General features: G+C 35.9%; 1 protein-coding gene and 1 non-coding gene across 7 annotated transcripts; both read left to right on the top strand.

Annotated features, from left to right (window-relative positions):
• The first annotated feature begins 61,904 nt into the window (after positions 1–61,904).
• Positions 61,905–689,777, top strand: cher (filamin A protein cher). Of its 6 annotated transcripts, XM_081762014.1 has the most exons (39): positions 61,905–62,480; positions 240,945–241,089; positions 293,566–293,675; positions 359,845–359,942; positions 363,598–363,725; positions 371,151–371,289; positions 377,882–378,122; positions 378,842–379,042; positions 381,237–381,374; positions 384,232–384,489; positions 393,479–393,669; positions 398,987–399,094; positions 403,400–403,507; positions 405,244–405,406; positions 408,167–408,391; positions 411,215–411,781; positions 413,273–413,446; positions 416,121–416,285; positions 417,084–417,256; positions 418,713–418,869; positions 419,430–419,559; positions 421,616–421,772; positions 422,515–422,682; positions 424,974–425,104; positions 441,229–441,364; positions 554,748–554,877; positions 600,160–600,300; positions 615,300–615,428; positions 619,076–619,249; positions 625,123–625,287; positions 627,193–627,396; positions 631,421–631,702; positions 634,043–634,207; positions 637,945–638,184; positions 675,900–676,093; positions 679,159–679,384; positions 682,704–682,919; positions 683,921–684,124; positions 686,818–689,777. In XM_081762014.1, the coding sequence occupies exons 1-39, from the start codon at positions 62,129–62,131 to the stop codon at positions 687,000–687,002; spliced, it is 7,218 nt and encodes a 2,405-aa protein (XP_081618140.1). In that variant the 5' UTR covers positions 61,905–62,128; the 3' UTR covers positions 687,003–689,777. The 6 variants fall into 6 exon arrangements, with proteins under 6 accessions (XP_081618140.1, XP_081618141.1, XP_081618143.1 ...); XM_081762015.1 differs by lacking the exon at positions 411,215–411,781 and having other exon boundaries at positions 61,906–62,480; XM_081762017.1 differs by lacking the exons at positions 61,905–62,480; positions 240,945–241,089; positions 293,566–293,675; ... (20 more) ...; positions 424,974–425,104; positions 441,229–441,364 and adding an exon at positions 455,549–455,699.
• TRNAR-CCG (transfer RNA arginine (anticodon CCG)) lies at positions 174,159–174,230 on the top strand. Its single transcript has one exon. It is a non-coding gene; the product is annotated as a tRNA-Arg (tRNA).
• Positions 689,778–953,234: the final 263,457 nt, after the last annotated feature.

Below are 953,234 nucleotides of genomic sequence, written 5' to 3'. Positions count from 1 at the left end.
TACTCTACTTGCAATATTACAAGTATTTCTGTACTCAAGGCAGAAAAAAAAGATGAAGTCGCCGGTTTTACACCCGAAGCATAGATGGTAGGCTATCTTCAGGAACGGTGACAATGGCCTACTTTGTCCCTTGAAAATCACTTCCCCACATATGTAGCAGAACGAATCTGTCGAATTGTTGCAAGTTCTCGGCATGTTCGTTTAACACAAACGTCAATATTTCACGTAGAAATATTTTTCACCTACGGTATACACAGACACAGTGTAACACCACTTTCTAACACGAAGATCAACTCGAAATTGAAATTTTTGTTTCACGCGACAAGGTGGTGTATGTCTTGGCGCCTTTTTTCAACAATCTGTCTGTCGTCTAGAGCCAACGAATGATCGCAAGTTGATTACGAAACCTTTCTCCGTCAATAACGCCTAGGTTTTAGTGTATGCAGTGTGGAACGACAATAAATCTTTGCAACCCAAGGGGAGGGGGTACGTTTCCGGGGGGTTGTGAGCTAGAGAAAAGAATGTTCCTGGGATATAGCCTAGTAACAGTTCTTGGATTAAGGTAAAAATTCAGAATTATGCACTCCAAACACGGAAAACCCATATTAAATACGAAAAATACGATTTTTCTGTCAATTATGGAAACAGCACCCCGCCAAAAAAAAAAAAAAAAAACTTACGTGCTGGAACTTTCTCGATGAGATATTCGTAATCATCTTTTCGAAATCTATCCGGTACACCCTTTCACCCTCGTAAAAATTCAGAATTATGCACTCCAAATACGGAAAACACACATTAAATACGAAAAATACGATTTTTCTGTCAATTATGGAAACAGCAGCCCACCAAAAAAAAAAAAAAAAAAACTTACGTGCTGGAACTTTTTCGATGAGATATTCGTAATCATCTTTTCGAAATCTATCCGGTACACCCTTTCATCCTCGTGGGAGGATTTTCATGCCGACCAGTGTAATGCTAAAAGACTCAAAGATCGAATTTAGTTCGTACCTTTAGAATTTCTTACAATCAACGTACAATTGTAGTTTTCAGCCTTTCGAAAATAAGAGCCCCATAGACTTCTTCTACCATACAAATAATAATATCAATAATACTACCTATTAAACGGTAACACACCGACAAACTGTAAGCAACCACTGTAAAATGAAATGAAGTATTTCATTTTAACGAACCATAATTATGCTCTTTAGGCTAAGGCAGACAATGATTAAGGCAAGTGAATGTTGATGGAAGATATGATGGAATGAGAATGTGGAAGGAGATTGGAGTATCCCGAGAATATTCACACACGATACGATGGTGTCCACCACAAAGTTTCTTGGCTGAGGATCGAACCAGAGGCCCCACGTACCAGAGGCAAGCTGTTTACCACTGAGTCACCGTGTCCTCCTCCCAATCCCTAAGAGACGCGGGCATCCAGTTAAGAATAACTGACATTGAAAAACGTACATACCATTTTCGCACGAAGGAAACTCCACGAATCCCATTCTGACCGTTTGTCCTTCTTGTATGTTGGTTTATCACACACAATCGATACATCTTTCAGAATCATAGTGTTCCCTCCAAAGTAGGGACAGGGTGACTTAGTGATAGGGCGCTTACTTCAGTTGCGGGATGACCTCGTTCGATCACAGACTATAAAAGTTTGTAGTGGATACCATCGTACCCGTGAGATTTCTCGGAATTATCCTGTTTTCTCCTACATTCTCCTTTCACGAAATATTTCTCCCAATATAGCTTCCATCTATTATCTCTTTCTATTCTTGGATCGGATTTCAGTTTAGCATCCCTTCGGTAGCAAAATTACATGAGACATGGAGCTACGGATTAACGTGAGATCCGAACTGCTTGTGCTCCCGCCGCTAATCGGAACCGGGTCTCGTATGCGAAAGTCGCACACGCTACCCCATAGCCATGCGTGATCTCTCTGTTTGCATTAGCCTAGAAGGCATAACGTTTAAACTTTATGGACTTCAAATAATTTCAGTTCTTCCTCGATAGTCAATTCTATACTGAGACAAAGTAGATCAATCAAATATGTGCATTTTCCCTTTTTATAATTTTAACGATGTTCTTGTAACTTCGACTGTGTTCTAAGATTCCTGTTAGTTGAAATATCGTATTTAATTGTAGTTAACTTGCCTCAGTCAACATTTCATAAAATATCCCAATAATTCTTCAATTTCTTTGGGGTGATCTTTGTACTGCCCCTCGTACCATATCAAGTTGTGCATTAATGGAAGCTATGACTAAAAATAATATACATTTCCTTTCCCCCGACTTCGATCCGACGTTTTGTTCTCGAGTTACATTTTGAGCATTTTTCCGACAGGTTTTTGGCTGGTCATAGCGCCAAAAGGAAGTATTTGTGCACCCAGGTTGTCTTATCTTGGTGTCAGGAATCAGCTCCCAAACGTTGTCGGTGTTGTTTTGGAACACCCTGTATATTTCTATCCTGTTTCTGATTAGCTTCTGTTTGCCAATCAATTTCCAGTATTCCCAAAACAAACCAAAAGTGAACTAAATTAACTAAATCGCCTTCTTCTATGCTTTCTTCTTGTATAGTAATTATTATATATTTATATTGTAGTTGACAGAGATTGCCAATATTGATTGAAATATCTGGTAAAAATGCTAGTAGAGGAATTCCCTCTTTAGTACAGAAACTCCCTCCTTGCATCCTACCGCCATATTAGGCGAGATGGGATTAAGCAAGATGGGAATTCCCATCTCGCCTAAAATGGCGGACATTTTTATCTTAGAAATATAAGTGGCTGATAAATCGTTAGGCGAGGTAGGAATAGGCGAGATGGGATGGAGTCATCTGAAAAGGTAGGAGGACGGTAGGTAGTGGCATGACGTCACGCCGTCCCCCATGCCTATGTTTGCCCATGGTAATTTCTTAGGAACTGGGGTGACGCCGTACACATTTTTTGGAGGTGGGGGCCGGGTTGCCGCGCGTTCCCACGCACTTTTACCCCTGCTGCTAAGTATTAATTGCTGTGAGGACTAACGAAAAATATAATAATAATAATAAAGGATCTGAATGATAAATAAATTTTCATGATAAATATAAATCTGGATATACTGTTTTTTATAAGGAATAAAGAGGCTTCAAACAACAAATTGGGAAATATAATTTGTATAACAGAAAACTAGCCTTATCAGTTGTTTTACAAAGAACTAAGCAACTGACAACTGACCTTGTGTCTGTTTTTTTAATACAATGTTAGCAAAGCACAAAACAACGCCTGCGGTCAGCTTGCTTTTAGCCTGAGGCATCTTCAGTACTAAAATTAAGACTTTCATTTTGTCAATTTATGTGTACCTATCAGTCAATCACACAGGTTCTTTGAAACGCTGAATTTTACAAGAAAGGTTTTGTTCATCGGTTTACAAGAATGAAAATGAAATGAAGTTTTTGAGTTTTACGTCCCACGGTTATGCCGGTTAGGCTAAAGGAGACGGTGATGATGAGAAATGAATGAAGAAAGTGGGAGGAAACGGGAGAACACCGAGAAAACCCACGCACACGGTGTTTTTCTACCACAAAGTTCACTTGGCTGGTTTACAAGAAAGTCCATCGTACGTTGTAGTCACTTCCCCTTTTTTGCACACTGTCTGAATTTTAACTTGTATACTGTAGTGAGTTACAGAAAAGAGAATGCTATTTTTTTAAAAATGACATTATCAAATAAGATTTGAAAATTATCACAATATATTCAAGATGAAAAATATTCATTTAATTCTCGTACTTAGTTGTCTCCACTGAAATTCCCATAATGTGCTTTCTTCTTTACTAATATGAGCACCGAGCTTCTTCGTGTCTAAGTGGTTAGTGTACGCACCTTTGACGAGAGAGACCCGGGTTCGATTGCCGGCGAGAGCTCATGTGGTTCGGATTTCACGATTAATCAGTAGGTCCCGTGTCATATAGCCTCGCTGCTAAAAGGGACGATAAAATCAACTCAATTCATTTTGAGCACCATAGGAGATATAATTCCGAAGGGAATTTTGTTCCTGGAAAACCTCGGAAAATCATCAACGGTACCCACCTAGACAGACAAAACTCACCTAGACAGACAAAAGGAAGAATAGAGGCTTTCACGTCTGTGAAGTTGTCCCGCCCACCTAACGAATTCTTCTTTTTCTTATCCACATCGTTAGTTTATTGTTAGTTTACGTTAGTTTTGCTAAAATTATCGTTAGTTTCGAAAAAATAAAATTTTTATTCAAAAAATAATTGGGCATGCCAACTTCACGGTTCCCCACCCACAAACGAATTTCAAAAGTTCTTCATATCACATCGTTAGTTTATCGTTAGTTTTGCTAAAACTATCGTTAGTTTCGTAAAATAACGATTTTATTCTAGAAATAGTTTCCCGCCAACTGTGAATTAGCCCGCTCATTTTGCATTCTCATAAAATTCCAACCCATATCGTTAGTTTATCGTTAATTTACGTTTGTTTTGCTACAATTAACGTTTGTTTTGCAAAAATAACAATTTTATTCGAGAAATAAAGGTTCCCGCCAAATGTAAAGTTCTAAGCGGTTAGCATACGCGCCTTTGGCGTGGGAAGCCCGGGTTCGATTTCCGGCGGGAGCTCATGTGGTTCGGATTCCACGTTAATCAGTAAGTCCACGTCTCATATAGCCTCGCTGCTGAACGGGACTCTAAACACAACTCAACAACAACAACAAATGTAAAGTTAGCCCGCCTATAAATAATTATCATAAATTTCCATGTCACATCGTTAGTTTATCGTTAGTTTACGTTAGTTTTACTAAAACTGTCGGTAGTTTCGCAAAAATAACGATTTTATTCGAGAAATAAATGGGCAGGCCAACTTCACGGTCCCCCACCCACAAAAGAATTTCAAAAGCTTTTTCATAACATCGTTAGTTTATCGTTAGTTTACGTTAGTTTTTCTAAAACTATCGTTAGTTTCGCGAACTAACGATTTTATTCTAGAAATAAAGTTTCCCGCCAACTGTGTATTAGCCCGCCCATATTGAATTCTCATAAAAATACCAACTCATATCGTTAGTTTATCGTTAATTTACGTTAGTTTTGCTAAAATTAACGTTTGTTTTGCAAAAATAACGATTTTATTCGAGCAATAAAGGTTCCGCCAAATGTAAAGTTAACCCGCCCCTAAAGAATCTTCACAAACTTCTACCTCATATTGTTAGTAAGTTAGTTTCGCGAAAACCATATTTAGTTTCGCAAATGTAACGATTTTATTCAAAAACTAAATGTTCACGGTTCCCCGTCCACAAAGAAATTTCAAAATTCTTTCACATCGCATCATTAGTTTATCGTTATTTTATGTTAGTTTTGCTCGGACTATCGTTAGTTTCGCAAAGATAAGGATTTAATTCGACAAACAATGTTTTCTTCAGTGGTGTAGCCAGGATTTCTTTTCGGGGGATCTTTGGCCTTTCCCAGAAACTTTTTGCCAATTTGTAAACTGGGAACGCAATTTTAAGCTATATTTTAAGGGCCCTTACAAATTTGGGGGATCCAGGGGTCCTACCGCGGAAATTTTTTTGGCAATATGTAGACTGAAAATGCAATTTTTGGTTTTATTTTTACAACTTTTAAAAATATTCTGGGGAGTCAAAACCCCCCAAATTTCTTTCTCATCACATCGTTAGTATATTGTTAGTTTACGTTAGCTTTGCTAAAACCATTGTTAGTTTCGCAAAAATAACGACTTCATTCAAAAAATAATATCCCCGCCAAATGTAAAGTTAGCCCGCCCGTAAAGAATTGTCATAAGTTTCCACCTCATATCGTTGGTTCACGATAGTTTTGATAAAACTATCCTTAGTTTCGCAAAATTAACGATTTTATTCGAAAAAAATTTTTCCCGTCAAGTGTGAAATTAGCCCAATCATAAAGTTTTTCCATAAATTTTCACATTATATTGTTAGTTTATCGTCATTTTTGCTAAAACTGTCGTTAGTTTCGCAAAAATTACTATTTTATTCGAGAAATTAAGTGTTAAATTAGCCTACCCACAAACAATTTAAATAAACTTCCATCTCATATCATTAGTTTTACTAAAACTATCGTTAATTTTGCCAAAAGAACAATTTCCAGAAATGAAGTATCCCCCAAACTGTGGAGATAGCCTTCTCATAAAGAATTTCTATAAATTTCCAACATCACGTCGTTAGTTTATCGTTAATTTACACTTGTTTTGCTAAACCTATCGCTGGTTTCGCAAAAATAACAATTTTATTCAAGAAATAATGATTCCCGTCATATCTGAAGTTAACCCGCAATTTCATTTTCAGAGAAGTGCGCTACAAAGGGATAGGTTTGCCTAGTCTTAGAAAATTACGTATTTCTATTCACAATACTAACTTAAATTACGCAGACGGGCCAAAATATATTTACTAGAGGCCCGCGGGCTGTATGTTGGGCAGGCCTGGTGTAATGGTACTACTTTTCTATGTAACGAATTATTGTAAATAGGGTAACCAAAGAATAATTTTAGAAGAATTTGCTTTTTACCAAGTCTTTCAGAAGCTATTTTGACGTTTTATCCGGTAATTTTAATAATAAGTGTAATTTGACTGTTGAATTGTCCTAAGCGTTTCTCCCCCAATTTTAGTTTAAAAAGACAAATATTACATTTTGGCTATAATATGGTTTATAAACAAGTGAAATTATGTAAACTATGTAAGTTGGAATGAAAAATAAATGCCAGAAGTCTTTTTCTTTGTTGTTATTGCGAGGGGTAATCAGAAAGTAAGGTTACAAAAACTGCAGTGAAACATGTATATGTTATTTCATACAACTAATACAGCCAAAAGATAGTGCATACATTAGGTTACTTTTTGAGATAGTCTCCATATCAGTTGAGACACTTGTCACATTGTGGGATGAGTTTGAAGTTTTCCTCTTGGTAAAAGTCCTGTCCTTGCGTGTTCAGCCACTAAGTGTTTCACCTCCTCGTCTGAAGAGAAACGTCGGCCTCCTAGGCTCTCGTTCAAGTGGGGGAACAGGTGAAAGTCGCTTGGAGTGAGATCCGGGCTGTAGGGAGGGTGGTCGATGGTTTGAAATCTGTTAATGCCATGCTGGGTCGGCCACTGCGCTTACAGTACCGGTAGCCGCGGTTACATGTATCGCCCATAAAAAAAATCGAATAACTGAGCGGAATTCGCGAGACTAGTTTTCGAAACGAGTCGATATTTGTATTTCCCTAGAACTAGTGCTGTAGGTGATGGGTGGCTGAAACTCTGCACAGTTGCCAACGTCATATATTAAAATTACGCATACTTCTTATTTCTCTATAACAGACGAATCTCCAGAAGTATCAGCCTTGTAACCTTAGTTTCTTATTTTCCCTCGTACATCAATTTCGCTATATAATTCATTTTATACTTTCACGAGATCTCCTAATTACAGAAAGATATTTACTTTTTTATTTACTGCAATTCAATCTGAAAGCTGTAAGAAATTTTATTTCGTGTTCATTCTGAAATATCTTAATTATTTAATTTATTATACCATCTTTTAAGTAAAATATACTCTAATTTCTTTTGGCAAACTGGATGAATGTTAGACGCTGTGGAAACTAGTTGCTAATGTCAAGGTGGTAGCAAGTTCTAAAAATTGTATAGATACCAGAAATTTGAACTCCATGTGTTATTGTCATAGAGAGTCGGATGTTTTACTATCTCTGATAACTTGCACGATTATTTTTGAATAAAAAGTACATTTAAAAGAAACCAAAGATAGTTTTAGTCAATTCGAAATAAATTTATGATATGGGGTGAAAATTTAAGTGATTTCCTTATTACGGGTTAACTTCAGATATGACGGGAATCATTATATCTCGAATAAAATTGTTATTTCTGGGAAATTAGCGATAAGTTTAGCAAAACAAATGTAAATTAACGATAAACTAACGATGTGATTTGGAAATTTATGGAGATTCTTTATGGTAAGACAAACTTCACATTGGCGGGAGACTTCATTTCTGGAAATTGTTCTTTTTGCGAAACTAACGATAGTTTTAGTAAAACTAATGATATCAGATGGAAGTTTATTTAAATTGTTTATGGGTAGGCTAATTTAAGACTTAGCAAAAAACTTTATTTCTTGAATAAAGTAGTAATCTTTGCAAAAATAACGACAGTTTTAGCAAAACTATCGTGAAACAACGATATGAGGTGGAAACTTATGACAATTCTTTAGGAACTTTACATTTGGCGGAGATATTATTTCTGAAAAAAAAAGTATTTTTTGCGAAACTAACGATAGTTTTAGCAAAGCTAACGTAAACTAACGATACACTAACGACGTGATGTGAAAGAAATTTGGGGGGGTTGGACCCCCAAGAAATTTTTAAAAGTTGTAAAAATAAAACCAAAAATTGCATTTGCCGAAAAATTTCCGTGGTAGGGCCCCTGCATCCCCCAAATTTGTAAGGGTCCTTAAAATATAGCTTAAAATTGCGTTCCCAGTTTACAAATTGGGAAAAATTTTCTGGTAAAGGCCCCGCATTCCCCAAAAAGAAATCCTGTCTACGCCACGGTCGAAAACATTGTCGAATAAAATCGTTATTTTGGGGAAAATATCGATAGTTTTAGCAAAACTAGCGTAAACTAACGATAAACTAACGATGTGATATGAAAAACTTTTGAAATTCGTTTGTGGGTGGGGAACCGTGAAGTTGGCCTGCCCATTTATTTCTTGAATAAAATCGTTATTTTGCTTAATTAACGATAGTTTTTGTAAAACTAACGTAAACTAACGATGTGAGATAGAAATTTATGATAGTTCTTTATGGGCGGGCTAACTTTATATTTGGCGGGAACCTTTATTTCTCGAATAAAATCGTTACTTTTGCAAAACAAACGTTAATTTTTGCAAAACTAACGTAAACTAACGAAAAAATAACGATATGAGTTGAAATTTTATGAGAATTCAGAATAAAATTGTTATTTTTGCGAAACTAACGATAGTTTTAGCAAAACTAACGTAAACTAACGATGTGATATGAAAAACTTTTGAAATTCGTTTGTGAGTGGGGAACTGTGAAATTGGCCTGCCCATTTATTTCTCGAATAAAATCGTTATTTTTGCGCAATTATCGATAGTTTAAGTAAAACTAACCTAAACTAACGATGCGAGATGGAAATTTATGATAATTCCTTATGGGCGGGCTGATTTTACATTTAGCAAGAACCTTTATTTCTCGAATAAAATCGTTATTTTTGCAAAACAAACGTTAATTTTAGCAAAGCTAACGTAAATTAACGAAAAAACTAACGATATGAGTTGGAATTTTATGAGAATTCAATATGGGCGGGCTAATTCACAGTTGGCGGGAAACTTTATTTCTAGAATAAAATCGTTATTTTTGCGAAACTAACGATAGTTTTAGGAAAGCTAACGCAAACTAACGATGGTTTTAGCAAAACTAACGTAAACTAACGATGAACTAATGATGTGATATGAAAAACTTTTTAAATTCGTTTCTGGGTGGGGAACAGTGAAGTTAGACTGCCCATTTATTTTTTGAATAAAAATTTTATTTTTTCGAAATTAACGATAATTTTAGCAAAACTAACGTGAACTAACGATAAACTAACGATGTAGGTAAGAAAAAGAAAAATTCGTTAGGTTGGCGGGACAACTTCACAGATGTGAGGCTTTCTCCCAGAAAATTGCGTTCGAGGGTGGGGAATCACACAAGCCAGTATCCACGGGGAGTCTAGGGGGCCGGGCTCACCCTAAATTTTTACATGAGAATGAAATATGAGCATTAAAGTAGTCAGCCATTAGGATTTTTTATTAGAATGATACCAGATTCGACTCCTGGTGTAAGTTCAACTTTCAGTCCTATTTCATTTGCAGGTCTCGTCTCGCAGGTCTAGATATTATAGCAAAGAGATTTGTAGCTGGTTTTGAAATAGAGAAAGGACAGTACCTGAGCTTTATTAGTATTACTAGCAGTCTTGGGAAGTAACGTAACGCAAGTAACGCGTTACTTTTTAAGTAACGTTTCTTAGTAACGCGTTACATTTTTTCCAAAGTAACTGTAACGGTAATGCGTTACAAATTTTTAAGTAGCGTACCTAGTTTGCGTTACTTTTTCGCGTTACGTTTCGGATGAGTAACTACAATATATGTATTTTTTTCGGAAACAAATGTTTCTTTCCTGTAAGTGAATTTCTCAGAATGGAACAATGGAGCATCCAGCATGAACCATGTCAGTGACCGACAATTCCTGCACTGTTCGTCTTTTCCCGTTTCGCCTTATGACCTCTAGCAATGAAATTTGCATGTAAAACCTGTTATCACTTTTCATCTTAATGCAAGGCGGAACGGGAAATCTCGATGTGCATTTTCCCGTTTCGCCTTACGAACTTTTCGTTGGTAGGCTTGCAAATACATTCATAGATACAATTTGATTTGTTTATTTATATAACAAAATATAGTGCCACTTGCTGTTTTTGGAAGATGAGGACAGACTCAGGGAAATCACGTGTACTGATTGCAAGAACCTGGAAGATTTTGTCTTAGATTTTGACAGCTCCAAATCAATACATTCAGTGAGTGAACTACGAGTGCAATGGTATTTTTTTCTATGGTAGTCTATTTTACTTTCAATGGTGTTGTTTTTATAAAGATGGAGAATGAAAATATTTTATCGTTCGAACATTTGAAAGAATACTTTTTCTTAAAAGCTGAAGTTGATGATGAACAGCAGGGGCGTATTTAGGGGTGGGGCTTCCAAGCTTATGCCCCCCCGAAATCTTACTATAGTAAAGTATATAAAATATTTTGCAGAATTTTTACATTTTGAGGCAAAGCCCCCCCCGAAACAAAATTGTAAATACGCCACTGGTGAACAGAATTTAAAAGTAAAGTGGTGCCCCGGCGGGAAATATTTATCAACAATTAGGGTGCCATAATTAACGACATTCAGTAAGGGTTTAATATGAATAAACTGTGTTCTGATGAGCAGGGCTACTTTGTTGATGTAATGTTGATGGTATGTAATATTAGGGTTCTTTTAGATCAGTTTGCATATCCTAAAGTCCCGTTGATTATAGAGTTTGGAACAACTAGCTTTAAAAAGCATGCATCGATTTTAGAGTTATTGGCAAATTTTGATTCACCCCCAGTTCATGTGTTCTCATTTTGTCAGTTGTAGTGTAATGTTTCTCTATATTCTGTATTTTTAATTTTACATAGCATCATTGTTATTATTATATAATTAGTTTAGAAAACATTTTTTCCAACGCATAGGGATGGGCACGAGTCAAGCTAAAACTCGACTCGAATCCAAGCCGAGTCTCGAGTCGAGTCAAGAGTAATATTCTCGAGTCGAGTTTCGAGCCGATTTACTCTTTTTGGCGTCGAGTCGAGTTTGATAAATGTCTCGCTCGTTTTAACTCGTTTTGAAATCATGGGCTGATTACACTGGAAAGCGAAAGCCATGAGAAATGTAAGCTAAGCAGTAATATGGAATACTTTTAGTGTTGCTCACGAGAGGGGACACTGTTCGCATCTCGTCTCGTCTCGATAGCGAGACTACAAGAGATTTTTTATAACAAGCTTAGCTCGGCTCAGCTTAACTAAGCCGATGGCTCGAGCCGGCTCGCTTGGGGTGAACCATCGGCTCAAGCTGGCTTGGTTGGGATAAACCATCTGCTCGGTTCGGCTCAACTGAACCGAGGGCTCTAGCCGAGTCGTTGGGTGAGCTGTTGGCTCGGCTCATTTCTCGGTTCGGGTCGATAGTGAATGAGCTGTGAGCTGATCTGCTCGAGTCGTTGACAATTCTAAACCCAGACCGAGCAGTTTTGAAGATATTTGGCCAGTGCCCTATAACTTTTAACAACGTTTGGCTCGAGTCCGAATACTCAACCTAGACCCTCAACCCAAATTCAGAAGCTCGTGAATAGCGTCCTTGACTCCTAGACTTCACGACTACCGAGGTTGGCAATCAACTAGTTTTTTAGTATTCAAATACAAACCGCCTATCTTTCATGTTTATACACACTGTTGTTATAATAATAATAATAATAATAATAATAATAATAATAATAATAATAATAATAATAATAAGAAGAAGAAGAAGAAGAAGAAGAAGAAGAAGAAGAAAAGTTGTAGTAGTAGTAGTACCATTGATAATAATTATATTGTCTATGTAAGATACTTGAAGTGAGTACTCAAAACTATACACCAGATTTGGCTCGACTCGACTCGAAACTCGACCCGAATTCGAGTCGAGTTAGAGGAAATTCTTCAAGCCGAGTTCTCGGATCGAGCTCAAAGATGTCTGTTTCTACTCGAATCGAGTTTCAAAGAAAACTTGCTCGAATTAACTAGTGCCCATCCCTACGAGTAACGCAATATGGCATTTTAGTCAATGTTATATTAAAATGTTCATATAGTTGTCAAGTAAAAATTTGTCCTTGCATTTACATAAATCGACTCAGAACGTGCAATAGTAATAATAATAATAATAATAATAATAATAATAATAATAATAATAATAATAATAATAATAATAATAATAATAATAATAATAATAGCGGTAGTAATAGCAGTACGGAAACTGAAGTACTAAGATTTTTATCACATATTCAAAGTTTCGGACCTAAAAGTAACGCGTTAGTAACGCGTTACTTTCGAAGTAAAGTAACAGTTACTTTTATGAGGCAAGTGACGCGTTACTAACGCATTACATTTTAAGAGAAAGTATAGTAACTTGTAACGCGCTACATTTTTAAAAGTAACTTACCCAACACTGATTACCAGCATATATTACCCCCTTCGCTGGGTTGAAATTAAAATTAAAATGCACAACTCCGTATTTCATGTTGTAACGATGTTGGATTCCTAGTTCGGGGGCGGAATTTGTAATACTGGGGGAATCAAATTTATGACAAGATAAATTTGATTTCCAGTTTTAGTTCTGTAAATTATTTGAATAATTACGTTAAAATTGTGTTCGGGTTCGCCAAATACTATGCAAATTGTTTTTGCATATTTACTCGCCGCCCTGGCAAGTTATAACATGCCTAATAAGCAGAAAGCTGAAGGTACGTGCGTTGATCCCTGAAAGTCTGATTTACACCGCACGAGGCTCGATTTTTATAATCCTATTTTCCCCATACGGTACTCCAGAGTGCTAGGAAAATAGGTGCGTAGTTAATTAGAACATATTTCAAAAGATATTCACGTGCTGCATAGCTGAAATAAAATCACTATTGTAGTTTTATTGGGAAACAGCTGTACTGGCCGTCACTTCGCTAAGCAATTAAAATTGTTGCATAAATTAATTTAGTTATCAGACTAAAAGAATTTATGTAAATGTAGAATGGAAAAATTTACTATAAATACTATTAACTGTATCTGTGAGGGTCAGCTCAGCTAGGTTCCCAATTGTTTCGAAATAATATAAGAAAATTCTCTAATTGGCCTAGAATAGATTGGGAAATCTGAATCGTTTTTGTAATGACAATTTAACAAAATTTAGGTAACAGTAATAAATTTTTAATTATCCAAACTTGCAATAAAATTTAAATTGAACAACAATAAAAAATTGAAATGACATGATCATTTTAAGTTGAAATAAATTGAGACAAATGTCACTAAAATAAAATAAAAGATGAAATATGGAATACGTTGACTGAAGAATCTGAAGGATTCTTATTTTCTTTATGTTGTTTAACAATAGGTCTTAGGCAATACTTTCAAATTACAAAGATTTGAATTTAGTGAGCAGTTTACCTTTCTTTTGTAACTGCTTATTATATAAATTACAAACAATATTTTCTATTTTCCACTTTTTAAAGATGAATATTCTAGATATTCCAAAAAAATTAAATGTACATGGTATCATTGTTTCATCTTTCTGATATAACCTTTTGTGTGTGATTTATTTAGTCCAGAAGACAATATTTTATTCATCAAGCACAGAAGGAGAAAGTAGGGAAATGCCTATGCTCGAGAAATAGATAGTTGACGAAGGTGGGAAAATTAGATGATTTTGAATGCTAGCAAGACATGACTATTATTTAGATTAATTAAAGACGAAAAGATAGTGAAAGCTTTGATTTGAGCAGTGCACTGATTTGACTTTAACTGTCTACTTTAAATTGAAAATTCTCAACACATGTGTATAGATCTAAGATAATAATAATGTCCAATAATAAGAAAAATACCTTGTAATATAAAAACAAACAATCATATATACTTGGACACATATACTAGATAGTCATATGATATATACACAATGATTACTAGAACATATATATAGATATCAGAGTTTATACTTAACTTGGCCAATATTTCTTTCTAAATGTCGGTACCTTATATTTGTTTGTTTTGCTTTGCGCAATATTTTACTTCATAATTATGAAGATCTGTCTGTGCGGCGTTTGCGCAGACAGATGTCTTTTTTATGTTTAGTTGCTTATTTACGAGTTAATTTTGTCCTAATGATATTTTTCTCTATTTACATGCTTAGTGCAAGAATTATACTCTGTGCCTTTCAATTTAGGTACACCCTGTCAATACAAATAAAAATACCTATATCTAGCAAACAGATTACACTCGTCTTCTAACTGACAATTACGAGCTTTCGGGGTATGTACTTGGTAAATAAAAAAAATCTTTTGATAGAAATACATGAAAACATATAAAGATCATTCATCCAATTAATACTTGAATAGTAATGCTTTTCTGACACATTAATCTCGTCGTGTAATAACCTAACTTTTTATACTGTCACAAAATTTTCTACATATAATATCTTTAAATGAGCAAACAACACTAACATTTAGAATATAAGGAGATAATTTTCAGAATCTAACACTAATTAGCTGTGTGAATATAAATGGTTAAAATGACAAAAGTTAATCACAAATAAATTTTAAAATATCTATTTCAGTTATAGTTTCTTTAAAAAAAATAATAATAATAAAAGATAACTGTTCAGTCCGTCAAGGCCGGATTACTACGATTCAATTCTCGTCTCGATATATTGATGAATTTGGCCAAGGTAAGAGGATGCGATCGCCCACGGTAATGTGGCAACAAATTCCAAATTGAAAACTTAATATAAAGGTTTTGTCCTACCTTCCAGTGGATTCCCATGTTGAAGCTTAGTTTTCGATAGTCTCTACCACTTTTATTCACCTCTGGTCGACCACTTACAACACTCAAGTTCCTGTGTTCATGTGACTGCAGCATCCCGTTCGACTCCCGTGATGTGTATGGTCACCCGCCGATCTCTCTCTCTCTCTTTCTCTCCTCCTTAGGCCTTTGGCTCTCTCTGGACATTTAGGACGTCATCATCGGGCTGTAGCATCCAAATTCCTCCTCTTATCTAGGCGTCTCGGCGTCTCTTCATAGCTTGTCTGGGTCAAAGTGATTATAGAAGTCCAATATTGGTGAATCCAACTGATACACTGATTAACAAATAATGTATCCGTATATATGTTGGTCACAATTATCACAATTGGTCACAGTCACAAATTAAATTTTCGTTGCACTCCCTTATAAGTCGATATAAATGCAAAATAGTGTATGGTTGTAAGAACGTTCGGAATTTGATTAAACTTTATCAGTGTTTATATGAGTGAACTCGTTGCGGCACTAGTAGGTGTTTAGCACTTCATTGTCTATAGTTGCTCAACACGATAAAAATAATTAATAAAGTGTGTGTGTGTGTGTGAGCTCTGTGTGCGTGTTGTCGGTGTCACTTCTCAAACTTGACTGCCCTTTCTTTGAGTATCTTGGAACCGTCTTTCTATTTTTTTAATAATAATAACGTATGTTCTCCCAATTCCAGTTTTAAATTTTTAAAATTGCCAAAATAGGTTGTTGTTTGTGCGTTGTCCTTTCTTTCTTCCTAAGATGTTAAAATATGCTAATGGACTTCTAGCTTGCAATATCGTGCCGGTGTGGTTCTTTCGGTTTTATCATGTGCTTCCGAATATACCTCTTTTCTACGATAGCTATTGTGAAGATTCTCTTTCTAGACAAACTGTCTAGCTTTACAATAGAACTTGAGTGTGTCTCCTGGCTGTGGGTGGTCGTGGTGAATAAAGACTTTTAAAGAGTTCCGTTGCTCAGGTGTCTCATTTACCGCTGAAAGGGTGGATACCGTTGTAAAGCAAATAAAAAAATACGCGTTTGAAGGAAAACAGAAATACAGATTCATCATTTTAAAAAAAATGGTTTCAAAATATGCACTAAAGAATATACTAATAAATGATTTACTAATTAATTGGGTAACAATAGCAACTGTCACAATGTGTTTAGTACCCGTGAAATACGCTGTTTTCGTTTTCAATGGCATCGTTTTAAAAAGCATCGGAAAGATCATTGATCCTTTCGGCGATCCCAAAAATCACGGATTCGACGTCAATATTAGTCATTTTCGGTCATTTATATGTATATTTCCTCCTCCCCCATGTTGCGGGCCATGGCATCGAGACAGGGGAGTCATTTAGGGGAGAGCAAGAGGGGGCAATTGCCCCCTCCAAGAGTTTGAGGAACGCATATACTTTAATCAATTGTATACTAATATTCTAGTACAAAACATGAAAGTCTTATGTCGGTGGTGCTCTTGCCCCCCCCAAGCGAAATCTAAAATGACGCCCCTGCATTGAAAGTGTCACTGTTCATCTCAGCGAACCCCCAAAAATGTGGATTCAGCGCTAATATCGGTCATTTTCGATCATTTTTCAATATCTCTTTCTCCACCTCCCCTAAGTTGTGTGAATGAATTTGAATTTAAACGGGATCGAAAGTATCACTGTTCATCTAAGTGACCCAGAAAACTATAAATTCGACACTGATAGTGGCCATTCTCGACCATCTTTATATATCTCTTTGTCCCCTTCCCGCAAGTGGCGAAGCTGATTTTTCATTTAAACCGGATCGAAAATATCATAGTTCATCAGAATGCTTCCGAAAATTATGGATTAGACACTAATATTGGTCATTTTCGATTATTATTATTATTGTTATTATATATAGCTCCCCTCCTCCGTGCTGCAGCACACGGCATCAGAATTGTCACTGTTAATCTCAGCTACTCCTAAAACTATGGATTCGACACTAATATTAGTCGTTTTCGATCATTTTTAAATGTTTATCCCCTCTCCTACGTTGTACCCTCCCCTTAGGGCTGAATTTGGGTTGAAACAGCATCAGAAGTGTCACTGTTTCTCTCATCGACCCCGAAAACCATGGATTCAACACTAATATCGGTCATTGTTGATCTTTTAAAAAATTTTCTCCCCCTCCCCTACTTTGCATCGTCAAAGTGAATAGCCTAAAGCAATCCCTGTCCCTAAACTCATGTATGTTGGAAATTTGATTGAGATCGGTCAGGTGTTTCAAGTGTGATGAAGTCACAAAGGTAGTAATTTTTATTTTAATTTTTTACATATATTTCCCCCTCCACCTTTCCTATGTTGGCTCATCAAAGTGGAACGATTGAAAACACCGAAGACACGACCCTCATATATTTTTTGCGTATTGTCCATACACCAAGTTATGTTCAATTCCTCCTGTCCTTTACATACATCTGACATACTGTTACTAGCACTTTTGATATTGCATGATAAAATGTTTGGATTGGTCCGTGCGCCACCCAACCCTTTTCTCCAGGAAAATACGAAACCCGTATTCCCTCATTTTACATCTACAATATCTGTGCACAATTTCATTCACTTCGGCTCACTTTTTTTGCCTTTTGGGCGTCAACTTTCAAAACTTTATGTGGGGCTTTTGCCCCGTAATACCGTTTTCTCACGGAAAATAAAAATACCCGTATTCGTTTTTTTGCGTGTTGTCTACACGTAAAGTTTCGCTGCAGTTCTTCCTGTCCTTTACACACATCTGACATAGTGTTACTAGCACTTTTGATATTTCGTGATCGAATGTTTGGAGAGGTCTGTGCCCCACTCAACCGTTTTTTTTTTCAAGAAAATACGAAACCCGTATTATCTCATTTTATGTTTCCAATATCTGTGCACAATTTCATTTACTTCGGTTCAGTTGTTCTTGCCTTTCGGGTGTCAACTTTCTTAATTTTTGTGTGGGTTTTATATTAAAACTTTACATTATGTAACTTTTTTCTTTTTTATGAGATTATTTTTTTTTTTTTTTGGGAGAAAGAGAAATGCTTTCCTCTAGTATCTTTTTGTTGCCATTCATTTTGTTTGAACTGCTTAAGTAAGATCATTTTGTAACTTTTGATTTCATCCAACTCCGTCGCGGTAATAAAATTGTCATTCTTAACAATTTATTTTATTCTCTTATTTGGAGTTTGTCACAACGATATATTTGTTACAAAATTGAGATTTGGTCCAACGCCTTTCAAATTCGCAACCAACCTGACCGCCGAGCTTTCTGCGTTGCCTGCTATCGCAGGAAAAGAAGAATAGCAGGTGGTAATGCACTTTTGGAGTCGTGTATACATAGATTTCAGTGGTTAATAGCAGCATTTTATTTCAGATTTATATTTTTCTGTATAGATGATGTACAGTTTATACACAATGCAGAAGACAAGGTTCTAATAGGAGCAGCTTAGGAGTATAAGCCATATGTGAAAATGAAATGAAATATTTCAGTTTTACGTCCCATGATTATACCGGTTAGGCTAAAGGAGACGGTGATGATGGTTAATGAATGAAATGGTGGAATGAAGAAAGTGGGAGGAAACGAGAGAACCCCGAGAAAACCCCCACACACGGTGTTTGTCCACCAGAAAGTTCACTTGGCGGGGGCTGAGATCGAACCCGGGACCCCAAGCACCAGAGGCGAACACTCTACCACTGAGCAACCGCGATGAGCCAAATGTGATATGGTGTAATAGTAATCGCTTTATTTTATGCTTTTGGGCGCATAAATTGTACTCTATAGTATGTTATCTCTATAGAAACCCTTCTGGGGGCTATGAGAAATAAGTAAGAAATAGCAGAAGGACTATATGACGTCAATTTCGAGGTTCGTAAATTTATATATTTGTTTCGCATTTTGTAACAATTCCTATTCTTAAGACCACTTGAACTAATATAAATATATCTTAACTATATATATCTTAACTATATATAAAACTACATGAGCTTACATAAATTAAAGGGGTACTTCCGGTTGACGTGGAAAGTTGAAATTTGGCATGATTGTAGCTTTCCAAGAGTAACCAACAAGAAAATTGCCAAAAATGAATATTTTTAATTTTTAAGGGGTATAAAGGAGGGATGAAGACTTTCCCCATGTTATTTATTTATTTATTTATTTATTTATTTATTTTTTGACTTATAATCTCATGTTTTAAGTAGTTAGAATTGGAATAAAAACTTGAAATTTGGTATGCTTGTACGTTTTCGTTAGCGTTAACTAAGTAAATAAGTATAAATAAAAATTTTCAACTGTGGAGTGGTTTTATGGGGAACCGAAAAATCTTTCCCATGTTATTTATATGGGACACCTTTTACACCCCCAAATTATTAGGCACTGCCTGTAGAGCTACAATGATTAAATTTGACATGATTGTAGCTTTTCGTGACTAACCGACAGAAAAATTGCCAAAAGTCAATATTTTTAATTTTAGGGGGTCTAAAGGGGAGGTGAAGAAATCTCCCATGTTATTTAAATGAACCTTTTTTGGAGCTATAATCTCATATTTTAGGTACTTGGAATTGGAATAAAAACTTGGAATTCGGTATGCTTATACGTTTTTGTTCACGTTAACTAAGTAATTCGCTAAAAATAAAAATTTCCAACTGTAGAGTGGTTTTATGGGGAACTGAATAGTCTTTCCCATGCTATTTAAATTGGCGTTTTCTTGGGATGCAAAATCTTATTTTTTAGATAGTTGAAGTAGGAAAAGGAACTTGAAATTCGGTAAAATTGTGGTTTTAAGAGGTGCGAGGCCGGAGGCCGAGCAAAGGCGCGAGTGTGGTGGCGAAGTTGCCAGCTGGGCAAATTGAGGAAATACGAAGAGCAAATGCACGAAATTCACTGTTGATGCAAAGGCTGATACATAAGAGATGCAAGGCCGTAGGCCGAGCAAATGCGGGGGTCTGGGGGCGGAGCCCCCAGCTAGCCAAAGGCTAGTATATATATATATATATATATATATATATATATATATATATATATATATATATATATATATATATATATATATATGGAACAAATTATATTGACTTATGTTTTTGAGAGAAATCAGGACAATTCCAGTTTTAAGCAATTTCTTTTGGGAAGAGAGGTGGGATGGAGGCAGATGATGTAAATCAGGGACATTTAGAGATGAGTAAACATATTTTTACACGAACGAGGTGTTAATTTACTGAAATGTGTAGATATGTTAACAAGTTAAACTGAAAATTAGACTTTTCCTATAACAAGAAAAAGAATACTACTTTAGACATGGTTAACTACAGGGTGTCCAATATACAATGCAACCCGGAGTTTGGGATAGTAGAACTTTTGAGCCTGAAGCGATACACAAATAATGGTTATATCAAAATGAAGCTATGTTCATACATATATGTTTAAACTAGAAAGCAATGATTGAAATACATTAGGAACCACACTGTGTTGCCAGATGTAACTGAAGGCGTAAATCAAATTTTTACAAAACATGTAAATTGACTCCTAACTCATACGTATGGATGTTCTGTCGTTAATTTTTAGTTTGTTTAGTTGGAGTAGCTTGGAAACTATGGAGCATAAAAAAGATTTTTTCGTTTCCACCCATAACTAATCGGATGAGGCCTCTGTAAGGGGTAACTAGGGAAATCGTAGTTTTCATAAATTAACACTCTGAATTGGCAACATTGCTGATGTTTCAGTGCATCAAAAGGTATGTAAAGGATCCTTCTTCGTTGTACAATTCCTGAAAACAACGAAAAAAAGTTTGAAATTATCATGATAAAACTTTGACTTACATACATCCGGTAACACTGCTATTTCTTTCTGTGGGGCTACAAGATATACAAGAACAATTCTGGAGCTATGCATGACCTGCAAGTGAACATTCGCAGTGCTATTGAGAACATTAACACTTCTACTCCTCGTAAAGTTGCTGCCAACATGGCGAAACGTGTGATCCAGTGTTTGAATCAAAACAGGGGGCTCTCGCAGCATCGCTGTAGAGCTGATAACTTGTTTCGTGATAGTAACATTATTGCGGGGTGCATGTAAGTAAAAGTTTTATCATGATAATTTCAGAGTTTCTTTTTCATTGTTTTCAGGAATTTCATAAGGTAAGGCGAGAACACTTACCACTTGTCCCAGGGAATCAAAAACAGAAGTGCCTGGCAACCCTTCATTTCACTGTGTGTGTATCCTCATGATAATCAGATCTGATAAGATCGCAATGCAAAGACTGTGACAAAATTGTGGCAAAGAACACCAAAATCCAGTCGTGGCAAACAACACGCCACCTTTTTAACAAATGGGGAAGTTTCTGGAATCCAGTTCGTTCTTCATAATCTCGAAATATTAGGTAAATGGGCTAGAACTTAATTTTGTCACTTAGATAGGACAAGATACCTCAGGAACAAAGCACAATAGAGTTCAAAATAATAACTCATTTCCTTCTTTTACTTAAAAAAAAAAAACAACTTAAAATGCACAATGTGCAAAGCGTTATTATAATTACATTAAATTCAGTTGTGTGTATACTTTAACGAAAATGTTACACATTACAATACCGGTTTAAGTTTACCATAGTTACACAACCTTTGATGTCATCCAGTGTGCTTATTAGGAATAAACGGAATAACAAAAAAAAGTTTGTAAGAGGTAGACAGGATTCCTAGAAACTACGTTCTGGATTAGAACGCTAATAGAAATTCAAATTAGATGCGTACAACAAAAAGAGTAGAATAACTTCGCAAACCAGTTACCATGTGTCAAACTTGCTTAATAACACTTAATTACGAGCTACCAGCGGGCTTAAGAAGGAACAACAACTTCTGTGGTATATTCAACCGAACAGCTAAAAGCTAGAATTACTGTATTTTGTAAACTCTGTATTTGCCCTTTCACCTGGCATCTCACAAGTAAACCTTACGTTTGGGTGAATCGAGTTGCTAACTGAGACACATATGAGAAAGTAGTACTAAATTTGGTCAGTATTTCAGTGAAGTTATAGGTGCGAAGCTCCAGGGGTTTAGGAGATATAGCTACTAGAACATCACATGGAAGTACAGAATAGTCTTCATACAGTTTGAGGTAAAAGCTCTGTAAGACCTCTTGTAACGACAAAAGGTGAATAAAAAATATATGGGTACATATTAGGACTAGGGGGAAGTCATATAGTAAGGGTATACCTGACGGCGGCCATCTTGAAAGCCGCCATTTTGAATTAAGGTTAAGTTTTTAAAATAGGAATAGGGTCATGTGATACATGATTTAAGGCGCAAATTTAATCAGAAGAACAATGGTGACGTAAATTTTGATTTACGCGCAATTGGTAAAAAGTTACAGGGAAATTAAATATTGTTGCAGCATATGTATTAGTCCTTTACCCCACCTTGTAAATTTTGTGTTAATGATAATAATTAAATAAAAAGCAGGTGGATAAATATTAGGTAAGAGTTGCCTTGATGGCGGCCGTCTTCAAATCCGCCATTTTGAATCAGACAAAAGTTTTAAACAAAACGCATAACATTGACACCTTATTAATAGCAATTATTACCATATCTCCAACGGTATAACCATTTTTGCTTTATCATTAACCAGCACAAAATTAAATGGATCGCTCCTTACGACTACTGCTTTGACGGAAATGTTAACGACAAATGTGTCAAGTATAACTCGATTGCCTTTGTCAGGTGTGCTCACTGTGAGCAGAGCATTTCTGCAAGTCATGCACTCTTTTCTGAACTACATATTGATTGTACTAATTGAGGATAATATGACTCAATTCCACTTTGGTCATTTTTCCTTAAATTAGCAACTTGTTTACGCGATAACAAATGCTGGTTAATGATAAAGCAAAAATTTTTATACCGTTGGATTTATGGTAAAATTTGCTATTAATAAGGTGTCAATGTTATGCGTTTTGTTTAAAACTTTTGTCTGATTCAAAATATCGGATTTGAAGATGGCCGCCAGCAAAGCAACTCTTACCATAGACCTAATATTTATCCACCTGCTTTTTATTTATTATCATTAACACGAAATTTACAAGGTGGGTTAAAGGACTAATACATATGCTGCAACAATACTTAATTTCCCTGTAACTTTTTACCAATTGCGCGTAAATCAAAATTAACGTCACCATAGTTCTTCTGATTAAATTTGCGCCTTAAATCATGTATCACATGACCCTATTTCTATTTTAAAAACTTAACCTTAATTCAAAATGTCGGCTTTCAAGATGGCTGCTGTCAGGTATACCCTTACTATATGACTTCCCGCTAGTCCTAATATGTACCCATATATTTTTATTCACCTTTTGTCGTTACAAGAGGTCTTATAGAGCTTTTACCTCAAACTGTATGAAGACTATTCTGTACTTCCATGTGATGTTCTGGTAGCTATATCTCCTAAACCCCTGGAGCTTCGCACCTATAACTTCACTGAAATACTGACCACAATTAGTACTACTTTCTCATATGTGTCTCAGTCAGCAACTCGATTCACCCAAACGTAAGGTTTACTTGTCAGTATGAATGATCGAACTGTTCAAACTCCTAATGATTCTCCATTGTTGTAGTCTGGGTGCGAATTACCTTGGGGATGAGGAGGATTTTCCCCCTCAATGACATTTTGTTCCCCCCAAAGAAATCAGCTAAAGTATCCCCACCAGGGATGCTCGCTTTCCCCCCAAACTATGCTTTGTATAACGCTAAATTTCACTGATTTTTGTCATTTCTTGTGAGTTTATTCTGCTAGCTGTATTTCGAAATGAGCAATGTAAACTACTCAGGTTTTTTTTATTTCTACCAGCAATTTTAACACTATTTTCACCGTTGTTTAGTTGAACTATTATGACTACAGCTGTTACTTTCAACTGTATTACCGTACCTTTCAGTTCGTCGTCGTTCGTGAATTTGAATGTACTAATTGCGCATAACAAACTCGCATATAAATTTATAAATGCTCTTAGCGGTTGGCTAAGAAGAAGTAAACAAAGAGCTTTTTCCACCATATTTAGCTAACGTCGGACATGTCATATTCTTCCTCTACATTTGTATCGATTACCATCATGTTTTAATTTTTGTTATATTTCATTTTCCAGTGCATAATTTTCATTTTCCATAATAATTCGTTTTTTTTTATTATTCCCAGTTGATGTTTACCAAAAGTGTCTCTCTAAAATGGACGAATATTTTGGTGCTTAAATATTATATGTAATCCAAATTTTAAATTTTTAAAATAGTCACGAAAAAGCATAGTAAAATATGATAATCATTGTCTGATATAACTTTTTTTTGTGAAACACTTGTTAATATACTGTTAAAGCGAGTTTAGCTGAAATACATTCTGAAAACGGGAATTTCAGATTTTAATTTGATGTATGACACTTAGCTGAATTCATACACTTAGCTTATTTATTTTTACTTCATTCTCTCGTGGGCGTACCCATATACAATGTAAGATTTTGTCAACCTCACATTAAAACAAGTTCGGAAATAATTACTACACTGTACAAAAATTCACAGGTAAATTTACAAAAGATGGTGGTAATCTGTTTGCCAAGTCTCTATTTAAATTAATTTGCACCTATAAAGTAAAATTACTAATATGAAATGTTGTAAAATTTCATTTTTATCAATAAAATATATTTTTATAAATTTACTGTAAATTTGTAAAAAAAAAAATAAAAAATAAAAAACAGCAAATTTTGTAATTTAATCTAACGAAATGTATATCAACTTACAAAATGAAAGGTAAATTATTTTACATTGATATTTGGCAATTTAATTACATTTTTTTTAACGCTAAGGGATAGATTTATTGTAACAAAAATATACATTATTGGAAGTGAAATAAAATGTGGACTTTTTTATTAATCATCCAAATATCTTCAAATCTTACAGCTAAATGCTAAAACTCCCCAAGTTTTTGTGATAAAAAAATGAAAATAGTACATCACAAATGTTCTACGTGGGCCTCCTTTGTTACCCTGCATACATCTGTTCGGTATTCCAATTCCGCCCAGACCCGTTTCAACATGTTTGCATCAACAGTTTGCACTGCAGCGGTGATGCGCTCTTTCAGTTCATTCACATCTTGGGAAGAGGGGGTTTGTAGACAATGTCTTTTAGATGTCCCCACAGAAAAAATCGCAGGGGGTTAAGTCCGGTGATCTTGGTGGCCAACGTAGAAGCTGGTGACCATTTTTACCTGACCGCCAAATCCAGCGGTGTGGCAGTCTGTTGTTGAGGAAATTTCTGACATTGTGATGAAAGTGACATGGAGCTCCATCCAATTGATAGATGAATTTTGCACTGTCATGTTCGAGCTGTGGCACAAGCCACGTAGTAAGCATTTATAGAAATGTTTGTCCAGTCACAGTTCCTTCGTCAAAGAAATAAGGACCATAAACTTTTGAAGATGAAATTGCACAAAACACATTCGTCTTCGGTGAATCACGTATAATTTCACAGATTTGGTGAGACTTCTCAGTTCCCCAAATGCGAACATTTTGTTTATTCACTCTTCCTGACACATGGAACGTAGCCTCATCACTGAAACAAAGTTTGCCCAAAAAATCATCATCAACACTGCACAACTCTTGAAATGACTCACAAAAAGTCTTGCGACACGTGTGATCATTAGGTGTTAAGTGTTGTAACAACTGCACTCGATACGGATACATCTTTAAATGTTTACGCACAAACAAAAAAAATAATAATACAGAACAATAATATTAAAACAATTTGTCTTAAGCTGCTCTATTAGAAAAAAATACCAATGAATGTTACTGTTCTAAAAAGTCTGACATGACGCTGTTTCCGTGATTCAGGTCTCTTCTTGAAAAAATCTTTATTTATGAGTTCTGCACTTTATAAGTTATAGCTTTTTTATAATTCATCTTAAGATGAGAAACGCAAACGGCTTGATCAGTGCCGTATTACATTAATGTGCCAAACTGTAGAATGCCGGATTAAAGGGCTCCTACTGTACTAGGAAAAGGTACTGAAAACAGTGAATCAAATGGTTATTTTATTGAGGTATAAGTTCGTTGAAAATTTAGTCATTAATAATTATATACCATCAATATACTTGTAAACAAGGCAGTATTCTACAAAAGCAAAGTAATCATATAACGTTTTAAGTTTTATTCCCAGCAGTGTACTGTACATGTGACGAATGTTAAAGCAAATTTTTAATTAAAATAACTTGCCTCATGAGAATTTAACTTCTTGGTTGGTTCATTTGAGGTTTAACGTCCCGTTCATCACCAAGGCTATATGAGAGATATGGACCTAGAACCCAATGTGGGACCCGAACCAAAAGAGCTCTCAATGGGATTCGAATCTCACTCTCTAGCACAGAAGACGTGTGTGCTAACCATATGGCCATGAAAGAGCTGTTGAATCTTCTTAATCTAGGCAGTAATATTAGTCACTATGTTGAGTGAGAGGATTTTTAGAATAACCCTTTTCTTGAACTGTACTTCAAGAATGAATTGATAGTATTTTTTTCATAAACAAAATAGGTCATTCAAGAACTACTTTCTATTACTTGTTTTACGAATTCTTCTCCACGAAACATTGTTGCAAAATAGTGACCTTGTTTGCCTTCAACAAACGGAAACTGATGCATTTGCTTACTTTAATACAAGTTACCTCACTTCATGTACATCTGTCACATAGAAATAGCTGTCTTCTAATTTTATCCTTCATTGTATTTGTTATGGAAGTGTTTAGATATAGTTTTATTTAACGAAGTTTATGATTAAATTGGAAATGTGGGAATTTACTATTTGTCTCTGGTATAATATTAATCATTCTTTCGAATATTAACTTTAATACAAGAAATCGAATATCAATAATAATTCCATTTCGTTCCATGCTTTTAAAATGATAAATAATTTCTTTTAAAATGATAAATGTGAGCTAGTTTTCAATGCTAATTATTGTTCCTCCTCAATTGAGAATGTTAACAATGAGTAATTTTGTAATTAATATTAGCCTTACCATATTTTAATGTGATGTTTTATGGTTGTCCTGTCTGCGTAACAGAAATAGTGGCAAACACAGGTTAAAGATGAAGTAACTCACTATACAGTGATGTATTTACGATTTTGTTTCGGGGTAGGGGGCTTTGGTAACTTTCGGGTGGGCTTTACCTGAAAATGTGAAAATTCTGCAAGATATTTCATATACTTAACTATAGTAAGTAAGATTTCGGGAGGACTTAAGCCAGGAAGCCCCCCTCTAAATACACCACTGCTCACTAAGTGATTCGCATATTGCTAAAGTGGGATGGAAAGCAGTATCATAATGTTATGCTTACATTCACCGATTCATCTTGTGCAGTCATATTCAAAAATATTACAAAGTTACAATCTTTATTTATCTTTTGAATATCTTATGTACGTTTATATGGATTTTTCAGTTTTCTTTCATATCTGTATTTTTATTAGCTCGGGATTTGTCAACTTGCGGGTGGGAACCCTTAATGAGTCGCGAAGGTTGGTGAAAAAAATATGTGTAATTAAGATTTACTAGCGGAAAAATATAATTATTTTTAAAGATTATTTTCAATTCCTTAATTTGATAGACACTTTTTTATTCCACTCGTATTGTCAAATACTACAGCAAGGAATTTTAAACAAAATTTTAAATAAAGAATAATCTTTAAAAAATACGATAAAAGAGGAATACAACTGGTAAAAAAATTACGTACTGAAATACAAGAAAAATAAATAATACAGAAAATTGCATATTAGTACAGGAATTTTGTGGAAAAAAAATCATACAAGCAAGGAACTTTGCACAGTTGTAGTACTTGACCTCCTAATCAACATACTAAAAGTCCGCTAAGATTGACCTTTCGGCTGCCATATTGGAAAATGGCCGCAGATTTTCAGTTTTTCGCCGATAATTCCAAAATGAGCAGAGACAGCGTAAACTATAAACAGAGATGATATATAGAGAATTAAACAACACACATTTTGGTGTATAATACATTTCTCTAGCTTTATTCGTTCAGGAGTTATGAAGATTTAAGTTATTGGAATTTTGTTATTTTGTGCAGATAGTACGGTTTCACAGGTTGAATTCGATCACTACAGATTGCATACTTACTCAAATTGAGCATTGAAAATAATTTCAATACTCTTACTCAAGTATAATAATAATAATAATAATAATAATAATAATAATAATAATAATAATAATAATAATAATAATAATAATAATAATAATAATAATAAAATAACGACTGGAAAGATGAACAATGGAAGAAGGCCCTCTGGACCGACGAATCTAAATTCCAACTTTTCGCCTTCCAATGCAAGAAGTTTGTGTATCATCGTCCCCTAGGCTACAGCGATTTCATCCCAACCGTGTAATACCTACAACAAGGTACGAAGAAGATAGCGTCACTGTTTGGGGATGCTTTACAGACTACCACGTTAAGTTAGTTCGAATTAATGGAATAATAGACAAAAACGTGTTGCACAATCTTTAAATGAGGCATGGAATTCCATCAGGAAGATGAATTTTGGACAGTGAATGTGGACTACAACAGCATTTTATCCCAAACATTCTTTAACGCTATGAGTATTTATCTGCAATGCAAAGAAGACACTTACATGAGTAACAAATGGAATAGTTGCCACAGTCGCCGGATTTGTTTCCCATCGAGCTCTTGTAAGATTTGACAGGACAGTCCATAGATAAATGACAAGAAATACTGAAGATATTTTGAGCTACTTAGTGCCGCATACTTTCAATACTCAATACTGAAACGAAAGAACAAAGTTACCTCTCTGGCTTCAATGAAGCAGAAAAAAATCTGTGACAGTAATGTCGTTACTAATAGCCAAGAATTAACCCATGTAGAATTAACTGTGTCGTAAAAGGAACTGATTAGTTCAAAGATTGCTTCCGATATGAGCTCTCCACAAAACCACCATCATTATTTGATAACATCTCAATGAGAAAGGGCATCAAGTCATCTTTAGTTTCTGTTTTTAAATGTGAAGAAAGCAACTTCGAAGTACTTACGAATGCTATTCATGTTTTAGATTGACATATTCTGCATTTTGCTGTATTACTGAAACCAGAACATACGGTGATATTCTTGACTGTTACATGTCGTACATCAGTTTGAGGACGTCAGTTTTAGTATTCAATGATCCATTGTCTGCCAAAGAAACAATATCCGAAGCTGGTGAAAGATTTCTGCTTCAACTCTATGGTGCCAAGAAAAGCCAGAGCCTTGATGAGTATCCTTATTATGGGTACAATTTTCTCATGGGTAAGCTAACATTAAGTTCCAGATTTGATCTCGCAGTGCTGCCCCCAACGAGTACAGCCGCAAAGCATCGTTTTATCCGTATATATCATCAAGTGCAGGAATGGAAGGGAAATTCATTACAGCCTACAAATTGCTGATGGATACAATCTATCAACAAATTGTTGCCGGTTTGCTCAGACCTGGAATCTGCTTCTTTTGGGGTATTACACAATATCTTGTGGGTGTAAAGATAATTGTAAGAAGAATTGTGTTTGTTTTAACGCTGGTCTGCCTTGTTCGCCCATGTGGGGTTATTGCCAGAGTGTCTCGTGTGATAACTACCCAGATATTGCTGCTTCGCTAGAAAATGACGATGAATTATATTTGATATTTAAATTAGATAGATATTTAAATTACATATGATATCTAAATTACATAGACAAAAGAACACGCTTCAAATCATATTTTTAATAATCATTTTCAATATAAATTCTTGTATCCCAATGTATTTTAGCATCCTTATATATAAAAATATAGTGGCACATTTGAAAATAATATAGAGACTGCAGAAATATTAACTCAAAGTTAGAGGTTTGTTAAGTAAAATAAGCCATGCTCAATAGATGTTTAAATCGAGTACAAGTAATTACATTTATTGTAAACTGTACTAATCGAAAGTGCTATTACTGTGTGATTGAGACATATAAACATATTATACCACGGGCGTCTTTGGCGGGAGGCCGAGGGGGACACGTGCCCTAATATTTTGAAGTACAATTCTAATTTAATTATTTACTAACGATAAAATAACATATAAAAGTAATAATAATATTTATTTCGAATATAATATTCAGGATGTGAAACGATTATAACAGTTCTTGATATACCTCAGGGGATCCGTGAAAGTAAGCAGAAAAGTAAACATTGAATCGAAGATAATAAACAAGTTGGACCAGGTAGAAGGCCCGTATCCAGGGGGTCTAGGGGGGTCCGACCCCAATAAATATTTGCTCCTCCCCCTAAAATTTCACGGTAGGCTTGCAAATCAACTTTAATATGGTGATGAACTATAATATGGTTGTATTGCCCCCCTCCTACATTTTTGGGCTGGCTACCGGCCTGCTAGGTAGTACCATTTAAATCAATTTCTTTGATGTCCCCCCAAGTTTTACATGCCAGAGGCGCCAGTGTATTATACACTAAAATCTATATATCCTCTTCATTTCAATGCACAATTTGAGTCAGTATGCAATCTGTAGTGGTCGAATTACCGTACTATCAGCACAGAATAACAAAATTCCAATAACTTAAATCCTCATATCTCCTGAACGAATAAAGCCAGAGAAATGTATTATACACCGAAATGCGTGTTGTTTAATTCTCTACATATCATCCCTGTTTATAGTTACGCTATCTCTGCTTATTTTGGAATTATCGGCGAAAAACTGAAAATTGACTGCCATTTTCCAATATGGCGGCCGAAGCTCAAGGTCAATCTTAGGGGACTTTTAGTATGTTGATTAGGAGGTCAAGTACTACAACTGTGCAAAGTTCCTTGCTTGTATGATTTTTTTTATAAACCCCTAATTTTACCTAAAATTCCTGCACTGTATTGAATACAGAGAGAGAGAGAGAGAGAGAGAGAGAGAGAGAGAGAGAGAGAGAGAGAGAGAACAACAAACGAAGATGTTTTAAAACGGATAGAAGAGAAGACAGCATCTTTCGTAGGACGGCCAATTGGATTGGACATATCTTGCGAAGAAATTATCTCCTTCATGCGACATAGAAGGAAAGGTAGAAGGAAAGGAAAGAAAGCGAGGAGTAGGAAGATCGATGATTTGAGAAACAGAAGAAAGTATTGGGAGTTAAAAGAGGAAGCTGAAGATCGGAAAACGTGGAAGAAACATTTCTAGGCTTAAACATAAAATTAAAAATAAACCCTCATAAGTCCCAGGTCCTGCCGAAAGGCAAAATAAATAAATAAATAAATAAATAAATAAATAAATAAATAAATAAATAAATAATAATAATAATAATAATAATAATAATAATAATAATAATAATAATAATAATAATAGTGCTGGAAGAACAAAAGTGCTACAAGAGCGACTGGTTTGATGTCTTTTCCAAAAAGTCAGCACAAAATTCATGTAAAGGAGTACGAAGCGACGAGGAGAAGGATAATAATACTCCATTTTGATCTCTTTGCGACAGAAAGAATGATAAACAACTCTCCATTCTGCCATGTACGTATATGGGGCAAGATGAGGCAAATTATACTCTTTCGAAATCTAAATTTACTATAAGTTAATAGGATCTTTCGATGTATTTTATCTACTTTCCTTTGAAGTATGAAGCCAATAAACAGTGTAACATCACCATTTCGTTAATTTTCTTTTATGTATGTCAGTTACTACCTAGAATTAAGCGATTCTGGCCTGTGTATCCAATTCTGGCCTGTGTTCTCTTAAACGTTCAAACCTCTCGACATTTTTCAGTGAGTCAGATAGATTTTTGTGTAGCATTCAACACACACACACACGCATATATATATATATATATATATATATATATATATATATATATATATATATATATATATATATATATATAGAGAGAGAGAGAGAGAGAGAGAGAGAGAGAGAGAGAGAGAGAGAAAGGGAAGGAGAGATTAATAACTGTATGGTACTGTATCTCTTACATTATTTAACTCTTTTAATACAACTTTCTTATCATAACACGTATTAAACTCGTTTGCTTTAGATTTTTTAAAACAAATCTTTTGTATTTTTACTTGTAATCTGGTTATAGTTAAGGCCAATTTTTGAGAGGCCCTTGTTAACAATCTTAATATTTTCTTCCTTAAGCTTAAATGCATTTTCATAATTGAGATTCAATCCTTTAATTTTCATAATAGTTTCGTTTTTATCAGTTTTGTAGTAAAAACTCTTAGGATCAGTCGAAAAAAACTCAGTAATATAATTGTCTTTTCCTAACTCATCTGTCCATTCACCAAGATAACTTCCAGTTCCTACTTCGTTACCATTAACAATATACGCAATAGAAGCAGTATCATAGTATGCTACCGGTACTTATTTACCGAATTTATCTAACATGTCATAAAACCTTAACCGTGAATGTGCTCTTGTAAATGTCGCCACATGTTGTTAGCCGAAGTTGAATTATCGGCATATTGTTCTTTGCCGACAAGAAACTTGAATCATTTATTTGCTTGTAAGAAACACTCATATATTTCCAGTTGGTTTTCCAGTAGTAATTGATACTATCTTTCAACACCTGTAACATATTCCGTTTGACCTAGGTTTTCATCTTTGTTCGAACTTACATCACAAAGAATTTAAACGTATCTTTGCGGCTGCTCTTTTACCTGAATTTACACGTTAGTACTATCTACTCACCTTTTAAATCAGTCTAATATTTTTAAATACTATAAATCTATACATTAAAATGCTAGGTTTATATGTTTGTCTCAAATCCTTTCGATAATGAAATCTCGAAAACCACAAGTGCTAGAAATGTGTCCCTTTCACTGGTCGATTCCAAATTTTGTGTAAATTGTCCAGTTCTAATTGAGTATTTAAAAATGTAGCCGTTATTTGTTTATTGCACTTTTTAGGGCTACACTGGAAGTATTGATTTAAAAAAAATAAAGCATTATATCCTGTGAGTTATACATTCCAACACCACACATTTGTGTACAGACGTTGTATATCGTTCAGGCGTTTGTTTAATGGGCAATTGATAATGAAAAACAAAGGGTAACCATTTCTCCTGTTTGAGATGAATCTTTATTGTTTGGAGTGCTTCGCCCAATGAACACCATATATAACTGACATAATTAATTGTATGTGTAACGTATTTGCTTATTACTAGAGACCGGATGTTAGGCAAAATGCCTATTCTTTATTATTAAAAATATGATCAAAAATAACGTATTAAAGTTTATATGGGGGTTTATAGTTTCGATTTAAGCCAATTTTATTTTGCCTATTTTGCCTATTTCGACCTTTACTGCCTAAATAATTGCTTTAGTGCCTAATATTGCCTATTCTATGCATTTTTTCAAAATAAGCCTTCATTGGGAAAATATATAATTTATATAACATAAATAATACACACATATTAAGTGTTTGTGAACACAAGCACGTGGTACGTTACGATATATATACATGGTGAACTTCAAAGATGTGCACATACTTCGGGAGGTGATTAGTGATATCAAAAAAGACAAAATGTCCTTGTATTTTGTCGAATTCCGTGTCGTGTACGACTGACAGAGTGCCAATTTGGAATCGAAAATTAAATCCTGACAATTGGAACGGAATCGAAAGATGTGCACATACTTTGAGAGGTGATTCGTGACATGAAAAGAAGACAAAAAGTCCTCTTGAATGTCACGTATCACCTTCCGAGACCTTTATGTCTCGTTCCAATTGCCAGGATTCCTTTTTGGATTCCAAGTTGGCTCTCCTGTCACTCGTACACGACGAGGAATTCGACAACATGCAACAGGACTTTTTGTCTTCTTTTGATGTCATGAATCAGTTTCCGAAGTATGTGCACATCTTTCAGGTTCACCCAGTATGTATGGAATGCATACCAAGCTTCGTTTTTATATATACAATAAAAGAAGATATTAACAAACAAGTATGTTTCTATATTCTTTGAACATTATCTATGACTTGAATCTATTTTTTAATGGTATTGAGTATTTATCTTTATTACTTCGAGTTACATTTTAGTGCCTATTTTACTGCCTATTTTTAAAAATTTTAGTGCCTATTTGCCTGCCTATTTTCCAGGTTTTTAGTGCCTAAACATCCGGTCTTTACTTATTACATACTGCATGCAAGAAGAAAAAAATTACTGATCATACACGAATTACAAATTCCAACCGGAATTAGGATCAAATCTTGCAAACGGTGAGAGATATTAAAAAAATCTCCCCTTTATGATACCCCCTTGCCGATTTTTATCAAGGCATTTTTCACTTGTGTCTGTAAAAGGGCATGTACAGATGATGTGAGGAATGACAAGGAGATTTATGCTCATATGTGAATGATGCACTGTGTAGAGAGCGCAGGTTCAGCTAGTAAATCATATTTTGTTTCGAAGTCATTTTGGCATGGGCATGTTTCTAGTTTAATGTCCATAAAAGCATTAATATAAACGTCTAAAATGTTCATTGTTTGTTTCAGGAAAATGTTGAATCTCGAAAATTTCAATTAACATATCCTTTTTCTACAGCCTCGTTTAATTATGTTGTAGTCCAAGTCCCTGTTAACATTCTCTTCTCGTTTTTGTGTGTGCATAATGTAAACATCAGTTTGTTAATGCTACTATTTTTTAATTAGTAACAAAAGTTGCTATAAACCCTTTTCTGGAAGGACTTTACAAGATATATATCCAAAATATTCTTTATTTTTGTATTGTTTTGGAGAAGTGTATTTTATTGTTATTGAGTAACCTTTAGAAAATCGATCATAAAAGTAAACTCAAACGCTGCTATAAGGTAGAGCCTTCTCATACACCGCCACTCTCGATGCTTTGTAAAAAAGTGCTAGGTTTATAATCAACATCTGACACCTAACTGTCCTAATAATTCTAAGTGCGGTTCCTATGGTCAATCTCACCCCACGAAAGATTGTCCTAATGGAACAGCCCCGCCGCAATGTAATACTTGTAACGTAAAGGACCCTACTTACAGCTATAAGTGCAAGGCCAAACTTCCAGCGGAGCCTACGAAACCGGAACTAGTTGTGCCTTTACGCACTCCAGATGCTCCAGTGCCCCCACATATTTCTCTACGTGAGCCACTTACTGTTGAGGATATGATGTTTTTCAGTCTCACGCTTCAAATATCCATCCGTTCTTGCGAGCTCACATTGTCACTCAAGTCATCCATACGACCAAAGTGCTATATCATCTAAATGTCAAGGCGACTTATTCCGGTCAGACTGTACATTTTCAAATCAATCCCGTCACAACCCAAGTTTAATCATTTTTCATCGTGCATAGGAGCCTTATTGTAACGTTACTCTACCTAAATATCCAGTCGTTATGTACCAGGAAAGATCTTCGTACCGCTCTCTTATGTGAACATCAGTTTCATAGTTTTCTATTGAATGAGACTTTTCTGACACGGAAGCACTCTGTCTATTTCCAGGTTATCATTTCATCCGCCACGATGGCCCACCAGGGCAACGAGCAAACGGCGGAACGGCTATAGGGACCCAACATAAACTACCCAGTCGAGTCATTACTTATAACTTTTCTGAACCTCTTCCGGAACTAATATTACTATTTAGTTTAGAGCTAGACCAATCACTGTAGCTACCATATATCTTCGTCCACATGTTCGCATCCAAACTTCCTTCTTCACTTATCTGGATACTACCTTCCGCTATTATATTATCATGACTGATATCAACTAGCATAGCAGAAGTGATGCTGAGAAACGTGCATTTTCCAATATTATCAACTCACATACGGAAATCTGCGCTATACATAGAGCAACCCGTTCATCTTCGAATACCACTACTGATGTAGTCGTTGCGTCTTCTAGTATCATGCCGTATCTCGAGATCACTGTTCTTGATTCAATAGGTAGTGATCATGATCCTATCAAAGTGGACTTACACTTTCCTACCGCCAAGAAACCACAACCGGAAGTTTTTGTACCCGGCCAAATTTTGATCGAGCTAATTGGATAGAATACCGACGGGAACTAACGGATATGCTAGCTGATGTTCCATTTCCAACCGATATCCCATCATTTGACGCTATGCTAGACCAATTCACTACGAGCATTCAAACCGCCAACGCACTTTCCATTCCTGTCACCACCAGAAATCTCTACAGGCCTAAATTACCCCCTCAGTTCCTCTCATTCATTTCCTTAGCCCGGACTGCATACAAGGAGTACCTACGCACTCGTTATGCTGTCACCCTACGTCTCCATCGCCAATATCTTCGTATGGTGCAAAATTACATCCGAGCGTATAAGAAACGTAACTGGATCAGCACTGAAAACACTTTAGCTACAGAAAGCCATCCAACACGTTACTGGAAACATTTCAATCGTCTTATTGGAAAAACCAGTGCACCTCACTATCCACTGGTCGAAAACAATACTGCCTTGACCACAGATACAGAGAAAGTTAATGCTTTTGCCATAATTTTTCAAACCACCTTTACGCCCGAAATCTCCTTTCGAGACAGGTAAAATCTCTATCAACGTTTTGCGAAGTACAGCAACCCCCATAATGGGTACCTAAGAATAAATATGGATCATACTCTGGACGATTAGAATACTTTGACAGCAGCTGTAACTTCACTAGACATTACCGAGGTCCTACGCAACAAAAAGAACACTGTGCCTGGCTTCGATCGTATCACTTACTGTCACGTTAAGGAAGCTCCGTCTCTTTTATTCCACATTTTGGCGTCACTGTATAATTTCGTTCTCCGAACTGGCTATTACTCACCCCATTGGAAGGTTTCCAAGGGCTCATGTTTCGTAAGCCGCATAAAGAAAAGTCAGACCCAGCATCATACAGGCCAATTCAACTAACGTCAACGCTCGGCAAAATATTTGAACGTATAATCGTTCGCAGACTTCATCATCACTTATCAACCCATGATGATCTGCCTACACACTAAGCCGGCTTTAGACCTAATCACAACCTCCTCGATAATCTCTTACGTCTAATCACTATTCTCACGAATCATTATAATAAAACAGCACTTTCCTGCTTACTTCTATTCGACCTCGAAAAGGCATTTGATGGAGTGTGGTACAACGATCTCGTCTATAAATTACATTTTTTCGTCTTCCTGCTGCCTATCTTCGGATGGTTTATCATTTTCTCACCAACAGTCTTGCTTATATTTCAATAAATAACAGTCTATCTTTTCCAACCTTCCCCTGCACTGGCGCCCCACAAGGTTCAGTTTTATCGCCTTTATTATATATTCTATTTGTTAGTGATCTACCTGTTATGCCAGAACCGATTTACACTTTCACCTTTGCGGATGATACAGCACTGCTCGCTTGCTGTAAAACCATGCATCAAATCAATACCCATTTACAACGTGCCATTGATGCTTTCAGCAACTGGTGTAGTCGATGGCAGCTGAAGTTAAACTGAGATAATACCCAGGCGCTAGTCATCCTTCCGCATAAGGGACGCAGTCGAGTGAGACGTAATCCATCTCTGCTTAATATTCAAGTCCAAGATGTACTTATCCATGCAAGTACTACCGCTAAATATCTGAGAGTGATCTTTGATGCTAAATTATCCTGGAAACCTCAGCTTTTTTCTATCAAAGAGAAGGTCCAAAACCGCTTAAATTTATTGAAGCGTCTTATCGGTACAACTTCGGGCTTGCACATTGACACACTACTAAATACGTATAAAGCGCTTTTCCGCCCCTGTCTGACACATGGCCACACTGCCTGGGTTAGCGCTGGGGATGAATTTTATAAGCGGCTTCTTATAATCGAACGTCATGTATTAAGTCTTGCCTACCACATCACCTTGCCTAGCACTACTCGTCTTTTGTACAATAAGCTGACCTTTCCGCATATCACTCGACATCTTGAAGAGCTTCGCTCCCGGTACATAGATAAAAAGTGGACAACTCAGCATCACATCCTCTTGGAAACCATATACCTTGATGCCCGTCTTTCCACTCCTCCTACGTATGGTTACACACCTTTAGAGCACCTACTTACAATATATAGTCAGAAACATCCAGAGCATCCGGATAAACATTTCTTTCAAACATATCATCCACCAGAATTCAATCATCACGTTTATGCATCGCTTGCACAGTAACTCTCATTCTAACAAGGTCTTCCCCATGTCGATCATCAGTGTTGAGTAGCCCCAACACAGAAGAAAACCTCATTTGTGACTACTAACACTGCCCTGTGAACTGTAGCGTCAATGCACTTCATCTCATCATCATAACCTAACGACTACTCGGATTTTAAAATATTCGTCCCTTGTTTATTTTTCATTCCTAATGTAAAACTTATGATTATTGCAGTCTCATCTTGATGTTACTTTGGCTCTGTGTATTTATCCTTATATCTCCTGCCATGATTACAACAACAATAATAATTCACCTATATGTATGAATAAAGTAAGCTTCTTTATTGTTGTTGTTGGAAAACATCATATCCCGTCCATGTGTCCCACTTCTCACTGAAATTGAACTTAAGTCCCTCCCGAAGAGACGACGTTATCGTCTGCGGAAAACAGTAAAAAAACGTTTTCATTGGATACTGAATCAAGGAGCCTAACCTCTCTTGTGTATGTTAATATGCTAGTCAGGACCAAGTGTAGCATACGCATTTGTGAGCACAACACACATACAACACTTAGAGGGTTGACGAAAGTTTTCACTTTCGAAGGGCAAACTTGCTTTTTGAACCTCCTTCATCACCCTTTCTCTCATCTTCACCTTCATTTGGACTTTGGCCCTAAGATTCATCATCACGATGGCGGACTCTGGCAACTCACATGGACAATCGAATCTCGATCGATATACTGGCTTACCACAAACTGTTCACGCTAATCCAAGCACTTCTCTAACACAACCGGCATACCGAGGATCTTCCACTCGCACCCGGCATTTCTTATGGGGAAATGAACCTTTGCCGAATACATCTAAAGATCGACACCTATCTAACGACTCTGCACAATCTACGAAACGTATACGGTCTCGTTCACCACTCGCTTCAATGGATATCGAGGTCGATCCACAACAGAATCCTACCATGGTGTCTCAAAATCTCACTTCAACACAGACTAATATCGAACTTCTTTATCACTTCCTTCTCACTGACTACGACGTTAAATACACCAATCCAAAAATGATCTTTCTGCAAATAATGAAGTATGTTCCTCGAGTTCAGGATACTCTCGCTCAAATAGTTAAAACCAAAACTGGCTACATCCTTAAATCAAAACATCCAAATTTTGGAATAACTATACGCAATAAAGCTTCTTATGAAATCTTTGGTGAGAATGCTAAATTGTCGAAAATAATGGACAAACGGCAGAAGCAACCTCCACCACCTAGAAAACCATCCTTTCTATGGGTTGTAATCAAGGGAGTTTCGCCCGAACTAATAGATGCGGAAATTCAGGAGGAACTTAAACAAGAAGGAATTTCAGTTGACAAATGCATTCGTATTAAAAACAATAATGGACCCACATATCTAGTCCGCGTTTTATCACAGCGACAGGAAACTATTGATTACCTCATTCGATTTGGTGCACCTATCTATAAGCGAATACATCGTGTTGAACCATCCAAGACTAATGGACCATTACCGATTCGCTGCGGAAAGTGTCACATATACAATGACCACACTACAGCCAACTGTCCTAATCAACCGAAATGTGGCTATTTGGGGCTCAATGACACTAATACTTGTCCTAATCTAAAGGACCACCTAAATGCAACACACATGGTAGTAGGCTTCATCCTAAGTACAGCTACCGTTGCAAAGCTAAACCAGCACCAACACCTGAACGTCCGGAATTAACTGTACCATTAAAAATGACACACACTACAGTTCAACCTAATCAATCCATATTACCTCCACTCACAGTAGATTTTCTCCGCTTCACCAGTTTAGTACTTCAAAACATCTTTCCATTCCAGAGAGCCCATATTACCCAACATATAACTTCTGCCGCAAAATCAATTTTTCACATAAATCTTCATGCCACCTATTCCAACAATTATGTTCATTTCCATGTTCGATCACTGGAAACTGCAGTATAAACTCATATACCGTATTTCCTTGAAAATAAGACGCACCTTTAAGTCAGCTTTTAGACGTCCAAAATTCAGGTTCACCTTAGATTCGATGGCGTCTTGGATTCGATGTATATACTGCAATATACATATTTATTCAATGCAAGTAGGTTACAACATAGAATCTACTGCAATCATTAATACTGGTAGTTACAACTAATTTGCTTGAAATTGGTTGTATTACAACAATGACAGACTGCACAAAGACGTTAATCGCTCACGAACAATGAACACTTCGTTCCATTGATAAGAAAATGTTTATCGAAGTAGAAATGTATTTGTACATTATTTCTGCGCTTTAGATTCGAAGCTTTTTTAAAATGAGTTTAAATTAGGTGAAATTTCACATGTGCCTTAGATTCGATGGCACCTTATATTCGAAGAAATACGATATATATTTTTCATTATGAAAATTAGTTTTCTCTTTGTTAATATACTATCATTTTTACAACACAGACGTTTGTTAGAAGCTCTGTTACTCGAGGAACATATCAATGTATTTGCTCTCAACGAAACCGCATTAAAACCAAATGTATTAGCTCGCATTTCTGGATATCTATTACTACGTCACGATTATCACGACCACATGGCTCGTGGCCAAGGTGGAGTCACAATAGGACATTCTCCAAAATATTCAATTAGGACATATACCCCACAAGCTTTCGTTAATATCCCGGAGTACCTACTTTGTTCCATATACTTCCCATCAATAACCATACATTTCAGCACAATCTATATTAGACCACGCCAACCTTTACCGTTAGAATATTTCCGATATATAGCAAATGCCTTTTCCAATATCGTTATCATTGCAGATATTAACATCCATAGTCGGAGTGCTAGAGAAAAAGATGAATTTCAAGAGTATATAACTGACCATCTTCAGCTCTATATTCATGTTCTTCCTAAGCACACTAGACCTATAAGCAAAACTACATACATTAACACATGGGATTCCAACTCTTCAGCGCCAACTCGTCCTGTACTTGCGCCTCGCTCTGTCCTGAGATATGATAAGGCTCATTGGCCTGAATTCCGACAAGAAATTGAGGATACACTTCATAGTGTAACACCACCTACCAATGACACTGACCTCGCTTCTTGTCTCAATACTATTACTAATGCAATATAACGCAGCTCTCAGCATCACATCCCGGAAGATCAAGTACATCCTTATAAACCGAAATTGCCTCCTACCTGCCTTGCACTTGCACAGAAAGCGCGACAGCATCTTCGAAACTATTATCAAACAGGAAACCGTGAATCTCTTCAGCGCCACCGTCAGTGGCAACGCACAGTTAAGAACTAGCTGGATGCATATAAACGTAGGAATTGGATTAAAACATGTAACAACTTATCTGAGGACGCACATCCTTCTAGATATTGGAAGCGTTTCAACCAACTTGCTGGAAAGAACACCAAAACTACTTATCCTCTCATTGGCCATGGCACACCTCTCCTTTCGGATCAAGATAAAGCGAACGCCTTTGCTACTCAGTTACAGACAGTATTTACTCCTTCTGCAGCTTCCACACGTTCAGAACGGATAAACCTATCTAGCATCCCTGCTCTGCAGCCTTCCACAGAGCATGTCATTGATCCGGAGCATCCTCTTACAGCACCTATCACCACTGCTGAACTTCTAACCGCACTAAAGAGGAAAAAGAATACAGCACCAGGAATTGATAACCTCTCTTACCTCTCTTGATATTTAAGAAGCTCCACAATCGCTGGTGGTCCTACTTGTTGCAATCTACAATGCCATCCTACAAACTGGTATCTATCCATTGGAATGGAAAGTATCGAAAGTTTGCATGTTTCGTATACCAAATAAGCCTATACATTCTGTCAGCTCTTATAGACCAATCCAACTTACGTCAGTGTTCAGTAAGCTACTACAAAAAATTCTCGTGTGCCGGCTTCATTCATACCTCGAATCACGTAACATACTACCTATTCATCAAGCAGGCTTCCGACCACGTTTCTCAATAAATGACCAATTGCTTCGCCTTCTTACAATCATCACAAACCAGATAACAAAGCATTCCAATCATGTGTTACACTAATGGATTTAGAAAAGGCTTTTGATAAGGTTTGGCATTATGGACTAATTCAAAATCTTCAGTCATTCAACCTTCCCATGTGTTATTTGAGGCTCATTCACTCTTTTCTTAAAAATCGTATTGCTTATGTCAATGTTGGTAATGTGCTCTCTTGGCCTGTATTTCCGTTTACTGGGGTTCCTCAGGGATCAGCACTTAGCCCCTTACTGTATATACTTTATGCTTCCGACATATCTTCAACTGCGCACAATGTATTCACTTTTCAATACACACGATACGGCTTTCCTCGCTATTGGCAAAACTGTACATCAACTTAATACTGCTCTTCAAACTACACTCAATAATTTCATCACCTGGTGCAAGAAGTGGCATCTAACTATCAACGAAGAAAAAGAAACAAACAGTAGTGTTCTTACTACCTAAACGACGTTCCAGAGTTCACAGGAACCCAAGTCTTCTCCGAGTCACTATCGATGGACATCTTATACATCCTACACCCACTGTCACCTACTTAGGCGTGGTCTTTGATTCTAAGCTCACCTGGAACGCCACCTGAAGAGGCTAACACCTAAGGCTAAAAATCGATTGAATCTCTTACGCCGACTCACTGGAACAATTTGGGGCTTAAAAGCGGATGTCTTGCTTCACACCTATAAGGCATTCCTCCGCCCTATCCTCACTTATGGACATACTGCCTGGTGTAATGCTTCTGCTTCTTATTACGAAAAGCTCTGCATACTGAAGAGGCACGTTATTCGTCTAGCTTATCGCCTTAAGCTACCATATCCCACATGGCTCACCTATGAATGTATCTCCTTTCCGAAAATTACAGAACATCTTGCAGAACTCCTTATTAGATATATCAACTCTCACATATACACAGGTCATCCGCTCTTTTCAGACATTCTTCACTCCGATGCTCTCACCGACTCCACCTACCGGTACATACTTTTACCATTAAACATATTTATATCTCTATATATCAACAGCACATACCTGATTCCGGACGAACGAGAAATCTACATTTATTTCATTGCCGATCACATTCCTCATCTTTTCCATTATTGCACGAAGATCCTCACCATTAACAAAGGCTTCCCCCTGTGTTCATTAGTCCCGATCGCTCCGGGACAGAAAATATAACCCTTCATCTGTCTGATTAACATATTTATGTTTGTAACGTGCTAGCACTTCATCTCATTTATCATTTTCACTCCTCATAATTTCATTGGCCACATGTTGCACCTATTCTATATTTTTTATTTTCTTGCACTGATGATTAAACATGTCTAAGTTTTTTCTTCTTTTGCATTTATTTCATCTTTTCTTCTTTTGCACTATATAATTATTCAATCTTACAGTTATTGTCATACTATGTATTATATATATCAGCATAAATTAAAATGACTGTAAAACGATAATATAAAATTAAATGACGATGAGTTCACAACCCTTTTAATATATATTCCACTTCAGCAGTTAATAAAGAATATTTCTTAGCCCATTCCCTACCTTTTCTTGCGCCTATTTTGTATATAAGAATCGCATACCAAAGAGAGGGCGTAACCCTCTGAGAGGCAGGGGGATAAAAATCTTTTTATCATAGACTTCAACTCTACAAGTGACCCATACTGTCTCTTCTTCCTTAAAAAAAAGGAAAAGCGTGTTCATTGCTGTTGTAGCATTTTAATAGATAGATAAATTTGAAATTTTCAGTTCCCTTTTAGTACTACACATTCGTTTTTACATTAACCTTGTTGTCTTTTGAGTTGCTTACAACATTGATGATTATTCTCTTTAGCTAAAGAAGTAGCAATATTTGTGTATTTTACTTCTTTGTAAAAGCTGCCTGATTCTAACTTTTACTTATAGGCCTATATTTCTTTACATACAATGTAGTGGTTATTTTTACATGTTTGATTATAACAAAATAGATTACATTCATTACAGTGAATCTTATTAATATCTGTTACTTTAATGTAATGTATATACAAGCTGATATTTTTTGTATACTTTCAATTTTATCCATTTCCTCTCCTCCGGGTGTATGTGTCCTGTTGGTTTCCCCGCGGGGGACGCCCGTGGGTTCAGCATTAGTTTAACAGATTTTATTTCCCACTGTCCCTCTATTGCTGCTAGTAATTATCGACCTGTTTTAATATTGAATTCGGAGAGTTTGGATTTGGAAGTCTACCATAGTTTCACTACTTGGAAACGAATCATTTGTGTGAAAAATCAACAACTACGACAAACAAAAATCGAGACAAACTGTGTTTTCTTTCCTTTCGATGTGAACTATCTGGCTTTATTAAATCAAATCCAAGGACTTACACATGGGTTTTTAACTCTGGACCTTGGTGCTTGTAAATCAAGACATGGCCATATTTCACTTAAATGAGTACAATAAATTCAGAAGTAAAAGATATTACTCTGTCTTAAAAGATAACTACACTTAAATAAAAACAAGTATCTTCTCTCATCCTTTTCTACACTTTAGTGGTCTGTACTAAATAGTAGGCTAATACTTTTCTGGCCCGGACAAATAGTACTTATTTAAGAATAACGACACAGAGACTTTTTCTTTACATAATGACCATTCCGTTGAGCACTTTCCTTCCCTTACTTGTTTGCTCAGATAGTGCTTTCAGTGATAGAATCAAGTTACACGCTTACGTAGAAAGGAAGGGCTCGAAAAGTGCAAATGTTCTTCATTTCAAATGAAAGCAACATGAAATCTTTAACTTTTATGCCCCATGCAAGACAGGCCCTAGGCAATTTGCCGCCCAGTGCAATGGTATCATTTGCCCCTCCGTTTCTCCAGAAACAACAAATCTTAAAAGCCGCAATTTTAAGTATGCCACTCCATCATATACAACGAAGGGGAGAGAAAAGCACTTGCACTCAGAAAGGCCTAAACACTACAAATACAATCTGGTAGTGTCTGTTTTATTCCTTAAGTAATGATCTATTATGTTAGTGAAAGATAAAACAAACAACAGGAAAGATGATAATCCTTTATTACTATTATTATTATTATTATTATTATTATTATTATTATTATTATTATTATTATTATTATTATTATTATTATTATTATTATTATTATTAGGTATTCTGCCTTTAGGCAGGTCCTGCGACTCATGAGGATGTTCTTTTCAATTCTAGATTTGGGCCTGGAATTTTTTTCCATTTTGTCGATCTTCAGCGTCCTCTTTTAACTCCCAACATTTTCTCTTATCTTTAAAATCATCGATCAGCTGTGCTCTTCTTCTTCCTATTCCTCGCTTCCCTTCCACATTACCTTCTACGGCGGTGTGAAGAAGACTATTTCTTCTCAAGATGTGACCAATCCAGTTGGCCTTTCTACGAAGAATGGTGGCTAGAAGTGTCCTCTTCTCTCCTATACGTTTCAAATATCTTCGTTTGTTGCTCTCTCTATCCATTTTATCTTCTCCATCTTCCTCCAACACCACATTTCGAAGCTCTCTAAATATTTCTTCTCTAACTCCTGTAATGTTCAAGTCTCTGAACAATACAGTCCGATGCTCCGTATATAGCACTTGCCCAACTTCTTCTTAAGTCCAATATTGAGCCTGCTAGTTAAGAGTGATCTTTTCTTGTTGAATGCTTCTTTAGCTATGGCAATTCTTGACCTGATCTCTTTGGTGCAGTAAGCGTCTATCGTCAAAATACTTCCCAGATACTTGAAATTATCGACCTCTTCAAGTTCTCTTTGTTCTACTCTGATTTGTAAGGGCGTGTCTCCACAGGATATTCTCATGTCTTTCAACGTTTCGATGTTAATTTCCATTCCATACAGTTTTCCAGTGTCAACTATTTTGTTAATCATCTCCTGTAGTCCTCCTTCGTTTTTAGCTATTATAACCGTATCATCTGCATACGTGATCTTGTTAATGATCTGTCCTCCTATCTTGAAGTCTCCAGTTCCCATTAAGGCTTCCTTCATTAAACATTCGCTGTAAATGTTGAATAGTTGGGGCGACATACTACATCCTTGTCTGACTCCTCGTCCAATCTCCACACTATTGGTTTCTCCTTCATTCAAGCGTATCTTCACTCGTTGTCCTATGAACAGGTTTTGAATAAGTTGTCAATCTCTCCAGTTGACTCCGATTTCTTTTAATATTTTCAGAAGTTTCGTCCAATTGACTCGGTCGAAAGCTTTTCGCCAGCCGATGAAGCACAAACACAACTCTTCCTTTACATGAAGAATTCTTTCTGATATAATTGTCATCAATCCAATAGCATCTCAGGTGTCTTTTCCTTTCCGGAATCCAAATTGATCTTCTTCTAACCTCTCATCTATCTTGCTTTCCAGCCGTCTGTTCAGTATGCGTGCAATGATCTTTCCAGGGTGGGTGTGGGGAATCAGGCTAATGGTTCTGTGATCGCTGCATTTATTTGCTTGATTTTTCTTGGTCAATACAATCATTGTAACATCAAAAAAGTCCTTCGGCCATTCTTCACTCAGGTAGATCTTGTTAATAAGTGAGGTCAGCACTTCCATTGCATTGTCCCCTAATTCCTTGAGCAAATCTACTGGTATGTCGTCGTCTCCAGTGGCCATTCTGCTTCGTATGTCTTTGATTGCTTGTACTACTTCACTTTTCAATACACTGGGTCCTTTTTCATCAAATCATCATCATCCACCTCTTCCTCTGCTTCGATCGCAATATCTTTGGGGTGGTTCTTCTGATCATACAGATCTTTTATGCATTCCTCTCAAATTCTAAGAATTCTTTGATGGACACGAGCTTCAATCTGAATATATCAGGTTGTAATCCCAGTGCAACTGGCTCTTTATCTTTATTTCTTGATTTCCTTCTACATCTGTTATTTTCTTTAAAGAAAATGAAGATAAACTTTTTCCCACATTCAATGATAAGGAACTTGTTTATGATAAAGACAAGACTAGTTTTCATATTAACACTGTGATAACTAACTTAATGGAATAGGTGTTGGCTACTGTTGGAGAATAGAGTTCTTGTATTTGACAATGGGGCCGCGATCGCTGATTGGTAGAGCGTTTGCCTTTGGTGCATGAGGTCATTGGCTCGATTCCCGCCAGCACCAAGTGAGCTTTGTGGTGGACAAACACCTCGTCCGTGGGTTTTCTCAGGGTTCTCTCGTTTCCTCCCACTTTCTCCATTCCATCTTTTCATTCATTTCTCATCATCATTGCCTCCTTTAGCCTAGTTGGCATAACCATGGAACGTAAAACTTAAAGATTTCATTTCATTTCATTTTTGTATTTGACAACAATCAAGCAATTCATGCTGGGATTTTTTGACCATTTGCTTTAGCACTGTCCTTAAACTAATGCGACCTAAACATGATTTATGAATGAAGTATTGAAATAGAAGGTTAGCTTAGTACATTTAACTACCACCATCGTGAAGTCTGTTTCCAGCAAGAAATATTTATCTTAAACAAGATAGTTATGGCAGATTTTGGCCCTCCTCAAAACTTGCCGTCTCGTGCATGGTTCATGAAGATGAATGATTGTAAAAGAATTGGTGAAATGAGAATATGGATGGAAACGAGAGAGTCCCGAGAAAACCCACAAACTCACTTGGTCTGGGATCGAACCATTAATTCCTAGTGCCAGAGATGTGTGCCCTACCACTAAGCCACCCTCTAAATTTCAAATCTGTTCAACACATTTAATAAGAATATTTTGAAAGTTTTTCTAAAACTATCTCGATATCAGTAGCTGTATGAGATGCATAGATCAGAAACGAATGGAAATATTTTGCATTATGGTGTTGTTAACGACAGAAAAGTAATATAATTGTTTATGAATGGTTATTTCAAAGGCATATTAAAATGTTCTCCAAAGGAAGTTGGTGGATGAGAATTGAATGAAGTTTAATGTTATCATGTAAGTCTACTTATATATCAAGTAGTTCTAAAAGTATTGTGTCTTTTGAGCACGAGATGGCGTTAGTATTCCAAATTTCTGGGTATATGATTCGCAACATGCAATGTTTAACGTCATTTGACACATAATAGTTGAAGCTAGTAAATGTGCAAAAAGTGTTGAAATTCTTATAATCAGATGTAAGCTGCTGCCCTGTAAAAATTAGTGAACTTTCAGCAATACTGTGCTACATTTTACAATTTTATTTTGAAAAAGGCATAAATGCTACACAGTCCCGTGAAGAAAATTGTGCTGTTTGTGGGCAAGATAAGTTAAACAAAGTAACAGCCACAGTCATTTTCGGTTTGGAACTTTCGATGTCCAAGTTGCTCCTCACATTAGACATCCAATCAGAGCAAAATTTGCATGGATGCTATAAAATAGAAAATTTGATAACATTCTACCCAAAGACGAGCAATACTACCATATAAGTAGTCAAGACATCGACAACGACCTAAACATCCATCGTCAAATTGTGTAAAATCATTTGGAGAAACCTGGCTATTGAAAGAAGCTTGACGTTTTGGTGCTACATGATCAGACTCAAGAACATTTACTCGATTGAATTTCAATCTGTGAATCTCTACTGAAAAGTAACGAACTGGAATTATTTCTGAAGTGGTTGATAACGAATGATGTAAAGTGGATAATCTACGACAACCAGGCTATACTGTGAATTCGGTGAGATTGAAAGGGCATCGTGCATCACGAGCTGCTGCCGCCGGCCAGAAGAATAGACTCGAACCTCTACTGTCAACGATTAAGCCCGAGTGCACCTTGCAAATCAAAAGAAACGACCGGATCTGGTCAAGAGAAAGTGTGTCTCATACTACGCTGGCAAAGTCAGACCACATATATTGTTAACAACCCATCAGAAATCATGAGAACCTGGTTGGGAGGTTTTAATGCACCCATCATATAGCTTACAGCTGACACCGGTTTCGGTCTCTGCAGAGCTTCGGAAGTTCATCGAACGAAATGGTGTATATGTGGTTTCATCATGTTACTTTCAAATCACAATAAATGTAATCTTAATTTTGACCTACAAAGGCACAATACCTTTTAGATCACCATATTTTTAAAAAGTGGGAAGAGATTTGAGGGTTAACCTGGGACCATCGAAGAGGGAAACAAATGTAGAAGCTAGACCTACATATATTTAAATATATGTAAGTCTAGATAGAAGATACTTTTAGGTTGGGTCAATAACTATCTTGTTTACTTTTAACATAAAAGTGAAATCAGGACCGTGGTAATGCAGTGGTAGAGCACTGATCTGTAACCCGTGGAACTCCTCTTTCGATTACAGCTCTCACCAAGTTGATTTAGTAGTACACGAACACCATGTTCATGGGATTTTTCGTGGTTCTCCCATTTTCTCCCACTTTCTTCATTCTATAATTTCGTTCATTATCATAATCTCGTCTCACTTGCCATCGGAGATAAGCATAGAACATTAAACTAAAAGAAAGGAAGAAAGAAAGAAAGAAAGCGAAATTGTTAAATGGACAGCTTACTTTGTTCTCCACAACCTAATAAAGATACTTAACAATGAAGTTAGCTATAAAGAGAGTAATAATTGTTTCTTGCTCCTTTTTAACATTTTTTAAAATAATAAAACACGTAAAAGCAAGGGTGTTGATTGTCTATCATCATCTGCCTCCCAAGGAGATTATATTCAGGGTGGAACATTTATCTTGAAACGCCTTTTTAACTCTTAAACTATATTGATTCGTAGGAATCGTGAAACTTGACCTAGATCTATCGATGGCACTACGCAATGGGATAAGAGGATGTGTTCCAGTCGTCAACCTTATCCATGAAATTTTGCCAGAGTCACTTCTCGCGCTGTATAGAGAGCATCTTCTGATGATATAGTGTTGTTTGGTTTCCGCTAAGTATCGTTTTGTTAATTGCTTTTTGTTATTTTATATTTCTCGCTGTCCTTTTCGTTTGAATTACTTTTTACCGTTTAATTCGAATCATTGTTACCGTTCATTTTATAGTTAATTTAGTTTTCTCTCGCTCGTTCACCACATCTTCAGAGTTTCGCAAGCTGTTGGTGAAATTCTGCTATTTGATGTTTTTTAAACGCGCGTTTCGAAGGTGGTCCCGCGAATAATGCCGAAATCTTCCGATGTATCTATGAAAAGCAGAATATTTCTATGATTAGTCTAGAGCCCAGCTTTCACGAGTCGTTGGGGCCACTATAATAGATTAAACCTATTGCTATTTTATACGATGCAAATATTAAAAGTGATTTACACAGTCCGCAATACCACTATATTACATGTTGCAAACCTGAAGTAAAGTTGATTTTTTCAACCCACACTACGTCAGATTACTACATATTTTAAATCTATATCTAAACGAAGACTTTCAATATCACATTCATTATTCAGTGTTACAAACGAAGGACGCTACAGTATCATAAACATCAGGAATTTGGATGCCTCTATAACAGTGATAACGCAAGCGAGACGAACGGGGCGATGTACAATCTTGTTCAAAAACTCTTGGCCGTCTACTTTGCTTAAAAATCCACATTAAGGCAACAGTAGGTAGGAAATTTAAATTCTTTAGTTCTGAATAAAGATCTCGCTTGGACAAAAAAGAGAAAAAAACTCCTAATTTCTTTGATTTAATTAAAAATTTCGGTTAAAGTAAAGGGGTTTTTACAGGGAGATGGGTAGCCAATTTTTTTCCACAAGATTGATCATCCAAAGCACTTTGGTGTAGAATTGCATGGTGGCTCAGTGGTAGAGCGCTTACCTCCTTTGCGTGGAGTCCTTGGTTCGATCCCCGACCATAGGCAACATCATGTTCGTGGGTTTTTTCAGGGTACTCCCGTTTCCTCCAAATTTATCATTCCACCGATTCTTCCATCATCATTCACTTGCTTTAATCATAATCTCCCTTAGCCTAACGAGCATAATTGTGGGACGTAAAACTGAAAGATTTTATTTCATGTTTTAAAGTGTAGAATTATATGATTATAACATGGTGTATTTTGAATGTATACAAATAAAGTTCGAGAGATTTGAAAATCTGACTTTTTTTCAACAGACTTTATTTCGAAAACTTAGAGAAGTATCACATCAAACCACGTAAATGGTTTCCAATACACACAAAGATCATAATACCACTTACAATTTGATACCTCGAACTTTGCCGGAGATATGAAGAACAAGAGTAGAAATACTGTTCCACATGAAGTATCTTTACGTCTGTTGAAAGCCATCTGATTTATGGGGTGTTATACTTATCTAAGCAACTTTTCGAAGATAAACATTTTAAAAATAGTCAAATTTTCAATCACTTGTAATCTTCTTTCTATTTATTCTATATACTTCATGTTATAGTCGTGGCATTCGATGCTAACACACTTTGAATGTGTATTGTCCCATCCCTGCCACTTCCGTTAATTACTATTGCAGGAGCCTGTTGAAACGTTGACACAACACATACGGAACAATGGTTTAGCAAAATCTAGTGTTCCCACGAAATCAGAAATTTCTCGTCTCGTCTATATCCTGGTCTCGAAAACGAGACGAGAAGTAATTTTATAAATTTTGGACGAGATGAGAAACATGACAGTCCTTGTCTCGTTTTCGGAACGAGAATCGAGACGAGGCGACAAATTTCATGAGTTTCATGAGCAACACCAGTTTACATTATTCTGAAATTTCAAACACCGGCCTCCTTAACTAATCTCCGTTTTGGAGAGTCCACCGAGAATAAGTGTAAAAATAGATAGCAGCACGTCTGTTAATGTAATTTTTGTCAGAAAATGCATACGCCCACAAAATTATTTTTGTGAAAGATTACAAACTGTGTAATACGTTGTTCATTACCTGGTACATGTTAAATAAACAATGTAAAACTTTGCTTAGAGCAACAAATAAAAACTAGCTTTCAAATTTACAATATAAATGCAAATTTCAAGTTTTAAAAGGAAATATTTTACTTTTTGTGCCCTAAATGATTTTCTAAGACATTCTGCATCCTTATTTCCTTAGTGCTTGCCCAAATAATTGCATACAGATTGATAATATGCCTGCAAATTGATGTGATATCTCACGGGCATAATTATGCCTCCGGAGAAATCCCATAAAAAACTATTGTGCAAAAAACATTTTCTATGTGGCCACTAAAAAGCGCTAACTCTTTCTGAACGAGTCAGGAGGGCAGGAATGGAGCAGGGGGACCGCGCGGTTGGTGTCCTTAGGGGCAGGCACGCCTACGACAGAGGTATACGCACAGACGAGGATAGTGAAAAAATACTTTACAGTGTGTTTCAAAACAACACCGACACTTTTGGAGGGTGATTACTGATAGCAAATTAAGACCAAAAGTATAGACCAACCTGGGTGCACAAATGCTTCCTTTCGCAGTTACAGGCTGCCAAAAACATTAAAAAAATGAACTTTAAAGCTCCAAAACTATGTGACCTACATAGCTCCAAAACTATGTAGTAGGGGCAAGATTTCATTTAGGAACTAATATGAGCCCTATCCAAATATCCAAGTTTCAGAATGTTGCGTACTTCCGCAACAACTTTTATAGAGGTGGTTGGTAAGTACTTCAAGTTATATGCCCGTAGCCAAACTCCCACTATAGAAATTGTTGAGTGAGTACCTCAGAATTCTGAAACACGTATTTTTGGATAGGGTATATATTAGTTCCTAGGTGAAGCCTTGCAGGCCCGCAACTAGGGTTTCTGTCACCCGGGGCAAACACACAATTCGGCGCCCCCCCCTCCCCCCAAGGTTTAGTCGAAAAGTATCACTTATGGATTGCAACTGTAAATAACATTCTTAATGAAACCAGTTATATCGATTTTTAAGTACTTTAACCCTCCAATACGCGCGCGGGCTACCATTGTAGCCCAGCGTTCTTATTTTCCTTGCCGCAAAGTAATTCGAGATGATAACTCAAAAGGTGTCTGTGTACCTTCCTATCAACTATCATTCTGCGTGTTTAGGGTGTGGTTAAACGTAAAATCGAAAGGATCTCATTGTTATTCTGCTTGAAAGTTTCATGGGCTACATCTGTAGCCCGCGCGACTATTGATGTCACGGGTGTTCCAAAGCGTCAAAGTTTTTTCATTATAGTTTAAGTGTTGATCAGATGGTCAATGAGTTTGCAAAATGCCAATTCTGATGAGAAATGTTTTTAAAACCAATATTTACGATCCAAAATCATTGAGAACATAACAATGCAACAATGAAAAGATTATTTTTATTTCTGTAAATTTGTCGGTGTAATCCTTTGATGTGGAGAAAAGAAGAAAACTTTCCATCAACAATAAAGCACACAAGAACTCCACACTATATTGTTATGTGTACCTCTCGAACTTGAGCACTTTCTGTACCTTTTGGGCACCTTTCTGTATACTTTCTCTTTCTGTATATATGCACCTCTAAGGTGCACACAAGTGATAGAAAAAACTGATTCGAGCAAAGCATCTCTCTTTACAGTGCATTAACTAGAAAGTTCATTAAATATGAAAGAAATTGCTTCATAAAATATTAATAAATAGATCAAGATATTTAGATTATTTAATGTATAGTAAATATTATACATTATACACGATTAATGTAAAAAAATGATTGAAATTAACAATAAAGCATAATAAAGCATAAGTTGAACTGATAGATAACAATTCAAAATGCCTCGAAAAGCTCTCAAGCAAAACTAATAGATAAAACTTCATACAACCTTCACTCGCAAAATCTCTTGGTAGGCGTAATGTTATACCTGTAAAAATTGTTTAGGGTGAGTGCTGCTTTAAACACTTTAGCCGTAACGTTTACTTATGACGTTAGCGTTACCAGTTAAGCCTAACGACATATAAAGTTTTCCACATATAAGACATCCCATTAAAACCAATCATTGTCAAAATGTACGCGAATGTATACTTTAATATAATCTATAATTTCAAGTAAAAGATGATATAAACAAAACCATATTTATAAAATATAGAACCATGAACAAACACTCAATACATCATATCAAAAACTATATAATTTGAATCTAAACAATCCACATAATACACTATTCTTTTTTCTTCTTTTAAACATCTTTACACTTTTGCTATGTGCAGGTATTTATTACGGCACTTACAGCGTACAAGAAACAATTAAATACACCGAGGCGTGTAAATTATCTTTTCCGCCACAAAACTGCCCTCTAGTTTAAAAACATTACAGCAATTGCGTAACATTACAGGGGGCGCGTCTGAGCTAAACTCTTCAACCACCAGCAAGCAACAAAAATCGGGAACTTTTCGCCCCCCGCCCCTATTGATAACAGCGTTTTAAATTTCAGAGCTGTTCTCATTGAACTTCTCAATTGAATTATACAAACAAACAGCTCCTTGTGGTAGGAAAAGGAAAGGGGGGCGGATTCTCTGTGGTCGCCCAAGGGAACAAATGCATGCAATATTAGGTTTTTAATGTATGACATTACACCTATTTAGATGAGACTCTCTCTCTCTCTCTCTCTCTCTCTCTCTCTCTCTCTATATATATATATATATATATATATATATATATATATATATATATATATATATAATCAACGAAAAGAGGTCCCATGGAAAAGGCTAAGTAAACTTTTGATTTCTTTTAACCTCTAGAATAAGTTCCTCAAGGGAAAGGGTGCGATTTTTAAAACAATTGATATATCTTCTTTCCGGCGCCCCCTCCAACCACGCGCCCGGGGCACGTGCCCCCTCTGCCCCCCCCTAGTTGCGGCCCTGAAGCCTTGACCCGACTACGGTAGGTCTCACAGTTTTGAAGGTATGGACTTTTAAAGTTCATTTGTTTTAAGAATTCAACAGCGTATAGCTCCGAAAGGAAGCATTTGTGCACCCAGGTTGGTCTATACTTTTTGTCTAATCTTGGTGTCAAGAATCACCTCCCAAACGTTGTCGGTGTTGTTTTGAAACACCCTTTATATCGCGTAGAAACAGCCCACTTTTATAGGTTTGAACATTTGTCATGGTCTCACACTAGTAACCCTATATATTGGTTATTATATAGATTTCTTTTGCAGAAACACTCCACAAGTGGAAATTAATGTTACAATTGATTTTCAAACACACTCACACACTTTACCCGTAGTATAGCACTTGCAATGGTTTGACAGTTGTAACCTTACACTTGTACGTAAACATAAAATACTGGTTTCTTATATTGTGCAGAAATGCTCTGCTAGTTGAAATTAATATCCTAGACAATCTTCTTTCATACGCGTTCACTCATTTTAACCGTAAAATTACGTTTTACGACATTGTATCACAAATTTGCACCGAAACTAATACAAATGCTCAACGTGAGTTACCTAGATGTTAATGATGGAAGGTGAAAGGAAAATTGCACACTAAACTCAAATCGAAAGTAGTTGTTTTGAAACTGTACAAAAAATATCAAAGATCATAGACGAAACTAGTGGGGGCCCAGGAAGTACGGCCCCCAGTAGCAAAGCTAGCCCTTCGTTTTCTTCTTTTTTTGCTGGACGAAAATGTGGTAAGTTTACATCAATTAAAAAAAAAGAAGTTTTCGTTCAATGTATTTAATAGTGATTACTTTGTCCAGGCAATGATTTTTTTCCCAAATTGTTTTACGTTCTTCATTTGAATAACTTCATTTTTTTTGTATAGTTTCAGTGATTAGCATCTTTGACAAAATATAGTTTATCTTGTTTACGTATATGGTAAGGCGCTTTTAATATTATTGCTATTGCAATAATTAGACTTCGAAACTATGCACTGCGTAAGGGTCGGAAGTCTTATAGAAAGGCTATGTGCATTCGTCTGTCTGTCTGTCTGTCTGTTTGTCGACAGACATCAGAACAAAAACGGTAAGATATATCCAGAAGCTGTTTCTTGCAGTCGATTCAAGGTCATAAGAACAGGTTCCATATCTGAGAGTAGCCCTCTATTCAAACTGAAAGTGGTAGAAATAAATCATTTTCAGTTTCCACGTATAGACTAGCCACTTTCATTTTTTTTTCATATCGTTTTGTCGGAGCCCACAACTAGTCAAAGGCTAGTCTATATTATAAAATTGAAAGTGATTATGTTTGGACTCTTAATCTCTTCAACCACGAGACTGATCTTAATCAAATTTTGAAAATAGATAAGGTTCGAGCCTGGCATGTTTGTTATCATTTCAGTTGGACGGAACAACGTAGGGGAGGGGATAAAGGGAGATATACGAAAATCAAAAAAAAAAAAAAATGAAAATGAAAGTAAATATGTGAGTTAATAGCTCTTGAACCACCCGACTGACGTCAATGAAATTTTTAACATAGATGAGGTTCCAGCTTAGCATGTTTTCTTTTTAATTCCACTTTGACGATAGAATTTAGGGGAGGGGAGGAGAGAGGAGAGATATGTAAAATGAATAAAGTTCTTGAACCACCTGACCGATCTCGATCAAATTTTCAACATAGGTGAGGTTCGAGCCTGGGATGGTTTTCGCCATTTCACTATTGGCATGTAACGAAGGGGAGGTGGAGGGGAAGAGATATATAAAAAATGAAAATAAAAGTGAGTGTCCTTGTGGCTTCATCACTCATAAACCACCAGACCGATCTCTATCAAATTTTCAACACAGATGAGGTTCGAACCTGGCATATTTTTCATATCGTTTTGACGGTGCAACTTAGGGAGCGGGAGGGGGAGATGTTTAAAATGATCGAAAATGACCGATGTTAGTGTTGAATCTACAGCTTTCCAGGTCGTTGAAAAAAAAAAAGGACACTTTCTATGCTGTTTAAATCAAATTCAGCCCCACAACTTGGGGGAAGAGAAAGTAATATAAAAATTATAAAAAATGGCCAATATTAGTGTCGAATTTACAGTTTTCAGAGTTGCTGAGTTGAACACTGACATTTCCGATCCTATTTACATCCAAGTTCAGCCCTGCATCTTGGAGGAGGGGGAAGATACATAACAATGATCAAAAATGACCAATATTAGTGTCAAATCCATAGTTTTCGGTGTCACTGAGATGAATAGTAATACTTCCGATCCCGTTTAAATTCAAATCCAACCCCGCAACTTGGGCGAGGAAAGCGGAAGATATATAAAACTGATTTAAAATGACATATATTAGTGTCAAATCCATAGTTTTCTGAGTCCCTGAGATGAACACCCCGGCGGGAGCTCATGTGGTTCGAATTCTACATTAATCACTAGATCCATATAAGCCTCACTGCTGAAAGGGACGCTAAACTGAAAATCAAATCAAATCAAAATCAAATGAACAGTGACACTTCTGATGCCATTTAAATCTAAATTCAGTCCCGCAATGTGGGGAAGGGGGGCAGATACATAAAAATGATCAAAAGTGACCAATATTAGTGCCGGATCCATAGTTTTTGGGTCGCTGAGATGAAAAGTGGCATTTCCGATGCCGTTTAAATCCAAATTCAGCCACATAGCATGGGGAGGAGGAGTTGGAAGAAATATAAAAAATGATAGAAAATGACCGATATCAGAGAGCGCTTTAGTGATAGTAAAACGTGACTGACTAAAGGAACACATTATCTACTATTATTTCTAAATTTAACCCAGCAAAGTGGCTAATTGATGCTAGTATATTATAGGTATATTATTATCCTCTTTGTACACTTGCTAATTTGTAAGCTATCGTGCAAACAGAAAATTCAGATCAAAAATTGGTAAAATAAGCTCTAATCATGGTTGTATAAAGGAACGGCATACCTCAGGGATCTCTTTTGGGACCCCTTCACTCTCCTTATTTATTAATGGTCTGCTTGAAAAAATAAATAATCAGATATTTTGTTGTATGTTGATGGCTTAAAATTAGTTAGAATAGTAAATAGTGAATATGATAACTATTTACTCCAAAAGATTTAGATATTGTGCATGATGTACTCGTGTTAATAACCGATTAAAAATAGATTGTGCGAAAACTAAATATATATCACATACTAAAAAACCCAACGCTACGTGAGGAAATATGTAGTTAATAGAGTACCGTTATGTAAAATTAAACAAATTAAAGATTTAACCATAATGTTTGACAAAAATATATTTATCTATCATATTAATGATATAGTCCAAGGGACTATAGAAGAAAAACAGGGTTTATTTTCAAGGAATAGGTTGAGTTTTAAAATGCTAGGTCATACGCATGTTTAACATACTTGCAAGATCAAGACTAGAGTTTGGTGTAATGATTCGAAATAGCATATGTATATTCTGTACTCTATGCTGACCGTGAGGCTGAAATTATCTTGGAAACTTGATGATGATAAAAGAGTGTATCTTTCTCAAGGCCTATGCTCAAAGCATCATCTCATCAGTTGCAGCAGAGTGTGGAAAACTTGAGAAAATACAAATATCTGAAAGTATTTGATCACCCTACGTTTCACTGAGATGTCAATTGAAAGACCACGTCGGCCGGTTATGCATTATTCAGTCTGTCTCAGCACTATTAAGAACCTTGATAGCTGTAATTAAAGTAGAATCCCATTAATGTAGAACAAATAACAACAAACGACTAATAATAATAATAATAATAATAATAATAATAATAATAATAATAATAATAATAATAATAGATAAAATAGCATTGTGGTCTTTCGAAAAGGTTGAACTATCTAGAAAGTTAAGATCGAGGACGACGATCATATTTCATTCAAGTGATGTGTTCGCCACAGTCGGCAGAACATGTCTTCAGGTTAAGACCTCCCCCTATCAAAACAAGTTATCCATTGAGATTCCTCTCCCCTCGTCCCCACCTCACACCATCTGACGTTCATATCGTTTGGGTCAGGTCACTGGACGAGCATACAGTCAGCATCCGTAGAATATACGGTTTGTGTGTGTATGAGAGAGAATTTATTCTTAATTTGGAATTTCATAAAAGGTGCCCTTGTTTTAATAATTGAGGTTCCTTGTTTAATATTCCAAGCACCTTCAACCAATACTTGCAATGTCGGTAGCACTAATATATAACTACATGAGGAGTGTGAACAAATGGTGGTATTCTATCGCCATAAAAGTTAACATGCGTGTGACGTAAGAGCACCTTATAAACATGTGTCAGTGAAAGTACCAATGTTGCCTACTCATAGTTTTCTTCTCAAACTTTGACACAGAAAGTTACAATTTTGTTTATCTGTTTAGTTTTACTCCCATATTAGTGCCCCATACGCTGCAGTAGTCAATGTGATAATGATAACATGATAATGATAATGATAATGATAAATGAATGATAACAAAAAAATAGACGAGATGCCAAATTTGTTAGTTTGGTCTTTTTATATCTCATTCTTTTCCATTATAAGCTAATGGAGTCTGATCCTTTATTGGGAATCAAACTAATAGTCAACACGTTAAAGATAGACATCCTAACCAGTGATTATTTCAGATTTTCCTGGGGAGAATTTAAATACATTGGGGCGAAAAGTGATACTGCTAAAATATTAAGATTCCACATTAATTTTTCCCCGGGCCACACTTCCCAAATCGTCATTGGTTCTAACTATCCGACAACACGATAGCCGTAGGCAGTGTGCGAATTGATTGATTGATTGATTGATTGATTGATTTTGAGTTTTACGTCCCGTTCAGCAGCGAGTCTATATGAGACGTGGACCTACTGATTAACGTGGAATCCAAACCACATGAGCTCCTGCCGGGAATCGAACCCGGGTCTAGTGTGCGAATTGAATATTTATTGCAAAGGTGGATTAATTTCAGCCATATACGTACCCGCCCATCATATATTGCATAATATATTGGTTGCAGTTTAGCGTCCCTTTTTAGCACTAGGCTATATGAAACGTTGAACTTTAATTTTAAGATGAAATCCGAACCACTCTACTCTAAATTTCAAAGGGCTTCCACCGGGAATCGAAACTAGGACTCTATGCACCAAAGGCGCACACGCTAACAAGGATGTGATGAACAGATCGTATACCATTAAATAAAAATAAACAAGAAAGATACAGATCTAGTAATTATCAATGATCCAAAAATCTGTTAATTAAGGCATTAGCTCAATGCTAATGAAGCGAACTCTGGACAAATTTTTAGAGATGGCGTAGGTTACTGAAAACTTAACTCACGACCCACTGACCCACCCTCCACCATGACCCATGACCCACCACTCACCATGACCCAGTTTCACCCACCATCCACTGTGATCCACTCGTGACATACTAATTTTTTTCACAAAAACTCGAAAACCCACTTCCCCCTTAGGATATGCATTATAATGAAAGCGATGTAATAACTTCTCAATTAGGATTGAGGTCTAATTACATAACAAAAGTCATTTAATTTGGTTTTGACATTGGCCGTGATGGACACGCACACATAATTTCATATATTTTTTTATATATTAATTCTATTTTATAGACAGAATATATTTGATTTTTTTTTTGTAGTCAGCTACTCAAAAAACAAACGGGCTGTCTCGAAAGCCAATTAGTAAGTCCTATTTCTATTATTACAATTACTAATATCAATATCCAAAATTCTCTGGATTTCTCTTTCGACTTATGTTACATATACTCATCTTAGGTAAGTAAATAGAAACACGAAAAAAAAGGGAAGAAAATTTAATGGTTTGTAGTCAAATTCACCAGTGTTCAGAAGATGCTGTCTCCAATGCACTAAACAGTACAATGCACTGGGTCGTAGTGGGTCAGATTGGGTCATGGCGGGTGGTGGATCGCAGTGGGTCATGTACTGTTGACCCACGACTCACTTACAAATCTTGACCCACGACCCACTCCATCTCTGCAAATTTCAATGACAATAGTCTTAGCGAAAGTCCAATCCTGTTCCTGAGCACACAGCATTGACCAAAGATAATATATCATAACTGGTTTAGCTCCCTTATGTCTATGTAGTTAGAGCAAGAGCATTTGATGTGGGAGAATCGAAGAGCTCATGTGTTTGGACCCCTAAAATCCCTGTCTCATGTAGCCTCGGTGCTAGAAAGAGACACTCAACTCCAAGCAAACAAACTAATCAATCATTAATCTTGAGCAAACAAGAATTATTGGTTGATCGAATAAACATTAATTTATTTCGTGGTCGCAAGGATAAGAACAAACAGTAACAAATGGTTAATAATAATAATAATAATAATAATAATAATAATAATAATAATAATAATAATAATAATAATAATAATAATAATAATAATAAATGTTTAGGAATCATGTTGGTTAAATAGTTAGCAACACTTAAGAGACTGCTAGAACGGTGTTTCGAGAGAAAAAGAGATGGAATGATTCACGTACGGAACAGATGGGATGTTTTATAGTCTTAGATGACGTGAAACACGGGGGATGATGTAGATCAGTGGTCAAGAGCATCCATGTTTGGTATAAGCTCTCAGATTCTGATTTTTTATTGCCAACAAAAGCTTTATGTCCGAGAAAAAACTGAATAGTAGTCAATTCGCAAGCGCTCGTAACGTAACGTACCCAATCCCTCTCACCCCCATCTCCTCTCTGGCACAGGTACGGTATGCAGTGACTAAGAAGGACCTAGTCTATTATTAGGAGTCTCGACTCTGCGAGTCTTCTCCGTCGCTAGTTTTAGTCGAGAAGGTGTATGGGAAGGGAGCAGAGGCTTGGTGGTGCCGCTCCAAGCCAAACCACACTGCATTGTGTATTCTGTGTTTGATTCCCGGTTTGTAATTCGCGCACCTAACAACGTGTAGTGCGCGTTGCCTAGCTCAGGCGCAGCAGAAGAAAAGTTGTACTACGGAGTTATACGGGCAGGTAGCGCTGAAATCTGTCCTTTAGCAGGTAGTCACAATGAATAACAATGACTTGGATCGCGAGGCCAGTTTGGCGGCCGACGGTGAGGAAGACGAGATGGTCGCGACCGAGCGAGAACTAGCGGAAGACGCTCAATGGAAACGCATCCAACAGAACACGTTCACGCGATGGGCCAACGAACATTTGAAAACCGCTAATAAACACATCGGCAACTTGGAGACAGATTTGTCAGATGGTTTAAGGTTGATAACGTTAATAGAAGTGCTTTCAGGCAAACGATTACCTAAACACAATAAACGACCAACTTTTCGCTCGCAGAAATTGGAAAATGTATCAGTGGCGCTGAAATTTTTAGAAGAGGACGAGGCAATACGGATAGTAAATATAGGTAAGTTTATTTTCTAATGTCATTTCTTTTCTTACCGGGTGTATTTTCTCCTGTCAGTGAAACTTTTGTGTTTTGTAAAGCCAACGTGTAACTTCCGTCTGCTACTCACTGTTGGTGTATGTTATACGCATCGTGCTTGTCACTTGTTATTGATCTGCCGGTTTTGGATAGCTTTCGTTTTCATCGCACAGGAGGTTTTGAAGGGGAGCAATCGTTCTCTTCATCGCCTGGCCTGGCTCGAGTCGCTTCGCCGCGTCGAGGAGCTCCCATGTGCCCGTGAGTAGGTGGAGACACGCGATTCAATATGGCCGCTTGACGTGTAAACAGCAAACCACATGGGAAGTTAAATTTAGATTGCACGCAGACATTTCGTTCGGGGGACTAGATAATCGTTGCCAAGAAAAGTGAGAACCAGGGAAGTACTGAAACATCCACGTTTAGGGATGATCAAATGTAAATTAAACTATTTATTGAGAAGGGGTGTGGCGAATAGCAGCAGACGACACTGGAATTCGTGTGGTAGTCAAGGCCAAGAGAAAACGATATGTAACGTCCAGCCGGTGTCTGCCCCTGAGGCACTCGTGTCATCCACCACTTTTTACAGCAGAAATGTCGATGACGTCACCTTGTTATAAGTTTTTTTCTTTCTTTTCTTTATGAATTTATGTTATTAACAAATGTAGAGCCTTCTGAACATTTCGTTCAGTACAATAACATTTTGAGCCACGTAAACAAAACCAGTTCTAAATTTTCTTTTTTGAAATATAAGAATTTAGCCAATATTTTATGAAAAAAGACTCGGCGGTCGATAAGAGCATCAGAGCTCACAGCTTTGTAAACAAGTAAATAAAGAAAAATAATTCCATTCGCTAATAATTTTTCTAAAAATGCAAGCAGCAACGTAAAGTTAATTGTAAATATTGCTTGTTTACTTAGTTTTGTGTTCTATGTGTTGGTTAGTTCGTTGGATTTGATTGGTCGTTGAAGTTTAGCGTTTCTTTTCAGCGCCGAGGTTATACGAAACGTGAACCTATAGTTCAAGGTGGGATTCGAACCACTGTAATGCGTTCAATTTTTTAATGCTCCCCTGGAGTAAAACCAGCGAGAATGTGCACCAAAAATGCTAAGAACTTAACGTTATTGTTTCTAATAATTTGTGGGCGCAGCCACATCATGTCACATCCGAGATTATTGACAAACCAGATTAAAAAAAAAGAAAAAAAAACAGTTGTATATTGCAGGCACAATCCAGACATTCACTTGTTTATTTATGATAGTGTAAGGAAAATTTCTGAGATGTCATTCACAGCTGAGAAATATATGATTTCCTTTTTATAATGAGATTTTTCTAAAACATATGAATTTCATCTCATAAAGTATAATAGAGATCATCCAATTTCGTAATTCTTTATCACTAAATGTTAATTTTGCATTTTGTTTTAGTTATTTGAAAAAAAAAAATACTATGAAGTGAAAATATAAGAAATGGCAATTGCAGAAAAAATGAAAATCATTTTATTAATATTGCGCTTAAAGGTATTTGTTGTAACTGCAATTTTGATAATGCATTTTTTTCCTTCGTGATATCAACAAGTTTTAAAAACGTGTTAGATTAACCAACTAATAGATTGTAATTCAAAGCCAAAATACAATTTTCTTATTCTTGTGTGGTGTTACTTTTTTAAATATAAAGAAACAAGAACAATATATTATGAATGGAGGCCAAATTAAGTGTTGTACTTGGCTTATTGAGATGAATCATTGTTGCGCTGTTAGCTCAGTAGAAAGCTATTTCTTGTTGCCTGTTCACTTTGAGCGACGTGAAGTAATTTGATTTATTACAAGAGTAAGTTGGCTTTCATATGGCTATGAGCAGTTCTTTTCGTATATAGGCCTATAATGGGTATTTTCCCCTCCAACATCGAGTTATATGTTTTAGCTACTTCGGATAGCATTTTTCTCCATAATCAAACATAACTACTTTTTTTTCATGCGATTATACTCTTTAGGTGAAACAAACTAGGTGATGGATGAAAGTGAATGATTGAGAAATAATTTGTGGAATGAGAATGTGGGAGGAAACGAGAGAGCCCGATAAAACCCACGGACACGATCATAAGCTCACATGGCCTGGGGTTGAACCAGGGATCCCTTGCAAAGGAGGCGACTGCTGTACCTTTCATAAGCAAAAGCTTCATATTCTGTGGCATCTCCCCACGTCCGCACAGTTTTTCTAGCTCAAAATTTAAAAATTCACTTTGCCGACAAATTCAAGGACACAGAGCATGTGTAGAATGACTTGATTTCTAGCGACTCCGTTTCAGATGCAAGAAAAGTAAACGAGAACAATATTTATATGAGGAACAGAACGTGAGAGAAACAAGTTCGAAAAAATCATAGAAAAAGATTGATAGAGGGAGAATAGCTTTCTTCCTCAGGACATGAGAGAAACAAGTTCAAAGATCATTAGAATATTTGATAAGTAGAGTGTGAAAAGCTTTCCTTAGAATTTCCTTGGAACATTTTTGCTATTTCGGGAATTCTTTATTGAGAGAGAATTCTCAAAATAAATCGTGTTTGTCAGGGATGACAGAAGAAATACGAGGAAACCATGCTTTAGAATAAACGGTTCAAGGAATAGGGGCATTGTCATTTCGAACTCATTGTGGCATATTAATGCTCTGCACACACATTCGGCAACAATACATCAAGGACGACGCTATAAGAGAGGGGGGGAAGGTGGCCGGTATTCCCCGGGTAGCGTTTGAAGTTGTGTTGCAACTGTTTTTTTACGTCATATCCCGAAATGTCCATTGGTCAGTTTTTTCAAGCGGTGACATAATTTTATTGAACGGGAACATATGAGCTCCTCGTAGGAATCAATCCCAGAATCCAGATATGAAAGCAAACTTGCTTGTAGCTTCACTACTTGAAAGTTTTTGTCATGATACAGCAATTCATATTTAAAGAAAAGAGTTAATTATCTGTTTTTTTCTATCTTTAAAAAAGTTCATTTATGCCCTTGCCGAAGGGGTAGGTGGATGGACATATTGCTGAGACTACTTTGCCCATAGTTTCGAATGCTTAAATACTTGACCCTCTTTTCCCGCCATTTTCTATTACGCCTTTCAGAATACGTCTTAAAATGATGTCTTAATCACACTTTTCTAGTTTTCTTCGGTATAGACCTTTCGTACCATTTCTTTCATTTTTTCTTTCGTTTCAGCTAACATTTTTTTTTCCAGCGACCACAATTTTTAGTTCCAAATTATTGATAAATAGTGTATTGTAATAAGGAATAAAAAACTTACCTTCATGAGTAAAATACCTCCTCTGGATTTTCCCCACAAAAGTGACTTATGCCACATTGTAATGTTGTTAGTGAAATATTGATTTATGAATTATAATAATCTAAATTATTAGAGCCATTTTCGAAAAATTAGGATTTTTTATTTTCATCCTCAAGTAAACTACTATTACTTTTGTTGATAGGAAGAAAATTCGAAAACAAAAACTGAAGAATCGTATAAAACCCCAAGTTTAAAGTTTGTTCTGGATTTGTTGAACGGTATGGCCTCTGGGGAAGCGTGTGTTTATCGGGATGGATAGACACGCTCAAAAATCAGCTTTCAGGCATGAAGGACCATGGCAAGGACTATAGAACCTGTGAACTTCGATTTTCGAACAAACTAACTTCGATTTTCAGATTTCCTACAATCATCCTCTCTATTTTGTATATTTATTGTTTCCTATGTTTGGATATATTTGAGTGACTTTCAAAGTCTCTTATAAGTTGTTTGCTATCATAGTGTTTATTTAGTTTCCTTTTTTTCTTTTTTTTTATAGTGAAACAGATTATTTTTGAGATCTTAAGACTCAATAGTGCAGATCGTTCTGGCAACAATGTTAGGATGTGTTGTTCCTTCCAAGCCTGCACCCACATTACCAAAATCCTGGCGCCGCCTATGGAAACGTGCAAGTGTTCCGAGGAAACCCATGAACACAAAGTTGTCCACCACAAACTCACATTACTTGGGATTTAACCAAGGAAGTCTCACACTAAGATGTACTGTTCGTGCTCTAACACTGATCTACTATCGGAATTCTAGAAATTAATGATCACTCAGGTAAAGTAAGAAAAATAGGGGAAAACTTGATCGCTGGACCAGTAGGAACGGAAACTCATGACTTCCTGCATGCAGGGGGCGGTCTTAGAAAATGCGGGACCCAATTAGGAATAATTTTGCCGGGAACCGATTCCCAATCAACTTGCACCAAACAAAATGTACGGTTAAGAAGTGCATACTAGGTAATAGATCACAGCTGTAAGCTACATTTTAATATAAAATTGCATACATGGAAGCCCACAAGTAACTAACAATATTTCTGAAAAATACATAGTCACAGTAACACGGCTGTGAAATGATTTATTGAAAAAAGAAATATTTTTCTTCAGATAAAAATGAAAATTGTGTATTGAAACCAAATTATATTTCTTAAAATTTAAAAGCGCTTAACATTCATAAGCTGTAAATGAGTCATTATTAAATCTTCATTAAAGTTATTTTTCTTGCTTTTATCCTCTGTAAAATATGTTACAATTTTCCTGTTTAAATTCTGCTAATTTCAGGTTCAATGGACAAAATTGCCAGACTATTTAAACATTCTTGCTGAATTGATGATCTCAGCTAAGTTTTGATCAGTTTCAACTTGGAAAAATCCCTTTCGCCAGATGCCACAGTAACAGTGATTGTCAAGAAAAGTATATATTGCAATATGTTCTTGTGTGTATTTGACAACCGAAAATAGATTACGTTCTAGAGCGGGACCCGATTCGAAGCAATCGGTCCGATCACCAGGCGGATGTTTCAGTTCGTGATATACCTGTGACACACTTGTTTTTGTAGGTTTGTTGCTGATTCCTGTGGCTCCAGCTATATAGACTGGTTCCGGAATCTTTCGGCACTAAGTCAACTAATTGATGGATGTTTTCGTTAAGATTTTTTCCCGCTTTCCGATCAGTCACCTGACAGGGCCGCCCATAGGTTTTATGGGACCCCAGAAAACGGCGGGAATTTGAAACTTGAAAAAAATTACAATTGAATGAAGAAAACTCCACTGGAATAGTTCAAAATCAATGACAGTTTTGATATGAAACGTGAGTAACTGCTGCTTCACAATCCTGAAACTATTTTAAGGGTTTTCCAAATGTTATATAAGACCCACTTGTTCTTATAATTGAATCATTGGTTTTGAAAACTTCATCAGTCGGTGAAAACTAGTTTTCGATAAACTAGGGAAAACATATAATATACGTCTAGTACTGCATAATTTTCTGATGCCCTTCCTAAACCCTGTGAAATATTTAGTAGATTGATTTAATCAGTCTCATATAAAACCTCTGTCGCGCAAAATCATTTTTTTCTGTCATCGAAATAGGAATTGTCGTAACAAGATAGTTGTGCAACTTTATCAGACTGAACATTGTTTTCCCCTCAGGAAATCCGTGGGATTATCATTAGCATGTAAACATATTTATTAATGTGACGCTTTGCAGATATAATCAAGTGGTCAACAGGTTGGAGCAGTTAAACATGTGTTAAATTATCAGAGGACATGCAAGAAATCCATTACATCCCACACAGTTCCAACATCAAGTTGATCCTTGGAAGTAGGTAGATCAGGCTTGCCCAACTGGATTTTATAATTTCTATCACATTAGCTGTAGGTCTTCCGTGTCTCAGAACAAAAAGGTCTTGAGCTCGAATCCTGACGCAGACATCTCTTACAAATATTTCTCTATTTGGTCAATTCCGGTCGGTGAATATTGTGTTGGTAGATATGTATGAATTCCTGTATCCATTTTTCTTTTTTGTCAGACAGACAGAGAAGCCATAATGCACTATGAAAAGTACGTAGACCTATATAGGATTAATTGTATGTAGTCTTGAAGTAATTTTATAGTAGTAAGAACAAAATAAAGAAATAAATAAAATTGTAAAAAAAAAGTACTGAATTTCTAAACAAGTGTTGATCTTTTGTTTAGAAAATTGTAGTTTTTTTCGTGATATCTAAGGTTACTATTTAAAAAAAAAATATTTTCCTGGCTAATACGTACTATTTTTAAAGTTTGTCGTTGCTAGATTGTTAGCAGTTTTGCTTTTCATTCGGATACTCTGGTTGGGTTCGTAGCGAGTGTATATGATTAGATCTCCCGTTAAACGATAGGTCCAACGGCTCAGAGCATCGAGACAATCTGAGACGTTAAATTAATGAAGGAATAACTTTCGCTGCTAAATAATACAGTATTGTGTTATTACTACTTCCGACTATACACACATCAGTATAAACCTCTCTACAAAGTAATAGAACTATATACTGTACCATTTTTACCATTGTATTAGTTTTTTTTTCCTCCAGGGCTTCCAAGTGGACAAATTGTTAGGCCGCATGTCTTGTGTTTGTACTGTTCAAGCTGAATCTCGGTTCCAGTAGCAGAATGTTAACATGCATCGTTTTTTTCACGTGGTTTCAAATCCATTCCCGAGTGAGACATATGAAGTAGGACCTTGACTCATTCAGACATCTGAATCAAAAAGGTGTTAAATTCCTAACCAACCAAGGAATTATCTCTGGTGGGACTATAGTCTTTCTAACCCTACATAGCATAAACATAGGACATAAATAAAATTATCAAAAAGAATTATACGAGAAACAAAAATCTTGCGTTAATTTTATAAAAGTGTGTTTTCGAAATGAAATCTTTGTAAGTTTAACGTCCCACGGTATGCCGGTTAGGCGAAAGGAGACGCTGATAATGAGAAATGAGTGAAATGGTGGAATGAATAAAGTGGGAGGAAACGGGAGAACCCCGAGAAAACCCATGAGCACGGTATTTGTCCACCACAAAGTCCACACGGCGCGAGCTGGGATCGAACCAGGGACCCCAAGCACCGGAGGTGAGCGCTTTACCACTGAGCCACCGCCACTGAGCCATCTCAAGGAGACTCCTAATGTAACGAAAAATAACTTCCGTATGTGTTAACGAATACCCTCCCCTCATATGAAACACAACTTATCGTTCGATAACAATACGCGTAACATTGAGTTTCTCGTGTGTCCTTTCTTAGTCTCGGAGAGACGTCTATTGAACACTCATTTTCTCAGAACGCAACGTTAAAGGTATCCAATTCTGTGAATATCCACTATGTTACCTGTGGTTACCTTTTTTCTGTCAAGTTTTTAATTGCTTTGCATCCAGAAGTGTATGTTTACCATGTTGACTCTGCCACCACTATTAGACCTGAACAACAGACTACCATACGTACAGATGGTTATCAGAATGATAAAAGCATCTGAAGAAAACGCAACTTACCTGACTAATGTGGCGTGGGACCGCTGTTAGCCTGCACAACAGCTTTTTATTTGTTGTGGAATGGAAATGTATAAGCCATGAATGGTTTCCAGGAGCATATGATACTATTCCTCATGCAGTGAACAATCAGTTCCGTCATCGGGGATGGAGAAGGATTGAGGTTTGGAACAGACTACAGGTGTTAAATGCTGAGATCTGGGGATGGAGCAGGCCAGAGGACACGTTTTTCATGTAACCGATGTTCATGAAACAGTGCCCCAACAGTTCTAGAAACAGCCACTCAACGCAAAGTTTGCGTTACTCTATTATTCTACGGCTTCACCCCAAGTTAAATACAATCAAAACGTCTATTTTATTATATGTAGGTCATTATACTTATGAATTTTATAATTACACAGAAAACAATCTGCATCACTAGATTGCTTGGATAGGAATGGCAAGACTATTTAGTTAACGGTACCTTTATTTATTGTAATAGAAGAAAATGAGGGAATAAGCGGTTATCATACGCGCCTTTGGCGTAGGATGCCCGGATTCGATTCCCGTCGGGAGTTCGGATCCCACGTAGGCCCTCGCTGCTGAAAGGGGCGATAAACCAAAAATCAAATCAAAATGATGGAAAGTTATTTAGGATGACCGGCACAGGTAGTTCAATCCGTGACCCGGTGCATTGCAGTCTGCTTCATTTCAGTTCTTGTTGAAGTTTTTAAAATGTAAATTGTTAATAGTAAAGATTTTAAAATAAATAGTTTATAGTATTTAATATACTGTACAGTAATGTAGAGTTTTAAAATTTTCTTTTCATTCCATAAAGTCTGCTTATTGTTTTCCGTCTCTGTTTTTTGATTTAATTTTTACTTTAAATTTATGGAACAACCCACCAGAAATTAGTTTCCAGAGCATTTGATTCCGCGCAATGAATATATATCAAAAGATGGGTTGTTTTAATTATGAAATACAACCGTTTTATTACTTAGATTCTGTAATGTGTGTACAACACACTTCTAGTTATTACAAATTTTCTCTGGAGTAAAATAATCCCGTGTAAAACCATTTCTCCACGGTCTTCCCTTTGAAGAGATAAAATTCCCGCTTGAAATTTAGTTTCGCAACGAATTATAATGTTTGGCGTTTAGGGAGCGCTGATTTAATCTCTTTCACGTCAGATTCTATAAATAGTTGTGTGGTCGCTGAAAAGATTTCTCAATGTTAGCAGTTTTTTGTTTGGTTAAAGAATCTTGCTTATACGTGTTATCATTTACGGAATCATCTTCAATCTGAATGTTCCCATAAGATGCCCTTGTAAAGGCTTATAGTTTGAGTACAACGGAGAATGTTAAATGCTCATTGCATGAGATGGGTTGACCTTTAGTTGTAGACAAATAAGTATGTGAATATCACGTACAACAAGGAGACTGTTAAATTATTTGAAGAATGCCTGCTAGTCGGAGAAGAGCATTAAAGTAGCAAAATTAAAAAAAAAAAAGACGGATAAATCAAACACAGTTGGAAATTTGTTTCCGATGTTTCAATTTGAAAGGAGGAAACCAGTTTTGAATGTTAATTTTAATGCAAGACGAGTCTTAATATAAGTATTAATGCAGGGTGAGTCACAAGTCGCTTGACACTAGCAGTTACTCAGTTGTCAATTAACTGGACCAGTGATTCTCAACTTTCTGGGCCTAGTGCCCCTTTGGGTGGAAGCGATTATCCTGAGCGCCCCCAACTAATACACAAAGCTCAATGTAGGAGACTTGGAATAAGCAGTCTAAGAACTAGAAAAAGCCTTCAATTCTTAAAATCAGCCTTGAAGAATTTACAAACTAATAGATAGAAAACGATAAAATTTTGTATCATGCAAATATCGGTACGGGAACATTGTTTGAGATACTCTGTAATATTACCAGGTTAACATTATTTCCACCCAACATAGTTACATTTATTTTCAATGGAACTACGTCTGGTTATTACATATTTCAAATCTACATGTTAAAAAAATATAATACCAGTAATTAACTGATTCATACTAGCTTTGCTATATTGAATAACTTACCGGTATGCTAAAAATACAAATCGCTAAAAAGCAACGCTTATTGATAAAATAATAAGTATTTGACAGTTTCGCCAACTAACTGAACGATGAAGCCAATATGTTCAGTTAGTTGGCGAAACTGTCATACATTTGTTATTTTATAAATAAACGTTGCTTTGCTCAACGATTAGACTTAGTCTGTTTGAGAAAGCGTTACCCCCTGTAGCGAACGCGGCCGAAGTGGCTATTCATTAATTTTACTTTCACCAGAGTTGTAAATCATACTGTGAGCCAGTCAGGGTTTCCGGGTCTTTTTGCCAGGTCCAGGTGTGTAATAGCAGAGTTCCAATACTCTGCACAAACCATCTTCCAAGCAGCTGTTTCTTGCTACAATCCCTTTGGCTGGCAACACGTCTTTCCTTTTTTTCCCTTCCTTTTGAAATCTTTTAAACAGCAGGCGGTCTATTGTTCCGAAATGCACCAATACGCTCGAGATGGCGTTTTCTCCGCGTTTTTATTGCTTTCGCGTTTGTGATTAGCCACCTACATTTAAATACATCGTCAGCGTATTCCAAGCGTACGCATGAGTAATAAATACGCTTTGCGATCGCCTCAAATAGCCGGGTACTTAGTATAAGTTATACAATATTAGATTTATTACTCATTGTTGCAAACCAAGGACGCTACAGTATCACAAACATCCAAATTTTGGTGAACTCTATAGCAGTAATAACACAAGAGATGAACGGGGCAATGCACATTCAAAGTACTTTAGTGTCTAATATGATCATGATATGACGGATTTCGAATGAATAAGCACAAAGATACGAGTAGAAGTGGTTGAAACTTGACTTTTTTTTTTTCCAAAAGCCTTTATTTCGAAAAACTGCTTAGATAAGTACCTCATCCAATTGCATAAATGACTTTCAGTAGATGAGAAAATCATAATGCCGTTTAGAAGTTGTTGATATTTCAGACCATTCTTTAAGTATGGTAATTACTAGTAAAGTTTACAACATTGCTTAAAATTACACAATTTCGAGAACTTTTTGCAACTACACCTACCAAAAAGTACTGTAGTAATGTTAAATAAGGAAAGTAGGCCTAGATAAATAAAATGTTTTAAAACTTTCCCGCAAATGTGCCATTTTAAGCAAATTTGTTTTCTTATGTTTTTGATACTGTAGCGTTCTTAGTTTGTAACGTTGCATAATGAGCGTGAAATTGTAAGGCCTTGTTTTAAATGTCTACTCAAAATCTGTATTAATCTGACGTGATGTTTTTTTTTTAAAAAAACTACGACTTTGTGTTGAGTTGACAACACTGTTAACTTGGCGGTATCACAGTGTATGTCAGTGTCCCCCTGCTGATATTTGCGTGGTATAAAAGCGTTTTCTGTCTAAAAGTGACAAGGGCGTATCGAGATAAATGGTCTACCTGTTTAATATATATATATATATATATATATATATATATATATATATATATATATATATATATATATATATATATATATGTGTGTGTGTGTGTTTCTTCTTTCTCTTCGTTATATGTAAAATGAAAGGAAATTTTGTTTCTACAATTTGTATTGCATTATTCATCTTTTCCCTTCCATTCCTTCCATCTAATGCCCCCTCCTTTGGAAACGAGGACGCTCTCTACAAGGGGTTAACTCCTACATTGAAAACGACTGAACTAGAGTACCAGGAGCTGGTCAATGTAACCATTACGTTATGGCAGTGGTTCCCAACGGGTGTCTCTCTCGAAACATGGTGTGCAGCACAGTCTCAGGGCAGTGGTTGCCATTGTGTGGACTCATTACTATCCATTTCATAAAGATAGGCCCCTGACTTCGTGGTGCTGCCGTGACGTTCAGTCAAAACTTATATTGCATTGTCGTACCTCGTTGGAATTGCTGAAATGTTGTCTTTTCAATACTTAAGACATAAAAATTTTCTCTGTACTATGTAGTGAGAAAAAAATAAAAATTAATGAAAAAGTGCGTATTTTTTCGTACTTTTTTGGTAGATCAATGTTTAGAGGACTATATCTCAGAAAAGAGATCACGTGAAATAATTTCCTGTGCACAATATGTAGATGCATCCATTAACTGTAAGTTGTGAAATCTTCAATTTTCATCACTTGATACTTTTTGTGTAATTAAAACAAATGTACGACGCTCTGATCTCCTTTACCATGGTAGTTAGAGAAACGTACAAAACACTGTTCGAAAATTTGGAAGTCTAGTGTTCCAAATATTTGAAACTATTAACATAAAAAGATTTAGTTGGTAGAGTATTTATTTTTTTTAAATTTTTTTTTTACTTCAACATGTTCTCTGCGTTAAGCGGTGAGCCATGTTGCAGCCCAATCTTTAAATTCCCCGCGCTTATATGAAGAAACAGCATACAGTAAGTGGAAGTGCGGCAACGCTGTCGTGCAGTGTTGTCGCGTTCAGGAAGTTTGTAGCGCGAAGCTTACTTCATAAGAATGTAATAGGAAAAAGTATTTATTATAACCTTTCACATCATAAAAATAATAATAATGCATTACACATCTCAATTTAATCGAAATAAAACGTTGAAGTAAAACATCCGAAAACTTATCTATTTACTTCATTCACTTTCGTAATGGGTTTGTTGACTCATCGCTGCTCCTGTTATCTTTCTGTATACTTATTAACAATGGCTCCATTTCTACCTCAAGATCCTGTATCAGTATACACACTTTCCAGCTTACGAACATGTTAAAGGTTAAAAAGAAATGTATCCTTGGCAATCAGGTGTTCACCTAAGTTCTGCGGTCAATTCCCCTGCCGAAGGTACAATAACACAGAATGGGTCCTTTGTTTTCTTTCAACAAAAAAAAAAAAAAAAAAAAAAAAGCAATGAGTAGGTGACGAGGGCTGTATTTGGGTCTAATCACGTTGCACTGATTACGTCTTCAACACTTTCCTTCGGTTCGTAGGCGTCAAAAACTTAGACATGCACTCACACCATATGGGTTCATTGCAATGAGACGGACGAATAGGCATTTATATTTTCCTTAGTATATGTCGTGGCTTTTGATTATATATATATATATATATATATGGATATTCCTTTACGAGCGGTGGTATTACAAAAAGAAGAGACAAAATTTTTAGGGATAATGAAATTGCAGAACTGATGAATGACTCCGACTCAGACGGTTATGAGTTAGTAATGAATAGTAATGGCATTGATTATTCTGTGCTCAGTGGCGTATTCGGGAGTGAACAAGATAGTAACTCTGTTTCAAGTGAACCTGAGGCTGCGCCGGGAAAGAGAGAAAAAAAGTGTCGTTCCTATTCAAAGACAGATTCTGATGTAGCTTGGAGCGATAAAATTCAAGTAAATGCATACCCCTGTTTAGTGGTATCCCGGAAATTGATCAAAATGCTGGGCTATCTACAGAGTATTCCGCATATAAAGTGTTTCAGCTGTTTTTACCGATGAAGTTTTATAGTAAAAAAAAAAAGTTGAATTGATTTTGAGTTGAACGTCTTGTTCAGCAGTGAGGCTATATGAGACGTCGACCTACTGATTAACGTGGAATCCAAACTACATGAGCTTCTCCCAGGAATAGTAGTAAAAGTTATGAATCAATACGCAAAACAGCCGATTGAGAAAAAGAAAAAAATAGCCTACTAAAACAAAAATCTTTGTTTTCTAAATGAAAGCGTGTTACTTTAATTAAAAACAAGGAAATTTTTACACTAATTATTCACATAAGCCTTGTACGGAAGCCAGCTTTACGCGGTTTTACAAATCAACTACGCAAGAGCTATTAGTATGTCTGTCAAGTGGTGGAACAGATTTTCTGTGAAGTGTAAACTCAATATTACATATCAACTAAGGTTGTATCATATAATAAAGTTTATGCTTCTATTTGTTTCTGTGCAAGTGTATTTTGTACTGCGTGCAGTAAGTGAAAAACTGATAAAAAGCAACAAATTTTCGAAGACCATCACATGCAAATCCAAACAAAATAAGAGTTCGCTTTTCTAATTTTGAACATTTGGCACATTTTTTGTATATCCTGTTAATTTCTAAGAAATTGGTTTAAAATCTGTGGAGATAAAATTTTAAAAATATCTCTAAAAAGTGCCGGACAGTGTGCGTGACAAGTTTAAATACCCGTCCGTCTGAGAGTGTATACGCGCCAGGAAAATGTGGCAACGTAGCACTCCGTATAAACTGCGATAGCGAAGGGCGCAAAGCTGAGAAAATCATAATGTCATATTTGTGATTATTTATCTTTTAAAACAAGTCAAAACAGTTTGGTTGAAAAAGCTACTTTAAGATCTTTCTAAAAGTTTTTTAAGATTGTTAATACACCGCAGCAATTCAGAGATAATGATGTCTCACTTTTTACTGAATAACAAGAAAATTACTACGTGTTGAGTGATGAAATTTTCAGAACTTACAGGTAACATATGCATCTACATATGGTGCACAGGAAATTATTTCATGTTATCTCCTTTCCGAGATATAGTCCTATAAACATTGATTTACCAAAAAAGTACGAAAAAATACGCACTTTTTCATTAATTTCTATTTTTTTCTCACTACACAGTACAAAGAAAATTTGTATGTCTTAAGTATTGAAAAGACAACATTCCAACAATTCCAACGAGGTACGACAATGTAATATAAGTTTTGACTGGACGTCACGGCAGCACCGCCAAGTCAGGGGCCTATCTTTATGAAATGGATAGTAGTCACGATGTCGTTGGTGTTCAGTAAGGTGTGTCGTCAGCCAAAAAGGTTGGGAAGCATTGCGTTATGATGTGGTGACAAAACGTGATTTCTGAATTGTACCTTTTAAGAAGTGATCAAGTTCTGCTACTCTAGCAATTAAGAACTGAATAACTGATGGTGCCAATACGTTTATGGCCCACATTGTAAAATCGGCTCATGTCATAGCGTACCATAGAACTGTTTTCGAACATACATACAGTGGTGCATCTTTTGCATTTGTAGTTAAACTTCCATGAAGTATCTTTCACATTTGGTGACAATAGGAGCGAAGAAAATACAATTATCGTCTGTCCCGCTGCGTACACTCACTCAGAGCTATATTGTTCAACACATACAGAATATATTTTAAACAAGGTTTTTATGAGATTCTTCAGTTTTTTTAAAAATATTTCTCCTGTCCCCCAAAATAAGCGAAGTTTACTAGAGGATGGAAGTTAAAATTTGTGATATTCTTAAACTGTTGTAACGAATTTATTATTTCATAAACCAATATTCCGTTAACAACCATATAACATGGTATAATACATATTTCTAGGAAAGTTCCAGGTGTAGTTTACTCTTGGGGTAAGTTCTTTTTGGATGATATTTTCAAACGACTTCGGCGATTTTGTTTACATTCATAAATACATAATTAATAACGCCGCAGTGTGGCGTGATTTCTCGTTAAGTTTTTTCTTTTTTCCTTTTATTTTCTTTCTTTCTTTTCCTTTTTGTTGAGGATGTAACTTTTCGGGAAATTTTATCAAACACGACGCAGGTGATATTGTTCATATTACGTAATTAAATATTATATTAACTTAAATAATAAAGTTTATAATGTGTCGTAAGCCACTTTTCCTGGAAAGGTCCATAAGGTGTATATTACTCTTGGAGTGAGTTTACTTCAAAATTTTGCGGAAACGCCTATTATGATTTTGTTCACATTTCAAAATTTAACGTTTTCATAGTATCTTAATATGACTCGATTGAATTGAATTATTGGTAGCGAGAAAGTGCAGTGCGGTTGTCCATATCTTGTATTCTTTACAGCAGACGATTTTTTCTTAACGTAACTACATACTTGTTGTGTTGAAGGTGAGTAGAATTTATAGGAAAACAAATAATAGTTGATCGCTGTTATTATTATTATTATTGGTGATTATTGGTAATTATTTTAAAATTTTCTTAGTGACATGCATCATTAATGATGATGTAACGGCAAGAACCCGTTGCCAGCATTTTTTTTTTAATTTACTGAAAAATCTTGACCCTTTTGTGCTAGAAGGATTCAAAAATCAACGTGCATGGAGGGCACATATTTATATTCTACATATTTACAATCTAATACCACCCATGTTACTAACTTTTGGGATTTTGATTGGAAGAAAGACAATATCGAACCAATGAAGACTTAGTTTAGTTTTCTGTCGCTGCTTTTTATAACGTTTGTCAACAGAGATCTGAATAAGTATACATTCCTTATTATAATGTAGTCAATGTCCGGATAATCATCACTTTTTGCCTTAAGAGCCATGAATTTTACTAAGTTAGAAGCGCATTTAGTGACGTTACTGAGAAATCAAGTGAGTATCAGCAAACATAATTTTTAGTTCATAGCTTTATTGAGGAATGCTCGCGAAAGATGGACGGAAGAAAACGGAGTTTATTTGACTTGAATGTTAAATTTTGATAATTACATTTAATATTCCTTACGCTATATTTAAAGACAAACAGGCAAGTACATTTATACATTTATTTTTTTTATATAGTAATGTGTGATACCTACCGTGCGATACCTACCAACAGTTTCGTTCCGAATATTTAGAGCAATTGAATTTATCCAGCTGCACCGTAGAGCGGATGTAACTGGTTGTTTGGGCCCGTCTCTTGGTGTGAAGGATGTAGGAGAGGATAACGACGCATGTGCGTAAATTTGAAGTGATCTTGGAACTCATTCTGCGTCTTGGCTCTCCTCTCGGTTTCTTCTTTTCTCTTTTTTTCAGCTGATTCATTTATTAAAACAGCATTATGAGAAGGTTTTGGAAACTATATTTATAGCTATCGAGGATAACAACGTAGTACTTCTCCTTAATTCCGTTGCAGTATGACGCAATGTATGCGAAAGCAAAATAGGTAATTCAGAAACATAAGTAATAATGATGCTAATAATTATTGGGGGCAAATGTACATTGTAGACGGACAACACGACTTGAACATTCAGCGTATGCCTTTTCCATGGATGATGTATGTGTACTCTCGCACATAACATATTTTTAAAGGAAGCGAACACCTGGGTTGAAATATGTGTTTGTGAAACATGTAAATGTTTTTAATGCGATCACCTTAATTTAGTGCATATTAAATGAAGTTGGATAACTCTTTAGAAACTAACGCATTTTGATTGCAGTTTGCTACATTAAGTAATTTACAATGTATACCTAAGCAGATTTTACTTTGTTTTCCTGATTCGCTAGTAACTATACCTTTTTTCCGAAATCAAGGCAGACACAAAAGTGTCGATCCAAACCATAGAGAAAGCCATGTGATGCTTTAAAGTATATTTGTGTCTTGTGCAATTAGTCATTTTGTTCGAATCCTCAAATATATCTTGTCTAGGTTAAAATAAATTAATACAAACGTAAGGAAATGATTATGAAAAAGAGATGAGGAAAGAGAGAATCTTGAGGAATCCATCGACACGATATTGTTTACTTCAACTCACATAATCTACGACGTAGGTTAATTTTTTCGTTGTCTACTCCACAGTTATGCTGTTTAGTCTAAAGGAAATGAATAATAAACACAGGTTGATTATTATCCAATAGTTGGTGGAATAAGAATGTGGGAGAATATGAAAAATCTTGAGAAAACCCACAGACAGGATGTTGTTCACCGCAAGCTCATATCGAACTTGGAACCCCCCGAAAAGAAATTCGTACTGTACCCTAAGCCACGGTACCTTTTCACATATCCTAAGGTCAAACTAAGGATCTTTCGCACCAAAGCCGAGAATTCTACATAACCACCATTTCCCTCAATGTATTTTGTGTTTTGTAAATGAAATTACAGGTTGCTAAGAGACGGTGAGACCTTCTTCTTGCTCATCTCAACCGTAGGTTGATGGATAACATAGACAATTTAAAACTTTTCTCTTCCTTGGGAGAGCTGATTTAAAGAGTTATTTTCAAATCTTTCAGAACAATATGTAATATTCATTATAGTGGAAGGATCGACAGTGAAGAGAAAATATTTGGAGGCAAGATGTGCAACACTCATATTTGAAGATTTACCAACATTCACGAAATAAAACTGAGATACAATCTTAATTATACTTCAGTCAAGTCAGCTGGTCTCGCTATTCGAATCTGTGATCGCTCGGTTATGAAGTGAGGATGCTTCCGTTCACTTTCGCGTATTTTGTAGATATAATCTATTAAAAGCTCAAATTTGGAAATTCACTTGAGATAGAAAAATAATAATATACTGACTAATGTTGGAGTTTTTAATTTTTACTATTTGTCTCATTGAGGTTATAACAAACATTCAATATATAGCTCAGAGAATCTGTGAGCTGATTTTACACCTGAAGTAGATTTTTGCGTGACTCATCTGCGAAAGCGCTAATAAGCTTATTTTTACAGAAATTGGCTACTGGCCCATTCATTAGTTCAGACTTCGTGTGGCAGGTTGGTTCGGTTTGTCTTGCATAAAAAAGGTTGTCGCAATGTGATTAATCCAAATTCGTTGTAATGAGTAAAAGTAACTTACTTCGTGTTTGGTCGAAAGTAAACGAAAGATGTTTGACAATATGTAGGCCTACTCTGTGTATATGAAACGAACATTAATGTATCAGAGGATACATAAATTACATTGAAATTAGTGTACTACCAGTACCAATTGTTGACTATCATTTTTGTTAGAATGCACACTAATCAAATTTTCAATTCGTTTTTGTTTACTTAATGTAGGTCCGAATATATCCAGAAAAGCGATCTAAATTTAGGTTACAGTATTTAATACTTTTATGAAGTTTCCTATAATTAAAATCTGATCCGGTCATTAGAAAATTTTCGTTTCACTAGGTCTTGTTTTAAAACAACTTTCTTAATTTTCATGCATTTATGTAATACATGTAAAATTTCCCTAAACAAACCGTAAACAGAGCTATCACAAGCTTGGAGGCTAGCGTTCTTGTTTTGCAACCGAGAGATCCCGGGTTCAAATCCGGTGGTCGGAGGTCCTGATTGAGGTCTCTCTACTGTTCTTTTTTTTTTCAGTTTCATCAGACATATGCGGGATTGTATATTTAAAATTAATATTTGGCTAACTTCCTTCTATTTTCTTTCCCATTATTGTGACACCAGTGGGTCTTGCATATTATGTTTGGAGATTAAACCCTGCAATATACTTACGGAAAATATGTCACAGTGCATGATTACTTCAATTTTTAGTGCAACCACACCATGATAGCCTGTAAAATTAATTAATTAATTAATAATAATAATGAGATTTCTTAGAGCTTTTGGTCAGAACTTGAGTTGATTTTGAGTTTAACGTCCCTTTCAGCAGCGAGACTTTGAGAAATGGACCTACTGATTAACATGGAATCCGAACCACATGAGCTCCCGCCGGAAATTTAACCCGGGTCTCCCGCGCCAGAGGCGCGTACGCAAACCGCTTAGACACGAAGGAGCTCGTTTTATTCAGAACCTGGAAAACTGCAACATTTTTCATGTGATGGTCAAATTTTACCGAATTTGACAAACCATTTCCGTGAGAACATGTAATTGATTATTCTCAGCCGAATAAATCATGAATTCTGTCATCCAGTAGTAGGAAAATGACCGTTTCTGAGCGTTGAGTGCATTGGGACTTTTGATCAGGGTTTCGAAAACTAAAAAAGTATAATAATTTTAGGTAATTTGACCTAAACTTATTTTCCATAACAAGATCATGGGCCATTTTGTAGAAGAAATAACTATACTTGTCCGTGATGAACTTTCTTCCAAGGGCACCCCTCAGCTTTTCAATTCAATTTAAACTACATTTTCTTTGAAGTGTTCTATTACCAGTTTTAAAGTATTTATTTCCTGTGTTACAGATCAGGCAGGACCAGAGCTGGTCAGGCAGCTTTTAGTTACGTGATGTTGGTCTACACATCTACTTTCATCACTATTTTTAAAGACATTTTAGACTAACTTCATTATTTCTTAATTCAATGAGCAATCTAATTACTCCTCATGAGACCGGATCAACTCTAAAAACTCCGTGCTTACCTAACCGACAGTCTAATTCGTGACGATACACAGAGAACACACTACACATTTCTCTACAACACGAAGACACCACAATACACTTGGTTATCTTTTGTAGTTGAGTGAATATTCTAACTTAATTCTCTTCAAAATTAGTAGGATTACCAAATGTTCTCCTTTTTGGGACCTAAAAGTGGTCCGGGCCGGTTTTTAGGAAAATTGAATATATATTAGGTGGTGGCTTTTAGTTCGACTTCCGAGATATTTGAGTTTCACCCCTTAAAATGATTCCATATCAGAATAAAGCAACCACTGGGCAAAACTATTTCAATTGAATAATATTAAGTGGTGTTCCAGGAGTCTTCCATGTTTTGAATGCATTTACCTACGATGCAGGTACAATAGGAGGCAAAGGTACTTGGCTCGGCAAGTATGGCATGGCTAAAGAAGTGTTAAGATATCTCGGGTACGGGGTAATAGAGATCAAACCACATCTATTACTGTATAGTATCATCATGGTGGCCATCTTAAGGCCATCCATCTTGGATTCAGTTCCAAAATATTCAATAGGGAAGGATCATGTGAATTGTTTTTGGGTACTTTTTATGACAAACACATCTCTGACGTTATTTTCGAATTATCTACAATCATTTAGTAATTATTATCTTCATAATATATGTTTATTAACTAACAATTGTTTTTCCAAAGTTACAAAGTACCTTTACCTCATGTTGTATATTGTAAATGCATTGAAAACTTGAGGTCACTTGGGGCACCTTTTAACATTATTCAATTGATTTAATTTTTTTCATAGCTTACTTTGGTGTAACATGGAACTATTTTAGAGGGTGAGAATTAAAAAATGGTAGTAAAAAATAAAGACCACTCAAAAGCTTTTAATTAACAATAATTTCAACCTATATTGTGCAGTACCGGTAAGTTAAAGGCTTCGGTGCAACAAGTAGCAATTGTTAATGTTGACATTGTTGCAATGTTCAGTATCCAAGAAAATGCACCCCATCGAACTGTAAGCGCAAAGATTTTCTTTTTTTTTTTTTTTAAAGTTTTATACGATAATCCTAAAAATTAGATACAATGAAATCCAAAAATCATTAAAGTTAATAGTCTACTACTCATACCCATTCTCACGGAAGAATGATCTTCCTTATCTTTCCTGTCGATATTCTATCATAATTATTCCTTTGTGTTTATCATTATCTTCATTAGGTTACAAAACAAACGTAAAAGCTTATAGAGGAAAGTGCAACCGGAAACCTGTGAATTGGCCAATAGTTGGGATGGTAAATCACTTAAGGTAACAACATGAAATCGAAATTGTCCAAAGTGAAGTTAAGCCATGTACTCTGCTGTTAGTTTCTCACATGCATAAGTCGTGCTAAACTATTGATCCTCAAGCGGGTAAATTATACTGGGTTGATACTTTCAAACGAGAACACTATTCAATTACGAAATCCATCAAAGACAATTCAGACAAACATTTATTCTTAAAATGTAATGTGAGTCTTTACTCCCAAGCAAGAAATGCATAAAATGGCATGCTTTAGATGTGAAAGAAAAAACTGCTAAAACTAAGTTGGATACATTGTTTCTGGGGAAATTCTTGGAAATCAACGATTAAAACTTTTACGATCTTAAATTTTACCAATCACAAATTCCCTTGGAAATTTTAAATTGCTAATCGTTAAAAGTAAGGCACTTTGAAACCGAATTATCAAGTTTTCTTTTTATGGCGACAGAAGCAATAAAGAAAAATGTGTCATTAATGTATGTAGCTTGACACTTCGAAGTACAAACTTGAAAAACTGTGGAAATAATGTGACTGTTTCACTTCCAAAGCAATGAGGAAAGCATTAGTTTTACTATTTTCGTTATGCGATATTTTATTTTCGTGACTAATGTCTTTAAACCTAACTTATGAAATACGCATAGTTCTAAGAAATTGTCGTTTACTTGATTTTTATTTTTTCTTCTTTGTCCAAGACTGACCATTAATAGCTATTTAAACAGAATTATTGCTTTTATATTATACGCAATGTGTTGATTTAGAACGTCGATTGTGCATAACATGGAAACCAGAAACTTCCACACCATAATGTTTTACGTGCTCATATAGCAGGTGAAGGTCTACCGCAAATGGCAAGTTTGATCCCGATCGGATGAGTTCGGTGTATGACTTTTTGTTTTGGAAACTATGAAAGTTTGACAGCCTGTAACTCGGAAACTAAAAGCCTGCACATTATTATATTTTATATGCATATATAAAAGCTCAAGATCTACCACCATACCAAGTTTGATTTGAATTTGATGAGTTCGGTTGACTTTGATTTTTTCAGAAGAAAATCGTATAAAGGACCAAAAGGTTGATTGTAACATACATGTTTCTTTTTTCCCAAAATTTTAATGTGCTAATTTTTATATTTTTCGAACTATGGGTAAGAACTGCTTTGCGTTTGTATCTCTGCATATACGTGGAGTTTAAGAGATGCAAAAGATTTAGGTTTACCTTATAGAGCAAGTTGAATTGTTTGTTTATTGGTTTATCGTCATTTGACAGGAAATGCGTGTAAAGGATGGATATGTAGTTTAAGGTGTAATCCAAACCACGGTAATGCATTCAGAAAAAAAATGGTGGAATATGGTTCGGGACAACGTGCACCAAAGGTACACTCTATTCACTAGATCAGCAGGAAGATTTGAAATGATTTTAGATCCCAATATAGAAAAAGTACTTAAAAAGATGAAGGGAAACCAACTTTTAGTAACTATCTGAAGAAAGCTTAGCATAATCGAGACCACGACTGGATTTCGCAAATAATCGCATCTATTTGCTGAAAAACTGATAATAGATTTGTGAAGGACGGTAGACAGTGTGAATGAACAGACGTGAGTTGGAACTCGAATACTATACTGTAAATTACACATTAGACCTTGCATGTTTCAGATCCACATTTGACTGAATTCTTGTCACGGTCACATGCATGTTTCACAACCTGTACTTTCCGTTCTTCGACATATTTGTAAATTGTTTTTTGTTTATTATTATTATTATTATTATTATTATTATTATTTCATAACTGTATTGTTTATATTTGTTCCATTGTATTTAAAAATCGTATTACTACAGTAGATAATTTTGTCGCTTGTTTAAATATTATTTTGTCTGGAAAAAGAAAAAAGAGAGGCCAGCCTTAGTCATTTTCGTAATGGTATTTAGCATTCTTCAGTTTTTAGACTTCCAAACTATGCAATGCATAAGTTAGAAATCTTAAAAAAAAAGAAAAGAAAGAAAAAAGACTTTGTCTGTCTGTCTGTTGACAGGTGTCAGAGCAAAATCTAAGAGATATCGAAATGCGGTTTTTGTAGTCCATTCAGCGTCTCAAGGCAATGTACCATAACTATTGCAAACACTCGATCAAAACCAGAAGTTGTTCAAATTGCTTATTACTTCCGGCTTCTCTACTGATTTTCATAGAGCAAAAACGGTGAGAGATATCAAGATGCGGTTTTCTGGAATCAACGTCTCAATTATAGGTTCCTTCTTTATGTATACTCTAGTCAAACCGAAAGTGGTTCAAATTAGGCATTTCCGGTTTCAACGTTTATCGCCATAGAACAAAAATGGTAATAGATAGCGAGAAGCGAAATTTTTGCAAACTTTTTAGCGTATCAAGGCAACGTACCATGTTTATCAGGGACAATTTACCAAAACCGGAAGTTGTTGAAATTTACTACTGCTACCGTTTACAATACTGATTTTAATAGAGGGGGTGCGGTGGCTCAGTGGTAGAGCGTTCACCTCCGGTGCTTGGGGTCCTTGGTTCGATCCCAGCTCGCGCCGTGGGGATTTTATGGTGAACAAACACCGTGCTCGTGGGTGTTCTCGGGGTTCTCCTGTTTCCTCCCACTTTCTTCATTCCACCATTTCATTCATTTCTCTTCACAGTCTCCTTTAGCCTAACCGGCATAACCGTGGGACGTAAAACTCAAAGATCTATTTTTTTTTTTAATTTTCATAGAGCAGAAACTGAGATATCGTGATGCGTTCTTTTAACTGATTCATCCTCCCGAGAATTCTCATAGTTTGGAAGTCTACCGTGGTTTCACACTGTGAAACGAAAGTCACCTGTAATCTATTTCCCAAAACTAGAAGTCTGCTACTTAGGAAACTAAATATCGAAAACGTTTAAACTGTTGGTTTATGTCTGATTAGTCTTTGGGTTGAATAGGGATGATAAAGTTCAACAAATAGACGAACAAACAACTTGCTTCATCATTTTGTTTAGCTGCATATCAACTAAATGAACCTAGAGATAAACGTACCATAAGGTTCTAACTGTTGCTTTCTTAATGACTCAAATATGGATACTAGTAAATATAGTGTAACTATTCCCACTCCAACTTACAATTTCTTTACAGTAATCACAATTACAGCTTATTTAGCTTTATTTGTAAGTTTACAACAATGTCTTAAGGAATTCTAAGTTTCTTAGGGAAGTATATTTTTGAAAAAAATCTGATGTTACAGTTAACTAATCAACAGGAATGGTGTAAGCTATGAACGAGTTTTGTGGTTGGATTCATGTTTGGATAAGTAACAAATATGAGTGATTTTCAAAAAAAAAGTAGGAAGATACCTTACTCTTCAAGACAGGACAATGTTAAAATAAGAAGGCAATACCACATATAAGGAATATAATCACGTTTACTACTGGTATCCTAGTATTGCTAACTACTTCATATATTACAATTGCGGTACTGAACATAGCTCCTGGTTAAACTGATTTTGTAGGAATGCATTTTTTTCTTGTTGAAAACCAATGTTTTTAGACGACCTTGATTAAAAAAAAAAAAAAATAGGAACTGTATGAGTTACGTAGTCTTTCAATAAACTAAGGTTCCGTAAGGAGAGGTTGAACAATAATTATTATGAGATACTGAAACCAAGACAATGCTTTTTGACATTATGTCATTTCATTTTGGATCAAGATTGTCGACCTGGTTGAAGTTTTCTGTGTGTGTGTATTTGCGGACACATTTATATGGGAACTACAGAGGATAATAAACTTGCAACATAAAATCCTCCCACACTTCATGGTTTCATGTAGATGCGTAAATGAATGTCTTATGTGAGAAAAAACACATGTTTTTGCTGTAGTAGTTTCATGTTGAGTTCTTTTGTATGTAGTTTTACCTGATTAAATAGAAAGCAATCCTCCAAAAGAGCTGGAACAATAATTTATTATGGTTTTCAAACTGTTTGTTACACGGAATGTTTATATGTTTATTATTTGTTAATTTTCGTATTTGACCTCTTAATTTCTTTCATGGACAGTTTATTAGCGTCATTTCAGATTTTGTTGAGGTAGCGTCAAGATTGCCCACAGACATAAAGTTTAACATATTTTATTATTGTATTAGTATACAATTTATTAAAAAAAATATGTATTTCTCACTCAGGAGCACAATTGCTTACCTTTGCTAAAGTGTAAATATAATTTATGGACTTCCTCCAGAAATCGATTAGACAGAAGTATCCTTATTGTCGAACGAATATTAGTTCTTAAAAATTCTTCTTATGTTATCCTCTTGAAAGTGGACTTCATAGGACAGAAAATTCAGAGCGTTACTGTTCAAAAAATTTGTAAATATATTTTAAACGAACAGAAAATAATGCTTGGGTTCTCGTTATTGAGTCTTTAATTAAATATTTCGTCGAATGAGTGAAAGGGAGAATAATTCTTTGTCTTGATTATAAACTATATTTACAAGTAAGAATATAGCAAAAATGCTGAAAACATAAGATTCCTTTAGTGGTATAAAATTTAAAAAAAACGAACGACCTGTCTCTGCGGCAGTTTTGATACAAAAGCTGGCGTAATATGTACATTCCAGGTAAAATATAATAAATGCTTGAGGAAGATACAAAACTTTTAATATTTTGTGTACTGAACATATCCAACATTTTACATTTAAAGCCTAGATTGGTACTTAAAATATCCATAATAAGTAATGTAACTTTGCTTGAATTTTGACTTCATTAATAATTGAACTAACTAATGAACCTTGAAATTAATCTCCGCAGAATATAACCAATGACGCGTAATTTTGTACAGTTCAACGCTAAGTAAGTTTCTTAATTTCTCCATATGTTTGTTCTCATTGGTTTAAAAAATTGTTTTGGAATACAGTTAGCTTGTTTTCATCCCGTCGCTTTAGGGTTCAATTTTTTCATCCATGATTTATCATGGATTTTCTATTTTAATTTTCTGGGTGTTAGTCGAACAATATGTTACTGAAACATATAGTAGCCCCACACTTGCTATTGAAAATGACTTAATTTGCTTTAAAAAAAAATACACTGGGAGTTGTGGTTCTTTATAGATATATTTGATTTTTAGAATATAGCGTGATTTTTAGCTGGGACGATCAGAGAACGACGCGTGTGTGGTTAAAACGTTAATATTTTTTTAAAAAATCTTAATCTACTTCAACAAAAGCACTAAAAGTAGAAAATAACAAAAATGATAAAAAGCAGAAGATAATAATAATAAAGCACTTAAGCAGAAAATAATTCATTACTATTTTTATATTTAAAAAATAAGTTTGTATCAAGCCAAACAAATTAATACCTAATATAAAATTAGTTTCAGTGATAAATTTATGAGGCATTAATTTGTTCGGCTTAGCATATATATATATATATAATAATAATAAATTATCTGGTTTTAAGAGTTCTATTATTATTTTCTGCTTTTAGCGCTTTTATTATTTCCTACTTTTTTAGAGCTTTCGTTGAAGTCGGTTATTTTTCTTTTAATTTTATTTAATTTTTCCAGTTTATCGCTACCCCAGTAGTTTAGTGAGATACCTAAACTAAAGGTAGAGTATTAACTTCCTATAAAGTGATCACCCTACGAAACATACTTGACCAAATAAATATATTAATCGGTTTACACCTTACAGATTATACTTCAATATACACGGTATTATCAGTATCATCTGTTGAAGAGTTTCATGGTGTAACTCCAGGAACCGCAATCACATCTTGAAAAATTGTTGAAACCTGTAAAAAAATAAATAAATAAAAAATAAATAAATAAATAAAATAAAAAAGCATACTTTTTGAAACTATAAAAGAATGATCAAAATCAGTACATCTATTTTGAAGTTATGCGTGAACATGCACACGATGAAGTTAGTTAATTACTGTTAACACTGTCAACCGTTGAAGAGCTACACAGTCTAGCTCTAAATAGATCCTTATGAAGTTTACATGAGATAATTTTTGTCATTCTTTTGATTTTTGGCAATATGTTCGAAACTTTGCAACGAGTGACGCAATTTCTCATAAGATGACAATTTACAAGCAAAAGAAAGATCTAAACTAGATACTAATCTTTGTTTTATGTTGCCAAGACAGAGCTGGTGTACTGTAACCATATCAAAGATAAGTGGAAAAATTTGGAGTTTTTATTTTCAATAAATATTTCCAAAATTAATTTCCGAGTGTAATATTTTAAAAATCATTTTTGGGGTTTAAATTTATTACTTTTTTGATGGACTGTATCTTGGAGGAAAGAGGCAGCGTGTTTAGGAGTTACCAGTTCCCCGAATGTATCCCTGATCTTAAAATTCTGGTTTTTCATGTCCACTTTAATTCTAAACAATACTTACACAATTTACATGGAAGCATTATTACTTTATCTTTGAAGAGACGGAAACCCGCCATGCTACATAGCGGGCCGAGATGCATGCAATAAGTGCATTTTACGCTGAATAATTTGCTGTTTATCATAATAATTATATTGTTCAAATTTATATTTTGATTATTTTCATTTAAAATCAAACTTATGTATTTTAACTTAAGACACTACGTTATTTCTTCTGGTATCGCGGACACAATGCTGATCATTTGATATGTTTATTGTATTCTTATAAAGTTAGAATTACAAATTTAATCGTAATTTTCACAAGTTTTAAGTAATTTCTCCCGTTTTTTAAGGGAAATTTATCTATATTTTTAGGTCATAAACTTCCGGTCCCCAGTGATTATATAAAGTTAACCAAGAAAATTCTGTCGCTTTTTCACCCACCAACTTCGAACATCGATATGTCGTGGATTCCATCGCGGTAGAACTGGTGGGTCGTGAAGCGAAGAAGGTATCAAATACATTGATACCTTTTGCACTTCTACAAGGGATTTGAACTGTCGTCCTCTAAGGTGATTGTCCAAGGTATGGGACAGGTGATAATCGGACAGTGTAATGTCCAGGGAGTATGGCGGATGCAACAGAATTTCCCATCCAAGGCGTTGGATGGTGTCCCGGGTCATCCTAGCCACGTAAGGCTTAGCGTTGTCGTGTAACAGGAGGGCCTCTTTGCGACTCAGAAGTGCTGGTTCCAGTGTTTTGAGTGTATCTTGATTACGGCTCAACTGCTGAGAGTACACATTTGCATTGATGCTCTGACCAGCTGGTAGCAGTTCCCGATGCACGATGCCGTGAGCTGTCCACCAAATACCCAGGAGGACCTTCTTCTGGTGCAGTGCTGGTTTCGGCCTGTTTGGAACCGGTTCATGGGATGCTAACCAATGATGATAGCGCCATGGAGCTCCATACAGGATCTACTTTTCATCACATGCCAACATCCTGTACAGAAATGACTCCTTCCTCAGGCGAGACAGAAAAGAAACACAGAAAAGAAAAACAAGTGTGTGCTCGCGTTTCCTTCTGGCCCGGAGTTAAATCATATGGGACGCACCGACCCAACTTGTAGTGCTTCCCAAGTTGATGGAGGTGCTGCAGAATGGTTTCTCCACTCATACAGAATTGTAGTTCCAGTTCCTCACATGTCTGGCCACTGTTTGTCTCAATTGCTGCGTGAAGATTTTAATTTAGTATATGTCTTGTTCTTCCGGCGCGTGGTGCGTTTTCGATTGTTTCGTCACCGTCCTTAAACTTGTTAGACCACCGCTGCACTGTCCGTGTAGTCACGACACCCTCGCCAAAGGCTTGGTATATCTCGATCCCAGTTTGAACTCGTACATCATACACGCCCTTACGACTCTCTGTGGAGGTCCCATGTTCACTCTGTCCTTACGCAAGTCCACGGTGTAACTAAACTGCCACAACCAGGTAGTATGTTGGATATACCTTCATCAGCAACTGGCCTTCGCCTTATCTCCATTCGGATTTTGTATACACAAAAAATTAATAAACACTGACAGCCATTGAGGAGTTTCATGGAGTAGCTCCGAAGATTGTTAGATCCTTATGAGGTTTACATGGAACCATAAAAAGAGAATATTCTTTTAAAGTAAAATAGAATCATTAAAATCAGTGGAGTTGTGCGTAAATATACGCTTGTTAAAGTTGGTTAATTAGGTTCCACACTACAACCTTTAAGGTGTTTCATTGATCTAGCTCGTAAGACTATTACTACATCCTAATGAAATTTGTTTGGAATCATTGGAAAAGTATCGTTTTTCAAACAAGAAAAGAATAATTAAAATCGATGCACTTATGTCGAAGGAATACGTGAACGTATAAACGGGTCGAATTGAGAACCATCTCTCTCTCTCTTTTTTTTAACGTATCTTAAAAGGAAAAAGCGAATTTAATATCTATCTATTGAACATAATATATATTTCAAAAGTAAGTAAATCAGAATTGAATTTGAATTAATTTCCAAGTTTTCGTGCCAAGCAACTAGGATATGGAAGCCTGGGTAAAAAGCTGGAAACATCGCGCGTGAGAATTATAACAGACGGTATGTGTATTCCAACAAGTGGAACCAGTTTCCGTGTGTCGTTAGTCGAGGAAGAGTGTGAGATGTCTCATTTCCATACCATGTAATGCTCTGTATCCTTCCCCTTCCTACTCTTTTCTGTTGGCTTTGTAATCGGAGTGGAAGAGAACAAGTATCCTTCTGTCGATCAGGTGCACGATGATGCGTGCGTTTCATGATAGCCTACAATCAACCAGATCTCTGATGCTCAAAGATACACGTGTGAACGATTGTTGGAACAGTCAGCTCATGGATTCACAGCTGCCATGCTTTGTTGCCTTAGGAGTTTACATCATCTCGTGTTTTAAAAGAAATTATCAAGCTGATTTGTTAAACAAATACCCAACAGGTTAGTTTAGGTGAAAAGTCAGTAATTTGCTTAACTTATATGAAAATTTACTTATTAAAAATAAATTGTTTTATAGATGGCACGTGTGCGTCTACTGGCACGCACGCAACACACACACACAAACACACACACACACACACACACACACACACACATATATATATATATATATATATATATATATATATATATATATATATATATATATATATATATATATATATATTATCTCAAAACTAAGTATTTGAATAAGTTTGTAGTTTCGAAAGACTAGTCTCGGAAGCATATAGTTATGACTAAAAACTAGAAAATAAAATAAAACAATACAAACAAAACAAAGTTGTACTAGGAAGAAAAAGTCTATTTAAAAATACTTTAAAAGTTATATTTATGCGTAAGGAAAAGGAAACACTCTCATATACAATCACTTGATAAATTCTTCAAATCTGACGCAATATTGTGATATAATGTTACTAACGTTCTTGTTTTTATTCATGTAAATTAAGATATAGTTACACATAATACTACGTGAGGATTGAAGAATTTATAAATTGATTTACATGAGCACTTTCCATGCGTTTTCTTTTTAGTCATGCACAAATAGAACTTTTTCAAAGTAATTTTCTGAAAAAGAATTGTACAATTAGTTTCATTTTGTTCTGTTGTTTTTTTAAAAAAGGAAACATGTGTTTTAAAAATACATTTTATCATTTATATCCAAGACTGATCTTGAGTTGCTGCTTAAACTGTATTTATTTAGTTTTATTATGCTCAATGTATTGAATTAGTGCATTGTGCTTAACTTAGGAATCAAAAGCCTGCACATCACAATACTTCCGACTTGTATAGCATGTCAAGGCGTACCACTATCCCAAGTTTGATGCCGATCAGATGAGTTTGGTAATTTCTTTTCGAAAATGTTACTTAAAGTTTAACCGACCATAACTCGGGAACCAAAAGCCTGCACGGCATATCATGTCATCCTTTTATAGCGAGTGAAAGTCTACCAACACTCCAAGTTTGATCCCAATCGGATGATGGTAGAGCGTTCACCTCTGGTGCGTGAGTTCCTTGGTTCGATCCCCGCTCGCGCCAAGTGGGCTTTGTGGTGGACAAACACTGTGTGTGGGTTTTCTCAGGGTTCTTCTGTTTCCCTCACTTTATTCATTCCACCATTTTTCATTAATTTCTCATCACCGTCTCCTTAGCCTACATGGCATAAGCTTGGGATATAAAACTCAGATTTCAATTTTTTCCTCGAATCTGATGACTAGAGTTCGGATTTTTATGTAATATCAACCCCCTAAATATGTAACCAAAATCGCTTAAAAATGTAAGAAATATGTAACATTATATAAGAATATGTAATATTACATATGTTTCATATTTATGAAAACGTAATATTAACACGCGTATGAGTATGCAATATTTAAACGGGCTATATATATTCTCTTTCAGCAAAGAAACTAAAAATAGACATGACAAAATTGAATCTAGATGTAAGCCTTGCACAGTTGGAGAGTTTATTATTTTTATTTTAAATTAAAATTTCAGTAAACGCAAAATTTTAAGACAGTTTTATGCAAAAGAAAAAATATGTAGAAACCATAGAAATATGTAATATTGGTCAAAATATGGAAAAATATGTAATATGAAACTTGAGTTAAAGCACCCTACAGGTGTAAATCACAAACATTTAAGGATTTGACGAACTTACATATGAAAGAAAAAAATATGTAATTACATACAAATCCGGACATTTCTGATGAGTTTAGTTGAACTCGCACAATATATAGTGTTATTGATTATTCAGAAAGAAAATCAAAGGACGAAAAATTAGAAACGTCATAAAAACTTTGACATTTTACAAGCGATATTCTCTACGTAGTAGAAAAAAAGAAATGATTCAGCAACTCAATACCGTTTGTTGATTGTTCATTCTATTCTTCAAATATGCGATGCTATAAACACTACAGACATAACAGACAAAGCGAATTTGAAAATTCTTCTTTCATCTCCTATGATGCTGTTAACATTTTTGAAATAGTGGAGGTGGAATTATCCTAGACTAAGAAGTACTAGTAGTGCACATTAGCCATTTTTGATTTTAGCCTTCCAAAGCGTGTTTTGCATACTTACGGAAGGTCCCATAAAGCTACTATGTTTGTCCGTCGACAGGTACTTGACCAAATATGGTAAGAGTGAGAGAGAAGCGATTTTTTAAACCTATTCGGCGTCCCCAAATTAGGTTTTCCCTCCTCCATGTACACTCATGTCCAAAATGATTGTAGCATATCTATAACTGTCTTCTTGTAAGAATATAATTTGATAATGGGTTTGCAGGGTACTTTTAATACTGATACTATGTGTATAATCGGGAAATGTATATTTGTGGTAAATTTCGTAGGAAAAGAATTATAAATACGAAAATTAGAATAAGTAAAACAAAATACTGCTAAATGGACAACAAAGTTTTATTTTCGTTTTATTGTTCTTATTTGCTGGTTTTTTTACATGAAATTTGCCACATACATGTATTTGCCGATTGTACACATACTAACATTATAAGAAATACTGGGCGAATTCGTTATCAAATTATATTCCTACAACATATTTATAGACATGCGAAAATAATTTTGGACATGAGTGTACATTCAATTCAAACTGGAAATGGAAAAAAAATCAAATATGTCAGGCTTCAACGTTGATCACCATAGAGCATAAATGGCAATACAGCATACAGGAAGAATCTGCTGTTTGGAATCGATTTATCGTTTCAAGAATAGATTCCATAGCTATCATTAGTTTCCTACTAAAACCAGAAATCCGCCACCATTTTCGGTTTCAGTATTGCTTTTCGTATAGTAAAAACTGTAAAAGATAGCTAGAAATGGCTTTTTGATATGAATTTGCTGTCCCAAGAAGTGTCATGTGTACATTTACTTTTGTTTATTTATTTATTTATTTATTGTTCAAACGGTAAGTGATGAAAATATACGGTTTCCGGTTTCAACACTGATCGTTATAGAGAGATACGGTAATAGAGAGCGAGAAACAGTTTATATATATATATATATATATATATATATATAGTGGCGGATCCAAGGGGAGGGCTATAGGGGCTATAGCTCCCCCCTTGACGCTCAGGGATACAGTGGATAAAACAGCAAAATATAGTTTAGCCCCTCCCTTGATCATATTCTGGATCCGCCCCTATATATATATATATATATATATATATATATATATATATATATATATATATATATATATATATATATATGGATTCAGTAACACAAGAGCAGATTTGATCCTAACTTTATTCCTTAATTGCAACCACAAATGTTAAAAATTTACTACCACTGTCGACTTTCAATACTGATTCACGCAGATCAAGAACTGTAATAGTAGGCGAAAAACATTTTATATGGGTTCATATGGACTCAGCATATTTCATTCTACTGAAACTAACACAGCTTCTGGTTTCAATACTTATTCATAACTGGGCAACCTTTTAGGATTTCAGGGAAAATTTTCGTTTCAGAAATCACTGATGGTGTACGTAGCTCTTCAATAACACTGGAGAAAATCATAAAAGAATAACCATGAAAAAAAAAATGAAATCTGTAAGTTTTACGTCCCATGATTATGCTGGTTAGGCTAAAGGAGACGGTGATCATGAGAGATGAGTGAAATGGTGGAATGAATAGAGTGGGGAAAACGGGAGAACCCCAAGAAAACCCACGAGCACGGTGTTTGTCCACCACAATGTCCACACGGCGCCAGCTGGGATCGTACCTGGGACCCCAAGCACCGGAGGTGAACGCTCTACCATTTTTTTAAAAAACTTCCTGACTTATTTTCTACTGTAATCACTTTTCAGGACTACTAGACACGACAGGAACACGAACACAGAAACATGGAGGTCAGTTAAAATTTCATCCTTGCTACTACAGAGGGACTCGAACCCCCAATGGGCTTCACCTCGCGATCATCAGCCTAACGCCTGATAGCGCTCGGCTACATCCATCGGCTGTACCACTGAACCACCGCGCCCCCCAAAAATAACCGTGATCAACACAATATGACATAGGTCACAGCGGGTTACCTCTTCGAAGCATTTGCCACCCCTGGTGTACAGTCATAGTGAGAAACTTGTTTCTGATACGGATTCAGCGCCTGATGAACAGATTCTATCTCTAACCTTATTTTCTGTTGGAGCTGGAAATTACAGATTTACTGCTTCTCGTTGCGGTATTGAATATGCATAGTTGGTAAGCCTACCATAGAAAGTAGCTATTATCATTTTTGATTTTCCATTCAAATAGAAACAGTGAATGGAAACACGGGCATCTCTGGTTGGGGGGACGAGGGGGACACGTCCCCTCAATATTTTGAAGTACAAAATATTCAATATTCTATTCTAATTTAATATATTTACTAACGACATAATATCATACAAATAATAATAATTTTATTTATTTGGAATAAAATATTCAGGCTGTGAAACGATTATAAGTGAGTTCTTGATATGTCTCAGAGTGTCCGTGAAGGTAAGCAGAAAAGTAAAAAATGGAATCGAACATAGGGTGACCGGATTCTGGAAGCGAAAGATAGAACACAAATATAATAGTATGTGATAGTTTACTGCGTCAGCAATACACATGTCCTTATTTCATTTAACGTTAATCTTAACGTGATCATTCATTTTTTTTTAAAGTATTCAATAGTATTGAAGGAATTCAACAGAACTCCAAATGCTTTGATGAATAACAAAGTGGTTAATTTTTATGAACGTACAGTGAAACTTTGTGTAGGAATAAAAAGTCTTTTAAATCGATTTCCGGAGCGTGGGATTATTTTAAGGAATAAGGGAAAGTTTAGACCGACACGAGGGAACTTTTACTTAACTTACTTAGCATAACTGTCGTAAATTGAAGTACAAATGTTTCCTATCATACCAATATCTCAACAAGCCCTCCTCAGTAAAAACAATTTACTCCAAAACAATGGTTTGTTGATTGTTCTCCTTTCCTAATCTTTTGAGAAGTGTTATAAACACAGCGGTTCATCATTCAGGAAAAGAGGCATGTGATTCAAAATGTTATGAATAAAGAATGAAACATAAAAATGTTGCAAATATGTTACTGTAACTCAGGACATATCGAAGGACATTTAAAAAAAAGGACATTTCGCGATTTTCTAAGCGTCTTTGCAACACGCAGGACAGCTCTAAAAAACTACTGTACTGCGAAAATCAGTACGTCTGGTCACCCTAATCGATCATAATAAACAGGTTGAGCTAGCTACTATGATTTACATCACTTCCTTTGATGTCCCCCCCAAATTTTGCATGCCAGAGACGTCAGTGGATATATTTTCATTAATGACTGAATTTCGATAGAATAATAATAAATTCGGAATAAAAAAAATAATAATAGTTAACGTAATAGACTAGATAGATTAAAATTGACATTATGTAAAATAGGGTCAAAAAAGCATTTAGAACTCCATCACATTCACACCGCGAGGAAAGATAATTTTCCGCTTATTCAGTGAGTTTAAATTTCAAGATAGAGGTTCTTAGTTTACATTCCTGGTTGAATATTTCATGCGATTTTGAACTTATGACACCATGAAAACAATATGGTTGCTATCATGTTCCTAAGATCAAGTAAAACAAAATCACTGATGTGTGCAAAGAATTCTCATTCCGTTTGTGTTGAGAAATACTAACAAACTTTCTAAACGCTAGTATCTGATATCAACCCTGCATTTCAGTTTATCCGTTTTGACATCGAGGAACATTCAGACAAGTAACACAACATGACAAGTACATATTCAGATATACCTAAATATGGCGAGTTAAAATCCTTTGTGCGTTTATTGGAAGTTAGTACCAAGCCTGCAGATTTCAGTCTTTTCTATAATTTACTAGCTGAACCTACACTTTCTACACAGCGCATCATTCACATATGAGCATGAATCTCCTTGTCATTCCTCACAGCATATATACATGTCCCTTTAAAGACAAAAGTGAAAGATATCTTAATAAAAATCTCAAGATTTGAGCTTATTTCCGATTGGAGTTTCTAATTCACGTATGGTCACTGTCTTCTTTTCTCTTGCTTGCAGTATGTAATAAGGAAATACATTACACACAAAAATAATTATAATGTCAGTGATATATGGTGTTCATTGGGCAAAACACTCCAAATAATGATTCGTCTTAGACTGGAGAAATGGTTATTCTTCGTTTTTTATTATTCAATGGACATGAAACAAACGCCTGAGAGATATACTACTCCTGTATACAATAATGTGGTGTTGGAATGTATAACTTGTAGGATATGTTGATTTTTTAATATTTCAACATTTCTAGTATACCCCTAAAAATGTAATAAAGAAATAAACGGCCATGATTTTTTAAAAATGTTTAATTAGAACTGGACAATCTATACAAAATTTGGAATCGACCAATGAAATCGGCATGTTTGCAGCACTTGTGGTTTTCGAGATCTCATTGTCTAAAAGATTGGAGACAAACATAAAAACTTTCCTTTGGAGACAAACATATAAATCTAGCAGTTTAGTATATAGACTAGCTGAACCTGCGCTCTCTACACAGCGCATCATTCACATATGAGCATGAATCTCCTTGTCATTCCTCACAACATCTGTACATATCCCTTTGCAGACAAGTGTTCTTGCAAAATTTGAGCCTACTTCCGGTTGAAGTTTTTAATTCATGTACTGCCAGTGTTTACTTTCGTCTTGCATGCAGTATGTAATAAGCAAATACATTACACAAACAATTAATTATAACGTCAGTGATATACGGTGTTTATTGAGCAAAACACCCCAAACAATAAAGATTCATCTTAGACTGGAGAAATGATTATCCTTAGTTTTTCATTATCATTTGTCCATGAAACAAACGCCTGAGAAGATATACAACCCTTGTACAATTACGTTGTGTTGGAATGTATAACTCGTAGGATAAGATTCTTTTTTAAAATTTCAACACATCCAGTGTACCCATAAAAGTGTAATAAAGAAATAACGGCCATGCTGTATAAATATTCAATTAGAACTGGACAATCTACGCAAAATTTGGAATCGATCAGTGAAAACGTCATCTTTTTAGAGTCTGCAGTTTCCGAGATCTCATTGTCGAAAGGATTGGCCACAAACATATATTTCAAAAGGACTCCGAAGATGGCAGCACAATTCATTTGCATTGATTTTGGAGAAGGCTTATTAAAATACAAAGGTTTTGAACAATAGCTTTAAAACATAAACTTTATTTAAAAAAAAATGCATTTAAATAATAATTTATTTAAAGTACACATACTTTTAAATACTGTCTTTGTTAAACGTGAAACCACAAATAACCGTAAGTCAAAGGTTTCAAATCCAAAGTTAGAGGTTGAAAATCAGGTATATATATCTTTGAGCAGAACCCAGCCTCTCTAATCTGTCAGCGATGATCAGGTGTAGCATACGCACTTGTAAGCATCACAGACATACACTATTTAGGGGATTGGCGAAAGTTGACACTGGGAGGGTCACTTATATTTTTGATATATTTTTGGAATATTATCATCTTCTTAGTCATCCCTTTATCATCGCTTCATCACGCGGATAGGTTTCGCTGGTCTTTGGACCGATGCACAAGAGCCTACCCCCGTACGTGGGGCCACCGACTCTTGGTTCCTCTACACTAGACCGTGAGACTTTGCCTCGTTCCGGTCGTACCAGGCACCTTTCATGGGGCAGTCAAACCAGTTCGCGGGCAACTAGACCAAGAGATCGTACTGATTCTGGTGACTCCGCTCATTCAAGCAAACTACCTCGTGACAGATCTCGGTCTCCTGTAGCTACTAACATGGACTCGGCAATGGACACTGCTTCTGGCTTAGGTTCAAATTTCTATACAGCTAAAGAACCAATCTATTCTTTCTTGCTCACAGATTTTGATACAAAGTATACTCATCCTAAAATGGTATTCATACACATAAGTATTTACCGAGGACCAGTATAGAGAATATTGTCAAAACTAGAAATGGCTTTATCATGCGCTCAAAAGATCCGAACTTTGGTATCACACTTAGGAACAAAGCGTCATACGAAATCTTTGGCAAAACGGCTAAATTAACCAAACAAGCCAGTCGGAAGGCAAAACAACCACCTCCTCCACGAAAACCACCAATGGTTTCTGTTGTTATCCGTGGAGTGATACCTGAAATCAGCGATGAAGAAGTTCTTGAAGAACTCAAACAAGAAGGCATTGAAGTTAACAAATGCATTCGCGTTCAGAATAACAATGGCCCTACTTACATGGTACGCGTTTTGTCCCAAGATCAGACAGCACTTGATTATTTGTTAGTTCATGGAGCTCCTATCTACAAGAAACTCCATTGAGTCGAGCCTTCCAAGACACCAGGGCTTTTGCCACTTCGGTGTGAGAAATGCCAAACCTATAACATATGAGATATTCCAACCTGAAGATATTGGAACGACATGCACTCCGCATTGCCTACAGAATCAAACTACCTAGTCCGACACATGAACTTTACCAACGTATGCCCTTTCCACATACTCTCTTTCATTTTGAGTCTCTCCGTATCAAGCATATCACCACACGTCTTCAGGATCACCATCCACTTCTTACCGATACGATGACAGCTCATGTAGATTTTCCACTTTGTGACCCTATTCTCCACACACCTCTAGCACTGCTCTTTACTCTCTACCACTACACTCTACCTCCAAACCACCGTTATCTCCCCTTAGCCGAAGAATTGAAGACCGACGATATCTCATCCTTCATCTGTCCATCATTTGCACTGTAACACCTCTGTCACTAATATGGGCTCCCAGTGTTTTTTATCAATGCTTGCAGTAGCCCCCAAGCGAGAAGAATAAACTACATCTGTTTACTAACATAACCCTGTACTATGTCTGCTGTGTATCGCACTTCACCACATCATGTTCATCACCCATTCCTTCATGATTGTGATCCAAAGATCACAATGTCCTACATACAAGTGAGCGTAATAAATACATAACCAAATAAATAAATAATAAATGTATCAATAAAACTGTCAATCACAAATTTTCCTTTCATATTTTACCACTTCTTCCTTAGTCAGTATTAAAATATCCCATAGACCAACCCTCAGTATTTTCTTCCCTCGTTCTACTGACACCCATCTTCCCATAGAGGGCGCAACCCTCGAACGGTTAGCTAGCCTCCGGCTAGCAAAAAAAAAAAAGTTTTCATCATATTTACCTTATCAAGAAACCTAGCCTGTCTTGTGTTTGTTAGTGTGTGAGCGAGGACCAGGTATTGCAATAAGTACCAGAGAGCACAACACACATACTGCACTTACAGGATAGACGAAAGTTATCGCTTTCGAAGGGTTCCTGTCTTTTGAACTTCATTACACTCATCTTATTTTCTCATCTCACATCTCATTATTGCTCATCTCTCATTTCGACCAGTGGGCCTGGGGCCCATCACTGGTTGACCCGATATGGCGACTGGAGGACAACATGTCGGACTTCCTACGGTAATAGCTAGTCCTACCGTATCCTCTCCAGATTCAGATATCAGACGTAGGCACCGAGATTCACACTGTACCGACAATAGCCCGGAAAGATCTCCAGTTATTGGTCACCATCACACACCATCTCCGAAACGTCATCGCCGAGATAGCATTTCAGACTCTGATAGTGAGCGACTTAGAATCGAAAACACGGAGTTTCCATCGCTATCTGACAGTACAAAACAACCAATCTATTCGTTCTTACTTACAAATTTCGACACGAAATATCAAAACGAAAAACACATCTATCTTCAGCTTACGAAATATTATCGGCGAGCTCAGATCTCACAAATTGTTGCCACCAGAAATAGGATGATCATCAAATCTCCAGATCAGCATTTGGCTACTACTATTCGCAACAAGTTCGGTTATGAAATTTTTGGCAAGAATGCACAACTCACTAAACTGACTGACCGGAGAATCAAACAGTCGCCTTCGCCACCTCGCACGTCTGCTTTCTCCGTGGTTATACGAGGTGTAAATCCTGACCTTACGGACGATGAGATCCTACAAGAACTCACAGAAGGGCACAAAGTTTCCAAGTGCATCCGCATTCGAAACGACCGCGGTCCAACGTGCATGTTCCGAGTGTTATCTCAAACGCAATACATCATCAATCAGCTACTTGATAACAGAGCTTATATATATCGCAAACGGCATCGTGTCGAGCCATCACGCACTGCGCGACCACTACCAATCCGTTGCGAGCGTTGTCAAGAATATAACACGCACACCACCGCCAGCTGCAGGAATGACTTGAAATGTAGATACTGTGCTGGACTCCATTCCACACGTACTTGTCCGAACCTGCAGCGTCCACCGCAGTGCTCCGCTTGTCCTGAACAACACCCGACTTATAGTTTTAAGTGTCAAGGTCGACCCGCACCTTCACCGGATAAACCTCACTTAGTGGCATCACTTCGCACTCAAAGTAAACCAACGACCGACTCCACTCCTTCCTCCAATGTACCACCGTATTCTCAGCCTGTTACAGTATCTAAACTTCTTCAGTTTATCACATTAACGCTGCAAAACCTGCGTCCTTTTCTACGGCCGCATGTACTACAAGTACAGTATGCTGCCTGCTGCATATTCCACGTTACCCTCAATGCCACCTACACAGGCCAACGAGTTCACTTTCACACCACTCGCTTGGAAACATCTGTTTTAAGATAATGAATTCCTGTATGGATATCGTTATTATGTTTCAACATCAGTTCCCTCAATCAACATAAACCTCTCTTCAAACAACTTTTTTTTTTTTTTTTTTTTTTTTTTTTTTTTTTTTTTTTTAGAAGACCATGCACCAGCGTTTCGCTTGCCAGAAAGTTCAATTCCAGGACTTCGTTACAACACGCATACCTTGCATTCTGCACAAACTTCCAAAATCAACACGTCCTCTCTCAGATACCACACCGGATGTTGTAATCACCTCAACTACCCTTGGCGACAAATGCCATATCGAAGTCTTAGACTTCCTTGGCAGCGACCAACTTCCAGTCAACTATCAAACGTTCTTTTCGTCACCACTGTTCTCTAAACATTCCACCAAGGGAATCCCTAGATTTTACAAAGCTAATTATGATAACTACAGACTTCATCTCATTTCTAAGCTTGAACATCTCGAGCCACCAAATACTGAGGATGTACTATACTCGGCGCTGGATGTTATCACCTCTTCTATCCATACAGCATCTGCTGAGAATATACCTACCTCACAAGCACATCCATGGCGTCCTCTATTACCACCTCAGTACCTTCACATGATCAGACGTTCTCGACAATTTTACCGAGATTACGTGCGTACAAAAAACTAAGAAGCTCTACGCCATCACATACAGCTCCAACGTACGGTTCGTAACTACGTTGTAGCCTATTAATTTGGAAACTTGGTCAAAACGTGCAATACACTGGACGCAACTTCACATCCTACCAAATACTGGGAGAGATTTAATGCATTGACTGGCAAACTCACTCGGACACCTTATCCTCTCATTGAAAGGGATCATCCACTCACCTCAGATAGTGCCAAAGTTGATGCCTTTGCGAATCATCTCCAAACCATCTTCACACCATTTCCTCCTGAAAGATCTGAACGACGCCATCCTGCATATACGTTTAATGTTGATTCTCCTAATCTTCAACCCAGTACAGAGCATACCTTTCCAGTTCATCACGAACTTACCAAACCTATCACAGTTCCAGAAATTCGTAAAGTCACAGCTCGCAAACGTAACACTGCTTTAGGCATGGACTTTATCATCTACCGTCACATTAAAGAGAGTCCTTTCTGTTTACTGCTTTTGTTAGCCCATATTTTCACTTTCATTTTACGTACCGGTATCATTCCCGCCGATTGGAAAACCTCCAAGACTTTGTTTCTAAAACCTAACAAACCAGCTACCTATGTATCATCTTACCGTCCAATCCAATTAACCATTGTTTTCTGCAAACTCCTTGAACGCGTTCTTGTAAACGGACTTCATCCACATTTTTATCGCCATCGTATCATCCCACTCCATCAAGCCTTTTTCCGTCCTCGCATTCTTTTTCACGACCAGCTCTTACGCCTCACCAATCTCATTACGATTCACTTCAACCGCTCACAGCCTTCATGCTTACTTCAATTCGACCTTGAGAAAGCTTTCGATAAGGTATGGCATCTTGCACTCTACTTTAAACTTCTGTCCTGTAAACTAACAATGTGCTATATTCGATTCATTTTAAACTTTCTATCATGTCGCATTACATATATATCTATAAACAACTCCTTATCACATCCTGTCTTTATTCATTCCGGTGTTCCACAGGGCTCAGAATTATCTCCACTTCTGTATCTGCTCTTTGTTACCGATCTTCCTCCACTTCCTTCAAATGTACATCTCTTCCAATTTGCAGACGACACAGGCTTTCTTCCTTTTGGCAAAACGATCCATCAATTGAACACAGCACTCCAATCTGCCATCGATATCTTTGTTAGTTGGTGCTCGAAATGGCGATTACGCCTAAATTCTGAGGAGACTCAACCAATAGTTTTTCTTGACCCTAAGAGACGGTCCCGCGTCCATAGTAACCCAACACGCCTGCACCTATCTGGTCTTGACACTCATCAAATCTATCAAACATGTTAAGTACCTAGGTGTTACATTTGATACTCACCTCACATGACGACCTCACTTAGCTCAGATTATCACTAAAGCCTATAATAGACTGAATCTTCTCCCGACTCACAGGCACAACCTGGGGCCTACAAACAGATACCATTCTCACAACATATAAAGTGTTCCTATGACCCGTCCTCTCCTATGGGTTTACAGCTTGGGTCGATGCACAGTCAATCTTTTACAACAAGCTCAAGATCCTAGAACGACACGCCCTGCGTATTGCATATCGTATCAAGCTACCCAGTCCTACACAAGATCTGTATGATCGCATCTCGTTTCTTCACATCCTTTACCATATCGAAAAAATTAGACTTTCCTACATCACCAATAGACTGACTCAGAAGCATCCCCTTTTCCTTTATATTCTACACAGTGATCTCGACTACACTCCACAACATCCTGTTCGCCACCCGCCACTCTCCCTCCTCTTTACTTTATATCGTTATTCACTCTCATCGAATCATCCTGATGAAGACAAGGCATCAGCCTTTGCCATTCATTCAGATTCGCACTACATCTTCCCATCATACGCACAGTAATCCACCTCTTCTAACAGGGCTCATTGTCTCTCTCATCATGATCCTGAGCAGCCCCAGGATCGGAAGATAATATGCATTTGTCTAACTAACCCTTCTCTTACTGTGTTGTGGCGTTCAGTGCACCTCACCCTCATCTCCATCTCATCACCCATCCTAATGATTATGGCTAAAAGCCATAATGTCTGCTATGATACTTCAATACTATATAATTTATGATCAATAAAGTTTATATAAATTATTAAATCACTTAGACCATCCCTGCTGCCTCCTTTCCATATTAATATTCCTTCTCTTCCCGAGAAAAGGGCGTAACCCTTGTAAGGGGCTAGCATGCCTTCAGCATGCTAGCATTGTAAAAAATATATTTAAAAAAATTAAAAAATCTTATCAATTTTAATAGAAAAGGCTTTTGTTGGCCACGTTATCTTAAGAATGAACAATAAAGGAAGAATATAAACAGGTGTGAATAAAGCGTGTAGACATCGCACCTAATTCAATTTTCATATATATGTAGTTAGCGGCGCCAGCATGTAGTGTCTAGAAATTTGATTATTACTTTTCCTTGCTACGTGCGTGACAAATTATTTTTGTTTGAGAAAATAATTGAATTCATCAACGTCATAAGTTGTAAATATTTTCTTTAAAATGGAAGCAAATCTTCAACATGCCATAATAAAAATTGAATTAGCATATGAAAGCACTAGCAGTGTATATCTTTATTAGCACAATGCTCTTTCACCCATTAAGATTACATTCCTAAAATGCCGATATTTGTTCCTTGAAAACTGAATTTCTAGATGGAATTGTGATTTATGTCTCTAAAACAGAATCCAAGAAGTACTCAGCTAGTGACGGCTTTCTCGATACAAGTGGCATATTTCTGCTTTATTTCGTCCTTCATTTGCATTGATTTGCCCATAGACTAAGAATTTTGTTTTGATTTGGGATTCCACAACTAGCTTCTCCGCTAGATTTCGTCACTTATTAAGACTACTCTCGAAATTCAGGATCACTAAAGAAAAAAAAGTGAATAACGTAGACAACGAGGAATATTTAGATATGAAAAATGAGTCAGGTAGTATCTACAAAATGCTATAATCAATTGTTTCCAAATGTTTCCTTATAAAGCAGAAGTTTGGGTGCCTAGTTCATGACATCTTAATTTTTGGGCACCCAAATTTGTACACTATACGAAAAGGTAACTATTATGAATTTATTTAATAGCTTTTTGTAAATACTACTTGGCTCAATTTCTAAACGTTTGAGGTTTTTCATTGTCTTCAAGTTATTGAAGAGAATTACAAATGTTAGTACGAGATTATAATGACCACAACGACTCGTGAAGCTTAAGCTCTACATGACGCTTTCTCTCACATGTGATGCATCGGGAAAATTCGATACAATTGGTGGAGCTGACTTCTGAACGCACACTTCAGAAAAAGTGAAACAGCAGAAGTGTACCTACAACGTTGCCAAACTTACAAGGAACGGACATGAACCTGTCATCCGGACATCCGAATCAAACCTAGTCCAGTCGATAAACATAACAAAGATATGTTCGTGCACAAAAAAAAAAAAAAAAAAAAAGAGCCATGGACAACGGAGTAAGTCCCTGGACCCATTAGCCGTGTTAGTATAAAGAAAATTGTAGTCTTTCAGCGAAGTAGGTATTCAACACTGTTCATTCGAAAGTCATGGTTTATAGTTCATTCTCTTAAGCATGAAAAAAGCTTTCCAGAAGCTCTATATATATAATAGGGGCCCATAACGTATTTGAACAGGGAAAATTGGGAGAATGTCGGGAAAATCCCCTCCAGTAATCCCTCCCAGCAACTTTGGACCTCTCTGGAGTAGACCCGGGTAAAAGCATACAATCCAAACGTATCTAGAAAAATACTATAGGGGTTAGAAAATGTGCGTACCGAGTTTTGTATTGATAGACAAAATATATATGAAGGAAAAACTTGTATACCAATACACGCTTTCCCCTCATACCGTGCGACAAAAACAGCACTTGAATAATTATAACACGAACATTAACAATTGATTCGAATTAAATCGTAACAATAATAATAGGAAAAAATGAAACAACAATAATAACAAAACGAAACTTAGTAGCTATCCTACAACACTGTACCCTCAGGAGATGTTCTCCGTGTAACGCGAGACACGACACTGGCAAAATTTTATAGGTGCGGGTTGACGACCGAGACATACTCTCGCGTTCTATTGGATGCTCAAATTGCTAAATCTAGGTCAAGCTTCACGAGTCCTCGCGATCACTATAGTAAAGAGCCTTAACAGGGTTGCAAATAGAAACGTCATTCCGGTCATAACTGAAGGCTCATCTCTTGTTTGCTTTTCGTAAGCTAGAAGTTTTTTTTTTTATTTGTTTGGGGTTGAAGCCCTTTGCCAACAATGAGTTCATATGAGACATGAACCTGAATTTTGTGAATTGTCCGAACCTTTGTATTGTACCAAAGATTAAAGCCTGGTCTTCTGGACCGAATATTAGAACGTGGTCAGACATAACTCAGCTCGTGGTGAATCACAAGTCCTGGTTGTCGTTCAAAAGGGGAAAAAAGTAATCTGTTAGTACTTGTAGACATGAGGGGAATCACAGGAAACTGAAACCAAGGTACATATTTACTTTCAAATTTTAACTTAAATTCATTTGATTGCAATGCAGTTGTCATAGCTCAAATTACTTAATTTACTGAATGAAACAAAAATAACCTTAATGCAGAAGAATCCTGCTTCTTCGCTTTGGTGTCAATTTCTGGGCACGTACAGTTAAGAGTTGTCATTTTTTAACATTATTTCAGAAGTTCTTCAGACACTTGAGGATCCAGTGGAATACCGAGGGATTAAACTCAAAGAATCGTCTTTTTTGTTCATGTTCTCCCCATCTGTTCTCCCAGAAGGGTTATTTTGGAGTAAATTGAAGGCAGGTTGTTCAAAGATTGCAGGTCACATACTTTGAGAACGTAGCAGTAGTTGAAAGAGACAAGGAGAAGAGATGCTATACACTCTTTGGCTCGAAGCCAGCATCGATCCCGCATCTTTCTCAACGTCAAATTTGAAGAAGATATTATTTTGTTTCATCTTGAATCCAGCGGAAGTAAAAGAAATTCCTATTCTCTCGGAAGATTTTTCGCTTTTCTTTCTTTTCTTGCGACGTTTCCCCCAATGCACTGAATTATCGTCCTAATTCTAAACAGCTATAATTTTCAAGTTCTTCTAAGAGTTGTTAAACTCTAGAATCAAAAGTGATTGAATTTCCTGAGGGTAAATGGTTAACTTTCTGCTCTTTGTTACTATAGACCCGGGTTTGATAATCCGTAGGACGGATCCCAACTTAAGTTGTAAGACTATATTCATTATAATTGCAATGCAAAAAAATTATATATAAATCCCCAAATACTCAGCCATTAGTCACTTTTAGGGAGTGTCAAATTGCAAAATTGTCTTCAGTATAACTCATGTAATTTTTTTCTTTGCATTACATAGCATAAACCCGTTACTCTTTCTCCATTAAACTTGTCGTTTAGCGTTTTTTTTTTGTATATTAGTGTAATACTTAAAAAAAGGCATATCAAGATAGTCTACCTAACATATGCATATACTATACTGGCTTGACAAGCACATAGATAAGGCATGAGAATAGTGTTTCCAACTAGAAAAGATTTAGGCCTGTCTCGTCAATTGAACAATCATGTGTTTTTATTGGAAGAGTGTGTCTCGTCTCGTATCTCGTTACGATAATTTTGCTAGTCTTGTCTCGTCTCGTTGGAAATATTAATCATAAATGAAACTGCATATAAGCAGAATGCAAAAATCAAAATGAAAAGAAATCTTTCAGTTTAACATCCCACGGTGATACCCTTTGGTTTAGGGAAGACGATGATCAAGGCAGATGAACGATGGGGGAAGTGATGGAATGAGAAAGTGGAAGGAAACGGGAGAGCCCCGAGAAAACTCACAGACACGATGTTGTCCACCACAAACTAACTTTGCTGGGAATCGAACCAGGAACCCCACGCATCAGAGGTAAGCACTCTACTTCTGAGCCACCGTGCTCTCCCCCCCAGCAAAATGTACTTTTGGTATCACCGTACTAAGGGCGGATCGGGTCAGTCCTCTTGTCTACAGTACTGTTTCCCACAGTGATTATTTCTTAAATGTCTTCGAAAATAAATATTTGTGGTTGTTAGATACGAGTGTATTTTATGTTTTGTAATCAATAGTCAGATCCCAATCAATGTACTCGGAGAAAGAAGCATATATACGTAAGAATCATTGAAATATTGTCACATGTTTGAACCATTAACATTTGTAAATAATTGCACAGTAATTGAACCACAATAAACACTAACTACAATGTTTTATTAGACAGAAGCCATAAAAATTCTTTAGCGAGTATGGTAATTGCGATTTGTAGAAGAAAACTATTCCGTTACGAGCTGTTACACAGATTGTGTTATGGTCGTTTGATTGTAGATAGCGGCAAATTGTGCAAAGAAATAGTAATTTCCAAGTATTACAAAAATGGAAGAATAGAATGACTAAACAGTTGTGACTTATTTTGAAATGTAAACAAATTATTAAATGCGTTAGTTATTTGTTTCGTCTTTCGTATTTTTTTTTTTTAATATCAATCCATTGTATCCAGTACGGTACTGAAGAAGTAGAAAAAACTAGGAGTGCAGGCCGATGCGTCGTAATTTCTGCATTCTTGCCATTTGTTACGTGTAACATTAGTCGTACAAAGAAGTGTTCTGCATGCACATTATAAAAACATAATCATGAAAGACACCAGTAGTTAATACTTAAATATATTGGCAAACGTATATTGCGTTCATAATGCAACAACACATGCATTCAATGTGCACTAGAGGCTTATAAAAGTGTAATTGTCTTCAGCAATGCTTTTTTTATTATTATTATTTTCCAGAGATGCTTCCAAAGAGATAGTGCTCTGCCCATCGAAGTGGGTCAAGCGATGGAAGTTAGTAAAAATAAGGATTGATCTATATGAATAAATATATTCCCGCTTTCTGGATTCTGAGCAGAAAATTAACGTTTTGGAAAACTTGAGAAAAAGCTCTGAAGAATGAGATAAAAATAAATCCAAAAAGAATGAAATGAAATCTTTCAAGTTTTACGTCCCACATTTACGCCGGCTAGGATAAAGGAGACGGTGATGATGAGAAATGAATGAAATGGTGGAATGAAGAAAGTGGGAGGAAAGGGGAGAACCCCGAGGAAACCCACGCACACGGTGTCCAAAAAGAATAACATTTTTTAAAAATACTAAATAACAAATAAGACATCGGTGGAAATAAATCATCTACAGAAACAAGTTTTCAGTTGTTAATATTGAATTAGATATTAAAGTAGCATTAAGTCAGAGGCCTTACCTTGATTATTAGTACACTCCATGTTCACATGCAGGTCTGAAGGCTTCCAACGTACGGCTTTTTTAATACCTAATGTAATATTAACAACTGAAAACTTGTTTTTTAGTTTTGAATTCTTAACAAAAGGCAATGAATTATTTCCACCGTAGTTGTTGTTTTATTTATTAATTAATATTTTATATTTTCTACATTTGACTGTATAGTATAAAGTATCTAATAAAAAAATAGAACATGTTATTTAGCAAATTATCATTGCATATGTACTATGGGTGATTGTGGATGGTAAATTCCTTCTTTCTCTCTTCAATTTGGTCCTTACATTTATATAACCCCTACCCGCTTAGGACACGCCCGTTAATGTGACATTAAAATCCTTGAGGCAGGAACTAATTATGATCAAAGACTCATTTCAAATTGTCAGCCAGTTTTTCATGATGTGATCACAAACAGGTGATAACGTTTATTTCAATCTGGATCCAAAAATAAGAAAACACCCATTTGTTCTTAAAAGGGGAAATTAAAAAAAAAAAAAAAAAAAAAACGCTGAGATACGTGCCCATTTGTTTTAATGAGGAGTTTCATCTTCCTAATTTAAGAAATTTATGGGGAACTCTATTCTGGACAAAACATTTGAGTCCCCTTTACCTCCTTTAGATTAGGTATTTCAAGAAATTAATTTCTTATATATTGTTCTCGTTAAAAAAAAATGTCCAAAACTCACGTTTCTAGAAATATTAGTATGGCCTGACTTTTCAGTGAATCTTTCACTCTTCCATATAATAATATGTTCCCTCCCCCTTTTCATTCTAGGAGCAGAATTTTCGAAAACACTGAAAGAAGAGTTTATTATTAAGAATACGTATGACGAATTTCACAGCTGTAACTTAAGAAATCCTTACATTGAGAGTAAATAATGAGAAACCTTAATATTATAGAAATTGTCCCCCTTAATCCCTGTAGAAGTGAAATTTTTGCAGACGAAATACGTATTTAATTATTTTTATTTAAGAGTCTGTATACTGAATTTCAAATCTCGAACTTAAGAATCCTTACCGTGAATATTTTCTCAATAATATTATAGTAATGATCACTTTTCCCCCTTAAGGACCTAATTTTCCAAAATGCTGAATCGCATATGCCATTATTTCTATTTGGGTTTATGTATCGAATTTTATGTCTTCAACTTAAGCGAATTCCCACACATTGTAATTTGTAAATAAATAAGGGTAACTTTTAATATTGTAGAAATAACATCTCTTTTCTCTCTTAGGAGCGGAAGTTTTTAAGCTGCTGATGTATTCTTTTATTTTTATTTTAGAGTTTATAAACAAAATTTCACACTTCTAACTTAAAAAGTTCCCACATACGGCACCTGATGCATAAATATTGCCCGTTATATTGACTTTTCTGTGACGTCACCTATTCTGTTATCCGAACTGTCACCACGATTCCAACGATACCTCATTTATTGAAATCTGTTCAGACATTTGAGCTTCAGAATGGAATTAATGTGGGCATGAATACGTACGTACCCACATACGGACATGTCAAACACAATACCTTCATTTTGGCTCCGCCGTAGTCGAGCAAAAGAGACTGTGGCAATTGGAACGAAGTGAAATGCGTCAAATGTAGAATGAGACAGAAAAAATAGAACAACTGATTTCTCTTTTATACCTAGTTAGCATATTAGTGATGAATGAGAAATAAACAACATTGTAATGGCATAAAAGAAAAAGAATAGGAAGAAGAAATACTTATTTTGTAGATCTGCGAATACACAATTAGATGTGGTGTGTAACGGGAACGTCAGAATTAGTCTAAAAAATCTCATCAAAATGCTTATTACCAGTTGCTTTCTGCGGGTCGTAAATAGTGTACAGGATGTACAAGCGATGGAAAAGTACCAGAGATTTACGGAATGTAAGTGTGCAGAAGAATTAGGTTTGTTTATGAGACGAGACAGCATTTTCAAGACAAGACATCAATTTCAAAATACATTTTCAAGGTGAGCCAACTTCAACTCTTTGTCTCGTAGGTAACCCTGAGGAGAGAAAGAACAGTGTTGGAAATAATTAGAAAGCTAAGAAAACTGAGTAGATGCTGTTTGAAAAAGAGATTGTTCTGAGGGATGTGATAGAGGTATGGTTTGGAGTTAAAAGAGGGAGAGTACAAAGAGTATTGCAATCTATGATCAGTATAAAAACAAGTAAACGCTACGTCAAGAGAAGAAATTAGCTGAGGAGGACCTTACTGTATGAAGGCCTTTCAAATTGTAACAAGTGATCTGCCAGATTCTCAAAAACTGACCGTTGTTCGATCGCAGTGGCAGCGGTTGGACGTTAAAAGCGGGGGGAGGGGGGCAAGACATGATCTATCTGAATATTTGCATATAAATGTCAGTTTTCTTGCTTGTTTCTAATATTTTGTTTGACGAAAGGCTGTATAACTAATAGGATACTATCTTTTTCAGTTAAAATACCGTATATAGTATTTTATATTTCGTTAAGTAAATTGACAAGAGCAACGCCAGTAGGTAGTAACCCTTTGTACTCTTAAACAACAAAAGCGTAAGAAGAGATATGATTTCTTGCTCATGAACATCTTAAAATTCTGTCTGGAAAACTCTGATCAGATTATTAAATAACAAATTTGCAAAACAAATAAATAGAAAGGATAATATTAATCATAGTAATAAATAATGATGCTTGTTTTGCAAAAGTCATATTGAAACAGGGATTAATGAACAACTTAATTTTTAATTCCACACATGCTATTAAATGTATGCTATTACTCTTAGAAAATGAAAGACAGTAAATACTACAAGCGTATACTACAACATTTAAATAAATATATTTGCTTTTGCAACTTCCCGAAACATGTTCGTTGCCATTAGGTGCAGTTTTCACTTTCTTGGACCACTTAAAACACAACAATACTTAGAATCACTCAATACTCCAGTTATACAAAATAACACTAAAACCTAGAATTATGTTGAATTCACTAAATTTAATTGTATATTCACTCGTACACCCCTAACACACCACTTCACTCATATATTGCACTACAAAACAATGGAAAACATAAAAATTGTTTCTTATTACGTTTTTTCCCCTTACTTTAGAAAGAAGAAAAGACATTTTAGAAACTGCCAATTTTTGTGCAATTAAAACATAACTTGTGGAAGACTTTTTTTTTTCCTTTTGCGAAATGCTCTCTAAATTAGTTTCAAAGTGGCTGACTAACATATTGAGGCCTGTAAGAAGTGATAGTATGCTGAAATTGTTGTGCTCCAATAAGTTAATTTTGAGGTTATTTTCTGTGGCAATTAAAACGCAATTCCTTTAGTTTTCTTTACTCCACGGGAAGACAACTAATACGTACTCACGGAACGGCAAATATATGGCATCATTTTTTCTATGAACCAGTAATACATACAAATCTTTACATTTCTAAATGAAACTATATATATTAATGGGTTACTTCAAAACAGTGCGGGGGCAACTGTCTCCATTTGCCCCACTAATCGTCGCCCATGTTCGGCTGTGTAGTTAATATCTTCGTGGACCAATTTGAGTGAATAAGGTCATGTTTTGCGATAACTGAATAAGGACTTACGTGACTTTGAGCGAGAAGAATAACTGCATTGCATTTGTCGTACAGTGTTCTGCTGTGTTAGCAGGTGCATTACTAAATTGTGACCTGATAGCCGAGTTATTTTACACTGAGTCATCATGAGGTTTTCAGTGTCGGTATAGATATGTAGTCTTTATCTATTCATTTTGTTATAGCATTTAAACTCCCACCTGCAAAGTGTTTTAGTATCTTTAACTTCGGTAAAATCAACTTGTGAATATGCACACTCGAGATATTTGTTTTTCAATTTTGACCTTGATTTTTTAAACAAAAAGGTATTATTCATATTTTTCGTACTCTTGCAAGGAATGAGAGGTATGGAACGTTGAACTGCTACATATGAGCAGCTGGACACTTAATAGATCATAAAGGGTATTCAAATAAAGAAGAAAGGGCTAGAGTTCAATCCCAAATCGGAATGCGGAATTACACTTTTTTGTTCATTTTAATTTAAAAGGAGAGCATGTGGTATATAATATCGTTCTTCTGTATATATAATATTATCAAAGTATATGAACTTTGAAAGTCCTTTAGGCACCGCCCACTGAACCCAACCCCGTGTCATATTTCTTCGAAAATAACCTGAGTTGTGCCCATGAGCAGTTTTTTTTTTTCAGAAACAATGTTCCAGGGGGCACACTCAGTATTCCGGAGGAGGCACTGCTGGTACTATTCTGATTATTATATTATAGATGTATTATTTTGGTCTCCTCCGGAGGGTAGTGCCCCCAAAAACATGCCTGGAAGAAACACTGCCAAATAATCTATCGAAAGTCTAAGTAGTTATCTGGTTATGGAACAAATAGGGATGTTTGATTTTTTTAAATTGTTATTGTAAGACTGCACGTATATAATTTTACTTTCTACAATCTACGTTAAAACAGTCAATCTTGCCATAAAAATTAAAGCACCTATAACTGAATTGTGTGAGTTTGAGAAACTACACTGTCTCCCCCCCCCCTAATTTTACGATTACAGTGACGGACTTAAATTATGTTACTATGCTAGTTATTGAACTTCCTCACTGTATGCAATATTTAATTATTCCAGGTACAGACTATAAAGATGAACGAATCAAATTTATTACCAACGACTTAACAAATTATTTTTGTACTACCACAGATTATTCGTATTGGCTCCTACCTTAAGCCCTTATTTCATGAGAGATAATTTAAATCATAGTTACTACTAACAAGGTACATTCGCGATGTGTCCCTTTGAGATTCGTGTAAAATTGATTTAAATGCAATTCTCCACGGCCCAGTGTGTATTGTACTAACTTTAGCGGCCCATACCGTTAATTCGCATATTTATGGACGTTCAATCCTCGGAATTCAATCATACACTACTATAACGCTCGAACACAAAATTGTTTTTAGTTACTTTAGATGTAACTGGACATGAATGTGGGCATATGTAAAACAAATTGGATCAAGTACTGCTTCTCTGACACATGTTATCCATCCCGGCCGCCATCTTGGATCCATCATATTGGATTCAACTTTCGGTTTTTCAGACCGGAATAGGGGTAAGTGATACATCAAATTCATGTACAATTTTCTCGGAAATTCATAGGTGTAGTGTGTTTTACCGTAGCTTGTACCGCTTGCAAGGTATTGCATGTTGAATGACAGGCCCTTCACGAATATTGAACCAAATAGAAAGTTGTGCAGGGCCCGATGTCTACATGTAATCTTTTACGTGATTTATCGTTGACGAAATATTCTCTGAACGTACATATATATAGACACACAGACGTCAATACGAAAATGTTAGGTCTTCACCCAAATCTGGTCGCATCTAGATTTACATTAGGCATTTTGACCGTAACACAATACTTCCTTGTTATAGTATAACATGAAAGTAATAACAATCACTCGCAGAAATGTTATAAGATTATGACACCAATGTTGTAAAGAGTTTGTTTATACCTACACTATTTTTCTACTTAGAAATTGTTTTGATTTGTCAACTTTGTTGTCGCCTAAGCGTAACTGATATTACTCTGCAATGTCTATTGGCGAAGTGCCTGGAGGGATTTAACATGCAATACCTTCCAAACGGTACAAGCTACGGTAAAGTTCTCTACACTAGTGAATTTCCCAGAAAATTGTACATGAATTTGATGTATCACTTGCACCTATTCCCATTTGAAAAACTGAAAGTTGAATCCAGTATGGGGGTCCTAGGATGGTGGCCGAGGTGGGCAACATGTGTCGAAGAAGCAGTACTTGATCCAACTTGTTTTGCATATGCCCACATTAATGTGCATTTACGTCTAAAGAAACTAAAAGCAATTTTGTTTTCGAGCGTTATGGTAGTGTTTGACTGAATTCCGGATATATGAAGATCCATAAATATTCAAATTACCCGTATGTGCCGCTAAAATTAGTACAATATACACTGGGACGCGGAGAACTTTGCGTTTGAATAAATCTTTTACAAATCCCGAGGGAACACTTTGTGAATGTACCTTGTAACTGTATATAAGTTTACACTATGCATAAAGTATACAGAACGAATGCACTATTTCACTTTCACACCACACACATATTTTAAGTTTGAAATATATGTGAATTTTATATCATAAAGTCTCATGATGTCAGTGTAATTCACGAATCCAACATTTAGATTTGTTCTTAAATACTTGTTACTACATTCGAGATTCGAAGAAAAATGAAATCTTTCAGTTTTACGTCCCACGATTATGCTGTGTAGGCTAAAAGAGACAGTGATGATGAGAATAAATGAAATGGTGCAATGAAGGTAGAATGAAATGAGAGAACCCGAAAGAACTCTCTCTCACACACGGTGTTTATCCACCACAAAACTCACTTGACGCATGCTATGATCAAAGAAGGGAGCCCGAGAATCAGAGGGGAATGCTGTTCACGGACCCACTGCTGTCCCGTACAGAGATTTGAAATAAATCAGATTGATAATGAAATAATAACATGCATTGGAGGTTTCTTTGAACAAATTCTACACGAAAGTAGCTGGTTTAATTGCATCTTCGTAAAAAGTAAATCGAAGTTAATTTAACGTCCCACTGTCATGCTGCTTAGACTAAAAGAGGTGGACGATTAGTGAAAGTGAATAATGGTGGAATTACATTTTTGTGCTTTCCCATCGGAAATCGAACCTCCGAGCAGCACACGAAAAGCACATACGCTAACCACTTTTTTTTTTTTTTTTTTAAAGTTAACTGATTTACCGAATGTTCCTCAGTAACTTAATTTCCCTAATTAAAACTATTTTTTACTCCATCAACTTTTAAGAACAGGGACACGAAACACAAACCTCGAGGACAGTTAAAATTTCAAAGGCTCTCTGACTGGGAATGGAACACGGGACCATGTATACCAAAATCGCACGCGCTAGCCACTAGACCAGTGGGAAGGACTGACCTCTTAATCTTTCAGTTTAGTTCCTTTTCTCTCATTATGAGAGGTTGTTCGTGTCGTTAAGGAACCCAATACACCTGCTTTATTACTCTTTGCATTTTTTCATTTTAAGCTCCGTAATAATCGGTATTGCAATGGACCAGATTTCAGAACTCCTTCCCTAACTACATAGATATGTTTTTTGCAGAATCGTTTTAAGATATAATTGTGCAGTTTCACACACTGTCTATGCTGTGCAAAGGCAGACCAAATGAGGGATACCTATGACGTTGACCTAAAAAATTGCATTTTTTCCCCTTAAGAATTCGAACTAAAATTCTTTTCTTGGTTTCTCCAAATATTGAAAGGCGTTTGAAATTTAGTTTTGAAACATAATTACAGGGTACAGACCAATGGTGCATCAGCTACGCGCCAACTACAATAGCTGGAAATACTTTCGTGAAATTACTTTTTATAATTCCATCATTTATTTATCGTTGTGATTAATTTACATTTACTATCGTGCATTGTGTTTAAGCTTCATGGAAATAGAAACTAAGATTTTTTATTTTTATTTTTCTGGTCTATTTATGCCGACTTTTTCTTATTGAATGTTTGCTTCACACAAAGAACAAAAGCTATACTAACAGACTTGCGCAGGGTATTTTGCAGAACTAAACTTTGTTTTTCGAAGTTTGTCGTATTTGATGTTGAAACAAAATGTTCATGAATAAGTCCCTCAGGATCCTTACTTGCAAGAAAAAATAATTTCACAAAGTTTTCATGTAGGAAAGACTTCCAAACTTCCGTCTTTGTAACTGTGGAAAATTATAAAAATGATTCAAGTGAAATGTGCTTAAAGAAGCTTCTCAAGTTTAAAGGCGTTAAATATGCTATATAGCATGTACTCTTTGACACACATAAAACGAGACTTGATATTTTTTTTTCGAGTTCCTATGTCAAATATTTGTATATACCTACATATACCAGAACAAGGGATTATTTTATAAGAAAAGTAAATTAAATTTGTACTATATAAACTAATTACTTCACAGGTACGTGTTTTTTTTCTATGATTCAATTCACATTTAGGCGTAATATTGAAGGCTAAACTTTTAGAAATTACCTTGAATTACTTGGCTTCAAATACATTTGTAATATTTTAAATATCATTAGAAATAATTTCTCCTGTATATGAATCCTCAATATCAGTATGTGATGAGTTATCACACGTTCTAATATATACGAGATGTAGAATGAACTGGATGCGCGCGCGCGTGCGATGTATGTATGTATGTATGTTCCAGCATAACTCTGGAAGGTCTGGAGCAATTTTAATCAAACTTGGTACACACATTACTTACAGACCGGAAAACAGTACTATGGAGGGTAATACTCCCCTGGCGCACATAGGGGGAAGGGGAAGACATATGAAAAATGATTGGAAACTACCAATATTAGTGTCGAATTCGTAGTTTGCGGGGTAACTGAGATGAATAGTGACACTCCAGATACAATTTAAGTCCAAGTTCAGCCCCGATTAGCACCCCTAAAGAGAGGAAATGGTGACATGTAAAAATATCGAAAATGATCAATATTAGAGTCGTGTACATAGTTATCGGGGTTCCTAAGTTGATTGGTGATAGTTCCTATACCATTTCCGTCCAAGTTCAATTTCCAATGGGAGTCAGAACCTCCAGAATACGTAAGGGAAGTATGAGAGGCGAATTGTAAAATGATCGTAAACAGCCGATATTAGTGTATACTCAATAATTTTTGGGGTCTTTGAGATGAAAAGCTACATTCCAGATGCCGTTTAAATCAAAGCACAGTCCACATTTATATCTTTGGGGTGCAGAATGATGTCATGAAAAATAATTAAAAACAACCGATATTACTGTGGAATACATACTTATCTGGGTCCCTAAGTTAAATAGTCACACTATACCATTTAAGTCTACGTTTAACCCCCATTAGCGCACCTAGGGAGGTAGGAAGAGGTTGACATGTAAAAATTGTAAAAATAATAATAATAATAATAAAAACAACCGATATTAATGTCGAATCCATAGCTCTCGGTATCTGAGATGAATAGTGACAGACCCAATAGCGTTAAAGTTCAATTTCAGCCCCCATCGGCGTAGAGGGTGAAAATGGTTGAAAAATAAAATGTCTCAAAGGACTGAGGTAAGTGTCAATCCCAGAGATTTCGGGTTGGGTAAGCTAATATGTTAGTCGCGACGACATTCAATCCAAACTTGAGGCATGAACGGCAATGCTTGTACATTGAGTATGATGTATCTGGATGTGTGTGTATAAGTGTACTGTAAATTGAAACATGCATCTAATTATTTTAAGTGAGAAGTGACTTCATAGCATGACTTCGACAGACCAATGATTTGAGACTATTGAAACGCACCCGATTAATAAAATTATTAGCATCCACTTAGCATCTGAATAAGCAAACGATTAACCTTTTACGAGTGTGGTACTGTCAACGTTGAATTCAGTTATATTGCTGGGAGCAGGGAAGAACGAAATACGTCGCAACTAAGAAAAATATGTATGAGGTACTTAGAAAATATGCGATTTAATAATTATAAGATATTACTAATGAATACAAATGTCAAATTCAACACTGTTCTTTGGTTTGTTTCCATTTAATATTGAAGATTTTTGTGCCAAGGTGGGGAGATCTTATAAGCTTGAGAAGAATGTAATGTCATAGTTTCTGTCATACTCATAATAAATTGATTGTAACTTCTCAATGAAATTTTAAATTGTGACAAATTGTTTCTGATGCACGAACACTAATTGAGGTTTTGGTTGAAGGTATAAGAGGTTGTTTGATCTTTGGTTCCTGCAGAGAAAAAGAGAAACGCGTAGATAGTCGGGCGAATTGCCAGTACACACTGGTGAACGCCGTCCAGACCTTAACACAATGCATCCTTTGAGTCACGTTATTTGTGTCAATATTACACTACGGCAGTGTGCTGTGTTATCTTAGGCGTGGAGGAAAGTTTGCCCCATTTTTTCTCTCCCTTTTGTCATTTTCTCCTCGCTACCATCTTTCAAGAAAATTTGAAGAGAGAAAAAAGCCATCTTGGTAACTGAAGTTTTTGGGTGGAGTCCAGGACATAATGCCATCAGGATCACTTAGTTACGCCCGGCTTCTGCCATCCAGGAACATTCCATGTTGCCGTTGCCGATGCGAATGTGGTAATTACCAGACGAAAATTAACTTAGCATCTACATCTCTGCGGAATCAGGTACGCCATGCTGGATCATTCACGATACCAGTAACGTATGCCATTTCCTTTCACACTTATGACTACGTTTGTTTTACAACTCAAGGCAAATGAATAATAATAATAATAATAATAATAATAATAATAATAATAATAATAATAATAATAATAATAATAATAATAATAATATAATCTTTGCAGTCCATGAATGGCTCTGAACGGCCATGTGACCCAGGTTTCCTATAAAATACATAGAAAAGTGTGAATCTTACCTACTTCCTCCCAAATCTTTAAGTAATTATATATTTGAATGATTTCAAGTTTGTTAGTTTCGTCATAGTAAGTGGTGTAAAAATTTTCTACACTTTTGTTACATGAGAAGTAAAGATAGCTAAAAGTTTATTCTGTTATGTAACTCGAGCATTAATCTTCTAACATCCTAGTGTTTTAATTTCGTGTTACTGTTAATAGTTTTCAAAATTGGACATCATCTCGAATTTTAGACATTGTGTTTAAAAACTGTTTATATATTCCGTCGAAGAATTGTCTATAAAACTAAAGATAAAAGTGGCGATAATACGAAGAGAATAATATAGGAATTAGTTGAAACTTTGAAATTATCATTTGTGCGATAATAAGGAAAAAGATGTATCACATTCAAATTCTTTTTTAAATTTATTTCGATTTTCTAACATATTAATAACTACCAGAATACCCGTTTTTCGCACTGAAAGAATACGTTTCGTTTCGGATAAAAGGATAAATTTGGATTTAAACGGCATCGAAAGTGTCACTGTTTGTCTGAGTGACCCCGAAAACTCTTGATTCGACACTAATATCGATAATGTTTAGTAATTTTTATATATATATCTCCGCCCTTCTCCCATGTTGCGTGGCTGAATTTGGATGTAAACGGCATCGGAAGTGACACTGTTCATCTCAGCGACCCAGAAAACTATGGATTCTGCACTAATGTCGGTCATTTTCGATCACTTTTAAATATCTACCCCTCCCTTAAGCTGCACCGTCAAAGTGAAATGATAAAAACCATCCCAGGCTCGAACCTGATCTATGTTGAAAAATTCATGGAGATTGATCTCGTGGTTCAAGAGTTATTAAGTTTTATATGTATTCCCTCACCTCCCCTACGTTGTAACGTCAAAGTGAGGCGTATAGTTTCTAAATCCGCCATCTCCAATTTTCAGAAAAAATGAGGTAAGTAGATTTACTGGTATTCCTTTCCATGCCCTACATGATGATGAAAAGAATTGATTGAAATTTCGCCACCTCCACCCTCAATTACTGCTTTAAAGTTCAGGGTATTTTTCAAAACCCGCCATCTCCACTCAGTAGTGTGTTTGTAAACCCGCCATCTCGATTCTATTCTATGCTATGCTATGAATTGAAGACAGACGTTAATGAAAAAAGTTGCAAGATGTTGTTCAACTCCTAACGAAACACTTCGGGGAGAATTGGCGTGCTAATTCAAACTTAGCCAATTATGTTGATGCTGAAAAGAGACTGAGTGCGTCAACAGAAGAAAGTGTAGATGAGGATTAGGCTGAATGCCAGTGTTCCGAACATGATTCTGATAAGAACTATGTCTGAAAACAGTGTAAAGATCACTTTCAATCCTTTCCTTGTTGGTAAAGGTGGCATTTACTCCGAAGTTCCTATCCTCTTATGTCAGGCTATGTTAGGTTAGGTTAGGTTAGGTCAGGTCAGGTTAGGTTAGGTCCCAATACGTTAGATTAGGTTAGTGAGGTGAGGTTAAGTTAGCTTATGTTATGCTAGGAGACGATATTTCTAAACGGGCTGGGAACTTCGGAACTTGACCCGTAAATGTAGCTAACGTACTATGATTAGAGGTTCATTTTTTTCCTTGTTTGTGCACATTATAATGTCACCCAACAAGTTAATTTCGTTGTTTAGATTCAGTTTATCTCCATCTACTGTTCTGTTCTGAAATAGTTATCCGAAAGTATAATAGTAATGATTTGGAAGCAAATAAATCCCAAAAAAACTTAGGTACGTTTCTTTCAAAGTCCTCCATCTCGAAAAGTTGTTTACAAAATCCGCCATCTCCAAACTGCTTTCTGCAATAACCGAGAAATGGGATGAGAGAGATTTTTGTCATTTGGTAGTTATAATGAATGTCCAGAAAGCAGTAAAGTATTTCTAAAAAGAAAATTTTATCTCACATAATCTCTGAGTAATCAGTTTTTTCTGTTTTTCTCGAAACCGTTTATGAAGCAGATGGCGGATTTAGAAACTATACGCCTCAAGTGAAATGATGAAAAAGCATCCCAGGCCCGAACCTCATCAATGATGAACATTTGAACGAGATCTGTCGGATGGCTCAAGAGGTACGAAGTCACATAGTGACTTTCATTTTTATATAGAGGTCTAGTTATAATGATAGAAAAGTTGGTATGCTTACTTGAATGGGAACGATAAAATTTGATATATTTTATTTGAACGGTATAGCTGAATATTGAATTGCAAAAAGACATCCATCAGCACTTCGAACTCAACATTTCGAGCACGACTTAATGTAAAGCTTTGTGTACATGTCAATATCAATTGCCTAATCTCATTAACTTAAGAGATTACGAGAATTAGACAAGATTTCATTTCGTCTATGATTCAAAGAAACTGTTCTGAACGAATTTAAACAGCTGAATAAATCTTTTAACAAACTGTGTTAGGGTTTTGACATTTTTAATTACTCCTTCATCAGACTACTTGTCCTGAAAATAAATACAACGTTGAATAGAAAATGCATGCCTTCCACTGTAGTGCTTTGCTCAAAGGTTTATCTCAATATGAATTAACTTGAATATGAATTTTCATACTTTGATCCAAGATTGGGTTTAAATAGCCAATAAACCTACTGTATATGCCTATGTCGCACGAAGACTATGTGAAATTTGTTTTATATCGAGGGAGGTAGGCAATGTCTATCTAATAACACTATAATCTATCAAATTACAAAATAATGCTTGGCTGAAAGTCTCCAATGTTATATTTGTATATTCAAACCGCTGTTGTTGATTCATTAAAACTAATTTAAAAACATTCGTGGTAGTAGCTGCAGCATTAGTTTCTTGAATTCAAGTTACCGAGCAAAGTTTTCGTGAAGAATGGGGATTGAAGCTTTAAAGTCGTTAAGAGTTATAATTTTGAGTTAAATACAATAAAAATAACACTAATAATGGCGACAATTACAATGTGTGACTTAACGAAAATCCTCCAAACACATGCTCTTCTTTTCAAGCACTGCAAAATATATATATAAAAAAGAGTGCCATTAATTTTGCTACTAAATATAGCTTTATTCACAGCCAACACATCACGTACTAGATCGGAACACACACCCACACAGTTGTAATCTTTTGTAAATTGACATATCGAGTTTCGTTGGAGTTTTTATTTGTCATAAAATAGCAGCCACGTTTATGACTATAATGGTATATTTTATAGCATTTCTAATGGCTTTAATGTGCACTGAAGGAGGGGGTGATACCAGAACTGTTAGGAATGGAAATAGGCCTTTGAAGAGAACGTATTCATATGACCAAGAACGTATATCACATGGTCTCAAAGCTGCTGTGGAAATTCAATTAACGAAAAATTAATTAATGGAAAAGTTCCGAAACTGTGTGTGTGTGTTGCATACGTTAAATCTTCTAATGTTTACATTCTATTCTATGCCATTTCTCCTAACAATTGTTTCCAAACTTTTTATCTTCGGACAGTGACAATATAGATAAAAATCGGACCAAGATCTTTCTTCCATAGAATACGCGACAAAACGTACCACCGACAAAACGTACCACTTACCCTGAGGGCTGCTTGTGAAGGGTTTTCTAAAAACACTTTAAATAATGACAAGCGACAAAACGTACCACTTGCCTGGAGGGCTACTTGCGAAGAGTCTTCCAATCAGCCATCAAATAATGACAGGCGACAAAACGTACCACTTGATAGGACAGTATATAAGTATATATATACCGGATAAAATAAGGTTAAAAGTTGAACAGATTGGTTGTGAGAAAAGTACAGATGCAAGACCAAGACCATGCCTGCAAGATTCTCGCAACGCGGAGACCATACCTGCAAGATTATCACCAGACCAAGACCAGCAAGAATCTTGCATATGCAATATTAGAATATTTGCTGATTTCCATCACACTTTATCCAGGCTTTGGACTGGCAAAATAACTATATAATGTATAAATATAACTACTTTGGCGTGTTTAAAATCAGCTGTGGTTAAGCTATCGTCAACATTTTTTCCTTTTTCTTTTTTCTTTTCTTTTTTTTTTTTTTTTTTTTTGGTACGTATTTTATATTTTTGCTTTTCATTTTATTTACATCAGCAGCAAGAATATTTTGGTCTCTTGTCAATTTAGAAGATTCTTGTAGTTTATTCCAGTTTCTGTATGTAAGCTATTGCCTTTAAGCAAGATCTTAGACTACCATTTTCTTCATAGTGGCGCTTCACTGTTCTTTCAAGGCGTTCATCATACTTTATGTACTTCTTCTTCCTCTTGGAGCTTCGAATGTTTAACTCTGACCTCAAAAATGCACAGTGTGATCTCTCGGCTTTTTCCTTCAAACAAATAATGACGTCTTTAACGCGCGGGTTTCTATTCTATCCATTAATTAAATCACATCTAAAAGTGAGACAAGTGTAATATCAGAGAAGGGGGATGGGATAACGAGTCAGTTGTTACGCCATGCCAGCTCTGTTGGCCCGTGTTTCACGATGCGGGCAGGTGTTTTCACGATTCATCTTACAAATATCTCCCAAACCGTTACTCCCTGTTAAAAATCTTAGTGAACCTTCTTTGTAGAAGTAGTCTTAGAAATAAAATGAAAAACGAACAAACAAGCCAGACTGTACGATAACGAAAATATGAGTGATACCGTAAACGCTTCCAGAGGGAGGGGGTCTCGATTTTTACAAATATCCCCTAACCAGTTACTTCCAGCTATAAATTGTACTGAATCGTATTTGTACTACGTAATCTTAGGGGGAAAAGAAGAGTGAACGCGCTAGGGTATATAGTAACGAAGATATGAGTGATGCCATAAACGCTTCACAGGGGGGTTTAGGGGAATAGCGGGATAAGCATCGGGGAGAATTTAGGAGAATTTTGAGAAATTATACCTTTACATGTGTGCTAACGATTGGTAGATAATTCATCTTGCTACAAATTTGTTCTGACATTTTCCCTTCATTGACCGGGCTAGTGGGCAATATATATATATAACCGGGTCACGGATAATTCGCAACAGAAAATGAAAAGGGGTCAATTCCCACCAGGAAAGCAAAAGGAGATAGGTTATTCGTTATACGTACAATATACCTAATAAGAAAAACACTTGTAGATGAAATATAAGCTTTAGAAATATGAACTACTACTACTACAACTATTATATTATTACTATTATTATTGACCATATAGGTTCGGAGGCCAATTCACCAAAATCTGTTGACTCCATTCTTAGAAGCCCATTATTATTATTATTATTATTATTATTATTATTATTATTATTATTATTATTATTATTATTATTATTATTATTATTATTATTATTATTTAGTTTTGAAATACTATCAGCTGAACTTCCTATTTGCTATTTATTTCCTATTTTGATGAATGTTGAACAATGACTTATGAGAAATGATAACTTCGATTAAAATTTATTGTGATTACAGAATTTAGCTTGAAGTACCGTGATGAATTCAATATGCTATTTCGATGACAGCAGAAATTATATTCTTTTGACACACATATTCATATGGCCACGTCTCTCGCAAGAGGAAACCAAAAGTGTCATAAAATTCCTGACGTAAGTTGTTAATTTATCACATCATTAACTTCACGAGTGATCAAAATGATGTGTTTGTACATATAGCTTTCATTTTATTTATAGACCCTATTAATTGCTGTATATTTATATTTTATTGTTTGTGAAGTCAGTGTCAAGATTTTGTATCCTTGGCCTTTTTCTTTTGGCGCGAACAATTTTTTTCACTCATTCATGTCTGCATACTTTCTTTCATCTGTAGCGAAATGGATCCTCAGAAATGTGCATCGGATAAAAAAGCAACCTTTGTGTAGATTTAGGCCATCTGTCCCGAAGGAAAAGAAAGGATGTTTCCATGCTTCTTTCCTACCGCGTAGGGTCTTTGTTTCTTCAATTCCCAGTTTCAGTACAGTGCAGTTTATTGTACGTGTAACATGGAGCACGCTGCTAGTACACTTGGAGTGGAAGAGCAATTTTTTTTTCTTATACCTACCGTACTTGTAGCATGTAATTATGCTGCTGCTAGGAATGGTAGGAAGCGACTATGGGTGAGGGATTGGATAAGACGTCGTTATGGCCATGGTATTCACTCCACTCTTTTACCAGAGTTGAGGATCAATGACAGTCATTCTTATTTCAACTACTTACGAATGACTGACGAAAGTTGTTCTTTGTTCAATGACGTCACTCATGATGAAAGAAACAACTGTCCATAGGCGGTCAGAATCTCACATACAGATGGATGTATGAAATATATAGCTGACGTATATAATATACGTATTCATGTGTAGTATACGGAAGTTTGTTAGATGTCAGACACCCTGCAGCGACATGATATAATGTCTAAATGAGAAAAAGGCAGTAACTATGTAGTATATGGATAACGTATGCTTCGTACAGATTTCCGTACTAATCGTAAGGATTCCATATATTTGTACAACATACCGCTGTCCGAATAACGGATTTTTCTCAGTGTACACATAATTCTATACTATATGCAATAGTATCATATATACTTTGATTTTCATATTTATATTGTCAATGTAAATAGCAACAATACAAAATATCAATATCAATATCAAAATATCTGTATGTTTTTTTGTAGTTTCAATCAAATCATAGGGTCAGATAATGGGGGATCAGGGCCGTCTTACGCATCCTTTTGCATTGTTTGCTTAATATATGGCCAAACATGTCTTGAGGCTGTGAACTGTGGAACCTTTTACGTACTGCGAGCAGTGGCGGTTTTAGCGGGTAGACACGGGGCTACCCAAAAATATATAAAACTGAAAATATATAAACACTAAAAGATATAGTAAAAAGTAAATATATTTTCACTTTTTCTATTAATGGTAAATAATTATTTAATAAACAGCATCAACAACTACTGTAAAAGTAATTTCCTATTGTCATTAATCAATCGAATGTGCATATGTATCCATACGCGAGGAGCGGACCTACCCAAAATTAAAATCCTAAAACCGCCCCTGACTGCGAGCTTTAGCATGTTGGAGGTGAACTACTGGAAAACAATACAATTGAAATGACTTGATACTAGACCGAAGTAAGTTTGTTTTATCTTTGTTTCAGCTATAATGTCAAACGGTTTACTTGCAACTGAGTCTGTCAATTTTCAATTTATATGCAGTTAGCTATCTTTCTTTTTTTCTTTTTCTTTAATCACATTCATTTTTACTGATATAGATGTGAATAACGCTGCTAATAAGAGAATAGTATCTAGTTATTTTTCCAAGAAGAACAAGTAGAATAACATCTAAAATTTATGATAAAACTAAAAGAAAGAGTTATTCTTCTTACAGAATTATTGCGAAAAAATGAAATGAAATCTTTAAGTTTTACGTCCCACGGTTATGCCGGTTATTCTAAAGGAGACGGTGATGAGATATGAATGAAATGGTGGAATGAAAAAAGTGGAAGGAAACGGGAGAACCCCGAGAAAACCCAGGAGCATGGTGTTTGTCCACCACAAAGTCCACACGGCGCGAGCTGGGATCGAACCAGATACCCCAAGAAACGGAGGTGAACGCTCTACCACTGAGCCACCGCAGTTTCTATCTACAATCAAAATATAGACATAATTAGAATAATTGCAAAACCTAAGGATTTCTGGTCAAGTACAACCCTGAAAACTATGTACATCGGTTCAAATTTCCATTTAATCCATCATATATATATATATATATATATATATATATATATATATATATAATATTATTTGGTGACAATAAGTTTATCGGAAAAAACATTATTATTATTATTATTATTATTATTATTATTATTATTATTATTATTATTATTATTATTATTATTATTATTATTTTTATGAAAATTAGTAATTGTGAAAGATAATAACTTCGATTAAAGCTGCTATGATTACAGAATTTAGCTTGCAGTACCATCCTGAATTCAGTATGCTATTTTGATATCTGTGAGGAAGCTAAATTATTTCGATGCCTACATTCATGGAACCGAGCTGTTAACAAAAGAAGAGACACTTGTTTTCCCTGGCAGTCGTAAAAATGTGTATTTTGGCTCTTCCCCCTCCAGCCCAAAAGAAACCGTTGTTTCGGAAGCAGCACAACTGGATTTTCTTTTATGTCAGCGGGAGGGCGATAGCAGGTAGCAAGCAAGACGGCCCAAAAAGTTGGACACTGTTGAACTTCTTGCAAGATGGAAAAAATGTTTTATGACCCTTTCAAGACTGTGTGTACACGGGGAAATATGGTAGAGTTTCAAGATTTTTTTTATGACAGCTACAAGATCTTGTACAGCGTGGGACACTTCTAAATGGTACACCTTAGCCGTAAATCTCCATATGGCTGTACCATTTAGAAGTGTCCCCCGCTGTACAAGATCTTTTATGGTGTACACGGGGTTTTATTCCTTTCCAGCCTGCACTCACTCAAGGTCAACTTTTTCCTTGAAGTGGTACGTTTTGTCGCGGATTAAATATCTGAAATGTTTTAATTAGTCCATGACAGGTTGTAATTTATATAAGTGGTACGTTTTGTCGTGGAATACATATCAGAAATGTTTTAATTAGTCCATGACAGGTTGTAATTTATATAAGTGGTACGTTTTGTCGTGGAATACATATCAGAAATGCTTTAATTAATCCATGACAGGTTGTCATTTATGACAGGTCATCAAAAGTGGTACGTTTTGTCGCGAAAATTCAAGTGGTACGTTTTGTCGCTGGTACGTTTTGTCGGGACACCTCTTCCATAAGGGCTTGTAGAGATCTTTAACTTAAAATAATTTATTATTATTATTATTATTATTATTCAGAGTAAATGCAAAAAATACTTCCTCAGTTTTGATAAAATAGTAATATTTCTTTTAGTTATACGTAAGCACTAATCGATAAAATGTGACAGTAGAGGAAAGAAGAATTGATAATTTAATTAAACATCCTAGGAATAAATGACCAACGTCTGTTTGTGTGTCTCGCTAATTCCAGACAACAAACGGTCAGGCTAATAGATGTCGCTGTCTTCGTTATCGCTTGCCTGTATAACTAAGTCCGTAAACAATTGCATAAACTTGGTCTGGAATTTGAAGTGGCTGATGAGTAAACTAAAATAAGTAACTAAATGAATATATTTTTTTTTTAATTAAACAAGAGCTCTTAATTAAGCACAATATTTACCTATAGTATACAGCAGACCGAATGGTCTAGGGTAACGGTACTAATAGAAGGAAAAGTGGAAGGAAGACAAGATTGGAGTGTTTGGATGATATAAGGAAAAGACGACCATATCAACATGTCAAAGGGATTCCACTAAGCAGACAGAAAACTTATTCTAATCCTTCCGTGTTTCCTATCAACCTTAATTTAGGAAAGATGGTAGTTATGCATAGCTATACTGCATTTTAAAATATTCAGGCACATTAATTAAATCCTTATCTCAGAGCGTAGTGAGGGGAACTGACTCAGCTGAACCCCTCATTCTTAGTAATGTGTATCAAAAATGTATTATAGATTTTACTTGCATGTAGTTTGTTCCATTTGTGATTTCCCAAGTTACCTTGTTTCTTAAATTAAGAAAAACAGTATAGTTATATACATACATACATACATATAATATAATATAACAAGAGGGTGATTCCTCACACCAAAATAAGAAAATGGTTAATAAGGAAAAGTCCATAGTTTCAGAGCTAGGGCTGTCCAAACTCGTGAAAAAGCTCTCAGTTTCAGCATGTATTATTTCGAATTCGAGAAACCGTGGAGTCCATGTCAGCGTATAGGAAGTCATACATACACAGTCGAAAAATATATATTTCATCAGTGGGTATGCAAGGGATTCCCTACGTGGTATGATTCTCAGGATTGCTCTCAACAGAATTCCAAGATACACGTTGTGCTTGGAATTTGTACTTATTCCGTAAAAAATACGAAATCTCGATGTAGGGGCTATCCAAAATTTTTATGGCCCCTGATCCAAAAAATCCAATGTTTTTCATTAAATTACAAATTTTCTTGTACGCCCTATATCTCGGGAACTACATATAGTGCAGCCAGACCAAAACTACCACTTAACTCAGTATGTCCTTATTCCATAAGAAATACAAAATCTTGATTTAGGGGCCATTTGAAATTTTTGTGGCCCCTGATTAAAAAATTCAATATATTTCATTCAACCAAGCTTTTTCTTGTAAGTCTTGTATCTGGAGAACTGCATATAGTGTATGCAAACCAAAACTACCACTTAACTCAGTTCTGATGTGCTTATTCCGTAAAATATACGGAAGCTCGATTTATCAAGAGGCCGTTGAAAAATTTTGTGGCTCCTGACCCAACATCTAATTATTGGCCAAGATCGCAATCTTTTGATCCATTTTTTGGATCATTCCTAAAATTCTTGTATATAAATAAAACAGATTTTGGAGCTCTTAAAAGTTGCTCTAAGTAGCAGTATTACAACCCATCGCCCCCTCCCCCTCCCAGAAGTCTGTCCAGGATCCAACCCTACCTGTCATAGCCCTAAATGAGATGTAGGGCCAAGGAATTTAATGTAGCACTTATTTCTATCTGTTAGCTAATTTCATCAGTGCTTCAATTGCGTTTAAGTAGAGAAAAGCGAAAGTAATTTGATTTGTCTCTCTCTTGTATACTTGTTGTAAGAGCGGATTGAAGGAATTTGGCCGGCCACATAGCGCATATTTTCAGCTTGTGACGTGAGGACAGTGCATCAGTATCCAACGCCAAATTTCTCATCTCAAACCAATATATAGTCGCAATGCCACAAAATGCTTATACAGTATATACATATAAACGAGTGTAAATATGTTTGTCCTCCAACTTCTTCTAAACCACTGGACCAATTTTGATTTGTGGTACATAAGTAGACCAAGGCCTATCTTTGGTTTAGTCATATTACATTATATATATATATATATATATATATATATATATATATATATATATATATATATATATATATATATATAACTCAACCTAAAAGAGTCAAAATTTATGTAAAAATTAAGTATCTGATGATCCTGCCAACTTAGGAAGATGGAACATGGTATGCAAATTATTCGGTATAACTTTGTATAAACTTGGTAATAACCCCCTTGTTATAAACTAAGCTGACACTTGTTCCAGAGTTTGAGAGAATTTTCGTTTTAAAAGAGGGCAAGGGGTTCAATTCTATGTAAAAATACCTCAAGGTCCTGTCAACTTAGGAAGATAAAACTTGGTATATAAAGTCTCTGTATAATATAAGCTGACCCTGTCCAACGTTTTTGGGAATTTCCAATTTAAGGAAGGGGACATCTATATTTATCTAGATACATAAAAATGAACATAACGTTATTTATCAGCCAACTTCTACACTACTGCACTGATTTTTTTGGGGGGGGGGGTACATGAGTGAACCATGGCCTTAGTTTTTTTTTGTCATATTGTGTTCGGGTGTGTGCGCGCGCTTCTTTGGTATGGCAATTACTAGCCCTCATAACATTTCTTCTGGCAATGCCACTGCTTTGGACACACTAAATTCTTCTTAAAAATCCTTTTGCTTAACTTAATGACATTACTTGGCCAATGTCTTGTCAGCTAACTAGTACCTTGTTTTCTGACTGAAATAATGTGTAAAGTGGGTATCGGACATGGGTAAGGATATGTTAATTACACACACATTAGTTGTTTTAATCCGCATATTTTGTCAGTCATTATTTTTGAGTGCATATTGGCAATTGGATAAGGGGTTTTCCCATACTTTTTTCTCTTTGTTGTTGTTTACCTTGTTTGATTCTTTCTTCTTCCCATTCCTGTGTCTGAAATTTGGAAATGTTCCCAAATAACTGATGTTAAATACCTCAAACAGCACCGTAGAAGGTCACGGGCAAGAACATGTTGCTGACCAGACTAATTGAAACCTTGAACTTCACATTATCTTGACCTTTCCCTTTTCAGAGGCATATTGTTTAGTTTTATTTCTTATTAAAATATTTTTTTGTTAGAAACTACTTGATTTACTGTGGCCTGTTAACTCTGTTGCATGTTGGATTATCCTTACAGGACTGTTGTCTGGGTTGGTATCGGTTCCATTCGAGAGCATCAAACTGGGCTATTTTTGATTTGATTTGATTTTGAGTTTAGCGTCCTTTTCAGCAACGAGGCTATGTAAGACGTGGACCTACAGCTTAACGTGGAATCCAAACCACATGACCTCCCTCCTGGAATTGAACCCGAATCTCCCACATCAAAGGCGCTTACGCTAATCGAATAGCCACGAGGGAGCTCTGGAGGGCTATTTTTGAATTACGTTACTTGATTACTGATGAAATGATGCCGACATCATAAAGTCAACGAGCTCCTCATCTTACTGCGGTATTTCTTCTATGATGCATTATCAACACCGACAGTAGCAACTTCTCGGTAGCTTCATAGCTAGTGCTTTTAAATCCTGCCATGAGAGAAAGCAGTCTTTTGATGCAAGGTCCTGTCCATAATAACCTCGGTGATGCACGACAACGCAAATCAACTACAAATCGCTAATCGCTATCTTTCTTACAAATATCTCCGAACTATCCACTTATCTTTAAACAACTTTTTGGAATTACTCGAAGATGTGAGTGCATATAGTAAAGCTGATGTAATTTAGGCCACTTTTATACTTATAACAACATGAATCTGCAACGTAGTGCAAAGCAATCTGCGAGTAATACAGCTTCCCTAACGTAGGATACGTTTAAACATTGTTTTCCTATGTTCAGATTACAATAGTTAAATTTACTGCAAACAATAAATCTATATGACATTATAATAAGTGTATAGATTTTTTTAATACCCCACTTATAATATTGAAAGGTTGAAGTATTAAAAGCATGATGAGGCCAATGTATTGCTCTTTTTCGTAAAATTATTTACATATGTAAATAAAAACTAGCTCTTATAGCTGACCTGCTTTCCAGCAATTACTACCACAGTAGTGACCCAAATCGATAGTAGTAATAAATTTAGATTTCGTTCAGAGAGTTGGCTGAGGTTAGAAAACTTTTTTTATTTATTTATTTTATTTTTTACACAGAATTACGAATGTGTTGAAGGATTAATGCTATTAATGTGGATATTCGTGTAATTAAGTCAGCTTTGATTCTATTACATGCATTTATTTAGAATGAAAAATACCGAAAGTCCAGATGATTATATAATTGTAATGGCTTCAGGAAGTTTTAAGAATTATAATTATACCCATAGTTCATTCTGGTGGTGACACTAATTTTTTTCTTTGTTCCAGTGCCTCTATTTTTCTATTTCTTGCGTCCCTTTAAATTGTGCGACGTTATTTTATTGGTGTTAAAGTGCTCGGAATTGCAATAAAAAATAAGACGTTTTTACAATTTCTCGGCTGGTGAATTCAAGAAGGCGTGAGAAGTGTTTGTCCTGGCACAGTCGTCAAAAATATTGGATCTTTCCTCTCTTGGAAAGCTAATCCATCACTCCTGACGTTCGTGAGGGAGTGAGAGCTTTTGGTTTTGTTTGCTTTGGACGCGTCTATTCTATCGTTGAAGGAATTTTTCGAGTAGTGTAGGGATTTGAGCGTAATCGCTTTGTTTTCGCTCTCGACCCCAAACTATCTTAAATACGACGGGATTAAAGCTGGAGGAGTGTCATACAACTTCCTGCCGATTTTGCTTGTTTAAACTGTTGCTTCCGTCAACTTCAAACTTGACGTAAACCACTCAATTTTGACCAGGTAAAGCCCTGTAGAGCTGTTACCACTCGATTCTGTGACGGCATTAAAGCAAAAAGGACAAGATAATTACTTTGCTCTCTTGCTCAATTTTCATATAGTACTTGCGAGAAAATATTGTTTTCATTGTCATGATACGAGATTTAACGGAGCAGAGACATAAAAAGTAACAAATATATGGATTTTCGAACAGCTAATATTAGAAAATTGAACCACAACATAAAAGATAAAAAATAAAACAATACTTCAAACAAGATGAAGGATATAGTTTAAAACAAATGAAACAGTAGCTAAAATTATTTTTGTCGAAAGTTATCTGTATCACCACTTTAATATTCTAGACTAATAAAACCTGAAAAAAGAAAGAGAATACTTTTATTTAAAAAAAAAAAATCATTTCGATGCTAATGATATGGTTTCCTTAGTCTTGGAAGAAGATTCTACAGCAAATTTAAGTTAAAGATCTTTCGTGAACAAACAGAAATCAGTTCGTATACTAGCAAACAGTTTCTGACGGAAAATTATGCTTAAGATAAATTTTGCTTAAAAATATGGATTTACCCTCAGCCTTGTCCTTAATTTTATTGTTTTTCCTATATACATTATCCTCTACAATACGTAAGTACATCATATATATTTTTCATATCTGACTTTCAAACATTTTCACTCCAGATACCCAAATGCACTCCGTACATTTGCGTTCCCGACAGTATTTCTCTATCGTTACTGGCGGTTTTCCGTTGGATTTCCGCCACACATGGTCTACTTTATCAGTTGCAGACATTGTTTCCTCTCTTCTGCAAATGCAATTTTCATATTTTACGTATGCTCTGGCAAACTAGTAATTTTGTTGTGCTCTCTTTACCAAAAATTCTTGATTACATGTTAACCACCATATTCATTTCTACTTGTATTGTGGATTTGTGAAGATCAATCGCTGAGTCTTTCCAGATTTTTTAAATTGGGCATCATATTTTGATGACATTGCTTCAAATATATATATATATATATATATATATATATATATATATATATATATATATATATATATATATATATATATATATATATATATATATATATTGTTTATACCAGTGCATGCTTTTTTCTTTCACTATGTCTGGAAATCTCACCTAAGGTGCAGAAGCGATTTTAGCTTGTTTATCAAAAGTATTTAGTTTTCTTACCAACACTCCAACCATTTATCGAATTAATGCTTCCATTCACGTTTGCGCTCCATTTTATAAATGTGTAGAATAAACCTTTTTACAGAGATTGTACACGCCAATACGATTTTTTATGGCAATCCGGATAAGCAAGTATGACAAATTCACTTCATCCGCTAATACATTCAGCAGATGCACATTAGGTTGAAACTCGAACAAGGCACGGTACCTCGGTATAACACTCCGATTGAGATGAAATTACACAGACATAGAGAACATCGAAAAAGAAACGACACCTATTTTTTATATCGGCCAACAAGTGCATTGCAAGGGTCAAATATGGGCATAAAAATGAGGTCAAAATGAGATTATGTGGAATATAGCCAGAACGAGAAGAGATGTCGGAAAAGGTTAAACGTACGAAATACTACCCATAGTCGACGCAAGGCAGTGAAGTAGAAAACACACATGCGAAGAAAGCAGAACATCCGGAAATGGACCAAGCACGTGTACAACATTGTCACAATGTATTACAGAAATAAGCGAAATGGGTGATAAGGAGCAGTAAGAAAGAAGAAACGAAAACAGAAAATATGTGTTTTTGCTTTGGGTGCATATGTTGCCCGTATGCGAGAGAGACGCAGATTCATCTCAATGTACGAAGATGGGAGAACACGCAGGAAGGATGCAAACGCCGTTCGTATAGGCAGCCAGGGAGACAGTATTGCGCAGTGGGTTGCATAAATCACGTAATGGAAACAAAAATGCATAGCACAGTAGAATGTAATAGCAGGTGGTCCACATACGTAAGATAAACAGCAACAGTAATATCAGTACCACGCATGAATATCAACATTACATCACTCCGAAAATACGTGTACAACATAACAGTAATAGTAACATTTTTGTTTGTTACCACTGCCTATACACATTTTCGTTTCCAACATCCATCTCATCGTTGTTCCCATTATACGATATATGCAACACGCTACGCAGTACTGCCTCGCTGGCTGTTTATACGAATGGCGTTTGCATCCTTCCTGTGTGTTCTCCCATCTTCGTACATCGAGATAAATCTGCGTCTCTTTCGCATACGGGCGACGTATACACCCAAAGCAAAAACACGTATTTTCGGTTTTCGTTGCTTCTTTCTTCCTGCTCCTTATCACCCTTTTCGCTCATTTCTGTAATACATTGTGACAATGTTGTTCACGTGATTGGTCAATTTCCGGATGTTCTACTTCATCGCCTTGCGTCGACTATGGGTAGTATTTCGTACATTTAACCTTTCCTGATATTTCTTCTCGTTCTCGCTATATTCCACATAATCTCATTTTGACCCCATTTTTATGCTTCTATTTGACCCTTTCAATGCGCTTGTTGGCCGATATATATGATGCAAATTAGCCCGGCCATTTTCCTCAAAGTATCATCCAATATATGCAGAATTGGTCGAAAAAGATGCGACCGAAAAAGAAGATATATATAAAACACGTGTCGCATCTTTTTCGACCAATTCTGCATATATTGGATGATACTTTGAGGAAAATGGCCAGGGCTAATTTGCATCATTCTTCAAGATCTAAGCCCTTAAGAAAGAAAATAATGTCATATGTCGGATGTAGCTCTGTACAATTAAAGCTTCTAAATATTAGTCCAGAGTGCTGTAAAGTTGCCTTTTTATAGTATGCGATATGTATAAAGGAAAGCTAATATTGGAACCTATGTTTAAATTAGTTTTGTGTTTCGATAGAAACACACTGATAGTTTGCAAATCGGATATACACGAGTTGAACAATTTGTTCTTTTAATATTTTTGTAATCGGATTGAAATTAAGAGGATTAGTTTTATTTGGCCTCACGTCTTGTTTCTGTCCTCTCGAAACTCTAATGTCCCACTGAATGTCTCACAGGAGATAATCTGATGCCCTGTGACATCAAAGCAGACCGTTTTCTACCACATTATTCTTATCTACTAGAGAAGTCTGACAGAGAGTATCATTTATAACATGGAAAACATCAAGAGTGGAAGTTTTTCCGTAAAATAGGTCACAAATCTTCCTTTTATTCTTCCTGCTTAACTTAAAATAACTGCTTCACAATATTCCATACCATATGATTTCTGCTGAGATTTGTACCAAACTTTTTCAGTAGTATAACACCATCAATCCCGTATCTTCATACCACACAAGTGAAAACGTAAAAAAATCATACTAGTGTGTATTCATTATATTCACCTACGTAATGCAGAACGGAAAATTTTTTTCAATTAATTTGTGCATTAAAAGATTAAGTTACACAGATTAAAATAAAACTCAATGCTTTTATAATGTAGGATGATAAATACACGTTGTAATATATTACAGTTATTCTGTTGACTAGGAATACGTGATTTTGTTAATGGTTAGAAATTGGGAACTACTATATACAACATCCACAACTTTGGCAAAGTCGTGCTGCTTGAGTTTGTCTTGTTTCGGTACTATGCTGCAGTGTCAATACAGAACAGTGGTATTCATTTTTTTTTGTACTCTTAACCATACCTTTCTATTCAAGCGTGTACTCCCAGATTTAAAGTGTTCTTAATTCAAATTATAAGTAGGATCAAAAATAAATTATATAACTTACTACTTCTTAATTAAACTAGATGTAGGTGTGTGTGTGTAATAAAAACTTATTTTTTTTAAATAAAATTTTTGAGTTTTACGTCCCACGTTTATGCCGGCTAGGGTAAAGGAGACGGTGATGATGAACAATGAGTGAAATGGTGGAATGAAGAAAGTGGGAGGAAACAGGAGAACCCCGAGGAAACCCACGCACACGGTGTTTGTCCACCACAAAGTTCACTTGGCGGGAGCAGGGATTTAACCCGGGACCCCATGCACCAGAGGTGAACGCTCTACCACTGAGCCACCGCGGCCCCCTTAAATGTTTTAAGATTTGTATATTAGCGTTAACTACAGGTTGATGTTTTTATATTATGTATAGGATAACCCAGTTTCACAAGCAGGAGAATCATGCTATAACATTAGAACTATGTTACAGAATAGGAATATGTTTTTTTATATTTTGCATACTACCCTTTAAGGAGTCATCGCGTGCCCCAGGTTGAATACAATTGGTATAGAAGGAGTAATTTTTATGTTCATTTCTAAAAATAAATAAAACATTGGTCACAGAGATGCAGCTTACGATGAAACGTGCACTGATCTCGTGCGTGTTGCATTCTATCAAAGGCCATGTGATAACCCACTTTGATTGGGCTTCAGCAAGGACATGCTTTTAGAAAAAAATAACAGTATGCGATGACCGTGGTTTTTCAATTACGTGAGTAGTTTCCTGTTCAAAACCGTATCTATTTGACAAACATACATTTGTGAATAGACCCTTATATCATAGTGTGTGCTTGCCGTATGTGTTCATCAGTCTCCCGTTGCTCAGTTTCACTTTAAATATATATAACTTAGGATCCAAACAACATGAGCTCCTCCCAAAACATTATTTATTATATATATTATATAAAGTCATTATGTTTGACTTACAGAACTCTTGCACCACCCAACCGATTTCGATCAAATTTTCAACATAGATGAGATACGGGCCTGGAATGGTTTCTATCATTTCAATTTGGCAGTGCAACTTAGGACAAGGGATATATTTTAAAATGATCGAAAATGACTGATATTAGTGTCAAATCCATACTTTTCGCGGTCGTTGAGATGAAAAGTGACACTTCCGATGCCGTTTAAATCCAAATTCAGCCCCCACTATTACCTTATGTGCAAATCCTGATTGATTGATGAACGTCCAGGCCAAACCGCTTAAGCTGGATACTTTCTGATGTAAAGTCCCACTAAGAAAGAATTTTGGAAATTCGACTAGGAAGGGAGAACAGAGGTGGAAATTATCTTAAGGTTCTAGGCCGCTGCCTTCCTTTTCCATTCATTTCTTCCTTCTTCCCCGGTGTTCTTGCTGCGGAATGCCGGTAATGCCAAGAAATACGTATAAATAAAAATAAAATAAAAAAAAAAATTCTTTTCCTTTCGCTTGAGTTGCTTAGCGAAATATATTTAGACCATACTCTTAATAGTAATTCAATGTCGAGTGTTGTATTTATTTAAGAATAAAGTGACAAATTGATCTCCTTAGCTTTAAAAGAATGAAATGAAATATTTCAGTTTAGCGTCCCATGATTATGCCTTTAGGCTAAAGTAGTCGGGTGATTAAGGCAAATGAACGATGGTGGAAGAATTGGGGAAATTAAATTATGGGAGGAAACGGAAGGATCTCGAGAAATCCCACCGACACAATGTTGCCCATCATAAACTTACTTGACCGTGGATCGAAACAGCGTTCCCATGCATCTAAAGTTGCTGAGCTTGAATTCCCCACTTAATGATTTGCAAATAACTGTTTCCCGTAGATAATAGCGTAAATTCAACTGAAACTATCTCAACAATCTTAAAAGTTATGACGTTACGAAATATTTGATTTTCACTACGTATACATTGATAAAATAACAAGTTTGCCTTTTGATAACTTTTGAAGCATCAAGTTTGGTCAATAACTGTCTATATGCTTAGTCTCCTTTCCTCTGGTTTCTGTGTGTGTTCCGTTGTGAAAGTCATATTCAAACATGCAAATTGAAAAGTTTGATATATATATGTAGACCATTTGATAAGATTAGCTTTTGATGATATCATTTCCTTATGTTTGAAATGGAAAAAAATGTTCAATTTCTCAGAAATTACAAATGACCAAGTTATACCCTGTATCTATAAGACCTGTCATGATACATCTGTCTGTAAAACCCCTTTCAAGTACAAGAGTATTTAACTCATTTCTTAGTTTTATAGATCTTATTAGATCTTATCGTGGTTTGTTCGTTTGTTGTTCAGTTGTGTAGAATCATAGATAAGCCAACAAAAATATGATGTATTATACACTTTTATAATTATTATTTTCTGATAACCTTGTCAGGGAAAATAACAAAAGAACATTTTTTTAAAGTTATAAATCAAGTGGCTATTGATGTACGGCGAATTTGTTTGTATCGGACTAAAATTACAGATTTTTGATCTACTTCTTGCTCCAATGGATGTAAATTTACTTTTGGCGTTAAGTGAAGGATTGTAATTATCGTAATAATGATGGTTGCGTACGATGTACTGGAAAAATCAGTATAAGGTAATATTTAAAGGAGAGAGTAATAATAATAATAATTAATAATAATAATAATAATAATAATAATAATAATAATAATAATAATAATAATAATAATATAACAATAACAATAAACGCGGTACAGAAAGAATGTAAAACATCATGAAGAGAGAAATATTCATAGCTCCTAGAGAGAGACGCACACACACTTTGACGATTTTTGGTAACTATATGATGTATATAGAAGACAAGTTTTTCCTGAAATTGTGCAGGAAAACTGGATATATATCAAAGCAAAAATTTATTTGCAAGTGTCATTACTTTTTCTATGGAGTCTCGAGACTCGTTGAACATATGTCACTGCGTGTTCTACAAGTCTTCCCTTGTGTATGTCTGCTTCTAATGCATAACAAAATTATTCCTTGTCACTTTCTGCGAACAATGCATGAAACCAAACGGAACACTTCATTAATTCTAATTTGTTTCCGTTGCGCTTCACGTCCTTTTTCGTCATCAAGGCTGCATGACAGTTGTACGCGTACGCAAATGGAATTCGAATCACACGAAACCCGAATCCGAACCAGGAGCCTCTACTGAGTGTCACAACGTTATACCCCCTAACCATTTTATCCACGAAAGGCCCCTATTTTAATTTTTGTTAAAAATGGTAATTTTTAATCACCTACTTACAACGTTTATTTGAATTATTTAACATGTCGCGGTGCTCAGTGGTAGAGCATTCACGTCTGGTGCGTGGGGTCTCTGGTTCGATTCTCGCTCATGCCAAGTGAGCTTTGTGGTGGACAAACACCGTGTGCATTGGGCTTTCTCGGGGTTCTCATGTTTCCTTCCACTTCCTTCTTTCCACCAATTGATTTCTCATCATCATCTTTAGCCTAGTCGGCACAATCGTGGGACGTAAAACTTAGATTTCATTTATTTGACTCATTTACTTGTTTACATGCTTACCTGATCATTCCTTGCTGCAATTGAACATCAAGATAACTTGTCTCAAGACGATGCTACATTGTTACACAAATGTTTTTAATATATTTAGTACTTTGGCCAGTTTTGTTTTATTAGTACAAGGCATGATCGTATTTGTCATTAAATTTACAAATAAGTGACTAACTTAGCAGCTTCATGAAAATTTATCTGCATTGTAACTTTTAAAAATAAAATGAAATATTTCAGTTTTACGTCCCACTGCTATGCCGGCTAGGCTAAAGGAGACGGTAATGATGAGAAATGAATGCAATGCTGGAATGAATAACGTGGGAGAAACGGGAAAACCCATGAACACGGTGTTTGTTTACCACACAGTCCACTTGGCGCGATCTGGGATTGAACCAGGAATCCCACGCACTAGAGGTATGCACTTTACCACTGAACCACAGCAGACCACCAATCCTCAAAAAATTGTAAGAAAAATATATTAAGTGGAATATATACACATGACGCAACTAAAATTTAACACATTGTGTTCGATAGCTCTGCCACAATTTAAAAACATATTAAGAAACATTGTAAAGATCAAAGAGAAATAATAAAATTTTATCTCCATAACATTAATTCTATATCCTAATCCTAACTATATATAAAACTACATGAACTGACATAAAATAACGAGTACTTCATGTTGACGTGGAAAGTTGAAATTTGACATGATTATAGTTTTTTGGGACTAACCCTCAAGAAAATTGCCCAACGTTAAGTTCCTGTAGCTTTGTTTGTAGATAATGATAATTAATTCTTCAGATGCATCACATGTGCGGTCAAAGTTCATCGTTAAGTTCTGAGTAGTGCTCATGGTAAATTTGACGTAGGGAAAAAATTTCATGTGATTGAAGTCCAAAGCAAGAACTGATCATATTTTACCAGTTTCGGAAGAACAAAGTTCTGTTTATTGTTATTATTATTATTATTAACTGGTGAGTTTCGTTTCACAGTATGATATTACGGTAGACTTCCAAACTATGGAAATTCAGTACTCAAGCTTGAAGCAGTACGTCTATGACTACTGATTGCAATATATTAATAAGATCAAAGATACAACCTGTTTCTTGGATGCTGAATCCATACCAAAATCCATTATTCGGAATGCCTTACGTTTTCTTTCTATGGCGATAAAGTTTAAAGCCGGAAATCATTAATTTGAACCACTTACAGATTGAATAGATGGTTAAGGGAGTAGTTTTAGGAAACTGAATCAATTGTAAAAAAAAAAAAAAAACGCATCTCGATATCCCTTACCATTTTTGGTCTACAGAAACTATTGAAACCGTAAGTAGTAGTAAATTTCAGCCACTTCTGGTTTTGGTAAATTATTGTGATGGTATGTACTCTTGAGACCTTAAATCGATTGCAGAAAACAGCTTGTCGGTATATATTACCATTTTTGTTTTATGCCGATAAAAGTTGAAACCGGAAATGACTAATTTGAACCACTTTCGGTTTGAATAGAGGGTCAATGAAGAAAGTTATACCTATTCTTGGAACAACAGATTGCAGAAAACTGTATCTTGATTTCTCTTTCGTTTTTTGTTTTGTGGGAGTCAGTATTGAAATCGGAAGCAATAGTAAATTTGAATCACTTTCGACTTAGGTAGAATGTTCATAATAGTCATGGTACGTGCCTGAAACGCTTAATCATTTGCGAAATACCACTTCTCGTTATCTGTTACTGCTTTTGTTCTATGGTGATAAACGTTGAAATTGGAAATTACTAATCTGAACCATTTCCAATTCAGATAGAGTTAACGGAGGAGATGGAACTCATTCGTGGGACGCTGAATAGATTGCAAAAGCTGCATTTCGATAAGTTCCATATAAAGTACAGTTCTTTGAAACCACCGGAAAGAAATGCGTCGTAAGTAGTAGCGGAAATACCTCATGCTTGACCCGTCCATTGGTTGTTGCTGAAAAAGCACCTTGTACTATCAAGTCGTGAATGGATCCGTCCAAGTTCCGTCTACAAACTTACGTTATTTTGTCATTTGACGAATTATGTAGTTGTGGATATAGGCTTACTATCGTAAAGCAAAATATTTTTCAAGCAATGATATTGAAAAGTTTAATGTTTATGCTTTTTTTCGATCATTATGTTTACCTTTCGAAGTGCTGCGATTGAAGACTTTGGTAAGAGTTCAAAGAACTTAGATATATCTCCTACTGCGATTCCCGAGTTTTTGTTGGTCTTAAAGTGGACATTGATATAAAGCTGGTTCGATCCCGTTCGCGTGAACCAGTTAACTATAAATTATCAACCGGTTACACCAGACATTTCAAAATCAGGTTCAAATTATATATGTATATATATATAATATGAAATTAAAAGTTTTAGATAACTATTACTATGTAATCTACTCAATAAATTGAGACTGAAAGTATTTTTGAACTTTTTTCTCATATGCTGTAATCATGTTGCTTAAAAACCCACAACAACAACAACAAAAATTCTAGCTTCTCAAAATGCTTCTTATCTGCAGTGATGGCATTGGGATGATGATAGCCAATATGGCATACCGTCAATAAATTAAGATTACTAAAATTATACCAACTGTACGTTTAGAAACAAGCCATGTTACTGCATATTAAAGTATATCTAAAAAGGGTCTGCGCATACAAGCACTGCAGTTTAATGTTTCCAGTTTGGCCATTGCTTACCTAAAACTACACAGCAAAAAATGAAGTGTTGAAACAACACAAAATGATTACCACTTTAGCGTGTTACTTGTGTGCCAATTCAACACAAAGTTTTTTTTTGGCTAGCCATGGGCTAACCACCTCTAAGAGGGCTACACCCTCTTTTTGGGAAGAGAGTTGAGAGGATCACTGTGGTAGTGAAGGATCGGTTGTTGGACTATGGGCTATGTTATTTATTTATTAAACTTTATTATTATCATCACTCTGGTGGAAAGGTCTTTATGATCTTTGCGATCATAAACATATTTGCGGTTATGCTGGAACATAAACAAAGTATAGGCATGAGCATAAATACAAGAGTTTATAACACAGAAATAAGGGTAGAAACACATTCATATATAATCACATGTATATAAACATTTACAGGATAGAAAACACATCCACATTCAGTTAGAGTAGAAAAAGCAATATAACGAGTGTGAGAAATTTAATACAAGAGACAAAGAGCAAAGAAAGAGAAATCATAAGGCATGATGAAAATGAGTGATGAGGTAAGCGTACTTCACCCCACAACACAAGTTTGTTAGAAAGACGAATGAGATTATCTTCTGCCTAGGGGTAGCTCTAGGCTAATGGAGACGTGGTGAACCCTGTTAGTGAAATGGAATCACTGTGCATAGGATGGAAAAAGATGAGGAAGATGGACATGCAAACGATAGTCTTCGAGGATCTGTAGATCGAGATGGTCTGGAGGGACTGTGTAGCAATATAATGTAAAGAGAAGATGAAGTGGAGTATTATGGTAGCGTGCAGGCGATGAGTGAAGTGCAAGATGGTGCATAGTTTCAAATAGTAGAGGATGGTGATGTGTGTAGCGTTGAGTTATGAATTTTCAGCGGAGACTTTCGAGATGGTAGCTGAGTATAGGAAATGATATTAAGGAATATAAATCACGGGTTGGGCTGGGGAGAGAAATGCGAATGGCAATACGGAAAGCATGTCTTTCTAATATGGCTAGTTTCTGGTAGTATGAGGAAGGAGCGAAGATCCATGCCGGAAAACCATAAGTGAGAATGGGTTGGAGGAAAGCCTTGTATGTGTTGAGGGCAACGGCTGTTTTGAGTCCCCAGGTGTGCCGGTGAGTCGTTTCAGGAGATTTAGGCGGTTATAGGCTTTAGTTTTGGCATGATTAAGATGAAGCTTCCAAGCTAAATGATGGTCGAAAATTATACCTAAGTATGTAACGGTTCGTGTGGGAAAGATGGGCGTATTATGGACATGAAGTGACAGAAGAGATGGATTCCTATGAACTTTACTGCGTTTACAGGGTGGTATGAATACAATAGCTTGAGTTTTTGTGGCGTTAATCTTGAGTTTCCATTTAGAACACCAGTGGGTGAAACGATCGATGGCTATTTGTAGTGAGAGGTTGATATCTTGAATAGTTTTGCCAAGAGCAAGAAAGGCTGTATCATCTGCATATTGAAACAGGTGGACGTCAGTAGGAAGACGTGGAAGGTCGGCAACAAAAAGGATGTACAATAATGGGGAAAGAGCGGAACCTTGAGGAACACCGCACATGAGGAAAATTGGATGAGATAACTGTTCGTTAATGGCAATGTAAGAGATGCGACAGACGAGAAAATGATAAATGATGCGAATGTATGCCACCGGAATTTAAAATTTAATGAGTTTATAAATTAACACTATATGCTAAACCTTGTCCTAAGCTTTTTCAAGATCGGAAAGGACAAGACATGATGGTTGAATAGAGTTGTAATGATTTGTTATGAGGGTTGTTAGACGAAGTAGCTTATCGTTAATAGAGAAGGAGGGACGGAAACCAGCTTGATGAGTCGGTAGTAGTTGACGGTCTAGGAAATATGGGAGTAGGCGTTTCACAAGAATGCTCTCGAATATTTTGCTGAAAGTAGATTTTAATTGAATAGGTCGGTAAGAAGAAACATCGGACAGTGGTTTAGCTGGTTTGGGAAACATGAGTGTCTTGGATACTTTCTAGTCTGTGGGGGAAAAAATTGTGCGTAATATGAACGTATAAATGAGTGCCAGAAGAGTGAGTAGGATAGCGGGGGTTTCTTTAATATGTCGATAGGTGATGGAGTCGAAGCCTCGTGAAGTATTTTGTTTGTTCTGGATGACAGAGATGATTTCTGATACTGTGATTGTAGTAGTAAGAACATGATTGGGAAGTGTATGAGAGACATGAGGTTGAAGTGAAGAACAGTTAAGATCTACTTGATCTACTGGATGATTGTTGCCTATGGTATCTGATTCTGAGGGTGTGAATATAGTTTGGAGATAGTCCGCAAAGGCATTGGTTTTTCGGTGTCGGAATGCAATAGCGTATTGTGTAAAATAATCGGATATGGTGTCTTGGAGTGTTTGCGACAAACGGCATTGAACCGTTTCCAGTAGCGAGTAGGATGTGTTGTATCGGATAGGTGATTACAAGTTTTAACCCACTGGCGCAATTTGTAAGCAGAACATAGTTGTGGACCGTGCGTTGAAGTTGGTGATGAAGTCTAAGGGCTTTTGGATTTCTGGTGCGAAGAAATTCGCGGTAAGATTGACGTGATCGACGGACTAAGGCTAGATATTGTGGTGGTAGTTTTGGACGATAAGGGATTGATTCAGATTTTGGGATATAAAGTGCAGGTGCCTGTTGAATGGAAGTGGTTATGCCTGTTGTGTAAGCTCGTCTGGTGTGGTAGGAGGTTCGGAATCGACCAAGGCATTTTCAAGATAGGAACGATATTGAGGCCAGTCGGCTTTGTCATAACGGAATGATAGACGTGATGAAGGTAAGGATTGCGCAGGAGCCAGACCTGCATGATATATGAGCTTAATGGGTGCATTATCATTGCCGATTAAGTCCAGAACATCTATAGTGCAACGATTAATGATGGTATTTGAAACAATTGCTATATCGGGAGTGGTATTGGTGATGGGGCGAATACAGCGAGGAAGATTGAGAATAGTGCCTGTAGTAAGGACTGTGATAAAGTTAGTAAAGAAGGTTTGGTCTGCGTGTGAACGACTATGAAAGTTGACATCGGTCAGAATAATGAAGTTTTATAAGTATTTGAAATGAGTGAGAAGAAGGCATGAAGTATAGGGAGGCCAGGGCGCACATAGATGGTAGCAAGAGTGAGAGCGATATTATGGAAATATAATGTGGTGATGACATATTCTGGAAGATGCAAGATAGGACATTTGTGTGGTCGAAACGGAATTGTGTATCGAAAACCTATTGCAGCTCCACCATTGGCTCTGAGGGCTTGTATATGACTATCATGGCGGAGTAAAGTGTAGCGAGAAATAGAACAAGATGAAGTGGGTTTAAGAAAGGTTTCGTTAAGGAGGAAAGCTGTGACGTGTTCTTCTAGCAAGAGTGTTTCGAATACCACTTTGTGCTTAAGAAGAGAGCGAATGTTGAGAAACAGAATAACAATATCCATGATGAATATGATTATACAGATGTTTCGAGTCGAGTTGTGTGGAAGTGGACGTAGCTGTTTGAATAAGTGGCGTATATTGAGACATGAAACGTAGATTTCGCAACGGCTATGATTTGTTGAAGGACGTGCTTATGTTGAAGAGGGTGAATATTTTGTAGAGTTAAGCTAGAAATTCGAGAAGTTTTGCTAACCGTGACGGGATCGTTAACTGAGTTGTCAGTGGAAGTAGATAATTCGACAGTTTTCATAGGAACAACGAGTTCAGGGTGGGACTCCTGATCGGGAGGTTTGCCTTTGCACTTAGAGCTATAAGCTAGGTATTGATCGGTACAAGTTGGACATTTCGGAGGCTGTGCCATATTAGGACAAACTCGAGTCTGATGAGGTCCAGAGCAAAAGCCGCAAACGGTCGGATTTTGACAGGCTGATGCTTGATGTTAATTATATTGCTCACATTTTTCACATCGTAGCGTCAAAGGTGTAGAAGACCTGGGGGGGGGGCTCAACACGATGTTTCCGTTTGTAAATATATGCTCCATGGGTGAGCAAATTGTTGATTGTGTCCTGGGAGGATGTAAGAATACGCACTGTATAGGTGGCACCAGCATTGCTTCAGATTCGAACAGTCTTTTGGATAGTATGCCCTTCATACCGAAGCTCTTCTTGAACCTCCTCATCAGTGTAAGAGGGGTCGACTCCACGAATAACAACTGAAAGAAGTGAAGGTCGTTTTGGTGGAGGCACTTGTTTACGTTTGGTGGAGTTGAGGGGTGTAATCGTAGCCTGCTTGCCAAAGATCTCAAATGAGGCTTTATTCCGAATGAGTATCGCGAAATAGGATCTGATTATTTTAATATAATGCCATTGCGTGATTTGACGACTTGGGACAGAGGAGCACTCTGTAAGTACTTACGAAGTTGAATAGTCACGAATTTCTCGTTGGAGTACTTAGTATCAAAATTTTGCAACAGAAATGAGTAAAGTATCGGATGAGTTGGTGAGGAAGATAGAAAATGAAATGTATGATTGATGTGTCTGCTGGGCTTCCATGTCAGAAGTATCCGGAAGATTATTTCGATGTTGTTTCTTTGCCGGATAGCGAGGCTGTTTAACACAATCAGCATAGAGCTGTGGACTATGTGGTGATCTGGATCTCTTGGAGACATTGGAAGCTGTAGAGGCAGTAGAACTGCCTGACTCCGTACGCTGTCTGTTGCTCAAATCCTTCCGCTTGGTCATTTCCACAGCCAAAACAGAGGGAACGGCAAACACAGGAGGAATGCCATGATGGCGTCCATCCACCGAGGATCCAGTAGCACCAGGAGGATCAGCCATAATGGTGAGCCGTGTGCCGAAAGAATGAAGCAATGATGCGTGATGTGAGTGATATGAGCAAATGTGGGACAACTCGTTTGGATAATTGTCCACGTGGGGCAAATACCCTGGCTCGATCTGTGGATCCGGCTGCCCTTGACTAGATAACTCTGACAGATGGTTCGTGAGAAAGAGACAGAAGGTGAGGCCCAGGATGAGGAAAAGGGAGGTTTTTCCAAAAATCGTCACCATATAATTAGCAACACTTTAGAGCACAGCTCTGGGAAAGTATAAAACACCAAGCACATCGCCTTCAGAGCATATGAGAAATAAATACCTTGATACTGGCTGTGAGTATTTGCATTGTTTTTTTTTATTGTTTGGTATGAGCAAAGCTTTGCGAAACATGCTTCGCATTTATGGCATGTAACCAATAACATTGTATGTTTTCTGTAATCGGTCACAATATTATTATAAACCTGTGAATCATCTTACAACAATTACACAGATAGCAGTGCTTCCATCTATTTTCTTTATCTGTTTTTTCTTGAGTCTTAGCACGTATGAACAGAAGATGGCAGAACTGTTGCCAGACCATTCACATGTCTACAACAATATTATTGTGACCGATTACAGAAAACATAGAACATTATTCGTTACTTGGCATAAGTGTCAAATATATTTCGCAAAGCTTTCGCTGATATTAAACGATAATTACCAATTCAAATTCTCTCAGGTAGTAACGAGCTGTTTCTAATATGCTCTGAATGTGATGTGCTTGGTGCTGAATTAACACACAAGTAACACGCTAATGTGATAGTTATTTTGTGTTGTTTCAACACCTATTTTTTTTTACAGTGTACACAAGTAAATTACAGTTCCTCTTGTGTCAGAAAGTAATTAATATTAAGTCCTATAGAAAGAGAATGTGTTTGCACTATTACCAAGCATGCATTGAATAGTTTGTTTAGTCAGGTTAAGGAGTGGGTTGCCAGTTTAAAGTGAGTATGAATTACTTTTGTTTAAAGGGGACTCGAATTTGTTTCTTGCACTTAAGGATACAAAATTATGTAGCTATGAGTAGAAAGCTAAACAGGTCCTCAAGTAGGTTTCTCAGTCGCATTACCAAGATCTTTCAAGAAGTTATAGCCCTGCAAAGGGTTATCTTGATTTTAAAATTGTCGAGCAAATAAGGTACGTAGGTGACCATAATATTTCTGGAAAGTGTATCGACATCGACAAAAGTAAATAAAATTTTTCCATATGTAATTTGTATATAAAATTTGGTACTTAAATTTTGTCGATGACGTGCAATCAATTGAATGTGCTGGAAGCGACAGTGGACAAAAGATAGAGAAAATTTTGTTTCCAGCTTTATAACAACATGACCAAATATTTCCTTATTTAGAGGGGGAAAATGCAGTTCTAACAAACTAAGTTTCTCAGTTCTTCGTCTAGAACTAAGCATTAGATGAGATGCTTGCTTTTTATAACATTAGTATAATATTAACATGGTGTAACGTTAGTATCAATTTTAATGGGAAAAGTGTATGAAATTATGGATTTGTGTAGTATTTGGAATTGAGTGTAAAATTATATGTGAAGTAAGGGATACAAGATTTGACAAATCATTAGAATAGTAAGCACTTGGAGCAGTGTACGTGACGGAAGTAATCTTTAGGTTAAAACCACTTCCTTTTCCCATTCACAGTCTATTGAGACATAAACCTATCTGACATCAGTCTCTCTTCGTTGTCAGGTTCTTTTTATAGAGATGAGCAAACAAGAGCCTTTGTTGAACATAAAAAATCTTAATTTCTAGATTACTATAGCGTATTGTGATTTTCACTCTTGTCATATACACGCGCTACAATTCTACAATCATTGAAGGCATTATATTCCAAAAAGACTCGTGGAAGTTTGGTTCACACATCACTATGAAATGAAAGTGCCCGAGTTTCATTTGATGGCTGCTATAATCACCCTGACGCATTCTTGCCTTTCAAGTAATTGAATCTATCGTATTCTTCTCTTGTAGTGAACCAAGTGGATAGGAAAAAATGAAATCTTTCAGTTTAGCGTCCCATGGTAATGCCGTTTAGGCTAAGGGAGACGACGATTAAGGCAAGTGAATGATCATAGAAGAATTTGTGATATGAAAAAGCGGGAGGAAATGGGAGAACCCCGAGAAAATCCACGGACTCGATGTTGTTCATCACAAACTTACTTGGCCGGCAAACTAATGGGAGTTTGGTAGTGAAGGTAGTTTATTTCAACTGCAGTAGCAGATTTTCCGTAGAGGAAAAAGTGAGTCACCAGATTAAAATACTGGATGTATCTCTACATTCTTTGTCTTATAGTTTTTATCGAAATGCATTAATCAATTTCAGTACAATTTAACGTAGAGAGCGTCTGGGCATTTTTAAAACTGTACTGAAATTCATTTGTTCCAAAGCAATATATTTTCTTTTTAAGAATAAATGTAATATGTACTTGCTTTTTCTGGCGACAACATTCTAACCAATATTCAGGGTGTTTTCTTAAATCTCTTTGTCTTAGATTGCAACCATCATAGAACCCGAAGACGTTACAATAATATGGTACAAAAAGTACTTTTTAAACGGAACAAGAATGAACTTCAGCTGTTTTTGTCAATTTGTTCCCAAGTTCTTGACAGTCGAAAATTTAGATGGCGGGAAAAGAATACTCGAACGCGAGCAATCAACAGTGCACAGTAGAGAACTTTCATTCTTCAGTCATCGGTTTATTCTTTTCACTTTTGAAATTTAGTTGAGAAATTCACAAATTTACTAATACTAATGCGTTTCATTAGTGAAAAGAAAAATGAAATTCCATTCTGTAGGTTTAGTCTGGGGCCTCTTGCAAGTGAAGTCAGATCAGAGTGTCTCTTGAGATCACATTAGACTTACCAGTGATACAAGAGAAAACTTGATCCTTTGAACAATTATGTAATGTTTGGAGAATGTTTAACTAGAAAAACGAAATAAAAATATTTATAATTTCCAGTTTTTCAACACAAGTTCAATGAGGAAGAGGATTTTCCTTGCCGAACAAGAGAATAGCATCTCGTTGGAACTACCACGTAAAATCAATAATACTTCAAGACAGGAGCAGTTGGCCGTATGCTGAAACATTTGAAAGAGTGAACACGTTTTAAATAAAACTTTACGTAGAGTTGTGAAATATGCAGTGATCCGAATTAAGGGTAACACACAGCGAAGGTAAACTTTTGAGTTATAGGGGTAGAAAGCATTTGCGGACTTCTGCTTCAGTTATTTCATTTTTGTTATGTTTTAGATGTGGCACGGGGAAATATTTGTACTTCCAATATTGTTAGTCTGCTTGTCTGCCCATATGAAAACAACCTTTTCATTAGATTAATTTAGTTTTAAATCAAGAGTGTGCGAAGTAAATAGTAAAGGTGAGTTTAGTTTTTTATAAGGCTTATTACATTAAATTTTTGGTTTGATATTCTGCAGTTTCGGTATGAATTAAAGAAAAAAAAAACAATAGCAGAGTAATTAAGAATAGTAAGTTGCAAGGGAAGTTTAATATAATAGCTATTCCATTTCTCCAAATAAATTTCAGTTAGCTAACACAGTTGAAGCGCTTAGAGGATCAAGATATTACCTTTTTTCAAGCATTGCATTCTGGCGGTTCATGCACATGTTATATGTTAGACATGCTACGTAACATATTATTTAGTGAGTCCTCGTCTGAGTGCAGATATTTAGAAACGATGAAGGTGGTATTTTAACGGACAAAGTTCTGAAAGACAGTTTTCCCGGCATATTCAATTTGTTACATAGCACCTTTATCCTCTAAGAGCTTCAATTATAAGACCACAATTCGCAAATTAAACGGACATTTCTTAAATGTCTGATCATATATAAAAGCGATCCATCTATCTGGCAGTGATTAATGCTTAATGCTTTTGAAATCGAACAATAGATAGTGAGTTAGGCAATATATAATTATCGAATTCCTCATGTGAGTGACGGAAGATCAGAGAAATGTGAATCAGGATGGCTTGCTTTACCCATCTAGCTGGTGTAAAGTTGAGGCTCAACAAGCAGGTGATACAAGAAGGAGCATAGAACCAGTTATAATGTATCCGACTGATTTTTTTTTTTTTTTTTTTTTTTACTTTTATCGAGTCTAGTAGTATCCAGTCTAAAGAAACAAACTAATTCTAAATCATAAATACAAGAGAAGAATAGTAGTTTCCACAACTGAATACCAGTAATAAATTTTATATTTGAAATAGATGATAATCGAACTTCGTTGATACTGTGACATCATTAAGTTTATGTACCATTGTATGGCATGTATGTAAAATAGCATGTAAAGAAGAATGCATAAGTTTGCCGAGAGTAAATGAATCTCCTTGTCGTTAAGAGGAAACACAAGCTCTAAGCTATTTTGGATGCTGTTATTCCTGTAAGTGTTGAAAAAGTTTTTACAACTTGGCTTCTTCAAACGAGGGAGGAAAAGCATTTTTCCACGTGGAATCCACTTTTAATGTTATGGTCACGGAAATAGCAAGTACATCTCCATAACTAGCTTTTGAATTTTGCTTTTGAATGTTAACTTCTTTTCATGTTCATCTGTAGCCTATTCTTTTTTAAAAAATGCATATTGTTTTTTGTTCATGTCCATATTCCTGGTTTGTAAATGCTACTGTGCTCAGTATTGTTTTCGATGCCACTTTCTAAAGCACTGAGATCATGAACATATGTGAACTAATTAAGGAATATCATACTAGTTTCGCCTTTTGTTATAGCAGTAAATTTGCTGCGTTTGATGTGTTGCATGTTGTGGACAAAATCTTTAATGTGTTCTGATAAGGCTTGATTTGGGAGTCGATCCATACTTTTATTCTGGACGTGCGAGGTAATCTCAGCCTTAGATAGTTCCAATTTGAGAAGTACGACTTTATTTCTACGATTCCCATTAGTACCTTCTTAATGTTTTGTGGCAATTTACAAAAATTGACCCCAACATGACTTCGCCATAAGTTAAAATTTTGTAATTTAGGTGTGTCTTATATTCATCCATATGCAATGGTGTTCTAATACGGTGCAATGACATTGCGCAAATTTTTCTAAGGATTAGATCGTTGATAATCTCTGAAATCTGACTTATTAACGATGAGCAGAAAGTGCTGATATTGTGGCCCCGCGTAGCGTAGTCGCTAACGCTCTCGCTTTCGATGCGAGCGGTCCCGGGTTCGATTCCCGGTGGGGTCACTCGGTCGAAAAAGTGTAACACGCTTTTTCAGGCCAGCTATTCTGAATGAGGTTTTCCTGGGTGGTTACTAACTTATAGGTCCCAGGCCGCTTCCTTCCTTCCTTCCCTTTCCCCGGATTGTGTGCTCGGGACGTCATCCCTCAAATCGTGAAGGGATAAATGACCTTAGATGCCGCAAGCCCAGAAATCTAAATCCTAAAGTGCTGAAATTGCACAAATTTCCACCGCGATGTTGCCAGCAACAGGGTTCAGGAAGATGTGTGAACCAAAATAAACTGTACATACGCCATTTCTGAGATATATTAGTACTGCATTCTAATATTTACAAAGCAAATATGTATTTACAGAACATCTCACGTTTACAGCTTGATTCCTTGGAATTTAAATCCTACAGCTTTTTAAAATGTCATTCGTCTCTTCTCATGGTTTATCTGTGAATTTCTAAACTCAGCGTAAATTTCCTCATGACGAACTCGCTCCTATTGACTCATTGATTTGTTATATTATTGTCATTATATCCGCAACCATCCCATTGGCCACTCATTTTTGTAACAATTTGTACGGTAATAATATATATCTTCCTCACAGCATCTAGGAACAGTAACTAAGATGCAAATACAAGTATAAGGATCATTTGCAGAAAGATAGGACAGTTACTAAGATACGTGGTAGACACACCTGAAATATGTAAACAAATAATTGTTTGTGATTGGCCAAAACTGGAAAATGCAAATAAATCCTTTTTTCTGATTGATCGAAGCCCGTCCACGATATTTAAAGGGAAATCCTAGAAATATTTATATTTGTTTATTTTATATGTTTGTTCTCTTTAGTTTTCCAATAACTATTTTCTCATAATTTTAATCTTACAGGTAATCTTACAGTTAGGTATTATACAGAAAATTATTGACTGGAACATGTTCCTCCGTCCCATCTCGAACGACGCCCTGGCACACATGTAATAGCGATAACTGAAAATGCTATTACCATCCATAACTTTATATTTTTTTCTCTAAAACGACTTGCGTTTTGGTAACTGTTTTTATTAACCGAAATGCTCGTGTTAATAATGGCAACGTTACACAACATTTTTTGTGCAATTTCCCATTTTGCTAGATGCTCAAAATTTGGCATTTTATTGATCGTGTTACCTTTTCAGTGCAGTCTTCAACTCGGTTTTCAGTGAGAATTTCATTTTATAATTATAAAACTAGAAAAATCTACTTGAAAAAAAAACTTTTGTGAAAAAAATGGGTGCCAGTACTGCATACTGTTGTGTACCGCCAGAAAATGCACAGCTTCTTTTGTACGGAAGGAATGAACTTTGGTAGTCATTTTATAAACAAAAATCCTGGAGAGTGCTTGATTTATGGTTGGATTACTAGCCTCCCGCATTACACTTTTCTATCTCTGCATATAATACAGAGTTAATTATATATGGTTCACGAACTTTCAGACATGGGAAGGTGCACAAAGGGTCGCAGATTCAGGATCTGAGTGCTTCTGTTTTCCTTTAGATCTCATACTCCAATACAATGGCCTTCAAACTGAAAATACATTATCACCAATAAAATGAATCATATTTTTGTCATGTATCCTTAGTACATAACACAGTTTAGTCGAAAGTTTGTTAGGATTTCTAGGAAAGTTTTTAACGCTATTGTCATTGGTATTTTTAGTGTATATATATCAGCAGAATACTTTGTATTACTGTGAAACAAATTGTGGTAGAAACAAAATTCCTTTCATATTAACATCAAGGAGTATTGAGGAGGATGGACAAACCAATCAAAATATTAGTTATTTCTAAGTTCATTTCACACGATTTTCAAGGATTTTTTATAGTACGTAGGTTCTGATAACACGCGAAAACAGTAATTGAATAAATTAGTATGACTCAGGGAGAGCATATGTAGCACTTTGTAAAATTGTATACCGTATAATATATTGAAAATCTCATTACTTCTTGACACTATCAAAATTCAGAATGCCTTACATCGAAGTGGATTCTATTGACTTGTATTGTATGTGGAATCACAATTACCCAGTGTATGCATACTTCTATTCCTAATTATAATTCTCAACCGATTCCTTTACCCCAGTTTCTTACTGCCAGCTTTCATATACCCTTGAACACTAGGAGGAAAGAATCAGCCATTCCATTCCTGCTTGAATGGTTTAGTTCGGCTACTTGAGTCGATAGGTAAGTGGTCTCGAACCAGTCTTTGCAAAGATTACTCGAGAAACTACTACGTATAGAACTAATTAAATATTAAAGTTGTTAGATATATGGGTAATTAATATTTATTTTTGTTACACTTTGAAACTTTTGTTGCTGTATGTACGTAGATGCCACTTTGTCTAAAAATTAGTATTTTCCAAAATGTGAAAGATCGCGATGATGAAGACACGGAGGGGAGAATTGTGTCCTTCTGAATCTGTAGGAAGTAGCGACGGCTAGTAGTAGTCCCTCCAAATGCGTGCATTGGTGTCTGTCAACTCATTAGAATGACCGTCACAAACATGTCATCTATATGTGATGCCGCAGTGTGTGCTTGAAGCTGCTCATTGTATTGTTGGCTGATCTCTTGCGTGAACGCAGAAACTGTGCTGGTAGCAGAGCTAGAAGCAAGAATTAATCTCCTGTGCTATTCAGTGAACTACATACGAACAGATTGCCATGTTTGTAAACTTCTCATGAGAAAACGACACTAGTAAAATTCGGCATATCTTTGAAAATAACTTTTTAAAACTCAACTGTGTAGGGTTATATTAGAATTTAGCTAGTTTCGATGAGTATAAATAGTAAACTCTATACTATTGGCGGCTCGTTAGGTTTAAAAGGAATGGAGCATATTAAAAATATATATATATATCTACATTTTTTTTTAAGATAGAGTACGCAAATGTAACTACTTTTCTTTATATCAGTTCTATTGTGTTCGGCTTAAATTTGTGTCATATATTTGTTGAAATCTGGAATGAATGCAACTTCTTTGTTAATACGATTTAGAGTGGTTTGTACTCGCATAGTACAGACACAAAACGAAAATCTTCCTATATCAAACAACCCATAATATTTACTCGATATGTAGTACATAAATTCTTGTGTGGCGTCGATGGAATGTTATGAAAGTGTTATAAAAATGCACATGTATACATGCAAGTTTAAGAAATGCCAAACAACATTCTCTTTAGTACAAACATTTTATATGTAAACAGTAACGTAAGGGAACTATTTATAAGCAATACAGTAAAGAAGTTCACAGGCCATCGACACAGCTGATGTTTACTCATTGGAAATAATTCTTTCGGATATTTAGTTTAACCCATGCTACTGTACCTTACTGAAAGTGTTCAGTTAATATAGTCATTCGAACAGAAGAAAGCCCAACGAACTTATGGTTCGCAGCCAAAGTTAAGATAGAAGAAAAAGGAAGTGTTAAGTGTTTTGCGATTTTATCCCATGGCGACACGTCAAAAAACATCTTTTTCTCTTCGTACCATTTGGCAACGAATCTGTGACCTAGTATATAAATCTGTGAGTCATGGGCGCTCCACTGGCCTCTTGTTCCTTCGCGAATTATTTTAGTATTGTAGTTCGAAACTAATCATCTCAAACTTGCAAACACTTTGGTTTATGAATTGTTAGCTTTTAATAGACTGTGGTTATTTAAGTGCAGACTTTAAAATTGCCAGTTGTTTCTTTCCTAATTGTTTCTGATTAAAAATCAGCTGAGATTCAAAATTAGTTTTTTAAAGCCAGAAAAAAAGAAAAACAAAAACATTTAAGTGTCTTTTATACTTCCCTCCAATTTTTATATCAATGAATAACAAACAATCAAAAGTATCAAAAATTCTGGAAGTGTGCCAGATAGTAGAGCGTATCTACAAAATACTATTTAAATGAGTCAATAACTTTTGTAGTTCTTTTCTCATAGGCCAGAAATTTGTCTGCCCAGTTTATGAAATCATAATTGACGGCAGACAAATTTTCTCTACTTTATGAATGGTCTTGAAAACAAATACTAGTTCATTTAATCGTATTTAGTAGCTATTATATGTCTACTTTCAGAAATTAGCATGTTCAATGCTATCGAGTTACGAAAGAAAAGTATTTAACCCCCTTGCCTACCAGTGACATCCATGTGGATATCATGAAAACGTATTCCTTATTGAGGGTCGTATTAATCCTGGAGATGATGAAATTTGTTAGTGAGTGCACGGCAAGACTTACAATTAGTTCTAATATTTATCCTTAGGTGACAACACCTTACCGACGGAAAAGACAGAAAAAAAAGTGTTGTCTCAGTGGATGGCATACCTAAGGGGGCATTCAATTACAACTCACATGCGTTTGTTTTGACAATAAATAATTAGGAACTTCGAGATTGGAAAACAAAAACATTGTCTTTGATTTTCGGTCAGTGTTACCAACCTGAAACAGCATAAAATCCCTTCAGAACATTAGAATTTTCCTTTTCAGTTCAAATGTACCACGATGCAAATAATTGTTTTATCAGTAATGTGAATACTTTCCTCACGCGCGCACAGTAACCATACCCTATATAACGGTCTAGACAGGCTTTTAACAGTAAATGAGACCGGCATTACAGCAACACTTAGAAAAATGACACCTGGAACGCAAGGGGTTAAAATGATTGTTCTGTTTGTGTATAACGTAAGTTATATAATATTTACACGTCCCAAAGAAGTCAAGACAATAGTTGTAGCTTAGTATATTAGTATACGAGTATAGTCTTCTGGGATAGAGAAGAAACTTTCTTATACCCGGATGAATGAAACTGCAGTCATGCTTTAAAATAAATAAATGAAGAAGATCCACATGTTTTTTTTTGTTGTTGTTGTTGTTTTTTTTTAATTTTATACCGGGGAATGTCATAGTCTTGCCCATGAGCTTTACTGTATTACTGCTCCGGAATAAGTGTATATATTAAAGATGGCTATTTTGCAACTTTTGCTGACTCGAATTCACGCGACCTCAGACTCACTATCTTTAATGAGGCTTGCGCTCGCTAATCTTAGTTAATCAGGCTCATGTTAGCTCAAACTCACTCTGTAGTGATCGCAAGCAGTCGTGATGTTTGACCTAGTCACATTACCTAATAGAGTGTGAGGGCGTGTTCCAGTCGTCAACCCAATCGATGAAATTTATCCAGTATCGCCTCTCACGCTACACGGAGAATATCATCTGAGGGTACAGTGTTGTCGGATTGCCGCTAAGTTTCGTTTTGTTTATTTTTGTTGTTTTCGTTGTTTTATATTTTTGCTATTATTGTTGTTACTGTTTAATTTGAATAATTGTTAGGTGTCTGTGTTTCACGTTTTCTCAAATGTGCGTTCGGAATGCAGCTCCACGAATTGCACTGAATTTTTCCGATACGTCATACGAAGGCAAAACAATTCTGTGGTTGGTGGAGAGCCCAGACTTCACACGTTGTCGCTGTTACTATATCTTAAACTCGGACTCATACTAGGTTGATCTTGCGCTGATTAACCTCATTGGGATCGTGCTCAGTGTTCTAAGTGAAGCTCAAACTCGATCGTGTTCGCTCCCTAGCCTTATTGGAGCTTGCGCTCATTTATTGGGCTGGATGCCGATTAAGTTCGAGAGTCTGGCAGGACTAGCTTAACTATTAAGCAAAATAAGCTAGTGCTTAGGGCATCGAGAAAAAGGGGTACCACAGAAATTTTCCATAGCCGAATTCATCATAGTCATGGAATTATGCTGCTATACTACAAATGGTGCAGCTAAACCAGGATCTGTAAATGGGGCCTTGACGTTAAATGAAAAAAAAAAAATCAAAATTGTTTTATATATCAATCTATACAATAATAATAAGAGCACTCAGGGTGTATAAGCCTCTGCCAAAGGTCACGAAATCGAATAGGAAAATCTCCCTACATAGTCTTAATAAAAGAAGGGGAAACTTTTATGCAGTCTATGAAATGTGTCTTTCTGTACAACATCAGTGGAAAACACACACATACTTCGTCAAAAACATAACTTCCTTTGCGGATAATAATAATAATAATAATAATAATAATAATAATAATAATAATAATAATAATAGAGATAATTCTTATTATAGTATTGAATAAAGATTTTGCATTTTTTTTTAAAAAAAAAAAGAAAAGATAACTTCCAATATAAATAAACTGGAAGTATACAAAAATAAACATTTTCCATCTTCCTATGTGTTGCTAATAGAGATGAAGAGTCCATTGTACTCTGTTGGTTCTATTCCGTTCATAGAAAAGTCAGAACGATAATTAATAACTCTCCTTCTCATTAAAACACATACACATTATATAATAGACACTTTGTACTACGGTGAAATGAGACACGATGGTCATTTTTACTTTTGAATATGTTCAACCAGCTTGGTCTATTGGGGGAACTTAACATGTCATCGATCTGCTATCTTAACGATGAAAATACATTCAAGCTGTATCTACTAGACTAATATAAATGACTTCGGAAACTTTTCCTTTTATTGAGGATGCAAATAATAATACTTGTTTTAACAAGTAATTCATTCACACACCCATATTTCCTGAAGCAGCCTCCAATTTTGCACCGAAAGCTTTCTTCGTGAAGAGAAACGTATGTTCTACAGGTAATCCATGATCTATAATCCGAAAAACAGTCCGTCACATCTCATCCATAAATTCTGGTTCAGTCAAGATATATATCAATCCATGATATGATATTCCAATAAAATTAAGTATTAAACTCTCTGCCATTAGAGCTTAAGAAGGCTATATATTTTATTTTCCGCTGTGTTAGTGTTGTATTTAAGAGGTGAATTTAATATATATATATATATATATATATATATATATATATATATATATATATATATATATATATATATATATATATATATATATATATAAAATCGATTAATATGCGTTATACCAAGTGTTGGAAAAGTCATTAAATGTGGGTGGAGAGTCACACCAACATGAAATGACTTGTGAATTATACGTTGTAATTAAAATGTTGGGAGAATAGAGTTCGATTTTGGGTTCGGATCCCATGGTAAGCTGTAGATCCACATTTCGTAAATCTCAGTGCTGAAAGGTATGCTAAACTGCAATTCAACCAACCAATTACATTTGTGTAATAGGAAACTTTATAATGTCAGTCTCTCACGAACAAGCACTCAATCATTGCAAAATTGGACTTTTTAAGAAAACACGCAGTATATTTGGTTTTCTGAATGTAGATATTGCGCTGCAGTGCGCAGATAGTTCTGAAAGGTGTGCAGAAAAAAAGCTTCGGATAGCAGAACCATTATTAGGAGAAATCTTAAAAACTCGAAAGATGTTGGTTCTCCCTGAATAATCACGTAGTTGTAAACTTGCAGCCAGAATGGAATTGGATTAGTGTAGGTGGGAAGCTCGTTAGAAGAAAGGCTGCGGAATTGGAAGTCTGTGCCAATAGAATAGAGAAGGTAATGCGTACACAAGTCGAGTTGAACCATACAAGATGCGAGTGGTACGAGACTTAAGCGAGGAAAGTTAAAACACTCGAGTGGAATTTTGTGAGATGATACTTAATCAAATACCAAACGAGACTATAATGCTCTATTTAGTTGTTTCCAGATTAGGATGTGTCTAGTGATGTGAATAGATGTAAGTGTAGAAGTTGTGGATATGTGCATGGAATGAGCCTGAAGCCCCAAGGTCAATATGTCGTGTAAAATTTCCGTGGAATATTTAATAGGACCATTCTCCTTCAAGGTTTTGTTACTGGAAATGCATACTTGTAAATGCTGCACTACTTTTAAATTCTAGAGTTAAGTAGTCGAAGTGTACAAATGTTGTTTATTTTCAATTCTCATACTGCACCCTACGGGTAAGATATTTCAACGAACAGTTTAAGGTATGGATTTTCCGCAGAAAACTGAATTCTTGCATTGCAAGGTATCCAGATCTAGGGATGCGCACGAGACGAGTCGAGACAGGATTTTCCTTACAATATTCGAGTCGAGACACGGCTCTTCTAATAGAGAAATATACATTTTTCGAGTCGAGACATCACTTTTACAGCACATTTTCGAGACGAGACAGCCACAAATCTTGTCTCGTGCGCATCCCTATCCAGATCTGATATTACTAAATTTTGGTTAAAGAACATGTTGCGATTTTTAAAAAGTTTGTAAGAATATTTGGGTGTAAATGAAACTGGAAGTTTAATAAACATTACAAAAGTATGTCATGACAACGCGACTCTGTTTGATATCCTTAACGCTTAACGTCCTGAACATTACGCTAGCCTAGAGTCAAAAGTGTCAAATGTACGCTTTGTTGTGTAACAGTTAATGTATAATTTAATTACGAATATGAGCACATCCATTGATACATTTAGATATACTGTATCTTTTTGTTTTATCCTCATTTGTGTATTCTAGAATTATATATATATATATATATATATATATATATATATATATATATATATATATATATATATATATATGAAATAGAAATGCAAAGAAGTCACTAAAATGTGAATTTTCGTTCATTTCTTTAATTTGTATTTTATGCGTGCACACACAATATCGATTTATCGAATCTAAATTTGAAGTACCAAATAAGTCATATGATACAATTCACTGTCATGTTGTCAAGACGAAATATTTTGACTCGTGTACAGATTAGCGTGTCATTTAAGTTTAAATATTCTTTATGATTTTATGTCTCATGTAGTTTCAACTCGGAAAACAGACGTTAAAACCAAACCAGGTGTATTTTACTTTCATCCATTGCAAAGCTTGCACACACCGTCTATCAAACTGTTTAAACAAGTGTAGTGCTAACGTAAATTATATTCAATTGCTTTAGTATAAAGATAATTCTATTATATCATAATAGACTAAGTGAAAGAAAAAAATACTAATTGCTCACACTGCATTCATTTTGACATAATGAAATGACTTTGCATCACCATTGGGACGAATGAGACATAGAGCGGATGTTCAAAATTGCTTTAGTACAATTATATACCCTATAAATGCAATGAAACCTTTTCAATATCACCATGTATGATATATTCGTGCTGTTAGATTTTTTTTTAATACAGAAAAATTTTAAAATCAATCAATCAATCTGACTGCCCGTAATTTTGGCATTGGATCCTGCTGCCAAGTTGCTAAAGTCACGTTCGTAATTTTGGCATTGAATCGACTGTTTGCTTTCATACATATTTTTACTGCTTGACAGTTAACGATTCAATATCGAGGCGGCGATATATATATATATATATATATATATATATATATATATATATATATATATATATATATATATATATATATATATATATACGAAAATAATTGCCAAAACTTAATTGACTGTTCGCCCAATCTCATTTGAGAGTTCATTCTTGGTTTTTAAGAAGTATTTTATGTACTAGGAGTTAATTGGTTTTGATAATTTCTCATTTTCTGACATTTTAAACATTTTAAATAGAGCTTGTAGGCAAGACATTGAGACACACATATAAACATTTTGAAATGTCTTAAATTTTACAGCTATGAATGTTTGTTGATTTATTTATGACACAAAGACTGATCAAGAAAGTGGTCCAGATCTTATTTCAAGTTCAGTTGACAAATCTGAAAGCATCTATTCAAGTAATTAGGTACCGGGAATGGAACTCACTAACTTACAATTCTGAAAAATATTAATTTGGCGCATCAAGTGAGTTAAAATTGAAAATAATAATAAATATTAAAACAAAATTCCTGAAAATGTTTAATTCATAACTTCCTACCAATTTAATACCAGTAGAACTTATTGATTCAATTATAATATTAATAATAATAATAAAACAGACTTTTGTTTAGCTACGTGTCAGTGATCGTGATTGTCATGGACAGTAAAACATAATTTGAAAGTGATATTAGATGCATTCGTTTATAATGGAAATAGCGTGTCTCCGAAAGCTGTATGTAAATTGCGAGTTTTGCGGAAATCCGACTTATTAGCTTTTCCTTCTGTAGACAACACCGAATTGGATACTTCTCTCGTTAGTTCGCGCAGTTTTTGCCTTATTTAGCTGTGAAGACTTAACACATCTATTGATCGGACTTTTAAACAATTTTCTCTTCAAAGGCGTAATGGCTGTATTTAATGTTCATATATAGATATTTGAACAACACTAGACAGAGATATGTTGCTTCCGTATTCAAGGATTCGTGCGTATGCTGTATGGCTATTTTCCTTGTGCTATTGGTTTATGAAAACTTTTCATATACGGTAGTTATTGATTCGAATCTAGCAACAATAGTGCTGTTGCTTTTTCTTCTTCTATTCTTTATAGTTAATTGAATAATACTAAATATTTATGTGTCTTTCAGTAATTGCATTTAGATCCTTCTATTAAATTTGAACCATAACTGTTTTACTTATTCATGAGAACAACCAATCAGGCTGAGCCTACAAAAGATAAAATAACATTTACCGTATTGAAGGATTGTAATAGAATAGGTAAATTCTGTAACAAAAACAACAGTACATTACACAATATAGATCATTGTTGGAACAAATTTTCTGCTTTCTTGGACAGCTCATGACACTTAACTCAATTATTTCCAAAATTTTATTTCTTATATGGAGTTTAGCTGCGTTTTTAACCTCGAGGCTATACGTGGACTTACAATTTAACCAAATAAGCTTTAAATGGGATTCTTCTACACGAAAAGCGTTTTATACCAGCTTGTGGTGTTGTGGGATGTACTAAGCCTTTGTGCCGTTATGTTTGTTTGGGTGTTATGTGTATTTTAAGCGAGTGAGTTTCCCTGTTTCCCAAAACTTTATCATAAGTGCAAACACTATTTTTGTGCACTTAACTCCAGATGAACGGTTAACAGGTTTATTGCATCTATTTTCCCCTAATACTTTTAAATAGATTATTATTATTATTATTATTGCTTACATATAACTAACTCGGGAACCAGCGTTCTTCACAGGAAAATTCATATTTCACACATATACTAGCAATTTAACGTCTAGTTCCATGCTAAGTTTTGTTCTGGTATGATGAGTTGCGTAGATTGCATACAATGTATACAGTATCCTTGATTTATTTTTTAAGTAGAAAAATCTAATTAAGAATGACAAAATAATTACGCGAGTTTCATCTATTTTAAATTTGAGTCGTGGTATTATCTAGTGACCTCCTATTGTTTCTGAATTATATATGCGGAACTTAAGAAAACATTTCTACGCTGTAGACTATAAAGTTTGAAACTCGTAATTTTTGTTTGCAAAAAATGGCTTGCTATTTGAAGACTCAAGTCTACAGCAGACCTGTTCGTCAGTTGTTTCACCACTTATTTATTAATACATTTTATGTAATACATTAATCTGTTATACAAGTTGAGTAAAAAAAATTGAATTGTTTTTTAAACCCATAAAAGAAACTTTGGTCTAAATGCCTAAGAAAAAAACTATTTTTTCTGTAGTAATCTCATGATTATAAAACCATTATCATTTAGGGAAACGCTAATATATGTCCTTTTTATCTTCTAATACAAGAAGTAGCATTCTACGAAAAATATTTAGCATGCAACAGTAGATGTATCTACCTGCTTAAAAATGTTTCGCGCGTATAAATGGTTATTATCTAATTTCCCCTAATATTCCGTAATTTAAAGTATATGTGTGGAATTTTTCTCATCAGAAATATGATCTGTGTGAAATATCAATATATCTTAACCAAAACCACACGAAATTTTCAAGCCTTGGGAAGCTAAAACCACAGAGCCATGTTGTAACCACAAGTTGCATTTGAAGTAAAATTAAAAACAAAGAGTGCATCTGGACGCGAATATAATAATAAAAATCTCAGACGACTGGTTTTTATATGATGCACTGTTAAGTTTTTTCCTATTACGGAACGTACAGTTGTTCGCTTTTAGCGGTAGGATTTTACAGAGAAACAATTGTAAAATATTAATAGTGATGTTCAATAAAACAACGAATTTCAAAACTAATAACATTTGTTTCGATAACTTTATTTTTATTTTCAGTTTTCATTTTTTTAGGTCGAAATATATTGGAATTTCTGAAACCTACTAACTAGCAAATAACACAGATAGCATCTACTATGTTCTTCCCCTGGTGTCTTCAATTTTCAATCAGGTATTCTATCCTTGCTGGCTCGAATGCCTCAGTACATTTAGTATGCACTTATTTCGAGCTGTTCATATCCACTGATCACTGTAGGTAATCAAGGGCGTACCCAGAAAAATTTATCGCGTTGTGTGATTTGACTTAAGAAAACTAATAAAGATTCAGAGACAGAAATGTCATTGTACGCAGTATAAATTTGATAATTTCATGGGGGAAGTTCTGTCCCATAGATACATCAATGGTAATCATTATCTTCATAACTAGGATTGGCGATCGTCATTAGTCACTACCATTGTCAAGTTCAGTTCTTACGGCAAATTAAGTTATCTTGTATTTCGGTCCTCCATATCCTCTTCCGTCTTTACGAACTATATTTAAAAGAAGCTATTTTGTTTAATAATACGCATCCATTGGATTCTTCTCTGATTCACTTAATTTGTTACGACCATATCATCTATTAAGTTCTTGAAAATAAAATTTCTTTTGAGTTTGAACCAGTTTCTTCTCTTCCCATTTCATTATCTGTAATATTGTTCCCTCCCTCCTGGTTGGCGATAAATATTATTAAATTGGTGCTTTCGTACAGGACGAATGACAGAAGATAAATGATTGTGATCGTGCCAGCCTGAAAGCAACCAGTGGAAAAACATTTATAGCAATACGTCACACATGGCTACAGCCACCGCCAACGTTGAATTATACTGACTCCGTAAATTTAATGTACTCCACAAAAAAAAAAACTAATTGATTGACTTTTTGTTTCTGCATTTGTCTTCTAACCCACTTATCGTAATGTAGTTAGGTAGAGCCACTGAGCCAATAGAGTAGGATAGGTTTGCAGTTTCTACAGTGTAACCTATGAGTGAAGAACTCAGATTTATGGAACTGCAGCGGTGAAATGGTTTAGGATTTATAAAAGATGGTAATACCATGCATGCAGAATCTTATTGTTTTTTACGGGTCATCCATTATTTATTATCAGTGTACTTACCACTATAGCTTCATTATTATTGTATATGTATGTAGGTAGTCTAAATTACTTTTAATAGAAAGGTGCAATAGTTTTTATTTAAAATTAGTTTCCGTTTCTCTTATCCCATTCTTATATCTGTGTAATCCTGACACTATACACATACTGCTGTAGTGCAAAGACTGAACAGTTAAAACAAATGAAAAAAAGTTGCTCCTTGTATATCAGAAGCAATCAGTTACTAAATTGTCCCATGAGTGACCAGAACAAGTTTTTGCAGACTTGCAGTCAGTGGAGAATCGCCTTCATCTAGGTTGTAGAAGTAAATAGATTGCGGTAACGGAATTACTAAGCCCTTACGGTGAATGTAAACATTGTTTACAAGGGATATGGTATACATTTTTGGAAGAACTAGTGTTCTTACTCGTAGAGGCAATATTCATGACATACTATTTTCTGTATTTGAATAACATAATATTTCTTTCTTCAGAAGTCATTATTTTAATGTTACGACTGAACGATCCTCAGTGAAATACTGCACTCAGGAAATTTACAACTTTTTATACGACCAAAGACAGAAACACTAGAAATCCATGAGGAAGCCACAGTCATAGTCTTGCGGTAATCTAGATAAAGCAACGACACTAGAAGAGAAAAAAATCTTTGAAATTTTGCTGCATATTTTATGAATCAATCTTCGTGGAAACGCTAAGGCGTCTCCTTTCCTCTCTTAATCTTCATCCCTCTCTTACGGATGAAATTTTAGTGGGACAGACGACAATATGAGAGCATCCGCATGCATGATATACTCTGCATCTGCGTACATTTTTCAGCACATTTATATCCAAATGTAAAATGGTTGAGATCTTTGAAGACTCCTAATACAAATACCGCATTTTTATTCGTGCGTATATATAATATCGTATGCGCAATGCGTGGAATGCGTTCTTTAACTCATTCGGTTGCAAGCAATCGGATTTTCGTTTTAAAAATATTAGGTAATACAAGCAATATTTGTGTTGGATCTTAGATTAAGATTATATGATTAAGATATACATTATATTAAGATATAGATTAAGATTATGGTTATTATTAAACATATTTTAGATGGCTCTAAATCTATCAATGAAAAATCCGTTTTGGTTATTCAATTTGTATTAAGACCAGGCGTTGAGCTAAGAGTTTTTGCACTTAAAAAATCAACGTAAATAAAGGAGAGCAGCCCTAATAAATCTACAAAGTATCAAATATACCAACGGATATCGCAACTAAGGTTTACCTCCTGGAAAAATTAGGCTGTCTCTAGCGGTAGTGAAGTGCAAGTGCGGTTTCCAGAAATCTGAAAGTAAACATCACGAGCCATGAGATCAGGTATTTGAGAGTTTCGTTTTGTTTTGTATATTTGGAGTTTAGCGACCCTTTTCAGTATGAAAACTGTATGGATTTCAAACATGAAATCCAAACCCCATATACTCCCACCAGCAGTGGAACCCAGGTCTTACGCACGAAAGAGGTTTGGAATGTTAGGAAGTGTGGTAGTCACGTTGTCTGGAAAGTTCAATTTAATCAATACCATGAAATTGTCTGGTAGTGCAACTTGTTTTGTCATCTTTGTGATACCATAAGTGAGGATATTTAGTACCATAAATAATGACAGAAATGTGAACAGTATTCCATGATAATCAAATTTGCAGTGTTTCCTTCTTCGCAAATAAATTAATCAAAATTTACGATTTTTCCGATTCCATGCCTAATAGTAACTCGCTTGTCGTAAATATGTTTTGGTAAAACTTTTTTTTTTTTTTTTTTAAAGTTGTTCTCTTAGTCAAATGCAAAACCTTGCTCTTGTAACAAACCAAGGGAAGTGGTCTTGAACATTCGAAGCAAAGTTAGTACTATGACTATCACTTTTAGAATATGCTTTCGTTCACCAATGTTAAGCAGCTGAGCGTAACTATCTGCGCAATGTGGTGTACAACATCAATTTATGTTATGACGAAAATAGTTGAATAATTTAAACTAAATTTAGTTCACTATTTGTGGGACTCCCTTCATAAACTGATAACTCATCATGATTTTTAATCGAAGTACACATGATTTACAACGAAGTGTATTACATGTGAAATTCCTTCCGAAGGTTTATTGTTCTTGTTGTTGAATCTGAATCTCTCGAAACTTTATAATTAAGTTTGTCGTATTACTAATCTCTTGGGAACTGAAAGTGCATATACTCACGTTGTATAATCAACTATTTGTTAGAACTAATATATATATATATATATATATATATATATATATATATATATATATAACGTTACTTTGTGTCTAGTTTTACATTGTTTGTTGAAGATAGCACGTTTTAGAATAGAAGTTTGAAACGTGAAATTCTAATGTTCTCTCTCTTTATATATATATATATGTATATATATATATATATATATATATATATATATATATATATATATATATATATATATATAATATTAACATTGGGCGGTTTTCTTGCTTAAGTTTAAAGGAATGTTAGTAGGCATACTGTGCGTGTGTGTTATTTTTTGAAGACATTATTGAAATAAAACTTAGCTGAATATGTGGATTGAGTTGCTACATAGTCAAGTACAACAATAACACTTCACTTCCATTGTTGTTATTATTATTACTAGAAACTGCGATTGTGAAATAATTAACGTTCTTGACTAGGAATGAAAAGTATTTATTTTTAAAAAGTCTTAAATCAAGTGTTAAAACATAAAGTTTATTAACTTTTAGTTAAAAGTCGAGATAACCTTAGTTATTGTTGTCAATCGAACTTTACAATTATGCTTTCTATAACAGTATTAACTGTGAATGGACTTTTATGTCCTTTTAATATTGTCCCCAATAGCTTTACATCTGTTTTTTTCTATTTCTCTTGTCTCCACAATGTATATCAAATAACTAGCACATATGTTTTAAGGAAATTATTAAATTAATTTTCGATCTTGAAATATACGAGACATTTGAAACAATTGATATTGAGTAATTATGAAATTGGGCAGTAAGTACATTTAAATTATCTGGATTCCGCATAATTATACATAGTTTATCTCATTCTGTTGTTTAATTGTTGAATTATTTATTTGCCTTCACATGAAACAAGGGTACCGTTTGACTCTTAATGCACTGAAATCTGCACAAAGTACTATGAACTAAAACGTATTTTCTAATAAATAACATTAATATAAATTACATAGCAATTAAAGCTCACACATCTTGAAATGTCTAGACACTAAACTACAAGTGAAAAATATAGCAATTGCTACAAAATTCAATGAAATATGGTTATTTAAGTTGACAACATGAACCGACTATGAGTTCGTATCTTTAAAAGCAATGCAAATACACGTTGTTTATCCTGACATTTGCATTCAATATCCCGCAGTTTGATGTTTCTAATGACCTTCAATTAAGACAAATATATTTCTCTCCCTAAATAAATAAAATGTCAAGCTTAACGTCCCACAAGTATGCACCAAGGCACGGTGATGACAATGAGTTAAATGGTGGAATGAAGAAAGCGAGAGAACTCCGTGAATAACCCTCGTACACGGTGTATGCCTATCACAAAATCTGCTTTGCACGATCTGGGATCGAACCAGGGACCTCGTGCACCTTTACCATTGAATCACGACATACCACCACTCCTGAATAAATTGTAAGAAAACATTTTAAGTCGAATATGTTCACATTACATCAGTAAAATTTAGCAGATTGTGTTCATTAGCTCTACCACATTTTAAAAATATATTATTAAAAAAAAAAACTGCAAAGATCAAAGAGAAGTACTAAAATTTAGCCATATGATATTAATTCTATAGTTATGATATAAAATATCATTTAATTGAGGTGATGTAGTCAAAATATTTCCCAGTGTCAAGAAATAAATTATGAAATCAAGTATGTCACACACTCAGACAACAAACTATTCAGTAATTAGCAGTAACAGAACTTAAACTGGAGGGACAGTGACTTAGTAGTGGAGCATTCATATTCGATAGGTCCCTAATTTGATCCCAAACCCAGGGCTGGATTAGCCCATCTGGAGGCCCGGGGCTAGAAAAAAAAATGGCCTCTGCTGACTTCACATAATACATTTCTGTGAAAGTACAGTAGGAAAGTTAAGGAAATATGTTTCATGATTGCATCTTAATGATTCTTTTTATATAGACAGTTAAGATTTTAATAAGAGTGGAGGCCTCTGTCCAACTGGAGGCCCGGGGCTATAGCTCCCCTAAGCCCCTTCCGTAAGCCAGCCCTGCCCAAACCACTTGAATTTGTGGTAACCAATCACGTTTCTTGACTTTTCTCGGAATTTTTCTGCTGCCGTCCATATTTTCATTGTAGAAATTCTTCCATCATTCACTTGGATTATGATCAGCTTCCTTCAACTTACAGGGCATAACCGTGGGACGATGTTAACGAAAGATTTCATTTTTTAAATATAGACTGTATAAACTTTCGTATTTAAAAAAAAATGTACAAAACGATACTATTATTTAGTTTTTGCAGCATTATGGAAGATTAAAAACAAAAGCATGTGAGAGATGGAGTAATGAGCCAAGATGCAGAAGACCGCAAAAATAACTTCAAAGCCTCAGTAAAGTGCAAAGTAAATTACCTTCGGCTTAGAATTCTCCCAAACTTATGAAATTTCTTTTTGTTTTGCTCATTTTGTTTAATTTCCTCTCTCCTCAGCATTCATCCTTCGAACGTAGGAAACACCTCTAGGAACGAGTTACTCCAGCACTTTGTGTTTACTCGTGCGCATCGCTGCAAACATGAAGGAGCGCATCATAAAGTCATTATACCGGAACATGCAAGACCAGAAGAAGGGTCAGTTACCGTCCGAGGTATTTTACTGCAGCAGGAGCACTTTGTTGTTGGTCGTTCATATTTTCAATGTGTGATGAACTACCGTTTCTTATAACTGGATTACATTCGGGTGCTTTGCCAAAAGTACTCTCCAGATTTTTTTGTGACGCGCCTAAAAATTAGCAAGAGAATGACGTAATAGTGAAGTTTTCGGTGTATATTGCCAATGTTCTTGTCCTTCATTCATCCCTCTGTGGAAAACATTTACACAAATATCCATTATGTTTTATGCGCATAAGTTCAGGACTAAAAAAATACTACTTCGACATGACGGCTATCTACAAATAGACTTGTTCCTACTACAAGCTTTTAAAAAGACTAGAGTAGATGATTATGAATGTTCTCTTCAGAGAACCTAGGGTTTTCCCTATAAAGTGCATTATTAAATATTCTGTACAGCCAATACCTGATATACAACTATTTCCGTTTATAATAATAATAATAATAATAATAATAATAATAATAATAATAATAATAATAATAATAATAATATACAGTGTTCAATCAGCTAGAAATGTACTAAATTCCAAAAAAATAGTCTTAAAATTGTGGCTTGTTTCGAATAAAATTTCAGATGAAAAATCTTTTTTTCTCTCTCTTGGCTGTAAAAGGGAAGAGCGTTTCTAAATATTTACAATATGGCTTGAATATAACAAATTAGAGAATAAAACCTACTAAAATTAAGCATAAGCACTACATTTATGTATGAATACGAACCACATTTAAAATTTCATTCTTTATTAGTTTTATAATTTGTATACATTTTCTTGAATTAACAGTTATAGTCATGAATCTTTTGTCATAACGTGAACGTTAGTGAAGTTAACCAATTTACGTAGTTCTAGTACTGTCGCGTTTAAGAACTACTTACTATAAACCTATGTGTTGAAGTGTCTTGTACATCCAGAAGCTCGATTTTGGTTTTCTCAACTGTTTGGTGTTATTGTTTAAAATGTCACGGGGGGGGGCGGTGGCTCAGTGGTAGAGCGTTCACCTCCGGTGCCAGGGGTCGCTGGTTCGATTCCAGCTCGCGCCGTGTGGACTTTGTGGTGGACAAACACCCTGCTCGTGGGTTTTCTCGCGGTTCTCCTGTTTCCTCCCACTCTCTTCATTCCACCATTACACTCATTTCTCATAATCGCCGTCTCCTTTAGCCTAACCGGCATAACCGTGGGACGTAAAACTCAAAGATTTCATTTCATTTTTTTTTTAAATGTCACGTTCCTAATAAAGGAGAAAAAGATTCTCTCATCCTGTATGTAGGACAAAAATACGTATTTGTATATGTACTTGTCTTGTCTGTTCCATGATAACTTTGATTTTTTTTTTTTTTTTTTTTAAGGAAACATGACGTGTGCTGTCTCTGAACCATCCTTATGATTAGTGTTCAAATTGATCAAGAATAAGATGAATTAATCCCTAATATTTTGTTACTTCCATATTTTTACTGTGGACGGCACCAAAATATGGGAAAGTTGCTATTATTGGACCGATTCCACGAATGCTTAAAAAAGTCCCAATAATAAGCTTGATGATTCAAAATGAATTGTAGGGTACACGTACAGGCTAGCGTATGATGAGATACAAGGACGAAACCAGTCCAACAAGGGAATACCGGAATTTTACCTAATAATAACGTGTTACCACATCCTTTCCATCTCTGGCCCGTCCCTAGTGACTGACACTTAGTGAATCAATAGCATGTAATGTCCATCTTTACCTCTCATCTTCATCTATTTGTCAACTATATTATAAAACAAAAAACATATCAGTCTGCGAGTAACGCTAATATGTAAACATGAAAATATTTAAGTGTAACTATTTGCATAAACATCTAGGTGAAAATATTTAGATATTCCTAATCCTTATTATAAACGCAAGACTCCTCAGTCAACCCAATTCTCAGTTGTTCAGTCAGGCTACTAGTTGTTGATAGCTGCGCCGCCTCCTACCTGACGCCATGAGATTTTACTAGCGTACAGACAATGCGCAGACAAACCGAAAGCTTGAGTTAAACAACTACTGTTTTCAATCACATAAATTCCTTTGAAAGTAATAGGAATCAACTTTAAAACGCACAGTTGGACAAGATAGTGTCTTTAATTGTAGAAATATTGTTAAAAAAAACTTTTGTAGCGTGTGAAGCCTTTTTTAAGTCTTCTAAATCTTAAGTTAAATCTAAAATTTTGGTTGTCTTCTCACAAGAGTCATTATTTTAACAAGGATTTCAAGTTAGAGATTAAAACTCAAATCTTAGGACCTATAATAGAATTTGGTTATAGATCCTATTGTGCTTTCTTGTTGGTCTATGTTCTATATATTAGTCGAATGAGTTTGAAAGGGAGTTAGTGTGTTGATGGATAGTACCGTTCAAAAGATAGTAATTGATAAAGCAATAATTTCCATTACTACCTTTATTCTTACACTTTGGCTCCTCAATTATGCTGTGAACGATACTAATTATCATTAAACTAAAACATGTGAGTTTCGTTTCATAGTGTAAAACTAGGGTAGACTTACAAGCTATGGGAACTCAATACTCAAACTTGCAGTAGTACATTTGTAATGACTTTTTGTAATAGATTAATAAGATCAAAGAAAGATCTTGTTCCTCGGACGTTGAATCCATATCAGAAAGCCGTTACCCGCTATGCCTTGCTGTTTCTGTTCTATGGTGATAAAGGTTGAAACTGGAAATCTTTAATTTGAACCCCTTCCGGTTTCAATGGATGGTTAAGAGAGAAAATATAACCTATTATTGGGAAACTGAATTGTTTGTAAAAAGCTGCATCTCGATATCTCTAACCGTTTTTGCTTCATCAAAATCGGTATCGAAACCGGAAGTAGTAGCAAGTTACAACCACTTCCGATTTTGTTGAGAGTAATTCGGGTTATGAAATGTTCTCTTGACACCTTGAATCGACTACATTGAATAGCTTATCACTACCTGTTACCATTTTTGTTCTATGACGGTAAATGCTAAAACCGGAAATTGTTAATTTGGATCACGTCCATTATGAATAGAGGATTAGCTGTAGAGGTAAAACCTATATTTGAGACGCTTAATCAGTTGCAAAAACCACATCTCGATATCTCTTACCGTTTGTGCTCTATGAAAGTCAGTACTGAAACCGGAAGTAGTTAAATTTAACAAATTCCAGTTTTGGTAGAGCATTCGGAACATTCATAGTACGTTGCCTTGAGATGCTCAATGGTTTGCAGAAAACAACTCGCTATCTGTTACCTTTTTTGTTCTATGATAAACTTTGAAACTGGAAATGACTTAATTTGAAACGCTTCTGTTTCGAATAGAGAGTTAACAGAGGAGATGGAACCTATCCTCGGAACGCTGAATCGATTGCAAAGAACTGCATCTCGGAATCTATTACAATCTTTGCTCCCTACCTGTCGACGTACGGACGGACGGACAAAGCCGTTCTCTAATGTCCATAGCAGCATAGTTTGGAAGTCTAATAAAATAATCAGATTACATGTACTAACATGTGTGTTTATTAATGTTGTTTTAAAGTCTGTACTGTGTAAATAATAAGTCAGAAAGAGAAAGCAATGAACAGCAGCCAGACAATTGATTTAAGGCTGAAGAAACTATCAGACTTACAGGATACTCCACAAACCCTGTGACAACTAGAACAATATGTAAAAGGAAGGAAAGATTGTTACTGCAGTTGTTTCTCTTTGTAGGACTGCGTTAATCAGATTTTGACCCAAGTCCAAAATAATTTCTATGATTTCCAGGGTTCACTGAATTCTGTAGTTGTAGCAAAGTGGTAGTGTTGAACGGGGTAAAAACTTTATATGACAAAAATTAGTGATTGTTGGTCGTGAGAGGTATTCGACACAAAAAGGCATTTACGGAAATAATATTCCATTCCAGTAAATACCAGTCGTGATGAAAGATAGTCGCCTTAAGCATGTGGTTGTTCAGAGAGGTTTCACTTCTTTTAATATAATCTAACAAGGCAGGGTACCCAGATGTAACACACCGATTGTGATAAGATTGAACAGACATAAAGAACATTGAAATAGAAGCGACACGTATTTTTTTCTATCGGCCAACAAACGCATTGAAAGGGTCAAATAGGGGCATAAAAATGGGTCAAAATGAGATTATGCGGAATATAGCGAGAACGAGAAGATATCGGAAAAGGTTAAATGTACGAAATACTACCCATAGTCGACGGAATTCAATGAGGTGGAACACACCCATGAGAAGAGAGCAGAACATCCGGAAATGGACCAATCACGTGTACAACATTGTCTCAATGTGTTACGGAAATGAGCGAGATCGGTGATAAGGAGCAGGAAGAAAGAAGGAACGAAAACAGAAAATACGTGTTTTTGCTTTGGGCGCATACATCACCCATATGCGAAAAAAAACGCAGATTTATCTCAATGCACGAAGATGTGATAACACACAGGAAGGATTTAAACGCCGTCTGTATGGGCAGCCAGGGAGACAGTACTGCGCAGTGGGTTGCATATATCGCGTAATGGGAACAAAAATTCATAGCACAGTAAAATGTAATAGCAGGTGGTCCACATACGTAAGATAAACAGCAACTTTAATATCATTACCACACGTGAGTATCAACATTATATCACTACAAAAATACACGTACAACATAACAGTAATAGTAACAATTTTGTTTTTGTGTTACTACTGCCTACACACATTTACGTTTCCAACATCCATCTTATCGTTGTTCTCATTCCGCGATATATGCAACCCACCGCTCAGTGCTGTCTCGTTGGCTGTCTATATGAGCGGCGTTTGCATCCTTCCTGTGTGTTCTCCCATCTTTGTGCATTGAGATAAATCTGCGTTTTTTTTTCGCATATGAGTGATGTATGCGCCCAAAGCAAAAACACGCATTTTCTGTTTCTTCTTTCTTCCTGCTCCTTATCACCCTTTTCTCTCATTTCCGTAACACATTGTGACAGTGTTGTACACGTGATTGGTGCATTTTCGGATGTTCTGCTCTCTTCTCATGGGTGCGTTTACCTCATTGAATTGCGTCGACTATGGGCAGTATTTCGTACATTTAACCTTTTCCGATATCTATTCTCGTTCTCGCTATATTCCACATAATCTCATTTTGACCCCCTTTTTATCCCCCTATTTGACCTTTTCAATGTGCTTGTTGGCCGATATAAAAAAAATACGTGTCGCTTCTTTTTCGATGTTCTTTGTCTGTGCAATCTTATCACAATCGGTGTGTTACACTTGGTACCCTGCCTTGTAAGTTGAAAATTCTGTTCAACAGTAGCATAGCGTTAAATGAAAATTCTTAACATTGCAGAAATCAGTCTACAAAAAATGGCAATCTAAAGATATACCACATTGACTTGATCCCTAGTCTTCCGTTGCAAGCGCTGCTATCGCTTGAAGGAATTCCACTCGCTGTCTCTAGCTCAGCAACAGCTGAACCCTTATTGGCTCAACGCGTGGGTGTATGAGAGTGTGAGCTTTAGTTTTCATTTTTGCCACGGCTCAAGACATTTTGGCAGCACAATAAATGGGAAATTCCACTTCTGAGCTAAATTCAGGTAGTTTTTGGCGAAACAGGTTCCGACCAAATATGAATTCCTGTTTTGCAGTAGATGACTAAGTGTACGACAATTGAGATGTGCGACAGTTGTACGACAATTAGTATCCTAAGGCATTCGGTGAAACAGGAAGTCACGGTTTATAGTGAAAGATGAAGGTGCAACTGAGCAGTCGTTAAACAGCCCGATGAAGGATGCGTAGCGTGCCTCATTGGCATATTATGATAAACGCAGTTTCAAATATGTCAATGATATGTATTGACCATACTAATTTATAGCCGCTAGTGATGCCTATAGGCAAATTAAATGTTAACATTGTATTACGACAAGTAAAAAAGTGAATCGGTACGAAACAAAACCAGTTTTGATTTCAAAATTCTTTGCTTCTAAATTTCAGTCAATTGATCAGATATAGTAGTATGCAGTATTCAGATCAAATATTGGAAAATTGAAGTCAATCAAGGTCTATTAAGGGCTCACAGACCGTTCTTAATCTGTAAAATCTTCTGATTGACTTGTTAATACTATCTATATATTTCTACCCCTTTATTTGAATTTAAATTACAAAGTACAAAGCAAAACTGATTCCGAATATCTTTGCTTTACTTTTTCCAGTACAACTCGCTTTCGTACTTACAGCTACGAAAAATCCAATACTCTATAAAAAAAATGACAGCTTGAGTACAATGGCGCACTTTTATCAGGCACTACCTTGAATACAGGATGAAAAACATAGCCCCTGGTAAAGGGTGGAGACCCGGCATTGATGCTATACAGCCTTACTGTTTCGTGATGTGTAATACAAAAGGTCGCAGAACACGTCTTGGGAAGTCTATTTGTTGTTAAGCCCACACTGTAATGTCACTTGAAAAAAGAGAAAATAAACAGAAAAATATATTTATTACATTGCCATCTTGCTTGGTCAAGCATGTTAGAGAAATGGGCTTGTTCACGAAGATTTGCTCAGGCGAGTTTTAATGGAGCATGAGTTTGGTGCTTGGGACGTAATTGTCAATAAATGTACGAATGACAACCTGTTTTTGAAGCTCTGACTTCGAGCAAGCACTGAACTGAGAAAAAGTGGATTATATAGAATCTTGTAGAGTCGTCTGCTGGACGCAGCTTTTCACGAGAACACAGACAACCATTACTAATGTGTAAAATATTGGATTTTCGGCAAACAGTGGTTAGAAATCAAAGACAGTGGAAAAACGTAAATTGATTCAGACATTGCCTTCTTGAAAAAAAATATAGACCATTAAAAGAAAATTAATCTACTCATTGTTTTACAGAAATTACTTTTTTCATTCATTTATATATATATATATATATATATATATATATATATATATATATATATATATATATATATATATATATATATATATATATAATATATGTGTGTGTGTGTTAAACAGTATCTGTTGACGCCAGAGTGGAGGCAAGAGAGCGAGTGATCCACGCAGGTCTTATTGTGATGTAGGTTATATAAAACTATACTAAAAACTATACTGATTTCGCCATATGAGTATGTGTTTTCAAGAATTATTGAATGTTATCGTTTATACCGGATTAAGAAATACTGTAAAGTTCTAATGAAACCTTTGGGATGCAATAAAAGGGATTTACTTATTTTGACTAGCAGTATTTACTCCATCCTTGTTCATGGAGGCCGCGGTGGCTCAGTGGTAGAGCGTTCACCTCTGGTGCTCGGGGTCCCGGGTTCGATCCCAGCCCCCGCCAAGTGAACTTTGTGGTGGACAAACACCGTGTGCGTGGGTTTTCTCGGGGTTCTTCCGTTTCCTCCCACTTTCTTCATTCCATCATTTCATTCATTACTCATCATCACCGTCTCCTTTAGCCTAACCGGCATAACCGTGGGACGTAAAACTCAAAGATTTCATTTCATTTTCACTTTTTTCAATAATTTGCATCGTCAAAATATTTCCTAGAAATTAAGTTGTTTCAACCTTACGGAAATGTTACAATGACATGTATGATGACATAATACTATTTGATATAGGTTATCTTGTGGAAGACTGTGTTGATGTAACTAATCTTGTAGTGTAAAGTTGAAGACCGCAGACTTGTTTTTCAGGAATTGAGTAAGAGGATGTGAACTTCCTTTCTGTCGACGGTTAAAGAAATCTTGGACGACATAGTATCTATTTCTTTGTTAAAAAAAAAGAACGTATCCGCTAATTCGGCTCTCAAAGGAAGGTCTTTTAAGATAAAATGAAAAATAATTCGATGCAAAATGAACTAAATTACAGCAATACACAGCAAAAAATCATGTTGTTAAAATGATTCCATTTGTCTACCACTACTAAGGTGCTATTTCCACACCAACACCACCTTTCTAGTGTATCATATATTAGTTGTTACTTTTGCTATATGCAAAGGTTCACGCAGGATATTCCAAGAAACAAACAATGTATATTATTTCCTGATGGTGTTAACGTATGTCAGAAAATTCATAAGCATACAAAACAATTTTTAAGTAGTATAGGAAATACCATACGTTTTACGTTCATTAAAATAAATGTCAAACATATTGCGTAAATCTTTGCATTAGGGATGGTATCGAGACGAGACGAGACGAGACTTTGTACAGTCTCGGTCTCGTCTCGGTTGATAAGTAGCGGTCTCGGTCTCGATCTCGTCTCGAGTCAAAAATCGCCGTCTCGGTCTCGTCTCGGTCAACAGATGCTTGTCTCGATCTCGGTCTCGGTCTCGAAGGCCAAGTCTCGGTCTCGTCTCGAAAGTCTCGAAATGAATAGTGTGAATTTAAAATTATGAAGGAATTATTATCGTACAGTCTGTCGTTTTCGCTTCTTATTTTTTGCCTTCATTCTTGACTTAGAATTGTGGTATGATGGACCTCTTCGTAGCTAATTTGCTAGCGCTAATGCTTTCCATGCGTGTGCTCCAGGTTCAATCATCAGTGGGTAAAACATACTTGGGATAAAACCCTAAAGTAACCCATATTTCACTTTCAGTAATAGACTTTGTCTCATATAGCCTTACAAGGCAACATCTTATTTTGATAGTAGCGTTGCCAAATCAAACAATGTGCAATCGATAGAGGAATGAAGAAAAGTAAGAAATCCAAAGTTTTACGGGCCGACACCCAAAAAATACAGGATATACAGAGGAAAGAAGAATCTAGAATCATGTGAAGATAGCAATGCAAAATATACACTGACACAGAAAGAACTTCAAAATGATTAAAACAATCAAAATGACATTTACACAACAGTATAATAAACAAATATTGTACCCACAGACATGCCCAATAACATCATATGTAATGCAGTGTTGCCAACCGAGCACAAAATGAAGTTTTGTTAAAATGGCACGGAACACAAATTATAACATGTAGAAAATATAATTGTGAGTAGAACGATACCAGTGAAGTCATGATGTACAGTGTTGCCAACATTTGAAGATAGGCCTATATGAATTCCTATATGAATATCGGATGTAGAAGAGAACATACGGTACACGATTCTAACTAATTAAAACCAAAATATGAGACCATAAACAATAATATAATCGCTGAAGCACGAAAATAAGGGACGAAGCACAGTGTCGAAGCAGGTTTGCCCAAGTGGAAAATCAGAATAGTATCAAACACAACACACACAACTGAAATGATACATGCTCTTGGATTGACAATTGATTAGCAGGCTCACGTTTTTGATGCACGTAATATTGTATCACCTCACATATTATTGGTAGTCAATTTTTCAGTGTTGCTGTTGATGAAGCGCTCCGCAGTGTGTTGGTAATGTATGTACTCTTCTACATCCGAAATTCATATAGGCCTATCTTCAATGTTGACATCACGGTAAATCATGAATTCACAGGTATGGTTCTAATCATAATTATATTTTCTACATGCTGTAATTTGTGTTCCGAGCCATTTAACAAAACTTCATTTTGTGCTCAGTTGGGAACACTACATCGCATATGTCATGAAGCATGTCTGTGGGTACAATGTTTGCTTACTATACTGTCGTGTAAAGTCATTTTGATTACTTTAATCATTTTGAAGTTCTTTCTGTGTCAGTGTATCTTCTGCATTGCTATCTTCACATGATTCCAGATTCTTCTTTCCTTTATATCTCCTGTGTTTTTGGGTGTCGGCCCGTAAAACTTTGGATTTCTCACTTTTCTTCACTCCTCTATCGATTGTGCATTGTTTCATTGGGCAATGCTACTATCAATATGTTCCCTTGTCAGTACTGCCTATACAATTAAAATCTGTTAAATGAACGCCAGTACTATACAGTACTTTTTTTCCTTCCTTTGAAACAGAGTTGTTCAATACCCCCTAACAGATAACGCAACACATAGCAACACGAATGTATTTAATCATACCGAAATTGAAATTTTACAATTTCTCAGTTATTATTTAATACATTTTGCTTTAACTGTCATTTTAAAAACAGAATGCAACGTTCATTATCTTAAGATATAGAGTAAATTATTACTACAATATATTTTGTTTCAAATTGATCAAATGCTTTATTACCGTTTCACATCTCAGTGTTTAATTGACACTTTAAAACAGGCATTTCCTTAACCTTGTGGTGGAAGCTACGACACTCATATTTGCTGTCTGTGGTCACGGGTTGGATCACCAAACAAGTTAGATTCAAAGTCCGATGTTTCGTATAATTCGCGTCTCGCTTTCAGTACATGCTGTTTTTTAATACAAGTCCATAATGTCGTAATGTATTACATAAGCATATATCCAGTGCCGTAACATAGATTAAGCTTATTCCTCAGCTCTCAGCGGTGCATGTGATCTTTATTCGAGAAAACTAATCATGCGTTTATTACGTTGAAATTTTATATTGATTGAAAATTACTTGCGAAACATGAACATACATATTATATAAGTATATAGATAATTCGAGCTATATGTATATATTTTCTTTGTTCCGGCAAAACAATTGATTCTTAACTTTCTACTTTTCTTTTGTATTAATTTTCGTAGTTTTGCTGCAATTTGAAGGATCAAAAATATTTTTCTTTTCGCTGTACGAATTTCGTTAGATTTTGGATATATATGGACTTTAGAGGTAGACTATGCTAAGTCACTTTTTGGTCGAAATTGAGTTAACAATACTTTTTTAAATAGACTATGTTTCTTTCCAGTGGTGTAATAATGTAAGTCTAAAAGCAGCCTATTACTTTGTAACTACTTAGTATAGTTTGAAAACAGTACTATAGGTCTTACTTAAGGAACCGGAATTTCTGTAAAATTACGAAATTGTGACTTGGTTTTGTTTACCTCTGAGGTCCAGATATAATAAAATCATAGCCATAATCATAATCAACCATTATCAATCCACTGCTGGATGAAGGTCTTTCCAAGTCCTCTCCAAAACAATCTATCTTGAGCAATTTTTTCCAGGTCACTCCCCAGTTGTTCTTGATTTCGTCAAACCTTCTTGTATAAGGACGTTACATTTGGTGTACAAATAGTTCAAATCCGCTATTTTTGGAGTACAAACACGCTAGTTTTTGATCTTCGAATCTGACAACACTGACTCAATGATTTAAATTAACACAATGTGAGAACCTCCATTTGGTCTAGCGGCTAGCACGCTTGACTTCGTTTCGCGTGGTTCCGAATTCAATTTTCGGTGGGGATACAGTTGAACGACCGAAGTGGCTCTTATTCCATTATAATCATTAGCTCCACGTCTCCTTTAGACGCCCTAACATAATCGTGGGACGTTAAACTAAAACAAATCAAACCAAGAATCAACACAATGTGTATTACTAACTGTAAGCCCTTGAATAATTTGTATATAGCTGTATGGTATGGATAGAGTTTGAGGTGGTCGGTGGTCAAACTAAAACAAGTGTACACCCAAAATGTAACTAGGGTGTAACTGGAACTTTTAATTAAGCATGGTTTTCTGTACATCAGGCCTAAGGCTTAAGAGAACAACTAGCGTTACTGAAAAGTTATCAGTTACATTTAATTTCAGTTACAATTTGCATGTACATGTATTGCTGGAACCAAATTGACATTATCATTATAAAGACTCTGAAAAACATCGTCTTTTCAAAACATTCTTGCACCATAAAACAAATTACGAGTAATTTTAAAATATTTTGCAGTTTAGCTACGTTATTTGCACTATATTTAGAATAATATTCAGCATTTCTTTAGGATAGCAACACTGCTTAAAATAATGGAACTGCTATTTGTTGTAACTAAAAACTATTGTTGTAACGTTATCGAAGCAAACTAAAGCAACAATCATTATAAAAATTTAACACAAATACGTTATTTTAAGCAGTATAATAGTCACTACTCATTTATTTGGTATCTCTGAAACGGTATTGTTGTAAATGACATTATGATTACTTAAGTCTTTTGGAAGCATCTACGTGATGAGACGTGATATGTCAGCACGTTTTCGAAGTAAAGTATTTAGCAAAAGTTAATTTTTTCATTTCTTGTAACTTTGTTTCTTCGAAATGCATTATGCCATGATCCTAGTATTTGGCGCTAAGATACAAATAATGAGCATTGCACCATGCCATTTAAGTTATTAGAGATCTCCAAAATATTGATGTTAGTTATACTGTATTGTCCTTTGTTATACTGAATAATGTATGTGGTATTGTGGTATTTTAATCTAAATTAGAAATAGGTAATACTTTACATAGTGCAATTTGAGAAAATACAACTTTATTTTGCGTTAGCAACACTGCTTGTTTATTTAGTGGTATTGCAGGGTATCTAGAAGAATTTTCCCTTCAATATTTCACACAACATGGTACAAAATTTCAGCATTTTAAATATACATATATAGGCGTGGATCCAAGGGGCTATATCCCCCCTCAACGCTCAGGTATACACTGAATAAAATGAGCTTCAATGCTGCTTTACACTGGATAAAGAGGTAAAGTATGGTTTAGCCCCTCCCTTGATCATATCCTGGATCGAGAGAGAGGGGATATTATATACAACAGCAGTGGATTTTGTCTGGGGAGAATCTTAAGGAACGTGTAAGAAACATTTGTGTTGTACGTGCAATGCGAAAAAATGATCATAAATTTATTTCGGAAGGGCCTTGAGCCCGATACATACCCCCGAAATACGCCACTATACATCAGTCAACCGTTCCCATAATAACTCACACAGCAACGAAACAAATTTTGAGTAAAGGCAAAATAACAATCAATATTCGAGACGAGACCGAGACTTTCGAGACTGACCAAGGTCTCGTCTCGATTTATAGAGGTCTGTCTCGGTCTCGGTCTCGTCTCGGTATGTAGAAGTCCGTCTCGGTCTCGTCTCGGTATATAAAAGTCCGTCTCGGTCTCGTCTCGATAATTCTAGACGAGACCGAGACTAGTCTCGGTCTCGGTACCATCCCTACTTTGCATATACCAAAAATTACAACTAATGCACAGTCTCAGTGTCAGTTATTAGATATTTATGATACCCTAGGAGGGCGATGGTGTTGAAAAAACACCTTAACAGCGGTAGACAAATAGTAATTTTAACTTCATTCTTTTGCAATGTAGGCCTAGTTCAGTTGAGAGCTATAGTCCCTCTTTGACATAGTTTAGTGTTCTTGAGTTCATGTAGGGCTCTTTTTGTTACACGTGGTACTTCATTGTTTGTCAGACCTATCTTCTTTCTTTTCTTTATTATTTGCATTTGAACAAACAAGCAACACCAGGGGAATGACACGTGACTATAGGCTATAACATATCTGGACTACGTATGTCCCTAGGGAATTTAGTAGTAGTAATAATAATAATACGTAGAACGAATGGGGTATACCAATTCTTGTGATTTTTGGAAGTCTCGAGTTCCAATTCTGGGTTTTCTGTTCTTTTCCGCATATGCTGGAATTGCACCTTAAATATACAAACCTTTTTTTTTTTTTTCAGACTTCATTTCTAGTACTAATGTTTGTAGTGTAAAATGGTTTTAGAGCAGAATCTGGAATATAGAGTAAATAATAATAATAATAATAATAATAATAATAATAATAATAATAATAATAATAACCTCTTGTAGGTTTCCACATATTTTCAGTTGCTTTAGTTTTAGTAGAGCATACATAGGAATACTGTTTCATTGACATTCATTTGTAGTTGACATACTGCAGAAATAACCCCTTCAATAGTATGTTCTAAGACTCTACATTTTATGGAAGGGCATCCATATTTGATACGATGAACAAAGCGGGCTATTCTTAAGATAGTTTGTAGAACTCTGTTGCTGGAATACCAACTGGACATTGACCTCCAAAATGTTTCTCAAAGAAGTTCCACTGGAAGAACGCTTGAGTAACAGTTGCACAACTAGCTTTTGAATATCTTTTAGGTACCTGCCGCTTATGTATATCTTCGGGTAGAAATTTGTTTACAGGTGCAGAAGCATCGTTCTTTTCATTAGTAAAGTCGCTGGTTCATGTTCTGGGGAAGATATGCGTCAATGACCTGCGGTTTCATTCACTGGACACGGATTCAATCTTGACAGACCATTAGTTTTCATTTCACGCTAGGAAGTACTATTTGCCTTTCTTGCGTTAATAAATATAAAACTACAAGTTGCTCGAAAAGAACAGGTTTTAAAGTTCTATTTGGTACTATAATCAATTTTCACCTTGTAACTGGCATCTCATTGGGGCAAATGTTCCATGTTCCAAAGGCAAGATTGGCGGAAAATATTTCACAAGTGACTATATGAGAGGGAATTATCTACAGAAATTGCACAATGTTTGCCAAATTAAGATAGATTTTTCCCTACTTCAGTTGTATATCTTTTTCATGTGCAAATAATTTATTAATGTCGTATGCAACACAATCAACAATTTATTTATTTTTTATTTTTTTTTTAAAAAAAGATGTGTTGAAATATTGTATTGTATTCGCAATTAACGAAATGCTTTCAAATTTGATAATCGTCAGTGTTGATTACATAACAAAGTGGATAATACTATTGTGCTCAAGTGTTGCATGTCCTCACCTCTGGAACGAGAGATCTAAAAAAACGGTAAATTAAATTAAATATTCCTACGATTAGGCCCTTTAGGCTAGAGGACGAGGATGATTAACCAAAGGGAGTGATTATACAGGAATTGGATAAATCAGAATGTGTAAAGACCTCTCAGAAAACACACTGTCATCTACCACGCAAATGGCCGCGAATTGAGCAAGGGACCACATGCACTAGAAGTGAGCACTCCACCCTGAGCCACAAAGGCTCTACGCGGGAGGTGAGAGTTGGATTCCTATGAGAAGAATTGAGCCGGATAAATCTCGTGTTATGAAGCTCCTTGCTGGAAAGGGACGTTAATAAGATAAAAATACCAAGCACTTATGTTCATATTTTTCATAACGGGGAAACTGTTTCTACTAATTTGATATGACATAACTGTATGTTTTACCTACTGTTCACTTTGCTCAAAAACTTAATGTCGTATCTCTAATGTTAGAAGCAAGCCACAGTGTAAATAGATTGCATTGGAATAATGCTAACACTCTCGCTTTGTTTAGTATGTTCAGAAGGTAAATAATAATAATTGTTGATCAAATACAATGTACTCTGAAAATTGTTATTAATTACTTAAAAATGAAAGTACAGAGAATTATAATTTTAACTAACTGGATTTGCTGTTCATGTGAGTCATCATTTCATTTAGATTTTGTTCAACCACTGGCTGGAACAAGTTCTAGATTCTCCCTATGATATTCTTTTTCTTCAGATACGAATGCGAATTATGATTCATTTAGAGAATATATCTGAGATTGCCTAATTTAAAGATGAGTGAAAACTAAAAATGAAGTAAAAGTGGAATAATAAAAAAAAGCTTGTACTAGGTCTTTACGGGACACAAACTCGTGTTGCCTGGTTAAAAGCATGGTGGTTAACCAATGCGGATAGTAATTGCCTTTTCGCATTCACACAAACGTTTCTATAACTTTTCCGATTTTTTTAAAAAAATGAATCAAGTATTGGGTTCAACGAAAGTATTTGTTTTGAGCCATAAAAATGCAGCGGTTAACCACATATTTTGTAATGGTAAGAAAGTAATCGTTCCACATTAAAATTACAAGTGCAGAATTAAAACCGTACTTTTTGAAACCACGTTGTTAGTAAAAGCTATATTGTTGAAATGAGCTGCTTGTGGAATGATTATTGATGTTCTTGAATTTAAATAAATACAGAACAAGAAGCTGAGACTAACGAGAAGAGAAGGAAATGATGAGTTGAAAATTGTGAGAGAGTTGAGTGAACTATACCCGAAATAATGCAATTGGAGACCTCGCACACTTTTTGATACTGAAGTAGTGTAAACAGCTATAAACGTAAATAAATGAGGAAGGGTAACATAGATTATTATGAGATTGATTTCGCCATATGAGTATGTGTTTTCAAGAATTATTGAATGTTATCGTTTATACCGGATTAAGAAATACTGTAAAGTTCTAATGAAACCTTTGGGATGTAATAAAAGGGATTTACTTATTTTGACTAGCAGTATTTACTCCATCCTTGTTCATGGGGGCCGCGGTGGCTCAGTGGTAGAGCGTTCACCTCTGGTGCCTGGGGTCCCGGGTTGGATCCCAGCCCCGGCCAAGTGAACTTTGTGGTGGACAAACACCGTGTGCGTGGGTTTCCTCGGGTTCTCCCGTTTCCTCCCACTTTCTTCATTCCACCATTTCATTCATTACTCATCATCACCGTCTCCTTTAGCCTAACCGGCATAACCGCGGGACGTAAAACTCAAAGATTTCATTTCATTTCATTTTTACCATCCTTGTTCACAACGTAAAAAATGCAATGTAAATTTTAATTTTTCTTAACACAACACAAAATCCTACAAGCCTTATTTTATATTCAGTCTCTATGGACAAATACTTAAATATTTTAACATAAAAGTAAAATTTATTTATATTTCGCGAAAGTGTGTAATATCAGAATGTGGCATATTTTCTTACTCCGTTGCACCAATGTATCTGTTCTTCGATGTTTACCTTATAAAATATGATTTGTTATTGCGCTTTTTTCCTTCAAGATACAATTCTACGTATTTGTGCATTCAACATGAAGTAAATATGATTAGCTGATGAGTCTACTCTTGCTCCTCACCGTTGATCAGTCCAGAATGTGCAAGTATGGATAAAAGTGTGCATGTGATAGCGCTTAGTATATAGTTAGTTGAAATTATTTACATTGTAAGTGATAGATTTCGTAGTTCTATGTTTATTGATTTGAAAGGTTAATCGACACGTCCAAGTTAATATCTGTATGTATTTGTAATCGTAATCTATATTATAAAATTGAAAGTGACTATGTTTGTGACTAATAATCTCGAACCACTTGACCGATATGGATCAAATTTTCAACATAGATGAGGTTTTAAGCCTGAAATGATTTTTTTTTTTACTTTGGCGGTACCACTTACGGGAAGAAGAGCAGGAAGAGAGACATTTATAAGTGATCGAAAATTACCAATATTAGTATCGAATCTGTATTTTTCGGGGTCACTGGAATGAACAGTGACACTTCCGTTTCCGTTTAAGTCCAAATTCAGCCCCGCAACTTGGAGGAAGGGGAAGGGGATATTATATATAATATAAACATGGAAATTACCAATATCAGTGTCGAATCCACAATTTTCAGTGTCGCTTAGATGAACAATGACACCTCCGATGTCCCGCAACATGGTAGAATGGAGGGAGGAGAAATATTAAAAAATCATCGAAAATGACCGATATTAGTGCCAAATCCATAGTTTACGGGATCGCTATGATGAGCAGTGACACTTCCGATGCCGTTTAATTCTAAATTCAGCCAAACAACATGGGAGGAGAGGGGAGAGAAATATAAAAATAATCGAAAATAACCGATATCAGAGAGCGCTATAGTAGTAGTAAAAAGTGACTGACTAACGGAACATATTACTATTTTCTCTTAATTTAACCCAGCGAAGCAGGTTATTGATACTAGTTCTTAACATATTCTTTCACGCCAGTTTCTTAATTTCTTTTTCATAAACGGGTCAGAGTATAACAAAGAGAACTTCTAAAAAATCGATAATTTAAAGTATCTTGGAGGTATTTTTGACTATGTTTACTGCACCAAGAGATCAGGTCAGGAATTGGCATAGCCAAAGAAGCATTCAACAAGAAAAATTCACTCTCAACTAGCAAGTTTACTATTGGACTAAGGAAGAAGTTGATCAAGTGCTATATGTAGAGTATTAGACTGTATGGCTCAATGACTTGGACATTACGCAAGTTATAGGAGGAATATTTAGTGAGCTTCGACGTGGTGTTGAAGAAGATAGAATGGACAGAAAGATTAACAAATGATGTTTTAAAACAGATAGGAGAGAAGAGGACGCTTTTGGGTTGGACACATCTTGCGAAGAAATTGTCTTCTTCATACCATTATAGAAGGAAAGATGGAAGGAGAGCGAGGAATAAGATCACTGCCACAACTTATTGATTATTTTAAAAATAAGAGAAAATATTTGGAGTTAAAAGAGGAAGCTGAAGTTTGAGAAACATGGAAGAAATATTTCCAGGTCCAAACCTAAAATTAAGAAAAAAACACCTGATTAGTCCCAAGACCTGCCAAAAGACAGAATACTTAATATCAATAAAAAAGAAAGGAGACTGACTCATCTTAGCGGGCTTAGTGCTTTCATAATCGTTCGGGCAAGTGGATAGAACCTTCCTTCAGATAGAACCTTCAGATACGAGTAAATAACGGGTAGCACTTTGCTCTGTAAATTTATGTAAGGATAATGTTAACCTTACGTCAGAGTAGTGTACAGATTCAGAAATTTTCTGAATTAATGACACACTATTTGTTTATCATTGGGAATCTACATGACTAAATGTGAATGTTTTTGTTGGACAACTCTTCATGCTAGAAGAAAGTAAATATTAATATGCAAACATGTATTGGACGGAACACTTGCTCTCATCGCTATTTAATACACGTCTCATCAATCACGTTGATTATGTTGTCAGCGATGTCAATGCATTTAAATGCGTTACTGTCAACAGCTATCTGTTGAGGTATATGATGGTATGTTAGACAACATACATTTTACGACTAGTGACAACTAAATTAAATTGTATTATTTTCAGAGACACATATTATAATAGTTCGAAATGTTTATTAACAGACATAATTACTTTTGGCACAAAATACACATACCCTTGAATACTCTGAATAATTTGTTTTAATTTGACAATCAACTAAAATATAATATTTCCTCTCTTCTTGAAAATATATCTTTAAAAGTCCTATCGCTCTTACTGCATATACATAAGGAAATTCAAGGAGCAAAAGATGTCGTAAAGTGTTGATTCACGAACCATTTTGCATTTAGGAAAATAAAGATAGACCAACAAAAGTATTATTTTATGTATAATATACGCATTTCAAAGAGAATGCAGTTCTTGATTTGACTCTAGAGGCTGTTTGGAGAATTACTTTCCATCAATGTAATTTTTAAATTTCAGTATTTTCTGCATGCTTCTACTCCCATTGCTCTGTAGCATACACGAAACAGGAATGCCCACAAGGGGGAACATGACGCCAATGGCGTCATTAGAATTTTTGGGGGGACTTTTAATGTAAAATAACAATTAAAATTACGTCATTTCACGCAAAGACAAAAAATAAATAAAAACTAGTTATTCAGTCAATTGCTACGTTATTATAACTTCTTCAGCCTATTCGCGTCGCAATAACATCATAACCACTTTAATGAACGTTTTTCTGCCTTGTAATCTGATTTTTCCTGATGAAACGCAGAACCATATAACAAATATAATCAAACTCCTTTCTTCCCCCCCCCAGAATTTTCTAAATCTACCAAAAATTCTTGCCAGTACGGATAGGCAATGATTTTCAAACAAATGCATAATGAAAATTCATCTAATACTTATTTATATAGGAGTGAAAAATAATTTTGAAAACAGGAAAACAACTATTTTTAGAGTCAAATGGAAACACTGATACCCTTTCTCTCGCGGTACTACCATCCCTTCCCTTGACTCGCGTCGGCTAAATAAAGGCTAATTATAACATAAACATGAATGTTTAAAAATTCAGTAAATTACTGATTATAAGTGAACATCGAGATCTATAGGGCATTTTAGTTCAGCTAAAAAATAAAACAAAAGTGTACCGGAGAAAGAGGAATTGCTCTGATAAAATTTTTTAAATATTTAAAGTCAGGAACGAACAACGATTCTTGTTGATGATAGTCGAACATCACAGAAAAGTTGTTACCAAGCGAACAAAAGAAGGTAACATAATTCAAAGTTGATTAACATAACACATGTTTTGCCCATCATACTACCTATTAATATCTAGTTTTAATATTTTCTGATGTCTAGTTTTGAAAATAAAAGTAATTAACATAGAAAAATGGTATTTTACCTATTTTACAAAACTTATCAAAGTGTGCAACCTCTAAATATTATCCAATCTTCTTGAAATTTGTTATATATATCTTTTTAGGCATGGGCGCGAGACGCGAGAACGCGAGAAGTCTTGTCTCGTCTCGTCTCGCAAACGAGACGAGAACGCGAGACGAGACTTATAATATTTTGCGAGACGAGAACGCGAGACGAGACCTGATATCTTTTGCGAGACGAGAACGCGAGACGAGACTTCAGCAAGTCTCGCGCGAGAAGTCTCGCGAGACTTCTCGCGGTCTCGCATAGTTTACATTTGTGATATTGATATGGTATTCTTTTGCAAGTACCATCATACATATTGAAGAGAAGATAGTTAATAATGTCAGGACCGAGTTATGTAATAAACATGGGTGTACCGACAGCAGAGCGCAAGCAAAGAGAGTGATGGCAAAAGAGCAACGACCAGGAGAGTGTTAGCCAAGAGATCGACGGGTGAAAAGGCGACGCACAAAGAAAGCGACAGCCAGGAGAGCGACGGTCCAAAAGGGCGAGGCATAGAGATCGATAAACTATGGATCAAATGCTTGAAACGTAGTCATAATTCAAAATCAGTAAAAATGGACAAAAAATTGCTATAATGAGTCTTTTGATCTTGTTAATTATCAATTTGACATCAAATAAAAAAAATGGAGGACCAAATTTGGAAAAAAGTAAAATTGACGAACTGGACTTGGTACATTGGTGCATTTGACTTTGTTGGTTACAAACTTACTAATTTGACATTAAAATTTAAAAATTCAAAATGGGGGATCCATATAGCGGACTGTGTCTGGAAAAGTTTGAGATTCGAGAGGGAAAAATACTTTGTCTACTTCAATAGCTAGGACAGAGTCAATCTACCAGTCATTTGTTAATTAAAATTAACTTAATGAAGTCATTTTAATTTTTCAGTTAAACAATTGTTCTTCTCCCCCTTATTTTTCGAAAGCTTAGTCCTTAACCATATCGAGTCATTCCACCTGAAAGCGAAAAATGGAGCAAGACGGTCGATTATGTGAATGATAATAACCAGAAATATATATAAAGTTCTAAACCGTGTGGAACAAAAAGGCACAGTGGAATACTAACAATATTTTAATTCCAGCAAGAAATATGCTTCCTCCACAAGTGGTGAAAATTTCGATTTGTATTTCGACTTACTTCTGTCCCGGCATGTGTTTACGTGGCTGCACTTCCTTGCTGCTTCACGCTCCTTAGCAGCTGTAAAAATCCACAAAAACATTCTTGTAAACAAAGTCCGGGTGTAAAAAGGAATGCAATCACAAACAAGGGTCGTGTTTTTCTGTTTTCACTCCTTTTAGTAGACTCAGTTCACGATTGTTTGTAATTGCTTGCAAAATTTGATTTTGTTTGTAGCGGTTTCAGACCCTGGAATGCAGACAACACAACAATCTTGATGTAGCGTTGGAGCTTCAAAAGGCTGTAATGGTCACATCTGTTTTGGAGATTGATATGTATTGTTTTCTTTTCTTTCTTTCTTTCTTTCTTTCTTCTTCTTTTTTGAATTTTGGAGCAACAACAACAATATAGAGAGACAACATGAAAACAGATACTTTAGTGAGGCTCAGAAACACAAATTTGAGCGTTTTAGTCATTTCCGATCAGAAGTTAGAGGGGGCATAGCTCAGCATCCGTTCACTATGCACTATATACTTTATACCACTAGCACTAATAGGAATTAGAAACACAAAAGATGATCTTTTTTCTATAGAAAGTACAGATGATACTTATTATTCTCTCACAATTACGTTCCCTTTGACACAACAAATTTTTCAATATTTCTTCCGAAAATATAATTTTGGTTTAATTCATCGACTTGGACTAAAAAGATCCAAATATTTCGTAACCCAAAATGTGTATTTGCGTCACTACTATGTGGTAAAAAAAGGACTGTCCACATATCTATAGTGCAATTTTGAATTTATTTATTTATTTATTTATTTATTTATTTATTTATTTCATTTTCGATAGAGTTCCAAGAAAATGAACATAACTTAAGATTCAACTATGGCCGTATCTTCAACATGAATGGTGTGCATTACAAACCATTCCATTTTTCTTCCTATCACATATTGATAAGTGTTCAGACAAACACTCAAATCTCGAATGCGACCGCACAAAGATTTTGGCATAATTTGTCGTTTCCACATTAACTCTATAGGTATTGTCTACATGTACAGCCGAATCTCCATGGAAGTTATTCCCTTCATCACCTTCGTTTGAATCGTCTAAATTTTTGTCAGCTTCCGTGTTGGAAATAATTAAAAGGTTTACAGCTTCAGATGACAAATTCTTCATTTTCTTATGAAATGATTTGCCCAAAGAAGAAATGAAAGGATCCGTTGTTGCCAAAAGCCTTCGGAACTTATCATCCATGTTTTCAATACGAAAACAGTTTCGAGAGAAATTCTGACAAGCTGACAAGAATTCAGACAGTTCAGACGATGAATTCGATAAAGATTCGGCTGAACGTGTAGACACTTATATGATTGAGGATGAAGCTTTCGCAAAAGAAGGAGAACAACAACAATTGTTTCGCTGAAAATATCTTCAGTAAATTGTCCACTGATTTCGCATGTTTATTCTTTATATAACTCCTCCTGTACCATTAGCACGCTAAATAAACACTAAAAATAAATTGAATTCAGGCCTGGTCATACCGAAAGTGAAAATGTTTACTATTTGCCTAAACAAACAGCTAAATTTCCGTATTTTGTTTTGTTTAATCTTGTTTTTGAGGCGAGAGATAGAGACTGGGCGAGACATAATCAAATCTGTCTCGCCTCGTGACCAGGACTGGTGATATTCAAGAAACAGTTCACATTTGTTTCGAGATAATACATTAACGACATCTCAAGATAGACTAATTTTTCCTCTTGTAGCATCTCGTGAGCATCACTAGTTAATATAAAAACTACTAATACTATAGAATTAAACTCGTTTGGACCCGACACTGCTCGAAACTTGAGCAAATATCGAATCGAATTGGAGATTTTTTGAACCGAGTTCTCGAGTGGATATAAAATATTTTTATTTCGAGTGAAGCCAAATTTAAAGAAAATTTGTTTGGACTTGCTCGTCCCCAACCGTCGAACAGAATGGGTCCAGAAAAGCTAAATCAATATTGTGCGTTTGTGCTGTACTTTGCAGTAAGGAACAATGCTGTCATAATTATGAACTTCCCAAAGATGTTAGTTAATGTTCTACAAAATTGATACCTTAGAAGTGCATGGTTCTCATCGAAACATCCCTTCCACACATCATCACCTGAAATCGTAAAGACAATCGCAGACGAAGGCAAGTCAGCAGTGACGACGCCAGAGGGGGGGCAAGGGGGGCGAGCGTTCCCTGGTGGCTACTCCTGCCCCCCTGATTGCCATCCGGACTGCCTCCCCCCAGATTACTACAATCATAAAACATTCTACATATAGTATTTTATATCAGTATCATAACCAATCTCATTGTCAAATTGTAGTCTACTTTCCATGCATTTACTATGTGGCAGATTAGTCCTCAAGCTTTCTTCTTTGAGCGTCTGGGTATGTACGCATATTTCTGTTTTCTAATTTAGCGCCTTTTCCGGTAAATTTTAGTTACAGTTCTTTCTTATGAATTTTAATTATTGTGCCTAGCGAACAATAGTAGATTTGGCCGACTTGTTTTCTTCTCATTGGATCAACTTCGATTAGAAACAAAAGAAAGGTAAAACCAATTACATAACTTGTTTGTATTTATCCAGTTTTGAAGTTTTCAGTTTCATATTTTGTTTTATTTAAAGGTTTTATACTTCTATTTCCTGAAACATTATTCTCGGTTTTCAATATTCGGAGGATGGGCTTATAACAGCTTAATTTGCGACTACCAGGGCTTAATTTTTTGAAGGAAAAAAAAGTTGTATTTTCCCTTCCTGCAAATAATAATAATAAATGTATGGAATTAAATCGATTATTTATTTAGCTCCCAATAAAACGTATTGTCAGAGTGTTGATCTTTAGTTAGTAATCGATATGCACTAAGACTTCTCTTAATGCCGTCACTCTTTTATTCTCCTCACAGATTTTTTTGGGAACCCATTGTGTCAAGAACTTGCGCATACCCAAACCATTCTGAATTATACTACCGACGCGTTCCAAAGAAATGCCCACAACCTCTGACACAAGTTTTACTGAGACGGTAAAAACTGGTGAAGGGGGTTGCAGCCAGACCTCAGACTATAATAAGTATATCGTGAGTTTATTATACACTTTAAAAAGTGTATAAATAATAGCTTAAATTCTTTTTGTCAGTCAAAAACTGGGGTGGCGTAGGAACCCCGGCCCCAGGTTATATCTACCACTGGCTGCAATGCTGCAATTTTCAAGAATAATGTCTCAAATTGCATCCATGATTTCGGGAACAGTCACTGGATGTAAAGTCATCCTGGATGTAAAGCATAACTTGTTGAAACCGCCACGTTTGAACTAAGCTATCACTTCTTCACCACTGTAAATAATGGAGGAGAGTACCGTAGTGTTTCACTGATTTTCTCATTAATTTACTTTGATGACTATCCTTGGTGGAACAAAAATGTTATAACAGTTGTGATCTGGATGTTCGTGAAATTCGAACACACATAATCACTTCAGAGGCCTGAGAAAGGAATAAGAATTTCATTATTAATAAGAAAATTTGTTTTCATTATTAATATGAAAATTTGTTGAAAACATGTTTTTCAAAACTACAGTTTCATCTTTCTACCTAGTACGTACACTCCTTCGGGGTTGGGTAGGGCCGCGGTGGCTCAGTGGTAGAGCGTTCACCTCTGGTGCTTGGGGTCCCGGGTTCGATTCCAGCCCCCGCCAAGTGAACTTTATGGTGGACAAACACCGTGTGCGTGGATTTTCTCAGGGTTCTCCTGTTTCCTCTCACTTTCTTCATTCCACCATTTCATTCATTGCTCATCATCACCGTCTCCTTTAGCCTAACCGGCATAACCGTGGGACGTAAAATTCAAAGATTTAATTTTTTTCCTTCTGGTTAGATTACGAGATTTTCAGCAGCCCCTCGTAAATATATCTATATATATAAAAGAGAACGCACAAAATCCTTTGTCCGCTCATCACGCTAATACGGCTGAACCGATTTCTTTCATTTTTGGGGGGTTGTTAGGATTTGGACCCTAGATGGTTTTTATCATATCACTTTAATTTTCAATTACCAGTGTCTTGAGATAATTGACCAATCAGGTGTCAATACGTACAAAAAATCCTTTGTTCGCTCATCACGCTAATAGGGCTGAACCGATTTCTTTCATTTTTGGGGGGTTGTTAGGATGTGGACCCTAGATGGTTTTTATCATATCACTTTAATTTTCAATTACCAGTGTCTTGAGATAATTGACCATTCAGGTGTCCATACGTACAAATCCTTTGTTATTAGTTCATCATAGGTATAAAAATAAACGTATTTATATGCAACCCGCATGACCCTGTGACTCGGCGGGTTAACATAACTGACAGGCGCTATAAATCACTTGAAAGCGAAAAAGTAAAAATTATCTAAGTAACAAAGTTTATTGCGTTCCGGGATGACCGCAGCGAAGCGGGGCGGGTTGGGGTGACCGCAGCGAAGCGGGGCGGGTTAACATAAATGACAGGCGATATAATGTTAACATTAGTGCAATCTTCTATGGTTTTTATCATATCACTTGAAAGCGAAAAAGTAAAAATTATCTAAGTAACAAAGTTTATTGCGTTCCGGGGTGACCGCAGCGAAGCGGGGTGAACGCTGCTAGTAAGCATATAGTACTAGACGAATTTGTTACTTGTAGCAAACGCGAAAGTAATTCAATTTACGTTTCAAAAATTGAAAAATATTTCATATGCAGACGTTACTTATTTGTTAGTTACAAATTTTACTTGAAATAAGTTTATCATATAGGCCTAATATAAAAACAACAACGAAATACACAATGCAAAGTAAGTCAAACATAATAAATGTCATTTTTGGTGTGGAAAATAGCCCCCCCCCCGAAAATGTATCTGCCCCTCCTTTGCCCCCCTAGGAACTTACAGCTGGCGTCGTCACTGCAAGTCAGTAACTAATAGTTTATTTCTAAACTTTTGGGCTAGCATTTATTTGAACATTTACTATAAATTATGTCGACTAGTGGAAATAAAAATAAAAAAAATACAATTTCCCTTTGTATTATGAAATTTGTATTGATTTTTTTATGTTTTACTGTTATTTTGGTAGTTTCAAAGTATCTAGTTAACGGGGTAAGTGTTGTGACTTTTCGGCAACACGGATCGTTGCTTAGTTAGCTGTTCTTGTTTCTTGAAATGGTTTGGTCAGGTTGTCACAATTACTGATTTCATGATAGGTTTAAGTTAACAAGGTTAAACAAAATCTAGTTATTTTAGGAGATTTCCTCATGACAAAAGATTCAAGAAATAAAGATTGCGTTAGTTTTTCTTTGTCACTACTTTCCCAAAATGCAATAAAATAGATTTTTCCATTATCTACACTGTTTTCTTTATTTTCTCTTTGGGGTCGTGATCCAAGATCTTTGGTCATAAAGTTCTTGAGGAGGGGGAGGCAAATAGGGGAAAAAACGACACGTTTTGTCCTTTGTATCCACCCTCCTCCTGATGATGAGACAACATCTTGATAAATCATAAAAGCAGGATAACAAACACCAGTACAATACATTTTTTTAAAACTTTTTATTGAGGACATATTTGGAAGCTGTCTTTTCGGAAAATTTTGTAGACGGAAACAATGAACTTAGGTAACATTGCATATTCGCGGCTGCGGTTTCTGTCTTCTGTTATTGCACCCTCGGTAAAAATATCCTAGTTCAAAAATATACGGCTCGCTTTGATTTTTCCTTCAGTGCAGAAATTTGAGGCGTCGGTCAGAGGATACCATATCTTCTCTCTCTCTCTCACTGTTTCTGTTTGTCTCTGACACTCTGACTTTCTTCTTCCTATTTTCGATGCATTATATATATATATATATATATATATATATATATATATATATATATATATATATATATATGAGGGAAAAAGACACGTGTTTAGTTCCAATGTGATGTAAAGCCTCTGGGTTTAGAAGAGATTTGTTCCCCCTGCCCACCAAATTGTTTTCTTAGTCCCTATTCATATTTATCCACTGCAGTGGCGCAACTCGGTGGAGCAACTGCTTGTGAAGCATTGCTTTAAATTGCTGCCTTCGTTTGCTTCCACTGCAGTTGCTTCCACTAAAACGGTTGCCGCCACCGACCGCTCTCGCGCAACTGTCTCGAGCAACTCTCAGTGTCTTCCACTCGAGGAAAAGCATTGCTTTAAATTGTAGCCTTCGTACGGGGACACTGAAGTGGCGGTCACCGCACAAGGTTGGCAGTGTATCTCGATGCCAATATATGTATATGTTGTTTAAAAAAAAAAAAAAAAAAAAAAAAGGGAAGAAAGAAAAGAAGAAAAGGCGCTGATTAGACGAAACATGCACACTTGATCTTTCCGTGCCTGCCCTAGTCGCGGGTTTACTACCCCTCGCCGATGGGGGAAATTTTTAACACAATAGAAAATAATAATGAAAAACTTATTTTATGCATACCTTTATTTCGTTTTAGTAGAAATTTTAATGAATTTTCATTTTACATATGTTGTGAAGAAAGACTTTAATTACTATAAATTCACGATCTTTTCTTGTTGTTTGAAATAGTTACAGAGAATGATGAGTTTTACGATATGCGTTGGCGCAATAATGAAATAAATTCGTTTTGAATTTTCGCCCGTAATAATTTGAATATTCCAACACTAAGAATTTCATTAAAGGAAATAAAATAATCGGATTGCAAGGGCGCCCATCAGGAGGGGCAAGGTGGGGCGATCGCCCCCCCCCCTTCTAGAGGAAATTGTACTTCAGAATATCGAAAATCCAATAGAATGTTTACATTAGTTACAGCAAAATTTGAAACTATTTTTGAAACGTCGCTTATACTTCCCCCCTTGTAAACCACAACATGGGCGCCCTTGTCGGATTGTTGAACGTTATCTAGTTTTATATTGTGACAAGGTGTTGAGGAGCTCATGCACAGAGGGTTGCGAGCGAAGTGCAGTACACCATAATTACCCGCCTCTTCGCTACTGTCTACTGCAAGTAGAACGTTAAAATTCTATTTAGCTTCGACGACCAATGATTAACGCCAATATACTTCCTAAATCAATTATTATTTGGAAACTGTTTGACTTCTATTATTATTATTATTATTATTATTATTATTATTATTATTATTATTATTATTATTATTATTATTATTATTATTATTATTATTATATTTTTGCACCTTTCTTCGTCTTGCTAATTAAATTTTTATTCAAAGTGCTCCCCTCAAAACGTTGCGCCCCGGGCCTAGTAGTAAATCCACCTCTGCCTAGTCGTTTATTATGTTTTGTTCTTTGGGTATCAGTCATTCATCACCAGATTAGCAGCCACCCCTTATGCCAAATGAATCATTTCCGGATACGTTTATAACTATTATTAATATCACGTAACGGGACTTATAATATTGTATTCTTAGTCCGTCCGTCCGTTACTCCTACGATAACTCTTGGACAAATGCCAAATTGTTATATTCTGTTTTTGCAATAGATATGTGGAGCGATTATGGTATCTCGTCCGAGTTCGTTAATGGAGACGATTAATCAACCGGACGTGGTAAAAAATCAACCATTTCCGGTTTTAACGTTGCCATTATAGAGCGAAAGCCATAATAGATAGCGAAAAGGGGTTTTTCTCAAATCAATTAAGTGTTCCAAGAATATCTTCCATGTCCATCCTTAATACTGTATTAAAACCGGAAGTGGTAGAAATCCAGTACGACTTCCGGTTTCAATATTAATCTATATAAAGAAAACCGATAAGAGAACAAGTTCGATTTCCTTGGAATCGACTTAGCGTTCTAAAAATAGTTCGCATTTTCTCTTTTAACACTTTATTCAAATCGGTAGTGGCAGAAATCAACCATTTCCTATTTCAGTGTTGATCGCCATAGAATAAAAATGATAATAGATAGCGAAAAGTGTTTTTGTAATCAATTTAGCATTTCAAATATATGTACTATCTCCTCTCTTAACCCTCTATTTAAACCGGAAATGGCATAAATCAACTACTTCCGGTTTAAACGTTGATTACTATAAGGTAAAAACAGTAATAGGTAGGGAGAAGCGGTTTTCTGTAATCAATTGTGTCCCAAGAATAATATTCCATCTCGACTCTAATCTGTTTACTAAAACCAAACCTGGTACACATGTACCATTTTTGGTTTCCAGACTAATTTGAAAAAAATATTGGCACGCTCCAATTTATTGTCTTTACAGAATTATGTATTATTATTATTATTATTATTATTATTATTATTATTATTATTATTATTATTATTATTATTAAATCATTAAGGAAAGAAGTAAAGAACGGAAATATGTTGTTGACAAAACCAAATATATATTTATGGGATTCTTTGTGGCTAAATGCTTAGAACTTGTACCCTTGCAGGAGTCGGGTTTGATTTCCGGTGGCAGGTACTGTGGTTTGTAGATCTACGTCACATGTAGCCTAGTAGCGTACGTGTTGAAATGAAGTTGAACTCTAAGTAATAAAAATGAAAAATGAAATGAAATTTTTAAGTTTTACGTCCCACGGATATGCCGGTTAGGCTAAAGGAGACGGTGATGATGAGAAATGAATGAAATGATGGAATGAAGAAAGTGGGAGGAAACGGGAAACTCCGAGAAAACCCACGAGCACGGTGTTTGTCCACCACAAAGTCCACACGCCGCGACCTGGGATCGAACTAGGGACCACAAGCACCGGAGTAAGTAATAAAAATATATAAACAAAAAATATAGATAAGTGGAAGAGTATTACCTGCGTCTAACAAAAGAATATAAATTGAGAAATTAATTACAAAGTTTATGTTGACTTTGGAGCTGCAACACCTCAAAAAAAAAAAAAAAAAAAAAGTATGGAAATAATATGCATATGTATATAGTCCTAATGACAGGATTGCTCTCATGCAAATCCTCCTCTAAGGCAAATCTCTTAGCAGAAAGAGAGCCGTCCTGTGAATTCTCAAGAACCTCATTCAAGCTAGTTCAGGCCAACTGTCATCCGGGGAATCTAAAATATTCCCCTTCATGTCAGCATCTTCAAAACCCAGGGAACTCACTCAATGAAAAGGATTTAGTTCTAAATATCTAAAAATTTTCGACACCCGGAAGTAGTTAAAGAACTTCATTTTGTCTGCACAGAGATCACGATACAAAGTATGATACAGGCCAGTTTGCAATCTCGTTGATAGCATAGGATGCACGGACATTCGTTTTTTTCCCTCTACGTTTCTTCTTTTTGAGCAGCAAAATAAGAAGTGCTTGCTTACTATTAACAGCTATTTCTCAAAGTGGAATAACTTGAGACAGTGGAAATGCTTCTACGAACTATATGAACCGGATAGTCGCCGAATGGACACTGAAATCTCGAACCATAAATAGCTATATGTGCGCTTCTGCGTGTTCCATGTATTTCTATGTGTCCTGGCAACACCATTCATAACATGGGCAATAAAAGGGGTGGGGAAACAGAAAATAACAAGAAGTCTTGGTACCTGCTGTCAGTTGCTCGTCTTTTCATAAGCAGTGGCGCAACTCAGTGTTTCCACTCAGTGGATGCGAATGAAGGGGACCTTACGGTAACTTGTTTTATGAAGGCAGAAAAAGGACCTATTGGCTTGTTCAAAAAGGAAAATTTTTTAGTCAAAATAAAGCAGTTGTTTCTTTCCGTAAACATAAATTTAGGATAAATGGATTTATGGCTGCAAGACGGATCCTCTCACCAAAACCAGAACTAATATCTGCTTAGCTTTTATTCGTCAGAAAAGGAGGGGGAAAAAATGCTGTCGGTACTCCACTACTTTTTTTATGGTTTTGTTTGATTTTGAAGAAAAAAACTAGTGTTTCAGATTGCAAACAGTTTGAAATATTATTTCAGATAAGCTTGGTTCGTTGCGTGAATTTCATTCCATTCCTCAGTTTGCGAAATACGGTTTGTATTGAGATGAAAGTGCATTTAAGTTGTGAAATATATATTACTAACGGTGCATGTTTACTATAAATACGGCTATTTTAGTTACCGTTCTTACCAAGTTATTTGAAAGCTTTTATCTTGCAAGTAAGATTACTCAAATGTAATATGCCGATTTCATTCATACTTTACATAGACAGAGACTACAGAAAACTGGCATTTTTTAATACCTAGAATGTGGGGTGTAAAATCAAGCATTGTGAATCGGAATGAGTGGATAAGCATTGTGTAACAATGCAACTATTAAACAAAACTATGTAAACTTTGAGTATACATTATTTTAAAAGGGTCGAATGAAAACTACATTATTCCAGTATTGATTTGCGAGACTGCGAGACCGCGAGACCAACGCGAGAAGTCTCGCGCGAGACCGCGAGACGAGACTTCCAAAATTTTGCGAGACGCGAGACGAGAACTTAGGTCTGCGAGACGAGACGAGACGCGAGACGAGAACAGCTTTTGATTTTGCGAGACGAGACGAGACTTGTTTCAGTTCTCGTCTCGTTTGGTCTCGCGCCCATGCCTATATCTTTTACATCACTGAAACCCGGGGCATAACTAGTCTGCAGAAATTTTACATTTTATTTTTTGCCTTACAAAATGAAACATCCTAAAGTATACAAAGATTATCAATTTTACGTTGAAATGAACTACAATGATCCCGCGTATTGTGATAGGAAGAGGTGTAAAATTAAATGTGAGGAGGACACTTCGTTAGTTTGGGGGGAATTGGGCGTCACAGTCTTTGGGGCTGGGATTGGCATCCCTGCATGAAACGGAGTACGATATACTTTGTCGCATGTACTGACATTTGTACTTAGTTGCTCTACAATATTTATTACCACATGAAGCTAGACTTCTGAATCCGATTGTATAGCCATCAGAAAACACTGCATATTTCCCTCACAGATTTTCTCTTTCTAATGAGTTCAGACATTGTACCAGTTGAAGTGTGGCTTAGGTAAGTTACAGGGTATTACGTTATCTTTCCTTGACGAAAACTATACTCATTTGGTAATTGTTTCCAAGTTATGGACAAATGAACACGTATAATGAGGTATTCTCTTTTGCTGTCGACTGTACGAGTAAACTGCAGCTAAATTTTTTCTTCCTCGAAAGAAATCTTCCGTTCTTCTCGAGTTCCTCAGCATTCCGTTGTTACATTCTCAAGATGATATGTAAGTATCTGCCCACGCTCCACCTACGACCATCCTACCGATAGAACAGAAGATTCATTAATCTTCTTTCTCTTCTTGCATGTCTACAAGTTTTCTGATGGCATAATCGATAGAACCATGAACTTGCTGCAGTATTTGAAAATGAGTAGGTGTCATACATTAACGTAATTTATCTTAATTATCAAAATTTTGCTTTTTACTACTGGAATATTGTCACAATTACCTTATTTGTGCGTTTGGGAGGGGTTAATGAAGACTTATTTAATTGCACGAGTATAAAAGCTTCAATGTAAGACTGTAAAAGATGTTCTTTAGCATCTTATCAAATTACATTTATTTCAGCTCTACCGAGTTTTCAGTCTCCAGTATGAAAATTGCCCGTGGAACCGTTTGAGAGGGAGAAACTTTATATGCGAAAGCACAATCACCTTCAAAAATTGTTTTTCAAGGTCAAGTGTTTACAAATATGTGTAAACTATGTTTATTATAAACTCAATCTTCTAAGAAGGGACTGCGGTGTTAACCAAACGAGTACAAATGCGGAGGGTTGTGGGTTGGGTTCAGTTTCTGCATAGGGTTTCAACGCATGTATGTAATAATTTTACAACTCCAATATCCTTGTTTATTTATCGTCACCTACTTTAGTCAATAGGACGGTATACGGACAAAATCTCGCGGCCGAAACATCGCCGCCCAAAATCTCGCCGGCCAAAACCTCGCGGGACAAAATCTCGCCGGGCCAAAACCTCGCGTGGCCAAAACCTCGCGGGACAAAATCTCGCCGGGCCAAAACCTCGCGTGGCCAAAACCTCGCCGCCCAAAACCTCGCGGGACAAAATCTCGCCGGGCCAAAACCTCGCCGCCCAAAACCTCGCGGGACAAAATCTCGCCGGGCCTAAACCTCGCGAGGCCAAAACCTCGCCGCCAAAACCTCGCGTGGTAAAACCTCGCCGCCCAAAACCTCGCGTGGCCAAAACCTCGCCGCCCAAAACCTCGCGGGACAAAATCTCGCCGTGCCAAAACCTCGCCGCGGATGAAACTTTTCTTTAAAATTTACCCAATGTGTTTCCTAATATGCAATTCCACATTACAAATAATAATAATAATAATAATAATAAGAATAAGAATAAGAATAAAATACAAAACATCGTGTGCGTGGGCTTTCTCGGGTTATTCCCGTTTCCTCCCACTTTCTTTATTCGATCATTTCCTTCATCCTGGTCATCTACGTCTCCTTTAACCTGTAGGACATAATCAAGGGACGTCGTAAAAACTCATATATTGTTTCATATTTTCATAAATATTATTAGATTTTTGTTAAAATTTTAAGTTTTTGGATGTTCCAAAGTTCACGAAACTAACCTCGTTAGTTGTCATTACTTTCCTTATGCAGACTTTCTTTCCCTATAACCAGTTTAAAAACATCCTGTCGCCCTACCTTCACATTGAAATCCTCTAATACAGAAATAGAATTTTCATATGGTATCGCGGGACTTGGTCAAATACCCGTGATACTTCTTCTGAAACAGCGTCTTTTATACCGTCATCCCTATCATCTGTTGGAACATATACATTTTGGTCAGGCGAGATTTTGGGTATGGCGATATTTTGGGGCGCGAGGTTTTGCCCCGGCGAGATTTTGGCCCGCGAGGTTTTGGGTGGCGAGGTTTTGGCCCAGCGAGATTTTGGCCCGCGACGTTTTGGGCGGCGAGGTTTTGGCCAGGCGGGGTTTTGGCCCGGCGAGATTTTGTCCCGCGAGGTTTTGGGCGGCGAGGTTTTGGCCAGGCGAGGTTTCGGCCTGGCGAGATTTTGGGCCGCGAGGTTTTGGGAGGCGAGGTTTTGGTCCGCGAGGTTGTCGCCGCGAGGTTCTGGCCGCGAGGTTTTGTACCCAAACGCAATAGGACAGAGTCGTGAAGCGTGAAAAAACAAAAATTATATCGACAATCACCATCTGATAGGCTCAATATTTCTGTTACTTGGTTGGTTCTTTTAGATAATATTGTTGCTTGATATACTATTTATCTACTACAGGGTTTTGTTTGCCTATGGCAGTATTAAAATTTAGAAGACATTAAGAAAAGATGATTTTAGATAAAAGGGAATTAAACTGTTTCAATTAAGGGTTTTTGTAGAAACTTGAAAGTCAAAAACTAAAACCTAGGATTAAAAGGTATACTACTAATAGTTAAAACAACGTCAGTAGGAGGAGGAGGTATGTATATTATCTGCAAAATTAGCTAATAATTGTTTTTTGTTTATTAGGCAGCAAACTCCATTTACCGCCAGGGTAGTAGATATGATACATGCAATCAAACTCATACAACAGTTTCATAGAATATATATATGGTAATAGGTAAATTATACATGCGATACATAGGCTGCATATGCAGCCAAAACTGTAAAATTTTAACATGCAATAAACTTGGAAAAATATTTTATACTGGAATAAAATATGACAAATTTAAAAAAGATAAAAGTGGAATTATTATTATGTATTATAGTATGTACAAGCAATTTACAAAAAGTTCTAGAGTCTTCAAATACTCCTGAAATAAATAATTGATATTCACGTTTAATAGGAAGTTGGATTACTTTTTATTCAGCACTCTTGCTAAACTTGTATGCCTCTCTTATATTATTGAATAAGAATATACCCATGTATATTATAAAATACGTTATGCACTTCAATAACACGGTCATCTAAATAACATTAAGGAATTATGCAATTTTAGAAGATACATGAATGCAGTCTCAGATATTCTTACATATATTTCCATTCCGTATTTTTATAAAGCTTTACCCAAAGCATCCGTAGCACTTTAGTCAAAACCAGAATGACACAGGTCGTGTGTCCTTGGCAGCAATCTGTATCAGTGATACGTATCAATGTTTCAAATCGTTGTGTGGTTAACTTTACTGTTTGTGTTCTAAATAAGAAGAGATATTTTGTAAACTTTGATAAATCAGTGCAATTACTTACATTAATTTAAGAATCGCTCTTTTTCTTTTTCGTTGCTATACAAACCAACATTTTTAATTGTACACATACTGTATTCTGTACCTAGTTTGGATATATTGTGGAGAATGAAGCAAATATATAGTAATAGTTTCTTTGGTTTTGTAGAAAATTGTTTTTCGTTAGTTATTGTTGAGAAATTAACCAAATGACAAACTTCTTTTCAATTAACGTAGATATCAGTGAACTGTAAAATTCAATTCATAATTTGTTACTTCAAGCACTTAAGTGTATAATGTTACATACTCACTGAAGTAATGTGGCAACATTGAATGTATAAAGGTGAATTCATTGCTCTCTGTAAATAACCTTCAGAAGAGCGGGAAAAATACACTAGTGCTGAAAGAGTATGTTTGTTTACTTTTGACCAGTCAAACAAATCCTCAGAAAGCTTGTTCGTTAAATAAATAGGCGGAGTCTTATTGACGTATTATGTAGTCCTGTGTTCTGGTTTTTTCTCCATCTCTTGGAAATCATTGAACAAGATAGCACTGTTCTTCGCGGTTGTATTTTCCCTACATGATTTTCATTATCTTGGTAAATATGACAAAGCTATACTTAATAAAAGGTGCGAAACACTGCACCAGGAGCGGATCCAGGGGGGATGCGATCGGGGTGATCACCCTTCCCACCAGAAGAGGAAACTTTCTTATTTTATATATAAATAAAACCCATCCCAGAGTTTGAAGCTCTTAAGTGTAGCTCTAAGTAGAAGTATTACAACCCCCCCCCCCAAGAAGTCCGCCCTGGATCCGTCCCTGCACTGCACTAAATTTTCTCGCTTCATTTTTTTTTTTTTTTTTTTACATTAAATCACGTTATGCTACAGTTACAACTGAAAAATTTATTAGTGTATTACAAACAAAATTATAGAAGCTTTCGAACGAAATTCGACCAAAGAAAATTCATCCCCAAAAGTGAAATACTTCTTGTGGATGTACAGAGTGGCCCAAAAGTAGGAATAAAGTCCCATACTGATGAGTCATGACAGTTTGTCATTTATTTATTGTTACACTTAGTAAAAATGTATGTGGTGTACGTAAAATCGTGTTAGATTTGTAAATTCTGTAGTCTTTGGACTTAACGTACAACAAACGTATAAAACCTGGGGAAGAGGGGCCGAAACATAGTGGTGCCTACATCGCATCCATGAGTGTCGAAATTAAAAACTGTGAAACCTTTAAATCCAGACACAGCCTACGGGTCTATCCAAAAAGTTGACTATATAATATTAGAGTTTAACTTCATTACAATTTAGTTTATATACTGAACTTTTCTGGTAGGGAAATGGAAACACAGATACAATTATTTTGTCTGTTAGGGTACAATGTACTAAATACTATAACTAATCATTGCCGTGGTATTTTGCCACCAACAGGTCAACTACTACAAATTTTGGAGCTTCCACGTTCTTAAGATCTTCGGCTAATCTCTTCGTTTTCATGCAAAATAACGGTTTTTAACATCGCTCATGAATTGCAATATATTTCCTCCCCCCTCTCTTCTTCTTTCCACCATGACATGATGTCAGTTTATTTTCCTGTGTTTAACTATTTCTATGATTGACATTCTCTCAAACTTCCATCAATTCTTCCTAGAGGTAATTTACTCCTTTCCACTTAACTGATTTTTTCTCCATTCATCTCAAACCCTTTACTTCGAACAGATTCCATAGTTTTTCTTCGATTTTTTGCATTGTGCATGTTGTCGTATTGTTCTTGTGTAGTACAGTAACAACACCAGATACAATACCTTATATTAGTGTTTCCCGTAACTTATCATTTGAAACCAAAAATAAACATTTTTCTTTCTTTCTAAAAGCTTCTATCGTCTCACTGTTCTTTTTGTTTCCAAAAGATACTTTTTTCTCAAAAGCTTCCATTGCGCCACTATTATTTTCATTTCCCACAATATCTTTATCTTTCTTTCTAGAAGTTTCTTTCGCCCTTATTCCTGTTATTTCCCAAAATCACTTTCTTTCTAAAAGCTTGTATTGACCCACTACTTTTTTTTTCATTTCCCAAACTCTACTTTTCCTTCTTCCTAAAAGCGTCTTTCGTGTCGTATTCTTTTCATTTTCTAGAATTATTTTAGACTCTTGCTGATAATTCTTTTAGGTATAGGTACCTAAAACTAGCCATTTATTCTAATTCTTTCTTCCTTCCAACTCGTACGATTGACACGTTCCATCGTGAATCACCATTGTTTTAATCTTGGGCATTTATTTTCATTGGATCAAAACATCCAATATATTCCAATCAAAAATGTTTTTGTACGCCTTATATCTGGACCCAAACTATCAGTTAAGTTAATATGATATGCTTATTCCGTAGAAAATACAAAAACTCGACTTAGGGGCCGTTCAAAAATTTTGTGGGCCCTGATTCAAAAACTAATTATTAGCCAAGATCGCAATCTTTTTATCTTTTTTTTTTTTTTGTTTTCTAAAATTCTTGATTTATTATTAAGACAAACACTGTCTTAATACTCAAATTGATACTGTAAAACACTGCTAAAAAAAAAACCTATGCACTTTGTCTAATAATTGATTACAACACTACATTTATCAATGTGTTTCAAGCAGCAATACAGAAATACTGTTTAAGTAAACATTGTTTATTGCATTTGGATAAAAAGTAGTTACATTCATTCGCACGTAACAAGTAAATTGCAGCATGTTTTCATTCATATACATCATGTTGTAATTTTATAAAAAGAAAACAACAGTATCCTATTTTTGTGTTTTACTTCATTATATATATTTACTACATAGAGAATTAAAATTTGTTTGTGATTCATTCGTTCAACTTGAGCTATGCCCTTTTTCTTTATATGGAACTTTAATTTTTTTTTTTTAAATGTAATCGTTCCATTTAAGATTCGATTATATGTTGTATTTAAAAATAATTTATCGTTTTTTATATAAATAATTCTCTAATAAGTAATATTTGTAGTTTAGTAATCCAACATTATTTCGAAACAGAATAATTGTAATAAAGTAATACATTTTACAATGTTCTAATAATTTTTACATTTGGGTAATTAAAATAGTTTTAAAATAGCTTAGAAAAGTTTTGTTCAAACTGGTCCCTAAACCAATATTGCTATCAGGTGCCTTTCCTTCACTGGTTATTCACTGAATTAGAAGGTGATACGTATTTCAAGCACGTTTGGAGGTAGAGCAACTCTTTAAGTGTTACACGACTAGCATTTCAAACAGACATCGTCATCACATTCCTGGAATTAAAACCTGAAGTCCTATCTTCCACTGCAAGAACTTTCTTAACGTATTACGTGCTGAGTTATCGTCCAATTGTCTTAGTTTCAGACAACGAAGTAGGCTATTTCTAATTTGGGTGTACGTAATTAAGAGGAAACGCAGGGAAGTTGAAAATTTGAAACATTTTTTTTAAAGTGTATTATGGCACTGTAGCTGCACCCATAATATACTTTCAAAATGTGTGAATTTTTCATAGGTTTATAGAAGTTACATGTTTAGAACAGACCTAAATACATTTATATAAAATTTTATTGTGATCAGTGGCGCATCCAGAAAGGCGTGTGAGCCTTCTGAAGCGAAGATATAACTAATTTGTGTTATTTCAACGAGACGAGACGAAAAGTTATTTTTTCAACATATTTTAGCAATAATCAGCTCTAATATCCCCAATTGTTACAGCGGGTAATATTTTGGATATGAATGTGTGTGTTTGTAGGGCTGTTCACGATTATATCGAGAACCTTTGGTTAGATTTCGATGCAGCTTCCAGTGATCGAAAATGCTATTTCCAGCGAAAGTTTAAACGTATAATATGTTCATAAAAACTAATTGATTCTTTTCTTCAAATCAACTAGTTCCTTCAATGCCTAATGAAAAACATAGGAAAATATGCTGCAACCAGAAATTCAACAAAGTAAGGCGGATTGCATACAACCAAGGAGGTTGAAAGCCAATTTTGTAGCCAGCTTTCTTTTCTTTTTGTTTTTTACTGTTTGATAGTGGAAGCTTAGGTCACTGTCGATGCCATGGTTGTTTAGATGGCATTCTCACTCAGCCTTTTCCAGAATATTATCCATCTTTTCTCTTATTAATCTCCGGAGGCCGTGGTGGCTCAGTGGTAGAGCGCTCACCTCTGGTGCATGGGGTCCCGGGTTCAAACCCTGCACCTGCCAAGTGAACCAACAAACACCTCGTGCGTGGGTTTCCTCGGGGTTCTCCCACTTTCTTCATTCCACCATTTCATTCATTTCTCATAATCACAGTCTCCTTTAGCCTAACCAGCAAAACCGCGAGACGTAAAACTCAAAGATTTCATTTCATTTTTTCTGATTAGTCTCCCACTCCGAGGAACATCTTAGACAGTGGAATAATTTGTGGAATGATGTTCATATCTACTAAATTCAAGTGGGACTTCTCACGTTAGAGGTAGACGCTGTACTACTGAGACACTGTGCCTTCATTTTGAGATTGAAAGCTTTCAAGCAATGAACAGGACCGATTTCTTATCGCTTTCATTATCCAATAAATAGGCCTATTCGCTGATCAGTGATGAAGGATCTGTAGTCTGTGTAAATAGAACACCAACACCATAATTTTAGATCTGCATACGTTCAGCGCTAATTTAAATAAATTTAAAGAATATTAAAGGAATTCCATAAGTTTTGTGTGCATGGAAAGTACTTTAGAATACATACACGAAGAGTTAAAACTGAAACAGTTATAAGAAACACAATACTAATGCTCTCTTAACAATAGTACGTATAATTATTTCCTTGAGTGCTTCCTCTTGAAATTTCGTGGAGCAGAAAAAAAAAAGTGAGTGGCATCTGAGTTCTAGATAACCTCATTACATCACTAAGCAATTGTTACAACTTATGACGTCACTTTGTTAGATCATCTGCTGCTGTGGTATTCTTCCAGCCCAGGGCTGGCCAACTAGCTAATAATCACAAGGAAGAGGGATTTCTGCTTTTACCTTTGGCATGTATGTGCAAGCGGCAACAGCATGTAATTAACACCCTTTTCGTACGGCAAGATGAAACACACCATTGTTCTGACATTTGACTCATACAAGTAACAAGAATAGCTATGAGCAGCTTTCATCTTCTGAAAAAGTAATTTACTTAGAGCTGAGGTATAAATGGCTTTTAGCCTTATCTAATATTTTGAAATTAATTACATAATTAATTGAAAGACTATTCTTCTCGTTTATACATCAGTGACTACATTGTTTTTCACTTATATGCAGACTAACAGTTATATATTCGTTTAACCAAGGGTTCATCATAGTAATTTTGAGTCAAACTATGGTGCATAATATAAAATACAATCCAGTAAGCTATAGATCAGTCTATATCCATGTTCCCAAACAACCCGTAAATTTTCTGATTCTCCGCTTACAAATTAGTCATTAACACTCCTTTTTTGTGCAGATGCGTATATTCTACAGGCAATTTGCAAGCTTTTGTACCTTCAAATTTCCATTAGGTCCCCAATCGCAGGCCATAGTAAGCTATTACTATGTAGAGAAAAAGTAATTTCCTAATTTATAGTAATCGTAAGTTATGCCTAACAACGCAAATAAAACAATATAATGAGAAAATTAACAATTCTGTGTCCCTTAAAAAAAAATCTGTTACGAGCAGTTCTTCGAATTGGCTTGGTACATTGGGATTTTGAATCGAATTTGTAAAATATTGGCTGAATCAATGAAATTTTAACATTCACATTGGTTACATTTCTTGATAGGTCGTGAGAAAAGATTGAAGCTGGGTGGTATTTTCTAAGTTCAACTGATGTGCATGCTCTGCATTTTTAATTTTCTTTCTGCTCTGCATTTAAATAAGTTTGATTCATGTTGTGATGTGTCATTGAAACTAGTAGTCTTGACTGGCAACCATTCTGATCTGTAATAGTACTATGTATTTTTTCTTTCTTTAGTTTTAAATGTGACCCGCAGTCCGTTGAATATTTTTGACGTACCGTTAGTTGTTATAGATTTGGGTGGACTATAGTAGCGAATATATTTGCCTGGAGTTTGTCCCTCCTCACCATCAAACCGGCATGAGATTTAAACGTACAGTTAATGTGGGTCCAATCGAACCATATGAAATAAAATCTTTGTTTTACGTTCCATTGTTATACCTTTTAGGTTAAGGAGAGGTAATGATGAGCATGAAGGAATTGTGTAACGAAAAAGTGGGAGAAAACGGAAGAACATTGAGAAAGCACACACATACCGTTGTTCGTCTACCTCAAAGCTCATTTGACGCGAGGTGGGATCGAACCAGAGAGCCCACGTACTAGAAGTGAACGTTGTACCACTACGTCTCCCAAATTGAACCATATGATGTAGTGTCGTAGGGTTAATTCATAGTGCATGTGGTTACAATTTTTGTTTGTATAATCGAGCGGGGAAATCGGGACTTTCACCCTACCTGGTAAAGTGCATCTTGACATAGTGGACAAGTAAAACACCTGTTGTTTCTCCCAGCTCAACAAATGTTTTATAATCATTCGTTAGCATTCATGAGCATGATGGTCTTAATTAATATAAATAAGTAATTATGAGACGTTAAATTTATAATTTTAAATTTAACTTAAAATCAGCCATCTTGACTGAGATATTTCAGATTTGTCTCCCCATCCGTCATATCTGATAAATACGAGAATTGTTCTAATTAAAACATGCTAAATTGTTTCATTTTCATCCACATCTTTCTTGACTATAATTCAATTTATTAGTTGTTATTTTTTAGCACTGAGGTGAAATAAGACGTTGATATAAACGTTAACATGGATCCCCACCGACAGAACCCGAAATCATTACTTGCTTACGAACTCAGAATTTTTAAACCTATTTTGAATGCACCATATAGATCAAAGCAAATTATTCGTGATTACAAGGCTAACTCTAAAGCGACCATGCAATGTAGTATGGAGGACAGGTATTTTTTTTCATTATTGAGATAAGTAATAAAGAAAATAATAGATGTCGGATTCATATTTCAGTCGATCGAATTAATTGATTGAAATCAGAATTTTGGTTTCATACTTGGCATTTTTGTTGTTCACATCAATGCCATCATATGAAAAATATTGGAACAAACACATTCTTTGTAGTGTTTTATATAATGATACGTAGTTCAAACGTTTTGTTACCTCGTTCTTAATACAAAAATAAATGAGTACCTCTGAAGTGAAGATAAATTTATCCATTACCACAAAACATTTTAACATTTTAGGATTCATCAGAACAGTAAAATTATTTCTAATATCAGAGAATACGTTGAAGTCTTTGATGTTCTTAAACAGATGTTTAGTCTTTGTGTGTATTTATATATGACTGTCATTTAATGCTTGACCGGCAAGTGACAAGACATAATTGTTTCCACTTGCTTTTATCCTTCTGTGTTTTAATATAATTATATGCATATCATATTTAAATGTCTTATGTTAGAAATTATGTCCTCGTTTGTTGTAATAGCAGAAACATTTTCCATAGTCGTCTGAAACCTGATACTCCGATCCAGACGAGTGGTTCTCTAATGTTGTTCGTTGACATACACAATCATTCCATTGGACTGGCTCTTCGGTTAAGTGAACTTTCATGCATATTTACGAGTTAAGCGTTCCTTTCTCGAAACGAGCATTGGTTACAAAGCGAAGCACTTCCACGTAACCTTTCCCGGAATGCAGCAGGCGTTCAGAGCAGTGGCAGTTGATACTTGAAAGAGTAACTCACAGGTGAAACTGAAGCACCTCCAATAATATTATTGGTAAATTTAATGGCGCGCACAAATATTTAATGTTATTTCTCTTAAACATGTATGAAATTTATGTCGAACATAATCAGTGTGTGTGTTGAAGTTACTAAATATTTCCTGAGAACGCCTGGGGAAGAAGTGGGAAAGAAAATAAAACTGAAAGCCATCATTAAAAAACAAGTTACCTTGTTACTTGGAGAAGATTGGTTGTCATGGCGCGATATTTTTGTAATTACATACTATTGAAACCAGAAGTGGTAGTAGGGGCCGCGGTGGCTCAGTGGTAGAGCGTTCATTTCTGGTGCTTGGGGTCCCGGGTTCGATCCCAACCCCCGCCAAGTGAACTTTGTGGTGGACAGACACCGTGTGCGTGGGTTTTCTCGGGGTTCTCCCATTTCCTCCCACTTTCTTCATTCCACCATTTAATTCATTACTCATCATCACCGTCTCCTTTAGCCTAACCGGCATAACCGTGGGACGTAAAACTAAGATTTCATTTCATTTTCAGAAGTAGTAGTAGACTTCTATCAATTCCAGTTTTATTACAGGGATAAAGTTGAAGATGAAATGTATTATTGGGGCACTTAATCGACTGCAATAAAGCTCTTCTCGCTATGTCATCGTTTTTGCTCTATAGTGATCCAACATATAAACTAGAAATTGTTGATTTCTATCACTTTCGATTTGAGTATCACTTCCATCAACTAACTTGATTCCTAATGTTTGACCTACTTTGTGGTCATATTTGATAATGATTCATCAAGACACTTCTCCAGATATTTTGTCTCCCGGACGGACAGACATGGACACAATAAATATATAAAGAAGTTTTGTTGCATCATTAGAACTTGGAAACGAAACCGTAAAATCAATATTCTAAAGATGTATTTGCTGAGCTATAGATGTTCAACTTTTTTGCTATTTTATTTGCTATGAGACTCTGTCTTAAAACTCATGGTGTTTATAAGTCTCAAGTCACGATGAGCAGTAAATGGAATCAATCCCGAGTTTTCCACCAACTGTTCTAAGCTTAGAAAGGAATTTAGTAATATGAGTGGGATATTGCTTCAAATGGTTATTTATTCAGTTCTTTATTTAACAATGGTCAAGATATGGTCACTAGGCATTGTACATTGTATGCATTAACAATGACAGAGAAGAAGGAATTTTAGGGACGAAAGCGTCACCTAAGTGGGACTAAACTGGAAGAAGGAAAGAAAAAGAAACAATCAAAATGGACCCCTTTGGAGAATGATTCGAATCGGACTACCTGTTGATTACTGAGCAGTAGCGCTAACCTTTCATTTACGTCCGCTTAATTAGATACTCTGCACTTAAATTATTATTGTTATCTTAATTAAAAGTGCCCGTAAAATCCAATGTATGAACTGAAAAACAACTAATTACAGTAACATATTCCAAATTCCCTGCATCTTTTTTAGCACATTTAGCACACTTTCGGGACCATTGTAATTTAGTGATAGAGCGCTCACCTCTCATACGATGGCTTCCTGGTTTGATCCCACTCAATGAGAGTTCTTAGTGGGGAACAGTATGTCCGTGGGTTTTCTGAGTCTCCTGGTTTCCTTCCAATTGTCGTTCTAGCAATTCCTTCATAATCACCCGTCTCCTTTGTCCTACATGACATTAGCGTGGAACATTGAATCAAAAATTTCATTTTTTTTTCATACGTTCTACTTCGTTTCTTAGAACACACACTGCGAGGATCTGCTTCAGCTATTAATTAGCCCGAAAATGAACCAGACATCTGACTTTTCAAAATTCCTGTATTACGAAGTCGGTGGCTTCAAGATTACGTGGCTATTTCTCCTTCTTTCAATCATAATGTCATCCAGCCACTTGGTACTCGTATGGTTTCTTCGTAACAACACTGTTAGTTTTATGATTTCCAGCTACTGTATAGGATGCTTTCGTAATATATGAGAATATGATCTCTTGATGTGGCAAGTTGATTGAAGATGTGAAACAAGTGATCGCAATCATTTATCAAAGTTTTTCCTTCAAATCTACCCGATGCAAGTAAGATAAAACCCAGCAAAACTTGGATCAATTTTCTTCTGTTTGTTTTAGAGGCCGAGATATTTCTGTGTTCGTTATTTTCCCCCTTGCTAACCAAATATATCAAATAACACAATTCAGTATAGACTATTTCTCTGCACAAGTGGATTACAACTATTCCAGTTATTGCCACCTTTTCACAGAAAGTCAGCTCGAGTGGCATTCATTTTGTACTTTTGTTCATTGAAAGTAATACATTTTCTTCAAATCATAAGAAGAGAACAATTTAAAGCTTCATGAACGTTTTTGAAGTGCATAAACACATTTGTTATTTTCGAGGCATAAGTTATTCTCTTGCATTTCTGGAGAAAGAAAGAGGAAATAAACTACATCGCATATATCTTAGTGAAATTATGTACTTGGCATGAGGAAGGAAAAAAATGCAAGAAATCTCAAAATGAAATCTTTGAGTTTTACGTAACCATGGTTATGCCGGCTAGGCTAAAGGAGGCGGTGATGATGAGAAATGAATGAAATGGCAAAATGAAGAAAGTGGGAGGAAACGGGAGAACTACGAGAATACCCACGCACACGGTGTTTGTCCACCACAAAGTTCACTTGAGACGAGGTGGGATCGAACCAAAGACACCATGCACCAGAAGTGAACGCTCTACTACTGAGACATCGCGGACCCTGCAAGAAATCTCGAAATTTGACCAAAACTCTGGAGTAGATTTTTATATAGGTGCATTATGTACTTTTCGATGTGATTGTTTTGGTTTAGAACCAAATTATTTCCTACATACTAACTTCGTGTTTTTCACCTTCGTGAGTCTTCTGTAAATACAAGTACCTCTTTACTTAATTTTTCTATTTGGTAGTCATATGGTTATTATTGCTCAGTGCAGCATGGGTATGGAATATATGCGAAGGTGTTGTGCGTGACAATATGCAATTAATTTTATACAAAAAAGTTACTTTAACGATTAAGATGTATCATAAATTGTTTTCTTTATCAGACATTTAGTAGATGAAGTTTGGTATGTGAAAAATGCTTATGCTAGATTACATAACGATAAACCAGTACCCTTTCTATACCGATGCTGCTAACGATTATTATTCTCTTGGTCAATTCTCAGCCACCCGAGTTTGTGATGTACAACATAATATCTTTGGGTTTTCTCACGATTCCCTCGTTTCCTCCCACATTATCATTCCACCAATTATTTCACAAGCATTTACTTTCATTAGAAGAAGTTGATCAAGTGGTATATATGGAGCATTGGACTGTATGGTTCAGAAAATTGGACATTACGGAAGTTAGAGGAGAAATATTTAGAGAGCTTCGAAATGTGGTGTTGGAGGAAGATGGAGAAGATAAAATGGACAGAGAGAGCAACAAACGAAGATGTTTTAAAACGGATAGGAGAGAAGAGGACACTTGTAGCCACCATCCTTCGTAGAAAGGCCAATTAGGTTGGACACATCTTGCGAAGAAATTGTCTTCTTCACGCCGCCATAGAAGGAAAGATGGAACGGAAGCGAGGAGTAGGAAGAACACAGCTGATCGATGATTTGAAAGATAGGAGAAAATATTGGGAGTTAAAAGAGGAAGCTGAAGATCGAGAAAAGCGGAAGAAACATTTCCAGGCCCAAATCTAAAATTGAAAAAAAAAATCCTCATTAATCCCAGTACCTGCCCGAAAGGCAGAATACTTAATAATAATGTTCGGTCTCCTTTAGCGTAAAGAGCATAATCGTGGGACGTAAAATTAGAATTCCGTTTCATTAGGCTATTATCCTCTCTACAGTACTATTCTTATCAAGAAACAATTGACTGGCACGTCATTTTGACTCTATGTATTAACTTGTGTTAATACTTTATTTTTAAAACAACTTGTTTTTTTTTTTTTTTTTTTTTTTACAAATATTAAACACCAGGTTAAACTATTTGGTTTAGCTATAGTGCCAAATTATTATTATTATTATTCTGTTGGCAAAATTGTTTGTATAGTCTCTTCCAAAACTCTACATAAGTACAGAGTGCACACAGAAAACATATGAATATCAACTGAAAATTTTACGCACTGATATGCACCATGCGATGTGTTACTTCATACTTATTTTTATTTTTACTTTCAACTATGATAAACGTGCCATTGGGGGTTTGAATATTCAGTATTGAAGCATGCCAAATAGCAAACACAATATTCTGTTTGTTGTGGCAATGATGAATTAAACACACATGCAAGCTTCAATATACAACAAATGTTTTTGTTTGGTTCAAGGATCATTAACTGTTTCCACAAACTTTATCAGAGAAGTTCAGCAACTGCAGCCGTTATGACAAACGAGATAATATGCCAGCGAACCAGATTTATATTTCCGCTGATTCAGTAAGCACTTGTTAAATGTTCCACTTTTTTATTTCAAGGTTGTAATTATAGTAGATATCCTGGATTAGAGTTTTAAGTGCTAATCTCAGCGCTGTATGCAAAATGCGATTATAGTGTCAGAACTATAATATATAACTATAAACATGTTTCAATTACTATCTTTTGCAATTGCTTGCTTAATATTTTTTTCAGTCATGCGCATCCTTATTGTTAAAAATACCTCACGTATATGTACTGAATGGCGACATATTGTTCTGATTTTGTAAATAGTTAAAAAAAAATGGATTTCTTTTATACAGCTGCTCATGATCTTCAAGGTTTAAGCACAACATACTTTTGGCTTAAATCTTAACCAACCTTTGTTTATAACCAACAACATTAAATGTTCATACTGAAATAACTTTTGATCATTTATCCGTCATTTGTAAATATATTGTGAGAAAATTATGTAGCTTCTTTGAATTCTTCAATTCGTTTCTCCATACTCCTACTAAGACAATGCGCATTTACAGGAACTAGCGTTACTTTATCTCCAAGTATAAAACGTGGTCTTGAACTAAATTACGGAATTAAAATAGGAAGATAAGTAAATTGTCGCCTGGTAGATAAATTACTCAATACGCAAGGTTCTATTCAGAGATTGTTATGGAGCCTTCTCATCGTCAAATGGCTAACGTGCTCTTTTTCTGTATGTGTGGTCCCACAGTCAATGGAGATACTTGCCTGTGATGTAGATTCTAGTTTAGATTCAGATTACACTTTAAGCGGTAAGAGGGGGCATAATGGTTCAGTGATAGAGTGCTTACTTCTGCTGTGTGTGGGATAATGACTCTAATCGCGCCGAAGTAAGTTTGTGGTGGACAACATCGTGTCTGTGGATTTTCTCGAGGTACTCCATTTCCTCCCACATTCTCATTCTACCATTTTTCCATCATCATTCAATTGCCTTAATCATCTGTCTCCCTTAGACTAAATGCCATAATTATGGGACACTAAAATGAAAGATTTAGTTTCATTTAAGCGGTAAGTCGGGTATCATAGCTTGGGCGCTAATAAAGGACGTTACATTGCAATCAATTAGAAGTTAGCCTTGGCATTACATTTCCCGTCATATGAATAGATTTACACTTGACACGACAACTTCAACAAAATTTGAACGAACGTTGCAAACACCTTGGGCAACCACAGATAAGAAATTGATGAGTCAGGTTAATTACACAAGCTGACATGGTACAGAGGTTCTTAAACTAGTAACTTCTATTTACTAATTCATGCCAATTTGCCTCCATCACGCACAGTTTTGCATTAATTAGTACAATGTTATGTGAGATTTGCTTTAAGTAATTCTTGATGTTTTTTTTTCATCTGAAAATAAATATAAGTGAAATTGTACGCCAGAGGCGTCCCGTGAGTAGAGCAAGGGACGGTTGCTCAAAGCAATGCGCTTTAAGAGGAAATATTTATTTTATTTATTGGGACATGCTTCTGGGCATTAGCGGTATTTGTGGTCTTAAGCCTGTCACGTATGAAGGATGACGTCCTGCGAGCACACTATCCAGGGATGGAAGGGAGGAAGCGACCTGGAACCTGTGTTAGGTACCATCCCAGCATTTATCTGGTGTGAATGAGGAAAAGCTTACTTAGGATGACACGCCCGAAAAAGCTGTTACACCTTTTCAACCGAGAATCGAACCCGAAATCGCTGTAGGAAGAAAGAAATACAATTTTTAGAAAAAGAACAAGTTTACAATTTGATTTTTTTTTTAAATTTAAGATATTTAAAGGTGATGAACCATAGTTTTGTAAAACATTTTTAGTATTGTATTCTGTTACTCTCAAAGTACACTCATAGTGGAATATCACTATCGCTTATACGAAACTAGCATCAATTACCCGCTTCGCTGGGTTGAATTAAGAAAAAAATAGTAATATGTCTCGTTAGTCAGTCACTTTATGCTATTATTAAAGCGCTCCTTGATATTGGTCATTTTTTTATTTTTATATATCCCCTCTCCTCCCCATGTTGCGGACCTAGGCATCGGAAGTGTCATTGTTCATCTCAGCGACCCCGAAAAGTATGAATTCGACACTGATATTGGTAATTTTGATTATATCCCCCTCCTCTCCCACAATCTTTCCGGGGCTCAATTTGGATTTAAATGGCATCAGGAGTGTCACTGTTCATCTCAACGACCTCAAAAACTATAGATTCGACACTAATATCGGTCATTTTTGATCATTTGTAAATGTCTTTCTCCTCCGAGTTAATCGCCAAAGTGATATGACAAAAATTGTCTCATGTTCGAACTTAATCTAGGTTGAAAATTTGATCGAGATCGGTCCGGTGGTTCAAGAGTTATTAAGTTTTATTTATTTTTATATATCTCCCCCTGCTACCTACTCCCCTAAGTTCTATCGTCAAAGAAAATAGATAAATACCATCCCAGGCCCGAACCTCATCTATGCTGAAAATTTGATCGGTCGGGTGGTTTAAACGTGATGAAGTCACAAAGACAGTCACTTTTATTTTTTACTTTTTTGACATATATCTCCCTCCTCTCCCTCCCCTTTGTTCCATTGTAAAAGTGAAATGATAAAAATCATCCCAGTCCCGAACCTCATCTACATTGAAAATTTGATCAAGATCGGTCGGGTGGTTCAAGAGTTAAGTTTTGTTTACTTTTTGTCCCCCTCCTCGCCCTCCCCTAAGTTGTACCGTCATAGAAAATAGCTAAAAACACTCCCAGGCCAGAACCGCATCTACATTGAAAATTTGATCGAGATCGCTGGGGCGGTTCAAGAGATTAAGAGTCACAAACATAGTCACTTTCAATTTTATAATATAGATTAAAATTGGCGCAAAATAATTTACTCATGCTAGGTATGGAATTCCCACCTACATCGCTGGCACCGAAATTTATTTTTGTCCCATGTCCCACAAATCCACAGATGGCCCTGTCCTTAACTTTGCAAATTTGTGGCTTCCCGCCCTTAAGTTTGAAATTATACGTTGGCATGGCGGATAGATAATTTGTAGTAAGTATTCTATTAAAGTGGAATATCCCAACAATTCACGTTAGAAAGAACGAATTGTTACAGAATTCTTGATTTGAAAGAAACAAATTGTATTCAATTGAACATTTTCTAACATTGTGCGTGTAGGAGTTGTATCCGATGGGAAACACTAACCAAAACCTGCTAATCATGAGAATCGGCGCAGTATAATTCGGCAGTTGGCCAGAAAATTTTAAGTCAGCAATAGAACTTGAGTTGAAATACAGTTAGGTCTTCATCTACTAACGAAAGAAATAATTTCCTAGACAAACAGTGGCTCAGTGGTAGAGCGCTTACCTTTGATGTGTGCGGTCCCTGGTTTGTTCCCCGGTCAAGTAAGTTTGTAGCGGACAACATAGTGTCCATGAGTTTTCTCGGGGTGCTCCAGTTTCCTTCCACTTTCTCATACCACCAATTCTTTCTTCATCATCCACTTGCCTCAATCATCGTCTCTCAACCTAAAGGGCATAATCGTGGGACGTTAAACTGGGATATTTCATTTCATGTTCATTTTCAGACAAAGAAAGCGTTATTTTCTGAGTGTTCTTTGTATACATATCAGAACAGTTAATTTTACTACACATTCTTGGGTCTGCAATTTTCTAATGTCATTAATTTATTGTTTTTCATACTTTCTCTGTATTTTGGTAACCTAACGAAGTTATATTTTGCTTAATATAATATTTTCCATAATTTCTCGATGAGCGTATGAAGATACCTGTAGAAAACAAGTATTTTAAAGGCAGTTCATGAACATTTAGTTTCACCAAGTTTCTCTAAAACCTTTGAGATAAAGTAAAATTTTGTTAATCTTTTATATTGACAATCTATAAAATAGGCAAGTATATATAAACTACAATCGCTAGTGAAATATACATTTTGGATTTGGATTTGAAAACCTTGGATTTGAACGCATTACAGTGGTTTGGATTCCATTTTAAGTTGTAGATTTATGTCATATTTAGCCTTGGTACTGAATAGGAACCCTAAGCTCTATTCAACCAGTCATATACATATTAGGTTCAACTCTCATATATATATTTTTCATTTTACATTTCTAGAACATACTTTCCTTCAAGTAATTCATAGATTACTTTGTTTCTTTTCTTCTGCAAGGACCTAAAATGTTTCGGTTTATTTTTACAAGTAGCAATGTCACGTGTACACCACGTAGAGGAATTTGGTTTGTATGACGTGATATTTTCTGAATTATAATATAATCGGAATGGTATCTGGTCTCCTGTATGGTATATTTCTACCACTTCCGGTTTAGTAGATTAGAACGGATATGGAATATAATATTGGGACGATTAATTGATTACAGGAAAACGCTTTTCGCTATATATTAGACTCTTATTCTATAACAATCAACGTTGAAACCGGATGTGGTTGGTTTCTAACACATCCGATTTTAACAGCTTAGAATGATATGGAACATGTTCTTGTCATGCTTAATTGATTTCAGGAAACTGTTTTTCGCTATCTATCATCGTTTTTACTCTATAACTATCAAGAGAGGCACAGTGACTCAGTGGTAGAGCGCTTACCTTTGGTGCGTAGAGTCCCTGGTTCGACCCATGCCAAATAAGTTTGTGGTGAAACATCCGTGGGTTTTCTTGGGGTACTCCTGTTTCCTCCTACTTTCTCATTCCATCAATTCTTCCATTATCATTCACTTGCTTTAATAATCGTTTCCCTTAGCCTGGAGGTCATAATCCTGGGATGTTAAACTGAAAGATTTCATTTCCATAACGATCAACGTTAAAACAGGAAGGGGTTAATTTCTACAAATCCCGACTTCAGTAGTGAGATTAGTGTAGAGATGGAATATATTTTTAATACGCTTAACTGATTGCAGAAAACCACTTTCGCTATATATTATAGTTTTTACTCTATAGTGATCAACGTAACAACAGGAAACAGTTGATTTCTACCACTTCCGGTTTCAACATCGCCTCCAAAAACTAGATTCCTTTTAACATGGTATATCCTGACCAAATTTAGTGGCGATACATGAAGTAGTCCTTGAATTTTTTTTTTTTTTTTGTCTGAATGGACGAACACACGGACAGTGTAAAGCTTTATATTTTATTTCAAGTGATACCTTAATGTCTTAGATACCAAGGATTTAGTCGTAATATTAGAGTGCCACAAGGATTAAGTGGGACAAACGTTCCTGTTTTATAATATAAATGCCACTGGATCGGATCAGGAAATTTCTCGATATTTTTGAGGAAAATAAAACCAACGTAACACAACATTTTTCAATAAGAGCTTTCCTTTTCAGAAAATAAACTAACTCAAATGATTTGACATTCTACATTCGCTTCGCAAAGTAGGAGAACAATACATACTGTATGTGTCCTCATTGACACATAGTGTTAATTTACATTATTTGGATATATGTAGTAAGTTTACCTCATCTGTATATACAACCAAATAAAACATATAGTTTTAAGCTTTGTTGTGAGATGTGACAATGTAACATACAGGAAAGCTGATTCAATAATCGTCGATCATGCTAAGCTCTAAAGCGCCTTTGAGTCATTCTATGGATGAGCGATGAACCCAATATATCGATATGGAGCTCTAATTTGTTGTTGCAATTGCAAATGAAGTGAAAATTGAACTAGCCATGTCTCCAAATCAGCTTATATTAACGACTTACAAATTAGCTTTTGTTTTGTGGCCGCGTGTGATTGATCTAAGACAATGATCTTCCGGTGACTGTGTACATAAACAGATAGATGCTTTGTTGTATTGACAAGAAATCACCAAGTCCGTATATACTAAATTAAATTAACCAGCTCATTTCAAATAATTGGCTCAATTTCTGGTTATTACAGATTTCCGCTTCATTATATCAGGTAGTCTAAAAAGTTTTAAGCCTTATGCACATGAGATTGCGTTAGCGTTCCAAATCTGAGTACATAGGTTACAGCAGCTAAACTCTAACACAATTTGGCAGCCGAGAGTTGAAGCTATTAGATGTGATAAAGGTGTTGGAATCCTTAACAGATGTAAGATATTGCGCCGTGAAGATGAATGAACTTTTTTCAAAACTACAGTATATTTTACAATTTTATTTCCCTTTTAGGGTGCAAGTGCTGCGTAGACCTGTGAATAACTTTGTTCTGTTTGTGTGCAAGATACATTCAAAAGCAACAACCAAAAGATGGGTCAATCATTTATGGTTAGGAAAGTTCGGTATCCAAGACGCCCTCGCAATGGGCGACCATTCACAGCAAAAGCGGATGATACTCTGGCAAAAGTTGAGCAAGACCGCCATGTAAGCAGGGATGACAACGTCACTGACCTAAACTAAACGTCCATCACCAAACAGCGATATACTATTTGGAGAAAGCTAACTATAAAAAGAAGCTGGACATTTGGGTGCCACATGATCTCTGAGATTTACTGGATGGAATTTCTACCTACGAATCTCTATTGAAACTTAACGCACTCGAGGCATTTCTAAAGCGGTTGATCACTAGTGATAAAATGTGATAACACTGTGCAAAAAATATTGTCGTCGAAGCTAGAAGCAGCTCCACAATTAATGAGCAAGGACTACACTGACGGCCAGAAAGGCAATGCTACGCGTTTAGTAGGATTGGAAAGGCATCGTACATCACAAAGTGCTTCCACATATCACGCTGACAACGTCAGATCGCAGACATCATTAACGACCCGTCAGAAATTGAAAGAATTTGGCTCAGATTTTAATGCATCCACCATATAGCCCAGACGGGCTTTATCAGACTGCCATTTGTTTTCGTCTGTGCAGAACTCCCCGAATGGTGTTAGTTTCAAAAGATGCCTGTAGAAACCACGTGCCACAACTTTTTGACTACAAAATAGAGAAGTTCTATTGCTACGGGATTATAGTGTTGGCAGAAAAATAGCAGAAGATAATCGATCAAAATTGTGCATACGTAGTTCCATTATGTTATTTATAATTAACAATAAATGTATTCTCAAGTTTGACCTTCAAAGGCGCAATTCTTTTTTGACAACCTGATATTACCCCAAAATCAACCAGATAAATTATGCCAAAATACTGTTTTTGTCACATAAAATATATGAATAATTATATATTTTAAGGCATGTAAGAATTTGTAATCTGGTAAAATATTGTATTATATAATTTTTCGGAGAAATTGTAAAGTAATCGGGTTAAGTTTTCTCAGAATTTTGTATTAAAATGGGAACAAAAAGGAAGAAATGTTTTAAAACTGCAGCTTAATCCCTGTAATGCAGGATTTAAGTATGTATCAGGATATATATATATATAATATCAGTGTCTTGTGATTTCCACGATAAATCGAGAAAGTTCTGCATTTGTTGCTGTTTTGCGTATGATTTTGTTTTTCTTATTAATTTATTTTAGCATTCCTAATTCAAGGTTCTCACTTATTGATAGTATTCCTTAAATGTCCATAGATTAGAATTGATTGACAACAGTGATGGGCATATACATACGAATATGCAGTGCTTTTTTTCTATGCAACAGTACACAGTACCGGCTTTCTTTGTTGTTTTAAAATTATGATTTATCTAGCTATTTTTATATTGCCCTATATTCTACATTGTGCTAATGTTTGCATAAACATAATGTGCATTTAAAAATTTAGAAATTAAATTAAAAGGAAGAGTGTCAGAGGAAATGTTATCCTGCACGTTACTTTCAATTATAGTTGTCACACTTCCATAATAAGCAAAATGTTTTATGTTTAAAGTATGGAAGTTGTTATAGAGACGTTCATATTGAAAACTGGCTTTAAAAGAAAAGAAATAAGCACTGCGTATGTTCTACAATTTCAATTTTTAATGTAAATCATACAATTTTATTGAAACTGTTACGTGTTCACAATTGGAATCGAATGCAGTACACATTGCTTGTGAAATCTCACCAATTTTGAGTTGAATGCTTAGCGTACAAATATATACAATATTGTCAGAAACAGGTCATTGATTGATTTACGTGTTTTATCAAGAGTAGAGCATGTTGAAATAGTGACAGTATCTCGTCATTAATTTTTTTCTGTTCATTTACAGCAGTGAAAATAATTCACATTGCGTACTAAGTGCCATCTGTCGCTTATTTCAGTGTAATAGCTTTTTCCAAACCTTCTTTTTCCTTAGAGCACAATATTTTTTACTCTTTGTACTGGAGCGGACTGTTCCAGCATTAAAAGAGCTAAGTTCTCGGTTTAGATATGCTCTTAAAGAAGTAGACTATGTGGAATGCAGTTGCAGACGATATATTAACTCATTATATTAACAGTGTCTGTCATTGTGGTGCGAAGGGGATATGTTTATGTTAAGAACTCAATGGTGTGGAAGTCAGGGGGAAGTAGGTGGCTGGAACAGCCAGATCCACTTAGATCTAGTTGCTGCAATATGACCGGGAATGGTGTTGTTTCGGGTCTTGCTCAACAGAAGAAATTCTCCGAATATAAATCACTATGCAAGTACACAGGATGGACCGTTAAGCCATTGCTCTCAACCCGAGGAAAATACAATGCCTTATATGGATAACTAAACTTCTTAAGCGAAGCAAAATGTAGGACGTAGGTCAACTTGTCACCCAATGCGCGCCGACGCCATGCCGGTAGTGTTGATGACGTCATGAAACGGACGAAAACTAGCTGGCTAGTGAAAGTGGAACGTTAATGTCGAATGCGTATTCAAAGTCAAATAAAACATTAAATAAAATATTAGGAAAAAAGAAAATAAAAATTGAACTCTTGATTTCAAAGCACCTACTTCTTGCTTACCTTATTTGACAATCATTATATTGGGGATACAAGATGCTTCTTTTGCACTGTTTTCTTTTCTTCTTTTTCACATTCTGTTCTTTTTACGTGCACAAATTACTCTATTTTATGTCTAGTTATGCGTGGGATTTTATGATGTAGAATGAACTATCATTGGAAAATGATTAACTGTAATGTAATTCCGACATTTGCAACAGCTAAGATGTGGTATGTTTGCCGAAGTACCGTACGTGCTATACTAGGTTCTTGCTGTGAACTTTTTGGTCAGCTAGGCCTATATGTTTCACGCGTAGACTTACTGTGTATAAATATACGGAGAATTGTCCCAAACCAATCATGAACAGAGTCATGTAACAGAAGTGCGTAATAGTATATGTCAAATAATTGGCTTAGTCATTGGACATTCACTTGCACGTACTAACCAAGTTAATTACCTCAAATATTGATTTAAAGGAAAAAAAGTTGATTTAGGATACAACCTTCTCTCCATACCACTTTCATTTATATCCCTATCTTTGTTTTGTAAATAAAGAAGTTAGTAAGATCTTCAATGGTAAGGTACAAGTATTATTTATAGTCAAAGAATGTCTCATTATCAAGTATGACAATAGATTTCTGCTACAAATATGTCAACAATGGGAGGAATTAAAAGAAAAACATTGATAAGTTTAGACTATAATATTTTGTACTTACTAGAAAAAGGTTTAATATTTTAAAATGTTTACTTTTTTTTTTGCGATATTTTCAAATAATTATCAAACAAAGCACTGAAAAGATTATATTAGTATATTCAAATGCCAATCAGAAGCGAAAAAATAATGGGACTTGTAAGCTGCAGTAGTGCTTTCAGTTACTAAATTTCTAGTCGGAGGACGGGGAGAGGTTTACACTTGCCGTGCAGATGTTCAGCAAGACATGTATTTGCTATACATAATTGTATTAGAAACACGCGATGGGACTTATAAGATTATACTGTTATCCGTCTATGCGAACGTTACTCGACACGATAACGCTTGAACAAAAGTGTTTTTATTTACAATTATTATTATTATTATTATTATTATTATTATTATTATTATTATTAGCAATAGACAGATAGAGCGATTATTTCGACTGGATTTGTTAATGGAGTGAATGCGTTAGCATATTCACGAGTTAGGGAATGCTATATATTTTAAACGGAATATGGATACCAATCTTCTATTCAATCTGCACAGTAGATTAGAAATGAAATGAAATCTTTTAAGTTTTACGTCCCACGCTTATTAAGGCTAGGTTAAAGGAGACGGTGATGATGAGAAATGAATGAAAATAGTGGAATGAAGAAAGTGGGAGGAAACGGAAAATCCTGAGAAAACCAACGTACGTACATGGTACTTGTCCACCACAAAACTCACCACGAGCTGGGGTCGAACCAAGGACACCATGCACCAGAGGTGAACACAGCCATTGAGCCACCGCAGCCGCTTAGCATAGAAATATTGGCTGCCTGAAATGAAAAGATATTGAATCGCGTGATTCTCTTTACTGTCCTTTAGCAGCGTTTACTGGTATTTGAGACAGTTTATTTTCATTATTTCCCTCCACCATCAACCCTAGAATTATATAGTGAAATTTCACCAAAATGAATGAATGAATACTACGTGCCGTACATGCTTTCAATGATGTCCTATGCAACCTATTATAAGAGATTTCTGTCTTTGAAACTATTTAAAATTATTTTTGACGTCTGCAGAATGCTTTCTCAATTATGAGAAATTCTGGCACTACCACGAAGTTAATTAATATTCTCTATTTGACAATTGGAACATGACACGAGATGATATTTCTAACGGCCTTGCAAAGGGAACGTTGCTTTTGACTGAACAACTTGATAGCTACATAACTCATCCGATATTGAGTCTGTTCAGTAATAGAAAATCGATTTCGTGGTCTCCGTGGAAGGAGGTGTCATAGTCGCAAACTTTGTTGTGAAGTTGCTGCAGAAGTGCCGCGCTTTGCATATCAAGGGACTAAATGGAAACTTAAGTGATAATCTTTTGATAAACGACGGAAACTGATGGGGGCATGAAGTCTTATTAAGTAAGACGTTAGAGAGTTGGTAGTTTTAGAGTATTGGCTACAGGATAATTAGAGACTACTGAGTGTTCGTTGTATCATTTTTTTCTTCCTTTTTTCCCCTTTCTCAATATATATGGTTATATTTGAAGGTAATGCAACTTTTAAGCAGTATGGGGCGCGGTGGCTCAGTGGTAGAGCGTTCACTTCCGGTGTTTGGGGTTCCTGGTTCGATCCCAGCTCGCGCCGTGTGGACTTTGTGGTGGACAAACACCGTGCTCGTGGGTTTTCTCGTGGTTCTCCCGTTTCCTCCCACTTTTTCATTCCACCATTTCATTCATCTCTCATCATCACCGTCTCCTTCCAAAAATTACATAATTTTAAACAAATCAGCTCATATGCAGAATTTCTGAACACAATACTTGAATGTCATCGTAGGTAGAGGGTTTTTTTTTAGTTTTACGTCCCACGATTATGCCGGTTAGGCTAAAAGAGACGGTGATGATGAGTGATGAATGAAATGGTGGAATGAATAAAGTGGGAGGAAACGAGAGAACCCCGAGAAAACCCACGCACACGGTGTTTGTCCACCACAAAGTTCACTTGGCGGGGGCTGGGATCGAACCCGGGACCCCAAGTACAGAGGTGAACGCTCTACCACTGAGCCACTGCGGCCGTAGAGGATTTTCATTATTCCTACATTCACACATGTGAAGGTGCGAGAATTAAGTTTGAAAGATAAGAGAGAGTACAAATGAAATATAAGATCAAATGTCCATGCTGCAGCAATCATTTCCCTGTTAAACAACTAGAGTTTTATTGACAAAGCGTACAAATTTATTCGAGTTAGGAAGTTTTGGGGGAACTGCCCGTGTGTGTGCCCCTGATACTATATAAAAAGTTCTTTTTTAAAAAAAAAAAAATAGAAGTTTCATTGACATTTTTCAGAGCGTTAAGATTAACAATCGATGATTGTACTATTTTTGTTTCCAGAACAATAGTACTAACCATTCTAAAACCATTTGCCATTGCAATTTATTTGTTCATCAGGTTCAATTCTAATTGGAGCAAAAACAAGTGTAGAAATACTTTTGTATAGCAAATAATAATACTCATAAAATGCTTTTAGTAAACTATTCTTAAGGTTTACCCTCCTCATTGCTGTTAGCGAAAATCCTCCAATGCCTACTATTATTACATGATCAACAAATGGGGTAACCTTTTCCTTGTGGCAGCCCTGCCTCTTAACCACACCGAGACCGGACATTCCAAACGGAAGATATTAAGCAAGATGTACAGCCGGCGTTTATTACGTCATACCTGGAAATGGCATTCTTTCTCGGAAAGTACTGCTTCCCTCCTCCCCAGAATGTCCAACGAAAGAGCAGTCAAGCTAAGCATTACACAAAGTGCATGGTTATTGTTCGTGTTTTTATTCTAGAAATATTTAAATGAGAGTCCAAGTGACCTCATTTTAACGCTATTCTTCTCATTCCAAGAAGCTGTATTTACCATGGTTCTTATTTTAAAGTGGTGATAATGATTTCAAAATGACACAGAGCTAGTGTCTACATAAAGGAAATTAAACTCGCTTTTATATCTAATAATCATCACTAGGGCCCGGATTTTTATTTACTAAAAAAACTGTAAAATATTTATTTTTTATGTGCTAAAAATGAAAAAAATATTTGCTAAAAATTAAAAGATATTTAACAAAAAATAACAAGGAAAAGTATTTCTACAAGATAAGAAATACGTCCAAGATAAGAAAAATAACTACTGGTTTTCACCAATAGCTCCTATTCATCAGATGTCAAATTTTTGTGGGCATTACAGTGAATTACTAACGTCTTTTCCAAATTGACCATAGTAAAGCTATGCCTATTGTCACGGAATAATGTCTTATATTGAGAAAAGGAACGTTCTACATCACACGATGTTAACCTCGCGTATTTGAGAATGGGCATATCACGAATATTCACATCATTAACTTCACTTGTGGTTTGGCCTTCCAATACTTCAGATATTTTATATAGGGTTTAGTAGCCAATGTGTTTATCAAACAAATTCTACTTTTTTTCTTATCACTTCAGTTTTCGAAGCAGAAAGAACATTCAGCTTTCTTTCAACGCCCTGCACTTCTTTAACCGAAGTACCCAATAAATCTCCCATGTTTCTAGTTCCTTTATAGAGTGTCAGGAAACCAAAATCAGTAAATATGAAAGCCAAGTCACATTTCAAGCCACTGTCGCTTGCTAAATTTTGAATAATTTCAGTGGATGAAGAATCGTCTGGGTTTAGTTTAGTTACTACAGATACAAATGCTTCAAAATTCTCCGTATATTATAGTACTGCATTAAGCCAGGTACCCCACCTCGTGATTACGTGTGTTGGAGGAAGTGAAAGATCTGGATTTGTTTCTTTGAAAAGTTCAATTCTAGTTGCTGCTTTTACGATTATTATTATTTTTTTTTCATCATTTGATACTAGTCCACTTTAGGATAAAGGGTTCGGATTTATGACGACGCTGTTTCTGCAGGTGGGAAATTGCTAATAAATGCGGTGGATAGATTCATGTAACCCATTCTTTTCGCGATATTAATTTCGAGAGAAAAGACAAAATAATTCGTTGTGAAATTTAGAATAAAATCACGGAAAATTATTTGGTCTAGGAATTAATTCGTGCGGTTGGTACGCACACATTGAAGCTGTAGTACAAACACAAAATACATAAATACCTTAAGAAAAATATTGTCCATCGCTAACCACCACTTTCGCCCATCTGTCAGGCAATGTACGGATTCCGTGGCGAAAGAAGTCCTCATCCTTGGAAGCGATCCAGTCAGAGACCCATGTTTCGATATCTTCTGAATAAGTAAACCGCTGTCCAATCAAATCGTTGTTCATGCAATCGAACAAGTAGTAGTCCGAAGGAGCAACGTCTGGTGAATACGGCGGGTGGGGTAAAACTTCCCATCCGACATTTTCTAAATAGGTTTTGACCGGTTTTGCGACATGTGGGCGAGCGTTATCATGTTGAACAATAAGTTTATCATGTCTGTTCTCCCATTCTGGTCGTGTTCTGGCCAGAGCTTACTTCAAACGCATTAATTGTCGTCGATAACGTTCTCCATTCATAGTTTCACCCGGTTGCAGCAGCTCATAGTACACCACACCTTTCATATCCCACCATATGCACAGCATAACCTTTGCACAGTGAATATCTCGTTTTGGTTGTGATGGACCTGGTTCACCTGGTTTCACCCAGGCCTTTTTTTGTTTAGGGTTCTCGTAATGGATCCACTTCTCATCACCCGTAATAATTCGATGCAGAAACCCCTTTCTGCTCTGTCGTTGAAGCAGCAATTCGCAAATGGTTTTTCGTCTTTCAACGTCTCTGTCTTTCAATTCATGTGGAACCCAATGTGACATCTTTTGAATCATTCCCATGGCTTTCAAGCGTTTGGAGACTGTTGTTTGATCAACGCCTATTGCTGCTGCAAGTTGTTCCTGCATTTGACACGAATCCTGCTCGAGCAATGCTGTCAATTCTTCGTCTTGAAATTTTTTTGGCTGTCCAGCTCGCTCTTGGTCTGCCAAGCCGAAATCACCACTTCTAAACCGTGCAAACCACTTCTGACACGTTCGCTCAGCTAGAGCATGGTCACCATACACTTCCACCAAAATACGATGACTTTCAGTCGCACTTTTCTGCATGTTAAAGTAATGCAGCAGGACACCCCGCAAAAACACTTTATCAGGCACAAATTGCGCCATGTTCACTTAACTAAAAACTGGTGTTGTTGACGCTTTAATCCACTGCCCTATACTACGAACGATACGCGATGACAGGGGTTTGCAACACATGTGTGGATACACGGAACTGTGGGACGCTCCGTTCGTTGCGCCATCTCTTGTCCACCCGCACGAATTAATTCCTAGACCAAATATTAAAAATATGTATTTATTACAAAAATGTCCAAAATATTTATTTACATAACTTTTTCAGAGAATATGTATTTTTATGTTAAATAAAACTTGTAATTTATACTTGCAGACTCTTAATTGGGATAATAATCTTTGTTTTGGGTTTGTATGTGTTTAGAAAAAAAATGTTTTTACATATAAATACGGGCCTTAATCATCACGATAGTTCTACAGTTGTAAAATGAGTTTGAATGTTATAAACAGGTTTGTCTTGGATAGTTTTAAAACTCATCGCAGCATATGTGCTTACGAGAACATCATCAGGATTACACTTGAAAACTGTGCAAATTATTTTTAATGAATCCAAAATTCGATCATTACGCATTAATGAAAACTTGGTTGTCTTGATTCTATACCGGTTAATGAGATAATGAGCAAACGTTGCTACATTATTATTAATTTTTTGTTCCTTTTATAAATAAATATTGGGAAAAAAGAATACGCGACAAAACGTACTAGCGACAAAACGTACCACCGACAAAACGTACCACTTACCCTGAGGGATGCTTGTGAAAGGTTTTCTAAAAACACTTTAAATAATGACAAGCGACAAAACGTACCACTTGCCTGGAGGGCTACTTGTGAAGAGTCTTCTAATCAGTCATCAAATAATGACAGGCGACAAAACGTACCACTTGATATGACAGTATATAAGTATATACATACCGGCCAAAATAAGGTTAAAAGTTGAACAGATTGCTGGTGAGAAAAGTAGCGATGCAAGACCAAGACTAAGGCTAAGACTAAGACCATGCCTGCAAGATTCTCGCAACACTAAGACAATACCTGCAAGATTCTCGCCAGACCAAGACCAGGAAGAATCTTGCATATGCAATATTTGAATATTTGCTGATTTCCATCACACTTTATCCAGGCTTTGGACCAGAGACGGATAGGCATTATTAGAGGGGCGCGGGCGCTTTCTCCCACAAGGGCCACAAGCATCTCAATGTCACAAATCAATTGCACAGTTTTCTTTCTACAGTAAGTCAATAGTATTAACAATTGACAATAAAACCTGATATTCTTTCATCAGTATACTATTCTAAATTGATCAAAATATTATATGAAGTTCAAGGAGAACGTATACTATATTACAAAATTAGCAGATGTTTTAGTGTACTAGTTTTTGATGCTACTGTATCTATCACTTTTGTATTCGAAATATTTCTAATAAATCTTTTTCAATAGACATCAACATAAATGTTTTCAAATGTGCCTGAGATATGGTACTCGTTATCCTATTTTTAATGTATTTCAGTTTATTTAAGTTTTGAAAAATTTCTTTTACATGTTACCTGAGTTACGGGCAAAGTCAATAAAAATTTGTATGCTGGAAACCTGGATAAGTATTACTGCAAAATTTACAATTCTACAAAATTAAAAAGCAGCACATTGGACAATTTTGCAACACGTTTTGCATTCGCTTTCCTTGTAAACAAATGTATTTTCTCCTAATTCTGAATCACTTGCACCATCAGGACAGTCATTTTTTCTCGGTTGTGCTCGTCATCAAGACTGACTTTCAAGGATATCCACTTCCTTCAAAAGTCCAAGAGAATACATTTATAGTATCCTTGGAAACTTCTTTACTGAAGTTTTTCAGAAAATATGTAAGTTTATCGAAAGGCACGTCTGGAAGTTCTGTTACTTGGTTGAAGTGGCTAGGGTCCAAATTATGCATAAAGTACATTGCTTCTTGAATCTTGAAGAAATACTCGAAACTACCATGTCCAATATTGTATTGAATGCTTCGATGCAATTCCTGGTCATTAGATAGAAGCAGCTTCATCTTCATATTTATAGGAAAATCTTTGTCCATCTCTGAAGTCAAATTGTCGACAGGTCAATAGAAAAAAAAAAAAAAAAGAAATCACGTTCTAAGTCTTCAAATTTGTTATTGGCCCATTCTGCAAAGCTTAATACTGCATAGTTAACGGATTCAAAATCATCTCTCTACTCTTTCACTTGGAACAGAGTAGTCTGCACCATCCGATAGGACTACACTAGCAGCACCCTCTATTTGGAGATAGGTTGACAGAGAGGTCGTCACTTGAAATATCTTAAGAAACATTTGTGCTGTCCGAGCTGTTTTGAACTTGAGAAGATCTTTTATATATCCTTTCGCTTTACACCTAACTTTTGGTTTGATATTTTCTGTAGAAGCAATTTTCTTAATTATTATGGTCAACTCTATATACAAAGCACTTTCTGAGTTCGAAAAATGACCAAACTTTTTCTGAAAAACAGTGTGTTTTCTACCATCTTGTTTCCGCAATAACTGTAAGACGCCTTTGTTAACATTTGATCTTCCAAATGTCCATTCGCTGATAAGACTCACGCATAAATATCGCACAGTCATTCAGCAGAACAATGACACAGAATCAATGCAATTTTTTGTCAGATCACATATGACATGATTGAGTATATGAGCGTAACACCACACGTGTAACTGAGTTTCTTAATGGTTAAGCGATTAGCGTATGCGCCTTTGTCATGGGAGACCTGGATTCGATTCCTGGCAGGAGCTCATGTGCTTCGGATTTCCCGTAAATCAGTATGTCCCGTCTCATATAGCCTCGCTGCTAAAAAGGCCGTTAAACTCAAAATCAACTGAATCACAGTGTAACTGATCATAGGTGAATTGAAAAAATCCGAATATTGTCCTTCCATGTTACTTGAGCCATCGGTTGAATTTCCAATACACTTCTTAATATCAAGGTTCAACTTCTGCAGAATTTCTAGCAGTAAACCGCAAGGACACTGGCCTGTGGTAGATATGCATTTTACAATGACAACAATTCTTTGTTTAACAACCATTCCAACAACATACCGTAAAACAACAAAGCACTGGCCTGAAACTACTATATCTTGAGTAGTGTCTAATAGAACAGAAAATATTGAAGCTTGAGAGACTTCTTTCGAAATATCTTCTCTGATAAGTGTGTTGATAGCATTCAAAACAAAATTCACCGTGTTTAGTAAAAGTTATGCGACAACTATTCTGCTTACTTCCTCGTATATGACTCTTCTCGGTGACCTTATCTAAATTACTTTTAAGCGGAAGATCAAATTTGCTTAAGAAAGGAATAATACCCAAAATGTTTCCATGATCTATAGTTGTGTCTTTCAGTTTATAGGCTGCTACATTTCCACTGTAAATGAGCCCTCTTTTACCAATGAGTTTCTACACTTTGACAACTCAATACATTACCTGTCTGTTCTTGTAAACTTTATACTGCCGTTGTTTTACCTGTTCATGAGGAAGTAGTTTCTTAACATTATGTTCTCTTTTGTTAGATATGTAAGCACCCACATTGGTCTAATGTATTTTGGAAGATTCGTGTTCTCTTACTCGCTGATAAACGTGTTTAATGTTACGTTTGTCACGTACAGAACCTTTAAGAGAAGTTTGTTCGATCTGGAGAATAATCTGTGAACGCGCTGAAAAAAAAAAAACTTGAAGTGGTACGTTTTGTCGCGGATTAAATATCCGAAATGTTTTAATTAGTCCAAGACAGGTTGTAATTTATATAAGTGGTACGTTTTGTCGTGGAATAAATATCAGAAATGCTTTAATTAACCCATGACAGGTTGTCATTTATGACAGGTCGTCAAAAGTGGTACGTTTTGTCGCGAAAATTCAAGTGGTACGTTTTGTCGCTGGTACGTTTTGTCGGGACACCGGGAAAAAAGTCTCAAAGTTCATTTTCTCCTTTAAAAGTACAAAGTATGTGGTATTTTTGATGTAACTGTGTATACAGACTTACGAAATTTTAATTCAGTGAAGTGAGTTGCATCCTTATTCACAATTACATACAGTAGTTGCATACATTAGTTACAAACCTTTTATTCGATGCATTTGGATTAAGGTAGGTCGTTAATTGTATAGTGATCTACAGTCGATGATTCTAGCAACTCATTTAATCTGTTATGTAAAAATACTGCTACCGGTATGATGTTTTAAAGAGAACTACTTGCTTATGTAAAAATGAATAATGAACATTGGAAGAAAGAAAATACATAAAATAATAAAACATTAAGAAATTAATTGCCAAAACTATACGAAAGTATAATACAATATTTATAGTAATGTCATTAGACTTTTAAAAGAGGTTTGTTGTTTCTAATAACCTCCCAAAACATACATTTGTATGGTGTTACCTGAAATTTCACATTTAGGGAAATGAAAAAAATGTATTAAATTTAGAATTGGAAGTGTAGTGTAGTAATTATATATACTATGTCCACAAAATCTGACCCCGGGCCATTTTCTCAAAGTATCGGAGTTGGAGAATTATGTTAACGCGTGGTATATGTGTGGTGGGAACTCACTGTTTCATTGTGCTCATAAGTTGATCCCCGGAGGACTGGGGGCGGGGGTCAACTCAAAAATTTCAAATACAAAAAGTTATGCCAAATTGTAAGGCATTCGAGATCTTATCAAAAAATATCAGCGTGAAGTACCACACAGTATTTTCTAAGCACCAGAAATCTCTACTCAAAACGTAGTTAACGAATCGCATGTACAATTTCGCAGGTTCTTATAGGCATTAACGAAATATATACCAAGTGCAGGTATTTATTTGCCGAAGCATTTTGTCGACACACTCACACACACACGCATGATGTCATACTCACACGAATGTCAACTCAAATTTGTGCGTTGGTACGTATCAGAAGTAGCAGAATCCGAATCCAGTCGTAAATCTAAATAAAATTTAATTTAAGTAGTAACGGTAGTTTAATTTTGCGGTAGGCTATACGCTTCCTTCCGATTTGCATTTTTTGTCAGTATAGGCTGCTACTACAAAGTAAAAATTATTGGAAACATCTCCTCCGTGTCGAAACACCAAATCCATCGTAAAAGATGATAGATCAAATTGTGGATTTAATATACCTATGTGTACGAAAGTGAGCGGAAATTTCGGCAGCCTTTATAACGTCGTAAGAACAGAGATTGAACTTGTAGTTTGACCTCTTCATTATTCGTGACCCTTTTGATGCATTGATATGGGATGAACGTTACCAGTTGTTTCTTACGAGCTTTCGAATGATATTTAATTCGACATACCTTTTTTGATTTTTTTTTTTTTTAGTTGTATCCCGGTCTTTGAGATTACCTACTTATCACCAGCATTTCGAACAGTGAGCCCCGGGCGTACATGCACCACGTTTAGCAGAGATTTCCAGTTCTGAACCGTTTCTGAGAAAATTTCCCGTGGTCAGACTTAATGATACTGTGGTTTGTTTAGATCTGTTAATATTATAGTTATATATATTTCTCATTTTCTCTCATTGCAGACTCGACTGACATAGTAGACTGCAAGCTAAAACTGATTCTCGGTTTAATATGGACGCTTATTCTTCACTATTCGATCTCTATGCCTATGTGGGAGGGCGAAGAGGATGTTCCACACGGCGACAAAGGCCCTACACCGAAACAAAGGTATGTATGAACACTATACTATATTGATCAATTTAAACACTTATAACTCCAAAAATTATGGCAAATAATTTTGAAGTACTGAGCAGGAGCTTGTTTTTCTTTTGAAAACCGCAAGGTTCGTAATTCAATAAAAGTAATGGAAATGTAATTTCTAATATGTTACTACAATTGTTTTCAATTTAATGTTATGAAGAAATGCTTATGTATTTGTCTTGTCCGCCGTGTAACTTTATGGAATTTAGAAGTGAGATTCAACTAGTCCAGGCCCAGTGGGTTGCATCGAGTTAATGTTTTTACATTTACATCATTTAGAACCACAAAAGTTTTTGTCAATGTTAATAACTTTTGAAGATCTAAAGAACAACCAATTCCGGTTTTGGGAGTTTTAAAATTATTGCATTTGAAAATCTTAAAAGCAGGTTTGTCCGAAAATGTCTTGAAATGTATAAAGTAAATTTCAATATTGCCGGTTCGAGCATAGCTTTACGATTATTAAAATTTCAGATACAGATTAAAAAATCTTTTTATTATTATTATTCTAAAAAAAACACCCTTTTGGGTTTTATTGGGCAAAGTTCGGTTTTATTAAATTTTGTGCGTACGTTTAAAGCCGTATTCCTACTTAAAATGTCACTTAAGCTTTCATGTTCTGTTGCACATATTTGGGATAAAATTATGGAATTCCCTTATCGCACAAAGGGAATCCATGAAATCCCATCTACTTTTCGTGGAACAAATTTTGCACTTGGCATTCGCTTATATTTCGATTTCTAGAAAGGAGAGGTAGACAATGTTGTAGAGTAAGAAAGAGATGAGTAATTCTATGTAATACAAAATAGAAATAACATCCTCTATCACACTCAGGATTCAAGAGCTAGCCGCCCTAATTGAAAATTCGTATAACTTTCCTCAAAACGTGTCAAGCAAATACCAGTACCTCAAGCCAGAAACCAGAAATAAAATAAATCGGCTTTATTAACCCTTTTGACACCCTATAACGTATATGCTTGCTTCCTTCAAAGTGATTTCCCTTTATTTTATGTCCAGATGGTATGACGTTATAACAATTTTTTTTCGGTCTTTGCTTTCGACGATATAAGGTAATGACGTCTCTTGAAGTTCGGGCTTGAAATTAAGCTACGTATTTTGATGTAGCGTAGAATTATCTCTGTCTTTGCTTAGCAAGAGTGGGAGGAAAAGAAAGTTTATCAGTATTGTTCGTCGGAACTTTAGATTCACAATTCATGAGTATATATTAAGAAATTAACAATAAAGTGTTTCCTCCTGTCTTCTCTCCCCATTCCTTATATCCAGAAATCTTTATATGAGTAAGTTTTATGACAAACAAGGGAAGCATGTTGTTTTAGCTGCTATTTACGTGGATTTGTTGCATTTTCTATTAGCATAGGGTAATTGGGTAGTGTAATTTGAATGTAATGCTTGGTATATTAGAAGGATAAGAGTGTTGTTACTGGGTTCGATTCTCCGATAGTATCTCATTTGTATCTTACAACACGATTGAGAAATATTTTACCTAACGGACGATTTTAGATATTGCAACGAATATTGACATATGCATTACATATAGGCCATAGTATTTATCGAGGTAGATTATATTCGGGTATCCGTAGTCAGGCCTGTTTCAGAGAGCTCAAAACTTAACAAAATGGATTTTTGGAGGGATTTGTTTTCTAATTTTACCTTAAATTTTCCTTCTCTTCTACCTCTGGCATATATGCGCATGGTAGCATTTAAAATATTGTTTCATTCTAAAGAGAATAACATATGAACCATGATACTCAGATGAATAGTACTGAAGCAGTAGCTACTCAACTGAAAGTCAACATTTTTCTCTAAGAATGAAGGAATTTTAAAGGGTTGAAGCTAACAAGGAAAACAATTTAATGTGTACACTGGTGACTACTAGATATGAAAAGTATAGTTAACAAGACTGTGTGTGTGTGTTTTAATAATATGTCGTGTAGCGTCTCCCACAGAGCGGGCTCAGCGTGAGACCCAATGAGGTTAATGAACGAGATATCGATCTAGCGCAAGTCTCATTGAGAACAGCGATCCCGGACCCTCTAGCGTGAGCCTCGTTCACACTATTCAGCGCGAACCTCATTGAAGATAGTGACTATGGCTATCGAGGATGCGCTTCCGATTCATTACTCCCCGCAGCGAAAGCGACATAGGTGCCTAGTCGGTAAATTTACTTTCGCCAAAGTCATAAATCATACTGTGAGCCAGTCAGGGTTTCCAGGTCTTACTGCCACACCTTTATTCTCATTCATGCGAATCACGAGAAATAACCATATTGTGTTACATAAATTTTTCTGTGAGTAGCTAATTTTTCGGAATTTCCTTGTATTTTTGTGAATTTTCTTTTGTTATGCACTCACCTACTTTATAATAGCAGAGTTCCAGTACTTTGCACAAAGCATCTTCCAAGCAGCTGTTTCTTGTTAAAATACCCTTGCCTGGCAACACGCCTTTCCTTTCCTCGCCCTCCTTTAGATATATTTTACTGATTCCGAAACAGCAGGCGGTCTGTTGTTCCGATACGCACCAAATACGCTCGAGTCGGCGTATTCGGCGCGTTTTTATTGCTTTCGCGTTGTGATTAGCTATCCACATTTAAATACATGGTCAGCATATTCCAATCGTACACATGAACCATAAAAATGTGAACGCCTCGAATAGCCATACACTTAAAGCCCGAGTGAACCCTAATTACAAAATGGCCGAGAGAATGACGTATTAATCATGATATTCAGATGATCAGATGACCAGTACTGAAGCAGTAGCTACTTAACTGAAAGTAAACACACACGCCCAAAAAAAAAAAAAAAATGAAGAATCTGAAAGGGTTAACTGATTTTTTTTAAAATAAAAGTTTATTTTCTTAGGACTGAAATGTTGGAATTCTTTAAAAATCTCATTTTTAGTTGTCAGTTGCTTTCTTACAATATATCATACGATTAAAGGACCATTGTAACATTTGGTAATCGTACTACACGCCACATATTCCAGTAGATGTGCAAGAATAATTCAGAAGTTTCCCGATATCCTCTTTAATGCAGCTAGTTCTTGTTATTATATGTGTGATTATTCAGGTGTAGTGTTGAGAAAATAGAGGTAGATCTTTAATAATTTCCATTTTTAAGTGAAACATTTGCTGTTTCTGATTCAAACTATGTTATTGAAGAGCAAAAAGTTTGATTTGCACATTTGTAATTATCATAAGAGTAGATTCTGTTTCCTTTCTAATGCATCTCTCTTTCGTTTGTCATGTGTAATCATCCAATTGTAGTGTTGAAAGATCTTTTTATTAAGTGAACATTTTTTATTTGTAATTAAGAGACACGTGCAGAAGAAAATTTTATTGTTCATTTGCAATAATAGGAGAGTATGTAATACAAAAACAAAGGGAGCATAATTGCATTGCTTTTTGTCCCAGATTACAGTTGAACACCATTACAGCAAATTTGATCGAGCACGAACTAAATTCGTTATGCTTTATGCATGATTCCGAAACACACTTTTTTCAATGGTATTCTGTTCTGGAGATCACCTTTGGGTAATACATATTTAAAGCTAATTCTGAAATTAGGCGTGTACTGAGAAACACTATAAGGAACTAACTATGATCACATTAAGGTTATTTCAGTCCAAGTTTTGAAGTATACTTTTAGATTTTTTGTTGTTGTTGTTTAATTGAGAGTCTTGACAGGTGGATTTTACCCAAAATAGCCCAGTGGGTTTCTTTGGGGAAGGGGGGGATTCCAACAGTTCTGTTTGCTATGTTAGGTTTCGGCATTCAAATCCGAGAACTCCCAATTGTAAAGCGACAATGCTAACCATTCTCCTACACTTAATCATGTAAATTAAAAATACATAATTCGTCTTCAGCTCTATCACAATTTTACTTGTCTAAATTACAACGACGATAAATCTCTTCAATAAAAAATGCAAATGTCCGACTGTCATGATATGTAAGGGAAAATATTTGTGAATATTTTTTCCTAACTTAAATATTTTCACTGAATGCAATCCTCAAAGATAACGGTCACTTGCAGCGTTGCATTTAATAATACAAAATAATAATGTAAAAACAAAGAAGAAAAATTGTAAACGAATGTACTAACTCTTATTGGTGATTGCAGTAATGGGTATTATTAGCAAAAATAATAATGTCAGTCAATTTCTACAAAACTTTGCTACTAAAATGACGTATCACATGCTATGGTTTCCACATAGGACAATTGCATAAAATTTAAGATTGTGTACATCATTGTTCCATTTCTCCATCCGTATTTCCTACCTACATTGCTACTTTTGTTATATTTTGTAGTGTTTACCTCTCATTAGTGTTTTTCCACACTTTTGGACCACTCGGTAGGCTATACTATTTCAAACTCAAATTCTTTCTAGTACAGTGTAAACTTACGTAAGCGACATGGTAAAATGGACAAAACAAACAAAACAAAAGGATGTGTAAAAATAGTAAATAACAATTAGAAGTTACCATTTATGAACTAAAAGATTACAAAATTAAAAAAAAATGTACCTACACACAAACAACTTGCTTTCCATCGTCATTTTACTGAACTTCCCTTTCTACATGAGGAAATACGTAGTAGACCATGTTGTATGGGAGTCCAGCATCTTGCAGCGCAACATTCATTTATGTACAGAACCAATCAGCTATCGAAAAATTGTCAAATTTTGTAGAGATGTTCACCCACTGTTCACGCTATACATTTTTTTTTCATGACTCAAAGAAAATTACTATATTTTCTAATACAATATTTACTGAATTGTTTCTGGTTATCAAGATGTTTCTTAATGTAATGAAAATTCTCATCATTTATGATATGCACTTTAGCAGCCAACTTAATAACAGTGCTTTACCCATAATAGCTATTGTACGAAATAGTTTGGTAGTTTTTATCATCGAACTGCGTTTTTATCATGTCATTCTGATTGCAAATGAGATGCACATAGTCGCATATCATGACGTTTAATTACTATTTAAACTGTATTTATTATGGCCAAGGTATTGGTTAGAGCACACATGTGCAAGTTGGAAAAGGGGGTGGGCTAATCATAGAGAACTTTCTGGGATCGAGAGCCGTACATATTCAATGAAGAAACTCGCTCAAAGTATAGGGTGGGTGCACCATATATGGAATACGTTCCTAATATGAAATACCAGATTATTTTGTCTGCTATGTTCTGCCACTGAGTGGACTGTACGTAAACTTGTACACAGTGACACCCTCAGTCTGCGCATGAGTGGTTTGCTGCCGAACGATAACAAGCCATTTTCTTTTGTTGCAGAATATTTTTCTGAAGAACTTGAGTTTTTCGAACGTATCTTTCCAGACTGCTGAGTGTACGCAAAGAGTTATGTATTATTGTTGAGTTTGTGATATTTAGATTACATATATAGTGTACCATAAAGGCATAAAGATTCAGTACACAAAGAATCACACAAGCGTGTGTAGGAAGAGAACTATCCAAAATGGCGATTTTCCTAATATGGAATACTAGCAGAATCCTAATATGGAATACTCCTAATTATAATAACTACTACTCTTAAAGAAACAAATAAATACATTTATTAGCTTAAGGAAAGGAACAAAGGAAGTGTTCGGGTCTCCAACTCCGAGATCACATCGGCCTGTAAGTTAAATCTACGAATTGGAAAGGACTCGACCCTGGCCTAAGGAAAAGTATCATCCCGGCATACGCCTAATGATACTGAGGAAAAGCAGGGAAAACTTCACCAAAGGCCGGTGCCAGGATAGGCGGTCTGAGCAGGGATCGTGCCCATCCTCGAATTATCCAAATATCGCATTGTAGACAAATGAGCATGTTTTGTTCTAGTATTCCATTTTAAGAACAGGTAGTGTTCCATATTAGGAGCGGGGTGTGCCTAATATGGAAAATTGAGTTTCTTTCAATTTTGTAATATTGTAAAAAATCATTAATGAGGAACAAATTTTCATACTTGCATTTTGTTTTGCAAAGGTACCACAAGTAGTATGATGTATAATATTTTTATTCTGGAGTACGCATTTCTGAGAAATAAAGAAGAAACAAAAAGTATTCCATATTCGGTGCCTTTACCCTACTAATATCACAAGGAAACAAAATCTGTTATAAAGGTAACCAATATATTTACTTACTAAAGAAACGCAGAAGAGTTTATTTATTTACCACTTTAATGGGAAACTTGACTCTTTATATTCTGGTCTAGTGTCAACGTTCGGTGGTACAGTGGATGTTCCATTGCGGAGAATATTTCCAAGGTGGGCATCAGTTATCCAGGAAAAAAAAGTCAGTTTAGTTTAAGAGATTACGTAAGAAATACACTTTCAATAATGGGTCAGGGGAGCCACGGAAAGGGTTCAATCGGCCGGAACTGGCGCGGGGTCGGCTGTTGCACATGACTGGCGTAATTTTGTGCATAGGAACCAAAATCCTGCACACCATATCATTTCACAAGCTTGTATAGCAGGTTAAAGCCTACCCCATGTCAATTTGATACATATCGGATGAGTTCGGTAGATTTTTTGTTTTTGTTTTATAAAATATGACTAAAAATATGACCGCTCATTACTCTGGAATCAAAAATCTGCATAACACAGTATTTCACACGCTTACACAACAGGTCAATGTCTACTATAAGTGATTCTGGTCAGATGAGGTTTTGTGTATGATTTTTAAGTGTGTGACCTAAGTTTGTTCTCTCATAACTCGGGAACCAAAACCCTGCACAACATATTTCATACGCTTCTATAGCAGGTCAAGATCTATCCCAATATTAAGTTTGATCTCTACCGGGTGAGTTCTGTTTGACATTTTATTTATGAAAATACGACTCAAAATTTGACCGCTTTTACTCGGGAAGCGAAACCCTGCATAATATGTTTCACTCGTTTTATACTAAGTCATGGTGTACAACCATACCAAGTTTGATCCTGATCGGATGAGTTCGGTTTACTTCGTACGATATGTATATAGCGTCCTTGATTTTTCAGGAAAAAATGAAACTAAGGACGAAAGTTCGTGTCCGAAGAGAAAATGGTACGAAGTTTTGCGAAAAATAGAGTATCTCACATGCCCTTCAATTTGTGAAGATGACAATTGAAATTCAAATTGCTTGTTAAAAATAATCCTAAAACTATACTCATTTAGATAATCCGAGTTATTAAAGTGGCCGTTATTTGCTTGGTAAAATATAGAGTTGACAGAATATATTTGAGTCATAGTCAACCTCCTGGTTGAGGAAACTGGCTAGAAATTCATTCGAGTTACTGATTTGAATTTGTCCTGAGTTTAGAGTCTCGTTGAGCTGCAAGACTGTATGGGTCGACCTACAGCTTAGCGTGAATTCAAACCACATGAGCTTATGCCGGAAATCGAACCAGGATCTTGCGCGCCAAAGACGCGTCCACTATCCACATAGCCACGAGGGAGCTGTTAACAGTTATTGACTGCTCTTCTAATGATGCCACTCATAAATCAATTTGCTGAAATAAATATGTAGTTAAATCGCTTTTTGTACACACGAAAACGGCAAATTCACTGTATTTTGGGAAAATCGTTAGAAAATTAAAGCATTAAGTGAAAGAAGTTGTTAGGTCTATTACATTCTTTGCTCCAAATCTTTTTTTTCCTCACTATTTGTGAGTTCTATAGAATCAGAGGGAGAGGATAGTTTACGTAACATCCATTCTGAGATTTTAGTGAAGACATTAGTGAAGTTACCTTTAAAATCTTTCCTGTGATTCTCGAGTTAGTGATAAGCAAGTAGACGCCACCCTGTAGTATTACGGAAAGTGCTTTGCTTGTAAAGTGGGTGAAGGGAAAGTGATTAGTTGTGTAATACAAATATGGATTTTATTTTAAATTTTCATATTTTAGTCTTACTTTGTACTCCCCATGGAAGTTCATTAACACATCCACTTATTTTCGTTGTGCTACGCGTTAAGTGAACGAGTGGGAGACATGTGTTCGATTCCAGCGGGAACTCATACGGTTCGGATCTCATCTTAAGCTGTAGATTCACGTGTCATATAGCCTCGCTGCTGGTAGAAACGCGAAACTCAAAGTCAAATCAACATTATGTGAACGAGACAGTTGCAAAATTACTAGTCCTACACATCGCAGTCGTGAGAGGGTGAGAAAAAAGGGCCATTGAAAAGCTTTTGAGTTTCGTTTTTAATCAGCAACGATGTGGAATACAAGAGATACAGTATTTTGCAACTTAAACATTGAGAACTAACGAGTTGTCAAGGAGAAATTACTTAAAAAATAAAAATGAGTAGGGATGCGCACGAGACGAGTCGAGACAGGATTTTCCTGACAAAATTCGAGTCGAGACACGGCTCTTCCAATAGAGAAATATACATTTTTCGAGTCGAGACATCATTTTTACAGCACATTTTCGAGACGAGACAGCCACAAATCGTGTCTCGTGCGCATCCCTAAAAATGAGGAAATTTTAATGTATGGTTAATGGTTATGAATTATGCACTTATTGAATCTGATAAATGAGCTGTCAGCGTAGATTTTATCTTTCTCTTTTCTTCTTTTGTTTGAACTTAAAAATTCTGTCCTGGAATTTAATATATAACTACAAGCTACAATTCATTTTTAATTACGTACAAAATTGTGAGATTTTTAATTATCTACAATGAGTTTTTATTTTTAATGAACAAATTTATCAAATTACAATACACAGGGATACTGAATTTGAAACGTTAAGAAGAAAACTCACATAGAATTCCAAAATATAATTTGAAAATCTCGTGGAAAATGTTATAGTGTACGTGAAGCCCAGAAAATTACTGTAATTCGTTGTTTAATCATGCACACTAGTGAAGACCTTCAAGAGTGATGACATTCCCTTCGAAGTGAAATAACCTTTGTCGTATAGCATATAAACTAACTGACGTACGTAGGCGATGTAGTTTTCATGTTTCTTATTAGCAGAGGTATACTGAACATTTCATTAGTTAGACACTTGATAGCTGTCGATATCAATGGTAAAAACTTCCAAATCCTTGTCTACTGCACCAAATAACTCTGGACTTCACACTTCTAATGGATTGGGCTATATATATATGATGACTGTGGCTGTGACTGTGTTCTCATAACTGTGGCTGTAAGCACTGAGCTGCAAAAGGAAGGACGAGAATTTGTCTAAATCTGAGATTTAAGAAATTGGTTAGTTTGTTGGATTGTTTAGCGTCCCTTTGGGCACCGAGGTTATACGAGAGCAGGACCTAAGAGCTTAAGGTGGGATCCGAACTACATGAGCTCTAGCAAGAGTCGCATGTGAATCTCGTACGCTATCCACATGCAGCTGAACTTATGAAATGCAGCTTCCTGAGCTTAGGAAATATAGCTCCCTGAACTTAAGAAATGTAGCTCCAATGCTTCGAAGCAGATATGACTGTAGTTTCTTGTTTTCACTTCTTTGCTGCTTATGGTGTTCTGTAAAACAGGGTAAGCCTCTAATTTGGGTTTGAAAAAGAATGGGTAGACGGGAATGAGAATAATTTCTGCAAGAACCTTCAGTATAATTATTCTGAAAGTTTCTGAAATTGAAATCCCGCTACTGTAATGAGAACGATAGTTTATTATACTCACAAACTACATTGGTGTGCAAAACTTTAAGGACAAAAGTAAGTTCGCATGCTCTGTCATTCCTAATTGGCACAGATTAGTGAAAATTGAACCATACATAGAAAGTAATGCTATAGTATGGAGCAAGATGCAGACAGAAGCACATGATGAGAACTAAAATGATACTTTTATACAGAGACAATAACTTCACTGAAAGCATTGCTATTCATGACCTCTGACATTACAGAAGGAGTGATATGATCCTTAAAAAGGTGTCTGAACACCAATTACAGGGTCATTCCATAGTAACGGACGGAGCTTTCGGAGATACTTCAAGTACAATGAAGTATAATTTTCTAGTTGTCCGTAATAATTATAAATGTAATATACACAACAGGGAAAACGTAAGTAAAATAGCACTTCTGTAGCTTAATTTCAGAATATGGTCAGAATTATGAACTGAGTTGTTAATATTTTTATCGAGCGTAACGGACGGGACACATATTGGACATGGTTCGCAACTATCAAATAGATAGTATAAATTTCTGCGAATTGTTAAGAAGTTTGCAAATATTAAGTATTGTACAAGGCGTCTTGATCTTTCAACTACTGCCACACAAGATATTGTGTCAATTTGGTTTTTTAGACATGAGTTCTACTTGATTGATTAACCATAGTAAAGCGAACGGACGGGACAATTTGTCCTATGTCTCAAAAGCCATATTTTATGTATACTACGTTATATTTTGCGATACGTTTTACAATATGCGTGATAAGAAGGTAGTTTTACGAATGTAACGTTATTTGAAAGTAATAGGATTGTCTATTATACAACAATTTTGGCAACATAAAGACCATAGACGTATACTGTAGAAAAAACAAAAATTTAGATTTTATCGTCAGAGTATACATCAGAAAAAGACAGTTTCTGTTCTACTGCTTCTTGTGCATTAAACATACTCAAATCCAAATCAACTACTGCTACTGCTACTATCGCACTGGTCTAAAACTGTATATGCATGGAGTTCTGATAAAGCTCTTCTTCTAGCTACAACCTGAGATTGATTGATGCTCCTAAAGTAATGTTTGGTTTGAATGTGTGATATAGCTCTTCACACATGATTCTTAAGCTATGCAACACATGTGAAAATTGTAACTTCATCATGATTCCAATGAGCACTTTGTATTTAATCTTGTGTTAGAATAGTATAGTTTTCTGCGAAGTTCATTTGCAACACTGCTTCACATTCTTTCACACTTCGGGGGCGCGGTGGCTCAGTGGTAGAGCGTTCACCTCCGGTGCTTGGGGTCCTTGGTTCGATGCCAGCTCGCGCCGTGTGAACTTTGTGGCGGACAAACACCGTGCTCGTGGGTTTTCTCGGGGTTCTCCCATTTCCTCCCACATTCTTCATTCTACCATTTCACTCATTTCTCATAATCACCGTCTCCTTTAGCCTAGCCGGCATAAGAGTGTGACGTAAAACCTTAAAGATTTCATTTCATTTCTTCCACACTTCTTTGTTTATATACAAAATGTTTTTCTTTTCTTTTTTTTTAACAAAATAATGAGTCTTGAAATTTGTCAGTTGACTCTGAAGTTCATTTATAGCATCAACTATGGACCCCTCGACAAATACTTGCTTCAGGCGACATCAATATCCTCCTATTGCTTCAATTTTATCCTGTCACCATTTTATCCTGAGAGGTTGGTATGCCCATGCAACACTGTATCCCCACACGAAAACATCGGCCCACCAAAATGATTATGTTCGATAATGTTCCTGGATTTATGTGTTCCTACAACTCACTAGATGATTGTACGTCCAGAATCACTACTCAGACTGAATCTAAAATCATAGAAGAGAACGCGACTCTGTTCCTCCTCGGTCCAGTCCTGATGCTTTTGGCATTAACGTAAACGTTGTCGCCGACGTAAAGGGTGAAGGGAATACTGTACAATGTAATCGCCATCTGACAAAATGACCACACTCGTGCTGTCGACGCGCCACTGTGGAGCGTGAAATTGGGCTCGTTGCAGTCCTACGTTTGCAGTTGCACCCACTATTTGGCGTCGGACCGTTCCTACCTGTTCCACAATGTAACTGTCGTCCTTTGTTGTAGTTAACCGTTCTCGATCACCAACTCTCTTTCACACAGTGTTACCTGTGGTTCGGCATTCTCCTCATACACCGCGAAACAATTCTTTGGGGACAGTACACGTTTCGTCGTCCTTCCAGTTTTCCTACGTTTCTTCCTCGTGTAAAGTGACCCAAATATTGACTCTGGGCCATGTTGTTGTAACACCATCACAATGTACCTTAAACGTTTTCTGACGTACATTGTCTCGTCCCTTTCTTTCAACTGTTTCGTGTTGGGGAGGTAAACCCATTCAGTAGGCCTACTACGGTCACCCTGACATCACGCTTTCAGTCTTGCTCCCTATGCACTTTAGGAAACCTCTGGCAATATGTTTATTTCTATCCATTACGCAATATTCTATGTTTATCTATCTTGTCCTTATTTTTGTTCACAACAAAGTATATATTCATATTAGAATAAATTATCCAGGTTATGTATTGAAATGATAATTTTAAAGTGAATACACATTTACTTTCTGAAGTTTCCCATCTTGAAAATATTTGTCCCAAAGTGATTAATGTGTTTTCTTTAATTAAAACCAATTTAATGTACTCTAATATTTAATTTAGCAAAGCAAGTACAAAACATTACCATATATTCTAGATCGTTTTTAGCTATTCCTTTTTCTAAACTAACTTTTCTAGCTTGTAGTTGTATCGTTGTTAACAAAATACCGTGAAGAAATCGTGTTGCGGTTGAAATGCAGTTGAAATGTGTTCTGGAATGTGACAACTTGATACGCGAGAGAAAAATCTCCTACATACTGTAGGTGCAGCGTTTAGAAAATAACTGTACACACACCATCCATTTAGCTATTACGCGCCCGGTGTTTCCATCAACCTGTATTGTTTCTTCCACTGTAAACAGTGACTTTTTCATCGCTTTGACTGAAAAACATCATGCAGTGCGTTCTACGTGTGTCGCTGAGGTGCGTGTGGTATTAACAGATAATTCCAAACGAAGTTTCTCTGCTCTGAGTATTTCATAGGTTGTTAAAAATAAATCGTGACCCACCTTTGCTCACTAACAATGGCCTAATTGATTTTTTGCTTCAGTTGGCTCCTACTGCGCTTCTTTGCTTACAGTGAGCACATCCTGTCTGCTACTGAAACAGCATTTCAAATATTAAATTTAGAGATTTGTTTTACTCGCATGGTGGAAATATGTCTCATATTTCTTTAAAACTCTCGGAATACTTCCAGCATACGTATATATACAATTTTATACAAATGTCTCTCCCATGCATCATATAACTATCCCTTTTTAAATATAATGTTCCTATTTCTCAGAGATCAGTGACATTAGTTTACTATAGGACTTCAATATTATTAAGAAACTAGCTGAAATGTCCGTTCTTTGCACGGAAGAGTAAGTTTATGGGAAATATGTGAATCTTCTTTCCCTTTTGAATAATAACATAAATGAAAATTTAATGATAAAATACAGAAGATACCCTGCTTTTGGCATAAATATTGAAACACCCTATGCTCATAGAATACGCCTTTAATAAAATACGATTGAAAAACATAGTTTGAAATGGGTACTATCTATCTTCCAAAAGTCATTTCGAATGGGTTGTTGTTTTCCCGACCGCGAAAACTATGAATTCGACGCAAATCCCAGTTATCATTGACATTTTAATTTTCACAACCCCCTTTCACCCTCTGCCGATGGGAATCAACGTAGATCCAAACGACACTGGAAGCTTTACTATCCATTTCAGCGACCCTGAAAATTATGGATTGCATACTAATATAAGTTTTTTGCATTATTTTTACATGTGACTCCTTCCAACTTCTACACTTTGGAGTGTCTCGTTCTCACAGTATTTTTGTTTTTCGAGATTGAACATTATTTGTCTACTATGTTTGGTTAAAATTGTTCCAGACGTTTCGGAGCTACGCTGGAATGTACATTCATACACATACATCCAATATATATATAGGGTGAACTTGAAAGATGTGCACAAACTCCGGGAGATGATTCGTGACATCAAAAGAAGACAAAAAGTCCTCCTGCGTGTTGTCGAATTCCGCATCGTGTACGAGTAATAAAGGTGCCAACTTGGAATCGACAGTTAAATCCTGACAATTGGAATGGAACAGAAAGATGTGCACAAATTCCGTGAAGAGATTCGTGTCATCGAAACTAGTTAAATGTGGCTATGAACATCAGCAAAATGATACATTGGGCAGTAGCGCTGACAGAGATAGTCTGTGCACATCTTTCTGTTCCGTTCACCTCTGGTGCATGGGGTCCCTGGTTCAATAACAGCTCACGTCAAGTGAACTTTGTGGTGGACAAACACAGTGTTCGTTGGTATCCTTTGGGTTATTCCGTTTCCTTCCACTTTATTCATTTCACCATTCCATTCATTTCTCATCATCACCGTCTCCTTTAGCCTAGCCGGCATATTCGTGGGACGTAAAACTCAAAAATTTCATTTCATTATAATACGAAAAATATTTTGTTGCGGCATTTTGAAGGAAAAAATATGAAAAATCAAGAGTGAAACAAAACTTCACTCAACAGGAAAGATAAAGGGAAAATAATGAATTTAATGGGTTCTCAATTTCCAACGGATGGTTAGGAGGACTATTAGAGTAATACTCAACGACATAAATATAGTAAGAGTTGAATAAAACTAAATTCCTGGAACAACAGTTCTTAGAGGGCTAGAATTTATCAGCCGGCCTGTGACATTCACGCATTTTGGAGTAATGTGTGGTTAGCACATCGGTTCCCATGCCGCTGCTGCTATCTTTCTAGACCTGAGATCCCTACTAATTCTTTCTTTCAAGTTGTTCTTCAATGGAAAGTTTAAGAATAACTTATTTGCGCCAGTATTTATTTTTAATTTGTTTCCGCTGGCTTCCAAAGTCGTGAGCTGCATATGGAACTTACAGTGACTATGGTTTGCATTGGCTTATAAATATTATAATGAGAAAGAGATAATTGCAATTTTTCTTTTTTTCTGAAAGAGAGAACTTGAAGAGTAAATATATCGAATATAAGCTAGGGAAGGAAACTTATTTACATGACTATAAAGTGAAACGTATACCGACCTATGATTTCTTTACCTACACTGAGAAAAAATGTATGTGGCGTACGTAAAATTGTATGTTGCATTTGTAAATCCTGTAATTTTTGGACTTAACGTACAACAAACTTATAAGTGAGAACGCATGTTTTATAATACTTTCTGCATAAGTGTTCCGTCTGTACGTACTTTCCGTATGAAACAATATAGTCAGCCAGGATCTAGGATACAAATGAACGTATATAACATATAGCTGACGAAGGTAATGTTGCTATGGTATTGGCTAGTAAAATGTTTGGTCTCCAATAATAAACACACTGAAAATGTAATGGTTACATTTTAATCCTTGGAATCGTGATTTATAATTTTGTTCAAACTTTGCTCTTTTTGTTTTTCGAATTTTATTTTGAAACATATTGACATTCCTAACAGAAAATAAAATGGTCTGTAAGCTATTTCTGCTGCCGTTCTAAGCTTAACACACATGCAATGGGACAGATGATTTATTAAATTAGAACAAATAAAGTATTTAGTAAAGTTTTTCAAATAAAGTATTTAGTAACAGTGTAAAGTATGCTTGAACTGAAGTGTGTTGGGCAACTGAAAATTAAGAGTAGCATATTTTATTTTTGCCTTATAAAAAGCGGCATTGTGAATTCCATGAAGTATTTAAATTTTCCATTTACCAAACATGTAATCGAAATTAAGCAACACGACTGGATCAGGAAGAGGTGCTAACGACGAAGAAATTCAGGTACTTGGAATCAATACTATAGAAAAATACTGGAATAGAGGAAGATGGAAACAGCAGAATTAGCTGCGGCAGGGCAAAATGGAGAGGAGCGACAGGAGTAGTGTGTGACGGTAGGGAACCAATGCGACTTAAGGGAGCAGACTACTAAATATTTTTCAAAAGCTAACAATTTTTCTTTTGCCAGTTTTTCGTAAGTGAAAAGAGATAATGAAATGTAACTTACCTCAGTAATAGATAATGTTATTCTACACCCGAAAATACGAATCGGAAGAATTTTCAGTGTTGCCATCTATAGAAATTACAGTGTGACCAGAACTTGAATTACCCAAAAATCTAGGTTATGGCAACGAGTAGAAAAATGAACTCAACGGCAATTGATTACTTATCATGCTATCTGTGTCCCTTGTTAACTACTTTTTAAATAATATTTGAATTTATTTTGTAATAAAGAGTACAAAATATATATATTTTAATGAACAGTAGAATTAAAATACAAATATTATTTAAAAAGTAATTAACAAGAAAAACAGACAGCATAATAAGTCATCAATTGCCGTTGAGTTCAATTTTCTAGCCGCTGCCATAACCTAAATTTTGGGTAATTTAAATTCTGATCACACTGTAATTTCTATGGATGGCAACACTGAAAATTCTTCCGATTCCTATTTTCGAGTGTAGAATAACATTATCTTCTATTGAGGTAAGTTACATTTCATTATCTCTTTACACTTACAAAGAACTGGCGATAGAAAAATTGTTAGCTTTTGAAAAATACTTAGTAGTCTGCCCCCTTAAAGGTTTACAAAACCGTAGTGAGACCTGCCATATGATACGGAGCGGAATGTTAGACGACGAAGAAAAGACAGAAGTTGCATCTTGCAGAGATAAACATGCTGCAATGTATGTTTGTGTGGAGTGACGCGAGAGGTCAGAATTAAGAATGAAGTGATCCGAGGAACGGTAAAGGTGAGACTAGTAGTAGAAAAAGTGCAAGAAAGTAGACTTCGATGGTTTGAGCATGTAAGAAAACTTTCGGAATACGTAGCTCACCGAATGGGTGCTATACAACTGAATGGGAAACGAGCTCGAGGCCGACCACAGAACGGTGCAGTCTGCAGTGTAATATCACAGTGGGTACAGGGGTAAAAATGCAGGGGAACGTGAGGGGACACCGTCCTCCCACTTCCAGGAAATATCTGTAGCGTCCTCCTACTTTCTAAAGAAAAATATAATGGGCAAAGATATACACGGGAGACGGCGTGACGTCATGCGTCTCCCTACCTTTCCAGATCCACTTTTACCCCTGTTTATATGACGAAAGATAGAAAGAGGTGGAGGAGAGTGATCCAAAAGATGATTAATGCTTCCGATTTTCTGTTTATATATACACAGAACCACTAAAGTTGTTCGGACGGAGTTAACATAATATTTTGACAATTACCAAAAAAAGTCAGCCCTGCATACAGTATAATATGCACCAGTGCAATATGGCTTACATGTCATGTCTAGATTAGTGGTTTTAGTGCTTATTGGTTAAATTTACAAATATGAATTTGAATATTTATTATTGCATATTATAATTGAAGATAGTATAAAGAACCGAATTGTTAGTGCTCTTGCTTTCGGTAGTTGTGATCCGAAGTTCGATTCTTGGTAGAACCCTACTCTCTGGTAGCAGTATGGCATTCTTATGGAACATAAAACAAAACATATTTTTGGGCCGAAACAAGTGAGAATATTTAAGGAAATCTCAAGGAAGAGAGATGATGAAATTTTCAGCATTACATACGGATTTCATACTACAGTACTAGTTACAGATACGTATAATAATACCTGGTCAATCGTCTAACATACTACAGTTTATAGTACGGAAGAAATGTTGAAGAAAAAAGTTTTAACATTTAAAAGAACTCGAACTGAAGTAATTACTTTAGTAGAATGAAAGATTTTGGCAACACGCCATGTGCAAAGCCCAATTTAACGCCTAGTCTCGACGTCACTTGTGACGTTGGACTTGACTGTGCTATGGTTTTCTGCATTAAATCGCCTGTGTAGTTTAGGTTTCTGTACCACGTGTGGGACAAGCTTCTTCACATGGAAAGTAGAAGACCTTTCACACGGAAGTGGTAAATGGATTGCTATCCAACTTCAAAATGTATGAATTAATTACACAGACATATCGTATTTTTAACAATGAAAACTCCGTCCATTATATGAATTGTGGGCTCTTTTCGTACGGATTTCCGTCAACGCAACGCAAAATCTACGATTTAATTTCCGATAATTGACATAGCAATTACAATGAGTTTACATTTTCACGTTGTTTTGCTGTACACAGAATTTCGCTAAGACGTACAGAGTGATCCCCTTGGTCAGGCATCATCCTTCTATGTTTAAGTAAATACCTAGATAATATATGATTTTTTTTATTTTTATGAAGAAGAGAATATTTCAAGTAAAGTTCTTAATTTGTATAGAATGTCATCCTCGAACTGTAAGAATTGCTGTAAGATTTACTGCGAATGTTCTAGTCCTGTATTTGTTTTAATTACCTAAGAACAAACCATAACTTTAATAGTATGGTTTCATGAAATGTACTACAGTAATCTTGTTATATAGTACAGAGCTAATAAAAGTCCTACAGCTTGCGGGTTTTGTGAATAACCCTAGAATTTGTTCAGCTTATTTGAATATTCATATTGACACATGACTGAAACACGTAGTTTTATTTCTTCGTTGATGTTATTCACTTAACACTTATTTTTGAAGAAATGCATAAGCACTGCAGGAGTGACTCCCACACCTACCCGATTCTCTTGTTTGACATGTCTGTATCCTGAAGAAACAAAAAAAGGTACTTTTAAACTTAGATGTTTCTGACTCCCAATAATATATTGTATCTTCTTTATACAAATTTTTAATTGCTAAAAATGTACGAGAGAGGTTTTTAACCTTTACAGGACGAACGGCTCAAGGGCTGAGCCAGCAGTTTAAACCTCAATCGCTCCGCTCCTAATTAACCTAGAGAGATAACTTAGGTGTCTATCTTTTCAGAAGGATAAAACTTTCCAATGGTGTGCACTTCGTCCACACCGAGGGTCCAACAGCGGAAGGGTAGGGGGAAAGTTGGATGTTTTTAGTTACCCTCCCCCTCAGCATTTGGGGGAGGGGAAACTCTCCCCCCAAAGGAGCTACATGTATATAAAGTGGTATCTATAGGAATAAACAAACATTCTAACTAATGACACTCTGTTTATGGCCATTCTTACGCACGACAAATAATAGTGTTGCAAACTTCGAGAAAATTTGTTTTTAGAAAATTGTCCCCCTCTTTGGTTATTTGAAAACAACATTTTATTTCTATTAGTTTGTCATAAAATTTGTTTCTATCCTATAATTCAATGTATTTTATTCACATTTGAAATTTGAAACATGTAAGGTCTGCTACATCTATAAGGGAAGTCCAATTTTCCTTTTGAACATTTGTAACTTTTCATAATGATACAATTTGTAATTTTAATATAGCGTGTTTCTGATAGAAACTTAGCAGTAAAGTAGCATTCATTCATTTTCTCGTTCTTTCTTTTTCATATCTTTTCTTTCTTTCTTTCTTTCCTTTTGTTCAGTTCGCATTAGTAGTCTGGAATTGAAGGTATGACCTACGCTACCTATTGGATTTATTAGAATGTATTTCGGATCAGTACGTCCAATGAACACTACCGAATTTGCAACCGAACCACGCGGAAACAAAGCATGTATTAAACGTTTGACGTTATGCTAGATGTGCCTCGGAGATCTACAGTTGTATTGGAAGTTGAGTATTTTATGTGAACACTAAGTTTCGCATTCATTTTGAAAGTGACTTAATGAATGTTTCAAGCATCCTCTATATATTTGTATTATTATTATTATTATTATTATTATTATTATTATTATTATTATTATTATTATTATTATTATAGCATTATTTCTCGGATCTAGGCTTGTGGGATATGTCGACTAATATTAATTTTGACATATAACAACATTCGATATTGCGAATATATCGACATCGATATATCAACATAATAAATATTCGATATCGATACTGGGGGTGAGGTATAGGGGCCCTAAGACTTGCTATGGATGAATAAATAAAACTTAATTTTTACAGTAATGTCTTCTAATGACAATTTCTTTATGATCACAAATTGCAATGTAAATAAATCCACTTGCAAATTTCCAATATTATATACTGTAACTTGTTAGCCGCCAGAATTTTTCTGTTCCAGAAAAACGAAAGGAAAAAGCACTGTCAGAAGCAAGTACTTCGAACTTTGACCTAGAATTTATGTTAAGAAATGTTTTTGTTCCTCTCCCATTCCTTTTGGCCTTTGGAACCGCTCATTGACAAAAAGTGCACACATGACCACTATGTACACACATGCTCTTAGCCAGAATCAGAGAATTTAAAAAGGAAACTAGTTTTTAATATTACTACTACTACTACTACTACTACTACTACTACTACTACTACTACTACTACTACTACTACTAATAATAATAATAATAATAATAATAATAATAATAATAATAACAACAATTGGGTTTACAACTAGTCCTTTTTTTTTTAAGCAGAGGAACTGCTTTCCTCTGATTTCTATTTCTTACCATTCGTTTTATTTGAACTTCTTAAGTAAGAACATTTTGTAACTTTTTATGTCATCCATTGCCCTCACGATAAAGAAGGCGTCATTCTTAACAATTTGTTTTATTTTCTTACTTGTAGTTTGCCCCACTACTATATTTGTAACAAAATTGAGGTTGGGTCCAACGCCTTTCTAATTCTCAACCACCCCAACGACAGAGTTTTTCGGATTGCCTGCTATTGCAGGAAAGGGAAAATTACATTTGGTAATACAGTTTTGGAGTTGTCCATACATAAATTCAGAACCGGTTATGGAACCGGATCTCAAGAACCGGTTCCAGACTTAGGTCCGAAAACCCGGTTCCAGAACCTGATCTTAGGAACCGGTTGCAGACCTGGATCCGAAAAACCTGTTCCAGAACTGGATTTGTTCAGAGCCGAAAACCGGTTCTACGAGGAACCGGTTCAGGCCATGCCTAACGTTTACAGCATATTTATACAGGTGGAGTTTGTTGCGTAATGACCTTCTATCTTTAAACGTTGATACATACTCTTCTGTTGTATTAAAAATGACTTGATCAATTTATGGTTTTATACTATGAATCACGTAACACTGAAACAGTGTTTGTAATTTAAGACTTACATGATCTGATGTTGGTAACGAGACTCATGAAATTTCTCGTTTTGTTTTCAATGGTTATCACGCTTTTCTGTCGTCTGAAATTTAAAATTTCTTCTTTGTTTCATTTTCGAGACGAGAAATTTATATTCTCGTCTCGTAGGCAACACTAATTCTGGGGCGAGAAAAACAAAACGGAGAATGAAAACCTCCAAAATTTACTGCTATACAACAACGTTGATGATAATTACAGAAAATAGAAGAATAAGGTATCAAATAAAAGATTGACTGAAAGGCAGGAGAAAAAAGGAGTACAGTTGACAACTACACTTTTCTGGTCACCATCGAGGGCAGCCTTCGTTATGGTCTACTTTAGGACGGTCCGTAAAAATACACTGAACCAGCAGATACTTGTTAACAGTACCAGAGTCTATGGTGCTCCGCCTTTAAGAACTAATGTAGCTTCCCTAGCAAGTGGGAGTCTACCATAATAAGTAGTGATCGCACCCGAGTGTTATGATGCAAGCTCATCTCCCTCTTGGAGAACATAGCCTCAAGTTACCAAATTCCAAGGTGTGACCACAGGCTGACAGAGCCTCACCCAAACCAACAACTCCGGGTTATCTCGAAGGGCTCGAATCCTGGCCCTGCCTACTTACTTGTCGTTCAACAGCGCCAAGAGGTACCGCAAAGGCACACAATGTGGATTCAAGGATACTCCTTACTAGCCCATTTGGGAGATATTACAAAGGTTTCTCTTCCCCGATGGGGCGACAGGGTATCAAGTCCTGTCTACCTCATTTTAGTGAGGAGATGCACCGTATATTAGCTGTACCAATGGGTGATGTAGTCCATCTGCACCAAGTTGAGGGCTGCAGTGACTCAGTGGTAGAACGTTCATTTCTGGTTCATGGGATCTTTGGTTCGATACCAGCTCCCGCCAAGTGAAATTTGTGGTGGTCTAACGCCGTGTTTGTAGTTTTTTCGGGGTTCTCCTGTTACCTCCCACTTCCTTCATTCCACCTATTCCTTCATTTCTCATCATCATCGTCTCCTTTAGCCTAGCCGGCATATCGTAGTACGTAAAACTTAGATTTCATTTTCATAGTTGCACCAGGTACAAGGTGACCAGACGTCCCGTTTTAGCCGGGACAGTCCTTTATTTTCAACCGCTTTCCCGTTTTTTTTCTGATTCTCAAACGGGACGCCTAAATGCCCCGTTTTTAAGCACAAATGACCCATATATTCCGTAGTTATTATTCAAAATATAAATGGTCAATGCAAATTCTACGCTCTTTCGTACCGACACTCATTGGGAAGGTTCAGCCTTGCCTAGAACTTCTGAATGTTCAAATGGAAATTTAGTGTTTCAAGTGTATATTGAGTTGGAATTCTGTGTGTTCAAGTAGTTAAAATTATTGTTGGGTTGTACTTAAGTTAGAAACGCTGTGTTATCATTCTTACTTATGTATTTTGTAAATTGAAAACACTGCTGAGTACCAAAATGCAATGTGGAAGTCACTCCCCCCCCCCTCCCCCATGGCGGCGATTCGTATGCTTCCCGTTTTTGAAAGTAAAAGTTCTGGTCCCCTTGACCAGGTAGATATACCCATTTGGAAGGCACCATTCGTTTTCCATCAGCCTGTGTCACATTGTAACGTGATGAGGTACCTCTTAAATTCCAGGGGCAAATAATCCATGTCATTGATCTGTTTACGAAACTGATAAAAACGATAACCTCTTCTGACAACTTAGCTTTTGCGGTAGGGGAGCCGTCACCAGCCTCACTCTGGAAATTTCTCGTCTCGTCTCGAAAACGAAACGATGGTTATCATGTTTTCGTCTCGTGTGGAATGTAAAATTTATTCTCTATCATCTTACTTTCGAGAAGAAACGATAAATTTCTCATCTCGAGGGCAAACTCTGGGACAAGAAAAAAACGGAGAATGGAAGCCTCCGGAATTTGAACGTTGAAAATTATATAGATGAACAAGGTATCAAATGAAAGAATGAATAAATGAATGTAAGGTATGGGGGAAAGGAATACCCTGCGAATAAAATGTCTGACCCAGGTGCCCCATTTTCCAAGGCCAAAAAAATGTAAATCACAATACCTGATTACAAAGTAGTCGCCTTCGCATTTTTTTAAAAACATAATTCAGCCAACGATTCGATTTCCTGGTAGAAGTAGTTGGAGTCTGCGATGTGAACAAATTCTAAACCACGTGACGCATCGCTCGTTGATCGGGGAAGGTCTTCCCTCACAAGAAGTGCTCGAAATTCGAAAGAGATCGTAGTCGGTGGGAGAGACTTCAGGAGATTACGGTGAATGGAGAAGGGATTCATACTGCAACACTCGGAGAACCAACGCCGTCCTTCGCGCGAGAGCATTGTCGTTCTAAATGAGAATACCATGCACGCTGACTATTGCTTGATGCTTGCGGACAAGCTTTTTGTGTATTTCATGAAGTTCAATACTGTAACGATGTGCATTCAGGATTTTACCTCATCTGGGAAGATTTAATGGATCTCTCTCACCATACCACCATACCAGCCAAAAGAACACCTTATGTGGTTAAAGGGATGATTTAGAAAGCCGACGTAGACATTGATTACGATTGAACCGTCGTTCTGATCTTTTAGGAGTGTCATAACATTCATTTTTCATATGAAGTGGCAAATCGATGCAGGAAACATTCCCGGTTATTCCTTACATTCAAAGAACCACACATCTCCAGATAGCAATTCTTGTTGGCCGGTGTCTTTCATTAGTACATTTTTTTAAACTTACCGTTTGCACGGAGCTACCGAATAACAGTGATATGGTACATGCCGTACCCGCCTGCAAAGGTATGAACATTTGTTTTTCACGAGAATCTGCTTTCACGATGTTCCTGAGGAGCTAATCCGAACATAATGTAGCTCGGTGCCAACCGGGTTCATTTTGGAATGCTGTGTCACCTGAACAAAATTTGCAAACCAACGACAAGTGATGCGTTCATTCGCCACTCTAAGCCCAAATGCTCTGTTAACTTTTTTTTTTAGCTTGCCGTGAAGAATATTGTTTTGAATTTGAGAAGAAGTCACTCGCAATTGTGGGTTTGCAACTGTCGGTTCTTCATGGGGGACTTTTATACGAGCCTATTCAACAATACACTGCCTCCTGACTCTGTATATCCCAACCTGATTGTTGGACAGTAGTATAGATTTAGTGAGGTATCCATAAAAGAGATGCGACAGTTGATAAGAGATAGCACATATCTACTGTTTAACTATGGATAAGGGGACTATCGAAGGAGGTGATGAAATAGGGTCAGGTTTTTTTTTTTCCTGGAGATAGATGACGAAAGGAAAGGTTGAATGACCACTACGAAGGTCACAGTGGATGGTCCCTGTGCAGGACCACAATGGATGACCCCTGGAAACGGCCCCCAGGACCCATAGCCCCTATGCAGGACCCATGGCCCCTATGCAGGACCCATGGCCCCTACGCTTCATTAGAAGCTACCTGTTAAAAAGATGTGAGAAGTGAAAAATATAGCAAGCCATACTCATTGCTAAAAAGGTGGGAGCAGATAAAAGGAAATGGTTCCCTTCCCTGCCTTGCAGGGCCCCTGGAAATGACTCCCAGGACCCATAGCCCCTATGCAGGACCTATACGAACAGTATGTGAGCATATATAATTGATTAGAAGCTACCTGTTAAAAAGATGTGAGAATGTTTCGTATGGCAAGCCATACTTATTGCTAAAAAGGTGGGAGTAGATAAAAGGAAATGGACACTTCCCTGCCTTGCAGGGCCCCTGGAAATGACTCCCAGGACCCATTGCCCCTATGCAGCACCCATACGAACAGAATGTGAGAAGTGAAAAATATAGCAAGCCATACTCATTGCTAAAAAGGTGGGAGCAGATAAAAGGAAATGGTTCCCTTCCCTGAATGCATGACCCCTGGAAATGAGCCCAGGACCCATAGCCCCTATGCAGGACCCATGGCCCCTACGCTTCAATAGAAGCTACCTATTAAAAAAGATGTGAGAATGTTTCGTATGGCAAGCCATACTCATTGCTAAAAAGGTAGGAGCAGATAAAAGGAAATGGACACTTCCCTGCCTTGCAGGGCCCCTGGAAATGACTCCCAGGACCCATTGCCCCTATGCAGGACCTATACGAACAGTATGTGAGCATATATAATTGATTAGAAGCTACCTGTTAAAAAGATGTGAACATCCCTTGACTTGAACAACGTGAAAAGTTAAAAATAAGCCCCTCCCCCTCCTACAAGTATACTATGAAAAGGGTAATATTTATTAAAAATTATTTTTTACTTATGAGCTGAAGACTAAATGCCACAGACGTCCTTCCTTGAGAGCCGTTGAAATTGAAATGAACGAGCGAGAAGGTGTTTGGCGTGGCTTTAGTGACGTCAAGATTAACTTTGTACCGTATCAGAATGATAAAAGTGATTATAGACTTTATTTATTGACACGAATCACAGATTACTGGCAATCATCTACAAACATTTGTATGATTTGAACTTAATCAGAACTTTGAATAACAATCACGTGCAAGGTTAAAAACCTTTATTATTGACAACCATGAGTGATATCTAACAGAGTTAATCACAGATGGATCACGAGTTTATGTGTCTAAGTTTAAATGATATTGACGATAGAGAAACCGATAATCACGAGAACTGATGGGTTATTGAACGCTTGCTTGCAATCATTTACAAACATTTGTATGATTTGAACTTAATGAGAACTCTGAATAACAATCACGTGCAAGGTTAAAAACCTTTATTATTGACAAGCATGAGTGATATCTAACAGAGTTAATCACAGATGGATCACGAGTTTATGTGTCTAAGTTTAAATGATATTGACGATAGAAAAAAATAAACCGATAATCACGAGAACTGATGGGTTATTGAACGCTTGCCCTATTACAAACTGAACTTGTATTTGTAAATATATATATAAACAATTTGGAAACGTTATTACTTAGAGATAAACAGAGAACGTCGAAAACATTTATTTTGTTATTACAATCTAATACGAGAAAATAAACTGTAACTTTAGAGATTAATGCCCCGAACTGAACAATTATTATTGTACGGATTCAATGTTCACAGTGAGAACATTGACCATGCCCCGCCTATATGCAATAAAGTACATGGACTTATGGGTAAAAAAAAAATGGTTCCGCCTATACTAAATAAAGTACTTATATATAAATCCCTTTGCTCCCTTTTTCTATATATTATAATTGTTGCTACTGAGAGTGCCTTTTATAATAATTAATTGTGTGATTTTACGTGTGTGTGTTTGCGATTTTTAAAAAGTTTGGACGACCAGCGAAAACTGTAAGTTATTATTGTAGTTGATATATATATTTACACATATTCACTGACGCGCCTTTTGTACATTAATATTTAAACCTAGGGCTAACGAACAAATGTAAAATTGTAATTCACTTTAAAAGTATAACACATAATCGTTAACGTGCCACCACAGGCATTTACATTGAAACGTGAGAAAAAAGTGATTAATTGTAAAATATTTTTAGCATTAATGCCGCACCTATGTTTAAAATGCTATTAATGTTGCGCGCTTACACAAAGATTTATTTTTTAATTATAGCAAGCATTTACGGAAATAATTTTAAAATGCAATTGCACCTAACACATATTGGTTACGCCTTTGTTATAATTGCACTTACGCGAAAGCGAAATAAAAATTAGTGTGTTCACCTAACACATATCGGTTGCACTTTTTAAAATTGCACTAACGCGAACATAAAATAAAAATTAATGTGTGCACCTAACACATGTTGGTTGTACTTTTTAAAATTGCACGAACGCGAACATGAAATAAAAATCACTGTGTTCACCTAACACATCTTGGCTGTACTTTTTAAAATAGCATGTACGCGAACATAAAATAAAAATCAGTGTGTTCACCTAGCACATACTGGTTGTACTTTTTACAATTGCACGTACGCGAACATAAAATAAAAATTAATGTGTTCACCTAGCACATACTGGTTGCACTTTTAAAATTGTATGTACGCCCACCAACTTACATTTGAGAACGCGTTATAAAATAGTTTGTGTTATATAACTTTTGCGGACAAATTAGTTGCCTAGCACAAAATTTTAAATTGCCTATTTATTATTAAGCTAAGCTAAGATGGCTATACTTCCTAATGCGCCTTTACTTGAAAACCACATTTTTTACTATGCTATTGTAACGTAACCGTTGCTAACGCGCCTTTACTTGAAAACCATATGGTTCCTTAATAAACTAACCTAAGCTGGATATACCTGCTAACGCCACCTATGGTATCGTGACCGTCGGTAACGCGCCTTTATTTTAATGGAGCATTATTCACTTTTGATAATAATGTATAAAATAATTATTTTGTTTTAACTTATTGCTACGCGTTTGCTAATACTGAATAATTGCTTGGAAATGCACACCGGCTTTGCCCTCCCCCTGAACCACTTGGTTGCGCGTATGCTTTACCCTGCCCCGCCCACATAAATGCACGCACGCACGTTTTTTTTCACGAATGGACTTTTACTGCTACACGTTTAAAACTAATAATTGTAATTATTGTACGCATGCTTCCGTATAAATGTAGACACGCATGGAAATCGAATGTTACGCATTAACATTAATAATAAATATAAGCATACTTCCGTATAAATGCACGCACGCATGGGCACTAATTGTTACGCTTTTAAAATTAATCACTGCTATATTTTTATGCATCTACAATAACAAATACGCAATATAATTGATTTTAAAACACGGAAAACAACATTAGCTTGCGATCGGCTAACATTCATATGTGGAAATACTGTAGGCCACCATCATTTGCTTAACGCACATAAGAACGAATATATTTTCATAAGTATTCATAAAATAAATGTATAAAAAAAAGATTATCAATTTGAAATATTTGATTTTTAGTACATACTAAATAATTTAATGCTAAAAATGATATTAAACTTACCTTTATATATAATCTTCTTTTGAATTCCATCTCGAAACCACATTTTGAACTTTACGTATTCTAAGAAGCGCGTGGACAGGAAGTGACTCAACTTCCTGTAGCAGTGTTGGTAAATCTTAATACTTGGTGTTTAGTTAGAGAATGGTAATGGAAGATTTTTGATTTAAAGAGATTAATAAATAAGAAATTATTATGAAATGGGGAATTGTTTTTTGGTATACTTTATTTACAAGCGCAGAAAAAGTATTTGTATTGCCTAGTTTGTAAAATAAAAATAAATGAAAATGCTTTAGGTCATTTTGTATTGTAGCCTATAGGAATATGAGCCGATTCACTACCCTTTATGATATTTAGACTGCAAAACACAGATTATAATGTAGCACATTTGCTTATTTTATGGATTTTGCGATGGATTATTTACGCAAACTAGAATGCGAAGACAATTTAGTAAGACATATTGTGTTAGTAACAGACAACTTACTAAGACACATTGTATTAGTCAAAGACTATGCAGTAAGACACAATGTGTTAATGAAAGACTATTTAGGTGGTAATCAGGGGTTAGTTACGGAAGACTAAAGATAATCAAGGGGTAGCTACGGAATACTAAAGATGGTCAGCGACTATTTAGGGGCTAATTAGGGTATACTAAAGATAATCAAGGGGTAGTTACGGAATACTAAATATGGTCAGCGACTATTTAGGGGATAATTAAAGGCTAGTTAGCCCATAGTAAGGATAATCACGGAATAATCAGGGGATATTAAGAATGCTTAAAGGGTAAGTAGCCCATAGTAAGAATATTAAAGGAATAATTAGGGGATAATTAAAGGGTAGTTAGCCCTTACTAAAGATATTGAAGGACTATTAGGGGATACTTAAAGGGTAGCTAGCCCATACTAAGGATATTTAAGGACTATTAGGGGATACTAAAGGTAATCAAGGGGGTATACTAAGAATATTCACGGACTATTTAGGGGAAAGCTTAATTATAGAGTGTGGAATGAGGACTTTTTTTTGCGATACTTAGTTTGAGAATAAATATTGCGGTGGGGGCGCTGTACAGAATGAGGGCCTTTTGTTTTGGTATAGTTAGATTGAGAATAAATATTGCGGTGGGGCGCAGTACAGAATGAGGGCCTTTTCTTTTGGTATATTTAGTTTGAGAATGAATATTGCTGTAGGCTGCAGTACAGAATGAGGGCCTTTTGTTTTGGTATAGTTAGATTGAGAATAAATATTGCGGTGGGGCGCAGTACAGAATGAGGACCTTTTCTATTGGTATATTTAGTTTGAGAATGAATATTGCTGTAGACTGCAGTACAGAATGAGGGCCTTTTGTTTTGCTATATTTAGTTTGAGAATAAATATTGCGATGGGCTTTAGGATATTTTACAATTGGAACAAGGCTACATACAGGTTTACTGTTATTGGAAACACGTATAGAATGTGAATCGGAAAAAAATGCACAGAGACGTGTTATTTTATGAACCCAATTGCAGATGACTTAATACTATACTGAATGCTTTTGAATAAGACCGCTAGGTGGCAATACTTACCACATGATTGCGTCAAAACATGCGTAAACTTGTTTAATGTAATGACATATATATATAATAATATCTATTCCGTTTTAATATCATTTTATTGTACGCCGTTGGACGTAACGTGTTGTTTACCCCTGACTTATTACTAGTGCTAATAGTAGTACTGAATTGAAAATTATAACATTTAGTAAAAAATATTATTACTGTTTTACAGTGTGTGTGTGGACCCTGCAGTTGCAGAATAAACATTAGCGAGGCCATTTTTAACAGTTTTGAAGAACAACTAAGAATTAGAAGGTGAGTGTATTTCATAATTATTATTATTAATATATTTATTGAAAACACTTGGTAAACAAGACTTTTTTAAAACCAATTTAATGAACATTTGTTTAGCTGAGCTTGTTTTTAACCATTAATTATTTAACCAACAGTTAGTAAACAAGACTTTTTAAAACCAAGTTCTTGAACATTTCTTTAGCTGACCTTGTTTTTTTAACCAGTAATTAATAAACAAATTTCTTTTATAGTTTTTTCAAAGCAAGTTATTGATTATTGCCTGTTTTGCTAGATTTTTTTTTATTACATAGAACTCAAAATCTTTTCTTTTTTTGTTTTAGATGGATTTCCTGTGTTCAACTGGTGAGTTCAATATGATTGATGAACTTTTCCTGCATGAAGTTTTACGCGGGCTTGATGACTATTCTCGTGTCTTCAGTACGTGGAAGGCGATAATGGAGCTGCAGCGATTAGGTCATCGAGCCAGTGTAAGATGTGATGCTTTACTACACGCTCTTCGTGCTTTAGAAGGTAATGACCTTATACTTTTAAATCATTGCGTTTCAGCCGCCGATGTGCTTGAGTTATTTGTACATGGATTTTTTCGTAATAAGGAGTTTTACAATTATGCTCAAGACAGATTTATGTATTTAATGGCGTGCGGAGAAGGGCAAATAGATAGAATAAATAATACAGAGTTATCCAACTTTTTTGATTTTGGTTCGCGATTTGTTTTGGATGAATCTTTAATTCCATCTGAATCACCCATAACTGTGACCCCTCAAGAAAATTGTAACTTGAGTGATGAAGACTTGGCATTTTTAGATGGAGTAAATCTAAATTTCGATGAAGAACAAGAAGTGAGGAGATTGGTTAAAAATGTGGACGATGCTGTGGTTAAACCCACGCAACAAGTCCAGGGACAAAATCCTGTATACAATCAGCCTTGTGTACAGGATAATCATGGTTATGGGGACCAATCTGATCCTGAACCTGGACCCTCACATGCTCCTGACCCCGTGTTTGTTGGATATGGAAGCAATAATAAGAAAAGTACAAATAGTACTGATTGTAGTGCTAGTGGTAGTACTAGTAGTAGTGGTAGTGGAAATAATAATGAGGGGGAAAATCAGAGTAATAATAACTTCGAAGTAGTAAGAGAGAGCAGAAAACGGTTTCGTAAGTTTCACCTTACGGGCCATGAAATCGCGGTTAGACCTGTGGATAATGAAAGACGTATTGATAATCCACAGGCCTATATTGAAAGCTTATTTAATTTCGCATTAGAACATGTGTTATCTAATGCTCGCCCCACTGATTATATTGGACTATACATTGATAGTAGCAATAGTAGAAATAACAAGTCTGTATATGTTCCATTTAGAAGAAAACCCGATTTTTCTGCTCAAACTGTCCTTTCCTCAGTTGAACGAGTTTTAAATTCAAATGAGGATTTCCTTTTGGGGCATGAGGTATTGTTTCGCTTCCATGTAGCGGAGAGTATGCATGGAAACGGAAGAAATGCAGCAAGTGCTGTTGAAAAGTATTCCAAACATCAAGATTATTTAGAAAAGCGATTAATACGCATAGAAAACAATAATATGTATTGCTTACCCATGGCAATTGTTTGGGGAATTACAAAGCACACCGCAAGTAAGCAAAGTTTATATAAATTAAAAACAAGAGATTATGATACATGGGTTCTTAAAGCAGAAGTTCTCTGCGAGATGGCAGGAGTTGACGTTAAAGCAAAGGGTGGATGTGATTTTAAAGACCTGGATTTGATACAATCATATTTAAGTGGTGAGTATCAAATTGTGGTGTATGAGGAAGATGAAAATAATGACCGGGAATATATAGTACGTTACCCGGGAGAGTATGCAGAGAATAAAATCTTTATTTTCTATAAGAGAGGTGACACTGTTGGCCATTTTGAACCCATTCCATACATTAAAAAATTACTTGGTAAATTGAAGTATTGCTATTATTGTTTGCAAGCATATAATGGGTTAGCATATAAACATAAGTGTGAAACTCACTGTTCTCTTTGTGAATGCAAACACGAACGAAATTATGATAGTGATAAAATTAAATGTAATGCGTGCAATAGAGAGTTTGCTGAGGGTACATGTTTTCAGAATCATAAGAAATGTAATAAAGGCGGGAAATCTGTGTGTGATAATGTTAAGATCTGCAATAATTGTGGTATCATCTTTGATAACAGGCGTCGAAAATCAAACCATGTGTGTGGTGAACATTTTTGCACGACTTGTCGTAAGCATGTTGATATTACTCACACATGTTTTGTACAACGACAAAAGCCTGTACATACTGATAGGTTTATGTACATTGCATATGATATAGAAACGATGTTAAAGGCACCAAATGCGCGCGGTGAAAGGGAACATGTGGTAGTACTTGTATGCTGTAAGCATATTTGCCACAACTGTATGAATAAAGGTATCGATGAGTCCTGTAAAACATGTGGTGATAATAATGGAAATCGTTCGTTTTCTTTTAAGACAATGACGGACTTTATTAACCATGTTTTGGCAGACCGACCTGACTTTAGACGTATAATTTGTATTGCACATAATGGTAGCAGATACGATGGTCTTTTCTGCCTTAGAAATCTAATAGAAGAGCAGCATCTTATTCCTAATGTGGTAATTCAGGGTCAGAAAATTTTTAATATTAATATTGGTAATCGAATTTTCTTTAAAGATTTTTATTTATTTATTGGTTGTAAATTATCTAGACTTCCCAAAACTTTAGGCCTGCGCGGAAATTTAAGAAAGGGAGATTTCCCCTATTTATTTAACACCGAGGAAAATCAAAATTATGTTGGTCCCTATCCCCCACTTGAATTCTATGACCCTGAAGGACGAAGCACTGAAGAAAAACAAGAATTAATAGCCTGGCACCAAGAACGTGCGGCAAGTGGCGAGGAGTTTAACCTCGAAAAGGAAATGCTGTCTTATTGCGAAAACGATGTTAGAATTCTAGCAGAAGCGATCATCAAATTTAGTGACATTATCGAGGAGAAAACGAATGGTTTGCAATGTTTCATGACATCATCCACCATTGCAGGTCTTGCAATGCGTACATATCGTACTTTGTACTTACCTGAAAATACTATTCCCGTAATTCCCGCGTTGGGTTTCCATCATAAGACAAAGTATAGTACTAAAGCTATGCAATGGCTTATGTATATGGAAAAACAATTAGGGATAGAAATCCAGCATGCTAGGAGAGGTGGGGAAAAGTATATTGGTAGGTACCAAGTTGATGGATGGCATGAGGGACTCAACGCTGCCTTTGAATTTTATGGTTGTTACTGGCACTCGTGCCCGCGTTGTTACCCTTTCAACCGTAACGACATTTTACATGACGCTCAAGACTCATGCAATACAATGGAAAAAAGATATGAACAAACAATGCTCCGCCGGAAGTACCTAAAACGTTTAGGTATAAACCTATACGAAATCTGGGAATGTTCTTGGGATGAAAAGGTAAAGACGGATAAGGACGTACAAAGGTTTATTAAAGAACGTTGTACTAGCCTGCCTGATTTCCTTATTCCCAAGAATTGTTACAACGGCGGACGCACTGAAGTGTTCAAATCTTTTGTGAATTGTACGGGTAATGAGAAGTTATGTTACGCCGATATTACCTCGTTATATCCATATGTGATGTCACGTAAGCCTATGCCCGTTAAATCACCTAAGATACATACGGGGCCGGACTTTCCAGATGTGGAAAGTATTCATGGTGTAGTAAAATGCACTATTTTGCCCCCGAAAAACTTGTATTTTCCAATTATTCCGTATGTGGCTGGAGGCCGATTACTTTTTGGTTTATGCCGGACATGTATGGAAGAGGAAAACACTGATGATTGTACTCATAGTGACAATGAGTGTGCTATTACAGGTACGTTTTGTACTCCAGAGTTACACCTGGCTCTTCAAAAAGGGTACAAAATACTCGATATACATGAAATATGGGAATTCGAACTCATGGATCCTGAAGAGGGGAATTCAGGTGGTTTGTTCGGAACTTATGTGAATTCCTTTCTTCAGATGAAGCAGGAAGCCTCTGGTTTTCCTGCTTATTGTAAAAATGAAGGAGACAAGCAAAAATATATCGAGGACTATTATGCCCATGAAGGCATACAGTTAAATTATGATAACATTAGGACGAACCCGGGATTGAGGCAATGTGCAAAACTTTACCTCAATTCATTATATGGCAAATGGGGACAGCGCACTGATATGTCACATAGTGTAATCGTTAGTGACGAAGTTACGTTCCTTAGGTATTTAACGTCGGCAAGGTATGAAATTCAAAGTGTGGTCCCAATTAATGATGATCATTTAATTATCACATATAGAGATAATGAAACTGAAAATGTCCCACTGGAATTTTCAAACGTTATATTAGCTGCCTTTATTACTTCGTGGGCTAGACTTGAACTATATAAATTACTAACGACTGTAGGACCAGACAGAGCCATTTACTGTGACACTGACAGTATTATGTATATACAGAAAAAAGATGAGGAACCTTTGTTACCACTTGGAAACTATCTGGGTGATCTAACAGATGAAATTCCAGAAGGTTGGGAATTTACAACCTTCTACGGTCTAGGTGCGAAAAATTATTGTTATAGGCTAATTAATGCCAATGGGGATGTTCGGCACATACTCAAAATTAGGGGGATAACACTAAACGATAGGACCTCTCAAAAAATTAACTTTGAGAGTTTCTATAAATTAGTGTCTGGACAATTAGAGTCCACAGTAATAGAAAACCCAAATAGTATTGTGCGTAAACCAGGGTTCCGTATCTTTAGTCGTACAGAGACTAAGACACACCGTGAGGTAAATAAAAAACGTAAACGTGTTGACGAAGATGACGTGACTGACGATATACCAATAACAAAACGTGCGACTTTACCTTACGGATATAGGCCCACGAACGAGTAAATGTGACTTGTGTGAATGTTTTTTTTTTCTTTTTTAACCAGTTCGTTTTTTTATGGAAACTCTGCTTTTATATTCTTTTGTTTCTTTGGAAACTGCCTGTTAAAATTTCCAGTGGAAAGTCGTTAATTATTTGTTGGACTACTTCTTATAGAAGTGCATTGTTAATTATTTTTTTCCTTCGCTTCTTATAGAAGCTCGTTGTTAATTATTTTATTGTTCTTTCGCTTCATTAGAAGCTTATTGTTAATTATTTATTTGTTTGCTTCTTATAGAAGTTCAGGACAATCGTTGATTGTTTTCTTACAAACCTCTATCTCTTTTCTTTTTAAATGTGTGAGTGTATATAAAGCAAAAGCTCTATTGCATGCATTCATTTGAGTACAACATGTTAAAGTTTCAACATCCCTCTACCATTTTAATTGCGGGTCCATCAAGGGCAGGAAAAACATGTTTTGTAAATCGATTACTTAATGAACGTGATCAAATGTTTAGTATAAAATTTAATGATATTGTTTGGTGTTATGGTGCAGTAATACCAAACCTGGATGCACATGCAAAAATACGTTTTGTAGAAGGGATACCTGACATGAATAATTTTGAAATTAAAGAAAATTCATTATTAATACTTGATGATTTAATGTCAGAAACTAATGGCGATGTTGCTAATTTATTTACAAAGTATGCACATCATAAAAAGTTGACTGTTATATTTATTATTCAAAATTTATTTCCAAAAGGAAAACATGCACGTGATATTAGTTTAAATGCACATTATATTATAGTATTTAAAAATCCTCGTGATAAATTACAAATACAATATTTAGCAAGGCAAATTATGCCTCGATATAGTAAGGAAATTGTGAATGTATTCGAAGAAGTAACACGTGAGCCTCACACTTATTTGTTATTTGACCTAACCCAAAAAACAAACGATGCATTGCGAATACGTACAAATATTTTTCCTAATGAAATTATGCATGTATACGCCAACATAAAAGACATGCATACAAAAATTTTTATTTAGTTGCTATCAAGATGTTGAAGGTAAAACAACACTACAACACGCTCCGTGCTCTGTGCAAATGCAAAAATACAAAACGGAAACAAATTTTACAAAATGCTTCAGGGGATTTAATAAGAACAATTTCTCAAGTAGCTAAAAACACAATAAAAGGAAACATCCCTTTAAATCCTCGTCAGAAGCAACGATTACGTAGACATAAAAAGATCTTGCGCGCTTTATCTCAGCAGCGTACTGCATTAAAGAAAAAAAAGAGGTTGTTACTACAGAAAGGTGGTGCACTTTTACCACTAATTTTGGGACCACTTCTAGCAGCAGTAGGCAGTAGTATTTTTAGTCGATAATTATGTCAGAATTACGTAAAATGATTTTAGTTCCTGAAAATGCAATACATGAAATTCAGTCCAATCTTAAATCAATAGATTCACATCAATCACGTTTAGATGAAGAAATGAATAATATTTTAAAACGTCATGATATTAGTGTACAACAAAAATGGAAATTATATCAACAAGCTTTGCATCGTTACTTACAGTATACATCTTCTTCTTCTTCACATAAACCTATTACATTACCTGTTATTCAAGATGAACAAAAAGAAGAAGAAAAATTATCATCACTTGCTTTGCAACAGGATAACAATACTTCTATTTTACCATTTGTATCAGACATTTTACATTCAGTACCAAAAACACTACGTAGGAAAACAGATCTATTATTAAAGCAGTTAACAAATTCTGATAAAATTCAGTGGGATAAGTCTGGCATAGTCCGTATCCAAGGAAAAACAATACCTGGTTCAAATATTATAGATTTAGTAAATGATGTTGTTCGTACAAGAAAATATTCAAGAAATCCTATAGGTATTTATGAATTTAAAAATTTATTAGAAGATCTTAATGTTCCTAAAGAATTTATTGGTACACCAGCATCAAAACTGAATACTAGTAGTAGTAGACAACGTATTCGTAAAATAAGAAAATCATCCAGTCCTAAAGCAGTATCTAATTTATTTAAACATTGGAAAGAGTATAGTATGTAAAAAAAAATGACAAAATTATCAAAAATATATTATGATTATTCAAATCCTAATTCTTTATCAAGTATACAAACATTACACCGTAAAACAAAATTATCTAAAAAGAAAATTAAAAATTGGTTAGCTTCTCAAGATGCATATACATTGCATGCACCAATTCGTAAAGTTTTTCAACGGAAAAAGTATTATGTTAGTGCACCAAATGAAACATTACAAATGGATTTGGCAGATATGCAAAACATTGCAAAGTATAATAATAATTATAAGTATATATTATGTTGTATTGATATTTTTTCACGTTATGCATATTGTGTCCCCTTAAAAACAAAGAAAGGTCCTGAAATGGTAAAAGCAATAAGAAAAATTTTAAAAAATTTCAAGTTACCCGTGTTTAATGTCCAAACCGATTTAGGTACAGAATTTTATAATCGTCATGTAAAACAATTGTTTAAAGAATATGAAATTAATCATTATAGTGTTCATTCTGAAATTAAATGTGCTTTAGCAGAACGTTTTATAAGAACGATAAAAGAAAAATTGTATCGTTATTTTACTGCAAAAAATACTTATCGTTATATTAATGTCTTAGATCAAATTGTTAATAATTATAACCATTCATATCATTCAAGTATTAAAATGGCGCCTGCAGAAGTAAATGATTCCAATGTGAATCAAGTGTGGGAAACATTATACGGAAATACAATAAATAAAAAGAATACAAGTTGTAAATTTAGTCCGGGTGATTATGTTCGTGTTAGTAAGTATAAACATGTATTGGAAAAAGGATATTTACCTAAATGGTCACAAGAAATATTTATTGTCGATAAATGTATTAAATCTAATCCTGTGACTTATAAATTAAAAGATTGGAATGGAGAAGAAATTAAAGGAATATTTTACGCCCAAGAATTACAAAAAGTAATTATAAATTCAAAAAAACTTATCTTATTGAAAAAGTATTAAAACGTAAAAATGGGTGGATGTATGTAAAATGGTTGGGATATCCGTCAAGTATGAATTCATGGATTAGATCCGATTCTATTCAGTCTTCAAAATGAATTCAAACGTTACACATGACTTTTACGTTACTCTTCCTTCAAATGCCAGTAGTAAACTTTTTAATAATAATACAACGGCTTCATTTCGCGTTAAATTAGCACAACCTATTGATTTAAGTGATGGGGAATGGGGTGTTGCATTAACACAAATTAATATTCCGTGGAGTTTTTATAATGTTGGTGAAAATGAAGAAATAATAATTACTACTGTTATCAATGATAAAGTTGAACGCCATCATGTTCGTGTAACACCGGGATATTATTCGTCTATCGAATCTATTCTTGAGTTAATTCCTGAAAATGTTCGTATGTTACAATATTTACAAAATAAAAATCAAATTGTAATTAAACATTCTTTAAAATTAGAAGATCAGTGTATGATTGGTATTACACCAGGATTACAACATATTTTTGGATTTATTAATGAAAATACACACGATATTAAAAATGTAGTATACACAAAAATTAGAAATGTTGATTTATTATTATCACGGGGTAAATTTCCATGTAATTTAGATTATAATATTCCCAATTCAATTAATGTATGTGTTGATATTGTAAAACATCAACAAAATATTGGACCGTTAATTCGAAAACTTAGTGTATATAATGTACAACACGGTAATGTAAAATCTTTTGTGTTTCATACACCCCGTTATGTTAAAATTGAAAAGAAATATTTTGATACAATAGAAGTAAACTTAAAAGATGAACACGGTTTAAAATTACCATTTCGTTTCGGGACTTCAAACTTGACACTTCACTTTAAACGAAAATGATTTCTGAAAGTATTGATGATAGTTTTTACATTACATTAGTTTCAAATGCTAGTACAAATGTATATCCTACAAATAATCCAACACATTTTATTAATCAGTTGAAAAATAATATACGATTATCAGAATCCGATTGGTACGTAGGGTTAAGTGAAGTACATATTCCATTAACATGTTATAACGTCACCGAAGGTGAAAATGTTGTATGGTACAAATTTAAAAATGCAGACCCTATGAAAAGTAAAGTTGTTGTTGGATATTATCCATCCATTCATCATTTAATAGATGAATTAAATACAATATCAAGATTTATACGGTTTAGCTTTTCAAATATTGTACGTGTTGAATGCGATGAACGTGTAGAATCTGTTACATTGTCACCTACATTAGCTTTACAATTAGGTTTTTCTGAAAAATCAGATCTTGTAAAAGAACGCCGTGGATTCAAACAGCCATACGTAGATATTGGATATCCACATCAAATTTTTATTTATACCGACATTATACAATATCAATTTTTAGGTGATACAAAAGCTCCGTTACTACGTATAGCAACAATTTCAGATATTAAATATGGAAAAGTTCAAACAATTACCTTTGAAGATATTCATTATATGCCACTTGCAAAATTTTGTTTTAATACAATTGAAATACTATTAAAAGATCATGCAGGGCGAAATTTGCCATTCCGATCTGGGACACTGACCGTAACACTTCATTTTAAACGCTCTCCTGTTAAATAATAATAATAATAATAATAAAATGAGATCTAGACGTGTTACTTTACATCGTGGACGTGGAATACCATATTTTTCAGGACCTGTATATCAAAGGGGACATGGTATCGGGAGTTTCTTTAAAGGGTTATTTCGTTTTGCATTACCATTTCTTAAACAAGGTGCAAAAACTGTAGGACGTCAAGCATTGCAAACCGGTATACAAGTTGCGGGTGATGTATTGGAAAATAAACCATTTAAAGAAGCGGTTCGTGCACGTGTAAAAGAAGCTGGTAATAATTTAAAGACAAAAGCTATTAATAAAGTTGGACAGTTGCTAACTGGTAGTGGTAAGAGACGGTCACGCAAAAGAAAGGCTCCTACAATTGTAAATTTTGGACCACCAACAAAACGTAAACATAGAAACGATATCTTTTCATAATGTCGCTCCTAAATTCCGATAGTTCTGAATGCTGTACCAATGAATTTGATTTCTTTTCAATACCAATGACACAAACAGCTATTGAAGCAACTATAAATGCTGAATATCGACCTATTTCTACATTAACATCAGAAGGACCAATTGAATTTGTTATTCCTGGAGAAACAGGAGAATTTATTCATCCAGCATATTTATATCTTTATGTACGTTGTAAAATTACAAAAGATGATGGTAAAAATTTAGTTAACGATGATGTTGTAGCACCAGTAAATAATTTCCTACATTCATTATTTAGTCAAATTGATATTTCGTTAAATGATAAATTAATTAGTTCTTCATCAGGATCTTATCCTTATCGTGCATACATTGAAACTTTATTAAATTATTCTCATGATGCTTCTCAAACACATTTAGCATGTGCTATGTGGCATAAAGATACTGCAAAAAATTTTAATAAATTAGATAATACAAATGATGGTTTTCAAAAGCGTACCAATAAAATAAAAAATAGTAAATCTTTTGAAATGTACGGACGTCTTCATACTGATATTGTAAGTTTAGATCGTATGCTTCCTAATAAAGTAAGTTTACGTGTAAAATTACATCGTAGTAAAGATAACTTTTGTTTAATGTCTCCTGAAAATACAAGTTACAAAGTTGCACTTGAGGAAGTTATTCTACATGTACGTCGTATTGATGTTGCTGCAGATTTAGCTATGCAATTAAATACACGAATGGTTTCAGAAACGGCCAAGTTACCTCTCACAAGAGTAGAAACAAGATCTTATACTATTCCTGCACAAGTCAAGTCATATAACCTTGATAATCTCTTTCTGGGTAATGTTCCTAAAGGTCTGGTTATTGGTTTCATTTCCAACACAGCCTTCAATGGTAAATCACATCTTAATCCATATGAGTTCCGGAACTTTAACGTTAACAAACTGCAATTACATGTTGGATCAAAATCATTCCCTCCCAACCCCCTTACGCCTGATTTTAATAATGATTTATACCTTCTAAGTTACTATACTCTGATATCAGGTACTGGTATATATTATCAAAATTATTCACATACTGTTACTCTTGAAGAATATCCTAATGGATATACTCTGTATGCATTTATTCTATCTCCAACTGGAACTTTAGATGACAACACTTGGGATGTAGTTCGTGATTCTCCTGTAAATTTAAAAGTATCATTTTCAGAAACTTTAACTGAACCAATTACATGTATTGTCTATGCGCAATTTGATTCGTTAGCACAAATAGACAAAGATAGAAATATTTATACTGATAACACCTTTTAATTTATTCAGTTGAGTAGAATGAGGGTTGTTGTACACTTCTCCGCATTCCATAATAATGATGAGGAATTTATTGTAAAGGAACTAGCAATTGTAAATCCTGACGTTCCGTTTTTACAAAATTGGATATTTAAACCACCATATCCATTAAATAAGCTGTCTGAGCCAATCATAAATACAAACAAATATCTAAGTGAAAATGTATATGGCATTACCTGGCACGAGGGCGATGTAGAGTATTCACTTCTTAAGGAAATAATTCAATCATATTGTTCAAATACCACCAGTATTTACACGTATGGATTAACTAGAAAGTGTTTTCTTGAAGAAATTTTGCAAAGAAATGTTACAAATTTGGAAGAAATAGACTGTCCAAAGTATACTGCATTAAGTTTTCACGTTCACAAGTGTGCACATAATAAACATCGTTTTGGACAATATAGGTGCAGTATTCATGAAGCATTACTGTATAGTGAATATGTAAAAGTGTATGATTATGTTTTACATGTAAAAAACAGTGATAATTACATACCTACTATAATTAAGAAAAATAATAATCATGTATAGTGACGAATTGTTAAAAGTGTTAGTGACTGATAAAGTGACTGGTGCAAGTGTTACCGGGATTTATCCTATTGATAAACTTCCTGTAATGGTAGAACCACCTGCAGCACTTGTTATTAATCTTGATACATCCAATTCAAGTGGATCACACTGGGTCGCAGTGTACATTAATGGGAAAAAACATGGATTCTATTTTGACAGTCTTGCTATGGACATTCCCAAGGAAATAAAAAATTTTTTATCCAAAAATACTAAATTGTATTTTACAAACAGTGAACAATATCAGCACGATGATTCTGTGTTATGCGGATACTTTGTATTATATTTTTTGCATCATATTATTCGCACTCAATCATTTGAAAAGTGTTTAAAATTGTTTAACAACAAAAATTTAAAACAGAATGATGATATTGTTTATAAACATGTAAACAACATTTTAAAAAGAAAACACAAGTAATTTTTTTATTTTTTTTATTATTGTATATATTTTTTACAATAAAAATTTTTAAACTATATTCATGCATTTAATTTACAAATCCTCGTTACAATCTTGATAATGCATTAGTTAATGCTGTTGATCTTTCATATTTCCACCAGTAATTCAACTGTTGTGCGTTACGATATGCACATCCTGATTTCTTTACAACATTTTTGTGAAAAGAACAATATTCATTAAATGTATTTCCACACAAATCATTTAATGCTGGACATTGTTTTGTTTCTAAATCAATAACATTATCTAATGCAAATATTCTCTTAATCCAAAGAGATTTTTCTAAACCTTTACAATAAAAGGTTGAATTCATTGTACATAATTGATATACAAGGTTACGTATGAATGATACAGTATATCCTGTTTTACTATCCCAGTTCAATCCGTGTAAATTCAATGTCAGCCAATCAATTTGTTTTTGGCAACCTAATGACAATAAGTTATATTCTATTGGTGATTTTACCAAGCAATGAAAATTTACTGTATCATCACATGCGCTAAGACAAAACTCACGAATAATAAATTCGTTATCAGACATTTTAAAACCTTGAATATCAATAATGTATTGATTTACGCAAGGTGAAATTTCATTTGTGCGCTGAATGAAATATGGTATAATTTGTCCAATAAATTCAGTATTTTTTAAAAGATCACAAGTTTTACGCATAAAGCATATAAATGAGATTTCACTATGTTCTTGTTCATACAATTCAAAAAGTTCACCAAGAGTTTTATCAAGAGATAAATACTTTGCTGCAAATGATCCAATATCATGAAGAGTACTTGATTTGCAATCCAGAGGATTATTCTCACGTAAGTATACATTTATTGTTTTTAATACACAATTCACATTAATATTTTTAGCACTACATAACACACATAAAACACTCACACTATTCGGATACATTTTTCCTTCTGTCTTTTCTTAATAGAACCTCTAGTAATTCCGGAAAATAGTCTATATCATTTAATAATTCCACATATGCTTCATAAAATTTTTCTCTTGTTAATATTCCAATAATGTGGGTGTTGGCGTACAAATAAAACACATCATCTTCAACACTAGGGCTTGCTATAACACTCCAAGCACGGACTTCCAATAATTTTGGGGGTAAATTCATACAATCATGCGCATACACATGATACGATCCTTCTCTGCAACCATCACATATTAACGTGTCGTTAAATTTCCATTTTTCAATAGCTTTCTTTATACATTCTCGGTCCACATTTTGACTATTACAACAACAGTCTAAACTCCAAAATCTTGATGGTGATGATGCTGGGGTTTCTGGAACTGTTAATACTGATGAATCTATTTCATCAATATCAAATTCTTCATCTGAAGATGATTCATATATTTCTGTTTCAACATCAGATAATGATGTTTCAATATCGCAGTGGTCCTTCTTCTCATACGACTGCATTGTGTGTCTTTATATATTTTCTCTCTTAGGACTTGTATTTAAAGTACTTTCAAATTCATCACGTGTTCATCTTATGCCTAATCAAATGTGGTTAGTCATCAATCACATGCTACTTAATCATACGATTGTAGCCCCAAATTACTTATCACATGATGTTTAGTCATGTATCAACGGTCAAAATTACACATCGTCACATGATGTTTCGTCGTTCCACAAGTTTATCTAATCGTACAAAGGTCAATTCATCCGGGTTTTCAAAGCGCGCAAAACCTCAGTTCATGTCTTAAGTTCTTCGGTGATGGATGTGCGAGAACAAGACTCCGTCTTTAGTACAGACACCAAGTATGGCTAAATAATGAAATAAAGTTATTTCCTATTTTCCCAAGTTCAATTCCTGTGTCCACATAAATATAATTTCATATTTTTTAAAAATTCATTAAACAGGGGGGGGTGTCCCTAAAAAAACGTGGTCCATATACAGGGGTCAATCTTGGGTCATGGGGCCATTTCCAGGGGTCATCCATTGTGGTCCTGCACAGGGACCATCCACTGTGACCTTCGTAGTGGTCATTCAACCTTTCCTTTCGTCATCTATCATTGTGAAACACATCACGTGTTCCTTATCAATCAATTAACCTTTCCCCCTTTCCTAATCCTATTGCATCACCTCCTTCGATAGTCCCCTTATCCATAGTTAAACAGTAGATATGTGCTATCTCTTATCAACTGTCGCATCTCTTTTATGGATACCTCACTAAATCTATACTACTTTGGACGTATACAAAGTTTGAGACGTTATACGCGTGACCTTAGTCAGACTTTGTTTGCAATGGTGAGTTAATCACAACACGTGAACAGATATTTTATTCGTACAAGCCTAGTACGAACCAAATAATAAACGATGCAAGGAAAGAAGACTATCTGGAAATGAAAAACTCTCACTCGGGATAGGGAGGAATGAAAAACTGCGAGAACCAATTGAGAGATTGCTGACCCACGGAAAATAATCTTTTCTTAAGAGTTTTAAAATTTTAAAAACTTCACTTTGCATCATGAGTACCCGTGAGATTTGACTTGAAGTTTGCACTTGTATTTTCAAGTACCGCTCATAATTGTTTCCAAATTCTATGATACTTTTAAGTGTAAATATCTTTGCCCAAAAGAGTGCTGCATGCTGCTCTTGAGATTTCTAAAAGCAGTGGAATGTGGCCTTGTATCTTTTCATGGAATTGAAGTCAGACGTGCTTAGGTAGAATATAAACTTGAAGATCTGTTATGTTGTTGTAGATATTATAGGCTCGACTATGGCGTGGTTCTCCGGTTGATTTATGAAAATTAAATTTAATAAACATTCTGACAGAAGTCGTTTAGCTTCAGAAGAAAGCAACATAAGAGTCTATTTGGTTAGTGAATCTCATAAGTGGTTAAGCCAATAATAATAAATTCTCGTTGCATCGTCTGTTTATAGCTTCTTTCCTTATTAACTATCTGCTGCACACCTTTATCGTTCGTATCCTATTGTATTCCATTTTATCTGTATTTTTTCCTCTTTCCCAATAACTACATTATTCTAAATTTAAAATGGTACGAACCAATTGAACTTCTCGCATCATCCAGAATAATTTAGTCATAAATTCTTTACTTCAGCACAAATGCATATTTGTTCCTCATCTAATATAAATAAAATAATGAGTTTGTTTGTGTGTTTGTTTGTCTGTCTGTCTGTGTGCGGCCTGGGCACCAGACAGGTTGACCGAGAGTTACCAAATTTTGTAAAAGTTCGAACCAGGGAGGGTCTCAGGGGGGCGTTTACCGGGACAAGTAAAAGTAGTAGAAAGTGACCGATATTACTGTCGAAGTCATAGTTTTCGTGGTCGCTGAGATCAATTGTGAAACTCCAATCGCATTTACTTTCAAATTCACCCTATTCGGTTGCGGGCTGAGGGTCACCGGTGGGAGGATACCGAGACATGTAAAAGTAATCCAAAATGATCGATATTAGTGTCAAATACGTAGTTTCCACGGTCGCTGATATCAACGATGACACTTCCATTAGCGATGACTTGCAAATTCAGCTCCCATTGTATCCCGGCAGGGGTTTAGAGGAAGGGGATACCGAGACATGTAAAAATAGCTCAAAATGACCGATATTAGTGTCAATTCCGTAGTTTTCGGGGCCCTTGAGATTAATGGTGATACTCCCATAGGCACTGACTTGAAATACATCCCTCATCGTTTTCTTTAAAAAAAATCGAACCAGGGGGTCTCGGGGGGGGGGGGGGTTACCGGTATATGTAAACGTAGTAGAAAATGACCGATATTTTCTTCGTTCAGTTTGTTTACATAGATATTATATCTGTCCCATGCGAAGGATGGGTATATTCAGCTACTTTACATATAAAATTTAAGGTGCTTTAGAATAAACATTTTTAACAATGTAGGATCAAATAGTTGATACAGGTTACTTTTTTTGGGTTATATAATCAGACCTTCCTTTTTGTTTTTCTGTGTTGTCGCGAGAATCGAAGAGATGTATAAAAATTTAATAATGAAGCTCTTTACTGTTTGAATTAAAGGTTCAAGAGCATAAGATCTTGACCGTTTTTAGACTTCCAAACTAGCTATGGATAAGCCTCGGAAGTCATAGAACGTATGTGTCTGTCAAAAGGTATCAGCAGAGCAAAAACTGTAAGAGATATCGAGAAGAGATCTTTTTAAACAATCGATTCAGCGTAACAGAAATAGGTTTTATCTACTGCTAACCCTCTATTCAAACGGGAAGTGGTTTAAAATAGTCATTTCTTTTTCACCATTTATCGTGATGCAACGAAAATGGTAACAAATGGCGAGAAGCTATTTTTTCTACAAACGATTCATCAACGATTCAACATGACATGACTGTCCATAACACTCTACCAAAACCAAAAGTTTCAAAATTACTAGAGGAGAAGGTCTAAATACGGGCTACCATTTTTATTTTTCGAATATCAATAAAATGTTCTAAGGTATGTACGAAATAACAAGTCCAAATATGTTGAGAGATGTTAACTTCATAACAGAGTTACAAATATAGTTGAAAATTCCAAGATTAACAATAATACATACAGTTTTCTGAGAGAGGCCATAATGTTAAGTTTTGAAAGTGTGGTCTAAATATGGGCTACCTTCGAAATTTGCTACAAAGACACTAAGAAAAATGACTGATGGTACAAAATAAGGTGAAAGAATAATGTAGAGGTGATGACTGTGTATTTACAAAAGTCACAGATAGTCTTTCTTATCCGCACCAGCACATTCGTTATGTGCCCACATTGAACACATGATACATCTAACCCATAGCTCCCCTTGTGTTCTTCAGAGAATTTCCTATCGCAGAATATACAATTTTCATCTTCGTCATCAGGCTATCCACTTGGATGCGCTACGCCAACAGATCCTGGAGAACTTTCTTTCATTAACTGACTACTCATGTTCGTTCGCGGAAATATTACCATGGGAGGCACAAATTGTCCAGCGGCGTTCATACAGGCAATAATTGTGATTGTTGCATCTTTCTCTGTAAAAGTTAGAGCTGCTATTTGACTTTTACCTTTCCTTCCAATTAGAAACGGGAATTTGCTTTGAACAATTGTTGGGCCATTCATCATAAGTATCTTCGAGCAGACGAAAAAACTGCTGAATACTTTCCTTGTTGAAACCAAAAGCGCGAGCAAAAGACGTTCCACATGGTTTACGAAGCGCAATAACGTTTTTGTGCCGACGAAGGAAAAGATCAAACCATGATCTTCCAGCCTCTGTGTCCCTAAATGGATGTTGAAGACCATTTCGTTATGCTAGTTGATACGCCATACGTTTCAAGTCGCTCCTGGTGTATCCAAAGAAATTTTGCTCCATGAGGAGAAGATATTCTACCAATTGCTTTTCATGCTCGTCCTCTAATATAGGTTTCCTTCCAAGTTTTGTCGTTGCTGCTTCAATGGGAGTTAGATTGTTTCTTCCTTAACGTTTGCAGAGTTTTAAGTGGCACATTAAAAATCTTTGCTGCTTTCAGCGTCCCCATGCGTTTTTTTTCTTACGGCGCAAATAGCACTCGCCATGTCCACATCTTGCTTCCACATCTTTCTCTTGCCTTTTGGAATGTACTTGGGTTTCGATCTTGGCATACTGAAACAAAATGCATAGTTGAGAATTTTACAATGATGGTCCAAATATGGGCTACTAGCTTATATTTAGACCTAGCAAGGTAGCCTGTATTTAGACCATTCATAGATTTTGCTTTGTCATGTAACAGTACTCATACACAATATTATTTACCTTTCATTTTCTACTAACTACAAGTGCTATTCCTGCATAATACAACTTAGCTGTTACAATTTTTCAAACTGGGTTTTCTTATGGTCAAAAATAATACAAAACACATACTTGATAAAACTTTCACACGATTGCACACAGGCAAAATACACAAGTTGATCAACCAGACCCAACTGTTCGTCGCCATCTGAATCACGCTACCACCTTCGTCCTTGAATAATGCTTTCACACATTTGTCACTAGGTTTTAGTACTAGACAAGCATACAGAAGTCTAGAACGTCACCTAGCCCATATTTAGACCACAGCCCGTATTTAGACCTTCTCCTCTATTACTTTCGTTTTCAATACTTATTTGCACAAACCAAAACCGATAAGAGATATTGAGAAAAGTTTTTTTTTTTTTCTGCAATCGATTCAGCTTCTCAAGAATAAGTTCCGTCTCCTCCCTTAGCCCTCTACTCAAATCAGAAGTGGTTCAAAGTAACGATTTCAGGTTTTCAATTTTTAACGGCATAGAATAAAAATAGCATTAGCGACAAGCAGCTCTCTGCAATCGATTCAGAACATACCAGCAAAACCCACAAAATTCTACCAAAACCGAAAGTGGTTGAAATTTAGTACTATTTCCGGTTTCAGTACGGATTTCTGTTGAGCAGAAACGATAAGAGAAACAGAGATATGGTTTTCTACAATCCATTCAGCTTTCTAAGATTAAGTCTTTCCGGATCACCGGGACTGTTCGGGCCACCAGATCAGGCCGGGTCTGAGAAACAGAATCCAAACCCAGATGACCCGGACAAAAGTCGTGACCCATGACCCATTTCATTATTGGGCGTAACATATCAGATAGGATTAAAAATTCGGAAACATTCCGAACAAGAGCAAAATATATATAAAATATAGATCCATAAGGAGAGTCAGACGAACTCTTAGGGCTTATAGGGGCTCAGAGTAGAGCGCTTACCTCTGGTACGTGGGTCCCCAGGTTCGATCCCCTGCCAAGCAAGTTGGTGGTTGACAACATCGTGTCCGTGGATTTCTCGAGATACTCCCGTTTTCTCCCACTTTCTCATTCCATCAATTGTTCCATAGTCATTCACTTGCTTTAATCGTAGTTTCCATTAGCCTAAAGGACATAATCGTGGCACGTTAAACTGAAGTATTTTATTTCATTTAGTATGAACTTTTGGTTGGATATAGGAGTAAATTCGAGCGAAAAATAAACGCAAAGATTAGGAGAAAATGTTTCATACGAAAGAAACTATAAAATTTTCTGAAATTAATCAGATAATCTTAAATTACATTTAACCCATTTTACATAATTTCTGACATTGATATTGGCTAAAAAAGGTAGGCGTTCGTTGTAATCTTTGGTGTAACATTGTATCGTTGGCTTTTTGCAGTAACATTTCAACCAAATTGTTAGTTATGAGCGATTGATTTTGGACTTGAACTTTGCGCCTGGCAGAGGTCAAGCTGTATAACTAGCTTGTGTAGTTAGGTGAGCTCAGAAAAGAAATGTAAAACCTAAAGTTGGTGCCGGTGAGATCTTCTGTCTGACATTGGAAATAAACCAAGCGCTGAAACTGCTTCATGAATTTCGTTTGGTTTGGTTCTGATTTCCTCGTATTTCTTTATTGCTTTTTTATGGCACCTCTGGAATTTGAATGTAGTTGAAAGAAAAAATAGCAAGAAAATATAGTATTCTTCTTTCTTTCTTTTTATTAACATATCAACTGTTGGTGACGCTTTCGTAAAACTTTGCTTGTAGTCTTCGTGCTTCGAATAGAGTATCAGCTATCACGCATAAAATTCAGCTCACTCAGACAAAAAGTTAAGAAAGTCTGTACCACTCGCGTTGGATTGTTCAGGAAGGTCAAAATGGATGGGGTTCAGAAGGATAATTCAACATAGTAGTGTTGAAAACAAATTTTTACAACTTTCAACCCACTTGTCACTTTTTTTTTCAATAATTATATATCGGAGTGTATTTTGGGATCTCAAGTGATCTAAAATTTGACACCGAGAAGTGTGTCCAACTATCAAATTGAATTAGCTCTTGAGAAATTCTTGAAAAAGAAAGAGAAAAAAAATCATAAATCAAGTTTCCATCTTTAGCTCATTGGGTAAAAATTCCATAATATTAGATATATATTTTTCTGAATATTGACATTCTAATAGAAATATTTGTATAACAGAGTTCAGGCATGAAAATCAAATTCATAAATTGCAAGGTGCAGCTACAATATTTTGTGATTATTTTGAAACTATTTTGCGCGATTGAATGTCAATTTCAGTACAAAAATTGTCCTCAGTTTTACGAAAAAAAAATGAAATCTTTATGTTTAACGTCCTACAATTATGCCTGTTAGGCTAAGGGAGACGATGATTAAAGCAAGTGAATGATGGTGGAATGAAAATGTGGGAGGAACACGAGAAAACTCACGGGCACGATGTTGTCCACCACAAACTTACTTAGCCGAGGATTGAACTAGGGACCCCACGTACCAGAGGTAAGCATTTTACCAGAGCCACTGTGCTTCCTTAAGTTTTACGGATTTAGGCAAATATAATACTTCTTTATTTCGTTTGCATTTCTTGTCTCAACTTGAGAGGGAGAATATGTCTTCTGTTTGTCTTGAGAACAGAAGATACAGAATTTGCTGTTAGAGAAAAAAAAGAGAGACAAACAAACAAACAAACAAAGATATAAAGATTTTATTGATGACAAAAATAAAATAAAATAAAATAAATATTTTCCCGAAAACTGTCATACTGACTTCGCTCATACTTTAGGCTGTAAATATTTCACTTTAGTCCGCGTCACTCGAATTGGCGTGTGGCATCAGCCAATAAACTTGCATTGTGCTGTTACTAAACCTTCAGTGAGGAATCTAATCATTCACAATTGTCCACAAATACGAACAAAATCAGTTATGAATGATTAGGTTCCTCCCTGAAGGTTTAGTAACAGCGCACTGCGAGCTTATTGAGTGATGCCATACGCCAATTCGGGTGACGCGGACTTTAGTAGCTCTGATATACCACCATACATTTCTGGAAGACAGGTTCGATTCCTGGTGGAGACACTCGTTAGCAAAGGTATAAAAGCCTTTTAAGGCCAGCCATCCTGAGTGAGGTTTATCCTAGATTTTGCTCATTCACACCAGGCAAATGCTGCGATGACACCTATCATAAAGGGTCCCAGACTGCTTCCTTCCTTTCGTATTCCTCTTCTCCTTCTCTACTTCCCCGGACAATGTGATTGCTCATGGACATCATCCATCATACGCGACGGGCTAAAATGGCCATAGATGACGGCAGCTCAGAAGTATAATTTCTAAACGTAATATTTCTGTAAGAAAAGCACAGATAGTGGTTAGATTTGGTTTAGAAGACTTTTGTATTATTTATGAAACTGCTGTAATGAATACGTATTAACAACCCTAAAATATGACACAAGTAGCTGAGCGAGCGAATCTGTCAATAGTTCTCTTGTTCTTCCTCTCTCTCTCTCCTCTTTTATCGTAATACTTCTAGATTTTTTAAACAACCTTCATATCTTGGTGTTATAAGAGGTCACAGGCGGGAATGTTGTTAACTCTAGGTTTGCAAACAGTAGTGGCCTAAAATCTATCCTATACACACACATTGTATTATACGTAGTGTGATATCTGTCGTCACACAGAGATTTCAATAATTTGCCACAATTCTTGCTGTAACACTTTGCACTGTCTAGAGACTGAATAATATCTTGCGAAAGACAGTTCTCAGTAAGTACTTTGCTACACTGATAGAATCAGTTTTGAACAATTGTGTTGTGTGCATACTTAATTTCGAACAATGTAAACAGTATTGCTATTAATTAGTGATTAATAAAGAATTTGAAATTACTATTGTGGAAAGCAGGCGCGCACCGAGATTTTTTTTTTTTTTTTTTTTTGGAGGGTGCAATCTTTAGGGGTGGGAAGTCCAATGCTACAAGCCACTGCGTCTATGTAGTATTGAATGGGCATTATTATGTATCCGATAAGTAACTGTCAAATACTTCCTATATTTACAGAAAAAAATCATACAACTAGATTGTTTTTAGAACAGGAAGAGTACAGATGAAGTGTAAAATCAAATGTTCATGCTACATCAATCCATTTCTCTGTTAAGCTAGTACAGTTTTATTTAGAAAGCTACAAATGTATGTTGAGTTAGGAAGTTTCTGGGATGATCTGGACCCGGTGGACCCCCGTGGGTGCGCCCCTGGTGCAAGGGGATTACACTTTTTCATAAACCTATTTTCCCCGTACGAAGAACGAGCATTTCGGCTAGTGCTAAATTTTGCTTGAGATTGATATTATTCATAGACAAAAGGGAGCCAATTCTCCTCCAAATTTAAGAACATATTTCACAGTAACTTTTTTTCTTTAATCGTTAAAATTGCGGCAAGTATTTTGGTAGCCTAAGAAGTAAGTTGTTGGGTAATGATGAAAGTTTTCAAAGGTAAGTTGTTTAAATCTCCAATTTAAATAAATATTCCGTTTTTTACAGTGCACTCCACTATTGGTGTACGATGCGAATTATAGGCATATTTTACTTGGGCTCTTGATGCTTTTAAAACATGTTATTTGATGGCATTATTGAAAGATATTTTCTGATGTCTCCTTCCTTCCTGTTACCTTCCAGGCTACTTCACTGGATTCAAAGCAAGGTTCCAGATCTTCCTATTACAAATTTCACATCCGACTGGAACGATGGCCGAGCAGTTGGAGCTCTCGTAGACGCAGTCGCACCAGGTAAGGTTTCCAAGTATCTTGAAATTTCAATATACGGAATATGATAAGTCATGTAATTAATCAATGTGATTTCTCAATATGAAATATTCCATACTTGTGGAAGCGAATATTAATTTTGGTAGTTGGTGTTGCAATAAAACTCCAAAAAACAACATTCGTAGTGCTTGTAAAAAAGATTTGTAGTTCCAGGGGAAATTTCTCCTCTGGTCCAACCTCTAAAGACATCACTACTTCTAAATAGTGAAGTCCTCCTTGCTGGTCTAGTGAATAACGCGCACGCCGTTGGTGCACTTGGTCCCGCTTGTGATTTCCTGTTAAAAGCATTGAAATTTGAACACATTACTGTGTTCGAATTTCACCCTAAACTGTAAGTCCACGCTTTACATAGCCATTGTGCTGAAAAAGTAAACTAAACTGCAATAGACAACCAACCAACCTAAATACCGAAATAGTTACTTTTCATTGTACGTTTACCTCAATGTATTGCCACGCATAGAGGTCATATCGTCAACATATTCAAACCAAGTAAAATTTTTATATAAAGTTCTCTAGAGGGTTTCGAATTTTCTTCCTATTTTCAAAATAAGGATAATTTACGAACTTCTAATGGAAAGTAGCTATTTTCTCGAAAGCGACTGTAACGATGTTTTTTTTTCATATTTCATAAAACAAAATTTTATTAACAATCTAATAATATGGTATAAATGATTTCTCTGGGGAAAATACAAAATAAGTTTATTCATATGTTTTTTGTTTATTTGTTTTTCTGATAACTTTCTCGGAAATGGCGGAGACAGTTTCATATTTCACTAACACATATCCTCTAACAACCCTACAACATGGAATAAATTGTTACTTTTGACAGAGCGAGAGTGAGAGAAAACGTAACCTGTATTTTACTTTTGGGGTGAGATTTTTTTCAGAAAATTTTCTTAAAATTTGCTCAGGCGATTTTGTTCATATTTCGTAAATAAATATTAATTCAGTTAAAACCCTATAATATGACAAATCACATCTCTTGGAAAAATTGAGTGGAGCAGGTAGGTAGTTTACTAGATCCCCGCCTGTTTGCTGTTTACATTAGTGATCTGTCTAGAAATTCTGTCATATTATAAACTATCTGAAAATACCCATTCTTCGCATGGTGACTGTATTTGAAAGTGAACGCCTGTGGGAGTGTCTCCATTCATCTCAGCGACCGCGAAAACAATGGATTTGACACTAATATCGCTCATTTTGGATTATTTTTACATGTTTCGGTAACCCGTCCCCCGCAGGTGACGCCGGACCGCATACAATGCTATCTGAATTTGAAAGTCATCGCTAATGTAAGTGTCACGATAGATCCCAGCGACCGCGAAAACTATGGATTTGACACTTTGTCATTTTCTACTACTTTTACATGTCCCGGCAAACGACCCCCTGGTTCGAATTTTGAAAAGAAAAGTGCTTCGTCTTGGTCTGGGGTCTAGACCAAGGTACCCGCAACCAAAAGGGGTCCTAGAGGGAGAAAGCGCCTTAGCAACGATGTTACTGTGCTAAAAAAATTGGTTAAATTTTAACGACAATGCGTTCATTTCTTTAGTTTCAATTTCAATGTTGCTTTTCTTTCTACACAAATCATTATTGATCGAATATTCCAGTATGGTCTAGAATTATTAATAATCTTGGAAAATGTTGCAAAGACTGTTATAGAAGTGCGAAAATGTTCTAGAATGTGCACCACTAGAAAGATACACATTAAGAATACGGTGTCATTTTCATTAAAGTTTACAGGTATCATTATCATTATCATTATGCTCAGGCTCTTTTCAACCTATTTAATGTTTTGAAAGGAAAATGGTGGAGTTATGTCTAGATGATGGGTGTCAGACAACAGAACCTACCTTAACCTTACCTAACCGAATCCGAGCTACTACTACTATTTGTACTACTACTAGCACTACTTACTACTACTACTACTACTACTACTACTGTTTGTACTACTACTAGCACTACTTACTACTACTACTACTACTACTACTATTTGTTCTACTATTACTACTGCTACCACTATTACTACCAACTACTACTATTACTATTTGTACTACTACTACTACTACTACTATTTGTACTACTACTACTTCTACTAAAGGCTGTCTCTCATATCTAAACACAATTATCTCTGTGGCATCTTTGAAATTTACCTGTTCCAGGTTGAGTATCGCCATGCGCCAACACAAGAAGAGCCTATATAGAGTAGCGATACTATTTCCACAAAGAAACATGTTTCAGAGTTCCGGTAAGAATTACTTATTCAGAAGCATAATTAACTAAAATTATAAATTATTGAGAAACAACTTTTCTGGGAGGTACATTGACAGAAAGTTAAATACATGTCAGTTTCATCTTCTAATTACTTAATGCTATTTAGTACCAATGTACTCAAATAGCACCAAATAAAGTTAACTGGCAACGATGGACCGGAGTCTGAGCCATTACCTTTATTTACAAGTTTGTTTAAACGAAGAAGATATAATGTCTACAGACATCGTTGAAAATACAATGATGGTTTCAGAATTATAAGTACCTAAAATGCCCGTCCTTCGCACAAGGAAAATACGTTTATAGGAAATGAATTGTATGCCACTGATATGTTTAAAACGTAACAAGTGAAAGTAAATTGCTAAAGGTAAAACTTAGTGAACAGTGTATTAAATGGAATTTAAGAGTGTTGAGTAATAATAATGTTAAACAGAATGCCAAACGTAAAAGAGCAGGTAATCTAGCCACTAAACAACAAATGTAGTTGATAAGCAAGTATTATAATAAAACAACTTAGTTAAGTATGAAATAAAATGAAAATAACATTAAATACAAACCAGACTTTCCTTTCACTATAATTTTCTTCATTTGAATTTAATAGCATTATTGTTGCTTTTTTAAAAATGAACTTCCGTTCACCAAATTTACCATTCTTGCATAACCGTGCACTTCATACGTAAAAGTATGAAACTTGTTAAATAGTCACAAATCAATTTATAGCGAGTCACTTATCTCCTATAAACATATTTCTCCCGTGCGAAGAACGGGCATTTCAGCTAGTTTGAATAATAGGTCCTACTTTTTCTTTCTAGTTATGCTCATATTAATTTGTAGTCAGCTAATTAGTGACTAGTAACAATAATATAGTGGCTGATTGCTGCTTTCTTTAATTTTATCAACTGAAAAGTCGAGTGCATTCGTCCTTATTGGGCGTCCACTTTGCTTACAACTGATAAGTGTTGTAATAGTCACATTCAGTAAGTAAATTCCTCAAATCTACCCCGTTATCCTTTTTGATAAACGTCCTATTCCAGATATGAGAGAATATTTGAACGAATTAAAGATATGTGTGAATCATAGTATTAAAAATCGTACTCTTCAATTAAATGTTCACCTCTGTAATATACCAGTAAAAAGAAATTCAAGTCCTCAAATTTCTTTTTCTGTACCAAGTATACTTTTATATTACCTCACATTTCCAGTTTTCGAAACGATATTAACTGCCATGAATATCGTGTTTACGAAGTGACCTATGTGAAAGCATATGATTGCAAATCATTCTTTCCGGATGAGGCGCTGGCGGAAAATGTTGGAAAGAAAATGTAAGATGTTTGAAACACCTGCTGGCTTAAGCTAAGCTCCTTATTCTTCTTCAGCCTCACGATCACGAATATATCAAAACTTCTTCGTAATTTTATTACGGCCTTGTTCTTCAATTTCTGTAAAGTTTGTTTTGTTGAGAACTTCGGCGGCGAAACCCCTTGATATACGGTATTTCTCTTTCGAAGTGGCTTCTTAACTGATGTGTAGCTAATGGATATGAGTTATTGTTTAGTACTTGCATTTTTATTTAATCCAGTACTATCAGATGGCTGTTCGTCTTTAATAGGAAAAGTTATACAGGGTGTCCCGAGAACAAGTTAAAGACGTGCAAGTCATATCATTAAAATCAAATTTTGCCTACGTGTTCAGGATCACAATACCGCCTTCCCCGAAATATGATAGGTCTTAAATGCCTGATTACGGAAATGGGATAATTTAACATACTTAGTGGAATTAGTCGTAGCGATGGCAACATTGAATAAAATAACAGACCAACTTTGCATTGCAGAATTGGAATTCTGTTGGAACGAAAAAGTGTTATTGATGACCAATTACCACTTCGCAACTTGGGTAACAAGTACATACGTTGGATAAAAATTAGTTGCAACACTTCTCACATCAAATGGGTGTGTCTCAACATTGTAAGTTTTCCGTAGGTGATAAGGGAATGTTAGGCAATAAAGTGAGGCGCGTGATAACGACTGTGTGTTATCCAAGGAAGTCAACAGTGTCGTAAAGTAAAGGAAAGCGAAAGCGCCATAACAATATGTTTCGGAAATACGAACAACGTGCGTGGAACAAGATTGATGTAGCACGTAAGCATAATACACAACAATGGTTTCAGAGACCTCGCGGCGGCCTTTTTGCCAAAATGAAACAATTTCGCGGGAAGCACTGTGACACAAGAGAAACTATCATTTGTGTCATTTGGCGGATGTACGGTACATCGACAAAGATTGACGCACTGACGTTGTACGACACCTACACGTGTGGCAGAAGCTGCTGGGAGTCGATTACAGTGAAGGAATGTAACATGTGTTGTTCTGTGCATAAAGCCAGGCACGAATTATAACAATGTTATCATTACTTTTTATCCAACATTCGTAAAAAAAAATCGTTAACAAGCCACAGTACGACTAATTCCACTAATTACCTTACATTGACCCCGTTCTTCATTATTTCGAGTTTCCGACCAAAATTGCAGATTAACTTTTTTTTTTTTTTTTTTTTTTTTGTATTGTCTTGAACAGGTATGTGAAGTTCGTCAGCTTATTCCAGGAACGTCTTGTATATACAATAAACAAATAAACCCTGTGCTAGTGGGTACAATAAATTGTGCCAACCCTGTGCTAGTACTATTGTTTTCATGTTTCTTCCACATCTGTTTACCATAATATACATTTCCGCTCTACACTCATTTCGTTCTCCAGTTTAGGCATTTAGTTTTCTAGTCATTCAACGTTGATCGATTAATTTCGTACTAACAGTATATATTACATTGGAATATCTTTAACCAGACATGGAAATATAACTTTGAGGACTAACGCAAACTGCCTTTTCTATCTTTCCAGTTTTGTTTTTAATGATTATTACAATGCAGATACAAGCAAATTACTACATTTCGAATGAATAACTTTTTTCATTCCTCTTCTATGACATACGTTGTCTCTGATGCTGATCTTCCAGCTACAAAGTTTGCCAGTAATCAGAAAATTCATAACTTTGTCTCGTAGTATTGTTTATATAATCATAGTAGTTGTGAATAAAAACGGAATCGGGTTATACAGTATGAAAGTCAGTTTGTACTTGCTTATGTTTAGAATAATCTTCTAAAATCAAAAATGTCGGGAAAACAAAATTATCTTGACCATTGATGAAATTTCTGAAATTCGAAATAAGATTGAATTATTTCTTGTATACTAAGTGTATTCGTAGAAAAGCCTAATTTATTACGTTTGTTCAGAATTTCATAAATTTAATCTCAAGATGCTTTTGCTTTCCCGCCTTCTTCGAGTTCAGATCATTCTAAATATGTGATAGTAAAAACTGACTTTCATACTGCATAACTCTATTTCTTTTCCATTCATGACTACTATGATTATGGGTGGTAATATTTATTCAAAATCATAATACTTATTAGTGAATTATAGTACACCATGTTTAAGCGGGAGGAAATGTGTTGAACGAGCTGGAGCACTATATCGATTGCCTGCTCTGCGTCACTTGTGGTCTGGACTCTTGATTCCGAGTTGACTACTGGATAACTCGACAGAAAACTTGGCTGTGTATTGAGGCAAAGAGACATCTGTTTCTTCTGCAGTAGAACTGTAATGCAGCAGAACAAATTGGATGTCGGGAGAATTGATGTGGTTCTGATTAATATAAACCAAGCACCGCAAAGGGGTATAAAAGAAAGACAAACATAAAAAGAACAGAAAAACGAAATTCAATAAAGGAAGATAATCAGTTTATCACAGTAAACATCACATTCATCTTTGAGTTTTCCTTTTCCCTCTCGGCAACATCCCATGTTTGTAAATTCTAAGTTGCTTGCTAAAAAAAATGTTACCATATGCTAGTGTTGAATTTGATATATATTTTTCAATCCCATTTATCAAGATTTCTCAACCTATTTCATATCTCGACCTCCTTTTGATCACATCCTCTTGCCAGCGAGCCCCGTATGTAATTTCGGTTTGTAATAATGTTTCAGATTATTACTGCTGCTCGCTTGTAAAGCTCCATGAAATCATACGAGGGTCAGGTTTTACACTTTCCTTAATTTTGTATTGTATTTCAATATACATGTTTGATTATAGTATTTATATTTTTCTTGTATTTCAGTATGCAAATCTTCACCAGTTTTATGTAATACTTTTCTGACCAGAGTATATGCTTATTTATTAAAATTAAATTAAGGCGTAACAGTTCAATAACTTAATGTTAACTTCATCACACATTAACTGGAAGAGAGATCTTCGTAACATTAAATTATTGTTGTTATGTAATTCTAATTGTTAGATTTTATAATTTTAAATTCTAATATGAAACAATCTGGTATTGTTATAATTTACTGTTTCATTTTAAATTTATAATATAACTGTTTTCTTAATCATTAACATTTTCACTTTTCTCTTTTATTATTATTAATAAATTATATTTCTTTATAAATCTATGTAAAACTTTAATCAATTAATTTGTTTTATATCTATTTTATTCCAATTACTCGTTAAATGAATCTTTATTTGACTTAGTTTCCAGTAATATTCTTCCCTGTACTTAGCAATAAATATGGAAATAAAAAAACTATGCCTATCAAAATAAGAAATTCAAAATAATTTAAAATATTTCTCCGCTACTAGATGCTAATTTTTATCTTTCTGGCCTCTTTTCGCAACCCCTTCGTGACGTGGTAGGAGCCCCAACCCCAGTTTAGTAAATCCAGTTCTGTATGATTTTAATAATAGTGTTAATAATAATAATAATAACAAATTGTCTCATTTTTCCGTTTGTGCAGTTGGGGGTTTAACAGCCCTTTTCAGCACATGTTAAATGCGACGTGATTAGATATTCCGAAGATCAACTGCAAATTTACTCTACGTTATCTTAGGCAATCTATCCCAGAAGTTATGCAACCCAATAAAGTTAACGTGTAGTGTGGTTGTATATTTTGAGGTGTTTTATACACTGATGAAGTGTACTATGAGAATTTGAGGTCATTACTCAAATATTCCGTAGGAGGGGGCGCGGTGGCTCAGTGGTAGAGCGTTCACCTCCGGTGCTTGGGGTCGTTGGTTCGATCCCAGCTCGCGCCGTGTGGACTTTGTGGTAAACAAACACCGTGCTTGTGGTTTTCTCGGGGGTTTTCCCGTTTCCTCCCACTTTCTTCATTCCACCATTTCACTCATTTCTCATCATCATCGTTTCCTTTAGCCTAACCGTCATAACCATGGGACGTAAAACTCAAAGATTTCATTTTTATTTTTTAAATATTCCGTAAGTTCTATGGCTGGCTAGATGAGTTGGTCGGTAATGTGTTGTCAACACATTCGTCATCATCGCCGTTATACACCTCACTTTATACACCGGAGTTCGCTACATCTAAATTCAAATAGCTTCTAATCGCCTGATGATGCTAAGTCAATATCGAAGATTATGCTCCTTCACCGGGAAGCAACTCAGAACTAGGCATATCAAGGCTACATGTGTGCTATTTTTTGTAGTTTTTTTTTCCTTCATTTAGACAGTGTGTTATTTTATATGAATGAAAGTTGCTGTGTAAAATTTTACTCTTCTGGTGTCAAAATTACTTTGATGGCCTCTGTTGAATCCTCTCTCTTTGGATCTGTGTAATTTATTTTAGTAGTAAGCGGACTGTGTTGTTGACATTGCAAATTATTCTCATAGAAGGAAATCACGGCTATGTAATTTCTGGAGGTTTATTTCGAGGTTGTACGTTTCTACTTGTCATATATCGTCAAGAATCGCTCAAATTGTTAATGTGTTACAGGTGCCAAAAATTTCTGAAATTTTACGTGAAGTATCTTCTTATCGATAAAAAATTTTCTAAATATGGAGCGTTCAGAGCACAATGAAATCAAATCCAATTACCAAAATTGTGAGTGAAAAAGAGACGTAAAGTGTGTACAGTACACTTAAGAACATGGAATATAAGTGTTATGTGCTTCAATGAAACTTTTGACCTACAAGATATAGAAATTGACATATCACACTTTTGTATGATGAATAGTGATGTCAACGATTCAAGACTGACACCATTGTTTACTGCAGCCACCGTCTTGAATTAATCTCACTTTGGGTGATGCTTCCCAATCTTAACAAGATTGTATACCCGTAAGTGTCATTCCTGCAGCCTTTTACACATCTTATCACACTTTGCAGTCTTTTTTATGATTTTAAGTCGTGATTTGCTGGTTATAATGTAGGCTTAATTATCCTTGAAGGGTTTTTAATAACTTGTGATAATTCTAAGCTCTTTGTAGCTTGAAGGAAATAAAAGAGAAATTCTATCGACATGCGAAGAGATCACTCTTGAAATGAATGCGAACAAGACAAAGTACGTGGTAACTAGCCGATCACGGAAATATCGTAATCAATAAAAATAAAATAGAGAAGGCGATTAAATTTAAATACTTAGATGTATTGATAACTAGTGTGAACGAAGAAGTTTAATGAAGAGTAGATCAATGACGGAAAATACATGGCATTGCTTCGAACAAAACCTTTCATCGTCACAAGTGATATCGAATAAGTGAAAAAATTAAAGCATAATGCTGCTCATCGTTTCAAAAGTATAGCGTATACCCACCCTGTATACACTCATTCTGTAGAAAATTTAAGGTAAGTATACGCTGGACTGTAAAAATATTAGGTTGATATGCGTTACATACTCCCGTATATTCCCATGTCATTCGAAGAAAATCTTGAATGAAAACATTCTCCGCTAAACTAAGAACTTGTTGGATTTCCTATGCATTGTTAACTTTCTATAAAAAAATTTGGCTTTTCGGTGTGAGTACCTATTTATTGTATAGAAAGCATATTTGATGACGTGTCCAAGCAAAATTCTGTGCAATGTATCCATAATTATTCAGTTTTGTACACAGTATAAGTCTCGACCAATTTTTTTCGCTTCAGCTCCTTAATTTCCAACTTTTCCATAACGTTTGTAAATCAGAAGGAAAAGAAACTAACTACTCTGCTCGTGCTCTCCTGACTACTGTCTTTACTTAGATGCAGTATGTTGGGATAAATAGACTAGAACACTGCGACAAGATAATCATATTACAAAAGTTATAATTTGTGATTTTTTTAAAAAAGAAAATGATTATCAAAGGAACATCTGAATGTATTTGAAATAAATACTTTTCAAGGGAAAACTAAATTTCGTAAAATGCTAGGCGAATAACTATAAAAGGTAGTGATGTCCAGGCAATAATAATCCGCTTAAGTTTTATTAGGTCCATTTGTTCTATTCTTTGGTTATTATGGATATTATGCAAACTTGCAAGCTAAAATGATATATATAAAACAAGATGATAATCGATACAAATGTAGAGGATGAATATGACACGTCCCGCCTTCGCCAAGTATGGTGGATGAAGCTATTTATCTATCTCTATTGACTTTATTATACACAATTAGTACATTCAAATTAACGAACAACGACCAACTGAAAGGATTTATACGGTTGCAAGTAACAATTGTAGTCAGAATAATATAGTTCAGCTAAACAACGGTGAAAACAGGCGAAAATTAGAAAGACCAAAACTGAATAGTTTACATAGTTTGTTCCGAAATACAACTATCAAATTAACTTACAAGAAATGACCAAAATCAGTGAAATTTGGCGTTATACTAAGCAAGGTTTGGGGCGGAAAGCGACCATCCCCGGTGGAGATACTTCAGTTGATTTCTTTGGGAGGAAGAAAATGTGATTGAGGGGGGAAATCCCCCTCATCCCCGCGGTAATTCGCACCCAGGATAAGGGTATCATCACAAGGAAGAAAGTGTAATAAAACTTCCGTGATGTTCCTTGCTTTATTAAAGAGGTACTAAATGTCATTTTGCAGTATTTTTCTCCTAATAGATATTTATAGTCGTTGCCATGGAAACACAAAATGACCCCCTTCCGTGCTGTTGCCACATGTCGCTAAATGAGTCTATGCTCCGAGAAATAGCAATTAAATGTGTTGTCACAAACTTAAAATATAAACAAACATACAATGTTATGTATATGTTGAGATACTGTTACAATATTAGATTTGTGACGTCATAATGTATCTAAAAATCAATATATACCTGTGAAATGTACTTTTAAGTATATACAAACTTTTATAAACAAATAAATTTAGGAACAGTGAAAAAGAAGTCTAACACGTTAAAATTCCTTTCAGTTACTGTTTGTATTAAATATGCATATACGTTCATGAGGGTCGCACGACAATGTAACAAAAAAGTTCGGGGGAGGAATTTGTTTCGACAATCTCTTTTAGAGAGACTTTGAAAAATGACCCAATTGCAAATTTTTGTATAGTGTAAACATGTGAATATTGAAGGGAGAGATTCTAACATCTTATATTATCCTTTATTACTGCTTAGGCGTGCACTCGTTTTTTAAGGAAAAAGCCAGTCTCATTTGTAAATTGATTTGTGGCCAATTGAAACGTCTTATTAATGTCTATTTCGTCAGTTCAGATTATGATTGGATTGATACTAATTTGAAACTGAAAATTTTGCTCGTATGCCTAGGTGCTTAATAGACTGTATAGTTTAATTTATCTTTTATTTTTAAAGTGAAATATAAAATATATTGTTTTTAATAAAGCATTTATTGTTTTAGATTTTGCATATCCATATGCCAATTTAGTTGTTAACGAATTTAACGAACTTAAAAAAACTATTAAGACTCCTTGAAATGAAGAGATACAGTGGCTTTTCTTTTTAAAACTGCGTTCCTCGGAGAAGCCTGCCCTTGAGAAATGAGAGACCGAGAACCTAAGTGTACCTTCTGCATAGAATTTGTAAACTAAAGCATATATTTCGCTGCTCTGTAGTAGATCATTACCTTTTGTCACGAATGGTCACAGGATTCACCCAATAGTCATTGTATTTATTGTTAGTAGTGTATAAACATAGATTGATATTTTTACTTAGGTATGTTTCACTTTAATAGTCCATTTTATAGTTATTATTATTCGCATTAAATGCTGCTTACCCTGCATGGTATTAACTATGCGAATGTATACTGTATATGGTCTGTTACGAGACGGTTTAAACTTTTAAATTATTGTGAATGAATAATAATCTTCTCTTGAGAACTATCAATGTGATTAAATGTGATATTTATCTAAGCGGCTTTTATAAATAAAACCTATTTAAGCAAGTCAGATTTTCAATTTCTTGTTTCTGTACTCCTATATATTCGAAATATATCATACAGTATTTGGCAGTGAGGTACTTCGGATGTGTATTGTCTTTTTTTTTTTTTTTTTTTTTGCGTTGTTACTTTGTAACACCGAATAATAATCGGTATTGGAAGTTTTCATTTAGTATTGTATTTGAAAAAATATATTTGTTGGGTAGGCAGTATGTTAAGCTAATGATATTGCAGAGTATGTCATTGTCCCCCTTGCCGATATTTACATGGTACAAAGTTCCATCTTTTTTAACACTTACTTTAAAAGTTACAAGGGCGATTCAAGATTAATAGTGCACCCTGTATATATTATACATGTCTGTGTGTAAGCTTCCCGAACGACCTTCGGAAAAAAACAAAACATTAGTGACGGAAGTAAGTATCTAATGGCTCATTCATTGGGCAAAAACACATTAACTTCAATAACTTTTTTTTTCCCTTGGGGATAGAGTTTAGTAGCTTCAGGATACATCTTGAGCATTCCTTTTTCTAAATTTCTCCATTTTACCAGGTGTGTGTCTATGTGGGTGGGTTATACTTTTGTCAGAAGACAAGGCGTGGCCTAACACTATCTTCCATGCTACCGTTGTGAATGGCCTTCGGCATTCTTTGCTATTGTTTGCTTCACGCATCAGTTATCCCAATTCTGTATCTAGTCAGACACATCCTTTCTTCCGCTCGCTCTCTCTCTCTCCTTTTGAAATGAGTTCATTAGCATAGATTGTTTACTACAAAACAATTATAAAAAGTGAGAATCTAAAAAAAAAAAAAAAAAAATCCCTCCAGAAGGTGTGTATCCAATTGCTGTAATTTGGGGGAAGGAGGAAATCTGTAAAATCTACTGAGGTATATATGAAATATTTTCAGGTTAAACATCAAAACTTTAAATAATATTTTAAGAACACCTTTGCAGTACAATTATTTAATAAATTCGTTAATGATTATTGCTCATGAATTACTCTAACTCAACAGTCTCGTTCCCATTTTTCTCTGAAATCCAATTTATGAAACTATATTTTCCAATATTCTCCAAATTAATTATATAGTTGACTAGCTGCGCTCATCCGCCCCGCTTGGCGAAAAGTATAGTTAACTTTGAAACTAACTACTCTGATGGAGTCTTGTAGACCGCAGTCGTCATATGTCCCTCTCTAAATTTAAAACTGTCGGATATTTTGTCTACTCTCATAATTTGGCGTGAACTGTCATTGTACAGGGGCGTCATTCGGGGAGGCCAGGAGGCCAGTTGACTCCCTAAATTTCATTTTTGATGTGATTTGATTTTAGTATCAGTTTCAACAGCGAGGCTATATGAGACCTGGACCTCCAACTTAACGTGGAATCCGAATCACATGAGCTCCTGCCGGGAATCGAACCTGGGTCTCCCGTACCACAGGCGCGTACGCTAACTGCTTAGCTACGAGGGAGCTCCCCTCTGAATTTGAGACCTGACTTTTAGGAAATTGTATATTAATATATTATTAAATAAAAAAGTCTTGAAGTTCTTATGTCGGCATACAATCCTCCCTCCTGGTTAACCTAAAGTAACGCTACTGTTATTGTATTAATTGAAACAAGAACAAGTAGGTTTACTGTGATTTTTTCGTAATATGCGTTACTTGGTGTCTGATTTTCCCGTGGAGATGACTGTTATTTTCAGCAGTTTTACATGCACGTCTGTATACAAATATATATATATATATATATATATTCGCGGAAAGACCAATCCAACACTATACACGTGTTTCTCATGACACTAGTAACTTCTCAGCAGAGTTTAAAATGAGTTCATATATATTATTAATTTTATAGTACGAGAAACAAACAAAAGAACACTAACGTAGCCGTGGAATTAAAAAAAAGCCAGTATTCGCGAAAGAAGCAATTGGGGTCTAACAGACCCCATAGGCTTGTAATTCATTTTCACCAGATAAATTAAGGGTTAAATCAGAAATGGATTAACCATTAAGCCAAGTAATCACGTGCTTAGGATATTGAGGGAAGGGGCACCTCAAATTTCCCATAGCCGATTTTACCATGGTCGGTGAACCATATGATACAATACTGGAAATGATGCGGCGGAACCAGGATCCTTAAAAGGGGCTCTCACATTAAATGATTATATACATATATATGCGCAGGTATAATAATAACAAGAGCACTTAGAGAGCATAGACCTCCGCTAAAAGCAGGGAAAACTTTGTATGGAGTCTGTAAAACTTGTAGACTTATACCTTCAATACGTCAGAAAAAAAATACACACATGCTACTCAAAACATAACGTTCTTGGGGAAATAATAACACATGGCTTTAATTGAGATGTTCCTGTAAGAACGAACGCAACAAAAGTTACGTGCAATCTGAACGTTCAAAAATTACATTTGTGGCAGCCAGTTGTCGTGCCTCTATGTATTCTTTGTGGAAGTCATTCTTCCTTCAAAAATAATTTAAAATAAATGGATGATTATTTTGATTGTTCAGAATGCATTTTCATGGGGAAAAAAACTTTGGGGTTCTTTATAACTCAATTCTTCTTCAGAGGTGATGCTAAAAAAACTAAAATTCTTGACCGAAGCAGTTTGTTAGATACCGTAAAAGAATAAAAGGAAGACCAGTAGAGAAAGTCTAGACAGGACTAAATTTGAAGAGAGATACACGTGACAGTATATACACATTTAAAAGAATGTTTACAATTTAGGTAAAAGGAGTAACATAGAAATATCTATAGATATAATTGCAAGATGTCGTTTAACACAGTGGTTTCCAAACTTTTTTGGCTCACAATACTCTTGACTGAACACTAGGACATCGCGACACATTTATTTGATTATTATTAGTAATATAAATTATAATAGTGCAAGATTACACATTCTATGAAGTAGTGACTCTATGTAGTACTGAGCATTGTTGCTCTGCTGAAAGCATTGACCTGTACAGTCTGTATCAAAATTGATTTTAACTAATTATTAAATGCTTTATGTATTTTAAAATTCTAAAATTTCGCGCATCCTATGTGACTGCGCAACACATTACCGTGTTGCGACACACCGGTTGGGAACCACTGGTTTAACCATTTGAAAATATTTACTGAAGCAATATTAAATTTACATAGATGAATGCATAGTCGTATTAAAGGACCGAACATATGATTTTATCAGTTCCCTGTTGAGTAACTAATTAGTCCTGGTGACAATCGTAATGTTTCTGTTTGCTCATTTGTCACTAAGGAAGTAAGAAATTGGAAGCCATGTAGGTCCTGCTTTAACTGGTCATGTTAACTGATTTTTTTGTCACCAAAAGGACACCTGAGCCCTTTTCTCAACCACTTCTTTTACTTGTCTTCTCAAACTGTGTACACGAGCAGATGACATTCCTTGCACTCGAGATAGCCGGAACAATCAACTATGATATAGGCTTTAAGAATATAAATATAGTAAACTCGTGTTGTATTATTTATTTTTTTGGTGGTATGAAAAGGTAAGAACTGTCTCCATCTATTATTTGTAAATATAGCTGTTAAATTTTGATGAGCTCAAGAACATCCATAATACATGGTTCTTTTTTTTTCTGTAGTAGTATTGTACGATCTTTGAATATTGAGTTAGTCCAATAAGCTATGATTTTCTCCAATTTTTGTATAATATATTTTAATGTTCTGCGACGAGTACAAAAACAATGCGAGATCATGCACTGTACTTGCCAATATTGACACTCAGCAGGTCACGAATTGCAAACGCTTTACTGTCGAACTTCAGGATGAACGAATCTCTCCGATACTTGATCGGACGTTAGCCCCAAATGATGCAAGCAAGACCCAAGGACGCTGCATGATTCGCAAGAACCAAGATCAGGTTTGAAATGGGTGCCAAACCAAACCAGCCATCAACGGAAAATCACGTGTTCTATAATGAACCGGCCTTGTGGGTAGAGGTCGAAGTTCATTGACGGTGAAATTCCTGTCCTTGCATGTGCAAGGTGCAAACGTGGTGCATATTCAAACTTGAAGTAGCAGAATTCTGAGCTTGAATGGATGGACTGGTGGAGTCCTTTGATATGGACTTACATTTGCACAAGTTGCGTGACTTAAGCAAAAGATTCGTTTTCTCTGCCAGCGATGTGTGACACCTGCCAACTCAGCCATGCACCTGCTTTACAACGTCATAGCGCGGGAACTTGCCAAGAAGTGTTACCAACTCATTAACTTCATTAACTGTTTTTTTTTTCGTTCCCACTCGATTTTTTTTTGGGTGTGTTCTAGAAAACTGTTTTCATTTTTCCTGTTTCCTAAATAGTTGTATTTGTAACTATGACCTATGCTGTGACTAAATGACTTCAATAATCGCATTAATGAATTGTGGGTTAAAACCACTGTTTAACTCAGAAAGATATTAAAAACTTTTTGATTTTGTCAAGCTTCGAATAGTGTAAGTCCTCTTGTCCTCTTTTATAGAGTGGCCAGATGTACTCTTTGAAAGATTCTTATAGCGTACTCTTTCTCTGTTACATCAAGCTAACTTGAAATAAAAACATTCAAAACTCAAAAGTTATTTATTCGCAGTAACTGAGCGACCTACCCCCAAAGACTACCCTAAACTCAGTTGATTTTGCGGTACACAAACAAGGTGACCAGAATTTTTACACGCGAAAACGGGACACATACAAATTGAGGGGGAGGAGGTAAATATCTGACTTCCAGATTGCATTTTGGGACTCGGCAGTGTTTTCAATTTTCAAAATACACAAGTAAGAGTGGTAACACAGCGTTTCTAACTTAAGTACTACCCAACAATACTTTTAACTACTTGAACACACAGAACTCCCACTCAATTCCCACTTGGACATTCAGAAGTTTCAAACACGGCTGAACCTTCCCAATGAGTGTTGGTACGGAAGAGTGTAGAATTTGCATTGACCATTTATATTTTGAATAATAATTACGGGACACCTGGGTCATTTTTGCTTAAAACGGGACATTTAGGCGTCCCGTTTGAGAATCAAAAAAATGGACAACGTAAAAAATAGGGACTGTCCCACCTTAAAGGGGACGTCTGGCCACCTTGTAACACAGACCGACTTTTATACTCGTACACAGGACTTGAAGATTCGTGGGCACCAGGTCGTCATGGCATCTGAAAATACGAGTATGGCGCCTAGACAATTTAAACCAAACCATATAGGACTATATATCAAATTGAATTTATATTATTCTTTCACCTAGGTTTTGAAACTGGCGCCTAAGTCAGAAGAAAAATTTTCAAGAACGAGAATATATGTACAGGAAAGTTTGATAAGTCTTACTGTTCGACTCAAGACATTGCTCTTCAGTTTTTCGTGTGTAAGAAACCCAACACCGTCAGTCTGATCATATGCTGACTCTCTGTAATAGGATAAGTGAACATACTTCACCTCGATTAATTTCTCTCGTTCCCCATTTCGCTTCATCCGATGATGTCCTAGTTGATCTCTTAGTTCTCTTGCTTCTGATGACAGAAATTTCACATTATGCGTAGCAATAGTCAGTTTTAAATAGCAACGTAGTCTGTAAGTCTTTAAGTACCCACCAAGGTTCCCAAATGTCTCGGATTTAAGGGACAGTCCCTTATTTTATGATTTTGTCACGCGTCCCAGGGAACTTCAATGCGGGACGGCAAAACTCCCGTATTTTGCCCAAATAACAAATTTACGTGCTTTAGTCACTAAACCAGCGTGTTAGTACTAGCTTATTGTTTGTATTCCATTATCATGCTCTCTCTCGCTTTCATGATGATATAGCTGTAATTACCACTAATTATAGATCCACCTCTAACAAGACAAGATATTCGAGTTATGGTAATATACTCTTTTAATTCTCTTTTTCGTCAAAGTATTTCTGGTCACCCTTCCATATATAGTACAGGGAGTCCAATATACAACGCAACCCGGAGTTTGGGATAATACAACTTTTGAACCTGAAGTCATACACAAATAATGGTTATACCAAAATTAAGCCCTGTTCATGCATATATTTTCAAACTAGGAACCAACGATTGAAGTACACTATGAACCACACAGTGTTGCCAGATGTAACCGGTGTATTTATTTATTTATTTTTTTTTTTGCAAAACATGTAAATTGACTCATAACTCATACGTATGAATGTTCTGTCGTTAATTTTCAGTTTGTTTAATTGGAGTAGCTCGAAAGCTATGGACCAGAAAAAAGAATTTTTCATTTCCACCGAAAACTAATCGGATGAGGCCTTTGTAAGGGGGAACTAGGGAAATCGTAGTTTTCATAAATTAACACTCTGAATTGGCAACTTTGCTGATGTTTCACTACATCAAAAGGTGTGTTAAGGATCTGTCTACATTATGCAATTCCTGAAAACAATGAAAAAGAAACTTTGAAATTATCATGATATAAAACGTTTACTTACATGCACCCGGCAACACTGCTACTATCAGAAATGAGTTACCAGCTCTACAGCGGATGCTGGGAGTGTCCTCTGTTTTGATCCAAACACTGGTTCACATGTTTCACCAGGTTGGCAGCAACTTTACGAAGATTAGACGTGTTAATGTTCTCAATGGATGGCACTGCGAATATTAGTTTCCAGGTCTTGAAAAGTTCTAGAATTGTTCTTGTATATCTGTTGCTTTAAATAGCCCCATATAAATGAATAGCAGTGTTGCCGGGTGCATGTAAGTAAAAATTTTATCATGATAATTTCAAAGTTTGTTTTTAATTGTTTTCAGGAATTGCATAATGTAGACAGATCCTTAACACACCTTTTGATGCACTGAAACATCAACAGGGTTATCAATTCAGTGTGTTAATTTATGACAACTACGATTTCCCTAGTTCCCCTTACAGAGGCCTCATCCGATTAGTTATGGGTGGAAACGAAAAATTCTTTTTTTTCTGCTCCATAGTTTCCAAGCTACTCCAACTAAACAAACTAAAAATGAACGACAGAACATCCATACGTATGAGTTATGAGTCAATTTACATAAAAAAAAAAAAAAAATTGGACCTTCGGTTACATCTGGTAACACTGTGTGGTTCCTAGCGTATTTGAATCGTTGTTTCCTAGTTTAAAAATATATGCATGAAGAAGGCTTAATTTTGGTATAACCATTATTTGTGTATCACTTCAGATTCAAAAGTTCTACTATCCCAAACTCCGAGTTGCATTGTATATAATAATATTACATATAATATTTTGCTTCCTACCTTCAAAATCGTAAACAAACTGTATTGTATCGTAATCATAAATCTCAAATCTTTCATGCAACATCTGGAGTCCCTCAAGGCTCGAATCTGGGACCTCTACTTTTCATTTTGGCGGTAAATGATCTTCCTGAGTGCTTTCAATTTTCTAAAAATTTACTCTTTGCTGATGACCTTAAAATATTCAACAGAATTGAAACAATTCAGGACTGTTTAGAACTTCAGAGTGACTTAGAAGCCTACAAAAATCTTGGATATATTTATCGAGTCAGTAAAGATTTTCAAAATGATCAAACTTTAATTGTGCTGTATTATGCATACGTCAGGTCAAAATTAGAATATTGTAGTAATATATGGAACCCTAATATACAGAAATACTCATTCTTGATTGAGCGTACTCAAAATAAGTTTTTAAGGCTTCTTACCCTTAAGAAAACAAAATTCTATCCAAAATTTGAAAGCTACATTAACCTTGTTGAAAATTTTAATTTTGAAACATTAGAACTCAGGAGAAGAAATATTGATTTATTGTTTTTACACAAACTCTTTCATGGCAAAATAGACTGTCCTGATCTTAACGAAAAAATATGTATCCAAGTACCATCTATTAAATTGCACACTGCTTCGAAAAATACATTTTTTTGTATGACAGCGAAAACAAACGTTTTAAGCAGATCTCCTATATGGAGAGTTAGTGCAACCTAGAACAGGTTAGTTAAAGAAAATTTCAACCTGGATGTACTGGCAATGGATGTAAGTAGTTTTAAGAAGTCTATTAATTTTGTAAGACAAATGTAATTATTGCCAATAGCTTTATTAACTTATATAATCTGTATAACGATATACTATATAACACTGTAATTAGGCCTGTGCCTGTTGTGTTATATGTCAATAAATCAAATCAAATCAAATCAAATATTGGACACCGTGTACTTTTAGGAAAATACTACACATGGTGCTTATTTTTTCTAATATATCAGCTTGCGATTAGTGTCAATGTGTGGAATAATTTTGTTTTCACAGATAACTATACATACAGGCATTCTTGCAGAACAAAATGTAACTGTCTATATTTCTTGCTGACTATATTTTGACACTAATTTGATATATGTAGTGATTTATCTACTAATTTATCGTAACTCCAGGAGAGCCACCAAAAGCACATATGGAAGAAATTACATAAATATGAACTTGAGAATCCATGCAATGCGATACACTAATGATTATGACTTTTTGCACATTCTTTGTTAGGAAATCCAATTAACAATATTGTTTTTTGGGTTACGGAACTTCTGTAAACTATATCCAACTGCTTGCCAACAGAAGAAATGTATTTTGTTAATCATTTCCTGATTTATTGTTATTATAATTATTGATGCGGTTCTCCGCTTTTTCTTTCCCTTTAGAGATTAAAACATTCCTTAGGAGTACCGAGGCAACATGAGACTTTACAACTTCTAACATTAGATCTAACCGCACGTGCTGTAACCGGTAATTAAATCTGGGATGACATAGCAATTCTCTGAAAACATGAGATAAAGGAATACAAACTGAATCACAACGCGATTGAATGTTTAAGAAAATCATCTGTTATTTAGAATACATACAAACACACGCACAAAAGAGGAACCGTAAATCTACGTAAAAGTCCAGCAATAAAGCCCAGTACTACGCGCAGAAAGAAGTTTTGTTGCCATGAAATAGTGGACAATTAACACAAGTTCGAGATGTGCCATTGAATTATCGCAATATTTTCTGTCGAATTCCAGAAGTACTGAAAGAAGGATAGCGGATATGAGACTTGTTTTTCGTGAAAAGTATCCTTCTCTCAAGAATTTCCTCCAGAATATAGAATGCGTTTCAAATTTATTTTGAACTAATGACAGCGTTCTATAAGAAATGCGTAACCAGCTACCAACACATATGACAGTGCCAATTTTATCAGTCTGCTGCGTGGTGTCCCGTGCTACTACTACCATGGTGTAAGAAACTACCTAAACAAGAGATTGGTGCATCGATGAATTGGGTGTGCTGCTAAGTGATCATTATCATCTTTGCTGGCCTCTCATCCTTTTAATCTGAGACGCTATCTTCAAACCATTACTGTCTCCAAACCAAACCATTTACTTGGAATTTCTCTTTTCTTGTGTGAACACAATTTTGTCATCACAATGATCTCAGAAGAAATTCTGAGTCAGCGTTATTTAGGTAAGACTCATGCAATTGGGAAATTTACTGATTCAAATTATCAAACGTGATTTAAGTTGCATCATTCTCGGTTCTTTTGTACACAAAGTAACATGTTGCGTCCTTGGATTCTAGTGTAATGGACAATTATAAATTAATGTTGTACTGTATAGCGAAATATGATTTGTACGTTCAGTCTTGATAACCGACGTTTATTCTTAAATGTGTATGGGATTACTGGGGTCCATACATGAGATTGGTTTTGTCATTTTCATGATTGAGAGAATTTCTAAGTGAATATTAATATAGAAGGAAAGCTAAATGATGTACTAAAATATCTTGACTCAATCTAGTGTTTCTTACAAGCATACGTCCGGGAGGCTTCCCCCTTCTCCCGGAGTTGGTCAACTGACCCCCCCAACTCGGGCGAGAATAAATTAATTTGCTATTAAATGTCACTAGTATGAAGAGTACCGTTTAGCAAATAGTGTCCCAGTGCAGCGTCCTAACGCTTTCCCGTTTTTGCTTTTCTCGTTGAACAAAATGTTCTAGACGAATGTTTGGCTGAATCTAAGATAGAATTCGCGATGCACTATTCTTCGGGGAATATATCATCTGTAAGTCAGCGTGGTTGAGTTTATTTCGAATGTACTAACAAATGGACCCACGTGTGAAAACAACGTATTAGTATTTTGCTGCCTCTCACTCAGGATTAATCATGTTGGATTTGATTTGATTGGATTGGATTTATAGTTTAGCGTCCTCTTCAGCAGCGAGGCTATATGAGATGTAGACCTATGGCTTAGCGTGGGATCCAAACCACTTGAGCTCCCGCCGGGGATCGAACTCGGGTCTCCCACGCTAAAGACATGTACGCTAGCTGCTTAGCCACGATGAAGGTTATGTTCGATTTGCGTAAGTAAAACAACATATTCACATTCTTTGAGCAAAAAGCATCTATATGCTAAATTTTGGAAAGGAAACGTAATAGTAAGGTAAAAGTTTAGTCTTTTCCTCCATTTGGGAATTGTCATTCTCACAACTGCCTTACTCATAGTTTCAGATTTATGAACGCTGATACAAAATTTCAGGTTCGTAGACTCAAGATTATTATTATTATTATTATTATTATTATTATTATTATTATTATTATTATTATTATTATTATTATTATTATTATTGTTGTTGTTGTTGTTTTATGATATACTTGCTGAAAGCATGGTTCCCGCACGGGGAAAATAAGTTTGTGGAAAATATTTGTGGACTCTGTTGTTTCCTCTCAGTATGCATTTCAATAATGGTTTAGTGATAAAAATCCATAAAATATTTTATTTTGGGGATAAAATTTAACCCTTTTATTTCTTTAGAGCGCGTCCTTTAATCCAACTGACATGATAAAAATCCAGCTTGATAGGTGCTAAATATGTTCCAAAATTCATTTCAAACAGTTCAGCAATTTTCCTGTGATGTGATCACAAACAATAAACAATGTTGATTTTAATATAGCGAAAGTAATGATAGAAATAGTCCCCTTTCATTCTCTTTTAAACGTGGAATTTTAGAAAACACCGAACACTTGTCCTATTGCTTATAATGAGGAATTTGTATACCTAGCTTTCTAACTTCAGAGGCTCGTGAGGTGCAGCATTTTTGTATAAATTTGAAACCCTCTATCTCCTTAGGATACGTCATTTGATCGAAAAGACATGATAAAAACTTAAAGATAGGTATAGTACAAACTACATTCCAAATTTAATTACAAACTGTCTAGTCGTTTTCCCGCGATGTGATCACTGACAGCAGACAGCATCGCTTTCAATGTGGAAAAATGAAAATTTCTCCAATGTTCAGTGTCCTATTAGTTGTTCGCAACAAGGAGATGATGTAAACAGATTATAATGACGATTAGCAGTCCTGGATGAAACCTTTGCCCGTACACGCTACATTTTTCTTAGCTCTTCCACATCCAATTGAGAAAGTCTAGATTACTGCACTGACAATGACACGCGGATCGTTAGTGCTTAATAGAGTTGGTTGTGATTACAATATTCACACATGACAAAAATATGACTCTCTGTCACTCGTGTAGGAGTGACCGTGAACTTGTTTCTTTGATTTTCCTGTATCCAGACGCATTGATAAAACATTTGAGTAAACAGACCAATCATTTTTTTTTTTTTCTAAAGCAACAGCCTTGTATGTGTCACTAGTGTATTAAGTGATATTTTTAAGTGAAATTGACATTTTATTTACTTCTTTATCTTTGACTTCTTTGCATGAGATTTCACTCGGTTCATTGACTCAAGTGACAGACAATTGATAACTCGTAGTTTTGCCATATATGTGGGAGAAATAGGTGTTAGAAAACAAAGCATGGGTGGCACGGTGACTCAGTGATAGAACGCTTACTTTTGGTGTGTGGGGTCCCTGGTTCGATTCCCCAAGTAAGTTCGTGGTAGACAACATCGTGTCCGTTTTTTTTCTCGGGTACTTCCGTTTCCTCCCACATTCTAATTCCACCAATTCTTCCATCACGTGCCTTAATCATTCGTCTCTCTTAGCCTAAAGAGCATAATCGTGAGACGTTAAACTGAAAGATTTCATTTCATTTCAAAACGAAGCAATTCCCTCTTTCTGTACAATAACTCAGGGAAAATTGAATTCAAAACTGATTAGGACGACATTAAAGGAATCTTTCCGCTACTTTTAATCCTTTCCAGCGTCGTCAATCAGCTAGGACCTCTTCATATATTTTTTTCTAAAAGTTCCATGATTGTAAGATAACTATATCTACTAGATTACAAGTTTAGACAGTCTAATACGCCGTTGTTAGAGCTGGTTTTAAACAAACATGCAATATTTGATGCAGCAGTTCACTATCTGGGGCAGTATTTACTGAATTCAAATTTTAAAAAGTGCTCGAGGGTTTTCTCGGGGTTCTCTCTTTCCTTCCACTTTCTTCATTCTACCATTTTCACTCATCTCTAATTATCACCGTCTCCTTTAGCCTAACCGGCATAACAGTAGGACGTTAAACTTAGATTTCATTTCAAATGCAAATTGCCTCCCATTTGACATATTGGGCCAACCAGTGGTAAAAGTGGATCTGAAAGGGGCCGCATGACGCCACGCCGTTCCCCTGCCTATCTATACCCATTATAGTTTTTTCGGAACTGGGGGACGCCTTAACTTTTTTCGCGGTGGGGGTACGGCGTCCGTGCATTCTTCTTCACTTTTACCCCTGGGGCCAATAGGCTAATAAAATGTATTTGATACTCCTATTCGACTATATTGTTATTCAAATATCACTTTCCTGTGTGGCCACCTTCAAATTGAACAATCACATTTGTCTTGAAAACGGTTTGCCAGGCGTGCAAAATTCAATGAAGGACGACGTGATATTCATAATTAAACTTGTGATGATCTATATTGTTGTTCTTCCCAGGCCCGTATCCCTGGGGGTCTAGGGGGCCGGGCTCCCCCTACATTTTTACTGCTCCCCTAAAATTTTCACGATAAGCTTGCAAATGAACAATAATATGGTGATGAACTATAATATGGTTGGATCGGCCCCCTAACTTCTACCGCTCCCCCGCATTTTTGGACTGACTACTGGCCTAGTTCTTCCCCTTCTGTAGCTAGGTCCAAACAGCTCGAACAGATCCAGACAGGCTTGCCCTGTCGCGGTACTCCGATTCCTGTCGGCCTATGCTTATGCATCACAGAATACGCTGTTCTAATACATCATCGCTAGCCATGTGCTTAGTTTCCAGCAATTGGAATGTCGATTATGGGGAAATATTGGTCAAACTAAAGGAAATATTTTAAGATATTCAACGAGAAAATAGACCAAAAAATTTAAAGAAGAAAAAAATGGTTAGCGGGAACGTGCGCTCTAAGTTGTGAACTAGGTGACTTTTATTCTCGAGAAAACCGCTATTTCAATACATCACCTCTAGCCGATTGTTTGTTTTTTGGTCACATTTCTTGCGAAATACCTTAAATTATTGTCTGAAGTTTGGCCACTATTTTCAAACAATCGCCATTGAAATCCGTTGAAAATTTTAATAAATGGCTAGCGATGAAATATTGAAACACCGTCTTCCAGAATGAATACCATCATGTCCATGGGTTTTGTCGGGGTACTCCTGTTTCCTCCCTTCTTCTCATTTTATTAATTCTTCCATTATCATTCACTTGCCTTAATCATCGTCTTCCTTAGCTTAAAGGGTATAATTATCAGATTTAAACTGAAATATTTCATTTTTTCCACAATGCACAGAGGCCAGCTGGGTTGAGTGTCGCGTTGAAGTTAGTCCCGCGGCAAAGCGTTTCGGAGACACATGTCATTGTTTAATGTTTAGATAACCACACAGAAAGTGACATTTGAATGACAATACAGTTGGTTTCAAACAAATTTGAGTAGCCTATTTATCCGGTATGCCAAATAGGATGCAATTTGCAAGTTGTAAGACGCCATTATCCTTCATCCCTTTCCTAATAAGCTCCCTTATCTTGCAAAATGCGTACGTTTTGACCTCACCATTCCGTCGAGTACCCAAGAAAACACCTCAGTACCAAAAATGAAGCGTGTATCTTAAAAAATGGTTTATTCAAACATTTTTCAAAATCTGTTCAATTTTGAAATTTTAACGTCCATAATTCGAACAAGCTTGCGATCGAGGATTTCTCCGGTTGCCTAATTGTATCATATGTAAAAAGGAGTCGACTGAGCATAGTGTCAAAATGAAGTCAGAGTAACATCCCACGACCTTCCCTAGTAAGTGGAATTAATTACTATTTTCCACTAACGGGTTCAGACACTAACGGGTATGTATGAAAGCTCAAAAACATATATAAATTATTTTCAAGAAGATATAATATTTTACCTAACCAAAATGAGTTTCAGAAAGAATAAAGAAAGAAAGAAAAGAAAAGAAAAGAAAAAAAGAAATAACACATATTACATATTTAACGTTCAAAATGATCGTCAAAATAAACTGTCTTCGTATTACACGTGTGTGTAATATTTACGTGAAAACAAACAGTTAAAAATTGAAAAGCGCTTAGCTGTTTCTTCGAATTATTCTCCCTTTCTCTTCGCTTCCCTTGGCTCTTCGATCTTTTACTTTGAGTTGGATTCTTCTTTTTTGTGTATGATTCCTTCCGTTTCCCCATTTTCCACTTTTATTATTTGTAATAGTTTTGTCACAGTTCACAGGTTCCGCCTCTGGACTTCAAACGCTAACAAGGAATTGCCCTACTACTATGACTGCAACAGTACACATGTAAGTTTGGCAACGACGCATTATGGCGTTCTGCGTAAGCATGAGATTCAGCCGCTAAAACCAGGGGTGCCCACAAGGGGGGGCTATGACGCAAACTGCGTCATTGAAATATTTGGGGGGGGCTAAAAATCTATATAAATATGTTTGATGGGGGGGGGGGTAAAATTAATCGAAAAGAAGATTTTTTTTCATGGAAGAACACCTACGGATAGACAATTGGGGGGGTGCGTCATGGACATAAGGGGGGGTGGGCACCACTGCTAAAACTATTTCCGTAAACACAAAATAATATTTGGATAAAATGTAAAACATAACACGAAAAACGGTAATATAATATTCATGTTCCGTAATGAGACAACTACTTGCAAAATAATTTATGCTTATAAGTAAAAATGTCGTAAAACTGAGCACAGGAGTAGCAAAATCTAACAGCAAGCGCCATCTTGCGTACTCATCTTAAAACTGATCAAGTTTTCCTCTTATATTTTACATTTTTAGCTAACAGAATACATAAGCACAGAAAATAGTATCTCATGTTGTAGCTGACGCATAACTCTATTTTATAGTGTAATACTTATAATATGTGCCATTTCTTTACGCGTTGGTTAAGGCAATAAACTAATGCTTATACTGACTTCCGGGTAGTGATCCACCTTAAAAAAGTGCTTTTTATAAAATCTAGTATTGTTTCCCTTTATTGCTTGTTTTTTCTTCAATACAGTAGGCTAGTCATCACTTGTGTGTTTTGACTATTTTAACTCAATGTTTTCTCATATCCTTTAACTACTTTATCTATTCTATCATTCACCTTTAAAAATCAATAATTACTGTAGTATTGTATTTATTAAGATTTTTGGCAACCATACTATCTGAATTTTTTCAGAAAATTTGTCCGGAAGGGGGGCAAAATCAATGGAACGGACTACACTGGGATACGATGTGTTAAAAGGTGTGTCGTACACGAATGTGATATGTAATTGGAACTTAATTTATCTTAGTTCCTTGAGGATCCCCTCCCCCCGAAGTATGCCTGAAAGAAACACTGCATACAGTAGCCAGTAACAGAGGCACAAGTTTTTATTAGTTGACGAATGTTTTTAGGGTTTCAAATTGCTGTACTTTGACATTGTTTATATAAAAATGTAAAAACACAATTCAATCTTTTACTTCTCGTCTATTAGCTACCAACTCGATTCATGGAGGCATACACACGTACAGTACGTGAGGTCTTTCGTGTAGCTCAATAAGCTCATGCTAACGTGCTTATGTTAACAGCTTACGTGACTTAAGCAAACATATATCCTTCAACAGTAGTCCAATCTTATATATTGCAACAGCAAGTTAACTGATAAAGATGAAAACCCCCTATTTTTCCGCTAAAAAAAAAAATCAGTTTTCTGTTTCGTGTATGATCCTTCATTTACTAACCTGCTCCTTATTACTGTACCTATACTTAGAAATAATGTATCATATTATTTCTCACTTTTTTCCTGTGGCACATATTTATTTATCTCCATATTGCTTATCGTATTTAGCGCAACATCGAAACCGTAAAGTATGATTTCCATTACTCAATTACAATGTGATGCTCATTACTACTCACTTCTTTCCAATTCTTTGATTTTCCACCAGGGATTAAACCGGGAATTACATTACTGAAAAGGTATGGTAGACACCCCAAAACGGATGAAAATTTGCAAAAAAGAGTAGATGAAATGCCCGTTCTTTGCACGTAAAGAATAAGGTTTATGAAAAATATATGAACGTTCTATTTTCCCCACTCCTTAGGGTCTGTAACTCAATCAAAATGAAATGATGAGAACAGTTCAACCAAAGTGTTATGTTCAAAAATTGATTACGAATGGTTCAGCCGTTTCCTCGCATTGGGAATTTTATAAATACGAAATCGAAAATTAAAACAATTATAATGTTCTTTATCCCCTTTTAGAAGCGGGACTTACATATGTCCAATTATTTTTAATAAGGAGTTAATGATACATGCTGAGTTACATCTTCCTAACTACGTGGAAGTGCGTACTAGCGAATTCAAAGGGTTCTTTGGAAGGGACGAATCGCCCTGTGGACAATTAATGTAGAACCGCTCGCTAGACGTTGGCAAGGATTTCAGTCAGTGTGATGCATGTGCGCAGAATGGGGAAGGTCGGCGATATATCTGTTTGATAGGGACCAGATTGTGATGGTCAGACGGCTGGGAACGAGCATCTCAGAAAGAGTGCGACTCTTCGGGTGTTAACGTGCTGGCGTGGTTGGTGTCTTCCAAAGGTGGGAAAAGGACAGTGTAGCGGCGACAGGACAGTGTACACTGTAGCCAGCACTAAATCACATGGAGCAGCCGCACCTCACTATAAAAATGTGGGACGTCGTAGAGTGTCATGGTTGGTACAAAAGATAGGGCGCAAAATGTGGCACAGGACCAGATTTTAACAGTGGACAAAGCACAAATGTGTCTAAGCACATAGTTCACTGTACGTTGTTAGGTATGAGCCTTTACAACCAACGTCCCACATGCATACTAATGTTAACCGCACGGAATCAGCGATAACGACTGAAATGAGCAACCGCACATGGTCATTGAACTGCCAAACAGTAGCACAACGTTGCATGGTCGATGAATCACAATACTGGCCGTACTTTTTCACTTCTATGGCCAGGTCTGCATCCGTCGTCTTCCACGGTAATAGCTGCTCGATACGTGCACAGTATGATAATGACAAACCACTAATGGCTCCATTATGATTTGGAGAACCTTAACATGATCATCCATGGGCCCAAGTTCTTATTGACGGCACCATGACGTCTCGTAGCTATCAGTAGGTCATTCCTGTCACTTAAATAGGCATAAATCATTTAAAGAGATAGAAAGATAAACGAAAGACTACAAACTTTGTCCACTCCTGCAAAAAATTCTGCAGACACCAGTGTGTAAAAAACTAAAGAAAGAAATAATGAGATCCAAGTTTGGGTTGCTCTGTGAGACAATAACAGATCAAAGTTAGAATGTATAAAAGATCGTTGCCACGTTGTCACAAGTCAGAATGCCGATCACGTCGAGTTATTTTTACTTATTAATTTGGCTAAAATTTGACTTCGCCTAAACTCCAAATTTTATGGCCAGTAACTTGAATTGACCATAACTAAAATGGTAATAGACTTTAATAAGATCAGGGGGTATATGAAATATTTTGTGCAAGTGTTTGGTTAGGAACTTTTTAGCCAGTGAAGGTCAAAAAATAAGTCCAAAAACAAATTTAATGGAAAATAACTCGGAAACTATTGAAGATCTGCATATGTGTCAATTTTTCTCAAAATCTGATGAGTTCCATCAGATGTTTTAGAGAATTTTCTTTATTTCACTGAGTTCAAATTAAATCTTGACGGCCAATAAATCAGGAACCAAAAGTCTGCAAAGTATAATATTTCATACTAAGTTTGCATGTGTACTAGACTCCTAAGGATTTACCACCATCCCAAGTTTAGTCAACGTCGGGTAACTTTAACCGATAGCGTTTTAGTGTAATTTCTTGATTTTACTTATTCAAACCGAAATTTGATGACCAGTAAGTCGGAAACCAGAAGTCTGGACACTATAATGTGCTGTATGCATTCTAAACTTGTTGAGGTCTATCGTCATGGAAAGTTTAGTCAAGAGGAAATGAGTTTCAATGATAGCGAACGATATGCTTGTAATATTTACAAAGTTCAAACTCAACTTTGAAGACGAAAACGTCTGCACATCATAATATTTGACATGTGTAGCAATCTTGTCAAAGTCTATCGCCATGTTAATTTTGGTAGAGATAGGATGAATTCCATCAATTGCATACGGCATATAGTATGATTTTCATTGATATTTTTAAAATAAAATAAAAAACATAAAGGACGAAAATGTGTGTATTTTTTTCGCCAACTGTATAGAACTTATAATTTTTAATAATGATTATTTCTTATCCATTTTTACTTTAGTCTGTGTGTGGTTGTCTTGTTCCTTAAATGTCGATAATAAAATCGAGGTTACATTCGGCAGACATCCTACGGCCTTTTGAGCTTTTACCTCTTTTTGTCGTTCTCCTCTCCTGTCAAGAGCAGTACGAGTACCCAATTTTCCAAATCCTCTGAATCGATTTTCTCAATCTAATAATACCGTGGAAAAGTAGTGGAAAGGCATAAAAAAATAAAGTTATTTTTTCTTCAGGAGAATGTTTCAGGCTACGTACAGTTATCAAAAATACGATTATTGAACGCTATTCTTTTATTATTTTTAAATGAGTTTCATCTAATTTTCCACATTTCATGCTGCATGCGTTAAATCTAGTTTACTTCCTTTGTAATTTATCTCTAAGTGTATACGAAAGTAATAATCGTAATTTTTTGAGCTTCCTCTGGCTATATGGATAACGTACGCGCCTTTTGCGCAGGAGACCCAAGTTCGATTATTAGCTGGAGCTCGTGTGGTTTGGATCCCACGTTAAGCTATACGTCTACGTCTTATATAGCCTCGCTGCTGAAGGGGACGTTAGACGTAAATCAGATAAGAAATAACAGGATTTTTTACTACGTTCAACGGCTGCGAGGATCACCGCGAAAGTCATGGCAATTAGATACTAGCTTCAATCACTCGCCTCGCGGGTTAAAATAAGAATTTAAATCGATAGAAAAATTTAAGTTGATAAAAAAAATAAATAAAAATAAAATATAGTGAGAAATCAGAAAATAAGTAATATATCTAAATAAAATTAATATTACTATTGTGGGCTGAATTTGGATTTAAACGGCATCGGAACTGTCACTGTTCATCTCAGCGACATCGAAAACCATGGATTCGACACCAATATCTTTCATTTTCGATCACCTTTTTGTATCTCCCCCTCCCCTAAGTCGTACCGTCAAAGTGAATAGAACAAAAAATATTCCAGATCCAAACCTCATCAATGTTGAAAATTTGATCGAGATCGGTCGAGTGGTTCAAGAGTCATGAAGTCACATAGTCTTTCATTTTTATTTATATGGATTTACGAAAAATGGGAACGGGAATGAAACATGAAATTTTGAAATATGCAGATGGAAGATTAGTACATACGTGATCGATGTTAGTAGTGAGTTTAATGAACGTATCCCCATCATAAAATAGCACGAGAAAAATGAATACAACGAATTGTCGTTTCATACATGTTTTACTTCTAAATACATTACAAATTATTACAAATAGAATGGCAATTGTGCGTAGAACCATTAGTATCTAACGTACTTCGAAATTATCCCCCAAAGAATCTACTAAATGACAGGACGCCACAACAGAGCTACAGAAACAAAGTCTATGACCCAAAACTAAAATGCCAGTCAGCGGAATTGCGTCATCCAGCCTTACCACGCAGGCAGAAATTTCGTCGCAGTTCTTCCCCTGTCAAGTTAGTGATCATCAGGGCCCGGATTTTGTTGACCTAAAATTTTCTAAAAAGTGACCTATAAAATGACCCTAAAATTCCTGTAAAATGACCCTAAAATTCACAAAAGTTGACCTTAAAACTTGCAGTTTTTTAAACGTTTATTTTATTGTAACATTGACATTTTTTTGAATATATATTGGATTTTAATTACCATTTCTCACTAATTTTCTAAAGTTTTGTTTCAGTTAGTTGCAGTCCAATATCATTTGTGTCTTTGGTTTAAAAAAGCAATAATATTAAAACTAAACTTTAAATAATTTAGTAAATAGCTAAGCATTTCATATTTGAATTACAGATATATAGGTCTATATCCAGTTAAGCAACATATAAACATTTTATAAGCTGTGATACAACAAACTAACTCAGGAGCTTTGTAATCGTCAGAAAATTTAGTTCATACCTTATTCAGCATTGCAGTAGCTAACTGTAAACATTGTTACGATTTTATTGAACGGAGCAGCATCTGTTACAAAACCAACATGGTCATGTTGGACACCTTCAAGCCAAAGTAGGGATATCGATTTATCGAAAAGTTTACATATTGTAAAATGGTTGACAAATTCCAACACTTCACCAGTTAGCAAAAATATTTTGCTAGGTTCGTCGGCTTTCACTGCCCCAACAATAATGACTATATTGCGTCCCTTCACATCACTAGTCTGTCTATAGAAACAAAAATTATTTGAGTCCAAAGTTCCTCTCTTATTTTTCTTATTGTGTCCTCGTTACACTTTGGCATGTATTTTTTCCTAAGATTCGTTTCGTCTGGAATGGAACAACCTGTCTGACGTTCCAAAAAATCCCGCAATTTCACATTGTTGAGTTTCCAAAGAGGAATATTTGAAGACACAAAAACTTCACACAACTCTTTTGAAAACTGAGGATTTGCCTTTACTATTCGAAGCACTCGCCACAAGTAACAACTGCGAACACTTGGTTTTATGTTTGTTTTCAACTGCGCGTAAATGTTTTTCGCTTCTGATATGCTTTTGTACAGTGTCTCTTTTCTCTGCTGCCACTTTTACTTCACATGCCTTGCAAAACAATACTGTACCGTCAGTACTGAAATCATCCTCACCAAATTCAGAAACAATCTGTCTTAAATGAGAAGCTGTAGATGGTTTAGACCTCGGCATTCTACATACTGAAAGCATCAATTCACTCTCGAGTTGAAACTAGGAAGCACACTTCAAGAATAAAAGTTCGCAAGTGTAGATTGTATACACCATAATAATAGATAAAAACCCTGTTTAAAACCTTTGATTGTCTTCTAATCTATTTTTAGTTATTCACGTAGTCATATTCTTTGTGGTAAACAACCTACAACCATCTGCTTTGGCCACTTACGAACTCCCAGCCCTCGTCAACCAGCTACAGCTTAGTATTCATTAACTTGTTAGGAATGCAGTTTTTTCTACCCCAATAATCAGGAAGTAGGAAAAAAGATCATTTAACTTCTTGTTTTTAAATCCGTAAACAGTTTTCATTTTAAGATTTCCTTATGTAGAAGAAAAAGAATAAAAAGACCATAAGTGACCTAAAATTTACCTTAAAATATTAAAAATTGACCTGAAACTTCAAAACGGCAAAAAGTGACCAAAAGTTGACCCTTAAAAAAAATATTTTTAGAACCAAGAGTTGATGGATAATGTTTTTATTTGAACTTGCCTTGTCCTATGCGTAACAGAAAAAAGTTGACTTGTCAACAAGATCCGGGCCCTGGTGATCATCCCAGTGTATCATAATAGGGAATGATCTCGTGCCATTTTGTCCCACATGGTCGAACTGTGAACACACTGTACTACTTGCGCACATTGCTGCAAGGACATCTACGTCGGGAATTTGGAAGAAACGCCCTGAACGTCAAAACGATGCACTCATCTTTCATGACAACGCAAAAACCATACGACAGTGAATATGCAGCATCTTCTCGTGCGATGTGGATGGGAAGTACTCGACCATCCTCTACATTCGCCAGACTTATCACCTTATGATTTCGACCTCATTCCAAAGCTGAAGGAACCATTGTGTGGAACATGCTTTTGAGCACGTGAAGACATTGCCACAAATCAGCCGTGAAATCAGAATGTTCGCTTATATATAGAAGACTAGTATTTGGTGCCTGCAACATCGTTGGCAGTATATGGTAGATTTTTTGGAAGACTATTCAAATATGCCAGTGGTATGTTTCTGCTCTTTACACATAATTGTAATTGTACTGTAATGGTTTATAATCTTTCAATTAGAGGAATGTCGTTGTACTCATTTTTTCTCGTGCTATATCCAGATGAAGATATGTATGTTAATCCAACTCCTTACATGTAACGTCTACATATATGTACAAACCTCCTATTTGAATATTTCAGAATCCCTTGCTTTATTCTCATTTTCGTAAGGAAAACGAAAGTTGTCATGACTTTTGCGGTGGCCCTCGTATTACAACTTCATGGGAGAAAGATGAAACATTGAAACTACATTGAAGATAATAAGCTAAAGACAGTTCCATGACTAAACGGAATTTAAGGTACTAACAAATATATTTTATTCCAGCTTAAATTCTATGAACTCTTTTCAGGGACCTTCTCTATTATAACAGGTGAATTCTGCCATAAATGAAGATCTATATTGCTTTTAGTTTTAATGTGGTGTAGGCCTTACTACACAAACATCATTTGTGACTACGGTGACACGTTAACCTTGATAAAAATCAAAATATTCAATTACTTCATGATAAATGATGCGTATGTTAGAAGTGATTAATTTCTCTCCCGTCCTGGATATCTGTCGTACACAATTGTCCAACTATGATAACTTTATCGCTGGCAAAATTACAAACTAAAGTTAAAAATGAGAGAGAGAGAGAGAGAGAGAGAGAGAGAGAGAGAGAGAGAGAGAGAGAGAGAGAGAGAGATGCCGTGGTGGTTCAGTTGGTTGCCATCAGGGAGGTCCCGAGTTCAAAATTGGGCCATGATCATAGCTTCCCCAGGGTTTTTCCTGAACTCCACCAAATAAATGCAGAGACCGTACCTTCAAAATGAACCTTGGGCAACTCCTATCTCACGTTTTTGACTCCATTTATATATAACGAGTGCAATATACGTACATAGTCATAAAAAAATCCGTCCTTCATTTGGCTTCTATTTCTGTACAGTCAGTGACAAAAGTTCTTTCTGTTTGATGAAATTAGTTTTGTAAATAACTTCAGAATGGAAGGACAATTTGAGTACAGTTTTCAGTAAATTAAAAAGAAGGTAATTTTCTGCACGTTCGAGCCATACCACCGTTATTTCTAAAATAAATTTTACCAAATGGAAGAAAACTACTGTTGTTGACTATATAAGACTTGACTTTCAAATACTATTTAAACAGTATTTATTACAACTTTATCATGCTTAATGAATAGTTGTAGAATTAGGTTGTTCATAACGTAGGAACCAGAAGCCCGCAAACTATATTCCACATGCTTGTATAGTAGTTAAAGACCTACTACCATATAAAGTTTGAATCAAATAGAATGAGTTTGGTTGAACTCTTACGATATATATATATATATATATATATATATATATATATATATATATATATATATATATATATATATATATATATATATATATATATATACCTATGGTTTAGCCCCTCCCTTGATCATATCGTGGATCCGCCATTGTATATATATAGATATAGATAGATAGATAGATAGATATAATTTTGTATCGTCAAAGTGAAATAACAAAAACGATCCCAGGCCCGAACCTCATCCATGTTGAAAATGTGATGTAGATCGGTCGGGTGATTCAAGAGGTATGAAGTCACAAACATAGCCAATTTCATTTATAAACACCTTTTCAAATACAGAAAGAATTAACGATCATGCCACTAGTGAAAAATGTTCAAGCATGGATAATTTTTTATATGAATTTGAGGACGCTGAATCTAGTGGAACTCTTAAACATACACATTCATGGGCTTTCTAAAAAGGGTCATTCCATGTCAAGTGGACCAATTTTGGAAAAAGTTCCCACTCCACCATCTCAGATTTTTTTCAAATTTTGCACAAATGTTACCTGACACCAACGATGAAGAAGGCCAAATTTGAGTTGAAGATCTCTATTGACTGTGGTAGTAGGCCGTTTTGAAAATGGCTGCTGTCTTAGCAACAACGAGTAGCAAACGTCTTCTCCCATTTTCAAATGTTTGCCATTTTGAACTGGAAGCTCTGACAACCTTCAAAATTTGTTTCCTAGAAAACGTTTAGAGTAGATGGAGGTCTGTTGGTCACAAATTCTTTTAGAGCTTCAGAATTTTTACAATAAGTTAACAAATTTGGCTAAAAAGTGTGTGCACGTTTCATAAAGTTGTATGAAGTCAAGTCAGTAGATTGATATTTGAAAGGGAGAAACCATAAAATACATACTTTAGAACAGTTATAAAACATTTAGTCTTTAGCGCATTGGATGTAAGGGATATGTGGCCTTTAAAATGGGTAAAATTGAAAGTATGCATAAAATGGACTCTTTGTTACCCAAAAATGACCATGTTGCCAACCTTCCAATAACTTATAACTATAACCAATGCAAAGAGCATGTCTTGATTTAATTAGGAATGGATTTTGGTGTGGTGCCTTTCTGGGTTTTTGGTTTACAGCCAATGTTACTAGTATGCGTTTGATATATATTTTATTTATTATCTTGCGTTGGTCCATGGTGCCGAAGCCACTACCAATCTCCCTAATGCCCTGCAGATGGGTGAATTGGGTAGTATGTTGACTCTCTCGTGTGAAGCTAGTTTTTATTATTCTCGCAGCCGCAGAAGTACCTAGTGACCCGCTGCTGTGAAAATTGAAATAGGGAAGATTGGTATTGTCCTTCACTATACAAGGATGAAAATATGCCATCCCTGGCTGAGAATGGTGAGACAGCTCGCTATTGGGACATTTGGTTTGGAAATCCCTGTCAATAGTCAACAAAATATATTAAAATTGAAGATTTGGCTCATACAATGGAGAGATTAGTAACTCCATCGCCAAGGGGCTACGCCTGATAGCTGTACAGGTCCAGCCATAGGCCGGACCTGTACAGTTGTAAGGCATTTTTCCTTACCAGGAGAAGTCATATCTAGGATAGAATATATGGTTTACAGTTTTTCGAACTGAGTTGAATAGTGTGCTACACTCATAGAGACAGTTAAGACGACATCATTTGTGGGTGAGTGGGCCTGTGGATGGACCTGTACAGCTATCAGACGTGGGCCCTTGGCGATTTGGTTACTAATCTCTCCATTGTATGAGCCAAATCTTTATTTATTTATTTATTTATTTATTTATTTATTTATGCATATTTTATTGACTATTGACAGGTATTTCCAAACCAAATATCACAATAGCGGGCTGTCTCCCCATTCTCAGCCAGGGATATCATATCCTCATCCTTGTATAGTGAATGCCAATCTTCCCTATTCCAACTTTTACAGCAGCGGGTCATGAGGTATTTCTGGCATTTGTTTCACCAAAGATCAATTCAACGTCTGTGAGAATATAAAAACTACCTTCACAGAAGAGGGTCAAGAGACTACCCGTTCTACCTCCATTCACGCATCTGCAGGGGCATCACACTACAAATGTAATATGTAAGGAAATCTATCAGAAAGATTGGTAACATCTACATTAATATATTTGGGGCCGCGGTGGTTCAATGGTAGAGCGTTCACCTCTGGTTCATGGGATCCCTGGTTCGATCCCAGCTCGAGCCAATTGAACTTTGTGGTGGACAAATAACGGGTACGTGGGTTTTCTCGGGTTCTCCCGTTTCCTCCCACTTTCTTCATTCCACCATTTTATTCCTTTCTCATAATCACCGTCTCCTTTAGCCTAACCGGCATAACCGTGGGACGTAAAACTCAAATTTCATTTCATTTCTAGATTAATATATACAGTAAGTACTTTTGGATGATTGGTAATGTCTTCGGCACCATGGACCAACGCAAGATATATATATATATATATATATATATATATATATATATATATATATATATATATATATATATATATATATATATATTATACCCAGCAAAGGCACCAACACCAAAATTCATTCCTAATCAAATCAAGACATGTTCTTTGCATTGGTTATGGTTACCAGTTGGTGCAAGGTTGGAAGCATGGCCATTTTTGACTCACAGAAAGGTCCATTTTTTGCATACTTTCATTTTTCCAAGTTAAGGCCACATATCCCTTAAATCCAATGCGCTAAAGGCTAAATGTTTTATAACTGTTCTAAAGTATGTATGTTATAGTTTCTCCCTTTCAAATATCAATCTACTGACTTGACTTCATACAACTTTATGGGGGTCTAAATACGGTACACCTTAAACGTGCAGACACTATTTGGCCAACTTTCTTAATTTATTGTAAAAATTCTGAAGCTCCAAAGGAATTTGTGACCAACTGGCCTTCATCTACTCTAAACGTTTCTAGGAAACAAATTTTGAAGGTTGTCAGAGCTTCCAGTTCAAAATGGCAAGCATTTGAAAATGGGAGAAGACGTTTGCTACTCGTTGTTGCTGAGACAGCAGCCATTTTCAAAACGCCCTACTACCACAACCAATAGAGATCTTCAACTCAAATTTAACCATTCTTCATCATTGGTGTCAGGTAACATTTGTGCAAAACTTAAAATGGAGGTGATGAGGTGGGGACCACTGGTCCAGTTGACATGGAATGACCCAAAAGTGATCTCATGTGGAATAGAAATGTACCAACTTTGAGAATTTTTGTTGTGACCCCAGGGATGGATAAGTTTAGAATTGGTTCAGTGGATTCAGCATTCTCAAATTAGAATATAAATGCAATTAGAAATTTATTGAAGCGGGGGTACTATTTACTAGTGGCATTATTCTTAGTTCTTTATTCTATGATTATTCATTCAAGATTCTTTGGATCGAAATAGTGTGTGTGCATGCTTTTGGTGGACCTGCTCTGGACTTCTTTACTGGTACGAATATATTTTATGTCCACCATTGTAGAACATTTGAAAGCTCCTTGCATCTTAAACAGTAGCGTAGAACTCTGTTTAGAAAGTCTAGGGATGCGCACGAGACGAGTCGAGACAGGATTTTCCTGACAAAATTCGAGTCGAGACACGCCTCTTCCAATAAAAAAATATACATTTTTCGAGTCGAGACATCACTTTTACAGCATAGTTTCGAGAAGAGACGACAGCCACAAATCTTGTCTCGTGCGCATCCCAAAGAAAGTTACAAATAACAGCCGTGTTTTGAAATAAGAAACAGAGTCCTCGAAGTTTTGAGTAAAATCGTAGTGAATCCGTTATAGGTGCTGACAAGGGAATGTTTTTAGGATGTGGGAGAACGAGTTTATGATAAGATCATATTATGCATTAAAGATATCCATGGCAATGTGAGATTTGAGGGAAAAGAGGATTTTACTAAATTTTTCTTCGTGTTTAATAATAAATAATAGAGGATTTAGACACATTTGCATTAAGAAACATGAATACTCTTCAGAAAGAAGAGATTTTGCTTGTAAAATGATAAGATCTTTAATTTAACGTCTCTTAGGTATGCCCTTTAGGCTAGAAAAGGACATACGATGAATGAAAGTGAATGATATTTTAAAATAGTGGAATGAGATTATGGGAAGAAACGGAAGAACCTCTAGAAAGCCACGAACACGATGTTGTCCACCATAAACTTACTTAGTCTCGGATCGAACCAAGAACCCGTTGCACCAGAGGTGAGCACTTGACCACTGAGCAATCGTGCCTCCATTCTTGTAAACTACTCTTGCTTCAAAATATTTAAATCAGACCTTATATTTACCCAAAAGTAATTTGCTTCCCCCTGAGAGAAAGTCTTCCTGGACTGACCCCTGAATTCACCCCTACTGCTATATGCAGCAGAGGCATCCTTTGATTCGTTTATTCATTAATATATTCTATTTATACAACTTTCTACATGTTATGTATTTATTTATGTAATAATAATAATAATAATAATAATAATAATATTATTATTATTATTATTATTATTATTATTATTATTATTATTATTATTATTATTATTATTATTATAGTTTTGTTCGTATCAACTGTGCAATAAAAAGTCCGCTATACATATCCAAGAAAGTGGCATTTAATTAAGCATTTCAGTGGTTCAAGTCGTCGTTCAGAAATTCGTGTTTTCTACATGATGTACTTAATGCTTGTGTACGTATGTGTTAGAGGTTCCGTAGTGAATCATCTTTAAAAATGGACATAAATTATCTCTTAATCTTTAAGTACATGCATTATCGCGTTGTGGAAACAAATATTATCAAGTGTACTCTGATTTTAAGTAGAATATATAAACATTATCTTGTTTTATTCCATTTAGCATGGTAGTTCTCGAGTAATGATGACTTTTCATTTTGCACATCTTTAGCATAATGCTATGGACGTGATTTATATTCTTATCATTACAAAAGTATAATTATATTCAGAAAACACTGAAATATTTTTTTCTATCTGTGTGGTAAATATTAAGGGCAATGACGTAAATAGATTCAAGTATTGTAATGACTTGGACTTAATTCCTTCAATTCTAAACTTCATTGTACATTGGGTGATACGCTTATGACTGAAATACATATTACATACATTCCGATGTTGATTTTGGATTAAAATATATTTATACACTTGCTCTTCACAAGTGAGAAAATAAAATTTATCGGCGTACTTCTAACTTTGTTTTCTGTAGTGATTTTTTTCCTAGAAGGTTTGCGCGGAGATTTTTAAATATCGGTTATTTTCTGCATTCCTGAATGTGGTGTTCTATTTTTCCTTCGAATGAAAAACTTTATATACACTTTGAATCTCCGTCTTTGAGATCAAACTTCATCCCTTCTCGTCTTTATGGTTAGTATTGAGCTTGTGAGAGATTAAGGGGCAAAAAAGTTATGTAAAGTTGATGTCAGAGAAAATTCTTGCTTTTGTAGTAATGGTGATATCTTTTGTTGGGTTAATGTCAGTTCCACTAAGATACTTCACTGGAACACACTTTACAAGTTGAAAATTCATTAAACTACCATAAGTGTATTGTGGTTATTATGGACTTTAATTGGCATACTGTATTATCTCTTAAAGATGATATCAAGTTATTTATTTTAAAATTATAATATAAATATTTAATGTTTAAATTTTAGAAAATGATATCAAGAATGTAAAGAGCAAAATATATTATTTGAATAAAATGAAAGTGCACCGACTATTGAAAGTGCACTAATGGTTCGGAGTTTAACGTTTGTTTTCATCACCGAGGTCATATGAGACATGGATCTGCTACAGCTTAAGCCTTAAGGTGTAATTCGAACCACATGAACTCATCCCGGGAATTGAACATATTTTCGTGCTCCCAACGCTCGTGTGCTAAGCAAATAGCCACTAGAGCTCGGACTAAATCTTAAAATGTCAAAAATAAGTTCCATCTTTTGTAAATGTTCATTCCTACTAGGCAAGTTTGTTTCGTGTTTTTGCAGGTTACTTGAAATATTTAATAGTAATCGAATAATAAAAATGGTGCATATTTAAGGACATTTTAATATGAAGCTTCCGAGTTATACTGTACTTATTAAGGACATTTTAATGTGAAGCTTCCGAGATTTTCCTCAGTATAAATGTCAGCTTTGGTACAGTCCACGGTTTGTTTCTTACATATTCTGGCAGCTTTCGGATTCTGGAACTCCATATAAAATCAATACGACGAAATCTTCGTAATAATTCACTTAAGCCAGCTTTACAGTTAAATTCCATTGTCATTTCGAGTGCAACTAGTATCTCGTTACTAAAGGTGTCATCCACAGCAGAGAAATCTGTCGAGAATTCGTATCCAAGAATACAAGAAGAATTTTGTCATGATTAATTGCTTCAAGACAATCTTTCTCAAGTTAAGAAGTTATTTGGCTCAATGCCATTGCTACTCACTGAATTTTTTGATTTCCTTAACGAATGAGAAGCAGAGAGGAAAAGACCTGGTCGTTTGTATTGTAATAATCATCCAATTTTTGGTTCTGTTGTGTTCTCACACCAAGCAGAAACCTTACTGACCGAGAGAGCTAATGTGGCGGAAAACCGCAAGAATAGCTGAACTAGAAGCTGATAAGCTTAACTTCGTAAGACTTCCTTGTTTGGAACAAACCACTTGTCACTTTAACAATTCTCAGCAGCTTTTACAACACGCGAGAGTTTCTTAAGTTTCTTTACTTCTATACTTACGAAGTAATGCAATTTGGAAAGCACATTATTTACTAAAACATAGGCCTACTATTATTTAAACAACAGAAATCAGTTTTCAAATGGAAAATTGATCAGCCCTATTTACTGTAAAATAATGCTATTGCCATCCAAAAATAAGAAAATCTCTATAACCTTTCTTATTTTAAGCTAAGAAGTTCATGTAGTCACACGGGACGTTGATGATTTCATCCAATTGTACAAAATTGAAGGCGTAGGGGGGATAAATTTTAAAATACTTATTTTTCTTCCTTTATTGCTGATCCGAGTCAACGAATATCCTAGTCATGTGAGAACTCGGCAAATTATATTTAGTGAAAAATTAGTTGGTAACCATAGCGTCATTTCAGATTTTATCAAGGGGAGAGGGCAACATGGACCACCGACGCAAGATTTCCACACTTCAATAACTATGTTAGTATACAGTCAATAAGAAGCATGGATTTCTCAAAATCAAGGGGGGGATTGTCCCTGCTCTTTCCAAATAATGTTCGAGCAACTTCTTATTTTTACAGACATACGCACATGCACAAAAAACCTTTAGATATTTTTTTATACTAAACAGTTTAAATTAACTACCTTTGTATTCTGCTTATCAGTAAATGTATATCACTAAACCATGGGGAGCGCTCTTCTACAATGAATTCATAAATTCTTCAGTTCTCATGTAGATGAAATTTTTCAGATTAACATCCCATGATTATGCTATTTTAAGCTAATGAAAAGGATGATTAAGGGAAGTATAAAATGAAATGAAATCTTTCAGTTTTACGTCCTGTGATTATGCTCTTTAGGCTAAGGGAGACTATGATTAAGGCAAGCGAATGATGACGAAAGAATTGGTAGAATGAGAAAGTGAGAGGAAACGGGAATACCCCGAGAACTCACTGACACCATGTTATCCACCACAAGTTTACTTGTGCGGGGATCGAACAAGACACTCCACATAAGAGGTGAGTGCTCTACCACTGAGCCACCGTGCCCCCTTTCAATTCTCATGCAACATTATATTTAAGTATAACTTAATTTATATCAATAATAAAAATAATGTTATAATAGTAACATTATATCATAATTCTACGTCACATTTGAAGAATTTATCAAGTGATTTTATATGAGAGTTTTTCTCTTTTCTTTGTAGTTATTTAAATAGATTTTTTAAAAGTAATTTTCTTGAAAACAGGATTATTTTTATTATTATTTTTTTTAGTACGATTTATTTTATTTGATTTTCTTCTTAGCGCGATATATTTTTATTTTTTTTAAATAAGTTGCTTTTATTTTTTATTATAACCTATTTTTTTTATATTTCCTTCATGGCTTGCCGTTTACTTATACTATGGAAGTTTTTTTAAAAAAAATAATTTATAAAAAGAATTAATTGGATAAACTTCAGCAACACTTGAATCAACTTGAAATATTTGTGTATTCTTGAAAATCCCCAACCGAATTAAAATACATTCGGTGTAGCATGAAAATTAGGGTGGAACCTGGTTATGTGTTCCTATGTGTTATTGAAGATTGTGTTCAAAAGGTAATTGAACACGAACAATACACTGTAAATCATTTCGTTTGAACCGTAGTATTCATTCCGCCACCGCCAGTATGTTCACAAGGAATGTAGGAAATTCCAAACGGATATAGAACGAAATAGTGTGCATCCTTGTACAGAAGTAGGTTGGCTTTGTCGACTGATCGGAGACGTTATGCTGGCGATCGTATTATTTGTGTGCCACAGGTTTGAATCCTGCTTAGTGCTTGCGTGTAATGTATTATCCTTTCATAATTCGTTCTAGTCTTCTTTAGCATAAATAATTAATTTATCCTAAATTAATGTCTTCCATGTCTTCCTATGTCTTCCATCGAAATTTGTTTCACGGAATATTCTGGTACTAATTACATAGCATGATAAATACATAGCATACAATTATATCTAATTTTTCGCATTACTTGTAAAAGCTTACCTTGGATATGAAGCCCAGATTCCTCTAATTATTTGTATTGAGTTTTGTTTTGCTATCTGAACAATATGTTTGGCTTTCTTCTCAGATAAACTAGAGGGAGTTAGAGACAGTAGTCTCCTCCATTGTTGACTCCCAGTAATTTTTATCACTAGAACAGTCGGAAATATTAAGAGCCACTTTATATTCAGAGGGAATTAAATAATGTATCGATTAATCGAAAGCAAATGAATTACACGTAAATAAACAGGTAATGTGCTTTGCCACTAACTCTTACAATGATCACTTCAGTATCTTATTACGCAGGTGCGCCCAGAATTTCTTGTTGGGAGGGGCGAAAGTCTTTTAGTAATGGAAGATCCAATATGACTATGTAGTATTAAACCTGTTATTCTGCAACTGAAAAGACGATAAGTAATTGTTAATTACTGCGACCTATGTTCTCAGAAAATCTGATACAGCTAGATTATTTTTATAACGTAAGGAAAGTGTAAAATCAAATCTCTAGGCTACATCAAACATTTCTCTGCTAAACAAGTATAGTTATGTTAAGAAAATGTACACATATTGGTAGAGTTAGGAAGTTTTTGCGGGGTCCGGTCCCGGTGGAGGCCCCGTGTGGATGAGTTCCTGTTACTACAAAAAAGTGTGATATACATCCCATTCTAGACATGCTAATGAGTTCCACAAGTGATGAAAGGAGGAAGTAGTGTAGTACGGTCGATCATTTTTACCCTCAACTTTCGTCAGGTACTCATATTACAGAAGGTTAGTAAAGCTATAATCCACATTGAAACGAGGGTACTTGCATAACGCCCTCATCGAGGATTGAACGTAAGTCATCTGATTGGTAGATAGATGCTGCACCGACTACACCACCACATTTCTCTCTCTCATATATATACGAGAGAGAATTAGTAATTATTAGTATCACGCAATGAGACTAGAGAAGATTGTGCTCTTACAAGGGAGGATCACGAAGTGGCTTCGCTGACATCCGAACGAGACAATTGTGTTTGCATTTGATATATTATAACTAGACGATTCCCAAAGTTATACATGCCACAGGGGGAATACCGTGAGTTACAACATATTTTGTGATGTAAAAGCTACAAAGCTAGCAGAATAGTTCGAACCGGGTCATTTGTTCGGAAACGTTTGGTTAATGGAAAACTCAGAGAACACGTATATCATCATTTTCAAAAGAAACTTTTTGGGGTAAAAAGGTTTGCCCCAGGGTCCCTCGCAGGGTCCCAGACGGGATCCAACTCAAAATTGTTGAATAGCAAGGGAGTTAAGTAGCACATCGTTTGAAAGCTGTTGTAAAATGGAAGAAAATGGAGCAAGTCTCGACTCTCTCCGACAACCCTGTGCAAAACGGCGGCGGGTCAAAATGCAAAACAAACCTTAATTGAAAAGCCCATGATCACCCCTATAAATCGGAAACGGAGAGAAAAATGTGAAAACAGGAAAGTAAGTGTGGCATTATTTTCAAAGTACAACGATTTAAGTTAAAACATCTTGTCCCAGGGCCCCCACAGGGTCCAAGGTGAGGTCCAACTTAAAAGTTTCAAATGACAAGAGGGGTTAAGTAGTACATCGTTTGAAAGCTGTTGCTCCATTTTCTTTCATTTAACAAGTCTCGACTTTTTACCACAACCCTGTGCAAAATGCCGGTGGGTCAAAATGTAAACAAAAGCTTAATTGAAAATATATGGCCACTTTGAATCCAAGATGGCCTTTTAAAACTTATTCATACCAGTACTGACCTAAAATTATATTTTTCTCTTACGTATTTAGAAACAATAGGAAGACTGAAGAACATTTAAATTTCGAATCACTTCAACTATTATTTTATTCCGTACATTCCTAATGTAAGTTCGTCACGGTTCTGTCGATATTACTTACGTGAATATAACGAATATGGGACGAACACACAACTCTGACTTCCTATTCATACTGCTAAACAAAAGTTTAATACCTCGGATATTTTTCTAATTTTGTCATACGTAGTTCATACATAAAGGACTTGCTGCACTTGTCACGTTGGAGTCTATTGTAATGTATTCGTGATGGTCACATTTGTATGCCATTCGTTGGTTTGATCGCAATATTTCAAGCAATATTAAATATACACAAAACATTCATTTACAAGATTGGCGAGCAGTACCAAACCACGTGTAAATCATTTCAGTACATCGAGCTGCGTCAAACATTGTTGGTTTGGTCACAATATTCCAAACAATAGCATATTTATATACAAACTCATTTTTCATACTGGCAGCCATATTGGATTACAGATAATACTATTTGATATTTTGTGGATATCTGCTATTAACCATAAATACTATATCTCGCTTCTGCAACACCAATGGTTTGAGCTGGACATGCGTTCGACACATAGTGCGCCATTTTGAACTCAAGATATCGCGTTTTTAAACATTTTGCATCTTTTCGTCACTTACTGATCAACATTCATGCCAAATTTGGTTTTCCTAGCTTCAGCAGTTTGGTATGCCTATCCTTTCGATATAGGTTTTAAGCGGCCATCTTGGATTCAATTAAGCTTTTGTTTACATTTAGACCCGCCTCCATTTTGCAAAGGATTATCGTAGAGAGTCGAGACTTGCTCCATCTTCATTCATTTAACAACAGCTTTCAAACGGTGTGCTACTTAACTCCTCTTGCCATTTGAAACTTTTTAGTTGGACCCCACCTTGGATCCTATGGGGGCCCTGAGGCAAGACGTTTTAACTTAAATTGTTGTGCTTTGAAAATAATGCCATACTTCCTTTCTTGTTTTCACATTTGTCACATCGTTTCCGATTTATAGGTGTGACCATGGACTCTTTAATATTTTTTTTTTGTTTACATTTCGACCCGCCGCCATTTTGCACAGGGTTGTCGTAGAGAGTCGAGAGTTGCTCCATTTTCTTTCATTTTACAACAGGTTTCAAACGATGTGCTACTTAACTCCCTTGCTATTCAACAATTTTGAGTTGGACCCCGTCTGGGACCCTGCGGGGGACCCTGGGGCAAACTTTTCTACCCCATAAAGTGTTTCTTTGAAAATGACGGGATACGTGTTCTCAGTTTTCCATTTACCCAACCGTTTCCGAACAAATGACGCGATGCAAACCATTCTGTAATGTGATTTTTTTTTTTTTTTTTGTAGCTTTTACATTGCAAAATATGTTGTAATTCATGATATCCCGTCCGGTGACACGTATAACTTTGGGATTGGTCTAGTTATAATATATCAAATGCAAACACAATTGTCTCCTTCGGATCTCAGCTTAGCAACTTTGTGACCCTCCTTTGTTAGCCCGTCTGTTATTTCACGCGGTAGCTCTTCAACGAAAGATAAGCTTTTGAATTCAGTTTCTTTTTCTTTTCTTGTAATAGACACCTAGAACAATCATCTCGGTTCGTCAATGGAGTCGATCCGTGAATATCTTGACAGGTAATGGTGACTTTAACGTACTGTATAGTTTAAAATCAATTACATTTTCTAGCTTCTATGCAACATGTACGGCAATGAATTATTGTTAGGTGCTTATGATAAAACATGTGTAACTTTTCTTGCTGGTAAATTTCATTAGCCTTTAGCTTCGCGCGATCCTCTTTACTGTCTTTCCTAGAGTTTATTTCTCATTAATCTTGAATGTTTATTTTCATTACTGTTCCTCATTGCTAAATGATGAGCATTATTCTTTTCGTGTGAGAATTGTTTTGATTTCCGGTGGGTGAACATGTGGGTCAGATTCTACGTAAAGCTATGGGTCTTACTAGGCCCGGAGCTAAAGAGCAGCCAATTTAAAACTTTGAGAACCAAAATGAGATTTAGTTGTTTAGTTTAGCTCCCCATGGAATATGCTATTCAGAGAAATGGATGAAAAACGCAAGTAAAGGGACATTTTAATTTAATCTATTTGGCGGCATAGCTAATCGATCAAATGTTGGCGGTTTGTAATCACAACCTAGCACTGATATCAGACAGAATCGAGTGCTGCTTGTCGACTTACTCTTGCCTTTCAATTTGAAATCTATTAGCAATTTCAAAACTGTTGTAAACTAAGTGTAAAGACAATTACAATATCAATATCCCATGATTTAGAAGAAGAGATGCTTAAATACATTTGAATGGTTAAGTATAGGGAAAAGAAAATAGCAAGATAGAAATTTCAGAAAAGTCCTATTTGAAACTATTTGAGGGTATGTGACAATTCATTTTTCTTTTAATTTGTGTGTAAAATTATATTTGAACGCTTGACTGCGTGCGTGTCATTGATGAAAACCAATATTAAAGTAATATTGTAGTAATAATAGAAAATACCCCCATGCCGTGAGCGTCGATGGATCACCGATGGGCAACTAGCGACATCTTTGCGGCCCTGCAGCGACTATCAACGGTAGCACCACTTCCGTTTTGAAAATTATACCACCAACGGCCGAGACGCGATGAAACGTCAATGAACCACAAAGTTACTCCCCCAAAATATGTTAAATCGCCTATATGCGTGATTTGTTTACATTAAAGTGAGTGAAAAAAAAACACTAAAAAAGTACCATGGGGTAGGCGCGAACCACTAACCTTATCATTACTAGGCGCGTGTTCTTCCGACTTCGCCACGGAGACTATAAAAACGTCTCTTGTAGAGAGATACATCATTGAGGCCTTTTTAATTTGATCAATCTTTGTCTTTTTAATTTGCTCCTTTAACCGTGCTTATTCGACGATAACCGTTTGGGATAAAATAAATTGCGTTCGTCATGTAATTTTATAACAAACTGACGTGCATCTATTTACTTTATTTCATAGTTCTCAAATATTTCCTTTCCAATTATCGGCAACAGTTACCATCTAAATTTATACAATTATACGCACTCATCTCAAGACTTTTCACTTCGCAATGTAGAGGCAGGGATTACTCGTGATCCCCAGAGCTCACTTTAGGTTAGGAACAATTCGTCAGGAAAATAAAATATATAATAATAACCATATGCACATGACTGGCGATAGTTCTCCCTTCGCGATTATCCGCGACGATTCCATGGAGCGTGGACCAAAATAAAGTCCTCACTACTACGCGGTGGTAACTTCAACACCCCGACTCTAGAAATCTATTTCGACTTGACGAAACCCTGCCGCTAGTGGCATATTAGCGGCGATCCTTTGTCGCGTCTCTAGGCCCTATATCGACGATCTACATTTACCGGCAAGTGGGCCACTAGGTATTGGCGACATTTACGGCATGGGGATTACTTCCAAAATGTGGATTACAAATTTGATATAATAACACTAAAAGTAGGCTACTTTAGTTTCCTGCAAAATTTCACCCAGTCTACCAATAAACCCTAAAGTAACATAATCTAAATAACTAAAATCCCTGTTCATAAAAACTCAACCTTGTCTGTAGAAGATTTTGAATGACAGAAACACAATTTATGTCAATAGCAACCTGTATAAAATTTACATATAAAAAGTACAGAAAAAGTAAAATATTAAAATTATAACAACATAAATGTAGAGGTAACCGTAATTGATGGAAAGTTGTTTTCTAATATAGCACTAGTACAAATTGCTTTAATAATTAAATTATTTAATGGAGAAAATAATTAATGGAATACTGAAAAAGTAAAGCCAATAAATTTTACAAGAGATGAAATGGAAACTCATAACTAGCAAAAGCCACATTTGTAATCATGAACGTTCACGTGGACCAAATCACGTTCTCTTTTAGTGAAACGATGAGATGGGAAGCGATGTAGAATACTAGACATATATCACTAAGGATGCATGAGCTCCTCTGGGAAAATGGCAACCGCCCCTCTCTGCACGTTGATAAAGATACGCGAAGTTCATACAACAATAGATAAATTTTACTTTAATGTTCCTTCTAGTCAGTCACTATTTCCTCACATTATATAAAAATGACTATTTTAGCCCTAATTATTATTATTCCCAGTTTAAGTTTGTTCTTATCAATACCAAGCAATAAAGTATATATTAATTCACTCTTAGCTGATTGTTAAATCCTTCCTATCTATTATTCCACTTTGTATATAAACTGTTCGCGGTAAATTGAGTGGCTTTTTAAGTACAAACCAGAAATAAAGTGACGGATTTAAAGTGCCTATAAAACAGTGTAATTTAGGAAATTCATTAATATTAAAACATTATTACATATGGAAGAGGTCCGGATTTAGAAATTAAATATGACATCAGACACCTTCCTCTCTCTTTCTCGACTTTGCAGTCCAGTTCCTATCATCATTCTGAAAGACTACTCATCCTGGAAAATTTTCACGCAGCAAGGCAATTGTCTCACGAGAGGTGTGGCAGGCTGCGCCATCCTGTTGAAACGGTTCATTCCCGTTGTGCCTACTTCCCGTTCTGCCTACAGACCCTCCAGCACTTTAAAGAAAATATTTTTAATTATCTTATCTCTAGGCAGAACGGTAATTCCCGTTGTGCCTACTTCCCGTTGTGCCTACTCTTTCGAGACAGGGAATTATGTGCAGGGAGGAATTTTTGTAGGGAATATTTCTTTAGTATTTCTAAAAGCTTCTGTAAAAACAACCACCACCTCTACAAGTTTCATCATACATGGAAAATTGGTTGACTCAGTTGCAAGAATGTTAGACATTGTATGTGAAACAAACATTAAAAAAAAAAAAGATCTAAAAGACGATATGTGGTATTTAGTATTTACATTGACAGTATAAATGAAATGAAATGAAATTTTTAAGTTTTACGTCCTACGGTAATGCTGGCTAGGCTAAAGGAGACGGTGATGATGAGAAATGAATGAAATAGTGGAAAGTAGGAGAAAACGGTAGAACACCGAGAAAACCAACGCACACGGTGTTTGTCCACCACAAAGCTCACCTGGCTCGAGCTGGGATCGAACCATGGACCCCATGCACCAGAGGTGAACGCTCTACCCCTGAGCCATTGCGGTCCCATTTTTTTCTTTTTTTACAATATAAGTACGACATATTGCGTGTAATACAGAATCATGTATAGAGGACAAAGCACCTGATCATATATAGAGGTGATGCCGGAAAAAGATCTGTGATGTAGAAGACAAAGGCTTTTTTTAGAAAAAAGAAAAGAGACCGAATTATGCATCTTCTTGCATTGTTTGTTTAATATATGGCCAAATATATTTTGAGGATGTGAACTGTAGCACCTATTACGTACTGCGAGCCTTAGAATGTTGGAGATGAACTACTGGAAAACTGAATAAAATTTTGTTGTGAAATGACTTGATATTAGACCGAAATAAGTTTATTTTCTTGTAACTGAATCAATTAATTTTCCATTTCTCTGTAAGTATTAAAAAAACACATCTCTACTAAAGTAGACGTGAATAACGCTGCTAATAACAAAACTGTACCTAGTCATTTTTTCTGAGAAGAGCAAGTAAGATAACATTTAAAATATATGATGAAATTTAAAGGAATAGTTATTCTTCTTACAGAATCTATTAGAATTACTAAAGAAAAAATCCCTAGAAAAGATCCCTCCCTGCACAGAATTCCCCGTCTCGAAAGAGTAGGCAGAACGGGAAGTAGGCACAACGGGAATTACCGTTCTGCCTACAGATAAGATCATTAAAAATATTTTCTACAAAGTGCTGGAGGGCCTGTAGGCATAACGGGAAGTAGGCACAACGGGAAGACACCGTTGAAACCATATTCATTCTTCTTCAACAAAAAGGTTCGTTGCAAGAGTTTTACGAAGCTTCCTTACAGTTTCTGCATAACACTAGCCATTTCTGTGCTGCATTTTCATTATCAAAACGCGTTATTTCTTCGTGAAGCGCTCCATATCTGCTAGTCTGCGACAATCACTGATACCATGGTCGTGAGAATAGTGTTATCAACCTAACAAAATGAGGTGTTGTGCAAATTAACCTTTTCAGGACCAACGGTTCAGGATCTCTTTAGAAAGAATTAATCTTCCAACGATGTGCATTTCATCCACATCGGGGTTCCTGGTGCGGAAGGGTAAGGGGAGAAGTTGGATGTTTTTAGTATTCCTCCCCTCAGCATTTGGGGGAAACTCCCCCTTCCAAAAAAAGAGCTACAAGCATAAAAAGTAGTACCGGTGTCAATAAAGATAAATGAACATAACTAGTGGCCCCCTGTGTGTGGCCATTGGGCTTGCGAGGGGTGAATGGGAGAGGTATTGAATTTACCCTTTTTTCAGTGTACATTTTCTTATAAACAACATATTACTTGAAAATTGTGGGACGCTGGCAACAATGTTATTTGCCGTACGCCGAAAAAAGTCACATGTACGCCAGACTTTTGGAACTATCATATAAAAAAATAAATAAGATACAATAGCAAGAGAGAAAAAAAATCGGAACATCGTACTTACGAGTATCATCCTGTATATATTTCGATGGACCCTGAAGTTGGCAACCTTAGCGACACCCTACCTATATTCCGACAAGGTAACTTTTGTGCCTCCCGTGTCCAAACCGTACAGGAGGAAGAAGAAAAAGTCGGGGGAAATACTCTTTTTCGAAGTTTGTGGGACGCTGCCAACACTGTTATTTGTGGTACTCATGGGCTGCACAAAAGTTACCTTGTTAAAATCTGTGTTCCATAAGCTTTCCAGCGAGGTATGGCTTATATCTCTGTGATAATTAGGGGCGTCTCTAGGGCTGCCAACGTCAGGGTAGACCAAAATATTTCGAAAAATATATATAGGGTGATTCTCGTAGGAAACACATTCAGGATTTTTCTCACTTGGTATTGAACTTTCGCCCTTCACTTTTTATATGATAGTGCCCAATATCTGGCGTACATGTGAAAATATTTTTCCTGAGTACGACAAGTAACAGAGTTGCCAGTCTCTCACAAATTTTCAAAAACAAAAAAAAAGTATATCTTTTTTAAAAAAATCTACGAGTTTGGCACGGGAGGAGGCACAAAAGTTAGCTCGTTGGAATTTGTGTTCTATGAACTTTACAACAAGGTATAATTCATGTCCCTGTGACAATTAAAAGTGGTACTAGGGCCACCAACGTAAATGTCTACGATTTTCTTGAAATCCCTGTCGGTCCTGAAAAGGTTAATACCTGCATTCTAAAATCGGAACATTTACTCTATGTAATTGTATAAAATATTTATATAATTTTATTTATATAATTTTATTTATATAATTTTATTTAATTACATTACATCAATCACTGTTATTCCTTTTGAGTGGTAGATCCGGGTTCAATTCTCGACGAGAACTCGTGTGGTTCGGATTCCACGTTTAGTTGTAGGTACAAGTTTCCTATAGCTTTCCTGCTGAAAGCGATCCTAAGCTCATAATCCCAATCCGCCTCTCTTATTGAGACATCCTTTATTAGAAGTCTACCGAACGATACTAAGGAAAAGATGCGAAATAATATGAAACCTGGAAAGTGGATTTTAACATCGTACAGTTATTCCTTGAAACTCAAATTGCCATGCGGACCCCATCCTCCGTATTGCAAGACCCGCAGGTCCGTTAGTTACGCCACTACAATGAACTATACAAAATGCACGATTTCTTGTACTACAACCTTTTGTAAGTTAGTTGTCATGTACCAAATTTTATCCCACGAAACAACATATCAAATATTCAAATGTTGGAACAATACAGTGTTTTGTTTAGGAAATGAGAAGGTAGATCCCGTTATACTTGTTTGTCACTACTAGTGCTAGAATATGATGTTTGTAATGCCTCCTTCGTAAAATAAATCTGGACCAATTATTGTCAGTTATTGGAAGAATAACTAAAATTAGTACAGTGCTTTGACGTCAAAATTTCAAATGAACACACATTTTATCCTTACATTATTAATATTATTAATCTTACGTATGTAAAGATCATTTCACAGTTCTTTTATAGGACATACGTACGTTGAAACGAAAAAGACGCGAAGGAACTATTAAAATGAATGGTTTTAAAAGGACAATTTTTGCGTTAAGTGGGTTGAACGTAAACATTGGAATTTTTAGAAGGGATGATGTAAAAATATAGATATGCATCTAATCATGATAAGTAAAAAAGAGAAAAAAAAGATGTCTAATATTCTGACCCAATCAGCTAAAATTCGGATAAAACTAAGAGTGATCAAAGGGGATTGCAGGTCCTAGAGTATTTCCTCACGTGAGTAGTATTGAAGGCAATACAGTATGTTTATGGGACTACCCATTAATGAAAGTCACATTCCAATAGAACAAAAAATGTTCGGAGATACAGTGGGAGAACTAGCCCTAACGTTACGTTTGGTACTTTCCCTACACCCTTTGTTGTAATAAGGCGCAGATTAAAAAAAAACGAATCGCCTAATTTTAATGGGCAATAGGCAACCTCAAAACTCGATCATCCACAGATCGGTTCAACTGCATGGAAGTCAAAAACTGAACATTTTCGATATAAAAAGGAAGTACAGATCTGAAGTAGTTACCCCCTTCACCAATGGATGAACGAATATCTTCAGTACTTCACAATAAGTCTTATTCCAATAGACTTATCCGTAAAGAAAATGCAAAGGAAAAATTATTACATTTTTTCCTTTGTTATATCTCCCATGTAATGACGAAATTTATATATACCTTTGCCCAATCTTCAATAAATTATGGATTGAACACTTGAAAATCAAATCACGTTAAAGTCGCATTCTCCTCTAAATCGAATTCCTATATCTGCTGGAATAAAATATGAAATAACATAGGATTGTGGTACACGGAAACCTCAATTTGCGAAAGGTGATTTAGCAGTGAAGGAAAAATATAATGATGATAGTTTGGACACTACAATGTTTGGACTAATTTGCTAGATTATTTTTGGTGTAAAAAAAAACACGCTAATTTGTGTTCTTTGATGTTCCAGAAACATTTTCTTACAATTCTATAATACATCTTCCGAAAAGGACGATATTGTAAACTTCCGCGCCGTGCTCGCTCATCACACCAAAAATGTCAGCGAGAAGGGTTTTTTCACTAATCGATGTAGCCAACTTCGCTGATTAACCAGAGCACATAGACTACAGAAAATAGAATGTCTTTAAAGTTAGTTGAAAACAAATTTCTTGCCTTCGATTAGCAAGAGATTCAGTACAAGTTCTGTTGACATTCAATTCAACCGAACAAGATGTCAGCTAAACTAAATCAGCCACAAATTGACCACCTTGAATGATGGAAACATCTGTGGAATGAGGGAAGTCGGAAGAAACAGGAATAAACAGAGAAATCCAACGAACTAGATGTTGACAACCACAATCTAGCTACCCTGGAATCGATATATATACCCTGGATATCGATATCGATACCCTGGAATTCTTTTCCCAACTTTCGAAGTGCGAATTCGGCGATCACTTTAAAATCTTTCATATATTTCTTTATAATGAATTACGTGAATTAATAGTGTACGATAAATAATCTTGTTATATTGATATTTGAGATAATTGATTTTGTCGATACTTTTTTCACCTCAATATTACCGTAGTCACAAAAGAATATTAAATGAGACTTAAATTTCTGGACAGTTCCAAAATTGAATCCGAACAGGTGATGAATGTTGAGAGGGGCCCTTGATTTAAGCGAAGAAAAATTTTCTTCCTCTCTTTGATTTGTAATGTATAGGTAATAGTGCAGAAATGGAATTAACATATTAAAACACATTATAGGCGTACCGGTATTATTTTTAAGTAGAATATTGTGTTCGACCGAAGAAAATTGTCTTCTTTACAAAGGAAGTTTGTTTGGCCTCGCATGTGTTATGTAGCAACTGATGATATTGTTCACAGATCTTTTCGTTTCTATTACTTTTGCATGTCTTTGTAAACAAGGTATATTATTATGTAGTGAACAGGATATGAAGAAGTGCTAGTTATATAAAAGTACAGTTTGCCACACTACAGCCTGTTCTTCCACCAGTCAGACTAGTTCTTCCGAAGACCTACCAGGACGAGACACAGTGTGGAATGGAAATTGTAGAATGTTGACTTAGCACGTGGCACAGAAAACGAAGACACCTCTGAAGTAATCATACAGTTGACAATATATTATTTACAACATTATTATTTTCTTAATGACACTTTCAGAAAACAAAAGAATACTTTCAAACACGTATAATTGGGTACATGATTCAATGCTATGGCATTACCGAGGCATCGAGGTTTTCCTTTTGGGGAACTGCAAAAAGTGTAATAAAGGTAACAGATTATTATTTGTTTTGTAACTTAGAGTTAATTGGATGGTGTTAGATAACCAACTCGTAATGGACTCAGGCTTAAAATATTCATCTTCAACGAGAATGCCTCTTGTATATAGGCACACCCAATAGTGTTGTTAAGGAGAGTTATTTGAACTGTTTGTGAATGAGTTTTATATAGTGTCATACAGCGGCATTCATACTTCTATTCTGACGCATATCTTTTAAAATGTGCAGTAGGGTACAAGATATTGCACATACTCAAGAGTTTCACCGGGTCCACGGTAGCTCAATAGTAGAGCTCTTTCCTGTGGTGCATGTAAATGAACCCCGGCCCCGGTTTGATCCACGGCGAGGTTAGTTTGTGGTGAACAACAACGTGTCCGTGGTGGTACTCCCGTTTCCTCCCACTTTCTAATTCCACCGATTCTTCCATCATTCACTTGCTTCAGTCATAGTCTCCCTTAACCTAACAGGCATAATCGTGAGACGTTAAACTGAAAGATTTCATTTCATTTCATTTTCAAGATTTTTCCGAAGAGGGCACAACGGGTAAATTAAAAAAAATAAAACCTCAAGATTTAAACTTTAGAATTGTATCTTCATTTTTAATTAAAAAAGAATATTACATTATTGTTTATATCCCAAACTATTATTTTGTGTTTAGTTTCCTTTGGAAACGAGTTCATGTGGCCTTTTTCGTGAGCGCGCCACTGCTATCATATGAAAAATTGGTGTATCAGTAGCTCAACTTTAGTATAATACAATTGTGTCAATTAAGGAAGATATCAGTCTCGTCCAGTGTGGCACAAATTCACGTTGGAAGGAAGGAAACAGTTATACTTTCCACCTACTCCATGCTACATTTAAGTGCACTTCTATGTAGTTTTCCTGTACTTGATTCCATTCTTATGTATTAGTGTATTAAATATTAACTCCATTTTATAGAACAAAACATTTAATCCAGAACATCGAATATAGCTGTGCTTCTTCATTTTCTTTTTTGAGATCTCTACAAGTTTCTCTCTATAAAGCTTTTGAACAAATGCCAGCGAACGTTTCTTTGGCTTCATGAATTTTGTACGAGGATGCTCCAGTGATATCAACAGGTATAAAATTCCATTTGACTCTATTACACTGACCACTGGTTAAATAATGAATACAAACGGAACATTAAAGTAGCTTTGATTGTGGCATCAGGAACAATGAAAAGTTTTCGTTCATTTTCTTCTTCTGTCGTTGAATTTATCTACCTCTTACCCCTATAGAACCATTATTTGAAGTTTTTTGCTAAGTTCATTTCCACTTTTTTTTTTTTTTTATAAAAGAAAAAACTTTACTTGAATAATTTAAAGGTAATGAATGGTATTAAAAATTTAGAAAGTCATTCTGATATAAGCTGCAAAGAACTATTGAACCGGTGAATAGAAAAAGGAAAAAAAAACAATATTCCACGATTTCAATTTCGCTATATCTAGATATCCAATCTTATTACGTTTTTGGTATTTTGGGAGGGAAACGTTACAAATGTCGTATAGCTACAGATATAATACAGTATATTTTTGTGTCAGAAATGGTAGATTTTGATTTGCTGTATACAGGGTGTAAAGAAAAGTCGTTACAAATTTCGGGAGGTGATAGGTGATTCCTGACATCAAAACAAGAGAAAAGGTCCTCTTGTAGATTCTGGATTTCAGCTTTGGTTTCGAGATACAAAGTTGCCAACTTGTAATTCAAAATTGTCTCCTGCCAATTGCAACTGAACACAAGCATGTGGACAAAGTTCGGAGGTGGTTTCTGAGATCAAAACAAGAGAAAAAGTCCTCTTTCAGTTTTTCATCTTCTTCTACATCACTTTCAGACACACACACATACCACTATTTAATCCTATTTCTGGACGAACCACAACCAAATTTCACTAGAAGAAATGCACCTGCTCTAATATTGCCCATTTTGAGCTCGATAGTTGGAGGGTTGGAATATCATTATGAACATCGTCTTCAAAGTTGTATTCTGAATTAATGTTGCTCTCATCACTTGATGAATATATATCATTCTGTACATTGACACTGTTTTCGTTTTCCTTGAACCAATCTAAGATGACTTACCTTGTTCTTCTTCACATTTTAGTGTGTTTTCCTTTTCTAAATGGTCAACAACGAAACAATGAGGAATGAGTTTCGCAAAAGGGGCGTGAGAGGAAAAGAGTTAATTTTTTAACTTGCCTATAACGCTGTATTCTCAATTTATTTTTCAGTCTCACCTTGTTCCTATGTTTGTCTAAATTTTCTAGCCCTTTCAGTGCCACTCATTGCTTTCGTTGATCGATTCAGTTCATCACTGACAATATTACTTGGAACAGAGTGACTTGCCTGTGAATCATATTACTTACTTTAAAAAAAAAAAAAAAAACTCTCATTAAAGCAAATCTTCACTGTGAAGTAATAATCTATATATATAAAAGAGAACGTACAAAATCCTTTGTCCGCTCATCACGCTAATACGGCTGAACCAATTTCTTTCATTTTTGGGGGGTTATTAGGATTTGGACCCTAGATGGTTTTTATCATATCACTTTAATTTTTAATTACCAGTGTCTTGAGATAATTGACCATTCAAGTGTCCATAACGTACAAATCCTTTGTTATTAGTTCATCATAGGTAAAAATAAACGTATTTATATGCAACCCGCATGACCGTGTCACTCGGCGGGTTAACATAAATGACAGGCGATATACAGCGGAAAATAGCTTGAATCTTCTGTTTAAAATTTTTTAATTGATTTGCTTATTTTTACAGACACTTTTACAATATGCCAGCACCGGGATGACCGCAGCGAAGCGGGGCGGGTTAACATAAATGACAGGCGATATAATGTTAAGATTTACTGCAATCTTCTATGGTTTTTATCATATCACTTGAAAGCGAAAAAGTAAAAATTATCTAAGTAACAAAGTTTATTGCGTTCCGGGGTGACCGCAGCGAAGCGGGGTGAACGCTGCTAGTCAATAATACAAAATAACCAAAAACCAACTGTTTCCCTTCAATTCACTTTCCCGCATTTCACCTGACAATGTCAGCATTCAAAAGACACTACGTTTGGTAGGTAGCACAGAGGATCGAGCAGCTCAACAGTTGCACAACTTTATGTGGTTTGAACGCCACAAATCAGGGCTCAAATACCCCAAAGACATGGTAATAACACTAAGCGAGTTGCCTAGTTGATACTTTGGAATGTAATTTAATTCATTCAAATTAAATTATAGATGAAAATTTTTTATGCTTGTTAATGCCCAAATGTTAATCTTAAAATATCAATCTCTTTAGTAAGGATATTCCATAATAACAGTCTTAGAACAACCAAACAATAGCATGGTTACTTTTCTGTCCCGTGCGTAACAGTGAGTCGAAAAAGAAAACATAATTAAATTCTATTTTCCACTTTAAAAATATAATGCACAGTAAGGAGAATGAATGTAGGACATAAGTTATGGCATATAAAATGAAAATGTTGCCATAAATCGCAGAGAATATCCAATGAAATTTAGGTTGTCAAATGAGCTTTTTGTCTGAGTCCCGTGCGTAACGCTTAATTTTGGCTTATAACTCAAATTTGCAGTTGTTTTGAGTATTTAATTTTATTTAACTATGCAATAATAATTTCCCCTCTAATTTTGACATACTTTTTATTTTAATTGAAAATACATTTTTGTTTTAAAAAGCAGTTTTTGTGTACAAATGTCCCGTGCGTCACGCTGAGAATCACCCTATAATGAACGTAATGTGGTTAACTAAACTATTTCGTTTTTTAAAATTATTTTTTATGTAGCGTTGTAGTGTTTAAAAACAAAGTTGATATGTCTTTGAAATATTGTTTTTTTTAAAGGTCTAAATCAACGAGCAACAATAACATGTGATCGTCAGGGCACTTCAGATGAGGTTATTACTAATAAGAATTTATTGCATGAACGCTCGCTACCTCTTGTTGACGTGCTTCAAAAAATGTAGATTTCTTTAGAAGGAAATAGCATTACACAATACCTCTTAGTGCATGACCACCAGTCATGCTGTTACAGAAACACGTTCTTGATTCTTGACATCATCTTGGGCAGAACACACATCAGTCATCTCTATTTTTAATCATGAACAAATATACTGCTTTTAGATAGGAAACCGTTATCTGTGTTAGACCATTGATGCTGTTGCCCTCCTTATCTATGTTTTACCTATTTATTATATGTATGTATTCACATAAATCAACGAACACTATTTGCTATCTGTAAACAGGGTAGTGTACATTATGATATCCAAAGTACTGAGAACTTATTTGAAAAGAATCAAACGAAGTAAAATATTAGCAACATTTATGTATTGTCACATTCAGGGGTGTATATAACATGCAGAGATTACTTTTAAACTAGTTTCCCCTGGAGGTACAAAAGAGAGTATATAACAAACAAGAAGTTAAGAAAATCGGGGGAGGGGGAATTCTGAGCTCTTTCGTTCAGATTCTCCCCGATAATATGCTATAATACTTCAAAATCAATGAAAGTATTTCTCTGTGATTCTTTGTTTCGTCATTAGGAATGTATGGATTCGATCCTAAGATAAATATTGTGATACATCTCGCAGCATCATGTTCCTTTCAACTTTATGAGGAATCAAAGCAATGGATAAAAATAATAATTCAAAACTTGGAAAGTTTTATAAACCTGCTTAGTATTTACTGGAAAATAAAATGATCGTTGCATTACTAAAGTTGGGGGCTTATCTCAAAGGATTTGCTTGGCATACAAGTGTACATAGGTTCTGTTAGAACTGTGTGCACGTGTTAATCCAATGGTGTTTTGTGTAGCTAACATCGATTTGGAGCCTGCCTATTAAATTAGGCCGTTGTTGTTTCATTGGGATTTTTCAGCAGTTAGTTCCCTATCTGGCGAAAAAATGGTTTAAAACTATCAAAACTCAGTGCTGTTGTGCTGACACGTGTGAGATTTGTTACAATTCTAACCACTTGAAGGGTAAGGGGAAAGAACAAGGAATGTCCGTGTGTGTGCTTTGGCCTATCTGTTGATGACTCTTGGTACTATTTGACTGTATATGCCATGCATGCGTAAATGTGGAATTGTCAATGTAAAAAGGGCAAAAGATATGACTGACCCTATTCATTTGTACGCGGTTTTCAATATTAAAACGCCTTTTTCTCGAAAATGCACTTTTGTGACATTCCTTCTTTTTTTCCCTTACCCTTCACTTGTAACTCCCTCCACGAAGGATCATCGCAGATATATAGTTAGCGTATGAACTTTTGGTGTGGGAGACCAAGGTTCCATTTCCTGTAGGAGCTCATGTGGGTGGAGTTTTATGTTAAGCTGTAGGTCCACATCCCATATAGCCTTGGTGCTGAGAGGAGCACTGAAGTCCAATCCAGCTAACCAACCTCTCCACAGTGATAACTTGGCAATGGTGGAAATCAGTCCGTTTTGTCTTTACACTGAAAATTAAACCTTGTAACTTCTAAAAGCGAATCGGATAAGATACATTGAATGAATGAGAAGTTATAGACATGGACGCGCGTAGTGGGGATATGGAGGACAATTACCTCACCTGGATTTTCGAAAGAGGTTTGGTTTCTTTGAAATACATACTAAAACATATTGACCGTAGTGTACTAACATGTTTTAATACTCTATAGCAGCGTTTCCCAACCGTTGTGCCGCGGCACACTGGTGTGCCGTGAATGGGCCGCTGGTGTGCCGCGAGGAAATCCAAACAAATTATTAATTCTGTAGCAATCAAATTGCAAGACAGGAAAATTGTATATTTGTATTTCACATTACTATGAACCTCTACTATGAATCTACAACTTTAAATTATATACCGTGTTACTTTTCTGTACATTTTTAATGTTGAAAAAGGTATTTGTTATCATTGTTATGACTATTATTGCTTCTTTATTGCTGGAGACTCTTTCGTAACTTGAAAATTTAAAATATCATTCAATCCTTTCGACAAAGCAAATATGCATACAAATTATCTACATTTGTGTTTTAAAACTAAAAGAGATTTGTTCGTTCGTTCGTTATTAAGTAATCTTTCTTCTTAGTGAAAGGTTGGATACAGTTTTCGAAAAAGAAAGCTTAGTTTTAAAAAAACAGAGTCCAATTTTTCATTGCAATAGTTTTCTATTTTTAAATTAGAATGAAAAATAAGCATAATGATTTACCACAGGGGAAAACCAGTGATCGAGCTTTCTTCCCTGTGAGAAGATCAGTAATCACAGAAAAAATGCCACGGTATTTTATATTTACAAATAATATTATCTATGAGTGTGCCGCGAGAATTCAAGTTACACCCGTAGTGTGCCGCAAGTTGAAAAAGGTTGGGAAATGCTGCTCTATAGATACTAACACGAGAGAATTTTCGCCCACATAATTTTTTGGTGCATAATTTTGAAAAAAAAACTAAGATTTTCAATATGTGACGAATGTGTAAGATAATATAGTTCTTATGACATATTTTTATCGTAAAAAGTAAATTTTGCATTAAATGTTTTCTTGATAAAATAAGATTTTCTTTTGATGCGTTCCAATGTCATTTTTTTGAAAAAAAATTCTAAATAAATACTTTAATCTAAAATTGCATACAATACTATTGAAAACATAATAAAGATACTATATAAAAGTTTTTAACATAATAAATGAGCAATAATATATAAAATTATATGTGAGATGTGAGAGATCGTGAAAAGTAAATTTTGCATTAAATGTTTTCTTGGCAAAATAAGATTTTTTGATGCCGTCCAATGTCAATTTTTTGATTTGTTTAAAAACTTCTAAATAAATACTTTAATACAAAATTGCCTACCATATCGCTATAGAAAAAAAAATAAAGGCATTGTATAAATTTAAAAAGTTTTAATACTCTATAAATACTAACACGGGTGAATTTTCTTACCCACACACTGCAATATTAAATATATTTACCGTAGTTAGTTAAGTTATGCAATGTGCTTAAATATAATTATTGTTTCGTATGTGTATCAAGATGTGTGTATTTGCAATTTCGCTTTTGTGTCGATCTTTTGGATCCTCCTCCCTTGGAGAAAAATTCTGTTTGTATTTCTGGTTCCACATATTGTTAAATATTTACTTTTCAAGCTGGTTCTGGAAGTTCGTTAAATAAGTAAATAAATAAGTTCTTAAGACTGTTCTCTAGTTAAACACAAATTTCTACCTATTCTATTTGAAACATAGACGATATCATCTTTTGTTCTTACTACTAGTGATTTTGTCGATTGCGAAAAAGAATCTTCATTAAGTTCAACAAATCTTTATTATTACGAAGTAAAAACTGCTTTTATGCAGTACGTAATGATTAACAGGTTAATGTTTTAACACATCTGTTCATGTATTTCACTCTTATTCTTATTTTGAGTAGCAATTAGTGATATTTATTTGTTACGGAAATTTAAGTAACTCCGAATTTAATGGTCCATAACTCAGGAAACAAATATAATTATATACAGTAAAATATTTAACTCGCGTGCTAAGCAAGTTAAGATCTACATTCATACCAAATTAGAACAAGATCGGATGACTTCTGTAGATCGCGTACGATATATATACCAGGGGTGGTCAACTTTTAGATGGTTGAGTGGTAATGTTCGCTTTAAAAATCACTTGCGATCTACTTACCGGTTCACTAGTCCACTAGAGGGAATCACAAAACAATAGTATTCAACACATAGTATAACACACCACCTTAAGCTAACTCACACGACTTGACCACCCTCTGATATATGCGATGCGTAACTGGGCAATATCATGTGGTTTTTCGGCAATAAATAAATAAATAAGGGTTTTTTTTAAAAAAAAAAAAAAGTTGTGAAACTATGATAAATTTCTGAATTATGGGATCCAATATTAAAACCGGTTTCAATACAGGGAAAAGGAACCTCAAGTTTTAATAGAGATAGAAAGGTGGAGAAGATGGATAGAAAGGTGGAGAAGAGATATATATAATGTGTGTGTGTGTGTGTGTGTGTGTGTTATTAATGAAATCAGCGTTTTACTAAGCGTCATCGCTTTTCAGTTTGTTGCACAAGATATAAAAAAATGAAATGCAAACGAAAAATAGGATCGCGAAATGCAATCTGTCTATATGATCTATTACCAAAGTGATCTATTATTGCAAAGAAAAGCATTATATCATTGTTTTTCCTTCATGACAGAACAGTTCTCTTTCGACCTCATATACAGTTAAGTCAGTGATGAATATTCCCTACAAACCTCGACGTTTCCTTTTAGATATCTGTTAGGTTGTGAAGAACAAAATCTACTGCGGATCAGAAACCATATTACTTGAGACTAGCCGTAGAACTTATGACAGATGGCCTATAATTTTTCATTTCATTTGTAAAAAGAATGGTTTAATGAACTTTCGAGACTCAAGATTCTAGCTCACGTTTTGGAAAGTAAATCACTGGCAAAAATATGGGACTGTAGCAGTATTCTCTCTTCTGCCCTTCTGTGTTTTGATAATTGTATCATAGGCCCAGGAATGGATATTCGTTTTGTTATAATTTCCTGTCTTGTGTTAAGTTCGCGCAAGCAAAATATTGTTCGGTTTAAAAGTTCAAAAAACTGTAAAAAGGAACTGTACTCAAGTAGGATTTTACTAAATTATGAGTTAGGAAATGGATATTTCGGTAAAATTAAGCTATTTCGATTTTGCGTAAAAATGGAGGTCTACTTCAAGGACGGTATTCAAGATTCTTGATGAAAACACCGTATGGATAAAATTACATCAAATTACCAGCTTACACAATCGATAGAATGCAGAAGATAGTTTTTTTTAAATATACTTCTTTTTTTCTTCCCTTTCCTTCCCATTGTTAATCTTGTTTGTAATATACAGTCATTGTTTATTTTTATTATTTCGTGTTCGTGTAGAATAATAAAGTGCACAATAATAACAACAACTATTGTCCTTCGTTGTCAAAAATACGAAACATAACTTATAAATTGCTGTGCAAATTTAAATTTACTTACCGGTTTGCTACGCAATAAGCAGTATTAAAAAGAACGCTGGTTTTAAATATGCTGTTTATATATGCCATTTTAAGACAAAATTGCCACTTCTCTCTCCCCCTCTTTCCCGTCGAGTTTTAAAAAAATTTCCTTGTGTGGAACCTTGCATCACAAATCCTATGTTTTGTCCAAATTTCAAGTTTCTAGCTTAAGCGTACGGCCATTTTCGATCATTTTCAAATATCTCCTCCTCCCCTCCCCTAAGTTCTACCGTCAAAGTGATATGATAAAAACCACCCGAGTTCCTAACCTCATCTATGTTGAAAATTTGATTGAGTTCGATCGGGTGGTTCAAGAGTTAAGTCAGAAACCTGGTCACTTTTATTTGTATTTATATTGATTTTTGTATATCTCCCCCTCTTCCTCCGCCCTACGTTGCTCCGTCAAAGTGAAATGATAAAAACATCCCAGAATTAAACATCATCTATGTTAAATCTCTTGAACGAAATCTGATCGAGATTTGTCGCTTGGTTCAAGAGTTAATAGACCTTATGCAGAGTCGATCTGATACGTGATTGGTGCCATACTAAAGAGTTCGATTAACGTGTGTTTCCTGTAGTAGCCACGGCTTTAGCATAACGCTAATCATACGTTAAAATGACTCTGCATAAGGCTTATTAAGTTTTATTTATTTTTTGTAACTCCAATCTCCCCCTTCCCTAAGTTTTACCGCCAAACTGAAATGATAAAATCACTTCCAGGCGCAAACCTCATCTACGTTGAAAATTTGATTGAGATCGGCCGAGTGGTTCAAGAGATTAGGAGTCACAAACATAGTCACTTTCAATTTTATAATGTAGCCTAGATTAATGGGTGCTATTTTTTAAATTCTCGTCAATTAAGAAATTATTTTATTTTTGATCGTACTAGGTACTGACTTTAATTTCTTTATTTTCTTCAGGTTTGTGTCCCGACTGGCAAGACTGGAACCCACAAGACTCAATACAAAACGCATCAGAAGCCATGGGTTTAGCAGATGATTGGCTTAATGTCAGACAGGTGAGTGAATATGAAAAGCGTTTCCTAATTAAAGATTCTAGGTGGAAAACTATTCCCAGTCAAACTGGATGTTGATATGAAAATTAAAGTATTACATTTTGAAAAGCTATCAGGTTTTATATTATGTCTGGTAAATGACTTTCTAATTTCCAGTGATTATAAACTTTTTATTTTTAAAGATATTTTTATTAAAAACAAGGTATTGTAACCACTGTTCCTTCAGGATTTTCCCACATAATTCTAATTTCTACATAGTTTCAACCATTGTTTATTTTCAATGAACTAAACATGAGACGCATGTCGGAAAAAGAGGCCGATATTTTTTAAACAAAAAAATGATAGGAGAGGAAATTCATTGTGATGTACACTCATGTCCAAAATTATTGTCGCATGTATATAAATATGTTGTTGTAGGAATGTAATTTGATAACAAATTCGCCTGATATTTCTTACAATGTTAGTATGTGTATAATCGGCAAAGACATGAATGTGGCAAATTTCATGCAAAAGAGCAGTAAATAAGAACAATATAACGAAAATAAAACTTTCTTGTCCATTTAGCAACATTTTGTTTTACTCATTCTAATTTATGTATTTATAATTCTTTTCCTATGAAATTTACCACAAATATACATTTCCCAATTATACATATAGTATCAGTATTAAAAGTACCCTGCAAAATCATTATCAAATTATATTCCTACAAGAAGACAGTTATAGATATGCGACATGAGTGTACAAATACATATCTTGGCTATTTTTAGACGTAGTCATCATGAACCTCGAGATATTTCTGGTAATGTGGGCACGAACTTTCGTATACCCTCTGTGCAACAAAAAAAAAAAAAAAAAAAAAAAGCGGCCTCCTGAGAGTGCAGCCAACCCAGCACTAATGTCTTGAGCACTTCACTGTCGTTGAAATGTTCCGATGCAAGCCACTTTTTCAGGTGAAGGAAAAGCAAGAAATCACTGGGGTATAAAGGGGATGATTGAATGATTGCCCTCTAGGTCTTTGAATTTTCTCAACAGTACGAGCAGCTGTGTGTGGACGAGCGTTGTCATGAATCAGAAAAAAAATCAGAGCGTAGCGTTGCTCTCCGCCAATTTTGATGGCACATTGCAGATTATTCAGTGTTTTGCAACCCTTCTGCTGTAATTGTTTGTTCTGATTCCAAGAATTCCACAAAAGTCTCACCATTTTGGTCCAAAACACGATTACCATGATTTTTTGAACTGATTGTGTTTGTTTGAATTCCTGAGCTTTAGGAGAATCACAGTACTGCCATTGCATTGAATGCTGCTTCCACTATTTAGAGGTATACGGTATTTAGGTTTCATTCCCCGTCACCCTATGTGAGAAAAGAAGTCATCCCCATCCTCTCTCTAGCTTGCCAAACGTCACGTGCAGCAGTCATTCTTTGCTCTTAGTGAGCGTCTGTCAGCATTTTTGGCACCCACCTTGCATACAATTTTTGATAGCCCAACTTGTCAGTCACAGTTCGATGCACTGTTTTCGCAGACACTTCTGGAAAACGCTTTGGCGAGTTCAGTTATTGTGAACCGGCAAATTGGATTGCACTTTCTCGTTAACGCGTTTCACCAGATCGTCCGTCTGAACACTAGGCCTTCTGCTATGCTCATTGCCATGAACATAAGTAACCAGTGTTCATCCACTCTCCACCATCTTTGCGATCGTGCCACAAATCCACATCTCTCATACTTAGGGCTCACAGATATTCAGACCGTAAAACTAGAAAATCATTTAAAAATGTTTTTGTATAGTCATAGTTACGCACTTGGATCTTGCTGAAATATCATTATTAATTAATAAATCAACACTAATCAAAAAATTAATGACAGAGAGTAGATTATTCCTATTAGTTGAGCATTGATGACTAATAAAAATGGTTTTACTTTTTAAATATCGCACGAATGATATTAACTTACATGTTCTGGAGAAGAACCGAGACATTTGGAGTTTTGATCAGTTTTTGGGATGACAGATGAAGGATGATGTGAATCCGGAACGCCTGGGATCCCTACTGATACTTAGCCGTTATTTTGATTTTCTCTTCCACACATGGAAAATATAAATATTTCGTGTAAAAGGAAAATGCTAGTAGCTCTGTTTTACCAAAAATGATTGACATGCAAAAGCTATATACTCTTTCATAAATAGGAAGTAACTTTATCAGACAGCCTCTTTTCTTAAAGTTTTGCTTCTGCTTGCCATGAGTTTTGTAAATTCGTTTTGGACGTTTTTTTTCTCCAAGGTGACTTCTGAATGTTAAATTGAGTGAAGTTAAAAACTTAACAATGGGTAATAAATAGGTTCTTTAAAATATAGTTCCAGCGCTATTCAAATTTAAATCTATTTAAATCTATTATAATTTAAAAGAATTGCTAAAGATTGCGGAGAAGAGTTGGAGAGACATCAATCTAGAAATGTATATATAATGGTTTGCTATAATTTGTTTTCAGAATACAATTTGATGCTTTAAGTTGCTTTACAATTTTCAATTCATCTTTGCTGAATCAGTCTATCAAAATTGTTATTCTGACTAGTTAATGTAAAATCTTGTGTCTATAGAGTAAATAGATTGGTTACTGGGTTTGATTTTTTTTTTTTTTAATGTTCCTTTCAGCCCCAAGGCTCTATAGTAGACCTACGGCTTAATATGGTATCTGAGCCACACGCACTCACAGGGGAAATCAGCTTTCCGCGCTAGCCATGCATCCAAAAATGAGTTCTGTAAGATAAATGAAAATTTATTATGATAATGGTAGTCTATAACATCATGTTAATGAATACATCTTCCATAGCAAGCAGAACCCGCACTCGCGATTTCATTCAGTATTTGAGACACTCAACTAAGCAGGTTGCTGGTTATGAAAACTGAGAAAGTAATGTACCAAGACTTTGCTAATGACACTACTCAATATATACAGGAAGGTGTACACTGTAGAAAGCCTTTGCTTAGTAAATAAAGTTTTTCGATTATTTTGGCGTATCTTTTCCCGTTCGGTTCATAACACTTCCGTTTTCAATCTCATACCAGATTCTCCTGGCAGCTGAATGTTCTGGCTAAACTTCGATGCCCCTTCACAGTTAAAAAGCATGTATTGACGATGTCACAGAGCACTTCCCTGACGAGTGCTAATTTACAGAAATACTACAGAATAAATTGAAGGTCAACGGACTCACTAATAGACTGAGAATTTAGACAGAGGGATCATTTTTATACATGGTGCATGTGTTGCGACCTGCAGATAAGCTACTTATTTGTAGAACTCTAATCGACTTGGCTATTCGGGATTTTCTAAGCTTTAGGATTTTATAAATTGATACAATCTCTTGTCCATGAACGTTTTAAAAAAGACAAAAGCTTACTCTGAAGTGCAGGACCCTTCAATGCGCGTAATCCTGGGCGGTTGCCCAGTTCGCTGTATGCAAATGCCGGCCTTGCTCACGTCAGCCCCTTAAGCCCCAAAACTGTCCGGAAGAAAGCTTAGAATAGACTGTTTTAGTTAATAGTGTGGTTTTAGTTAATAGTATGTAAGTTCTAGAAATGTAGAATATATATATAATATACAACTATAAAATAAAACTGTATTGACTACTGAAATGAATACTGAGAATGTGTTTGGTTTTCAGCTGATCAAACCAGAGGAAATGGTAAATCCAAATGTAGATGAAATGTCCATGATGACATACTTATCGCAATATCCAAATGCCAAGTTGAAAACTGGTGCACCTCTCCGGCCTCGCACAAATCCCAACAGGTAAGCAGTTTGGTTACTACAGTAACGAGTCGTTAAGACAAAGCACCTTATAAATTTATTACATTATAACCAGTACCTAGTTTTGTGGTTAAATGTCTGAGGAGTGTTACAAAATCACGACTGAAACTTGTTAATGTAATCTATTCCTGTCAATTTATCCTACATGTACAAGGTCTGTATAAACAGTAATGAGACCATTTTTTTCTGGCGTGACTATACTTACAACTCACTAGCTCCAGGCTGGTTCGATGGAGGGGTAAGTAAGCTTTAAAACGCATCTAGTGTCAGTCGCCTACGAGGAGCTTCCGTGTGGTTTGTATCGTGGTTTAAGTAGACTCTGTCTATAGGCTAGGTCGAGGCTTAAAAATGCAACAGTACTACGCCATTAAATTCTGTGTGAACTCGGAAAATCGGCTATGGAGACGTTGGCCATGATTGAGCATGCGTTCAGAAATGAAAACCTGTCGAAAGCTGTGTTTTGAGGTGGCACAAATACTTCAAAGACGGTTGACAGAAAGTGGAAGATGTACCCCGCGCACATAGGCAGAGCTATGGGGGAGCATAGGTTGGCATTGTCCCCCCCTAACTTTTTGACAAAAGTAAAAATGCCACTTATAAAGTCCTTCAATTCTCATTTGTATTTACCGTGCCCCCCAGCAGATAAAAAGTCTGCTCCCCCAAGATACAATTTCTAACTCCGCCCATGCCCGCGCAGGACGCCGTCCACAAGCAGAACCAAGGACAATGTGCAACGTGTGCACAGTGTTGAACTCAAACCGGCGCTTAAGTGTTCGAATGATCGCAGACCGCGTATGAATTGATAAAATGACTATGCACATCATCATTATCGACGATTTGCAGATGAGAAAGATCTGTGCCAAGCTCGTCCCGAAAGTTTAAACAGACGACGAAAGGCAAAACCATGTGCTTATTGCGAAGATCTTTTGCGGCGCGTTCAAGCACACTAACTGGCTATGTAACGTGGGTGTTTGAGTACGACTGAGCAGCATCCCCATATATATATATATATATATATATATATATATATATATATATATATATATATATATATATATATATATATACAGGGTTTTCATAAAGTCTGGACGGATTTAATTTGCTTATAATTTTCATAAAAATGCTCATAATGAAATCAAATAAAGTGCAAACGGTAGCGGAAGGATTAAATTTTTAGTTGGCAACACTGTTAGATAAGCGGCAACTCTGAACACATTGAGAGAGGGAGGGCAAGGCCAATTCTGGTGTGTCGAAAGTTCACCAAAGAGTTCAAAAAGCCGGCACCGACTGAGAGTGCAATCCGAAAGTGGCATGCTAAGTTCTTGGAGACAGGAAGCGTCCTGGACCGTCCTCGAAGTGGGAGGCCGCCAACATCGCCTGCAACAGTGAGCAGGGTAAGGGAAAGCATCATCAACAGCCCACAGAAGTCGATTCCTAGACGGTCCTACGCGAATGTGTGGACGTAAATGGAGCCCAGTTGGAGGTGTGACGGTGAATGAACTGAGCTGGTGCAGATTACAGGTAAAAATTTAATCCTTCCGCTACCGTTTGCACTTTATTTGATTTCAATATGAGCATTTTTATGAAAATTATAAGCAAATTAAATCCGTCCAGACTTTATGAAAACCCTGTATATATATATATATATATATATATATATATATATATATATATATATATATATATATATATATATATATATATATATATATATATATATATATATATATATAATAACTCGAATAAGCAGGTCGAAGGCCAAGGCCATGCTCATTGTATTTTTTGTTGGCAAGGGTGTGGTCCATCACGAATTTGTACCTGAAGGACTGACTGTCAGGTGAGCTTTTTACGTGGAAGTGCTGAATAGATTGAAGGGAAGAGTCAACAGAGTGAGGCCAGACATTACCGCCAATCGGAAGCTGCATCATGACAATGCACCAAACCACACCTGCTTCATGATCAATGACTACCGGCCCAAAACGGCATAGAAACGCTTCCTTAGGCCCCCCTATAGTCCCGATCTGGCCTTGGCTGACTTTTTCCTGAGTAAAGACAGCATTCAAAGGACACCGCCATGGGACAGGCGCAAGGGCGCCGATTTCTCTGTAAATTTGGGGGGGCATTTAGATGCAGAAAGCATATATATATGTATTTTAATACAAATTGCATTCAAATTATGCCAAATATTGTAAATTTACAAGTACAATGAGGGGGGGCACATGAGCTTGGGGGGGCTCGGCGCCCTTGGACAGGCGCAGAGGTCGAAGCGGCTTCGACGCATTGCTTAAAAGACGTCCCGAAAACAAATTACTTTGGGGTGCCTTCCAAGCGCAGAAATGTCATTAGCAGAAGTGTGTCGACGCCCAAGGATCCTATTTTGAAACATTTTAATGGTTTGTAGCGATATCTTCAGTATATGTTGTTCCCGAATTTTGGTCTTATTACTTTTTATACAAACTCTGTATGTCCAAAAGAAATCAGGTGAATTTAGTGTTTTATTTAATTCTAGTAGTGATAAATAGATATTTCGAAAGTTCAATAAACATAACCGATAGTGTTAATGTCTTTGATAATGCCAGTCACTAACACTATCTGTTTTGTATGTTGACCAACTAATAATAAGAGGGGAAACAATTTTTTACCTCTATGTTGTGAACAATATGCTTCAGGTTTCTTCAGGGGTGCCCACAAGGGGGGGCTATGACGCAAAGTGCGTCATTGAAATATTTGGGGGGGGTAAAAATCTGTATGAATATGTTTCAGGGAGTGTAAAAATTAATCGAAAAGATTTTTTTTATGGAAGAACACTTACGGGTAGACAATTGGGGGGGTGCGTCATGGACATAAGGGGGGTGGGCACCACTGGGTTTCTTTGTGATCATTTCTATTTATCATTCGTTGATGATTCATATTGTGGTTATTGGTCATATTTTTTTCTCTTAATATAAGTTTCTGATGCATTTAATATGTTTAAAATACAGTGATTGAATTGAAAATGTTGTATTTTGCCATGTATAATGTGCAGTGGCATACACAAACTAGTTTTCGGGGTTTTAACACTCCCCTTGAGCGAGATATGCAAAAATGAACATTTACCATATTAAGATAGGTTTGTCGAGTAATATGAGCGTTTTTGTAAAATCTAAAAATGCTCTAAATCCAAATTTGATGTCCAATAGCGCGGAATCTTATACTTACTAAGTTTGATCAAGATCGGTTGAGTTCTGTCGATAATGTACAACACAAAATATTTCAGTAAATAGAAACCAAATTTTGATAGCTAGTTACCCGGAAACCAAAGGTCTGCACACCATAATATTTCATATACATACTAATCTTGTAAAACTGTCACCTATCACCATGGCAATTTTGATCAAGATCAGTTGAATTTCATCGATCGCGTACGATATAGCCTATACTATCTTTATGATTGAGTAAAAGGCGAAAAGTGATCAACTTAAATAACTTGTATGAAATGCAGATTCTTTTAAGCAAAACAGTTTTCGACATAGAATACGAAACTCAAGATTTCGGTAAGACCAAGACTTCTGGAGGCCTTCTTCATCTTGCAATAAATATATTTAAGCTACTTGTAAGGGACCAGTAGATGACAAGAGACATTTTGGTAGTGTGCGCAGTACATAAACTTTCTCAAGCACCTTATAAACTTACTTCAGACCGGATATCTACGTTTATAAATTAACCAACTTGATGGTTTATTAATCTGAAATTGTAAATCGCACGCCATATATCTAGCGAGCTGGCATTTCAAGCCATTAACAATTCAGTTCTGTTAAGTTTTATGCACCTCAGTGGGAAGTGGCGTCTTTCGTGTTGGTCGACTTCAAATTGTCCATTGTATGAAGTTTCATATGGAATATTCTTCAGGGAGTTTTTAGGAGTGGACCTGTATACAGTAACTGCAGAAATTTCTGTCGGATTTGAAATCTGTTTCCCTAGGTTATGCGTGAAAATCGTCAGTTGTCTCTCTGAGTTAGGATCTTTTTGCGAACACAGTTCTGAACTCGTTTGCGTTAACATTCGTATTAGACCATTTCTTGTAAACACGTTGGAGAGTCCGCTTTGACACACCTACAAATGGGGTAACTTCATTTACTGTGTGCCGATGACCACGCCCAAAGACAATGTCCACTCTTCGCCACTCTGTCACATCTTCGACTCATGTGCACGAGCTGTTTCAATACAGCTGATTTGCACACTAACTCCAATTAAATTCAGTGGCCATGCGTTATTAGGTGATATATCATTTGTGTTACCGGAGACAGGTAATATATATGTTAGACAAGGACAAATGTTAGAAAGCGATGACTTTTTTCAAAATTCTTGTGAAAAATATGCTATGTTTGGTCATATTATGTAAAGTATACTACTATTACTACTACTACTAGTACTACGTATACTACTACTACTACTACTACTACTACTACTACTACTACTACTACTACAAACACTTTATTTAGTATGATAATCAGAAATGTTTCGTAGCAGCTCTTATTTTTATAAATTCACTGAACGAGTCTATTAGCTCCCATCCGAACCGTACTTGTGAAAAATAAATAAATAAATAAATAAATGATATAAAATAAAATAAAAATGCAACACACTATAAGTTGAGTTTGTGGGAGAACATGTGTAGGTACGTTGACAGTATTAAATGCAAATGCAAATTTTAAAACTTTCTGGTATAATGCTATCTTTTAATAAAATAAAATAAAATAAGATCTTTGTCAGGAACAACTTAGACGGTTACTTAATTATGGTTGCCTACGAGATAAGATTTGAGGTAATGTATCTGTTTCTGTTCGAAGAACATTGTCTTGTCTTGAATCTCGTCTCAAAAATTCTCTCCTCTCATCTCATGGGCAAGCCTACTACTAATGTTAGTAATGTAGAGTTAGTATGTAACACAATCACGTAATATGTTGATGAAATTGTAAGTTCTCCTATTACTTGGTAACTACAGGTACTGATGCGGGTATAAACACAGTAATGTCATCTTTGTTTTGTCCAAAACTTTTTCACTTGTATATTGTATTGTGAAAACAGAGCTCTTAGCAGCAGCTAAAAGTAAGGATATTACTTAGAAAATATAAATTTAATAGAAGTTTAAATAATATATATTACAACGTTTTTATTTTGAATCAGAACATAGCCTGGATAAGCGAAGGGCGGGAATAAAGTAGTTAGAAAGCAGCATACTCGTGTAGCACAATTTAAATGGGAATAATTGGTGGTCTTGGCTCAACCAACCAAATTGTTGGTCCAGTAAGCTAATAACATTTGGATGAAAAAATTAGAAGTAAACGTTGTCTTTTAAAATTACAGTACTTTTGTCTGACACTTTTAGTTTACATGAGTACATGGTAGAAGAATAAATTAAAGGCATTTCGTGGAATCCAATCCAATCTTTCGCTTAGAAGGCGTATGCTCTATCACTTTGACCTACTAGTGAGACGTTCACTTGTTACTGTTTTTGTTCGCTACATTTTCTGAGATCTCAATCAATTAAATAGCTAAATATATATATATATATATATATATTAACACAAATATTAAATTATTTCCATCGCACATTATGAATACTTATTGTGACATTTTTCACCAATAGAGAGCCAAACGCATAAATAAGCAATCTTTATCAATATATCTTGATTAAAAGTGCTAATTTTACATTTCCCTCTAGGTATTAATTTTAAAATTGTACGCGTTGCTGTAGGGCGACATAATGATGTATGTCTGCAAAACTATATTATCTTATGCAACAGACTTTACAACTAAATGCGGAAAAGTTCAATAATGAAATTGATTAGTTCATTAAATACTAGTGTACCTAAAGTAATTCATTAAACTAATTTTTAAATAACACTGTAATGTGGTATGATAATGCGTGTGTGCAAATTGTTAATCATACCGCAAACAAATTTCATGATTGGGCTTACCATAGAGTATGCTAAATAGGGGAAAAGTTGGATCAACTTGTTACTTTGGTTGACTAACCCATCACTTTTAAAAGATTTGCCAACATTACCATGGGTTAGGCAATCGTTATAGGATGGCTAGCATAGTTTTTTGCACACTGTTCATTCAGCTGATTCTTCGTAATTTTTCTGTTTGTAATACTAGGCATAATTTTGCATTATAACTTTTTTGGGTAGTGGAATCGAATGTGCTACTTGAGAAGTTTATTCTTAATTTTAAGGTTTCATCTGGAGAGTTGTACTAAGGTTGTCAGATTTCCCAGACAAAGAAGGAAAATTTTTAGCGATGTGTGATATTCATATATGGTTTCACATAGTGATAGAACGGGCCAAAGAGACTTCAAATTAAAATCTAGCAACCTTAAATTATACTTAAGTATATACTATACAGTAGGCTTTTTTGGGGGTAGACATAAAAGTTAGAGTTGTACTGTTAATAGAGAATGATAAAAATGAGTTTTGAGTTGTAATGTTGGCAATAGCAAGTTTACGTTACATACATGTATTTTTCTTATTTAGAAAGTGTTATTGATATAGCAAGAACGTAAGTTTTTTTTTTTTTTTTTTTTTTTTTTTCTAAACGTAATCACTTCCAATATTGTATGTATAAGTGTATCAAACCTGACATGGATGTCTGTCACTGAACATTGTTAACGAGTAAAATAACGTTAGAAACGTCTGTTAAGAAAGCGTTCGTAACAGACTTACCGTGTCAGAGAAACTGAAAATAGGAGTAAATCGTTAAAATATATATTGACTTTTTTTTCTTTTCTTGATTTGGCTGCTTATCCAGTATTCCTCCTCCTCGGTAAGTTAATAAAAGAAGGAAGTGTAGCATGGATGTTTCATTTTTGTCTTTTGTGACTAATGTGAGGCATGGCGGCCTTAAAAAAGGTTTTATTATTAGTAATACTGTATTGCTGAACTGGCCAAATTTTATGAAAAGAGGGACAAAATGCCAGAGTACTTCTCAGGATCTCGCTTTTTTATTCATAGAAATAGTGAAATACGAGTAATTTTAGGAAATCGTATCTAACCCAGAAGTGAAGCTAGATTTTGATTATCTGTGCGATCATCTATACTTACATACTAGAACGCTATAAATTAGTTGCTGCTTCTGTTAAATTGTGCTGCATGGCCATTTTTTATAGTGTACACTAGAATCTATTACGATGTTATTAGCAGTTAGCTTAACAGAGTGAAGAAAAGTTTCAAATATTCATTTTTGTATTAAATACTAATTTTAGATTTGGGTTGATTTTTCGCTTTAAGTTTTCATAGAGATGATTTTATTATAGTGGTTATTCGTTATCGTTTTTAACAATGATGCGGTAAAGTACTATTTGTTTTTAACCAATGTTCCAGTTTTTATTACATGATCAACATTTCCCGTGATTGTTCTTATTAGGGTTCGAGCATATGGTCCAGGAATTGAGCCCACTGGTCCAGTTGTAGGAGCCCCAGCTAACTTCACTGTCGAAACATTTTCTGCTGGCAAGGGAAAAGTTGAAGTCACCGTTGAAAATCCTAGTGGCCAATTAGAACCAGTAAGTATTTATAATACTTTAATATTTGTAATATTTTCAATGCATAATTCTTCCTCTTCACTTTCGTCACCAAGAAAATGTTTCTTGTGAACATTATTTTATTGGAAAATGCGCAAGCAAAATGTGGATTTCACCCTGGTGTTTAGAAATGTTGAAACGCCCTGCAACTGCATGGGAACCGAAACAGAATTGTCAACAAAAAGAAACATTGACAAGTTACTTAGGAGCTTTCAAGCATCAATGCTGACGTGTGTTTTAATATATTGCACTGAATACTGTAAATCAGCTACTGAATGTGAATTTCTACAGGAAAGAGGAACTAGAAAAATGCGAGGAGTTTGTCTCTTCTTAAATGTAACAAACTGCTTCCATAAAAACGAAAGAAAAAGAATCAGTCCAGCACCTCTACGCATGAAACCATAAGTTAAGTGTGCATCAACTGTTCTTCAGTCAGGGGGCAGCATTTATCTGTAGGTATATCGAGGCCAACATTTGTTTTCAGGGTTTTGGTTTATTATTATTATTATTATTACTATTATTATTATTATTAAGGAATAATTAACTGGAATCTTGCTTTGGTTTCGATATTTTTATTGAGAAAGCACGCTTACAAATACTACTTCCAAGTATATAAAAGCAAAGATGTGAAGCTTAGGATAATTAGGTATCAAGCATTTTCGGAATTATTCGCACTTTAAATTACTACATGAGGAAAGAAAGAGTTCACTTTGGAGCTTCAATTGTTTTATTTTACATTCATGGACGTCATTCCTATAATAGAATCATCAAAAAGTTGAAAGACTGGCTCCAAATTGATGATGTCAGAGTATGGCTGCCCAAATTCTGTCCTCCAATAATGCCCAAGCTGGTGAAATTATCAAATTTGCTTTTAATTTTACTGTATTCTTGAAGGAATTTCATCTCTTACTTTAAAAAAGTTTGTTCAAAAGCTTTAATTTAGCTTATTAACTAACAAATATATTGTCTTCCTTTTAAACTATAATATGAGGTTGTTCAGATATTCTGTAATGGCATTGTTTAGATGTTCTGTAATTAATATAAATATAGGCAAATTATAGCATTATTCATTTTTACCAAGGATGTCTGTCAGCAATTAGGTTCTAAAAGCAGAAAATTTAATTTCATAAGCAATGAGTGTTTATAGAGATACCTGCACTTAACCAACGAATTTCGGGGAGTTTTGTAAGGAATACCAGAAAATTCCAAGCACGAATTTCCTGGAGAAATTCCACTAACATTCTGTGACTTTGAGCTTGGTTGTCGCCTGTAATTACACTTATTATGCTAGTAACATTCTTCATCACCTCATTCAGCATAAAATATTCTCTATGGAGACCTTGATGAGTAATGTATGTAAGACAGGTTTGCTTACTTTTGTTTCTTTCTTAGTAACCTCAATATGACTTTTTTCTTGAGTCATGCAATTTGCACTATTAGTCAGTATAGTATGCTTAATCATTTGGAGATTCGCTGTTCTTATATCTACAAGTATAATAGACAGTATAACACTGTAGATTTCTGTAGATTACTTGTAGAGAATGCCACTGAATCATCAGATTCCTTTTAATAGAAAACTGTCCATGAATTCTCATTTGAAAAAAAATAAATAAATATAATATGCATATAGTTATCTAAGTAATGGAAACAAGACAATGCTACTTACGTAACCAATAGGCGTTGGACCAACCTTAATCTGTGGTACAACTTGTATTTGTTTCGGAATTGAGGAATATAACTGGTAAATCGCTTCTGGGGCAATAGTGATTGCAATGCAGCGCTCTGTTGTCCCAGTGATGATGCAGAAGGAAATCTGCACGAATCTCGCTACTTTAAAACTGAATAAAATGTTCAATTATAATTCAAGTAGGGGGAATATTGACGAGGATGCACATACAAAGTCAGTTCCTCGATCTTACTGAACGTTCTGTGAACCTCATAAAGTTGTTTGCATAGAGAAAATTACTTGTATTTGAATTATAGAATAGATATATTTGATTAATAAAGGTATGTAACATGAGAGTAGTAGTTGAATATGTATGATAAGTTATTCCACACTAAAAGTTTGTATTTTCACAAGGATTGTTCTACACACAGTACTCTACACTATGCACTAGTGGGGATTTTTTCTTTAAAACTTTGTTTTGCTTTGCTTCTGGAGAACTCATATAAGTGTTGTGCATTTACATGAGATTTTTTTTATCGAGATATGCTACCAAATAATACGTTATTTAAGAATGTAGCAGAGGAAAGAAAATCGTGCACCTACAATGTCCTACATAAGCACAATAATGCGCATTCTAGAATGAATCAAGAAAATTAAGGGTTGTTATTACAATAAATACATAAATAAAAATAAAAATAGGGTTTTCAGACAAGGAAAATTAGTACATGAAATTTTACTCATATATTGTACGAAATATAATTTTCTTTCTTTAGCACTGAACGTTACATCTTGTTGTACCAAATATTCATGACAACACTTAAGAAATATAACGATAACAACCTTGATACCTTTGTATCATATTTCAGTGTAATTTACTAACAACAATGAAAAAAATGAGTCTCAATGTCATATACGGTGATATTTAGCACACACTGTTTGTACAACACACACACAAAGAATCCTTCAATTTATATGTATTTATCACTATAATATATTTTTTCACAGAGATTTTTATTATTGAGCAATTGATTACACATTCAGTGCATGAAAAGTGAAAGTTTTGTTTCAGAACTAAAGTATTTGCATTTGTGGATTCTGAAATATTTGTTTTCTCGCTTGACCAGAAGTAGTTCATTTTAGAAAAAAGACGTCTCTGGAGTGCAGAGACAAAACTTGACAATTTTTGGGAAGACTGTTACGTTTATAAATCTTTTCTTCAAGATACTGAACACAGCCACCCATCGATCGTGTGCTTTGACATTTGAGCTATTCCAGTTATTTAACTCTTCTGCTACAATACCTTTTAATAATAGAAAACTCGTTAAAGAATGATGTGCTATCAATTTGCATATTACCTACATTTTCTATTAATGATATACTTTCTCCAGCATTTGACCATTCAGCCTCTGAGTTTGAAGTACACCAAGTAATTGTGCTAAGATCTGAGAATTGCTTTCTCCATGAAATTAGATAATCATACGATACAATGTAGAATGTGTGATCATAAGAATAAAATCTATCCTGAGCTGGTTTGTCAGATTCATACATGTCCTTCAACAGAGATTTAACTTTTAGACTTAAGAAATTATCTTCTTTCCTATTTTTCACCTTCATTGTGAGAAGTTTTATAACATGTTAAAGCCTCTATAACATGCTAAAGCTTCACCAATATATGCATGTTGTTTTTCAATTTCTCGTATACTTGTCTCAGAAATATTTAGTCTACTGTACACAAACCACAACCACAACTCTGATTCTTCATCATTGAAAAATAATATAAAAATATTGGGACAATCTGACGCAGACAGAAAAAATGATTTTAGATCTGGATATAAACTAAAACATCTTTCAACAGCCGGAAACAGTACCAGCCACACTATGCTGCTGTAACCCAACACTTGTCGAAATTCACATTCAAAAATTCATAAAATTATTTGAGCCTTTTTCTACTCTAACAGTATAAATATGAAAATATTTACAGATTTTGCAAATAATATATTCTACATCTATTGGCAACCTTTCAACTGCAGTTTCTATGCTATTATGAATAATGGGAGCCAACACATATAAGCTAATTTAGTAAAAACCATTTCTTTGACACTTCTGTTTACACCACCAATAGCACTCAAACACACAAATTTGGATTTCAATTTATGATTGTGCAAAACAGATTTTACTTTTTCACATAAGACATCTGACGTTTCGTACACAATAGAACTAAATTTCAGAGCTTTTAAGTGTACCCCACTTTTTGGTAGGGAATGTTGAACTAGAACTGGTAGGAAATTTTTCTGATTTGTGGTTACTGGTGTCGATGGATAAAGTTAAGAAATTTACACGAAGATGATCTTCAATAAAGAGGTCTTTGCATCATGAAGCTAACACGTTGTTGACAACGACTTTGGCCTTCGTTCTGCCCCAGCTAAACTTAATATCGTAATTTTTCTTTTCTTTTTTTTCTTTACTGTTTTCTTTTCCTTTCTTTAATTACCTTTGATGTATAATCCAATGAACTGTAGCTCTGGTTATGAACAATAACGTTATAGGCGAAAGTGCCCTCAGCTGCAGCTACTTTTCTCTCTTCGTTCCCTGCAATTGCTGCAGCTACTTTCTCTCTTCGTTCCATGCAATTAATTGTACGGAGTGAAGAGATTTACAATCCAAATACAGAAGAACCTTCTTAAAAATTCAAGATGACGTCTCAGGAAAAAAAAAAAACTTTTACGGGAAAACAATATGCAATCAATCTCATTTTGTTTAAATCAGTGATATTATTTATCTTCAATATACTTTGCGTGTTCAGCAATATTTATTTACATGGTGGTATATGTCAAAATTACATTTGTCAGTTTAATCTGATTAAAACTTAGCTGATTTTTCCCTGTGCGTCATGTGTGATTGCCAAGTCTGGATTTACACATTTCTAAGCCCTAGACCAAAGCACAATTCTGCACCCCTAGCCCCTCAAAAAGATTAGTTACATAACTTCTTTTAACTCAGCTAATGTCTTCCTCTAGAAAAAGTTACTTATCTTCCCTATGCTTGTAGATGTAGAAGCACTCGAAGCCATCTTATATTTGCTGTTTTTTGTGTAGAAAAATGTCCGAGCTTCCATAATATGCAATGGAAAGAGTCAGCTTCGTTGCTTTTAGAAAAGGATACTTTTCCTTTAAATTTAAATTAAATTTTAAAAAAAGTGCACTTCCATTTAGGCATTCTTGTTGATAAAAAATGAAATATTTCACTTGTATTATCAGCAACAACTCAGCTCGTGCACTTTATCAAAGATTGCAGTTCCCTTTGAGTGCCAACGGACAACTGCAATTCTGCGCTGCGAGTCGATCGGCTTGCTCGCTATGAAATCGGACAAGGTGGTGTGATAACTTGCTCCAAGCTGTTTAATGTCACAGCTTATTGCATATTTACTAATAACAGCGTTTGCGGCCAGCTAATGTCAGAATTTTTGATTTTTCACTTTTCGATAATCTGAAACTGAGAAGTAGAAATGGGACGGGACTAAAATACGGGACATTTACCTGTACTGACTAAATTTACTAGAACACGGGACACTCGGGTTCAAAATCGAGACTGTCTCGTTTTTTACGAGACGTATGACAAGCTTACCCTTCGAGCACGGAGAGAAACAGTCACTGCTCATAGACCTTCTACATCTATTAGACTGTGTTCAAGGCACTGTTATTAACTGAGCATTTTGTAAGATAGAAATAAACGAATTCAACAGACATTGTTAAAGTTCATCCAGATGTTTCTTGAGGCACACTTGATAAGTATGACTATGTTTATTGGCACATTATCATCTTGAAATACTTTTTTTCTTCAAAGCATTTGTGCCTTAAGATGAGCTGGTTATCCCACATAATTACTGTCTATATTTTAGTAACAATAACAATAATAATAATACCAACAAATTACCATGAAATTGTTGTCCACAGTAACATTGGCTGCTGCCATGATAAACGTTAAGAATTCCGAAGCATACGACTCTTTGGGCGTCCACCATACGTAAACCCAGCCATTTTATGTACTGTCAAATCTGGATAAATGTGACCTGGATAACTGAAGAGCCTCTGTTAGTGGAAATCTTCCTCTTCAACACTACCTCTGTAGGTGAATCACAGACTTTTTCAGTCTGCAAAGAGACTCGATGAGTGAGATATCTAAGTGACCAATTTTCACAATTAAATTCATGTTACCTTTTTCCCAAGAATATTTCTAAGTTGTGTTCCAGGGGATTTTTTCCTCTGAATGTTACTGGAAATTATAACTGAAAAATTGCAGTCTTAAGGTTTCCCTAAATTCCTGAAGTTAAGATTGTGTATAAAAGAAAAATAACAACAAATAAATTAAAACAGACATAGGTATCTAGTCAAATTGAAACGAACTACAAAAGGCAATACTTTCTCCAATTTGAAACTCGGTTTATTAATCACTCTCAATTGATGCAGGCTACAAGAAATATATATTAGTCTAGCAGTGGATTACACAAAAGGCTGCTTTTAATATAAAAAAAGCTACTAAGTAATATTTAACGTCTTGTTAAGAGAATTATAGTTTTACCAATGGCTGCTAGGATTAGCCATTATGGTCTATATAGTATACCCTAACGTGTTCATGGTTTTTCCGAGGTTCTGCCGTTTCCTCCCATATCCTTCATTCTGCCACTTCATTCATTCACATCCTCACCATCTCCTTTAGCCTACATGACATGACCGTGGGACGTGAAACTGAATGATTTATTTTAATTTAATTTTTGCGTATATCTTAATGAATCTTTAAGATGGTGACAATTTGTTAGTTAACTAGTAATGTTGTTAATACAGTACTTCTTTAAGGTATGGGATATATTTACTTCTGTAGTGCTTACTTAAAATCATCTCTTTTCCTCAGGTAGACATCAGGTTCAATAATGACAGAAACCTTACGTATAGCATTTCATACACGCCTCGCCAAGAAGGTAACCATAGAGTAACTGTCAAGTTTGCGGGCAGAGAAATTCCGAAGTCACCTTACAATGTAATGGTTGAAGGTCATGCTGGTGATCCATCCAAAGTCACTGCCTCAGGACCAGGCCTACAGCCAGAAGGAGTCATGATCAACAGGCCGACTTACTTCGATATTTCTACAAAAGGTTAGATTTATCACTATTTATAATGCAAATGCTTATAATGATGTTTTAGCTAATGAAATTTAATAAGAGCCATGGAAAGTAGTACAAGATATTATGCAGTTTCTCAAGTAGTCTTACAGTTCACACTATTGACTTTGAGCAACGATGTACTAAACTGTTATTACTTGGAATATTTATACGGAGATAGTTTTCCTGTTTATATATATGACGCTTAGGTTTTGTTTTTGTGATCATTTTCATATTGTATTATGATTAATTAATAGGTTAATGAATGTTGAAAGCATCGACGACATAAATTGTTTTGTGACTATTCTACAAATTGAATGAGGTGAAAGTATTTCAGATAAACGATATCTATTCTCTTATTAATTTTTCTATTATTCCACTTTAACGGAGTGGCAGGTGTATTAATTTCGCTTTTCTAAATATTGTTTATTTCTTTGGTAAATACTTCAAATTGAGAAAACAAAATGAAATTAAGATCAAGTATCATTCCTTAAGTGTCATTGTTATGAAACACTCTATTCAGAGGAAGAAATAAAATTTTAAAATTACAATTGAACAGGATTTTAAACTCCAATATTTTAATGCTTTTCACTTTCCAAGACAAATAGAAATCATGAAATGTTGAGACAGTAGCGATGCAAAGAAAAATTGTTGTATACTGACGATGTATGAATATAATTAATAAATGAAACAAATGTCTTGTATATTTTCAGATGCAGGTCGCGGAGTTCCTGAAGTAATCATACTAGATCCAGCTGGACATAAAAACACAGTGCCAGTAAAAGTGAGACAAATAAGTCCTGATATATGGCGGTGTGAATATGTTTCTCCGGCCGTTGGTCTTCATTCAGTAAACATATTTTTTGCCGGACAGCCAATACCAAACAGTCCATTTGGTGTTCGTGTCGCGCCTAGTAAGTTGTGTAGCTTCCTTAATATTTTTATGCTATTGTGCCATATCTGTATTTTATAATACAAATACCTTTTGTTAATTACATATTCTGTACAAAGATGAATGTACAAACATGCCTAGAAGAATGCAATAAGTCATAAAATATATTAAACATCTCGCTAGACACGTACACTAACTTAATGTGTAATGTAATTTCCGATTAGTAGTTTATTAGTTCATTATACATGTGGAGGAATTCTTGTTGTTCATTTGTGTATTCAGCAGCGAAAGTTCTGAGTTCTCTCGCTTTAGATAAACGTTTCATTATTACGCTTTTGATCAGTTCAACAATTTCAAAATAGTGTAGTGTAGTATAAGAATCTATAAGAAACGAAGGAGATTAAAAAAACACTGAATTCACTCTCTCAAGTTATTCTGCAAAATACATTCAGAAATGGAACCAAATTGTTTCTGATTATAGGTGATAAAATGTACTTTATAAGATGATTATAACGAGACTTCTGATCTAAAACAAAATTTGGCGACCATAAAGTTTGTCATCCCGTAAAATTAAGTTTATTCCGTGTGACAGCAAAGAAATTGAACCAATTTCAGAAAGGTTGAACGCAATTTACGTATAGAGTTGCATTTGATATATAAGTTGTTAACTCTTACTATATTATATCGTAACTGTATGGCTGAATACTGTGAATCGGATAATAGTTGTATGAATGGAAATATTAGGTTATCAGAACAGATGTTGCACTCAGTAGAAATTAAAAAGAGAAATTGATTTTGCAAAATCAAAATTTCTTTTATTAAAATTGTGATTCGGAAAAATATAATTAGAATATTGTCTATGAGTGCCTATTAATATTCTTGTTTCATTCTTGTTTTCCATTTTCCCTACATCCTGCTTTAGAAATTATTCCTCCTCTTCTCTCCATCTTGCTCTCTGTCTCTCGCTTTCCAGTACTACAACGGAACAGAACATTTACACAGTAAAGTTAGCCTCGCATGGTGCTCTTCATTTCTTTTATATAGAAAATATGAAAGGTTGTACGAAATAATAATGAAATATTTCGTGCCCCGAGAGCGAACTAATAATAATAAAATAAAAATAAAAATAAAGTGAATCATTTGTAACTATATATAACAATCAAGCTTAAAGTTCGCGGAAATTTTGATTGTATCCAAGTTGTAGTATGAACCATTGAAATTTCTGAAGTTTCGTAACTGTAGACCTAGAAATATCGTTGTGTCAAAATGTTCGAGGCCATTATTCATACAATAATAATCTCTTAATTATCCTCAGTTTCTAGCAGCCTTCTTTCTAAATTAAAATATAATTTTGATATAATTTGAATTTTATAAAAAGAAAAAACATTTTAGGTCGTCATTGTTTTTTTCTACTGTCAGATTGTTTATTTTATTTATTATTATTATTATTATTATTATTATTATTATTATTATTATTATTATTATTATTATTATTATTATTATTATTATTATTATTATTATTGTTATTATTGTTATTATTATTGTTATTATTACGTGAAAGCAGATTATCATTATTAAAGGCGACAAGCTTTTCACTTGTACCCTAAAATTCCTTTCTTTTCAGATCATGTATTGATAAAAGAAATTAAATTTCTGATTACTCTATGCTACTGCTAAAAGTACATTCCCATTCTCCATCCCTAAGTTCCACCGTCAAAGTGAAGTGACAAACTCCAAAACTCCATCCCAGGCCCAAACCTTATCTATGTTGAAAATTTGATTCAGATCGGTCGGGTGGTTCAAGAATTAAGTCACAAACATAGCCACGTTCATTTATATATATATATATATATATATATATATATATATATATAGGGGCGGATCTAAGGAGGTGCTATAGGGGCTATAACCCACCCTTGACGCTCAGGTATACACTGGATAAAACGGCAAACTATGGTTTAGCCCCTCCCTTGATCTTATCCTGGGTCAGCCACTATATATATATATATATATATATATATATATATGTGTGTGTGTGTGGTGTGTGTATGTATGTATGTATATATATGGTAGCATTTTCATACAGAGTGTAGAATGTAATTTGTATGTATTAAATTTTGAAAAATTAGTTTTTTATAAAAAATTCGGATATATATATATATATATTGTAAAAAAAATATCAGTATTGTAACTGAGATTTTTTTCCTTTTTAACAGTATCAGATCCCAAGAAAGTACGTGCAACAGGACGAGGTTTACAGCCAAATGGAGTTAGAGTGCGGGACGTTGCCGATTTTAAAATTCACACAGAGGGTGCAGGAGAAGGTACTCCAGAAGTTCGCATTATTGGACCAGGTATGAAAATTAACATAATAAGGTGAGAAACACATCTCTTTCGTTGATTTCAAATAAAATGTTAATGTAATTGTGAATAAACACAGAATGTTCGTAGCGAAAATATAATGATCGTATTAGGACTCCTGAACAAGTAATATTGTAGTAATTTAGAACTGCGAGGAGAGTGTTGTCTAGTACATCAAAATATGTAATGGATAAATTCTGCCGTCCTGTGAATATTTGTAGAAGGATGAAATCAAAACTTTTCATATATTTCGGCCACTTACTTTATGTGTGAAATTTCAACGACATCTGCCTAGCACTCAAAATAGAGGTCATCGTGTTACACTGTCTGAAGAAGCCACATTTCTGTCAGTTCTTCGATACTAGTATTTAATCTTGAACGCAAATAACTCTTGCACTAATTTTTTCACCACTTTTTGGTTGTTGAATTGAAGCGCAAGAGAGAGCCGTGCGTGGGAGCAAGTAATAGGGGATTCCTCAATTACACAAACTCCCACACTAGTGGGGTGTTCAGGAACAGGGTTTCAAAGGGGCAAGTGACAAACCATCGGTAAAAACGCACAGGACAGCGCAAAGTAATTGTGGGTGTGAGCGAATGATACGTGCTTACAGGCGCAGTAAAGCAGCTGATTTTCCAATAGAATCGTGGTTAACTCGAAACTTATTTGCTATGACCTTGTGCCGTACACTCGCATTCTGGACTATTTCTTGTAGGCACCTGCAGTATCACTCACTCCTTACCCGGGCTCAAAAACACCTGGGGCAAGAAAAATCAAATTGGATAATGCAGTTTTCTAACCAATTCTGTTAAAATTTTGCGTTTTTCTCATATATGGATGGTAATCGGCAGGAGCGTCAGGCAGTTTCTTGTGAATTTTAAATAAAACATCATCCACGAAATCAAATCTGCCACCTCAGTGCATAATAACGACTTTCCCCTTTTCTTTCTGAAGTTACAACTGTGTAATTGTGAGAATCGTCGGACCAATTTTTGTTTTGACATGTACCAAGTTTCGTCTTGATACACGCCACAGTATTTTGCGCAGCGGTAAGCTTTAATTTCTTCCAGATATCTGTATTTCCAAGTAATAACTTCATTGAACTCACATTTTGCACTTTTTCTTGACCCTGATTTATACGAAAACACCATATTATGTAGTGAACGTTGTAATGTTCTGATGAAATACAGAAATTCAATGTTAGTTCCAGATGTCTTCTCGCAAATAATTTGAGGCGGCATTTTTTGCAGTAAATGACTACTTTCTTATAGCATTCGTATACTATATGTTGCAGCAAATTGCGAATAAAATCATTTGTTTTGCTGAATGGTAACTACTGTCTGTCCACGTGTTGCTTCGTTGGCATTCGATAAACCCTAAGATCTTGAATTTGTAGAATGTATTTTTTATTTATTATTTTTATTTATTTATTTAACTTTCTATTGTGGTGAGTACGATCCGCGAAACATCTGATGTTAGTTTGATAACATTTTTGCTTTACAAAACCTCACCGTTTCGAAAAACTTTACGCAAAGTGGATTTGAGAATTTTAGAGAGAATGCATCTTCTTTCCACCCTTTGTTTCTTCCCTTTTCCCCTTTAAAAAAAGTATAATTGTGAAGAAAATAGGATCGTTTGTGAAAAATTAGATTCTTCGTTAGCCTTATCTTTTTTCGTATCGATCTTCTATAAACAATAAATAAAAATTTCACTTTATCAAAAACTTTCGAATACTAACATAATCCAAGTTGCTGTCGAAGTTGAACTTAAAAAGCAGTTTGTACTTTCGCTGTCCTCATATGACGATCTGGAAGAAAATGTTCAAAAACAAGAAGGAAAAGAAGTCATTCAGTTTAGAAATCTGACAGCATTGACTCCTTCGCGAACTCCAGTGTAGTTTGCGGTTGTTAAGCCACAGGGGATAGAGGAAGGTCTTTCCTCTCCCAGGGAAAGTGGTCATTTATCCCTGGCCCCAAGATTACAATACAAATGGTAACAACTATGTTATTACAGTAGGCGAGAGATGATTTTGTATTCTCATCCAATAGGTATAACTCAAGCGTGGTTTATCAATCTGAGTATCGAGAAATCTGTTACGAAAAATGCATTATAATATAGCATAGTATAGGGTAACCAAATGTCCCGAATATCCGGAATTGTCCTGGCTTTTTATTTTGTATTCAGGAGTTCGTGGAGAAACTTACGGGGCTCGTTCTCGCCTCAGTTTCTTTAATTATCTCATTGTGAGGTATTTTGAGCCTACATGTACTTTTTTTTTTTCTGAATGTTTTACGATTTAAGGTATTTTAACACTTTTTTTCCTCACAAAATACTTTTGGCAATACCGAATCATTTAAAATAACATAACGCGCTTTTCATTCTTCACTCTCTTAAATTCTGAGTACTCCTTTACCATATCTTCTTCTAGCGGAAACGTGGAAAGAATATCTTCGTTGAGTCTGATACAGTGGACTGACGAAAGAAACTTTGTCTTCAGGTTTTGTATAATTACAGTATGGATTCTGTGGATCTTTATCACTACAATATAAAAACCTGTAATATGATCAGTAAGACAAGAAGTTCGAGAAAATATGCTTGGCGTTTAGCATAATCAATTTTTGCTCCTGCTTCTTCTTTTTCACATTAACTTGATGTAATTGATAATGTAAGTTTATATTTATCTTTGTAGTAATAAATACCAGTACTTACAATTTTGTTATATGTATTTAGTCTGTTCAGATTGTATTTCGTGACGAAGTAGAATGATTTTGAGAATTGGGAAGGATGTCCTGAATTTTTGTTTCCAGAATTCGGTCATACTAATATTTGGCTTTTTTTTTCTGCATTTTCAGGTGGTGTCAGTGAACCTGTGAAGATGAGAAAAGTAGACGGTACTACTTATGAGGTAATATATCATCCAAGGAAAGAAGGACGCCATGTAGTAATGATCACTTTTGCTGGTCAGGAAATTCCACGATCGCCATTTGAAGTCAATGTAGGGCCTTACAAAGAAACTAAAATTCGAGCCTATGGTCCTGGTTTGGCTGGAGGAGTTGTTGGATACCCAGCGCTCTTTACAGTTGAAACAAACGGAGAAACAGGAGCGCTTGGTAAGGTCATAGAATAAGCAGAACTATTTTTATTGTGTACTACAATGTGTTATTGATATTGAAATGCTAGACTAGATTGTAAGCTTTTGTGGGTAATTTTCTAAGAATTTATTTATTTATTATATGTAATAATGATGTATGAAATAACTAATTGACTTTTATCAACCGTAATTTCTATTAAAGAGCAGTTAGGCTGTAATTTGACATAATTTCACTAAAGTAAAGAGTGCGTACAATACTCTTACTTTCAATCAGGATCTTGTTGAAACTAGTCATTTTATTCGCACAAAATTTCCAGTTATCAAGATTTATCTGATACTAAAGATCTTACCGCACACATGCCATAGAACCCGTCTGAAATTACCGTTAAGGACTGTGCTAACTAACTAACTAACTAACTCTATGGCCTATGGAACCCGGAGGTTCAGTGCCGCGTTCACAAAAGCTCTCCACTGACTTCTATCCTTAGCTAATTGCATCCAGTTTCTACTTTGTATTCCTATCTCTGCGAGATCCATCTTAATATTGTCCTCCCATCTGCGCCTAGGTCTTCCTAATGGTCGTTTTCCTATGGGTCTTCCAGTCAAGACTTTGAAAGCATTTCTACTTTCTTCCATTCTAGCTACATGACCTGCCCACCTAAGCCTCCTAGACTTGACGACCCTAACAATGTTGGGTAAACCGTATAAACTATGTAGTTCCTCGTTATGAAGCTTCCGCCATTCCCCATTTTCGTTATGGACTGTGCTCCTACTACTAAGTTTAAAGTCATATGCAATGGCGAAAATTTCATATTTTTAAATATGTTATTTTAAAATCTAATGAATCCGAAGTTTCTGCTTTTGCGTTTCCAAGCAGCTGATACTTTAGCGAATCTACGTGCGTACTGCTCAGAACATTGTAATGTCTTTGCTAACACATCAAGTTTAATGAAGCAAAGTAAGTTTTCGTGATTTGAACACCATCTGTTAATCATGGTCGGATTAAGTTATATCTTTTTTGTGTTTGAATTTATTCTTCTACAGAGTACAGTACATAATTATCGGTATATCCACATACTTATTCGTGTTTGGAAAGTAATCAAGTTTTGAAAGTAGTGCGAAGTATCTTTAGTTCGAAAATTCTCTGTTACAGCGTTCATCGTAATCCGAGGTTTTTACATGTAGCATAACTCCTTTTATTATTGTTATAGTTTACTTATTTCGCTTTTGAAAAATAACATATTTTCGGACAGATGTAATTATTTTCATTGTACTATATTCAAGTGCCAAGAATATATATTTCCTTTACTTTTTAATGTGGTGTGTCATCATGCGTATATAACAGGTAATCACTTTTCTATCGCTGGTAATATTTTTGAATGTTAGTACTAAAATAACTATTATAACCATGTGGGAATAGTTGTAATAGTTCCTACCTAGGAAGGAAGTGCATTATAATCATTTTGTTAACGCCGTAGTCAACTGCACTTTTATGCAGTGATATATAAAAGCAAAACGCAAGATAAGTGCTTACATGCTTTTATTTTCTTTATATAATAGGGATGTTTTCTAACTGTTTTTACTTTTAATACGCAATATAAGTTAGGTTGCAAAGAAATTTCATTCATGATTTTAAAATAGTAAATGAGATTGTAGATTACTTATTATGTTTGGAAAAGGCCGTTTGCGGGCAATAAGAAAGGATTTTATTATTGTCAGCTGGTTATTGTGTCTTTATTATTTTTGTGCTGCTGTGAGGAGGAGGAGTGAAAAGTGAGTACAAATGATGTAAGTGTCAAATTTTAATATTCCCTCTTTATTCTTAGACCTGCATTGTCTGCTTCTCGACAAGTATTTTCTTCTGCTTATTCAGGTGTTGGATGACATTTGGCATGCTTATTTTATCAAGTTGCATGACAATTTACGGGTGGTTATTTAGGAAAATATTCGAAGCCAAAAGTGTTCTTACGAAACGGACAAGTGCTTCATAAACAAAATAATAATATAATATTATTAATAATAATATAATAATTGGCTTGATTCGTTAAAGTTGATTATTATCTGATGTTAATAAATTAGGTTAAAATTTGTGATATTGTTACATACAAAATGCTTAAAATATTAAACATAAGAAACTTGAAAACAATGCAGTTAAATAAATCCAGTTTCAGTATAATTTAGTCTGATGTTTGTAACGTTATTTCAAATTAGCACTTAAATCATCCGGAGAACATTATATGTGGGATGAGAAGTATGGAAGACGTAATTATAAACCGTTGTGTAGTGATGAAACCAGAGGATATGTAAATTGTATTGCAATGGTTCATGTAATGTGAAAGTTGTTTATTAAACCAAAATCAAAATTTAAAAATGATTTCACTAAATTGTGAAGATTTGATAATAAAATAATATTCACGAGTGTTGAAAGGTTAGGTATATACTTAATAAAAAAGAATTATTTTGTTAATCTTTATTAATAAGATTCAAATAATTTTCATTGTATCTAATACAGTTTTGACGAAACAATGTATTAATATTTGCAGTCATTACTATTAATAACCTAAATTAAATATGTCGAATAACTCTTGATAATAATTTTAAAGATTTCCTTACTATTTCAAATTGTTATAGACGTCATCATAATGCATATATTGTATATATTTCATAACTTTTTCTGCACACAACTATTCCTTGATTTTCTTTTAGTTATATTTGTTGTTGTGCTCTTGGTGTCACTCTATTGAGAATGATTTATTTAAATCATTTTTCTCGTTGTTTGTCTGCACCATTCTTGTCTTTCAGTGATTTAACAGTAAATTGTTACGATAAGTTTTATAATACTTTTTATGCTTAATGTGATGGAATTAGTACATACATCGATTAGAGAATGAAAAATATCTTGAACCTCTAGTAGCTTTGAATTTCGTATACAAAATGGAATTCTATTGGTTAACAAACAGAACAATTAAGGACTCTTCAAAATTGAGAATAACGTTAAAAAATATATTTACCGTATTAAAAAGCCTATAATGTAATGCTGCTTTGAATCTAATGCAAAAGAATAGAAAGAGATAAGTGACTATAAAGGAGAAATTGAATTAGTAAAGTGAGAAAATTGGAGACTAAATAAATGCTGGAGAATTGTGGTATTTTTGGATGTCTTTCAAAAGCCACAGTAATAGAATTATAGCATAGGATTAATATCACCAGAAACACAAAGTTGATTATTTTAGTACTAGAATAAATCGCAAATTTGAATCTTCCAAAAGCATATTTATGTTTTCTGAAAGGTGTGTATGTTTTATACTTTTGTATAACATTGATATTTAGATACTTAAATTATCTAAAGAAAAAGGTAAATTGGATGGAAGCAACAAGAAAAGTTACTTAAAATAAATGAAAATGTATCTTGGAAAGTTTTTCTCCTCCAACGACATGTGAATTAACATATAACTGCAAATATATTAATTATTATATAAATTGGTGAAAGAAAGAAAAAAAATACAATGCAACCATATGCTAAAATTATTGGGAGTTTTGAAGTTATAATCAAAATTTATTGGACGTTAAAAACACATGCCTAACATATGGGCTACATAGTTATGACAATGTTTTCAGGTATTTAATTTATCAACCTGTGATAATATTTACTTCTGCACTATATTCATACTTGAAAGAATTTCGATTTAATTTTTTATGGGTAAAATGAGAAGGTAGTGAAGGTGAAAAGAGCACAAGGTCGTAGAAATAGATTAGTAGAGTAGATAGACTAGAGGATATAATAAGCTTTTTATATCCTTTTAATCTAATTAAAAAAAAAAAAGAAAGAAACTGATTCAGGAACTTCATACAAATACTCAACATAGTTAATTTTTCTAGCTATCGAGTAATGAACGAAAGTTTGAACGACTTCAGTACATTCTATTTAATTATGAAATGTGCCGAGTCCTTGACGAAACTAATATAACAATTCTATCGTTAAATTTTGTTGTATTGATTCAATGATGATTATTTACAGTTTATTATAGTACTTGATTGTGAGCTTTTAGATGCACTGTTTATTGAAAAGAAATATCTGAATTATACCAAATAGTGATAAAAATCCAAAAACAAAACGTCAATAAATAAATTGATAAATAAAAATTGTTGAGAGAGTGATATAATGAAATAAAATATTCATATTACTTGTTTTTATTGTACTATATACTGGAGAACAGTGTTATAGGCGTGAAGTATAGTACCGTGGAGTGTCAGTAAAATAATTTTTAAAAAGTGAAGAGAAGCGTGCTTCTTTTGAACGATTTAATTTTATGTTCATAGGGTATTTATATATGGTTCTTACGCAATGCTACGAGATACCATGTAAGGTGGAACATTGTAAATCTTTGATTCATACATTTTTGCGGTTTTAAATGAATGCAAGTAATAATAATGATTTTAACGAAAAAGAAACAAGATTGTTGCACAATAAAGTTACGTCTTCGTTCCTTGTATATTTTAGAAAAAAAAATAAGATTTTTAATTATAACCTTTGTTTTGGTGTAAAGTCAGTTTTCATAATCATTATTTAAAGAAAAAAACGATACTGGTACTGCTGGTACAAACAAAACAGTTTCACCAACAGTTGTTAGAACAGTGACTAAAGTATTAATAATCTAAATTTGAGGTATAAGTTGAGAACAATAAAAAAAATATATCTTGGTAGATCATTTGGAAGTCTATGAATGTCTCGTGCTTAGTCGAGGACAAGAAATTCAGGAGAGAAAATGGTGTTTCTTTTATTTGTTTATCTTTCCAATGTCTAGAAAACTATGGAAGAAGCTAAAATTCAAATCGAAATTGTGATTTTCTTTCCCCTGTAATTTCTTTGTCTCCAGTTGAGATTAGTGTAGCATTAACTGTGAGAGAGAGAGAGAGAGAGAGAGAGAGAGAGAGAGAAGGGAGAGGGAAGAAAGAGAGGGAAAGCATATAATTTCACAGGGAACTAATCGTAACAGCTATAGCCATATAATGAGAATTGGAACTATGAAGTTCAAAAGGTAGAGGGAAAAGTATTGAAAAAATCAATAACATTTTGACGTTAAACTGAAAGAAATAGTAGTTGGGCGTCTGAAAGTAACGGAAATAATTACAAGGTAGTGATGAAGTCAGATTAATACTTTTGAACAATGATGCAAAATAAAGTACATTAATAAACCTGAGATATAACTGAAAATTCAACTATCGTATAGCATGAAGTTCAGAAATTCTGCACGTGTTAAATATGCAGTTAAGATGCTGTGAGGAAAGAATAGCTATGTATGATAGAGGAAATGATTTATATCAGTTGAAGAACAGAACGAAACAAGAAATAGTTTTCAGAAGTGTAAATGAACAATCACGTTCAAGAAATCTCAAGCTTTTGCGTGTTTTGAAATCCCTGTCCATGCATAATATAGGTAATTTTTTATTTTATTTTATTTTTTTTTTTTTTTTTTTGTGTGTGTGTGTGATTCAAGATCCTACATTTGGGCTTAAATTTTGAAAGATTGAGTTTTCAAATATAACTGAGGTTATAGAAACCTTCAAAAAATTCAACCGTCTTGAGAAACTAGTTGCCATCGAACTTTAGTGGCAGCCTTAATCTCCATTTTTTAAGATTAGAATCATCTAAAGCTCGATGGCAAACAGTTGTCAAACACTGCTACATTTCCTTTGTTTTTATTCAAAATCATATTTAATTCATTGTCGCAATTTACTTTACATATGTATGATACCAAATAAAAACTTAAAACTAGTACAAATAACATGATATACTTCTTTGGGGAATTCAAATAGTATTAAACTGATCTACAATTGAAAGTTACTTAGAAATATAACTGAAACATTAACTTTATATATACTAATGAAAGGAGGAATCAACCGATTTTTTGACACACCAGATCCTCACCAGGTGCGAATTATATAAGAAACAAAAAGTGACTGGTTGGACTGGAACTCGAACCCGGGACCTTCAACATACCTTGCCGACGTGTTAACCACAACGCAATCGGTATGGTATGCTGGAGGTCCCTTGTTCAAGTCCGGGTCCAGCCAGTCATTTTTTCACTCTTTGTGTGTTATGAAACAGTAACATTTATGAAACCATATAAGTATATGCACACGTATTTAAACCCACGAACCAAATAGTGCCAACGTTTCAAATTTTGAGGGATTTGCTTTTGTAGTTGAAACGTTTTGTATATTTGATTGAGGAAAAAAAAAAACTTGAATTAACAAAATGACTTAAGATAACGCGTGGTAACATTGGTTTCAATATCGATCTTTATATCAATAAGTGCAAAATCATTATCATTACCTTTGTGTATCTACAATTAGAATTAAATCTCTTTGAAGTTAGTAATTATTTCAATTCGAACTGAAATAAGAAAAACCTCTCATATGTAATATCAATAAGCACTCTGAAGCAACATTGAAAAGAATTGCCCATGTAGATGGTTGGAAAGACCTTCACCCAGTAGTGAATTGAAAAATGTTTAATGTGTAATATACATGTCCCTTAACATAAAACATAAACTCAGTCTTTTATTTCCTTGCCAACTGAAGGATTTTGTCGCCACATAAAGCTCGTACATATGTTAGATCATGAGCGTGCCGAGTGAAGGAAAAGAGGATCAGTCTCTCTCCCCAGAAATTCTCAACTTTACATTGAATAATGGAATTTTAAGGCATTTTTAACTTCTACAAAGGGGTGTTCTTGTTATCTCCCTGAAATTTATATGCTATATATATGTCAAATAATAATAGATGAGAATGAAAATAGTACATATTTTAGAAAATAGAAAATAGTATGTATTTCATCAAAGTGAAAAAGTACCAATGTCTAGATATAACAGCTTGTTTATTTTTTTGTAGAGGTTAGGATTAAAGTTGAGAAAATTGACCTAAGTGTTCGTGCAAATTGAGGTTATAAATGCAAAGCAGTTTATCATTATTTTTTAAAACTCGTATTTTTTTCAAATATTGGAGTAGAATATTTGACGAATTTTATATATACCATTGGAAACCAACGCTATCACACACACTCATACAGTATGTTTGTTTCTGAGTGATTATGAATTAGTTTTTGCTTCACTTTGGGTGAAGTCCGTATATTCTATATTACCAAGGTATATTTTAGTACAGTAAAATGATAGACTTATAAATAAATTCCTCCCAGTTTCAGAATCGTAAGGCAAAATATACTTTTCCTTTTTGAAGATTGCTGTTGATCTAGTCATTCAACATTAGTAAGAAAAAGTGGTTCTCTAAAAGTGGATTTCTCTAGAAAAAGCTTATGTAAATTAAATTAGAATCTAGTGTACATGGGAAGGAAATATTTCTTCAGTGAGCAGTTGATGTTTTAAGCCGAACCCACGACTAACAGTTTAAGAGCTTATATAAATACCCTATGGTTTTAGTAACTTTCTTTTGTTGTTTTGTTTCTGCTATATCTTATCTTTGAATTTTGATACTGATATGTTTAGAAAACATCCCTTCCACTGCTCTGCTTGTTTTATAGACCATAATTATATTTTGTGTAGAAAATTAATTAGAATATACTGTTAATAACGAGTTTGGGCTTTGATAAAACATTATTTGTTAATTTTGAACCATTGTGTATTATTATTATTATTATTATTATTATTATTATTATTATTATTATTATTATTATTATTATTATTATTATTATTATTATTATTAAAATGCATTGATAATTTCTCTTATATTTTTCTTAATGGAAATATGTTCTTACTAATTGCTTTGTGGGTATTTTTTTTAAATGTGAACAACATTTTCTTTTTAGTTTCTCAAACATTTACAAGCCTTAGTTTGTAACTTTGTTTAATTCGATATTAAACCGAAACTTTATTGTCTGTGTGGGGGCGAGGGAGGAGGGGAATTTTGTAGCGAAGTCTGATTTCTCTTCAACGATGTTCTTAAATAATATGTATTTTTCAGTTTTGAGACGTATTAAAAGTTTTAATGGAACATTACAATATTTTTTGCATAGATTAAATTACTGATTGTGAAGCAAGAACTCTAGAAACCTGAAACAGAAGACATTGTGTAGCCTGTCATTTAGTTGTTTAAAATACCATTGTATTATTACTGCCAAATATGTAATTCTAAAAGTTACTGAATTTTCAGAATGCATTGTGTATAATCAGTTTATAAACAAAAGAATCGCGAATACATTTGTTATAGTTTGTTCCCTTGTAACTACATATGTATAAAAATGAATGTCAAGTGTTACTCTGATCTCAAACATATATTGGAACGCTGAAAAATGTGCGTTTAAAAATTTTTTCTATTCAGTCAAGACTTTATCTCTTCGTTATGTGCAATGTCTTCTTAACTGAACAACGTTGATTTATAGATAGATCTCGTGGACATTAGTCAAATGTTCAATTTACCAAAGCAGTATTTTTGATTACTTTGAATGGTATTGCATTTTGTATGTGGTTTCTTTGTAAGCAATTATATTTTCGTAGATGACAATCCATACTTCTTTTTTACTAGTTTGTAAGTAGTGCGCATGTGTCGGATATTTTTCCATTATTCAAATATCAAGTTGGTAGTCGATGAGAGTATATTTAAAAAATTTACGCTTTAGAAAGTAATAATTACACTTGCATTCGATTTTAAAGAATAGTTGCCTCAAGTTAATTTAGTTTGCTTAATATCGTACTAATAGGTATATTCTAAGTTTACATAGGTTATTAAACTTCATCCATGATTTCTCATTTTACATATAATAGTTTTCAAATGCAGCTTTAATTTAGTATAGGTGATCATATCTCTCGACCACCAGCGACTTCTAAAGTATATCGAATGTACACTTACGGGAAACAGGAAAGGGAATAATTGTTACTTAGTTAAGAAATAATTTAGACATCTTGTTGTAGTTATAATTGTAATTCGTACCTTGAATTTCTTAACATTTTACTCTTATTAATTGAGTATGACGTCACGTTATCTTTGTTTAGGTTTCAGTATTGAAGGACCGTCACAAGCAAAAATTGATTGTCATGACAATGGAGATGGATCTGCCGATGTTCGATATTATCCAACTGCTCCTGGTGAATATGCTGTACATATATTGTGCAACAATGAGGATATTCCCAAATCTCCATATATTGCCCAAGTACTTCCTAAGACTGATTACTTCCCTGAAAAGGTATAGATAGATAAGATTAATTTTATTAATTTTTTCACTAGAATAAATATCATTAGTTAAAACGCTACCAATAGATGAATAATACAACAATAAGTATAATTAATACCTTTTGAGATATAGTAAACAGACCGATTAGTTTTCTTTTATTGAACTTTCGTATTAAAAAGTGATTGATATTTGTTTCCAAATAACACATTTTTAAAGCTGTGTAGTAGCAATGAAATTAATTATAACAGGATTTATTTTGAGTGTTACACTTTTTCTGTAAACTCGAAAAGTAGACTTTGAACTTGGGCTTTTTTAAAATTATTGTCTTTTACACTAGAATTACCACTCGACATATTAAATGTCTAATAGAAAACTATGAAATGCTATACACGATTTAGTATTGCTGCTGTCTGAATACTTAAAATGGCGAGGACGAGCAGTTATCTTGGGACATTTTTTTTTAACTTTGCCCGAAATTGGTATAGTATAGCTTGTTACGTTGAATAATTTATCGAAAAATCTTTGATATTCCGTCCAGAATATACAAAGTACAAGAAATACCTTATGAAATAAATTCTTTATAAAATGCATTTGAAGTCCTTTTGTCAAATATTTTCGTCTTATTTCAGACACAAAATGTTTCAATGACATTTTATTTTTGTTTGAATACTATTGCTCTTATTGTCCATCATATTGAATTTTATGACCTTATATACCCACTGTCCCTCTTAAGGGCACCTTATTCATTAAATTCTCTTAAACCTTAATGCCCTTACCCTGTATCTCACTTCGACAGGGAAACACTTCGGTGAGTACCTTTATTACTTATGACCTTACCCCCACACATTAATTGCATCTCCGTTACCTATGCATATTGAATTTCTTCACATTAAAACTCTAGCACTGGGATACTAGTTGGTTAATCAGTAGACATGTGATGCGTAAAGAAACGAAGTCCTCCTCCCAGTCTATCATTAGTGAGACCTGTCCAGAACGAGTCCTCTACCAAGAGAGCAAGCAGTAGCAGATCTCCTGCCTAGGAGTTGCTTAAATCTTGCAGATAATTGGGTATGCTCATTTCGCTACTGGACCAAAGTTCTAAGTCTTCCATCAGTAGGTATAACTGGGACTCCCTTAACAGGCTCTTACTATCATCTGATTGTATAATATTCGAGCGTTAAGGCTAGCTTACGTCTCTCCAGTACCGAAGTACCAGATACCGACTCCCACGATCTGATCACAGCCTGGCAGAGTACAACCCAAATCCGGTAACCTCTGAGCACAGAGGGACTTGCGTCCCCGACCTACCTACTTCATGTCGTTCAAGCTAATTGAGAGGTACCACGTACATGTTCAAGTATTAAGTACTCCATCTCTGACTCAATGGCACGTGTAGGTCGCTATGAGAGAAGGACTGTAACTACTATTCTTCTCATGTAGGGTCGTCCACTCAATACGGGATTATTTCAAGTATACTTGCTTAGGTATCATGTACACACCGTGCTACCACATATCCAACCCACTAGCATGTGTAGGTTATCATCTAGGTAGAGGCTGAAACCTGCTTGCTTGGTAGGGACGTCCAAGCAATTCGGGACTATCTCAAGTTTACATGCCAAGGTATCACATCACTAGGTGCTTGCTTCCGTTCGGAACCAATGGCAGATGTAGGTCATCACTTGAGAGGCATGCCTCTCCCAGTTGGGGCAACAGGAATTTAGACCGTGTCATCTTAAAATTATGGTTGAGGTACTCCGTACATTACCGATACCAATGACTGATGTAGGTCGGACTGCTTACGCAGTCAATCTCATTTGGGAGATAAAAACGTTCAATCAATAGGGTCGACAGGGCAAAAATCATGCCTTCTTTTGTTACAAGTGTACATTACCGGACATACTGACTGATATACACTGTATAGTTATGTAGCTCATAGACTCCTTGAGGTCCCTCTAAGAGCCATGCATAAGAACTGGAATTTTCACGGACATTCATATCTCAAGCAATATAGCATATTATTTATATTATAAAGTGTGCATTGATTCCCACTTTAAACAGGGATTTGGTAGATCCTAGGGGAAGGGGAGTAGGACGTATAAATAAAAACTAACAAAACCTAATAACTTTTAAACCACCCAACCAATCTCGATCAAATTTTCAACATATATGAGGGTCGGGCCATGGGTGCTTTTATCGTTTCACATTGACGAGCCAATCTAGGGGAGAGGGGAGGTGTATGTAAAAACAAGTTAAAATTAAAATGACTGCCTTTCTGACTTCATCACTCTTGAACCAGCCGACCGATCTCAATCAAATCTTCAACATATATGATTTTAGGGACAGGGATTATTTTAGGCTATTTCCTTTGACGATGCAACGTAGGGGAGGGGGAGAGGAAGAGAAATTTATAAATGATCAAAAATGACCGATATTAGTGTTGAATTCATAGTTTTCGGGGTCGATGAGAGAAACAGTACCATTCTGATTCTGTTTCAATTCAAATCCAGCCCTGATAGTTGGGGAGGGGAGGATACAACGTAGGGGAGGGGGATAAACATTTAAAAATGATCGAAAAAGACTAATATTAGTGTAGAGTCCATAGTTGTAGGAGTAGCTGAGATTAACAGTGACAATTCTGATGCCGTGTGCCGCAGCACGGGGAGAGGGAACTATATATACCGTAGGGGAGAGGGAGGGGGAGAGAAATTAAAAATCAAAAGTGACCGATATTAGTGTTGAATCCATAGTTTTCGGGGTCGATGAGACAGTGACACTTCTGATGCTGTTTCAATCTAAGTTCAACCCTGATAGTTGGGGAGGGGGCGGGTACAACGGATAAACATTTAAAAATTATCGAAAGTGACTGATATTAGTGTCGAATCTATAGTGTTTGGAGTAGCTGAAATTAACAGTGACAATTCTGATGCCGTGTGCCACATCACGGAGGAGGGGAGAGGGAGGGGGCGCTATATATAATAATAATTGAAAATTACTAATATTAGTGTCTAATCCGTAGTTTTCGAAAAAAAAATGATCGAGAATGATCACTATCGGTGTCGAATTTATAGTTCTCAGGGTCGCTTAGGTGAACAGTGATACTTTCGATCCCGTTTAAATTCAAATTCAACCCCGCAACTTGGGGGAGGGGAGGAAGAGATATTTTAAAATGATCGAAAATGACCGACATTAGTGCTGAATGCACATTTTTGGGGGTTCCCTGAGATGAACGGTTACACTTCCGATGCCATGGTCCGCAACATGGGGAGGGGGAAATACACACACACACACACACACACACATATATATATATATATATATATATATATATAATATGATCGAAAATGACCAATATTAGTCTCGAATCCATGGTTTTCGCGATCGCCGTGTTGATCAATGATCTTCCTTATGCTGTTTAAATCCATACCATTAAAACGAAAACAGCATATTTCACGGGTACTAAACACATTAGATACGGAGTTGTGCACTTAAATTTTAATTTTAACCCAGCGAAGCGGGTAATATATGCTAGTATTCCTATAATTTTGTCAATTTAGCAAGGAAAACGACAACAAATGTTATGGAATGGTGTTAATTATTGTAACAAAAGTTGCTCTAATCGCAAGTGAAAGCAACTAAAGTGATACTAGATACAAATTTAAGACATCGATTCTGTTATTCTTGTTCCTTCGGGTAATCCTTTAAGAGTTTTTCTTTTATTTTTGTGCAGTTAAACAATTTAATATTTGTAAAATTTTGCGATCGAACTCCTCTTCCCCTTGAATCTTAATTCTACGTTATTTTTGTTAATTTTTGTGATAACATATGGGCCGAGATATGTCAACATATACTTATGAGTCAACCGTTTGGAAGCGTCTGACTGGATGCATTTTAACCATCACTAAATTGCCACGTTCTAAGGCAATTTCTGATGACTGTTTGCCTTGTGCTTTTTTCTTTTCTTTTTTTTCTTTTTTTTTACCCTTGTTTCCCATATTGGGGACAACCTCAACATAAAGTTCTCAATTTTCAATGTCTCGTAGCTCACCTGGCCACGGCAAATTATGTTGCTCTGCAGGAGAGTAGGAAATAAAAGAGCTCTGCAGATATTTTACCAAGTGCATTATGATAGCTATGATTATTATTACATGATTATTACTACAACACAATCTAATGATCCTGTTCAGCTCCCGGTGAGTTCTCTTCAATATGCCATTTGCTTTCGGGTTGTAGGACGTTGTAGTTACGTGTATTATGTTATGTGTGTCACAGTATTTGTGCCAGAGACTAGACATAAGTTGGTAACCTTGGTCTGAAATTATTAATTTCGGTTACAGGAACATATAGAAATAATTCTTTTCAAGTACACGAATTATTTCTTTTGTAGCAGAGGTTCGGAGGGGAAAATAACACGAAACGACTATACACATTGATTACTGACAAAATAAGCACTATAGCTACATGGCAGCTTTTACACAATATCCACACAAATCTTTTGGTGTGGCTGGTCAGCTTCTATTTTATAGGTTTCCCGACTTAAAATATGATTGGAGTATTTCGTCTTTGCACAAATTTCAAAATCACTTATAAAATCTTCAAAGGTCTTTCTCTGGTTCTCCCGGTAAAATAACTGGTAAATTTTACATATTGGTCAACACCGAAATCCCCTTTGTGTGTATAGTGGTTACAAACTTTTGCACAGAAGTTTGAGGTAACACCAAAAATCAACGTTCATCCTGAGAGTTCCGGATGAATAGGATGTCACCAACAAATCTGACATTATTATTTCTTGCATTGCGTGCTCATTTTCCCCTTAACTGCGTACAGACTTCACCATTACTCTGTTACCACATAATTTCTTATCTGTTTAATGAGAAATCATCTAAGTTCGTTATAAAATAAATGCACCTTTCATCAGCGTGATTAGCGTAATTCAGGGATATTGCAACTTAATATGTCGGCAGTACTGTTATCGGTCTCTTTTATGTGAACAAAGGTTATATCAAAATGTGGTAGCTTCAAAATAACCTTGTTGTCCTCCGGTTTAAATTCTGCAGTCTAAATGCAAATGTGACAGCATTATCACAGTGAACAACTATTTTTCGGGCTAAGATATAGTAGTCAAAATGTTTACATAAATAAAGTACTGCCAGTATCTTCAGTTGAAAAATGGATTACGAAAATTCGTAACACTTTAGACGCTTACCAGAATAGCCTATGACACGGATCTCTTCCAGAGTATCTCCATATTGTGCGAGATATCCACTAAATATTGTGTTGATGTCTTTTTTCCCGAATGAAGTTTCAACGAAAACTTCGATTTTTCTTATAGGTCGAATGTTATGGTCCAGGTATAGAAAGAAATGGTGTATCTAAAGGAAAACAAGCTGAATTTACTGTTGATACTCGACGAGCCGGGTCTGCTCCTTTAGACATACAGGTTAGTTTCAATTAATTTAATTAGTAGTACATACTGATTTCTTTGGCATTTGTGATAATGTAGATATGTTCTCAATGCTGGGGTACTTGATTAAACTACATATTATAATTAACGTGGTGTGAAGTAGCATAAATCCGTTAAAACAGTGGTTCACTACACTTTTTTGACTGACGAACCCTTTGCTGAAATTCCACAACATTGTAGCACACTTGTTTGAATTTTTATTGTTAACAATAATGTAAATTATATTAACTTAAGCCTTTAAGTTCCTAAGAAATTTGTGACTATGTATACTAAGTATCGTTGATGTTGCTTGAGGCGTTGACTAGTACAATCTGTCCAAAAATTTGCTTTTAACTAATTATTAAATGTTTCATGATTTTCAAATCAGAAAATATCGTGACACACCGTGTGGGACTACACAACACAATGGTTGGGAACCACTGCTCTAAGAAATTAATTCCTGGAGGAATAATACACCAAATATTTAGTACCATGATTATCTAGAACTTCATGTAGGCGTTACCTTTTGTTTACCTTTGATTTGCATTTGGTAACAAAATTTCTATTTTTTACAGACTTCGTAACTTCAAAACAAATGAAAAAAATAAATCTCTGCAGCAAAACAGTATAAAGTTTTAATAATTTTTTACGCGATAACGCTAGTTACTGGTTGTTATTTTTAATTATGTTAATTTTACCATAATTTAAATAGCTTTTTGATTACTTAACTTGATTTAATACATATTTTCAAAATGTACATGGGTTACTACAATTTTTGTAACGAGAATAAACATGCTGTCTCTCGCGCTGTAGTATTTTTTAAAAATAGAAGGAGAATGCATTGGAAAATATGAGGGTCCGTTAAAGGCAAATAGTTTTGATCAGCGGGAGTAAGAACGTATCTTCACAACTCCAAGGTGCGCAAATGTTGTGTTCAAGAATGTCTGTCTTTGGGTATATTTTTGTGTACAATATAAACGTATGGAAACATCTGCTCACAAAGACTAAAGTAATTTAGTCCTCTCTTTAGTCGGGTGATATGTACTCAACATGTTGACTCTTTTTTCTTTCTTTTTCAAACTGACTTTTTATTCGTACTGGAATGATGTTTCTCTTATACTACCCGTTCATTTGTTCGCGGAATGCGATGTAAAATTTGCGCAATTAAAGGAAATATATTAAGTAAATTAACAGAAGAAGAAACAGCCTCAACTCACATTCAAATCATATTATTTAAAAATAAATATGAGTAAACAGATTATCTAAGTGTATAACCAAAAAATAAATATGAGTAAACACATTATCTAAGTGTATAACCTAAGTGAAATTAATTCACACTTCATTCTATAAAGGAAGGGACCGCATCAAAGCATTCATTGAATTGGAGTCCGATTGGGCATTATCCTGGTTATACATAAAACTATTGTATTTTAATAAGAGGAAGTAAGTAACTAGTTGTTAATCTAATATTGCTTTTGAGATATATTGATAAAGTGAATTTATTGGAAACAAAATTGATAAGAGACAGTTTTATCCCATCAAACCCTCTAACAGAATGCAAAATTTACATCCTTATGCTATCTGGACTTGGATCTTTCTTTTCTTTAAGTGTACGAAATATTTTTTTTCCCCTAATTCATCGGCATTTATATAGTCTCTCTCTTTTCATCGCCATTAATTGTTTCCTGCATCATCATTCTTAGTTTCGGATTTTGATTACTATCAGTTTCGTCTTGGTCATCCGGTAATAGTTTATTGAGTAGTATTTGTGCAGTTTCTTTCCAATCTTTGGAATAGGTTCTATCTTCTTTCTTAGTAGTTGATAAAGTCGTTGGTTTCTGCATAGCTAGTTTGTATGGTGCTCCCCGTGGGTCTAATTTCAAATTTTCTTCAGCAAGATTCTGTGAACTTCTTAGTTTTGTGTTCTGCAAACCATTTTGAAAATCTGGTTTTGCAGTTCTGTATGCCTTGAGTCGTCGTCCTCTAATAATTGGATCGATTGCATGCTGGTAACTTTTTCTTCGTGTCTATATATTCTCCTTAGTTGGTCTAATTCTAGAATCCGAATTTTTGTTTTAGAGTAATTACTTGCTTGGTTTTATTATTGGTGTCTAGTATTTAATTGGGTCCTGTATTTCATTTTGTATATATATGTGTTGCCAATTCGTCTATATTTGAATTTTCATTTACTTGTGGTAACTGCATTTTTTCCAGTTTATTTTTTATTTATTTTATTTATTTATTTATTTATTTTTGCAATTGTATTTTAGGACATTTCTTTTATCGGTTTCATCGTCCACTTCGATGTCCCATCTTCACATTAAACACAATTACTTGATCACTTAGAGTGCAATCGTCAAGAACTTGACAGTTCTCCGTTATGTTATGTTTTGTGCCGTTATGTTTTCTCTTGTAATTTATATCGATTTAAAGACTGGAACAAGAGTATGTTATATGGATTTAAAAGAGATCTACAGTTGCCAGCACATGTTAATTTTGTCCACTTGTTTAGATTTTGACGCTAACATTCGCAGCCAATCAAAACTGGTAGAATAACATATCATAATGAGTATATATATATATATATATAATTTCAAAAAAGAGCATTGATAATAATAACGACAGTGAAGAAGCCATTACTATTACTTATTTTTTTTCATATTTTAGTTTTGGCATTTTTTACCCTTTCAAACTTTCTTCACGTACACTGTCCAAACTTTCGTACCACTCTTCCATCATAGCTTTTTTCTTCATATCTCGCTAAATCCACAGTCCACATTCTCCACTGTTTGACGAGTTCCCTTCTGAATGGTTAGCATGCCCACCTCCTGCACGGCAGACCAAGATTAAATTCATGGAAGAGTCTGTCGTTCGGATTTCACGTTAAGCTTGAATGCTTACTTTTCTTGTAGGCTACTGATAGAGATGTCAAACTATTATTTGACATTACATCTTCCAAATGTATGTTTTATTTTCTGTGGTCTATATAAATAAATTACTTTTCAAAAAATAGGGAAAACATAATTACACACGCTAGAGAAAGTACAGTATCAGCTTTTCTGCTAAATGTTTCATCAAATATATAAACGTAGAAATAGGAATAAAAGAACAATTAAAAACAGAGAAAACCTTGTGAAACACCCAAGTAGGTAGGTGTCTTATTGGAATAGAAGGCTACATGGTCGCGTTGTTATGTTACCAAGCTTAAAGTAGATGTAGTATGCACAATCAAATTTCTAAATCATAGAACAAAACATAAACAAAATAAATACTTCCTTAATAGCAATTAAAAGTCAGTCTTTGACAGAAAAAAAAAGAAATAATGAAGGATGATTGTTTTTTACGACTATGCGCATTTCACTTGTCCTTATACAAAATTTTATCTTCATTTATTATTTATTCGTTTTCCTGCGCTCCTACGGACCTACCCGTCTCATTAGATGGTATGAGGAATGTATCTTCACTAAACTCCATATACTTTCAGGCTAATGACATTAACACATGATCATATGACTCCCCATTCTAACATTATATCCACCTAGACGTTTCAGTTCTTGTGCTTATTTTCTGCCCTTTCTTTACCTGATGAAGCTTTTTAGTGAAGCAGCTTATAAAGTTATCAGAGGCTTCCATATGCCTAGAGCGACGAATTGAAGTTTCTTTTAAATTGGTTCTGATATATTATGCTACAATGGGTAAGAGAAATTTACCATGATTTTTACAGTGTACACCAGACAGGAGCTTTCATTTCTTCTCCCTCCAAGAGAATATAGTGTGAGAGTAGATGATACATTTAATAAACAATACGAGACGTTAGATAGTTTGATGTTTGTAGAATAATAGCATGTATATGTGACATATCGACTTAATTAAAAATCAGACATTATTTTTCATACTTCATTATTTTTTAAACATATCAATTTCCTCTTATTTTTCAATTTCGTACCAAATGTGGTGGTATAATATAAACATGGATGAAACATATTTTCTCTTTCCTTTAAGTATTGTAATAGTATGAATGTATTGCAGTTATAGCTTACTTAAACATTTTATAAATGTTATTATTTCTGAACCTTCTATATCTCGGAGGAATTATTAAGGAGCTCCTTTGTAGCTAAGCGGTTACCATGCTCGCCTTTGGCATTGGAGATACGGGTTGCATTCCTGGCAGGAGCTCAAGTAATTTGGATCCCACGTTAAGCTATAGGTCCAAAGTCCCATATGGCCTCGCTGCTGATAGGGACGCTAAAATCAAATTGAATTAGAGGAATTATGTAAGTATATTTTGTAATGTCTTTTCAGGCCATGGATGAAAACTACACTCCTGTTGATCTCAAAATTCATGATAACAGAGACGGAACTTATAACTGCAGTTACGTGCCAAAAACAGGAAATAAACACACTGTACAGGTAAGTTACTAGATTAAGAGTTAATTTGTTTTTTATCTTGCAAGGAATCGTAACAAATTGCGATGTAGTTTTATTACCATAGACGATAAAAGCACTACCTCTTTGGTCTGTAAGATTTCATTTCATTATGTTACACTCTCTAAAGATTGAATACGTTCTTTCATCGACCCTCTGTTCGTAGAAAAAGGGTCATGCAACGACCTCAAGTGTCAAGTTCAATTTTATGGAAACACATGAAGTGTTTTTTTTTTTTTTTTTTAATTTTATTTCATTTTCATTTTTATTTTATTTTATTACTATTTTGTAAATATCATAAACATATATTTCATGAATGACCCTAACATATGGTATAAGTAGTTTCTTATGTAAAAAAAAAAAAAATCTACAAGGAGTAATTTACTTTTGGGTGAGTTTTTTTTTTTTTTTTTTTTTTTGTGAAGCTTTTCGAGAACTTCATATAGTCGTGTTCGTATCTTACAAGGGGTTTTAATAACAACTGAAGCACAACATGATTTAGTTAAGTAATTGAAGCAAGAAAAATTAGTGTGGTGGCCCATACCTTTAATTGTTTTCTTCTTATTGAAAGCGATGTTTTTTGTGATCGCACCACGGAAAAAGTTTGAAATCTGGCTCGAGATAGATACTAAATATGTCCCAAACTTTATTTAAATCATCATTTTGATTAAAGGGTGTATTATAAAGAAAGTATGGGGTTCAAATGTAACACAAACAATATAGTAGCTTTGGTGCCTTTCTAGTTGGGAATATGAAACTATATATACAAACTCCTTGTTACTAGTAAGCAAACATTTGACCCAACATTTTCCAAAATCCCACCTTTAAGAGGGGGAGTGACAATTTCAATATCTTTTTCGTCATTTTGGAGTTTACGTTGACCGTTATTTGTGATCGCTTAATAAAAAACGTCTTACCCGGCTTTGAAATGAATTTTAGAACATAGTTTGTACCTACCTGAAGAGTTTTTATCATATGGCTTTGATGCGTATCCTAAGGAAGTAGGAGAGTCAAAATTTATCCCAAAAATAGAGTATCTTACGTGTTTTTGTAATTACGCTTTTATTGAAATGCTTATCCTAAAGGGAGAAGGGAGTTCAAATATTGTCCATAAACATATTCTCCTCGTGCAAAGTATAGGCATTTCGTTTAGTTTCTCATAAAAATGGGTACAATATAAAGGTTTCACTTTTTACCAAGAACGCAAGTAGATTGCGATTGGAATTAGGAGACATCGAAATTTTAGTCAAAATACAGCGTAGTGCTTATAAGAAGTTTGCATTATCCAGTATAGTTTTAAGCCCATTACACATGTTCAGCTAAAGTAGCAGTTTGGATGATCAGTTTGAATTGCTAAATTGAAAACATTCCATTAATTTATCTCAGAACACCAAGAGTACCCAAAGATGATGATGATTATGATGATTATGATAACAGCAGCAACAATATAATAATAATAATAATAATAATAATAATAATAATAATAATAATAATAATAATAATAATAATAATAATAATAATAATAAACTAAAGTCTGTTATGTTTCTTTCTAAACTTGTTTATTTTTATTTATTTTTAATTTTATAATTTAACTTAAGTATCGAATAAATCAAAACATTCTTGTTCAAGTTTCGGATGAATGTAAAGTCGGATTGAGTGTATATCTAGATAGTTTTGTATTCTACCATTGAATAATATTTAATAATACTTCTGCATTGCAGGTAAACTACGGAGGAGTATCAGTTAAGAACAGTCCTTTTAGAGTCTTCGTATCTGAACCTACAAATGCAGCAAATGTTCATGTGTTTGGGCCAGGAGTTGAGAAGGGTGTGAAATCTAATACGCCAACGTACTTCAACATTGATTGCAGACAAGCAGGACCAGGTACGATTATAGAAGTCCTTCATATTAGTATACATTAATTACACTAACCAACAAAATTTTACTTTTTTTCTGTAACTGGCATGAGAACAGCTAATCTTTTATGTTTTCGGGTGTGCTGATAACGAAAACGTTAATTAAAATGTAAGATTAGCTCTCGTTTTGAAGTTATGATAATTTTAAGTTATTGCCTATACAAGCTTATGCATGTATTTACCTTGTTGTTATCCCTCGCAGGAAGGTCACTGAAGACGCAGCCGCTTTGTTTGGCGTTTGTAGTTTTCAGCTGGTGATTCCCTGATTAGTGTCCAGCAGTATTCGGCTAACATTGATGCATTCCACTTTCCCTGTTATCTCATTTTCATGCCCGAAATTTGCTGGTGGAAGCGTTTCCCGTGCTCATCGCTTGCAGCACCACAGTTGTCAGGGAAGAAGTCTAAGTGCGAATCCAAGAAACGTAATTTCAAGGACATGTTCCACCCAGTGCAGAAGATTTGCCACAAGATCCTTATAGTTTTCTGCCCTCTTATTTCCTAAAATGTTTGTTGATACTTGAACAAAGGCATCCCAAGCTAACTTTTCATTGCCTGTCAGGATGGTGTTGAAATTCTCATCTTTGTACAGTTTGCGTATCTGGGCAACCGCAAAAATCCCCTCTTTTATTTTCTCCTTGCTAAGACGGAAATTTCTCGCTCAAATATAGAAATGCTTCCCCAGTTTTGTCCATGGCCTTAACGAAGTTTTTCATTAGGCTCAATTTTACATGAAAAACAGGGAGAATTATGTTATTGGATTCGATAAGTACTTCGTACATAACATTATAAGGTCCTGGTTCAAGTGATTGACGCTTAGTTCTATCTTTCTTTTTATAATGAAGTGTTTTGGCGCGGCTATCCTAGAGGCACAGTTAACAACAGAATTTTGTGTAGCTCTGTTGTGACCCAAGTAATATGCCTATGAATTTCAGGTCAATGGAAATCTGCCATTTAAACTTGTCATAGTTCAATCGCAATAACAATTGTTTCATGTTATCATATGTTTCTTTCATGTAAGTTGCATACCCAACCGGAATCGATGGTAACACGTTATCTATGTGCAGTAGGACACGCTTGAGACTTATTTTGGAGGAGTCGATGAACAACCTCCACTCATCACTTTTATAGTCAATGCCAATAGCTGCCATTAGTCTCTCTACATCACTACAAAATATCAAGTTCTTTTCACTTTTGAAAGGAATGACATATGGCGGTTACGGAACGCAGTCACATTTACCGTCTTATCAAGGCAGTTCCACTGTTGTAGTCTTGACGCCAACAGTTAAGCTTTATCTTTCGGATATGTCAAGGAAGACGTTTTCTTCTTGGAAATACCATGTGCTAATGGAGTTGTTACACAAAAGTAACAATCGTTCACATGGTTTGATGGTTCTCGCCAGATCATGGGTATAGCAAAGCCCATGGAAGATCTTTTACGATTCAACCACGAATGAAGACTCGAAACACAAGATATGCAACATACATGAGGAGCTCATGATTTGTCCTGTTCCCCGATTTCACGGCCAAAGTACAGTTTGTACGCCTTCCTATTATATGGCGTTTATTGGCCTCCTTTGCGATTTCAATATAGCCTGTCCGCAAATGTTACAAAAATTGTCAGCACTATTTACACATTTGCTAGGCATATTGAATCACAACAATTAAATGACTATACGCACTAACTACACTTCACTAACACGTTCTCCAGCATCCGAACACAACACAGCTTGTAACAGACTGTAACTACACTTAAATGAAACATGGGCTACTCCTCCCTTCCTCTTCCCCTCCCCCTTGTTGCTATGAGCCCGGGCTAAAAATAGTGACAAAATACACACAGCTATTGTCCTACAGGAAACTCAATCATTCTGTCTACCATCAGAGGCCTATGTGGGAAGGGATTGACAATAAATGCTAATACAATATAATAATTATAATTAATTTCACCTCCCCCCTTTAACTTGGAAACGAGAGCTAATTCGAGTTTTTCATTGTCGTTTTCGTTATCAGCGTGGTTGATATAGTTGAAAAACATTTATTTCATTTCAGTTACATTTTCACTGTTGGCTATTGATTTGAAATTGGAGATAAACTAGTGCATTTTCTTTGAAAGCAATCATAAAAGAAATGCCTTCTCTTTCCGTAAATTACAAAATTCAAGGTATAATGAGCATGTGATAGATTTTTGTACAACACATACTAGAATATTTTAAATCGATATTAGAAGTGGTTAAGGATTAGAAAAATACAAAAAATGTATGGAAACTTCTCATGGCTCATTCTGTTGTGCATTAGCGAGTAATTAAACTCTCTTAAAACATAAGTTGGTCTTTTGAATATACGTCGCTCTTGAATATAAAACTTTAAATGTAAGGACACAAAAGTAGTTCTTGTATGATGTACACATTCTTTTACTGAAGTCCGCTTTTAAACTAAACAATAAATATTTACAATGAACCTTTTTAAGAAAGAGTACACTAATTAGAAATATTGTTCTTTTAAGACCTTGCTTAAAAATTCTAGGTATGTTAAATGTATATCATCTTCTATCTCCTTATATCTGTTTGAGCATTGTCAAATAGATATATATGATTTTTGTTGAAAACTATGCAGTGCATTGAATAGATATTCTGCTTTTCATATACATATATACTGTACATATAATATTAGACTTTATGTTGTAACTTTGAAGAATGTTGTGATAGAAATGAGTTCCCCTTTATTGCAGGTGAAATGCAGATCGCCGTTGCTAACGAGAAGAGTCAAGACATTCCAATCCAAGTTACAAATAACGGTGACGGTACCTTCACAGTTGATTACTGTGCTCCTCAACCAGGAAATCACACAATAACTGTTTACTATGGAGGAGTTGAAATCCCACAGAGTCCTATAAGGGTACCTATACAGCCTCATGTAGATGTATCGAAGATAAAAGTGGATGGTCTTGAACCAAGTAAGCATTTGTTTTTATTTTAAAGTAGAAATACTGAATATATGAATTTAGTTTCATTCGAAGAGTGCGTATTAGAACAATTGAAAATACAGCTAACTTAAGATATAACGCAAACTTTCATTCAAAGCACTTACTGGTACGGTAAAGACGGTGCAATTATGTTGAAGACATCTTAAACCTGAATTTCTGTTAGTTGGGTGCAGGTGTTGTCATAATGGACAGATCTTACTCAATCGTATCAAATTTGATCCAAGTTCTGTCCTTCTGGTGGACACAAACCTTTCGTATGTCTACCTTTTTTTCAGATTAATTGAAAATGGATAGTGTTTAGTAAAAGGACCCAACAAAGCTACTATTCGAAACAAGTAGTAAAAAGAACATATGATCTTACAGACTTACTTCAACCACTACAGTATTTTCAATTATACTAGGATATGGTTTGGAATATTAGAGCGTGGTTTTATATGGAGCAGGTCTAAAACAAGTATACTGTACGAACTCGTGCAATATGTCTTAAATAGGATATGGTAGTATTCATATAGAAAATCAGTTATTGTTAGATTTCCAAAATATATCAATTATTTCTTATTTGATGGAAGATAAGTAAGTACACTATAAACTATATTTAATCTCTAGATTAGATTAACGTGTTTTCTATAACATGTGTGATCGATATGGTATAATATTTCAAGCCTTTAATTGTTTACAAACCAATTTGTAATATATACCTTAGTTGCTTATAAGAAACTGCTGCTACGACAGGTATCCAGTGTGCAGCAATCCCATTACGCAACGTATATTGCTTTAGGTTAGGAATAAACACTTTCTTTGTTAAAGGAAATACTGATAGTTCCGAAGAAGTGGTGGAAAATAAAATTTGAGGATAGTGTCGAATCTATAATCTTCGGGGTTTCTAAGCTAATTGGTGACAGTTCTGATGACATTTACACCCAAGTTTAGTGGAATAGATTTGTAATTTTTTTAAGAAAATTACTGGGATACGGATAACCGCGGGAAAGGGTTCAAATTTTTCGCAAATAATAATTCCATAAATTTATTTTTCCCTTGCAAAGAATGGCTGGTTTTAAATAAGTTATATACATACGGATAGTTGTTAAAATAAAGGAAACGCCTGAAGGAAATGCAACTTATCTAATTAATACGGTGTTGGAGATGGGACCACTGTTAGCCTACAGAATAGATTGCCTGCAGATGTGTCGTGAAATAGTCATGAGTTGTTTTCAAAGGAATCTTGTACTATCGATATTTCTCATTCAGAGCAGCACTCAGCGTCGTAAGCGAGAGTGGAGGATATCTGCTTCGAATTCTGAGCTCCAGAACTAATCACTTCTGGTCAATAATATTGAGATCTGGCGGCCTGAAGAGGTCTTGTAATACATCTCGATGCTTATGATAACACCTGAACAGCTTTAGCAGTGCAAATTAGCACGTTGTCATTTTGGAAAATTGTCGTTGGCCGGAAATATCTGGACCATAGAACGCACGTGGTCATCTAAAATCTTCACCTAATCAGTGTCAATAATCAATCCTGCGAACTTAATCACATGATTCACGGAATACCAGGAAATTGCGGCTCACAGCATCACAGAGCCGCTCCATGTTTCACTGTATGAAAGAGGTAGTTCGAAGCATAAGCTCCTTTGGGCGCCTGCTGTACATAAACAAGGCCTGTTTTTGGAAATAAAGTGAAAGATGACTCATCAGATCATATTACGCGTTTCCACTCATCGGCAGTCCACTTTGCTCGTTTTCAGCACCATTACCGGTTTGAAAACTAGTATGTTCAGGTAATGCAGCTCGCGTTGGATTGTGATTATCACAGTAGGCTGTTCCAGATACAGATTGAGTTCCACAGCCACTTTTACCGGTTTTTGCTCTACGGTTCTTGGTGACAATCATGTTTAAATCCTGGCGATCCCTTTCACTGAGGCTTCTCTTCCATCCACCATTACTCTTTGCTGGTGTTGTTTTGCCTTGAGTTCTGTAGGCCAACATTACTTTGGACACGGTTTCTTGCGACACACTTAACATATCGTGACACACCTCGTACTATTTGGTCTCTTTGAAAGTCAAAGAGGTCTTTAATGTTTATCACCATTATGTGCCCGTTTCAGTATACACATCCGTTCTAGTCTACCTGACTACTATAGACTATCGCATATCACACCACTAATAACATCGAGATGCTGCACACGCATCGTTAATGTTGTTACATCACATATCTTGTTTTTATTTTTTTTCAAACTACAGGTGTTTCCATTATTTTGTTAAGCCAGTGGTTCCCAACTGGTGTATCGTGCAATCCCGTAGGTTGTGTCGCGAAATTTTAGAATTTAAAATCCATTGCGCATTTAATAATTAGTTAAAATCAATTTTGAGACAAACTACCTCAAATTTGAAACGCCTCCAGCGGCAGCAACAATACTTAGTACTACATAGTCACCACTAAGTTTATATCTCTATAAAACTATATATTATTAATAAAATATCATCAATGTCATCAGAAAAAAAAAAAAAAAGTTGGGAGCCACTGTTTTAAGCATTTGTACGTCTGTTAGGACAATACCTATTTGTATTCTACTCAATATATTAGTTGAGTAATATATTATTTTTATTATTATTATTTCAGAGTTTGTGTACTTTATATATTCATTAATAAAAAGTATATTTTGTTAGTGTAAATTGGACCGTTTTATCAGTTAAATATGATTTAAGTTGTGAGTTGTGAAAAATTTGTGAAAAGAATCTTGAAATAATTAAAATCGCTTTCCAATATCACAATAACATTTTTGTTTCACGTAGCTGCACCTATCAATAGTCTTCAGCAATTCCGAGTAATTACTCAGGGAGCTGGAAAAGCAGACTTTGCTGTAGCAATCACCAGTCCATCAGGAAATCGTGTTAAGGCTCACGTTATTCCAACACATGAAGGTTTCCTAGTAAATTTTACCCCAACTGAATTGGGAGAATATCTTTTAAGCATTTCATTTGGAGGAGAGCCTGTATCTCCGACTCCATATCGTTTCATGTGTATGCCTGGAAGTGACCCTTCGAAAGTACGAGCTTATGGACCAGGCTTAGAGAAGGGCGAAGTAGGAAGACCAGCCGAATTCATGATAGACACTCGTGGGGCTGGTCAAGGAGGCCTGGGTGTTACAGTTGAAGGACCTTGTGAAGCAGCTATCAATTGTCGTGATAATGGGGACGGAACTTGTTCAGTGGCGTATCTACCAACTGAAGCAGGGGACTACAGCATCAACATCACTTTCAATGATCAACACATCCCAGGATCTCCCTTTCAGGCAATTATTGTCCCAGAAGCTGATTTGAAGAAAATCAAAGTTTCTGGAAATGGAATTTTGCCTCATGGTAGGCCAGTGTGGACAGTTGAATGTTAATTGCATGCCTTTTTTGCTGTGTTTAATCCACTGTTATGAAAAAAATATGTTTTTGCTAACTTAAGCTAAGAACCCTGAGACTACGTTTTTTGATCCTGAAGTTAAAGAAGCTTAACATTCCTAATTGCAAAATTATTTTATTTGTATATAGCTATTGTAATCTAGAAGTGCGTGTTATTTGGGAGGGGCGAAAAACAATACAAGTAAATATGTTTGACATGAGTACCACGTGTATGTGTTCCTTTCCTTGCTTTCGTATCCTCAATTGCAAATTCAGTGCTTCCTCTGTTAAAATAATAATCATCTTACGAATGGAACTTTTGTCTTGAGAAGTCGAGTTGGTTCTAAGCTGTTTCCGATGCTGAAGTCAGAAGGTAATTCATTTCAACGGGGAAGTCAACGTGTAATAGTTCAAAGCCCTCTCACTTCCAATTGATTTAATAGTCTTAATATTTTTTTTAGTTAATTTTTTGTCGTTTTATATTTGTAAAATATAAATATTTTGATTACAAAAAAAAAGTTCATTTAAATTATATTATTCTAAAGAACTTGACAGTTTCTTTTCACTTTCGAGAAATCCTATGCATACACTCGTTGTAAGTTCTTTACTGTCAGTTTCATGTTATTTTACCTTATTTTTATTTTGAAAGATAAAATTTTGCATGTTAGTGTGCGTACCAGTGTGTGCTGTCCCGACTAATAACTAGCATATTTTACATTATTGATTTTGCATGCAGAATAAAATATTCTTGATCTTTTATTTAACTCAAGTGACATGTTTGAATTTTGAAGCTCAATACTGTTATTACAATTTATATTTCATCCATATTTCGTCCCTTAAATGGATCATGTTGAATTTATAATTCTATTAAGTTCAGATTATTACAGCTCCGAGCACAGAAACAGTGGAATACATATTTTAGCAATACGACCTAAGTTATCACAATATTACATAAGTTAGAGGTACTAAACATTGTACTTTTCATTTTATTTTTCTAAATACATTTATTGTTTAGAATTCATTGATATACATTTATACTTACTTTGGGGGTTAGTTATTCATAATAAATAAATAATAAAAAAAAATACACAGTTCTTTGTAATCTAGTATCAGTACATTTTCAACACTTTTATATCAAACTGATCGTTAATATGGCAACGAAAATAAGAATGTTATATGATATTCAATATAGAAAAGTACGAAAATTCGTATAATCGAGCTACTTATCTCTTCTGCCAAGCCAATACATAGTAGGAGAAAAACAGGAATTATGGAGATGTTTGTATTACTAAAGAGTAGTACATAATGTGTAAATTTTTATGCATTATGTATTTAAGTGTAAATAATGAATATCTATATGTATTTCGCTGTCAATATTGTTTTTCACAAGTACAATAAATCGGAAATTTGTAAAATAAAACCTTTACCTATATTTTCAAATGTACTTTCTTTTTTTTACAGGTGTGTACGTTGATTCACCAACCGATTTTGTTGTTGACACAAGAGCTATTTCCAAGAGAGGTGATGGTAAAGTAACATGCACTATAACAAATCCGTCTGGGACAAAAACGGAAAATTTAATTACACCTTTAGCAGATGGAACATACCGAATAAGCTATACACCATTTGAAGAAGGTAAGTCCAGTGTAAAAAATAATGAAAGTTCGTATTTGATTTAGTTGTATACGTGCACACAGGTTTGCTGCCCGGTAGCAGCAGAATTTTCAGAATGTGCCCAGCATCATGATGTAATTAAGAAGTTACCAGAATTAACAGGTAGCGGACTCCAGTTTAGAAGATCGAAAATAATGGCTCTGGAAGTCGATGCGCTGATCAAGTCTTACTCAGTTAAATATTTGCCATCTTACTTGCCCTATCTTTCCATTGGCTATGGTACCAGAGAACTTATGAATGCTATTCATTCTAGATTTGAAATTTCTTTTCCTTATTTAAAAAATAAAATCTGGCCAAAGCACGTCACTTTTAAACAGTTTCTGGCGAACTTACTTCAACAAGGCGAGGAACTTAAACTACATTGAGGGGGAGAGAGGAGAAACGGGGTAGTGTTCCCCCAAATTCCACAAACACTGACAGAATGTATATGGAAGCTGCACATTTATTTACAGATGAGATAAACTTGTTTCTTAATGTAATTGGATATAAATCGATATTGGAGTATATCTATGAGACCTTCTGCAAACAGTTTCATTAAAATGACATAAAGGCTTTGTAGAGAGAATCACAGTATTTCTAATTAAAATGTTCAATCCAGAAACGAGAGTTTCTTTTGTTAGAGGAAGGGTAATACTTTATGTTGGATATTTCTTTTCCCTTCTTTCAGGTTTTAACACCTCTTTTGAGTACCAAAGTTCGGAAAATTTGATCTTAGTTTGACATGGGGTTCAAGCTATTGTCTCTTCCCTTCCGTCAGGTGAATCGGAACGATTAGGATGATGCGTGTTGTGTTAAGGTCTTAAGGGCACTTATAGTAGCACTACTTGTGTTACAATATTTTTCTGAAAAACTAAAAGATATGTACATATACTGAAATTTCTATAGTAGTATTTTGCCGACACAATTGAAAAAATGTGTGTACTCCATTATGATTCTCTACAACAAATAGGCGTAATATAATATAGCCAAATGTTGACTCACAGGCCATTTCGTTCTACTCGAATCATATTTTCACGTTTCGTATAATCCTATGAAATGAAACAAGAAACAAAATGTAATAAAACAATAGTAATAAGAAGAGACCTTTACTTATTGAGTGTTGGCTTCTATTATTTTCGCAAAACTAAACATCTAATAGTATTGCATCTAGGAAGTGAAAATGAGGTTATTTGCCGAAAAATGATTGTCATGCAAATATTGTAAGTGAAATGTTCGAAAACTAAGCAATGAAAACAGTGCATTATGTCAGAAGGAAAATTAAACATTTTAATCAAATACGTGCTTAGTTATGTTATTTAGTCGTATTATTATCGAAATAACAATCAATTAAAGCTCTCTGGAGATAAATTCTGTGGGGCAGGATTTGTAAGACAGTGCAAAAATTTTCACAAGTATTTTATTCAATAGTCATTGCTTGGTGAGTTTATGGTTTCTTTCCCAATTTACAATTCCAATGTAAGGGAAAGTAACTTATAAGTAGAATTGATTAAAAAAATAAAAAAGAAAAAAACTTTTAAGAAAAATTACAATAGTCGCTATTTTATTTCTAAAATTGTTTTTCTTTTCAGACAAATGTTAAATATTGTATGCGAAAATAAACAGGAAACAAAATGATGCTTAGAATGTGCTGAGTTCACTTTCTAATTTAGATTTACACAATTAAATTTGAACCCACACCTCCTATATTTTGTGTAACCAATTTAATGAACAAATAGCAGTGTCACGTGTACAATACTGTAAGAATTTGCTTTGTATGACATCTCAGTATTGAAACCGTAGATTTTAGTACGTTTCTGTAGAAAACAGCTTCTTGATATTTATTACCATTTTTAGCGATCAATATTCAAACCGGAAGGGGCAGAAATCAATCGCTTACGGTTTGAATAGAAGGTTAAGAAAATATGGTTCCTATACTCAGAACGCTAAATCGATTGCAGAAAAAAAAACGCTTCTTGATATCTCTTTTAGTTTTTGCTCTATATAGATGAAGATTGAAACAGGAAATTTAAATTAATTTCTATCGCTTCCGAGTTTGGTAGAAAGCTGAGAATGGAGATGAAAGATATTGTTGGTACCATTAATCTATTGTAGGAAACCGCTTCTGGCTATCTATTACCGTTTTTTTTCTCTACGATGATAAATGTAAAAGACCAGAAATGATTGGTTTGGTTTCTGCCACTTCCGGTTCAGAGGTTATCTCCATAAGCGATCTCAATTCCTAACTTTTGAACCTCTATATCCTGGCCAAAATTGATAGTGATCCATGTAGTGTTTTTTATAGTATTGGTGTCTTGTGGACTGGAATATATGTAGCTTTAAATCCTATTCCTGAAACATACGCAACACTTGTTTGATTTTATGCCACGGCGTGCAGAGACTGCAAAACGTCGAGCCATGACGCTATATTGATTTAGCAAGATTAAAAATATTGCACTGGTCTGAAATTTTAGTAATTGCTGCAGTCATGTAACGAATCTGTGTCATGTAAATTTCATTCTACTCATACATATCTTTCTTGGTGTTGCAATTTTCACATATGTAACTAACTTAATGTATTAATACAATGTTGTAGAACTTTTCTTTCTTTCTTAGATTCTTCAAACTATTTTAATTATCAATTTTTGTTTTCTTACAGGTCGTCATACAATTGACATTTTGTATGATGGACTGCCCATCCCTGGATCACCTTTCGTAGTAAACGTTCGCAGAGGATGTGATCCGAAGAAATGTCGTGCATTTGGACCAGGTTTGGAAAGAGGCTTCGTGGAAAAATCGAATATATTTACTGTGGAAACGAAAGGTAAGAAGGAATGGTTATAAATTAACTGACTAAAGATCTGGAGTAAGATTTGCTATATATTTAAGTTCTCCCTTTTTCTGTTTGCTTTGACGTTGGGGAAAATTTTGAGTTATGATAAGTATCTCCTACATTAAATATATTTTTCAGTACCTTCTCAATATCTGTAATGAAATCTATGCATTTTTCTTTATTTGATGTATTTGAAAGTAGGATTTGAAGAACGAAGTAAGTTCAACTTACCTTCGTAGAAAACTGAAATAAAATTTTATGAGTTGTATTACTGCAGATATTGTTGAGTTAGGCTAATTTTACGAAGTTTATACGTGCTTTTGAAATACTCGATTATTTGATCCCTTTGATAAAATAAAATGAAAGGGATTGTTTGTGTGCTTAAAAGGGAAATTATTTCTATAATTAAGAGGCTTATTCATTGTATCATGAAAGCAAGTATATTAACCCAGCAACGATTATTCTGGGCTTAACACTTTCGATCTGAATCTCGAGGACGACTCGAGATGGCTTATTAATAGAAACGGATGATGCCAGAGTCTTGCTTGATAATAATGTAGCAATTTCACTCAATAATTTCAATAAATGTTGTATTCATCTTATATTTGTCATGTATTTTGCATATCTATCTTTCCTATACTATCCGATACACATCTTTTAGAAGTTATAATTTAGCAATTACGCTTCAGGACTTACGTATAGCAAATTCCAGCTTCCTGTCAGCTTTAGTGCTTATTTAAAAGAGTTAAGTTTAGTGGCATGCAATAATTCAAGTTTCTTATATCTAAGGTGCTGGTACCGGAGGTCTTGGATTGGCTATCGAAGGCCCATCTGAAGCTAAAATGACATGCAAGGACAATCGTGACGGTTCATGTTCTGTCGAGTACATTCCTACTGAAGCGGGAGAATACGATGTCAGCATAAAATTTGCCGATCAACATATACCAGGCTCTCCCTTTAAAGTAAGTATATTTCAGTGTAAATCATTCTATTTATGTTTCCTGATATTTACTAAGTGTTACTGTTTTTTTTTCTTTCTTTCTTTCTTCAATAATTCAAAATGTTGCATAGAGCAAAATACATTATCGTTACAATACCCTTTTTGTACATATATTCTGCGAAACGTACTTGAAAAACAAAATGCTTATAATTTGGGAGAAAGGTAAATATGTAATTTTCCAAGAAGAAAACTTTAAACTTACAATATAGGTAATATGTTCATATGCAATTTTGCATGTGAATGTTCATTAAAAAAAAAAAAAAAAAAAAAAAAAAAAAAAAAAAAAAAAAAAAAAAAAAACTTTTCATCAAAACTAAATATTTTGAAATGCAAGTTACATGAAGTATTTGTAGATTTTAAGTATATGTTTATTATCAGGCCACGTAATGAGAGCAAATCATTCGCAGTTGTACAAGTAGTGTATAGTTGTAAATTTAACAAGGTCAATGGAAGTTTCAATATTTAAAAATCCATTATGGATTTTTTTTGTTTGATTTTCTTTTAAATTACATCTTTATTCGTTTTTGATTTTTCTTTCTTTCTTTCGTTTGTTTGTTCGTTCTTGCTTTAAGCTCATATTGTTTATTAGTAACTGCGGATATGCAAGAGATATTTAGGGACAATTTTCCGAAAAATATTAAATCGGAAATAAAATACCGAAAATGTTCAGATAGACAAATCTTTCATTTCTTTTACACTTTCGACCACATAGTTAATTAGCAATAGGCACCACAGGATTCTTTGACAAAAATTACGTGATGTAAACAATTTCTATCAAGAATTCTTCTTTCTAAAATTCAATACAGTTAGATATTATTTCCCCTGCGCTTTACACATGCAAGTACACCGTACACCGGATTATAATAAAATATTTGACAATTGATTATTTAAGATTGAATAAGATTTTCGCTCAACTTTCACAGTCAATTTTAATTAGTGTTAAATTTTACTTTTATACTATTTATAAAAGGGAAGAAGTTCTTAAAAGTATACTGGGAAATTTTCTGCTGACGTGACCACCAAAGCGTCAGTACGACTAGAAACTGAACGAGATAAGAGTAACATTGTGTTTTGAAAAAAATAATCATCTTCCTGTTATTATTATTATTATTATTGACAAAGTATGAATGTTAAATACAGGAAAGAAACATTACGTGTTGCTTGAAAAGCCTTCCCTTTCAACTGTGTTCATTTGACCAATATTCTCGATAACATCAGAAATATTGGGTTTTACTTCTGCTTGTAATTCCATATTTGAAAGAAAATAATAGTAGTATTGATTGCATCTATTTATCAATGTTACATAATATGAACAAAGAGTACAATATACATAACAAGGAGTACAATTTACTTTTAGTTAACCTACCATAGTATAGTACCTCTATGGTTTACATAAACATGTTTATCATACTCAATAGGTACCTGTAGATAAAGCTGTAGATGCAAATCTGGTAAAGGCTTATGGTCCAGGATTAGATGCAAACAAATGTAGAGCAGGAATACCATTAAATTTCAAAGTGGACGCTTCAAAGTCTGGAAAAGCTCCTCTTGGTGTAAATATTCGAAGTGAGAGAGGTATGTCAATATACATTTTAATATGAGAACTGGTTAAAGCTAAAGTGTTTTTATAAATGGTGTTTCGTTTATTTCAAGAGATAAATCATTCTGTTAGAAGACTGTATTATTCACTAAAAATGTAATTTCTACTAACTATAAAGTTATGTGAAGGCGATACAATAATATCTTTAAAGAATTGGAAGTATGTACAAGTAGTAAAATGTTTCTCTGAAGCACTGACCACAACACTTTCACTTTATCCCAGTCATATAATCAATATATTTGATTTTACACGTTTGTGCTATTCTGAATATACTGTAAATTTCAATGAAAGATAATAGTGAAGCCATTAACATGTGACAAATTTTGTAATATTTAGAGATTGAGTATGGAATAAAATACTGAAGTTATTTTCAGTTACTTATGTTTAAGCAAAAGGTTTAAAGAGAATCAAGGATATACACTTCTTTCTAATGTTATCTTAATAACTATACAACTTCTAAAGAAAACATATGTACTTTTCTTTCAAGAAAGAAAGCTGAATGCCATATACTAAATACTAATGCATATAATTATAGGTCCTTTGCCTAAGAAGCCTGAAATACGAGACAACGGCGATGGAACTTACGATGTGACTTATCTTCCACCTCCGGAAGACTCTACAGTTAAAGCCAGTATCACATGGGATGGGAAAGAAATTCCTAATAGGTAAGGAAAAGTTTACCGTCTTGTAAATACTAATCCAATACATAAAGGAGAAAGTGATCTTGTTTGTGATTAAATTATGGGAAAACTGCTGAATCGTTGAGTTTATCATGTTATTTTAATTAAAATGGATATCTTAACGGGGAATGAAGGGGATTATAATTTATGAAAAAAATTGTGTATCTCACAAACTCATCAAGTTAGGAACATGACGCTCGGTATATAAAGTCTTCATTAAAAACGAAGAAGTGTGTTTGAAAATTATTATTTTCTATAATTTGTTTCTTCACATTGAAAGCGACATTGTCTGTAATTGCATCTCGGGGAAACTGTTGAACAGTCTGAAATGAGTTTTGGAACATAGTTAGTTCCTACCTCACGCTAAGTTTTTGTCATGTTACTTTGATTAAATGGCACAACCTGAGGAGGATAGAGACCTTCAATATTTATATCAAAAGTGCAGTATCTCACGAGCCCATCAAGTTAGGAAGATGAAACTCTGCGTATAAACTTCTCATTAAAAATGGCTCTCAATGTTTTTGAAAATTTTCGTTACACTTTCCAAATTCCAAAATTACGCTTTCATTGAAATCCGTATTTAAGGTGTGTGTATGTGTGTGGGAGAGGGGAGGGGAGGAGAGGAGAGGGGAGGAAGGAAGAGGTTTCAAATACTATCCATAAACCTACTATCCTGTGTGAAGAACGAGTATTCAGCTAATATGATAGAAATAAAGTTGTAATTTGTTTGTTGGAAGTAATATTGGACAGTTCCTTCACCAATAGATACATTTCCTCCGGATACTTAGGTTATTATCATGATTTCACTCCATTGAGCCAACTGATCATGGAAACCGTGGAACATGATTTCACTTACCATATACACATTTTGTAAAAGTGCATCTTTGATAAGCGCGGTTTTGGTAAAGCTAGTTTTGAGTAAAATGTGGTGATTAATCAGCACGAAATAGAATGAATCTACTGTTATGAGCCGATAAAGCAATTTAGCTAGGTCTCTACTTCAGGAAGAGTTTTTTAGATCTTAGAAACAAAAATAAATTTTGATTCGGGGAATATTTATACAGCTACATATTATATGAAAGAAAACACTTCTTTGTAGGTCCCATCTTCATGTCAAAAATCGGTTGGGATCGTCATTTATATGATTGTCGTTTGCTGCAGGTTATACATTTTTTAAATATCAATCTCCGAGGGAAAAGGGTTATCTCACTGTTACGTCTTTTGGACTGCTGAATTTAAAGTTGCGAGATTTGGTACATGAGGATTTTGGTCCACAGAATGCGAATGCTATTTGTTTGCTAGAATTCTACACGACTGACGTGGAGGGACCGCGGTTGTTCAGTGGTAGTGTTCACCTCCGGTGCGTGGAATCCTTGGTTCGATCCCAGTTCGCGTCAAGTGAACTTTGTGGTGGACAAACACCGTATGTGGGGGTTTTCTTGGGGTTCTGCCATTCTCTCCCACTTTCTTCATTCCACCATTTCATTCACTTCTTATCATCACTATCTCCTTTAGCCTAGCCGGCGTAAAAGATAGACTTCATTTCATTTCACAACTGACGTAGAGAGACGAGAAAACGTATTTTTTTCAACCGTTGATGTACAGGCACAAAAGTTGTTGTTGTTTTCATGCTTTTTAAACAAATGAAGTACAATTTCTAGTTTTCATGCTTTTTAAACAAATGAAGTACCATTTCTAGTTTTATGTCTCACAGTTATGCCTTTTACTTTCATTAGTCAACCATCTCCTTTAGTCTAAATGATTACGAAGGAATTTATGGAATGATAATGTGGAAGGAAGCGAGAGAACCACGAGAAAGCCCACAAATATGATGGTGTCCACTACGAAATCCCATGTCCTAGGATCGAACCAGGGATCCCTCGCACCAGACGTTAGGGATATACCATTGAGCCACCGTGTGTGTGTGTGTTTTTTTTTTTTTTTTTGTTTGTTTAGAATTATTACATTTATTAGAATTATTATTAATTATTGTACTGACTCATAGGTTTTGAAACAACAGCTTAATTCTGTTTGATTTCAGCCCATTCCAGATGAAAGTCCGTCCTACAGTTGAGCCTGGGAAAGTTAAAGTTCATGGTTCTGGTATATCAAATAAAGGAATTCCTGCCTCTATTCCTGCTGATTTTATAATCGACACCAATGAAGCTGGCTATGGTGATTTGGAGGTTCAAGTCTTGGTAAGTGCGTCAGTTTTGTGTATATAGTTTGCTTAAAATGGGTATATGTCAAGACAGTTTTATTCATTTTTATTATTTATGATCTTATCAATTAACTGATTCATTAGAAAAAAAAATTTCGGTCATCTGCAGAAAATTGCAACGAATTTATGTTACAGAACAGTAGATTTAATTCAATCAGATTGAAAAGTTGTATGAGGTTATATAATTCTTGAACCGATTGCAACCGTCTTGATAAACCATGAAGCAAATAGTAAACTTATATTTATAGATAGAGTAAAACTAGAAAATTGAGGACTTGTGCGCACAATAATGCATTTAAAGCGTCTTTATTGTCTCAGCTGCAAATATTAAGATTTTGTAACTTCTCTATATTTTGGAATTCGTACATTATGATCTCCCCCCCCCCACACACACAAAGTTATGGACATACACGAAATCACTTGCTGCAATGTGGGTAATTTGCTATATGTAACTTACATTAGTATTGAACACTTAAATGTTATGTTCTGTTTCAATGCATAAACCTACTACTTAGTCTGTAGACTATTTATCCATAGTATGAATTGTTAAGATAATTGTGAACGTCAATTTGACAGCAAATAATTACGTGTAAGAAAGTACTGACTAAAATACTAATGTTGTTAGTTTATTTCCAAGTTCAAAGTTTATTGCCATGAATATGCTAGGTAATTATTGTTGTTAAATTTTTGTCATATAATTAGTATAAATTTAATTTCAGGGTCCTGATGGCTATCCAAGGAAGGTCAAAATTGCAGACAATGGTGACGGCACCTTCAAAGCCTCTTATATTCCTGATGATTGTGGACGATATAAAGTCAGTGTTAAATATGGCGGTAAAGAAGTTCCTCATTCTCCATTCCACGTGCAAGCATATGCAACAGGCAGTGTAAGTGTTGTCTGCAAAGAGTCGTTTGATATTTAACTTAAGACAATTTGTATATTTCGAATAATAATAATTCCAGCCATTTATAACAGGTATAGGTTCATATATTTTTCTGCTATATATTTCAGTCCAAATTAAAATTAGGAAGACTTAACTCTTGAGTTTGTAGTAAACTTTCTGGTTAGTGAAATTATTTTATGTTTAAACTTGCCTTATTTTATTCTCAAGTGGAATACTGAAACGAAATAATTTGATTGTTCAATAGTGTATAATTTGTAAATTAGATCGTGAGATGGTGATAGAATTGGAACAATGATCTGTTAATTTGTCATATCCTTTGGTTGTTTTTTATAATCAGACATCAGAAAAGGAAATAGAAATTATATAAGTATTGAGCTGGAAATAAATTTATTGTAAACAAGTAAATAATTTAAATTGAAATGTTTCTTTTTAAAATTTTCTTCACTTCATGTTGAGTTTTGTTTAAAAAATTAGGCTTACGTTAATGTTTATATAAAATAATTTATTATACAGGGTGATCAAATTTTGCACACAAATTACAGAAGTCTGTTTTAGTAGAATTTAAATATCTCCATGAAATTTATACATGTCTTTAAGTATGTAATTAACTACAATATTTGAGTCAGTCAATACCTCTTGCAATGTTTACCACTAGTTTTGATGCAGGAGAAAACATGTTTTGCGTATTGTAGAATCTTTTTCCATGGTCTTATTTTATATCATTGTTGACTTCAATCTGTCTTGTGGTGATGTGATTGAGCTCATACCAAGCACGTAGCTTATCTCGACACACAACAATCTTTATATACTATGCAAGAAGAAGTAAAGTAGTCGATAGGTGCAGTGATCTTATGGTCTTCAAGTCTTCAGCCATCATGTGGTCATCAAAAATATCTCTCAGGAACGTCATAGTGACATGCGGGTGGAACGTAGCTCTGTTTTTCTGTAAAATATATTCACGTTTGTCAACTTTGAGCAAGGAAAATGCATAATTAAGTTCTAATCGAGCTTGCTAGTCATTGCTGTTTCGAAAGGAAAAGCAAAGTATATTCTTTGTCTTTAAATCTTACACCGAAGTTCCAATTTCTTTAAGTTCAAAGGTATTATATGCTTCACATGTGGATTATTTATTGACAAATATATATATTGATTTAACTGTTTATGTATACAACGAGATAGAAATACGCCTCGTCGTTTAAGTGTGTTCGAAAATAAATCTTAGCAGTGAACTAAATTTATCCCAGCGTAAATGGCGTATCGTAAGTTTCATGATAAATACTCAACCTTATACATGCTGTATTGACAAGTCTTTCACGTCACTAAAGGCGTAGATACGACGATGCCATCCAGTGGAAAGTTGCCGAAGTAAGAATTAATCGAACTCCTTTGTGACTAAATTGTTAGCGTACGCGTCTTCGTCGCGGGAGAGACCTGGGCTCGATTCCTGGTTGGAGCTCATATATACAGGGTGTTTCAAAACAACACCGACAACGTTTGGGAGGTGATTTCTGACACCAAGATAAGACAAAAAAAATATAGACCAACCTGGATGCACAAATGTTTCTTTTCAGAGTTATAGGCTGCCGAAAACACGTAAAAAGGAATTTTCAAGGTCCATATATCCAAAACTATGGGACCTACCGTAGTCGGGTCAAGACTTCACTTAGGAACTAGTATGTACCCTATCCAAAAATCCATGTATCAGAGTCCTAAGGTATTCATGCAACAATTTCTATAGAGCGAGTTTGGTATGAGCATATCATTTGAAGTACTTACCAACTACCTCTATAAAAATTGTTGCGGAAGTACCGCAGGATTCTGAAACATGAATATTTGGATAGGGCACATATTAGCTCCTAAGTGAATTCCTGGCCCGACTACGGCGAGTCCCATAGTTTAGGAACTATAGACCTTTAAAGTTCATTTTTTCATGTTTTCGGCAGCCCTTAACTCCGAAAGGAAGCACTTGTGCACCCAGGTTGGTCTATACTTTTGTCTTATCTTGATGTCAGGAATCACCTCCCAAACGTTGTCGGTGTTGTTTTGAAACACCCTATATATATATATATATATATATATATATATATATATATATATATATACGGCTAAATATATATAATGGACATCAGGTGTACGAGCCAAAATGATTAGCTGTGATAATATTGTGCTTGGATCTCTTTTTGTGAAGAAATGTTTAAAGAAATTTAGCACGGAACATCATTTAACGCCATTTTTGTTATTCATGAGTAATATTCCCCCCGTTTTATTTTTAGGCGGATAAGTGCAAGATCACAGAAGGTATCCAACATACTCTTACGATAGGGGAGGAATATTGTATTACTGTAAACGCGAAAAATGCTGGTTATGGCGCTGTTACATGCAGAATAAGATCTACTTCTGGAAGGTGAGTATATAAATTAGAAAAAGTTTTCTATACATTTCTAGACACTAGAATTTTGTGTTTTTCTTAGTAGTGGCAAAGGTCATCACAGATAGAAACCACATATTCTGTCATGAGTGAATTTGGAAGCATGTATTTTCCAACTTATATTCCAACAATGTGTTCTTTTACAGGTTCTAAATTAAAAATCAATGATAAGTAACTAACTTAAATTGACTTCTTTCTATGTAGACGTTTATTATAGTGATTTATAAGAAGCCTACAAGTCTAGAATTTGCTCTGAAGATCAGTAGTAGACATTTTCAGACACGAAACTTCTATTTGAATGATATATTCCTTATTAAATGTAGAAGTAACTTTTCTTTTTTATGGATACAATTAACCTCTGATATTTTGATATTAAAGTTATATTATGATATTAAGATTTGTGTTTGATGTTTAATATCAAACTAGCTGAACCTGTGCTGTCTACTCAGCGCATCGTTCTGTTATGACCATGAATCCTCTTCCCACTGTGCATGTCTCCTTACTTACACAAGTAAAGGATAGGAGACTCACAAAGGAAGTGAATAGATGCTATGTATAGATATTGAAATGTAAAAGAAATGAAATGAAATCTTTGAGTTTACGCCCACGATTATGGCGGTAAGGCTAAAGGAGACGGTGATGATGAGAAATGGATGAAATGGTGGAATGAAGAAAGTGGAAGGAAACGAGAGAACCCCGAGAAAACTCACGAGCACGGTGTTTGACCACCACAAAGTCCACACGGCGTGAGCGGGGATCGAACCAGGGAACCCAAGCACCAGAGGTGAACGCTCTACCACTGAGCCGCCACGCCCCCAGATGTTGGAGTGCGTTTGTAGCAAATTCGTAGAAGTAACACGATATCAAGTGGAAATATATTTTTTTAATAAATCCATTACTTACAGTCTACAACTTTATTCTCCGCACCGGCTTTTACCCTGCGGATTGGAAAGTATCCAAAATCTGCATGTTTCTTAAGCCTAATAAACAAGTACATTCTGTGACTTCTTACCGCCCAATACAACTGACAACAGTGTTCAGTAAGCTGTTTGAAAAAAATTCTTGTCCAACGGCTTCATTTACATATCCAAGAGCATAACTTATTGCCCATACACCAAGCAGGTTTTCGACCAACCTTTTCCATTAACGATCAGCTACTTCGGCTCTCTGCAATAACAACAAATCAAAGAACAAGGTCTTTCCATCCTGCTCGTTTTAATGGATCTTGAAAAGGCTTTCGATAAAGTATGGCATTATGGTCTTATTCAAAAGTTACAGAAGCTAAACCTCGTGATCTGCTACTTACGTATCATATATTCGTTTTTAGTAAATCGAATTGGATATGTTTACAAAGGATCTGCTATCTCACATCCTATTTTTTCGTATTGTGGCGTTCCACAGGGCTCTGCCCTCAGCCCGCTCTTATATATACTATATGCGTCTGATATACCAAAACCTACGGAAAACGTGTTCTTATTTCAATATGCCGATGACACGGCCTTTCTAGCTCTGGGCAAGACAATGCATCAGATCAGCACGGCATTACAATCCACTCTCAATGGATTTATGCAATGGTGCAAAACTTGGAAACTTACTGTCAATAGTGACAAAACGCAAGCACTGGTCTTTTTACCCCCAAAACGCCGCTCCAAGGTTCATTGCAATCCACAAAACCTTAAAGTCACACTTAACGATCATTCTCTTCAACCAACTACTACGGCCACATATCTCGGGGTGGTATTCGACTCCAAACTCAACTGGAGGGCTCATCTTGAGAAAATATCTCAAAGGGCTAATATCCGGCTCAATCTTCTCCGCCGTCTAACTGGCACTACTTGGGGACTAAACGGTGCCTTGCTCCTAAATACATATAAAATGTTCCTTCGACCTATCTTAACTTTCGGACACATCGCTTGGTGGAACGCTCCCACGAATTTCTATGACCGTTTGTCAACACTCGAGCGTCATGCCATTCGACTTGCACATCGTATCAGGCTGCCATATCACAGGCACATATGAGCACATTGACTTTCCTCAACTGACTCAACATCTCGCCGATACCCGCTTGAAATATATACTCTCTCGTCTACCAGTCTCACACCCATTTCTTCTCGATACCCTACAAGCAGATGCTAAAACTGACGCCCCGTATAAGTATTTGCACACGCCATTAAATATACTTATTACGATGTATCTTAATACTGAGCATCCTACCGCCGACGAGCGCGATATCTTCCATATTTATCATATAGGTGATCATCTCCCTCATTTGTTTCCATCTATGCACCATGTATAATTTCAACACTAACACTGGGCTTTCCCCATGTCACCATCAGTCTCGAGCCGCCCCGAGACAGAAGAACTAATCTGCATTTGTCTTCTTAACAATGTGGTTGTTATTGTGGTGTGCACGCACTGCATCTCATTTTTCACAGTCACCATATTTATTTCATAAAGCACCTCAATGCCTATATACTATTTCTTAAACACTAAAATAAAAAAAAAAAGTTTCCTAGTTGCACCATTCTTTGTTTTTGATAATTCCATTAAACTTTGTTTTTGATAATTGCACATAGACCATCATCAAATCCTTTAAACAACAGTGTACTAAAATTTGTGCCAGTGAGAGGGCGTAACCCTCTAATGGCTAGGGTTAGAAATATTATTTGAAATGAAATTATGAATAAATAATTTTCTAAATCCCTAACCCTTTACAGGGGGGCGCGGTGGCTCAGTGGTAGAGCGTTCACCTTTGGTGCTTGGGGTCCCGGGTTCGATCCCAGCCCCCGCCAAGTGAACTTTGTGGTGGACAAACACCGTGCTCGTGGGTTTTCTCGGAGTTCTCCCGTTTCCTCCCACTTTCTTCATTCCACCATTTTCATTCATCTCTCATTATCACCGTCTCCTTTAGCCTCACCGGCATAACCGTGGGACGTAAAACTTAAAGATTTCATTTCCCCAACCCTTTACAAAACAAAACAAAACAAAAAGACGCTTTTATAGCTTTTGTAGTATTTTAATAGATAGACAAGCTGAACCTGCGCTCTCTACACAGAGCCTCATTCACATATGAGCATGAATCTCCTTGTTATTCCTGATAACATTTGTACATGTCCCTTTACAGACAAAAGTTAAAGACGTCGTGATAAAAATTGGCCAATTATACTATAAAGGGGAGATTTTTTCGACTACTTTTTCAATATCTCGCACCGTTTGCAAGATTTGAGCCTACTTCCGTTTGAAGTTTCTAATTCTTGTATAATCAGTGTTTTCTTTTTTTCTTTTCTTTCTTTTTTTTTGCATGCAGTATGTAATAAGCAAATACATTATATATACAATTATATATGGTGTCCATTGGGTAAAACACTCCAAAAATAAAGATTCATCTTAGACTGGGCAAATGGTTATCCTTCCTTTTTCATTATCATTTGGCCATGAAACAAACGCCTGTGACATATACAACCCCTATATACAACTATGCAGTGTTGGAATGTATAATGCGTAGGATATGGTGCTTTAGATTTTTTTTTTTTTTAATTTCAACACTTCTAGTGTACCGTAAAAATGTAATAAAGAAATAATGTCCATGTTTGTTTTTTTTTAAATATTCAATTAAACTGGACAATCTATGCAAAATTTGCAATCGATCAGTGAAAGCGTCATCTTTCTAGAGCCTGTAATTTCCGAGATCTCATTGTCGAAAGAATTGACCACAAACATATAGTTTAAAAGAACTCCAAAGATTGCAGCACAATTTATTTCCATTAAGTTTAGAGAAGGCTTATTAAAATACAAAGTCTTTGAAAAATAATTTTAAAATATGAACTTTGTAAAAAATGTATTTTAATAAATAATTTATTTAAAGTAGACATACTTTAAAATGTTTGTCTTTTTTAAAACGTGAAGTCACAAATAACCGTAAATCAAAGGTTTGAAATCCAAAGTTAGAGGTTGAAGTTCAGGCGCTTTCATCCCACTTCTCAATCAGCCATTGATATTCTGTTGCAAGAGGGCGCATTTATATACAAAAAACGTCACAGGGTAGAACCATCTCGTACCAATCACCCTCTCCCAATTCGGTGTGAGCGGTGCCAAGTTTATAATCAACATATAATTGCAAAATGTCCGAATGTTGCGAAATGCGGGTATTGTACTGGCACTCACGAAACTAAAGATTGTCCAAATACAGGAAAGGGCCCGCACTGTTCTACTTGTTCCAGTGACACTCATCCGACCTATAGCTATAAATGTAAAGCTAAACCAGCAGCAAACCCAGAACATCCTGAGATGACTGTCCCACTACGGACTACAGACTCAACAGTACCAGTGTCACAATCTATTACAACTCCATTAATTGTTGAAAACTTTCTCCGTTACATTACGCTTATCCTTCAAAATATATTTCCTTTCCAACGCCAACTTATTCTGGATCACGTTATTGCAGCAGCCTCAGCTATCTTTCAAGTTAATCTGTATGCTACATATTCTGGGCCCTATGTTCATTTCCGCATTGTACCGAGAGACACCGCAGTCTAAGTTCATAATGTTTTATGCGATTATGGCTCTTGCACTTCTTTTCATGAACATTCGCTCCCTACCGTCACATCGCATACTGTTTGAGCAATTACTACTTGAGGAGAATATATACATCTTTCTTCTAAATGAAACAGCGCTCAAACCAACTACATATATTCGTTTTCCTCGATATAACTTTCTTCGATGTGATTACCCAGACCACAATGCAAGAGCTCAAGGCGGCGCTGCAATCGGAATACGTAATAAAATCACTCATAGAAACCACTCTATTGCACTGCATTATCAATTACCAGAGCACCTAGTGACAACAGTTTACATTCCAAACCTTGCACTAACAGTGGCTACAATCTACGTTCGTCCCGGTAACGTCATTCCTCTTGAATTTTTCACTTACTTGTTCCATCAATTTCGACATCTCATAATATTAGCCGATATTAATATTCATAGTCGCTCTGTACAAGATAAAGAACAATTTCACGATCATATATCACTTAATTTGCATGGACATGTTTATCAGCTACCTAAACATACGCGACCAAGCAGTCAGACGACACCTGATGTTATTAGTACTGTTTCCATTGTCGATAAATGCACCATACAGATTCTGGATTGTATTGGCAGCGACCACCTTCCAATAAAAGTGATCGTTAACCATAAAAGACAACAATCTGAACCAGTTTTAAGAACTATCAAGCTGTATGACAAAGCGAACTGGGATCAATATCGCTCTGATATAGATGTCGCTCTTGTTCATTTAGCACCACCTACTACTGAATCCGTGCTTGAAAGTACTGTGCATAGCATTGTAGAGGCTATAAGAAATAGCGCTGACAAACATATACCTCAGTATCGAGGTAAAACATATCAGCCAATATTACCTCCTCAATGTTTGGCTCTTGTACGCAAATCTCGCTATTACTTTCGAGAATACGAAAAAACGCGGAACCCAGAGTACCTAACGCAAGCACGTAGGTGGCAAAGGACGGTGCATAATTATATTGTTGCTCACAAGCGGATTAGCTGGAGCAAAACCTGTAATCAACTGAACACCGAGTCACATCCAACGAAATATTGGAAAAAAATTTCACCTTCTAACGGGGCAAAAAGTAAATTCATCTTATCCTCTTATACAGAATGATCAACCTTTACATACGGACAATGAGAAAGCAGATGCTTTCGCCGGCCATCTCCAATCTGTCTTTACACCTCCTACCTGCATTCACCGCAGCAGTCCCAAGGTTTCCGAAGAAACAATAAACCAGCTATTACAGCCTTCCATCCATCACAGGTTAGACAACAATAATCCTTTAACTCAGGAAATTACTTCTGGAGATATTCTATCCGTCATTAAACGGAAACGTAGCACTGCCCCTGGATTTGACCAAATATCGTACAGACTTCTGAAAGAATGTTCGGCCAACTTTTTCATTTTTCTGGCTGCAATATATACATTTATACTTCGAACAGGTTACTATCCTTCCGATTGGAAGGTATCCAAAGCCTGTATGTTTTTGAAACCGAACAAACCAGCACTTTCTGTGCAATCTTATCGTCCAATTCAACTAACGTCCACACTTGGAAAAGTCTTTGAAAAAATACTGGTCTTACGTTTGCACCCCTATATCACTGATCATCAACTTTTACCACTTCATCAGGCTGGATTTAGACCCTATTACAGTATAAATGATCAATTACTTCGCCTAACCACCATCATAATAAACCACTACAATAAATCTCTTTCGTCTTGTCTCATACTGATGGACCTTGAAAAGGCATTCGATCGGATTTGGCACTACGGATTATTTTATAAACTGCTTAAATTGAGTCTTCCTCTCTCATATCTCAGAGTTATTTATTCGTTCATACTTAACCGTATTGCCTATGTCAGCGTCAATAACTCTCTATCACACCCAATATTTCCACACGCGGGGGTACCGCAAGGTTCTAGCTTATCGCCTCTTTTGTACATCTTGTGTGCTTCAGATTTGCCATCTCCAGCACCGAATACTTATCTGTTCCAATATGCTGACGATACAGCCTTTCTAACACTAGGTAAAACAATACAACATATTAACATACATTTGCAGACTACGATTACAGCTTTTCTGCAATGGTGTCGTAAATGGCGACTATCAGTAAATGAAGACAAAACTCAGACACTAGTTATTCTACCAACAAAGTGTCGTAGTAAAGTTAGGCGTAATCCAAATTTGTTGCAGATACGAGTAGGCGATCACCTTCTTCACTCCTCTAAAACTGTTACATACTTAGGTATCATCTTCGATGATAAGTTGCGATGGACACCTCAGTTACAAAAAATTGTTACGAAGGCTAACAACAGATTACAGCTTCTTCGTCGCCTTGTTGGTCAGAACTGGGGACTGAACTCTAAATTACTACTTAACACCTACAAAGCATTCATGAGGAGTATCCTTACTTTTGGTCACGTAGCTTGGTGTTCAGCCCCCCCAAAAATTCTACAACAGACTTGAGATTCTAGAGCGACACGCCATTCGTTTAGCGTATCGGATCAAACTTCCTTATCACAATACTGACCTATATGATAAAATTGACTTTCCTCCGCTCGTTAATCATATTGCCAACTTGCGTGAGAAATTTATAGCCAAGAATCTCCAGAATCGTAAGGATATATTTCTTGATACAATATTTACAGACTTACAGCAAGAATCCGCATATAAATACTGTTATACACCACTCAGCGTCCTGGTTACAATATATCTCCGCACTATTCCAGCAGATCATCATCGCACAGCATTCTTTCGTCACCAACTTATCCAGCAACATATTCCTCATCTTTTCCCATCATAGCACTGTTTCTCCACCCCACTAATAAGGGCTATCCATATGTCTTTCATCAGTCCTGAGCCGCCCCAGGACAAAAGATTAATATGCATTTGTCTGTTCTAACATCCATCTACTGTGTTGTGACGTCCAGAGCACCTCACTCATCACTATTCATTTGTCCTATATATGTACTATAATTTCTTTCAACAGTACCCTGTATACATATCACAAAATTTTATTTGCTCTACTTCTATTATCACTTTTTTTTTTTTGCACATATGTTATTTTTTCTGCACTCGCACCTTTGTTTACTAGTTTCATACTTTGTTTAATATTGTTTTGTTTAATAACTTTTTGTTTTCATATTTCGTTTTGTTTATGATGTTGATATATAAAATTAATCTTTTATTTTGCTATAATCTTTGTATTTTGATTTTGTTAATGACTAAAATAAATAATTCTTTCACAGCTCCCTGACCGACCATAATATGAATAAAGAATAATTGATGATCTCACACCCCAGGCCAAAAGAGAGGGCGAAACCCTCTAGTGGCAGATTATATACAACTAATGTTTATTCCAATTACCAATAAAAATAAAGATAGTTCCACTCATAATAAGATGCCCTCATAATTTCATATAGAGAAATAAAGTGTTAGTTCCAACCACTACCCTCAAAAAAAAAAAAAAAAAAAAAAAAAAAAAAAAAAAAAAAAAGCGCTTTCATCATACTGAATCAAGAGCCTAACCTCTCTTGTGTTAGTTAATATGCCAGCTAGGATGAAATGTCGTAATACGCATTCACTTTCGGAGAGCAACTTGCTTTTTGAACCTCATACATGTTCATCATCTTTTCTTTCTTTTTTTCATTTTCGTTTGGGCTTCGGCCCTTGGTTACTTCACCACGATGACGAACTCTGGCAACACAAACGGACAAACTCTCCCTGGTCTACATATGGGATTACCACCTACACTTCCGACAAATCCAAGCACTTCTCGCGAACAAATTGCATCCATTGGATCTCGCAGCCGTGCTCACCACTTCTCTTGGGGAAGTCAACCGATAGAAAGCACATCTAGAGATAGGCATTCTTCTACAGAACCTACACAATCTGCTAAACGTGTTCGATCAAAGTCTCCTATTATATCAATGGATATCAAGAGCAACCAACAGCATACTAATACAACTACGGGGCCTACAGACCATTCCTTAACAAGTCCAACTTTCGATCCTGTTTATCATTTTCTACTCACAAATTATGATATGAAATTCACAAATTCCAAAATGATATTTCTGCAAATCATGAAATATGTTCCTATTGTACGAGACACTTTAGTCCAAATAGTTTCCACTAGGAATGGCTACATTTTGAAAGCCAAAGATCCAAATTTTGGAATTACCAAACGGAATAAAGCTTCCTACGAAATTTTCTGGAAAAGTGCTATACTCACAAATTTGGCAGATAGAGCCAGAAGCGGCCTCCACCATCTCGACAACCGTCTTTTCTGTCTGTTGTCATTAGAGGTGTCTCACCTGAACTAGCAGATGCAGAAATACACGAGGAACTAACGCAAGAAGGGATATCAGTCGATAAATGTCTCCGCATTCGAAATAACAATGGCCCATGATCCGCGTTCTTTGTAAGCGACAGGACACTATTGACTACTTATTGCGCCTATCTATAAGAAAATCCACAGAGTTGAACCATCCAAAACTCAAGGACCGTTACCAATTCGTTGTGGAAAATGTCAGGTTTACAATGATCATACTACCGCTAACTGTTCAAATCCTTCTAAATGCGGGTACTGCTCAGGGCTACACGAAACCAAGGCGTGTCCCAATCTCCAAGGACCACCGAAATGCAACACTTGCAGTGGGTTTCATCCTACCTACAGTTATCGCTGCAAAGCTAAACCAGCACCAACTCCTGAGCATCCAGAACTGACGGCACCACTAAAAACTGCTGATAAAACAACTCAGCCGACTCAATCCATATTACCTCCGCCAACCATCGAAGATCTTCTTCGTTATATCAGTTTGGTGTTACAAAATATATTTCCATTTCATTGTGTTCATATCTTACACCATATAATCTCTGCCGCAAAATTCATTTTTCACATCAATCTCCATGCAACTTATTCTAACAATTATGTTCATTTTCACGTTGGACCTCTGCAAACTTCTGTTTAAAGCCATGCTTATGTTACTGTACATCATGGGGATTACTTTCCTATTCGTTAATATCCGATCATTTTCACAACGTAAGCTGCTATTAGAAACATTATTATATGAGGAACATATTAATGTATTTGTACTTAACGAAACCGCCTTAAGACCGAACATGTTAGCCCATATTTCTGGTTATCATCTACAGCGTCATGACTATCCCGATCATATGGCACGTGCTCAAAGCGGAGTTGCAATAGGCTGTTCTTCCAAATATTCAGTAAGAGCATACACTCCTCAAGTTTTTGCAGATCTCCCGGAATACTTACTTTACTCTATATACTTTCCATCATTAATAGTTAATTTTAGCACATCTATATTCGACCACGCCAACCCATACCATTACAGTATTTTGAATATATAGCCAATAACTTTCGTAATATTATCATCATGGCGGATATTAATATTCATAGTCGTAGTGCTCGCGAAAAGGCAAATTTTCAGCAGTTCTTAACTGACAATCTTCAGCTGCATCTTCATGTCCTTCCTACTCACACCAGACCAGTCAGACTACACCAGATGTCGTCATCACATCTATAAATCTTATTAACGACTGCCAGCTTGAACTTCTTGATTCCATCGGAAGCGATTATCATTCTGTTAAATTAACATTAACTCGAGGATAACCGCTACTACCGGTAATAGCTCCGCGACGTGTTCCTAGATTTGACCAAGCAAATTGGCCTCATTTTCGGCAAGACATCGAACGCTCTCTTTCTAGTGTAACAGCTCCAGCTACCGAGCCTGAGTTGGCTTCGTGTCTTACTACTCTCACTGAGGCAATACGAACCAGTGCTCATCATAACATTCCAACTGTTCAAGTGACTCTCAACATGCCAAAATTACCACCGATGTATGTCACTCTAATACACAAGGCTCGCCAACATCTCCATGAATACTATCGAACAGGGAATGATGTTTATCTTCATCAACATCGTCAATGACAACGAGCGGTTCGTAATTATCTTGCTGCATATAAACATGGCAGTTGGATTAAGACTTGTAATACCTTATCCGAAGAAGCATATCTATTCCGCAACTGTAAGAGGTTTAATCAACTAAGTGGCAAGAATACAACAACAACTTATCCTCTCATTGCAGATGGCACTCCTCTCCTCTCAGACGCAGAGAAAGCTAACGCTTTTGCTAGTCAGCTACAGACAGTTTTTACTCCAACAGCTGCCTCTAAGATCTCTGAACGGATGGACATCTCTTGCATTCCTGCTTTACAACCTTCTGCAGATCATGCGTTGATAGTGAACATCTTCTCACCACACCCATTATACAGATGAACTCCACATTGCCATCAAAGCGGAGAAAGAACACAGCTCCTGGGGTTGATAACATATGTTATCGACATATAAAAGAAGCTCCGCAATCACTCCTACTTCTACTGGTGGCGATATATAATTTCATCCTCAGAACTGGTTTCTATCCTCCAGATTGGAAAGTCTCAAAAATTAACATGTTCCATAAACCAAACAAGCCTGTACATTCTGTTTCCTCTTACAGACCAATTCAACTGACATCAGTATTCAGTAAAATATTTGAGAAAATTTTTGTCTGCCGTCTCCATAAGTATCTTGAGACAACAACTCTAGTACCTATCTATCAAGCAGGTTTTCGGCCTAATTTCTCCATAAATGACCAGCTACTTCGTCTCAGCACCATAATCACTAACCAGTGTAATAAAGCCTTCCCTTCTTGCCTCATTCTTATGGATTTAGAAAAGGTTTTCGATAAAGTTTGCATTACGGCTTAATTAAAAAATTACAATCATTCAAATTTCCACTTTGCTATTTGAGAATAGTATATCCTTTCCTTACAAATCGCATTGCTTATGTTACAGTCGGTAATTCTCTATCTTGGCCTATCTTTCCGCTTACTGGAGTTCCTCAGGGTTCGGCTCTCAGCTCTTTTTTTTATATATCCTTTACGCTTCTGACATCCCTGCAGTTCCACGCAATGTGTTTACTTTTCAATACGCCGATGACACAGCTTTTCTCGCTCTTGGTAAAATTATCCAACAACTTAATACTCTTTTACAACGAACTCTCGATAATTACATCAGGTGGTGCAAGAGATGGCATTTAACTATTAATACAGAAAAGACGCAAGCAATCGTGTTTTTACCTCCAAACAGACGTTTCAGAGTTTACAGAAATCCAAAGTTTACAGAAATCCACATCTCTTGCAAGTAAATGTTGATGGGTACCGAGTACGCCCTAGCCCTACTGCTACCTACTTAGGCGTGGTCTTCGACTCAAAACTCACTTGGAGTGCTCACCTGAAAAAGCTAACAGCTAAGGCTAACATTCGGTTAAATCTATTGCGTCGTCTCATAGGCACAACTTGGGGTCTAAAAGCTGAAGTGATACTTTATACCTATAAGGTGTTCCTCCGTCCCATTTTCACTTTTGGACACACCACCTGGAGCAATGCTTCTGCGTCATATTACGAAAAACTCTGCATAACGGAGCGACATGCTATTCGACTGGCGTATCGTATTAAGCTTCCTTACCCTACATGGATTACATATGAGTATATCGACTTTTAAACATCACAAAACACCTCGCAGAACTCCGACTAAGGTACATAACTTCACGTATACAAACAGGTCATCCATTATTCTTGAACATTTTGCAGACTGATGCTCTTACTGATTCTCCATTTTGGTACAAACATTCACCTTTAAACATCTTAATATCTCTGTTTGTCCAAAATGCAGATCTGACAGCTGTCGAACGGGAAATATATGACATTTACCTCATTAATGATCATCTTCCTAATATTTTTCCATATTAGCACAGAAATCCTCACTATTAACAAGGGCTTCTCCCTGTCCTCATCAGTCCCGAGTCGCCCCTGGCTAACACAACTTGTCGTGTTGTCTTAGCACTTCATCTCATACCTCACCATCATTACTCTAAATTCTATTACATTTGTCATACATTTTGTTTTCCATCATATGAATAGCTTTGCACCTCGTATATATATTTGCACATATTCTAAATTTTGTTTATTATTATTATTATTATTATTATTATTATTATTATTATTATTATTATTATTATTATTATTATTATTATTATTATTATTATTATTATTATTATTATTATTATTTATCAGTGCACCTAGTTTTGTATGCTCACTTTTCCTCATGTTTGTGTAGCTGCACTTTGACCATCTCACAGTGTTAACAATCAATGTAAATCAACCAACATCTATGCCAAAGAGAGGGCGTAACCCTCTAATGGCAGGGAGTAGGAGTACCATCTTTACCAATCATTTAATAATTGATGACCTATACCCCCTAAAAAAAAGCGCCTCCATTTATTAGCATGCCGTGCTGAGTTATGACGAATACAAAACTGGAATGAATATAGTGCAGGGTGCAGTGGGCAGAGAAGTAGATGAAGATGAAATTTAGTGCTGAAATGTATTTTGTTTCTACAATATTACTGTTGCACACTTGGCATTCCATTATATGATACTTGTACCTCATTATATGTTATTTCTCACCCTTCAATCACCCCTCTGTATGTATGTGTACTTAATGAATGAATAAATATTAAATATATGTACACCTCTTAGACCAACCAGATTAAAGTTCAATACAACTTTTATATCTGAAGCACTTACCCGAAGAAAGGGCAAAACCCTTTAACCGGGACGACGGGCAAAAAAAAAAAAAAAAAAAAAAAAAAAAAAGAGCTTTCATTGCTGTTGTAGCATTTTAATAGACAGATTATATCCTACGACACTAATTCTGTTAACAATGTATTAATTTGAAATAGTTTCCAACTCTTATATGTTAGTTTTTGTTGTTTGTTAAACGCAAATAAGGATTATGCAAAGATTTGAGTATGTCTATCTATCTATTAAAATGCTACAATAGCATTTTGGATTTCAAACTTTTGATTTACGGTTATTTCTGATTTCACGTTTAATAAAGACAAATATTTTCAAGTGTTTACACTTTAAATAGACCCGTTTTTTATAAAATGTATCTTTTTTAAATTATTGTTCAAAGCCTTTGTATTTTAATAAGCCTTTTCCAAAATCAATGCAGATGAATTGTGCTGCCATCTTTGGAGTTCTTTTAAACTATACGTTTGTGGACGTTTATATGTTTAAGGCCAATCTTTTCGACGATGAGATCTCGGAAACTACAGGCTCTAGAAAGGTGACGTTTTCACTGATCGATTGCAAATTTTATGTAGATCGTCCAGTTCTTATTGAATATTAAAAAAAAAAAAAAAAAAAAACATGGGCATTATTTCTTTATTACATTTTTAAGGGTACACTTGAAGTGTTGAAATTAGAAGAAAAAAAAACTAAAGCATCATATCCTACGCATTATACATTCCAACACCACATACTTATTTATATACGGAGGTTGCATACCTATCGCGTTTGTTTCATGGCCAAATGATAATGAAAAACGAAAGATAAGCATTTCTCCACTCTAAGTTGAATCTTTATTGTTTGGAGTGTTTTGCGCAATGAACACCATATATCACTGACATTATAATTAATTGTGTGTGTAATGTATTTGCTTATTACATACTGCATACAAGAAGAAAGAAAACACTAATCATACATGAGTTTAAAACTCCAACAGGAAGTAGGCTCAAATCTTGCAAACGGTGCGAGATATTGAAAAAGTAGTCGAAAAAATCTCCCCTTTATAGTATCATTGGCCAATTTTTCTCAAGACGTCTTTGACTTGTGTTTGTAAAGGGACATGTACAGATGTGAGGAACAACAAGGAGATTCATGCTCATATGTGAATGGTGCGCTGTGTAGAGAGCGCAGGTTCAGCTAGTATACTTATATATAATAGTCTTATATATAATAGTCTTCAAATTAGGTCGATGCGAATAAAATGTCCGCCCCAAGTTGCGTCATTTTCAAAGGCCTAAAAATTGGAAACTACAATACCTAATTAATCAGAATAGTCACTATCTGCAACCACATGCCATCCCGCAGCCAACGATTGGATTCCGTAGCGAAAAATGTCTGAAGTCTGCGATGCGTAGACATATTTACAAGAGCACATTGCACTGCTGGATCATCAGGGAAGGACTCCTCCCCTCCAAAAAAAGTACTGGAGATGCGGGAGAGACGCTAGGAGAATACAGTGGGTGAGGAAGGGTTCCATACTGCAATTCATGGAGAGTCTGCGATTCTTTTGAGCGACATTTGCGCGTGCAATGTCATACAACGTGAGGACACCAGGTCTTTTGAACGTTTCTGACACTTACGGTCAAGGTTGCGGTGCATTACATGAAATTCAGCACTGTAACTATCCACAGGTTTCGCCTAAATGAAGAAAGACATGATTGATAAACTCTAGAACAGATCATCACACCAGTAACATCTAAGGAATTTAGGAAACAGTCTTGACCTTTGATCAAGATCCAACCACTGTTCTGGTCGTTTACGATTGTTACAGATCAATTTTTCATCAAAGGTTACAATCCAATGCAGAAAACTTTCCCGGCTATTCTTCACATTCAGAGTACTGCACAACTCCAGAAAGCGATTTTTATTGACCGGTGTCAACTTTTGTGGTATATATGTGTACAGCTTTTTCACCTTATCAACTGCACGTAGCCACCGGGAGACAATTGTGTGGTGTGCACGTAACTTATCTACAGTGGTATCAAAACTTTTCTAAATATCTGTTTTTACGGTGTTCTTTAAGAGCTCATTCGAGCATACCCATGCCCATCAAAAGTCCTGGGCCATAGGCCAACTCAGTTATAAATAGATACGAAAAAATAAAAAGAAAGGAAAGTTGCTGCAAATAAGTGGTTTTCAATATAAAATGGTAGCACGTTGGTAAAGCGCCCTGTGTTAAATGAAAAAGCAACGCTGAGAGTTCAGCACGGACTGGCATAATACCAACAATACAGCATTGTTGGGAAATGGATTTATGATATTCTAGCTTTCCTTATACAACATATGCACGTTTACCGTGGTCTTTTCATGTACTCTTACGTTCCGTTTGAACAGTCTATTGAATCGGAAGCGTTAGTCTTTCATTTAACATATTACCTCTTACTAGTGTGAACCCCAAACGGCTCGTATGATTGCAAAAAAATACACAATTTTTAGATTAAAAACAACCCATTTTCAACAACTTTTCTCCTTTTATTTATTTGTATCTTTATTCACAACCGAATTGGCCTATGGCCCCAGACTTTTAATATGTTCGGTATATTGAAATAAATGTAAATAGAGAGAATATTGTCTTTGTTCTTGTAGACCAAGTTTTGTCAATATATAGAGATTATTTGGAAACATTGAATGTTATGCGATGTTTTTCATTACTTCTGCTTCCTTTCTATCTGCTGTTTGCTTTTGTAAATAATTCCTCACTGGTCATTGTGATTGACTACAGCTAATATTACCAATTCTAATTGGAGAATAATGCGTTGAACTAACTTTAATATTTGATGTTTTATTGACAATTCAGTAATTTCTAATAGAAAGTGTAAAAACCTTTATTTATTTATTTGCATAGTGACATGGATATCGACATTGAAGATAATGGAGATGGAACATTTAGCATCTATTACACAGTAAAGGATGCAGGGGAATACACTCTTAGCGTTAAGTTTGGTGGTCAGCCAGTTCCTGACGGATTCTACACATTTACAGTAAGTACCAAAGAAATTTTTCTTTAACTTATCCTTTTCGTATTTTATTGTTTATATATATAATATAACTTGTTGAAATTGTCAAAACATATATTGTCAATACGTATGTTGATAGTAAGCACTGTTTACTTTATAAGTAAAATACAAGAAAATGATACATCATTTACAAGTGAAGAGAACGCAATCTGTTCAACAATGTAGACTATATTTCGTCGATTCAAAGTGAACAAAGAGAACATATAGGAGTATGAAAGTAGCTGTGTGACTGCCATAGTATAGCACCGTCGAGGAACACAGGTGTCTGATCACTGGCAAATCAAGATAAAAACATCATATTTAATGGACTGACAGGACGTATATTTCTTAATAAAATATTGATCTTGAACTTATTTAAGCACCCGTGTTGTTAACCTATTGTATACGTTTAAGTGACTGTGTCATTATTTTCAGTACGTATCAATTAAAAAAAAAAAAAAAAAAAAAAAAATAGTCCACGTAGCAACATAAACTTTCTTTAATGGATACATGCTGAAGATTACACCAACAGTCATTGAAACCCATACGAACAAGTTAAAAACAAGACTACTTAAGTGAGTTCAAAATCAATATTTAAGACATCAAAATACTTGTTACGGAAATAAAGTATGTGTGAGAAGGGTTTATTTTCGTTTTAATTATTTTTTTGAAAGAAATAGAAAACAAATATGATCAACGATTGTACGGAATAATAATAAAAAGTAGTTCACATAAAATAATGAATGCTAACATGTAGGAACATTAAAATGGTTATGTGTAATGTCCAGTATTTGTAGTATTAACCTTTAATTGTACTAGTGAAATCTACTGACGCTAATATACTTGTGGGGTTCAGCAGACCCCAATGAATGAGGAAAGCAGAATTACTTATTTCAATCAAGAATACGAAAGCAACACATTACACTAACTTGAACCAGCAGTATGTGCACATACTTTTGCTATGTTCCAAGCATAGCAATTTGTGAAACTTGCCGCAATATTTTTGTTTTGTTTTTCTGTCACACTGTCGAGGGCATATTTCGCAACGACTCTTTCTCACATTATCTTCAGCAGGTGGTTCAGGCTTAGACCCATGTTCAACAATTTTCTCATGTAGCAAGTTATACTTCTCAGACTAGTAGAATACGTATAGCTGTTGTCAGTGACGAAAACTAGAGTTTTGTAGTATCATACATTTGATTAAAAAAGAGTTTAAAAAATACGTTAATGTACTTCTTGGTTCTTGAAATACGTGCATTCCATACTCCTGGCAATTGTACTGTTAAATAAAGCTCTGAACGTAAGAAAGGTAGAGAAGAGCTAGCGCTATCTAGCAAGCAATCTGGTCAGTTCAAGCAAGAAAACAGTACGTGGAGTCCAAGACCGGATTAACCCATCTAGAGGCCTGGGGCTAGAAAAAATATGTGCGCCCTGCTGACTTCGCCTGATACATTTCTGTGAAAGTACAGTAGGAAATTTAATGGAATATATTTCATATTTTTGGTTATGTTTTATTTTATGATGATGATTGATCTTTATGATTCTGTTTAGATAGCCAGTTAAGATTTTGATCAAAGTAGAGGCCCCTATCCACCTGGAGGCCGGGGGCTACAGACCCTCTGTCCTCCTTTAATCCGACCTGCTGGCGTCCATTAGAGCCCACCAGTATCGTTAAGGGTTATATCTTTTACTGATTTTCCCTACTTTGTTGTTGTATGATTCTATCTGTACTTCATATTTAGCGGTATAAAAAGCTCCATGACTCTATACTCAAGAAGATCTTTGACTAAGCTGATGGATTCTGAGATTGCATGTGTAGTCAGCACATTAGTTTCATCATTACTTTTTCTGGCTTTGTGGGACAGAGTTCTTTGCTGTCTCTTAATTCCAAAAGCTTCTAATTACCTTACATTGGTCAATACCGAAAGCTCTGTACTTGACGGAGTTTTGAAACCACACATATCATAAGCAAACTTCTCACCGGATCACATTACAGCCAATAAATGGATCAATCAATCAATCAATCCTGATATATATATATACACATTGTTCTTTAAGAAAACTTAATATTTCTTTTCAAAATTAGTAATTCTGCAAATTTATATTTTAGCTTTGTATCAGTTCATGTTCCTAAAATTCTGGACAAATCACTACAGTTGAATAAACACGTTATTAAGCTGTGTTACATTTGAGTAATATATTTATTCAACTGCAATACTTTAATCAGTTTTATTTATCTTTTAATCTCATCGACAAGTATCATCTTTCAATCAATCAATCAAGTAGCATTGAGTTCTCTTCAAGTTTTCATATCTAACGTACACAGAGGTCTGGTAGAAAGCTTTTAAAACAAATGTTAGGTGGCAAGATAATCTTTAAAAAAAATCTACATTAGACGCCGTGAAACAAAGAATAAACTAGTAGTTTATGAGAAAATAATAACCCACAAAATATATATATCAGTTAACAGAATCTGCATTTTCTTTTACAAACATTTTATGAAAAGGAAAGCAGCAAAATTGGGAGAGTAGGATCCTAGATCAAAGCTTTTCCTAAGTTTAGTGGTGAATGAATCTCTCTTATGTTTTAAACTTCTGACCCAGATATTTTCAGTATGTTGTATAACATCGTGAATGTCGTGTTGTAAAAGATGTATGCTGCTTGTAAGATATCTTTTCGGAAAGACACATGTAAATCTTTCATATCAGGTGCAACGTAAACAAAGTCGATACTTTCTCGAAAAGAATTAGTGGTATGGGAATTCAAGAGTGAAGAGGAGGTTAGATCCTTCCAAATCATGCCCATGACATACATTATAGCGTCATTTAGCTCATTTTACTTCGCAATTAGGGCAGCAATGTTTGTTGTAGCTAATTACTACCCATAGTTAACATTTTTTTTTTTAATATGACTTTGTTTCTTTGGGTCCTCAATATAAGTTAATGGATTTGCACCTGTAGTTCTTGCGGATATTTACATGAAATATACCAGAATTACATTTGATGTTTTCGTTTGACGATAAAGGTAATATTTTTTTAAAGACTTGTCCGTTATTTGCCCCGTCTTACTAACCATTAATATAACAGGTGTGGGGAATGTGCAAATGGTACCTAATAAATTACGAAGGAGACGAAATTAGGTGCGATAAAAATCGATGTTCTACGTGCTCTCATATAAGCATATTTGCACGAAAGTTGTATGTTATAAGCGTGGAAACCCTCCTCCTTACTCAGATACAAGTTATTTGGATACCAAGAGTCGTCTGGAGCTACATTTGACAGTAATTTTGAAAAGAAAGAAAGAAAAGAAGTTTTGGATTCCATCCAGAAGACATCCAATGCTAATATTCTCGAAGCAGTGTTGCCAAAATGTTTGCACTTTTATAAGAATAAAATATTTCTTTTTTTCTCTCTCTCTTTCTTTTAGTGGATTGAACATTTTTTCTTCGAGAAAATTATGTACAGTTTGGAAAGCTAGAACAGGAAGATTGCAAGAAAAGATTAAAGTTCAAATGTTTTCATTTTGGGCTCTTAGGTGTCTTAAAGATATGTTAGGTCTCCTTGTGTATCCGACAGAACCTGAAAATGAATTCATACTTTCAAATTTAGACACGACACAATCAATTTGTTTTGTTCTTGTGAATTAGAATATACCTTCCAAAATAATACAAGATAAAATTTCATATCAGACGATTGATATACATTATCTTGGGTATACTGTTTTATTGGAGAGATTGTAATTTCATCCATTATTTTATACGAAAAATTTGAAGAATTAATGTAAATATAAAATTTAAGAATTGAATAGTACATTTTACACGTACTATCCAAGTACTAAGAAAGTTGAAGTTCTGTATTGTTTAAAAGAACCCTTGCCGCTGGGCTAGCGACTAGCGCGCGCGTCTTTGGTGCTTGGGATTCCAGGTTCGATTCGCGCTTGAAAAATTTGAACGCATTACGGTGGGTCGGGTACCGTTCTAAACTGTAGATAATTTCTCATATATCCTTGGCAGACGGTATTCATAACTTAAGGTAATAATGTCTTTTAAAAGAATTTTAAACCTGGAAAATTTAGCAGTGTATAGTGTTCTTCCCTGTTCACAGCATATACCAGATTTACTTTAAAAATACATCCTATAACTCATTGGGCTTACGGCTCACAATGACATGTTTATAGAAACAATTTAGAAAGACAGTAAATTTCCCCAATTTTAGTGTTAGGATTTACGTTTAGTGTTTGTGTTTCTTTAGGAGTATGAGCGGAATATAGACTAATAAAGACAGTATAAAGAATCTTGTGAAATATTCCTATCCGGTTTGCCATAAGGATCAGACTGTGTCACGTGATCAGGTCAAAAAAAGTCACGTTGCGTGCTAAATAGTCTGGAGATTCCAAATCCAGATGTGAGATATATTTCAAGTACAGAACCCCCGCGTGGGGTGCCCTTGGTAATTCGAAGAAGATGCGTATAATTCATCATTATTATTGATTTTATTCAAACGATTTGACTTTTAACAATGTTCTATCCATATTTACCTTATGTGCTAACATGTTTCGAGGGTTGCATATTAGCGCTACGCATAGGTTTTGAGGATTGTATATTACCCTGAAGAGGTAACGGATTGACTTGACTCCATTAACGAACTTGGCCGAAATAACCGCTCTAGAAATATATTGCAGAAATAGAATTCAAAAATTCACTTTCGCTCAAGAGTCATCGTGTGAATTAACGGCTGACGTACTACCATTACAATCTTTAAGGCCCACTAGGGTGATACTAATAAAACAAATAATTCAGTGTTACCGTTTCTAAGAGTGATATGCCGTAGACAGGAACGCAACAATTGTAGGTAGATGTTTATCCAACATCAATTACGACACGACCCCCCCCCCCCTCCACGAAAAAAAGTTTAGAAGGCAGTTCTAACTACAGAAAATACAAAAGTGGATGGGGAGGGGATTGCAATAGAAAAAATCGTCGATGTTATTAATGAAAATATATTAAAAATAACAGTGCAACTTGGATATATACCTTTGGTTGAATAATCACCAACGCTTTAGTGTCAGTCATTTCAAAACGTTAGAGCTTACTTTTTAGTACACCTAGGTAAATTTTAAAATTAGTTTCCAGTTCCTAAAGAATATTATTATTATTATTATTCTCTATAGCACTGCTTTCAAATATTTTCCTTATGGCGACACTCTTAGTACGCAGTATTAAACGATACTTATGAGCATCACGCAATAAGACTTAAAAGATTGTGTTATTAGTGTTTCCGTTCGTTACTCCGCACGATAGCTTTTGAACTGATTGAATTTTTATTTTTTATTTTATTTTATTTATTTATTCATTATTTTATTTATTTATTTATTTATTTATTTTTTTTTTTTTTGCAACTGATAGCTAGAACAATTGTTTTAGGCGAGCTCATTAGTGCAGTCAGCCTGTTAACATGTTAACAAGTAAGGATGAATTTAACGGTGGCCATCGTGTAACCTAAAGGAATTTTTTAATTTTATTTATTTATTTATTTATTTATTTTTGCAATATTTAGCTAGACTGATTATTGTGATTGAGTTTGTTAATGGAGTCAGTCCGTTAAGGTCTTAACGGATAACGATTGCTATCTATATCCCATACATATAAGTTTCGCGTGATCCTTTTTACTGTCTGTAACCAATTTTATTCAGTTTTTTTCTCCACATTTTAAGCACTCTAGTATAGGATATTCTTTGTTGCTACACCCCATGAAACCTATTTTTAGGTATTCCTCATTATACAGTCTCACTTTCGTGTTCTTATAAGTTGTAGAACCGAGACATCTAATGTCACATTGAAATTTAGTGCTATTCTTTCACAAGTTTTTTATTCGTTTAATGTTCGGAATTAATTGATTGATTGGTGTTTAAGTGGAGACGTTAGCGTCTGGGGTGTTTGTCCCCTCACGATCAATAAGACTGTCGTAAATAAAATTAAAAAAAAAAAAAACATATCAAAATATAACAAAAATACTGCTGAAAAAGAGAAGTAAAAAACTAGAGACAAAATAATAAATATATGATAGTATCAAATATATAACAATAAGAATAAATAGGAAATATATAATAATAACAATAAATACGAAATATATAATAATAACAATAAATACGAAATATATAACAACAATAAATAGTAAAGATAGAACACTGACAATAAATTGTAATAATAGAACGATAACAATAAATATTAATAATGATAACAATGACAATAAATAGTGGAGAAAACAATAAGAAGTCAGAATAAGCAGCAATAATAAATACACAAGGAAAAAGGGTTTAAAAAAAGCTCAGAGAACGTGAGCAATGTCACAAGCGTGCACAAAAGCAAGTACACGCTCAACAATATAATATTATTACCCGATACACCGTCAAGTGTAAGCAGCAGTCCGTCACACTTCCTGAGATCTGAGTTTTCAGGACATTCGACAAGAATGTGCCGAATACTTAGTGAGACAATACATTCCTCACAATACGGACGATTATATTCGGAATTTATAACAATTTCCCAACACTGTTGATGCTACCACGCGACATCCAAATTGGAAAGCTCTTGCTGTATAGAATATATTATTTATAATTTCCATCTTCCTTTTGTTGGAATGTGATTTTCACGCTGACCACACTGTCTGATAAAGGAGTCTGTCAGATCCATGATTAAAGGTATTATCCTGGTATGCGCTGATTATTTTTGCTTTACGTTCTTATTGACCATCAAGGTTATGAAGGATTAGATCTACTATTTATGTAGTCTCAGAACCACTGCAGGGCTTGAATCCGCTGCAGTTGTCGGGTGTAGATCGTCATGCAAGATCACATTGTACAGAAAAGGCCGCTCCTCACTACATTATCTCGCCACCAATGAGCCGAATTACAGAATCACAGCACTTGTCCCGATTTCTGGTATTCATGTGGTAAACCAAGAAAAAGTGAACTCAAACCAAACCCAACCGGAATGCAGTTACAGGAGACTCTGTACATTAGTATTAACGTTTGTTGAGTGAAATTACGACAAAAAATGTATATATCCACAAAATAGATTGTAATAGCCGAATAACATTCAGTTCACTGGCAACGTTATACGTTACTACCTAATAAGGAGTTAAAATCTGATTCTAACTATATATGTACTTGACTTGTAAGGAACAGTCATGTCGAAAGCTTCTCCTTAACTATATGTTACTGTATATGCCTTTGGGACAGAAGACCTGCGTTCGATTCCCGGTGTGAGCTCATATAGTTTGCATCCCATGTTAAGTTTCATGTTTCGTGTAGCTTCAGTGATGAAAGGGGTGTTAAAGTAAAAAAGAAAAAATCTAAGCTTGAAGTTTGGTACTGTTACTCATTTGTTTTGCGGGGTCGTATTTTCTCAATGAATTTATCTATTTTTTACTTGTACATCGCATAAATGACAATGAAATAATATATTGAATTCCAAACAGAGAAAACTTAAATGAGTATTCATAGCAACCGATAGACATTATATTGGTCGCTACTAAGCCCTGATATTGTGTGTGTGTGTTAAAATTCGCTGTTCTACTTTCCGGAGAAAAGTAATACTCGGTAAGTTGCGAGTGTAGTCATAACTTTATCACTGTTGCAGTTTCGATCACTGTTTAGTACTAAACTAAAGCTTTGTTTGAAATTTAATATTTTGTATAGGAGTCTACATCAAAGGTAGAGTTTTTCGCAACTTTTTTTTTTTTTTCAAAATTCTCTTTCATGCGCCCCTGCGGAAAATGTTTTACACCACCCGCCTAACAGCGACAGAAATGTTTGAGTAAGCTAGCGTGGCTATTTGCCAAGAATGGCCTCGACTCATCCTCATCGTTTCAATCTAGATCGTATCAAGTCGGGGGCGGAAAGAGGGAAGGCAAGCTATTTTAGTTGTTCGCATTACTTTTTTGTATGCACGTGCCACTTCGTGCGTTTATACACCAGCCACAAAATGTAATCATGAAAGTTTATGTTACAGTTGGAAAAACTGTGATACATTCTCTGAGTCATTAAAGTGTTTCTAAAAAGGTGAAAATTGTTACATAGCTAAACATCACAATCACAATCACTTCCTTAGTATGGTTTATAAAATTCTTAAGAAAAGAAATACGTAAGAAGAGAGAATTTGCTTATATGGACAAACTTCTTCTAAGCCTTAATGAACAATATGACTTACAAAACATTAAATATGGAATACAAATATGCATTTCATTTTCTTTAAGATAAGGTATTGACTGAAAATTTTAATTTTCTAGCAGAGCGTGATACAAATATTGCTTAATTTCCCCGTATATACGACGTCGCAGGTATCATTCTCTATTCCCTTGGATACTGATTCTTTATTTTATTTCGGTATGCTGGGGAAGAAGAATATAAGCCATAAAAATTCAGTAAATATAAGTGTTATTCGTCAATTCAAAATTTTTTGTCGTCGCGAATTCTGTCGACGAATTTGAAGCTTAAAATATATAAAACGATAATCATGCCGATTGTGTTGTATGGTTGCGAAACATGATCGCTTACTCCGAGGGAAGAAAGCAGACTGAAGGTATTTGAGAATAAAATCCTGAGACGAATATGCGAACGCAAGAGGAACGGGAATTGGGAAGGACGGAAACTTCATAACGATGAGCTGCATAATTTGTATCGTTTACTATAACGATTTTAGGGTCATTAAGTCTACAAGGCTCAGATAGACAGGCCATGTAACCAGAATGGAAGAAAGTAGGAGCGCTTTCAAAGTTTTAACTGGAAATCCAATCGAAAAAGAAAATCAATAGGAAGACTTAGGCACAGATGGGAGGACAATATTAAGATGGATCTCGCAGAAATAGGCATACATAGTAGAAATTGGATCCAGTTGGCTAAGGACAGAAGTCAATGGAAAGCTTTTGTGAACACTGTATTTAACCTCCTGGTTCCACAGGCCATAGAGTTGATATTTATCAGCATTTTTTTAAAGTTGCTTTTTGTGCATCAAATTGCGGGAAAAAAATGCATTTCAATTTGTTTTGTATCGTACTTTTGGCAACGAAGGAAAATATTATTTATTTATTTTATTCTTTTTAGGTGACATCAATTTTTTGTGTATCACAAACCAGTATGATAATGAAAAGTAAAGTAGGGAAAAATTAATAACAATTTTATTTTTAAAATGTCGTTACTTCGATATTCTACAAGATGTCTAAGCCGATAGCTGGTTTTGAATGTGGCTATATAAAACTATTTATTCAGTTTGAATCCGTAATGATTTCAAGAAACGGAAAATCGGAATTATACAGTCCACGAAGTGAACCTTTATTTTTACGATAAATTAAAGTGAACCTTTATTTTTACGATAAATTAACACAATTTCTACTCGGATCCGGATAGTTTTCCAATCGTTGAGACGTTTTAAATCTCACTATTTTTCTTTCATCATTTCAATGCACAACATGAGAGCGTAGCAGAACGAATTATATTTCTGATCCAGTTCTATGAAATGACTATAAAAAGATAGGAGAGCAGAAGATATGTTTTAGCTGGTAATCTAGTTTCCGAAAAGTAAGCTCGAGTTATGGATTTCGAGACCCCATTGAGCCATTTTCTTTACAGAGAGAATAAAATGTCGAAGCGGATATGGTCTGTGTCGTCAGTTCCACAGACAATTTAATGTTATTTGGTTTGTAATTCGTGCTAAATTGTGTTCTTGAGAACCTAACAGACACCTAAAGAAAAACGTCGGGGTTTCGATGGAATTCATCACTGAACTTTAACTGTATGTAAGCCCGAAAGAGAACTGTTCTACCATGAAGAGTGGACAGAGATAGACTGCTTTTTCTGTTGCAAAAATAGCCCACTTCGGTAATAAACTATGATCATAGATGCATCATATTTTGCGACAATTTCTCCTTTGCATCGCATTTCTAGGATTTTGTATAGCAAACTGCGGTTCGATACAACTTTATATAATATAATATGAAGGGTATACGGAGAAAAGGGGTGTATTGGAATTTTTGCGAATAAGCCGATATGGACACCAGCTGTTAGAGCAAGTTTGTATTTCTAAATGCACTACGAATATTGTGAAAAAGGTGACTCGTTGCAGAGAAATTTTACACAAGAAAAACAGCCATACAAGGAAAGAAGGGGCCCATCAACATTTTAAATTGCTTCTCCAGAAAAAAAAAATGTAACATGTCGATTAGCCCCTTCTTTTCGTGAACCCTTCATATAGTATTGTTTCATTAAACTGTCAATCTCATTCTCTTTATATCATTTAAACCTTAATGCCTTAAGATTAAAGTAACCATTTCCGACTTGTAGACACAGAGGAAATGCGTTAGATGATGAAAAATATTAGCCTTTCTCATTTTGACCATTATCGGAATTATTCCCCTACTCTCTCTCTCTCTCTTGCTCCCCGTCCCCAGAAAAACGGAAGTTTCTTCGTGACAAATGTTGAAATGTTGGGAAGCCAGATTTGACAAGTGTTTTCACAAAAATTAGAATATTCTTAATCTCAGTTTTTAAATACCTGAACTTTCCGGATTTAAGAGTTAAATGAAGTTTCACTTTCATTTCCGGAATAGGAACTTGCTTCATCATACCAGTTAAAACTATGACGGCTTAGCGGTAAAGTACTCACTTCTGGAGCGCAAGATCGTGAGTTCGATCCCAAGACTCAACACACTGTTGTATGTGATGAACAAAAATTCTGTGTGCGTGTATATTCAGGAAATATTCCTGTTTCCTTTTTCTTTATTTTATCACCACACAGATTCTCATTGTTCATTTGCATTGGTCATTACCCCTGTAGTCTAACCGGCATAGTAGAAAGCCTTCCAGATTTCATTGAAACAGCAGTAAGAAAGATTTTGTGAGTCGACACAGGCAAAGCAAAATGTATGGAAATGAGTCTGATGGAAGGGCTGTGATACTAAAATAGCATATCCGAGTTAAACGTGAAGTTTCGTTAAGTGATGCTGCAACTCTGGAAGTCTCATTGCCAGTAAATTTCCTGGTCTTGTGAATACACTTCCGGCTTTGCAACATTTAATAAAATTACGCTGGCATTATTAGAACGACTGTTCTTACGTAAGGCTTCTACGAGAAACGCGCGCCATCTCTATATAGGGCTGCTCTAAATTGCAACTGTATAGGTAAAAAATGTTTAGTTCCACCTGCAGATGGCACTACGTGTCTCTCTAAAGATTCACACAACATTGAACATTACTATTTGTGTTATACATTCCGCTGAAGCATGCACCGAAGTTTTCTGTAATGTGGAGCAACGATTTTTGCATAATGAGTATTACAGCAGGCAGAAGTAAAAGAAAGAAAGAAAAACATCTTTAGTAGGCTGTATATTTAGTTCTATGATTAATTCTATTTCAGTTAACTTCATTTGTTTAGTGCCACATCTCCAAATGCTTGCACATCGCTGGCTACAAAGAAGGCGTAACCTTTTAAAATCAGCGCAGTTTTTGTGGGAGTGAAATTCCTTTGAAAACAGTAGTATACGGCATAGATTTAGGGGCATAGACAAGCAGGTTGCCATTTTTATTCAAGGAGAACTATAACTAAACTAAAAATAATTTTTGTCCCTTCAATTGTAACCATCAGTAGTGATGTTACAATTTCAGTAATTAGTTCAAACATGATAGAGGCTTTCCAGGTACTGCGAAAGTGTTTGGTATCAACTCTGTACCTGTTATTACAAATAACAATGTTACGTAATGTCAGTGAATGTTGTTTGAAACAAATTATTATAAAGAAAATGTATCTAGTCGTTGTACGGTTTTGAAAACTTTGAACACAGAGGAACTTTATGGTTAAATTCTATCTTACACTGGAAACAACAATAGGAGGTAAGGAGAATTTTAAAGAGATCTGCCGACACTAAATTAGAATCGAGGATCTACTTATCACGTGACAAATCGTTAACTATTGTTTTGTATTTCCTGTCAATATTAGTTGTAAAGGCGAAAATCTGAGGTTCGAATCACATTTCGAAATTTCATATTACGTTCTGTAAGCAAAACCTGCAATATCTGTATAAAATTAAAATATAACAAAATAATAAAAATAAATAAATATAAATGATAAATTAAAAATAAATGTCACTTTTGTCAAAACATTTTTCGGAATAACTTCAAACTTTCTGGATTGAATGAACTGCTTTTCATGCAATCCATAGATTTACTACATTTAGATTATCTTTCTCTTATACTACGTGAAGTTCTGTTAAAAGCTTCACTCACTTTTCTATATTACATATAAAATATGGTTTAATAGAAAACATTTTAACGCACGAACAGTGAATTGTAGGAAATAAATCTCAGCTTTGTTTTATAAAATTTTATAGAATGCCATTCCGAAACGTGAATATTTAAATACAATGAACACTAGATTGTCTACAATTTCTCGTTTTTTTATTTTAAATCCATATAGTTCAGTTGCTGGTTTTCAATGTCTCTACAGAGTATTGAAAAGTAAGAAGCAGGTGTGAGTGAATATTAATGCTTTTACTTCGTAATCGAGAAGCACTGATCAAATTTCAGTCCATCGTGACTGAAGTTTCCTCAGGAGTTTTCATTAATCTTACCAGGCGAATACTGGGATGATACTTTTTTTAAGTATAGGTCCTTGTGGACTTCTTTCCAAAGTTCTTTCACGTATTTATTGTTTCCAATTTAAAATTGATTCACATCCATATCTCGAACTGTCTGTAAATAAATAAATACAATAATAAAACAACATAATCGTATCCTATCGTATTTAGCTATATCAGAGAAATACCTTTAGACGCTTCTGTAAACCAATTCTTACTTTTCTCTGTCCTTTGTTGTATTTTTTAAATATATATAAAAATTAAAATTATTGAAATGGTATATACTTCGAGTCAGTTTTCGGTTTGTTTTAAAATTGCCTTTGAAATGTAGTGGACTTTGTTTACGCACATATCTGTGTAGTAGATGTCGGCAAAGCTGATACAACTCCCTTCTTTATTTCTTGTTGTTGACTAGATTAAAATATGATATTAGAACAATAAGAAAGTATTCGTAATTCTGCAGCAATCGCTTTTCTGTTACTTGGTTGTGATCCAATAAGCAACCCAGATTGCGTGCATGTGTGTGCGTGCGTGTGTGGCTAATTTTAAAAACTTTATACCGAACGAGACATTAATGAAATGAAACAGTTTTTCTGAAAGTAATAAACCGTTTTTATTACAACAAAGATCCTTTTAGAGGAGTGCGTTTTGGCTCAGTTCATTTCTGATTTTGGCACCTCATAGTTTTAAAATTATTTTGGCATTACGAGTCGAGAGCTATTTTTTTTTTTCAAAATCTAAATTCGAAAAAAAAAGTATTGGAAGTAAATTTATTTATACCTTAATTATGGCTACGTAGACATACATATTTATTCTTGACACTAGAACTCTCTTATTAATAATTTTCTTTTCTTTGTAATTCTTAATAATAAAGGATATTACTTTCGTAGTTGTTGTAGTATAATTCGAGATTAAACTTCAAACTTCATTTTCTATTAATAGTGACAAATATTTTGCTTGGTCACTGTCATTTGTCGTCACATGTGATATTTTGTCACAAAAATGATGTTTGATTTCGTGTCGAATCCCAGGTTACTGAATATATCAGACGAAGGTTATATTTTGTCTTATAGGTAACGTTTGGATTAACCAATGCGACGCGTTATATAATTTGATGTTATGTCTGGGGGGAAATAGCATTTGGTTCTTGTGACTGCTACTGTGGGCTCGAAGCCCAGGGTTTCGATTTCTCCTTGCCAGGCCACTGAACCAATGGGTCCTACACTGGAGCTCTGCTCCCCTTCTCCCCTGTGAGCTCCAGCGTTCCTCCAAAACCGTTTCGCTACTTTTAGCAGCAGCAAGCAGGCAAGGGATGGCTCCATATTGGAGAGGGAGCGGGGGTGGCTACCACGTGATATACATGTCTCGGGTCTCCAAGATTTGGTCCTGGCTCCTGGATTCTTTCTGCATATAAGGAGGCGGAAGGAGGGGCTGATGGGAGAAGCGACCAGTCGGAGAACCTCCAACGTGACGGCTTTTGTTTTATTTATGAATAACACCCTCCACGTGCAAAAAAATATTCGTGTGGCGTTCAAGGGAAATTCTTCCCCAACATCTGATTGATTGTGTGAGTTGAGCAGTGATTGTCCAGGGATAGCAAGACTGTCGTGGTCACCACTGCCTAGGATATAGAGTTATTCAGTGGGAAAAGAAGTAGCGTGTGGTTTGCCGGCTCCAACCCGCCCGCCGACCGACGTAAGTACACTGTGTCGCTTCTTCCTGGTGCCGATATGCTGTCATACACGCCTCCCACACGCACCCCACGCTCCCCGCCTCATGTTATTGGTTGGTGGTGGTGATCTGCCGGAAATACTTCACGACTTATTTCTCTAACTGATGTACACGAGGGGCACCTGGGCTCTTTTTCAGTGTAATTCTAGCAGGATACATAGCTGAAGTTTATTTTTCTAGAAATCATCCTGTGGTGAAGCTTCATCCACGTACAACCTTTGTACACCAAAGTTGTTGAAGCCAGAAATGATGTTCTTGGCTTGTAAATGCCGCTTAACAATACTGTCAAATTCTTCCACTGTGTTGATCCTTTTCATTAAGTGTCTAGTTTGCTTTCTGAGCTAGTTAACACTAGCTATTCCTCCACATACGAAGATTTGTGTAGCTGAATTTTGAATTGTTGATTAAATGTTAATTTGCATCAAAATACATAATAATATACTTGGAAATTTACAATCACTTTAGTTAATAACTGAATAACAAAAAATTCTATTTACTTTAATATGTATTGCTGTCTTTCAGGAAAAGTTTTGTGTAATGACTAACAATTTTGCATCAATACGTTAACATTTTTTATATAACCTTTTAATAAATAATTTATGTATAAATAATAGCTTTTAAGTACCTCAGTGTATTATAATTTGACTGACATGCTAATGAAATGCCGCTCTATTTGATTGTACAGGGAAGTGCTATATTCTTCGATTATATAGTAACTTAAAAAGCGCATTTTGCCTAGTTTAAGATATTATTAACCCAAATGAAAGGTAATTTGCGTGATATTAAATCTAATGTATTGTCCCACATCGCTTTCAATGGCATGAGGGTAATGACTGAAAAACTATTACAAAGAATTTTGCGTTGACAGTTAAAGTAATTTTCTCACCTTTATAGCTTTCCGTAAGTTATTCAAATAAATACCTGCAAATAGACACACGTTTCTGCAACAGTAAGCACTGGCTTCCGTTGATTTAATTTTACTAAAACAAATTAGATGATTGTGCCCAAAATGTTCCTAGATTTTTCAAATAGTAAACATTTCTTAAAACCACCCTTGAAATTATTGTTAAAAGTGAATTAAGAATATTTCTATTTATTGTTAAGGAACCAAATATATCTTGAGTCCGATCATTTATCGTTTCTTACTTGCGCCCATATATTAATAATTTACGGAAAACTAAAAAAGAAAAGAAAAAAAGAAAAAAAGAAAGAAAAAAAAAAGAGAGAGAAAATTGCCTTATCTGGACACCTGAACATATTTAAGCGCTTAATAGTGTTAATGACCAACTGCTTTTCCTCATTATTTTTGTTATATCTTTCATGTCTATATGTCTGGTACTGTAACTTTTTTTTTTTTAATACTGGCAACGAATATTGCGGAAGATACATGTTCGTGTTATAAAATTATGGACAAATCGATATCTACAATAATGAAGAAAATAAATCTTCATATCACAGTTTTTTTTTTTTGTTTTGTTTTGAGAGTTTATCGTCTTCTCTCAGCAAGGAAATTATTTTATTTAGCAGAGTGAAAGTATTATATATTATCTGCATCAATAAGCGTCGAAGGGAAGAGGAGGAGACAGTGGCTCAGCGGTCGAGTGCTCGCTTCCGGTGCGAGGCTTCCTTCGTTAGATTTGAGACCCACTGAGTTTGTAGTGGGCAACATTGAGTGAGTGGGTTATCTGGGGGTTATCCAGTTTCCTCCTACATCCTTATTCCACCAACTTCTTCATAATCATTCTCATTCATTAATCGTCCATCATCTTTAGCCTAAAGTCATAGCAATCAAGCGATTAGATTATATACGTCAACATAAGTACTAGCCCCGCGTAGCGTAGTCGCTAATACTCGTGCCTTTGATGCGAGTGGTCCCGGATTCGATTCCCATTGGAGACACTCGGTAGAAAAAGTGTAAGAGGTTTTTCTTATTCACACTGGGCAAATATCGGGATGGCATCTTCATGATGATCCGAGGTCACTTTCTTCCTTCCGCATTCTTTTCTTCCATCTCTTGGAGCCGCGGTGGCTCAGTGGTTGAGCGCTCACCGCTGGTGAATGGGATCCTAGGTTGGATTCCAGCTCGCGCCAAGTGAACTTTGTGGTGTACAAACACCGTCTGTGTGGGTTTCCTCGGGGTTCTCCGGTTTCCTCCCACTTTCTTTATTCCACTATTTCATTCATTTCTCATCACCAGCGTCTGCTTTAACCTAGCCGCCATAACCGTAGGACGTAAAACTCAAGGATTTCATTTATTTTTTTCTTACATCTCAATTTCGCAGACGATGTGATCGCCGAGGGACGTCATACGTGACGGGCTAACATGGCCATAATTCCGAAAGCCCAGAAATCTTAATTCTTAGTTCTAACCAACATTGTTACTCTATATCCCTTAAAAGAAATAGTTTCTTACGCGTCGCGTATTGTTTAATATTGTTTAGAAGTAGCATGGCTTGATACTGTGTTTGAAGATCAAAGTGGATATATATTTTATTCCGTCTTGTCAATCATGCATTTTGTGAATAAAAATATCGTGTCGCATCACAAACAAGCAAAAAAGAAAAAAATAATACAAGAAAACTTTAAGAAAAAGCACTAGAAATTACAGTATCCAACAATTCGTGATATGACATTCTGAATCAATTTGCATGATACCAATATACTACATTATATAGAACTTAGGTTAGTTTAAGAACTGGTATAATGAAGCTCAAGAAGAACAAACATATAAATTTAAGTAATGTACACTCATGTCCAAAATTATTGTCGCATATCTATAAATATGTTGTTGTAGGAATATAATTTGATAACGAATTCGCCCGGTATTTCTTATAATGTTAATATGTGTATAATTGGCAAAGACATGTGTGTGGCAAATTTCATGTCAAAAGAGCAGTAAATAAGAACAATAAAACTAAAAATTTCTTGTCCATTTAGCAACATTTTGATTTACTCATTCTAATTTTCGTATTTATAATTCTTTTCCTATGAAATTTACCTTAACTATACATTTCCCTATTATACATGTAGCATCAGTATTAATAGTACCCTGCAAAATCGTTATCAAATTATATTCTTACAAGAAGACAGTTATACATATGTGACAATCATTTTGGACATGAGTGTAGGTATGCATTGTATGATGGAGTACGCTTATTGTGGATTCTATCAGATTTGGGATGTCCATCCCTACTTATCGCTTTCCGATTGAACGCTGTTTACAGTTGGCCGTTATTAAAGTAAACAAACTTTAACGGGGCAAGAAACAGCTTACGTTGTGTTAACGAAGGTGAGGCAGTAGGTAGTTGGGATCATACAGCTCTTTGAGTCCGCATTCACAAACCTTGACCTATTGTTGGAAAGATGGTTCTCGTTTCTATAACCCTACGGAGTTTCTGGCGGTGACCAAAAGTTTAGAATCGCAACTCGACCGCAGATGTTAATGTTATACGTCTCTCGTCGTATTGTGGTTGTAGAAACAAGTGGTTAGGGACTCTGTGTGAGGTCTGCAGTCACTTGTACCACATTAGATTTACGATTATTCGTGACAGTATTCTTTAATGTTCGGTGACCACTCTCACATAGGAATGGTTTCCTTCCATTATTCCTATTTCCTGTAATTTGCCCTATTCGAAAATTCGATACTTTCCTATTTTTCGCATCGTAACAGCCACCAGGTCTACAGTTTATCGTGTGCGGAATAACGCGTGTTGTGATGTATTTTATCATGGTGCATTTCACGTTCTTCTTTTTCAGCTGTAAATCGTGAAACAAAACATTGCAGCACGCGTTATACCGAATACGAGAAATCATGGTGCTGGCAGTCTCTAACACTTCTAATCCCCCGCCAAAGAATTCGGTGTTCACTGCTGTCAAGACTTATTTGTTTACCTACTTTGGACCCACCTTGAAATCACAGCATATCTCAAAATTCTGTTGACAATATGTCTGGGAATTGTACCGTGCACAGACATTGCAGGTTAATGAAATATGTAGTTTTGGATTCCTTTATATATGGCTTCCTTTACGCTGATATTGACTGCCACTCCACGTTTTCTCGGAAGTAGAAATAGCGCGTATTGAAAGTGAGGTTTTCTCCGATTTTGGACTGGCCTAGCTTTGAAACTATGCACTTTTCCCCACAGGTCCATGTAATTTCTTATTTTATTGTCAAAAGTCACCTCTTATAGTTTGTCGTTGATATCGTTCATTAACATCCTATACATAAAGGCAACCAAGAAAGTTCTGCCGCTTTTTGTGGAGGTCTGGGTTTTATTGGCCCTCACACCGTGAGTTTATATGAATGGAGATAAGGCGAAGGCCAGTTCTTGGTGCGGGTATATCCAACATACTACCTGGTTGTGGCAGTTCAGTTACACCGTATACTTGCCTAAGGACAGAGTAAACATGGGACATCCACAGAGCGTCGTAAGGGCGTGTATGCTGTACGAGTTCAAACTAGGGTCAAACGCCGCTGCAGCGTAAGGGAGATATGCCGGACCTTTGGTGAGGATGTCGTGACTACGCGGACAGTGCAGCGGTGGTTTAATAAGTTTAAGGACGGTGACGAAATACTCGAAGACTCACCACGTGCTGGAAGACCAATACCTGTACAAAATGAAGATCTTCAGGCAGGAGTTGAGGCGAACAGTGGCCAAACATATGAGAAACTGGGACTACAATTCAGTGTGAGTGGAGAAACCATTTGGAAGCACCTCCATGAAATTGTTAAGCACTACAAGTTGGATCAATGAGTCCCACATGATTTGACTCCGGGCCAGAAGGCAACGCGAGCAGACACCTGTGTTTCTTTACTGTCTCGTCTGAGGAAGGAGGCATTTCTGTACAGGGTGTTGACCTGTGATGAAAAGTGGGCCCTGTTCGAAGCTCCACGGAACCATCATAATTGGTTGGTATCCATGAACCGGTTAAAAAACCACCGAAACCAGCACTGCACCAGAAGAAGGTCATCTTGTGTGTTTGGTGGACTGCTCGGGGCATCGTGCATCGGGAACTGCTAACAGCTGGTCAGAGCATCAATGCAACTGTGTACTGTCACCAGTTTAGCCGTGCTCAAGAAAACCTCAAAACTCTGGAGCTAGCACTTCTGCATCGCAAAGGAGTTCTGTTACAGGACAACGCTAAGACTCACGTGGCTAGGTTGACTCGGAACATCATTCTACACCTTGGATGGGAAACACTATTGCATACACCATTACATCCCCGGACATTGCACCTTCCGGTTATCGCCTGTTCCATTCCTTGGATAATCACCTTAGAGAACGCCAGTTCAAATCCCTAGTAGAGGTACAAAATGCACTTGATACCTTCTTCGCTTCACAGCCCATCAAATTCTACCGTGATGGAACCCATGGCCTTCCAGAACGTTGGCAGAAGGTCGTCTATGCTGATGTTAAGTGTTTTTGATCATCCAGGTACACTCATGTCCAAAATCAGGGGCGGACTGGCCCACCCTGCTACCCTGCAAATGCAGGATGGGCCCCCCAAACAGGTGGGCCCCTCCACCAATTTTAAAACAATTTGCTCAATTAAACCCACCAGCATCAAAAATATGGCAGGGTAACTTCCGCAAACTTGTGTTTTGCATAAAAAAGAAGCAAAGTTAAACTTTCATGAACAGACCTTATTCTTCTTCACGTTTATCGACTTGAAAAGGTTCCGTCTATGAGACAATCAGGCCCTAAAACATTGCGGAGTTTGTGATACAACAACTGTTAAAAACGAGCACGTTAACTACTACTTTTTTAAATATAAGAAACACAGTAGATTTCAGGCTGTTATTGGATTTGGATATCATTGCCTACTCCGGTCCATCGGTCCTTTTACAAGCCGGCGAGTGGCGATGTTTTAAAGAAACAATAGTTTCGTAGATATTGTTATTGTGGTAAGTGGAGGTGGAGCCGGAACGCGATTCGTATAAAAGAATGCAAGAGTCGATTAAGTACAATGAAAACAACTCAAGTGGTAGACAGCTACTTCGCCGATTACAAAAAATAAATCTGACAAGGTGGTGAAGTAAAGATCGAGCTCTAAAGAGTATCTCTGATGATTTTTCGGCACCTTTGCAAGATTGGAAGAGATTCATGACGCTGCTTCAATGTCTACTCACTATTGCAAGTATGAGTGATTTTCAAGCAGAAGTCACATTTAAAGCCAAGTGTTTGGTTCAGAACTGGTGTAAATTTGAAAACATTCTTGTGGCTTTTGTTTTCAGCCAACTTTTTCATCTATGTACTTCGCAGTATTTGCAAAAATCTGGTTTGGATTATCTAACGGCTACAAAAATGATTTGTACTGCAGGATACGATGTTGCAGTTGAAACTTCTCTCCTTGCAAAGAGAATACCAGTAGCAACTCTTCAAGCAGACGAACTTTCCCATGATGAGGCAAGAATTTTAGATTCTCCATCAAAAGTGTTTCAGATAAACGTTTTCAATGTTATTTTCGATACTGGAATTGAGCAATTACATTCTCGGTTTATCTGCAGTGACAGTCTCATGAAGGACATTGCATGGCTGGATCCTACCCGTTTCCATGAGATAAGTACTTTAGAAGAACTAACTGATTCAGCTCTTAATACTCTACCACATTATTGGAAAGTGGAAAGAGAACAAATTCAAGAGGAACTGCTCCAATTTGCTCCTCATTATAGGGACTATAATCCACCAATATGTAAAAAGCAGGATATTTTAAGAAATGAGCATGGCAGCGAGCAATATGCTCATAGTAGTGAAAAGGAGGAAGATAATGAAACTGAAAGTGAGGAGGAAGATGAATGGAAATGCAAACCTGCAAGACAGTGTAAAGTGTGTCTAGTTTGTGCACTGCACCTGCTTCACGAATTAAATCTTTATGGTCCATTATATCCATCGTTGTATAAAACGTAGGGTCTATAAGTATGTTCTAACTCTATCGTGTACCCAAGTATCATGTGAAAGAATTTTCTCGATTATGAAAGTGATCAAAAAACGGTTGCGTTCATCGCTTGGACAAGATTTGTTGGAAGACTTTAGTCTTTTATACATAGAAAGATCATATACGTTTGATTACGACAAAGTGATTGACGATCTTGTATCTAGTTCCAAAGAATTAGGTAGATATTTGAAATTGTGAGTGTGACTGGGGCATAATGAAGATATTAATATTAGGATACATTTCTGGCATTAATATTAATATTATATTATATTGGGTTAGAGTATGCAATTCAGTAGAAAATTTCAACCAATTTGATATTAGAACTGATTTATGAGGAAAGAAACTTATTTCTGTCAGTGCTTTAATTATTTACTGTTTCAAAGTTGACTTGAGATTAGTTTTTTCTTATTGCACATGTATATATTTTGGGTTTTCTAAAACATGACATTCATTTGTTTAAATAAATGGTTTAAATTCATTACATAAAAAAACAACAGCACTATATAGATAACTGAAAGCACCAATTCCAGTATTGTGTTTGTTTACAATAAAAAATGATAATGCCAATTACACACTGTATGAGTTACTATTAAAATGTTCCTACCTCAGATTTTTTGTAATTAATGCTTTGCTTTTGTATGAATATATGGGTTACTATTTATGGGTTCGAAGATGGATTTTTATATATGTAATACATACGAAGAATGCCAAGTACATTTTTTTTACATGTTTATACAGTGGGCCCTCATTTCAGTTTAGCAGGGTGGGCCCTATGGTTGCCAGTCCGCCCCTGTCCAAAATTGTTGTCGCATGTCTAGTTTGAGTATAAAACTGACATACTGAAACACAGACGACATGAATATCTGGACATATTAAAGTATAAATGAATTTACATGTTAATCGAACTGAAAAGTAAATATGAAAACAAGGAAATAATAATGAATGTTTCATCGTTATCCACTGAGGCTAAGGAAGACGATTGTAATGAAAATGAATCAAATGGTGGAATGAACAAAGTGAGAAAGGGGAGAACAACGCAGAAATCCATGCAAAGGTGTTTATCCACCAGAAGGATAACTTTTCGCGGGATGAGACCGAACCAGGGACTCCAAGCATCAGAAATGAACGCTCTACCACTGAGTCATCGAAGCCCAAAGAGTTTAGAGTTTCTAAGGATTTCCAAGCATGTGAGATGGGTGCGTGATCTTAATCGACTAATAAAACAAATTATTTGTGGATTGAGCAGATTAGAATCCAGCCGAGTAATTACACGCTGACCATAAATTCTGGTGACTTCAAATATTGAATGCGTTAGCAATAAATTCATTCAGGTATACTATAACGTTGTGATCACTATTAGAATCAGATTCATTTGGGCTCCTTGGTTGTCGATTAGATAAAAATAAGAGATTGTAAATGTTGAATTTGCAGATACTACAATGTATATGTTGCAATACTTCAGAGGGAAAGAAAGAAAGAAAGAAAGAAAGAAAGAAAGAAAGAGAGAGAGAGAGAGAGAGAGAGAGAGAGAGAGAGAGAGAAATAACTTCATCTATGGGGGGGGGGGAATCTGAAGGTTAAATAGGTGTTCAATATATAAACGTGTTTAAGAAAACTCGAAAACAATTTATATTGATTGTACATACAGATGGATGTCAAAATACTGGAGCATCTGAGGTTTGTAATTCGTAAGATGTATGAGGTTGTAAAACTGAAGGCGCAGCGTGTGTAGCGCCTCGCTGTTGTAACTGCGGTATTAGATGATTGTTAATAGTACGTCATGTAGGACGGAGGCATGTGTTGAAGCGGATATACTGTAGTGATTCAAAGTGGACGACCTTTCTGAAGAAGAAAAATTGCGAGTGCTCGCTTATTTAACACAAATGTATCTACGATAGCCCGCAGGCTACATGCATGGGCGCCCGAAGGGAAGGGGAGGGTTGGGCCCGGGCCCCCTTCTGGCTCACGAAAATATATACGTAATATAGCAAACTACGTATATTAAATACCAGAAATATCAGACGTAATATATATCAACCATGGAGATGGGCCCCCTCTAGAAAATTTTCTTCGGGCTCCCCTGGTTACATGTATCGTGAAGAATAATTTCAAGATAAAGCTTTACAGTACTCGTGGCAAATAACTTTGATGAAGAACAATAGTGAACGGAAGAGGAGTCTCAGTAATAAGGATCGCTCAGCATTGAAGATTTATCACCAAGTATGGTAGAACCAATGCGGCAAAATTGACTGTGGAACTTAATCAGCACTTGGAATTACCTATTGCGACAATAAGTCTGAGACATGTTTCATGATCTGAGTATCCGCACCAGGTTGTAATTTCCGTGGTAGACGTCCAAAGAGGCTCATGCTCCAAACGGTTTCATCTATTGTGAATAATGGCGGCAGCTCTGTGATGCTCTGGGCCGCAATTTCTGATATTCCGTGGGTCTTGTGGTTGTACTCACAGAGCGCACTACTGCTAGTGATTATGTAGTGATATTTTAGATATCCACATGAATGCTGTTGTTGAGATATCCTTTCCGGCCAATGATATAACTGTGCGTCAAACTAGCAGAGAAGAGAAAACAGGCAAAATTACGTTGGCTACAAAATCCGAATGATATAACTAAACAAAATTTCGTGGACATCAGACGGGAAACTTCCCAAACTTTTAGAACAAAGAAACGCGATTTTTTGAAAGCTAAAATTAAGGAACTTGGCTACAAAATCCGAATGAAATAACTACACAAAATTTCGTGGACATCAGGCAGGAAACTTCCCAAAATTTTAGAACAAAGAAACGTGACTTTTTGAAAGCTAAAATTAAGGAACTTGAAGATAATAATAAAAATAACAACATTCGGAACATGTATAAGGGAATCAACGAATTTAAAAAAGGCTATCAACCTTGTGCTTATATATTAAAGTAAGCTGACGGAACAATTCTGTGATTCAGATAGCATCTTAAGTAGATGGAAATATTTCTTTGACGATTTGCCTAACACGCAACCAAAAACTAATCTTCATGGAGAAATGGAAATAAATACCGCAGAACCATATATTCCAGAGCTCCGGGGGGAGGGGCAGTGCCTCCCAAAAAACACGTCTGAAATAAACACTGCTTGAGAATGGCCTGAAACAAGGTGATGCGTAGTCCCCATTATTATTCAACTTTGTTCTGGAATACGCTATAAGGAAAATCAAAGATAGCAACCGGGGCCTAGAGTTGAATCGTGTTCACCAGGTTATGGCGTGTGCTGATGATGCAAATTTAATAGGAGATGATAAGAGTACAATAGAAAGAAATGCAGAGGTCTTATTAGACGCTTGTAGGGACATGGGTTTAGAAGTAAATGAAGAGAAAACTAAATACATGGGAAGCTTAAAATATATTAAACGATAATCATGCCTGTTGTTCTGTATGGTTGCGAAAGATGGTCGCTTACTCTGAGGGAAGAGTATAGACTGAAAGTATTTGAGAACAAGTTCCTGAAACGAATATTCGGACCCAAGACAAACAGGAATGGGGAATTACGGAAACTTCATAACGGGGAACTACGTAATTTATACGGTTTGCCAAACATTGTTAGGGGCATCAAATTTAGAAGGCTCAAGTGGGCAGGTCATGTAGCCAGGATGGAAGAAAGTAGGAAGTTTTCAAAGTTTTAACTGGAAGACCAATCGGAAAACTACTATTAGGAAGACCTAGGCGCAGATGGGAGGACAATATTAAGATGGATCTTGCAGAAATAGGAGTACAAAGTAGAAACTGAATCCAATTGGCTAAGGATATGTCAGTGGAGAGCTTTTGTGAATATGGCATTGAACCTCCGGGTTCCATAGGTAGGGATGCGCACGAGACAAGATTTGAGGCTGTCTCGTCTCGAAAATGTGCTGTAAAAGTGATGTCTCGACTCGAAAGATGTATTCTTCTCTATTGGAAGAGCTGTGTCTCGACTCGAATTCAGGAAATTTCTATCTCGACTCGTCTCTTGCGCATCCCGATCCATAGGCTATAGAGTTAGTTAGACAGTGCGTCAAATTACACTACTGTAGTTGTTGAGGCTTGGTTTCATGAACTGGATGAATTACAACACCTCCTTTCCGGTGGCGTGCTCAGTTCATAAACCTTAACATTATTGAATACCTATGATGGATTCTGAGCTCAAACTTACGAGCAGATATCTTGTCCTGTCTCACTGACGGAACTGAGAACTGAGGAATGGTACAATATTCTTCTGGAAATGATTCATGACTTATGTTCTTCCATTTCATTACGAATCAGAGCTGTTCTGCAAGTTGACGGTGGTGTCACGCTATATTAATGAAGTATGTTGAATGTTTTTCAGGTGTTTCCATTATTTTTATAACCATCTCCCTATATAGTCAATTAAAGTGCTACATAATTATGGTAGACCTTGTAGGAGTCGCTAACAAAGAATTCTAATTTGGTAAATACATATTTTATAGATACCATGACATCAGTGTAAGTTTGACATAAAACCTTCACATATTCTGAAAAATTCTTGAATCTAAACTACTGTATTATCATTTGTCTTATGAAACCGTCCGATTTACACCAAGATAGCATAGCATCTGATTTGATTCGTGATGTCAAAAGTATTCGTCATACATACAGTAGTATGGTAGTGCCAGGACGCCGCCCTGGTACATTTTTACAACCCATGGGACCGCCATGGTTATTTATTTTTGTTACAACTGTTTGTTCCTTAATTATTTTGCAAGTTGCATATCAAAATATCTTGTGTTAATATAACAACTTAGAATTAATCATTTGTTGCATTATGGGAGAAATTGGAAGGTAATTCGTGAAGTAGTGTGCAATGAATGTTTCCAAACAGGCGCTTTGATGACACGAAGATGTTCATTATACGAAAACACAGAGAGAAAAGGACCGCCTTGATACTATTTGTTTTACCACTACACCACTGCATACATTAAAATAATCTTAATATATTCATATATAGTCAGAAGTTGCGGACTTTACTAACATTTAATTGAAAATTCAGTTCTGAAGTTTGTGCATTATAATGTAATATAGTATTTTGTTCAGCAGTCTGTTTCCCTTAAGAGTTTGCTGGTTCGTTACTATGTAAACCTAGTTTAGTCTTTGTATTCTGTTTTAATCTTTCTATTTAGTCCTGTATTTTCATCAGCTAAACAATGCAATGATATTTCCAATTCAAGTAAGAACATCTTCCTCTTTCAGTATGTATGTTGCAATGAAGATAATAACAAAATAATAATAATAATAAAACCATTTGGGACACACTGGCATGTTTAATTATGTTTAAAGCTCATTCAAGGCGTTTTTCTTTGGAATCTGTAATTTTGAAGTGTACAGCTCACTCCCCAACAGTGAAAGGTGTTTTTACAAGCACTAACATGTTCCAATATTGAATTCCCTTTGAAGCATATGATTATACCAAACTGCTCTATTCTTAGTCACACGTAATGTTACACTTAGTCTGGAAAATATGCTCTTAAACTATATTCCAAACCATAGGAGAATATCTCATACCTCCTCTGTTCACTTTGAACAAGGTGGGTCTTCTCTTTCATCCGAATGGGTCATTAATTAGAGCGTTACCACTATTTCTCAAAAAGATTCAATATTATTCTTATCTGTAATTCATTACTGTAAATCATGCGGAATATGACAGCCTGTATAAGCACGAGTTCTCCACGTGTATTGGTATCGACTCAACAATACACAAACTTTGATACAGTATATATATATATACTTTTTTTTTTTAGATTTTGAATAGGCAGGGAAGTCTTGAATCAACAATGATCATTTTGGAATGTTTAATTGTAAGAGACGTTTCTTTGACAGCTTTTGAGGTAAAGTGGTCTTCAGTATTATTTTCTTGTTCATTTTCTCTAATACAAACCTGTTATTGTATGTAATATAATTCTACGAGAACTTTTATAACAAATTTCATAGTGATTGAGATGTCGGAAGAGGTGGTAGTCGGTGGGAGAGACTTCAGGAGAATACGGGGGATGGGGAAGGGTTTCTTATTGCAACACGTAGTGTGTGCACCGTCCTTTAAGCGACATGTTGGCGTGCATTATCGTGTAACTGGCATCAAATTTATAATATTATGTGACTGACAGTTTACAATTGTAGCAGATCCTTCTATCAGAAGTGGCAATCCTATTTAGGAAACAGCCTGATATTTTATACACTCATGGAATTGAACTCCTAAAGCCAATTCTTGTTGGCGGATGTAACTCACGTGACACCATAAGCTCAACTACGTATTTCATTTTACTGGTTACGTGGAGCCGCCGAACAACAGTGTTTATCTAACTTGTCTGTAATTACGAAAACACTTTTCTAAGGGCCCGATTCCATTGTGTTCAAGAGCTCATCAGAACATGCTGTTCGTGCCTCCAAGGCTCATTTTTCAATATTGTCACCGCCACAAAATTTCACCAACCCACTGCGTTCATTTTATATTCATTCACCAGTCCTGGTCCAAATGCACTGTTGTTATTCATGGTTAGATGTGAAGAATGTTACATTTTGAACTCATAAAGGAAAATCACTGTTAATTCCGTATTCCTCACGGTGCATTTACACACAACTTGTTCAAAAACGCACTACCTCCTGAATGACTGGGCATCCCGTCTTGTTTCCTGAACATACACAGTCTGTGACGCTGTACACATGACCTTGGCTCATTGTTTGTTTACATTACAGAGGGTGTTTTCCAGTCATAAAATATAAAGTTTCAGTTCCACCAATCCCATAGTTTACACATTTTAGTTCAGAATTTATGCATGTATAATATGACTCAGAATCCGAGGGGTGCAAATATCTCTTCTGACATTCTCGTACTTTGCTTTAAAATAAATTAAAGAACAAATACATCTTCTTGCTTTTGGCCAGGATATCCATGCGCTATAGTGACTAGTGTTATCTACGAGGTGAGACATTTCGTGCCTACTCTCGATTCTAGTATCTAACAGACGAGAGTCGAGGTCAGAAGCATCTCTTTAAAATTTGAGAAAAGACTTGAAACACAGTAATTCTAGTATCGTATTTGAGGTGAGAATCTAGGATTCCAATCAAACAGAAAGTGTGAAACTATAGTTAGTATACTCCAAAATTACAGCCGCTTGCTTTTCGTCTTAATTTGCGTGTCAATGTGGCTATCCAACTAAAATAAAGCATAGAAGGAAAGCCCTACAAGTAAAGAGAAAACAATATTTTAAGATCATTTACTTATTGAGATTGCATCAATATGTAATATAGTCCTTTTCTTTTTATGAAATACTGATAGTACCTTAGTCTCCATCTAACCATACAACAGGTATTTCTTGAAATTACAAACGAACAAGTAGTTTGTGAATTATTATTTTGTTAAAGCCAAAGGTTTGGGATTTGTTAGGTTCCTTTTTAAAAATTAAGTTTATTCTTTTTTTTTAAAAAAAAAATACATATACTTGTTAATTTATGTTCCTTTCGTTTTAACTTCTTGACTCGCTTTGTGATACCTACTCTGTGTCTGAGTTATGTCTAGTAGTTAGCTAAGAATTAGCGATTTTTTCTGTACTAAAATTGACTAACTGTGGACGGCTGATATTAAAGAACAAACGAAACTGAATCTTAATTTATTTTCGACATAAATTATCTGTAAACTCTGCTTGCTTTTACCTTATCATATAAATTAGTAAACTTTTATTGACTGAAGAATATTTTTCAAATCTCCTTCAACTTCATTCTGTTACGAAATTTCGAAATGGCAATTTTCACAATAATTTAACATTCGTGAATCTAAACACACACTAGAAAGGAAGGAAGGAATTTTCTAGGATCTGTACAAAAGATAGCTTCTCTTCTAGTATTGCAGAAAGAATCTATATTTCCAACTTCTATAAACTGTTCTAAACTGAAACGAGATTCACTAAATTTTAAGTCTCAGTTGAACAAGAAACTGTTAGTTTAAACCACCACATGTGTGCTTCAATGAATAAAGTCTTAAGAGCACTAGCAGAAAGGGCAGAGAACCGTCATATGAAGCTGCATCCTCTGGAAATGCCTTCTATAAAGGTGACCAAGAAAGTTCTGCCGCTTTTTGTGGAGGTCTGTGTTTAATTGGCCTTCACATTTTGAGTTGAATGCAAATGGAGATAAAGCGAATGTCAGTCGTTGGTGTGGCTATATCAAACATACTACCGGTACCTGGTTGGGGCAGTTCAGTTACACCGTGAACTTGCGTAAGGATAGATTGAACATGATACTTCCACAGAGCGTCATAAGGCCGTGTATGCTGTACGAGTTCAATCTAGGGTCAAACGCCGCTGGAGCGTAAGGGAAATATCCCGGGCCTTTGGTGAGGGTGTCGTGATTACGCGGACAGTGCAGCGGTGGTTTAACAAGTTTAAGGACGGTGAAGAAACACTCGAAGACGCACCACGTGCCGGAAGATCAATACATGTACAAAATGAAGATCTTCAGGCAGGAGTTGAGACGAACAGTGGCCAGATATGTGAGAAACTGGGACTACAATTGCGGGACAGTGTGAGTGGCGAAACCATTCAGCAGAACCTCTATCAAATTGTTAAGCACCACAAGTTGGATCGATGGGTCCCACATGATTTGACTCCAGGCCAGAAGGCAATGTAAGCAGACACCTGTGTTTCTTTACTGTATCGTCTGAGGAAGGAGCCATTTCTGTACAGGGCGTTGACGTGTGATGAAAAGTGGGTCCAGTACGAAGCTCCACTGCGCCGTCATCATTGCTTAGCATCCCATGAACCGGTTCCAAAACAGCCGAAACCAGCACTGCACCTGTGTTTGGTGGACTGCTCGCGGCATCCTGCATCGGGAACTGCTACCAACTGATCAGGGTATCAATGCAACTGTGTACTGTTAGCAGGTTATCTGTGTTCAAGAAAAACTCAAAACTCTGGATCCAGCACTTCTGAATCGCAAAGGGGTCCTCCTGTTACAGGATAACGCTAAACCTCACGTGGCTAGGATGACCCGGGACACCATTCTACTCCTTGGATGGGAAACACTATTGCATCCACCATACTCCCCGGACATTGCACTGTCCAAGCATCGCCTGTTCCATTCCTTGGATAATCACCTTAGAGGACGCCAGTGCAGATCCCTAGTAGAGGTGCAAAATTCACTTGATACCTTCTTCGCTTCATGGCCCACCAAGTTCTACCGCGACGGAATCCATGGCCTTCCAGAACGTTGGCAGAAGGTCGTTGATGCTAATGAGAACTATTTTTGATCTTCCAGGTACGTCTTAGGTGACATATAGATGTTCGAAAGTGGTGGGTGAAAAAGCGGGAGAACTTCCTTTGTTACCTTTATATGTTACAAAAATTGAAAAACATTTCTCTGAATTTGGAAGTCTTGCTGAACGATATTCCGATCACCTATAAGAAGTATGTTAAGAATCATGGGAAACAAACTTGTCTCGGATAAGATGCAGTTTATTTCCTTTCAAAAGAATCCTTTAAAAATTGCTCTTCCCTACCTTACACACTGGAAACTTTGAGACACTCACTTTCGATTGAAATAAAGTCATGTTTATTAGACTCTATTGTACCCAGTATGTGATTAGTTAGCTTAATTTGTATTCCCGTTCTTTGCCAGTATCAAGGTTATGTAGGTTGGAATCTATAGTTTATAGTGGAATGTGAACCATTGTAGTAAGTTCGATGCTCTACCACCGGGAACCGAACAAATAATTTCCTGCACCAAAAGCTCACACGTTAACATTAGACTCAATATTTGATTGATATTTACGAGTTTGTTTTTTTTTACCATGGGTCTCGGTTTCAAAAAAAAAAAGTAGGAGACTACATCGTGGAGAAAATAGATGCAGTACGAATAATTTACGACATACTAATGAAAATTATCCGTCATATATAGCACTTCAGCAAAACTACCAATATCTAGCCAGTTACGACCAGTACATGAGTTGGCATGGTTATGGAGGAACGATTACTTTCTCAAACATTAATTTAAACAGAAAGAGAACTTAGTTTATTCATACAGATAATTTTTATAAACGCATTAATATTGTTTGTAGGGATTGAGTCACGAGTAGAAAATTAATTTTGCGTATTCAAAAGTTTTTGAAAATAAAAGTGCGTCTATGTTTTAATTATACATATGTAAGTTGTATAATTACTTGTGAATGAAGAAAAATGAAAATTTCGTAGTTTTTTTTTTAATTTAAGAAGCTACACGAAGTTAGAATATATAGCAAGTAATTTCTTTGGATATGAGTAATGGTCACTACTTTACCATAATTACTGCCATGTAAACCACCGTTTAGAGTTACTTAGCCATAGATGATGTGTTGCCAAAGCCAACAACTATTATAAACGAGTACTCATATGCATTATTTCCACGTTACATAAATCTTTGAGATGCCGTGTTGATTACAGCCATGGCCGTAGGTGTGTCGTGTCGTGTATTTTTCCATTTGTTTTAACAATGTGGCTTCCGTGCCAGAAATTAAAATTATCAACAGCATGTGTTCGAGTCACGCTTGAGAAGCATTTGAAACAAACGAACCGAAATAAAAAGTTTTTATCTGACGCCATCGTATCGCGATGTGGGCTGTTTGTACTCAAGTTTCTTTTTGAACCTCTGTAAACTTTGGTACTTTTGAAGTCGGTCACATAAAACAAGTCATTTCAGTACTTTTAAGTGACTTTGACAATCCATTATTTAACAGCCTTTAACTATTAAAATGTGTGTTTAATTAGTGTTTAACATTAATACGTGTCCTCCGTACTATCTTTTGTCAGTCGCAAATAATCCTTTTTGATGTACACGGCGCCAAGTCAGCTATTCAATAAAACGGACTGAGGATAGTTCATGAAGTTTTCGTATATATTATATAATACGACTTCTGTGCAGTTCACTTTCTCTTGTCCAACCGAGCGTTGAGTTGTTGAACTTTCGTGTTTAGCACTTTTTTCAAAAAATGGTTATTCATTAGCTTCTGTTCGTAATTCTTCTTGTATGTTTGGTCGAAAGATGTGCTATCGTAATGTGTTCAAAGATATACAAAAAAGTAATTATATTTAAGCGTGAATATTAAATTATATACTAATTGGAAAACAAAAGATACAATGTTCAAGTACAGTGCTATAGGGAATAAAGACTGGGCCAAAGTCTCAACCTTTGTGGTCACCGGTTAGTCAAGGCAAACAAAGCTGTTTTAGTTAGCATTGTTCACGTTGTCTATAATATGGTGCAATCTTACATAGCGAAAATCTCACTTCAATTAGGCAAGTTTAAATGTATTATCTATTGTCTAATGAAATAGCGCGGGCACCATTCCTATCAATTAGCATGAGAAAGAACTAGCGTTACCAGACGTCCATATTTAGCAGAACAAGTTCATATTTATAAGACTTGTTCTGATGTCCGTACTTACTTTTGAAAATTTGTAAAAATATCCATACTTTTACTTACAAATAATAGTGGTATAATCTTATGTTTCAATATCGCCTCTGGGTGTTTTCATTTGTGCTCAGATGTACTTCTTGAACTAGAACTGGCTACACTGTTGAGTAGCACAATGAGCAAGAAAGCATCAGTACCGGTACTAGTGTACGTGTGAGAACTGAATCGTAGTTTGTTCACAGTACTATAGTGCATTTTTTTATTTATATTAAAAATAGTAATATAATATTATACTGTCAGTTTTGCTGGATAAATCTGATTTCAGTGGCTCCTTAAATCTATTGTTTTTTTTTTCGAATCTATTTGTCTTGTTTTTATTCTTCAATATAATCCTAGCAAGAACAGGATCAAGCCAGTTATAATTGCAAATGTAAATGCAAATTTTGTAATGACTGTATTATTTGCTGCTGGTTACTACTTCAACTTGATCAGGAGTTGTGCTATTGTAGAAGAAAAAAAAATAGCCTCTTGATTGTAGTAGTACCAACTCATAAAACTCTGTCTGTTTCAATCGTGTAAGGTTTTAAAACATTTCACGATCAGCACTTCGTTCAAAATTTAACGTCTCTAAGGCACTGTTCCTTTCATTAATTACGTTTCGAAGAAATGAATGAATCCACTATATCTTCTTTCTCTCTGTCCCAATACTGCAATTCAAATCATCAGTGTAACAACCAAGACCACACCCAGAAAAGTATCGGTAGAGTATTTAAAACAGTAGTTTCTTTTATCCAGTTTAAACTTGAGTTTCTGGCTGGTTTCTGGTCCCCTAGTCCCCATTGGTACAACTTTGGCACCAGCAACAAATTAGTTTCAAATTTTATTCACAGTTAATTGAATGGCACGTGTTAGTGTATTCAGGATTAATATTGGCATGTCTTAATCTCTGGCACCGTGTTCCGACTATTAGCAGTTCTCTGTGCTTTTCGCAGTGGCGTATTTAGAGGGGGGCCTTCCGGGCTTAAGCCCCCGCCCCGAAATCTTGCTTACTATAGTAAAGTATATGAAATATCTTGCAGAATTTTCACATTTTCAGGCAAAGCACCCCCCGAAAGTTAGTAAAGCCCCTCCCGAAACAAAATCGTAAATACGCCACTGGCTGTTCGTATCATGTGACTATATGATTTGCGTCCAGACTAATGTTGGCTTCACCCTACGCCTCTTTAGCTCCCAAATTGTACAAAGATATTTGAATGTAGTTATGTAGAACATACATATTAAAATTTTAATTCCAGTGACTCGATTTGCATGAATTCTTGATTTTGCGATACGTGAAGTTCAAATTCACCTTTAAACTCTAGACTGGCATCTCATATAGGCTTAGTACTGCAAAATGTAGTTAAATAAGATAGTATGCAGAGGTGCCCACAAAGGGGGGCTATGACGCAAACTGCGTCATTGAAATATTTGGGGGGTTAAAATCTATATAAATATGTGTGATGAGGGGGGGTAAAATTAATCGAAAAGAAGATTTTGTTCATGGAAGAAGACCTACGGATAGACAATTGGGGGGGGGGGGTGCGTCATAGACATAAGGGGGGGTAGGCACCACTGTGTTATGTAGGATTATGAAACTACGTTGTGACTCGTAATTTTTAACTTCTTTCAAATATCATACATTTTAAAATCATAACCAGTAACCGAGGGCGAATCAGTCATTAGAGTTGCTGTTTCTGCGACAAAACATTGTTGCGGGAGTTTTTGGTTTTTTAAATTATGAATCATCTGAATTATGCACTTTTTAAAAGGGGACAGGAACTTTTCTTTCTCCATTTCCAGCCTTCCTTTCGGGGCTAATGGGTAGAGCTTGCGCTCTTTGGCTCACGAGATCCCGTGTTCGATTCCTGATGCAAGAACATTGAACGTATTAGAGAAGTTCTGATTTCACTTTAAAGAATATGCCTTGTCCTATATAGTCTTCTTACTGACAGAATATTTAAATACAAATTAGTCAATCAAAACCCTTTACTTGTAGCCTTGTTCATAATGTAACTGCTTATAATGTTACAGTCAGATACTGTTCTTTTCTACTGTAGAGAATCGAATGAGTTCTCATCAATTATTGCAGTTTGCATTTAGCGTATAATTTTCCGCATAATTTTAGGAGTAACACACACACTTTGCACATATAGGGTCGTATGTAGAGTCGTTTTGAAGTATGATTAGAATCATACTAAAGGCCTGATTACTGCAGGGAACATATGCTAGTCGGTCTCTTTAGTATGGCGCTAAACACGCGTCAGAACGACTCTGTATAAGGCCTATAAAGTTTTTAAAGAAATAGTCAGTAGCACAGATAAACCCACGGAGCGAAATATGTGAGCTGGACACTTTATTCCTTAAGGCATCTACTCAATTCCCATGTGTTGCGATTGAGCGTCAGTAGTGTAACAATGGGTTGTGCAAAGGAGTTATCACCTTTGGACCGTGGAAAAATTGTAGAGGCGCGATTAGTTGGAGTCTATAAGCGAATTGGCCATTGCTGTGGGATTTTTTCGGCAATGGTTGGAAGAGTGTACCAGAATGGGGACTACAGCGAATGAAAACTTGACGACAGGCTACAACTGAATTGAATGCAAATGCTAGTGAACCCATCAATCAAATGTACTATGTAACACATGCTGAAGTCCTTGGAGTTTGATAGGTGTAGACGCACAAGAGATGCCAATGTTAACACTCAGACATGAGACACTGTGCCTCACCTGAGCCAGAGAACATTTGAAATGAAAAGTGGACGACGTGCGCCGTGTTGTCTGGTTGAATGAATCATGAATCTGAGTTTTTCTGCCAGATTGTCGTGTACTTGAGACTTGTGTGACAATAACCACACTAAGCCATGGAGCCATCATGTCGGCAAGATATAGTGCAAAATAATAATGCCTCTGTTGGTTTATATATGGTATTCTGCTCTAGGGAATAGGGATCATTTGTGAGACTGCAGTCTACTTTGACAAATTCGCGTGCACAAATCTTCCGACAGAGTTAACGTACTATTTTACGCTTGCTATGTCCCAGCGAGTTTGGTTTCTACTAACAGGTAACCTATTCACATAAGGCACGGGTGACATTACAGTGGTTCGAGGAACAGTCGATGGAATTTCATGCACTGCCCTGGTGCCCTTGGTTGTCGCCAGTATATAAAATGTATGGGACATTGCACTAATCTTATTGATGGCCTCACAGAAGTATGTGTAAAATGTAATCGACTTACGGTCATATATTGAAGTGACCGAGTTGAAATGCACGTACTTATGCAACCTATGTAAGATCTCGAAGACCTCGTTGTCACGTTTAGCTGTAATCGTTATTCGAGCTTGGGGAGATGTTATACGTTATTAGGTAGTGTCCGTATCTTTTTAGAAATATATATATAATACAGTGACGTTGAATAGTCAAGTGAAAGAAAAATATTTTAAATGATTTTTTTCCCCTTTATTATCACATATTGATGTCCTATTGTTCAACACATAATTCCAATGAAAACTGCAATTACATGATGATTGATGATGGATCTTAATCATTAAACTGAAGATAGCGGTACGAACGTGAGATAATAATTCAGAGAAAATTCACAGATACATAACTTACATCATGGACTGGAATCGCACCTTCAGCTCTACTTTATATTATTAATTCATCGTGCCATCGTGAGGAAACTATGTATCTTTAGCTGGGCTATTGAATATGAAAGTATAAGTCATTCACATTTTGTGCCAGTACTTTAAAATTGCTGGATAAATAACTGCTACTTGCCTTTTTTTTTTGCTTAAAAATATCTAACTTTATTAATTTTCCCTTTCATAATTTTATATTTAAAATGAGATTTAAAACTTCTTTGTGGGCCATCTTCATAGTTGGCATAGACAGAAAAGTGTTGCTATTTGCCCAAGACCCACTTTCGTATCACCTTTTAGGGATAAATTGGCTTTTCACGCTGAAATTCCAGGAAGGTAAAAAGGGTGGGAGATTTTCTGAACATTTGCCAAGAATATATTCAAGGAGCGGATGAGAGAATATTTGACGTATAGGAAGTTTCCACAAGTTAAGATGTATAAATAATCTCTCTTCGAAGCAATAGAATGAATTGTTTTAATTTTTTGTGTGTGTATGCTAAAAAGAAAGCGAACAATTGGCATAAAGGAAAAGAACGTTAGATGTAGCTTACGCTTGTGTGTCAGAGAACATCTGGAACATGGGGTTAGTCATGTTTCATTTTAACCGTCTCATGTTTGACTAAACGAAGACAGTAAGAGAACAAATCTATCGTGTAAATTTGTTATAGATGTTATTTGAGAGGTGATCCCTGTGGATTTCGTAAATTGTATAGAGGTTGTGGACAAGACAGATAAATGCTAAGTTTAGTGGGTGTGGATTCGCTGAGAGAGCCTCTTGCTTTGGTGGCAGTTGGTATCAGTGAGTCCCAGCGTGCGAGCGACTTGATACTCAGTGAACGAAGATTCTCTTCCCATGGAGTTTCGATGTAATACAAGGTAAGTCTGCACAAGCGAATTAAATAATTTCTGCCAGGGTTGATGAGGTGCTCTGTAAGCGTCATCAGATGATGTAGAATAGATGGTGAATGACAGCCATGATAACTTTATATATATATATATATATATATATATATATATATATATATATATATATATATATATATATATATATATATATATATATATAATATCATGAGTGTGTGTGTGTTTCTTCCTGTAAAACGTGGGATGAGGAACGTCACAGAGACAAGTGTTAATTCACATCTTTGTGAAGCAGCTTTCTTAAAATTTGGTCGATGACATTGGCAGTTGTTATGATGTTTCGGTGCCAAGATGCAAAAAGGGAAGTGTTCGAAAGTGCTCGGACATGTCATGTTTTGATACACCTCAACAAATATTAAATACATTAATGAATTGATTTTTGATATTGAGTTTTTACCCTTGGGATTAAAGAGTTAACCGCTGATCACTTACCGTTGAAGTGCCAGTTGATCTGACAAATCCTCTACATTATTCCTTCGTAGATATTTTAATTTTATTATATAATCAATCGATAATCAATCGATTCTCAACAAGATTTAAGAATTCATGTGAGGAGAAAGCAATTAATAATGCATACTGTAAAAAACGTGTTAAAAAGAGTGAAAAGCAGTTGTAAATCAGAATCGAAATTTTATATTAATTTTTACGGAAAGTTGTGCTTGAACATTAGTGTTTAATATTGTATTGTTTTGTTTCCATATGAATTAATTACTTGCATGTTTGGAAATGAATTACTAACATAAATAAATGTATATAAATGTTCAGTGTTTCACTCATATGTTATCCTGCATGACAGTTTGTGTGTATGTGTTTCATTCAATTGGGCATTTGGATCTTTGAGAGTTGGTACATGTTATTGAAACCAATGGTGAACAATTATGCTGCAGGTAAGATAGTTAAGTTAGTGAGAGAGATTAATATCTTGAAAATTATACTGTGCATCAGGATATATAAACTTTGGACCTGATTCTCAGCTAGACATATTATGCACAACTCGAATGTAAAAGGATATTGGATCGAGTTGTGATTTTGTAGAAATCGTTACTCTTGGTATTATTTAGAGAATCTCGTCATAAACTCTTTATTACTTTACTGTAGTTATTGTATTTTAAACCATAAATGTCATTATTAATTATTCCTCAAATCTACTGACAGTAGGTATCTTTTTAAGTTACTTGCGCACTTGAAATGATATGCAGCATTCCGTGGTTGTCTAAGGAATTATAATGAAAATAATGTATTTTAATTATTTCGTTACATTCATTACATCAATGAATCCCCGACGCTGATCACAAATTTTAATAAACATTTTGATATAGTCGTATCGTATTTATCAATCGAATAATTATTTTTTTCTGAATCACTTGGATAGGTAATCGTTTTTAGTTGAACTGTGAAACTATTTGTACAACATACGAATACATATTCTTCCGTAGATGGACGCAGAAACTGCTATTTCAGTATTGATATTTAGTAGTGTCATTGAAAAGGGATATTCCCTTGTATCAAGATAACGCATCTTCACTAGAGCAGTGAGTACAAACTTCATGAATGTTAATTCGTATTGCTTCATTCAAACTTATTTCCCAAACTTGGTCCTTGACATGTTTCTTCTGATTACGAACTTTGGGTGTTGTGTAGTAGTATAACAACTTGGGAAAAACAATTTAGTAGCAAACCGTATACAGTAGAAAGAGATGGCACCCAAGTACATTGAACTACAGGGGGACTACACAGAGCATTTTTAAGATAAAAATAAAATTGGATGTTGCGGTCGCACAGATTTAGTTCTTTTCAAACTACTCTCGTATCTCGTAGTCAAGTGATACAATATCATTCACAAGGTGGTTTTCGGGGTTTAAACCCCCTTGACCAAGATATGAATATAATAAACACTTACTCTATTAAGATATACCTACCTAGGTATATAAGCAAAAAGTCAAGCTTGTCTTGAAAGGATATGAGATTGAGAGAACACTTCATTGCTGAAATTCTGTGAACGCCACTACAGTGATATACTACCGGAACATGCTATTTAACCAGGTTACTCATAAATGAGGGGAATAAGTTGTACGAGTTTTATTTAATTTGGTATTGCATAGTAGTAACTGTAGTTTACATTACTTGAAGTAGAAATATTTTCCACTTCGTCTTTCCATATAATACTGTGCATACTTGCGGTTCTATTTTTTTTCAGTGAGTCACGGATTGCACAATATGAGTTTCATTTAAGCATTTATTTCAAGGTCTCTGGTGTATGGGGTCCTTGGTTCGATCCCAGCTTGCGCCAAGTGACTTTGTGGTGGACAAACAATGTGTGCGTAGGCTTTCTCGTGGTCCTCCCGTTTCGTCCCACATTCTTCACTCCACCATTTCATTCATTTCTCAACATCACGTCTCCTTTAGCCTAACCGGCATATGCGTGGTACGTAAAAGTTAAAGATTTCATTTCATTTGTTTTATGGTGTTCAGTTTGTTTGCTTTGGTGAGTTTGATTTTTTTTTTTTTTTTTTTTTTGCGTTTTGCGTCCTTACGCAACACCGAGGTTACGAAGGGCAAGACTTACTATTAACGTGGACTCCGAACCATAACCGAGAGTGTGGCGGATCTAGAAGGTAAAAAATGGGGTACAGCCAGTATCCATGCTATTATGTGTATATCCTGATTTACTATAAACTTTCAAAAAGATATAAATAATACTTTAATTATTTTTTACCCTAAAAAACGGGGGCTTAGGTCCCTGGCCCAAAGCTAGATCCTCCACTGATTTTCGAGACTTGAAAATAACTAGTTGGCGGATGCATAGATTATCGTGCAAAAGCAACCTTTACAAGATAGGTCGTTCCCATCACATAATGGCTCCTCCAAGAGAGCTGGATTATAGAACTACTATATCGGTCCCGGCGTTGTTTGGATTGATGTTCAATTTTCAAAACATTACAAACATTTTCAATACACTTATTTGCAAGATCTGATTAACTTAAAAATATGAATACCATAAAAAAGAAAAAGATTTAGTCTTTCCAACACATTATAGCTCAACCTGACGGGGACATATATCCTCGATGCTGACGTCCCCATTACCCCGCCCCTACTCACTCATATGTTATAGCTCAAGGAATGTCGTGGTTTTGTGAAGTATTTTGTAAGTGTTAGACACTGGAGGGAAGTCTTTTTGTTACTACTGTATCAACCCAATTCCATGATTATGGTTAGGAAAATTATTCCTTCTCCAAAATGTGTTTCGATAAAGTTGTCCCTAAATTACTTCATAAGCTTGATATTTAACTAAATCAGTTTTCTCCATCTGAAAACTGTAAATTCATCCCGTTTCATGAAGATTGTTAGATAATCAAAATAGTTAAATAAAAAAGTTATTTGAATTTTCTTCCCTATTTTACCATATTGTTCATTTGTGCAAATTCTTTAATCTTCTGGTATTTTTTATGAACTCTCTTGTAAAGATTTAATAAAAATTGAACCAGTAGTTTGGTTTACCACGAACTCATGTATATATTTACTCTGTCAGTCTGTGTATCCTTCTGGGAGAGACAAAATATCAAGAAATAGATTTCAGGGCTTTCGGTGGCTTTGGCTATGTTATTAGTATGCCATGTATGAGGGATGACGTTCCTCGGCGTTCACACTGTCCAGGAAATTTGGGTGGAAGAAAAGAATGGGGAAGGAAGCGTCCTGAGACCATTATGTCAGGTACCATCCCGGCATTTGTTGGTATGAATGAGGAAAACCTCACTCATTATGGCTGACCTTAAAAATCTTCTTTAGTTTTGATCAAGTATCCTCATTTGGAATCTAGCACCAAAAATATAGCAGCATTAATTTTGGCTAGGAGATAGTGTGTCAGTAGTTAGGAATCGAGCTTATTGGTGGAGGTGATGGAACCACTGGAAGTTTTAGAAATCAACCATTTCCGGTTTTAGTGTTGATCACTACAGCAGTGGTTTCGAAAGTTTTTTTTTTTTTGACTGACCATACGCTTTTCTGAAAGCCCAGGACATAGTGACACATTTGTTTAATTTTATTATTATTATTATTATTATTATTATTATTATTATTATTATTATTATTATTATTATTAGTTATTGTTAATAATACTACTAATATAAATTATTATATAATAGTATAAGCCTATAAGTTTCTATAAAATAGTGACTATATAGTACTGTGCATTGTTGCAGCCGCTGGATGCCTAGACTTGTATAGATTGCCTCAAAATTGATTTTAACTAATTATTAAATGTTTCGTGATCTTTAAATTCTAAAATTTCCCGACACACTGATTGGGAACAACTGCACTATGGAGCAAAAACATATTAGATAACGAGATGAGCTTTTCGGAATCGATTTGGCGTTCTAAGACTAGGTACCATTTTCTCTTTAAACCCTCTATTCAAATCGAAAATGACAGGAATAAAATACTTCCGATTTTAACTTTATTCCTATAGAGGAAAACCGTTAACAAACAGCGAGAAACTTTTCTCCAATCAATTAAGCGTCCCAAATTTGAAATACGCTCATACGTATCATAGTTTTCTAGGTGGGGAGTGATGAGCAGTCAGAAATATAGAGAATTGTTGACGGGCAGACGGAGGTAAGGAACTTCCATTGTTAACCCTTTAAAAATTAACATGGTGTGTATCATGGCAAACCAAACTCCTTCACGGGATCTACACTTCGACACTACTAGATGAGTTTTCATATACATATGACACTATCATGTATGAAGTAATATTGAAAATATCACGAAAACAGTATAAAGTATTCCTTTGTCTTTCGGAAAGAAACTGCATTTAAAATTGCCATTTACTTTAGAGATGATGAAACAAGGAACAATCGCATAGCGTTATCGTTTGTCGTATCTGCAACCTTGCTGTACTCAAGTGTTTTCCCATTTTCTTATTATTTTTTTTAATAAACGTATGAATAACTTAAATTAAAAAAAAACTAAAAAATTTAGAAGTGAGCCAGATAATACCTGAAAGATGTCATTAGAAGAATTGTTATTTTCAAAACCTTTTATATAGTTCAGAAATTCAGACGGCTGCCACTTACGACTTGATAAACTTCATCCCGTTTCATGAAGAATCATGTTCTATGAGAAAAGCCCTTCTAGTTTGTTTAATACAATTTTTCAAATACATCTGGTTATCTTTCCATTTTTTTTTAAAAGAAAATCTGCCTTGTTTTTTTTTTTAGTTATTAGCTAAAATTAAAAACAAAAAGTATGAGTGAAGAAAATGAAAATGAAATCTCAGTTTAACGTTCCACGTTTTTGCCCTTTAAGCTAAGGGAGACGACAATTAAGGAAAGTGAAGGACGATGAAAGAATTGGTTGAATGAAAAAAGTGGGAGAAACCCGAGAGTAGCCCTGAAGAGTGACTAGCTCGAGAAAACCCACAGACACGATGTTGTCAACCACAAACTTACTTGGTTTGGGATCGAACCAGTGACTTCACGCATCAGAGGTAAGCGCTCTACCACTGAGCCACCGTACCTGCAAACGTAAAAGTGAGCTTAACGAAGATCCTTAAACTGTGAGACTCATCTTATTTTACTCAGTCATGAATTCCGGATTTATTCATAAGCAACAACGAGAGCAGAATATACTGCATTTCTCATTCTGTCTTATTTCAGTCATTTCTAGAAAAAGATAAAGAAGTTGAGTCGCACAACAGAATTACGAGGGATACTTGTTTTTAGAATATGAAGGCTACGTTTGAAAACAACAAATGGAGCTTCAATGGTGGTAGCAGGGTCGGATCCAGGATTTTCTGAGGGGGGTGCACCAAACAACAGCCAGTACATTTGAATTAAATTTGAATTTTTTAAATGCCTTTAGGCATCTGTAGTGTGAATTAGGAATTGCTCTGGAAATGCTCAGTGTCTGCTCTCGATGAATCCTCTTCTTTCAGAAAATTGACAGAAACTATTGATTTTGCAAAACTTACTGCTAGCTTTTCACTTTAGGTAGTGTATATTTACAACGAAGTGGGGTGCACGTGCACCTTTGCAACCCCTCCTTAAATCCGGCCCTGGGTGGTAGTGCGAACCTGAAAACATACGCGTGTGTATACTTGTGCTCTCCGTTGCTCTAGTGTCTAGTGCGCGCTTTTGGTATAAGTATTCCCAGGTTCGTTTCCCGGTGGGAGAGCATTTGGATACTTACAGTGGTTCGGATTCTACCTTAAACTGGAAGTCACACGTAGGCTCGATGCTGTAAAGGAAAGCTAAACTTCGAAACACGAAAGAAACAAGTTTGCGTACATATGTCACCACTGGAAAAAAATCCGTCATAACGAGATTGCTTTGTTTCTATACCATTGTATTTATTCAATACCAGTTGCATATCTTAAGTTTTCCAGGTTTCATATGTTCCAAGAATTTTCAGTACTTCTGCTATATTTTTCTGAGTTTTTTTACTCGCATTTCAAAATATTTCTCCTATATTTATTTATTTCATAGTCATACCTGACTTTACAAGTGCAGTTCCGTCTATAATTATTCCATTGACAATAATCCATACATAATACTTGAGTGATTTTGTAACGAAATTTGAATGTACTTGTATAACACTGAATTCTGTAAAATTTTGGAAACTTTGTAATCTTATGTATGTCTTCTAAGCACTAACTCTTTTTTTTTGGGGGGGGGTAATTATTCACTATGAAATGTAAAATTGACCAAACGTGTATTTCATGTGAAGCGCAACACATGACAGCGGCACATACTGTCTAGGAAGTTTTTGTTAGCGGTGCACGGTACTTCAGTAAAGAGATGTACGAATTTCTCAACAGTTAGAGACATATTAACATTATTTTGTCGAAAATACTTAGGAAGATGTAGCAAATTATATTGCAAAATGTATAATTTTATTTATTTTGTACTTATTAGAATTTACTTTTTACTTTATATTTGCAATATGATTTGATGCTAAATTTGTTTGAGACAGTGAGGACTGTATTACAACTTGGGGCATTTGCTAGTTTCTCCCTTTTGTATCCAGTCAGTATTGTGCAGTAGAGTAACAATTTGAACATAACAATTCATAGCAGACTACAGCCAGTAGAAGCAGATGGCACAGACAAGTAAGTGTATTGAGATACAGAGAGATTAGACAAAGTATTTTGAAGAGTAAAGTAAAATTGGACTGTCTGGCTACACAGATTTGATAATTTTCAAATCATTCTCGTAGTTCAGAGATGGGGTGCCTCCTTCATAAATCAGTCTGGGAGTTGGACATACTTATAATAAACTATTAGTCTCATTTTTGTGGTCAGTGAGAATAATATTTTAGTTTATTTCAGTCGAAAATCTCGTACATCAGAGGTGCATGCATTAGCCGCTAGATCAACGTGGAGGGCTAGTTAGGGGAGGTGGGGGCATAATGGACACCTTAAGATTGAAATTAAAATAACAGTCTTGCTATGAATGGAAAGTCAATGATTTTGCATTACAATATTCTTTATTCTTTCTTCTACAAATGTAAAGAGGTGTAAGGCGTGAAAGATTTACCAAACAAGTCGTATGTGCAAATAAATTGACGTTTTGTGAATGATCGTTATACCCCACACCCCTTAGTAAAATGGCCACTATCTTGGAGCATATACATATTAACCAAAATTATCTTCTGTTTTGATAAGGAAATGCTAGTTTCCTTATTCATTGAAAACTTTAATGAAATAGTTGTACAACTATAAAACAATGAGCGGAAAAGTATAAAAACGAAAATAATACTAAAATGAAACTAAATGAAAAAGGAAATAAAAAGTGGAATAGAGAGGCTATAAAAAAAATTCGAGACACGGTCTCTAACATGCCAACAGATGACAGAACAATGGCACACGCTCGGTTACAGGGAGCACTGACCTTTATACATAAGTGTATTAAGAGATATCTTACTATGTGTATCGATAATTGTGCATTCCGTGCTATTGTGATTGCATGTTTCACCCCTTTTTCGATTCCGACATAAACGACTGGCATCAGGCCGGTAATTATTCCAAAAACGTAGGGGGCGGTGGAAGTTAGGGGGGACGATCCAATCGTATTATAGTTCATTTGCAAGTCTACCGTGAAAATTTTAGGGGGCCAGCAAAAATTTAGGGGGCCCGGCCTCCTAGCCCCCCGTGGATATGGGCCTGAGTGGCATGCGCGTTTCCAGATTTGAAGAACATCAATGGAAGACGAAGAAAGATCAGGAAGACATTTTGGTCCCCTGTACAATTTTAAGGGACTGTTTTGCCCCACTCCTGATATAACTTTCAATAACCCTTTATCTGCTATCCACAATCTTCCACAAGGAAATAATGCCTGATTGATGGCCAAACCTTTTTCAATATCTATGTGTGTAAGATGTTTCATTAGAGTTTCTACTTTTTCAGCAACAGGTAGAATATTCACTGCATACCTTATATCGACGTATCATGAAAAGGGTTTCCTCCGTTTATTTCACACGTTATTATAGGTAGCGACGTCCCCCTTCCTCAACACTTCGCGCCACACTAACTACGGCTTGTGCAGTAGTACCAGTTCTCTGTCATCAGAGGAACACCGTTATATACCGGGGTGACCAACTTGCCCCGGGGGGTCATTATGCCCCCACTTCCCCTACTTTGTTTTGTATTGTTGAATCGAAGAGGGTTTGTGAGTGCTAGATTCCAATCTCAAGCATTAACTTTCAACGTGCTGAAGTTATAAATTCTGTTCTGGATAAAGTTTCTCTGTGATGGCCTGATAATGTATTATTCTCAACTGGCCTTTCATATATGTTATGACTTGCTTAAACGGTGTTACAAATATTCCATTTCGATTTAAACATAAATCTCTTCTGCCATTTCACGACAGTAGGAAAATTAATTTTCAAAGGTTAACATAAAATTGTCTTCGTATCATTTTTGACCATCTATTCTTTTAGATTTCCGCAAAATTGGTTAGATCAACTACTTCGTGTCAGAGAATATAGACGATTGATGAGTGATTACGGATAGACGATGGATAAAATATTCGCAAAACTGATATCAAATACTTGGATAATATCCAGATATGGGATATCCATTATCCAGATAAAGGAAAAATTCTGATATACAGAGGAGTCATAAGTCTTGCAATATTTCCAAAACCCAAACAGCAGGCGCGTCTATACGCCGTGTTCAATCGTAAATACAAGGTCAAACTGGCCTAAGAGGTAGTGTATCATAGAACGGCAACTAAGTGGTTCCACACATTACTTTCAGGTTGTAAAAATATGGAAGATCAACCCCAGGGTAACAGATTTTGTGTTCATATGACACGTGATTAAGGAAAATTTATCCACCAACATACGACGATTGTGAAAGTAACTTGACGTGTCCCAGTCTACTGTAGTGAGTCACCCTCAGGAACTGGGAAAAACCATGAAGAACTGTCACATTGTGCCACATTATTTGACCCTAGCTCAGGCCCAGAGGAGAGTGAATATATGCCGGCATCTGCTGCAAAATCTGCATGATGTACGTTTTCTGGAACAGATGTCACAAGTGACGAAAACTGGGTGTTTTTCGATATTCGAATGTGCGAAAACAATGGTTGATCAAGCGTCAACTTTCAGAATCGGTCGTCAAACAGAGCTGTTTCGAGCATAAAGTCATGTTCTGTGTGTAGTGCAAACACACAGGAATAATTCACTTGGAGTTCTATCCTGTAGTTAAACCATAAATTTCGACTTTTATTCGTAACATTTGAAGCAGTTGTATTCTGCACTATGCCAAAAATATACTGCCTTGGTGAACTGAAGGCACAACCTGCTGCAAGAGGATAACGCAAATCCGCAGTCGATTCGAGAAACAAACCAAAAATGCAAGAACTTGATGGCATTTGACTGTCACATCCGGCATATAGTCCTGACCTTGCCCCTCTGGATTGCTTCACGTTTCGTGTCATGACACATTTCCTAACATAATGATGCTTCACCTACCAACAGGAGGTGGGAGCAGCATTGACTGACTTCTTTGCCTCTAAGAACAAGATGTGGTATTGATGTCGAATTGAGGAACTGACAGGGAGGTGGCAGGAGACAGTCCAAGACGTGGGGCTATGGTTTGAAATGTTAACTTCTTTCATTGTACTGTAATAAATACAGATACGTTACGTACCAAAATATTGCAAGACTTATGACTCGCCTTGTATGTCATTTCTATCGATAAATTTATGGGGCGTTAATTTTGTGCAACACCACTTTATAAGAGTACACATTGAGTATGAATATTTTGATTAGAAAATGGTAGGTTAGTTTCTTTACTCATAGGCTGACAACATAATATGTTTATGGAATAATTTAATTTTCAATGTTTAAAAGAACATAGTAGTTCAGATGTATGAAAAGTGTTGTTTAAAGTATAATTTCGCAGCTTAGAGAAAAAGTTGGTAAGTATTATATTATGTGTGTGTTTTATTATTAATCCTAACATACGAGGGTATGCTGGAAAGTAATGCATCCTCATTATGTGAAAATGGAAGAAGTTACCGGGATAAAACAAATGCCTGTACATTACTAGAACTTTAATATACAAAGTGCAATAACAATTTGCACGCTTAATTGCCTGGCGACCAACTTCTGCCAACGTGTGTCCAGTTTCATGATCCTGTTATTGTATAATTGTTCATCTTGAGGACTGAACTGCACGTTTTTTAATCACGCTCGACCCTAGTCATCGGAGCTAAATACGCGGTTCTGATTGGCTGAATTTATCCGTTTCTCGCCACGTAGCATACATATAGTGGAAATCAAACGCGTCTTGCTGTCGGTCTTCGTGGCGGAGCGTTCTAGCGCAATGGGCTAGTAATAATAATTGCTTTTGGCGTGTGTTCAAACCAGGTTCAAGTAAAGTTTTTTTTTTTAATTTTTAAAAATTTTCATAACGCTTTTTTCATCAAAATAAGATGAAAATAATACTCAAAAAATGATTTACTTACGTTACGCGTGCAGTTTTGCTATACGAATCCATGGTATAAGTACTAGTAGTAATAGTAGTAGGAGGAGGAGGAGGAGAAGGAGGAGGAGGACGAGAAGAAGTAGGAGTACTACTAGTAGTAGTAATAGGAACGGGTTAGAAGCCCTGCAGGGCTCGTTTTGTTTCACCTTGACCCCCATGATATAAATTTGACCTCAGCTGCTTCTTTAGTGTTCTTCAATTTCAACAAAGTGACACTTTCTTCCATTACTGTAATACACAATACGTACGCCAGAAGGTTTGGACAATCGCAAACTGCAATCAATCAGAAACGTGTTTAGTTCCTATGGCTAGGGTTTGAGCGTGAAAAAATGTGACTGAACCTTAGCCTGACATCCTGCTTCACTATATAATCAGAATAAAAAATAATCCCTTTCAGGTGTATCTTATGTTTTGGAAGCAAGATGAATATCTAATGAAGCCAGATTTGGAGGTATGGCAGTAAGACTAAGAGCTCCCTTGTGACTATATGGGTGGCGTACTTGCGTTCAGAACAAGAGACCCGACTGCGATTCCCAGTAGGAGCTCATGTGGTTCGAATCCCACGTCAAGGTCTGCATCTCATGTAACTTCGATTCTGAAAGGGAAACTAAATCCCAATCCAACCAACAAGCCAGTCAATAGTGAAACCAAGACACTGAATATTTTTAGTTGAATGATTTCACTAAGTAAGGGTGAGGGTTGTCGTGCTGGATCAGAGGCTCCATTTGTGGATGAGCTCGTTGAAGCTATACTTTCAGTCTGCTTCATCCGCACAGACTAGGGCTCTTACATTCCTCCATGTTTCTTTTTATAGCTCTCAATTGAGGTAACCAGTTTGAATCTACAACATATCAAGAGGAAAGTGTAGTTAATACAATACAAATATTTGTTTGCGTTATAGAAAACAAACAGGAGATATACTTTTCAGCACAACCTCGTACAACAGCTCAGTGTGCATTTTGAATTATCTAATCCAAATTTTACTAACTTTCGTATCTGTCTTTGTTGAACTTTACTAATTTTCTGTATTGTAAATAGAACACGATATTCTTTAGACAAACACTATGCTATAATTATATATTTTTGAAGAATGTTACAAAGATAAAGCAGAGAGAGAAAACTTGAACGTGAGAAGATGGATAACTAACTTTGGCTTCGTAATCGAGGGATCCCGCGTTTAAATATTGCAGCGGCCAGTAGGATTTGTTGGGCGAATTGTACGTTCAGTTGCAGATCTGACGGACTTTTCTTTAAAAAAAATGTTAATAATCACAGTGTATAATATTATCATACCTACATTATTAATACCAAAGTATATATATCAATAGAAAGCACTGAATGAGTTGATTATAGGAGTGATAAGATATGTTTCTTAGTTTTGCAGCTTACTTGTAGGCTACGTCATGACAAAAGTAACTGGAGAGGGTACACACATTACCAACAGTTGAAAAAAAAATGGTTAATCGTTCACATAAATATTTGGCACAAGTTTACGTAGAAATATTCATTACATATTCACTTTTGATATATTCAAAATATCAATTTTAGTTTTGTATTCTAATTTTGTTCGAGAAGTGAAGAGAAGCCAGCAGAAAGCGAGAGGCAAGAGTACATACCCTCCGTAGGTTTGCGCATAGCCAGAACATAAGACAGAGGGCCGATATATAATATACACCGGTTGTTTGAAAACAACACGGACAATGTTTCGGAGGTGATTCCTGACACCGAGACAAGTGTAGACCAACCTGAATGCACAAATACTTCCTTTCGTAGTTATTGTCTGCCGAAAACATGAAAAAATGAACTTTAAAGGCCCATAGCTCCAAAACTATGGGACCTACCGTAGTCGGGTCAAGACTTCACTTATGTGCGCTATCCAAAAATACACGTTTCAGAATCCTAAGATACTCATACAACAATTTTTATATATGGCCAAATTACCTCTACAAAACTTGTTCTGGAAGTATCGCAGGATTCTGAATCATGAATATTTGGATAGGGTACATACTAGTTCTTACGTGAAGCCTTGACTCGACTACGGTGCGTCCCTATTTCTGGAGCAATGGACCTGTAAAGTTCATTTTTCCATGTTCTCAGCAGTCTATAACTCAGAAAGGAAGCATTTGTGCACCCAGGTTGGTCTGTACTTTTTGTCTTATCTTGGTGTGAGGAATCACCTTTCAAACGTTGTATGTGTTGTTTTGAAACACCCTACGTATAATATTACATGTTTTTAAGAAGCTAACTTGTATTACCTTACATTCATAGAGTAACAAGATCAAAGATAAAACACGTTTTTCGAACGCTGAATCCATATCACTATTTGGCATACTCGCTATCCCTTATACAGTTTTTGTTCTATGGCCATAAATGTTAAAACCAGAAATCGTTAATTTGAACCACTTCCGGTTTGAATAAAAGGTTAAAGGAATAAATAAAACTATTCTTGAGACACTGAATCAATTGAAAAAAAAAACTCCTCTTGATTTCTTTTATTGTTTTTGATCAATGGAAATGAATTTGAAACCTAAGATATTAAGAAATTTCAACCACTTCGGGTTTTAGTAAAGTATGGCGGCTTGCGATTATATATACTTCCAAGGCAGTGTATCGGTCTCAGAAATCTGAAGAACTGGAATTATAAGTCTAGAAACCATGAACTGATTTAATAATTAGTTAAAATCAGTTTTGAATCAGGCTGTACAATCTGCTCGTCCAGCTTTTCAATAATGCTTAGTACAAGACTTCCAAACTACTCTATGCATAAAGGTCGGAAGTCTTATAGAACTGCTTTTTCCGTCTGTCCGTCTGTCTGTCGACAGGTATCAGAGCAAAAACGGTAAGAAATGTCGAGAAGCGGTTTCTTGCAATTGTTTAAGCTGCTTAGGATTAGGTTCTGCCTTTTGTTGCCATAGAATGAAAACGGTAATAAGTAGTCAGAAGCGTTTTTGTTTTTTGCAAACGATTTAGCGTCCTAAGACGACATAATATGACTATCCACAACACACTACCAATTGAGGAAGTGGTTCAAATTTACAATTACATCTGCTTTCAATACTGATTTGCATAAAGCTAAAACGGTAAGAAATATCGAGAAACACTTTTTGCAATTGACTCGACTTCCCAGGAATAGATTCTGTCTTCTCTATTAGCCTTATATTATAACTGGAGGCGGTTCAAATAATCCATTTCTGGTTTCAAAATTTATCGCTATAGTACAGAAATGGTAACAGTAAGCGACAAACGAATCTTGTAATCGACACAGTGTCTCAAGTGTATATAAAAATCATCACAACCCGCAACACTATATCGAAACCGGAAGTGGTTGAATTTACTAGTACTTCTGGTTTCAAAATTTCATGGAGCAAAAACTGTAAGAGATATTGAGATTTATTTCTTTTGCAATCGATTCAGCCTCCTAATAATAGGTTTATCTGTTTAGTAAACCTTGAAATCGGAAGTGGTTGAAATAAACTATTTTTTGTTTCAACCTTTATGGCCATGGGACAAAAAGTAAGGAATAGCGCGTAATGGCTATTTGATGTGGATTCAGCGTCCGAAGAACAGGTTACATCTTTGATCTTATTAATATATTGCAACCAGTAGTTGCAGATCTACTACTTCAAGTTTGAGCATTGAATTCACATAGCTTGGAAGTCTACCGTAGTTTCACACTGTGAAACGATACTCACTTGTTATTTATAAAACATCAAACAAGTCCGCCGCAATGTCATGGGCGTATAGTGAAGTGTATCGTCAGTCAAAAAGCATTTGAAACTACTGACCTAAGGAATAAAAGAATTGATATATTTGACTCATTTCAGCAAGAAACATGCTTAGCTCGCCTTTTATGTATAATTTGATTTCTCGGGACTTACTGGTCGGATCTGAACCAAATTTGAGTGGTGAGCAGCCCATCGTCGAAGACAAGTGATTCCCAACCCATTTTGATTGACTATACACACTGTACTGAACGCACACGGCATCGTGATGCATATCTTTGATTTATTAACAACAATATATAATAGTACTAGCATCAATTACCCACTTTCCTGGGTTAAATAAAGAAAAAAATAGTAATATATTCCGTTAGTCACTTTTTACTATTACTAAAGCGCTGTCTGATATCGGTAATTTTCGATCAGTTTTGTATAAAAGTAACCAAGAAAGTTCTTACGTTTTTTCACCCACCACCTTCGAACATCGATATGTCACCTAAGACGTACCTGGAAGATCAAAAATAGTCCCCATCAGCATCAACGATCTTCGGGCAACGTTCTGGAAGGCCATGGATTCTATCGCAGTAGAATTTGGTGGGCCTGATGTGAAGAAAGTATCAGGTACATTTTGCACCTACACTAGGGATTTGAACTGGCGTCCTCTAAGGTGATTATATAAGGAATGGAACAGGTGATAATAGGATGGTGCAATGTCCGGGGAGTATAGCGGGTGCAATAATGTTTCCCATCCAAGGCTTAGAATGGTATCCCGGGTCATCTTGGCCACGTAGGGCTTGGCGTTTTCATGTAACAAGAGGACCCCTTTGTGATTCATAAGTACTGGCTCCAGAGTTTTGAGTTTTTCTTGAACACGGCTCAACTGCTGACAGTACACAGTTGCGTTGATGCTCTGACCAGCTGGTAGCAGTTCCCGATCCACGATGCCGCAAACAGTTCACCAAACATACAGGAAGACCTTCTTGTGGTGCAGTGCTGGTTTGGGCTCTTTTGGTTCACGGGATGCTAACCAATGATGACGGTGCCGTGGAGCTTCGTACTTCTCATCACATGCCAACACCCTGTACAGAAATGGCTCCTTCCTCAGACGAGACAGTAAAGATACACAGGTGTCTGCTTGCATTGCCTTCTGGCCCGGAGTGAAATCATGTGGGACCCATCGATCCAATTTGTAGTGCCTAACAATTTGACGGAGGTGCTGTCAAGTGGTTTCTCCACTCACACTGAATTGTAGTTCCAGTTCTTCACATATCAGGCCACTGTTCGCCTCAATTGCTGCCTGAAGATCTTCATTTTGCACATATGTTGGTCTTCCTGTACGTGGTTCGTCTTCGAGTGTTTCTTCACCGTCCTTAAACTCGTTAAACCGCCACTGTAGTGTCCACGTAGTCACGACTCCCTCACAAAAGGCCTGGCATATTCTCCACCCCGCTGCAGTGGCGTTTGTTCTCAGTTTGAACTAGTACATCATGCACTCCCTTATGACGCTCTGTGAAAGTCTCATGTTCACTCTTTCCTTGCGCAAGTTCACAGTGTAACTGAACTGCCACAACCAGGTAGTATGTTGGATATACCCCCACCAACAACTGACCTTCGCCTTATCACCATTCGCATTCAACTCACGGTGTGAAAGCCAATGGAACACAGACTTCCAGAAAAAGCGGCAGAACTTTCTTTGTTACCTTTATATATCTTCCCCTCCCCAAGTTACAGGGCTAAATTTGGATGTAAAAACATTCATTTCAGTGACCCCGAAAACTATGGATTCGGCACTAATATCGGCCATTTTCTATGATTTTTAAATGTCTCTCCCCCTCCCCTAATTTGCACCGTCAAAGTGATATGATAAAATACCATCCTAGTCCAAACTACTTCTACGTTGATAATTTGATCGAGATCGATCGGGTGGTTCACCGCCAAAGTAAAATGATGAGAACCATCGGAGACCTGAATCTTATCAGTGTTAAAAATTCGATCGAAATCGGTCTGGTGATTGAAAAGTTATTACGTTTTATTTATTATTACATCTCCCCCTCTTCCTTCACCCCTAAGTTCTACCATCAAAGTGAGATAATAAAATCCATCCCAGTCCATAACCTCTTGTATATTGAAAATTTGATTGAGATCGGTCGGGTGGTTCAAGAGTTATTAACTCACAAACATAGTCACTTTCAAATTTATAATATATAGACTAGTATTTAAGTTTCTGTAAATTGTGACTCTATCTGTGTAGTGCTGAGCATTTTTGCTGCCACTGGAGACATTGACTAGTAGAGTCTGTATCAAAATTGATGTAAACTAATTGTGAAATGGTTCATGAGTTGTAAATTCTACAATTTCGCGAAACAACGTATGGGACTGCAATATACACCGGTTTGGGAAACACTAGTCTTAGGAATAAAAATTGCTACTTTTGGTGGCCGAGCTCGACCACGGACGAATATTACACGCCAAACCCTTTGAGTTTGGTTCACTGGTGAACTTCCTTGTTAATTGTTAGTTTAAAATGTATAAGGGATTTCAGATAAATGATCAACCCTGTACATATAATATTGTTTTTCTTCTAAGACATAACTAAGACTGTACTAACTGAAGATTTAATTTATGCATAAGCTGTAAATAATTGTGTTGCATGAAATATAACATTCTCAGAATTATTGCTAACCCTATTACGAGTACACATTGTTGTTTCAATTATTTGTTGCACTTGTTGTTTTGTGTGCGCTGCATTCAATTGTCATAAAAAACGATAGGTATACCTAGTTGCTACATTTGATAAATTTTGAAGTATAGTGTGTTGGGAAGAGTAGTGGATTCTTGTGTTTCGTTTTCTTCGGATTTCAGTATCTTCTTAAAGTTTTGTGTCTCGTTAGATTTTGTATACAGGGTAGATTTTGAATACCATTTTATCGTAAACGATCTTTCTTTTGAAACGAGTTTTTAAACTAATAGATAAAATTCGAAATTTTGTAATATGCAAATATCAACAGGAAGACATTGCTCGACACATCGCAATGCTACCCAGTTAACTGCATTGTCAAAAGAACATCATGTATTTATTTATTTTAAAAAAAACGGCACTGCACGTATTATGCGAAAACTTAAAATATCATTTTATTCTTTAGAGTTGAAACCAGTCATTACAGCATCACAGACATCCGTAATACAAAAGTTAAAACGTAAGTGAGATATACGATGTTAATGTACGTCAAGAATACCTTAATGTTAAATACTACGTCCACTATATGATGTATTTCTAATTAGTAGAAACGTAGGTACAAGAGATTGAAAATATGTCTTTTTTTTTTAAATAAATATCATTTTCAACCAGAAAGATAGTTTTCAACAAGCGTAGGGATTATAGTACCGTTTACAGATATTCGATATCTCAATCCGTTCCGGGGATATGAATATTGGTTAAGTTTGTAACACTGCTTAAAATTATAAAATTTCGAGAGCTTGTTGTAATTACAGTTACTAAAATCTTGTAATGTTATAGAAGCAGACGAATGTAACATTTTGAAACAATTTCCCACAATTACACGTCCTTTTTAAGCAGTATATCAATCTCTACTCATGTTTTTAATATCTTGTGAAACTAGTTGAAATATCAAAATGGTGTAAATGGCATTATAATCTTCACGTTTGTTAAAAGCTATCTAGGTAATTGGCTGTTATACTTATCTAAGCACTTTCTCAAAATAAAATATTTTCCAAAAAGTCAAAATTTTCAATTTCGTTGTAACGTTGATCCTCCTTGATTGAAATAAGTCATAACATGATCATAGCGTTTGACAAAGGTATTTTCGATGTATATTGCGACCTTGGTGTCATCTTTGATTCAAAACTCACCTTCTCTGACCACATCTCCTCAATACTAAAGAATTCAATGCGCATGTTGGGACTTCTTTATCGATTCACCGAATTACGCACTGTTTCTTCATTAGCAACTTTTTATAAGACTTTAATAGCGCCCAAGATCGAATACTGCTATCCCATATGGGCCATGGCAGCACCTACACATCTCTCCAGACTTGATTCTGTTCTCAATTTCTTCATCTCTATAGTCCGTTTTCGTGTTCCTGCACTTCGAATATTATCTAAGAAGGAGCTCTTGCGACATCTTAATATTCAGACTCCTGAAGTACGCAGAATTATCTCTGACCTGAAATATTTACATAAAATAGTTAATGGAAGCTTAAGATCGGAAATATTACTTCAGGAACTATCCTTACGTGTCCCTTCCCGCATCACCCGGAATACCCACCTATTCCATCTTGCCCGTCCTAGGTTGGCTGTTATACAGAGGTCTCTTTTTTTATAGAATACCAAACTGTTATAATCAAGTAACAACTGATGTGGACATTTTTTCGAGCTACCCAGTGTTTGATAGAGCAATTAAACGAGTTTTGACGGAATAGTTTTACTTTTACACTCTTTTTTTCTATGTTGTTGTTATTGTTGTCTTGTTTTTTTCTTTCTTTTGTTAGCAAGTCCCTGTGTAAAATGGCAAAGATATGCTGTATCTGGGAATTTGTTCAATAAATAAATAAATAAATAAATAAATAAATAAATAAATATTGACACGTGTATCTCACGTGAGTTCTTACTGTTGTGGATACCTCGAAAATTTTGATGTTTTATGTGTGCATCTTTGTAATGCTGTAGCTTCGTTAGTTTGTTTAATACGCATATTATTGTAAGTTCTTTTACTTAAAATATAAATTTTAAATGTTTAATAACTTGACATAGTGCCATTTAAATAATATGACTTTATGTTGAGTTGGTAACACTTCTAATTGGTCGATATTGTGGAGTATGTCAAACAATTTCCCTATTGATATTTGCATGTAACAAAATTTGATCGAATTTTGTGTTAGTTTAAAAGTTACAAGGGCGTTTCAAGGTGAATGGTTCACCCTGTACATAATACAACATAATGTCACACAACTATCTTGCATGATTTCTGGTAAAGATTAGTTGCTCCCGCACCAGCCTTCGACCTGCTGTACAGTATAGGTTAAAATCGTGCTTTAAAGCAACTAAATGCTTGAACTGCTTACGTTTATTTATTTATTATTTTAGTTTGTCCAGCAACCATCCCAATTTCATACCATGTTTATACAATTAATGAAGGACTTCGTAATATACAACATTGTGTTGAAGTATTTTAAATCATTGAATAGCAAGCAATGGGGAAGGTAGCTATTAGCGCCAGACCGACAAGAGTTAGCGGTCTGTTACCGTGGTTATTTTTGTTAGAAATTATCGTGATACTCAGGATGAAATGTTTGCCTTTCATTAGCAAAGAACTTTAAATCGACAAATTGGCTGCATAGTTCCACACCCGATAGTACAGTCAAATATATCTGTTAGCGTGACCCACACACTGAAACGTTTGCTGTTTATTAGGATATAAATTAAGTTACATTCCTTGTGTTTAGCCACCTTATAAAATATTTGATTCGTTTATGTGGCAGGGGGCATAGGTTTCATTCAGCCAACAATTTATACATTTAATGTATAGTGTAGTGATAGTAACATTTTAAAATAATAATAATAATAATAATAATAATAATAATAATAATAATAATAATAATAATAATAATAATAATAATAATAATAATAATAAAGAATGGATTCAACCGGTTTTTATAACCGGTTTTTGGTTTTTGGGACAGGTTTCACCAAAACCTATTTCGGCTTCAAAAACTGGTTTGGGTTTTCGCCGAAACTGGTTTCACTTTCTTCCAAGTATTTGTTCTTCTTGTACTCATTACCAAACAGGTTAACAAAGAAGCAAAACATTTGTTAAAAAACAAACTGGGATTAAAACTGAAGCCGGTGATAGAAAACTGAACAGATTTTGAAACTTAGACTGGTTTCGATGGTAAACCGAACCTGTTTCAAAAAAGTCGTTTGTAAATATTTAAAAAGTCGTTTTTTTTTTCTAAAAACCAGGTTTTGTGCCCACTACTAAAATTAATATAATATCGTACATCACCATGAACAACGTACAATCATGCTCTAACCTTGCTGCCCACTTATTGTCATACACAGAATATCTGAAGGCTGTTTGCTAAGCTTAAACCCACTTGCTTTTTTTTTTAAATTGTAATAATTAACTTAGGCAGTAGAGGTTATAAAAAATTAGAAAGTAGTGAGATAGCGTTTACGAAATGCTGTTAACATGAACAAATTATTGTTTCCTAGTCCTTTCGTATGTTATATAAATTTGGTTGCCTAATAATTATCACATCGTAAACTACGCATGTGATTTTTTTGCTCCAAGGAAAGATGAGGAAACAGTTTATTTATTAGCATTTTCTACATTCTTCATTGGCTTTAAGTTCTTCACAAAATAGTAATAGAAAAAATGTGGGTGAGCTTAGCGAAGAGTCCTAGTACCTTTACTTAAAATAAATATATCATTTGGCAAAAGAAAGTTCACTTGTCGAATTTCATTTCTGGAAAGGAATACAAGAGTTTGAAATGAGTTATATGTGGTCAGCTTTTTGTTGACGGTAAATCATGGTAGATTGTTAGTACTGTATGTATGCTTTGCTAGAGTGATCCTTAAAACCTGGGTTGTGCCATTAGTTTACCATATACAACCATGGCTTACTGGCCTATGGATAAAGTAGTTGACAATCCTACTTGTAAATTAGAGCTTGTAGCTCAGATGTAGAACTTACTTGAATTTAAAAGATTTGATGTAAGAAGAAGAATGATGAATTTCTTGCGTAGGGTGTTTTCCCCTTCCTGCAAGATCACATTTCAGTCTGCGTCATCTACATCGTTTATTCTTGTCATTCACGATGAAGACAAAAATCTATCCGCATCTCCATCATTTTTTGTTTGTTTTTGCTGAGGTTAGCTCACATGGAAGTATTTTTAGTGAAGAAGCATTTGATAATATTGAAACTTTATATGTGGTCTATGGGCGTTACCTTGGAGAATTTGGAACTTGTGTGGGAATATGTCACGAAATGTGGCATCCTTTCATTTTCCTTTCAAGTAAGCCACAACGCATCATTAATCTCAGGTGTGAATTGCGTGGTGGCATTTAACTGTAGAACCTTCTCTTACAATCATTGTCATGGATTTGTGTTAACAGTAATCATTGCCAGAATGTCAACGATGGTACATTGTAGATGTGTGTTCTTAGTTTTCCATTGACGATTGGAATACACATACACAGAAGTCACACAAATGAGTTAAATCTCAAGAAAAGTAAACAATTAGGTTAAACGAGGTGTACAAATGTAATCTCGAGGATCTCGTAACTCTGGGATCTAGTATTAGCGGACTGGTTGACAGGCGTATGAAATAGTCGCCAAGAAAAGTGCATCCACACCTTTTGTGTTCAACTGTCAGTAATTTGGGTAGAGCTTTCTGTGGCTATTATCTCTGTTGCTAGAGTTATATTCGAAGTAGGTCATAGAGAGGTTGATTCAGTGATACTGAACATAATTTGAATGCTCTTCTTATCTAGTAAATACTGTGTTCCCACCACCGGTTGTGCTAAGTCTATAGACCACCTCTACTGACGATTGCCTGGCATCGAATTTTCCATTGCAAGAGGCTGTGTTGTACCTGGACTATGGGTATTGCATCCACTCCTCTGAACAGGCTTTTCACAGGTCGAAGCCGGTGTAGACTCGACAATGGGACAGGTGCCGCTTGAGGAGTCCGAAAGCAGAATAGTCCATTGGACTGGCATCTGGAAACTTGACAAGAATGTCGAGAAGAGAATTTCCGCAATTCCAGTTCTGTTCCATACAGCGAAAGAATTCCAGCGATATTTTTGAAGTGTGGCTGGGTGCATTGTCTGGGTGCAATCCAACTTGGTTCATGCCTTGTCCATACATGCTGGTACATTTCAGTAATCTGGTGGGAAGCATAATTGATTTGGACATTAAGCTCCACCTTTCGGAGAGGCAGTTTACCCCTTTACGAGAAACCGTCTCCAATCAGGAACCCTTTTGGGAAACGGTTCTAGCTGCTCGCATCGGTCAGACGGGCCCAGGACTCTGTACCGCATATTTCCCTATAATACGATTCACAGTGGCACGATCTGCAGGAAAATTACGAACCTTGTACATTTCTGTGATGTAAAACACAGTGAACTTAACGTCGGAAAGAGCCACAATGAATCCCTCCCAGAACCTGTTCAGTTTCGGCGGCATCAGACTACGCTCTACTACACTGCTCTACTGCGTGAGTAATGTTGCTTATCTCGTGACAATCTCACGGCGATGGGTTGCGCATGCGCGTTACAGTTCCACATTGAATTTGGCTCTATCTAACTGAATCAACCTCTGTAATCGTGGGACAATAAACAATGTATTAATTTCTTTCTTTTTTTCATTCTCGAAGTACGTAGTTCATTCGAATCTTAAATCATTGACTAAACATTGTGGAGTATTTATGTAATTCTCTCCGTCGACTGCAATGAATGTAACTTGAAAAACAAATTATTGAACAAAGCAATGTTTATTTTAAAATAATAACTGTGTGACAGTTTCGCCAACTAACTGGACATATTGGCTTCATTAAACACTGACAGTGGCACACAATACCTGTACCTTTTTGTTTTTCTATTATAATTGCTGCACTTTCTACAGTACAAGAAGGCATATTTATTTACACACAAAATAAAACACTACTGTATATTACACGTAAGAAACAGACAAATGCACGTAGAAATAAATATGTACACACGTACTAAATTTCACCGCACCATCTTGCAATATTGTTTTCAGAATTTAAGCTTCTACGAAACCGCATATGTCTTTACAGCCAAGCCCACGTAAAGAATATATCATCTTCCGACACATTAACTTTTTTGTACCATTAAATGACATTTTATCCGCGTAGCCAGAAACATACAACATAAAGATTTTCCCACAAAAATTTGCCCCACAAAGGAAAGCAACACAATTCGAACACAGGCGAAAATAAATAAAGGGCTATTAGTAAATCTTGGCTTGAAGCAAACAAGCTCAAGTTTGTCGGTGGTGACGTCACTATGAAGAGAGCGTAGTAGAGGTTCTGCACATAGGTTAGGAGCCCCCTCTGATGTAATGATGTATCATATTGTAGTTGAATACATCGGATGTGGAAGAGTTGAATGCACTAAAAACAGCATGAGATTTCTACGAGTATTGCGGTAAAGAGGATTGCATGCAAAGAAACAGACGCACGATTTCACATATATATTACAAGAAAATTCCGTGTGTGCTACTAGTATTAGAAACATACGAACACAACAATGACTGTGTTTGATCACTGCGTCAATATATTGTTAGAATAGGCGACGTTGGACAAAACTCTCGAGACGCAGCATGAGACACAGCACGCTACCAACAACGCTTACGACGTTGTCCTGTGATATTGGAGAGATGTCTATGGTAACATAGCAGTATCGTCCGAAGATGGGGTTTGGATTATTACCCTCCTGCAACAAATGCAGAACGTGCTACGTCACTTTTGGTAGCAGGAAATGTAAATCCTCGTGTAAGTACTAAAAACTTACATAGAGACAGTTGACTTGATCAGGACAGTGGACTTGATCAAAGATCTGTAGTGTGTATTTCATACCAGTTACAAGCTGCATCCATATCATCTATTATTACGTTAGGAACTACGAGTAAATTGTTTCCATGCTAGGGTGCAATTTTGTGTATGGTTGGAAGATACGGAAAACAGAGAGCGAAACTTCATATCTGCGATATTGTTTAGCAATGAAACTACATTTCTGAATGCAGGACACGAAAACCGACATATACCTATTATTGAACTAGAGAAAATCCAGTATTGCAACACCGCTTCCGCACCAGCATCGATGGTTCCTCAATATTTGATGTGGCATACTGGACTACTATATTATTGGAGAATGTTCGTTGGATGGAAATCTTACTGGTAATTCGTATGCTACATATATCAGTAATATGTTACCACAGATGTTAGAAGACCTTTTTCTCGATGAACATATGGGTATGCGTTAACAACATGATGGTGCTTCCGTACATGATGCACGCCAGGTCAGAGCCTTGTTACACCAACGTATGCCTGATACATGGATTGGGCGTGGAGTGTGTATCCACTGGCTTCTACAATCTTCTGACCAAACCCCATTTATTTTTTTTCTTCTGAGGTTTCGTTAAAGATCTGTAAAGTCAACATTACGGACCCATTCATGCTATGAAGGCGCGTATTCAACGTGCGTGTGCATCAGTCACTGCAGACATGCTACATGATGTGCGTACATCTCAACACCACCATTTATGAAGGTGTCTGGAACAGAATGGAATGCATATTGAGCATCATTTGTGACACGAGAAGTGATATACGTGCTTTGTTTTGCATAACCTAACATATTATTTTCCGTCATTAGTATGTTATTTGCCTACTCAATGTTTCTTTATTTATCTCTCACAGTGTTCCAACTACGGACCATGCAAGTGTATCTAAAACAGGACCCGTTTTGAAAATGGTTCTCCATGTTAACACTTGTTTCCTACCAAAGTAGTTTTATTTTCCAAGATGTAGCAAACGAGGTGTCACTCGACCCATATTGCCATTTGAAATTTTCAAGTGGTCTCAAGGGCACTTTGATACGATGGTTCTGGTGGCATTTTCTTTTCACGAACTTTCATCGGCCTTTCTGCGCTTTTCATTTGAAGGGTAAGAGGAAAAAAGAAGGAATATCACAAAACTGCATTTTTCGAGAAAACGGTGTGTTAATATTGAAAACCGCGTACAAAGTAAATAGGGTTGAATTACACGAAAGACGACTTTGTAAAGTTAAAGGTTAATGTCCATGTGTTTGCAAGGAAGCATAATTAGAACAATACTGGCACCAGAACAGGGCATGTTTATTGTTTTACAAAGTAAAGTCCCGAACTTAAGTGGAAAGAACAATGAATGTTACATGGTATGGTATGTACAATCCGCGGCAAAAAACCTGCAACATGAGCATATAAGTTTATTGTGAAATAACGAAGTCTTTGGCTCTAAAATAAGTGTGCACGGGAGGAGGCCGAGGTTTATCCAGGCGTGATTCGTTCCACTTAAACGTTATGTTCATTCCCTGTGCTGTTAGGCGTAGTTTCACAATAAACTTACATCCTCTGTTGCAGGTTTTTTTGCCGCGGATTGTACCGTTGAGAAATGCCCACTTCACTGCTGCTGATGAGGTAGTCCTGTAACACGTTTGGCTTGTAGGGTCACAAAATCGTTTCAAAATCTGAAGATCGTGTACTTTGGTTTTGAAATAGGAAGGAGGTTGTTGTAGGCTTGTGTTGGAATCTTAAATTCTCCTTTTCCGAGAATGTTTGTTAGAACGTCTTATCTTGTTGAGGTGATGGTGTTACTCAGCCAAGCACCGTTGTAAGTACTGTGATGGGAAACCAATCCAGGCTTGTCGCTTGATATTTTCATCCCAGTGATTTGCTGGAGAGGAAAGGGGCATGTATTCACAAATTTATCTTGAAGAAATACTGTCCATCTTTTAATAGTATCTTGTTCCACGACAATAACTTTGAAGGGCTCAGGTTTCTATCTTGCATTCTGAAGAACTGCAACCCAATCTTGTGGTAATTCCATCCTTGACTTTTGATTAATTAAACCTATGTTTTTGTCACGTTGGAAATAAGGATGTCACCTTTTAGGGAAAGTAACGTGTATTGAATCCATTTTCTTGACATGGTGATAACATAGTGCATAAAGCACACCACTGTAAAGTTTTTGTTTTGATCTCCAGCAGAATCACAACATATATTAACATGTTTTACGTCGTTGTCCAGAAATTAGCAACACGCTATTAAGGTACAAATTCTGCGCATCGATCGTACCAAATTCATTGAAGGCATTAATTATGCCTTGTCGTTCTGCGGCTGAAGTGGCTTTGCAGTTCTCTCCAACCTTGTACATTTTTTTTTTCATATCGTCAGACAGCCTACCCGTGTTCTTCATCTTGTTATTCGTTTTTCGCAGCATATCACTAGTATTTCGCCTTAAAGGATACTCAACTGAGTACAGTATTATTACCACAACGCGAACGTAACCGAACACTTTTCACAGGCACACTATAGAATCATCTAACTTGGTCAAAGAGGGCCCACAAACTATTTCGGCAGTGCTGGTCACTAGATGGCATCAGTTAGTTACAACACATTGGACAGTCATTGTTCTTGTCCTTTCTGCATAGGACATTCCTTGTTCTTTCCCAGTTCGTCAGATCTTTTGCCCCTTTTTACATGGACGTTTCTACATCTACGCATGTATGGCATATACAGTCAAATAGTATCAAGAGTCACCAACAGATAGTGCAAAGCACCCGTTAAATCTCACACATAGACATTCCTTGTTTTTCCCCATTCCCTTCATTTTTAGTCCTTAGCATTTTGCTCTTCCGATACATGCTTGACAGGAAATTGGCTTATAACGCTCAATTTGACTCACCCTGTATAAGACAGCAAACAACATGCACCAAGGGGATAAGTCTCAAATACCTTCAGATAGGCCGATCATTAGTAGGTTGAAGAAGTATAGACTCGGAGAGGAACCTTAATGTAAACCAATATGAATTTGTGAAGTTTACACCACTCTTGGCCATGCTGCTAGCTCGTTCGTACATATTTTGAGCGTATTTTTCAGAGACTCCTCGCTTATACATACCCAGACCTCTTGAGCCGGTAGTCTACTACAAACTTTCTCCCAGTCGATTATCACTAAATGCAGTTTTTTTTTTTCGATATTTTTCCATAATTTGTTTTACCGTAAAAATTGCATGTTATTTCTTGTCTTGGCATACATTCGACTGTTCTCGCTTCTTGATGTTCCTTCCCTTGCAAGTCTATTAGTAATTCTTTCCAGATCTCTATTGGGTATGACATTAGTTTTATTTTACCTCTGAAACTATTACAATCTTGAATATCACCTTTGTCTTTGAAGATCGGTATTATTATACTATCATCTCATTCTTGAGGTATTTTTCCTCCCGGTATGGTTTTTGAATCAAGATCCTTTTCACGGTCACGAAAGGACATAATACTAAAATATATTATATTAGTTCAAACAGTAGCGAATAGTTAACTGAACTACTTTCATGTTAAAGCAGTATTACAGATCCTAATGTAGGTACATTTCTAAATCATTGTGTAGTCAATTTTGAACAACTTTCGAACGTACTGAAACAAACAACATTTATTAGCGAAGAGCCTCTACTTCTATTCTGCTTCAACTACGCGTATTTTGAATAACTGGTATGTCTTTTATTTGTTTAGATTAGTAAAGAATAATTTTATTTCCGAATAATTTTATTTCCCCCTTGTGTGGTTTGGAGGTTTTAGTATGGTTGCAAGTAAATTTCATAATCAATGTAAGTTAGTTACAGGCTAATAAACTTTATTGTGAGGTGAAACGAGGAAGTTATTCTGTACTTCCCAGCGTCTGTTCGGCTGAGAGATATTGCTTGTTCCAAATATTCCAATCGTCACATAGGCTAACGCAGTTTGGAGCTTGATCAGTGAAAACAAACAACGTCTGCACAAGACATGTACCACGTTGCTGAGAGTTCTTCACCATTTGTTGTTTTTTGTCTAGAATAGCAGGCTTCGCCACAAGAGTTTCTTCCTTGTCTTGGAACTTCCGTGGAAACAAAATAGATATGACAAACTTGTTAAATTAATTGCATTTAGTTTTTGTTGTCGTGACACAATGACTGGTCAGATTTCTCTTCGATAAGTAATGTCTCAAATACACTAAAAAGTAATTTCACATATTTTTTAAAAGTACATGGGTATGTACAAGACAGGCATGAAAAGTCATTCAAAATAAAATTCCGCCATATCATTATATATAATATATAATATTATTAGGGTGGAGTGAAAAGAGGCCAATTTTTTTTTTTAATCTAAATTCGAATTTGGATATGGGGCAAAAATTGCATCATATCGTAGTACTTTACCATGGAAAATTTCAATTCTCTAAAATATTTTTATCCGGGGCTCAATGGGCCGTAAGTTTCGTAGATTTTGTAAACAAATACACGTTTGTTTTGTATTTGTGAAATTATTAGACAGCTCTTTGCTTGAAGTAGACTGCAATTTGAGGGTGTTAAGATTCGTTGTCGCGACGAGATGAATTTCTAAAGCTACCGAAGTTCATATTATATGTTATAAGCTACATTAAGCAAGAATTCACCACTAAGAGGTAGCTTTCGTCGAGTTCAATCCTACACACCCTCCAACATTAGATTGAATGTTTCATAAGTTTCGTTCACGTCTTCCTGCAAAGAACTACGACTTTGTCTCAGAAGTAGGCATGTATTTTCTCGAGTCAATTTTGAAACGAATAAAGAAATCGCTCTCTCTCGTGCCCCACATACTGAAAGAAGTTTTACTAATTATTTTCACTAATCTTTCCACTGCTTGCGTATGACATTTGAACTCAGGGATATCAACACATGTATTTTCTGAAGCGCGAATTTCTTGCAATTTTTCATCTGTCTCATGAGTCAGTATTAGCGTTCTGTTATGTTACACTCATTCCAGTTTATCATTTCTGTGTAATTATTAGTATCGAAGTTTAATACTGGCACTTGGAAGGAACGAATTTCCTGCAGTAGTCAGGCCTAGTATGATGCTAATCATACGCCAAAACGACTGTGCATAAGGCGGAATAACTCTTGAACCACCCGACGGATCTCGATCAAACTTTCAACATAGATAAGGTTCGGGCCTGGGATGTTTTCTTCATTTCACTTTTACAGTGCAATGAAGGGGAGGGGGAGCTGGAGATACGTGTCAAAAAATTAAACATAAAAGTGACTGTCTTTGTGACTTATCACGCTTAAACCACCCGACCGATCTTTAAAAAAAATCAATATGGACGAAGTTCGGACCCGGGCTGGTTTTTACCATATCAGTTTGACGGCGGACCTTATGGAAGGGGGAGGAGAGGGGACAGATATATATAAAACATAATAACTCTTGAGCCACCCGATCGATCTCAACCAAATTTTCAACATACATGAATTTTGGGGCAGGAATTACTTTAGGCTATTCACTTTGACGATGCAACGTAGCAGAGGGGGAGATAAATTTTAAAAATAATGAAAAATGACCAATATTAGTGTTGAATCCATAGTTTTTGGGGTCGATGAGAGAAACGGTGACACTTCTGATGCTGTTTAAATTGAAGTTCGGGTTTGGTAGTTCGGGAGATGGAGGGTACAACCTAGGGGAGGGGAGTAAATATTTAAAAATGATAGAAAATAACTAAATTAGTGTCGAACCCATAGTTTTAGGAGTAGCTGAGATTAACAGTGACAATTCTGATGCCGTGTGCTGCAGCACGGAGGTGGGACCTATATATAATAATAATCGAAAATGACCAATATTAGTGTTTAATCCATAGGTTTCGGGATCATTCAGATGAACAGTGACATTTCCGATCCAGTTTAAATACAAAATTAGCTCCGCCACTTGGAGGAGGGGGAGAAGGAGAGATATAAAATGATAGAAAATGGCCAATATCAGTGTCAAATTTATAGTTTTCTGGGTCTCTTAGATGAACAGTGATACTTTCGACCCCGTTTAAATTCAAATTCAACCCCGCAACTTGGGGGAGGGGAGGAAGAGATATTTAAAAATCATAGAAAATGACCGTTATTATTGATGAATCCACATTTTTGGGGTCGCTGAGATGAACGGTGACACTTCCGATGCCATGGCCCGCAACATGGGGAGGGGAAACTAATATATATGGTCAAAACTGACCGATATTAGTGTTGAATCTATAGTTCTTGCGGACGAGGAGGGGACACATACATTAAAATGATCGAAAATTAGCAATATCAATGTGCATTTCAATTATTTATTTCAACCCAGCGAAGCGGGTAAGATATTTATATATAGTTAGGGATTCATAGGAGTTTCACTTTAATTCTGACATTGTTCTGCGATTGTTGGGATCTGTAATAGTCTTAACCCTATCCATTAGAGGGTTATGCCCTCTCTTTGGCACATATTTTACGACAGTTTCATTGATAGCATTGATTGATGGTGTGTGTGTAGTTGATAAAAGATAAACTGTGGAAAAATCAGAACACGAGACGTAGAAGAAAATTAAATATGTATGCACGAAAACAAAACGCACAAAAATAAAGTGGTGCGAATAGGAACAAAATGTAGTGATGATTGTAATCCAAGATCTTTTTTTAAAGTAAAGGGTTAGGGATTGATAGGAAGTTCCTTATTCATTAGGTTTATACTTATTCATGTTTATTCATCATACACAGTAAAAAATGGTTGTGTTAATTCAACTCAATTTTAACACACGGTAGTGGTTTCAGCGTGACTACCACTATGCGGTGTTAGTTCAACACATACCCCGCGGTGTTGGCGTTTAACACAGAGGGTGTGTAACGTCTTTAACACATGACCGGTGTTGAGCCGGTGTTGGTGGTTCAGTAAGCGTTAATGAACCACAAAATTACTCCCTCAAAATATGCTAAATCGCCTATATGTGTAATGTGTTTACATTATGCTGAGTCTAAAAAGAACACATGAAACAAGTAAAAAAATACTCCAATGGCGGGGGGGGAATGAACCTTTCGATTACTAGCCGCGTGCTCTTCCGACTTAGCCACGGAGGCGATGAAGAAAACGTCGCTTGTAGAGGGATAAATTGTTGAGATCTTTTGAATTTGGCTAATCAGAGTGTTCCTTTAAGCCGCGTATATTCGACGATAACCGTTCGGGATAAGATAAAATCTTCTCGCCATGTAATTTTATAACAAAATGACGACTGTGTATTTATTTTATTTTATTGTTCTTCCATATTCACATTCAGATGATCGGCGACAGTTGCCATCTAATAAAGTTGATGCGTTTGTTGCTTCTAGTACACAATCGCTTAGAAAAAGAAGCAATGCATGCATCAAATGTGGGAGATGAAATTTTGCGTATACCTGGATTTTTTTGAAGTATTTCTTTCTAATGTGTTTGTAGCTTCAATTCATAAGCCTTTATAATTCGATGCCCACCATATTTGGCAATCACGCAGAAAACAACACCGAAGATTCTACACTTGTGTTAATTTAACACACAAGTTGTGTGTCATTTCAACTACCGGCATTTGACACACAACTCCAAATGTAGAGTGAGTTGTTCTAACCACTTGTTTGTGTTATATTTTAACTCAATCGCGTTAACACATTGGCATGTCGTTGAAATAACACAACGATTTTTTTACAGTGTATTAAAATGATATGGTTTTGAAATGTCTCCTATCCCTAGCCATTAGAGCTCCTAGCCCATTTCTTTGGCACTTCATTAACACGTGAAATGCACGAGCGAGCCGTAAGTATTTTAGTGTTTGTGTCGATATTAATAAAGAAATACATGTTTAGCATGGAAACCAATCTGAGCAGACTGATTTACAACGCCGTGAAAATTATATTACCATATAAAAGTACAGAAAAGGTAACCCGCTGGTGGTACATGGCAACAAACGTGAAAGTCAAGTAACCCACCAGTGGGTCACGTGGCAGTCAACGTTTAACTTTTTTTTTAATGCTAGCTTAAGGCTAGGAATCTTACAGAGGGTTATACCTTTTTTTAAGTACGGGGTATGTAGCGAAAAGTAGGATGTAACGGAAAGGAGGCTGAGCTAAGGGAAGTTACTTTATTATATCTACGTTTAAATTATACGTAGAATGTAAAGTATATGAAACAAAACTTCGAGGTAAGTGAGAGTTGATATATTATTTCACTGTCACACACACACACACACACATACACACACGTTCACATTTCAGTTAATGTTTATTTATACAGATCAGTGTATCATTGAAGTGCTATTTTATGCCTGCATTTATATTAGAATAATGAAATAAAGTCACAAAAAAGTGAGGGAATCCAGTTCACTTTTCTCTTCAAACTGTTGACTAATTCGGAAATGTAAACATTGTTATAACCTCCATACACTGCCTGGGATTATAACCGGGATTTGTGTGTGTGTGTGTGTTGTAAAGTGTTCTTACTGGAGTATCAAATAGAACAATCACAGAGACCACGTGGAACGGTATCGTTTTGATAGTGGTCGCAACAGAGATGGTTCGATTTGAAGATACGCTATTGGTGGCGTTGTTTTGTGGTAAAGTGTGTATGAATACCTCACACATTGGTTCTATAATTACATCGGAGCCTAGGCAGATGTTTCCGGCATCTTTATGTGTTGGTTTCTGCCTGCGTTCCATGAGGAAAGAAAATCCCCTTTCTTCCATTCGTTGAAAAGACTTCTAAGCACCACATTTGTTTCCCGCTCTCTTTCTACTTGGTGGTGTCTTCTAGGAGACTCGTAGCGTTTTTCATCTTAGCGTTTACTGCGCTGGAGCAAGGTTTGAATTTTTTTCTGTTATTTTTCGTTCTGACTCATCCAACATTTTGAAGAACAGCCAGGTATGAGTGGTTTCTCATTTTTGTTCCCAAATCTGCTGTAAAACAAATCTATCCGGAAATTGTTGCTTTTTTTAAAAAAAAGAGGAAGATTAAAAGAGAGAAAAAAAGAGAGAAGAAAACCCATTAGTGTATCATTCTGGAAACTAACTAAACGTGTAATCTTGTTAATATATGTAACATTTTCTCGTAACGGTGTGATGACATAATGTTGATATCACACATTTCTTTTATTGGATTCATATTTAATTATACAGAATTTCAAGCGTAGCTTTAACTAGAATTTAAGTTTATCACTAAGGATTACTTCAGAGACCACATTTCAAAGGAGTGGTGCAAAGGAAAAACGCCACTGATGTCACACGCTAACATTTGGACATGCGCCTCATGGAACCGCGATAACTTGCCATTCTAGACATCGAACACAGGACCCCTAGTTTATAAAATGTTTAGTTCGTGATATTTGATTTACAAACAGTTACATGTTTTAATCTTACCTTCAAAGGTAGAAACCAGATGCATTTGTTAATACTGTATTATTGACAGTATGTTGGATTGTAGGTAGTTTTACCGGTATTTTAATAAGCGAAACCAATCTAATGAGTGAATGGTATGTAGTACGGCAGTGGAAAACCAAACTGTCATACGCATATGCTATTTGCAGTGCTTTCCGGTTATGAGACATGTTAGGTAGACAGTGTACACAGAACTCGACATGACTCTCCCCGCTGGTCTAGTAGCTAGTGTGCGCTCCTTTGGTACACGGGGTCCCGGCTTCGATTCCCAGAGTGAAAGGATTGAAGTTTTGAACGTATTACGGTAGTTCGGATTTAATCTTAACCCACAAAATATATAACCCTGGTGCCGAAAAGGGACGCTAAACTTTAACAATAACACTCGATTCCACTGTCGTTAGAACTGAATCACATTAATGTACAGTTTGTTTTGAAAACTTTTAATTGTTATTGTGAAAGTATTAGTGAAATGACATCTTAACTAAAATATATATATATATATATATATATATATATATATATATATATATATATATATATATATATATAATATATATCAAAATATAACGTTGGTATTAGACTTTAGGTACTATGTCTGTGGCTTTACAACTCATTATTGTGCACATTGTATACACAATGAGCCTATGGCGAGAATAAGTTACAAAAGGTAAGTTTGTAATTTAGACCGATCATATTGTGGAAGAATGTGGTTAATATTATTAATTTTGCTTATTGGGCAATCAGCTTATATCTCTTAGGTGTTATCGATAAACCCAAACTGAAGATTTAACTTCAACATCTTCACGGCAGTGCCATTTAGGCTGAAGTGTAAATAAATGAAGTAATATACTGTATATAATAAAAATGTGGAAAAAATGGAAATAAAAATGTAGTGTTCTTTTCCGTCATGAAGCTCACGTGGTTAGAGTTGGTGAGTCTGTCATTTATTTACCATCCATGATTCTAGGGAAGTACCGAAAAGCAGCGTTCTGTGTGTATTGACATTAAAGCGACTACACGAAGAACAACAATAGTGGCAAAGTCTATAATTTGGAACTGATTCAAATTGACTATCTTACCTAACATGTCGCAGGTAAAAGGCAGTAATAATATTCTTGAAATTGAGTATCAGTGTTCGAGCTTATCCAAAGAATTTTTGATCTGAAACCAAATTCATGAGCTTACGTTTGTGACCCCAGTGACGCACTAATCGGCATAAAAATCAAAAGCGTAGAATGAAATCGTGTCAAAAGATGCACCAGGGGCGGATCCAGGACGGACTTCTGGGGGGGGTTGTAATACTGCTACTTAGAGCTACTTTTAAGAGCTCCAAACTCTGGGATAGGTTTATATATAATAAGAAAGTTTCCCCTTCTGGGGGCAATCGCCCCCCCTGGATCCGCTCCTGAGATGCACATTGGAGGTTTAATTCAAACTACCGTAATGCGTTCAGATGGCAGGGTGCTCCCTACCGGGAAACGAACCCAAGGCCCTATACACCAAAGGCGCGCGCAGTAATCGCAGATCAGATGAGACGGCTTTATTCGGTTGTGATTTGTTCCTTTTCCGATATGATCCTGCGTAAGATAAGATCTGTAGTTTGATATTGGATGTGATGTAAATACGGTTCGAATGGACATCTAACATGGGCGTTAGTAGTTATACTGCCTTATGTAAATTAGATAATTTCATTATTGATACACAACTGGCAACGTCTAAGACTTAGTTATTAGTTGCACTTAAGAATGTTACGATTTGGTCTCCAGACCTTATATTACGAGTTAGATTTTGTGTCAGTGTTACCAATGCTGTGTGATCAGTGGAATATTCAGATAGTCGTAACCACTTGCAGGATCGATCCCCTCTCCATTTTGTATCGAAAAGTGCAATACAGTATTAAGTTCTTCATTTAAGAAAGGTGCACACATTTAAATCATCATCATAGGTATTCTACCAGTACTGGCAGGTCACTTCCCGCAACTGAGAAGCTTCCATACCCTACGATCTTTCGCTAACCTCTTCGTTTTCACGTACGACTTTACTGTTTTGATATCGTCCTCCTTCACCCCTCCCTCTCTTTCCTGCCACCATGCCCTTTAACATGTCCTTCATGACACGGTTCTTCTTAGACAATATCCCAACCTGTTTCTGTTCCTCTTCTTAATAACATCCAAAATTGTTCTTTTCCCCCCACCATTTCTAAGACCTTCTTATTCGTTTCTCTCTCGGCCCAGTTAATTCTCTCCACTCTTCTTCACACCCACATTATGAAAGCTTTCAGTCTTTTTTCATCATTTTGCGTAATATCCATGTTTATGACCCGTACAGAACAATATTCCACACCAAGCACTTTGTCTTTTTCTCAACGCTTTACTCAAGGTCCCACAAAATATTTTCTTCCTCTTAAAGGCTTCTTTCGCCATTCCTATCCTTGCTTTCCTTGCTTTTATTTCACGTTCACATTACATATCATTACAAATAATACTATGTAGATATCGAAAACTAGTCACCTGTTATATTTCCCCCCATCCTACTTCTGTATTTGACAGCGACCGTTTCGTTCCAATCACCATGGCTTTTGTCTTTCTAACATTTATTTTCATCCCATATTGTTCACAGCCTTCCTCAAGTTTTCTAACATCTTACTGATTTTCTCTTTAGATTCCAAAACAAGTGTCATATAATCTGCAAACCGTACTCTTAATCATTCTACTTCTTACCGAAATGCCATCTTCATTTTGTAGGCTCTTTTTCAGCATATCTTCTAGATAGATATTAAATATTGTTTGCGAGAGATAGCATCTCTGTCCTATTCTAACACTTACTTGTTTGTTCATATATAGGTTCTTTAAACCTAAAAGTAATCTGAATTCTTGTACGTTATATCCCGCGATGGCCTATGAACAGCCAGATAGCTTTTAGTTTGGTAATGTATTTTCAGTACATCGCCTTCTATTGACATTATTTCTAGACCAGCTGACTAGTGTAGCACACGAGATGAAACATTTCTCATCTTGAAATCAAAATCTTTCTTTCAGTTTAACGTCCAACGATTGTGCCCGTTAGTCTAAGGGTGACAACGATTAAGGCAAATGAATGATGATAGAAGAATTTGTGAAATGAGATTGTGGGAGGAAACGGGAGTACCCTGAGAAAACCCATGGGCATGATGTTGTCCATCACGGATTTACTTTGCTAGAAGCTCGAAATTGAGACTTGAAACAAAAAATACATTTTAAACTTTGAGACTATATGAGGATCATCGCAATCATAGTCTAGTTTTCAAGACCAAAATCAAGATGGGAAATTTCTCGTCTCGTTGACGACACTAGCTACACTTTACTACTAAATTTCAAAAACTATTTTAGTGTTACATGAATAATGCTATACAGTTGAGATTACTAATTTGTAAACTGTCTGTAAATACGAGGAAAGATCGAAAAGTCTTTGCAGCTACTAATTTATTACCAGATTACGAACCAGAAAGGAAAAGACAAGATGTACAAATACTCTAAGCATCTTTCTTTGTCTATTTTTCACATAATCAAGAAGCTTAAGAACCTTATGGTAAGATATATTGTGGTATCTCAACGGATCGTAGACAACATCATAAACACTATCATAGGAAATACCAAGGTAACTGGCAATGTCTTTCAGAAGAACATGTCGACCCGCTTTCATCATTTCGTCAACACGTGTAATATTGTCCGGTGTCAACAGAAACGAAGTTGGCCTAATCGCTCTTTGCTCTGGAGATTTTCTCGTCCATTTTCAAACTCTTTGCACAACCACTGCACACTTAGCAGTGCCAAACACTTGTTCCCATACACCAGTTTGAATTCCCTGTGTATATCTGTGGATGTGTGTCCCTTGCACCATAGTAAACGAATAACACGCTGCTGCTCATATAGCGTGAGCATTCTGAGCACTCTGGCCATTTTGACTACTGATAACAGCATCATTCTGTGGAAGGAATCGGAAGTTATACTGAAGCTGTTCCACTGCATCGCTCGTACAATTCGATTTTACATTAAAATGTGTTACATGCTCGAAAAGAAAATGCATCAAAGACTTTTCGATTTTACCTCGTACAATGTAGGAACACCTAATACTCATTGGCGTACAAGGGCGTATTTGTCCCCTTTACAGTTTGCTTTTTCTCTGCAATTTCAGTATTGCTGCTAGAGTATATTGGGAAATATATGTACCAAGCTCGAATGTCAGTTTTCACTCAAAATTGAAATTTCAAATTTCAGTACCGGTACCTTATTTTAGACTTCCAAATTATGCTATACACAAGTGTTGGAAGCCTTATAGAACAACTATGTCCATCCACTCGTCTGTCGACAGGTATCAATGCAAAAACGATAAAATATATTAAAAAAGCTGTTTTTCGCAATTGATTCAGCATCCAAATAATAGGTTTCATCTTCTATTTTAATGATGTATTCAAACTAATTGATAGTGATAAAAAGGTTTTTGAATCGATTCAGACTCTGAAAAAAACGTACCATAATCACCCGTAACATTCTACTAAAACCGGAAGTGGTTGGAATTTACTAGTATTTCCGATTTCAGTATTGATCTGTGTAAAGCAAAAACAGTAATTGATAAGGAAGGAGATTTTTGAAATCTACTCAGCGTCTTAAGAAAAATCAATGTTTCCCCTGTATCTCACTGCTAAGGTCGGATGTGGTAGAAATTTGTTCTTTCTCACTATCCCCTCATTGAATTCAGGGCTGTTCTATTATTCAATTCACATAGTTTGAAAGCCTATCGTTATTTCACAATTATGAAACGAAACTCACTTTTCTTTAATGCTGGTTATGCAACAGTTGTCCCTATGTAATACTAGAATTTCCTTTTACTAGGTGCAATATTTGGCTAAGATTACTCCCAAAAGACGAGTACACAAATTGACTAGTTGAGACGAGACGTAAAAAGCTTCTTGAGAACTGAGACTAGAACACTTCGAGAATCGAGACGAGATGATACGAAACTTTACAATACGAAACGCGAAAAAATCTTGTCTTGTGAGCAACATTATAGCTATCGCAAATAATTTTCTCGCTTAGCAAGATGGATATGTTTAGTTTGAATCCCGCGGCAGCAAACATAAGTTCCTCCTAGATTTTTCCTCAGTCCCACCAGACAAATGACGGTATGCACCCTTTATTCTGTATTAAAGGTCTTTCTTAACACCGTTAGGAAGTTTCATTTTTTTCTAGTTATCATTAAATTTCTAGCGATAAATGACCATCCGGCTGTATTCTAGAACATTGTAAATAAATAACCTCCCAGGTGTTCCAACATAACTTGAGTCACCATCAGAAGTCGAACCCGGAATCCTGCACACGCTCTTGCCATTCAGATATATGGAAGGGTTAACCTAAAAAATATGCATTGTATAAACACAGTTAATCATTTCCTCCTTTTTCTCCGAGGAAAATAAATCAAATTGAATGAGAGAATACTGTTAACTCGTAACAACTGTTCCAACGCTGTTTGTTGTGCCTGTGTCTCAGAAAGAGGAGTGATGAGAGAAATATGTTTACAGGTTTGCTTGAAAGTTATTTTGAGGTTATTCTATTTTCGAGTACATTTGTCTGAAATGTTATTTATTTAAGGGAGAAAAGGCTAACTAGAGCGTCAAAAACGGATGAGATTTGTTTCCAAAGCTTCAAGATGCTTCCGTGAGTCAGTTAAATATGTATATTGAGTCATTAACTCTGTGGAGAAATTGAAATGACGTCTAATGCTGATGCCACGTAGTAGACAAGGAAAATGTGTGGTTCAAGGGAATTATGTATATCCAAAGGAACATTTATGGAAGAAATGATAAAATAATAATGAGGGAGAAAACGAAAAAAACTCCGAGGATGTTTCATCTGAAGAAATTCTCACTTTTAGTTAATATTCAAGATGTTGCTTTATATAAAAACATTGTACTATTAAAGTTTCCAAAACAACCGTTTAGCATAAGGATGGTTACTTGTGGTGCTTTTAGTTTAACGCCCCACGATTAAGCTCCGAGGTTATACGATATTTCGGTAATGAGATGAATGATAACGGTAGAATAAAAAAAAAAAACAGTTTGACGAAGCGGGATAATGTAGTGAAAACTCATACAGACGGTGTTTTCCTACCACAAAGCCCACTTGGTACGAGCTAACTTGGTGTCTAACCAGGGATTCCTCACATTAGATGTGAGCGTTCTATCGCTGAGCCACAACAGCCCGATTCGTATATTACTTATGAAAACCAAACGCGATTTTTTTTTTAAAGTTTGTGATTAAAAGAGGAGTTATTATTGAGAATCTTCAGCCATAGAGAACTTTTTAAATCTGTTTTGTGAGATTTGTATGACAATTCTAATTATGATTGGTAAAATGAAAACTAAATTTGTACTTTTTTGTCCCTCGTTTATACTGTTGAAAGTGAATGATTGTGGAAGAATTGGTGGAATGAGATTGAGGAATAAAATGGGAGAAACTGAAGAAAAACCATAGACACGATGTTGTTTATGGTAAACTCGCGTGGTCGGGGATCGAACCAACAACCCTTTCCATCAGTCATAAAACAACCATATAGTTCATAGTACATATTTTATATTTATGGAGGCAAACAATTACATCTGTAGGGTACAGCTTCGTTACTTGAAAGGAACCTTACGTAGTAATTTAACACCGCACAATGTAGGCAATGGCAGTACCTGACACAACTTCAGGCCACAGTCTATGGCACAGCACAGGCAAAGTAATGTCGTCAAACATCATCATGACAATGCCAAACCTCATACAATGATGATGACACAACAGAAAATCATGAAAATTGGATGGAAAGTTGTCCCTCAGCCTCCTTATAGTCCGAACTAGGCTCCTTTAGATTTCTTCCTGTTTGGTCGTCTGAACGCCCACCTGCGAGGAGAAACATTCGACAGTGACAAAGCCCTCATTTCTTATGTGAAACAATGGTATAAAATCAGCCACCTAAATTTTACCAAAGTATATTCAAGGCATGGGAGATGGGAAGAACGTTGAACGAGATGCATTACAACAAATGGAGGCTACACTGAGTGATGGTCTTGTAGCCAAAGGATCAAAGTATGTTCACCTAAAATTTGATCATATTGCAACTACTAACAATATAACCAACTCTGCAAAACTTATTGAACGCTCCTTCTAAATTTGGTGGATTTATTGCCGTGTCACAAATTTCGTGTGACTGTATGAGTCTTTGGAACATGTCCAGAAAAGGATGAGTCATGGGTTATGAATTTATTAAAAAAGACTTGCGAAGAGAACAGGTAAAAGCATTCTCGAGGAACACACACAAAGTTAATAATAAAAGGATACGAAAGGTAGTCAAATATTCTGATCTGAGTTTTGTAATCAGTTTAGGTGGTTTATGTTGTATGACATTATTATAAAGAGAAAGGGAGACAAATAGTGTGCTAAATTGATAATTTACTGTTTTTGCTTCCCATATTGCTTTATAAAGAGAAAGGGAGACAAATAGTGTGCTAAATTGATAATTTACTGTTTTTGCTTCCCATATTGCTTTATCAAAGTAATCTTTCCTATTTGATGCGTTCAGTGCATAAGAAAATCAAGTTCACTTTTGGTTATTTTGGAAATATTTCACTTTCAAGATCTCTCAGAGTTTCTTTCCAGAGCTTAAAAATTCATGTCTAGATATTGCAAATATCTTTTGCTTTACCCTTTAATCGACAGACATTGAGAAATTACCGTATAAATGGTTTGGTTTGTTTCTATAGTTGAAATGCGTCTTTCTGACCATGATTTCGTATTTTTAAAAGTGTTGTTTGTATTTTGGATACAAAATACATGAGGCCTTGCGCAGAGTCGTTCTGACGCGTGATTAGTGCCATAATAAAGAGTTCGACTAACATGTTTCCTGCAGTAGTCAGGCCTTTAATATGACGCTAATCATACGACTCTGCATAAGGTCCATGGTGTTTATTTCCAAGGAACATTGTCCTAAATAGCTAATCAGTTTCTAGTGAGCAACGTAGCTTACAATACGGTCAATTATAATTAGGAATATTTTTCCGAAGGCATAATTAGCAGCAGTTTCGTCAAAATAACTTTCTTACAGACATGGGCACCCGAAGAAAATTTTCTAGGGGGAGATGCTCAATTTCCTGGTTGCTATACTACATTTGGCATTTTTATTTGTATTAAGAAAATCTTAAATTTAATACATTTTCGTGGACCAGGGAGACTCGGGCCCCACCCTACCCTACCCTTCGGGCGCCCATGCTTACAGACCAATAAATCATACACAAAACAAACTTTCAGAATATAAAGCTTCTGCAGTACTGAATGACTGCCCCCGTTGACGAAGATTACAATTATCCAAACAAGCGATTCGCAAATCGTATATGAATACTCTATGAAAGCGATAATGCCAATTAAACAATCACAGAAATCATCATTCGCGCGTATACCGCAAAAGAAAGCGATGTTTCTTGTAAGCAAAAGGAATAAATAAAGGGTTATCAATGTTCCATGCAAACTTTCCCTTTTTCTAATCCAATATCCACTAAGGTGTATTAGTTTTTTGTTAATTTGTTTAGAATAATGACTTGATCTTCTCTTTAAACCTTATAATCTTAAAGGTTGAAAATTCTCCTATCCAGAGCTGACTTATTATTTTTTAAAGGTTCTTACAGTACTTCTTGCTTATTCGTTCTTTCAGCAGCACAAAAACGTCTTGTGGAATATAACATAAACTACTTTATAGTTATTTTTGACACATTCTTTCCCTAATCTCAAGTGATAAAATAACAAACCATTTTATTGTTGAAAGTAACCAAAATCTTGTCTGAAAAGAAGTTCAGGTTAGATCAGAAAGTTAAAGAAACCGAAGAGTTTTGACTGATGTGTTTGTAAGAAAGCCATTGCGTTTGGCACTGTTTCGTGTTATGGAAAAAAGAAAGAAAAAAAAGACTTTAAAAAAGGAATAGATATTGTTTGGATCGGGATCTTCAGAAACCTTGTTGGCTTATGTTTGTTGACTTTGAGCTAAAGTGCTCTTCTTTCATCGCTTTGTTGGTTGGTTTTTATCTTGATAGTGAGCTTGACTGCAGCTGGTGTGGCATTTTATAGTACTGTGAGGTGGTGTGCCAAATCTTTTTTTTCTTTTGATTAAGTGTTCATTATATTCATTTGGCTTATTTAAACTTATGGAGCTTGATATCTGGCATGGATATTAACATCAATAATTGAATGTGTCGCTCACATTAAGACAAGAAAAAGTTCCAGCTTTGAAGGTGATTCAAGTATTGTCACGGTATCGGTTTCCTTATGGCAGTATCTTTGGATTGACCAATCATCGGTTGGAATTTAATGTTCTTGGGTTATAGGACAGCACAAATGGAACCAATAGATGTCACTGGTTCAAATTCAAATTATACCCTAAGATTTGGATATTTTTAGAATTAACAGTCAGTTATTATCTTTCACTTGTAATCAAAATACTTTCACTCCTCTGCGATGTGCTTAAGTTAGGCCTCTATGTGCTGAAGTTAGACACAGAAATTGTTAATAATAATGTTCTAATTGACAGTGTGTTTAACATGCACTTCATTTTGTTCTTAGCTATGTTCCTCAAATTTATCTAAAACTCGTCTTCATTATATGAGTAACGTATTGAATGAATAAATTATTTAAGTTTTACGTCTGACGGTTATGCCCGGCTAGGCTAAAGGAGACAACGATGATGGGAAGTGAATAAAATTTTGGAATGAATAAGGTGGAAGGAAACGAAAAAAAAAACGAGAAAACCCACGCACATGGAATTTGTCCACCACAAAGCTCACTTGGCGCGAGCTGGGATCAAACCAAGGACACCTCCAAGAACGCTCTAGCACTGAGACACTGCAGCCTTTATGTGAGCAACGACCAGAGGTGGACTGGCCCACCGGATGCTCTGGCAACTACAGGTGTCCCCTCTCCTCTATAGTGCCCCCAAGATATATTTAATAATGAAAACGAAATTAATATATTCCCATGAAATACTTGCATTATTTTTAAGGAAGAATACGCAAAAAAAAAAAAATGTGTGTATGTTGTGAAACTTTATTGATAATAACGGCCAAAGTCGTATCTAAGGCTTACTAATTGTTAACCTGAAATTATAGCTATATTGCCGGGGCAGGGGCGCACCCGCGGGGAGTCCACCGGGTCCAGACCCCCCTTAAATTTCCTAACTCAATATGCATTTGTAAACTATCTCACTAAAACTATACTTATTTAAAGGGAAAATATTTATATAGCATGAAAATTTGATCTTACAGTTTATCTGCACTTTTTCCCTTATGTATAAAAAAAAAACAATAGTTTAATCATTTTTTCTGAAGATTTTATTATAGGTGGAAGTATTTTACAATTACTTATCGTCTCTTCGGATGCAGAATAATACCCATTCAATACTATATGGACGTAATGGCTTGTAGTATTGGATCCTCCTCTCAAAGCTTGGACCAATTCCCAACAAAAATTTCTGGTTGTGTGCCTGTTGCAGGGGCATATGTGGTTACAATGTATAGGGTCAGTCTCACTTCCATAAAACTTCAAAGGAGCGCAAAGGGCAATCCCCTTGGCAGGAAATGGCAATGTAATTATAATGGGTACAAAATTAAAGGGATTATGTACAGTTTTTTTTTTATATAAAAAGCTGACCTCACACGCCTCCTTTAAATGGTATATTTTCGCAAACATACGAAAAAATGAACACCTATTCTTCAAGTGGAGATTCCAAGTGACTATAGAATTGTCACTTTTCTTTAATTTCATCTTTGGATAAGAATATATGAAATTCCAAAGATAAGTTAGTGGGTGCGTTTCTCTTGAATAACTTTGCGTAACGAAACTCACTATGCATTGCTACAGGTGAGCTGGAACGCCTAGAAATGTCAGAAACAGCACGATCAGTGGCTCTAAGCCCAAGCTTTTAGAGTGACTTTTTCAATACATAATGATAAAGGTAGACAACATTATCTGACACTTTCTGCTATCTTTGACATTCCTCTCTTTCCCGACAATTTTAAAATCATTGTATCAACGGGTAATACATGTCATAATATTGTCATTTAACTAATCCTAATAAAATTATAAGTGCTTTTCTGACTTCCGTTTTACTCATATAACCACGCGCTAATGTACTTATTCCTTTCAGGACCGGTTCATGTAAAAGTATAGTTGAAAATATATTTATTTGCACCAAATTTACTTATAAAGAAAATGAAGATCTTGAATCATTAGAAGTTAATGCGAATTATATTAAAATATTGAGGTCAAAATTTCTCTGTCTCATTCGAAGTTGATACCTCTTTTGGCGCACGTGATTCCAAGTTAGATTTCTAGATATTCCGGTGGGGATGCAGAACTTTTGATATTGAAGCAGCCACAAGAGCCAATTGAGGAGCTACTTAGGTATTTATAATAAGAGGTGTCAAACTTAAGTCTAGGAGCAAGAAAGAACAGTGATGGAAGCTGATGCACTGACCACACATCCTCCAGCTCTTCGTGACTGTAGCGTTAAGTGGGCTAATTTATTTCCAGATAGTCTTCAATGAGTTCTGCCTGTAGCTTATTTAATGCAAGATTCGACTGATGCGATAAAAATAGTATTGGCTGCAGTGCCATCTTAAATAAATCCAAGTGGAAGAACAAAGGGACTCGACTGAGAGTGGACATGTAAACACAACAGCGTTGAGTGACACAGTATGTAGCTTCAGTGATGTGTTGACAACTAGGACAAACACGGTAGTTGTAACTTTTTATTAGAACTCGCTTGTGTTAACGCGGTCGTTGTCAACAACTTCACCTGTTTCTTCGATGCTCCCTGAATGCTGCCAAGGAAGACAATAAAGCGAGGATGGGAGGAGCTGAAAAAATTCTTCCGCTAATTGATTTCTCTTCTGAAAATGTTTTTGTTCCGCCCAAATCATTCAGTAGTTTGTTGGAACTGCTTCGAAAGGGGAGTTTCCCGACCAAGAGAAAGAATGCACGAACAGTTGACTGATTCCTGAACGTCTTTTAAATGCTATGATTTAAGATTTTGCTCTTTCCATTTCACCCATTTCACCTATTAAACATTTTTAACTAGTCAGTTGGCAAGTTTTGAATGTCGTAGGTTTGTCTGTTGGAGACCATTGTAGCGATAGAACCTAAAAGGTACACACACACACACACACACACACAAAAAAAAAAAGACTACGAACGACCTGTCATATGAAAAAGTGGAGATAGTCTTAATAGGGGTAAAAGCCAATTTATTTTGTCATTTTAGTAATGAGGGGATCATCTATTCTCAGATATTTTCTTTATAAAGTCCCCTTTCTTCTTACAAAAAATTGTTTCTAGAAAGGTGACTATGTTAAATAGAACAATGATTTTCTCCAAACCATTTCCAAGAGTAAGGGATCAGTGCTCTCTCTCTCTCTTGTTACTTTTTATTTATTTTGTTTTATTTATTTTTTAAAGATGGCTCTTTGCCTTGGAAAATCAAGCACCGCCAAATGAAAATATTGCGACCGGCACTGAACTTTTATGGAGTTTGGTTCACTGAAACACCTTTATATAGCTACGTATTTGCCTTGTCCGTCTATCCGCCCGGGAGACAAAACATCTCAAAAACTACTTGATGGATCATCATGAATTTTCGCCAAGATGTAGAGGTTAAAAATTAAGGAAGCAAGCGTCCCACAAATATATTTAATCTTCACTAAGTATTTCAAAAGAGTAAGGTAGAATGATTCTTATATGATGAACCAATATGATGAACAGTAATTCGTTCCCAGTTTTCATTTCGTTGTTTTGTTTTTGCGTTGTTAATTTTAAAAATTTATCCAACAACTGCAAAATTACTCCCATTCTCGTCAAAGTCGTTTTAGTGAAAAGTTGTGGAACGATGTGGCAACGCTGGATGATAATGAGTTGAGTAGCCTACTTCATGTGTTGCTGATAAAAATCAACATTATAGTTGCGAGCGTTCTTCGCAGCGCGGCATCTCTTATATACAGTAGTTATGGAAGTCAAAAACTCTCAAAGAATAGCATTGATCCTTCCGCCTGGTTTTCTACTGAAACCGAAAATGGCACAAATAAACCACTTTCGGTCTTAACGTTATCATCATTGACGGAAAACGGTAATAGATAGCGAGAAGCGTTTTTTCGGAAAGAATAGATACCATCGTCTCTCTTAACTCTCTATTTAAATTGGAAGTGGTAGAAATCTCTACTACCCTTTCTGTTTCAATATTGAGAAAATCTAACGACATACGAATAAAATTCCTTCATGTGGTGTACATATGACACCTCTACTTGTTTATATATATATACACAGTTTCCAAAATCTTATAATTTTTACTAGAATAAATTACAATCATAACATCAAATGCATAAATGCAAACTTTGGAGGTGTAAATGCTTTTTTTTTTTTTTTTTTAAAAAAAAAGAATCTATCCCATGATTATGCCGCGTGACGAAGGAAGGCGGTGATGATTATGATGAATGAAATATTTCCATCAATAAAGTGAGATGAAACGGGAGAGATCCCGAGCAAACCTACGCACATGCTGTTTGTCCACCACAAAACCCGTTTGGCGCGATCTGGGATCGAACAGAGACCCCTATCACCAGAGGTAAACGCTCTACCCGTGATCCAACGTGGTCCCCAAAACGTGAATGAGTATTACGAGTTGGAAAAAGGTTTGAAGGTAACAACAAAAACTGGCTGTTTCACAGCCATTTCATTTTTTTAAAATAAAAAGTATATAATTAAAGTTATAGAATAGACTGGAATATTTGAAACTGGAATATTGTAAATAATATACATGAATATCTTGTTAACGCGATTTTGAAGACCGCAGCTTTTGCCACAATGCGGTTTTTTTATTACACACATTTATGAATTGAAAATTTGTTTGCTAATTCAATTTTAAAAAAATAAATAATGAAAAGAGTAAACAAGACTTACGCATCTGAACATGGAAATATTGTATAACTCATATCTAGCATATAGGCTTGTGATATTGTTATATTAACTACAGTTTAAGAATGAGGGCATAGTATCTTAATGGTAGACCATCATCTCTGGTAGACCATAGGAGTCTCTGGTTAGATTCCAGATCATGTGAGGTTTTGATGGACAACATCGTTTTCGTAGATTCTCTCGGGATTCTTGTTTCCTCCCTCATTCTTGTTCCACTAATTGTCATAATCCTTCACTAAACGAGACACACCTGTTCCTATTTACAAATCAAAATTAGAAAAATAGTAATATTTTAGAGCTCATTGTGTCAATTCTCTATGGAAACACGTGCATTGTGATTGCTTAATGAAAGGGAATTTTTGTAATGTAAGTGATTCTTGTAAAGTATACGTACAGGAAAAGCAGACAAATGTGATCGTTGAACTGGCAAGAAGTTGAACTCTGGTCTTCCACTTGGCAGCGGTTAGATATCACCAACATAATACTTTTTCAATACTGTTCCATGCCATTGTGAGAAAATCGTTGCTTTAATATCTCTTCATATTAGCTAATTAGAACACGTGCGTAGAATATTTAACTACCTCTGTAAAGTGATTCCCAGAAGTGATTGCTTGAGTGTCATCGAACACAGATTCATCCGATACTGGAAGACTAGGATTTAATTACCTGCTGCTCAGATATTCGGATTTCTCTTAGTTGAAAACTTTTTCATAAAAAGTAGTATTATATCCTAATAATAAACGGCAAACATTTCAGTCAATGTGTTATACTATTTACTAATAATAAACAGTCACGACAATATGTGTCACTACCTGCGCCATCGCTTGTCTATCTGACGCTAATGGATGTTTTCTGTCTGGTGAAACTGTGCCGATTTAAAACAATTGTAAGGATTTCATTGCAATTTACAACCTATGCTGTTCCAGTTTAATTACTTTATAAAAAATGAATTTCTTAAATGTAGCTAATTAGGGCTTTTAAGTTCAATTTTATCTCATTGTGTATAGTGGGTTGAAGGTACGGGCGGAGCAAATAGTTTTGTATTATAGAGACATTAATTTCCCCTTGTTATTAGACATCACGTTTAAGTGTCAGGACTCACACCTTTATTATCTATTGCTGCAATTTAAATTCTGGGTACGAATAGGACTTTATGGGTGAATCAATATGTTGTTGGTTGGTTGGATTGGAGCTTTACGTCCCTTTTCAGCACAGAGGCTATATGAGACGTTGACCTACAGCTTAACGTGTGATCCAAACCACATGAGCTATTGCCAGGATCTAACTCGGATTTCCCATCAACATTTTATCTATGGATTTTTTCCGATATCCTTAAAATCTAGTGATTTAACGTTTTATCATTTCGTACGGTATTATCACATACATTGTCTCATTGTCTTTGCTTCTCCCGTGTTACCGTACATTAGACATACTCAAAGTAGGATAAAACTCTCATTGTAATTTAAACTCCTCATTAAGCAGTAAGTTCTGTCTAATATTGCCTCTGTATTGTAAATGTAAAGGGACATTAAATTTCAATTAATCGACTTTACTTCTCGTAGTTTCCAGCAGATTATTGGAAGAAACTTGACATGATAACATATAAAATTGTTGTTGTTTGCTCAGGTTTAGCGTCCTTTTTAGCACCAAGACTGTAAGAGGCATGGACTAACAGTATAATCTGAACCACACTAATGAGTTCAATAATTTTCATCTTCTCTCATCGGAAATCACCCAAGACTTCGTGCACCAAAATCACGCACGCTAGGCAATAGACCACCGGAGAAGGCATATATATATATATATATATATATATATATATATATATATATATATATATATATATATATATATATATATATATATATATATATATATATATATATAATATACAATTGGCATTCGATATTCGTTAATATATGTATCTTTTTTCCATCTAACAAGAGGCCTTTGAAATGGATAAAAAATTGTAAAATAGTTGGGAGGAACGAATAATCAATGAAAAGATGTTTGGAAAAGTAGAGGAGAATTTAAAAAGTTGGAGATAATTAAAAAAGAGATGAAGCTGATTAAGCTGCTGTGGGGGGAAATGATGGAGTATACAGAGGGAGCTACTGTGGGGGCGAAAGGGAAAAGAATGAAAAGACAACTACGAATATCTCGAACCATTTGGAAGATTTCAGCCTACTTTCGGTTATATATATCTCTTTTCAATATCGTCCGTCATTAGTTTTTTTTTTTACTTTTCCTCTTTTCCGTACGTGTCCTCCAAAATACAACGAATTTATTTTCCTTCCCAATTAAAAAAAAAATATCCCGCAATAAATTTCATGAAATTTGTTGGGTAATATATTTCATGAATTAACTTTATTAGAGAATATGTTTAATTCTGTTTTTTAAGTACAAATTACCGAATTTTCATTAATCGTTGCATAATAATAATAGTAGTAGTAAATAATAATAATAATAAATTCAGAATAGTCTTTTGTTCGTCGTCTTGACTTGAGCTTTGCACTGAGCTTAGTGGGGTTGCCTGCAAGGCAAGAATTGAGGCTATCTCGTCTCGAAAAAGTGTTGTGAAATTGATTTCTCGTCTCGGAAAGCGTATCTATTTCTCTTGGAAGAACTGTATTGTCTCTCGTCACAAAAATTATTTCTCGTCTCGTTTAGTGTCCTGAACAATTCTAGAGGCATAAGAGCCATTAACATCGCTAGTTGATTTGTCAGTAATTTATTTGTGGTGTACACCCCAAGGAGCTGAATTTAGGGTGAATGAGACTAAGAGAAATAATTATAGTAAAATGAGTGGTGAAAGAAACCTTTTGTGGGATTCAAACCCCTAACAAATAGCTCTTGGAGTGTACTAAACCGTTTGACCATGACAGCCGGCGATAACACTAATTAAGAAACATATTGCAAACAAGAAATGAAGAATGACTTGTGTATCTCTCTCACCTTTTTTTTTTTTTTTTTTTTTTTTTTTTTTTTTAAGTTAAAATGAAACATAAGAGTCGTTGCAAACGTAAGTTAAGCAGTTAAAGGAAACATATTAACTCTTCGTTTATCAAATAAAGGAAGACAAATCTTCGTATTTTCTGCTTTGTTTCACTTTGTTTACTGTAAACAAGCATAGCTCGCTAATTGTTCCTGAGTGTGTGTGTATGTGTGTTTAGTAAATAATGGAGATTTTCAGCATTCTTGTATCACCGACAAATGGATGTTGCTAATAGGAGTAGACAGGCCGAGAAAAGAAGCGAGTCCTGTTTGGGTTTTCTCACAATGTAAAACACGACAGGGTCGTAGACTTTTTTTCACTTCCAGACTTGCAGTTTGTCGAAGGTGGGAATTCGAGCACTCTAAATATAGCGGAATCCGCTATGGGCAGTGTGGGGTTCACTGCCGGGCTGTCCCGCTCTTTTTGAGAGCCGAGAGGCAAGGGATGAACATCACTGCAATCTTGATGTTCATCCAGACTCTCACGGAGCCCCTGTACAGAAATGGAATTTCCTGTTTATAGCCCACGCGAAAAGCTTTTGGCTTCTCGCCTAGGACCAGAGAAAAGTCCAAATGTCACCCAATGTACTAGTTATTCTATTATACCTGAGCAAACGGACACGGAAAATGTCAAGAGTTTCTCCTTAATCTTCTTGAATATTAATGTTAGTACTTTGTTAAAAGCGATGCTGCTGGTGTCCTTAATAAATATTCATTAGAATGTCCATTGTTTAGGAATGAACTATTACTCACTATGGTTGTATGTTATATGCATGTTATACGAACCTACTCTTGATTATATACATTTCATGCTACTTAGAAGGAAATAATTCATGTCAGTCTATGCAGTCATTGCCTGTCGAGTGCAGTTACGAAATAGAGTTGCATGATTGTACATACATAAAAGCAGTTATTATTATTATTATTATTATTATTATTATTATTATTATTATTATTATTATTATTATTATTATTATTTAGTTACCTCGACATCTTCCTGCTTTGTTTTTTTTAGTACATACTTATTAATAGCAGTCGCAACTTCCCTCTGCCTTTTTGTCCCTCTTTCTGGTTTTTTGTTTTCTCCCTTTTCTTTCGGCTTATCATTCTCAGCACATTGAGATGAAGCTATTTTTTATGGCGTGGTACCTAAAAATTTAAACCGTACATTATTTATTATATATTTTATTTATTTATTTTTATTACAAGTACACGCATGCAGACAGACAACACATGGACGAGATTTGGAAAGTAACTAGCTGAAAGAAAATTAAGTATAATTGATTAGGACACCAGGTCTAATATGCTTTTAGTATATTAACTATTTCTCACATTTCTTCTAGTTCGTTTATATTCGTAGTAGTTTCGTCTTCTCTGTCTCAATTTCACTTTTAAAAAATCGGTACTCCAGATTTCCTATTTGCTTTCTTTTCTCGTAGTTTTTTTTTTAATGTTTCATTTAATTATCTTGTATATCTATTCCTCTTTACAGCAGTTTTGAAATGCAATTAAAGGAAATTGTCACCTAAAGATTGTTGAATATTACAGAAGTGTAAGGCTATTTAGAATTGTCTTTTTCTGAGTATAAAATCTCTTTACATTTTAAAACAGACCAAGTAGGGAACATGTTCGATGAATTATTTTCACAAAACCGTTACCTTTAGAATTTTGATAAACTCGTTTCTTAATTGTTACAACTTGTTTTAGATAAGAAAGCTAATGTAAAGTCATTCTTACATACACGTAACACTCGAATGGCTCGACGAAGTCCATAAAACGAGCCATTTTGGCATAGATTCTCCATTCTTTTCTATTTTTCTCGGATTGTTGCTAATTTTAAACAACCTGTTTCTATTTTTGAAAATAACATGTATTTACGCGGAGAACAAGGTTAAGCTCCTTTGCCAAGCATGCAAGTACTCCTCTATGCTGAATGAAGGCTCAGAGGCAAACGTGACTTTCATGTAGCGCTAAAATCTCGGTAGAATTGAAATCTGTTGATGGCCATAGGAGCATTATAATAGTTTCTTCGAAAAACTATATGGATTTCTGATTCTATTTTTATACCGCATTTAAAACCCCAGTTCACAGAACTTGGTTCCCATGGTTCCCAGTTTGATTCACGGTGACAGTTCCAAGTATCTCCGAAATCCGTAACATCAGCTTAGAAAGTAATTGTCAGCATGTCAAAAGAGATGGTTTACTAAATACAAAATCTGACCGATACGACATATGAGCAAGCTGGGAGCGTATCCTAAGGTGGTTAAAAATGCATGCAAAAGGTAGAATATCTTATAGGCTTTTATAATTACTCTTTCATTGAAATGCGTATAGTAAAGGAGGGGAGACGGGTTAAATATTTTCTATCAACCTACTCTTCTCGTGCGCCGAACGTGTAGTTTAATGCAGTGACACCTATATGCTGGCCATCATAGTTTCCATTGGATAGTGGCCAACTTATAGAAAATAAATATCTTTTAATCAAACACTATTATAAATCCTAAGAATTACTTCTAGTGCAGCTACAAATGATTATCGATCTATTAGTTTCTATTTTTATAAATAAAAATGAAATGAAATCTTTTAAGTTTTACGTCCTACGGTTATTCCAAGGGAGACGGTGATGGTGAGAAATGAATGAAATGGTGAAATGAAGAAAGTGGGAGGAAACGGGAGAACCCCGAGAAAATCCACGCGCACGGTGTTTGTCCACCACAATGTTCACTTGGCGCGAGCTGGGATCAAATCCAGGACTCCATGCACCAGAGCTGAACGCTCTAGCACTGGATCACCGCGGCCCTATTTTTATAAATAAAACATGATAAAATTTATTTCTGCAATATAAAAATTTCATACGAAATAAGTATCAGTTAGTTCGTCATTCGCACACAATCTTACATATAATTTCATTTTTAACATGGTAATTAGGTATGAAACGCTATAGCGCATTGTTTTTTCCTTTTCTCTCTTTCCACCTATGACAATGGATGAAACAAGATAAAATGTCAGTTCTACGAAATACTCAAAATATTCATACTCCCTTGCCTTCCATTCTTAGCAGTGAAACACCGAAAGCAAGATATTTTGCATCTGGAAATTCGTTGTCGACCAGTAAGCAAAGAAAGACTTGTTCTATTACCATATTTATTTATGTTTTCAAGACTTTGCAACTTGTATACGATTGCCATTTGTTCTAAATCTCCTTCAAGCTATCCAAGGAGGAAAAACAAAGGAATCGAAGATGTGACGGAAACATAGGACATCTTAATTCGTAGCTTAGTTTCTGCGGATTACCGTCAAACTTCTGCGAATCACACTTCACACCTTTTTTTCAGTTCTCAAACCCTTATGTGTACACTTCTCAACTAGGCACTTTCTCAGGAACCACACTTGTTTTCTTTTAGATATTTCAACTCTCTTCCTTTTACTTTCATCAGAAATTCACTCATTCCCCTTACCCTGCCAAAATGAATTTACAGTTCCAAAATCGATGCATCCCTGAAATATCATTGATGATAATATATCTACCAACCAAACTCATCCGATGTAGATCAAACCTAGCATGTTGGTAAACCTTCACATACTATACAAGCTTTCGAAAAATTATAGTGTATAGATGTTTAATTTCTAAGTTATACGTGAAATAAAAACTGAATGAAGAAAGATTTTGTACGACTATGCGTAAGCTTTACTGTTTACGCTATTGGTCAGCTCCTTTAAGTCCAAGCATGATAAAGAGAAAACCATATATGTATCTGGAAGAAATGCACTTTCTGTTTATGAAAGAATATAAAGGGAAAGGTATAATCGCAAGGAAAGGGAGGCTTTTCTGAGCCATTGAATGTATTGGTACGAAGTTAGGTATATGAGGTTTTCGAATATAAAAAGTACGCATATCTTTTTCGTGCATGAATTGTGGAAGTTAAAAAATGATGGAAATGAGGGAAATTTTACTATCACGTGTTAGTTTTGAACCGTTGGACATTGATACAAAATTTGGTAGATGGAGAGTCCTTATTTAAGAGAATTTGAATCTGTCACTCAGGCTTACAAATGTAATATGAAGAAACACAGAAATGGAAGTTTAGAAGTGAAGAAAACACAACAAATTGCCCACCGAAATACGCAGGGTCATTGATGGTTTGAAATAAAATCCAGTCATTCGAATTCAATAAAAATGCAAATACATTTATATTAAATAATTGGGGAACAAGAAAAATGTAAAAACAGACATATTTCAAGATAAACTTGCTAACTCACTATGTATTTAGTACAATACTCAGGAAGTGTGACTAGATTTAGTTCAATGGATAATGGAAGTACATCCTTTTATTTTGCATATTTTTCTATCAATAACTGGGAATGAATATTCAAATTTGATCATAGTTTTCTTTGAAATTGAGGAATGTAATTTCACGTTTTGGACTGCAAAACGCACCGCACTAGAATGGTTAATTAAGAACAAAATTATTGACAAATAATATGTTGTGGTAGGATGCAACTTTTCCAACCGACTGTACATATTTTTCTTTTTAAATGAAGATAGCTACTTCTCGTATTTACATGGTGTATCTGCTTTGTTTTTCGTTTCAAAGTTATGCAGTTTCCCTTAAAAGCGTGTTTTCTAAGAGGGATATGAGAAAAACGCCAGTGAAAAGATGCAGTTGATAATATGCTGTGTTCTGTTTTGTGTTGTGTGCGGTGATGTAGCAAGCGGCATCTTCAAAGAGTGGGCTGTTTTAGGTGGGGTTGAAGACAGAACACCAAAACCGTAGTCATTCACATATTGCTTGAATTCAACAGACTGAGGCAAGAAATGGTAACAGTAGTGTTAGCATGGTGATTTACAGATATAGCTTTAAATTATTCGTTAAAGATGGCATTGGGCCTTCATTTCCGTGGAAAGAAAGATTTATGCAGGTAAGAGTGTAAAAAGCACTTGTTCATACTCATGTTTTCTTTTTATACTTATTGTAAGTTTCTTTTTATGCGAGCGTAACGCCTGTTCTAATAGTAAGTATCAAGGTGACGTGAGACGTGGGTCTATAGTTTAACGTGGGGTTCGAGCTATCAAACAATTGATTTGAGTTTAGCGTCTCTTGCAGCAGCGAGGCTATATGAGAGGTGGACCTACTGATTAACGTGGAATTCGAACCACATAAGCTCCTGCCGGGGAGCTATTAAACAAGTTCGATCTGGAAATCAAACTAGGTCCCCAACATGAAACGCCTTAACGCTCACAGTTTAAACAAGAGGTAACCGCTTACTGGTAATATTCAAGAGGAAATTAGCATTTAATTATTGGCATTTCTTAATAGTTTCTGAATTTGACTGTTTTTTATTTTAGAAACTCTTCTACTAGTTTTCTACTAAATACCAAGCAGTAACTGCAGTGTAAAGTGATATTAATCGTAATACCATGGATTTGTGGAACGTAATCAATTTTATTTGAAGCTATGTGTGTTCAGCAAAAAACTGCTGATTTCATGTTTTAATTCCATCACGTTTTAGAACGTGCCATTCCGTCCACTAATAAATCTGTAGTTGTGTCACGTTCAGATTGTAATAAGAGAGGCAACAAGAAATAATCAGAAAATTAAGAGGTACTAAATGGTCGTAAGTTGCTTTAACCGCGTGACCTGATTGGCATACCAGTCCAGTGTATATAATTTACGGCGCTAATAAAAATGCATACTGCTTGTCTTAAAAACAATAAAAAAAAAAAACGCCTGTATCACTGTGCCAACAAAAGAGACTAAACATGATCGAGTAAATTGGTGATTTCTGGTTAAAAAGATAATCTTGATTCTTTAGACAGTTATGTGTTGTTCCTTTCATGTGACGGGGACACAGTGGCTTCATGATAGAGCGTTCATCTCAGGTGTGAGGGATTCCTGGTTCGATTCCAGCCCATCTGAGTTTGTGGTGGACAGCATATTGTGTTCGTGGGTTTTCTATATTTTTTCTCGTTTCCTCGCTGTTATTATTCCACCAATTCCTTTATAAACATTGACTACCATTAATCCTTTGTGTCCTTTACCAAACAGCGCACAACCATGATGTAAAACTTAGTTTCATTCTTTTTTTACGTGGCATTGTTTGAAATAAATAATTCTTTTTTTTTCGTTCAAATTGATTCTTTCCACATTTTGTTTATGTGTAAAAAGAAAATAGTAGGTCTTGTAAAACAATGGTTATCAATTTCTTATAGGTAGATACCGCTTTCATTGATCACTAGGGACCGGATTTTAAGGTGCAAAAATGTGGTAGGAAAAATGGAATAAAAGGGGCCTAAAAATCATTCGAAAAGGTGCAAAAAAAGGTGCTAATAGGATATCTTCATTAAGTACTATTGTATACAGTTACATGAAAATGCTTTATTTATTACATCAGCAAATATTGTAAAAAATCTTGGTTTTAAACATTGGGCATAAATTGCAAAATTGTTTTATTTAATCCCAAACTTGTACAACATTCAACATTCTTGTAATGAAATTATGGTTAAAACCAACTCGGTATTTTAAAAAATAAAACTTTAATTTAGCAATATTGTGGCTTCAGAAACCGTTACATACTACTGGGTTTTCAGAAACTGGTTATACTTGATTATGCACAACATTTCTGTGTTTTCGATTTTTTACGTTCTGTTGCTTGGGGCTCAGGAGATCCTTGTATGTGGAGAAACTTTGCTCGACATCAACGGAAACCAGTGGTACATACCTTGTAAGCACATGGACTGGAAGTTCAGTTGACATTGCAAATATTTCTATGTCATGATTGTTTTGCAAATTCAGTTCAAATTTATCCCTAGCAAATCCGTCAAGATTGCGTCTAAATTTATGGAATATTATGTGTAAATTACATTTAAAATAAAACGTATTGTGCTGTCTATTTTTTTTTTAAAAAAAAAGAGAGAAAAAGGGACAATAAAGATGCTGAAGGTTAAAAGAAGTAGAAAAAAGGAAACTTTTGTGAATCTAGCAAAAAAGGTGCAACATTCACTAAAAGGTACAACAAAGTGCGTTCATTCCAGTTCATTTTATGACCAGAAATACATGTTTCGAACTTCGGTTGTCATAACAACTTCATTTTTAGAAAATGTGCTGCACCTTAAAATCTGCTCTCTATTGATCGCTTTTAACATAAACTAATTTGATTAAATCTAATACGTTAGTGGACGTTCGGAGTAAGTCTTTCTTGAATACAATTTTGAGATTGTTCTTAGAATTAGATCAATGGTAAGTGTTCAAGTGTTTCTGTTGATGAAACACTGAGTCATAAGCAAACGTTCTTGCTCGCAATCTTTAGATTAATTAACGTAAAGTAAGTGGGAACTTCTGAACAATCCAGAATCCCTATGAAGAAACAGAAAGGTTACCCTAGCGTCTAATTGCTGATTCAATTTCTTCAAGTTTCGAATATGGTCTTTGCATTGCCGCTTTTTCCTCAATATCTTGAATGAAAAACAGGCGTTTCCGCCTAGCGTGTTTCCCAGTATTCTACTATTAATCTATTTTACTTTCGACGTTTCAGAGCTTTAATAAAGATTGTGTTTCTTACATGGAAAAATTGCTCTACATTCACGAGAGAATGTTGGAGACATGATTTTTTTATCATGTTATTCTTAGCCGGTTAATTTTTTACCTTACAAACTTTATAAAATATGATATGGTTGTTGTTATCAATTTTATAGTGGTGCTGTTTTGCTCTGAATTATTGAAGTGGGCATAGTAAGACTTATCTTGTGGACTTATTTTAAGTTACAAATCATTTGGCATTTACTTTTACGAGTAGAGGACTGTTCTTGTTTAGCTTTTTCGTTTCTATGAGAACTGCAATCATTCAGTAGGACTACCAGCTTTTCTTGAGTAGAATTTGGAATAAAATTGATTATTCATCTGCCTCTGTTTCTTGCTTGTGCTTAAGAAATCAAGATTACAAAGGTGACAATATTTCTCTTTGCTTGAGCATAAAAAGACTATTAAGAAACTTTCCTAGCGTAGAAAGCACGTGGTAGCGAGAACCAGCTTAACAGGCTGCTCACTGCCAAGTGTGGACATGTTGCGCAAATGCCGGCAGCGCGCCAGAATCTTCTCAGGTTCTTCAGTACTTCTTCACATGAACGAGCCAGCATAGGTAAAAATAGTATTCGATGCTCGGAAATGATTTTTCAGCAGAAGAGTATGCTATACTGATTCCCTTTTCTCTTCTACAAAGTGAATGATTGGCATAAGATGTAATGAGATCCTCTAATCTGCGACATAAAACGAAGCATTAAGTTTTGTTTGTTTGTTTGAATACCGCAATGGTTAAATCGTTTTCTGTTGTAGTCTAACTGGGTGGTAACAATGCCTCTGTCAGGGTCTTTGTTTGACAGGTGACAGGTGAATGCAACGATTGATAGCCTACACAGCTGGTAGGTAACTTAAGCGATGTGACGGTAGGATGGAACCTTTTCTACTACGACTTTACAAGTTGTTGAACATCAATTAAGTAACTCATGACTGTAGCTTGTGCTGGCCATAAATAATCTTCATTTTCTATTGGCAAAATAGTAGAATCCTTTCACGGGCTGTCAGTTGCCTTTCTAGTATCATCAGCCAGCTTCAGAACCTGCAGCTCAAAGTTGGCATACTTTTAATTACTATATCAATTTATGTGCTCTTTGTAAAATATGTGACTGGTTTCTTCTTCGTTCTGTTTTAACAATTATAACATTTTTATGTTTTTCTACCATTCATGCTTAATTATTCTATGCATTGCATCATCGATTCTAATTTTGGTTTTATTTTCACGACTTTTGTTCGCATAAGACAAAATAATTGGACATAAGAGAGACTATTTATTTTCTTGGATCGCACATGGGCAGAAAGGAGTTGATACAAGACTTATTCAATGAAATATTTCCTTTTAACTACGAAAAGGCACTAAATGAATACTCAAACATTGTATCTACTCAGTCCCTGTGATTTACTTTTTTTGTCTTTTTGAGTGTATTTGCTCGAAAGCAGGTTCTGACCCACGTCCTTAATGTTGCTAAGCTTGGCTGCTAATGTAGTACCAGAATTTGTTTGGCTAAATTACACTCTAACATCCGTTTTCTGCACCAAGGCTATATGAGACATAGAACTACAGCTTAACCTGGGACTCAAATCATATGAAATTACAGTGGGAATCGAACCTGGGACTATCTCGCCGGAGGCACGTATAATAAATCAGATGTATGATGCTTCCTTCCCATGTGGCTCAAAAAGGTATTTTAAATGTATTCGAAAAGCTGGAAATTAAAAAGCTTGAATGAAGTGATGGAGAATTAATATTGCGGATATTGTTTATGCAAGAAACGAGTAATTATCCTTTATTATATCATTTGCACACGTCAATTAATATTTCTCCAATAAAGGACACACTGACTTTTTATAGTGTCTGTAAGCCAGTTCCTTCAAAGTAAGTGATATTGTGTTGTATTACTATGCTAGTGACTGTAAGTAAACTTACATAAGGAAAAAAAACATCTGTCAGTTAAACGTCCCACGATTATGCCCTTTAGGCTAAGGCAGACCGATGATTAAGGCAAGTGAATGATGGAAGAATTGGTCGAATGATATTGTGCAAGGAAACCTGCGTGCCCCGAGAAAACACACGGGCACAAAGTTGTCAACCATAAACTTATTTGGCGAAGGATCGAGCCAGGGACCCCACGCACTAGAAGTTACACTAGGAATCGAGTGATTTGTGTACTTTTACCGGAACCATATTTACCTTTTCATGGATCTTCGGGTAGCCACCAAAATACTGTGATTACTTTATAATCTTGGTTGAATTAGTTTACAATATGTAAAATCGTGTGGAAAAATGTTCCTTTAGATATTTCTTTTACTTTCGTCATTTAGGATACTTACTAGGGAAACAGTTTTAAATTATTGTGCAGGTTATTTACGTATTCATTCTGTGTCATTGATAATTAGGCGCAATATATGATTCCCAATGAGAATATTTCAAACCATTGTACTTAAGTTGTCCTAGTATTGAACGGGACCTAATACGCGTATGCTTTCGTTTCTTGTCATGCAGATGTTTTTCTTTCAGTATAATTTTTAGTTCCATGACATTTACCTATATACATGTAAATATAATCGAATCGTAAACTGAGATGTGAAATCCGACATTAATACTTGAACTGCCATAGTTATAGAACAAAACTACTTTTAGTAATATACAATCTCCAAGCGTGTGCTTAGTTCGGAATTCGATCTTAGGTAGAGGTATTTGACTAGGGTAAAATCCCGAGTAGTTGAGATTCCACTTCAAATGGTGTGTCTCCTGTCTCATGTAACTTTCGTGCAGTGGTATTCCAGCGGATGAATGCAAATTTATAAGTTGTTAGTAGGGTTAAAAAAAAGAAGTAGAGTTAATCGCCCTTCTTATTTGTGATAGGTAGAAGGCAACTAAAGGATACCATTCGAAAAAAAAATGAAATGAGATGTTTTAAGTTTTACACACTGACTAGGGATGTACTTGAACCTGCACCCACAAAGTGGGGGTGATGTATATATTTCTTAAAAGCCTGGGTCAAGGTAAGATCAAAACCGGTTACCAAAATTGAGGAGTCTCATGCATTTTGCTTGAGGGCAGCACTTTACTTATTTTTATCAAGATTTTTAAGCCTTTGTATGAAGTCCGTTGCGACCCCGAAAAATCAGAAACGGTGAGACAGATATGAAAACAGAAAAACATGTCTTTCATCATTTCAAAAGTACAACGTATCAAAGTAAAATAAATTGTTCCAGGGTCCACGTAGAGTCCCAGATGGGGTCCAACTCGAAATTTTTAAATGGAATGGGGGGGGGACAACTTGCATATCGTATGAAAGTTGGTGTTAAATGAAAGAAGATAAATCAAGTCTCGACTCTTTACGATAAGCCTGTGCAAATTAGCGGTGGGTCAAAATATCAACACAATCTTCATTGCAAACTCTATGGCCAATCGTATGATTCTGAAACAGTGGGATAGGTGTAAAAACAAAAAAACACGGATATGTTATTATTTCAAAAGTATAATGATTCAAATTTAAAAAAAAAAATATTTCAGATTCCCTCGCAGGGACCCAGACGGGGTCCAACTCAAAATGTTGAAATGGGAAAGGGGTTCAAGTTGAGTATCGTATGAAAGCTGATGTTAAGAGAAAGATGAAACAAGTCTCGACTCTTGATGATAAGCCTATGCAAAATGGCGGTGAGTCAAAATGTCAACATAGGCGTCATTGAAAAGTCTATGCCCACTACTATTAGTCTGAAACTGTGAGACAGGTGTTAAAAAATGGAATGTTTTAACACGCTTGTGTTGACATTTTGACCCACCGCCATTTTGCACAGGCTTATCGTATAGAGTCGAGACTTGATTTATCTTCTTTTATTTAACACCAGACTTTCATACGATATGCGAGTAGATCCCCCTTTCCATTAAAAAAATGAGTTGGACCCCGTCTGGGACCCTGTGGGGGACCCTGGGACAATTTATTTTACCTTGATACGTTGTACTTTTGAAATGATGAAAGAAATGTTTTTCTGTTTTCATATCTGACTCTCAGTTTGATTTTTCGGAGTTGCAACGGACTTTATAGACAGGCTTAAAGATCTTAATAAAAATGAGTAACGTGCTGCCCTCAAGCGGAATGCATGAGACCTCCCCAACTTCGGTAACCGGTTTTGATCTTGCCTTGACCCAAGCTCTCAGGAAATATATACATCACCCCACTTTGTGGGTTCAGGTTGAAGTACATCCCGGGTGAGAAAAAATGTAAGTGATGTACGTAAAATCGTATGTTACATTTGTAAATCTTATAGTTTTTGGACTTAACGTACAGCAAACGCATAACTGAAAACGCGTGTCTTATAACACTTCATGTATAATCATAATCATAATTTATTGCATCCGTTCATCGTCATACAACGAAATTGGACATGTCATTTATATATATACCAGTATACATAAACATACATACTATTATTACATATAGATTCTTATGGTTTCACTAATTTACTTACTATACATTTAATTTTACGTATACGAATTATTTTCTACATATTCTTCAACCAAGTAAAAGCAATGTTCTATCAAGTACCTTTTAAGTTTGGATCTAAAGCTATTGACAGAGACCTGATTTTTTATAGGGCCTACATGATGGAAGTAGATTGTATAATAGAGTACCTTTGTGCGTAACTGATTTATTGTATATATTTGTCCTATGTGCACGCAAGTGAATGTCGTCTTTACTTCTTGTGTTATAACTGTGAATGTCTTTGTTAACAATAAATTCACTACTATGTTTTTTCAAATACATTAATATTTCGAACAAATACATTGAGGGGAGAGTCATTATTCCAAGTTCCTTAAAAATATTTCTGCAAGAAGAGTTCCATTTTACTCCTGCAAGTATTCTTACTACTTTCTTCTGTAGCCTAAAGATAGCAATACTTTTAGGTGCATTTCCTCAGAACAACAAGCCATATAAGTGTTCCATCTGTACGTACTTTCCGTATGAAACAATATAGGCGGTCACGATCTCACATACAAATGGACGTATATAACATATAACTGACGAAAGTAGCATATATATATATATATATATATATATATATATATATATATATATATATAATATGTGTGTGTGTGTGTGTAATACAAGAAAGACTGTTAGATATCAGACATCTTTCAACGGCATGATGTAACATCTAAGGGCAGTGCCTATGTACCATACGGATAACGTATGCTCTGTACTGATTTCTGTAGTAAGCAAGAGGATTCCGTATATTTGTACAATATACCGCTGTCCGGATAACGGATTTTTCTCAGTGAATCCTACGGTTTTGCCGGCTAGCCTAAAGGAGACAGCTATGGTTAGAAATGAATGAAATGAAGAAGGTGGGAGGAAGTGGGAAAGCGGGAGGACGCCGTGAAAACCCACGCATATGGTGTTTGTCCGCTACAAAGCTAACTTGGCGTGAACTGGGTTCGAACAGAGGACTCCATGCACCAGAAGTGAACGCTCTACAACTGAGCCACCGCTGCCCGATGCCATTTGAATTAGCAGACGCAGAGAATTCAATCTATACTGTACGCAGTTCTGTTTAGGTAACAATGTAGCGTCATGTGATTACTCTTCTATCTAATATAAATAAAATAAAGAGTTTGTTTGTGTCTGTCTGTATGCGGCCTGGATACCAGACGAGTGGACCGAGAGTTACCAAATTTTGGTCAGGGGTACCTTGGTCCAGGCCCAGATCAAGACGAAGCCATTTTTTCACATTTCGAACCAGGGGGCGGCGTTTACGGGAACCAGCTTGGGAACCAGACAAATTGACCGAGAGTTACCAAATTTGAGTCACGAATACCTTGGTCCAGGCTCCAGACCAGAATTAAACGTTTTTGTAAAAATTCAAACCAGGGGATTCTCAGGGGGGACATGTAAAAGTAGTAGAAAAATCCAATATTATTATCGAATTCATAGTTTTCGCGGTCACTGAAATCAATGGTGAAACTCCGATCGCATTAACTTCCAAATTCATGCTATTCGGCTCCGGGCCGGGATCACCAGGGGGGGATACCGAGACATGTAAAAGTAATCAAAAATGATCGATATTAGTGTCAAATCCATATTTTTCGCGGTCGCTGAGATCAATGGTGACACCTCCATTAGCGATGACTTGCAAATTCACCTACAATTGTATGCGGGCCGGGAGTCGGCGGGAGGAGATACCAAGACATGTAAAAAATAGCCCAAAATGACCGATATTAGTATCAAATCCATAGTTTTCGCGGTCGCTGAAATCAATGGTGAAACTCCGATCGCATTAACTTCCAAATTCATGCTATTCGGCTCCGGGCCTGAGGTCACCGTAGGGGAAGGGGGGAGATACCGAGACATATAAAAGTAATCCAAGATGACCGATATTAGTGTCAAATCCATAGTTTTCGCGGTCGCTCATATCAATGGAGACACTTTCATTAGCGGACACTTTCATTAGCAAATTTACTTACAATTGTATGCGGGCCGGGAGTCAGCGGGGGTGGGGGGTGGGTGATACCGAGGCATGGAAAAAATAGCCCAAAATGATCGATATTAGCATCAAATCCATAGTTTTCGAGGTCGCTGAGATTAATGGTGATATTCCCACAGGCGTTGACTTTCAAATACAGCCCCCGTGCGAAGCATGGGTGTATATTCAACTAGTGTCCAATATAACAAGTTGCTCTTCAGATAGACATAGACCCTATCCTACCATGTTACATTATATATTTACAATCTTTGAAACAGCATGAGCCTCATTGTGTAGCGGTTTGCTTCAACGCTTCGCAAACTTTGTGTTTTCATTTGCGATAATCGGAATAACAGTTAAACGGCATACTGTATTTTTTTGTGTTAACTATGCTCTGCAAATTTTGCGAAGGGTGATATGAGGCTAGTAGTACATTTACTAAATATTACATTGCATTACTATATATTTGTGTATATTGGCAAAATTTACAGTATATTTCGTGGCTGGAACACACACGTATACATTCGAATATAGATCACAGTGTATTATAGTCTCAGTTAACTGGCTACTACGGCAGTAAAAGAGAAATCATTCTGCCATTACGAAACCATCTTGGTGTATTTGGACACCTTCCAATACCCGGTTGACTAATCTTCATCTCTACCTTCCTCTTACTAGACGTTAAATGATATAAAAGTAAAAGAAAATTAGTGTTAAGAACAAAAGTTAACATTGCTCTTGTTTCCCTTTAGCTTTTACTGACGCATATAAAAGCTTACACCTAACTTCAAGCATCCATACAATTAAGTGTGTCAGCATTGTAAGAGCTGTGCCTTGATTGGTACTAGAATAGGCTTTTATGTGCTTCTTGATTTGTGGCAGTCAGGAGAGCGGAAGTAGGATATATGCTATTCACGAACATTAGTACACGCTTTAATGTGAAGAGTCGTCTACAGTAAGCAAAACGAATTTTTAAATATGCCGTGAGTTGTTACATAAATGAGAGCGCGTTCAGATTTTCGGCCTCCGTTTGTTACCCATTATTCTCCTGGTCTTGTTTCCACAAACTATCTTCTGAGGTAATTCTGTTTCTCACAAGGCTAATATTTCTGATTTATTACACTCTTTAATTGACTTCAATTAGATTCGCTTCACGGAAACCAAATTTTCTTAATTGATTTGGTACTTCTGCACTTCTGTGCATAGGACATAATGATTTTTGAAATTATAATACCGACAAAATCGGAGTGGGTGGCCAAGTTCTTCTCGCGGAATTTAAAACTTTCAAGGTTATATTTCTTTTTTGACTAATTTCTCTTCTTATTTTTCATTGTATAACACCAATTGGATCATGAGATTATTTACTTATAAATCCTGTTTTATTTACGTATTCTTTAGATTTGAAAAGGCTGGCGAGAGAGCCAGACTACTGCCCAGAGTGACAATTTATTTTGTTTCATTGTGATCTTAGTTATAAATGGTATACAGAATTTGAACAAAAACGGCAAGAGAGAATTTACTCCCTTCCTCGGCTAAAGAGAAATATGTTTCATTACAAGTTTTGTTAAATTCTCTCACTTTTACATGTCTATACCACACATGACTTGATGTTATAAGAACTGGGCTTCGAAATTTCAAATAATAGATTTCTCTATCCGTCCATCAATCTGTCTATCGACAGATATTAGGCCAGAAATGGAAAGGAAAAAGCGAGAATGATTTCTTGAAATGTATTCAGCGTCTGCAGAATAAGTTTCATTCCTGGTTTCATCTATAATATTAGCTGCCCATACTTTCATAATCTTTTGTAGTTTCACAGTATGAAACGAAAGTCACTTCTTTGATAATATGAGCTTGTCTCCCGCACAAGGTAAGATCAGTGTCACAACTTCTTAATCATAACATTTCCAATGATTTTTATTTCTTAGAAAATTCGATTTGCTACATACGATGCTTCATTTTGTTGGATTTTAAAGTGCATAATTCATTCGAATTTTTCAGAAACTTTTTTTTTTATTTTGGAAATGAACGAGAATTCTCCCATTTGTGAGGGTAATAAATTTGTAACATGTCTTACATTTGCAAAAGAAAATACTATTTACCTAATTTTACTATAATAAAATATTTTACGTCTTATAGTAGACATATATACTAAATTTTCTAGATAAAACTTGCAGTGCTTTCAAACCATACATAAATGGCTGGAGGTAGAATGATGTAGCAAGAACTGAGAAAGGGAAATGTCAAAGAGCGCATCGAATAGAGCATTTCGTTTGTTCTACAAAGTATCATTTCGTGTCAGTTCTAGGATTTCATTTGAAAATTTTATCGAATGGAGCGTTTCGCATGCCCCAAAGGCCCCCAACCGAAAATTTCAAATGGTAAAGTAGGTCCTTTGATACATTTTTGAGAAGGTAATGGGAAAACATATAACATTTGGAAGATTTTTTTTGTGTGTGTGTATGAGAGGCACCGTTTTCAAAATAAGATCATTTAACTGTAGTTCTTGCACAGTGAGGTGAGACACCCAATCCTTATAAATTAAAATAAATGTTAGAAAGCATGTCGAATGGAGTATTTCGCTTAACATACAGGGCGCTCTATCATGAGGATTATAGGGGTTCACCCGAAAAATTCTAATATAAAAACATCCCACATGAACAACTTTTTCCTACAAAAGTTGTTTGATTTTTTTTTTTTTTTTTCGAGAGTGGGGATTGGAGAGCTATCGGAGGTTACAAGGGTTGAGTAAGCTTAGTTTAAGGGCACGGGGGCTTAGTGCTAAAGCGCTTACCTCTGTGCGAAAGGTACTTGATTCGATCCTAGTTCATTTGAGTTTGTAGTAGTCAGCATCATGTCCGTGGGTTTTCTCGGAGATCTTCCGTTTCCTGTCACTTCCTATTTCACCAATTCTTGCACTATCATTCAGTGTCATTAATGATCCTTTAGCCTAAATAGCATAATCGTTTGACGTTAAACTGAAAGTTTTCATGTAATTTCATGGAAAATTTTATTTAGAGCATATGTCATAAACCATGGAAGATGGACAATTTTGTAAACTAATAATAATAATAATAATAATAATAATAATAATAATAATCATTAGTAATGATATTTAACCTACATTGCTTTATTTTCGTATGAATCTAAATGTATTAATATAAATGATTCAGTGTTTTAGTGCATAATTTTTAACGTAGTAAAGGTGATTTTATTTTTTACTTTCAGTGTTCAGTGTTATTTTTGTATTAACACATCAAAAAGCTGTTTTTCTAAATGTTATATACTTCAATCTGCAACTGTAATCAAACAAAAGTAGGTTAATAATACGCCATTTTGTACTTTATTTCACATTGTCCTACATTCTTGTATTATGAAAACATGAGTCGTGCATTAGCTGAACTTCATAGTAAACCTTCAGTTAATGAGGGTTTAATAAATTGGCTTCAGAGTCAGAGAACCGAAAAATCTAAACTTCCTCTCTTATGTTTCACTGTGGAACACTATATATATAATCAGTATATTCCAGACAGTATATAAAATCAAGCCAACATGTAAGAATCTGATTCATAACAATAATTCATAGCATAAACATTTTAGTGCGAGGAATTTAATACTAATTCTTACAATAGCCTTAATATTATCTATCTATCTATCTATCATATAATATTAAGGCTATTGTGAGGATTAGTATTAATTCCTCGCACTAAAATGTTTGTGCTATGAATTTATTTATTTATTTATTTATTGAACAAATTCCCAGATACAGCATAACTTTGCCATTTTACACAGGGACATGCTAACAAAAGAAAGAAAAAAAAAACAAGATAACAATAACAACAACATAGAAAAAAGAGTGTAAGAGTAAAACTATTCCGTCAAAGCTCGCTTAATTGCTCTTTCAAACACTGGGTAGCTCGAAAATATGTCCACATCAGTTGATACTTGATTATAACAGTTTGGTATTCTATAAAAAAGAGACCTCTGTATAACAGCCAACCTAGGACGGGCAAGATGGAATAGGTGGGTATTCCGGGTGATGCGGGAAGGGACACGTAAGGATAGTTCCTGAAGTAATATTTCCGATCTTAAGTTTCCATTAACTATTTTATGTAGATATTTCAGGTCAGAGATAGTTCTGCGTACTTCAGGAGTCTGAATATTAAGATGTCGCAAGAGTTCCTTCTTAGATAATATTCGAAGTGCAGGAACACGAAAACGGACTATAGCGATGAAGAAATTGAGAACAGAATCAAGTCTGGAGAGATGTGTAGGTGCTGCCATGGCCCATATGGGAGAGCAGTATTCGATCTTGGGCGCTATTAATGTCTTATAAAAAGTTGCTAGTGAAGAAACAGTGCGTAGTTCGGTGAATCGATAAAGAAGTCCCAACATGCGCATTGAATTCTTTAGTATTGAGGAGATGTGGTCAGAGAATGTGAGTTTTGAATCAAAGATGACACCAAGATCATTATGACTAGCAGAATGTGTGATAGGGGAATCGTTGATATGGTATGTGGAGGGAACAGGAGACTTTTTCAAAGTAATAGTAATACTGTCACATTTCTTACTGTTGAGTTTCAAGTGCCACATTTCACACCAGCCTGTAAGGTAGTTTATGTCTTCCTGTAGAGCAGTTATGTCATGGAGACACGATATTTCTCTGTATAACTTACAATCGTCAGCAAAAAGCAGAAGGCCACTAGGTTTAGCTGATAAGTGCGTGTAGAGATCATCCATATACAGGACAAACAGCAGAGGCCCAAGTACACTCCCCTGAGGCACCCCTGAGATCACGGGTTGGGGGTTAGAAGTTGCCCCTGAAAGAACAACTCTCTGTTTACGGTCCTTCAAGTAGCTTGTGATTAGAGAGAGAAATTTGCCATGTACATTAAATCTATTGGAGAGTTTATGAAGAAGATGAATGTGACTGACAGAATCAAAGGCCTTCGAGAGATCAAAATAGATAACATCTAATTGAGTATTGTTATTCATACATTTGACTGCACAGGAAAGAAGAGTACTTAAGTTTGAGAGACTTGAGCTTTTCGGTAGAAAGCCGTGCTGAGAACTATGGATGTAAGGTGAGGTGAATTTAAGTAGCCTGTCTTTGATTATTTTTTCGCAGATAATTGATATTACAGAAAGAAGAGATATTGGCCTATAGGAGGATACATGATCTTTAAGTCCTGATTTATATATTGGGGTCACGTGAGCTAGTTTCCAACTGGTGGGATAATACCCTTCCTTGAAGCATCTATTGAATAAGATAGATAGAGGAACCGTAATAACTGAAGCAGTTTTGTTGAGAAAGAGAGGACTAATTTTATCAGGTCCTAGTGATCTGTGTGGAGATAACGATAGCAATTGTTGTTATTATTTGAATCAGATTCTTACATGTTGGCTTGATTGTATATACTGCTTGGAATGTCAAATTTTGATTATTTTGTAAAATTCCGGAAATGTCGATCTTTGACTTTTTTTTTTTTTTTTTGTAAGGTTGCTTTATTAGCATGATGTTGGCGTAGGTTCTGAAAACACCGAAAAACGCTGAGTTGCTGGGCAGATAATCTGTGAGAACTCGCTTAAATCACGAATCTTTAAATGAAGAGCAGTGTACAAACTAATTCGAGCAATGTTGTTCTAAAAGACTTCCGGAGGCGTTGAAACAATGACAAAGTAGATCCGAGACATTCCATGGCATTGATCACGACAGCTAGAAGAAGACTGAAATTCCAGGAATATCTTTGTTTATTTGTAGTATCCCATGATGCAATCCAGATTTTCCCGATGAACAGCTCATTGGCGAGTCATGCGCCGTCGTTCCTGTTTCATCGAAGTTCTAGTCTGTCGGTGACCAACAGCTGTAGCATTCCATGGCTGCCGTGAGAAAAAAATATACTTACGCACTGTGTCATATGGCATGCTCACATGACTAAAACTCATCTATCTTGTCAAATTAACTGCAGCGAATGTTTCTTATGTGGTGTACGTTGTCTATGCTTCTTCAGGATACATACATCTTCAAAGTGTGTGTTTTTTTAATACCTTCTACCTTTCAGTAGAATAGTTCCTTGTTCGCAGGAATTTGAGGCTACTGTCCAATAATTCCCTTGAAGGGAACGAGGTATCCTTTCTAGAAGTTGATGTGAAACTAGGAATTTATTGTACGGATAGAAGATACAAATTTCATAATACATGAATTTTATGCGAATATTTCTTTCCTGTAACAGACGTTACACATTCTTCAACTAGCTGCACAAAAATGACAAGCATTGAACATCAGAATTTACAGTTTTAAAACCCTTTCGGTACACCTGTCTTGAGCGGTGAAACTTATGTGAGAGTTCTGCACATCGTTAATATTAGTTTCTGTTGATATATGAAACCTTAACGTGGAGCACATACTACAAAAGTTTATGAATTTAATGTTTTGTAGTAAGTAATTCATTCTTTATAATTCAGCAAGGAAACAAAGAATCGCGCAATCATAGAGCCCTGGCTTTTGAAGCAAAGAAGGGATAGATTGGTTCAGTAATAAGACGCTTACCAGTAGTTAGATCGCAGCAGCCCCGTATCAGGAACGTCAAGACAAGGGGACCAAGACAATTATTGCGGTGGAGAGGGATAACTTACATTCATAGTTAGTAAATAAGTGTTATTATGAAATGCGGTTTTCCTTAATGGACTTCGTAGAAGCAAAAGCAATTGAAATACATTGAGCAACTCTTTTCCGACTGTCAGGACTTTTTTTTTTTTTTTTTTTTGCTCACACATTATTTCTCCTGTGTGCGTTATAATGTCGAAGTCGATTCGCCTGACGGGACTCCTGAGTCCCCTTTCCCCTCAGCATTGTTGAGCAACAATACAAGCAAAATGTATTTCTATATAGTTTAATGTACCCTGAATTTACTATAATTCGCTATCATATCAAATTACAGTAAGGAAATTACCTTCTCTCTCTCTCGCTCTCTCTCTCGCTACTTCAGTGATCAGAACTGTGAACTACAGAAAAAAAAACTCTGAAAATGGACCGGGAATACTAAAATTTTAATTGAGTTCTCTACTCCGCCATAGAACCAATTCGAAACGTTTTTTTTTTTTCTGCTTGCAACAAAATAAGATGTAAGAGTTTATTGACTGCTGAAAGTTTGAAAGAGTTGAGCCCACCTAGATACTCCTAGCTACTGACCATGTGAACTTGTTGGATAACATCCTGTCTTTGAGTTATCTCAAAGTTATACTTGAATGCTGAAATAATTGGCGGAAAGAAGTACAAGGAAATGGATAACTTTATCTTTGCCGGTGAACATCAAATTATGCTATACTTGCCAAAACAGTGCTGTGTGCTTGTCCTACAAATCTCCCAGCTACAGATCTGAGGAAAAGTTAATTTAGTTTGAAAGTTTCAGACATGGAATTTGATTTTTTGGGGGTAAATATTTTACTTTTAAATTAAATGAAATACAGTATCCTTAATTCGAGTCTTGATAATCCGTTGTTCTGTGTAATTCGAACCGTCCCGAAAAGTTCCGGTCGCTTAGAAACGGCAATTCTGTTTGCATGCGGGATTGAACGCGTGTTTAGAATGTTGTACATTCTAAGAACGATTTATAGTAATTTACGCGATGCATTACTTTAAACATATGTCATTTTTGACCACTCTAGTCAACTTGAGATCATAAAACATGTTTCCCGCTTCTGTTTTATATTACAGAAATGTTAGCCCGAATTTTGGTTAAAAGCACAAATGCGAAAAGTAGAAGAAAGTAGTTTCCATGGAAATTCAGAGGCCTTCTAGAGGGTAAATTGAACTAAAGTCATAAAAGGAAGATGGTTGTAGAATATGGTGCAGCAAGGATGCGTAGGAGAGTGACATCAAAATAGATATCAATTTTCTGAAGATTTAGTACAGTATGTTTTCCTTTAAAAAAGAAAATAGTAGTATAACATTATATCGTGAATTAATTATAATGTAACATGATAAAAAATGCACTAAAATTAATCTGTTCATTTGTTCTGCAAGTTTTGTTCTGTTGACATTTTAGGAGTATGTTCCCTGTCCTCCCTTTATATATTAAATAGATAAATTTATGTTTTGTTTATTTATCTATTTATTTTAATCGTAGGCCAAAGAGCTATGAATCCTGCAAGTTGGGTTCCAATTGTCCAAGTCCTTATAGGCTACACCCAAGACCGAAATACAACCAAAAATTATTTGGGCGCCTATTGGTTGGGTTGGGTGCCTGGTGCCCAAAAGAGACACGCCAAACTCTCAAACCCCCTTTTGTATACACACGAGTATTTTGAGTGCACAAACAATGCACTAACGATTGAGATCATGTTGACGCCAATCAACGTTGGTGAAGGGGCTGGCACCTAAAGTAGATACGTCAATTCCTCACATTTCTTTTGGTACACAGACAAAAGTTTTGCATTCACAAACACGCACAAACGATGCATAACGATTGAGATCATTTTGACGCAAATCGGCGTTGCTAGTAGGAGTGGCGCCTGAACTAGATAAACAAATATCTTACACTTCCTATTGTACACAAACGAAAATTTTGCGAGTACTAACGATTGAGACCATTTTGACGTCAATCGGTGGGTGCTACCGATTAGAAAGCCTCCTGTTAATTTTTGAATACCTTAAAATTGTTTTGTGCTCAAACTATGTACAAACGTTTGAGATTATTTTGATGAAAATCGGAAGAGATAGGGGTATCTAAGCAGATGTTGAAATCTTATAATGTGCAAATTTTGAATCATTTTCGAAAACAAACTATCCTAATTCTATCGGGGCCAAACTTGGCGTGGTTGTGGATCTTAACCTGGGATATATATACCCGTGAAATATTCTGTAGTACAGGATTTTGGCTCGCACGTTACGGGGGTAAAGCAAAATGTCACACACCGAACTCATTTAATACGAATCAAACTTGCCATGGTGGTTGGCCTTGACCTACCATACAAGCGTATGAAATAATATGGTGTGGAGCAAGGGCGCCGATTTCTCTGTATTTTTTTTTTTGGGGGGGGGGGCATTCAGATGCAGAAGGTATATACAGTATATGAGAATTTTAAGACAAATTGCATTCAAATTATGTCAAATATTGTATATTCATAAATACAATACGGCGCCCACATGAGCTTTGGGGGGCCCGGACCCCCGCTTCCCCCAGGATCGGCGCCCTTGGTGTGGAGGCTCTTTTCCTTAAGTTATGCATGAAGCTATAAATCAATACACTGGGCATAATAGAAACGTAGAAAGTACCTCTTTAAGTTATAGATCAGTCTTGGACAGAAAAAAAATAATAAATAATAAAATAAAAATAATAAAAAATAATAATAGCAATTAGTAATCAATCTTGGACAGAAAAGAAATCAAATTGAATACTTTTTTCTTACGATTATACGTTTTACACTTGTTCTTATGATTCATGATAGCCATGGTTCCATCCAGCTCGGGTTATCAAAACTATTGACAATAGCTAATTAAATATACGCCTGAAACGTTATGCAACTTATTTTTATAATTTTCTTTTTGATTGCATGACCTCTTTATCACAGTAAAACAGATAATTATTTATAGTATTTAGATATTTTCTCTTTTGATTGTAAAGAGTGAGATACTATTTCAATTTTATATCACGCTATGAATGTGAATTCTTTCTGATTATTCTTCGCGTTGTACCATAACTTTTTTCATAATTATTTCATCATTCATTCATATTTACATTCTCTGTAATTGTCTAACAGCAAGAAAATGTGTTAGTTTAACACTACAATGTGGATAAAGCAAGAAAATCATGAAATTTTGAGCAGCACTTTTTATTGAAGAAAAAGATCAATTTTCCGAAATTATTATCTTAAGAGAGCTTATTTAGGGTACTTATAGACAAATCTGCAGTATAAGACTTGAATTATATACACAATCTGATCAAAAGATTAAAATGATAGATGATTTTTCATGAAAACAAAAAATAGACAAAAACATGTATCAACATAGTACAGCAAAGTTTCGTCTCCAAGCTAGAAGCGTTTGAAAATTGGAGTGCTTGATTTTGAAAATATCATCTCTCTCAAACTGCATACGTATTGATGTCAGATGAACGGGAAAGTAACAAAACATAATCAAAGAATTGATTGGGAAAGAAATCAGTTAGATGAGTCTTTGTATAAGGATAGGTCTCCAGAAAAAGTTGGATATTCCTTGCGTACTACAGAGAAACAGTTGGAAAATTGCTCAGAAACATCAAAATTTAAAGTTTTGCTGTCTGAAGGAAGATGGCTATTTTTAGACTTTGGAAATAGAATCGTTTTCTGATATAACTTATTTTCCTTTCCTCTCCTCTCCTCTTTTTTTTTTTTTTTTTTTTTTTTTTAAAGAAACAATATTCAAAGGAGTTTCCAAGATAGAATCAAGGCCACTATTGGAATATATACTTTTTCACGTTTCTGGTGGACAGCATCTGGGTAATAGAATATGTTCTTCGCAGATGAATATTTCTTTTTTGTTTTTTCTTTCGTTTCCTTTTTTTGAATATCAGGATCGAATGTTGTGACACCGGCACCAATCACTGAAGTAAAAATAATAGACGAGACAGAGAAACTCTCAAGGCAAAGATTTCGGATATACAAATGGACGGAAACGTCATTTGATGCAAGTAATCAAACCTGCAGTAGAACCTAAACATATGCAACCCAACGCACATATGTTACATTGAACTTGAAACGCGTCGAATGTTTCTCATAATATAACTTGCGTTGTATGTGTTGAAATCAATGTTTGGCACTTAGAACAGGTTCACGAGACATGGTCATTCTATAACATTAAAAAGAAAATGTTTCTTCTGCAATACTCGAAGGGATTCGGAGTTTATGCTGTCATATTTACTTGATGATCTAAGTCTTCCTATTGGCAGCTTGCGGGCTTACGGGATTCTCTACCTTGCTTAAGAAATGCTATTAAAATATTTCCTTAACATTAGATTCTTTTTAATATATTCTTTGAATATGATTTGCTCCCTTCGCTACTCGTTTGACTTCGATACATGCAACAGTTTTAAGGATATGAAAGTTTCAAAATCAAACGTCCAAATTTTAAAACAGTTCTCAGAAACTAAGCCCTTGCTGGGACATGTTAATAGCCATGTTTCTCATATGAGAAATTGCTGTATCTCTCTGACTCCATTGATCGTAAGCGTCTAATAGAGGACATAATGTATTTTGTAAAATAAAAGGGTTTGTTTGTAGGGAAGTAAATCTGAAAATAATGTATGTTTCTTTCTCAGGCTGGAGAAGAAGAGTACGTAAAGCAGTCAGTGGCAAAGGAAACACGGCAGGCTCCAAGAGGAAGCAGCCAATATAGACCTGTCGAGCTTAGTAACATTCCTCTGCCCACCACAGGCGGTCACGTTACAGGTAAGAGTTTACTTTTCTCTGATTACTTTGAATTTTTTGTAGCTTTTTTCCTGATGGAAACAACTTTGTATGTATTTGTTCAAACTCAGGATATATATATATATATATATATATATATATATATATATATATGACTAAAAAATATACAAAAATTTCAAACAATTCGACAACAAAAAAGAAATAAACTCATTTTTCTGTAAAATAATAATAATAATAGTGCTCATTTTTGTTTCAATTCTTAGCAAAAGTTATATAAATAAACATGGTACGGTTTTGTTATTTTCTTGGTTTTATGTGAAGTTTCGTCCCAGATAAGTGAAAAATCTGTTCTGCAATTATATTTCTTTAAAATTCGATAATACGCGTTTCCTTAAAATAATTTACAGCTATCAAATAACAAAACAATTTTAACCAAGTGTAAGTATTAGATATGGTACCGAGACAAGACAAGATGAGGCGAAACTACGAATAGTCTGGATATCTTCTCGTCCTCGTTGCTATAGAACTGAAAATTATCTCTTGGTCGCATCTTGATCTTCAGATGCTTCTCGTAACAGCTGCGGTTCAAAATTAGTATATTTTATGATTTATACAATTTTGCAAACTGTATGTTTGAAACTCTGTCTTTTGACTGAAGAAATATCACTTCAGTGTATTTGCATGTTCGAGGTTTCAAATTTTATCAATACCTTCTAGAAAAAAGGACATTGATTGGAATTAAATACACATTTGCTAATTTGCGGGAAAATGATGCTGGGATTAGATGCTGAGAGAAAAACCTCTTCAAACCATGATCTCACAAGACTTGTTAACTTTCTCTAATTTGATGCTTTGACAAGGACATTTTCTGGTTTAGAGAGATTGTTTTGGACTACAGTGAAAGACGAGGGGACTCACTTTTAATAAGCACCCCGGATAGTGAGAGACGAGAGGACTCACTTTAAATAGCACCCCTAATAGTGAAAGACGTGGAGACACACTTTACTCAAGTATCCCGTTAAAATACGTTCAGAAAGGGATTTCAAATCGGACAGCAACCTTCTCGCTGTAACCTCTGCCAACTATAATTGTTCTTGCCTAACTACAGAGCACCTCAAACCAGAAGATTTTTTTCTAATTGTAATCACCATATTGGATCCGCCATTTTGAATTTGGTAATTTTGACGTCAGATTCTGCATCATCTGTTCTAAACTCCCTTGGCAGTATGCTTTCTTTTACATTAAATGATTGTTTTCTGTCAATGCATGGAGACCACCTCTACCGTTCAAAAGGTGGTTTCTACCCTTAAACCCGTACCATTGCCGAAATAAAAAAAAAATACGTGTCGATTATTTTTCGATGTTCTACAAGTATGCAAAGTTTCATTCAAATCGGTGAGTGACACTTCCGTAAGTCTCCTTGTTAGTTTACGGTTCGTCTTCTTTTACTTGTAGTACATAATTTACTATGATTTAATTATGACAATTTAAAAATGTATGACATGAAGTTATTTAATATGATTATACTAACGAAAATATTTGTTCAGAGTAACAGTAGGAAGAGTACATTACTTTAGCAAAAATGTCCATAATTTATTGCTATTCTGCCAGAACTAGCTGAAATGCCCGTTATTCGCACAGAAATAATAAGTTTCAGGGAAGTATTTGAACACCTTCCCGCCTAGGATACGCATTTCAATGGAAGTGTGGTGATAAAAATCCGTAATATCACCTGCACCCTTCACCCCGTGTCCATGGAGACTGAACTTGGGCTTAAAACAGCATCGGAAGCGTCACTGCTTGTCCCATGACTCCGAAAACCATAGATTGAACATTAATATCGATTCCCTTTTCCATTTTCACTCTCACCCATATGGCGATGGAAGATGCATTTGAACTTACAGGACATCAGAAGTGTCACTATTCATTTCAGAGACTCCGAAAACTATGAATCGTAACAGAGTTGAAGAACCTGCAGGCAGCAGATTCATAAAGTGCAGCCTCCTGGATCATCATTTAATTCATATTATTTAGCGTTTTTGACAACAGACCCAGGAGGTCACAGGTTCATCACTCTAGGATTAGACACTAATGTTGGTCATATTTTATTATTCCCACTCCTACTTTTCACTCCTTCTTACTCTCGTGCCGATAAGGTGATAAAAACCTAAATAAGACTATAGTCCACTCATGTAACAAAATTTGCAGACAAAAATTCTAACATTTCATTTTTAATTTATATAGAAAATGCTCTCTATCCCCTCCTTAAAACGGAAATCATAAAAAAATAAAAGCTCTTCGAACGATGATCTGTTTCCTGATATAATAATTCCACTGTCCAATTTGGGTTTACAGTGCAATTCTGTCCATTCGTAGTAAGTAAGCTGCAAACTTAGAATTACAGGAATATGAGTTGTTATGTTGATTTTCTACCACTCCGTACTTATATTCCAGACAATATTGCTAACGATGTTTTTTGTGGATATATCCACTTTAAATTGCATCCATTTTGACATTACGTTGAAGTATTTGAACGTAGAGTAGTTTTAGATAATTTGCAATTTTCAATAAACATAACCTGAAGAGTCTGAAGTAGAACTCATAAGGATTCATTTTTGGTCAAAACTTAGAAAGCAACACTTTTGAGTAGTTTGAACTACTTGAAAACTTAGGTAATCACTAGAGATTGTAAAAACCTGAAGAGTCCATTGGTGTTTTCATAAGGTATGTTTTACCAGGTAGTACAGCATTTAGTTTAAAATTTTTTCATCGCTGTTACAATACATGGATTTCCATGCTTTTTGTAATTGAAATGCCTGAAAAAAAAATGAGTTATTAAAAATGCGAGAAGATAAATGTATTTTGTGAATGTTTGAGTAAAAGTTAAAAAGTTATAAAAACAATAAAATGTTTCGTGTGAAGTATCTACATAACGGACGCATGGATGCTATTAAAAAACGATGAAAAGAACTAGCGGTTTCCCAAATGTGGGGATGAAGAAGAGAATTAGCTGCGTATAGCAGAAAATCAGCGATGAAGTTCCATCAATAGTAAGGAAAAGAAAAACTTGTTAGAAGTAATTTTGAACAGGTGGAATACACATAATCGTAAAAAAAAAAAAAAAAAAAAAAAGCTATTCTCTTTTGATTTTTTTTCCCTGCTCAAGACTACTTTTAATTTCTAAACAGTATTTATTACGTGTTTGTTATGCCGAATGTGTTGATTTAGAGATTTATGCATAACTTATGAACCAAAAGGATGCATATCTTATCCTAACCATAACTATAAAACTACATGATCTGACTGTGACTGACATAAAATAAAGGGGTACTTCCGGTTAACGTGGGAAGTTCAAATTTGACATGATTGTAGGCTTTCGGAACTAACCAACAGAGAAAACTGCCAAAAGTGAATACTTTTAGTTTTTAAGGGTCTAAATTGGTGATGAAGAAATTCCCATGTTCTTTAAATGAGCGTTTTCTTGGGATACAAAATCTTATCTTTTAGGTAGCTAAAATAAGAAACGAAACTTGAAAATCGGTAGAATCGTGGGTCTAGAAAGAGCGAGGCCGTAGGCCAAGCAAAAGCGGGGGTTACGGGGCGAAGCTCCCAGTTGGGCCAAATTCAGGAAATGTTCAGAGCAAATGCACGAAATTCACTTTTGATGCAACGGTTGATACATAAGAGACGTAAGGCCGTAGGCCGAGAAAATGAGGTGGTCTAGGAGCGAAGCCACCAGCTAGCCAAAGGCTAATCATAACATTTAAAACGCTTGTATAGCACAAAATCTGCCATTCTCTTCAGTTTGACCCTGGACGAATGAGTTCGGTGTACAACTTTTTGTTTTGGAAAAATGTTATTTAAAATTTTACCGTCTATAACTGGGGAACCGAAAGGTTGTTTAATACAATACACACAGTTATATAGGCAATCAAGTTTTACCATCATGCCAAGTTTGATGCCGATTGAGTTGGTTTGGCTTATGATTTTTGTTTTCAAAATACAACTCAAAACTTGACTGACGCAACTCGGGAAGCGACACCGTGCACAAGGTTATATTTCACGTGCCTATACGTATACAGTAGATCTAGGTCTATAATATAGCTGAACTTTATTCCGATTGGATGAGTTCGGTTGAGTTGAGTTGGTTTAGAATTTAACGTCCCTTTGAGCAGCGAGGCTATATGAGACGTGGACCTACTGATTAACGTGGAATCCGAACCACATGGGCTCCCGCCGGGAATCGAAGCCGAGTCTCCCGTGCCAAAGGCGCGTATGCTAACCGCTTAGCCACGTGAGTTCGGTTGAACTCGTACGAAATGTAGTATCTTTGTTTTTTTCAGAGACGAATTAAGAACGAAAGTACAAAAATCAATGGCAAGGACATGGAGGGATTTTTTTTTTGGTACATGATAGCTTTTATAGTGGGAAGTAAAACAAGATAAGGCAAATACTATTTTTAATGGGCGTTGTTCGGAGGGAATCGTAGTGAGTAGAAACTTTAATTTTGTAATTTTATGGCAAGTTACCTCCTACTGATGGCAAATCATTTATGATTATGATGATGATAATTGATGATTATGATAATGACAGTTCTCACATATGAATGAACGAACCGAGAAATACTTAGTAAAACTGAACAATACTGTTACACTGTTACCCTTCTGAAGAGATTATCTTCTATCATAATTTTACTTCACATTGGTACTCTTCCAGTAAACTGAAACATACTTTGGACTTATAATATTGTTTTGTTTCATCTATTTTTCCACTATTTGAATGAATTATTAGTAAAATATATATGCATTACCGCAAGTGCGAGGGCTGTTCTAATAGTTTCTCGTTTCCCCTTACGTTTCACTTTCCGATGAATGTACTAGCCTCGGATTCAAACGTAAGTAATGGCTCGGATTTCACTTTATACCGTCTCATATGTTGATAATGCGCTGGAAAGGGGCGTTAAACTGTAAATAATCCAATCAATTGTCCATCTGTTAGTTAACCATATTAATTAATTAATTAAAAGATTATCAAAATTAAGGTGTTACATAAGTTTAATATATATGTTTAATAATCACATGCATTTACGGATGATGATGTTTTATCCTAAAATACATTATATATTACTATTAATCGAAGTAATTAACTAATACTTTACTCTAACGTCGGTATTGTTTAATCAAATGAATAAAATACTATTTATACTTGATGGACGTGACAGTTTATGTTAGATTTTGTGAATGAAGTTTAAAATTGACTAAAAAAAGAAAAAAAAACTTTTACTAATCATGTGATAACAAAACGTGAAGAAACAATACTCTTATACGAAAAGTAAATCATTATACTACTGATTTGACGATTACTTCTAATTTATTGAGTTAGAAACGTGTATGTTTCTTAAATTTTAAAGTTTAGTACTTTCCGAATACAGAAATTAAGTCTTTAGGAAATACTAAGTTCTTCATACTTGTGACATTATTTTCATTAAATAAATTATGATGAGCGACAAGGTGATGAAATAAGTAGCAGGAAGCAATTTTGATAGTTTCCCTCCCCTTATATCACTTACATGATTCTCTGCCTCAGTTGCAGTCGTGTCGCAAGGAGAAATGGAAACCATTGCCACATGAAGCTTCACGAGAGAGCTTCCCTTGAATCAACGATATATTTTTGGGTTGAAATATTTAAATGACTAACATGTCAACGCTACACGTGTATTTACATAGCTACTAGAGCCATTTATTGATTAAGCCTGAAGTCTTCGTATTTCAAAAATAGCACAGTCTGGAACTCAGACGTTCTATTTTTCAGTGTGTCATTGCAAAATACTTGAAAAGTAATATCAAACTTTCTTCAAGTATATATCAATGTTTACTTGATACATTTAATGATAATAAATTGAACAAAAGTAGAATGATTACTTTCCTAATTTTTTTCGAAAAAGAAATTACTTATGTTCTAAAATAAATCACGTTCTTATTGATATGACGATGAAGATATACAAAAGCTTGTTTGTTTTGTCGTTTTCAGCACCATGTGCTATACATGTCTCTACCAAAGATCGCATCTAGGACTACGAGGAATGTGTCCATGCTTGCTACGATAGCTCATGTTGTTCCTATTGTAGTAATGGAGTTGTAAAGGACATTAACTTGCGCGAAACAAAGTTAAATCTTGAATTGGGGTACCAGATGACACAGCGGTAGAATAGTCAACTTTGTAGCGTAAGGTTTCTCGTTCGATCCTAGGCAACATGTGGTTTTGGCTGAATAAACATTGACCATGAACGTTTTGGGTGCTTTCGTTTTGCTTCACATCATATCATTGTACCAAATGTTTTATAAGTTACATATTGTAAAATAATAATAACAATAATAATAATAATAATGAAATAACTTAAATCCGGGTAAAGGCAGTTAAAAGGATCACACGAAACTTACATTTATAAGTAAATAGGGTTGCGTTTATAAGGAAAGTGAAGTGTAGTAAATACGTTTGCCTACATGATTATGCAACTTGTAACTCTTACATGTTTTTAGGTTTGCATATTAGCGTTACGCGAGATGTATACTTATGAATGAATTGGATATGGATATCCACCGTCCAAGTCCCAGATACCCGTGAAGACGTTAATGGATTGACTCCATTAAAGAACACGGTCGAGATAATCGTCCTAGGTGTATCTATTGCAGAAAATAGAATTCAAAACTTCGGTTTCGTTCAAGACTTATCGTTTGGAATAACGGACGTAAATACGTACATACGCTATGTGATCAAAAGTATCTGAACACATGGCTGAAAATGACTTACAAGTTCGTGGCGCCCTCCATCGGTACTGCTGGAATTCAATATAGTGTTGGCCCACCCTTAGCCTTGATGACAGCTTCCACTCTCGGAGGCATACTTTCAATCAGGTGCTGGAAGGTTTCTTGGGGAATGGCAGCCCATTCTTCACGGACTGCTGAACTGAGGAGAGGTATCGAAGTAGGTCGGCGAGCCTGGCACGAAGTCGGCGTTCCAAAACATCCCAAAGGTGTTCTATAGGATTCAAGTCAGGACTCTGTGCAGGCCAGTCCATTACAGGGATGTTATGGTCGTGTAACCACTCCGTCACAGGCCGTACAGTATGAACAGGTGCTCGATCGTGTTGAAAGATGCAATCGCCATCCCCGAATTGCTCTTCAACAGTGGGAAGCAAGAAGGTGCTTAAAACATTAATGTAGGCCTGAGCTGTGAGAGTGCCACGCAAAACAAGGGGTGCAAGCCCTCTCCAAGAAAAACACGACCACACCATAACACCACCACCTCCGAATTTTACTGTTGGCACTACATACGCTGACAGATGACGTTCACCGAGCACTCGCCATACCCACCCTGCCATCGGATCGCCACATTGTGTACCGTGATTCGTCACTCCACGCAACGATTTCTACTGTTCAATCGTCCAATGTTTACGCTCCTTACACCAAGCGAGGTGTCGTTTGGCATTTATCTGCGTGATGTGTGGCTTATGAGCAGCCGCTCGACCATGGAATCCAAGTTTTCTCACCTCACACCTAACTGTCATAGTATTTGGAGTGGATCCTGATGCAGTTTGGAATTCCTATGTGATGGTCTGGATAGACTTCTCCCTATTACACTTTACGACCCTCTTCAACTGTCGGCGGTCTCTATCAGTTAACAGACGAGGTCGGCCTGTACGCTTCTGTGCCGTGCATGTCTCTTCACGTTTCCACATCACTATCACATCAGACACAGTGGACTTAGGGATGTTTAGGAGTGTGAAAATCTCGCGTACAGACTTCTGACACAAGTGACACCCAATCACCTGACCACGTTCGAAGTCCGTGAGTTCCGCGGAACGCCCCATTCTGCTTTCTCACGATGTCGAATGACTATTGAGATCGCTGATAATGAGTACCTGGCAGTAGGTGGCAGGACAACGCACTTAATATGAAAAAGTATGTTTCGGGGGTGTCTGGATACTTTTGATCACGTAATGTCTTAATACTGCAATCTTAAAATGCTCACTAAGGTAATCCTAATAAAACTGTAGAGATGTCTAGATTAAATTTCGTAATTTGATATTGTGACATTGTAACAAAAAGTAATTTGTCTTCAATTTGTACATGCTGGCGTTCTAAAGTTTCAAATATATTCAAATTTCAGTTATTTAATTATCACGTTCCATGCTTGTTACAAATTTTACAAAATGAAAAAAAAAACTCATAAAAATTTAAAATCAAACTTTATTTTCAATGTTTCTGTATGGGTAGTCATGTTGTCTTCTTTATCATACATAGTATTTTGTAATATGAGATTTCATTCTGGGCGTTCAAATCACAATGCAGGATATGTTTATGGAAAACAATGCTTTTACACACCACTACAGCTGATCCTTGTGTAATATGAAAGTATGGACTTGTATTTAGAATTATAGCTTTCCTTAGTCCTTCCTTAGTCCATCACTGAAATGAAAAGTAACACTCCTCATATCTTGTAAGTCCAAGTTTACCCCCAGTGGCATGGGAGTGAGAAGGGATGAAAAATAAAATGCCCAAAATGACCAAGCTTAGTGTCGAATCGATAGTTTTCGGGGTCGCTAAGTTCATTGATGCAATTCCGATGACTTGAGCCCAAGTTTAGTCAAGAACAAGCATGCCAGCTAGCCCAGGTATTGACAGGTGCAATGCTGTGAAAGCGTTGTTTGTGCTTATTGTATTATACTCAGTTCTTTTTCCAACGGGAACGTCAAAGGCGTTTATCGATACTTATTCTACTGTTCTTCGAGATATTGGATACAAACACTATTATTCTCATGTTAAGCCAGGCACTTGTGCAAGTAGTATATAAAAATGTGCCCCTTTTCGTACTACTTTGGGAAGAAGTTCTGTTTTGAAGTTTTTATTTGGTTCATATGTTTGGTTCCTTCGTTTCTTGTTTACTCTTTTCGTTCTTGTTAAAAAAATCTAGTAATTTTTAGATTCACTTTATTTCTATCTATTTCCTTCTTTTTCTTTAATGCGTTTTTGTCTTTACTCTTCTTGATTTATTTTTTTTTTTAATTTCTATCAGTTTGAGTGGTGTTTGCTGCTCTTCGCAAAAGTATTTTGTAAAATCAAACGAATGTGTAATTCCAAAATATTTACATGAGACAAGAATATTATTATATAAGCAGTTATGTCTGCCTTAAGCTTGCTCATATAAGTACTGCAAAGTAAGAGAATAAATTTATTAAATTCTAAGAAGATAAATCCGATTTTGTTAAAGGGTTTGAAACCAGTCTATAAACGGACCTACAAGTCTAGAAAGTTATATAGGGAAATGATAATGGAAAAAAGATCTCATTGTCAGTTGAGCGTGATCTCGCCCAAGTTATTTAACGAACCAATAGAACGCGAGGGTATAACTAGGATTTCAATTCCTATCCATGAGATCTTATTCATAATCTTTTGTATTATACAGGCAATATCTTTGACTATACATTGTTGTCAAATTTCCTTTGTTTCCAGAATGATATTGCTATTTAGTTGTTATTCAATCTCTTGTTATTATTGTAATTTGTTGATGTTTATTGTTCTCTTATTGTTACCGGTGTTCCTTCCAAGCATACGTCCAATATTTGCCTCCTCTGAAACTAAGATACATTAAATTGCGAATAGGGGATGGTGCTGTACCTACGGCCAGTGCTCATTAAAAGTCGTGTGTTGTTGGGAAAGATCGGGAATTGGTCAGAAAAGATTCCGTCCAAGCCTTTCAGTTCCATACTTGTCCGTGTTCCGAGATTTTGGTCTGGTAAATAGCTGTATATATTTTTTTTTTATGTTTTCGGGAGGTCAAAGTAAAAAAATGTGGACACAAACTGTAATTTTTCTCTCCCCTACAGCGCACGCAAATTACCAACAATTCTTTATAACTATTGGTAGTGATTCTATTGATTGATTCCCGATTTTTATTTCGATGAAGCCACGTTGGGTTTGTTACCGACAAGCGGTAAAGTAAAGATTGCAAAGTGCTGTACCCACGGCCATTAAATCAGTTGTACCTACGACCACAACACTAAGACCCGTGAACGAGTAGCAGATGACAATGAAGCAGGACCATCCTCGAGGAACAAGGATAAACAGCATTCAGAACCAGTGATAGGCATAAATCAGCAGGAGCCTCATATCTCGGAAGCCACCGTCATACCTGGAGGTCCATCAACATTCTTGTTGATAACGCCAGAAGTTTTGAGGCCTTATCCCAAGGCCCTCCCCGAAAAACGAATTGGTGGGGGCGACAGAATGGCAGTTCAAGGATTCTGACAAGCTCACAAGAGATTAAGAAACTAGAGAAAGCCTATCACGAAAAACATGAAACGCTTCTGAAGAGGGGGGGACGCGGTGGCTCAGTGGTAGAGCGTTCACCTCTGGTGCTTGGGGTCCCGGGTTCGATCCCAGCCTCCGCCAAGTGAACTTTGTGGTGGACAAACACCGTGTGCGTGGGTTTTCTCGGGGTTCTCCCGTTTCCTCCCACTTTCTTCATTCCACCATTTCATTCATTATTCATCATCACTGTCTCCTTTAGCCTAACCGGCATAACCGTGGGACGTAAAACTCAAAGATTTCATTTCATTTCATTTGCTTCTGAAGAGAACTATAAAAGGAGCATCACCAAAACTAATAAATAAAGAGAAGATGACTAAACGGGCCTTGACATTCACGAGTTGATATCTTAAGAAGCTGCCATAACCAAAATTTGGATCCACTGCACGTCAATCCCATCTTCTCTCATTTTCAGTTGCTTTCAGCGATTTCAACTTGGGTTAAAAATGAAAATTGCATTTTTCAGACAAATGTGCGATTAACGAGCATAACCCTTGATAACTTTTGCTCAAAGATCTGTTTCTTTTACTACCTGTTTAGTAACAAAAATAAAACGTTATTTATGGCCTATTTTTTCCTATTTCTTCCTATTTCAACCTTTTCGTCGGTACAAATAATAGGCGGTCAAAAAAGGGGTCTTCCGAAAATAAAAATAATTCTTACTTAACAACAACATTTTGAACTGGTCTCAAGTTTTGTGTATTCAAGAGACCCCAAATATGTGCCTAAATTTTAAATTTGCAAAAAAAAAAAAAAATGCATTACAGAGATCGCCAAATTTTGGCCGTAAGTGCAACACCTTCCCCTACATGTCATGCCTGTGGAGGACATGTCCGTTATCAAATAGAGTTCCAGTGTTGCCCCTCAGATTTTGATTTGCCTCGCCCAAAGGATACAATTTTCTGGAAGAAACCGTGATTGTGGTTTGTCAGTTTGGCAATATTGTATTAGTTTATTTGCTTAATTTTTTTCAGCACGCGTTTACTGGTGACTCCACGTGTTCTAACATTAACCATCTGATGTAAAACGCTGAAAGCATATGCTTTTGCGGTTGTGACAAGAGACTACACTTCAATTCAGGTCGTGAAATCTACAATAATAAGGCTGTAGGAATAATAGTTTTTTTCTTTTGTTATAGGACTATTGTTTTTCGAAATAAAGAAGACTTCTCTTTAGACAAGTAACCTGCCTAAAGATCATATCAGATTCTTTCAGACAGTACTTGGTATTTTTTTTAGCACTTCAGGAAAAAGTACTCCGTCGATTGTTGACAAGTAAAAAGATAAAGAGGGTTTGAATATCATGCTCTTTCCTAGCACTGAGGCAATATGAGACATAGGTCTAATGTTTTATGTGGGTTTCGAAACACATACTCCGCCGGGAATCAAATCTGAACATCTTATTGCAACGTTGAAAACGCAAACAATTTAGCTACAAATAAATATACCCTCAGGTAATTCCCTTTCTTCGTACCAGTATGATCTGGAAATTTCCCGAGAGTCGTGGACGATCTTTTGAGTATGTACACTCATGTCCAAAATTATTGTCGACTATCTACAAATATGTTGTTGTAGGAATATAATTTGATAACGAATTCGCCCGGTATTTCTTATAATGTTAGTATGTGTATAATCGGCAAAGACATGTTTGTGACAAATTTCATGTCCAAAGAGCAGTAAATAAGAACGATAAAACGAAAATGAAACTTTGTTGTTTATTTAACATTTTGTTTTAGTCATTCTAATTTTCGTATTTATAACTCTTTTCCTGTGAAATTTACCACAAATATATATTTCCCGATTATACACATAGTATCAGTATTAAAAGTACTCTGCAAAATGATTAAAAAATTATATTCTTACAAGAAGACAGTTATGGATATGCGACAATCATTTTGGACATGAGTGTACCAGTTCTTAGTGTTGGACAAATCTTGAATTGAAACAAAATGTATTGTATTCTCATTTATAAAATTTATTGCATCGTAACGATGCAGAAGACTTTTTTTTTTTTTTTTTTTTTTTTTTTTTTTTTTAGCTTGGACGCTATAGCTCAAACAAGTAAAATTAATTTCCTTAAGATATTATTGGGAACATTTTACAGTTTTTCCTTTCGTTCCGTTATGCCATGCAATCGAGTGAAACGTTGAGTTCGAAAGACTGGATTACTCATCTGGTGTATCTTTCTTACGTGTTTCCAGTAGACAAGGTGAAAAGTGGTTTAGATTGTGAAGTTAATTTTGGCAAAATATTAGTATGATGTGCCAAATGCGTTGGATTCCGCATCATTGTAATGGTTGGCTCTCTATCCTTGGCATGAGATCATCTAAAGGAGAAAAATGAGAGAACCTCAAACTGCATTTTGAGCTTCACGTCGGTTTCTTAAAACAACCGTGTAATATGACCTGAGAAATCTCTAGACACTATGCTCAGTTGACCACACACACACAAAGAAACAAAACAACAACAACAAAAAAACAAACAAACAAATAATCAAAAACCCTTATATAATATAAATTAAGAGATTTCATTGAGACTGATTATAGAGCTTCGAATTCGTTTACTTAAAAACAAACAAAAAAAAATACTACTACAAATATTCATTGCAACTATACAAGTTTTCAACGAAACCAATGTAGATTAATGCTATTAAGTTTTTGGTACAAAGTTATTGATAATTTTGTAATTTTGTTCTTCAGAGTTTTGAAATAGTATGTGAAATTGTTTTGAAATCAGCGGCAGAAGTAATGAAATGTACAATGTACTGGATTCTTGTTCTGTTCCTGAGAACCGTCCTAAATTAATCTCGCTTTTAATTATTTCTGCAGAATACTGGCTCCTTCAAGTCCCAGGTTATTTTTTTCCAGTCACTGGAGTAGAATGTAAAGGAAAAAACATTCAACATCAATTGAAGTATAAATTTAGTCAAATAATCGAGGGATGCTGTCGAATAACAATTTCTCTTAGAACCAGACAGATAACATGAAACTAATATGAAGATAGTGCAATCATAAATTAGGTACATGAGATAGCTGCGTGCAGTACTGTAGTCCTAAAAAAATCAAAGGGTATACGCTGTTTTGTGATAATCTATGATTGTCATAAAATACATAGAAGGCATTTTAAATGAACAATAAAAGCACACACACAGACACACACATACACACACACACACACACACACAAATACATATATATACATATATATATATATATATATATATATATATATATATATATATATATATATATATATATATAATTCAATTAAAATATAAAGGATACATTACTGTTTTATAGTTTAAAAGCATTTCATGCTATTTTCTTGATGACTTCTTTTTTTACATAAATCACACCATTAATACTATATATGGATGTAAGCATTGAGAAGGAACAACTCACTCCGACAAGGAACCGAAAAAATCGCGCCCGATTTACCGCGAGTAAATTGTGCCCAAATTTAACTATAAATTCATTAAGACATGCAATATTTTTCAATTAATAGGTTTTGTATTGCTCAAAGTTATGTATTAACATTGGTGTGATATTGAAAATATTTATACTTACATGTTAGTTTAAAAATATAGAACAAGTTTGGTTCTTTTCTGGAGCTATTCATATTTCTTAACTTGAACCTACTCCACTCTGAAAACTCTTAATAATTAAATAACATTGGTAAAAGATTTTTAAGAGCTTCAACAAAATAACGTTAAAGATCTTATTCTTTACCTTCAACACTACAGTTTTCTTTCGAGCTATTTGCATCCGTTTTCTTAAAAACACTCCAAAGCGCATCTTTTGATTCTTCACAAAATTGTCATTTGCAGCACGGTGATTTTGAAGCCAGGTATTCAAGGCTTTATAGGCTTTAAAGCAGAAGCAACGGCGCCGATTTTTCTGTAAATTTTGGGGGGCCCATTCAGATGCAGAAGGTGTAAGGATTTTAAGACAAATTGCATTCAAATTATGCCAAATATTGTATATTCATAAATACAATAGGGGTTCCCGGGCCCCCCATGATCGACGCCCTTGAGCAGAAGGTATACTCTAATGACTAAGATTAAGCAGAGGGTATACGGCGTGTACCGCCGTGTACCCTCGACTACAGCCCTGCCTGCGTGCATTAAAACTTATTCAAATAAAAGTATTGTTAACAATATATGCTGTAATGTAGCCTTTAAAAAAAAGTATCTACCTGTTATAATCGTTAACCACTGATCTAACTGACTGAACGGGATATATCTTTTCTTTTAGCGTATTAACTTACAATCCTTTTTAACACCAGATTATTAAAGTATAATTTATCGACCGCATTTTAATTCCTGGTATTTGATATTTTTATAATAACTTGCCTGGGAAGTTGTACTATTGCATTCCGTGCTTTCATCACATTCTGATTCGTGTAAAAACACAGCTTTTTGTCTATTGATTTTTTTAGTTAATTAACTTATATTCTTTTGTAGCTTTCTTCTGCGACATTTTTTTGTACCAACTTAATTTCCCCATAGTTTTTTTTTTCCTTGCTATGCCTTTCCTACAATAACTTGGACCTTTCGCAGTGTGTAGGGGCCAAGAAATTCAGTTTAGTGTCACTTTCAGTAGGCAATATCAAACGGGATCTACTATTTGAAGTGAGATCTTTAACAACTATATAGATTTGCATTCAAGGCTAGTATATTCACAAGAAATTGATCACGGGACCACGCACACATAACTTGCGTTATCCACTTGACCTCAAAGAGGCACTAGAAATGTGAGTATTTGCGGGTTCAGAAATATAATATCAGGAATTATTGATATGACAAAAATATTTTTAAAAAATCATTGCATTTATGCCTTTAGTTTCTAATTTTAAACCTCTTCCTTTAATATTTTCCTCGTTTGTCTTTTGTGTTATTGGTAAAGTGCTCGTTTTACAATTATAAGATACATAAACCTATCTCAGTTCAAGCAGAATTAATTGTTGAAGAATTGTCAACTTATACAAGAGACCTAACATGAATTGCAATATTGTTTTCTAGAGAGAGATTAATCTTCAGTTTAGTAAGCATGTCGAAAAAAATATTAGTAATCCACCCCCTGTAGAACTTCTGTAATACCGGGTAACAGCTGGCCTGGATAACAGCTTAGATTCTGTATACGAGTGACAACATAATATGTTGCAGATATGTAACATTGATGTGAATGCACTTGCGTATAGTTTTAATAATTTATAAATTTTTGTTAAACAATTCACAAACTCTTTGAGACCTACAAACACGGCAATGATCATCTTCTACAATAGTAATATCTACTACGTACATTCATTATGAAGATGAAAAATTGGCAACACCTGTTCATTGAGAATGTCTATTGACTTTAGGTGGTTTCGACGCATTGCATCGTTAGAGTGCAGAATAAATCAATCACGTCGGGCCATATTACATGTTTTCTGTAGTTGCAGTTCAGTGTCTGTGTTTAAGACCTGCAGCTTCATGCTTCAAATGCCCATTGTATGAAATAATCATTTGACTTTTTCGGAAATTTGTTTGAGATGGACCTAATTTCATGAACTGCAGCAATTATTGTTTAGTTTGAAAATGCTTTTCCCTGACCAGGCGGGAAAATCGACTGTCCCTCTAGGTTAGGATATATTTGTGGCCATAGCTCTATATCAGTTTTGCGTTCACACGCGTGTTAGTCCATTTGTTGTAGATGTATTGGACAGTTTGCTTTTGATATATTAACAATGTCCAACAGCCCCATTTATTCTTGGACACACCCACACACAATGGTCTCTTCATGCCCTTCTGTCAAATCTTTGCCTCAATCCGTCTAGATGAGCTTTCTCCATACTACGTACTGGCATATTCATTTCAATTAACTGGAATGATCATACGTAAACGGTATTGGGTCATTTCGTCATGTGTTACAAGTGAAATATCATCTGTAACCATAGAAATAAACTATCAGATATCTACGTAAACGGAAATGATCTCTCCTAAATGCTTTGTTTTGTATTTTGCTGCTGTGTCCAGTGAACTAGTTAATCTGTAATATTCGACTAAAATTTATTTTTCTTGTAGTGAAACTGTCCGTTATAAAAATACATTTTTATGTTATAGAAATGTTTGCTTCTCGATGCCAAGTTCGATACATAATCTTACTATAGAATTTGTCTGCAGTAGTATTCAATTAAGAAAGATAGACATTTGAAGGTTTTTATCGTGTTTTCAGTGTGGAAATTAAATTTTTGAGGAGGGGAGCGAAATCACAAAATGAGAAAAACAGAAGGTTTTTCCCAACAAGTGATTTCAGACAAATAAATTCAGATAGTTTGTTCTTTATTTTTTCCCAAGTGACTTGATTCTTTTTCATTTCTGAAACTGATTTACGAAACGGTTTTTGGCTTCCGAAGTGTGATGAAATTGATGCCAAAGGAGCCGGAACAAAAGATGACTTTTATTTAAAAGACCAGAATAAAAAAAGAGAGAGAGAAAAAACTCAAAAGAAGACAACATAGCAATGATGGCATTCCTCCAAAAATCTCATTTAATGTAGAGACTTCATATCTCTTGTGTCTTACCTAATTTTAGCCGAGGAAATATAAATCTTTTGTCATAGAGACAAAACCTCTTTGTACGCGCCACTTTCAAGAAGCAACACCTTCCACATAACACACATTTTATATAATCATGAATAAATGGGTTGATGTGGGATTTCACATTTCTTTGTCTGCTGAGCGAGTGTGTGAACAAATTGTGACGGTTGTATGTCAGACGTTAATAAAGGGGAAAAAACGATAGTGAGAAGATAGAATCAAGGAAGACACACACATATGGACACTAACATATTGATCATACTAAAAGTACACAGCAATTATTATTATTTCATATAGAAATGGGGTCGTTGCCAGTTTTCGATGCACAAGTCCTGCAGTAAACAAACAAAGAAGTATGTCTAAGTGGATGCCTAAGTCTAAGAGATGTAATTTAGGGAAGTTAATAGACCATTTTTTCTTGTAATTCGTCCATGTGTTGCTACCTTGTTAAGCACGAATATAGTTGCGAAAGCAAGCGCAGTGTTTCCCCACATTTCTAGAAAAATCCATCGATCAAACATAACGCTAACAGGCAGGATATATATATGCAAGGGCGGATCTAAGGGGGGCTACGGGGCTATAGCCCCCCCCCTTGACGCTCAGGTTTACACTGGATAAAATGGGCTTTAATTCAGATTTACACTGGATAAAACGGCAAATTAAGGTTTAGCCCCTCCCTTGATCATATCCTGGATCCGCCACTGTATATATGTATAAAATATATCGCACCTTCTCGAGAAAAGTGACACAAGTAAAAAAAAAAACAAAAAAAAAATAAAACTAAAGATCCAAGCTCGTATCCCTCGCGAGAAAAATAACATAAATCGTAACTAGTTTTAAAGTTATTTTATAATTACAATGGTTTTTTCTTTTATGTGTAAAAGTGTAGTAAATGTAGATTTAAAATTATCCAAAATCCGAGCGTATTAGAACAAAAATGACAAATTTCGTCTTGTCACTTTTCTCGAGAAGGTGCGAATATATATATATATATATATATATATGCGCGAATCCAAGGGGGCTATTGGGCTATAGCCCCCCCCTTGACGCTCTGGTATACACTGGATAAAGTGGGCTTCAATCCTGCTTTACACTGGATAAAGCTGCAAACTATGGTTTAGCCTCTCTCTTGATCATACCCTGGATCCGCCACTATATACAATACACTAGCTGAAGTATCCGTTCTTCACACAGGGAGAATAGATATATGGGAAATATTTTAATTCTCTTCCCCTTAGAATATTTATTTCAATAAAAGTAGCCTATAATGATAAAAAAATTGCAGAAGATAACGGTACTCTATTTTTGGCATATATATTGAAATACCTTAACCCCACAGAATATACCTTTAATGAAATTGATATGAATAAAAATAAACAGCTTGTAGTGGATGCCAGCTATATTCCAAAAGTCATTTGAAACGTGTTAGACGTTTTACCGCTCCGAAAACTATGAATTCGACACGAATCTTAATCTTTTTTGACATTTTATTTTTCACACCGTCTCACCCCCATGCCAGTTGGGGCTAAACTTGAATTTTGACGCTATCGGGAGTGTAATTATTAATCTCAACGACATCGAGAATTATGGATTTGACTTTAATATCGATCATTTTCGATTACTTTTACATGTCAACTGCTTCCCACCACCGTAGTAGGTGGTTAAACTTAAAATTAAATGCTGTATCAACAATCAACTTAAGGACCCCCAAAACCGTGGATTCGATAGTAATATTGGTCACCTCTTGGTTACTTTTTTCATATCACTATTGTCCCCCCAGGAGTACTAAAGGGGTCTAAACTTGGATTTAAAATTCCTCAAGAGTGTCGCTATTCATTTCAGCCGGCAACTCCATTCCCCACTGTCGCTGCTTAACACAACCTTGATTCAACAATTCACCAAATTGCAGACGTGTTAGTTTCTGGCCTGGGTGAGAGCTTATCCATTTAACTGTGACAATGTAAAAGTACGTTTTTAAGGGCTTAAGAAAACTGCGATCCAAGGGCTGCAAAACATTTGTGGCATGGCTTGGTAAACACAATAAAATAATGTCGTTTTCTGATGCATAATTAAGCATTTCAATGCTACTAAAGTTAGCGGAGTGTCTATCTAAGATTAGCAGTACTTTATCCTTTTCTTTTCGTGGAACAAAATGTTCCCGGAGCCATGTAAAGAAGAATTCACTAGTAACATATGCTGATTTAGGGGACATATACAGTACACTACCAGGAGGTATGCGATCTTCAGATTCGGTCTTTTTGTTCTTGCCTTTAAAAATTCACACTGGAGGAAGGAACTTTCCTTCCGCATTGGCACGTGCAATGATTGATATTGTTTCCATTTTTCTCCTGATGTAACATGCAGTACATATCTACTATTTTTTGCCACTAGCACATATTCTGGTCTATTGTTGAGCTGTAGCCCAGTTATATGTGTTGCTAGGCTTTTGAAGTAACCGATTCTCCACCAAGGTGTTTTCTAAAAGTGTGAAATACTTGCAAACTTCTTCCTTGCTAAGACGTTGGCATCTAGCTAACGATAGGCCTTTACTCTTGCAGATTGACAATTCGTGGTGACGCGATCTAAATAAGCGAAACCAATCATATCCTGCAGCCTGATTTTTAGAGCTGAAACTGTATGGAATATTGTTGTGCATACTAAAACTTAAAAAAAACCTTGCATACGCTACGAGATGTTATTGGAAACCCAGACTGTTGCAAACAAAGAATGTGTGACACCAACTTTTTTTCATTATCACTGCTTAACGTTCATTTTGGACCTAGCGATGATTTTGACAGATTACCACTGAAAATTTTCTGTCGTAGGGTGCGACGTGGAATTCCGTACAACCTTTCTTCAACTTCAGAAAAAGAGATCCCACACGTCTGGGCTGCTGCTGCTGCTTGCTAAAGATCATCATCTTCAGTCCAGCTTGCTCTTTTGATTTTTCGAACATAGGTCTGAGGCATGGTTCCTGTGAAATGAAAGAAACGAGGACATTAGAATACGTATCTCTAACAACGTTGCAATCAAAGCAGAAATATATTTTAACTCATGAAGTTGCGAAGAGATAGATGAATAAAGTATTGTACCTATAATTTGTTAATCTAAATGGAAATTATACAGATATGGGATTTCAATCAGCAATTATTATAAAATATAATATCCACAAAAGTGAGTGTTCTGTATCACCTATGCTTCAAAATATTTTCTCGGTGAGTTGCGGATAACAGCTGTAAGAGTGTCATCAATTTAACAATAACGTCAGTTTAGAAAATTAAAATACTACAATTTAATTAATGTAATTCGAGATTCATTTTTAACAGTTTCCGTAAGACAGTTTCCACGGAAGAAATACGTAGTCGAGCAATTAGTGTTATACGTATTTTCTAATGTTTATACACCCTAATATTTTAAAACTGTTATCTTTTCTAAACAACAATATATGCCAAGTTTTCGGAAAGAGAATTATTGAGAATTTGGTTGTGAGATTCCAACTTGACAGACGCTAGAATTCAGTAATATATATATATATAATATAATATATAATTACTGTAACAAAGATATAAATTAATGTAGTTAGTGTCAGCAGTATCTAACGAATATAAAAACTGAAGGAAATGCTTCCTTTAAAGAAAACACCTGATTAAAGTTCAAATTTCAATAAGATTTATGCAGAACTTTATACATATTTTACAGACATTCACAGAAAACAATTTTGTTCACTAAAAAGGAAAGTCCCACTAATAGTACTGACACATAACAAATCAATATGAATACTTATACAAAAGAAAAGAGATGTCTTGAGAAAAAAAAAATGATGGGGTGAAATTATCATGAGCGCATAACACCGCGTTACAAGGCTCATATTACTCCCAGCTTGTTTATGAATTTAAAAAAAAGTTAAGCTTCCAACCTTAAGTTCATTGAGGAAATACACATGCAGAAATACATTCTTCTTCTGTCATTGTCATTAGGCTTCTGTCATTATTGATAAAACATATTCTTATTCCTATCGAGTATGTGTCATTTTGCAATATTTTGAGACTACTAAAAAAAGTTTCATGCAAATATTTGTCAACTTACCTTAAATAAGCCACGAAAATTGGCTTCCGATGGCTGTCTCAGTATGCTTCGTCTCTCACACTGAAGCCGCTTCACTTGGCGCCTTCATCGTTGCCAGGTCTTACGTCGTGTGCGAGATCCATCAGGGTGGTCATATCTCCTGACTGGGCATTTAACCCCCAGTGACTATATAAGTAGTTGGTAAGTACTTCAAATTACGAGCCCGTAGCCAAACTCTCTCTATAAAAATTGTTGAATGAGTACCTTAGGATTTGAAACATGTAATTTTGGATAGCGCACGTACTAGTTCCTAAGTGAAGTGTTGACCCGACTACGGTAGGTCCCATAGTATTGGAGCTATGGACCTTTTTATTTTATTTTAATTTTTCATGTTTTCGGCAGCATATAACTCCGAAAGAAAGCATTTATGCACTTAGGTTAGTCTATACTTTTTGTCATGTCTTGGTGTCAGGAGTCACCTCCCAAACGTTGTCGGTGTTGTTTTGAAACACATTACATATATATTGTAAAGTTGTTTTAGAGCAGAGCTTAAAAAGACCACGAGAATATTCGGGCTTTCCAATTACTGTTTTATTATAAAATTCCTCTTATGTACACTAATAATTATCACAGTCTGTAAGTCCTTTTAGATGTTTGGTGGTTTCGTTGGTGAGATGGTGTAAGGATCCAGAGACCGAGCGTCCTAGGGTGATAGGATCCAAGGCTTTTGTGGCCAACGAGAGTATGTAAGGTACCTCTCAGAGACTGAGCGTCCTAGAGAAGGGGATAAAACTCAAAAGACCGAGCGTTCTAGAGAGTTTATTGGTGGATGATCAGTCGGTGAATACTGATGCCTTCTTTCGGAGCTGCGATTTCTTTCTTTTATCCTAAAACGTTGGCTGACTTCGTTGATCTTCGTTATTTGACGATTGTTGACTATGGTCGACGACGCCTTCTTCGTTGTTGTCGTCTGAAGTTGTTTACAACCAGCACGTGATGTTGGGAGCACGTGCAGAATTACAATAGGGCCAAGATGCCGAATATCAGATATATCCCAATATCGGATACCGAAAAATTTTCGGTGTACGGTGCTGCAGCCTAGAGGCCGTTGTCGTAACTACACACCAATCGGTGGACCATGAGGTGCCTGAGTTACGATATTTCTCGCAACATGTTTATTTGTGTGGTGAAGTGTTTTGTGATTTTGACCTTGTGAAATATTTCTAATACCGCAGTTTATTGCATTAAGTCATCCATAAAGGTAAATTAATCATATTCATACTATAATTATAATATAGGCTAAGAAGAGTAGTTTTAAATGACATGATATTTGGTAGTTCGTTTCTGTTAACGTGATATATAGTTTAAAGTTACCACGCGACCTACGTTGACAAATATCGGATAGTACAGAGGTTCCAAATATCGGATATCAGATATTAGGAACGTTATTTCCGATGTCATTCTTCGATTATTACAAATTACAATATTCGATTGAAGGAAGAAGTAGGATCCTGAGGCTATGCTCCAAGCTGATGCTGCAACGCAGATCCTATGAGCAAGCGTTCTTCCAGAAAAAAAGAATCATAGATGAAACGTCTTGTTGAGACGATCCATTACATTCTAGTCTCAACCAATGCGAAAGATGGTGTGGATGGCGAATGTGTGTTTTGTTCACATCCGTATAAACTTGACTAGGATGGTGAACGATGGATACAATGTATCCAATGTCTTAAATGGGCACCCGAGATATGTGAAGGCACTGATCCAAAAACGTGAAAATTCTTTGTTTGTGACTGTTGCCAGTAATTTAACTTCTTAGTAGATCCTACTACAGATGAGTAGAACAGCGTTTAGTTACAAACAAATCTATCAGGTTGTAAAGAAAGTTCTTGCGGTTTTCAACCTTCAATTTCAAAAGAGCATATCTCAGTTCAAACAAACCTTTATTAATCGAAATAAAAACCATAATAATCAATACACTTTTGCCAAAGATAAACAAGTGTGTTAATTCTGGAGTTCTGGACTCGACGAAGTCGTTGACGGTCGCTTCGGGATCGTCTCGGCTTTTGAAGCATTTCTCGCGAAGGAAGTTGTCGAGATGCTTGAAAAATTGGTAGTCGGTGAGCGAGAGGTCCGGCGAGAGGCAGATTTTCGTAGCCCAATGCGTTCAACTTTTGCAGCGTCTGTTGTTGTGCAACATGCGGCAGAGCGTTGTCGTGGAGCATGATTGATCCCTTTCTGTTGACAAATGCCGGGCACGTATTTCGAAGCTTCTGGTGCATTTCGTCGATTTGTTGGCAGTACTTCTCCGCCGTAATCGTTTCATCCGGATTCAGGAAGCTGTGATGGATGAGACCAGCTGCAGACCACCAAACAGTCACCATGATCTTTGTGGGTGGAGTTTCGGCTTCGGGAACTGAGGAGGAGCTTTGCCAACGTCCAACCACTGCACCGAACGTCGCCGATTGTCGTAAAGGATCCACTTTTCCTCATCACACGTCACAATCCTGTTGAGAAACGGGTCGTTCTTGTTCCGCAGAAAGAGAGAAGACGAAACCTCAAAACGACGATTTCGATTATTTTCGGTCAATTCGTGCAACACCCATTTATCGTATTTTTTGACTTCCCAATATCGTGCAGGTGGCTAGAAATTGCCATAGGTGTTACACCCAAGTCTTCAGGAAGCTCTCGAACAGTTATGCTTGAATTGGTTTCGACTAAGGCTCTCAGTTGGTCGTTGTCAACAGCGGATGGTCGACCACTGCGCTCATCATCTTCCAGGCTCTCGTCACCGCTGCGGAATTTCTTGAACTACGATTGTGCCGTACGTTCGTTAGTGGTTCCTGGGCCAAACGCATCGTTGATATCATGAGCTGTCTGGGCAGCTTTTCGGCCTGGCTTGAACTGGAACAAGAAAATCGTGCAAATTTACCTCTTGTCCATGCTATCTTTGAAGTCCTGAAAAAAGTGAAAACAAGTATTTTAAAACAAAACCAATACAACGAATAGATATAGCGAAAAACGCGCTTTAAACTTATATATATAATATGTACAATATTATAACGACACTTGAGTTGAAAATACATCATTGAAAATAGAAGTAACAAAAACCGCAAGAACTTTCTTTACAACCTGATAAATTATTAGAAAGCAGTCTCTTTTGTTGAACAATGTTTAAGTACCAGAAAATCTGCATATTTAAGAAGTTGTCTATCTGATAGAACAACGGTTAGTTAAAAGTAAATCTACATGTTTTGCAACTTTACGTTTTGTATATGTTAAACCATGCTAATTAAAATAATGCACAATCTTCTCTAATTGTGTTTTTTCTTAAATCTTCCTCATTTAATTTCCATCCGATAATAAGACCTCTTACTATCCGATGCTGGGCAACCTTTTTCCGAATTTCGCAATTTCGCAATATCGCAATTTCGATGGAGCCCATATGAACTTATGTATTAAGTAAAGTTAGTAGATACATCTTTATGCCATCCATGTCAGTACTATTATTTTTCTCTTCTTCACTCTTATTTCACCACAGTATGTGCACTTATGGCACTTTCGATGCTTTACTATACGTCATATCACGCGATTTTTATTTCGCTTCACAAAATTCACTTTTACACTGAACATCTTTGCATGATCGTGGTAATTTGGTAATGATATCTATCTTTATTTTGCAATCTTTCACCTATACCATGTTGTATTAGTACCTACTTTGAAGGAGCTCACATTGGAGTAGCGGACATTTCATAAACGATAGCCCATATGAAAAAAAACATCTTACATTTCTTTTATTATATTTTCAATTATATATAAAATGACATATTTTACATTTAAAAATTTGAGTGACCTTCCTCCATTGCTTCATGATAAAGGGCCCTCTGGAGAAAAATAGTTCTATAGTTTCGATTTGACCTATGCTATTTCCTTATCTTGCTTTTTGTTTCATTTGTTATCGTAAGCCGTTTTGTGTATTCTAAGCACTGGATGTTTTACTTGAAATACCCTATATAATATATAAACATGGGGATCCGTAGGATAGTGGCTAGAGCATTGGACTTAAATCCACGCTAATTTTTGGCATCCACTCTCGTTGTGAGGCAAACTGGGGGTCACATGAATAAAGATATATCTGCCACTAGGTCCGGAAAGCTCCCGATAGGCCTGTTAGAGGCAGGGAGACACGACGCGCTAACGCGTTCGTCGCTAGGGTGGACGTAGTTCCGCCGGCCGCTGACAGATGGCGTTGGAGCAAAGAGCTCTCGTGCCAGTGGGTTATGTATATATTATAAAGTATATAACAACGATACTTCACGGGGACCGTGGTGGCTCAGTGGTATCGTGTTCACTTCTGGTGCAGACTTTGTGATGGACAAACAGCGTGTGTGTGGGTTTTCTCGGAGTTCTTCCGTTTCTTCCCATTTTCTTTATTCCACCATTTCGTTCATTTCTCATCACCATCTCCTTTAGCGTAGCCGGCATAACCGTGGGACGTAAAACTGAAATATTTCATTTTCAACGATACTTCATGCCTGAATGTCAAACAACAAACTATTTAAATATGATGCATAGCAGGCTTAATATTGAACTAAGGAAGAAATTGGTCAAGTGCTATATATGGAGTATTGTACTTTATGGTTCAAAGACTTGGACATAACGGAAGTTAGAGAAGAAATATTTACAGAGTTTCGAAATGTGGTGTTGGAGGAAGATGAAGAAGACAAAATGGACATAAAGAGCAACAAACGAAGATGTTTTAAAACGAGTAGGAGAGAAGAGGACGCTTCTAGCCACCATTCTTCGCAGAAAGGCCAATTGGATTGGGCACATGTTGCGAAGAAATTGTCTTCTTCATGAAGCCATAGAAGAAAAGATGGAAGGAAAGCGAGGGATAGGAAGAACACAACTGATCGGTGATTTAAGAAACAGAAGAAAATATTGGGAGTTAAAAGAGGAAGCTGAAAATAAAGAAACATGGAAGAAATATTTCTAGGCCCAAACTGAAAATTAAGAAGTAAAGAAACTCATTAGTTGCATGACTTGTTCAATGGCAGAATACTTAATAATAATAATAATAATAATAATAATAATAATAATAATAATAATAATTATAAAAGGGTATAAATTCAACCTAGCTGAAGATTGTGTGCAGCAATGTTTATAAGGAGATTAAACATCACATTTATTTCCAAATGTTAATTTTCTAAATCAGTCTCCTGATTTGTAGAAAAAGAAAAATTGAGCATTCTCTCTTCAAGTACCGTTTTTAAATATTCTAGTATTGTACTACTGCGGCAATACGCGAAAAAAAAGTTTCAATTTATGTAAGTAGATTTGGGGAAGATAAACATCAGAAGTTAATGTATTTTTTAAATTTATATATATATATATATATATATATATATATATATATATATATATATATATATATATATATATATATAATATAATGTGTGTGTGTGTGTGGTAAGAAAAATACTTCTGTCTAATATTAAATTTAATTCCCTCCTCATTTAATTTATTTTTGTTTCGCTCTTGGTTCAGGGAAGATAGTAATCTTTGTCATCAGGGAATAATCGTTACAATCCATATTGCACATATGTTAAAAGTTGTTTGTTTGAATTCGACTTTTGAACGAGATATTATTTTTGCAAGATAGCTGATGTCACATCAAATGTAATAATGGAAGTAATTTTGTTGAAGTTAGTCGGTCAGCTAGATATACACTAGTGACGTCATGTAGTTACTCCTCTTTTCCTGTTCCACATGAAAATGTTTATCTTTCTTTCTTTTTCTTTTTTTTTAATCTCTGCTGCTCATTAGCTCGTGAGAGCCTGGAACTTATCCTTCAAGTATCAATTGCAATAGCTAAGCAAGTACTAGCTGGTTTCCATTGGTTAAGTAGTTTTAAGAATGCATACATTGCTCCTGTATATTAAGTTAGATTATACTGCGAACAATTCTCCGCAGTTGGTTTTCTTTCTTACGTGAATGTTTCTAGACAAACTTCGTTTTCATTGGATTTATGGACTAACTTGAAACAATGGTGTATGCTAACTTATCTCACTTTATTTTATCTGAAAATAGATTCAAATGGGGAAAAAATACTAGTTAACTCCGCAGTGGTTTTCCACCCTTTATTTGACTGATGACACATTTTACTGAACTCCCACGATATAGCGACACTATTACTTGATTATTTATTAAAAATAAAATAAATTCTAGTAGTTTAAGACTGTTTCTATGAAGTAGCGACTATGTAGTGCTGAACATTGTCGCTGCCGCTGAAGGTGTTGACTAGTACAGTCTGTCTCAAAATTGATTTTAAATATTGCTTCATAATTTTGAAATTCTAAAAGCTCGGGACACACCAGTTTGGAACATACCTGTTGTAACTTACAGACAACAGAAACGAAATCCCTAAATGCAAGGAGTGAAATAAAAAATCATTTGTGAAGTGATAAGATAGAACTGTTTGGCTTCTAGGAAACCTTTTACGTAACATTTGTCCAATTTATATTACATGACCAGGGATCGAACTCTTGACCTTAACCTCCTACCGCCGTGATAATTGGTAGTGCCTCTTAGCGGATACTTCAGAGTGCAGTAAATAGCAATGAACTCAATGGTTGAGCGCTCAGCTCTGATGCAAAGAGTACAATGTTCGGTCCCGGGATGAGTAAGATTGTGGTGGGCAATATCGTGTCCACAAAATTTCTCGTGGTTTGCCATGTCGTCTTATGTTGACATTCTTATTAACTGTTCAATTAAATTCATTAGTCCCTCCATTTCGGCTAGGCATAATCTGGAGGGGTACGTTGGCTTAGTGTTAGAGTGCTTGTCTCTGGTGTCTGGGGTCTCTGCTTCGATCCCCGTCCAAGTAAGTTTGTGCTGGACAATATCGTCTCCATAGGTTTTCTCAGGGTACTCTTATTTGCTCTTGTTTTCATTCCATCAATTCTTCCATTAACACATTGACCCGGGTTCGATTCCCGGCATAAGCTCAGCTGGTTCGCATTCCACGTTAATCAGTAGATCCCATCTCATATAGCCTTGCTGTTGAAAGGAACGTTAATCTCAAAATTAACTCAACTCTTCCATTATCACTCATTTGTCTTAATTATCATTTTGTTTAGCCTAAAGAGCACAATCGTGGGACGTTAAGCTGAAATATTTCTTTCCATTTCATTTGTCGTAATCTTAGAATATTAGGGTATGCACAGAAAGGACATTGGTTTTCTATCTGTGCCGATTGGCGCCTGCTACCTTGAAGAAGTGCATGGTTTACCGAAATGAAATTTTAATTTTGTCGCAGATAGTCGGCGCCGAGTCTATGCGTTGTGATTTAAAATGAGTATCGTGGCTTTAGTTGCAACTGTTTGTAATATGCTTGCGGCCTGGGGCAAGAGAAACAAACATCATCATAACATACATGCAATTCATCGAAGCTAGAAAGAGATAAACGAGGAACTGAAAGAGGAAAATGAATAAATATTTATTACAATTTGCTATATTAATACTGTATTTATTATTCTTGTTAGTATAGTTTCCTTCTGCTTCGGGTCCACTATCCATTATAGTGAAGAGGGTTCTTAGTAAAAATATGTTAAGAAATGTACTACTCTACCAAGAATTACCGAAAAAAAAAACTGTTTCCTCTGCTTTCAATTTTTTAACCAAGTGATGATATTCACTATATATTTTTCTACTTTCATTTATTGCATGGATGTCAGTTGTTTTCTTTCTTAATTTTAATGCAGCACTATCAGGGCCATATTTATCATCTTTGCTGCCCCAGGCCATTAAAATTGCCACCATATCAATACAATTAAATGCTTGATCAAAAATTTGACACGGTAGAGCGAATGATCAGTGGAAGTGGAAAAAATTGTAAAACAAATGTAAAATTCCCGTGCCGCATACATATGCACGTGTGCAATAAATTTCTGAAATTTCGAGAACTGAGGTATGGAGAAAACCGGTCCTTGGAAGTTGCCGCCGCCCCATTCCATGGTCTCTGTTGGCCTATGCGTAAATATGTACCTGTGCACTATCAACGGGGCAAATATCTGTCTTCAATATATATAAGCGATGTTTATATATATATATATATATATATATATATATATATATATATATATATATATATATATATATATATATATATATATATATATATAAGCGATGTTAAAATATTCATGAAGCTGAAAAATAATGCTGTAGATGATCAGGAGAGCACAGTTGTCTTCAACATTGGGAGACTGGCAGATTTGAGGCTTATTCTGGGGAGACATCAATGTCATCACACTTTCCTTTGTAGCAATCGGAAAAAGTCATCACATTTCTCCTCAAAAAACACATTTCAAATTGGATTATTGGGGGGACAGTCCCCTTCCAGTTTCAAGATTAGAGGGGACATTTCCCCTTCATTCCCCCGGGATTTGCACCAGTGTGCACTATCAATGAGGTAAAGCTTTTCATTCAGCGAGCTAGTTATCTTTCCTACAACCACCAGTTCTTTTTTTTTCTGAAACACGCTTTTTTGCGCTCGGTAGTCGGCACATACCGGCAGAAGTAGTCAGCTAATTTGCAGCAAGTTCCTTGCTTCCTTTGTGTGCGCACTTTATAGAGACATGGTTCTATTTCGTTCCTCGAGAGAGAGAGAGAGAGAAAGAGAAAGAAAGAAAATATGAGAATGAGAATGTTATTCAGTGTCAGGTCAAGGTTCTTAAACTTGACTGGCTAATTTGCTGAAGTTTAAAATTTCTCCTCCGCCATAAGACCATATTGAACGTTAGATCCACCATTTAAAGTACTATTCGAATCATGTATATTCACATCGCGAATCTAACGCTTGGTCTTCTGCACTAGATGTTATAACGCTATCTATTTATATATAAGAAAGTCTTGGTGGCAGACCAACACATTGCATTGCTGTTTCAGATCATTACAGTATAACTTTATTCCTTCCTTATTTGGGACATGAGAACGGCGATATAAGTCCACGGGGCATACAAAAGTAAATCTCTACATTTACTTGCACTCATTACGCACAAAACATGATGTAGTTAGCACTAGTACTATTAAAATAATTCCAGTGTTTATTCGGATTATTGTTATGCTCTTATTAAATTGTCTGAATATTTGCCTTCAATATTCGAACAATAATTCGATAGCACATTTTATTCGAATTTTAACATGACTGCTCAGCACTATACTCCAGTCGCCTTTAATTCCTAGAATTTCCCTTGAAACCATTCTATAGACATTGAGTAAACCTCTGTGCCACATTCAAACGAAGGTGTAAAGATAACCAAGAAAGTTCTGTCGCCTTTTCATCCACCATCTTCGAACATCGATATGTCACCTAAGACATATCTGAAAGACCAAAAATAGTTCTTATTAGCATCGACGACCTTCTACCAACGTCCTGGAAGGCCATGGATTCCATCGCGGTAAAACTTGGTGGGCCGGGAAGCGAAGAAGGTATCAAGTGAAATTTGCACCTCTACTAAGGATTTGAACTGGCATTCTCTAAGGTGATAGTGCAAGGAATAGAACAGGTGATAATCGGACGATGCAATGTCCGGGAAGTATGACGGATGCAATAGTTTTTCCCATCCAAGGAGTAGAATGGTGTCCTAAGTCATCCTAGTCACGTGGGGATAGCGTAGAAGGACTCCTTTGCGATTCAGAAGTGCTGGATCCAGAGTTTTGAGGTTTTCTTGAACACGACTCAACTGCTGAGAGTACACAGTTGCATTGATGCTCTGACCAGCTGGTAGCAGTTCCCGATGCACGATGCCGCGAGCAGTCCACCAAACACACAGTAGGACTTTCTTCTGGTGCAGTGCTGATTTCGGCTCTTTTGGAACCGGTTGCTAACCAATGATGGTGGCGCCGTGGAGCTTCGTACAGGATCCACTTCTCATCACATGTCAACACCCTGTCCAGAAATGGCTCATTCTTCCTCAGACCAGACAGCAAAGAAACACAAGTATCTTCTCGCGTTGCCTCCTGGCCCGTGGTCAAATCATATGGGACCCATCGACCCAACTTGCAGTGCTTCCCAAGTTTATGGAGGTGATGCCGAATGATTTGTCCACTCCCATTGACTTGTAGTTCCAGTTCCTCACATGTCTGGCCACTGTTGCCTCAATTGCTGCCTGAAGATCTTCATTTGGTACATGTGTTGGTCTTCCGGCACGAGTGCGTCTTCGAGTGTTTCGTCACCGTCCTTAAACTTCTTAAGCCACCGCTGCACTGTTCGCGTAGTCACGACACCCACACCAAAGGCCTGGCATATCTTCCGCTTCGTTGCAGCGGCGTTTGACCACGGTTTGAACTCGTATGGCATACAGCTCACAGATGACGAGAAGAACCCTAAAACAGGGGCAGTGGGGAAAGGTCAACGACATGGTCAAGTTCATTTTCGGTTTTTAAGGTGTGGTCTATACCTAGATGTTGTCTGCCACTCCGGGTAAATTTATATGTGTGCTATTCCGTGGTGTCATTTGAAACCTCGTGCGAAAAGTGGGCGAGCCCATACCTACGTCACACTACTTCTGCTAGGGTTCTTCTCGTCATATGTGAGCTGTACGTTGTACGTGGCCTTATGACTCTCTGTGGAGGTCCCATGTTCATTCTGTCCTTACGCAAGTTCATGGTATAACTGAACTGCCACAACCAGGTAGTATGTTGGATATACCCACACCAACAACTGACCTTCACCTTATCTCCATTCGCATTCAACTCACGGTTTGAGGGCCAATTGAACATAGACCTCCACAAAAAGCGACACAAATTTCTCTGTTATCATTATAGAATGAGAATTAAGTCCCGCCCTTCGGCTGTGTGCTAGATTTATTAAACGACTTTGCAAAATAGTTCCTGAAACCAAAGGAAGTAACTGCAATAAAATACTTATTCAGTTATGCACTTTACTGGCAACTTCTGTACAAATTATGATTTCTTTATTTTTTTCTGTTGATCAATAAGTGGAATGCTTCCAAGTAATTAAACCATATGAAACTATTGATTTACATCCGTTACACTAATTCAGTGTCCCTTCCCCTAAAATAGATAGAACGTCAGCTTTCAGTACAAGTGGTAATGAAAGGTAATGAAATTTTAGTTGAACGTTCCATGTTTATGTCCTTTAGGCTAAAGGAAATGGATGATTAATGAAAGCACATTTTTTGTGCTCTCCCACCGGGAATCGAACCCAGGACCACGTGAACCAAAGGTTCAACACTAACAGTTAGGCCAGCCGGGAGAATTGATCAAAGATTTCATTCTCGGTGAGGGTAGTGCATTTTTTATTTCTATTTAGTATCGCAAGGCAATATGGAGCTAGTTAAATTAAAATATAAAACTCCGGTCTATAATGTCAAAAGTAACGAAAATTAGATTAATGAGTCTGATAAGACGTAGCCAATTGTAGGCTCTATTTCCAAGGAGTTTATTAGGACCATTCAATATAAAGTTATGGTATCAAAAATCGTACATTTCGTAACATCAGTAAATTCGTCTTATAGGCTTATCTGAGCAAACACACTGTCACGTCATTCAGCGAAATATGTGTTAAGAGTGAGCAGTGACTAAAACATCTGTTTTGTCCTTTCTGCTTGGTTTCAAATAACAGTTCATGTTTCCGTTCGGTGGCGCTGGTTTTGCTAGTAAAATAGCTTTTATTATGTGCACATGCCTTACATAGAACACTAGATGTGTGAACATGGCTGCACTTAAAATGTATATTAAGTGTGACTTGTATGCAAATTCAAGAATGAAATTCGAGAATGTAGATGTATTCCTACTTCCGAATCAAGAGTGAAAATAATTCCGTCATAAAACTCCGTTTTCACTAGCCTTGCATCTATATAGACATGCTTTTATAGGCTGTGCACTACAAAACTTGAACTAGTATAGTTTATATTGCTGTTTCGTGTAAGCGAATTTTTTCTCCTCTGACTTGGCACTAACTTGAAGGAATTTGAAGAGGGAGGTGAAGCGGATGGTAGATTCGAACGTGCTTGTATGCGTTCATAAGGGTTGGGGACGGGAGGGAAAATACTTGGTTCGGAACGGTGAAGAAAAAGCGGAGAAGTGTGCGTCAAATTTTAAGAGAAACGTAAATTCATTTTACACGTCTTCTGAACAGGTGTGCAAGCGGCAAATTAAGAGCATGGCAAACTTGTTTGTTGATGTATTTAACATTATGACATGTTACTTCCTGTGGACTTAAGCTGGTTGGCCGGTTCATAACTGCTATTTGGCTCGAATCCCTTGAAATAAAAATACTACTTCTCCCCTAGTTGTGACCCACTTAATCCTGATTGAAGCTGCCGCTAGCTAAGAAACTCCCCAAAGTACTTGAAGCTCTTCTGTCTATAATATAAAATCAGTAATGAAGCATTTAGCATGAATTCGAATTTAGCGTAATGACTTAAGACCTCATCGGGTCATTTTTTACACCATCTAGTCTTTGAAATTTTCTACTTTCTCTGTCACAGAGATGGATGTAACACATCCGTAGTGATTATGGAGGAACTTTTCCAACTCTAAGTTAGAAAATGTGAGGAAAAATTGTAAAGATATAATTTCTAACACCGGTTTCTGATCTGAAAGCTGCATAATAAAAGGTAATAGAAAATTATGGTGTTAAAACATCTTCCTGAGGTTACCACTTTACTGTTATTTTAATACCCTTGTACCCACATCATAAATATCTAGTAACTGACAGTGAGGATCTGTATTAGTTTTTTTTTTTTTTTTTTTTTTTTTTTTTTACTAGGAACAAAGTTTCACGCGGTATATTTGACATTTATACCAAGTAACGTACAATGTACTATATATCCTCTAATCCTTTATGAAAATAGTGTTGTGTGAGAGTATGAATTTTTTGACAACATTTACATGAGTAGCAATGATACCATCTTATGTGCAATATGATCCTAATACAAATAAGAACAAAAACAAAAATATTCACCTCACTACTTGTCTGCAAAATCTTGGAATGAATTCTTGTCCGCCGCACGCACGACCATCTTCACTCGCATAATCTTCTTCCAAATCACCAAGCTGGATTTCGACTACAATTTACCGGTAGTATGCTAGGTCAGTTATTCCGTTTCACCACGGCCATTTACAATCAATATAATACAGACTTTCATTCTTACCTGGTAATATTTGATCTTAAAAAAAAAATAAAACTTCCGACAAGGTATGACACCCTGGCTTATTATACAAACTTACTCTTACTATTCAAACACCGAAATGCAAATTTACTTCACCTTCAAGTTGATCATACACCTGTTTCCGTGTCAGCTACTATTTACTATCCCAGTGTAATTTTTGGGTCACCTTACCTGGATTCCATATCTCATCAAGATCACAGGTCAAGCGCAAAACATACTCGATCATTTCAAGCAGTTAGTTGGTACAATTTGGTAAGTAAGGGCACATTTAGTACTCACTACATATAAAACCTTCATGTAGAGTACATTAACAATCTGGACATCTGCAGCACTGAAATTCTACCAAAAACTGGCTATCGTTGAGCACCATGTTCAACACCCAGCGTGTCGCGTAAGCCTCCCTCACTCCACACGAATACTTGATTATTTTATGATGTTGTTGACTTCTCGCCATTATTAAATCATCTCAAACAACTTCTCACATGTTATATTTGCAAACGTTTCGCTTAGCAGCATCCCATGTTTCTTGATATTCTCCACTACGACCGTGATATCGATACACCCCAATTTACGTCGATACTACCCTTCAGCGCTTCATGACACGTAATTCACAGTTAGATCACGACATATTGGACCCGAAATCTTGACAATCTACCAACCGCATGAACTTTTATCTCCTATCTATCTATATATCATATACATCGTAACTACCTATTAACTTGCTAAGGGCCTCGTCTTTCTTTATATGTTCCAGAATCGCCACAGGAACAGGAGATAACTTCATTCATCTGTAATGTGGCATCCAGTGCACTGCACTTCTTTTCACTCACTTTAATACCTACATTTGTTCACTTTCCGTTCTGCTGATCGCAACTACCATCCTAATAAATGTGTGTTTCGGTAATCAAAAGTAATGTCCTCCCCTGGACTCTAGCAGTTTACCTAGTACTGATTGTTTTTCCTTGAATCATCACAGTGAATATATGATTAATATTAATGTATAATAAGTAAATAAATAATAAATATTGCAGCCTCTTAGACTACCTACATTTCCATCAACCTCATCCCTCAATACTACAGCACTTACTCGAAGAAAGGGAGAACTCTTTAAACGGAACATCGGGCATAATAATAATAATAATAATAATAAAGTGGTAACCTCAAGGAGTTGTTTTAACATCTATTTTTTGCTGTGTGTGTTTTAATTTTATTATTATTATGATTTAATGTTTTACGCCCAACTGAAGGTAACATCTCGGTCTGACTAAAAACGGAGAGTAGGGCCACAGTAGCTCAGTGGTAGAGAGTTCGCCTTTGGTGTATGGGGTCCTGGTTTGATCCCAGTTCGCGCCAAGTGAACTTTATGGTGGACAAACACCGTGTGTAAGGGTTCTCTCGGAGTTCTTCCGTTTCCTCTCACTTTCTTGATTCCAACATTTTATTCATTTCGCATCATCATAGTCTCCTTTAGTCTAGCCGAGATATCCCTGGGACGTAAAACTTAAGATTTCATTTCATTTTTAAAATTGGAGAGTAAACTAGAGCTGTTAAAATTATTCGAATATTCGTTATTCAAATATTTATTCTGCTGTTATCCGAATATTAGCTTTCACTATTCCAATAATTATTCGTTAATCGAATAATTGTTCGAATAATCATTCGTTATTCGAATAATGAATATAATTATTCGTTATTCGAATATTCTGCCATAATTTGAACTTTAATAGCACTTGAGTAAAACGCGCAGAACGGGAAGAAAGAAATGTCTCTGGCCTCTGTTTAGAATGCATGTGTAGTACTATTTCCTCCAAAATTTTAATTACAATATTTTCATACTTTTTTTTACAAGTAGCATCTGCGCCATCGTTAGAAGTATGAATGTCACCGTTAGGAGATAACAGTAGATACAATCTACTACTTCAGTGTATTTCTTATATAATATGAAAGTGATTGTTTGTGAGTTAATGCCTCTTGAATCATCCGACCGATCTCAATCAAATTTTCAACATAGATGAGGTTCGGGCCTGGGATGGTTCTTATTATTTGACTTTGTAGGTGCAACCTGGAGGAGGAGGAGGTATTTAAAATGATCAAAAATCACCAAAATTAGTGTCAAATCTATAGTTTTCGACTCTGGGGACTCTCGTTTCCTTAGACTATCTTATTCCTCCAATTCTTCCATCGTCATTCACTTTCCTTAATCATCGTCTCCTTTAACCTCACGGGTATAATCGTGGGACGTTAAACTGAAATATTTCATTTCATTTTCACAGGTTCCTTAATTTGTTTTCACAGTTCATGAGACAGTGATTAATCTTTCCTAGAAGGCAACTAGAAGATTAATCCGACTTTACATAGCCTTAATTATTTTATTTTTATTTAAGAATTTGGACACATGAAATACTCCTAATGACAGTTATATGTAGAATCTGCGTTTTTTATGAAAATTCTGAACCGCAAAAAGATGCAGATATGATATAGCTTTCCTTCTCTTCCAGTGTGGCTTATATAAATTAAATAACACTTATTAACGAAGACTATTTGCTGAATGTAATTGTTCATGTTGAAAATAACTAAAGTATGAATTTGTATCTCCTTTTTTTTCTTCTTTCTTATGAACTGTGACTGATCGAAAGTCAAACCGTCAGGCGAACTTAGTGATAACTACATATTTAAATCTTACCTTTCATCTTTGTAAAATAACTTTCCGTATTCTACAAGATGTTGTACTATCTCCGTCTCAATTTTATCTTTGCAAAATTGCCATGAGGAAGAATAAATATTGCACAATTTTGATGGTGTAGTGGTCCATTACTTACATAGTACCGTGAAATAAAGCGATCAGTATTCAGGATATAGTATGTTGCTGAAGAAATGGCCTGAAGATTGTTGTAATGACATGTACGGAGATGAAATTTCCTACAAATTCCGTAAACAATATTTCCAACACACACTAATAAATTCCACCTCATATAATGTTTGTTGGAACATCAAATTCCTATCGTAGTACTGAGTGAGTGTTAGAAGCTTAGAGAGCAAAACTTTCTATCTTGTTCTTTAGTTTTGTAAAGAGTGTCACTAAGTAATGTGAACTAACGTTAGAGGAAATTCAATTACCAATAGATTACGAAACAAATAATTGTTGCTTGATTGGAGTAGAGATTAAAGTTCCTTTCAAGTACTAAGGACATTAAAAACATGGATCTAAAATCTGAAGTCGGATCCAAATCACATATACTCTAATCATAAATTCAACCCGAAACACAGTATTATATGATTGAAGTCCGATGAATTGTCCATAGAATACATGGACAGAGAGATTTTTTGTTCATATTATTTGGAAACCATATAAATATAGACGGTGGTGTATTCATACAGGAGGGGCTCAAATTCGTGATCCGCATTTAAGGAAGAGAGAGAGCACCGAATCCCATTATTGGAGTTAGTGAGCGCGAGCCCGATTGGGTGCAAACTCTAGGGAAGTTAACAAACCCGAGAGATCCCGAATACCATCTTAATTTATGTCAATTTGCTGGCAATGTACGACTTCCTCACCCATGTTATAATTGTGTTCAAATACCAGTCTTAGTAAGCATCATATTCTTCTTAGAAGATATAGTGTTTAACTAGTAGTGAAGGGTTTTAAGTTTGATGCCAATTGAGCTTCCCCGTCATTTCATCCTTATCTTCTTAGTTTTTAGAGTGGAAGTTTTGGGATCAGTGTCCGGTGGAAGTTTATTATTCCTGTTGTGAAACTGGACATCCATATCTTTATATAGCTTCAATACTGAAAATGGGCGGAAGCTGCAAATAATATACTGTAAATGAACGAATTAGTCTTATGCCTTATGGACTTCTTATGGATGTTTTTTTTTTCTTTCTTTTCTGTTTTCGTTTCCTCCCACTTTGTGATCATTTTATTCACTTGCATTTATCATCCACCTACAGTGCACATCTTAAGAACAGTAATATTTTATTTAATCTTACCGAACATTTCTTCTAGAGTTTCCTTCGCATAAGTATAAAAATGTAGTGGCCAATTAAGCGTCTACTATTTATTTTATGATTATTTATCAGTAAACTTCATCTTTTGTCATAATGTCAAATGCACTCTTATGTATCTCACATCAATGTTTTCTCTGGTAATCAGTAAAATGTACGAGTACACCCAGATAACATTAACATATGAATTATATAATTACAAACATGCTGTACTCCTGTTCTGCTATCTTCTGTTGCACTCACATCAGCTCTCGGGAGCCTGAAATTGCCTGGTCTACAGTGCACCCATTATACTTCAAAGCTTGGCGGGCTTACATAGCATTCAGGGGAATACGGATAAACTATTTTTCTTTCCAAGTGCGACACAATCTTCGTAACTACACTGCATATTTAAGTATATTTAGGAAAGTGTGCCATCTGTAACTTTAGCTTTTAAGAGTGTAGTGAATTTTATTTATATATATCACATAGTGATAATCAATTGGTAAGTACTTTTGTGTACATGTTTAGAGTTTTACGTCCCTTTTCAGCTCCGATCTGTATGGCACTTAGATCTATGGTTCGTATTCGATCCGGGTGATATGAACTCCTGCTAGGATTCGACTCTGGGTTTCTTATACCAAAGGCAGAAAAATCTAACCCTTAACCACTGTATAGCCCAAAATTTGTGAATACTGTATTAAAGTACTTTCATACTTCTGCCTACGCTGTGAGATTCACATGTGTACTGTTATTTGTCTGTTACTATGATCTAGTTCAGCGTTTCCCAACCGGTGTGCCGCGGCACACTGGTGTGCCGCGAATGGGCCGCTAGTGTGCCGCGAGGAAATCGAAACAAAATTATTAATTATATAGCAATCAAATTGCAAGACATTGGGAAAAATGTATATTTGTATTTAACATTAACATGAACCTCTACTATGAATCTACAATTTTGAGTTTCACACTGTTACTTTTCTATACATTTTTAATGTTGAAAATAGTATTTGTTATCATTGTTATGGCCATTATTGCTTCTTTATTGTTGCAGACTATTTCGTAACTTGAAATTTTAAAATACATTCAGTCCTTTCGACAAAGCAAACATGCATACAAATTACCTACATTTGTGTTTTAAAAGCAAAATAGATTTGTTTGTTCATTCGTTATTTAGTGATCTTCCTTCTTAGTGGAAGGTTGGATACAGTTTTCAAGAAAAAGTGTATTTTTAAAAGCCTTGGTCCCATATCTCATTGCAGTTGTTTTCTATTTTTAAATTAGAATGAAAAAAATAAGTATAATGATTTACCACGGGGGAAAATCAGTGATCGAGCTTTCTTCTGTGTGAGAATGGGATCAGTAATCAAAGAAAAAATTACCACTATATTTTATATTTACAAATAATAATAATATCTATATGAGTGTGCCGCAAGAATTCAAGTTACACCTGTAGTGTGCCGCAAATTGAAAAAGGTTGGGAAACACTGATCTAGTTAATGGTATTGAGACATGACGCTATATGGAGAAAAATATATACACATGTTACTGATGGCGAATAAGCAATGTTCATCCTTAAAATAATTTTAAAAATCTGAGAGAGAAGTCGTCATTGTGGCATTCCGAACTTAATTTAAATTAAACATAAATTTAAGTTTAATTGTGTTTTTAATTAATTGTAATATAAATATATACCCAGTTAATTAGAGTAACGCTTTGTTCATAAGTAAAAAATAAAAAAATAAAGCGTTTCAGTGAAAAAAGTTTTGGGGATGGTTGTAATTCCATTATACGTGGTTACGTGGCTAATGCAGTTTCCGTAGGTGGCAGAGTTCCTTTCAAACATATCTGTTCACTTCAACAGACTGAGAGAGATTTTGAGGACTTCCAAGTACAGCAACGTCTGCGAAGATCTGTGAAGTGGGCGATAAGAGCTCCCTTTTAGGTACCATCTGGTACTCTTTGAGGGTCGAAAGATCAGATGATTTATGTTAACATCCTTGCGTCAACACATTTTGAGGTTGGCCAGTTAACCCACATAAGTAACTATAACTAGGTTGTGTTGGTCCGGGTAATTATTTGAGAAGCAATTAAACTCATTGAATTAAATCGTTTGATAACTGATTTATTGGCATATCTCCCTGCAAGAACAAAATGTTTTATTATTTAGAATATAGTAGCTTTCTACTGCATAGTTTTCGTTAATTCAAAGTTTAAAAGAAAATATCGTAATGTTTGAAAATAAAATGATGATAAATTCCTACTATTCTTTTTAACATTAATCAAGATCTGTAGCGTGGGAGACCCGGGTTCGATTCCCAGCGAGAACTCATGTGGTTCGGATCCCGCGTTAAACTGTAGGTCCACGTCTCATATAGCCTCGCTGCTGAACGGGACGCTAAGCTCAAAATCAAATCAAATCAGACCAAGATCTGTACCCAGAATTTCATTGAGAGAGCTTCTCAAAGTATGTTGATTGTCCAATACCTTTCTTCCTCGTACGATCACACGATCTTGCATTAGATGTCAAGTCTGTGTGTCTCACCTATTTAGATTCAGGTTTCGGAAAATACTAGAGGCAGCCACATTGGAACAAATCTAAGCAGAAAAAAAATATAGAGATACTTGAATTAACGAGGTCATGAATCGAGTGAACCAAAACTCTAATCTGTTAGTTTTACATTTCTCTCAGATTACTTGAGGTAGAATGATTAAACTTAACATGGCAATTGTTACAGTGTACATCCTTTTGAAGGACACGGTGGCCGGATATCTGTTGCACATACTTAGCATTAACAGGTCAAAGATATTTTCGTTTTACTTATCAAAGTTGTGCGAGACGTTTGAGCTACATTAAGCAAACTTTACACGAGTTGTGGCGTGGATGACAGTAAAGCGGTATGCCCTTGATAACTGGTGGCCGATAAACAGTTCCATCCAAGCTACATTGATCAAACTTCAACCTGATAAGATTTTATGAGCATGGTTTACCGAAATCCTAGCAAAAAACACGGGCAGCCATTGGAATGAACAGCATTTATTACGGAGACTTCTGTTGTTCACAATACATTCATGTCCATAAATTTATTGCCTCTTTAAACTTTTTGGAGTAACTCAAGTCAAGTGGATGTACCAGTCTCACTAGAATTGTTGGTAGATGAACCAACATTATGTAGTGAACGTTATAAGCTAAGTGGTAAATTGTTTCAGAAATTATTCACAAGAATAATCTTAAGAAATATACTTTTGAATATTCTTGTATCCACGAGCAAACTGTAGAGGATGTACACGGTACTTTTAGCACAGTTACTTCTATAATTTACAAGGGTAGGTCTACTTGTTGTGAACGTGCTTTTTTCAGCTATGGTGTACGTTCTTGTCTCCCATTCATATTTTTGATATTATATCATACCTTGCGTTGAATGTTACATGAAAGCTTATTTTATTTTTAACGTTGTCTTCAAGCTCTCTTTTCCCTACTATTTCGAATACTTGTTTAGTTTTCCATTTCACCCAGTTATTATTTTTTTTTTATCTTCTCATACCTACGATTTCAGGGTCTCTTTTTCTAATGCCCAAGTTTATGTTCCATATGTAATACAACATTTTACATGGAACATTTGATGAGTGTTTCGGAAACTCACAAAATAAGCTTGTCTTCTTACAGACTTTTTTCGCTATGATGCGAACGAAGCTAAAAATATAATAAATCCATTTCAAACAAAAGTATTTTAAGTGCGCATTCCCCATGAAACTGCTTTTTCTTTCTTTCTTTCTTTTTTTAATGGTGCAGTCTTTATGTGTTGTGGTGTTACACCAGACAAGTTGTAAACTATTATTTATTTTGGTTAGCTGAAAACTTTTTTTTTTAAATCTCTAAAATTCCGGTAGTGTTTCTGCATCTGAATGCATCATTGTAGTGAATGAACGTTCTCGGTCATTGAGCTTGAAGAAAGCTTCATCCGAGTTCCTTGATAAACGCTAATGCGTTATCCTTTCAACACATTGTTTGGTTGGTGTCGTGGCACTGACAAATGGTCCACCGAAGGACGAACCTCGCTGCCAACTCCGAGAGAGTTTTTATTATTATCTGTGGCGATTCTGGCAAAGCTCTCATCAAAGAAAAGATTCACACTTGCTGACAAAGAAGGGCGATTGGGGACTTGATAAAGACTTTTATATTGGTGTGCCAAGCGTATAATTGTTACCACGTAATTTGTTATTTGGGATGGTATTTTGTACCTGACTACTCGTTAGAGTAAGGGCGTTCCGCCACGAATTGTGAGAGCTTAATTGTGGAAATCAAATGGCAACCAAGCTGATACGATCATTAAAATCCGACATATTTCGCTTTTTCATTCTTACTAGAGTACAAACCTTTTCTGTTGCCTTTGTGAAAATAGAAGGTGTATTGTTTCAGGGCTGACACTTTTTCACCGCTTTAGAGTAGATTGCATCATAAAATACTGCCCTGAACAAAAGAGTTGGCATATTATTTCATCTGCCAAATGTGAAATTTTCGACGTTAAATATTGGCCTTCATGCAAAATCTTTATTCAAGAACGAAAAGTAATTTATGTACTAGCTAACTAGCAACAATAAATTTTCAATGCAGGTGAATGGATTAATTGTTATGATGTGAATATTTGCTGACATTTTCATCGCTTTAAATTTTATTTCTATTGATCTATTAAGTGGACATAAATATGAATTTGAACTTTTTTTATTTTTCTAAATCAGATAGTCTGCAAGGAAAATGGCGGAAAACCAAATTCTTTCTCGTTTCTGTAAATAAAATCCATCAAGGAAAATATTAATTTAATGTCATTTCATGAAGTTCTTTCGGAATGCTATGCAGATTACTGCGCACCTGTATTCCTTGTTTCAGATGCTCGTTGTGGGTCATTTTGGTACTTGGTGCCAAACTAAATATATGTCTTTGGCAACGAACACATTCTGTGAATCGTATAAAATTGATGTTAGAGATTTATTGGCTTTTGTCAGCAACCATAAAAGTTAGAAATTATTATTATTACTGTATCATTATTATTAGCTATATCTTTATTTATTGATATTTGATGATCGAAACATGTATATGAAGTTCTGTGGTAGAAGAAAAGTTGTCGCGACATGATGCCGACGGTAGTTTTTACAAGCTAAATATAATCTGGTGAGAGCGTTTCACTTCTTCGCCACCAACTGGAATGAAGCTTTTTGACCCACGTGATGCCTAAGATATTTTCTCCATATTCCACTAGTTTCAAGAAATACTGCGGACTTATTTATGGTACTGCCTTGTTAATATGCTTCTATTTAAGGTTCAGGCGTATTCACAGGATGACTCATCTAGGAATGTGGAAAGTTTGGACTTTTGAAGTCGAATATATAGATACATATAAAAAAGAAATCCTGAAATTATAAATCCAGGTGTTAGTCAAACTAAGTTTGGCTGCTTCACGAAGAATATTTTCGTCTACTTTTATGTTCTTTTCTGTTTATATTCCCATCACTGAAGGGACTCCGCTCACTAAGGCTACCAATCACCATGTGTTACTATCGCTGCCACCATTAGCCACATCAATTTGCAATGGGCTGCACATCTGCTCTTGAGGAATGAGGGTGTGGCTGACGAAGCTGCTGGATCAGCGCGATGGAAATGTTGGATTCCAAGACTGCTCAGACGCTTTTATACCCTTTAAGCAACCCCTCATCATCAAACATGAAACCGCCGCGATAGTGAAGTCGAGGTGAATGAGATTTTCGCATCTTCCGAGAACTGCTCGGTTCACGCATATATATACATATATTTACAGCCGCTTACCTGTCGAGAGTTGTCCAGTTTTATTAGTTTCAGCCAATGGTGTAGAAGGTCCTGATTCTTCCACAGTTGAACTTAACCTACTCTCTCTTTCTTTCTTTCTTTCTTTCTTTCTTTCTGTCTGTTTGTTTCTTTTTGACTACTTATCTTTCTTTTTTTTCTGCTACACATTCATTCACACTTGCTTCCCTTCTTTCCCTTTTCTTCTCTCACTATCTACTCTGTGAATAGTGTGTGTTGAAGTGTGATGTGCTACAGTTTTTCACTTTGAAGGAGTGCGGCGGAGTTTTCTTTCAACATGATGTTCAACGCTCTAGAAGAGGTTATTGAAACAAATTGGGATGACTTAGTGAGTACATTACAACGGGATATGCGAAAGAAAATTACTGTCAGTGAGTGGGACAGAGAAGAGAAACCAATGTTCTATGCCTGTGTACCGAGCGCTGCGGCAGCAGCAGCCATTCTTCTGACTGCTGGAAGTGAGTACTGTGATGAGGATGAAGAGGAAGATGAGGATGAAGAGGATGAAGAGGAAGATGAGGATGAGGTCGATGAAGACGAAGATGATGATGATGATGACGAGGGAGTAGAACGACCAAAATTTTCGCCTATTCACGATGTTTTCACGTTTCTTAGTTGCTATTTCGTCCAGACACGACAAGGTAATAGTGGTGTATTTGTTTGCTACCCTGCGTGTTTCATGTGCATTTTTATTTACAATATTTTTATAAATCTCGTAGTTTCATTACCAATATAGTTTAACAGTTTTATTACTAGTTGAATTTTGAAGATTACACAATCTGGCTTCAATCAACTTTTTTTCCCCATGTGGTAATACTGATAATCTTGTCAAATATTTTCAAAGTTTGCTAATGTGCCCCTCCTAAAACTAGTTATCCCTTCTACGAGAGTTTTTCTCTAGATTTGGATTCATGAACAATTTATATGTTTACACATAAAGCAAACAGAAGAAATGAATTGGTTAATAGAGGGTGTTATTACCCATTACATAACTATAATATGTGAATAAATCTTCAATGTTTGTTTTTAAATGAGTGACAGGTTCAGTGTTGTTGTTGTGCATTAAAAATGTAGTAGAAAATTGTGTAAGATCGGAAATTTTCTTAGCGATTGAATATGACAACTACCGGAAGCGAATACGGATAGAATTTTGAAAAAAAGAAAGGAAAAAAAACCTTTAATAAACATAAAATATGCAGGTAAATTTGTTTTTTATAACTGAATTATTTGCCAGTATCTATTGAAATAATAATGAGAACAATTTCGGTATATTTTAGCTGAAATCAAGATGCCAAGCGGTAAAGTAGATAAGCCAATTATCGAGGACAATAGGGATGGAACTGTTAGCATTCGTTATGAGCCACGTGAAGAAGGTCTTCATGAGCTCCATGTTAAATATAATGGAGAACACGTCCAGGGTAAGTAATATGTTATTTTGAAAAGCTTCCGTATTTTTCTTGCTTCGTATCGCAATAGTCTTCAACCATTGAGGTGTTGAATTTTGACCGTTCCTACATTGTCGGTTATGAGCGAGGCGATACAGTAACTACTAGAATGGAATCACTATTAAAAAATGGGCTAGTCAATGTGATCAAACAGCTAAGCTATATTATAATAATAGAAAAGAGGTATGACTGTATTAAAATTTTTGTGGGTCGTGTCTGTGTCCATCACAAAAGTAGCATCTTCTAGTAATTCAAATGAGACTCGTTTGAAGGTATAAATTTAGTGACACAAAAAGCATATTTTGTGTACAAACTACATAAACAATGTACTGGTTTCCTTTGTCTCAAACTGTACATTATGATTCGTGAATATATTTCTTTTAATAGTAATTGTAGTCTCTTTCTCAACTAAACTCATTATGCTTTTTGCATTTTGTGAATAGTGCGTAGCTTTTTTGCAGAGTCGAACCTCTGTTCGATTGAGCTAATAATTTCTTACAGCGATTAGCATTCGTAACTATAGTTATATTTATGGTTCTTAGAAACATTTGACTTTTTTAACACAACCCAATAATCTGATCTTGAAAATGCGTGACTTCCCATTTTCTGTATTAGTATGTTATAAGAACATCAAGAATGTAGGGACATGGCATATACAGTAATCACGACGTATACAATTTTAACGAAAAGAAGTTTCAATATTTGTACTCGTTCGTTTAACTCGTCAAATATTTGTCACATCCTTCACTATAAAATAAAGTAGATAAACGTTTTGTCTTGTAATTACTTGTTTTCTTTCGGCTGTATCTTTTCCTTATAACACTATAAATGGTTGGAGAGTGTTGCATATTCCTGGTTTGTTTCTTGCTAAGACTGTTGATGTAAGTCAGTTATCTATTGTACTTTTTGCTTTTAGAAAATCATACGCTACTTTGTCTGTCTGCTAAGTGTATCAATAAATCATACTAGATATTGAAACAAATAAAAAAAAAGCTATTGTTATAAAGCCCACAATGCTAAAACATGGTTCAACAGGACGAATATTTTTGTACGATTGAAAATGTTAGTTTATTCGTTAGCACCCGTTTCCTGGGACAAATATGGGAAAGTCTAATAAGTTTTTTGTCCGAATATAATTATTCATTCTTTCTATTGTTTTGCACTGTGTATGTGTGCATTATATTTAGCTTTCTTTTAACACGCATGAAAACCACAGTTTTAGAGAAAGGGGAAATAGTAATTGTTTTATAAAATGCATGACTCACAGTGAAATCTGCTTAGTTTAGCGCATGCATATCTTCAATAATTAATTTAAAATACGTTGAAAATCGTGTCCCATTCCATCATGCCTCATCTCGTTATCATTTCCTGAAAAGTGTGTTAACGTCGGCTTAATCATACTCCTTGAAATATTTACAAATTAATGTTGCTTTTTAGCAACCAAATCATTTTCAGTTTAAATAGAAAAGATTATCTGTAGTTTGGGTCTCGAAGCACGAGTGCTTCTATTTCGAGTTGCAAACTTTTAACATCATTCTTCGGAATTTGCATGAAGCTGGTGTCAAGAAATTTGTACTTAGTTGGCTCTTGAATACCAGAATATTAAAAGTATCTAGAAAAGAAACAGAGAAAATAATATTTCATATAAGAAACGCAAGTATTTTTTTTTTATTATTATTGCAATCTAGTTTAACTTAATCAGGGGTCCAAGAAGTGAAATTTAGAGTTGGACCATGTTTAGAAATATTAACACTTGTTAAGACTTGAATTTGTCTCCCAATGGTTATTTCGAACACTTCTTAAAATCTCAAGAATACTGCAGTAGTTATGCTGGTATATTTTTTTATATATGTATGTTTCCTTGGTTATTGTTGTTTTGATTTCACTCCATACAAAACAGTTTTATAGGTTACAGTTTCGTGCAAAAAAGGCTTGTTGCGTCCTAGTAATGAATTTTATAGTGATTTTCTCACTTGATAATTAATTTTCCTTGAGTAGTTGATTAATCTGACCATGGATGTGGAAAGGAACAATTCGTGTTACTAAAAGTAGATTCGTATTACGTATTTAATCATATAGTCATAACTTGTAGCAATACAATCAGTAATTACACTGCGTTCTTAGCAAGAATTTCATCCAATACATAGCGTCAAAATATATCAGAGCTCATTTTATATTATATCCATGCTGGTCATACTCATAAGTAAGGTTTTTAGGGAGTAGGTGCAATCTCTTCTGAAATATTAGTCTTATATGTATAGCACGAATAGTTTCAATAACTTTGCTTTCAATGCAGTGCAATAATTACCTACATCTAACTATTTAAAGAAACTGTTGATATGGTGTTAGTACTTGTTATAAGTCTGTGAGGCTCTGCAAATCAAAAGCAATAATGGTAATAGTAAATTTAAGGAATTAAAACCGGTACGCGCTCGTGTGTTGAAAGCTTAATTAGATGTTCATTCGGATTGAAAGAAATGCATAAATTTCACGTCTACTTTGGACTCTACGTCTTAATATTATATTACAGATGACTTAAATTATTTAGATTTATGACAAGAATAGTTTCATTAACTTTGCTTTTCACATAATGCAATAAGCATTGTAACCCAATCAACCTTCTTATTATAAATGGCAGATTTTTTCATTAGGAAAAATTACGAGTAATATACTGGTATTGTAAAATTATTAGGTGGCATATGCAACGCAGTTGGATTAGACTTAATGGTTTTCACTACGTTTCTCACTACTCTTATCTTTTGTAAATAATTCAATAAGAACAAATTGCATAACAGTTTACAAAAATAGCTTAATACGTTGTACTTATGAATAATTGCTATTAACTGAATAGCGGTTTCCAAGAACTTTTATATTTGGTGAGATCACGAACTGCGCTCTCAGGCTTCTGGCCTGTAAGAAAAGAATACCTGGAAACAGATCAATGAATAGTGTTTTGTAAATGCTATGTGGCCTACTTTGTTTATTTTTAAAACTAATTTATTATTTGAGTTATACAGTGAATCTTAAAATAGTGAGAAGACTTTTAATTGTTTGGTTTAAAAGCCTTACGGTTTAAGTCCCGCCTACTGCACGAATACTATTAATTTAAATATGAAATACCAGTTCTAAATAAAACTATGCTTGCTAAGCAGGTGTCAGTGACGTGGTCCTGTAATTCTGATGTCTTTGAAACAAGATAGTGTGGTGGAAAACTCCTTATAATTTACTTTGGGGTTTATCTTGCATGATAGTCCTCGCACCCATCAACTGCACCAGATTAAATCCCCGATCGTGGTTCAGAGCCCATATCAAAACTAGGTTCTGTCTTTCATAACCCCTGTGTTCCGTAACGATGTAACATACACACACACAAATATCTGTGCTGGTTGACATTGTTCGTGAAACTGTGTGTATTGAAATTTAATTTACCTCAAATTTTAACAAGATAAACCTATTTTACTTTAAGAATATTTAAAATTTTTCTGACCAGGAGTATATACACTTATTTATTAAAACTAAAATACAGTGTTACGGTTTCGACAACTTAACGTTATCTTCATCAGACACTAACTCTGAAGATAACGTTAAGTTGTCGAAACCGTAACACTGTATTTTAGTTTTAATAAGTAAGTGTATATACTCCTGGTCGCAAAAGTTTGAATTATTCTTGTAGTAAATTCCAGAGTCGTGATGAATAGAACTATTTTACTTCCTTCACTAGTTTCCTGTGTGAGAAGTTTTCTGGTATTCCTTTTTTTAAAACAAATTTTTTGATAACTTTCATTGTGATTGATTGAATGGAAGTATCAATGCTTTGATCTGCACATCTAGTGACACGCCATCTATGAATCTTCGAAATGTTTGACAAGTCCGTGAACTAGTAAATGTAAATATTAACAAATAGCAACTTGTTTAATGGCACGTTATTGATAATAAACTTCAGCACGTCTCCACTAAAATACTTGTACATTATTAGAACGCATTGGAAACTACAGAAAGTATTTACACTCTTCTCATTTCAAATGTAAATATCCTTGCCTTTACACCCCACTCTTCACACATAACACATAATATTAATGAAGGAAACTAATTGGACATTCGAAAGTTGAATATATCAAGAACCTGGAGAAAGTTTCCAAAACTTGTTTTCATGATGAATAGGACTAATTTAAAATCATTAGCGTGTCTTGCATAAAAAGTAAGATGAAAGTAAACATTTCCTTTAATTATTCTTAAGAGGAGTCTCTTATAATAAATACACTATATTTGGGTTTCCCTTTCAAAATATTAACCGATTTTGCACTCCTAAATGAGATATGCTTCAACTTATCTTCGTTCCTAACCATTTTATTATGGAAATCTTAAAATAGGCTTAGACAAGGACCAGTATTTCAATTTTCGTAAGCAAATATTTCAGACTGTATCAAATACTGAACAAACTGCGTCATATTAAACAAATAATAATAAAAGCGGTATGCAAATCGGTATGCAAAATTTGTGCCGTCATAGTGAAAAAGTGCAAAATTTGAGTACTATAAAAAAAAAAGAGTTTAAAGCACTTATCACTTTGCTTAAATGGTTTTGCTGGAACTAAATGCCTTCAGATTTTAACACTGCTTATTGCTGTTTAAGTGCTTTTTTCTTTTTCTTTTTCTTTTTCTTTTTTTTGTTTTTGTTTTTGTGCGTCAAGAAAACAATCAAGAAAAACGTGAAGAGTTCGAAGCGTACAGAAGAATTATAATAGATGGTTTAGTAATCTGGTGGTTACTTATATAATCTATATGTGAATCAAAAATAAACATTCGCCTTGCACTCAGAAACTCTACCTATATCTATTTAATTCCATAAAATACGATTATAATAAACAAAGGTGCTGATTCTTTGTCTCTTTAAAGTCTCTCTTGTAAGTCAATGTATCTTTAAAAAATGTACTTACAGGTGCAACCAGAGAGATCTTAAAAGAAAAGTGGATGTCCAATATTTTTAACATGTTGTACCACTAGAAAAAAAAAAAAAAAACACTTTCGTAACAGCCCATTTGAGGGCCTGAGCCGCTCCAAAGCCATCTGTCAGCGACCGGCTGAACTGCGTCCAGGCTAGCGGCGAGCACATGGTCAGCGGGCTGCGTCGCCTTGTCACTAACCAGTGTATCAAGAGCTTTCATTCACGTGACTCCCCAGTTTACCTCACGACACTGGGTGGACGCGGAAAATTGGGAAACACCGGCCGGGAATCGAACTCGGGATCAACGCTCTAACCGCTAGACTACGGTGTCCCTTCTAACATGCTGTACAGCTGACTAAAAAAGTTAAGTATCGTGGTGTGTTGTATAATATTCCCCTAGTAAAGCGAGTAACTTTGAAATGGAATGTTATGAGTATAGTTCACTTAAGTGGTATTCATGAACCCATTGAGCACCATATTACGGTAGTCAAGTTGCTTGGACGATATTAAAATTGTAATAAGTTATGTCTTATATCTTTTCTCACCCACTCTTTCTCTTTTTCGAGACAGTATTCCATCCTTTAAATTATACATTGTTTGATAGTTTAATGGGTTTCTCACTTTACAAGGCCGCATTCCAGTAGAGCGTTGAGTAGTTGACGTTTTGGCATCACCCACGAAAGAATAGTCTGCCTCCCAACATCTGACGCAAAGCTGAGTGACAGTTGATTACTTCTAAAAGACATGTTGTCGATAAACTGTTCCTTCTGAGAAGCATGCTTGTTTTAATGGATTTTCTGTATGTCACAAGATTGATGGGGGTTACGAATCTGAGATGAAAAAGTGATTACCGTATTCTGATTGCTCTTGTAGAGAAAAACAAAGGAATAAATAAATAAATTAATATTCATCTTCACAAAACTGTATGTGAGAAATTAATTAATATTCAACTTGTCTTTTGAAAATATAAACTAGTTTGCTTGATAAATTACTAGTGATTTCTATTTTTAGGTGACTTTCACAGTTTAAGATTCAAGAACAGATGTTGCCTTAATTTAGCCACAAGATTATTTGCACAAACCTGTTTATTCTTTTAGTCATCTAAAATCGTTCTGTTACAAATATTTATATATTTTCTTCACAATTTCCATAAAAAATGTTCATTTACGAAAAATGAGAGTTTAAATTTGAAGCCTTACTGTATAGCGTAATGACTAGTGGAAACTATTAAATAAATCAGTAATTTGTAGAATCAGGATGAGTAGTAGAAATTAGTCTTATGAAAGAAATAATACCAACGTACTCCTATATATTTTTGAAATCATGAAGTTCACGCAGATAAATGCACATCGTGGTAAGCAAACTATCAATAAATCATCATTATCCCTTTACAAATATTGTTTTTAAGGTTTATAATTCGTCAGAAACATCCAAGAAGTTTTGAAGTATGATACAATGACACTTACGACATATTAGTGCCTCACTTGTGACCAAACTGTTGGTTCAAGTTATTTTGATAATATTCCGAGTTAGATTCCAAATGTGATACTGGTCCTAGTATTCACGTCATAAGTATGGAACGTAAAAGTGACTGAATAAACAATCACATGTAATTTTTCTTTGGTATAATATTAGTACTGTAAAGCAGTTTCTTCATGATTTAGATTATTGATATTATAACTATTAGTATTGAAAGCATGTCTACCTTTCTCATTTTATACCGTACACTCCTCGAGTAGAATCAATGAAGAATCTAAACTTGTAGCTAAAAGGTGTCTTAGTAACGCAATACTTTCTTTCCTTTTCAAAAATTTGATGTATCATCACATAATTTAGAGGTGAAACTCCAGCTCAACCCGTCTTGTGATTCCAAAAATAACATATGATAGGAATCACAGATCGTCCTCTTCTCTGTGAGTGACTGTAACAAAATATGAGGCATGTTTTCTCATAGGAAGAGAGAATAGACCCGCAGACTCCACAACTACAGAGACACCTGAGAACTTGGTAGGAGTGTGAAAAGAAAAGCTGGAAATTTCTAATTTCGCAACTGATCTATGATATCCTGAGACAATCCTCATTTCGGTTAAAGTTCAATTGGCTCCAGTGATTTTACAACTTGCTTCCATCGATATTTACAATTTCCTTAAAACTAAGCTCGTGCATTGAACCATCATATGCAAGTGACCTAAGGTGTAGAAGCGTTTTGAGCTAAAGACCTTTAAAAACTCGAGTGAGTGACAGTGTATTTAGAATAAGTTATTTCATCTTAGATTTTTTTTCAGTTATCAGTTCAAACTAGTACACACAGAATTAACATTTGGTTTGTTTGGATTGAAATTTAGTGCCCCTTTTAGCACCGAGGCTACGTAAACCGACAATTTGAGGTATAATCTAAACCACTGTAATACCTTTAAATTTCAATAGGAAAAAAAAAATACTTTCCCACCGGGAGTCGAACTCGGGACCCCTCATAACGAAGGCTCACACGCTAGGCATTAGACCAGCGGGGGGAGCTATAGGATTACATGTTTAAACTGCCTTGAACCGTAACTTTGTGGCTAATGTGAACATCTAGATAACTGATAGTAATAATAATCTTGAAACCCAAGTATGAAGTCTTATATATAATTTTCTAATAGGACTTTTCTCAGTGGAAAGGCTATCAACAGTTAACTACAAATGCATGAACTTAAACCCCAGTCGAATTAAGTTATCGTTGTGATGAACAAGCACAATATGTGTGTACGTCCTCCTACTTTATCTTATCAGTTATTATATCATTTATGTGGCCAGTCAGCAGCACACGTGGTTATCCACTACACAGTTTCTTTTCTTAGACATAGGTGTTCGGGAACCGATTTGAGAACAGTTGGCTGAAACTTGAAAAAAATTCTACCTTTCTTAAATCGCAGAAACAAGCTCTCAAAGAACTACCTCCACTTCAAAGTTTTCTCAAAAAGAAACTACTTTACTGGCGGTTGTACCACTCTTTTTTTTCTTTTATTTTTTTTTAAATATTTCTTGTATGGAACAAAATGTGAAATAGAGCTTAAGATTTTATTCCCTTTTCTGACTGAACAATAGCACTGTTTATTTCCACTAGTCTCTAACGATCACCTTAGCCATAAGGCATCAGTTGGAATACGAAATACCAGCAGAAGACAGTCAAAATAATTCCTTTTAGTTTTAAAATCAAGCAAAGGAGACATAAGCTAAAATAAATGGGTAGTTTCAACATCTGAATTTGTCTACAGTGAAAAATGAACTTATAAAATATACAGAGTTTAGTTCAAATGTATTAAATCATTATGTACAAATCAAGTTAATTGATCTTAAATCTTACGCTTATGTGTGCATTTCTAGCAAGATATTTCTTTTGACAAATAAACGTACGAAACAAGCATTCATAAAACATTAAAAAGTTTCAACAGTGAAGTTGTGTTTGTTGTACGTTGTCTATGGAATGTTCAGCTTCGTTCTCTAAAACATACGAAATAGTAACAAAGTTTAGACTGAAGTTGCTACGCGAGAGATACCAAAATATTTCGATTTCTTCACGAAAGTAATTGGTGAGCTTGAAAAGTTATAATCTTGGCGGTGTCATTAGTCATATGGAAGCGGCAGGGCACTGGGAAACCTATATTTAGTCTGGCTGCTACACACATATCTTGTCGGCTGACATGACACTTCTCTTGAACCCAAACTGCCTCAGTTTCTGAAGAAACTTAAAACTTTTCGTTTTAAAAAGGCCATGTAGAAGTAAAGTATGCACAAAGCGGCACGCAAGGAAAATAAATTGTGCATTTTGCTACTATAATAATGGCATAATATTAGCAAAGCATTTGTACTTTTCCTTGAAACTGCTTTGCTATATTGTTTAGAAGAAGAAGGAAAACTGTGATCATAAAATTTGTCCTGACAAGCGAAACGTTGACGTAGAGGCTTTCTTTTTATTCTGACAGACAAAAATATTTTCTGTTGCCTCTGCAGTCGTGACAGAATTTTGAAACTGTAAAAACAGTGGCAGCCATAAATCTCTGAAAATTGACTGAACATTTCTCTGAAATTAAGTCATTTTACTAGATGTCTTTCATCCTTTCTTGGACGCAAGTTCCAAATCTTTAGTTAGAAAGCAAATTAGGGAAGACTTTTAAACAAAAGTCTTGTAGAAACAAATTTTAAATTTATAGAATTCTTTTTCATATAATCTGCTCCATATTTGGAAAAATATAATAACTTCTGGTTAGTTACTCTTATTTGAGTTTGGTCAAATCGCAAGAAGTATGCAAATGTCATAGGATAAAAATGCCACACAGTCCAAAGACACAACAGGTAGCAACGAAGTCGTGTTCATTATTCGAATAATATACGAAACATTTATTTTAATCTTAGCCTGTAGCAAACTCTTTTACACGCTTGCAATATTCGCACATACTGAAACAAATTACACACCTCTTAAGCAAGTGTACTTTAAGTCATTGTCTGAGCTTTCTTGGCAATAAGCCCAATGTGTTTAATGTAGTTAAACGACACAAGGTTTAGTTTACTGATGAACAGCGTTTGGAGTTCTTCCAACACTTCATTGTAGACAACAGAATGAAATGTTTTCTCTTTTGTTGAGGCATTTCAGGTATCCCAGCCTAACAGGTGTTCTATAATTCCTTATAACTCGCGTCTTGTTTATTCATTTCGTCAGATGGTCAAGGTCTTAGAATAACACAATAAGCGGGATCTTCAGTCTTTTGTCTTAATAGGATTTTTTTGTGGGTTGATGCCATTGGGACAACATCCAACGGCTAGTTTCAGTGATGGAATTGGTCATTGTTGAAAAATATATATGCTTGCATGAAGGCATTTTAATGAAGACACAATAATCCAACATAACACATTAGACAATTGTCTTACAGTGTGATGTTTGCCAACTAGCAGTTAAATCCATTATCGTTAGAGGTACTATAATATGCAATTAAGAGACGTTGTGCGTATTCCTTTGAGTATTAGATGGTTAGTGGTGTTGGCAGGTGTTGTTCTAATGCACCAATGTGTATCTGCTATCTCATTTGTATTTCCTATTCCATTCATCTCTGCGTGCTCTGAATAGGTTAAACATACAACTAAAGAGCTAATATGCCTACAACACTCATAAACTTTTAATTGATTTTGTTCTCTATCCACATAGTTTACTTTTTTTTACCAGTGTTATTTCCTTTAATTTAATTATGAACTTTCTTGTTGATTAAGGACAATATCCTGAGTTTGACAAAATTTGTCGCATTAAAATATATATACCATAAATAATAATAAGGTACGGGCCACCACACTAAATTTTCTAGTTCAAATTTCTTAAACTAAGTCACGATATGTGGCAGTTATAACTGAAACATTTATTAGTTAAATATGAACAGAATTGTAGGCGTTTTCGAAGGAACCATCAACAGAAGAAAACTCATCCTCCGAAGTAAACTATCCATTGTAGATATTTTCATAAGATACAATTTACGCACATTAATAGGTTATCCATGAAACATTTATTTACGAAATGTGAAGAAAATCTTTCAGTCTCTTTTGAAGAAAACGTCCAAAAAATATCTCACTCCTAAGATTAAACTACTGCTACCGCATTTTTCCCAGAGAAATTGCTTGTGCGCAGTGTAGGATTGTTAATGAAATATTGATATCTGAAATTTAAATAAAATCGTTACAGTCGTTTTCGAGAAAATGGTAATTTTCAGTTTTCACTCTCTAGTAAACTACCCTAAATTTTGGGGGTAGGAAGAAAATTCGAAAAACTTCTCTAGAAAATCTTACAAAAAAAAATAATAATAATAATAATAATAATAATAATAATAATAAAAATTAGTGCGGATACGTTGAACGGCACGGTCTCTTGAGTGAGTGAACACATTCACATCCGGACAAACGGACGGACAGACAGACATCGGAAAAAAAAACCTCTTTTAGTATATAGGGACTATGAAACTTGCGAACATCTCCTAGATCACTGGACGTTTTTGATGATTTTTGGTACGTGAGTTGACCTGGTCGAACTTAGGTTTTTATTTATTTTCAGCATGGGGATGAAAATGGGTGAGGATGGATGGGAACGGGATTTGATATGAAAAAAATAATCGAAAACGACTGATATTAGCACCAGATTCTTAGGTTTGGAGGTCACAGATAATGGTGACAATCGACGCGTGTAAGTCCAAATTCATCCCTCATCGACATGGGGATGAGGAATGTGAGTAAGAAAGAGATACCGTGTAAAAATAATCGAAAACAACCGATAATAGTGTTCAGTCCACAGTTTTTATTCACTGTGATATTCGAGATATCGTTTAAGTCCAAGTTCGTTCTCCATCATTGTGGGGTGAGAGGGTGGGAGAAAGCGGTGAGGGGGCGGGAAAATTTATTCTACCCGTGCGAGAAATAGATATTTCAGCTAACCGTTACAACTGAACCCTCATAATAGGAGGACTGTGTGGATAGTTATTCATTTTTCATTCTATTCATCTGTCTTGTGAAATTCATTAGAATATGTTCGATCTTATAACTCAATTGTTGAATTTGGAGCTGGTCAGACATTTGAAAAGTACATTTGTTTCTTATCGTTAAAACGCAAATATAACTGAACGTTTTGTAATAAATTTTACATTGGGTACAAGAAATACGCAGAACCCTGAAAGCACTAATTGAATTATATTTTAAAATTAAAATATAAGACTTACCAATAATTTAGGTTATTGTATCTCATTAACCATAATATTATATATATATACACTGTCATCTCCCTATTGTTGTAATTACTGTTGTACATGAGACGAGAAGTACATTTGCAAATTCTAGACCAAACGATAAATTTCTCGAGTCCCGTGGGCATTACTAGCTCACCCAGGTCATGGATCTCTTAACACGTTTTCAGTATTACAGTAAAAACATAAAAAGTATAAAAACTACAAATAGATACAAGCACAATCTAGAGAATTTGCCAACATTTAAACATACGGAAAACATTGCACAATATACTCCAATAATAAATAGCGACCGCAGTAGCTCAGTGGTAGAGCTTTCACCTCTGGCGCATGAGGTCCTTGGTTCGATCCCAGCTCGCACCAAGTGAGTTTTGTGGTGGACAAACACCGTGTTTTTTTTTTCGGGGTTTCCCCGTTTCCTCCCACTTTCTTCATTCCACTATTTCATTCACTTCTCATCATCACTATCTCCTTTAGCCTAAACGGCATAAGCGTGGAACGTAAAACTCAAAGATTTCATTTTAATAATAAATGATTTTAATGATGTTATATCACGTTCTCCGTGGACGTTTCGTGGCATACATTTTGTACATAAATTTTCGAAACGAGACAAAAAAAATATTCGAGACGAATCGAGAAGAGCTTTTTTGAGAATCAAGACGAGAAAAAATTCTTCGAAAATCGTGACGAGAAAAAACAATATTTCTTGCCTTGTTGATAACACTACTCATAATGAAAGTCTTGATCGTTATGGTACGATCTTAAGTATGTCTCACTGTAAGAGGTGACGTGTTTTCGAGCCTAGACAACATACTCTTTTATAGAACATAAACCCAAAAATAAGTTTGTCTATTTTCTCGAAAACTACATATAAGAATTCACCCTCAAGTATCTCTGTTTGTTCAACTAGATGAGGTCTTTCGAATGACACGTTTCGTCTTTGGACATTTTCTTTTCACTATACACTAATACTTTTGTAGAATTTTATCTTTAATAATTTGAAAAAAATAACAAAAGAAGAACCGATTGGACGTCCTTATTTTCATATGCAATCCTTGCTTTTTTTTTTCTAGTTGAAATAATAGAAAATTTTCATCAAATCTTCGTAATTATATTTAGGTAAAAAATCTACTTGCTTCAAATTATAGTTGGTGTATTGTTTCAGAAGTTAATTTGTTTATAAAATTATTTTCTATATTTCTTTTCAATTACAACGTACTATTCTAATTAGTTGATATATATATTCAACAAATATCTGTCACTGAACGGATGATACTCCTGGTACCGAGTGTCAGTAAAGAATAATGGAAAATATCAGGAATACACATTAGGCTTTCTCTAATATTTTTGCTTTCGTTGCTTAGCTTTTTTATGTTTGGGAAAGAAACGACTAACATGATTTCAGCATGTTGTTACTTGTTTTTCTTAAATAACGAATTCAATTAAAATCGTGTTTTGTAAAAGAGAACATACTAACTGTGAAAATTGTGATATTTGACTTTTAATGTTTGTATTTTAAAAATGCCCTTTTATATAAAGAATTAATTGTAGTGGAGAATTTAGTTTTGATTTTGGACTTGTCTTTCACCCCTTGTAAATGCCTATTAATTTCCCATTGCTTGTCGAACTGCCACTTTTCGCTCATTAGTTCCCCTTCCCACATTCGTAGTTTGATCCTAGACAATTCCTGGGTGGTTTTGAGTTCCATTAATTTTTCTAATCGAGGTATCAAAAATGTCATGTGTTTTGCACATGATCTACTCTAAATGGCGGCATCCTGGGCGTTTTTCTTCAGTGTCACTATCTTTCATCTCCAGCCACTTCACCTTTTGTTTTTCCAGCTCTCCTATGATCACCTTGCACACTGACGCTATAAGTATTGAAGGGTTGCACTTTTCAGGCTTATTTTTAATGGTAGGTATTTCAATCTTGGTTTGCAAGCTACAGTCACTTTGCAATATTTCATATGTACTTCTCTTGTATCAGAGATTGTAACAATTTTCTACAGTGTGATCTACTATTAATATCTCTTACCCTCTTTTTCTTAGTTACTAATTAGTACTTCCACTTATTGGAAGTCTCTTGGTGTTCTAAGTGATTAATAATTGCTTACGCCTGCTACATTTAGTTAAATGTCTAAGAAAGCATGTTTTTGTATAGTTGATATTCAATAGTGCTTTTTAAATGTTCATTGATTTTCAGCTAATGGCAACTTTGTATAAATTAGTGTTATTTTTATAATTTCTTTTCTCTGTACATAAATGTGTGATGAGTGTGTTTATGATAGAATTCTTTATTGAAACTGAATGCCAAATCATCGAGTTAACCAAAAAGCATTCTTAAGAATGTATAATAACTCTAAACTATTTCCGTTATAGCCCTTAGAGAAGTTTCCATTTCGATACAATTGTGAATTCTCTGTACGTAAATATTTCAATATTATGATAAATATTAGAATTATGACGTTGAAACAAATCAGGAAACCTAATTTGTCGTCTAACTATAATTTGAGTACGAGTATTTTTATTTTAAATATTGTAATATGGTATAGTTTCATGCAGTTAGTAGAGGATTTGATCTGGATTTATTATATACAAAATCGATACACTAATGATACAGAAAATATTACTGTTAATTGAGTAATCAATTATTTTGATTCCTTTGACATACAACAGATTCCTCTCGTCTCTAAATACTTTCTGTGTAATTCGGACGGATATTTTGGGAATTGACGAATGAGTGAAAAAGAACACTAAATCTCACTATCATTGCTTGCCAGAGAGAACAAGGGGGCAAGAATAAATAAACCTAATATAAGAAGTAAAAGTAATTGTCAAAGGTGTAGTGCGAAGGGCAAGGAATTTACTTGAAGTATGAAAGAAGAAGTGTTTTGTAGGTGGGACAAGTAATTTATAGTTTTTCATTACATTTTTAATAATCCTTCTGTATTTTATTGCAATGAAAAGTGTATCACTAGGCAAAAAATTAAAGTATGAAGGTTATTGTTCATACATTGCCATCATTTACAGATCAAGATAATACGCCTTAATACCAGGAGATATTTTGGCTGATGTGGTTAGACAGCGTATATTTTCGGTCGGAGTATTTTTCTAGTTCGCGTTAACATTTTCAGGGAAAAATTGAGTAGGAGCATTTAAAGCAAACACTCTGAATTAGGACTTCTATCTAAGCATCATAATATTATTGAGTATAAATTTCCATTTGTTGTTTAAGAAAATGATAAATATAAGAGTATATTTTTTTGTTCAACAGGGTCTCCCTTCAAATTCCACGTGGATTCCATTAGCAGCGGATATGTGACGGCCTATGGTCCTGGTCTGACACATGGAGTATGTGGTGAACCATCGAACTTCACAATATCAACTAAAGGAGCAGGCGCGGGTAAGATTTACAAATTGAGTATGCTACCACATGTTTAATGATTTAAACAATATTTACTCTCACTTTGTAATGCAATTAAAGTAGTTGGTTAAGAAACCACATCACCTGTATTTAACGAATTCTCACTTCACGTCCTCAGCATGCTTTTAGGCAAAATATATATATATATATATATATATATATTGGACTATGCCAAAATGTATAGAAATAATGCAAAACATCTTATTAATGTAGTAACTATTCCGATCAAAACTTAAGCTGGAAGACTACATGTCTGCAATTATCGAATGCAGTGTTTCCTTTAATTTCGTTTTTAAATTTTTAATCATAGGGATCCATTTCAACCATTTTTAACCATATATCCTCTGTAAGATCTATCATTGTCCTGATAATGAATAATAGAGAATGCAAATCGAAGACATGGACTCGTATTTAAAGGAAAGCAAGCGAAAATCATGATATTATTTACCATATGTTAAATTAGTTTAAGATGAAAATATCAACTGCGTTACATAACATAATATTTGATTAACATTGATTAGATGACTCGATCTGCTCTATATTGTAGTGAAATTAAACTATGATCTTTCTTTGCTATATAAGGATAAAATATAATGTGAACTGGATTACATCACTTCTTTTTTTATCTTCCTCTTCGAAATGTCTTAAAGATCTCATACATTTGAATAAAACGAGCGTAAAACATAACATAAACGAATTCTTTCGAATAAGCGCATGATTACATACACTTGCTGAATAGATGTTAAACGAGAATTGTTAGAGCCTAATTCGTCTTACAAGGTAATATCATATAGTTACATAGCTGCATAGGAAGTTTTGTTCTGCAATAATATATATCTAATATAGTCTCTGTCAAAAGTTGGAGCACACTACTGATTTTTCAGAAGATTTCAAATACAATGTGTTCATACAAACCTCTGTTTGTTGGAACTGTTTTGCAAAATAAGCATCATTGTTCACAAAATAAAACGAAAATACGCTCTTCTGTTTCCAAACATTCATTGAAACAAATTTATTGAGGAAGTGTACGTTCATCGAAGTGCCGATCCTTAACCTCGATAAGAACTTTACAAATCCCAAGCATTTGTTTGACACATTTACCCAACTTTAGTGACTCCATCAGCTTTGAAGAGCCTTTCATAGATATTCAGTATTCGTTGGAATGTTGTCACAGACTGCCATGTGAAGGTCCTCGCACAAGATCTTGATGCTTGACAAATTTTGAGACTAATATTCTATTTTTGTGATGATATGAGCCTATTCTTCGCTTTGCAGATAAATTACTGCATAACTTGGGATTGTTATCCTGTTGCAATACAAAATAACGGCTCAAAATTTGCGTTCCTAATAGAATTGCATGCCTCAATTAAATGTTGTGATATACATTTTTTGTCAGTTATTCACTTACTTGATTTAAATCACCAACTTGAAACATTCCCACACATTGACATTATCTTTTCTGTAGTTTGCTGTAGGTATTACACAGTCGGGATTAAAGCATTTTTCGGAAGAACGACGCAAAAACATTTGGTGTTGGGAACCGAAAAGCTGACGTTTAGACTCGTCAGTGCAGAGTATTCTCTTCCATTGTTTACCGGTCCAGTCTTTATATTTTTGCCCAATAGTACTTTTTTGCAATGTTTCCTGTTCGAAATAATAGTTTCGTTACAGCAATCGCACCCCTCAAGGCCGTAAATCTGCAAGTTTTGGACCATTGTTCCATGTGATATTGATTGGAATCGGCCTTTCCATAGTTTTGTTGCTATTTCCGGAGTGGTTAAACGTATTTTCCGTTTGCTGGTAGTTCTAATGAATTTGTTCTTACGAAAAGTTATTATTTCTGGGCGACCAGTTTGTTTCCATGCAATATTTTCACCTATTTGTTACTGTTTTTCAAGAGCTAGACGCATTATTCCGACTGATATCTGCAACCACTGAGCGATCTTCTCTCAAAATAATCACTTGTTCACGTGATTCAACATTTAGTTCAGTTTTTCTTCTGCATTTTATAGTACTTTCACATTCTTCACATTAATTTACTAATTCACGCGAGTGAAGGCAGCACGATCGCATATCACATATTCGCACCCAAGTTTAACCATATACGACACGATTGAGTATAGCACACACACAATTGTTCGTGGTAATAAACAGACAACTGCTAATAACGGATCGTACAAGCAACCCGGATGTCGTTGAAACGATGCGTCACCAGAAAAAGCATGGCTTAGTTGTCTGTTCGATATTTATTTGTTTAATGCGAAACTGTTTTCCTCAATAAATGTGTCAAAGTAAACAGGATATGCATTTGGGTATCCTTATGTAATGAACATTGTTTATTTTACAAAACGTACTAATAAACAGAGTTTTGTATAGACACTATGTCTTTTAATTTGAAAATATTGAAAAATCAGTATGTGCTTAGATTTTTGACAATTGTGTATATTATTTACGAGAGAAAAGATTTTATTGCAGTAGGAATGCATTAATCCTAACATTTATGTGCTCGTGAAAAGATAATTATATTAATTGGACGTGCCTATATGAGATATTAGTCATTTAACTCTGACTGCTTGTTGTGCTTATAATTGGGCTAAAAGAATCCTACCCAAACATATTTGTTAATGTTTTAGAAAAATATGTGCAATACTTTTAGGAACTGGCACAGATTTTTTGTATTTTCTTCTTTGTCTGAGGATGAGTTTGTTTTAAATTAAAAAGTATATATACACTTACTTTTTAATTTTATTTCTATATTTCTCTATGTCTCTAAGAAATTATTTGTCTATATATATACTTTTTAATTTTATGTCTTCAACAAGGTTAGGCAAACATATGTGTGTACGCTATGAATGCCATTTTGCGAACATCTGTAATTCTCAAAGCGAATTTTGAAGAAAGAAAGAAAGAAATAATAATAATAATAATAATAATAATAATAATAATAATAATAATAATAATAATAATAATAAACTCATATACTCATAATATGTGTGTCAGCTATCAGCTTCTAATGGTTTGAAACGGAAGGAGGGATTGCAATCATGAGATAGAAGCTGAACCCTACAGAAATTTTCTATATTTTCTCCATATTTATGTTCATAAATAGAAGAAAAAAAAATATTGTACTACTAAGTCCACAACTCCAGATTGAATCTTACTACTTGTTATAAAAGTATGTTCTTGTATGCGAGACCTGCAATCATTTACAACTTACTTTGAAGAACAGTACTACTTGCTGATGTTAGTTTTAGTTACCGTATAGTATTTTTGATAACAAATTGGAGAGAAGATAGAGCATAGTTTTCACAGACTCCAATGGTCTACGGTGATGATATTCCAAAAACATTGAAATACAGTAAAGAAATCTGGAAACTGCTCCTTTGTGGTCCATTTCGTTATACACGGCTAAGTGAATTCATGTCACTAACATTCAACGGAAGTGTCTGTTTCATATGATGCTATTTATGAAATCTTTCTCAACTAAAAAATTAAAAAAAAAATCATTAAAATAAAAATATACTCTTATTGCGTATTAATTTGCTAAGTATTGCGCCAAGAGTGTAACATTTGAAAGATTTGTTCTGATCATTTTCTCTTTTGTTAATTATCAATTGTTGTTTCAGGTGGGTTGTCCCTAGCAGTGGAAGGACCAAGCAAAGCTGAAATAAGTTGTCATGACAATAAAGATGGAACTGTTTCTGTATCATATCTACCTACAGCACCAGGAGAGTACAAAATCTCTGTTAAATTTGGTGACAAACATATCAAGGGTAGTCCATACACTGCCAAAATCACAGGTAATTACATTCTGTGTTCAGAACTGAAATTTTAATTCATGGTAAAATAATAAGTGTTAATATCAGATTTCTTTCTGTTCTATTTATCAAGTAGAATTTATATCATAAATGCTACCGTCAATACCCAACCTCAATCTCACATCTGTTGGTTTAGGTGTAGTGCTGTACTGTGAAAGAAAAGTTAATGAAAACTAAATTATATAAAAAAAGAAGAACTATAAGGTTCATAAACTAATATGTAAAAACATTTTTGTATTTAACAAAAGTTCTCTAACAGTGTGGCCTCTTTACCAAGTTTTAGTTTTTAGTTGGCTTCAGTCACTGAAATAATTTTTTTTTTTTTGTTTTTTGTTTCTTTCTATCTCTAATGGTGATAAATGTAACCATATAATGTTACATAATCATTTTTAAATCATTTTCCTCGTTTTTTCTATTTACCATATTTTAAGGGGCAAACCACGTGGAGAGAAGTCAACAATAGCAGTGAATTTCAATCTGAATTCGGCTAGTTTTCATAGATACTAACAAATTAAAACAAAATTTCTTCAAATGGGAAAAATAAACATGACAGTTATTTAACTTATCTAGATTTATAACAAATAGTATTATCAGCCAAATAGACATCTTTTGTCTAAATTTTGGAGAAATATTTTCAATAATTCTTACGGGAATTTAACTCTAGATACTCTATATCTAATTCAATATTCTACATCTGTTCATAAACTGGCTCATTCTGTGGATACAAGGGATACATCTAACGTCATAATTTTGAAAAAGAAATGATAAAAGTTTCATTAAATATTAATATACGTTATACAAATAATAGGAAATTAATATTATAGCAACAAAATTTGAATTTCGTATTTATAACAAGTTTAATGACTATTTGATTTGTGAGATAAAAAAAAAAAAGGAGTTCTTAAGACATACCTTTAGAAATATATACTGTTTCTTCCCATAGGCACAGTTGTAAGGAACAAGATTGCGTTGATTGTTCATTTTTAAAATGACACCAGAAATGTGTTATATAATAAAATAGATCTGATCATGTACATGACATTAGTCAATTGCATTTTTAATAAACTTGAATGATATTACTAGAATAAGCAGAATTTCAAGCTCGTTTTTCCTCTTCGTCGACCAGAAATCTATAGAAACCTTACATCAATTTACTTTTTTCTTTTCTTTTTTTTTGGGGGGGAGGGGGTATTTGAGGTCTGAATACAATATTATTTATTTCAAACAATTAGAATAATGACTGAATTTCTTATTGTTAACGTGTTTAATTCTTGCGATATACTCTTCTTTTTTTCTGGCTTTTTTTGTTTTTTTTAATTTGTCTGATGGATAAATATGCCTTTCTTTCTCTTCCCTGTATGTGGAAACAGGTTTCCATTATTAGTACTAGCGCTAGAACTCGTTATTTTGTGAATGTAACATTCAGCCCTATTCATGTTTTAACTTAAAAAAAAATGTTTACCTTGAAAATTTGTGCATACTGAAAGGAATATCAAGCAAACTAATTTCATCTTTGAGTTTACTTGTTATTTTCGTGAATGTAGTCTCTAAGTAATGACCCGAATTGATATAATATCAAATATACATTTATTGAAGAACTATACGCTACATAAGTGACAATTTTATTATCTACTCGACTTGACCCAATGGGTCCTGTGGCCATATTATGTACTACTATTTCTTAATTATCCTTATCAATTAAACACAATCCGTTGCACTCCTTGTATGAAAACACTTTTTTAGATAATTGTTCACTAATTGAACATCGTCAGTACTTTTAGATGAAATGAGTCTTCAACACTACCAAAACCATTAAACAATCGGAAGTTCATTGAAGATTCTTCTGGAAGCACATCTCCATGAACACAATAGAAAAGTTCGTAAGATTGTACATGCCTGTTCTATAATTATGAAGCAACTGTTGATGATTCCAATTTTTAATAATAATTTAAGACTATATTCTGATCGCTAAAGAATAATAACTTCCTGCTGTGAGGTTTTTGTCACATGATCATGCGTACTAAAGTTGTTAGTTTTATTTTATTATTATTATTATTATTATTATTATTATTTTTTAATATTGGGGGGACACTACATTTCACATGCGCAACTTTTTTCTTTTAGCTATACGCTTTTGTTTGGTTTGGTTTAATTTCATAGATTACATTTAATGATTTATTGTAACTCATATAGTGCAAAACAACTATCATTCATAAGCATACAAGTACACAGAGATAAGCCAGTCTGGGTTAGGAGATACATCCCTCCGAAATACGAAAAATGCATTCAAAATATTGGAATAATAATAATAATAAGAAGAAGAAGAAGAAAGAAAAGAATTTTCTAAGAAAACTGCATGTTCTGAAGAAATATTCCTCCCCTTCCGAAATAAAATTTTAGGTTCGCCCCTGAAAGTATGTACAATCTTAAAAGCCTACCTCAAGAATTCTACAAATTTGGCTTATTTACCGGAAAGGAAACCTTTTTTAATCAGTTTAACGAAAAAAAAGAAGAAGAACGTTATTTGTGTCAAAATAATACTATATATCCAATATAGAAGGATCAGTAAACTTATTGAAAGACCAAATAGGGTCAATCCATACGAAGTGGTCCAGAGGTGGTTGCTTGACCATCTCCAAAAATTATAAAACTTTGAGTGTAACGAACCTTATGTATGAGAAGGTCAATAACACTATTCACATTGTCGCATGTACAAGTGTTCCTGAATGGCGGCCATCTTTGTTGTCGGTGGAGGTGTTTTTTTTTTTTTTTTTTTTTTTTTTTTTTTTTTTTTCAAGCGTTTACGAAAACTACAGTTGCTCAGGACGTATACATCAGACGAACTCCAAGCAAAAACGAATGTTTAGAGGAGAGACTGAAGTAAACGGAGAATATATACTCTTGCTTCTAAATACGTATGCAGGGTTACAAACCAATACATGAAATCACTAGAAAAAGTACTGAAAATTACACTTTTAAAGGACCTGTAACTTAGAATGGCATAAAGTGGGGCCTGTAACTTGGAGTAGCATAAAGTGGGGGGTTCATAAATTTTGTGCTGAATACTATTACATGTAAAGAGTGTTCATAAATATGCACATCTATGATGCTACTGACATCGTAGATTTATGAGGGTCCGAAAGTTGAAGTTTGTGATTTTGATGCCACGTTTGATCTGTAATATCTCAGGAGGGCAAGGTGCTAAAAAATGGTGCGTAGGCCACAAAGTAATTCTGTATGTGAATAAACTATTGCAAAAAAATCATGACTGATATTACATGGAGAAAAAAGTGAGGACATGGTAAAAACGCGAAGAAAGCACGCGCGTGACGATGGTCGTAGCCCGGAAAAATTTAAATGTTTTGATATGTTTCATGCTAAATTTCAAAAACTACGCATTGTTCAGCAATTAGACCCGGTTTTGTTTGTGTTCAGTTGTGCAAAAGCTATCTAGTGACGTTTGTTCCGTCTCTCTAGCTCCATTATCTTTGCCACGTCTACAGAGTGAGCAATTTTTTACCATCCGCTATAACGGACAAACCAAAAGAGAGAGAAAAGCGAAACTTTGCACGAAGCAACTATAAGAAGGAGAACAACTTTGTATGTATTAAACAAAAAGACTTAACAAACAGTGTGGCCAACCCAATATAAAGTTTTTTTTTTTTCAAATGGCACTACGTCTAATTATGACTTATTTCAAATCAACGTGTCAAACGTAATCTTAAAAGGCAATTTTATTATTCAGTGTTGCAAACTGAGGATATTATAGTATCACAAACATCCAAAGTTGGGAAGCCTTTAACGCAAATACAGCATAACGGAGATGCACAGGATAATGCACATCGAAAGTACTTTAGTGGTGGATACCATGGTCATGGTATGACTTGTTTCGAATGAATAGGAGCGAACTTACTAGGGCTTGAAAATTTTATTTTATTTATTTATTTATTTATTTATTTTTTTTTTTTTTAAAGCATTTATTTCGAAAAAGTGCTGAGATAAGTATCATATCTAGTTACTTGTATGGTTTGTAATGTATGTGTAAATTGTTTTTCCTTTTACAGCACTTCGATATCTCAACCCGTTCCGGAGATATGATAAACATCGCTGAAGTTTGCAATACTGCTTAAATCGTGTAATTGCGAGACCTTGTGGTAATTACAGCTACTAAAAGCTATTGCTGTAATGCTATAGAAGAGAAGGAAAACAAAAATCATTTTAAATATTTTCCACAAATGCAACCTTGTGAGCACATTAACTTCCGTAATTAGGATTGGATTTCAATGATACTTTGCTGATACATTAAGTGCCTTAATACCGCGGTCCAGCTCGACGATGGGTGTCGTGGGTGCAAGGAGGAGCTAACTCCCTTACCATATAGACGTGGCAATAATCATGGAGCTAGAAAGATGGAACAAACGCCACTCACAAGTTTGTGCACAACTGAACACAACAGAAACTGACCTAATTGCTGAACCATACGTAGTTTTTGAGATGTAGCATGAAAAATATAAGAACATTTAAGTTTTTTTCAGACTACGGCCATGGTCATCGCGTGCTTTCTTTGCGTTTTCCATGTCCTTATTTTTTTCTCCATGTAATATGTCATGATTTTTTTGCAATAGTTTATTCACATACAGAATTACTTTGTGGCCTAAGCAGCAATTTTTAGCACCTTGCCCTCCTGAGATATTACGCCCCCAAAAATGGCATCAAAATCACAACCTTCAACTTTCGGATCCCCATAAATCTATGGTGCAAGTAGTATCATAGGTGTGGATATTTCTGTAGACTCTTTACATGCAATAGTATTCATCACAAAATATATGAACCCCCCACTTTATGCCATTCCAAATTACAGCCCCTTTAAAAGTGTAATTTTCAGTACTTTTTCTAGTGATTTCATGTATTGGTTTGCAACCCTGTATATTTATTTAGAAGCAAGAGTATATGTTTTCCGTGCACCTCAGTCCCTCCTCTAAACATTCGTTTTTGTTTAGAGTCCGTCTGACTCGTACGTCCTGAATAACTGTAGTTTTCGTAAACGCTTGCAAGTGCAAAAAATGGCACTCCACCGGCAATAAAGATGGCCGCCGTTCGAAAACACTTGTACATACGAAAACGTGAATAGCGTTATTGACCTTCTCATACACAAAGTTCGTTACATTCAAAGTTTTATAATTTTTTGAGGTGGTCGAACAACTATTTTCCCCCATATTTGAACCACTTCATGTGGATTGACCCAATAGTAGTCATTTAAATTATCAATTATACTTCTCAGTGGTCAGTACCAAATTGTGCCCTTCTACCGTTCTTCGAAACAAAAATTGCAGAAACTCGTTTGTTGTCAACACTATCTGATAGGTCTAGTCGAGTATATCAAAATGCCATTAAATATTACAAAGAAGTAATGTAACAAGAATCTAATTAAATGAGTAGTACCGTATATCAGAATCTACAGATACGTATGCACAACAACAACTTATTTGGTGAAGTTCTGACAGGTCTATTTTAAATCTTAATACAGTAATTTAGCTAACCCACATTTAACATAGTAGAAGAAATTAAACGTTGATATGAGACATGAGCAGAGCTACCAACTGTGAGAAATGAAATTGCCGACATCCTCTCATCCTACCTTAGACAAACTAGCAGCAATATATCCAGATCTACTGGTAAAATACTGGCCAGTTGTCTACTTTACACGTGACACAGAAAATTATTGGGTTTAACATGTCTCTCTCGCACCCCTTCTAACGACGCTCGAGATCAGAAGTATATTCCCTTTCCTTTAATTCGCTGCTTTCCTTTGGGTTTATTTTTCAACTATATACAAGCTTTGTCAATATTTTCAGGGGAAGGAAGAAAGAGAAACCAGATATCCGTCGGATCTTGTAGCGAGGTGTCCTTACCAGGAAAAGTTTCCGACCAAGATATTCGCTCTCTGAACGCTTCAATTCAAGCACCAAGTGGACTCGAAGAGCCTTGTTTCCTCAAGAAACTGCCAAATGGGAACCTTGGTAAGTGTATGTGGTTCAATTCTCGGAAGTAATTATGCTTCACCGGATTACTCTTGTTCTGTTAATTTGCTTGATTTTCAAATGTAAGGTTCAATATTGTACTGCATTTCCCCTAGGAGCTATAGATGAAGATGCAGCATTTAAAGTTCAGTAATGATTATAACCTTTTCACGTTTATGTGCATTTCTTACCATAAACATAGGCACTTGTCTGTGTAAAGTAGTTGCATTGGTTAATTGTAATAATTTGAGATTATGAATACCATTCGTTTGTTTCAGTGGTTCCGAACCTCGGGACGTGAAAAGCGAGCAAGGGGGGTAAACGCAACTGACAGACATAAACTACAATCGTGATTACAAATGTTAAGAGTGTTGTATCAAAGAGGCATTAAATATTGTACACACAAAATAACTATTGAGTAAGAACTGTGGTTCTGTTAAGAACAAAGGTGGTGACAAATAACACCTCAATGCTTCTCTACAATAGTATAAAGAAGTTTAACTGAAAATGAATTATTATTATTATTATTATTATTATTATTATTATTATTATTATTATTATTATTATTATTATTATTATTATTATTATTATTATTATTATTATTATTGAAGATTTGAAATTTCGATGTTGCATCTGAAATCACAAAAGGTTAAACAGACTAACGAGCGGGAAGAAAGGAAGGAGGCGTGAAGCATGGAAAGTTCACGAAGGGGGTGCCAGTTAAACAAGGTTGGGAGTCAGTGGTTTACATAATAACAAATACGTAGTAAGCCAATGGTTACACAGTTTGATATCAAGTTTCTATACACTATTTAAACCATTGAGTATTTTTAGAATATCCAATTGTTATTTCGTTATTTATGATATACAATAGCTTCTTAAATCACAGTTACGCTATCATAACTTTCAAGAACTTAAACACCTGTATTTGATGTAATAATGTAAGTTCATTTTGAACAACATAAACTTGATACATAAACAATTAGAGCAAAGTTTCCGAAAGTGTTTTAGAATAAGAAAATTTACCAAAATTAAAGAGATGTTCTAGGGAGTAAGATCTGAAGATTCGTTTGTGCTGAAGAGCTGTATACGTTTGTGGAGGATATGCAACTTGATGTTTTATTCTGACTTACTTGAAGATAAGGTTCACATCGGTATTTTTGCCAAGTGTCAGATACTGGATCCACTTCAAAATATGCTTTTAAATGATAATAGCTGAAATTGTGCGTTGCTGACTGGAGTTGCCCGATTTTGTATTTTCGGATATTTTTGTCACTTCAAAGGTTAATGAAGCATCCTTAATACTATATAAAGTAAATATATGCATGCATAATGTATTTAAAATACAATTTAAATAACAAAACAAAAAATAAGCGGATCCTATAACAATAAAAATCTAACAATTTTGAAGCATTTAATTTGAAAGTTAGTCACTTTAAGATGTGAACAGTTTACTGCTAATGATTGCTAGTAGATAGTTTCATTGTACAAACATTTCTCTATGAAATTAAAGTTATAATATAGACAGGCCCCAAGTTACGTAAATAAGACATACGCAAGAAATTCCAGATATGAGAAGTATTGTTAAACTTATTAGTTACTTCGTTTACCTTCAACATTATAAAAGTATATGGTTCTATATCTTGTCTCTAAAGCATATTATGTAATTGATTTTTTGTATTGCAGTATTATTGAACAATTTTTACGTGTTTGCGATAAATCTTAGGGTATGGTAAAAAATTGACTTGCGGAAAGAGCCTTGGAGCGATAAGTCGAGGACTGTCTCTGTATCAAAAGTAGTGACAGCGTGTCAGAAGATGGTTACTTTTCATCAATTACAGTTTTCCTAGTTACTTACTTTTTAAAAATAATATATAATTTGAATGTTTCTTTTTCTGTCTATAGGAATCTCGTTCACTCCTCGCGAAGTAGGTGAACATGTGGTTTCTGTGAAACGTATGGGAAAGCATATTGCCAATTCTCCATTTAAAATCACGGTAGGAGAAAGAGAAGTTGGTGATGCCAAAAAGGTGAAAGTGACAGGGAGTGCTCTGCAAGAAGGAAAGACACACACAGACAACACATTCACTGTTGATACCAGAAACGCAGGTAAATATAAAATCTGAAATTGTAATTCAGACCTTACGATTAGATTTTCATTTTGTAAACAGTCTTCCTTTGCTAAAGACAAACTAGCATGTATTGTACTTGCTAGATGGATTCCTTTTATGCATTAGTATTTGTTAAAACTCCTTGTTTTCTGTTGCGGAAATAATGTCATGTCTCCAAGACGTATGTGCACGACAAATTAGTAATTTAGAAGAATGTTTGAATATGTGGTGAAGTGAAGATGGTAGAAGGAAACCGGGAGTTGAGGAAGGCTTCTATTACAGATTGTTGTGGCCAATAAAAGTGAGTCACGTTTTAGTTAATTATATATTGATTCAATTGCAAACAGGAGCAATATTTATTTATATATTTTCTCCACTCTTCATCTGAGCAGGCTATATATTAATATACGGGGCCATCTAAATATATTACTTTTCCTCTCTGTTTTTCCCTTTATTCTAGAGTTTGCAGTAGATTTCTTACAATTCTGTATGTATCCAACATTACGCTTGCCTATATTAAAAGTCTCACACACCCATGTTTGAACAGCCTGTTCAAGTTCATAAGCATCTCCAAACCGACGATCACGCAAAGGTTTTCATTGCCTCGAACAGGTGGTAATCGGTGGGAGCCAAATCCAGATAGTAAAGAGAGCGTGACAGCACGATAGTAAAGAGAGCGTGACAGCACTGTAAACTTTAGTTAATCAATGGCAGCAGTGGTTTCCCGACTGGTGAGTACGTGCATTGTCATGTTGTAGAAGCACTACTTTCGCCTATTTTCCTGGGCACTTCCTCTGAATGGTACGACATAAACGTCCGAGGGTCTCAGCATGCTCTGTACTGTTAATCTTGGCTCCAAGTTCCAGCCAGTCAATCAGGATAATGCATTTCGTGTTCCAGTGTTGCCATACATTTCTAAGCTGAAGGTGTTGTTCGAAATATTTTTGATGGTGTACTGTCATAATGTTTCCACTGTATTAATTGCTGCTTCGTCGGCTCATGATAATAGAGCCATGTCTCATCACGAGTCACATGAAATCTTCGTAATCATGATCATGGCATGGCAAAAGTTCTCTGCAAACGAACACACAACATTGTTTTTGCCCTGCAGACAAGAGTTTTGGAGCCTATCTTGCACTGATTTTCCCCAACTGTCAATGCTTATACAGGATGCGCTGCAGATGTTTCTAGTTAGTCCTGTGGAAGCCTGCATTTTAGATAAGGTGATGCAATTGTTCTCTTGAATGATCCTCTCTATCATGGCGATGATGGATGGTATTGTCATTGTCACTTTCTTTCCAAAACAGTTCTTTTTTTTTTTTTTCGTCGGGATGGTGTCTACTTTCCAACTTTCTGCTCAATTGTATATTGTATTCCGCGTTGGTTCATGTTTTTCACACACTGCCACAAGTCGCGTGTGGATTTCGACAGCGGCCACGCCTTCTTTCCAGATGAAACACGACGTCCAGCGCTGTCTTCTATAATTACTTTTCATGTTGTCCGTTAGTAACACTCACAGGGATTCAAGAAATGAGCTGCACATGGACTGCTGTCGTTCCAGTTGCCAGTGACCCTCCCAATTGGTAGATAAAAGTCGTAGGTGACTGCTGTGACTGCTTTCTCAACCTCAGTGGTCCATTGCACCTGGGACGAGAAAAGAAAGTGTAAATCATTATAGTATGTCCCTCGTAAATCAATATTAACATCTGTACTCCTACAGAAGAACAAGAAATTTAATCTATATATATAAAATTGAAAATAACTATGTTTGTGACTCTAAATCTCCTGAACCTCCCGACCGATCTCGATCAAATTTTTAACATGGATGAGGTTCGAGGCTGGGCTGGTTTTGGGCTATTCACTTTGATGGTAGAACTGAGGGGCTGGGGGAGGGGTATACAAAATAAATAAAACTTAATAACTTCTGAACCACTCGACCGATCTTGATCAAATTTTTCAACATAGATGAGGTTCAGGCCTGGGATAATTTTTATGATTTAAATTTGACGAAGCAACGTAGGGGAGGAGAAGGAGGGGAGATATATAAGAGTCAATTTATATGACTGAAAGTGACTATTTTTGTAACTTAATAACTCTTGAACTATCCAACAGATCTCAATCAAATTTTCAAGATACATGAGGTTCGGATCTGGAAAGATTTTTGTAACTTCACTTTAACTGTAGATCCTAGGAGAGGGGGACGTATAAATAAAAACTAATAAAACATAATAACTTTTGAACCACCCAACCAATCTCTATCAAATTTTCAACATATATGAGGGTCGGGCCTTGGGTGTTTTTTATCGTTTCACTTTAACGAGCCAACCCAGGGGGGGGGGGAGATATATGTAAAAAAAAATAAAATAAAAATGATTGCCTTCGTGACTTCATCACTCTTGAACCACCCAACCGACCTCAATCAAATTTTCAACATACATGTGTTTAGGGGCAGGGATTACTTTAGGCTCTTCACTTTGACGATGTAACGTAGGGAAGGGGAGAGAAATTTAAAAATGATCAAAAATGACCGGTATTAGTGTTGAATCCATACTTTTCGGGGTCGATGAGAGAAACAGTGACACTTCTGATGCAGTTTCAATCCAAGTTCAGCCCTGATAGTTGGGGAGGGAAAGGGTACAACGTAGTGGAGGAGGATAAACATTTAAGAATGATCGAAAATGACTATTATTAGTGTCGAATCCATAGTTTCAGAAGTAGCTGAGATTAACAGAGACAAATCTGATGCCGTGTGTCGCAGCACGGAGAGGGAGAGGGGGAGGGGGAGCTCTATATATAATAATGATCGAAAATGACCAATATTAATGTCTAAGCCATAGTTTTCGGTATCAACCCAACGAAGCGGGTAATATATGCTACTTGGAAATAAAATGTTCCCCTTCTGTTGTGCAGTGCCTAATCAATAGATATAAAAAGACATTCTGGGCTGCTCTTCTTGCTCTGAAATGAAAATAGAAATTAGCAATACAATTCTACCGCTGTAGAGACTACAATACAGTTTATTTCGTGCAAGTGCTGTGATGTTTAAATCCTTATTAATACTTTTTAATAGAGAGTTTTCTTTCCACCCTACCTGTACATGAGAAATAACTTGCGATATTAGCCAGAGAGAAAATTCCAAATAGTGGCTTGGTTCCCACTTTAAGTAGCTATATGAGGGTTTCAGCACATATAGTCTCGGTCCCCACCAAACTACTAGTCAATAGAGATTGGAGAAATAAGCCACCAAAACACTTAAGTAAATGCGTGCGTTTAAAAATGGCATGTGGTTTTCTTACAGCTTTATGCGAGGGTCTAAAAAATAGTTTGAAGAATGTATGTATATTCAGTAATATTCATATAGCAGAACTAATACGATTTAATTTATTGAAATTCACCAAAAATATTAAAAAAAGATAGTACAAAAACGATGTTATTTGCATTTTTTAATGCAACATAATGTAATACATATTACACTAAAATAAAATGCTTGTCATGACTATTTAAATTTAAGTTTTGTGCATTAATATTATATTAATTATCCGTATTGAGGTATTATAGATTAGAAAGAGGTAAGGAAAAATATTAGGGACCCGTGACTGCCCCCTTCTTAGCTGAAAACTTGCATACATTTATCTTCATGTAAGGAAAAATAAATTAAAATGTGGATATTTCTGTTTCTTAATTGTAGCAAATTTACCTTCCTCTCCAACATTTTCAAATATAATGAATTGGATTTAATTTTCTCTTCCTTTAAAAGTCTTGATAAGACCAGTTTTAAGAATATGCGAAACAATAATCCTTGTAAATGTAAGCCCAAAAATTCCATTAACTTATTGTACTAGTGAACAAAAATTACTCGTAGACATTAGTTCCCAAATATTTCTTTTAATATGTGCATCGTTAGATTTCATTATCCACTTTTTAATTCTGAAATTGTATTCGTATCACAATACATCAGGTACATTTCAGTGTATACTATAGTAACAAGTAAAAATGTATATATCCTATTTTATTTTTTGCAGGATACGGAGGTTTGTCTCTCTCCATAGAGGGACCAAGCAAAGCTGAAATTCAATGTAGAGATAACGAAGATGGAACGTTGAATATTTCGTATAAACCAACAGAACCTGGTTATTATATTGTAAATTTGAAATTTGCTGACCATCATGTCGAAGGATCGCCATTTACTGTTAAAGTTAGTGGTGAAGGTTCCAACAGACAACGTGAAAAAATTCAGAGACAGAGGGAAGCAGTTCCTATAACCGAAGTGGGAAGCCAGTGTAAATTAACATTTAAAATGCCAGGTAAGAAACTACCATTACGTTCTATTCAGATCGCATATAAGAAAGGGATACTTCGGAGAAATTTATAAAGTAGCCAATTGTAATTTATCGTAGCATTTCTCCGTAATTCGAATATATTTTACACAAAATTTGTTCCAAATTTCGACCAGGGTTCAGTTTCTTTTGTCTGAATTACTGTTTGTCATTTGTTAGTAGCTCAATATGATTTTCGTAACTTACACCTTCAGTTCATTAATTGTCGGTGACTACTTTGCTGCTTTTTTCTTCTTCTTCTTCAACTTTCGAGTAAACTAATGTATTTAAATTGGGTAACAATATCGTAAAATGATTTCGTATGATACTAAAGTTCATTTAGCTAAAGGAATACAATTAAACATTATATAAATTTCTTCCTAATCGTGTAATGTCCTCTCGATCTTAACTTGTTTAGTAGCCTTCTGACCATTTACTTACCTACGTGGTTTATTATCTTTTTCAAGGTATAAATTTCCGTTGTTTCTCCACCAATCACAAACAAAATCCAGCAGGTAAATTACTCAGAAAAACAGTTCATTGATCATATAAGTAATTTACTGATTAGTGTGTGTTAAACTTACTGATGTGTCTATAGATTGCAAAATTACCCGTATCTACTAACAGCAGGGTTGTTGGAATTTTACTCAGCTTCCTCCCACTATTGTAAAACCCACGTAAATAAAAACAGAATAAAACCCAAATAGTATTCACTACCAAAAATATACTTCAAAACTTGGATTGAAATGATAACCTAAATGAGATCATTATTAGTTTATTCAATCGTGTTTCTCAGAATATGCCTAGTTTGAGAATTGGCTTTAAATATGTATTTATCATAAGGAGACATTCAGAACAAAATACCATGGAAGAAAAAAAAAAAAAGCAACATCTGAGAATCGTGCCTGCGGATTTTGTTCGCGCTCTATGAAATTAACTATAACAGCGTTTAACAGTAATCTGGGACAAAAGGCAATGTAACTACGTTATTGTTTTTGTAGTACATGCTCGCGTATTGATACAAACCAATAATAAAATGTCTTTCTTCATGTGTCAGTTAATTACAAACCGAATATGCTTATATAGGGCCGGCTCCAAGATTTTCTGAGGGGGGTGCACCAAATAACTGTCCAGTACATTTGAATTAAATTTGAGTTTTTTAAATGCCTTTAGGCATCTGTAGTGTGAATGAGGAAATGCCCTGGAAATGCTAAGTATTTGCTCTCGGTCCTTCAACCTTCAGAAAATTGACCGAAACTATTGGTTTTGCAAAATCACTGCTAGCTTCTCACTTTAGGTAGTGTATATTTACAACGAAGGGGGAAGGGGGTGCACGTGCATCTTTGCACCCCCCTGAAGCCCGCCCTGTATATATATATATATATATATATATTTAAAAAATCACAACATATTTGGATAATTACAGACATATAAACGAAAAAGTATTTCTATTTTATATTATATAGAATTAACCACTTCTTTGTTACTTTTCAAAGTTGTCTGCTTCCTCCTTTATAAAAATCGAAATATAAACTTGTGCAAAGTGTGTTTCACGAAACGCGTATAAATCTTCATGGATTCCCTTGTGCGACAAAAGAATTTCAGTTTCACTTCAAATGTTTACAGTAGAACATGAATCCTTAAGTGGTACTTTTAAGTAGCAATTCAGCTTTACATGTACATACACAATTCAATAAAACCCAATTTTACCCAATAAAACCTACATTATTTTTCTTTTTTTACTCGGATTTTCGCAACTCTGACTAACGGAGAGTGATTATAAACTATCTGGTACCTTTATGATATTGTTTACGCACAAGTTGCACGCTGCTGGTTGGATGACATTGTTTCCTATAGACTGCGAACTGTACTGGTGGAAGAAAACTGCGAATTGTACTGCATCGACACTTAAACCTTTAACAATATGGACTTTGTAATATAGAAAAGTTTGTAACCAGAGGTGTAAGCTGTAAAAATTCTAAACTTGTTTCATCTATGGAAGAGGATAGTCAAAGCAATTGCTGCTGTGGATCTTCTCATGTTGAAAAGAATTCGAAAAAAAAAAAAAAACATACTGAAATGTTTGAGAAAGTATGTTTAGAACAGTGGCGAACATGTGAAGTACGTTCAGCAATAAAGTAATATGATGTTCATCATATCTCGTATTGGTTACAGACTGTAAGGTAACCTATATTTATGGATGGAATTAGTAAATAACTTTTAAATACAATTCAGTTTTACCAAAATATAAATAAATAAATAAAATAATGATCCGTGATTGTATAATATTGTTTCAATGATAATGATTGCTCTTTTCATTCTCTTTAGGAATTACATCATTTGATCTAGCGGCTACAGTAACATCTCCTGGAGGGGTAACGGAAGATGCAGAAATAAATGAAGTAGAGGATGGACTTTATGCTGTCCACTTTGTGCCAAAAGAGTTAGGAGTTCACACTGTATCCGTAAAATACAAAGAAATACACATACCCGGTAAGTAACAGCTAACTAGTTCTGAAATTTAAATTATCTCTGTGCTTTTTGTCTTATTTATTTAATGAAAAATCCAATAAATGGCTAAGGTGTGTAGTATATATACATTTTTAATAAATACAGGTAATGAAACCTAGTCGAATTTGAAAGTGAAATTCCGAAGGGAGGGTCTCGTCAACATGAAATACCTTTTGAAAGTTCCTTAAACTTCAAATTTTACCGGCGACTTACAGTTGTTCATTGCCAGACCTGCAACTATGCTCCATTGACATCCAAACATTTTCCCCCCTTTCCAGAATCCAAAATCGCAAGTTGAGAATCTTTATTTGCAATGTGGTGAATAACCATACAAATTTTCTCTTTTATATCATACACATTAAAATGTTTTCCAGTATACACTTGTTTTCCAGTATACAGAGAAATGGAGACGACATCCCGTCTCTTTGAAATTACAGTAAACAGCATTATGTGTACCTCGTCTCAATTAATTCTGGAGTTAGACATGATTATAACAATTTCAAGTACGCATTTTTAGTGACAGTATTCCCCTGAAGAAAAATGGTCGTATTTTTTAATGTTCAACGTACAAGTAAATGACGCACCACAAATTAACCTCGGGACAGTTCCGCTCATGTGTTTCACACTTACTTGGATAGTCTTGTTTTCCAATTCTACAAATATGTCTATTAATATCTCTAATTAGCGTTCGGAACACACACACAGCCCCATCTTTGAGGAATATTGTAGAATAGAAGTTGAAATTGGGGGTAATTAAATCCTGGTAACAGCTTTCTTTCTTATAGAATTTAGACATGCTTATACAAAGGGACATCCTGCCGGAGGAAAAGAAGCTCGTCATACTCCCAAATAAATAGATCGCACGACTAATTAGTTCCGGTTGTGCAGGTCAAATCTGAGATAGAAAGGGCCGGAATTGTAGCTCCTCTTGTTTCCAGATCATGGGCTGGAATCTGTCGGGTTTTGGTCATATCGTAAAATTCGGTGTCTTGCCGTGCTTGATACCTCTTGGGACCAAACAAGGTAATTGAGCTGACTTAAAACATTCCGGCACCAACACTGGAGATGCTAGTAGACTTCCATACATTTGGGAGTACCATCACCATTAGGTATAACTGGGAGATAGGCTTCGGTTCAGTGCTGTAATGGGCTTATACATTGCCCATCCTCGGAAGGGATTGTTGCAAAGTTTAGGAAATTTTGAACGTAACAATGGTTACCCGAGTACGGGCCAAAGAGGGAAATGGTATTAGCTATTAAGGTTGGGAACAACCAATTTACCAAGAGTAAAAATACTATACTATTAATCTCCTGCAAATATGAAAATTAGCCTAATCTGAAAACAAAAACCCAACATTGTGGTATCAGCTTGCATCCGATTATGCGTTATCCCGCGATGTCGTAAATTTTCCAATTTAAGTCTTGTACCATTATTATACATAGTTCAGCTTGAAGTTGTTTGCACATTAAGATTGTTGTCCCCCCCCCCCTCCCCCTATTTCTCCTAATTCTGTAATTCTTCCTTTGATATATGAACTATTTGGGACTCTTTGAGAACTCTCGTCCTCACCCTTTGAATCATCGAAAATTTAAAATTATCACGTCAATTTTACAAGTATTGCAAGTTGATCGATTTTCCATCCGGCAGCAGTGACATTTTCAAATCCGACTGAACTTTAAACATACTCTGTATAATGCTAATCACAAGAACTCCAGCGAGTGTTTTAAGAAAAAAAAATTCTGGATCATGCAATAGACTGTAATAATACTAACATAATGAATTGGGCAAGTTTTTCAGACCATAGAAAGAAAACTAAAAATGGGTATGTGTAATTTTTTTTCTACGCAACATCAAGCTGCTGTATTATTTTAAGTCACCAACCAGTTAATCGAGCCAAATATAGCAACCAAGATTATCCAATTCTTTGATACTGTGTTTTTTCTATTATTTTTAATGTTGTGGTTACGATTTATTTGATGATGGAAACACTTGAAGATTCATTTTGAAGCATTATATGTGTGTACTTGGAAGAATCAGAAGAATCGATCATTTTATGTCCTTATCGCATCTTCGTTAAAATTATTTATTTGAAAATAGCAGGAGATATTTTCTTTTAGAAACAAGTTAGTTTGTTAAACTAACCTACTAAACTAACTAGCTAGTTGAACAGGTCACTCTAAACAGCTAAAACTAATATTCTTTTTATTATAGACGTTAGAATTTCTGAAAAATGAAAACAATTTAAAATATAAGTATAGCTATTACTATATTAGTTGATATTTCTTTAGGATGTCACAATAAACGCGAGAAAGAAATTGTTTCAACTATAATAATTTCTTATTGAGAAGAGTCAATTTAAATTTTTTTTTTTTTTTTTTTTTTTTTGAAAGTATACACATTGAGATCATACGTAATATCTAATTTCTTCACTATTCTTCTGGTGACAGACTATTTGCGCTTTTAATGCAATTTTGGAGTACATTTTTTTTTTTTTTTTTTTTTTTATATAATTATGGCTCATTTTCCGCATTGACATGTCGAATCTCCTTTAACTTAGGAATTGTTGAGCTTAGACGCAGGGCACCCAGGGCAACGTCTTTCTGTGTCAGATCGCACGTAGTTGGTAGACAATTCTAGTCAGCACGTAATTTTGTGAACTGTTTCTCCAAAATTCTCACCATATTTGCAATGAATTTTTACAGTAATAACACTACGTGTAACGAATCATGACTACAAATCGCAGTGTATGTAAATGAGAGCTGTCAAGTTTTCAACGTCACTCAAACAATAGAATGAAGGTACAATCTAAACCCCCTGTCATTCAGTATGTAATAGGTATTTTTACTGCTTATAAAATAGATTTTTCTCTTGTAACTTTTCTGAATTATATCAATAACATAACAGCATTTATTAGAAGTTCTAACAAGTTTTTAAAAGTATAACGGTACATATTTAGTTCGCAAGTTGTTTTTTTTAAAAAAAATAATTAATGTATTCATCTGTTGATTATTCAGTTTACTTCGGAGGTAAATCTGCTTGTTAAATGAATTTAAACTTACTAAAGTAAAAAGCCAAAAGAGGGCATTTATGAGAAAATAGTAAAATTAATAAGATACTTATATATAAAAGAGCAGGAGCAGTTTCCCAACATTTCAGTCACAGAGCACAGGAAACGCAATTTTATATTTATGGATTTAAAGTTACACATACTATTTTAATGAAAAGTCGCTTACGTTAGAGACTATTGTGTAGTATACAAAGTATTCAACATTTTTTACTATTCACCTTAGTAATATAGAACATTCATTGAGACAGTTTCATGTTATGGGAATATAAGTATCATATTTTCATTTTTAGCAAGTACTATAAATAAGTAGTTTAACAATATATATATATATATATATATATATATATATATATAAAAGTATTATAAAGAAGTTACTGCTCATTTTCTTCTTTTCAGTATTAATTGTCACTAAAATATAGTAATAAAATGGAAGTTGCTATAATAAGAAGGGAATTATCTGAAGTAAAGTATCTATTGTGGATTAGTTCTAATGAGAACTATTATGTGTATTAGAGCTTGATTAAGAATACTTGGATGTAACGTTAATAGTGTGTGCTATATGTTAATGCTAAGTTAGTTTTTTAAATCCACTTTGTAAAGAAGAAAAGTTGTAGTCCTCTACATAATAAAACTGTATATGTAAAATTTCAGGGTCGCCGTTCCAGTTTACTGTAGGTCCTCTTCGAGATGGAGGTGCACACAGAGTTCATGCAGGTGGTCCAGGTCTGGAAAGAGGTGAACAAGGACAGCCTTGTGAATTTAATGTATGGACCCGAGAGGCTGGAGCTGGTTCTCTAGCAATTTCAGTCGAAGGTCCCAGCAAAGCAGAAATAGACTTCAAGGATCGCAAAGATGGGTCCTGTTATGTTAGCTACGTTGTCAGTGAACCAGGTACGTACGTTAGTTGTATAATGAAATGAAATTTACCTCATTTATGCAAGGAACTGTAATTTCTGTGGTGCTTGTTTCTGTTCCTTTACTTGCGAGTAAATTATTTCAATGTTATTTTTGTAGTTGAAATTAGTAGTGCTATATATGCTAAAGTCTGTACGTAGGAAGAAACACTGATTTTAGTATCCCTTTCAAATTACTCAAGAATAGTAATATTATCAATATTGAGTTATAATTCTTGAACCTTTGAAGCACAATAGAGGGTCCGACAATTAAATTTGATAGTTTTAATTATAAAGGAAAGAACTTTGTGTAGCAAAGCGAGTTTAATAATACAAGTTATATATATATACACATTATTGGCAGTTCCATGCAAATTTCTGACGAGCAGTTTTAACTTTTGAATATTACATCTATGAGGTTCCCACTATTATTGGGAACACATTTTCATAGGCATTGTCTGTTTCCCCAGAAAGAAGTAGTTGGTCATCTAATCAAGAAATCTTGACAGCAGTTTGATGTTTTCTTAAAGTGAAATAAACTTATATGCAAATATGTTGCGAAAGTAGTTCATGGATTCCTATAGCCAAATGACTTGGTGCCTCGCTTTGAAAAGACTTGTCCCTGGATGACAGTCACGTTGGCACAATCCAAAGCTCACAAATATACACATGACGGTTTATCATTCTGAATTCAGTGTTACAGGACAACTTTGGTCTTGAAATAAATTCTCTCCAATCACATCGAATAAGCTTTCACATTACAAGAACTTGCTATGAAGATAGCGATAACTTTCTACTACCCAGCAGCTGTAATATTATATATTTACGCCACCACACAGGATAAAATTTTTCTTAGTTTGTCGCAAGATGATACCTTAAGACGTCGTCTGACACGAGTATCAGAAACGTACACAAAGGTTTTGCCTTCTTTACATGTCGATATTAACATTTTCATAGCTACTAGATTGTCAGCTGGAAATTCAAATCTTAAAGTAACATTCAAATCCAGTCTAGTAGTGTGCTCCATGCCAATTCGCTAGAATTCTGCAAAGCAGAGTGCTGAAGTTCAATTTTATTGCAATGTGAACCATATGCTGTTTGCTAGGCGCTGTTATCATAGGTGGTTCTGTCTCCGTAAAGTTTCTCATCTACAATGAAATGAAATTCCGATGAAAACGCGCAGATTAGATGAATGTTGATGTGACGGTAGAAGGCATGATGGATAGGGATTTCTGAAACATTTTGAAAAATGTCTCTCAACCACAAAAGTGGTGTTGTGCCGGCCACTGCTACCTGACAAATAAAACTTTTATTTCTTTACTTACTCAACCTTGTTCTGCATGACCAACACGTTATTTTAAAAGCTGTTAAGTTTATTTGCTGGACCCTGTACTTAAACCCTCCAGGAAAATAATTCTTGGTACGACGCCAATTACCGTCAAGAGTTCTTGCTGCAGACCATTCATTTGAAATTTTAAAATAAAATTCAACATAGTTGTAACAATAATAATAAAATTTAGTAAATTCAATTAAGTTTTCTCACATTATAATAAACAAATAGTCGGCCCTGATATAAAGCTTCTAATATAATTCTCATGGTACTTGCTTATAATGTTGGTCTCTCTATTCTAGCATAAGTGTATATCCATGTTCATGTAATATGTGTATTGTTGGTGCCGTATTATATTAGTTGTAAAATAACGCGTTAATTACCAACAATGAATCATGTAAACTTTTCCTCTATATAACAAGAAACTAATAATAGACGTGATACAAGGATATAATATGTATTTTTTTTTTTTTTTTTTATTTTACCTATAGGTATGTGCTACAGAGGCACTTCATTTCAGTACTTTTCGTAATGTTCTGTATATTTGTCCTGTTGTTGACGAAATATATTCATGGGAAATACTGTCTTCACCGATTATATGAGGTCTTTACTGTGCATACGAAGATTGTAAACCACTAAAATATTCCTTTTCTCATCTTCTTGAAGCGAACATTAGCGACACTTCTACCTACTATTCGACTCGATTGACATTTGTATGTATGTCCGTCCATTTCGTAAAATTTACTCGATTTATGCCTTCCTTCAATATGCAAAATTTACACTTTTGTTTGGGGCTAGCGAGTAAAATCCATCCCATGTAGTAAGTTTGCACATGAACGTGCAAAATAATATTCCAGTATAAATAACGTAATAATATTCGATTATGATAAAACTTGGAGTTTATTTTCTTTGTGGCATTGTGAATATCCCAATATCTTGGGGTTAAAATCTACTAAGAACAAAAGGGTCTCCTCAACAATTTAAAAGCTATTTCACACAATAATTTTCACATATAAAAGATATTTTTATAATGTTCGATTTTAACGTAATTCATATCGTACATTTTCTCCGAGGATTCCCAATCACACCCTCTACAGGGAGTTAAAATTAAGAGAGAATAAAGTAGTGGATTTACCTTTCCCCTCCGATTTCTTTTAGAATTTTACAGTACATTTTCTAAAATTATTTGGATTTTGATACGATACAATGTACATTTGACTTTTCCATAATCCAAAGTGCTTCTATTAAAATTAGTTAAAAATGAACAGTGAATTCAGTCTCATCATGAGGGATGGATTACCTCCCTCCCCCTAGACACAAAGAGACCAAATTAAAATAAAAATTCATGATAATTTCCGTTAAAACTGTTAGCTTTTGATGTAATATGTCATGCATTTTCTTTAAGGCTTCCTAATCCTCTGTATGGAACTGAAATCCGTAAAGAATAAAGTAGTATATTTCCCCTCCCCCGATTATTATTATTATTATTATTATTATTATTATTATTATTATTATTATTATTATTATTATTATTATTATTATTATTATTATTATTATTATTATTATTATTATTGTAGTTGTACAATTGTAATTTCACAATCATTTCCAATACTTGAATTTAAATTCAATTGAGAACGAATGAGTGAAAGTCTCAACTCCCCCTCCCCAGATTAAAAAAAAAAATGTTTTATGATAACTTTCGTAAATAATATTCGATTTTTAACAATATGATATGTGTGTTTATTGAGGTTTTCACATAATCCTTACTCTTGCAGTTGAAATCCATGAGAGCTGACGTAACTTCCCTCCTCCCCGTTTTCCACCCAAAGATTTAGATAAGAATATCTTGATAACTTTCGTAAAAAATAAAATTTCGTCGAATATTTTCTTCCTGAGAATTTCCAATAGTGTCCATTGCTTTCAGTTGAAATGGGTCAATAAGGAGATAGCACGTTCTCCCCCATTTTGTATAACATATTTTCCTGAATATTTAATTAAAACACATATTTTTACAGAATATTGTTTGTGTTTTGATGAACTTACTCTTATAAGGTTGAAATTAGTGAGAGGGAGAATTGCTCGCTTCAATAACTCACGGCAGCACTAGTATTGATACTTGCTAAATATATAAAGAACAAGAACTTATTTTCAGGAATTACGGTGGAAGATAACCGAGAATACACTTCGGCAAAAGAATTGAGAACGCACTCCTGAAGTAGAAAAGAATAGAGTGATGTATAATGTTCATCATGTGTTATCTACTTATACATAATTAGACCTCCCCTATCTGAGGTCTACTTTGACCCCATTAGCTCTAATTTTTATATAAATTCATTGTTAATTGGTGCAGGGAAGTCATCCTCATTAAGTGCATTTTTGGGTCTTCCTGCATATTATCGCGTAAAAATTTATTAATGGATATAAATTTTTTTGAGTTATTATATAAATTTTTGATTGGAGTCGAAAAACACCTCAAATACATACGTGTACAATGCGGTATCAAGTAGTACCTACGTGATATCATTATTCCCTTCGCATTTAATCTTATTTATTTATTTCCTTCTTATATAAACGTAACTGTATATTCATTCACTAAGTGTCCCTGAAACATAGAACAATTAGTGCACTCACTGGATGTCTCGTAATCTGCAACAACTACCAATTCGACATTCTTCTGCAGTCATTGTTTTAGAAAGTCAATGTTGCGAAGTTTTCAGAAAAATGATCAAATTAGTCTCGACCAGGCCTACAGCCTTGAAAAGTTTGCGTGATTTAGAAGACAGTGAGGGTGGTGACGGTAAAAATTTTACTAGGAGTGATGGAAGTGATGCTAATAGTAACTACACCGATATTGAAATAAATTTACCGGACGAAGTAACTCTGAAAGTAGCCCTATAAATTCTAGTCATCAAGAATGAGATTCAGATTTTTTTAGAAGTAGAAATGGCTACATAAATATGACATCCGTTCCTCCAAAGTTAGGCAGGTGTCCTGCAAGAAATATATTATTTTAACGTGGGGTAATAAAATACCTCAGGTAGGTACAGTCCGCAGCAAAATACCTGCAACATGAGCACGTAAGTTTATTGTGAAACTACGCCTAACAGCACAAGGAATCAACATAAAGCTAAGGGGCGCGAATTACGAGAGTAGAAACGTCGGCGTTCTCAACTGCACACTTATTTTGGAGCAAAAGACTTCGTCGTTTCACATTAAACTTACATGCTCATGTTGCAGGTTTTTTGCTGCGGACTGTACGATGTTGCTTTTGAGCCGGTAGAGAAAGGATTACGTTGTATTTTGTGTTTAATATAACCAAGAAAGAAAAAAAAAAAAAAAAAAAGATTGAATAAACCATTGGTAGTTCATTAAAATATATAATCAAGTTGTATTTTACTTCTAATCCGGAATCTGAAAGTAAAATTTTCGGGCTTGAGGCTATTTTAAAAAAATAACAGTTAAAGAAAAAGCGCGTTGTTCATCCTTCAAGGTAATTCACATTGTCAAGTGAATTACACACACACAGTGAATTACACATACAAGTGTCTTTCACAACACGCTTTTTTTAATCCGCTTTTAGTATGTTGCACCGAGCCATGGTCAGCATTTCTCTGAATGTTCTCAATGTCGTAAAAAAAAAAAAATCTTTTCATTACAAGGAATATGTGCGTCTCTGTTAGAACAACTTAAATAAAGTCTGTTATTAAACTGTTCTTATTTTTCTTATATATTTCATAAATGAATAATTTTTAAAAAAAAAAATGTTCCAGCAGAATAAGAACTATTAGCAACTTAACAAAAGTGGCAACGAACGATATATTTTTTAACCCCATAAGAATTAGTTTCTCTCAATTTCCTTGAAAAATACGCATGAGACTTCAATTTCAGGGATGCCATTTTGTTGACCTTGATGTCATCTATTGATTGGTATATGTCCTCTCTTTGGACGATATCACAGTTAAACCAAGATTAAAGTTTAAAAAGTGATTATAATTTTGTGCTATCTCATTAACAATACACTATACTGTCGTGTTGTTCTAGAGGTCTGCGGGTCGGACCCCAGTATACAAAGCATATATCACTTCTGGCCCCGGCCAGGCTTGGGCTGTAAATTTTTAAATATATAATTATATTTCTCGGGCATAACTTTGTAAATAGACCGTGCAACAATATTTGTTGGACCTTTTTTTTTCTGAGAACTTTTAAAGCACAACTGCAAAATTAAACTTGTAATTGCTGTAAATAAAAATACAATTTTGCGTTAATGATTACGTTTCTGTAATTCGGGCTTATTTCAGGCTCATTTGATTATCACACGAGCTCGGCGCCGGGCTCATGTCTAAATGGTAAGACATATTTCGGACTTGGATTGGGTCTCACATTATAAATTCACAGGCCGGGCCGGCCCCGGGCTAAACATTCCAGCCCGTGAAGACCTCGTTCGTGTCACAGTGAAATGCTTCAGTAGTGTGTATTTCTGGATCAGTTTCAACTTTACAAGTAGCGTAATTACCATAAAGCATATATTTTTTCCGCTTAGTAAAATTAGACTTGTTTTATCTATTTCTCGAAAACTCGTATCATTTTTCTCGGCACAAATAAAAACTTATGATTGTCATATGTTTCATCTTTGGATTTTCTTTCTTTGTTAAACGCTAATAATGTTGTTGTATATCCATTATTTATTGTGCGATGATTTCATGAATACGTTATGTTCCTTCTCTTTTAAACGTACCAAAGAGTTAGAAGTACTGAGCTCCATTTTGTAATTGTCGGAAAATGCACTTGATTCTTAAAGACCTCCTCCACCATAAACTTACCTCGTGAAAATCAGAGTCAAAATAAGATCACATTTCTACAATACAACTCAAATTAGAATACAGCATTGGAGGAAAATATACTATAAAACATCTAATATCTTACTTTTACGCACAGATTTTTTTTTTTTTTTTTTTTTTTTTTTTTTTTTGATCGGTTATCAGAAGAAAGAAAACCTCAGTATTGCGTGTGTAACAGTCCGCTGAGTTACAGCTTTCTCCCTGAGATGCTTCTTCTCAGGTGATACGCTATTCTGCCTTGTTAATGTAACTTCAAGTTTATATATTGCATATATTTATTTTAAATTGAGTTATTCTACAGATGGTTTTAATAATTTATTGCTTTGGATACACTGTTTATGTATTTATGTTGTCATATTTTTAATATTTGTATATGGTGTTTTAAACTAAGTACTTTTGAACTAATCAAAATGGCGACGTTTTTGGAATTTCAACCAACTACATTACGAAATTTTAATCACTCTTTAAATTTTTATCCATAGTTTCTAATTTTGGGATAGGTATATGAACATAAGTGAAAATCGAATTAATATAATCAAATCTTGTGTGATATTGAAGCAGTATTCTCGTAATTGTTAAAGCTAATGTGTCACTGCTAGTGTTTGTATCACTATTAGAACACGAGATGATCTGATCCTTATCAGAGTATTTTTCGTATATACAGTATATAAATATAGCTATAAACAATCTGTTCCAGCAGAACTATCAATTATTATTGGCAACGAAAGATATATTTTTTAGCGAAACAAAAGTTAGTTTTTTTTTTGTCAATTTTCTCGGAAATTACGCATCAGAATTCACTCTTAAGCATGTGATTCTGCGAATGCGACGTGATCTATTAATTGATATGTCTTTGGAGAATATTTGAGCTACATGGAAAATAAAATTTAATACTTAGTCAGAATTTTGGCTGTATCTCGTTAACTGTGTTGGTGCCAGATCCGGCGAGGAGGATTGGCGATTAAACTTAACACTATCGCCTTTTTTACTTCCGTCTACTACGTCCAGTTCGATGGGTACCTTTTGAAAGGCGAATAATATCTTATTTGTTATACAGAGCATTAACCGAAAGAAAGAAATGCGTAATAGTAGCAAAATCTCCTTCCTCTCTCTTTGGGTACAACTTTTGCTCCAAGTAATGGTCTACCACACGAAAAGTCGTTCAGCAAATAGTTTTCTCGTGAATGATACAGTTTAGAAAGCTTGAATTTTTAAACTCAAATAACTGTCATTAATTTACAACTGATGAAGTGTCATGATACATAAACCTTCCTATCTACGAAGTACTTTTTTACGTGAAAATGTGACTTAAAAAGATGCTGAAAATATCTTTTCCCCTTCTTCTATGTCCGTTGCGTTGAATTCGTACAAGTAAATAACATATTCGATTGTGTACGAGTATATCAAGAATCCTTAATTCTAGATTTCATGCTTTTTAGTCCAGCGGTTCAAAAGTTATGTTTGTCGGGTTAGAACCCTCTTCCTTATTTCAATCCCTCTTCGTGTTGAACTTTTTAAAAACCTTTCTTCATGATCAACTAGAATTTGGAAACAATTCTGCCTAATTTCATCTAATTCGCTTAAGTGCTTCTGAGGACAGTAATCGGTCAAGTCATTGTCATCCTGCTGTTCACGTATCGAGCAGCACTTCCCCTGGAAGTCCTCGGATTCTGATTCGACCATCGATGTGATGAAGACAGTATCGTGATTCACCAGACTTGTAATGTTGTGCCATTGCTTGGCGGTCCAGTGACGGTTGGCACATGCTCTTTCCAGTTGTAATTGATGATGCCGTATGATTTATACTAGTACACGTGTGGGATGTCGACTGCGGTGGCCCATATTTTACAGTGTATGGTGAACTCTTGTGTTCACACACACACTCGCGCCTTTGGTATTGTTAAGGTTTGCTGTTAATTGTGGCCGAGTTTGCACCCTATCCTTTTGTACCAATCTCGACAGTTTACGACGTCCGGCATAGTTAGTGAGATATGGCTGCCGCGCTTGTGATTTGGTGCTAGTTTCGTCATTCTTTTCGTATCTTTGGAAGACACTAACCACAGCAGGTCGCGAATGCCCGACAAACTGCGGCATTTCCGAGATTCTCGTTCCCTGCCATTTGACCATCAGAGTCTGACCCATGTGAAACTCTGACATGGCCAGGCTTACCCATTTTACGCAGGAGCACCAAGCTGACTAATAGAGTGAGATCCCTGTCACTATCTGGCGAGAGTGTCTCGTGACTACTGTGTCTCGCGACTTCTGCGTCAGTCCAACGACTTCCTTCAAAAAGTAACTAATGTTTATAATGATTTGGCTGGTTAGTGTATATTGCCAGTATTAAACAATCAGAATATTGTAATTTTAAAAGTAAGTTATTAACATACAATATATGAATAATAAAGAACCTAAATAGAACCTTGGAGTACACCTGATATAGCAAAGCAATATGGTTTAAACTGTTTATGCATTATACGATTTTTACGATTTCTTAAGTATAAATTAAGCATTGAGCAGAAAATTCAGTGTTACCTAGTAGATATTAAAATGTCATGATTAACTGAATTAAAAGATTTAGAAAAGTCAAAGTAGACGCTATGAACATATGAGTGAGCATATAACGTACAATATACGTTCTGTACATAATTCATATGACACGTCATGCAGACTTGAGTGAAAAAGTCCCTGCTGATTTTTATCCATGTGACATTCAACATGATTGACAATATTGTAACATAAATTTTGGTCACTCACTCTTACAGGTGTGCAGAGTACTGCTGTTGGTCTGTGATTTTAAATACTGTGCTAAACCTATGTTAATTTCCATTAAGATGGGAAAGATTTATGTCTAGTAACTAAATTGAATATTGTGCACAGAAGCTTCATAAATAATTCTGAACATCCCATCGAGATTACTTGTCACGGTAGCTCACTGGTAGAGCATTCACCTCTGGTGCTTGGGGTCCCGAGTTCGATCCCAACCCCCGCCAAGTGAACTTTGTGGTGGACAAACACTCTCGGGGTTCTCCCGTTTCCTCCCATTTTCTTCATTCCATCGTTTCATTCATCTCTCATCATCACCGTCTTCTTTAGCCTAACTGGCATAACCGTGGGACGTAAAACTCAGATTTCATTTCATTTTACTACTTGCTCATTCAGATTTTAATAAACTTTCAAATTTTGTATAACTAATTTCATCCACGAATACATGCTGACAATCATAATCATTAATCACCACATCTGCTCCAACATTGTTACCGTGAATACTCACACGGCAGTAAATGCGGACGTCCCCATTAAACCTATTAAGTAAACTGACTCAAAATATTTCTCAAATCCATTTGCGATATCAGTATCAATCATTAAAAAAGAATTTTCAAATCTCATGTTACAATTAATGGATATACATATTTTCACTGTATTCCTTTTATTAGAAACTAGATTCCAAAAGTGGTGCATGTTGTAAACCAGCAAGGGTACTTCTTATTAACATGAAATATTTCATGAGAAACTTTCATCAACTATAGTGCTAATAATCTGATACAATGTAGTAAGAGCATAATTCGCTTCATTGCTGTTTAATAGTCTAGTGAAGTCTGCACGTCATATATATATATATATATATATATATATATATATATATATATATATATATATATATATATATATAAAGATATATACATATACAGATATACAGTGCGTTCCACGAATAACACTAAGGCCCGTCTCCTGAAGAAACCAAGGCAAATATTAACATGAAGCCTTTTGTAAACTTCAAGGGACATAAAGACAACATTATCTGATGAGGAGAACCTCTCATGAGGTGGGCTCAAGGGTGTTACTAGAAAATTTTAAAAGCAACTCACATCATGTGGTACCTCGTTTGAAAGGTAATCACGTGTAGAGACCGGTTTTGAAAACTACATGTCGCTAGCGTTTCCCTATCCACCATGGCAGCCATCCGTCAAGTACGGTCGAAGTACGTTTTACGCATAACACTAAGGCCCGTCTCCTGAAGAAATCAAGGCAGATAGAAATATGAAACTTTTTGTAACCTTCAAGAGACATAAAATACAACATTATGCTGATAAGGAGAATCCCCCAAGAGGGGGACCTAAGGAGATTACGGGGGGTAACTAGAAAATGTTAAATAGCAACCCTCATCGTGTACCTCGTTTGAAAGGAAATCACGTGTAGAGACCAGTTTTGGAAACTACATGTTGCTAGCCTGTCCCTATCCAACATAGCCGCCATCCGTAAAGTACGGTCGAAGAAACATTGCAAGGCTGTAAGCAGAGAGAAACATGGTACCGTTTGGGACATACCACATTAATGCAGGAGATGCTCGAACTGTGCACTGCACACCTCCTGGCAGTAATGTAAACATTGGACGAACTGCTCTCGAACACGGATAAAAGTCACTACCAGTATGGAATGACAGGTATCAACTATGCATTGGCACAACTACGCAATGCTGTCGGGCTGTGTGCGGAACACCATAGTCTTCAAATAGCCCCAGAGAAAAAAGTGGGGTGGAGCAAGATCTGACAAACGTACTGGCTATTCAGTGGTGCCGTGACGACCAATTCATCGTCGCAGAAATACACTGTCTAGATAGTCACGTACAAGACTGCGAAAATGGGCAAGACAACACAGGCGGAATCTCTTCAAATTATTGCGGATTCTCCTCCACTGCCTCCACAATCAATGGTACAATCAAGTCTTGCAACATTGCCAGGTACTTCTCACCTGTTAATATTCCATCGGTAAAGAGGGGCCCGATTATGTGATTACCGAAGATACGCGCCCAGACATTGAGCGACTGTGGGTGTTGCTTGTTGCCTTCACGAAATACAAGAGGATTTGTGTCACACTAGTGTCGGCAGTTATGGCTGTTGACCTTGCCATTCAAGTAAAACGTATTCTTATCGCCGAAACACAAATTTGTTAGCACAATGGTCGCCTCATACATCTGCTTACAAAACTCGACATGCATATCGGGATTATGTTCACTTAAATCTTGGACCATACGTAGTTTATATGGACGGAAGTTTTTTTAAGATTCTGTGTGTCATTGTGCGTAACACACCACACGTTTGAGCCATCGTTGTTATGGACTGTTGAGGATGCACAGTCAGCTCCGCTAACACTTGTGTCTGCTTGTATCTGTGTCTCTTCCGTAGCAACACTAGGATTTCGAGGCTTTGGGGTGTTGGCCAAACCGAGTGTTGTAAAGAATTTGAGTAATAAATGGCGTACAGAAGAAACGCTAATCGGGTTGTGCGTTTTGTTCATTGAACAACCGTATTGCACTGTACGAACGATTCGTAGCACCGTAGAGAATTTCAATTCTCTGTTCGAGAGACCACATTATGTCTGCAATGTTGGAGGGTCAAACGCACCAGCACAGACACACGTGTACGGCCTTCAGACCTACTGCTCCGGCTCCGGAGGGTCAAGCGCACTGTTGGTCGGAAAACCACGTCTGATAGTGGTGCACGAGTAAACAGAGTGACTTTGCTCAAGTACGTGTGTTCAACACCAAAGCACCACCACCGGCAACTCGTCCTCAAGATCTACATCTCCTCGCCCGCAAGAGTAGCAGTCCAACAGGAGCGCAGTAGTAACGCGTACGTTGAGTACACGTGTGGTACGGAGTTCGAGCCTAGTAGGGTTGATTTTTTTCGTTAGTATTGTGGTACTCTCCTTCCTATCCGTTTCAGTTCAATTTGCATATTTTGTATTTGCAATAGTGTTACAGTGCTAAACGTGTGGTCCGAACTACGCCTACGTTAGACTTTATAATTGGTGGTGAACACGGTCTGGTCTCTACAGGTGATTACCTTTCAAATGAGGTACCACACGATGGAGATTGCTATTTAAAATTTTGTAGTTACCCCCCGTAACCCCCTTGGGCACCCTCATGGGGGATTCTCCTTATCAGCATAACGTTGTCTTTTATGAAGGTTACAAAAGGTTTCATGTTCCTATCTGTCTTGGTTTCTTCAGGAGGCGGGCCTTAGTGTTATTCGTGGAACGTACTGTATATATCTATATCTATGTATATTTATCTATCTATCTATATCTATATCTATATATAGGGGAAGGCGTTGTACCTTTGAAACAATGTACCTTTGAACACTTGTGCTTTTCTCGAATTCAGAGCTATCTAGGTGCATTGATTAAAATTCGTTTGAAAGAGTAAATGGAAAAAAAGCACTACAAATGCGTTTGGCTGTTGTTGAATGAGTATTGTGCCGAGTAATGATCCTTTTAATTTTTTCACCCTCAAAACGAAGATTTTTTGTAGTTACCTTTTGAGTGTTTTGGTCTCCAGAGCGGTCATCGTCTTCAACGTCCTCGTGGTCCTCTTTGAACCTCTTGTGCCATATGCAAATCATTGCAGGTGACATGGCGTCTTCTTTGTAGGCTTCCTGAATCATACTAAAAATCTCTGTAGCTGTTTTATTCAGTTTCGCACAGAACTTAACAGCATAACGCTGCTCTAAATGTAGCTTCATTTTCCACTTATTAAAGCACTCACACCACTAGGTATCTACTCGCTCTTGCGTCTCGGAGACAACTGACGCTTGTGCGACGCTTAGGTGACTCCCCCTCTACTGCACCCTGTCGGTAGAACTGGTCTGTGCGTGCGCCTCTACTTAAATAACACTCAGTCTTGAAACTTTGTGAACGCACCCTGTATGAACAGACTTTCGGGAAAATGGCTGAAATTCGGCTCAAATGTAGAAGAGACTATGTAGATTTAATATTCCAAAAGCAAATTGTCCTAAAATTGATGGAACATAGTCAAAAAAGCACGAAACATTAATATCAATGAAAAATCAGTGAGAAACAAATAATTCCTCCATATATTTCAAAAACCAAAAGGAGGAGATTTGTGAAATTCAGCTCAAATGTAGAAGAGACTATGTACATTCTGTATCCTTAAACGTGTGGACTTTGTGGTGGACAAACACCGTGCTCGTAGATTTTCTCGGGGTTCTCCCGTTTTCTCCCACTTTCTTCAATCCACCATTTAATTCATTTCTCATCATCACCGTCTCCTTTAGCCTAACCGGCATAAGAGTGGGACGTAAAACTTAAAGATTTCATTTCATTTTTCATTTCTTTATTCTTAAAGCAAATTTTCCTGAAACGGATGGCACATAGTCAAAAAAATGCACAAAATATTAACATTAATATCAATGAAAAATCAATGAAAAGCAAATAATTCCTCCACTTATCTCAAAAAGAAAGAGGGGATGGCTGAATTTCAGCTTAAATATAGAACAAACTATGTAAATTTTACATTCAAAAAAGAAATTGTCCTAAAATGGATGGAAAATAGTAAAAAGAATCAAGAAACATGAACATTAAGGTATGGTAAATCAATGAAAAAATGAAGTCTTCCACATTTATCAAAAACTGTAATAAAGAGATGGCTAATTGAAAGCTAATTGCAAAGATATAATGAAGAGTTTAAAAACGATGTATAGCACTTAAGGTACATATGGAGTCAAAAGTCAAGTTGTTTGAGTAAAATTAATAATAATGATGAAGTATATGCATCTTCTTCGAATTATCCAGGGCGCCCCAAGCGGAGGTTACGTGCTTGAAATATGTCACATCTAGATTTGGATCTCCAGACTCCATTTAGCAAACAACGTGAACTTTTGACCTGATCACGTGACACAATGACACAGTCTGGTCCTTATAGCAAACCGGATAGGCCCCTTGGTAAATTTATTCTTTCTCACATTGTATCTTTATTATAATGATTATTATCTACTGATAGAGGTTGGTTCCCATCCTTTTAATTGTTTTTAAAATAAATTTGGGTCTTGTAACTTTTCTTCACGTTGTAGTTGATGATACAAACGCTAGGATGAATATTTTATCCACACATCTTTGTAATATTTCTACTTGAGAGTTTTTAAACAAGACTGGCTAACTAGAGCTGAATTTAACTTTCCACAGTTCTGGCTGTCCAATTGCTTTGAAAATATAGAGAAAATAAAACAGCAGCTAAACGTTTATTATTACCGTGTATACGTCATACACACACACATACATACATACACACATACAATCGGTAATATATCTCAAACTTGTATAGAACAGGTAAAATTAAAATTTTTAGTTCATTGTAACCTTTAAATGGAAAACATCACCTATTTTAAAAAGTAGCAGTATCCTGGGTACACCGTGAAGAAGTTTGGTTTGTACGGCGTGATATTTTCTCAATTATTATTATTGAAACCGGAGACTGTAGTTTTTTATACTATTTCCGATTTTAGTAGAGAGATTAGAGTGGAGATGGAATTAATTCTTGCGACACTCAATTGGTTAGAAAAAACTGCTCTCTCCATATATATTCCTTTTTTTTTTCTTATAGCCATCACCGTTAAAAATGGAAGTAGTTGATTTCTTCCATTTCTCCTACATACCGAAAATGTGATTTTTCGATATCTGTTCATCCGTTCGTGTTTTTTTTTTTTTTTTTTTTTTTTTTTTTTTTTTTTTTTTTTTTTTTTTACGAACAATTTTTTCAAACATAACGTGGACAATTTTGTTCTTATTTCATAAATGAACATTTCTCTAATAACCCTACAATATGGCATGAATAATAAAGATTATTTTATTATTATTTTTTGTTCTTCACTATTTTTAAAATCTTTTTCTGTATATCGTCCAACTTTTTCTCTTCATTTGTTATCTCATCGCTCTCGTGCACACTTTTCAGTTATTCGTCTCATTACCTTTAGCAGGTGACTATAGTTCAACATGATGCTCCTCTTAGATGTCTCACAACTTTTTCATGTGCTCTTTGATTTTTCTTTTCTTCTATATATAGTATAATATCATGGAGCGTTTTAGTGGCAAAATGTAGGTCACTATGCAAAATTATTTTCGTCAAACAACTTACATGAACAAGAAAGACCAAATGTCAAATACGTTCCCAAAATATATATATTTTGCTTTCGAGGGTTGAGAATCATTTTATGCCCTCCGAAGTAAGGAACAATTTATAAAGGTATGTCAGGAAGAGTAGTGAAATTTTACTTGCGCTGGTATCGACCTTCTGAGTTGAGCACATAGAAGACTTAGAGATACAATTGTTTAAGATGAATTGTAAGACAGCATTAATCATCAGTAAATTTTATTATATTACATTTCATTATCTTCCCAATGTATATTTTTTGGGAGTGACAATATGAAAATATGAATATTAAAACTTCGCTCAAATATAAACGAAATCAATCAATCAGAAGATTAACCATGCACTTAGAAAAAAAAAAGAAAAAAAACTTATTTTGTTCATTATTCATAAGAATTACAGAAAATATGTTGCTGAGTTGTGAAATAAGGCACCCTCAACAATACATACACTAAGATAATTAGGAAATGCACAATTTGTTTTTGAGCGGTAGGTCTTGAATTGGGCAAAATTACTATGACTATTATTACCTCGTAAAAAAGTGCATTGAAAAGATAAGGCAGAATGCAGCTCAGCTGTTAGCAATCTTTTATATTCCAAACTAGCGCATCAAAAGCTACTCTAAAGTGGTGACCAATGAACTATTTAATGCTTGTTTATTTGCTGTTTGAATCATGTAAAATATGTACAATATGCTATACGATTAAATGCAAATTCTTAATTTGCAATGCCTAACTGCATGATATATAAAATAAATTAATAAATTTTAAGTGATAAGATTTTACTTAAAATTGTACTATTTTTTTTTCTCTTTTTAACATTTCTCATATTATCATTCTATAAAATAAGTTAAGCCGATTAATTACATGATCTTAGAAAGAATGTGAAATGTATGCTTTCTGATTTTAGGTCCGAAAATCTTACCTTTAATATACTTAGTTCATTTCCGAGTAAAATCCTGTTGTTTGAAAATAATTTTCTATACTTCTCATTTCTTAGTTTTTAGTCACCACTTGTTAATCAGTCAAAACTTCAGATATTAGAATTAAAGGATAGAACTTCGTGCACGTGCTGCGTGAGAACTATTGAAGCTAAACTAATAATGATATCTTGTTTAGAATTGACGAATATTTCTTTAAGAATCTATTATGCACACGTTCTGAGTTTGCAAATGTCTAAAGCCTGGCTAGAAATTTGTGAAATATTGTATTATATCCGTACGGTTATTGGCTAGTCAGTTGCTGTTAAGAAGCTCAGAGTGGAAATGACCCTAACAAAATATGACGTCTTCCCACAGTTGCATTCCAAAGGGACTAAGACTTTTTTTTTTTTTTTTTTTAGCCAAAAAGCTGCTCACATCAAACTCTTATCAACCATACGTAGGCTAAGACCTTGTTTTAAGGGTCTTCACTACAGCGAAATTAAATTACCGCTAATTTTAGAGTTTTTCTGTAATATCTTCAAAACAAATAAAAATATTTGAAAAGCAAAAAATGTAGTGAATTAGAACATACAATTTTGCATGTGATACCTTTACCAGAATTCACTTATCTGCTTTTGATATGTCGCTATTTACAGAGCCCACAAAAAATGCTAACTCTATCTACGGTTGCAAATCGAAAGCAGATAAATAAGTTGTGATAACGGTATCACATGCAAAATCGTATTGTCTAGTTCACTGCGTTTCTGCTTTTCGAATATTTTTATTTGTTTTGAATATGTTACAGAAAAACTCCATAATTAGAAGTAGCTTAATTTCACTGTAATGAAGACCTTTGCTTGTGAAATAATATGTATCTATGAAACTACGATTGACTTCGTTTTTTTGTTTATACTCCGAATTCTGTGGAACATCGATGTGTTAACACACTTTTGTTTCTGTAACCCCATTATGACTATAAATTTTCCCAAGAAATGTATCAAAAATTTATTGTAAAATTCGTTGTCAACAGACAAGAAATGAATAATTAAATAAAATCGTGTAAAATAAATATTAAAAATTCAGTTAAATCCGATACTCAATAATAAAAAATAAAAAAATATAAATAAATTTCACATATCGGCTCTTTGCAAATATGTATTGTAATTAGCTTGCCGATCACGTGAATTGAAAATGTTCTCTTACCAATTAACCTTACATTCCATTCATCGTAGTTCTGGACAACAAACTCAATAACACTTTTTGACAGAAATTGGGATGGTTATCTTTCTTACAATAGAAGAACATCTTTACACTTACACTTACGAAGATTTCAGTTAACTAAATTGCATCACTCAAACCTATTAGAGGAAAGAAATTTATAAAACTCAATAATAATAATAATAATAATAATAATAATAATAATAATAATAATAATAATAATAATAATAATAATAATAATAATAATAATAATAATAATATAATAATAATAATAATAATATAATAATAATAATAATAATAATAATGACTAATAAAAGTTTTAAACATATATCAGAAAGCTATAAGAGGAACATAATTTGCTGTACTGAAAAACATTTAAATAATGATTGTTTGGAGATAATTTTGTACTTTACTCGGTAGTTCAGGTGCAGAATGACATCTGGCTAAGCAAACGTATTGTAAATAGCCATTTTAATGACTTTTGTATTTGTTACTACCTGTTATCTGATTTTATATTTTTAAAAAGTGTTGGTTACGACTCTGCTCCTGTACAAGAGTTTCAGCTTGATTTGTAGTTTCTAGAAACTAACAAAGTGGACGGGAACTGCTATCTTAAAATCAAGTGTAAAGACAGCTAACTGATTAAAGGCTTGTGGCTGCACTTTGAAACCACCGATTTCTATGCCTATGTGTTTTGAACCTGCCGTTCCACTCCGTAATCAAAATTGCACCTACAAAGAAAGTAATGGGTATGGGCCACCGCACAAAACTTCCTCTCTTTCATTTTTGGATTCATAAATCACACCATATTTTACATTTATTACTGATTTTATTTATTCATTTATTTATTATGAAATATGAATAAAATCATAATAGATTTTTCTGGAAGATTCACTCCACCAGTAAACCACTGTTTCTCGCTTTTCTTAGAAATAATTTTAGTATTAATAATGAAATATTTGTTTATAAAATAAGAAGAAAATCATTATAGTAAGAACGAAACGCACTCACACCAGTAAACAGCTCTTTCTGAATGTTAAGAAGAAGCAATTATGCTGTATAGTACTGTAAGTTTTGTAATTGCATATTTTCTTTTTTAAATATAAACAATATTGATAGATTTTTTAAAAAAAGAAAAGTACGATATTCTGTTTTCACTCTTGAGAACGTTATTTTTGTATGTAGAATTCGAAACATCTTTTGGTGAATCTTCTTAAAAGTGTAAATTAAAAATTTTGTCTCGATTTGTTAAACTGTGTGGGCTCTATGCCTGCGTACCTGTGACGGATGAGCGGACATACAGAAGGACATAAATACTCACTTTCATGGCGTGTAGGAACTATGATTTTGAATTCAATTCTTTTTTCTCACGATCACAAGACCGAACACTTCATGTTGCTTGAGAGTAAAAAGTGATTCCTACCAGTAAATTATTCCTTCTGTATTATTCCAAGAGAAATTGTTGATGCCATATTGTAGCGTTTTTAATGAAATGTAAATAGAATTTTTAGAACCGCAAGAAAATATCAGTTTTCGATTTTTACTTTCCAGTAAACTACTCTTCTTTTGACAGTGGAATGCAACAGACAATTCAAATCTTTCCTGTATAATAATTTTCAGTTTAAAATTCGGTTTCGATATTTTTAACGGTTTGGTGTCTATTCTCTTATACATAATTAATACAAACGGGCGAATCAGACTGACTTCTAAAAAAATCGATGGGAAGACATTTCCTTTTTATAAAAATGAATCTTTATTAAAGAGGCGTGAAAAAATAACTAAAATGTCATTTTATCCAGCTTAAGGTTTTCAGAAAGTTTCTGATTGCAGTATTTAATCTCGATGCTCCCTTGCTTTGTAACCACTTCATTACGGTTTTTCTACTTACATAGATGTCTCTTTTACTTTATAAACTTTCAACACTTGGCGGTTTCATATAGAAATTGTAGTCACATAGCTTGTGTTTGCGATACGTTTCACCCACTTTGAGGTAATTTTACCTACTATCGGTTGCTTTAAAGAAAGCGATATATAGGGGCCCGAGGGAAACTTCAAGATTTTTTTATTATATTCTGAAGTAGAAATTCGTGAAGATATAATGCTGGTTTACATTTTTAGTCCTACATACATCAAAATAATAATACACCTCTGGCCACAATGGGATGATCGTATCTATGGTAACATCGTATATAGTTGTTATTCTTTGGCACAGATAATAAAATAACTGGATTTATTTATTTTTACTTGCTACGTATTTTACGTAGTTCCAGAAGTAATCATTGGTTTTAAATCGGTAGTTTGCTATCACCAAGTAGTGAGACCTGGTTTACCCATCCCCTTTTCTGAAAATGAGTGCTTGAGAGTATCTGAACAGTTTGATGGACATTGCTGCTATTTGATGCTGAATAATGTACTAAGTAAAATTTGATAATTGTCACATCAATTCAGGATTACTCTCAAAGCATTATCGTCTGTACTATTTTTGAAACTTACTACTTCTTTATTTGACCACTGTACTGATTGATTGATTTTGCTTTAATACTATTTGAAGGGTCCAGGGGAACAATATGATAAGTCACATTTTGCAAATTTTACAGTACAACAAATTTAAAGTTTGAAGTTATATATTTTTCAAAATGTCATTACAATGCAATGCTTATTGTTGTAAACAGTCATTTTAGATATATCTTATTGTGATTGGATATTATAAAGTATAAAAAATAATATAGTAGTAATACTATATTAACAATAAAAAAGTACTGTGCTTTGCTTATCGGACTTATCAGAGTTTTCCCCAAACAATCAGTAGTGTCTTGATACTGATGATTATTTTATTCACAAGCTTGCTGTAAGAAATATAATAAAAACACATTTTTGTGAAACTTGTACATATTACGAAGTCTTTTCAATGGTGGTTTCTTGATTTACTGTGCCTTTGGAAGGTTTGTGTAGTACTCCACTGCCTTTAAAGAGCAATAGTTTTTCAGTGACTGCAAATCTGCATATTTTTCTTGAGATATCTCCAGGAACCCTAAAAATGATAGGTCTAGATGAGTTATGCTTTTAAAATTAGTTGAGGTGAAAACAAGATAGGTTAGAGACAGTATATAGAAGTAGTGCTGTCAATCGGGTCGATTCTGACCCGAATCGGGTCAGCTCTTTTCAAGTCACTGGTTGGTCAGCTCGGGTCATGGATAGTCAGCTAGGGTCGTGTTACAGATCAGTCGAGTCAGCTCGGATCGGGTCACGTGTCAGGTTGGTTCGAACATTTTTGTTTCGGGTAAGGTTCCGGTCGGATTTTGGGTCAACTTGAACAGACTCAAAACAAAAATGTTTGACCTAACCTGACCCGAACTGACTCGACCGACCCGTAACACGACCCTAGCTGAATCTACTCATGACCCGAGCTGCCCCAACCAGTGGCCCGAAAATAGCTGGCCTGGCTCGAGTCGGAATCGACGCGATTAAGAGCACTGTTTATAAGCTAAGTTAAAAATTTGTAGGCTAGTTTACATTAGGGTAGGTTACGTTAGTTATTCTGTAACGTGTAATACGTTAAAACTTGCCATCATAGGCCGAAGATTACCAGTATTTTTCAAATGTTTCGTAAGATCATCAACTTTCTCGCGACCAATACCATGAGGTGAAGCGAATGCAGCTTTACAAACAGTGACCTGCTCTGTCTATCCTTCTTGTACGTACTACCCGCAGTCGGTATGAATATGATGCATCACAATAAGACGCTTCACTCTCGTTTTTCCTAGGCCTACGTCTCTCCACAGGTGCTATTACAATTAGGCCTGACAGATATATGTTAATTTCATCATTTGACACCATTTCGTTCATTCGTCTAATGATTTCTTGTTTTCCTACATCATTAATTTTCTCAAAACGTCGTTTGCAGGTGCACTCTGGGCCTATCTCATGGCTCTGTCGTTTGAGTTTTGCATTACATCTCGAGTTCTTCCATATGAAGGTTTTTTCTTAGATATTGAAGGTGGAGCAGATTCTTCCTCACTCAGGGAATCATCCATGCTTTGTTGATCATTACCACTGACCACAACAACTAAAGAAACCCACGTTTTATTGTAAACTTCACGTTAACTAGAGCATGTTTCTGAACGGAGACTGTGAACAAGTAATTTCTTTAATGGCCGATATCAATGCTGCCAGTTGCACAAGACAACAATAACCTGGACTTAACAGCGTTTTCCCCAGAAGGGCGTGGACTTAACATATTCTTCCCCAGGATGGGTTTTCTTTACTCGTAAATATTTTCGGACTTATCATAGTGTTCCCCTCGTCATTAAATCAACAGAAACGTCCGTTTTCATAGAACAACACTGTATCTAAAACAAAAAAATATCGTTTTTTGGACTTATCAGTTTCTTCCCCTGGACCCTTCATTTACTATTTACTATTTACATAATACACAAAGTACGCCGAAATTTGTTTGGTGCAGCTACTGGCTGCATAATTCATCATTCAAGGCCCTCTTATACAGAACAGGTTTCCTATTACAGAATCTCGCCTCGTCATACATCGATTGTGAGTACTAATTACTTTTTGTAAAATTAACCAGTACTGTTACCATTACAACTACCAGAACTTCCTTAATCCCATTTCGCAACATTCCGACAACACATCTGAAAGTAACTGAATTGTTAAACTGACCAAGTAGATTTCGTGAATCACGTATTCGAAATCAACTCTACAGCAAAATTAAAAATAAAATGTGCAAAACAAAGTACCATAAGACGACAGAAGCAGTGTGAAATATACCATTAAAAAGTTTGGACATGTCGTTTCAGACTGATATATAGTATATGTCTGGTGTACTACACCTTACAAGTATACCTCACCACTTCGCCGTTGCGTTAGCAAAAGGAAACAACTACTGTCCTAGAGTAGGGTTGAATATAAGATATTGACAAAAATTTTAGCTGCTAATGAACACTAGAAATATGGGAAAACGAAATAGAATCATGAATGTGGGAAAGCCATCTATAATATAATTTGATAGTTGCAAGACCGATATTTTTTCGAAATAGATGGAGGAACAATAGTTATGACTTCAACTATGTAAATCGAGTTAGGAGGGATGTTTTTATGGCATTCCAGATTATGGCCGCCATCTTGAAATCCGCTATATTGGATCGACGTCAACTTTTTCAAATGAAAAGAGGGCCATGTGAGGTATCAAACAATAATGATTTTTTCCACCCAATCTCATACACTAATTAGTTTGTTCATATCTAGAACGGTTTACGACTTACAGTTCTTTCAATGTTGAAAAGTTCGTTGTTTGTAGCAGATAACAGACAACTATAGTGACAATGAATATAGCTCCAGAGATAGCATTTTTACTGGACAAAATTACGGCAATTCAAGAAATGCAAGTTCTCAGCATTCATAAAATGGTCAAAACAGAATTTTGCAGAGTACCATGAGGACCTAATAAAAAATGAAGCGTCACAAATATCACAAAAGTTAATGCTGGAAATATTGAAAGCGTACTTCTTCGGCACTTCGAACCATTCGATCGGCTCATCAATATATACTGATTTACAAAATGCTTATTGAATCATTCCTGTGAAGCGAGGAGACTGAAATTGATTGTACACAAGGGAATGCAGAGTGACAATAGTATCTCTGTCATGCAGTTTTGAATGGAAATGTTCGTTCTTTATTACATAATTACATATAGTACGCCAATGTTTTGTATTGTCTAAAAAAATACATTGAAAGGTTGAAATATGCCGGTGGTACCTTTTGGAATTTGTCACACTTCCACTGATTTCCCAGGTGGAGCTATTGTACTTCGCACCTCTTCATTATTAAATAATTTGCAGGTATCCAGCATAAGTGAATTCCTGCTCCCTGTATTCGACCAAAAGCAATTCACATATCATTCCGCTTCCACACTAGCGTCTTGATTGTTTATCTCATGATGTGCCTCCTCTAGAATACCCAGAGTGTATTTCACTTCGAATTCCAATTCTTCATCCGCTAGGAATCTAATTATGTCATCTGCGATTACTTTTTCCTGTTCTGATATATTTGTTGCATTGTACTTGAACCGCAATGTCTGTAACTGCTGCAGGAGGCACATAGCAATGTTTGCCTTATTTAACGCCATGGTGTGTCGTTTTTTAGTCTAGAATTGTTACCTGCACACACTCTCCCTAACACACACACACGCACGCACCTCACAGAATTACAGGCTTAATGCAATAAACGAAATAACTATTTCTCAAACACTTCCAAGTTCACGGGTAGAACTCACAGTGAGAATAATATATTTCCTGCACTTGTCTCCTTACAAAGAGTTTGTCGCTGTAAAATGGTACACGATTCACATAAGCTTCTACCTTATACCGTAGCTGCTACGACCAGGAATGCCATTGGCAACCAATATTGCTATTCTCTTCATCGTGCTGCCCCAACTGCTTATAGTTTCAGTTTGAATCTACAGACGCACACACGAAGTATCGAGGTCAGAACCACTTTATGAATGCTGAGGACTTTCATTTCTTGCATTGCCGTAATTTTGTTCTGTAAGAATGCTGTCTCTGGAGCTACGTTCATTGCCACTGTAGTTATCTGTTATCTGCTACAAACAACGAACTTTTCAACATTGAAAGAACTGTAAGTCGTAAACCGTTCTAGATATGAACAAACTAATTAGTGTATGAGATTGGGTGGAAAAAATCATTGTTGTTTGATACCTCACATGGCCCTCTTTTTATTTGAAAAAGTTGACGTCGATCCAATATGGCGGATTTCAAGATGGCGACCATAATCTGGAATGCCATAAAAACATCCCTCCTAACTCGATTTACATAGTTGAAGTCATAATTATTGTTCCTCCATCTATTTCGAAAAAATATCGGTCTTGCAACTATCAAATTATATTATAGATGGCTTTCCCACATTCATGTTTCTATTTCGTTTTCCCATATTTCTAGTGCTCATTAGCAGCTAAAATTTTTGTCAATATCTTATATTCAACCCTACTCTAGGACAGTAGTTGTTTCCTTTTGCTAACGCAACGGCGAAGTGGTGAGGTCTACTTGTTAGCTAGAAACAATGTATCAAAATGATACTACTCTGTTTCATAGAACTGTAAATTCTAGATAGCCATGACCTCCAAATTTTACAATCGTTCTATGTAGCGCAGCTACTCTGAAAACAAGTATAATTGAGCGAGTTGTCCTAGGCCAGATTTTAAATATGTTGTTAAAGTAATGATTAACCTAACAAACAAACAAACAAACAAAAAAAACAATAAAATTCTACTGATATTATTTCGATATGCTTCTTGTAGAAACAACATTGCAAACAAGTTTCCATAATTTATATATTACTCAGTTTGTACAGCTCAGTAATTTTCTAAATAGGCTAGCTCAAAGGTTAACAAACACTTTGAGGGGAAAGAGAAGAAAGAGACTATGGGAAGTGTTGAAATGAAGAATAAATAAATGCTCTGAGTATTATCAGATGAAGACTCGAGTGAAATCAGTTATCGTAGTAGTCAATGTGCGGGATGTAGATGCCATACAAATGATACTCTTCCAGAAAATTAGCATCAAGAGAAAATCAAGAAGTAGCGTGTACCAATCAAGTGTGAATAGTGTGTAAGGAGATATAGTAATATCGTGAACCAGGGAGCAAGAGAGCGAGATAATGGACGGTTTCAAAGAATAAGGAATGGTAATGAATATAGCGTGTTTTTTTTTCTTCTTTCTTCTTTTGGGGGAGGGGGAGTTACTTGTCGTTGCAGAGTTGGTTTTGTTGTATAAGCTGATGCATAAATCTAGGCATAGTTACCGAGAGTGAGAAAGGCCGTGGTGCCAGATTAACTTATATATGTCGTTGTCGAAACTCAGCAATAAATAGAAGATAAAGTAATGGCAATGATACATATCCTTACGGAACATCAGACATAAGGAAGATGGAATTTTAAGCAGTTATTGGGAATATGATAATTGATCATTCAGAGCAATGCAAGTGAAACGTTCGACGAGGAAGTGATAAACGATGCGGTTGTATGTAACTGGATATTTTATCTGGGTAAGTTTATGAATAATACTGAGATGCCATACTTTATCAAATGCCATCTCTAAGTCAAGTAAAAGAATTAAGAAAGATTAATAGAATTGTAATAATCGATTACGAGAGTTATCTGCTGAAGAAGCTGATGACTGGTAGAACTGGTCTCAAACAAGTAAGAAGAAACACACACACTTCTCTTTTCCAATCTATGTTATACCCGATGATCGCTGAACGTGAAATCTTTTTCGTCGGGTGTACTACCTCCATTTCTCATATAATATGCGTAAAATAAGGGTTGATGCATATGTACTTGTACCTCCTGTTGTTCAGTTCTCGTAGTTGTTAAATCTTCGGTGTTGTTTTGTTAACGAAAGTTGCTCAAAGATAGGTGTGTTTCCTTCATTACTTACTTACATTAGACTCTTTGTTTATGTAACTTACGTATTGTTTTACAAAGTCTATACTTTCGTACTTCCAATACTTTCGTTCCATTACAACGATACGGAAAATAAATGCAGCAAAGAGTCTTGCGGTAGGTATTAATTATTATTTTTTTCTTTTTTCACTATAAAATGTTGTATACACCTTCTAATTCTAAAGCAGATGGAAATAAAAACAATACCTTTTTAAACGAATACTTTTTGTACATTTTTTTCTAAATGTTTTGAAATTTTAATTACAATTTGAAATGTCTATAAATGCATTCATTTTGAAACGTGACCCTTTTCTTCAATGGCTAAGGAAACAAATTCATTCATTCGTCATATTTATACAATAAAGTACAGTACATATAGAATCAAAATACACGTGTAAAATAGTACACCCATGCATATTGAAGGTTCTAGATAAGTGTACTGAATTTACAAGCTCAAGCTATTCATTAACCAGTATAAAGAAGGGAAAAAAAGATAGAACACAGGATTTAATTGTATGGACATATTGAATAACATTCGAGTATATAATTTATATTGAACATAATATAAAGCATATGAATTGTGAAATATGTATTTTCATTGTTTCGTTTTTTTTTTTTCTTTCTTTACATATATATAAGTAGGGAGAAATTTATAAAAGGACTCCCGTTTTAAATTGGTGAAAATCTGCAGTCAAAAGGAGTATATTGAAATGTCCTTTGACTTTTCAGTCGAAAATGCGTATAGTCGAAAATGAACGAACATTAACATTAAAATTTTGGAGGCGAAGACTTATCCAAAAGTCAGTGTTATTCGAGGTGAAATATTAGTTACGTATAAATTGTTCTTGAATATGAAATCGGGAACATAAATCCAGTAGTTCAGACTAACTTGCCAACGCAAACTACGGATCTATCAATAAGGAAGATGTTTCTCGCAAAATACTTCATTAAAAGTTCTTCTAAAGTCATTCCCAGTCTCTGATTTTTAATAAATAATAATGCATATTTACAGATTAATTCATTTCTATTCTGTGCCTTTCTGTAGTATATTTATTCTTCAGGCTGGGGCAGAAGCTGTAATCGAGTATTTATAAATTATTGTAAACAGAAAATATGGTAATCGATGCTGAAATGTTATTGAATTAAGAGAGAAAAAGTAACCTTGGGCAAAAATATCTGTATAAAAAATATGATTGCAGATGTAAATTGTATAATTTTTCGGTGTGTTGACCATTTGTAGAGCAGATATATCTGCTTGTGTCTCATATCATTTTGGCAGTTATCATTATGAAAGATGTGTAAATTCTGCTTTCGTGTCTTCAATGGAGTTTCACTGATGTCCTTTACGAAGAACCACAGCCTGTTGTTGCATGTTGTTAATTTGGGACTTTTGGAAGGCCACTTGAGAAGTCTCTCTCTTTCACTTCACATTGGAAACTGGCTATGCAACCATTCCCGAACAGAAATCTAGTAGTGTGCAGGGGATCCATCTGCCTTAATAAACATACGAGAAATCAAAATCCCACCCGACATAACGAAACTTCAATTGTAGTATAGGGACTGACTAACCTGTGTAGAAAAGCAGGAAAACTATTACTATACAAAGTGTGTGAGGGATACATTTTTTGCAACCAACGACAAATTTTTAGGTCAATTTTGCGTACAGAAGATACATATTTCACTGCAAACATATTCAACCGTGACTTTTGGCCGAGTTTGTACATTTAGTCTGTGAATATACAGAAGAAATCATTTGTTGTATTTCTTTAAAATTTTTAAAATAGCGTAAGCTAAATATAGTTCAAACCCTTGTTAACTAGCAGAGAGTCTAAAAGTTTAGAGCCGTATGTTTAATTTGACAGGCATTACGTACACGTTTATTTCAGTTTCGTTGCTTGAGGATGAAACAGAAAGAGATAGTGGTACTGGCGTCCTTGAAAGCTTTGTGCCAATTGGACACTCACATCGATCGGGATAGTCCATTGTAAATAACGTTATTCATAACTTTATGAATATTAAGCTTTTTCGCGTTGTTAGGGACAAAATATTTATCAAATATTTGTATATAAAGGTATTGTCACCAGTAAATATAACACTCTGGACATTCAATTGTTTCCAAGAACCCGTTACTAGTTATTCATAATTATGATAGTATGAAACAAACATGCAATTTAAATATTCAATTATAATTTCATGATGATTGTGAACTTAGTTCTACAAAATAAAAAATATACACATAATTATTAAGATAATGATGTACTATACGTTACTAAAGGATTCTAATAGCAAAAGTGTTAAAACGCTTATTGAGATTTAATAATGAATAAGATTTACACAGTGCGACCGCATAAAAGTATGTTTTATTTGCTAGACACTTGTAATTTCGTGGTCTCTTAAAATCTTGGTTCTAAACTTCTATATTGGAACTTTGCTCCTGACAAATGAGCGAAAGTTTTTCTTTCAGAACAGTAAATCAGTAACTATTTACGGCTTACAATTTCATCCCGAAGAAAGCAGCAAATAACATGATGTGATTTATATTTCATAGATCGAAGCTTATTCTGACTCTTGATGTTAAGGAACACTAATTGTTATATAGTTCTACAAAGTCATAACTACAGCTTTCTTTTATTTATTGCACTAATCATATATATCCACTGACTGACTCGCTGATTTACTCATCAACAGATTTCTGAAACTACTATGCATAAAATCATGAAATTTTGGAGGGATATTCCACTTGTGGCATAGTCTGTAGGTGAGACAGTTTCTTTTAACCCATGGCACGGTGGCTCAGTGGTAGAGCACTTACTTCTGGTGTGTGGAGTGTCTGGTTCGATCCCCGGCCAAATAAGTTTGTGGTGGACAACATCGTGTCTGTGGGTTTTCTTGGTGTACTCCCGTTCCTCGTTTCCTCCCACATTGTCATTCCACCAATCATTCCATCATCAACCACTTTCCTTAATAATCTCTCTCTCTCCCTTGGCCTAAAGAGCATAATCATGGGACGTTAAGCCGAAAGATTTCATTTTCGTTTATTCGTTTAACTCCTAGCCTAATGTGAATTTGGTGGAAGAGGAAGGCTTGAATGATTTTTTTTGCCGTTCGTCAGATTTCCAAACCTATTAGACTGAGAATCTTGAAATTTTGTATAAATGTTTTTTCTCCCTAGGCTGCAAATAAAGCGAAGTTTTTGGAAATTGCCTATCGTAAGGGGGTGGGGTGGGGCTTAAATAGTTGTTTTTTTTTTTCTGTCCGCCAGATCTTCGAACTTCGTAGATCTTAAGACCTTGTAAGGCGTAGGACCTTGAAATTTTGCAAAAATATTCACCTTCAACCTTATACTGTAAATAAGATTAGTTTTCTGGAATTTGATATTTTAAGGGGGATGGAGAGTTTGAATATTCTTTTGCCGTTCGCTAGATCTCCGAAATTATTAGGCGTAGAATCTTGAAATTTTATATAAATGTTCTTGCATCATTCTATGTTGTTCATTTCCACTCAATCTTGACGACTAGGAGGAATGGAACGCAGGGAGATAAAGAGGTGAAAAATATCTCCATGGTAACACGCGGGGGATATACACTAGTTGAAACTTGCTGGTGTGAAGGACAAGAAACATAAATTTAATAAATATCAAACTTGAGATTTTTGTCTCTCCCCATTTATGTATTATTTCTGTTTCAATTTCTGTTCAAATAGTTAAATACTACTTGTTTTACTGAAGTATATTTTCAAAACTACAAAACTAACGTTTTTTTACTAAATAATCATATATAGACGAAAGTTTACTTCAGAGAAATATAGGAGCCGTCATTTACTTTCTGAGTTAACAGTTAAATTTTAAAAATCTGGATAAACTAAGTGTATTTGTTAAACTAATAACGTAATAAACCCATGTTCATCAACATTCTAAATCCAAAACTTCTGTAGCAGAAGGTATCATTTTATTTTGTGTGTATGAAGGTACGCATAATAAAATACAAATAACATTGTGTGATAGTAATTAACAATTTCAATTCAATTTTCTAATATCTCTATAAATTCGACTATCAAGTCATTGATGCCAATTAGTACATAATGCTGTCAAAGTATTGTGGATATTATTCTGGTAATAAGGATGTTTATAATTTTTTTCATAATAACAGTTGTACTCCTATAATTTTTTTGCTTTAATTTAGCTCGAATTATTTGTTCGGCCATTTATATCAAAGCGATATAACAATCAATCTTACTTAAGATATGAACTCAACGAAAAGATATTTATTTTTTACATTCGAGTGACAACATACTATATAATATCAGAAAAAAACTTGCTGGTGTGAAGGATAAACAGCAGAAATTTAATAGAAGTCAGACTTGAGACTCAAGCAACACTGAGATGTACAGAATATTTGCAGCCAAGCGCGCTGGAATGAAGTAGATATTTTGCAAACTGCTGTGCAGAAACCCAGAAAGATCCACTGGAAAGATGCTACAATATGCAATCCTGTCAAAACCAGGTTGTTGCGCCAAGAATAATTCACTTCTATATTTGCAGGGGGTTGGCGGGAGGGGTAAGGGAAGGTGTTGGCGCGGGCATGCGTGTGTGTTTGTGCGTGAAAGATGGAGAGGAAGGCGGGCCATGATTACACTGGAAGAGCTCGCAAGTCGAGGAGTTGCAGAGAGATTCTTCGTAGTGATTGTGGAAACTGTGCTCATCTCGCTAATTGGAAATTGACTTTTCGTTCGATAGGACGAACGTTACATCTAAACAATCGACTTTTTATACTCCAGTTCACCTTTAAATGTAAAATCAGAACTTGGTATTTAATTAGTGTGATATAGCTGTGATAATTTCTGAAGATTTCGTAATGGGTGAATACCAAAAGCAGCCGTTCCATACATACAAAGTGTGTCAAGAAATTCAACTTCAAAATTGTGCAGCGACGGAGCAGTATGGCAGTCCAGAAAATGAAGGTATATAAAATTGAGTTGTAATAATCGTTTCGTCAAGGAACATTAAATCGCATACAAGTGTTCCAAAAAAATAAGAACAAACGGTTGTGATAACAGCTGCAGACAAAAAGCTACGTAAAACGTAGTAGTGTACGCTTCGGAGTAAAAGAAGTGTCAACAAATAAGCATCGCTTTCCCTTATGACGTATGATTACGTAACGGTTTGCTAGCATATTAGTATTGGGTGACAGAAAACACCGTATTGGGTGAGGTGACGTTTCTTTCGTTCAGCCTGTTACGTAAATGTGTGGGCGGTTTCTGTGAGATATTAATAGTACCGATGAGCAGCGCAGTCTCAACTTCGGAAGATATGTTCTCCTTTCTGCATGATGAAATCATCTCACCCACAGACTCACAGAACTCACCATCGCAGGCTTAAAATAGATACCAAAAAGACAACAAACTTGTACTCAGCTCTTTGGATCGGGAGCAGAAATAAAGAGTTTTATTTTATTTCATGGAAAGACGACGCAGTAATTTCTGGCGTTGGCATTGAAAGATGAGAAAAAAGAATGAAAAAGAAAACAAAATGAAAAATGTAGTCTATTTCAGTTAAAAAAAAAAAAAAAAAAAAATCCAATTATGAAAATTAGTAGTTTCACTTAAGCATTCCCTTCCTGGAGATATCTTTAGATATTTTTGTCTTCTGAGTACTTATCGTTCTGCGATATTCCCTGGTTTTCATCATTTTCATCTTTTGAGAAGGGTCATAATGACGCTGGTGCTATTTCTGATAACTCAAGGACTTCCAATATATTTTGAATCTTAAGTACATAAGTCAAAGCTTAACTCCAGTTGTAGCTCATGACTGAGCAAAATAATGATAAGAAACTTATTTTATATTTATTACCCAAATCCGGACTAGTTCTTATTGTCAGGATATCGTATTATTAATGGTCGAACTTTCTTCTTATATGTTCAGGTGAATGGAGCCTATTATCAATAGTGATACGTGTTGTGCTTGTTACTGATAGCCGACTTTGTACTAGATTTTTCTTTTTCTCGATGAACTTATGATCAGATTTTTTGTTTGATTAGAAAGTGTTTCAAATTTTCTCTTTAAGATTTTCTTTCTTTCTTTCTTTCAACTGACTCTTATCATTTCAAAACCATTGTGGTTTATCTATCCCCCAAAACATGCATGAAAGAAGTTTTACAATTCATAGTAGTAATAATCTGAACAATTTTACATAAATCACTCTCTTGTATTTTTATTTGTTTTTACAGACATGTATGTGAAATTTATAACACATCAAGCCCGAACGTATCGGATTACCGTTACTTAGTAGTTTAACTAATTATATAAAAATAATCAAATAGTTGGGTCTTTTTTTATATATATATGTTGATGAGAGCTTCATAGCTTTAACAAAAATGTCAATTAACGGAATCTGTATGTATTAACCAGCCTGTTTATAAGTGACCCTCAGTAGAATTTGTCGTAAGAACACATATATAGAAAAGACTGCTGCATCTATTAGAAAATATAGTTACAGAAAATTTTATCTGGTCATTACATATACTCAGTTGATAGGCTTATATTATATACTATGGGAAAATTTTATTTCTAACAAGTGAAAATTTGGTGAGAAAATTGGTTAAGGTTTCATTTTTTGGATTGTAAACTATGTACGCATACAGTGGGAAGAAAGTATTTATGAAGTCTATATTTGTGTCAGTACATTACACAGGAATATTAATGGGAGCAATATATTATTATTCATAGAATCTTGCAGATAAAGTAAAATTTCAGGAATTCGAGTGAATACTTCATGGCAATACAAATATTGTAGCAATATGAATTTTTGTTACTGATTATGCTGCCGTGCTCAAAAGACGCGTTCTTTTGTAATAAAACACCTCTAGGAGTCCTTTTAGATTTTCTTTTCATGTTTTGTATTGCAACGTAGTATATCTAACACAAGGAAACAAATTAAAGCTTCTGGATGGATATAAATATTGCAAATATAACTTTTGATGAGAGAAAACAACTATTTTAATCACGGGGGTGTTACTATTAGATTATATCATGAAGAAATAAATAAGCTTATTCTACAATATTTTAAATAATGACCGTAAAGTGCTTAGCAACTAAAACGAAATGTGGTTACGATCATTTTTTGTCTTTCATTGTGTAAGCAATTTCTCAACTACTGGCACAATATTCTGTCATTGTGCAAATTCTAATGTCTGTGCGATTCAGAAACTATTATTTAATTTTAAGATGCATGGGCATGGGAGCATACTATTAATCGAAATATTAGTATGTACTTAATGAAGCTGCATTTGTTACTGATTTGCTCCTAAAGAAAGGAATGTTATTCCTTTGCTTATTGTTTGCGAACTTTACTCTTTTTCATAGATTTAAATTAAAAGTAATCTTTTGAATATTCTACTAACACGTTAAGCAAACCTTTTTTTTTTTTCTAAATCAGGAGAAAATTGTATACTAGAATGTACATTCATTCTCATTAGTATATTCCCTTCTGCCATGGACATTCCTTTCCACTCTTTATTTTTATAAAGTACATTTAAATTAGTATTAAAAATATTTCAGTGATTAGTAAATAAATTCTAGAAACCTCTGGAAAGTGATTTCATTAAGTAAAGATAGTTCTTTCTGATACCTTGGATACAGATCTCGTGCCGGAAATATGTGATCCTGGAGATTTTCCAAACAAATTATTTTTCTATCACAAGAGAGGAGGAAAAAAAAAAAAAACACACTGACTGGTCTGAAAAATGCATAAAAATAACTAAGTTATTTTCAGGCTCTCAGCTGTGATCTCTAACATCAAAATGCTTTTAGAGCTTTTATATATCTCAAATATGAAAATCATATTTGTCTACTTCAGGCGGCATTATCTTTGTCTCGTTCTAGGTTTGTCTATAATTGTCTATTGTCGCACTCGTACATTTTAATCGTCTTAAGCACAGGACTTGAATCTAGGTCTTATATGGATATAAAGAGCCTTTGATTATAATATTTCTGGTCTCCAGGGATCTTTTGAGAGTTCAAGGAATTTTACGAAATTACAAAGAGTTTAAGCTGCGCTAGCTTTTATAGCAAAATACGAAAATGGTTTTCACTCTGAGTTTCAACAAATTAAAAAAAAAAAAAAAACATAATAATGAATAGATAATCTTTGAAAGACAATCTTTGTAAACACTAAAAAATCTTTTAAAAAAAAAATCTTAGTGTTGTGAAAACATCCCTGCCAGTAAGATTAAATAGAATAACAGTAAGGGAAATGCATCGGAAATTATTAAATGTCGAAATGATACATTAAAGGAAACTAGGTACAAACTTTTTTCTTTATAGCTATACAAATGACATCTTCATTAGTTCTTTTGAATCAAGTCTGCAATAAAGATGACATGTAGATAATGAATAAAACAGTTTGTGTTTACTTTTCATTAGTATATCTTTCTCACTTAGCAATTCCCATGTCATTCATTTTCGTGGTATTATAGTTAATCTAAAATGACCTTTTACTACCGAGGACGTGTGTATAGCAGCAGACAAAAATACTTTTTATTGTTTAACGAGATTGTTTTTTTCGAGGTTTTCTGTAATAGTGTAGTATTCATTTAAAAAAAAAAAATACTGATGCTATGCGTAACACACAAAGTGAGAAATATGATATATGATGTGATATTATTTCGTATTTTCTTCACTCATCTGAGCAGGCGCTATATTAATGTACTGGCATACAAGTATATTTACTGTGTGTTTTTCTTTTTATTCTGGGGTTTGCAGGAAGGGAAGTTTTTTACACTTCTAAATGTGTCCAATATTACGCTCTTCTGTATCTTTGTGGTTTTTTTCTTCAATTTCAATTATTCGATGTGTTCTTTTCAACGTCTAATGAACCACTCCGATATTCGATATTACTATTGGTATTAGTTTCACGTTTTTTGTCTTCCTTTTTTGTGTGTGTGTTATGGGCTAGTTATTTTTATTTTTCTCTATTCTCTCTACAGGTTTGTTCTTTCGATGTCTATTAGGTGTACCTCTTCTCTTTCCTTATTACTGTGATGTCTGGCCTGTTACAACGCACTTCTTTTTCGGTTTATATCATTCTGTCCCAGTAAAGTTTATCTGTTTCTAGTATGGCTTCCGGTTGGTACTTATAATACAGTACTTCTGGTATCATTTTCTGTTTCATTGCTATTTCTTGATGTTTTGTTTTCGCCACTTTGTCATATCTTTCCTTGTATTTGGTTGGTACATCATTGAGAATCCATTTGTGATATGTTGTATGATTTCTGGATATACCTTGTATATGACATTTCCTGCATTTGTCATCTTGCATTACGATGTTTTTCAGGATGTGTGTTTTGTATTTATTACCTTGTATACCTGGCATGAATCCTTCTGTTTCTGGATATACATTTCCTATTTTTATCCACTGAAATTTCCTATGTACATGTTCCTAATTGATTTGTTCTGGGAATCGCCCACGTAGTGATTTTTCTCTCCATTCCTTCATTATGTCCTCTGTTGTTTGTAATGTTGGTATTATTTTTTAATCCTCCGTTTGGCTTAGGTGAAGTGTTTCATTTGTGATCCGCTACTACTATTGTTCTATGAGGTTTTGAATTTTCTTGTTTTCCATAGAAATAATTTCGTAATATTTGAATTCGCCTGTAATATAGATTTCAGATGTTGATTAGTCTTCGTCCTCCTTTTCTTAGTAATGACATTATCTTTGATAGCTCGTGGGTGTAGTTTACTATTCTTTATCAATATTGTTCTGGTTTTCCTTTTTAACGTCTGCTAGTTCGCTCTTTGTCCATTTTTATTATTCTGAATGAGTAGAACCGATACTGCAAATGTAATTATTAGCTTATCTTCTAACTTATAAGGTTTGTTGTACTTATGTCTTTCAATCTCTATTGGTATTTGTGTTATTTTCTTATATCTTTTTGTATTCTATTCTTCTGGATTGGTTGAAACCTATCTTCTTCTTCTTCTTCTTCTTCTTCTTCTTCTTATTATTATTATTATTATTATTATTATTATTATTATTATTATTATTATTATTATTATTATTATTATTATTATTATTATTATTATTAATAATAATAATAATAATAATAATAATAATAATAATAATAATAATAATAATAATAATAATAATAATAATAATAATAATAATAATAATAAAAACATTAAGATGTTTTTGTGGTCTTGTCCAAAATTTTGAAAATTCTCAAGATTCATCTTAAACCTTGAAAATTTTTACACAGGGAATAGGATAAAAAAGGCTGTTTAACTTCGAAAGAATTTGAAGTGTCAGTTCTGAATAACTATAATATGACTTTGTCATATTCCTGTGTTATAATAAACCGAGACAATATTTGTTTTTATTACTGTAAGTTGTATCTTATTTACATAAACAAAAATTTCATTTTCTTCCTCTAGTTCGCATAGCGAATATAAAAGCTTAACTTAGTTTCACTTTTTATTTTTTCACAGATTCAGTTTAAGTATAACAAACTATAATTTCTTTTGGAATAAAGACTAAGTCAAAGTATCGTATAAGCTAAGGAATCCAGTATTCTTTAATTTTCACAAAACATTAGAAAATTTCACTTTGACCTTTTTTATTACGCTATAAAATACTCTGGAGCTAGCTGATTGCGAAAAGCCCTTCGTTCTGCTTACACGATCATTTTAATTAATCGAAACCAGCAATTGGATTTTTCTCTCTTACTCGTGCTCTTGAAAGAACGATCCCCATATTTGTGTGCCATAGATCTGTCTGGGGAATACTTTCTTTGCTGCATAACAGGAAAACTATTTATACGTAGTTATTATGTATGATTTTTAAGTGTGTATTAGAACTGATGAGACAAATAACAAAAATAATAACAAGACCTAATGCTTCTTAAAAAATATTTAAATAGTCTCAAATATCTAACGCGAATGTTATAGTTATACAACCAATAATCTAACATATATTACTGAAGTGCTATTCAGTAATGAAGATAGTGCACTGAATTTACTAGAAAAATGAATATACAAGTAATGTGACTCCCCTTATAAGTACACTACAGAAAGTGCCAACGAACATATCAATGCAGTTTTGAAGATCTTTCAAAATGCATAGTACATGCTACTGTTGCAGTACACAAAAATAGTTGTCATAGTAGTTTTATTTAGTATCTTGTTTATGTAAATGAATATTTCTTTCTAATGTGAAGAAATACGCTATTTAGTGTTCTCACGTTTGTATCAACACAGACATTCTGAAGCAAATCTTATGCACACGTTAAAAAAATAAATATATCAAGTAGTCCAGAATATTAAAGCACGATGATTTGGTGGTAGAGCGCTAATTTATGGTGTGCACAATCATCGTAGATTTGATAAAGATTGAATTTAGAGAAGCCTGAGAAATTTTACTCAGGAGAAATCGCTCTACCAGCTGAAAATGTTTGATCTACCCACTGGATTCGACACCAGGACACTCAAATTTAAGACTACAACTATGCCCATGTTTTTTTCTGAGATGCCTCCGATACGATTTTGAACTATTCTTAAATCGTATCAATTTTATTTCATCATCATTTTCTTGCGCTTATTATTCTCTCCTTTAGCCAATAAAGCATATTCGTTCGTGACATATATGTGTGTGTAACTGACAAACTTAAATATTTCTTACAAGTGAAAACAAAATATGAAGAAAATAAGAGATGATTCCAGTGATTGATAAAGTTGGATAAGTCGTGATCCCTATATGAAAATTTGTCGACTGAAGTGTTCTGAATCACATGAGTTAACATTTAAGATCTCAGTTGTCGAAAGAAGATTGGCTTTTCAATTTAATTCCATGTATGGATTATTGTTAGATGTAATTTCGTGAACTAAATATAGAACTTTTCAAACAGAGGTTGGGGCTGGATTAAAAACGAAAAGTATATAAAGCAAATGGATTGAATTCAGAGGAAAAATACTAATTTTCCAAATATATTTATTTATCGTTTTAGGTGAATACCGGGTAGGAATTAAATTCAATGACCAACACATCCCAGATTCACCATACAAAGTGTATATATCTCCAGCAATGGGTGATGCTCATAAGTTAGAAGTTGCTCAGTTTCCATATTCTGGTGTACAAGCTGATAAGCCTACGGCCTTCTTGGTTAGAAAGAACGGAGCCAAGGGAGAACTGGATGCAAAGGTGAGTAACAATTATATTTCTGTTCTGTTGTAATTGTTTTGAGGAACTACTGTTTACAATCATTTATATGTTCATTTTTCAAATGCACTCTATAGGTTAAAAATAATCTGTCAGTATATTATAGTTTTGAAACATAAATACGATTACTTTAATTTGATTAACTTATTCATTTCATGGTACATTCAACAGTGCATTCCAGCGTTACATTGAACACTTTAAATCTTATTTAGTACAGTGTGTCTAGATAAAATAATGTAGATGTATTAGTGTTACATGTTAGTAAGTAATATTCTCTCAAAAAAGATCAATACCACTGTTAGTTACGTATTATCACATAAGCATAGCATGATGAATATGCCTCACTGTTGTAATTTGATCCATGCAAATATTTTATAGTCTACAGATAATTATTGACTTACATTTCAATCTCTGTCTCAGTTTCTGTTGTAAGTTTCAGCAGATTTCTTATTTATAACACTATATGGACACTTCAAATACAGTATATGAATATGAATTATTTATTCTTATTACTCCCAGTTTTTACTTTGTTATACTGCTGTGTATTTACTATTCTTGCTTCCACTTGGGCAGTATCTTTAATTTGATTCTTTATCTATGAACACTTACATTTTAGACTTCTAACCTATAATATGCATAAGTGTCGGAAGTCTTATAGAACAGCTTTGTCCGTATGTTTGTCGACAGGTATCAGAGCAAAAGCGGTAATAGAACAGTTTTTTACGATCGATTCAGCGTCCTAAGAATAGGTTCCATCTCCTCCGTTAACTCTCTATTCAAACCGGAAGTGTTTCAAATGAGTCATTTCCGGTTCTCGTTATTCGTCGTATAACAAAAATGGTAATAAATAACGAGAAGAGATATTTTGTAAAACTACTCAGCGTTTCAAGGCAACGTACTATGACTGTCCTGAACACTCTACCAAAATGGGAAGTGATTTAAATTTATTACTACTTCCAATTTCAATACTGATTCTCGAAGAGTAAAACGGTCAGAGATATCGAGATTCAGTTTTTTGCGATCGATTCATCTTCCCAAGAGTGGGTTCTATCTCCTCCCTTAACAATCAATTCAATCCACAATCGGTTCAATTTAACTATTTCCCGTTTCAACCTTTATCGCCATAGAACAAAAACAATAAGGTATAGTGAGTAATGGCTTTTTGATGTGGATTCAGCATCCGAGGAACAGGTTCTATCTTTGATCTTATTAATCTATTGCAACCAGTAGTTATCCTATGTACTTCTTCGACTTTGAGTATTGATTTCCCATAATTTGGGGTCTACCGTAGTTTCCCACTGTAAAACGAAGTTCACTTGATTATATATTCTTAACAACTGCTATAACGTATTTCAAAAATTACCTTAAATATAATGCACAATGTTAAGAAACACATTAAAACTAGACCATTGTCATAGTAACAAGAGGAAACATTCATAGAACACATTAAATTCTTACGTCTTTGTTAACTCCCTAAAAATAATAGGATACTATACAGCGAGTATAATTTTTTTCTAATTTTACAAGTAGTACTTATGTCACTGTTAATAAAAAGAAAACATCAATAAATACAATCTGCTAGCTAATAATACGTTTCTCATATACAGTACATAAACAAGTAAATAATTTATTCCAGCAGAACAAAAATGATCAACTGCATTAGATTGGCAAAGAGCGACATACTTTCAGCGCCGTAAAAGATCATTTTTTTCTTTATTTTCTTCAAGTTTACGATGAAAGTTTATCCTTCTTTCTCTCCTCAATCATAGGTTGATGGGCAACATGGAAATTTTAAAACTTTTCTCTCCCTTTGGGCGAACTGCTTTATACTTTGATAAGGTTTCTTTTTCGTAACTGCATCTATATATTCTATCCTTGGTCTTCCTCTTCCTGGTTTTCCTTTTGCCTTTCCCTCTATCAACACGGTAATCCAATCGGAGTGCCGGAATAAGATGGCCAAGCATGCTGTTGCTTCTTTTTCCTATTATATTTATGATTTGTCGTCCTTCATTAGCTTGTTTTAGTAAGTCTTCATTCCTTTTCCTTTCGGTCCATGATATGCGCAGCATTCTGCGCCAACACCACATTTCAAATGCTTCCAGCTTGGATATTTCCCCTTATCTCAGTGTCCACGCCTCTGATCCGTAAAACGCCACACTCCATGCCAGGGTCTTAATAAATTGTTCTGGAACGTCGAACGATATATTTCTTGATGTTAGCGGTCCTCTTTTCCTATTGAATGCTTGTTTAGCCTGATCTATTTTGAAACTTACGTCTTTTTCACTTCTTCCGTCCGAGGATATTAGACTTCCTAAATAGGGGAACGTCTTAACGTCTTCGATTTTCTCTCCATCTAGCCATACGTTTTCCCCTTCCTGTCGTGCTCTTGTACACTTTATTATTTTAGTTTTCTTCTTATTTATCTTCATTTTGCATGTTTACTTTCCAGTTGGTCGTTCAAGTTTGAAAGTGCTTCCTGCAAGTGTATCCTTAAGCATTCGATTTTGTTTAGTTTGATGTGATGGACTGCTATTATATATAAAATCTTCGGACAATATTTCAACAGAAATTAAAGTTTGAGTAAATGATGATTGTGGGCTGTATCTCGTTAACTATACTACTTACTGTCATTGTGGTAGTGTCAAAATGAACAACTTAATGGGTTTATATTTCAGTATCAGTTTCACCTTAGTGATGTCGTTCTTGTTTGGCATCAATTTTTAGGTTCACAAAAATAAATAAATAAATAAATAAATAAATTAAAATAACAAAGTAAAAAAAAAATAATAATAAAAATAGTTTTTCTCGATTGTCTGGAAAAGTACGCGTGAGCTTTTTAACTGACAAATATAATTTTATTAAACTACATGATATCATTCGATCAGTATGTTTCATTTTTAGACTTTTTTTTCGTTAAACGGTAACAATAATGTGGAATTTTGTTACCAATTTTGTTGACAATTTTAGTATTTATTGTGCTTATTAGTACCACTATGAATTTAAATAACTACGATAACACTGTGATGATTAACAAATGTCCTTTGCAGATTGTATCACCGTCTGGTATAGAAGATGACTGTTTCATCCAGTCCATCGACCAGGATACTTATTCAGTAAGGTTTATGGCAAGAGAGAATGGAATTCACAATATTCACCTGAAGTTCAATGGTGTTCATATCCCAGGTTCTCCTTATCGCATTAAAGTAGGTAAAGAGGATGCCGACCCTGCTGCTGTACAAGCCCACGGAAATGGCCTTAGGGAAATTAAAACTGGTAAGTAAAGATGTATACTAAGATAGAAAGTAAATACCTTTTTTTGTGTATGAAAATGTCAGCTAATTACTTTGATGTTTGCAACATCGATTATATAAAATATTCAAGATATAAATAAGCTAACTGATTAATGAATAACATTAAAGATTGAAATGTCTAGTCATGTTCATTCTATGAAAATATATCATCTTTATATTTTGAGGTGATAAAATAAAAGTCCCTTGCCACAGGCCAACTTTGTTATGAGTGCAGATACGAAAAATGTAAAGAGAGCAAAGTTGCTGGAAATAGTAGGCTTTCGATCTAAAGTGTTGACATTTTTCAAATCGGACCAGCAGTTTTGGTTTTACATTGGTAGTTGCCCCAATGATAATTGAGAAGACAACTTTTACAGTCATAATGTTACACAATAGAAGCATTCATTCACACAATAATTGAACTGAAAACGACCAAACATTCTGCCATATGGGGAAAAACAATAATATGAAAAATCTTGGTTCAATCATTAGCATCATGAGGTGCAGGTGGGGATAGAAGGGATGAAATTTGTAACGAGTTCGAAGTTGGTTGTGAAAATTGTTTAAGATGGAAAACATATAATGCAGTTACATTATAATCGATACTGTTGTTAGAAAGTTTACTGGACATGTTACTGAGAATAAATTTTACGTATTTCATGCACATATAGTACACTCTTCCAGACGCAACACTCCTGGGCACTACTGCAACAGGTGCTGAAATTGGTTTCCCTCCTGCTGATAGCACACGTTGATATTGTGTCGTACGCTACCACACGTTGCAATGTTTCAAGTGTCATTTCTCTACACTTCCTGATATGCCTGATATTCCCCTTCAGGTGATCCACAGTTTTGGGTCTAGTTCGATACACAACTGACTTTAGATACCCTCACAAGTAAAAGTATAGTGGCGTCAAGTGACCTCGGTGGCCATTTCAGAGGATCCCTGTGACCAATCCACTGACCAAGTAGCATCTATTTTAGCTGCTGTCATGCTGTACGACCGTAATTTGGCTGTGTTCCATTGTGCTGGAAATAAAATTAAATCCTTAGATGAAAAAGGCATGTCATCCAGACACGGCTACAGTGTGGTCTCCAGATGATGTAGATATTGGTCCTATGTTAACCTGTCAGGCAGGAAAACGGGGCCTAATAAAACATTGTCGTGTATTCACACTACACATTCACTTGAGGATCAGTTTGATGGTAAACTTCCACAATTATGTGGGGGTTGTCAACAGGGCAATACGCAGCGTTGTGTCTGTTGACTGTACCATTAAGATGGAAAGTAGCCTCATCGCTGAAATGTCACCCTGTAGATCAGAATGCTGTATTCGTGTCTGCTGGAAACATTCACAGAACTGTTTTTCTTCTGTATCATTCCCATGTAATAGGGTCCCGGGTTCGATCTCAGCCCCCGCCAAGTGAACTTTGTGGTGGACAAACACCGTGTGCGTGAGTTTCCTCGGGGTTGTCCCGTTTCCTCCCAATTTCTTCATTCCACCATTTCATTCATTTCTCGTCATCACAGTATCCTTTAGCCTAGCCGGCATAAGCGTGGGACGTAAAACTCAAAGATTTCATTTCGTTTCATTCCCATGTAATTCTTGTACGTACCAAATGTTTGCGGGATGGTGCTATCTGATTTGGATGACGTCTGTGATACTCTGGTGCTGCTTCCGTAACAACTAAAAAAAATATTACGGAACTTAAAAAGATAAATAAATAAATAAATAAACCCTTTCGCTAAATTCTACATCAGATCAGAAAGAAAACAAATACGAAAGAAACAAATTTAAAAACCAGAGGAGTGACCGTGAAACGACCAACTGGGTGTATATTGCGAGTTTTACATCTGTTCACTTAGTTTCATTCCTCTGTTCATTTAATATATATAAAATTGTATCAAAGAATCACAAAGTCAACGTGAAAAATTAATTAATTACCAGGAAATCTTGAAAACATTTTTGCTAAATTCTTCATCATACAGAGAGGTGAAAAAGAAAAAAAGAAAGAAAAATTAATGAATAGAAAGGTATATGAAGCGTCCAAATGAGCATCATCTTGTTTGGTTTCCAAATTAGCGCTCACATAGATGTACTTCTTTTCTCGTTTCAGATAGAAATTAAATGAAATGAAATTTTTGAGTTTTGCATCCCACGGTTATGCCGACTAGGCTAAAGAAGACTATGATGATGAGAGAGGTGAATGAAATGGAGGAATGAAGAAAGTGGGAGGAAACAGGAGAACCCCAAGGAAACTCACGCACATCGTGTTTGTCCACCACAAAGTTCAATTGGCGGGAGCATTGTTTGAACCCGTGACCCCATGCACCAGAGGTGAAAACTCTACCACTGAGCTACTGCGGCCATCGTTTCAGATAGAAATATTACCAGCACATAATTTAAAAAAGTAAATTAAGTGTTTTTATTATGCAGAGAGGAAAAGAAGACTTAAATTTTAAAGAAGAGAGCGCTAATTGAGAAGTGTCAGACCCGGGGCTATATTGTTTTCAGAATCATGAGAGTCACGTAATGTGTTGGCCAGGTGACTAAAAGCAAATGTACAGTATGTTTAAGAATCCGATGACCAAACTTTGGAAGGTGATTCCTTATATTAAGTAAAAGAAAGGTTCTAATAAACATGGATCGACGAACGACTCCTTTCAGAGCTATAAACTGCCGAAAATACGAAACATCATGCTTTAAATAGTAACTCGAAAACTACGGGACTTGTTGCAAGCGGTTCAAGGAATTATACAGAAAATATCCAGGTTTTACAATCTTCTGGTAGCAGCGAAAGGAATTGTATAAAGGAGATTGGGATACGGTGATACACTTTTGAGTACTAATTGAGCATTCGTTTTGCTGATACCGAAGGATCGTAAAACATGGATATTTAGGTCGAGCACATGCAGTACTAGTTCCTATGCAATTCCTTGAACCGCTTTCGATAAGTTTGTAGTTTAGAAGCTAGGGCATTTTAAAACATATTTCGGATTTTCGGCGATTTATAACTCTAAAATGAATCATTTTTCAACCCAGGTTTATTAGAACTTTCCCTTTGATTTGATATAAAAAATCATCTCCCGGAGTGTGGTTACCAAATTTCTAAACATATTATATTGCCGAGCCTGTCTTCTTTCGCTTGTTGTCTGATGATGATCAACAAAATAACTTATAGTTTGCTTTTATTTCTGTTCTTGTTGTAATAAGTCTTTCTGATTTATGGTGTTTATCAAGGATTGTTCTTCGTATATCAATAAGTAAACTACTTGAAAATTGTCTTTCTTGTCTTATTAGGTCAGAAGACTGATTTCCTTGTGGATACTTGCAACGCTGGTGCTGGAACGTTAGCAGTTACCATCGATGGTCCATCGAAAGTTTCCATGGACTGTACAGAAGTCGAAGAAGGTTATAAGGTTCGCTATACACCACTTGTTCCTGGAGATTACTATGTGAGCATAAAATACAACGGATACCATATTGTAGGGTCTCCATTTAAAGTAACATGCACAGGTTTGTATTTCTTTTCTTTTCTTTTCTTTTTATTTATTTATTTATTTATTTATTTATTTATTTATTTATTTATTTATTTATTTATTTATTATTATTATTATTATTATTATTATTATTATTATTATTATTATTATTATTATTATTATTATTATTATTATTATTATTATTATTATTATTATTATTATTATTATTATCATATCTATACTTATGATAAAAACAATGTCGCTGTAGCTATTCTGTGAAAGCAGGCATGAGGACAAATAAGATAGGTTTTCTCAGTATACCATTTTCCTAACAAATAAAACACAGTTCTGACCAGAGCAGAATGAAATATATTAAAAACTATACTTACAATGTTACAGTTTCAAGGACCTAACGTCCTCTTCATCAGAGTGTTTGTGTCTGATGAAGAGGACGTTAGGTCCTTGAAACTGTAACATTGTAAGTATAGTTTTTAATATATTTCATTCTGCTCTGGTCAGAACTGTGTTTTATTTGTTACTCTACTTATCCAGAGCCATGGAGTTTGTTCACCATTTTCCTAATGTGATAAAATCCACGGAAAACTCCAGTCAAGACACATACTTAAGATTCAGTGAACGAGGTGAGCAAGTAATACAAAACTAAAATATGAAATCGTGTACAAAATTTATTTATTCAAAATTTCTATAGTCTCACAATATTAATATTGAAACTCTTGGAATTTTTTTTAAAGTAAACGGAAGAGGTAGATATTCCTAGGAATAAAGTGATCTAATTTTATTCAGAATTGATATTCGTAGTTCATTTCATCGCTTTTGAAATTCATTTACCCGTTGAATAACATGAATAAAGACTTTGTTTCCTTCCCTTTTTTTAATTGTTTTGCATGTATTGTTCCTATTAACCTTTTTTTTTTTTTATTATTATTATTCTCATAAATACCCTAATACCAAATATGTGTTGTACCTGATCTAGTCTCAACATTGGAACTCTATTTTGTAATGTTGTTTGTATTACAGGTGAAGATTTAGCTGAAAGAGGGGCTCAGGAAACATCTTCAGTTGTTGTAGAAACAGTACAGAAAGTCTCTAAAAGCAAACACGCAAGTCCAGTACTGCCTCACTTCAAATCCGATGCGTCGAAAGTGACCAGCAAGGGTATGGGCCTGAAGAAAGCTTATCTCCAAAAGCAGAATATGTTTACAGTTCATGCGTCTGAAGCAGGTAAGGTTGACACTTTGTAACGATATGATTATCTTAAATAGCTTGGATATTAGGCTTACTCAGATTTGCTAATCCTGGAAACTCCGGATGTGTAAATGTGATCAAGAGAGACTGTAGGAACTAAGAAATATTTTGAGTTAGGTATAGCGATTAAAATTCATTACTAGGCCAGAGAAAGCTTTCCGCTTCCTAATGTATTATACTGGACGTATTATTTAAAAGTATCAAAACTGATACTGTAATGGTCAATAATGCGTTTCAGAATATATTTTCCTACGACTCTTAAGCTCAAATTGTTAATACGGTTCTAGAACAGATTATAAGTCACTATAGTTTTTTCATTTCATTGTTTTATCTTGTGTGGCTTTTCGGATGGGGAAAGTAATAAAGATCATAAAAGAAGTTTCACTTTTTGATATGCACATAACTACTAGCAAGCGATTGGCTATACGTTACTAGTCAATTCTTCCTTAATACTACTGCTTGCAAATTTAAAATACAGTGATACTCCCCTTAATGGATATCTGCATAATGTGGACAGATTTTTTTGTTCTGGCAAAATTATGTGTAATATTAAGAAACTCAACTCTTCCTTATACAGACAATCTTCTTTTTCCCCAACATTTTCATATTCTGTTCATAAAAAGCAGGAATTATTCTGTTATAAGTATTCAACACATACACACACACACACACACACACACACACACACACACACACACACACAAAACTTTCTTCAGTTTGAATATAAATCTGCGTTAGAGTCCAGTAGTATAGTCCCTTCCCCACACAATGTATTTGTCATAAGTAAATGAACTTGTGAATCACCTCTCTGATCCATTTCAAGCTAAACATGAAATTTTTCTTTCACGGTAAATTGCTTTTTGGTGGGATACCTAGAGAATTTGCAATGAGTTTGTTTTACTTTTAGTACAGTGAGTATGTGAATTATGGGATTTTTACAGGGGACATACGTTTGGTTTCTGCGAAAAATCATCTGTAGTATGTTGATAATACTATTATCTGATGTTTTTTTGCTTGTACGTGCATTCAAGAGCTTTTTCTAAAAGCACCAACAGATACTGACTTCTAGTGGACTATTTTGAGAAGTATTAATTCCTCTAATCAATACGACGCAATCGTTTGCATTGAAGTTAGCATTGTGTTAAACATTGGCCTTGTATCTGTACTAAAACTATCGAACTTATCATTTAGAACTTCATACCTATTTCTTGTTTCGAACGGGCTGGAATTTACACCATACACAGGATTCAGATTTCTTAGCAGAGCTTTTGGCCAAGACCTTTGGAAAGATTGCGTATCACAATTTTAAACTGAATATGCTATCGATATTTGATTCTTTGCTGCTATTAATGTCTGTCAGCAACATGTTTATGATGTATTCTTTTGACGCAAATTCAAGTTCATATTATCATATTTTAAAGATTGATTTTCACAGAATTTATACTCTACATTTAGCATGTACTGCTTTTTGATTTGATCTTCTCTTAGGTTTGTTTTAGATCGTGAAATGATTTTGTTCATGTTTAATACTTTTGATACATATTTTTTGATATAATTTATTCCGATTATTGAGTTAATAATTTGTTTACCTGTTACTTTAAATTATGAATAATTATTATGCATTTTATTAAATTATTTACTCCTGCCTTACTATTAAGAATACTTTGTGAATATCCACAACAGACAACGTTACTTAAAAGAAAGTACATTCTGTACAATATATGAATCATTATGACATTATTTTGTCTTGTTGTCATTCAAAATAATAATAGTACAGTAAAAATAAACTAGTAAGAATTAAAAATCAAAGAAATTTATTAATTTTACGTTCGTTAGTTGCTATGTGACAATATATTTATCATCGAGAGGATTTCTATGACCTAGGAGATACATAATCAAGTTGTATCTATATATGTACGATGCACTACGAGATCTTTGGTCAGAATGAATATTCTGGTTGTTGACATGCAAGCATTTCCTGTTAAAAATTGATGGAAAGTATTATAATAGAATATCGTCTTGTATATGTATAATTAACGTTATACTTTCCTGTAATCGCGATAAAATTTTGAAAGAGGCGAAGAAAATATGCCTTTTCTTTGATATATTTTCATCTGCGAGAAGTCAACGGCGAAGTTTCTGGGGCAAAATTACGTTCAAAATGTTTTTTATTTTCTCACAGTTTACAAAATTAAGTTATATTAGTTGATAGTATTTTATAAGTCTTCATTATAAGCTTTTAAATATAATTTGTATTTGGAAACTAGGGAGAACTTTTATACTTACATAAAATAGAATTCTATTGCATTGACACAGAATTCACTAAAGAATTTTGAATGTGTTGACCTAGATTACTGATCATTGGTTCTGCTAGAAAGTGAATACCCAATTCGTTTGAAAATTTTGAACTGTTTCATTTTACAGGAGTTTTATAGTTAAGATCATATCCCTGATTTAAACGCTTGTTACATTTTAGTTATCAACATATCGTATTTTCTCACGTAAATATAAAACTATTACAGAAATAAGTTTGAGCTCTTTATATGAATAGTACTAATGTTTATTTTGTCTTCATTTCGTCATTGATTAAATTACTTGCTTATAGCTTGAACATTATAATTCGTGATATTTTACTATTAATAAATATACAAAATTTCCCCTTTTTTCAGGTAACAATATTCTTTATGTTGGTGTTTATGGACCTAAAGGCCCGTGTGAAGAAGTTTTCATCAAGCATATGGGGCGTAACAACTACCAAGTTAACTATGTGGTGAGAGAACGTGGTGACTACATTGTGATTGTGAAGTGGGGGGATGAGCATATCCCTGGTTCTCCTTTCAAGGTGGATGTGTGATGAAACGTCATTTAAATAACACAATCTTCAATTACCAGAACCTTCCAGACGTACTTCCGTAAAAAATCGTTTGAGCTCAATACTGTACCAGTTGACAAGTAAACATGAAATAGGATGTTATGGAAGCATTGGAACATATTGTTTTCTTTTTTTTTTAATTATTGGATGTGCGTGATAAGGTTACAAGGTGCTAGTAAAATTAGATGCTTTGTTTATTTCTTTATTTCATTTTTACTACAAGAAATGCCAATGCACAGAAACTCAGTTGGACATAATTTTGCATTGTTTTCATTTGGTAGGAAATTTGCTTCTTTTCTCTTTAGAAATCTAGAGACGTAGAATTTTCATCACCTGCATCGTCATTGCTGTTTGAAAATGTGAATTTGTATGTAAAGAGTAAGTTTCCGAATGTATTTGTGTGTAGGTATGTATGTATGTGTGCGTGTATGTATGTATGTATGTGTATTAATTAGATAATCACCAAATGAATTTGTTTAGCTATCTTCGAGACTTTTGAAGCAAAAAGAGTAGAATAAATAAATCTATTTAATATATTCAGATTTTTTTTATTTATTTTTAATCATCATCATAGTTCAAGTAAGTTAATTGTCATCAAAAGAAAATCATTATCACGCGTTGTTCCTAAGTCCATTGATGATATATGATCATCTTTAAAATATATCAATTCATAATAGTGAATTTTATTATTTATTTGAAAACTGTATCAAATTCTGTCCATAGTTTGTATTGGTCATTTTCTATTTTTGAACTTCCAAAATTTGTCTACAAACCAGTACTGAGTATATGGAAATCTATATATTTTGTTACAAACACTGTATCGTAAGTACGAAAGTACACAAAAAATATTGAATATTGTTGTCACTTGAAACATGATCTTAATGATTTGGAAGAATTTTTATTTTCTCTCTAAATTAAGAATTGATTTGCTTTGCTTTACTTTACTTAAATAATTTAATGTTTTAATGGATAATATTCACATAAATTCTCGACACCTTTATGTTCCTTTTTCTCTTATACAGAAAACGTCTTGTACATATGTTCTGCTTACAATTTTTAATAGTTATCATTCCAAGATAGATAGACATATTCACTTTATAATAGTTATTTAGAGTATTAGAGTTGTATATGTATTATATATAAGACAGTTCATAAATTGAAATCATTCCAATTGAGTTTCTGTGATAGGGTTTCAGTGTTAGTTTCGAATGTGATCAAAAAATTAATCAGTTCTAAGTGCCTTCTGTAGATTTTAGGATAGGTCAGCCATATAGAGTGATTATAAATGTGTATATTTTATAAGAAAAACAAAACGCGCAAGAAAAAAGAAGTATGCATTATGTATGTAAATTAGTTTCTAAGAAGATATTCAATGTTTATCTTCGTCCATGTGTTTCCTTCCAGTCAACGGGAAAATTAGATGCGATGGGACTTGAATAATTACCGCATGATGATATAGAAAAGAGAACAACCACTGTATATGACTGATCTCTTTCATGAATGCTTCATTGCAGAAATTGCAATTTCTGTTGTTTTTTTTTCTTTCAGAGTTTAAAGATAAAAATAAAATAATATTTGCATTTGAAGAACGTAAGATTTATATATAATACGAGAACAATCATTTTTCTATAATGTGTCTTTGTTATAAAAAAAATCGAAAATATGCACAACTTGAATAATTATACTATTTTTGTCTCTACGTCAGAATAATAATAACGTTATGAAAAAAAAAGAAACAAAAAACAAAAACAAAACAAAACCACGAATGAACAAGAGGAGAAGCTTGGAGAATTATTGTGTAATTCCGATTTGTAATGTCCTTTCAGTTCTATTTTGTTTTATAAAAGGGAAAACATTCTTGTAATGTTAAGAGAATTGTACAAGTGAATGATAGCAAATATTCATCATCCCTATTGACGGTGTGGGAGTTGTTGCATGAGGATTCCTCGGATATATATATATACACATATATATTTAAAGACTGCGCTACATGACATTTAACATTGCTTTGATATATATTATAAAAGATGCTTCAGTATCAAATTATATTCACTATGAATAGTTAGGTGCCATAGTTATTTACTGGATGAATGTGTTTTAAGGTACGGAAACAGTCTGTTTGTATGTGAGATGTTTTGTACAGTTGAAAAAGAAATTACTTATTAACTTCAAGAATTCATAAAGCATTTTCTGTTGTGAATCATTCAACTGTGCAATTGCCTTTTATGACAGTTTAATAGCACAAAAATAACAGTGTTTTACTGTAGTTGAAAATCAAAATTAGACATTTTTCGTAATTGTTAATTTCTTTATATTGTATGCTTTATTCAGAGCTTTTATCTTAATTTTGGTGAAAGTGTTAGTATTTTGGCTAATAATTCACTACTAACAAAGTTAGTTGGAACTTGCATTGATGCTTATTTTTTTTCAGCCAATTGAATTCAAGCTTCTAATCAAAAGTAAAGCATTATGAGGTAATTATTGTGCTGTATTATTTAGTAACTATGTGCCTTAACTAATCCTATCAAGAAAGAGTTAGCATCTATTGTGCTGGTTGACCAAACTCGTCAAATGTATTTCCATCTTGTTGATAGTTTTATGAAGATTTATACATATTCTCTCTTCTGATTTAGTGGTTTTGATTTTTGCTTCTAGTTTATGGTGAGAGCTTATAAACAAGTGTACATTGTGATTTTTTTCACGATTATAGCTTGTGACAGTGTAAAAAGTCTAAAATAAACTTTGTACATATACTTATTAATTTTGTTTAATTAGTAATTGTCTTCGGTAAATGGTATAAGAGTATCAATTTTTCATTGTGAGAGTCAAGCGAGATGAATTTAATTTATATCCATGCAATCATGCACAACTGAGTAAAAGTAAATACGATGAAGTACTTATGTCACCAGCCAGAGACAAAATTGGAATACATATATTCACCTGCATTAACTTCTGTTTCACTACTGTGTTATAATTCTGGCATGACCAATCGTTATACTAATTAAACTGAAAGCTTGAAGTCTTTGTTATATTAGACGAAGTAAACATCTTATTCCAAGAGTTTTAGATAATTGTAGGCATGTCAGGTAGTAGCAATTACAATTAGAAGCTATTGGTATAATTTGGCAGCTTCTTGATATTTTCAGTTTAAATTATCTGCGCATGATGAGTGAAGTATATGCTATGTCACAAAAAACTAATACTTTTTAAACATTTTACAACTTAGTTTTCGCAAGTTTTTTGTAGGTGTTTCACACCATAATGGTGATGATACATAAAGAATTTTAAGTATATACGCAGTATATATACACACTTACAAATTCAAACTCTCAGAGAACTTAAAAAAAATTGATATAACCCTTTAAAAACAATTTAAATTTTTGATCTACAAGTAATTAACTAATTAGTTCGATGAACTTTTTAAGCAAGTTTTTATTGATGGCATATGTCCTACTGCATGCACAGGGTTGCACGCTCATTCGGAAGTTGATGCTCAACTTCTTATTGAAAATGATACACAATTTTTAATTTAGCGTTCCACGAATAAGTTTTCTAGTCTAAACGAGACTGACGATTACTGGAAATGAAAATGATCAAAAAACAATATATATATATAAATGAGTGTGTGTGAAAGAGTGTATCTTAAGGAGGCCCATGCACTTGGTATTTGTCATCAAAAGTACACGTGGCTTGGGATCGAAACTAGATCGCTCTTGATCAGAAATTCCCAGTTACCACTACGCTATCTCTACAACATATTCTTACTGAATTCAATCTGTATGTAGAATGAAAGAAGAGGAAGTAATGTAATAGAAAGAATTATCATAAAAGGTAAGTATAGTAAGTATAAAGTACATCAGTGATAAGTGAAGTTTTGCCGATCTGATTGTACAAAGATCTGCAGCATATTTCATTAGGGTGTAGGAAACAAGTATTAAGATTTTGGGATTTTTTGATGACTCCTAAGTTTTCTTTGATTGATATATATATATATATATATATATATATATATATATATATATATATATATATATATATATTATTACTGCTTTGTCACTGATCCATAAATTTGATCTTTAAGTCAGAAGTTGGATTTTTTATTGTTGAAAATCATTACATACAAAGGAGATTAACCATGTTTAACTCACTGAGAAAGGTGAATTAAGTCACGGAAAGGGTCGCTCAAATTGAAATCGGAACATATATATGATTGGTGAGATAACGGGAGTATACGCAAATTATTCCCTAACAAAACAGCTAGCAGAAGAGAGCTGATCACATATGACTGTCAACTTAGGACTCGACAGGCCCTCTAAAAGACTTTGGCCTATGCAAGCAATAGGTAAAGGACAAAATATTATTACCGGATAGCAGTATGTACAAGAATAAATAAATAAATAAATAAAAGTAAACCCAGGAAGTGGTAAGTGCTACGGAAAAAGCTGCTGAAAGATAGTACTAGGGATATTCTATATTCCGGAATTCCAGAATACCTCGGAATAAAAATCTTTATATCAGAACCGGAATTTAAAATCTACATTTCGCTCGGAATTACGAAATCTCGAAATTACGGAATATCATAATCTCGGAATTACGGAACATTGTAATCTCGGAATTTCGGTATCCCAAAACTTTAGCCCGGCATTTTGGAATTTAGGAAGGTCGAAATTTTGGAATCTGGGAACTTCAGCCCGAAATTTGGGAATCTCTGTATTGAAGTTCGAAATTTCGGAATTCCAGAATATGGAAACTTCGGTCCATTTCCGAATCTTGGAATTTCGGAATATGAACGGCATGTTGGTCTGAATTCTTGGAACGATGTTGTTTCGGAATTGTGGCCATTGAAATCACGGAACTAAGGAATTTTGGAGTTTGGAATTTTAGAACTCCTTACTCTTATAACTACAAAATTTCAGAATCTTGGATCTCTGTTACGAGATCGACATAAGCAAAGAGACGAATCTCCCTGTTATTATGAAACTTATTACCTTTTGTTCATAGTCATCGGTGGCAATATATCTTTTGTTTCGCTCTTCTGCAGAGTCGGAAGTACTGGAACCAGTGATGATTTCAGGATATCACCCAGGGGGAAATTCCCTCTGGGACATAACTCCGATCGAGGAGTATTACTATTTTTATTTTTTGTGTACGGCAATTCCTCACTGGGGAAAATATGAAGTCCGCATCGTAGCTAAATGCACAAGTTCGTGCGGTTCTTATGTTGTATATAATTCTGCTGTTCTGTTAATTCAAATACAAATACAACATAGACATAACATTAATATATTCTACGAGTGTAAAAATACGTTGCATACATTTTACTGTCACTCACAATCATTCGGTGATGTATAGCTTCCACTATCTATGACCTCCACTATCTATGATCTTCTGCCAACGTTCAGGTAGCAGTTCAATGTCTCGCTTGTAGAAGTGTTTTGGTTTTGACTGGAAGAAATCTGTTAGCCATTGGTCAAGAGGAGCTTCATCAGGAAACACTTGCCCCGAATGTGGTTAGAGGTAGAGAGGAAAAGATGGAAATTTGAGGGGGTAAGGTCAGGTGAATACGGAGGATGAGGAAGTGGTTCCCAGCCAGGTTCAACAGTCACATCTTTGGTCAATTTTGCTGTATGCGGATGAGCGTTATCATGCAGTAATAAGACTGCTTTCTTTGATGGGTTGAGCCACTCTTTCCTCTTCTTCATGTTGACATAGAGACACCATTTCTCGTCACCTGTGACGATGTTTGAAAGGAATGCTTTCAGCCTATCATAAGCCAACCAGTGCTGTGTAAACAATGACGAACTGTCACTTAACACATGTGGTACCCATGTACCCAATTTCTGTACCTTACCCATCGAATGCAAATGCCGTACAATATTTGACTGGCCACATTCAAAAACTTGCGCCATTTCCTGCGTTGTTTGGCGAGGGTTCTCTTGAAGCAACTCATTCAAGCGATTTTCGCGAAAATCTGAAGATCTTCCAGAACGTGGATCATCAGACAAGTCAAACAGTCCTGCTTGAAAGCGGGAAAACCATTTCTGTGCTGTTCTTTCAGCAATTGCTTCTTCCCGTACACGGCAGAAATTGTTCTCGCAGCTTCTGCTGCACTGGATCCTCGGTTAAACTCGAAGAGTAAAATGTGACGGAAATGATCACTTTTCTCAACTTGACATTCCATATTAGTTTGTCTGAAATATATACAATAATACGTTCACAATCAAGAAAACCTGTGTTTCACAACACACAAACTCCAACTGCGGTCAAACAACGGAATAACAATAAACAATCGCTTCACGCTGCATTGTTGCCAAATCAAAAGAAAATCGCACGAACTTATGCATCAGCCTTACACATACACTGCAAGTCTTCAAATGTATTTTATATTAATATGAAAAAAACATAAAAATATGATTGATCTGAAAAGCAACGATAAATGTAAATATAAGTAATCTATATATAAGTAAAAGAGTAAACCCATTGACGGACTTGCTGATTTACTCATCAATAGATCTCCGAAACTACTGTGCATAGAACCTTGAAATTTTGTCGAAATGATTCTAGCATATAGATAAGACGGAGTTTTGCGAAATACTTATTTTAAGGGGGATAGGGCCTTAAATTATTTTTTGCCGTTTGCCACATCTACGAAACTATTTGTTAGATGTAGATCCTTACAATTTTGTATATATGTTCTTCTGGCACCCTAAGTTGCAAATGAGGCAATGTTGTTGGAATTGCCTATCCTAGGGTAAAATGGGGACCTTAGTCGTTTGGCATTCGCAAAATCTCCGATTGGCATTTGCCAGATCTCTGAAATTATCGTCGCTGAAGGGGCGAAGTGGCGTGCCAAGAGATAAATTTAAAATCTCTCTTTCACGTTATACCGTACTACACATTTCAAAATAAAACATTTGCAGAAAGTTTGTCTCCCTTTCTTAGGAATTCAGCTAAGAAATTTTTACGGTTGATAGAGTAGGTTAAATAATGATGAATGACGTAAGGATGAATCGTATTTTCGAGTTACGCCACTTCGCTCCTTCACCGACGTCATAAGGCATGGAACCTTGAAACTCTGTATAAATATTCTGCTTGCATTCTAGGCTATAAGTAAGACAAAGTTTCGGAAATTTCATATCGTTAGGGGTTATGAGGGGCGCGGGCTTAAATAGTTTATATATATATACAAGGTGGTAGGAAACTCCACCGACAAAATTCGGGAAGTGATTCCCGACACCGGAACAAGAAAAAAGTCCTTTTGCACTTTTCTCTAGGACACACAGTTTCGGAGCTACATGGTGCCGAAAACGGGGCAAAATACACTTTAGAGCGCTATATCTCCTTTATTTCGAAAGATAAAGGCAAGGCGGCATGGTCACCTCAAAGGAACGAAACCTGCTCTATTCAAAGATGGGTATGTCGTAATCGTGAAATCAGTGCACAAGGGATTCCTCAAAGGAGCGCAGGGACTCCGGGATAAACTGTAAGGTAAAGATACGTCAAAATAGGCGTGAATGGATAGGTTTCCCACATGGTAACCATAATTAGCTGTACTATGCCGAGATCTCAAACACAGACGAAATGGTGGACACGTCATATTAGCTATGTGTGGTTGCATAAGGGTCTTCACCACAGCGAAAATTAAACTACCGCTAATTTTATACTTTTTTTATATGTTCAAAATAAATACAAATATTGGGAAAGCAAAAACATAGTGCGCTAGATATTATGATTCTGCATGTAATACCGTCATCACAACTCACTTATCTGCTTTCCATTTGCAACTGCCGGAAGATTTAGCATTTTTTTGCGGGTTGTGTAAATAGCGCCACACCCAAAGAAGATAGGTGATTTGTGATAACGGTATCAAATGCAGAATACTATACAGTGCACTATGTGTTTGTTTTTCCAATAATGTTATTTGTTTTCAAGATATCATTAAAAAATAAAATTAGCGGTAGTTTCATTTCGCTGTGGTGAAGATCCATAACCAGCAGGTACTGATGGTAACCAACAATGCAGTGTATTAATTATTCCTGCCAGGGATACTATGTTATTTTCATGATATAAGCCGGGAATAAGCTTTTACGTGAGGGTGATTTTCCCTGCACCCCCTTGTTTATTCGAACACTGCTGACAGCAAAACCTTGACTATTTTCGGAAACATTGCACGGTAACAAACAGAGGGCCATAGCTACCATACGGCTAAACCACACTACATGCGTACTTCGTTGATTTGCCTCGAGAGGACCCCCAAGTTGCCAGACCAGGTCATTCCGATGCACAAGGAGTTAGCACTGAAGAAACACTGAGTGCACAACTAACAAACAATACATCACTATTGAGCAGACCTACCTTGTCTGCCAAAGTCATCCGTGAAGTTGAAGTGGGCAACTACTACGTTGTGTGTTGTGAATCACGTTCATAATGTAGTTTGTTGTGACAATAGCCCATTACACCAATCAGGAACAGGCCGAGATGATTTTTGTGTATGGATAAGCACATGGAAATGGTAGGCAGGCAGCCCGAGTATACAACGATCGATATCCCAATAGACGCTAACCGCATCATACAACATTTGCAACGCTGTTTCGTCGTTTGTGTGAGACCGGAACATTTCGACACGGGAAGACCACGTGAGGAACGCACTGTGCATGCCGAAGAACGTATTATGCGACATGTGGTCGATGACCCGAGTGTAAGTTCCAGGGAGCTTGCCCATCAGCATAATATCAGTCATGAGAGGGTGTTGTCGATCCTTCATGCCAACAATTTTTACCCCTATCATTTGCAACGGGTACAGGGTCTATCGCCAGGAGATTTTCCTCCCAGGCTGGGCTTTTGTAATCAGGTTCTCCATTTGGTGGCAACAACTGTCGGTTTTCTCTCCTCCATTTTGTTCACAGATGAAGCCCAATTTGGAAGGGATGGTATCCAGAATTTTCATAATAGTCATCTGTGGTCTGTGGATAATCCACATGGAATGGTACAGGCCCGCCACCAGCACCAGTTTTGTATCAACGTTTGGGCTGGGATTCTGGGTGACCATCTCATTGGACCAGTTGTTCTACAACGACTCACTGGGCCTATCTATTTGAACTTCTTGCGCGAGATACTTCCTACACTTAAGGAGGATGTGCCGTTGGTCTTACACAACGTATGTGGTATATGCACGATGGTGCCCCAGCGCATTTCTGTCGCCCCGTGCGTCATTATTTGAACACTGTTTTCCCGGGCAAGTGGATCAGCCGTGGCGGTCCTATGTCATGGTCTGCCCGGTCGCCGGATTTAAACTCTCTGGATTTCTATTTATGGGGGCATCTCAAAACTGTTGTTTATGCTACTCCGGTACCTGATATCCAAACGTTGGAACAACGCGTCCGAGCCGCTTGTGACGCTTTGCGGGAAGAACCAGACACGTTTCGACTTGTGCGCCGGTCTGTGCGACGACGTCTGAATGCCTGTGTTCAGAGTAGTGGACGTCATTTTGAGCATCTTCTTTAGTGTTGCCACATGTAAGACTGTTGTAAGACTTCTGAAACCTTTAGTGTCATTCTTTGTGATACTTATTCATCACGGACACCAGTACGAGCTGTAGTGTATCATCCTTGAAAATACAGTCCATGTTTGCCGACGTCACTATCTCAATTCGTTCGGGAGATATTCTACTTTATCTGGGCAATCTTTTCCTCTATTGGGTGTGTGGGCAATCTTTTGCTCGGTTCCTGCTGGAACACACCGCCTCTTTTGACTTCTGTTCATGACTTGTTTCCTTGTTTCCAGTCGTGGAGTCACCTCCCGAAGTGTATTCACCCACACTTCATATTTATTTATTTTTATTTATTTAATATACAACACAACAGGCTTAATACCCAATTACAGTGTTGTGTACATACAGCAAACGTTACATATATAAATTTCTTAACTATTACTATAGAAAATTTCTTGTTTCACATATGATCTGAACCTGTTTTCTGAGAGACTAAATACATCCACTTTATCAAGCTTATTTACAATATCATTGTATAATTTACACAGCCTCCACATAGGGGATTTATATAATATATTGCTCCTGGCTTTTGCACAATAAAATGTCCCTGTAACTTCATTGTTGGTTACCATCAGTACCTGGTGTTATGCAACCACACATACCTAATATGACGCGTCCATCAATTCGTCTCTGTTTGAGATCTCGACATAGTGCAACTAATTATGGTTACCAGGTGGGAAACCTATCCATCACGCCTATTTTGACGTATCTTTACCTGACAGTTTATCCGGGAGTCCCTACGCTCCTTTGGGGAATCCCTTGTGCACTGATTTCACGATTGCGACATACCCATCTTTGAATAGAGCAGCTTTCGTTCCTTTGAGGTGACCATGCCGCCTTGCCTCTATCATTCGAAATAGAGAAGATATAGCGCTCTAAAGTGTATTTTGCCCCGTTTTCGGCATCATGTAGCTCCGAAACTATGTGTCCTAGAGAAAAGTGCAAAAGGACTTTTTTTTCTTGTTTCGGTGTCGGGAATCACCTCCCGAATTTTATCGGTGGAGTTTCCTACCACCCTATATATATATATATATATATATATATATATATATATATATATATACAGTATATATATATATATATATATATATATATATATATATATATATATATATATATACAGTATATATATATATATATATATATATATATACAGTATATATATATATATATATATATACAGTATATATATATATATATATATATATATATATATATATACAGTATATATATATATATATATATATATATATATATATATATATACAGTATATATATATATATTCAGGATGGACTATTTATCTTGACACGCCCTTGTAACTTTTAAACAAATGAGCAAATAAAAAAAAGATGAAATTTTGTACCACGCAAATATCGGCAAGGTGACATTGACGTACTCTGTGATACTAAAAGTTTAACAGTGTTGTTAACCAAATGTAAAGTTGTATTTTCTCAAATGCCGCTACGTTAGGTAATTACGTATTTCAAATCTACATGTTAAACGGAAACTTACAAAGTTACATTTGTCATTCACTATTGGAAACTAAGGGCGCTACAGTATCATAATTATCAAAACTTTGATAACCTCTTCAGCAGTAATAACGAAAGTGAGACAACGGGGCAATGCCTATTCAAAGTACTTTAGCATCTAATACTATGCTTATGATGGCTGATTTTGAATGAATAGGAACAAAGTTACATTTGAAATACGTAATAACCTGTCGTAGTGTCGTTTGAAAAAAATATAACTCTATGTTGGGTTAGCAACCATGTTAATTTTGTGGTACCACAAAGCATGCCAAACAATGTCGCCCTGCTGATATTTGCATGATACAAAGTTTCAGCGTTTTATGTCCATTTGTTTGAAAATTACAAGGGCGTATTACGGTAAATTGTCCACCTTGTATGTATATACGTGTATATAATGGCATCCTTAAAATTTTCCTATACCTCTCATAAAAAGACTTGAGTAGTAATAATATATATATAATATTGCTTTTTGAGGCTGCTTGAGTTTGAGGTCAACACATTTTTTATGCCCTTGTGAATGTTTTTAGTGTTTGGGTGCTCATCAATCACACTACCACTTTTCTATCTTTTCAATAATATTATTCCTAAACTTTATCGACTTAATTGTTTAGCACGTTGAAAATGCCACTTAGCGAAACAGCTTGAATTGTCGATATGTTCCTCATTCTATAATAAATAAATAAATAAATAGAAAATAAAGGGGGTCTTCAATTTAATTATTAATGTTTCAAATCTCATCTCGTTTACAATACGAAACGATACAATACTGAGACATGTCTCGCCCCGTGCATATCCCCAGCAAACCCTAACACTGCAGTGGTCGCGCGTTCTACTATTGTAGAACAGGTGTTTTATTTTTAGAACCGTGAGCAATTGGCAACACACTCGGCCATGAGCGGCTATGTACCTTTCTCAGCCAACCTTCTGTACATTCTAGTCTAGTTTCAGCGCTTGTTCTTGCACCTGCTCCGATTTGTTACATGATTTTCATTAGTGTTCTACTATTGTAGATCGCGCGACTATTGGCGTACTAGTTTGTTTCGTATTAGTGATTTATTTCGTTTTACATTTTCACGTTAATTTTGCGGAATACGTCCATGTATATATTTGAAATGTCAGAGTATGAAAGAGTACAGGTGCGTCTTTGGTTAGAAGAGGCAGAAAGTGACGGTGAAAGTGTATTCGGGATTGAAGACATGGATAAGCTCGAGGAAGATTTTGTTGAAGAAACAGTTGAGTGCAGTGATACCGAAGGTGTACGAGACAATATACCGGAAGAAGAAGAAAATATTCCAGTACAAGCCAGTCTTGAAGTCATGGGTCCTGACACACCACCTTCTCTCGAGACACGTGCGTTTTCTATCTTAGAGATAAAAATGTAGAACATCCTCGCTGGTACGTAGATTCCATAATGCCAAGAAACTCACGAACTCCCAATTTGAATACCAACTTTTCTTAGGCTTGTTCCCCATAATTTCGCCATAATTTTTATGCCTAATTCGTGGTGAACTGATGATGAACATAGCTGGTTTAATGCTCTTAACATATTTAGTGAAATAAGAACGATGAGAATGTCAGACGTTATAATTTCCTACACGATCTAGCTTTTGAGTTGCCAAAACCAGCAATAAACGAACGTTTAGCCATGGAATCCTTGCCAAAAGAGCATCGATGCAAATGAAGACTTTCTGCTGGGCTTCAGCGAAGCTGTTTCATTACCACAAGACAGAGCTTCCGTGGTAGGAAAATGTTACCATTGGGGCTGTTATCCCAACAAGTCAACAAGAAAAAACTTATAGAAAACTATGGGTGTGTCCAGACCAAGAGGAAAGCGTGTGTGACTATTGCTTGGAGTAGACAATCATTCAGAAAAAGTACATCAATATACCTATATGATCTATCATAGAAGAAGGTTTATGCTGTTATTTCAACACTTTCACCTAAACACTTATTCCGTCTTCTGTTCAACATTGGTATATTTTAAATAAGATGTACCAAATTTTTAGTTTTGTCAATATTGTTGTGTTAATGAAACAAAATAATTTAAAACTATTATGAAACATATGTAATACTATAACTAACATAACCAAGACCCAATATTGCTAAAAGTCATAGCAGTACAGAAAAATACTGATGTTTTACAATAGTAGAACGCGCGACCACTCACGTAAGTGTGGAGGGCGCGACCAACGCAGTGTTAAAAAAGTAGGGATTATGAGTAAATACCGTATATTAAAATACTGAGTGAGATGAAGATGGAATTGGAATGAAATTATTGAGTTTTCCGTCCCACGGTTATGCCGGCTAGGCTAAAGGAGACTGAGAGAGGGAAGAGTAACACAAAAGTGAAGAAGTTTAGGCCTAAGAGAAGAACTCTTCTTGCGGCCTTCCATAAAAATGAAAACATGAATTGTTTAGTGTTATAGCAACTATATTAATAGTACAAAATGTATCAAATTTACAAATTAACAGTGCAATTCTATTAGTTTTATTTTTGTTATGAATCGCAGCTTATAATTACAGTTGAAAAATAGAGCGATTGGAATAGCTTTCATTTAGAAGTATGTGATATTTCTTGAATTTATCCAAAAAAAATAATAAAATAAAATAAAAATAAAAAATAAAGAATAAAAATAAAATAAAAAAAATGCATTTTCCAAATCTCCTGCCATATGATGCTGTCAGTGCTCCTTTTTCCTTCTAATATGCCTCCGATAATTTGACAGTAAGAACAAATAAGTGAAGAAGGCAAAGAACTTGCGATATTGAGATTTTTTTTTTTAAAATTAACAACTTGAAGACATGAGTAACGAGGAAAGCAGTGTGGAAATTGAAGCACTTCAAGGTGGGGTGGGGTGGGAGATAGTGTGGGCCAAAAATATACTTGTGCTAAGAGTGTACTCTTGCAGCAGTGGCGTATACTGGTTTGATGGCTTGGGCTACCACTAACCTTTATAATACCTGTTTATTATTATTATTATTATTATTATTATTATTATTATTATTATTATTATTATTATTATTATTATTGGATTTTTTCCCACTTTATTATACAATCTTCAAAATAAAAAAAAACTACACCATCCTTTTATCAAGTAGATAAATATCATTTTCTCTTCACTAGCATGATTTATATTATGTTATTAGTATTATTGAAAAACGATCGTACATTTCTACCTTTATTTGTTGCATGAAGTATCTCTACATTTCACATTGGATAGATGGTAACCCTACTCACCAGAGTAAATGGAAGCTGTCCGAGTTATAATGAACGCTGAAATAGGCGATTAGGAAAGAAGGAGCCTCAGTCTGTGAGAGCTACGCAAATTACTGTAAAACACAAAATTTTCGTTGCGCTAACGCAAATCGCTACGTAACGAGGCTCGTGATGTAAAAAACAATTAACAGAGACCCCCAAAATCCACTGTCATTATTCGTCTAATTTCCTTTTACTCTTCACTCACGCCCAAGAAACCGATTTCTCTAGAGGCAACTGCTTTTACCTGGCGGCCCGTTCGTACGCTGTGGGTCGACGTGGAGCGAAGGTGAATGCTCTGATATGATTCTTACTGTAGTAGCTAGAGAGTGATTTCTGCTGCGTTGTCATATTGAAGACTCTTAAGTTCGCGAGACAGGCTGCGTGCAAAGAATTCAGTGGATCTTTCTAAATACATTTAAATTCTCAGAAACTTTTATCATTGAAAGAAGATACTAAAGTATAAAATGATTATTATACATGGGCGTCGGCAGTGGGGTCAAAGGGGTCAGTGGACCCCCCTGGAAATCTAGTTAATATTACCTTGATCTTGAAGTAGTCAAGTACATATATTGAACTTAGAAGGAGTTTCCGGAAACAGGATCGTATGTTCTCTCCGTAGCACTTCACGATAATTCCTGTTTTCAAAATCTCAAACGTTGAAGGAATCAAGCAAGTTATCCTGAAATGTTACTGTTTGAAATGGAGGCTGGACATATAGACACGTTAACGCAAAAGACAAAAACTTCATTCACTTATATTGTGAGTGCAGGTAAATGGCATCGTTACATTATCATTTAATATTGGGCGCATAAAGAGTGTACAGTCCAAACGGCTTGTCCGATTAAAAAAAAAAAAAAAAACTCCTTCACTTTAGATTGAAAACATATTTGGAGATGGTTTCCTCTCTTACATTTTGTTGTAACTCTCATAATAAGAGAGTTATCCTATGTCAGGGGAGTTTTGAGACACCCTGTATATATATTAGGGACACTCAATTTCAAGTTATATTCGGGCTTTACTACAATGAATTAAATTTACTTTGAAATATACATTCAAGAAGAAGTGGCAAGAATGTGCTTTCCAGAAGATTTTTCATAATGAGACGAGTAATAGGGCTGTATGTAATACTTACTCGCATATAAGTTTTTTTTTGTATTTTCTTCAAGAAAGCACTGGTACGTAATTATAAGGTGATTTTGATGGGACAGCTTGCAAGCAAAAAATCCAATCATATACCCCAATAGATACCAGACTTACGATTCGTAAAGTGGTATATACGAAATTAGCAAAGGAAAACAGAGGTCACCATTAAATTATTAGTCTGTGAAAATTATATATGATATTTGAAGATTAGATATTGATTTGCACAAGATAGAGACTTATTTATGTAGAGAATTCTATGTATTTAAAAACTACATGTTGCTTGCGTGAATGGTCACTTTTCTGTGATAAGGAGCTGACCAAAAGTTGGGAAATTTCCTCACACAATTTGGACAAAATGACCTGTAAATGTCCCATGGATGTAATTATTTTCAACATTGTTAATTTATAAACGATTTTATTCACTTGAACTCAAATGATATCTTTTAATTTCATAATGGCTCTGCTAAATCGTGCAATGAATGTGAACATTCCTTTCACCTGCACCAACTTTTCAGTTCCGATCCAGTGGTCAAGAGCGCTCATCAGGGGGGCGCTCGCTCCACCCCTTTAGAGGAAATTGTGCTTCGGAAGATCGAAAACCCAATAGATATTTTAGAATAGTTACCGCAAAATTTGAGACTACATTTGAAATGTCGCTTATACTTGCCTCCCCTTGGAAACCACATGGGCGCCTTTGCCAGTGGTGTCCATCGTCCGGACAGGAACTGTGTCCTCACTTTACTGATTAGTAGAGCAACCCCCATTATGCTTTATTTTTTGTTTAATTATGTTTTATCTTTTTCCAAATTATGCTTTATTATGCTTTAATTTCAATAATTGTTTTACATTAATCGTGTATAATGTATAATATTTACTATACATTAAATATTCTAAATATCTGGATCTATTTATTCATATTTTATGCAACCAGTTTCTTTCATATTTAATGAACTTTCTACTTAGTGCACTGTAAAGAGATATGCTTTACTCGAGTCAGTTTTTTTTATCACTTGTGTGCACCTTAGAGATGCATATATACAAAAAGAGACAGTAAAAGATGCCATCAAGGAGTACAGAAAGTGCTCAAGTTTAAGAGGTACACCGTACACGTAACTACCTTCTCTTTCTCTGGAGTTCTTGTGTGCTATTCATTGTTGGCGGAAAGTTTTTTTCTTTTCCTTCTTTGTTTTTTCCACATCAAAGGACTACACCGAAATAAGCGTTTCTTTGTTGCATTGTTATGTTCTCAATAATTTTGCATTGTAAATATTAGTTTTCAAATATATTTATACAGTATGTTAAACTTGCAGTTAAACAAAATTTTCCAAAAATTGTTCTATATATTTTAAATTATGCTCTATTTTCTAAAATAATTTTTATTTTGCTTTTGAAATTAGCTTCTTCTGGACAACCACAACCATGTTCAAGGTACCAATCATATGTGTAAATTGCTGTTATGCTTTTAATGCTTTTTAGTTGCCTTACTGATTAGCATTGTTTTGAGAATAGAGAAATCTTCATACTGTTGTAATTGTGATTTATGGTAGAATCTGACTCTTTTTCTGGAAGATGCGATTTTTCTTTCAGGAATTCGGTGTTAGCTTTTACAACGGTTCTGTAGTTCAAGTGTATCACAATTACATCCGTCTTGTTTGACAAATATATTCTTTATAACTCAGTTTCTGATTGTATTAAAAAACACATTTCTCAACTGCCAAAGTTTGATATCTTGTTGGTCTTGGCAAACTTAGGTGCTAACGCCAAGCGAGGCATGGTGATAAAGTGATGACAGTGGAAATTATTATGTTACGTGCTAAAACTAAATATTTCAGAATACATTAATAAAATTGTGCGAATTTAATACTGTAACATATGATCATCCTGAAAACAGAGACATAATTCTATCCTGGCTCTGATGACATTCTAATTACGAAAGGGAAACTACTCAAGTCTTTATGCTAATTCCTAATAGTAAGCAGACATTCTAATACGTGTCGTTCCGTTGCCTGCTTGAAACCAATAGGCGTCCCTAGCGTGAATGCAAACAGTTATATTTTCTAACTAACAAGGGACCCTAGGTATCTATCAGAGCCCGATTTTCACGAAACTTTGTATATAGAGAGAGTACCTCGGGAAACTCGCACAGCCAAAATTGTAGCTGCAGAGTCCAAGATGTTGGGACACTAGAGCCCGAGAAAGATCAAAAGTGGAACGTCAGTACATTAAGAACATGGTGAGAAAATGCACGTTTTTCTTTAAAACTAATCATTGTAGCGACACGAAATGAGCATACATGGATACGAGATGGTCAATATGATCTCTTAAAAGTTATAAAAAGAATATCCGCCATCTTGAAAGAGGTCATGTTGAAACTGGTGTGATTGGTGTAAATGAGAAGAGGGTCATCCAATGCATTAATTTTAACGTAAATAGTCACAAAAACCTGTTGGTGAAATCTGTTGTGGGATTACATTATTCCTGTGCTTCTGGTTTAGATACAAGATAAGCAAAGTGTATCTCATGACACTCGAGCAGATGCAGGGTGTGGAGCGCTATAGGTGGACTGATATGACGTTTTGATTTCTGTTCGAATTAAGTCAAGTCTAATAAAAAGTTACAAGTTAATGTCAACCATGACATTATTATGAAGATTGAACCCGTCATATCACCACATCCACTCCAATTACATGGTGACTGTGACATAAATGATGTAGTGCTAAAATTATATTTTTTTCGGTTTTCTACTTCCACTGATCCCACTCATAGCGCTCCATAATCTGCATCTGCTTGCGTGTCATAAGATACACTTTGCTCATCTTGTACCTAAAGCACAGGAATAATGTAATACCACAACAGACTTCACCAACAGACCAGAAGCACAAGAATATTGTAATCCAACAACAGACTTCACCAACAGGTTTTTGAGGCTATTTACGTTAAAATTAATGCATCGGATGACCCTCTTCTCATTTACACCAATCACACCAGTTTCAACATGGCCTCTTTCAAGATGGCGGATATTCTTTTTATAACTTTTAACAGATCATATCAACGATCTCGTATCCATGTATGCTCATTTCGTGTTGCTACAATAGTTAGTTTTAAAGAAAAACTGCATTTTCTCACCATGTCTTTAATGTACTGACGTTCCACTTTTGATCTTTCTCGGGCCCTAGTATCCCAACGTCTTGGACTCTGCAGCTACAATTTTGGCTGTGCGAGTTTCCCGAGGTACTCTCTCTATATACAAAGTTTCGTGAAAATCGGGCTCTGATAGATACCTAGGGTTCCTTGTAAGCATGATTCTAATCTATAGTGTGTAGAAACCGAAGGCTTGGGTGCAACAACTAGTGCTTATTAAACATGAATGCTTTGAGTATGTTTCCTGAGCTTCCAGGTGGCTATGTGATTACCGTGCGCGTCTTGGGTACGGGGATCTGGGTTTGGATTCCATGTTAGGCTTTAGATCCATATCTCGTAGCCTCGGTGCTGAAAGGGACGTTAAAATCAAATCCAATCAATAATATAAAACGCTTTCAACCTATTGTCTTGCGAATTTCGTAGGCACAAATTACTGATCAATCTCTCGAGCTGATTCGATTTGGTACAAACAACACAAAGGATATACAGGACAATGAGGGTTGAAAAATAATCTTTAGAGAATGCAGGTATTTGGTTTTACTAGATTAAAGACAGTGTTGGGTAAGTTACTTGTAAAAATGTAACGCGTTACAAGTTACTTTACTTTCTCTTAAAAGGAACGCGTTACTAACGCGTAACTTGCCCCAGAAAAGTAACTGTTACTTTCAGGTCCGAAATTTTGAATATGTCAAGAAATCTTATTACTTCAATTTTCCGTACTACTATTACTGCCACTATTATTATTATTATTATTATTATTATTATTATTATTATTATTATTATTATTATTATTATTGCACGTTCTGAATCGCTTTGTGTAAATGCAAGGACAAATTTTTACTTGACAGCTACCCAGACAGCACAATGCACGTACAGTACCCGCATAGTGCATGTACAATTGTACGGATGCAACATGTGCATCATCTGTATAAATGCACGCCTGTACATGTGATGCACATAGTAGTAGGCCCCCCGTTATATCTCGCCGAGTCAGCAAAAATTTTTATGACGTCATAGGTCAAAGGTCAATGACCTTAGCCCGGGGTCAATGACCCAGGGGTACATAGGACCACCCCCTTTAAATTTTGGCAGGGGTACCTTGGTCCACCCCCTAAATTTTGGCAGGGGTACATAGGACCACCCCCCTTAAATTTTGGAAATTGCCAAATCTAAAAATTTGGTATGGTAGCCTAGGACCATAGTATGTACCTCTATCAGTATTGGGGGTCTATGTCGTTCCCTTTTATGAGTAAAAAATTGCCAAAAATTCAAATTTCGGGGGTTTTTGACCTAATTTATCCCCTTGGATGAGGTGTTTTTACCCTTTATAGTTATATGGGCCTATACAGGGGTCCATTAGCTTTCATAACATATGGGTATATTAATGCACCCCTTGAAAAATTTGGGAGGGGTACCTTAGCCCACCCCTTAAATTTTGGAAATTGCCCAATTTAAACATTGGGTATTATAGTACAGGACCCTAATATGTATCACGATAAATTTGGGTGATCCACCTCGTCCCCTTTTAGGGGTACAAAATTACCAAAACTATAAACGAAAGCAATACGTTATACCACGTGTTTGGTTTTCGGCCTAATTTATCTCCTTGGATGAGGTCCTATTACCTTATATAGTTATATGGGCGTATACAGGGGTCCATTCCCTTTCATAAGACATAGGTATATTAATGCACCCCTTGAAAAATTTGGGAGGGGTACCTTGGCCCACCCCTTCAATTTTGGAAATTGCCAAATCTAAAAATTTGGTATGGTAGCCTAGAACCATAGTATGTACCTCTATTAGTATTGGGGTCTATGTCGTTCCCTTTTATGGGTAAAAAAATTGTCAAAAATTCAAATTTCGGGGGTTTTTGACCTAATTTATCCCCTTTGATGAGGTGTTATTATCCTATATGGTTATATGGGCGTATACAGGGGTCCATTCCCTTTCATAAGACATGGGTATATTAATGCACCCCTTGAAAAATTTGGGAGGGGTACCTTGGCCCACCCCTTTAATTTTGGAAATTGACCAATTTCAACATTGGGTATTATAGTACAGGACCCTAATATGTATTATGATAAATTTGGGTGCTCCACCTCGTTCCCTTCTAGGGGTACAAAATTGCCAAAATATAAACGTAAGCAATACGTAGTACCACGTGTTTGGTTTTTGGTTGATTTTATCTCCTTTGATGAGGTGTTATTATCCTATATAGTTATAAGGTCATGTATAGGGGTCCATTACCTTTCATAAGATATGGGTATATTTGTGCACCCGGGAGGGGTACTTTGGCCCACCCCTTAAATTTTGGAAATTGCCCAATTTAAACATTTGGTATTATAGTACTGGACCCTAACATGTATTATGATAAATTTGGGTGGTCCACCTCGTTCCCTTTTAGGGGTACAAAATTGCCAAAATATAAACGTAAGCAATACGTTGTACCACGTGTTTGGTCTTTTGGCCCAATTTATCCTCTTGGATGAGGTTCTATTACCTTATATGGTTATATGGTTATGTATAGGAGTCTATTCCCTATCATAAGACATAGGTACATTTGTGCACTCCTTTAAAAATTTGGGAGAGGGTACTTTGGCCCAGGGGGTGCTCTTAACCTATGTCCCGAACCTCTACTTTCACGCTCTCTTCACAGTGACGTCACCAGCGAGGAACTTAGAGCTTGTCGTCTGCTTGGCGCGCGAAGATTTGCTAGGAAGACCACAAACAATTCTTTATTTATTTTGGGTTTTTGCTATGTTGAATTGTGTTGCTTTCTTTTCTAGTGGTGTACGTGGATGAATATTATTTAATAGAGAAAAGGTCTACATCTCGGAAGATTTCTTTACGTAGGCTTGGCTGTACAGACATGCAATATTGCAAGATAGTGTGAACTTGAGTACGTGTGTACATATGTATTTTTACGTGTATTTGTCTTTCATCTCCAAGTGTTCCACATTATAGAACTAGGGATGTACCGATATATCGGTATCGGTAATATCAGCCACTTTTGGGAGTATCGGTATCGGCATTGACAAATAAACACCGATATTTACCGATACATTTTTCAAACTATTTTCAGTTTGTTTAATATTAACAGTGACACTTATATTTCATCGGTTTCTTTTAGAGTTAAAAGTTGTTCTAAATTATTATCAATTGTACAACCAATCGATTTCTTTATGCATGTATACGCCTTTGATTTGCACTATTCATACTTAACTGATAGTTTTAGTCCCTCCATGCCAAAATAGTGAAGAAAAGACAAAGGTCTTCAGTCAGGATCATAGGCACCCGAAGAAAATTTTCTAGGGGGAGCCGATTTCCCGATTTCGAAGTAAAATAAAGTAAGTTTATTTTCCTTATTCATTTTCATAAATTTCTATGTATGCATGAAGTTCATAATTTAAAATTATTTTTCGGTATTTTTTCTGCTTATTGGTCCTCTAGATGTTTATTTGAGTTAGAAATCAGAGTAAAACTCCGGGACGTTGTGTGGGTAGAACAGGTGGGGCGATTGCCCCACGCCTTGCACCACAAAATGGAAGAGTTTGACCGTTGAGGAAAACTAGCAGGTTAACTATTTCTAATTCATGGTTGAGATTAGTGTAGTCCACGAGACGAGATCGAGGCGAGAACTGTCTCGTCTCGTCTGCAATTCGAGACGAGAAGCATCTTTTAAATTCGTTTAAATTTAAAAATATGGGAGTTCTCGTCTCGTTTTGGAGGCAAGATGAGAAACTTCACGAGTCTCATTGGCAACACGAGTTCACCCAAGTATTAAACCTTAAACACTGGTTTAGTGCTGCATGGTTCATCGTTAAAAAAAAAACTATAAATCGATAAAGTGATTGTAAGAACACAATGAAGAGCATTGAAAGATACAAAGTCATTACACAATATACTCCAATAATAAATATGGTTTAACTGTTGTTATATCTCATCCTTCGTGGATCTCTCGTGACTTTAGGAAGTCAGGACAAATTTTGTACACAAATTTATACAAGAGGCTAGAGAACTTCGAGGCGAGACGAAAAGAGCTTTTTTTCGAAAATCTATTCTACAAGACGAGAAAACCTAATTTCTCGTCTCGTCTCGATTCGTAACACTAGTTAGCATACAAATATTTAGATATAAACCAAATACATTTTCCCGGACTGTCTACAATTAAAGTCACGAAGTGCAATCATAGCGTCAACAATGGGTATGTTAAATATCAGGTGGTGGATTGTCGACATGACGTTTAACACGGATGGGTATCGTTTTAATAATCATGTGGAGAAGATATGAATTGGCAATTTTAAACTTTAAGCCTGAGCGTCGTATACTGAACAAAATAAAATGCTAGGCATCAAAGGGCTTCTGCAACTGAATGCATCGACGATCTATTATTAATATTTTAATCTTATTATTATTATTATTATTATTATTATTATTATTATCCATGGTTTTAAGTATTTATTGAGATATTCTTATCAGTAATCACAAAGTAATCTATTTATGCCGGGTGTGGAACTCACCTTATCATTGGTCCCGCAATTACTTTAACTCTAGGCACCGGATATTTCAGAGATTGCACTGGTAAAATACATATTTATCTGCAACTTTGCTTAAATACATTCACAGCAACATTTCAGATATAAATACATTTAAAATGTAATTATAATTCAACAATTATCTATCTCATCAAAAAATAAATAAATGATAATGCAACACAGGTACATCGTTAATTTTCCATAATATAAATTGCGTTAAGAAGATGTTCTATTTATTGCTGGCTTATTATTTATTTATTTATTTATTTATTTATTTATTTATTTATTTGTAGTTTTTGTGTATGAGAATGTTGTGATAGCGAAAATGTTATGCATAAAGAAAGAAAAAAGACATTCTGGCTGCTTCGTACACCTCTATACCTACTTGCTGCTCCTCGCTGGTGACGTCACACAAAACGAGGAGCGAAGCGTCTGTGCGTATAGCCCAACCTTTCCTTCTAGTAACCTTGCTTTGGCCCACCCCTTAAATTTTAGAAATTGCTCATTTTATATATTTGGTATTATAGTACTGGACCCTAACATGTATTATGATAAATTTGGGTGGTCTACCTCGTTCCCTTTTAGGGTACAAAATTGCCAAAATATAAACGTAAGCAATACGTTGTACCACGTGTTTGGTTTTGATCTAAGTTATCCCTTTGGATGAGGTCCTATTACCTTATATGGTTATATGGTTATGTATAGGGGTTTATTCCCTATCGTAAGACATAGGTACATTTGTGCACACCGTGAGGGGTACCTTGGCCCACCCCTTAAATTTTAGAAATTGCTCATTTTATATATATTTGGTATTATAGTACTGGACCCTAACATGTATTATGATAAATTTGGGTGGTTCACCTCGTTCCTTTTAGGGCTACGAAATTGCCAAATTTTAGTACAACCACGTTTTTGTTTTGGCTCAATTTATCCCATTGGATGAGGTCCTATTACCTTATATGATTATATGGTTATGTATATTGGTCCATTCCCTATTATAAGACATGGGTATATTGATGCACCCTTTAAAAATTTGGGAGGGGTACCTTGGCCCACCTCTTTATTTTGGAAATTGCCCAATTTAAACATTTGGTATAATAGTATAAGACCCTATTATATATATATATTACTATAAATTTAGGTGGTCCACCTTGTTCCCTTTCATGAGTAAAAAAAATGCCAAAATATAAAGATAAGCAATATGTTGTATCACGTGTTTGGTGTTTGGCCCAATTTATCCCGTTTGATGCGGTCTTATTACCGTATATGTTTATATGGTCATGTATATAGGTTCATTTCATATCATAAGACATGAGTACATTGATGCACCCTTTAAAAATTTGGGAGGGGTATCTTGACTCATCCACTTAGTTTTAGAAATTGTTTAATATAAGCATTTGGTATCTTCGTACAGGTCTTCAATATGTACCACTATAAATTTGGATGGTCCACATCGTTCCCTTTCATGGGTAAAGAACTACCAAAAATCAAATTTCGGAGGTTATTGACTCCTATTTAATACGTTATATGGTTTATTACCCTTATATGTTTATGTTCTCTTTTAAATTTGGGAATTATCAGGTAACAAAATTCGGTAAACGTTTTCTAGGACCCATTGGTGTTCCTCTTATGGCCAAATATTCAAAATTTAAAGGTTATTAACCGGCTTTATTATTGAATAACTACAGGATTTATTACTTTTTCATAAGACACAGGTGTATTTGTGTACCAATCTTAAATTTTGGGAGGGGTACATTTCTTATTGTCATATCAATAATTGGTAATTGTTTTTGGGTAAATCATTGTGAAATATGAGTATGATCACGTGATCAGTTATTGACCTATGATGGGATTAGGAGTCCAGGACATTGGTACATTTAAACATTGTAGGATAATTTGAGAATGCGTCATTGGTTTCGATTATTACAGCCAAATATAAACGTAAGCAATACGATGTACCACGTGATTGACCTTGATGAGGTAGTGTACAGGGATATATAGCTAACCTTATTGAAACTTATGACTCATAGTCTTAAGGGAAAACATGCTACAACACTGGCAAAGTTATTGTTGATGTAATTTGATTGGTTGATCACTATCTTTCGTGCAATCTGATTGGCTGATCACTATTTTTCGTGCAATCTGATTGGTTGATCACTATCTTTCGTGCAATCTGATTGGTTGATGATTTTCAAATCTTTGCTGTATTCAGTTTTAAGTTTTGTTTAACATTTGAAAATCTTGGTTTCGTTCAACATTTTGCACTCACTGATAAATATGATCAAAACCGTTTATTTGTTAATCGAATAGTTAAAAACCGGATAAAGTTTGACGGTTAACCGTGAAATGTAAAATTTTTAGTTTGAAATTTTTTTGCTTGAAACTTTTTGTTTGAAATTTTTTTTGTTTAAAATTTTTTTGTTTAAAAATTTTTTCGTTTGAAATTTTTTAAAATTTTTTCGTTTCAAAATTTTTTGTTTGAAATTTTTCGTTTCCAAATTTTTGTTTGAAATTTTTTGTTTCAAAATTTTGTTTGAAATTTTTTTTCGTTTCAAAATTTTGTTTGAATTTTTTTTCGTTTGAAATTTTTTCGTTTTCAAAAAAAATTTTGTTTCAAAGATTTTTGTTTGAAATTTTTGTTTCAAAGTTTGGTTTGACATTTTTAAAGTTGTGCACTCATTAGTAAAGAACCGGAACTGTTTAGAACTAAAACCTCTGGCAACATTGTGGTGCAATAGTACACGTCAGAACATGGGGTTGTACTTGAAATGAAAAAAACACAATTCATTAAAATGGATCATTTTATTACACTCCACATACATCCATACCAGATATATGATCTGGATATTGTCGATACAATGTATTTTGAACTTCGTGCACTAGTTTGTCTTTAGCATATAATTTTAATTCCAATTGAAGTCTTTTAAGGTCTATTGCGATATCAATTGGTGGAAACTCAATGTCCATTTGATCACAAATAAACTGTTTATCAATACAGTTATGCACCCACGAACGATGTTGACAACCATCACAATATCTAGATACATGTTGTACAATATGCATAACACATTTTTCAAAATAGTACTTTTTCAGGAATATACTTGTTTTGTTGCACACTTCCACTGCATGTTTCGCACACTGAAATATGCTGATGAATTTGTTCCATTGTGTTTCCGTTAGATACACCATGTTGCGAGGGACATGGAATGTACTCTTTTTACGTAACAGCACCATCTTCTCTTCGAGGACTGTACGCAGCACCACTTCATGATTTGAGCCTAATGATTTGACTATGGTCACATTTAGCTCATCATGAAAATAATCGTTCATTTGGTCGATTCGTGAACATAATATTTGCCATTCTTCAAAGGTCAGTTGTACACCAAATTGTTCTGCTTTGCCCAATCGAATCACTGGTTCAAATGTTTTAGCACTGATACCAATCACCACATGTTTTGTTTGAAATATATTTATTGGATAATAGCTTGCGAAGATGAACTCTTTATCGTTAGAAGTACACATCTTTCCTCCTGAAAAGCACTTGCTCAAATGATTTCACGGTATTGGTTGATTTATAGAACTACGACTGACGTCATTGGAAAGGAATGTGCTGACATTTGAATTCATGATTTCATCACAGTTACTGACGTCATGCTGACCAACCACATTCATACAACTACGGCTGACGTGCTGACGTTTGAATTCATGATTTCATCACAATTGCTGACGAATCCGACTGTGTACTAAATTCAAATTGATGACTTCGACCCAAGAATCCTTTGTAACATAAAGATACAGATCCAGTATTTAAGAAACGCAGCAGTTCTTCTTGTTTTGATGCTTCCATGGGTAAATATCTTGCTGGTAAAATTATATTCTTATCATTTTCAAGCTTCACTACGATTCTTAATCCAAACTTTGTAAAGATCGTTTGGCTAGCTAAGATTCTATAAGGTACATTCTGTTGTAAATCAGTAATCTTGGTAAATGATTTCATTACATCACGTGTGTTTAGAAACTGCAGACAAGTAGCCATGATGATGTTATCATGAATACTAACGCGAACGATACTTATATATGATGCAAAACTGATGACGTTTCATTATCATGTTCTGACGTGTACTATTGCACCACAATGTTGCCAGAGGTTTTAGTTCTAAACAGTTCCGGTTCTTTACTAATGAGTGCACAACTTTAAAAATGTCAAACCAAACTTTGAAACAAAAATTTCAAACAAAAATCTTTGAAACAAAATTTTTTTTGAAAACGAAAAAATTTCAAACGAAAAAAAATTCAAACAAAATTTTGAAACGAAAAAAAATTTCAAACAAAATTTTGAAACAAAAAATTTCAAACAAAAATTTGGAAACGAAAAATTTCAAACAAAAAATTTTGAAACGAAAAAATTTTAAAAAATTTCAAACGAAAAAATTTTTAAACAAAAAAATTTTAAACAAAAAAAATTTCAAACAAAAAGTTTCAAGCAAAATAATTTCAAACTAAAAATTTTACATTTCACGGTTAACCGTCAAACTTTATCCGGTTTTTAACTATTCGATTAACAAATAAACGGTTTTGATCATATTTATCAGTGAGTGCAAAATGTTGAACGAAACCAAGATTTTCAAATGTTAAACAAAACTTAAAACTGAATACAGCAAAGATTTGAAAATCATCAACCAATCAGATTGCACGAAAGATAGTGATCAACCAATCAGATTGCACGAAAAATAGTGATCAGCCAATCAGATTGCACGAAAGATAGTGATCAACCAATCAAATTGCATCAACAATAACTTTGCCAGTGTTGTAGCATGTTTTCCCTTAAGACTATGAGTCATAAGTTTCAATAAGGTTAGCTATATATCCCTGTACACTACCTCATCAAGGTCAATCACGTGGTACATCGTATTGCTTACGTTTATATTTGGCTGTAATAATCGAAACCAATGACGCATTCTCAAATTATCCTACAATGTTTAAATGTACCAATGTCCTGGACTCCTAATCCCATCATAGGTCAATAACTGATCACGTGATCATACTCATATTTCACAATGATTTACCCAAAAACAATTACCAATTATTGATATGACAATAAGAAATGTACCCCTCCCAAAATTTAAGATTGGTACACAAATACACCTCAAAAAATTTCAAACAAAAAATTTGGAAACGAAAAATTTCAAACAAAAATTTTAAACAAAAATTTGAAACGAAAAAAATTTCAAACAAAAAAATTTTAAACAAAAAATTTTGAAACAAAAGTTGTCAAAAAAAATTTCAAACAAAATTCTGAAACAAAAAATTCAAACAAAAAATTTGAAAGCAAGAATTTTCAAACAAAATGTTTCAAGCAAAAAAAAATTTCAAACTAAAAATTTTTTACGTTTCACGGTTAACCGTCAAACTTTATCCGGTTTTTAACTATTCGATTAACAAATAAACGGTTTTGATCATATTTATCAGTGAGTGCAAAATGTTGAACGAAATCAAGATTTTTAAATGTAAAACAAAACTTAAAACTGAATACAGCAAAGATTTGAAAATCATCAACCAATCAGATTGCACGAAAGATAGTGATCAACCAATCAGATTGCAGGAAAGATAGTGATCATCCAATCAAATTACATCAACAATAACTTTGCCAGTGTTGTAGCATGTATTCCCTTAAGACTATGAGTCATAAGATTCAATAAGGTTAGCTATCAGATTTCTAAAACTCAAGGTCAATCACGTGGTACAACGTCTTGCTTACGTTTATATTTGGCTGTAATAATCAATACCAATGACGCATTCTCAAATTATCCTACAAAGTTTCAATGTACCAATGTCCTGGACTCCTAATCCCATCATAGGTCAACAACTGTTCACGTGATCACAATGATTTACCCAAAGAACATTTACCAATTATTGATATGACAATAAGAAATGTATCCCCTCCCAAAATTTAAGATTGGTACACAAATACACCTGTGTCTTATGAAAAAGTAATAAATCCTGTACTTATTCAATAATAAAGCCGGTCAATAACATTTAAACTTTGAATATTTGGCCATAAGAGGAACATCAACATCTACAATGGGTCCTAGAAAACGTTTACCGAATTTTGTTATTTGATAATTCCCAAATTTAAAAGGGAACATAAACATATAAAGGTAATAAACCTCTGTACATACCCATATAACGTGCTAAATAGGGGTCAATAACCTCCGAAATTCGATTTTTGGTAGTTCTTTACCCATGAAAGGGAACGATGTGGACCATCCAAATTTATAGTGGTACATATTGAAGTCCTGTACTATGATACCAAATGCTTATATTAAAACAATTTCTAAAACCGAGTGGATGAGCCAAGATACCCCTCCCAAATTTTTCAAGGGGTGCGTCAATGTACCCATGTCTTATGATAGGAAATGAACCCATATACATGACCATATAACCATATAAGGTAATAGAACCCCATCAAAGGGAAGAAATTGGGCCAAAAACCAAACGCATGGTACAACATATTGCTTATGTTTATATTTTAGTAATTTTTACCCATGAAAGGGAACAAGATGGACCACCCAAATTTATCATGATACATGTTGAGGTCATGTACTATGATACCGAATGCTTAAATTGGAAAATTTCCAAAATTTAAGGGGATATGGAATGGACCCCTATACATGATCATATAACCATATAAGGTAATAGGACCTCATCCAAGGGGATAAATTGAGCCAAAACCAAACACGTGGTTGTACTAAAATTTGGCAATTTCGTACCCATCAAAGGAAACGTGGTAAACCACCCAAATTTATAGTAATATATATTAGGGTTCTATACTATAATACCAAACATGTAAAAAGGGGCAATTTCCAAAATTAAAGGGGTGGGCCAAAGTACCCCTCCCAAATTTTTAAAGGAGTGCACAAATGTACCTATGTCTTATGATAGGGAATGGACCCCTATACATGATCATATAACCATATAAGGTAATAGGACCTCATCCAAGGGGATAACTTAGGTCAAACCAAACACGTGGTACAACGTATTGCTTACGTTTATATTTTGGCAATTTGTACTCCTAAAAGGGAACGAGGTGGACCACCCAAATTTATCATAATACATGTTAGGGTCCAGTACTATAATACCAAATATATAAAATGAGCAATTTCTAAAATTTAAGGGGTGGGCCAAAGTACCCCTCCCAAATTTTTAAAGGAGTGCACAAATGTACCTATGTCTTATGATAGGGAATAGACCCCTATACATAACCATATAACCATATAAGGTAATAGAACCACATCCAAGAGGATAAATTGGGCCAAAAGACCAAACACGTGGTACAACGTATTGCTTACGTTTATATTTTGACAATTTTGTACCCCTAGAAGGAAACGAGGTGGACCATCCAAATTTATCATAATACATGTTAGGATCCGGTACTATAATACCAAATGTTTAAATTGGGCAATTTCCAAAATTTAAGGGGTGGGCCAAAGTACCCCTCCCAAATTTTTAAAGGAGTGCACAAATATACCCATATCTTATGAAAGGTAATGGACCCCTATACATGACCATATAACTATATAGGATAATAACACATCATCAAAGGTAATAAAATCGACCAAAAACCAAACACGTGGTATAACGTATTGCTTACGTTTATATTTTGACAATTTTGTACCCCTAGAAGGGAATGAGGTGGACCGCCCAAATTTATCAAGATACATATTAGGGTCCTGTGCTATAATACCCAATGTTTAAATTGGTCAATTTCCAAAATTTAAGGGGTGGGCCAAAGTACCCCTCCCAAATTTTTAAATGAGTCCACAAATATACCCATATCTTATGAAAGGTAATGGACCCCTATACATGACCATATAACTATATAGGGTAATAACACCTCATCCAAGAGGATAAATTGGGCCAAAAGCCAAACACGTGGTATAACGTATTGCTTACGCTTATAGTTTTGGCAATTATGTACCCCTAGAAGGGAATGAGGTGGACCGCCCAAATTTATCACGATACATATTAGGGTCCTGTGCTATAATACCCAATGTTTAAATTGGTCAATTTCCAAAATTTAAGGGTGGGCCAAGGTACCCCTCCCAAATTTTTAAAGGAGTGCACAAATATACCCATATCTTATGAAAGGTAATGGACCCCTGTATACGCCCATATAACTATATAAGGTAATAACACCTCATCCAAGGGGATAAATTAGGTCAAAAAACCCCGAAATTTGAATTTTTGGCAATTTTTTACCCCTAAAAGGGAACGACATAGACACCCAATACTGATAGAGGTACATACTATGGTCCTATACTATAATACCAAATGTTTAAATTGGGCAATTTCCAAGATTTAAGGGGGGTGGTCCTATGTACCCCTGCCAAAATTTAGGGGGTGGGCCATCCAAAAATTTAAAGGGGTGCACAAATGTACCTATGTCTTATGAAAGGAATGGACCCCTATACATGACCATTATAATCACATAAGGTAATAGGACCTCATCCAAGGAGATAAATTAGGTCGAAAACCAAACACGTGGTACAACGTATTGCTTACGTTTATAATTTGGCAATTTTGTACCCCTAGAAGGGAATGAGGTGGACCACCCAAATTTATCATGATACATATTAGGGTCCTGTACTATAATACCCAATGTTGAAATTGGTCAATTTCCAAAATTTAAGGGGTGGGCCATGGTACCCCTCCCAAATTTTTCAAGGGGTGCATTAATATACCCATATGTTATGAAAGGTAATGAACCCCTGTATACGCCCATATAACTATATAGGGTAATAACACCTCATCCAAGGGGATAAATTAGGTCAAAAACCCCCGAAATTTGAATTTTTGGCAATTTTTTACCCATAAAAGGGAACGACATAGACACCCAATACCGATAGAGGTACATACTATGGTCCTAGGCTACCATACCAAATTTTTAGATTTGGCAATTTCCAAAATTTAAGGGGGGTGGTCCTATGTACCCCTGCCAAAATTTAGGGGGGTGGGGCATGGTACCCCTGCCAAAATTTAGAGGGGGTGGTCCTAGGTACCCCTAGGTCATTGACCCCTGGCCAAGGTCATTGACCTTTGACCTATGACGTCACAAAAAATTTTGCTGACTCGGCGCAATATACGCGGGGGAGTACTACTCACATATACGTCACAAGTCCTATTCAACATCTTCACGTGCACAGGACATGTGCAATGCACACGTACACGTCCTGCACAAGTGATTTACACCTACCGCGCAGGTGATTTAAAAGTAACACGTATTCGGTTTACATGTAGTGCACAGGTGATTTACACGTAGCACATAGGTGATTTACACGCAGTTCCCAGATGATTTACATGTACGACAGAGGTGATTTGCACGCAGCACACAGGTAATTTACATGTAGGACAGAGATGATTTACACGTAACACACAGGTGATTTACATGCAGTACCCAAATGATTTACATGTAGGACAGAGGGGATTTACACGTAGCACATAGGTGATTTACATGTACGATAGAGGTGATTTACACGTAGCGTACATGTGATTTACACGTAGCGCACAGGGATTTACATGCAGTACCCAGGTGATTTACATGTAGGAAAGAAATTATTTACACGCAGTACTCAGATGACTAACATGTAGGACACAGGTGATTTCCTCATAGTGCAGAGGTGATGTAAAAGCATATTCGAGATGAAACGAAAAAAAAAGTTTATATATTTGGTGCCTTACGGAGTAACACCATCTATAGCACCAAATTTTTTTTGTCCGCTAGCAAAAGCTAGCTACTGCCCGAAGAGGGTTATACCCTCTGTAGGGGAAGAGATTCAGAAATATTATGGCAGTCAGAACAAACATACAGATGGTATATGGGTGGTTAAGAGAAATACATTATTTATAATCAATTTATAGGTCATTATGGCCTTTAACCATAATCAATGTTAAGGTGCAATAGATACAGATAGAGGAGAAGCATCAAGTTTGGATGAAAAATGAAATGAAGTGCAGATCACATCACAACACAGAGGTTCTGTTAGTAAGACAAATGTGAATTATCTTCCCGCCTAGGGGCGACGCTAGGCATTAATGAAGACAGGAATGCCCTGTTAGAACAGTAGGTTTTATGGTGCGTATGATGGCCAGATGTGAGAGATGAGCATCTGAAGAGTATGGTGCGTAGTATCGGCTGTCAGGATGGTTAGGAGGAATGGTGTAACGCTACAGAGTAAGCAGTAATGAAAGCGGAGGAATGAGAGTAGCAGAAGGGGAGAGATTACGGGCGTGTTCTTCAAATGTTTGCTGTAGAAGTGGATGATTGGATTGCAGACGGCGTGTAATATATTTTGTGCGAAGTGTTTCCAGATGGTATAAGATATGCGGAAATGTGAGGCGAGCATAGAGGTCCCGGGTTGGGCTGGGCAGCTTAATACGAAAAGCTATACGCAAGGCATGTCGTTCAAGACTGCGTAGTTTCTCATAATATGATGGTGGTGCAGATAACCAGGCTGTGAGACCGTAGACGAGTATAGGTCGCAGAAAAACTTTATAGGTATTCAGGATAGTAGTCGCAGAGAGTCCCCAGGTTGTTCCAGCATGACTTTTCAACAGATTTAGACGACCATGCGCCTTTTTTGAAATATCTTGTAGATGTGCCGACCAGTTAAGGCGGTGATCGAAAGTAAGGCCAAGATATTTAACAGTACAAGAAGGCTTGAGTGATACATCTTGAACAGTGAGATTTAAGAGACTGGGGTTACGGTGTATACGAGAACGGCATGTTGGAGATTGGAATACAATAGCTTGAGTTTTCGTCGGATTTATTTTCAAGCGCCAGTGAGAGCACCAATCGACAAAGGTATTGATTGCTTCTTGTAAAGCCAAATTGAGTTGGTGGGTAGTGTTACCAGTGGCGAATAAAGCAGTGTCGTCTGCATATTGAAATAGCTGTGCTGTGGCTGGAACAGCAGGAAAGTCGGCAACATACAGAATGTACAGTAATGGTGACAAAGCTGAACCTTGTGAAACCCCAGAATGAAGAAAAATTGGAAATGAGGAGCTGCAATTTATGTAGACATAAGCCAGGCGACAGGTGAGAAAATTGAAAATGAAGCGAAGATATGGAAGAGGTAATCTGAGCTGTTTGAGTTTACATAGAAGAGCTGGATGCCAAACCTTGTCAAATGCCTTTTCTAAGTCAAACAGAACCAAGCAAGAGGGATGTCCTGTATTAAAATGATTGTAGATGGAATTTGTAAGGCGTAATAATTGGTCGTTGATGCTGAAGGAGGGTCTGAAACCAGTTTGTTCGAGAGGAAGATTGTTGTGAAGTGCCAGATAGCAATGAAGATGTTTGACAAGGATACGCTCCAAAATTTTGCAGAAAGTTGATGTTAGCTGAATGGGCCGGTAAGAGCTGACAGTGTGGGCCGGTTTGCCTAGTTTGAGAAACATAAGGGTTTTGGATGTCTTCCAGTCAGCTGGGATATAGCCGATGCGTAGAATAAATGTATAGATGAGAGAGAGAATATAAGACAGTGTAAGGACTTTCTTGAACGTGCCTATATGTGATAGAGTCATGCCTGGAGCAGTGTTGCGCCTATGAGAAACGACAGAAGTGATGTCAGAAATTTGAACTGGCTCAGTAAGAGGGTTGTTCTCAGGAAGAGGTGTTGAATATTTGGTTGTAAATGCGGAGATTCAAGATTTAGTTTGTCGACGGGATGACGACGAGGAGGCAAATCAGGTGTGAGTGGTGTAAATATGCCTTGAAGATAGTGTGCAAAAGCATTAGCCTTATCAGTATCAGTATGAAAAGGCGTATTGTTGTCTATGAGGGGGTAAGTTGTTAATGTAGTTTGACCAGTGATTTGCCGGAAACGCTTCCAATACTGCGTTGGATGAGAAAGAGAACCAAGATGGTTGCAAGTTCTTATCCAGCACCGTAGTTTGTAAGCTCTAAGGCAGTTATGAACGGTACGTCGTAGTTGTCGGTGATGATGCAAGGAGTATAGGTTGCCAGTAGCAACGAAATCCCTATAAAACTGACGAGAACGTCTAATCAGCGGCAGATATTGAGGAGGCAAGGATGGTCGAAATATAGAAGCAGTAGATTTCGGAACATATTTGTCGGTAGCATTTTGCATGACAGTAACCAGAGAGTCGAGAGAATGGTAAAGTTCTGACTCAGTAGTAGGTGCCGATAGATGAGAAAGATGGTCCGTGAGATGTGATCTATATGCAGTCCGATTTGCTTTATCGTAGCGATAGCGGTAAGTAGTTCGGTTGTGTGTATCCTGAGAAGTATTGGCTGAGCGAGTTGTAATAAGTAGTTTGATGGGAGCATGATCGCTACCAATGAGATCAAGAACCTCAACACTGCTACGATGATATATGTTATTCGACACAATAACGATATCCGGGGTAGTATGAACAAGAAGGTCTGGTGTGTTTTGGTAGTTGCAGAGTCATGCCAGTAGTATGGTTAGTGATGTAATTAAGGAACTGATCTCGCTGATTGACTGGTCGGCTATGTAAATTCACGTCTTAGGTGCGAAAGTTATCCGAGATGTATTGGAAGAAGTTAAGAGGAATATCATGGCCAGGGCGGATATACACAGTAGCAACTGTCACATAAAGTTCCTTATAGTATAAGGATGTGACAAGATGTTCAGGAAGATTTGGAAAAGCTGGAGAATGACTGCGAAATGGAATGGAAGAAGAAAATCCAATCAATACTCCCCCGTTAGCTCGCCTAGCTGCTATAGTGCTATCCTGACGTAGCAATTGAAACGTATAACACCAAAGTTTTTTTTTTCAAATGCTAGCCTGATGGCTAGCTCCCCCAAAGGGTTATGCCTTTTATATGGGAAGAGAAGGAAGAGAATTGTGGATAGAAGGTATAAAGTGCTGGTCTATGAGTGCATTCTTTATTTATTAGCTTCAATAACAAACAAAAAAAATAATAAACAACAGGTATATTACGAAGATAAATATAGAAATAGATATGAATGTATGATACAACTGCAGACATTATAGCATTATGGTATAATCATAAGGATGGGAACTAGGTACGATTGCAAGCGATGGCATTGCCTTTATTTTGGTTATGGGATCATATGAAGGACATTATAGCTTTAATGCTATAATCATAAATGAGGGGAATATATGAGATGGAAATGAAGTGCATCGGACATCACAACACATGGGATATGTTAGTGGACGAATCTTCCGGTCCTGGGGTGGCTCAGGACCATGATGGAGACAGTGGGAACCCTGTTAGAACAAAAGGATTACTGTACAACATAGGATGGAAAGATGGGAGGTGAATAATAGTCGGTTTTATAAGCAGCAACGGCATGAATATCGGGATGATCAGAGGGTAAAGTGTAATGATATAAAGAAAATAGAAGGGAAAGTGAAGTATGATGAAGGGGGTAAGAAGGGGTATAAGCTATATCAAATTTCATAGTATCTAAGAGGAGGGCATGTCGTTCCTCGAACCGTTTAGTAATATACTTCAGTCTGAGTGTTTCAAGGTGGTATAAAATATGGGGAAAAGTTAGGCGCTCGTAAAGTTCATGTGTAGGGCTGGGTAATTTAATGCGGAATGCAATACGTAATGCATGGCGTTCCAGAATTTTTAGTTTCTCGTAATAAAAGGGAGAGGCGTTAATCCAAGCCACGAACCCATACGTTAGTATTGGCCGGAGAAAAACCTTGTATGTGTTTAGGACGACAGATGATCTGAGGCCCCAAGTCGTTCCAGTTAAGCGTCGTAATAGATTCAATCTATTATAAGCTTTAGTGACAACCGTCTTTAAATGAGGACGCCAGGTAAGGTGTTTGTCGATTGTGATTCCAAGATATTTAACGTAATTAGCGGGTTTCAGGCGAGTGTCGTCAACGGTTAAATTGAGATAAGATGGAATTTTCTGAATTTTACTACGTTTTCCGGGAGGAAGAAGAAATAATGTTTGTGTTTTATCTGAATTTATCTTGAGCCTCCACTGGTTGCACCAGCTGACGAAGGAGTTGATAGCAGACTGCAGAGCGGTATTACTTTGATGTACTGTGTTCCCTAAGGCAAGGAAGGCTGTATCGTCTGCGTATTGAAAAAGTTGGATGTTGTCTGGAAGTGGCGGTAAGTCTGCAACATATAGCAGATATAATAAAGGAGAAAGTGCTGAACCCTGAGGCACGCCGGAATGTAGAAAGATGGTATGGGAAAGAGCACTGTTGATTGAGATATAGGCCAATCTGCAAGAGAGAAAATTATAAATAAAATGGACGTAGGCGAGAGGAAGTTTTAAATTCAACAATTTAGCAATGAGACCGTGGTGCCAAACTTTATCAAATGCTTTCTCAAGATCAAATAATACTAAGCAGGATGGTTTGATGGTATTGTAATGATCAGTTATGATAGTGAGCATTCGTAAAAGTTGGTCGTTGATACAGTAATTTGGACGAAAGCCTGCTTGATGATTCGGGAGAAGGTTTTTAACAGAGAGGTGTTGATGGAGCCTGTGAACGAGAATACGTTCAAGAATTTTGCTGTAGATGGATGTTAATTGAATTAGTCTGTAAGAAGCAACGCTATTGGCAGGTTTGTCCGGCTTTTGAAACATTAGAACTTTCGAGGTTTTCCAGTGGGACGGTATGTAACCTGTTCTGAGTATAAATGTAAAAATGAGAGCTAAGAGGTGCAGGAGAATATACGGTCCTTCTTTGATATGGCGATATGTGATCTCATCTAGTCCAGGGGCAGTATTGCGTTTTCGTGCTATGGTGTCTTGAATTTCGACTGTGGTGATAGGAGCTGTAAGTGGATGGTTAGCGGGAAGAGAGTGGGATGGATTTGGTTGAAGGTGAGGAGACTGAAAATTAACTTTTTCGACTGGATGAGTTTTTGACTGATTAGTAGGTGGTAGAGGAGTGAAAATGGTTTGCAAATAATCGGCAAAAGCGTCCGCTTTATCTTTATCGGTATGAAGAGCTTTGTCATGGTGAATTAATGGATATGGTGTATGTGTCTTTTTACCTGTTAGAATGTTGAATCTTTTCCAAAATTTCGTGGGATGAGCAGTATCTGAAAGTTTATTGCAAGTGTCTATCCAACGCCGTTGTTTATATGCCCGTATGTAATTTCGGACTGTCCGTTGAAATTGTCTATGAAGCCTTAAGGATTCGACATTGCCGGTGCGTTGATAATCTCTATAGAGTTCTCTGGAACGACGAATAAGTGGAAGGTAATGGGGGGGGAGTTGAGGATGATGAGGAGAAATAGTTGACTTGGGAATATGGGAGTTTGCGAATGACTGAATAGATGATGTGATAACGTCAAGCGCATGATATAATCGTTCTTCTGTAGTAGGGGCTTCTAAGTGTTCAAGACTGTGTGCAAGAGAAATGCGGTATGCTTCCCAGTCTGCTTTATCAAAACGTGGGACGTCACGTGATGGAATAGAATTGGAAAGGTTGGAGACTCGGCGTGTGATAGAAAGTTTAATTGGAAGGTGATCACTGCCCATCGGATCGAGTACGTGCACAGTGCATCAGTCTATGAGATTATGCGAAACTATGACTACATCTGGTGTAGTGTTGGAAACATGTCGAGTTGGTTTGGGTAGTTTCAGAATAGTGCCGGTAGTATGAGTGGTGATGAAATCCTGGAAGTGGCGTTTTTGACGATCGGTACGGCTGTGAAAATTGATGTCAGCCATGATTACAAACATTCGGAAGTTATTGGAAACATATTGAAAAAACCCATAAGGAAGCTCATGACCAGGGCGAATGTAGATTGTGGCAATGGTTACATAAAGGTTTGAAAAATAGAGCGTAACAACCAAGTTTTTAAACAGATTTTGTATTGGAGGATGAAAGATGCGATACGGTAAGCTTCGAGGGAAACCAATAGCTACCCCACCATTTGCTCTGCGGGCTGGTATGGTATTGTCATGGCGAAGTACATGATAATTTGAAACTTTGCTAGAACGTGCAGCTGTAAGGTGAGTTTCGTTTAGTAAGAATGCATGAATGGTTTCCTCCAAAAGAAGTTGTTCAAACAAAGTCCTGTGTTCCTGTAAGGAGCTGATATTCAGAAAAATTAACTAATATGAGAGTCCATGTCTGAAAACTCAATGTGGATCAGTTGTAAGGTCAGTGTTGAGAATAGAAGAGTGAAAATATACATTTTGACCAGAGTAAGTAGCTTGGAAGTTAACATTGAGGATTCTTTTGGTTGCCAGTTGAATTTGTTGGAAGACGTGTTGCCGTTGAAAGGGAAGAATATTTTGAAGTGCTGTGGTGAGAAAGGAAAGAAACTGGTTGATTTGAATTGGTTGAAAAACAGAAGTTCGCGTATCCATAGGATTGTCGGTAGGTGCTGTAACCTTTAAGGGCACAACTAGTTCTGGCTTGCTTGGTTCAGGACGGGGCCGTGCTTTGCACCTGTAGCTAAAAGTGGGATGAGCATCTCCACAAGTAGTACACGCTGGCGGATTTTGGAGGTTTGGACAGGTTTTCGTGTTATGAAGTTGCGAGCAGTATCCGCATTTGGCAGGATTACGACATTCCGCTGTGCTATGCGAGTTATAAATTTGACATTTCTCGCAACGCAATGGAAGAGGAGCTGGGGTGTGTGATGGCTCCACTCTGTGGCGTTTTTTATAAATGAAAGCTCCATTACAAAGTAAATCGTCAATGGTCTCTTGAGAGCTAGTCAAAAGGCGGACCATGTAAGTTGCGCCATGTACGCTTTTGATGCGTAAACTCTTGAGAATGGAGTGCCCTTCAGCTTTTAGTTCCTCGCTGACTTCATCGTCGCTTATACTTGGTTCGACTCCACGTATGACTACTGATAAAGCAGGTTGTCGGCGTGGAGGAGGTTGCTGTTTTATATGTTTATCGGTTAATTTCTGCAGGTTAATGTTTCTCCAAAAAATTTCAAATGAGTGTTTATTTCGAATAGTCGTAGCAAAGTTAGGATCTGGTGATTTAATTATGATCCCGTTGCGAGTTTTAGTGATCTGAGTGATTTGTGCTCGAGTGAAATACTTTGTTAGTTGAAGAAAAATTTGCTTCTCGTTTTGGAACTTCGGATCGTAATTAGTAAGTAGATAAGAATAGAACGTCGGCTTTGAGATATCTTCCAGAGAAGGAAATTGCTGCCTATCGTCAGGAGATGGTACGTCCATTTCGGTAGAGTGAGGTTGCACAGGTTGCGAAGAGCGGTGATTTTTTTGGCGGTGGCGATTTTTGCTGACTGCGAGTAGTTCGCACTGGGGCTGGGGATTGCGACCGAGATCGGACACCTGCCCGCGAACCCTTGCTGTTTTTGCGTTTATCAGTCTTGCTGATAGCAGCAGATGAAGCAGAAGGTGAGGGTGTTGTTTGCCCGGTGTCGATATCCATAGTCGTCTAGGTCGATGTGATGAATCAACAAAGTGCGTAAGGTAGACTGAATGAGAAAATGAAATGATGCAATAGCCAAAAATAACTGGCCTCTCTCGGGTGAAACCCTCTATTTCGCCGCACCACTACGCCCGTAGCAACGATTGCCTGGTTGCGTCCACAACTCAGGATCGATCAAAGCCTAGACTCGATACCTAGGTACCTCGGCCGGAGAGTTGAGAGCCAAGTGGAAGTATCAACACCAAATTTTTTTTGCTAGCCAAAGGCTAGCTCCCTTGCGAGGGCTACGCCCTCTATTCGGGGTGAGAGGTGAAAGTACTGGCGCAGAAAGGAGATTGGAGCCGGTCTATGGGATGCTGAGGAAATCTGAAATATCTTTTATACGGATAGCACTTTATTATATTACATCTTTATTGCATAATATTGCGGTATCCATTTGGACATTATGATCTTGTGATCATAATCATTAGGGCAGGGAAAAAAGATGATGGTGAGGTGCACTTCACAGGACAAACAAAAACAAACAATTCGTTAAAAGGACGAATGTTGGTTATCTTCTTGTCCAGGGGCTACTCTGGACAGTGATGAAGACATGTGAAGCCCTGTTAGTATAATGGATTTACAGTGCAGTAAATGTGGGTGAAACATGATGGGGAAGATGATCGGAAGAATAGGCAGATGCGACAAAATGGTCGGGGTGATCAGGTGGAAGAGTTTTGAGATAAAGGGAGAAGAGCAGAGATAAAGGACAGGTGATGAAATTATAACCCAGATCGTAGTTGCGATCGATATTCATCGTGTCCACAAGTAGAGGGTGCCGTTGCTGAAAACGGGTAGTAATGAACCTGAGCTTTAATTTTTCGATGTGATGAAGTAGGGTAGGAAACGTTATGCGGTCATACAACTCCTGCGTTGGACTCGGAAGCTTGATTCGGTAGGCTAGACGAAAAGCATGTCGTTCGAGCACTTTTAATTTGTTGTAGAAGTAAGGTAATGCACTAACCCAGGCGGGATGTCCATATGTTAAGACGGGGCGCAAAAATACCTTGTAGGTATTGAGTACTGTAGAAGGCTGTAATCCCCATGTGGTACCAATAAGACGTTTAAGAAGGTTTAAACGATTATAGGCCTTGCGAGTGAATTCTTTAAGATGTGGGCGCCAAGTTAGATGATGATCGATAGTGAGACCGAGGTAAGTGACCTGTTTAGTGGGTTGAATTCGTGTACCGTCGACACTGATGTTAAGGAGATTCGGATTTTTCTGTACTCGAGAGCACTTGCGAGGTGGAATAAAGACAATTGCCTGCGTCTTAGTGGAGTTTATGTGGAGTCGCCACTTATTGCACCATCGAAAGAAGGAGTCAATCGCTATGCTGACAGAGGAATTAATCTGTTGAATGGTTCGGGCTGTACAGAGAAAAGCAGTGTCATCAGCATATTGAATAGTGTGCACATTGAGAGGAAGTGCCGGCATGTCAGCTACAAACAGAAGATATAGTAGGGGTGAGAGAGCAGAGCCTTGGGGTACACCAGAGTGAATAAAAATCGGATGAGAGAAGGAGCTATTGATGGTTACATAAGAGAGGCGGTTAGAAAGAAAGTGAAATATGAATCGGAGATAAGAAAGCGGAAGTCGTAAGCGGTGTAGTTTGAACAGGAGAGCTAATTGCCAAACTTTATCAAAAGCTTTTTCGAGATCGAAAAGGATGAGACAAGACGGTCGATCAGTATTATAATAATTGGTAATGAGATTTCAGAGTCTGAGCAGTTGATCATTGATGCTAAAATTAGGTCTACATCCAGCATGATGCACAAGAAGCAAATTATGGGTAGAGAGATGGAGATGAAGTCTGGCGACGATGATGCGCTCGAGAATCTTGCTAAATACGGAGGTTAGCTGTATTGGTCGGTAAGATGCAACAGAATCTGGAGGTTTGTTAGGTTTCAGAAACATTAAAGAGAGGATGTTTTCCAGTCTGAGGGGAAGTAGCCTGTACGAAGTATAAATGTATAGACATAAGAAAGAAGAAGAAGAAGACAGTATGGTGTTTCTTTGATGTGGCGATAAGTTATCCGATGCAAACCAGGAGCTGTATTACGTTTGCGATTCACGACAGACGAAATATCGTCAGTAGAGATAGGAGCAGTGAGAGGATTATTGTCGGGAAGACTATGAGTTTCACTCGGTTGTAAGTAAGGTGCTGATAGGTTCAAGATGTCCGTGGGATGCCTCCGGGGAAAATCTGGTGAAAAGGGAGTGAATGTAGTTTGCAGGTGGTCGGCAAAAGCGTTCGCTTTATCTTCATCTGTTTGTAGCGGACAGTCATTAATAAGCAATGGATAAGGCGTCCTGGTAAGCTTGCCCGTCAGCAGATTAAAGCGTTTCCAGTACTTAGTTGGGTGCGAAGTTTCTGCCAAGGTGTTGCAAGTCTTTACCCAGGTCCGGAGTTTATATGCCTTAACATAGTTTCGGACTGTGCGCTGGAGTTTGCGATGATGTTGCAGAGCTTCCAAGTTCTCAGTGCGCTGAATCTCTCGGAAAAATGCGCGGAAGCGGTGTATAAGAGGTAAATAACTTGGTGGTAGGCGTGGTTGGAACCGGGAGATTTGAGTGGTTGGTATATGAAGTTCGGACGCATGATGGATAGAGTAGGTGATATCAGAAATGCAATTATACAGATTATCTTCTGTGGTAGGCGGCTCAAGATTGGCTAAATCGGCAGTGATTGTTGAGCGATAATGTTCCCATTTTGCTTGGTCAAAACGTGGGACACGCCGAGATTCTGGTAAGGTTCGAGGAGTATGAGGCTGTGGTTGATCAATGTGAAGTTTGATGGGTAGATGATCGCTACCAATGGAATCTAGTACCTCGAGAGTACATCGTTGGGAAAGGTTGACAGATGAAATCACTACGTCTGGTGTGGTTTCAGTGATAGGTCGGGTAGGTTTTGGTATGTCGAAAATATGGCCTGTGGTATGACTGGTGATGAAGTTAAGGAAACGTTGTTTCTGGTTATCTGAACGGCTATGAATATGAATATCTGCCATAATGATATAATATTTAAAGTTACTAGAGATATACTGAAAAAAGGAGAGGTGGATTGGGTGTCCAGGGCGCACATATATAATGGCTATAGTGACATAAAGTGAGTGAAAATAGAGGGTGATAATGAGGTGCTCCGGTATGTTATGTAAGGCAGGGTGGTATTGGCGATGACTAATGGAAGGATGAAAGCCAACAGCCACTCCCCCATTTACTCGGCGTGCTGCTACCGTAGAATCACAACGTAGTAATGTATATCTAGGTATTTTAAAAGACATAGCTGGTGTGAGGTGAGTTTCGTTAATGAGGAAGGCTTGAATAGATTCTTCTAAGAGAAGCTGTTCGAAAAGGGTATAGTGAGTAGCGAGGGATCGAATATTAACAAATAAGAGCGAAATACCCATGATTACGGTGCAGTAGAAGGGTTGGAAGTTTCTGCGGAGGCATGTTCTTCGAGCGGAGTGACATGAAAATACACGTGCGGACCAGAGTAGGTAGCTTGAAAGGAACATTTAAAGATCAGGCGAGCAGAGTGATTGACCACCCCGAGAATGTGTTGGCGAAGAAAAGGATGAATGTTTTGCATAGCGATAGTGAAAAAAGATAGTAATTGTTGGAGAGTAATAGGTTCATCGGTAGCTGGTGGTTGAAGAGCTTGCTGGGTTGACGGTAAAACAGGTCGCAAAGGAACCGTTAGTTCCGGGCTGAGAGGCTCAGATGTAGGTTTCGCTTTGCATCGATAACTGTACGTCGGATGCTGCTCTGGACATGTAGAGCATTTAGGTGGTTTAGCTAAGTTGGTGCATGCCTTAGTATCGTGGGCACCGCTACAGTATCCACATTTGCTAGGTTGCGTACATTTTGAAGTCGGGTGGGAGTTACACGCTTGACAGCGCTCGCATCGCAATGGTAAAGGCGGAGGTGATTTTGATGGCTCGACGCGATGCTTCCTTTTATAAATGAAGGCGCCATAAGTTAGCAAGTCATCGATGGTGGTTTCGGAATTAGTAAGGACTCGTGCCATGTATGTGGCTCCATGGTCGTTTTTAACGCGTATGCACTTAAGAATAGAGTGCCCCTCTTGACTGAGTTCTTCCTGAATCTCATCGTCTGTCAGGGTAGGATCCACCCTCCTAATGACAACTGAAAGAGCCGGGGGTCTTCGTGGAGGTGGTGCCTGTTTGAACGCCTTTGATTCAAGTCGCTTCATTTCAGCATGTTTGCCAAAAATTTCGAAACTGCATTTGTTTCGTACAGTGGTCAAGAATGATGAATCGTATGACTTGAAGATTATCCCATTGCGTGTATGAACAATTTGAGCGACTGAGGCGCGTGGTAGATATTTTATGAGTTGTTGAAAAGCCAGTTTGGTATTCTCAAATTTGGGATCAAAGTTGGTAAGCAAGAATGAATGAAGACGAGGTTTGGTAGAATCCAGTAGTGTCGGAAATTCATTAGCGTCGTCGAGGTTCATGGATGAAACAGACTGCTCGGATTCACTAACAGTATGATGACGCTTAGGCGGTGGCTGAGTTGAAGAAGTGAGATGTTTGTCCGGTGTGCGTGATCGGAATCTACCAGAATTTTTGCCTTGGGAAGCAGATGTATGCCTTCGGTCAGTCCCCTGGCCCACTGACGTGGGGTTCAGAGACGGCCCAGGAGGTTGTTGTGGTAGTCCCGGATGGCCACCCGACGCCATCCAGATGGGCGCAAAATACTTCGGCGAAGAGGATGATCGAGAGGAAGCCCACTGTGGCTCTCACTTGAGGCAGCAATACGTCCTCGCGGAGATGTCGGTCAGTGCGAGCACTGGCCCTCCACAAAAGAGATGAGAAGACGAATATGATGATGGCCACGGGCTCCCACTTGAGTCAGCAATACGGACTGCTAGGGGATGTCGATTGTCTGTTAGAGAACAATCCTCCCTAAATGATCAAAAATACTAGTGAATGCTCGTAGAGCGTTAGAAATCGAACTCAGACCTGTAAATCGATGAACGATTCGGAATTCTGAGTGATTCGACACCACATTTTTTTAAATGCTAGCACGAGGCTAGCTACCTCTGAGAGGGCTACACCCTCTTTCAGGAGAAGATTTGACTGAAAAGTAGGAGTTTGGTTAAGGATGGCTGGTCTAAGTGAAGGTAATTTATTTATTTATTTACTTTATTAACTTAATATCATTGTGTAAGTCATTATGATCTTTGCGATCATAATCATTAGGATGTGAGGAGGATAAAATACACATATATAAAACTTAACAAACATATATAAATTACATAGTACAAAATGACAAAAACAAAAAAAAAAAAAATGAATGATAGGAACAAATATACACTCTTAAAAATTTCCTTGCTCAGAAATGAGAAAAATGCATGTTCAAAACAAAATAAGTAATTTTTTACTCATATTTGAGGAAAAATGTCTCATTATTTCCAAATGTGTTTTCATTTATGAGCTCAAGGCAAATTTTCAGGTTCCCATTTATGAGATTTTCTCACTTCTTAAAAATGAGAATGGAAGAGTGCGTGATTTTCAATATCATAGATGATTTAAAAAACAACGATAACAATCTTACCGAAATAATATTACTATGTTTTACTAGAGTGTAATATTACTAGGAATGCAATGGATATACCCGATTGCAATGAAATGAGCTGAGCGAGCTTAAACTACGTAATCAGGAAGCGTTTTTCGGCGATTATTCCTCGATGGTACATCGGATTTTTTATTTCGACCTATGCTGTCACTCAGCACGACATACTCTATCAGCGTGCTAAGTTTGGTTGAGATCGGCCAAACGGTCTAAGAGGAAGCGTTTTTCGGTGATTATTCCTCGATGGTACATCGGATTTTTGATTTCGACCTATGTTGTCACTCAGCACGACATACTCTATCAGCGTGCTAAGTTTGGTTGAGATCGGCCAAACGGTCTAGGAGGAGTTCGCGGACAACCAAACGGCTAACCCGAGTATAAGAGCTTCGCTTCGCTCAGCTCAATTAGGGCTTAATTACTATTCAGGAAAGGAGATAAAGGATTTCAGCTGTAGCAGAGTGCGAATGGATATGAGTACGCAGTAGGTGATGCAGCTGAGGTGGCGTATGAATACACGTCATGTGACAGCGGCGATGAGCAGCGTACATATCAACTTTCGAACGTAAGTTTGGGTGAATTGTAAACACTACCATAGATTAAAAGTTACTGTAGTATACTGTAGTATAGTAAAAGTACTGTAGTGTAGAACGCTGACCCCCCTCATACAGGTTATATAGGCTATAGCAGTCAGGTTGGCTCTTTATGTATCAAAGCTCAGTACTCAATTTACATAATAACGAGTGCAGCAATAACAAGTGAAGGCGGGTTAGAGCCCCGTAGGACACGTTGTTTTCTATATTACAATAGAACGGGGAGGCATGTCAATGTTTTACACCCTTCGTCATAAGTTATAATGTGCAAAATAGCTTATGTACGGAAACAAAGAATACGTAAGTCACCTGTGTAGTTAGAAACAGCGTTACAAAAGTGTGATTTATTATTATGGAATTGTAATACAAAGGTACTTTGTACTGATCACCTAGCATAGCTTGGCGCCTCCGTTCTTTCACTAAAAGTAATCGTTTTAATGACACGCGTTTGCTGGTTATTTATGACATAGTACTGTACGCATTTGCTCTTGATTTAACGTAGAGGCTGCGGTAGCTCAGTGGTAGAGCGCTAACCTCTGGTGCGATGAGGCCCTTGGTTTGATCCCAGGATTTCCAGCTCGCGGCAAGTGGGCTTGCTGGTGGATAAACACAGTGTGCATGGGTTTTCTCGGGGTTCTCCCATTTCTTCCCACTTTCTTCATTCCACTATTTTTTTCATTCTCATCATAATCGTCTCCTTTAGCCTATCCAACACAACTGTGGGAAGTAAAAGTCAAAGATTTCATTTATTTTTTTTAATCCAACGTCCCAGAATTGTGCTCCAAGGCTAAGAGAGGCAGTGATGGAGATGGATAATAATGGTGTAATGAAAATTTGGGCGTACGTTTCTTGGCAGTTTTTGCATGGGTTTGTGACCTTGTTTCCAATCTGAATTGAATCCTAGCAGTGGAGTTTCAGCACATTTATGAGGGGCACAAACTGTCGCATTCCCCTGCAGTAATGAAGAAGGTGGAAGGTAGGGGGTGATTCCTGGAGCTCCGGACCTTCCCCGAAATCGCTACTTTTATGTAAATTTTATCTAATTTTAGGTACAATTTTACATGTTTTAATACAATTTGTCCTCGTATTGAACTTGGAGCATCTCCGAAATAAGTTCCTGCGTGCGTTTCTTGTAGGAGAAAACTGAGAAACCCTGGAAAAACCCATGCATGGGGTCCCTAGTTTGATTCCACCTCCGTCAAGTGGGCAGTGTGAGTAAACATATGTATGTTTGCTCGGGATTCCCTCACTTTCTTCATTACAGCATTTTCGCTCATGATCATCATAACATTTCCCTGAGCCTCGTAGCATAAGCGTGGGACGTTACACTCCAGCAGAAATTGTTCTGTTATTCTGAAGTAGACGGATAATTCTTGAATCTGAATTATCAAGAAGTTGGTATAATGTTGGATCAAACGGGACAATCTTGAGTAAACCACGTCGATGAAAAAGAAAAGTCTTGAGAAAGTGGACAGTGATGAAAAGAAAAATGTTCAACTGTCTGATGCAGTAGGAATAAGTAACGCACCTAAAATACAAGTCATCGTGGTATTCGTGGAATTTTCATGAATTGAAGTGAAGATTAAAATGTTATGTTTTAAAAAATATCTATAACTGTAGGTGTTTATTTAATATAAATTCTGGGTGTACTAATAGTTTGAATTTTTTTGCAGGTTTATATTTTGTTTATAATCTTTTCCGTCTTCTCGTATTTGAGAACCCTGTTTCTGTGCACCGTTTCTCGCTTTTGAGGGAGATATTTCTCAAATCTTTTTGAGAAACGTGTTTCCCAAAATTGGGGCTATACGTCTCATTTCCTCAAATGTTACTTTCTCAATTTTAAGAAAAAATACATTTTTCTCAAATTTGAGAAAGCATTTTCACCCTCAGAAATGAGACATAATTCCTCGCATTTGAGTCATTATTTCTCAAAATGATTTGAGAAAATCGAAATCTCACTTTTAAGAATGTATTACTCGGTGCACAGATAAGAAACGGATGTTCTCAAATACGAGGAATATTTTCTCGAATTTAAGAAACCATTTTTAACAGTGTACATATAGATAATAATAGATAATGGAACATATGAAGATATCTATATGGAGATACAGGCATAGATCATGGATGACAAATGGATATAGTGGCAGAGAAAGGACGAACGTAAGCTTCAATGATATGTTAAATCATGATAAAAGGATGAACGTGAAAGATGAGATGAGGTGCAAGCACAGGACAACACGAGGGAGATGTTAGGAAGACGAATGCAGTTATCTTCTGCCTAGGGGCGACGCTAGGCTAATGAAGACTGTAGGAGCCCTGATAGTTACAAGAGGATTTACTGTGCACTATATGAAGGAAAAACATGAGGTAGATGAGCATGCAGACGATAATCTTCCAGAAGTGTGAGGTCTAGGTGATCAGGGGGAAGCGAGTAGCAATAAAGGGTGTAAAGTAAGTGTAACGGTGTGTAATAATATCGGGGTCGGGTGGGATGGAGTGCAAGATAGTGCACAGTGGCGAAAAGAAGAGGATGATGTTGAGTGTAACGTGTGGTGATAAATCTTTCACGGAGTGTCTCCAGGTGAAATTTGAGAATAGGAAATGTGATGAGTGAATATAGGTCACGAGTAGGACTAGGTAGAAATATGCAAAAGGCAAGGCGGAAGGCATACCGTTCCAAAATATCAAGTTGCTTATAATAGGATAGTGGAGCGGAGATCCAAGCTGGAAAGCCATAAATGATGACTGGTCGGAGGAAAACTTTGTAAGTATTAAGGACTATACTTGGAGATAGGCCCCAGGTAGTGCCGGTGAGACGTTTCAATAAATTAAGTTTGTTTCGCACTTTGGTTGTCACTGATTTGAGATGGGGGGTCCAAGTCAGACGGTGGTCAAAAACTATCCCAAGATAGGTTTTTGTTTTTGAAGGCCGGAGGGGAACCTGGTTAACTGTAAGAGAAAGTAAAGAAGGGTTGCGATGAACTTTGGTGCGTTTGCGTGGCGGAATAAATACTATAGTTTGGGTTTTGGCAGCATTTATTGTCAAATTCCATTTGCGACACCAGGCTATGAAGCGATTAATAGCTTCCTGAAGACAGGCATTGATTTGTTGGATAGTTCGGCAGAGTGCCAGAAAAGCTGTGTCGTCGGCGTATTGTAACAGGTGAACATTGGGAGGTAGCTCGGGAAAGTCTGCGACAAAGAGGACATACAATAAAGGTGATAAGGCAGATCCTTGTGGCATACCGCAAGAAAAAAAATAGGATGAGAGAGTGCGTCATTGATAGCAACATAAGACAAACGGCAGACGAGAAAATGATAGATGAGCCGGATGATTGTGATAGGAAGTTTGAGTTTAATGAGTTTATAGATAAGTGCCAAATGCCAAACTTTATCAAAGGCTTTTTCAAGATCAAAGAGAACCAGACATGACGGTTGTACGGAGTAATAATGATTGGTAATAAGTGTAGAAAGGCGGAGTAATTGGTCATTTATTGAATAGGAAGAATTCGACACCAAAGACATCACCTTCAAAGTATATCACATATAACTAATAATTGTCAGTGAGAATTTTACTTTTGGAGTTTATTGTTTGCAACGAGCAGAGCTTTAAGTAGTATCTTTGACATGTTTGCCAAGTAACAAATAACGCAACATATTCTGCTGTAATCGGTCACGAAAATAATTTTGTGAACGTATGAACTAAATGACAGTAGTTACATCAGTACAGTGCTGTCACCTGTTGATTTGGTATCCTAGCTCAGCGGACGTTATGGAGTTTTTACAATCATTCAGCTGTCATTCGTCGGAAAGTCTCTATAAGACCGCCTGGAGGAAAAACGACACCTACAAAAACGGAGGTTACTTTATATTGTTGACGAGAATGAAAGTAGAAGAATGAAAGTAAAAGTATACACTTGCACGGTATTATGGATGTCTCATATACACGTGCAATAGCCGTGCGAATGCACATGTGCACACAACGGTTTAAGTACCGGTAATTTAAATGTGTTTCATCCACGCAAATGCACATCTGCACATGCACGGCTCAAGCATGTGTTATGTACGTGCACTGCATCTACGCAAGTGCACATGTATACATAACGGCTACAGCACGGGTTATATAAATGTGTGCTTCATCCATGGAAATGCACATGTCCACATAACGGTTTAAGCACGGGTTCTGTACGTGTGCTTCATCCACGCAATTGCACATGTGCACGTAAAGGCTTAGGCACGGGTTATATACGTAAATGTGTGCTTTATCCATGCAAATGCATATGTACACATGCACGACTTAGTCACTGGTTATGTACGTGTGCACACGCAAATGCACATGTACACATACACGGGTTATGTATGTGTGCTTCATCCACGCAAATTCACGTGTACGTCTTATACATGGGTTATGTATGTGTTCATTATACACACAAATACACATGTGCACATGTACGGCTTATGCATGGATAGTGCACATGTGTCGTACACGTACGTGTTGTCTGGGTATATGAACATTTTCATATAATGTAACATTGACTAAAATGCCATACTGCGTTACTCGTACGGATGTTCACGAGCGAGTTCGAGCAAGTTTTCTTTGAAACTCGATTCGACTAAAAACAGATATCTTTGAGCTCGACCCGAGAACTCGGCAGGAAAAATTTCCTCCAACTCGACTCAAATTCGGGTCGAGTTTCGAGTATTCTCTTCAAGTATCTTACATAGACAAATTTAATTATTATCAATAATACTACTACTACTACAACTTTATTATTATTATTATTATTATTATTATTATTATTATTAGTTATAACAACACTGTGTACAAACATGAAAGATAGGCGCTTTGTATTTGAATACTAAAAAATAGTTGATTGCCAACCTCGGTAGTCGTGAAGTGTAGGAGTCAAGGACATTGTCTACGAGCTTCTGAATTTGGGTTGAGAGTCTAGGTTGAGTATTAGGGCTCAAGCGAAACACTGTTAAAAATTATAGGGCACTGGCCAAATATCTTCAAAACTGATCGGCCCGAGTTTAGAATTGTCAAGAACTCGAGCATCTCGGCTCACAGCTCATTCACTATCGACCCAAACCGAGAAGTGAACCGAGCAGATGGCTCATCCCAACCAAGCCAGCTCGAGCCGAGGTTCACCCTAAGCGAGGTGACTCGAGCCATCGGCTCAGTTGAGCCGAGCCGAGCTGAGCTTGATATAAAAAATCTTTTGTGGTCTCGCTATCGAGACGAGACGAGATGCGAGTAGTGTCCCCTCTCGTGAGCAACACTAAAAGTATTCCATATTACTGCTTAGCTTATATTTCTCATGGCTTTCGCTTTCCAGTGTAATCAGACCTGATTTCAAAACGAGCGAGCTATTTTTCAAACTCGATTCGACTCGAAACTCGACGCAAAAAACAGTGAATCGGGTCGAAACTCGACTCGAGAATATTACCTTTGACTCGACTCGAAACTTAACTTGAATTCGTATCGAGTTTTAGCTTGACTCGTACCCATCCCTATGCGTTCGAAAAAATGGTTGCTTATTACTATGGTATTCTACTAAACTAATCATATAATAATTACAATGTTATGTAAAATAAATAAATAAAAAAAACATAATATAGAGGAACATTACACTACAACTAATAAAATGAGAACACATTAACTAGGGGTGAATCAAAACTTGCCAGTAACTCTAAAATCGATACATGCTTTTTAAAGCTAGTTGTTCCAAACTCTATAATCACTTACTCTAAGATAGGCAAACTGATCTGAAAGAACTCCAATATTACATACCATCAACAATCTATTTTCTAGTACTAAAGTAAGTCTGCTCATCAGTCAGATTCATATTAACCCATTACTGTATGGCGTTAATTATGACACCCTAGCTGTTGCTAAATTTTTATCTCCGGCGCACTACTTTACTTTTAAATTCTCTCCATCATCTTCATCTTCTTTTTAAAAAATATTCTTTCAAATGTTCGAACGGTAAAATATTTTCGTTCTCCATCTTTATAAAAACAACACCAATCAAAGTAAAATAGAGTACCGGTACCATTGCATTCATAGTTCACTCACTGAATGTATTGATTTGGAGCTGTCAAAATCTACGACAAAATCTACCAGGTGCTTGCAATCAGTACACGTGATTTCCCTGAGGCTGTCCTCATCTTCCAAAAACAGCAGGGAGCACTATGACCTTAACTGTCTTTATGTGCCGGTGACTCACTGTCAGTCACTGACATCGTTCATGTTCCACTGCTCCATTCTGAGAAATTCACTTATAGGAAAGAAACTCATACCGAAAAAAAATATATACATATATTGTGGTTACTCATCCGAAAAGTAACGCGAGAAAAGTAACGCAAATTAGATACGATACTTAAAAATTTGTAACGCGTTACCGTTACAGTTACTTTGGAAAAATGTAACGCTTTACTAGGAAACATTACTTAAAAAGTAACGCGTTACGTTACTTCCCAAGACTGATTAAAGATGGTATTGGAAAAGTTTATAGGTTTACAGTTAGTCTTTGACTCGTCTGAACTTCGTTTTTTTCTTCTGAAGCAGAAGCATATTTCCGCTAACTTCACTGCATAACTCCGTGCATACCACCCAGAAGTGACTCGCGTACCACCTGTGGCAGACATACAACAGGTTGAGAAACCATGTAATAAAGATAATGAACTGAAATCTATTTCTCTGAAGTTAATCTATTAGTTAAACAAAACACAAGCATGAAAACTATCAGAAATACAACCTAAAACTGTAATTTACATATATTTTTCTTTAATATAATATAATATATCCTACTTGCTAGCGGACACGGAATTTCCTTAGTAATTTTGACACTAATGAAGATGTAATGATATTTGAAGAAGGATTACCTCATTTTGTAAGAAATATAAAGAGATCTGCTGGGAGTGGGCACCGTTTACATCCAGACAACATTGAACCGGTGCATCTTGTTTTGGTATGTCGTTGCCAGTACGTGCATTGTTACTGCCTGAATTGCTTCCTTGATGTTTCACAAGGCATCTATGCCTCGTGGTTTGCATAAACTCGCTCATTCAGATATCTTCATAAAAAAATAAATCAGATGTCACATCGGATGAAGGAAATGGCCGACCAAAGTCCCTTTGAAATCATACAATCGCCGAAAAATACTGAATTTTGTCCATACTCTCGTGCGAAGTGTGGCATATCGCAACGTTTCGGAGATGCATAGGGTGAACCACAATACACGATACACATCGCATGGTATGCAAGTACCATAGAGGTGGACAGACCATCAGTAAACCTGAGATACACGTTCAGGGGGTGTAACCACGGGGAGCATGGGGGCCAGCCTCTCCAAAAGATTTCCTGCCCCCCAAATAACCAGCTTTTAAAACATCATCGTAAGATTACCTCGCTTCAGTCATTTAAAAATAACGAAGTTCACATATAATTAATATACGGTAAAATAGGATGGAAAAATATTATTTTACCATACCGATCGAAAAATAGTATTGTGAAGATATGTGTATTTGGACACATAACGAAACATTTTATTTCGAACTATGGGACATTTTATTTTAAAACTCATTACAGTGAAAAGCATAATCGTTCATTTAATGTTGAATCACTTTTCGATTTTTTTAAAAGTTAATTTGCTTTTCCTACTAGGAAGTTTTCTTGCTGTCCGTCATTTTGTTCTTCAACTTGTAATTTCTCAATCAATAAATACAACAGATTGCTTTCCTGTCAGCATTCCTAACATCACCCAACATTGGTTAATCTATGAGCACGCACTTTTTCATCAAGATAGAACACATAGTCAACGACCGAGGATATCAACCCGGAAGGAACATGGAGCAAAAGCCTTTTGGACACTTGGAGAGGGAGCCGGATCGCGAGAGGAACGGATCAACATGTAGGAGCACGAACCACGATTTCTTTTTTACAAGAAGTTTACCTTGCCCTAACTCAGAGAGCACTTTGCCTTAGTTAGCGTTGTAACTATCTGTTGCGATGGAAAATCCGTTAAAGAGTAATTTCGTCCTTGATTAGATTTACTGTATTCGCAACGGTGGTTTTTCTGCCCGGGTTTCGCTAACTCTTAACTCTCAACTACTTGAACGACCAGCCAACCAGATAGAAGGATGGACGGACATCAATCCACTGGAAGGATCATCAAAAGGCAACACCAAGGTTTACAAGTAAGTGCAAGTAGATTAACCAGTCCTGAAAGTTGCTTCCTTCTTATTCCCTTTCGACCCCTTTGACATCACAATCTGTCTGTTTTTGCACATGTTTGATTTTTTTTTACATGCAACCCAAGTCAGATCCCGTACCTTACGTTCTGCCAAATTCAATGTTTACAAAACCCTGGGCGCATTTTGTCAGTTCTGACATTCCCAATTACGCTATCTATAAGCACATCATCTGAGTTCTCAGACTGACAAGGTGCGACTGTACATGGTGGAGATGCTTTAAGATCCTAAAATTTACAAATATATTACATGTGCCTACCTGCCCATGGTATGGGGGCCGCGGTGGCTCAGTGGTGGAGCGTTCACCTCTGGTGCTTGGGGTCCCGGGTTCGATCCCAGCCCCCGCCATGTGAACTTTGTGGTGGACAAACACCGTGTGCGTGGGTTTTCTCGGGGTTCTCCCCTTTCCTCCCACTTTCTTCATTCCACCATTTCATTCATTACTCATTATCACCGTCTCCTTTAGCCTAACCGGCATAACCGTGGGACGTAAAACTTAGATTTCATTTCATTTCATTTCCTGCCCATGGTGGAATGCTGTGAGGCTTACGCCTTATTTATAACCCTTAATCTTGTGCGCTGCACATGGCAGAGATGTGGTTTCAACTTGTGTGGATGCACACAGATCAGTGACCCTCGATTTTTCTAATCTAGCTGAACATAATTATGACTCCTTTTGCTTTAGTTTGTTCGCAGCCCACCGTTAGAATTTGGCGAAATTATATTTGTTTTACCAGCCTCCCTCCACCATCTCAATTTGTTGTGTTATTTTGTTTTATGTGTATTTTTAGCCATACTATTTAGAGACATTCAGAGAAAATGGTGAATTCTAGCATTATGGCACAAGCTCGAGTTATGTCTCTAGATTCGATTGTGCGCCCTACAGTTTTTCACTGCAAATATGGGGAAGACGTTATTCGTTTCTTTGAGTATTTTGAATCTTACTACGTCATATATGAGTTCAATGCAGTGAAGAAGCGTCATTTGCTTCCATATCTATTACGGGACGGGGACTTGGCGTGGTTTATAGCTTTAACTAGGACAGACGAATTTGCGGACTTGTCGTATGTAGATATAAATTGACGTATGATTACTTTATTTGGAGGTTTTTTAGTTAGGAAGGTTACGGAATACACCATTCGTTCTAGAGATCAAAAAGAAGGGGAACCCATTATGACATATATTTATGAGAAGCTAAATCTCATACTTAGTTTCAGCATGAGAAGCTATGCCTATACATCAACAAATCAATTTCCTAGTTGAAGGGTTATTGCCTCAGTACTTTAAGCTTACATGCAATAAGTCGTTTTCATCCGTTGATGCGTTGTGTGAATTTTTATTACAAGAACAGTCAGCTGAGTTAATTGTGAATTATAAGACGCTTATTAAAGCTAAGTCGAAAGAACTAATCTTGCAGTACAGTACACCGGAATTTATCGCTAAGATAGCTGATGTTTCGTTGCGCGATAATTCTCATGTTTCATTTCCTCTCGAAGAACAACAGGAGAGAAAAGAAATGCTTGAAGGTTTGCATCATGATATCTTATCCGCTGGGAAAGAATGCGGTAATCAACAGTCTGTAGATTCTATCCCGCTTCATCAACAGAAATGTAACTCTTTTTCTTCTTTTTGCTCCTCTGAATTAAGTGTGCCATGAATAATAATAATATGCACAATAGAATGAGCTCTACAACGAATACTTCTGTTATTGCTAAGAACAAACAGAACAGGCGCAAAGAGAATCATAGTACGTCTTACGCGAATAATAATATACACTGTCCAGTTAAAACATTAGTGTGCAATATAGCACAATTCAAGGGAAGTGATAATTGTAATGTTTTAAATAGCGAAAATAATTCAGGGAATAGTGGAAGACCTTCTTTCAAGACCCACGCGATAACTACGCCTATTGTTAGGGATAGGATTCTACCTTGTATCAAAATTACTATTGGAAATAAAGAGTACAAAGCGTTGTTGGACTCTGGTAGTCAAATTTCTATTTGCACTAGGAAGCTTCTTCCTCCTAACACTGGACTTGTTAAAAGACGTACTATCATCCGTGGCATCTCGGGTAAAGGACTTGAAACTAACACGTTAGCTGTGCTGAAGTTCAAAATTGACGGCCATTCATTTACGCATACTTTTAGAGTTGTAGACAAATTTGCATCTTCTGTTTTGTTGGGGAACGATTGGTTACTTCCTCAGAATGTTACTCTTAACCAGGACATTCACGTAGTTTACATAGTTAGGTTTGAGAAACCCACTGATTCACGCTACCTGAGAGTCATGCTATAGGCACAGTTTCTGAACAAACAGCGAACTTAATGCAAGCGTATTTCATAACAGCGAAATCTGTTACTTTACCACCAAATTCTAATGTTTCAGTACCTGTTCGTAAAATTAATGACTTAGTGGAAGTTAAGAATATCTTTCAATCCAATGAGAAAATCTGTTCTAAAGCTGAAATTTTTGTCAATGAGTCTAGAGTGGATTCTGTTAATCCTGTCATTAGAATAGTCAGCCCAACCAACAAAAAGTTGTGTTTAGAGAAAAACCTTCCTTTAGGTGCAGCTATTGACATTAGGCCGGATGCACATTACCCAAATGATACAGATAGTGTTCAAAATAATGGTTTAGTCAGTAAACAAGGCAACACTAACTTTCCTGCTGGTTTTGACGTCACGCGTGTGGACATTAACCCTCAACTTTCTGACGATCAGAAACAAATGTTTTATTGTTATAGAGGAGTATAAGGATGGTTTTTCTTGGTCAGAGGATGATTTTGGACTGGCCAAGGGTTACGTACATGAAATAAATGCTAGATGACGTCCCAGTTCACACAAATATGTTTCCAATTCCCTTCCACTTAAGAGAAGAAGTTAAAAAACAGGTTGATACTTTGCTCAAACAAAAGGTCATTAGGAGGTGTATACCTAGTTATAATACACCCATTCTTCTCGTGAAAAAGAAGTCTGGATCTTTCAGATTTATTTTGGATGCCAGGGGTCTTAACCTCCATATTGCACCAGACAGTTTTCCAGTACCGTCGATATAATACATTATTTCGCGTATTAGTAAGTGTCGCTACCTGTGCTGCTCCGATTTACTTAGTGGTTTCTTTTAGGTGAAGACCGATGAGGAATATCAACATGTTACTGCCCTTTTAACCCCAGGAATTGGCACTTTTTGTTTTACAGCCCTCCCATAGGGTCTTATCACTAGTTCCGCTGGTTTAAACAGATTAGTGAAAATGACACGGGAAGGATTAGAATCTGAACAAAATTTTGGGTACCTTGATTATTTTTTCTGTGGTGGAAACACTTTTGAGGATGTTATCAATCTCACCAAGAAGTTATTTCAACGAATTAGAAAACGTGGTCTTAAATTTGCACCAGAAAAAAGAAATTGGCTTATGTTTCATTAACGATTTTGGGACACGATATTTCGTACGATGGCTTGCAAATTTCCAAAAGAATAACTGACTCCATTAGTGATTATGAATGTCCGAAGACGAAAAAACATGTGAAATGTTTTCTAGGATTAGCTAGCTTTGTAAGACGATTCTTAATTATTTTTTCTGAAATCGCGGAGCCTTTGAACTCGCTTCTCAGAAAAGATGTACCGTTTAAGTGGACACAAAAACAACATGCTTTTGAGAAAATTAAAGACCTTATCATAAAATCGCCATATTTAATGCATTATAATCCAAAAAACCCTGTATACTTGTTCTGTGATGCATCAACTCGCGGTCTCGCTGCCGTGCTCAACCAACCTATATGTTCTCCAGATGACCCAGAGTTATCACCCATTGCTTATTGTAGTCGTAGCTTAAGTAAGAGTAAAAAATCTAGACATCCTTATGAACTTGAACTTTTGAGCATTATATATGCCTTTCGATCCTTTCATTATTTTTTACTAGGACGTAACTTTTTCTTGAAAACCGATTGTAAGAGTTTATTGTTTCTGAAATAGACAAAAAAATGTAGGTAAATTTGCAAGGTGCCTTAGTTTTATTGAACAATATAACTTTACTGTGACACATATATCTGGGTTGTCTAACGTAGAGGCTGATGCTCTTTCACGTTTTTCTCGTACCCCTAGGGACATTTCTGACGAGGAACAAAATGAGGAAGATCATCGAGTATTCCATGTTACTGAATGTAACGGTATGCTAAGTGACGAGCCTTCTCTCAGAGATGAACAAATGGAGGATCCGTTTTATAAGGATATTTTTGATTGGTTAGAAAACAAGGAAAAGAAAAATCCTAAAATTGAAAGCCAATCATTTTATTTCACGGTTAAAGAAGGAATTTTGTAGAGAAAACAAGAAACATCTAGTGGTATGGAATTTTTAGTTGCTGTACCTGTTTCATTACGCTATAAAGTTTTTAATGCGGCTCATACTTCTGCCATTGGTTCAAGTGAGGGAGGTTTTTCTAAGACATATGACCTTTTAGTGAAATCTGTGTATTCCCCTAATATGAAACAATACATCTATCAGAAATGTAAGGAATGTTTAATTTGTCAGATAAGCAAAAATAAATCTGGTTCTGCTTATGGTACATTGCAAACGTATCCCCAAGTGCCGCAATTCTATCGCATTTTCGTAGAAATTGGAGGAGTGTACTCCCTGAGTAATATTTTGAGACACAAATATTTGATTGTCTTTGTCGATGCTGCTACTCGTTATACTATTTGTGGTTCATTAGCAGATATAACAGCGTCTTCTGTAAGTAGTTTTCTTTATGAAAATGTACATTTGAGATACGGTATTTTTAAAGAAATAGTCACAGACAAAGGTCCATGCTTTACAAGTAACCTATTCAAGAAGTTGTGTGCAATGATTGGAGCTAAGATTCGATTTGTAAATGTTCAAGCTCATTAGACTAACGAGACTGCTGAGATAGCCATCCGAAACATTGAACAAACTGAAATCTGCGTTGTGTAATGAAGACCAGGGAAAATGGATCGAACTGCTGCCATCTGTCGTGTTACCCCACAATTTAACTGAAAAATTATCCTCTGGATACAGCCCTTTTGAACTTTTGGATGGATTCAATGTAGAATGCTACACAAAGCAATTTTGGACATCCTCTGTCAATTTCAGGACAATGATGAACGCTTATGGCAACTTCGAGAAATACGAAACAAATCCCATGATAAATCGTTCCAGAACATAAGACGGCAACGAAATTTTATGACAAACGTCATTCGAAACCTAATTTCAAAGTGGAAGACAAGGTATGGATTTTGGACAGTACCATGGAGAAAGGGTCCACGAGAGCTTTTAGTGGACGTTATTTTGGTCCAGGAATCACTCAGGATATTGACCACCCAAATTCCTATTTTGTTAAGTTCAGGACTGCGCGAGGAAGATTCAAGGTTGATTCGATTGCAATACAAAGATTTAAGAAGTACTACGAGGAACAGGAGGAGAAAAACGAGGAAGAGGGAGAAGATGACGTTGACTTGGATATACAAGACGTTGTTGTGAATACTACTGCGAATGCCTGCCGTGCCGAAGCACAGGAAGAGAAACAGAAGGGAGAGAAAGAAAAAGAAGAACATTATGAAATTGTTTTTAATCCTGCGGTGAACATGATAGAAAAAGAAGATAATATTCCATCTGTGAAACTTCGTGAGATTGTGATTGTCAACTAATTACTCACTTGGGCTGAAACAGGGAAGAATTGTTCCAGTTTGAAACCGAAGTCTGGTGCCAATTCTGCAATCAGCAAGAAAATTAGTGTTTTTCAGGGAGATATCGCTATGATTAAAGCTGATGCTGTTGTCAACCCCACGAGTGAATTACTTATTCCATTAGGAGGAGCAGACAGAAGTATCCAAGAAGCTACAGGAGAAGAATTTCGTAAAGATTGTGAGAAAATACGTTCTTGGAAACTAGGACAAGTGAAGATTCCTCCAGGCTATAATCTCCCCGCTGATCATGTATTATTGACGTGTGGTCCCAGAGATGCGAACCAGAAGACTTTGGAGAATTGTTATAACAATTGTTTTGATTTTGTGTTGAAAAATCAGTTTTCAACGGTGGCTTTTCCATGCATTGCTGCAGGTGCATTTCATTTCCCCAAGGAACCTGCTGCGAGGATTGCCTTCTTAAATACCCGAAAATTTTTAGAGGATCATTTGGACAACGTAGACTGTATTGTATTGTGTATTTTCGACAAGGAGAATTTTGATCTCTATCAGCGTCTTTTACCTGTGTATTTTCCCTTGCAAGAAGGAAAAGAAGCGGAAGCTGTTTCTCTGTAATGAAGTTCTTTTAAAAAAACAAGGAAAAAAGAAGACGGTTCTCAAAGGAAGATTTGATGGATTAGGAACATCTGTGAAGTTGGTGACGAATTTTGTTTGACACTGGCCATGCCATTATGGAATTTGTTTTGGTTTGTTTGTTTTTCTAAGTCATGCCGGCAATAACAATTACAACAAAGAGAAGGAGAAAAAGGAGTACTCATATACACATCATTGTTTTCTCAGTCACTTAGAACTGTTGGTTAACTTTGTAGAACACGTTCTTTATCCTGGTTATCTTATCAAGAGCTGATAACATGAATAGTTAGTATTTTGGCACCAAATTAACATCTTATTGATACACTATGCTTAGCAGACGAAAACAAGGGAGACAGACGCAACTGTGAATTGATATTTGTATGCTATCTATGTTATGATAGTAATGAAGAAGGAATTCCTGTGTTTTTTTGCATTTTTCAAGATGCATTTTATGACCCAAATGTGGATGATAAGAAGAATGAAGTTTTCTTTTCCGGGATTATTTTGATTTAATCCTACGATTTGTTATTAGTTATTGATAACATACTCAGTCAATGTATACTTCTAAAAGGAATATACACTGTTAATACCTCTTGTGTGATTTTAGTGACTTTTTGAATGGTCAATTTTTCATTGCCTGCAGTGTATATAGTGAACTTGCGTATTTCATCATAAAGATGACTTGGGATTTATGTATGAAGAAGATTTGTGCTTATATGATATGCATTTCTGTATATTTGAAGAATTGACTTGATTCCACATTCTCCTGTGGGTATACGTACTTTTACTTTCATGCAAGAACTTTGATTTCAGGGGGGGGGGTTGTGAAGATATGTGTATTTGGACACACAACGAAACATTTTATTTCGAACTATTGGACATTTTATTTTAAAACTCATTACAGTGAAAAGCATAATCGTTCATTTAATGTTGAATCACTTTTCGATTTTTTTAAAAGTTAATTTGCTTTTCCTACTAGGAAGTTTTCTTGCTGTCCGTCATTTTGTTCTTAAACTTGTAATTTCTCAATCAATAAAAACAACAGATTGCTTTCCTGTCAGCATTCCTATCATCACCCAACATTGGTTAATCTATGAGCACGCACTTTTTCATCAAGATAGAACACATAGTCAACGACCGAGGATATCAACCCGGAAGGAACATGGAGAAAAAACCTTTGGGACACTTTTGGAGAGGGAGTCCGGATCGCGAGAGGAACGGATCAACATGTAGGAGCGCGAATCACGATTTCTTTTTTACAAGAAGTTTACCTTGCTCTAACTCAGAGAGCACTTCGCCTTAGTTAGCGTTGTAACTATCTGTTGCGATGGAAAATCCGTTAAAGAGTAATTTCGTCCTTGATTAGATTTACTGTATTCGCAACGGTGGTTTTTCTGCCCGGGTTTCGCTAACTCTTAACTCTCAACTACTGGAACAACCAGCCAACCAGATAGAAGGATGGACGGACATCAATCCACTGGAAGGATCATCAAAAGGCAACACCAAGATTTACAAGTAAGTGCAAGTAGATTAACCAGTCCTGAAAGTTGCTTCCTTCTCACCCCCTTTCGACCCCTTTGACATCACAATCTGTCTGTTTTTGCACATGTTTGATTTTTTTACATGCAACCCAGGTCAGATCCCGTACCTTACGTTCTGCCAAATTCAATGTTTACAAAATCCTGGGCGCATTTTGTCAGTTCTGACATCCCCAATTACGCTATCTATAAGCACATCATCTGAGTTCTCAGACTGACAAGGGGTGACTGCACAATATGGTGTCTCTTCCTTTTACCGATCGGAAAATACTATGCTATATTTTTTGTGACAGCAGATTACACAATTTTCTGCGATTTATATTTGACAGTTTGAAGACAAATGTTTTAAGAAGATACTATAAAAGCTACCATGCAACAATGGTATTAAACTAATTTGTAAGTACATCATATTTTTATATGCTGTAGCTCGTGTTTTAAGAAACATTTTTTATCAGTTAGAAAATTTGGTGAAAGATGTTTTTATTCAGTTTTACAGGTTGCATTTCATTCGCTCTTTGTAATGCTACTTGGTGTAAAACAGGAAGTACAGCTGTTAATAAAATAACTATGTTTTAGTCAGGAATACTTAATAAATATTTTTGTCAGGAAAGCTTAAAGAAATTAAGTACAATTTCAAAGAAAATCAGTCTTGTGTATGAAGGTAACCAAGAAAGTTCTGTCGCTTTTTGTAGAGATCTGTGTTCAATTGGCCCACACGCCATGAGTTGAATGTCAATGGAGATAAGGCAAAGGTCAGTTGTTGCTGTGGGGATATCCAACATACTGTCTGGTTGTTGCAGTTCAGTTACACCGCGAAATTTGTAAGGACGGAGTGAACATGGAACCTCCACACAGCGTCATAAGGGCGTGTATACTGTACGAGTTCAAAGAGGGGTCAAACGCCAATGCAGCGGGGCGAAAGATATGCCAGACATTTGGTTAGGGTGTCGTGACTACACGGACAGTGCAGCGGTGGTTTAATAAGTTAAGGAACGGTGATGAAACACTCGAAGACGCACCATGTGCCGGAAGACCAACACATGTACAAAATAAAGACCTGCAGGCAGAAATTGAGGCGAACAATGACAAGACATAAGGAATTGGGACTACAATTCAGTTTGAGTGGAGAAACCATTCGGCAGCACCTTCATCAACCGGGGAAACAGTAGAAGTTGGAAAAGTAAAATGAAATATTTAATTTTTACGTCCCACGCTTATGCTGGTTAGGATAAAGGAGACCGTGATGATGAAAAATGAATGAAATTGTAGTGGAATTAAGAAATTGGGAGGAAACGGTAGAACATCGAGAAAAACCACGAGCACGGTGTTTGTCCACCACAAAGTCCACACGGCGCGAGCTGGGATCGAACCGGGAACCCCAAGCACTGGATGTGAACGCTCTACCACTGAGCCACCGCGCCCGCACACTAGACGTTGGCTCGATGGGTCCCACATGATTTGACTCCATGCCAGAAGGCAACGAGAGCAGACACCTGTATTTCTTCGCTGTCTCGTCTGAGGAAGGACTCATTTGTGGACAGAATGTTCACATGTGGTGAAAAGTGGATCCTGTACGAAGCTCCACGGTGCCGTCATCACTGGTTAGCATCCCATGAACCTGTTCCAAAACAGCCGAAACCAACACTGCACCAGAAGAAAGTCCCCCTGTGTGTTTGGTGGACTGCTCTTGGCATCATTCATCGGGAACTGCTACCAGCTTTTCAGACTATCAAGGCTACTGTGTACGGTAAGCAATTGAGCCGTGCTCAAGAAAAAACTCAAAAATCTGGAGTAAGAACTGCATTGCAAAGGGATCCTCATGTTGCAGGACAACGCTAAGCCCCACATGGCTAGGATGACCTGGGCCACCATTCTACGCCTTGGATTAGAAACACTATAGCATCCTCCATACTACCCGGACATTTCACAGTCCGATTATCATCTGTTCTATTCCTTGGACAATCACCTTAGAGAACGGCAGTTCAAATCCCTAGTAGAGGTGATAATGTACTTGATACCTTCTTCTAGGGATGCGCACAAGTCGAGACATGTCTCGAATCTCGACTCGACTCGACTCGAATTCGAGTCGAAATTCGATTAGACACACACTTTGTAAAATTCGAGACGAGTCGAGAAAAACATATTTCTCGATTCAAATTTTCGAGTCGAGACACGAATCAAGACTACTCGTAAAAAACTCGACTCGACTCGAATGTCTCAAAAATCTTTCTATAATTTTTAATATTATTTTGAAGAAAGTATTCACTCAGAAACATCCTTGAACACAATTCCAGCATTTATTACTTTAGAAAGGTACAGAACGCACAAACTTAATAGTTAATCTATCGAGATCAAGATTTAATTTTCAGCTCAATTTAGTTAATTAAAACTAATAATTAATGTCGTGATATTTGATTGTACTTTAAATGATTTGGGTACAAAACCTTGCGGCCAGAACCTCGCGGCGACAACCTCTCGGACCAAAATCTCGCCGGGCCGAAACCTCGCCTTTCCAAAACCTCGCCGCCCAAAACCTCGCGGGAAAAAATCTCGCCTGGCCAAAACCCCGCCTAGCCAAAACCTCGCCGCCCAAAACGTTGCGGGCCAAAATATCGCGGGTCCAAAACCTCGCCACCCAAAACCTCGCGGGCCAAAATCTCGCCTGGCCAAAACCTCGCCTTGCCAAAACCTCGCGCCCCAAAATATCGCCATACCCAAAATCTCGCCTGACCAAAACGTAGATGTTCCAACAGGTGATAAGGATGACGGTATAAAAGAACCTGTTTTAGAAGAAGTATCACAGGTATTTGACCAAGTCCCGCGATACCATATGAAAATTCTATTTCTGTATTAGAAGATTTCAATGTGAAGGTAGGGCGACATGATGTTTTTAAACTGGTTATAGGGAAAGAAAGTCTGCATAAGGAAAGTAATGACAACTAACGGGGTTAGTTTCGTGAACTTTGGAGCATCCAAAAACTTAAAATTTTTACAAAAGTCTAATAATATTTATGAAAGTATGAAATAATATATGAGTTTGTACGACGCCCCTTGATTATGTCCTGTAGGTTAAAGGAGACGTAGATGACCAGGATGAAGGAAATGATCGAATAAAGAAAGTGGGAGGAAACGGGAATAACCCGAGAAAGCCCACGCACACGATGTTTTGTATATTATTATTATTATTATTATTATTATTATTATTATTATTATTATTATTATTATTATTATTATTTGTAATGTGGAATTGCATATTAAGAAACTCATTGGGTAAATTTTAAAGAAAAGTTTCATTCGCGGCGATGTTTTGGCCACGCAATGTTTTGGGTGGCGAGGTTTTGGCAATGCGAGGTTTTGGTCCGGCGAGATATTGGCCGACGAGATTTTGGGCGGCGATGTTTCGGCCGCGAGATTTCGTCCGTATCCCACTTTAAATATAATAATAATAATAATAATAATAATAATAATAATAATAATAATAATAATAATAATAATAGATTATCTAATTTGTATAAAAGTATTATCCGTGGCCTATATCTAGTTTGTGTAAAACTATTGCTATAAAGTGAACTTCATAAATTCTCTGAATCCCAATTGGCAGTCTATAGTAATTTAGCATAGTTAAAATTATTTTGTTTTCGTTCCCATAAACGGAATAGGGCTACATCACTTCTGGATTATTCGCTTTCCCAACGATTTTCAGGCTTTAATGTGTTGCACCATATCACGAGTGTAATGATAGCGGGAGAGTGTAATGATAGAGGGTGGATAATAAAGATAATGGTGTATGGCTTAAGAGGGCAGGGGACTTGCGAAACGTAGCATCACGATGCATGGTGTTTAACAGCATAGGGTGGTGATTCTGAAATCGCTTCGTAATATGGCGAAGTCGCAAATCTTCGAGGTGGTACAGAAGGTTGGCGAAGGGATGCGAGCATACAAATCCATGGTGAGACTAGGAAGCCTGATACGGTAAGCAAGACGTAGGGCATGGCGTTCTAAAATGAGCAAGCGTTTGTAAAAGGAAATCGGGGTATCGACTGAAGCTGTATTCCCATACGTCAAGGCAGGTCGCATGAAGACTTTATAGGTGTTTAGGACGGTATTTGCTTGGAGACCCCAAGTGGTATCTATGAGACGGTGGAGTAGGTTGAGGCGGTTTGTGGCTTTGGCTGTAATATGTTTGAGATGAGCATTCCATTTCAGCTGGGAATTGAAGGTTATGCCGAGATATGTCACTGTTTTGCTTGCAGAAATAGGAGAATTATCAACCTGGAAGCTGAGTAGTGGGATTTTGATGGATGTGGAGGAAGAAACACAATTGCCTGAGTTTTATCTGCATTGATTTTGAGACGCCAGTGTTGACACCAGGTGAAGAAGGAATTTATGGCCTGTTGGAGAATATGATTGATCTGATGAATGGTGTTTCCTGTGGCTAGGAATGCCGTGTCATCAGCGTATTAGAATAGACTGACTTTTAATGGAAGGCGAGTGAAGTCAGCCACGTATAGGAGATACAGTAAAGGGGAAAGAGCGGAGCCTTGTGGAACGCCTGAAGGAATGAAGACGGGATGAGAGAGATTGTTGTTACTGGAGAAATATGTCAGGAGGCGGGAAAGGAAGTGAAAGAGGAAGAGGATATAACAATATGGAAGATGGAATGAGAATAGCTTATACAGGAGGCCGATATGCCAAACTTTGTCGAATGTTTTTTTCTAAATCAAAGAGCACAAGACAAGAAGGTTTCAGGAGGTTGTATTGATTAGTGATATGTGTTGTGAGGCGAAGTTGATCGTTAATACCTAAAGGAGGTCTTAAGTCTGCTTGATGAATACTGATGGAGTCGTGAGTAGTGAGATGGATATGAATTCGGGAGACTAATATTCGTTCAAGGATTTTACTGAAGACTAGAGTAAGTTGTATTGGAAGGTAGGATGAAACAGAGCTTGCTGGCTTACCGAGTTTCAGAAACATTAAGGTTTTAGAAGTTTTCTATTCGGCAGGAATAAATCCTGTACAGAGAACAAAGGTGAAAATCAGGGAGAGTAAGTAAAACAGAACATAAAGAACCTCTTTAATATGGGTACAGGTGATAGTGTCAATACCAGGAGCGGTATTGCGTTTACGAACAATGGTATTATGAATTTCAGCGACTGTGATGGGTGCTGTGAGCGGTGATTTGGATGGAAGAGTGTGATCAGGATTTGGTTGTAAGGCAGGTGCATGAAGATTAAGATGATCGGCAGGATGGAGATGATTCGGTGTGTCGGGTGAGAGTGGAGTGGAAATATCCTGAAGATAATGAGCAAAAGCATTTGCTTTCTCAGTGTCAGTATTGATAGGAGTATCGTTTACAATTAACGGATATGGAGTGCTAGAAGATTTACCAGTGAGTTGATTAAATCGCTTCCAGAATTTTGTGGGATGCGTATTTTCTGATAAGTTATTACATGTTTTGATCCAGGTTCGTTTCTTGTATGTTACAACGTAAATATGCACAGTTCGTTGGTATTGACGAGATAGGCGAAGCGATTCCAGATTTCCGGTACGTTTGTAGTCCCTATAGAATTATCGCGAGCAACGAATCAAAGCCAAGTATTGAGGTGGTAATGTACATTTGTATGGATGAAGAGGTGTGTGCGGTATATATCTAGAGGATGCTTGCTGGATGCTGTGAGTGATCGCATGGAGAGTGTTGTATAAATCGTGTTCGGTGGTGGGAGCGGAAATGTTTTCTAAGTGGGTGGTGAGATAATTACGGTAGTTCGTCCAATATGCCTATCGTAACGAGGAATGAGCCTGGGAGGCATGGCAGGAGGAACTGGATGGTGCTGGCTGTGTGGAGTAATGGAAAGTTTTATAGGCACGTGGTCGCTGCCCATGGGATCCAGTACATCCACTTGTATCTGAGATAGTAAGTTGGATGATGTAATAACGACATCAGGTATAGTGTTACTGCTGGGCCTAGTAGGTTTTGGGAGATTATGGATAAAGCCAGTAGTATGAGTTTGGATGTATGTGCGAAGGGCCGATTTTTGTCTATCCGAGCGACTGTGGAAGTTAATATCTACCATGATAACATAACTGCGAAATGAATTTGAAATAAACTTGAAGAACTGCAAAGGAATGGGATGTCCAAGTCAGATGTATGTGGTGACCACTGTTATATAACGTTGTTGAAAATATAAAGTAGAGATCAGGTGTTCGGTCAAACATTGTATCCCAGAGCTATGGAGTCTATGGGGAATTGAAGGAGGAAATCCAATAGCTACACCACCGTTGGTGCGACGTGATGGCATAAAGCAGTCTTGACGGAGTAGATGGTATGTGGGTATTTTGCAGAGCGAGGCAGAAGTAAGATATGTTTCTTTCACTAAGAAGTAATTAATGTGTTCCTCCAAAAGTAGTTGTTCAAACAAGGGTTTATGTTTAGCTAAAGAGCGAATATTTAGAAACAAGAAATTAATGGCCATAGTCAGCATGAGGAACAGTGGATGTAGCACGGTCTTAAATGGCAGTTTCATAAGGAGCTGAGTAAATATAAACATATTCCAGAGAAATTAATGTGGAAGATGCTTTTGGCAGCGAGGTGAATTTGCTGAAGGATATGTCGTAAAGAGACTAAGAAATGTGAGGAATTGATTGATCGTGACAGGTTGAGAAGCTGAAGCTGGAGCAAGGGTATTCCAGCAGGGTCTGGCGATTCATGCGGACGAATAGGTACAATGAGTTCAGGTTTGAGAGGTTCTGCCCCCGGCTTCGCCTTACACTTATAGCTGTAAGTGGGATGCTGCGCGTTACAAGTCGAGCCTTTAGGAAGCTTGTGGAGATTCGTAAAGGCCTTCGTTGCATGAGGTCCTGTACAGAAGCCGCACTTTAATTGACTTTTACATTCAGATAAAGAATGTGAATTACACGACTGACAGCGCTCGCATCGAACAGGCAGAGCGGGCGAGGAGCGAGAAGGTTCTAATCTATGGCGTTCTAAATAGACATACGCACCGTCGTTAAGAAGATTGTCGATGGTGTCTTGGGAATTCGTAAGAACCCGCACCATATAGGTAAAACCATTAGCTTTCTTAATACGGATGCACTTTAATATTGAATGTTCCTCCAGCTGTAATTCTCGGGCGATTTCTTCATCGCTGAATTGCGGGTCCATACCTCGCATGACAACAGAAAGTGCCGGTGGTTTACGAGGAGGCGGAGGTTGCTTTACTTGTTTGGGATTTAGTTTCTTAAGATCTCCTGATGGTCCGAAAATTTCCTAAGAATAAGTGTTACGTATTGCAGAAGCTAGATTCGGATCTGGCGAGCGGATAATGATACCATTCTTGGAATGGATGAGTTGTTTGATGTTACTTCTAGGAACATATTTCAGAATGGGTAAATAGAGCTGACGAAGATCCTGGTATGTAGCGGCATAGTTCGTTAGAAGGAAGTCCTAAATCGGTAGTTTAGGAGGTGCATTGAGCGGCGGAAAGTCTGCGGCCATGAGTTCATTAGAAGAAGAAGATGATTCGCTCAATGTGTGAGGACGTTTTCAAGCATGCCTGACTTGGTCGGTGCTTATAGAAGCGGATGCTGTGGATGGGAAATGTGAAGTTCCTGAAGTAGCTGAATTGACTTCATGCCGATCCTTCCGCTTATCACCCTTCGTTGATGGAATAGAGGGGCCCTGAACAATTACGTGTGGTAATCCGGGATGCCCTGGACTTGGCCCAGGATGCATTTCTCAAGCTCGTTAACCCGCCAGAGGTAGTAGGTAAGGTAAGGTATGCGAAGACCACCCGTTCGGATAGTGGTCTAGGTGGGCCTGAAGACGCTTGCCAATTGCGTTTGCATCAGCTGAGTTGGGCTCGATGAATATCTCAGCGGTTACACACAGTTTTGAGCTTCTTCGACCAGGAAGTGGGAAAGGGTTTCTCAAAATACAACTGTTCTGACGTTTGGTACGTCACAGTTGATAAGGTCGATATTGCTATCGGTCCAGAAGATGATTCGATATCCTTTCTTAAGCAATAGTTTCATTCCCATCCAATGAAACGAATATATTTCAGCAGTAGAAGGCAACACCTTATCTGTGGCCAGAGATATTTTCAACTTTTTAGATTATGTGACATTGAGAATGATTTCAGGCTATATAATAATATGGATTGAAGTAGGGAACTAATAACAAAATCAAGTTGACGATAATGTGTCACATTTGGCTATTGTGTCAAAATGCTTCTTGAGTAAATGTACAGAGGTTATGTGCAATATATATGTGGATTTCGGTAGTAGATGCGGCGGTCAGGATTATACTGGTCTGTGGCTTTGGTGCGTTGGTATATTGCTAAGAGATGATCCAGTGGTGAGTAGGAATAGCGTGGTACAGCAGGAACTTGGTCTAAAAGCTCGTGGACGATTGGATGTGCCAATTGGGTTCGTGTCGCTATGTAGCGTTGGCGTAGTTGATAGAAGTGTGGCAAAATGGTTGGAAATTGCGCACGACGATATATTTCAGCAGTGGGAGTATCGAAAGCGAGAGAGTATGCCAGACGTAAGGCGTGTCTTTCGAGAACTTTCAGACGCTCATAGAAAGTTGGTACAGCTGATAACCAGTCAAGATGTCCATACGTGATTTCTTGGCGTATAAAGACTTTATATGTTAGCAGTAGAGCGATATCTTTTTTTTACCGGCTAGCCAAAGTAGCTAGCAATCTTTAAGAGGGTTACGCCCTCTGTGAGGTGAGTAAAGAAAATGACTTTAGGTGCAGAGGACAATGGGTGGTCTATGTGTTTTATTGAAATTATTAATAAAAAATGTTACAATAAATAACAAGACAACAATATGAAAATAGCAAAACAAGAAAATGAAAATAACAAAACTGGATGTAAGGAACTTTGATTCTTACCATTATGAAAGGAATGAAACATACATACATATATAGCAAGTGTTAACTATAAAAATAATGTAAATGGAAAGATTCAATAACGATATACAAGAAAAAATGGGGAAAAATAAAAAAGTAATGGAAATTTGATAAGTTTATAATGAAGATGAAGAATGATGCGAGCTGCGAAGCACAGGACAACACGTGGGTTTTGTTATTCAGACAAATGAAACTATCTTCTGCCTAGGGGCAGCTCTAGACGATGATGAAAAACAGGGGAAGCCCAAGTGAGTAGACAAAGGTAATTACTGTGCAGGATATAATGGAGGGATGAGTGGAAGGGGTTCATGAATAATGTAGTCAGAGATGATGAAAAACGAAGAATCTCTCGGGGATAAAGTGTATTGATACAGCGTAAACAGGAGAGATAAGGGTGCATAATAATAACAATGTGGTGTGTGATGCACATCCAGGTATCGCATAGTGTCATAAAGTAAAGGGTGTAGGTTTTGGAAACGTTTGTCGATATAGGTGAGACGTATTTCTTCAATGTAATACTGTAATGTAGGGAAAGTGATGCGTTGGTATAGCTCCTGGGTGGGGCTTGATAATCGGACACGGAAGGCTATGCGGAAAGCATGTCGTTCTAGGATCAGAAGCTTTTGATAGAATTTAGATGATGCGGCTATCCACGCCGTGAGTCCGTATGTTAAAATTGGCCGTAAGAGTGCTTTGTATGTATTTAGAATTGTTTGTGCCTTAAGTCCCCATGTCGTACCAGTTAAGCATTTCAACAAATTGAGTCTATTTTATTCTTTTGCTGTGATAGTTGCTAAGTGTTTGATCCATGTTAGGTGACGGTCGTAAGTAATCCCAAGATAGGTGACTGTGTTACTGAGGCGTATAGGTTCGTCATCTACATGGAGTGCGATATTGCGAGGATTTCGACAGACTTTTGATCTTCGGCGTGGTGGTAGAAAGACAATAGCTTGAGTTTTAGCCGCATTTATGGTGAGTTTCCAACGAGTACACCATGAGGTGAAGTGATTGATTGCAGTCTGTAAAACTGAATTTATTTGGTGGAAGGTGTTTCACAGAGCAAGGAACTCTGTATCGTAGGAATATTGAAATAAATGGATTCCCTCTGGAAGCCGAGGTATGTCCGCAACATAGAGCAAGTAAAGTAATGGGGAAAAGGCCGATCCTTGCGGTACGCCTGAGAGGAGAAAAATAGGATGTGACAGACTGGAGTTAACAGAGATGTATGCGAGGCGGTTTGAAATGAAGCTGTAAATGAAACGAATGTATACTATGGGAAGCTGGAGAGTAAGGTGTTTGTATAGGAGACCATTATGCCAGACTTTATCGAAAGCTTTCTCTAGATCAAATATTACCAGACAAGATGGTTGTACGGAATTAAAGTGCTGAGTGATAAGTGAGGTTAGGCGAAGAAGCTGATCATTTATAGAGAATGATGGTCGGAAACCGGCTTGTGTGAAAGGAAGAAGATTACGATCGGCCAAAGAAGCATGCAGTCGTTTAACTAAAATACATTCCAGGATTTTGCTGAATGTAGAAGTGAATTGTATGAGCCGGTATGAAGCAACATCTTGTGGTGGTTTATGAGGCTTGAGGAACATTAGCGTCTTAGAAGTCTTCCAAGAGGTCGGAAAGTGTTCAGTACGGAAGACAAACGTGTAGATATGAGCAAGTAAGATTAACAGATTGCCAGGACATTCCTTGGTATGGCGATATGTGATAGTGTCTAAGCCGGGCGCTGTATTGCGTTTGTTGTGAACGACTGCAGTAATATCCTGTATTGTAATCGGTGTCGTTACAGGTTTATTTGCGTGAAGCACATGATTATTACTGGGCTGGAATTGTGGTGATGAAGTGTTAAGCCTGTCGACCACATGAGGGGTGTTGCCCATCATGGTAGGTGTGAATATGGTCTGTAAATGATCAGCAAAGGCGTTTGCTTTGTCAGTGTCAGTATTTGGTGTTATGTCACCGAGTAAGAGAGGGTATTTTGGTTTGGAGAACTTGCCGCAAAGTGCATCGAAACGTTTCCAATACTTGCTGGGATGGGTGGTGTCTGAGAGATTATTGCAAGCCTTAATCCAGCAACGAAGTTTGTAGGCCTTAATATTGTTATGGACCACACGCTGTAGTTTTCGGTGGTGACATAATGCCTCTGGATTGCGAATATGAAGAAATTCCCTGTATGACTGACGTGAGCGCTTGATGAGAGTGAGGTATTGTGGAGAAAGGTGAGGTGTGTACGAAGTAGATGTAGAGGTCGGGATGTATAAGTTACTTGTTTTTGAATGGCACTGGTGATTTTGTCGACTGTAGTATGTAACTCATCTTGTAATATCTAGTAGTATGTAAGTAATAGGTGCATGGTCGCTTCCAAGGAGATCAAGAACTTCAACGGTGCAGTGAGATATGAGATTACTTGAAACGATAACAATTTTAGGTGTGGAATCTGAAATTGGGCGAGTAGCTTGAGGGAGATGAACAATAACGCCAGTGGTGCTAGCCATGATGAAGTTCTGAAGAGTTATTCTTTCCTGATTGGTGCGGCTGTGCATATTGAAATTGGCCATGATGAGATACAAACGGTAGTTGTTCGAGATATATTGCACAAATTGATATGGAAGGGGGTAGCCAGGTTTAATATATATAGTAGCCAGTGTAAGGACGATACTTTTGAAGTAAACTGTGGCCAGGAGGTATTCTGGCACAGGTGTTGTATTGTAGTGGTGCTGCTGAAAAGGTAAAAAAAATGATAAACCAATGGCTACTCCTCCATTGACTCGGAATGCCGGAACAGTGTTTTCTCCATGGATCATTGTATAATGTGGTATTAGGCAGGAGTGAGAAGAAGTAAGAAAGGTTTCGTTAAGTATGAATGCTGTGACGTGCTGTTCAAGAAGTTGCCCAAATAAAAGTTTGTTTTTTGGCAGAGAGCGTATATTGAGAAACAGAAAGACCAGGGCCATAATAAAAAAGAATTTAATCGATGGGTGAAGCATGGGACTTATAAAAGTGGACAGTATTGTCAGAATAGATGTCAGTGAAACTAACGCGAAAGGTAGTTTTTACCGCTAGTATAATTTACTGAAGGATGTGAGGTCTGATAAATGGATGGATGTTTTGTAATGCCAATATTAAGAAATAAGAAGCTGATCCAGATTAACAGGAGAATCAAGCGGATATGATGTGTTATCCGGTTGGGCCGGAGGCCTCAATGGAACGATCAATTCAGGACGCTCTTAAGCAGGTTCTGGTTTCGCTTCACACCTGTAGCTGTATGTTGGGTGTTGCTCATTACACGTAGCACATTTTGGAGGTTGTGTAAGATTATTACAGGTATTGTGAGGTCCGGCACAATAACCACATTTACTCTTATTCTTGCAATCTGTCGTGTGATCTGAGTTATATAGCTGACAACGTTCGCAGCGTACTGGCATAGGAGCGGTAGACCGCAAAGGCTCTACACTATGCTTGTGATTATAGATGGAGGCTCCGGATTCTAGCAGTTCATCAATCGTGCCTTGATGTGAAGTGAGCACACGGACCATATAAGTAGGGCCGCGGTCATTTCGAATCCTTTTTATTTTGGTAATCGTGTGCCCTTCGAGCGTCAGTTCTTCTTGTATCTCTTCATCGGTATATCATGGATCTACTCCACGTATGACCACTGAAAGTAGTACTGGTCTTCTCGGAGGCGGAGTTTGTTTTTGTCGAGGTGTGCTGAATGCTTCCAACTTCGCATTTTTGCCAAATATGTTGATCGGCACCTTGTTCTTGATCGTGCTGTGCAGTGTTGGATCCGCTGTCTTCAGAATAATGCCATTTCTGGTATGGATGATGTGAGCAATGGATGCCCATGGTAGGTACTTCCGAAGTTGAACTGCAACCATCTTTGGGGTGCTGAATTTCGAATCGAAGTTTGTGAGTAGCATGGAATGAGTAGTAGTTGGTTGCTGGTTGTCCGTGCTGGATGCTGAATCTCCGATGTCCATTCGGCCAGAATCAGATTCTCTTGATGAATCTAGGAGTTGCTTCTTCGCAGGAGAAGATCGTTGCAGACGGTCGTCGTAGCTGACACTCTTGTCTGATTGCGGTGACCATGATCGGATGGAGGCATGAGATACTACAGGTGCTGTCGATTCGATGGATCCTATGGAATCTGTCCGTTGATGTTGGTTCTTAGTTGGCTTCGGAGGACGAATTGAAGATTGGTCCTTGCATGGTTTCGTCTTGGTAGAGCTCTCGGATGGTCTGTTAACGACTTGTGGGAGGACTTGGTGTTTTCCCTTTATCTTACGACCAGCGATTGAGCCTGGGTCTGCCATGAGGAAATCCGTACGTGGGCGGTTGCCCAAATCAAAAGGTGTATTACGCCTATAGATGTGTGATGAATGATTGTAGCAAATAGAGTGTAATGGTGATGATATGTGTCACTCTCCAGCACTGAAAAGCGCTGTCAATCCCAGTGAGAGCGTATGCGTACTGGTCCCGATTGTGCGTATGCAACACAATGTCCTCGAAGGCACGTTAACACTTCCCAGCTAGGCTAGGCTTTCAACGTATGGTACGTCAAGCTGATGAGAGAGTATGAGAGCGATGTCCTAGAGCTCCAATCTCTAACTTTTTATTTTAAACCTTTGATTTACGGTTATTTGTGATTTCACGTTTAACAAGGACAAATATTTGAAAATATGTACTTTAAATAAATAATTTAAATAGATCTTTTTCATGAAGCTTATCTTTTTAAAATAATTGTTCAAAGCCTTTGTGTTTTAATAAATCTTGTGGTGCCATCTGGAGTTCTTTTAAACTATATGTTTGTGGACGTTTATATGTTTGTGGCCAATACTTTCGACAATGAGATCTCAGAAACTGCAGGCTCTAGAAAGATGACGTTTCCACTGATCGATTGCAAATTTCATGTAGATTGTCCAGTTCTAACTGAATATTTAAAAAAAGGCATGGCCATTATCTCTTTATTACATTTTTACGGTTACACTGGAAGTGTTGAAATAAAAAAAGCTAAAGCATCATATCCTACGCATTATACAATTCAACACCACATGATTATATACGGGGGTTGCATATCTCTCAGACGTTTATTTCATGGCCAAATTATAATGAAAAACGAAGGGTAACCATTTCTCCAGTCTAAGTTGAATCTTTATTCTTTGGGGTGTTTTGCCCAATGAACACCATATATCACTGGCATTATAATTTGTTGTTTGTGTAATGTATTTGCTTATTACATACTGCATGCAAGAAGAAAGAAAACACTGATAATACATGAATTAAAAACTCGAACTGGGAGTAGGCTCAAATGTTGCAAACGGTGCGAGATATTGAAAAAGTAATAGAAAAAAATCTCACCTTTACGGCATCTCTTGCTGATTTTTATCAAGATGTCTTTCACTTGTATCTGTAAAGGGACATATACAGATATGAGGAATACCAAGGAGATTCATGCTCATATGTGAATGATGCGCTGTGTAGAGAGCGCAGGTTTATAGCGATATGTCTGGTTCTTAATCACCTTAATTTTGAGCCATTAAAACACATCAATTACCTTTTATACACTTAGTTTAATAAATGTGATGGAGAAGCGTACATTTTTCTTATACACACTTTTTTTACGATGTCTGCTTAACTCTCACACAACCATTCTGTTTATTTTTGTTGTCATGACGACGACATCGATATTTTAGATTACATAAAACATTTGAATAATCTTTTTATATATTAACATCATAACTATATTATTTCTTTTTTCTTTCTCTTCTTCTATTAGCAGAACCTGCTTAGTACATATTTAAAATATTTAAAACACATTATAGCCCAAAGTTACAAGTTAATAATTGTTACAAGTAGAAATATACAATATACCGTTGTATATTATGGCGCTCGACGGATTTTTCTTTTATTTATTTTATTCAATAAAAGGAAAAGAACTCTGGACCGTTAACCTTAACATACTTTTTAAGTGCCCCTTGTATATATAATATATATTTCATATCATAATTCATAAATATTTCCTTATTTTTTACACAAAAATATTAATAATTACATTCCTTTATAATTAATTCCATAGTCGACGATTACAGGCACGTTAAAAAAATACGGTCAATGTCTTCATTCAAGTACATTGTAGGCCATAAAGAGGTTAAATCATTAACTTTGGGCATTATAAATGAAGATGTTAATATACATATATTCTAGGCGATTGTAATCGGAAAAAGTCAAAATTCTTTAGAAAACATATAAATTTGATTTTCATTACTGGTAATTCTTCTAGAAAATGCTTGACATAAATTTTGTATAACTGTCATTACTTTCACATGTTTACATTAAAATTATCTTCTTTTATTCTTTAACATTTATATTATTGGCATAAAGTTTGAATAGAACGAGAACATAAAAGCAAGAATTGCTTAAATACGAATTTCTTAGAGAAACATAAATTATTAACTTTAATATATATTCTCGCATTACAAAAATGCTTTCAAATATACTCTATAACCTGAAACATGAATAATGCGATTAATATGGCGTTCTGCAATCATAAGAAAACACATGAATAGTATGAAATACAAATATCGAATAAAACATAACTTCTATTTATCAATCCAAACACTATACGATTATATTCGTATTAATAACCGGTATTTGTATCTAAAGTATTTAAATCAGTTTTATAATCAGAAAATTGATTGGAAATACTTAACGCTGATTGATTAGAAGTATTTAATGCTGCCGTGGATTCAACCCCTTTCGCATCAGCACAACCTAGTTTAAATTACGTTCACTCATAACTTCAGTGAAATTACATTGCATTTCACAATCTTGAGCACTTTCTTGGCAATTATGCACTGTTGCAGCATTCGGACTTCTATGCGTGTAATTACTGCCATCTGTAAATCGATTTTGTGTAAACAGGCGATGATTATTGTTCCTATTGAAATTCCGATTACTATTTCTAAAATTCCTGTTTCCATTTCGGCGATTAGGTTGCGTCTGGTTACCGGTTACATTGTGACTATTTGTTCTACTATTAAAACAGTACGAATTAGAAGTATTTTCAGGTTGTATACTTAGGTTGCGAACAGGAGCATACTGTATATGGTTACGACCAGAATTACCTTGACCTCTATCCTGCCCTCTATTACCATTTTGCATTGCAGATTGACTTTCATAATTTTGAACAAGCATAATCAAATGATTAAAATTGATACACTGCGCAGACATTAATAAATGTTGTAGCCTAAAAGGCAATAGAATTCGAATGGACGCAATGACTCGGATTTAACGATCTTAACTCGTTATATGTAGAAACCACAAATTCAGTAACCCTTCTATGTACCTTGGGATTGAATGGTTTCGTTCTCAGTAAAGCATCCCTATTCGCTATCATAAAGTCGTTCTCGTAATTGGAAAGTAAGGCGTTCTTAAAGTCGGAATAAGTACGGAGACTACTCCTAATGGCCTTGAACCATGTTAGACAAGGTGGCAATAATATATGTGGTAGTAACTTTAAAAATTGAGACTCGTCTACGCCCATTAATTTGCATACGTTCTCTAATTTTTCGAGGAATCCCCTCGCTGGTATGTCTTCCGGTACACCACTAAATTTAGTAAGAGATTTTACACCACTGAACCGTAACGGTTTACCTGTACTAGCCTTCAAATACTTGTGGTGGTTTCGCTTCTGATGGGATGATCGCCTCACTCTTCTTTCTCCTTCGGTACTGTCTCCATTACAGCTCGAGGATTGATTATCTTCAAGAGTTGCTCTGGGATGATGTGTAGATTCCCAACCGATGGGTGTGGGGTATACAGCATTCATGTGCCCACCATCTTGCTCTGTACTTTCGTGAATACACTTTTCTTTAATGAAGCTGACTTCATCTTGTAACTGCTTAATTTGATTGGCATGTTCATTTACCACTGTCTCTATAATCTCTACAGAGTCTTGAACTTCGGTGAATCTCTGTGCCATCTTGCCCATTTCTTCACCATAATGCTCGAACTTAACTGCAATTTGCTGATTCATTTGACTTAATTGTTGTTGGAATTGGTCCCATTTACCATCGCTACGTTGCTGCAATTGCCCTAACCTTTCGTCAAGATGTTGTGCTTGATCCCGAGCTTGATCCCTAATTTGTTGGGATATTTCATCACTTCGTTGAGCTTGATCCTTAATTTGTTGTGATATTTGATCACTGCGTTGGGCTTGATCCTTAATTTGTTGCGATATTTCCCTTAAGATGTCAATCACGTTCTCTGGAGAATTCATTTCGGTATGTATAGTTTGATTATCGTCCACTTCTCTATTCGTAGCACTCATTAGATTCCTATTTCTTATCTTGCCACTTCCCAAAATAGTAAGATTGATGTTGGGCTCAATGTTGATCGCTTTACTATTCTTCTAAACGATACAACTTTCTCTCCCGGGTTTCGGCACCAATTTATAACCATATGTCTGGTTCTTAATCACCTTAATTTTGAGCCATTAAAACACATCAATTACCTTTTATACACTTAGTTTAATAAATGTGATGGAGAAGCGTACATTTTTCTTATACACACTTTTTTTTAAGATTTCAATTAACTCTCACACAACTATTCTATTTATTTGTGTTGTCATTACGACGACATCGAGATTTTAGAGTACATAAAACATTTGAATAATCTTTTTATATATTAACATCATAACTATATTATTTCTTTTTTCTTTCTCTTCTTCTATTAGCAGAACCTGCCTAGTATATATTTAAAATATTTAAAACACATTATAGCCAAAAATTACATGTTAATAATTGTTACAAGTAGAAATATACAACATACCGTTGTAGGTTCAGATAGCCTATATATTAAAATGCTAGGTTTATATGTTTGTCTCCAATCCTTTGGACAATGAGATCTAGAAAATCACAAGTGCTAGAATCGTGCCGTTTTCACTGGTCGATTCCAAATTTTGTGTAGGCTGTCCAGTTCTAATTGAATATTTAAAAAAAAACATGGCAATTATTACACCTTTAGGGGTACATTGGAAGTGCTGAATGTTTTTTTTAATAGCATCATATCATACAAGTTATACATTCCAACAACACATCATTGTATATAGGAGTTGTATATCTCTCAGGCCTTAGTTTCATAGCCAAATGATAATGAAAAGCGAAGGATAACCATTAGGGTGGAGCGAAAAAATAAAATTTTCGAGTATCGAATTGTAATAGGAATCAAAATTTGCTTATTTGCATGCCAATGAATGGAAAAATATAACGAAAAAATCACACTTAGGATCTTCAGTTCGCGCAAAAGGGCGTAAAGTTTGAAAAAATGACCCGCCAAAACACCAAATTTACCTCTACGCGAAAGAATCTGATTTTTGAGTATCAAATTCTAATATAGCTCTAAAGTTGCGTATTTGCATTCTAATCAATGGAGAAATAACGAAAAAATCACATGTCGGATCTTCAGTTTGCGCAAACGGCCTAAAATTTGAAAAGGTGACAGGAAACACCAAAATTTACCTTTATGCGAAAAAATCAAAGTTTTGAGTATCGAAGTCTGAAAGAGCTCAAAAGTTGCGTATTTGCGTGTTAATGGAAAAATAACGAAAATATTCACACTTTGGATCTTTAGATCGCGCAAACGGCCTAAAATGTTTAAAATAATGACAAAAAACACCAAAATTTACATTTACGCAAGGAATATACAGATTACTTTTTTCATTTCTTTAGCGTCTAAGTACTTTATTTTAGTTGTTTGAGGACATGATTGTTAATAATTCGTTAATGTGAGTGATTTTATACATTTTGTTTTCATAATGATTTTGCAGCTCATCGCCTATTTGTCAACGTTTTCTTTTCTTTTCTTTTCTTACTTTTTTCATTAAATGGCCCAGAACTCACCACGAGGAGGTGGCTGCAATTCGAGTTCCTTCCACATCCTATTCAACGCTCCGAGCAATTAAGGTGTGCTAAATTATGTTGATTTAGTAAAAAATGTTGTCTTAAATTCAATTTTTTAAAATCTAATTTTGGCATTGTGAGTCTTGAGAGCAAAGTTGCTCTAATGTAGCCATCTCTGATTTCTTGTCCACACACTTTTTCTGTAAACTCCGTAACAAGTTTGACACCTTTCGATTTCCTGAGTATGGCATAGAAAATTTAAGAAGTCAAATTCATGAGCAGATTTGTCATGCATAAGTGATAAGAAACTGGAGGGAGTGATAACTTACATTTTCTCCAATCTATCAACTCACTGTAGTTTGTGGCATCAAAATTTACTGAAGTTGCCATAAGAGTTCTAACAGAGGAATTCAGACAGGGCAATGTGCTCCAGGTATGGCTATTAGCCCAGTCAATGAAGGTAAAAATAAGCTAGATGTCGGAAGTAATTCCCGGAGAGCTGAATTTTTTCCTGTTGATAGACTATAATGAGGCATGTAATTTCCCAAAAGTCCCCGGTTCTCCCCCTTGTGCTTTTCCCCCCAGCCCCCCTTAAAGGTGAATTTGCCGTCTCTCAGAAAATAAGCCATAACTCCGAAACCAGTGGAGCAAATGCTTTGCAACTTCTTTTATTTTCTTTGACTAATGTTAGGCTACAAAAAAGGTGTCTTTCATTTTTCTCGAGAAACGTATAGTTTCGTGGCAATTGTGTCTTAAAGAGAAAACAATAGTTTTTTGGCGGGAAAAATTCCCTTTAATTTTTTCTACGAGATAAAGTAAAAAAATGTTTCAAATGAAAGTTTTAGATCGAAGTCTAAGCTTTAAAACGAGGTATATTATGATAGTATTTATTTGGCACATAACGAAAAAAATAACAAAAATGTGCTCCACCGGGTCAGCGAGCCTCAGTACTTGTGTAATCCGACGAAATAGTACATCTGCACTACAACAGATGGCTGTGCTACTGCCTGAAATTATTTTGCTTATGTATTGCATCAGTTGTAATTTAGAACTGTATTTTTTTCTTTTTTGTAAAATTACTGAAATGTTGCTTATCCGCTGTTGTATCTCAGAGACGCTTTATCTTTTGTGTGAAAAAGAAAAAATATTTCCATCACAATAAGCGAAGAAGGAAGAATGTAATCATTTCTTAAATAATTTTAATATATTTTCTTCAGTCATACTTTTCCAGAGGTTTCACCTCTGAAGCGCTACCTATCTAAAACGGTGACGTTTTTTGTAGAAACCTTCCTACTCCTGATCCTGGATTTTTCTCCGCGTTTTTACAGGACACTGTTCATCAGACTTATCTCAGCCAAGGGTGTACAGTGTCACTGCATTAATAGGGGAACTGTCTTACCTGGACTACTATCCAAACGGGTAGCCCGACCTTGAAATCATTCACACATCTCATCATATATACATTAGTCACGCTAGTTTTTTGCATCTGGGCAGTCGCCCAACGGACGGTCTTTAAAGATGGCGGATTCACGCACCACCTCTGGCAAACGCATGGGCAGTCGGCACACTACTCTTCCTTCTGTCGTAGACGAACCTCCTGTGTGTCCCACGAAGGTGAGGCCACGGAAGGGATCGTCAAAAGCGCAGACAAGTGCCACAACTTCTCGCACACGCAGAGATTCTCATACATCCGTTGCATCTGTGGAATCCACGACCTCCGTTCGATCCAGATCACCTCAGTCTAAAGACAGCTATGCGTCTATGGTGCAAGATTCCCCGCCAAAGAAAAAACATCATCACGAAGACTCTGGTACTGACAATATGGAAATAGGAGCTTCCGAATCGCCAACTTCACGTGTTCCAACTTTTTCTATATTACTCCGTAATTATGACAGCAAGTTTTCCAATGAGAAGTTTGTCTCACTCCAACTTCGCAAATATCTACCACGTGCTGCTCTCAAAGAAATAGTTCATACCCGAAATGGGTACATTCTCAAAACAGCAGACCCTGATCTTTATACCACAATTCGCAACAAGGTCCCAATAGATACTTTCGGGGCAAATGCCGAAATCACTCGACTGTCAGATTCATTTCGCAAACAACCACCTCCACCACGGCGGCCTTCACTTCTCTCTGTGGTTATCCGCGGGGTAAATCCATCATACACAGATGAGGAAATCCATGAGGAATTAAAACTCGATGGGTACTCTATAACTAAAGTACTTAGGATCCGTAACGACCGTGGGCCCACCTACATGGTCCGTATTCTTACTCCGCATCAAGACACGATGACGATCTCCTCGCTCATGGGGCATATATTTATAATCGCAAACACCGAGTTGAACCATCGCGTTCACTAGCACCATTGCCCATACGTTGCGAGCGCTGTCAAGAATACAATACTCATACCACATCTGAATGTAAAAACAACTACAAGTGCGGATACTGTGCCGGACCCCACTCAACACGGCTCTGCACCAATTTAAACCAACCAGCGAAGTGCTCGACGTGTCCTGACAACCATCCCACTTATAGTTACAAGTGTAAAGCCAAGCCGGAACCAACACCAGCACATCCCGAACTTGTTGTTCCACTACGTACGGCATCCGTCGCCCCTTCCACTCCGCCATCCACTGACACCCCTGTCACATTAAATCAATTGCTAACCTTTTTCACTCTGGCACTCCAGAATATTCACCCCTTCATACGACCACACATTTTACAGCAAATTACTCTGGCAGCCAAAACCACATTTCATATCAATTTCACAGCTACGTATTCTGGTAATACAGTACATTTTCATGCATCTCCAACCACTCCCATCAGTTAATCACTCTTACATCATGGCTTTGAACTTTCTGTATTTGAATATCAGATCATTCACCACAAACAAACTCCTGTTTGAGACTCTCCTTCGGGAGGAACGTATCACAGTTTTCCTGCTAAATGAAACATTCTTGACAAAAGCAACTCCATGTCGCATACCAGGCTACACTATACTCAGGGCAGACAATCAGATCCCAGCACAACGCGCAAATGGGGGCGTGGCAATTGGTTTCTCTCCGCATCTCCCATATCGTCAGCATCATTGTGCCATTAATCAGTTACCTGAACATCTCATCACCACTATATATTTCAAATCTCTCAACATCACGTTTGCAACCATTTACGTACGTCCTGGTCACCCTCTCCCGACTCAGTTTGTTCAGTATATCTCAAACACATACCGTCACTATATCATAATGGCCGATTTCAATCTTCATAGTCGCTCACATCTGGATCGTGTCACGTTTGAAGCTTTTATAACCACAAGTACAACTGGAATTATACATCCTCTCCCAAAGCCTACTCGACCCATCTCCAACACAACGCCCGACATTGTCATCACCTCTGCAAATCTCTCCACCCATAGCGTCCTTAATGTTCTTGATACAATCGGTAGCGATCACGCTCCTGTCCAGTTTACGCTTCAACTACACCCTACTGCATCACCTCGATCGCAGATGCCTTCCCGTACTTGTTATCGCTTCGATAAAGCAAACTGGACCCATTATCACAGTTACTTGACGCAACATACATCTCATCTCACATCACCCACTACCGAAGAGGAACTCTATTCTACTATTGATTCTATTACCACTTCCATCCAGGAAGCCAGTCAACTTTATATTCCAACTAGTAAATGCACTCCATATCAGCCACGCCTACCACCACAATATCTGAATATGATAACCCGTTCATGTCAACTTTTCAGAGATTACCTTTGCACCAGAAACCCCGAATCATTGCATCATCATAAACAATTACAGCGCACAGTGCACAATTACATTAAAGCATACAAATTACGATGCTGGGTCAAAACCTGCAACAACCTAGCGACCACCAGTCATCCAACCAGATACTGGAAAAGATTCAACGCTTTATGCGGCAAGTCCAGCAACACTTCATACCCCATACTGATTGGGAACTCTGCTCCTACCACAGATACAGATACAGCAAATGCTTTTGCCGATCACCTCCAGACAATCTTCACACCCCCACCCTCTGAGGGCAGGCCACACATAGCTGATCGAATAAACCCATCTACCCCCTTTTTACAGCCTAGTCATCTACATGTACTCAACCAAAATCAACCCATCACCGCACCCATAACAGTAACAGAGCTCAGCGACACCATACGATATAAACGAAATACAGCACCAGGGTTAGATAACATCACATATCGCCAAATCCGAGAGTGTCCTTTTTCCTTGCTACTTCTTCTTGCAAATATTTTCACCTTCATCCTGCGTACTGGGTACTTTCCTATGTCTTGGAAAACCTCAAAAACTCTTATGTTTCCAAAACCGCATAAACCACCTCACGAACTCTCTTCCTACAGACCGATTCAACTAACAGCAACATTCAGCAAGATACTTGAACGTATTCTCGTAAAACGCCTCCATAGCTACCTCACTCGCAGAAACATCCTACCTCTCACCCAAGCAGGATTCCGCCCTATGTTTTCTATAAATGATCAAGTTTTACGCCTCACCAGCCTAATCAGCACGCATTACAATTCAGTGAATCCATCATGTTTGGTTCTATTTGATTTGGAAAAAGCTTTTGACAAAGTGTGGCATCTCGGACTAATTCACAAACTCATTAGACTTCAGCTACCTACCGAATACATACGTCTCATTTTTAACTTTCTCTCCGGCCGCCTTACATATGTTGCCATTCGCAATAGCCTGTCTCATCCGATTTTCTTATTATCAGGAGTTCCGCAAGGTTCCGCTCTTTCCCCTCTCCTATACATTCTATTTGTAGCTGACATGCCACGCCTCCCAGATCACGTCCATGCCTTTCAGTACGCAGACGACACTGCTTTTCTTGCTCTTGGCACATCTATTCAACATATCAACCGTATCTTGCAAATCGCTATAGACGACTTCTGCCGCTGGTGTAGACACTGGAAACTTACAATAAATGCTACAAAGACACAGGCCATCATCTTTCTCCCGAAGCGGAAAACATCTAAAGTACGCAGAAATAGACGTTGTCTTTCTCTCCATGTGGATCAGGTTCCGTTGCAAGCTACCACGACAGTAACTTACTTAGGCATCACTTTTGATACTCATCTTACATGGATGCAACATCTTAAAGCAATTACGACAAAAGCTTATAATAGACTTAATTTACTTAAACGTCTCGCCGGTACAACTTGGGGTCTATCACCGCACACTATTCTAAACACTTACAAGGTCTTTCTTCGCCCTACTTTAACCTATGGGTTTACAGCTTGGATAGCCGCTTCCGACAAATTCTACCATAAGCTTCTTGTCCTTGAACGCCACGCTTTCCGTATAGCCTTTCGTATACAATTGCCTAGCCCAACACGTGACCTTTATAGCCGTATTTCTTTTCCAACGTTGCAATATCACCTCGAAACCCTCCGACTCTCCTACATCCGTAGCTGTTTTCAAGCTCATCATCCCCTTCTGTTTGACACAATGCATTATTTAGCACTACATCCTACGCCTTCACGCCATGTACACACTCCATTATCCCTTCTTTTCACGTTATATCATTACACACTTCCTCCCGATGATCCCATGCTTATCCTTCTAGATGATTACACCATTCATACTCATCTCCCCCTCATTTTCCCATCATTTCATGCACAGTGATTTCCTTTGTATACTAACTTGGGTTCCCACCGTCTTACATCATAGCCTAGAGTCCCCCTAGGCAAGAAGATAACCTCATGCGTCTGTTAACATCTCACCCTTGTGTTGTTTTTGTGCATTGCACCTCACTCCACCCTTCATCTCCATCATCATCTAACTACCGAATCGTATCTTAAACTACATCGTTCCTATATTTCCTTATTTCACAATAAGCCTCTTTTCATACATGTTATATTTCTCTCTTATTATGTATGCTATTTTCATCCCTTTCTCAGTATTGACAATCTCACTTTTCCATTTCATTATTATTATTTTAACAATAATAAATGTTTGTAATTAATGATTTGTTATTTTGTAATTCCTAACAACTAATAAATGTATGTATGTCTTTCATTCATGGAATGTATTCATCACTGTATCAATAAATGTAAAATGTGAACGTTCCTTCTCCAAGCCAAATGTTAAGGAACGCAAAGTTCCTTAAGTCCAGCACTTCAACGAATAAAGATGTAATAAAACACTTAGACCACCTCCCGACCTTTAAACCTCAGTTTCCTCACATCACTTCCCTAAAACAGGGCGTAACCCTGTAATAGGTAGCTAGCTTTGGCTAGCGTTGTAATAAAAAAAATAAAAAAAAATATATTCTTCAGTCAAGAACTGGCCACCTGGAATCTCTAACCAGGTAAAAAAATAGGGTATCCGTAGCTGGCGGAGAAAAATAATCAAGTCATTTAGTGTGTCCATCCCCATTTGTTGATTTTATTCGCGATCTTCGTATATACGGTTGGATTACTTGCCTCTTTGAGGCTGAGGAAACAACCGTCGAATTAAATTTAATACCTCCACGGAGGTTAACACATCAAATTGATTATTTCTGTTGACGACCTAGCTATTCCTATTGGCTAAACGATTTATTAAGTTACTCTCCTCTTCGGAGGGTAGCTTATACTTTTGACAGCTCAGCTTCATTCATCATCCGAGCTCCTATGATGGCAACGTCCAAGCCAGTCATCTCGAAAAAGAAGACCAAAATCCCAACGAAGATAGTCAGCCGATCTCAATACCGGCCTGAGGACTTCCTTGTTCCGCTGGGGCGGCCCACCACCTCCGGCGCTACTGCCAAGTCACGATCATCCTCGACTAACCGGTCAACGACTGACGTTCCATCCCTTGCTCCACCGCAGGACGACAATGCCATGGACTTTACCCTGGTTACTACACCCAAGCGACGTCGCTCGTCCTTGGAGTCAACACTGAGCCAACAATATTCATCAGACTTCCCTGTTTTACCGATGAGGAACCGATTTGAGCCTCTCTCTACTCTCACAGCTGACGAGTCTCCTGTGATAGAGCCACGGCCCAAAAGCACCAAAGAGGTTAAACCACCTCCTATTTACATTTACGGCATCAGAAACACTTACAACTTCACCACAAGCCTTTCCAAGACCCTCAGAGAATCGCCTCAGGTTCGGCATAACAAAGAACGCATCGTGATTCAGGTATCTTCTAGGGACGACTTCACAACTATAAAAAACTACTGCGAACAGACGAAAACTGAATACGCTACTGGCATTGCCAAAAGTGACCGACCCCTAAAGGTTGTCGTTCGCAAATTGCCCATTGATACGGATGTCGTCGACCTTCAGTCTGAACTATTCACCTTAGGCTTTAAGCCACTCACGATTCATCAAATGTCTCGTCGGGGCCCCACTGGTGGAGATAGGGTTCTCATGCCCCTTTTTCTCATCTCCCTCGAGAAAACTCCAAATATACAAGAGATCTATAACGTATCAGCTTTGCTTCATTATAAAGTTACATTTGAGCCGTATCGACCGCCGAGTGTTCTGCAGTGTTACCGGTGCCAACGCCTTGGTCATTCACAGGACACTTGCAAAGCTCAACCTAAATGTGTCAAGTGTGGGCAAAGTCATTTTACAAAAGCCTGTGCCAAACCAGATGCATCCACGCCAGCAACCTGTGCAAACTGCGGAGGGGACCATCCAGCCAATTATCGCGGTTGTCCCGTCTTTCGCTCCTACTCAGATGCTCTCAAGAAATCAACTCCTTCTAGCCGCAGCTCCGGTCCTACTGCATCAACTTCACTGGACGATAAGGCACCTCGCAGCGACCGTCCTCCACCACCAAATCAGGATGCTCCCTCTACGTCCAGCACACCAGAAAGTGCGTCTACACCATCCGTTAATGACTTTAATCTCCACTCAATCCTCACTTACATCAAAACCTTCAACTTTGGCCGTATTATCTCTAATCTCAAGAAGGGATTTACTAGACTTCGGGAAGCCACGGATCCTGCGTCTAAGGCTGCTGTCGTCATAGAGACATTCGCTGACATGATTGCTGATGGCTGCTTCTAACCAACCACTCATTCATCACACCATAACTGTTGTCACCTGGAATGCAGATGGTCTTACAGACCAGAAGCGTCTCCTAATTCGTTTTTTGGCAGAACATCAGGTCGATATAATACTCATACAGGAAACTCACTTCACTGCCCAGGTCACACACTGGAGACTGCCCAACTACCAATTATTTCGTCTCGATCGAGTTCAAGGACGGAAAGGAGGATTACTGATTGCCCTGAAACGAAGTTTCAAGGCTAGACAACTCCTTTTACCCCCGTTACACACACTAGAAGCTCTTGCTATAGAAGTCTTCCTCCCCGGGATTCCTCTCATCTTGGTCACGGGCTACCGTTCTCCAGCACGTGACTTAGATCCCAATGATTTCGACGCCATCTCGACTTTGGGCCCCAAAATCATATTGGCAGGGGACTTCAATGCAAAACATGGGGAATGGCACTCCAGACGTTCCAACGAAAACGGACGAATATTACACCGGTATCTGCACACATCTCCATTCATTGCCTATGGGCCACCTGATCCAACTCACCATCCTAAAGCAGGCGGAGAACCGGATGTGTTGGACATAGTTCTAAGCAAAGATACCATCTTAGCTACACGTCCTTACGTGATCTCAGCACTGGACTCAGATCATGATCCGGTCCTTTTCAAAATTTCGCATCGTCATATCTCCCGTCCTGCACCCGCTCATATCACCCGAACTACGAACTGGGATGTCTATAAGCAGGAATTAAACTCTTTGCTCGACATAGACGCTCGTCCAAATTCTCCTGAGGAAATTGATCAGGCGGTCGCCCATCTCACACTTGCTCTACGTACGGCTGACTCCCTCAGCACATCAATAATTCCTGACTCGCAGTCCGATCCACAATGTGACTCTCCATTACTTCGTCTTTATATCCATCTTAAACGCTGGGCTCGAAGTACTTGGCAGCGCACCAGACATCCACTCTACAAAACACTATGGAACACCTTAAGCCGCAAAATCAAGACCATCACTAGACGACAAACCGAGCAGTACTGGGAGACACTTTTTCGTGGGGTCACACTTAATGACACTAAAATCTGGCAGTATTCCCGCCTTTTCCAGCGCCGAGAGACTTCTCGTCAAACTCAAATACTGCAAGGTCCGCATGGGGTCATACATGACGACCAAGGGCAAGCAGACCTATTTGCTGCATCTCTAGAGCGCCAGTTTACACCTAATGCGACTCCTGTCGTTCCCCACATTCAGCAGGACGTTCGGGCCACTATGCGCATGCTCCATTTTCAACCAATACTTCCCCTGCCTGAGGTCGTAACACCAAGGGAAGTTGAGCGTCAAATTTGTCACTTGCCCAACAAAAAAGCGCCTGGAGTTGATCAAATCCGCCCAGAACTACTGAAACATGGGACACGGAAGCTACTCCTCTATCTTGCCGCTTTATTTACAGGCATCCTTCAGGTTTGCTATTTTCCCCGTGCTTGGAAAGAAGCGAAAGTCATTCTTCTCCCTAAACCAGGTAAAAATCCGACTCTCCCAGAAAACTATAGACCAATTAGCCTATTATCTCATGTGAGCAAACTCTTCGAACGAGTGCTTCTCGCCCGACTTCACGAGCACGTCACCACTCTAGATATACTCCCCCACCATCAATTTGGTTTTCGTGCTAACCACAGCACGACAAGCCAATTAGTGAGGGTAGTCGACCACCTGACTACCTCTTTTAATCGACGACAATATGTTGTGGGTGTATACCTTGATATCTCGAAGGCGTTTGATAAAGTGTGGTTACCAGGCCTCATTTATAAACTTCGCTTACAAGGCTTCTCTTTACCTTATCTCAAACTCCTCACTTCATACCTCTTTCATCGCTTTTTCCATGTCTCTGTGGGACAGACCAAGTCTGCTCCCAAACCAATTCAAGCTGGTGTGCCTCAAGGCGCGGTTCTTTCGCCTCTGCTTTACACCTTATACACCGCAGACTTACCCATTGTGCCACACTGTTTCCCTGCAACATACGCCGATGACACTGCTTTCTTTACGAACAGCAGCAATCTTCGTCTTTCCTACCACTACATGCAGCGCCAACTCAATGTGTTTCAACGTTGGGCTACCATCTGGCGCCTAAAAATCAACGCGGATAAGAGCGTTGCAGTCTGCTATAGCAAAAGACGCAGCAGAGCCAACCATCGTTTATACTATGACAACATTGAAGTTCCGCACCGTCTGCATGCTAAATACTTGGGAGTTATATTAGATCGAGGCCTTACTTTTGGTCTTCATATCAGGGACATTAAACACCGAGCCCTTCGAAAATTGTCTGCCCTCTATACTATTCTGCGTTGCAGTGCCTTAAGTCATGAAACAAGACTCCACGTCTTTAAAATGGTAATTTTGTCCACAATCACCTACGCATGTCCAGCATGGCAACATGCGGCACTCAGTCACTTGCGCACGGTCGAGAGTGTGCAAACCAGGGCAGCTCGTATCATAACAGGCCATGACCGATATACGCGCAATCGTCAACTTTTAGAGGACTTAAACATATATCCTATCCGGGACGTGTTACATCAACACCATACTCGTTTTTGGGCCAACCTCCCCCGCCACGTCAACCCCGCTATAGCAGCCATTGGCACAGCGCATACACACCGACGAACTTACAGGACGCCACGGTTGTAGCATAACTCTTTACCCACACTTTCCCCCTCACTGCGACAGTTGCAGCTGAAGGTCACATGACGTCGTCGTATCTCATATTCTAACTCACCCCCCACAGGTCTAATCATTTTCTTTTCTATAGCTGTCATCGAGTCAGGGACTTTTGTCCGATACTCGACACAAAACCACACTTTCAAGCTGAGCTGAGCTGAGCTCTTCAGTCAGTCGAACTGGCCACCTGGAATCTCTAACCAGGTAAAAAAATAGGGTATTCGTAGCTGGCGAAGAAAAATAACCAAGTCATTTAGGCATTCCATCCCCATTGGCTTATTTTAGTCGCGATTTTCGTATATACGGTTGGATTACTTACCTCCTAGAGGTGAAGGAAACAACCGTCGAATTATATTGAATACCTCCACGGAGGTTAACGCACCAAATTGATATTTTCTGTTGACGACCTTGCTATTCCTCTTGGTTTAACGATTGATTTTGGTACTCTCCTCTTCGGAGGTAGAGATAACTGAAGGAAGAAAATAGTTGACGACTTTGGCACTTATACCGGCGAAAGATTAGTAGTGCTTCCTCTTCGGAGGAAAAGCACCTTCTCAAATTAAAACTTAGAGCACTGCTCTAAGATCATATCATTTATTGGGAACGCCATTACCCTTCTTGTAAGCTGGCGCCCTCCCCCACTCTAACAATAAAGATGCTTTCTCAAAAAACACCGATCAAACCAGAGAAAAAAGCACAATCTACCAAAATTCCCGGTACCAGGGGCAAACTAATAAGAGCGACATATAAACCGGAAGACTTCCTTCTGCCTTTAGGTAAAAAGGGCCAAACAACCACACCAGCAAAGCTGAAAGTGAAGCACCTACACCTATGCAGTCAAGAAACTCACAGCCATCAACTTCAAATAAGCCTGAAGACATGGATTTCACAGTAGTGGGAACACTAAAACGACGTAGGTTTTCTTTGGAAAATCTCGACAAGGCAGAAAAACTAATCAATAAAACCCCAGAATTTCCACCTCTTCCCACTAGTAATAAGTTCGATGTTCTGTCGTCGGAACAAATGGACAATCCTAGTTCCAGTAACAACACCCCACCGCATAAAAAGCCCTCCAGTTTCAAGCCGCCTCCGATTTTCATATACGGGATTACCAACACGTATACCTTTATAAAGACCCTGTCACGTGCATTGAAGGAGCCTCCCTTAGCACAGCCCAACAAAGAGCGCATTCGGCTTCAAGCGGCTAACAAAGACGATTATAACTCTATTAAGACTTATTGTGAACAAACGAAGACTCAATATACCACAGGAGTAGCAAAAACTGAAAGGCCCATTAAGGTAGTTGTTCGAAAACTGCCTATTGATACAGAATTAGACGACCTGAAAGAAGATCTTATCAGATTGGGCTACAAACCGACAAGCATCCATCAAATGTCCCGCAAAAGTAAGACGGATGGCCAGAAAATACTAATGCCATTATTCTTGGTAGCTTTGGAGAGAACTGCAGCTGTTAAAGAGATCTATGCAATTAACAACTTACTACATTACAAGGTCCAAATCAAACCCTATAAGCCTCCCTCAGTGCTACAATGTTATAGGTGCCAACGTTTGGGGCATTCGCAAGATACCTGCCAAGCCCATCCTCGGTGTCTTAAATGTGGGCAACTGCATTTTACACAGTCTTGCAGTAAACCAGATACATCCACACCCGCCACTTGTGCAAACTGTCAGGGAGATCACCCGGCAAATTACCGCGGTTGCCCGGTATTTAAATCTTACTCTGAGGCTCTGAAATTGCCGGCACAGCAGCCGAAGAAACATCCAGATAAAACCAAGAAAAGTTCCCACGATCCATCAGATCAGGAAATTCCCACTATTGTCAATGTCCAACCTGTGGCTACGGATGGTGCTGATGCTAAAGCTTCCACTTCATCCCACACCGACTCAGCTTCTACTCAACAACAGGAGAGCCCTAACGAAGACCTGGATATAAAGTCCGTTCTTTCATTCCTCAAGGGCTTGCATTTCCGCAAAATAATAACACACATAAAACGTGGTATTACACGTTTCCGACAAGCTGCAGACTCAGCTTCCAAGGCTGCAGCAGTCATCGAAACAATAGCGGAAATGGTTGACGATGGCTGTTTCTAAATCCAGCGTCCTACAACACACACTTGTCCTCGCTACGTGGAATGCAGATGGTCTAGAGGGGCAGAAACAAATGCTGATTAGATTTCTCACACAACACAGAGTCGATGTCATGTTTATACAAGAAACACACTTTACTGCTCGTATCACTACTTGGAGACTACCCAATTACATTGTGTATCGACAGGATAGAGTGGGCAGACAGAAAGGAGGATTACTACTTATCATCAAAAAGGCATTCCCAGTCAAGTTGATTACAATACCACCCCTACTTACTTTGGAGGCACTTGCTGTTCAATTGATAACTCCAGGTGTTCCATTAATATTGGTTACCGGGTACAGGTCCCCGGCCACACAACTAGAGCCCACAGACTTTGATGTCATTGCTAACTTAGGGCCAAAAGTCATCTTAGCTGGAGATCTCAATGCTAAGCATGGAGAATGGAACTCGATTACTTCAAACACTGCTGGAGATGATTTACATCAATATCTACTTACCTCCAACTTCATCATCAGTGCTCCACCTGACCCAACTCATTATCCAAAATTCGGCGGACAACCCGATGTTCTTGACGTCGCTCTTTGCAAAGATGTATCATTTAGTGTTCATCCTTATGTCATTTCGGATTTAGATTCTGACCACGATCCAGTCATTTTTCACGTCTCGCACCGCAGCATCGCTCATTCTGCCCCTATCATCAAGCAAATAGAAACTGACTGGCATCTTTTCAAACAAGAACTAAACACTATGATCGATCTGCGAGATCGGCCCGCCACCATTGAGGACATCAACCAAGCGGTCTCTCACGTCACGTTAGCACTTCGCACAGCAGAGGCAGCGAGCTCCACCTCCATAATCTCTCCAACCCAAATCCGTCAATGTGACAGTTTCCACCTACAACTCTATATTCATCTAAAACGTTGGGCTAGACGTCGATGGCAACTTACACTACATCCAGCATACAAAACGCTGTGGAATAAACTGCGTGCAAAGCTCAAGTTGCTGACAACACGACAAAATCAACAATACTGGGAAAACACTTTTCAAAATGTCACAGTAAATGACCGTAAAATTTGGACATACTGCAAATCATTCCAACGTGCTACAAATGCTTCCAAAGCTAGAGTCATACAAGGACCTCAAGGACTGACACAAGATCCTCAGTCGCAAGCGAACATTTTTGCTGACTCTCTGGAAGAACAGTTCCAGCTTAACAGAGCACGCCTCGATCCCTATCTCAAACAGCACATCCGAACCACATTATATAGCATCAGGTCACAAAACCCAACACATGACATCACCTTAGTAACACCTCGTGAAATAGAAAGACACCTAAAATGTCTGCCAAGAAAGACAGCATCTCGGCCCGATGGGATTCGATCTGAGATCCTAAAACATCCAACTAGAAAACTACTGGTCTTTTTAAGCTATTTATTTAACGCCATATTTCAATTATGTTACTACCCCAAGACTTGGAAGGAAGCTCGTGTGATCACCATCCCCAAACCTGGAAAGAATCCACTGCTCCCGGAAAACTATAGACCGATAAGTCTTCTGTCGCACTTGAGTAAACTCTTTGAACGTGTGTTACTCTCGAGGCTAAAACAACATGTAGTTAATAGAGACCTCCTACCTTTCCATCAGTTTGGGTTTCGTGCCCAACATAGCACTACTACACAACTCGTACGAGTGGTGGACCACTTAACAGCGGCTTTTAACAGGAAACAACACACTCTTGGAGTCTACCTAGATGTCTCAAAAGCCTTTGATAAAGTCTGGTTATCAGGACTAATATATAAGATATACACTCAAGGTTTTCCGGATCGTCTTCTACTCTTACTTCATTCATATCTCATGGGCAGAAAATTTCATGTGTCTGTTGACGGTGTCAAATCCACGTCTAGATCTATCAAAGCAGGTGTTCCACAGGGCGCTGTACTTTCACCGCTCTTATATAATCTATACACGGCAGATCTCCCGACCGTACCGCATTGCTTTTTCGCAACATATGCTGATGATACTGCCTTTTTCACGAGCAGTAGTTCACTTGCGCAGTGTTACATCTACATGCAACGACAACTAAACGCTTTTCAGGAATGGGCAAGACGTTGGAGGATTAAAATCAATGCAGACAAAAGCTGTGCTGTCATTCACAGTAAGAGACGCATCCGTGTTCCACGAAATTTAACCTATGAGAATGCTCGTATTCCTCACGCTCTGCACGCCAAATATTTGGGTGTAACCTTAGACCGTGGTTTAACGTTCGCCGCTCACATCAGGGACATCAAACAGAGGGCCTTACGAAAAATTTCAGCGTTATACCCCATCTTTCGCTGCAGTTCACTTTCCCATGAGGTTCGAGTTCACATCTTCAAGATGATAGTCCTATCTACAATCTATTATGCATGCCCTGCCTGGCAACATGCTTCACCCAGTCATATCGAAACACTCGAAAGTGTCCAAACTCGAGCTGGTCGTATAATCACTGGTCACGACAGATACACACGAAACAGTCAGATTCTGGAAGATTTAGAGCTACCCACTGTTAGAGAAGTTCTACGGCATTTGCACAGTAAGTTCTGGCGTACTCTACCCAGACATATTAATTCCGCCATAGCTAACATCGGCACTGAATGCACTCTCCGGAACGTCCATCGTACGCCACGTCTTTAATATCTTTCCAGAACTCGTAATGCACTCATAATCAGCTACTCTGCGACAGTTGCAGATGTAGACTTCCATCCATCACAAAACAATAGTAATTTCCAACTAACTATCAACACATCTTTATGTATTTTTTTATCCAGTCCTACTCATGGAGTCAGGGGCTAAGGCCCGATACTCTATACAAAACTACAACATTACCGTGACCGTGACCGTGATCTTCAGTCGAACTGGCCACCTGGAGCTCTAACCAGGTTAAAAAATAGGGTATCCGTAGCTGGCGGAGAAAAATAAGCGAGTCCTTGGATTTCCATCCCCATTGTGTGAATCGTAATCGCGATCTTCTCTTATACGGTTGGATTACTTGCCTCTCTGAGGTTAAGGAAACAACCGTCGAATTGATTATAAGCCTCCACGGAGGTAAATAGACGAAATTGATCCTAAGTTGACGACCTTGCTATACCTTTGGCTTTTCGATTTATTTGATTCTCTCCTCTTCGGAGGCAGAGCTACCGAAAATCAGTTGACGACCTTGGCATCTCTACCGGCTCACGAATACCTATTCCTTTAGTAGAAAAGGTGTAGAAGTGTTGGAGTTGTTCAAAATGGATCATTATAATTTAACATGCATTTTTTGTAAGACCTCTTTACAAGGAAATTTGCCCACAGTCACAGTGAAAAAAGGAATCGCAAAAATTATTCATTGCAGTTTAGAGCGTAAAGATAATTTACATACAGAACTTGAGGGCAAACATTCCATTACTGTTCATATCCAGTGTAGACAGAACTATACAAGGCCTTCCAGTGTAAAGGCATCGTTGACTTCAAATCAACCTTCAACATCAGTACAGTCACATTCTGTTGTAAGTCTCAGAAGTGCTGAAAACAAGTTTGATTTCAAAACGAACTGTTTTATTTGTGGAGAAAAATGTACTATAGACTTAAAGTACCCATGTCATCGCAGAAAATCTGTGTACAATGTTGTAACTTTAGAAATAAGAGAAACAATATTAAGACAATGCAGCTTAAGAAATGATGAATGGGGAGACCATGTTAAAAGTAGGATTTTAAGTGTTAGTGATCTTGTAGCGCCTGAAGCTCGTTATCATGGCGAATGCTATAAGGATTTCTTTTATAAAAAATCTGAGAAACCTGTCGGACGGCCTAAAAGTATAATAGAAGAAGCTTTTGTAGCTATGTGCGAATATATTGAAAACAGTGACGAATGCCAATTTACTCTTAGAGAATTACGAGACATTATGGCCAAATTTCTCCCCGAAGAATGCAAGGACGAAGAAAACACACTTTATAGTGACAGATATTTAAAAGACCGACTATTAACACACTTTGGAGACCGGATTCTTATTTCAAATATTTCCGGTAGAAAGAATGTATGTTGCTTATCCGAGACAGTTCACAAAATAATTGACAAGTGGTATAAGGATCGAGACTCCGATCAAAACGCTGAAAGAATAAGAATTGTACAGGCAGCTGCCGATATTATAAAAGAGGATATTCAAAAAATGGCTTATGATTCAAATACATATCCCGATATTAAAGACCTCACTAATGAAGAAATCCTCGTACCACAGTCCCTTAAATTATTTATGGACAGAGTTACGAGTAAAAAGAATGTGTCAGAATCGGAAAAAGTGAAGAGGAAAGCAACTGTTATCAACCATGCCATAATCGCAAGCGTCCGGCCAATATCTTTTATTTCTCCGATTCAAACAGGATTAGCTCTAACTCTTCATCGACTTTTCGGCTCTAAATATCTTATCAATTTGTTGTCATCACTAGGGTTATGTGCCACTTATTACGAAACAACTCTGTATTTATCTTCTCTGATAAGTGCTGGAACACCTAATATCGGGACTGAAGGGTTCATCCAGTTTGCATTTGACAACGCAGATGTAAATGTAAGGACTTTGGATGGTTTGAATACCTTCCATGCTATGGGTGGTGTTCAGTGTATAACTCCTGAGACATGTGTTCATACCAAAATAAGAGTTAAAAGAGTTCTATCAGGATCATTCAATCAAAACACTACTGGAATACGTATCATGGCTTATCCTAATAAAAGAAAACCCTTATCTAGTATTTTTGTAGAAGATTACAGTGAGCTCAAAAATCTTAGTAAGAGCACAGAAGAGTTATGTACATTTTTTTACCCGATAAACTTAATTTGGATGGGAGGTATAAAGAAGCAACCTGGCTGGAATGGGCTTATGAACATTATTTGCAGCACCAAGCATTCTTCTGAATCTACATGTGTTATGGCAGTACCATTTATAAACTTAGACCCAAATAATATGTCTACCATCTATTCTGCTTTATCTTTTGCTGCAAATCAATGTAGAAAAAGAAATCAATCTTGCATTGCTACTTTTGACCAACCATTGTATCTGAAAGCAACAGAAATCGTAGAAAGGTCAGATCCTAATAGTGACTTATCAAAGGTTATTCTTAGGTTAGGTGGATTTCACCTTTTAATGTCTTATATGGGATCAGTGGGCCGCATAATGGAAGGAAGTGGCTTACAAAATCTATGGGAAACTGTTTATGGTTCGGCAACTGTTAATTACATGTTAAGTGGGCATGCATATTCTAGAGGAATAAGAGCTTATTGTTTAACTGCAGCGTCTCTCATTAAGGTAATGAGAGAAGAATATCCGAAGATTGAGGAGAACTGCAAGAAATTAGAAGACATATGTCAGCAGCTTATTGACAAGGAACTGGATTTCGAGCAAATTAACCTGGACGATGAAGTTACAGAAACTGTTTTAAACATTGAAACAAATTTTGAGGAGATAAAAAAATCTAGCAGAACAGCAAAGCTTTGGATAAATCTAATTAAGTGCATAGATCTTATGTTGCAATTTATATTTGCAGAAAGAACTGGCAACTGGAACATGCACTTGAGTACAGTAGTAGACATGCTTCCATACTTCCATGCTGCAGGCCACTTGCCCTATGCTAAATCCGTGCATTTATATGCTCAGCAAATGTTGAAACTCGAATCTAAACTATCAAAAGAAGAATACGAATTATTTACTAAACAAGGTTATTTTACCGTTCGCAGGAATGGGAAATATTGGTCAGGAACTTGGACAGACATGATAATAGAACAATGCCTAATGCGTCCAATGAAAGCGGTGGGAGGTCTGACGCATGGAAGAGGAATAACAGATAGTACTTTGTCAAAATGGATTCATGGAACACCGTACTGTTTAAAGATACAAGAAGCCTTAGATAAATTTGCAGGAACAGCCTTAAATTTTACTGAACAACATGTTGAACTGCGGGAATCAAGGAAAGAAAGAGATAACAAGGATATTGAGAAATTTACATTTTGGCTGAGACAGCACAACCCTTTTACCAAGCTTTCAGGGGATCTCGTGTCTTTACATTCCGGCTTTGTGTCAAATGATAGTGTTAACAGTGATAAAGCTTATGAAGTGGGTTTGGCAGCTATGGAAAAAATGAAAGGTAAGAGTTTTGGAGAGCTAAAATTGAAAAGAAAAGACATGGTAATTACTCAAACCAGTCATAAGTCTGTATCGGTTCGATCATTAAAAGTAAACATAAACCCACAACAGCTTTTTAATAGAATTTTATGTGTATGTGACAGCCCCAATAAACTGAAAATGTATTTGGAATATGAATTGTCTTCTGTACCTCCATCGATTTTTGATGATACTTATCTTCGGAAAGGAACTAAATCGTCTATAGTTAAAGCATTTTCAGAAGGAATCGTTGAGCAACCATGCTTAGAAGATGCTGGGATAGTTATCGATGGAGGTTTCCTTCTTCATTATGTTTCATGGCCTAAGGATGCTACATATGGAGATATTGTTAGGAACTATTGCTCATTTGTACTGTCAAACTTTGATTTAGCTAAATTACCACCGACCTCAGAAGCGTGTCGTCAGCACCTCTTCAGAGTGTACTTACAGGTGCAATTGTGGTTAGGGAACAAACTTAATCCTACTGATTGGGGTTGGAAACATGAATATATCAAAGAAAGTGATGGAAAAAGAAGAGTCTTAAAATCGATACTAAGTATGAAACCTTTTGCTCCTGATGACCTCCTAGCAATAATTTCATGCTCTTGCAAGGCAGCGTGTGGAGAGTATTGTCGCTGCAGAATATCTGACTTTACCTGTTCAGCTATGTGTGAGCACTGTAATGGGTTATCGTGCAACAATGTGCCTCAATACAATGAAGATTTTGAAGATCAATTACACGAATAATCTGGCTTCATTTTAAAATGAATATTAGAAAACATTGCACACAGTATTCTTAGGTTATAGTGGTGGGTGGGTGGTCCGTGATGCTGTTCTTGTTATGAATTTATTTAAAAGCATAGAAATTAAAATAAACTCATAATATAAGAAAGCTGCCGGTTGTTGCCAGTCCGGAACACGGCGGGTCCATAGATGGTGGATAATGGAAAGCCCAATATGAGGGTAGGGAATAGTCCCCCCGAACCAAAACTGACATTTTCTGATCTTATTCCTATGAGGCTTGAAGCATATTCTTATTATGTTCAAAACTACATTACTCAGCTCTGGCTTTACGTACCGTGACAATATATACCTCGTTTTAAAGCTTAGACTTCGATCTAAAACTTTCATTTGAAACATTTTTTACTTTACGTCGTAGAAAAAAAATAAAGGGAATTTTTCCCGCCAAAAAACTGTTGTTTTCTCTTTAAGACACAATTGCCACGAAACTATACGTTTCTCGAGAAAAATGAAAGACACCTTTTCTGTAGCTTAACATTAGTCAAAGAAAATAAAAGAAGTTGCAAAGCATTTGCTCCACAGGTTTCGGAGTTATGGCTAATTTTCTGAGAGACGGCTAATTCACCTTTAAGGGGGGCTGGGGGGAAAGCACAAGGGGGAGAACCGGGGACTTTTGGGAAATTACATATCTCATCATAGTCTATCAACAGGAAAAAATTCAGCTCTCCGGGAATTTGTTCCGACACAAAACCTATTTTGACTGGGCTATATATACTGGAGCTAGATAACGGAAATGAGGAGAAGGACATTGTTTGAAAAGAGTTTTTCTCTTGTGGGCAAATAAAGACAGCCGCACATTGACCATGGGCAGGACAGCCAATCCGAGGCAGAGGGAGACACAAGAGGATGATAAAAGAGAAGCCTGGGAACACTGACCGTGCTTCTCAATCTCGACGTTGGAGAAGCCTTTGTCTAGCACATGCTCGAGTGAATATGCGGTACGAAGCTTTGTTACATTGCTCACGATAGTCAACTTCGCCTCGGATGTCTTATGCTCTGGGCAATGTGCGGCCGTCCAAACAGTGCGTAGCTAGGCGGTAAAAATGGGAAACGAAGAAGAATATTTCAGTTGATGTTCGACATTGAAGAGGTTACTTTTTACGAAGATGATTCGTGAAGATACCAAGTACCTAGAGCCTCTAAATTTGCAGCAACACACTTGCCAGCGATAACAGAACACCCATGATGTCGTTCTTGATTTGTATTATCAATACACTGCCTGAAACAAAATTATACAGCTGTCTCTGCTTGTATCGGTAACATATACCGAATAAAAGAAAACACATTAGGTTGATGTCTGAGAAACATTTGTTCCATTTAAAATGTTCGCATCTTTCGCTTTGTTTCTAACATGTATCAACCATTTACCCTGACAATTCTCTAAAGTTTTGTTGTGTATTGTGAATTGTCAAATATATAGATCAGTAACTGCTTACTACTACCTGTGGCTTCACTGTTTGAATTATTTTTCGTATTTTGCTTCTTTTCTTTTGTTAAAAAAAATGCTAATTTCAAAATTTCGGATTCATAAAGATCTAGTATTTAGAAAGTATGTAGTACTATGAAACAAGTTGGTAATTGTTTTTAAGATGATATTCATGATTGAGTAATGTGACCGTCTCTTACGTATTACATTATAAACTGGTGGTCAAATTATGCGACAACAGATATTTCAGAGACACTTTGATTTTTCCATATATATTGTTTTTTTAAATTTCATTGTACTAGAATATTTAAGCAATATGTGGCTATAAGCCTGACGTAAATTTATCTTATAGTATTACCCTACGAAGACCGTCCAGAAAGTACCAAATGTTTTGGCCTATCGAGGCAGTGGGTGGGGCTAGAGTCACCATCTTACAAGGGAAGTACTAGAAGTGGTGCCCGGAGATCTGCATGTGTTATATATCATTGGAAAAGTGACACCGAGTACACCACACATTTGAAATATCTCGCTTGAATGGGGTCTGTAGGGGGCATGGCGACCATTTGAAGATAAGAACAAGGCACGCTCCAAAACACCAGAAAACATGTACAAAATATGAAGCTATGATGTAATTGTTTTGAGACGTGGTATATATAGGTTTAAGAGGTAGCTGAATACAAATCTGACATCAAATAATTGCAAATCAAAATGGCGGATCCAACATGGCGTACACAAATTACAAAAAAAAGCTATGAATCGGAAATTGGGTATATAGAGATGTTCGACGTCGGTATGTATAAATCGGATACCAAAAGTATGAAATTCAAAATGGTGGATCCAAGATTACAGACAAAATGCAAAACACTGCAAGGAAACTGCAAGTGGGTAGATAGAGGTTTTCGTGATCGCGGAGTACGAATCCAGTTAAAAGTGAAAAATGCAATATGACGGATCCAATATGGCGTAAAAAGTGCAAAATGCAATATGACGGAATCAATATGGCGGACAAAAGTGAAAAAAAGGGACAGAACGAACATATGAGATTATTGCACATATGGTAGCATTATTGCACGTATGGTATAGTACATAACGGGGAAAGTATGGGCAGTCGATGCTTTACAAGAAACATGGAGAGTATTTTGCTATACAATCATGCCAAATTTGAGGCACGGAATGCAGGGAAGTGTTTGTAGCGTACATGAAAGTTTTGTGATATGAACAGATTGCAATCATAGACGATAATTATTTTACTATCAAATCCCTCCCCGCCTCCGAAGAGATATGCAGGGATCGGCATGTGTTATATATCATTGGAAAGCTCGAGCCAAGTACACTTTACATCTGTAACATCTCGCTTGAATAGAACTTGTAGGGTACGTTGGGATTATTTGAAGATACCATCTGAAGATCCCAACAATGGTACTGAAAATGGTATTGTGAGTTGGAGTTTAGAACATCGCTATGCTTCCATAACTGTCTTTCCGGTATCATATTATGCCATGTACACTTGTGAACCATACGTATGACAAATGTCCACTGTCATGAGTAGGGTTGGTAGTGACACCGAGACTAGTCTCGATATCGCCTCGAATTCGAGACTGAGATGTACTTTTCCAAATCGAGACGAGACTGAGACGGACATACCATCCCTACTCATGAGGGCTTTCCGGAAACTCATTCGCGAAACCCGTATTAGTGTGAAGGTGAGTGATGGTCAAATAAATTCCGTGGATGGAAATTCATCTCGGAAAGAGATACAATTAGTGGAGAAAATAGTTTCTATGATCAATTCGATGTACAACGATGGTGAAATACACTGTGATGTACACGATTACGAAAGAACATTAATTTTAATTTCGACGAGCTCATTTACCATAATTGCAAACAGAAAGAATCCTGCATTGCAGGTCCTTATGTCTTTTGTTGTAAAAGCCTATGTTACTCCTGCTTCTTTGCCCTCTACCATTATCATTATTCATTGTACTTCTTCCCTCTTTCCCTCGTCCTCTTACACGCATGTTATCCACAACAGTGCATACCTAGGGGCTAAATGTGTAAACGGCATAATGTGATACTAGAAAGACAGTTGTGGAAGCATAACGCATATTGTCACTCCAAAACACGCACCTTTTCATTGCCATTGCAATGTTTCTCTCCATAGCAGTATTATGCACTTTCCCGCTACCTATTATCCGACATTTTGAATTTTATACTTTCGGTATCCGATTTATACGTAGGGACGTCGAATATTTATATATATTCAATTTCAGATCCATATCTTGTGTTTTATAATTTGTATCCGCCATTTTGATTTGTAAACATTTGATGTCAGATTTGTATTCAGTTACGTTTTAAATCTATATATACCACGTCTCAAAACAATTACATCATAGCTTCCTATTTTGTACACTTTGCTGGTGTTTCGGAGCGTGCCTTGTTCTGATTTTCAAATGGTCTCCACGTCCCCTACAGGCTCCGTTCAGGCGAGATATTTCACATGTGTGGTGTACTCGGTGTGACCTTTCCAACGATATATATCACATGCAGATCCCTGCGTACTACTTCTAGACCCTAGTATTTCCCTTGTTATTGTTAGAACGTTGCCACACAGCTGTGGTAGCATGAGAACTGTGACGCTCTGTCTGTGACGTGTTACAATATGCGCTGCAATATAAAATCTCGCCTCTTTTTGTAATTAGGTTTTTGTTGACAAAAACCACAAGCCAATTGAAATCCATCGCCAACTTTGGAAAGTGTACGGACGTGAAATAATGAGTGAACGCCGAGTTTTTCACGACAATGTACTACCATGAGCAAAATAAATGACGCGTCTCTTTATTTTGAAGTTTTTTGAAAATATCTCCGTTTTCTTTATATGTTCGAAATTTCGGAAGGTTTCCCCAGCAGGACAGGTTAATAACAAACCCGTTTTTAATATTTGTGTTAGATATTAGCTTAAAATAAAGAAATTAGAAGCAAAAAACATTAAATCGACATAAATCTCGAGAATTACCAACTCTGCTAAAGTGGGAAATTTTCAAGAACACGAGGGAATTCTGCATTTCAACACGAAGCAGCGACATCTATGTCATTGAGAGAAATGTGGATTAAATCTACAAACTAAACTTTTAACGAATATTTCTAGTATGTCTTATTATATGCATTATCTGCAAACTCCAAATATATGAATATATGCTAAGTATTAACATAAAGATAGAGCAAATAGTGGAAATTATCTATGGAAAAGGACGAATTGGTAGGACGATCGTAATGAAATATCGTCTTTACCGGAACAGGCTCAGTTCACGTAAAAAAACAAATAGCTCAGTTAGTTAAAGCAATGAGTCTGTATGCTGAAAGTAGCGGGTTCGATCCCATGGAAGTGCCTTTGTCATTTTTATATCTACGGTTATTTTATTTATTTTTTTATGTGGGAAAGAATTAAATTGTAACGTATGTGTAAAACTCATGACGATACCAAAAAAAGAAAAAAATGCCGTTGTCGCACTTGCATTAGCGTCCCTAATTTTGTTTGCAAACAGTTTCGTAATTATTTCCCTTGTGCTCACTGTTCACCATATGCTCGCTGGCGCATAATGAATGTTTCCCAGTAAATGTTAATTCTAATTTGGAGAATTTTATAAAGTTTTACAATATTTCTCACTAGATACTCTTCTATCTACGTGTTTGGATATTTTGATAACAGATGTCCCTATTAAATGTTTAATTTTCCCTAGATGTTTAATTACGGAAAAGTTTTACAATGTATTTGTATTGAATTGAAATTGTTTTGAATTTACTACATAAGGTAAGTAGACCGAAGGAGGAGAACTCAAGTAATTGATATTCTACGTAAAAGCAACCTATTGTAGAATGATGATGCTTCTTACCTTCAGCACATAATCTTTACGTTAGAGAGTCAGACAGAGAAAAATCCTGGTTTTTCCTCCTCTATGACCACCCATCTTAAACCTCTACATATCATTGTTCGTCTCACAAAATTTCGGTGCTCCAAAAACATTCAAATAATAATAATAATAATAATAATAATAATAATAATAATAATAATAATAATAAACCTGAATATGCCATCCTTACATAATGTAAGGATATCTTAGTTTCCTAGTTTAAATCTTAAATATCTTAGTTTAAAATGCTTTCTTTAGTACTTATTTAAGCAACCATGTAGGAGGGGGTACGACTTTTTATTTTGCCCCTCTCATTTCAGTACCCTTCCAACAGAAAGTAATTTTTGATAAGCAGGACAGAAAAAATGAATAAGAAATATATTTACAGCATCCTCTCCCCTTTCATGATTGGAATATCACGTAATATTTTTTATTCTACGAAAGATGGCCCTGTGCGGTTAGGGGTAGGTAACTAAAAAAATACCTAATATATACCGCCCCTTGATTGTAATATTACCGCTTCTTTATTTGTACGAGGGAGCCCCTACACAATCAAGGGTGACAAAAAGAATAGGAAGAGTGTCTATTGATTCCAGTGGTGGATCCAGCACGAACTCCTGGGGGAGGGGAGTTGAAGTGAAACATTCTTTTGATGATGTGAAGCTGTCACAAATTACCACTTAACTAAACTAAACAATAGTGGGGGGAACCGGAACCCAGTCAGTTTAAATTGATGTAAAAGTTTAATTTTTGTCTTCATATTAAAAGTTGTGGTTTCAAATGAGAATTTCAGTCCAAGTGGTCAATCATCAAATCTCGTGGGGCTCTTCAGTGTAGGCTAATACGGCCCCCTTATGAGAAAAGGCAAAATTATTAACATGTTTATAACTTTCGAATTTTTCGTCTATTTTAAAGAAATATTTTGCTTCGTATTAAAGTGTTGGTTCCAAATGACAAATTCAGTCCGAGTGGACAATGATCAAATCTCCGGGGGGGGGGCTCTTCAGTATAGGGGGCTACGGCTCCCTTATAAGAAAAGGCAAAAATATGAAAATGCTTATAACTTCCGAATTTTCCGTCTATTTTAAAGAAATTATTGGCTTCATATTAAAGCCTTGGCTTCAAATGACAATTTCAGTCCGTGTGGACAATGATCAAATCTCGGAGGGCTCTTCGGTGTAGGGGTTTCGGCTTCTTTATGGGACAAGATTCACGTAGTTGATATTGCAAAATTGTTTTGTATATATAAGTGGAAACTTGCACCATTTGGTTAATTTTACCTCTTATGTTTTGCAGATTCATATTCCAAGCAATAGTTACTTCGCAGAGCTAAAAGAAGGCACTTACTAGTTTCATTAAAATGAAATGTCTTTTATGAGAAGTTCTCATGGAGCCGACGAACAAATAGGCATCCAAACGTTGGTTAAGTCGAACGGTTGAAACCCGTTGAGCTCGCTACAATTATTATTATTATTATTATTATTATTATTATTATTATTATTATTATTATTATTATTATTATTATTAATAATAATAATAATAATAATAATAATAATAATAATAATAATAATAGAGCATTCACCTTTGGTGCATGGGGTCCGTGGCTCGATTCCACTTCGCGCCAAGTGAAATTTGAGGTGGACAAATACCGTGTGCATGGGTATGTGTTTTCTTGAGATTTTCCATTTTCCTCCCACTTTCTTCATTTCACCATTTCATTCATCATCATTCTCCCTTAGCGTAGGTGCACAATCGACCAACGTTAAACTAGATATTGCAATTTCAATAATAATAATAATAAAAATTAATTCAACTGAAAGGACTGTAATTTATGTGGACAGCAATTATCATAAATATGCAACCATTATAAAAATAATGCTTTGAGTAGAAAGATAATCCTTTCCAAGTGTTAACGAATGCGCACGAGATAAGACATGTCTCGAGAAAGAGACAAGACGCGCTTTGTGACATCCAAGATAATACGAGGCAAATGTTTTGGAGACGAGATAGCTTGTAAAATGTCTCGTCTTGTCTGGAATGTCTCGAAAACAAAAGTCTAAGTTTTAATATTATCTTTCAAGATCTATTCTCTCAGAAGTAGTTCTCTGCCTTAAAATTAATAACGACATTTGTGATTTAAAAAAAGATAAACAATGCCGAAAGTTAATAGTTAACTTTTCGAAAAGAAGCTTCATTAAGAGTGAACCTGAAAGATGTCCACAAACTTCGGGAGGTGATTCGTGACATCAAAAGGAGACAAATGGTCCTCTTGCAGTTTTCGAATTCAGCTTCGTTGTCGAGATACAGGGTTGCCAACTGGTCGTGTTTGAGAAACTCACTGAGAATAAATTCAAGTCCAAGAATAAACTACTACTCATATATTTTTCAGGTCAATTGACTTATACCATGTTGTAAGGTCAAATATTTATTTATGAAGTGTGTACAAAATTCGCCAGGGTCTTTTCTGAGAAAATCGTCGAGAAAAAGTCACCTCCAAGAATAAACTACCCCTTGTAAATTTTTCTAAGAGAAATATCTGATACTGCAATATAGGGTTGTTAATTAAATATTGATTAATGAAAAATAAACAAAATTGTTAAAACCATTTTTGAGAAAATAGCGTTTTTCGATTTTCGGCTGTTTGTAAACCACACTTATTTTAGGTGGTAGGAAAAAATGGAAAAGCTCCTGTAAGAATACTAAGTAAACCCTAAGTTTAAAATTTGGTGTAGATAAGTTGAACGGTATGGCCTCTAGGCGAGTGCATATAAAAGTGTGCCGAACGGACGGACCGGAAGGACGGGTGTCGAAAAGTCACATTTTCGGTATGTAGACGCCATGAAACATGTAAATCCGTTGAAATCTGAATTTGATATTATTTTCACAATCACTATATTTTCTTCTCTCTTTTGTCGCTCGAAAAAGAAAAGCCTAAGTTTACCACAAAAAGCTAGGGAGTTTCTCAAAAAATATTCAATTACAGGGCCACTGCACTAAACTTTTTCAATTCAATTTCTTAACTGTGTTAGGCCGCAGTTGTTACTGAAGTGTGTATTTGGATAATACGAATAAAGTTATCGTATTATTCAAATACATCGAATGTCAGATTATCGAATAAAAAACTTCGATTGAAGAAAATCCACACTACAAAACTAACTCACACTTTAAGCACATTTTCATTAGACATATAATAGACCAATTAATGCAATCATTGTTTATGAAATATGAAAAAATCAAATGAGTCACTTTGGGAAAGTCGTTCAAAAAGAACACGTCAAGAGTAACCTACCTCTTGTGAATTGTTTCGAACAATGAGTTAAGATATACTTTTGGTTATTAATAAAATATTTATTTGCGAAATTTGAACAAACTCGCCTGTCGTTCGAGAAAATTGTCGGGGAAATAACCTTGACCCCAAAAATAAACTATCCGTTGTAATTGTTTTTCATAGAAATGACTTATACTAAAATATAGGGTTATTAATGAAATACTTATTTATGAATTATAAATAAAATTGTCCGAGTAATTTTTGAGAAAATCGTGAGGGAAAAATAACTCTCCGAATAAACTATCTCTTGAGGATTCTTTCAGGGTAAGCGAGTTATTCCATATTACTAGGTTTTTAATGAAATATTTATTTCTGAGTACGAACAAAATTGCTTGACTCATTTTTGAGAAAACCGTGGAGGAAAAACACCCTCAAGAGTAAACTACCCCTCGCATATTTTTTCAGGACAAATGAGTTTTGCCATATTGTTCGGTTATTAACGAAATATTTATTTTTGAAATATGAATAAACTCTTTTGAGTCGTTTTTGAGAAAATCGCCCAGACAACACTCCACCAAGAATAAACTACCCCTCGCATTTTTTTAGGACAAACGAGTTATGCCATATTGATAAGTTATTAATGAAATCTTTATTTATGAAATATGAACGAAAACATTTGAGTCCATTTTGAGAAAATCACTGAGAAAAAACTCACCCCCTTAGTATAAACTACCCCTTGTAGATTTTTCTCAGATAAATGCCTTATACCACAAAATTGGGTTGCTAATTAAATATTGATTTATAAAAAAAGAAAGAAAACAAGATCGTTAGAGCCAGTTATGAGAAAATATCTTTTTTCTATTTTCATCGTACAGGAAACTACCCTTGTTTTGGGAGTAGGAGGGAAATAAAAAAAAACTATAGGAAATACTATGAAAATCTTAAACTAAAATTTGGTGCAGATAAGTTGAACGGTATGGCCTCTAGGCGAGTGCACAGAAAAGTGTAGCGAACGGACGGACGAACAGATAGACATGTATCGAAAAATAACTTTTTCGGTGTTAGGGGCTATAATACGTGTAAATTCGTTGAAATCTCAAATTTGATTTTTTTTCGAACACCATACTTTCTTCTCTCATTTGTCACTTCAAAGTAAAAGGAACTCAGAACTACAGATAAAAGACACCTACTTTTACACATAGACATTATTTATTGATTTAAAACTGTTTTAGTTTGTGTCATTTCACTTCCAATTGAAAGGTTTTACAATGATTAACGGCATACCAATGATGAGACGGAAGTTTTCAGGAAGTAAATGCATTCAGAAGTCTAGATTGCATTACAGCTATCAGTCTGTTTTTATTTCTGCAATTGTTAACAGCTGTAATTTTGTCGAAACGCTACATGAAATAATTTTTGGTTGACGTCATTGTGTTACTATTTTAGTATTGTTCTCTTCAGACTTGGTTGAAGTTTTGACTTAACGGTTATACATTTTTTTCTTATTTCATCGTTACACATAAGAATAAAATGTTGTGGTGACTGGATAGATTCGAACCTACGAACATTGAGTTTTTATTCTTCAAACAATTTACCAATGGACCAAGCTTTGTCCTCACGTTAACGTACGGTTACAGGGTTTATTACGATTTAAATAAAATGGCTGGCTGTTAGAGTTTCCTGCCCAAATATTTCGATAAAAAATTTTCATTGCTTCGTACATTGTTTAGATACACATTTTAGGAGAGTGAATTTTGGTGTATATAATAATTTCATGCCAGATAAAAGCTGGATAAGTTTTAATAACATGTTTCATATGTAGTTCTCAATAATAGACTTGTTCGGGATGACGTTCCAAGGTTTAGCATTGACTAGCAGTTTTTGCTATTAATATCCCTTCTAGCAATATTGGCAGTAGACAAAAGTTAGCCCGTGTTAAAGATTTTTGCTCCTAATTTAGTTATTTTACTTTATTATTTAACGAATATATTGAAAATTGTCAGAGACACGTATGCAGTAATTTATTTCGGGAGGGGTCCGACTTCAATATTAGGATAAATTATAATAAAATTTTAAAAGAGAATCCCCAAAATTAGGCTAAATTTACAGAAAAGTTGGGGTTTCAGAGGGGGTCCGGACCCCCTAGACCCACCCCTAAGTGCGTTCTTGTTTGTCAGTAACATTTCCTCATTTTGAAACCCTCAAAAACTTCGGATAGACTATATAAAGGAAAACGAGTTATTTTCGATGAAATATCACTTCAAGGAGACGCGTCAGTTTTATTGCACAGTGTGGTATCCCACGTTCACAATGGCAAGAGTTTCTTTCCTCTGATTCTCTGTCATTGTGCTCTATCGAAAGGTTAGGTTTGTAACATATTAGTCCTACGAACAAGCATGACTGGCAGATAGGAATACTGAACACAACTCCAGAGAAATGCATGCTGGAACTTACGTTTATAGCTACGCTTTGGTGATTTGCCCTCAAGGTCAATCGAGTGGTAATTCAGTTCCGTCTCTGTTCTTAAGCCATGTTCGTATTACTTCGAACAGTTTTGATAATGAAAAGCATGCCTCTTAATATAACAGACTTCTTTCGCGTAAGAAATCGAAACTCAGTTGGTCAGAGCAACTAGTCTGTAAGAATTAGGTTGTTAGTTAGTTAGGAGCCCAGTACGAGTAAGGGTTTTTATTACTATTGTTTTTATCTTTTTTATGTGAGGAAAAATCAAATTGTGACATCGCGATATCAAATGTATTTGATTAGGTAGCTTTGTCTTACCTAAACTTTAAACATCAGTAACCGTCGAAATTATTTCACTAACCGATCACTTACTGAACATTTCAAACACGTCAAACCAGTGGCATAACATGAAAGTTAACCTCCCCTCCGCAGTCCTTAGTTATGCGTCCGTACTTTCAAGGGCGGACTAAGGGCCGGGCGACTGCCCGGGGTGCCAGAGAAAGAGGGGCACCAAAACGAGCCTCAAAAAGTAAATTTTACAATGTGCTTTCTACTGACGTTTTTGGTTTATATTCTTGTAAAGTAATGGCAATTATATGATCTTTTTACATTTCACTATGGAAGAAGAGAGTTTCATAGTACTAAGGGGGCTGTATCGAAAAATTGAGAGATGGCATGTAGAATAAAGAGTGCCGGGAATTAAGTATTGTTTGTTTGTTTGCTTGAGTTTAGCGTTCCACGGTTATGCCTTAATGGGCAAGGGAGATGTGGATACTAATTATAGTGGAATCCGAACCACTTTTATCGTTCAACAGTAATCCACCGGGAATTGGACCCGGTACCACAGAGGGCAGGCGTGCTAGCCACTAGACCAGAGGGGGTGGAGTTGGTATTGTTTATAGCGGGCCATATTCTTTGTGAAGTTTTCCTAGGTAATGGATTTCTTTTTGAAAATGGGTTTAAAACAGGGGCGTCATTTAGGGAGGGCAGAGAGGGGCATTTGCCCCCCCTGAGTTTGAGATGTATATAGATTTTATCATTAGAATAGTAGTAAATCAGTGAAAAACGCGAAATTTTACTTATATCAAGAGGTCTTGCCCCCCCTCCCAAAGCAAAATCTGAAATGACGCTCCTGGTTTAAACTATTAAAAACACTATGATAAAATGTAAAATATAGGCTACTACTAGGGGAAGGGCGCCAAAAAGTCACTTGGCCCGTGTGAAAATTTGGCCTGCTCCGCCCCGGCGTACTTTCTGTATATTTTTTGGCCTTGCAGCTTGTGCGGTCCCCACGCCACATTGTTGCGGGGGCGCTATTTACGCCTAGCTTTCGAACGTAATTCAATAACTGTTTGAGAAATTCTACCATCAGCGTGGAAACGGGAATATATTTTTCTAATAGTCCCATAGAACTTTCACTCAGAACGCCAGATGCAATTTTTCAGAGTGGGCTCTGGCTCATATTCAGGAATAATAATAATAATAATAATAATAATAATAATAATAATAATAATAATAATAATAATAATAATAATAATATTAAATATGAATGTCTTTGGAGAGCCGAAATTATGTGACACGAATCATTATAGATAGAGCTTTAAGATGAGTGGTCATAGGGGAGGAAAAACAGGATTTTTCTCTCTCTGACTCTCTAACGTTAAGATTATGTGCTGAAGGTAAGAAGCATCATCATTCTACAATAGGTTGCTTTTACGTAGAATATCTATTACTTGAGCTCTCCTCCTTCGGGCAACTTTGCTTATGTAGTAAATTCAAAACAATTTCAATTTAAGACATATATTTATAGAGAAAATTAAACATTTAATAGGGAAATCTGTTATCAAAATATCCAAACTTTTTTTTTTTTGGGTATCGTCATGAGTTTTACACATATGTTACATTTTGATTCTTTCCCAAATAAAAAATAAATAAAATAACCTTAGTGATAAAAATGACAACAGTACTTCCACGGGATTCGAACCGTCTACCTTCGGTATACAAACTCGTTGCTTTATCTAACTGAGCTATTTGCTTTCTTACGTAAGCTGAACCTGTTCTACAGTAAAGACGATTTTTCATTACGATTGGGCTAACAATTCGTCTTTTTCCATAGGTAATTTCCACTATTTGCACTATCTATACGTTAATACTTAGCATAGATTCATATATTTGGAGTTCGCTGATAATGCATATAATAAGACATACTAGAAATATTTCGTTAAAATTTTCGTTTGTAGATCTAATCCACGCTTCTCTCAATGACATAGATGTCGCTGCTTCGTATTGAACTGCAGAATTCCCTCGCGTTCTTGAAAATTTCCCACTTTAGCAGAGTTGGTAATTCTCGAGATTTCTGTCGATTTAATGTTTTTTGCTTCTAATTTCTTTATTTTAAGCTAATATCTAACACAAATATTAAAAACGGGTTTGTTATTAACCTGTCCTGCTGGGGAAACCTTCCGAAATTTCGAACATATAAAGAAAACGGAGATATTTTCAAAAAACTTCAAAATAAAGAGACGCGTCATTTATTTTGCTCATAGTAGTACGTTCACACACGGCCAAGCATACTCGAGAGCTCTTGGATCGTTTTGGATGGGAAATGTTCGATCACTCACCATACAGCCCGAAATTGGCGCCGAGAGACTACCATCTCTTCCCAGCGATAATTATATGACTCGCTACACAACGCTTTGATATTGAAGGCGTGCCAGTGTAAGCCAGTGGTTGAAATCACAGGCGGCAGATTTCTACCGCGACGGTATTGAAAAACTTGTGCCACAGAATGATAAGTGCCGTAATTTACATGCAGATTATGTGGAAAAATGGCTTAGGAGCGTACGTTTCAAATGTATATAATACAATTTGGTTTATTCATTCTGTTACTTTGCTTATTTAAAAACATATGTTACTTCCTTACTTATTTAAAAACGTATGTTACCTCGTATAATTTACAAAACATCCTTCTACCAGAAACCAATTATATGGCTTTTATGGTTATCAATATCTATTCAAGAAAAGTTTTCAAATTTGGATGTTTTACCCCCATCCCCCCTTAGGATATGTATTTCGCAAAATCTCATCTTGTCTACAGAATAGAGTGCAAGGGAGACATTTCCACAAAATTCCAAGGATTTATGGACAGTAGTTTCGTAGGTCTGTTGATGATTTATATTTATTTATATATAGGGCTATTTCTGGGCATTACCGGCATCTATGGGCTAAGGCCCGTCATGTACAAGGGATGACGTCCCTCGGCGAGCACACTATCCATTGGATTGGGCAAGGAAGGAAGGAAGCGGCCTGAAACCTGTAAGTTAGGTACCTTCCCGGCATTTACCTGGCGTGAATTATGAAAACCCGTTAAAACCTTACTCAAGATGGCTAGCCTGAAAAAGTTGTTACATATTTCCCACTCAGTGCCCTCACCTGGAGTTAAACCTTTGATCGCTTGCACCAATGCCGAGAGCATAAGCGATTACACTACGCCGGGACACACAGATCTGTTGATGAGTCAGTCAGTGAATTTACTTTTATATATAAAAGACACCATATTTAACGGTTGATGTTGGCAACTCTGTTTCTAATGTTAGTAATAATTTAGTTGTTTTATGATCTGCAGAATGTGTAATTTGATGTAAAGGCAAACAAGAGAACAAATAGTTTATCTTGTTTTTCAAAATAACCAAAAAAGTAACATAAAGAAGGAAATAAAAGTTTTGTTTTTCTTTTATTGCAATTGTTCACGTAACTTTAATGAACAATTTTATATCTATTTAAGCCATTGACGCATTCCGTGCTTGAGGGAGCACCCAACATTAACATCAGGAGTTTTTAACGACAAGTAGGCGTAGGGAATTGCTTCCTGGCTCCCAGTGGTCTGGAGTTGCGCCATCCTCAACCCGTGGCAATGACCAGAACGAGAAAAAAATCGGAAGTTTGTCAAGCGGGCCAGTATATCGACCGGGGTGAACCTGAAGAACAACACGGACCTTGAAAAAAATAATAAGAGCTTCCTTTTAAACAAGGGTTGCGTTGTTGACTTTCTGAGTGAAGTTATTTTGTCAACCATCTGTACCCACATCGAATTATTCATTGCAGATTAGTACAAGATAAAACGTTTCATGTCAGTGTTAACATTCTTTCTAATAACACCTGCGAATTAATAAGTCATTAACAAATGTTCTTAACACAATTCTAATTGAAGCATTCTTTGTTCCACCATTAAAACTTATTTATTTATTTATTTATTTATTTGCATCTCTAGACTTTTCTTTCTAGTTTTGTCAGATAAAACAGAACAAATTCTTTAGTGAGAGCACAATTAGGAAAATGAGAAGAAAGATAATTCTGTTATTATCTACAGCACTATTCCGATAGTCTGCTGGAACCAAGGAAATTCCAGCACATATGACTGACTTTCATGAAGTTAATAATACAGTTTCCTTACTCTTATTTCAGTTCAATAAATTTCTCCTCTGCTCTGTACGTTAATGTACATCGTGCATCTCCAGGGATCGAATTAGGAGTTAGATTTTTGGAATTTCGGCATCTATGGCCATGCTAGCTCGTCACGTATGACGGATGACGTCCCTTGGCGATCTCACTGGCAAGAAAGAAAGGATTGGGGAAGGAAGGAAGCGGCCTGGGACGTGTATCTTAGGTACCATCCCAGAATTTGTCTTGTGAATGAGGAAAACTCGGGAAAACCTCACTCAGGATGGCTTACCTGAAAAGGCTTTTACATTCTTTCGACCGGGTGCCCCAACTGGGAATCGAATCCGGGACCGCTCGCAACCCTTGGATCTAATCATGACATACGTACACCCAACATATTACCTATCAGTTCATGTGGAGCAGGCATTTAAACTTAAGAAACAGAATTCAATTATTTATTCATAATTTGGAATTTTTGTTCTATATTATCGCGTGAGAATTGTCCCAGTCTTCGTCCGAAAATAATTATTTGCTCTGTCCACGGAATAAATAAAACTTACGGACGTGCCAAGTATAATTGAATTGTAAAGAGTAAAAATGTTCAGTTAACGGTTGACATCCACTAAACTTAAGATCTCTGGGTTTCTTCTTGCTGTTCACATTATTATTATTATTATTATTATTATTATTATTATTATTATTATTATTATTATTATTATTATTATTATTATTATTATTATTAAGTATTCTGCCTTTCGGCGGGTCCAGGAACTAATGAGGGTTTATTTTGGTTTCAATTTTAGATTTGGGCCTGGAAATGTTTCTTCCACGTTTCTCGGTCTTCAGCTTCCTCCTTTAACACCCAAAATTTTCTCGTATTTTTCAAATCTTCGATCAGTTGTGTTCTTCTTCTTCCTATTCCTCGCTTTCCTTCCATTTTTCCTTTAATGATGGTATAAAGAAGACAATTTCTTCGTAAGACGTGTCCAATCCAATTGGCCTTCCTACGAAGGATGCTATTGCGTTGCAGTCTGTGCATAGCTCTACACACAACTACACAATTGATGTGGCTTTATCAATGAGTAGCATATTATATAACAACCTCTATATCTGCTCTATATCTGTTCCAGTCAAATGTTTCAAAGAAATTTGAAGAAACATGTCCACGAAACATTCATATGAAGGGAAGCAAAAGTGGCACACTGACGAAAGAGCATATGAAAAGTTTTCTACCGCTCTTAGTGAACACGTACGTGACTAGGGGAAGAGCCTATTACTGTGTGATTCCTGGTCAGGCTATAAAGATCATACTCTGTTAGCAGTAAGGTTTCCAAACAAGAGTCTTACGCTCAAAATATTGCCAACCTCTTAATGTGTACTTCTTTAGGAAATATAAGCTCTACGTGGGAACGATCGTTGATTTTGTAACACTACAATGTGAAAAAGCAATTAGGTGATCATTCAAATGTCTTTCGGGATAAGACGCGCAGTTTTGCATGCGAATGGCTCATACCATTGTTTTTGGGATGATCTGTTTATATCCTAAGCATATTTTTGTGGCGGTTCTGAGCGTTCGAGGTCACGCACATCCCTTGTTAGGGGAAATGGGGGTTAAATAGTTTTTGATGCTTTCGTGTCATTTACTTGCATTCAATATCGAAGACGGAAAAGAATGGATTGCAGGTAAAGGAAAAGATTAAAAATATTGTTCTCGGGTATATGCTAGTTTTATTTATATTTTAGAAATCGATCTTTCATATTGATGGTGTAACTGACTGAAACTACCAGTGTCGAAATTAGGTTATTGTTTTCATTCCGCATTAGATTTTTCTTTAAAAAACATCAATGTAAGGATAGTATATATGATACACGATTGATGAAACTCATTCGATCTTGACCAAAATTGGGATGATAATAGAAATTTAGGAGATTAGTACATATTTGAAATATAACAATGTACAAGCCTTTCGTTACTGAGTTATTGGGCATCAAATTTGGAGTTGGACTTAGTGATGGAATATTTTATATGCCATGTTATCGACGATACTAATCCCATCTTCACAGAATTTGGCATTGTGATATTATTGAGTTCAGTATACACATGAAATATTATGGTATGTAGACCATTAGCTCACGAGCTATTGATCATCAAATTTGGATTCGAACTTTGTGAAATGAAGAAATTTGACTGGATCACAATCTTTGAAACCTACTCAAACTTAGCATGGTGGTAGACGTTGACGAGCTTCGTAAGCATACGACCGGTGTACAGATTGATTTATCAGGTATTAGCTATCGAAGTTTGGTTTGAACTTAATGAAATCAAGAAATTTTTACTACTAAAACGAAATTGATGGAACTTATCCGATCTTAACCTATGTTGGGGTGGTGATAAAATTTCACAAGGTTAGTACACACGAAATATTATCGTGTGCAGGTCTTTGGTTCCTTAGTTATTAGCCATCAAATTTGGGGTTGGACTCAGTAAAAGGATATTTTATGTCGCATGCTATCGACGATACTAATCTGATTTTCACCGACCTTGGCATTGCGATGGATTGATCTTGATGAGTTTTCAGTACGTATATGAAATGCAGACCATTGATTCTCAAGTTATTTACAATCAAGTGCTTGAACTTAGTGAAATGAAGACATTTTACCAAACCGCGATCGATAAAATCCATTCAATTTTGACCAATCAGGCATGGTAGAAAACGTTGACGAGCTTAGTACACATTTGAGCGTATTGTGAAATATTCAGATGTAGGCCTACTGATCTTTGGTTTCTGAGTTAATGCTATCGAAGTTAGGTTTGAAATCACAGATAGTGAAATCAAGAAATTTCACTAAAATGCGATTGATGGAATTTATCCAATCCATCCAAGTTGATTAGTGATAGAACTTCATAAGTTTAGTATACAAAGAAAATATTATGGTGTGGGTGTCTTTGGTTCCTGAGTTATCGGTAATTAAATGTGGGGTTGAACTTACAAGGAGAAGGCAGACTTTGGTAAGTGAACTTCGGAGCCATTTCTTGGGAGGTGTTAGTGCACATATAAAGAATTAATAGTATAAACTGGGAGAGTGCAATGGCCAAAAATAACGGAGAAAAACAGTCTTAAAGTTTTCTACTCGCCGCATTTATCTTACGACGTATCTCAAAATTTATCAAGTGACGGCGTGGCAGAGGAAGGAAAAAGGGTCCCGGGTTCGTTTCCCGTTCGAATCGAACTTTTTTGTTTTTTGCTTCAACCAATAAAGGAGCCATTTGTAACTATAAGTAAAATATTAATTCATCATATGTTTATATTGAATAAAACAATAGAAATTTTCAAATCACTTGTAAGATCTTTCAATGTTTCATGTTAACTAGCACACAAAATGTAATCTATTCCGTAAACATACTGATATCACGAGTTATATTATGGTCATGACAGTCGTTGTGTCATAAATGTTCTTGACATTTCGTGTCTACATTTGTTGACAGTCTGCGAATTACAAAGGAATTAAGGGAAAATCACCTTTGCTAATACTGGATGTTGCTATAACCAGAGGAGATTTCCCCCTCATTCCCTTTGTAATTCGCACACCTTGCAAAAAATGGCCCCAAAGTTCACTTACCAGAGTCTGCCTTCTCCTTGTTAGTGAAACGATATTTTATATGGCATGGTATCGGCGATACTAATACGATCTTTACGAAATTTGGAATGATAGTAAACCTTGATGAGTTCAGTGCGCGTGTGAAATCATTTTCCTGTTATTGACACAAGAAGTACCCTAACGCAGTAAGCGACAGCAAGGTGATATATCGAGAAAGTACGACTCCACAGAATAGATTGCATGTATAGCCAATTGTGAGATAATAATGGACAAATATTATTCGCACAAAATATATATATATATATATATATATATATATATATATATATATATATATATATATATATATATATATATATATATATATGAGTTTCATTTGACAGTGTGAAACTATGGTAGACTTGTAAACCATGGGATTTAGTACTCAAAATTGAAGCAGTACATAATTACTGGTTGCAATAGATCAATAAGATTAAAGATAGAGATCGTTCCTCGGACGCTGACTCCATATCAAAAAGCCATTACTCACGATACCTTCCTGCTTTTGCTCTATGGTTGAAACCAGAAATCGTTAATTCGAACCACTTTTGGATTGAACAGAGATGGTTAAAGGAGGAGATAAAACCTACTATTGGGAAGCCAAATCGATTAAAAGGAAACTACGTCTCGATATCTCTTACCGTTTTTGTTCGATGAAACTCAGTGTTGAAACCAGAAGTAGTAGTAAATTTCAAGAACTTCCGGTTTTGGTTGAGTCTTGTAGATTGTGATGATGGAATGTTCTCTTGACACCCTGAATCGATTGCAGTAAGCAACTTGTAGTTATATATTACCATTTTTGTTCCATGGTGATAAATGTTCAAACCGAAAATCGTTAATTTGAACCAGTTTTGGTTTGAGTAGAGTTTTAACGTAGGAGATGGAACCAAATCTTGGGACGCTGAAAATATTGCAAAAAGCACATCTCGATATCTCTTACCGTTTTTGTTCTATGAAAACCAGTCTCGAAACCGGAAGTAGTAGTAAATTTCAGCCACTTTCAATTTTCGTAGAGCGTTGCGCGTTGTGATTATATGTTTTCTTAAGACACTGAATCGATTCCAGAAAACCGCTTGCCGCTAACTATTACTGGTTTTGTACTATGGGGATAAATGATTAAACCCGGAGCTGGTTACTTTGAACCACTTCCGGTTTGAATAGAGAGTTAATGAAGAAGATGAAATCTATCCTTGGGATAGTGAATCGATTGCAGGAAACCGCATCTCGATATCTTTTACGTTTTTGGTGTGTGGAAGTAAGTATTGAAACCAGAAGTAATATTAAATTTGAACCATTTACGGTTTTGGTAGAGTGTTCTGAATAGTCATGGTACGTTCCCTCAAGACGTTAATCGTGTGCAACAAACCGCTTCTTGCCGTATATTACTATTTTGTTCTGTGTCGATAAACGATAAAACCGAAAATGACTAATTTAAGCCATTCCCGGTGATATTAGTGTTAACGGATGAAATGGAACTTATTCTTGGGACGCTGAATAGATTTGAAAAGGATATTTCATCTCGATAACTACTATTTTTGCTCTGATACCTGTCAACAGACAGACGGACGGACAAAGCCGTTCTATAAGACTTCCGACACATACGCATAGCATAGTTTGAAAATCAAATAAAATTGGTGAAAGGTATGGAACAATGATGAAAGCTGAATAGTCATGCAGTAAACCGGAGAAGTGTTGAGAAAATATCAGGGAAAGAACCACCACAAGGGAAAGAGATTTGGTGTCCGTACGAAGAAGTGCAATTGAGTATAAATTATAAGAAAGAGATGAAGAAAAGATGAAATGAAAGATGTAGCATGGAATAGAAAGCTACATACAAGCTAGGAAGAAAGAAGGCCAAAATAGCTGTCATTAGCAAATGCAAATGTAATAAGATGGGGCTTATAAGAGCTGGAAAGGAAAGACTGATACAGACAAACAATGGGAACACGGGGAAGCATGAGATAGAGCATCTCTGGACATCACATCAATCAAGCAGATAAAGGACGACGAGAGTTAAGTGCTGGAGGAGCATAAAATGATCCAAGACAAGCGGAAAGGCTATTTTTAGAAGCTACTAAATGAGAAGAACCAGAGGGAAATATATGAGGATGGAGTGTCAACAGGAAGAGAGGTGGTAGAGGTAAGTAGGATAGAAGTGAAAAACGCGGTTAGGAAAATGAAAAAAGAAACCCAGGAAATCAGCAGGTGCTGATCAAATTCCCGTAGAGATTTGAGGAAACTTGGACAAAGAAAGAATATATGTCATATGAGATCTCATGAAAAAGTTGTAGAACCAGGAGGTGATACCGAATGAATGAGGGAACAGTGTACAAGTAGCAATTTATTTAGGTAAAGGTGATGTGCAAAACTATTGAAATTACAAGGGGATTACATTGATGTATCATCCCAATAAGACCTGGGAATGAATAGTTCAAGGAAGAATACGTCAAGACGATTGTTGGAGAGGAACAATTTATTTTTATGCCAGGAAGAGAAACAAGTGACCATGTTTGTGTTGAGACAGTTGATGGAATGATATAGGGAAATGCAAGCAGAATTGCAAATCTTTTCATAGACTTGGAACAGAGTGCCCAGGCAAGAAATATACCTATACATCACAAACAATGAGATTTCTGAGAAATATGTACCGCTGGACACGTACGAAGGATCAGAGGACAAAATGAAGAGAAGTGTGGATATGACAGGAGGTTTTTCAGTGGAAATTGGTCTACATCAAGGATTATCTCTCAGGTCATTGCTCAATGTGCTAACTGATATGTTGATATTGAAAGAAAATGGTAGGAGTACCATGGCGTATGCTTTTCGTGAGTGATGTTACTAGTATATGCGACACATTCAAAGATGAGACAGAGAAAAAACTGGATAAATGGAGATGGGTGTTGGAAGAGAAATGTATGAGGATAATTAGAACAAAGGCAGAATATATGACAATCAACAAATAAGACGCAAACTTCTTACGGCTACAAGAAGAGAGGCTACTACCCACCTCGAAATTTAAGTAGCTCTGGTTGTACCTGAACCAGGATGAGGGATTATATACAGAAACCCAACACAGAATACGATCTGCCTAGCTGGAGACGGATGAGCAGGATGCTATGTAATAAGAAAATAATTTGCAGGTTAAAGGGCCATGCACATGAAACGAAAATAAGACCGACAATGATGTACAATAATGTAACCTGGACAATCACAGGGATGCAGGAAAAGAAGATGGAAAATAGTGGAGATGAGAATGTCTAGATGGATGGGTGATGCGATTAGAAAATATAGAATAAGGGAGGATTTTATAAGAGGGTTTCTTAAGGTGGGATCTGTAACGCATGTTAAGGTATTTAAATAAAAATTTTGTATACCCAACCCGTCGTTATCCCGTAGGGCGTAACTACAAAGCACACCCTTACATTTAATACCGTTTATGAAGGTTGATTTCATACATATTAATTAATTTTAATATTGTTCAACTCTAATTGAAAAATTAACCTAAAAAATAATTACTTGCAACAAAGCACTAATACGTGCAATATTACGGTAATAGAACTCAATTCGATTAATTCTTTGAACCATCAAATGAGGAAAATGACAATATTCCCGTAAATTCTTTCTAAACTCATATATTATCATCAAATATATCTCCAGAAAATAGATATTATATGTATTCATATATTTATATTACAAACAAACAACCGAAAATTAAGCTTAACACTGATCCAGAAATACGAATATTAAAGTCATAGAACAAATACGTAAAATCATCTTACCAAATCACTGATGAATTACCACATAACATTCGACTACTATTAACAGACTTCCAATAATTTTTGTTCTATAGCCAGATAACCGAAATAGATTTATCTCACTAACCTTACAAAACTATCAATATATAATATAAAATGTGACTGATTTTCGTGCAACACCATATACAATTTTCCTCACTCGTGATAATAAGAAATATATATTGCCGGGCAGATAACTAGCGTTAAAGTGAAACTGCCCATTCCCCTTTCCATAGCCACACTTGGCGCTACTGGTCTGAACAGCTATACTAGTAGTTGACTTTTTTTTTTAATTACAGTCTACTCATTACAGGTGATTGAGTAAACGTCTCAATAGTGAAGGCTGAGATGTTTTGAACATACAGAACGAAGAATCAATGACTATGTGGGAAAGAGAATGGGTAAGGTGAAAGTAACAGGAAGAAGGAAGAGAAGAAGGCTCGAGATGAGGTGGAAGTAAAAGATACAACATTATTCGAGTGATAAGGGATGGAACATAGAGAACACCCAGGTTAGAAGAGAGACTCCGATTCCATATAAACATTAAAAAAAAAAAAAGTGGATACAAGGAAGGTGATTAATGAAACATCAAGTAATGTGTCACGATGCATAGTGGTCGGAACTAAAAAAAAAAAAACGGTCAAAAATCGATTTTCTGAACTTCGCTGCCTATGAAATCATTATTGATATTTGACTGTATCTCTTCTGCTTCCATGCCCGGAGTTCCAGGACAAAGGAATACTTTTGGTGTCCACAAAATGCATGTATACATGAACAAATAAAAGGGCAAAAAAAAAAAAAAAAAAAAAAATTAGTAAAAAACGAACCACACAATATGATATGTTTTAACCATTTATATCGTTTCTGAGATCGATGAAAGCGGTTGGATAGTACATTGAAGTCAAATACTATGTTGTTTAATTAAGAGTTTCATTTGTTATAAATTTCCATATTATTTATATGATAGATTTGTTAGTGTTACCGAAAAGTTACGTATACGCTGATGCTAGTAGCTCTGTAGTCTAAGCTTATCCTTGCTTATCTGCGAAATTGGGTTTATTGAGTTGACCATGAGTAGTACAAAGGTTGAGCATTGGAAGTAGCTGCAACCAAGTGCAGCTGAAGGACTCAGCCCCATCTAACTTGAAATGCGTGATGAGCAGGGCTGGCGAGAGGGGAGGGCAGGAGGGGCCAGAGCCCTGGGGCTCATGACCCCAAAGGGGGCCCGACGGCCGAGGATAAAAATTACTAAATGTTGTATATTCTTACTCAGTTCGCTTGCAATAAGTGCGCTCTTTGGGTAACAATTTTTGTGTACTGTGGTCTTGCAAAGAAATGACAGGTGACCAGATCTAAGAACAAGCAGCTGAACTAGTGCAGCGATACCCAAAGATTTAGGAGATGATCTTTCTGATGAACTGCGTACCTGAAATTGATATATTCGGCCAATTTTGGTGAGAAAACGCTTTCACCATGGGATCTCCTAAATAACATCAAAACTTTGAATCTAGAAACTTTATTTCCAAATCTGACAGTTGCCCTTCGTATATTCGCGACAATCCCTGCTACCGTTGCTAGTGCAGAGCGCTCTTTCTCTCTGTTAAATAGAGCAAAAAATGTTTTACGCTCTACAATGTGTCAAGACAGATTATCAAGCTTAGGCTTGTTGGCAGTGGAGACAGAACTTGTCAAGTGTACCAAACTGGATGCTATCATTGATGAATTCGCCCTGAAAAGGCCAGAAAGGTAATTTTGTTGTAACTATACGTAGAAAAGGATACATTGTAACTGTAACAGTTGTCTAGTAGTAATACATATAATAAATTTCTCCTACAGACAATTACTATTAATATCACATTATTAATCACACTATAGTTAATTTGAGTAATATTTCATTGAAATAACTAAATTAGGCCTAATGTATCATGTCTCTAGTTAAGGAAGACTAACTACATAGCTTACTTCTATATAATTATTTATAGCAACAATTTGTGCAAAGATATTCATAGTACAGGGTAGGTTGGATGGTTGAGAACATTTACTTTCTCAACTTTTATTAACTATTTAATACGTTCTTTTTGTATTTCCTTCACACATTAGTTTGTTTTGAGCATTTGATTGAGCATTGGGGGAGGACTTTTGCTATTACAAACAGATAAGTTACTTTTTTCTGTATTTTGATACCATTGTATTAAATATATTATTTTTTTATTCATTTTAGTTTTGAAGCCTTCAAAACTCTTAGAACCAACAAGTATAGGGTCTAAACAAAATCATAAATAGTGAATTAATGAGGGTTTTTTTTTTTTTCAGCGAACAGTGAACATAGGCTAGGTTCAGAATTCTTATTAATCTTTTATTTGGAGATATAGCAATACTGTTTAACATGTAAATTAAACGCATTAATAGTTTAATGAAAAGTTTAAAATAAGCCTTAATGTTCAGTTTAGTTTACCTCCGTCCAAAATGGTAAGTACGTAAAAAGTTATAAGGGAACATGTAAGGGGCCCGGGATTGCTCAGCCCCGGGGCCCGCGACCGCTCTCGCCGGCCCTAGTGATGAGTAATATTGTTGTGGTCGCAATCGAGATCCGCTATCTGAGCCTTAAAAAGGGAAAAGGCATATTGTCTTGTACGTAATTTGGATTGCGCTTCGTCCCTGAATCAAAGTTGTAGTGCAAGCCTCATACATATTGCAGTGATAAACTATCAGTCATTTCGAGCTGATGTATATTACACGTCAGTGCAGTTGTATATAAGAAGATTCTATACTGAATCTTTTAATCTTACCGAAACAACATATTCCTAAAGTAAATTACATTCCATAAGTATTTGTTCGAAAATGGTGCTGGTGCGAGTGCAAAACCGCGAACTTTAATTTTGTATCCTAAGGCCAAACACACATTTGTTTTACAGAGTCTTTTATTTGCTGTACATACAATTAAAGGGAGAGTACATTGAACCTGTCACCGCTTTTTGGATGCATATTAACACCTGTCATAACTTCGTACTGGCTAGCGATGTCCAGTTCAGTTAAGGCGTCAACATGTTATGTTTTCAATTTATAAACTGTATGTATGATTCATGATGGTGGTTCCAAGATGGCGGCTTTCATTGTTCTGTGTCCTCCCCAATGTCTTCTCACCTCTATTACTATTTATGCGAGGGTTTCCACACTTTTGGAACACCCTGTATATCTAACTGCTCGTATTGCAGCAGGGGTTCACCGAATCACTTTTGCAGTAGTTGCAATCGACTTAGAAAGAACAATTACCTATAGAATGATAGACATACATCCGTCAACTTCCATTATTTCGGAATAAACTATTTCTGTCCGCTTTTTTTCAGTTTCCGACCACTGTATGATGTCGTGGGCGTTAAGCAGAGTGTGTCGTCAGTCTTTAAAAAATATGAGAGCCACTACATATACATAATATAAAATTTAACCCCCAATCTCACGTCGAGTCAAAAGTCAAAATGGCTTCGTACACGATAAGATCTGGGGAAGATCAATCGGTGTATAAAATTTGGTAGCTCTAGGTGACTCCTTTCTATGCAGAAATCTGATGACACACACGCATAAATGTTACTTCAGATATTAGTATAGATCTTTATTATATTTGCGAACTATGCTATGCATAAGAATTAGAAATCTTACAAGATAGCTTTGTCGTCCGTCCAGCCGTCTTTTGACACGTATCAGAGTAAAAACTGCAAGATATATCAAGAATCGATTTCTTGCAATCGATTCAGTATGTCAAGAATAAATTCCATCTCCTCTCTTAACTCTCTATGCAAACCGGAAGCAGTTTAAATTAGCCACTTTCTTTTTCAACATTTATCGTCATAAAACGAAGCTGGTAACATGCAACAACAAGTGATTTTCTGTAACCGATTCAGACTCTCAAGAAGACATATCGTCAAGACCTGTAACACTACCGAAATCGGAAATGGTTGATTTTTTTTTTTTTTTTAACTACCAGTTTCGATACTGATTACCACAGAGCAAGAACGATAAGAGATATCGAGATCCAGGGTTTTGCAATTGATTCAGCGTCTTAAGAATATGTTCCATCTCCTTCGTCAGCCTACTATTGAAACCTAAAATGGTTCAAATTAATCATTTTTCAGTTTCAATATTTATCGGCGATAGAATAAAAAGATGTAATAGATAGAGACAAGTGGTTTTCTATAACCGATTCATGGTCTCAAGAGAACATACCTTACAACCAAGAACATTCTACCGAAACAGTAAGTGACTGAAATTTACTACTAGTTCCCGTTTCAATCTAATTTACATTGATCAAAAATGGTAAGATAGATCGATTTGATAGATGTGTTTCTTTGCAATCGATTCAGCTTCCCAAGAGCACGTTTCATTTCCTCCGTCAAACCTCTATGAAAACTAGAAGGGGTTTCAAATAACTATTTCCGGTTTCAACATTTATCGACATAGAACACAAACGGTAATAGATAACCACAAACAGTTTTCTGGAATGGATTCAGGTTATCAAGAGAGCATTCCTTTACAACCCATAAGACTATACCAAAAACAAAAGTGATTCAAATTTGCTACTACTTCCGGTTCAATTCTGATCTCCATAGAGGAAAATGGTAACAGAAGCAGCTTTTTGCATTCGAGTCAGCTTCCGAAGAATAGATATATCTCCTCCGTTAACCCTCCATTCAAGCCGGAAGTTGTTCATCATTAGTCGTTTCCGGTTTCAACATTTACTACCATAGAATAAAAAACGGTAACAGATAGCAACGAATGGTTTTCTTCGATTGATTCAAAATCTCAAGTGAATATAAATTATTACAACTCACAGTAGTCCAGCAAAAATGTAAGTGGCTAAAATGTACTACTATTTCCGTTTTCAATACTAATTTCCATAGAAAAAAGATCAGAGATATCAAAATAATTTGCAATTGATTAACTTCCCAAGAAAAGGTTCTATCCTCTCTGTTACCCTCTATGCCAATCGGAAGTAGTTCAAATTAACCATTCCGTTTGCAACATTTATCGTCATAGAACAGAAACGGTAATATATAGCTACAAATGGTTTTTTGGAACCGATACGGTGTCTCAAAAGCCATCGCAATCCGAAACCCCGAACCGAAAGTTGTTTAAGTTTACTAGTAATTTTGTGTTTCAAATCTGACTTTTGTAGAAAAAAAAATTGTGGGAGATATCGAGAAACAGTTCATACAATCGATTGAGCTTTTCAAGAATAGGTTGCATTTCTTCCCTTAACCCTCTATTCAAACCGGAAGTGGCTCAAATTGGCGATTTTCGGTTTTGTTGTTGATTGGAATTGAACAAAAGCAGTAGAGGATAGCGAGTAAGCGTAATGGCCTTTTGATTTTAATTCAGCATCCGAGAAAGCGGTTCTATCTTTGATTCTATTACTCTATTGCAACCAGCAGTTACAGATGTACTTCTTCAAGTTGTAGTATTGAAATCGTATAGTTCGGAAGTCTACAGGAATTTCACACTGTAAAACGAAACTTACTTGTTATTATTATTGAGCTAGTAAAGTTATAACAATTTTAAAAAAATGATGTTCTCGAGATATGTAAATAGTAATATCGCATACTCTACGATTTGTTTGTTCCGTAACTAGACAGTTAAAGAAATTTAAAAAAAAATAAAGTTGATACTAGAAGTTATTATGAAATAAAAGGTAGATATCCCAGTTTTATGAGTAATGTGCATATTCTCACTGTTCTTGTAGATTTATGGCTATATAACTGCCTATAAAATTATTTCACTTGTAATTGCCTATTACATAAAGAACAGAGGACTTTAGTCCTTTTATTTGCTATTTGTTTAGAGTTCCTAGGATTCTTTCCTTTGTAAAAATGTTGGAAACAGTTTTTTGTCGATGTTCTCTATTGTAATTCTGAAACGCAAAGATACCAGAGAAGACAATCAGCACAATGCCATTCCATTTGTTATGTACGCAACATAAAGTATCATTTTATATTTCACATATTTCAACACAGTGAATAAAAATATCCCACGGAAGATTAAAGGAACGAATGGAAAAATGTATTCTTGTGGCTGAACGCTATGATGTTGCTGGACGCAACATAAATGATTTATTGTTATTACTATTATTAGTTGTCGTTGTTATTGTTGTACAGCTGTATCTTGATCTGTACAGTATGGACAGGTATAAAATTTGAAAGTGTCAGTATTCATTTGGATTTCGTACTTCATTTGAATTTTCCTTTGAAGAAAAGTTCAGTTTGAAGGACAGTGTATCATTTGAAATTTACAGAACTCAGCCAATCCAACGCGGAGGCAAACTTTGAGTTATTCACAACTTTGTGTGCATGTAAAATATTTTCCTGTGCAGACCTTTGGTTCCCAAGTTAGAGCCATCAAAGTTCGGGTTTGAACGTCGTCAAATTTTGCTATTGAGGAAACAATTAGGGGAAAATTCCTTTGGACCAAACCTATTAATGTTAATTTCTGGTTAAACGTGAGGTAAATGTAGCTTGTACTTATATTTTGGTAAAACTACTGAAAAACGAACCCCCCGCAATTGAGAAGTTCATTACTAGTATAAAATTTTAAAACTAGTAAGAAAATGTAGAAAAATGAAGTACACGATCACCACAAATGTATTCACAGGGAAATCAAAGGACAATGTCTGTTCGGACAGTAGAACAAAACAAAATATTTCAGACAAATATCGCAAGAATGGTACTAGTCTAATAGCAACTAACTAACTAAACTCTATGGCTTAACAAATCTGGTCGTTTATCGCCACAGAAACTAAAAATGCCATTTGAGCCTTTCCTGTGCGAATCCAATCCAGGCGCGGAGATGGCATGGGTCAATGAAAACTTGACCCACGACCCACTGACCAACCACCTATTGTGACCCACTCTGACCTACCAAAACCCATCGTCATCAACTCTGACCCATGACAACGCGTCTCCTAGTTTCAGGCCATTCTCGACGTAAAAGCTCGTGGACAAAAATTTTCCTACGCGGACTTTACTTTGGGATTAATTTAAACATATCTTAATTTATCTAATTAGATTTTTCGATGTTCTAAATTCTGTAAGAATGTTGTCCAATGTTTGTCTCCTAACCGAGTCGTAAGCCTTTCTGAAATCAAAAAATAGTAGATATACCGGGGTGTTGTATTCCCACTTCTTTTCGAGTATTTGTCGAATGGTAAATATTTGATCTATAGTTGATCGATTTCGTCTAAATCCGCACTGAAAATCTCCAGTAATTTCACCTGCGTGTGGTCCCCCGTTAGTATATTTATTATAATGAAAACGATATGATAACATCCCAGTTGGAATTGGGGCCTAACTAGATACCAAAATTCATTTCATTTGACTTTGCCATTTGGCAGTGATCATCATGCACACATAGTTACATTCAAATTTTATGTAATAATTCATATATTACAGGTGATTCAAAAATACATTTTTTCCAGTAATTAGCTCCTCTAAAATCTTGCAGGCTATATATCGAATGCTAAGCAGTAAGTCATGTTGCTATTATTGCAATTACAAATACGTATCAATATCCAAAGTGCCTGAAGTTCATTTTTTACTTAGATATACTCACCTCAGGTAGGTAAACAGAAACAAAACAGGAAGAAAAACGGAGGCCTTGAAAGTAAAACATAAACAAATTCATCAGTGTTCAGAAAATGCTGTCTACAATGCACTAAGCAGAGTGGATCGGGTGGGTCCGAGTACGTCGGTGGGTCTGAGTGGGTCAGTGGATCAGAGTGGGTCACGGTGGGTGGGGGTCACGTCCTGTTGACCCACGACCTTCTTACAAATCTTGACCTACTTGGCCCACTGAACCACTCCATCTCTGTCCAGGTGGGATTACTGGTTAAGTTTTGTATTATCTTTCCACCTTCTACCTTTCTACAAGTCTCTTACAGAAAGGGTTTATTATCAGAATTCTACATGCCCCGTGTGGGTTTCTCATTCGAACGATCATCTTAGGTATCTTGATCTCATAGTATCGGGTGAAAAGTGTCTAATGTGGAGTCCTGCGTTGTGATAGTATCGTTGTTGGACCTGGATGAAGCAAAAGAACGTTACATGTTGTATGAAAATTATATCCGACTAACTCTAACCTAGGATGATAATCATCCCATTTTTATCACTCAAAGTTGGATTTCCTCTATTTCCTCCAATGGAGATTCACCAGCCTCTTGAATATGTTTCAATAAAGTTGTTCTTGTCTCTACTCCTTGTATTTTTTTTTGTTTCCTAAAACGGATTTTTTACATACTAAATCTTGAGATTTAACCATAAGGGAAGAAGGATGCAAAATTTGGTTGAGATCTCAATCACGTCGCATGTGTTCCTTGTGGCGCTCTTATCTCTATTTCTTCAAACTTTTCTCGAAGAATTTGTGTTCACCCCACGGCGTTAATGACCAATTTTTGCATCCATGTAATACTACTGGCAATATTACGCTCTTATAGATTTTCTTGTGACTAAGCAGTTAGTACACGTACTTTTAGAGAGGGAGACCCGAATTCGATTCCCGGCGGGAGATCATGTGGCTCGGATCCAATATTAAGCTGTAGGTCCACGTCTTATATAGCCTCCGTGCTGAGAAGGACGCTAAACTCATATCAATACAATTTTAAGTTCCTTGATAATAGTTGCGACAGTAAGTTTTCAGTTGATTGCTTAAATTGGAGTTAGCGTCTCTTTCAGCATTGTGGTTATATGTAACAGGAACCTACAATTTAATGTTGAATCAGAATCACATGAAAAAGAATGAAATGAAATTTTTACGTTTTACATCCCACGGCGGAATCACATGAACAGCATATATAATTAGAAAATAACGTACTGCGTTTACGCGAAATCTAATGACACTTTTGTGTGTGTGTCTAGATGTAGCATCTAATATTATGGTACACATTAGAATCAACTGCGCATTATAGTATAACCCAAACCCGTAGTTCACTAATAACTTCATTCAAATTTATCGTTTCTTACGTAGTAGTATGCTGTTGCAATTCTCGACTTGACTAGATTTATTGTCGGTCTATTATTGCACATAACGTTTGAATTGGTTAGTCACGAAAGGGAGAGCAAACATGAAAGGATATCTTATGACGCTAGTTTCAAGCGTAAAGTAATATGTTATCATTTTGTTTCAAACACTTATTTCTTACAGATTCTAAAGAAATTTCTTCACCAATGAGTGTCACGTAACAATAGGGCGCCTATAAATTCTCTGTTCTGTTAGTTTGTGTACGAGACAGATTACGTTGTATAAAAGATATTTACTCCAGAATTAACCCTAGGAACATGGGTTACATGGAACACCATCGGGGGACCCCCTGGGGCCCACAGCATCAAGGTCATTGTTTCTCACGAAAAATAATTTATCTTGTCTGATATGAACGTGAGATGTTTAAGACATCAAATATTTTTATTCTCTATTATTACCAGGTTTCTAAGTATAGTGTTTCCAACTATATGTGTGTAATTGTTTAAGTTATCATTTTTTATTTATGTCAGTAACTATGACCTATTTATTTTGTTTGTTTGTGTAGGAAAACTATCAAACAGATCAATAGCAACTTAGCAGAGTGTAGTACGTGTGCAAATGCGGCTTCTAAAATCATTTTGGTGGTGGTGCAGTAAAGTGGGGTAGAATGGGAAAGAGTGGGGTATACTTCAGTGTTCCAACGAATAAACGATTAGCCTTTATAATTCCATCCCGGTTATCCTTGGAATGGCGAAATTCTTTCAAATTTTGTTTCCGCGAAAAGATAGTGTGAGATACATTCATTGGACACTGTAGGGTATGCCACCAGAGAAGTAGTGTTGCCAACACAACATAAGTTACGATTTTTCTAGTAGCACAACATCAGGTTTTTGCATCTATGGAATGAGCATGTAAAACATAAGCCAACAAGCTAAGACTTGTCTATTAGTTTTGTAAACTAACACCACTACAACATCATGAATATTACAAGAGCTTCTTTGCAAGAAACGCACCACTGCTTCCATTTCTCCATTTGCAATTTCAAATAAAATGTTCAAATCACTGTCTTTTGCATCAAGATCTGACAGGATTATTTCCACCTTGCTATATTCGAGCTCACTATCTTCTATGTCAGATTCATTTGAAAGTTCTTTATGTTCTTTCTCAATTGAACTTTGGTGAAGAGCACGATTTGCCATTTTTCCAATGCCGCTACAGATTCCCACATACAGTCACAGTCGCAGAATAACGAACTGACAATTTCCTATAAAATATGCGTTTTCAGTCAGTGTTGCAGGCTGGTGCTTGTAGATTCTGTGATTAAAAATACTTCATAACACCAGAGGTGTAGCAGCATAGTTCTTTCCCACCACTATTGAAACTTGATTCTCTTTCTTTCTTTCTTTCTTTATATATATATATATATATATATATATATATATATATATATATATATATATATATATATATGTGTGTGTGTGTGTGTGTGTGTGTGATTATAATATAAAATGACATGTTTAGGTGTTAGCAGGTTTGAAGGAATAAACTAATAGAAAATAAAATATTAGGTGCCAGAAAATAATCAGAAAAATGTATATGCTAATTTTTTATAATGTGCAGTTGGCAACACTGCACCAGAATAATAGCTCAGAGTGCCCCTGCATGTTGTAATACCAAAATTGTTTCAAAGGCAAATAAAGTAAATAGCGAAAACCCTGGAATATAACAGTTAGCGTGTGCGGTGAATATCCCCTTAGTACTACCAGTGGAGGCTCTGAGGCCCACAACACTTTCTTTATTTATAAATAGAAAAAAAAAAAAAACAACAAAACACTAAAAACTAAGCAAGTATGTTTTATGATAAATGAGGTCAAGCTTGACAATAACATTTTCTTTTTAGATTTTTTATGCAATTAGAAATGTTACAAAATGTAACAAAAATAATTTGTGGGCCTCCGAGCCCCCGCCCCCTTGGTGTTCTGAGGGTTAATGCACATTACATTCGCCAACAAGCTCTTTTTCCTCGAATTTATATTTTAAATTTGTTTACGCATTAGATTCAATGGCGCATCACGCTATATTAGAATTCCTTTAACATTCGTGAATTGCTTGTTGCTTGCCATCCTTATTCAATCCGTGGTTAAGTACTCGTAGGTCTGTAGTAACTACTTTCTTTTCAACTCGTTAAAATGACATTTGCAGTGGTGATTAGTAATTACTAAATTCATGTGAGCCTGTGACGTTCTAGGGAAGTCCAAGAATTAACCTTTGTTCACGCGACACTCACTCCTGCTTCCTTTAACTGCGGCTTCCTTGTGCGGTGCATCCTGTTAGATATTTAAATTAGCATCATACTTTAAATCGTAAGACTAGTTAACAGATATTTAGATTATGTTTCTGAATGATTTCCTTTTCTGAATGTATTTCATCATTTAATATGGGTCTTAATGTACAGGGTGGCTCAAAAGTAAGTATACAATACCGTACTGATCAGCTCATTACATTTTATATAATTTCTTATTGTTATCCATCAGGTAGACTTAGTTTCTTTATTATTTGTTCTTAATGTGTTTTTACTTATATCTTATGCTCGAAAGAGCCGAAGCAAATAAACCCATAAACTAGAATGTTATACTTGATAATTGCGGGGTGTATACCTACTTTTGGGCCACCCTATATTAATACATGGCAGTTAGATGAAAAGTGTTTTGCAATTTTGAAGAACTACTCATGAAACTTATTCTGCCTTTCAAGCTACATTGCTATTGGCATTGACAATATTTCCTTTGAAAATGAAATAAAACATTTTCAGTTTAACGTCCCACGCCTATTCCCTTTAGGCTAAGGGAGACGGATGATTAAGGCAACCGAATGATGATGTAAGAATTGCTGGAATGAAATGTAGGAGGAAACAGGGGTACCCTGAGAAAACCAACAGACACAATGTTATCCACCACAATCTTACTTGGTTGCGGATCGAATCAAGAACTCCACACACTAGAGGTAAACGCTCTACCTCTGAGTCACCGTGCCTTCCAATATTTGTTTTGGCTACCTATATTAATATAATTAAATTTAAATGGGTAGGTTTGTGTTTAACATCCCTTTTGAGCATTAAGAGAATTTCAGACGTGGACCTTAAGTTGTGTTCAAACTTCAAGGCTCTCGCAAAGAGAATCGAACCGGGACCCTGTGAGCAAAAGACACGCGCGCTAGCAGCGAGACCAGTGCGGTAGGGGCTTTAATGGTTGGGATGTATATACGAATGTACCGTGGAGGACATTACGTTACCAGTTAATGACTAGTGCTCTGAAACCAAATGCTGAGTATGAGAATTAAATCTGTCATATCTGTAGTTTGGTATGAAGAAGAAACAAAATTGCGAACCAAAGGTTTAAGTACGACTCAAGTTATTAACACAAATCAGAAACTACTATAACTGCGAGATCTGCAAGGGACTAATGAAAAGTTACCATTCGTAAACTCGTTGTTGATTCAAACAAGCTGACGAATGGAAATATCATCTGCCAATGTTATTGTCCTGGACTCAGATGACTGTCATATAAGAAAAATCTATTTGAATCTGGACTCCCTCTTAACATCCATTCTCCTTTAAAAAAATAAAAAAGGGCAATGAGCACTGATTGATTTCATTTGACTTTGAGTTCAGCGTCCTTCCAGCAGCGAGGCTACATAGGACGTGGACGTATGGCTTAACATGAGGTTCATACCATATGAGCTTTCGTTGAGAATCGAACCCGGGTCTCCCACGTTCAAGGCTCGTACGCTAACAGCTTAATCACTAGCAAGCTCAGGAAAAGAGTGCCTAATGGATGAATAATATTAATTCTATATTGAATACTACGTTTTCTAGTAATATTAATGCGTTCATTCGCAGTTTAAAGTCACCATTTACAAAGTATCAATTTATCAGGAATAATACATGTTTACTTATTATCCTTTCTGCTTATGATAATGAAAAAAATAAATTATGTTTTCTGAAGTGATAGTGGACTAATGTTAGACTTATGATGTATTTTCTAGTTGACGATTTATTCGAAATTCTTAAGAATGAAGAGTATATAGCGAAAGAGTTTTCACTATTACATTATGAGAGTACAAGATTCTGATCTTTATAGATCATCATCATTCTGCCATTATTGGCAGGTCACTTGTCGAAACTGAGAAGCTCCCATGCTCCATGCTCTTTAGCTAACCTCCTCATGATACAGGTTCCTCATGATACAGTTCGTACTTAGCTAATGTCCCAACCAGTTTCTCTTCCTCTTTCCAATCACATCTAAAATTGTTCTTTCCTCCCCTATCATTTCTAAGACCCTATCACTCATTTTCCTCTCGACACAGCAGCGAATTCTCTCCATTCTTCTCCACGCCAATATTTCGAGAGTTTTTAGTCTTTTAATCGCTTTTGCCTAATATCTTTATTCCTGTGCCATACAGTACATTACTTCACACGAAGCATTTCATGAGTATTTCTCTCAACTCTTTATTCAAGGATACACAAAATACACTTTTCTTCCTCCTAAAGACTTCTTTTGCCATTCCTATATTTTCCTTTACTTCAATTTGGATTGGCTTAAAAATATGATTGGTTTGTTTCCATGTGTATAAAATAAACAAACAAGTAACAGTGTAACGTGTACATCACGTAAATAAATTTGGTTTGTATGGTGTGATATTTTCTCAATTGTTATTTAAACCAGAAATGGTAGCAGATTTATACTACTTCTGGTTTCAGTAGAGAGGTTAGAGTAGAGATTGAATATGCGAGTATATCTGAACAATATATATATGATGAGATTTTTAGCCCCACACCAAATCCCCAAGCTGGAGGATCACCTTTGTCGTCTGTCCGCGACTGCTTATTCAGTATATTCGCATCTAGAGGCCTTTTCCTCGACCCACAACCTAAGGACGCGCCATGCTGTGGTGACAGGAAGACCACATTTCACGGAAATTAATATAGCTATATTTTGGAAATACAATAGGTAGTGATAATCCGAATACTGCATTAAAGCCTACAGGAACAATCGATATGCTCAGATATATAGATGCTTATTAAGACTGGGGCCGCGGTGGCTCAGTGGTAGAGCGTTCACCTCTGGTGCCAGGGGTCTCGGGTTCAAACCCTGCTCCCGCCAAGTGAACTTTGTGGTGGACAAACACCGTGTACGTGGGTTTTCTCGGGGTTCTCCCGTTTCCTCCCACTTTCTTCATTCCACCATTTCATTCATTACTCATCATCACCGTCTCCTTTAGCCTAACAGGCATAACCGTGGGACGTAAAACTCAAAAATTTCATTTTTGCATATTAAGACTGTGAAAGCTTCGATGCATCGTACGTTTGACTATCCGAACTATTCTTGATGTATCACATTGTTTCGTTTCATAGCTACGCAACTTTTATACCTACATTTTGTAAGTGATTATACTCTTTACCTGTTCTTTGCCAATAGTAACTGTATGAATTTATAATACAAAACTGAAATACAGTAGAATAATTTTAAAAAAATGTAGCGTGATGTTTCGCAGGGTATCTTATGTAGAGGGGGCCTTGTATCCTTCACAGTTTTTTTTAATTAACAATCATTATTTAAATTTTATTATACAAAGCTGGTATACGGGATAACTAAAACCACTTATCTATAATGTGATGTTTCGTAGGGCGACTTATGTAAAGGGCGCACTTTACCTTTCACGGGTTCTTTATCAACAATAACTGTATGTATGTATTGCACAGAACTGTGGTATACAGAAGAGTGAATAAAATCATTCACCTTTGATGTGGTTTCGCAAGGGCGCCTAATGTAAAGGGCGCACTGCACCTTTCACGGGTTCTTTACCAATAAAATATAAGAAATAATTACTAAACACTAATACCTTCATTTATACAGTGATGTTTCGGAGGACGCACCAGGACACGTCCCGGTGTCCCGGTGGGCCAGCACGGGCCTGACATTGTGTTACATTGAGATTGTCTTTTATACTTTTCTTAGTATTCCTTTAGCTTAATCGTGTCTGGGATATCCTTATTGAACAAACAAGGAAATGATTTTCTTGAGTTCATTTTTCTTTTTGGTATCTTAATGTTAAAATTTTCTTTTATTGCTTCATTAAATTCCTCTAGAGCTACATCTGCATTACGAATTCTCTCCAGAAATGACCTTTCAGTTTCACGAAATATTTCTGACATTTTTAAAAACTCCACTTTCTGAAAGTTATACCTGTATGTTGAACTATTTTTCGCGTATCAGTAACCATTATTTTCATGAAGGTTTAGATCGATTATTAATGAAGCATGACGTTTATTCTATGGATGGTCGAAATATTGGTGAGTCGTCTTCAGTTACTAAAATACGTCTTAGATTCGTTAAAGCTAAAACCAGTGTTTTTCCATTTTTGTTTCTAACATTATTAATCTGTCTTAAACTACAAGAATTCATAAAAAATATCAAATGCTCTATAACTTGCTCCTTTACACAGTAGATCACATTCTGAACCCGAAATTAAAGAAAGATTGAAATCTTCTGTTACAATAATACCACTATTCTGAAATGCCACATTATTTTCGAATGAATTTAAAAAGCTAATACATTCCCCTACCTTAAAGTTTGAAGTAAAATACACATTAACAATATAATAGTATCTTACTTGAAAATTCACCCCTACCAAAAGATTTTCTGATTTGTCATTTAGTGTAAATCTACAGGTGGTAAATTTCTTTTTTATTGCAATTAACCACTTACTCTGCCTTCTTGAGCTTCTCTATTCCGTCTATATACTGTATAGTTATTATCAAATAATTCGCCATCACAAAACTATCATTTAAATATGTTTCTGTTACCATTATTATATCATACTTATTAGCTAAACGTATTAGCTAAAAAATCATTTGTTTTCGTCTTTAATCCTCTTACATTCTCATTACAAATTCTGACCTCATTTGTTTTATTCGTTTAGTACAATTTCTCAATATCTTAACTGCTCTCAATACAATTACATCATCATTTTGATTTTTTAAATTTAATTGATCCATTATAATCCACCCATAAGTATGCAATATTCTTATCATGTTTTAATTTCTTAGCTTGTCCAAACTCTTGCGGTAAGGAGTAAGGCTATGATTTATATACACCAATTCATCAGATGATAAATCCAAATGCCTTGCATTTAGATTTCTTTCTACCTTTCTCCTTTGCATTAGCTTGTTTTGTTTTTATTCATGAGCCTCAGAAATTTTACAATAATTTCCCCAGTGCTCTGTTTTGGAACTTTCCTTAACCGATGACACACGTTGATCATTTCATTCGTAATTTCCATGTCTAAGGTCCTACTAATGGTTTTTACGGTTTAACACACCTCTTTGATAGCCTTTTCAGGAACCCTGTATATTTCCACCATATTTCTTCTTCCGTATTGATCTAATTCTTCGTTTCACTTGTATGTCTTTCAACTGTTTTTCTAATTGTAAAGTTTCTTTCTTTAATGCATCTAATTTTTCCACTCATTTCTGATCTTTTTAGATTGGTTATTATTATTATTATTATTATTATTATTATTATTATTATTATTATTATTATTATTATTATTATTATTATTATTAAATTAGCACTCTCATCTACTTTTTAATGTACAACGTTCAGTGATTTACCTAAATCACGTTTATTTCAGGATGTACTTTTTTGAATTCAGTAAGATCATCGCTTAGCTTTTGTATGAGTTCGTAAATATCTTGTAGTGATGGATACGCTGCTAAGAGAGATGGTTCACTATAAAGGCTAGTACGTCTCTTTTTCGTGTAACTTTTGCATCACGATGTTTTATTTTCTGATCTCATAAACTCAACATCCTCATCTTTAAGTTGAGTACGCTTTAAGTGCCAGAAATTATGACAGTCACTACACTCGATTTTAGGTGTTACATCCTGTCTAGATATGAGTATCATTCACTCCCCGCATGAACTCATATTTAATCTGTGTAAAGTGTTTTGATTGTACCCCATACCGTAAGAGAAAATAGAGTTGACAACACTGAAAAAATCGTTAGCTTTCTGTTTGTTTACATTGCACACTTCAGGTTCGACTGTCGAACTTTAAGTTTCAACTATTTGATACAAGCTAGTATTTATAGTAGAATCCAAACAGCTACATTGATTTGTGTTTGAGGGAAGTACCCCAGCAGGAATCGAGCCCAGAATCACGCTTACAGAAAGCACAGGCGTTAGAAATTTAGCTATGAAAGGACACTTACGTGAGAACGAGAAGTATTCCAAAATACTAAGGAATCTTATATTGTTTGCAAAATAATTCTATTAGAGATTTCGATCTTTGCCTTCTTTCCGTTGGCCAACTCAAGAATCTAATCGGGACACCTGCTGTCAATCAGGAAAGGTCAAGGTATCTAAGTAAAGCATTCTAATAGAAGCTAGAAATATCTAATTCACTTCCCCACCCGAAATCAAACATTGCTATTAAAAAAAAAATACTGAACTAAATCTTGTCTCTATATAAAGTTCGCTGGAGTTTATGGCTACTAATTTGGACCATCGCATCATGTTTTGTTTAGCGTATTATTTTCTGAAATTCTTCCGATAATTTCCGACTTTACTCGAATAATTTTTTATTTTCTTTTCACTACTTAGAAATGCTTCCTTGGAGAAGGGTTCGCGGATATTGCGCAAGTTTACTACTGCTTGACTCGACACGAGAATATTGACAAAAGCAAATTGTCTATTAGCATATCTTATATTTATTTGAGTCAATTGCTGCGCAACCGGTGATAAAATAACACAACAGGAAGCTTCGAAGATTACTTTTATTGGGTGCTTGGCGCTCTAATATGTAATCCAAAAAGGGCGATTTGGGCTTTTATGTTTGTAGTTCTGAACCTATGTTGCAGAAGGGTTAGATAATATAAGTGTCTGATTCCCTATAGAATATATATATATATATATATATATATATATATATATATATATATATATATATATATATATATATATATATATATATTAATTTGTAGTGTTACGTGTCACAAAGGAAATTACAATGTAGACTGCGAGTACCCCTCGAAAATTGAACCAGATCCACCCATATTAGATGTAGGCACTTAAACTACTTAGTTACTCACAAGGGCGAGATAATATACTGCACTATTTATACCAATATCTCTGGTACTAAATTATACATTACTTATACTCAACATATAAAGTTAAACATCAATAATATTAATAAAAATATAATTAATCGTCACCAGCCTAGTATGTCTAACTTCAATATATAAAATAAGAAATCCTTATTGACTGAATGTTAAAGGCCTAGGCTAAACTGCTTAAGCTAGAAAACTATAAATTGGACATTACGTGGGATTTGTGATATAAGGTACAACGAAGGAAACAGTTTTGGAAATTCGACACAAAATGCTGGTGCGGGAGAGGAGTTACAATTATTATAATAACGTGTCCATATCACGGAACCTTAAGGTTAAGGACATGAAATTTGGTACTTGGATTTTACATTTAAAATAATTAAACACTTTCGGCATTTTTAAAAATAGTTTGTTCTACATGGGAATAAAAGAGGTGGATAAAAAACTGTGTGGGATTACTGTTAATATAATAATATGTCCATATCTTAGAATCCCTTAAGGTTAAATTCATGAAATTTGGTTTCTAGACTCTCGTTTAAAATAACTGAACACGTGCTCCATCGTTTCTTTTTTTTAATTAGCTTAGAAGGGAAGAAAAGATGGGTAAAGAAAAGGGCTCGACATTGCAATTATTATAATAAGATGTCCGTATCTCGAAATCTTTTAAGGTCATAGACATAAAATTTGGTATTTACACTTTTAATTAAAAAAAAATAAACAAGTTTTTCAGCGCTTTTGGATGTTTTGCCTAGAATGCAGGAAAAAAAGGGTGGAAGTGGTTCCTATAAGATGCCCATACGTAGGGCTCGCAGGTTTTCAGACTAAGAAACCAGGACATTCTATGAAAAATTTACACTAACAACTGGGATTTCTTGTAAAAATGTGTAGTACAGTCATACTTATGTACTTGTTTTTTGCTGATGTTCCAACATTAATTAAATAATAGATCAACACTCACAAAAAGTGAACGACAAATAATAGAATATTCCTGTTAGTTTAGTATCGATGACTAAGAAAAGCGGTATATATTTTTAAATATTACACGAGTGATATTAATTTATGTTATGGAGAAAACCAGGACATTTGGAGTTTTAAACGTTTCTTTTTCTGTGGATAGGCAGGGGCACACGCACGGTAGGGTTCACCGGGTTCGCCCCGCCAAAAAAAAAAAAAACTTTCTAAGTCAACTTCATTATTTTCTAAACCGACACTTTCATTAAAACTACACTTGTTTAACAGGGAAGTGATTGATGTAGCATGAAAATTTGATCTTACATTTCATCTGTACTCTTTCTCTTATAAAAACATTGTAGTTCTATCAATTTTTCCCTCAAAATATCTGTGCAAGTATTTTACAATTATTTATCGTGTTTTTGGGTGCAGAATAATACCCGTTCAATACTTCATAGACATAGTGGCTTGTAGTACTGGATCTCTCGCCCAAAGCTTCGACCCTCCCAACAAAAATTTCTGGTTGCGCGCCTGGGGGTATATAATATAAATCCAGGATTGTCCTTGCTAAACCGGGACGTCTAGGACCCCTATTCATACGTGGCGTTCGAATTTCGGGCGAGACTTCTAGTTGAGACGAATTGTTTACGAAAAGTACAGAGGGAAGAACGCAAAATATTGCCCGTAGTAACACATAGGGCCGTTTGTATGTCCAGTCAGAGAGTTCTTCCTGTTTGATGAAACTAGTTTCGTAAGAAATTAGTTTCGTGAAGGACAATTTGAGTACAGTTTTTAGTAAATTAAAAAAAAAAGAATGTAATTTTGTGTACGTTGCAGCCATATCATCCTTATTCCCAAAATAAATTTTACCAAACGGAAGGAACTTTTGTCGCTGACTGTACATTTAATAAATGCTGTTTAATACCACGTGTACGTAGTGTATAAAATTAAGGATTAACTATATTACAAATATAAAGGATAATCTAATTACAATCAATTACTTTGAGCCACAATCCGTGACAATTGAGAGATGTAATTGGTACGAATGCACTTGCAATGTGAAATTACATTATTTCCGAACTTAATAATTCTTTGTCTCCCTTCTGCGTAAATATTGATACGTTTGAAAGCAGAGCGTAACAAGGAAATAATGAAAATTTGTTGAGAAGAGTTTGATAGGAAAATATTTTATTTTAACGGGTTGTGTCCTGCGTGACTCACTCATTTGTGGCTTATCATATGTTTTCTTCAAAGGATGGCGTCACCTGCTTATGAATCATTTTTCTATTTTCAAGTCTCATGTTCAAAATATTTTGCTTAATGAATTCATAAAAAAACAGACTCGTAAAAACAAGGCGTATGAGTTAATTGGAAAGCCTGTGTCAGATACGTATTTCCGTGGTGGTAGCCAAGGCATTGAACAAATAATGATCATAATTTACATCGTAGTGGAAGGTTGAAAAGGAATTGAAAAGGATATTTTGCAACTGAATAATGTTTCCCTATTTGTAGAAAACAATTTATTATGTGTTAGTTTTGCTTCTTTTTTTTCCCTAAGTTTTTTTCTTTCTTAAAAAAAAAGAAGAGTCTTACTTTCCCTTTGATCACTGAAACTGTATGACACATAGACCCTTATTTAGACCGTGGAATAAAAGAAAAATATACAAGCTCTCAGTGGGAATCGAGCTCACTCTTCCACAAAAAATTCCTAATCTGGATTTGAATATTTTGTGTGTGATATTAGAGATTCAAAAACTCTTGAAGACAGGGTAGAAGAAGCCAATTGTCTTTACCATTACCAGTTGCATCACTAAAGCAGCTAAATTCCTGTATTTTATTTTCATATTTGCAAATTTTTGATAAAGCAGTAGAGATTGAAATCAAAGTGTTTATTATTTTAAAGCTCAATTTAAAGCGCTAATTTTAAGAGTACTGCCACGTATTTGTGTATATACCAGGGAAGCAAGAAAGTTCGTGCGCTTTTGAACCACTCCCGCTTCCATTTGGCTGCTGTGGCGACATCTGTCCCCGTAGCATGAAAGTTTTGACTGTTTGGGAAAGCTTATTCATTGACGCATCAGCCACGGTGAATATAACAACGCATTTGTCAGTGTAGTGTGTAAAAATCGCTCGTGATCATGTCAGTGTCAAATGAAGTTTTTAGAGCTTGTTTGCTTTACGAGTTTAAATTGGGGACAAATGGTGCAGAAGCAGCTAGAAAAATATGTGTTGCGCTCGGAGAGGGTGTAATAAGTAAATGTACAGCACAAAAATGGTTCCAGACCTTTTCAACTGGTGACGAGACCTTTCAAGATAAGCCTCGCTCTGGGAGGCCTAAATCAGTGGATATGGACCACCTGAAGGCCTCTATTGAAGATTATTCCAGTCAAACATGCGAGGAATTTGCTCACGGATTCGAGGTAAGCAGGAAAATTATTCGGGTAAGTCTGCATCAGTTGGGGAAGACCTGAAAACTGGGTCAGTGGGTCTCTCACGAGCTGACCGCTATGAGCCAAGTTCTAAGACTGAATATCTGTTCATTTTTGTTGACGAGACACAAAATCTGTCCAATTTTGGACCGTATAATAACTTGTGACGAGAAGTGGGTCATGTATGACAATAAAAAACGGTCATACCATTGGCTATCACCGAATGATCCGAAGCCTTTGACTGCAAAACCGAACATCCATCAACACAAGGTTTTGCTCTGTGTTTGGTGGACTACAAACGGTATCGTGCACTACGAATTCTTGGAACGTGGTAAGACAATTACCAAAGATGTGTACTCATCACAACTGAGAACGGTAGCCACCAAACTGACCCAGAAACAGCCAGCACTAGTAAACAAAAGAGGTGTGCTATATAACAAGGACAACGCGCGCCCTCACACTGCAAAACAGGCGCTGGAAGTAATCTCAGAACTTGGTTGGGAGCTTGTATCTCATTCTCCCTATTCCCCAGATGTCGCCCCTTCGGATTGCCATTTATTCTTGGCCATAGACAACTTTATGCGTGGCAGGCAGTTCAAGACTGAACAAGACGTCAAAAATGCAGTTGCTGAGTTTTCCGAGTCTCGGGAACAAATATTCTACAAAACTGGCATTTACAAGCTTGTTCAGCACTGGGAGAAGGTTGTAGAAGCAAATGGAGGCTATTTTGCCGAATAAACAAACCGTTAAAACCCTGTAATTGACAGTTTTCTTCCATAGTATAAAAGCGCACGAACTTTCTTGCTTCCCTGGTATATACATATTTTTTTTTCATTCTGTGCTCAAGGTAGGAGTAACAAATAATTCAGATGAAATTTTATTGTCTCGTCTCGAAAAATGTGTCGTGAAAGTTATGTATCTCTCAAAAATGTATCTATTTCTATTGGAAGAGTTCTGTCTCATTCACAACCCTAGCTAAAGGAGACGGATGATAAATGGAATTGACGATGGAGAAAGAAATTGTGAAATAGAAACAATGAGAGGGAACTAAACATTCATCGGATACAACCCTATCTATTACATGCTCACATATCACATAACCTGGTATCCATTGATTTACTCTTTACATTAGAGGTGAAAGTTCCACTACTTAATCACCTTGGTCCCTTCCAAAATAAATTTGAGTGTTCTACCCGATGGAAGGTTCTAGCTCACTTACCTATCATAGCTAGGCAGAGCTACTAAGCCATTAGGACGATCAATTTTCATCCATTATGGCTCAAAACATCGTGCAAGGAAACTGAAAATTAGGATCTTGAATAAAGGAATAGAGTAAGAATTATGATTAGAGCTATTGTTTACACAAGAACCATGTAATTATGGGTTCCGTAGTTGAGTTGGATTCCTGCACTGTCTGCCTTTTCCCGTTTCGCCTTATGATATCCAGCAATGAAATTTGCATGTAAAACTTGTTATCATTTTCCATCTTAATGTAAGGCAGAACGGGAAATCTCGATGTGCATTTCCCATTTCGCCTTACAAACTTTATGTTGGTAGGCTTGCAAAAAAAATCATAGATACAATTTGATTTGTTTATTTATATAACAAAATAAGCAGAGTTACTATAGGAAGTACAGAACATCTATACAAGACGCTATTTATCTTCCATGTGAAAGTATACAATGAGCAACAGCATCTAAGTATTGTATTAGATAAATCTGTTTACTACTCAGTACACATTTCAAAGTACGCAGAGGAATGTTTAATTGTCTCCACTTATATTTCTGGTGTCTTGCAGCATGTCCTGCTAAAAGATACCAGTGGTGGCTGGTACTATATGTTGCATGGTTGTGCAACGGGTATTTTTTAAATACTAAAGATATTTTTAGGTATTAAAGTAGTGTATCAGTAAAAAATAAACCTTTTCTCTTGATCTCAAAACAGTATTGATGCATCTTAAAAAAAAAAAAAAACAACAATAAAAAAACTGAAAAAGTGATTTACATTTCCAGTTGCAGTGAGCGTTGCCACTGGAAGAAGTAACATTGAGCATATGGCAGCGAGCTCCTATCTCTTAACATGAGGAAGTGGATTTATTCCTGCGTCGCTGTTATCCTCCCGTATTGCTCCCTTCCAGTTGCACCTTTTTCTGCCACTGGTATATAATCAGCTTTTGTAATAGTTAGAAATTCCTCCGCTTGGCAGCGCTTGACACAATTGATAGAGTGGGTAAGATATAGATGCTTGGAAGAAAGAAGTTATTCATAAAACAGAAACTCGCAAAGAACAAATACGCGTCTGGTGGTAGTAGGGGCGGATCCAGGCTGAATGTTTGGGAGAGGGCGGTCGTTCGAAGTCAATAGGTTTTATTTTACATTTATAATACAAAGGTGAAAATTCTTGTTATAGGTTTTATTTTTAAAATAAAAAAATACCCTATTCTGGGGGGGGGGGGACGATCGAGTCTTGAAGCAGAAAATGTCTTACCACTGGTCTAATTCCTAGCTCTGTGTCTTTCGTGCACATGATTCCGTGTTCGATTTTCGGCGGAGAGCATAAATAAATAATCTTAAATCATTCACTTTCAATACTCATCTGTCTTCTTTAGCCTAAATTGCTGGAATGTTAAACTAATATTATTTTTTTAAATTCATTTTTGGAGGAAAAAATCTTAGATTTCATGCTTCTTTATAGTAGAACAGCAGATAAAAATACAAGGTTACTGAAAATGGACTCTGTCCCTTATATTCATATAAAGAAATGCTAACAAAATGCATATTGTCGGAGGAGAGAGGTGTTTCTGTACCCTAAAGAAAATAAGCACAAAATATTTGCGGTAGCGATGCTTTCTATTCAGAAAAACTTGGCGAGCAGCATTTCAGATTTCAATAAAGTCATAGAAAAATTTGAAGCTCGAAAAGAACAAAGGAAGATCTTCCATTTTAAAATAATCCATAGTTTACTTATTTTTTTTTTAACTGCGTGCATGAATATATGAAATTTTCTTGCTTTTTTCTTCTTTTCTGGTTAACGATATCATTCATGGCTTACAGCGCATGCTATATATTCGATTTATCTCTTGTTCAATGACATGAGTGAAAAAGCTTTGTATATAAATAGTGTATAAACATACATTGATAGTGTTTTTTTTTTTAAAAAAAGGAAATAGCTTATATTAAACCAATATTAGAGAATACACTTTAATCAATAAATATACAAATGGAGCTTAAAAGGACTTTTCTCTTCATATTTCCTGAATATTTTTTGGATAAGACTCAAGAATTCTGGGGAAGGAAACACTTGCGCGTACCTACACAACTTTGATATTGCAACATTGCAATCGGTGCTTCTACAGACCACGAACCGCTACTGAAAGATACAGTCATTTTACACACTAACACACTTTCGAGTGACGAACTCAATACTGATCGGGAACTTTTACTCAGCAGACTCAGCATGAAGCTGCTTGAGCAACATATAGATCTTTAAATGAGACATCGAATCGGAAACCTGTTCCTTGATTGGCTCGTAACAAAAATGAAATGAAATGTTTGTTTTACATCCCACGGTTATGCCGGCTAGGCTAAAGGAGACTGTGATAATGAGAAATGAGTGAAATGGTGGAATGAAGAAAGTGGGAGGAAACGGGAGAACCCCGAGGAAACCCACGAGCACGGTGTTTGTCCACTACAAAGTCCACACGGCGCGAGATGGGATCGAACCAGGGACCCCAAGCACCGGAGGTGAACGCTCTACAACTGAGCCACCGCGCCCCCTGGCTCGTAACAATCAATGATCTTATAGAAAAGAGTTACACAGAAGTTCCAAAATCCATTTCCCTCTCTGGTCTATTCTTGCAAATGCATACAAATAATCTAATTACATCAATATAAACATTAACTCCTATGCCTTTTCAATAATTTATCCCACTGACAAGAGCGGACTTGCCCTATCTGGCTACCGGCAAACACCAACATGATAAAGAAGAAAGTATGCATTTCTAGGGAAAAAAGTTTGTTCGAAAGTTTAACCTTGGTCCATAATATGCCGGACAGATGCTTTCAACATCTTCTAGTGCTAGATTGTTTAATTTTTTCCGTGTACACCATTTTTTTAAATCAAAGAACGGTTGCTCTGATTATAATGTATAAAATATGGTTAAAATGTATAAGAATAATATGTATTTTCGATAATTAGAAATACTTATTATTCATATATCTATACATTTATTATTATATGTTGGGTATGCTACCTTATTGAGGCTTTGATCTTTGCAGTACGTGAATTTAGAATAATAGGTTGCACAAAATGTACCTATAAACTATTAATAAGGAAGCAAAAGTCAATTTGTTTGACTTAGAGTTTTTATGGTTATAAATGAAGGGAAAAAAGGTCGAAGAAAATTAAACTAGCTCGAAAACTCAGACACCATTATACAATATGTATAGGGTATCCAATATACAATGCAACCCGGAGTTTGGGATAGTAAAACTTTTGAACCTGAAGTGATACACGAATAATGGTTATACCAAAATGAAGCCTTGTTCATGCATATATTTTTAAACTAGGAAGCAACGATTGGAGTGCTCTAAGAACCACACAGTTTTGTCAGATGTAACCGAAGGTGTTTTTTTTTTTTTTTTTTTTTTTTTTTTTTTTTGCAAAACATGTAAATTGACTCATAACTCATACGTATCGATGTTCTGTCGTTCATTTTCAGTTTGTTTAGTTGGAGTAGTTTGGAAACTATGGAGCAGAAAAAAAAATTATTTCCACCGATAACTAATCGATGAGGCTTCTGTAAGGGGAAACTAGGGAAATCGTAGTTTTCATAAATTAACACTCTGAATTGGCAACTTTGCTGATGTTTCACTACATCAAAAGGTGTGTTAAGGATCTGTCTACATTATGCAATTCCTGAAAACAATGAAAAACAAACTTTGAAATTATCATGATAAAACCTTTACTTACATGCAGCCGGTAACACTGCTACTATCAGAAATGAGCTACCAGCTCTACAGCGGATGCTGGGAGTGTCCCCTGTTTCGATTCAAACACACTTTTCACCAGGTTGGCAGCAACTTTACGAGAATTAGAAGTGTTAATGTTTTCAATGCCACTGCGAATGTTCGTTTCCAGGTTTGAATAGTTCGAGAATTGTTCTTGTATACCTCTTGCTTTAAATAGCCCCATAGAAATGAATAGCAGCGTTGCCGGGTTCATGTAAGTGAAATATTTATCATGATGATTTCAAAGTTTGTTTTTCATTGTTTTCAGGAATTGCATAATGTAGACAGATCCTTAACACGCCTTTTGATGCACTGAAACATCAGCAAAGTTGCAAATTCAGAGTGTTAATTTATGAAAACTAGGATTTCCCTAGTTCCCTCTTACAGAGGCCTCATCCGATTAGTTATCGGTGGAAATTAAAAAAAAAAATCTGCTCCATAGTTTCCAAGCGACTCCAACTAAACAAACTGAAAATTAGCGACAGAACATCGATACGTATGAGTTATGAGTCAATTTACATGTTTTGCAAAAATTTACACCTTTGATTACATCTGGCAACACTGTGTGGTTCTTGGTATACTCCAATCGTTGCTTCCTAGTTTAAAAATATATGCATGAATAAGGCTTCATTTTGGTATAACCATTATTTGTGTATCACTTCAGGTTCAAAAGTTCTACTATCCCAAACTCCGGGTGGCATTGTATATTGGACATCCTGTAGTATAGCAATAAATTCTCAATTGTGCATCCAGTTATGCAAATCAGAGTATCACAGTGGATGATTAATTTCATTTTTTTTAAATTATTTTAACGTATTAGCGTTGCTCAATTTTCATTTTAAAAATACTTCATTTCGTATTACAAAATTCTTCATTTGATGTAGGCGGGGGATGGGTCCTGGGGGTCCAAACCCCCGTTCCCGAAATCCCGACTTTTTTTGTAAATTTTGTCTAATATTAGGGGCGGTATTACAAATTTTAATACAATTTGTCAGCGTATTGAATTTGGACACCTCCCTCCAACCCCCCCCCCCCAGAAATGTATTCCTGCTCATGTCCTTAGCTGTAAGTACCGATATTAAGCAAGTTTAATAAACACATAACAAGCGAATCTCATTTGGTAGGATATGGTTTGGAGGGTCAGCTTCCCATTCCTCTCCCCGTGTACCCCTGTATGCATCGCTATTATAAGTTCCTTGTTGTTCCCATTTTTTAAAATGTTAGCTTTACCAAATAAAACTATCCTCCCTTTGGGTTGGGAAAAGTGTATTTTTTTGTAGCTACGTATAGTCGTACATATTTTGCTTGAAAATTTTTGCACTAATGAACACTGGGCTCAGACTGTTTGATGGTTGGGAAGATTTGTGAGTTGGAGTTTCTGCAAGAATGTTTTCTTTACGCAATAAATGAAACGTGACTATGAGAACTATCATTTTAATTTGTCATTTTTCTTTACACATAAGTAGTAAGCATCGGCGAGAATTTTTTTCACTCTTCAAAACTTTTCTGCACTTCTGATCTGAGTTCACTTGTTTTTGAGGAGTTGCAGTTCTGTTTCTGTATACAGAATAAACGATTGTCATTGAGGTTAAAAGAAATAAAGTACACGTAAATAGGTAGTGTTAAAAATAATTCTACTGTTTTTATATATAACGAAAAAAAAAATCTGTTAAAGAGAAATGAAAAATGACAAAGTTAATTTGAGAGAGCGGCAGCAGATTCGAAGCAAGCTGTATATTTGCTCAAGTAGGGCTATCAATATATGAATATTATTGTAAGGCGAAACGGGAATTCGTATTTTGCTTTACGATAACAAATCATTAAGTATCAATTTTTCATTGACGTTTCCTGTGATAAGAATCATAAGGTAAAACGGGAAAAGGCGAACAGAGAAGACGCGCTTGAGTTGTAACTTGTATACGTCAAGTAACATTCGTTCATTTTTAAGGGGTACGGGAATAGGGTAACATAGTGAAATATTTATTCATCAATTAAGTTTCATCATGCAGAAAATAAGTTCCTACTCCCAGCCATTAGAGGGTTACGCCCTCTCTTTGGCATGGAGTTTAGAGTATCACTATTGAGTTCAGGGTAATGATATATGGGCAAAGTGCAGTAATCATGAGCACAAATATTATTAAATGCATAATAAATTCATAAATTGTTTCTGAAAAAATATATAACACAAAAGTGCAGATATATTATTGAGGTGCTAAGATACGAATAGAAATCACAATACATAATAAATATAATAGAATAAAGAATAATGATGATTATGAAAAATGAGGTGAAGTGCTTACACGTCACAACAGATTTACATTAGCAAGACAGATGCAGGGTTAAATCTTTTGTCCCGGGGCGGCTCGAGACTAATGAACACATTCGGAAGCCCTTGTTAGTGATGAGGATCTCTGTGCTAAGATGGAAAGAGATGAGGAAGATGATGATCAATGACATATACTTCATATATTTCCCTTTCAGCCGCAGGAAGATGTTCGTGTTTCACATACATAGATATTCGTTCAATATAAAGCAGTCAGATTTCTTATACTGTCAAGAAGCAGAACCTTCAGAGCGAGTTAAAAATAACTATACTTTAGGCAACATATCAATGTAGTTAAGATTTTGTTTTGCTAGTAAGTATTGTTAAAAAATAAAAATAACAAACAAAAAAAAAACATTAAAAGTTTAAAGAAGTTCTGTTTCTCAAAGAAATTACTTTCTTTAAAAAATATATTTATACAGAACTAAAAACAAACGCGTAAGGAGTGATTTCATGTATAATAACTTGACAAAGTCTTCAAATATAACGTTAACATTTTTTCTCTTATTTTTCATATAAATTGATGTATACTTGCATATATTACATTAGAAATGAAAAATTTATAAATCGATTGAATATGAGAGTGCTTACTGTGTTCTTTTTAGGCATGTACAAATAGATTAAAAAAAAACTTTTGAACATAATTATTTTTCACTTTCTAGTACGATTTGTTATTTGTTTATAAAAGAAACCGTTTTAAGGGAATATTTTTATTGTATTTTATTTTAGGGATTCAGGATTCACGAATTAGATTTCTGAGCTTTCAGCATCTATGGTCATGTTAACCCATCATGTGTGACATCCCACGGCGATCACGCCAATCCAGGAAAGGGAAGAAATAAAGGACTGGGGAAGGAAGAAAGCGACCTGGGACCTGTATGTTAGGTATCATCCCGGCATTTACCTGGCGTTAATGACGATAATCCAGGAGAACCCCACTCAGGATAGCTGGTCTGAAAAAGCTTTCTACACTTTTCGACCGAGTGCCCCCACCGGGAATCGACCCGACACCGCTCGCAACAAAGACGGATTTTATTTTAAAGAAAGCACGCGTATGTTTTATGAAGATATTTTATTTGGCTTTCTAATGTTTAGTCATAATTAAATACATTTTCTATCGTTGTAGATTTTTTGTTTCCTCTCCTAGATGCTTGCCGAGACTTGGTGTCTTTCGACATTATTATCGACATATGAAAGAAGTTCAAAAATTAATCTTAGTTTAAAAAAAAATACATAAATATTTAGAAATATATTAAAGTAACAATGAAATATTGTATTGTCACTCGACTTCTATTGCGATGCAAAATTTTATTATTGTATGATATTGGGAATGAATTAAATTAAGATTGTATGATTTTATTTTTTTATTAATATTGGTTAAATTTCAAGACCGATTGAACTGTTCTAAGTTAACGAAAAACATATTACAAAAGATATAGATAACTCTGCGTTCTATTTTCCACAAACTAAAGGTCTGTTGAAACTACTGACATAGACAGCACTAGCCACAAGTATGTATTGAATAAGTCACCTTTACTTCTTTCTTGTTTCGTGACGTTTCACTAATTTGTTTTATATTTCCAGAATAAAAGGTTGTATTCTTTCTGCATGAATCTTCTATTTCACATAAAGGCATTTTGAACTTTCATTCTATTGTTCTACAATAGAAGAAATTCATTCTTATGTTTATTGTTTCTTTATGCAAAGACACAGGATGACGATTAAACGTTGTTCTCGTATTCATCGGTTTGAGTTTAAAACCATTCCGCACTACACCATAATCAACTGCGAAGAGTGTGTAATCTCATCTCATTTGCATTGTATACATTTTCTCCACTGTCTTACTTGTAAATACAGTCATCAAATATATTTGTATTTCTATTCCATGAAAATATATTATGGTTCTATGTTTCACACTTCCCATACTTTTTTTAAAAGTTATTCTGTATACTGTAATGAATGCGATTAACCATCTGTTCAGAATATGTTACGCCCTATATGAGAACACATATGTCTTCCATACTATAATTAATATTCATCGGATTACGTGTGTTACGCGTCGCTGAATTAGTGCATGGTATAGGCCGGTTTCCAAGAACGAAAAAAAAACTAACTTTTCATACGGTTCTGCTATACTTTCCATGTTGTGTTGCAATTACAATAACAATTGAAGTTGCTTTTCACTTTGTCGCTGATTTTTAATTAGAGCGTGTGTCTCTGTGTGTACGTGTGTATTTATGTGTATAGAGCGCCGATTTATTGATATGTAAAACTCGTGTGCAACTTGTTGAAGTGTAATAAACATAGGCCTGTTTAGCTTACTGTTATGGTCCTCCGCTGCAAATAATGTTATTACGAATGAAGGAAAAACTGCTTTCCACATCTTTTTATTGTCTTTGTCTGATTACTTGAATCTAAATACATATTTGGTGTACACAGAATTACATTTATTTTTTGAATTGATGAAGTCTGTGTACTGAGGAAAGTAATGATCTTCTTGGAGAGAGGCTGACCTATACATATTTCTTTTTTTTTTTTTTTAAAAAAAAAAAGTAGAATCTGAAGATAATCACCTTCCCGAAAATAACCTATGACCAGTGATGATATCAAATGATGTTTTCCGGGGCTGGGACTTTGAAAAAACACCGAGCGAAAGTAGTACTGCAAAAATACTGGAAACTCAGATTGAATCCAATCGGATAAATATCACGGGAAAATTAAGTAGCTCCCGGGAATATTCCCCCAGGCCACCTCTGAAATAACCACTGTTTGTGTATAACTAGCCCATAGCAGATCTGTCCAAACCACAGGTGCTCCAATTCACGAGCAGTGGCGTACGCAAGGGGATTCTGAGGTTTTAACCTTCCGTGACGAAGATATGGGAATATAAACATTTATTATATATATGTATATTCATATATATGTATATTCAAAACTCACGCTCATTTGATTTCAACTTCACAAAGTGAGTGTGATATTGAGGTGATGATACGTAAGTTTGAGTGAACACCATATCCGATGGTCGGATCATGACGTGAGCATGAAGTTGAGCGAGGTTAAGTGAGGTTGAACAATATTGGTCCAAACTCGTGAGCCAGGCTTTGGGATTCGTTCGGTCTTGAGCACAATTAACTATTGAGGATGAGCCTTAGTGAGAATAGCCTGAGCTCTTAGTGAGCATGATATTGAGCAAAAGCAAGCCTCAAAGGAGGATAACGAGATCGACCTCGAGTGAGTGCAAGCCTGAGATAGCGGGAGTCATTGATATTTATTAATGCAAGCCGCACTGAAGGTTGCGAACCTAAATCCACTCACCGTACTGCGTTCAAATTTCAAGGCTTTCCCACTGGGAATCGAATCCGGAACCCTGTGCACAGAAGGTTCACGCTCTAGACACTTGAACAGCAGGGAGGTCTCGTAGTCCTGTCAGGGAAAAAATCTTAAGTAATATTTTGAATTCTGAGAATTGGGTACGAAACAAAGGAAGAAGAGGATGTAGATTTTGGTTATGCAGGTGTGACCGGAACCCAAAAAAGACACTTAAAGAGGATATTGAGTACATGAAACTCATATTAACTATATGCAGACTGTTTAGCCACTACAGTAGAACCAAGACTCGAAACACAAAATACCTAGTATCTGAACTCAACATTAACAAGTTTCACAGCATGCAACCGCGCCGATTTCTATATAATTTAGAGGTGGGATGGGAGATTCTAAAATACTTATTTTAATCCACTCCTTTAACGCAAATACTGTAATCAGTATTTGGGAGCCCCAAGTTTCATCTCTTCCAGAATCGGCGTCCGTGACAGTATGTGCGAGTTCATAACCTGTTTAATTTTGGAGAATTCGTTTCCAACTTTGTCAAAAACATTTAATTTGTGCTTCTTTGCATTTTATTAAAATTTTAATTGTTGTCAATAATGATGTATTGGTAAATTGGAAATATTTGGCAATACATTATAGCCAGAAAAAAAATAGTTTCTGCCACAAAACTATAGTGGTGTATACATTTTGAAAGTTTCATTGTACTACCTGCCAAATATGAGTTCTGTAAAGTAATTTCCAAATTCATAGTGAATGAAAAAAAAAACTTTAAGTTTGTGTTTCTTATTTGAGAAATATTTTTAGTCAGACCACTATAGTTCCCAGGTCTACAGTTGCGAATTCTTACCGAATATGTTTTACTACTTAGTAAAGTATTGTTGTTACGACAATGTGACATCAGTTTTAGTGGATATATCCCTCTGATGCCCATTCGTAGAACATAGTGCTGTACGCAAACTCAAACTAGTGGTGCATGGCAGTATAGAAACGGACAAAATATTTTATGTAAGTTGGAGTTTTCAAACATCTTGCTCTTGAAAAAAAATAGTCGAAAACCAATAAATAAAATTATTAAGCGTCCAAAGAAACTCACACCACTTTCAAGATTTTTTTTAAAACGAAAGTTACCTGAAATTGTTTCCTAAAGTTAAAGGTGGATTGACCCCCTTACTCCTGATGTTAATCTCAAGTAGTATATCATATTGGAAACCCTTAAAGAAAACACAAGGCATCTGATAATTTCTGGAACATTTTCTAAAATATTTGAATATTTATTTTAAAAGGATTAAGTAAATTCTTTCTTTTGCTCTGACTAATTTCGTGTCTAAGTGATAGGTCTCATTATTAAGCCTCAAAGTACACGCCATTCTGGATGAAAACTGGATAGGCCTAATTTTGAGAAAACTACCGGTAACCGTGTTTGTTATCAAGATGAGATAAATTCACCCTTGCCTCTAATTTTTGGATCTGAATTGAAAAAGATCCCAAGTCCACTTTTTCGTATTTTCAGTTTTTTGCTTCGACAGCATCTATGATCCAAGGGCTACTCACTTGCGTAATGTTACAATCAAACAGCTGTTCTGATACTTCTTGGCAAACAGGCGGACATAGGTCGTCCTATAAGACTTGCGATGCGTATGCATAGCATAGTTTGGAAGTCTAAAAGTAGATGCACGACACGTTCTCTGTAAATAACTTTAAAACTGGACTTATCTATTAAGAATAATTTATAGATCATGTAAGAAATGTACTTTGCTTATTCTGTCTTTCGTGTTGTTTTAAGGTTACGGAATATTTTTGAAGCATATTGTAATGAGTATTCTTTGCACTCTTGGCATGGTCTTGTGTAATCAGTCCTTGAAATGCTTGATTTCCTCATTTACATTTGTGAGTCCGCCTTTCATCAGATTATTCTTGTAGTGGCTTCTAAATTGCAATGTGCACTTCAAGTATTAAAAATTAGCATTTCGTTTAGATACGTCCCAGTATTTTAGAATTAATTGAACGTTCGAAAGACAGCAAAGGTTAAATAAAGAATAATAATATTTGTGCTGCTAATTACAAGCAATTATGATACTTTTATGATGTTGATGAATGAGTGCAATTTTTTTCTTCATTATGTACTTTCTCCTTTTCCAGTCTTCCAACCTTAACTAACATCTAAATAAAAGGCACTGGGGGTGGTATTAACAGGTAATGGGACTAACCGTATCACATTAACAAAAAGACGGATAAAGCGTCAATAAAGTTAAAATTGTTATACTTTGGAAATAATTTTCTTTTAATTCATATTCAAAGAAAGACGAACAGCTTGTGCAACTCTATATATTATCTGCAAGGATATCAAGATATGTAAATTAATCATGAATAGTTTTCTTGGTGTATTCAATTAATTATTTAATTAATTATGGATTTTGTTCTTTATGTTGATTGTGTGCTTACTTCTAAACTTTTTTTTTTTTTTTTTGGCTTCAAAACCTGATACCCCTAGGAATTCTTTATGAGAACGAAGACTTATGCTAAGATTTTCGCAACGCTCCGAGTAAGTCTAATCCCAACCCGAAACACTCTTTGTCAAAAAGAAGTCAAGTTACGAACGAGTACAAAAAAAGTAAAGTTATTAATACAACCAAATTCTTCAGCCACGGCATGTTATGATAAATTGTAACCAGTTGGCCAAGTTCTTCAAATACTTTCAGAACGAGTAAATTTATTTCAAGAACTTGGTAGAATTGATATCATAACTTACCTTGGCTAAAGAATTTGGCTGTATTGATGACATAACTAATTGACCAAGTAAGTATTTTCAGAACGAAGACATTTATTTCAAGAACTTCACAGATCAATATCATAACTTACTTTGGGAGCCCCTTTTGGCTAACCAGCTAGCGTATGCGCCTTTGGCGTCGGAGACCTGGGTTCAATTCCCGGCAAGAGCTCGTGTGGTTCGGATCCCATGTTAGGCTGTAGGTCCACGTTTCATATAGCCTCGTTGCTGAGAGAGACACTAAACTCAAAATCACTCAATAAATTAAGAATTTACTTTGGCTGAAGAATTTGGTTCTTTAGATAACTTGGCTTTTTTTATACTCGTTCGGAACTTGCCTTATTTTTGACACAGAGTGTTTAAATTGGAATTTGAGAATTTTTGAAGATTTAATTTGACGGATTGCTGCACTCCATATAACCTACTTCAGTATACCAAATATAGCAGTTTGATTTCTTTATATTATCACTGAGATGATTTACACAAAGTTGTTTGTAGCCTCAAATTAAAGAGGAAGAAAGACAGTTTTACTTACACACATGCGCATAGATATATCTTCTTTGTTTCCGCTTGGCAGCAATAGTAACAGAGATGGCGGCTCCTCAACAGAAGACGTTTTGTGTTTTACAGTGGTTGTAAATCAGTCATTACCGTTCAACGTGAGTTTTGTAGGGAGTATAATCGTGATCCCGAAAATACCAACAACAGTTCAATTACCAGTTTTAAACGACCAATATGTCTGAGGAGATTGTTGAGTGCATTAGGAAGTCCTAAAAGTCTAACTGGAAGGCCAAACGTGAACTTGCAATGTCAGCGATGACAGTATGGAAAGTCTTAAGAAGGCGCTTACATATGCATCCCTACCGCTTACAAACCTTACAGGCTTTAAATCCTACTGACTGTGCTGTGCACTCCAACCTCGGAATTAAAATGTTGCAGCAGGAAAGTGATAACTTTCTTGATAAATCAAGATTTCATCTTAATAGTAAGAATAACACCCACAATGTAAAATTCTGGGGATCTGAAAATCCCCAGGAACTGTTACAGTGTGAATGGGACTTCTCTAAAGTTAATGTGTTCTATATTGTTTCCCGATGTAAAGTTTATGGGCCGTTCCCTTTCGCTGAAGATACCGTAATTGGAATGACTTATTTGAATATGCTCCGAGAATGGCTCTATCCCAAACTACAAGATGAACCAAATAACTTTATTTGTTAACGAGGTGACGCACCTAAACATTGGCTTCACAATGTACGAGATTGGTTGAATGATGATGTCATTGACCACGGAATTGTCATGGACCCCATGATAGGGCTTATCTCCGGTGGCCCGATTGAAATATGGGAGGAATTAGCTTACAGGTTAGATGTGTGTTCGTGTGACAAACGGGGCTCAAATTGAACACTTAAGTAACTTATAAGGTAAACTGAAGATGTTACTCTTTCATTTAACATGAGCTTTGTTATTGTTATTTAAAGTGTAATTAATAACCTCTAAAATTGTTATATTCATTTATGTACATCGTGTACTTTGCAGTAAATAGCTTAAAAAGATAAGATGTTGAAGAAAAATTCGCGTTCAGCGTCCTTATGAGGTGCATACCAAAAGTGCGTGCTGCTTTGGTCTAAAGTTCACATTTTTTGTCATTTCAGTTCAGCATAAATGAGCAGCTACTTTGACTCGTCAATCATATCTCCAATCAATTCCACTCCACAAAGTCTTCTTGTCGTGCACTCCTTGACCTTGAAACAGCTTTTGACACACGGCACGGCACGGCACGGCGGCCTAATTTACAAACTGAATAAGTATCATCTACCTCTTACCTACATAGTCTAATATTCAACTTTATCATTGGACACATAACTTATATCCATATTATTAATGCATTATCCCACCCAATTTTCCTACATTCCGGCGTCCCGCAAGGATCTGCATTGTCTCCGCTACTTTATCTTCTTTATGTGGCAGATCTCTCACCTTTTCCACATAGCATCAGTATTTTCAATATGCGGATGACACTGCGTTTCTGGCACTTGGTAAAACTATCCAACAAATAAACAAAAATCTTCAGGATGCTATAGATCTGTTCTCGTCCTAGTGTCTCAAATGGGGGCTTAAGATTAATGATGACAAAACCCAAGCAGTTGTTTTTATTCCTCCTGGCAAACGTTCTCGAGTTCATCGCAGCCCAACCCTGCTGAATGCACACGTTCTAGGCACACGGATTCATCCATCTAACACAGTAAATTATCTTGGACATCTATTGGATAAACACATCACGTGGAGACCTCATTTACAATTTATTCTGACTAAAGCATATAATAGGCTTAATTTACTCCGACGCTTGACTGGCACAACCTGGGTTCTCAAATTCCATACAGTTCTTAAAACCTATAAAGTATTTCTACGACCCGTACTGATATATGGTTACACAGCATGGACAAATGCCGCCCATTTCTTCTATTAAAAGCTCCAAATTATTGAACGTCATGCCTTCCAAATCGCCTTGTCGTATATCTTTGCCCAGTCCCACTGCCGACCTCTATAGCCGTATTACGTTTCCTACTCTTCTTTCACACACAGAATTGCTCTGACTGAAATATATCACTCAACGCTTGACTACAAATCATCCACTACTCATGGTCACCTTTCACACTGGAGCTGACTTCGTTACCTTCCCACCTTTACGCCCCACCCCTCTCTCTTTGCTCTTTACACTGTATCGTTTCACAGTTCCTCCTGATCATCCCGATATTCCTCTCCTAGATGCTTTTCAAATTCATTTTCATTCATCTCTCATCTTTCCGTCATATCAAGCACAGTAATTCTAGTGTACTAACAGTGCTCCCTCTGGCTCACATCAATGCCCCGCGTTACCCCGGGGCGATAAGATAACCTCACACAGCAAAAAATGAGGTGTTGAAACAACACAAAATGAATACCACTTTAGCGTGTTACTTGTGTCAATTCAACACGAACCACATGGCCTTCAGAGCATATCAGAAATACCTCGTTACTGGTTGTGAGCATTTGCATTGTTTTTTTACTGTTTGGTATGGGCAAAGCTTTGGGAAATATATTGTGCATTTATGGCAAGTAACTAATAACACTTTATGTTCTCTGTAATCGGTCACAATAATATTGCTGTAAACCTGTGAATCATCTAAAAACAGTTACACAGATAGCAGTGCTCGCATCTGTTTTCTTTATGTGTTATTCTTGTGTCTTAGCTCGTACGAACAGAAGATGGCAGAATTGTTGCCTATGTAACTGTTGCCAGATGATTCACAGGTTTACATCAATATTATTGTGACCGATTACAAAAAAACAGAACATTATTCGTTACTTGGCATAAGTGCCAAATATATTTCGCAAAGCTTTGCTCATATTAAACGATAAATACCAATGCAAATTCTCCCAGGTAGTAACGCGTTATTTTTGATATGCTCGGAAGACGATGTGCTTGGTGCTCCCAATTACATTGTCTATCGGCAGGATAGAGTGGGCAGACAGAAAGGAGGATTACTACTTATAATCAAAAAGGATTTCCTAGTCAGGTTGGTTACAATACCACCCCTACTTACTTTGGAGGCACTTGCTGTTGAGCTAATAACTCCAGGTGTTCCATTAATATTGGTTACCGGGTACAGGTACCCGGCCACACAACTACAGCCCACACAGACTTCGATGTCATCGCAAACTTAGGGCCAAAGGTCATTTTAGCTGGAGATCTTAATGCTAAACATGGAGAATGGAGCTCGATTACTTCAAACAGTGCAGGAGACGACTTACACCAATACCTCCTCACGTCCAACTTCAACATCAGTGCTCCGCCAGACCAAACTCATCATCCAAAGTTCGGCGGACAACCCGATGTGCTTGACGTCGCTCTTTGTAAAGACGTATCCTTTACTGTCCATCCTTATGTTATCTCAGATTTAGACTCTGACCATGATCCAGTCATTTTTCACGTCTCACACCGCAGCATTGCCCATTGTGCCCCTATTTTTAAGCAAATAGAAACCGATTGGGATATCTTTAAACAAAACTAAACACTATGATCGATCTCCGATATCGGCCAGCTACTATTGAGGACATCGACCAAGCGGTTTCTCACATCACATTAGCACTTCGAACAGCAGAGGCAGCGAGCTCCACTACCAAAATCTCTCCAACGCACACAGGACAATGTGACAGTCTACATCTGCAGATCTATCTCCATTTAAAACGTTGGGCTAGACGTCGATGGCAGCACACACTACATCCAGCATACAAAACATTATGGAATAAACTGCGTGCGAAGCTCAAGATGCTCACACAGCGACATAATCAACAGTACTGGGAAGATACTTTTCGAAATATCACAGCAAATGATCAAAAAATTTGGACATTCTCTAAATCCTTTCAGCGTGCTACAAATGCTTCCAGAGCTAGAGTCCTTCAAGGCCTACAAGGACTGACTCAAGACCCACAGTCGCAAGCGGACATTTTCGCTGACTCCCTGGAAGAACAATTCCAGCCTAACATATCACGTCTTGATCCCTATCTCAAACAGCATATCCGAACCACACTACATAGCCTAACTACACAAAACCCTATACATGACATCATCTTAGTTACACCTCGAGAAATAGAAAGACACATCAAATGTCTGCCGGCGAAGACAGCATCCGGGCCCGACAGGATTCGATCTGATATCCTAAAACATCCAACCAGAAAACTACTGGTCTTCCTAACCTATTTATTCAATGCCATCTTTCACTTATGCTATTTCCCGAAGACCTGGAAGGAAGCTCGTATTATCACCATCCCCAAGTCCGGGAAGAATCCACTTCTCCCGGAAAACTATAGGCCAATAAGTCTTCTGTCACACCTAAGTAAACTCTTTGAACGTGTGTTTCTTTGGAGGCTGAAACAGCATGTAGCTACTAGGGACCTTTTACCATTTCATCAGTTCGGGTTTCGTGCACAACATAGCACTACTACACAACTCGTGCGAGTAGTGGATCATAATTAACAGTGGCTTTCAACAGAAAACAACACACCCTTGGAGTCTACCTGGATGTCTCAAAAGCCTTTGATAAAATATGGTTAGCTGGACTTTTATATAAACTATACACGCAAGATTTTTCAGACCGTCTTCTGCATTTACTGCGTTCCTACCTCATTGGCAGAAAATTCCATGTGTCTGTTGACGGTGTTAAATCCACGTCTAGACCTATTAAAGCAGGTGTTCCCCAAGGCGCTGTACTTTCACCGCTTTTATATAATCTGTACACAGCAGATATCCCGACCTTACCCCATTGCTTTATTGCAACATACGCCGACGATACTGCCTTTTTCACGACCAGTAGCTCACTTGCACAGTGTTACATATACATGCAACGCCAACTCATAGCTTTTCAAGAATGGGCAAGACGTTGGAGAATCAAAATTAATGCAGACAAAAGCTGTGCTATCATCCACAGTCGGAGACGCATCCGGGTCCATCGAAATCTAAACTATGAGAACACACGCATTCCTCATGCTACGCACGCCAAATATTTGGGTGTAACTTTAGATCGTAGTCTAACGTTCGCCGCACACATTAAAGACATAAAACAGAGAGCATTACGAAAAATCTCAGCGTTGTACCCCATCTTGCGCTGTAGCTCCCTTTCTCATGAGGTCCGAGTTCACATCTTCAAAATGATAATCCTGTCTACCATCTCTTATGCATGCCCTGCCTGGCAACATGCTTCCCATAGTCACGTACAAACTCTCGAAAGTGTGCAAACTCGAGCTGGTCGTATAATCACTGGTCACGACAGATATACACGAAACAGCCAGATCCTGGAAGACTTAGAGCTACCCACTGTCAGAGACGTTCTACGGCATCTCCACAATAAGTTCTGGCGTACTTTACCCAGACATATAAATCCAGCTATAGCTAATATCGGCACCGAATGCGCACTGCGGAACGTACATCGAACACCACGCATTTAAAATCTCTCCAGAACTGGTAAAGAAGTCATAATCAGCTACTCTGCGACAGTTGCAGATGTAGTCTCCCATACATACCAAAACAATAGTAACATCCAACAAACCACCAGCACATCTTGATATATTCTTTATAACATATTACTCATGGAGTCAGGGGCTCCGGCCCGATACTCTATACATAACCACAAAATTACCGTGACCGTGACCGTGACCGTTGGTGCTGAATTAACACACAAGTAATACGCTAAAGTGGTAGTCATTTTGTGTTGTGTCAACACCTCATTTTTTACAGTGCACTCGTTTCTTTAATACTACCTATGTTTTGTGATGTGCAAACACTTCTCCACGCTTTCGTATCTCATATTCATCGTCACCCAATCATATGTTTATGATCTAAAGATCATAACTCTTAAATATGTTAAAATCAATGAGAACTTAATAAATAAATAAACACATACACAAATAGTGAACACGTATCCCAACCATAGTAATAAACCTTCCCAAATTTCCTATAATACCTTTTCCCAAGTAGAGGGTATAACCTTTGGGTGGGGCTTGCTTGCGCTAGCAAAAACAAAAAATAAACTTGGTATTGAATTAAAACCCAAGCAACATGCTAAAGTGGTAGTTCACCTTTGTAACCAACTGACGGCTTTACATTAACCACATGTATTAAATCCCGTAACGGTTAATGTGGCCTTTACTCCTTTAACCCATTATTTCATCATGTTTTAACTCCACCGTGGTAATTTTTTATTGTGGGTTATTTGCACTCCCCCTTCTCCAAGTGCCCCCATAATGTGGCCGTTTCTTATCCCACGATTATTCACTTTTAACTACACGTTTGGTCAAACACATACCCAGGATAATGGAATTTATAATCTGTTGGGTCATATTGTACACCAAGTTGGGTTAAACGTATTAACCGGTTATGCCACTTCACACCAATTGGGTCGTTGGGTTGGATTCCTACATGTACTACACGTTGGATTGAATTTATTTCAACCCAATTTGACTAAACGCTTTGACCCTATTTGGTCGAAGCAGTTTTAGCCATCTTGTTTGTTAAAGTATGCACCAATAGGGTCAAAGTTTCAACCCAATCGTTTTTCTCAGTGTACGTAGAGAACGAAAATGTGGGAGGAAACGGGAAACTCCATTGACACGATGTTGTTCACCACAAACTTGCATTGCCTGAAATCGAACAGGAGCCAATCGCACCAGAGGCAATGGCTCTACCAGTAATCCAGTTCTTTCTAACTACAATTTCCGGTTTCAAAGTTGATTCCCACAGAACAAAAACTGTAAAAGATAACTACTGCCGTAAACTGTTTTTGATATGGATTCACCGTTTCAAAAACAAGTTTCGTGTCCAACCTCTATTCAAACCGGAAGTGATAAATGCATTACTTCCGGTTTCAAGTTTGGATTCCCATAGATGGGTTTGTAAATTCTACAGTTTCACAGTGTGATACGAAACCCACTTTGTTTATGTTTACACATTATAGTTGCCTTAGTGATGAAACGTACGTTTTTTGATGCTGATACTGTTACCACAGCTGAAAAAAAAAAAGTTTGCGTCTGCTGTTTCTACTTGCTACATACATGGCACGCATATTTGTTCTTGTTATCGCTGGCAAAAGTTCATCACGAATGGTGGTGACTATTTGGAAATATGACTAAGTAGCTAAAGCTTGCCTGATTCTATTGTGTAATTCATTTCTCTGTATCTCTAGTACTTTACATAAAATATTAAAGGTTTACTTTCGGAATACTCCTCGTAGTTAAAAAATCAAAATATGTGTTTTTATCTAAGTACAAGGTAAAGTTGGAAGAGATCGCACGGTAGGGAAGTACACTTGCAGGCGAGTTGGGGAAAGGAAAGGGAGCGGCGAGTTGTAACGAATAGAGAACTAGCAGCTTTACAAATAGAGTCGTCAGTTAATTTAATTTGTCGGTAGTAGCTCTTAGCTGAGAAATATGATCTAAGTTTGCGTGCATGAGAAAAGCAAATACATGCGTACATTTTTTCAAATGTTCAGTATAAATTTATAGGAAATTTATGGTGTCAAATAATCATAGTCATAGTGACGTGTATTTAAGTTAGTCCATTATCGAAACTAGGTATTAAGTAGTGTACTAGCAATCTGGAAAATACCATCCAAGCAATGCAAGTTCGTTATTCTCTACTCAAATAGAACAGTTTAAGCAATCATGAAATAGGAGAGAGAGTGCTAATATTCATTGAACTCAATAAGAGGAGAGATAGATGGCCACCATACATAACAACTAATAAGTACAATAGTAGAGAAAATAATAGGAAAATAATATGAATTGTATGTGATTTATTAACCTGTTTTTGCGATACAATCATTCTTATATTTTGCGTTAATGAATTATCTTCTTTCACTCTTTACAAACTATTATGTAAACAAAATACACATAGATTAGGCTTACCTACGAAACAAAAGTTGAATCTGTCTTGTCTCGTAAAGATGTCGTCAAAGTAATGTTTAGTCTCGGAAAGTGTATCTATTTCTATTGAAATAGCTCTGACTCATCTTATATCTCGTCACGAAAATTCTCTCTTACCTCGTCTCATCTCGTGAAGGGTCTTATACACAAACCAAGGATTTAAAAAAGATTTAAGGATTTATATATATTTTATGAAGTGATTTTATTAATGAACACAATGAAATGCAAATTTGAGTGAAAATCAAGGCATTGTGTACTGATATCCTTTTGTACAGTAGATGGTAACAAATTAAAAGCATTTGTTAAAATAAAAATGCATTTCTGTATTTTGTAATTCACGCTCCTCTCTGCCATTCAATGATTCATTGATTGATAAATGTTTTTAAACATTGTATTATGGCATATTGCAATGTGTTCTTTCCTGCTTTTATTCATATCAATTGTGTCACTAAAATCTAAATCTAAAATGTTATTTATTATTACGCAACATATCACAAGAACATTTGTCGACGCTTGAAATCTACGTTTTATGCATATTGTGTTCGATGTACTTTGCTTGTATTCTATTTTCCATAAAAGTATACGCACGAATACAAACTTAGAACAAAATATGATATAAAGTTTTGGTACTTCATTAGTGCTCCACATTTTTAAATGAAGATGAGAACTTAATCCAAATTTAACGTATCATTGAAAAAAAAACACGTTACTTAACGTCTTTTGTATTCCCTTCTGATTTTTGGTAAATTGTTTGCTATTAATATTCTCTTAAAGCTACATTGTTATCTAAACACTAATATTTTGCAGTTGAAAAAATAATGAGAGAACGGTGCTTTTTTTTTTTTTTTGATGAACCAAAGGTAACAAGGACTATTGCTTTCCGCAACGCCATCTGTAGTAGTGGCACTTTAGTGACATTTTTTGATAATTTTTGTTTAGTAAAAATATGCTTGTCATGTGGACTCTTATTTCATTATTGCTGTACTGGAAGAATAGGTTAAGACACTTCATATGCTAGTTTCGTCTTTTTTTCTTTCAATGCTGGTATAAGCTCTATTTTTTTAAAATTGGAAATCGTGTAATGGGGTTCTCAAAAAGCGGAGGAAAAGAGATAAACAGCAAAACAACATAAATTAATTGCAATATTTGTATTACTGTACAATATACAAATATAAATATAATTGGAAGTAACTTCCCATCCACCCTATAGTCAATCACCCATTCACATCAAGATATTAAGATATTAATTAATTGAAATTTAATCAAGTGACTTAAAATAATATGCTATTTGGATTTTCTTTTTATCATATCGTTCAGATTTCTTCAAAACTGTTTAAAAGTGAAAAGAAATTGTTTGAGGTACGAACTTAACATGGCACAGGTATCTTACAATGCATGACTGTGCACATATCCCATATGTATTCAACACAGTTGAAGAGAAAAACGTTATACTGTATATATTTTTCGTGACAAAACATCATTGACACAAGCATGCATGTTTCAAGAACTTTAACTTTTCACGTTTACTCATTACCTTATTGCCAACAATAATTCTATATAAAGAAAAAAAAAAGACTTGTTGTTACATAAATTTCATCAATAAAATGTCATTGAGTAAACAGATGATTTTTTGTCTTTTGATGAAAAACTGATTAATTAAAGGCCTTGAGAATAAGAAAATGATCGATAAAAACAATGACAACATTCCTCTAAAGTAAATTATACAATTTCTTCTGGCTCTGCTACAGAATGAGCATAATGAACATTAATATCTATATCTATATCTATGTATCTCTATATGTATATATCTATATCTATCTATCTATCTATCTATCTATCTATCTATCTATCTATCTATATATATATATATATATATATATATATATATATATATATATATATATATATATATATATATATATATATATACAGGGTGGTCGTGCATGAATGTCGGAAAATTCGTGAGATGAATCTACAGGTAAAAATAAGCAAAAAATGTCATATGAACATTGGGTGAATGCGGCTTCGTTTGGACGCTAGAGGCGTCTGAAATGCCACCTTCCGATGCGGCAATTTGCAATATCTCAAGAACGGAGAGAAATACGAATGTCGGGTCAAAACATATCAAAGGAAACCCCATCCGAAGAATCCAATTATGCACACGTACTGCGGAACAGTGGTGGCGCATGGGAGCTGCAAAGAAACTGTTAAACACTCTTAGTGATGAAACGTGCAGATCGTAAAAAACACGTATGGAAGATGAGACCCAGTGTACTGTAAAAACAAGATGTATTGTACCATGGTCAACATAATATCATTCTATAGCAGCTGTTCAATATGTCCTCCTTGTTCGTCGAGACAGACAGTTACACGATGGCGTAAGGATTGTCTGAGGGGTGCCAATATCGCTGGCGTTTGCCGTAATGTGGCAAATGCAGCACATACACGCTGGCAAATATCTTCAACATCATGCAGGGGCCGTGTATACACGAGACTCTTCACGTAACCCCACAGGAAAAATCTAGGGGATTTAGGTCGGGTGAACGTGGGGGCCATGCTTGTCTTCCACCACGACCTATCCACCTGCGTGGAAATGTTTTTTCAGATATGCACGAATGGTGTGACATGAGTGGGCAGGGGCACCATCATGCATAAACCATATACACTGTCGTGTCCTCAGTGGCACATCTTCAAGCAGAATAGGTAGGTTCTGAGTCAGAAACTGGAGATACGAGATTGCGTTCAATCGCTGTGGTAAGAAATGTGGTCCTACAACGTTGTCGCCGATAATACCAGCCCACACATGGAATTGGAAACGCTGTTGATGCTTCGTCTCTACAATTGCATGCGGGTTGTTGAGTGCCCATCGATGGTCATTGTGGAAATTTGTGATGCCATCCCGTGTGAATAATGCCTCATCCGAGAACATTACCTGTGTTAGAAAGGCTGGTGATACACGGCAGCGGCGGTATAACCAACGACAGAAACGTCGTCGAGTTTCATAGTCACCATCGTATAACGCATGCGTTCGTTGTACGTGGTATGGTCTGAGATTATTACTATGCAAGATGCTTAGCACGACTTGACGAGAAACGTGTTCCTGCCTTGCTATTCGTCGGGTACTAATACTCGGGTTCCGGGTCACATGTCGGAGTACCCTCTCTTCCAGGGGAGGTGTTCGAACGTGTCGTCGTCTCGGAATGTCTGTGTTGGGAAGGAATGACCCAGTGTCCCGCAATCGCTGGTGAATACGAATAAACATCCCCGGTGCTGGAATTTTTCGATCTGGGTAGCGTTCCGCATATAACCTACGTGCTTCTTCTGCATTACCTTCCGCTAAGCCGTACATCAAATGTATATCTGCCATTTCGGCGTTAGTGTATACTACCCTATTCATTGTGGTGCATTACACATAGCGCTTGTCAACATCAACACTGTTTCACACGACACAAAGTAAACCACATTCACATACACATGGATTACTGCCCTGCCTGTAGAGTGTAGCACTAAAACGCTTGTGCTGTTACTGTCATTGCCCCATTCAGTAAGAATGAACTGTGCGCTGTCCTCTGCACCTTCGATGCGAACGCTCTCGTTACCCACGCTTTCACTACTCCTATAACTAACTCTACTACGCGACGCTCTGCACGCCCCCTTGTTCCACCTACTGTAGCTATGCGCCCTCTGTCATCGGACATGTATCATACAGTGCACCTAGAGTTGTATTCCTTGTTTCCTGATTGCTTTCAAATAGTTGTGTTTTCACCAATTTCAACTTTTCTCCATGTTTCATTCACTTTCTTTGTGCTTCCCCTGGCGCCGCCACTGTTTCGCCATCACTTATACATAATTGGATTCTTCGGATGGCATTTCCTTTGATATCTTTTGACCCGACATTCCTATTTCTCACCATTACAAAGATACTGTATTCCTACAATCCGCCTCTCATAAAGTCCCTACAGATTAGCCGTTGTTGCCTTTGTTCATTAACACTTGTTGTTGCACATTCCAAGTAACATCCCCTCCTACAATTTTTCAGTGCAAATTGTTCACTTTTCTCCATGTTTCATTCACTTTCTTTGTGCCCCCCCTCTAGCGCCGCCACTGTTTCGCCACCACTTATGCATAATTGGATTTTTCGGATGGGGTTTCGTTTGATATGTTTTGACCCGACATTCGTATTTCTTTCCGTTCTTGAGATATTGCAAATTGCCGCCTCGGAAGGTGACATTTCAGACGCCTTTAGCGTCCAAACGAAGCCGCATTCACCCAATGTTCATATGACATTTTTTACCTGTAGATTCATCTCACGAATTTTCCGACATTCATGCACGACCACCCTGTATATATATATATATATATATCTTTAGAGAAATTTTGACTGTCTTTCTATACTTACTGGACCTGTTCTTACAAGTTGAGAGAGAGAATAAGAAAGAATGAGATCCTAAACTATTCTTTTATGCATAACCTGAAGAGAGTGAGAAAAACAAGCAAGAATAACTACAAAAGGATCATGCAGCAAAAATTTGACGATTAATGCTATATCTAAAACAGATGACAAATGAAAAATCTTCGTCTTTCCTTTTCTTTTTTTTCTTTTTTGTGGGGGAGGGGGATTAGAACAAAGTAGTTAGCATCCTTAATAAAATGGTGGCAATCAAACTAAGTTGAGGAAATAGTTCATAAAAATAAACTACTATAAGCAAAAACATTACAGTAGAAGCCCGTTATATCGCACTTCAAAACAGCGTGTAATCGATAAAATCGCGGATTTAAACGTGTTCCCAGGAGTCTAGTTAAACTTTTAAACCTCTTTCATGCATGCAATCTATTTCGAGCTTCCAAAATCTTTGAAACGTACACGAGAATTGTTGTACGTACGTACTAAGAATTCATTGTTACTTAAAGTCTGAAAGCCTATTGCTGCTCTGAAGTTTCTAAATGTTCTAGTTGTGGTTATGCTCGCCTCAGAATCGGTCGAGATAGCAATGGGGAGAAAAATATTCAATGGAAGAGAAGTCAAAAGTAATTGACTGTAAAGATTATAGTGATGTACTGGACGTTTTCGCGCTAGGAGTAAAAGTTACCCAAGTTGTCAAAATAAAAAATGATAACATGAATGGAACGTCAAACTGAGAACAGGTTTAGACCGGGAAGAGTTCCGGTCTAAAGCATATCTTTGAACACACGTGTTTCGGGGGGACACACCAACGGTTTGATTTCGCGCATTTTTACACGGTGAAACTGTCAATCACGTGATCATCACGTCAAACATGTTTCCTCTTAAGAGTTTTCGGAAATTGGTATTCTATAGGTCTACTTTCTACAGGTCGACTACTCTAGGTAAAAAGTTACTAGTTGGCCGAGACAAAATTCAGATCTTGGCTGCTTTATAGCAGTAGAATTAAGTTTCAGCGTCTCACATGTCCTGAATAAGACGCAAAAAAAATGGCTACTAAGCTCTATGTGTGTACACTACAATAAGTTCAATCTGTTATTGTGGGAAAAAGGGACAGAACTATAAGGAATTTTAACAAATTTGTGGCATAAATGTAACGATAGTTAGTATGTGTGTAAATGGTATTGGAAATTCAGTGGTAGTTTCGTAGGTGTGCAAAATGAACAAAGAAGCGGTCATCCTCGCACGACAGCTGAGCTCTTATCTGTAACTGAAGAAGCTGTACGGGCGATAAGTGTAAGTGCAAGAGTTGGAAGTACAGTTCAATCTGTCACATGACAAGATGTGTAATATTGCCCACAAAAGATTAGGATAGAGAAAAATTTGAAGCAGGTGGGTTCTCCGACAATCGAGAGACGCTCTCTCCAATCTCAGCTTTAATGCGCGTGGGCAGTATTTTCTGAGCACTTTCCGGATTCAAAAGCACAATCAATATCATGGAAGCATCCAGGATCTTCAACAGTCAAAAAGTTCAAGACATCACTCAGCACTGAAAAACTGGCGGCAACGGAATTTTGGGATATGCATGATGTACTCCTGATGGATTTTCTGCCCCTAATCACACAGTACATCCTGCGGTGTATCAGGCAACACTTTGGAAACTTAAGGAATCTGTTCAACGTAAAATGTCTCAACTGTTAAGCAAGACGGTGTACTTATTCCAGGAGAATGTATCCTTACGTACAGCTCATGCGATAATGAATCTTTTGCAACGACGATGCTGGAAAATTCTTTCATACTCACTCTACAATCTGGATTTGGCCTTCCAATTTCCATATTTTCCCCAAAATGAAAATATATATATATATATATATATATATATATATATGTGTGGTACGAATCAGATCACATGGTGACGTTTATGCATGCGCTACAAATATGGGTTCATGTTCAGAATCTCATCTTATATTGCCAGGATTTTAGGAAAATTAATTTCCCGGCTAGACAAGTACTTTAACAGAGGAAGTGACCACGTCGAAGAGTAGTGGAAGAATATTGGTTGTTCCAATATTCATAAGATGTTTATATATATATATATATATATATATATATATATATATATATATATATATATATATATATATATATATATATATATATATATATATATATATATATATATATAGGTCTATATACTGATTTCAGATGTGATTATTTCACTTTATATGTAGTATCAACAATATCTGAAGTGGGAACCTTACTTTCTAACTTCCTCTCGTACGTTAACTAGGAAATTGCAAGGAGGAAAGAAACAAAAATTGAATCTTATACTTAATAGTATGTTTGTTTTATATAGAAAGTAACTAAGTAGGGGGCAATAAGTTCCTTCAGAATACTACTACTACTACTACTACTACTACTACTACTACTACTACTACTACTACTACTACTACTAATAATAATAATAATAATAATAATAATAAATATTATTATTGACAACGAACTACATTCTTTTTTAACCATATAAAAATTGGTTTCTCTCAATTATCTCGAAAAGTACGCATGAGATTTGGCCTTCAAGCATGTCATTTTGTTCAGCATCTATCGACTGATATATGTGTCTTATCTATGGACAAAATCGCCATTAAATAAAAAAATAAAGTTTAAGAGTTAATTATAATTTTGGTTCTTATGTCATTAACCACACTGTGTACTGTTGTCTTTCTTAGTGTCATAATAATAATAATAATAATAATAATAATAATAATAATAATAATAATAATAATAATAATAATAATAATAATAATAAACTTGATGAGTTCAAACTTAAATATTAGTTTCATCTTACGATGCCGTGGTTATCGAACATCAACTTTTAAGTTTACAAAATAAGTAAATTTTTCTCGAAAACTACGCATGAGGATTGATACTTATCCATATAATTTTATTCAGCTTCGTAAGATCTGTCGATCGGTATACGTCTCATCTTTCAAATTATTTTCCATTATACGCTAACAATATTCGATTATTATTATTATTATTATTATTATTATTATTATTATTATTATTATTATTATTATTATTATTATTATTATTATTAGTGTTCCAAACAATGCTATGCGTAACCGTGAGAAGTCTTATAGAACTGTCCATCTGCCCACAAATATAAGGGCAAAACTGGTACAAGAAAGCGATACACAGTTTTTTGAAATTAATTCAACGTTCTAATAAGTTCTGTTTCCTCCTTTAACCTTTTATTCAAACCCAGATGTAATAAAAACACGCCATTTCCGTTTTTAACTTTGTCATAGAACAGAAAAGCTCATAAATAGTGAGAAACAGTTTTTTTTTATTATGGATTCAGTACAGCATGGACAGGTTCCATCTCGATTTACCTGTAATTCCTCTATTGCAAACCAGAAGTGATAGAAATCTATGACAACTTCGTATTTCAATTTTTATCTAGACGAAAAACTATTAGATTAGAAATTGCAAGAAGTTTGTTTTGATATGGATTTACTGTCCCAAGAATAAGTTCTTTCTAAGTTGTTATTCTTCTACCGAAACCAGAGGGAATCAAAGTTAGTACGATTCTCAGTTTCAATGTTAGATTCTATGTATAATTGATACGCTGTACTAGGTACGCTATAGTACACACAGTTTATTTAATTTAAACTGAACTTTATCTGATCACACAATATTACTTACAATTTTTCCTGTTTATCAAGATTACTTTCATTCGGGATTTGTAATCAGTGAGACTTTTTACTTTTAACTCTTCCATAATTCTTTGTAGCGTTGTTTATTCGCTTCCGTCCTTTCTGTCTCTCTCGGATTTTTTAACGATGAATTCAAATATTTTTTCGTACGTTTTCATTGTTTTTACCAGTTTTCCTCTTCCTTGATGCATTGCGTTCAGAGTGATCCTGATTCATGAAAATTATTGGCAAGTTCATACGTTTCTTGGTAGGTGAGTGGAATTCTGCTAGAATCTCTCTTTTAGTTTGTTTGTTTACTAGCATTTTTCTTACCTGTTGCGAACCAGTTTTCGATTATGTTTTTTTCTTTTTTTCTTTTTTTTTTTTTGTTCCAAAGTAAATCTTCGTTTATCAGTTGACATGACAGATGAAAAAATCAATATAGATGTCACAAAGCTTCAGCGAAACTTAAATAAAGAATAAACCAATTTGCAAAATGTCGGAAACAATAAACATCAATGTCGAAACATGTGTATGTTTCGGTTAAGCATGGGAAGAAATGACAGAAGACAGAATAATTGGAAGGAGACTCCGACAGGAATGTTGTTTTACGCCGACGTTATTTGACATTCTTCTAAATGAGATAATGAAGAAGGATCTGCATAATGAAGACTATTTTGATGCGAGCTCCTCTGTGGCTACGCGGTTAGCGTACGCGCCTTTGGCGCGGGAGATCCGGGTTCGATTTCCGGCGGGAGCTCATGTGGTTCGGATTCCACGTTAATCAGTAGGTCTACGTCTCATATAGCCTCGCTGCTGAAAAGGGACGTTAAACTCAAAATCAACTCAACTCAACTATTTTGATGCGAGGTAAAATGGCGAGGTGTATAAAGTTGGCAGATGATATGTCGCTAGTTGCAGAATCTGAAAACAAAATAATATGCTATTAGATTTAAATTAATATGAGAAATGAAAGCTTTCAGTTCTAAGCCTCATGATTACGCCAGGTAGGCTAAAGGAGAGAACGATGATGGAAATGAATGAAATGGTATAATGAAGAAAGTGGAAGGAAATGGGAGAACCCAGAGAAAACCCACGCACATTGGTGTCTGCGCACCACAAAGTTCACTTGCCCTGAGTTGTATAGAAAAAAGGCCCCATGGACCAAAAGTTAATGCTCTACCACTGAGCTACTGCGGTCCCTAGAAAACTGGAAGAAGTCCTGCAAAAAATATGGGATGGAAATAAACATTAGAAAGACAAAAGGCATGGTGATTGGAACGAAGCGGTCCTTTTTTTAATTGCATCTAACATACAATGTAAACTTAACATGGTAGTCAAGTGCGCACCCACACGGGGATATACCGGGTCCGAACCCCTCCCTCTCCCCCAAAATTTTCGTAACTTGACATATATTTGTGCATTTTCTTAATGAAACTATATTTGTTTCATAGAAAATATTTGATGTAGCCGTAAGATTTGATTTTGTACATCATCTGTACCGTTTCTTTTCTTATATATACTAGCTGAACTAGCGCTCTCTACATAGTGCATCATTTACGTATGAGCATCAATCTCCTTGTTATTCCTCACAACATAGGCACATGTCCGTTTACTGACACAAATGAAAGACGTCTTGATAAAAGTCGGTAAGGGGTACCATAAAGGGGATATTTTTTCGATTATTTTTTCAATATCTCGCACCGTTTGCAAGATTTGAGCCTACTTCAGGTTGAGTTTCTAACTCATGTATGATCAGTATTTTCTTTCTTCTTACATGCTGTATGTAATAAGCAAACACAATTACGCACACAATTAATTATTATGTCAGTGATATATGGTGTTCATTGAGCAAAACCCTTCAAACAATATAGATTCATCTTAGAATGGAAAAATGATTGTCCTTCGTTTTTCATTATCATATGACCATGAAACAAACGCCTGAGAGATATACAACTTTTGCATATAAATATGTGGTGTTGGAATGTATAACTCGTAGGATATGATGCTTTACTTTTTTAAAATTCAAACACTTCCAGTGTAGCACTAAAGAATGTAGTAAAAAATAACGGCCATGTTTTTAAATATCCAATTAGAACTGAACAATCTACACAAAATTTGCAATCGATCAGTGGAAACGACATCTTTCTAGAGCCTATGGTTCCCGAGAACTCACTGTCGAAAGGATTGCCCACAAACATACAGATGTCAACAAACATATAAACTTTCTTGATCTTGTTTACCTTCATTTTTAATATTCCCGCGTAAACAGCAGTTTGCATGTGTCTCTTCACTCCTCTCATTTCCATACCATCATTCTCACCATCGTGATTAATCCGATTGTCTAGAAGGCGTGGTTAACTAAGCAAGCTCATCACCATCAAAACGCCGAACACGTTTTTCTGACTTAACGTGTACATGTAATTACTCAGCACCTTTTATATCACATCGTCATTAACAAATCGTACATAATAAATCTATTTAAGTAATAAGTAAAAATTTGTGATGACTCTTATTGAAACACATTGCAAACCGATTACAAACCAACAATATTAATTTAATAGGGCGCCAATAGTTTTTTTTTGGGGGGGGTGACCCATCTTTTACTCTTTTCCAACAATTTCCCTTTCTTCTTCCTCGTTCGGCGAAGTCTTGCTGTCAGCGCCCGAGGCAACGGCCTCGCTCCCCTCCCCCTCTAGCTACGGCTCCGGTACTCGACAAATGTTTTCGTCTGACCTACGTATCAGTTGTGAAAACCAGGCACAAACAATACAAGTCCAATTTGATGGTCTATGAGCCAGTATGGGTGGAATAAGTATAATTTAGGGGTACCAGATTTCCTTCGAACCACAATTGTATAGATGCCTGAATAAGATAAAAAACCGTGATGGACATCTCGGAAGGGAAGCTTTTCAAGATGACGTCAAGTCAAATATGTCAGGCTAATCGGGATATAAAATTGACAATATCTCGCTCTTAGTTTTCCAGTTTTTGTATATTAGATGAAAGCCTGTTATCGTATTTCCAACAAATTTACACGAATAGTGTGCGAGTGTATTACGGTTAGAATATTCACAAACGCATCAAACAAAAGCAAATGTTTTTTCCTTTTCTTTTTGTTTCAAGTATATATATTTACAAAATTTGTGCTTTCTACAGATATAGATTAAATGCAACTTAAAAAAACTATGGAATTCACTTTTTGTTATTTTCTTCACATACCGTTAATGATACGGCAATAAGAATATTTGTAGTAAATGTAACAAGCATTTTTTTATTTTTTTTAAAAAAAGCTCTAAGATTGGATAATTAAGAGCTAAGGTATTGCCAGTTTTATAAATGACCTCACAAATGTGCTACCAAATTTTACTAAATTATTATTTGCTGATGATGTAAAACTCTATCGAAGAATTTCCCAGCCCTCCGATGCTCTCGCACTACAAGAAGATCTAAGCGCACTACATACTTGGTGTATATCGAACAAACTTAATCTTAACATTAAAAAAATGTAACGTTATTACATTCACTAAGAAAACTAATAATCTAAAATTTAATTACAGTATAAACAACACTCCTGTACAAAGAGTGGACACTGTAACTGATTTAGGGGTCACTATAAGCTCCAACTTTTCCTTCAACAAGCATATCAATCGCATTGTTAGTGAAGCCTACAGAAACCTCGGCTTCGTAATCAGACTTGGCTTTGACTTTTCAAATACTAATGTTCTTAAAACCCTGTTCACTAGTTACGTTAGATCCAAACTTGAGTACTCTTTAATCATATGGCATCCCAACAGTCAGAAAATCAAAGCACGTCTTGAAGCGATTCAATCTCGTTTTGTGAGGTACTTAACTTATAAGGAAACCGGACTATATCCAAAATTCGAAAAATATACCGACCTCCACGATATCTCATCTCTCGAAGATGGACGTACCACCCAACTTTTGATTTTCTTAATGAAATTATTGCAAAACAATATAGACTCTGAGTATTTACTATCCCAGTTAGAATTACATGTTCCAGGTAAACGCACGCGCCCTAGAAATGTTACTTTTCATTTACCTACAGCTAGAACAAATACGCTATACATGTCACCTATTAGGAGAATGTGTTATATTTTTAACTCCTATGCTGAAAGTAATCCTGAACTTGACATATTTACTATAAATGACCGTTCTCTAAGAATTATTGTGCAATTTTATTGAAGATTAATGAATTAAAATGGTCATATCTATACATGTGTATTTGTAATTATTTAAGTGAATTCATGCATGCTCTAACTATATACAAACTGACTAGGTCACTATCATTAGGTAATATACCTGTTGTGATCTATATGCAACCATAAATAAATAAATAAATAAATAAATAGAGCGGGGCACCATTTGTAATTCGACGCCATCTTGAAAATTTATCTTGAGATGGTCATCATGGTTTCTACACCACTGGTATGAATTTGAGGTGAATTCGAAAGCTCCCCTAAAAAAATGAAATCAAATTTTTGAGTTTTACGACCCACGGTTATGCAGGTTAGGCTAAAGGAGACGGTGATGATGAGAAATGAATGAAATGAAGAAAATGGGAGGAAAAGGGAGAACCCCGAGGAAACCCACGCACACGGTGTTTGTTGACCACAAGGTTCACTTGGCGGGAGCGGGGTTTGAACAATGGACCCCATGCACCAGAGGTGAACGCTCTACCACTGAGCCACCGAGGCTCCTTGCTCCTACTAAAAATGGTCCGGTCCCATGTCTTAGTGTACTGGCCACGGACCTGATAGAAATGGCAAAAAAAAGAGAAAAAATATATTTTGTAGATCCTTGAATAAAAAGTTAAATAAAGACACAAAGTATTTTGTTAGGAGTATTGCACTCTATAGGTAGAAACATGAAGATTATCCAAAAACAATGAAGAAAAGTTTGAAATATGAATGTGGAGAAGAATTGAGATAATTAGCTGAGTCAAGCGGAGAATAAATAAGGAGGTGTTGTAGAAATAGTCGAGGATAAAAGAACAATTTAAGATGTAATTGAAAAGAGGAAAAGAAACTAGTTGGGATATTGGCTGAGAAGGAATTTTATGATGAGGAGAAAGGAAAAGAGGAAGAGAGTAAAAGATTACAGTTGACGGAAGTTATATTATAACAGAAAAAAATCATACATACAGACGAGGTACACGGAAATTCTCAATTGCGGCAAGTGGCCTGCCAACAGTGACAATACCTATGATGATAATGGCAATATTTGGGCTACCCTGTACTGTTACTAAAATATTCCCTTTGCTTAATTAGACAAATTTGAAAATACAATATTTTGAGTTTATTTATTTGTTTTATTATTATTTATATTTTTAATGTCCGGATATAAAAATCCCAATTCTTCTTTGTGCCTCATCCTCGTTATTTATAACCACTAGTAGCTGCTACATCGCTCAAATCTACTTGAACAGTCTACTAAATTCACTTATATATTTATTAACCTGTTTTACAGTTCATAGCCATTCCTAGTAAGCTCCTATGATTTTGGGCTAGTCTGGGAACCAAAACTACACTAAAAGCATGAAGATATTTTGACATTGTTGATAACCGACAACGTGATAAAACGAAATCAAAACTTTTGTTCGAAAGGAGTATTTAGGTGTTTCTAGAAATAGAAACACTGACTAAAGCAGTGCATAAATGCACAAGAATACATATCCTTGAAGGAAATAGCAGTCACTAATATAGACTGAATGTGTTTTTACAAATACCGGAGTGTAATTATCATATGTCATTTTATCACATGGAAAATAGAATTGAAAGTAGTCATAAGTGCAGAACGATGATTTATTTTGTTGTTATGTACACCTGTTACCATGGAGATCTGTTCTTGATGTACGAAAATCACGAAATGATGTACGAAAAGAAAACATACTTTAACTTCGTGGAAATTGTGAACATCATTAAGCAATTCCAAACAAGCCGCCTTCTCCTCTTCCTCTTCCTCTTTTTCTTCCTTTTCCTCCTCCTTATTATTATTTAGTTTTACTAATAAACTCAGAAAGTTGATACTATTTTGGAGATTTGATTTCGATAAATTAAAAATGTTTAAAGAAAAAAGTAGTTGCACTGTACACTTAACCCACTTCTGTTCTGGAAGCATAGAACGAAGAAATGAAGATATAGCCTACGTATATACGTGATTAATGCTGCATGTCTGTTTTCTATTCTCCAACTGTAAGGGGGTGGTTTCTTAATGGATGTCTTTGCAGCTGTGATATCCGAAGCACACATGTTCGAGAGAGCCAAACAGAGAACATTCTATATGGATGAGATGAACCTCAGCAAAGTGAAGCTAAGAGTTAACTTTTCCTTCGTTTATTCTGATTTACCTCAAACAATTCTGAATTAAATATTTATAAACTAGTCACAGCATTGACGAATTTTAAATGATCCTTCTCTAACTACGTAACACTAATTTTGTTGCCACTGCAAACCAGTGTGAATTTTTAAAATTATTTTTACTTTCTTGTTCAATATGAACATCAAAATCGTAGTTCAAATTTGAAATAGTAATACAATTTTATTTGAGTCACACTATATTAGAATACTAATTTGATTAGAAGTAAACATATAATTAGTATTGATTTTGACGTTATTACAGTTCAGCAACCCTTTCAGCAGCAAGACTATATGAGACGTGAACCTACAGCTTAACGTGGAATCCGAAAGACATGAGCTCCCGCTGGGAATCAAACCCGCGTCTCCCACGTAAAATACGCGTATGCTAACCGCTTAGCCACGAGGGAGCTCAAACGTATAATTAGACCCTGTACATCACAAGGAATTCTATAAACAAGTATTATTTGGGAAGAGGACATGTGACTTTTTGTATTGAAAGACAACTGAGCTTAGAAGAAAGATAACATTTGGGGGAATCTCTCCAGCACACTCACAGTGGATCCGTGACTGCTTCGAGGTAAGATTTATTAAGTTCGTTTTTGCCTGAACAGTGTCTTTTCTGGATTTAATATTTTTCAAGCGAGGCGTATAAAATAGTAAAAACTTAAATACCCATTTCTCCTTATATTTGATGCTTATTCTTTCTCAGCAAGAATAGTGTATGATTACGGTTGAGTGACCGCGTCCCATGTCGTTTCTTGCTATTGATTTCTGTTTTCTGACTTGTGAGTACTACGTAGCAGGCTTCACCTGACCGTTGAAGAAGGTGGGGTCAGAAGTCAAAAGTACCGTGTGAGTATTCACTGGGAATTCAATATTGTTGTAAGAAGTCAGTCGAACACGTGAGCGATCTACGTAGTTCCATCTGTGCACGTTAAATGGAAAGTAGTGCAAACAACGACAAAACGTATATATTGAAGTATGAGGCTCATGTGTCTATGTAAACAATTTACAAATTTCTTCATATCCTTCTGAATATTTTCGAAATGTGTAACCTACCACAAAAGACCACAATTCATAAATAGCACAGCCTACAGAAAATTGACCAAACTATAGTGGCGGCTATTGAAGGAAGTCACATCGTTAAACTTTTAGCGTTTCAAGCAAAGGAAAAGAAAACATAATTTCCTTTTTGGCAAAGAATAATTAATATTATGTAAGTTTTTCCCCTTTGTTTGAAGCGATACAAGATTAAATTATACTGGTGTGACTTCCCTCTAGAGCCGCCATTTGTTGAATTCACTAAATTTACATATGATAAGCAATTGTATGAAAGAGATAGAGAAATGGAGTAGCACATTCGCTCCTTACATGAGTAAGTGGCCCAACTCAAAAATGGCCCATATTGAAGTATAATGTGGAGAATAGCCCTAACGCCCTAAGAACTAGGAAAGTTTTGTGTGCAACATGGCAAGTGAAAATACATACTCCTTTCCCTATGGAGGAATTGTGTAATTTGTCCATTCCTGTTAACTACATCAGTACAAATATTCAAATTCTCCTGTAAAGTTAATGATTTTGAATTGTATGGCTTTTCTATTAAACGAGCGAATTGCAGAAAATTTATTTTTTATGCAGTAAAACATAATTTAAACAATTTTAAAGAAAATCGCACGTAACTTACAAACGTAATGATTTAGAACATTGTATTTTAAACATATAATAGCTACATATATGTGAAAAACATTCGTGCAAGTTCATTAGTAAACATTCAGTATGACCATAGTTATTGAAATATAAACTTTGGTGCAAAGTAACCCCATAGTTGGGGTGGGGTTACTTTGCACAACATACAACAAAGTATGTTCAACATACGAATATAACGTTTCTTTGCAACATTTTCCCTTCAGTATTTATACATTTTACTTTCTACACAAAACTACATACAGTTTACAAATGTTGATATTAGAACGAGGGTACTGGTATCGATACTTAGTATGAATTACCAATATTTGTAAATTAAATTATGCATTTTCTGGTACCGGCACAGGAATCAAATTCTAATAGTTTAGCATATGTCCCACAAAAATACCGCCAAGTGAACTTTGTGGTGGACAAACACCGTGTGCGTGGGTTTTCTCGGGGTTATCCCGTTTCCTCCCACTTTCTTCATTCCACAATTTCATTCATTTCTCATAATCACTGTCTCCTTTAGCCTAACCGGCATAACCGTGGGACGTAAAACTCAAAGATTTCATTTCATTTTCATTTTCACAAAAATACCAACTCAGGAACAGAAAAAAGAAAAAATCCCCGTGAATTGATTTGCCTTGGTTAATCCTTATGTCCAAGAATATCATCCCAACCGTAATTAGAGGAAGATTTATGTGGTTTGGGACTTTCAGCCTGAAGTCCACCCAAATTGTATGATTTCTTCTTAAAAGTCTAATGTTAGTCATTCCTATGTGTATAAGCTTCAAGCCCCCCCCCCCCCAAAGTCTAGTTATTTCTTTTTTAAAAATGAAGCTTTTGTGAGTGAAGCCCCTTTCAAACTATTTTTCTAGATCCGTCACTGTTTATAATTTATTTTCCAACAAGAAATTCATTCTGGCGTCTATCTAAATAGCAGTGGCGGCCGGTGGATTGTGGTTTCGGGTGTTGCAGTACGAACGATAAGGGACAGAAGATATAAAGTGGACTCATTGACTAATCAGCATAACTTTAGATGCTAATGCTATGTGACATGTTAAATTAAATAAAATTCTGTTTTTAAAAATAAAAAAAGTGCAGAACATTTTATCCGATTAATCACCTTAATTAATTAGTAAGTTCATTCTCCTCTCTTTGATTGGAGCAAATCTGTCTAATACATGCTGGTTGAACTCTGGTATTCTTATTGTCAGGTCTTTTTTGATGGAAAGCATAACCAATGGCGATAACCTTTCTTGGGACACTCAATTCCTTGAAAGTGTCAATTCTTTCTCGTGTGGAAAAAAATTTTTTTGTCTTTTGCTGACGCCATAGGTACAGTTAATATTAATTTCAGAAGCTTTGTAGATTCACTAAATATTTTTTTCTAGATTAACATTGCGAACGATTCATTCTAGCAAACTCAGTCCCTGACAGTGATCCGAATTTCTCTTCAGTGTTGACTGAAGAGAGTTCGTAGCAGAGATTAGTGTTATAAAAAAATGTACATTGAACACACTTTATTCACAGTTTATCCAGGAACATTTAAAATAAATTGAGGAAATGTATCAGGTGTAAACAACACTACTACCATGAGATATCCTATAAATTTAAACTGGATTTTTTTTTCGAACACTCTCCTGAATTGCCCTTTGCTTGTTTTGTCTAAGCCTTAATTGCAAATTTTTCCTCAGTTGAAAGCTGGTCAATGTTTTTTGTAAGTTATTTACAGAAATCATGGTATACAATTCATTCAGAATTTGTGGGTTATTTACAGAATTAAAGCACACACAATGAAATTAAACCTAATAATTAAAAACCAAACCAGCTGATACAAAAGAGGTACTGATATATGAGTTCCGAATGTCACATATTCATACATCAACACACACAGACATGTGCGTAAAAGAAAAAAAAACTGCATTCCAAATCATCCGTCTTGGTTGTTACGCAATGCACGATGAACACAATATACTTCCACATGAGGCGAAACAACGCTTACCAATGTGATATGTTCTGGAAAGGAAACCTCGAAACCCGCCAGATGAAAGATCAGCATGTAACAGGAGCCAAAAGTCAAAGAACATCAAAACAAACAGCACTGCCAGTTCTACACCCAGAAATGTTAACTGGGAGGGGTCCAAAGTATTTGAGGGAGGTCCAATACGTCTACATAATATGGGACCTGTCTTATTCTGCACCCGAAAAGACGATAAGTAATTCTTACTTACTGTCACCTATATTTTTAGAAAAAATGATAGAACGATTATTTGTATAAGAAAAAAGTTCATGATGAGGCGTAAAATAAAATATTTAGCCTACATCAATCGTTTCTCTGTTAAACAAGTATAGTTCGTTAAGAAAGTCTACAAATGTTAGCCAAGTTTTGAAATTTTTGGGATGTCCGGACACGGTGGACCCCCTCGTGGATACGGTGGACCCACGGTGGACCCAAATTCAATGTGGCGTTCCCCATCATACAATTTTTTGTGGAAATTATCAAGAGTATAAAATATACTTATTTTATAAAAGAAATATGTTTATAGTAAAACACTATCCACAGAGGGGAAGGGGAGCGATTCTATGAATATTTGAATATTCAGACTTATGAATATTTGATCACAAATTACTGTAGAAGAAGCCTTCATTATCAATATAAGCTAAGAATTAATTTGTAAATGCGGGTCTACTTTCATTTGTTTTCTCCTCAACTAGATATTTTCTTTCTTATTTTGTAATTTTGTAATCACTTTTTTTTTAATTATCATTATATTGATTTGCTTCAGTATGGTCCCGTAATTTAAAAATATGAATGCATAAAAACAAATTCCATTTGTTAATTGCTAGTGAAAGAAAATTCAGAAATCTTATTTAGCGCGGAAAACTTCCTCGTTCACTGGAAACCGTACTGTGTTGCAGAAGCACTGCAACGACCAGTCCCTTTAACTTCTGAGACTTAACATTTGCTCCAATTGGCGCGCTGAAGGAATCTGGTCGTTGTATGCTCGCTGCAACACAATATAAATTAGACTCTGTGACGGATTATTTTTCGCTTTTTAAAACGAATTAACGGAACGGAAAGCTACAGAAGTAAAAAATATGTTATTTAAAGTATATATATGCGAGTATTAAAAGGTATTTTTTCTGTTCTTTACTACTATTGATAATAATATTTTTTTAAAATACTTTGGTAGTTGCGCAACGCTGCAACGCTAAGAATAGCCGCCACTGCTAAATAGGAAATTTACCTAAATTTAGAACACAGGAGGTTCCAGTAGTAATAATTTCCTATCTAAGATGTATTTTGGACCTGTGCAAAGTAACTCCGATTAGAGGCTGAAACCGCCTTCTTCCAGTTTTACTTTTTTATGACTTTAAAACGTTTCACATTTTAATTTCAACTACTGCATCAAAGTCCAAAGTATTCTACGAAAGTGACTTAATTTTGACGGAAATTCTTGTAGGTGATATCTTTCAAATTTTGGCTGTCTTTACAGTGACTGCTTTCCATGCTTCCACAACAACAAACCTCGAACTGATGTTAACCCCCAACAATATAGCCAAAATACAGTTAGATGTTCTATCTTACGGTGGCAGTTAAAACTTTCCCATTACAGTTCATGGTTTTACCGACAGAGGACTGTGAAACTCTTTTCATATTTTGTGCAAAGTAACCTCGTCTTACGGTATCGTGATATTTGTATCAGGTGTAATGATTGACAGATGATTTGCTTCAGTTTCTTTTATTGGCCGATCTAATTGTTCATAAGAGAGAACAGACTGTGATTACTTGTGATAGACCCTATCGGTCGTATTCAGAGTCGTTCTGACGTGTGGCTAGTGAAATAATAAAGAGTTCGTCTAACACATGTTTCATGCAGTAGTCAGGTCCTTAGTATGACGCTAATCACACGCGGAAACGAGTCTGAATACGGCCTTATATTATTTTGTTGTACAGATTGAAACACATCAACTTGGGGCATCATTCTCTTTTTGTTTCCGTTAACGCAACGCAAAATTTGTATTTTATTTTGCTATAATCGATATCATACAGTTTAATGCTTTTGCAATAATACGTCAGTGACACAAACTTTTCGTTTTGGAATCGTCTACCCTCCGGATTTTTTTTTTTTTTCACAGTCTCACCACCAAAAGTTCTCAACTTATGTTTTGCATTTCGCTACGATCGACAAATTTGGGAAGAACGTTTCGGAATGAGACCTCAGTTCCTTGAAAATTCCCGTGTCATATCCCAATGTTTGGTGAATATTCCATTAAAGTTGGGATCTACGTATACTGAAAGAGGTGTGGAGTGGGCACCGTGGGAACTCCCAGGCCCCACAAATCTCCCAGGCCTGGTTCTGGCCAGATAATCCGCAATCTAGTTTTCAGGTCCCACATGAAGTTCAGTCTACTAAAAATCTTGCAGTGATCAGGATATTTTAGTTCCCGGGTTATAGCATTCGCGAGAGGCTATCTGCCAGAATTATGGAAGAAAAAGATGAAACGGCGACTAATAGCATTAGTAAAGTGTTATGGGTATGGACATGAAGTGGTGATTACGATGGATGTAAATAAGTTTGTGAGAATGATTATGGTTTTATTTACATGAACTCTTGTTTATTTATGTGTCACTAGAAGATTAACTCCAGTGCGGGATGGCTCACAATCTTGATTCATTTGATTTCGAGGAGCGCTGTCCTGGTTTCATCAGTGTTAATATTGCTTTTGTCTACGATTTGAACTTCTTTGTGTAGGAAGGAAACTGTTCCACGGGAAGCTCCATACCCTTATTTTCACGTGCCTTTTTTCGGTGGCCATTTCCTTCTATTATGTAAAGAGGAGCTTGTGTTTTGTCCATGTATTAATTGTATTATCATAGATTCTGCACTTACAGATTAGCAGATTATATGTTTTTATTTTTCGAAGCGTAGAATTTCGTTGTTAATTTCGGAATTTGTTTCAACATTATCTACTTTGTTCTGTTGCCGAATTTGTCTTACTGACTGTCGGAGTGGTACGTTGAAGATGTTCGGTACTCTCTGCAGTTTCATGAGATTTATATCAGCGCCATATCTTCATATTGGATAAAATATGACAAAGTAGGTGAATGATAGCTCTGAGGAGAAGTAGTTTAGGTTTGACATCTAGTTTTCTATTATGTCTTCAGAGAGGCATAAGTTGGTGCATCTTGCCGTACGCATTCTGTACTGCCTTCTGTATATGAAATTTCCATGAGTGATTTATCTCGTGTGACCCCTTGGCATTTCCCTGTGTTTTGCCACTGAAGCGTCTCGCCATACAAAATCAGTTGCCTTGCGGGCCTCACTATTCGTTTCGCAAAGAGCTTGGGTTTAGTTTCATCTTCCATTTATTGCAATAATTTTCTGACTGAAGCAAATAGGTTTATATTTTGTAAGTTAGCAAATCTAATGACTATGACGACACATACACTGCCGTATCATCTGCAAAGAAAATGTGTTTACTACAGATTGATCACGAAGTCACGTTACCTCCTATGTATTACACAGTAGTTAATGAATTGTTGTTTCTTAATATTACAGGTGCTGAGTTACATCTAAATCCATTACACCCCATGTATTACATAGATGTTAATGAATTGTTGTTTCTCATTGTTGCAGGTTCTGATTAACATCTAAATCATGGCTGATGAGTCCACTTACATCATGAAAGAACATGTAGTAATGAGTACATGAGCTCAGGAACGACTCCATGCAGGAAAATCAATGAGAGATAATCAGCATTATTTCACTGTAGGTTTCAGAAACCTTCCCCTTCAAAACCAATAATTTTACGGTGAGAGAAAAAGCTCTTTGCAACTGGTTGCATAAAAAGTAAGCCCCGCACAGGACGACCACCAACACGACTGGAAACGTGTGGGGGGCTTCAGCGTCTGTCGGACGTTGGCCAAGAATGTCCATTCGTAAGCGGTCATAGGAATTGGGTGTCCCATATTCGACATTACAAAAACATATGAAGAAGGTTTTGAAGTTAAAGGCATTTAAACCTTCGTTTGTAAACGAATTGACTGATAGTGACATTCAGAAACGTCAGCAGGCTTGTGGCCAAGTGCTCGATATTTTTACAAATCTTATTTTAAGGGGAAAGGCATTTTTCTCGGACAAATGTGCAATATATCGCAGTAGAAAAGCTAGAAACGTATATTTCTGGAGTAAAGAAAAAACATTTCTTATGAAGAACTTGAACACAACCCACCACATATCATGATTTGGGCTGCTATGTCTGCAACCCACTTGGTCAGTCCATATTTCTTTGAATTTGCTGTGAATCACATTGTGTATCTCACCATATTTATCCCATATCTGCAAGATCAGGGACTGCTGGATCATGTATAGTTCCAGCAGGATGGAGCACCAGCATATTGTGCTATTGCTGTTAGGGAATATCTCATTGATGCATTTCCTGATGAATGGATTGGACGTGGTTCTGTTCATTTGCCTCCACCTTTGGAGAGGCCACCTCGCAGTCCTGATCTATCATCTGGCGACAATGCATTATGGGGGTTCATTAAACAAAAGATTGCTGCCACATGTTATGAGATAGTTGAGGAACTTAAGGATGTTGTTCGACGTGCATTTACTGCCATCACGCTAGCAATATTGAGGAGAATTTCAGATGAGTCATACTCTGAAATGGTCATGGAAGAGAATCATACTCTGTTATAAAAACGATGATGTAAACACAGCTACTCTGGAATAAATTGTAATGTATAGTTGTCATCTGCTTGAAAGTTGTCCTCTGTCATGATCCAACATTAATACAATGTGATAATCTAGTGCAATGAATCCAATCTAACGACCATTTAATCTAATGCATCAATACAATGTGAATATGTGGACATGCGATTGGGGATAGCGGGACTTTTCTGTATCACTCTGTACTTTGCTGGTCGGTATGTCGATATGTCGACGGTGTAGAGATTAAACAGGGTGAAGGCTAGTATTGAGCATTGAGGAATCCCTGCTTCTGTTTTCTTCTTGATTGATTACTGAGATTGATAGATAGATTGATTACTGACTTGATTGATTTATATGTCACTGAGAATGTTCTGTTCTTGAGGCATGAATTAATCAGTGTGACAAGTACGCCAAGAAGATTGTATTTTATTAGTTTATACAATAATTCAAGATGCCACAATTTGTCGAAAACGCCTTGCATGTTTAGAAAGCCTGCACCTATATGTTTATTTTTATTAAAGTGTTCAGCGACGTTCTCAACTACTTGTATTAGTTGTTGAGTCATGCTATGCTTATTTCAGAATCCGAGCTGAACCTTTGAGTATATTTTTCTACTTTCTGCAAGTATTTCAAGTAGAAGTACTTTTAATATTTGGTTTACCATTATTTCCCCATAGTGTCTAGTAGATTTGTGGTCTGCAATTCTGTGGAGCTTGTCTTTTCCTGGTTTTGGTAGCATGGTCAATTCCGCATTTTTCAATTGTTAGTGACAATACATGTTGTGAAAGATGGCGTTTATTATAACGACCAGTGCCTACAGTCCTATAACTGGCAGCTTTCTGAGGACCATATTTTGAACTTTGGTCTGAGCAAGGACCTTTGTTGTCTGGTAATCTTTTGATATAATATGTAAGTTCTGGGACGTTACTACCAGCTATTCTTGTTTGGACCTCTTTTCTTAGAAACTGATTCACGGTTCGTTTTACGAGCCTCTCCTGTGTGTAGAATATATGTGTTATTCTCGGTGTGTGTATTCTCTAGTGTGTCCGCTAATGCTTGCACTATTTCCTCTTTACCATGCACTAGATCATTACTTGAATATCATACCCTTGTGTCATAGGGCGTTGTTGTTAAATATTTTGTGAATTTCCAGAACAAGTTGTCCTGGAGATTTAATTTGCTTAGTCTCTCATTCCACTGAACTTTTGTAACTTTGTAACTTGCCAAATGAATTTCACATGGTAATTTACTGTAGTTTTTCCGCGTCGGTTTCTAGAATGTACAGTGCATATTATTTCTGAATTTTGTTTTTCGTTTTAATTATGTCCGGTATGTAAAGGAGCAGGCCCCTCCCTAGCCCTGGTTTACCGTGAACTATGCTAGCTTCCGCGGCTTCTTGCATTTTGACTGTAAGCTCACTCACTGGTTTGTCTATGTGGTGTTTTAAAATAATTTGTGGGACAGTAACACTTCCAGTTAATTGTTCGACAAATTTTGTAGAGTTGGCCCTTTTAGGCTTCTAAACTATAATTTGCATAAGTGTCAGAAGTCATATAGAACGGCTTCGCCCGTCCGTCTGTCGACAAGTATCAGAGCCGAAAACGGTAAGAAATGTCGAAAAGCGATTGTTTGTAATCGATTTAACGTCCAGAGAATATGTCTATATCTTCAATTAACTCTCTATTCAAACCGGAAGTGGTTCAAATTACTCATTTTTGTTTTCAACGTTTATCGCCATAGAACAAGAACGGTAACAGATTGCGAGAAGCGGTTGTTTGCAAACAATTCTGTCAAACAATAAATGGTATCATTAACGTGGGTGGGTACCTGCGGCATTTTAACATTTATGGTAATTCATGGTAATACTGCTATAATCGGGCTTAACATAAACAATTCTGTAGTATAGAGAGATTCGTAGCGCAAAGTGGGAGATTCAAAGCAACAGGAATGAAGCAAAATCACATGCACAATATTTAGCAAGACCCAGGTTGAGTGGATTGTGAGTTTAACGTTATTTTCAGTAGCGAGGCTATATGAGACGGAATCTACTGATTAACGTGGAATTCGAACCACATGAGCTCCACCGGGAATCGAATCCAGGTCTCCAACACCAATGGCGAGTACGCTAACCGCTTAGCCACGAAGAAGCTCTAGCAAGACCCAGGTTTTATACACACACATTAATAGATATGTAGCTGTTTCAAAGGACACATACATATATCTTACCATGTTAACTTTGTGGCGGGCAAACACCCTGTTCGTTGGATTTCTCGGGGTTTTCCCGTTTCCTCCCACCCTTTCTTCATTCCACCATTTCAGCCACTAACATAACCACCGTCCTGTCTCTCCTAGCTTCAGTGTACAATCATGAGACGTAATAGCACTGGCAACAGTTGACCTAACTTATGTGCCCCTGGATCCTTGGCTCAGTCCCTCACCCAGTAGCCGTGTTCCAGAGGTGCAAAGGACCAGCCCCACGTGTGAATAGAAATACCTTTCAAGGCAATGGGTAGCTTATCTTAACGAACCTCGGAAGTAGTGTATAGCAGAGATGGAGTGGGACAGTGGGTCGGTGGATCAAGTGGGTCAAGTTTTCTGAGTGGGTCAGTGGGTCGTGGGTCAACATCATGTGACCCACTGTGACCCACCACCCACCGTCACCCACTGCGACCCACCGATTCAGTATGATCTACCGACCCACTCTGCTCACTGCATTGTAGACAGTATCTTCTGATGACCGGTAAATTTGTCTTAGTTTTACTTTTAAGACCTTCATTTCCCTTCCTTTTCCATTTGTTTCTGTCTACTTACCTGAGATGAGTGTATCTAACCAAGTGAAAAAAGAACTTCAGGCACTTTTTGATATTGATGTTTTTAATTGTAATAATAGCAATAGGACTTACACTACTACTTGGCTTTCGAGACCAGAGTTTTTAGAGGAGCTAACTAATGGAAAAAATACATTTTTGAATCACTGTAATATATAAATTATTTATAAAAAATTGAATGTAACTATGTGTCCCTGATCATCACGGTCAAATTGCAAAGTCAAATGAAATTACTTTTGGTATATAGTTAGGCCTTAATCCAAACTGGGATATTATATTGCTTTCATTATAATGCATAATATCATAAGGAGATAGTGAGGATCCGAATTTTTGCGGGAAAAAAATGAGTATCTCGCGAGCCGTTAAACTTACGGAGCTGAAATTCAGTGTATTAACTCTTTATTGAAAATAAACAGAATATGTCCTAGCATTTTAAATTCTCCTTTAGGGGAAGGGGCACTTTCTATATATGGAAAATTGTTAGTGAGTTGGTTTGTAAAAATTATCGAAAATAATCGATGTTATTTAAGAAAAAAAATCAGAAACAAAAAAATACAGTGCTTGGCTTCATATAACCTTTGATTTCTACTATAATATTTGCTGAAGCTTATGTTTATTATATGGAGCGCTTACAGCACAGGGCAATCAACCCATAAAGTTGTGAGAAAAATAGACATAAAATTTGTACTGTAAGCTTAATTACACGGAAATTTTCAGTTTGGATTGTACGCATAATTATATGGAAAATTTTACACTTTTTTCCCCTTTACGTTGGTCTACTTACCTTGATTTGGAACTTCCAAATTTCATCCTTTTTTCCACTGAAAAGTATCGATAATTCAACAAGGAAATAATTATACTATGATAGTTTAATTGAAATTCATCGTAATTTGGCACATGGCAAACAGCAGTGTGGTAATTGAAGGGGAAGAGGGAGGGAAATACCCATTCACCTCTGAACACTTTCCAGGAACCTCGTTCTCTTTCGCTTTCTAGAGAGGGGAGGGAACCTGGTAATGGCATCAAACCTTCATGTGTAATTACAAAAATTAAATTTATAAACAAATAAGAAATCATCAGTTTATCGGGCTTTAATTGATAATTTATTCACAAGATTCCCTATCGAAGGCATGATAGATGAAGTTTCTGTTCTCGATGAGTCGATATTGCCAACTGACATGGTCGATATGGAAAAGATGTTGTATGGTGATAGAGAGATGATACGTTTTGCTGAGTATTTCAAAACTGACCAAGAAAAATCGTTATCAGACTTAAGTCTAACAAGCAGATTGTCGATGAGGAATTGCAGAAGTCGAGTAGAGGTATTATCAATTTCCACGACAGAGTGCGAACGGGGATTTCCTCTTATGAATTTACAGATGACTGATATTAGAAATAGACTAAGTGCTCAAACATTGTCTAACTTGTTGTTCATCAATGTTAATGGCCCACCGCTAGACAAGCTCAAGGTAGGCGAGCTGTTCTTTCTTTTGTGAAGGATGGACATCATTCCGCTGCGGATGATTTACCACGAAAAAGGTACCAACAGGAAATAAACCCGATTTCAGATTTGTTTTAAGGTGGAATATTACGAGTTATGGAAAATGTATCCTTGTATTACTAATGGCTTATTTGTGTTATTCAACTTTGTACCTAATTTTTAGTAAGTCTCTTCTTTGCTTTAGGTAAACTACTTTGAATAAATATTCATAATAATTGCAATTATTCATATTTGTAACTTAAATTTAACGTGGTGTTTTAGTGATTACACAAATTACAATTATGAGCATACTTTATGGAGATGCTCTCACAGAGGGTACCCAAGCACCTTTATACACTCTGAAAAACTGATTTTTCAAGTCTTTTGTGAGAAAAATACTGTGAACTGAGAAACCATAATCTTTTCCATATTGTGCAAGTGTATTTTCCTGTGAATAGAAGTTTCTTTTGGAATGCGTTCAGAAATTAACACTTGCAAGAATACTCTCTTAGTACAAGTATATTTTAGGCACATACTAATTCCCCCCTCCTCCTCCTCGGACTGTTTCAATTTCCTCACTGACAAACTCTACCATTTTATATCGTGAAGGTCAGATCCACCGTTATTGTAACAGAGTTGTGCTTAAGCGAATTTCACAGTCTTGTTTTGTTACAAGTGTAAACTCTTTAGTCAGTACGGAAGAGGCCGTGGATCCTGTTCAGAGTTGATGACGATGGATTTTGGTGAGTCAGAAATCTTTGAAAAGAAATCTTTGAATTTTACGTCCCACAGTTATGCCGGTTAGGCTAAAGGAGACGGTTATTATGAGAAATGAATGAGATGGTGGAAGGTGACAGTGGATGAGAATGGTTCATGGTGGGTGGTGGGTCACGGTGGGTCAGAGTGCGTCATGGTGGATGGTGGGTCAGGGTGGGTCTCGAAGGGTGGTGGGTCATGGTGGGTCGTGGGTCACGGCGGGTCGTGGGTCAAGTTTTCATTGACCCACGCGAACTCTGGTGTACAGGACGTCTAGATGTTTGGAGGTCCATCTCGTTCCCTTTCGTGGGTACAAAATAGCCAAAAATGTAAATTTCGGAGTTTTTTATCTTCAATGAGGTCTTATTACCTTATATGGTTATATGATTGACTATAGAAGTCAGGGACAGAAGTACATTAACACCCCACCTGGAGGAGCATGTATAGGCCCCCCTTAAATTTGGAAATTGCCATAGTATTGCAGTATAGGACCGTGGTATGTTCCTCGTGATCTGTTCTTGAATGTCAATAGTCATAGGGTGATATGAATCTAAATTTATTGCCAACCGGACAATTGCATATAAAAATGAAACATATCTAAATTATGAAGTATGAATCATGGCAGAAATCTCCAATTTCAACCTTCTTTACCTGATTTTTTATTTTACAAAAATCAGTGTTGAGCTACTGTCTTCACTACTAATGTTAAAATATATAAAACGATAATCATGCCTGTTGTTCTGTATGGTTGTGAAACATGGTCGCTTACTCTGAGGGAAGAACATAGACTGAAAGTATTTGAGAACAGGATTTTGAGAAGAATATTCGGACCCAAGAGGAACGAGAATGGGGAATGGCGGAAGCTTCATAACGAGGAACTACATAGTTTATACGGTTTACCCAACATTGTTAGGGTCGTCAAGTCTAGGAGGCTTAGGTGGGCAGGTCATGTAGCTAGAATGGAAGAAAGTAGAAATGCTTTCAAAGTCTTGACTGGTAGACCCATAGGAAAACGACCATTAGGAAGACCTAGGCGCAGATGGGAGGACAATATTAAGATGGATCTCGCAGAGATAGGAATACAAAGTAGAAACTGGATCCAATTAGCTAAGGATAGAAGTCAGTGGAGAGCTTTTGTGAACGCGGCACTGAACCTCCGGGTTCCATAGGCCATAGAGTTAGTTAGTTAGTTAGTTAGTTATATGTCCATTAGTTCTTTATTACATTTATAGGGGTACACTAGAAGTACTGTGGGGGCGCGGTGGCTCAGTGGTAGAGCGTTCACCTCCGGTGCTTGGGGTCCCTGGTTCGATCCCAGATCGCGCCGTGTGGACTTTGTGGTGGACAAACACCGTGCTCGTGGGTTTTCTCGGGGTGCTCCCGTTTCCTCCTACTTTCTTCATTCCAACATTTCATTCATTCCGCATCATCACCGTCTCCTTTAGCCTAATCTGCATAATCGTGGGACGTAAAACTAAAGATTTCATTCCACTAGAAGTACTGAAATTTTTAAAAAGTAAAGCACCATACCCTACGAGCTATATATTCCAACATCACATAGTTGTATATGGGGGTTATATATCTGTCAGGCCAAATGATAATGAAAATGAAGGATAACCATTTCTCCAGTCTAAGATTCATCTTCATTGTTTAGAGTTTTTTTTTAATAAACGCCGTTTATCACTGACATAATTAATTGTGTGTGTAAGTTATTTACTTATTAAATAATGCACGCGAATGCATGCATACACGATATGGGCATTCAGTAAATGGATACTTGAAAATTTGAATCCAATTATCTATACAAGCCGGCTACGAGTTTTTGGTTTTGGCCTTGGGTGCAGTCCAAAATACATTTTCCTTCTATCAATTTCACAATTAGGATTGAGCTTCTTACCGGACGTGTAGCGTACCGAAGGACCACACAGATGTTATCGAAACTATTGTGTTATTGTTTTTTTGTATAGTTTGGCAGAAACTTCTGTCGATATCGAAGCCAAAACAAAAAGTGAAGCCATATCTAGCATCTTGGTGCTAGATCTACCATAATTCACTCCCATTTAGCATCTAGCATCTTTACTTTATCATCTTGGCAAAATCTCATTCTTTCCTCTGGAGAACAGAAAAAGAACGAAAATTTAGATGGCTCACTGACCGTTGGAAATTATCCCTTAGCTAAAGCGATGGTTGGAGTAATAAAACCAGTTAGAATTTCCGCTATATTGTTGAATTCACAGAAATGTTCAAAAATAACCAAAACGTGACTCTGCACAAGATGTTTACTTACCCATAGTTTTATTATTGTCAATTGAACCCTGAGTGTGAGGTTATCTGGGATGTTTTTGTCCCTTCTCACTTTACAACTTGAGAGGGGTGGGGGTATGATCGTCAGGGAACCACTGGTAATAGCCTACACCGCTAAAAGAAATGCTTCAGTGCTGCGTCGAAAGCGGCATGTTTTGTATATATTTTTTAAAATGTCATCCATTCATAAAGTATAAATTCCCCTTCCTCCCCTGATTCTCTTTCCAATACAGAGAACCGACTCTTCAAATGAAGAAAGAACCCTGAACCCTCCCGAAAATGCAAGAATGAATGATGCGTACAAATAACAAATCTGTGGATGAATCAAATAATGTAGATACATGAGAAGATGATGACGAAGATAACAGTGCTTGATGCAGCGCAGTCCACAACATGTAAACAGATTTGATGTGTTCATATTTGTGTATGTGTACGTGTGTATGTGCTTGTTTCTGAGTATTTATATGCCCGCGTGTCTTGTAATTGTTATATTAATATCCATTGGATTAAGTGAAAGTATAAAATGGATTTGATAACTGCCAAATTGACGTCCCCTTGGTAAGTCATTATTTTTTAATATTTAGTAATATCAAATTATATTATAGTTTAGCGTCGCTTTCAGGAGCAAAGCTCTACAAGACCTGAACGTACAGTTTAACGTCCGATTTGAAACACATGAGCTTCTACCATGAATAAAACCTCGTTCGAGAAAGGCGCATACGCTAACCACATAGCAACGGAGAGCTCAACATTTAGTAATATGTATATTAAGTTGTAAGATTATATTCGTTTAATTTTCACTAATATAATCTTCACAATGTAAAGCATTCGGTAGGCACGTTATCTTGTTTAAAAACAAACAGCCTATCTCTTATGTTGGACTGCGGGATGATAGAAATTCGAAAGAGATGTTTTTATTATATTTTGTACAGTATATCTGCTCCTTCATAATCTCCGCGTTTGATAAGAATGAACCTCCCTGGCTCACGAAAATGTATACGTAATATATTTAAATAACAAACCATGCACATTAAATGCCAGAATAATATAGCAAACATTGGAGATGCCCCCTAGAAAATTTTCTTCGGACACCCATGTCTGGAGGTACACAATTTCACAACTCAGTGGATAGAATGTGGATGTATGCGAAGTCCACTGATTTACCTACCAAATTTAAATTTTATAAAAATATTCTCAGTAAATACTAACCTGAGGAGAACTATTTTTTAATTCGATCGCTAAAATTGTTTTTTTCTTTTTCTTTTTTTCACCAGGTCTCGGTAATCGTTCGGCACGAAAACTGAAGTTCTACAAGTGTTTCCCCAGCAAATTTTTTGAGAAAAGGTCCTCCAGGAGCGTTATTTAGGGGTTAATTCTTGCCTTTGTTATATACATATATAGATATAGGTATACTGTATATATATATATATATATATATATATATATATATATATATATATATATATATATATATATATATAAAGATAGGTAGGAACGGGTCTTTAAAATTATTTCGGAAAGATAATATGAAAATCTGGCATAATTTCCAAGAATCTGTCTAGTCTAATATAAATAAAATAAATTGTTTGTGTGTTTGTCTGTCTGTATGCGGCCTGGGGACCAGACGAGTGGACCGAGAGTTACCAAATTTTGGTCAGAGGTACCTTGGCTCAGGCCCCAGATCAAGACGAATCTCTTTTTTTTTAAAAAAAAATCGAACCAGGGGATCTCAGGGGGCGCTAATAGGGATATATAAAAGTGGTAGAAAATGGCCGATATTACTGTCGAATTTATAGTTTTCGCGGTCGCTGAAATCAATGGTGAAACTCTGATCACAATAACTTCCAAATTCACCCTATTCGGGCCGGGGGTCGAATACCGACACAAGTAAAAGTAATCCAAAATGACCGATATTAGTGTCAAATCCACAGTTTTCGCGGTCACTGAAATCAATAGTGCCAATTTCATTAGCGATGACATGCAAATTCAGCTACAATTGCATGCGGGCCGGGAGTCAGCGGGAGGAGGGGATACACCGACACATGTAAAAGTAATCCAAAATGACCGATATTAGTGTCAAATCCATAGTTTTCGCGGTCGCTAATATCGATGGTGACACTTCCATTTGCGATGATTTGCAAATTCAGCTGTAATTGTATACGGACCGGGAGTCATCAGGGGGATACTGAGACATGTAAGAATAATCCAAAAAGACCGATATTAGTGTCAATTCCATAGTTTTCGAGGTTGCTGAGATCAATGGTGACACTTTCATTAGCGATGACTTGCAAATTCAGCTACAATTGTATGCGGGCCGGGAGTTAGCGGGGTCTCAGGGTTGTGGTATCCGGGCCCCTTTGACCCCCGGCCCGAATAGGGTGAATTTGGAAGTTAATGCGATCAGAGTTTCACCATTGATTTCAACAACCGCGAAAACTATGAATTCGACAGTAATATCGGCCATTTCTTACCACTTTTACATGTCCCTGTAAACGACCCCCTGGTTGGATTCCGAGACGTAAAAGTAATCCAAAATGAATGATATTAGTGTCAGACTCATAGTTTTTGCGGTCGCAGAAATGAATGGTAATACTTTAACAGGCGTTGTCTTCCAAATACTTCCCCCATGCGAAGAATGGGTATATTCAGCTGCCTAATATAAATAAAATAAAAGAGTTTATTTGTGTGTTCGTCTGTCTGTGTGCGGCCTGGGGACCACACGAGTGGACCGAAAGTTACCAAATTTTGGTCAGGGATACCTTGGCCTAGGCCCCAGATCAAGACGAAAAGTTGTTTTCAAATTTCGAACCAGGAAAGTCTCAGGGGGAGTATACAGGAACCGGCTTGGGAACCAGACAAATTGACCAAGAGTTACCAAAATTTAGTCACGAATACCTTGATCCAGGCTCCAGAGGAGAGTTAAACGATTTTGTCAAAATTCGAACCAGGGGGTCTCAGGGGTCGTTTATCGTGACATGTAAAAGTAGTAGAAAATAACCGATATTAGTGTTGAATTCACAGTTTTCGCGGTCGCTGAAATCAATGGTGAAACTCCGATCGCATTAACTTCTAAATTCATGCTATGCGGCACGGGGGGGGGGAAGGCGGAGTTGAGATATCGAGACATATAAAAGTAATCATCCACAATGACCGATATTAGTGTCAAATCCATAGTTTTCGCGGTCGCTGAGATCAATAGTGACACTTCCATTAGCGATGATTTGCAAATTCAGCTACAATGAATGTAGGCCGGGAGTCAGCGGGGGGGAGGGGGCTACCGACACAAGTAAAAGTAATCCAAAATGACCGATATTAGTGTCAAATCCATAGTTTTCGCGGAGATCAATGGTGACACATCCATTAGTGATCACTTGCAAATTTAGCTACCATTGTATGCGGGCCGGAAGTCAGCTGGGGAGGGGGGCGGGGGATACCGAAACATGTAAAGTAATACAAAATGACCGATATTAGTGTCAAATTCATAGTTTTCGCGATCGCTGAGAACAATGGTGACACTTCCACAGGCCTTGACTTCCATGCGAAGAATGGGTATATTTAGCTTTTATATATATATATATATATATATATATATATATATATATATATATATATATATATATATATATATATATATATATATATATATATATATATATATACTGATCAAAAAAATTAGGGAATCAGATGAAAACTTCTTACGAGTAATGTGAGAACACTCTATCTTGTCCAGTTCAGATTAAAATCATGAAGGCCCAACGTGCAAACGAACCGTTTGGAACATCTGTGCACGTTATCAGTGACGTGGCGCTACCAGATATTATTTTGTAGTGTGGCGCTGCTAACACATTCCAGCTCCAGGATACTTTTGTTCTCATTGTGTTTAGTGCGTCACAAATCTACGTAGTGAAATTGCGCAACAACGTAATTTGCCAGAATCGTTGGCTGGGGAGCTGTCGGCAGGTTGGAAGCTGGTCAGTCACAGCGGGAGGTGGCACATGCCATAGGAGTGGCACAAAGTGGGATTTCCCGATTGTGGAAACGATTTCAAACAACTGGAAGTGTTCGTAGAAGACAAAGACAGGGCGTCTACTAGCAAACAAAGCCAGATAGATCGTTATCTCTTGTTACCAGCCCGTCGAAACCGGCGTCAGAATACAACTCTGCTCCCGCGAGCCTTCCGAACAACAACAGGACGCACAATATCCACTCAAACGGTCCGCAATCGCATTCGAGAAGGTGGTCTCTACGCACATAGGCCTATGGTGTGTGTGCACGACACCGTGGGTGGGGACGCAATGAATGGGGCAATGTTTTGTTCTCTGACGAGTCTCGATTCAGTGTGGAAACTGATAATCGAAGTGTTTTCATCTGGAGAGAGTGTGGAACAGGACACAATCCCATGTTTGTGCGAGAAAGATCCCAGTATCATGGTGGTGGACTGATGGTGTGGGCAGGAATCAGCATTGGTGGGCGTACTGAGCTCCACATCTTCCGAAATGGCTCTTTGATGGCTCCCAGATATAGGGATGAGATCATGAAAACTCTTGTTCTTCCTTATGCTGGTGCCATCCGGTGATGCGTTCCTTTTCATGGATGACAATACTCGTCCTCACAGAGCTCGGTTAGTGGATGAGATGCTGGATGCCGAGGGTATAGCTCGGATGAAGTGGCCAGCCTGCTCTCCGGATCTCATTCCAATTGAGCATGTCTGGGATATGCTTGGCAGACGAATTGCCGCTAGGCCAGTAAACCCAATAACCATTCCAGAGTTGGAGGTCGCTCTTCTGGATGAGTGGAACAACATCCCCCAGGAACTCATCGATAATCTGATTGAATCCATGCCACGCAGGTGCGAGGCTCTGTTGCTATTCGAAGTGATCATATGACATATTAAGAAACAATCAGTGTTGTTGCCTTGCCTGTTTGTGAGCAGTTCGAGAGGTGCATACGTAACCGTCTTGTGTCATGAGCCATGTGAACAAGGTTTTCCGTGCCTCAACACTAGTATGTGCCCCATTTTTCTAGTGTATCTTAAAGCATTCCTTCTTGTATGATATATATGAGTCAAACACAAGCTTATTCATACACTATCTTAAGGTCTTCTGTGATATTTCAGCTGAATCCCTAATGTTTTTGAGTATTATATATATATATATATAGTGGTGGATCCAGGATATGATCAAGGGAGTGGCTAAACCATAGTTTGCAGTTTTATCCAGTGTAAAGCAGGATTGAAGCCCATTTTATGCAGTGTATACTTGAGTGTGAAGGGAGGGGCCTATAGCCCCCTTGGATCCGCCTCTGTAAGTCCGAATCGATACTCGCTGAGATGAACAGAAGATGCCGTTTAAATCCACAAATCAGCGCCATTAGTACTCTAAGGGGGATGGTGACATGTAAAGATAATTGCAAATTATCGATATTAATGTCAAATTCATAGTTTCGGGGCTCCACAAGTTCATTGGTGACAGTTTTGGTGCCCTTTGTGTCCAAAATGAAACGTATTCTCCCCGTGCGAAGAACGAATATTCTGCTAGTCTGTAATAATAACTAACGGAAGTTTCACTTAATATATTTCTCGCTGCTCAAATTTACTCACTTGTGCGCTATATGTGTGTAAAGTAGAATTAAAACATGTTGCTTTAAGTATTTTTCCGTTAGCGAAATACATTGTATATACAGTAAGACGTCGATAATCCTAAGGTCAAAAATCCAACCGCGGTCCCTAGAAGTTTTTTACATATTGTCTTAACGCTAGCGATAAACAAACAATAGCGTGTTCATCGACGTTATGTGAAGTCAGTGTTTTTACAAAAGTTCATTTATATGTAATTGTTTGTCATTTATTTTTATTTTTTTTCTTGGGCCTATAAGTTTTAAGTGTGACTTACAAGAACAGTGTTATTTAGAGTACAAGCAAGTTCTTCAGGAAAATTAAATATAAGTAGCCTTACGTACGGTATTGTAATTACTGTATGTACTGAATAACCACTGTATCGATAGAAGAACATAAAGTGCAGTATATGTAAGCCTAAATGGCATTTTCTTGGTCATTTTCGAAAACCCGAACAATTTGAAAATCCGAACTACCTGTGGTCCCAATTAGTTCGGATTTTCGACTTCCCACTGTATATGTTGCAGACATGTTACAGCAAATAAGATTACCAGAATCATTCCAACAAATAGTTTTTAAACTATATTTTCCTGTTTTTGCCAATATTTCCGAACAAATGATTTTTTCTAATGGTTTCAAAATTTCCGGAATTTTACATAGAACAATGAAGATATCTCTATGAAATATATGTTTGATTTAACATATTAACTAAAATGATTCTGATTAACAAAAATGATGATTCTGATAATACCCAAATTTTCCGTTTTTTCCCCAGCTCGGGACAACCGTAAAAACTGTTTTTTACCCAAAATTTCCGTTTTTCTCACAGGCCTTCACAACACTAGTCTTAACACACATTGCACCGAACACTCCTAACGATGGTGAATGTCAACACCTCGACATCGGCAACTACAACTGAAATGAACACGTGACCATAGCCACTAGACCTTGTCACAATGGCAGAGAGTTGCATTGTCTGATGAATCCCGATATCTTCTTCATCATGACGATGTGAGGGTGCGAATCCGTCGTGTTCCAAAGGAACAGCTCATTGACATCTGTACTGCGGGACGGAGACAAACTGGCTGTGACTTAATTATTATCTGGGGAACATTCAGGTGAGCATCCATGTGTCTAGTGAAGCTCGAGCAAGGCACCATGACGGCCGAGGCGTCGCATGCTGCTTGCAGACTACGTACACCCCTTCACGACGGCCATGTTTCCCATCGATAGTGGCATTTTTCGACAAGATAATGCACCATGTCACAAGGCCAGGAGTGTGATGGAGTGGTTCGAGGAACACAGGAGCGAGTTCCAAGTGATGTGCTGGCCCCCAAACTCTCTGGATCTGAACCCAATCGATCACATCTGGGATGTGATTGAACGTAACGTGAGGGCGCATCACCCCCTCCTCGGAATTTACGGGAGTTAGATGACTTGTGTGTGCATATTTGGTGCCAACTCTCTCCAGCGACCCACCGAGGAACATTGCGACCATGCCAAGACGCGTTGCCGTTGTTATTCGTGCCAAAAGGTGGACATACTAACAATCAGGTAGTTAGTCATAATGGTCTGGCTGATGTGTGTATATATTTTAACTCGTATATTTGGTCCCGATTCGAATTTCGAGACGTGTCGACTCGGATTCGAGTCGAGTCGAGACAGAGACTGTCGAGTCGAGTCACGAGTCGAGACAACATTTTCTTGAGACGAGTCGAGACAGGCCTAAATCTCGACTCGACTCGACTCGTGCGCATCCCTAGTCTTACTATCGCAGTATTTCTTTTAGCTTGAAAGTGCTTTGTTCACCAAGTTTGGTTAAAGTTGCTCCAGACGTTCCGGAGTTACGCTGGAAAACTCATTTTTACACATACATCCATATATTTATAGCTGTGCGAGCAATACCTTCCATGCTGCCCCTGTAAATTCAAAATCCAGCTGACATGCTCGTTCATGCCTGATACGTGGCATTAAATGTCATCGCGATTGCAATCCAATAGCTTGACGAACCCAAACTATGGATTCAAATCTAATCTTAGTAATTTGATATATTTTATTTTTCATCCTTTCTCACCCCCATGCCGATGGGGGTTGTTCTTATTGTCATTATTAGAGGACTGTAATTATTACAGCAACCCACATTATGCTTTATTTTTGCTTATGCTTTATTATGCTTTATTGTTAATTTCAATCATTGTTTAACATAAATTGTGTATAATGTATAATATTTACTACATATTAAATAATCTAAATATCTTGATCTATTTATTAATATTTTATGCAACCAGTTTATTTTATATTTAATGAACTTTTTACTTAATGCACTTGTAAAGAGATATGCTTTACTCGAGTCAGTTTCTTATCAATTGTTTGCGTCTTAGATGTGTATATATGCAGAAAGGGAAATTAAAAGATGCCACCAAAAGTGCTCAAGTTCAAGATGTATACCTACACGTGGAGTTCTTGTGCACTTTTTGTACATTTCGAATCATCGTACATAACTGCGCAGTTACACTTAGAATAAAACTACTGTATTGTTTATTCATTGTTGGTGGAGTTTTCTTATTCTTTTCCTTTTTCTTTTCTCCACTTCAAAGGATTGCACCGAAAAATTTACAGAAATAAAAATGAGATTTTCATTGTTGCATTTTTATGTTTCAAAGGTTTTGCACTGCAAATTTTGGTTTTAAAAAGTATTAATACGGTATGTAGAACTTGCAGTTAAACAGAATTTTCCAAGAATTGTGCTATGTATTTTAATGTATGCTTTATGCTTTTTTTCAAAAATTATGCTTTATTATGATTTTAAAATTATTTTCTTCTGGACCCTTAGACAACCACAATCATGTTGAAGGTAAGAACCATATGTGTAAATTGCTGTTATGCTTTTAGGTTGCCCTGGTAATTATTAATCTCTGTGACATCGAGAGCTATAGATTTGACACTAATATTGGTCGTTTTCTTTATAGTTTTTACATGTCAATCCCTTACCATCAATCCAGAATACTAATGAGAGCTAAACGTAGAGATTTATATGGTATAGCCAGTGTCGAAAAACAACTTAAGGGCCCCGAAAGTTATTGATTCGATACTAATGTCGGTTATTCTTGATTTTTTCTTCATGTCACCAATTCCCCAACACCACAGGTACTAAGGGCTTGAACTTGAACGCCATCAGAATTATTGTTATTCTTCTTTGTATTCCCAAACCTAAGAACTCTACACTAATATCAGGCGTTTTGAAAAATTTTATATGTTACTCCCTTCCACTTTCCCTAGGTGTACTAGGAGGATCTCACTCCTACTGGAAGCTGAACTTAAAGTATTGTTGGAACTGCTCCCACTGAACTTGTGGGCACTGAAAGCTATGGATTCAACACTAATATCGGTCATTTTCAATTATCTTTACATTCACAAGTTCACTCACTCCTTCATGGTGCTAATGGAGGCTGAAATTAAATGTCATCTGGAGTGTCATTCTTTATCTAAAGGATCCCCAAAATTATTAATTCGACACTAATATTGATCTTTTTATCATTTTTATGTAAAGAAGTTCCGTTCTCCCTTTCTTACTAAAGGACACTTTCAGTCTCTCAACGTGACCTTTGGATTTCGTGAATTTCTTGGGGCTATTGAGTATTTTTCTGGAACCACGATCCGATTTTGGAAATTCTCTGTTTATATACGCATGGTCTTTTTACGAGAATATTGAGGAGTAACCTCAGTAGACAAATATCTGCAGATAAATACACTACACAGCTTACTTATTGCAATTACACGATTTTCTTTATTTGTATTTAACATTCACATAAAATATACGTCCTGTCAACACTACCACATTTCAGATGTTATAAACATAATAACTACGTATGTCCTGAAATGATTATATGAATATATATATATATATATATATATATATATATATATATATATATATATATATATATATATATAACTGATATATTTTAATATAATATTGATTCATGTCTTGAGGAAAATACAATTACATACCAAAAATTTTGATCCAAACGGGAACGAACTCACAATTTTACGATTTGAACTCTGCGGTTTATCGCTCAGTTAACGTGACTTCTCTAGCTGAGCTCCTTCTAACGAAATAAACTGAATTTCCAAGAAAATGATATTCATATCCATTGCAAATGATGTTTTCTTCTCCTTTGACTTTTTTTCTTATTTTACTACGGATGTGAGAATTATGTTCACTGTGTTTCTTCTCAGTGGAAATGTTTTTTTTTTATACATGGAAATGTTCTTTCACCTACAGAAATCAAAATGACAAAACAAGCATATGCTAACATGAATACATAGTTTCGAAATATTGTATCATTAAGTATTTCAATCGATGTCTTTTTTCCACACTTAATAACATTTTTAGATAGATTATGGTCTTATTATACTTAAAGAAAACATTGTGCAATTTTTCCTGCTTGCAAAGTTTGGCTTGAAGGTTCGAACCTAGCATCTTCGATTTACTTTTCTCAAAGAGGGAAACATTCATAAGTCCTAAACGGCACACGACCTAAACGGCATTATAACTGTCACCAGCTTATAGAAGTATTTTTGTGGACGTTCTGTATATTTGGTAAAGACAGTAATAATTTTCGATTTATTCTTTATTCTGCGACGCAGATAAGTTCTTTCTTCGGTGGGAACTGTATCTCTTCCCACGCAAAGGACATAGAAAAGTTTATCGTTTATTCATATATATATATATATATATATATATATTTAAAATGTCTCTTTTTGGCGAAAACATTTTAGTGAGCGACGAAGCTTTTCAGGGTTTCTCCCTGACTTACTATTATGTAAAAACTATGTTCTATGGTTATTTGGAACTGAATTAAGTGCACCTTCCAATCATCTATGGAAATACTGCAACCCAGAGCACATCAGGTGTCTGAGCGACAGAAGGACGCCAACCATATCGCTTTATCAGCCTTCGTTACCTGAATGTTCCCACTATCAAGTTATAGCAATGTCTTGTGCGTCGTGGCCAGTTGACTAAAACTAACGTTAATTCTTTTTATATTCTATTTGCATGCATATACAGGTGATTTAACCTGAGTACTTTTGAGAATGAACTACCAACATTGATCAGTCGATCACTGCAGCTCGTATCTCGAAACCCTGAGTTCGGAGAGTGTTACTCCGTAATTGTGAGCAGCAACCATGTACGTTGCATAGGGCATCAAGTATAATGTTGTGCTAAGGATTATACGTTATTAACCATCAAGGACTTAGTTATGGCTAGTCCCAATTAGCGAAATCCCAGGTTCACATACCTATTGCGTCTAACTTATAAACGCTCCCTCCAACATTATCATTGCACTTTGGAGACTACATATTTTTGCTGAAGATTAACGTCGACCTGCAAGGATTTTTTGGCGCAGCAACCATACTACTTCGTGGGATTATCCCTAAATTACTCCCCCAGTGCTAGTTCCACAAGTGCATTAACGAAGTGAGAAAAGAGTCTATAGTGAATTCCCAATCATAATCTTCCATTCTAATATATAAAAGTGATAAAGGCTATAATGTATTGAAAGAGCAAACTGTGATTTTAATAATGAAAATAATTGTAAATATATATTCAGTGTTGAGTCTCGTGATTGTTTCCGTTTTTGAATATAGTATTTTAATAAATAAGCACAGTGTCATTTAATCCAGTGCGTTTTTGTCCTATGTATGAATAATGTTTGTGTGCGTTGTGGTCTGAATTACCGTCTGATCGTCTGTGAGGTTTTCGAGTCGAAACATCCGAACCTCTCGGTACATAATGCTCATCTCGTTATTGAGACCGGTCGGCAATTTGGGAACGATTTTGTAATCCCTATTTGGAGATGTCCTTCAATGTCTTACCGAGTTAAGTCCAGGTCTCCAAAAAGTACGCATTGGCAAGACAAGGGAGGACAGACCCAGGAAAGCGATTATATAAATAAATTGAAGCCCGAAGAATTACTCGACTTGGCGATTATATAAATAAATGGCGCCAGAACAGGGACACGATTACAAATAAATGGCACCCGAACTAGTGACTCGAATTTAGACCGTTGGTGCTCGAATACTTATTAGATCAATATTCTAATACATAATTTCTTTATCAGCTTAGAACCAGGAATTTGAAAAATGTATAGTTTTTATTTCAGGTGATACATTTTATTAGTTTATTTTATTCTAATTATACGTTTTAAGTGTATTTTTCCAAGATGGCACACCAGCAAGTAGACTTGGTTACCAAGCTAGATTTACTTTTACAGAAAGCAGCTGTCACCAGGTTATAGAAGTATTTTTTGTGGACGTTCTGTATATTTCGTAAAGACAGTAATTATTTTTCGATTTATACTTTACTCTTCGACGCAAATAAGTTCATTCCTCAATAGGAACTGTTTTTGTTCCAACGCAACAGGTCAAAGAAATGTTTATCGTATATTAATATATATATCGTATATTCAAGTTGCTTTGTGGTGAGAACATTTTAGTGAGCGACGAAGATTCTCAGTGTTTCTCCCTGACTTATTAATATGCAAAAGTGTTCTATGGTAATTTGGAACTGAATTAAGTGTATCTTTCATTCATTTATGGAAATACTGCAACCCAGAGCACATCAGGTGTTTGAGCGACAGAAGAACGCCAGCCATATCGCTTTACCAGTTCGTTATATGAATGTTCCCACAATCAAGTTATAGCAATGTCTTGTGCGTCGTGGCCAGTGGACTAAAGTTAACGTTAATTCTTTTTTATAATCTATTTGCATGTACATACAGGTGATTTAACCTGAGTACTTGTGAGAATGAATTGCCAACATTGGTCAGTCGATCAGTGCAGCTCGTATCTCGAACAACTGAGTTCAAGGAGTCTTACTCCGAACTGTGAGCAGCAACCATGTACGTTGTATCGGGCATCAAGTATAATGCTGTGCTAAGGGTTATACGTTATTAGCCAGTCAAGGACTTAGTTATGGCTATCCCCAATTATTGAAATCCGAGGTTCACAGCTCTACTTACTTGTTAGCTATAAACGCGCCTTCCAACATTATCATTCCATTTTGGTAACTACATATTTTTGCTGAAGAGTCACGTCTACCTCTAAATATTTTCTGGAGCTGCAACCATATTACTGTGTAGGATCATCCCGATATTACCCCAAAGTACTAATTCCCCATGTGCATTAACGGTGTGGGAAAATAATCTATAGTGAAATCCCAATTATAATATTCCATTGTAATATATAAAAGTGATAAAGGGCTATAGTGTAATGAAAAAGCAAAGCGTGGTTTTATTAATGAAAATAATTGGGCATGTTGAGCGTTAAGTGTTGCGGTTTTTTCTCTCCGTTATTTTTATAGTATTTTAATAAATAAGCACAGTGTCGTTTAATCCAGTGTGTTTTTGAATGGACGAATAATGTTTGTGTGCGTTGTAGTCTGAATGACTGTCTGATCGCCCGTGAGCCTTTCGAGATGATACATCTGAACCTCTCGGTGCCTAATACTCAACCCGTTATTGAGACCGATGGACAATTTGGGAATGATTTTGTAATCCCTGTTTGGAGATGTCCTTCAATGTCTTACCCAAGTAAGTCCAGGTCTCCGAAAAATAATCATTGGCCGGACAACGTAGGGCAGATTCCGAACAGCGACTTGGCAATTACAAATAAATGACGCCCGAACAGCTACTCGAATCGATTATAAATAAATGGCGCCCGAACAGGGACGCGATTACAAATAAATGGCACCAGAACTACAGGCCCGAATCAAGAGCGATGGTGCTAGAGTACTTATAGGATTAATATTGTAATACGTCATTTCTTTTTTAGCTGAGGACCAGGAATATGAAAAAAGCGTCTCTTTCAGGTAATTGTAATAATATTTTAGTGATAGTTTATTATATTCTAATTATAAGTTTTACGTTTATATTGGTCCAAGATGGCACACTAGACATTAGACATGATTACTGAGCTAGATTTACTTTTACAGAAAGCAGATAAAATTGAAGAGAATTTTGTTGAGTTAAATAGTAAATTATATCAGAAATTAGATGCCGTCCAGAAAGAATATCGCGAAAACAGTCAAAGATTCGAACAAAGAATTAGGATTGTAGAAGTTGAAGGTAATCATAGAAAACTGAAAAAGGTAAGAGACTTTCATATAAACGCAACTATTTGAAATTTATTAGCAAAATTGCTAGATCTATGGAGGATTTTTAGAAATCAATATTGCCTAAGATCTCTTAATACAAGTCTTCAGGTTTGAGCCATAGCAAATGGTATGGAGGATTTTAAGAAATCAACATGGCCAAAAATTTTGAATACAAATCTTTAGTTTCAGCCACACCACCAGCGACGGATGACTTTTGCACAAAGTCGTCATGGCCCATCAATTATTTGTGAGGTTTCAACCGTCTCAGAGATGTTGATATAGACTTTTTTTTTTAGGAAAGCGACGTACTATATTTGTTTTCTAAATTAAGTCAAACACGAAGAAAACAGATAAGTGAAGTTTGTTTTAGTTTCAGCTACCAACGAAAAGAATAGACAAGAACTACGCATTTCTTTTAAACTTATTTTGCTTCCAGACTTTTAACTGTTCAGCAATGAACAGCTATCAAGTTTTCTTTCTTTTTGTTTTGATAAGCAATTTCTGGATTTTCGATCACCTGTGTTCATGCCTATGAAGAGCAGACAACACGGCTGATTGATCCTCTTCTTCTTCCATTTGCTTTACTCAGTGTCGAATTTCAGATACACTCAGTTGAATACCACTGTTGCAAACCTTACTAATAAGTCGCTTTTCGTTCAGTGTCATGAATTTTAATTTCAGATATTTGGATTTAAAATTTTAGAAAATATTATCACGCATTTATGCGTAAGGGAACCGTACTTATCTAAAAGCGGTTTGAAATAGTGGCGAAATTTTCGCACCCCCAGCTATTGGGAAGATATTTTGGCTATAGAATCTTTTATTGTTTTCATTTTAAAATTCTTTTTCGAATCCCTTCCCACTTTCTAAATTCTTAAATATCTTATTACGTGTGATTTACAATTAATGCTTTATTTTCTTTTTAGAATTCTTTAAAAATGTATCGAGATGCCCAGAATAAGAAAAATTTTAGTTGATCTAATTATATATACATTTGTATATTTATAATTGAAATTTAATATGTAACCTCATGCGTAGAAGATGAAACTTTACAAATATAAATCTTAAATTTTCATTTTTAGTGTTAATCTTAGATTTCGGTTTTCACTTCGAATTGTTTATTGTAATTTTGTTGAACCTCATTTACGTCAATTACCCGATTTTGACTTAATATTGAACTTGAATTTCCAGGATATGAAGATGTAATTTGTTCGAAGAGAAAAGCTTAGAAAGGAAAGTAGGTTAAGCCTTAAACGAGTATAACAGGAATGTTGTTGTATGTTAATAGTATGTGCAGGAATGTCGTGTGAATAGCTTATTCATCGAACTAAAACAGTATTTTCTATTTTAGAAGGAACTACATGAACAGATATTATGATGGTGAACGGTCGTCTTTCTCCCATATTAATATGTATGTGGAAATATGTTTAATTTCTATATTTTCTTGTAATTTCTGATTAACATTCTTCTCGTCCTCTACAGACCAGAGCCGTGCAAACCCAGGCCCGAAGACGGCCCGGCCCGGATGGATCTGAATTCTGTGCCCGGCTCGACCCGGCCCGGCCCGGCCCGAATCTCGAGCCGGGCTGTAACCGGGCCGAATTGGGCCGAACCGGGCCGGCCCGGCTCGGCCCGAACACTGTGAAAGACGGATCGGAAACTTGTGTTGGCATCCTGTGTTAATCGTAATGTGTTTGGGAAATTAACTCTTTATTCAAGACTGTAAAGTACTGTACTTCTACTACTCTTATTATTACTACTACTGCTACTGCTATTATTATTATTATTATTCATACTATTACTACTATTACTATTACTACTACTACTACTACTTCTGCTACTACAACTGCTACGACTTCGCGTCAGAGTTGACATGTCTGGTGGTATATACTTTACAATCTTAGTACAGAAAAAATCAAAGAAATACTAGTTATTATGGTCAGTCTGCGTAGAATGCGAACAGATGCTTGACTAGGGGCAACGGTGGCTCAGTAGGTAAGGCACTCACATCTGGTGCTAGAGGTCGTCGGATCGATCCCTCCTCGTGTTATGTGAGCTTTGTGGTGGACAAACGCCGTGAGCGTGGGAGTTTTCGGATTAGCCCGTTTTCGTCCACTGTCTTCACTCCACCAATTCATCCATCATCATCCATACGTCTTGAGTTGTAATTGCCTAAAGAACATATGAGAAAGTCAAGTCCTTGACCTACTAATTAGAATTTGTTCCCTACCATTAGACCACGTAAGCCGAAACCATCGCAATTTGTAGTAATGTTCAATTAGCACGGCAGATTCCAAATCATGTTAAATGTTCATGTATTCTTTATAATTCGATGCTACAATAATAATAACAAAAAACAATGATCAAATAAATCACCCAGACCCCAGGGTCGATGAAGTGTTCCTGGAACGGTTCGTAAGAAGAAAATAATAGAGCTATATGACGGAATGCGAGGCAGGAAATAAAAACAAAATCAACACATATCATTGTTGAACGAAAAATACCTCAAAAGTCCTCTGAATGAAAAATGTATAGATATCAGCTATCATAAATGCCTCTTAAGATCACATATATTAGAAGGGATAGTTGATATTAAGAAAATGAAAATATAAGGTTTCTTAAGAAACCAATAGTGCAAAATGAACATCGCTTTACTGTATGTCCTTGTACGCATAGAATAGCACGGAAACAGAGTCAACAGTCTCAGGCTTTGGGGGAAAAACTGAAAAAGCTTGATTTTATAAGGGATTTGGGAGTTATTTTTGATTCAAAATTATCCTTTATTCAACATATTGAAACTATTTGCAAAGAAGCCTACAAAAATCTTGGATATATTTATCGAGTCAGTAAAGATTTCCAAAATGACCAAACTTTAATTGTAATGTATTATGCATACGTCAGGTCGAAATTAGAATATTGTAGTAATATATGGAACCCTAATATACAGAAATACTCATTCTTGATTAAGCGTAGGGGAAGGTCGTCTGGTATCGGACACCTTAGCTTTTTTTAGTCTGTCAGGCTGAAAAATACCTATATCCAATTACTTAATGCACAAAACGATACCTTGGTATCATATACAGAACATGCTAAAGGTGATTTGACAGGTAGAAACTAATAATATTTATTTTTGTAAAAAATCAAAGATAATAGAAATTAGCGTCCTTAAAAAGTGGAGGGTGGTATCGGACAAACATAAAACTATAGATAATCGCTCTTTTGAGGTAATTTAATAAACCAATTACTTATAGAACCACTTACAATTGCTAGCTGTTTACTTACAGGAGTTCTTATACACAAAATACAGTTTTATTAGGCTTTGAAACAGCCTAAAATAAAAGTAAAACACAAATTTCAAACTTCTTAGTCTCATCTCCACTTATTTTTTTTATTGTAACACAAATCACAATGATAAAACAGTTTGTCATCAACATTGGTATATTGTTCATGGACCCAGTCTTTATATACGCTACACTACATCCAATCTTCATCAAAAGACTTCCCACAGATTATGCTGTTTAGTTTTTCAGCAAGTTTGTAAGTTAGTTTTAATAATTCTGGTTTGCTTAGTGGCATTAGTTGACTATTCAAAGCCTTTACACGATTGTATAGTGTTTTTCTTGGTCGCGATCAAACGTTCTACTAAACGTGCCTTTGTTATCCGAGAAGCAAGGCTTCTTTTCCTTTCATCAGTTTTTTTTGACACAATCTCCTAATGTACTCTTAGGAACACTAAATCTAAAACCGGCTAGACGTAGTGCCATTCATTTGGAAATAACTTTATCCATGGCCAACCTTATATTTTCTTCATCCCAATTGCCATGTACTTTCCCAATGGTTTCCTGAAAAAGCCAGAAACGTCATGTTTATTTACCAATGTAATGTCCGATACCACCCGATTCCACTTTGTCCGATACCAGCCGAATGACTTGGAACGTATGAATGGCTATCTACCGGATTGTAACAACACGAATGCAACTATACTCCTAAATTATAATATATATATCCTAATAAATGTTGTGATAACAATAATATATCAAAACACTTATTTTGTAATAAGTTATAGCCACATAAATCCATCTCCATGCACCTGATCACTCGCAAAAATACAAAAACCTTGAAGCACGAGACACACCGTTCATGGGACAAATCCACTATGGTGTGGGCTTGGTTAATTCATTCCGATCAACTCACTGTAAGCTTATTAGGTGCAGTCCTAAGCGGGAAATAACGAAAACTGCTTTTGTCCGATACTACCCGCTGTCCGATACCAGACGACCATCCCCTACTCAAAATAAGTTTTTAAGGCTTCTTACACTTAAGAAAACAAAATTCTACCCGAAATTTGAAAGCTACATTAACCTTGTTGAAAATTTTAAATTTGAAACATTAGAACTCAGGAGAAGAAATATTGATTTATTATTTTTACACAAACTCTTTCATGGCAAAATAGACTGTCCTGATCTTAACGACCAAATATGTATCCACGTACCATCCACTAAATTGCGCACTGCTTCGAAAAATACATTAAGCTTGGTCCTATATGGAGAACTAGTGCAACCTACAAGTTAGATAAAGAAAATTCCAACCTTGATGTACTGGCAATGGATGTAAGTAGTTTTAAGAATTCTATTAATTATGTAAGCCGAATGTAATTATTACCAATAGTTTTATTAACCTACATAATCTGTATAACGTATATACTATGTAACACTGTAATTAGGCCTGTGCCTGATATGTCAATAAATCAATAAATCAATTTCTCTGTTCCTGAGCTATATAGCCTGTAGTACTAAAAGCTCTTTCAGTAGACGCACTAGAAGCAGGGATCACGAGATACTGACGCGCTAATTTACACAATTTTGGTAATGTTTGTTCTTTTGCTTCCACTACTGCAGTATATCTAGTTCTCTTACACATGATGACATGTTGAGGTAGATATCTACTTCATCATCAAATTCATCAGATACTGAATGTCTATCTTTCCAATCCATTAGTTTATTCTTCTTGGTTCCAAGTTATGCCAACTAGGCTAAAGGAGGCGATGATGATGAGAAATAAATGAAATAGTGGAATGAATAAAGTGGGAGGAAACAGGAGAACGCCGCGAACCTCCACACGGGGTTTGTCCACCACAAAGTTCACTTGGCGAGAGCTCGGATCAAACCAGGGACCCCATACACCAGAGGTGAACGCTCAACCACTGAGCCACCGTTCCAGGAACACATAATCGACCCTGGCGACTTGGTGATTTATTTGATCATTATATTTTGTTATATTTGTAGCATTATACTATAAACAATACATGAACATGTAACACCATTCGATATTTGCCTTGCTAATTGAACATTACTACAAATTGCAGTGATCTTATGAGCACGCCAGTTCATGGTTTTGGCCTCCGTGGTCCAATGGTAGCGTACCAAATTCTACTTACTAGGTCAAGTGCTTGACTTCATCATACGTTCTTTAGGTAACTACGGCTCAGGCTGTATGGATGATGATGGGACGAATTGGTGGAAAGAAAACAGTGGAAGGAAGCGGGACCACCCCCAGAAACTCCCACGCACACGGTGTTTGTCCACCACAAAGCTCACATAGCATGAGCAGGGATTGATCCGACGACCTCTAGCACCACATGTGAGTGTTTTTTCTACTGAGCCACTGTTCTCCCCCGTAGATCAAGCATCGGTTCACATTCTACGCAGACCGGCCATAATAACTAGCATTTCTCCATTTTATTCAGTATGTATTTAGAAGGTAAATTCGGTACCACCAGACATGTCAACTCTGACGCGAAGTCGTAGTAGTTGTAGTAGTATTAGCAGTGGTCGTAGTAGTAATAGTAGAAGTAGTAATAGTAGTAGTAGAAGTAGTAATAGTAATAGTATTACCAGTACATCGCAGTCTTGAATAAAGAGTCAATTTCCCTAACACATTACGAATAACATAGGCTGACAGTAAGAACGTACGAACACGGCAAAAATAGAGGTAGTGGAGGACATTTAAAAAAAACAAATAGGCTGACAATATCAGTTTCCGAACCGCTTTTCAGAGTATCCGGGCCGATATGTGTCCGGCCCGGTTCGGCAAGTTCGGCCCGATTCGGCCCGAAATGTGCCCGGCCCGGTTCGGCCCGAAATGTGCCCGGCCCGGTCCAGTTTGATATTACTTGGGCCGGGCCGGGCCGGGCCGGGCACCGGGCCGAACCGGGCGCGGCCGTCCCGTGCAGGGCTCTGCTACAGGCATCTTGGCGACCTTGGGGAAACTTTTTCGGGTAGGATATCTTATGGGAAAAGATTTATTTTACAGCGAGGTAACATTTCCTGGAATTGCAGTTCTAATGCAAAATGGACTTGGCTAATCCATTGGACATTCTGTAGCTAATTATATTTCTGGAGTCAATCGCAAAATACATTTTTTCTTTTCTTCCTTCACTGTAATCCATAATTAAGTATGCGTACTTTTGTGTTAAATATTTTCAGTATATGTTGTTGTCTAGTGATATTCCAGTGAATGTTTTAGTGTTTATGAATCGTAATTATTATATGTGTACTTGTATGATAATATGTTGTAATGTTTTCATACTAATTTTGAGAAAGTTGTATTTTTAATTACAGTATGTCCCAGAAGTATTTGAATACTGAGATAAATTCCGTAAAAATAAACTTATTCTGTTTCTTTCAAACAGCATGAAGCCATAATGTTTTTCGAAAATTACTTTGTGTCAATTATTTCATATGCTCGATGGCTGAATTTTAAAGTCTTAGTAATACCGTTTTGTATATCTTTTGTAGCGAAGACACTTAAGAGAATTTGTCACAACTGTTTTGTAGGGAATTTTGATAACTGAATTTTAACCTCTTTAAAGTACGTTTTGTATTTTTTGTATCGATGATGCCTAAGAGAGCTTGTCACAGCTATTTAGCAGGGAATTTAGTTTTGATGTTTCAGACCGACCAGTAAGTTATAACACCGTTGCCTATAATTTTGTGTTTGTATCCCATGTTTTTCTCTTACTAGGTCTTGTGTATTTTGTCTTGTAGAGACATTTTTACAATGCTACGATGCATTTGTATTTTGTGTGTTTACACATCTTTTCCTAGGTAGAAGACAGAAGTCGGTACGTTATGTTCCAGGGGATATACGTGTACTTTACTGAATATTAAAGTGTTTATATTTCAGTTATGTATATAATAGTGTTATGTATGTATATATATATATATATATATATATATATATATATATAAACATTTTTCTAATCGCTTATAGTTGTAAGCGTCTTATCACGTTTCTAGTTTTGTATCGTAGGAAACGATCGCATTTTTTATGTGTGTAAGTACGTGTAGTATTTCACATTTTTCCACCTATGGTTTTGGCCAATTCAAGGCGTGATGATCGTTTATTTTTAGGAATGTTTGGATTAGTGAGTCAACTTCCTTGATTCAGACCTTAGGAAAACTTGGATCTACACTGTATAATTTTCGTTTTATTAATAAGTTTTTTGCAGATCATACTCACACGTTTAGGTAGCCTTAAAATATTTACATTTTTGGAAGTAAATAAAACAATTATTCTAGGCCTAAGCTAATAATAATTTTGTTTCAGAATGGAATCGTTTGTTATACTGAGCATTATTGTATAAAATATCGATTTCCACATGGCGAGCAGATGTTATTTTGATCTTGTGGCGTACCAAATTTTCTTCACACATGTCAACGAAATCACAATATTTTTTCTTGATATAAAGAAACATGCTTGTTTGTTGGAATCACTATGAACGTCAGTTTTGACGCTTAAGTACATTTTTCATTTTTGGAAAAATGAATTTTCGTTATTTTTTGCTTAACAACAAAAAGCACTACTTTATTTAAAACAGAGGACATACAGGTGAAAACCTTATTTTGTTTGTACATTGTCTATCAAGAATGTGTTTACATTTTTATTCATTTTACTTTTTCAATCACTCTTATATTTTTCAAGTATATAGCGGTAATATTGAAACTTTGATAATTTTAAGACTTTAATAATTTTAATACTTTAATAATTTTAATACTTTAATAAGTTTTAGATTATTTGCTACTTCTCTATTTATTCATGTTTTAATGTTTTAAATACATATAAAAGCATATTCCAAAGAAAAAAAATTGCTAACTTTTACTGAGATGTTTGATAATTATTTAAGTCAATATTTTCCTGAATAGTTATTGTGTGTATACATTTACTTCATACTATACAAAATAAAGTGATCGAAACGAAACACTTAAAATATTTTAGAAAAAATATTTTTAAAAAAGGAAAAAGAAAAAAGTAACAATTTAAATAGCCCTTTGAACGCTTTCAGCGAACTATCAGTGAAAAGAAAAGTTATGATACAGGTGTTTAACCCATACCTCATTTCTCACACCAGAATGTTAAAAATTCTTCCCTTCTACCTTCATCAACTTAACATCGGAAGACAACGTGTGACATTCACCATAGGAAGACAAAATGAACTTCTATATACGGAGAGATAGGAGATAAAGAAACCCAACTGCACCAATCATTCAAGATGATTTAATTACTTTATAGAACATTTGGACTGGATATTGCTCATGCAGGAGCTTCCGAATAATTTGTTGCAGTGAGTGAACAAGTTATTTAATTATTTTTAAATAGCCCTCTTTCAGGTGAAAAACCACTGAAATGCACTTAAATCTCACGCACGTAAATCTCACACCATATCACAGTGTTGCTAACTAACTTAACATTTTTTGGTGAAAACCCTAACTTTATTCCAATCTTATTAAAGAGCCAGGAGTCTTCAACCTGCACATCGTATGCACTTAACAGGTCGGATCCTTGTCGGACGTCAATCTATAACCGGCCCTAGGCTATAGAAGTATTTTTTGTGGACATTCTTTATATTTCGTAGACAGTAATTAATTTTCGATTTATACTTTATTCTGCGACGCAAATAAGTTCTTTCTTCGATGAAAACTGTTTTTCTTCACACGCAACAGGACAAAGAATTATTTATCGTTTATTCATATATACATATACATACATACATACATACATATATATATATATATATATATATATATATATATATATATATATATATATATATATATATATATATATATATATAAACGTTCCTTTGTGGTGAGAAAATTTATTGAGCGACCCCTAAAGATTTTTTGGGCAGCAACCATATTACTTCGTAGGATCATTCTGATATTACCTCCACAGTGCTAATTCCCCATGTGAATTAACGGTGTGAGAAAAGCATCTATAGTGAAATCCCAATTATAATCTTATATTCTAATATATAAAAGTGATAGAGGGCTATAGTGTAGTGAAAAAGCAAAGTGTGATTTTATTAATGAAAATAATTATATATATTCAGTGTTGAGTACGTGATTGTTTCTCTCCGTTAATTTTTATATAGTATTTTAATATATAAGATTAGTGTCGTTTAGTCCAGTGCGTTTTTGTTGTATTGTATGAATAATGTTTGTGTGCGTTGTGGTCTGAATGACCGTTTGATCGTCCGTGATGTTTTCGAGACGATACATCCGAACCTCTCGGTGCCTAATGCTCATCTCGTTATTGAGACCGGCGGGCAATTTGGGAACGATTTTGTAATCCTTTCTTGGAGATGTCCTTCAACGTCTTACCCAGGTAAGTCCAGGTCTCCGTAAAATACTCATTGACAGGACAATGGAGGACAGACCCAGGAAAGCGATTATATAAATAAATTGACGCCCGAACAGCTACTCGAGTTTGCGATTATAGCATAAGTCCGAAAAATATAGGCACTGGACCTAAATTTTAGGTCTTGTACCGTTTAGGACTAGTGCCGTTTAGGATTTGTTCCGTTTAGGACTAATGCCGCGAAATGATTTTCAGGTCTTTTGCCGTTTAGGTCTTGTGCCTTTTTCATTCACCTGCTTTAGTTCTAAAATTCGCCACCAACACACGAAATTGCGACGATGCAGTAACTTGTTGGTAATAATGTTACGAACGTAGCTAATTCAAATGGTAACAATTATATTTGTACTACCAAAATGATTATTATTATTACCTGTTCTGCAGTTATACATGAATTACATTATATAACCTTCTTCATTCTAAGAATTAATTGTATAATTGGTTAAGAAATTGGTTTATTTCAAATGGAGATACGAGAATTCCATGACAAATTCCTGAAAAAGAATTAAATTAAAATGTTCAAATAGCATATTTTATCATACTTTTCTGAAGCCATGAGGAACTGACTTAAACTATTGTGTTTAGCAAAACCGCTTTCCTTTAAGCCCGAAACGGAAACATGACATGAAAGTTTAGGAAAGTATTGCTATTTCTACTGCCAGTTTCTCACTTTAGATAGTGTATAGTCAGAACGGACGGGGGTGCACGTGCTCCGGTGCATTCCCCTAAATCCGGCCCTGTATATATACTCTGTGGAGTTTATTTTATTTAGAGTAGGACAAAGTCCACTCTAACTTTTCAAAGGTAGGACAAAAGCCCATCAAAGTTTGCTTAATTAGGACAAAAGTCCACTAGATATTTCACAAGTAAACACTAAATACCGACTATACATATTATGAACGCAGACAGTTACTATATTTCACAGTGTGTTTGGATCGAGTTGATATGTATAAGCCGTAAAAAATCAACAAACAACACTAAATTACTAATATAATATACAACACAATACGTTTGAAGAAACCAATACATAGTCGTTTAGGGGTGTAGCCTGCAAACTTTTGTAGGGAAGTGGGCTTTTCAACATGTTAAAAGCAAACCAAAGGCATATCTCCAAATTACGAAAGCTTCAATAAGACAATAAATATACACATATTACACACATACAAAGTACATATATTATTATTATTATGTTTTCAGTTTGTTAACTTTTTGAAACCTGGGTCTTGATAGTGCGTGAATTTAAAACTTTAGCTTGTGGGGGAAATGTACGAATAAGTTTTGCTTTTCATGATAGAATATGTATTTATACAAATTACTTGTAAGAACTAAGCTAGAATCTGGTTCTGTAATATGAAACAGTGTATAGAAAACTTTTAATAATAGATTGACTGTATTCTTTGCACGGACGCGATGGTAGCGCCACAAGGGATTTTTAAGTCCAGTGCCGTTTAGAACTAGTGCCGTTTAGGACCAATGCCTTTTAGGACTTAAGCCGTTTAAGACCCGTGCCGCGAAATGACTTTAAGGTCTTGTGCCGTTTAGGACTAGTGCCGCGTCCCCCTCGAAGATACCCGAAGTTGGACTTATTATTATTATTATTATTATTATTATTATTATTATTATTATTATTATTATTATTATTATTATTATTATTATTATTATTTTGCCTCAAAACACCCATAATCAATGCGCTCAACCTTTTTGGAATAAGTTGTATATAACTCATTCAATACAAGCCATATGCACCGTAAAATGTGATGTTTGAGACCCTCGAAGAATCAATAATAATCATAATAATAATTTAATGTAACTTTATACACAATCCCATATGACCAACTTTTAATATTTCCAATGGATGCCTACGCTTCGGTACTTACAATATAAATCACATAGTCTCATATTCAAACTTTTAACAGGTCTAATAGAGCAGTGGATTCTAAACTGAAGGAACCCCCTGAGAGGTGGGAAATATTATCAAGGGGCACGCATAGACTACTAAAATACAGTGGTGTATCTTGGAACTTTAAACGTTTTTATCGCAGCTTATATAGGATAGAATGTACAATGCAACAGTATTATATTTTGATATTTTATAACGCATGTATAAATATCGACTACAAAAGCTACCGAGACCGAATTCAAAAAATAAATTCTGAAGGAATGTATCTTATTTATTTAACGAAATGGGACAAAAATGAAACTGACTTAGAATGCAGTTTTATACACTGTAAAATTTTATATATATTTTGTAGGGTTCCTATTGCAAGATCCTCCCTAAATAAGCCTTCGGTATTGTAAATCCTTTTTTCACTTATTCAGAATAACGTATCGGAATTAACGTTACAGTTTGAACAGACCTGCTAACGTAGAAAAACTTAAATTCAAGCGATTTGAAACTTGAACATACTATTAAAAGGGAGCTCTTAAAACCACAATTCATATTCAACACAAGGGCATAGCCACAATTTCTCCTGTACTTTTTCAGATTTTTCCTCTTAGTTTTCCTCTAGTAGCCAGAGTTCGTATTGTTGGTTCATAGGGTCCCGGATCAAACTCATTAGAATGGTCAGATCCGATTTTAAATGTAGGTCTTGTTTTATATACCTTCGTTGTTGATGTAGGACGTAAATAAAAATTAATCAATCATTTGTTTTGTTTCGCCCCACTGTACATTATTTATTCTATTTCAGAGGATAATGTCTAAAAACGTACGAAGTAGTATCAAAACATCATGTGGAAAACGTAAAATATTGCAATGTAATTATTACAAGGTAATCGAAAAGTTCTTGTCACTCTAGAGCACTGATAAACACAAAGAGCAGTACAGTGGACGGTACGTACCTTCAGGATTCGAAGTAATCTCCATCAACATTCAACCTTTGGGCAACGTTCCTGCAGCTACACAATACCCTGGTGAAAAACCTCATCGCTCGTGGATGCATAGATATCCGTGAGTACGTTTCTCAGGTTTCCCTCATTTGCGAAGGACCTCCCACGGAAGTGGTTGTCGAGGGAATGAAATGGGTGGTAATCTGTTAGTGCAAGTCCAGTGAATATAGCACATGGTACAGTGTTTTCTAGCCAAGCTGCTGAGGTGTCTTCCGGGTCGTTTTTGCCACATGTAGCTTGGTATTGTCGTAAAAGAACACCACATCCTTGATATTTACAATGTCAGCTCCTTCTGCTACAATGGAAGGCAACTGCTGAGAGCAGAGGTCAGTAGTAATGGTCTAATCAGGTGGATTGAGCTCGTAATGCACATTTGCCTACAATTCCACCATATAGAGAGCATAACGTTTCGTGGGTATAAAGGTGGCCTTGATTTGTAGAGAACAAAGTCACGTGGCGAGAGCGAATGTCTGATACGCTTGTGGGTGCCATAGAGGACCCATTTTTCGTCACCAGTGAGCAAGCAAGCGATCAAAGATGGGCGTGTGTTTAGATGCCGAGCGAACAAAAACAAACAGGCTGTCACTCATTGTTTCATATTGGCGCCGACAATGTGTGAGGTACCTACTTGCTTAACTTATATGCCTTCCCTATCTCATACAGGAGCAGCCTGACTCTTTAAGCACGAACACGGAATCTTTCTGCAAGAACATCACACATTAGACTACTATTTTCCTTGATGGCTGCTGTCAGGGCCTCGTCATCCAACATATGTGGTCGTCCATTGCAGGGTTCATCCTAAAGGCTCAAACCTCCCGAACGTAATTTCTGGAACCAATACCTGTCGGTGCGTTCGTTCATGGCATTTTCCTCAAATGCCTGGCATATGCGGCGATTTGATGCGGCATCTGACAGGTACACTTTAAAGTCATACAACAAACACACGCAAACAAGCGGCTTCGTTACCTTCATTTCTCTTCGACACTGGACTATCTATATCTGCTGTATATGCGCATACGTTTGTATTAGTGAGGCTCGATGGTCAGACTAACTCTCGATCGCATTGTAGGCATGTGCGTAGAGTGCGTGATTAACGGGATGTCAAACCAGAGATGTTCACCCTCGCGAGGGTGGCCCTCTCGAGGGCATCCTCATCCTCAAGTTCCCTCGCCCACAGTGACGCGAGGGCGAGGGAGCGCGAGGGCGAGGACAAGTTTTGGCCGCGAGGGTGAGGGTGCGCGAGGGCGAGGACAAGCTTCGACGAAGAGGGTGAGGGTGTGCGAGGGCGAGGACAAGCTTCGACGAAGAGGGTGAGGGTGCGCGAGGGCGAGGACAAGTTTCGGCAGCGAGGGCGAGGGTGCGCGAGGGCGAGGACAAGCTTCGATGGCGAGGGTGAGGGTGCGCGAGGGTGAGGAAATGCTTCGACAAAGAGGGCGAGGGTGCGCGAGGGCGAGGACAAGTTTCGGCGGCGAGGGTGAGGATGCGCGAGGGCGAGGACAAGCTTCGATGGCGGGGGTGAGGGTGCGCGAGGGCGAGGAAAAGCGAAGGCGCGAGGGCGAAGAATTCAATAACGAACTTTTTAAATGAATTAAATGTAGACACCGTAACTTGATAACACTTAGTGTAATCCACTTCATCAAAGTCAGTTATTAGTTGATCAATAATTTTAATTGATGTTAAATTAGAATTATCTTATAAATCACTACTGTTAATGGTTTAATTGAATTGTCAATTTTGTAAATAAAATCTCATTCTAAGATAATTACGTTAAGTGTAGATCGCAACTATCTAAGCCAGCCCACAAACTGTTTTTAATTGAAATCCTATCCGTTTTCCAAGTACCCAGTTACAAAACTATTAAGTCAATAATGAAAACTAAAAACGAAAATATTTATTGCAATTAAACGATTAACACGATTGGTATTATTGGACGGGAGCACGTTGGCTCAGTGCTACAGCCAATCTCTGGTTTCAGGGGTCACTCGTTCGATCCCAGGCCAAGTGAGTTCGTGGAGGACGATAGCGTATACTTGGGTTTTCTCGGGATTTTCCCGTTTCCTCCCGTTTTCTCATTCCACTTATTCTTTCATCATCATTCACTTGCAATTCCATCAGTCTCTTTAGCCATCGATGGCATAATCGTTGGATGTTAAACTAAAGATTTATTTTATTTTATTTTATTTTATTTATTTATTTATTTATTTTTTAAGATTGGTATCTTTGAAAGCGTTTTTAATATACAGGGTAGTGTAAGAATATGCAGCGCACAGTCTTGAAAAAAGAGACTATTTTGGGCGTCCAGTAGGCTTCTTTCTGTGATCTGTTACCCTTCATTATCGACGTTTTTATTATTTTTTTCGCTAAATAGGATATTAAAATAGAATGATTTGGTTCTATATCGCAAGTTTTAAAGCTCCCTGACAACTGATATTTAGTCAGCAAAGCATAGGAAAACTTAGAAATAAAGAAGCAAAACTACCTGAAGTATTCGGCTATGGTTTATCTAATCATGGGCGTCGTAACGAGGGGCTTGGGTGGTCGCGTTCCTCCCAGATTTTCGTCACACGTATGTAAGCAAACTAAGAAAATAAAAGCATATATTCAGGGGTGTAGTCGAGAGTATACGAAGGTGTATTGCTCAATCTTAGTCATTTGCGCATACTTTCTGCTTCAAGGCGTGTAGTACTATATTCAAAACTAGCATATATAACCTGTGAAATTTTTAAGACTAGCGTATACTCTGTGAAAATTTTAAGACTACGGTGTACGCCGTGTGAAATTTTAGGACTTGAGCAGGAAGGTTTTGATAGTCTATTATTGCAACACAGCCCCTGCCCGCTGCAGCCCCTAGTTATTCGCCTCTACTTTCTAAACATTTTCTATATATTTTACATCCCTGGAGTTGGTGGCCCCGTATCGTGGAGGTTGCGGGGACATTATCTAAGCCTTTGGTCAAGTGTCCTTACATTTGGACCTGTCAAGTGACCTTACATTTACATAGATTACTATTGAGATAAGTGGGTAAAACTGCATTCAGGTTTACACCTATAGTTTCATGATTCTTAGTGTTCATCCTCCCGAAGGGGAACTTTCGAAGATGTCCTCAATTCTAACTATAGAGAAACGTTCTCGCACAACAGAATAAACATAATTTAAAACCGTTCATGATCTATATTTAGAAAAAAATAGCACTCTACTAACGTAATTTGCTGTTTTGGAAAATATGTTTTACTTATGAATATCTGGGAATCAGTCGATCTGTCTGTATTCTGGCGTATTAGAGTTAATGTCCCTTTATAATTCATCACCGATGCCGATGCTAAATGGTACGTGAATCTATAGTTTATGGTAGGATCCGAACCACCATAATGCGTTCAAACTTCACTCAAGGGAATCGAACCTGAGACTTGCTGCAAAGCAGACATACTTGCTAGACACTATACTAACTTCCTTTGTATATTTCAATATCATTAACTTTCAGTAATCACCGGTAATCGACCTATAACCAGAGTCGAAGTCTAAGAGGGAGTTATTGAAAATGTTTAATTATCATAATTTTTATGTAAATATTTCACTTTAGAATATTAGCGTTTAAATACTCCTCTCCCCCATACAACCATTACACACGCTAATACTATGTAACAAGCAGTAACGACTACATATTACCAGGTGCAACATTTAATCAATCAACATATAACATATAAAGCTTATAAAATTTTAATTAGCTGGATTACATCTTATGAAAAAAGTTGAATAATTTCCACCTTATATGTTAGTTGTTTGACGTAACGTAAGCATGAAAGTAAGCTTAGATCTTTGTTCGAAATTCACATTGAAATTATATTCGCAAAGAATCTTCAGTGGGCTGAATCTCTTTCGTTCCAGGTTGGCTACAAGACTGCGATAATCGTAGGACGTAAAAATTAAGATTTTATTCCCCAGTCAGAATTTTTAAACTATCCTATCTATTCAAGTCAATAATTGTCTGTTTTGCATTATTACTTTTCAACCACAGAGCAAAATAATTCAGTCACTCTACTCCTGTTTTAATGATGTATGGCAGCGTGTAACAAATTGTTGCGAGGTCCTGGGCAAGAAAAGTTTGTGATCGCCCTTTCAGTTTTTAATTGCTAATTATAATAAAATTTCTGGAAATCAATTAATCTACACATTTAATTATTTGTGCTAAAAAAAATAAAGGTTTGTTCTCTTACTTTCCCGTTCCACCATTTCTTTCATCATCATTCACTTGCAATTTCATCCATCTCCTTTAGCAGTTACATAACTCTGGGGCGCTAAACTAAATATTTCATCTTTTCTTTCATTACTACAATCTTAAAGTTTGCACGTATTAAAGTTTGCAGGACATTATTAATTGTTGAATTGGTGGATTTATAAAAGTCAGTGCTAAATCATTTTAGGCTCGATAATCTTTCCAAGGCCCCTGGAGGCGCTAAGCTCTGAGCGTGCCATTTAGGGAGGAACGGTGGCTAAGCGATAAAGAAATTACCTTTGTTCGAAGGGTCGCATGTTCGATTCCCGTCCAAGTAAGTTCGTGACGGAGGACATCGTGTTCGTGGGTTTTCTGGGGATTCTCTAGTTTCCTACCACATTCTCATTCAACTATTCCTTTCATCATTCACTTCTGTCTCCTTTAGCATTTAGCTTGCATAATCGTGGGATCTTAAACTAAAGATTTCATTTTTCATTTGCCTTTACGTATTTGTAGTGTAAGGAATAATTGAGACAACGTTTGAAAGATATCATTTCATAATTGTGGGAATTACTGAAAATAAACTTTCCAACAATGATAGCTGCCAAAAATGAACCAAGACCAAAGTGATAAAGTGCACAAATTGGCCCCTAGGGTAGTTTCTTAAGACAAAGTTTCATATTTATGGCAATTATTGAAAAAAAATTAACATTGTTAAGGTAGGACAAATGTATCTCTATTAGTGGTGAATATTAACAATATTTGAGCATCGAAATTAACCTTACAAGCACATTGACACATTTCAGTTTATATTTTAAAATACCAATTAACTTAGATTCACATTCAAATCAATGAAGTCATTCATGTTATAGGTTAGAGTGGGTATATGTTCTGAAGTATTTTATTTGTTTGCTGACGGAGTTTCAAAATTAAGCTCTTTAGATCTTTCCCTTTGAATTTGTTCAAATTCCTCAGTTACGCTACATACATCAGGTATGGCCAACGTGTTGACTGTCAAATTCTGACAGATAGTCCGCGGCAGTCACTCTACCGCCACTCATCAAACCTTGATTTCACCCTCACCCTCATGAGAGCCGCCCTTGTGTGGCTGAATACTTATGCTTGCATCGTAGTTCAAGGAACATTTTGAAGTAAAGGCATTGGATACTGTTGATAAATGATGTAAACGTCACTATCGACCGAGATCTCCATTGTAACAGTTGTTCCATTTTAGGTGTTCCACAGTAAGTTATACAATGATATGTTTAGTTTCCTTTCTTTAGGACGTATGCTAAGCAAGGGCGGATCCAGGACGACTTCTGGTGGGGGTGGTGGGTTGTAATACTGCTACTTAGAGCTACTTTTAAGAGCTCCAAACTCTGGGATGCGTTTTATTTGTATATATAAAATAAAGAAGTTTCCTCTTCTGGGGGAGAGCAATCGCCCCGATCGCCCCCCTGGATCCGCCACTGATAATAAGGAAATAGTTGAACAAATAGGTCGAATAATTGATGCTCTGATCCTCAGGAAGGAGGCCCTCTCGAGGCCTCCTCACCCTCAATTACCCTCGCCCTCAATGATATGAGGGTGAGGGTGCGCGAGGGCGAGGAAAAGTTTTGAGCACGAAGGCGAGGGCGAGCGAGGATAATGGACAACTCCTATCGCGAGGGCGAGGGTGCGCGAGGGCGAGGAAAAGCTTCGACGAAAAGGGCGAGGGTGTGCGAGGGCGAGGAGAAGCTTCGACAGCGAGGGTGAGGGTGCGCGAGGGAGAGGACAAGCTTCGATGGCGAGGGTGAGGGTGCGAGAGGGCGAGGAAAAGCTTCGACAGCGAGGGCGAGGGTGCGCGAGAGCGAGGACAAGCTTCGATGGCGAGGGTGAGGGTGCGCGAGGGCGAGGGCAAGTTTTGACCGCGAGGGCGAGTACAAGTTTCAACAGCGAGGGTGAGGGCGCGCGAGGGCGATGGACAATTCCATTCGCGAGGGCGAGGGTGAGTGAGGTCGAAGTAAAATGAACATCTATGTGTCAAACACGACAATAACTTACTTGGTTACCATGTACACGTTTACGTATTTGAAAACAGGTACTGGAAAAATCGACTACTGAATATGATAAAATATTCTAAATACAATTAATTTTGTGTTACTTACAATTAATTACTTAGTATATACAATAGATTTTACTTTGTTACGTTGACGACATCGGTGTTATGATTTCTGAACTAAGGCGTCGGTGTTCTTTTCTTCTTTTCGCAACGATTGCGCAAACTTTGCGCTAAACAAAACTCAAACTAGACATTGAAATTGTGTTTTTCTGTTTCAAATGTGTTTTGAAATATTGACCAAAGAAAAGAGACAACTTCCAATGCCTGCTTTAGCCTCGCAGCACTCCTGTAATTGATTCCTATGACACAAACATCGTTATGACTGAAAAGAATGCTGCGTGATACGTAGTGGATTATTACGATCCTATCAAATTGTATCAATAACGACGCGTGTGAACATTAAAAGTAATTTATCTGATTCAATATTTATAGCTAAACATAACTATTGTCTTTATAAAGCAAAAGTATAATTGTTAGTTACATAATAAAGGTGAAAGCAGTGACCCCCATCGTCTATAAACTCATTGAAACAGAAACATTGCTTACACTAAAGCATAGAACAAAGGCAAAAGTATTCTAAACCATTGGAATGCTAGTACAGACGTGAAAGAAAGTATTTGACAGTTGTTACATTTTCTTTTGCCAATAACTCGGGAACAAATGAATTAATTTGGATCTTTTGTTGCTATCCATTAGAATGGTTATAACTTGATAAAAGTATCAAGTATTATGTCAAAAATGATAATAACTTTTTTGGTTGCCAAAGTCGGTACTCTAATAGGTTAATTTGTTGTTGAGTTACTAGGATAAGAAATAGTGTCAACTGAATAATACTTTCTTTCGTGACTGTACAGCAAAGAAAGAGTTGTTGTGGTAAAGCTAGGAGTAATCAGTGCCGTGCCATGGAAAATCAGCGTCCGGGGCGAGGTATTCTACGGCGACCCTGTATACGTGTGTGAGGTCGAGAGACCAGTCGCGAAGCGTAATAAAATTTTAAAAATAAACCCTGCTTTTCCTTGATTTTGAGCACTTTTGATTACTTTTTCCTCCCATTTTATATATTGTCGCATGAGAACCAGAGGAACGTAACTCCATTTTCGTAGGTTTACAGGCGAGAGGACAAAAATATTGTTTTCTTAGAAAGATGTGTTTTTAATAAGATGGTAATTGAGCTTCATTACAACAGATGATCGATAAGGAGAACATATGGCGTTACGTTCCATTTGCACCAAGTGGGGCTTTCAACATTATGTCCAAACATGGACAAAACGAAAACCGCATTTTTGGAGTTACGATCCTCTGGTTCTCATGCGACGATATATGCACATGCATTTTCCTAACATGAGTAACATTATAGGATCACTTCCTAAAGCAGGAAGAGGATTTAAGTACATAATAGTTTGTACTGATATGTTGACAAGACTAGTTGAAAGATACTGCTGTTGATCTAAAATAATCCAACTAATTTTTCCTCTTTCTTTTTCTTCCCTTTTCTTAATTTAACTTCTCTTTTCCTCCCGAATTTTCCGCCCCTTATTTCGGCGCCCGGGGCCGTCGTCCCGCTCACCCCCCACGGCACGGGACTGGGAGAGCAAATGACTTCTTTGGTTTCATATTCCACAGTTGACTAGAGCAATTCAATGGACTGGGAGAGCAATGGATTATGATACGAAATAATAATAAGGGAGATAATGGGAGAAACCGGGAAAAAATAGTAGATACAATGGGGCGATATAACCTGATAGCCTAAGATCGAACAAGACATGTTCACTAACACTACGAAAGTTCTGTCGTTGAACCACAATGTCAACATGAAGCTATGCAATACGGGCTTTAGGTGGAAAGCAGTTCTTATGCTGATCAATTGATATACTTGTCCACGAACTAAATTCCATAATAGGAAAGCTACCTTCAAATAAAGGGAGAGTGAAAATTTGCCATCTTTTTTATAAATCTGTGTAGAGTTGAACGATTATTCTTACGCAATTAGTACTGATTTACACTATTTAATTACAAAATTTAACTTTACTTTTTAAAAAAAAAAAAAAAATTTTCGTCATTGGATTTAATACCAAAATAATTAAAGCTAAGCTTGTAAATCGCAAACAGTATAGTTAATTTTACTACAACACTTCTAGACTTCGAAACTATGGTATGCATAAGTGTCGGAAGTCTTATGAAGTGGCTTTGTTCCAAAGGAAGATCTAGAAGGTAAAAACTTGGGGGGGGGGGCAACCAGAATCCAGACTATGGTAGGTATATCATGAGTTTAATATAAACTTTCAAAAATATCTAAATAATAGCTTCAATTATTTATGTCATTCAAAATACTGGGGGCCCTAGGATCCTCCGACCCCGGGATTGATCCACCACTGCTTTGTTCATCCGTCTGTTGACAGGACGTCACGTATCAGAGCATAATGGTAAGAGATATCGAAATGAAGTTTTCTGCAATTTGATCAGCGTCCCAAGAATAGGTTCCATCTCCTTCATTAACTCCTATTTAAACCGGAAGTGGCTCAAATTAGACATTTCCTGTTTCAACGCTTAATCGGCAGGAAACAAAAGCGATAACAGATAAGAATAAGCTCTTTTTTGTTTGCAAACGATTCAGTGTCTCCAGGCAAATAGAACAGTATGACTGTCCTGAACACACTACCGAAACCAGAAGTTGTTGAAATTTAATATTCCTTCCAGTTTTAGAACCTCTCCGTGGCTAAGCGATTAGCATACGCGCCCTTGGCGTGAGAGATCTGGGTTCGATTCCCGGTGGGAGCTCATTTGGTTCGGATTCCATGTTAATCAGTAGGTCCAAGTCTTATATAGCCTCGCTGCTGAACGGGGCGTTAAACTAAGAATGAACGATTTACAGTTTTAACTGATTTCTACTGAGAAAGAACGGCAAAAGCTATCGAGATGCCGTTTCTTGCAATGGATTTATTGTCCCGAAATTAGGTTTCTGCTTCTTCGTTAATCCTCTATTCAAACCGGAAGTGTTTTCAAATTAGTCATTTCTAGTTTCAATACTGATTTCCATAGAACAAAATCGGTTAGTTATATTATGACGCGTTTTGTTTTGCAGTTGGTTCTACTTCCTGAGAATAGGTTTCAGCTTCCCCATTAACTTTCTATTCAAACCGGATTTTTAAAAACATTAACCATTTTTGGTTTCAGTATTTATCGCGATTATACAAAAATGTTAATATAGATCGACAAGCAATTTTACACAATTGATTCAGGGAGTCAAGAAAACCTATCATGACAATCCGCGACACTACCAAATCCGGAAGTGGTTGAAATTTACTACTACTTCTGTTTTCCATACTGATTTTCATAGAAAAAAAAAACGGTAAGGGATATGAAGATGCAGGTTTTCCAATCGATTCAACTTCCCAGGAGTAAGATCTATTTCCTCCCTTAACCCTCTGTTAAATCCAGAAGTGGTTAAAATTAACCATTTCCGGCTTCAATATCTATTGCCATAGAACAAAAACAGTAAGGCAGAGCGAGTAATGCCTTTTTCAAATGTAGATTCAGAGTCCAAGGAACAGGTTGTATCTTTGGTCTTATTAATCTATTGCAACCAGTAGCAATAGATGTACTACTTCAAGTTTAAGTATTGAATTCACATATTTTTGGAAGTTTACAGTAGTTTCACACTATGAAACGAAACTAACTTCTTTTATTATTATTATTATTATTATTATTATTATTATTATTATTATTATTATTATTATTATAATTATTATTATTATTATTATTATTAACGTACATACCTCCATAAGGAAAAGTAGTTTTACAGAAACTTAGTAATTTTTGCTGCATTTAATGAGTAATAAAAATAAATTTTGTGTACTCATAAGACGCGCAGCTAACCATATCGGAAACAAAATGCTAAAACTACGCGTCAAAATTAAAGTGGCAGACATGCACACAGCATAATGCGTCATTTTGAAGTGCACCGATAGTTAAAATTTATTTTACGTAAACATCTAGGAACAAATAAGCAATTAAAGCTATACTCCACAAGAGCTGTCATGTTACTGCCGTGAAGTCCAAGACAACTATCTCTATCTGGATAATACGAATTGTGATTGATCATAATTTAAAAGATAATATCGATAGGATTATGAAATTCGGTCTACTCTTTTTGAAAATAATTTTAACATAACGCACAAATTACTATTGCTCTAACTTAATAAATGTGAAACTTACATAAATGAAAATCTGGCAGAAATCATCTGGTGCACTCCACCTGTAGGTAGTTTGCCTCCATTATCGGCTAGGACCAATTTGGATTGCTCTGGAGACCATTCCATGTTCCGTGCCTTGAGCTAGGCAGGAGTCCGATTTCTGTTGAAAACTCGGAAGAATGCCTCATGTTGTTGTTGTTATTGTTGTCATGTTGTTTTTCTTTCTTTTGTTAACATTTCCCTGTGTAAAATGGCAAAGTTATGCTGTACCTGGGAATTTGTTCAATAAATAAATAAATATTCTTCAGCTAAATCTGTTTTTTGTTTTCCTCGAGTCACACACACACACACTCATATATATATATATATATATATATATATATATATATATATATATATATATATAGGAGTGTGTCTGTAAGAGAGAAAACCCAAGGTGTGTGTAAGAGACAAAATAAAGTAACCAAGAAAGTTCTTTTTGCTTTTTCACCTACCACATTCGAACATCGATATGTCACCTAAGACGTACCTAGAAGATCTAAAGTAGTCCCTGTCAACATTGGCGACCTTCTGCCAACGTTCTGGAAGGTCACGGATTCCATTGCGGTAACTAGGTAGGCCTTGAAGCGAAGAACGTATCAAGTGCATTTTGCACCTCTACTAGTTGTTTGAACTGGCGGCCTCTAAGGTGATTGTCCAAGGAATGGAACAGGTGATAATCAGACAGTGCAACGATCGGGGAGTATGGCGGATGCAATAGTATTTTCTATCCAAGGCGTAGGATGGTGTCCCAGGTCATCCTAGCCATGTGGGGCTTAACGTTGCCCTCTAACACAAGGGCCCCTTTGCGATTCAGAAGTGCTGGCTCCAGAGTTTTGAGTTTTTCTTGAACACGGTTCAACTGCTGACAGTACACAGTTGCATTGATCCTCTGGCCAGCTGATAGCAGTTCCCGATGCACGATGCCGCGAGCAGTCCACCAAACACACACGAAGACCTTTTTCTGGATCAGTGCTGGCTTCGGCTGTTTTGGAACCGGTTCATGAGATGCTAACGAATTATGACGGCGCCGTGGAGCTTCGTACAGTACCCACTTCTCATTACACGACAATACCCTGTCGAGAAATGGCTCCTTCCTCAGGCGAGACAAAAGAGAAACACAGGTGTCTGCCCGCGTTTCCTTCCAGCCCGGAGTCGATTTGAGGAATGGAGTTTTCTAATGTGCTGGATCGAAAGGCATGAAAGTTTTCACTTTCTTCCTTATTGTCGTTTTCTTTTTCTTCTTTCTGATGTCTTCCTCTTGTTCCAAACGGCCAACAGTATCGACTGGGTGTTTTCATGGAAGAAATAGATTGTTGAATAGGGGAAATAGGTTGGTGAGGTTGAGAAAGAATGGCCATTGAAAATAATGAAACATTAAATTCATCCCCTATCGTCTGCATCTTGACTCTAGTGCTCCGTTTTTATAGTGTTTCTAGTGGATTACGACCAGTGTTACCAGTGTTTTTGTGTGTGATTTCTATCTAAAATTAATCTTTGATTATTTTCCCCACCTGGGGCATAATATCCCCTCAGATTTACAAACGGCATCACGTGTTTCAGCACAAGCACAACAAAACAGCCGATGTATGCCGCCTCCGATGAAATACGAGGGGGACACGAAGAGCACGAAGAGGACCCCTTCAGTCCTTCCACAAGCTCCGCCTCCATAGCTGGCTATAAAAGAGGACGCAAACTGTCAGAAGACATCATTTGTCAACTGATCACATACTACTTATCTCCCAAAGGTACTCTGGGTGGGAGAGACTCCTTAACCTTACCTTCGCGCTACTTCGGGCAAGAGATTTCTTACCAATCTCTGCGCTGCATTAGATAGGAGATATTCGTCACTTTGCACTAACACGGGAGGGTCCCACAAGTTGTCGCTAAAATATGGTTGCCGCATAGCACATCTGATAGAGCATCATGAGAAATCAACATGAGAAAAATTTAAGGTGCTATGGACCAGAAGGATAGGAGCTACGGGGATTCAAAATTTGAATATCCAAAAAATTAGATCATGGAATTATGTACGTTTAAAGTAAATATCTTTAAAACAGTTAAACCAATCAAAACAAAAGTTGCACAATATAATGAAAACAAAATGTCCGATTGAAGACCACAATCAGTGTTGCCGTAGATGAAGCAGTGTTGCCAACTTAGCATAAAATGTTTTATTTGAAATAGCACCATATACAAATGTGCACAGAATTAAAATGCACTATTATCACTAAACATAACAGTGAAGTGTAGTGGTACAGTGTTGCACATTATTGGAGCTACGTGTGCTGAAAATGTACAATGGAGAAGTCTGATGCGTGGCAAAAGATGGTAATGAAAGAATCTGGGTCTCATACTATGAATTTAGTTCAAATGCATAACACAGATAGTATAACATAGCAAAATGTCAGCAGTGTCACAAAATATTGATGTACTTGAAAAACGAAATTGAGTGATTCTATTTTTATGTCATGTGTCAGCTGCGAAGCTATATAGGAGTGTAAAGTGGGATCCGAATCACTATGAAAGAGAAATATAACAAAGGAATGTAAGGTGAAAAGTACAACAAAAATATGTCCGAGGCGAGATTGGAACCCTCGATGCCTAATATGTCGGTTGTCTAGCCTTCTAGACCACACGGCTATCCTGGCCGCCTAAAAACGAAATGAGGTAGTAATAAAATATTTTCAATGTGAATATGGTAATATTACAGTGTACAAACATAATCATATGGTATGTAGGAAAGGAAAAAAATAATATGTCACTCAACACGAAAGTCAGAAACCAAGAAATTACTCTTCCAAAAATTGATAAGATAATCGAGAACCAGTTTACAGAATTAGAAAACACGTATTTCTTTCCTCGCGTGTATCATTTTGTTTTCGCTAGTTGGCTACAGAAGTATAATGCAAAATCCTCACTTGTTTCTAATGCATTTCTTTATTACCCTTTGTTGCCACAGAAAAGACTTGTCTAATGCACATTTTCAGTACATGTAGCTCCAATAGTATGCAACATTGGACCACTACACTTCACTGTTATGTTTAGTGATGATAGTGCATTTTAAATCTGTGCACACTTGTGTACGGTGCTATTTCAAATAAAATATTTTTATGTTGAGTTGGAAATGCTGCTTCACCTAAGGAAACACTATTTGTGTTTTCCGATAGGCCATTTTGCTCTCATTATATTGTGCAGCTTTTGTTTTGATTGCTTTGACCGTTTTCAAGGTATTTACTTTAAATATACTTAAGCCTGTCTCAGACGGAACTGAAGTAAGGCTGCTATTCACGATCTAAAATTCACAACCTTACTTAACGATCGTTTGAGAAGTAACTTGCCCCTAGTTCAGGTTGGAATTATCTGCTGTCCTTATTTGGATCCTGACTTGGAAGAAATAGAAACAGTTTCTATTTTCTTGTGGACTTGCATACAACTACCAATCACAAAAGAGTAGCGCCTGGCGATATTCAACTTTATTTCTCGCTGTAATTTCAAAACAATGCTGCCTGGACAAAACGAGTATTAATAGTAGTATTAATAGAGTCATACGAAAAATATGTGTATAACATGAAGCACGATTTATATTATTTTAAAAAATGCAAGAATTAGAGAAGGTATGCAGTGAAGGTATCTGCCTGAATAGTACAGCTGTGAACAAATGTAATTACAACTTTTAAAAGAATAAAAATAGGTGATTTAAGTATATTGTACAATTTGTATACCAAAAAATGTAACATGTTAAAAGAAAGTGTGCAGGTATACTTTTGACGCACCACTCGAAATAATTGTTCAAAAATTAGAATTCTTTCACTAATTACCTTCTTATTGTTTTCTAAGAAAGCTTGAACAAGGGTCTTGTTCAAGACCATTCAAGACTATTTGATGAAAAAGACGTCAGCACTGACGTCATTTTTGTCTTGAATTCAATAGTTTCGTTCAAGAGTTTTCGTTTTGGTGCTGTTCTAAACAATCCGTTTCAAGAGCATATAATTCCCAATCAGCGCTCGAATTGAGTGCAGGAAAATACAAAACAACTATGATGGCGTCGTAAGACAGAGCCAGTTCTTGAATAAATATCTTTTTATTACTCTTTTCCATAATTATCTGGTATTTAAAATGTGCTTATAATAATAATAAACAAAAGCTAATATCTGGGCTGGAAGATATTGTTAGTATTTTTGTTGATAATATACACGATTTATGTAGTTACAGTGCTTGCATGCCCATAACTATTGTTAAATTTTGAGGCAATGACTTTTCTTGCTTTAATAAGACGTTTTGTACTTTCATTAATCTGGGATAATAAAAAAATAATTGCGTACAGATTGATATTTTGCTCGCAAACTGAAGTACCGTGGAAATTATTACATATTATTCTATTATAAAATATGCAATTATTTTATTACAGAATTCACACGTAGTATTTCAGGAGTTATTTCTTAAGGTAGGAGTTACTTTCATGCGTGCAGATTAATTTTACGAGGACTTTCCCGTAAGGTACAAATGCGTATCCAGACATGCCACATATACGAAAGTGAAAAAAACACTAAAATCAAGAATGGTATTTAACACTGTCAGGACAGGAACATAGAAAGGGTCCCACGCGAGAGTACGTCCGTCGGGAGCAGGCGCGTCATCAACGGAGGTAATAGTTCAAGAAATATAAGAATAAGAATAGTAAAACAAACCCTTGACATCATATTCATTAATTTGAACTCAACTATAGCCCTTGTAATGATTTGATACTGGTAACAATAAACTGCTAAACATAAAATACTTGTTTCCTACATTATACGGGCATGTTCCGACAGTGGAAATTATTATCCCAAACAATCGTCTTTCATACACACTCACACATTTTACCAGTAAAATTACTATTTGTTTGACGGGTTATTCTTAACCAGTACCAAATATGAGATAGGTTTGTGAAGAAAGTCTGATGCAGATATGGGCGGTAAGTCCAGTAGCTGAAAAAATATATTATCTCTGCTTTGTTTGGTTTCCTACGTTTCAGCTTTTTCTTTAACAGTCTTCGATATTATAGCATAAATAACATCAAAAGTTAATCATTGCCTCGTGATACAATTTTGGGAATCAGTTAATTTTTTTTCTTTTTCAGTGTGATTCTGGCATCAGTACGCCACTTGAAGAATCAGATTTTTAGAAAGCTTAGTACAGGGATTTTATATCTAAGCATCACTTTACTCTTTTAACTTCAGCTAACCTAACCCGCATTTCATGTGAAAGGGTCAACATACTTAGTAAAAATTCGAAGGGGGTTGCTACAAAATCAATTGACTTGTTTTCTAAATGATTTAATATACTGGTATTCCATTAAGTTCCAAATGCCTGCAGAAAGTTAAGAAATATATGCTAACATTATAGCTATTCATGCGGAGGTCTGAACTAAATCAGTACGCAGTTTCTCTTTCATTTGTTTTCATAGTTTCAGTCACTTGTTTTGGACTGCCACCTATCAACAAATATATAAGACATGATTCAATACCACTATGATCGTGTAAAAGTTGTTTCAAGACCATACGAGACACTTGTTCAAGGGTCTTGAACAATACTCCTTTGAACGTGTAAATTTGACGTCTTGTTCAAGCTTTCTTGGATCGTCTACAAACAGCATAAGTGATTTATGCTGGGTGACACGAAAATATCCACATGGCATAGTTGAAATTCAAGGGGATATCATAAGCAATTGTTGCAAAATTATAATTCTTTTACTATTTGCGTATAAATTCAGCGCCCGGATGCATGCATAAAAACTACAGCCCCAAAAGAGCACAAAACAACCTGCGCCAGGTCGCCACTAAAAAGCACGAATGCTATTTAACCGAGTCATAGCAGAGCGAAACTGTTGTGTCCAAGCGTTAGCGAGTTGGTGTGTCTGAAGGGAGCAGGCGCGTCAGCGAAGGTGGGTATCCGCATAAGTGAGGATAGTGAAAACGAATGGGTTTTGTAAATGTTTCAATAGCATTTGCCATGGTTTCATACTAGTAGCGTCCTTCTTGTAAACAAAGGACAACTTCTGTAAGCTGTGCAGAAATTCACCGCCGGTGGAAAATAGTTTCTATAGAGGCATCTTTCATATCAACTCACTTATTTTATCCGTCGTAAAGCACTTGTAGTAATTTTAGGCTAGTACACTTGTAACAATAAAATTCAGAAGTGATGTGCCAAAAGTAAACCAACGCCAAAAACAGAAACAATGAGAATTGTCATCAGTGCTGTGTGGCTTTCGTGAAATTTTAGTGAACAATTCTACAATGCTGCCACAATACATAAATTCCGGGTGTAGTGCATGAGATGGGTTCCCGGCGCAGTATCAGTTTACTTTATGCGCTATGTGGGCATTTTTTGTGGGTACTGAGCTGAGCAGATGCTCTCAGTACTTAAACTTGAAAATTGTTCTTTCCTCTTTATTTTAGCTTTCCTCGCCTGATAACTGTCCTCATTTACATATTTGGACAAGTCATTTGATTGTCAGTTCTACAATCTGGTGGATCCAAGGATCTACAGATCATTTTTCAGCTGACACCGACTCCCCAATGCTCGTATCTTGCTGCTGACAATTCGGTGTTACTAATTCAATAGCGTATGGAATTCTGAATAATCCATTCTGTATATTTTTTGAGGAACGAGGATCTTCTGTAAGTAATTCATTATTCACCATTGAAAATACTGTGCTTTGCTATGTATTATTGCGGCGAAGAATTCACTCCCTGACCCACCAGCTCCTCTTTACTTTCTCTCTCTCTTGTTTTTTGGGGGGAGGAGATTGGCGGATTTTATGTCAGCAACAGAGCTGATATAGCTGCTATGGCTATTTCGTCCTCTTCGGATGAACTCATATTGTGAAATAGAAAAAATAATTATATTTACGATACGACAGTTGATTGCCCTGTGCGTAACACGTTTTTCGTCTGTTTAATACAGCGACCACGAGAGGCTCTGCTGGTAAAACCTACCTAGTTTTAAAGATCGTCTGAGATCCCTACATCACCTAAGGATAAAACAAATTGCATGGAAGTTTGAGTTAAGCAACACTGTTAAGTTGTAGCCTGGATTGAGGCCTTAGTTCAGATCCGTGTGAGACGGGCTTTATTTTCATATAATTTTTTGGATATTCAAATTTTGAAGTTCCTACCTCCTATCCTTCTTGTCCATAGGACCTTAAATTTTGCACATGTTCATTTCTCATGATGCACTATCAGATGTGCTATGCGGCCATCAGATTTTAGCGACAACTTGTGAGACTCTCCCGTGTAAAGTACTTCCTATGTATGGACGTAAACAAAAGTGCATTCACAGTTCCAATTTCTCAATTTTTCAACATTAGACAACAAACATTGCAGTGATATTTGCTGAGTTGAAAACTAGGCAAGACGTTCTACAAGTGGTCTTCTTGTTCAAAAGTTATCAGTGTAGCAAACTACAAAAAGTAGAATAAAATCCATGACTCTGCAACGAATAAACAATTGGAAAGAACACACCGTTTAATATCTACAGAGCGATTGATATTATAAGAGTTACAAAGTGTTCTTATTTAACTCTAGAGATACCAAGGAAACATCAAAGTTGTTCAAACTTTCATTTTGTTTCACAGCATACAATAGTGTAGAAGGGGTAATTGGGTCGCGCATGGGTAATTGGGCGGAAAACTTTTTAAAAATTTATATTTTCCATATATTTTTATGGAATTTAATTACACCCAAAATTTTGGGTGGGTAGATGTTTATCAGAAAAAAAAGTTAGATTAATTTTGAGAGGGCGTGATAATGACAAAAGGAAACCAGAAACTGATTTAATTGAAAAATGGCACATTTGAAACCGAGTTTCAGGTTGGTGTGTGTTTTGGTTTGAGGCACAATAATTCGCTCATCTGTTAATGTTTTGATCCTGATTTTTTACTGCTGCTTAAAAATATCATAAGGATTGCTTCGTGAAGAGCAGTAATCTTGGATCTTCACTGTGAAGCAGTTAAAATTTTGTTAAAATTTGTACCTCCCAATTACCATCAGGAGGTAATTGGGAGCATGATGTGGAGGTAAATGGATGGAATGCTTTAAGTGAACATTTTTTGTTTAAAATTCATTTAACTGCTGTGCTATCTTTGTCTTTTGTGTTGTATACTTTTGTGTTAGTGCATTATTAAGCTATTTTATTCAACTTAGGCCTCAAGTAGCTGTTGCGTATGTCACTAGTGCTGAGGCCGTAAATAAGACCTATTTATCAATCCAGAGTTCCAACACATGCTTTATTGTAATACTTTATAATTATTTAGTTTTAGTCTTATTACTTTGTGCTATGTTTGTTCGAATAACAGGGCCTGTTCTCTTTTTTATTTTTTTACGTGTTTGGCCAAAAGTTTGACCGTTTATATTTTTTTCGCATGTAATACATTTTGGTTTATGTTCACAGGAAAATATACTAAGCTATAAACAACAACTGGAAGGCTTGAAAAGTCATTCAAATATCTTTGAGATTTAGAAAAAGTTACCCCTTATTTTGTGTAAAGAAATGTATAATTTTTGTAGGCCACATAAAACTATTAGTTTTTAAGTGAAATACAAGTGATATACACAAAATGAAAGCTTGAGATTTCTTCATTTACACCAATCACCCCCACAGGTTTATGTGCACTGGCAATGGTTTTAATCATTCTGCACCCAATTATCCCCAAGGTGGTAATTGGGTGGAAATCAGACCAACAACAATAAAAATTTTGTAGCACCAAAAGTGAAGATGCCGAAAGCTTATTCTATCACAGCACGTGCAAAAGAACCTGCAACATACAATCAATTCTTAAAAACTAGAAAAACACAATCTATCAGTCAAAAAGATTGAAAATACATACCTCCAAATTCCCTCTTCTAACCTATTTTATAAAATCTTTGGATATTTTAAATTATTCCTTTCAACATCACCCTCACTTTGGCTAGTTTTCAATTTTAATATACCTACTGAAACTTTATGAAAAAATACGTCATGCAGTGTGATTTGACCTTACCACTATCTTACCTATGTCGGCAACATTTCCTTTTACGCGTCATACGTAAAAGATCGTGGATGACTTCCACTTGCCTGCTAATATATTTAAAAAATTAATGAGAAATAAAGAAGATAAGATTTTCATTGAAACCTATTATATTACAGCACAATATTTGGCTGTACCGTTCTTTGGAGAAGCGTTGGGAGCAACAATAAGCAAAATCCTTTTAAGGAAAGGCAGCCATAAGTAGTACTGCAGACGTATGGCACGTCGTTTTCTTTTTTAGAGAGATTTGCTAGATTAACCAGAGATAAACTGGTGTGCATTTTATATTTTTTACAATCACTGAATTTTGAAAAGAAAGAAATCGTACATGTTCTAATTCTCCTTGGCTTGTTTCTTAACTATTATTAAACACAGAGACTATTTCTATACCTATCTAAAAGAATAGTTTACAACTTGATATCAAATGAATATTTACTTATTATTCTTCATAAGCTTATTCGATTGCTCTCTTTCACATATTATTGTTTAACTTCAGCTTGAAAATAAGTGATTGCTTTCTCTCTTTTACATAATATTATTTAACTGAAGCTTGAAAATAAGTGATTGCTCTCTCTTTTTTACATATTATTTAACTGAAGTTTGAAAATAATTGATTGTTCTCTCTCATTTTTTACATATTATAATTTAACTGATATAAAATGTGAACTTGATAACACAAAATAGTTGTTTCGGTTTTATCTGATTAAAATGGATTTTTCTGCCCATCCGAGTAACTAAACTTTGTTGATGAGTGGTACATGCAGGTGTTAGTGTGGGGTTCAAACGACTACCCGAGGGTCTTCAGCACATCAAAGGGCATTATGGAGATGCATCGACTGGGACATCGGGGGTCGGAGAAATGTGATGCACTGCTACGCGCCTGTCGTGCCTTCTAAGTTAATGACATATTAATTCTCCAGCCTTGCGTATCTAGTACTGATATTCTGGTTTTGTTTGTCCACTGATTTTTCTGTACATAAGAAAGTTATGATCATGCTCAGCAAAAACTTATGTATTTATTATCCTGTAGCAAATGAGCAAAATAAATGACGCGTCTCTTTATGTTGAAGTTTTCTCAAAATATCTCCGTTTTCTTTATATGTTCGAAATTTTGGAAGGTTTCCCCAGCAGGAAACGTTAATAACAAACTCGTTATTAATATTTGTGTTAGATATTAGCTTAAAATAAATAAATTAGAAGCGAAGAACATTAAATTGACCGAAATTACGGGAATTACCAACTCTGCTAAATGGGAAATTTTCAAGTACGCAAGGGATTTCTGCAGTTCAACACGAAGGAGCGACATCTATGTCATTGAGAGAAATGTGGATTAAATCTACAAACGAAACTTATAACGAAACATTTCTAATATGTCTTATTACGTGCATTATCTGCAAACTCCAAATATATGAATCTATACTAAGTATTAACTTATAGATAGAGCATATAGTGGAAATTGCCTATGGAAAAGGACGAATTGGTAGCACGATCGTAATGAAAAATCATCTTTACCGTAGAACATGTTCAGTTTACGTAAGAAAACAAATAGCTCAGTTAGTTAAAGCAACGAGTCTGTATGCCGGAAGTAGCTGGTTCGAACCTCACAGAGGTGCAACTGTCATTTTTATTACTATGGTTATTTCATTTATTTTTTATGTGGGAAAGAATCAAGTTGTAACATGTGTAAAACTCATGACGATACCAAAAAAGAAAAAAAATATCGCACTTGCATTAGTGTTCCTAATTTTGTTTGCAAACAGTTTCGTAATTATTTTCCCTGTGCTCACTGCTCACAATATGCTCGCTGGTGCATAATGAATGTTTCCCAGTAAACGCTAATTCTAATTTGGAGAATTTTATGAAGTTTCACAATGTTTATCATTAAATAGTCTTCTATCTACTTTTTTGGACACTGATACCAGATTTCCATATTGAATGTTTAATTTTCCATAGATGTTTCATTACGGAAAAGTTTTACAGTGTATTTGTCTTGAATTGAAATTGTTTTGAATTTACCCCATGAGGTAAGTAGCCTGAAGGAGGAGAACTGAAGTAACTGATATTCTACGTAAAAGCAACCAATTTTAGATTGATGACGCTTCTTACCTTCAGCACATAATCTTTACGTTAGAGAGTCAGAGAGATAAATCCTTTTTTCCTCCCCTTTGACCACTCATCTTAAAGCTCTACATGTAATGATTCGTGTCACATAATTTCGTCTCTCCAAAGATATTCATATAATAATAATAATAATAATAATTATTATTATTATTATTATTATTATTATTATTCCTGAATATGCCACCCTTACATAATGTAGTAACCTTAGACATCTTAGCTTAAAGTGCTTTCTTTAGTAATAATATGAGCAACTACGTAACAAAGTTTAAACTGTAGGAGGGGCACGACGTTTTACTTTGCCCCTCTATTTTCAGCACCCTCCCAAAAGAAAGTATTTAATTTCTGACAAGCAGGGCAGACAAAATGAATAAGAAATATATTTAGAGCATCCTTTCCTCCGTGAGTGGAATATCACGTAGCATTTTTTATTCTACCGAAGATGACTCTAGGCGGTTATGATTAGGTAATAAAAGAAATACGTAATATATTTATAGCGCCTTTTGGCTGTAATATTACCGCTTTTTTATTTGTTCGAAGGCGCCCTACACAACCAAGGGTGACAAAAAGAATAGGAAAAGTGTCTAAAGATTATAAAACACTTTATGTTTTGTCAGAAGCATGGCAGTGTATGCACAGCATTGCTTTCGTTAACAAGCGTTTCACCCTTGAGTCACTTATAAAATTAGCCAGAATAAACTTTTGCCGATCGTTGCTCTAGAGGGATTTGTCCAGGATGGTTTTGTGTCGGGCTAATAACGATGAGTATGTTTATTTACAACACAGTTAAAGAAATATCAAACTTTCTGAAAGGAACTTACTTAGGAAATATCAGATCCTGCTTATACTTAGCCAGAGCCTATTCTGAAACATTGCATCTGGTGTTCTCGGTGAAAGTTCTATGGGACTATTAGAAAAATATATGTTCCCATTTCCACGCTGATGGTAGAATTTCTGAAACAGTTATTGAATTACGTTCGAAGCATTGGCGTAAATAGCGCCCCCACAACCCTGTGGCGTGGAGACCGCACAAGCTGCAAAGCCCAAAAAATATATAGAAAATACGCAGGGACGGACCGGGCCAAATTTTCACCTGGGCAAAGTGACTTTATGGCGCCCTCCCGTTCTTGAAAATTTCCCACTTTAGCAGAGTTGGTAATTCTCGTAATTTCGGTCGATTTAATGTTTTTGCTTCTAATTTATTTATTTTAAGCTAATATCTAACACAAATATTTAAAACGGGCTTGTTATTAACGTTTCCTGCTGGGGAAACCTTCCGAAATTTCGAACATATAAAGAAATCGGAGATATTTTAAAAAAAAAAAAAACTTCAAAATAAAGAGACGCGTCATTTATTTTGCTCATAGTAGTACCTGAAAGGTATTGGTATAAACTTATACGAAATATGGGAAAGTTTGTGGGACAATGAGGTAAAGACAAAAAATAGTACAAAGGTTTATTCAAGAACTTGTAAAAATCTGCTTGATTTCCTTATTCCCAAGAAGTGTTACAAGGCGTCCGTACGGAGGTATTTCTTTCCCTCGTCAATTGTACGAATGAAAAACGAATCGCGTATGCCGATGATACGAGTCTTTTCCTTGGGTTATGGCACGTAAACCTATTCCCATTAATTCACCTAAGGTACATACGGGGCCGGACTTTCCAGATGTGGAAAGTATTCACATTGTAATGAAAACCACCATATTGCCTTCAAAAGACCACTATTTTCCAATTCTACCGTACCATGCGGGAGGCCGATTATTCTTCCGTCTTTGCCGTACATGTATTGAAGAGAAACACTAACAATTGTACTCATAGTGATAATCAGTGTGCTCTCACAGGAACATTTTGCACTCCAGAGTTACACCTTGCTCTTCGAAAAGGTTACAGAATACTCGATATGCATGAAATATGGAAATTCGAACATATGAATCGCGAAGAGGGGAATACAGGCAGTTTGTTCGGAATTTACGTAAATTCCTTCCTTCAGATGAAACAGGAAGTCTCTAGTTTTCAGGCTTATAGTAAAACGGCAAACAGTAATATACCGAGGAATATTATACCCATGAATGCATACAGTTAAATTATGATAACATTAGGATGAACCCAGGTATTGAGGCAATATGCGGAAATACACCTCATTTCATTACATGGAAAATCGGGGCAACGCACAGACATGTTACAGAGTGTAATCGTTAGTGCTGAAACAACATTAGTTAGGTATTTAAAAACGGCACGGTATGAAATTCAGACTGTGGTACCAATTGATGATGACCATCTAATTTATCAATTAGACAGACATTGAAACTGAAAACATAACTTATCACGTTTCTCATGTGATACTAGCTGCATTTATTACTTCGTGGGATAGACTTAGACTTACGTGCTACTGACGACTCTAGACAGCTATCTATTGTGACAATTACATCATATATCTACAGAAAAAAGATGAGGAACCTTTGGTACCACTCGGAAACTACTTGGGTGATCTGAGAGATGAAATACCAGCAGGTTGGTAGTTTCCAACCTTTATAGGTTTAGGCGCCAAAATTACGCCATCTGGCTAATAAATGCCCAAGGGGATGTTCGGCATATTTTCAAAATTAGGTGGATAACACTAAAGGATAGGACTTCTCAGAAATTTATCTTTGAGAGTTTCTATAATTTAGTGTCTGGAAAATTAGTCCACACTAATAGAAAATCCAAATAGTGTCGTACGTAGTCCAGGGTTCTGCATATTTAGCTGTAGAGAAACAAAGACACAACGTGAGATCAAAAAAACGTAAACGCATTGACGAACATAATGAGACACGTTGAAACTATACGAGAACGTGCAAGTGTACCTTACACTTATAGGACAACGAACGAAAGAATGTCACTCGTATGGATGTGTCATCTTTCGCGGATCGCCTCCCATAGAAACTCGTAAGAAAAATCGTAGATTGTGAACATCCTAAAATTTATTTATTCGTTATTTATTTCTAATTTATTCCTAATTTATCTTAATTTACTTTTAACCGTATCGTTTGCTGCGCAAACTCATAATAACAGCTGTGCTGTGAAAAGATTAATATTCCTATGAAAGCTCAGTGTTAATTATTTATTAGATAATTTTCTTTCTTTTATATTCTTCTTTTCCTTGGAAATTGGGTGTTAAATAAATAATGCAAATGCTCTATTGTATGCATTCGTTTGAGTACAAGATGTTAAAGTTTCAACATCCCTCTACTATTTCAATTGCTGGTCCTTCTAGTGCTGGTAAAACTTATTTTTAAATCGTTTACTTAATGAACGTGATCAAATGTTTAGTATAAAATTTAATGATATTATAAGGTGTTATGGTGCAGTAATACCAAATGCACAAATACGTTTTGTGGAGGGAATACCTGACATGAATAATTTTGAAATTAAAGAAAAATCATTATTAATACTTGATGATTTAATGTCAGAAACCAATGGTGATGTTGCTAATTTATTTACAAACTAAGCATATCATGAAATGATAACCGTAATATTTATTATTCAAAATTTATTTCCAAAATGAAAAGATGCACGTGATATTAGATTAAATGCACATTATAATATAGTATTTAAAAATCCTCGTGATGAATTACAAATACGATATTTAGCTAGGCAAACTATGCCTTGATATAGTAAAGAAATCGAGAATGTGTTCGAAGAAGTAACACGTGAGCCTCAAACTTATTTATTATTTGACTTAACACAGAAACCAAACGATACATTGCGAATACGTACAAATATTTTTCCTTATGAAATCATGTGTCTCTACACTAACGTAAAATATATGCGTACAGAAATTTTTGTTTAGTCTGCATCAAGACGTTGAAAGTGAAGCAACACTACAACGTGCTCCGTATTGTGTGCATATACAGGAGTGCTGAACAAAAATAAATTTTTCAAAATGCTTAGGGGGATTTAACAAGAAGAATTTCTCAAGTAGCTAAAATACAATAAAAGGAAACATCCCTTTAAATTCTCGTCAGAAGCAACGTTTACGTAGATATAACAGGTCTTACGTGCTTTATCTCAGTAGCATAGGGTATTGAAAAAGAAGAAGTTGTTAGTACAAAAAGGTAGTGCGCCTCTACCGTTAATCTTGGGACCACTTCTTGCCGCTGTAGAAAGTAGTGTTTGTAGTCGTTAAGTATGTCAGATTTACTTAAAATGATTTTAGTTCCTGAAAATGCTGTACATGCAATTCAATCTAATCTTAAATCCATAGATTCACATCAATCACGTTTAGGTGAAGAAATAAATAACATTTTAAAACGTCGCGATCCTAGTTTACAACAAAAGTGGAAATTATATCAACAACCTTTGTATTGTTATTTACAGTATACTTCATCTTCATATAAACCTATTACATTACCTGTTATTCAAGAAGAAGAAGAAAAATCCTCATCATCATCAAGTATCCAACATGATAAAAATACTTCTATTTTATCAAAATACCTAGGATCAATATTAACAGAGGAAAATCATATTCACGGCGAAATTAAATGTTGACTAGAAGCAGGGAATTCGTGTTACTATTCGGTTCAAAATCTCTTGTCGTCGCGAATTCTGTCGAGAAATTTGAAGATTAAAATATTCAAAATGGTAATCATGCCTGTTGTTCTGTATGGCTGCGAAACATGGTCACTTACTCTGAGGGAAGAACATAGACAAAGTATTTGAGAACAAGATCCTGAGACGAATATTCGGACCCAAGAGGAACGGGAATGGGGAATGGCGGAAACTTCATAACGAAGAACTACATAATTTATATGGTTTACCCAACATTGTTAGGGTCGTGAAGTCTAGGAGGCTTGGTGGGCGGGTCATGTAGCTAGAATGGGAGAAAGTAGAAACGCTTTCAAAGTCTTGACTGGAAGACCAATCGGAAAACGACCATTAGGAAGACCTAGGCGCAGATGGGAGGAAATGTTAAGATGGATCTCGCAGAGACTAGAATACAAAGTAGAAACTGGATGCAGTTAGCTAAGGATAGAAGTGAGTGGAGAGCTTTTGTGAACGCGGCATTGAACCTCCGGGTTCCATAGGCCATAGAGTTAGTTAGTTAGTTTATCATTTGTATCAGACATTTTACAATCAGTACCGAAAACACTAGGTCGGAAAACAGATCTATTATTAAAACACTTGACAAGTTCTGATAAAATTCAATGGGATAAGTCTGGTATAGTACGTATGCAAAGAAAACAATTCTTGGTTCGAATATAATAGACTTAGTAAATGATGTTCCTACAAGAAAATAAAAGAAATCCTATAGGTATTAATGACTTCAAAAATTTATTAGAAGATCTTAATGTTCCTAAAGAATTTATTGGTACACCTATTAGCACACCAGCATCAAAAGTGAACAGTAGTAGTAGTAGACAACGTAGTCGTAAAGTAAGAAAATCTTTAGTCCTGCAGTAAAAACTAATTTATTTACACATTGGAAAGAATATAGTATGTAAAAATGACAAAATTATTATTATGATTATTCAAAATATATTATGATTATTCAAATCCTAATTCTTTATCAAGTATACAAACATTGCATCGTAAAACAAAGTTATCTAAAAGAAAATTAAGAAGTTGATAGCTTCTCAAGATCCTTATGCATTACACACACCAGTTTGTAAAATTTTGGAAAGTAAGAAGTATTATGTTAGTGCACAATAGGAAACATTACAATTGGATTTAGCAGATATGCGAAATATTGCAAAGTATAATGATAATTATAAATATATTTTATGTTGTATTAATATTTTTTCATTTCAATCATATTGTCTTCCCTTAAAAACAAAGAAAGTTCCTGAATATGCAAAACCAATAAGAAAAAAATTTAAAAAATCAAGTTCTCCGTGTATAACGTACAAACACATTTACCCGGTGAAATTTATAATCGTCATGTAAATTAATTGTTTAAATAATATGAAATTAATCATTATAGTGCTCAATCCGAAATTAAATGCGCTTTAGCAGAACGTTTTATACGTACATTAAAAGAAAGATTGTACCGTTTTTTACCACATAGAATAATTATCGTTATATTAATGTTATAGATCAATTTGTAAATAATGATAATGATTCATATCAATCAAGTATTAAAATGACACCTGCACAAGTAAATGATTCCAATGTGAATCAAGTATGGGAAACATTATACGGAAATAGAATGAATAAAAAGAATATAAGTTGTACATTTAGTCCGGGTAATTATGTTCGTGTTAGTAGGTATGAAAATATATTAGAAAAAGATGTTTACCTATGTAGTAAAAATAAATGTTTATTGTTGATAAATTTATTACATCGCATTCTGTCACTTATAAATTAAAAGACTGGAATGGTGAAAAATTAAAGGTATATTTTATTCACAATAATTACAAAAAGTAATTATAAATTCAAAGAAAACATATTTAATTGAAATGTATTGAAATGTAAAAATGGGTGGATGTATGTATATGGTTGGGCTATCCCTCAAGTGTGAGTTCATGGATTAGTTTAGACTCTATTCAGTTTGCAAAATGAATTCGAACTTTACACACCACTTTTACTCTTCCTGCAAACGCAAGTAGCAAAATTTTTGATAATAATAATGCAGCATTATTTGGAGTTAAGTTTGCACAACCTATTGATTTAAGTGATGGGGAATGGGGTGTTGCATTAACAGAAATTAATAATCCTTTGAGTTTTTATAATGTTAGTGAAAATGAAGAAATTATAATTACTACTGTTATCGACGATAAAGTTGAACGTCATAATGTTCATATAACACCAGGATATTATTTATCGATTCAATCTATTCTACAGTTGATTCCCGAAAATGTTCGTATGTTACATTATTTACAAAATAAAAATCACATTGTTATTAAACATTCATTAATATTAGAAGATCAATATATGATGAATATTACACTAGGATTACAACATATTTTAGATTTGTTAATGAAAATGTACTTGGTATTAAAATGTTGTATACACAAAAGTTAGAAATGTCGATTTGATATTAACGCATTGATATTAACCAAATTTCCAGGTGATTTAGATTATAATATACCCAATACAATTAATGTGTGTTGATATTCTAAAACAACAAAAATAGGACCGATAATTCGAGAACTTATTGTATATAATGTACAACACGGGCATGTAAAATCTTGTGTTTTTCATACCCCGCATTATGTTAAAGTTGAAAAGAAATATTTTGATACGATAGAAGTAAACTTAAAAGATGAACACGGGTTAAAATTACCATTTCGTTTTGGAACTTCAAACTTGACACTTTACAGGGTGTCCGAGAAGTCCTTCCCTGATTACAGAAATGTATAACTCAGGCTAGAAATAAGATATAAATATGAAACTGGTGTTGAATTGTTTACAAACTATAAAACTTTTTGTCTGTGTTAGGTCTACCGAACACGTGTACCAGATCTTGAAACCCTGCAGCAACGAATAACCACAGTCGTTGCATCGATCCCTCCAGTGATGTTGGCTAATGTGTGGATGGAAATTGAATATCGCCTAGATGTGCTACGTGCTACCAAGGGTACTCATGTGGAAGTGTACTGATGTGACCAAAACTGGATATTTTAAATTATTCCTTTCAACATCACCCTCACTTTGGCTAGTTTTCAATTTTAATATACCTACTGAAACTTTATGAAAAAATACGTCATGCAGTGTGATTTGACCTTACCACTATCTTACCTATGTCGGCAACATTTCCTTTTACGCGTCATACGTAAAAGATCGTGGATGACTTCCACTTGCCTGCTAATATATTTAAAAAATTAATGAGAAATAAAGAAGATAAGATTTTCATTGAAACCTATTATATTACAGCACAATATTTGGCTGTACCGTTCTTTGGAGAAGCGTTGGGAGCAACAATAAGCAAAATCCTTTTAAGGAAAGGCAGCCATAAGTAGTACTGCAGACGTATGGCACGTCGTTTTCTTTTTTAGAGAGATTTGCTAGATTAACCAGAGATAAACTGGTGTGCATTTTATATTTTTTACAATCACTGAATTTTGAAAAGAAAGAAATCGTACATGTTCTAATTCTCCTTGGCTTGTTTCTTAACTATTATTAAACACAGAGACTATTTCTATACCTATCTAAAAGAATAGTTTACAACTTGATATCAAATGAATATTTACTTATTATTCTTCATAAGCTTATTCGATTGCTCTCTTTCACATATTATTGTTTAACTTCAGCTTGAAAATAAGTGATTGCTTTCTCTCTTTTACATAATATTATTTAACTGAAGCTTGAAAATAAGTGATTGCTCTCTCTTTTTTACATATTATTTAACTGAAGTTTGAAAATAATTGATTGTTCTCTCTCATTTTTTACATATTATAATTTAACTGATATAAAATGTGAACTTGATAACACAAAATAGTTGTTTCGGTTTTATCTGATTAAAATGGATTTTTCTGCCCATCCGAGTAACTAAACTTTGTTGATGAGTGGTACATGCAGGTGTTAGTGTGGGGTTCAAACGACTACCCGAGGGTCTTCAGCACATCAAAGGGCATTATGGAGATGCATCGACTGGGACATCGGGGGTCGGAGAAATGTGATGCACTGCTACGCGCCTGTCGTGCCTTCTAAGTTAATGACATATTAATTCTCCAGCCTTGCGTATCTAGTACTGATATTCTGGTATTGTTTGTCCACTGATTTTTCCGTACATAAGAAAGTTATGATCATGCTCAGCAAAAACTTATGTATTTATTATCCTGTAGCAAATGAGCAAAATAAATGACGCGTCTCTTTATGTTGAAGTTTTCTCAAAATATCTCCGTTTTCTTTATATGTTCGAAATTTTGGAAGGTTTCCCCAGCAGGAAACGTTAATAACAAACTCGTTATTAATATTTGTGTTAGATATTAGCTTAAAATAAATAAATTAGAAGCGAAGAACATTAAATTGACCGAAATTACGGGAATTACCAACTCTGCTAAATGGGAAATTTTCAAGTACGCAAGGGATTTCTGCAGTTCAACACGAAGGAGCGACATCTATGTCATTGAGAGAAATGTGGATTAAATCTACAAACGAAACTTATAACGAAACATTTCTAATATGTCTTATTACGTGCATTATCTGCAAACTCCAAATATATGAATCTATACTAAGTATTAACTTATAGATAGAGCATATAGTGGAAATTGCCTATGGAAAAGGACGAATTGGTAGCACGATCGTAATGAAAAATCATCTTTACCGTAGAACATGTTCAGTTTACGTAAGAAAACAAATAGCTCAGTTAGTTAAAGCAACGAGTCTGTATGCCGGAAGTAGCTGGTTCGAACCTCACAGAGGTGCAACTGTCATTTTTATTACTATGGTTATTTCATTTATTTTTTATGTGGGAAAGAATCAAGTTGTAACATGTGTAAAACTCATGACGATACCAAAAAAGAAAAAAAAATATCGCACTTGCATTAGTGTTCCTAATTTTGTTTGCAAACAGTTTCGTAATTATTTTCCCTGTGCTCACTGCTCACAATATGCTCGCTGGTGCATAATGAATGTTTCCCAGTAAACGCTAATTCTAATTTGGAGAATTTTATGAAGTTTCACAATGTTTATCATTAAATAGTCTTCTATCTACTTTTTTGGACACTGATACCAGATTTCCATATTGAATGTTTAATTTTCCATAGATGTTTCATTACGGAAAAGTTTTACAGTGTATTTGTCTTGAATTGAAATTGTTTTGAATTTACCCCATGAGGTAAGTAGCCTGAAGGAGGAGAACTGAAGTAACTGATATTCTACGTAAAAGCAACCAATTTTAGATTGATGACGCTTCTTACCTTCAGCACATAATCTTTACGTTAGAGAGTCAGAGAGATAAATCCTTTTTTCCTCCCCTTTGACCACTCATCTTAAAGCTCTACATGTAATGATTCGTGTCACATAATTTCGTCTCTCCAAAGATATTCATATAATAATAATAATAATAATAATAATAATAATAATTATTATTATTATTATTATTATTATTATTCCTGAATATGCCACCCTTACATAATGTAGTAACCTTAGACATCTTAGCTTAAAGTGCTTTCTTTAGTAATAATATGAGCAACTACGTAACAAAGTTTAAACTGTAGGAGGGGCACGACGTTTTACTTTGCCCCTCTATTTTCAGCACCCTCCCAAAAGAAAGTATTTAATTTCTGACAAGCAGGGCAGACAAAATGAATAAGAAATATATTTAGAGCATCCTTTCCTCCGTGAGTGGAATATCACGTAGCATTTTTTATTCTACCGAAGATGACTCTAGGCGGTTATGATTAGGTAATAAAAGAAATACGTAATATATTTATAGCGCCTTTTGGCTGTAATATTACCGCTTTTTTATTTGTTCGAAGGCGCCCTACACAACCAAGGGTGACAAAAAGAATAGGAAAAGTGTCTAAAGATTATAAAACACTTTATGTTTTGTCAGAAGCATGGCAGTGTATGCACAGCATTGCTTTCGTTAACAAGCGTTTCACCCTTGAGTCACTTATAAAATTAGCCAGAATAAACTTTTGCCGATCGTTGCTCTAGAGGGATTTGTCCAGGATGGTTTTGTGTCGGGCTAATAACGATGAGTATGTTTATTTACAACACAGTTAAAGAAATATCAAACTTTCTGAAAGGAACTTACTTAGGAAATATCAGATCCTGCTTATACTTAGCCAGAGCCTATTCTGAAACATTGCATCTGGTGTTCTCGGTGAAAGTTCTATGGGACTATTAGAAAAATATATGTTCCCATTTCCACGCTGATGGTAGAATTTCTGAAACAGTTATTGAATTACGTTCGAAGCATTGGCGTAAATAGCGCCCCCACAACCCTGTGGCGTGGAGACCGCACAAGCTGCAAAGCCCAAAAAATATATAGAAAATACGCAGGGACGGACCGGGCCAAATTTTCACCTGGGCAAAGTGACTTTATGGCGCCCTCCCGTTCTTGAAAATTTCCCACTTTAGCAGAGTTGGTAATTCTCGTAATTTCGGTCGATTTAATGTTTTTGCTTCTAATTTATTTATTTTAAGCTAATATCTAACACAAATATTTAAAACGGGCTTGTTATTAACGTTTCCTGCTGGGGAAACCTTCCGAAATTTCGAACATATAAAGAAATCGGAGATATTTTAAAAAAAAAAAAAACTTCAAAATAAAGAGACGCGTCATTTATTTTGCTCATAGTAGTACCTGAAAGGTATTGGTATAAACTTATACGAAATATGGGAAAGTTTGTGGGACAATGAGGTAAAGACAAAAAATAGTACAAAGGTTTATTCAAGAACTTGTAAAAATCTGCTTGATTTCCTTATTCCCAAGAAGTGTTACAAGGCGTCCGTACGGAGGTATTTCTTTCCCTCGTCAATTGTACGAATGAAAAACGAATCGCGTATGCCGATGATACGAGTCTTTTCCTTGGGTTATGGCACGTAAACCTATTCCCATTAATTCACCTAAGGTACATACGGGGCCGGACTTTCCAGATGTGGAAAGTATTCACATTGTAATGAAAACCACCATATTGCCTTCAAAAGACCACTATTTTCCAATTCTACCGTACCATGCGGGAGGCCGATTATTCTTCCGTCTTTGCCGTACATGTATTGAAGAGAAACACTAACAATTGTACTCATAGTGATAATCAGTGTGCTCTCACAGGAACATTTTGCACTCCAGAGTTACACCTTGCTCTTCGAAAAGGTTACAGAATACTCGATATGCATGAAATATGGAAATTCGAACATATGAATCGCGAAGAGGGGAATACAGGCAGTTTGTTCGGAATTTACGTAAATTCCTTCCTTCAGATGAAACAGGAAGTCTCTAGTTTTCAGGCTTATAGTAAAACGGCAAACAGTAATATACCGAGGAATATTATACCCATGAATGCATACAGTTAAATTATGATAACATTAGGATGAACCCAGGTATTGAGGCAATATGCGGAAATACACCTCATTTCATTACATGGAAAATCGGGGCAACGCACAGACATGTTACAGAGTGTAATCGTTAGTGCTGAAACAACATTAGTTAGGTATTTAAAAACGGCACGGTATGAAATTCAGACTGTGGTACCAATTGATGATGACCATCTAATTTATCAATTAGACAGACATTGAAACTGAAAACATAACTTATCACGTTTCTCATGTGATACTAGCTGCATTTATTACTTCGTGGGATAGACTTAGACTTACGTGCTACTGACGACTCTAGACAGCTATCTATTGTGACAATTACATCATATATCTACAGAAAAAAGATGAGGAACCTTTGGTACCACTCGGAAACTACTTGGGTGATCTGAGAGATGAAATACCAGCAGGTTGGTAGTTCCCAACCTTTATAGGTTTAGGCGCCAAAATTACGCCATCTGGCTAATAAATGCCCAAGGGGATGTTCGGCATATTTTCAAAATTAGGTGGATAACACTAAAGGATAGGACTTCTCAGAAATTTATCTTTGAGAGTTTCTATAATTTAGTGTCTGGAAAATTAGTCCACACTAATAGAAAATCCAAATAGTGTCGTACGTAGTCCAGGGTTCTGCATATTTAGCTGTAGAGAAACAAAGACACAACGTGAGATCAAAAAAACGTAAACGCATTGACGAACATAATGAGACACGTTGAAACTATACGAGAACGTGCAAGTGTACCTCACACTTATAGGACAACGAACGAAAGAATGTCACTCGTATGGATGTGTCATCTTTCGCGGATCGCCTCCCATAGAAACTCGTAAGAAAAATCGTAGATTGTGAACATCCTAAAATTTATTTATTCGTTATTTATTTCTAATTTATTCCTAATTTATCTTAATTTACTTTTAACCGTATCGTTTGCTGCGCAAACTCATAATAACAGCTGTGCTGTGAAAAGATTAATATTCCTATGAAAGCTCAGTGTTAATTATTTATTAGATAATTTTCTTTCTTTTATATTCTTCTTTTCCTTGGAAATTGGGTGTTAAATAAATAATGCAAATGCTCTATTGTATGCATTCGTTTGAGTACAAGATGTTAAAGTTTCAACATCCCTCTACTATTTCAATTGCTGGTCCTTCTAGTGCTGGTAAAACTTATTTTTAAATCGTTTACTTAATGAACGTGATCAAATGTTTAGTATAAAATTTAATGATATTATAAGGTGTTATGGTGCAGTAATACCAAATGCACAAATACGTTTTGTGGAGGGAATACCTGACATGAATAATTTTGAAATTAAAGAAAAATCATTATTAATACTTGATGATTTAATGTCAGAAACCAATGGTGATGTTGCTAATTTATTTACAAACTAAGCATATCATGAAATGATAACCGTAATATTTATTATTCAAAATTTATTTCCAAAATGAAAAGATGCACGTGATATTAGATTAAATGCACATTATAATATAGTATTTAAAAATCCTCGTGATGAATTACAAATACGATATTTAGCTAGGCAAACTATGCCTTGATATAGTAAAGAAATCGAGAATGTGTTCGAAGAAGTAACACGTGAGCCTCAAACTTATTTATTATTTGACTTAACACAGAAACCAAACGATACATTGCGAATACGTACAAATATTTTTCCTTATGAAATCATGTGTCTCTACACTAACGTAAAATATATGCGTACAGAAATTTTTGTTTAGTCTGCATCAAGACGTTGAAAGTGAAGCAACACTACAACGTGCTCCGTATTGTGTGCATATACAGGAGTGCTGAACAAAAATAAATTTTTCAAAATGCTTAGGGGGATTTAACAAGAAGAATTTCTCAAGTAGCTAAAATACAATAAAAGGAAACATCCCTTTAAATTCTCGTCAGAAGCAACGTTTACGTAGATATAACAGGTCTTACGTGCTTTATCTCAGTAGCATAGGGTATTGAAAAAGAAGAAGTTGTTAGTACAAAAAGGTAGTGCGCCTCTACCGTTAATCTTGGGACCACTTCTTGCCGCTGTAGAAAGTAGTGTTTGTAGTCGTTAAGTATGTCAGATTTACTTAAAATGATTTTAGTTCCTGAAAATGCTGTACATGCAATTCAATCTAATCTTAAATCCATAGATTCACATCAATCACGTTTAGGTGAAGAAATAAATAACATTTTAAAACGTCGCGATCCTAGTTTACAACAAAAGTGGAAATTATATCAACAACCTTTGTATTGTTATTTACAGTATACTTCATCTTCATATAAACCTATTACATTACCTGTTATTCAAGAAGAAGAAGAAAAATCCTCATCATCATCAAGTATCCAACATGATAAAAATACTTCTATTTTATCAAAATACCTAGGATCAATATTAACAGAGGAAAATCATATTCACGGCGAAATTAAATGTTGACTAGAAGCAGGGAATTCGTGTTACTATTCGGTTCAAAATCTCTTGTCGTCGCGAATTCTGTCGAGAAATTTGAAGATTAAAATATTCAAAATGGTAATCATGCCTGTTGTTCTGTATGGCTGCGAAACATGGTCACTTACTCTGAGGGAAGAACATAGACAAAGTATTTGAGAACAAGATCCTGAGACGAATATTCGGACCCAAGAGGAACGGGAATGGGGAATGGCGGAAACTTCATAACGAAGAACTACATAATTTATATGGTTTACCGAACATTGTTAGGGTCGTGAAGTCTAGGAGGCTTGGTGGGCGGGTCATGTAGCTAGAATGGGAGAAAGTAGAAACGCTTTCAAAGTCTTGACTGGAAGACCAATCGGAAAACGACCATTAGGAAGACCTAGGCGCAGATGGGAGGAAATGTTAAGATGGATCTCGCAGAGACTAGAATACAAAGTAGAAACTGGATGCAGTTAGCTAAGGATAGAAGTGAGTGGAGAGCTTTTGTGAACGCGGCATTGAACCTCCGGGTTCCATAGGCCATAGAGTTAGTTAGTTAGTTTATCATTTGTATCAGACATTTTACAATCAGTACCGAAAACACTAGGTCGGAAAACAGATCTATTATTAAAACACTTGACAAGTTCTGATAAAATTCAATGGGATAAGTCTGGTATAGTACGTATGCAAAGAAAACAATTCTTGGTTCGAATATAATAGACTTAGTAAATGATGTTCCTACAAGAAAATAAAAGAAATCCTATAGGTATTAATGACTTCAAAAATTTATTAGAAGATCTTAATGTTCCTAAAGAATTTATTGGTACACCTATTAGCACACCAGCATCAAAAGTGAACAGTAGTAGTAGTAGACAACGTAGTCGTAAAGTAAGAAAATCTTTAGTCCTGCAGTAAAAACTAATTTATTTACACATTGGAAAGAATATAGTATGTAAAAATGACAAAATTATTATTATGATTATTCAAAATATATTATGATTATTCAAATCCTAATTCTTTATCAAGTATACAAACATTGCATCGTAAAACAAAGTTATCTAAAAGAAAATTAAGAAGTTGATAGCTTCTCAAGATCCTTATGCATTACACACACCAGTTTGTAAAATTTTGGAAAGTAAGAAGTATTATGTTAGTGCACAATAGGAAACATTACAATTGGATTTAGCAGATATGCGAAATATTGCAAAGTATAATGATAATTATAAATATATTTTATGTTGTATTAATATTTTTTCATTTCAATCATATTGTCTTCCCTTAAAAACAAAGAAAGTTCCTGAATATGCAAAACCAATAAGAAAAAAATTTAAAAAATCAAGTTCTCCGTGTATAACGTACAAACACATTTACCCGGTGAAATTTATAATCGTCATGTAAATTAATTGTTTAAATAATATGAAATTAATCATTATAGTGCTCAATCCGAAATTAAATGCGCTTTAGCAGAACGTTTTATACGTACATTAAAAGAAAGATTGTACCGTTTTTTACCACATAGAATAATTATCGTTATATTAACGTTATAGATCAATTTGTAAATAATGATAATGATTCATATCAATCAAGTATTAAAATGACACCTGCACAAGTAAATGATTCCAATGTGAATCAAGTATGGGAAACATTATACGGAAATAGAATGAATAAAAAGAATATAAGTTGTACATTTAGTCCGGGTAATTATGTTCGTGTTAGTAGGTATGAAAATATATTAGAAAAAGATGTTTACCTATGTAGTAAAAATAAATGTTTATTGTTGATAAATTTATTACATCGCATTCTGTCACTTATAAATTAAAAGACTGGAATGGTGAAAAATTAAAGGTATATTTTATTCACAATAATTACAAAAAGTAATTATAAATTCAAAGAAAACATATTTAATTGAAATGTATTGAAATGTAAAAATGGGTGGATGTATGTATATGGTTGGGCTATCCCTCAAGTGTGAGTTCATGGATTAGTTTAGACTCTATTCAGTTTGCAAAATGAATTCGAACTTTACACACCACTTTTACTCTTCCTGCAAACGCAAGTAGCAAAATTTTTGATAATAATAATGCAGCATTATTTGGAGTTAAGTTTGCACAACCTATTGATTTAAGTGATGGGGAATGGGGTGTTGCATTAACAGAAATTAATAATCCTTTGAGTTTTTATAATGTTAGTGAAAATGAAGAAATTATAATTACTACTGTTATCGACGATAAAGTTGAACGTCATAATGTTCATATAACACCAGGATATTATTTATCGATTCAATCTATTCTACAGTTGATTCCCGAAAATGTTCGTATGTTACATTATTTACAAAATAAAAATCACATTGTTATTAAACATTCATTAATATTAGAAAATCAATATATGATGAATATTACACTAGGATTACAACATATTTTAGATTTGTTAATGAAAATGTACTTGGTATTAAAATGTTGTATACACAAAAGTTAGAAATGTCGATTTGATATTAACGCATTGATATTAACCAAATTTCCAGGTGATTTAGATTATAATATACCCAATACAATTAATGTGTGTTGATATTCTAAAACAACAAAAATAGGACCGATAATTCGAGAACTTATTGTATATAATGTACAACACGGGCATGTAAAATCTTGTGTTTTTCATACCCCGCATTATGTTAAAGTTGAAAAGAAATATTTTGATACGATAGAAGTAAACTTAAAAGATGAACACGGGTTAAAATTACCATTTCGTTTTGGAACTTCAAACTTGACACTTTACAGGGTGTCCGAGAAGTCCTTCCCTGATTACAGAAATGTATAACTCAGGCTAGAAATAAGATATAAATATGAAACTGGTGTTGAATTGTTTACAAACTATAAAACTTTTTGTCTGTGTTAGGTCTACCGAACACGTGTACCAGATCTTGAAACCCTGCAGCAACGAATAACCACAGTCGTTGCATCGATCCCTCCAGTGATGTTGGCTAATGTGTGGATGGAAATTGAATATCGCCTAGATGTGCTACGTGCTACCAAGGGTACTCATGTGGAAGTGTACTGATGTGACCAAAACTTTTATAGTTTGTAAACAATTCAACACCAGTTTCATATTTCTATCTTATTTCTAGCCTGAGTTATCAATTTCTGTAATCAGGGAAGGACTTCTCGGACACCCTGTACCTTAAACAAAATATTTCAGAAAGTATTGATGGTAGTTTTTACAAAATATTAGTTTCAAACGCTAGTGGAGATGTATATCCTACAAATAGTCAAACAAGTTTCATTAATCAATTAAAAAATAATATTCGTCTATCAGAATCCGTTTGGTCCGTAGGATTAAGTGAAATACATATTCCATTAACATGTTATAATGTTACCGATGGTAAAAATGTATGATAACTAGCAAACGCTATGGCCTATGGAACCCAGAGATTCAAGGCCGCGTTCACAAAAGCTCTCCACTGACTTCTATCCTTAGCTAATTGGATCCAGTTTCTACTTTGTATTCCGATCTCTGCGATATCCATCTTACTATTGTTCTCCCATCTGCGCCTAAGTCTTCCTAATGGTCGTTTTCCGATTGGTCTTCCAGTCAAGACTTTGAAAGCGTTTCTACTTTCTTCCATTCTAGCTACATGACCTGCCCACCTAAGCCTCCTAGACTTGACGACCCTAACAATGTTGGGTAAACCATATAAATTATGTAGTTCCTCGTTATGAAGTTTCCGCCATTCCTCATTCCCGTTCCTCTTGGGTCCGAATATTCATCTCAGGATTTTTTTCTCAAATACTTTCACTCTATGTTCTTCCCTCAGAGTAAGTGACCATGTTTCGCAATCATACAGAACAGGATTGATTATCGTTTTGTATATCTTAAGCATCAAATTCCTCGAAAGAATTCTCGACGACAAGAGATACTGAACCGAATAGTAACACGAATTCCCTGCTTTCAGTCGACATTTAATTTCTTCGTGAATATGATTTTCGTATGTTAGCATTGATCCTAGATATTTGAAACTATCCACTTTATCAAAAGTATTATTTAATATTTTAACGCATCCATGATTTGCTGTATTCCAGTCCCGACGCACTTCCATGTAATTAGCTTTATCTGCATTTACTTCTAAACCCATGTCCCTGCAAGCGTTTAATAAGATCTCTGCATTCCTTTCTATTGTTCTCGTGTCATACCCTATTAAAATTGCATCATCAGCATATGCCATAACCTGGTGAATACCGTTCAACTTTAGGCCCTGGTTGCTATCTTTGATTTTCCTTATTGCGTATTCAAGAACAAAGTTAAATAATAATGGCGACATCGCATCTCCTTGTTTCAGGCCATTTCTGACGTGAAAGCTCGCGGACAAAAATTTTCCTAACCGGACTTTACATTGGGATTCATTCAAACATATCTTAATTAATCTGATTAGCTTTCTCGGTATTCCAAGTTCTGTAAGAACGTTGTATAATGTTTCTCTCCTAACCGAGTCGTACTTCTTTCAAAAATCAGTAAATAGTTGATGTACCGGGGTATTGTATTCCCACTTTTTTCCAAGTATTTGGCGAATGGTAAATATTTGGTCGATAGTTGATCCATTTCGTCTAAATCCGCACTGATAATCTCCAATAATTTCATCTGCGTATGGGGTCAATCTTGCCGATAGAATATTTAAAGTTTTTTTTATAGGATATTGACAGAAGAGAAATGCCTCGATAATTATTAAAATAAGTTTTGTCTCCTTTTTTGTGAATTGGAACAATGATTGATTCTTTCCACTCTTGTGGCAATTCTTCCTTGTTCCAGATAAGGAGAATGAGTTTGTGTATCTTGTTCCACAATTTCTCGCCTCCAGCTAAAATTAACTCAGCCGGAATTTCATCTACACCCGGAGATTTGTGTTTCTTTAATTTCTTTATAGCGTCTTTTACTTCTATGCGGTTGGGTTCTGTAATATACAGCTCCGCGGCGTGTATCTTCTTTTCTCCACGCACACTAGTTTTTGGTTGCGTGTTAAGCAAATCGTCAAAGAAATCCTTCCATCTATTTAGATGCTATACGTATCAGTGTGAACTGTACGTCAGATTTCTTTAATATATAAGCACGTGGTTGATAGACTTTCTTAAATTCACTGATCTCCTTATACATGTCCCGGATGTTTTTATTTTTACTATTATCTTCAAGTGCAAAATTCACGAGTCTAACACCGTTGTCCTTACTTTCCATATGTAGACTTTCGTTACCTATAATCGGTTTGAAAATATCCTCTCGTTCTACCTTCGCATTGAAATCCCCCAATAGAATTTTCATATGGTATCGCGGGAGTTGGCCAAATATCCGTTCCACTTCTTCGTAAAAACTGTCTTTTATATCATCATCCTTATCTTCAGTTGGGGTATGTACTTTTAAAACAATAATATCACACCACCTTCTCTTAAGAGTAATAAAAGAAAGTCTGTCAGTAACAAATTGAACCCGTTTAATTGCTGGTAGTATTCATTTGTGATCGAAAACCCCTGCTCCTAACAGGTGATTTTTATTTCCTTCCCAGTAAAACAACGTAACATTTCTGGAATTCACAGATTCATTTCCTTCCAAC

The sequence above is a fragment of the Thermobia domestica genome, chromosome 6 (genome assembly GCF_964235325.1).
Source record: "Thermobia domestica chromosome 6, izTheDome1.hap1.1, whole genome shotgun sequence".
NCBI classification, from domain to species: Eukaryota; Metazoa; Arthropoda; class Insecta; order Zygentoma; family Lepismatidae; genus Thermobia; species Thermobia domestica.
The sequence above is the reverse complement of the archived record's forward strand: the minus strand, read 5'-3'. Positions and strand labels throughout refer to the sequence as shown.

Coding starts and splice junctions, on each gene's coding strand:
- cher (XM_081762014.1), top strand. CDS start 62,129: ATGAATAACAATGACTTGGATCGCGAGGCCAGTTTGGCGGCCGACGGT. Junction 441,365..554,747: donor ACGGATTCTACACATTTACA/GTAAGTACCAAA, acceptor TTTCTTTCTCAG/GCTGGAGAAGAAGAGTACGT. Junction 631,703..634,042: donor ATTAACATTTAAAATGCCAG/GTAAGAAACTAC, acceptor CATTCTCTTTAG/GAATTACATCATTTGATCTA.